This window comes from Dipodomys merriami, unplaced genomic scaffold, assembly GCF_024711535.1.
Source record: "Dipodomys merriami isolate MVZ:Mamm:240054 unplaced genomic scaffold, mDipMer1.0.p SCAF_3, whole genome shotgun sequence".
Classification (NCBI taxonomy): Eukaryota; Metazoa; Chordata; class Mammalia; order Rodentia; family Heteromyidae; genus Dipodomys; species Dipodomys merriami.
The window spans coordinates 11,435,780-12,589,212 of NW_027204492.1; the positions used below are offsets into that span (position 1 = coordinate 11,435,780).

The window sequence follows — 1,153,433 nt, forward strand, 5'->3', positions numbered from 1 at the left end:
ATCCCATGTCTTATCTCCCCTTTTACATATGAATTCATCTTCATTGTATCTCTTCCCATCCACTTTTGAACCCATTCAAATCAGGGATTCCCACTCTCCATTCCATTCAGTGCCCTTCTCAAGGGCATTATGATTTCCTGTCTCAAATTCATTAGTCAATTCTCAGTCCTAATTTTACTTCAACCACTGGCACGATTTAGCACCAATGATCTTTTTGGAAATACATTTACCCTCTCAAGTTCTAACAATTTTAGTGGCTGCTCTTTCTCAGTCTCCTTTGCCAGGCCTATACTATCTTATGACTTGTTGACTTTGTTCTTGAGTAAGGCCTAAATCCCAGGACTTATCTTGCTGGGTGCCAGTGGCTCATGCTTGTAATACTAGCTATTCGGGAGGCTGAGATTTGAGGATTGTGGTTCAAAGCCAGCCTGGGAAGGAAAGTCTGGAAAACTCATGTCCAATTAAGCACCCAAAATGCTGAAAGTGGAGTGTTGGCTCAAGTAGTAGAGCACTAGCCTTAAGCATAAAAGCTCAGTGATGGCTCCAGGCCCTGAGTTCAAACCCCTGGACAATCACCAAAAAAATCCTGCATTTTTAATTTATGTATCCACACTTCCTTGGTAGCATTTTCTCAGTCTTCTGTATCCAAATACTTTGTATTTCCTTTCGACTACTTTTGTCTAAATAGTTCCACTAAAGTCTAGGCTTGTATATTCAATTTCCTACTTTACATTGTCTACTTAGAAATGTCAGAACAATCTCTACACTAACATTAGAAATGGAACTTCTGCTCTCCACATATCACTGAGATCTGATCTAGTAATAGTCTTCCATAGAAAATACCAATTACAACTTTTCTTTTTAATAGAGCATACTCAATAGCTTGGAGTTCTCCTTGATTTTTTGATGCTTAATTGCTTGTACTCTATATTCAGTCCATCGGAAAATGACTCTGTTGACTCTACCCTAATAACTACACTTTTTTTTTCAAAATTGACACACTTTATTTGCTAAATATTTAGTTAAATATTCATATTTATATACGTTTTACTGTATTTGTTTGTAAAGGAAATTAGTTCTAAGCTATAATCCTTAACATGTGTTTAATCTTTTTAATAACCATTGATAAAATTTTAAATTATTTAAAATATATGTAGTTGTATTGTCCCCTTTTATATAGGTCTTAAACAATGTTTGAAAAACAATTTACTTTTATGCTCTGAAATGATTTAATAGTACAATAATCCTTGCAGCTATGAAAAATTAAGACTCACATTTGTCCTTTTAAGACCCTCAAGTCATAACTATTCTAACATATAACATTTAAAGACAAAACTCTGTATGTTTAGATTGCTTTCTGTCGAATAATCATTAAAAATGAACAATTAAGATGTAGAAGTATAGGTCAGTAGAATTGCTCCAGCTTAACAAGCTACAGGCCCCAAGTTCAAATCCTGGTACTGAGAGAAGAGAAAAAATATTTACTTAATCCTTCTTCTGATGTTTCTTTTCACATGACACAATTGTGACATGACCCTGTCTAAACTGAGTTCCTCCTTTAGGAAGAAATGAGGACAGCAGGGGAAAAAAAGAGAAAGGAATGAAATGAAAACTAAATAATTGATTTATACAAACCTAAACTCATAACCTACATAAATAACAGGGAGTTAAGATCCCATTGAATTTCTTCTCAAAACTCAGTTTTCAGTTAGGCAAACTTCTTTCATAGAACTAATTTGATGGCTACAATTTTTATCTCTTTCTTGCCTCCTGCTTCCTTTCTCTTTCTTGAATCTGATATTTTTTCAGCCCATAAGAACCATCCTATTCCATGCTACTATCTTCATTTAAATTATTGTACTAATTTCCTCATTGTTCTGTCTTACTTAACCCTTGAATCCAACATAGTAAGAATTCCCCCATTCAAAACTGTATAACAAAACTGTGTCACATTTTACTCACAGTATGGTGGACCACAAGACTGTGATTATGATCTGGGGCCTTGACTTCATTCATCTTCCCTTCAGTAAATCCATTCTATCCTCCCCATTATTCCTTGAACATGGTAGAGACACTCACTCCTCACTTGCATTGCCATCTTCTTGGATTATCCAATGTATGTTAACCATGCCTACAACTAGAAGGCATGCAAATGTGGTAAAATAAATTCACTAATATCAGAAATAGTGATGGATTTGCCACATGTAGAAACTGTAATCTCTTTATTCTTTATATTTCAACCTAATTCATTGCTTGGATGCTTCTTTCATGTGCTCATCAGGAAGAAGCAGTAAGATGCTAGATTTTTTTTTATTCATATCATAGCTGATTTTCTCATCTGGGAGAAGTAACATTCTCATTTCTTCATGAGGACATTGAGAATCTTTACCCTTTCACATGTACATTGGTAGACTATCTGGGAAATCTGAGTATCATCTTGCTTTCCAGTTTGCTGAGAACCTAATGTGTTCAGGGGACATAGGCAATGTATATTCTGTCTCATTTTTTTTCTTTTATTATGGGCAGTATTAGGATTTGAACTCAAAGCTTTGTGCTTACTCTTGAAAACCAAGACCTGAGCCCTTTTTGTTTCATAAATTTTTTGAACGGGGTCTTACATTTATGTTCAGGTTGGCCTGGGTTTCAATCAATCTATTTACATTACTCATGTAGTTGGGATGACAAGAATGTGCTGTCACATCCAGGCTATGTGAACAATTTATGAATTATAATAGGAGTTTTTTTTTCTGTGCGTCATGGGGCTTGAACTCTGGGCCTGGGCACTGTCTCTCAACTCTTCAGCTCAATGCAAGCATTCTACCACTTGAGCCACCGCACCACTTCTAGTTTTCTGGTGGGTAATTGGAGATAAGAGTCTCATGGACTTTCCTGCCCAGGCTGGCTTTGAACTGTTATCCTCAGATCTCAGCCTCCTGAGTAGCTAGGAAATAGGTGTTTTTAAAAATGGTACTGAAGCTTGAACTTGGGGCCTTGAGCTTGCTATTCAGGCTGAATTATACTTTATAGTATACATGTTTAATTTTTCACAGTTGTATATGGTATAGAAGCTTGGAAACTATATAACCAAAGTAGACACATGAAGCAGGAGATAATAAAAACAATATATAATTATAAAAGCCTTATATAAGTATGATTTCTTATTTTCTGCAGCATTGCATTGCCATAATTATTAGAATTAATTTTCCTTCTTAAGGTCAAATAAAATATTCTTTTGGATTTATTAGTGTGTGTGCTAAGGTCTTAATGGGGCATCTTCATTGAGAGTATCATGAAGGCATACTCAGTTTAGTTCATGTCTATTTTCTACTTTTATTGAGATTATGTTATGCTTATCTTTCATTCTGCAAATGTGGGTTTTCTCATTAATTAATAGTCTTATGTTGGACCATCCTTACATCTAAGGGATAAATTCCATTAGATCATAATATGTGATTGTTTTAATGTACTGTTGTACATGGTTAACTAATCGAAGACTTTTGCATTTATGTTCATCAGGGATATTGGCTTACAGTTTTCTTTTTTCCCATGATATCATTGGCTTTGCATCATAGTAATGTCAGCATCATAAAATAGGTTTAGAAATGTTACTTCTGTAATTTTTGGAAATGTTTAAGGAATCTTGAGGATAGGACAGCTTCAGGCAGAAGGTGGATTCTCCCCATGTAGTACAAATCTCTCTGCCCTCTTTGCTACCTCAAAATCTGATACATACTAGAAACGTGTGTGTGTGTGTGTGTGTGTGTGTGTGTGTGTGTGTGTGTGTGTGTGTGTGTGTGTGTGTGCGCGCGCGCGCGCGCGCTGTTCTTCGGGCTTGAATTCAGAGCCTGGGTACTGTGTCTGAGCTTTTATGTTCTAGGTTAGCATTCTACCACTTTTACCACAGTCCTACTTCTGTTTTTTTGGGGGTTAGCTAGTTGGAGATACAAGCCTCATGGACTTTCCTGTCCTGACTGGCTCCAAAAGGCAATCTTCACATTTCAACCTCTGAGTAGATAGGGGTACAGGTGTGAGCTAGTAGTAGTAAGCCCAAAAAAGAAGCTTCCTAAGTGAATGCAGCCCTAAAGCTATCAACTGATCCTTGACCACCTAGGCAGAATTTCCTCCGATACCAACATCAGCCTGTGCAGTGCTCTTGCTGGCAGTGCAGAGGTTCATTTCTCCAATCTGGAGTTGTGCTGGTAATTAAACACTCAAGTGAAGTCCCCTGAATAAAACCATGACAAGACTCATAGATTCCCCTCCCATGTTACTTGAGCTGATCGGAAACTTTGGCAAAGTAGCAGGGTATAAAATTAACCCACAAAAGTCAATGTCTTTTTTGTATGCCAACAATGAGAAGAGCGAGGCTGAAATCAGAAAAGCAACACTTTTTGTAATAGCCTCAAAAATACCTAGGAATTAATGAAAAAAGTGAAGGACCCCTATGATAAAAAATTAAAAAACACGAAAAAGGAAATTAAAGCAGATTTAAGGAAGTGGAAAAACCTACCAAACTCCTGGATTGGAAGGATTGACATTGTGAAAATGGCAATATTTTCCAAAGCTATCTAGTCAATGCAATATCCATCAAAATCCCACAACATTCTTCAATGATGTAGACGAAGTAATCTAAAATTCATATGGAATAATAGAAGACTCTGAGTAGCAAAAACAATATCAATACCAAACTTCAAATTCTATTGCAATGCCATAGTTATAAAAACAGCTTGATACTGGCACATGAACAGGCCTGAAGACCAATGGTATAGAAGACTCAGAAATGAACCTACAGACCTAGGACTCTCTAATCTTTGATAAGGGGGCCAAAACTGCAGGATGAAAGAAAGACAGCCTCTTCACAAATGGTCCTGGCAGAATTGGCTGCACATAGGTAGAAAACTGAAGTTCAGTCCTTATATATCACCCTGCACCAGAATAAATTGCAATGGATCAAAGACTTTGAAGGAAAAAAAGATACCCTGAAATATTACAAGAAGGAATAGGGGAAACACTAGGGCTCCTTGACACGGGTCGAAACTTCTTAAGTAAAGATCCAGAAACACACAAAAAAATCAAAGAAGGGTTTGATAAATGGGATTGCATTAAACTGCAGAGTTTCTGCATGGCAAAGGGCATAGCTATCAAGATAAATAGAAAGCCTACAGATTGGGAGAAGATCTTCACTAGCTATACACCAGACAAGGGCCTTATATCTAAAACATACTTAGAGCTCAATAAATTAAAACCCACAAATTCAAATCTTCAAAGAAACAACACCAATAATAAGTGGATCAAAAACTTAAAGAGAGACTTTTCTGAAGAAGAAATAAGAATGGCCAATAGACCCATGAAATTCAACAACTCTGGCCAAAAAATAAATGCAAATCAAAACAATCTTGACATTCCACCTCACCCCAGTTAGAATGGCCATCATCAAGAGAACTAACAATAACAGATGCTGGTGGGAATGTGGCCAAAAGGAAATGCCACTACACTCTTTGTGGGACTGTAAACTTGTTCAAGCACTCTGGAAAGCAGTGTGGAGGTTCCTCAAAAAACTAAATACAGAGCTTCCCTATGATTCAGCAATCCCACTCCTGGGTAGCTATACAAATGACCACAAACAAGGCAACACTAAAGCTACAGCACAACCATGTTCGTTGCAAATTATTTACCATAGCTAAGATAGGGCAACCTAGATGCCCCTCAGTGGATGATGAATGGATCAAGAAAATGTGGTATATGTGTATATACAATGGAACTATGTTTCCGTCAGAAGGAATGACATTGCCCCATTCATAAGGAAATGGAAAGACTTGGAAAAATTATATTAAGAAAAGTAAGCCAGAAAGAAGTGAAGGACCTCTATGATGAAAACTTTAAAATTTTGAAAAAGGAAATCAACACAGAACTTAAAAAATGGCAAAACCTCCCATGCTCCTGGATTGGCAAGATTAACATCATGAAAATGGCAATACTTCCCAAGGCTATCTACAAATTCAACGCGATACCTATCAAAATTCCACCCTCATTCTTCAAGGAAATAGAAGAGGCAAGCCAAAAATTCATATGGAACAATAAAAGACCCCGAATAGCAAAAACGCTCCTCAACGGAAAGAACACTGCTGGAGGAATATCAATACCAAATTTCAAACTCTACTAAAAAGCCATAGTAATCAAAACAGCTTGGTATTGGCATAAGAACAGACCTCAGGACCAATGGAATAGAATTGAAAACCCAGAAATGAACCTACAGACCTATAGCCATCTAATCTTCGATAAGGAAGCTAAAACAATAGAATGGAAGAAAGACAGCCTCTTCAGTAAATGGTGCTGGCAAAATTGGTTAACTACATGTAGAAAACTAAAGCTAGATCCTTATATATCACCCTGCACCAGAATCAACACCAAATGGATCAAAGACCTTGAACTCAAAGCAGACACTCTGAAAACATTACAGGATGGAATAGGAGAAACCCTAGGTCTCCTTGGCTCAGGCCGAAATTTTCTGAATAGAGACCCGGAAGCACAACAAATCAAAGAAAGGTTGGACACATGGGATTGCATAAGGTTGCAGAGCTTCTGCAGGGCAAATGACATAGCTGGCAAGATCAATAGAAAGCCCACCGATTGGGAGAAGATCTTTACTAGCCATACAACGGACAAGGGTCTCATATCTAAAATATACTTGGAACTCAAAAAATTAAACCACCCAACAACAAATCCTCAAAGAAACAACTGCCCAATAAATAAGTGGGCGAAAGACTTAAAGAGAAGCTTCTCTGAAGAAGAAAGAAGGATGGCCAATAGACACATGAAGAAATGTTCAACATCCTTAGCCATAAAAGAAATGCAAATCAAAACAACATTGAGATATCACCTCACTCCAGTTAGAACAGCAAAAATCAAGAACTCTAACAACAGCAGATGCTGGAGGGGATGTGGACAGAAAGGAACCTTCATTGTTGGTGGGAATGTAAACTTGTTCAACCACTTTGGAAAGCAGTATGGAGGTTCCTCAAAAGACTTCACATAGATCTCCCCGATGATCCAGCAATCCCACATTAGGGCATTTACCCAAATGTTTACAAACAAGACCACACTAAAGCTACCAGCACAATTATGTTTATTGCAGCATTATTTACCATAGCTAAGATATGGAACCAACCCAGATGCCCCTCAGTAGATGAATGGATCAAGAAAATGTGGTATATATACACAATGGAATTCTATGCCTCCATCAGAAAGAATGACATTTCCCCATTTGTTAGGAAATGGAAAGGTTTGGAAAAAATTATATTAAGTGAAATAAGCCAGGCCCAAAGAAGCATAGGTCCCATGGTTTCCTTTATTTGCAATATCTAGTATAGGTGTGAGTCAAGCGGAAAAGGTCAGATAATGTGATGTTAGGAAAATGAACCCTTAAATATGTATTTTAATGTTTTCGTTTCTTTCATGCATGTGTTTCTAACGCATTTATAAGATTCTTTGTTGCTTTGTATGTCCCTCCCCCACAGTGTAACCCCCGCTTTCACTATATTTGATGTCAGTATAACATGTGGAGGAGATGGGGGCAAACAAGTCGTTTAAGGATTCAGGTGGACCTGTTGCAACAATGAGAAGTACAAAATGTCATGTCAAAACCAGCTTTACAATGTCGGTGTGTGGGGGGGGAGGGGGGTATGAGTGGGTGGGGGGAGGGGCGAGGCTGGGAAGGGAGGTGAAGGGTAAACAAAGGAGGAGGCTGCAATGCTTGGTAAGAAATGTATGCATTATCCTGCCCATGTAATTGTAGCCCCTCTGTACAGTATGTTCTCAAATAAAATAAAATAAAATTTAAAAAAGAAAAGAAAAGTAAGCCAAACCCAAAGAAACATATGCTACATGGTTTCTCTCTTTTGTAATAATTAGTATATGCCTAGGATAGTCCTAGCAGAAGATCACAACGGCTCAATAGCTATGTACATATAACATGATGCTTATCGAAATGAACTACAAGAAATGGAAATGAGTATTTTTCTTATTTTTTCTCTCATTTGTTGTTTTTCATTTCTGTACTTTTTGTCTTTTATGTAAGTTTATCTGTTTGGGGGAGGGTAAAGGGAATAACAGAAATGGTGGGAGAAACGGTGAACCGATGCAACAGTGATACTCACTAGACACTATGTTTGAAATCAATTTTACAACAGAAGGGGTGAGGAAGTCAGGGGGGAGAAGTAGGAGAAAACGAGGGAGGGGGTGACACTGTTAAAAAATAAATGTACTCATTACCTTATGTAACTGTAACCCCTCTGCGCATCACTTTTACAATAAAATTTAAATTAATATTCCAACAATATAATTAAGATTTTCTAAAAGAAAATATAATAAGAAAAAGAGAGAAACAGAACAGAAAATATTGTCACTAAGCTCCTTGAATTTGGAGAAGCTTCTTCCCAGGTCCTGTAATATTGGAGTCTGCCAGCTCAATGAAGGCCCATCACATTTCCTGTTTGTTCCCACCAAAATGCTTGGTGTTGTGAGTATACTGAGTTATGTCATGTCATACATTTCCTGCTCAGCTACTCAAGGGAATATGTTATCTATAGCAAGGTTCTATTCACTTCCAAGGTTTTTTTTTCTTGTCTTAATTTTTGTATTCACTTCATGTCCTGCCATGAGTTCTGGAAAGCTTTGGCACTATATGAGTTGGGCAGGATCTCAATTGATCTACATGTCCTCAGTGTACATCCAGGGGTGTGATAAATGTCCAAGCTACAACATATCCCTGAATGTCTTAGAGAGAAGAGGAAGCAACCATGCCACAGAATTCTGCCTGTTGTGAGGAGCTGTGGGAAAGGAGCAATCTGTCTACCTCAGTGTGAGATCCAGTCCCAATAGTAAACCATACTGATTGATCTTATTCCTCACGACAAAGAGCTGAGTGACCAACTTCTGTGGCCTCTGCAGCCTAAACTTTCCACTGCTTATACTTTTCAGAGGGTTTATGACCATCTCTTATAGCTACCTCACCTACCTTCCCACCCACTCACAGTGGCAAATTGTTCCATGGGAATTCAAGTTGTAATTGTTTCATGTTTTCTGTCTTCTGGAGTTCCTAAAAATAGGCCCCTTTCTCAAGATTGGTGCTGGTTATAACTTTCTGAGAGATGGCTAGTGATATCCTGGATTTCTTCGCAAATTAAATGGCTACACTGGATTTAAAGCCTACAAGAACTGTGGCTTTCTCCTGTGCCTACGGCTGCTGGTCTGTTATTATCATCCAGGTTGCCTACAGTCTCTAGGCTTGCCTTGTGTTTGCAGTGGGAGTTCTGTTCAACCTGCTGCACAGCGAGGATTGGAGTTGGAGACTGCTCTCTATTTTTCTGAGTTATCTTTCTGCTTCTCTATGCTTTTGAGGTTTCTTGTCACCTTTCTTCATATATGGATCTCTCATTTTTTATCTACACAGAATATAGTTTCTACATTGTTTCTCTGACTCTTCTCCTGAAAAGTTATGCCTTTTTCAACTACATTCAAAAACGGCAACAACAGTAGCCCAGCATGACAATGATAGCCTACATCGTATTCACTATCAGTGCTAACATCAAAGTATATAAAGAGTTTCACTTCTCCAAAAATGCTTGGCACTACAGAAGTCACTGAACATCGTCAAGCAATGTATGAAGCAGATTTTGCATTTTTAGTTGCTTCTGGTTTATCTCATATTCACAAGTGATTTTATAGTTGTAAGACAGCTGTCAATACTGATTTCTGAGCTTTGATTTCCTTTCAGAAAATCCCTTGTGTTCATATCTACTCCCCAAGCATATTCTAGCTGCTTATATATAACTGGTTTTGCTTTGAGTAAGTTTGAGAGGCCTATTGAGAGGGGTTGATAATAATATTTAATAATAAAATAATACATATATAAATAATAATAAATAAATAATAAAATCCAAAATCAGTGATTAAAAATTTTACCTGTAGTCAACAGAAAAAGAACAGAAAACAAAAAAGGTAACAAAAAAGGATAAAAGGCAAATGATAAAAACCAGTAATCAAAGAGATAATACCCCAAAAGTCTATAAATAAAATATACTAAAACAAAAAGCTGGTTCTTTGAAAGGAAGCGGTAGGCTTCTGTCCATATTGAGCAAAGCAAGAAAACAAGATATCAATTTCCTTTATAAAAATGAAAGAAGTTTTATAGATACCCAAATTATAATGAAAGAATATTATAAAATTAAGCTATAAACATATTTCTTAAAAAAAACTATCAACATTTACCCAAGAAAAATTACATAGACATAATAGCCATCTCTTTTCCAAAGAAATTATGTGTTACTATAAACCTTTCTACAAGGAAACACTATATCCAGTTGGCTGTCTAAGCATGCCAATACCATGTGACCCAGCAATAATGTTTCTGGGTAATTACCTAAGGGAAGTAAAAAAATCTATATCTAATCAATGACTCATATGCTTGTACATAATAGCTTTATTCACAGTAGTACAAAGCAGAAAAGAAATGTCCATTGCTTAGTGTAAAGGTGAACTATGATGTATCCATATAGGAAAATTCCCAACAATACAATGAATTAAAATACTGTTAATGCAACAGCATAGACTAATATAAAAATACTATGTGAAATGAGGGAAACCAGTAGCAGAAGATGCTTGCTTTATGATCCCATTCATATGGAATTCTATAAAGGAAATCTTTTTTTTATTGTAAAGATACTATACAGAGGGTTACAGTTACATGAGTGAGGTAATGAGTACACTTCCTCTTGAACATTGTTACCCCCTCCATTGTTTTCCCCCTACCATCCCTTTCCTCCCTACCTTCCCCGAGGTTCTTTTTTTTTTTTATAAAGGAAATCTTATAATGATATAAAGTAGCATATGGGTGATGGGAAATTTGATATTTCAATTGCTATATAGTCATTTAGGCCTCAATTTATGAAAACTTGTCATGCTGTATACTTGAAAAAGTGAGGTTTTGTGGCATGTAAATGTACCGGTATAAATCACATTATAAATTATTTTTGTTTTAAAATGCACTATTTTGTCTTTAAAATAGTCTTAAATTCAAAGTCTAGATCATTCAACATGGGATTAGATGGTGAAAATAGGTGGGGGTTGTGTTTATTTGTATAGGTAGGAAAGATAGAGATACTGATTTGTTTTAATCACAGGATAAAGAAATGATTTCAAACATTTCAAAAAGCATAATAAATAACTATGATGAAGTTAGACAGCTTTCACAAATATAGATCAAAATTTCAGAAGTTTAAAGAAGCAGATTTGTGTTTTTATTTACCTTGTGGTGTAAGAGGAATATTCCAAGTGTTGTAGACCCCTGTTCCAGGTAGAATTCAATTTTTCTGATGTTCTCACTTTCCCTAGTATAGGACTTTTCAACCTCAGCACTAATAGGGCTATATAATTATTTGAGAGTTGATTTATGTATTGTCAGATGTTTTGTGACATTCTTGGCCCTTCTGCTTAATTATAATAGCAATCCTATCCTACCTCAAAATTCTGACAGCCAAAAATGTCTTTAGACCCTGACAAATGTCTCTCAAGGGATGAAATCAAACCAACTCATTAAGAATAATTATCCTAGAGCATAGTTTCTTTCCTTTGGGTTAGCATAATTCCAACCAATTTGACTAGTAGAAGGACTTCAGAGGAACCATGTATCTGTCTTTAGGCTCTGGCCAAGAAATAGCACACATAAATTTCCACTCATATTCCATTGATGAAAAGTTAGTCATATGGTTTCACATAACTGCAGCTGGGAATAGTAGCACAAGTGTAGCTCAGTCACAATTCCATGTACTCACTCAGAGTTTCATTTCTATGGAGGAAAGTGGAAATGGATTTTGGTGGGCAGCCAGCAGTCTCTGCCACCATGTGTTGTATATGATGCTATTAAAAGATAGACACAGTTAAATTGGAAAGCACAAAAAGTTTAGTTATATGAGAAGATTTAAAGTTAGGAAATGTTAGGAAATGTTCATGTAGTAATGAAAAGATATAATAATGAACATTGGACAGAATAGAAGTTAAGTTTGATTTTAAAGAACTGGGAAGGATATTTCATATTAATAGAAACAGTAGATGGCCAAGTCATGGTAGCATTCCAGAAACTTTAATTACCTGACACTTAGCTCCAAAATGAATGAAACAAGTCTGAACTGATACCATGACAAGGAGAAATAGACAAATCACCAATAATAATTGGAAAAATAGTATATATCTCCTTTACACTACAGATAAAATGTACTAGAATTTCATAAGGATATATAGGATTCAAATGGCATAAGTAATTTGCATTACTTTTATTTCTGTATCCTTCCAGGAGCCAGCAGAGTGTCTTGAACACAGTTGGTGCCAGCAAATGTTTCTTGATTTAAATAGACAGGGTTTACACTCTAGTAGTTTTTATGGAGCCGGGAATAGGGCTATTAAAAACTATCCAAATTTAAATGGATCTTCAAGGGAGCTAGAATAGCCAAAACAATCTTGGAAGAAAACTGCTGAAGAGTACAGTTAGACAGAGTATATATTACTTCACAATCACTAAGATGGCATAATGAAAAATAAAGATAATTACAGGTGTTGGAAAGAAGACAGAGAAACTCATTTGGTGCTGGGTTAATTTTGAAAATACTATTCTGCATAAAAGATGTCAGTAACAAAATATCATATATGATGACATTTTTATAAAATGTCTAGAACAGAAAAGTCTATATGGACATAATACAGATTTAAGGATTGCTGAGGATTGGAGAAGGGCATTCTGGTTGTAATATGGGAGATAGGTAAGTCTAGCAGGGTTTGTTTTTGGAGTAATACAAATATTCTAAAATTGACGGTGCTAATTTTGGCACAGCCATATGAATACTAAAATCTATTAAATTATATATTTTAAAGACATGAATTTTGTAGTATCTAGATCACCTAACACTAAAATTGTTCTTTAAAAAGAGAATACATTTTCTGTAGCTCTTTTCTGTTGAGTTCTTGTTTTATTGCCTTATGGTCTGAAAGAATACAGGGTAAAGTTATTTTAGTTTTGCTTTTTACTTGGTAAGACTCTCTTTATCTCCTAAAATATAATCCATTTTGGAGAAATTCCATGAGCTGCTAAGACTTTACATTGTGCAGCTGCTGGATGAACTACTATAGATGTCTTTCCAATCCATTTAGTGTAGATTGTCAATTACTTCTGTGAAAGAGGGATACTGAAGTCTCCCACTATTACTGTGTAGGATCTATGCTTGTAAGTCCACAATTATTTGTTCAATGAACTTTAGTGCATAATGACTTTTATTTCCTCCTTGTAGATTTTTTTTTGCCAGTCATGGGGCCTGAACTCTGGGCCTGGGCACTATCCTTCAGCACTTCAGCTCAAGGCTAGAACTCTACCACTTGAGCCAAAGTGCCTCATCCGGCTTTTTCTGCTTTTGTAGTGCTGAGGAATCAAACCTAGGGCCTCATACATGCAAGGCAAGCGCTGTACCACTGAGCCACCTTCCCAGTCCCCTCCTTGTGGATTTTTCTTTATTAATATAGTAAAACAACAAATAACCCAATTAATAAGTGAGCAAATGCATTGGACACACAACACAGTTCTTAGAAGAAATTCAAATGGCTAATAGACTGATGAGAAATATTCTTAGCCATAAAGGGAATGCAAATCAAAGTGACACTAATTTTTACCTCACCTTAGTTAGGATTACAACCATCAAGGAAATAAATAGCACAACTTCTATGAGGATATGAGAAAAATACTGTTATATCAGTAGATATGGTAGGGAATGTAAACTAGTGCAACCACTATGGAAAATCAGTATAGAGGTTCTTCAAAAGACTGAAAATGACCCCATCATACTAATCTTGGGCATATATCTGAAGGAGAGTGAATGAGTATACAAGAAACATACCTGCAAACCCATATTCATGGCAACTTTGTTCACAAATAATTAAATGATGAAATCAGGAATCAATTGAAATACCCATCAACTGATGAAGGGATAAAGAAGGTATGTTGCATATTTATCATGGAATTTTACTCAGCCATAAAAATTGTTGTTATTTGCCTGAAATTGGATGGTGCTAATGGCTGGAGATCACCATGTTGAGTGAGATAAGCCCCAGGCACAAAGCAAATATTGCATGTTTTCATTCATTTATGAAATCTAGACTTTAATGACATACATATAAGAGTCTTTAACTCCCATTTCCTGAGTGGGGAGCAGGAAGTGTTTTGCCCTTTGTCCATGTCTCCTTATTTTATTCTGTTACACTAAAACATATCCTTTCTAAAACATCAATAAGTAACCCCTATTTCATACAACTTGATTGCAACATGGGACTGTTTGACTGGTTGGCGGGGAGAGGGAAATAGAATGATGAATGATGAATATCAAATCACGATGCATCTACATATGAAGATGGCCTAAGGAATCTCACTGAAAGCTGTTGAACAATAGAAAAATGGAGATGGTTTGAAAAGAGAGAGAAATAGAGGAGGTTATTCTGTTCAAAATATAATATATGCATGTGTGAAATAACATGATGATTCCCCTAGGTTCAATTATTACACACTAAACCAATAAATAATGAAATTAAAACAGGCCCTGTTGTCAGGGAGGCATTACTACTAGGAGCAGGCATTAGGGTGAATGAGCAGGTTCAATGAGAGGGAATATGGTGACAGTACTTCATGGGCATATATGAAAATAGAACAATGAATCCTGCTAAAATTGTTTTAAAAAGGGGTATAAAGGGAAAGGACTGAGGGGGTAAGGTTGATTAGAGTAGATTGTATACAAGTATGGAAATGTCACATTGAACCCCCCTCCCTTTTACAACTACTGTATGCAAATAAAAATCAGAGAACACAATAAAGATCTGAACTCATGCAAAGTACACTGTAAGCATCAATGCCATTATCACAACCAAACTGTCTTGTACTATTAATGTATGCCAAAAAACTTCACAAAGTGCTCCATTGTTTGAACCAATAAATAAAAGCAGACAAATTTTAGCACACAAAAATCAGCATACTGGGGCGGGGAGAGGATGGGAAGGGATGGAAAGGCAAAACAAAGGAGGAGGCTACAATGCTTGATAAGAAATGTACTCATTATCTTGCCCAGGTAATTGTAACCCCTCTGTACAGTATTTTCACAATAAAAAACAAAAAAAATCAACATACAAAAATTAGCAGTTTGTGTACACTAGTAAACTACTCAAAATATCCAGAAAGACAATTCTGTTTACAATAGTTACAACAACAACAGTAATAAAGTGAGACTGGTACACTGACAAAAGAAATTAAGGTTCCCTTCTGTCCAAATCCCTTCTGTCCACATCCCCTCCAGCATCTGTTGTTTTTAGAGTTCTTGATTTTAGCCATTCTTACTGGAGTGAGGTGGTATCTCAATGTCGTTTTGATTTGCATTTCTTTTATGGCTAGGGAGGTTGAGCATTTCTTCATGTGTCTATTGGCCATTCTTCTTTCCTCTTCAGAGAAGTTTCTCTTTAAGTCTTTAGCCCACTTATTTATTGGGCAGTTGTTTCTTTGAAGATTTGTTGTTGGGGAATTTCATTTTTTGAGTTCCAGGTATATTTTAGATACCTTACTGCATTGTTGGTGGGAGTGTAAAATTGTTCAACCACTTTGGAAAGTAGTATGGAGGTTCCTCAAAAGACTCCACATAGAGCTCCCCTATGACCCAGCAATCCCACATTAGGGCATTTACTCAAATGATCACAAACAAGACCATACTAAAGCTACCAGCACAACTATGTTTATTGCAGCATTATTTACCATAGCTAAGATATGGAACCAACCCAGATGCTCCTCAGTAGATGAATGGATCAAGAAAATGTGGTATATGTGTATGTATGTATGTATGTATGTATGTATGTATGTATGTATGTATGTATGTATGTATGTATGTATGTATATCTATCTATCTATCTATCTATCTATCTATCTATCTATCTATCTATCTATCTATCTATCTATCTATATGAATTCTATGCCTCCATCAGAAAGAATGACATTGCCCCATTTGTTAGGAAATAGAAAGGCTTGGAAAAAATTATATTAAGTGAAGTAAGCCAGACCCAAAGAAACATAGGTCCCATGGTTTCTCTTATTTGCAATATCTAGTATATGTCTGAGTCAAGCAGAAAAGGTCAGATAAGGTGATGTTGGGGAAATGAACCCTAAGATATGTATTCAAATGTTTTTTTTTTCTTTCATGCGATTGTTTCTAACACATTTATAAGATTATTTCTTTGTTGCTTTGTATGTCCTTCCCCCACGGTATAACCCCTGCTTTCACTATATTTGATGTCAGTATAATTTGTGGAGGGGAAGGGGAAAAACAAATCGTTTAAATAGGGATACAGGTGGACCCATTGCAACAATGAGATGTACAAGTTGTTATGTCGAAAAATGAACATTACAACTTTGGTGGGGGGGGTGGGTAGCGGGAGGATTTGGTGGGGGGCGGGGGGGGGGAGGATGGGAAGGGATGGGAAGGGTAAACAAAGGAGGAGGCTACAATGCTTGATAAGAAATGTACTCATTGTCTTGCCCATGTAATTGTAACCCCTCTGTACAGTATTTTCACAATAAAAAAAAAGAAATTAAGGCACAAATAAATGGAGAGATATTTCTTTTTTATTGTTATTGTAAAGGCATTATAGTTACATAACTCAGGTAATGAGTACATTCCTTTCTCTTTTTTGCCCCTCCTGGGGATTGAACTCAGGGTTCTGAGCCCTGTCCCCAAGCTTCTTTTGCTCAAGGCTAGCACTCTACCACTTGAGCTACAGCACCGCGTCTGCCTTTTTCTGTTTATGTGATACTGAGAATTGAACCCAGGGTTTCATGCATGCTAGGCAAGCACTCTACTACAAAGCTACATTCCCAGCCCTGCTTTTCTTTTTGAACATTATAACCTCTTCCCTTGTTTTCATTCAGTTTTGGAAAGATATTTCTTATTGATGGATTAAAGAATTAATATTGTTAAAATGTGTACAAACTACCATAAGCAAACTATAGCCTTAATCAAATTTCCAATGTCTTTTTTTCACACGAATAGAAAAAAAAGCCATCCTCAAATTCATATGAAGCCACAAAAGCCTTGTGTTGCAAGAGTATCCATGCGCTAAAAGAATAAAGGTAGAGATAAACAATTTTATTTCAAAACCTGCTACACAATTGTAGTAACAAAAAGATTAATGGTCTAAACACAGACACAGAAACTAATCAAATTATTTTACACCATATACTAATATAAACTCAAAATAGGTTTTGAACATAGGACCTGAAACTGAAGAAACATCAAAACAAAACGCTGGAGAATGTAACTCAAATAGTGGACTGCTTACCTAGCAAGTGGGAAGCCTTGGGTCCAATCTTCCATACTGCAAAATAAAGAATAAATAAATTTAATTACATAGAAGCCAAAAAAGTCAAATAGGACTGCATCCATTCAAGAAACTTCTGTAGAGCTATCAACTGAGTGAAGAGATAACCTATGAAATGGAGAATATATTTTCAAACCATCCATTATAAGGGATTAGTATCTGAAATCTATAAGGAACACAAATTGTAAGAAAATGGCTTCACTGAAAAATGAGAATTATGCCTTGACACAGGGCTCTTGTACTATAATCCTAGCTCCTGGGGAGGATGAAATTGGAAGAGCCATAAATTGCAGTTAACCTGATTTGCAAAACCCCTTCTCCAATGAAAGAAGGGCATGGTGGCATTTGCCTGTTTGCTATGACAGTAAATGGGCAGATCTTGGTTCAGGGACATTCTTGGGCAGGAAGCAAGACATTTTCTCAAAAAAAAAAAAACCCAACAACCACAGAGGTGTGGTTCAATGGAATAACACTTACCTATCAAGTACAGGCCCTGAATTCAAAACCAGTACTGCTGAATAGAATATAAACAAAGGGTGTAAAAAGAAATATCTCAAAAGAAAACACACAAATATTTTATAGGTGATTAAGAAAATTTGGTATCAATATTTTAATATCAATCAAATTACTTTATACCATTACTTTATACCTGTTATAATGGCTATTATCAAAAGTATGGTTAAAGAGTGCCAGAGAAGATAGAGAAAAGGATACTTATCCACTGTTTCCGAGACTATGAATTAGCCATTTTGGGAAATAGTATGGAGATTCCTCAAAAATTTAAAAAGTTAAATACCCATCTACTCCCAGAAATTTCAGTACCAGATGTATCTTAAAAGATATGAGATCAGTATGTGAATGACATTTACATATTCCCAGGTTCTATACTTTTTAAAAATAATAACCAGAATGTAAAACCAACTTAAGTATCCATTGAAGGATGAATAAAGAAAAATGTGATATATGTGCAGGCACACATGCATGCACACACATACACACTCATACATGCACCCCCCACACACAGAGCAGTCTTATACAGCCATAAAGAAGAATGAAATAATGTCATTTTCAGGAGAATAATGGAAACTAGAAATTATCATGCCAAGCAAAATAAGGCAGCCCAAGAAAGTTAAACATCATATATTGTCTCCAGTATGTGGAATGTAGTTCTTAAAAATAAAGGACAGGATTATAAGCCAGGTTCTATTTGAGGGTGGGTACCAGCAGAAGGGTGGAGGTAAAAGAAAAGAATGTGTGTGTGTGTATGTGTGTGTGTGTGTGTGTGTGTGTGTGTGTGTGTGTGGTTGAAGTGTGCTATGCATATGTATGAAATAGAACAACAATATCTGTTGAATGTGTTCTAAGAGGTGAGAGTAGGGAGAGCAGAGATTATAGGATGGGTTTGATTATGGTACATTATATGCATATATGGAGACAGCATAATGAAAGCCCTTTATATCACTAATAAAAATGGAGAAGAAATATATCAAAAGCTTTGCATGGCTATGCTCAAGAGTGTGGCTAATGTTCTGGCAAAATACATGAGCACATTCATGGAGGGAAGTAAAATGTATTTGTCCTAGCAGATTGGGGACTTGTAGCCTCCTCCCCCCATACTTTGCCTACAGCTAGCCACACAGCTTCTGTTTTCATGTTCTCAATTTTACTAAATTGTACTTTACAGCCTCACATTTGCATTGTATCTTTATACATGGATTTAGACCATGCACTGTAATTTCAGGCAAGTTGACGGAAATATCCTTGTCTCAGTTTCTTTCTTTTTTTAAATTTATTTTTATTAAGTTTTTTTATTGTGAAAATACCATACAGAGGGGGTTACAATTACATGAGCAAGGTAATGAGTACATTTCTTATCAAGCATGTTGCCTCCTCCTTTGTTTCCCCTTCCCATCCCTTCCCATCTCCCACCCCCCCACCCCCCGCCAAAGTTGTACATCTCATTGTTGCAATGGGTCCACCTGTATCCCTATTTAAGTAATTAGTTTTTTCCCTTCCCCTCCATAAATTATACCAATATCAAATACTGTGAAAACAGGGGTTATACCATGGATGAGGGACATACAAAGCAACAAAGAAATCATCTTATAAATATGTTGGAAACAATTGCAAGAAAGAAAAACAATTTGAGTCCTTATCTTGGGGTTCATTTCGCCGAACAAACTTGTCTGACCGTTTCTGCTTGTCTCAGACATATACTAGTTATTGCAAATAAGGGAAACCATGGGACCTATGTTTTTTTGGGTCTGGCTTACTTACCCTCAGTTTCTTTATCCATAAAATAAAATGAGGAGTGACAATGACTATATATAGTTGCTCCGAAAACTAATACAGTTAATAGATCCAAAGTGCTTAGTATAGCACCTGGCATATCACCATTACTGTTATTATTAAAGCCATATAAAATATGTTGTACATAATAATGATAGTGAGTAATAAATCACTGATGTCAACTCAAGAGTTGCTGAAGACAGTGGGTGTTTTGAAATGATCTCTAGCCTATTGTGTTCAAATAGTTACAACTGGCTGGTAAAAAATTTATATTTATTGTCTAGGAAATGTACCTGCCATGAGTGCCTCATTTCTAAACACTGCTGGGATAATTAAGATGTTAACATGTTAAGAGTATAAACTGCTCATTTTTGTTGTGGGTGGCACTGAGCTTTTCAGGGTCTTGTATTTGCTATGCAGTCACTCCCTTTTTTTTCCACTGGTTATTTTTGAAACACAGTCAAGCCTTATTTTTTGTTCCTCCTGTTCATGCTTTCTGTTGTAGATGAGATGTCAGACTCATGCTACCATGCCCAGCTATTTCTGTTGAGATGGAGTCTTGCAAATTTTTTCCTAGCCCAGCCTGGCCTGAGACCACTATCTGCTTATTCTTAGTCTCTCATGATATTGGGATGACAGACTGGAATCACTAACAATCCTCTCAAACAATTGGGATTCAAACAATCCTGAAATGAGGTTTCATGAACTTTTTTCCCAGACTGGCCTAGAAACCATGGCCATCCTGATTTCTGAGTAGTTAGTATTACAGGGGTAAGCCACCACGTCTAGCCTAAATTGTTTCCAAGTTACTGGTAAAAGAAGAGTTTGTAATCAGATAAAATTCTCATCGGAATCACTTGTGCTGGCCTATTTTATTATTTTGTTTTGAAATAGTAGGTGTATTGTACCCAGACCTTAGTGAAAGAAAATGAAGCACTTGATGTCTCTTAAAGAATTCTAGTACCCTGTCATCAGACTTGTGAAAGCCATAGTCCTCTCACCATCATTTCGCCATTGTCCCTTGCTTTGAGAGTATGTTTGGTGTCAGGTAGAAAAGGATTCCACAAATTTATGAGCAAAGGGTTTATCCTATGGCTATGTGGTTGCCTGATCCTCCATATTTAACTTAGGACAACAAAGTTGTGTGTAAGCCAGAGTATGTGGGTGTCGAAGCATGGAAAATGATGGTTATTTTATCTCCATATTTCTCTCTATGCATGGATATAGTCTACATATGCATATCTACATTTATCTGCCTGTCTGTCTGTCTAATATCAGCTCTGTCTGGACTTAGTCTTCCTGGTGGTATATGAATTCAACTTCCAAATTCCTGAAATGAGGATAATATCATCCATTCTGTTTACCTCATGAGAGTATAAGGAGTATACTCCATTCTCTGAAGTATAATGAAGTATAAAGATAATGATGTGTTTTTGAAGTATAATGCACATTTAGAAACAACAGTTGTTGCTGCAGTACTGCTCTCTACTTGATTCATTTGTTGGACACACCAGATTCACACACCATTCAAAAATTTTTTTGTTTGTTTAGTGGTGGCTGAGATACAGCAGTGAAAGAAAACTACCTTGATGATGGAGCTGATATTCTACAGGGTGGAACAATGGCAAATATTTATGTCATTTCAGTTAGTGAGGAGAGATAAAGAAATAGACAATTAAATAAATGAATGATAAAACACACAAACAATATTTGGTAGGGGATATGTGGGATTCAAGGGATCTCCATAATACTCACTGAGACATTTAGAATAAGAACATAGCATATAGAAGTTTGACGATAAGGGAAAACAGACTCTCTCAGAAATTGCCACTGGCAGCACAATCATATCTTAGCATCAGATTACAAAAAGTCATTATATACAGACAGACACATGCGAACACCTATCTTTCTTTTCAGAATGATTTCGGTGTATCTGGAGATTTGCCACTTGCCTTCCTAAACATAAAGAATGGTTTCATAGTTAATAAACACATAAAATAATAATGCATAATATATAGCAAAGGGACTGAGATCTCAAAGAGAATTTCACAACATCCCAGTAGCAACAGGCAAGCTCCCTCAATACGAAAATGAAGTTTCAGCAGCGTATTACAATACACAGCACATGGCAAAGGTATTATGGCAATTGATACTATAAAATCGCAAATTGAGAGAATTTGTTTTTGCAATCAGTTGAAGACTTGAAAAACCCAAATGACAAGATATCACTTTGTCTCTTGCCAAACAATTATCAAGAAGACATAATTGGCTCTAGTGAAGATGGTGGAGACTGATAGGATGCATTAACTCCAAGTAACATAGACAATGCCTCCTTGCAGAACTAGGCTTCAGAATCTAAATAGGATAGAATCTTTTACAGAAGATTGTTGAGGATGTGTTTGAAGAAACAATAAGAGCCAGAGTCTCCTTTAGCAGGTCATTCTTTGAGAGTTAAACTGAAGAAAGCAGAGTGATAGTCTCAAAGTTCAGACTGAGAATTAGAAAATCAACATATTGATTTATAATTAAATAACAGTTGTCAAAAGATCAGTAATGTTCTCATTAGTCGTCTACCTTCCCGTGTATGCAAACAATACTAGAATCAGGGACTGGGAACGTGGCTCAGTGGTAGAGCGCTTGCCTTGCATGCATGAGTTCGATTCCTTAGTACCACATAAGCAAAAAAAAAAAGATGGAGGTGGTGCTGTGGCTCAAGTGGTAGAGTGCTAGCCTTGAGCTGAAGAGCTGAGGGACAATGCTCAGGCCCAGAGTTCAGGCCCCACAACCGGACCCCCCCAAAAATACTAGAATCAGTCTTATCCTATGCATGGAAAGTAGGCAGTTAGTAAGTTATTTAATAAAATTATTTAAAATGATATTGAGCTCGGCGTTGTAATCCTAGCTATTCTGGAGGCTGAGATCTAAGAATCCCAGTTCAATGTAGCCTGAGCAGGAAAGTCCATGAGACTCTTATCTCCAAAACAAACCCCTGGAAGTGGGGTTGTGGCTCAAGTAGTAGAGAACTAACCTTGAATGAAAAAGCTGAGGGACTGATCCTAGGCCCTGAATTCAAGCTTTCTTGCTGTCTTCCCACCAAATTGGAAAAAAAAAACAGTGGAAGGAACTACTGTGAACCCTCTCTCATGTACATTTTACTCAAGTCATTCACTGTGTACAATTTGCCTCATTTGCACTTTACCATTTCCCCTGTCTACTCCTCCCTGCAGTGCATATTTTCTAACAATGGGGTTATTAATGTGGTAGAATGATCAAGATCAAGAAATTTAATACTGATGCAATTCCATGATCAAATTCAACATCTATTTTCACATTTAGCCAATTATCCATATAATTTCCTATACAGGTAATGCTCCTCTTTTTCAAGAAATAATTCCATGGTCAGGAGTTGGCATGTAAAATTTCCCAAAGTACCAACTAGGAGACATGTCCATCCATATTCCCATTAATAGTCATACTGATTTTGACAGCCCTGAATGACCTGACAAAAACACAAATGGTCAATTTGCATGTGAAAAAGGACTTAATGTCATTAACCATGAAATCACACTCCCAAATCACTATCTAGTTGTAATCCTAGCTACATAGGAAGCTGACAACTAGGGGAGTGTAGTATCAGACAGGTAGTATCATCCCAGGTAGAAAAGTCTGTGCAATTCCATCTCCAATAAACTAGCAGAAAGCCAAGCTAGAGGTATGGGTCAAGGGGTAGAGCTCAAGCCATGAGCAAGCAAGCCTAGGAAGCACCAGGTCCTAGTACTGAAAAAAAAAGGTTATCAATTATCACCTCATGTTTGTAGAAATTAGATTAATTTTATTATTGGCAATCTTATTTTCTCATATATAATCAAAAGACTTTGATGTTAAGATCGCAAAGATACCTGAATCCACATGTTCATTGAGACATTATTCATAATAGGCAAGCTATGGCAATGGTATAACTATTCTTCTATAATGCCTGAAGAAAATGTGGCATATATTCATGAAATGAATTATTGTTCAACCTTAAATGAAAAAAATCTTGAAAGTCACAACAGCATCCAGAGACCTGGAAGGCATTATGCTAAATGAAACAAAGCATAAAAAGGCGAATACTGCATCATTGCACTTATATGTAGGATCCGAAAACATCAAACATATAAAAGCAGAGAATAGAACAGTCCTTCCCAAGGGTGAGGGAATGAGGGACAATCTAGTCAAAGTATAAAAAGGCTCAGTTACATAGAATGAATAAAATATGGAGTTTTAATGAACAACATTTGGGCTATATTTTATAGTAATATGTTGTATGCTTGCATTTGGCTAATTGCTTCCATATTCTTACCAAATCACAATTAGAAGATTGACATGTTAATTGGCTCTGTTTGGTAACCATTTCATAATGTAAACTGATATTAAAGTGTCATGTTGTAGCCAGGTGCTAGTGACTAACACCTGTAATCCTAGCTAATCTCTCAGGAGGCTGAGATCTGAGAATCACAGTTTGAAGCCAGCCCAGGCAAGAAAGTCCATGAGATTCTTACCACCAATAAATTACCAAAAAGGAAGTCAGAATGGGAGCTGTGCTTCAAGTGATAGAGTGCTAGCCTTGAGTGAAAGAAGCTCAGGCCTTTTAGTTCAGGCTCTAGGATTGGCAAAAAAATCATGTATCTCTTAAATATTCAATTTTTATTTTTCAAATTTACCTCAATAACATCGGAAAATTAAAAAGTAACAAGATTCTACCATCTGTAAATAGGAACAGTTTTCCTTCTTCCTTTTTAATTTGGATGCCTTTCATTTTTAGTTTTTCCTCCCTTATTACTTGCTTACCATATCCAGAGCTAAGTTAAATACAAGTAACAAAACTGGGCACCTTTGCTTCCTTTTGGGTTTCAAAAGAAGAGCTTTCTGTTTTTCTCTGCTGAATCTGCTGTTGTGTCTATCCTTTTCAAGAACAGACTTCACTCGATTGGAGGATTTTCCCTGCTATTCTGACCTGACTGAGAGTTTTTAATCATGAAAGTGTGTTGAATTTTATCCAATGCTTTTTTTGTGCTTCTCTTAAGAAGATTACGTGATTTCCATTCTTCACTCTGTCAATGTAGTGAATCATATTAATTGATTCTCATCTGCTGAAGCATCCTTGAATCTTAGGGAAAAATGACTTGGTCATGGTGTACTGTCTTTTCAATGAATTTGCTAAGATTTAGTTGCTTTTTATATTTATGTTCATTTTGGATGTTGGCTTGTAATTTATGTTTCTTGTGGTATTTTTTTTCTGGGTTTGATATCATGATAATGTTTGCCTCAAAGCCCAACAACACAAGTAACAGGAGATGGGTTTTTGCAAGAGGGGAGGGCGGGGCTGAGGGGAGAGAGGTTGAATAATGAAGGGGGAAGCAAGGAAAATTCAGGCAAGAATTCATTGTATATACCACAGACTTGAGAGATACAAGGGAAGAGGTGGGTTGAAGGGGGATGAAGATTTTGAAGTGAGGACTCAGATCAAGATGCACTGTACACATAAACTGCTTTGTTAAATGGCAAAAATGCAATACATTACCTAAAATTAAGATATACAGGGAAGGGGTAGGTTGGGAGAGGCGGGTGAGAACATGCACAATATTCATGATCTGCTTAGGTGAATGGAAAGTCCTGTACAACTACTTAAAGATAATAAGAATATTAAAAATAAAACTAAGCAGGGTTCCCTTTTTCGATTGTTTGTAAAAGTTTGGGAAAGATTGGTGTTAATGCACTAGTCATCTGGTCCTGAATGTGCTTTGTTGGGAGGTTTTTGCTTATAGATAGAATATTCTTATTAATTATAAATATATTCTATCTTTCTGGTTCTATGTGATTCTATCTAGGTAGGTTGTATGTTTCTAGGAATTTATCTGATTCTCTTAAGTTATTTAGTTTATTTATGAAATCATTCATAGTAGCCATATAATCTTTTTATTTCCTGGTATCAAATGTCTACTCTCATTTCTGATTTTGTTTATGCCATCTCTTTTTTGTTAGTTTAACTAAAAGTGTTTTAGTGATGTCTATCTCCTATACGACCTCATAGTTTTATTGGTTTTTCTAGCCAGTAATTTGTTTTGTTTACCCTAAACTTTATTATGTCCTTCCTTTTGCTAATTTTTGGTTTAGTGTTCTTTTTCTAGTCCCTTGAGGAGCAAAGTTAAGTTACTTCTGATCTTTCTTCTTGTTAGTTTAAGGAATTTATTTTTCTTTTTTTAGTGTAAATTAACTGTATGAACAAGTTTCATTGTGATATTTTCACAATGTGTATACTTTACTTTGATCAAATCCATCTCATCTATTGCTCTTTATTAACTCCCTCTGTCTATGCTTTTTTTTTGGTCAGTTGTGGGGCTTGAACTCAGGGCCTGGGTGCTGTAGCTGAGACTCTTTGTGCTCAAAGCTAGCTCTCTGCCACTTGAGTCACAGTTCCTCTTCCAGTTTTTGAGTGTTAATTGGAGATAAGAGTCTCCTGGGGACTTTTCTGCCAGAGCTGGCTTCGAACTGCAATTCTCAGATCTAAACTCCTTGTGTAGCTAGGATACAGGCTTTGCTATGCTTTTGAAAGTGTTTAGTGGGTCTCATTATGCAATTTTCATACATAAGCATGTCCATTTTGGACTCTTTTACTTCTTGCTTTCTAATCAGTAATCAGAATTAGAACCACTTTCCTTCTTAGAGAAGGACCTGTTTAATTACTTTCCTATTCACATTAAAATACCTTCCTGAACACAAACCACTTTAGAATCATCTATCAGGACCAAGATTGCGCAGGGAGCAATGCTCAGTTTCGGATTTTATGTACCACTTTTGAACATGAAGTCAGAGGATTTTTATAAAAAGGAATATGGGTTGTTCAAGAGAATGGCCTTTTTCATTACTGAGTAAAGGGAGTTTGTAAAGCTTAGCTCTTCCAATCAGGATAGTAGAGTCCACAGACTTATTTGGGACCAAATTTCTAAGCATTATAATATTTGCTTCTATAATATTTGTTCTGTCCTATAATAGAAGAGCCATAGAAAATGGGAGTAAGCCACAAATACAGCTTATATACATTTTGTTATATTAAGAAAAGTAATGGTAAAGTCAATGACAATAGTTTCTACAGTGTTTATTAAACCAAGTAAAGAGAACTTGTGCTCAAATGATTATCATTGAATATGATTGCAAAAAAGTCCAATAAAAAGAAAACATGAATGTATTGCCCCAGACTCTAGAAAGGATGCTAGCTCTAGAAAGAGGAAGAACTCCTAAAAATGTAAGTGCCTGGTGATTTAAGTTTTCATGGCCACATTTGCATGTTTTTAATTTAGTAAAAGTGTCATGTGAGTAGCGAGGAGGAAAGGATTAGCAATAAATTGTATCAGGTTTCATTGTACTCATGATGTAATTAATGCTCAGTCAGTTTGGAACCTTCAGTAGAAATGTTCCATTCCACCAATGTGGAATCGTGGTGTTGGTGGTAGAACAAGCACAGATGGGACAAAGCAGTTAGTTACCAGCCATAACGCAAGCCTGTGATTGTTCTCCTCTGTTTAATGATTTGAGGAATCAAGATCACCATTCAGTGATGTTGAACTAGTTAAGGCCATTTCTCTTGAGAGAAAGGAGAGGAATAAGATATAAATTGAGACCATCAGCTTTCTGTGGATCATCTGTAATCATATACCATATTTGTCTTAGAAATTAAGGACGGTTTAATTTTTGAGTTCCAAGTATATTTTAGATATGAGACCCTTGTCCGTTGTATGGCTAGTAAAGATCTTCTCCCAATCGGTGGGTTTTCTATTGATCTTGCCAGCTATGTCATTTGCCCTGCAGAAGCTCTGCAATCTTATGCAATCCCATTTGTCCAACCTTTCTTTGATTTGTTGTGCTTCCGGGTCTCTATTCAGAAAATTTCGACCTGAGCCAAGGAGACCTAGGGTTTCTCCTATTCCATCCTGTAATGTTTTCAGAGTGTCTACTTTGAGTTCAAGGTCTTTGATCCATTTGGAGTTGATTCTGGTGCAGGGTGATATATAAGGATCTAGCTTTAGTTTTCTACATGTAGTTAACCAATTTTGCCAGCACCATTTACTGAAGAGGCTGTCTTTCTTCCATTCTATTGTTTTAGCTTCCTTATCGAAGATTAGGTGGCTATAGGTCTGTAGGTTCATTTCTGGGTTTAGAAACAACTGCCCAATAAATAAGTGGGCGAAAGACTTAAAGAGAAGCTTCTCTGAAGAAGAAAGAAGGATGGCCAATAGACACATGAAGAAATGTTCAACATCCCTAGCCATAAAAGAAATGCAAATCAAAACAACATTGAGATATCACCTCACTCCAGTTAGAACAGCAAAAATCAAGAACTCCAATAACAACAGATGCTGGAGGGGATGTGGACAGAAAGGAACCCTACTTCATTGTTGGTGGGAATGTAAACTTGTTCAACCACTTTGGAAAGCAGTATGGAGGTTCCTCAAAAGACTTCACATAGATCTCCCCTATGATCCAGCAATCCCACTTTTGGGCATTTACCCAAATGTTTACAAACAAGACCACACTAAAGCTACCAGCACAACTATGTTTATTGCAGCATTATTTACCATAGCTAAGATATGGAACCAACCCAGATGCCCCTCAGTAGATGAATGGATCAAGAAAATGTGGTATATATACACAATGGAATTCTATGCCTCCATCAGAAAGAATGATATTTCCCCATTTGTTAGGAAATGGAAAGGTTTGGAAAAAGTTATATTAAGTGAAGTAAGCCAGGCCCAAAGAAGCATAGGTCCCATGGTTTCCCTTATTTGCAATATCTAGTATAGGTATGAGTCAAGCGGAAAAGGTCAGATAATGTGATGCTAGGAAAATGAACCCTTAAATATGTATTTTAATGTTTTCGTTTCTTTCATGCATGTATTTCTAATGCATTTATAAGATTATTTCTTTGTTGCTTTGTATGTCCCTCCCCCACAGTGTAACCCCCGTTTTCACTATATTTGATGTCAGTATAACATGTGGAGGAGATGGGGACAAACAAGTCGTTTAAGGATTCAGGTGGACCTGTTGCAACAATGAGAAGTACAAAATGTCATGTCAAAACCAGCTTTACAATGCCGGTGTGGGGGGGGGAGGGGGGTATAATTGGGTGGGGGGAGGGGGGTAAAATTGGGTGGGGGGAGGGGGGAGGCGGGGAAGGGAAGTGAAGGGTAAACAAAGGAGGAGGCTGCAATGCTTGGTAAGAAATGTATCCATTATCCTGCCCATGTAATTGTAGCCCCTTTGTACAGTATGTTCTCAAATAAAATAAAATACAATTTAAAAAAAAAAAAAAAAAAGAAAAAAAAAAAAAAGAAATTAAGGACATCTGTTTATCTGTTGCATCTTTGAAGAAAACACTTCAGTCATTCTCTGTCTTCTTTTGACATTCTCACTTCAATCTAAGCTTTAACTTTCCAGCAATCATTTTTTTTCTCCCTACCCACTTGGTACTCAACAAGGTGAAATACTTACGTTTTCAATGTAAGACTCTTATTATGATTTAATGTTGAGATTTAGTGGTTAAGAGCAGAGGCCTCAAATCAGAGTCAAGAGCCCCTGTTCTATTTTTTATGAACTTGGATGTTTCTAAACTATTCCAAGCCTCACTTTCCTAATCTACCAATATACTAGTAGATTAGGAATATGTATATATGCATATGTATGTATATATATTCATTCTCTACATTCCAATGTTTTTGTCAAAAAATTTTAAAGCCTCTAAAACAGTGTCTGAGTCACAATAGGAGCTCACTATATATAGATTCCCTTGTCAGAAATTTCTCTGCATTCTTGGTCCTTAAGCTATGATATTGTGTTCACACAGCTGCTCTTTGCTTTAATTGCAGGTCCATTGCCTAGTAGGCAATTACATCTCATGAGTCTTAGCCTGGATATCCAGAGCTTAAAAAGTTGCCTGTTAAGCAGTTTTCATCATTCATTTTATTGCCACCTAAACTCAAAAGTGTGCCAGCTTAGTTAAACTACTGAGCAAAGACTGCCAAATGCACACTACTTTTCTTATAGAAATACATTTTCTAAGACTTAATTTAATTTAAAAATAATTGATGGTTCCCTTTATATCTGTCTATATTTTTTGGCATGCCATAAAGGCTGGCTGGCTATGCATTCTGTGCACTCTGCAGATGAGCTTTACTTTAAGAAGTCCTAATAGAGGAAGAGCTTGAACTTACCAAATACCATCAGTGCACCTTGCTTCAGGGATTTTGTGTGTGTGTGTGTGTATTTAGGGAGAGCTGAGGACATTATCCCATGGGACTTTGTAAAATCTCGCAAATTTATGCATTTCTCACTTCCCCTTATTTTTTAACTTTTGGTGATTCATTTTATTTATTTTTATTTTTATTTTTAACAGTATATTTTTATTGTGGGAACTAAGTAACTCTTTTTTTTATTTTCAAGGGGATGTACAGAGAGGTTACAATTACATAAATGAGGTAATAAGTACATTTTTTTGTCAAACTTGTTACCCCTTTCCTCATTTTTCCCCTACTCTCCCCCCACTACCTCTTCATCTGTACAGATCATTTCCAACATATTGTCTTGTGAATACTGCTGTTGCATTGGTTCCCCTTTTTGTCCTTTGTCTCACCATTCTGTTGTTCCCCTTTCCTTCCCTAATTCAAATAAACATGTATACTATACCAGGGTACCAAAATCAAATACAGTGATAATAGGGGATATAAATATTGAGTAATTAAGGCAGATAGAACCATAGGGAGAACATAGAGTAAAAATTCACAACATTCGGGTGATTCTGAAACTTTCCTAGTGTATTTATTTGTTTTACCAAAGTATGGGTTTATAGGATGGCCTGTCAACAATGCCACAAAGAAGGCATTTATTGTTAAGTCTGTCTGTTGAGAAGGCACAGTTAAATTTACAGGGACTCACCTCACACTTTAGAAACTGTTATCTAACGTAAGGAATGTGTGGAGTTTGATTGTACCTGTAAACCTTCTTCAACATTTTCTAGTTAGTGTCATTTCCTTGTGTCTGTTAGAAGAGTTAGATCTTGGAAAATAAGGAAAGCATTAGCAAGGGTGATTTCTAAGAACAAAGCCTATGAGGCTACACTAAAGCCACCAGCACGGCCACGTTCACTACAACATTGTTTACCATAGCCACGATATGGAATCAGCCCAGATGTCCCCCAGTGGATGAATGGATCAAGAAAATGTGGTACATTTATGAAATGGAATCATATGTTCTATCAGAAAGAATGACATTGCCCCATTTGTAAGAAAATGCAAAGACTTGAAAAAAATGATACTAAGTGAAGTAAGCTAGACCCAAAGAAACATAGGCTACATGGTTTCCCTCAGTTATAATAATTAAAATGTGCCTATAAACCTACAAGTAAACCCAATGGATAGTAAAAGACAAATAATTCCACCTCGACATGATGAAGTCAACAGCAGTCTAAACATTCACACAGTGAGAACAAAGGAGGATATTTTTAGGAGAGGATCACAAGGGCTCAATAGCTATGTGTATGTGATCATATAAATGATGTTTATGGAAATGAACTCCAAGAAATGAAGCAAGAGATTTTTAATTGTACTGTTGTGGTTCTTTTTCTTTCCTTTTGTCCTTTTTTCTTTGGTTTATTCTCTTTTGTCACTGTTTTTTATTTTTCTACCCTTTGTCTTGTATATAAGTTTATCTGATTTGGGGAGGGGAGGGGAAATCACAGAAATGGTGGGACAAAGGGCGAACTAATTCAGCTATGAAACCCACTAAACAATACGGGGGTGGGGGAGGGAAGTTGGGAGGAGAAAATCTGTGAGAAAATAAGGAAGAGGTTGACACTGTTCCAAAGGAAATATACTCATTGCCTGACTTATGTAACTATAAGTCTGAATATCACCTTTATAATAATTTTTTAAAAAGAAAAAATGAAAAGGCCTGTGAGTATAACATTGGATCTTCTGTAAACCCCTGACCCTTGCACCTATTTTCTATCTATAAAACATAGATGAGCCAGAGACATTTTTTAAGGTGGAACTTCAGCATTTCTGTGATTAAAATAGAGCCAGTGGGTAAATGGAGTTCCCCCTAAAGACAGAAGAAAGGGAAAGGAGTGAGTGAAAGTATGATAAATAAAGGAGTTAATGTTCCTAACTGATATTGAGATGGGTTGATATTAACTTGCAAAAAAAATTAAATGTAAGTCATGTGACTATGTAGCAATCAATAACAGAAAATCATTTATTTTGGTAGTACTATATTTTAAACTTAAGACCTCATACTTGGGAGGCATAACTATGACAACTTAAGCCATATTTAAGCCCTTTTCTTTCTTTCTTTTTTTTGTGGGGGGAGAGGGGTTCGGTCGAGGGCCTGAACTGGGCCTGGGCGCTGTCCCTCAGCTCTTCAGCTCAAGGCTAGCGCTCTACCACTTGAGCCACAGCACCACTTCTGGCTTTTTTTTCTGCTTATGTGGTGCTGAGGAATTGAAGCCAGGGCCTCATGCATGCGAGGCAAGCATTCTACCACTGAGCCAACTTCCCAGCCCTATATTAAGGCTCTTTTTGCTTTAGTTATTTTTTGAACAGGGTGATTTGGCATGAGGCCAGCCTCAGAGGTCAATCCTTGTACATAGGCCTCCTATGTAGCTAAAATATAAATGAAAGCTGAATATTTTTCAAATTAATTATAAGATAGTAAAAATCTAGGAGAAAATAAAACATTCAATACATTGAGAATGATGATGTTTGATTCAAGGAGACAATGAAATTACAAAGGAAAAGATAAGCAATGTGATTATACAAAAATTAACCCAACCGAAATAGAACAAAACCAGAATAAAGTCAAAAATAGAAAGTTATATTTCACATATCATGATAAATATATTTCAAAGATATATTATCAGTTTTTACAAGTCTGAATTAAGTCACCTATGGAAAATACTTGAAGATGAAGAAGGATTACATAAGGTAAAATACTATTAGTATATTAATAGTAGAAACTGCACATTTATACCAACAATAAATGAAGTACAAATTAAAACAATGATGGAATGTCACTTTATACCTCTAAAATTAGGAACACTATTAAAACCAATGATAGGACTATTGGGAAAATGGAAACATTTGTACATTTATAGAAGCATTTTAAATGATCTCAGTCAATATGATGAACAATCTGGCACTTTAAAGTAAGAGCCATAAAATGTTCATACCTTTCTACTAAATAATCTCACTCTTAGGGACTTGTTGTATGGATATAATTCTAAAGAAAAGTAGTTTGTGTTATTTATTATCATAGAACACTGGATATAACCCAAAAAGCCATTAGTAAAATGATGGTTTTAAAATTATAACATTTCAAAATTAATAAAATTTCTTGTAAGCAATAATAATGATAGATATAAAGATTATTGAATCACATGGAAAACTTTATATGGACAGATCTTAAATACTAAAAACAAGAATAAAAATAAATTGCAGGTACCCATTTCAAGAAGGTCTAGAATGGAGCCTCATATTGAGAAAGAATTTCTGCCAGTTGAATAAAAGGAAAGAATGTTAGAAGTAATGGAAAGGAGGAAAAAAGGATATCCAAATCCAAGTTGGAGAGGGAAATATACAGGAAATCTCAGAAGCAAATGGACATATTGTTTAATATAACATAAACAAACAGAAAAGGGGGCCTTGTAACTGTAGAAATCTATCCAAATCATGCCTCTAAGAATTTAAATCAAATTCCCATTGAAAGTAGCAACGAAATGTATCTAGATAAAATCTCATACAGACTTTTTATAATATGAAGAAACAAAGAGAAAACATTCTATAAATAGAGTTTTACAGCATTATTTAATAGCAAAATAAGAGTTGTTAAGAATTTATATAAGCTATAAAAGAATAATACACATAAGAATCAGGACAACTTTAATGTAGCAAAACCTAATAATTAGAAGTAACAGGAAAATTCTAGAAATGAAGAATAAACTAGAAGAAATACAAGTTGAGTCAGCGTAATAAATACTACTTCAAGGTACCAAAAGATCAAATGGAGAAATGTCTTACAGTAAAAAAAAAAAAAAGACTTGAGAGTATCTGACAAACATGAAAAGTAAGCAAAGACAGTCCAACATATAGACAATAGGAATCCCTGGAGAAGGAAACAAAAGCAAAGGAATAGAACACACACACACACACACACACACACACACACACACACACACACACACACACACAGAGGAATAGAAAAAACACAAACTGAGCACATGTATGTGCATACATGCATAAATACATGTAAGAATATAGAGCAAGAATGATAACTACATATTACAAGATAATTTTAATAGGTCTTTTATTGTGAAAATACTGTACAGAAGGGTTACAGTTACATGAGCAAGGTAATGAATCTATTTCTTATCAAGCATTGTTGGCTCCTCCTTTGTTTTTCCCCTACCATCCCTTCAAAATAATTTTATTAAATACAAAATAATTTTTATTCTAATAAAATTGAGCATTAAAGAAAAAGAAAGCCTTTAAGGACTTTGGGTGAAGGGAACAATATTATTGATAAGAAATAATCATCAGACTTTTCAACAATGTATTATGCCAAAAAATTCAGTAAGACTTTCTAGACAGTTAAGAAAAAATATGAGCAAACAATTATATATTTAGAAAAATGTGTCTTCATGTATAAAAGGTACAAAATTTTAGTGTACGTTGACCTTAAAGAGTATTATTTCTATGTCTTTCCAAGGAAAATAATGAAAAATGAACTAAAAACAGAGATATTTTGTTTGACACATACAGATATTAACATAAGGATTTATAATGAACACTGAATATGTAGTTATTCATAGAGTTATTTTAAAAATGAGAGTTAAAAGAGAGAATATGGTATAGTTACATGATAAAGCTAAGCCTTATAGAAATGGAGGATTCCTATGTCAGAAATAATAGAAGGAAAGAGAATTCAAATCAAAGTTAAGAGAAATGGACAAGAAATCTAATATAGTACAATCAGACAGGGTGAAAATTTTATAGTTGTATTGATTGAGGTAGTAATAGAATTGCTATGAAAATAATATAGGCATTATAAAGCTAGCATAATTGTAAAATATTCAAAGCCATGTGTTCTAAATAGGAGTATCACCTCCAAGAGGTTAAGAATAATTTTTATTAACGTGGAAAGCTCTTTAATTTGTTATGCATAAATTCTTGATATACTTAGAGTACAGGAACCAAACCAGAATAAAAATTTCATGGTGGCAGTCTATTAGGAAAATGTATAAAAAAGCAATTTGGGAGGAAATAATGGAGTAAAATTTTGAGAAGCACAATTCTAAATCTATAATTCTTCTATTATTGAGAAAATTAAAGTTTTCAATGTGCAAGATAGGAGAGCAAAATGCCATACAAACAGATTGAACTCCCTAGTCTTGAATTTAAGAAAGAATATCAGTACAAAAATGAGGAATAGTTTACATTTTGATATGTGTTCTTTTTATCGGCCCATTGAAAAAGCCTTAGAAATAATGACAAATCTATTAGCAGTGAAAATCTCTATTGTCCAGATTTTGATTTTGTAATATAGTTGTTCATGAAAAGAAGCTAGGGTTCTTGGGGAAAAATTTGATTCAGAATTGGATCTAAGGAAAGAACAAGATGACTCTGAACATCTTAACATCCTTGGTAAGAGTTTAAACCCTTGAGCTTGCAAGGCTGTACGAGTACATCGGAGCCAGTCCTCCAGTCCTGTTTTTCACTGGTTATTTTTAGTTTAGGGTCTAACTTCCTGCTTGGGCATGTATCCCACTGCCTACTTTTAGGCTTTCTATCTTTATTGAAATCACAGACACATACTACCATAGCCATATTTCCTCCCCGGAGGTGGAGTCTCCTGGGCTTTGTGGCCTGCAATCATGATCCTTTTGTTCTCAGCCTCCCACATAGCCTGGGATGACAAGCACATGCAACTGCATCCAACTTTGAGTTGAGACGGGGTCTTGAGAGCTTTGTTGCCTCAGATGTCATCAGACTATGATCCTTCTGTTCTTATTCTCACAAGTAGCTATGATTACAAACATGAGTCACCAGTGCTGGGCTCTAGAAATCCTTAAATAACATGTCAAAATGACTCAGGAGTCATGTTAAAGAAAGTGCCACTGGGCAAAGTTACAGTTGGAAATACAATAGCTAGGATATTTTTCAATGGATAGAAACCCATTAAATAAAATTAAATTAACAAATTCACAATGTATTCTAAAAATAATAATTGATGGACTTCTAAGGATGATGGGAAATGAGCAAATAAAAGGAAAGACTGGCATTTAATTAGATTTCCCATTTAGTGTAAGATAAAGGATTTTAAAAAATAAATTCATTTTCATTATCAGCCATCAGCAAGAATGGTGGACTGATTTTGGGGTGAAAATGGGTGATTAGAAGTTTCCTCTATATGACTATGTGAATAAACAGAATCAAGGCAACAAAGGAAAGACAAAGAACACAGGGAATAAAAAGAAAAGGTAACAGGATCACTACAGTTGGAGAAAAAGAAAAGCTATAAAGAGAGAGGTTAGAAATAGTCTCCACAGAGATGTGAAGTCACAATCAGAATCACGAGGTAAGACAGGGGGCCCTATATAACCATAGACTGGTAATCTTAGCACTATGAAGAACTCACAGTTCTTGGAGACCATAAATCAAGTATGGGAATGTGGCAAGACTGTGACTTCTCTTCTAGCATTCAGGAAATAATTACATTAGCTGGACACTGGTGGCCCATGCCTGTAATCCTAGCTAATCAGAAGGCTGAGATCTGAGGATTGCAGTTTAACACCAGCAGGAGAGTCTGTGAGACTGGTATCTCCAATTAAGCACTACAAAAACTGGAAGTGGCCAGTAAAGATCTCCTCCCAATCCGTAGGCTTTCTATTGATCTTTCTAGCTATGTCTTTGCCATGCAGAAGCTCTGCAGCTTCATGCAATCCCATTTGTCCAACCTTCCTTTGATTTGTTGTGTTTCTGGGTCTCTATTAAGAAAATATCAAGGGTCTCATATATACTTGGAACTCAAAAAATTAAATCCCCCAACAACAAATCCTCAAAGAAACAATTGCCTGATAAATAAGTGGCCTAAAAATTTAAAGAGAAGCTTCTCTGAAGAGGAAATAAGAATGGCCAATAGACACATGAAGAAATGCTCAACCTCTCTAGCCATAAAAGAAATGCAAATCAAAACAACATTGAGCTACCACCTCACCCCAGTTAGAATGGCTATAATCAAGAACTCTAATAACAACAGATGCTGGAGGGGATGTGGCCAGAAGGAAACTTTACTGGATTGTTGGTGGGAGTGTAAACTTGTTCAACCACTTTGGAAAGCAGTATGGAGGTTCCTCAAAAGACTCCACATAGAGCTCCCCTATGACCCAGCAATCCCACTTTTGGGCATTTACCCAAATGATCACAAACAAGACCATACTAAAGCTACCAGCACAACTATGTTTATTGCAGCATTATTTACCATAGCTAAGATATGGAACCAACCCAGATGCCCCTCAGTAGATGAATGGATCAAGAAAATGTGGTATGTATGTATGTATGTGTGTATGTATTTATGTATGTATGTATGTGTGTATGTATTTATGTATGTATGTATGTACATATATATATATATATATATATATATATATGAATTCTATGCCTCCATCAGAAAGAACGACACTGCCCCATTTATTAGGAAATGGAAAGACTTGGAAGTAAGCCAGGCCCAAAGAAACATAGGTCCCATGGTTTCCCTTATTTGCAATATCTAGTACATATGTAGGACAAGCAAAAATGCCAAAAGTTATGTACATATGACCATATAAGATGATGTTAAGGGAAATGAACCCCAAGATAGGGACACAAATATCTTTCTTCTTTCTTGCTCTTGATTCTAACGTATTTGTAATGTACCATGTGATTGCTTTTGTTTCTTTTTTATTGTGAAAATACCATACAGAGGGGTTACAATTACATGAGCAAGGTAACATTTCTTATCAAGCATTGTTGCCTCCTCCTCTGTTTCCCCTTCCCATCCCTTTCCATCTCCCCCCCCCCCCCCGGCCAAACTTGTAAAGTTCGTTTTTTGACATAACGACTTGTACATCTCATTGTTGCAATGGGTCCACCTGTATCCCTATTTAAACGATTTCTTCCCCCATAGTATATAACCCCTGTTTTCACTGTATTTGATGTCAGTGCCCTCCATCTTGTATATATAATTTTCTAATTTGGGGAGGGGAAGGGAAATAACAAAATGTTGAAATAAGGATACAGGTTGATCCATTGTAACCATGAGATGTACAAAACATCTATGTTGAAAATGAACTTTACAACTTTGGCTGGAGGGGGGCGTTGGTTGTGAAGGTGGGAGGGAAGGGATGGTGGGGGAAAACAAAGGAGGAGGCAACAATGCTCAATAGGAAATGTACTCATTAACTTGCTCATGTAATTGTAACCCCTCTGTACAGCATTTTTACAATAAAAAATGTACAAAAAAGCTGGAAGTGATACTGTGGTTCAAGTGGTAGTCTTGAACAAACCAAGCTCACAGGCAGTGTTCAGGCCCTCAGTTCTAGACCTAGAGCCAGCACAAACTGTTTTGTTTTTTAAAGAAATAACTACATTGCTCCCTATACTTGTAACACTATAAAAGGTACATCTGAGAGCCGACTTATTGTTTGAGACTGAGCTTCTTTAGGAACCTGAATTCAAGGAACAATCAGAAATCAGGTTGTCTGGATATACCCTGGCTGCCATGTCTGGATGGAAGATAGGGAGTGGGTAGAATTGGAGGTGAACTAGCTGAGAACTTAAAGCAGCAGGGAGCCTGGGCTGAGTAGAATTCAGTGATCAGTGGTCCTCACATCTGTGTGGAGAAGAGAGCCAGATCATCTGTGTATTGCTGTGGTGACTTGCATTGCCTCCTTACTATGTGTGTTTACTGCTCATTGGGACTGCTTTTTCATTTTTGTATTTTCATGCTCCCTCTTTCATTGCATTATTTTATTATTTGTACCTTTATCAATTTTCTAGTGGTCCTGGGATTTGAACTCATGGCTTAGCAAAGCAGGTGCTCTACTAATTGAGGCATCATTTCCAACACAGGGTCCTGCCAACCTTGGCTGGCAGGGATAGTGATCCTCCTATTTTTGCTTTCTGTATTGTAAGAATTATAAGTGCATGATACAGCATCCAGACATTCTTGCAGATACAATTTTGCAAGTTTTGTTTGCCTGAATTTATCTGAATTGTGTATTTCCTTTTCTACTACCATCAAGCTAGGATTACAGGTGTGAAACACCTTTGTCAATTTCTCATTTCACAATTTATTCTACATTATTTTTGCCACTTTTGTTTCTATGGTTAGTGGTGGTATAGTAATTGTCTGTAGATGATTTCAATTTTATATCTAGTGTAATTTTATATCTAGCTTGGGTTGTTATTATTGACAGTAAGGTAAGTTGTTTTTTCTTCTCCAAACTGTACTGGGAATTGAGCCCTCAAAAGAAAGCCAGTCACTGAGAAGACTTCCATATAAAACCAGAAAATTGATGTAGAAGCAAAAAAGATCTCAAATACCCAAAACAACCCTGAACAAAACTAGCAATGCTGGAGGTATAATGATACTTGATTTCAAATCATAATGGAGATCAACAGTAACAAATAGACAATTCTGGCACAAAACAGAGCAATTGAATCAAATCAAATTGAATCAAAGACTCAGAAAAAATACACAAGGTCCAAGCTGCCCGGAGGTGTAAATCAGAGGATCATGGTCTGAAGTGGACCCAGGCAAAAATACAAGACCTTTTCTGAAAATACTAAAGCATAAAGGGCTGAGGCTATGGCTCAAGTGATGAAATACCTGCTTAGCCAGTTCCATAAAAAAAGATAGGACTTAGGTCTGGGAAGGTGGCTCAGTGGTAGAGCACTTGCCTTGCTTGCATGAGCCCCTCGGTTTGATTCCTCAGCACCACATCAACAGAAAAGGCTGGAAGTGGTGTTGTGGCTCAAATGGCAGAGCACTAGCCTTGAGCTGAAAAGCTGAGGGACAGCGCCCAGGCCCAGAGTTCAGGCCCCACGAACGACAAAAGAAAAAAAATTTAAAAAAAAGATAGGACTTGAGGGTGCTTCTAGATAGAGTGGCTAGTAAAAATGTTAATCTGTTAATCTGTATTATCCATCCATTTAATCTGTTAATAATCTGTATATCCACATAAATGTCCACTAAGCTCTATATTTATTTTGTGTTACTGAGTCTTGGCTTTGTTTCAAAATATGTTTAAAAATAAGCCAAGCACAGTTCCTAGCTACTCAGTAGGCTAATATCTGAAGGGTCACAGTTCACGGCTAGCCTGGACATGGAAAAGTCCATGAAACTCCATCTCCAAAATAATGGGCAAACTTAGGGCTGAGGCATGGTTGAAATAGTAGAATATCAGCCAACCAAGCAAACCGAGAAAGCACAAGGCCCTGATTTCAAAGTCTAGTACCTCGAAAAACAAAGGTAGAAATGATCTGAATAATGTTACATGACAGAAAATATCAGAACAAAATAGAGGCTATAAATTTATTTCTTCAAGTAAAATTAGAAATATTGGTGAAGAAGGCAAATGATTATGAATTGTGAAAATTATGGAAATTGCATATTTTCATCCCATTCTAATATTCTACCAGATAAATTGCTAAGGAAAATTATTTCACACTGCCTGTAGTGGTTATAGCCTAAATATGCTTTAAATGGTACCTGCGTAAATGGGCCACTGTACACAGAGAACATCTATCTTATAGTCATGGATTGGATATGAAAAATATTTGTTTTAGTCAACCTTTCTAGCCATTTTTCAAAAACCATGAACAATGGGACCTTTATTGAGGACGACATGTTGATTCAGGTTCCTTGATTCAAAATTTGTCTTGTCAATACTCAAGAGAGTTCCAAATACCAATTATTTTAGACTTCACTCCTCAGCTTTCCATCTGGCTCACCCTTGATGGATGATCTCTTCTATTTTGCTGAGCCTGAGTCCCTTGTATATGATATTCTTGCCTTAATCTATCTCTGCTTCTGAATGTCATTTTCTCCCTTTCTCTCCAGTCTCAAAGGAAGAGCAGGACCTTTCCTCCTCTCTAAAAGTTGCTCTTCTACCTCTGCCTCATTTTCCCACATACCCACTAAACAGTTCAACTTTGATTTATTGCTACAGGCATCTAATTTATATCAAAGATATCCCTAAAGTATCTGGCCTAAGACAATGGAAGGTTCTTTAACTCGCTAATGTCAAAGAGAAATATAAACAACAAGGGTTGGTCCTACAAAGTATTCAGTTCCATTTGGGACATGATCTACTTGGAGAAATGACAACTGAGTACAAACAAATTCACAACCTGTGGTTTACCAGCTACTATCTGGCCATTGCTGTTCCCCTTGTACATGCAAAATAATACACTGGCTAATTCGAAGACAGGGTAAGAAACTAATAAGTCATAATCTTTGCCTTCAAGGAGTTGACAATATCTAAGTTACTTTAATATGATAGTGATAAAGACAAGAATAGGATAACTAGGAGCAAGCATGGAAGTAAACACTTTTTCAATTGGAAAGTTCTGTGCATCACTGACATGTTCTGTACTCAAGAATCTTCCATGAATACTGTAATGAAAAGATTGCTCTTTGACCATGGCTGTGCTGCTAGCATTGGCATTGTCTTGTTTGGGGTTATTTGGGTAAATGTCCAGGAATGGGATTGCTAGGTCATAGTGGGGCTCATTTGAGAGACCTCCATACTGCTTTCCAGAATTGTTGAAAAGTTTATATTCCCATCAACAGTGTAGTAGTATTCCCTTTTGGCCACATCTCTGTAAACATCTGTTATTATTAATTTTCTTGATGATGGTCGTTCTAACTGGGCTGAGGTGGAAATTCAGTGTTGCTTTGATTTGCATTTCTTTTATGGCCGGAGTTGTTGAACATTTCTTCATGTGTCTATTGAGCTCTAAGTATATTGTCTGATGTATAACTAATAATGGAATTCTTGGCTTCCATTAGAAAGAATGGCCATTCATAAGATAATGGGAAGACTTGGAAAAAATTACATTAAGTGAAGCAAGCCAGACCCAAAGAAACACAGGCTGCATGGTTTCCATCATTTGTAATAACTAGAATATGTCTAGGATATTCTTAGCAGAGGATCACAGTAGCTCAATAATAATGTGGGTATGACCATATAAAATGATGCTCATTGAAATGAAATGCCAACTCCAAGAAATGGAAGAGTTTTTTAAAAAAAATATATGGTCCTATTTGCAGTTCTTTTTTCTTCCCTTTCCCCCCCTTTGGTTTATTCCTTATTGTCACTGTTTTTCATTTCAGTACCCTTTGTCTTGTATATAAGTTTATCTGAGTTGGAGAAGGGAAGGAGAATCACAGAAATGGTGGAACAAAGGTTAAACCAATGCTACAGTAGACACTATGTTGGAAATTAACTTTACAACTGGTGTGGGGGGTGGGGAGCCAGGGGAGAATTGGGAGAAAATGAGGGTGGGGGTAACAGTGTTCAAAAAAATGTACTCATTACCTTACTTATGTAACTGTAACCCCTCTGTATATCACCTTTACCATACACTGTTTTTGAAAAAAGATAGCTCTTTGAACTGGAGCATGGCTCAGGCAATAGACTGCCTGCCTGGCAAGCAGGAGGCCCTGACTTTAATTGCTAGGACTGCAAGAAAAGAGGAAGAGAGACAGAGATACACAGACACAGAGTGACAGAGAGACAGAGGCAAGACAGATTACTGCTTTTAATCAAGAGAGAGACAGAGGGATAGATAAAGACAGACAGAGACAAAGAGAAGAGAGAAGCAGGGAGAGAGGGAGGAAGAAAAGGAAAAAGAAAAGAAAAAGGAAAATACAAAAAAACAAAAAGAAATGGCTCTTTTATATATCATTTTGCCCCTTTATCTCCTTCCTTGCTAGTATTTTTTTGGGGGGGTCCGGTCATGGGGCCTGAACTCTGGGCCTGGGCGCTGTCCCTCAGCTCTTCAGCTCAAGGCTAGCGCTCTACCACTTGAGCCACAGTGCCACTTCTGGCTTTTATTCTTTTTGCTTATGTGGTGCTGAGGAATTTAACCCAGGGCCTCATGCATGCAAGGCAAGCACTCTACTACTGAGCCACCTTCCCAGCTCCTTGCTAGTATTTTTAAAACTTCTCCACAGCCATTGTAGTTTTTGGAGGTCACTCAAGGAAATACAAACCATGGCATCTTACATTCTATGGAGGAGACAAGCTACTTCTATAGAATTAGAGATGATCAGTACGAGTTGAGTGCACTCAGAGGAGTACATAGGTTTGGACTCTATATCAAGGGGTCAATAAATACTGGTAGGGTATATGACTACTAAGCATATGTAGACCCATTAATACTGATGTTTCCATTCTGTAAATGTCTCTGTCCCGTTCCCATCATAATTGCTGAATTCCACCTGACATTTTCTCTTATGTGGACACTATAGAGTCAAATGAGCCTGAGCTTCTGGCAATGGCTCAGTCCCTTAGATTTGCCTGATTTGATGAAACATACTTTTGGTTTCTTCCCATCCTCTGGAAAGAAACATTAAGCATTTTTCAACTAATGAAAATGTAGTCTTCAAGACATTATACATTTTGTAAAATTCATAATTAGTACTCATATGCTTAACAGAATGTTACTTCTATTTACTTTTTCCATAATACAGTTGATAGTGAAGAGGCAATATATATTTGAAGTCTCTCAACAAGGAAGAATATAAATGTGTCCTAATCTTTTGTATATTTTGAGAAGATGTGGCATATAAGAAGACTACTGGAATTAGCTCAGTCAGCAAAATGAGGCCATTTTGATTCTTTTTTTCCCCCCTTTCATTGATATTTCCCTTTCTTTCTTTTTTATTTTATTTTATTTGAGAACATACTGTACAGAGGGGTTACAATTACATGGGCAGGATAATGCATACATTTCTTACCAAGCATTGCAGCTTCCTCCTTTGTTTACCCTTCACCTCCATTCCCAGCCTCCCCCCTCCCCCCCCCCAATCATACCCCCCTCCCCCCCCACACCGACATTGTAAAGCTGGTTTTGACATGACATTTTGTACTTCTCATTGTTGCAACAGGTCCACCTGAATCCTTAAACGACTTGTTTGTCCCCATCTCCTCCACATGTTATACTGACATCAAATATAGTGAAAGCGGGGGTTACACTGTGGGGGAGGGACATACAAAGCAACAAAGAAATAATCTTATAAATGCGTTAGAAACACATGCATGAAAGAAACGAAAACATTAAAATACATATTTAAGGGTTCATTTTCCTAACATCACATTATCTGACCTTTTCCGCTTGACTCATACCTATACTAGATATTGCAAATAAGGGAAACCATGGGACCTATGCTTCTTTGGGCCTGGCTTACTTCACTTAATATAATTTTTTCCAAACCTTTCCATTTCCTAACAAATGGGGAAATGTCATTCTTTCTGATGGAGGCATAGAATTCCATTGTGTATATATACCACATTTTCTTGATCCATTCATCTACTGAGGGGCATCTGGGTTGGTTCCATATCTTAGCTATGGTAAATAATGCTGCAATAAACATAGTTGTGCTGGTAGCTTTAGTGTGGTCTTGTTTGTAAAAATTTGGGTAAATGCCCAAAAGTGGGATTGCTGGATCATAGGGGAGATCTATGTGAAGTCTTTTGAGGAACCTCCATACTGCTTTCCAAAGTGGTTGAACAAGTTTACATTCCCACCAACAATGAAGTAAAGTTCCTTTCTGTCCACATCCCCTCCAGCATCTGCTGTTGTTAGAGTTCTTGATTTTTGCTGTTCTAACTGCAGTGAGGTGATATCTCAATATTGTTTTGATTTGCATTTCTTTTATGGCTAGGGATGTTGAACATTTCTTCATGTGTCTATTGGCCATCCTTCTTTCTTCTTCAGAGAAGCTTCTCTTTAAGTCTTTCGCCCACTTATTTATTGGGCAGTTGTTTCTTTGAGGATTTGTTGTTGGGTGGTTTAATTTTTTGAGTTCCAAGTATATTTTAGATATGAGACCCTTGTCCGTTGTATGGCTAGTAAAGATCTTCTCCCATTCGGTGGGCTTTCTATTGATCTTGCTAGCTATGTCATTTGCCCTGCAGAAGCTCTGCAACCTTATGCAATCCCATTTGTCCAACCTTTCTTTGATTTGTTGTGCTTCCGGGTCTCTATTCAGAAAATTTCGGCCTGAGCCAAGGAGACCTAGGGTTTCTCCTATTCCATCCTGTAATGTTTTCAGAGTGTCTGCTTTGAGTTCAAGGTCTTTGATCCATTTGGAGTTGATTCTGGTGCAGGGTGATATATAAGGATCTAGCTTTAGTTTTCTACATGTAGTTAACCAATTTTGCCAGCACCATTTACTGAAGAGGCTGTCTTTCTTCCATTCTATTGTTTTGCTTCCTTATCGAAGATTAGATGGCTATAGGTCTGTAGGTTCATTTCTGGGTTTTCAATTCTATTCCATTGGTCCTGAGGTCTGTTCTTATGCCAATACCAAGCTGTTTTGATTACTATGGCTTTATAGTAGAGTTTGAAATTTGGTATTGATATTCCTCCAGCAGTGTTCTTTCCGTTGAGGAGCGTTTTTGCTATTCGGGGTCTTTTATTGTTCCATATGAATTTTTGGATTGCCTCTTCTATTTCCTTGAAGAATGAGGGTGGAATTTTGATAGGTATCGCGTTGAATTTGTAGATAGCCTTGGGAAGTATTGCCATTTTCACGATGTTAATCTTGCCAATCCAGGAGCATGGGAGGTTTTGCCATTTTTTAAGTTCTGTGTTGATTTCCTTTTTCACGATTTTAAAGTTTTCATCATAGAGGTCCTTCACTTCTTTAGTTAAGTTAATTCCTAGGTATTTTATTTTTTGTGGGGCTATTACAAATGGAGTTGCTTTCCTAATTTCAGCCATACTTTTCTCATTGTTGGCATACAGAAAAGCCATTGATTTTTGGGGGTTAATTTTATAACCTGATACTTTGCCAAAGTTTTGAATCCGCTTGAGTAATTTGGGAGTAGAGTCTATGGGATTCTTTAAATACAAGATCATGTCATCTGCAAAGAGGGAGAGTTTTATTTCTTCTTTCCCTATTTGGATCCCCTTTATGTCTGCATCTTGTCTTATTGCTGTAGCTAGGCATTCTAATACTAGATTGAAGAGAAGTGGAGAGAGTGGGCATCCTTGTCTTGTTCCTGAGTTAAGAGGAAATGGCTTTAGTTTTTCACCATTGAGTATAATGCTGGCTGTAGGTTTGTCATATACAGCCTTTATTGTATTGAGGAATGTTCCATGGATTCCTAATTTTCCCAAAACCTTCATCATAAAGGGGTGTTGGATGCTTTTTCTGCATCTATTGAGATAACCATGTGGTTCTTATTCTTGCTCCTGTTGATGTGATGAATAATATTAATTGATTTGCGTACATTGAACCAGCTTTGCATCCCTGAAATGAATCCTGTTTGATCATGGTGTATGATTTTTTGGATGAATTGTTGAAGTCGATTGGCCAAAATTTTGTTGAGAAGTTTTGCATCAATGTTCATCAAAGAAATGGGTCTATAGTTCTCTTTATTTGATGAGTCCTTGCCTGGTTTTGGGATGAGGGATATGATGGCTTCATAGAATGTGTTCGGTAGTGAGCTTTCTCTTTCAATTTCATTGAAGAGTTGGAGGAGTATTGGTGTGAGCTCTGCTTTGAAGGCCTTGTAAAATTCCACTGTAAAACCATCTGGTCCTGGACTTTTCTTAGCTGGGAGGTCTCTTATTGCTGTTTCTATTTCAATGCTTGATATGGGCCTGTTGAGCTGGTTTAACTCATCTTGGTTTAGTTTTGGCATGTCAATATTTGCTAGGAAAAGGTCCATTTCTGTCAAGTTTTCAAACTTATTAGCATAAAGTTTTGAGAAGTATTCCCTTATAATGTTCTGAATCTTGGTTGTTTCCGTGGTGATGTTTCCATTCTCATCTCTGAGTTTATTAATTTGGGTGTGTTCTCTCCTTTTTCTGATAAGGTTTGCTAAGGGTCTGTCAATTTTGTTAAGTTTTTCGAAGAACCAACTCTTTGTTTTGTTGATTCTTTCTATAGTTTTTTTGGATTCTAATTCATTTAATTCTGATTTAATTTTGATTATTTCTTTCCATCTACTGGATTGGGGTTTATCTTGCTCCTCTTTTTCAAGGAGGTTTAGATGTATCATTAAATTTTTAGTTTCAGATCTCTCCAATTTGTTGATGTAGGAGCTCAGAGCTATAAACTTGCCTCTGAGTACTGCCTTTGCTGTGTCCCAGAGGAGCTGGTAATTTGTGTGTTCTTTTTTGTTGAATAGCATGAACATTTGAATTTCCTTTCTAATCTCTTCCATGACCCACTCATGATTCAGCAGTGTGTTGTTCAGCCTCCATGTGATACTGGACTTTCTTTGGTGGCTTTTGGTGTTGAGTTCTAATTTTATTCCCTTGTGGTCAGAGAGAATGCAAGGTATAACTTCAATGTTTCTGAATTTAGACAAGTTTGCTTTGTGGCCTAAAATGTGGTCTATTTTAGAAAACGTTCCATGTGCTGCTGAGAAGAATGTGTATTCTGATGCTGCTGGGTGAAATGTTCGGGAGATGTCTGTTAAGTCTAGTTGATCTATGCAGCTGTTTAGATCTGCGGTTTCTCTGTTGAGTTTTTGCCGAGTTGATCTATCTAGTGGGGAGAGTGGTGTGTTAAAATCCCCAACAATTAATGTCTTTGGATCTATATGGGATTTGAGGGAAAGTAGTGTTTCTTTGATAAATTTGGGTGCTCCATTGTTTGGCGAATAGATATTTAGAATTGTAATATCCTCCTGAAGGAGAGATCCTTTAATTAGTATGTAGCGACCTTCTTTATCTCTTCTCACGAATTTTAATTTGAAGTCTATTTTATCTGATATTAGGTTTGCATCTCCCGCCTGTTTATGAGGGCCGTTTGCTTGGTAGATTTTGTTCCAGTCTTTAACATTGAAAATGTGTTTGTTTTTACAGGCAAGATATGACTCCTGCAGGCAGCAGATAGAAGGGTCTTGTTTTTTTAATCCAACTAGACAGTCTATGTCGCTTAATTGGAGAGTTCAGTCCATTAACATTAAGAGATAGGACTGAGAGGTATTTGGGAGTTCCTGCCATGTTATCCACCTTCTTGGGGGCTGTGAAAACTGGGTTCTTCCTAAGGTTCTTGGATTCTCAGTTTGGGTGCAGTTTCTTGGCCTTTGTTGCGGTCTTGTTGGTTTTCTATGTGTAGGACATCTTTAAGAATCTTTTGTAGGGCTGGTTTGGTGGAGATGTATTGTTTCAATTTTTCTTTGCTATGGAAGGTTTTTATTTGGCCTTCAGTTATGAAGGAGAGTTTAGCTGGGTACAGTATTCTTGGTTGATAGTTGTCTGTTTTTAGGGCATGGCATACATTATTCCAGGCTCTTCTTGCTTTGATTGTTTCTGCTGAGAAATCTGAGGTAATTCTAATTGGTTTCCCTTTATAGGTGATTAACCTTTTCTCCTTGACAGCTTTAAGGATCTTTTCTTGGTCTGAGTTGATCCTGTGTGGATTATATAATGTGATGGTGGGATGTCCTATTCTGGTCTGGTTTATTTGGGGTTCTAAAAGCTTCTTGTATCTGAATAGGCCTATCTTTTTGTATGTTTGGGAAGTTCTCTGCTAGGATCCTGTTAAACAAATTTTCTAGACCATTAACTTCTGTTTCTAGGTGCTCCTCTACACCCATTATCCTTAGATTGGGCCTTCTGATGGTGTCTTCCAGGTGTTGGATAGACCTATCATATTTCTTGGACTTGTCTTGGATGGTTGTATGTTCTTTCTCTATAATATCTAGGCTGTCTTCAATCCCTGAGATTCGATCTTCTGCATGGTCTAACCTGCTGTCAAGACTCTCTACTTTGTTTTTTATCTCTTTTCCTTCTAATTGGTCAGCTTTGATGGCTTCAAGTTCTTTGTTGAAGCTCTGTTTTAGGTCTTGTATGAATTTCTTTACTTCCTTAATTTGGTGTTCAGTGTTTGTTCTCAAATCACTTAGTTGATTGGTTATGGTTTCTTTGGACTCCCATTCCTTCTGTTGGGTTCCATTCAGCATTCCCTTTGTGGTCTCCCTGACTTCCTTCAGCTCTTTGTTAATGGATTCCATGAATGCCTTTAGTGATCTTTGTGTATTCTCTACCTGGTCTCTCAATTCCTGAATTACTCTTTGATTAGCTTCCTCCCGTCTGTCGGATTCCTGCAGTTCTCTTTCTTCCCGTTCGTGGGATTCCTGCAGTTCTCTTTGAGTGTTCTCAGCCTGCTCACACCATTCCTCCCTTTCTCTTTGAGTATTCTCAAGTTGTTCACGCAAATCCTGTATCAGTTTTTGAGTAGCTTCCTCACGCTTATGATATTCCTGTATAAACTTCTGGGATGCCTCCTCTCTCACCTTTCACGCTCATACAGAGTCCTTTGTACATTGTCAAACTTCTCATTTATCATGTTTGCTATTAGTGTTTGTAGAGCTATTTGGGAACTCTCCTCTGGATTATTCTTTATCTGTTCTAATCCCTGATTATCAAGATTGGGAATTGAGATACCCGAATTTGCCATTTTTCTTGTGTTTTTCCGGCTTACTCTGCCCATTTGAGATGAAGATAGCACCAGTTTTGTGCTAGAACACTATCTTAAGGCAACCATCAACCAAAGTTTGCGTTTGTACAGTCAATAGTCTACAGATACAATCTAGTTCAACAGATACATCTATTCAACATCAAACAACTATATGTTAAAGGACTTCGAACCACAGAAAAGAATTTGGAAAACCAGAAATTATTAGGATTAGGGAGAGATGTGGGTAAAAAATAGGAATAGATTGGTGTGGGGAGGCACAGGGAGAGTTAACTATGTCCTAATCACAATGCAGGCAATGGGTTGGGTAGGATGCAAGTAGAGAGAGAGAGAAAAGGAAGAGACAGAAAGGGGAATGAAAAGAGACCAGAAAAAAAAATAGAAACGTAAAAATTAATGTTATTATAGAGATTAAAAGACCATCTGTCTAGAGAGGAATGTGAATATGTTGAGAGAAAGGGAGGGACATAGAGGAGATGTGAAAAACTTTAAGGATGGGAAAGGGAGAAGAAAAGATCAGAAGTTCAGTAGAGCTAGACAAAAAACAAAAAGATGATTAAGAAAGAAAGAAAAAGAGAAAGAAGACAAGGAAAGAAAGGAAAACGCTCCTTCACATATTCCTAAAATAAAAATTATAAGAGGAGAAAAAAAAAGTTACTGGAAAACAATTATTTTTTCAGAAGAGGCAAAAATTAAATATTAATAAAAGTTTTAGAAGAGAAAAAATTTTTTGTATATATAAGGTAAGAAAAAACAAAAGACAAAAAAAAAAGAAAAGAAGAAGAAGAAAAAAAAAAGAAAAAAAAAGTCCTTTGATTTTTTTTTTTGGGGGGGGGAGGGGTGGGAAGAATCCTGTATCTCCCTTTTGTCTGTAGCCAGCCTCTTGTTGGAGTCTCTGGTCAGCTTGAGGTCCTGTGGCTTGATTGGTTTCTTAAGTCGGTTTGTTGGAAGAGGCAGAAAAATGCTCTGCTTTACCCAAGATTTTGAGATCCCCCTCCCAGGTTAGTTTTCTGGGAGGGTGATCAGCTTTGAGAATCACAAAAGAGGGGGATGCAGTGATGAGGCTAGGTTCTGGGTAGAGTTGAGGCCTTTCAACAAACAGTAGCTTTTCCCTGGGGCTATTTTGTGATAAAACTCACAGCGCCCAGCCTGGAGCCATTCTCAGGGTTTCTGTTTTTCAATTGATTGTGGTGGCTGCTAGAGGGAGGGGCAGCCTCTGGCTCTGGTTACCCAGTGAGGGAAGCCGCTCCAATGGCTGGGGGCTGAGCTGGGTGACTTTTCCCTGGATGGAGCTGAGTCTGGCAGGTCACTTTGCCAGTTGAGTTCTTGTGACCTGCTAAATGACTCGTTTTATTCCAAGGCCTGAGCTGGAGCTAGCAGCTCCTCCGAGCTTTGTCGGTATCCAAGATGGAGATCACCGGTGCTGGGGGGGGGAGGGGTGGCCTTCCCTCCTCTGCTCCCTGAGAAGGAGTGAGGACGTCGGGCTTCTACTCACGCCGAGTCTTGGATCCTGGGTCGTCTCTGGTCTGCAAACTGCAGGATGAAGATGTCCGCTCCTTGTCGGTTCTTGTTGGTGTTGAGTAGAATCCTCTCGTCCGCTGCGTCTGTCTCCTTCGTCCCCGACTCTCTGTGTCTCAGGTATGACCCCGCGGTGGTGGTCGCCGCCGCGACCCTGCCGCCGCAGCGACAGCTGCTGGCAGGCGCTCAGATGTGTCTCCTTGGCTTCCCCTCTCTTGTCTAACTCTCTGTTCTGTGATGGCACACTTGGTGTGATTCTCTGGCTTAGGACTGTTCACTGGAACTCTAAAACTGCTTTCTATGCGAGAGCTTGTTCAGATTCCAGCTTCTCCTCCGCCATCTTCCCGGAACTCTTCCCATTTTGATTCTTGAGAGTAATTGAACACAAGATACTTTTGGTATTGGCATAAATGACCCTCAAATGTATGTCTGCAAGTGGTTTTGAGTGAGTCAGTGAGCAGCTATTCCATAAAGCATCCAGAGAGACCTCAGCTTAGTTCATGTTTCCCTAACCCCTAGCACTGAGCTAGGTGTGCTATAAGTAGCCAGTGAATTCCAACCATGTGAGTGAAACAGAGAGAAGTGACCCTACACATTCATGACTGCTACAGGAGTAGGATTCTTGGCTATGAGTCCTGGTCTGTCCATGTTACCATCTTGGTGACCTTGGGAAAGTTCTTTCTATTCTCAGGATCTTAATTGACCTATCAGACAAAAAATGATTTTCAATCATTATCATTTCTCAAGTTCCATCCCTTCCGTTGCTCTCCCTTCCCTCTTCCAACTCCACCTGGAGTCATGTTTACATTTTAAAAATAGCTCTGAGATGAGGATGTTGAAATCTTGTGGCCTCTTATTTGAATAATGGTATCCCCTTATTAAGATAAAGACAAATCCTTCTGGAAAGCCTTATTGACACACAATTTTCAGCCACCAACCAAGCAGTCATTTATTCCTGATGTTACAGTGTCAGGAATTTCCACCAATAAAGTGTTCTGTCCTTGGCATAAAGCTGGTTAGAAGTGGTAATTAGGATAGAAGCTCATAAATATCCAAGCCATTCAATGTCAGCCTAAGGGAGACACTAACTCATCTTGGGAATGCTCTGACTGCTTTTAATCAAGAACTAAACTGCACATAGGTTGTTTTAGTTGATACCTCCATCTAGAAAGAACAGAAGTGTTGCCACTTTAATACGACCTTCGAGTTTAAAAAGCATCATGGCATCCCAATCTTAGAACAGGCATCCCAAAACAATTTGTTATGATGAGCTCCAGTATCTTGAAGTCTAATCTAATTGGTGGTCAAACCTGTTGCTACTGCTTCTGTTCTTATCTCTCAGGATTCCCAGCAGAGAGGAAAGAGCATCCATTAGTCACTTCTTCCCTCTCCCTACCTTCTTGTTTCCCTGCATGCCCCCCCTCATAATGACATGCCTCTCTCAGTCTTCCTATCAAATTCCTATGCATAGCTTAGAATACTCAGAATTGCTTTAGCTCTGCAATAGAACTGTAATATCACTTAGATCAGCTTTTTGAGCTAAGATGCAAAAAGAAACGTTGTACATAGCATGACCAGTACTAAAATCCATTCCAATGTTGTCAGCACTATGACTTTGTCTCTCCCTACCAGGAGCTCAAGATATCAAAGAATGGCAAAAGCTCCTCAAATTCAACCCAAAGTGTACATCCTTTCTTTGTATATGAAATATTACCAGGAGTTTCAGAAATACTTCATGGGGCCATGGACTATCCTGACTCCATGGAGATAAGTATAGATATTTGTAATTGTATTTATTACAATGAGATTGCTAAATATTCTCCCAACAGACAGTAAATTATTTGGAAATAAAAGTCAGGAAAGGATTTGCTTGGAGTAAATTAATGACCTGAGATACATGTCCTGACTTTCAAGTAGAGGTTTCTCTAAAATTATGATCAAGTGTTACCCTTGTCAATATTTTTGTTTTAAGAACTATCAAAGGTACTTTTGAATTTCAACACTATATTTTGCCTGTGAAAATATAACAACATAGATTTTTGAAAACTGTAGTTTAGTGAAAGCGTGAGGAAGTGGGAATTTGCATGCTTTACTTCCAGCAATTATATTGGCATATCTACTCTGGGGAAAAATGTAACAGCATCTATAGAGAATGGGAAAGAACATATGCATATCTTCTTATCTATTTGACTTCTAGAATACAACTAGGTCTTTTGCAGAGAAATGGGTAGACCTAGCAGAAATTATGCTAAATGAGGTAAGCCAAGCACAGAGAGACAAACAGTGCATGTTTGCTCTGATGGGGAAGTTATATCTAAAATATAAGTGGATATGATGACCTATACAGGACTCTAGGCATTCACACACAAGCATACTAAAAGTGCATACTCTTAAGGGAAGAACCCAAAGGTATAATTTCTCCAAACAATTACTATTTATCTAAATCAATTACTATTTATATAAATGAATTCCAAGAAATGGAAAGTTTTTTTTGTTATTCTTGTTGTTGTTGGTGGTGGTGGTGTTTATTTTTGCTTTTGGGGTCTTTAGTGGGGGGACAGATGAGGGACATAGAAAGGGAAGGAGGAAGAATAAACAAATGCGATCATGCAGTGTAACTGTATGGAAAATGACCTATTTATCTTGTGGGCAGGGATGGCAGAGGGAAACTCGGGGAAAGTAAAAGAAGGGGTGACATTTGCTAAAAAAGAAATGTCCTCATCACCTGACTTATGAAATGATAACTGCTCTGTACAACCTTAATAATAACAACAAAATTATATTAAACAAGGGAAAATGTGCATATGTCTATTGTGTGTATACAGGATGAACATAAATATTTTTATGTCTCTAAGTGAGGAAAAACATAAGAGATGAGGTAGTATGTTCTGTTAAAAATCACATTTCATGTTGTGTCATATATAAACCATGTGGGAGTGGCTTTCTTTGACTACATGTCCATCTTGAGGTCAGTGATATGTATTACATTCAAATATACATGGTGTGTTGAGGCTGTAGCTTAGTGGGAAAGCTCATGTTTAGAACACACAAGGCCCTGGGTTCCATATGTCAGCACAGAAGAAATATCTATATCTCTACCTATATCTGTTTATCTATATCCATATCTCCACATATCCAAGTCCAAGAGTACACAACTGACATAGGTTTATTTTTTATTTTATTTTATTTTTATAGTGAAAATACTGTACAGAGGGGTTACAGTTACACGAACAAGGTAATGAGTATATTTCCTAGCGAGCATTGTTGCCTCCTCCTTTGTTTTTCCCCTACCATCCCTTCCTTCCCACCTCCTCAACTACACGCTCTCCTGCCTCCCCCCACTCCTTATCCCCCACCCCCGATTAAATTGTAACGTTCGTTTTTCATCTCACTGTTGCAATGGGTCAGGGATCAACCTGTATCCCTATTTAAACAATTTGTTTTTTCCCTTCCCCTCCCGAAATTATACCAGCATGAAATACAGTGAAAACAAGGGTTATACCATGGAGGAAGGACATACAAAGCAACAAAAAAAATCACATGGTACCTTATAAACACGTTAGAAACAATAGCAAGAAAGAAAAAACCTCTCCTGTCCCTATCTTGGGGGTACATTTCACTTAACATCACCTTATCTGACCTTTTCTGCTTATTTCATACTTACACTAGTTATTGCAAATAAGGGAAACCATGGGACCTATGTTTCTTTGGGCCTGGGTTACTTCACTTAATATAATTTTTTCCAAGTCTTTCCATTTCCTAACAAATGGGCAATGTCATTCTTTCTGATGGAGGCATAGAATTCCATTGTGTGTGTGTGTGTGTGTGTGTGTGTGTGTGTGTGTGTGTGTGTGTGTGTGTATGCACGTGTCTGTATACCACATAGCAATGTAGTTATTTTATATATCGAAGAGGAAAGCCTTTGCAATGCCTTTCTGTTCAAACATTTCTTTCACTGCTTCATGTCCTCCTGCAGCAACTGCTTTTCTCTCCTCTGTTTCAAACCTTTCCAATGACTTACCTCTATTTTTCTCCTTGATACCTTCCTTTTTTTTCTCTTTCACCACCACCTTATAGCCCCCTTAGTTTCTCTAGTCTCATGTATCCAATTGAATTTTCTGAAATGAATACAATGACCTAAAAAGAGTGCTGTGAAATACAGCAGCCACTATCCACATGTGGCTATTGAGTGTTGAGAGTGTAGCTGGTACAATGGAAACTGCACTTTTAATTTTATTTAATTTTGAAGAAATAATCACACATGTCTATCAAACACTTGCAATATGGATAGTATACCTGAAGAAATCTATATTTTTATTTAACCCAGGCATGGTGGCACACACCTGTAATCCCAGATGGAGGCAGGAATGCTATGAGTTGCAAGCATATCAGGGCTACATAGTAAGACCCTGTGTCAAAAATTTATTTAGTTGTAGGGGATTGAAATTAAATTACTACATGCCTATTGGCCATAATATTGGACAACATGACTTTACACATTCTTAGACAAAGGAGGTCTCCTTGGGATTGTCAAATTTACCCTGTTGAATAGAGAGGATGTTTGTGTGTGTATGTGTGTGTGTGTGTGTGTGTGTGTGTGTGTGTGTGTGTGTGTGTGTGTGTGTGAGAGAGAGAGAGAGAGAGAGAGAGAGAGAGAGAGAGAGAGAGAAATGTCTTTTCTTCAGCATCTGTCTTGCTTAGGAAACACCAGACATAACTAAACTAATTGTATTTATTTTTTTCCTAGGTCTGCACAGAAATAAAACATAATCAATAATCAGCAAAATAATAAATAAATCAAAACAAAAATAATCAATATGCTTGCTTTATAGAATAGCTCCTTTTTATTTTCAGTAGTTGCACAAAGGGGTTTTAATTTACCAAGTCCGATTTGGATTGCTTATTTGCTTTGTATTTCTGCTTCTTAGGTTATCAGAAATGAATATTTTTTACTTTTATATTTAGAAGACTATCCAGCTAATGTTATTAAAGGACATGTCATTTATGATTTTTTTTAAAAAGCAAGTGAGGACAAGGATCTCCCCTAAGGATTCTATAAGCAACTCCCAGAATAATCTCTCACTTGACTATTGGGGAAAAGCCCAATGACAGCCCCCCTCCCTGGAGGATGGCCCAGGAATGGCATGTGTGTACATTCTCCCAGCTGCTTCCTCACATCAAATAGCTAACCAACTGGGGCTCCAAAAGCCCAGCCAATTCCCACTGTCATCATTGATGAAGCCTGTACACAGATGGAGAAGTAAATAAAAGGGAGAGGTGGTGAGTTGTCTATGTTTGACCCAGTTACTATTTTTGCCAAATAACAAGAGAAAAGCTTAGGATTTCAAGCATGAAGAAAAAGATCCTGATATTACAAGCAGAACCTCGCTGTTCTTTTTTTGGGACTTTCTGAATGTGCATTTCCCTTCCCTTCTTAGAACCAGGGCAAAATTTGGCAAACTCCACATAGACTCAGAGCAGTAACCTTACAACCCAGGCTGGAAAAGCGGGGCTATTTCAGATTGGCACAGAGGATTCACACTGAGAGCCAATAAAGTTCACTGATTTGAAGAGTCACAGGCTAGGCCTAGGGCCATAACTATTTAGAAGCTATCAGCTTTCAAACCTGAACTCCAGTGCAGTTTAGGGATAGGGGTTCTCTGTAGAAATGACAAACACCAGTAGGAACAATGAGGTCTTTTATATAGTGTTATTTCTTGCTCAGTCACGATGGGGGAAAATCCAATAGCAGTGTCCTGCTTTTCCTCTCTGTCCTTCTCCATCCTAATATGATACTAGATGTCTCGTGTTCCACACTTATTATCATCCTGGTATATAAGTGTAAGAGTTCAGTCTTAAATACCTTCCAGCATTTCTCATGTTTATTTCATACAGGGCTCTAGAAAGCTTAAAAGCTCAGTGGAACTATGGAAGAAAATAATCAGGAATGGGAAATGAGGTGTTACTTAAGGGGCAAAGGGAAATGGGGTCCCTTGAAGGCTTTATTGCCATCAGACAAGCAAATACTTCCCATTGCACTTGCTAGCTGGATGAGTTTCCAGAGACTAATGCTTACTACAGTGAGACAGAAGGGAGGTGAGCTGCTATATTTTGGGCCTAGTTGTACAACAACAGAAGGTAAATCATGTTTTGACTTTCAATACTATTTATTTTCATTGATTATTTTTAGCTAGTTGGAGTCTAGGACTATTTAAGAATCACTCCTTCTTGAAATAGCTTTTGTTCCCTGAAACTAGAGAACTAAAGTGCTTTCAAGTTGCAGATCATTACATTGTTGATTATAAGACTCTCTTTTTTATTAAACAGCCTGAGATTAAGGGAATAGGAATCAAACCCTCTGGATTATTGAGGAGTTCAGTGGTTCTACTCAGCTTGATCATGTCGGTCTTGAATGCTGTCTGTTGACCAACTCTGCATCCATATAACAAATACTCTGAGGAAACCAATTTATGAAGAGACAAAGGTTATTTGAGTTTATAGTTTTAGAGGTTGTAGTCTATGCCCGACTGGCCCCATCTTTTTGATCCTGTGAGAGAGGTAGCACATCAAGGCAGGAGTGTGTGTCAGACCAAAACAGCTCATCTCATGGCCAGGGAGTAGATGGTGGTGATGGTGTGGGCTAGAGAATGAATGAAGACAAGGCCACATTCTCTCATCCTACAGTGCCATTCATAACACATTCTCAATCACCTAAACACCTCCTAGTACACTTCACTCCTTAATGTTTCCACTGTCTCACTGGGGACCAAACCTCTAACAAATGAGCCTATGAGGACCATCTAAAGTAAAAGCTATAGCATTCCACTGTGGCCTGGCCCCAAAGCTTTATGTCTGTCTCATATACTCTATGCCTAAGAGTATGGAAAGTGTTAACTTCCAACATTGCTTAAAAGTCCAAATCTAATAATGTCTTCTCTTACACCCAAAGGCAAACCTAGCTCTGAGTCTCTGTAAAAATAAAGCTACATATTTCTAAAATGCAGTAGTGTGACAACAGGTAAATATTCCTATTCCAAAGGAAGGAATAGGAAAATAATTATGGGTAATAACAACAATAATGAATCTACCAAAAGCAAGACTGAAACCCAGCAGGGAAACATTAAATCCTGCCCAGTGCCAGTGGTTCAAGTCTGTAATTCTAGCTACTCAGGAGGCTGAGATCTAAGGATTAGGGTTTGAAGCCAGCCCTGGCAGAAAATTCCAGTCCATGATGGTCTTATCTCCAATTAAAAGCTGGAAGTGGATCTGTGGCTTCAATGGTAGAATGCTAGCCTTGAGCAACAAAACTCAGGGACAGTGCAAAAGTTCCTAGTTCAAACCCCAGTACACACAAACTCTCTCTCTCTCTCTCTCTCTCTCTCTCTCTCTCTCTCTCTCTCTCTCTCTCTCTCTCTCTCTCTCTCTCTCTCTCTCTGTCCCTCTAGATGTCAACTCCCAAGGGATGAAGCAACTTTGACTTTGCTTGTTGCAGGCACTTGTACCCTCTTTTTAAAATTTGATTTAAAAAATTTATTGTAAATGTGATGAGCAAGGGAGGTTACAGTTACATAAGGTAATGAGTACATTTCTTTTTAAACTGTTTCCCTTCCCTCATTTTTTCCTGCTTACTCCTCCCTAGTCCCCTCTTCCCCAAATTGTAAAGTTCCTTTCTAGCATAGTATCTAGTGAGTATCATTGTTGCGTTGGTTCATCCTTTGTCGTGCTGTTTCTGTGCACTTGTACCTCTTGATATCTCTGTTCCAAGTTTGCCTTTACTCCCAATGCTCCATACACCACTCTATGAGGAAGGGTTTATAGAGAAGCTGATGTATATCAAACACACTGCAGAACATCCCAGTTTTCCTTTGAAATCTCAATGGAATCCTCTATGACCTCATACATCTTACATTCTGCTTGTTCACAAAACCATCAACACATGGATGATGCTAAGGTCTGCTGGCAGCATGAGCAGTACTTGCAGTGATTTCTGAGTGCCTTGCAAATGGATCACAGCAAAATGCATCTTTAGACAGTGCCGGGTGTTCAACGTATCTCAGAGCTCTCTTCTAAAATGGCACTGCCCCAGAAAGTCTTTGAAACAGATTTGAATGTCTGTGTCTCAGAGCTTGTGGGCTAGACTTGCAGATTCCTGAGATGTCTTTAAGGTTTTTTTCCCCCCATTGTCATGATGGAAATCACTTGGCTTCTATTCATGGGTTGTCAACAACCACACCTTCCCTGATCACACCTCTACAGTACTCCTTTCCTAGACAAGCTGAAAAATTTCAAATCCTTGTCCTCTGTTCTTCTTTCTTTTGATTCTCACAGTAAATTTGACTAAAAGCAGCCAGTAATAACTACACTGATGCTTGAATGCTTTGCTATCATGAAATTTCCTCTGCCGAGTAAACTAGCTCATCGACTTTAAGTGTGGCAAATGGACCATATTAAGTCTTCTTTGCTTGGAAAGAGTATCATCTTTTTCTCCCAGGAACAATACGAATATACCTTTCCTGGCTTAGAGTCAGGGTGGTAAATATTCCAGGTGGCTTCTGGAAATCTGATGTGTCTTTGGAAGATGTCTTTTGATTCACAGTCTGGGATGTGTGACCATGGTGACCATAAGAAATAGCTAGCGTGGTTATGTTCATTTGACTCTGCTTTTCCTCACCACATTTCATCTTCAGTACAGTGTCATGATTAAGAGCCAGTGCATTGACTCCTGACTTCATTGCCATCACACGTTTACTTCTTTACATTCTCTAAGCCTCCATCTCATTATCTGCAGAACAGAATCTACTGCCTACTTCACAAGGTTGTTGAGGGTGCAGTTAAGTTATCAAATAAATTAAAGCATAGCACAGTGAAACCTAGGTGAGCAGAGGTTGCATGAGAAATACTCTCACTGTCTCTGAGCAGTAGGGTTGGAGTGATGAACAGGTAGAAAACTTCTGTCTTTCCATTATAACATTATGTACTGTTTTAGAAGCAGAGATAGTATAGTTTGCATTTGTAATTATTTTATGTGCCAAAGGAGAAAATAAGACAAAAAAAGCCAATTGCCAGATGATGACCTCCGTGAATCTACATGTGACCCCTCAACAATCCCAGTGCTGAGAAACTCGGCTACCATTTTGCACTGTGAACTCTCTTCCACTCACTGTACATTCTCAAGCATAGGACTTCATGTCTGGGCCATTCATTTTTCCATTCAATTCAGAATGCTAGAGGTTCTCTTTCTATGCTGAGCCCAAATCTGTCTGCCTGTGGTGCTCTCCCACTGGGCCTACCTAGTTTTGCCCACTGGAGCCAATTCTGGTTGCCTTCATACATTCTACACTGTCTATACTCATGACAGACCTTGATATATTTAGAAAGATCTCTCTTGTCATTTGTGAAATTAGCTCTTTTGAAAGTATGCCCAAATGTGTCAGCTGTTTCTCGGAGGACAAAGCTTCCTCATGCAGTCACAGAATGTGTTCTGTGGAGATAGATGTTGACATCAACCTCAGGGAATGAGATGTTTATCATGGACCAATGCTTGTGAATGAACTTGGGGAAAAAGCAAGAGTGGGGAAATGAAGATGAAGTATGATTCAGGTTCAACAATATCTCAGCTAATCATGGGAAAACATCTGAGTAAATTATTGCCCACTGTCTGGCTTTAGTGGCCAGACATTATAGCTAATGTCACCAATGTGGGAAGGATGTAATACCAGGTGAGGTATCTGACTGCAACTGGCTAACATGTATTTTCTCTAAAAGGAATGTTTGATATATATATATATATATATATATATATGCATATATATTTAACTTATATTTATATATTTAACTTCTAATTCTTATTATCTGTAAGTAGTTGTAAAAGGGAGTTGCATTTCAACATATCAATTTATGAAGACAATTCATCTTGTTCAATGTCAGCCCTTCCATCATTCTCTCCCAACACCACACATTTTCTTGTGACCTGATTCCATTTTACCCTTGAGCTGCCCATCACCTGACAGCATGTTTAAACTTCCCAGTATTTATTTTGTTAAACTAGAAGTCAATTGTTAGAGTTACACCATTGCAATTCTCCCCTGTGTATGCCATACTTTAGCCAGTAAATGAAACCAAGCTCTAGTCAGTAAGCACAGTTTTAGACAGAGATTTGGAAGATAGTGGATCACATTACTGACACAGGGATTCTGTGAGTAAAACCCAGTATCCAGGACCAGCACTGCCTTTGAGAAGAATCCAACACGTGGTTTCTGCCCTCCATGTGGCATTCCTTTTTTCTTAGTATGCTTTTTATTGTAAAAATACTGTACAGAGGGGTTACAGTTACATGAGCAAGGTAATGAGTACATTTCTTATCAAGCATTGTAGCCTCCTCCTTTGTTTTTCCCCTACCATCCCTTCCCTCCCACCGCCACAACTACACTCCCTCCCCCTGGCCTGGCCTAAATTGTAAAGTTCATTTTTCAACACAGTGTCTTGTACATCTCATTGTTATAGGTGGCATTCCTTTTTGCTTCTTTGTCTAACTTATTATTTATGCTAAACACCTTAATTTTGCTTCTCTTAGAATTTTAAAAAATTATATTATTATCTTTAAGAAGGTGCACAAAGGACTTACAGTGCAGCAATTGTTTATGACTACAATGCATCTTAAATGATTGTATTCAAATATGCAAAACTGCCTCAGAGAAAGAAAGACAAATTACAGCTATTGAAATATTATAGAATGGGAAGGATGACAGTTTTAGGGGAAGGGTAGATCTGGAAAGTATCTACCCCTCCAAAGCTTGCTATCTGAACATCAGGTTTAGTTGTCATGTCTATAGATAGACATTGGTGAAAGTGGTTTGGATAGATTGGAATTCTCTAAGCTGCCTCCTCCTCCTCTTCCTCCTCCTCCTTCTTCTCCTCCTCCTCCTCCTCCTCCTCCTCCTCCTCCTCCTCCTCCTCCTCCTCCTCCTCCTCCTCCTCCTCCTCCTCCTCCTCCTCCTCCTCCTTCTCCTCCTCCTCCTCTTTCTCCTCCTCCTCCTCCTTCTTCTTTATTGTTGGTCGTGCGTCCTGAACTCTGGGTTTGGGCACTGTCCCTCAGCTCTTCAGCTCAAGGCTAATGCTCTACCACTTGAGCCACAGTGCCACTTCTGGCTTTTTTTCTGCTTATATGGTACTGAGGAATAGAACGCAGGGCCTCATGCATGAGAGGCAAGCGCTCTACCACTGAGCCACCTTCCCAGTCCGCCTCTTCTTTTTTGTTGAATGAAGGTAATAAGTATATACCACTGAGCTTTGTTCTGATAATTAAATAATTATGAAAAATTACTTGCGGCTACATATCAAGACTATAGTATCTGATTCATAGATCATGCTCAGATTTTAATGAATGGGTGAATGAATGAACAAACTTGGTACTCAGCAAATGTTAACTTTTATTACCAAAACACTGAAAAATTTTCATATTCAAAGCCATATAATCCTATGATTGATGTATATTTACCATTTTACAGAAAAGGAAATGGAAAGATGTGACCAATAAGTGTATCTGCTGGCACTGGAACTCAGAAGTTGTACCTAGAGAACATGTGTGCTGTTTGCTGCCATCTCTACCACCATACTGAGCATCAGCCAAGGTACCCAAAGAACTAATTTGGAGATGTTGGTTTTCCTTTGTCTTTTATAGCCCACAGAAATATGAATCCAGCAAAATGCTTTTTTTTCCTGACCAGATGAAACTGCACTATAATTAGCCTTTCTCAGACCTCTTAAGTGCACACCCTGTCCTTGATCTTCATCTTTAATCTTGAGGACCAAGATCTCATGTACTTTTAAAAAGTGTGCTAAGCATGCTAGGTAATACTCATTTTACAATTGGATTCCAACTGAGATTAAAGCTTGCCTAATGAAAACTTAACTTTTGAAATCTCAAGGCAACAGCAAAGTATCCAAATCCTTAAAGTGGCAACCGTATAATAGCACCCATGATGGGAAAGTGTGGGGAATCTTTAAAAATGGCCATTTTCTGTTCATTTGAAGTATTCTATACTATACATCATCTCTATAGGTCCATACCTAAAAAATGAGAACAGGTCTGATCTTACAAGTGCAAGTACTGAAGGTTGGTCAGGGTAGAAGATACTCACCATACTCTTCATGTGTTCCATTTTCTCACACAAGAAGAAATGTTTTCCATCCAGCCACCATCCAGTACTTGGATATCTATAAACTAAATCCATTGTCAGCAGCCTCACAAGCATCAGCACTATCATTTATCATTATAGAGCATGACCATGCCCCTACCTGAATAGCCCTAAGTGTGTTTTCTTCAGGATATCTTTTTTTTTTTTTTTTGGGTCCGGTCGTGGGGCCTGAACTCTGCGCCTGGGTGCTGTCCCTCAGCTCTTCAGCTTAAGGCTAGCGCTCTACCACTTGAGGCACAGGGCCACTTCTGGCTTTTTTCTTTTTGCGTATGTGGTGCTGAGGAATTGAACCCAGGGCCTCAGGCATGCAAGGCAAATGCTCTACCACTGAGCCACCTTCCCAGCCCCAGGATATCTTTTCTAAACCACTTCAGAATTGTTCACCCTGGTAGTGAACAATTCAAAAGGGAGTGAGTGATGAGAGTATGTATCCCTTCTTCAATTCTGACCCTCACAAAGAATATGTAAGTGTGTTTGGGTGCATTCACCACCAAATGCAGTTGCCTCCATCTAAAATACACACACACTCACACACACATACTCCCACGTATAGATATACATACATATGCCCATACATATATGTATATATATATATATATATATATATATATATATATATATATATATATATGGCTAGCTATACTCATACAATATGTTATATGTTGACTCCCTTACCTCAGCCCTATCCTTCTAGTGACCACTTTTGTTTCCCACAATCATTCTTTCTTCAACAGCAGCCTAAGTGATACTTCATAAACTTAAATTATGTCATGTCACTTCCCTACTACAACAACTTCTGACTGCATTCAGAATAAAAACTTTACTTCAGCACAGTGCTGGTGGCTCATGCGTATATATTCCTAGCTATTCAGGAGGCTAAGATCAGTGGATAGTGGTTTAATGATAGACTAGGTAGGAAAGTCCATGAGACTGTTATCACCAAGTAACTATCCCAAATCCAGAAGTAGAGTTTTGACTCAAGTGATAGCCATCCTTGAGTGAAAAATCCAAAGGATAGTGCCCGGCCCTTAAGTTTAAGCTTCAGTACTGGCATATACACACAAAACTATACTATTCTTCTTCCATTCTACTCCAGCCACAAATGGATAAAAGATGAGTGTGATAGATTCATTATGGTACTTTTTTCTATGGTCTTAGAACTTGAGCTAAGTCTCAAACTGAGGGCAGTGGTAATTAAGTAAATGAATAATAATAAAAGCTTTCAATTATTCAACATTAGGCATGTTTACAATGCTTTTACTCCCATCCTGCTACATAAACAGAAGAATGAGCCTTTCTGAAAGTAGAAGAGTCACTGAAAAAAATTCATTCATGAGCAATCATTAGGAGCTGTAGGAGCAGTTTCCTTTCATCCCCATGGGGCAAAGTAGTGAGTTAAAGAAGCTCAAGCCAAATAAAACAGAACAGCTGATATGTCCTGGAGTTCTAGCTAAGCTAAGCTCTCAAATTAATGGCAGGTGCTATGTGGTTTTGGCTGTGTTTTCGGTTCCTAGCACGGTGCCAGGCACAGGTTCCGGACAAAGCTGTGGTGAAGCATTTGCATACACCTTCTGTGACTGTCTGGGGAGCATCAGAAAACAACATGGATGGTCTGAAAAGGGAGTTACTTATGATCTAAACAGGAAGATGGAAAGCAGAACACAATTACAAGAAAAGTCCAAGACATCTACAAAAAGACATAGTGAGGAGTTCAATGTATGAACACTTAAAGAAATCTGCAAGGAGGGCTTAATAAAAGTTTCACTTCTTTTGTTAAGGAGATGTCAAAACAGGAACTATAAAGATGATAAAGGCCACAGATTTCTGCCCATAGTTCAATCAGAGATGCTAGACAAAATAGTCATTTTGATTTGCTGGGGTCCATCTCTCAGTGCCTGTGATTGAATGGGGCCCCAAAACTTGGGACCATTATTACTGGAAAAAATCAGGATAATGAAACTTGCTGGAGAATAATGATTGCATCTTACAGCTGCATCTGATTCCACTACATCTGTGCCCATAGACCCAGTGAGCACTGCCAGGTTCTGTTGAGTAATTGTAGCCAATATTAGGAAAGCTGGCAGCTGTAGCTCTCTTGCAAACATTGGAGGTAGCAAAATAGAGTGGGAAACTATTGGAGAGGGAGGTACTTTCAACCACAACTTTGGTCAGGGGATTAGAGAGGCCTCATTACGCATAAGTGGCAGGGTGGTGTCATTTAATGGTTATGGGCTAAGGCATTGTAAGGCTTTAAATTCTGGCTGCGATTAGTAAGCGTGATTAATTTATTAATTCTGGCTCTGGTAAGTTGGATGGTAATCAACCCTTTTATGCCTGTTTTCCCATCCATAAAATGGAACTAATAGTGCCTTACTCATGGGGTTGTTATGAGTGTTAAATGAGATAATGTGTGCAAAGTTCTTGGCACAAAAGTACAATTAACACATATTTACTATTATTATCTCCTATGAGAATTGTTCACAGTGTGGTTACACAACTTTATTTCTTGATAGCAAAAATCACTTCAGTAAGACTTAGGGATAGGGGGCAATCTAGGAGGGATAAGAGAGTTATGGATGAGTGAATAACCTTGAAGCATGTGCTATACATGTATGAGAACATCATAATGAAACCCATTATTCTATACAATAAGCCCTGAAAATGTGAATATTGTTTCATGGAAATTGTTTCATGTGTTTATCTGTGTACTCATGTGCATGCACATATACATGAACACACACGTGTGTGTGTGTGAAGACATATATAATTATACATGAACGTATATATTTATGTAAACACAAACATATAAGGATATGCACATTCACAGTCTACACAGGTGTATATATACACTGTAAATATATTCATAGGAATATAAACCCACATAAATTTATGAGGGCATGTATGCATATAAATATAGGTACATGTTCATATATGTATATACTCATGCATATGTATATAAGTATGCAACAAATTGATACATATAATATATGCATATATACAACACAAATTAATAGGCACATATATTCACATCCAGATAAAAAGACAAGAACACTCATATAAATGGAAGCACACACATGTAACATGATATGCAGGATTATAAAGATGCACAGATATAAACATGCATGTACATAGACTCCAGCATACAAAGACACAAATGTTTGGCAGATAAAGCTTTTGAGAATCTACTCATACATTGCCAACTTCATTTCTTTGTCTTGTACCTGGAAACAGTTCTTTTACAAGGTTCTGAGGATTCCATGAATCAAAGAGAGCTTTGTCTATAGGAACTCAGAGTCTTATCCCACATTCACTGTGCCACTTCCAAGTTTGTCATTTTAGAAGCTGGGCCAGAGATGCATGCTGCCTCTCAATTGTATGAAGTCGTCACTGAGAATAGGCTATCCAGACAGGGACTGTATTTCTATGCCTTTGTTGTAGTGTGAGTGGGTTACATGACTAGTTCGTTTGGGTGTCATGTGACTGAGAGCTTTATCACTTCCAAGTCAGTCACAGGCAATTCTCTACCTTCTTTTCCATTTTTCAATCATCTGATGCAGAGTAGCTCAGTGACCTGGGAAGCCATGAGTTGAGATGAAGGAGCTATAAGGTAGAAGAAGACTGGATCTCTGCCTTATTATTTAGAAGAGAACTCTATGCCCAACAGAAATACCAATTTGGGTTTTTTAAAACCAGGAAATAAACTACTATTGTATTCCATTTTGGGCTCTGTTTGTTCTAGAAGATTTCCTACCCTAACTAATCCCTTTGCTTTATATGTGCTCCATCTTTTGGGATTTATAATTTGCATCAGACTATTCTCTAAGCATGGTCATGGATTTCAACACGGTGTGAAGCTATTTAAAACCCTCTTTACTGATTATGGCCATTAGGGCTTGCACTCTGCCAGTGGGCTGCAGATTTTTAATAAAGGAGAGGAGCCAGCAGAATTAATATTGACCTTGAGATAATGTAGGCAGTGCCAAACATATAAAGATTATTTATTTTGTTTAATAAATTACTATATTGCACTTACTCTACTAGGCACTGTTAAAGCTGCTTTATAAATATTAATTTATTCAATTTTCTCCACAGTTCTATGGAGCTAGATTCTATTACTATGTCCATTTAACATACAAAGAAACAGAGGCACACAAAGGTTAAGTAATCAGCCCATTGTCACAGAACAGATAAGCAGCCAACTCTAGAAGGAAGCTAAGCAATTTGGCTTCAAAACCTATGCAGTTTTGAATTGGTTCACCCTTTGTCCCACCATTTCTATGATTCCCCATTCCCTTCTCCAAATCAGATAAACTTATATATCAAGACAAAGGGTACAGAAATCAAATACAGTAACAAGAGGGAAGAAACCAAAGGAGAAAAAAGAAAGAAAAAAGAAATAATTGCAAACACTACAATGAAAAACTCTCTTGTTCCATTTCGTGGAGTTCATTCCAATAGCATCATTTTATATGGTCATATGCACATAGCTTTTCAGTCATTGTGATCCTCTCCTAAGAATATCCTCCTTTATTCTCAGTGTGTAAATGCTTTGAGTGCTGTTTGATTAAGTGTAATTATTAATCTTTTACTATTTATTGAATTAACTTGTCGATTTATACACATATTCTGGTTATTATAAAAGGTAAACCATGCAGCCTATGTTTCTTTGGGTCTCTCTTACTTTAATATAATTTTTCCAAGTCTTTCCATTTCTTTATGAATGGGGCAAAGCCATTTTTTGGATGGAAGCACTGAATTCCATTGTGCAAATATGACATGTTTTCATTCTTTGTCTTTTATTAATTAATTTTTATGTTTTTTATTGTAAAAATAGTGTAAGAGGGGTTACAGAAACATGAGTAAGGTAATGAGTACATTTCCTATGGAGCATTGTTACCTCCTCCTTTGTTTTTCCCCAACCTGTATCCTTATTTCAGTATTTTGTTATTTCCCTTCCCCTCCCCAATTTAGAAAAATGTATAAACAAGATGCAGAGCATCAGAATCAAATATGGTGAAAACAAGGGTTATATACTATGGGGGAAAAACATACACAAGAAACAAAAAAAACCCACATGGTACATTATAAATACATTAGAAACAGTAGCAAGAAAGAAAAAAGATATTTGTGTCCCTATCTTAGGGTTCATTTTACTTAACATCATCTTATATGGTCATATGTACATAGCTTTTGGCATTTTTGCTTGTCCTACACATGTACTAGTTATTGCAAATAAGGGAACGATGGGACCTATGTTTCTTTGGGCCTGGCTTACTTCACTTAATATAATTTTTTACGTCTTTTCATTTCCTAACAAATGGGGTGATGCCATTCTTTCTGATGGAGGCATAGAATTCATATATATATATATATATATATATATATATATCACATTTTCTTGATCCATTCATCCACTGAGGGGCATCTGTGTTGGTTCCCTATCTTAGCTATGGTAAATAATGCTGTGATAAACATAGTGTTGTTGGTACCTTTAGTATGGTCTTGTTTGTGATCATTTGGGTAAATACCCAAAAGTGGGATTGCTGGGTCATAGGGGAGCTCTATGTGAAGTCTTTTGAGGAACCTCCATACTGCTTTCCAAAGTGGTTGAACAAGTTTACACATGCAGTAGGGTCCCCTTCTGGCCACATTCCCTCCAGCATCTGTTGTTATTAGAGTTCTTGATTATAGCCATTCTAACTGGGGTGAGGTGGTATCTCAATGTTGTTTTGATTTGTATTTCTTTTATGGCTAGAGATGTTGAGCATTTCTTCATATGTCTATTGGCCATCCTTCTTTCCTCTTCAGAGAAGCTTCTCTTTAAGTCTTTAGCCCATTTGTTGATGGGGTGGCTGTTTGTTTGAGGATTTGTTCTAAGTATATTTTAGATATGACATCCTTGTCTGTTGTATGACTAGTGAAGATCTTCTCCCAATCTGTGGGCTTTCTATTTATCTTGCTTGCTATGTCTTTTGCTATGCAGAAGCTCTGCAGTTTCATGCAATCCCATTTGTCCAACCTTTCCTTGATTTATTGTGTTTCTGGGTCCTTAATAAGAAAATTTCTGCCTGTGCCAAGGAGTCCTAAAGTTTCTCCTTTTCCTTCCTGTAATGTTTTCAGGGCGTCTGCTTTGACTTGGAGGTATTTGATCCATTTGGAGTTGATTCTCATGCACAATGATATATAAGGATCTAGCTTTAGTTTTCTACAGGTGTTTAACCAATTTTTCCAGCACCATTTACTGTCTTTCTTCCATTCTATTTTTTTTAGCTCCGTTATCAAAGATTAGGTGGCTATAGGTCTGTGGGTTCATTTCTGGGTTTTCAGTTCTATTCCATTTGTCCTGAGGTCTGTTCTTGTGCTAGTACCAAGCTTTTTTGATTACTATGGCTTTGTAGTAGAGTTTGAAATGTGGTATTGATATTCCTCCAGCACTGTTCTTTCTATTAAGTATTGTTTTTGCTATTTGGGGTCTTTTATTGTTCCATATGATTTTTTGAGTTGCTTCTTCTAGTTCATTGAAGAATGAGGTTAGGATATTGATAGGTATCACATTGAATTTGTAGATCGCCTTTGGCAGTATTGCCATTTTCACAATGTTGATCGTCCCAATCCAGGAGCATGGAATGTTTTTCCACTTCCTAAGTTCTGCTTTAATTTCTTTTTTTTTTTTTTTTAGGTTTTTAAAGTTCTCATTGTAGAGGTCTTTCACTTCTTGTTTTTTTTTTGTTTGTTTGTTTGTTTCTTTTTTTGGGTCCGGTCGTGGGGCCTGAACTCTGGGCCTGGGCACTGTCCCTCAGCTCTTCAGCTCAAGGCTAGCGCTCTACCACTTGAGCCACAGTGCTTTTTTCTTTTTGCTTATGTGGTGCTGAGGAATCGAACCCAGGGCCTCAGGCATGCAAGGCAAGTGCTCTACCACTGAGCCACCTTCCCAGCCCCATTTTTCACTTCTTTAGTTAAGTCCGAGGTATTTTATTTTTGGGGGGCTATTACAAAAAGAGTTGTTTTCCTGCTTTCAGCTGTGCTCTTCTCATTGTTGGAATACAGAAAAGCCATTTATTTAAATTTATATCCTGCTACTTTGTCAAAGTTTCGAGTCAGCTTGAGTAATTTTGGAGTATACCACATTTTCTTGATCCATTCATTCACTGAGGGGCATCTGGGTTGAATCCATGTCCTAGATATGGTAAATAATGCTTCAATGAGCATGGTTGTGCTGGTGGCTTTAGTATAGGCTGGTTTGTGGTTATTTAGGTAAATGCCCAGGATTGGGATTGCTGGGTCATAGCATTGTGTTTTGAGGAACCTCCATACTGCTTTCCAGAGTGATTGAACTAGGTTACATTCCCACCTACCGTGTAATGGAATTCCCTTTGTCCACATCCCTGCCAGCATCTGTTATTAGATTTCTTGATTATAGCCATTCTAACTGGGGTGAAGTGTAATCTCAATGTTGTTTTGATTTGTATTTCTTTTATGGACATAGATGTTTACTCAGTAGACATTATGTTGTAAACTAACTTTACAACATGGAGGACTGGGGAGGAGAAGCGGGAGAAAATGAGGGAGGGGCAACACTGTTCAAAAAGAAATGTACTCATTACTTATGTAACTGTAATCTTTGTTTACATCACCTTTACAATAAAATTTAAATTAAAAAGAAGTGTGTGATTTTGATACTTTGGAACCAAAATCAACAAATATTTTCCTGTGACCTAAAAAGTAGAAACTTTCAATCTCATATATTATAACATATATATTGTTAGCATATAAAATATTTTTAATATTGAAAGTATTACATATTCAATATTGTCTTAAAAATACCAAAAAACCCACCCTATGCTCTTACCCATACCCAGTGATGAGTAGTAGAACTGATTCTTTGCACCAGCATTAAAAGATGTAGTTTTTTTCTTTCCTCAATAACTCTCTTCTGCTTTCAGCAGAAGATACCCTTCTATCCCCGAACTCTTTCTGAGTCAGGAAGTAGAGGACTGCCACTTCCTGTCTCCTTGACATGATTTTGAGTGTTCTTGGAGCTTCATGTATGTATGCACACATGAATGGAGGCGACGAGCCCTGCAGCACTGGTTTGCTTGTGAGAATTAATAGGATCATAGCACACAGTGGTATGATTGCAAATAGAATGACTGCTCTGTTTAAACAAATCTGTTTCTTACTTCATGCCAAGAGCTACAGTGGGTAAACTTGCATTCAAATTGGCCTTGGTGCATGGAATGTCATTTCTACTAAAACAAACTGTCAGCTATGGCCAGATCTTATTAGTTCATGGACTTCAAGTTCTGTAGGGATGAAATGGTCCAGGTCTATGGGAGGCAAATATCCCACCACCATTAATGGACTTCACTGACAGAGAACTCAGCAAGATCCAATAGTAATAGTAGTTAAGATTTATATAACAATGGCTATATTGTCACCTGCTCTTTTAAGTGCTTTACTTATATGTTCATTAACTTACTGAATTCTCACAACAACTTTTAGTAGTACATATATTTTTATTGTCAACCACATTTCACACATTTACAGAGGGGTACAGAGAAATGATACAACTTACTCAGGAATACACACCAATGAATGGTGAATTCAGCAATGACAATTTGGGCAATGTGACTCTAGCCTATTACCATATAATTATTGCATTATTTTACCCCAGGGACAGGATAGGTGGCTCAAATGTGATAGTGTGGAATCTTTTTGAGTTAGAATGCCTGCATTTTGATTCTAACTTGGAAATAATACTTGCCTGCCCATTGACAAAGACCAGAGCATGGTGTGGTGAACTTCATGCTGTGTGTAGGATTGCTTGCTTGTCTGTAATTCGTTTTTTAAATTTTTAATGTTTTTTTTAATTGTGAAAATACTGTACAGAGGGGTTACAATTACAAGAGCCAGGTACTGAGTACATTTCTTATCAAGCATGGTTGCCTCCTCCTTTGTTTCCCCTTACCATCCCTGCCCTCCCACCACCCCCAAAGTTGTAAAGTTCTTTTTTCGGCATAACATCTTGTACATCTCATTGTTGCAATGGGTCCACCTATGTCCCTATTTAAGCAATTTGTTTTTTCCCTTCCCTCCCCAAATTATACCAACATCAAATACAGTGAAAACAGGGGTTATACCATGGGGGAGGGACATATAAAGCAACAAAGAAATCATCTTATAAATATGTTAGAAACAATAGCAAGATTCTTGTACTTGGTAACTTTGACAAGAGCTGCATCCAGAATCACCCAGGAAAAATCTACTCTGCACACATGCCCTTCCTCTTGCATAATTTAAAATTGAATCGTTTTCTCTAGTCAACTGATTCTAGTCTTTTAAATTGGGTGGTGGATCAATTCACCTTTGGTTCAAATGAATGAAGGCAAACACAACACTCACCTTGAAATATTTTTTTTTTTTTACCAGTCATGTCACATCATCCCAGAATCAGTTTCTCATGAACTTTATCTGTAAAATATACAGTACAGAGCAGAGTTCCATGCACTTGTGTACACTGCTATAAAAACTTCAAGAATTTCATAATACTGAAACCACAATTTTATTTCAAAGAAGAAGCAGGTGGCAAAGAAATTTTGATATTGGTTGTCCTACATTCAGAAAAAATGGTTTTAAATCTTACAAATCAGTTAGTTTTAGAAACCCCCAACTCTAACTCATTCTTAGTTTAGAAGTCTGCTCAAAATAAAATAAATAAATAAATGGCAGTGATTTCTGCTTAAACTGGGTCTTTCTCAGTTTCCATGGCATCCAATCTGTTAGTACCAATATTCTTACCAGCATCTGTGCTAACCCTTTAGGATGGAGACGTCTGTGGAAAGTTTATAGGGCATATCAGAGCTCCATGAATTTCTTATACTTGAGGAGAGAGAATATTGATGGAAGTTGATTCCTGGAGGCAGTGTTTAGTCCTAGCCTTTCCTTGACTCTATGGTAACTAGGATTTGGTAGAGATGATAAATTGACAGGAAGCACTTAGTTTCCAGCTGTACTACTCTAAAGCAGTCTTTGAATGTAACATCAATCAACTGACCCTAAGAGGTCCAATGTGGAAACAACCAGACTTTGAACAATGTAGAACTCAGGAGAACATTTACAGGTATAAGTGGATGCACACTGAATTATATCCACAAACAGAGAATGGAAAGAAAATAAAACATAACTGACATGTTCATTTCTAAAGAAACTAATAGAAAGGCAGGTGTGGACTTATTAAAGTACACATGACTGTACAAAATAAAAGAATTATCCTAGGCTGGGGTATGGCTCAGTAGTACTTGCCTAGTATGCATAAAACGCTGGGTTCCATCTCCAGTACTAAAAAATTATACTAAATGCAAGTAAAAAGAGCCTTCAATTCTTCTCTGAACATATATATCATTTAAAAACAACATTTTTCATAACAAGTCTACATTTAGTAATGACTACAAGCTCTCAAAGAATTCATAGAAGTCTTAAGTTCAGTGATATCTTCTTAATATTGTCTTCAGTTTCTTCTTTAAGCATTTTTTGTGTTTTAATAAGATTATGATTGTAAAAAAAGATTACAATTGTAGCAATATCTTTGTGGAGATCAATTTAGATCACTCCTTATGCTCTGATATTAGAACATAGATTCTTAATCTGAGTTTCATAGGTGAACTTCATGAACAGGAATTCTGTTAGTCCAAGAAAATTGTAAAATTGTATGCTGGTGTTTGCATGTGTGTGAACACATATATGTAATCATATAAACATAAAGTCTATACTTCTCATTAGCTTCTCAAGAATTTATGAGCTAGATTTTTAAACATTTTTGTTTTATTTGAGGGTTCTTTTTAGTGGTACTGGGGATTGAACTCAGAGCCTCATGCTTGTTAGGCAGGTACTCTGCCACTTAAGCCATATCTCCAGCCCAGAGCTAGATGTTTTTTAAGGTCCTATGTAACTCTCTAATTCAAGGTGTTTTGCTAGCATTTTTATTATAGCTGTTCTTTGGTTGAATGGAGGATAGTAGGAAAAAATTTAAATTATATTTTATTATCATTAAATAGTTATTCAAAAGAGTTACAATTCAACAAATCAAGTTATAATTAAAATGTATTTTGGTTGATGTCATCCCTTTCATCATTCTCCCCCATTCTGATGATAAGAAATTCGACAAGTAGTCCAGTGAATGGTGTATAAGTTTTACTATTGTCAAGTATAATTGAAAATAAAACAGTGGGATGAGATAAACTAACAGTTAATTTCAAATTGAAATAGCAGAAATGAGAGGATCAATAATTTGCAAGCCATAATACTTTTTAAGTCCAACATGTATGTACAAAGGGGTTGTAGTCTAACAAGTTAGATTATTAATACAATGCACCTTGACCACTGTCACATTCATCATTCCCAACCAATCCATATTCTCGTTATGTGGTTCTATTTTCCCATATGGAGATTAAATATAAACCAACTTACTAATACTAAAATATTTTCTCATATGCATTATACTTTTAATATTTATTTGCGATCGTGATACCTGTGTACTTCTCATTAGTTCTGCATATCCATAGACACCTCCTAAGCTTTCAGAGTAAGCTACCCAAATAGAGAACAAGCATGTGAGAGAGAAAGATGAGAATGAAGCTATGATTGCAACTAGGTCAAATCTATTAATATGTGATATTTATGTCTCTGCATGGTTGAAACTGCAAATCCTTTTGCATAACATTTCCTCCTTCTTTGATAGAAAATTCCTTACTTCAATGCTTCCAAACTATATCATTTAAATTTTGATCATCCTAAAATTTTCATCTTTAAACACAGCATAACGTTATCAGGCTGAAGTAGATGTCATTGGACCACATCATTTTGCAATGGTGTGAAACTCTCTCAAGATACTTTCAGTGCTGTACGCCAGAAATGTTTCTGTGAATTTGAGGGATTAGAGGACATAGCTAATGAGGACAAGGTCACAGGTTCAGCCTCTGTAAGGGTGTTAACTCAGTTATATTTCCTAGTCAAAGACTATACCCTACCACCAGGAAGTATAGTCCTCCAGGTCAAGAAACTCCAGGGGAGAGGAGGTGACTCAGCTAAACCCTGAGATGAGAGAGACAATGCAAAGAACACACACCTTACAATCTCCCAATATCAGTATTGGAAAGATTCTCAATGCTTTCCTCAGTTTGTTCTCCATCTGTTTTACAGTAAATTTTTTAAGGGATGACCCAGTCTTCTCTTGCATACTTGCATTAACAGAGAACTTATTGCTTCTTAGTACCGGCATTCAGTCTGGAATTGCTTGGATAAATTCTAATGTGAATTAAAAGGGTCTATCATCCTACGTGCTAGTCCTAAGGATTCCATATCAATAGAATAAGTCTTCACATCCATTGGTAAGTTGGAAAATAGCAACAAGATTGAAATAGGAGCTTCTAGCATTGCCTCTACAGGACCACTCCTAATAACCTTGTCAGCAGAGAGAACCCTGGCTTTGAGATTCTGGAAGCAACAATTTGAGCAGAGGCTTTAACTCTTTATATAAAGGACTTGGAGAATAACATTCGAGCAAAGCAGCTAAATGCCCTCCCCTAGCTCTTGAGGACTAGTTCACATATAGCACACCTTTGGGTATGCTAGCACACTAGGGAGGTATCCAGCAACCCATAGAAGAAAAACAACTTTGCAATGATTCGCTGTCTCCAGGTTGGAAATGTGGTCATATTACTGGGAGATCTAGAATAGCCTACCATTGCTTCAGCCAGAAAAGATGGTAGGGGGAACTTTGAGTGATAAGACTGACTTGAATTCCCCCTCTCAAAAATATTCATTTATTCTTTGAAAGAGGTTTTAGGGATAAAATGATGAGCAAGCAGATGAGGTCAGCTAGGGGATATAAACATTTAATAATCACATAAAAGACCATACAATTCTATAATATCCATAACAACACAAAGGAAAATTACAGATTAGTTTTAAAGTATATAACATGTCTGATCTCAAGGAAGACTTACCTGACATTTGAGTTAGCACATAAAGGATGGATAGGTAGCAACTCCATAAAGGATATGGAGATGAGGCTAGCATTCCAGATAAAGGGAACAGTATAATAAAGCTTCTGTGGTAAGTAGGTATAGGGAAATGTGCAGAATATCCGAAGGCCTGAGAAACAACCACTGTGGGTGAAATTTACATCTGAGAAGTGCCATGATACAACATGAACTGAAGAAGTCAAAGAAACTACCTCATGAAGGATCTGGAAATCTATGAGAAAAACTGTACCTTTACCATCTCTACTTCCTCCTAAAATCTTTGCTCTTTTTAGGAAATGCTATGACTTCTACGACCACACTTAGTACATTTGGTTCTTGTGTGTGTGTGTGTGTGTGTGTGTGTGTGTGTGTGTGTGCATGCGTGCTAGTACTAGGGCTTGAACTCAGGTCCCGAGTACTGTCCTTTATGTTTTGTAACTCAAGGCTGGTGCTTGACTATTTGAACCACACCCCCATTTCTGGCCTTTTGTTAGTTAATTGGAGATAAGAGTCTCACTGACAAACTTAAATGGCGCAATGGGAATTGAAATGATCATTTTAGCTTGGGTAGTCAAGGAAGGTCTCTCTAAAAAGGTAGGTTTTCAATAATGAGAAGAGGAACTTAGTTCATATTGCAGGCAGAGGGAACAGTGACTGCAAGAGAACTTGCATGCATACTGGACTAATTGTCTGGGTCCCAACCATAAGGGCTGCGATGAGCGTCACAATTGGAGAGGTGAGCAAGGCTGAGATCATGTAAGACCCTTAGGCCACACTAAGGATCTTGGATTTTATTTTTAGTGCTACAGAAAAGCAGTCGTGTGCTTGTGTTTTAAATAGGGTGGGAATATGATCTGGCCACTTCCTGAGGAAAGAAATGTAGCAGGGCAAGGAGTGCATCAAGGAGAACAGTTACAAGCTATTATGGATTATGTTAAAACAGAAGCTCAGCAGATATTCTCCCACAAAGGCGCTAGAAAGCAAGCCAGAATTGCCCCACCTTCCCTACAAATCTAATGATTCTAGACATCAATCAAGAACATATAACAAATTGAGAATTGATCACATGTGATATATTTCTCCTTAAAAAAAGTCTAGAAGAAAGGATGTTGATAGATTTCACCGTGATGTGTGTTTGAGAAGATATTCTTTTCTGAAGAAGAATATTACCTGATATATACATGTAAATATCACAGGATAACCTATAGATAGGTAGTTTTAAGTATCAACTTAAAAAAGCGGCTTCACCTCAGATATGAACAGCAAGAACCTGATGTGTTTTGATCCTGGCTGCTCCTATTCTTGTGATATCTAGCAGTATAGCAGTTTGAGTGGGATAAGGCAAGTGGTAAAAGCAACAGCTTTGTTGTTTGAGGTGGCTGGATTGATTTGGAGTGTAACAAAACACTCCACACCCCTGAGAATAGTAAGAGTTAGAGGAGATCTTGGTGCCAAATGAATGGAGGAAAGACAACATCACACCTTGTCTGATGTCATTCTGGTTGGCAAGCAACATGCTGGCATACTAGCGTCAAACTCGGCAGGAAAATTCAAAGAATTCACTAACTATGGTGAGCCTTGAGTCTATGTATTTCTAGAAGTCTAGAAGTTTGTGTGTAGGCTCAATGCTGCAAGTATTCTAGGAAGAGATCAGAGACAGCCCTAGCTCTCCACGAGTTCCTGGACAGTTGTGAGACCTTACATTGGCATGGGAGGGCTTGGCAGAGAGTAAAAGCTGGGACCTTTCCGTAATCTACCTGAATGTTGAATGTAATCTTTAGCTCCTATAGACAGAAAAAGAAAGGCCAGAGATTGTTCTCCAAACTCTCTTAGGGTTTTGAGAATAACCTCTAAACAGTGCTTATTTGCACACAAAAAGGGGTGATTCCAGGTATCTTTAAGAAGATAGACTTAAAAATTTTTAAAAGAAAAAATTTACAAACAGCAGAGATATTATTGGCTTTCCCTAGAAGGGCACTAGACTGAACACAGAGAGAACAGAAAGCTCATAAACTAACTGGCAAACAAAAACTAACAACAAACCCCTAGTGACTCAATACAGAGTTGCTGTGATTTTGTTGAAGTTATGAAGTTTTCAACAAAAAATATGAAATATTAAAAGGAATAGTAAAGTGCTACCCATACACAGGGGAAAGCAGCAGTCAAAGGGGTTGAGTGGACAAATACATTGGATTTAGCACAAACTATTTCAAAGGCACTCAAGTCAATGATGTTTAAATAATGAAAATATGGTATGACAACTTCAAGTCATAAACAGAAACTGGAAGCACTTCTACACTTGAAGTGAGGATATAAACTGATAGAATCGCTTATAAATCAGAAATCAGTTCATCCAAGCTTCTTTTTGTGGGTACCGTGTTTGAAGTCAGAGATGAAAGGCAGACACTCCACTGCTCAATCTACACTTCCAGATTTTATTCTTTCAGGTTTTTTTTTTCTTGAGATAGGGTCTTATTTTTTTTGTCTGAGGCAGTCTCCCCCACAATTCTTCTACGCTTCTTTGCCATAGCTGCAGTGTATACCCGTCATCTTAGGTATATGGGAGACTGAGTTTACATAAGTAATGTAATGATGACATTTCTTGTCGACCTTATTGCCCCTTCTCTCATTTTTCTCCTACTTTCCCCTCCCCTAACCTGCCCCCCCAAGTTGTACAGAACGTTTCCAACATATTGTCTTATGTATATCACTATTGCATTGGTTCCCCCCTTGTTTCTTTCACCATATTATTCATAAGGTATTCAAACCAAAGATTGTTAAAATGGGTATCAATTGAATATAAATGTAGTATTTACAATATAAAGGACTAAAAATTCGAATATGTGCAATAGTATAGCTGAAACTTCAAAAGAACACAGGCACAAAATACCCTACAGTTGTATGATTACTGTTATATAAAATAACCACAAAAGGTTAGTTTATAGAGAATTGATGGAAATAAGTAGGTGTCTAAGGCTGCGAGTGGAAACATGGATTAATTACAAACTGTTTGAGGTGATGGAAATATTGTAAAATTAGATTGTAGTTTTGGTTGTACAAAAATGTAACTTTACAATAAAATCACCCTTTTAATACTTACAATGGACTGATTTTATTTTATACAAGTTAAATTTAATGAAATCCTTAAAAATAAAATAAAGATTATTAAAATAAAGAATTGTCAAAGCCCAATCTGAGAAGTCTCTTGGTTCCCATGAATCTGAGAGTCTCTACTCTTGCTGAGAGACATTAGAAATGCAACAAGAACTGGCAAAAGGAGCTTGGTAAACTGCGAGTGGTCAAAAATTGGAAGCCTCTTCCTTCTTATAGATATTATGTTATCTACTCCTCCCAGAGATACTTGAGTAATTGGGAATATCTATAAGGGCATCCCAACTCCCTTCCACTAGAATACCTGGCAGTCTGGCTCTATGATACACCTCTGAGCCCTTCAGTCTGCAACTAACAAGAAATACAGAGAGCACCAACGCCACTAGATAAAAGAATCAGACTAAAATAACACCATAAAGTCTCTGAAAAGAAACTGTCATTGGAACCACAGCCTACAAAATTAGGTCAGGACCTGCCAGCTAAAGTAAAACAGGGTGGCTGCCTGCTGAAAGAGAAAATATAGCTGTAAGAATGTCCTAACCTAATGGACAAAGTGTCCAAGATAAACTTCAATAGTATCCTTCAGAACAAGAATGAGAAAATCAGAACTTGAATGAGAAAAATAACGATCGACTGATGCCAACACTAAAATAAATCTGATGTTGGAATTGTCAAAAGATTTCAAAGCAGTCATCATAAGGATGTTTCTGTAATCAATTATATATTCTGTTGAAATAATTTAGAAAAAATAGGAAATAGTAAAAAAAAAAGTCACAAAAGGGACCAAACGGAAATAATAGAACTGAAAAATACAACTGAAACAAATGAGTTGCTAAATGGGCTTCATAATAGTGGGAATGACACAGAACAGAAACCTGAGGACAGAAGAATAGAGGCCGCCTATTTTGGACAGAGAGAAAATCAGCTGAAAAGAAACAGCATAATGGATAAATGAGATAATAAAATATTCTATCATCTGTATAATCTGGACTCTGAGATAGGGCACAGGTCTCAATGACCATGTGAATAAATAATAGGTGAAGCATTCTAATTTGACAAAAGATATAATCCCACAGAATATGAATGTTCCATAAACAGGCATGGTGTAATGACAATGATAAATTTTAATTACTTTTAAAATGAGAGAGAAGCCAAAAAAATTGTAAGCAACCTAGAAGAAGTGATAAATTACCTGGAAGTAAACACCAATTCTACAGTGAATTTTTCATTGAAAACACGGAGGTCAGAAAGAAGTGACACGTTTCCCAAGTACTGAAAGAGAATTGTCAGCTACAAACTGTGTGTACAGGGAAACTATCCTTTGGGAATGGAGAGAAAATGAATCCTATTTATTACTCTTGCAAATTAAAGAAATTTATCACTTAGCAGGCTTACCATTAAATATTAGGAAACAGAATTCATATGTTAAAAAAGGAAATGATATACAAATAAACTTTGGAGCAGCAATTTCCTCAATTTATATATAATAGCTGATGATTAAAACAAAAGTGCTAATGCCATCTAATACCCAAGATATTCTTTTCCTTTAAAAAGGAGGGTGAAGGGATTTAAGTGGAAATGAGTTTTGCATATTTGAAATAGTAAAAAGTTAATAAGCTGCCTTATATTTCTTAATTTAGAATTATATTACAAAGCTACAGTAATCCAAACTGTGTGATACTGACATAATAACAGAAATATTGTCCAGCAGAAAAGAAGAGAAAACTCAAATATATATTCAAAGATGCATGGTAAACTAATATTCCACAACATCATGAAGAAGACAAAATGGGCAACGGAAAATCTCTTTAATACATAGAACTGGGAAAACTGGATTTGTACATAAAAAAGAATGAAAGAAGAAAGTATACATCTTTTACCACAAACAAAAGAGCAATTCAAAATTATCAAAAGACCTAACTAAAAGCCATGAAACCTAAACTTCCTTAGAGAACATAGGAAGAAATCTCATTGACATGGGCTTGGCGGATTACAAAAGCGATACTAAACAAAAATGATATCATAGAACAAAATGTTTCCATAAAGCAAAGGTAACACTTAAAGTGAAAGGACAATCTATGTACTCAGAAAAAATATTTGAAAAGAACATATCTGATGAAGTTCTAAAATCCAAAATTTATAAAGAACAAGTACAGGTCAGTAGCAGTAAAACAAATAACCAAATTTTGAAAGGTAGACAAAGGACCTGAACAGACATTTCTCCAAAGAAGATGTTAACATGACTAACATGAATATGAAAAAAAATGCTCATCAACACCAATCATCCTGGAAATGCCAATTACAACCATTATATCTCCTCATACTCATTAGAAATTCCTTATAAAAAAAGATGACAGTTTAAAATGTTGGTGAGGATATGGAGTAAACGATAAACCATGGATAGGAATGTGGATTGTTGAAGCCTTTATGGAAAACACTACAGAGGTTTTTAAACATCTAAGAAGTATAGTTTTAATTTGCATTTCTTTTATGGCCAGAGAGTTTGAACATTTATTCATGTATCTATTGGCTATTCTTATTATCATTTTCTCCAGAGAAGTCTCTTTTTAATTTTTTTGTTTTCAAGTTTATTTATAATCCACTATTTTTAACATTCTTATTTACCTTTTGTATTACTTTTAAAAGCCTTCTTTTTAAATGTTTTCTTATTGTGAAAATACTGTACAGAGGGGTTACAGTTACATGAGCAAGGTAATGAGTACATTTCTTATCAAGCATTGTTGCCTACTCCTTTGTTTCCCCTTACCATCCCTTCCCTCCCACTTCCACAACTACACTCCCTGTGGACCCCCCCCAAATTGTAAAATTCCTTGTTCAACAGTGTATTGTACATCTCTTTTTAATTTTTTAGCCCACTTATTAATGGAGTAGTTGTTTCTTTGAGGATTTGTTATTGGGGGTTTACTTTTTTTGAGCTCTAGGTATATATATATATATATATATATAAATATATATATATAAAGAAATATGTATTATATGTATTATATATAATATATATATTATATATATTGTTGGTCGTGGGGTCTGAACTCTGGGTCTGGGCGCTGTCCCTCAGCTCTTCAGCTCAAGTCTAGCACTCTACCACTTGAGCCACAGCACAACTTCCAGCTTTTACTGCTTATGTGGTGCTGAGGAATAGAACCCTGGGCCTCATGCATGCAAGGCAAGCACTCCACCACTGAGCCAACTTCCCAGCCCCTCTAGGTATATTTTTGACATGAGATCCTTGTCTGTTCTATAGCTAGATCTTCTCCCAATATGTGGGCTTTCTATTTATCAAGAAAATGTGGTATATGTACACAATGAAATTCTTTGCTTCCATCAGAAAGAATTACACCACCCCATTCATAAGGAAGTGGAAAGACTTGGAAAAAATCATATTAAGTGAAGTAAGCCAGACCCAAAGAAACATAGACTCCATGGTTTCCCTCATTGTAATAATTAGACTATGTCTAGGATTGTCCTAGCAGAGGGTCACAATAGCTCAGTAGCTATTTACATATGACTATATAATATGATGCTAATAGAACTGAACTCAATGATATAGAAACAAGAGGGTTGTTTTTTTTTAATGTATTGTGTGAAGTTATTTCTTTTTTCTTTCATTTTTTTCCCCTTTGGTTTCTCCTTTGTTGTCACTAGTTTTGATTATGGTACCCTATGTCTTGGATATACATTTATCTAATTTGGGAAGGGAAGAACAGTAACAAAATTGTGAGACAAAGAACAAAGGGTAAACCAACACAGCAGCGATACTCACAAGGCACTATGTTGGAAATGAACTTTACAATTTGAGTAGGGCAGGGGAGAGGGAAAGTGGGAGAAAAATGAGGGAGGGGGTAACATATTTGACAAGAAATGTACTCATTACCTTACTTATATAACTGTAGATCCTCTGTACATCATCTTTAAATTAAAATTAAAAAAATAAAAAAGTAGAACTAGCATATGATCCAGCAACACATCTGTGTGTTCTGTACCCAAAGGATGTAAAATTATTAACTTATAAAGATGTTTGAAGTATTATGTTTATTTTATCATATTCACAATAGCTTATATATATATATATATATATATATATATATATATATATATATATATATAAACACACATATATGTGCAATGGAATACTATACTGTCCTAAAATAGAAGAAATCTTTTATTTGTCACAATGGAGGTGGACCTGAATAACATTGTCTTCAGTGAAATGAGCCAGGCACAAGACGAAAAGTGTTGCGAAATTAAAAAGTAAAAGTTAAAAAGCTACCACACAGAGATAAACAGAGATAAGCAGGTGAGAGGGGAGTAGATGGAGAGTTGAGCAAGTGGAGAGAGTTAATGTACAACCTGAGGACTACACTTAGCATAATTACAATGTGATACAGATTCTTTTCTTTAGTAAACTGTAGCTGCTCTTGTCCCAATGGAGAACAACTATGTGCAATGCTAGATGTATTCATTCACTTCACTAGAGCAACAAAATATCTATGAGTTGGTGGTGTATAAAGTAGAAATAATCCCACAAACTAATGGGACATAGAAAGAATGGCTAGGACAATCTGAGCAATGTGGTAACCAAACAGGATTTCACTGACAAACACAGAAAAATCCCATTTTTTCCAAAGTGCCCACAAGACCTTCGCATAGTTATACTATCTTCTAGTCCCTAAAATAGACCTCTAGATATTGAAAAGAATTGAAATTACATAGTGTGTTTTCTTACAAGAACAGAATCAAACTCATCCTCAACTGGCAAAATATAGTACAAGATTTCTAAATACATGGAAAATTTGAAAACATTCTCCAAATAATCCATTAGTCATACAGCAACATCTCAATATAAATGAAAAATAATACATTGAATAAAATGAAAATAAAAATCATTCATATCAAAATGCATGGGATACAAGCACACTGGTATGTATGAAGTATTTATGCTATGAAATATATTGTAAATCCAAACAAGTTTCAAATCAATAAAGTTCCTACCTCAAGAAACTAGAAAATGAATAGCATATTAAAACCAAAGTGGAAAGAAGGAAATAGTAAGATCAGAAATTAATGAAACTGAAAATAAAGAACCAGATTCAGTAAGTGGCACAAAAAGTTGACTTGGAACAAATCGATAAAATTGATAAACATCAAAATCATTAATAAACCTGTAGCAAACTGACTTTCTAGCACATTTCATGAGGCTCTGAGTTAAAACCCCAGTACTGCAAAACCTGACAAAATACCTCCAAAGGAAGTAAGGAACAAAGAAAAGAAGGAAGAAAGGAAGGAAGGAAGGCACCAGTGGCTCATGCCTGTAATCCTAGCTATTTAAGAGGCTAAGATCTGAGGATTGCAGTTCAAAGCCAGCCTGGGCAAGAAAATCCGTGAGATTCGTATCTCCCATTAAGTGCCAAAAAAGCTAGAAGTGGAGGTGTGGTTCAAAGTGGTAGACTGCTAGCCTTGAGCAAAAGAAACTCAGGGACAGTGCCTAGGCCCTGAGTTGAAGCCCCAAGACCAGCACAAATAAAGAAGGGAGGAAGGAAACAAAAAAGAGAGAACTAAATAACAAAATACTAATATTCTGTCTTGCTGATTACATTTGAAACCTGTGAAAATGTCATGTATAATTTAAAAGCTAAGATCTCCCTTATGCTTGTAAATATCAATAATATTGACAGCAGTTGGTAATGCTTCCTACATGGAAGAGAGTGACTGCTGTACAGAGGAGAGAATTCAGCTGGGCCTAAATTGGGGTGCATTAGAACCCCTGAAAAGATTATCCCTTTTGAATAAATGAGAGCCAGGTAGGGAACAGTACTGCAGCACAATTACTTGATAAATAATTCTCTGAGACCTTTTGAGCTAAATGTAAGCTACTACCACATACAGAGTCCAGATTGCACAAACAAAAAGTCTAAGTAAACAGTGAACGTAGCAGGTCACACTTAGATTGCCTAGGGCCAATGTGATTTTGGAAATCTTTTTGTTTTTCATGTTAGCAAAAAAATCCTCTGATCTATGATGACACCTCAGCAACATTTTTCATTTTTATTTTTGCATCTCATGAAGGACTTGGTGAGCACCTGCCTTGCTCAAATAATTAAATGGCAAAAAGATAACCTGATTGTAAAAGAGGTGAAAGTCCTAAATAGATATTTCTCGCAGGAAATCATACAAAGGTGAAATACTTCTTGCGGGGAGAGGGAAAGAAATGCTCCGCATTATTGATTATCAGGGAACCAATTCAGAATTACAATGTAATCAATAGTCCCTCACATGCTCAGGTGGCTAGTATCAAAAGGTTAAGCAAGGTGTGGCGTGTCACACCTGTAATCCTACCTACATCAGAGGCTCATGGTTAGAAGCTAGCTCAGACCGAAGAAATTTGTGAAATCCCCATATTAAGCAATAAAAATTTAGGCCCTGTGGTGTACATGTTTGTCATTTCTGCTATACAAAAAGTATGAACAGAAGCACCGAGGTTGAATCTGACCCAAGCATGAACTTGAGACCGTATTTGAAGGAAGCAAGTAGGCTGGTTCATAGTTCAAGTAGTTGAACACTTACCTAGCAAGCATGAGGCTCTGAGTTCAAAGCCCAATACTTCAAATAATGGTTATTATATATATATATATATATATATATACATATATATATATATATATATATATATATATATATATATATATACTGCTGTTACTGAAGCATGTGAAAAAAATAGAATTATGTTTTACACTATTGGAAAGCATGTAAATTAGTATTGCCATTATAGAAAAGAGTATAACATTTCTCCCCAAATTAAAATAGAACTACCACAGGTCTGGCAATCTCATGGCTGTGTGTGTGTGTGTGTGTGTGTGTGTGTGTGTGTGTGTGTGTGTGTGTGTGTGTGTGTGTGTGTGTGTCTGTGTGTGTACGTGTGTCTGTGTGTCTGTGTGTGTGGTGCAAATGGAATCTGTATGTAAAGATCTACCTGTACTCTTGTACTCCCATGTTTTTCAAAGCACTATTCACAATATATGAAGTGAAAGTGATTATCCACTGACTGATGAAACAAAGTACATATGTGGAATATTATTCAGCCTCAAAGAAGGAAATCCTGTCATTGTAACCAATGGGAACATGTTATGTTAGGGGAAATCATCCAGGCACAGAAAAAAATACTTCATGATCTCTTTTGGAACTCAAAGAATAGAATAGAGTTGTCAGGAGTTGTAGGATGGTATCAGTCAGACAGTGAGAGGTTCTAGAGATCAATGGTACAGCTTGGTGAATAATAATACTAGAATAATAATGGGTTACATACTTGAAAACTTTTAAAGATACCAACTCTTAAATGTTCCCAATACAAAAGTGATGATAAATATGCTAACTGGCATATCTAACATCGATAACTTAACCATACATGTGTGTGTGTGTGTGTGTGTGTGTGTGTGTGTGTGTGTGTGTGTGTGTGTACACAACACCACTTCCAGCTTTTTTATTTTTGCTTATGTGGTGCTGAGGAATCCAACCGAGGGCTTCAGGCATGCAAGGCAAGCGCTCTACCACCGAGCCACCTTCCCAGCCCTCAATATACTATTTTTCAAGTACTCTCCATCTTTTCTTTTGTCCTCACTTGGTTTCTGATCTTTCTTTATTGTTTTTTTAGGTAAGCTTCTTTTTTTAAAAAAAGCAAACCACACAATTAAGTATTGGAAAACCCAATTAGAGAATCATTGTTGAAATAGGACATTGTCACCCTTTAAAGTATATTGTTACTGGAGTGCTAGTGAATCATGAGTTACTTAGGAGGCTGAGATCTGAGGATCACGGTTCAAAGCTAGCAGGAAGGAAAGTCTATGAGACTCTTATCTCCAATAAACCACCAAAAGGCTGAATGTTGAGCTGTGGCTTAAGTGGTACATCACTCCTCTTGAGTAAAAAAGCTCAAGGACAGTGTCTAGGCCCTGAGTTCAAGCCCAGGACTGCACATATACACACAAAATAAGTGTATTGTGATTACTAGCATAAGTGGCCTTATTTCTACCATTTTATTTCTATTTAACAACCTTGTAGTAATTTTCTCTTCACCTATTTCCTGCCATTATTTACAGGAAATTTATATTACACTTTTGAATTCAGCTCACAAACTCAATACTCAGAGATGTATTCAATGAGAGAAGTTAACAAAACAACTTCTAGCCATTAAATGGTATAGAAATAATTCTTATCTCATGATGCACCCTAAAGAATTGGGAAACTAGATTTGGCCCATGAACTACAGTTGACAAACACATAATGAATATTAATACTAGAATAAACTTAGAAATGTGAAGGATTGAGTGCACTTGTTCCAGATTCTTATTCACATGCCATGTTCCTCCATTCCTATTTTGAACAGGACAGTAGCAGGTGAGGTGATGGTGCATTCAAGTATACACCGTATCAGGATCTCTGGATGGTAATGAAACTATGGGATATTATACTTTTTGCTGGCTAGAAGCCTAAGAATCTAGTGGGAGATAGGTCCGAGGCAGGAAACAGGGAAGAGTCACAACTTCTTATCTGCTAGGGGATTTAAGGATGCTGCTGTAATCTTGCTCTCTCAGTGGGTTACGTGTTAATGAACTGAAGAGCTGAGTTGTATTGTCCCTCAGGTCGGATGATGGATTTTCTTTGCACTTTGTTAGTTCTAGGATAAGAGAAGCTTTTGATGTGTGTGTCCTTAAGGGCTAATAGTTTTTCTAGGTTGTCTTCCAGTGCAAAGGGCACAAAACTGCCACTAGTGAAGAGTGAAAAAGCCTTAGTTGTACAATGTGATCCTCTGCATCTGAAATCTGCTGCTGAAATTGAAAGCATGGAGGAAATCAGGATGTCTGCTGAAGCAAGTAAACTCAACAGAAGTGTAATGGATTTTTTTTCAAAGAACCAAACTGAAAAATGAAATAGATGAAATACACATCATGTAAAAAAATCAGAATAAGTTTCTGCTTTTGGTGAAGCAAAGCACAAAATGATATGAGAAAACTGGTAGAATGTCAAAAAGCAAAGTAATGAAAAAAGATGAATCTATAGAAAAGCTGTTATCTATATGCATGGAACAAGAAGATAATAAAATAATATTCTTAGATATGTCCTTGGTAATCAGCCATTTCCTTCAGTCAAAGCTGGCCTCTCCAGGGAGATTGGATCTGCAAAGAACATATGATTCTTCTGGTTACACTACATAAAAGAAGCAGCTGTTTGCTCATTAGAACCAGATCAGACATCACAAAAGACTTTCAAGAAGAAGAGGAAGCCTAGGAAACATCACATGAAAATGATCTTCAGGAAAGAGAAATAAGGCCAAGATAAAAGCTGCACAAGAAGCTAGGTGTTCATGGGTCACACCTGGAATTCTACTACTCAGGAGGCTGAGATCCGAGGATCCTAGTTTGAAGATAGCTGAGGCCAGAAAGTCTGTGAGGCTCTTATCTCTAATTAACTACTGTGGGAACCACAGAGCCCTGTGAAGACTCTAAATGAATGCAAGATACTGGACTGTGTGCTTGAAGTATGAGTGATACTGGTGGGAAACTAGTAAGACACAGGATTATGAGGGTTTAACCTTTTACATTCATTCCTGTGAAATTCCTTTGTTATTTTTTTAATTGTGTATGCACTTATCTTAGGGAGGAAATTCCTGGATCCTTTTTTTTGAAACTGCTTTATGCTTCCTGTCTTTTGTCATCTACCCTTGGAATGTACCCTTTTCTCTATTTTCCTATAACCTTAAGTTTGCCCTGGGCTAATTGGAACCTATAATAGTAGAGATGGTGGGAGAGATCTGCAGCTTAGCCATATTCTCACTTAGGTTAAACTCATTCCTTGCCCCATGGTGGTAATTGGAATATTTTATTATTATTATTATTATTATTGTCAGTTGTGGGTGGGGCTTGAACTATGGGCCTAAGCTCTGTCTCTGAGCTCTTTTGCTGAATGCTAGTGCTCTACCACTTTGAGCCATGTCCAGTTTTCTGGTTGTTAAATGCAGATAAGATTCACATGGGCTGGCTTTGAACCATAATCCTCAGATCTCATTCTCCTGAGTAGTTGGGATTATAGGCATGAGCCCCCAGAGCCCATTTATAATACTAATTATTTAATAATATTCTAAGATATCACTGCATGAATATTTTTCATCCATTGTGCCAGAATCTGCTGGTCAGAGCCAGAAAACTACCAAAAAGCAGAAATGGAGCTGTGGTTTCAGTGGTAGAACGCTTGCCTTGAGCATAAAAGCTCAGTGCTTAGGCCCTGAGTCCAAGTCCCATGAGTTGCACAGAAAAATAAATCTGCACAGGAGCAGCTGTAAGTACTGATGTTGAACCACAAAGTAATCATAATACAAATTAGCATGGGCTTTGCTGAATTTTCTATTTTAGTGATAGAATGTAGTACTTTATGTTGTCATATATTTTCATTTACAAATGCTTGAGATGTTTAATTCTTCATTTTTCACTTTATTATTTTTATTGTGCTTATGTAGTTGTACAAAGGAGTTGCTATTTTCAAAATCAGTTTATGCGTACAATGCATCTTGATAAACATCAACATTCTCACCCCTTCATTTAACTGGATTTTATTTTTTACCATTCCAGAAATGGGAAAGGGTTACAAATGATTTTTATTTGAGCTGTTATTTCTGGCAAAGACATTTGGATTGGTCTAATTTCTGAATTTGAATATGTCCTTAAGCCATTCTCTTTCTTCCATGAAAAAAAACTTCAAGCTTCTTTTTATTGTCCTCATTATAACAAGCAGTTGAATGAAGAGTGAGCATCTGTGCTTTGTTGTAATTCACACCTTTGGTGTAAGTATCTGATGCTAGGCTAGAAGCCTATGTAGTATAGCAGGTAGTGGATGATTGTTGCACAAGTTTAAGGTAGTCATTTGTCAAACCCAGGCTTTATATATCCCTTCCAGGAGGATTGTAAGTTAAGGGCACAAAGTGAATTTTCTCACTTTTCAAAAGTCATTCAGTTTGAATTATAATGTAAAGCCACAAAACCACAAGAACCTAAATATCCTGTAGGTGCTTCTCAAACAATTGCTGTATTTTTTTTTTACTTGAGTCCAGTCCAATCTCTGTCACTTGAACTCCTAGCTTTTAAATGAAAATGAATGCATCTTGTAAAGGAAAAAAAAAAAGGTCAAAGAATTGAAGTTTTTTTCAGGGTCCAATAATATTGAAACCTTCCATGTGGAGGAGGCCCAGTGGTTCATAAGAAGATTCTATTCATGCCCTATCGTGTGGTGCCTTATGGGTGCTGAACATGGAGATGGTCAAGGGTCACTTGTCAGCCTTAGAAGCTTCTCCCTTCTTTGCATAGTGGAAACCACCTGTAGCTTCAATGGCTATGTAGCCTGTAGTCTGGGTAGCTTCCCACACACTGCAGAGGCTTCCAACTCTGTGCACCTCAGAGCGGCAAATGTCCAAGCTATAACAGATAGTAGGGGAAACAAACACAGGACTAGGTTCTGTGTTGAAGGGGGAATATTGGAAGAACCTGGCTCTTTGCCTTTCTAGTCTGTTCCAGATCCTGTCCAATAGTAAACTACACACTATAGGAGGCAGCTTTGGATGCCAAGCAATCCTTTGGCCATAACTTAGAGATCCAAATGTCTATATTAACCCACAGGCAATAGGGCCAAACTATCCTTCATGATAGCCCCACACTTTGTTCTTTTTGCCATCTATTATGATAATGGATGATCTATTCACTTGTTTACATCTTTCATTTCTTTTGTAATCCCCATGGGGGAGAATGTTACCAGTTTCTAGGTCAGTGTATCCTCACTTATTCTAATGCTTAGCTGGTAATGTCCAAGGGGCTGGGAAGTTGGCTCAGTGGTAGAGTGCTTGCGAGGCCCAGTGTTCGATTCTGCAGCACCACATAAGCAGAAAAAAGCTGGAATTTGGCACTGTGGCTCAAGTGGTAGGGCACTAGCATTGAGCTGAAGAGCTGAGAGACAGTACCCAGGCCCAGAGTTCAGCCCTCACAACCGACAAAAAAAAAAAAAGGTAATGCCCTAAATCTAATGGCAGACTCTTTGTTTTTGAGTATGGCAAAGTCTAGCACTTTATAATGAATTCAGTTGCTTTCCCATAATGATGAACATATGAACGTATTTCAAGCTCCAGATGGAAACACTTAAATGAACTACACAGCATCTTAGTGTAGGAAGCATTGACTTTAGTGTTCATTATATACGGGAACCATCTGCCTCATCTTCTATTCTAATATGCCAGCAAAGATTGTGGTCACTGAAAACAATTTGGTTATTGATTGTTTGTATTCCATCCAGTGTTACATATTTTTTCCTTTAGTTTCTCAAAATAAACTTCCACTTATTTGCACACAAGAAACAGAGGGCAGAGATTTGAACCCAAATTGGCACCTAAATAAAAGCACCCAATAAATACTTGTATTTGGCCAGCATTTCTAACTACCATCTGGAAGGGGTGAAGAGGGTAATTTGCAAAGCTGTGTTTATACTGAACAAATCTGAGACATTCTTATTTTAGTCCAATATAGACTTAATAATGAAACATTAGATTAGACAAAGTGAAGATTACTGTTAAAGATGGTTGTTACACATTAGCCATCTTCAACCATGCTTTCAATAGTAAGAGTTAAAGGGATAATAGCTTGCTGTGGGGTATGAGGAAGGAGTCACTAGCTGTCCTTAGGGGGCCTTTGCTGTGCTCTTGGGTTCCTGTTGTCCAATACAGGTACCCATTACTAGAGAATTCCCTAGCTTGCATTTCATTAGAAGTTCTTCACATACTTCCTGAGGTGCTTCTGCTCACAAAGAATTTTTTTTCTGGGTCCTGGTGGCTCACGCCTGTAATCCTAGCTACTCAGGAAGCTGAGATCTGAGCATTGCAGTTCAAAGCCAGCCCGGACAGGAAAGTCTTTGAGACTCTTATCTCCAATGAACCACCAGAAAACGGTGCTGTGGCTCACGTGGTAGAGCATTCGCCTTGAGCTGAAGAGCTCAAGGATAGTGCCTAGGCCCCCCATGTCTGACAAAAAGAAAAAAAGAAAAAAGAAAAGAAATTTTAGACTTACAATCTCAGACACTCCTTACAGACCCTCCATTTAACAGAAAGGATCAAATGATACTGCACCAGTGGTAGCAGAGCAAATTTGATCTCTTCTCTGAGTCATTGCAGTTACTTTATTTTTTCCCATTAAAATGCAATAACTTAAATTAAAAGACATCTCAGAATAAGGTCAAAAATACAGACTAAAGTCAAAATAAGGCTGCCACAATTATGGAGGCTGTCTCTCTTAGGCCTGGGAATCAGACTGATAAATCTCTGGAAGCATTATTGAAAGAATGAGCTCTCTATAAGAATTGTGCCAGAATGCCAACTTATTTCTCAGGGCATCGCATGGGTGACTTGCCTCATCATACATTTCCTCCTATAGAAATAATCCTTTGGAGATATTTTGCCCTTTGTGTATCAGTACTGGGACAGTCTACAGTTTATATTGTACCCTCCAGAGCAGGATCTGAGTCTACTCTTGTTAGAGCATTTATTATGCTCTGTCACAATCACGACTTCCCTTGCCTATATTCCCCATAAACACTCATTTCTCACCATTGTATCTAGTGCATACCATGTAGTTAACACTTGATGAAGGTTGTAAATTTAAAGTAACCCCTCAATAAGTGGATTACCATTGCTTATTGCTGACCTTCCCATTTCCAATGCTTACTTGTTGACACTGGTTCCTCCCTTTTAAGCAACCCTAGAAGAGCTAGTGAGGAATATAGACTTCAGAGAGAGGAATACAATATTTACTCCAATTATACTCAATTGACATCCATTGAGCACACTTTTGATAGTCTGTCTCAAACATCTAGCCTTGTGTGTGTGTGTGTGTGTGTGTTTGTGTGTGTGTGTGTGTGTGTGTGTGTGTGTGTGTATGTGCATGTATGTTTGTGCTGGTGCTGGGGCTTGAACTTAGGACCTAGACTCTATACCTGAATATTTTTTGCTCAAGGTTAGTGTTCTAGTACTTGATACATAGCTGCATTTTATGGCTTTGTGGTAGTTAACTGGAGATCAGAGTCTCACAGAATGCCTAGACTGGCTTTGAACGGTGACTCTCAGATCTCAACCTCTTGAGTAGCTATGATTACAGCATGAGTCAGTGCCTGGCTACTTGTAGCTATTTTTATTACTATGCAGATAGAAGAGGGTAGATTTTTACTCTGTATTACTTCCTGCCCCAGTGATGAGGAGCCCTCACAGCTTGTTTGGGGCTTGGCATTTGGGTGGGTGGGGGATATGTTTCCTTGTTCTAGACTTCACATAATGCTCCATCATATGGTAACTTGCCAATGACCCCCATTATATCTATTCCTGGCGGGAAGCACACAGTGTCTTCTGTTTGCAGCATGGGAGAGTTGGGTACATATCATCTCCTATGCTACTGTTGCTTTCTCTACTTCTTCTCCATGTGAGCAAAGCATTGCTCCATCTAGTTCCTATTTTTCATATCTTTCTTTTTATCTCTAGACCATAGAATGGGTTGGCATCCTTGAGTGGGTTGATTCCTGCTTCTGGTGGTGGGTGCTGTTACACTAGTTGCTGTTCTGCATACAACAGGATACCTTCCCTGTAGTTATTAGCAGGTATCACTTGCTCAGCAATGCTGTAAGCACACAATATTTTCTGGGAATATTGTAAATAAGGTATTGGGAGGTAATTTAAGCCTGCTCTGTTCACTTCAAGAGCTTGAGAATTTATTAAGTAATACTGGTGCATAAAATAAGAGTCTTCATTTGCTAAATATGTGGGCATTGTTGGAGATCACAGCTAATACCTGGTAGAGCTGGGCTTTCTCAGAATCACAGCTCTTCGTTCCACATGTCTTGCTTTCTGTAGGACAGTCCTAATTTATTCTTTTTTTTAGTTAAATGATTTATGACACCCTCTTTCACCCTCAAAAGTGCCTTGATTTGAACAATAAATTATATAGTCAGCCTAACTAAGGCAGTTGTGCTCCCAATCTGTGACGGGACTATAACAAGGTACTGTGGGTATAAAAACAATTAAGTCTCCCTCGAAATAGATTAGAGAAAAGCATCATGGTGGAGGTAGAATTTGGAGAAAATCTAAGGGATTTTTTGAGAGTGGAAGTGATGATTATTGAGAGGTTCTTTTCCTTTATTGTGTCTCTGTACTGGAATATCCAAAGCCAAAATCAATAAATTCTGATAAAACCCCCAGAATCCACATTTAAATAAAGAGTACATAGCATATCTGCCAGGCATGTGCCAAACATAGCATAGGTACCATCTCATTTAATACTTATAAACTACCAAATAGTGCCTGCGAATCATCATCCTTAAGGGGTTAAATCACTTGCTTGGAATCACAAAACTAGAAATTCATGGAGCCAGGATTCAAAGACCAATGCAACTTCAAGATTCACATTCTTCAATCAATCACTACCGTGCTTCTAGAGCTTTCCATTATCTGCATCAGAATCCCAGTACTGCACATGCCAATTTGTCTTTTAGTTTATTATGGTGACAGTGCTAGACATGACCACTTATTGAGCATCTGTAATGTGCCAGGGAATTTAGAGAATTAATTTTGACTCTTCCTAACAGCCCTGCCTCATAGTTGGTTCTCACTTCTTGAGTGAGGAATTGGGCTGCACAGAGATGAGGTACCATCTTTTAATTGCAAAAGTTCCTGGCCTTCAAGGTGGAGAAGATCAGTGTATTTGATGAGCTTTAGGGCTCTTCACTGCTGGATTTCATTAGATACTTTCAGAGCTGCTAAGAAAGGTAGAAAGTCATCTTTTTAATTAGCAGACCTCTGAGAAATAACAGGAAAGGTAGACTCTTATCTCTTTTCTTTCTCAGACTGAGCCGTGTTACCCTGTGCAAATTGATTCCTCCCCATGAGTTTGTTTCCTCATTTGTAATATGGAGATAACCTTGGTGTCACACATGTGCCATGAAGATTAGAAGAGAAGGTACATGCAGAGTATATTCAATATCTACCTGTTCATTACCCTTTTCTTCTCCAGAATTATAGATTTAGCCTTCTTTGGATACTTGGCAGGTTCCAGTTTAGCAGTGAGGGCTGGAACTTAGCCTGATTATTTTCAAATTAGGAATACATCATTTTTCAATGTTAGAATTTGGATAAATTGAGAAACTTAGCTGAAGCAAATTTGTTTTCTTTTCTCCCATCCTAAAATATTCATGTATTCTGATTTCTGGATGTTTACATGGGAATTCTAAACTCTCAAACAATTAGGGCATCATGCAGGATTCAAAACTTTGGCCTTTTTTCTTATTTTTCTATTTTTAATAGTACATGCCTCTGGGGAGAAAGGCAAACGACCAAAGATTACATTGAAGAATAAATTGCTGTTTTCTACCATCCCAGCCCCCAAGACACCCTTTGTAGAACTAATCAATGCAATTATTATGCAACTTTCAAGAGATACTCTCTTCCTATATGAAGATGTCTGTTTTATATACATGATTGCATGCTTTGTACCCTGTTCTGAACCTTGTGTTAATCATTTAACAATGTATTTTGGCAATCATCTCATTTCAATATGAAGAGGCTTCTTTCATTTTTTTTTGTCAGTTGTGGGGCCTGAACTCTGGGCCTGGGCACTGTCCCTCAGCTCTTCAGCTCAAGACCAGCGCTCTACCTCTTGAGCTACAGTGCCACTTCTGGCTTTCTTTCTTTTTGCTTATGTGGTGCTAGGGAATCGAACCCAGGGCCTCATGCATGCAAGGCAAGCACTCTACCACTGAGCCACCTTCCCAGCCCTCATTGTTTGTTTGATTTTTGAGTTATCATCTCCTTGTATGAGATGGCCTCAAACTTGTAATCCTCTTGCCTCTCAAGTATTGAGATTACAAATGTTCATCAGCACACACTTTATTTGTAATGACTGCATGATATTCAAATATATGGATATTCCATACTTCATGTGAAGATTCCTAAGGAGCCTTTTTCTTATTACAAATAAGTTTGAAAGTATCATTGTTCACATGCATGTAGACTCATAGATAAATGTTATTACTGGAATTACTCAAGCACATGTGTATGCATTTACAGTGCTGTTAAATATTACAAAATTGTTCTTCCAAGAAGTTGTCTGGGTTTAATTACCATCAATAATGAATACGGTGCCTATTCACATCCTGAGCTAACACATTATACTTTCGTCCTTTTAAATCTTGATTGGAAAATGGTCATTTGTTTTAGTTAAAAAATTTTAAAAGATTTTTTCAGCATATCTTAGTTGTACAAGGGCAGTTTCATTGTAATATTATCCATATGTGCGTGCAATGTACTCTAATGAGATTCATCCCGTCTATCTCTCTTTCCCTCAATTGGTCTCTTCTCAATAAAAGTTTTGATAGGTATTCTATTTTCATACATGCATATAGAGTGCTTCAACAATATTTATCCCTATTCATTATCTCTACTGGCCCTCCCCTCCAACTGACACCCTCCCACAACATAATAAGCCCATTTTACTTTCTAGTAATTAAAATTTTTTCTAGTTTATCATCAGGTTTTTAAAAAAATCATGGCTGGCACTCTATCTCTTGAGCCATGCTTTCAGTCTGACATTTTGCTGGCTACTTGGAGATAAGAGTCTCCTCTGACTCTGAAGCCTGCACACTTCGCTACCACAAAATTCTGCCCCAGCCTGGCACCAATGGCTCATGCTTATAATCTTAGCTACTCAGGAACCTGATATCTGAGGTTCAAAGCCAGCCAGGGAAGGAAAGTCCATGAGACTATTATCTCCAATAAACTACTCAGGAAAGGCTGGAAGTGGCACTGTGGTTCATATAGTTGGGCACTAGCCTTGAGCAAAAGAAGCTCAGGGACAGCACCCAGTCCCTGAGATTAAGCCCCAGGACAGGCAAAAAAATCACACACACACACACACACACACACACACACACACACACTCACACACACACACACACACACACACACACACACACACACACACACTGTCTCCATATGTGACCATTAGAGTAAGCTTGAAGAAGATAAAGCATAATGAAGAAAACAAGAATAAAATGATACAAATCTATTAACCTATAAATATCCATTGCATATGGTATATTTTCTTCAAGTCTTCACCCCTGATGGTAAGGTAGATTTTTTAAAAAATCATGTAATTTATTTCTGTACATTGATTTTTAACACTATTTTAAAGCTATTATTATAAGCATATTTTCAGGTCATTTAGTTTGGTTGAAAACATTTCATAGGTCTAAGTCTTTGAACTGTACCCCTATTTGTCTCCTTTTATTGTTTTGTCCTTACAAAACTAATTATAAAGCAATTTGACTATATTTTGATCAATGACTACCTTGTTATAAATTCCAACTGAAACAACTTTTTTAAATAAGTTTTTTTTATTGTGAAAATACTGTACAAAGGGGTTACAATCACATGAGCAAGGTAATGAGTACATTTCTTATCAATCATTGTAGCCTCCTCCTTTGTTTCCCCTACCATCCCTTCCCTCTCATCTCAACTACATCCTCCCTACCCCCCACCCTCCGCCTAAATTGTAAAGTTTGCTTTTCCATGTAACGTCTTGTCCATTTCATTGTTGTAAAGGGTCCACCTTTATCTCTATTTAAACAATTTGTTTTTTGTCTTCTGTTCCCCAAATTATGCCAAAATCAAATACAGAGAAAACAGGGGTTATACCGTGGGGGAGGGACATACAAAGCAACAAAAAAAAAGAAGTCATGTGGTACCAGAAAGAAAAAACCACTTGTCTCCTTATCTTGGAGTTCATTTAGCCTAACATCACCTTATCTGACCTTTTCTACTTGTCTCAGATATTTACTAGTTATTGCAAATAAGGGAAACCATGGAACCTATGTTTCTTTGCCCTTGGCTTACTTCACTTAATATAATTTTTCCAAGTCTTTCCATTTCCTAACAAATGGGGCAATGTCATTCTTTCTGATGGAGGCATAGAATTCCATTGTGTATATATACCACATTTTCTTGATCCATTTATCTACTGAGGGGCATCTAGGTTGGTTCCATATCTTAGCTATGGTAAATAATGCTGCAATGAACATAGTTGTGCTGGTAGCTTTAGTATGGCCTTGTTTGTGATCGTTTGGGTAAATGCCCAAAAATGGGATTGCTGGGTCATAGGGGAACTCATGTTTAGCATTTTGAGGAACCTCCATACTGCTTTCCAAATAGTTGAGTAAGTTTGTACTCCCACCAACAGTGTAGTAGCATTCCCCTTTGGCCACATTCCCTCCAGCATCTGTTGTTGGTAGATTTCTTGATTATGGCCATTCTAATTGGTGTAACATGGAATCTAAATGTTGTTTTGATTTTGCATTTTTTCTTTTTTTTTTGGGGGGGGGGCGTCCAGTCGTGGGACCTGAACTCTGGGCCTGGGCTCTGTCCCTCAGCTCTTCAGTTCAAGGCTAGCGCTCTACCACTTGAGCCACAGCGACACTTCTGGCTTTTTTTCCCCTGCTTATGCGGTGCTGAGGAGTGAAACCCAGGGCCTCATGCATGCAAGGCAAGTGCTCTACCACTGAGCCAACTTCCCAGCCTCTGATTTGCCTTTCTTTTATAGCCAGAGATGTTGAGTAATTCTTCATGTGTCTCTTGGCCATTTGTATTTCCTCTTGTGAGAGATCTCTCTTAAGGTCTTTAGTAAACTTTTTAATGGGGTGGTTGTTTCTTTGGGGGTTTGTTTTTGGGGAAGTTAATTTCTTGAGCTGTAGTTATATTTTAGATATGAGGCCCTTATCTGTTGTATGGCTGGTGAAGATCTTCTCCCAGTCTGTGTGGTTTCAATATATGTATGTCCTTTCCCGTGCAGAGCTCTGCAGTTTAATGCCATTCCATTTATCCAGCCTTTCTTGAAACTGCTGTTTTAAATATGTGTTTAAGGCCCTTGATGAAAACTCAAATATAATGAAATAATTTTTTTAATAGGTCATAAGGCTGGAACTCTGTGGCTGGTCGCTATCCCTGAACTCTTCAGCTCAAGGCTGGTGCCCTACCACTCTGAGCCTCAGTGCCACTTCTGGTTTTCTGGTGGTTAATTGGAGACTCTCATAGACTTTCTTGTCTGGGCTGGCTTTGAGCCATGATTCTAATATGTAGGCCTCCTGAGTAGCTAGGATTACAGGAGTGAGACATTGGCATCCAGCCTCAAATAAATTCTTGATAGTGTGTCAGTCAGTTGTAATTGACTTTAGTATACTGATTCTATTCAAAATCACTCAATATTTTTTTGTGTGTGTTAGTCCTGGGGCTTGAACTCAGGGTCTGGGCATTGTTCCTGAGAGCTTTTTTTTCTTTTTTTTTCTCTCTCAATGTTAATGCTCTAACATTTGAGCCACAGCTTCATTTATTCATTTCTGACTTTTTGCTACTTAATTGGTAATGACAGTGTCATGTACTTTCCTACGTAGACTGGCTTTGAACGGAGATCTTCAGATCTCAGCATCCTGAGTAGCTAGGATTACAGGCATGAGCCACTGTCACCCAGCTCACTCAATATATTTTATTCAATCACTGAATACAAAATAGATTTGGATTAGTTTTAATATTATCACTTTTTGTCATCCAAAGAGCTCTACATCTTAGAAATGAGAAGAGACATAAAGGGATGGACTGCCACCCTATCATATCAGAAAGGCCTGGGACTTCTGAACTGGGGCTGAATGGCATCTATACCAATATTCTACCAGAGGACGGAGCTCGGTAGAATTCTGCCTAGTGGGAAGATTTTCATGGATGTAACATTTGCCACTATAGGCCATTTGTGGGATTGGTGTTATTGGGCAGGCAAAAGATTCTTCTAGCTTAGAGACTGAATTTAAAATACTACTCATTTGAAGCATTCGTGAAATTGCTCATGTAACCTTCTTGCCAAAACCCAATTAAAAGCACAAAATTAAATGTTTTATTCACACTTTAAGGAACATAAAAGTCATAATGGAAATTTGTTAAGCATCTACCATGGGATAGGCATTGTACTAAGTTTACTCTTTGCTTTTGTTCTTGAAAGAACTCTATGGATAGATTCTACAGTTTATGGAAAAAGATAAGAAAACATAGGTATTTTTATTTGATTTTTTATCACCCTTACATATTTGTACAAAACGGGTTTCAAATGAGCATGTCAGTTTGTGACTACAATGGATGTTAATCCGTGACCTCTTTCATCATTCTGTCCTACCTCTCCCAACCTCACATATCCCCTTAATTTGTATAGTTCCTTTCCCACATATCCGTTGAGTATTTTTTATTTTATTATTATTATAAAGGTGATATACAGAGGAGCTACTGTTATCCAAGTCAGATAATGAGTACATTTCATTGGGAACAATGTCACCCCTTCCCTCATTTTCTTCCATTTTTTTCTGTCCTGAACCTCCTCCTCTCAAAGTTGTGCAGTTCATTTTGAATGTGGTGTCTAGTGAGTATCACTGCAGTATTTGTCCGCCCTTTGTCACACATTTTCTGTGCTCCTCCTTACAAAACAGATACTTACATACAAGAGAAAAGGTACAGAAGTCAAAAACAGTAACAAAGGAGAAAAAAGCCCAAAACATAAATAACATAAAAACTCTTGTTTCAATTTCTTGGAATAAGCATCATTTTACAACTATTGAGCCTTTGTGATCCTCTCCTAAGAATATTCCCCCTTACTCTCACCATGTGAATGTCAAGAGTCCTGTATGATCTATAATGTCCAAGTGTATTTTTTATTGTGAAAATACTGTACAGAGGGGTTACAATTACATGGGCAAGATAATGAGTACATTTCTTATCAAGCATTGTAGCCTCCTCCTTTGTTTCCCCTTCCCATCCCTTCCCATCCTCCCCCTGCCCCCCCCAATCCTCCCCCCCCAAAGTTGTAAAGTTCTTTTTTCCACATAACAACTTGTACATCTCATTGTTGCAATGGATCCACCTGTATCCCTATTTAAACGATTTGTTCTTTCCCTTCCCCTCCACAAATTATACCAACCTCAAATACAGTGAAAGCAGGGGTTATACCATGGGGGAGGGACATACAAAGCAACAAAGAAATAATCTTATAAATGTGTTAGAAACAATCACCTGAAAGAAAAAATATTTGAATGTATATCTTAGGGTTCATTTCCCTAACATCAACTTATCTGACCTTTTCTGTCTAAGTGTATTTTTTTTGTCTTTTACCATCCACTATGTTTACTTACAGGCACTTTCTAGTTACAACAAATGAGGAAAACCATGCAACTATGTCTGCATTTGCTCATCCTTTCTCTTTCCATTAGTCTGCCCTCCTCCCCATGATCTCACCCTCCCTTGACAACACATTTTCTAGATTCCTGGTATTCATTTTGTTACACTCTAAGTTAGTTGTTCAAAAGAGATATATATCATTGCAATACTCCCTTGTGTAAACCATACTTTAATTAATATGTTTGTATATACCTGCGTATGACCCTGAATACATTTATGTACATTTATAACTTTCACATATGACAGAACATGTTTCCTTTGTCTCTCTGAGCCTGACATTTCATTTAACATAATTTTTTCTAGGTTCATATATTTTCCTACAAATGACATAATAACTTTCTTCCTGATGGGTGAGTAAAATTGCATTACATACCATATTTTCTTAATCCATTCATTCACTGAGGGGCATCTAGGCTGTTTCCATACCTTGGCTATGGTGAATAGTGCAGCAATGACCATGGGTGTACAAATGGCTTTACTGTCTTGATTTATGTTTATGTTATTTATGTGTCCAAAGTGGTATTGCTGAATCATAAAGTAGTTCTATGTTTAGTTTTTTGAGGACTCTCCACACTGCTTTTCACAATGGTTGAACCAGTTTGCATTCCCACCAGAAGTGTAGATAGCTTATTTAAAGCCAGAAATTTGGCTTCAACTCCAGTTACTGTGAATTCTGAACAACATCAGAGTAGTTAAGGGTTGTGTTTAAAGCCCCATCAACACCAAACCTATGGACAGTTCTCTGCTCAGAGATCCTCTATACCAAGAAGCTACTGTTACACTATAGAAGGAATTCACAATTTCAGCCCTCATTGGATTGTCCAACATTGTCAAGAGTTTGTCAGATTTGTTCATATACAAATAACAACCAGTCATAGGTATGTGTGTCTGACCTTGTGTATATTTGAATCTATGGGGTCAAAAAGTTCCCACAGACATATTTTCTCAAGTAATAAGTAAAAGAATGGAGAAAGAAAATAACAAAATAACGTGTCACAAAGAGAATGAGTAGAGATTATTATACCCATCTCTCAGAGTTGCATGTTGGAGAATGCCTGTCACAAAATAAGCCTGTAGTAAAATGATTGCAAGTGTTAACAACACTGATGATGACAATTATTATTTTACTACAATAGAGCAATGAATCTTTTATCTCTTTAATTTTTGTGTTCTCAGATGAGGACTATTGGAGGAAGCATTCATTGCCTTGCTGAACCAAGTACTACCTGAAAGATTTGCCAATATTGATTCTATTTTACATGAAGAATGCCTCTCAAAAAGTAGCTAATATTCTGGAACAAGTTGGTATAATTCAGACTCTAAGACTTGTGCCTAAACCACAGAAGCTTCTAAGTAGAAACATAATGTTCACTGTATCAATCTTGCACACATTTTCCATGAGCGGAGAAACTACTTTTACACACTATGCTTGGTGATGAGCCTGCTTCAACATGGTATGAAGCAACAAACTGCCCAATCCTTGCTATTTTAAGTATTTAATAGCAAAACCCCGTGACAGTCTAGGAAACTTATCTCTGCAAAATATGCTGACACAGTAGAATGAAATTAAATGGGACCTCATACCTAGTTTATTTCACAACCAGCATGTTTTATTCATCCTGGCTTGGCTGTATGAATGGGTAATTCTCCTTCTGGATGAAGAGGCACTCTAGCAACAGAATTATAATTTTGCAAAGAGCATTTTTGGGTCCCTGTTTTGAAATAAGAGGTCATTTGGGCTGGAAGAAATTAATAGTTTGCTGGTGTGGCATTCTTTTCAGTACTAAAATATATGCTATGCAGATTCTGGCTTTATTCTTCTGTGAACAGTGAATGCCAATAGTCAGCTTCCAACTCTCCCCTAACAAAGCCATATATTTTAGGAAAGTTAGCACCAGTCACATCTGAGTTAAAGTTCAAGCTGTAATGGTACTATGCTTGAAATCCAAAAGCTGTTGTGCACCTTAGTCTTCTCCCTGAAAAATGGGAAAGCAGAAAAAGCCATGGTTTTCAAAGAGGCCTAATGAAATTTTATATCATAATTGATCATAATGAAAAAAGAATATATAATACGCTGTTATATTGTCATACATGTTTTACTGACAGTAGTGGCAAATGTCAAAGTAATCAGATGGAAAAGGGACTGCCTTCTCCATCCTGACTATTCTTTTTTCCTTACTTTTGCCAATATGAAGGATTGAACTCAGGGCCTCATGCTTTGTTCAGCTTGCTGGCTTAGCTGACATTATCAATTGAGCTATGCATCCATCTCAGTTTTTTACCAGTTGTTTTGTGGGTAGAGTCTTCTATACTTTTTGTGCCTGTGCTGGCTTTGAACCAAATTTCATCTTCTTGAGTACTTAGGATTATGGTTCTGAGCCTCTGGCACCCAGCTCCATTTTGACTATTATCACAACTATTTCCCACCACCCCCTTTTTGTCGGTCATGGGGCTTGAACTCTGGGCCTGGGTGCTGTCCCTCAGCTCTTCAGCTCAAGGCTAGTGCTCTGCCACTTGAACCACAGTTCCACTTCAAGTTTTCTGGTGGTTAATTGGAGATAAGAGTCTCACGGATTTTCCTGCCTGGGCTGGCTTTGAACCAGGATCCTCAAATCTCAGCCTCCTGAGTAGCTAGGATTATAGGCGTGAGCCACCGGTGCCCGGATTATCACAACTATTTTATAGATATGGATATTGAGCTTAGAGAAGTTATTTTTTCCAAGGACAAACCACATGGTGGAAAAGCTATGATTCAATCAAATAGCTAAATTTCAAAGAGAGTCTATGCTTGTTCATTGTGAATTTATTGTATTTCTTCCTTTTTAAAGTATGCTGTTGCATTTTAAGTGTTACAATGCTTCATTTTATTTTTAATTTTAAATTTAGACCATTTTATGAATCTTTATGGGGTAAAATACAATAATTTTCTACACTTCTACAATGTATGATGATGTAGTCACAATAATATACATTTTATATCCTTAAACATTGGTCATTTGTATATATTGGAAACTTTGTAGTCCAAGTTATATACATATAATATATGTATAATTGGTATATGATAAGTAATAATAACAATTGCTGTTACTAATAAGTTGTCCTATTTTACTATAGAAAATTGGGACAATTTCCTCTTAATGGAATATCATTTTGTTCTCACTTCTCTCTGCCATTCTAAGCCATTATTGGCTACTATTTCATTCCATCCTTGTGTGATGACTGTGGTTTCCACAAGTGTGAGAATCTATGATATTTATCTTTCTGTATCTGTCATATATTTAACATAATAACCTCCAGTTCCATTATTGGAAAATGACAGGATTGAATTATTTTTAATGAAAAAACCAAAAATATTTCATGATGTGTATGTATATACAAAATATTCCATGTCCATTTATCCATTGGTGACCATCGTGATGAATTTCTTGACTCTCTTGACTATCACAAATGCTGTAATCAACACCGGAGGAAAGATAGTTCTTCAAATACTCAATTCATTTCATTTGAATATATACCAGTAGTGGGATTGCTGGGTTTATAGAGTAGCAGCATTTTCAGTATTTTGGGAATCTTCATTACTGTTTTCCATAATGACTTTACTAATTTACATAAATTTACATTCTCACCAAACATGTATAAGGATCTTCACCAGCATTTATTTATTTATTTTTGACTTTTTCATAGCCATCCGTTCTCACTGGGGTGAGACAGTTATTTCATTGTGGTTTTGGCTGACATTTCCCTAATGACTAATGATACTGAGTATTTTTTATATACCTGTTGGCAGTATGTTTTGTTTTGAGAAATGTCTATTCAGACTTCAGCCCACCTTAAAACTGTATTACTTGCTTTTTGATATTATGTTTTAGAGATCCTTATGTATTCTGAATATGGTTCTTTTGTTGGATGAATAGATTGAAAATCTTTTCAATTGTCTTTTTACTTCATCAATTATTTCCTTTGCTGTGTAGAAGCTTCTTAATGGGCTAGAATCTCACTTGTCTTTTTTTAAACTTTTATTTCCTGCATTTTTGGAGTTCTATCCATATGGTTGTTTACATTAATATCTTGAAGTGATTTTCCATATGTTTTCTTATAGCAGTTTTATAGTTTAAGACAATATTTATACCTTTGATACATATTGAGTTGAATTTGTATTTGGTGAGTTGAAGGGCTCTAGCTTCATTCTTCTGCAAGTTTATAACCAATTCTGCTGGCAACATATATTGAGGATAGTATCCTTTCTCCAAATATGCTCATGGTACTTTTACTAAAAATCAGTTAACAACATAACATGGATTAATTCTTGTGTTCTCTATTTTGCACCCTTGGTTTTGGTATTGATTTTTACGTTAGTAACATGCATTTTTCTTTTTTAATATATATTTTTTATTGTAAAGATACTATACAGAGGGGTTACAGTTACATAAGTGAGGTAATGAGTCCATTTCCTATCAAGCATTGTTACCACCTCCTTTTTTTTCCCCTACCATCCCTTCCCTCCCCACCTCCCCAACTACTCCCTCCCCGCCCCTGTGCCCAAAGTTGTAAAGTTCGTTTTCAACATAGTGCCTTGTATATATTTTCTTTATTAATAATAAGTTTTTAATTGTGAAAATACCGTACAGAGGGGTTACAATTGCATGAGCAAGGTAATGAGTACATTTCTTATTCAGCATTGTTGCCTCCTCCTTTGTTTCCCCTTACCACTCCTGCCCTCCCATATCCCCCCCAGCCAAAGTTGTAAAGTTCATTTTTCGGCATTGTCTTGTATATCTTATTGCTACAATGGGTCTATATCCCTATTTAAGTATTTTGTTTTTTCCCTTTCCCTCCCCAAATTAGAAAAATGTATATACAAGATGCAGGGCACTGGAATCAAATACAGTGAAAACAGGGGTATCCCAGCTTTGTAGGAGGTTTTTTTAAAATGTGAAACATTACTTTTAATTGGAATATATTAATTATAACATTAAAGGGTTTCACTATGACATTTTATGCATGTACAGGATACGTTTTGGTAGTATTCATTCCATCACTCACTTTTTCTTATTCCCTCTCTCTTCCTTTTCTCCCCTCTCCTTCCATATCTGAGTAGTCTCTCTTTTGCTTTCATTTAAAAGTAATATTTCTTCACACAAGAAATGAAATGTGCAGTACTTGTCTTCATGACACAGGTTTATTTTACCTTCCATAGTGATCTTTAGCTCCATCCATTTTCCTGCAAAAAATAAAATTTCATTTTTCTTTATGGCTGAATAAATGTCCATTGAATATCTATATATCACATTTTCTTTATCTTTTCATCTATTAGTGAACACCTAGACTGGCTCATTAATTTGATTATTATAAATAACACCATGATAAACATAGACACAACAGTGTCTATATAGTAAGCTGCTTTTGATTCTTCTTATATTTTGTTGTTTTTATGTTGGTACTGGGGGTTGAACTCAGAGCCTCGTACTTTTACTTAGCTTTTTCACTCAAAGCTGGTGCTCTACCACTTGAGCCATGCTTCCATTTCCATTTCTGGCTTGTTGCTGCTTACCTGGAAATAAGAGTCTCTCAGATTTGTCTACCTGGGTAAGATTTGAATCTCAATACTCAGATGTCAGCCTTCTGAGTAGCTAGCATAACAGATGTGAAATACTTATGCCTGGCCTGATTTTGATTTTTTTAAGGTAGATACCTAGTAGTGATAAGGCTGGATCACAAAGAAATTCATTTATTGAATATCATCCACCTTTATACATCATTCTGTACTGTCCCATCACTCTGCTGATTGTTTCTTTCTTTTCTTTTATTGTAAGGGTGATGTACAGAGGGGTTACATTTATATAAATAAGGTTGTGAGTATATTTCTTGTCAAACATTATTAACCCCTCCCTCATTTTCTCCCACTTTTGCTCCCCTGACAACCCTCAACACAAGATGTAAAGTTCATTTCCAACATAGTGTCTTGTATCACAGTTATATTGGTTCACCCTTGGTCCTTTGTCTCACGATTTTGATATCCCCCTTCCCTACCCCAAATCAGATAAACATATGTACAAGACACTGGGTACCAAAATCAAAAACAGTAACAATAGGAATAAAGCAAAGGAAAAAGACAAAGAAAAAGGAAATAACTACACCCAGTACATTAAAAAACAAAAACAAAAATCCCCAAAAGTTTTGTAGGTTTTCAATTTGGTGCAATCCCATTGGTCATTTCTTGCTGTTATTTCCTTAGATACTGGAGTCCTCTATTTTTTTAGGGCCCTGGTATTGCACTAGCTACTGTAAACTCATTATGACTGTGTTTCACAAGAAAAATGTCATTGTTTCCTGTTTGTAGATAAGAAAACAAAGGCTAAGCAAGAGGATGTAGACAGATATGGGGAAGTGGAATGAACAAATACTTAAAGATAGACAAAGACAAAGCCTTGCCCAAGGGCCATGAATAGAGATGTAGTTGGAACAGAAAATTTCACACTTGTATCAGAAAAAACCCACTGAGGTCAGACTACAGGGGTTCTGGGATTCTATACTGTTGACTATCAAGAGTTTATCAAATTTCCTGAGTAGGCAGAAAGGAGATAATTAGAAATGTGTGTGAGGAAGATTTTCAGATGATAGTATGCAAATATGGGCTGAATAGAATAGGTCGGAATAAGTTAAATTGCTATTTCTGTAGTCCAAGCATTGAGCAGCAGGCACAAACATGAGAGACCTGAGTTGGAAGCCAGATACTTTCATCCTTGTTAATTGTGTCCTTAGTCAAGAAAGTCTCCCTTTCTTCACCCTCACTTCTATCTGCTGCAAAATGAGAATGATAATAGAATGTGGCTATCTATCAAGGATACTGTGAAAAGCACACAAAGCAAAATTGATAAAATGCTTGGCCCACTGCTTAATGTCTAACAGTCTTATCGAGTATGTTTTAGTTTGGACTGCTCTAACAAACATACCTACAATATAGTTGGGTGCTGGTGCCTCATGCCTGTAATCCTAGCTACTTGGGAGGCTGAGATTTGAGAATAGTTGTTTGAAACCAGCCTGGTTAGGAAAGTCTGTGTGGCCCTTAACTCCAATAAACTACTCAGAAAAAGCTGGAGGTGATGCTGTGGCTCAAGAGGTACAGTGCCAGCCTTGAGCACACAGAGGCTCAAGGACAGTGCCCAGGCCCTGAGTTCAAGCCCCAGGACAAGTCAAAAAAGCCCCCAAATAACTTAGACTAAATAGTTTATCTATAGCATTAATTTATTTGTCATATTCTGGTAATTCCAAGATCAAGGCAACAGCAGACAAAGATTTGTTCTTTCTTTTTAAGATGACTCCCTCTGGCTGCATCACCATACTGTAGAAAGGACCAAAAAATAGATAAACTTGCTTCATTTTATTTTTTAAAAACATGGACTCTCATTATGCAGCCAAAGCTGTGCTAGAACTCACTATATAGCCTTGGCTGACTTGGAATGAATGATATTTTGCTTGAGCTTTCCAAATGCTGAGATTGCAGGTTTATGCTAACATGTTTGGTTGAAGCTCTTTCATAAAAGCACTGATCCCATTTGTGAGGGTAGCACTACCCTCCTGACTTAGTTCTCCAAGGGCCCTATGTCTTAATACTATTGCATAGAAGATTGTTTCAGCACAAATTTTGGAAAGATACAAATATTAAGAGATGATTTTATTCATAGGTGTGTTTGGGGGAAATGGGAAGGGATGTGAAGGGGAAACAAAGGAGGAGGCAACAATGCTTGGTAAGAAATGCACTCATTACCTTATCCATGTAATTGTAACTCCTCTGTACGGTATTTTTCACAATAAAAAAATACGTTGAAACCTGCTTCCAAACTGTTACAGTAATACTGGCATGGGATGCTCAGAATCTAACCTGAGACTGGCAAGGGATCTGGGAAAACATGGAACAAGGATGTTAACTATAAGACAGCGATACCCAGATGGCTTTGCCAGTCAAGGCAGAAAGATTTACAAAAGAAATATACACATCCTGTGTAGTATATTGTTCCTGGGGCTTTTGTTAGAGTACAAAGACATTGATGTTAGTTTTGTAATATCAGTATTTATCATTTAAACATTCGGTGTGTTGATTTCATATCTCCCAAAGCCTTTCTATTCTGTATTGAAATGAAAATTTTTTAGATGAAGCAAGAGATTTGAGAATACATCAAAATGAGTCCTAAAATGAAAGATCAAATTTCATATTTACAACCTTTTATACTATGATTCTGGAAGATTTCCATTTTCATTATATTTTCTGAACTGATATTAATGTTATAATATTAAGTCTAATATTTAATTAAAGGGAGGTTGTCTGTTCATGTAATTGCTGTCCAGGGTAATTAGTCACTTGTCTTAATAGATAAAGCTTCATATTTCTACCATAAATCCATGTCAGCTATTTGATACATAAATCAGGCCTTGGAGAAAATGAGCTCAGAAATTCAAAACATTGAATGTGTCTTTGATTCCAATATTCATCTCATAATAAAAATGTTGGAGGCTTAAAATGTGAACCTTTGATTTTTTTCTTAAAATGAGGTTATTAGTTGATCATTGAAAATACTGTATATGATACATAGTTAATTTAATAGTAAGGTTGGCTAGAGCCTAGATAAATGGCTAATTATTCTCTTTTCTAAAACTAGACTTGTTATTATAATTAATAAAGAAACAGAATTCCCATACATATATAAATCAAAGTCAAACCTTTCCTCTGTCTTAGGTATTTATTATGGAAGCTAAAAGCTCAATTTGTAGTATCCAATGGGACTAATTCACTTTACTGTTTCTTCTTTTTCACTTTGCAGTAGCAATCAAGCTTTCTTATGGAGATCTCCTATCTTGATTCTATTTAATCCTCTAGGTCTTCTTATTGGAAATCTAAAGCTTGGGCTTAACACTGAAATGTGTTATTAGCTAGATTTCAAGTAACTAAATAAAATAGAGAGCATATTTATTTCCTCAGGAGTTTTATGATGGTGATTAACATAATAGATTAATCATTTATGATGTGTCTATTCACTCAATGGTTAAATATTTCTGAGTAAAATATAAGAAAAATGATACATCCTTTGAGATCATCCACAGATTGATAGCTACTCCACTACAGATGATAGTGTTGATGGATAAGATAAAACAAAAAGATATATCTAGTCTTAGATAGAACACAAACATTCCAACAGATCAGATCCAGATGACAAAAGCTCAAGTGTGAGCAGGGGTAAGTGATGGCAAGCTCCCAATGATTTAGTCCTTTAGGGGAAGGTAGCTAACGTGAATCATATATGAAAAGGCATTGGGATGCACTCAAAGCTTAAAATAAGAACTGGGAATGATGAGCATACAAGTTCATCTGGCCTCATGCAAGGAAATCTCAACTTATCATCTGAGATCACAGCTTCTAAGATATCCATATAAGGAAGACAGAGATACAGCCTCATGGCACAGGACTAAGCCAACTTGTCCATTTGTTCGGTGAAAGGATCTATCATATCCTCTAGACTATCACTGTGTTGAAACTTCATACTGACCCTGTAAGATCTAGTGGCAAGAACAGGGAATTTTATGGCTCAATGGAAAAGAAAACGAAGTAGTATATGAGAAATGGGAATAGTAGAAGAAACAGAAATGGTCTCTTGACATACTATGCTTTTTATTGTTTAAATTTATTAATGTACTACCTATTAATGGGCATTGTGCTATTTCCTCTCATCTATACTGTGCCCACTGATTAAGTCCAATCACCTTATTCTACCCTCCCCCCCCCCCCCCCGCCCCGGAACATCTTCCTAAACTCTAGTAGTCACTAGTCTGTGTCCAAGTTGGTGTATCTTTGCTTCCACTTATAAAAGAGAACATCCAGCCAGGTGCTGGTGGCTCATGCCTGTAATCCTAGCTACTCAGGAAGCTGAGATCTGAAGATGGGGGTTCAAAGCCAGCCCAGGCAGGAATGTCCGTGAGACTCTTATCTCCAATTGACCACCAGAAAACCAGAAGTGGCACCATGGCTCAAGTGGTAGACTGCTAACCTTGAGCTAAGGAGCTGAGAGACAGTGCCCAGGCCCAGAGTTCAAATTCCACAATGGATAAAAGAGAGAGAGAACATCCAGCACTTGGACACATATGTGACCCGAAGAACTTGTATTTCACAGAGCAAGATGAAATGAGTTGGTATGAGAACCAGATGTAGAATTTGAATCATCTGATACTGGTACTAGCTGAGCTTGGTTGATCTGCCACTCTAAATAGAAAGAGGCATTGAAGGCAACTTCCTTTAACATCACCATGTAATAAATTTGTACTGTATTCTGTTTATTCCTGTTTTGGTTTCAATTCAGGAAAAAAATAAGAGCCAAATCCCAATGGGAAATGAGGACTATACTCCTGCCTTCAGGATCATTAACTGTGTTAGCATGGAAGTGGGCAATAAAATGGTCCCTTAAAGATTTTGCTGACTTGCTTCCTCTTAAGCAAGAACAGCCTACTTATAGCATTGACTTCTGGTTAGTTGTTAATCTGGCCAGGTTACATAATAGGCTAGAGAAGAATAAGCCTTCATATATCCTTCTCATATCATTAACTTACTAGCAATGCATTGATGGGGTAGGTCAATGCTATTAAGAAGAGGAAAATTGGAGGCATCCTCTGAGCTATACATGAGGCAAAAGACAATCATCTGGCAATGGGGAGACAGCTGCTGCAGGTGGATTCTTGTCAAAATTAGGCCCTTGTAATTAGAATTCCACCGTGTACCTAGAAATCCACATTCAGTGCCAGGATTTGAGGACTCTTACAAACCATCGTGGAGGACCTTGCTCTGAGAAAAGTTTTCTCTACTTCTAGATTAAATGACTCCTGATTAAAGAGGTCTCCAAACATCCTATATTCTATTTTAGTGTATTACTCTGTTTCTTTTCTGTAACTAATCATTACAAATTGGTGTGTTAAATGAACGAAAGTTTATTATCTTCAATCCTGAGTGTCAAAAGGCCTAACTGGGTCTAACTGGGATAAAATCAAAGTATGTGCAGAGCTGTGTTGTATCCTGATCTATAGAAGAAAACCGGTTGTAGGTCTCAGCTTCTGGATGCTATCAACATTGCTTCCCAGAGTTGATATTCCCAGACCTCTGCTTCCATCATCACACTGCCTTCTTGCTTTCTGACCATCCCATCTCTCATATGGGCAGCCTTTGATTACACTGGTTCTGCTCCTATGATTCAGCATTATCTATCCATCTCAGAATCCTTAATTATAGCCCATCTGGCTGTAATCCCCTTTGCCCTATAAGGTAACATATGCACAGACTTCAAGAATTAAAATGTATGTATCTTTGGGTGGTAGGGTCATTTTTCAGTTTCCCACAACTAGTAAAGCTATTTTCAAGTGAAATCATTTTCAAAGAATTCTGATATGTCCATTGCTTCAAAGCAGAGCTGGAGATATTTAATATTTCACTATTCTATGCCCACCCACCATTTCTTTCTCACCACAGTCCAAAGTAGAACCCTGCCCCCACCAGAACCATTCTGGACAGAACTCATTTGGAAGATACCACTTAGATACCCCTCAGCAAACACCACCCTGCTGTTCTTACCTGATGCCTCTTGGTGCTTGTGAATAACTTTGCCAGGAAAGATATCTTACTTAGTTTCCCCAGGCATTACCAGAAGCTCAGTAACCTAATGTTTATTGAATGAAAGAATATGTAATCAGTAAGTGGCAAATAAAAACAGCTCAGCTAGAATATATTTGCTATTTCCCTGCTCACAATCATTCGTGATTCAGATATATGTGTGTGTGTGTATGTGTGTGTGCATTTGTGTGTATGTATCTCTCTCCATATATATATATATATGTATGTGTGTGTGTATACAAATATACATATATTAACATCATGAGCAAAAGTCCCAAGTGGTATCTTGCCACTTTCCCCTCCTTACCATATACAGTCCTTAAGTCATCTGTACACAGGTATGTATGTGTATATATATTTACATATATATTGAGTTTTAATAGAAGGCATACTTTCAAAGCTTTATCATGGACAACTTAGAAACATAATTCAGAGGAAAATACTGACATTCATTTCCCATTTCACAGAATAGCATTCCTGAGGACTAAATTAAAAGTGAAAAAACAATAGACATGATTCAGGCACCGGTGGCTCATGCGTGTAATCCTACCTACTCAGGAGGTTGAGATCCGAGAATTGCAGTTAAAGGGAAATCTGGGTTGAAAAGTGTAAAAGACTCTTATCTCCAATTAACAAGCAAAAAGCCAGAAATAGATGTGACTCAAATGGAAGAACACTAGACTCAAATGGAGAGAAAAAAATAAACATGAATTTGAGGCCTTGAATTCAAGCACTAGTACTGGCACACACACACAAAAACAAACAAACAAAGACATGAAGGGGGATAATGGTTAAAGACCATATACTGTAGACAACAAAGAGATAAGAAAATACTGTCCAAGCTATGTAATGCATGCTATAATGGTTATAGTTAACAATACAGTTGAAATTTGCCAAGAGTAGACCTTATATATTCATACCACGCACCAAATGGATATATTAATTAACTTAACTCTAGTAATGAGTTCACTATGTGTGGGTGTGTATGTATGTATGTAATACAGCATACTGCACATCTTGAAATATAACATTTTAATAGACAATTTACAAAAAGGAAGACAAAGGTTTTACCCATTATTACAAAGCCCAGTTTTAGAAGATCTAAACTACAACCCAGGTCTTTCATTCCCTGAATATTAGATTCTAATATTCTTTCCATTGTTCAATGGTTGGGTCAAGTGAAATAATTCTATCCAGAAAAGCATTATTATGAAGATCAGAATGTTGAAGTTTTGAGGATGCTACTAATTACCTCTTTGTAGTTTTACAGACTAGTAGCTCCTACTAGCAATCCAGCCCACATACCTGCTTTCTTTGTGCCATTGTCTGTTTCCTCTTGTAGGCCTTGTAAGTCTTTAAGTAGAACAGGCACACTACATTTTACCAGCATCATCACCACTCCATATTATGTTCCATTAGCTGTCTTCAATACAGTTTTAAGTTTCAATAGACCTTGTAACCATTTGAAAGTTTAACCTCAACCATAACTAATCAAAACAAACAATCTGTCAGTGTTTGGGTTTGCAAACATTTCTAAGTATCTTTCACATTTTAAGTGGTATAAACATTTGTTTGACAGACCATGTGTCTTGAATATTTATGCCTCACAAAATAATTATCATAATGATCTCATCTTGTCCAATGGGCAATAAAGGAGGGATGGATAGGGCAGTCTGTATCTCTTCTTCCTCTAAAACCACCACTAACTTCTTTTTTTGGGGGGGGGTCCGGTCGTAGGGCCTGAACTCTGGGCCTGGGCACTGTCCCTCAGCTCTTCAGCTCAAGGCTAGTGCTCTACCACTTGAGCCACAGCGTCACTTCCGGCTTTTTTCTTTTTGCTTATGTGGTGCTGAGGAATCGAACCCAGGGCCTCATGCATGCAAGGCAAGCGCTCTACCACTGAGCCACCTTCCCAGCCCCTGTCCACTAACTTCTTACCCATGCATTTCCATTATTCACCCCTTTAGGATCTTCTGACTCAAACTGAGATCCATTAAGGTCACATGTTACTGTACTATTGGCAGTATAACCATGTAGCTTAGGAAAAGACAACAGAAAACTAGTTATATCAGCACTTTGACAGGAAATAAGTGTGATTAGTGGGAACAGAGCAGAGTTCTACTTCCAGGAGTGAGCTGCAATTATAAGTGGAAATTACAATTGGCGTATGAGTGACCAAAGTCTTCTTTATACCAGAGAGCGTGTTTCAAGCAGGAAAAATGAAACTAAGCCTATTCCTAGTAGAGACATATGCTTCTGTTATCCTGCTCTGAATGTATGGGCTTTAACCAGCAAAAAGTTGATACAAACAGTTGTTGATAGACCCTTGGGCACATGTGTGGTACTTAGCCAAAAAATGTTGCTTATTAAAGGTTATGCCAACATATGCAGGAGATAAAGTAAGTTCAGTTTGGGACCACAGCACTGATGTAAACAGCAAAACGAAGTGTAGCTCATGAGTGTTTTTGCTTTCTGGATGTAAAATGTTTGTTCATACTATACATAGTCTATTACTTATGCAATAACATAATTTCTGAAATAAAAGTATGTACCTTAATTTTAAAATACTTTATCATGCTGGGCACTGGTGTCTCATGCCTGTAATCCTAGCTACTCATGAGGCTGAGATCTGAGGATCACAGTTCAAGGCCAGCTTGAGTAGAAAAGTCTGTAAGAGTCTTATCTCCAATTTACAACCAAAAAGCCAAAATTGGAGTTGTGGCTCAAATGGTAGAGCACCAGCCTTGAACAAAAAGTTCAGGGATAGGATAATGAAACATTTACCCTGAGATAAGGTTAATTCATTTGGGGAGCAGGCAAAAGAAAGTTAGCATTGCAAGTGAACATGAGAAATCAGCTAATATTTCCTCCAACAGGAATCTGGATGAAAACAGATTCATTAAGCCAAAGCAAGTTTCATGCTGTTTTGCTTTGCTTTGTAGAACACCTGTTAATGTCAGCTTATTTTTGGGCATGTTTTTTTTTTCTGAAATAATTTTAAATAATATGAAGGAAAGTCAAGAGCTTCATGCTATAAAAAGGAGAACCGAAGATCCCAGCTTGGTAGCACATGCTTGTAAGCTCAGTACTCCAGAGGTGGAAGCAGGAGGCTCTTACACGCAAAACCAGAAAGGAGACTCCATCTCAACCCATGACAGGACATGGTAGCATGTGTCCCATCTGAGCAACAAGGAGAATCACACCACTGGGCATAGCAGCAAGCACTTCCCATCCTAGCCACATAGGGAAGCACAAATAGGTGGATTACATTCCAGGCTAGCTCCAGCATAAAGCTACAATTTATCTCAAAAGCATCCAAAAAGAAAGGACTGGCACAGTGACTCAAGTAATAAAGCACCTTTCTAGAAAGCAGGAGGACCTGATTTTAGACCTTAGAACTACCTCCAGAAAAGCAAATCCTCAGAAGTGAGTACCTTGATCCTGAAACCCCTCTAAATGGCAGTCACAGGCTTCAGTAGAAAACATTTGTACTTTCTCCAGGATGATGGATACCTTTTAGCTAATAAGAAGAGTAAGTTGCTCAGGGACCCCTATTTTTTCCCATCAGGTAAGTTGTATGTAAAGAAGTCACTCATCACTCAGTATACAAATTACATGTGTTTATTTGACATTCTATGCATTTTCTGAGCAATTAATTTATAACCTGGCTTTCTTAGTCTCTACTGTAATGTTCCTTAATTTATACCTTATGGTTTAAGATTATGTTTTTCTGTGTGATTGAACAGTGTCTTCAAAAACAGTGAAGTCTGAATCTTCATTAAAATTAATTAGATGTTCCATGGCAACAAAAAGCATTGTCTGTCTTGCTATCTATTAATAATAATGACCCACATTTAACCTAATTGTGCTTTTGCTCTTAGATTTTGATTACACTATCCCTATTAACACATGTAAATACTATTCAAGAATCAAATCCTTTCTGGGTCTAAGATTTACATCAAAGTTAGTTTTATGTTACAATGATAGGTTCTCTGTTAACCTGATATAAGCTTTAGGAAGAATTCAAGAGACAGCCTTAGTCTGGATGTTAATATGCAGTCATTCATAATGTTAACATTTATCAAGAGCCCTGGGCTCTTAACCCTTTCCATGCACCAGGCCTGCCAGATTGGTAGTATTTTCTTAGTTTCTTAGATGAGGAATCATCTTGTTAGACATTGAATTCACTCCCAGGTGGACTGAGTTGCCGAGCTTTACGAGCTCTTTCTGATAATATGCTTCTAACTATCTGTCTACCTCATCACCAGAGCAGGGGACCCAAGTCAATGAGCATTTGATGTTCAATTGGTTTCTTTCTGGCTCTCTCCCACTTGAAACAGAAAGAGAAGCTGTTCTAGTACAGCAGGAGGTGTCAGTAAATGGCAAGGTTGCTTGTTGATTTCCTCTTTGAGGAATGAGAGAATGATCCTGTTTTTTTTTTTTTTTTTTTTTTTTTTTTTTTTTTTTTTTTTTAATACTACTTGCTTCTTGCTCGGGAAGCCACTGAGTGGGAAGAAATATAACATCTTTAAAATGTGTCTTTGCGCTTCCTTAAATAACTACTTAGACAAACAAATGGCTTTGTTTGACAGAGCTCTCAGTCACACATTGGGACTTTACCAGAAAATAATCCTTTGTGGGTATTTTAAGCCAATCATTACCAAATACTTTAATGTGTGTGTTTGTGGAGGGGAGGGTTGAAATTAGGCCCTGAATGCTTTCCCTTAGCTCTCAAGGGGTTACTCTATCACCACAGCCTCCACTTCTAAGTATTTGGTGGTTAATTGGAGATAAGATTCTCATAGATTTTCCTGCCTGGACTATCTTCAAACTGTGATCTGCAGTGATCAGCTAGTACTATAGGTAAGTGTTATGATTCCTCAAACTTGGAATGATACCAGATTAGGTTAGAATATATCTCCATGTTAAAATATCCCCCAAAGATTGTTTGCTTAGCACACTCTTGAGCGCAAGTATCGCTAGAAAGACATAAGGAGGGTGATGATTTGAAAAAGATGAGTTTAGGATTACTCAGTGGATTCAGGGGCCCTGGTAGAGTCAGCCAGCACACCCTCAAGTGTGGGCTTCATCCCAGCTGACCCACGAGAACTCATTGAACAGAAGAGAGATTTTTGTATTACCCATTAGACAGTTCCTCTAACGCTGGTACTAATTGATGTTTTTATTTTGCAAAGTATAAATCTTGTACAGATGCTCTCATTAAAGAAGCCTTGTGAATCCTTTTGTAAACGGAAGAGGTCTTTTTATAATGCAAATAAGCCCTCTAATCTATCTGCATTGTTTCTGAGTTTTAAGGGCATATTTTCTTAAAGGAGGTGAATTAATAATTTCACAAAATACAAGTCTATTGTTTACTTATAAAGTATTCATTGTAGAATACAGCCCACCTAGAAATTCATAACCCTTTGTTTCTCTTCATCTGTTAATGAGACTTGAGAAATGCTGACCTTGGTGCTCCTTAACCTTGTGACATCAAACTTTGGAAATTTTGCAGGAGATATTCAGAACTCAAAATTATCATGATAAAGCATATTTTGAAGAAAAGAAAGCAAGCTTTTAAAACCTTAAGATAATGACTCTAAGAGCTTTTGTTTATGCTTTGTTTTGTTTATTCTTACTGTATAAAATAAAGTGTTATAGTTGGTCCTGTGCTTTCTGTATAGTCAGAGGAGTTTTTTCTTTATTTTTGCTATTTTGGGGGTAGTCTTGCTAATTAGTCCAGAATGGCTTTGAGTTATTGATCTTCAATTTCTGGCCTCTTGAATGCTGGGATTACAGGCTTGTACCACCACAACTGGTTTTCTTTTTCATTTCTTTTTTTTTAAACAAAGAGAAAGTCAAGGCCTCTCAGAAGAGTAAGCAGCAGAACCCAGAAATCTGTTGCCTCATTCTTCATTTCCTTTTATTCCACTAGTCCTGGGACTTGAACTCAGATCCTTACAGCTATCCCTTAGCTTTTGTGCTGTAGTTTAGCACTTGAGCCACAGCTTCCTCTTCCAGCTTTTTGGTGACTAATTTGAGAAAAGAGTCTCATGAACTTTCCTGCCAGAGCTGGTTTCAAACTGCAGTCCCAAATAGCTAGAATTTCAGGTGTCAGCCACTGGCTCTTGGCTTCCTTTTTTTGTTTCTTATACTGAACTTAGACACTGAGATTGGTGGTTCAAACTTGGCCTGAGTTCAACCTCTGGTATTGGCAAACAAAACAAAACAAAACAAAAACCTTAAAACCTCTAATGGGTGTTGGGTGTTCTTTGCTTCTTTGTTGTCTAATTGTGTTGTATGTTTGTGGGTTTTTTTCCAAGATAAATGACACATAACACAGGTTAGGGGGACCTATAGAGATTTAGGATGTAGTCTTTGAAGAGAGAATGTTGAAGTAGAATTGGAAGAATATTTTTGATCAATGCAACTGTCACTCTAACATAATAGATGTCTGCTTGGTTGATTACCAGGAATGGCAGAAGAAGGACTTATAAAGGAAAAGATGTTTCTATTACTGGTGGGTGGGGTGTTTCAGATGTCCATCCATTCTTTGGGTGCAACATCCAAGATTAGTGTGATGCCACAAACAGAAAAAGAACCACAGACTAGGAAGAGAACAAGGAATGATTCATTAGCCAAACAAAATTATGCCTCAAAGAATGTAGGAGGAAGCTCAGATAATGGTGGACGGCCCTGAAGTTTTGTTGTCTGGGGCTTTGTTGTCCAATTGGGTGTTGGGGTCACTAGGTCATACAAAACTGAGAGAGTCTTCTGTAGTCACCGCCCAAATGTTTTAGCAGTTCCATAGTTACTGCTTGAGTGAGGTAAGTCATAGGCCCATGCATTGAGGGCAAGGTAGGCCCTTGCACATTTGATTCTGCTTGCCCTTTCCAGGTTAGCAACACTAGTGAAAAGGCAGATAGCAGTTACCAGGCCATCAGGGTGTGTGCATGGCCTTGATGGGGAAGTGGTCTGCTCTATCAGGAAGATAATGGGCCTCTAACTTAATCTAAAGTGTGGTCCAGCTGGGCTGTCTTTTAAAAATGTTATTGGACATAAGGGAAACCATGGGTGATTTTTTTTGGTTGCTTTGTATGTCCCTCCCCCACGGTATAACCCTTTTTATCACTGTATTTGTTGTTAGTATAATTTGGGGAGGGAAGTGAAAAAACAAATTGTTTAAATAGGGATACAGGTGGACCCACTGCAACAATGAGATGTACAAGACACTACCTTGAAAAACGAACTTTACAACTTTGGTGGGGGGTGGTAGGGTGGTGAGGAGTGTAGTCATGGAGATGGGAGGGCAGGGATGATATGGGAAAAACAAAGGAGGAGGCAACAATGCTTAAAAACAAATGTACTCATTACCTTGCTCATGTAATTGTAACCCCTCTGTATAGTATTTTCACAATAAAAAACTTACTAAAATAAATAAAATAAAATAAAATAAAATAAAATAAAAATAAATAAATATGTTAATAAAATAAAATAATAATGTTATTGTAATGTGCAGAGGGGTTCAGTTACATAAATAAGTTTATGAGTACATTTCTTTTTGAATAGTGTACCCCTCCCTCATTTTCTCTTACTTCCCCTCCAATTTGTAAAGTTCATATCCAATATAGTGTCTAGTGAGTATCACTGTTGCATTCACCCTTTGTCCCACCATTTTTGTGATTCCCTTTCCCTTCCCCAAATCAGATAAACTTATATATGCAAGTCCAAGGGTAGAGAAGTCAAAGACAATGACAACAAGAAATAAGCCAAAGAAGAAAAAAGAAATAACTGCAAATAGTACAATAAAAATCTCTTGTTTCCATTTTTTGGCATTCAATTCAATAAGCATCATTTTATATGTTCATATGCATGTAGCTATTGAGCTATTGAGCTATTATGATCCTCTGCTAAGAATATTCTGGTTATTACAAATGAGAGAAGCCATGCAGTCTATTTTTTGGGGGTCTGGTTTGCTTTACTTAATATAATTTTTCCAAGTTTTCCCATTTTCTTCTGAATGGGGCAATGTCATTCTTTCTGATGGAAGTGTAGAATTCCATTGCGTATATATAGAACATTTCCTTGATCCATTTGTCCACTGAGGGACATTTGGGTTGATTCCATATCTTGAGTATGGTAAATAATACTGCATTGAACATGGTTGTGCTGGTATCTTTATTGTGGCCTTGTTTGTGGTCATTTGGGTAAATGCCAGGAGTGGGATTGCTGGGTCATAAGGGATCTTGATCCCAGTTCCAGGAAGGGGAATAGAATCTTGTTCCCCAGGACATTTCCTGTTCCTGCTCATGGCTATCTAGCTGCTGAAAGTAACAGTTCTCTTCAGGAGAACTTTACAAGTGGCAATTGCCCTGAGGTTGGCTTCGTCCTTAAATGACAGTTTTTTATAAGAAAACTGGAAATAACAAAGATACAAACCAATCAACCTCAGGATTTCCCAGGAAACCAGCCATGGAGAACCAGGACTCCTAGAACAAAGACTAGATCCAAGAAAAGTGAATTGAAATCAGTATGCTGTTGTAAGTACATGGGAATTGTGTTTAAAGTGACTTGTGGGTAGGAAGTACCCAACTGGATGTAAGGCTTTATTCTCTAAGTTTCTGAGTAGAAAGTAGACCTGAAGATGGTGGGCTAAAAATTCTGAAGTGCTGTCACGCTACTTGCACTAAAGTCATAGTACTCAATTTGCAATATTATGTTTGTTTTTGTACCCACAATTCTATGGTACTTTTGAGATGTCATCCTTGGTAAATACCACTTGATTTATTCCTAAATAGCTGCAAGCATAACTAGAGAGTAAGAACGAAACATTTTATCCAAATGTTAAGTAGTCACAAATGTCATCTTTGAAAACCAAACCTAATGAGAATTCTCAAAGGATAGATGTTAATGGGTGAACTTCTACAATGAGATAAACCTACTCTCAGTATGTCTTGCTTTCCTGTATAAAATAAAAATGACTAATTTTCAGACCATAATTAAATTGTGATTCTGCATTAGGCTGAATTAATTATGAATTTTATTTTTTAAATTATTATTAGTTTTTGAACTCTGGGCCTGAGTTCTGTTCCTGAACTGTTTTCTGGTGGTTATTTGGAGATAAATGTCACATGGGCTTTCTTGCTTGGACTGGCTTCAAACCACAATCCTCAGATCTCAGCCTCCTGAATAGCTTGGATTACAGGTGCCAACCAGTACCCCGCTCAAGTTGCGTATGAATTTCTGTAGCTTTAAATAACTGGCCACTTCTCAATGACTTCCTCATGGTCAATTTTCCTACATTGAGAGTCCTGAAATGTTTTGCCTGTTGTTTTGGTAATCTAGCCTTGTACTTTTATGCACCCACATAAGAAGTATTGGATGATACCTGTCATACTAAAGAATAAGATATTATACTTGGAGCTTAGTGGTATTTTGGTTTGGATAATTTGTTCACATACTTATTTATATAATTATCTGATTGCACTGGCTTTGAAAACACATTTTATACTGTGAGATTGAAAACTACTATCATTGCGGAACCCCTCAAAAGTAATTGTTGGAATAAATTGCAGCTAATGCATAACTATTAGCTCTCAAATGGAAAATGCGTGAAGATGGAATTAGGACCAAATTAATGATAAGTAGTAGTTATAAAAATGATGCCTGGTATACCAATAAGTTGAGGGCAACCCAGAGCTGTAAAAGACTGGAGGAATTGTACCGAGGGTGATCTTTTTCAGTGGCATTTTCTTCAATGCATGGGTATGCTTGGGAAAAGGGAAAGGGGGGACGTGTAATGAACTTGAAGCTGGATTCCATCACTTAAGTCTAGCCTCTAAGTTAATGTTAATAGGAAGAACAGCAAGAACTGGACTATCTCTTTGCCCTACCTGATTCCCTCTGGATATTTTACCTGATGTTTGTCTCTGTGCCTACTGAAACAATACATCTACCATCGGCTACTTCCTCCTAGGAGTACATACCCTTCCAACTCTGTTTCTGGCTGGTTCTTCTCAGTCTCCAAGTCCTAGACTACTGAATCTGACTTTTAACAGTTGGAGAAGATTGGAGTTGTATCTTTGAGCCTCTTCTGTACTTGCTTTCTATTCTCCCTGGATGAATTCATTCACTCCCTGGCATCAGTTACCACTGAACTGACAGCAGTCTTATTTCTATTTCCAGGTGGCACAATTCCTTTGAGCTTCAGGTCTATATATGATACTTTCTACCTCCATGTCTCAATGAACTCATCATCTTCTTAGCCAGCTTTAATCTTGCTCTTTCTCTATGCTTTCGTATCTCAATGAACAATTCAATCACCCACCCAGCATGTAATTCCACAAGCCAGGACTCAGCCTACTTCCTCTCCATCATACATCATACACAATTCATCAATATGTCATGGTTACAACTGACAATCTTTCTCAAATCAATGCACTTCTCTCATTCCTTCTTATCAGCCTCAAATTCTAGATGCTAACATTTCCCATTGGATAACAGCATCAGAACATGGACCATGATTTGAACTCTGAGCCTCATGTTCTGGCTTTACTTAAAACATTATCTTTAATTGTGTACAGGGGTTTCAGTTCAAGATGTCAATTTTTGTGTATATGCACTCTGATCAATTTCAATTCTTCCATCATCGTCTCCCACACATCAATTTCAACTTCACTCATCTGAAGGTACTTGCTTCCATTTTCACCTATGAAACTTGAATACATCATGACTGTATTCATTCACCTTTCCTCTTACCATTCATCTGTCCTACCTTACCCTGCTCCCCTCAGACAAAACATGTTTTTGTTCCTGGCTGGATTTCTACCACTTAAGCTATGCATCAAGTTCCGGTTGACTGGACATAAGAATCTGTCAGATTTGTCTTCCTAATTCTCAGATCTCAGCCTTCTGAGTACCTAGGGTTCTACTTGTGAGCACCAGGTCCCAGCTCACCAGAGTTTTTGAAAATGTAAATCCAAACATGTCACTCTCTGTTTAAAATCCATCAGCAGCTCAACATTGCCCAGGAAAGAAAGTTTGAATTCCTTATCTAGATTCAAGGCCTGGGTGATCTGTGTCCAGTATGCCCATCACCCCATTTTGTACCACTCTTTACTGATCACCTCCAGGTATCTATCAACTGTCTTAAACTATCAAATCCTATGCTTTGCTTTCTTGGATCCTTCCCTCATCTTTCCTTTGGCTCTGTTTCTACTACTCTGTCTCCTACTGTCTTTGCCTAGTACTATGGTCTGGATGTGGTTTACCTCCCAAAGCCTTTTGTGTTGGAAACTGGGTAACTAATGTAATAGTATGAAGGTGGCAGAGATTTTATGAGATTATTAGATTCATGCGGCACTACCTTGGGAGGAGATTGATTTGTTTCTTATAAGATCAAGTTGTTTTTAGCAAGAGACATTGTATGTTGTATGAAATAGTAAATGTGGCCTCTTCCTTATTCAGGTATACACATAACTGGCTCTGTACATGGTCGGTTCCCATTCTGATTTTCACCATGTTGTTATATAGCCAGAGAGTCACACCCAAATGCCAGCACAAAGTCGTTTGCTCTTTACAATCATGAAGTATATGAACCAAATAAAAACTTTTTTCTTTATAAAATACTTAGCCTCAGGCATCTTATTATAGCAACAAAATAATAAGACATCTATATAACTCTATTCTTCAGAGGTTAGGCTAAGTGTTATTTTTTGGGTAACATATCTGATTCCCCAGTGTGGGTCAGACAACTCCTAGCCCTCATGATATACTATTTTAGCAAATCCTATCTTTTCTCCTCATCTTGTCAGCAAGATGTCAAGCAAGTAGTTCCAACAAGAAGTATGTAATTACAATTATGTAGTCCCTGTTCCTACACTATAAGCACAGTATGGCCAGAGACATTATGCTATTTCCATTCATTACATACTTAGCATAAAACTTTTCATGGGCTCAATTCTACTGACCAAGTAAGTAAATGAATAGCTCCAATAACTTCATATGTTTCTTGTTTAATTGATTGTCCCTTCAGATCCCTGAGCACAGACTCTATCTTACCCACCACTGTATTTTCATGCCCAGCTCTGTGCCTATAAAAGGGTAAGTCTGGTTCCCAGGCAGGCAATTTGAGAAAGGTTCTTGTCACAACCTCCTACTGAACACCAAGCCTGCAGGAGGCATATTCCGTATTGTCAGCAGAAACCATAGCTGCTAAGGCAGGCCTGCCCTAAGTAGACTCTTGGAGCTAATCTTTCTGGGGCTTAGCTGTGTTTTTTTCTGCTAGAGTGGCTCCTGGAGAAGAAACATTGGGGTAGGTCCTCCATTTACCAACGTTGCTCAGAATAGACAGCTTGCCAATGAGGCCATCAGTGGTGAGGTCCTGACACAGGTAATTGAGATGATCTAGAATGTGAATTGAGGGAGCTTTGATGGATAGCTTTTAGCGATATCAGAGGCAAGGAAAACAGAAAAGATAACTTTGATAGGGGATAAAGTTCCCCAGAATATGAAAGAGGTAACAAGAAGCTCATATATATTGTACTTACTAGGGGTCAAGCACTATGCCAAGGGTTTTACAGACATTCTTTCTCATTTAGTACTTAAAAATGATATGCACTACATGTTTCGTTATAGATGAGGAAACCAAGGTGTAGAGGAATCAGGTCGTTTTATCACAATCAAACCATTATTATGGGGTGTAGCTGTCTTGACTTCCAATATAGAGCTTTGCTGTCTATATATTAAAGAAAATTGACTACTCTTAAAACTACATGAATTACAACCATGGGGCCCTGGTATCTTCTATGTGAAAGCTGAGGAGGTCAGACAAGGTTGCCCTAGAGGGAGTTTTAAAAAATTTATTGTAAAGGTGATGAACGGTGGTGGGGGGTTATAGTTATATAAGTAAGGTAATGAGTACATTTCTTCTTTTATATTTTTTATCAGTCATGGGTCTTGAACTCTGGGCTTAGGCCATGTCCCTCAGCTCTTCAGCTCAAGGTGAGCACTTTACCACTTGAGCCATAGCGCCACTTCCAGTTTTCTGGTGGTTAATTGGAGATAAGAGTCTCACGGACTTTTCTACATTGAACCATGAGTCTCACGACCTTCCTTGCACTGGCTGGCTTTGAACAGCTATTCTCAGATCTCAACCTCCTGAGTAGCTAGGATTACAGATGTGAGCCACTGGCTCCCAGCAAGTACATTTCTTTTTAAACACTGTACCCCCCTTCCCTCATTTTCTCCTGCTTACCACTCCTCACTTCACCCTGTCTACCCCCCAACTTGAGGGATTTTTTGTTTTGGTAATTCCATCTGGCCATAATAACTTGTCCTCCTCCAAGAAGAGGCTAGGCCCCATTCAGAGCCCCTCTGTCACCTTCCTGGTGTCTTTATTCTGTGCTGTCACCCTGTAGCACAGTATGTGCATCAGTACCTTCCATGAAACCCTTGTTCTACTTGCTCTGTGAGTAAAGTGTTATTACCTGCCTCACAGGAGTTTCATCCTTAGTACTCTTTTAAATCCCCAACACAAGCTGCTTTAAGGACTAGCAACACAGCTTGAGTGTTAGGGGGCCTACTTAGCAAGCATGAGATCCTGAGTTTAAACCCCAGTACTGACAAAAAGTAAGCTGACTTAAATTTCCAGGTTTTCCTTGCAGATCAACTTTTCTGTCTTCTGTGGTCTCCCAATTGGGCCTGTGGGGTAGGTACATGGGGTACAGGTGTGCTGGTTCTCCCAGGGTTGAATGACTACCTTCACATTTCAATCTCACCAGACACACTGTTTCCCCACTAGGGTTTATCTTGTGTGCTAAATGCTTTCTTTTTTTTAATCATTATAAAATCATCTGATGATCTTATAAACAGGTATGTAATAATGGCTATTTTACAGACAAACAAACCAAAGCCTAGGGAAATAAATCCAAAGGCCTCAAATGTAGGAAGCACCCAAGAGACAAGTCCAAGCGCAATCCTTTTCCTCATATAGTGGTTTTCTGTCACATTCTTACGATTTGAGTTTTGGAAGGTGTCTTAACCTCTCTGAGCCTCATCATAGAAATGAGGATGGTAAAAAGTGTTCATGTCAGTGGATTATGGTGGTGGTGCTTGCAATTGTGATTACATCATTCCCACTCTAAGCCATCCCACTGGACTCTTCTATCCATGGAAGAGAAAAGGCAAAAGCCCTTTGTGGTAGAGGAGCATGGTTGCATTTTGTATCTCAACAGTCAACTTTCCCCTGTTCCTTCTTCCCCACGAGAGCCAGCACCAGCTTCTGAGTCACAACTCTGCCCAAGTAATAATAATAATAATAAGGCGATATACATAATAGTCATGCTTAATAAAAAAAGTAAAACTCCTGATGCTAGCCAACCAGTGCCTTTAAATTAAACTGAAAAGACATAGAGGAAGAGAGGGGTGGTTACAGTGGTTAAAATCACTACATCCTGCACCTGCAGGAGGGAATCTGTAGCACTCAAAGCTGAAATCTAATATGCAAGCTTCTAATCTCTTAGAACTGATTACTTTAATGAATTTTAAAGGTAGGGCTTTAATTAAAACAGGTCTCTGTGGACAGAAAGCATGCTATTTTGTGAGCTCTGTAAATATTGTCATTTAAACTAATAAGTTTGGGTCCCCGAAATACTACTGCGTATAAACAGTTGGGTATTTTTTTCCTTCTTCTTCTTCCTGTGCTGTAGAAACATAACTAAATATTGAAGAGAGGCAGGCTGCTTTGCAAAACTTGGCATTTGGCTTTCAAAATAACTGTGAGTTAAATTTGCAGGACATCTTTCTTCTCTGGGAGCACAGAAAATTTCACAGGCATGATCTCATCTTCATGATCTGTCTTTAGCTATTCCTTCCATGAGATAGGACTGTGAAGCCAGCATGCCCCATGGCAGTGTCCCCAGGGCTGTTGTGACTCACTTCTAACCCTCCATGGCACCCCTCCCCACCATCTAAATGACTGACAAGCCTGAAGCCACCGAGAAGAGATCCACAATTTCTTTTTCCTTTCTCCCCACCCAGTCATTATCACTGCCATCATTTTCAGAGGAGAAATGATAGCTCCCAACACTACAATATTAGCTGAGGTGAGGTGTAGGTGTGAAAGTCGTTGGGCTAAACATTGATAGCTGTTATTTTACAGGATCTCCCAAACAAACCCAGGAAGTAGGTACTGACATTACCAACACTCCCTCAATGTCAGTGTCAGTCAGAATAACAAGCAAAGCCCTTCAATGGCCTGCAGGTTCATTGTTTTCTCTCTAGCTCCTTTACCTGGTTGAGTATCTGAGAGATGGTTAGGCTAAAGAAGCAAGCTCCATGTTTACAAAAAAAAAAAAAAAAAGCCAGATGACATATTGGGGAGGGCTTACTAGGTTTTCAACTCAGAGTCTTGGGTTTGTTAGACAGGAACTGTACTACCTAAGCCATGCCCCCAGCTCTTTTTACTTAGGTTATTTTTAGGATAAGGTCTTGCATGTATGCCATGCAGACCTCGAGAGCTATCCGCCTAGGTATGCTTCTCATTGTCCCCGAGATGACAGGTGTATGCTAACATGCTCACCTTTATAGTGGTTGAGATACAGACTTGCCGACTTCTTGTCTCAGCTGGCTTTCAACCGTGATTCTTTTGATGTCAGCTTGCTGAATAGCCAGAATGATATTCATGAACCACTATTACCCCGATTAGATTTGCTAGTGTTGTTGTTTTTCTAAAAGTATACTGTCTATTGTGGATCTCACCCTATACAAAATGTTATGCCAGTCATTTTTAATATCGAACTGTGTATCATCAGAGCCTGCTTTCTTTCCATTGAACCCATGGGGAGCCAGAGAAATCTGCCTAGAAATCTGTCTGCACAAACACAGGCAATGCTGCAACCTCTCCCAGTGCACATCTGGCCTTGGTCTCATTTTATTTAACTTCTCCTAAGTAGCAACATGGTTTGCTAGACTCACAGGCAGCGTGTTTGGCTTGTATCACCTGTCATTCACCTCTAATTATGTGACTCAGCTACTGAGTGCTTTACTTTCAGAAGGCAGCAGCTTTCTGTCAGTAGAACATTCTGTCTTCATTCAAATAACCTCTCATTTGTGGGCTACATATTCCCCTTGGGTTATTTAGAGGAGGTAATAGTCATGTGGTAGTCAGATGTAGGATTCACATTTGTGCTCCTTTATTCATCTTCAGATTGATTATAATGACTTGGTGATTTACATTCTTCATTAAAAACAGCAACAAAAACGGAGAACTTTGACTCTTTAGGTTATGGCAGAGACCCTTGGCATTCACTAATATCCAAGTTCTTTGCTTCTGAGGCCCACAGCTCAACTATAGTTCCAAGACTCCCGTGGAATCATGTGTGGCTATGTCACCATCTAAACTATGCATGGAAGACATGTGTGCTGTGTTATCCCTGCTCCCTATTACTCTAAACCATGTTAGTGGAGAGAACTTGGAATACATAGAGAAGCATAGGTTTGAGAAAACAATACAGAAGCTGGCCAAACAGAAATACTTTGACCAGACTGTGGCATATATTAGAAATAGCTATTTCCTTTTAATCTAATAACATTTGCATTATAGAGGATATGTATGCTGTTTTACTTTAACCAATCTAGAGGAAAATATGAATTTATGGGTGTCCATAATATAGGGGGATTGAAGAGAACCGAGAGAAGTGAATCACTGATCATGAATATTCAGGCCCGTGCTGGGATGAATAAACATACTCGTTCCATTTTCTCACATCCTTCCTATTATTCTTCTCCCTCCTAAATAAAATCAACAGAGCTGTTGCTAAGACCATTTTCTTACCACCTAAAGCTGATTAATGCATCAGACATCAATGTGTTAATGCCTTCTATGTGTGTCTAAGTGTACTGATCTATCCAATGGTACCCCAACTAGTGGAATGTCAGGACAGTATTTTTAAACAATAGTCTATCATGGTCACTACTGAGGCTAGAAAGGGCCAAGATTCCTTTCCTGCAATCAGAGTTTCAGGAACTATCTGAAGATGCATCTGCCTTTCTAAGCCTTCAGCACTGTTTTTGACCCGTGATACAAGCAGAATCAGCCCCTTAGGGGCAAAAAGCATTTGTATGCTCAGTATCAGAAATCCAATTAAGACAGGGAAGGATTGCATGGGATTCTCTATAATAAAAACCACTGAACTCATCCACTTGTGAATTCATTCTATGCAATTCTGGAGGAGGATTTGTACAGATGGACACTTCATCAGGCGAAGGAGACATGACCTATTCAGCATCCTTTGGCTGGTCAGTGCCAAAGTAGCTAGATTAAGGCTGACAGTTCTAGACTCTTTCAAAGCAACCTTGGGTTTATCACTTCATAAAGATGAGAAGTAATTTGAATGCAATAAATCTTTTTTTTAGCATACTAGGCTTGGAGGCAAATCATCTCCCTCAGAAACTCAGGGGAAATTGTGGAAATACAGCCAAGTAAGTAATCTTCTCTGTGTATATATTTATATGAAGAGATCATAATGTTGTAAATGAAGTGTTTCTTTCTGACATATTAATTTGGAGATTTGCCTGAAATCATATAGTTGTTGCATTTGCTATGTTAAGTAAAATTGTTTCTTAACGAGTGACTAATAGCTGTATATCTGTTTATCATTAATCAGTCATTAAACATTTATAAAGAACTTACTTGGGGGTTTCATGTGGGTGCAAGACTTTGCCTTTTGGTCACTAGCACTAAGCTACCCTTGTAATCCTGAGCAGAGTCTTCTAGAAAATCAGAGAATCTTTCACTGGAACATAGCATTCCATCTTCCCTTGGCCAGCACTGCTCAGTTTGCTGAAGGCCAATCTTTTCATCCTCATGGATTCATCTTCACAGTCTTCATGGTTTCTCAGCCCTTATGCTTTAAATGATGTCTTTCTTTTTAGTAAAACAGTCAACTTTTTGTAGAAGTTATACAAAATACAGATAAGTAAATGGAGGAAAAAGTTATATTTGGTGTTTGGTGACCAGTAAGTTCTCATCTTTTCCTAACCATATAAAGATATATATATATATATATATATATATATATATATATATATATATATATATATATATATGTAATTTATAAACATGACACTATAATTCAAATTCACATAGTATTTGGGCTACAGGATTTTAAGAAAAGGTCTTGCTGTCCTTGAATCTCAAGCCCTCTAAAATGTTGGGATTCTAGGTGTATACCACCATGCTCAGCCCACATGTTCTTTTTTTTTTTGTCGGCGGTGGTGGGGCTTGAACTCTGGGCCTGGGCACTGTCCCTCAGCTCTTTAGCTCAAGGTGCTCTACCACTTGAGCCACAGTGCCACTTCCAGTTTTCTGGTGATTTATTGGAGATAAGAGTTTCACTGACTTTCCTGCCCAGGCTGGGTTTGAACTGTGATCCTCAGATCTCAGCCTCCTGAGTAGCTAGGATTATAAGAGTGAGCCACCGGTGCCCGGCTCATAGCATAGAGTGCTGGTGGCTCACGCCTATAGTCCTAGCTACTCAGGAGACTGAGATATGAGTCACAGTTTAGAGCCAAATGGGCAGGAATGTTCGTAAGACTCTTGTCTCCAATTAACTACCCAACAGCTGTAAGTAGAATTGTATTCCATGTGGTATCCCACTAGTCTTGAGAAAAGAAAAAGCCCAGGGACAGGGCTTAGTCCCTGAGTTCAAGCCTTAGGATATTATATACACAAAAAAGAATCCTTTTGATCAATTGTGAAGATGTTTCCATTGACACTAAATACATACTTTTAATTTTTAATGACCACATGACAGTTTATCATATAAAGGCATTATCGTCTACTTAAACAATCAGAAGTTGCTGAATGTGAACTTATTTTTTGAAATAAGATTTTCTGTATTTTTCCTTGGATATATGTATTTTTAAGTATGTCATTTCCAAGGACTAAATTCTTAGAAGCCACATGTCAATGTCAAGGGCTAGGTCCTTCTACAATTTTTTTTAAATTGTGAAAATACCGTACAGAGGGGTTATAATTATATGAGCAAGGTAATGAGTACATTTCTTATCAAGCATTATTGCCTCCTCCTATGTCGCCCTCCCCCCTCCGCCCCCTGCCAAAGTTGTAAAGTTCGTTTTTCGACATAAAAACTTGTACATCTCATTGTTGCAATGGGTCCACCAGTATGCCTATTTAAACAATTTGTATTTTCCCTTGCCCTCCACAACATCAAATTATACCAACATCAAACAGTGACAGAGGTATGTATGTAGTTCAGAATGAGCACCAAGGTGGGTTTAGTAGAGAATTGTGTTTTCCTTATTTCGGTGGTCACAGCCAGTGATTGATTGGTAAATAGCAGGAGATCAAAAAGGTTTTGAATTTGCAACTGCAAGAGGAAAGTTCATATTATTCTACTGTAGTTGACAATTAGTCTTCTAGAATCTTCTCTGCATCACTTCCCCTCCCCCCCCCCCGCCAAAGTTGTAAAGTTCGTTTTTCGACATAGCATCTTGTATATCTCACTATTGCAATGGGGCAACCTGTATCCCTATTTAAACAATTTTTCCCCTTTCCCACCACAAATTAGACCAACATCAAATACATTGAAAACAGGGGTTATACCGTGGGGGAGGGGCAAATTTCTTAATCCTTCTCTCTTTAACTCTTAATCCTGCTTCCACATAGGTTTCTTTCCCACATTGCTTCATTTTTGACTGCAGAAGTGTCAAGACCAATATTGTCCTACTAAAACTTGAATTCCCTAACCCAATGGCTTATGAACATTTGCCTTCCCACTAAGGGTTAACAAAGACTGCTGCTGGCTGGCCATCCCTTCCTGTGAACAGTGATCTAGCTGGTGTCTGGAAAGAGAATCTGGTTTTCTTGGCATGTTTAGTCATTTCCAAATGGGAATCACATTACCTAAAATACAAATGTGATTTGGCCATTCTGAAAATATGTAGCTGTCTCCATTCTAACTGTTCATTAAAGTGAGGACAATGCTTTTCAAATGGTTTGGGAAATGATGTGCAAATAAATGTGAAGCTGAGAGAAAAGGGATAAAAAATTTACCCTAGTCTTATAGAAAGGAATAGTAGATCATAGTTCTAATTCTATTCACTCTGTCACTGTGTGTGACCTGAGGTCTTCTTTTACCAAGCTGATCCTCAGTGTCTCAGTGTGTACAAAGGTGGGCCTGGTGGGTGATCTCCACACTTCCTGTCAGTTTAATGATCCGAACAACCAACAGACTGAGATTTATAATCAATTTTCACCTCCTTTTCCAGACTATAAGATTAGTAGCAAGGGAACAAATTAGATAGTCTAACAATACTCCAGGATGATCAAAGTCTTGCAAAAAAGAAATCAGATAGTATCCATTCAGCCTAACAAAAAAAGCTTGATTCAGTTTCCCATGACTTAACTAGCATGAAAGTCTTCTGAATAGGACTATCTTAATTTACCTCACTGAATTTAAGATTCTACTTATATAAAGTGCTCTCTTATGTTGTACACCACCTAGAAATGTTAATGTTGAAAAATAAGTTATAACAGTTTTACTCATACAATATAAGTACCCATGATGTTACAATTGAAAAAGTATGGCCTAGAAAAAATAGAGTATTAGCATAATTTATTGTAACAAGCTAAAGTGCATTCACTAAGTAGGAAAAATGAGCTTGAGATTATGCAGCCTTCATACTTCCAGACATATAGGCATAGCGTAAGCCCAAAGCAGTTATGTGAATTGCCTAAGGTCAGTGACAGTATGGATCTAGAACTAAACAGTAATGGACAAGAAGGAATGTTTGAAGGATGGTAGAGTAAGAGACTCTGAAAAGATACTCCCCGTAAGTACAAAAAGAAAATTGATTGAGATTTTCAAAACCAACGTTTTCAAAACTTGGGAAATTAACACTAGAAAAAAATTGATGAAGCATTTTATTTAAGAAAACAAGGAAATGTAAACAGGAATAGAGATCTTTGTGACGTTTTAACTTCCCCCATTCATACCCTGTTCTCTTCAATGAAACAGTAATATGGAGAAACAGTGGCTTAGAAGCCACTGGAAAAAGAATGGATTGGAGCTCCCCCAAAGACTGTTTGACCTGGCTGGCAACATGCACAAAGCTACCACTCTCAGAGTTTGTTTTTCTTTGACTTGACTCAGGTCATGTTTATTGTAAACAAAATACTATTATAGAGTTGCCTCACAAAACCAGATGAATGTATAAATCAGTATCTTTTAAATTTTATTTTATTATTATTATCTTTAAGTAGTTATACAAAGGAGTTGTCCTTTAACAAAGCAGTTTATGAATATATCTTGATCAGTGTCATTTGTTTCAACATTCTCACCCATCCCTCCCCTACCCATCCCTTCCTTCAGTATCTTTTATTAATATAGATGCCAAATCCTTGACAATGAAATATTAACCAACCAAATCCAGCAGTATATTAAGAGGATTATAAACCATGAAAAACTGAGATTTGTGTAAGCAATAAAAAGAAAACTCATTAGTTTTAGCCAGAACATTGAGGCAAGAGAAAAGAAATAAAAGATACCCAAACAGGAAGCAAAGAGGCAAAAAACTTCTCAGAAAGCTTGATCATGTATATAATCATCTATACTAAATTATTTCTAATAAATTCAGAATTATTCCAGGACATAGATCAACATACAAAGATCAGATTGCATTTCTGTGCGCTAGCAATGAAATATCCATTAAGGATTTTAATAACCTAATTTCATCCACAATAGCATCAAAAAGTTAAAAACCTTAATATGAATTTAACCAAACTAGTATAAAACTAATGTAACCAAAGTAGTACAAGACATTTTAGTAATCCCAGCAATCAAAAGATTGAGGGAAGAAGACTGTGAATTTGAGGCCTGCCTAGGTTACATAGAAAGGCTCTGTTTAAAAACAAACAAACAATTCTTACAGCTGCTGTAAATTAGTATAAAGCATAGTAACACGTTGCTGAAAAAAAAGCCAAGTAAGTCAATTTCACCACTTGGCAGATAAGGCAGACAGATTGCAAGTTTGAGGCCACTCTGAGCCACAGAACAAGACTCAGAGAGAGAAAGGGAGAGAGAGAGAGAGAGAGAGAGAGAGAGAGAGAGAGAGAGAGAGAGAGAGAGAGAGAGAGAGAGAGAGAGAGAGAGAGACAGACAGACAGACAGACAGACAGAGAGAGAGAGAGAGACAGACAGACAGACAGACAGACAGACAGACAGAAACAGAGAGAGACAGAGAGACAGAGACAGAGACAGAGACAGAAAGAGAGACAGAGAGGCAGAGAGAGAGAAAGAGAAAGAAAGAATAGGGGATTGGAGGAGAGAAGGGAGGGGATTATAAGTATTTCCAAGACATTTTTTAAAAGAGATAAATGGAAAGACAGTGTCTAAAACAAACTACAGTGAAGAAGGCAATAACTCCTGAGTAGATCAAACTGCTGATGACCATCTCGTAGTGAAGGTCAGGGGTAGACTGCTTGCCTAGCATGTGTAAGATCTTGATTTCAACTTTTAACATTAAAAAATGCTAATGATCTTGTTGTTGTTGTTTTCACAAAAAGGAAAAATTGGCTCCTAAAATTAATTTGAAACTTAGAACCCACAGAGCTAAAAAAAATCTTAACAAAAACAATATTGGAGGATTCATACTTCCAAATTTTAGGGGAAAAATTACAGTAACCAGAACAGTGGCAAAAAAAATTCAATATTTAACCAAAAACATAAGAGGAATGAGTGAAGGGGTGGGGTGGAGGGGCTGGTGAGAAGGTTAATAGGAGTGACATTGATCAAGAGACACTGTATTTATTCATATACCTCTCTGTTGAATGACAACTCCTTTGTGCAACTAACTAAAGAAAATAATAATGCATTTTTAAAAGACACAAAGAAGGCATGTAGGTTAATGGACTAGACTTGAAAGCTAGAATTCAACCCATACCTACGGTTAAAAGATTTTTGATAAGGCTGACAAGATCATTTAATGATCTTTTCATTAACTGGTTTTAGGAAAACTGTATATTCTTAAATGCAAAAGAATGAATGTATGTACAAATAAACTTATGGTATTCAGAAATTTAAAGATAAAAGCTAAAACCCAAGACATCTATTAGAAGAAAATAAAATCTTTATATCCACAGAAGATAGTTAATACAAAGTGGATATGTAAATAGCTTAAAAAAAGTGTTCAACATCAATTTCACCATTATTTCTGAAGCACAAATGAAAACAACAACAAAATATTGTTTCTTGTCCATTAAGGTGACTTAGCAAAATAACAGAAAATAACAAGTTTCAGATAGGATTCTTTATACACTGCTGATGGGAATGTTAAATAGTCCAGATATTGGAAAATAGTATTCCTCAAAAATTAAAAATAGACAAAGGCTCGGGGTGTTCACACCTGTAATCCTTATGACTCAAATCTGAGAATCTCACTAGCTCATACAGAAAAGTCCTTGAGACTCTTATCTTCAATTAACCACCAAAAAGCATGAAATGGAGTTGTAGCCCCATGTACCAGCCTTGAGCAAAAACCCCAAGTCAACCAAAGTAAGAATATGAGGCTCAAGGCTAGCACTCTACCACTTGAGCCACAGCTCTATTTCTGGCTTTTTCTGTGATTAATTATTTTCACAGATGTTCTTGCCCAAGCTGGTTTTGAACTGCCATCCTCAGATCTCAGCCTCCTGAATAGCTAGGATTACAAGTGTGAGCTAATTGAAGATATGGTTGAGGCTAATCTGGAAAGAAGTTCAGCATGACTTGGTATCAAATTAAAAGAATCCATGGTGTGAATATTTCATCTTATGGAATGAATAACTGAAATATGAAGGACTAGTAATTGTATTTCCTGAAGAAATGTATGTTTATGACTCTTCTAAAAAAAGATTCAACTTGAAGCCCGAATATCTTCACCAACATGGAAAACGTTGAGTCTGAGTGAGTATTGATAGCATATGCACATATGTGCCTATAGAAGTGCTATGTTGCTCGATTGAATTTGTCATAAAAAAAGAATGTGAGGCTTATAGGTTCAAGCCCCAGCCCGGGCACAAAGAAAAAGAAAACTAGAATTACCACCTGATCCAGAAATTATCCTTCTTGGTATACTCTTGCAAAATTAAATTGCTATTTGTACACCAATAAAATTAAATTGCTATTTGTACAACAATGCTAATGGCAGCATTATTCAAAATAGTCCAAAAGTATGGTATATATAATGGAATATTATTCAGCTTTAAAAAAGCAAGAAATTCTGATATGCTACAGTATGTGTGAGTCTTGGAAACATTATGCTAAGTGAAATAAGGCAGATTCAGAAGAAACAATAATGTAGAATTCCACTTATTTGACATGTTATTATAGTCAAAATCATGGGAACAATGAATAGGATAGTGGTGCTGAGAGAGGAGAAGAAAGGATAGAGGGGAGAGGGAAAGGTAGTGGGAGTGATTATTTAATAGGAACAGGGTTACATCTTTGGATAATACGAGGTTTTAGAGATGGGTAGTCGGGATAGTTGTACAACATGGTTGCACAACATTCCTAATTCTATTGAATTGTGCATTTGAAAAGTGTAAATTTTGCATTAGGTATGTTTACCAGTCTAAAAAGTCATTCAGAGCAACTAAAGAAATGCATGTTAAAGAGTTGAGTGACATAATGTCTCTTGCATTATGTCAACTTACAAATGGTTGAGCAGTGAAGATAGGTGTGTGACCACACACTCACACACATGTAAAATACGTATGGGGGAGACATTGTGAATGAATGATAAAACCACAGAACCAATGGAAAAATCTGCACAACTAGAGAATTAAGGAAAAGGTAGACAGAAGTTTTTGGTAGTATTCTTCTTACTTCCCTGTAAGTTCGAACCCATAGCTCATTGCAATGAATCTGCATGTGGTGTTGATATATTGCTCATCTACTCCTACATGCTGCACACTCGCCACAGAAGGCAAAGAGAAAAGATGATAGAAAGACGGAGTCTTTCTTCCTATTGGAGCTGCTGGTGCTCTGGCTGCCTCCTCTGTTGTTATTTTGAGGGTTTCTAGAGCTCAAGGGCAGCTCTGTCAGGTGCATCAATTGCTTTGAAAGGCAGCTTTGTGGACTGGAGTCAGAGGAACTAGTTACTCTTCGTTATACCCTTTGTGAATTGCCACCTTGAGCCAGAGCAGTTAGTCTATCCCTCTAAAGACTGCTGAGATGGTGCTGATTATGACACACTTATTTTCCCAGAGCACCTGAGGGGAAAAGCAGGATGCAGAGGAAACATCAGATGTGGCCCTTGTCTTCAAGGGAGAGACCACATTAACATCAAGTGCTGTATGCTCACAGCTCGGAATGGCAAACACGGTGCTGGTAGTTCTTGTCACTAAAGAGGCACTCGTGAAGAAACTAGTCAAGTGGAGTCCTTCCTTCTTCTATAGGACCAGGAGGCATGTCATCGTAGGGACAAGAGTGTGGGGTAGAGTTGAACATCAGCAGTTCTTCGATGATGTGATGCACAGAAAGTAACCTTAGACATCATGACCAAATGCAGATTTGGATGGAGTACCTCTAGGGAGGGGCTTGCAATTCTTTATCCCGAACAGGATTGCCAGGTGGTAACACTGCATTGTTCCTGTGCACAAAACTATAAAGCATTGATGTTCTAACTTGGCTGTCAATGAAACTATTTAACAACATTTTTAAAGAAACAGCTGAAATAGAAGACCCTGTGGTATGGTTTTATTTTTTGGAGTAGAGCCTGTTATAAAATTGTATTACATACACGTGGTAAAGGCACAGTGGTAAAGTCTTACATGGATAATCCCTTTTTAATCTTTCTAGCAATCCTGTGAGAGGCACTATTAATAGCTGAAGAGCTGATGACAGAAAGGTGAAGTGATTTGTCCTTGTTTATAACTAGAAGTGACAGAGACAGCAGAGACATGAGTCATACCCAAGCAGTTGAACAGCAGAATTCACTAACCAGTAGTATACTAGGCCATGCTCCTAAAACTCATCCTTTTCCCCAATGGTCAATTCCAGGTATCATCCATGTGATTATCTGAATGATCATGTTTAGTTAATTTAATCCTCACAATACTCTTTTCAGATAAGCACTGTAAATTCCTATTGTACAAACATATGAACTAAGCCTTGTAGAGATTATACAATGTAGTCAAGATCACTGGGCTAGTACATGACGGGAGAAGCAGAACTTGAACCCAGTTGACCTTGACTCCTGGGCCTATACTTCTTTTCACCTAATAGGCTGCTTTTGCAGCATTGGTGCTGTAGTTATTCAATGAACACTCATGCGTCAGTTTTATTTTGTCTATACAAGTCATGGTGAGATCAAGGGACAAAGCTTCGCATTTACTATTTACACCACTGCTTTCAGGCTAGATACTACACCGTGCCTTAACCCAGTCAGGTCCAAGGCTAAATATTTTTCTTTTCGAAATGTGTATATTTTATTTTCATTTGCCATGACTGACAATGGAAAGGTAAGTTTGGTTGGAAGTAGAAATTTTAACGTAGTGAGAATTTTTTTTTAATTTAATTTAATTTTATTTGTGAACTTACTGTACAGAGGAGTTACAATTACATGGGCAGGATAATGCGTACATTTCTTACCAAGCATTGCAGCCTCCTCCTGTATTTACCCTTCACATCCCTTCCCAGCCTCCCCCCTCCCCCCCAATCCCAATCCTTTTCCTTTCCCCCCCTTCTCCCCCTCCCCACCCCGCACCGACGTTGTAAAGCTCGTTTTGGACATGACAACTTGTACTTCTCATTGTTGCAACAGGTCCACCTGTATCCTTAAACGACTGGTTTTTCCCCATCTCCTCCACAAGTTATACTGACATCAAATATAATGAAAGCAGGGGTTATACTGTGGGGGAGGGACATACAAAGCAACAAAGAGATAATCATATAAATGCGTTAGAAACACATGCATGAAAGAAAAAAACCTTAAAATACACATCTAAGGGTTCATTTTCCTGACATCACATTATCTGACCTTTTCCGCTTGACTCATATATATACTAGATATTACAAATAAGGGAAACCATGGGACCTATGTTTCTTTGGGCCTGGCTTACTTCACTTAATGTAATTTTTTCCAAGTTTTTCCATTTCCTAACAAATGGGGCAATGTCATTCTTTCTGATGGAGGCATAGAATTCCATTGTGTATATATACCACATTTTCTTGATCCATTCATCTACTGAGGGGCATCTGGGTTGGTTCCATATCTTAGCTATGGTAAATAATGCTGCAATAAACATTTTTGTAGCAAGCAAACAAGACATCAACATGGATTTCAGAGACAACCAATCTCCACAACTATTGTAAAATGCAATGAATTCACTCTGTTCTCTGTCTTTTCACTATGCCACTTGTTTACTTTGCTGGGAAAACCCTTTTTATTTTATTTTTTTCTAATTTAAAGTTTATTTTAAAGGTGATGTACAGAGGGGTTACTGTTACATAAGTAATGAACACATTTCTTTTTTGAACAGTGTTACCCCTCCCTCATTTTCTCCCACTTCCCCTTGGCCCTCCTCGCCCCTCAAGGTGTAAAGTTCATTTCCAACACAGTGTCTAGTGAGTATCACTGTTGCATTGGTTCACCCTTTGTCCCACCATTTCTGTGATTCCCCTTCCCTTCTTCAAATCCAATAAACTTGTAAACAAGACAAAGGGTACAGAGATAATTAACAGTGACTGCAGGGAATAAACCAAAGGAGAAAAAAGAAAGAAAAATGAAATAACTGCAAACAGTACAATAAAAATATCTCTTGTTTCCATTTCTTGGAGTATATTTTGATAAGCATCAATTTATATGGTCATATGCACATAGCTATGGATCCCTGGCTAAATATTTTCCTTAGCAAATTTTGGCTATAGCCTTATTCCTAAGCATCATTTAAATAGAACATTTCCATGGGTATAGTCATGGAGGAGTGATATGGTGGTAGTGGAGGCTTGACAAATATGCAGTTGTACCCGAGATTTTCAAATGTGATGTCAAGCCGGATGCTGGTGGCTCACACCTGTAATCCTAGCTACTCAGGAGGCCAAGATCTGAGGATCATGGTTCAAAGCCAGCCCAGGCAGGAAAGTTCCTGAGACTCTCTAATAAATCACCAGAAAACTGGAAGTGGCGCTGTGGTTCAAGTGGTAGAGCACTAGCCTTGAGCTGAAGAGCTGAGGGACAGCACCAAGGCCCAGAGTTCAAGCCCCACAACTGACAAAAAACAAAACAAAATAAAACAAAAATGTGATGACAAGTATGTGTTTTGGGGATTTTACATAGTTGGGTCAAACATAACATGGCAATACCCTCTCTCTAACCCTCCTCCCACCTTCGTCTCTCTTTTTCTTTCTTCTTCCTTCCTTCCTTCACTCTTTTCCACTCTTCCTTCCTCATTACATCTTTCTTTTCTCTATTCCTTCCTTTCCTTCCTTTCCTTCCTTCCTTCCTTCTTTCCTTCCTTCCTTCTTTCCTTCCTTCCTTCTTTGCTTCCTTCCTTCCTTCCTTGCTTCCTTCTTTCTTTCCTTCCTTCTTTTCTTTCTCCCCTTCTTCCCTCCCCTCCTCCTGCCTTTCCATCTACTGTCTCTCCTCTTCCTTCCTCATTCATTCATTCATTCATTCATTCATTTCACACTACTAAAGTTTGAAGTCAGGGATTCATGCTTCCTAAACAGGTGGTCTACCATTTGAGAAATGACTCAAGTCCTTTTGCCTTTAATAATTTTTTAAGTAAGGTTTAATGGTTTTATACAGAACTGGACTTAGACCTCAGTCCTCCTATGGCCTCCCACATGACTTAGATCACAATTTGCATACCACAATTGCCCAGCTTATTAATTGAAATGGGGTCTTGATAACTTTTTGCTCAGATTTGCTTCAGACCATAGTTATCTTGATCTTCATTGCCTAAGTAGTTAGGATAATAGGTGTGAACCATTGTACCAGGCCTCCATATCTTCTCGTTATGTATTCCCTCCCCAAACTGATTTGCCTAAAAGGAGTTAAGGATTCTTTCATAGTGTACTCCACTGATAGATTATTGGAAGTACTTTTAATTATTTTAACTTGACAAAATTGCATTTGTTGTGTAGAGTGATTTTTTGAAATGTGTATACACAATTTTGAGCTCATTAACCCTACACACTTTTTAGGTTTTTTGTGATAAGACATGAGACTTGCTATATTGTTTTCTGTAACAGTACATGTCACTTCACCTAACTAAAAGATAATATAGTTTGCTCAGTGTCTCAGTACTTCCCCTGATCAGACCATAACAACTTACTATGTAACATAGAGGACTCAACCTTCATATATTTGACATATAAGTGAGATTGTAATATACATATGTATATGTATATGTATATATATATATATATATATATATATATATATATATACGCACACACACACATCACTCAGGTTCATCTATGTTGGCATAAATGACATTAGTTCTTTCTTTTAAAGACTAAATAAGATTTCGTTTTGTCTGACTATATTTTCTTCCAGTTATATGAGTAAGGGAATGAGTACATTTTTTAACAAGCATTGTTGTCTCCTCCTTTGTTTTTCCCCTACCATCCCTTCCTTTACCACCTCCCCAACTACTCCTCCCACCCATCCTCCCACCCCGCCGAAGTTGTAAAGTTCGTTTTCAATATAGTGTCTTGTACATCTCATTGTTACAATGGGTCATCATGTATACCTATTTAAGCATTTTGTTATTTCCCTTCCCCTCCCCAAATTAGAAAAATGTATATACAAGAAGCAGGTCACTGTGGGGGAGGAACATACCAAAGAAACAAAAAAAAATCTGTCTACATTTTCTTTCTCCAAGTTTTAAAATTTTATTGTAAAGGCGAAGTACAGAGGGGTTACAGTTACATAAGTCAGGTAATGAGTACATTTCTTTTCGAACAGTGTCACCCCCTCCCTTGTTTTCTCCTGCTGTTCTTCCCCGCCCTCCCCCCCCCCCCCGCCGTCCTCCATGTTGTAAAGTTCCTTTCCAACATAGTGTCTAGTGAGTATCACTGTTGTTTGTTTCATGCTTTGTCCCACCACTTCTTTACCCACCAATTTATCGATGGACTGGTTACCTCATACATTGGTTGCAATAAACATGGCAGTAAAAATGTCTCTTTGACATATTAATTTCCTTTGGCTATATACCTAGTAGTAGTTTTATTGGATTATATGTTAATTAAATTTTTATTTTTTGAGGAACCACTATACTGTTTTCCATAATGGCTATGCTAATTTATATGCCCAGTAACAATGTGAAAAAATTGGGCCTGCTGCCAGTGGCTCACACCTGCAATTCTAGCTATAAAGGTGGCTGAAATCTGCAGATCATAGTTCAAAGCCATTGGAGACGGAAAATCCATGATATTGTTATCTTCAGTTAACCACCAAAAAAGCCAGAAATAAAGCTGTGGCTCAAGTGGTAGAGTACTGACTTTGAGTGGAAAAGGTCAGGGCCAGTGTCCAGGGCTTGAGTTTAAGCTTCAGTATCAGCACACATATGCATACACAATCTTTGTGATGAAATAAATATATTAAGAGAGTTTGGCAGTTAGTCCAGGAGTTGAACGGCTTTATTATACCAAAATCATTCTAACATTCATTTGTGAGAATAAAAATTAAGCCTCATTTATTATAAAGCATGAAGAATAAACTTGATAGTGATCTCAATCTCATTCTGCCAAAAGTAGTATTCATTCTGGGATCTATAGATTAATGGAAAACCCATCTTCATCCAACACATTAGATTAATTTCAGTGAATTTACTTTCAGCTTTCATAATTTTTACCAAAAATTAATTCATTTATATTGTTTTTCAGTGTAATAATAATAATAATCCTTGTAGTGATAACCCAATCTAGAAGAAAAATGAACACATGTGGGCTGGTGCTCATGAAAATCTTTACTGAAGATTTTTTTTCTATTTTTATAGCTTCCTTACCCCTAGTTCCCTAAATGAGCCTCACAATATAATTAAATAGTATTATTGTCTTTCAGAAAATATGAGTAATCATTTTCTTTTATCTATGTTTTCTTACAGTGTTCCCAGTGTTTAAAAGATAGTTCTCTTCATCCCAATTAAAAATAAAAGTTTCAGTTCACTAGGAAGATATAATTACAAAATAGTAGGTGGCCGGACTTTAGCATGCATAAGACCCTGTGTTTAATCCCCTGCACACACATATATAAAATGTGTGTATAACAAATTTTAGTTCATATGTCTATATATTCAATCATAAAGTGTACTACCCTATAAAAGTCTGAATGGGAGAATGTAATGGCTTTTCAGACTCCATGAACAGTGGAAAATATGTGCATTTCATATAGATAATTGGCAAAGGAAGATTTAACCATTTTATTTTATTCATAATATGTGGAAAATTGTCATCTTTAAGTCTATACCTATCACACAAGTGTAAACTTAAAATACATTTTATGGCCCATTATTTTATTTTATTTTATTTTTATTTTTTGTTTTTTTTTTATTGTGAAAATACTGTACAGAGGGGTTACAATTACATGGGCAAGATAATGAGTACATTTCTTATCAAGCATTGTAGCCTCCTCCTTTGTTTCCCCTTCCATCCCTTCCCATCCTCTCCCCGCCCCCCACCCAATCATCCCCCTACCCCCCCACCAAAGTTGTAAAGTTCATTTTTGACATAACGACTTGTACATTTCATTGTTGCAATGGGTCCACCTCTATCCCTATTTAAACGATTTGTTTGTCCTCTTCCCCTCCACAAATTATACCGACATCAAATACAGTGAAAGCAAGGGTTATACTGTGGGGGGGGGGGGACATACAAAGCAACAAAGAAATAATCTTATAAATGTGTTAGAAACAATTGCACGAAAGAAAAAAGAACATTTGAATACATATCTTAAGAAAACTAAGAGGTACTACCTGGAACCCAAATGTTTGAAGAAGTGTAAATGTAATGCCTGCAGCCGTGTATGTAGTAGGGGAAGATATGAAAGGAAGTAGAAACGCTAGCCATAGATTACATAAAATAATTTGCTCAACCTTTCTGAGTCTCAGTATTCTTATTGTAAAGTAGGGTTATATCTATAAGTATCTCACAGGACATTGTCATGTTTTTATGAGATTGTCTGGCTTCTAGTATATGTTATGTATTATATATCAATAGTAGAAATAATAGTTCAATTTATCAACATGTTTAATTCTTTGTTTTCAGTGCTTTTTTTATCTCACCCATTTTTTCTAGGTTCTATTTTCTTTCCATGGTAATTTATCATCATTTAATGATTGTGTTAAGTGGCGAGTAGTAAGCTCAGGATTTATATGTATATAAAATTTTTTATTTTATACTCCTTCTAGGTTGATAGCTTGGCTGTAGAGTTTAATAGATGGTTATGTTCTCTGAGAAGTGGGAATGTTTTATTCTACTGTTTCTGCCATCTCTTCTTTGAGATGCAACATCCTCGAGCAATGTGGCTTTTGTTCCTTGCCCAGTACCTATCTCTCCTCTATGGTTACTGACAAAGCCACCTATTTCACCACAGTGGGTATAGTTGTGAGTTGTTGCAATTTGTCTTTCCACGGATTCACAATTTTACCAGGTTGATTTGCAGAGAATAGAATTGTTGTTGTTTTGTAATTCTGAACAATTTTGACAAGTACTTCTTCAAAGAGTACTTTATAGTGTATGATTCTAAAATTCCTAATTGTCATAAATTGATGTTTCCCTCCTATTCTTCACATTTCTTCCCCTTTTCATATTTGTACCTATTTACCTCTTGGTGCTGCATTTTCAATTATGTCCTCCCATTTATCTTCCAATTTGTTTAAATCTCTTCAAGCACCTTTACTGTATTGTTGAGCTACTATTTAAAAATTTAAATGAACCCTAAGATATGTATTCAAATGTTTTTTTTCTTTCATGCAATTGTTTCTAACACATTTATAAGATTATTTCTTTGTTGCTGTGTATGTCCCTTCCCCACAGTATAACCCCTGCTTTCACTGTATTTGATGTCGGTATAATTTGTGGAGGAGAAGGAGAAAAACAAATCATTTAAATAGGGATACAGGTGGACCCATTGCAACAATGAGATGTACAAGTCGTGTGTAGAAAAAGAACTTTACAACTTTGGTGTGGGGGGTGGGGGAGAGGAAGGGGGATGGGGAGGATTGGGTGGGGGGGTGGGGGAGGATGGGAAGGGATGGGAAGGGGAAACAAAGGCGGAGCCTCAATGCTTGATAAGAAATGTACTCATCATCTTGCCCATGTAATTGTAACTCCTCTGTACAGTATTTTCACAATAAAAAAAGAAGGAAAAAAATTTAAAAACATACTAGAATAGTAGTTCATGTTTGTAATCCCAGACACTCACGAGGCAGATATCAAGAGGATGAGAAGATCCCATCTCAATCAGTTAGCTGGCATAGTGGCTTATACTTGTAAGTCCAGTTACTTGAGAGGTGTAGGTAGGAATAGCACAGTCCAAGTCAGTCAGTCCAAGCAAAACACAAGACCATATCTAAAAAGTAAGTAAAGGAAAAACGGACTGAGAGTGTGGCTCAAGGGGTGCAATGTCTACGAGGGCCCTAATTTCAAATCCAGGACTAGCCAAACAATTTGCAGTAGTCATATTCTTTGCTATTTTGAAGTGTGTGTGTGTGTGTGTGTGTGTGTGTGTGTGTGTGTGTGTGTGTGTGTGTGTGTGTGTGTGTGTGTCCGTCTGACTGTTTGTTTATATGTATTTAGTTAAGACAGGGTCTTACTTTATAGTGCTGGCTGGCCTCAAATTCCCAATTTTTTTGCAACCACATCTGAAGAACTGCACCACCCATGCCCTGACAATTCTGGAGTTCTTATTGTAGTTTTCTTCAAGCCCATGATTCTTACTGTATTGCTTCTATTCTTCCCTTAATTTTAAAAATAAGTTTCTAATTGATTTTAGACATACCCTAAATGCAGATCATTTCTAGTTCTGGCAAATCTAGATTCCCAATCCTGGTATTTTGTTTCGTTATAATTCTTGAATGTCACTGTCTTTATCGGGAGTTATTTTCAGTTGGTATTCCAGATCCTTTTATTACAGACATAACTGTACATCTCAACTAGGCTATCACTTTGAGATCCCTGTATAAGTCACTTTCAGCAAATTTATTTTTGTTTGCTTTATCAGTTTAGCTTCCTAACACACTCAAGCATTGTTAACGAGGAACTGGTATCTATAAGTGATACAGATTCGGGGATCCCTTCTTGTCGATAACCTTTTATTTATTATTTACTATACAAAGAAGATGGCGATCTGCTTTGTTGTCTTCCTTAGCTGTTAGACACAGTTTTCTTTACCTGTTTCATGCTCTGTTTTGTGTTTTATGAAGTAAGCTCAATCATAAGGTTATACATAGCTTGAGTCTTCATTTTCTCTGAGTGGATAGTAAAATCTAAATTCGTACATCTGTCCCTTCTGTGTCCATGAGTTGCTAGAATTCAACGATCACTTGACATTTTCACACTGAGGCCCTTCTTGGGTTTTAGCACTTCTTGTTTGTTTGTTTTTTTCTAACGTGGTCAGGCATTTAAGAAAGAACCTGTCCTATTTTCTCTAGCACTTACTTGTGCTTGGATCAGGAAGTCTATTTGGGGTTTTACTTTTATTGCACTATAACATCTTGATGGAAAAGAGTCTCTCTGGCTTTGTATTTGCAGGACTCAAAATGTTGGTAAGGGAGTTTTGTGATGGATCTTGTCTCAAATCAAGATTGCAATGTGTTTTTATCTTTATGACAGTATTACTTATATAAAGTTGCATTTGTGTTGTACAATTTGTCCAAGGAACTTTCCCTCAAGACACATGTAGATTCATTACAACGTATTCTTCTTTAGTTTTGAAGGTTTCATGTAACTTCCTCAGAGGTTAATTCACATACAGCATACATGTTTTAAGGCTCAGAATGAAGCAAGGAAGCATTAGACTTATCTTCTTCTCATATTGTTTTCCTCAGATATTTCTCTAAGTTCAGTATTCTTGCCAAAATGTCTCTCATGACCTTCTGGACTTCTGAAATTTAATCTCTGAAGCTTATAAAATATCCTTTTTATCACAGTGTTCAGTGCTCAAGCAAGAGGCAAACTCAAGTTGTATGGGTCCAATTTTACTGTAATGAAATCTAACGATTGAAATGAAGTCTTTATGTTTTGGCCATCAAACTCAAACTATACCTTGCTAAGAGTAATCAAAGATGTCTGTAGGGGAAGAAGGGCATGGAAGGAGCTCTCTTGTTGCTCATATAGAAAGATTTCCTCATGAGTGTAGATTTTGAGACTTTTATTTTCCCTTTAAGATACTTGCAGGAAGGGAAGGCCAAGAGTCAAGTTCATTTCATCTTTGGCTTAGACAAAAATCACACTCTTATGTAGCATACTTATTGGTAATGCTTGTAAGAAAATTGGACCATGTATGTTCTTTTTTTTTTTTTTTGTCAGTCGTGGGGCTTGGACTCTGGGCTTGGGTGCTGTCCCTCAGTTCTTCAGCTCAAGGCAAGCACTCTACTACTTGAGCCACATTGCTACTTCCAGCTTTCTAGTGGTTTATTGGAAATAAGAGTCTCATGGAGTTTCCTGCTGGGGCTGGCTTTGAATTGTGATCCTCAGATCTCAGCTTCCTGAGTAGCTAGGATTACAGGCATGAGCCACCAACACCCGGCCCATGTATGTTCTTATAGTCATAACTATTAGAAAAACCTAAGAAGCTATTTCAAAGATTACACAAATACCTGTGATGTATGTTGACAGTGCTAAAATAACTGCATTTCCCTTTCAACCTTGTACCTGCATGCACATGTTAGATGTTACCTAGAAGGAACACACTCTTGGCTCTTTACTCAATTTCTAATTTAAACACTGTAAATCCATCTAAGATATGTTGCCTTTTGGAGCAACACAAGATTCATGCAGGGCTGGGAAGGTAGCTTAGTGGTAGAGTGCTTGACTTGCATGCCTGAGGCCCTGGGTTCAATTCCTCAGCACCACATAAGCAAAAAGAAAAAAGCTGGAAGTGGCGCTGTGGCTCAAGTGGTAGAGCGCTAGCCTTGAGCTGAAGAGCTGAGGGACAGCGCCCAGGCCCACAGTTCAGGCCCCATGACTGGACCCCCCACCCAAAAAAAAAAGAGATTCATGCAGTTTGGCCAGAGATCACACTCATTTTAAAGATGATGATCTTACTGAAAACAAGAACCTTGCCCATGTAATTGTAACCCCTCTGTACGGTATTTTCACAATAAAAAATAAAAATAAAAGTAAAGAGAATTGAATTTCTATCATGAGCAGAACAGAGTCAAATGAAGAACATGGAGTAGAGAATTAGGGAATTTTGTGACATGGAGCAAGATGTAGACAACTGCTAATAAAAATAATGAGAACTACAAGTTCTTAATAGTGTGTATGCCAGACACTGTGATGGCTTTACTAGATGGTAGCTAATCAAATTCTCATAGTTACCCTATGATGGAGGCTTTTGATTTAAACTGTTTACTATTTTTGTGACTGGGAAATGGAAGTTCCAGATATTTAAGTGATCTGTCCCAGGTTACAGAGTCAATAAGAGTTAAGCCATGACTGAAATCCTTGGGTTTAAATTCGACTCCAATATTCATAACCACTATGTGATGCTGCTCATGAAGATGCTAATACTTATCCCATAGGATTATTGAAAGATTACATCAAGTCAAATAATGCTATACAACATGACTTACTATACAAATTTAGTATCCAGATGAAGTAAATGGTAAATGTTGACATATTTTGTCAGTCACACAATTATTACATCATTTAGGGCTTCATATTCAAATATTTTCTTCATCACTGTCCAGAAACCAATGCCTCCAATTTCCAGTTCATGAAATAATGAAAGTTAATGTTTATTGAATCCTTATGTACCAGACATTGTTCTGAGTGCTTTCCAAGTAGTGATCCAGTCAGTTTTCATAGCATATCTGATGAAGTTACTGGTGTAAGCTCTATTTGACAGAAGAGGAACTGGATTTCAAGAAGTTGGACTATAGAACCGATTCCCCTAAATTCTGTGGATATTTCATGATTATTGACTCAATTACCAGTATTTGATATTTTCACACAATACCATGGTCAGAAGTTAGAGAACAGGGTCAGTTTTCTATTTCAAATCCACTGACTGAGCAATGCATAATGATTCTCATAATTCTTTAAAGAAGAGGGTGGATATATGACTTTTAGAAAAAGTATTAGGCAAAAGGTTTTGTTGATACTTTGAGATTTGATTTCTTCTGGAAATATTTTAACATAGTAATAATTCAAGATGTAAATTAATGATTTTTAAAAAGCAGACGGCACAACTAAAACACAAATTATATTTCCAACACTATCTGAATAATGTATGTATATATATACACAAAATGACTACTTAATAGTATTTTAAATTGCAAATAGAAATGTGATCATTTATACTATTGTTTGACTTAAAAAGCTGTTGAAATTAATAATGTGTCATATTATCACCATATTATCACACCAAATACAAAGAAGAAAAGGAAATTCAAGAAGGCAAAATTGTATGTATCAAAATTTAATTGGATCTTGAAATGTAATAAATGTAATTGAAATTCTAGTATGTTAAAGATATGAAGGTCAAATAGAACCACTCATGTTTCAACATCCCTATGGTAAGGATGGAGTTTAACTTTACTTGATAGATACTTAGAGGAAAATGGGATTGAGGAGGAGAAATTTAGAGAGATGGGCCGCATCTCTCCGTATATCCTACTCTAACATTCCGTCTCAACCATACAACTGAGTTCATAGAGACAAAGTTTAATATTTTGAACATTAAAAATATTGTTTTTATATAAATTATAGATGTTCTTAAATAAAACTGAGAAAACAGGTAGCTAAATGGATAAAGAAATTATATATACCTATATTCTTGCCAGTCAGAGGTAATTATGACTTAAAACTTTGACTATATGTCAAAGTTTGCTGTTATGTAAGCTTGTCCATGGATAGTTTCAAATCAAGTTTTATTGATAGCACACTTGTAAAACTTGGGTTTTTTCTAAAACATAGAAAATTGAAACCATGATTTGATAAATAGCAATCTATAATGTTTTGAATCATTTAATAGTGTTCCTTGACTTGGGAAAACCTCACATCATTCATCCAATCCTTTATTATTAACATGTATTTAATTTGTATTTGCTATCTACTAAAACCAATGTTCCAATGAAAACATATTTTCAGCATATCAATCTTGAATGCATTTTTGTTACGTTATGTTTTGGTGTGATTGTTTTTGGTAAGGGTTCTTTCTAAATATCAGTTTCTAATTGCTAATTGTCAACAAATAGGAATACAATTGACTTGTATAACCACCCTATAAATTCCTTTATCCAAGGCCTTCAGTAGAAGACATATCAACAATTCACAGAAACAATCGTGTTCTCTCTGAATAAAGACTTTTTATGTCTTTTCTTAAGATCTGTAATCTTGTATTCTTCTTACATTTGTAGCTATGACATCCACTAGAATATTGAATGGTCGTCCCTGTATGCCTCAATGTAGAGGAAATTTAAGCTCTCTCATCATTTATGGTAAAGGAGGACGTTTTCTAAGAAAAATCTGATGACTGTGATTTTTTGTAGATACTCTTTATTAGCTATCAATATTTTCTTCCTGCTTCATGAGACATTTGAACATGAATGAATTTTGAATCTTGTCAATGCTCTTTCTTCATTCACTGAGATTAAGTTTTTACAAGAATTCACATACTGTAGTGAATTGTACTACAGATTTTTGAATTCTTTTTGTTTTTAACAAACATGAACAAGTTTGAATCCAAGAGTAGCTAAGTATAAGTTATTTTATTTTAATCAAAATGTATTATAAGGTCATGTGGGTTCTTTCATTTAAAGTAATGACATTTTTAGTTTATTAAATTTTTCTGTGGTTATAATGTTCTCTGTGTGTGTGTCTGTGTGTGTGTGTGAGAGAGAGAGAGAGAGAGAGAGAGAGAGAGAGAGAGAGAGAGAGAGAGAGAGAGAGAGAGAGAGAGAGAGAGAGAGAGAGAGAGAGAGAGAGAGAGAGAGAGAGAGAGAGAGAGAGAGAGAGAGAGAGAGAGAGAGAGAGAGAGAGAGAGAGAGATTCGGCTTGAACTCAGAGCCTGGGCTCTTTCTCTGAGCTTTTTTTTTGCTCAAAGCTAGTATTGTACCACTTGAGTCACAGCTCCATATCCAATTTTCTAGTGGTTTATTGGAGATAGAGTCACAAAGACTTTCCTGCCTGGCTTGGCTTCTAACCATGATCCTCAGATCTCAGCCTCCTGAGTTGCTAGGATTATAAGTGCAAACCACAGGAACCCAGGTTAGTTATATTTTCTTTTTTTTCTTTTTTAATATTTTATTTTATTTATTTTTTTGTGAACACACTGTACAGAGGGGTTACAATTACATGGGCAGGATAATGCGTATATTTCTTATCAAGCATTGCAGCCTCCTCCTTTGTTTACCCTTCACATCCCTTCCCAGCCTCCCCCCCACCCCCCCACCCAATCCTCCCCCCCCCACCCCCCGCACCAACGTTGTAAAACTCGTTTTCGACATGACAACTTGTACTTCTCATTGTTGCAACAGGTCCACCTATATCCTTAAACGATTTGTTTTTCCCCATCTCCTCCACAAGTTATACTGACATCAAATATAGTGAAAGCAGGGGTTATACTGTGGGGGAGGGACATACAAAGCAACAAAGAGATAATCTTATAAATGCGTTAGAAACAAATACATGGAAGGAAAAAACATTAGAATATTTTCAAAGATGAATTTTTGAAATAACTTTCATATTGTTACCTACAATAAGTCATATATGGTAAGAAGAATTCCAAAGAATTTATTTGTCCTAGATTTGAACACAAAGTACTGTGCCAGTGGCTAGAATTACAGGCATGAGCCATTGCATCCGGCTTTTAGCATTTTTGAATATACCTCTCTATATTATTTTACTGGTTATACATATACTAAGTTTCCATCATTTAATCAAGATAAATATTTTACTTAACACTTTTCACTTTATATCTACCTACACAAAAAGCTTTCCAGGTAATAATTATCTGCTTTAGTCGTTAAAGACATTTTTAAAAATCAAAGAAGTTCAAATAGACAATCATCTATTATCAAATATATGCTGTATCTGTTTTTATTTATTTCTGATGTATCGAGTTCCTTTTACATATCCCTTCCCTTCCCTTTGAAGAACTTTCTTTGGTAAGTTTTTGTTTTTTTGTTGTGTTGTTTTTTTACATCAGACCTACTGACTCCCCCTCCTACTCCCCCCCCCCCTTTTCTTCGCTTAAGACTTTCTTTATGTCACTTTTATTTCTGAAGTAGAATTATGCTGGATATAGATGGTGGGTTGACAGTTATCTTCTTTCAGCACTTCAAAATGCCACATCCCATTCTTCTGATCACCGTGGTTATGTATGACAAATCCACAGTTGTTCACATTATTATCCCCTAAAGGTGATGTACTCTTTCTTTTATAAAGGGATTTTATTTGATTTTAGTGTTTAGCAACATTATTATAATGACTTTGGGCTATTTTGTACGATTTTTATTGTAAAAATGCTGTACAGAGGGGTTACAGTTACATGAGCAGGGTAATGAGTACATTTCCTATTGAGCATTGTTTCCTCCTCCTTTGTTTTACCCCTACCATCCCTTCCCTGCCACCTCCACAACTACCCCGCCCCACCGAAGTTGTAAAATTCATTTCCAACATAGTGTCTTGTACATCTCATTGTTACAATGAGTCAATCTGTATCCATTTTTAAGCATTTTGTTTTTTTCCTTCCCCTCCCCAAATTAGAAAAATGTATATACAAGATGCAGGGCACCTACATCAAATTTAGTGAAAACAGGGGTTTTACCTTGGGGGAGGAACATACAAAATAACAAAAAAAAATCATGTGGTACATTATAAATACATTAGAAACAATAGCAAGAAAGAGAAAAGATATTTGTGTCCCTATCTTGGGGTTCATTTTGCTCAACATCATCTTATATGGTCATATGTACATAGCTTTTAACGTTTTCTGCTTGTCGTAGACTTATATTAGTAATTGCAAGTAAGGGCAACCATGGAACATATGTTTCTTTGGGCCTGGCTTACTTCACTTAATACAATTTTTTTCAAGTCTTTCCATTTCCTAACAAATTGGGCGATGTCATTCTTTCTGATAGAGGCATAAAATTCATATATATATATATATATATATATATATATATATATATATATATCTCACATTTTCTTGATCCTAAAATGGATATTTCTTAGGAGCATGCTATTCAATAATTCCAACATCTGTTATCTTGGCACTGGTATTGTGTTTTCATTTTCTTAGTTTCTTTTTGTATGCTGAATCGTTTTGGACTGTATCTCGGACGTTTAAAAATATTGTATTAGGCTGTATATCTAGCTTGTACAAAATGATGATATTTTAGCTCCTACAAGCTATCAACTCTGTTAGTTTTGGGTCATGTGTTCTAAACCATGTTTGACATGTCATAGTTACATTTGGGGGGGGGGCACCATTTTGAATGCTTATAAAGTGTTGTTGCTATCCACCGCCCATTGCACCACCCAGAGGCCAGAATGGAATATGAATGACATAATTTAGTTCTTAAAGTCTATAGTATGCTTGGGGGGTTGGGGAGTCTGATTTACACATGCACATGACTTCATCAATAGCTGTATGGATTTATTATCATGATCTATTTTTCCTTTTTTTTTTTTATCTGATGGCCCAGTTACCTTTACAGTGTTTTTACCCCTCTTTTCTGTGTATCCAAACTCTGCCTTATTTTGTGACTGATCTAGTGTGGAAGTTCAGATGTTTGCTTGATATACTTATAGGCTCTTGAGCCTGGGATGGATATCCATGCAGCTCTTTGGAACACAGGGCTGCCTCTTCTACCACTTTTTCTGAAGCAATATATTTCTGCATAATGCCTAGGGACACAATCATTTTCGGATATTCACCTGGGTTTAAGTTTTGCTTTGGAAAAACCTGGGGTAGCAAAAGGGACTTCATGCTGCTTTTCCAGCAGCACCCTGTCACCTCTGCCTGTCTGTGCCTCTTTTACCAAGGGCTTCTGCTTTTCCTTTGGTTTTTCTAGCAGGACACTGTTTCTGGCAAAAGTGACAAGTTTCTCAGTGGAACTTATATGTGAATGCTGATAGCAGCTAAAATAGGGTTGCTAACCAAGTTGATTCAAATCAGGAAGCAGGTCACAGCTCTCTTCTTTGGGAAAATCTTCTTGGGTTGCTGGGTGGAGATGTAAAACTAAATTCAAACCTTGGTTAGTCTCATAAAGCAATACCTCTATAAATTCTGCTTTTAGGGAAAGTGGTCAAAACACTCCTCTGTTGTGTTTGTTCAAGACACTATGCCATAGTCCCTGCTTATGTGTTCTATGTCTTTCTAGTTTCAGTTATTCGTGGGCAACCAGTGTGAAAGTATTACATGGAAAGTTCCAGAAATAAAGTCCTAAGTTTTAGGTATCTTCAGTTGCAGTTTATTATTATAATTGTTCTAGTTCTGCATTAGTTTATGTGATTAATTTCTTCTTGTGACAAACTTATAAATTATACTTCATTATAGGCTGGCATGTTTAGTAAAAAATATATTTATATAGTTAGTTGAGGACTATCTGTTATTCAAAGTGTCCAGCAAGGATTGGAAGGTATTCTACTTGGATAAGGAGGAACTACTGCATGAAGTATCCCTTTAAGCCATTAGCTACCCCTCTTTTTTCCTTTGTCTCCAAGTATATTATGTGGTAGAAGAGCTATGGGTTTGCTGATAGACATTTCCAAGAGTGCATTGTATTTCCCACGGGCACACAGTGAGCTAATGTGATATTGTTTTCTGTCTTGCCCATTACATGAAGGCAGAAATCACATTTGTCTTCCGCACTGTTTGTATTCATTTCCTAGAGTTACCATAACAAATTAACATCAATTAGGTGGCATCAAAATTATAAATGTATTCTGTATTACTAGGCAAAAAGGAAGCAGTCAATAGGGCTGAATTCTCTCCTGAGTCTCCAGTGAGTAATCTAGCTTTGCCCCTTTGAGCAGCAAAGTTCAAGATTCAAAGCCAGCGTAGGCAAGAAAATTCACAAGACACTTTTGTATAATTAATGAGCAAAAGCCAGATGTAGAGGTGATTCAAGTAGGAGTTTGAATGGAAAAACTAAGCGACAACGTTGATGGCCTGAGTTCATGCCCCAATACCAGCACACACATACACATACACACACACGAAACTCATGATTATTTTGATTCTGCCCAGAATTTAAGGTAATTTCCTTGTCTAGAGTTCCTTAATTTAATCACAACTTTGCCATATAATGATATATCCAGAAGTTGCAGAGACTCATACACAAGCACATCTTTGGAGTCACCCTCCAGCTCACCGGACTGCTGAATTACAATCAATACCTGGGTCATAGTGGGCACTCAATAAAAATGTGATGTGGATGGGTGAAAGAATAAAGAACAAAAAGGCCGAAGTAGGAGGGATCATCCAGGCTGTCTGGTGTAGGACAGCCTGATGAAGAACATAGCCTCTGGGCCAGAGTGCATGGCTTTGTATTCCAACTCCGCCACTCCCTAGCAACCTTAGGCAAGTTAATGAACTTTTCTGTGCCTCTGTTTCTTCATGTCTGAAATGGGCACAGTAATACCTAATTTATAGAATTACTCTTAAGAATTATAGTATCTAATGTGCATAAAGTGCTTAGACTAATGTCTGGCTTGTTATCTGATATGGTTTGCTCTCTTCTGCAGTGTGTATCTTCCATACAAGACAAGCATACTGATGGTACAGAGAATGGATGTTGAATTAAACTGGGAAAGAAGATATAAACTCTGCTTCCCAAGCACTCTTGGCTTGGTAAAGACTTTAAAGAAACCATTTTTGATGGCTATCATAGAAAGCATGTGAAACAGGCCCCAAAATTAGGGAAAGCAGGGTTCATGTGTATTTGGAAGGGAAACATGACAATGAATGGGCCGTGCTAAAGCTTTGTGAAAAGAAAGCCATCAGAACTGGGCCTTAAAGAGCCAGATAGATTTACACAGGGGCAATTTGGGTGGATGATTATCTTCAGTGTAGGGTAGACAAATTTGGTATTGTTGGACTGTGGATGTGAGGTGGCAAGGGAAAGGAAGAGAAACATAAAAGTGGAGTAGGCTCACATTGTAAGCAGCTTTAAATACAAAGCTAACAAGTTAATTGGGTAAGTGATAGGAAACACTCAAAGATGTTTAATGTGTAAAAATTATATAATCAGTAAGGGCGTGTTCAGAATATAGATTGGGAAACAATTGATGGCAGATAGGAAGGGATAGGGAAACATGTGGTGCTAGTACTGTACTGTACTAGTAAAGAGGAGAGGAGCTCCTATCATCAGCAGGTGACAGGGGGCGGGGCACGGGGGCAGGGGAGGGTAGCAGAAAGTAAGGGCAGATGAAGCTGCAGGTGGGCAGAGATGAAATGAGTAATATTCAATAGCATTAGAAAGACAACTTCTAAACTTTGTCAGTGACTAGCTGTGGAGAATTCATCTAATTGCTCTGCTATCATTGGGCTTCCTTATCTGTAAAATGAGTATAGCTGACTCACAGAAATCATAGGAGACCCTGCCCATGGGCAAGACTATGGGAAATTATGATGACATTGGAATACGGAGTGTAGAACTTTGGTTTGGTTGAAAGTGAAAGATACAAAACTTAATTTAGCTTAAGCCAGGAAAGAGAGAGAAAGAGAGAAAGAGAGAGAGAGACTGGGGGGGGGAGACAGACAGACAGACAGAGGGACAGAGGGAGGGAGGAATGGGCTGGAAGGAAGGAGGGAAGGAAGGAAGGAAATATATTCATTGTAAGGATACAACCAGATGAAGAACAAAGTTGGAATGGCTCGGGGAGTAGCTGGGAATCAAAAAGAAAGCCTTCAGGCAGTCCTTTCTCCTGTGGTCTCCACTTTCTGTGTTAGCTTCGTTCTTTCCTGCTGGAAACTGGCATTCTCCTCTTGGTTGGTAACCTGATTACAAGTTAGCCTGAATCCTACATCCTCCAGGTTGTAGACTTCAAAGCAAAAAGTGCCCGTCTCTACCTCCCACCCGAGAAAATCCAGAAAAGATTGTAGATTGACCAGATTTATCAACACTGTCTGCTCAGAACTCCCGCTATAGCAGCAGCATGGGTGACAAGTAAGGTGGTATGAATGGCAGCTTCCTATAGTCACATTGTCACAATGGAAGAGGAATCATTTCTCAAAATGCAGGTGGGAAATACAGACATAGGACCAAGTGCAGGACCTAACATCAACAAAGTATGAGGTCTACAAGGTATAAAAATGAACCCCAAGTTAGGGACACGTGAGGTATTTTCTTTGTCACTGTTGTTTTTAATGTGCTATGTGATTTTTTTGTTTCATTTGTATGTTCTTCCCCATGGTATAACCCCTGTTGTCATTGTATTTGATTCTGGTGTCTTGCACCTTGTATATGTATTTTTCTAATTTGGGGAGGGGAAGGGAAATCACAAAATGCTGAAACAAAGATACAGATCGACCCATTGTAACAAGACACTGTGTTGAAAATGAACTTTACATGGGGGGGGTGTTGGGGAGATGAGGAGGGAAGGGATAGTAGGGGAAAACAAAGGAGAGGATAACAATGCTTGAAAGGAAATGTACTCATTGCCTTACTAATGTAACTGTAACCCTTCTGTACAGATTCTACAATAAAAAATAGTTTTTAAAAAGGAAAGAAAGAGGCAAAATGACCTGAAGGTTCATGTCTGATTATCTCTTTCAAAAGGGAAAACTAGGTAGGCATGGTGATACACACCTGTAATCCCAGCCACTCAGGAGTTTGTCTTTCTATGTGCCTGTTAGTCTTTCAGTCTTTCTTTCTTTGTGTCTGCCTTTCTGTCTTTCTATTTTCTTTCTGTGTTTTTTAATCAGTATTTCTACCTGTCTGTCTGCCTCTCTGTCAGCCTTTCTGTTTCTCTATTTGTCTGTATGTCAGTTTCACTTTCTGCCTCTCTGCCTCCTTCCTTCGTTCCTTCGTTCCTTCGTTCCTTCGTTCCTTCGTTCGTTCGTTCCTTCCTTCCTTCCTTTGTTCCTACCTGATTGTCAATCTTTCACTGTCTTCCTATGTTTCTGTCTTTCATTTTTCTGCCTTTGATCTGGTCTGTTTTTCTGTCTCTTGTTCTACCTTTGTCTTTCTTCTGTTGTTCTGTTACTTTGTCTTTCTGTCCAATTTTTCTGTCTTCCTATTTGTCTTTCTGTCTGCTAATCTTTCTTTCTTACATTTATCAGTCATTCTTTCTTTTCTTTCCTTCTTTATCTCTTACCTATGATAAACTTCTCTGCAAAATAGAGGTGATCACAGGATCTTCTTCCTGCAACAATTATGAGAATGAAATGAGGTAGAACATATATAGTGCTATAGGCACAGTGCTATATCATAGTTACTGATGTGTGACTAAATTTCCATACATGAAAACATTTGGCTTGATTAAGAAATATGGGCAGTCCAAAGAAACATAGGTCCCATGGTTTCCCTTATTTGCAATATCTAGTATATATATGAGTCAAGCGGAAAAGGTCAGATAATGTGAGGTCAGGAAAATGAACCCTTAGATATGTATTTTAATGTTTTTTTTTCATGCATGTGTTTCTAACGCATTTATAAGATTATCTCTTTGTTGCTTTGTATGTCCCTCCCCCACAGTATAACCCCTGCTATCACTATATTTGATGTCAGTATAACTTGTGGAGGAGATGGGGAAAAACAAATCGTTTAAGGATACAGGTGGACCTGTTGCAACAATGAGAAGTACAAGTTGTCATGTCCAAAACGAGCTTTACAACGTCGGTGCGGGGGGGGGGGGGAAGAAGAAGGATTGGGATTGGGGGGGAGGGGGGAGGCTGGGAAGGGATGTGAAGGGTAAACCAAAGGTGGAGGGTGCAATGCTTGGTAAGAAATGTACGCATTATCCTGCCCATGTACTTGTAACCCCTCTGTACAGTATGTTCACAAATAAAATTAAATTAAATTAAAAAAAAAACAAAAGAAATATGGGCAGTAATTAACAGAACAATTGGCTCTCAAAAGATCTGTCCACACACTAGGATATTGGATCTTATGAATGTGACTTTATTTGTATGAAAGAGTCTCCACAGATGTAACTAAGGAAAATCTCAAGATGAACTCATATTGGATTATCTTGATGCTTCCTAAATCTGATAATAGGTGTACTTTATAAAAAAGGAGACACAACAGAGAAGGGGATATGAAGAAGTCTGTAGAGATTGGAGTGAGCAATCTATACAATAACTGCCCAAAGGTTGCTGGTTCTTTGTTATAGCAGCTCTGGGAAACTAATACAGACTCTAGATGGTTAGCTAAGAGTTTAGTTGTGGTGATGGCATTTTCCTTGTAGCTTGATACAGTACCTCCAGGGTATCCTCATGTCATCACTCTGCCAGACTGATGATTGGTATATGGCTAAGGACTTCCAACAACCCTAGAAGCATCAAAGTTATTTGAGGTGGAAAAAACATTTCCCCAAAGGAAAGAACTGTCTCCTGCTTGATCAGGGATTATATCTCTTTTGGTATCCTAAGGGACTTCAAATAATCTACAGGGTTAGCTATAAGTAGACACTTGGGAAAACAAGGCCAGATAGATTAACCTGTGTCAAGAGGAGGCAGGAAGAAACACACCTTGTATGAAACAAGAAAAGATCAATTTACTCTCTTGGCTATGTTGCTATTTCATTGCTTTTGAAAATTAAATTCCACTTAGGGAAAGGCAAAGGAACTCCAACTTATTGATTGCCAAATTTCTGCAAGTGCTTAGCACACAATCTTGCATTTGATCATCAGAACTATTCCAAGACGAAGAAGACAAGTGCTATTGTTACTCTCCATTTACTAATTACTTAACAAAGTTACACAGCCGGTGACTGATGAAACTGGATTTTTAAACTCAACTCTGAAAAGGTAACAGGAATACACATTACATATGTACATTTATCTAGAGAGATGTCAGTTTCGTCAGAATTTCCAAGGGTGTTATGACATCAGAAGCTGAAGATTTCTTTTTTTTCTACATTGTTCAGGCAGACTTTGAATTTTTTTGTCATCCTGTCTCAGTCTCATGAGTATTGGAAATGCAAATGTGCAGTTTCCTGCTTGGTTAGAAGCTTGCTGTGGTCTCCTGCTGTTATTTTTTGCGGTTCCTATGAGTTGTCACATTCCTGGGCAAATCTTCTTGGAGATTTTTGTCTCTTAAACAATCAGTTTGGGTAAGATTCCTCTAATCCCAGCCTATCATAGGTGGATTTCAACTCTATGGTTTGTTCATAGTTATTCCTCTTCAACTAAATTATGAACAAGTCAAGCACAGATACTATATCCATGTCTGGGGAATAATGTTTAGTCTTAAGCACAGGGCTATATGGGAGGAATTAGAATATATTAGCTAGACAGATGGAAAAGTGGTGGGATGTGAGAGACAAAGGAAGGATTCATGGATAGATGGTGGGATGATTGATGGTAGGAAGGCTGTTCCATGTTTAGTAGGCTCAGGCTTCTTGCATTATTGGATGCTTGGGATGTATTAATAAAAAAGAATAATGCCATAATAAAGTTATAGCACTTCTGCTTATAGTACCAGTGTATAACATGTACTATGTGCTGCTTTTGCCACCATTCAAAGATTATGTCTGAAGTTCTATTTTGAGGCCTACTGAGAGCATGTTCTCAGCCAGGAGTGGCTAGAGAATGACTATTTTCTTTAAGGTGCATTCCTTCTTTAAGGTCCTTGCCTCATTTCTGCAAGCCCTTACTGAAAGAGGTTTGTTTAGTTCATAGAGTATATTCCACTTGGAGAAAACAGAAAAAAAGCAGCTATATAGCAGTATAAAGAGCATCCATCTTTCAGCCCAAATATCTACATCTGAACCTGTCCCTGAGATATTTTGTCATCTGGAGCCAACTCCTTCCTTGTGGGTATCAGTATGGAATTGTTAGAACATTAGTAGGGCACAATGGTCAGAATGAGCACACCACTAGCTAGATTCCCTTACTAGATTCCTGGCCTGCGCAGGATATGAAAACAACCCTAACAAAGTCAGAGAGAACTGGCTATCAGGCAACTGCAAGTTACTCTAAGGGATGAGAAGAGGGATAGGATAGTTTACTGCTATCTTTAGGCTTGCAGGTTATCTACTGATGAGCAAAAAGAGATCTTGAGGAAAATGTCAGAGCTTCTCAATATGCATTTTTTCAAACAAGAAAACCAAACCCAAAGACATTGAGTAATTTCCCAACAGATGAATAGGCAACTTTTCAGTTTCTTATTTTCATACTCTCTCACTCCCTTTATAGTCTGGGAGGCAGACTGGCATGGTGGTATGAGAATCCTTCCCTGATATATGGGACTAATTATTCGAACTTTTGTCAGAACTGGAATTTAAGAAAAAGTTGGTACCATGATGGTTTGACAATAGAGCAAAGCAAATAATGAACAACAAAGAAACAAAAGAAGCTTTAACTTGGCCCATCACCCAGATGGTTATCTTTTCCCCATCACTTGAACAGCCAGAGGCACTCGTATTTGGATAAGCCAGTCTTGTTAAGAAGTCTGTTCATGTCTCAAGCACCAATTCTGTATGCCATTCCTATCGCGGAAAGAAGCCTCCCTTCCCTCCACCAACAGTTATTGCTATCCAAATCCAGTGCCATTTCCAGTCTTTTGGACATGGCTCATTCCCTTGAAGGTTTTCAACTGCACTTTTTCCCCATTTCATCCCCCAGTGCAGTGGCTTTCTATTGTTTCTGTCCCCTTGGTATTCACTTCCCTGCCTTCTAATCGAACAACATTTGGCCACTATTATGTGTACCTGGTTTGAATGAGAAATGATCTGGGTCTGGCCTGTTGATTTGGTATCTTTGCTAAGTGATGGTTTTAGAGTAGAAATGTAACTCAAGCTAGGCACCAGTGGGTCATGTCTGTAATACTAGCTACTCAGGAGGCTGAGGTCTGAGGATGCAACATGAAGCCAGAGTGGAAAGGAAAGTCCATGAGACACAGACACAGACACAGACCACAGACACACAGACACACAGACACAGACACAGACACAGACACAGACACACACACACACACACACACACACACACACACACACACACACACACAGACTCAATTCCAAAATCTTGGATGGAATTATTCGAAAAGAGTATTCTTTCCAATAGACATGTTTTCCTTATATTGTGAGACATAAGATTAACTGACGGGGGTGGGGGGGGGTGGGGAGGAGGGGGAGGGGAGACTGTTCAAGTTTCTGTCACTTACACAAGTCTCAATTCAAGACCTTTATGTTTTTTTAACCTTGCCTTTCAAGCTAGAAATGTCTTGGCTTCTTCATAGGATTACCCTAAGCTCAGGTAAAGACAGCTTGGAGGGCCTAAACAAACTTCAAAGCTGCCTTCTCTTTTCCATATCTTTTATCTTGTCTCTTCTCTGGGATTCTCCCCACCACAACATCTGCTTTCTTCTTTGGCTTCTGTCATCCCTAAATTTTCCTCTCCTTCTCTAGGATTGCCAATTCTATTGCTGAGCCCAGACTTCTGGAACAAAGGTCCACTGCTTCCCTTGCAAATTTCATTTTCTCAGATGACAATCTCTGTGCCTATTGAAGGCACTTTGCTTGATTAAATTATTTTTAACTAAGGCTCATTGGGCTTCTAGAAGGCTAGACTCCACAATTTACTATACTTGGCACATTGAAAGGCTTTTTATATATAATAAAATAAAACAAATAAGGAAAGAGTGTCCAGTCAGCTTTCCATAAGTATTTTAGATAGTGTATAGTGAGTTTTGGGAAGGAGCTACTGTTTTCTGTGTTTAAGTTACAATGAGTAATACCATTTTATAACTTTCACTAAAACCATTTTATAACTTTCACTATGTCCTTTCTCTGTGCCAAGACATGTGCTAAGTGCTATAGGTGCTGATAGAGAAAGGAAGAGGTAGACAAAGAAGACACAGTCCCAAAGGCACACAGATTAAACCACTTGTTGTGGTTGGAAGCATGGCTCAGGTGGTAGAGCACCAGCTAATGAGTGAAAGCAACTGTCAGATACTGAGTTCAAGTCCCAGTCCCAGAAACAAAAGAAATAAATTATTTGTTGAGAGGACTGGACATATTACTTAACCTCCCTGACTTTGACTTGCATAGGGGTCAACTACTTTGTTTCCTGGGTTTATCATAGTGCTCTTGTAAAGAACATATGAGTCCATGCTGGGAAAACAATTCAAGAGAGTTTTTTCTTCAATGGGAGTGGTAGTTGAGTTGTGGTTTGTCTCATTGCTACCCATACTGATTTGGGTCTCCTTATTTTCACTCTGTCTATGCTCTTCTGTCTAGTGGTTGAATCCATCTCTGAAAGGGTACAGATAAGAAGCTTCTATATGTGGGCAGGGATCAGTAATAAAGAATAAGCTATCATGACACCCTTGGTTGCTTACTGATTTGGCCTATAGTTGGTTTAGTGTAAGAAGATGATACTATACCCTTGTTCTCCTATTAAGCAAACACAATGCCAGATGCCAAATCTCTTCTTAGGATCTTCTTCCGAAATATACTTGTCCATACTCCCATTTCTGCTTTGACTTGCTCTGGCCCAAACCCTTGTCATCTTTGATTCTCCCACTCCTTCACCACTATTTCCAAATAGATCCCCAATTCTTTGGTCTACTTCCTAAATTCTGATCAAATCTATCCACTTCTCCCCATTTCTGACTTATTTCTCTATGCTAGATCATCATTGGCTTTCATCTGCTTGTTGGAAATGATCATCCAATTGGGTCTTTGCTTCTATTCTTATCTCTTCACATCAAATTCCACAATATTGTTAAGAGTTCAAAAATATAAATCTGAGCATGTCAACCTTTTGTTTAGAAACCTGTATTGAAGTCCCCATTACTTTCAGGGTAATGTCCTCATTCCTTAGTGTGGTCCATGAGCAATGTGTAGTCTGTTCTTGGTTTATCTCAAGCTGTGCTATCTCTAGCTCTTAAATATTTCTAACCATATCAGCCTTTTCTCAACTTTAATTTCCAATTCAGAGCCTTTGTTTGACTTGAGAAGTGTCACTCTCAAAGTCCTCCTGTCTGCCACCAACCTCCTTTACTCTGTGCTCTGAGTTCATATATCATTTCATCTTAGAAGCCTTCTTTCTAGAACTTCAGACTAACATTTCCTTCCTAATCACCACCTCAGCACCCCTTCTATCTCCTCCTCCTTTCTCAAAGTGGAATGAAATAAATGTGATACACATTACCCATTTTCCTTGTATTTCACAAAGGTGGTGGCCATGGTTTTGTTCACTGCTGAATCTTCAGGAATTGGCCAGGGCCTTGTATAAGCCTGATGTATCTAAGTTTTATTAGTTGAAGTCAGGTAACTTCGAACCTCTCTGGTTGCTACGTCCCTGTGACCTCAAGAAACAATTGTGAGCTAGATTCTCTGCCTCAAACTTTGTGTTTTGGCTCTGTCCTACTTCAGATTACCATCTATTTCATTTACATTCCTACAACTGTCATAACTGGTCCACAGTCTCCTCTATATTCACTGCCACATCTGTGCTTATGTTACCTCATTTTCATAATAAGAATGCCACTTCCTGACATGTCACTGTGATTTTTACCCATTCTTTAAGATATAGCTTAACTGATACCCTTGTATTCAATCTTGCCGAAGAAGGTTTTATTATTTTTTGCGGGGGGGGGGGGAGGGTCCAGTCGTGGGGCTTGCACTCTGGGCCTGGGCACTGTCCCTCAGCTCTTCAGCTCAAGGCTAGCGCTCTACCACTTGAGCCACAGCGCCACTTCCAGCTTTTTTCTATTTGCTTATGTGGTGCTGAGGAATCGAATCCAGGGTCTCCTGCATGCAAGGCAAGTGCTCTACCACTGAGCCACCTTTCCAGCCCTTGGCGAAGGTTTTCATTTCAACTAAAAGAGATCTTCCTCTGAAAGACAGCCTGTTGTTTTTCAACTCTACTAGGCCTTTCTTAGTACTTCCTTCAGGTTTCTCAGTACTTTCTGCCTTATAATTGTGAATAAGCATAGTACCTCTATGACCAGCACATTTTCAGAGCACTATGAGCGAAAGGCCAGGTTTATAGTTCCCATAGTACCTTGTACAGTGCCTGCTGCATCAAAGAAGCACAATGAATGCGGCGTGAAGCCCCCTTCCATCAATTTCCATTCAGCCATTTCCTCTCCCACTCACCTGCCCACTCAGACATGCTGTGATAATTTTCCAGGACTACCATTACAAAATAACACAATCTGACTAGTTTGAGTAGCAGAAATTGATTGAACCACAGCTGTGGAAATTAGAAGTCCAAGATGAAAGCCATGGCAGCATTACTCCCTTCTGAGTCTCCTCAGCTTGTAGACAATTGTCTTCTCTTTAGGTTTCCCCAGATGATCTTTGGTATATATGAGTTTGTGTCCGTGTCCAAATTCCACCCCCTTCTTTATGTATACACTAGTCAGACTGGATTAAAGCTACTCTAATGCCCTCACCTTAATTGATGATATCTGTAAGAACCTGTCTCAAAATATGCTGACATGATGATGTACTGGACCTTCAACACAGAGGTGGAGAGGAAACACAAATAGAACCACAGCACAGGCTAAATCAAAATAAAGAAAAATTACTCGTTATGACTTTAACCCTATTTAGATTCAATTCCAGTGAAGGGCTTACTGTGTAGGAGATAGTGTACTGAGGACAGTAAAATGGAAGAAATATGGATTTTCCTGATGATCTGGAAGTGAGATGGAAGTTTAATAGTGCTTAGCATGGCTCCTGGTACATAGGAGGTATCCTATCAATATTTGAAGAATAGCTTCCTGCAAGGCTGCTCAAACACCTCAGGGGTGTGTGTGTGTATGTGTGTGTGTGTGTGTGTGTGTGTGTGTGTGTGTGTGTGTGTGTGTGTGTGGTGTGTGTGTGTGGTGTGTGTGTGTGTGTGCGTGTGTGTGTGTGTGTGTCTGTGTGGTGTACTGAGGCTTGAACTCAGGCGAGGGTGCTCTCCCTTAGCTGCTTCATTCTACGCTGATGCTCTACAATTTGAGCCACAGCTCCACTTCTAGTTTTTTATTGGATAATCAGAGTCTCATGGCGTTTCCTTCCTCAACCTAGCTCTGAACTGTGATCCTCAAATATCAGCTTTCTAAGTGGCTAGGGCTATAGCTGTGAGCCACCAACACTGGGCTCCTGTCAGATTCTTCACTGCTTATTTTATGACTTTCGTGCCATGTTATATTGGGTGGCTGCTTAGAGCCTCTCAGATTTAGTTTCCCTACATCAGGGTCTCCAAGCTCTTTCAATCCAAACACCCATCTCCTGGATAGTTCTTGATAATGAAAGAATGGTATCAGGACACATTAGTCAGGGCTGCTTCTGCCTTGCCTTCTCACTGCTCCAGCTAACCTTTCTGAACCTGTAGCCATATGCTGAAGGCCTATGTTCCTTGACTTTGACTGCTGTAGTGCAGCAAAAGTTGAGCTCATTACCAATGGCTGTCAGTGGTGTTCTTTGGGGAATGTAAAGTCTGGGAATCCCTTGAGAGAAGGTTCTATGACTCTTTTTCTTATTTCAAAATGAAGCAAGGACATAGGTTGACCCGTTATAACAATGAAATGTACAAGACACTATGTTGAAAATGAACTTTATAACGGGGAGGGGAGGGAGAGACTAGTTGTGGAGGCGGGGAGGGAAGGGATGGTAGGGGAAAAACAAAGGAGGAGGTAACAATGCTCCATAGGAAACGGACTCATTACCTTACTCATGTAACTGTATCTTTCCAATAAAAATATATTAAAATTAATTCAGTTATTGTGGGGCTTTTCAAGCATATATAAAACTAAAGAGAAAAGAATAATGAACTAACCTGTTTCCATTATCAGGCTGTAACAATCATCAATTCAAAGGCTTTCTTATCTCATCTGTACCCATTACCCAATCCCTCCAATCTGGAACATTATGTGATTTCACATATAAATACTATGGTATTCATTTCTAAATGGTAAGATTAACATAGCAACCATTCTATATTAAAAAATTCCCTCACTATTAAATGTTAAATCTAACAAACTTTCCCCTGTAATCTTGTAGATACGTTCTTACATTTGGAACACTTGGTTCAGGTCTAAGGAAGGGGTCTACACACTGTATCTATCTAAGTACATCTCTCAAATAACTTGTTTTTAATTTTTTATTTATTTTTATTTATTTATTTGTCAACCATGGGGCCTGAATTCTGGGCTTAGGCGCGATCCCTCAGCTATTCAATTCAAAGCTAATGCTCTACCACTTGAACCACAGTGCCACTTCAAGCTTTTTCTGCTTATGTGGTTCTGAGGAATCGAACCCAGGGCCTCATGCATGCAAGGCAAGCACTGTACCACTGAGCCACCTTCCCAGGCCTTCCAATCATTTTTAATCAGTAAGATCTCCCATCCTGTTTTGTTGACTTTAGATTTGTTTATTGGAGATATGAGAGTCTATAATTTATTTGTCTAGAAATCCCTAATGCCCAAGAAGCAGCTAGAAAAGAATCCAACCTTGCTCTTCAGTGAATGAAGGAACGAATAAATGAGTAAAGGACCACATCTTCTTCACTCTGACACAGGACTAAGGGGCTCAGTACTTCTCAGCGACCTTTCCTCATCATCCATCCTTGAGAGACTCTGTCTTCATTGATTCTCCCAGTCTACTGATCCGTAAAGGTGGAGTTGCTAGTACCTGCCTTCTGCTCTAGTTCCCCGCGAGGTTGTGACAAAGGATGAGATTTTAAAAATAAAACCTAAAACAGCTTTGAGCAATTGGTGCTATAAATACCAGAGGAGCAATTCTATTATTAAATGTCCTTTGTTCCTAGAAGCTTCAGGCAGAATGGTAAGGTTAAGAAGTAGAACCCCCTTTCCTTTGTCCTTGCCACATTGCTTACATGCAGATGGTGACTAGACAGGCAGGGCCAGGAGGAACATGACCTGGGCAGGGGAGCCCTGGTCTCTGGAGTTTCAGGGATCCCTTTTGACAAATCAGTCCAGCTCTGGCCAGAGCAGGCCTGTAATATCCTATTCCAGCCTGGCGAAAAATAGCAGGAGAACGTGAGGACTGAGACAACTGTTCCTGTTTTGAAAGCATCGGAAGGATATGGCCACAGGTGGGGGGTGAATGTCTGTCCCTAAGAACAAAGCTCAGCCAGGAAGCTGCTGGGCTTCATGATGGTGAGCTGAGATTTGGGCAGGACTCCTGACAATGCTGGTAGCCTAGCACCTGGTCAGAACACTGGTAACAATAGAGAGCATTTTGCCTGGAGATTTTGCACATGTTTATGAGCCAATTAATTTTCATTTCAAACAAAGAGAATGGAGAAGCTCTGATGACTAGCCAGGAATTACTACAGAGAAGCTAATAGCCAGTTAGGTCAACTTTCAGCCTTCCCTAGATTGGACAGAAGCCAGCAGCCATGCTGTGTTGCTTTGGCCAGTAAATAAAAGGGGACTATCCAATTGAGGCATCTTTGACCTTACTTGAACTGAGTATTTCCCCCTTTTTGGTCACACACACACAGACACACACACACACCACCACCACCACCACCACCACCACCACCACCACCACCACCACCACACAAGGTGGCACTCATTGAAGCTAGTACCAAGCATCTCTAGTCTATCACAGGCTGGCATGCACTCAGGGTTTGCACCCTACAAATTGCAAAAAGTACAACATAGCATCATAGTTTGCAAAATGAGCAAATCACTCGGAATTTTTCAAGTAAATTTCAAAGTAATGAGGACCTAGAAGTCCCCATATGTGAAGTGGGAAGTTTGAAAGTTTCAGCTTTTTCTAAGCTGTGTACCCAAAAGAGGAGCTTATTTTGGAAGTAGAATAAGTATGATTTTCCCCCTCATCAACTAAAAAGTGGTTGAACTGATTTAGCTTGAACTATAAAAAGACAAAACCAAATATACCCTGCAATAAGATTTGTGTATGGAATGGAATGGAAGCAACTTGAGGGGTAAAGCCATGAAAATATAGTCCCTTGTACTCAGATCCTTCCAGCTTACCTTTCACATAGCCTTTCAGAGTCTTGAGGCTGGATTGGAGCATGAGGTCATAACTCATAGAGGTAACCAACTCAGAATGAAATGTTCTATTAAAAAGGGTTATAAAATAGGGCTGGGAAGTTGGCTCAGTGGTAGAGTGCTTGCCTTGCATGCCTGAGGCCCTGGGTTCGATTCCTCAGCACTACATAAGCAAAAAAAACAGAAAAAACTGGAAGTGGTGCTGTGGCTCAAGTGGTAGAGAGCTAGCCTTGAGCTGAAAAGCTGAGGGATAGTGCCCAGGCCCAGAGTTCAGGCCCCATGACCGGACACCCCCCCCCAAAAAAAAAGGTTATAAAATAGCATGTTGAACTGAAACTCCTTTGTACAGCTACTTTAGGTAAAAATAAAATTAAATTAAAAAAATTTTCTAGCAATGAGAAGTTATTTTTTAAAATATTTTCATCATATTTATATAAAAGATCAATCTAGTCAAGATTTTCCACAGGTAATGAATTTAATCTTGTCTTGACCAATTGGGAAGGTAAGTGATCTTGACTTGTTAACACGAATTTTGGAGACAGATAAACCTAGATCCATACCCCAGCTTTTCCCCTTATAGTTACTTGAGCTTAAGACTAAGCCTGGCCTGCTTCTATGAAAGTGCGAAGAACATATCACAGAAGATTGTGATAAGGATTAAAATGAAATATGAAGAATAGTACCTGACTTATAATTAACTTCTCTAACAAGTGATTGCAGTAATGCTAGTAGTAGTAGCAGAATTTATAAAATTGAGAAAAATTGAGGGGTTATCTTGTTCTTTCCACCAAATTATGCAGGTCAACGTTTTCTCAGAAAAAAAGAAATTTTCTCATGTGAACAGTAAGAAATACATTTTATGTGGCTATTAAGGACACTTGTTAATAGAAAGAGCAGCAGTTCTACAGAAATGATCCATATTTATGGGTAACACACTGTATTCTAATTCCTGATTCTGTCATTCTATTCTTTTCTATTCATTGTATTTCTTTTCATTTTTAAATGCTAATGGGAACCCAAATGAATAGATTGCATTACTATCTAATGGGCCATAGTCCATAGTTTGTAAACCACTTTCCTAGATGTATCTAAGGAAGGCAATTAGCACTCTCAAGAGCCAAGTGCTACCTTCTTCTGAATTAACACCTTTGGCTAGGATCTGAAGCCAAAAAAAAGTCTTCTCCAAATTGCCTTCCCTATTAATATTACCCCTTAGAATGATGAATTTCAGTTACAAAATGAGTAGAATATAGTCTTCCTCATACTTTCACCCTTGGCCTGGCTCCTAGATGATGACATTCTTTTCTAGACCCTTTTAGCAATTCTGGCCAAGGTCCTGGCTTGGCTTGGCCAGCAGAAACGTGTGTGTGTGTGTGTGTGTGTGTGTGTGTGTGTGTGTGTGGTGTGTGGTGTGTGTATAGGATAAAAAGACTGCCAGTTTCTTATCTCCCCCACCGTCCCCCATAGAATCTATATGTCAAGATTCTGCCAGAACAATGGGGAAATGCCTACTACCCTGGTTAGTCAACACCTTCTTTTCCAAAGGATCTTCTTCCTCTGGAGATATCTTAGACAGTGAGGGAGAGCCAAAGCGCCAGCAGTTGCTAGCTCTTTGCTCCACCTACCTGATTTGGTCCCTTCGCCTTGACAGAGGCTTGGTCCAGTAAGATGATCTGACCACAGCTGGTCTCCTACACTTAGAACAAGTTGGAAGCAAGAGAACTTGGGGAAGGAATTTGGTTTCACTAAAAATAGCTGCAATATAGACCCTGTGACTTACCACTCCTCGCAACAGTCTGATATGAACTGAACAGGGTCCACTGGCCCCTGAAATCTCTCTGGACTATTTACTCTTCCTGCCTGGAGGAGGGGAGCTTTGGGAGTTGAGGGTGCTTTGGCTCAGATGCAGACTCTTTCAAATTTCAGAAACTCATGGTGATGTTATGACTAAGAAGCGGCCTGGGCCTGGGAGTGCATGATCGTTGGGACTAATAACAACAGGGCCCTTAAAACTTTTGGTCCATGGTGGAATCTTCCTTACTCCTCACCACCAGGCCCATTGTGTCTCTTCTTCTAAGGTAGGTGAAACCAAATTCACTGGGGGAAATGTTACAGGAATTGGGACCCTCTTGGGTAACCCCAGCCGAGAAAACTTTGGGTAGGGAGACAAATGTCAACATAGGACATGATTTAGAAGTAAAATGACAAGTCCATGCTCCTAAGATGTCAATTAAGCCACAGTAATATGTGGGATTTAAATCTTTCCACTATGCCTTTCAACTCAAAAGTCAATTAACTAGTAAGACAGCACCAAAAATCTTTAATTTGAATCTTGTGATCTCTCTACCTAGATTGAGTGTGTTGTAGCTACTTGCTTTGTCTTTCTTGTCCCACTACTGTGTGAGTTTGAATTTGGCTAAGGGCTTTAATTATATGTATTTATTTTTCTGTAGCGCTGCCTAGAGAGGGATTTCAACAGTTCAGGCAGTCCCTGTGAAAGAGGGAATCTAGCCTAAGTATACAAAAGACTTGCTTGGGTTACATTTCCTTCAAGACTCCTCTCTTGATTTCTGGCACTTTTATAGCAAGGGCCTTGAGAAAGGAGCTGGAATTAAAGAAGTGAAGGGAATTTTGGAGGATGAGGTTAGGAGCCTCCTGAGAGAAACAGAAGGAGGTTTGGCTGCTGGAAGGTTCTTATTCAGAGTTGGCTTTTAAGCATTGTACTTAGCAAAGTATTATGTCAACATCCCATCTTGCCAAACCATGATGTTTGCATGGAGCTGAAAGATGTACATCAGGGACACGCTTTCTTTAAAGGAGAAATGTCAATCTTAAAATATTGCATGGTTTGAAGAAACAAACCATCTGACTTAGAATCATCAGTGTCTTAGACATTTTTTTGGGAAATCACTTAGCCTGATCTTTAAACATTGCATCCCCTCCATACATATGTTCAGGGTGTCCAAATAACCTAAACTAAAAATCTTCAAGCTCCCAAACAAACACCCACCATGAGAGCTATGTGACCTAATCCAATCCTTATTTGGTGCCTCCATTTCCCTTGGTACCATCCCAAAGGCCACATGGTACATTTTCTGCTTTCAAGCTATGGCATCACATCTTCTCTGTATCACAGTCTTGTAGTGCTTTCTTCTATCCACTATCTCTTTAAAGTTCACTCACTTTTGTGCATGGCTAGATGAAACATGAACATTTTGGATTATTTTCCCCATGTTGCATTAGTGTGACCATATGGCGTCAGTAATATGAGGTACTCAAAGGTGCTGTCACATTTGATGGAAAATAGTCAGAGGTTTTTCATTTAACCTGGATGTGCATTTTATTGCAACACTCTAGAGAAAGTGATTTCCTCTTCTTTTGCTGAACAAGGAGATTTACTGCAGGTTGCCTCTAAATAGCACACTTGCCTACTACTTTGAACAAATGACTCCAATAAGAAAATAGCCACATATAAACAACTATGAATGCATCATTAAAAAGCAGTGGTTTCCAAACTCCATTTCCTCAACATGTGCTAGGATGCCTTTCCAAGAATCACCTAGAAAGATTATTTTAAAATGTAAAACTCTGAGCTATATCACTCAACATTGTAATTCAAAAGTGATCTTCTGTAAGTGATCTTCTGAAGCACCATTAGGTTTCAAAAGTACTGGATAAGTCAAAGCCTCTCCTAGTTTTGTTTGTTGCCTTGTGTATCTTAATGGTTTTCTTTTTCCTTTACAATAAGGCTCAACTTGTGTAAGCTGACACTCCCTCAGACTTCCATGAACTAGGCACAACTCATCTTTCCAGCCTTATTGGTCATTATTCCTTTATTTCGCTCCCCCAGCCCCAAGACTACTTGAATTGGTCAATTTTTTATGTGTTTGTACGTGAATTCAGAGCCTGGGAGCTGTTCCTTAACTTTTTTGCCCAAGGTTAGTGCTCTACTACTTGAACTGCAGCTCCAATTCTGGCTTTTCCGTGGTTCATTGGAGATATGTGTGGCATAGACTTTCCTTCCTGGCCTGGCTTTAAACTGTGATGCTTAGATCTCAATCTCCTGAATGGCTAGAATTCTACATGTGAGCCAGTGGCTCCTAGCATTCAACAATTGTTACACACTCAAATCTCTGATTCTTTAAGGTCTATACTATGATGCACATAAGAAGAATGTAGCATGGCTTTGTGAAAATATCAACTCCTGGCCTCACTTCTGTAGATTCAGTCCCACCCCCCTTTTTATATGCATGTACATATAATGGTTCAAATGGATTTCATTGTATTTTCAGAATATCTACCCCTTCAGTGTACTTTCTAATTCAGTAGGCCTGGAGTTCTTATGTACTTGAAAGTATCTGATATGGTCCACATGTTCAGAACCCCCACATCTGGCTCACATGCCATTTCTTTATAAAATCATTTCTGCAGTGTTCTATATTCCAACTCTCCTAACATTTTGTTTGTAGCTCAATAATTGAACACTTCACTCTCTACCTTCTGTTTCAGTTTTTCATGTATGTTACAATTTCTTGCAGTAAGTATATATTACTTGACTACCTAATATAAAAGGCATATCTTGGAAGTGAAACTGTGACTCTCTCTAGTAGTGGAATGCTAGCCTTGAGCAGAAGAACCTTAGGGACAGTGCCCAGTCCCAGAGTTCAAGCCCCAAGAACTACAAACACAGAACAAAACAAAAAGAAAACAAAAGAAAAAAGCTATATATTCCCTTCAAGAGCCCAAAGCTTTAGAGGCATATAAATCATGGCTCAGTTACATATAAATACCTTAAACATGAGAGTGGAGTGGAGTGTGTCAGTAGTGGTAATGGTAAAGTTTACACCTATCTGCTGTGAATGGGAGGGAGGACAGAACCTGTCACATAATGAAGCTTTATTTTCCCTAGGAGCTATGGCTAGGAAGTGGGTCTCCTTTCTATCTCTGCATCACAAATCTGAGAGTTCTGTGTTAGTGGAGTCTGAGAAGCCTTCTATGGCTGGGTAATCTCAGAGCACAGGGATAATTGCATTCGGGGGAGTCTCTTGGCTTAGGTAGGTTGGGAGGCACCTGCTATTTCTAAATACAGTAGCTCCACCATACACGAGGGATAAGCACAGACCGAGGGGTATAGAGGTGCAGAGATGGACTGATGGGGATGGGGTATTTGAGACACATTTCCTTTCCTTTGCTACATCCAGAGCAAGCCACTGCCTCTGCTGTGGAAATTATCTATTATGCAAATTCGGCAGCTCTGTCATTATACCATTATTTTCAGTTTGCATATATAACACAAATGTAACCATAAAGATATACACGTTCCTAATTTCCATTCTTAAATAATTTCACTAAGCACATATACTGTATCATATGTGCATATATGCACATGCCTACCTTTATTATTTGTAGATTATTTTATAGAAGTGATGTCAAGTCAGTCACACTGTTCTCTTATCCTTTTTTTTTCTGTTGGTGGTGGTGATGTGTGTGTGTGTGTGTGTGTGTGTGTGTGTGTGTGTGTGTGTGTGTGTGTGTGTGTGTGTGTGTGTGTGTGTGTGTGTGTATGTGTTGGTCTTGGGGTTTGGACTCAGGGCCTGGGTGCTAGTAGATGAGTTGAAGAGTAGAAATACTGTTTAAAATTTGATTCAGTGTTGCCATGTTGCTTTCTAAAAAGCATACAACACAAATTCAAAAGTCTGCCAGCAATGTATACACATAGGCTTTGTTCTGCAATCCTACCATATTGATCTTACCACTTTTTAGTATGAGTCAGTCTGGTGAGTAAAGTAGGTCATTTGTTGTTACTTAAACTCAGATTTCTTTGGTTTCTTATCATTCTGCATTCTTTTGGGGGAAAATATTTCTGTCCATATACATTTGATTCTTCATAAAGTGCTTTTTCATATGTTTTGCTTGTTTTTTGAAGAAGTTATTTGTCCTTATTAACTTTTAAGAGTTCTTTGTATGTTAGTACTGTAACCTGTCATCTGTTTCCTGGATGTAGATATGTTTCTGGTTTTTGGATAATCTGCTGTATTTATTGTGCTTTCTACAGAAAATTTGAAATGTCTATTGTCAAGACACTTTCATTACTTCTGGGTTTGAAGAATTAAAATAATCTCCTAGCTCCAAGGTTGTGCATAGAATTCCCTGGTCTATTACTATTTTTATGTTTAAATATATCTTTGCTTGAAAATTCTATTTCTCTTAGTTGTCAAATAGATGTCAAATTCTTTTATAGTTCAATCACCAGTAGCATCCACCTTTTGCCCACTGAAGTGAAATGCCACCTTTCCTGTATATGGGATTTAATTCTGAATCATCTATTTAATTTAATTATTATTCCCATGTCACTGTCATATTTTGATTTCATTGCAATGACTCTAAAGGTTTTTTTCTCTATCCCTCCTTTTCCTCTCTATTATTTTCTGGGGCTATTCTAGGGAATTGACCCTTTGTTATTTAATTGTGTTTTGATTTTTCTTGAGACAGGATCTTACTATGTAGTCCAGTCTGACCTTGAACTCAGTGCTGGGATTACAGGCAAGCTCTAATGTAAACAGCTTTTAGGACATTTATTCTTACATGTAAAGGTTTCAAGGATGTTATACAAATGCCCTGTTTTCTACTGAAAAGCACATAGGGAATTTAAATTGGAATTTATAAACATAATATTGACACTGGAGAGAACTGAAGCTTTATGATATCATGTCTTATGATTCATTTATTCCTTTTTCAGGTTTTATTTTATGTGCTTCACAATGGCACTGCAATTTCATTCATATTGCTCTTGTTAAATTTACTCCTTTGTATTATACAAGTTATTTCATTATTATGAATATTTTTCCATTTTCATTTCTTCATGTTTATTGTCTGAATAGACACACTGTTCATTTTATATAATAAACTTATATACTTTCACCACACTAAGTTTTCTGAGTAAGTCTGAAAGATTTTACTAGAGTATTTGGTTTCTAGCTATAGAAATGTAAAATCAACAGACAAAGCAAGAGATACCTTTGCTGATGTTTATTTTGGGGTCTTTTTTATTAGCTAAAACCTCCAAGGCAAAGTTGTTGAAGCATTACAAGACTGAGGTATTCTGGTCTAGTTCTGAATTTTATTTGAACAAGTCAGTGGTTTGCCATTTGGGATTATATTCAGCATCTGTTTTTGGTAAACAGAGTGGGACTATTTTCAGATTTCCTTCTAATCCTATTTTAACTTAGAAATGTATGAAGAACAAAGCTGCATTATTTCAAATGACTTTTAAGCCTTTATTAATATCATCATTCATATGACTTTCCTCCTTAATTTATTGATGTAAGAAATTATACTGAAAGATTTGCTGATACTGAACCTCCTTTCCATTTCCAAATTTAATCCTTTATGTGGGTTGGTGATTTCTATGAAACAATCTAGGCAAAATCTTAGCAATAATCATTTGTTATTGTTTGTGGGTCTTCAGGCTAGCTGGGGTATAGCTCATCTATTCTGGTCTCATCTATACTAATTGTCAAAGTGTAGGGCATTTAGGCTCCTTTGCTTTAGGTGATAGTGATTGGCACCACGCTGTCCCAGTTAACTCTTATCCTCCGGCCAGGGCAAGGAATATAGGACATCTAGTTTCAAGGTGACAGCAGAGACAGTAAAAGGAAGAAGGAAATGCATAAGACCTCTCAAGACATCATTTTAAATAATCTGAATAATCCTCAAACTAAGGGAAAGTGAAATGTATACCATAAAAATATTCCTGTCTGTGTACCTGTGGCTCATGTTTGTTATGTTATCTACAGGAGGCTGACATCTGGAGGTTTGAGGTTTGAAGTCAGCCTAGAAAGTCAAATCTGCAAGACTCCATCTCCAAAATCCAAAATCAGCAACACGAAGCCCAGCTAGAAGTATGGTTCAAGTGGTAGAATAACAGCTCTGAGCAAGCAAACCCTGTCTTTAAACGCTAGTACAGGCTGTGCACCAACCAATAGTTCGTGCCTGTAATCCTAGCTATGCAGGCTGCTGAGATTTGAGGATTGTGGTTCAAAGCTGTCCAGGGCAAGAAAGTTGTTGAGTCTCTTATCTTCAATTAAACAGCAAAAAAAGCAGCAGTGGAGCTATGACTCAAGTGGTAGAGTGCCATCTTTGAGCAAGAAAACTAAAGGATAATCTTAGTTTAAAAGGATAATAAATAAACCTTTATAAAGGCAAAAATACCCTGCACACAGGGAGGTATAAAATCTAAGGACTAATAGTATGATCTACTACATCCTAATGGTTATAAATGCTTATTGGATTGTATTGTGAATGTTTTATTTTAAAATGTCAACATTTTAATCTAAAATAAGAGTGTCAATACACTTTTTAAATTTGTAGCTCATTTGAAGGTTTGGAAATTAAACTTAGATTGAACTAATAAAAATGCTTGTAGGTCTTTCCTTTTTTAAAGCCTGAAAGAATTTAACAATATTGAAATATTTGGTTTTAAAAAATAATTACACTTGAACTCAAACCAATGAACCTATCTACTGTGATGACTTGCTCAGTAGTAAATATTATTATTTTATTCTCTTCTTTTGGTAATTGTCCTATTCTTTTTTTTTTTTTAACTTCTTATTGAGTTAATTTGGATTTCTAAAAATAAAAAATCATCCTTTTTCATAGATTTCTTTCAATGGGGCTTCATTCAGGGAGCTTAGTATTGTTTTAAATTACTCAAATATTTTCTCTATCTGTAGTTATGCCTCCATTTGCATTTAAAGTCTTTGGAAATATTTGTTTTCTTTTTCCTTAATTGGAATTGTGAAAAGGTTATATGTGTCATTTTTTTCTTTAAAAAACCATTTTTATTTATTTTACAAATTGAAAGGAAGATTTTAATGACTATTCCTTCTCCTAGTTCTCTTTAGTTTGATTTGTGATTCTTTCCCAAATATCTTAAGATAATTACTAAATTTATTTTCATATCTTTGTTCATTAATTGTAAAGACACTTAAGAACCTAAATTTGGTACTGAAATTGTAGCCCAATGGCTTAGTGCTTTCCTAGCAAAATTTAATCCTCAGCACTACAAAGAAAACAATATATTTTTCTAAGTGTCAGACTCTGTGCCATATTTACTTCAGAATAATATATTCTTTTTTAATTTAATTTTATTGTAAAGGTGATCTACAGACAGGTTACAGGTACATAAGTAAGGTGATGAGTACATTTCTTATTGAACACTATCAACTCTTCCCTCATTATCTCCCGCTTTCCCTCCACCCCCACTGCTCTCCACCCCATCAAGTTGTAAAATTAATGTCCAACATGGTGTCTAGTGAATACCACTGCTGCATTGGCTCGCCCTCTGTCACATTGTTTCTGTGATTCCCCTTCCCTTCTACAAATCAGATAAACTTATATACAAGACAAAGGGTACTGAAACCAGAAACAGTGACCACAGGGAATAAAGCAGCAGAGAGAAAAAAAAGAAAGATTAAATAACTGCAAACAGTACACTAAAAAAAAAGAGAGAGAGAAAGAAAGAAAAAACAACCACAAAAAACTCTTGTTTTCATATTGTGGAGAGTATGTTCTTTTTAAAAATAATCTCTAGTTAGTAATTTTACTTTGACACAATGGTATGCTAGAAGTTTATTTCTTCTCTCTCTCTTTGTCTATCTCTCAGTGGTAATAGGTTTTGAATTCAGGGCCTTGCACTTGCTATGTTGGCAGAAAATATATTTAACTTGCAAATACTGAGTTTTGAATCATTGAAATCATTTATTTAAATTCTCTAGCTATACTGAGAAAAGCTCTTTTCTTTTTCTTTTTGGTTTTATTCTATTGGCTTTTTATTGATGCCACATACAAATGCACACAAAATTACTTAATGAATATATAACTTATTATATAAAAGCTTCTTTCTATTACTTTTTTAAAAAGCTACTATATCCTGCTAGGTTCTGGATAGTCATTCCCAGACACCTATAAAATTAGCTACCCAGGAGATTGTAATATGGGAATTATATTCTGCAGCCAGCCCAGGCAAACGAAGGCATGAAACACTTATCTTCAATTAACCAGCAAAAAGCTAGAAATGGGGGCGTGGCTCAAGTGGTAGAGTACTAGCCTTGTGTGAAAAACTAAACGTATTTACCATGCCAGTCTTTGTGATTCATCCTTGATCAATTTCTTCCTCAATTTAAGTAGTAGACTTGCAGCTTGGAAAAACACGTTTTTACAATCGCAGAAATTTGATTTTATAAGTATCCTTTTTGAAGTTTACTTTATGTGTGTGTAATATTGTTGAAGTACTGTTACTAATAAATAAGTCTTTATGGTAAGCTCCTGATAAAAAAGTTCTGTGGTTCACAGAAAACCAATTGTCATAACTCTCACTTCCGGGGCAGGGGCAGGACACTTCAGCCCAAAACGAAGATCTGTGATTGGCTCAAACAGAATCCAAAAAGTCATTTTTTTTCTTCTCTTGAAACCCCATATATGTGTCTATTTTGTCATCATTATTGTGGATGATGGTGTTTTCCTTCCTTGTTTATGTGTGTGCTAACACTGGGACTTGAGCCATAACTCTACTTCCAGCTTTCTGAAGATTGATTGGAGACAAGTCTCGTGGTGTTTTCTTTCTGGAGTGGATTCAAACCCTGATTCTCAGATCTTGGCCCCCTGAGTAGCTAGGATTAAAGCTGTAAGCCATTAGCACTCAGCTATTGATGTGTTTTTCAAGTTATCAATCACTTGTCTCTTCTACCCATCATTTTATTACTTTACATATTGTTTAAGCAGTCCTTCCTAGGTTACTGATTACCAAACCTATAGAGATAGCTTGTCACCCCATTGATATTGCTTCATGGTGAAGGAAATCTATTCAGCAGATAGTATACTAAGGTCCTCATGTAGTAGGAATCTTAGTATGTGAGAAAAGCTTTTTTTTTTTTTTTTTTTTTTTTTTTACCAGGACTGCTCTCTGCACATCTGTTTCTTTACTCTGTTAAGTCTTGACTTCTTGAAGACCTAGGAGATCAGGCAATTCAGGTTCTAACATTTCTGGAATCTTCTGTTCTCCTGTTGGCTTTTATAGTGCTAGATCCAAGATCTGTTCACACTTAAGAAGCACAACATCCAGACCTCACTCACAACAAGTTCTTCTCCATAGGCTTCACATTCGATTTTGCTAAAGAAAGTCCTGGACAGGTACCTGTACTTGTCAAGATACAGTTGTAAAAGTAGAGTCATTAGTATGTTATGACAGCGAAGGATTTTATAAAATTTTTTAAACTGCACTTCTACAAAGTGGGAGGAGCTAGGAGAATGAAGACCTAGAAGGTTCATAATGACTTCAACTTGATGTAGTAAAGGAAAGAAGAAAATCAAAAGTCATTGGAATCTTGCAGAGTCACAAGCTCTATCTACTGGGAAGTAGTAAGAGAAGTGGACACACAGTGTGTTACAGTCCTCATACCTCTGAGTCTTGAGTGAGTTTCTCTCAATGACAAGCTAAAACCTGGAGTCATACAGGGAAGGGATTCCTGGGAAACCTTGTCTCTGGAGCTGAACAGAAGTGGAAGGAGTGGCTGAGTTGACAGTGGTGTATTCAGTACAGTCATTTGGATCATGTGTAGGGCACATATGTATGGCAGCATGGTTCCCAAGCGAAATGAACAAGGAATAGCAGTGGAAAATTATGGGTGTGGCTAAGGAAGCATGTGCAGATAACTTTTTCTGACCAGTCCTGGGGCTTGAACTCAGGGCCTGGGCACTGTCCCTGAGCTTCTTTTGCTCAAGACTAGCACTCTACCAGTTGAGCCGCAGTGCCACTTCTGGCTTTTAGTGTTTATGTGGTAGTGAGGAATTGAACCTAGGACTTCATGCATGCAAGGCAAGCACTCTAAACGCTAAGCCACATTCCCAGCCCTGGAGATGACTCCTCTGTCCTTTACAGTGTCAGGGCTCTGTTGGCTAGAAAATTTGATTGGGATTTTAGAAGTATCCTGTTCACTAACACAAAACCAGAGCACTGCTCTGTTCACAGATTCTTCTTGACTCCTCTAACCGATACCAACCAGAGCGTTCTTTAAAATATCAGTGAAGCTCTGAGTTCAAACTTCTAGTTTTGTTCAATAGCAGTGGGAATTTGAATAGGTAAACTGCCCTTCTTAGCTCTTTTCACTATTTGTTTCTCAAGGTTGAGAGTAGCGAACCTTCCTAACAATTACAGGGATTCAATAACACTTATATCAAGCACCATAAATTAATTGTCTTCTGATTTTAGTCATTAGTCTTGCTGCCTTGACAATGAGTCCAGCACATTATTTCAGCCAAGTGAAACATGTTATCACTTCTTTACTTTCACAGTAAGTGTAGCACCTTCATACAGAGAGGAGCTTGCTGCCCTAGCAGCAATGAGGCAAATCCCCTATCGCTATTGGAGATGCTGGCTCCAAAAAGCAGGTAGAAGTAAATCCTTCCTTTATAGGGAGGAGGGAGTGTTTATGTAATACAGTAGAATAAGTATAGGGAAACATCTACTAAGAAACCTGTTATACCTTAAGCGATAGAGAAAGAGTGAAAGAATAAAAATTGACCTTGCACTGGAAGAAGTTGAATGAGGAAGAATGTTTTTTAAATCCCAGAAGTGGCAAAGTGAGTGCATAAGTATGTAGGTAGGTCCCTTAAAGAAGAACACAAGCAGATATGACAGTGCAATGAATAAAACTGCTTGAACATGTGTCAAGCAGATAGCCATTCAGTACCAAGTAAAATCCTACTGTTACGGTTTGGATGTGTGTCCCCGAAAGAACTGTGTGTTAAAGGCTTGGTCATAGTCTGTGGTGCTTCCGGGAGGTGGGGGCACCTTTAAGAGGTAGGACCTGATAGGAATAAGTTAGGTCACTAAGACCATACCCTTAAAGAAGATATTACATCCCAGATTTTCTGTCTCTTCTACTATCTAGCCACCAGGAAGTGAACTGTTTTCTCATTTTCCTATGGATCCCAAACCTTCTAGCTAAAATAATCATTTTCTGTTTATAAAGTAAATAACTCTGGAATTTTATTATAGTTATGGAAAGGTGAGAAACATACACCAAGTATGTTACAAATAGTTTCAAGTAAAGGAAGGTATAGGTATAAGCATCTCATCATCAAAAATCTATTTGTTATGTCTTGGTCATTTGTTCCTCAATTGAAACCACTGTATAAGGTATGAATTGAGTATCAGGGCTTTGTGGTAGGCATAAATCCAAGTCCCAATCTTTGGTACTACCAAAAGATAGGTAGAGAGAAAGACAGACAGACAGACAGACAGACTGAGAGACTGAGAGACAGAGAGACAGAGTCCCAAAATGACAGAGAGGTCAGAGACAAAAGGAACGAGAAGCAGAGTGATCACTACTAAAACCATCCTTGGAAGAGGAAAATTCCCAGAATCTCTCTTTAGCAAAAGCCTAGGCAATATGGATTGGAAAACAACAGAAGGTGTCATGGATGGAGATCTCTGGAAACAGATGAAGTATGTGATGTACAATAGGGTCAAGAGCTGTGAAAGGAAAGGTCAGAAAGCAGGACTAAGACAAGAGAGCAGTCCATCTGAACAGTTAGTCAGCAAGGAATGCTGGAATCTGTCAGAGTGCAGTGGTTTCTCTGAAGTGACCAGGTCTCATTCAGTTGCTCAATGTGGGCTGAAGAAGTAAAAGGATGTGACCTCTGGTGAAGTCGTCCTGCCACTAATGGAGATGACAGCTGGGGGCTTCCCACTGACCACATTCTGCACATCTGGGCAGCAATTCTTTCTGGAAAGAGGATCTAGACAACACACCTCCATCTTGACTACATGAGGAGGGGGTTGATATAGTCACAGAATATGACTGAAACTCCAGCAAGCTCTGAGATCTCTACTTTAAGAAGTACTTATTATTTCATACTATTCACAAAATGTGACAAAGGAGTAAAGATTTGGAAAACAGAGGGACTTACTTGACTCATTATCTCAGGTGTAGCTCTTACTAATTGTGTGAACTTGAGTAAGTTGCTTCAACTTTCAAACTTTTTTTGTCATCCTGAAAATAGGATAAGAGGCAGAAGGTTGCCTTGAACATTAAAAATAACATCATCTTGATAGATATTTAGTATAGACAAGAATTCCGGGATATTAAATAAAAGGTATTGTAATGAAGAAGATATTCATTGTATCTGTTATTTTCCAGCCACTACACTAAACCTTGGGGGTAGTAAAGTTAATTTTAGAAGCATTTCAGAATCCTTATATAAAGGAACGTCTTAGGTTGGAGAGCTCAGTTGGTACAGTACTAGCCGAGGTTGGAAAGCATCCGGTTCCAAGTTCCAGCCCCATTGTCAGACCAAAAAAAATAAAGGGAACATTTAGTGAGAGAAGATATATGTGAATCCAAATGTGTGAACCCCTTAAATACTATATCCAATAATGTTCCAAAAATGCTTTCTTTTACTGATATATGAATCCTAGAATAAAGACAAGAGTAAGGTCTGAGAATATAGAAAATTATCTAGGCCAAAACTTTTTGTATGTTATTTACCAGGAGAAACAATGCCTACGTCCTCTATTTGAATGCAGAGAAAGTCTAGGGACTGCCATGAGTAAAAGGCTAGCATTGGTCACTCATTTCACTTTGACACAGATTCTGCGTGCTGTAAGATGACAGGGCCTCTGGATGTATAACCCAAGCTGCCCAGTGTTGTTCATTGTTTTGAATCGTGACTGAATCTTCATTGTTCTGTCCTTCACTAGACAAGAAAATGACAAAATACTTGCAGATGTTCTTTGCTGACAGGCAGCTCAAAGATCACATTGTAATGGTCCAAACGTTCAATTTTATAGGTGGCAGAAAATCACATATCTGCTTGCTGTAGATTGGAAAAGTCTTAAGGTTAAGTTGTTGTTGGATAAATCATTGACATTTCTTGGTCTTTTGACTTTCCCACACTCTGAAAACTCACTCCTTTAAAAGGCAGACAAGTCGAGGAAATAGAAAAGATTGGGTCCCCTAATGATTCTAGGCATCTAATTTCTGTCATAGTAGTAGTAAAGCACTGCCAAGCTTAGTGTCTTAAATTCCCGACTATTTTGACCACAAAATGTGCATCAGGAATTTGAACAGGTAGCAACAGGGATGCCCAAAATCTGGTTCACAACTTTAGTGGCTGGGGGTAGCTGAAATGGTCTAACTTGAGTCTTGCCTAAGTGTGTCACCCACTTTTCTGTCACATGACCCCTTCATATAGCCAATTTAGACTTCTTGGCAACTCGGGGTTCAGGGTGTCTGACTTCTTACATTGAGAGAGAGTAGAACTGCCAAATTTCTTAACAGCTAAGCTCTGAATTGGCACAGCATTACATCTGCCACACTCTAGTGGTTAAAGCAAGTTACACAATGAGCTTGAATTCAAGGAGGAAAGAAAAAGACATTAGCTTTGCAGGATGGAGTGGTATATACTTACAAGATTTGGAGAACTTGTTGGTTGCTATTTAATTACTATTGCTTTATAGCATATTGCCATAAAAGCTAGAAATTGTATTAGTTCTACAGTACTAGAGTGAAATACCACAGTCAGCTAACTATATAAAGAAAGAAGGTTTTGTAGCTCAGCTTTGGAAGCTGAACGTCCAAACAAGATTCAGATTCTGGCTTTGGTGAAGTGCTCATAGCAGATGATCAGTGGCAATGTGAGGAGTATGTATTAGGCAAGCAGTCAACAACGTGGTGGATGTATGAATATTTGTGTGTGTGTCTGTGTGTGTGTACATGCGTGTGCACACACACGTGTGTATGGATGTATGTAGTATATGAGAGGTTATATCACTAAATAGGAAGCCAAAGATACACCAGAGAGAGAGAGAAAGAGAGAGAGAGAGAGAGAGAGAGAGAGAGAGAGAGGGAGAGAGGGAGAAAGAGAGAGAGAGAGAGAGAGAGAGAGAGAGAGAGAGAGAGAGAGAGAGGGAGAAAGAGAGAGAACAGAAAGGGGAGAAAGAAAGAGAATGAAAGAGAGGGAATAGATAGGAAGAGAAATGAAGGAAGAAAGAGGAGAAAAAGAAAAGAAAGGAATGAAAGAGGAAAGGCAAAAAGAAAGAAAAAGAGTGACTAAGTCCCTTGGGAGGGGGGCATGGAAGAAAGACTACCCCTTGTTCATGGCCCACATTCACACAGATGTTAGATCTTCCTGGTATAAACAACAATATTCACATTAAATAGCTCATAAGGTTTGGAAGAGAAGGAAATCCTCATCCCTTTTTGCAAAGGATGATACTCGTGACTGCTCTAGCAGAGCCTTAGGAATTACTTAGATAAGATTTCATGTCCTTACACTTGAATGGTCATAACCTTTTGTCTCTGGCATGAATGCTGTTATGATGTCATTGCTTTGCCTGCATATGGACAACACAGCACCATAGAGTTCTTGACACATGGTAACTATTTTCCTTAACTCCTAATTTTTTCTTTTGCAAGGGGGGTTAATGGTGGAGAATCACAATTTATTTTACCTTTTCTGTTCATGGACAGGCAGACTCCATGTACATTCCCAAGTAAGACAGCCTTTCCACCCACTGTGATGATAGAAACTAACCAAGGCTCAGCCTCTATTGACTACTAATGTCTTATGAATAGAGGGATAAGGGGAAGTTAACCTTGGTAGAAGTACCACTGTAGTACATGGATGGTGAGAGTAGATATGACCTGCATAGAGAAATCTCTGGAATATTTTTAAGATAGTAAGAAAGTTGAGATAAACAGTATGCATGAATTCTCGTGCTTCTGTTGCTTCCTGAGAGGTTGTACAAGAAGAAAATGGTATGTGGGAGGGGTGTCTGGAGGGTAGGGTTGTAAATATTTAGGTTAGTATTGACAGAATGGTCCAGTAAAAGTGTGTCTTCTCCCTTTTTAAAGAGGCTGATGGGAACGCTGAGAATGTGGTATAATAGAACAATAATGGTTTTATTGATAGAGTCACATAGTTTCCTACTTAGGGTGCCCAGTTAGCAGCTGTGTTGTGTTGTGTTGTGTGTGTGTGTGTGTGTGTGTGTGTGTGTGTGTGTGTGTGTGTGTGTTGGCAGGCTATTTGACCTTCAGTCAAGTGTGGTGTTGTAGGAATGTAGCCAGCCAGCCTGGAGGAACTTGAGGCAGGAGGATTGGGAATTTGAGGCCCGTTTGGGCTCAAAAAGCAAAGCCAAATAAGACAATACTATTTAAACTCTCTGAGCCTCCATAATCTCATTTATAAAATGTGAAACACTAGAGCAGTTGTGAATAATGAACTAGATAATAATATAAAACAGTAGCATGCTTCTCATCACAGGTTAGGTATAAACGGGTATTACTGAGTGGAAAATTATGTAGAAAGTCTTTGTGTTTTTCCCTTTGCCCTTTTGTCCAATCTGATGGAAATGTCCATCCTTTTCAAATGCCTCTCATTTGAAGAGAAATTCCTTCCTTTGTAGACTACTGGTATTAATTAATGGTCTAACCATGGGTTGGATAATTGCATTGTGTCATCAAGCTCCAGGTTATTAGATATTATTTACAAGAAAAACAGGCCTCCAGTTGCTCCCAGACTAAGCACAGAGACTGTAAATTGAGTTTAGAGAGTTGCTGACCTTTAGACCCTGGCTGGTGGTGGGGCAGCCCGCACTCCTGGTTTTGATAGCCACAGCAGGCTCTTGTAATTGAGTTACTGCCTGGGATTCAGTAGGACTAATCCATCTATATGATTTCTTCGCTTGGTTTAATGCCATTAACGAAAGCGAATTACGGAGCAGGTGACGTTGAGCGGATGAGGAGAAACTGGTTTCCTGTATGGGACTCAGTCGCGCTTCTCCAAAAGCAGGATGAAGCCTCTGGTTTCATTAATGGATGGTTAAGTATTTCTAGAGGCTACCTTAGGGTTGGGGCTTCCCTGGTCACCAATTACAGTTAGGCTAGTAAGGGCGAAGCTGTCCTCGGGCATCACAGGGGTTGCCTCCTGAGTACCTAGTAGACCACCTCTCCCTTCCCTTGATTTTTTCCCCTTTCTCTCTTTGCCTCCTATGCAACAATGGTTTGTTTACTTCTAATATTCAGGGGCCTTCCCTTGTTTGTCACACATATGCCCTGTGTAACATATCCATTTCACTTATTTTCCAGCAGTTGCCTCCTATTTGAGGTTGGTTAACCACGGTGGTGGGCCTTCTTTGAGTCCAGTTTATCAACCAGAGTCCGCAGCCTTAGAAGGAGGGGCCAGCACATGTGTGTTTGTGTGTGTGTGTGTGTGTGTGTGTGTGTGTGTGTGTGTGTGTTGGGGGGGCAGTCAGCACACTCAGTTTCACTCTCTGCTGTAGTGACAGTCCACTCGCAGTGCGCCGGCCCGGCTCTCTTCCCTGACACAGTCCGGCTGTGTCAAGTTAGGCAGCTGGAAGAGTTACCAACTCCCAGACTGAGAATTCACCGCTCTGTGCAGGCAGTTGTCAACAGCAGAGTCCCCAAAGTGGAGGTGATTAATAGCGAGCCCCCCCTCCCCATCTACCTCCCCTGCCCCCCTCTCCTGGCAGAACAGCGCGGAAGGCAGGAACTACGAATCTAGGGAGTCATGCAGGCAGAGGTTGGGAGCAAGTGATCGGTTGTCCTAGGTGGACAGCTTGGGCTCATCCTGTGTTCCAGGGCCGCGGTTGTCCCAATGGACTAAGGGAAGCCCGGCGGACACACTCACTCGCCTGTACTCCACTGGGCTCAAAGGGTTTTGCCGAACACCGGCTGACGTAGGCGCGCCCCTGCCGAGCTCTCTTTTTACTACAGTCGGCAGGCGGCTTTGTGGGGCCCCGCCCTCGCTGCCCCCCCCCCCCCCCCGCATGCCCACACCTTGGCGTCTACATAGAAAAGCGCCGCGGTGTTCATTCCCGACTCTGTGGGACCCGAGAGTTCTTTGGAAGGAGCGGGCGAGCTCGGAGGGGGTGTGAGTGTAGGGGTAGAGAGCAGGTAAGGGCCGTCGCTTCTCACTCCTCTTCTTGGACAAAATAACAGGAACCCGGGGAAAAAATAATGGATTAAAGACGGAGAAAGAAAGACGCGACCCTCCCCTTCCTATTCTCTGCGGGCGGACAAGCTGCGCTCACACGTTGCTCATCACATGTTCAAACATTTCCCTTTCGGGGAGGCTTGTTATTTTTAAGTGAATATTTTCGGCTTTGTTTTGAATTTTGTTGTTGTTGTTGTTGTTGTTTTATTTAAACCATCCTTGAGCTTTTATTTGGATTGAGTTGGCGGCCCCGCAGCAGATTGGGAGAGGCAGGAGGTTAAGCCCGCTGGGGCACAAGCAACTCCTGGCGGGGCCAGCGCACAGCCCCGAGAGGGAGGCCGGAGTGCCGACCAGGTCGCACCGCTCAGGTGCCCCGAGGTTTGGAGCGCGGCTGGCGGCGGGAGGGCAGGAGCTGCACCGCTTTGTCTGTTCACTTCTGGAGCGCGCGCGAACGCTTCCTCCCGTGGCCGGGGCCGCTCGGGCTTGCGGCGGCGGCGGCGGCGGCGCCTCCTTCACCCCTTTCCTTTCCTCCCCACTCTCTCCACAGGCAGCAGCGGCAGCGGAGGTGGGGAAAAGCGGATTCCGCTCGGAGCCGCACGGGAGGAAGAAAGCACACGATCGCCACTTGCCGCCCTAAGCACTCTCGCAAGTCCAGCCCGCTCGGCGAGGACTTCCGTCTCCTGGGCGATCCTTGGCAAGCAAGCTGGGATCTATGAGTGGAAAGGTGACCAAGCCCAAAGAGGAGAAAGATGCTTCTAAGGGTAAGTCCGCCCGACGAGTTCTCCTGCTTCCCCCTTCGCTTCTTTGCCCTCTCCCCCTTGTGTGCGTGCTGTCCTCCTCGTGCCCCCCCCTTCTCCTTCTGGTCCCTAAGCTACCCATGACCTCTATGACCCCGACTCAGCAAGAGGGGTTTGCGATTTGCACCACTTTCCCTCCTTCCTAGCGGAATGCCCCCCCCCCGGTTGTCTCCAGCCCCCTCCACTCGCCCTCAGATCGCACGGTGCTGGCGCGCTGCGGCCAGACCGAGCTGCTGCAGCCGGGAGCGCTGCGAGCCGCGCCGCTCGCCTGCTACCGGCCGGCCGCCTGTCTGTGGGACTGCTTGTGTGTACCTGGGCGCGAGTGTGTGTACGCGTGCTGCGCGGGTGGAACATGGTGACATACTCAGCAATTTGTCCCGCGATCTGAACCCCGAGCTCAACACACCCCCTCCCCCTGCAACCCACTCTCCCTGCCCCCAATGCAAACAAAGAGCCTGGCCGACGCGCAGAACCCCTCCCCCTCCCCTGCTTTACCCCTCGTGGGTCTCTTACTCCCCAACTCCCAAGCCATCCCACCTCTTCGGGAAAGGCGGGGAGCTTGCACCCTTTCCCCTCAGTCGCGTGCAAAAAAAAAGTGAGCAATCCTGGTACCCGGCTCCGCCCGCGCTGCACCTTGGTAGCACAGCCTGGCCATGCCCCGGGAGAACAAAGGCTGCTGTCCCCTTGCCACTAATGCCTAGCGAGAGTGGGCCTTCGTGGGAGGGGTCCCCTCCTTCAGCTGCCTGTGATTCAGCCACCTGACCCCCCGGGCACCTGGTTGCCTGTTCCCCAGAGTGCGCATCTCGGCCCGGGGCCTCCCACAGGCGGGTAGGGGAGGCGCAGAGGAGAGAGAGCTGTGGCTACAGAGAAGTCAGGAAAAGGAAGGGGCGTCCCCCCCCCACTCGGCAGTGCCAGCGATTGCCGAGCTGACGGACCCGGCTTAGCTTGGAAATGTGAACTGGAGACCCACACCCGTAGAGACCCGGGTGCAGACAGTCACAGAGGGGGTGTGGAAGGGTAGGGATAGGGGAAAAAGGCAGGTGTCTTAGGTATGTCTGGAATGGCCACAGAAGATGCTGGACTGGCCTGGATTGGCCCTGATGACCCCTTGAACACTGAACCCCTAAAACCCACTCCGAATCCATGTAGGAAAAGTGCCTTTCTAACCAAGGGAGCTCTAGAGTTGGGGCCTCAATTCCTCTGTGAGCCCCAGGGCTGCCTTCCCTCCCATTCCACTCCCTCTTCTCCTTTCTCTTCTTCTTGCTGCTACCCATCTTTCACAGCTTTCTTGCCTGGAGATGATTCTACAGCAGCGCCTGCCTTCCCTCGCAGAAAGTTGTCAAAGTCTTCAGCTCAGGGCCTTTATCCTTATTTCGAAGGAAACCATTTCTCTTCCAAGTAGGCAAAGGAGTTGATGACAGGCTCTGCAAGTTAGTAGAGGTTTTAGATCCTTGTGTCCTAAACAGTTAGTGATGGCATTGTTTGACTCTAGGGTAAAATGGAAGGTCCTTGAACTTACTCAGGGTGACTACCTTTCAGGACAATCTAAATTAATTGCAACTACTAAATTTTGAGCATAGAACAACTGCTATACATTTCCAGAGCTTTTCCTAATAACTGCAGAGTCTGAGCCATATCTTCATATGACAAAGGCAATTGAGGTAAGGGTTATTATAATCCCCCCCCCCTCCTGAGGACCTCACTTGCTTCATGACTACTCTACAGGACTACACTCCTACCACACACTAAAATGTTTTGTTGTTGTTGTTGTTGTTGTTTTCCATCAGGGGCCCAGAGAAGTGAATGCCACTGTACAGCCTAGCACCTGCTTGATCTAAGCAAATTATCCTTCTTCTGAACCATTCCTCCCCCCAAGTTTCTTTCTGGAATTAGTTCTTGATTTCTATCAGGTGGTTACCCAAGGTTTAGTTCAGGATTCTGAATCCAAAGATCATTCACAGAAAATGACTTGCTGTTTTAAGACTATCATTGCAGTTGTTCAGAGTGGATTAACAAGTCGGGAAACAGGAGGACAGGTTTCTGTAACTCAATAATGAAAATTTTCTCTAGGCATATGTCATGACATTTTCTTATGTTGACTCACCCTGTTTGAAACCACATACTACTCTGTAGGAATTGTGTAATTAGCACTAAGAACAGGGGGCTGTAATTAAAGTGAACTAATTTCATAGGGCAATTTTTAAGAAGAGATTTTACTTTCCTGAGGAGATGGAGATTTTCTAGCTGTGAAGAACAAGGTGGTCATTTCAGTCTTTATGTTGGTTATTGAATTTACAGCATTTTAAAAACAGTGAATATTTAATAATCAGTGTTTTCTGGTTTCAAATATGTGAAAAGACTGAAGACCAGGCCATTTCATCATTTTAGCCAATAAAGTTTATTTATATTGACCATACTGATGAAGAGATTGGTTGCTTACAAATTTTGTGTACATGGGTAACATTTCTTTAAGCTAACCTAAGCCAGTATCAGTGGCTCAAGCCTGTGATCCTAGCTATTCAAGAGGCTAAGATCTGAGTATGGAGGTTCAAAATCAGTGCACTCATAAAATCCAAGAGACTCTTGTCTTCACTTAACCACCAAAACACATGAAATGTAGCTGTGGTTCAAGTAGTAGAGTGCCAGACTTGAAAAGACAAAGGAAAGAAACAAACCTAGGGACAGTGTCCAGGCCCTGAGTTCAATCCCCAGCACTGGTACACACAGAAGAAAAAAACCCAACTAACATACCCACGAGTGTGATTTTTTGTAATATAGTAATATTTATGATCAATCACTACTTCAAATATACACAAATTTAATTCTGAACAGTGGTGTGACAAATGATTGTATCAAGTCATATAATTTAGTAACAGCTTGAATGAATTTTATAATCTGTTTTCAAAGCTTTCTGCTCATTTAAATTCAACCTCCCACCCTGTCAGTTAACTTTCATTCCCACAGCCTATCATCACTGCATAGAAGATTACCATAGAGTACCATGTGTGTAGAGTTCCTAAAGCACAAGTAGTAAGTAATCAGTAATCAGTATGTTTTATTTTGTACTGCTGAATGAAACATGGCTTCTCTTGGGCACTGTGAGGCATGCTGGGAATCCAAGCACTTGGAGACTGAGACAGAAGGGTGATGATTTCCAGGCCAGTCTAGATTATATAGTGAGTTCAAGGCTAGCTTGGGCTCTGTACTGAGATCATATCTCAAAAACAAAAAAGAAATAAGACTTTTAGAGTATATAAATTGTACATTGTCTTTTAAAGAGAAGTTTTCTGACCTCATTGAAATCAAGGCCATCGATTAACAATAATGCTTTTGATAACTTTTTTCAATAAGTAGCTATATAAGATACACTGTTTCTCTTTGGGAGGAGGCAGAATGGGAAAGTTGATTCTTTACGAAATGATTTTAAAGAGATCAGTGCAGCCAGTGATATTTTGTGTATTAATTTATACTTTGCATGAACATTAAAATTCTCAAATGGGCATATAGCTTGGGTTGTGGATTTATTTCCTTATCCAGGAAGAAGAGGGTATATGATTTATTCAGCAGATATTTGCCTGGCTTTTACTCACTCTTCTCTACTTTGTCACATAAGATACCAAGTAAAAGTCTCTGCCAAATCTATTTGGTTTGTTGCTACATGTTGGTGTTGTGTGTTTTTAACACTTTCCTTTGTAGTTAGTCCCATAGACAGCACATCGAGTTAAGTCTTCAGGCCATGTGGGCTGTGGTTCTCTTGGAGTCTTGGTTTATGCTGATTGCTGCACAGTAGAAGACAATTTCATGCATAGTCTGAGAAGCCACCAACTTGCACAGCTGTTGCTGTAATGAACTGTGGTGTCGGCATGCATTTATGGCCACAGTTAAGTTTCTGTTCACTTCCTGACCTTTCCCAGCAGCCTCTCGACATTACCCAACAACCACAGAGCTTTGTGGTCAGGCGGCTAGTGTATAAAGTCTTGAATACCATTCCCAAAGATCATCTGGTCTTAATGGCTTACTTTTAGGCCTGAACCAGGCAAAGCAAGTGTTTAGAGGAATTTTATTGACAAGGAATCATAATGTTGGTCTCTCTTATTTAAAAGTAAGAATCATAATCTGTCTATAATTCTTTTTGTTTTGTTTTGTTTTTGGGGTCCGGTTGTGGGGCCTGAACTCTGGGCCTGGGCGCTGTCCCTCAGCTCTTCAGCTTAAGGCTAGCGCTCTACCACTTGAGCCACAGCGCCACTTCCGGCTTTTTTCTTTTTGCTTATGTGGTGCTGAGGAATCAAACCCAGGGCCTCTGGCATGCAAGGCAAGCGCTCTACCACTGAGCCACCTTCCCAGCCCCTGTCTATAATTCTTGTAGGGACTTACTTTTCATCTTATTACCATGGACTCTTGTTTTTTTATGGACAGTTGTCATAAGCCATATTGTCATTTTTGTGCTGAACGTGATTATCACAGTTTCATAAAGAAGATGTGGCTGGGTCATCTCCAATTAGAAATTTTAATGTAATCTTGGAGCTAGACACAGGAGAGAAGGACACAATCCTCCTAGGGTTTCTTCATCATTATTTCTGGAGGCGTATGGCTTGAACAGAGATTGAAGCTAGAAGGGGAGCAGGTAGAGGCTTGGGATTCCTGGAAGTTTCTTTGGAGTACAATTCAATTCAGGGAAAGACTTGGCTGCATCCCAGGGCTGGTGACGTGTGTAAGGCTGGGAAGGAAATGGACATCAGATTAAGGCCTAAGGGAGAAGCAGAATATGAGGGGTGGAGTAGAGGAAGGATGGATGGTAGCCTTAAAAATAAGGGCTGTTCTTGGGAGAGAACTGGAATCCCAGTTTAGAAGCCTCGTTTGTAAGGCCATGAGTAGGGAGATGGTCTGTTTAATGTTTCAGGTCTCTTTGCTGCTGTTCAGTTTTATGTCCAAATCAAGTCCTCAGTCTGGGAATTACAATCAAGAGAACAACTGGAATGTGTTAGTTCTTCGAATATATCCAATAAACAGGCTTTGTAGTGTCTGCTTCATTCTGGCTTATGTTTCTGGAGTTGAAAAATTTGAATGGAATGGAAAATAATTGCCATGATTAAACAATTTGAGTCAGAAGAAGCATATGAATTGAAATATGATGGGTGGAGGGGTTCCCATATGTCTATTATTGTACAAAGCTTTATATTACCTTTGAGATGTGATTAGACACATAATAGGATTATAACAATTAGTACGGGACAGTAATGTCTGCATAACTCATTTTCTGTGGTCACTGATGAACATTTTCCTATCTGGAAGACATGCCGTCACTGAGATTTATCTGCATATGCTCAGGGATGGATTTGGGAAATATTTCCTGTGTAATGTGGTTAAGAATAGGTTTTGTCAATCTGAAATGTAGGTTATCCATTTGGAACAAACCAATCCTAGAAATTCAATCAAATTTTATTTCTGCCATTGTTTTCCTTTGTCACCCTTTCCCCTCCCTGTCTTCATGAAGGAGGCTGATCCCATGGTTGGCTCTGAGGTTGTTGTTGTTGTTTTTAAAAACATGGTATATTCTCACCATTGGATGTCATATCTTCTTTTGTGTTCTTGAGATAGGCTCTCATTACTCACAGTCTGAGGCTGGTCTTGAACTTTCTTTCCTCCTGCCTCCACCTATGCATCACCACACCTGGCTGTACGTGATGTCTTTAGGAAACACTTTTGGGGGATGTTGATTTTCAGGTAAATGCTCTAGTTTCCTAGAGAAAGTGAAATAAATTAGTCATTTGAAAAGTTGGATGGCTACAATTTCCTCTAGAGCAGTGTTTTCTAGGATATCAACCCTAAAAGAGGGAAGATTGTATTTAAAAGTGATAAATTGCCGGGCACCAGTGGCTCATGCCTGTAATACTAGCTATTCAGGAGGCTGAGATCTGAGGTTCATGGTTTAAAGTCACTCAGGCAGGCAAGTCCAGGAGACTCTTATCTCCAATAAACCACTAGAAAACCAGAAGTGGCACTGTAGCTCAAGCGGTAGAGTGTTTGCCTTGAGCTGAAGAGCTGAGGGATAGTGCCCAAGCCCAGAGTTCAAGCCCCACGACCAACAACAACAAAAGAATAGTGATAAATTCTTGGTTTTTTTCCTAAGACATCTGGGGTGAAAAAAACCCATTAAGCCTAAATTACAATTACTGTATGTTGAAAATACTGTAATATAGTTCTCGCATGCTACTTTTGCTTCTATCCTTTGAAATTACTGTTAGTATTAATTTTCAAATGGAAATGCTATTACTGTCACTAGCTAATGACCTTTCCCCCAGACAAAGGGCAGAGGGTAGTAGTTACCTTACTATTATTAAATCTAGTAGTACTCTTGGCTTTGGTTGGAGCACAGTTTTAGTGGATATTTTAGAGAATATAATAAATCTGGTTTGAATTGGGTCATTTGCTTGGCCTGCCTGTGGAGACATCAGATTTAGTCTGAAAGATAACTATTTAGTCCAAAGGAATTCCCAGTTGTGAATGCCCATCTTTCTAGAACTTGTCAGTAGGACTAGGAAGAAAGAAAAAATTCTGGTGAAAGGTAGAATTGTGCAGAGGACAAATGAAAAAACAGCTACTCAGAATTGGATCAGAAGTCATCATTCAAGGAGTAGAGTGTCAGGTGTTGGCATATATGTTGAATGAGAGCTCAAAGCCAAGAGTTCTAGCTCTGGTACTAGGAAAAAGGAAAAGTTAAAAGCTACTAATTCTGGGTCATGCCTGTAATCCTACCTACTCTGGAAGCTGGTATCTGAGGATCATAGTTCAAAGCCAGCCTGGGCAGGAAAGTCCATGACATTCTTATCTCCAGTTATCTACCAAAAAGCTAGACGTGAAGCTGTAACTCAAGTGGTAGAGCACCAACCTTGAATGAAAAGGCTAACAGCAGCACCCAGGCCCTAGATTCAGTCCCCAGTACCAGCACACACACAATCACACACACACACACACACACACACACACACACACACACACACACACACACACACACACATACGTATACACACAGAATAGTACAGACCCATTTCTACTTTTGTAATTAAAATTTCCCTTGAAGGAACATGTACAGCTCTGAAGTATTCATCTTGATGAATCTTGACAAATGTATACACTCATGTAATTAGCATCCATGTCATGATGTAGAATATTGTTTTTTCTTGTCCTTTTCCCATCAAAGAAAAACTAATGTTTTGATTTACATTATCACCAATTAGTTTTGACTGCTCTGGAATTGCACATAGATAGAAACATGCAGTGTACATTCTAGTATGATATGTAGCATGTTTCCTTCTATTTGATATCTCTTCTTATCCTCTGGTTTTTATGGAAGACCCCACTCTGTCTCACACAACTACACTAGACCAATTCTGTACCTGCTTAGACTATAGAAAATAGTTGTTCAGTGACTTAGGCCAGGAAGACAGGCATTTCCTTTGGGCTCAAACTATTTTTTCTGCTTTTCAATAACAACTGGCCATTGTTCCCACAATTATGCTGGCTACTCAATTATTAAATCCTTTACTACCTGTTAGACATCCATTACTATATCTATATCTCATTGAATACTCATCACAGCCAAATAAAGTAGGGGTTGCTTATTAGTTGATATACAGCATATGGACCTTAGAGATGAGAAAGTTGAAGCTCACAGAAATTATATGGTTTGTATGATATCAGAGAGATAGTGGGTTTCAAATTATTAGTGGAGTGCTTAATATTGTAGTTATTAACAAGTGACTGTGGAATACATGTGATATTTATCTACCAAAAGTTATTTCTTCTGCCTTGTATATGGTACATGCCTATAATCACAATACTTGGGAGATCAGGCAGGAAGATTATGAGTTTAAAGCCAGCCTGGGCTAGACAGTGAGACCTTGTCTAAAAAACAAAATGATGTCACGGGTTTGATGGTAGATTCTCTTCTCGCTTTGTTGTAATAATACAAAGTTAAATGATGAACAAAGACTCTGTCAGTGCCTCTTCAGTGACTTAGTCTGATGCATACCTAGGGATGTTTATATTGAAACTAAGGATCAGAAGAGATAGAATTTTAACCTAAATAAATCAGTGATCAGTAGTTGATTTTTTTAACAGCTCGATAAGTTGGGGAAAAATTTTGGTAGGGCATCCTAAAAAATAATATATTATGAGCACTGATTATAAACCTGTGGTTTGACATAATATAGCTCATGAAATGTTAGTAACAGTGATGAAGGATAGGTAGGTCTACATGCTATGCTTGCCACTCAAGTTGATGGAATGAGGATTGGGGCCAGATCTGACTACCAGTTCACCTTGTAATCAGTGTGTCATAGTGCCTCCTCAGATGACCTGGTCACTTCCTTCCAAAGGACAAAAAGAAAATTACTTCTATTCACCCACACAGATGTAATTAGAAGAGAGTACTCATATATATATATATATATATATATATATATGTATATATACATACATATACGTATATATACATATATATATATATATATGTGATTACTCTGGTACTGTGGTCTTTGTTTTGAATATTTTGAGTGACTTTGATATAGGATACTGTGCAGAATCTTGGTACAAAGAGATGAAAGAAACTTAGTCCTGTCATAAGCATGCCCTTTCTTTCCCATTTGACCTAAGCTATAGTGACTTTTCACATTCTAATGTAGATTTCATCCTATTTGCCCCATCCATAGACTGCTTGGATTGGCCACATGACTATGGCTTTCACAATGGAAGCATTTTGTCAGTTTGAAAACAATGATACTTTTCTTTTTCTAGAACTGTATCTGGGAGCTTGTTCACCGGTGTTCTCCAGATTCCACTTCTTAATTTGTTGTTGAGTAAAACTCCACTTGTTTATTTGATTTTGTTTTGCGTTACATGGCATATGCTTTCAGTCTGTCTCTCATTAGTGTCATATGTTTTATTTCCCTTCTTAACCCTACCCAGTCTCCTTCCCTCTCTTTTTCTTCCCCTCCTCCTTTCCTTGGCAACAGATGTCAGAGGTTTTTATTAACTGAATGGGTTTCCTTTGGAAGTGCTAGGCTAATTGGAGGAGTCTCATTTCTGGATTTTTGTTCTCCCTTGATAGTTATATCAAATGTAGTGAAAGAAATCCCCACTGCCTTAAAGTGTCGTGCCATGGAAGGAGCTTTTCACTACTCATTATATAACTCATTTTAAATGGAAAAAAAATTGTGAGCTTTATTTTTGATACTATTTATGCTGCCTTTGGTTCAAGAATATTTCCAAAAATATATCTTGTTAACAGAGGCACCTGCCTTGAACGAGCATATTAATTATAGTTCTCAAACTTGGGAATCATGGCGTGTTTATCTGTGCTGCAGGATCCTATGTTTAACAGCCATAATTAACAGTGACGGATCTATTGCATGGTTATAGGTATGTTTAATAACAAATACAAAACCCAATTCTCTGAAATCTCCCCTCCAATAGCATTTCAACAGCTCTGGAAGTAAGGTTTAGTAAACAACTCTGAGTTCTTAAAATATTTATCTTGCTGTTGAAAGTAGAAGTGAACAACCTAAACAAGACAGGCTGAGTGCAATTTTTGAATATGCCCATAGATATTTTCAGAATCTTCTTTCAACCATGACTTTAAAAAGATTGAGAATTGACCTGCTTCTTTTGCCTTTGATTCTGTGTGTATACTTGCCTCTTCCCCCTTCCCAGTTTATCGAACAGTAAGGCTACCAGAAGCTGTTGGATTTGGGCTGGTTTTCTGAGCTCCAGGAACAATGTGAGCATTGTTCTGGAAACCGGGCAGGGCGCTCCTTAGATGCTCTCATTCCAGGGAGCATTTGTTTGCCAAGTAGCTGGGAACCAAGCGGGCAGCCCCGCTGTAGGATCTGGTCATCCAGCGTCCCTCTGTCTCCATGTATCTGGCAGGCGGGTTTATTACAACCCTCGGTGTGCTCATTAGCCTCGTGATGTGGCAGCTGCCTAAAAAAGAAACACGGAAAAGTTGTGTCACCGAAGGTGAAACTTGGAGAGGAGCTGCATGGTGCCAGGCATGACAAAGCTTCTTCTGGGTGGCGGAGGGCAGAGCAGTGGAGGGCTTTTCCCACTTGCCTTCCAGGCCCATGGCAGGGCAGCTTTTTGTGGAGTCTCCATGAAGCGAGGTGTAGCTGAGTCAGGGTCATGGTGCAAGGGATAGCCTACAGCAGGGAAGTTAGAATCCTGTGGACCCTTGGATTCCAGAGGATCCCAGAGTGCTTTGCAGCTAGGGGAGGTCACATTAAGCCTTCTAGTGGCAGCCAACACAACAGGGTGGTGGCCTGGTGGGGTCAAAGGAACTGCCCCATCCCCCAAGATCCTTCTGGCTATATACCTGACCTACCTGCTGGGCACCTCTAAGACAGACACCTAAGGCTGGGATTCCAACCAGTGTCTTAAAGTCTTGGCTTGGTCAAAGCAAGAGCTTTCCATTCTTTTTCTTCTGGTTAATGCTAATTTGGTTTTAGCTGTTCCAAAAACCGAAGATGCATCTTGAGCAGAATGCTCACGGCTGTTTTGAATTTATTTGTGCACATTTATGTTGCTTATGTTTCATTGGATCGCTTTTGGATGTGATAAAATAATGCATGTTCACCAGGGACAATTTAGAAGATCATAAACGCACAGAGAAGAAAATAACACCCAAGGCTTCCAGATTTAAGTTTTTGAGATCGTTTTTTCCCTGTGTATATTGTAATAATCTATATAAATGGATATTTATCTTTAAGTATGTTTGTAGGATCATGCAGAATCATTTTTTTCAATGACAAGTTAGGACGATATTCTCATTAATATGCATCCTGATTTTTATTATGGGTCTGGATGTGGGCTTGGGTATGACAAAAGACAGATTGTGATCAGTATGAGCTATAAATTCAAAATAAAGTACATATAGACAATTATGCATTTATCTGAATACAACAAATGTGCTGAAATTAAATCCTAACAGAACATAGGAAAAATGCTGGGGATATAGAAGAAATATACACTATGTTGTGCCTTTGATTATATCCCCAGCAACACACACACACACACACACACACACACACACACACACACACACACTCACGCTCATCTACACACACTCAAATACACATATACCCAAATGAACCTTTGTGGTTTAATGATTTATAGTTTTTATTCATATTTTTTGTATGTTGCACAATAGCCATAAATAGTTATATGAATGATAAAATAAAAATGAAAATATTTCTGTGTGTCAGCCACTCATATTTGTAATCCTTACTCCTCAGGAGCCTGAGATCTGAGGATTGCCATTCATAGAGAATACAGACAGAAAAGTCCACAAGACTCTTATCTCCAATTAATCAGCAGAATGCCAGAAGTGGAGCTGTGGCTCAACTTGTAGAGCACCAGCCGTGAGCAGAAAGACTAAGGGAGAGTGCCTGGGCTTTGAATTCAGGCCCCAATGTTAACACAAAGAAGAATAAATAAATTAAAATATTATTAAATATCTTCAAACTGATTTTTCTACCCTAGCTAGCACTCTTTTTTTGGCTGAATTACTATTTTGTCATGTTATGAGTCTTCAGGTCAAAGCTTTATGTACATGTGCAGGAGGTCTTTCATCTTTTGAATGGGATCTACCTCCTTGCTGCACTGGGCCTCTGATCACAGTATCCACAAATTACTTTGGGTATATCTCATGCTTAACATTGTACTTTCTTACATGTTTTCTACCCAACTCAACTATGAGTTCAGAATTCCTTTTCACAGGACAGATGCTCCATAAATGTATTACTGGATGACAGCACTGTACACCTCTCTTAGGTTTCTTTGAATGCTTTTAAAACTATATACTATATACCATAAAGTCTGATTCAATAACTCTGAGAGAAAGGCACACACACACACACACACACACACACACACACACACACACACATTTGTGATGCCTGTCTTAGGGTTTGAATTCAAGAACCTGACTGGATTAAATATCTCTAATATACTTTGGGATATAATTGCTGTGATCTTCCACATAAAAATGACTGCCAGTTAAAGAAACATGGATTTGAGTCGGTGGGGGGGGGGGAGGGGGGTATAATTGGGTGGGGGGAGGGGGGAGGCTGGGAAGGGATGTGAAGGGTAAACAAAGGAGGAGGCTGCAATGCTTGGTAAGAAATGTACGCATTATCCTGCCCATGTAATTGTAGCCCCTCTGTACAGTATGTTCTCAAATAAAATAAAAAAAAAAAAAAAGAAACATGGATTTGAGATAGTTGGGCCAAATCTATGTTCCTTTACTTATGTGCTGATTGCTTTGTTTTTGTGGTTCTGGGGTTAAATTCAGTGTCTCATGATTCCAAAGGAAGCACTCTACTATCTGAGTCATGTGTGCAGCCCCTTTATCACCCTGAGTATTTTCAAGGTATGCAAGACTGTTATGCAGGACTTTCTGTACTTCAGTAATCTTACATGTCCTTCCCAAGTCACAGGGATAATAGACACTGACTGAGATGAAGTCTCCTGAATTTTTATATCCCAGTTGTCCTTGAACTTAAGTTCCCCTATCACTGCTTCCCCAAGTAGCTAGAATTACAGGTTTAATCTACTCTACCAGGCTCCATGTGGTCTTAATTAAACTTTCTAAGCCACAGTTATTCCAAAATGGAGATAGTTACATTTATCCCATACGATTGTTTGAAGGATCTGTTAGCAGAGCCAGTAGCTCTGACCATTCACCTACATCAGGAGAAAATCACATAAAATAGTTAAAATGGGAAAAAATATTTCTTTATAGTTTTGGTTAAGAATGAGGAGACAGCTATTCTGTTTATCTCTGCTTGATTCTCCATAAGAGTAACAAAAGCCAGGGACTATGCATATACATATTCAGCTATGAGTCCCAGTGAGTTAAGCTGGAAGACTGGCCATGAAAGAAAGTTAGCATTCTAGTATTTTATGTTCTTGTTGTAGCCTCTGGTGCCAGGGACCAAGCATTCAGAAGGGGAAGCTGATGCTGAAAAGGGCAAAATTAAAAAGAATCCTAATTTTGTTAGCCCTGTTGCAGATTGAGTGGCATAATATAATTTTTTTAAAAAGCTTCCTAGAATTTATTCAGTGGTGGTATTGATAATGTTGCTGAAAGAGTTGTGATTTTCATATTGATTATTCAAGGATTCTTATAACAGAGCTTGCGGGTAAGAGAAACATACCTGAAGATTTGTACTTCTGTCTGATAGTAAAACCCCAATGTAAAGGATTTCAATTCCACTAAGTCATGTTTTAATTAATTCATTCATTGATTCACTCATTAAGTATTTATTGAACTTTCTATTTGCCAGCTGCCACTTTAGACTCAGAGAATAGTGAGTAGAACAGATAACTGTCTGTTGCTTTCATGGAATATTGTTTTCCAAGTTTACTTTTAGGATCTAGATTTCCATGTTGGTGGGGTGTCCAGGAGTGAGTGGCCTGGCACTGATTATTTCCAGTGGGCCCTGTGCAGGCCAGAGTTTCAAGAAGACAACATGAGAGGAATTAGACACAGCCTGTTAATCTGAATCCCCAACCTAAAGTCTGATTCAGTAGCTCTGAGAGGAAGGCATACACACACACACACACACACACACACACACACACACACACACACACACACACACACACACACACACACACACATTTGTGATGCCTGTCTTAGGGTTTGAATTCAAGGCCTGGATGCTGTGCCTTGGCTTTTTTTTTTTTTTTTTTTTTTTGCTCAAGGCTAGCACTCTACCATTTGAGACACAGCTCTACTTCTGGGGTTTTTTGGGCACATAATTGGAGATTAGAATATCATAGACTTTCCTGCCTGGGCTGACTTTGAAGTATGAGCCTCAGATCTCAACCTCCTGAGTAGCTAGGATTATAGGCATGGGCAGTGGTTCCTGACAAGATGCCAAATTTTTAATGAAAACTCCTCAAGTGGATCTTCTCCTAGTTGACTTAGAGATGCCCTACGCTGTACACTGTTCCTTAAGCTTACTCAGAGGTATCATTCGTGATTTTTTTTTTTAACAAACCAAGGCTTCCTCCTGAATGAATCAAATTAAAGAAGCACACCAGTCTGAAGTTTAAATAAGTGTCCTTGGAAGTGAGAAAACATCATCCTAGAAACTATCACAGAACGACTAGAAATTATATATGTGTGTGTGTGTGTGTACACATATAATATCTATTATATATAATAGATATGAATGTATACTTTTCTGGTGCTCAAGGTCCACAACTTCTAATGTGAGTTGAGGCTCTGAAGTAAAGGCGCAGTGTTCCCGTCAATGGTGTGTTTTAGAGCCTCGGTTTCCACATGGGTTGAATGAATGAGGTATGTTCTTCCTTCCAGTTTTGCTTCTCTTTCCTCTCTTGCTAATCTCACCTCCATACTTCTACTTTCTAGCCCATTGTTTAGGCAAAAATAGAGATGAAAGAGAATTTTGAAACCTTAGAGCTTCCAGCACATGCAGGGCTTAGGAGGGAGCTTTGGGGATGCCATTCAAAGCTGCTAAATCCCAGCCCAGATGTTTGGATGACAGAGGTCAGTGTCCAGATCCTTTCACTTCCATGTTAGCTGGACTCTCATTGCATCTTATGTAGGTGAGGTCAAGGGGTGGGCATGCAATTTTTAAGATGTCTCTCACCAGTACAGAGCAGGATAAGGTGGAGTGGGCAAGGAAATGCCCCTATTTAGATATCATTTTCCTTCTTGTATCTGGTGGTTAGTAGGAGGTGGGATCTAGAGAGGGATGACTCAATCAGGCCTAAGTGCACCCCCACCTCTTCTCATTCTCTGGGCCCTGAGCAGTGTCTGCTGTAATTGGTTCATGACCAATCAAGTGCATTGACCTATTACTGCTAGTTACTTTGAGTTATAAATGGTTTTCATTTCCCTTGTGGAATTGGGGGTTCAGGCTGTATAGGATGACCTGATTTGTATCACAAGAGCTTTTGGGACTTTTGACAGATTTTACCATTAAAAAAAATACCCAGCTTCCTCCCTTTACCCTACTGGACATAAAAGCAACCTTTGAATTGATGACACAAAGAACATGCCTTTAAAGGGCAGCATGTACAAAAAGGGAGGAAAAGGAAGGAAGGCAGTTCATCTTCTCTTCTGAGGCCATTGTCTCCAGACAGGTGACAAAACTGAATAACATGAAAAATCTTGCATTAATTTTTAGTGCAGAGGCCTCGCCCTAGGATCTGAAAAACCTAGTAAAAGATAATAAACTTGTGCCCCTGTCCGTGGGCCAGAGTTGTGTTGCTTACTTTAGATGGCTGGAAGAGATGACAGTCATTGCTTTGCTGAGAGTATGAGCAGAGCAATGACTCTGAAAGCAAAACCCCTTTGTGTATAGGTGTTTATGCATCTCTTTTGACTAGACTAGAAAATTGAGACTCATTGTATACAAGTCATATATATGTGAATGAGGAAGGTAGCTGAAATATTGAAAAGTTGTTGATTATAAAATATTATCATAATAAGATTATTTCTAGTAGACCTAAAACTTTAGCGATCACGGACTACATGATTAAAGAAAAAAACAAAACCTTTTGTGAAAGCATTTGAGTTTCCCTCACTTCCAATCATGAGTTGGTCAGAGTATGTCTTTTTTCCTTCAGGTATTTTTTGTTAATTATGCTGGTACTAGGACTTGAACTCAGGAACTCATGCCCTTGCTTAGCTTTCTTGGTCATAGCTAGTGCTCTACCTCTTAAACCATACCTCTAGTCCAGCATTTTGCTGGTTAATTAGAGATGGATTTTCTTAGACTTTTCTGCCTAGGCTGGTTTTGAATCCCAGTCTTCTATTTCTCAGCCTCCTAAGTAGGTAAGATTACAGGCATGAGCTACCAGCTCCTGGCTTCTCAAGTTCATTTACAATACTCAATTATATTTATTTATTTATATTTATTTTTATTTTGAAAGATGGGATTGTTATGTAGATTCAAATCCCTTCAAATACCATCTTGTCTTAATTCTTTGAACTTTAGTTCTGTTTGCTATTTCTTAATCCAAGTTAAAATGGAAGAGGTTGCTATTATACTAATTTATATGATCTGATCCTGGCGAATTCACCCCTAATCTCCCATTGACTCCATGACATTCCATATGCCTCTCTGTGAGGTTTATAGTAACTGGGGCGACATAAAGAACATTTCTTGTACTGTATTTTCCTACAAAACAGCAACAGTTTATAACAGTTTGTTCATTCCTTCTTATGGCATGGTACTTGCCTACAAGTAAAAGAACTGAAATATTGTTTTTTTTCCTTATTTATATGTTAGGCAAGGAAGTCTTCCTTAGGTAGCACATACTATTTTTACCCAAGTTACATCTGGGGAACCTTTGTGTACCACAATCATATTTTCTTTGGAGTTCAACTTCATGACAATATACCAAACACTGCTGTAGCATGATACTTCTTTAAAATTTGCTTTTTATTTTTAATTAAGGTAAAATATATGTAACCAAGTTTACCATTCTATTTTTCAGTGTGAACTTCAGTAGTGTTGAGTAATTTGCACTCAACCTCAAGAACTTTTTAATTAGCATGTATCAATTGTAAACAAGGATTTCACCATAACATTTCAGTACATGTATAGAAATTCATGCCCTCTACTTCTCTCTTTTTTTTTTTTTTTGTCGGTTGTGGGGCTTGAACTCTGGGCCTGGGCGCTGTCCCTCAGCTCTTCAGCTCAAGGCGAGTGCTCTACCACTTGAGCTCCAGCGCCACTTCCGGTTTTCTGGTGGTTTATTGGAGATAGGAGTCTCACGGTCTCTCCTGCCCAGGCTGGCTTTGAACCGCGATCCTCAGATCTCAGCCTCCTGAGTAGCTAGGATTACAGGCGTGAGCCACCAGCTCCCGGCTCTACTTCTCTTTTTGTCTACTTCTTCCCTTTGGAAAATTAATGGGATTCATTCTATTTTTATATATGTATTAAACTATTTGGATCATGATCTCTCCTCCTTATCTGTCTTCCCTCTTCCCTCCCCCAGGTTCATCTAAGTAAACAATCCCTATTTCATACTGTTATTGTGTGGGGATCTAGATTCTGTTTCTAAGTGAGAACATGTAATATGGTGTTTCTGAGTCTGGTTTACTTCACTTAATATTATTAATCCAATTTCCTGTAAATAACATAATTTCATTCTGCCTTGTGACTGAATAATAGTCCATTGGGTACATATACCCTATTTCCTTTATTTATTCACCACTTGGTGGATATGTAGTTTGCTTATATAGTTTGGCTGATGTGAATAGCCTTCATTTTGTAGACTGTCTCTTGATTCTGTTGATTATTTCCTTCACTGTGTGGAAGGTTTTGAAGTTGATGCTACCCCATTTGCCCATTCTTGTTCTTATTTCCTGGGCAACTGGAGTTCTATTTCAAAAAGTCATTGCCTACATTTTCAAGTGTTTCCCTGTAGTAGTTTCACACTTACAGGTCTTACATTAGGATATTTTATGTATTTTAATTGATTTTACTAGTGGGTGAAAGGTAGATATCTAGTTTCTGTCACATTGATTTTGTATTCTGCCACTTTACTGGAGGTGTCTATTGTATCTACATGTTTTCTGGTAGAGTCTTTAGGGTCTTTTAAACAGAAGATCATGCTATCTGCAAATAGAAATTGTTTGAATTTTTCCTTCCTTATTCACAGCTCATTTATTTTTTCTCTTATTCTGGCTAAGAATGCAAGCACTATATTAAACAAAAATAAGAGAAACATTTGTCTTATTCCTGACATTAGAGAAAATGATTTGTTTTTCCTCATTTAGTATGACATTGGTTATAGGTTTATTGTACATACATTGCATTATATTGAAGTATGTTCTTTCTATTCCTAGTTGCCTTTCTAATTTCTAATTTCTAAAGGGCTCTTGTCATGTAGGATTGTTGATTTTTGTCAGGGACTTTTCCTATATCTAATGAGAACTTTCTCATTTTGCAAATCTGAAAGCCTGTACAAATTAAAAGATTTCCCATTTCCCATACCCTGGCAACCATCACTTTCAATTTCTGTGGTCATAGGTACTTTAGATAAGTCACATATGTAGAACCATACAATGTTTGCTGTTTTGTGATTGGCTTGTTTCACTTAGTATAATGTCTGTAAAATTATTCCTGTTGCAACATGTGTTAGAAATTCCATCCTTTTAAAGGCTGAATCATATTCCACCAATGTTGATGTCCCCTGTTTATCCATTCATTCATTGATACACATGTGAGTTTCTTTCACCTTTTGGCTATTGTGAATAGCACTGCTATGAATATGAGTGTAGATCTTTTTGTAACTGATGGAGAATTTAACACATTTGATTGGTTTTGTCAATCTTTGCTCTTAGGTTGTCAAAATAACATAGTAAATAAAATGGTGGAAGATCCCACACAGTTAAGGTCCCAGAATATTGAGATGTCAAGTCCATATAATGTGCATGTTTGAGAATTTGGGAAGTAAATAAGCATTTTTGCTGCTCTTTTTAGTTTTAATTATTTATTTACGTATTTATTTATTTTTTGCCTTAGACCAGAAATTGAACTTGGTACCTGACACTTTCACTCATTTACTAGTGCTCTACCAACTGAGTCTCCAACTTACTTTTTAAAAAAACATGTTTAAAATATCTATTTATTTGACATTTTGAGATGAGGTCTTGGTGTATATCCCAGGCTAATTTAGAACTTGTGGTGTTCCTGCCTGTACTTCTAAGTTCTGAGCTTATAGGTACATACCGTAATAGCTAGTCTGTTTATGATTGTTTTTGTAGAAAGAAGATACCTCCTCTGTTATTATCTTCATGACCCTTTGTGCCTGTATTTGGAATGGGTCATACCTTCCCATGCCATTTGCTCTGTATTACATACTTATTGTCATCAGAGACCCTCTCATTCATCTCTGGATTTTCAATAGTGAGGACAGAGCTCGCCCACAAAATAAATGAAATATGTATTTGCTTATAGGAATATAGACTTGATTATTTTTGTCATTTGGAAAAACAATTTGACATTTTTATTTGTTTTTAGCTGCTTCTTTTATGTGTTAGACATGGCTTCTGTTCAGAAGTACAAATTAGGTGATTTTTTTTGGTCAGTCATGGGCCTGTGCACTGTCCCTCAACTCTTCAGCTCAAGGCTAGCACTCTACCACTTGAGCCACAGTGCTGAGGAATGGAACCCAGGGCCTCATGCATGAAAGGCAAACACTCTACCATTGAGCCACCTTCCCAGCCCCCAATTAGGTTTCAGTATGTAACAATTAAGTTTTTCTCTTAATCCTTTGAGGGGTAGTAAGAATAATATTTGTTGAATACTTGGCATCAAATAGAGGAACTACAAATAGAGGTATTAGTTTGTATTTGAGTAGGTTTCTCTTATGTTCTGACTATACATTTTTTCTCCTGTAGCCACACCCAAGAGAGATATGCATCAGTACTGTGCATGGCTTTGGGTTGCACTTCTAGTGCTGTGAATACCATATTTGTATTAGAGCACAGATTTTCCACTCCATGTATTGGCTCCTAAACCTTGTTTTTCATGCCCCCCTGCCTTCTTCTGAACCCATTCCAGTATCTTTATAAGCTTCCAAAAATAGATATCTCCAAAGTAATCTCTAGTTTCTAATAAAAGTCCTAGCAGTATTTAATAGATTCTGTTTTCCACGGGTATGTGGAAAGCATGCAGATATATTTATTTTCATGTGATAGACAACACTTTAGAGACACCTGCCTGAGAATCTATACAGCATTCATTCAGAGCATCAACCATATGGCAGGCCCAGTGCCAGGCCCTGGGGAAACTGGTGAGGAAAAGAGAGACCCCGTTCATTTGCTTCCTGAGCTGACAGTGGGGGAAATAGGCAACACAGCAGTACTTTGGCTGGTGTGTCTGTGAGGGTTATAGTGAGTTAGAAAAGCTCCAAAAAAAGAAAACAGGAAAAGGAGTGGATGCAGTAGGTGATGGTAGTAGTTAGATCAATAGTAATCTGCTGTGAGGTGAGTAAGAATTTGTCAGTTGATGAGGAGGAAGATGTAGGTTATTGAAAGATAGACTAGTACCCTAGAAAGGCTAGGAGATGACAGACTTGGAGAACTGCAAGAAGTTCTGTATTCGTAGAGGAGTATGTCACTTCACTTACATGGACCGTGCTTAGGTATACTAAATTATGGTAGTCTTACTTTCCAGGGACAGTCTCAATGATTCCAACTTTTAAGCAGGATCATGAAAACATATTATTTTTGCCATGCATTAGGAGGTTTCATAATCGGAAGAAATATGTGAAGAGACATGCTGGCTTGATGATAATGCACTTGTTTAAATGCCAGTTGCGAACAAAACCTGGGAATACAGCTTTGAAACGAATAAAAGTCGTTAGATTTTAAGTAGAAGGTATTTTTTGTTGCTAAGATCAAAGTGCTTTGGGTTTTGTTGTTTGTAGGCTCTATGGTCAGAAATCCTTATGTGTTTCTAGTTGTGATTTTTCTTATTGGTAACAGAAGTGAGGGATAAACACTTAACTACTTGGAATATGGATTGTTTAGCTCAGCAGTGAGGCACAGCAGTCAACAAAATAGCTTATTCACACAAAACTACAGTTATATGGCCAGTATTAATATCACATGAATTTTATTAAGTTAAACAGACCACTGATATTTAACAGGTAATGCCATTCTATTTTTTTTTTGGGGGGGGGGGGTCCGGTCGTGGAGCCAGAACTCTGGGCCTTGGCACTGTCCCTCAGCACTTCAGCTCAAGGCTAGCGCTCTACCACTTGAGCCACAGCACCACTTCCAGCTTTTTCCACTTTAATAGTGCTGAGGAATCCAATCCAGGGCCTCAGGCATGTAAGGCAAGTGCTCTACCACTGAGCCACCTTCCCAGCCCCGGTAATGCCATTCTTGACAGCTTAGAGGGGAGCGAGGCAGAACACAACTCATTGCTGACTTTAGTTAATCACTCACTCATGGTGCATCTCATCTTTGACTTCAGCACTTGCAAGATAAGCAAAGTACTCTCACAATATCTGCTTACACACTACCACATAGAAATTTCCAGGTAGTTTCTATCCATGTCATTTATTCAATGATCATGTTCTAGCTCTACACTAGGTTTGATTTTAGGTGCTAGAAAAAGGTGACCAATCTATACATGGTTCTAGCCCTCTAAGGAAGAACTACTCATAATCTAGTGTGGAAGACAAATAAGGAAATAGTTCATCACAAAAAGTAACTCCAGTGCTATGATAGGGACCTCTTAGGAAGCTCTGTAAGCCCAGAGCAAGGCAGCTAGCTCAGCCTTGAAGGGTCAGGGAAAGCTTCTGGAGGAAAAGGGATAAGCTAGGATCCAAAGAGTTTGTTAAGAGCTGACCTGGAAAAGAGAAGGGAGAAAGTATCAAGCAAAGGGCATATCTGAAGACAAAGAAACAAGATCAATGAATGAAGGGAAGGGCTTTTGAATATAAAACTGTGAAGAACTGTATACCTCACATTATGGCTGGAGAGGCATGAGGTATACCAGGAGAACTAGGCACATGGAGGCTGCTAAGTTTCTGTCTATCACAATTTTTTATTTGATTTTAATTTTATTTGAGTGCTTAGGAAAGGATTTTAAGGATTGTATAGTGGGAAACTTTGTAATCTGACTCATATTTTTAGAATGTTTATAATTGATAAACAATTCTGTTTATGGGATACAATGTGGTATTTTAGTATACATATATATGTTTTGATATATTTATATATACATGTCTATATACTTATATACATACACAGTGGAATGATCAGGCTAGAGTCAATAATAATGTGTTATGTACTAAAAAAAAAACTGTTAAAAGGAACATTTAAACCATCCTGAGGTTCATTTTGCAAAGTTCTATCTGGCTGGGAAAGCAGGGGCAAAGATTTTTTTCTGGTACTTGGACTTGAAATCAGGGCCTTGTGCTTTTGCTTGACTTTTTCCATTCTAAACAAGTGCTCAATCAGACGAGACAGTGCTCTAGTTCTGACTTTTTGGTGGTTAACTGGAGAAAAGAGTTTCTTGGATTTGTCTGTCTGGGCTTACTGTGAACTGTGTTCCTCCTATCTCAGCCTCCTGAGTAGCTAGGATTATAGGCGTGATCCTTGGACATTCTGCCAACAGTGGCAAACTTGGTGTACTGGTCTAGGTCAAAGTTGAGACTCAGTAGGGTAGGAATGAAAATGAATGATGTCTAGAGATTTCAAAGCACTATTCAGAAGTGAGAGACATTGGGCTTACTGTCAATATTAACTTACACGGTACATTAATATCTCAATTACTAGAGGGACAGAGTGTTGAAAATGATTATTTTTATGTTTTTGGGATATGGTTCCATCCCCAGTGTTCAGAAATTGTGCCATCAGGCATCAATGAAAATCGATGTACTTCCTCTGGCTCATCTTTGGTATTTCCCCACTGTCATTTCAGACTGATTTTCAGTGGTGATTCATGATGACTCGTATATCGTTTACTTTTAAGCTACATAGCACATCTTCAATAAATATTGGTTCAATAAATGAACTGATATTATGAAGGTACATTCTTATGCAGGTACATTTTCCAGCCAGAGGCAGATTATTGTATTTAGTCTCTCTTACCTGGAGCTCACTAAGGGAATATATTTTCAAATAGAGACTCAACCATTCCAAAGTGGAAATTCCAAAGTGAGTGTAGTATTGTGGTCTCCATATTGTCTGGGACTTAAGAACGCAGATTTTTCTATACCTCCTTTGCTATATTTTGGCCTCCTTTAGTATAGCAGAAAGCCACTTAGGTGCTTTATATTAGTATTTACATTGGTAAAATGTGGAAGATAGTCCCAGATCCTCACTGAAGATTTAGGGTTGCAAGTCTTTGAAAGACATGTTGTTTATGCATTTAGTGTTTATAATAGGCCCTTTCTTGGGAGAAAGGATGGTTGTTATTGGCGGGCGTGGGATAAGGTAACATACATGAACTTCTAGCTAAGAAAAATTTGTGCAAGTTTCATGATTTTCCATAATGAAGCAATAAAAACAATGTTACACTTATTATAGTTTTTGAAAGTAACTATTTCACCAGTGGGTGGCAAGTGTTATAATGTCCTCACCATAGTCTTTCCTCATAGATAGCTAAAGGTTAGCCCTGGGGGATTTATGAATTTGTTGGATCTGATTTAATGAGTTTTACTCCAGTGCAAGACAAAGTTAATACAGGTATTGCCCAGGGCTGGCTTCATCTGTGCATGTGCTATAACCAAATGGTTTACATTTGAGCTGTATTAATGAGCATCTTTCCAATAAGTCATCGAATATGTGTCCTAGAGCTTGATTTCTCTGAGGAGATAGTCATGTTAAGTCAGAAAAATAATTAGCAAATGAAGAAATGGAAATGATTGTTTATTCAGAAATAATATTTATGATTTAGGTGAAATTTTATTCCAACTTTGAAAACAAGGGTTTGTTATTCAACAATTATTGAATACCTACTATGTACCAACCATTGTTGTAGATATAAACATGTCAATAAATAAAATCATGTATCTTCCTATCTAGGCTTATATCCTCTGTGTGTGTGTGTGTGTGTGTGTGTGTGTGTGTGTGTGTGTGTGTGTGTGTGTGTGTAGTTGTAAATGGCTATAATTTTGAGTATGGTGGTCAAGGATAGACTCACTGAGAAGATATCTGAATAAAACTTTGAGAGGCAGCCATGTAGATACTCCGGGGAAGAGGATTACTAAATATTGCATGTTGATTGGGGAAACGAAAAGTGTCCCCTGAAATATACTACCCAGAAATCAGGCAATTTGAGTCTTTAAAAAAATGTGGGTTGGGAAGGTGGCTCAGTGGTAGAGTGTTTGCCTTGCATGAATGTGATCTTGGGTTTGATTCCTCAGCACCACATAGCAGAAAAAGCCAGAAGTGGTGCTGTGACTCAAGTGGTAGAGTGGTAGCCTTGAGCTGAAGAGCTGAGAGACAGTGTATAGGCCCAGAGGTCAGGCCCCACAACCGGCAAACAAAACAAAACAAAACAAAACCAAAAACCAAAAACAAAGATGAAATCTCTTCTTCTACATTCCTGTATCAATTTTTCAAGGTAATTTTTCAAATATGGTCTCCAGTTATTTGTATCTTAAAAGTGCGCAGAAAGCTTTTCTTGCTTTGCCTCCTCTGAAGCTTCTGTATATGCATGCAGATAACATTTGCAGGCACTAACTTGTTATGTGCCCAATGGATATGCCTGCACTGGTACTGAATCTGCTTGCCCATTTGGCAATGTTAGCACACCAGATTTTCATTTATGTAAAAGAAATGAAATATTCTGGTATATTGGAAGAGTGAGCATCTCCCTGGTACAGAGGTTTAGCTTGAACTACTTTGAGTCATTTGACTTTGGAAACTAGGAGGAAGTATCAAGTAGATTGATTGGCCTCTGCTGAGTACCTGAAAGGTGCAGATGACAGTAGTATTGACCCACTTCGATCTACTAGTATATGAGTCCAAGTTGTGGAGAAGGATGGCTGTTGCTCAGGATTTCCTATGGGTTTCTGTTAGTGTTTTAGTGTCTAACTCTTCCTATCTCCCTCAACAGATCTTTGCTTAATCGTGGGGGTAATGGAGACACATTAGGCCTAGAAGGGTAGAGCTGATTTTACAGTAGGGGGATCACAACCCAAAGTGAAAATTTCTTGCTCCAGTCTCTCTTGGATAAGATCTAGATGTGTGATATTTAAGTCTTTGGACATGTCTGCCTGCTGATAGTGTGCTAAGAGCCAACAAGGACACAATCTCATGTGAGCATATGTAGAATACTGTAGTTGGGAAGAGACTACAGATTTGCCCTTCCTGCCTTTCTCCTCAGTTAAATGCTGCTTGTTAGATGAAGAGCTTGATTGGAAGAGGAAATTATGTGTATTTGTAGAAGGAGAACAGGAGCTAAGTGTCTTTTGTGTCTCATTTTCTCAATCTGTTTTATTGGTCTTTACACTGAATGTAGTTGTAGTAGTAGTAACAATAATAATAAGCATGCACGGTTTGTTATAAAAATAAAACAAGATAACATGTACATATATATATTTAATACAGTACAATGAATCAAACAAGATATCATATATGAATGTATAGGATGCACATGTAAGTTTATTTGCTTTCCTAAAACATGTAAGTTTTATTTGCATTTGATGTTCAGCTGGCCAAAGAATATACATTCTTGTATTAGGACATCTCCACAAATTAGTATTAAACACTCAAAATTGTGAATTCTGTTAACCCTCTGTAGCCCAGATTGTTTCATTTTGATACCTTCCCGATTTATCCCAAGGGAACACATGAACAACTTGTAATTGACAAATAAAAGAAAGTGTGCTGTGAACGTGACAGCAACAGAGCATGCACTTCTGCTGTTTTGTTTTGTTGTGATGCAGTGATAAAAATTGTATACAAGTTTTAATACTATATGATCTAGAACAATATGTAACTTCAAAAGAAGCCATGTTATAACACTTTATTTACCATAAATACCAATGATTGTATTCAGGTTCAAATGTTGGAATTTTTCAAGAAGGACAATTTAAACTATTTAAGAAATAAATTCAAGTTCTCCTAATACTTGTGCTTTAATTCTGTCATATTTAGGTCAAAGTAACCCTCACTTTATTCAGTACATTCCCTTGTGTTGTAAGGACCTTCAATATCTCATGTTACAGAGGCAATATGCTGTGATATAGTAGCTGGACTATGCAAATGGAAATGCATCGGACTTGGTCCTTGCTATTGACATACTATGTGGGCATGCAGAAGTACAACCATTTGCTCATCAGTCATTTAATACCTTTATCATAGATCATGGCTCAAAGTCAGCCCTGGTAGGAAAGTTCCTGAGACTCTTATCTCCCATATACTACTCAGAAAAACCCGGAACAGGCACTGTGGCTCAAGTGGTAGATTGCTAGCCTTGAGCAGAAGGAGACTGAAGGACAGTGCCAGGCCTGAGTTCAAGCCCCAGGACCATCAAGTAAATCTACTAAATACATGACTTTAATCTCATTACTCAGGAAGCTGAGGCAACAGAATTATAAGTCCAAGACCAACCTAGACTATGAAATGTGTTCCACATAGGCATAAGCTATACAGTGCAGTCTTGTTTCAATAAAACAGGACAAAATATTTTGCTCTAATCTGGGCATTTCTATATTAGGAACAGGAAATGCACTAGGCTATAAGCTTTTATTCCCCTTCCTGGAACTGGGATAAACTCCCTATGACCCAACAATCCCACTTCTGAGCATTTACCCAAATGACAACAAACAAGGCTACTAGCACAACCATGTTCATTGCAGCATTGTTTACCATAGATAAGATATGAAATCAACCCAGATGCCCTTCAGTATATGAATGGATCAAGAAAATGTGGTATATATACCAATGGAATTCTATGCTTCCATTAGAAAGAATGACATTGCCCCATTCATTAGGAAATGGAAAGATTTGAAAAAAATCATATTAAGTAAGCCAGGATTTTCCTCATTTGTAATAATTACTATATGTCTAGGATAGTCCCAGCAGAAGATCACAATAGCTAGGTACATATGACCATATAAAATGATGCTAACTGAAATGAACTCCAAGATAAAGAAACAAGAGTTTGTTTTTTTTTAATGTACTGTGTGAAGTTATTTCTTTTTTTCTTCAGTTTATCCCCAGTTGTCACTGTTTTTGATTTTGGTATCTTGTGTCTTGTATATATGTTTATCTGATTTGAGGAAGGGAAGGGGAATAACAAAATGGTGAGATGAAGGACAAAGGGTGAACCAACCCAACAGTGATAGTCACAACTTTACAACTTGGTGGGGGGGGGGGAGTTGGAGGAGGAAAGTGGGGGAAACAATGTTTGACAAGAAATGTACTCATTACTTTATATAACTGTAACTCCTCTGTACATCACCCTTTTTTGTAAAAAAAAATTACCAAAAAATTTTGTTCTAGGTATTACTGTATCTCAGATGCTAGAAGTATAGAAATAAATAAGACCAGGATACTTCATAGTTAGTGTGAAAAGATACACATATTAAAATATAGAGTCATCCATTTGCTGTTTATAAAGTGATTTGTACATAAGCTAGGTTTAATCTTCATAGCAATTCTGTGTTTTTTCTATTATCAACCCTATCTCATATATTTGGTGAGATTATGAGCTAAGAATAATGAGAGATTATGAATTTAGATGATAAACTCATGCACCAAACAATTAAGTGATCAAGTTGCCTCTGGTTATCCTGCTAAGAAGTAGTTGATCTGGGTCATGAATCCAGTTCTTCTGTATGTTTCTACATCTTTGGATCTCAAAACAGCTTCATTCAATATTATATGAGCAGAAATAAAGTTTGAAAGCTGATTTTCCAAGGAAATAGATCCATTTTCTCATAAAGTATGATTTCTTTGAATGGGAAATTTGCCATGAATGCAGGAAAAGTTATGGAAAGTTTGAAGACATATAATAGAAAGATGAACAATATACTTAAAAATAAGGACTCATGTGGGAGCATCATTTCCCTAGTCCATCTGAAATATTCAACTTCACTATGACCTCTGGTATATCTCCTGTTCTCTCTTGTTGTAGAGCTCTCAATCACTTAAGGAATAATTCCTCACTGACTCCTGAGTACTGAGGGAATCTTAACCATTTAGAGAAGACACTGACTAAAAGAAGAATTGATTAGTTAAGCTCCTTCTCTGCCAAGATCTTTCCTTGTCAAAACTCTTCCTTTATACAACACTCACAATACATTGGAATTGTGAAACCTTTCTTTCTCAAATATAAAATGTTAGGCTGAAGGAAGTATCATGCAATCTTGACCACAATGTTTTCTATAAAATAAAACTGTTGTTTAAACATTATTTGTGTAACTAGTCACCTCTCAGTTCTTGGTCTTGTTATCAATTTTGACACCCCCCAGCTCCCGCCCTGCAAGTGGATCCTTTTGTCCTCTAAGAACTGTGGAACCAAAACCAAACAATGTCACTTGTGTAGAGACTTTTATTCTTGGCCAAGTATCCAAGTGAGTGTTTGGGATCCAGAGATTATAGATATAGAATAAAACAAATGAATGGCAGGGGCTAGATATGGTGGCAAACACTTTCAATCCTAGCACGTAGGAGACTGAGGCAGGAGGGTCAGGAGTTCAAGGCTAGCTTGGGCTATAATTAGTGGGAGACCCAGTCTGGGTTATATAGTAAGACACTACTTCAAACAAAATAAAACAACATGAAAGGAAAAAAACAAAATGAAACAGAAGGAGAAAGAAGAAAGCAAGCAAAGGCTAATAAAGTCAGGAGGTATATTTGTATCTCTTCTGAGAATGAACAGAGATGTTCTGAGAATTACAGCTCTACCCATTTTTGTTTCTTTTATAGATCTTTCTGGTCCTAATGGCAATTGTTAACTCTCCTGGCATGGGGGTACATGTCATTTTGCCTGCAGATGGCATGATATTGAATTTAGAGGTTATTTAGTGGTCATTTTGCCAGGCATTTTGCATCCAACTATTTTAAATCATCCAACCAATAGGGAATTTGTGGCCTACCGAAGCTGTACAAGGTTATAAAATGGTAAACTTGTAGGTTTGCAATTTATAAATGTATTTTGTTGTTGTGGTGGTCCTGGAGCTTGAACTCGGGGCCTGGGCATTGTCTCTGAGCTTTTGTGTTCAAAACTAGTGCTCTGCCACTTGGGCCACAGCTCAAATACTGGCTTTTTGCTGGTTAATTGGAGATAAGAGTGTCATGGATTTTTCTGCCTGGCCTGGCTTTGAACAACAATCCTTAGATTCCAGTCTTCTGAGTAGCTAGGATAAGTGTGAGCCACCAGTGCCTGGTTATATAAATGTATTTTTAATAAGAAAGAGTGTGTTTTGTAGTGAAGTGGTTGATTTTCTTTATTTTGCTGAGTCAGTTTTCAGATAAAGAAAGAGACTTTTACAAAGGGTCTAGAACACTGATGTGCGATTTAATTCCTCATTCTTTCCAGCAATCAGAGAATAAAGTAGGAAGATAACTAGAATGAGTTTGTGACAAAGAATGAAAGGAATTGACTGTGATTACAGACCTCACACCAAAATGATTATAGATCTGGCACCCAAATTATGTAGATTGAGACCACATGGAACACATGTTGGAATGTTTTTTTCTAGGATAATTCACTTGATCTTTGTTTGAAGTCCTTGTCTGTAGCCTTGTCTGTTGAGGTATTCTATCTGTGCTAATTACATCCTGGCTCTGTCTCTGCCCCTCTGGAGGTTTTCATGGAGAATTTTAAACTTTGCAGTGGTGCAAAAATTCCCTGTGTGACATGGTGGTTTAGAGTGTGGACTTTTGCTCAAAGTTTTTTTGTATTAGTATAAAAATACCCACAGACTTGGCAGCATTCTCTGTTTTGCTGTTAGGCCTGAGTGGACAGCAATATTAATGGGTGGAAATTTCTGTGGCAGTATAGAGTAAATAGCATCTCTCATATACTTGCTTTCCATTTTTTTTCTCATCGTCCTAAACACTGTGATCTCAGAAAAGAAATCAGTCCAACAATGTTCTATCTATTGTTGAAGCGGCTGTAATGAGCGTTTTTCTGAAGAGTTGTTCTACTAGTTGTTATCCCTTCACAATATTTTTGCTGAAAAAAAGCGACAGATAGAGGGTTATGAATGTTGGCAGCTAAATAATCTTTCTTTAAATTTATGGTGCCTAGAACATCTTGAATACCTTAGTCTTTAGTTCTCCAGATGTCTGTCCATCACAAATTACAGGTGCTAGTTAATGTTTAGAAGAAGAATAAAAAAAATAGATATCTATATTGGATAACATGAGCCTTTATGCCCACTATTTCTTATGGCTACTTTCCCTATCTATAAAAACCCTTTGTACCCCAAGAGTTTTTCACAACAGAGTTTTGAGTCAATAGCCTTGAATAGCTGCTGAATGAACCTAATTCCTTCCTGTCAACTCTTACCTCCCAAATGTTGATCTTCAAATGGTGGTCAGCTTGAGCCTTTAATTTTAGTGTCAGGACCATGTCTTAGAGTAGTAATAGGACTTTCCCAAGCATTTGGGGATAACAAAGTGTAGCTTCCAGAAATGCTTTCCATCCATCATATTGCTTGTTCTATAAAGCAGTATGTTGAGGTAGATGGGGAAGATTGTTTTTGTTCCAATGTCTGGAAGACAGATTCCGTGGCATTCCAATGAGGTTAAATGCTCCTTCAGGGACCAAAAGATGGTATCATAGTTGGGAGTAAAGACCAGAGCTTTTGATTTCTAGTAGAGCACTATAATATTGCTGAGTAGGAATTTCTGCAGGGAGTCCTAACAAACAAGGCTCAGCCACTAGTCCTGGAAAACCAATTAAAGAGATGAATGGTTTTAGAGAAAAAGAACTTTGTTAACAGTTTGCCCCTACAGGTAAGAACAGAACTCAAAATGCTTACAACAATATTTCTTGTATAGAGACGATAAGCAGTGGCAAAAATCGGTAGGTTCCATACTACTAATCCAGGTTATCTGTGTCTGATCATGATCTAATTGATCATTGCCTTAGTGGTCATTTCAGAATCTGCCATTCAGAGTTGTGTTTGTACCAAGAAATTCTCTGTTGATTATGGTGTAGTTGTGGTCCTTTGTCCTGATCAGGCCAGTTGTTCCTAGGATGTAAAGTAATTGTAGGGGAATTCAGGAAGAAAGAAAAGAAACAAGATGGAATCAGAAACAAAATGGAGTTAACTTGATTAGAGGCTCAGCCCTCTTACAAATCTGCACTGTTAAGCCATTATTCCATTTTCATGGGAGTGGGGCCAAACTGAGGACCTTGGTATAAGGTCTTGTACAAGGTACAAAAAATCCCCACTGTACCATTGTTTGAGTCTACTGTTCATTTGAACTTACAAATTGGCTTAAATTGGTAATTAACTTTGAAATTTTGTAGCCATTTTTTTTAATTGTGAAAATACCGTACACAGGGGTTACAATTACATGGGCAAGATAATGAGTACATTTCTTATCAAGCATTGTTGCCTACTCCTTTGTTTCCCCTTCCCATCCCATCTCACCCCCTTCTCCTCCCCCCCCCCGTTTGTTTCTTTATATTGTAATCTCTTTGAGGATTGGTGCCAGCCAGATTTAGTACAGCCTTTGAATCTGTTTAGTACCTAGCTTAAAATATATGTTTGGTGAATATTTGTTGATTGCCTAGTAGTAGGTATCTGCTGTGGGCTGGCATATGTCTAATATAAGTCTGGAAATTATAGTGTCTTTGGTTCTTGGCTTAAGGTAAAAAAAAATCATGGGTAATAAAATTTGGAAATCTCCTAGCCTATTCAGGTGTTATATAAAATTTGCATTTTAATTTGAGAAAAATCAATGTCTGCCAGCAGGTTTTAACTACTGGAACATGAGTTTAAAGATTAATTTGAAGTTGTAGTGTTTTGGGATAGGGTTTGTGGAATGCTATCTAATTTGTCTCCAGAGTTTTGTGATGTCTGCCAATTGTAAAGAAGAAAAAGTTGGTCTTTTTCTCCTTTGAAGATTTCTGTCTTAAGAGATTTGTGCTAAGGTTCACTGAGTAATAGTCTACTGCTAAAAGCAGAACCTCTAGAAACCAAGGATGGATCAAATACATGATTTGTGTGAAGAGCCAAGAAAGCGGAAGCTAGATTAGGCAAGGGTGGAAAAGGGAGTGAGGGCAAGAGGAAGGAAGAAATGAAAAGTGTAAGCAATGTGAGTAGGAGGCTGGACTCAAGCCTCATGCTTGAATTAGGAAACAAGGATCCTGTTAGCCTATATGGTTGTCATCTCCCAGATGATATGCTTGCCAGAAAGAGTTAATAATCTCTTCACCAAGACTGTTGTACCACTGGCCCAAGAAACATAAGTTTATAAAGCTTTCTATTCACCTTAGATTTGAGTCTGGATCTTTAGGAGTTAAAAATCATTTCAAAACCTTTTCAAAGGTTTGGGAAAGTATATAGGATTTTTATGGTACAACAGAGAATTTAATACAAATAAAATAGAAATAGAGAGTCATATTTGAGTTTTTATGTGGAGAGCTATCTTGATGAAGCTACTTTGAAACAGCTATATATTGAGGACCCTCTGGGGACAGAATGTATTTTAATAAAAGAAGAGAGAGCTAGCTACATTGAAGTGATTTGAATGTTTATAAAGGAAAATAGTAGAACAATGCATATTCTTCACTCTTGAAAAGTTTGAATCAGCTGCATGTCAAAGCAATATTATAACTCACAATGTAGAAAGATAATCCATTGTTTTCTTGCATAAAGTCATTAGCATTCTAACTTGTTCATTCATTTGTAAATCACACATTGAAAAGGAAACAATTAGCACACTCACATGACTGTGATAAGTACTCAGGTCTACTCCAGACTCTTGAATAATAGACACACTAATTAGCATTAATGTCTTATATTATTAGAGAAAAAAGCCTCAGATTTAGATATGAACTTGATTTCTTTTCTTTTCTTTCTTTCTTTCTTTTATTAGCATACATTAGTTGTACAAGGAGGCTTTCATTGTGACATATCCATACTTGTATACAATGTGCCCTGATTAACCTGAACCCCCATCTCAATCTCTCCCATCACATTCTCCACTTTGTTTTTGTTTTTGTATTGTTATCAAAGAAGATAAGGAGACAAGCAGGCAGGCAAATAAGGCACCAAAGCCCAGCCTGGGTTAGAGCCCAGAGTCTGCTCACATCCCCCTTTCTGGTAAAGGAGAAACATAGTTTAAAATATGTAATGCAAGGATAGATTGGAACCTCTCATCAGAAGCCATTAAGAGGCATTCTCCTTCCCCCATTCTTTTGGTCTTGTTTCTTTCACAAGCTTTTTCAATATGCTTTCGGTATTCTGTTGTACAACCTAAGAGAATTTAGGCATCTAATAATAGTTTTTGTAAGGAGACAAAAGGAGCACAATCTAGAATTTGCATTTCACATGTCCCTAATAAAGATTCTTCCTTTAAAAATAGTCGTGTGAATTCATCCTTATTCTTTTAAGAAACTTGCTTTGGATACCCACTGTCAACTCTAGGGATATAAGGATGAATGGGACATACTCATAATGTAGGGAGTTCACAATCTAATGGGCCCCACAGGGAAAAGATAAACATAAAGACACCATCACAGGCCTATAGAAACTCGAGGAGGAAATTGATTATTGCCAGGAGACTTAGGGAAGGCTTAATGAAGGGCAATTGGAGCTGCACTTCAACTGATATGGTAGATGTGATCACAGAGAGATAGGGGTGGCAGAGGTGTAAGCAGAGTCCTAGGCCATAAGTCCTACTTTGTGAGTTCTAACAAGTCTGGCACTCTCACCAATACACCAATTAAAGAAACACACAGTGATAAGGGCAGAAATATATTTATTCAAAATGGTGACCATGGGAAGAAGGAGAGTAAGTCTTTTATCCCATGTTTGAAGTCCTACTTGAGCTTTAGGTTTAAATATAAGAAGGTTTGGGGAAGAGGGACATAGCTACACATAGTAAACAGTAGTCTGGCTGATTACTATCTCAGTTCTGGTTGTGAAAGGTTTGAAAAGGTCCTTATTGCTTGAGGAGACAATCCCATTCCTATGAGATGGCTGCTCAAGTTTGAGAAGTGATGTCACCATGTGCTGATGTGTCTATGAAGCCCTCATGTTCTTGCAATTCAAACTTAAGAAAATGATTTCTTGGTGATCTGGAGCAAGACAGTATACATAAAAACTTACAGTATAGTCCTCTGTCTCATCTTTGTGCCTTCAGCTTTGAGGGAGGAATGAGAGAGGGATAGGTATCCATCACTGGTTTTTGGACAAATACCCATTGATTACCATTCTGTGTTCAGTTAAAGTGGGAGCCTGACCTGAAGTGTTCAGATAAAGGAGAAACATGTTGCAGAAGGGGCAGCTACAGGGTGGACAAATCACGCAGTGTGTTGGATAACAGTCAGGCAATTTTTTTTTCTTGGAGTTCAGGGCTTGGGAAAGAATATGATGGAAAGTCAGGTTAGTAAAGTCAGTTGAAGCTAGATTGCCAAGGGCAACCTTGAATGTCAGGCCAGTATCTTTTGGGCTTTATTTATAGGCATTGCTAAGACAGGACAGGCAGCCTCACACAGATATTTACAACATACTGTGGCAAGAAACAGGAGAGAAATAAGTTCATAGGGGTTAGAAGCACAGGAGAGCACAGGGCAGGGAGCCTTGAAGGAAGGATTTGGAAAAGGGATGCCATTTACTTAATGGATATGATTTTTCAATGGGTGAGTTCCAGTCTGAAGGAATAGCATGTACAATGTCCCAGAGATCCATGGGAGCATATCATTCTCGGGAATGGCAGTTAATTGGGTCTAGAGAATACAGGGATATGGGAAGTGATTACCAGGAGATAAAGCTAGACAGAAGGCACAGACCAGATCCCAGCAAAGCTTGAATGTGTGGTTCAGCATTTTTGTTCTCAGGAACCATTTGCAGCGCATGACACATGCTTCAGAGAGCTCCATTAAGTAGGGATGAAACAAGAGTATTAGCATTAATTAGAAAAGCTTCCAATGCTGAAGGAAGGGTGTCTGAGGGGCCAAAAATATACCAACAGTGTTTGGAGCTTAGGGCATGCAAAAGATGGAATGGGCTTGGCATGGATTCATGGGGATGGATTTATTTATTTTTCTAGCTTTTGGTAGTATTGGAATTTGAACTCAGATCATCATGTTTGCTAGGCAAGCATTCTACCTCTTGACCTATGTCACCAGGGCTGAGAAATCTTTTTTAATAAGTTTTTTTTTTATTGTGAAAATACTGTACAGAGGGATTACAGTTACATGAGCAAGGTAATGAGTACATTTCTGATCAAGCATTGTTGCCTCTTCCTTTGTTTTTCCCTTACCATCCCTTCCCTCCCACCTCCTCAACTACACCCCCACCCTTGCATAAATTGTAAAGTTCGTTTTTCAACATAGCGTCTTGTACATCGCCTTGTTACAATGGGTCAACCTGTATCCCTATTTAAACATTTTGTTTTTTTTCCTTCTCTGCCCCAAATTATACCAACATCAAAGACAGTGAAAACAGGGATTATACTGTGGGGGAGTAACATACAAAGCAACAAAAAAAAAAATCACATAGTACATTACAAATACCTTAGAAACAATAGCAAGAAAGACAAAATAACCACTTGTGTCCCTATCTTGGGGTTCATTTTGCTTAACATCATCTTATATGGTTATATATACATAGCTCTTGGCATTTTTTGCTTGTCCTACACATGCACTATTTATTGCAAATAAGGGAAACCATGGGACCTATGTGTTTTTGGGCCTGGCTTACTTCACTTAATATAATTTTTTCCAAGTCTTTCCATTTCCTAATAAATGGGGCAATGTCATTCTTTCTGATGGAGGCATAGAATTCATATATATATATATATATATACATACATATATACATCATACATACATAATACATACCACATTTTCTTGATCCATTCATCTACTGAGGGCCATCTGAGTTGGTTCCATATCTTAGCTATGGTAAACAATGCTGCAATAATCATAGTTGCGCTGGTAGCTTTAGTATGGTCTTGTTTGTGATCATTCACGTAAATGCTCAAAAGTGGGATTGCTGGGTCATAGGGGAACTCTATGTAGAGTCTTTTGAGGAACCTCCATACTACTTTCCAAAGCGGTTGAACAAGTTTACATTCCCACCAACAATGCAGTAGGGTTCCCTTCTGTCCACATCCCCTCCAGCATCTGTTGTTAGGTCAAAGCAGACAAACTGAAACAGGACAGAGTAGGAGAAGCCCTAGGTCTCCTTGACACAGGCCAAATTTTTCTTAATAGAGACCCAGAAACACAATAAATCAAGGAACGGTTGGACAAATGGGATTGCATGAAATTGCAGAGCTTCTGCATGGCAAAAGACCTAGCTAACAAGATCAATAGAAAGCCCACGGATTGGGAGAACATTTTCAGTAGCCATACAACGGACAAGGGTTTCATATCTAAAATATACTTGGAACTCAAAAAATTAGATCCCCCCAACAACAAATCCTCAAAGAAAAAACTGCCAGATTAATAAGTGGGTGAAAGACTTAAGAGAAACTTCTCTGAAGAGGAAATAAGAATGGCCAAAAGACACACGGAGAAATGCTCAACCCCTCTAGCCATAAAAGAAATACAAATCAAAACAACGTTGAGATACCACCTCACCCAGTTAGAATGGCTATGTTCGAGAAATTTTTATGCTTTTAAATAATGCTGTAGTTATAACAATAAGATTCTTTTCAGAAGAAACATTTCACAAATGCCAGTACACATAAGGACCAAGGCACATGGGATTCAGATGAGAATGGGGCCTACATCCATATCTGTGTGTTCCTTTGAAATTCATCTAGTTGATCATATCTCCAGAGGCACCTATTTGAATGCTGTAGAATTCAGCAAATGCAGTGTGACCACTAATGTTCTTTGGGAGGCTATGTGTTTCACCAAGAGCCCGGATCAGCATCCACTATGCTGCTTTGGAGAGAGAAATGGGTCTCAAGTCAACCTCATGTTGGCACAGTGACACACTGAGAAGACGGGCTTATCTGGAGACAGTTGGCCTCTTTTAGAAGCTCACTTAGACCTAGCCAGTGCTCACTGGAAAAGCATGTACAGTCTTATTTGAAATTCAGGGTCATCTTCCTCCCCAAGGTATTTGGAACAATTGTTTGTACTTCCCTTAGGCTGAATTCATGACAGGTGATCGTGGTTGTAGGAAGTAAGAAAGAGTAGACCAGTGAAGCAGGCCCACTGTAAAAATATATGTAGGGTCACTGCATAGGAACCCCTGGCCCTCAAGAAGAAATCCAGATAGAGGTCAGAAAGCCAGGGAGAGATTACACCCTCATGGAGGGGGTGTTGTACAAAGACACCTGGTGCTGTAGCACTGGGTGTTTGGGGAGATAGAATGAGAAGGAAACTGAGAAGTTGGAGTTATGGTCAGGTCTGAAGCGCATCTTTACTTGGTGTGTAACCTTGCAAAATTTCTTTTCCCTCTTGGAGTATATATTTCATTATCTGTCAAACATAAATCATACTAGTGCCTCCTTCCGTGGGTTTGTATGAAGATTAAAGAAGATAATTTGTGTAAAGTGTTTAACACAGTGTCTATCACATAGTAAGTGTTTGATACATTTTAGCTATTAATATTCTTTATTTATAATCAGAATGCCATCTATCCAATTATAGCAATGACTTCAAACTTCATATCTTGATAAATTTCTTTTACTATAAGAATGCCTTTCCATTCAACATCACAGACATTATTTTTAGTTTCATCATATGAAAGGAATTAACCATAGTACTGGCTTTTAAGACTTGCTAGGAAGTGTTCTACATATTAGAATAATATGAGTAATAGTCCATTAAGAGCCTGCAGACCTGTTACTAGAGAAAAGGAAGGATGGAGGGGGGTCTTTTAGCTTTCCAGTTTCCATGCAATTTATAGAAGCCTGGGATCCAAGACAATAAAATATATGGACAGGGTTTCACAAAAAGGAGAGTCTCATAAGGTAGAAGTTGGACAGGGAATTATTTCACTAAAACAGCATCAAGTAGGTAGGGAGAAAATGGAAGGGGAGAGAGAGGTATTTCCTGTTTGCCATGCAAGAGCTGAGAGGGAAGATTCAAAATTGGCTTTTATCTGGAGTCTTTATACTCTGAGCTGGAGGGAGTAAGTACATGACCATATTATCTAGCACCTCTAATTAGTAGAGATAATGGGTTCACACTGTGAGTCTGTTACACTAAACTTTGATAAGATGAAATGTACTATTCTAAAACATAGAGACTGGTCTAGGTTTATCCAAAACTCAGGGACAATACATTGTGAGATTCAGAACTTTTATTTGTCTCTCTAGCCTTTAATGTCTGTTCTCTCTACCCATATGAAATTTGTAGCTTCTTAATTTGTATAAGGAGGCAGACCTGCCCTTTGTTTTATAAGCCTCCCTATTTTGTTTACCTTTTAATGGAAGCTCTTGGAGTACTTATTTTTCAATTTTACTTTCTGGGTCTGTTTTAATATCTGAGTCTGGCTATTTTAATATTTATGATTTTTAAATTTTCCTGTCATCCCACCCATCCTGCTTCAGACCCACTGCTTAGCATAACAAGATGTTTGCTGATGTAGTTGAAGACCCTTGTGTATCCTTTGCTGATCATGATCACATTCCCTTCCTTCCTGTGTGGATGTTACTAGGAAGCTGAATGTGATGTGAGTCACTTCTATGAATGGTTTAATATTGCTGTTACATTTGGAACTACTACCCTGAAAGAATACAGTCCTCGCTTTCTATCTTTAAGGGATTGGCTCTAGAACTTCCACACATACCCAAATCCACACATGTTCAATTGCTTATATAAAAACGGTGTAATATTTGTATGACATATGTACATAGCTTCACGTGCACTTTTAATTTTTATTTTTTTATTTTATTTTTTTGTTTATTGCGCCAGAGTCTTACGATGTAGCCTAGCACTGTCAATCCTCTTGCCTCGGTCTTCTCTAGTATACTTTAAATCAACATTAGACTATTTACAATAGTTAATGCAATTTAGACTCCATGTATGGAGTCATTTTTATAGTCATCATTTAGAGAATCATGGAAAAAAGGGCTGTCCATGTTTAGCATAAATGCTGCTTTAATTTTTTTTAAATAAGTATATTGCCACCTCCAATTGGTTGAATCGGGATGTAGAGCTGGTAGATTTGAAGAGTTGACTGTGTGTCATGATTTGGTTTTCATTATTTCAACTTGGTATTGGTAAAACTCTTGAAGCTCCTCTATTCCATTTAACATATATTTAACAGAGATATGAAAATATAATTGTTACTGGATGTAAGATAAGAAAGTAAAAATCATTGTTAATTGTGGAGACAACTATTCTTTATGTCATAAGAAAAATATTTACAGTAGTAAGTACATTTGGAACAGGCTTTGGAAGGATATAGGCAGCAAGAAAATCAGTCTTTAGAATTTTATCTGTTATGCATTTATAGGCTACTGAAAAGTACAGTGTATCCAGCCCTGTAACTTATTATACCTTGATTGGATGATCCTATTGATAAACTGACACAATTTTGTATATATAAACACTTGCCCATATTGACCTGGAATGCAATCCCCAGTTTTGCAAATAAAAACAAAATTAAAAAAAAAACCAGAAACAGAAAATGTTCACAACTGTTATTCAATCAAATAACACACACACACACACACACACACACACACACACACACACACACACACACACACACACACACCGTGCTCTCACATTTATGCATTTACGTGTGCAATACCATCCTTGTTTACATGAAGTATGATAACTTCTCTATAAGTAAGATTATAGCTGGGAAGATGGCTCAGTGGTAGAGCGCTTGCCTTGCATTCATGAGGCCCTGGGTTCAATTCCTCAGCACCGCAGAAGCAGAAAAAGACAGAAGTGGCACTGTGGCTCAAGTGGCAGAGCGCTAGCCTTGAGCTGAATAGCTGATGGACAGCGCTCAGACCCAGAGTTCAGGTCCCACAACTGACCCCCCCCCCAAAAAAAAAGATTATATAAGATTTTTAGAATTCATATTTTCATAAAGTTGCGTTATTATAACTGTCAGTTATTACTCCATAATATTTGCCCTTCGGTTTTTGATCAGAGTTCTGTGTTGTTTTTTTTAAGTGGTGTATGCTCTGTGTATTGTGATATTTTCCCAGACTTTTTGCTAAGTGCAGTTTGTCTGCCTTTGTGAACTGATGATGAATGACGCCACATTTATCTTCTATGGCAAAGGTGTTGGCTTGTGGATCGCAGTATGCCTTGTCTCACCTTAGGTGTTAAGAGTGTTCCTCATGATGGTGTATAGTAATATCTACAGCCAGGAAATATGGTTGATAGCTCTATTTATCTTGCAGCATGCTGAATTAATTTAACAGTTGATATCCCACTGGATCCATTTTCAGTCACTTTCCAAAAGATTCAGTGATTTACTTGTTCTAATATGCTGTGTGTTTCATTTTAGTGTTCCTTATATTGAGTGTCTGACATATAAACATTTGAGCCAAGTAAGGTGCTGAGAATTATGGCCTCTGTCTTGCCTGTGCTTGCTCTCTGGTAGCTATGGAAGGCTTGTAAACTTCATGCAATTGCATGTGGAACTGAAAGAATGATGAATGAGCAAGCAATCCAGCTAATAGCTTCTTACAGGGAAGAAAATGAGGGAGACCTACCTTCAGTGGGAATGAATAGGAGAAGCAAAGCATTCTTGAACAGAGGAGGCTTTTTGTGTGAGCCTTGAAAGTTGAGTAAGATATCTAAAGGTGATGATGGGATAAAAGGGGGCTTATTTCTAGACTGACACAAATGGACAAGTAGAAACATGGTTTGTAACTGAGGAAGAGCAAGGTACTCATTTTAGCTGGTAGATAGACATATGTGGTGATTAGGGGCAAGAGTTCTGGATAGTCTTGACTCAAGGTTTAGGAAAATAACATCACTATCAGGAGCTTTAGACATTATTTGTCAACTATTTTATTGCAAATTTCTTAATCACATCCTCATTGTAGGAAACTTGGAAAATACAGATGACAGCATGATTTATCTAAGGGGAAAACACTCATGTTTTGGTGTTTAATCATTCAATGGGGATCCTACATGGTTATGGCCAAATACTTCTTATGTTTTTTTACTTATCCTATTCTGAAGATTTTTAGTATGAATAAATTCTCTTAAGACATCATTTGTAATGGCTGTATATTATTCCATCATGAATAGGAGGTATTTTTGTCTAATCACTCTCTGTTGAGTGTTTCACAACTTTATGTGTTTTATAGGAGGTAAATGCTCTTGTTAACAATATTTGTAGTGTCTCTGAAGGTTTATGAGGGAGGGGAGAAATACAAATTCAATTTTAGGAGGACCATTGTTGCATCACTATGAAACATAGATCCAAGGGATGAGAGACTAGAGGTAAGGAGAAATAGTAGAAAATATCTTATTAAGTACAGGTAAGAGAAGATGAGAGAGAAATGGTGCAAGTGAGAATGACTGCACACAGGAAAGCAGATGTGAGTTTTAGTCCATTGTTTGGCAAAGTATAATGCCAGAATCAACATTTTGTAAAAGAAATGAGAATTCCTCTCTACATCATGCTAGAGATACTAAATAAGAGCCTCCAAGAGCAGGCCCTGATTTGTGATGAACTGCTCTAGTTAGTTTTGTGCATAACAGAGTTTGATGACATGCTCTCTTAGACCCATGGGCTTTGGTTTCTTGCTGGCTGTTAGACTACATTTAGCTCCTGTTAGTTAGACCTTCCCAATATGACTGCTCAAGAGCCAATAAGGGATCAAATCTTATGGCAAAATAGATAGTATGTTCTGATATGATATAGTATTGAACTCATAATCACATGCATCCTATCACCTCTGTAGTATGAGAATAGGCAGAATCAAGCCACACAGATGAAATAAATTACATAGAGGTATAAATGTTAATAGATAGGGCTCATGGGACTACCATAGAATCCATCCCTCACAAAATGTGATGATAGAGAAGAGATGATGCATGAAATTTTCTACTTGTGACCTTTAAGTCAATTGTATGCATGGGTAGATTGATTATAAATCTAAAGAACTTTCAGCTTGAGGCCCCTGTAGTTTCATGTCCCATTCCAATGCCATATGCCTAATTGTATATTTATAAATTTCCATGGTATTTCTAAAAAGGGGCTTTGAAATGGGTATATTTTAGGCCTCAAGAAATGCTGATGTGTTCTGCCTATGGGATAGCTGATTGTAGATATTAGCTAGAAGGTTGCTCCTTAGTCAATAGTTCAATGAAAGTTCAATCAGTGTTCAGTACAGAGGTGACCTTTTGCAGTTATAAGGAAAGCCCTTCACTACTATGCAGCAGAACATCTCCCCGGAACTCCCTTTCTGATGATTTCTTAACTCAATTGAAGACTCTGTTGTCCAGGGCTCAATCTGAGAAACAACCCAGCTGTGGGTTTCCCTGGCAGGGTAGATGCTACCAGGAGATAGTGGTTAGCAGGAGAGACTCCGAAATCATTATCTCAAGTGTTTGTGGAAGAGAGGATGGGATGAGTTCTAGAATACTGCTTTTGTGTCTGGTCTAGCATTCTTTGGGAGCACATGCTAATCAAAGAAGAGAGACTTAGTCATGTAGACAAACATCTGCTGCAGTTGTTTATGTCCATTTATCTACCAGGCATAAAAGTTGTCAAAACTTTGAGGGCTGGGGCAAAAGGATCACAAATTTGAAGGTAGCCTTGGTTGCATAGCAAGTTTCGATCTTACCTCTTCCCCCTAAAGTCAAACACGTTGTATTTTTATACCTTTGGCTATCGGAGTGTTGGCAGCTTTCTTTACCCAAGTGGAGACTTGAGAGGTTGCCCTTCTAGAAGATTCTTGCTAACTAGCATTGATCAGGAAGAGCTGACCATGGAGAGACAGACTGTAAAATGTTTTCCACACAGGGTCTCAACTTGCAGGTCCTTGTCCCTGAGAATGTGGGGGTGCCCTTAACTTAGCCTCAGACACTAAATACGTACACCTAGTGTTATATGGGAATTAAGTCACAAGATACAGAGAAGCCACATTTTGAGAGACTGAATTGAGAGTCTTTATTAGAAAGCTGATGATTGCAGGTGTACTCCTGTCCCAAAGACATGAAGCACCTCAAATATACTTAACACTGTTAGAAAACAAGCCCTGAGAGTAGGAGAGGAAAGAGAGAGCAGAAAAACAATACCAACAAACCAAATTAACTCTAATAGAAAGCTGAAGTGGTACACCATGGTGACCAGAGGAGAGCCAGGAGACATTAGCATGGCCTGAGCTGGTTGGGCCTAAATAGGATTTGGTCAGGGGGCAGGGTCAAAGGGAGCTTGAGAGTTCATGACCCAAGACTGGCAGGTTGATTAACCTATTGTCCAAGTCCTTGTCCCTGCCTCTAGGAATTCTGGTATGCTCATCACCTGGGAAGTGGGACTTCACCTTCCTACACACCATGAAGACAAGATGGCGCCGATTAAACCCAGTTCCCTATCATCCCACGTGGCCAAGATGGTGCTGGTTAGACCCAGTATCCTAATTTCACTAGTGTTTGCTACTAAGTGGCTAATAAATATCTATTCCTGCTTTTTACAAGTACATGCATGAGTTCGGTTCTGATGGACCATTCAGAACTCTTGAACTAGACTGGTTTGAGACTCTCCTTAAAGAGTACGTAAGCTGTGTTGATTATGGTGCCAAACAAGTTGTTTAACTTATTTCAACATCTGTTTCCCTATGTGGAAGATGCATAAAATAATTGTATCCACCTTACAATGTGTCAAGCTTATATTATGTTTTAAAAATAATGTTCTAAACTGTGCCTGATATAAGCTACTGCATGTGTTAATCTTTCTGATTATTAACATCCAAATTAAAAGAGTGACTCAGGGCATGATAGCTGTTTGTGGCTCCATGTTCTCTCAGCCAAAAGATATTAGAAATAGAAGTACTTTTATGTTCCTTATGAAACTAGGAATATGAAAAATATGAAAATCCCTGGCCCTCCATGGATAGAGCCCAAGCTACACTGACTAAACCTGCCACATCCCTTTTGATTCATTTTTTTTCTTTTACAGAGTTTGGAAGACATTTCAACCTTTTGTTGGTGTTATTGTTCTGGGTTTATTGTTTACCACACCTCATCTTGGTATTAGGGGCCTGTTTAATTATAATGCAGGGGTTGTCTGAGTACATTCCGCTCAGAGTCCTTGCTCATAATTGTTTGCTTCCATGATCATGTTATGAATCTATCCAGTACTTTCTGGAAACAATTGATGTTTTGTTCTGGATACCTTCCTATTACTCATTTGGGGTTGATAAATACACTACCTCATCATTGCTCTTAAAATGTTGAGTTATGGTTTGCTTTGTGATCAGCACAAAATGTTCTGAGTACACTAACTTCCTGGTGTCTCTCAATAGGACTATTTTGGTGCCCTTTCCCCTCTAGCATTTATGCTTGCTTGGTGCATAGTCAGAACTGAGCTACAAAAGCTAGTCAAGATACAATGAGAGAGCCCTTTCTCTGTTTGGTCTGTTGGGAAGATGGCACCTGTGTTGCTTAACTAGGATGGCTTTATCCAAAGTACCTTGAAATAACAGAAATACATGGTCTACAGTTCTAGTGTATCTGACATGATAATACTAAAAGGGCCATGTTAAGTATAAAAAGTACAAGGGAGAATTGTTCCTTGGCTCTTTTGTGTTAAGGAAGTTGCTGGCCATCCTGGGCACTCCAATATTTGCTTGTGTCTTGTCAAAGCCTTTTCCCTTTCAAGTGTGTATGTATGTATCTCTCCTTTCTTTGTGGCCACCTTTGTCTCCATTTATAAGGATACCACCAATCATTGGATTAGAGCTCATCCCCATCCACTGTGTCTACTATGACCTCATGATAACATGGCTATAACTTCAGAGCTCCTATTTCCAAGTAAAGTCACATTCCCAGTCACTGAGCATATCCTTTTGGAGGATATTATTTCAACCACAATAAAAGGCTACTTTTCTTCTACTGCTTCCTAGTTCTTATATAGGTGGAAGGGACTCCCTAGCCACTCAATGGTATAGGAATAAATTTTAAAAAGATTAAGTATCATAGAATGTTAGAACATACAGAAGGAAGATAGAAGTTACAGCCCAGTTCTCTTAACTTCACTGACTAGGGAACATAGTTGGCCAAATCAAATGCCTGGTCAGGGATATAAACAGTTGTACAATTTAGATTTACTGACTTTGAGCTGAATATTTTATTTATGTTACTTCTTGACAAAGAGCCTGGCCATTTAGTCTGAAAAAGTTCATGCAGCATAGACATTGAGGCAAATTCCTATAAAGCTAGACATAGCGGTAAAAGTAGAAGCCACTTTGGATCTGCCAATAGTTGGAGTTCTTGGCCTTCTACAATGAATGAATTGACAGCCAAAAAGCCCTACCAGGTTCCAAATCTCTCCCTTATGCATTTCAGTTGAATCTAATTGATATTTATAATGAGCTATTAACTTGAACTAGGCCATGGGGATTCATTGATTAATAAAGAGAAAGGCACAGAGCATCCCTGCCCTCATAGAGCTCATAGTCCTTTGAGTACTGAAACCATGCCTGATTTGAATTGTCTACTCAATGGGCTAAGGACTGAGAGAGAAATGAAATGTAGAAGCACCCACTCTGACCTTGGTTGAGTGAGAGTGGGGGAAAAGTCTGAAAACTGAGACCCTCGAATGAGAGGGCATTACATAGCAAAGGTGAGGTGTGAGAAGTAGAAATGTGTATGTATTTCTGACAGAAGGAAGGCTATGTGTGAAGCCCTTGGGAGTAAATGCAAAGCTATTCAGTGTTATAGAAAACATCCCCCAAAGCTTTGAAACAAACATGTTTCCAATGATTTAACTCCCACGAAATACTGGTGGATCCTGTCTGTAATTCTGGCTACTCAGGAGGCTGAGATCTGGATACCAGCAAAAAGCCAAACTGGATGCATGGCTCAAGTTATAGAGCATCTGCTTTAAGCAAGAAAATTGAGCAAGAGGTTAAGACCCACTTCAAGCTCCAGGATTGGCACATTAAAAAACAAACAAAAAACAGAGATATAGCTCCCCGCAGAGAAGTGGGAAGTCATTAGGATGTCTGGAGTAGGCATTCAAGCTGGAGACTTCCACTTCCAAATGAGAATAAGCAGAGTTTATTCTGAAAAAAAAAAAAGAAGGCTTCAGGGCATCTCCATGTTGGATAAAGCTGTCTTTACCCCTGGCCATCATATATTGCTTCAGTATTTGCTACAGTATATAGTCTAGGCCTTCGAAGTAGACCCATCCCTATCAGGAGAGAACTCTCAAATTTTACTTTGTGGTTAAAAGTTTCTATTAGTGTACATGTGTATCCATGCCTATGTGCTGGCCCCCACAAGAACACTTGCAGCTCAGTACACACTGGCATTGTTCCTTAACTTAATCACCCTAGTAATGGCCACAAGGCCTCTTCCATCTTTTGTGCTAGTTCAGCCTGAATGGAAATGTTTCTCGGGATCTGATTTTACCTTCCTACACATTATTTGAACTATAAGTTCCACTTACTGAACTGATCCCATGTGTTTCCTCCAATTCTGTTCATCAGACTTTGCTACCCAGACTTTGCTAGTGGTATACTTAGTTCCTGTTCAGGCCATTTACCTTCATGTTTTTCACAGCTTTTCTATTTTGTATCATTCTACCCCTGAAAAGATACTGTCCCGGTTATCCTTCACAAACTTTAATACCAGAATTATGTTACATATCAAAAGTAGAACATTGAAATCTGTTGAAATTATTTGAAGAAAGGGAAAAGGAATGAGGGGGAATGACAGAGGGGATAAAGTTGATTAGGCTACACTGTTCATATGTATGACAATTTCAAATGCAACTAGCTTGTATAGCTAAAATAGGCTAGTAAAATGTTAAAAAAGAAGCAAAACCCAATTTAACATTAAGTTAAAAATTAAAAATCTATGAAAATGAACATTTTGTTCATTTGCTGAGTAATAGAATATAATTTATTTAATTGAAAATCACAATCTACCAAATTATACATACAGTTGATCCATGTGTACAAATATGTAATTATAATAATGTGTCCAAATGATGTGAAACCTGAGTTATAGGGCTGATATTTCTGATTTTTTTCTGTCTGCTTCCTTAGCTTAGCAGCTATGACTACTGTTGTTGGAGACCTACTGGTGGCACTTAGTCTCCTTTAAAACATTTTAAAGACACTATATAGAAAAATGAACTTTACAATTTAGGCAGGGAGGGGGGAGGAGGAAGGAGGGAGTATAGTTGTGGAGGTCGGAGGGAAGGGCGGGTAGGGAAAAAACAAAGGAGGAAGTAACAATGCTTGATAATAATGCTCATGTAACTGTAACCCCTCTGTACAGTATTTTTACAATAAAAAACATATTAAAACATTTTAAACTTTAAATCTCCTCATTTAAAACTTTTAAGATATTCAAATGGGTGTCAGTAGCTGATCCTATAAAAACAAAAACTTTGTACAGCCTGGTAGTGGTGCCTATAGTTCTAGTTACTCAGCAGGCTGAGTAACTAGATCACAGTTTAAAACCAACCCAGGCAGGAAAGTCAATGAGACTCTTATCTCCAATTAACTACCATCCTTCCCCCCCCCCCGCAAATCTGGACATGGAGGTGTGGCTCAAGTGGTAGAGTGTTAGCTTTGAGCACAAAAACTTTGGACAGGTGCATGAACGCACACCTCTCTCAGACCTTTGTATAAAGTAGGGGAAAGACAGTTCTCAGTAAAGAGTTGAGATGCTCTCTTGTGAATAAAATTTTCAGGTTTGGTTGTAGGTGAGCACTGTACAATTGTGCTTCTCTCTAAAACCTATAGTTGTTCCACTTCCCATTAACTTTTGAGTTCTGGGTGGTTAATATGCACTGATAGAATTTGTACTGCAGAAGCCTGAAACTTGTTCAATAATTTCTCAAAAAAGTTGCTGAAGAGTGTACACTTGAAGTTTATCCTCTTTTTTTTTGGAAGATGGAATATTGGAATCTTTATTACACAGTTAGCAGGCTACAGGCAGCCATTTGTTACAAAAGCCTGCAGCCCCCAATTACACATACCACAGCTAGGAGACAGGCTAGAGAGGAAAGACAGAACTAAATACCAACAAACAAATTCAGCTCCAATGGAGACCTGAATTGGGATGCCATGATGATCGGAGATGACCTAGGAGTAAGACACAGGACAGGAACATGGAGACACACGTGGCAGGGTGTGAAGTTTATCTTCTTAATGTACCGTTCATGATTCCCTTAGTGCGTGTGGACTCTTGACTACACATTTTCAGTTCATAGATCTGTCAGAGATCTAGGTTGTGGACATGGACCTGCTCATATAATCTTATCAAGTAGCACTATCCAACAGTGTTTTTAAGATGTGCTAATTAACATTTGGTTGGGGAGATGTAATTACTTGAATGGGAATTTTGACCCAGATACTCAGCTGTTATTCTTAGGACATCTTAAACTTAAACACAGTTTTCTTTACTTACACATGCTAGCCAGATATAATATATTAGCTAGCCCTTGTAAATGCAAGCCTGCGTTTGTGAAGACTGAGCCCCTATGTCCATCTAACAAAGTAGTGTGAATGTAACATGGTGGACAGTCCCCTTTTAGATGTCAACTCTAATTTAATTTTTTCCCCTTAACCTCATGGATACCAATAGTCTGTATTATGCAGATAGGTCTCAAAATGGAAAACCTTTGAAATGGTGCAAATTAATGATGTGTTAAGTATCACAATTTGAAAAAAAAGCAGCATGAGCATTCTGAAAGAGTAGCTGGAGAATAAAGAATAGAAAAAAAGCAGAGGGGAAAAAAAAGAATCCTGAAGGGAAATAATAGGGTTTTGTAAATACACCACCACATCACCCTGACTGACAGCAGAAAAGGTCAAGGCCATTTTCACATTGCTGGAGACTAAGTCCAAGTTGCCTTTGAGAAGTAATAATGTTTTGAGTAACTCAAAACTGGCATTGGGGACAAAAACGAATCACAGCAAGACTCCATGCCTGCCACCTCACTGTCTAACAAATCCCTGCATACTGGGCTGGGGGTTTGGAACCCTACCAGATCTGACCCCTACAACTTTATCCATACTTTCCAAGTACCCAGGTCACTGGGGATGCAGGACCTGTTATGTAGGTTTACTAATACAGTTGGCTTTTCTGACATTTCAGTGTTAAAGGCCTATATGCTATATATACTTATTCTGATCTTCAACAAAACCTTTTAATGATTTGCCCCTATATTTCATGGAGGTTTAACTGGTGGCTACTGACATTAGAAAGCCCGCTGTACTTCAGCATTCTGGATGAGCTAGTTGGGAAGGCATCTTTAGGGTAATTTTATTTAGTCATCTTTTCCTTTTTCTTCATTGGAAAAAGCTTGCCTTTATGATGTAATGTGTAGGCTGCACACAACAAACATATTCCCTCTTCGGGAAATGCTATCACTGTTACTGAGAAATGTTAGCATTAAATTATAACCCTTAAGTATGAGGAGTTGATTCCTGGATAGCAAATGAAATTCTACTTGGAGCAGTCAAATGTGTGTTCTCTATGAGCCTGGCCATGTGCATGTGGGTGAGAGAACAAGGAAAATGGAGGCAGAGCAGTTGGAGGGGGAGGACAGGGGCTGACAAAGAAAGCAGTTATAATCAGCTGCTGTCTTTCAATTCCTTTGTAGCCCCTCCCCCTGAGTTAGTAAATATCTATGGGGAAAGTCCCACACTAGCCTGGTTTATCCCCCTGTGAAGGAGTTTCTGTTTCCCTCTACCTTTGAAGGAGGTATGGAGCATGGTCCCATGAACCAGACATCTGCTAGTACTAGGTAGGTATGTTTGCAATGGTTGGTGACTTGGAGTAAGCTTCCCTTTGCCGTACATTTATGCTCACTCTACTGACTTTACTTGGAATAGTATCTTTGCAGATGTAAGCACATTCAAATTAGGTCATAGTGAATTAGACTGCTTGCTACAGCCAATGTCCTTATGTGACAGGTCTATACAAACAAGGAGGCAGAGACTTGAGTTATACAGCGTCAACGGAGGAAAGTTAAGGACTTTTGGTGACCATCAGAAGATAGAAGATCCTTCTGAGGAAGCATGGCTCTCCAGGCACCTTGCTTTTGGGCTTATAGACTCCAGAACTGTTGTTTTGAGTCACCCAATTTGTGCATTTGGTGTAGAAATCCTAGGAAACCAATAAACTTAGTTTGTAGTGCAGGTTTGCTTCAAATTCTCGCACAGTGTACAGTGTTGGCATGTACTACCTAGCTTCATCTCTTAGATGCCTTCCGTGTCTGAGGATCTCCTGAAAGCTGAGTGCTATTAAAGAAGTTCTTATAGCCTAGATACTTTGGGATACTTGTGATGTGTTGTGTACTTGGAGGATTAGAGATGGCTAAGTGTGGCCCTTATACTCAGGAGGTTCCTGTCAGAGTTTCACTCTAGCTACTTAGTGTGTGTGTGTGTCCATGCACGCGCATGCATGCATGCATATGCCCATGTTTGTGCCTGAGCATATGCAGGATGAGAACTGGATATAAAGATAGATTTCCCCAATATGTTATATGATACTTTCTTGTTCTCAAATGGCTTCCTATGTAGGGTGCTTCTGTACCTGTTTTGATGTCTTTTCTTGATTGAAAGAAGATTACCAAGAGATAAATGAATGAGAGGAGTTTCATATTGAGTTGTACTAGGGTACTGTGTGACCTTCAAAAGCTTAGTCAATGAGAGCTTGATGTATGAGAAGTTATTGGGATTTAGGAAGGATCCTTGGGATAATGACATTTGATGTGGAATTTAATATTCCCAGTTAGAGAAGGGGAAAAGGCACAGAGAGGTGGCATGGATGAGAAAAGGCATTGTAAGCATAGGAGAGGAGGGTGAGAAGAAAGGGTTCACAGAAGGTAAAGAATTGTTGGGTCTGACTACCACTATTCCAAACAGCTAGAGTGGAGGCCTGTGGCTTTAGTGGGGCCAGAGGAAAAAGAAGGGGATGTTGGGGCTCTCATGAATTGTCTTTCTTTCTGCATATAATGTATGTAAATATACTTTTCAACCTGTAATCACTTTGTCCTAATATATTGAAATTTAAAAATAGCATATATTTAAAATATAACTTTTGATGGGTTAGTAATGTGAAACCATCGCTACAGTCAAGATATAAGCATAGTACTTCCCCCAAATTTTTCATGCCTTTCTATAGTGCCTCTTTCCTGCTTCTCCTTGATTCATGCCCAGGCACCCATGTTCAGGAATTCACCAAGCTTCATAGAAGGGGGTCTGAAAAGTCTGTACCTTTCCTAATGACATATATATGTAACAGTTGAATTCCAAATGATAGTATCATATAAGGAATTCATTGGAACATGCAGTGGGCATACTATAGATTTAAGTGAACTGAATCTGAGGATTTTCAGTGAAGAGTATCTGAGTATTCTTAAAAGTTCAGTTTTCATTTCTAATCCAATGAATATTGACAAAAATAGCACACATAATTTATAGCTCTTCAGAGTAGTCAGAATGTTTTTCCCCCGCTTAGAAATTGCTCTTTGCTTCTACCACCACTGTGTATATTTTTAAGATCCTGAGATCATTTTGGATTTTTTTTTTGGTGCTGATCCTGGGATTTGAACTCAGGGCCTGGGCACTGTCCCTGAGCTTTGTTTTTGCTCAAGACATGCTACCACTTGAGCTATACCTCTACTTGTAGCTTTTATAGTGGTTAATTGGAGATGAGTCTCAAGTACTTTCCTGCCCTGGCTGGCTTGGAACCATAACCTCAGATCTCATCCTCGGGAATAGCTAGGATTATAAGCATGAGCCACCATTGCCCCACTTTCCGTTTAGATTTTACGATCTGGAAGTCATTGTTATGGAGGTGTCTGATGCTATTCTAACATTTGTGAGATTTCCACCCTAAATTGTGTGGCCACTTTGAAAATCTTGTTGGGAAGATTAGACATGGTGTGGGAAGCTTTACCAGCACATTGCTGGGGAGGAGACCAGGAAGGAGACTTACTGCTGGACTCCAGGCAAGTGGAGGGGGTGAGCACCAGAAGAGAGCCAGTGTGGAGGCGACTACAGAGCAGTAATCCCACTTGAGGGCCCATTCGGACATGAGGTCCAATCTCAAGACCTTTGGGTCTCATAGGATGTGGATATAACTGCTTCCCAGCAAAGGGATTCATAGGCAGTGATTAAGAGGAAAACAACTTTTCTTCAGGATCTTTGGCTGGGCTATGGTAGGTGACTGTCCAAGTAGAAGACAAGGCTGTCTAGGGCAGGGATGGATTGGCAGTAAACAATCCTTTAGATGTTATCTGTTTATACAGGGGTAATATACTGTATGAAATATATAGGGTGCTGTCTACATGAGTTTGATTATAGAAACTAATAAAGGATTCTCTAATAAAGAATAGAGATCTTTTTATTGAAGCCAGAAGTGGTTCAGATTTCTCTAGCCTGAGCTGCTGGTACAAAGAGTGAGACTGTGGTGAAACTGGCAGCAATGATAACAATGGAGAAGAGGGAGTGCACGTGCATTCTGCCAGGCCTATTTGTCCCTGATTTGAACTGGGTGGGCTTCAGCTATGGGGTTAATTGTCTACATAGATTTGGTCACCAGGGTATGTGGAGGCAGGTAGAGATGAACAGAAAGTTTCAAGTAGCAGGCACATACCTGGAAAAAAAAAAAAAGAGTGAGACCGTCATTTGAACCTGAGACCACATTGGAAGGCAGTTCCGAAGGCTGGATGGATCTGCTAGTATTAAAACCCATTGTGCCTGGAAGTTCCCTGAGAGCAGATTATTTGCTTGCTTGCTTGTTTGTTTGTTTGTTTACCTACCTACTTACATCTAGGGTCTCACACTTTCTAGGTTGGCTCTCGTATCACTGAACTATACCTCAAATCCTATTTTGTACTGGTTGCTTTTAAAGATAGGTTTCTTATTCTTGTACATGCCTGGATCATGATCAATTTAAGGTTTCCTAAAGTTGCTAAGACAATAAGCAAACACCTTCATGTTCAACTTTCCTCTTTCAACTAGCCTGGAACTGTGATCCTCATATTCTCAGCCTCCCACATAGGAGCACAAGCACACACCAGTGCACCCAAATATAGGTTGAGAAGGAAACTTTCAAACTTTTATATCCAGTCTGTCCTAGAATCACAATCCTCCCATTCCCTACTTCCTGCATAGCTGAAATTGCATGGAAAGTACTGGTGCACAGTGAGATCTCACTATATAGCGAGGGTGTCCTGGCACTTGTGATACTGCGGCCTCAGCTTCCTGAGTGGTGGGATTACTAGCATGTACTACTACACTTAATGTGGAATTAAAACTTTATGCATATCCAGTCTGAGCTCAGAGCCTGCAGAACTGTCCTAGAAGTCTACCTTGAAGGGAAGGTACTTATTTTTGTTAGTTTGTCTTCAAGTTCAGAGAAATTTGAGGATAAGAGCACCCAAATTAGTTGAGCTGACCTGTCTTCTTTGAAGAATCTTTTTTGTGGTCATCTCCTCCAGAGCCTGAGGAATCCAGCAACAATACATGGGGTATACTCAGCCCTGTCTTTTTTTTTGCCGGTCCTAGGGTTTATATTCAGGGCCTGGGCTCTGTCCCTGAGCCTCTCTGTGCTCAAGGCTAACACTCTACCACGTGAGCCACAGTGCAACTTCCAGCTTTCTCTGAGTAGTTTATTGGAGATAAGAGTCTCACGGACTTTCCTGCTTGGGTTAGCTTTGAACTGTGATCCTCAGTAGCTAGTATTACAGGTGTGAGCCATCATCTCTCAGGACCCATGTCCTTTTGAGCTGTATTAAACCTCAAATCAACCACCAGTGCTCATTCACCTAGAACCAGGGTTGTAATGTTTGTTATATGTTATGTATTTGTTAAAATTAACAAGTATGTTACAGTGGCTGTGTGGAAACCTATCCATTTTAATAAAACACAACACATCTGTAAATGACCATAGCCACCCTGTCGATGACTGCCAGAGCCCCAAACTGCCAAACTTATTAACTGGGACACAAGTCATGTGAAATCAATTACTCAGATAGCTAAATAAATATTCAAACATAAATGAGCGTAGAGACTTCTGGCTCCCTTTTCCAAACTGCTATAGAAAGATTCTCAGAGGCCCATGGGTCCTCTAATCTTATGGATTCCTTCTATATCTTATCCTACTTATCAAACTTGCTGGTAGTGTTTGAATTGCTAAACACTATCATCCATAGTGTGTTGTTATGTTTTGCTGTGAATGGCTTTTGGCAATTCTTCACATGCCTGCCTATTCTATTCATTAAAAGAGTTTATCAGGAGCTCTATTTGCCAGTATTTCTTTAGCCTTTTGCTCATGTGAGGGTAAATAATAACCACTACCAATACAATGAAAATAAGTCCTATTTGGTGAGTGCTTATTCTGTTCTTTTCAAATACAAGTGTGTTTCATCTTGATAGCAACATGGAGACAGGCAGCATTGGCTCTTCTACAGATGAACAAGAAATGAAATCTCTGGGAGGTAATTCTGGTTATCCAAGGTCTCATGGATTGAACATGACCAAACTAGGAGTTAGGCCTACATAGTCTTCATTCTTAAGTATTACACATACCTACCAGCAAAAAAAAAAAATCTTTTATTCTCCTAAACTGTCAAGAATATGAAAGATTGGGCAGCAGATTTTGAAGAAACATGTACTTAATTAAGATATAATTGAAGAATATTTTGTTACTCTGTTTATACCTTATCTATTTTTATTGTATGTGTTGCATTTATGTTTTTATATGGTGGTAATTTTATCTTTTCCTGTCTGTTAGCTGTCATTTTTAGTTACAGACCAGTAGCTGATTATCTGTCCTCTTTTCTCAGTTGACACCTAAAATATTGACTGTAAACATCTCAGTCATTACTTGCAGCCTAGAAAAAAAATGTGGTAAAACACATTTATCATAAGTGTAACTGAGTTTGGGAGACTTGTGCGTCTTTCTATTCAGGTGACAGCTGTTCTTATAAAGAAGTGGTGTTTAGAACACTAATTTAGGTTTCAGAGAAGGCATAAGATAGACTCACTTTGTGTATGAGATTCTAAGGCAGAACATGTATCCACAATGCTTGAGCCCTGAGATATGTCCAGTCAGCCTGAACTCTAGGGCCCTTTATCTGGTTCTGAGGACAATCAGTGTGTGAATCTGTGTATCAAACTCATGTCCTTATACTCGGAGACCTTCTTATGATTCTTGTTGTGTTATTGGGTACTTGCTTAGAGAAATTAAATGTTGACTGAGTGCCTACTATATGCCTGCTAGGAATCATAGTACTGAAGAGGATAGACATGGTCTCCCTCTGCATGGTTTATCAGAAAGATCTCAGCTGAGTTAAGTATAATGAAGTTCTTAAGAGAACTAGGGAAGGTATTGAAAGAAATGGATAAACCAAATGGGACTTGCTTTAGCCTAGGGATTCCAAGACAGCTTCCCCATAAAAAGTGATTTTTCTGCTTCAGTAGAAGGGTTCAGAGGGGTTAGTCTGTGATGAGAGGTTGGAAAGAGGTACAGAGAGAAAGACCAACATATATGAATGCCAACCAGTGAAAGGAAATAGAGGAACACTGTCCAGCAGGACTGGACCAGAGGGAGTGAAGAGGTGAGGATGGGACAAGACGAAGCTGCGATGAAATTTTTTGTGTGTGCTGGTACTTAGCTTGAGCTACAGATCCAGATGCTGTCTCATAGCGCTTTCACTTGATGCTTGTGTTCTCCTACTTGAGTCACAGCTGCACTCTCAGATAAATTGGAGGAGAAAAAAAGTCTCACAAGTTTTGCTACCTTTGAACAGCTCCACTTCTGGTTTTTTTTGGTGGTTAATTGGAGATAAGAGTCTCACAGACTTTCCTGCCCGGGGCTGACTTCAAACCATGATCCTCAGATCTTAGTCTCCTGAGAAACTAGGATTACAGGTATGAGCCATTGGCATCCTGCTCTGAAGCTTAAGTCAATGGGAAGTGCTTCAAGGATGTTAAGCCCGGGGAAATATGATGTAATTTACATTTAATTTTGTAAAGGTCAGGGTAGTGACTGCTCATTTCACATGCAATTACTGAGCATTTACTACATTCTGAACATTGTCCCGGGCTCTGGGGATAAGTCAGGGAATAAAATAAACAAAGAAAATGTCTTAATATCTTGGTCTTGTAGAATTTACATTCTAGCAGGGTGAGGAAATAGACTAACCAGTAAAGGATCATGGAAACTACCAGATGGTGGGGTGATGTGAATAGAAGCAGGAGTCAGGAGTATTTGGAGGAATGAAATGGTGGTGAGAAAAGGTTTCAAGCAGAAACTGGCATTTTGGCAATGATCTGATAGAAGTGAAAAGATGGAACCAGGAGAAGAGTTTTCTAGGGAGAGAGAAGCGCATGCTCAAAGGTTGTAAGGAGGAAGAGTATTAGAACATGCTAGTCTCAGCAACAAAGCCAATGTGGCCAGTGATCAGTAAGCAGAGGAGAATGGTGGGAACTGAAATCCCTGAGACAATAGGAAAGCAAGATTGCCAGCCTATTCAAGACTTTTCATTTTTATGTTGAGTGAGGTGAGGAAGCACTGGATGTTTTATTTGGATCAGTCTCATTGTTCCCCCCCCCACATATATACATATACATACTTCCATATGTATATGTAAAGTAAAGTAAAGTATATGTAAGTATATGTAAAGTAAACTAAGTAAACAAAGCAGATGCAAGAAGGTGATTACAATCAGAAAGTTTGTGTACTTGTGATAAATACGACTGCCTCAGATGGGAAGGAGGGCAAGGATTGATTCAAGGAGACTCATCCATGGACTGTTGCATTTTCTCTTGTATTAGTTACTTTAGCATAGATGTGACCAAAATGCATGAGAGAACAACTTAAAAGATGAAGGATTTATTTTGGCTGAAAGTTTCTCAGGGTTCATTCATGGTTCTTAACATTACGTGCTTGGACAGAACATCATGAAAGTGGGAGTGGGAGTGTGTGGCATGGGAGAGCTGTTCACCTCATTGCAGACAGGAAGTAAATATATCTATATCTCTATATATAGAAAGAGGGACCTCTTTGGGTTTATATGATATACCCCCAAGGAGACACCTCTAATATCTTACTTCCTCAAGATAGGCTCCACCTTATAGTTTCCACAGTCTCCCAAAATAGTCTTACCAGTCATGGACCAAGCATATAACACATGAACTATGAAGCTCATATTCAATTCATAATAGATCTGTTAGGAACCTGGAATGAAAAGAATGAGGAATGATATTTTGAGCCTGAATGTAGATCTGGTAATGGACAGGTGTGGTCAGATATGATAGACAAATCACAGATGAGTTAAATATAACTGGCTCATGGGTAGGATATGGAGAATGAGGGTAGGGAACTCAAGGATGGCTCTTGATTGTCTGACCAGAACAACTGAGTGATGTCACTTAGTGGAAGCATGAGACATAAAGCAGCTTGACAGGGTAGACAAATGACTCCAGTTTGAACTAAAGTTTATTTACAGATATCAAAAAAAAGATGAATATTTGAATGGCTCTTGGCCTATTTCTGTACTCTCAAATCTCCAGCAGCAGTTCCTGTGCTAGACATAAATGAAAAGGTTTGTGTGAGGAAAGATTGGCATAGGTAAATTCTCCTCATTTATTGCCCAAGGGCTCTAGCAATTTGTTTCCAACTCCCCATCCCTAGGCTAGGTTCCAAAAGGAAACTTTGGTGGTCTTCTGTATACTTAGTCCTGATGAGCATGGTGTGCAGTTGGCACATACTTGACTTTTAAATGATGGAGCAGATTGTAACTTAGCAATCACTCAGCTAAGTAGCTGCTTGCAGAGGCTGGATGGTATCCAGAAAGAGACCCAGCAACCTCTGCGTAAGGTACGCATGAATGCTTCTTGACAACTTTTGGAAACTGGTTTGCAAGGTGACCTACAAATGCAATAGCTTCTTTGGGTGTTTGTGTAACAATGCTGTTTCTGCTAAACTGTTCCACTTATTTTTTTGCTTATTATTATTTTTGCTTATTATTTATTGCTTAATATTATTTATATTATAAAAATCCCCCTTAGTAGGTAATTATGGTAAAGGGCTGAAAGGCATGAGATCTGGCCACAAGATTAAATCATTGCCTTTTTTTCAGGCTCTGACTCTGCCTAGGCTGTTTAACCTCATTGAGCCTGTTTCTCTTTGCTAACATTTATAATAATGATGCTTTCCATAGGGGTGACTGTAAAAACTCATGGGATAACATGACTGAATGAAAGCCTATTTTCTATCAGGATTAGTTCTAGGTCCTCTGGATTGTGCAAAAAGGAGTTGACAGTACAACACCTAATTTCATTTGAAGAGTCTGGAAGTTTGCTATGTGTTTGCCATAAAGTACCTATATGACAGGCCTTCCCCCAAAATTCTTGGCAATGAGTTTAATGAGCTTTCCTGATAGATGATATTTCCCATGTGTTATAGTAGCTGGTGGGAATTTAACATTTCATGTGACTTCACTGGGATCGGACTCCAGGAAACTTGCACCTACTTTTCCTGGGATTGCCCCAGGTACTTTTCCCCTTTGCTAATTTTGCTTTGTATGCTTATGTGTCATGATAAACCACAGCTGTGATTGCAAGAATTTGTTGAATTCTATGAGTCTTCATGGGCGGTGATCTTAAGACCTTATGGACACAGATGTGAATGTATATACTTTTGTCCTCCACAAAGTTCACACTTTAGATAGAAAACCTACCACATCAGCATATAGTGTGTGTGGAGAGTGGAAAATGAAGGGGAGACAGGTAGATGTTGTACTTTGATAGGTGGTAAAATTAAGCTTGAGGAAATAGATGAAGGATTAAGTGAGTTTTATTATGGAATGGGAGAGAAATTGGACTAGGAAACATCTGATGGTTCTTAAGAATATTTGAGAATTAAATCAAAGTTGAACAGCTTAAATGTATACTGGTACCAGTCTATGTGGTTCCAAAATATATGTTTTGTCATGTTGATCCAGGACTAAGGGCTTTCCAGAAAAGCAGAGGAGGAAGGAAAAATAGGTAAAGAAGTTAAGAATATTGGAAAAAGTGATTGATATGAAAGACCAGGATGTCTAAGATGGAAGGTTATAGTCCCCAGACAGACTTCAAGATCCCCAACCCCGTACTTTCTGAACACTAGAAGTATGAGAATAAACAGCTGAGAAAAATAGTGACTGGAGAAAACCATCACAACTTGTTAAGAATCCAACCAGACTTGACTCTTCCATGTAAATACAAACACCATGAAGTGCACATCCAGGGAGATGAGGAGAGGGAGGACTCTAATGATCAGACGTTGGGTGTATTAACCTCATGAAGGTTGGGGATGAAGGTGGGGCTCGCAGATGAGATGTGTGAGGAAGCGGCCTTGAGGCCTGATGGGGCAATGATGAAAAAAAGGAAAGGACACTATAGTCTTATGGTTGTGAGCCTAAAATGAGAAGTGACATGAAGTGGGTCTCTATTTTTCTCTTTAGGGAAAACTATTGCTTGTACTACCTGCCCTTCTAGCCTCTGCATTTGTTCTGCTCCAGCCTCCTGGGGAGTATTTATTTATTTATTTTCTTGTGGGCCTATAAGAACTAACCTCAAATTGACTTACTGAGCCTCCTGCTGGGAAAGATCTGTGCTTACCTAGAGAATTTGCTTCTGAAGGCCAGACAGTCCTGCCTTTGAAGAACTGCTTTGGTTATTTACCAATTGTGCTTCCCAAAATGTATTCCATGAAAATACTACTTCTTCAATAAGCTGGACAACAACATCTTCCATAGTCAATTTGTAGAAATCTACATCTCTTTTAGAAATTCATAATCAGCATAAGTATAGAAAGAATCGAAGAATTTTTTTTTTACAGACAATACTAGTATAATGCAACACTTCCCAAATGTCTTTGACAACTGGAGCTCTTTGCCCATTAAGACATATGTGGCTTTTCCCCTCTTGACTAGGGCTTACCTCTTAGAAGAGGCACAATTTACAACTGTTGTAGTTTGATTCCACTAACAACAGATATCACTTGTACCACTTTTGAATATGAATTACAATTACATTTACATTTGGCTAGAATTAACACACTCCAATATTTTGTTTAGACTGTCATTCTTATGTTAAGTGGCAACATTAGGAGATTAACAGTATTTCACTTTCTTTTGGAAGAATTCCCATAATTAAGATTAGAATCTAAGAAAGAAAACACACATTTATTTTCAGAATCCACTTGCTCTTATTTTAATTAAAAATGACAGCGTAAATTTCAGACTAATCATATTATATTTACTCAAGACGGTGATAATATTTCTTTGCAAACATATGCAGGTTATTAATAAAAATTAATGGTATACTTAGACCTAGATATATCCTTTGTAAATATAAAGGGCAAAGATACTAAGGAAACATTTTGTGAAGCTATAATAAAATGAGAAATAAGTAACAAGAATTAATAAAATACTTTAATAAATAGCACCTTGAGAGAAAGGTATAAAACCAAATAGCCAAGACTTTTCAGTAAGCAAAACAAACATCAGTATGAACATGGCAAAATCATGTTGGATGTTGATGAGGAGTACAGAGAGGAATCATTACTCTGAGTGTTTATGTTCCTTAGGATTGACAGGTAAAACGAATTAGGCATGCCCCTCCCATCTTCAAATAAGATCAATATAACAAGCCAGGAATGGTAGGCAGAGGAAGTAATACACTTAAAATCATGAATAAACTCTGGGGGGAAAGAACTGATATACTCTACAGCGAAACTTCCAGATAATTTGCAGTTGTTTGCCTAACTACAAAAGAAAGGGGAAAAAAGAGATTCATTAAATTAGAAATGAGACAGGAGGTCTGACAACAAATGTAAAAGATTTAGAAATTTGATGAGAAACAGTACTCTCTACTTTATGCTAATAAATCAGATAAATCAGAGTGGGAGTGCATGACTCATTGCAAAATTACAAAATATAAAAGCAGAAGCAAGATTAAATAGAAAACATGAATAAACTAATATGAGAGAAATAACTAAGAAAAGTCATTGTAGTCTTACCATGCAACACACATAAACCATGGATCTTTAGCTTCAGTAGATAAAAATTTCCAATTTATAGAGAAAGATTAATAATTTTTCTTTTCCTACTGTGGATTAGGCATTGTGCATGTGCAAGGATGTATATACATGCACCCATGTGTGCACATGCAAAGACATACACATTCTCACATACATCCTCACATTTTCTCATACTGTCATCTATCTATCTATCTATCTATATATTATTGTAAAGATACTGTACAGAGGGATTACAGTTACATGAGTAAGGTAATGAGTACATTTACTATTGAGCATTGTTACCCCTCCTTTGTTTTCCCCCTACCATTCCTTCCCTCCTCCCCTCCCATACTCCTCCCTCTCCCCACCCTACTCCCTTTCTATTAACTTTTTCACAATTTCTCTTCCCCTGTGTTTAAAAGCATCTGTATTTAAAAGTTCTAATCTATTTACCAATTATGTATGGTAGTTATTAGTAAGATCAGTTTACAGCTCATCTAATAGTCACAGGAAAGTTACATGGCTTGCTTGAATCACACAGTAAATAAGTGATAGTGCTTGGATTTGAATATAAATTTGCATGGCTATAAAATTTATAATCTTTCCCTAAGTTGTGTTTTCTAATCTGTGAATACTCAGTATTTATTAAACAGTTATAAGTAAACATAATTCCATTTAGAATTTTTTATTTCAAGCCAGAGTTAATTCTAGATACATGGGATAAGATGATAAATGAAAATAATCATGATAACCAAAATATGAAAATTTAGTTAAAATGCTGTCTAAATAGTTAAAAAGCATTCAGTTCCTTTTGTACAATGACTTAAAGATTAAAATATATAAGTAAAAGCATCCAGTAAATCTGAAAAAGAATGATTTCTAAATATTTAAATATAAAATCTAATGCTATATTTCACAGAGAAAAGGGAGTCTTTATGAAAAATCTGAAAAAAATCACAAAGGAAAAATAAGGTTCTATCTTTTGTGTGTGTATTTTATCTTGTGATTTTATATTTAAGGAAGTCTATTACATTATTAGTCTATTATCATTATTTTTAAATTAGGGTTGTTTACCTGTACAGCTTGCAATTAATAATAAATTAAATGCTTTATTGTACCCATGTGTTTACATATATGTATATATACATTTGGACAAAATTATCATGTAAAACCATGATATCTTTAAAAAATTGTTTTACTAGAAACATGAGCCATAGCTATTAGTAAAGAAAAAGAAATTATAAGTGCCTTCAGTGCAGAAAGCCAAATCACTGTTGAACAGACTTAGTATTTACTATATACCACAAATTGTAAAAAGTTCTGGGAACATACCCTAGAAGAACTGTCTGTCTAGAGCACACAGGATCCTGTGCTTTTTGTCATTAATGCAATTTAGCAACATCATGAAATCCAATGGAAATTTACACACATTGCTGATAAATATAATGAGAAAAAACTCATTCACAATGGAGACAGAATACATTAAATACTTGAATACTAATTTAATTGGAGGTATGAAATTTATTGAAATAAAACAAAATCCTCATCTAGCATTGTTGCCTCCTCCTTTGTTGAGAATGTACTCATTACCTTGCTCATGTAATTGTAACCCCCTGTATGGTATTTTCACAATAAAAAACTTATTAATACTAATAAAAAACCTCCCCCCCAAATCCTCATGAGAGTGATAAAAGATATTAAATGAATGAAGGAAGAGAGAACTTGCTTCAGTTGAAAAGAAAATATATGGGAAAGATTAAAGTTTCCCTAAGTTAAGGGAATGCATACTGTATCAGTATGCATCAAGTAAAGACCCAGTGGGATACTTATAAGATATGAAAAATGTCTAGCAAAGTTTATCAAGAAATACAAGGAGGCAGAAATATTATCTTTTAAACTGAAGATACTAGACTGTCTTACATGGGTTCTACCTCAGTTAGTCTCTTGCTTCTTATTCATCAGTTCTTGTGCCTACTTTATAAAAAAGTACTCCTTAACTTTGTAATCTCAGCACTCTGGGGACTGAGACAAGACAATTGTGATTTCCAAGTCAATCCAGGTTACATAGCAAGAACTTGACTGAAGCAAGCAAGCAAACAAAAAAGTAGTGTGTAAGTCTTTGGTTGAAAGGAGAAAAAAAAATATTATTGGAGGGATTTGAAAATGGCCTAGGGACTCACTAGTGGCTTTCTCCAAAGTGTCAAAGAATTGATGAGAACCATACAATGAGGGATTGGTCCTCCTTTTTTAAGCAAGTGAAGCAGGAGTAATCATAGAAAAGAGCAAAATATTCTTGGCCCTGCTGACATTATCGATGGCTGTACTTGGACTTTTTTTCAGTGTGTGGAGGACTTGGGGCCATCATCATAAGGAACTCTCACTGATCACCATCTAATGAAAGAAATACAAGAAGTTTAAACAAGAGCACCAGTCTTCTATCTCCTTCTTATCTGTTGATGCTTCAGGGCTTCCCCTTGGCACCCTTCCAGCTACAAGAAATCTTCACCTTTTGTCAACCACCTCTGATGGTCTATAACAAAATGCCTGTACCTGCTCTGTACAGATGAAGTAATTCATGTGTATGGGCATGAAGTGTTTTATTCTTCTCTCTCCCATTCCCAATAGCATCAGTTCCCAAGTTGGGCTGATTACAGGAATGTGGGAAGTGTATAGAAATGATTATCTCTATCATATATATATCAAGATCCAATGCCATGAGTATAGGTTTAACTCAACTTGGATTCTCATAAGAGGAGGCAATGATCTGAATCTTCCCAGGACTAGGTGAAAATTCACCCCAGCTAACTCAGGAATGCTGACTTGGAGGAGTGGATATGCTCCTATCACCTGAGTTTGACTACTTCCAGGTAGGGCAGCCCTTTCACATGTATCACCTACCTTCCTCTAGTCAGGTGACACATCTCCAAAGAAGAAAGTTGAGTGAGGCATGATTTGCTTAGGGTTCTTCCACTTAGACAGTACAAGAACCATTGGTCATACCTCTGTCTTCTGACTCCAAATCCAGTGCTTTTTTTTTTTTTTTACAACCTTTTGCACCACTCAATATTTGAAATTAGTACCTCAAAGGCAGAAAGCAAGCCAGATGGAAACTCAAGCCCGTGGAGTCAGTCCTCAAAACACGGTATGTGATATAATTAATAGGCATGGGATTGGCTGAAGCTGGGTATGATGAGATGGAGTGGAGAAGGTAAAAAGCCAAGAGCCTGGGACGTGTATCAGCCCATAGAATCTGGTTAAGATATATGGGGGGCTGATATTTCAATAGAGAAAGATCTGGTATTTGTTATTAGAGGTCAAGGTCTGCTGGGAGAACCTTCCCAGCAAGTAGCATGTTCTGGTTGTACTATCATGCTGATGTGGCTCCAGCCACACCCGTGTACTGGACAACAGCTCCCTCCAGCGGTCATTATTCTCACTGAAGGGCCATGACTGTGACATTGATGAAGTCCCAAGGTGATTGGTGAATGTCTACTGGTATAGCTTTGCATCATATCAAAAATTCAGGTCAGCCAAACCCCTTAGTTTACACAGAATACATTTAGTATCAGTTCTAGGCTGCATTCTCTGTATTGGGGGTTCAGCATCCTCCAATGAACCTGTGTCCCATGACGTCTCTGTTTGGGGTATTAGATAATTCCAAGCAAGTGTGAAATTGATCCAGGGGTAAGATTTGAGTGCAGAATAGGGATAGGGTATATATATGGTGGTTGAAATTCTCTTGGCATATTCTCTCAGCAGGGTGAAAGGTCTGGAAAGATTTCTTAGAGAGAAGACTCTTAAACTGAACATAATAGATGAGAAGGACCTATTTAAGTAGGAGAAAAAAAAGGGGGGAGGGTTATACCAGGGCAAGCAACTGCAAACATTTCTGTATAGAAGGCGGGCTACATATTAAATACTTTAGGCTTTATAGACCAATACAATCTCTAGTACAACTACTTAATTATATCTTATAATGTAAAAGCCTTATATAAAAAACAAATAAATGACTTTTTTTCTATCCATAACTGACTACTGCATTGAGTCCCTGCCATATAAGATATAAAGATATTTCTCATCCTCATTTGACCGTGAGGTCAGGGAAGAAAATAGAGGTGAAATGTTAATTGGTGAAGCCACTGGTATACATTGATCTGGGTGCTAATAGCAGCGGCCAAGAGTACACATGGGCTATAAAGATTTGCTTAGACTGGGCCATGAGAACCAGGAATGCTTTCATCCTAGTATGCTGGCTGGACCTGTTTTCACCCTCTACACCATCCTTTCCACCCAAGAGACTACCCATTTCCACAGTCTTGTCTCTACAGCTGCTGGTATTTCTGTCAGCCATGCATCTTCATTCATACATTCATTCCACTAACACCCAACCTGGCACTGGCCAGGTGCCCACTCCACGTTTGCTTAATTGATTTATCTGGTATTTAATTAAGGGCTATGTAACCATATCATAAACATAGGAATTCTTCCAGAATGTATTGGTACTTCCTCAAATGGGAAAATCGTTTTCATTCTTCACTAATTATTTTTTAAATGAAGAGCAAGCATAATGCCACAAAATCCAAAATTTTACAAGCTGAAAACAAAAAGCTGAATATCTTTTCTATTGCCAAAAATTTGCTGGTGTTAGGGACAACAGCTTTTTTTCTTCTTTTTCTGGATCAGCTTACAGATATTTATGAAATAATCAGTCCCTAAATACAAATATTCTCAGAGGGAGACTGTTTCTAGGGAGACTTAAAAATACCCCTGAAGTCAGATGTGTAGCAATTTCTATTTTTGTGACATCTCTTCTTGCTTCCATAGGATTTTAGTTGATTGGGTCCTGGTCATGTCATGATCTTTTTGTACTCATAATTTAATAAAGATTTTTTTCTGTCTGGTGGACAGATGCATCAACTATATAGCATGTAGTTTTGGTAATTGGAGTCTTGTTTTGGAGCAGGCAGCATCTCTTCACAGAGAAAACATGTCAGGGTTTCCATTTGAAAGCTACAGCTAGCCATATTCTCTGCAGCCCCGTTCTCACCCTGCCTCCCTCACCAGGGCTTTACACCTGTAGAGCATTGCCTTTTCTAACATGATGGTGACAGTAATAGCAACTGTTTATTGAGTACCAGCTGTGGACTAGGCTCCATACAAATATACTTTGGACTTAACTCCAGGAAGACCTTATGAGGGACTTCCTATTACTCTCATTTTCCAGATGAGGAAACTGAGACTCCACAAGAGGGAGGTAACCAGGCCAGGATGACTCTGAGTGGGAGCTACAGAGCTCTGATTACACTCCAGAACTGTTGAACTCCAGTGCGTCTGCTATTTTCATGTGAGTGGTCAGCCAACCTGTGAAGGGAAATTCCTGTGCTCACTTACAGGCCCTGGGTATGATGTAGACATCCAGAGGATGTATGAGGATTGTAGGCTTGGGAGTTGAGACCTATGAGAACTGGAGGGACTTGATGATGATGTTTATTCTTGAGAAGAAAAGACTCAGAGGGAAGTCATAGCTGAATTGCCATATCCCATGGCTTTAATTCTGAAAAGATTGCTATGTTCATTAGTGTATTGTCTCAGTTGCCTAGTGGTCACTCCATTGGTGAGGGAGATGTTTGTGTTAAAGTGTTATGAGGATGACTTTAAACACAACAGCTGATAGTAGAAAGATGAGATCAATAGCAATTTCTTACACTTGTATATGCCCAGCCCAGGAGGATACCACATAGCATGCATGAAATATGGCATAGTAGTTTGCATATGTGGACAAGGGCTGTGGGAATTGTAGGAAATTGAACTATCCAGAGTAGAGTACTCTGGTTTCCTGAGAGCAGGTGATTGACTTGTCTGAATAATTCCACAGGCAGGAGGGAAATTCACTATTCATGTGTAAGTTACAACTATGCTTGGTCTCTTTGATAAAGGAGGGCTGTTTTTGCTAGGGGACTTTCTTCTACAGAAACAGAGCAAAAGTGTTTGAGAGCTTCCTGATTTTACTACTAGTCAAAGCAGCACAAGATGTTGGGCCTTAATTTTAAGACATAGACTACACATATCCAACCAATATTTAATTTAATACCTACTGCATGTTCTGTACTATTCTTTATGCTGGGGATATGGTGGGTTATGGAGCCAATGTGGAGCCAATAGCACAGGCACTGTTATGGAGACGATGGACATAAGCAAGTACAAAATATCAGATGGTTGTACCCACCATGTTGCAGGAGGGAAAAAAAGGAAGAGGATGTTTTCTGTTTTAACTAGAAATGGCCTTTCCAAGGAGATGGCATCTATTTTCATCATAGATGAGCCACAACTAGGCAAAAGTCTTCCTGGTCTAGAGGAAGGTAGGGTCAAACGTCTGTAATTAGGATCTCCTAGTTGTGCTTTGCAACCAGCAAGGAGGCTTTCTGGAGGGAGTGAAGGGGAAATGGCTGCAGATAATGGTTGAGAAGTAGGTAGGGGTCATGTAGGTCTTATGAGTGATGAGGACGCCAGGATTTAAATGATTTTAACCAAAAGCCTTTAGGTTTTGAGCAAGGAAAGGAGAATAATTTTCCCTTTTCCTTTTATTTTTGATGCTACTCAAGTTAGAATTCAGAGCCTCACACTTGCTATGTAGGTAGGTGCTCTACTACTTGAGCCAGCTCTTTTTAGTTTAGTTATTTCTCAAATAGGGTCCTGTATTAGCTATTTCTCAAATAGGGTCCTGTATTTTTTTGCCCAGGCTAGCCTGTATGCAGTACACTACTGTGCCAGCTTATTTGTTGAGATGGATCTCTCTAATTTTTTTCCAGGTTGCCCTGAACTTTGATCCTCCCAATCTCCACTTCTTGAGTAGTTGATATAACAGGTGTGAACTGTTGTGCCTGGCTTGGATTTTCACTTTTTTTTCAAGGACCATTGGATGTCAATTTAAGGATATGTTTGAGGAAGACAGAGGTGGAGGCAAATCTGTTACCTTACCCCAGGGAAATCCTGATGGTGGCTAGGTCACAAGTAGACATGACAGTGATTTGTTTAGAGTAGTGATTCTCAATCAGGAGTAATTCTCTCCAGATGGAACATTTGGCAATGTCTGGAGACATTTTTCATTTCCACAATTTAGAGATGCTATTGGATCCTCTTGCATAGAGGCCAGAATGCGACTAAACATCTTCAATGCACAGAAGCCTCCTATGCCCATTGAAGAATTTTCTGGCTCGAACACTACCAGTGCCAAGGTTGGAAACCCTTGCCCTAGAGCTGACAAGATCTACTAATGGGTTGGATGTGAATGGGAAAGATAGAGAGGTGGTAGGAATGATGATTAGGATTTTTGTTAGAGGGACTAAGTGAATGACATTCCTCTTTACAAAGACAAGGAAGCTGGAAATAGGTGAAATGTCTTAGGAATAATTAAGAATTCATCTTTGACCATGATAAATTTTAAGAGTCCCGTGTTATATGTGTAGATTCTTTTGATGAGATTCAGAAGTTAATGGCCAATGAGAAAGAATATAAGTCAAGGAAGTAGTGGTCAGGAAATGTTTTTATGGATGAGATGGGGATTAGTGATCACTGCAAGTGAACTGGTTGGGATGAAAAACTGCTTGGAGAAGGTTCTTGAATGAAAATCTGTCTCTCTGTGATTTTTTTTTTTTACCAGAATCATTTTTCTTTTCTGATACTGGGGTTTGAACTCAGGGTCTGGCACTTTCTCTGATTGCTTGCACAGCTAGTGGTTTATCACTTGAATCACACTTCAAAATCTGTTTTTGTAGTGGTTATTTTAGAGATGGAGTCTCATGGACATTTCTGTCCAATCTGGTCTCAAACCATAATCCACTAAATCACAGTCTTCTGAGTAGCTAGGATTGTAGGCATGAGCTACTGGCATTCAGCTAACCAGCTTTGATCTTTCTTTTTTTTTTTTTGAATTTTATTTTATTTTATTTGAGAACATACTGTACAGAGGGGCTACAATTACATGGGCTCCTCAACGGAAAGAATACTGCTGGAGGAATATCAATACCAAATTTCAAACTCTACTATAAAGCCATAGTAATCAAAACAGCTTGGTATTGGCATAAAAGCAGACCTCAGGACCAATGGAATAGAATTGAAAACCCAGAAATGAACCTACAGACCTATAGCCATCTAATCAGCTTTGATCTTTCTATGTGGCTTTGGGAGGTTCTTATGCTTATAAATACCACCTTTCTTTAGTTCTAACACAACCCCATATCACAAGTGCATTCTCCTGTTATAGAACATGGAATTTAGGCTTGAATTAAACATGCCTTCAATTTTCTGTCCCTTTGACATCATGTATTCCAGTGCTAGCCACTTGCTGGAGATAATAAATATGTCAACTTTGAATATTCCTTTCATATGCCCACAAAACAACTACCTCCCTTATCAGGCTTAGATTCTGGGCCACTATCATCCTTCCATAAACAACCTAGGGCTAGATAATGGCCAACTAGGGAAGATAGCTCTGTACATATTGAAATGAATCAAAGTAGCCCATATTAGACCCCATTGCCCTGCGTTACCTGTTCCTTCAAACCACAATGAACCCTTTTGGCTCACATTGTCTTCCGTTTCCTTATTCTTGTTACCTTTCCCTGCTCTTCTCCATATGGCTTTGGATGGCTTAGACTGTAGGTAGTATAATACCTCTTTTAGTTATGACAGTTATATCTGTGGCCTACTATACCGGATTAAAACAGATCCAGGATGTTACTAAATGGTGACTTATGTTTGGTCACATAATTAGTGTGGAGCCATTTCCTGAATGCAAATCCCCCAAATCGAGATCTATGCTTTCTTTTACTTTGTATATTTGCTTATTTTTGCAGGGGATGGGGAGATGTTGGTCTCAAGAAAATACTCCAGACGTTAACATTCTTTTGGGTATTTTCATGGAGGATGAAAATTGGTAACTCAATCTTAGACCCAATTGATGAGAAATAGAAGGAAATGCAATCAATTATAGTGATGTCAGAATCATAACACCGGAAGCCCTTCGGAGAAATAAAAACTAACAATAAATGATTATATGCTTCTCTCCATATCACTTGCCACTGTAAAACAGTCCTGTCGCATACAGAGACTCATTCCTACTTGTCAGGAAAGTGCCACCTGAAATTATTAGTGAGTAAAGTTATAATTGTACATTTGTGGTTTTAAAATGAGTAATAATGCTTGTCATTTTCCCCTGCCTTCTCTGCCTTCATTAGTCATCTGTGTTTACATCATGAATCTGGCTGTCAGTTTAGGTCTGACTTCAGTCTGGAGCTAGGGACGCTGGAGTTTTTAGGTCTTAGGGTTGGCCCACCCAGCCCACAGCTGCCTGTGGGCAGATCCCAAACTAACTGAGATCAAGGCCCAAAGACACCTCCTGAGGGAGAACTCCTGGGGACCTGAAGTGATGTAGCTTGACAGTACTTTTTTTTTTGACTAGTACCTGCTATTTCGGGTTGGCAGTTTAATAATGGATATAACTGGCAAAACCCAAGAGAGCTCATATTTTTCTGCAGGGGTTGTGTTATTGTGGTTTAGAGCTAAATTATCAAATCAGACTGGATTCTGGTCCCAGGTCCTTTTCTTAATGGCTGTGAGACCTTGGGTGAATTTTTTTTGAGCTGTGAAGTTGATTCCCTCCTCTATAAGAATAGAGGTGATGGTAATTGATACAGCTGATATGCAGATGAAACGAGCTGGTAGATAGGAGGGAGTATAACACAATGATTTGCGAGAAAGTAGGGATGCTAGACTGCCTAAGTTCAAACCTGGTTTAACTCGTTAATAGTTGTAGGGTCTTTGGCAAGTGCCTTCACTCTTTTGTGCTTCATTTACCTCACCCATTAGAATTATTGTCTGGATTAAATGAGTGAACCTATATCTAGTAACTGAAAAGGAAGCTACCTCATTGAAGGTGTTATTTAAATATCTACAGTTATTACTGTTGATACTTTGTATCAGTAGCCAAAGGCAATCCAGTATGTTTTGATCACAGCTACTGTGTCCTTCTGAGTTCAGAAGAACGAGGGGGCTTTGAAAGTTTAGGATTCCTAGAAGGGCTCAGAGATCAGGCAAGTCCTTGGGGGCATTCTAGCCTGGAGGAAAGCAATTAGTTGTAGGCCTATAGGTGTTAAGTTTGAATCCTTGCTCAGACATTTGTTAGCTGATGTCTTGGGCAACTTATCTTTCTGTGCCTCACTTTAATCGAACAGCAAAATGTGAGAGTGCACTTCTCGATTATTTGACTAGGCTAGTTTCAGAGGTATCAGGCCATGGTCAAGTAGCTTTCTTGTTTTATTGGACTGAGATAAAGCTGAACATCATGGCAGAAAGGTAAGGTGGAGCAAAGTTTTCTATCTCACAGTAACCAGGAAGAAGAGAGACAGAAGAAAGAGACTCGGAGAAGATACACCCTCCAAGAACGTGCCTTCAGTGACCCACTTTTTCAAACTACGTGTCACCCTGTAGTTTTTAGCATCTCACAATAACATAACATGACCACATTACAAATCTATCAGTGGGTTAATCTGTTGACTAGGCCAGAGTCATTATGCAGTTATCCCTTAATAATCATAGTTAGAAGCTGGGGACCAGGTTTCCAACACATGAGCCTTTTGGGAGAATACTTAAGATCCCAACCATTATTTATAAAGTACCTAGGACAGTGAATGAAGATGCTGTATACAACTTGCTTCTATTTGTCTGCAGAGGTGCAGTGAGTGTAAGGAGTAACTATTAGGATGAGCAGGGGAATGTGTGCAAGCTGCCATGGTGAAACATGGGTGCTCTGATAGAAACAAAGACAGGACCGGGCACCGGTGGCTCATGCCTGTAATCCTAGCTACTCAGGAAGCTGAGATCTGAGGATCATGGTTCAAAGCCAGCCCGGGCAGGAAAAGTCCCTGAGACTCTTATCTCCAATAAACCACTAGAAAACTGAAAGTGGCGCTGTGGCTCAAGCAGTAGAGCACTCTCCTTGAGCTTGAAGAGCTGGGGGACAACGCCCAGGCCCAGAGTTCAAGCCCCACAACCGACAAAAAAAAAAAAAAAGAAACAAAGACAGGAAGATAAGAAGCTTGCAGGGAATACTGGTGGCAGTGAGCAGATGAGATTAGATATCCTGGCAGGTGCCTGTAGACAGTGAAGAGGTTGAATATAAAGGTGAAGGGTGGATATTAGTTGCCATTAGAGTTTGACATAAACTGCATTGTTGAGTGACAATTCCTGTGTATGGCTGCCTGGAGACTAGAATTTGACTTTTATTTTGCTGGCCATAGAGGATATAAATAATCCAGTAGGATGGATAAAGGGGAATTCAGGAAGATTTTGTTGTCTTCCCTTAGTGTCAAAAGCTATAAAATGAGTGGATGGGTCCAAAGGTCCTCTTTTTTGGCTGCTCTCCATTTCATATGTATCTATATCTACATCAATATATCTCTATCTCTATATATCCACTGCTTGCATCTGGCCTTGCAAGATGACCACCATCTCCTCCACCAAGCTTTCTTCCATTCTCCCAGCTGTCATGCATCATGCTCCTTTCCTCCTGTGGTCCTCATTGGACCACATAACCTCCCAAGATGTAATGGAAAATTGTCTATTCCCCTTTACATCTTCTACTAGCCTGTGGAGTTGATTGAGGAAATGTGTCTTATTTCTCTGATCCCTCCTTATCCCCTACTCTGGTCCTAATGACTGTGAATGAGGAAGCATGCAAGGGGCATTCATTGGGTAGATAGTGAACGAGAAAAGACAGGGAACTCATTGTCTGGGTATTGAGTAGCAGAAAGTTATGACCACAGGCATCTGCAATATGCAGTATGTATGGAAGGGGATGAGTAGTCTTCCCTCTGTGATTAGTCAGTGTGCTTTTCATCCTAAGGTGAATTAGAGAGTACTTAGCTCAGAAGAAGGTATCTCTTTCTTGATAGTAATGGGCTCCTTGGAAAAGAGAGGTACCTGCTTCAGTTTGTCCGAGAGTCTTCAGATTGGAGCAATAATTCACACAACAGCAGAATTGGGGCTGGGAAGGTGGCTCAATGGTAGAGTGCTTGCCTTGCATGCATGAGGCCCTGGGTTTAATTCCTCAGCACCACATAAGCAGAAAAGCCGGAAGTGGTGCTGTGGCTCAAGTGGTAGGGCGCTACCTTGAGTTGAAAAGCTGAGGGACAGAGCCTAGGCCCAGAGTTTATGACCCAGAACTGGCAATAAATAAATAAATAAATAAATAAATAAATAAATTAAATAAAATAAAACAAAAAACCAGGAAAAACCCCAGCAAGATCTTTTATTCCAACAAAATGTAAAAGGAAGGAAGTATGTGAATATTTAAGAGTAGCCTTTGAAAACATGTATTTTTTCTGGATTTGGATTAGGATTTCTGAATCAGTCACATTTTGTGGGATCATCCTATACATCTTTCTTTCTAAAGCATTTTTTGATGTTATCATTAGGGTGATGTACAGAGGGGTTACAGTTACATAAGTCAGGTAATGAGACCATTGTTTTCATTTTTTTATTGTGAAAATACCGTATAGAGCGGTTACAATTACATGGGCAAGATAATGAGTATCAAGCATTGTTGCCTCCTCCTTTGTTTTCCCTTCCCATCCCTTCCATCTCCCCCCCGCCCCCTCCCTTGCCAAAGTTGTAGTCGTTTTTCAACATAACGACTTGTACATCTCATTGTTGCAATGGGTCCACCTGTTTCCCTATTTAAACTATTTGTTTTTTCCTTTCCCCTCCCCAAATTATACCAACATCAAATACAGTGAAAGCAGGGGTTATATCCTGGGGGAGGGACATACAAAGCAACAAAGAAATCATCTTATAAATATGTTAGAAACAATTGCATGAAAGAAAAAATATTTGAATACCTATCTTGGGGCTCATTTCACCTAACATCAACTTATCTGACCTTTTCTGCTTGTCTCAGACATATACTAGTTATTGCAAATAAGGGAAACCACGGGACCTATGTTTCTTTGGGCCTGGCTTACTTCACTTAATATATTTTTTTTCCAAGTCTTTCCATTTCCTAATAAATGGGGCAATGTCATTCTTTCTGATGGAGGCATAGAATTCCATTGTGTATATATAACACATTTACTTGATCCATTCATCTACTGAGGGGCATCTGGGTTGGTTCCATAGCTTAGCTATAGTAAATAATGCTGTAATAAACATAGTTGTGCTGGTAGCTTTAGTGTGGTCTTGTCTGTGATCGTTTGGGTAAATACCCGAAAGTGGGATTGCTGGGTCATAGGGGAGCTCTATGTGGAGTCTTTTGAAGAACCTCCATACTACTTTCCAAAGTGGTTGAACAAGTTTATACTCCCACCAACAATGCAGTGAGGTTCCCTTCTGTCCACATCCCCTCCAGCATCTGTTGTTATTAGAGTTCTTGATTATAGCCATTCTAACTGGGGTGAGGTGGTATCTCAATGTTGTTTTGATTTGCATTTCTTTTATGGCTAGAGAGGTTGAGCATTTCTTCATGTGTCTATTGGCCATCCTTCTTTCCTCTTCAGAGAAGTTTCTCTTTAAGATTTTTGCCCACTTATTTATTGGGCAGTTGTTTCTTTGAGGATTTGTTGTTGGGAGATTTAATTTTGTGAGTACCAGGTATATTTTAGATATGAGACCCTTGTCTGTTGTATGGCTAGTGAAGATCTTCTCCCAATCTGTGGGTTTTCTATTGATCTTGCTAGCTATGTCCCTTGCCATGCAGAAGCTCTGCAATTTCATGCAATCCAATTTGTCCAACCTTTTTTTTTGATTTTTTGTGTTTCTGGGTCTCTATTAAGAAAATTTCATCCTGTGCCAAGGAGACCTAGGGTTTTTCCTATTCCATCCTGTAATGTTTTCAGAGTGTCTAGTTTCACTCTGAGGTCTTGGATCCATTTGGAGTTGATTCTGGTGCAGGGTGATAAGGATCTAGCTTTAGTTTTCTACAAGTATTTAACCAATTTTGCCAGCACCATTTACTGAAGAGACTGTCTTTCTTCCATTCTACTTTTTTAGCTCCCTTATCAAAGATTAGATGGGTATAGGTCTGTGGGTTCATTTCTGGGTTTCCAATTCTATGCCATTGGTTCTGAGGTCTGTTCTTGTGCCAGTACCAAGCTGCCTTGATTACTATGGCTTTGTAGTAGAGTTTGAAAATTGGTATTGATATTCCTCCAGCACTGTTCTTTCTTTTGTTTTATTTTATTCCTGGCCTACTTAAATGTTTCTTTGGTCACTCATGGTCATCCCACAAGAACCAACACAGATACCCTGCTTATTTTTGTATTGGGAGGTTTATATTGTTTTCTTGGCACATAATTGTACCTTTACAAAGATAATGAAAATTGTTTTGGGCTATAATAGCCTAGTTTTTTTCTTTTTTTTTTTAATTGTGAAAATACTATACAGAGGGGTTACAATTACATGGGCAAAATAATGAGTACATTTCTTATCAAACATTGTAGCCTCCTCCTTTGTTTCCCCTTCCCATTCCTTCCCATCCTCCCCCCTCCCGTCCCCCCCCCCCCGTCCAATCCTCCTCCTCCCCCCACCAAAGTTGTAAAGTTTGTTTTTCCATATAACGACTTGTACATCTCATTATTGCAATGGATCTACCTGCATCCCTATTTAAATTATTTGTTTTTTCCCTTCCCCTCCACACATTATACCAACCTCAAATACAGCAGCACTGTTCTTTCTGTTAAGGATTGTTTTTGCTATTTGGGGTCTTTTATTGTTCCATATGAATTTTTGGATTGCCACTTCTATTTCCTTGAAGAATGAGGTTGGAATATTGATTGGTATCGCATTAAATTTGTAGATAGCCTTAGGAAGTATTGCCATTTTCACAATGTTGATCTTTCCAATCCAGAAGCATGGGAGTTTTTGCCACTTTCTAAGTTTTGTTTTGATTTCCTTTTTTAGGTTTTTAAAGTTTTCATCATAGAGGTCCTTCACTTCTTTGGTTAAGTTAATTCCTAGGTATTTTATTTTTTGAATGAGCACATTTCTTTTGGGAAAATGTCACCCCTTTCCTCGTGGTTAGGTTTTCCCTCCTTTCCCCACCCACATATTGTAAAATTCATTTTCAACATAATGTCTAGTGAGTACCTCTGCTGCATTTGTTCACTCTTTCTCCTATCATTTCTATGTTCTCCTTACCTCCCCAAGGACAGATAGATGAACAAACAATATAAAAACGAAAACAAAAACAACAGCAAAGAAAATAACCCTTGTTTCCATTTCCTAGAGTTTATTTTAATAAGTATGATTTTATATTATCAGATACCCATAAGTATTGTTTCTCTCCTTAGAAGAATGCCCTTCTTTGATCTTACTATGTGCCTAGAGATCTGTGTAATTTATCATGTCCCAGTGTATTTTTTTTTACTATACAGAGTCTTGTACATTTATAGGCACATTCTAGTTATTACAAATGTGAGAAGCCATGTAACCTTTTTTTCTCTGGGTATGGCTGGTTTTACTTAATGTAAATTTTCCAAGTCTTTCCATTTCTATACAAATGGTACAATAACATTCTTTCTGATGGACAAATCAAATTCCATTTTGTATATATACCACATTTTCTTGATCCATTCATCCACTGAGGGGCATCTGGGTTGATTCCATATCTTGACTATGGCAAATAATGCTGCAATGAACACAGTTGTATTGGTAGCTTTAGTGTGGCCTTGTTTGTGGTGTATTGGATAAATGCCCAGGAGTGGGATTGTTGGGTCATAGGGAAGCTTTATGTTTAATGTTTTGAGGAACCTCTATACTGCTTTCCAGAGTGGTTGAACAAGTTTATACTCCCACCAACAGTTCCCTTTTGGCCACATCCCTGCCAGCATCTGTTATTATTAATTTTCTTGATAATGGTCCTTCTAAGTGGGGTGAGGTAGAATCTCAATGTTGTTTTGATTTGCATTTCTTTTATGGTCAGAGATGTTAAACATTTCTTCATGTGTCTATTGGCCTTTCTTACTTATTCCGAGAAGTCTCTCTTTAAATCTTTAGCTCATTTATTACTTGTGTTGTTGTTTTATTGAGGGTTTATTTGGAGGGGGTTTAATATTTTTAAGTAGCAGAATCTTTGGTTTCTACTGCATAGAGGCCAATAGCATCACCAGGCCCAGTTACAACAATCAAACATGTCTCTAGATATTATTCAATGTTCTTAGGAGAAGAGGAAACTCATTCCCAGTTGAAGATCCTAGACTAAATGGTCTCTAGTCTCTAAATGATGTTTTCCCCTAAGTGATTACTCCTAAGAGGCCCTTGCACAGAATCAGGAACATGTTACAGTCTCATTTAATGTTACTTGTTCCTATTTTGGATTTCCCTTCAGAGGTCTTCACAGTGTGGTTATTATTCATGTAGCACTGTGGCTGATACTTTAATATCCAACTTGGAAGAACATCTCATCTTGGGAAGTAAAATGGTTTGATTGTTTTCTCAAGAAGGGTCCCTAGGGAAGTGTAGCCATTGGGAATCAGGTGTTTACCAGAGTGGAGATGGAACATGATCAGTCTGTACCAACCTCCCTCTGCAGGAAGTTCTTCAATTTAGCCTTTCATTGACTTGTTAATATTCCCCCTGGTATTCCTTTCTTTCTTCCTGGCTGATGAGACACAGTGCAAAAGCAGAATTACATAATTTTTTGCTTTTCTTTTTCCTTTCTTCACCAGCTAGAAGCAACAGGATACAACTGCCAGAACATCTTTCAGTATTGCTTTAGGTTGTTTTTGAGGAAATCAGCTTTCAGATTGACAATGAGAAGATAAATTTCCTTTATTCATATTAATATTCATATTCTTTTTCAGCATTCAAAAATATGTCAAAACAATATTAATGTGAAGCATTCAAATACCAGAATAGACAAAAATACAATTGAATTATTACAGATTGTCATATAGTAATTGTTCAAAACAAGTTGGTCTTGTGGCATAAATTAGAAATATCTATTTCTGCATTTTCTTGATCCAAGAGGAAAAATAATGCTGGAAAATAAGATATGCTAAAAATATAACAAAATGAATTAAGGATATTAATTATTTGTGTGTGTGCCAATACTGTAGCTTGAACTAAGGATCTGGGCACTGTCCCTTGGGATTTTTGTTCAAGGCTGCCCCTCTAACACTTGAGCCACATCTCTACTTGTTTTGGTCTTTAATTGGAGATGAGAGTGTCATGGATTTTCCTGCCTAGGGTGCTTTGAACTGAACTCTTCAGATCTCATCTCAGCCTCCTGGGTAGGTAGGATTACAAACATGAACCACCAGCACCTGGCCAAGGATATTAATTCTTACACCATAATATGAGCACCCAACCATTTCAGAAAATTAGCAATGAGCCTTGTTAAGATTTCAAAATAGCCTACAATCAGAGGTCTAGTTGCTTTTGTTAATAAATTTCTTTATATTTTTCTAAATTAGCTCCTCTCTCCTTTCCCTTCTCCTCCCCCTCCTCTCTCGCTTTCCCTTCCTTCTCCTTCCCTCTCCTCCCTTCTTACTATAAGTACACAATTGTTTAAATAGTGGGGACACACACACACACACACACACATACACACACACACACACACACACACAATCCTCTTATAAGTAATTCTAGTAAAGGTAGACAGGGACTGGCATTTCACCAGTACCCAAGAAATGTCTAGTTGCTAAAAAGAACTGGCTTAGTTAATATCAAAGCCAGGTCTGTTGGACTATGTGCCCATCTTCTTTTTTGGCAGTTGTGGGGCTGAGTTGCACCTGGGTGCTGTCCCTCAGCTCTTCAGCTCAAGGAGTGCACTCTACCACTTGAGCCCCAGCGCCACTTCCAGTTTTCTGGGTGGTTTGTTGGAGAAAAGAGTCTCATGGACTTTCCTGCCCGGGCTGGCTTTGATCTTCAGATCTCAGCCTCTTGAGTAGCTAGGATTACAGGCATGAGCCACCGGCGCCTGGCTGCCCATCTTTTTTCTTATTGTGAAGAGTTGCCCTGGTTCATTTATTTTGCACTTCTAAGTTTTAGATCATTGTATTTTACTAAGGAAATCTAGACACATGAAGAAATGCTCAACCTCTTTAGCCATAAAAGAAATGCAAATCAAAACAACATTGAGATATCACCTCACCCCAGTTAGAATGGCTATAATCGAGAACTGTAATAACAACAGATGCTGGAGGGGATGTGGACAGAAGGGAACCTTACTGCATTGGTGGGAGTATAAACTTGTTTAACCACTTTGGATTTTTCTTCTTAATGGAGTTTGTTTACTTTCCAGTCAAGCAATTCAAGCCTCCTCTGGCAAATTCTACAGAGGGCATTTTTTCCATGAGTATGAATTTTTCCATATTCTCAATATTAAGATAATTTCCAGTTAACCAGGCCATGAGACCTTAGAAGGAGACTTGAGTTCTCTGTTCTTCTCAGAGTAATTTAGGATTAAGTCATTCAAAGACTTGTCATCCAATGGTATAAGTGACAATTATTTAGATTAACTGGGTGAAAAAAAGAATTTGAAATCAGTTTTGCTTTGCCTAGAGATACCAGAGAATATGAGAATATTAGAGCTAGAAGGGGCCTTATTCATCCCCAGTTCAGTCCTCATAATTTTCTGGAAGTGGAAATCAAGTTTCAGATTAGCCAAGGCAGGCAGTTATTGGTCATCTCTCTGCTTCTCATACTAGGGCTGTTTCTCCTCTATCGTGCTGTCTCTTATCCACTATGTAAATGGCATGCACATGAAGTTAAAGAAATTTGAATGGAGTCTTCCTAAAGGGTAAAGAAATACTATATTAAAATTTACCCTTGTATTTCAAATGGTAGGCTAAATATAATCAGCCCTCAGCCAACTTTGAAACAGCAACATTTGCTATTGAATAGTGAATAGTTTTATATTTTTAGCAGGGGTTTTCCACCTCCCACTTACCTGCTACTATTGCAGAATGCATGATGTTGGAAGTATAATTCCCTATTTCATTCCTGAAAAAAAATGATTCCAGCAAGGTGACACGGATGTTAACAAAGTGTAGTTGGCATGAAACAGTCATTTCTAAATCATGACTCCACAGTGATAGCTTTGTAAGTATTTAGTTAACAAAACTCAACTGTTAAAGAGCCTGCAGGTTCTTGCCCTGAGATGAAGAGAGAAAGGCTGTTAAAAGAGGAAGATGGCAGCTTGGCATATGCCTTTGGAATGTGACTAAATTCTACTAGGTCTCTTCAGATAAATCCAGTCACTGATTGCGATAATATGGCATGGTTTTGGTAGATACAGCCTTTGGATAAAATTACCTTTACTTGGGGATTGGGAAGTTGGCTCAGTGGTAGAGCGCTTGCCTTGCATGCCTGAAGCCCTGGGTTCGATTCCTCAGCACCACATAAACAAAAAGAAAAAAGGCGGAAGTGGTGCTACGTGTAGCTCAAGTGGTAGAGCGCTAGCCTTGAACTGAAGAGCTGTGGGATAACACCCAGGCCCAGAGTTCAGGCTCCACGACCGGACCCCCCAAAAAATTACCTTTACTTGACATTAGATGAGAATATATATATATATATATATATATATATATATATATATATATATAATTTGCCATAGACCTCAAAACACCATTTTAATTTTGTTTTCTGGCCATGAGGCCTGCTCTAAACAAAAAGAAACACAAACATGTACACACATATGTAATTCATGAATGACCCCCATCTTGTAATTGCTATGCATGAAGTGCTTTTCAAGGTCCAGGGGATACTTTCTAGTTGAATGGTATGCAAGATAGGCAAAGAAGGAAATGCACAGGGGTCACCAGCTAGTAAATCATAAAGCCTGGGTTATAATCCAGTTGTGATTCGCTCCTAGATGTAAACATTTAGCAACCTTTCATTGGAATTTAAAAGGTATTTGAGTGACTTGCTAAAGGGTATAAAATTTCTTTTTAAGGGTAATGAGTATTTTAAGATTAGACAGTAGTGATGGTTGTTGGGATTTTTTTCTTTGAAAAAAGTATCATTGAACAGCATACTTCAGAATTGTATTAGATGTGTGTATCTCAAAGTCATGACTGTGAACAGGCAGTATAACTTGATGATTAATGGTAACTGAGAGATTACTAATATTCAATCCTGTGGTGCTTTGTATAAATATGATTCAGTTTATCTCATGACAGCCCATTGAAGTAACTGTTTGAGAACTTCCATTTTACAGTTGAGAAAATCAAGGCTTCAAAGATATGGAGAGAAGCCCAGTGCTAGTGGATAGTGCCTGTAATGCTACTTCCTCAGAAGGCTGAAATATAAGGACTGAGATTTGAAGCTAGCCCAGGCAAGCAAAGCTGAGAATTTTTTTTATCTCTAATTAAGCAACAGAAAACCAGAAGTGGAGGTATGGTTGAAATGATAGAGCACCAGCTTTGAGTGAAAAAGTGAAGCGAGAGTGTGAGGTCCTGAGTTTAAACCTGAGTACTGGCACACTCATGTATACAATATGAAAAAAAACTTGCAGAAGAACATGCATATGGGTATTACAGCCAGAACTCAAGTCTACATCTATTTGCCTCTAAGAGCATGTGGTTTTCTGTCTTCTTAAAATAAGTAATTGTTAGCTAGATGCTCATCATTCACATCTGTAATCTTTGCTACTCAGGAGGCTGAGATCTGAGGACTGCGGTTTGAAGCCAATCTAGGCAGGGAAGTTTGTGAGACTCCAATTAACTACCAGAAAAAGCTGGAAGTGGAGCTGTGGCTCAAGTGTAGAGTGGTAGCCTTTAGAATAAAAGATCAAGGACAGTGCTAGGCCCTGAGTTCAAGCCTCAGGTCTGAAACTAAAAAAGTTTACAAAAGAACAAGAGAACAAAACTCCAACTTTACTTTTTACTGGTCTTGGGGAATTTATTATTGTTTCTATTGTCCAATAGCCATGGAAGAATACTTTGTAATGTTTCTGCCCATGATTAATTTTTCTATGTAGAAGAACATGGTGGGGGAGGTGTCCTTCAGTAATGTACTGATTAAATTTTAATATGTCAGGTAAAAATCTGGAGTTTGAAAAAAATGCTTCCTGTGCAAGGAATTTAGAATGGGGAAAAGGTATGGGCTATTTGTTGTGTGTATTTTTGGCAGTACTGAAGAAATTTATTTTAAATGTACTGTTCATTTTGAGTGTTCTGTTTTGTTTCTCTTATGTAAACTTTTCCCATTTATGACAAGCAGTGCTGTTTTTTTTTCTTTCTAGAAATAGATAGCATTCATAAACTGAAACAGTTTCAGTGGGGACATTTTCTGCAATACTGCACCAGAACTGTCTTGGCAGAAGTACTCAAATCCTATAAAATAGAGTTAATATTGATATACTTTAATCAAAAATTTCTGTTTCAAAGTAATAAAGTCATGTAGTCTTGGGCAGCCTCGATGCTGTCTTTATCCTTCCTGCTAAAATCATCTTTTCTCTTTGGATTCTGGTGCCATATCTTGAGAGCTCCAGATTTTCTTTCCCTAGTTCTCAAAGTTCTCTTGAGAGTTTTAATGGTTCTGAGGATCTCCCAGCCTTGCCTTGTGGGGGAGGATGCAATAATTTCCAGTCCTGTCTGACATTCCAAAACTTCTTCAGGGGGTACATCTTAGTGCACTAGGTCCCATACCCATAGCAAGACTCTGCCAGACTTGCTGTGATTGTCTGCTCTCCAGGAGACCCTGCCCCCTTGCAGCCACCAGGACGTGTCCCTTACATCCCTGCAACATTGTTGAAGCTGTTGCCATCAGCTGGTGACATTTCCTCTCTTCACTCCAGTCAGCATAGCCATCAACATTTCTTCTGTAAGCCAAAAATAAAAAAAATAAAAAAGACAAGATGGGTACTTAAATGTTGTTAGTGGGATACTTAAAAAGCACTAGGGCATGTGAAGGTGGGAGCTCTCCTGTGGGTCTCTACAAAGATGGCATCCTGAAAGCCACCACAGAACTGTCTCACTGAAATGAGCCACTCTGGCTTTCCCATCCAAAGATGTGGTCAAATGGGAAACCATCACGTGGAAGCTACATTTCAGGAATCGTGACGAATGCTGCAGCCCAGGCAAAGGAAACTACCTACTTGATTTGGCTTTCAGTGCCTACAGTGCTAGAGACTAGAACTGGAATATTGCTGCAAATAATTTACAACATTGCTTGCCAGGACTGCAAGCACACAAAGCTGGAAATGTAGGAAGATTGCCTGGGCCTTGCGATCATCTTCCATGTAAATATCTATAATGCATATGCCTATTTGTTCTTTATGTAAATATACTAACACATACGTATTTTATGCATTTATGTAAAAATAAATATACATTTATAAAAAGTTATATAGCTTCATATGTGACAGTCAATGTTATAAGCTTATTACTTAATCTTTGTGTGTGTGTGTGTGCACATGTGTGTGCACATGTGTGTGCACATGCTGGTACTAGAGCTTGAATTCAGCCTGGGTACTGTCTCTTTTTTTTAGCTTCAAAAATATTTTTCTTTTTTTAAGTTTTATTTTATTGTAAAGATGCTGTACAGAGGGGTTACAGTTACATGAGTAAGGGAATGAGTACATTTCTTTTCGAACATTGTTACCCCTCCTTTGTTTTTCTCCTACCATCCCTTCCCTCCCACTGGGCACAGACTCTTAGGTTTTCCTCTTGAAGGATGATGCTGTCCCACTTGAGCCACAGCTCCACTTTTAGTTTTTTACTGGTTAGATAAAACTCTCCTGGATTTGTCTACTCTGTCTGGCTTCAAACTGTGATCTTCAGATTTTACCCTCCAGAGGAGCTAGGAATACAGACATGAGTTTCAGGAACCCAGAAAGTTAATAATAATGTATTTCATCCTCATACTATAGTTAAGTAGAATTATTGCTCCCTCCTCCCTTTTTGGATGAAGGAATTAGCCCCATCATCACCATAATCATCATCATCCATGAACATATAGCAAGTGCTCTGACCCAAATAGTATGGTTCAAATTCTCTTCTTGCTTATTGAAGTGTTTTACACAGGATATGTGTGCAGAGCTGGGAGCCTCTCACTTCCGGGTTAGTTGTTAAGTAAATTTTAATGAGCAGATTCTGTTTCCGAGAACAGGGAAAGATAGTTATCACAGGACTAGGTTCTAATAAGTGTCAGGATAACAAGTAGAAAGGTTATGGTGCGTCTCAAATGATGCTGTTCCATTTCTTCCTTGCATTCATTATCTAATTTTTTTTTCCTTTTTTATATAAACCCCACTTATTTTTGTAAAAAAAAATCTGTTTTAGCAAGATGATTGTCTATCCTCATTATTTCCAAAATCCTTGCTTTTTGTATTGAAGGAGATCTTAAAATATCTACAGAAGAGCATTAAGCATAGTTGTGTGTAGTCAGTTATGTCACATTTTTAGTTGATTCCATTTCCTTGCATTTACATTATCTTTTTCTTTCTTTCTTTTTTTTCTATCCTGAGTTTGTATGACTTTCCCAAGACCAGAAGACTGACAAAGCAAAACGTTGCCCATGGGCTAAATTGGCCTCCTCTTAAAACTGAATCTATCACATGTGTTTCCTCGTGCTTCTGTCTCACAGTCAGTCAAGTTCAGCCTGGGCACAGCAGGCCTCCAGAAGCATTAGGGGCTCAGCAGTCAACAGCCTAGAGCATTTGCCCAACTGCTCATCTCAGGACTCTCTAGGTTTGTCACATTTAATCTTCCAAATGCATTTTTGCACATAGGTTCCTGTGCCTCATTGGAGGTAAAAAAAAAAAAAAAAAACAACTACAGAAGTGTACTTTAATCACCTCTAACTCTCAGTATCTCAGGCTGGCCTTAAACATAAGATCATGTTGCCCTCAGCTGTCCCAGTGCTGGGATTAGAGGCATGCACCAGCACACCAGGCTTCAGGCACATTATTTTATGTCATAATTAAAAAGTGGACCAAGTATGTGATCCTAGCACTTGGGAGGCAGAAGCAGGACGATGGCCAGTTTGAAGCCAGCCTGGACTGCCATCCTGACAACCTGACTCAAAAACAGATAACAATGATAACAGCAGCAGCAGAAGCAAAAACAACTTGTCAGTGTTGCACTATGGGAAGTAAAATTATTTCCATTATGGAGAAAATAGCATCTGTAGGAGTTCATTTTAGAATTCGCATGGCCCATGCACTTCCATCCTTTCTTTAGGTCTTGAGTCTTCCTGTTGGTCAAGCACAGAATTATTATTTCATTTTTACCAATGGGAAAAGAGAAGTGTGAGGTAGTCGACTAGGAAGAGCCAGTGCCAAGATTGGAATCCATGTTCCTCAGCTCTGTGTGTTCTCATGAATTAAATGAGGTAATACTAGGTGTGAAATAAAGTGATTGCTCTTTCCATCTCTTACCACTTCTTTTCCTTTCTCTTCAGTGTCGCCTCCTCCTCCTTCTATTCAGTACCCTATGTCAGGTTAGATTTTATGTTGGGAGGGATTGAATACCGTTCGTGAATGAGAGAATCTTCATACTGCATGGTGTGCTGGAACCCAGAAGATGAGGGCTGACGTCAAAGGTACTTCTTTGTCCCCTCTCTTCCTCCCTTCATTTTGTCATCTTTCACTTCTCTAAATATTTATTTTAACCTTGCCTTCCCAAGATGTACTAGAGCTTCAGACTTCACCCTGCCAGATGGCCAAAGAGGCTAGCTTTCATAACCCGATCTTTCTCTTTTCAGCAGTGAAGGATAAATATTTCAGGATCAGCATATTTTATCAGTGACCTAAGGCTGTTTGATCACTTTCCATCTGCAAGTCCTGGTTTATTTTGTTGCTTTGCCTTGTAAAGTTCTTCTATATAGTACATTTATGACAAGTAACTAGTTGCTTTTGTTTCAGGGAAAGCCATGTTACAGGAACAGGCTATAATATGCGTTTCACCACAGCACCATAATTTTGTATGGCAACTTCCTCAGTAATCATTATTATAATGAGCCATGCACTCCTTTAGAAAGCACCTAGCATTACACATTTTTTTTTCTTTTCAGTTGACCTGTCCGCAGCCTGTGTACTCCTTCAGGGTAGGACTGTGTCTCAATTATGCTTTGTATCCCCAGGGTGTGATACATATTAAAAGTGAAAATAACAATGGAAAAAATAGCCTGGCCTCTGCACAAAGAATAATTCGCAAGCTTCTGCAACCTTCTGGAAATATCCTGGGGCTTTCTTTCCGCATCTGTTCAGCAGAACTGATGGTGTCCTCTCAGAGTTGCTGCTCATGGACTCTTGCTCCCCTCCCACTAGTTTCTTGGAGTCTTGGTTTCTCCTTGGCATCTATGGCACTGATGGCATCCGCAGGCCAGCCTGCTTTGCACTTGGCAACGGAGACTTTCAAACACATCTGTGAAGAATGCCAAAGCCCTTTTTGAACCCTCTGTAGTATCTTGCCCATATTTTTCATCAGTAAATTGGAAATCCTAACTTAGAAGTCACCTTCTTTGCTCACGTTTTCTCTGAGTCTAAGCTCAATGAAGTGATTGATTAAAATATTTAAATCAGCTAGCAGAAGCACCAGTGATAAACATCTCACCAGCCCCAGCTGATTATTCTCTGTTCCCATCCCATCTGTGCAGGCTGGTTTTCCATTCAGCCCTATAAGTTCCTAAGTGCAAGGTCAGTAACACCACAGTGAGCAGACAATTACAAAACTCTGGGCTCCTGCAGGCAAAAGCCAGCCTTCCTTCAGTTGTTTCTGGTGCTTGATTTACACAACGCCACACTGAATCTATAAGGAGGAATCTTAGGCTTGATATAACACTTCTGTAGCCTAGTAGCTGGCTGGCTTTGGATAAGTTGCAAGACTTCTCTGTGGTTCGGTAAAAAAGAAATACCTGTTGTTTATAAGCCACCTGTCTATGACACTTCCATCTCTGTTACAGGTTCTAAAAAATACTGGTAGCCTGCCTTTCTTGTGACATATCAGACTGTGTTCTTGCCTCTTTCTTTCTGAGTTGTTCCTAGTCTGTCCTCAATTCTAAGTCTCAGGCAATCAGCACTACACATTTACACTTCTGTGGTTGCTCTTAAAACGATTCTACTAAATCTCACTTCTTCTTTTGTATGTGTGTGTGGGGGGGCTTGAAATCTGGGTTTGGGTGCTCTACTGCTTCAGCCACAGTGCCACTTCCAGTTTTCTAGTGGTTTACTGGAGAAAAGAGTCTCACAGACTTTCCTGCCCGGGCTGGCTTTGAACCATGATCCTCAGATCTCAGCCTCCTGAGTAGCTAGGATTACAGTTATGAGCCACTGGCGCCTTGCTGAATCTCACTTCTTAAGGTGAACAATTCAATGATTTTTTGTATATTCACAAATATGTACAATGGTTATCACAGTCAACTTCATAATATTTTCTTGATGTAAAAAAAGGCCCAATTAAAAATACTGCAGTGGGGGAAAATTACAAACCAGAAAGGTAAAAGGAATGTAGAACATTAATGACATCACCAAGCTATTGTACCAGTACCAGGCTATTCATTGCCAGATTTGCTTTCAGTGTGTGTGTGTGTGAGAGCAAATAAACTACCTCATTTAAGCTACCAAAAAAAAAAGAAGGAGAAACAAAGAAATGAAGAAGGAGAGGCCAAATCCTGAGCTATCATGCCACTTTTCTCTGCTGACTGTGTTCTTCCCCCAACTATAAGCAACCACGAATTTACTTTTTGTGAGGACTTGTCTAGTATAGACATGCATATAGTAGACTTATATGTGTGGCCTTTTGTGGTTGACTTCTTTCTTTCCCTTAGCATCATTTTTCAAGGCTTACATGATACACCTATCAGTACTTCTTTTTGCCGGGTCGGTTGTATTTCATTGTATGGGTATAATTTACTGTGCTTATCCAGACAGTTGATGAACAAGTGGATTATTTCCCCTGTTATGAATATCATCAACTATTTGGCTTCTTCTGCATAGTACTCAGATTGATTTTCCTGAAGTATAGACTTATCATATCCATCTTGTGAACCAAACTCATCACTTGTTTCCCATTGCTTTGAACATAGTGTTTATCTAGTGGATTTTAGTGCAGGTAAGTGAAGATATGGAGTGGAAACTTCCACTTGGGAATCAGTGACTAGGGTCCTTTGCTTTCCCAAGGCTATTGACTTCCTTCACTTCCTCCACTTCTCTTCCTATATCCCCCAAAGTACATTTTCTTCTGTGTAGGGATCTACATATGATTTTTCAAGACTGTTCCTCATTGTCCTTACCTGAAATGAACTACTGCATTTTGATGGACCAAATCAGGCCTCTTAAAACCTTGGACATGGAACCGTCCCATGTTCCTGTAGCTGAATGGGCTTTCCTTCCCCCTCCCCCCTCAGGCTCTCACTGTACTATTAGTACTATCACGTGGCCCTCAGCCTGTGTGGGAGAAACGCTGCTAGGTACTAGGAGGCAGGTGCTTCTCTATCATCTTCTTTCCTTTGTCAAACCCAATGCCCCTTGAGGTTAGGGATCAAGTGTGGCTCAGTGTCATGATGAGAAATATATTAATGCTTCAGGCATTGTTATATGCCAAGCCATGGACTAGGTTCTTCCATTCATTAGCTAACAGGAGAGGAGCTGTTATTTCACTCTCGTAGGTGAGAAGACACTCAAACGGCATAAGTACCTCAATCCATCAGTGAAAGAGCTCAGATCAAGTTGACGAAGGTGTCCTCTATCATTCTCATTTTGCAGATGGGGAAGTTAGGCTCAGATAAGTTAGATATCTTATTTTTAGGATCACATGCTTCAGTGGTGTGCAGAAGCATAGACTTTAAAATACGAACGTCTGTCTCCAAGCACACTTTGATTTCTCTACTGCAGCATAGCCTCAGCATGCTGTTTACTGATGTAATTATTATGTTATAAATCAGCAGGGAGGAGGGGGTGCCCGTACCTAGCAAGTGCAGTCGCTATTTACTTTCACATCCCATTGTGGTGAAGGTTATAAATGTCCTAGAAATGTTGAGAAAAGTCATGGCAGCTTCATAGAGGAGGCAGGGCTACTTCTGTGCCTTGAGTGCAGAAAGAAGAGAGGTCAGAAGCAAAGAGATGGAGGAAGGAAGCGTTTCACATCTCCCTGTGAACCCATTCTCCTGCTTTTATCCCACTTCTCTAAGACCTTCAGCAGTTTTATCCCCATTATTGGGACAACTGTTGGAAAAGATTTGCCTGGTATGGAAGTGGGCGTGTGCCTTTGTAACATGCTTGCGTTTCTGAAAGGGCTGGGTAAAGACAATATATAATTGCATATTGTGTATCAGAATGAATGATGTCTTTTCTGAAGTTCTGTTTTGAATCAGTTCGTTTTGGTATCAGCATGAAGAAATTTACCTTTTGAGCGAGTTCATGGATACACCTCTCTTAAGGGCCAAAGTACAAATCCTGCACTGCGGAGGTAGTTACTTGTTCATGAGCTCTAGGCAAGGCGTTGACTTGTTCTGTGTTGGGAAATTTGGAAGACGACAGTGCAAGGCTGAAGCACTGGATGAAAGTGAGTACGAGGATTCCTATGTGATATGAAAGCAGAAATCCTATGGTATGCCTTGGGTGCCATTTTCTCAGGAAGGCTGCTAGGTGACAGCAAGGAAGGAAGGAAGGAAGGAAGGAAGGAAGGAAGGAAGGAAGGAAGGAAGGAAGGAAGGAAGGAAGGAAGGAAGGAAGGAAGGAAGGAAGGAAGGAAGGAAGGAAGGAAGGAAGGAAGGAAGGAAAGAAGGAAGGCAGCTATGTTAGATTTCTAGACTTCAAATAGAGGGTTGAGGTTTGGGGGAGCTTCCTGTTGTTTCAGGTTGTGCCTTGAATTTTCCCCCATACCCTTTCTCTTTACTCAAGTAATCTGCTTTGTGAACCTGAACTTGAAATTCTAAAGACTTTTTCATTTTCTAGAAGCCTGGATTTCTAGAACATCCTTTCTTCCTACCCTTTGGAGTTCTTCTGGAGTTCTTCTGAAGTTGAACATGAAGTAGTCTGTTTAGATATTAAACTTCATTTTAAAATCTCCATTTACTTTCATGTGCTACAATAGACTGTGGTTTTAATTTTGATTTCTTTCAATGTATACATATTTTGTATATAATCTGAAGATGTAATACTTTATAATTTTTCTTCCTAAAGCTCCTTCCATTTTCTTTAAAGTTAAAGTACTATGAAATCCATAGCACATTCTTTTTTTAAAAATGTAAACCTGTTTCTCACTTAAAATATGATACCATGTCTGATTATAAACCACAAATAATAGCATTTGTTAGTTGGAGCAGCAGTAAAATAAATTGTGGGTTTTTTCGCTATTTGCAAGCACACTATTCAGTAGCTTTTGACTTCAAGGACGATTAAAAATTATAGCTATTGATTTCTAACCAAACCACAATATTAATAATCTCTGGAGGGATAATGGATTATTGGCTTCTTGTCACAATAGTTTTGAGGAAAGAGTGGCCTTTGGTACCAAAAGCAGCATTTTAGTAGAGGGTCAGAATTGGGGCTCAGAAGCCAGGACATGTATGATGTAGCAGCACTTTTCCAAATCTCAATGGACGTGTTCAGTATTAACAGGCATGAGTCATCTTGATGCCTGAGAAAACTGAGAGCTTCTCAAACGTTTACATGTTTCTCTTCCTCAGTCTTTCCTCAATGTATTACCGAGATGCTAAGGCAGAGCAACTATTTCTATTTAATTTACTCATACTATTGTGGAAAAAGAGCAGAGAGCAGATGGTGGCCTCATATATAGGATAAGGAAAATGACTTACAAAGTTAGTGGTCCTTTACATCTCTGAAGCCAGGCCCTAGGAATGCTGTGACATCTTCTCCGGTCTAGTGCTTAGTGTCTGAGCTTGTACATGTCAAGGAAGTGGTAATCAACAGTCTTCATTTTTCTTTTGTAGTGAAGGAATCCTGATACCTTTGGCTATTTGTATTTTTCAAATGGAAACACTGTCTTTTCTCTTCTCCGTGTTTCAGCTCTGTGGAAGCAGCTTCAGCTTAGCCCTTTAAGCACAGTTTTGGAGTGATAATATGATAATCTGTCCTGACTCCCTTTGAGGGTTAGGGCTTCTGATTAAACCTCTAGTGTTCTTTATTATCTCTAGAATTATTATTAGTACTGCTCAAGGCCTCCCATTCTGGTGCTCATCTTCTTATTGTCCTGAATTTCTCCATTTTTCTGTCTCCTGCCCTCCCTTTGGTCTCACCCCTTTCTCTTCTGCTGCTTCTCTTTCTGTCTTCTGCTGTTACATTAGCACCTTCTGATTGAACTGCCTATTTTGTAGCTTTGCCTCGCCTCTTTATCTTCTGTTCATGTGTCCTTAACACAGGCCTTGTTTTACTGTTGTGCTTTGGAGCTCTTGTAGCACTGAAAGCTGGGCAGTGTACTCTGCCAACTCCAGCTCATAGCCAGTGTTCTGCTACACTATGATGTGTTCCAGCCCCAAAGAAATCATCTTTCCTCCTTTCTTTAGTTCATCTTGTTTCCTCTCTCCCTCCCTCCCCCTTCTCCACACTTTTTCTTGCTCCTCCCTCTGTCCCTACTGCTCTTCTCCCTCTCTCCCCCCCCCCCCCCGCCATGAACCTGTGAAGATGGTCCATGGGGATGTTGTGTTATTATGCTACATGTATTAGTCTGGCCTGGCCACACTCAAGTCTGGCTCTAGATTGCTGGAAGTACTTTGAGTTGTGGTTCTAGCCTTCTTAGGAGTAAGTTGTTTATATGACCAGACATCTTCTTATATCCACAGCTTCTACATCTTTTAGGCTGATTGGTTTTCCTCTAAAGAGGAATTCAAAAATTCCTCTCTGAAGCCTTATGCTAAGTCTCATAGTTCCAAGTTCAGAAGTTGGAGCTGCTGTGTTTGAAGTGTAGGTGGAGAATCAAGAGTACTGCTTGCTCCTCCCAATCCTCATCTGTGGTTCTTAGGTAGAGCTTACTAAGTCCCTGGACTCATCTTGCCTTTCAGTCCATCAGTGATAACCAGAAATAGAGAGGCTGGGGGAGGACAGGGACATAAAAAGGCTTAAAGGCAAAAAGTTCAAGTGCCTGTGGCCAGCTGCTTAGTCCCTGGACTGGAATGAAGCCAAGGACCACCTTGGTTTTTTACAATGGAGTCAGAAGAGGCTTAGGATAGAGAATCCTTGTCATTTGTGACATAGAATGGGTCATCTCCATCACTGTGCCTGGCAGCTAAAAGCCCCAGGCAGAATCAGCTGTGGATAGCAGCTTGACCGGTTACTTATCTGTCTTTAATAGACACTACTTAAGTGAATAAGATCTGCTCTTATAATGAGGTTGGTATTTCTGACTTTTATTCTAAGAAGTGAAGCTGGGTCAATCAGACCCAGGAAATCGTTATTTGCTTGATGCATTGTGGCATGCCATTCTCAGGCCAGGGTTATCAGAGTCTGTGATAAGCAGGCATTGGCCAGAAGAAGCAAATCAGGGAGCTGGAGTAGGACTGCCAGTATTAGCCATTGGTTTGTGGGGATGGGAAGGGGTGGACCTAGGAAATCTTATTGTCTCAAGTAGGGGGAGCAAAGGTGGGCTGTCAGAGGAAAGATGCAATGAGACAAAGACTACTGTGGAAGGGGGATTCTATATGGACAGAAACGTGGGGACTGGCTCCTTGCTTACCTATTCAGACCCTCTTTCTCACTCCTTTCCCCACTGAGTGTCTTTTGACAGCAATCAGCTGGCCCATCCTTAGGACTCTTCTGGATCATACCTTCCCCTCTATTTCTTAGAATATTAGGAGAGTGCAACACTGATCATTCTGCCTCCCAAAATTTTTTGTTGTTATTTTTTCTTTGTTGATGTTTCCAGTGAAATATGCACCCAATGAGTACCTGTAAAATGTGCGTAGATATGACACAAAGTTAAACTTAGAAAAGCAAAAATAAATGCCCATATCTATATGATAAAGTTTGAGAAATGGAGTATTATCTGCATGTAAGAGCATCTATCTGGAAACTTGATTAAATTCTCTTAAGAGGATTCCTAGAACATGTAAGATTCTTTTTGATTAAATTCTCTTTAACAGGATTCCTAGAACATGTAAGATTCTTTTATTGTATGTCATGTCATCTACAATCATGTCATCTACAGATAGAGTTATTTCCACCTCTCCAGACTCTATGCCATCTACTCTGTCATTTTGTCTTCCTGCACTAGATACTACCTATAGTGCAATGTTGAATCACAGACATACCATTAGGGATACTTACATTTTTCCATTGAGTTGTGACATTTCCAAAAGTTTTCCTATGGTAAGCTTTTGTCAGATTGGGGAAATTACCACCCCACCTATGGTTAGGTAATAGAATTTATTGTGAATGCATGCTAATTTCATTCAAATGCATTTTCATTTGAGACAATCATTTGGCATAGTGCTTTCCTGTCTCTATTTTTAATCTTTCAATGCAACACAGTAGTTAAGCCTCATAATTTTTTTTTTCAGGACTAAAATGAACTTACATATTTGGAATGAACCCAATTTGATCATGACTTGTTTTCTTCTTTATGCATGGCTAAATTTCATTTGCTAATATTTTGTTTGGCATTTTTTTCATTTATATGGAGCACTTATATTCATATGTATTTTTGATTTGTCATTTTTTTCACATCTGTTTTTGGTGCTAGGGCATGTGTAGACCAATAAAATGAGTTGGGAATATTCTCTTTTCCCCTGGAAAAATTTATATAAGAATTTTGACATTGCCCCATTTGTTAGGAAATGGAAAAACTTGGAAAAAATTATATTAAGTAAAGTAAGCCAGGCCCAAAGAAACATAGGTCCCATGGTTTCCCTTATTTGTAATATCTAGTAGATGTATGAGTCAAGTGGAAAAGGTCAGATAATGTGATGTCAGGAAAATGAAGCCTTAGATATGTATTTTAATGTTTTTTTCTTTTATGCATGTGTTTCTAACGCATTTATAAGATTATCTCTTTGTTGCTTTGTATGTCCCTCCCCCACAGTATAACCCCTGCTTTCACTATATTTGATGTCAGTATAACTTGTGGAGGAGATGGGGCAAAACCAGTTGTTTAAGGATACAGGTGGACCTGTTGCAACAATGAGAAGTACAAGTTGTCATGTTCAAAATGAGTTTTACAACGTTGGTGCGGGGGGGGGGGGGGAGGGGGGGAAGGAGAAGGATTGGGATTGGGATTGGGGGGGAGGGGGGAGGCTGGGAAGGGATGTGAAGGGTAAACAAAGGAGGAGGCTGCAATGCTTGGTAAGAAATGTACGCATTATCCTGCCCATGTAATTGTAACTCCTCTATACAGTATGTTCACAAATAAAATAAAATAAAATTTAAAAAAAAGAATTTATTTGTTCCCTTAATATTTACTAGAATTTTCCTGTTACTTGGTTAATGGGAAATTAAAAAAAATAATGATGATAGAGCCATCTATTTTCCCAGGAATTTGGATATTATAATTTCTGAATTGCAGTGTTGAAACACTTTGTGAACAGTTTTACTCTCTGCTGCATCTATAGTTATTATGATCATTTTAATCCTGAATATTGCTATTTATGCCTTTGCTTCTAAAGTCCACAAAAATCTCCCAAACAAAGTTATTACAGCATGGAACAAATCACATAACTACAAATGACTGGAAGATTTTCAAGATGGTTTCAAATCTATTTCCACCTAGCTTTCCTTTTTTATGATATTAGGGATTGAGTCAAGGCCTCTCACTTGCTAAAGAAGTGCTCTACCACTTGACCCATGCTTTAGTACTTCATATTTTATTGTTGAGATAGAGTGTTACTAACTTGCCCTGTGGTAACCTTGAACACTAGATCCTCCTACCTCTGCCTCCCAAGCAGCTGGGATTATGGGTTTGACTACTATATCCAACTGCCAGTTTTTGAAATGGTCTTCCTACTTATTACTTTGCATTCCAATCACAATGAGCTAATATAGTGCTCTTGACATATTTCTCACTTCTATAACCCAATAGTTAGTTTACGGCATCATTTTGCCCAGCCTTTTCTATATCTTCATCCACAAACGTACTCACTTGTTTCTTCAGGGTCATGTCAAATTCTGTGAATTCCACAAAATTCCCATTTTCTTCCAATCAGGAATCTGGACATATTTCCTCAAATTTCTCCATAGTACGATCATGTTGTTTTATACTTAATGAATTGGTTACATATCTGCAAAGTCCTGTTTGCAAACTCCGAGCATATGTAGTCATCAATTTTTCATCAGTTCCCATGGTGAGCCTATAGAAGGCAAGAGTCTCTCCTTTCCTATCTGTGACTACATTTTAAGCACCCTAGCACACTGTTCAGCATCTGTTGTATTTAATGGAGCTGAATTAATTGGAGTATAATTGAACAGGCATTCATTCTAGAGTCATGTGACTATGTTCTTACCTTTAAAAACTCTGCCTCCACCAACTGTCAGAAGTCTGAAAGTCCAACATTTGACTGTATTCATGTGTTATAATGTACTTCTTCCTTCAGTGGTATGGGGAAACAGAGGATATGTTGTGTGGACATTGACACCAGCTGTATGCAATTTTCCTTGCCTTTAAATGGATTTGCTAGACCTTTTCGGAGAACAGATATACTCTTCTCTGAAATACACACTGACAAGCAGCATCAATGGGGGTGGTGGAAATGATGAACAGCTGATGGTTAGATATGCTCACAGTTGTTTTTTTCATATCTACTGTATTAAACTTCATAACAACTCTTGGAGAATTTGTAATGATCATCTTCAGAGAAGTTAAGCAATTGAGTTGAGGTCTGTCAAACACCTAATGACATCATTGAGTGGCAGAATGAGGTTTAGTGGGCTCCATGTCTTTATTAACATCTCAAAATGATTTATTTAGCACTTGCTTTTGGAGTAGCCTTTATCTGTCTGGCTCCACATTATCCCTTGTTTTTCAGATATTCCAGTGGTCAGAAGACATGCTGGGTTTGCTGAGGTATCTTGGAAGCTGGCAGAATGCAGCAAGTCTTTCAGTGTTTCTTTCTACTCCCTGAGTGAGGGACTTTTGAGTTTTGAAAGGATCTGGAACCTCATTAACCAAAAGTACCCGCTTTGTCATGTTCTTCTAAGTCCGTCTATAGACAGTTCTTGAAACTGGATCACACCCACATCTATCTAGCTTTTTGGAAAGAACAGCTTCCTAAATTGAAGGGGAAGGAGACAACTGGCTTCAGGGAAGCTGGAAGCCAGGCTGTCCTCAGAAAATAGCTCAAAGGCCAATGAGAGAATATGAGTACTTGGAATCTGCTTACATTTATGGACTTATCCTTGTTCAACTTTCCTGGCAGAGTTTTTCTGCCCTCTGAGAGAATGCATTTTTTTCCCTCTCTTCATTCAACCCAGCCATGGAGTTTAGGGGTGAAAAGTCAGTAGTCTGTCATCTGATCCCAAACCCTCCTTGTCTAGAGGAGTGGAGTGTGTGTCTGGATGGGAGGGGGAGGCTGTCAAGATTGCATTACGATATTTTTTTTCTGGACAATACTTGAGTTTTGAAGTCAGAACTTTGTGCTCCCTAGGCAGGCACTCTACCATTTAAGTCACATTCCAACCTTCCTTTGCTATAGTTTTTGGATAGTGTCTTGTGCCTTTATCCAGGGGCAGGCTTCAGACTGTTATCTCTCTACCTATGTCTTCCCTGTAGCTAGGATTACAAGATAATTCCTCAGCTTTAAAAAAAAACTGATTAAGTTTTTAACTTTCCCCAGCCTGGCTTTGAACTGTGATTCTCCCAATCTCCAAGGCAGTTGGGATTACAAGAATGAGCTTCCATGCCCAGACTCATGCAGGCTTTTTTTTTCTTTTAAAAAAATCTCTTGAATTAATACGAAGGGTTTCAATTTGACATGTTTATTTGTTAATACAATGTATCTTGATCAATGTTACCCACTGTTTTTTTTTTTTTACAGTGCATTAATCTAGTTTGTAAAAGTGTGTTTCCACTTAAGGTTAAAGCTATAAGATAATTCCTTGTTCTATACCATTAAGACAGGCACATAGCTATGTCTATCATGTCTAAAAGATTTATAGTAATTTGGTTATGACTCTTCATTTTTCTGGGTCCTTCCCCAATGTTAAGGAAGAAAGGCTCTCTTGGACCTGAATGAGGGATACATAATAATATCTAAATGGTGTATCAGGTTTGCTAATTTTTCCTTCATGCACATTCCAGTGTTAGGCCAAGGTGTTAGTCCTAGCATCCCAGCATCTAAATAACCTTGGTGAAGTCATTTGATGGTTTCTAGTTTCAGTGACTTTATCTGTTGATGGAAAAACCCTCACCATGATGATGTTGGGAAAATCGATTACATTATTATCTACGAAAGCACTTGAATTTGCATATGTACTTCAATAGTTCATTGTTGGAGAGTGCAAAAAATAAGCAACTACTTGTCTAGGAGCTTGTCATAGCAGATACTGCCCCATGTACGTGGGAAGCCAGTAGGCTGGTGTTATTGGCCCCTCACACTTCAAGGAATTCGTTTTCTTTCCCTGAAAGAGTTTATAAAGGTGACTCTAATGTTCCCAGTGTTAATTTGGATCCATATATTCCTTTATTATGTGAAATAACAATGGCTCAGCAAGTACTTTAGTATGTACAGAATATTTTCAAGATTTCCACAGTTCCCAGGTGAAAGATTAGGCCCTATATCCTTTTTTTTCTTGAGTTAGTTCCAGCTGCCACTTGCTTCTCCAGGTTACCTGGCCCTTTTAGCTACTGCAGAAGTTTAAAAGCACACATGAATAGTTCTGTCTCAAAGTTGTGAACACCTATGCGGGAAGAAGCTGGACGTAATCAGAAACAGCATTGAAGGCAATAAGTCATACAACTGTGAAAGCTGGGATGTAAATTATGACCTGAACTATTCCTAATCCACCAGAACCATACCTTCTACCTGATATGTTACAGAAGACTGACCATCCTATTAATTTCCCCCTCTTTTCATAGGCGTGATTCTGTAGAGGATTCTGGTTAATAATGCTCCACAAGTGTTTGTATCATGCCTCATTGTGGAAGGCTAACACCATTATTATTATTGTTATTATTATTATTATCATCATCATCATCATCATCATCATCATTATGGTCCCTGTTGATCTCTCCATGTTACAATTGTTCCTTTTTTGTATGGGTGAGAGCTGTGAACTGATCGTTATAGGAACATTTGAGATGTGTTCTGCTGGCACAGGTACATAGAGCTTTATCAAGTATGATGGCTTTTTCCTGAGATCAGTCTTAGGGGAGCAAACCAAATACACCTCATCAATTTCTAGCACGTCTTCACCGAATGGTGGGACATGTGTACAAATTGCTCTTGAAGAATGAGCTAAGGATTGGTTTCACTGGTGGTCTTTGTGAGTTTCTTGCAGGTCTGAGAACATGTTAGAAAATTGTCCAAGGGTCTTTCCTGTGCTCCTTGCTTCCTAGCCATGCTAGCAGAATTTCAGTGAGTAAATATACTAGTTTCTTAATGGACCTACATCATTGTCAAGGAGCCTTTTTCTCTTAACTCCCATCCTGGAAGCCAGGTGCCTCTGTGATTTGATGATTGGTATTACCAAGACCTGAATGAAGCAAGGAACAAAGACTCAGAAAAGCAAAGGTCACAGACATGGGGAGGCAAGAGGTAATATAACGGAAAGGCTCTGCCTCCTATCCCTCCTCCACACTTGTTCCTGAAAGAACAGCAATCAGTAGAAAAATGTCAATGAGGTCATCCCATTTAAGATTTGGGACTACATAAAAGGGCTCAATTTTTTGAGATGTTGACCAAATGCAGCCCAGAAGCTATTTAGTTAGTCATACTCTTTGAGAGAACAAAAGCCTCGGAAGAGGAAGGCAACTATGAGTCTGGCCAATTTACTGCTTCCCATCACATGATGCCATTCAGAAATTACACATAGACCAAATGGAAGAGAATGAAAAGTATATCTCATAGCCACCCCTGAACTCCATTTTCTAGGCCATTGCCCTCTTTCAGGAAGACTTTTGAAACCGTATTGCAACCAACAGACTTTTAAATGCTCTCCAGTTTCCCTTAACTCCCTTCTTTTCTTTCTTTCCTTTCCAGGATTTATCATAAGGCAATGCAAAGACACATCTTTTGAAGTCTCATTTCATATGCAGACTCCAACAGCTAAGAAACACTCTCCCTTCAGATTCTTGCCCATGGATTGAACAGCCTGTGCCACTCTGTTCCTCTTTACCTGGGCTCATTTCCAGTCATACTTGCTGAACACACTTGAGGTTTTCTGCCTCTGTTACATCATCCATTTCTGCTTCTCATAGTGTTACTTGCCATGCACCAATAACATATATGATACTAAGCTTTCCTTGATACCCTGTTCCAATTGAAAAGACTACTTTCCCTCTAAACTTACAGTACCTAGGGACAGAACTTCCTCTAGGCTTAAACTCAAGAACTCATAACTTGTCAGTCTCCCCAAGTAGGGAATGCCTTGAAGGCCAGAATCTGTGACCAACTCATCATCTCTTTCTATTTTAGGGCTCTAACAGTACCCCTGGTAGTTGCTGGTGTGATTCCACTTGATAGACTGGTCAAAAGCTAGCAAATACATTGAGATTCTTAGCAAGGTGATGAACGCATTCGTCCCCTTCTTAGGACTTAAGGTTTCTCACCAACTAATAATGGCGGGGGTCTGCAAAGTTTGATTTTTTTCAAGGTTATACCTGGCTACAGGATTCTATGACCCAGTTTTCCAAGAAGAATATTGTTTGGCTTAAAGCCTAAATTGTTCCGTTTGCAACACAATTTTGAGTTAACTCCACTTCTATATTTGGACAAGGACAGAGACCAAGCTATTCCGCTGATATTTGTTTGTTCTTACTTTCTGAGACCCTAATTCTTCCAATATTATTAGTGTTTCTCCAGTTTATGACTTTGGAGTTGAAGACATTATTTTATAATCATATAAAATCTGCCTGACACACTTGTAATACAGGCGTAACATTGGTAGAGTGCCTGGTATATAATAAGAAGTCAATGCCAAGGTCCTAAGTTCAAACCTCAGTACAATCCTGCAAAACATAACTCACTGAACCTTATGCATTACTGGACATGGAACATGGTAGGTAAGTGCTATATCACTGGGGAATTACATCCCCAGTTCTACGTTTGTTATTTTTAGATCAGCATTAGTGTTGCTAGTAAGACAGAGCTTAGTTCAAAACCTATTTTCATCACATGCCAGTTTCTTAACATGTAGAAACATTTATTCCAGGCTTAACTTTCAGATGGATTATTAATATTATGCAAATTATTTTATATTAAGCTGCCTACTGTGATCATGTTGTTTGACACATTACAGTTGAACAATGTAGCAATTGTCACAAGCTGTCATATTAAATGTACTGTTATAAAGTCATTCAAACATCCATTACATGCTTGTTCTACTTGAGCCATGAAAATGCCATAATAATAATAATAATAATAATAATAATAATAATAATAATAATAATAATAATAGTAATACTTCTATTATCCTTCAATAGCATTGACTGGATGATTGCACTACTGTAGGCAACCTAAAGAAGCTGTATAGCTTACATTTCATTAAATCCATAAGAGTCACCCTAGGGGATAAGAATTATTATCTTTAATTTCTAAATAAGGAAAGCACACCACAGAGAAGATGAGCAAATTGTAGGATGGTGCCCAAGGATTGGAGTGGGGATGCAGAAATCAAGTATCATAAAGCTAGTCAATGGTATAGGCAAAATTTGAGTCTGGGTCTTTGGTACCTAAAACCCACTGTTTTGGTCAGTCATCAGCCATTACGTGGAATTAATGAACTGAGGGTCACATGGACATGAATGGGGTATCAAAGACACTAATCATCCCTTCAGAAGAGTTTAGTTCAGTTCAGTTCAGTTCATAGATGTGGCCACAAAGCTGTCAATATTTGTCAATCTTTTAACAGTAAAATGATTGAATTGAATTTTTGACTCATTGCAATTTTTTTTTGTCAGTCATGGGGCTTGAACTCCGGGCCTGGGCGTTGTCCCTGAGATCTTCAGCTCAAGGCAAGTGCTCTACCACTTGAGCCACAATGCCACTTCCAGTTTTCTGGTGGTTTATTGGAGATAAGAGTCTCACAGACTTTCCTTCCCGGGTGGCTTTGAACAGTGATCCTCAGATCTCAGCCTCCCGAGTAGCTAGGATTACAGGCATGAGACACTAAAGAGCTCAAAAGACTTTAGTATTTATGTAGCCGAAGAGCTTTCAACTTTATGCTTTGAAATAAGTCAGATTACACTTCCAGTGTCCATGAGCCACTGGATGCTCTGTATGCCATGACTCTCCTAAGGGCTTCAGCCACTGTCCTTGGGGCTCCATAGTCTTTCTTCCTCTTGCTTCTATTACAACACACATATGCTCCCATGCACATTGTGTATGTATATATGCATGTGTATTTCTGTGTGTATATATACCTACACGGGATAGGACTTTGTGGTTTTATCATTAAGTCCCTATCTTAGTCTATTCAAGCTGCCATAAGAAAAGCAATAAAATGGGTGAGTAGTTTATAAAGAAAATACATTTATTACAAATATTTTTGGAAGTTAAGATGCTGGTAGATCTACTATCTGGCAAGAATGTACTTCCTGACACACAGATGGCAAGTTTTCATTGTATCTTCACATAGTTTAAAGGGGGAAGGGTGTTTCAGTGGCTAAAATTACAAGGTTCAGATCAGTGTACCCCAATAGGAATATGTTATGTGTCCCTGAGTATAGTCACTGTGCAACCAAATAGTTGTGAAAATCACAGCAGTTGTATAATTTATCTTTGTTTTGGAGACTTTGGGAGAGGGCAGAGTATCATTATATTTACCCAGGTATAATGAGCAAAATTAGTGTTAAGGATTACTTGGTTTTGCTGGATGCTGGTGGCTCATACCTGTAATCCTAGCTACTCAGGAGGCTGAGTGAGGTCTGAGGATCATAGTTCAAAGCTAGCCTGGGAAAGAAAGCCTGTGGGACTCTTATCTCCAATAAACCACCAGAAAACTGGAAGTGGCGCTGTGGCTCAAGTGGTAGAGCACTTGCCTTGAGCTGAAGAGCTGAAGGACATCGCCCAGGCCCAGTGTTCTAGTCCCACAACCAACAAAAGAAAAAGAAAGAAAAAAAGAATCACTTGGTTTTGATGAGGTAGGATGGCACTTTGGCAACTACTGCTGAGTGAATACAATTGGAGCCTACTCTATTTTATTCCCTAGAAGCACTCTGTTGTTCTTTCTTATTATTATTATGAAAACACCATACAGAGGAGTTACAATTACATGGGCAAGATAATGAGTACATTTCTTATCAAGCATTGTGGCTTCCTCCTTTGTTTCCCCTTCATATCCCTTCCGATCTCCCCTCACCCACCCAAATACCCCCCGCCCTTCCTCCCCCCACCCCCCACGCCGCCAAAGTTGTAAAGTTTGATTTTTGTAAAGTTCATTTTTCGACATAACGACTTTACATCTCATTGTTGCAATGGGTCCACCTGTATCCCTATTTAAACGATTTGTTTTTTCCCTTCCCCTCCACAAATTATACCAACATCAAATACAGTGAAAGCGGGAGTTATATCCTGGGGGAGGGACATACAAAGCAACAAAGAAATCACCTTATGTCAGATATGTTAGAAACAATCACATGAAAGTAAAAAACATTTGAATATATATCTTGGGGTTCATATCACCAAACATATCTGACCTTTTCTGCTTGTATCAGACATATACTAGTTATTACAAATAAGGGAAACCATAGGGCCTATGTTTCTTTGGGCCTAGCTTATTTCACTTAATATAATTTTTTCCAAGTTTTTCCATTTCCTAACAAATGGGGCAATGTCATTCTTTCTGATGGAGGCATAGAATTCCATTGTGTATATATACCACATTTTCTTGAGCCATTCATTTACTGAGGGGCATCTGGGTTGGTTCCATAGCTTAGCTACGGAAAATAAGGCTGCAATAAACATAGTTTATTGTGCTGGTAGCTTTAGTATGGCCTTGTTTGTGATCATTTGGGTAAATGCCCAAAAGTGGGATTGCTGGGTCATAGGGAAACTCTATGTGGAGTCTTTTGAGGAACCTCCATACTACTTTCCAAAATTATTGTACAAGTTTACACTCCCACCAACAATGCAGTACGGTTCCCTTCTGTCCACATTCCCTCCAGCATCTGTTGTTATTAGAGTTCTTGATTATATCCATTCTAACTGGGGTGAGGTGGTATCTCAATGTTGTTTTGATTTGCATTTCTTTTATGGCTAGAGAGGTTGAGCATTTCTTCATGTGTCTATTGGCCATCCTTCTTTCCTCTTCAGAGAAGTTTCTCTTTAAGACTTTAGCCCACTTATTTATTGGGCAGTTGTTTCTTTGAGGATTTGTTATTGGGGGATTTAATTTTGTGAGTCCCAGGTATATTTTAGATATGAGACCCTTGTCCTTTTTATGATTAGTGAAGATCTTCTCCCAATCCGTGGGTCTTCTATTGATCTTGCTGGCTATGTCCTTTGCCATGCAGAAGCTCTGCAATTTCATGAAATCCCATTTGTCCAACCTTTCTTTGATTTTTTGTGTTTCTGGGTCTCTATTAAGAAAATTTTGTCCTGTGCCAAGGAGACCTAGGGTTTCTCCTATTCCATCCTGTAATGTTTTCAGAGTGTCTGTTTTAACTCCGAGGTCTTGGATCCATTTGGAGTTGATTCTGGTGCAGCGTGATATATAAGGATCTAGCTTTAGTTTTCTACAAGTAGTTAACCATTTTGCCAGCACCATTTACTGAAGAGGCTGTCTTTCTTCCATTCCATTTTTTTAACTCCCTTATCGAAGATTAGATGGGTATAGGTCTGTGGGTTCATTTCTGGGTTTTCAATTCTATTCCATTGGTCCTGAGGTCTGTTCTTGTGCCATTACCAAGCTGCCTTGATTACTGTGGCTTTGTAGTAGAGTTTGAAATTTGGTATTGATATTCCTCCAGCACTGTTCTTTCTGTTAAGGATCGTTTTTGCTATTCGGGGTCTTTTATTGTTCTATATGAATTTTTGGATTGCCTCTTCTATTTCCTTGAAGAATGAGGTTGGAATATGATGTAGGTATTGCATTGAATTTGTAGATAGCCTTGGGAAGTATTGCCATTTTCATGATGTTGATCCTTCCAATCCGGGAGCATGGGAGGTTTTGCCACTTTCTAAGTTCTGTTTTGATTTCCTTTTTCAGGTTTTTAAAGTTTTCATCATAGAGGTCCTTCACTTCTTTGGTTAATTTCTAGGTATTTTTTTTGTGGGGCTATTACGAATGGAGTTCCTTTCCTGATTTCAGCATGCTTTTCTCATTGTTGGAATACAGAAGCTCCATTGATTTTTGAGGGTTACTTTTATACCTTGCTACTTTGCCAAAGTTTTGAATCAGCTTGAGTAATTTGGGAGTGGAGTCCATGGGATTTTTAAAATACAAGATCATGTCATCTGCAAAGAGGGAGTGTTTTACTTCATCTTTCCCTATTTGGATCCCTTTTATGTTTGTATCTTGTCTTATTGCAGTAGCTAGGCATTCTAATACTAGTTTGAAGAGAAGTGGAGAGAGTGGACATCCTTGTCTTGTTCCTGAGTTAAGAGGAAATGGCTTTAGTTTTTCACCATTAAGTATAATGCTGGCTGTAGGTTTGTCATATACAGCCTTTATTGTATTGAGGAATGTTTCCTGGATTCCTAATTTTTCCAGAACCTTCATCATAAAGGGGTGTTGGATCTTGTCAAATGCTTTTTCTGCATCTATTGAGATAACCATGTGGTTCTTATCCTTGCTCTTGTTGATGTGATGTGTTATATTAATTGATTTGTGTATATTGAACCAGCTTTGCATCCCTGAAATAAATCCTGTTTGATCGTGGTGTATGATTTTTTTGGATAAATTGTTGAAGTCGATTGGCCAAAATTTTGTTGAGAAGTTTTGCCTCAATGTTCATCAAAAAAATGGGTCTATAATTCTCTTTCTTTGATGAGTCCCTGCCTTGTTTTGGGATGAGGGTTATGATGGCTTCATAGAATGAGTTCGGTAGTGAACTTTCTCTTTCAATTTCATTGAAGAGTTGGAGGAGTATTGGTGTGATTTCTGCTTTGAAGGCCTTGTAGAATTCTGCTGTAAAACTGTCTGGTCCTGGGCTTTTCTTAGATGGGAGGTCTCTTATTGCTGTTTCTATTTCAATGCTTGATATGGGCCTGTTAAGATGGTTTAAGTCAATGAGATTTAGTTTCAGCATGTCTATATTTGCTAGGAGAAGGTCCATTTCTGCCAATTTCTCAAACTTATAGGTTTGAGAAGTATTCCCTTATAGTGTTCTGACTTGGTTGTTTCTGAGGTGATGTTTCCATTCTCATCTCTGAGTTTATTTATTTGGGTGTGTTCTCTTCTTTTTCTGATAAGATTTGCTAAGGGTCTGTCAATTTTGCTGATTTTTTCGAAGAACCAACTCTTTGTTTTGTTGATTCTTTCTATATTTTTTTGGGGGGGGGTTCTAATTCATTTAATTCTGATTCAATTTTAACTATTTCTTTCCATTTAGTGGATTGGGGTTTATCTTGCTGTTCTTTTTCAAGGAGGTTCAGATGTCTCATTAAATTGTTGGTTTCAGATCTCTCCAATTTGTTGATGTAGGAACTCAGAGCTATAAACTTGCCTCTGAGTACTGCCTTAGCTGTGTCCCAGTGGATTTGGTAATTCGTGTGCTCATTTTTGTCGAACATCATGAACATTTGAATTTCCTTTCTTATCTCTTCCATGACCCACTGGTGATTCAACAGTGTGTTGTTCAGCCTCCATGTGTTACAGGACTTTCTCTGGTGGCTTTTGGTGTTGAGTTCTAATTTTATTCCCTTGTGGTCTGAGAGAATGCAAAGTATATAAGTTCAATGTTTCTGAATTTGGACAATTTTGCTTTGTGACCTAAAATGTGGTCTATTTTGGAAAATGTTCCATGTGCTGCTGAGAAAAAAGTATATTCTGGGAAGTGGTGCTGTGGCTCAAGTGGTAGAGTGCTCACCTTGAACTGAAGAGTGTAGGGACAGCACCCAAGCCCAGAGTTCAAGCCCCATGACCGACAAAAAAAAAAAAGTATATTCTGATGCCGCTGGGTGAAATATTCGGTAGATGTCTGTTAAATCTAGTTGATCAATGCAGTTGTTTAGATCTGCGGTTTCTCTGTTGAGTTTTTGACAAGTTGATCTATCTAGTGGGGAAAGTGGTGTGTTAAACAATTAATGTCTTTGGATCTATGTGGGATTGAGAGAAAGTAGTGTTTCTTAGATAAATTTGGGTGCTCCGTTGTTTGGTGAATAGAGATTTTGAATTGTAATATCCTCCTGAAGGAGAAATCTTTTAATTAGTATGTAGCAACCTTCTTTCTCTGTTCTCACTAATTTTAATTTGAAGTCTATTTTATCTGATATTAGAATTGCAACTCCTGCCTGTTTATGAGGGCCATTTGCTTGGTAAATTTTGTTCTAGCCTTTCACTTTCAAAACGTGTTTGTTTTTATGGGCAAGGTGTGATTCCTGAAGGCAGCAGATAGAAGGATGTTGCTTTTTAATCCAACTAAACAGTCTATGTCGCTTAATTGGAGAGTTAAGTCCATTAATGTTGAGAGATAGGACTGAGAGGTATTTGGGAGTTTCTGTCATTTATCCACCTTCATGGGGGTTGCTGCAACTGGGTTCTTCCTATGGTTCTTGGATTCTCAGTTTGGGTGTGGTTTCTTGGCCTTTATTGTGGTCTTGTTGGTTTTCTATGTGTAGCACATCTTTAAGTATCTTTTGTAGGGAAGGTTTGGTGGAGATATATTGTTTCCATTTTTCTTTGCTATGGAAGGTTTTTATTTGACCTTTGGTTATGAAGGAGAGTTTAGCTGGGTACAGTATTCTTGCTTGATAGTTGTTTGTCTTTAGGGCATGGCATACATCATTCCAGGCTCTTCTTGCTTTAATTGTCTCTGCTGAGAAATCTGAGGTGATTCTAATTTGTTTTCCTTTATAGGTGATTGATCTTTTCTCCTAGACAGCTTTAAGGATGTTTTCCTTGGTCTGAATTGATCCTGTGGGGATTTTAATGTGACGGTGGGATGTCCTGTTCTTGGCTGGTCTATTTGCGGTTCTAAAAGCTTCTTGTATCTGAATAGGCCTATCTTTTTGGCATGTTTGGGAAGTTCTCTGCTAGGATCCTGTTAAACATATATCCTAGACCATTAACTTCTGTCTCTAGGTGCTCCTCTACACCCATTATCCTGAGTCTAGGCCTTCTGATGGTGTCTTCCAAATGTTGAATAGATGTATCATATTTCTTGGATTTGTCTTGGATAGTAGTATGTTCTTTCTCTATAATATCTAGGCTGTCTTCAATCCCCGAGATTCGATCTTCTTCATGGTCTAACCTACTGTCAAGACTTTCCACTTTGTTTTTTATTTCTTTTTCTTCTAATTGGTCGGCTTTGATGTCTTTCAATTATTTGTTGGAACTTTGTTTTAGATCTTGTATGAACTTTACTTCCTTAATTTGGTGTTCAGTGTTTATTCTCAAATCACTTAGTTGATTGGTTATGGTTTCCTTGGACTCCCATCCCTTCTTTTGGGCTCCATTCAGCATTCCCTTTGTGGTCTCCCTGACTTCTTTCAGCTCTCTGTTTATGGATTCCATGAATGCCTCTATTGATCTTTGTCTATTCTCATCCCGCTCTCGCAATTCCTGTATTTCTCTTTGATTAGATTCCCCAAGTTCACACAATTCCCATAGTTGTCTTTGACTGATCTCAGCCTGCTCATGCCATTCCTGACTTTCTCTTTATCTGTTCTCAGCCAGCTCATGCAATTCCTGTCTATCTCTTTGACTGTTCTCAGCTTGCTCACGCAATTCCTTTATTTCTCTTTGAGTGTTCTCAACCTGCTCATGCAATTCCTATATCAATTTTTGAGTAGCTTCCTCACGCTCATGAGCTTCCTGTATTAATCTTTGGTTTGCCTCTTCTCTCTCCCTATCATGCTCACACTGAGTCCTTTGCAGGTTTTCAAACTTTTCATTCACCATGTTTACCAGTAGTGTTTGTAGAACTTTTTGGGAACTCTCCTCTGGATTATTATCTGTTCTGTCATCTGATTATCATGAGTGGGAGTTGAAATACCCGGACTTGCCATTTTTCTTGTGTTTTTCAGGCTTGTTCTGCCCATTTGGTAACACCAGTTTTGTGCTAGAACACTATTCTAAGGCGAGAATCAACCAAAGTCCTGTAATTGCACAGTCAAAAGTCTGCAGATACAATCTAGTTCAACAGATACAGTCTATTCAACATCAAACAACTATGTATCCATGGTCTAAGAACAGCAAAGAAGAATTTGGCAAACCAGAAATTATTAGGTTTAGGGGAAATGTGGGGAAAAATAGGGTTAGAGGGATGTGAAAACGTAAAAGTAGGGTGAAATTAACCAAGTTCTAATCTCAAAGAGGGAAATGGATTGGACAGAGTGATAGGAGAAAGAGAAGGAAAAAAGAAAAAAGAGGCAAGAAAAAAATGGAAAAACAAAAAGTTAAATTTAAAAAGTGAAACAAAAATTATGGAAGTTTAAGAAAGTAATATTGAGAGAAGAACAGGGATAGGATGAAAGGAGGGGAGGGATAGAAAGGAGACATGAAAAACTAAAAAATAAAAAAACTTAAAATATTGTATAGATATAAAGAAATAATACTGCTTTTAAGTAATTTAAACCTAAGGAGGTTTTGAATTGAGTAATAAATTTCCGGATGAAGTGTGTACACAATGGGGTATAAGGTCTAATAATCGATGTTGGGTATATCTGAGGATGAACAGAACAGCAATTAAGTCACGCAAATAAGAATGAAAGAGAAGAAAAAGTAAAAAGAATGAGAAAAAGAAAGAAAGAAAGGACCAAAGGGTCAGTAGAGATTTTTTTTTTAAAAAGCACACACACACATATACACCTAAAATAAAAATAAGAGGAAGAAAAAAAAGATTAATAGAAAACGATTTTTCAAATTAAAAATTAAAAAAAAGATGCAAAAAAAGAGTTCTTTGATTTTTTTTTGGAGGGGGAGGGGGTGGATGGAAAAATCCTGTATCTCCCTTTTGTCCATAACCAGTCTCTTGGTGGAGTCTCTGGTCTGCTTGTGGTGTCTGGTTTTCCTTTGGCTTGATAAGTCAGTTTCTTTGGGCAGGCAGAAAAAATGCTCTGCTTTACCCAGGATTTGATGATCCTCCTCCCAGGCTAGTTCAGTGAGAGGGAGATCTGCTTTGAGTATCCCAAAAGAGGGAGATGGCTGTTTCTTCTAGTTTGGAGATGTGTTGAGTCTAGGTTCTGGGTAGAGTTGAGGCCTTTCAGCAAACAGTAGCTTTTCCCTGAGGGGCTAGCTTCTGAGACACTCCCAGAGCCCAACCTGGAGCCATTCTCAGGGTTTATGTTTACTGAATTTCAATTGATTGTCTAGGCTGCTGTAGGGAGGGGCAGCCTCTGGCTCTGTTTACCCAGTGAAGAAAGCCACTCCTCTGGGGGCGGAGCTCCTTCTGCCTGGGCTGGGTGACTTTTCCCTGGGTGGAGTTGAGCCTGGCAGGTCAGGGTAGGTTCCTGTGACCTGCTAAATAACTCTTCTGTTTTATCCCAAGGCCTGAGTTGGAGCTAGCAGCTCAGCCAGGCCTTTGTCAGTATCAAAGATGGAGATCTCTGGTAGTGGGGGGGGGGAGGGGTGGCCTTCCCTCCTCTGCTCCCTGAGAAGGAGTGAGGACATCAGGCTTCTACTCATGTCGAGTCTTGGTTTTGGTCTGCGAACTGCAGGATGAAGATATCTGCTCCTTGTCAGTTCTTGCTGGTGTTGAGTAGAATCTGCTTGCCCGCTGGGTCTGGCGCCTTTGTCCCGGACTCTCTGTGTTATAGGTATGGTGGCTATGGCTGCCCCCGCCGTAGCTGCTGCTGCCACAGCTGCGGCTACCGGCAAGTGCTCAGGTCTGTCTCCTTGCTTGGATTTTCCCTCTCTGGCCAAACTCTCTGTACTGTGATGGCACACTTGGTGTAATTCTCTGGCCTAGTGTTCACTGGAACACTAAAACTGCTTTCTATGCGAGAGCTTGTTTAGCCTCCAGCTTCTCCTCCTCCATCTTCCTGGAACCTCTCTGTTGTTCTTTTCTTACATCAGTGTTTCAGCAGAAGCTGTTCAATGGTGGGTCACACCTGTGGTAGGTAGCTTCTCAGGAGGTTTAGATTTGTAGGATCATGGTTCAAAAGTGTTTCGGGTTGAAAATTCCCTGAGACTTAATCTCAAAAGTAACCAGCAAAATCAAGAGTGGAGGCATGGCTTAAGTGGTAGAGCATCAGCCAAGCAAGCACACAGTTCTGAATTCAAATCCCAGTACTGCAAATATGTCCCACATGTTGGTCTTGGTTGCAAATTATATACCCATATAAAGAGCCATTATCTAATGTATCTTTGTCTTGTTGACTCTGAATGCTACACAGTGAGATTGAATTCATACCTGTATATTACTGCTGTGATGTCTAGTGGGTAAGCCTTTGGAGGTTGGCATCCATATTCAGTTCAGGTCATTCTCTGCAAGTACATCCATATGCCTCAGAATGTCAGAGCTGCCCAAATGGGTTTGTAACCTTGTCATTGTGCAGAAATGGCACATTTCAGTGTAGACTCCAAAAGTGCAAATTTGAGACAGGTAAATTCACGAGATGTTGCAAAAGGTCCTTGAGCCTCCATCACAGCAGTGCTCCTTTGAGTTGAAAGAGCATATCACTGGCAACTACACATTTCAACTGTGGCAGACACACATTCAGGAGCTATTTGATTATATGTCTTCACAGAAATTAATCTATGCCAAGAAAATGTAAGGTATTATTTTCTTAGTTGTGAATGGAAATATTTTTCCTTGTTTCTCAAATTACAAGTCCAGCTGGTTTAAGGAGTCAGGGCAGTATGAAAGGTCTAGGCACACACACTGTTTTGTTAATGACTGTTTTCAAGCTCCCGATGAAACTTGGTCTTCAACTCTCCCAAGGATCTAGGGATAACTTCATAGATTGAAGACAGTATACTGCTTTACTGATTTAATCCACTATTCATCACCTGCATCTCAAAACTGAAATAACTGTATCAAGCAAAGGTAGTTTGCTCAGTACAACTATCAAAACATACATCCACTGTACAGGATAATACAAGAATTTGGATGCACTGAGCAAATTCTAAGTTCAGGGGAGAGGGAAAACAGAACATCTCATGAAGCAGTAAATATTTATTTAAAAACGAATAGTAAAAATGAAATGAAGACAAGCCTAGCAATAGGACATTCTGGGAAGCATGCTAGTCTGTTTCTCCAATTTGTTTCGGTGTTCTCGTCTTCGCTATCACTTCTCTGTCCTATGAAGTAGCTGAACTGTCTTTTACTTCTAGTTTTCTGGACTGTGACAAACACATGATCAAATACATTTAGTTTTGGAAACAAAGTAAAAAGGTTTCTTTGATATTTTTTATCATAATGTGAGGAATGTTTCCATGTCGGAACAGAAAAACAAAAGAAGCCTTTTATATCCAAAATGAAGTTATACTCATTGTTCATGATTTAATTTCCTTTTATCATTGAAGTGAAATTCACTCAATATATAATTCACCATTTTCAATGTGGACTTCAGTTTAGTACATTGACAATTTTCATAATCTTATGCAACCATCACCTGTACCAAGTTCCAAAATATTTTCAGCCCACCAAAAGGAAGCTCGTAACTAATTGTACAATGAGAACTCGTCTTTTCCCCCAAAATAGGATAAGCCTTCAAAAGTGCTTTCTGTCTTTATCTCTTAGGCAGAGGAAATTTGTGAGCAGTGGGTAGGTGCCTCTTTGTGCTTTCTGACAAACTCAAGCATCTTTGAAATTAGCCTCTGAATATAAATGTTTGGATTCTCTAAGAAATTTAGGACTATGGACTACATCTGTTATGGCATTGAACATATACAAGGATGTTGCTTAAAAAACCCCCACTAATGACAGAACCTAGAAGTTAAGACAAGTCCAAAGAAATACTAAATACTACCTAAATTCATATTCTCCAGAGTGACATACCATTTCGTATAATGTTGTTGGGAATCTTTGTCTGCATTTTAACTTGTGTGAAATATATTTTCAAACACGAGGTGCATGTTTGTCAAATACATTAGGTAAAATTGATATGAGGAGTTTATAAAGTAAAAAATACAACATTTATGCCAAACCTTGTTTTCCCCTTTACACTATGGTCAGGTATAGTAGTGCATACTTTCAATCATAGATGCCTAAGATGTGAACATGGAAGGATCATAGATTGAGCCAGCCTAGACAAAAATGGTAATGGCACTCTATTTCGAACTAGTCACGGTGGTACATGTGTGTAATCCAAGCTATTCAGGATGTAGAAGAATGAGGATCATAGTTTGGCTAAGCAAAAGTGTAAGACCATACTTGAAAACTAAACCAAACTAAAGCACAAAGGGCAGAGGATCTGGTTCAAGTAGTATAGCATTTGCATAGGAAGATGGAGACCCTGAACTCAAATCTCACTTACTGATGACATAATTTTTGTTAATAAATGTAAGTTCAGAACTTTATTTAACTACTATTAATGGTCTACTGAATGTATGACATAATAGTTTCCTCACCTAGACTATTCTTTAGACATGTAGGTGACTTCCAGTTGTTGGCTTTTTTTATGTGTATTTCAGTTCTGGGACTTCAACTCAGGGCCTGGGTATTATCCCTGAGTATTTTGCTCATTGTTTGGGCTCCATCACTTTAGCTAGAAAGCTTGAATTCCTGCTTCTTTTAAGTTAGTTAATTGGAAATAAGAGTCTTATGGACTTTCTTACCTGGGCTGGCTTTGAACTGTGAGCCTCAGATCTGTCTCCTGAGTATTTAGGATTATAGTCATGAGCTATTGGTGACTGGGTTGGTGGTCTTTTTTAAAAAACATTATGTTTTATTCTCTTTAAGTAGTTGTACAATGGAGTTACAGTGCAACCATTCAGTTCATGAATACAGTATATCTTGACCAATATCACCCCTTTCATCATTCTCTCCCATCCGTCCTTACCCACCCCTCCCTCAATTTTCTTAATCTCATAGAATATGCATTGTTATGGTGACTGAATTCCTCTATTCGCCTTCACCTCCTATGCGTTCCAAGTAAGTTTTCTGGCATTTATTTTATGGATTGTGAATTAGTTTTTCTAAGGAATTACATTGATTTTCCCCTTGCAAACACCATATTTTGGCTAATACATTTTGTACACTTGCATACAACCCCATTTGTGTTTACTTGCACATTTATAAATGAGTTGTACCTTACACATATGAGAGAAACATATGTCTTTTTTCTTTGGGCATGACTTACTTCACTTACCATTATTTTTTCCAAGGCTATCCATTTCTTTGGAAATGGTATAGTACCATTCTTTCTAATGGATGAGTGAAATTCCATTTTTAATCCATTCACCCTTTGAGGGACATCTAGACAGTTTCTCTACCTTGACTATGGTGACTACTACAGCAATTAACATGGTTGTACTGGTGGCTTTACTGTACTCTAACTTGTAATCTTTTTGATAAATACCCCCAAAGTGGTATTTCTGGTTATTGCAATGCTGTTGTGATATAGTCCTACATCTGTGCCCCCTTCTGTTATTAGCTCATTTGCACAAATTTGAATATATCCTTTTTGTTATTGCTGCTGCTGCAGAGGATGAGATGTAATCTTAACAGCCCAACATGCAATACATAAAAGAGTCAATTGTTTCCCTTGGCCTTTTGGATTTGAAATCTATGATGCTTTCTAGAGTACTCAAATTTTTTGAATTTCAAGATATTCTGAGATTACATATGGGCATGAGATGTATATTCCACCAGTTTTCTTAGAAAGATTTAGCACTTCATAGATAGTAGCTCTCTCTTTTCTAGGTTCAGGCTGGCTTCTTCTGAGGTGGGAGAGGGGGGAAGTTGTAGCTCATTTCTGTGCAACTGGAAGTGTTTTGCCTGCCTGTCATGTTGGCTTTTATTCCCCCACAAAGTAAAACTGAAGAGACTGTGCCTGACAGGGCCACATGTTAGATATAAGTTTGGAAGGGGCCAGAGGAGAGATTGGTAGAGGTCTTATTTACATTAAAAGTTATTAAGAATTAGATTCTGGGTTCAAATTTTCAAATAAATCCATCATTATAGACCAATAAAAGTTATTAAAGGACTCATTCACTGAATTTCATTGGACTGTTTCTGTACTGAGAAATGAATGACAGTTTATGCTATTTATTTTTCAGGAAAAAGAGGCTGTAAAGTGACATACACCAGAAATATTCCAGGAATAATGGATTCCTAGGGTTAAAGGTAGAGGGGTATGAGAAAATAAGTACCATTCACAGACTGAAACAACTTTGGCCCTGGTATTCCATGTGTATTTTCAAGGACATTTGCTGAATTTCCAGTCTGTGTCCTGGTTGGCCTTGATGCTTGGTGGCTCCACTGACCCAGATCACAGAGCCAAACTGGTGACTACGGAGATTGTGGACTTGTAGAGGTCAGGGCTGGCAGGTACCTACAGACCAAGTAATGTACCAACTTCTTGTACTGACTGGTGGGGAAAGCCAAGCCCAAACAGAAAAGAGCACTTGTCTAAAGAGCTCAAACTGGAAACCCAACTGTGAGAATATTTAGTGGCCACAACTGCAGTCTTAAATATGTTTTATTCACTTGTGACCTATAGAACTAAGTTATTTTCCCTTCCTCTTCTTCTTCTTCGGCCTCTTCTGTGGCACCACATCTTTGTCATTCCTTACTTTGCCTTTTTTCCCTCTTCCTCGTCTACTTTACCCTTTATTTTCATTTTCAAAACTTCAGGTATGCTCTTCAATTAGCATGCAATAGGTTTGGCACAGTGGCTCATATATGTATTCCATATCTACTTGGCAGATAGAGATTGGGAGGATCATGGTTTGATAACACACTAGGCAAAAATGTTGGTGAGACCTTTCAACCCATAACTGGATGCAGTGGTATATGCCTGTTGAACCAGCTACATAAGAAATACAAACAGGAGGATCATGGTCTAAGCTAGCCAATGCATAAATGTGAGACCCTATTTGAACAATCACAGGAATAAAAAGGGATGGAGGGTCTTCTTCAAGTAATATAGTATTTGCCTGTCAAATGTGAGATTCTAAGTTCAAATCCCAGTTCTGCAAAAGAGCACATAAACAAGTGTTAGAACAGTGATCTTATGGGACCCCTCAATCACCCTTCCTGTACTGCCTAGAAACTGAATCTTACCCTTACACAGAAAATACAAGGCACTATCCCCTTACCTTAATGCTGAGACCTGTTTCTGCAGCACTGTGCGGATGATATATGTACAAGCCTTGGACTTCCTCCCTGGGATCCTTCTATCAACGTTTGAAGGTTGGGGCTTCTTTTTGGCAATGCTTCAGGCTCAGTGGCAAGAAAGGAAGGAAGTGAACCTTTCCGTTTATTTGATCCAGATCCCCCTAAATAGACTTTTGCTTGACAAGTATACTTTCCATATTTACTGCCCAACCTTGTTTAGTGAGTGAGAAGTCACTCACTGGCACTGTTTACCAAAGGGCAGGTTTTGCACTGGCCTCATCACTCATACGAATGCCCAGGGACTGCCTCTGTGAAGAACATCATCTTTTAATATCCTAGCCTTGTGGTACATTAGGTTTCTCTGTGAAAGATGAGAGGAGGAAGGACAGGGGAGGAACTACTCTTATGTAAAATTTCACACTTGTTTTTTCTTTCTTCATTCATTCCACTGATATTCACTGACTACTTATTAAATGAAGACACTACTTTAGGCTCTAGGATATAATACTATACTCACAACGTTTCTATTCTAATGGGAGAGACAGACAGTAACCAAATAGATATCCATTGTATTATTTGATCAGGTAATTGGGATGTCCTGAGGCTGTGAAGAAAAGCAAAGAAGCTCTCTTAATTTCCTAGAACTGTGGTAACAAATTACTAAACTGAAATAGCTCAAAACAATGGTAAGGTGTTCTTTAATAGTTCTGGATGCTGGGATTTTAAAATTAAGACAGCATGATGCTCCCTCTTAAGTAGTGGTGGAGAAAATTCAGCTTTGGGGCTTTATAAGGCCTGAGAAATTGTTAGGTACATATCTGACAAGTCTGCTTCTCATATGCTTCTTGTCAGCTGTCTGCCTGTATCGATATGGTCCACAAATGATGATATAAACATTCAAATTATCCTTGGCAAAAGAAAGAATTCCAACCTCAGATAGGGGACTTTCTTTGGCTCTTCTAGTATCTGGAGGGTATTGGCAGTCCTTTATATTCTTCCAGCTTATACCTGGTTTACTGTGATTTCTGTCTCCATCTTCACATGGACTTCTAGGTGTTCTACTTGTGTGTGTGTGTGTGTATGTATGTGTGTGTGTGTGTGTGTGTGTGTGTGTGTGTGTGTGTGTGTGTGTGTGTGTGTACATATGTTTCTCCTCTTTTCAGATATCAGTCCCTAGACTTAGAGCTCACTCTTATCCTGTATGAAGTTTGTTTGCATTTGTGAAACTTAGTTTTAAACATAAGGCCACATTCTGAAGTTCTGAGTGGACATGCATTTTAGGGCAGATTATACTACTATTCTACCTGCTAAACCTGAAGAGAAAGAAAGAGTAATTGAAGCTGGTCTTTTAGACCTAGTGCTCAGGAAAGGCATTTCTCTTTGAGAGAACATTTAAGGAGAGAACTGAAGGCAGTGTGGGTACCAGCCATGAGGATATGAAAACAGCATTAGACACAGACTGGAAACTAAATGTAGTGGCTATGAGGATGAAGTGTGTTAACTATGTTAGACAAAGAACATTAGTTTGACTGCATTGCTCGGAGGAGGCTGGTAGGAATTTGCATCAGGGGTATGGAGAGATCAGAACAGAAGGACATAGACACTCAGGAAAGAATCTTGATTTTGAGCCAGGTATGCTGGCATATACCTGTAATACCAACATTTGAGGAAGCAGAATGAAGTTTGAGGTCACCCTAGGCTACATAATGACATTCTATCTCCCCCTCCAAAAATGAGAGAATTTGGGTTTTATTCCAAAGGCAGAAGACTGTACACTTTTTTGAGGAGACGGTGGATATAATCTGACTTTATTTTGACAATCATCAGTCTTAAAACTGTATTGAATATAAGTATCATGAGTAGTGTCTTGGGGAAATTTGGAGATGATTGTGGAATCCAGGGAGAAGGTAATAGTGACTCACAAAAAGTCACAATAATGGAGATGGTGAAAATGGCCAGATTAGTGATATCACTTGAAAATGAAACTGAATGGATTAGACAAGACAAAGAAAGAGAAACTTCAGGATACCTTCAAGGTTTTTTTGTCCTTTCTGTAACAAACACTGAATGGTGGTATTGTTAACTGATACACAGAAAACTGCAAAATGAGTTTGTAGGACAAAATCAAGCCTTCAGATTGTAAATGTTTAAAGGATGAGTTGCATTTTAGATGCGCAGATGCCAATGTCAGTTGTGTAGCTCATATGTAGGATTGGAGTTAAGGAGGAAGATGAGACTGGAGAGAATAAATTAAGTCATCAGCCTCAGTGGAGTGAGGCTGGAAGGTTCCTAACCAAATTAGAAGAGAAAATGAGGGAAGAGGTGACACTGTTCAAAAAGAAATGTACTCATTACCTGACTTATGTAACTGTAACCCTTCTATGCATCACCTTTACTATAACAATAAAATAATATGATGGAGAAGTGAAATACAAACATTGGGTTCTGTGGTATTATGACAAATAAATGTTTAACTTGGACACATGCATCTGTGTATGTACCTATGAACACTAAATACACACAGAGGCCATATTTCTTACTATGAGACTATGTAGTAGAATGAGGGGAAGGGGAGAGGGAAATAGACATATGGAAAGTAATTTCAAAATACAGCGCAAGTATGTGTGAAGATGGCCTGATGAACCTCAATAAAAGGTATTAATCAATATGGAATGGGGGAAAGAAGAAAAAGCAACAGAGAGGACCAATCTGAGGAAAATATAGCACATGTATATTTGAAATAACACAGTGAAACCCATTGGGAAGATTTAATACATATTAAACAATGAATGACAGGAAAGGAAACAGGCTTTAATGGGCTTGATTCCAGGGTGAAGTATGAATAAGAATGAATATGGACCAAGAAGTTTATATGCATGTATGAAAATAGAACAATGAAACCGGTTGAAATTGTTTTCAGAAGGGCAGAGGTGGGTAAAGGAAAACAATAGAGGAGGGTAAAATTAATAGGGATACAATGTGTAGAAATGTCACAATGAACCCGGTCCCTCATACAACTATTGTATGCTAATCAGAAAGAAGAAAATGAAAGTCAGGAGAATAGGTACCAGCATAGAGATGAGAAGTGGTGGTTGATGATGTGGATAGAAAATCAAGAGTGAGATGTTCCCGAACCAAGAGAAAGTACTTCAGAAGTGAAGGTGCAATCAGCTGTGTGAATGCAGCTGGTAGTGGAGTCATATGAAGAATCAACATTTTGTATATATACCACATTTTCTTGATCCATTCATCTACTGAAGGGCATCTGGGTTGGTTCCATATCTTAGCTATGGTAAATAATGCTGCAATAAACATAGTTGTGCTGGTAGCTTTAGTGTGGTCTTGTTTGTAAACATTTGGGTAAATGCCCAAAAGTGGGATTGCTGGGTCATAGGGGAGCTCTATGTGAAGTCTTTTGAGGAACCTCCATACTTCTTTCCAAAGTGGTTGAACAAGTTTACATTCCCACCAACAATGAAGTAAGGTTCCCTTCTGTCCACATCCCCTCCAGCATCTGTTGTTGGTAGAGTTCTTGATTTTTGCCATTCTAACTGGGGTGAGGTGGTATCTCAATGTTGCTTTGATTTGCATTTCTTTTATGGCTAGGGATGTTGAGCATTTCTTCATGTGTCTATTGGCTATCCTTCTTTCTTCTTCAGAGAAGTTTCTCTTTAAGTCTTTCGCCCACTTATTTATTGGGCAGTTGTTTCTTTGAGGATTTGTTGTTGGGGGATTTAATTTTTTGAGTTCCAAGTATATTTTAGATATGAGACCCTTGTCCGTTGTATGGCTAGTAAAGATTTTCTCCCAAACTGTGGGCTTTCTATTGATCTTGCTAGCTATGTCATTTGCCATGCAGAAGCTCTGCAACTTTATGCAATCCCATTTGTCCAACCTTTCTTTGATTTGTTGTGTTTCCGAGTCTCTATTCAGAAAATTTCGGCCTGAGCCAAGGAGACCTAGGGTCTCTCCTATTCCATCCTGTAATGTTTTCAGAGTGTCTGCTTTGACTTCGAGGTCTTTGATCCAATTGGAGTTGATATGCCTCCATCAGAAAGAATGACATTGCCCCATTTGTTAGGAAATGGAAAAACTTTGAAAAAATTATATTAAGTAAAGTAAGCCAGGCACAAAGAAACACAGGTCCCATGGTTTCCCATATTTGCAATATCTAGTATATGTATGAGTCAAGCGGAAAAAGTCAGATAATGTGGTGTTAGGAAAATGAATCCTTAGATAGGTATTTTAATGTTTTTTTTTTCTTTCATGCACGTGTTTCTAATGCATTTAAAAGTTTATTTCTTTGTTGCTTTGTATGTCCCTCCCCCACAGTATAACCCCCGCTTTCAATATATTTGATGTCAGTATAACTTATGGAGGAGATGGGGAAAAACAAGTCATTTAAGGATACAGGTGGACCTGTTGCAACAATGAGAAGTACAAATTGTCATGTCAAAAAAGAGCTTTACAATGTCGGTGGGGGGGAGCAGAGGGGGGGGAAGGATTGGGTGTGGGGGGGAGGCTGGGAAGGAAGGTGAAGGGTAAACAAAGGAGGAGGCTGCAATGCTTGTTAAGAAATGTATGCATTATCCTGCCCATGTAATTGTAACCCCTCTGTACAGTATGTTCACAAATAAAATAAAATTTAAAAAAAAAGAATCAACATTTTCTCCTAGATGTGACAACAGAGAGGTTGTTGATGATTTTGATTGGAGCATTTCTAGTGGGTTAGATTGGTAGAATGTGAGGCATTTCAAAAGGGAAGGAGAAGAGATGAATAGGAGCAATAATTGTGCCCAGAAACTCTAAAGTAAAAGGGGAGGATAGGCTGGTAGCTGAAGGAGTGGGATGTACACTCAACCAGTAGCTTTAATTTAATGACCGTAGTTCCTGCTGGGCGCCAAAGGCTCAAGCCTGTAATCTTAGCTACTCAGGAGGCTGAGATCTGAGGATCGTGATTCAAAGCCAGCCCAGGCAGAAAAGTTGTGAGACTCAGCCAGACACTGGTGGCTCACGCCTGTAATCCTAGCTACTCAGGAGGCTGAGATCTGAGAATTATTGTTGGAAGCCAGAGGGGAAGGGAAGTCTATGAGACTTTCTTATTTCTACTTAATCACAGAAAAAGCTGGAATTGGTGCTAGTCTTGAGTGAAAGGAGCTCAGGGGCAATGCCCAGGCCCAGATTTCAAGCTACAGAACTGGCAAAAAATAAATAAAGGTAGTTTTTAAGTTATTACGAGGATGCTGCAATCATATATATATATATGTGTGTGTGTATATATGTATATATATATATATATATATATATATATATATATATATATATGAGTAGGAGGATCAAAGTCTTTGGAAGATGAGTGAATGTGGTAGTGGGAAAATGTTGCACTTGTTTCTTCTGTGCTTCCATTTTCTCACTAGAATGAAAACCTTGCACATCAACTAAGAACAAAGTAAGGAAAAGGAGAACCCAAGATATGAGCAGAGAGGAGAAGGTGTGAAATAATTCCTCATGCAGTTATTGGGAGACAGTACTGAAAGCACCCATCCGTTTAAAGGAGAAGAGATCGCATGACTGTGTCTTTCCACTCTCTGTAAGCTACTTGGGAGCAAGGAGAAAATCATCCGAGTTGGATTTAATCTGAGTTGGGGTTTTGTCAAGTATATATGATAGAGGCAGAGAGGAACATGGGAATCAGCCTGCTTGATGTTTCCTTTGGTGCTCCCAATCATTTTATAACATGGTAGGTGACATTTCTGCACAAGTGTGGAGTGTGTCCTCTTTAGCTAAAAACAGGCATTAGGGACAATGAGAGGGAATGGCAAGGATCCAGGAAAGTATGTGCACATTAGCAGCAGAGATTGATGATTGAGCTTGTAGAATATTTAATGATAAGAATGCTAGCATGTGTTTCTCCTCATATTTGGAAGGTAGATCTAAGATGCCAACACGAATGATAATATGTACAGGGCTCAATTCATTTATACACATACAAACTGACTAAGGGGAGGAATCTAAAGGTGTAACTCCTCTGAACAACTACTATTTCTCAAAACAAACACCAGAAAGAAAAACCATTTGAGTCCTTATCTTGGGGTTCATTTCACCTAACATCAACTTATCTGACTGTTTCTGCTTATTATTGCAAATAAGAGAAACCATGGGATGTATGTTTCTTTGGGTCTGGCTTATTTCACTTAATATAATTTTTTCGTCTTTCCATTTCCTCAATGGTTTTTCTTTCTTGCTATTGTTCTAACATATTTATAAGGTGATTTCTTTGTTGCTTTGTATGTCCCTCCCCCACGGCATAACCCCTGGTTTCACTGTATTTGATGTTGGTATAATTTGTGGAGGGGAAGGGAAAAAACAAATTGTTTAAATAGGGATACAGGTGGACCCATTGCAACAATGAGATGTACAAGATGTTATGTTGAAAAACGAACTTCACAACTTTAGCATGGGGGAGGGAGGAATGGGAAGAGATGGTAAGGGGAAACAGAGGAGTCAACAATGCATGATAAAAAATGTACTCATTACCTTGCTCATGTAATTGTAACCCCTTTGTATGGTATTTTCACAATAAAAAAGTAAAAACAAAACAAAAAGACACCAGGAAGTGGAAACATGCTTTGGGAGGTGAGCAAAGGGGGATTTAAGAAAGGAGGGCGGAAAGGTAAGCAAATGTAGTTATTATATTCAAGATACATTATGTAAAAAATGTACTACTTAACTTGAGAGTAGAGACAGAGGGAGAAAACAAAGGGGAGAACAAAGGAAGGAGTGACAATGAGCAAGAAGAATTGTATTCATAACCTGACTTATGGAATTGTAACTATTTTGTACAACCACTTAATAATTAAAAAATAAAATAAAAGAATATCACTCTAAACAACAAGAACAGCAACAAAAAGAGTGTATGCACTAAAATATCTCAATGAAAGCTTTTGTACAAAGAATAGATTCTAATAAAAATCTTTTCAAAAGAAACTTCAAGCAGATGTTTTTGGGGACAGAACTCACTGATTGTACTTTCTTAAATGATTGTTTTGCTGTCAAAAGTGTCTCTGTTTGTGTCAATACATTCTTCATGTCATTTGATGATAGCGATGGTAGGGTTGGTGATGATGATGATGATGATGATGATGATGATGATGATGATGATGATGATGATGATGATGATGATGGTAGCAATGATAATAGCACAAAGTAACTTTTACTGAGTGCTTACCACACAGAAGGTAGACACTTCACTGAATACTTTAGGTGCATTAATTCATTTAATCCTCATGGCAGTCATGGGAATTTCAGTACTATTACCAAAATTCAGTACTATTAGAGAAAATTGGACAATTTCTCCAGTATGACATAGCTAACAAGCTACAGCATTAAGCTTCAAACCCAGAACTCTATAGTCCATAGCTCACGCTTATAAGAAGTCTTGCTCTCCTCCTTGCTTCTCATGACTTTGCCTGGTAAAATTTAGCATAGCTTCCCTACTTTATCTTCTGCCAAATAAACATGTTAGTTGACAGTTGCGGGTGAAGGTGTAGATAGTGCTCCGCTTCAAATCTCCCATATGTTATGGTGTAGAAAGTCTATAAGAGGTGAGAGGGAGTATGGTCTTTGTCCTGGGTAGGTGCTCTGAAGACTTGTGTTCTAGGCATATAGTATCTATTATGATGATGAAGCATCTATGGGATTGTGTGCCTCTGCCTTATTTGTCTCTAAGACTTAGTCTCTGGTTTTGCCTAAATGTCTACAGATAATAGGCTAATACCTTGCTCTTCCCCATGCTACCATTCTGCCCACCCTAGCCTTTCTGTAAGATGTCAGCTCAGTTTGAGCTCTGCTCTTGGTTCCCATTTCATGAGTCTTGGTATGAACAATTGCCTTTTTAAAAATTTGCATTTAAAGCCAGCATGTATAATAGGATATGTATTCTGCTAATCTGCTATCATCATCTCCTGTATCCTTTCATGTCCAAGAGGCCTATTTCATCACCGTAAAACCCACAGAAGCAACACAGGCTGGAAGTAAGATGCTTATATTGGAGCTGATCAGGATGGCATGGTGAATTCTATAAATTGCATCTGTCCTAAGCAGCAAATTAGCTATGTGTGACTTCAGCTACAACATTTTACCTGCTGTGAGCCTGGACTACTCTTCTATGGAATGTATTTTGTAACAGTACAGAAGAAATAGATTGATTAGAGTTGGTGCAATTTGTGCATAGTTCTACAGTTATTATTGTCGTAGCTGCCTTCAAAGACAAAAAAATCTTTTAGCCATATTGTCTATGAAGTTTCAGTTAAACTTTAGTATGTGTATTTATGTGTAATTTGGATTAAATTTCAATGATAGCACCTTATTGTTAGCATTTTGATGTTCTGTTTGCCTGCGAAGATTGATTTGCTATTATGAGAAAATGTTTGAACTGCAAAAGTCCTCTGAACTTTGTTCAGTAATTTTATCAAAGAAAATAGAAGCAGAACATGTAGACAGAAACCCACAAATTAAATTTACTTTTCCAATTCCAACATATTTGATCTCCATTCATTATGGAACTGGGACAGTGTTGCTTCTTGAATCTGCAATAACATTGAGGTTTGGACTATTTCCAAAGTCTTTATTAATACAGTGAGGAAAGAATTGGGTATGTTAAGTATAAATGCTATCTATTCTTTAGTATTAAGCAAGGATGTTATATAGATTATATCATGTCCTTACACTCCAATCTATCAGGCCAAACAAGTATTGCACAGCAGTCTTATCTCTAGAAATGACTGAGCTATCTTGCTGTGTGATACTTGTAAAACTGATTGATTCTTAACCTTGTCAGGGTCCAATTTCTTCTACTCGAGTCTCAGGGATTGGCTGTTTCAAAAATCTTTATTCAGCTTGGGGAACACTGTGCTAATGGCCTAAGTAATGTGTTTTTTTCCCTTTCTCCTTTTCTATTGCATTTTCTTTTTCACCCTCTCTCCCTCCTCTCCCTGTCCCCTTCCCTGCCTCACTCTTTCCTTCCCCATTTCCCTCCCTCCCTTATTCTCCAATTAGACTAGACAAGTAGACATATGAATCAGAATAATTTTGGAAGTGAAATAAGAAAGCACACAGATGAGAAAACCCCAAGACTTAATTTAAGCCTTGTTGCTTGAAGGTGGTTCACTGAGTAGCTGTGGTAGGAAAGTGGAAGATGGACTTTGGTTTGAATTCTGACTTTTTTTTTTTATTGTGAAAATACCGTACAGAGGGGTTACAATTACATGGGCAAGGTAGTGAGCACATTTCTTTTTTTTTTAATTTAATTTAATTTTATTTGAGAACATACTGTACAGAGGGGTTACAATTACATGGGCAGGATAGTGCATACATTTCTTACCAAGCATTGCAGCCTCCTCCTTTGTTTACCCTTCACCTCCCTTCCCAGCCACCCCCCTCCCCCCCACCCAATCATACCCCCCTACCCCCCCCACACCGACATTGTAAAGCTGGTTTTGACATGACATTTTTTACTTCTCATTGTTACAACAGGTCCACCTGAATCCTTAAACGACTTGTTTGTCCCCATCTCCTCCACATGTTATACTGACATCAAATATAGTGAAAGCGGGGGTTACACTGTGGGGGAGGGACAAACAAAGCAACAAAGAAATAATCTTATAAATGCGTTAGAAACATGCATGAAAGAAACGAAAACATTAAAATACATATTTAAGGGTTCATTTTCCTAACATCACATTATCTGACCTTTTCCGCTTGACTCATACCTATACTAGATATTGCAAATAAGGGAAACCATGGGACCTATGTTTCTTTGGGCCTGGCTTACTTCACTTAATATAATTTTTTCCAAACCTTTCCATTTCCTAACAAATGGGGAAATGTCATTCTTTCTGATGGAGGCATAGAATTCCATTGTGTATATATACCACATTTTCTTGATCCATTCATTACTGAGGGGCATCTGGGTTGGTTCCATATCTTAGCTATGGTAAATAATGCTGCAATAAACATAGTTGTGCTGGTAGCTTTAGTGTGGTCTTGTTTGTAAACATTTGGGTAAATGCCCAAAAGTGGGATTGCTGGGTCATAGGGGAGTTCTATGTGGAGTCTTTTGAGGAACCTCCATACTGCTTTCCAAAGTGGTTGAACAAGTTTACATTCTCACCAACAATGAAGTAAGATTCCTTTCAGTCCACATCCCCTCCAGCATCTTTTGTTGTTAGAGTTCTTGATTTTTGCTGTTCTAACTGGAGTGAGGTGATATCTCAATGTTGTTTTGATTTGCATTTCTTTTATGGCTAGGGATGTTGAACATTTCTTCATGTGTCTATTGGCCATCCTTCTTTCTTCTTCAGAGAAGTTTCTCTTTAAGTCTTTCGCCCACTTATTTATTGGGCAGTTGTTTCTTTGAGGATTTGTTGTTGGGGGATTTAATTTTTTGAGTTCCAAGTATATTTTAGATATGAGACCCTTGTCCGTTGTATGGCTAGTAAAGAACTTCTCCCAATCGGTGGGCTTTCTATTGATCTTACTAGCTATGTCATTTGCCCTGCAGAAGCTCTGCAACCTCATGCAATCCCATTTGTCCAACCTTTCTTTGATTTGTTGTGCTTCCGGGTCTCTATTCAGAAAATTTTGGCCTGAGCCAAGGAGACCTAGGGTTTCTCCTATTCCATCCTGTAATGTTTTCAGAGTGTCTGCTTTGAGTTCAAGGTCTTTGATCCATTTGGAGTTGATTCTGGTGCAGGGTGATATATAAGGATCTAGCTTTAGTTTTCTACATGTAGTTAACCAATTTTGCCAGCACCATTTACTGAAGAGGTTTTCTTTCTTCCATTCTATTGTTTTACCTCCCTTATCGAAGATTAGATGGCTATAGGTCTGTAGGTTCATTTCTGGGTTTTCAATTCTATTCCATTGGTCCTGAGGTCTGTTCTTATGCCAATACCAAGCTGTTTTGATTACTATGGCTTTATAGTAGAGTTTGAAATTTGGTATTGATATTCCTCCAGCAGTGTTCTTTCCGTTGAGGAGCGTTTTTGCTATTCGGGGTCTTTTATTGTTCCATATGAATTTTTGGATTGCCTCTTCTATTTCCTTGAAGAATGAGGGTGGAATTTTGATAGGTATCGCGTTGAATTTGTAGATAGCCTTGGGAAGTATTGCCATTTTCACGATGTTAATCTTGCCAATCCAGGAGCATGGGAGGTTTTGCCATTTTTTAAGTTCTGTGTTGATTTCCTTTTTCAAGATTTTAAAGTTTTCATCATAGAGGTCCTTCACTTCTTTAGTTAAGTTAATTCCTAGGTATTTTATTTTTTGTGGGGCTATTACAAATGGAGTTGCTTTCCTAATTTCAGCCACACTTTTCTCATTGTTGGCATACAGAAAAGCCATTGATTTTTGGGGGATAATTTTATAACCTGCTACTTTGCCAAAGTTTTGAATCAGCTTGAGTAATTTGGGAGTGGAGTCTATGGGATTCTTTAAATACAACATCATGTCATCTGCAAAGAGGGAGAGTTTTATTTCTTCTTTCCCTATTTGGATCCCCTTTATGTCTGCATCTTGTCTTATTGCTGTAGCTAGGCATTCTAATACTAGATTGAAGAGAAGTGGAGAGAGTGGGCATCCTTGTCTTGTTCCTGAGTTAAGAGGAAATGGCTTTAATTTTTCACCATTGAGTATAATGCTGGCTGTATGTTTGTCATATACAGCCTTTATTGTATTGAGGAATGTTCCATGGATTCCTAATTTTTCCAAAACCTTCATCATGAAGGGGTGTTGGATCTTGTCGAATGCTTTTTCTGCATCTATTGAGATAACCATATGGTTCTTATTCTTGCTCCTGTTGATGTGATGAATAATATTAATTGATTTGCGTATATTGAACCAGCTTTGCATCCCTGAAATGAATCCTGTTTGATCATGGTGTATGATTTTTTGGATGAATTGTTGAAGTCGATTGGCCAAAATTTTGTTGAGAAGTTTTGCATCAATGTTCATCAAAGAAATGGGTCTATAGTTCTCTTTCTTTGATGAGTCCCTGCCTGGTTTTGGGATGAGGGTTATGATGGCTTCATAGAATGATGAGCACATTTCTTATCAAGCATTGTTGCCTCTTCCTTTGTTTCTCCTTCCCACCCCTTCCCATTCCCCCACCACCACCAAAGTTGTAAAGTTCGTTTTGACTCTTATCAAATGCTAATCATGTGTCTTTGAGTCAGCCATTTATATTCTGTGTCTCTATTTAGTTGCTACATTTGGCAAATGGGAAAGGTTGTGGGCAGAGTGGTAGTAGATAGTTAAAAAAGAATGTTTGACCGTTTATGAATAACTTTTTTTTGGTGAAATGAATTTGAACTCAGGGCCTCAAGCTTATTAGCTTTCTCTACATGCTCAGCTGGCACTGCCTCCCATTTGGCTTTTTGTTGGTTATATTTGGAGATATAATTTCAAGACATTTCTGCTCGGACTGGCTTTGAACCATGATTCTGTTGATTTTAGCTTCCTCAGTAGTTAGGATTACAGGTGTAAGCCACCAGCAGCCACTTGGTACAAGTTACTCATTTTGAGGAATTTGTCAGGCTATTTGAAGATTCATCTTCCAACTACCCTTCAAAGATTTTATCCACCTTGTATTATTTTTTATTTCATGTATTAACAGAATATATTGTGTTCAGTGTGATATTTTAACACATGTGAACAGTACGCACCAGCCAAATGAAGGTAATTTACATTTCTGTTTCCTTGTCATTTGTTTATGTTTATATACCCGAAGCTTCTCTTTTCTAGGTCTACATAAAATATATAGTAGATTGCTGAGAACTATAATCATCCGACTATGCTGAGGAATACCAGAGCTCATTTCTTTTGGTACACATTCTCCAGCTTCTCCTTATCCACATTCCCTCCTCACCCTTCCAAACATCTAGTGTTCACTATTCTGTGTTCAGGATAACTTCTTTTTGGCTTCCATATGAGACAACATACAGTATTTCTTTCTATGAAAAGATGGTTATATGAGGACTTTCCCTCAATTCTGTGTTTAGTAGTTGGTTGACATTCCACAGTATAATGCTAACTCATGAAAGTATGTGTGTGTGTGTGTGTGTGTGTGTGTGTATATAAATATATATATATATATGTATATCATGGTTGTTTATGATATGCCTGGTACTGTTAGGAGCTGGGGACACAGAGATCAGGACACATGTTACCTAACCCTTAGAATGCAGTTGTCCAATACTGTATTCTACCACAAAATAAAGTGGCACAATCTTTTCAAATATGGTATAACCAAAGTTCCTGGAAGGATTCAAAAGTGGGATTTATTACCAGTAAAGCTAAGCTTTACCAAACAGTATTTTGGTAAACTAGTCAGTGAAAAATAACCCATTGATAACCATTAGGTATATTCTAGGGGCTTTTAAAATGAAGGTGCATTTTTAAAGTTTCAAACATCATTTATTGAATATTACCAACAGGTCTGGTGAGTGGGCATCTGGCGCTCACTAGAAAGCACTACATCAATGCCAAATCAATGCACTGGAGCTAAAGCCGTGCGCTCTGTGCCCGTCAGCACCATACTCCCAGTCTCTCTTGGAGAACAATGAATTGATCCCAAATGTACTTCAGGTGCAGCAATAAAGGAAAGAGTGTCCTGTGGTTCCACTAAGCTCACCTTTTCAAATATGAACTTTTCTAAAAGAGTATTCTTTCTTCTTTTGTGTCATCAGATAAATGCATCTGTGCTAGGTACTGATTCCTCTGTAGTCTGGAGTGGGTGGCAGGCTGATATACGTCTGATACTTTGTCAAATGTGCCAAGTGGATTTACCAGCCTCAAGGAATTCAGTTTGTGAATAGAGTTATCAAAATATCAGAGGCTCATAAATGTTGGGTATTGCGAAAAAAAATTCAAATTCTCTTTCTCCTGATTTCCAGGTGTGTGTCAGTATCTAGTTTCAGTTACATGATGCTTTCTCACCTTTCCAGCCAGTTTTGTGCAACATCATAACTTAACATTCAGATACAAAAGGTTATTAAAATAAAATGAAGCTATCCACTGATGTAGGTTACTTTAAACAAATGAATTTCCATATATGCCGAAGTGCCTCCCTTTCGAGGATCTGGTGACCATGAAAGCAGATACTATGAAAGTAAATAGTTAGGTATCCAAATGAGTGCAAATTGCAGTTCCATACTAGCATATTTATTCCAGTGATTGCACTGATTGTATTTGACCATGTTATAATTAGGCCACATTCAGGTCACAGATTTCCATTTTATACTTTTTTTGGTTTTCTAATATAGAGTACACTAATGGCCTACAGAGTGCTTCAGTGTTAGGTGACCAGAGAAGCCATTTATGTGATGTTTTTGCTAATGGGGAGACTTTAAATATGGGGAGGCCTATTTGTACTCTCTGAGCTGTAAATGGCTACAAAGGACAGCAGCATAATAAGCAGAGGGCATTTCTTCTTATGGGTAATGTAGGATGATTGTTAGAGATTAAATGAAGGTACTTGGAGAAATGTAAAAACATACACAATTTGCATTGGTTTGATATGGGTAATTTCATACACAGGTATATACAGACTTAAAAATTAAATGACTCATTCCATACTAATGGCAAATGGGAAAATAGACAAGCAAAGGGAGGCAGACATAGACTTTGTATAAACAGAGCCTTCTCTTTTTTGTTCTCATTACCTTTGATTTCACTTCTTTCCACCATATAATTAGTTGAATACCTTGGCCCATCTGAGCCAGATAAAGGGTGGACTTACAAAAACAAACTCTGAGGTGTCAGTAAGGTAAACCATTCCCTTCCCCACAATAGGCTTACAGACATGCTGAAGGAGGATTGAGTAGGAACAGCTATCTTTATGGAAAAGAGCAATGTCCTGATGGTGGCACATTAGGTAATTGTAGGAAAGTGTTTTTTTCTGCCTATGAGAAAAGCTCCCTCTGAACAGAGAGCAATTGCTACTAGTGTGTATCTAGATAAAAGCAGGAATAATCCCCACAGATCCACCAATGGTATCAGGTACTGTGTATTGTGAGTGAATACTAACTACTGGCCAGACAAGTAGGGGACAGGGGAACAGAGTTGTGGAGAAAAGGAGAGTAGGAACAGATTGTGAGAAACAGAGGGAAGTAGGGAGCGGTTGAATCCCTGTAGGGAACGGTTGAATCCCTATGTTTATATCCAGCATCTAAAACTTGATTTGTGATCTTCTCCAGCTAACTATCTAGTCAGGAAAAGAACCATTAGTTAAGTATTTTATGCACTTGCCAGCTAGGCTGTTGAACTTCCTATAGTAACAACCTTGGTAGTCCCCATGAAGAGACAGCACAAGTTTTGAGAATCTTGACCTAATCTGGAATATCAGTGACCTTCACTGAAGGAGCATCATATCCTGGTGATATGAAAGTTGAGTTGATATTGCACAGTAAATATAAAGGAATTATTTAGGCAAGGGTGTATAGAGGAACATTCTTGAATGTAGAAATAACAGGCTCATCTGGGTGCCAATGGTTCACGCCTGTAATCCTAGCTACTCAGGAGGCTCAGATCTGAGAATCATGGTTCAAAGCCAACCCAGGCAGGAAAGTCCCATGAGATTCTTATCTCCATTTAACCACCAGAAACCTGGAAGTGGTACTGTGGCTCAAGTGGTAGAGTGCTAGCCTTGAGCTGAAGAGCTGAAGGACAGGGCCCAGGCCCAGAGTTCAAACCCCACAACTGACAAAAAATAATAATAACAGGCTCAAAATCATGAAGTCTAAGAAGGGAATACAGTATATTGGAATACACTGCATGAAAGCAAACATACTTTTTTAAGTCAAAGTATGAGCAACTCAGACTGAGGAGATTAAAAAGAAGTAGAGCCTTCCAGGCCTTCCTACCTTTTGTATTGTACTTGAACATTAATGTGAGAACAGTGGGAAGCTTTTGGCAGGTGTTGTGAAAGGTGATGTTTTAAGTGGTAACTCTGAATGTTTAAGGTGGAGAATGGATTGAAGTGCAAGCCCTTCTAAAGGCAGGAAGCTGTGCAGGTATCTGTTGGCAGGATAAGACATGATGGTGGCTTGGTCTAGGGTAGAATAGAAAACAGGAGATATACAAATGGACTGTGTGATCTTGGGCAAAGTCATATTCAAGATTGACCAGTTTTATTACTGCATCTCTCTGAGCCTAATTAGGCTTATTTTCCTATAGTTTTGACCTAACATATTTCAGGAATTATGAGATATTGGGCTTTGCTATTCAGATTATCTACCACTTGGAATCTCCCTTTAGATGTCAACTACTCAAGAAGTATAGTTTGTGTATACTTGATTTGTGAAGGGAATATACATGTACCTTGGAATGTTTAGGTTATCTTTACAATTGTACTAAGAGCAATTTCCTGAGGCTAGAGGTCTGCATGTGTTGTGCATTTTTGTGATAAAAAATTCCTTGCAAATGAACAAAAGAATCATGATGTGACTCCACATGTTATTCCTCTCATTCTAAGCCTATAAAAGAAGAGAGCCATCAGATGTCTCCCAGCATTCATCAGTAATTAAATCCAAACAAACTTATTTAAGACACTGATCACAGTAAAGAGAAATTTAGGGTTAGCCATCAGAGAAAAGACTCCATTTTGTTCTGAGAGTTATGAACACTTCTAAGAATTAAAAAGAATGGGCCTTTCAAGGTTTCAGCATCTTCCTCTAAACCTTTGAGACTTGGCAAACATTTCTTGCCAGTATGCCTGTATGCCAGGTACTTTAACCCCATTTTCTCCTTTAGGCTTCATGACAGCTCTTATAAGGTTGTTATTTTCTTATTATGCACATTTCATGCCAATAAAATGGAGATTCCAGATATTAACGTAACTTGTCTAAGGTATTTCCTGATCAGACTCAAAAACATGTAATGTTTGCACTATGCTGGGAAACCTAAGCCAAGTACCCTGAACTTTTGTGGAGAAAAGAATAGAGAACTGAGGTTATAAACCTCATCGGGAAATAAAGGAAAAAAACCCAAGACAGAGAAAAGAGAAAACCTCAAACTAAGGAAAACAAACCAAAACAATAAAAAAAGGACTTCAGCATATTATTTTTGTAGAGGCACAATTGGTTCCATAACACTATGGTTGAAAGAAAGTAAAAAAAAAAAGGTATTTAAGATGAAAAACCTAGAAGAATTTTATGAATAAAAGTTCCCTGATCAAATTACTTACACACAATGGACTTTATTGAAAATTGATTAAGGTAGGTAAAGAATGCATGAGATGAAATAGACTGGATCAGTGGTACTGTTCTCTAAAATTAGAACCATTTAAGAAGAAAAATCATGGCTGGGGATGAGAATATACACTAAATGAAAATTAAGCATCAATACATATTGTAAAGCATAACAAAATCGTTTGCATTTGGAACTACCAGGATAGAGGGTGACCCATGTAGGAAAAGTAAAAGCTTTTAGAAGTAAATATTGTATTTGAATTATGGTTTGAAGAAATTATGTCACACAAACGAAAAAGAACAGTATTTGTCCTAGCAAAATGACAGAACAAAATTGACTAAAGTTTGGTTGGTTCAAGATGTCATCTGCTTTCAAGACCATAGATCTCTTTTATAGCTATTTATTCCATTTGTGAAATTAGACCAGATTAAAGTTTATTTGCAAGATAATTATGAAATTGGAATTGAAAACATCCCATTACAATATCACAATATCAGGGAAGCCAAAAATAAATCCAGATATGTTCCTTACATGATATATACAAGCCTTTTATTTTAAAGAAATATATAAAATTTCCCTTAAGGAACTTAAATGAAATAAGTAAAATGAAGAAAAATTCTATTTTTAAGGAAATAGGAATGTTATTGAAGACTATTAATGACACCAATGAAGAGTCACATGGTTATAATGGTTTGAAATAGTCACCATCATAGAGATACCATTTTTCTACAGAGTAATTTGTAGTTCAGTGCAGTTCAAATCAAACCTCATGTATTGTTTCAATGGAACTTGACAAATGTATCCTAAAATTCCTATGCAAAGAGATTATCTTAGCCAAAATTCTTTTGGAAGAAATCAATAACCAAAATGTTTGGTTAAAAACTAAGAATTATTATCAAAGCATAGTAATAGAAAGTGTGATTTTAATAAACAGATCATCACATTGGTGGAACACAACTGAAATTCAGGAAACAAATGCAGAAGCATGTGGTAACTCATTATATATCACTGAGAACAGTAAACTAATAAAAAATGAATTAGTCAATCACAGTCTGGGACAATTGGCTAGTCATATGAAAATAAAAGAAAATACTCCATCCTATACCACACATGAATTTAAGATAGATTAAAGGCCTGAATGTGAAAACCAAAAATAAATAAAGTAAAATAAATATAATTATTTGCTTCTCAATTTTTGAGGAATATTTTCATGATGTAAAGGTAAGGAATTTTTAAAACCACAATGGAAACCATAAAAGAAAACATGGATAATTTTGACTTCATTAAAAATAAAAATGCTTATATGGTGAGATATATTCTAAGAAAATCTCAAAATAATGAGCCACAGGCCAGTAGAATGTATTTTTAGCTTCTATAAATATTGAAGAATTAATATCCAAAAGCTGTAAAGTACTTGAAAAGCTATTATGGAAAAGGCAAACAATTCATTTTAAAAATGTGCGAAAAATGTGACAAAGCAATTTACAGTAGGCAAAACCTGCTTCATCTAAAAATATATGACCAAAAGAACCTAGCCTCATTAGCAATGATGGAAATATGAATCAAAATTTTAAATAATTCACAATCATCATAGGAGGAAACAATTGATCCAACACTGGGAATATGTGTGGAGCTAGGGTTTTGAACTGAGTTTAAATTTATATATCTGTTTTAGAAAGCATGGTGGCAAAGGTAAAGTCACATATACATACTTTATTGTTATCCCAAAGGTCCCTCTTCTACATATTTACCATAGAGAAATCCTTCTATCATATATAGGGAAGCATAAACAAGAATGATTTTTGCCATGTTAATGAATGTTATTATAAATAAGGGCATATTTCAAGAATTGTAGACTCCATGGCAGCTTAAATATTTCACCAAAGGTGAATGTGGAAATAGTATTGGGTAAACAAAGCACCTTAGATGATGATATGTACAGTATGTTTGTGAAAGAAGCCAAGAAAAGATGGTTTTGGGCCTGGTCTCTTAAAATTGGGATAAGGGACCACACCCAAGTGATACAGTGCCCTTGGGAAACTCTTAGAAAAATTTGGTTCTGTCACCTTGTGGCTGACAGACAGGAAGCAGTAAAGCAAACATTCTTCTGGACTTTCACTTGAATAAATATTCTCCCTCTTGAAGAAAAGCCTGACAAAACATCACCAGTTATGGTGGGTAGTGACTCAGGTATACTATGTGTGACTGTGTTTTGGAGAACAAGGGGTCAGATGACTCAGGATTCTCGATTAAAAGTCCGAGTTCACAAACAGAACCAGAAAAACATATATTATGTTTTTTTTTTTTTGGTCGGTCATGGGGCTTGAACTCTGGGCCTGGGCACTGTCCCTCAGCTCTTCAACTCAAGGCGAGCGCTCTACCACTTGAGCTACAGTGCCACTTCCCATATATTATGTTTTATTTCCTCTCTTTTTTATGCATCATTGGAAACTTCTGGAAAGAAAAGAGCCTGGTGGGTTTATTTTATTTATTTATTTATTTATTTATTTATTTATTTATTTATTTATTTATTTATTTATTTATATTATTTACCTTTCAGTTGAGTTTTATCAAAGATTAGGTTTTTCACCATACTAGTAATGAAAGGAGTATTCAAAGTTTTCTCACTCAGGCCATACCTCCTTTCAATCTGAGGACATGGAAGGTGACTGCAGTTCTGAAGGATAACTTTTTGGTTGATTAATCCCCTTGAATGCAATATAACATTCAAAGAGAAAAAAAAATGACCAAGAGAAATCAAATCAGTGCCTCATCTTATGTGGCTGCCCAGGCTCCATTGCAACATTTTAAATGGTTGGGTTCATGGGTTTTGATGTTTAATCTGAAATCATTTCTGTGTATATGAAATAGTACCACTCAATGATATATTCATTTGGAATTTTTCTATTCATTCTGGGAGCATGTAATTATTTTATACATTGTTGGTTTGTAACTTTATGCTAATAATTTGGATATTAGCCATTTTTTGTTGAGGTGACAAAATACCTGAAAAAATTCAACCTAAAGTACAAAAAATTCATTTTGCCTCACACTTCAGAGGTTTCAGTCTAGAGTGATTAGCTCCATTGTTCTTATTCTTGTGACAAGGTAGAAGCATTATCATGAAATGAAGAACATGGTGGGGAGAAGTAATTCACCTCATGGCAGTCAAGAAAGAGAGATGGAGAGGGGATGAGACAGAAGGGAAGAAAGAATGAAGAGAAAGACAATGAAGAGAGAGAGAGAGAGAGAGAGAGAGAGAGAGAGAGAGAGAGAGAGAGAGAGAGAGAGAGAGAGAGAGAGAGAGAGAGAGAGAGAGAGAGAGAGAGAGAATGCTGAGAAAGAACATAGGCAAATAGGTAGACATGGATAGGAAGGGGCCAGGAACAGAATAGACCTTTCAAAGATATGCTCCAATGACCTATTTCTATACCAGGCCCCACTTCCTAACAGTCTGTTCAGCCATGAATTCACTAAAGGATGCGTACATTGATAAGTTAGCATCCCCACGATTCAATCACCTCTTAATATCCTGTCAGAGTCTACCAACCATTCAGCATATGATCCTTCCTACACCAATTTGAGATTCAAAGCATAATAATAAAATGTGGATTTTCCATACCCAATGTTGTATGCCTGTCACATTTCATTGAGAATCTGTGTAGACACTTTTAATATCATTGAGTAAATGGTGAGTAGGATATCAGACCTGGTCCACTGTCTAGAAAATGATATCTTAAGCTATATAACTAGACCTCGATTGACAGAAAGAAGAAAGGAAAGAAAGACAAATGAAAGTGAAAGGTGCTTTCATGGAAAAGATATTCCCTTTACAGGAAAATTGTCTTTTATATTTAAAATGTCTCTCCTCTAACTTTGGATACCCCAGGTAGCAGCCACAGGATTCTTGCTATTTATGATCTTAAAAGTGATTGAAGTCGTTCCAGGGAATATAGGAAGAAAATTACATCAAAGCTTTGCTGCTCCTTTCTGGTTTTGTGTTCAAACATAGATTCCAAGATGATGTAGATATTTGATTGTATAGAGTTAATTTTCTCCCAGAAGAAAGAAACAGCTGAATTATAAATAGCATTTTAAGATTTTATTTTAGTGATGTTTTTAGGAGAATAACAACCACATACCAAAGTGCACTAATCCTAAGTGTGTATTTCATTAAATGTTTACAAATTTAACAAATGACACTCATCCTCACCTAAATCGAGAAATTTAACATTGCCAGCATCCAGAAGTCTTTCTTCTTTTCTCTTTTAGACCAAACTCCTTATGAAAAATATAAAGACTATAACCCTGAGATACCAGATATTAGTGTTCCTTATTCTGGACATTTCATATGGATGTTTCAATAATATTTAACTTTTGTAACTTCTTTCTCTTGGCATATATTCATGATTCATCCATGTTGTTGCATTTACCAGCATTCATTTATTCATATTGACAAATAATAAATACTTCATTGTAGGGATTATCTGGTCTTTATCTGTTTATCAATTGATGGATGTTTTCATTGTTTCTAAATTGTGACTATGATGAATTATTATGCTGGGGATCTTCATATATACATTTTTATGTGGTTCTGTGTTTTTAATTATCTTAGATACACAAGTATATTAGTAGTGCAATTGCTTGGCCAGATAAGAACTTATTTTTCTGATGATACTGCAACATATTACACTTATAATTATAAGTGGTAAGAAATTTATGAATTTTTATTGTTGTTGTTCTCTGTTGATTCTTATATTTTGTTATGAAACAGAATATAATTCCAAAGCTAATTTCTGCTAATTAGCCAATCAGGTTATTTTCTAGTTAGACCTTTAATTGTACCATTATTTAACTAGAAGATAGATAGACATATACATAAATACATACATTATTCGGTGTGTGTGTGTGTGTGTGTGTGTGTGTGTGTGTGTGTGTGTAGAATATGTCTGTATTTGTGGGACTGAGACTGGAGGTTGGGGAGGAAAAGAGAATGTTAGTGGGTGAACAATATAAGATCTTCTGAATCTATCAATGAAAAGAGAAAACCTGAATTCAATGAAAGCTGTTGAATAATAGGGGATAGAAGGAATGGCTAACACAAGAGTGAGCTGAGAGGTCAATCTGATTAAAATATTGTATATGCATGTGTGAAATACCACAATGAAACCTCTTTGAATAATGAATATGTACTTTAAAAAAGTGAATGTTAGGAATTGTAAAACTGGTCCTGATTGGGGTGTGCATATTAGTGGAAGAGTACAGGGCACATAGAGAGGGTGAAGAAGGATGAGTGTGGTCAAAATATATATATATCTCTGAAATTGAACAATGAAGCTTGAGGTTAGTTTAAGAATTGAGGAAGAGAGATGAAGGAGGAATGGAGTGAATTTGAACAATGTACATTATATGTACATATGGTCATATCAAAATGAAACCAATTGTGCAACTAATTGGTGCCAATAGAAATATAGAAGAATCATCTTTAGAAGGGAAAAATTGTTGGCAGAGCCTAAGTTGAAAGTCAGAGAGACAGCTCTCCATTCATTGAAAATTTTCACACTCTGAGAAATATCATTTAAGCCAGATAAAGCAAACTTAAAGTGACTTTTCAGCAGATACAATTTTAATGATATACATATAATATCTTGTACTGTTTCCTACCCTGATCATGATTAAGAATTTCAAATAGCTCAGGAAGAATTAAGAAGATTTACACCCACATTATTACTCATAACCACTTAGAGAAAGAAATCCTTTAAAAAGATGTTTATTGCTTTCATACGAAATGAGACTGAATTAAAATGATTCCTAACACAGTCTTTCAAGTTGAAAGTACATTCCGCAATTTTCAAAATCCCTTGTAATAGCAATGATGCTTGGCAATTTCATGAAGTTTGTTATTTGTTTCAGAGGATATTAGGAGGAATGCTGTAAACATGTACTTTCTAATCGTCATAGTAAAGCAAGTTGCCTTGGATCAATCTTCCTATTCCAACTCCTCAGATAAAGACTCTTGCACTCTGATGGTCTCCATTTCAGAGTTTCATGCCATGGTGTTCCTTATACTTAGTCTACATGGAAGTTCTTCACTGATTGCATCGCCCTCAGCTACAAGGCTGTGAACTGCAATGATCATGTATGTACTGCAGAGGGAATCATTCATGTAAAGCCACCAATGCTAATGAGTCTTCCTAATGGGATACCTATTATAAGAGTTTTACTAGAAAAGGTTTCATGAAGTAAAGAATAGCGTTAATGGGTTTTGCTGATCCCTCCCCATCAGTCCTAAACTCCTCATTCATTGATAAAAAATAGACTCATTGACTTCTAATGCTGTGCTTTTGTAATGGTTGGGGATATATGTGGGTTTATGTGGGATGAAAACAAATTTCACATATTTAAACATGTTAAATTATATTTTTATTGCTTCTAACAAATTTTTTTAAAACAAATAAGCATTATTAATGCTAAGTTCTCAATATAAAACTTACAATATTGGAAAATATGTTTTAATATAATCACAAATATATATATATATCTGATATCCATATCAGATAAAGCTATGAGGAGATAAGTCAACTCTAAATTTTGCTTCCAAGTAAATGTTAGAAATGAAGCTTCAGAACAGTTTGTGAATATTTTCTCTCATTCTGTAAGCTGTCTCTTCCCTCTGTGGCTTCTTTTGTTATACAAACCTTCTTAGTTTGATATAGTTTGTCTTATTTTTGCTTTTGTTGTGATTGGGTGGTTCCATTTTTCAAATTGTTTGCTATGCTGATGTTTTGAAGTGGTTTCCCAATGTTTACTAATATCAGATTTAGTTATTTGATGCATTTGAGTGGCTTTTAGTATATGGTAAATGGAAGTGATCTAGTTTCATTTTCGGTGATAAAGGAATTTGAACTCGTCATTGCTTTGCTAGGCAGATGGTCCAACCTAGGGGTTCAACCATACCCCTAGCAATTGTTGGTTTAAGGTATTTTTTGGATCTAGTCTTGCTTTTTATCCAGGCTCAGCCTTAATCTGTGATCTTTCTAATTATATCTGTGTACCTGCTTGAGATGGAAAAGGGTGTTTACTAACTTTTTTGTCTGATTTGGGCTTGAACAGTGATCCTCCTAATCTCTGCTCTGGACTTACAGATGTGAGTCACTATGTGCAGTTCTACCATTTGTAAAGCCTGTCTTCTTTCATGTATGTTCTTATAGCCCTTTGTCAAAAGTTGGTTGTATGTATATGGATAAAGTTCTGATTCTCTATTCTGTTTCATTAATTTATGTAGATATTTTTCAATGCAGTATTCTTTGGGTTACTATAGTTCTATAGTATTTTTACAGTTAGATATGGTGTGACCTCTATTTTTTTGGTTTTACTCAGGATTGCTGAGAATGCCTTTTGTTGTGGTGGTGGTGGTGGTTTTCTTTGAGGAGAAAAGGAAATACACTTTCAAAGACTTGTAAATTTATACCAACTCCTGGAGTTTTGATACTTTGCTCTGGCTTTTATCCTTTAAAACAAGATAAAGATCTAGGTTTGCCAAAAGGGCTTTCACAATGAGACTGAAATTGGTCATATGCTCAACACTAATGGAACTCTGAGATTGGTGCATGCTATCTCTCATCTTCTCAGGCATGTATAGAGTAATAGAAACTGCAGAGACAGACTACTAGGAGAGAAAATACCATTGATTGGGAATTAGGAGATTGCCTAATAGTTAGATCCATTACTGTGTTATTGAGACTCTGAATGACTCACTTTAAAGTTCTGTGCTTTACTTTCCATATTTGAAAAACAGTAATTGTATCAAATCACTTAATTAGAAGCTGCATTCTAGTGCTAGGCTTTCACAGAAGTCTATTAGAGATAATATAGGAAGGATTCTGAGACTTTAATTCCAGTGATATTATTTCCCATTCCCCTATATAGGTATGTGGCTTTCATTTGAGTGAGAGGTTATAAGGCTTGAGTTATATGGGGAAACACAAGACAAATGGTTCCAGGTAGTTCTTTGGGTTTTTAACATTCTGTGACATCTGAATAGCCAAAGAAAGTATATGAGACATTTGGTAACATACCTGTGTGCAATATATTAGCCACCCCTAGGGCTAGAATGATGGAGGTGCAAGTTATTTTCAGTGATGAATGACCTTCCAAGTTCCCTCAATACATCTTACACCTGGAATACTTGATTCAACATTTTCTGAATTATTGGAGAAAGGTCAAATTTGACTTACTGTCATTTTACTGTTGTTCATTTCTATATGTGGTATATTTAATATAGCAATAAGTGTATTTCGTAAGTCTCCAATGATTAGATTCTGTTAACCCATAACATGCCATTTCCCAGAAATGCCATAGTTAAAATTTATTGAATAAGTGAGGGATTTGAATGTTTAGCACTAATACAAACACTGTCAAGAGCAAGAGCCAGAGAGCAATGTATATGAAGTAATGGCCAATTATTATACACATGTAGTAAAGATTGATTTATTTAAGAAATAAATATATTGCAAGCAATCTAAATTAATTATGACTGAAAATGGTTCTGTGTAATTGTATTCCCAAATGAACAAAAATACTTGCACAAAATGAAAATCTAGATTTTGTCATTATATTCCTGATATCTCTCAGAAAATGAACTTGAGGTATTTCATATATTCTATTTTAATGGTCTTCTTCCCTAGACAGAGTGATACTATTAGTGTCAGTTTACTTGAGTGAGAGAACTTTGTGGTGCTCCCAGTGCTTTTTATGTACATTTCCCCATTTTCAGCCTTTTAATCTATTTACCTATACATTCATCCACTTTTCTTTGCTCTTCACCTCTATAGGTTCTAATGCTTTTGACACTTGAGGGCATTCCTGCAATAGAGAACATAGTCAGGCTAAGCATGAAATCACAGTAAAGCTCTCTTAGGTGTTGCTGAAGATTCAGAAATTCTGAGCATGGTATGTTATTGCATTTTGAAGGTAAACTCTTAAAGGTTTATTGCTTTAGGTGAGGTCACTGATGAAGAGTAGAGAAAGAAATTTAATTGTATTGAATATGGAAGCTGAAGGGCAAGACTTGAATGATGTCAATTTATATCTCATTTTATTGTTCCTTATCTCATTGTATTACATTGATTTGTGTGATACATATCTTTCCTGTTAGATGCATTGCTTTATGTGTTTTGAATTCATGTGACATGCCAACAGCTTAGAATACTGTCTAGAGTTGGCTCTACAACATTCATTGAATGAAAAAGAACAGGCTCAGCTATAAATTCATGAGAAACTGTTCTAGAAAAGTGAAATATATGGTGAATATGTGTGACTGTTCATTGTTTTAAACTTTTATTGAGATCTAAGAAAGGAGATGATTGTAATAGATGGGGCAATGGACTGTGGCAAGAATATATTCTCATATATCTTAAATATTGTTGCTGGTTTTATTCAAAAGGTAGCCCAGATTTTCTCTTAACTGCCCATTATACGAATGTGCCAATCTCAGAAATCAGAAGAAATGCCAAGGGATTCCAAAATTCATTGCCATCTGCTCCAGGTATGGCTGAAGTCTGAAAAGTTATTCACTCAGCAAGATAGAAATAATATCTGCATACACAGATAAGTTAGAAAACTTGGAATAGCCTCCCTCTGCCCAGCTGCCATTGTGACTCATTGCAAGTTCTCAGGTAGAATAAACCAAAAATTGCAGAGTAAAGACTACTTGCTCAGGGTAGAAAGACTAGAAAGACTAGAAAGGCCAGGCACGAGCAGTAGTCAAACCAATTTTTTGACATTGCCAATCACTAGGTTCCCATGAACTCATTCATCTTGGTGGACTAAGGTTGATAGTTGGGCAGAGAAAATAAAGCACTGGAGGGAAAGAAGAACTAGAAAAATTAATTTGTAAAATTGGATTTATATTGGGAATTCAAGGCTGCTTCGAACATCCATAACAGATTTGAAGGAGAAAAGCCATATCATCAGTAGTCTCAGATAAAAAGAAACCATAAAAAGATTTATTGTATACATAAACTGTTTTGTTAAAATGGCAACTCCTTTGTACAACTGGTTAAATACAATAATAAAAAATCTTTTAAAAGAAGAAAATATAGAGTTTTAAAAGTTGGAATTATTGTTGCATGTTAACTAGAATAGAAAGCTACCTTTTAAACATAATTGAGTGGATTTTTTTTTTACCATAACTGATAGGAAAAAACATAAATTGCACTTCTACTTAAATCAGTAACAAGACAGAAATTCTATTATTGCTGTATTTCAATATTACTTGTCAAGTTTGAATTAATATTGAAGAAAGTCATAAATATGAGATAGTACAATATTATTCTTTGCATAATATAGCATATATTTATTAAGCCTAAGAGATTCAATATATAAAATCATTAGAATAAAGAACAAGATCTTTCTAAAGTCTGAGACATATCCCAAGTCCTTGAATAGCAAGAATTATTGTTTAAAACACTTCCATTTTCTTTTTTTTTTAAGTTTTATTTTATTTGTGAACATACTGTACAGAGGGGTTACAATTGCATGGGCAGGATAATGCGTACATTTCTTACCAAGCACTGTAGCCTCCTCCTTTGTTTACCCTTCACATCACTTCCCAGCCTCCCCCCTCCCCCCCCAATCCCCATCCTTCTCCTTCCCCCCTTCCCCCCCCCCCCCGCACCGACATTGTAAAGCTCATTTTGGACATGTCAACTTGTACTTCTCATTGTTGCAACAGGTCCACCTGTATCCTTAAACAACTGGTTTTTCCCCATCTCCTCCACAAGTTATACTGACATCAAATATAGTGAAAGCAGGGGTTATACTGTGGGGGAGGGACATACAAAGCAACAAAGAGATAATCATATAGATGCATTAGAAACACATGCATGAAAGAAAAAAACATTAAAATACATATCTAAGGGTTCATTTTCCTGACATCACATTATCTGACCTTATCTGCTTGACTCATACATATACTAGATATTGCAAATAAGGGAAACCATGGGACCTATGTTTCTTTGGGCCTGGCTTCTTCACTTAATATAATTTTTTCCAAGTTTTTCCATTTCCTAACAAATGGGACAATGTCATTCTTTCTGATGGAGGCATAGAATTCCATTGTGTATATATACCACATTTTCTTGATCCATTCATCTACTGAGGGGCATCTGGGTTGGTTCCATATCTTAGCTATGGTAAATAATGCTGCAACAAACATAGTTGTGCTGGTAGCTTTAGTGTGGTCTTGTTTGTAAACATTTGGGTAAATGCCCAAAAGTGGGATTGCTGGGTCATAGGGGAGTTCTATGTGAAGTCTTTTGAGGAACCTCCATACTAAAACACTTCCATTTTCAAGCATTTCAAATCATGATTCTAGAGATCATTTGTAAGTACAAAAAGTGTGTTAGATTTGTTAAGAAAATGTTTTATAAAGAAGGAAAGAATAAGAGGGCTGGGTATGGTGGCACACTGGTAAACCCAGCTACATGGGAGGTAAAATTAGAAGAGTATTGCTGTCTCAGATTGAGGGGAGAAAAAGCATGAGACCCTATTTGAAAACAAACTAAAACCTAAAGGTCTGTGGGAGTGGTTCAAATAGTAAAGTGTTTGCTTGTCAAACTGGAAGCTCTGGTTTGAAATCTCAGTACTGTTTCCAGCTCTAAGAGAAAAAATGGGGGAAAAGTTTATTGGCTCCATATAAATTTATGAAATATAAAGAAATACATATTCCATTGTACTAATGTGGACAAATTAGTGGAATCATGGAGACTATAGATCCTAGTCCACATGAAAATCTGGTGTGTGATGAAGATGTGAGTGAGCGGCTTCCACAATACAGTATTAGAAAGAATCAATGTAGAAATGGCTTCTTCACAACATAAGTAAAAGTAGATTCTGGATACATTAAAGGCAAAAATTTTAAAGAGAACTATCAAACTATTTGAAATAGAATATCACTAAATAAGATATGGATCCATTCTATTTGAAAGGAAACACATATCAATTTAATTGCATAAAATTAATCAATTCAGTGACAGAAAAAGGTTGCCCCTAATATGTAACCTACTCCCAAAAGTTTATAAAAGATCTCGCTAATGGATAAATGGACATAGAACTTGAACAGGAAATTTATTTATGTATTTATTCATGGTAATACTAAGGCTTGACTTGGGTCTTCTTCCTTGCAAGGAAAGTAATCGACTACATGAACCATGCCCCCAACCCTTTTTGAATTATTATTTAAAAATTAATACATTTATTTATTTATGTGTTTGTATTAACATCAATTAGTTGTAGAAGGGTTTCATTTGAACACATCCACTTACACATATAACGAACCTTGGGCAGAGTGACTCCACTCTACCCTTCTTCCTTCTCCCACTATTTTTTGAATAATGTCTGAAGGTCTTTGTGCCTCCCATATAACTAGAATTGCAGCTATATTCCACCAAATCTTGCTTATTGGGTGAGGTAGTCTCATTAACTTTCATTTTTGCCCAAACTGTCCATAAATCATGGTCATTCCAATCTCCACATCTCAAGTAGCTGTAGTGTAGGCATATATTACTACACATGGCTCTCCAACAGGCAATTTCAAGAAGAATGTACAAATTTGTTAGGGCATTTATTTAGAATACATTTTAAAAATAAAAATGAAATTGAATGATGATGTACAGAGCAAATATAAAGATGAAAAGATTCCTGCTTCTACTCATCACCATTTACCAAGACCTGAGCAGAAAGCTGTAGCATTGGCCATTGATATACACTTCACCTTTTAATCATTAAAATGCACAATTTCATCCATTTAGTGTTTACCACATTGTATAATCCACACTTCTATCTAGTTCTCTAGCATCTTCATCAGTTCATACCAAGTTCCCTAATTTCCCTTCCTCTAAGCTCCTAACAACTGGTAACCTATTTTTTCCATATAGATTGACCTACTCTGAAAATTTCTTAAGGCTGGAGTCAGACAATATGCTGTTTGCGTGGTCTGGTTTGTATCAGTTAGCATGGTTTCAAGAATTTATTCTTGTTATAGTGTATGTTAATATTCTGTTCAGTTTTAGACTGAATCACATTTCCAGTGCATGGGTAAAACACATTTTGTTTATTCATCTGTTGGTGAACATTTGGGGTATTTCTACTTCTTGATTATCGTGAAGAGTACTGCTATGAACTTTCATGTTTAAATCTACTCTTATTAATAAAGTAGTCTTCAAGTGCACAGTACATTATTACAACCATATATAGATACATACCTAGAGATGTAATCCCTGGGTCACTTGGAAACTAAAAAACCACCATACTGTTTCATATACTTACAGCCTTTTCAATATTCATTAACTCTCCCTAATTGAGAAGCATACTCCAGTGGATTTGCTCTACTAACTAGATCAGTTCTTCCTTCTCACAGGTAGGTAAAAATCTGGGACTGTTACTCAAGTTAAGATCCTTTTACATGTATACCCCAGACAGGGAAATGGAATATGCCACCCACACAAATGAAACATAGCTGAAAGGAATGTGACACTTATGCATGAAGCATGTAATTATTAAGGGACTGTCATGTGTCATAAAATAGAATAAACATTATAGAAACTAATCTTTTCTCCATTGTGTGAAAGTCTAAAACTTGAGCATAGAATTTTTAAATGAAATAATTACTAATCAGAATCCATGATCCATTTAAAATCCTAATTCTGTAAAACTCTAATTCTAAAATACAAATGTAAGATTATACAGTGATATTTCCCAATTATAAGTGACCTCCCTTTCACATTATGTCAGTTCATAAAATATTTAAAGGGCCATGTCCAAATAAATTACACATAATTCAGCTGAGATGAACACTGCAGAGGACTGAATAAATTAGTGGTTCATCTGTCTTTTAAAATAATGTTGAAATTAAGAAACCAAACAGAATCATTAGCTGTACTTCATTATTAAAATCAAATATTTTTACATAAATGGATGCTAATGGGTAGGCAGTATACAGTGAAATAATTATGCTGTATTTGTCAGTTTCAATTTGCAGCTGAGAAAATTTGTGATCATCCTGTAATACAAGAGATGCAACTCCTGTTGATTTGTATCTCCACCACCTCTACTTGACCATGGCATTATGCCAGCAAAGAATGCCACTCTCAGAACAACCCCAAATCTAAATGACTCGTTTCTCATGGGTTTGCCTTTCCATACTCTATCCCCACACACTGCATATACATGTACCTCATTAGTGTGGGCCACAGAAAATACTGATCTATTCCTAAGAATAAGATACTATTCTAAACAGAGAGTATAGCTTAGGCTTTTAAATGGAAAAAATTGCAGGTAACAATCCCTTCTTTATTGCTCTGCATAAATTTTATTTGAAGTCTTTGATAATGTAGATATACCCATTCATCTTCTATTAATAGCTAAATGACTACTATTGTCAAGTAGTGATGAAATATTCTGACAGGTCAGCAATTTCACTCATGTGTTTAACTATTCAGATTATCTTCATCATAAATAATTTTGGAACAAGCATAGTTTTCTTTCTAGAAAGAAAATGCTTTGGTGGACAAGTTTTGTTAGTAGATCTTCTACATTGTTCTTCTACCCATTATCTCGGAAGGTTGTGATATTTTAACTCAACTGCTGCCTTTACATTAAGCTAAGATACAAGTAGGTGGTAATTCAGATGAAATTTAAAATGTAATTCAATCATATGGTTGAAGGTAACTTAAAAATCATTAGGAGCTGTGATTGCAATGAGGATAGTAAGATTTGTCCAAGCAACTGAGTTTTGTTAAAGTATGTGGTTTATGTGGATGGGCAAAGTTAAAATGTGATCAAACACAGTTCTAAACATACTCTATAAGCTCAGTAAATGTGAGTTCATTGGATGGATCTGTGTAGTAATTAAGAGAAAGGAAATCGGCATAGAATCCAATTGTAGATGTCAGTGGAAGAATTCAATCCTACAGATGTGACTTCAGAGAAATTCTAGGATAGCTATTCAGTGGTACACTGCATAATGATGTATTGTTCTGGGCTATGTGTGTGATGGTGATTACATAAGATTTTATCCTCCACTGAAGTTGAAGCATGCTTAGTTTAAGTACACTTTGTGCTATTTATACAGCACAAAAAATTGCCTTACAGTAGAACAGTATGACTCTATAAGCATTAATGATTTGTATGCACATTATAATCCTAGCTAATCCTCTCAAGAGTGCTATCTCTCTTTAAAGGTACTATAATAGAAAATTGATCTGATGAGTTCATTGAACATAATAGGGGATTTGTGTGTGTGTGTGTGTGTGTGTGTGTGTGTGTGTGTGTGTGTGTGTGTGTGTGTGTGTGTGTGTGTGTGTGTGTGTGTATTGGGGCAGCATCCCTTAGCTTTTCTTGCTCTATCCCTTAAGCCACAGATCTACTTCTATCTTTTTGGTGGTTAATTGAAAAAGAGTCTCAAGGTTTTTCCTGACCAGGTTGGGTTTGAATGGTGATCCTCAGATATCAGCCCCCTGAGTAGGATCACAGGCATATGCCACCAGCACCTGCCTCATAATAGGAGAGTATTAAAGGCATACCTCTATTGATCAACTGAAGGAAAAATAGAGCTTCCAGAAAGAACACAAACTTGCCAACATCAGAGATACAGATCTGGACTTCTGATTCCAAAACTGCAGGAGAATGCATGAGTTATGATTTCAGAGACATGTAGTTTGTGGTTTGTCTATAACATCAGCATCAGAAAGCTTCTACTTCTGTACTACTTTCCGTTCTAGAAAAATGGTTCATGAGCATAATCCAGTTTAATGTTCACAATAAACCTGTGAGAAATTAGTTACTTCAGTTTATAGAAATTGGATGTGAAGCTCAGAAATGTGAAACATTTTACTTGTAAAGTTCGAGTAGCTACAGTTGTAACTCAAGTTGACTCCAAGTTCAGTGTTGTTTCCCCTCAACATTATACTTTCTACTCTAGAGCAGTAGCAGAAAGATGCAAGGATTCAGGCAATTATGAAATACATAGGGCATAAACCTATCAAAAATGGTAGGGAAGCTGATTCTCTTGGACCTAAAACATTTTGTTACTTTCATTTTCCAGCTAGAAAGTCTTACTTCAATCTGGGCTGGCTGCATGACAATGGGTTTCAAACTGGACACCTCAGAGAAATGAGGCTTTTAGGAGGAAAGTATGATATGATGGAGTCTTTCAACTAAAGAAACTACAGATAGATAGATACATATATGTACATAGATAGATACATATATATGTGTGTGTATGTGTGTGCATTTTACTTCAAAGTCAGCTTTCATAGGAAAAGAAAAGCATTCTGGGGCTAAAATGATTTTAAAAGTTTAAAAATAATAGCATCCATTTAGTAGATGATAAAAATGTGTGGCTACTGGTGTGATGGTTAATAAAAGCCCCATGCCATTCAGAGAAAGGAGGGGGGTGGAGCAGACTTTCTGGAGACCTCCAGAGGCCTGGCCTTCAAGCTTCCAAGCAGAGAATGTCTCTAAGAAGCAGCAGAATGTCATGCATATGACAGAATCTGAGGTATTATTTGATTTTTAAAGTGGATTATGAAAATTGGAGTTTTATAACCCATAAGGCTTAAGCACATTTGCCATGATGGGGTGTTTCTGTTGCATTGGCAAAGGTCAAAATCAATAGAATTGTCAAATCAACCCTTATTTCATAGGTCAGGTGTGTTATTATTCCATAGATCACTAGCGATTTTCTCTGTGATCCTTAAGCATTTACTTGACATAAAAATGACTTTTTACGATTACTTACTGGTCCCTTGGCAAAATAAGGACATTTCATATCTCTAATGCTTTCAATATATCATCTGGAATTATTGTACATGGAACTGTTTCTTTGCCAGACAACTGAGAAATGTGCTTGAGTTTCAAAGGGCTTTTCTTTGGGGGGTGGATAGGTGAAGAAACTTTCTGCCTGCTTCTCTAGCAAATGTTCTTTCTGAATGAAATGAGTACATCAGAGAACTGGATCCCTGAAATACATCCCACTCCTCCAAATCCTGCCCTTTCGGAATTATTCTACAACATTCTCCAGGTACTCCTGATCTGAAATCTGCCATTGGGTTTGTTACAGTAGATATGATACTGAGAGCAATGCTCAGACTCTACCCCTTAGAGCAACTCATGGGAAGGAGATAGTTCTTTCAGTCTTCATTGCCAGGAAATTCAGTGTTTCTCTTGAGCAATTAGTATATTTTTAATTGATGGGCATTTCATGTTTGATATTCAGTACTGACTTCTACTGAACAACAAAACTATAGCTGCATATGAGATATATTAATGAGTGGTCCCAATCCCCAAATTTAAATTTGGGGCTATTTTGTAAAAACCCTTCTGTTACTCTCAGTGGTTACAAAGGAACACCCTATGTTGAAGATGACTGTTATTATGTATTCGTCTCTCTATACTTTGCTGACCAGAAAGCTCAAAACCAAGTTTTGGGGTATTTTCTAACAGCCAAGCAGGACTTCTAGAGTGTATCTTAGAATACGGTTTTTACTTGGACTAAGTCTTTGTGACATATATTGGTTTATTCTTCCTTCTAGTTTATTTTTTAAATCATATCTTGGTTACACATTTATTGGAGTTCAAGTGATCCCTGAAATGAGTCATTGAAATGATGGATTGACAGGTCAGGAGAGGAAAGAAAACTATACCACTGTCCTATAGTATTTATATGGGTCTCTTCACTGCTATAGGATACTTCTACCCATTACATATTATAATATGTATCAGTGTATCATCTAATCTTGCTGAAGAAAGAATGCAAACTATTTTCCTTTATGATGCTATCACAAAACCTGAATTCTTACACTATTAGTAAAAAATAGGAAATGTTAATAATATTTATATAAAAGAAGATTTAAAGAGTAATTTTGAATTCAAATCCCTAACACGGAAAAAACATTGATGTTTTAGAACATTATTTTGTAGAAATAGGCTTCCTTTTGAGCAAAAAATAACAACAAAGCAAATGTTCTGGGATATAAGCCATGTCTCTGAGAGACATGGAAAACATATTTGTCATGTATGAACCATGAAGAAAGAACAGACCAATTGCTATAGTAGCTTCTTGCTGGACTACACAGTGGGCTCTGTAGTTCTCCCAGAATGCCTCCTTGTTTTCCTCTTTAGTTTTCAAACCATTTATCACTGTCTTTCTTTCTAGCCTCGATGTGCAATTCTAGTCATAATGTACTTCCAGTTTCTAGATCATGTTTTATATTGCATCTGGGCCTTCATACATGCTGTTCCCTGTCTACATCAAATGCTTCATATACACCCAGTTAATTCCTCATTTTGTCATTGTTTTGGCCCATATGCCATTTCTTTCCAGGGTTTTGGTCTTACTTCTCAGATTTGTTTTCCTGTTGTATATGCTTTTTCCTACGGAGTAACTTGTCTCACTAAATGGTGATTACTTGTTGAACATCTGTGTCTTCTGCCAGACTATGTGCTCTTGGACATCATGGGTTTTTTTGTAATATTTTCAGCACCTAACATAGTGTCTGGCATAGAGTATATATTTAATAAATGAATTTTGCTTATAAAATATATTACTTCCAGATTTGAACGGCAACTCACATACTCTGTAAGTGGACATTACTTTTCCCTACTGCTGATTTTATCTTCCTATACAATATACAATGTAATAAGTTATGTAGCTATGGAGAAAAATCAGCTCATTCCAAGTTAATTTTAAAATTTGCTGTGTGTGTTGGGTGCGATAGTGTGGTTTGAACTCAGGACCTTGCACGTTCCAGTCATATGTTTTGCCACTTGACCATGCCACAGACTTTTTTTTTGTTTTATTTGTATTTCAGGTAGATTCTCATGTTTTTGTTTTTTTTTTTATCTAGGCTCAGCCTCAAACTCCAATCTTCCTACCTATGCAGCCGATGTGTACTACCATATCGGGCCTTAATTATTACTTTTGACATTTGCTGTATACATGAAATTGTATTATTAATAGGTAACTTGAATGCTTCCTAAATGAGCTTCCCTTTGAACAATTCAAAAAGGCTCTGGAGCTTTGCCCTGTGCTTTAGTCATTTGGTGAGGAAGGAAATGTTGCTGCACTATGACAGTTATTGGCAGAAGCTGAGGTGCATGTCATGAAATGCCATGTATGTTCACATTGTTTGTTTCCCCCACTTCTCAATGACGTATTGACGCTTGTCCTATAAGAAAGAACTTGTGGTGTATTGAAGATGTATCAACTCTCCTCCAAAATTTTCTCATGTTCCTACTTTCTAAGAAGATTCCTTTGGCAAGCCACTCTGAATTTCAATTTTCTCTTCTTTAACATGGTGACGGTAATACAAGCCTCATGGCTACCTGCTAAAAATTTTCTTACTCATGTAGCAGGCCAATAAAGATTTGTTAAATCCAAATACCAAAGAAGGACAACATGATGCATACCTATGAACTTTCTGGCTTTTTGTTTTTCAAAATTCATGACTAAATTTATGATCTTTTATTATTCTTACTAACGATAAATTTACATAGGGTCTTTCTACAAATCAGATGTCACAAAAATTGTCAAATGCAACACACCTTTCAAAAAAATCTATCTCTTTAATGACTAGCTGTCAAAAATTTCAATTTTGCTCTGCTTTTATGTAACCCAAGTGCAAGCTGGGAGTTTCTCCATAGAGTTGTGAGGGAAAAAGAAGGCTCACAAATTTCTCCAAATTAGCCTCTGATTACCAACTACATTTTTTAGGATAATCAGATATTCTGACTCTGGTCTTCTAATTATTTCACCCTAGATAAGGACAGCTGTCAAACAAGCCTGAGACTCTTGGCACCACAAAATTCAAAGAATAGAAAGTCCATTGAAGTCCTCCTTGGTGTCTTTGAAATGTTTGTAATCTGTGTCCTGAGACTGTAAGGTTATTCATTTGCAGAAGGAAGGCACTGGAGAACCGAGCAATGAAGCATGTATCCATCTCAGTTTCCTTGGCTGCTCAGAGAACCCCAACAGAACAGAATGCAGTGGGCTGCAAAGTGCATACATGAGCTCCTTCTTGCTCCCACAGACATAGAAAAACTTCTTTAGCTATCCAGTAATGTGGCTATTATCTGCCATCATGATGACTAAGCCAAGTCTTTCTTGTCTATCGCTAAGAATTCTTCTATTGCTTTCTGAGAATCTCTTGTCCCCCACTCCCTTTCAGTTCTAAACCATTTTCTCTGGCAATCTCTAAGAATACGCTATATGTTCATTTGGTGCTTAAGGACAATATAGAGGAATAGCAAGTACAAAGAAGTAGAGACACAGATAGGTTCTTAGAGAGCATCCTAACAGTTACATGTATTGATTTTCAAACTGCTTCAATGTGCCCTAGACATATACTCTAGAGGAATCTTGGGGACCTATATAAGGAGAAAACTGGAAGATGAAGGCTTTGGGGCTCAAGAAACGCTAAAGCAGCCAGATGCTGATAGCTCACAACTGTAATCCTCAGATTACAGTCTCAGAAGGCTGAGATCTGAGGATTGTGGTTCAAAGCTAGCCCCTATCTCCAAAAGATTAACAAAAAGGCTGAAAGTGGAGCTGTGGCTTAAGTGGTAGAGTGCTAGCCTTGAGTAAAATAAGCCCAGGAACAGCACCGTGACTTGACTAGGCCCTGAGTTCAAGCTGGAGGACTGGCAAGAACAAAAAGAAAAAAAAAGAAAAAGAAAGAAGTGGTAAATTTTTCATTATTTGTGCCAAAATAAACTCACATTTTTACCTGTACTTCCAAGTTGGCAGTAGTATGAAAGTTTATTGAGAGAAAGTTTTATGACAAAAACAATTAGTGGAGAAATCATCTGACCAGTCCTGCTCCATATCTGTAGAGGGATAGGCACTAATTCAGAGTTAATTATAGTATTTTTACCTACTGTGGCTACAAAGATGTATTTTCTTATTGTTTCTTGAAGTGGGATGAAACTCATTGCCTATATCTTTGTGAACAGATACGTATCTGGTCAGTTGCCACTGTCCATAACTTCATTCTTTACAAATTGATTGTTCTTAAAAGTTTTAGAATTGTGTTTTGGAAAGTATGATCAAGGTGGAGGATAAACAGTAAATTTGCATATTCTTTTTTTGGGGGGGTGGGGTCCAGTCGTGGGGCCTGAACTCTGGGCCTGGACGCTGTCCCTCAGCTCTTCAGCTCAAGGCTAGCGCTCTACCACTTGAGCCACAGCGCCACTTCCAGCTTTTTCTGCTTATGTGGTGCTGAGGAATCGAACCTAGGGCCTCATGCATGCAAGGCAAGCGCTCTACCACTGAGCCACCTTCCCAGCCCTGCATATTCTTTCATAAATGTTAGTAAAAACAAAGTCATACTCTCTTAGAATAAGAATCCCTGAAGGAAAGGCTTTGTTTTCATGGTCAACAATGTGAACTGCTGAGGTAAATAAGGAAGCATGTTTTTGTTTTATTTTATTTTGTTTCAGTCCCCAAACCAAGGCTTCAGCTCAGGGCCTTAAGTTCTTACTTGGTTTCTTTTGCTCAAAGCTGATGCTTTACCTCTTGACTCATACCTTCATTTCTGGCACTTTGGTAGTACATGGGGGAGATAAGAAGCTCACCGACCTTTGTGCCTGGCCTGAGATTGAACAGTAATCCTTTAATCTAACCTAGGATACTAGGTATAAGCCACTAGTACCCAGCTAGTAAACATATTTTTCCTATGATCATTTGAGCTGCCAATATTAGGACACACCATTTTGTAAGGGAATTAATACTTGATTATTAATACTTGCCAGTGTTGCAAGGTAGCATACTGAAGAAAAAAAAAACAAACAAACACCCTGAAGTTGGCATCTACCAGAATGGGCTTTAGACTCCCTTGCTGACAATGCCATGGATTCTTACGACAAATCACTTAAATTCTCTAGTTTTCTTGTCTTATTTGCCTAGTTCATCCTGAGCTCATAGGGCTCTTGTGAAGAAATGAGATATTAAGCGAATCATTCAGCACAGCAGAGGGCCTACAACACTTACTTGGTGAATATGTCAGTTCCTTAAAATTTCTTTCAGACAGCATACCTGCTGTATGTGGGAATTTGAATTAAATGCTCCCTTGGGTCCTTTATAATTGTGAGATTGATTCTCCACTTTTTTGTTCCCACTATTGAATAATAGGGAGACTGTTATCTCCTTGCTTTGGATTTGCATTCAAACAGGTTTCATATTTAGAATAATGGACGATGACTACTTTTCTCCTCAGAGACCAACTTAAGCTATGTTCAGCTTTTTAAAATAGATTTTACATTTCTTTCAAAGTGTCTCTGCTTATCTCTTAGAAACTTTTGACAAGTTGTATACTGTAGTTAAATAGTCTAGGGAAATATAGGGGAAGCTTGGAATTTGTAATGTGATTTGGCTTATGGCTTTTAAATAAGTCACCTCACTATTGTTCCAAAAAATGGAACATGTCTTTGGTGGACCTTGCTTTCCTGTATTTAGGCCCTCCTTTCAACCTGGGACAGCTTTGACCAACAGAATGTGGCTGAAGGGATACTGCATGTCTTTCTATGCTAGATGATAACAAGCCTGAAACTTCAATCTGAGTTTCTTGAAATGAACATTTTAGGAGAAACTACATAACCAGGAAAGAAATCTAACTAGTTCTACTATGTTAAGGAAATTTAATATAAAGAGACCATAGGGACAGAGAGAGATATTCTTGACATCCTCCCAGCTTCTACCATCAGTGGCAGCTGAAGTGCTGCCTTTTTTGTCTTTGTGAGTAGATAGCATGTAAGTAAAAAGTCATCTTGAACATCCAGCTTGGGGAAACCTTGTAGACTTCCAGGTGTCTTTGGATGATGACTTCATAAGAGATTTCATGAACAACTTAGCTAAGCCCAGTTAACTCACAGATCTGTGAAATAATACTATAAAATTGTTGGAAGTCAGTAACTTGGGGGTACTTTACAAGGCAATAAATGATTGAAAGAGATTCACAAATCACATATAGGTCTGGCACCTGTAAACATTGATAAAATGTGTACAACTGCCAGCAAGATATGTGGTAGGTTTCTAGAGGTCCTGGCTGGCTCCTTTTGAAGTTGCTGGAGGCTTAGTATCTAGATGAGGAATATTATATTACTAAGTTAAGGATACTAGAACAAGAATATTCAGCTTATATCCTTCCCACAGATCTCCCTGATATCCAGTTCATATTTTTTGTGTATTCTTAAGGTGAATTCTGTAGATGAGTGTCATAGTTTCTCCAGATTACTTTCTAGAATGATCTTATCCAAAGATGAAAAACTTGAAGTTGGATGGGAAGGGGAAACAAAGGAGGAGGCTACAATACTTGATAAGAAATGCACTCATTATCTTGCCCATGTAATTATAATCCCTCTGTACAGTATTTTCATGATTTAAAAAAAAAGAAAATAGAAAAAAAAAAACCTTGAAGTTGGCAACATAGGGCTGCAATTAGACCACATATTTCTGTAAGTAAAGTTTTAATGAAACTAGCTTATTTCTTTATGTAGAATCTAGTACTGAGTTTACAATATAATAAAATTGGATACTTGTAACAGACTGTATAGTATGAAATGCCAGGAATATTTACACTCTAGTTTTTACAGTAAAAATTTGTCAATTCCTAGTCTGAACCACTGAGTTTATCTATTGATGATATTTTGAATTAATATAGCTATTGAGAATTTTATAATAATGCCTTCTGGGAACCAGTAATACATTCAGCCTCATCTAATACACAGGTACTAGGATATAAGCTTTCTTTTGGCTTAATTAGTAATATAAACTATAATCATTTGAGATATTTTGATCTTCAAATTACAGTAAGGAATTCTGAGACTTTTAGTGGGGAAAATGATCCCTTTTGAGTTCAACTGCTGTAGAAATGATTGTTCTAGAACTTGAACTTAATTCATGGGCTCCAAGTACCATTTTTATTACCTATACCAGTGCTCATTTTGTTATTGCATGCACCCATATATTAGGCATCAGATTAGATACTCAAATTCAGCAATATTTTTTTGTCGGTCATGGGGCTTGAACTCTGGGCTTGGGCGCTGTCCCTCAGCTCTTCAGCTCAAGGTGAGTGCTCTACCGCTTGAGCCACAGAACCACTTCCGGTTTTCTAGTTGTTTATTGGAGATAAGAGTCTCATGGACTTTTCTGCCTGGGCTGGTTTTGAACTGTGATCCTCAGATCTCAGCCTCCTGAGTAGCTAGGATTACAGGTGTGAGCCACCAGCGCCCTGCCAAATTCAGTAATTTTTGAGTCCAGTTTGTATAAAAGACTTCAAAGAAGTTGAAGCTGGGTGAGGTGATACCCACCAGTGATCTCAGAATTCAAAAGGATAAGGTGGAAGGATGAGTTTGAGGCCACTAGGGGTTACAAAGTGAGACCATGTTTCAAGCAAAAACAAAATGAAAAGCACGACCTCTTTGATCAGAGTCATTCTGTGATCATGCTCTCTCTCTCTCTCTCTCTCTCTCTCTCTCTCTCTCTCTCTCTCTCTCTCACACACACACACACACACACACACACACACATACACAAAGAAATTCTCTAACCTCAAATCATTCATGAAGTGGATCTTCTAAAGGTGTGTAACAAATGATAGAATCACATGATGATCATCATTGCTGGTCTTTCTATTTCCCATCGCACAAATACCACATTTCTCCTTCCCCTCCATGCCAAGGATTCCCCATGCATTTGATGCAGTGAAAAATAAGTTCATGGTTATTATATTTGTTAGAGTGTAAAAGGTAACTGCATTAACCACTCCATGTAAGACCCAAAGTGATCTAATACCACTGTTGGAGATTAAAAAATAAACACCTTATTTTAACTTATTCTTCCCTATAAATATATATGCATATATATTTAGATCACATTTATAAAGCTATTTAGTGATGGTATAATACAGTTGTAATATAATGCCAATCAACAGAACTCTTTTTGACACTGTGATATCAGCTTTGCCTGCATGATTATTTTGGGGAGGTATGTGTATGAGCATCCTTATCCTTTAGAGTCAAAATTGTAGGGAGCTGTACTTACATGGTGATAGTGATTGCTAGGTGGAGAAGTTCTGTGCGGTTCATCCATTTGACTTAGATCTCCCAGTATTGTCTATTGTTTTGACAGTGTGTAGAAGCAGATGCCTTGCCAGAAATAAGTAATTATGTACTGTATTGTGGCAGTTGGTGATGTTTCAACAATTTGAGTAGCAGTGGATGGTTTGCAAGAATATGTGCACAGTAGACCTGGAATTTCTCTTCGATAGGTCTTCCATGTCCTTTTATATTTTACCTTCATTCTATGCTTCTTTATTCATAGTGACTTTAAAGAAAGGATACAAAAGGCCCTGGGCCTTTTATTTAACATGTTTAAAGATATATCTCTATTTATGGCTTGTCAGTATTGAGTGGAAAATGTCTTTAAACACGTCTCTGTGTGTTTTGAATAACTGAAGCACAGATGTTAATTAATGTTGTCTGCTGAAAATGTCACCATTCATATATACATTAATATGTAAACTAATCCTTATAATAATGGCAAAGTATGAATGAGGTTATAATGGCTTTCTGAAATTTAAAGATTTGTAAGTGAATCTTCTACATTTATGCAAGATGAAGTTATATTACTTAGCACTAAAAGTTTTCAATATCATGACATTTATGAACCATGTATTCATATTTCAAAACATTTGTATTTGTATGAAAATATAGAGAAAGGGAACTTCATTTCATTATCAAAGAGTATTATGAATTAATACCAGTCTAAAATTAAAAAAAAATCAGTGTCGCATTATGTAAACATCTCTGTATCAGTTAGATTGCAAGTGACAGTGCATTTTATAAGGTCTAAGGAAGCTTACATAAGAAGAAATATTTTCCCAAACAATCAAATGCCACTTTGAATAAGGGGCACAGTAGAGGAGATGCAATGGATATGTGTAATGTGTGCTAAATTCGTGATTGCCTTGGGCACTACTAAAGCCACACTGGGTAATTTCACTTGACAGCCAAAAAAGAGGAGCTAAAGAAATGTGGCAGCTTCACCTCCTGTGTCTATTCACAAACTCCCATGGTGACCTCATTAATCTTGGGGAGGAGAAACACTCAGAGACTAGATGCCTAATGCCAGAATGACTGCTTGCAAAAATGAAGATTCAGTCCATCTGCCACCAGTTTTCCTTAGGCTGGTGTTTGGCGACTTTGTAAAGGGGTACGCCAACTTGTGCCAGGTTACAGTTGGGGGAGGAGAGTACTGAGTGTATGCTGGCTGGAGCCATAGCCTATGTTTCCTGTGCCTGCTGTGTCTGCCAGCTGTGGGAGCACTAGCTGCAGCGCTCTCACCTCTTTAATATTCCTGCTTCTCGCCACGTTGCCGGCAGAAATGCTGAAAGGGAGCATGGAAGCAGCCATTGGACCTCCCACCAAAGACAAAGGACTGGCTTGTTATCATTTCCACCTTTTGATATAGACCTGAGATGTCCACCTCTAGCCTTGATCTTAGTACACTGGGCCATTCATTTGTTGGAATGCTATATACTTTGCTTGTCTTGACTTTATTTTTATTTATTTTTCAATTGGCCAACTGTTAAATGACCAAGAAAAGGCAATAACTTTAAATTTGGATTCACAAAAACATCAATTAAGTGATTTACTTTGTGCCCAACAGTGTTCTGGTCACTCTGACACTTTTATTTCATTTAATCCTCATAATACTTTGATTACTGTTATTTCCAGTTTTAAATGACTCAATCAAGGCCCTTTCTGGCATACTCTTCTGTGGCTTTCTAGACTTTCCAGAAAAATATATTAACATTTTTACAGATAAAATTGTATCGTGTAATGTGACATAAAGGTAGGTGAATCATATTTTAAAATGTATGTAAATACCTCAACTAAGCATTGAAACACTGATGTTTCACTGATTAAGTAATATGGGGCAGCAAATTTGGGACAGTGATAATTCAACAGAATGAGCAGCACTAAGCATATCCATGAAAAGACTCATCCTGAATCAAGAAAATGTGTTTTATATATTCACACACACACACACACACACACACACACACACACGAATTTTACACCTCTATAAGAAAGAATGACACCGCTCCATTTGTTAGGAAATGGAAAGACTTGGAAAAAAATTATATTAAGTGAAGTAAGCCAGACCCAAAGAGACATAGGTCCCATGGTTTCTCTTATTTGCAGTAACTAGTATATGTCTAGGACAAGCAGAAAAGGTAAAAAGCTATGTACATATGACCATATAAGATGATGCTAAGCGAAATTAACCCAAAATAGGGACACAAGAGGTTTTATCTTTCTTGCTGTTGTTTTTAATATACTTATAATGTACTATGTGATTTTTTTGTTTCTTTTTATGTTCTTCCCCCTTAGTATAGCCCCTGTTTTCATTGTATTTGATTCCAGTGCTCTGCATTTTGTATATACATTTTTCTAATTTGGGGAGGGGAAGGGAAATAACAAAATGCTGAAATACAGATACAGGTTGACTCATTGTTACAAGACACTATGTTGAAAATGAACTTTACAACTTCGGGGTGGGGAGAGGGAGGAGCTGGGGAGGTGAGGAGGGAAAAGGATGGTAGGGGAAAAACAAAGGAGAGGGTAATAGTGCCCAATAGAAAATGTACTCATAGCCTTACTCATATAACTGTAGCCCCTTTGTACAGTATCTTTACAATAAAAAATATATAAAATGACTAGTCCTGAGTTTGGTAGCAGGCATTAAGGAGTAGACATGAGTTATATAGATGCTAATAGAACCAAGAATATGCATTGTTGCAAGTACCAAAGAAGAAGGTTGCTAAGACTGAGCACATGTTAGTCATTGTTTCATAACAAGGAGAGTTCTAAAATAATAAAGTCTGGATCAAGCAAAAGGATTTTCCACTTGGGAGGTTAATGCTGACCTTACCAAGAACTTGTGAGAAATTGAAAGGGCAAGAAGCAGATATATGAATGAAGGGTGACTATTAGGAAAAGGAAAAGAACAATCCATTAGTGAGTAGTCTTGTTCTTTCAAAGGTTTTGCTGGGGAAAAAGTGTGGTTTCTAGGAGGAAGATATCTTTAAGGAAGGAGTATTTGTGTGTGTGTATGTGTGTGTGTGTGTGTGTGTTTGTGTGTGTGTGTGTGTGTGTGTGTATACTGTTCCTTTGCCTTGAACACAGGGCCTAGTCACAGTCCCTGAGTTTTTTTGCTCAAGACTGGCACTCTACCACTTGAGCAATGACTCCACATCTGATTTTTCATGATTATTGGAGCTAAGATTCTCACAGACTTTCTTTCTTTCTTTCTTTCTTTCTTTCTTTCTTTTTTGGGGGTCTGGTCATGGGGCCTGAACTCTGGGCCTGGGCGCTGTCCCTCAGCTCTTCAGCTCAAGCCACAGTGCCACTTCTGGCTTTTTTCTTTTTGCTTATGTGGTGCTGAGGAATCGAACCCAGGGCCTCATGCATGCAAGGCAAGCACTCTACCACTGAGCCACCTTCCCAGCCCTCTCTCAGACTTTCTTGACTGGGCTGGCTTTGAACTGTGATTGTCAGATCTCAGCCTCTTGAGTAGCTAGGATTATGGGCATGAACCACTAGCACACAGATGGAAGGAATGTTTTGAAATGCAAAGCAATGAAAACTTTGTTTTTTAGCATAATTGTAGTTTGAAAGGAAAAAAAATGATTTGAGATATAGGAAGACAGTTGAAGTAACAAGAAGAAATTCAAGTTGAGCACTGGTTGCTTAAGCCTGTAATACTAGCCATTCAGGAGGATTGAGGTTTGAAGGCAGCCCTTGCAGCAATGTCTACAAGATTTGTCTCTAAAATATCCACCTAAAAGCAGGACTGAAGGGCTAGCACAAGTGATAGAGAATCAACTGAGCAAGCCAGCCAGTTCAGAGCTCCATTGGGGAAAAACCATGAAGGAATGCAGATCAGGACACATGGCCATGGGAGGTGTTGGGGGAAAGAATGAACAATACATATTTATTCTGTAATAAAGAAGTTTAATGACAATGGAAAGCCTCAGTTGTTTTATTGACTTGAGTATACTAGTGACATAAAATTGGAAGAGACAGGGATTAAGTTAGGGGATTTCAGGTGGCAAAGCAAGTGCTTATTTAAGAAGACCATTAAGAACAATGGAAAGGGGACTGATAAAAAAAATATAAAGGGATGTTCTAGAGATTCCAGTATAGTTTGGAGATCATGAATGTGTAATGATGCTAAACTGCCTGGTGGGTGTGACATTCTTTGGCTGCATACACCAGAAAAATTAGATGATAGGAGTGAACCAAGGTTTGGAATATAGGGCCGGACAGTGATAGGAAGAGGAAGGGGATGGAAGGCAGATACATCCAGGCACGGTAGGGAAGGTAAAGATAGAAGAAAGCTGGTGGTCAGGGAAGAAACACAGAGACAAATAGATTGCAGTCTCCTCTGCTGATGATATTGGTAGACCTTTAGAGGTATATGACTAGGAAAAAAACGTTGAGAGATAAAAGATTTTGACATAAAGATCCAAGAATAATGATTATGGTGAGTTATTCCAAAAGAGAATCAGAGCAACAATATTCTCTACTAAGATGTGAGGGGCAGATGAAAGAATAATCATCTTCATTTGACACCCTGCAGGTGTCTCAGTGTCATCAAAAGAGGTTGTTCCAGTGAAGGCAGTTAATTGGAAGGGCACTGTGTCAAGGTTCAGGAAACAGATGGATTTATCTCCAATGTTCTTAAGGGTGCAGAATACAAAAGGAAAAACTTTTTGTAAATTTTACTTTATTGTAAAGATTCTGTACAGAGAGGTTAGAGTTACATGAGTAAGGCAATGAGTACATTTCTTGTAGAGAATTGTTACTCCCTCCTTTGTTGTTTTCCCACTATCCCTTCCTTCCCAGCCTCCCTCATTCCTCCTCCCACCTCACATTGTAACTGTACTTGATATGGGTCCCCTGCATCTTGTATGTACATTTGTCCAATTTAGGGAGGGAAATAGAATAACAAAATGCTGAAACAAGGACACAGGATGACCCATTGCATCAATGATACCCAGAATGAAAAACTTTATGGACAATATAGCAGTGAAAGCTCCAGGCAGAGAGAAGTAGTACAGGGATGTGAGAATGATACTGCACATGTGGAAAGGAATTTATTTAGGGTGTAGACCAACAATGACAAATATGAGACAGAGGAATTACCGAGATTGTTGGCCTCAGGTTGATGCATAAAGCCAAAGGGAAAATTTGGGGCACATTTTTCAGTCTTGTGAATTATGGAAAAGTAAGTGATGATATAGAACTTAATATGAAGTTTAAGTTAAGGTAAATAAGGACTGCATACTTCAAGGCTTATAATTTGATGTCAGTATCTCTTACTAGGACAGATTTCCTTCAACACAAATTTGAAATAATTTCCTATATAAGAATCTTTTAAAAGTAGCTTTGGGAGAAATTTGTGCTCAAAATTATTTGAATTTCCATGATTTCTGCTTTCCTAATGCTTGTTGGCATGACACTGTTATCCAGTGGTCTTCTGTGGGTTCTTTCACCATGGACAAAAGAATTTCTCATCCAGAAGTTTTTTTTTCCCCTCACAGATCTAAGCCAATAATGTTGTAAAGAAGGATAAACATTTAGAAACTTTTCAGAAATGTTATTATGGAACAAATTTAATTTTTGTTGATTATTAAATTAAGTCATATTCATTGTAAACATATTAAGATGTAGAAAAACCAAGAAAAATCATTAAAAATTCTTATTTGCTTATGTTTTTTGGGGGGTGTTGAACTCAGGTCACTTGTTACATAGACATTCTACCACTTGAGGCATATACCAAGGCTTTATATTTCTGTTTTGGAGACAGAATCTTGCTATATAGCACAGGGTGGGCTCCAACTTGCGATCATCCACTCCTCAGAGATGGGATTACAGACTTGTGCCACTACACTCAGCTGAAAAGAATCCTCGTAGTATATAGAGTCCCAAATTAGGCATGCATAATTGTATTCAGATTTGTCAAAGGACTCTTCAAATCAAAATTAGTAAAATGAGTTAAAGATTATATCAGTTGTGTACACTTACTGATGAAGGAAGTAGTTCATCAAGAGGAAGTAACAGTGAAAGCTTATATACACTGAATCTTGACATATCAAATTTCATATAAAAACGTACTATACATAAAATCACAGATAGATCTCAACACACTAGTTGTGCTGATAACAATATTTCACTCCCACCAAGGGATAAGCCATCCAGACAAAAAGTCAATAAAGAAAATTCAGAACTTAATGGTGCTGTACATTAAACTGAACAGCAGTCTACAGAATATTCCATCCAGCAGCCATGTAATACCCATTCTTCTCAGAAACGAATGGATGTTTCTTTAAAACAGATCCTATTTTAGGACATAATACAAGTCTATTTTTTAATGGTACTGGGAATTGAACTCAGAGCCTCATACATGGTAGGCAGGCACTTGAACTATGCTTTCAGCCTCCTTAAAGCAAATCTTAACGAATAAAAGGAAATTGAAATAACTTCCTATATTTTATTAGCCCACAATGGAATAAAACAAGAAATCAACACAGAGAAGGCACAGAAAATATAGAAAAATATGGAAACAAAAAGTACACATTTAAGTGATGAGTATATTATTGAGAAAAGTCAGGGAGGATATTAGAAATTCTCTAGAATAAAAATAAAAGCAGAGTTACCAGAAACTTTGCATATAGCAAAGGCAGTGGTAGAGGAAAGTTTGCAACATTGAATTCCTACATTTAAAAAATAAAGTAATTTCAAATAAATAACCTAGCGATGCACTTCAAGTTCTTAGAAAACCACGAATGAACCAAACTCAAAAGCAATAGATAGAAATAAATAATAAAGAGCAGGGTAGAAATGAATGAAATGGAGACTAAAAATACAAAGACTCAAAGAAACCATAAACAAGATTGACAGACCTTAGCCAAACTAATCAAATGAATGTTGGAGAACACACAAATTAATAAAATCAGAGATCAAAAGAGACTATTACAACAACTCCAATGAAATTCAAAGGCTCACTAGGGAGTATTTAAAAAAATCTATATTCCAGTAAGTGGGAAAAATCTAGAAGAAACGGATAAAGTTTTAGATATATTGTTGCTCCCAAAATTGAATCAAGAGTATATAAACTATTTAAACATGTCTATATTGAGCCATAAGATTGAACTAGTAATGGTCTCCTATAAAGAAAAGCCCTGGCCCATACAAATTAATGGCTGAATTCTATCAGAGATATTCAAATAACTAACATCAGTGTTGCTCAAACTATTTCATCAATAAGAAAAGAAAGTGCTGCAGAACTAATTCTATGAAGACAGTATTATACTCAATCCAAAGCAAACAAGGATACAGTAGGGAAAGATAATTATAGACCAATCTCTTTAATAAACATAGATATAAAATTTTTCAATGAAGTACTGGTAAACAGAATTTACAAACATGCTGAAAAGATCATAGCAGTGATTGATTTTGTTTCATTCCAGGGATTCAGGGGTTGTACAACATCCACAAATCAATAACCATAATAGCTCTACTAAATAGAATCAGGATCATCTCAACAGATGCAGAAAAATGATATGATAAAATTCAACATCCTTTCACAGTAATAGCTCAGAAGAAACTAGGACTAGAAAGAATATTAACAACTCAATACAAGATACATGTAAACAAACCTATCATCAACATTGTACTAAACAGGGGAAAGGTGAAAACATTTCTTCTAAAGTTAATATCCACTCTTTCCAGAGTTATTCAATATAATTGTTGAATTCCTAGCCAGAGCAATAAAGCAAGAGAAAGAAATAGTACAAAAAATAAAGAGAGAAGTCAATCTCTATTAATATATGATGCAATCTTTTATTAAAAAGCCCCCAGAGAACCTGCCAAAAAAACTAAGATCTGATAGCATGTAAGCAAAGTATCAGGATACAGAATCAAAATGTAAACTGTAGAAAACATTACCTGTTTAACAAATGGTTTTGGGAGAACTGGATACCTACATGTACAAGACTTAAACTAGTCCCTTCTCTTATACTGTACAAATGAATTGAGTATGAATCAAAGACCTTAATGCAATTTCTGAAGCTTCAAAACTGCTTCAAAAAAAAAGAGACAAAAAAACTTGAAGATATAGGTATAAGCAAAGATTTTTAATTGGATTCTAATTGCTCAAGAAATTACAGCAATAGTCAACAAATTTGCAGCAAATTAAAAAGCTTCTCCACATCAATGGAAATTATAACTAGAATGAAACCATAGCCTAAAATGGGAGAAACATCTTCACCACTTATTTTTTCAGCCAAGTGATTAATATTCAGAATATATAAATAGCTTGAAATTAAACACCAAAATAACAAACAATCCAGTTAATAAATGGGCCAATGAATAAGCATAGTTAATTTATAGAGTATGTACAAATAGCCCAGAAATACATAAAGAACCATTCATCATTCTTAGATATAAGGAGAGTACAAGTGAAAATGACATTGGGATTCCATCTCACCCAGTTAGAATGGCAATCATTAAGAAAACAAAGACAAGTGTTGGAACTGCTGGGATTGGGGGTAAAGAACTCATATACAGTTGTGGATATGTAAATTAGCACATCCATTATGGCAATCAGTATGGAGCTTACTCTAAAAACAAAAAATAGAAATACTGTATGATCCAGTTATACCTCGGACATGTGAGATACCTGAATGCCCATGTGTTTAGTGACACTATTCTCAATAGCCATTCTCACTAGCCAGACTGGAATAAGCCTACGTATCCATCAACTGAACAATGGATAAGGAAAATGTGGTATATATAAAACAATTCATAAGGAAGAATGAATTTTGTGGGCTTTTAGGCAGAATGGAAGTTTGAATACAGTGCCTCATGATTCTTAGGCAGGCACTCTACCACTCAAGCCACAACCCCGCCCATGAAATTATGTTGTTTTCAGGAACTGGAGATCATTCTGTTAAGTAAAAAGAAAGAGAAATATCACATTTTCTTACATGCATGTAATCCTAGCTACTCAGGAGGCTGAGATCTGAGGATCCCGGTTCAAAGCCAGGCTGGGCAGGAAAGTCCGTGAGACTCTTATCTCCAACAAACCGCTAGAAAAGTGGAAGTGGCAGCGTGGCTCAAGCGGTAGAGCGCTCGCCTTGAGCTGAAGAGTGCAGGGACAGCGCCCAAGCCCAGAGTTCAAGCCCTACAACAGATCAACAACAACAACAAAAAGATAGATAGAGATGGTTTGGGGAGGGAGTGGGAATGGGAAAAGTGAAAGGAGCCAGTGATGAGGGAAACTTAAGTACATGATATATATGTATGAAAACAGAACAATGAAACTCACTACAGACAGTGGAATAATGGAGAAGAGGAGTGATAAGAGTAATAGAAGGGATGAATCTGGTCAAAATATATTATATTCATGAATGGAAATCACAAATGAATGAACTAATTAAATGAAATGAACTAATTAAAACTTTTAAACTTATGAACTGGAAATAATCATATAATATCTTGATGCAATTATTCTATCAATTTATGCTTATATATATATATATATATATATATATATATATATATATATATATATATACGTTTTTGGAAACATGAGATCATAGCCACATATTTTAAAATGATTTCCTGACATATGATTTATACTCTTCTACAGCCTGATTTTAGTATTCCATTACTTACCATGTCTGTTTATTTAATTTCCTCATGTCATTTATCATTTTCATCATTCCCCTTTTCCTTTTTTTCCTGTCTTTCTGTCTGCTTTTCTAAATGTTATTACAATTTAGACTTGAAATCAGACATCTTTGGGATTACTATGTTATCAAATGTGTTATTGTTTTAGACCGGGTATCAAGAAACAGTTTATAGGCCCAATCCAGCCTGTCTCCTGTTTTTCTATGACACACAAGCCAAGAATACATTTTATATTTTGAAGTCATTCTATAACCCTTTATGTTTCTTTTTTTCTTTGTTGTCACCAAGATTTGAACTCAGGGCCTCATGCTTACTTGGCATATATGCTTACAACTCATGTTCTATTACTTGAGCCATGCCTCCAGTCCAGTTTTTACAGGTTATTTTGGAGATTGAACTTTTCTGCCTTTCTCTTTTTAGGTTTTTTTTTAAATAATGATTTTTTTAGTCATGAAGATTGAGTGAAATTTAAATCTCCATGATATTGATAGTGTTTTGAGCACAGATATAATCACTTGCTAATACTGTGGCAAATGATTATGACCCATAATGCCTGAATTATTTGCTGTCTAATGCCTCTCAAGAAAGCACCAATGAGTTCTGACTTCATACAGAGGGATGTAGAAAGTCATTATAATTAAACCTTTAACTTGATTCCAAATAATATACTTATGTGCTGTACTCTAATATTTTCAATTCAAACACTACTCTTATCTATAGAATGGGGCTATAAGAGTGATAATGATTTATGGGTGCAGAGAATGAGTTAATATATTTAAAGTACTGGCATACTGCCTGGCTCAGTGATAATAAGCACCTTCACTTACTAGAGGACATTTAGCCAGTTACAAAGCATTCCATGTAAGTTTGTACTTTTCATTTTACATGGGAGACTTTTTTCCTATGCTTCCTTTAATGAATCTCATAGATTCTTGACACCCATATTATTGAAGTTCCTTTGTGTAGCTAGGGTAGAAATTTTTCTCTATCAAGTAGTGTCTTTGGGTAGCACTTGGCTAACTTGGTTTAGAAATGCTCATTCAAGGGAAAATTGGGTAAAGACAATGATAAGAATTTGTTTTAATAGAGATCATAAAGAAAGAGAAGAGGGAAGCCGGCAAAAGGAAAGATAGTGTAATATGGTGAATGTTAATTAGATAAAAAGAATAAGCCTGGAGCTGATAACTAGTGCCTATAATCCTAGCTATTTAGGAGACTGTGACTGGGGAGCTCCTAGTTCAGAACAGTCTAGGCAGAACATCTTTTCTTTTCTTTTTTTTTTTATTGTGAAAATACTGTACAGAGGGGTTACAATTACATGGGCAAGATAATGAGTACCTTTCTTATCAAGCATTGTAGCCTCCTCCTTTGTTTCCCCTTCCAATCCCTTCCATTCCTCCCCCCACTCCCCCACCCAAAGTTGTAAAGTTAGTTTTTCCATATAACGACTTGTACATCTCATTGTTGCAATGGATCCACCTGTATCCCTATTTAAACGATTTGTTTTTTCCCTTCCCCTACACAAATTATACCGACATCAAATACAGTGAAAGCATGGGTTATACCGTGGAGGAGGAACATACAAAGCAACAAAGAAATAATCTTATAAATGTGTTAGAAACAATCGCATGAAAGAAAAAAAAAACATTTGAATATGTATCTTAGGGTTCATTTCCCTAACATCAACTTATCTGACCTTTTCTGCTTGACTCAGACATACACTAGATATTGCAAATAAGGGAAACCATGGGACCTATGTTTCTTTGGGCCTGGTTTACTTCACTTATCTTTTCAAGACTCCATTTCCAATTAACCAGGAAAAATGTGGGACTGGAGATATAGCTCAAGTAGTAGAGCATCAGTAATGAACAAGAAAGCCTTGAGTGAGTGCAAGGCCCAGAATTCAAGACCCATGACCAGCACATTTGTAAAATGAATTGTATATTGTATGCCTAAAAGGAATACCCAAAAATGAGTACAAATACCTTAAGTGTTTCCATATATAATCGCTATTCAAATGTGTATAATCTTTTTTTCCTCTTTCATCTTGAAAATACTCTTTTAGTCCTCAAACATTATGAATGATTGATTTCTCTAGAAATTTTATCACAGGGTCAACTTTGGTATTTGAAGGAACACAAAGCAGAAAATCTAATAGGATTAAAAGAAATCAGTTGCTTGTGTGAGTTCTCAATCATTCAGATCGATGAAATACAAAGTTGATATGGTGGTAGTTTGAAGTATTCACCTTTTCAGTATTTGCCAATTCTTACTCTGTTCAAAATATGTAAATCCCATCACAATATTTTCTTTGATCTATGAATGATTTAGATTGCTTTTTCAGTCTGAGCACAAAAGGCTGATAGGTCATTTTCTCTCTCTTCCTTCTTTCTCCTTTGTTCCCATTCGTTATTGAATTTAGGATTTTGGAAAGAGCTAGTACACTTCCGTTTATTTGGATTTTTGGAAATTCATTTATGACTAACATATGACCAGATTTCCAAATGTCCTATGTATGTTTGAAAGGAATCTGCATTCTCTAGTCATTAGTACAGAGTTCTACACAGTTCAATTAGCTCAAGCTTGTTAATTACATACTTCAAATCTTCTATGACTGCTCATTTTTGTCTAATTAATAGGTCACTTTGTGAGACACGGGTAATAAAAGTCAAGTATACTTGTAGCTTGATCATTTTTTCCTTGTAACTATACCTTTGGTGTCAATTTTCCTTACGCTATACATACTTCATTGATACATTTTTCATTTAATTACTATATTATAAACCTCTTTCTTCTTGGTAATTGTTTGTGCTACTTTTAGCACTGGAATTTAGGTCATGGGTGCTGTCTCTGAGCATTCAAGGTGAAAGCTAGTGTTCTTCCAGTTGAGCCACAGCTACATTTCCAGCTGTTCTGATGGCTAATTAGACATAAGCATCTCACAGACTTTATTGCCCAGGCTGGTTTTGAACTGCAATTTTCAGATCCCAGCCTCCTGAGTAGCTAGGATTGCAGGCATGAGCCATGGCTCTCAGCTCTGATAAAAAATTTAAAAAGAATCTTAAGCAACTACTTACACTATCTGTCGTCCGACATTTAAAAGATAAAGGAGTAATATTTACCTCTGGAAGTATGTATCTTTTAACTTGTAAGGTTATTTATCATTAATCTATACAGAACTTTTAGAGTTTTATTTTTAATTGACTCACAATAATTGCAAACATTCAATGTGACAATTTGGTACATATCTATCAAATCAGGATAACTAGTATTAACTATTATCTCAAGCATTTATCATATCTTTATGTTCATAACATTTAAAATCTTGTCCTATATAGTATGAATTGTAGAATGCAAATTTTTTAGCTAGTCACTCCACTATCTGAAGGAATGTTGAGATCCTTTCCAGTATTTTTGTTCCTATTGACTTATCTCTTCTGATCCTCCTTCCTCCCTATTACCCTCTACAGATAGATATCAAGTGCAAAATCTATACACACATTTAGTCACTTGTAATCTCATCACCTAATTATAATGACTGTCATCTTTTCATCATTAAATTTCCCCTTCCTCCCTCTATAATTTTTATGGTTGAGATCATATTTAAACACAATTTTGTATCTTAATTAAATTTAGCTTTTACTGTACTATGAGCATTTATTTTTGCTCACTTTGGAACTCATACTTCTTTGCTTTTAACCATCAGGGGAATTCTAATTGGTTTTGAGGTACTTCTCGATCTAATGTGACATATAGAAAAGAATTATTCTTTTCAATTTTTTAAAAAAAATATGTTCTTTAAGTGGTTTATAAAGGAGGTGCCAGTTAGCAAAGCAATTTAAGAATATAATGCACATTGAACAGTGTCAACTCCTTCAACATTCTTACCCTACTTTGACATACCTATTTCCTTATTTTTCATAATTTTGTGGTATATACAATGAATTCTTGACTGCATACTCCCCCATTGCCCCCTTCCTTTGTCTGACTCCTTCTTGCATTTACACCTTTAATTATGCTTAATTTTGTTGGGATTTGACTTAGTCTTTCTAAAAAAATTATACTAGTTGAGCTCTCTATTATACTTCAGTTAATTAATTTGTAACCATGTGCATACCACCCAGTGTGTTTCCTTATAGATTTATAGGCACATTCTGTGTACCACAAAAGAGGGAAACCATGCAAAATTTGTTTCTCTGGGCTGGCTTACTTCACATAATATAACTTTTTTTCCAGCCTTTCCATTTCCTTACGAATGGTACAATATCATTCTTTCTCATGGATGAGTAGAATTCCATTGTGTTTATATACACATTTTTTTGATCCATTCGTCCATTGAGGGACATGTGGGCTTATTCCACGTCTTGACTATGGTGAATAGTGCTGAATGAACATGGTTGTGCTAGTGGTTTCTTCTGTAATTTTTATTATAAATGCCAAGGAGTGGAAATTGCTGTATCATAGGGTAGTTTTATATGTAGTTTTTTGAGGAACCTCCACACTGCTTTCTAAAGTGGTTGAACAAATTTATATTCCCACCAACACATATTATGAATCTCTTTTTGCAGAATCTTCAGCAGAAATTGCTATTGTTTTCTTGATAATTGGACATTCTCACTGGGTGGGGTGGAATCTCAGTGTCATTTTGATTTATGCTTCCTTTATGGCTATAAATGTTGTGCATTTCTTCATGTGTGTATTGGCAATTTTTACTTCTTCTGAGCAGTCTCTCTTCATGTGATTAGCCCCTTTATTAATTGGGTTAATGTTTCTTTGGGGGTTATTTTTTTTAGCTGTGTGTATATCTGGATATTATGTCCTTCTTCTATGAGATAGAGAAAGCAATCTAAAAATTCATATAGAATAATGAAAGACCCTGAATAGCAAAAGCTATTCTTAGCAGGCAGAACAGTGTTGGAGAAATAACAATACCAATCTACAAACTGTATTACAAAGCCATAGTGATGAAAGGAGCTTGGTATTGGCACAAGAATAGGCCTGAGGATCAGTGGATCAGAACAGAAGACCCAAAATGGAACCCATGGACCTATAGCCATCTAATATTTGATAAGGGAGCCAAAAACATAAGCTGGAAGATAGCCTCTTCAATATATGATGCTGGCAAAGCTGGATATCCACATGCAGAAAGCTGAAACTAATCCTCATATAGCACCTTGCACCAGCATCAATTCAAAATTCATCAAAGACCTCAAAATAAGACTGGAAACCCTGAAACCACTACAGGAAAGATTAGGGGAAATACTAGGGCTCCTGGCCAAAGGTAGAAGTGTTCTGAGTAAAGATCCAGAAACACAATGAATCAAAAAAATGGAGTTCTATCAAACTTAAATGTTTCTGCCTGGGACAAGGTAAAAAGTACAAGCTAAAAGTCAAGCTGACAAAATGGGAGAACATTTTTACCAGGTAAGAATTATATTCTTTTTAAACCAAATTCTTGTTTAAAAAATAACAATAGTTTAAATTGTTAATTAAAAAAACTAATGAATATGACTGTTTAAAGGTTTTGATTAGTATGCAAAGGGGTTTCATTGTGATATTTTAATACCTACCCATAATATATACTAACTTCACCCTTCTTTCACTCCTTATACCTGACAGTTCTTTTTGTAGTTTTTTTTTATTAGCATCACTTGTCTCACCTCCTTCATCACTGTCCCTTAACTTCCTCTATTTCCCAAACCAATAAACTGCTTAAAATAATTTTAACTGGTTCTAGTGTTCTATCCCCATTTGTGCAAATAAAGCACTTCAGTCAGATTTACCTTCATATTCCTCCATTAATTCTCTCTTATCACATGGATACCCATTCCGCAGTAATATATCCATTTTTAGTGTATATTCCTTATAACAGGGGATTTCATCGTGGGTTTTTGCACATTTATAATCAGAATACCCTCTCTTACCTTTGCCCTTCCACCCTTATCGTTTAACAGATTTCAGTGAGATTTCTTGTGCCATTTTCATACATTGACTCAATGTATTTCAGTATTATTCACTCAGATTTGAGTACCAGTAATTATTTACACCACAGTGTGGAAAATTTGAATAACAGTATTTTAGTGATGGTTACTACCTAAGGGAAACTTTTTCACAAAGTTCAAATTGAATCTGAATGCCGATCTCTTCCTTATTGCCAAGTGAACTTCATATGACAAAGTTAATGGAGCTGGCATAAACCAGGCTCCAGCATGCAGGGTAGATGATAGACAATAAAATGAAGGAAGACCCATCAGGTTCATTGTTCAGAAGAACAGCCATAGGATTCACTTCATAGCATGAGAACAAATTCTGCGATCTAAACTGTCAAAAACTTGATCCTCTCTGTAAAATAGAAATGCTCACAGTTATCAAATGCTGACATATCAAATGCTGTTAGTTTGAGAAGAAGAAAAATAAATTTTTATGTCCCCATGTGTGTCATACTGGCTCAAATACAAATCTCTGTCTCTGAAGGGAAACACACACCACAACTACTTTAAGGAAGGAAAAGCTAAGATAGTAGGCTGGAGCATTTGTGATTCTAAGTTTTGTTTCTTTAATAAAACCAAAAAAGTAGCCAGGCACCAGTGGCTCATGCCTGTAATCTTAGCCCCTCAGGACACTGAGCTCTCAGGATCATGGTTTGAAGCCTGTCTAGCTGCGAAGTCCATGAGACTCATTTCTCCAATTAACTACTAAATAGCCAGAAGTGGAGCCGTGGTTCAAATAATAGGGCACTAGCCTTGAACACAAAAACAGTGATAGCTCACAGGCACTGAGTTCAACCCCAGGACAGGCATTAAAAAACTGAGAAAATGTAATTGTTTCATATGAAGTCGGAAGGAAGTATATTTCTAGGAGGTTGCATGAAAACCTATGACCAATACCATTAATGCAAATCTTGTTGCACCTGTAGCGGGACTGTTTTCCCTTTACTCTCCATCTACAGGGTTCACTACAGTACATTTTACTGCTGGTAACAATTGTGGCTGGTCCTTTAACTCTACATATACACATACAGACAGTATACTTTTTTTTTCTTTCTTTTATTTATTTATTTATTTTTGTTGGTCGTGGGGCCTGAACTCTGGGCTTGGGTGCTGTCTGTCAGCTCTTCAGCTCAAGGCTAGCGCCCTACCACTTGAGCCACAGCACCACTTCTGGCTTTTTTTTCTGCTTATGTGTTGCTGAGCAATCGAACCCAGGTCCTCATGCATGTGAGGCAAGCGCTCTACCACTGAGCCAACTTCCCAACCTGACACAGCATACTTTTCTAAGTGAGAATCACTCTGCTGATTTTTCTTAGAGCTTAAGAAACCCATTATATTAATATAGTCAGCCCCTAATTCATCTTAGGGTTTATCCTCCGTTACAATTTCACATTCCAGATAATCTGAGTTCTTCCTTGGGAATGCATAAGAGTCTTTAGTTGGCTCATTCCTTATCTGCTTTTCTTTCTCTTTCCCCTTCATGTTTCAGTTTTTGACATTTGACAGCTGATGATCTTCAGGATGTGAAGATTTTATTTTACTTTCTATAATATTAGTTTATCCCTTTATTCAATGTATTTTTCTTGATCTACCTTTTTTCCTACTTTTCTGCTATGCCAATAAATGGAAAAGAAATTCACCCAGTTACTTAAGTGAGAAGGTCTCTGTGTGTGAATCATTCTACATTAATCCTCAGGAAGTTTATTCTATCATGAGACTAAAATATGTGTTGAATCATTTTATTTCACAGAGAGAAATAGTAAAGCAAGGCTAGAATCCAGGTTTTCTGGAAAATATAGAATAGAAAGATAAAAGTGACTGTCTAGATCCAGACACAGTCTAGTTTATTTCCTGGTATCACATTTTTTCAGCTATGTATGCATGGAGAAAGTATTTAATTTCTTAGTGCACTCATGCCATTTCTTAACAATAATAATTTAAAAATAGCAACATTTCAGGGCTGGAAAGGTGGCTCAGTGGTAGAGTGCTTACCTAACATGTGTGAGGCCCTAGGTTTGATCCTCAGCACCACATAGGCAGAAAAGACCAGAAGTGCTGCTGTGGCTCGAGTGGTAGAGTGCTAGCCTTGAGCTGAAGAGCTGAGGGACAGTGCCCAGGCCCAGAGTTAAAGCCCCACGACTGACCAAAAAACAAAACCAAACAAAAAACTCCAGCAGCATTTCAGAATCACTTATAATAGTATATAATTCTATTTAAATGAGATGTTTAGAAGAGGCAATTTATACAGACAAAAAGTATGTCATTGGTTGTGTCAGGATGGGGTGATATGGGGATATGGATGGGAGTTTGGTAAAGAAAATGGTTTTATTTTGGGGGTTAATGAAAATTCTCTAAAAGACATGGTGGTTAAGATTGGACAACTTGTGAATATTCTAAAACCCATAAACATATGACCTTAGCCTGCATCTCAGTGGCCACAACAGGGAAATTTATAGCCTTTTATGAATTTAGGGAGTTATATTAGGCAGCTGCCTAGGATAATGCAAAAATGACTTCTATCGAGGGCTTTCTGGAAAATGGAGCAAGTGGCCTCTAGACGTCACTACATGAATTGTTGAGAAACAACTCAGATCTTATTTCTCTAATGGGTTTCATTCACTTGCCTTCAATGTAAACCATCCTTTCCGGTAGTCCTGCTAATTACAGTGGTAAGTAGGGACACTGAGTAGAGTTCGGAGCCATCTTTCAAAGAGTTTGATGTAGCCATTTCCACTGAGAGATTGATCCTCCAAGGTGAATTTACATGATACATGTTCATTAGAAACAGTAGAACCTGAGAGATCTTAAGCCTCTGTTCTGTAAAGGGTTTACTCCATCCATTGTCACAACGAAACATTCTGTCATGTTACCCTCCACTGAGCAATTCAATTTGATCTAGGAGACTGAAAAGAAAGGGTACCTCACTTAGCCTTGATTTGGTAAGGAGGTTGATATATATGTCTTCATCAGAACCACCCTTATTTACTTTATAGCACATATTTGCTACAGGTATTTAATGTGATCTTGACAACAGGGGTGGAGGCACACCTTGTATCTCAATTTTGTAAGGTGTTTGGTCCTTTCATCTCCATATAAGCCACTCTGGCTTATCTCTTCAATGCTGAATTCTAGTTGTTTCTTACCAAGTGGAAGATAGAAGAAGAACTGGTGCACACATCAGGGTGCACTTTTTATTGGAGGGAGGGATGTTGAACTATGCTGTGAATTCACAGTCTCCCACTTGCTAGATAGGAGCTGTAGTATTTGAGCTTCTAGCCCCTTTTTCTATACGTTATTTTCAAACTAGGATTTCCTTTTATTCTCATGCCAGCCTGAGCTGTCATTCTCCTATGTATGCTTCTTTGTGTCACTATGGATACCAGACAAGCACCATTGTACCTAGCCACTGTCCTTTCACTTATGAACTGGGAAAACAGGTGCTTACTACTCTACTCAGCCATTGGTTGAGATGGAGTCTCATGAACTTTTATGTCCTGGCTGGCCATCCCCTGATCTGTGCCTCCCAAGTAGCTAGAATTATAAGATAGAGTCACCTGGCCAGGCTCCAGGCTGCAGTTTTTAAGAAAGCTGTATTTGTCTCTACAATGAATCATCTTGAATGAATACTGTTCAATGTGAACTCACTTGATACAGATTTACTGGAGACATTCTATTTGATCAGGGAGCCTGAAATGTGTATAGGTCCAGTAGCTCTTAGAGACCCTTCCAGCATTACCTGTCTCATTTCAAGGCTTAATTGGGAGGTTAAATGACCTGAAATAGTGGCTGGCATATAATAGTTTCTTAATTAATTTTAGTTCTTTTCTCCCATGCCTGCTTCTGTACCATTTTAACTACCTTCATTCATACAGCCAAGTGCTTATTTGTCATGGGTGTTATACACATACACATCCATGCATTCATATGTATCCCATGTGTATGTGTATATAATATATATATATATATATATATATATATATATACATATACATATCTAGGCTTTCCTAGAGTAGATAATGATTTAAGAATGTCACTTGAAAGAATGTTGAAGCCACGACAAGTCAGTTTTGGTGTGAGGGGTGGACATGAATATTTTGGAAACACATAAATAACCGAAAGAAAGTGGTGTACTTATATCATTGTTTAAAAAGACTGAAATTACAATTAAGAAATGAGCATGTTTGTATGGTGTGGTATGTGTGTGCATGCGTGTGTACGCGCGTGTGTACTCTTGCATTCACATATGCATAGACGGGAGGGATGGGGTAGAGCAACTGTCCCTTGAGTGCCCCATTTCTTCTTGGCTCTCCATGCAGTAGCCAAACTGGAGACCCACTGGGACCATGGGGGGCCAGTACAACCTAGATAGGACATCGGTAAGGAGGCCATGTGATTGGCCTGAGGCACGTCACAGACTGTCATCTCAAGAGCTGTCGTGGAGCCAAATGCTGAAGCAAATAAAATATGTTCTAGTTATGCTTGGGAGACCTTCTGAACCCAGCTGCCTTACAGTCCCCCTCCCTTCACGGTGGTTGCCAAGCTAAAACTGGAAGGGAAAGGCAAGGAAAGAGCAAAGGGCTGGGTGGACTCCATCTCTGAATTATCTGTGTTACATTTTCATTTGGGCTGGGAAAAGCTTAGATTGCATTCCCGTGCTGTGTTTGCTTAGTGACTTCAGATTGGGAGGGAGCTAGGAAAAGTATTGAAGGACTGACCTTTCACCAACCTTGGCAAAATGGCTTCAACCTTCTGAATATCAACTTCTTTATTTACAAAATGAAAAATAGAGATAATACTTTTCCTGCCCTTTCAACGTGTTGCATGCTATCAAAATGCTAGACAGTTGATATTTTAAAACTCTTCTGGAACTAAATGTTTAGTTCAATTGAAGGAAGAAAAAAAACAGCGAGGGTGGGGGGGGGCTAGTAGTTTATCCTTATACTCCTAGATACTTAGGAAACTGAAAGCCAGAAGATCATGGTTTAAAGCCAGCTCAGGCACAAAAGTCAGTGACACTCTATCTCTGATTCGTCAGAGCAAAGGCAGGATGGAGTTGTGACTCGAGTGGTAGAGCAAGCAAGCTGAGCAAATGCAAAGTCCTGAGTTAAAATATAATGAAAATGATTGTTACTATTTATTTAATGTGTATTAGGTACCTGACACACTGAGAGGCACTTTTATTCCCTACCTCAATCTTTAGGATAGGAGTGGGTATCACTTAACCTATTTTTTGCTTTTGCTTTTGTTTTTGCGCTAGTAGGGATTGCACCCCCCGGGCCTCCAGCCTGCTGGACATTTACTTTTGCACTGAGTTATATGTCTAGCCCTTTTAAAATTCCATTTGACATAAGACCTTGCCAAGTTGTCCAGGCTGGCCTTGAGTTCACAGCTCTCCTGATTCTCTGTAGTAGCTGTGTTACAGGTATGTGCTACCATGCTCAGCTTCATTTACTTTTTATTATACTTTTATTCTATTTTATTATACTTTTCATTTTTTGGGAAAATGTAGCTCTGAGAGATAAATCAACTTGAGATCATAGAGTATGACACACGTAAGAAGGGGGGACTTTGGTTTACTTTCCATGCTTCTGTTCTTTGCTCATTGCCAGCCTACTCTCTATAATGAAGAAAAATTGTCTAGAAGGGGTGGTATTAAGCTGTGATAGCTGACCAGTAACTGGAATCAAGGCGTTGTCTATTATCTTAGAGATATTGGTTCATCAAACACCTACCTTTAGCGCTACTTCACTCCTTGAGTTTTCTACTTTAGATAAAATAAGATGACAAGGAGGCATATTTTATGCAGTTTTTAAATTCTTATTAGCATGTATTAATTGGATAAGGGGTCTTTCATTGTGGTATTTTTATACATGCATACAAACTCCCCCCCACATCATTCTCCATCATCTCCCCCCCCTCTTTAAACAATTTCAATAGGTTTCATTGTTTTATTTTCATGCATGTGTGTAAAATACTTTCACCAAGCTGGGTACCATTGGTTCACCCCTGTAATCCTAGCTACTCAGGTGGCTGAAATCTGAGGATTGAAGCCAGCTTAGGCAGGAAAGTCCATGAGAGTCTTATCTTCAATTAATCACTAAATGCCAAAAGTGCAGCTGTGGTTCAAGTAGTACCCTTGAACAAAAAAGCTCAAGATCTGTGTGCAGGCCCTGAGATCTAGCACATGCACATACCAAAAAAGAATTCTATCATATTCACCCTCATTTGCCTTCTATGTTGGCCTTCCTTGTCTTACTGCTCCCTCCAACAGAGTCTGTTTTACTTTTCTGTCATTCATTTTTAGTGATTATTATGGGTTTCATCATGGTATTTCACATGTACATATATTACAATTTACCCAGATTAACTTCCTTTACTGCTCTCTCTTTAATTCTGTCACCATCTTTCCCCATAAAGGGAATTACTCTTTTATTTAGAAATAATTTTAAATTTCCTGAAAAGTGGCAAAATTATTATTATTATTATTATTTTTTTTTTTTGTCGGCCGTGGGGCTTGAACTCTGGGCCTGGGCGCTGTCCCTCAGCTCTTCAGCTCAAGGCGAGCGCTCTACCACTTGAGCTACAGCACCACTTCCGGTTTTCTGGTGGTTTATTGGAGATAGGAGTCTCACGGTCTCCCCTGCCCGGGCTGGCTTTGAACCGCGATCCTCAGATCTCAGCCTCCTGAGTAGCTAGGATTACAGGCGTAAGCCACCAGCGCCCAGCTAAAGTGGCAAAATTATTACAAAGCTCCTGTACGGCTTTCCTGATTTTAGTTTCCTTTGTTGCCATTGTGTAATTATTAAAACTAAGAGGCAAATATTTATAAAATATAATTAACTGGACTGTAGGTTTATCTGTTACCTCTAGGATTTGAACTCCGCCTTGTGATTGCTAGGCAGGCACTCTATTTGTCAGTCCCAGCCAAACTGTATACTACAAATTTTTAGTGAGAGTTCTTAAGTCATTTCAGTCTCTTCTGCTCTGTGTGTTCTTATCTCGATGTGTCTTTCACAACTTAGACACTTTCAATACCTACCATTCAGATGTTTTTTAGTGTTCCTATAAGCATTAAAATAATAGGGTGTGCCTGTGTTTCCCAGGTTGACAATGTACTTGTGATTCTTTCTTCAGCCTCCTGAAGTAACAGGCACATGACATGAATGGGAAATTTTTGTTCCCATTGCTTGGCAGATGGGAACTTTTCCAACTACTCACTACAGAAGTTATAAAGTGCTTTAAACAGAAATGTGCTTTTTTTCAGGTGACATTTAGGAGAAAACGTCTTTATATTGTTCCTGAAGGTCACTGGTAATATGTTATATTATGTAAGATTGTCCAACCAGCATTGATAGGTACTTGAAATACTTTTCTAAATTCTCACTCTTTCCATTTTTTTAATCTTAAAGAAATACAATCATGATTAAGAAGCCTCAAAATGTCATCCATTTCCACTATTACTGGTGTTACTGTCTCTGTAGCTCTCCCATTCCACACCTAAGTCTAGGATCTGAATTCTCTCTAAAAGGAAAAATTTAGCTCTAGATTCTGAAAGGTCAGAGCCCACAAGACTTGTAGAGATAATTTAGCCAATCCCTACATGATTAAGTAATGAAATAGGACTCAGAAGTGACCAGATATGTGCATGGGGTTACACAGTGAGGCAAAAACTGGGTGAAAAGGTTCCTGAGCAGTATGCTACATATCTGCTTCAAAATAGATATACAAGATCTCCAGCAGGTAAACAATGTAGAAGTATCACCACTTTTTTCAAGGTATACAGAGTTTCTAGCCTCATTGTCTGAGAGGAACTTGTCTGCTAATATCAAAGTTGATGAAGAGAATGTACCCTTACTTTTTTGATCTTTAGGATTGCATCTCCAGGGATCTAAGGCTTAGATAGCTGCCATACATCAGCACTTAGAGCGGTATCATCTAAGTGTGGATTGACTATCAATTTCTTGGCAAACCTCATTATCTTTACTTCCTGTTGGTTTGAAGTATACCCATTGGTCTATATTGGGCCTGGTACCTCCATTTCAAATGAGGCATGGATCTTTTACAACACATAATGATACCTTTATTTTAAGCAGAGAGAGTCTAGAATTCAGTTTATGCTGTGCTAACAGGAGCCCTAGGATAGGGCTGTCTACTCCTCAAGTTTCTACTCTGTTTTCCCAAAGCGTCACTGAACATATGTCTATAAAATGGTTTCTATCATACAGAAAAGCCTTTCAGACAAATAGAGGCCCTGCTAAGGATTTAAAACCAAGTGTCTTTAATTCTAAAGCTTTGGTTTCTTCATCTTTACTAAATATCATCTATTTTTTCACTGTCTGTATTGAGAAAGATGGAAGAGACTTTAGAGAACATTAAATCCACATTTTACCTTTGTATACCAGAATTTTAATTCCCAGTGGTTAGAATTCTGTACACAGTCACGATATGCTTGAAAAGAGTCTAGAGATATGTGGTACATTTCTACAAAAAAGAGAAAGTGTAGGTCTAGACAAATACCATCGAGACAGATGCTTTTAAGATGCTCAGAATTTGCTCTTAACATTCTTTCCTTTTATAGTCTTTAATAAAATAGGAAATGGAAAGACCTAGAAAAAATTATATTAAGTGAAGTAGGCCAGGCCCAAAGAAACATAGGTCCCATGGATTCCCTTATTTGCATTAACCAGTGTATGTCTGAGTCAAACAGGAAAGGTCAGATAAGTTGATGTTAGGGAAATGAACCCCAAGATAAATATTCAAATGTTTTTGTTCTTTCTTATGATTGTTTCTAACATATTTATAAGATGATTTCTTTGTTGCTTTGTATGTCCCTCCCCCATAGTATAAACCCCTGCTTTCACTGTATTTGATGTTGGTATAATTTGTGGAGGGGAAGGGAAAAAACAAATCGTTTAACTAGGGATACAGGTGGATCCACTGCAACAATGAGATGTACAAGTCGTTATGTGGAAAAATGAACTTTACAACTTTGTCGGGGGGGGGGAGGATCAGGTAAGTGGGGTGGGTACAGGAAGGGATAGGAAGGGGAAACAAAGGAGGAAGCAACAATGCTTGATAAGAAATGTACTCATTACCTTGCCCATGTAATTGTAACTCCTCTGTACGGTATTTTCACAATAAAAAATAAATAAATAAAATATCTTTTCTTTCTTTTTTTTTTTTTGTCAGTCATGGAGCTTGAACTCTGGGTCTGGGCACTGTCCCTCAGCTCTACAGCTCAAGGCAAGTGCTCTCCCACTTGAGCCACAGTGCCACTTCTGGTTTTCTGAGTGGTTTATTGGAGATAAGAGTCTCACAGACTTTTCCTGCCTGGGCTGTCTTTAAACCGTGATTCTCAGAGCTCAGCCTCTTGAGTAGCTAGGATTACAGGCGTGGGCCACTGGTGCCCAGCTAAAAAGTATCTTTTTAAAAATTAAATTATTTAATTCTTATTTTTGTACAAGTGAGTTGCCATTCAACATGGTAGAATACAATGAAAATTTTAATATATAGTTTTATTGTAAAGATGCTGTACAGAGGGGTTACAGGTACATGAGTAATATAATGAGTATATTTCCTCTCAAGTATTGTTACGCCCTTCCTTGTTTTTCCCTTACCAACTCTTCCCTTCCCATAACTCCAATTCCTCCCTCCCCTGCCAAAGTTGTAAAGTTTGATTTCAAAATAGTGTCTTGTACATCTCATTGTTACAAAGGTCAAAAGCTATGTACATATGGCCATATAAGATGATGCTAAGTGAAATGAACCCCAAGATAGGGACACAAGAGGTTTTATCTTTGTTGCTGTTTTTTTTAATGTACTTATAATGTACTGTGTGATTGTTTTGTATGTTCTTCCCCCATGGTATAACCCCTATGTTCTCTGTATTTGATTCCAGTGTCCTGCATCTTGTATATACATTTCTCTAATTTGGGGAGGGGAAGGGAAATAACAAAATGCTGAAACAAGGATACAGGTTGACTCATTGCAACAATAGAATACAATGAATCTTGATCAGTGGCACTCCTTTCATCATTCATAAGAAAGTTTAATTTAAGGGTAGTGGTTGTTGTGGCTTATTTGGTGCCTCTAAATGTGAATCAGGGAGAGGGGTGTTAATGTGACACAAGGAAGACATCTAGTTTAGAGTTGGATGATCCTGTTTCTTCAGATGTTCCTCACACTAGTTTTTGTAATTGAGCAGGTTCTTTAACCCCACAGAGATGTATAACATTTTTCCACTTAGCAATAAACCATGAATATTTTCCCATGCCATTATCCTTTTATGTCATTATTTTTATATCTACATAGTATTCATTGTGTAGCTCAATTCTCATATTTAATCAGTCTCTTATTATCTGTGCTATTTCCTGTAAGTATGATGATTTCCCTTGTAGCTCTATTTGTGTTAGACCTTTAGGATTATGACTTTCAGATGGGATCTGCCTACTCTAGGTATTTATGATAATAATTTAATATGAAAATGAGTAATAATAGTTGCTGTTTATTGAGAAACTGTAGGTGCCTGGACCTTTCTATGGAGATTTTCTAGGTGAATGTGTCTTGCTATGTATCCCAGCTTAGGAAAATCCATACTTTTGTGAGAAACATGAGGGTGACCAACATAGCTTCCTGGTGTTCTGGCAGGAAAACAAAATCCAGAACACTAAATCGGTGGCTACATAGAGGTCTTTTGTATTGACTACTTCTTCCAGAAGGGGTAGTTTTCAGTTTTTATATAGCTAATGAGTCCTTTCTGTCAGAAATACAAGTACAGTTTTTCTCATGTCATTGTTCCTGCTTGAGGATATTAAAAATCACATTATCAACATAAAAGAAGAAACTTATTTCTCAATATTTTGTGATTAGAGGACATGTATTTGATTCATGTACACATGATGCAAGATATCACAGGATACATGTTAAGGGAAGAGTATAAAATCCTCATTCTTCATCTTCTAAATCTTTTATTTAATCACTAATTTCTGTTCTCTTCAGTGATCACTAGGATATTTGTAATTTTTCCCTAAATGGCCTAAAAATTAACTAGAAAAAATGGAAACTTCAAGCAAATATATGCACAAGAATGCAATACTTTATCCCTTACTTAAACATTAAAACTCCTTTTATGATAGTTGGGCTCCTGTTTTGTAGGCGTGTACTTCAAAATGGTATAGCCAGATGAATTGACCATCCCAATCCTAACCTCCTGAATTGTAAATGAAGTGTTTGAGTTCTACAACCAGAGGGAAGCCATTGGAGTCTTTGTGTCATATATATGCTAATGTATACAAACTCCTTTACCCATATTTCTTCTGTATGCTGATGGAGGAACACTAGAATGGAAATATTTACATTCATATCTTGGACCTTTTAGAGAAATAGTAACACAATTTGGGACACTTTTAATCTTTTAACGTCCTTACATTTTGATAAAACATGATTTGGAGATCCCAGCAGAAGAGCTATGATAAATAGCACATCCTCCCACAGTATAGGTCCATTCAAATATTCACTCACTCATTCAATAAGTAATTAGGAAGCACTTCCTGTATGTCTTTTTCATCTGTACTATGAACTTGAAATGTGATTTTCTGGCTTAATTGCCAATTTAGTGTACTATGGAAAATAAGGTCATTTAAGATTCATTAGCATATGGATAGTGGAAGCCAGAGAGCATATGATGTTCACAGTAGGAGAGAATATAGATGTAAAACGAAAAAGGGGTTAATGAAGGAGTCTGGAATATTGAGATTTCAATTCAGGGTTTATAAGAAAAACAGCCCACCAAAGGGATTCTGAGATAACATACTTTGAGATAGCTGAAATGATTTTACTTCTTCGTAACTAGGGAACGGAAAAGCCCCAGACAGCAGTGATTACAGTTTACAAATCAAGCTATTACTTTTATGCACAATAATAGAATACCAGGTTGTTTTCATTATAAAAATGACAAAATTCTTTCCTATCTCCAAAGGTATTATAGTTTTCAAATGAAATCACACGCATTGCTTTTTTCCCCCTCATCAACCCTGAGAGTAAACTAATGAAAGAATGTTTTTATATATAATTTATCATCAAGGTGTTCAACATGTATTTTGTAACCAAAAGTTGATAATAGCTGTTAAAACAAATGTTAACCACATCACCATCCCTGTTCCAAAGTAATTTCATGAATTCATTCATCTTTGTGATATCTCTGTCTCCTATTATTATCAGCTAATTTGGTAGTGTGAAGATTTTTTAGACATCCTTTGGACAAGTACTTTCTTCCATTCTCCAAGCCAATAAGAAGTCATTTGGTTCAATGTTAAGATTATTGAACCGAATGAATACCACCCAGATTTATTAGTTGGGAATAATCTATAAAATTTGGACTTTCAAAATTTACTTAAATGAATTTAAGCCACGGGTTCCTTCTGTAGTGCTGCATATTTCATATTCCTTACAGGAAATGTACATTCCATTTAGCTATAGATAATATGTTTATAGGATGGATAGGCCTGACGGTTATCAGTAGCTTGGGAGCAGTTTAGGAGCAAACACTGTAAGTGGGAAGAAAGAAAGGATGGGATAGAACAAACTGTGACCTCAGATATGTATATTTAAAGTAATTACATCCCTAGCAAAACAGGTGATTCTTACTTTCACCCGTTACCAAAGTGCTACTGCCTTTGTAGATGTAACATACAAAAGTGCTATTCTTCAGAGAAACCTTAATCAGACCCTTTCTGCTTCCTGTTCATATCTCTAGTTCCTCTAGTTATACTAATCTAATCTCCTGGAATGATAGATGGTGGGGCCATTTATTTCCCCCTGCTTTATAAAACAATTACTGCTATCTTTTCTTTCATCCAAAGATTTTTGGAAATTTGCTTCATTGTAAATAATTCTTGCACAAGTAACCTTATAGTGCCATAAGGTAAATTATCCCAGAAGCCACATTTTGGAAGATGGAGCATTGGAGTCTTTGTTACACAGTTAGCAGGCTGCAAACAGCCAGGTGTTACAAAGGCCTGCAGCCCCCAAATACTCATAACACAGCTAGGAAACAGGCCAGAGAGGGAATAAAGAACAAAAAACAATACCAGCTCCAGGAGCTGAATTGGAGCACCATGATGACTGGAGATGAACCAGGAGCCAGGACACAGGGAAAGATCATGGAGACACATATGGCATGGTGTAATGGTGCATGTGTTGGTCCGGGCCTGAATAGGGTTAGTGCAGGGGGCAAGTCCACAGGAAATTCCCAGTATCAGGCACTGGACTGACAGATTCAGTAACTTATCAACCAAGTGCCTGCCCAGGCCTCCACGGTTGGGGGCAAGCCCATCACTGGTTGCAGGAGTGGTTTCCTTCCCCCAGCATGTAGGCAAGATGCTAGACCCTACCATCTACCATGTGGCCAATATGACAGTGGCCAGACCTGGCCTCCTTATTTCAATAGTATTATTTGTTATGAAGGGTTGACAGAGAATGGGTGACATTTTTAAAATTGTCTTTCTATTTCTGTTAATTTTTCATGTATCCTTCTTGTGATTCTATTTTGAAATACGTGATAAATTGAATGTAACACATTTCTATTTTTAGGATAGTTTCAATGGGAAAATAAGTCACCTCATAGATCTTTATTCTAGAGTCAATTTATGAGTATGTATGCTTTTATTTTCATCATGTATCTGTTATGTGGGGACATGTGCCCATCTCCCTTTGTCTCCCTTTTCATGTGGCGTAATGCATGCATGCTGTTGATGGAAATGCTTAACTGTATTTGCTGACTCTGTAAAGGGCAAGTGCCACTTCAAGAGCAAGGTACTGGATGGGGAGTGTTTCAATACTGTTTCAAGGCCTCACTCTAGCATTCATTCATTGCTTCATCTTGAATGTGGATTGGGCCTTAGTTTCCTCATAAAAAAAAAAAGGAGAGACAATGTAGTAGGTGAGCCCAGAGTGCTATTTCTGTTGCTATTTCTATCATCAGTCACAGAACTAGGTTTCATTGCTTTTATAGAGAAAAAGAAAAAAGGGGAAAAGAGAAGAAATTCTACCATATGAAAGTTTCCATGCACACAGGGAGAAATACATAGTGCTTAAGGTATTATCTTGGAATTAGCTTGTTTCGATTGCAATTTTGTTCTTTTCACTTACAAACTGTGTGACCCTAGATGAAGTTCTCAACTTCCTTATTCTTCTTTTTGTCTCCTGATAAATGAGTATTATAATAATGTCTAGGTATCTCATGATCATAAAGATAAAAATGAATGGGTATATGAAAACTTTCAGAATTGGTAATAGTGGAAAGCTTTAAAGACTTGATAATAGTGATTTTTAAGTAGTCAAACTGTACTGTATTTGTATTGCTTATATCACATCAGTAGTCTTTTAAAGTTTTTCTAGAAAAATATAGGTGGTTAATTTTATGATGGCAGGATTTTTAAAGTTGACAGTATATTCTAATAAGAATATTCAATGCAAATAATTTTACTTAGGAAATGATATTTCATTTTGTAATTTGACATATTTTCAAACGAGTTTGGGTAGTGATAGCCCATTTCCTTGTGATTAGCATTCGGCAAGTTGGGATTCACATTTAGTAGTCAGTCATATTGGTGTATAACCATCTTTCTGGGGTGCAGTAGTTACCAAGGTTCTTTTGATTGCCTTTGGTCTGTTTTTCATTCCTTGGACTTGCAGCTGGAAGGAATAACATGGTATTTTTTAGGTCCATGCATGTTCTGCTTGGAGCCCCTTATTGTCCAGAGTAACCTTGAGTAATACCTAGAAGTACGTGAATTATACTAATAACAGGATAATAGGGGTTTGGCCTTAAGGATTTTTTAAAAAAGTTTTTATTGTGAAAATACCATACAGAGGAGTTACAATTACATGGGCATTATCAAGCATTGTTGCCTCCTCCTTTGTTTCCCCTTCCCATCCCTTCTCATCTACCGCCCCCCACCCTCCCAGCCAAAGTTGTAAAGTTCGTTTTTCAACATAACGACTTGTATATCTCATTGGTGCAATGGGTCCAACTGTACCCCTATTTAAATGGTTTGTTTTTGCCATTCCCCTCCACAAATTATACCAACATCAAATACAATGAAAGCAGGGGTTATACTGTGGGGTAGGGACATACAAAGCAACAAAGAAATCATCTTATAAATATGTTAGAAACCATCGCAAGAAATAAACATTTGAATACTTATCTTGGGGTTCATTTCACCTAACATCAACTTATCTGACCTTTTCTGCTTGTCTCAGACATATGCTAGTTATTGCAAATAAGGGAAACCATGGGACCTATGTTTCTTTGGGCCTGGCTTACTTCACTTAATATAATTTTTTCCAAGTCTTTCCATTTCCTAACAAATGGGGCAATATCATTCTTTCTGATGGAGTCATAGAATTCCATTATGTATATATACCACATTTTCTTGATCCATCCATCTACTGAGGGGCATCTGGGTTGGTTCCATAGCTTATGGTAAATAGTGCTGCAATAAACATAGTTGTGCTGGTAGCTTTAGTATGGTCTTGTTTGTGATCATTTGGGTAAATGCCCAAAAGTGGGATTGCTGAGTCATAGGGGAGCTCTATGTGGAGTCTTTTGAGGAACCTCCATACTGCTTTCCAAAGTGGTTGAACAAGTTTACATTCTCACCAACAATGCAGTAGGGTTCCCTCTGTCCACATCCCCTCCAGCATCTGTTGTTATTAGAGTTCTTGATTATAGCCATTCTAACTGGGGTGAGGTGGTATCTCAATGTTGTTTAGATTTGCATTTCTTTTATGGCTAGAGAGATTGAGCATTTTTTCATGTGTCTATTAGCCATCCTTCTTTGCTCTTCAGAGAAGTTTCTTTTTAAAATCTTTAGCCCAATTATTTACTGGGCAGTTTGTTCTTTGAGGATTTGTTGTGGGGGGATTTAATTTTTTGAGTCCCAGGTATATTTTATATATGAGACCCTTGTCCATTGTATGGCTAGTGAAGATCTTCTCCCAATCCGTGGGCTTTATTTTTAATCTCTGTACGGAGATGTCATAGGAAGTTTTCCATCTGAATTACCAGAGGTTTTAGGTAGGCTTAGGCCTGGTGGAAAGCACTAACTGACAGACAGCTAAACCAAGCTCTCTTCTTATTCCTGCCATTGTTCCCTGTCCCCTCCTCTAAATCCTTGGTGATTCTATGAACCTAATCAGCTTGGCTGCTTGTAGACACAAGAAATAAACAAAATGATAATCTGTGGTTGAGTTTCTTGCCACAACACATTTTGTGTAATTTAGGCATGTCATAACCATTTTATTCCACATACGCCTAATGGAGGACATTGATTCCATCCTTGCTTTGCAAGGGTGTCATGAGATAATCATGGTAAACGTAGGTATGCACCATTTGAGCTCTTTGGGGAGGAAGCTACTATCCAAAACTGGTGTTCGTTTGATTAATAGGGATATCATTAATATTTTCCCCAAATACCTTTATTCTGTTACTGCTTTAGGTAGTTTTTATGGCTGGAGAACATCTCCAGTTGTGCCTTCATTTTAATGAGAACTGAATATATAGTTGTTTCATTGCTCTTAAAGATAAAAATACAAAAAATAAAAACCTTGTATACTAAACCAAAGTAGATCAATATATTGCATTTTTACTTTGTTTCTGCTTTAAAAACAAAACCACCAACATGGTGGTCAACATTATCTTACTTTTTCTCTTAAATAGTATAATAAAACTATGTTCGGTAGGGTTATTAGTGTACAATTCCATGTTGGTAACTGTAGGCACAACTAACACTTTATGGCAGTTTCCATCTAATCCAATCTTCTGACAACTACCACTCTACCTTTTTATCCACATATGTGTGTATGTGTTTGTGTGTCTGTGTTATCATGAAACATGGAACCTTCTGTGATGGTTGATTTCACTTAATGTTATCCTTGATTATCCATATGGTAGCCTACAATGGGACTTCCATCTTTTTAAGTGCCCAATGATATACTATTGTATCTACATACTACATTCTTATTATACATTCAATTTTGATGGGCATAGATTGATTCCCTATCTTCACTATTGTCAACAGTCATACAATAAACATGAGAGAGAAAATATCTGTTGCACATAATGACTTTTTTCCATTGGATCTATCTATCTATCTATCTATCTATCTATCTATCTATCTATCTATCTATCTATCTATCCACACAATAGTGGGATTTTTGAATCATATGAAGTTCTCATTTAAAATTTTTTAAGGAACCTCTGTGCATTTTTTCCATAGCAGCTATGCTATTTTACATTCTCATTAATCATGTGAGGAAATTTTTACCTATTGTCTTTTCTATAATATCTATTATATCAGGTTTTTAGTATTGATAGTTTGGATTTGCATTTCCTTAGAAATTAACCTATGTATATTTGACAAACTGATCTTTGATAAGGATACTAAGAATATACAATAGGGAAGACAGTGACTTCAACAGTTGTTACTAGGAATACTGGAAATCGATATACAAAATAATGAAGTTGGACCTCTATTTTATACCATACACAGAAAGCCAACTCAAAATGGATTAAAGTGTTGAATTTGAGATATGAAATTGTAAAACTACAAGAACACCCAGGGAAAGGCTTCTTGACATTGGCCTTGGCAATGATTTCTTAGATATGACAGCAAAAATACATTCAACAAGAGTAAAAATAAGTAAGTGTTCTCATGTCAAACTGAAAATCTTCTGTATGACAAAGAAGTTAGAAAACAGAGTTCAAAGGTAGCCCAGGGAATGGAACAATATACTTGTAATCAACATATTTGCTAAGGAATTCATTTCTAAATGTATATGGAAATCCTGCAATTTTATATCCAAAGGGAAAAAAATCCCTCATAACTATTTGATTTAAATGGTCTCAAGACTTGATAGACATTGCTTCAGAATAGATTCACAAATGGCCAGCACTAATCAGAGAAATGTAAATCAAACCCTCTCTTCACAAAGATAGAAAAACTAAGGGTTATGAGAGGAATGTAAAGTGCCCAAAGACTCTCCACTATCTGGTGGTAGAGAACTCTGGCTCTGGATGCGTGGACTGTCTCTCTGGAACACACCAGCTTGTGCTACTTGTCTATTGGATCATATGTATTAACATTTTTCCTCTGCTAGTCAGTAATGACAGGGATTCTATCATGTTTGCTGAAATGATCATTTCTTTAGCCTTACTTGTAGTGTTTCCTAAGTTTCCATGTCTGTTTCAGGTTGAACATCCTTGAACCAAAAAAAAAAAAATCTTCGTTTGGAAATTCTCCAAACTAAAAAAAAACCTTCTGAGTGTTAACATGATTCCTTAGTTAGAAAACTCTATACAGGGAAACTTGTTTCCTACACACTAAAATATTAATTAAATTACCTTGAGGTTATGTGTGTCAAGTGTATTTTGATTTCAAATATATTTTTTTCTGTTTCAATTTGGTTTACACATTTTGTTTTCTGTTTACACGTGGTTCCTCTCACCAAGATACTATTTATATGCAAATATCCTCATATCTGTAAAAGTAAAAAATCCAGAAAGCTCTTACTCTCAAGCATTTATGACTAGCTCTATTTAATTTGTACTGAAATGTGAAGCCATTTTGCCCCACTATCAATAATTTGTTTCTCTTCATAAACATAGATTCTGAGTCTTGGTTGTGTCCTCTTTTGTTTTCCCTTAGCATGCATCCTGGCTACATGGAGTGGTGTTTTATCTTAGCCAAAGAATGTAATATTCCATAGGGGAATGGATGTGGATGTTGTCAAGATAGAGAAAATAATGGATCCTGAAGTCAGAGGAAATCAGTATAAACCTCCCAGCCCTCAGTGTTTAACTTAAATCAGATCCCTGAACCCTGAAAATATCTGACATCTCATGACTTTTTTCAAATTTCTCTCCACCCTATATTTGGGCATATTAACATTCAATTCCCTGACTCAGTACTATGTCCTGACTTAGTTTAAAATCATTAACCCAAAGAGCCATGATAGCTCTACTATCAACTTAATCCCATCCCGATGACCACACCCCAATTGTATTAAACATGCTCTTTCTGACTCTTGTACTGTGCCTTGTCAAACTTTTGTGCTCTGATCAGATGCCCAGTATGATCCTGGGTCCTAACAACCAATTGATGGCTGGTGAAGAAATTCAGATCTAAGACAATAGGTAGGAGAAAGGGAATATATGAAATTAAGCAGAATATAGGAACAACAGAGAAATAAGAGGTGAAAGAAAGAGTAGATTAAACAATTTCTGGAACCCTGTTTGGGTAAATGATAATGAAAAAGAATTAATTCTTTACTCATAGCATATCTACATCTATCTGGCATTCAGTTCAATACAGGATCAATTGTTTGGCATGATTCTCCTCTCTTCAACATTGCATCTAAGAATACTCATTCTCAACTGCTTCCATTTTTACCGTAAGAAGCCCTTTCCATAATATTGTGTGTGTGCAAGCAATGATAAGCACACACACACACACACCCCTGAACTGTGGCTCTTTCTGGGTCACGTTCTTCTACTTCCCCTTGCCATTGTACCTGTTGAAATATCCATTTCCTGATTTCAGTGTTTCAGCCTCAGAGCAGGTGTTATTTTGTTCAAATGGCCTTTGAGATGGCCCAACAACTTTCTCATATGTTCCTTTTCTGTGACTCTCAGATCATTCCATCTTTTCCCCCCACCCAATATAGGGGGTGAATTAAGGGTGCCATGCTTGCTAGGCAAGTACACAACCTCTTCAGCAATGTCTTTGTCCTCTTGCTTTTATTTTGCTTTTCAGATAGGGTGCAATGATGTTGCTTGGGCTGGTCTTAGACTGTGATACTTCTACTTCCAACTCCAGAGTGACTGTGATTATAGACGTATTCACTACTCATAGCAGAACATGCCATTTGCAAGCATCACTGTCATAGATGGAAATCAATAAAAATTGACAATTTTTGTTTGTGATCTCCTCTTCTACTGAACTATGAGCTTGTGGAGGGTGGAGGCTATACCTCATTCATTTTGTTTTGTTGTTTCAGGTGCTTAACCTGAGCCCTGGTACATAGTAGGTTTTTTTCAATAGATAAACAGAAACCTTACTCATATGTATCCTATCAGCCCCATTGACCATTTTTGACTTCTTTATTCACCTCTTCGATTCTTTTATTTGTAATCTGAATACACCAATCAAAATTTCACAAAAATTAATGAACATTGACAAGGAAACCCTATTACTTCATATCCAGGAAATAGGCTGCATTACATCTAATATTAATATCTTTTATGCTTTCCTTTCCATTAGTGCCAAAAAATACTTCTGGAAGCATCCATAGTGCTGACTATCATTAGTGTTCTCTAGAGATTATTAGCATTTATCAACCAGCTGTTTCATAGGAAGAGCCTTAGGAATTGTTTCCCATTTTGTAGTTAATTGCAGGAACAAAGTGGCAACTAATGCAAAATTTGGTTTTTAAAAGAAAACATTCTCTCCCTAATAAAATCCACCCGGTAAAGGCAATGTGCAATTATTACTGCTCAGCATTCATGAGCCAGGAGATAAATGAAGTCGTAGCTTCTTTGGAATTTCTCATTAAGTATTTGAATAGCATGATGTTACCTGTCTCGAGGAAATTAGCAGACTACATTGACACAAATTCCAAAGAGAGAAAAATCAGGTGAGATATGGCTCAGGGATTAAAAGGAATGAGGAAAAGTGCTTCAGAGCATTACAACATTGGAGAAGCCCAGATTGATAGTGATGGAAGGGCTTTGAAGAGTATGTCCCTCGTTGTATGTTGTTCATGTCTTCCTTCAAAGGATAAAGTTATTTCAACTCTACGACTGTTCTTATCTTTATTGAGATATATGTATGTATATATGTTCTAATTGTGATTGAAAAGACTTGCAAAGAACATAATTTTCAGCATATTCAGCATTTGAAATATATTTTCCATGATGTTGATATTGCTCAATTAGTCCTTTCAGTTATGTTCCAGGTGTACTGTGAAACCTAAATAGTGAAAACAGTCCTCTTATCAAACTGTTCTACCAACCAAGATTGGCTTTCCCATGTGACAATCATGAGACCACTGAGTTCTATTCAACAGATAAGCAGATAAGTCCCACAGATGGTGTGGTTCAGCACACAGAATGAAATACAGCTTTACCAATATTTCTTAACCCCAATTTGGCTTTCTTTCTAGCACTCATTCTGGAACCCTTATATGATTGAATCCCTCCTTGTTTTATATCTAAGTGAGTATTTTACTCCCTGAGACAAAACTTCATGCTAAATTTCAATACACTCAGTAGATGTATCCATTTTTTATCCAATGATAAAAAAGAAACATGGAATTAGGGGAAAGATTTGTGAATTATGAGAAGATTTCCCAGGCTACTTACTCTCTGTAAAGTTTCATACCCGTGTGTGAAAAATCTCTGATTTAGTCTACTTCTCCATTTTTTTTAACTTCTCCATTTTTTGCTGACTGGCCCAGACATGGGAAGAACGAATTGACCTAAGGTGTTGATTCTTGTTAGTGACAGAGTTTCTATAATATTCTAGAATTATAGGGATTTTGTTTTTCTCACTAGTCTCTTTCTGTTCCCATGATATGTTATTAATCTGTTCTATATTTAAGTGACTAATCTGTCATGTCAGTCATAGTGGGGTTTTCTCATGAAAGAGTCTAACCTTGACATTTCCCAGGGCGGTATGTGAACACAGAGAATTCTAGGATGGCAGTTCTTGGTGTCTGTGCTGACATTACTTACAGGGTAACACGTGGGGTGACTACCTAATAAATCTTCATTCAAAACCTTTAAATTAAGAAGCCAGTTCCATATTACTAGAAAAAGCACTTTACTATGGAGACAGAACTTCTTTCTAATTATTATTTAACAATATTTGTTTGCTATTTACCTGATTTTGTTAGGTTCCTAGATTTAGTTGTAAGGTTTCAAAATACATAAACTATTTTACTTCTTTACCCTCAAATCTTTGGAATCATTCAAAATAATTTGGTATATAATGGCTCTGGAGTCGACCTGCTTCAAATGAAATATTGGTCTGCCTCCTGTTCTAACAGGATATATTTCTCAATGCTTTAGTATTGTAAAATAGGTTGAAGTATTGAATTTGTGGTGCAAGTCAAGTGCTTAGAAGTTCATTGTCTATGTGGTAAGCCTATAATAAGTGTCAGATATTGTTATTGGCATTGCTGACTGAACCATCAAGTAATTTGATCTTACATCCATGAAGATGTATAGTCTATGGAGACTAAACTGATTGGAAAGCACATTAAAGACACACAGAGGCAAGTTCCAAGTGAGGGAGAATAGACTTACAAAAGAAAAGGGGATGGGCAGTTATTAAATATTCACTAAGCTCCATGTAAATAATGGAGGACAGTGTGTTCAGGGAAACTTTTATGATAGATAATTTCTTGTTTACACTGTCCTTTGTTGGGCCAGTCCTGGAGTTTGAACTCAGGGCCTGGGCATTGGCCCTGAGCTTTTTTGCTCAAGGTTAGTACTGTGCTACTTGAACATAGCTTCACTTCTGGCTTTTTGGTAGTTAAATGGAGATAAGAGTTTCATAACTTTCCTGACTGAACTGTTTTTGAATCATGATTCTCAGATCTCAGCCTCTTGAGTAGCTAGAATTATAGTTGTGAGCCACAGGTGCCTGGCTTTCTACACTATTTTATTCAATATTCACAAGTGATATATGTTTCTTGAGCTCTTGAACTGTGGCTAATCCAAATGAAAAAAAGTGAATTTTTCATTATGTTTAATATTAATTCACAACAATTAAAGTTAAATACTCATATATAATTGATGGCTTACATTTTGACCAGCACAGACTCAGGCCATCAGTTTTATTTTTGTCAGTTTCTTTGAGACTTCTAGTAAGAAATCTACTAAAATGGATCACAAGCACAGTGCATGTGTGACCCATTCTATGACAGTGAATGCATCATGTTTTACTGATAGCCAAGCTCTCAGTTGGAGAGATACATGTTGATACGCTATATGCATACTTATAGGTAAATTCATAAGCAATTAAGGTCAGTTAAGATATTCTTGAGAATCATATTAAGAAGTCCCTGGTGCAAAGATCAATTTCATATGAATGAATTGTAATTGTGAGGAAGCTGCAAGCCATGGCTAACAAAACATTTTCTGGTACTACTCTACTACAAAGAGTTACTCTCCATAAACCAACTCTTGTTTCCATTTACCTATTAAGCAATCAATGATGGGTGAAAATTATTTTAGATTTTATAGAGTGTCAGCAAAAGCTGTTACAATTTACTTGAGCTTAATATCAGAGGATGTGTCAATACCTTCCTCATTTCTTAACATACTATATTTTGAATGCTTAAATAATTCTTTAATGGAAATAGAAATACTTAATGTAAGTCAAGAGAATGAATTGCAGCCATTATATTTGGAAGCTGCAGATATGTGGCTGGATCACATGAGCTGAGAACCATTTAAGTTGTCTGTGCAGTGTCTGGGACCATTGTTTGACCTGTGAACAAAGTTCTAGTTTTTCTAAAACAACCCCTTTGGCCATTTCCAATAGCCAACTTAAAACAGTTCATTGTTAGTATTTTGAATAACTTAAATGTGCAGTGAGTCATAGTTAATGTCTCAAATGACTTGAAGAGTTGCTATTATAAAAGAAGCTATTTTATAGAGCACTGTAAAATCTCTTTTTATTTGTGGAATCCATCCATATTAACATGATAAGTTCAGCAGCTTTTTTGTAGAGAGAATGGTGACTATGACCTTTTATTCCATTTGGCCATAGAGAAAAGGACTATAATTTCAACAATCAAATTCCAAATGTGTTACTGTGCTTGTTTTCTTTTTATAAAATGTCATCTCTTCTCTCTGCTAATAACCCACTTTCATACATTTTCAATGTCCCTCACCCTCCTATTCAGGGAATTCTTACATCCTATTCTCCTTTTATTTAAAGTAGAAGGAATGGATGGAAGCTCTCACACATGTTCACAGAATAAATGGATTTATGAAAACTGATTCATTCAGAAAGTTGGGGGAAAGTGGGCCCTGCTTTCTACTAGTCCCCAATGGCCAGGAGCTTTTCTGAGTCCTGTGTAGAACATAGGTAGTACTGTGTCTGTTAAGCAGACTGAAAAGAGTTGTTACAAGTTTCTTTCTCTGGGGATGGAGATAGAGCTCAGTGGCAGAACACTTGTCTAGAATGTGCAGGTCCCTGGGTTGCATCCCCAGCATTGCAAAAGTAAACCTTTTGATTGAGAGAGGAAGTATTCATTAAGAATTGCTGGGCCATGTCCTTTTCTTATATTTTCTGCCTCAAAGTTTTCTCAAACTTTCTGTAACTGGATATTGCCAAAGTTTTTTCCAGCCCAACTATCATGGTCTTTCATGATTTTCATCCTTCTTTTGTTTTTAACTTTTATGCTTACTGTTTTATTCCTTGTATGGCCTCAACCACTCCTCTCAGGTCTATAGGCATTCCCCGCACTGGATTTACCATCTACCTTTACTTCCTCCAGGACCCTTTCTATCCTCTGGATCTCCCTGAAGAAGAACATCAAATCCTATCTCTTCCAATGAACATTGCCAGACATACTAGCTGGACTGAATGCCTTTCTTCTCTTTGCTACTCTAGTACCATAACACTGTGTTGTAGTGGAAGTTATGAGCAGAAGCTGTGGTACTGAATTTCAATTCTGTTAGTTGTGATCATGGACTAAATAACATCATTTTCTGAGGCCATGCCTTTCTCTGGAACATGGACATAATAATGGCTTTTCTCCACAAATCATAGGCATACTGTGACCTTCAAGAGCAAGGGATTCCATGAAAGCTCTCTGCACACAATGCAGTGCCATGAACATACTCAGTATTTTATCTTTTCTTATTGTTTTATCACTAAAAAAAGCAACCAAGGTGGCTTTGAACCATCATTCTAAAAGGTATCCAATAAAGTCTGCTGGCCAATTTTGTGCATGATCATCAAAATATCCTAGAAAGTCTATTTCAGCCTCCTGACTCAATTTTCCTACTGCCTCTGTTACCAGCAAAAGCATGAAAATCTTTAGTAACATTACAGGTTCTGATTTAGGTTTGATATGAGCACTTGTTTACATGGTGATTAACAGCATGTCACATCTGGTCCACAGAATGTGATGCTTCCTACTATTCTGAATGTCACAAAGAGGCTCATGTAATACATGAAACGGACATTCTTGCTATTAGTTCTGAAACATACACTGTGAAAGTATAATTCACTGTTAGACTTCTCTTTCCTTAATAGTCCTACCGGATGAAATTCTAACTTTCTCTAAAACTTAAAGAATAAAACAGAAGCAGTGAAAAGGTTGTTGAGAGGTAGGAATAAGGTTGCAAGATGGTAGGTTGTGAGGACTTAGATCTTAGCACCAGGAGATGCAAACTAGGCTGTATTAGCAAAAGAAAAAAAATATTGCCAGCTAGAGAGCTCTACCATATATCTGACATATACTCCTTTTTTATCCTCATACTTTGCCCACTAACCAACAGTAAAAATTTTTGGATAACTCAATTCTAGTACCAGCTTCTTTTACCCTCTAACTTTTGTTCTGCTTTATCTCCTTCAGTTCTTCATTTACCTATTTCCTTCTTTGATCCTATTCCACTTTCTGGTTCTGATCTCACATGCTAACCTAGCTTTGTCACTGATGAAGAAACAAGGCTGGGCCTTTAATTTTTCCTCAGGCTCAATTCAATTCTGGTTGCTCCAGCACTCAGTCCCAGCGCTAACCCATGTGGTCAGCCTTTCTGAACTCCTGAGGAAAACGGTAGCCTTTGGAAGGAAGTTACTGACTGCTATATCCAGTGACCTTTAGGGGCTCTTTATCCCTGAAATAGGGTTCCTCTAGTCCACTGTACCTAGTGTGGGGCTAAGAATTGTTTTTGAATGAGATCTACTGATCATAACCTCCATATCCTTTTCTGTATATTTTCCTGAGTCTGAACAGGGCTTCCATTTATGCATTCATTTCCTCACAGAATACATTTCTACCGAACATGTTGTATCTCAAGTGTTTTTCTTGTGTACATATCACAATATAATCTCTCTTTTTTAAGGAAGGGTCACCTTGATGTAAACACATGACAACCATTTAATGATGTGATTTTTGTTTCATCTGCTGACAATTAAGATATCTAGCTATGAAGCACTTATGTATTTGTCACTGAGTTGATTGCTTTACATGTACTACTGTATTATATTTAGTAATGTCCCTATGAGACAGGTATTATTCATCCCTTAGAAAAAACTGAGCCCTTGGGAGTATAAATAACTTGCCCTAAACTACACAGAAAATAAGTACTAGAACCAGGTATTAACTAAATTCATTTTATATCATATCCTTTCTGCCCTTTATACAGAGAGTGCCCACTAAGGTGGGTTGCTGAAATCAGTGCTATCTAGTCTTGCTTGTGCTTTCTGTTCTTATTTAGGAACAGCTTCTGGAGTCTTGGAAAATCTAATTCATTAGGAACTCCATTCCTGTTTGTTAACTGCTAAGGCCAAGCTTTTGAATGCTATTCTTAATCAGGTTGCCCATGCATTTGCTGAAAGATTAAAGGACATAGTGCTACTGTTACATGCTCAGTTGAATTACCTAAGTGTCTAAATATAATAGTTATCTATAATTTCTCAACTGTACTATCTAAAAGCTCTTTATTCCTCAGTGTGGTTGGAAGTAGGATTTGATGACTATAAACAGTACAGATAATGGGCGGGAACCTGAAAGCTTGATGAAAACTCAAGTAGATAAAGACCAGTTTAGAAGTGATCTATTAACTCCCAAGTGCACTTCTGTTAGACACTAGTCAATTATCATGAGTTTACTTGGTGCTCTGTAGAAACAGACATTTCTCCTGAAGGTGCACAAAGTATAACAGGAAATAACTGGCCTCACATCAGAACGTGCTCTGGAACAAAGGCTGTTGGGAAGGCTGAGCATGAAAGGTGGCATTATTTTATAGCCTACCAATCTTCAAACAGAGCAACACAGTGTTCCTATTCTCCCTTTCCAGTGTCATTTGTGGAGAACCATGTGGCAAACTAGACATGGCATGGTCTAAGGGGGCACAGATCATACAAATCCTTTCTGGGTGCTTTACTAAGTGCATGACTCACTGGAAAATGGGGCTTAATGCTTCACTTCTTCCTCCCTCTCCCCACTAAATTGTTTTCAAAAGCACTTATTGACTGCCCTATATACCAGACACTGTGCTAGACTCTGTAAATACAATGGTGAATAAAATAGACATTGTTCCTCATCCTTGTGGAATTTAAATTTTGACAAACTATGCCTATTCCTAGTCCTTAAGCTTGATGGGAAGATTAAGTAAGAGTGGTAGATGCGAAGAGCCCGACACCTATTTAGTGCTCACAAAATGTGGATTTCTTCTCCTTCTCTGCATTGACATCACAGTGTTAGATAGCCATGAATTTATGAATGCAATCAGATCTCTGAATTTTTTGGAGGGTCAGTTGTAGAGCTTGAACTCTGAGCTTGGGCGCTGTCCCTGAGCTTTTTTGCTCAAGGCAAGCACTCTGCCACTTGAGCCACAGCACCACTTCTGTTTTTTCTGATGGTTAATTGGAGATAAGAGTGTCAGGGACTTTCCTGCCTGGGCTGGCTTTGAACCATGATCTTCAGATCTCAGCCTCCTGACTAGCTAGGATTACAGGTGTGAGCCACCAGCACCCAGCTTCTGTGACTTTTTAAAAAACTCTACAATTTATTTTACCCCACAGTATTTGTCATTTTCATGTATGACCCTAAGGCAGTTTAGTCAAGTAATCAACAGACTTGCTTGCTTTCCTTTGAATGACCTGCAGTATAGGTGCATGGGATATAATCATTGAGTCAGGTAGCTTTAGGAGTTTCTGTTGGTGTTAGAATTTCAAATTTACTTTTCTGCTCCTGGCTATATGTGGGAGGTGATGACAAGCTATCAGGTCTTTAATTTGTTGTGGTGACGTGCTAATTAAAAGACATCCCTAATATATTGCATTTTAGGTTCAGAGGCTGGTGTTCAAATAAGAAAACAACACTAGTAATGAAAAATACACCATGCTATCTTTTGGCAGATTCCATATATATGACATTCCATGAACTCATTTTGAGCTATATTGTGATTCTATGTCTCATTTGACCCTTTTGCATAAAGCACTGTCTCCTCTGAATTCGAAAGTTTTGCATATGATGCCAGCAGAGACGTAAGAAACTTGGAAGCAGCCTAGATGGTTCATATTCCTTTCACTCAGCCTCCACCATCTTTCCTGTCACAGAGTTCTCTTGAGTTTCTCCATTAAATAACTATCTCTTCCATCACCACTACCTTATTTATGCTCTCATTATCTCAGTCATCTATAGTTTGTGGCAATAATCTAACAGTCCTCCTTGCCTCTAGTTAATCCTCTTCTTTTACTCCATCATCAATTTTCTCATACACCATGACCTTGTCACTTGCCTGTTCAATCTTTTCAGTCTGTTCAGAATCACGTGCATATTCTTTAGCATGACATACACATCTCAGAATCAGTCTATGAATTTCAGCTCTCATCAACCCTGTTCATTTTGTAGCCATTCAAAATGCTCAGTCCCAAGATATAATATTCATTCATTCTGGGCATATCTGTGCCAGTATTTGTCTAGATTCAGAGTATATTGCAGTTCCTAATACAGATGACAGACCCCCTTTGTCATGGATTTTACATTCTAGTGAGAAAAACAAATATGAGATACATTATTGCATTATTACATCTTTTGGAACTTTCTATATGCTATTTGCTCTGCCTGAAGTAATTTCCAAACCTCTGTGTGTGTGTGTGTGTGTGTGTGTGTGTGTGTGTGTGTGTGTGTGTGTGTGTGTACAAATAGCTTATTCTTCTTTCAGAACTCAGCTTGTAAGCATTACATCTAAGGTACATTGGAGCCTGCTTTCTTTTTTTCTGGTTCTCTTCATAGTTTCAGGTTGTTGTTTCTCATTAGTTGCTTGTCAGACCTGGATTTCATGACATTCTCTATTTAATAGGACACTATCTTTTCCAGCTGCGTCATCACAATAAGCAGCCCTGTCCTAGCTTTGGGATAGGACTCGGAAGAGGTGTGAGTGTCACTGAAAGAATAGAAGGGAGGGTAGGAAGGCTTAACATAGAAGTGAGGAAGAGGTTGAGGGAAAAGAAAGGAAATAAGGCAAAGGCAAGAATAAAGCATGGAAGGAAAGAATGGAGAAGAATCAATTTACTTTCCTTTCTTGGCTTGAAAGGATTGCAACTACCTTTGTATCATAACCCAGCAGGAATGCTTAGTCAAGAAAATGTCACTAAATTTTACAATTCATATTTCCTTTAAAACCTGTGGAAGAGATGAATATTTCTCCCAGTAATTTGGTGTATAAATCATTGTCTGTCCAATTTAATATTAAACTAAGAAATTAAATGAAATCTCCCTTACACACAGTGAATTAATCTTTGCTATCTTATCCTCTTGCAGTGTAATAATTGTCAGTGTGCAAGAAAGATGCTATTGTTTCATTTTAATCATTTTTCCAGCATTATCAAGGTGAGCAAGAATAGAGTAAAGAGATAGGAGAGGTAGTGTGGGCTCTGACACATAGGAGCTGGCTGAATTAGGGTAAATATTTTCACTGTGGGGGGGCTTTAGTTTCTTCAGTTGGAAAAGGAAGGAGGTGGACCAGCTGTTCATTGCTTTGCTTTTAGTTTGCCAATTCTCATTCAGCTGTCTTGTTTCCAGGCAATTTTGTGAGCATATTAATTCTGTAATGATTAGTTATTCCCCACCTTGGTTTCTACTTTATCTCCTCCAAAAGGTCCACCCTCGTATTTTCTTGTGGTTATAAAGCAATTCCATCATAGCTTTGTATTCACTCTGCTTACCATCATAGTTTGACTTTTGTCAAGTATGAGATCAAATAGTTTGAGTTTCTCCACTCAGATGTCCCTGATGTTTATTGCCCAGGTGCCTTAGGTTTTTACCCAGTTAGATTTAGTCATCTCCCTTATACCTCTGCCTGTCTTTGTCCTAAGTCCATAGCTCCATTCCATTTTACTCCATTAGGGTTGAGGTGATGATTGAGGATCTAGCAGGGAGGTTCTAGTGTCACAGTCTTTTAAACTGTATTGTAAAGGTCATGCACAGAGGGGTTTCAGTTACATGAGTCAGATAATAAGTATATTTCTTTTTGAGCCCTTTCCCTTGCTTTCTCCCAGTTTTTACCTCCCATCTCCCCCATTTTGTATCATTCATTTTCAACTGCTGCATGGGTTCATCCTTTGATCCACCTTTTCTCTGCTTCTCAAGGGTGCTCCTTTATATAAAATTTAAAATTCCCTTTCAACTATGTGCATTGATTTCATCATGTGATAGTCTTCTAAACCAAGAAAGTATGAAAGTGGTACAATGTAAGGATGGCACACTCATTAAGTGGCCTTTGGTAGGTTTCTGGCTATCCAGGGACAAAGTCAAGTTCGATCTTTATGTCTCAACAACACAGAGTGCATTCCACCCAGGTTCAAGATTGACATGTGAAAGAATATGAAAAAATTAAGGTTGAAATAAAGTTAGATGTTTAAATCACAAAGAAAATCACAAAGAAAATGGAATTTAAGAAAACAAAAAAAGTCAAAACCTTTCACTCATCAAATTTTTTTGAAAAGAGCATGAGGCTCTGAGTTCTAAAATAAAAGGAGCAAAGACGAAAAAGATAAAAAGCCCCAAAGTAGAAATAGTGAGTTTTTAATATCCTACTTTGTTGACCATAACCATTAATGGTAATTCTGGACTTGAAGAATCTCTTTCAGGCCATCTTCATGGATGCTGAACCTATGGAGTCACACTGGGTATCATATTTAACTACCTCCATGCTTGGTTAAATACTCTGCTGTTGTTATCATCTTGAAATTTTCAATGCTGAACAAAAGACACTGAATATTTTTACTTTGTACAAACATTTCCAAATTATGGAGCCAATCCTGAGTCTTTTGAATTGCCCAAAAGCCTTGGTGAATCCAGTGGGACTTTTTATATGAGACTTACTTATGTGATGCTTGGCAAATCAAAGCAGAAAACCTCCTGCATAGTCAGGGGCATCTGCTTGACTCATCCCTTGGCAATGTACTGTACCCTGGCACCTGTTAACATCTAAATTCATTAATTTTATAAACATATGCAGATCATCCTCTAAGGTAGATACAAAAAAATGATCAGAGCTGGGCACCAGTGGCTCACGCCTGTAATCTTAGCTACCCAGGAGGCTGAGACCTGAGGATCGTGGTTCAAAGCCAGCCCAGGCATGAAAGTCCCTTATCTCCAATAAACTATCAGAAAACCGGAAGTGGTGCCAAGGCTCAAGTGGTAGAGCACTTGCCTTGAGCTGAAGAGCTAAGGGACAGCACCCAGGTCTAGAGTTCAAGCCCCATGACTGACAAGAAAGAAAGAAGGAAAGAAAGAAAGAAGGAAAGAAGGAAGGAAGGAAGGAAGGAAGGAAGGAAGGAAGGAAGGAAGGAAGGAAGGAAGGAAGGAAGGAAGAAAGGAAGGAAGATTCAGGAATGTTCTTCCTATTTCCTGAACTGTAACACACTAGTCTGTAGCAGCAGGTCCAGTGATAGGAGTGGTCCAAAAGGACTTGCAAAGATTGGGCTTCTAGCAGATGCTTAGAATGTTAGATTTTCATGCTTCACAAGAAAGGACTAGGGCCAGGGAGTGGCTGAAATTTTTCAATTTTTCTACCAGTGAGTGATTTGGGGCAGTCACTTAAGGTATCCAGAAGTATTTATTGAGTGCCTACTAAGTGCCAAGAAAATCAAGTAGGGATCCTATTTCCTGTAGCTGAACTTTTAACTCTCATCTATTTCCTTTGTCTTGAATTGGACATAAATCTACTTTGAAGGTAGAAAGTAAATCTATTCCTGTGTCTGTTCATTCTTCATCTACCTTTTACTAAATCACACCCGGCAGCTCTGCTCAGCCTATCTGAATACCATGAAATCATTTGTGCATTTTGATTCTGTGATGTGAATATATTAATCGTTTCTCCTCACCACAATGTCTTCTAATTAGCTTGGACCATACTTCCTGTTTGAAGTGAGTGTGGCATGTGGTGAGTTCTATAATTCCGATATAGTACATTAGATGAGAGTAGAGCAATCTCTTGTTATTCTTTCCTTTTTATTATTCCTGTTCTTGTATACTAATATATTAATTCATACCTAATCTTGAACAACATTGTAATAGATTCCAAAGGTATGGACTGATTTGAAAATTCTACATTCCTTTTAACAGAGAGATCATGTACTCCTTTGAGAATATAATGAAGGGTATAAACCCTTTTCCTTGGGACAGTGATTTTATATATATGTACATACATATACATATGTACATTCCAACATACAATCCCAGAGGGCTCAGAGATTAAGTACCCCCAATGAATGCTTCTGCATAGTACTGAGGACAACAGAATTTCATAGCTGGGACAACTCTACAAGTCATGAGGTTCACTGGCTTACAAAATTATTTTAATCACTTTTACCCCATGGGTAGAAGGGCCAGACAGACTGAATCATGCCCACCACTGCCCTTTCTAAAGTACTTCCTAAGAAAGTTCTAAGTAACTGTTTAAAAGCTAGTGATCTAGCCTTTTATTCCCTGTAGATGAAAATACAAATAAATGGAAAAAAAGCAGAGATGACTAACACAAGGTCATACACCCAAGCAGTGGCAGAGCTGTGATTGGAAAGCATGCCCTTGACCCTCAGGACATCATTTCATTCATTTTTCATTTTGCTTCTAATTGCAAATCTCCAACTAATACCACCAGGCTCACAAAGAACTTGGACATAACATGTTTTTAAAGCCCACAGTTATAGATAATTGCCACCATTTGAGCAGCAGGAAATGAAAATCAACTAACTTATGTGCTGTGGTTCCCTCGAGGTCTTCATCATTCCATCTCATTTTTTGTCACTTCTATTGTCTTTGTGGCCTGTCTCCTTTTTACATCATGTACTTTATTTGAATGCATATCACAATCAAAAGCAACCTCTTTGTCCTCAACAAAGAGCCATCCTGTTGGCTTTCCACTAACACAAGTTTTTGCCCATAATTTTTTAAAGAAAAGCCGGACTTAGCCCTGGCATGGGGCCTGCTTGGCTTCTGGCCACTGGCTAGACAACCTAGGCTATTATTGTGCTGGTCTCCACCCCAGTCTTGCAGCCTACTTTGTCATTGTCAAGAAACCCAACTGAGCCCCAGCTGTGTCTCCTTGTTCCACAATAAGTAGGCTTGTCCAGACTCTGGACAAGCCAAGGCTAGTCTTCTGTGTTCTCCCTTTTCATATATTGATTCAAAATGAGGACATTGCCTCAGAGCACCAGAAAACAAGTATAAGGAAGAAAAAAGAAAGTTCACAGATACCTTTGGAAGGGTTAGAAGTCAAGTGATACTTAGATATTCTGAGTAGAAGATTGTTTCTTTGAGTAGAACTTCTCTATGATGTATTAAAGCAAAGTTAATTCATATGCCAGTGCTGATATCTACTTATACATTGCTTTATCCTATCCATTTGACTTAAACCTAACCAAAGATTATTAGAATGGAGTTCCAAGCCAGGCAAGTACTAAGTTGTGGTGATTAAGATACATATTTGGATCTAGTCAGATGTAAATTTGAATCATGGCTTGACCTCTTACTGCTTTTTGTCACGTAGGCCAGGTTAAATTATTCTTATTTTTTCAGGTTAAATTATTCTTAGGTTTCTATTTCATCATGTGTCCCATTAGAGAAAATAATGCATATGTTAGAAGCCTGTTTTGAGGAGTCATAGAGAATCTGCCCCTTAGAACTGGAGTTAGCATTCTGAATCTTGTGTTCACCTCCCATTGCCTGCATCCTGAATGGAGGGATCACAGGAAATGTGATAATACATGTGTGTAAGTGCATTGGATTTGCCCATAACTATCAACTAAGCCATAATTTAGTTCCTTCCCTTCTCTTTGGCCTCATGCTTCCCATTAGAGAAAGCTCTGCCTATGAGCAGTTGTTCTTCATGTTGGTCCAAGACTTGAATGTATTATAATCATCTGAAGAACTATATTTTAAGTGGCAGGTGCCACTTTCAGAATACTATATTTTATGTGAGACTTATATTTGATTTCAATTTCCACAGATGATTCTTAGTGGTCTAGTACAAGAGCCACTAAGCCAGAGAGTTCCAAAGTTTCTTGACTCTTACAAAACTGGTTATCTATTCATCAGGCCTACCAATTCCTCCACTACTCAGACATGATGGATTTCCCCTAGGGATAATGATAATATCCCTTTTCTAGAGAGTCTCAAAGGTGGAATTTTACCCATGGAGAATTTATGTTGTTTCTGCATTATTAGGTTGATGTCAGATTCCAGAGGATATAGCACAGACGGCTGTATTGAAGACCCTGCTTTGTGCTGGCTAACTTAGCAGGTCTACCTGATCATTTCAGCAATGCATTTGCTGAAGTTTGTGACAGGTCGGTGTTATAAAGCTTAACAATATGTCTAATAGAGTAGAACTTTCTCAGGGCAGAGCATTGTAATGATTACTGAATACCTTCTAAGTGTCAGTTGCTTCCTATATTTCTATCATCTTCCTTCACAATGGTTTTTGTGTTCCTCCAATTTTGAAACAAAAAAGATAGAGTTCAGAGAAGTCTAGTGATTTACCTAAGGCTACACAATTGATAAGTGATTTTCCCTTGCTGAACATGGATGACAATGACCTTTAAACATGAAGAATGAGTCATTTGACTTCCTATTATGAAATTTGTCTAGGACTTCCTTTACATTTAACAAAGCATCCAAACAACTTGGTGAGGACAGTAATGCTTATCTGTTTGGGGTTTGTCTTTTTGGTGTTACTGTTGTATTCCTAGCAATGAGAAGAGTGCCTAGCTTGATAACCTCTTATTAAATGAATAATTACATAATAAATTAACTGATGGGACCTGGATGCAAACCAAATATGTCTGAGTTCAAAGTTTACTTTCCAGTAAGTCTTTTTTTGTTTTTTGTTTGTTTTTGAGACAGTATCATCCTATGTAGCTTAGGCTGGCCTGGGACTTAATTCAGCCTGAGTTTCCTCTGGGCTGGGATTGTGTGTATGTGTGTGGCTGCCTTTCCCTTTCACTAATTCTTACATATACACACATTTCTCTGTGTTTTAGGTTACATTCATATGTCGTATAATGTTCTAGGGTTTTATGTACAGTCTTTTAAAAATAATATTTTATTATCTTTAAGTACTTACGGGGCTGGGAAGGTGGCTCAGTGGTAGAGCGCTTGCCTTGCATGCCTGAGGCCCTGGGTTCGATTCCTCAGCACCACATAAGCAAAAAGAAAAAAGACAGAAGTGGCGCTGTGGCTCAAGTGGTAGAGTGCTAGCCTTGAGCTGAAGAGCTGAGGGACAGCGCTCAAGCCCAGAGTTCAGGCCCCCCGACTGGACCCCCCCCAAAAAAGGAGTTACATACAATCTTATGAGCATCGATAAATGTTTATACTTGTGTAACCCATGTTCTTGTCAAGATACAGAACATATTTTGTTCACTTTAGAAAATTCCCAATGACCTCACCCACTCTGGAAATAAATACTTTCCCAATGTCTTAGAATCATAGCTTAGTTGTTTTCATTCCTAGAATTTCATATAAGTGGTATTATAGATTATGAATTCCTGGGTATCTGGCTTTTTTTCATTCAACATGATGGTTTGAATATCTGTCAGTCATATTTGTGCATCTCTATTTCTTTTTTTAATTTTTTTGCTATGCAGTATTCTAACATATGAGTACACCACAGTTTATCATTCTTCTGTTGAAAAGTATTGGATTATTTTCAAGTTGTGGTTACTAGAGATATACTTGTCACAAACATTTGCATTCAGGTTCTTTTTATAGACAAATACTTTCATTTCTCTTTTATAGTTGCGAGATATAGTTTTCCTGGGCAATGTGAGAAGTGTATGGTTAATATTTCAAGGAGCTACCATGCTTTTATCCAGATAAACTACACCATGCTACTTTGTTACCAGCAGTGCAGGAGAGCTATAGATGCTGCATGCCTATGATAGCTCTTGATATATAAAACCTTTTTATATTTAACTGCTCTAGTGGTTGTGTTGCTATAGTATTGTGGTGTTAATGTGTATCCCTCAGCTATTTCCCTATTGACTACCATTTCTTGTCTTACTGGCTATTCATATATCTTTCTTTGTGAAGCATTTGTTAAGTCTTTTGCCTGTTTTTATTGCATTGTTTATACTGTTACTGAGTTGTAGTTATTCTTTATATATGCAAATGTAATTTCTTAATCAGGTATATATTTTGTCTTGTGTTGTTTTCTTGTCGTTCATGGGGCTTGAACTCTGGGCCTGAGCACTGTCCCTTAGCTCTGCAGGTCAAAGCTAGCACTCTACCACTTGAGCTACACTGCCACTTCCGGTTTTCTGGTGGTTCATTGGAGATAAGAGTTTCACAGACTTTCCTGCCTGGGCTGGTTTTGAGCTGCAATCCTCAGATCTCAGCCTCCTGAGTAGCTAGGATTACAGGCATGAGCCACTGGTGCCCAGCAATTATTGTAACTGTTTTTCTAAGACAGTGGCTTACTTCTTTTTCTGCTCTTTTGATGTACATTATCTTTTATTTTTATGAAGTTAATTTCTTAGCATTTTTCTATTATATTTGACAGTTTCTGTGGATTAACATTTCTTAACTCAAGAGTCATGAAGATATTTTCCTTTTTTATCATCAGCAATCTAGATTTTACTTTCTTTTTTCTTAACAATCTTTCTTTTAAAATTATCTTTAAATAGTTGTACAAAAGAGTTGCCATTTAGCATACCAGTTTATGAATATAATGTGTCTCGATCAATGAGACCCACATTTTAATGACTACAAGGTATAACCTATCTTTGCCCTTACCTCTTATAGCAGTTTCACTAGTTTTTCAGATCATTTTTTTTCTCAGAATGAACTGATCTGAGGCAGTACATTACAGAATTCAACAAGACATCCAAAGTCTAACAAACAGCATGTACTTCCTTGCTCAGTACAGCAGTATGACCTGTCTGTGTGGCTAGTTGTGTCATTTGTTTCTAACAGGCTAATTATAGAGATTAAATGATCAAGAACTATAGTCACTTGTTACCAAAGACTATCACAATGGTAAAGCCTTAACAAGTGGTATCTATTTTCTGTGATAATAATCTTTGTTCATATTATGCCATTTCAGCAATGTTTCTAATTCTAGAGGCAAATATAAAGAATGTGCCATTTTCCCCTGCTATCAGACTTCAAAGACAACCTAAGCAGAAAAGTAGGCAGCAATTAATTTCCAATTAACCTGTAAAATGCAGGACTGGAGGCATGACTCAAATGGTGGAGTAACACCCTTGAGGGAAAAAGGCAAGCAAGAGTTTGAGGCTGTGAATCCAAATCCTTGATACCAGCATACACACACACACACACACACACACACACACACACACACACACACACACACACACACACATACACACACACACACATACACACACAATTGGAGAATATTTGCTATTTCTTATATATATTAATACAGTACCTAGCACATAGTTGGCTAAACAAACAAGAATAACACTTAATTTTTGCTATCATATTTCTAGTGACTTGTATTATCATTTGTGTGTGTAACAGCAAACTAAGGTGAGATATTGAACTTCAAATGAATTACAACCTTAAAGATGTGGAAGATTGCTTTTTAAAAAATGGATTTCTCTTCTGTGCTCCAAAACATTATTCATAGAATGTATCTGTTTGATATGTGAGGTCATCTTGGAGATCACGCATTGATTCAGTGTATTTCTGAATCATAGAGGAGGAACTCCAGCTATTTGTCATGTCTGGATGATGGAAACACACATATTCAAGTGTTTGCCTGTAATGGAGAAGAATGTGCCTTTTACTCCATCCAGTTCCACTTTGAGCATCTTCTTGTTGTGTGGGAAGAAGCAGGAAAAGATAATGCATGTGATTTGTTTTGTGCAACTTCTACTGTTTTCATAGTGAATATAGAGACCAAAGCATATAAAAGTATCATCAGATAATCCTTTTTGATTTTGGAAGGTATCAAATGGCATGATAGCTACTGATCTTTTCCCATGGGGATCATTCAAGGCCTTTCATACTCTGATCTCAACCTACCTATACAGTCCTATCTCTATCTTGTCACACTAACCCATTTACTTTTCAAAACGCTGATTCCTATGTTAAGCTTTTAATTCAGGCTATTTTATCCAGTTGACTTGAGAACCCTTTTCTTCCTTTCGTATCTATTTTTAGAGTATACATATGGGCTGGAGGCATGGTTTAAGTGGCAGTGCACCAGCAAGCACAAAGCTCTGAGTCAAGAGCTTTGTAAAACAAAATGAAAACATAAAACAGAGTAAGATAAAAGAAGCACACCCAATTTTACTTAGTTGAATAGTGTTCTCCCAAACTTCCCATGTACCTTTAACATTTGCATATGAATTTATTTGGAAATGACGTCTTTACACAAAAAATTAGTTACAATAAAATTTTTCTGGATTACAGTGAGCCCTAGTCCATTGACTGCTGTCCTTGTAAGGAAACGTGAGAAATCATGGAGTCACAGGTACACAAGGGAGAAAGCCCTGTGATAATTGAAGGAGAGATTGGAGAGATAGATGTACAAACCAAGAAACATAATAGGCTGTGGACAACCACTGGAAGGTAACATGAAACCAGACATAATTCCTCTCCACACCTTCAGAAGGAGAATGGCCTTACCAATACCTTCATGTCAGACTTCTAGCCTCCCAAAACACAAGATAATATTTTTCTGTTGTTTGAAGTGACTCCTGTTTACATAATTCCTTATGGCAGCCCTAGGAAACTATGACATCCTTCATCAAGGTCAGACTCAAATGTGGCATTTTCTCAGAACTCTTCAACTAGATGTACTTTCTCACTCTTCTGCAGAGTAGAAAGCTCACAACCTTTGGTGCCAGAGGATTTTAAGCTCTAATCCTTGCTAAGCTACTGACTAGTTTTCTTTATATGTATTCTAGAAATAAGGAGGCCTCCCTGATAATGCAGTTATAGCAGTAAAGATGACTTTCCATACCTGTCTTAACAGATATTATTGCAATACTTTTAGAACAATAGCAATATTTCTATTGTGCTTAGTTTAGGGATTTCAGGCAATGTACATAGATATGTAGTCATCTTTGTATGCTACAAAATGGAATGTGGAAAATTAGTTATAATAGAAAAATGAGCTGGTGGCTCACTCCCGTAATCCTAGCTACTCAGGATGCTGAGATGTGAGGATTGTGGTTCAACCAGCCAGAACACAAGAAGTGTTAAAGAAAAGAAAGGAAAAATGAGTTTTTTTTCAAAAGTCCCATTTCTTCAGAGTTTTAAGATCTGGAATAGAGTCTTAATGGTTACATGTAAAGTAAAATTTGGGGAAATGGTAAGGATTTGTACCGATGGATCAGCTGCTATAAATGGAAGCAGCACATCTTTCCCCTTGGCAGCCTACAGTAACAAAGTCCAAAGTTTACCACCTGGTATGCTGGTCTCTTCCTCAAGGCTGACTTTCTAAAGACCTCAGTTCTGGAGTATTTATCTTATTTTTACTTCTGTAAACTTCCTTACAGCAAATACTCCTTGACTTGAGTTCTGTCTGCAGTCCTCCTACATACCAGTTTTTGTTTAAAGGTCAGTGGTAAGCAAGCACAGGTGGCATATACCTATAATCCTAGCTACTTAGGATGTTGAGATTTGAGAATCACAGTTCAAAGTCAACCCAGGCAGACAAAAGTAAAACCCCTATCACTAGTTACCCAGCAATATGTTGAAAGTGGGGCTGTAGTTCAAGTAGAAAACCACAATCTGTGAATGGGAGAATAAAGCTACGTAAGACCACAAAGCCCTGAGTTTGAGCCTAGTTTCTGCACATGTATGTGTGTGTTTGCATGCGCACACACATAAACACACACAGAGGTCAATAAGAGCATCATCCATATCCTTTTTGAGGCATATCATCACAATTATTTGAGAGTAAGCCTTTATAACAAATCACACTGGAGAGTTTGTGAACATTGTTTTGTATTGTCCCCACTAGCTGGGCAAAATCCTTACATTCATATACTAGAGCTGGCATATACCACAAATATACCACGGCCTATGTAAGCTTAAAGAGCAGAAATTGGTTTCTTCACAGATGTAGAAGCTAGAAATCTGAGATCGAGGTGTTGCCAAAATTGATTTCATTCTGCAGCCTCTGTACTTGGCGGGTAGCTGATCTTCTTCTCTCTGTCTTTGCTTGGTCTTTCACCTGGGCACATATATTTTTGTTTCTAAATTTCCTCTTTTTAATGTGAAACTCAGTTCAATTGGATTGAAGTCCCACCTATATGGACACTATTTTACCACAATTATCTTTTTAAAAGTCACCTTCTTAGAGACTAGGCATTAGGACCTGAACATAGGATCTGTAGTTCAGCCTATAAAGTCCCTGTAGAGGATTTGTGATCAAGATCAAATGGCTTTGCGATCACTTGGTGATGAATTCATTATTTAGTCCTGGTTATCTATGTATCACATCCTCTGAGGTTTGGGAGTTAGTCTCCTGGTATATACATAGAAATTATTCAAATACAGTTTAAAGACTTCCTTATCACAGGAGAGATAAACGAATCACAGCAGTGAACACTTTTGGAGAACATTTACCAAGTGTCCAGGTTTTTAAAATTTACTTCACAAAACCACTAAGAAAAATGTTTATATCTCCTCTTTCAGATGAGAAAAAATAGCATTTAGACAAGCCTAAATGATCTTCTCCAAGGCAGAAAAGTAGTCAGTACCAACCTTGTGATTAAATATAAATCTGTATATAAGTCCCATATGCATTCTACATGTATTCTTTATCTGGATTTTTTCTCATTATAAGCTGTTTCATTAAAATGAAATAAAATAATTTTATAAAGGAAATTCTGTGTTCAGAGTTATAGTATATTCATACCATTTATCATCCATACCTTTCTGTGCATTCTTTTTAGTTTTGCCTCACTTGCTGTTTCTGTTTCTGAGCTCGTTGTGCAAACTTGCACAACTGTAGAATCAAGAAATGGTCACAGCTAAAAGGGCTAATTATAAATTGATAGAACAGCTGAGTACCCAGACCCATGCCTGTAATCTTAGCTACTCAGGAGGCTGAGATCTGAGGATTGTGATTCAAAGCCAGCCCAGAAAGCCTGTGAGACATTTATCCACAAGTAATCATCAAAAAGCCAGAAATGGAGTTGTGGCTCAAGTGGCACAGTGCTAGCCTTGAAAGAAAAAGCTAAGATCTAAGGAACCATGTCCAATCCCTGAGTTCAAGCCCCAGCACACACACACACACACACACACACACACACACACACACACACACACACACACACACACACACACATTGATAAAAACAAATTGACAGATGATGGTACAGAGAGAGCCCTGTCAGCCACACTATGTAATGAAGTGATTTGGCTTGTCCTATTGCCTCTTTAATCAGCCTTGCCTTGTTGCATTAAAAGTCATGTGTGTATATGCATTCTTCCTTATGTAGTTTTGTTCCCCAAATCTGGAGCTGATCTGTGATTAGACAAGGTTAGTCAGGACTATCCAGCTCTCTGAACATTTTCTATGACTCTGATATGTTTCCTGATATGTTTTTACCTAATGAATGTATATCTTTCAACTATATGTTGCCAGGTATCAAGTTTTTTGCAGAAGAAAAAGTTATTCATAATTTTCGTGACAGGTGAAATTATTTCTGGGGACTAAAGGGCCATTTATACTTGGTGGTAGTAGTGATAATAGCAATGTTTCCTACCACTGAATTCTCTAGAGATTTCACAGACTTTTGTATCTCATCTGATTCAAACAAAAAAAAAAAGCTGAATTAATTAGTCAGGAATTGGTATATCAGCTTTTCGCATGCAGAAATTGAGGTTCAAAGGGATTAAGTGGAGATTAGAGTAAGCATCCAAGTCCTTTGACCACCCTCAACTTGCTTGCTAAATTGTTCTTTGTAAGTCTGACACACATATGGTCATTTGCTTTCAACTATGTGTCTTTTTTTCCTCCTGGAAGAAATGCATAAGTAGAATTGAGACCATTGATAATTCTCTACTCATTTGTAATGTCCAGTAAATGCCAAGCTAGATACAAGAGCTTTTTTTCTTTTTGAGGTCTGTGAAGTACAGCATTTTGGGAATGGAGGCTGTTTCAGTCTTCCATCCCAATGTTCTCTTGCTGATAACTCATAGCAAATAGCCACCATGAATGGACAGCACACGTGTGGATGATGGCTGTATACTCTTTGTAGTACTCATGATAATTCTATAAGAGGATTATTATCATGTCCATTTTACAAATAGGCCAACCAAGGTATGAAGCTATTAAGTAAATTTCCTAGAGGCCCACAGGTTTTAAGGGGCTGTTTTAAGAACTCAACTTGTCTGGTCTGTCTCCAGACAATTATTTTTTTTTTATTTAATTTTATTTTATTTGTGAACATACTGTACAGAGGAGTTACAATTACATGAGCAGGATAATGCGTACATTTCTTACCAAGCATTGCAGCCTCCTCCTTTGTTTACCCTTCACATCCCTTCCCAGCCTTCCCCCTCCCCCCCAATCCCAATCCTTCTCCTTCCCCCCCCCCCCCCCGCACCGATGTTGTAAAACTCATTTTGGACATGACAACTTGTACTTCTCATTGTTGCAACAGGTCCACCTGTATCCTTAAACAACTGGTTTTTCCCATCTCCTCCACAAGTTATACTGACATCAAATTTAGTGAAAGCAGGGGTTATACTGTGGGGGAGGGACATACAAAGCAACAAAGAGATAATCTTATAAATGCGTTAGAAACACATGCATGAAAGAAAAAAACATTAAAATACATATCTAAGGGTTCATTTTCCTGACATCACATTATCTGACTTTTTCCGCTTGACTCATACATATACTATTTTCTTAAATTCAGTGGACTTTTGTTTGCTAACCTGGATTATTTGGAAATTACAGCTTGGAAGAGGTCATTCCTTGGGATATAGATGGACAAATGGAAATAGTCATCTCAGAAAATGCTATTGGGTATGCACCCAGAAAAGCTAAATTGTCAGTTTGCTTACATCATCTACTTAGGTAATAAACTTCTACAGTTGATTGGAAAGCTAATGGTACAAGATAAGTTCCTTTGGTAGGAGGGTAGGCCACAGACACTGTGAGTGAACAGAGAATACCTTCTTTGTTCATTACTACAATAGTACTATTTCTGGCCTTCCATCTCTCTAACTCACAAAAAATTCTTTTTTTTTCCCATGTGATCACTATTTTAGTGTATGCATAATCACTGAGTTAGATCTCAATTTCTGGGTGTTTTCTGACAAGGGCTAATCTTGGATCTAAAATATGAGGGCATAATCTGAAACATAACTAAAAACAAAAACAAAAAATAGGTTGGTGAATGGCTCAAGTTGTTGAGCCCAATTGTGAGGCTCTGAGCTCATATTTTAGTACCACCAAAAAAGGAAAGAAAATAAAAGAATAAAATAGTGACCAAAAACTCATAGAGCCCAGCCTGGAGCCATGTGATGTCAGGAAAATGAACCCTTAGATGTGTATTTTAAGGTTTTTTTCTTTTATGCATGTGTTTCTAATGCATTTATAAGATTATCTCTTTGTTGCTTTGTATGTCCCTCCCCCACAGTATAACCCCTTGCTTTCACTATATTTGATGTCAGTATAACTTGTGGAGGAGATGGGGAAAAACCAGTTGTTTAAGGATACAGGTGGACCTGTTGCAACAATGAGAAGTACAAGTTGTCATGTCCAAAATGAGCTTTACAACATCGGTGCGGGGGGGGGGGAGGAGGGGGGGGAAGGGGGGGAAGGAGAAGGATTGGGATTGGGGGGAGGGGGGAGGCTGGGAAGGGATGTGAAGGGTAAACAAAGGAGGAGGCTGCAATGCTTGGTAAGAAATGTACGCATTATCCTGCCCATGTAATTGTAACTCCTCTGTACAGTATGTTCACAAATAAAATAAAATTAAATTAAAAAAAATAGTGACCAAATGATTTTTTGGGAAGTCAAACCAGGAAAGGATGGGAGGATGGATGCCTTCAAGATTAAAATGACTTTATTGGTCCTATGGTGCTGGGCAGAGGTAGGAATTATTTATTCTTCCAATTTTAGATCATCTATTCTTTGGAAAGAAAAATACTAGTGAGAAAATTGCCACAGCTTTTCAACCACTAAAAATGTCATATCTAGGCATATTTGAGGAATAGCAATACAGATGCTAGTTTTTTAATCCTTTATCCTGAAATTAGCTTGCCTGGCTCAAAGATGCACTTTTTAGTCTATTGGCAGCTCAGGAGTGTGTTAGAGGATTTTTGAGCTAGAAAGCCCCTTAGAGGTGGTCTAATGTAATAGCTACATTTTTTTTAATCTTTTTAAAATTTATCACTAAGGGCACCTTTAATGACTTGCCCTCTGAATTTTGTATTTTGTGCTATCAAGTCTACCAAGCAAATCTGATCATATCCTTCCTTTTTCCCCACTGTTTAGTGCTGAGCCATTTCATGCTTGTCCATTAGAGCATCTGTTCATCATGAAATAACAAATGTGACCACCATTGGCTAATATAATTCCTTTCCAAAGTGAAGGCAATTGGCATGAGATGATAGAGTTAGCCTGGGGTAGGTTTGATGTTAGGAATCTTTACAATCCATCTTCTTTAGGCTTAGTAAAACGTTAAAAATAGCTCATGAACTCTTACCATGACCTTCTTGTGATCTTTACAGAGAGCCTTTATCATACCTCCATATAAGAAAGGATTAGGGAAACTAAGATTTAAAGGCAAAGTGATTGGGCCAAGGCCACAGAGCACCTTAATTTCAATGGTAGACTAGAATTCATGTGTCCTGAGTCTCAGTCCTCTTTCACCATATCCCTGATTTTCATTTGCCTTAGATCTAAGAGCTTAATATTTACTGTTGTTTATGATGGCCTTTCAGTGAGTAGGTTGGAATTAGAAACTGCAGATTCTGTTTGAGGATCTTTCAGGATGATAATTGTTAGGCACAGATCTTTTGGATAATAGAAGGCATCATAGAAGATGAGATGACACAATAATCATGTAGAAACATCAGTTAAGTATACATGGGTTCCAGTCTAGCCCTGCAATTTGGTGGCTGAGTGATCATGGGTTAGTTCTTTATCACACTGTACTTCTATATCTGACACACAAACACTGTTCCTAAGTGATGAATTACTACACAAGAAACAATCATAATTTACCTCATGGGTTTACATGAGAGATTAAAAGAAATCCTTGGGGGAGTCATTGAATAATTTCTAAAATAATATTAATAGCCAATGCTCAATCTTGAATTCATACCCTGCATACTTTCTAGGAATGATTTCAAGTATTTCTATGTATAGATTGCCTCAGGTGTTTCTCTTGAAAATTTTCCTGCAGGCAGTCAAATAGCAAACATTTAATCCTTTTATACCTTGTCCCTTGATGGTTGAAAAAGGACCAAGATTATTATTATTACTAGTGGACGTTGACTCTCTTCTTCCTTCATCCCCTGTACTGTGGTGATTTTCTTCATTTTAGAATGGCACTTCACTGTGTCTTCCTAGATGGACGTGTAATGAAAGTCCGTTTTGAATTTTGGATTTTTGTTCTTTTAGCCCAATGGTTCTATTACTCATCAGATGTCCTGATTCTAATTAACCAAGGGAAACATCCAGTATCATTAACTCTTAGTTAATAATATTTTTCATAGGCAGGTACTCATAGTCATCACTACCCAGAAAGTTAAACAATAAAGTTTTCATAGTGCATATTATATATGGCTTTCAGCAGGATTTGTATATGGAAGTTCTAGAAAGCTCTAGATTGTCTCTCTCTTAGCTTAGTGAACAGTTGAGACATAGACTTAGTTGCAGGGATTTGGTTACCATGTGGAGTCTTACATGTCTGGCACCAGTCACATTAACTTGAATAATTTGTGAACAGCTGGAAGACTAGATGACAAGACCAGTCCACCTTCACCCAGTTGTCACATTCCCCTCTGAACACTACAGGTGCAGACAATGGGCTGTTGAACTGAGTCAGAGACATTTTTTAAATTTTTTAAATGTCTTTTTTATTGTAAAAATAGTGTACAGAGGGGTTACAGTTACATAAGTAAGGTAATGAGTACATTTCCTATGGAGCATTGTTACCTCCTTTGTTTTTCCCTTACTATCCCTTCCCTCCCCACCTGTCCAACTTTTCCCTCCCTCCCTCCCACAAGTTGTTAAGTTTGTTTTCAACATAGTATCTTGTACATCTCATTGTTACAATGGGTCAAACTGTATCCCTATTTACACATTTTATTTTTTCCCTTCCCCTCCCCAAATTAGAAAACTGTATATACAAGATGCAGTGCAATGGAATCAAATACAGTGAAAACAGGGGTTATATCATGGGGGAAGAACATACAAAAGAAACGAAAAACATCACTTAGTACATTATAAGTAGGTTAAAAACAATAGCAAGCAAGAAAATACCACTTATGTCCCTGTTTTGAGGCGCCAGAGACATTTTTGTGCACAATTATTTCTCTGCCTGGACTGGTTTTGAGACCTCGATCCTCACCTCAGCCTCCTGAGTAGCTTGGATTACAGGACTCAGACACTGGCAACCAGCTCAGAGCAATATTCTCATAGAAAATTGAGATATAGTGAATACAAGAGAACAGGGAGATTGGGGAGTTGGGCAATTTTAGTTGGAGATGACATAAATTTCATCAAAGAAGTCAAATATTGGATGATGTGATTCTTGTCGAAACAATGTCAGGGTTAAATGCAAACTTTCAATCTTGTAAATGGCCTAGAGCAATGAAAAGTTATATGCTAAATGGCAAAACAAACAAGATTCTTGAAGAGAGCAGTGTACGAGGGATCACTATAATGAGAATCTCCCATTTTGTTTTTGTGCAGCATTGAGGGGTGTTTTTCCCCCTGTGAACTAAGACGATAGAAAATGCCTTTGAGTCTAGTTAAGAATGGATTCTTAATTAACTGTCCAGAGATTTGTTGTTTGAGGTTAAATTCTGAAGGATTCTTCCTATGGGCAGGAAGAAATAGCTCTGTAGCATGCAAACAAAAGGGTGTATTTATGCTTAATGGCTTTTCCAAGGAAGCTGAGAGAAGAAGCAAGAACCAAAGGACATGGTCATTTTCTTAATGTAATTTTTAAATTAGCATACATTAATAGCTTTTATTATGGTAATTCCATGCATGCATATATTATATCAAACCAAATCAACCCCTCTGTTTTATTCCCTTACCTCCACTTCCCCTGCCCCTCTTTCAAAACAGTGCTTGGTGAGTTTCATTACACTGATTTCAGACATAAATGTACCCATGCATACACGCATACAGATAGATACACATGTCTTCGTTTTCGTTATCACTCAGTATCCTTTCCTCTCCCCTTTTATTCATGTCCTATTATTATTATTATCATGATTGTTTTAGGTCTAGGTCCTATAAACAAACAACAACGTGTGATACTTGGCTTTTGGACCTTAGTTTATCTCCTCAACACACTGATCTCCAGATCCAACCATTTTCCTGGAAATAACATAGTTTCACTATTTCTATATTGTTAAATAATACTTCATGGTATACATGTAAGTGTTTGTGTATATACATAACATAATTTTTAATCCAGTCACTGGTTGTTAGGCACCTTGTCTGATTCCATGGCTTGCCTATTATGAACAGAGCTGCAGTAAATATGGCCATGTAGCTATCTTCTGTGTTCATCGAGTTATACTCCCTTGGATGTATACCCAAGAGCAGTATGGCAGGCTCATAAGGTAGATCTATATTTGGCTCATAAAGCCATTATCTATTTGCTTAAACAACCAGGTTTGTTGGACACAAGCCATAGTTGACTCACAGCTCACCTAGGGATTTTAGGAGTCCTCCAAGATATGCCGTCCTTTGTCAAATTGCTATGCAGTTGTATATGTTAAAAACACACAGGGGCTGGGAAGGTGGCTCAGTGGTAGAGCGCTTGCCTTGCATGCATGAGGCCTTGGGTTTGATTCCTCAGCACCATATAAGCAGAAAAAGCCGGAGATGGCACTGTGGCTCAAATGGTAGAGTGCTAGCCTTGAGCTGAAGAGCTGAGGGACAGCGCCCAGGCCCAGCGTTCAGGCCCCACAACTGACAAAATAAATAAAAATAAAATAAAAAACACTCAGCAACCCTAACTGTGTGGGAGTTATCATTTCTTCCTAATGACATTTCAGTCTGTGCCTATTGACCCAGGCAAGCACTTCCTCCAGAGGAGACAGTGTGCAGGATTGGGACCATAGTCTGCTGTGTAAGTTGCACCATTTATTCCATGTATGTTCTGAGATAAATGATTCACTCACGGAACCCCAATTTCCTTGAATAGGAGATGGAAGGAATAATCATGGCACCTTCCAAGGCTGTTGCAAGGATCACATGACATAACGCATGTAAAAACCTTTCTCATCATGCTAAGTATTTCACAAATAGTTGCTCACCAGCATATTGGTGTCAATATGTAGCTATTTGCAGAACCAGAATGATCTGGATTTCTTGACTTTTATTGAAAAGGGGGGTATACTTACATAAGTAAGGTAAATAGTACATTATTTATTTTTAATCATTGTTTCCCCATCCCTCATTATCTCCCACTTACCCCTCCCTATTCCACTCCCCCAAAGTTGTACTGTTCAAATCCAACATAGTGTCAAGTGAATATCAATGTTGCTTTGGTTCATACTTTGTCCTGCTGTTTCTGTGATTCCCTTTCCCTTCTACATATTAAATAATCTTATATGCAAGACATGAAGTACAGAAAACTAAGAGAAATGAAAAAAATTAAAAAGAGAACAAACTATCTACAGGGTCTAATAAGAACCTCTTGTTTCCATATATTGGAATTCATGTTGATGAGCTTCATTATATATAGTCCTATGCACTAAGCAGTTGGGTTATTGAGATACCTTGTTGAGAATATCCTAGACATATTCTAGTTCTTACGAATGAGGAAAATCATGCAGCCTACTTTTCTTTGGGTCTGGCTTACTGGGTTTCTTCACTTTGCTTATTGGAACAAGACATGAAAATGCTTCCTATTTGGGGTCAATTAGTCTCCCCTAGGGCAGAAATCAGACACAGTTTGCATGTTGCACATGGCAACTGTGTCTGGTGCTCATGTGGAGTGTGTCCTTGGGTTTGAGCAAGTCCAACTGAAAGATGGCTTGTGTAGAGCTAAACCAGTGAAAAGGAGGAATCAGATGCCTATAGGACAATAAAAAAGATTACTTCTCCAGAGGAATGAGAGGCTAGAGGAATGAGAGGCCATATATACAACTCAATTTAGTTTTAGGAGCAAGAAGATTCCATTTAAATGCCATTCTAGAAGATTTGAAGGATTTTCTCATTGTACAAGATAGGGGATTTGCAATTTGTGAAATATGAAGCAGCATCTATTGTTTCTCACTTTGTACTAACAAAGGCAGACATGACTTGACTTAGGCCCTGTCCCAGACCAGTTGACCCATGGCCTGGTTTCCATAAATACATTCTCGTGAACTGCTTTGGTGATGTCAGCATGAGTCCAGACTAAACCCAGCTGTGTTATGTCCTGGCAATATCTCAATCGAGCATAAAATCTTGAAACAAATCCCATTTCAGAGTTTTAGTTGTTGTTGTTTTAGGAAATGGCTTTAAATATCAGCTTCCATTTCCCAAGCACTGTACAGCAAAGTAAAATGAACTGTATATTTAAACACAGGCACTCTAGCCCAGTCAGACTTTTGCAAACACCATTCAAGCTCAGTGGATAGGCACCAGAGATGTCTAGCCCTAATCTTGCCTCTGCACTGCAGCCCAGAGAAGAAGCTGAGGAGCAAAGATATGGCAGAGTTCTGCATGAGAAACTTACCTAATTTCTAGGTTTAAGGCCTAATTTGTAATTAGACAGTTTCTTGGAAGTACATCAAGCTCAGCCTCAAATCAGAGCATCTTTGGGGAATAAAATCTGTATTTAGATGTTTCATTTAAAAATTCATCATTGAATAGCAAAGTATTTTGTTGCAAATCTTACTTGATGCATTCCAAGTTCTCTCGAATTCTCTTTTCATTGCAATGATGATATTAATTATGGATGGGATGGGTAGAGTGGAGTAAGCATGTGCCAGGGTTTCAGTGGCAAACGAAGGACAGCATAGGCAGACAACTCATGATGTTGTGGGGCTGCAGAATCCATCATGGCCCACATCAGGATTTGCCACTTTGGCCTACACCTCTGGATACTGTTAGTAGCATCCTTAAAATGCTCTGATATAGCCAGGAGGATATTTTGGTAAGCAGTCTACATTTGCCCAAGGTTGGATAGAAGGATTTAGTATTCATGCTTGCACTGATAGCTTACATCTCTCCCATCTTTTCCACTTCACGCATCCTCCATTGAAACTGTTCTTGTCATGATCACCAGTGAACCCTTATGTGGGCCAATGGGAACGTTTCTCTTTTCACACCCATTGGTTCTCTTAGTAGCATGCACTAGCTCACTGTTCTCTTGATTAGGTTTCCTTGACCTCACATTCTTTTTCTTTTCCTTCTCCACTGCCCACTCTTTCTGTCTCCTTTACTATCATGGGCCCCTTTGACCAACCTCTAAATGGGAGGGTTCCTTAGGACTTACTTCTGGGATCTTTTTCTTCCTGTCCCAGCCTGACTCCCTGATTTCAATATTTATACTGATGAGTTCCATATTTCTGTCTCCAGTTCCAATCCTTCTCTTATATGTGTTGTGCTAAATATTCTCTTGAAAGCAGAATAATAACATCAGGTTAACTGTGGTTAGCACTGATGTTTCTTTTACTCCCTTGGCTTTGATTTCTTTTTTTCTAGATCATTCACCAAATGTTATTCTTTAGAAACATCTTAACATATACTCATAGGTTTACCTGCACTGGGATATGTTATCTCCTTGGGTAGCAGAGAAGTACGCATTTGTTCATATAGTCATTAGTATATATGTAGCCATATCGAAATTTTATTTGGCAAATATTAACACAGAAGTTCTAATATTCTTGGTTGTATACCATGCACCAGGGATACGATGAGAATTGGGGCACAGATATGCTCCCCTTGTAACGAATTGTTCAATTAAAAGAGTGAGAATGCGATCACAAGGCAGCTTCAAACATCTCACAGCAGTGATTTAGGTGTAGGAATGAATATTTGATGAGGGTAACAAGTCTAGCCTGTATGTTGCTGTGTACATTATTAGTTGCATTGGAAATCCTGGTATTTCCCAAGTTCTTGCAATTCTGCCCATGATATACACAAAATAGCACATTGTGGAGCTTTGCCTCCCAACGTGACAGCAATATTAGCTCACTTGAACTGAACTTGACCTGAGAGGCTCATTTTGTCTAGACCTAGATTCTCTGGAATTCTTCTAAGTTCTATAAAGAAGGACAATAGGGGCTGGGAAGGTGGCTCAGTGGTAAAGCGCTTGCCTTGCATGCATGAAGCCCTGGGTTCGATTCCTCAGCACCACATAAGCAAAAAGGAAAAAGCTGGAAGTGGCGCTGTTGCTCCAGTGGTAGAGCGCTAGCCTTGAGCTGAAGAGCTGAAGGACAGCGCCCAGGCCCAGAGTTCAGGCCCCACGACCGGATCCCCCCCCCAAAAAAGAAGGACAATAAACATAAAATGAAGAAGGCACCTCTTTTCAAGAGAAGGAGACTCTGGCCTTGTTTGCCATAGCATGTCATAGAAGACCACCAGCTTAGATTTGTGGGGAGATGTTCTCTCAAGCAGAGGTAAAGAAAGCCAAAGTCATTGTCATCATCACTTCCATTCCATATAGACATAGACTTAATTTCTTTACATACAAATGCATAATCCTTACCGTATAACATTATTTCTGTGTCCTGACTCATGTCTTTGCAGTTCCCAATTGAAGGGTGAAGAGTAAAGAAATATTAGTCTTCCTCTGGAGATGCATATATGTACATTTCCATAGAAATTTTTCCATGAATGATGCAATTCCTTCTTCCATGGAAAGAAATTCAGAATATGTGCCCAATCAATATTTGTTGAGTGAATGAAAGAATTACCTGGTGAGTAGGAGTTAACCCCAAGCTATGTGTTAGCCATTATGATTCACACTGGGTGGTCCACCATAATGAGCTCAGAGGCTGATGTGAAACACTGAGATGTAAACAAAAAAATAGCATTTGATATTATAATTCTTATAACAGCTGATGTTTATTCTAATTAGCATATATCATTTATATGAAGCAAGAGGTTTTATTATGCTCAATCCATAATTATTGGATACTGTTTGTGGACATTATTTCATTTATTCCTTAAAGCAACTCAGAATGTTACTCTTTATTAGTACCCATGCTTCATATAAGAGAATTTTTGTCTCAATCAGGTTACAGAATTCTCAGTGTCTCAGATAGGGTCAAATCCCAGATTTCAACTAAATAGATGGACACTAAAATTTAGGCTCGTATACAGCATTGCCATTGTCTTTAGTTTGGGCTTTGGAAGAGCTTTGTTGGCAATGGAGAGGTTCCTAAGGGAGACCTCTTTGTGTAAAGAGAGCAGTTGAAGGATGGAAGTTTAGGAAGACGCAGTGGGGTGCACTGGACTCATTGGTTGGTGGTACCACACCCCATGTTGATGATGAGGACCCTCTTTCTAAGTGGTAATTAAACTATCAAGAATTTGAAGATAATGTACTACTTTATACAGATGTAATTTTGGTGCCTTGGGATTGCCCAGAATGCCTTGTCCTTGTTTGTCTAAGAATGAATAAAGGAGACATTAGAAGCACAGGAAAAGATTACCTTCACCAGAACTTCTTGACCCAGTGCCAGCCAAGCTATACACTTGACAATTTGCATTTGGAAGCAACAAGACATGCTAATATATCTTGTTCATATCAAAATAAAATGTATCATATGGGTTCTGTTTTTCACATTTATATAGAAGTTTTGAATAGATATGACTATATTGATGCAAGGCAGTAGATTTCAGGAGTTAGAGGATGGGGATTGCTGTGAGTTAGAAGGGGTAGCATGAGGGACCTCATTAGTCATTGATTAGTGATTCTATAAATCTCTGCAGGTGCTGAAATTCATACAACCATATGCCAAGAACAGTCAATTTCACTGTTTGTTAATTTGAAGAAGATTCAAAAAAGACCAAAGCATATAGCACGGATATGTTCTATTTTTTTTCACCTCTTGGCTCCTGTGCAAAGCTATGGGCATTCAACACTGATGATTTATTTGGCAGGCTTAGAAAAAGGATAATATGTGGAGAGATTGCTTGAACTTGACTCTTGGTTCTAAGTCATGAGAAACTAATTTTTCCTCTCATATCCCATCTCAGCTGTTAAGCTATTGAATGCCCTTACTTAAAAAAACATCCTATAGGTAGTATGGGATAGTGCATGGTCCCAGTACTTTCTCTCAGAAAAAAAAAAATCACATGAAGCTATAGTTAAGACCATTTTTGTCCAAGCCTGCCACAATACTCAAATACTTAGCTTCCTAGATTTCTGTTAATTCTTGATTCCAATTCAGAGCAGGTAGACCTTGACTTACATAGGCTCTCAACCAGAACCTTTAGTTGTGCTGCTACATGACAGAATACCAGCTATCTTTGCTAAGTTAGAAGGTGTCCTTTTCCCATTCCCTTTTTATTTTCCTTCTACTACAGTCTTGGGTGCTATTATTTGAAGTGAGAGAAGGGGGAATTTTTGACACAAATTACATTCTAGATACTAAATATGCATATTTTTCTAAAATCCTTTCCTTACTGGCTGTGAGACCTTTGGCAAGGCACTTGAAACTTCTTTAATCCTTTTCTCATCTGAGATGGGTTGTTAACGACCTCTGCTGTGCTTAATCCCAAGAGATAATATCCGAGTCAAATGTCATTAAAGTTCTTGGTCCATGTTTTTATGACAGGGATGATGGGTAGGGTTTATGATAGTCTGGCTTGAGCACTAACATTACTCCCCGTGGGAATGTGTTTTCTCTTGCCATCCTCTTGTGCAACCAAATCACAAATACAGTTTTGCAATCTAGAGCACATTGCGTCTCGTTTATTTTAAAAGCTGTGAGCAGAGAGCCCTGATCCTTGAACAGCACATGTTGGAAATAAAGTACAACTTTTTTTCAAGGTATCCTGACACATTGGACAAAATACCAAGTTTTTACTATACATTGGAGTAATTAGGCAGGATCAAAAGAGTTCTTGTCATCAAAACCATTCACTCATGCTTGCCTTCTGTCAAATCATGCATCTTTGAGGTGTGATCCAATAGGAGACAGGGTACTTCTGCTCCTTTACACCTATCACCTTTTGAAGGACAGACATCCTCTCTCTCTTCTCTCCTCTCTCCTCTCTCTCTCTCTCTCTCTCTCTCTCTCTCTCTCTCTCTCTCTCTCTCTCTCTCTCTCTCTCTCTCTCTCTCTCTCTCTCTCTCTCTCTCTCTCTCTCTCTCTCTTGTTCTCTTTAATTCTTTAATTATATGCCCATTCCCTCCTCTGCACTCTTATGGCATTTTTTTCTAGAACCATTCTCACAGCTGTTGCCGCATTTTTCCTCATGGAATTTTATTTTTCTATCTGCAGGGTAGCCAGGTTTTGCTCAGAGAACTACTCAGAGTGCCTTGCTTGTATCTGGGATTTAGATCTTCAAAGTTAAAAGCAAAAGAGATTACCTGGACTTCTAAGAAAATAACCGTTATTTCATTTAGAAAAGTAAAAGTATATCTGGTGATTATAGACAATTTTGAAATACTGATGGCCAAGACAGAGAAAATCAAAATCACCCACAATCTACCACTTAAACAGGCTCATCACTTAATATAGTTGGGTTCTGTGAATCCAAAGATAATGTGGTCAATGTCCTCAATAGCCACACAAGCTAGTGAGGCAGAAGAACCTAGTCCTGCAGGCAACTGGAAGCCAGCACAATTTTTGAGCAGGACATTGAGGAGATGAAAATAGTTACAGAGTATAGCCTGGGATGAGTGAGTAATAGACTGCTTCTGTGGCAGAGTCCTTAAGGGAAGTAGTTGGGGATGGAAAGCACTGTGGTTGAATGAAAGTGTCTATATCTTAAGGCCAAATAGTAGGACTGTATGGCCTGTTAGCAATAGCTTTCTAACTGGCTGAACTGATTCAAGTGTTGTGCAAAGTACAAATTTCAGAGGACATAGACACAGATAGTGTCTCTAGTTAACATTAGATGCTCTTAATTCTCAATCAATCATTGTAGTCCATGTGAACAAATACCTTGGTGAATCTTTCCCAAGTCTATCATTCTTAGTCTCCAAAGTAGTGACTATTTTTAAAAATAAGTGTGCACAGAGTTAGAAAGGTATAGAGCCAAGCATGTTTCCCATTCCTCATTTTATAGAGGAAGGGAAGGAGAGCAGGAAAGATCTGCTTTGCTCCAAACCTGAAAGGGTAAGCAACAGATGTTGGCCTCAAGATGAGCGTCAGTTTACTTCTGAGAAGGTTCTAGTTTTAATGGTTCAATAACTGTGGTACAGAAGGATGAAATTTAGACTGTTGGGTGACAAAAGGTACTAACTAAGCTTTTCTGCATTTACACTGTGCACCTCTTCAAGTGACATTTAGATTTAAAAACAAACTATTGGGAGTGACAAATAACCCCACTGGAACCTATTTCAGAAAAGACAAATGGCTATCTACTTTTTTAGAACAGAATCACCACTGGTTAAACCCTACCTCTGGATGGGTAAGCCTTCCCAAACTCCAAAAGAGGGACCTTTAAAATGGAGGCTGATACTTTCCTGTTGATTTTTCATTTAGTGTAGCTCATCCTGGACATAAGAAACACACAGCAGAATCAGAGCCTGTTTCTTAGAAGTTGAGCATTTGACAGTTTTTCCTCTTTAGATACTCTCCCTCTTTATGTGGAGGTGGTGATGGATCCAAGGCCTTCACAACTCAGGCATGAGTTCGACCGCTGAGCTAACCCTTATCCATCAATTTGCTTATTTTAAACTGAGCATATAATCTACTATTTGAAATCTACAAGTTTCCTCATGTTAAACTCTTCTATTTAGGTCCACATGCCTTTACATACCGTTGAGTAGGGTACTTCTGAGTTTTTACAATCAGTAAAGTCTAACTTCTCCATATCTGTGGAGAAATGTAGAAATTTTGTAGAATAATTGCTGAAGCTGATGACTTTATTCACATATAACTACATTGTATATGCTGGAGTACTGGAACAATTTGACTGTGGAGAATTGTTTTTACGATTGGAAGAAAGCTCAGTCCTCAGTCTAGATAAGATGACATGTTCTATTTTTAATGAGGTTATTTTCCTGTTTCAGCTTAGAGGTGTTGGTTCATCATTTTCATTCTTGACAAAAGATTTCTACTTAGACTCTCAGCTCTGAGATGGGTTGGAGTTTCACAAATACAGCTGCACTAGATCAAAAGGGATTTATATTGTCCTAGACAGGATTCTCTTGAAGGTTTCCTATAAGCATGTATAGTTGACATCGTCCTCGTCAATCTTACTGCTGGATAGGGAAAATTAAACAGTAATGAAAATGAGAATGCACTGCTTTCATGCTCTTTCAGTAAAGACCCAGGACTACTGTTGTAAATGGGGTTTATATGATGTTCAGGATCTCCTATAGCATAACAGTTATTTTTGCTATTGTGGGTATCTGGAGAGTAAATAGCCTCAAAGTTTGTCCAAGAGGGTAAAAATGACTGCATTCTGTTTGATAAAAAAAATCATTTTCAATCTCTAGTTCATAAGAAATTTAGTTCAGAAGAGGATTGGTTTGCAAGGTCCTCCTTTGAATATTTCTGTGCTTTCTTTTCTTTATTTCCTGCAGACAACCAATTATTAAATGTAGGAGATGTGCGTATCTCAATGACCTAAGTTGCTAGGGATACATCAACCCAGAGCGGCCAGTGGGGGTTTGGGGTGGGTATGTATAGCCCTTGACTTTTCAACTTCAATTATAAATCCATTTGGTCAGGTTGTGGGTTGAGCTGTGTGTGATCCCTGTGTCAGGCTTTTGGTAAACAGCTCCAGTCCAGAAGCAGCTAGGACTCAGCTGTGATCATGTCCACACCTGGGGAGGGTGCATAGCGAGTTGAAGATGGTCAAGTTGTAAAGCCTAGATTCTTAGCTTTATTATGAATATGGATGCTTGGTGAGTAATTTTTTTCTTTTAAAGAGACAAAGACTACAAGACTTTCAAATCTGTTTTCTTCAGTAGCATCCAGATAGTGTATTTATCTATCTGCATTTGTACATTTTCTCTGGATTTGGAGAAGTCATTTTTGAAAGGGAAACCTGTCCTATCCAGAAGCAGTAGAGCCTATTTTCTATTCTATGGCCATCTTAATATTCATCTGTAACATACAAGTAAATAAAATCCCACCATCTAAACTTTGCTTTTGCTAAGTAAATGAATATGGTAGTTATTAGTCGAATTCAAGCAGCTTTCGGATAGAAGCATTACTTTATTATGGCATAAAACCCAATCGTATAAAAACCAGACATACTAACGCAGCATGTGATTCACTGGGAGCTTGACAAATATGCTGGCCTCAATGTAAACAAGTAATGTTCTCAAAGACTTGATGAAGCTCATTAACTCTTTCAGTCCTCTTGCTGCTGGGCATCCTATACCCTGCTGACTCTAGTCAATGGCTTTGAAAACCATCATTTTCCTGCCAGAGACTGACTTGCAGCCTGGAAAAAGCCAATTTAGAATGCATGCTGCATTTATTTATGTTTGCAGGACTAGAGATACAACTTGGGCCTCACCTCTTCTAGACAAGTGTGTATGTACCACTGGTCTATAGCAGTAGTCCTAAACAAAAAAATTCAAAGGTAATCATTGCGACTGGAAATGTGCCGCAAATGGGAGACAATGTATCCAGGGACTTCAAAGAGTTGACAATCTATTTAGAAGCTCAAACACACTTGTGTACATGGGCATACATGCACATGTGCATGCACAGATAGAGCTGTGAGAGATCATGACAGTGAACCAGTTGAATGATGTGGACCACAGTTTCTCAAAGGTAGTACAGGTAAAGGAGGCTGCCAGGATAAGGGCTCTGGATAAATGGAGCTTGAACTATACTAAGTAGAATTGGAAGAATATTGTAAGCTCAATGGAGAGAGATTCATGATAATTACCATCTAAAACAAAGAATGGTTGAGAGAGCCTTTTTCTTGCTAAGTGCTAGAGTAGAGTGAAAACAAGTGAGCCAGGCATTATGTTATTATAGAGCTTCATCTTTAATAAGGAGACAATTATTTTCATTTTTATACAAATTATTTTAATTTCTTTTGGGGTCCGGTCATGGGGCCTGAACTCTGAGCCTGGGTGCTGTCCCTCAGCTCTTCAGCTCAAGGCTAGTGCTCTACCACTTGAGCCACAGCGCCACTTCCGGCTTTTTTCTTTTTGCTTATGTGGTGCTGAGGAATCAAACCCAGGGCCTCATGCATGCAAGGCAAGCACTCTACCACTCAGCCACCTTCCCAGCCCAAATTATTTTAATTTTATACTGGGTATCTCATTATATATAGACAAATCATTGTATTAAACTGTGAATGCATTTGAACTACTTAAACAAAAAGAGGATTATATAGGAGAAGTCTGGAATTACAGTCTGCCCCTGGATCCTCAGTCAGAATCAGCAACTGGAATGGTTAAGAGCCTAAGACTGGCCTCCTGTCAACTTTGACCACCTAGCCAATGGAGGTTACTATTTTGTTTTTTGTTTTTGTCAGTCATGGGCCTGAACTCTGGGCCTGGGCGCTGTCCCTCAGCTCTTCAGCTCAAGGCTAGCACTCTACTACTTGAGCCTCAGCACCACTTCTGGCTTTTTCTGTTTATGTGGTGCTGAGGAATCAAACCCATGGCCTTGTGCATGCAAGGCTAGCACTCTACCATTGAGCCACCTTCCCAGCCCAAGGTTACTACTTTTAGGATTGCTTTTTTTTTTTTTATTGTGAGAATACCGTACAGAGGAGTTACAGTTACATGGGCAAGATAACGAGTACATTTCTTATCAAGCATTGTTGCCTCCTCTTGGTTTCCCCTTCCCATCCCTTCCCATACTCCCCCACATCTCCCCACCCAATCCTTCCCCCATCTCCCACCAAAGTTGTAAAGTTCATTTTTCAACATAACGACTTGTACATTTCATTGTTGCAATGGGTCCACCTGTATCCCTAGTTAAACGATTTGTTTTTGCCCTTCCCCTCCATAAATTATGAACCCCAAGATAAGTATTCAAATGTTTCTTTTTTTCTTTCATGCAATTGTTTCTAACATATTTATAAGATGATTTCTATGTTGCTTTGTATGTCCCTCCCCCCCCCCCCAGTATAACTCCTGCTTTCACTGTATTTGATTTAGGATTTTAAACTTACCTTTTTCCTCATCCAAAATGCAGACACATGTATGCATACACATACTTGAGGAGTCTTTGGTTTGCTTTCACACTCTTGGGGCCACATCAAGTCTTGACTTGAAATTCTCTTCCGAGTTTGAAGCACCCAATAGAAATTGACCAGAATTTCTGTGGTCTGATGACTAGCTTAGTTCATTCTGATCCAATCAGCAATGCACAGTAGAACATGTCAACATATCTTTGAAACTCTTCTCTTGATTTTTTTAAATTCCTCTAGAAACTAGCAAGAGACGTGATTGACATTTCAAGTACAGACCTGATAGTCATTGTTGAAAGATATTATAGAAGCCCAAGCAGAGGGTTATTATTAGAGCTGAACATGGTGTGTTTGGTTGGTATTTGGGAGATTGGTTTCATTGGAAACTGGCCTTTCTATGGTAGGAAGTGGTAAGAATATAGAATGGAAGGGTAAATTGAGATCAGTGGAAATAGAGAAGAGGGAATTCTTCATACCTCATTAGTTTTGAGGCATGTTCTTGGATTTGTAGGATGGGAGTAAACATTTTCTTAAAGTGTTTCCCTGTATATAGTTTGATTAGATACTTCTACAGATTCCTCCTAGAATTTGAACCTAGGGAATGAGATTTGTGGGGGGAGGGGCTGAAGACACCACTGGTTTTGGCATTCTACATGTGACAGTACCAGTTTAACATCTTCCTACAAGAGGTCTAGGGCCAAAGACAGAACTAGAAGAGACACAAAAATATATGATTTGTTGAACATTAGATTTTATAGAGGATGTGGTAGGAGGATTGCAAGTTCAAGACTAGTCTGGGATACAAATGAGATTCTGATTTAAAAACAGAGATAAAAATTAAAACAAAACACAAAAACCCAAGCCTCAGATTTCTTTCTCTCAAGATGTAATATAATATATGACACAGGGAATTAGAGGAAACTCCAAAAATAGATTACCTTTCTTTTTAATGCTTATTGCTTATTTTAGAATATTTAAATTATTTAATTGAATTTTAATAAGTCATGTACTCATAAAAATTTAATATGTAAGTTCAAGTATTTTCTCACTAAGGAGGACACAGGATTGCACAGTAAGTGCCTATCATCCTAATCATCCAAAGGAGCTCAAGTTGGTATTTCTTGAATCTCTTTCTAAGATTTTATATATGTGTATTATGTAATATAATAATAATAACAGCAATAATGAATAATTTTATACTCACTTTTTTCTTAGAAGTATACTGTGAATATTTTCCCTTATAATTTCTCATTAGTTGTACACTGATATATGGAAATATGTACTTATTTGGGGAATTTAAATATTAGGTCTAACCTTCTCACATGATTCAAATAAATAACTTTATATGCAAACATTTTTTATACATCCTTTGTTCTTTTCTCTTGTGCCAGTCCTGGGACTTGAACTTAGGACCTTGCTCAATCCCTCATGCTATCACTTGGCTTTTTCACTCAAAATTAGTGCTGTATTATTTGAACCATATCATACCTCTGGCTTTGTAGTGGTTGATGAGAGATAAGACTCTCACGGATATTTCTTCCCAGGCTGGCTCTAAACCTTGATCCTTAGATCTCAATCTCCTGAGGAGCTAGGATTACAGGTGTGAATCACCAGTAGTAGGTTTACATCTTTGTTTCTTTAGTCCAGCTACCAAGGTTTGGCATTAATAAGGAAAATGATGTGACATTTTAAAGTCTTGTTACATACTTCGGAATTGCTTATTAGAAACAATGAAAGGATTTATACTTCTACCAGTAGTGTACAAGAGTTTCTAGCTAACCCCATTCTTGTTATTGCTAAGTAGTACCATGATTTATAATCTTCATCAGCTTGATGGTTGGAAAGCTTCTCCATGATAAGGCGTTGACATTTTCTCCATTTTTCTTTGCACATATTAGGCACAATATACGTATTTGGGGACTAGACCATAGTTAAAAAAGAAGGTAGTAGTATCAATTGGGATGACAGGAGATTTGTTTTTGATGGCAGAGAATTGAAGAGGAAATTAAACATGTGTAGGAGGAATCAGTGGAGAGGTGGAATGGAGAAGTGAAGGGCTAATGAACAATGATGTTAAATGCATTGGAACGTAATGTAAGCAAATCAGACCAGAGAGAGAAACTTGTTAAAGATATAATGGAGTCTTGTCCATGGAGCGTGGCACAGGTAGCTGAAAAGTGGGTTATAGATTATTTCAACATAAAAATCAGTGGGTTGAACCCCAGAACTCAATTAGATAAGTGTAGGACTAAATTTGAACAAAACAGGTTAACAGGGACATCCCGTTGTAATTGTAAAAGTCAGTGTTTGGTATTTATTATTTGATTCACCCACTTAACAATTATTTTTTGAGTTGGGGCAGTTTTGATATAATGATGCCATTATAAACATAGCCTTGGCGCTCTGTTTTGGGTCATTTGTTCCAATGCATTAGGTAAGAAGTGGGAAAAAATTTTCCCATGAGCCTAAATGCGTCATTGTGACTAATGGGCTGACTAAACAAAACTCACTCATCCTTCTCTGGCCACACAACCCTTGTTGATCTTCATATATTCAGATCAGGATCTCTCCTAAGGGTCTGCACTTGCTCTTTGTTTAACATGAAAAGGGCTTCTCTCAGTTATCCATTGGACTAAATCCTTCATTTCATTCAAACTTGACTTATCTCTCATGTGTACAAAGCGAACACTGAACACACTACTTAGTACCACAACCTTTTTCCTTCCCTCATGGCAACATTTCTGGTCCTTCTGTTTCCTTTTTTCTTTTCTTTTTTTGTGCCATCAGTTTCTTACAGATTTTCTTTTCTTTTTCTTTTCTTTTTTTTTATTGTGAATATACCGTACAGAGGGGTTACAATTACATGAGCAAGATAATGAGTACATTTCTTATCAAGCATTGTTGCCTCCTCCTTTGTTTCCCCTTCCCATCCCTTCCCATCTTCCCTCCTATCTGCCCCCCCCAGCCAAAGTTGTAAAGTTCATTTTTTGACATAACGACTTGTACATCCATTTATACTATACTTTTTATTATAATATTTAAACTTACTTAGCATGTCAGTTGCTTATTGCCCCTTTTTCTCAAATTTTTATCCAATGAGAAGAATGGTTTTCTTTGTGCCATGATGTCCAAAAGAGTGTCTTCCCCCACAAAAGTGGACTGTTAACAATTTGTGCAACAAATAACTGCTCATGGCATTGTCAGAAAACATTGGAGATATTCTTTGTACAAGACACAATACTCCTCATCCCCTGCACTCCAGATCAAAGATTAAAGAACAAACTGCCTCCATTTCTTGGGGTCCAGGGAGAGATCAACAGGACAGATAAGTGAAAAAAGCCATCTGGAGAATGTAAGGTCAGTGTGTCCTGCAGGGCTTGGTCAGACTAACCATGAAGCTGGCCAGCATTTCCTAATGAAAGAAGCTATTTAAACATTGAAGCCATGTTTCTGGGTCTGATACTGTTATTGCTATTACTGTAGTTGGAGCCCTTCGTTGTCTACCTGTCCTTTTAATCAGAGATCTCAGCAAACAGACGCTTTTTCGCTTATGATTGGAGGACACATCCTAGAGTCCACCTCAACCTTGCTTCAACACCAGAGCAGGAGAGGATCATAGGAGGAAGGCCCATTATGGAAAATTGGGGATTAGGGGAACATGAGAAATTTGATGAAGAAGCTCTGAATTCTTTAGTGAACTTCGGAGCTGTTACTCATCCTTTTTGGGGTGTGGGAAATGGGGTGGAGGGAGAGCCACAGCTGGTTTGTGCTGAGTCACAAGCTTGTGTTTGTACTTTGCCTTGCATGGAGGAATCCAAGGTTGCTTTACAATGACTTGGTTAAAATTAGTACTGTCAGAGAGATCCTTAAAGAGTCTTGTGAAAAGTCTTCTAAAATAAATCAGCCTTCCTGTTGGGGTTTAGTCATCCCCTTACTTCTTTCTTCATGTAGAAATGATTTTAATGGGGAGGTAGGCCAGGACAATCCTTGTAGTTGCCAGTTTTGAAGTTAGAGCTTGATATGATGAACAGGGTCCAAGAGTTGACTATACTACTAACATATAACCATGTGTGATTTCCACAACTTTCCTGAGTTTTATGTGTCCCATAAATAAAAAGCGGAACCAATAAACATCTACGCTGACAAGAGCCATTTAACATGTATATGAAACACAGAACATTTTTTTTTTTGCAGATAGAAATCCTAAACAAATGAGAACAGAGATGATAACATATGTGGCTTCCCATCAATTCTTCCAATTAACATGTCTCAAAACAAGACCATCCCTCCATGCTTGACTATTTACAGAGAGTTATTGTTGCTCCTTCATTTCCCTATAGCTCTCATGGAGTCATTGTTCACCCAGATTCCTCAAGGGCTGATTTCCTCCTTCACTTGCCATTCCATGTATTCCATTCCATCTTTCACATATTTTATTCCTATTTTTTAGGTTTTCTCCTATCTCAACTTCTATGATTTCCCCTATTAGGATGACCCCTAACCTTTGGTTAGGGTTTCCCCTATGGCTTTCATTCATGGCTGGTTGAGTTATGTGAGTCAATCTAGTATATTTATAGCATTGTGTGGCCATCAAGGCCAGGGGCTTAGCTACTTGATTCTTACCTACTTTGGCATAGGCAAGCACAAAGCAGGTCCATTATAAAGACTATCTACAATTGAAATACAAATTGGAAGTTGTCACAAAGGTGTCCTAAGGTTATACTACATAGTACTTGTCACTATCTGAAATTACATTGTCTACTTCTTTATTTGCCCAACTATATCCCATTACTGCGGGCATTGTTGTCCATTGTACTTCTACATTATGTCATACAATGTAAATGCTTAGACAGCTCATTATTTCCCATGTCACCTCCAGGAGAACAAAGACTATGTCTTTCTTATTCATCGTTATGTCTCCAGCATAGAACCTAGTGCTTCTGATAACTATCTTTCCTCAATGTGGGAAATAGCTGCCTGAAAATGAAAGCAACATAGAAAAGCAAAGTTAAGAGAAAGAGAAGAGTCAGACAACTGGTAATTCTGTTCAGATCGTCACATCTTGTCATGCCTAAAGCCAACATACCCCCTTGGATATCCCATTTGTGAGCTAATAACATCCCATTGTTGCCAGACCTAATTCCAGTAGAGTTGCTGCCATTGGCAATCAAAAGGGGACTGACAAATACATCCTCTGTCCACCACTTTATAATGTTCCAAGAAAATCAAAGGAACTTTTTATCTGCAAAACGTTATAAATTCTGGTGTCAAAGTTTTTAGGTGGTTATCTTTTTTTCCTGCCTTGATCAGTTCAGGAATGCAAAGATAATGATGCCACCAGAGACAGAATTACTTAGTAATGGGGAAAAGAGCACCTGAGGTGGTAATGAAGGTTGTTCCTTTAAATAAAGGAAGTGACACTTGAGCTGACACCTGAGTGATGAAAAGCAACCAGACATGTGCTTTTCTAGAGGCAAAGCATTCTAGCAAGTACAAAGGCCCTGAGGCAGGAAAGACCATAGTGCAGATTTGACAGAACTAGTGAAGGTTAATGTGGCTAGAACTGTGTGCATGAGGAAATGGAAAACATACAGGCAAGCAAACATCATCTGCACTTTTCAGGAGATAGCATGAATTGGAAACTGATGAGCAGTTGTAGCATCAAGCCCTGTCTGATATAGCACAGGAATAAAAATAAGCAACAACTAAGGGAGTAAAGAAGGCCTCCCTTCATGCAATAACCTCATGAGGTAGCATGCCTGACTGTCACCGTGTCATTCTGGAGCTATACAAAATGGCGTCTGCAAGATTGTACCAGCAAACCAATTGCTGTACTACCAACCTAGAAAAGTCAGTGAATCATCCTTCTGTTTTGATCACGGAGTTAAATGTATTCTGTTTGATCCTTTAGTAACTTAGCAGAGCTGAAAATAGATGGTTCAGATTTGGGAAATAGCCTCTCACATTCACTAGGGCTTAATTTAGTGATCGCCTCCTATATTGTCTCAGTGTAACTACCTAACTCTCAGAATTTTGCTTCGTTTCCAATGGGGTGATACACTAAATATGACCTGATGACCTGAAAAAATTGGTGCTATGAAACTCAGATGGCAAAAATACTGATAATAGAATGCAATAGACAGAAGTTTCTTTTCAAGTTATGGGACATATGCATGTACAATACCTTCCAATAATATTTATATTTTCACACTCAAACCTATCTCTAAATCTTGACCATGCACATATTTTAGACAAAGAAACTGTCATTTAGAATGATTTGGCAAAACCACATAACTCATCTCAATTTAACAAATATATAAGGAAGCTTTCATATGGATTTATTTATACCCTAGAAAGATGACTACTATTTGTATGGACAATTAATGAACAAGAAGGGCATCAACTAAGAAGCATCTCTCATACTGATTAAGTATAAATATTAGCATGAGCTATACAAGAGTGGGGGAAATGAGAAATGGACAGATGTAGGTATTTTGCTAAGCTGTCAAGACTAAGTTTAGGTAAATAGGGATCATGGATAAATAGAGCCACAGTTGGGATTTCTCTGGAAACCTGGAAAATTGTTCCCCATGAACATCTGGAATACTACTTAAAAGCGGAGCATGAAGTTCAATACTGAATAGAAGACCTCAGCTCTGCAGGTGAACTCTTTAAAGTTGATTTTTAAATCAATGTGTATCATTAATTAATTTTCTTGTTGCTGTGACCAAATATCTGAAACAACATCAGGAACAAAGGACTGATTTTAGTTCTCCTCTCAGAGGTGTTAGTCCATTATGGTTGGGAGGTTAAAGCATGTGGAGCAGAGCAGCTTACATTCTGATGACCAGGGAGCAGAAAAATGGGAAGTACAGGAAGGGAGCAGGGCAAAATAAAGCCTCAAGGACAAACCCCAAGGGACATATTTCCACCAACAAGGCTCCACATTCTATTTTTGCCCACTTTCCAATTGTGCCATCCTGTTGTGACTCCATGAAAGGATTAATCCACTGATTAGGTCAAAGTTATTGTGATGTAATTATGTCTGAAAATGTCCTCTCTCTCTCTCTCTCTCTCTCTCTCTCTCTCTCTCTCTCTCTCTCTCTCTCTCTCTCTCTCTCTCTCTCTCTCTCTCTCTCTCTCTCTCTCTCTCTCTCACACACACACACACACACACACACTCAAACAGGTGTGTTTTCCTCCTATCCATTTCTCAATTCAATGGAATTGACAATTAAGATTATACATTACATCGGGGCAATTGCCAAGATCATGCAGAGAAAGGAAAGTCCCTCAGATTGACACATTCAGAACCCTAGACAGGTTACCCTGCTAATGCATAATTCACAATGTCTTTGCTGTGAATGTGATTCGAACCTCTCAGTTCATCTTGATTTTGGAAAAAAGGCCTTATGATATGGAAGAGGGAAACTGATGAGAACATTTCACACTACCTCTTGAAGACCATTAATGGCTTGGCTATGGCTCTATATATTGAAAACAAGTATTGTTTCTATTCAGAATGTGAACCACAAAGCCCTACTTCATGCACATTTCTTGGGAGAATATGATAATGGAAGATTTTCACAAATGAAGAGTAATTTCTTGAAGAAATTTATTTCAGGCATAGCCAAAAGTAAAATCAGATTGTGTCATCCTAAAGTACAGACTGAAGATCAAGAGGTAGAGTGAAGCACTCTTCTATCTTTAATTTCATGCAAAGGACATGATAGGCCAGTTCTTATGATCATTTGATGCATACAGGTTTTATGTCTCCAATGAATTTTCAGCTCTTTTGAAGCATGAGTTCTACACTATAATTTCTGAATTCCCTTTACAGAGCCTAGTGCAATGTAGAAGTAGTGTAGAATGCAGTCAAATACATTTGTGAGATGAAAAAGTAACACTATAAGCTGAGTGTTGTAGTTCACGTCTGTAATCCTAGCTACTCAGAAGGCTGAGATCTGAGGATTGCAGTTTAAAGCCAGCCCCTGCATAAAAGTCCATGAGACTCTTATCACCAATAAACTACTGAGAAAAAGCCAGAAGTGGTACTGTGGGTCAAGCGGTAGAGAACTAGCCTTGAGCACAAAGAGGTTCAGGGATAGTACCTATGCCCTGAGTTCAAGCTCCAGGACTGCCAAAAAAATAAAAATGTCACAAAATTATGTGGTAAAACAGAATGAGATTTGAAACATTGTCAACTCTGTTCACATTCCTCTGCGCAAGATTACAATCAAGCTGTCCCATAAATATTGACTCTTCTTATAAATCCCAAGATATTGCTTAGGCTGAGGTAAAAGAGACATGTGAAGCTGTAGCTTCAAGGGTTCTTTATAGCTAGAAGTCAGAAATATCAAAGGAATTATAGGAATGAAAAGAGTGCATGCAGGAATTGTTCTAAGGAGCCATGTAATAGTATTTTCTCCTACTTCGTATCCCATCAACACTGTCACTCAGAAAGCGGAAACATTTTAGAATGAGGAATATAAAGTGAAATGATAAATATAGAGGCAATTGAAATTATTACATGCTTTGGGGGCTGCATTGCACTCTGCATAGTTATAGTGATGAGCACATGGATGTTCTAATTCAGTTCATTTTTATGACTTTTTCATTCCCTTCAGGACCTTTTCAGACCAAAATATCACAGACATTTGATCGCATTTTTGATGTAAGCACAACTTAATGATTTGAGCACATAGATCCTAGCTAAGTCTCAAGTGTTTACCATGCATCCCAACACCCTACTAAAATTTTTGTATTGATTATTTCGTGTAACCCATAACTTTCGGAATCCCATGTGTGGTTTTATAGGTACAAATGGAGTTCAGAGAGGAGTAATTTGTGAGAACATAAGAAATAAGTGGCAGCTCTAGATCCCTTCAGAGCTGAATCTAAGAACCATGCCCTTAAGGGCTGGGAAGGTGGCTCAGTGGTAGAGTGCTTGCCTTGCATGCATGAGGCCCTGGGTTCGATTCCTCAGCACCACATAAGCAGAAAAAACCGGAAGTGGCGCTACGGCTCAAGTGGTAGAGCGCTAGCCTTGAGCTGAAGAGCTGAGGGACAGCACCCAGACCCAGAGTTCAGGCCCACAAACCAACAAAACAAAACAAAACAAAACAACAACAAAAAAAGAACCAGGCTCTGTTGCTTACAGAATCTATGAAATCATTGCCCATTCTTTTGTGTCAGACTATGAGGGTTTACAAAGTACTGTTGAAATCTTTGTGTGGATGGAGAGGAGAGAAAATTAAAAGAGGGTGGCACATCATTCTCTGTATTCCCTCACTCCCCTCAATTCTACCTTTCTTAGAGTTCAAATATTAATGTCACAACTTTATGGAAGAGTTGACAGTATATCAGTTACCTACCTTTACCTTCCACAATATGCACCATTGTATTAGTTTTATGAAATTCTGTAAATGGACTAGGGCTATATGGTTTGATGTTGTGAAAGTGGACACTTCCTCCAACAGTAGGCTTGTCTAAATAAAAGAAAAAAGTCTCCACATATTAACTTGAATAATGTGTGCTTGCTTTGTTGGGACATGTCAAATGACTGTCAGCTGATGCTACATAAAAAGCAACAATCTTTGTCATCATCATTTCATATCAGTCATTAATCACATTCATATACTACATGCCAAAGAGGTTGTGTCTATTATTTTAATTAATTTTTCAGGAAGACATCTAAATCAGGGATCATTCTGATTCTATAAAGGAGAAAACTGATATTCTGAGTCATAAACTAGTTTTCCCATGATTATTCAGTTAATAGCAGACTGGAATTTAAACTAGGAATATAAACTGGTAGACAGTTTCCAGTTTGGTTAGAGTAAAAGTAATTTAAACATATAATATTGGTGCAGAAAATAATACATAACATTATACTCTTACTAACCAGGTCAAAAACAATATTTTGCTTATTTTGTTTCAAATCTGCCTTTTAAAATTTAAAAACATTTTATTTTGTAATAATTGTAGATTTCCAGAATGTTGCAAAGGATGTATTAGGAGTTTCTGAGTTCTTTCCCCCAGCTTCCTCCAGTATTAACATCTTACACAACCATAAAGCAATATCAAAACTATCAACACAATCCTTTGGGTTTTATGATACATCCTGTGTTATTCATTTTGGTCCCTTGTTTTCTCCCTGATTTCTAGCAACTGATTTATTCTTCATCTTTCTAATTACATTATTTAAAAATATCAAATTTATCGAAATATACAGTCTGTAACCTTTTGAAATGGTAGCTTTGTCATTTGCAACAATTTTCTTTTGGTACCCCCAAGGTTTTGCATGCAATGATACGGATGTATCCCAGTACATTCTCCAATTAAATGATATTTGAGTAATTTAAGTTCTAAAAATAAACGTTCATTTCTCTGGAAGTACAATTGTTGTGTTGCATAGCAACTCTATTTTTAATTTTCAAAGGACTACTCAATTACTTTTCTGATTAGTTGTCCCTTCTTGCCTTGTTAATTTTACACTTTAAAGATCATGGATGAAGAATTGCGTCTTCCTTAAAATTCTTATTTATATTATTTACCTTTTCTGCTAGTGAGCTTTTGACCTCTTTCTTACTGATAGGAGTTCTTTGTTTAGTGTTAATACTAATCCTTTTTTTCTTAAACCCATTCATGTACTGCTAAGTTTTTTCATGGCTTCTTTATCTATCTATTAAATTTGGTATCTTACCTTCCAGCTTGAATTGGGTTCTTGTATAATAAATCTTTTTGCAATTGTTATTGGTAAGTCCTAGAATGTCTTTCTCTTCATTTTAATTTAAACCTAATACAAATACTTTTGCTGAGACCTAAAAAGTAAAGGAAATTTAGTAGACAAATACCCGAGTGACAACAAATAAGGATAGCTTTTTTTTGGAGGGGGGTCGGTTGTGGGGCCTGAACTCTGGGCCTGGGCGCTGTCTCTCAGCTCTTCAGCTCAAGGCTAGTGCTCTACCACTTGAGCCACAGCGCCACTTCGGGCTTTTTTCTTTTTGCTTATGTGGTGCTGAGGAATTGAACCCAGGGCCTCATGCATGCAAGGCAAGAGCTCTACCACTGAGCCACCTTCCCAGCCCCAATAATGATAGCTTTTGCAGCCTGTCTCAATTTGTCCTGCTCATCCTACAAAACTCAGGTATCAACCCCTGGAAAGCTTTCACTGATATTTCTCAAGATTTTTGCTGAACTCACTCTTTTTGTTTAAACATTTCCCTGTGTTATCCCTTATCACAGTGCTTCTCACAATGCAGGGTAACAACATATTTACTCACTGGTGTCTTCTATTTGATTCTATGCTCCATAAGAAAAGAGACTCAGTGCAAGTTCCCCTCAGTGCAACTGACTGATTCATCCTAAATCCTTAGTAACCTAATGTGGTGACTGGGGAGATAAAGTTAAATAATCATCAGTCCTTATAAAGCATTAACAGCTTTGGTGTCCTTCGTTCAAAGGTAAACTCTTAGGATTTGAGAGTCATTTCCTCACAGGAGATAGACTTGGCAGAACTTTGTAGGCTGAGCTGCTTTGAGTAGGTAATAGAGTCTGAGGGCTATAGACTTTACACTCAAGGTATTGGAAGGAGGTGGTTAAATATAAGAAAGTGAAGGAAAGGCATAAAAATCATACCAAAGTATAGGTGGACAGCAAAGGGTGTCATTTGTTTTGGAAATGTTTTTATCTCAGCCATAAACTATCTGGTGTTATGTTCCCCTCTTCTGTCATAGACACAGACACATATTCAATCCAAGGAAGATGGGTCAGATGTATAAATTTCCCTTTGGCTTCTTATTTCCGGTGAAATAATCACTTACATTCCTTTCAGACTTCATAACTCAGGAAAATTGTTCACAGGGCAAGTGAGGGAAAATATGACCTCCTTTTGTGGTCAGTTCCTGCTGCTTCTACATTGTGATGATGAAGAGAGGAGTCTGTTTCTAATTAGATGAAAGCCTAATCGTATGTCATGGTAGCCTATGGGACCTGAAAAACACTCTCCCATATTGCTTGTACCAAAGTATACTCATTGCAAGACATGGAACAATTGTTTTAAATGGAAAATACCAAGAAAGCATGAGACATGGTGAACATCCTTTCCTAATCATTAGTCAATTTGGACCAATTATCTGGAAGGAAACAGTTATTTAGAATTTACTACAAATGATAAGAAAGTAAGGTATCATAGATAATCCTCAATGCTCAAATAGTGAGGTGAAGTCTGAGTGCTTTAGTTAGTTGGGGTTAGCTGGTATAACAAAGCACTATAGATGTGACGACTTAAAAAATAGACCTATATTTGTCATAGTTCTGTAGGCTGGGAAGCCAAGGTCATGTAGTTCGTATGGTTGTGTTCTGATGAGGGCTCCCTTCTTGCTTGAAGATGGTCATCTTCTTGCTTCATACCTTTTCCATGGTGGAGAGAGAAATTTTCCATGTCTTTCTTCTTCTTACACAGGCACAATTCACATCATGAGATCTCCACGGTCTTGAATTCATCAAACCCTCACAACTCCTAAATTCCTAAATTCCCAATACATCATACTTGTAGCAGGGCTTCAACATAGGCCATTTGCAGTGATATATTCAATCCATAACATGAGTATGGCTCAAGATAAATATGGAGCTCTTTTTTTCTTTGTGTTTCATTGTTTTTGTCTAATTAACAGCTCTAGGGGATCTTGTGATCTGCTCCTATTTTTCTCCTTTCGCCCATACCACCTTTTGGTTTTATTTGGCTGACATAGGGATAATTTGATTTAGTAAAAAGAATTTTGGTCAAGAAGCTACTGTATTTTAGGTGTTTATGAGAGTAAACACTTTAGTGTATTCCTTTACCTGTGAAGAAATCAGTATTCCTATCTCTAAAAGAGTGCATTGGGAAAATTGGTCTCTAAAGTTTCCTCTGCATCTGCTCATATTGTTTTAACTAAGAATAATCATTACTCAATTGGATATTGATATGATGGCTAAATAGCAGTAATCATTCCCTTAACTGAAGTAGGTTTTTTGAAAGTATCAATTTATAATGAAAAAGTTTGTTCTTTTTGTTTTATTTTTATTTTCCTTTAATTATATCTGTCAACATCAGAAAAAATGTATAGTCATTATGATGTGCTAACTCATTGCTTTGTACTTTTGATGGTAGTCTATCTGAATGCAGACCCTTTTTTTACATCATCCAACCAACCTTAGAAAATTTCTAACATCTTGAACTCTGTATTTTCTGTGATGTTATAGATATGTAGATTAATATCAGAGGATTGCAAATGGGTTTATTTCACTTGTTAATTCCAACCAATTTGTGAAAGATACCAGGAGGTCCATGTTCAGAAGCACTTTGAGGACTGTGGCTTCAATGGATTTAGAAGTGTCAGTTGCCCATCTGTCCAGAATTTACTATTGCAGACCTAGATAGGGAGATTTTCAACTCATCTGTTGTCTTTACAATCCACTAACTGGGAATCATGGAGCAGATGTTACTGTACCATCAATAGACCTAATGCTCTAGAGGCACTTTTTTTTTTTTTTACAAGGGCAGCAGGACTGGTTGAAGGAAATAACCCAAACATTACAGAGCTGCTTACTGATACACCTTGTTGTTTCTTATGAACCAAAATAAAATGGATAAGATGTAAGTTGATCAGTGAAAATACTAGCGTAAGGTAAGGAAGAGAAGGGAAGAACTTGGATAACCCAAGACAGATAACCATTTCAATTTCTGTATCATTCAAACTATCTCACTATCTAGTCATACCATATACCAGGCATTAAAACAACAACAGTTTGCTTCATAACTGCTCCTTGTGAAAATACTATGATGGAGATGCAGAGAAGTTTTAATAGTTTACTAAAGTTTATCTGTCAAGAAATGAGTATTTTTCCTCTCTATAGCATGAGTACTAATAGAAATGAATGAAAACGACAAAGAGAAGACCACACACTCATTAACCTGAGCCCTTGTTGATTTGGCATTTCTCACCTATAGATTCCTTCTGACAGTGAATAATAACAAGACACAGCTTCTGTTGAGGCCTTATAGATAAATAAATAGCATCCTTTTCATTTCCCATTTTAGTTCTAGGAAAAATGCTACCCAGTCTTGAAGTCCCTAGAGAAGAAAATATGCCTCAATTTCTGATTTCTAATAAAGCCATTGGAGATCATAGCTAAGGTTTATAATCAAGCACACATAATATAAGTTACCTTGGGGGAGGAAAGGGATAGTGGAAGAACAACAAAGGAGGGGGTAGCAATGCTCAACAAGAAATGGACTCATTGCCTTACTCATGTAACTGTAACCTCTCTGTACAGCATCTTTATAATAAAATAAAAAATTTAAAAAGAATATGTTACTTTAGGCAGGCAGGAAGAAAAGAGGTATGCTGAATATACCCAATTTTCTCTAAATTGATTATATACAATGATGGCAATGAAGCTCTTAAGTTGATTTCTCCTTAAAGTAGACTTTGAAAAACAATTTATGTTCAAGAGGTTTATCTGGGATTTGATTCCAGAAGGCTCCATTGAGCAGGGAAGTGAGACAGGGAAGAAAGGAATGTAAGTTAATATAGTGTACATTAATGAGCAGATTATTGATGTAGGCCACTAAGCCTCCATTATCCTGAGATTGTAGGAGTTATGTAGAACATGTTTAGACTTGAGAAAATTGTAATATTTCCTCATTAATTCTATCACACATTGGTTATGGGCCCCATCTGGGAATATCAACTCCTTGGAATTACTGCCCAGGCTAAACAAGCTCCTTGGGCCGAACACATTATTACAGGCAAAATTTATAGATACCTACAATAGAAATATGGCTCCGTGGACAATATCAGATATTGCCAAGGGGTTATGGGTAGTATGTGGACATCTCAGCTTGCATTGTGGTATCTGAAACCATCCACTAAATTGTGTAAGACTTAATTATTAGCCTTCCCTTGGAGAAAGATTATTTTTTTATTTTTCTTAATATATATATTTTATTGTAAAGATACTGTACAGAGGGGTTGCAGTTACACGAGCAAGGTAATGAGTCCATTTCCTATTGAGTGTTGTTACCTTCTCCTTAATTTTTCCCCTACCATCCCTGCCTCCTCATCTCCCCAACTCCTCCCTCTTGGTCTCCTTTCTTCCCCCCGCCCCCCCCCCCGCAAAGTTGTAAAGTTCATTTTCAACATAGTGTCTTATACATCTCATTGTTACAATGGGTCATCCTGTATCCTTATTTCAGCATTTTGTTTTTTCCCTTCCCCTCCTCATATTAGAAAAATGTATATACAAGATTGGCACCAACATCAAATACAGTGAAGACAGGGGTTATACCATGGGGGAAGAACATACAAAAGAAACAAAAGATCACGTAATACATTATAAGTACATTAAAAAGAACAAGAAAGATAAAATCACTTGTGTCCCTATCTTTGGGCTCATTTCACTTAGCATCATCTTATATGGCCATATGTACATAGCTTTTGACCTTTTCTGCTTGTCTTAGACATGTACTACTTATTGCAGATAAAGGAAACCATGGGACCTATGTTTCTTTGAGTGTGGCTTACTTCACTTAATATAATTTTTCCCTTGGAGAAAGATTCTATTACTTCCTTTTTTCCAAAAGAAATTCTCAAGAAATCTTTTCCTAACAATAACCACAAGATTGATTTTTGTCCAAATGAAAATAATTTCTTCCCTTCTTTTATTTTTCTGTCTGTAGGGAAAAAAGAGGTTCAAGAGGAACTCAGAAGTAGTCATTCTGAGCTTTAAAAAGCTTTGGATATTTAGTGGGGTTGGAGGTGTGCCAAGTGGTACCAAACTAATCAACTGACTTCCCAGAAATAGACAGAGATAAGTGTGTCCCATGCCATGGACGGTCCATGCTTGTCATATGGGAAAACTGAGAAAGATGGTTGTAGGGGATGGCAGTCTTTCACCTATGGAGAATGGGAAAGGAAGAAGTCAACTTAGTGCAAAGAGGGTTCCTGAAAACAAGATGGGGCCAAAAGGAGTGAAAGGGTATTTGTGTGCAGGAATTAGCTTCTCTAGAATGATCTGCTCCAGTAACCTTTTACCTGGGTCTCAAAACTTTGCTATTAGCTTCTTGGTATCCAGGAGAGTGATAGGAGGTGAGGGTGTGGAGCTCTCTCAGCAGGAGCCTTGAGAATAGGATCTCTAAGAGGACGACAGAATGATTTATAATTAGTGAATGAAAGTTTGTCAAAGGCAAATGAAAAAATTTCAGAGCTTTTTTTGTTTTGTCTTTACTTTTAAGACCTGGAAGAGGAAGAATTATCACAGTGGTGGCCTTGCTCTCATTAATGAGGCATTAGCTCACCTGGCTCAAGCACAGTGCAAATAATACTAATAGGATAGCAGTGAGAGCATTCTCTCAGGCTTGGTGTAGATTTAATCCTGAGGTGGAGACATGTTGTTTCCATTAAATTCTTTGTGGAGTCTTACCTTGGTACCAGAAACAAACAAACAACCCTGAAGTTGTGGAATTCTTCCAATCATTAAGGAATGGCAAAGCAGATGAAATCAGAGTAGTATTTTTAGGGGTAATTAAACAATATTATTTGTGGAATATGTAGTTTTATCCCTTTCCTTTCCTGCCATTTTTATTGTTATACTTCTGGGTTATTTAATTCATTAGATTTTTCACAAGTCTAATAGGGACTCAATTATAATTGGGCTTCTTAATAGTAGAGATTTGGGGGGGGAATTGGATAAGAAAAAAAAGAAAATAAATCATAAAGAGGTCCTATTCTTAAAGGGGCAATGGTTTTATCTGGTTGAAAATGGCTTTGAGGTGAAGCTGTGTTTACAATTTCTTGCTGTGGAGTCATAGCTTGGGTTTGACAAAAACTAGCTTTTTCCAAACAAGGGACTTGTTTGCTGCTCTTCATACTAGGACAACACAAGAGCAAAATCCTGGCTTTGAGGGAATGGTGAGGCCAAACTTGCTATCAGAGCAAGTTAGGATATTCTCTTCCAGATACTTCTAAGCATTCCCTAAGGAAAACCTTTTCCTTGGATGCAGCCTGAGAGCTAGCTACACCCATCCTCAAACCCCCTTGAAATGCGAACATTAGAGCAAGAACTGTGAAGTGAGAATTCAAATTGGACAACTTCAGTTACATAACTCCATGACTTAAAGAGCTACCCAACGAAATTTCTTAAGAGTTTATTAAAATACAGATTTCAAGGTAGCATTGCCAAGATATTGAGGCACTGGGTATTGGGTGGGAACTGTGGATCTGTAGTCTGCTCCTTTGTTTGCCCCATTTTGGTTAACTTGTGTCAATGTGTTAGTCTAACAATTAAATAATGGTGTATTTCTAGAAGATTCTGCCCATCTTTGAGTTACATTTTTCTCTCTTTTGTATGGGTAGATGGTTTATTAATTAATATGTCTCCCGGGCCCATCTCTAAAGTCAGTGTTCTGTTCACAGATCTGCATCTGATTTGAAGAGTGACCTTTAACGTCTCTATGGTTCATTCTTTCCCTGTCTCCCATGTGGACCCAAACATTCTTGTTTAGCACGCTGAATGCAAAAGGAAAATTATTGTGAAAAGTTCAAAATGTAAATTGCCATGGAAACATTATAGCATCAGTAAAACGTGGATAGTCAGCAGATGAAGAGGAAGACAGATTGGAGGGATACAACTATCCATTCATCAATCTTAGATTAATCAATCTCTGCTTGTCATCTTAAATGGAATGGCTTAAAAGGAATTATAGATTTGTGGTCAGAATTTGTCTCAGTATTTTTTATGTTACCCCCAAGCAGTTTTGGAAAATGCTACTTCTCCTGGGATATGTGCAAAGACAAGTTGCCAAATTGATAGGAAGTTATTTGTTTAGGCACCTAGGTTGTCGCTCCTCTTTATTTCTTTTCCCTAGAACTGGGAGCAGCTATTGTGTTAGGATGTGTGTTGGGCATTTATATAACCATATAAATCAAGGAATTGTTTCTGAGTAGTTTCTGGGATAGTGTGTTATTCTGGGTGTTTCAGAACCAACAGATGTACAACAAACACAGTTCTAGATTTGACAAGTTGACAGTACTGACTGCAGAGTGAGGAGTAGAGGTAAATTATCAGTTTTGTGTGATACAAGATAAAATATTTGCCATGGAAATTCAGAGCACTGAAGGTCCCCACATGCCAAGAGAATAAAGAAATACTTTATCGTAGGTAATTAGACTTTGAAAAGCACTCAGGATTAAACCAGATGAATGCATGCGCACTATATAATACAACTGGCCATGGGCACAGCCAAGCTATACTTGAAATTCTGTTCAGAATCATCTGGAAGAGTTTCAGAGCATCCTGAAACGAGGGATTATTTTGGTATGTAGTCAGCTAAAGGTTTGTTGAATATGCAAGCATTTTAATACTTCTGTTGCATAAAAAACATGTGATCCTAGGGCTTGTCCAGGCATAAGGATCTAGTTGTGGGGTACTGATAAGGCTCTAATACCTGGACATGTCACTGAAACACTAGAAGCCAGAAGGCAAGGAGAGTCAAACAACCTGCTTACCTCATAGCCCAAATGAAAAGAAAGCCTGGGCTTTAGAATTAGATTGATCTGAATTTTGATCTTGGTTCTTGCCACCAGTGTTATCCTATACATACGACTTAATCATTTAACTTAATATGTATCAAGCAGCTGCTATAGCCGCTACATTGTAAATGTTCAATAAATGAACTTGCCTGATCATGTGTAGAGTGGCTTGGTTTCCGACAAGGATGTTAGTTGCTTATCTGAGTTTCCATAGAGCTAAAGTGTTTTTATCTTGCTATTTCAAAACATACTATATCTCCTTCAAATATTCATTTTTTATTTGGCCATATCCAGGATCAGGATGTCCCCTTAATGTTTGATGGTGTAGAAGAAAGACTAGCCTTTTAGAACTTGCAATAGTTTTCTCTGTATTCCAGTTTACCCTCAAATTTGTGATCCTCCTATCTCAGCCTCCTGATTTCTGGCATGCACTACCATGCCCAACTTTGTTTTTTGTTTTTTGTTTTTTGTTTTCTATTAATAAGTTTGTGTGTGTGTGTGTGTGTGTGTGTGTGTGTGTGTGTGTGTGTGTGTGTGTGTGTAAAAATACCCTACAAAGGGGTTACAATTACATGAGCAAGCTAATGAGTACATTTCTTATCAAGCATTGTTCACCTCCTCCTTTGTTTCCCCTTACCATTACTTTCTTCCTATCTCCCCCCACCCCCCGCCCCCTTCCAAAGTTGTAAAGTTCGTTTTTTGATATAACGTCTTGTACATCTCATTGTTGCAATGGGTTCACCTGTATCCCTATTGAAACGATTTGTTTTTTCCCTTCCCTTCCACAAATTCTACCAACATGAAATACAGTGAAAACAGGGGTTATACCATGGGGAAGGGACACACACAACAACAAATAAATCATCTTATAAATATGTTAAAAACAATAGCAAGAAAGAAAAACAATTTGAGTCTTTATCTTGGGGTTCATTTTGCCTAACATCAACTTGTCTGACCATTTCTGTTTGTCTCAAACATATACTAGTTATTGCAAATAAGGGAAACCATGGGACCTATGTTTCTTTGGGCCTGGCTTACTTCACTTAATAGAATTTTTCCAAGTCTTTCCATTTCCTAACAAATGGGGCAATATCATTCTTTCTGATGGAGGCATAGAATTCCATTGTGTATATATACCACATTTTCTTGATCCATTCATCTACTGAGGGGCATTAGCTATGGTAAATAATGCTGCAATAAACATAATTGTGCTGGTAGCTTTAGTATGGTCTTGTTTGTGATCATTTGGGTAAATGCCCAAATGTGGGATTGTTAGGTCATAGGGAAGCTCTATGTGGAGTCTTTTGAGGAACCTCCATACTGCTTTCCAAAGTGGTTGAACAAGTTTACACTCCCACAAACAATGCAGTAGGATTCCCTTCTATCCCCTCCAGCATCTGTTGGTATTAGAATTCTTGATTATAGCCATTCTAATGGGGGTGAGGTGATATCTCAGTGTTGTTTTGATTTGCATTTCTTTTATGCCATGCCCAACTTTGTTACTCCCATTTCGATATATATTGGCTCCTAAAAAAGCAAACAAAACAAAACAACAACAACAAAAAAAAAACCTATCAGTCTTTCTGGTTGTATTCAGTCTGTCTGCAAGCTTGTCCACAGCCATACCAATACATCAATGATGCTTTTTGGCTAAACTACCTTAGTATCTTCTTAATATAACCTGGTGTTTTGCATGTTGTAAATGTCCCTAGCCAGCCTCACAGGCTGCTGGTGGTGGTCAGAAATGACCAACCTAATTATGGCTGAGAGCCTTATGCAGCAACTTGGGAACAGACTCAGTATTTGTTAACCTTGAGGTGGACTGTGGAATCCTGAAGAGTTGCGACACATGATGTCTCAAGGCAAAGGCAGGAAGACATGTGGTTCATAGTTTGATCTTGTCTGTACACCCTGAAAAAGCTGGTAATCCAGAATACTTCCCTTTCCAGCCTACATCCTTGGCCTTCCTTAGGCTATCTATGGGACCTCTAAGCAGATTCTAGACCTTATGATAGCTGGGAGTTTGACATTTAATAGCTATATATACAATTGAACAACTTTGTTAAACACAGTTTTTCCCAGCTCCCTAGACATCCCCTCTGTTTATGCACTTGCTAGAATATACTATTCATTCATATATTAATATAATGTTACTTTTCAGTTTGATATAATGTCCTTATTTAATCTTCATCAGCATGCCGTGATAGATTTATTGTATCCAATTTATTGGTACAGAAAATAGAGTACAAAAAGCTGAAAGAAATGGTGTTCAACATCATTTTGCTACATTTGCAACATCATTTGCACCAGTGAAAATCTTGCTAGTCTGAAGCCACAAGCAAGCCCTGGTGTTGGCCCTGTGATAAAAGTGGGGAAACAATCCCCTCCCATAGGAGGTCTGTTGCTATCAGCACCTGTGTTAACTCCCCGAATCTTACAAGGGTGGATGAACTCAACATTCAGACCAAATTGAACTGAGTCCATTAAGCAATGCTGAACACTCTCCACTAATATGTCATTCTGTCTCATGTTCAGAGGCTTGCTGTGGGTCTGCTGCTGTCTTCACCTCTTTCTGGGTTTGGGGGAGGAGTAGAGATCTGGGCATAATTACCACCTGCTCCACTTGGGGCCTGTGTCAGCTTCTACCACACCCTCTTGCAAGCCTCCCACTCTGGGTGGGAGCTGCGGTAGAGGCTTTGGCAGAGCTGATTAACTCCGGGCTCCAGGGACCAAGGAAACAATACAACAACAAAATCCTTCTTGTTCAATGATCTGATGTCCCTAAGATCCAGGAGAATGCCATATAAAAGCTGTTAGAAACTCAGAAACCCCAGCAAACCTTAATGCCCATGTTTATCCTGCAGACAGATTCCTGGAGTGACATTTACACATGGCTTAAATGATATGGGTTTAAATGTTGGTACCTTCTCTGTGTTTTTCTGAACCTCAGTTTCATCATTTATAAAATGGGGATGGTAATACTTGTTGTATAGGATAGCTGAAACGATTAAATAAGACAATTGATGTACTATGTTTAGAAATATATATATATATGTTTATATATAATATATGTATGGGAGTATGTGATGAAAACTTCAGGGTAGCGTTTGAATGAAAGAAATTGCTTCAGCTGGAAGCAGATGTTACAAATAGTTTCTTATTAATCCCACACTTCAGGAGCAATAGCACTTCAAGATCCAATATCAGGCCAAGTGTGACTCACAAGCAAATGCAGAATAATAGCAATACCTGTGAGCTTTTTCAGTCTGAGTGTCAGAGCCCTGCAGAAAGGATTAGCTTCTGCAGCACACGGCAACTTTGGTCATGGTGACTTGAAGCAGTGGTAATGTCTCAGCTCTGTAAATTGCTGCTTTTTAAAAACATATAATAACAAAAAGTGTTCAGCATTAGAATTGAAGGTATTCTATTCAGTCTGTGCTTCTCCTTTTATAGATAGGAGAGTTATAGACTCAGAGAAGAGACTGTACCCAGCTCTAAAATGACCCAAACTACAAATGATAAAAGATTCAAACTCTGATCCCTTTATCTAATATGAGACAATGTTCTGATTAGACATGCTCAGTGAATGATTTTGAAATGTAAAAGAAGAAGAGAGAAGAAACATAATACTTATAGTCTCACTCCATGGACGTATCCATCATTATCATTTTGACAATCTCCTTCCTTTCTGTCTTCAGTATTATATTCATTGTGTAATGCCTACGGGAGAAAATACATTAAACCCAATCTCCGACCTCACACTCGGTATTTTATGTGGTTCATCAAAAGACTTTTCTGATTGCATTCTTATTTGATATTTGATAAGCAACATTTAGGTTTTAAATTCTCAAAACTAAAAGCCAGAGTAGGCAGGAAAGACCGTGAGAGCCAAATCTCCGCTTAACCACCAGAAAACCGGAAGTAATTCTGTGGCTCAAGTGGTTGAGTGTTTGCCTTGAGCTGAAGAGCTGAAGGACAATGCCCAGGCCAGGAGTTCAAACTCCACATTTGACAAAAAAAAAAAACCCTCAAAAGTAAATATAGAACTGCCAGTGAGCAACTAGGTTGGCCTAGTTAACAGAGGTAAGCAGAACTCTATCTCTGTCCTCAAGGAGCGTGTTCAGTGGCTGCGTCTGAAACACAGCTTCCATATTCAGAAACAGCAACAAATGGAAAGGCCAAAGACCACATAGGATATTTCCTACAGTCCTGTGAATGTCAGGAATACAATGCTTAGGTCCCAGGCATTCTGATTCAGCTTCTCTTCTCTTTCCCCATGCTGAATTACTAGCACTCCAGCTGCAATCCGCACTCCTGTTCTCTTTCCAACCCACCATCTTATCAGTCTGATTTAGTATTGTTAGGGAGAAAGGAGGGAGTGCTAGCAGAGATATGGCCAAGGGTGACTGTGATAGGTCAGAATGTTGTACTCATGGATTCTGTTTTAATGGAGCTGATGCTGTAGCATCTCTGCACTGGGGAGAGAAGGAACCCTGCCCCTGCGCTCCCTCCCTTAGCTAAGCAGAGCTAAGTTGTTTCCCTAAGGCCTTTCCTAACAGGGCATTCACATTCTCTGTACCTTTCTGGCTGGCCAGAATTCCTTGTGCAGGCAGGAACTAATTCTTCTGCCCTACTCAACTTGCCTAATAGGAAAGAAATGGGATAGAGAGCCAGGCAGCTTCTTTGTTACACAGCACCTTCATGAGGCAGCCATCTATTTTTAGAAGAGAAGGGGAAAAAAGATAGCAGTTTAGTCTTTAGGGGATCGGCAGGTGGAATAACGAACTGCCAAACTTTAAAATTCAAGGTTTTTTAGCTGGGCTGCAAATGAGACTTTTTTTTTGCCTGCCAACATGCAGTGCTGTCACCGTAGTCTCACAATGCTGGGCAGTTCACTCATGAACACTAAGGAAAGGAGACATAGGTCTGCTGCCTTAATACTTAAACACGGAGGGAGCATGCCATAGCAATTGCATGAGTAACTGAATTAGAAAAGAAGAGGCGGCTTATTCACTAGGAGTATTGAAACCTCGGGTCTCAGCTCAAATGTTACCCTCAGTGAGGTTGTCTTTGGCACTCAATTTAAAGCAGCCTTTGTCATTTTTTTCCCTCTTAGCAAGTGTCATTGATCTTCCCTGAACATATCACGACCTGATGTGTTTTTCAGCATGTTTATTATTTTTTTCTGTTGTCTAGTTTACTAGAACAAATAGCTCCAGAAGACAGCAGCTTGGTTTAATTCACTGTTGTCCCTCCAGGTCTTAGATCAGAGCATAATATTTTGCAGGTACTTCAGAAATATATGCTGAGTGTGTGAATGCATTGTGTGAATGAACTAATCTGATAGTCAGAAAACAATGAGTTCAATATGTCAAACTAATGATAATATACCAGTTAACATTTATTGAGTTGCAGGTTCATGCCTGTAACCCTCACAGCAACTCTAAAGGCCAATAGTATACTTATCCCTATTTGGTGCTAGAATCACAGCATGAAAGAATGAGATCCAGGATTTAATTTTGTGCATGGAAACAATTGTTACAGACATATTGGATTTAGGATACATTTGATAGGGTTTTGAACTGAGGTTTTTTTTTTGTTTTGGGTTTGGTTTTACTTTTTTCCTTCATCTTAACCTAACTCTGTAAAACTATCTTATTAAAATGATCAGATGAGCTGGGCACCAGTGGCTCATACCTGTAATCCTAGCTACTCAGGAGGCTGAGATCTGAGGATCTCAGTTCAAAGTCAGTGCCATCAGGAAAATCTGTGAGATCTTATCTCCAACTGACCCCCAGAAAACTGGAAATGGCACTGTGGCTCAAGTAGTAGAACAGTAGCCTTGAGCTGAATTGCTCAGGGACAGCACCCAGGCCCAGAGTTCAAGCCCCATGACTGACCAAAAAAAAAAAAAAAAAAGACCAGATGAGGTGTTTCAGTTGAGTCCAATCAACTAGTAACACGCATGCACTTATTATCGGCTAATGCTACATTGTTCCATGGCAGAATGCACAATATGGTAATCCTTTGGCTCAATTGTAGCTTCATGGTGAAAGCAGACAAGATAGAAAATGGTAGTACTTAAAAGTTTAGGAATAAGAATTAAAGACCATGCTGAAATGTAATATAGATCTTCTGCTGGACAGAGACCTAAAAATAACCACATTTACCAATTTACGTCTCTTACAAGCTGGCCACAGTGGTTCATCTACAAGTTATGTGGCTCACTGAAATTGAGAGGGATCACATATAAGGTCATCCCAGACCAAAGTTTTTAAAACCTTAATCTCAACCAATAAAAATCTGGGCATGTTGGTGCATAAACAGGAGGATAGCAGTTCAGAATGCCTTTGAAAAAAACATGTGACTATTCAGGGAAAAGAAAAAGCAAATGGAATGGAAGAATGACTCAAGTGGTAGTGCTCTACCAATAGCTTATACTTTTATTTGCAAAGTACAATTTGCATGTATTCTGTTCCCTAAAATCCACACAGGGTAAAAGTGATCCACAGACCTTCTCAAGAGCAACTCATATTTGTATGTGCATCCCAATCTCCATGACCCTTGCAGAGGGTTTCTTTGTGTCAGGCTCCTAGACAGGGAAATACATTGAGTCTCATTTTCATCTTGAGCATATCTCATCTACTACGCAGCACCTCACATAGTCCATTAGTCCATTGTCTCAGGGGTCACATCACTCATTGTGCTGATGAAAATTAAAGTCTTTATCATGTGTTTGTATTATAATTAGCCAATGAAACACTTTTATTATTTCTTTTAGAGAACAGTAATATTTAAATGAGAGTTTGTAACCAGGAAAGATTTCAGGGGCCACTCACTGCATGTTTCTAGAGAACTGATAGTCTTCAGCAGACTCTATTCTGTGCTCAAGTCTGCTCTCTATCCTAAGAACCAAGATTGTGAATTCAGTGATGTTCATTCCTATTTAGTTGTAGGTCCCAGTTCAAACCACTGGCAGTCTTCCGGAGCCATTCTTTCTTTGTCTGGATGGCATTGTACTCATATCTATTATGAATTCACTTCAATTTCAAAGTCTTCAGGTTTTCTGCCTGTCATAGGGCTAGTTCTCAGGGCATATGCACTGTCTCTGAGCTATTGTGCTCTACCACTTGAGCCACAGCTCCACTTCCAGTTTTCTTTTTTTTTAATTTTTATTTATTTTTTATTGTGAAAATACTGTACAGAGGGGTTACAATTACATGGGCAAGATAATGAGTACATTTCTTATCAAGCATTGTAGCCTCCTCCTTTGTTTCCCCTTCCCATCCCTTCCCATCCTCCCCCTGCCCCCCCAATCCTCCCTGCCCCCCCCCAAGTTGTAAAGTTTGTTTTTCCACATAACGACTTGTACTTCTCATTTTTGCAACAGGTCCACCTGTATCCTTATTTAAACGACTTGTTTTTCCCCTTCCCCTCCACAAATTATACCGACATCAAATACAGTGAAAGCAGGGGTTATGCTGTGGGGGAGAGACATACAAAGCAACAAAGAAATAATCTTATAAATGTGTTAGAAACAATCGTATGAAAGAAAAAAAAACATTTGAATACATATCTTAGGGTTCATTTCCCTAACATCACATTATCTGACCTTTTCTGCTTGACTCATACATATACTAGATATTGCAAATAAGGGAAACCATGGGACCTATGTTTCTTTGGGCCTGGCTTACTTCACTTAATAGAATTTTTTCCAAGTCTTTCCATTTCCTAACAAATGGGGCAATGTCATTCTTTCTGATGGAGGCATAGAATTCCAGAATCAACTCCAAATGGATAAAAGACCACTTCCAGTTTTCTGGTGATGAATTGGAGATAAGAGTCTCAGGGACGTTCTTGGCTGGGCTGGCTTGGAACTGTGATCCACAGATCTCAGCCTGAGTAGCTAGGATGACAGATGTGAGACACCAATGACAGGCTCTTTGAAACATTTCATAGTGATGTGCAGATAATGACTAAATCTTCTGACACTTAGACTCCTATCACTTTAGAGAAAAGTCTAATTTAAAAAAAATTAAACCAAGTTTTACGTTTCAACATATCTTAAGAGTGCAGGTTACAAATCAGCAAAGGGTCCCTGTGATTTGTTCTCTCGAAGTGTGCGTGTAGCTTCTACCAACTACCTCAGGGGTTGCTACCCTGGTTGCCTATTAAAATAATTTGATCTAGGCATAGGAGCACATGCTTGTAATCCTAGCTCTCAGAAATCTGTGATATGAGGACTGTAAGTCTAAGTCCAGACTGGGCTACATATTAAGACCACATCTCAAAACAAAATTGGAAGAGTTTCCTTCATATGCCTTAGTCCTAGGTTTCTTTCTCTGCACCATAAACAAGTCCCTTTAGCTGACTCATGTAAATGACTATTGTCCAGGTTTCCACCACAGGCTAATTAAATCAAAATGCCTGAGTATAAAACCTAGGAGAGGGCTGCGAAGGTGGCTCAGTGGTAGAGCACTTGCCTTGCATGCCTGAGGCCCTGGGTTCGATTCCTCAGCACTACATAAGCAAAAAGAAAAAAGCCGGAAGTGGCGCTGTAGCTCAAGTGGTAGCACACTAGCCTTGAGCTGAAGAGCTGAGGGACAGCGCCCAGGCCCAGAGTTCAGGCCCCACGACCCGACCCAAAAAAAACAAAAACAAACAAACAAAAAAAAACCTAGGAGACTTTACATGTATTTGAGCAAGAACCACTGAATTTCAGAATTTCCAGTATACCCTTCACATTTTGCTATATAATGTATGCTTACTGAGAGCCACTGATCTAGAAAGATTGGCTTTGAGTGTCTGTTTTCCCAATGCCTGGCAAAGGGCCTAGCATCTGGTAAGTACTTAACATGTGATACGAAGGATTTGAGATGTCTCAAGCAATTCCATTTACACCAGTCACTTTTTATCCTTGCCAGAAATGCCAATGCAGTTCCAACCATATTTCACTTACATCATGCAGTCTCCCCCCACCCCACAAGCACTAAATCATGTGCTGGAACCTACAAAAAACATTCTTTTAATATCTTTAAACTTCTGTGTAACCAAACATAAATGATTCCAACCCAAGCCAGTGTGTTCTTTTTTTTTCTTTTTTTTCGTCGGTCGTGGGGCTTGAACTCTGGGCCTAGGTACTGTCCCTGCGCTCTTCAGCTCAAGGCAAGCACTCCAGTGCTTGAGCCACAGTGCCACTTCCGGTTTTCTAGTGGTTTATTGGAGATAAGAGTCTCATGGACTTTCCTGTCCAGACTGGCTTTGAACCATGATCCTCAGATCTTAGCCTCTTGAGTAGGTAGGATTATAGGTGTCAGCCACTGGCATCTGGCTACTAGTGTGTTCTTGGATCTACTCACTGTGAGTTTAATAAGTTCTTATGTAGAAATATTAATGATCAGGATAATGTAGCTCGAGGCCCATTTGAACTACTTCTTTGCATTTTAAGGACAAGTTACATACGCTGCGTGAAAATAAGATGCTTCAAGTGGTAGAATAAAACTATCATTCTCACCCTCACATGCAAGGATACTGAGATACATGAGGTACCTCTATGACTTCTCTAACCCTACAGGGTTCAGACTTATACTTGTTAAACATCTCTGAGCTTTTCTGTACCAGGAAAAATCACTTCTGTGGACTCAGTTGATTGCATTTTTGGCCGATGGAGTATAGTTTTATTGGTCTCTACTTGTTTTGCCATCTTAATTTTTTATAGACTTGTAAGTTTTCTGTCTTCTTTACTGCAGTAACATTTTTCAGCCATGTACCAGCCTTAAAATTTGACTGTTCATATATTCCATAATGGTAATACAGAGAGCTGGTTTTTATTGACATTCTAGTAGCTTGTATACAAGGGACACTCATCTAGCTTGTTCCATGATGATTGACAGTATCTGGTAATTAGGATTTTTTTCTTTTAAGTTGTCAAGCTGCTTTAAAAATGTTAGGGGTTGGAAACTTTCATTGTGAACTAGATTTTTCCCCCTTTTATTCTTTTCCCTATACCCAGAAACAATAGCAGACCTCAGTTTCTGTAGAACAGATTATGTCAAAACTTTTTCTCCATATCTCATCTGACTCACTAGATTCGAATGTTAGTCATCAAATGCTACCCTTTTCCATATAAGACTCATAATTTTTTGTCAGTTGATTTTTTAATATTTAATTAAATGTGTTTTAAAGTAGAAATGTTTAGTTGCATGTGATGATGGGCCACTTAAAGGCACTTATAAGTGATTTTAGGAGTTTAAGCATTTAGGTAATTCTGAGTATAATTTGTGTTTTGCTTTAAATAGAGAGGCCATTAGAAAAGCGAGTATATCCACATTTTTTCATAGATTGTAAAAGCCATTGATGAAACAAATGTAATATTGTTTTATATTTTCCTATCCAAGATATTTCTTTTTCTTTTTCTTATTATCTGTAAGTAGTAGTATATAAAAGTTTCAGTTCAACATGTAAATTTGTAAGGACAATGCACGTTGATCAGTGCTACCTCTTCCATCATTCTTTCCCCCTTTCATCCCAGCCCCACTCTTTTGTTCTCAGAAAGCTTCCAGTTTCCTGATTCTTTTGATGTTCACAGATTTGAAATAGGAAGATATTTTAATAATTCAATTTCCATGAATCCTAAAACCTTCAAACTACCTAGAAATTGAACTGGAGCATGGAATTCAGTTATAATGTTACCGTCAGTGATTGTAGAGTATGTCATGGTAGAAAGAGTACTGACCTTTGATTTTGTTTCCTGATAGTAAGTGATCAATACATGTCTAATGCATGAATGAATCCATAGTCTTTATACAAGGTCTTGCACCAGATGATCGGGAAGCATAATTTGAAAACTCACACCCTGACCTTAATGAGATTACACTTTAGACCAGAAACCATTAACTGTGTAGAATCTATTGAAGGCTGGAAGAAGGGCAGAATTCACAGAAATATTTACTAAGGCACAGTGCTTATACTGGTTTTGTAGAATCATTATGAGAGGTTAGTGGAATAAGGCATGGAATAAAGAAAGAAAATAGTGTGTACTAATTATTGCAAATAAGGGAAAACATGGGACCTATTTTTATTTGGGTCTGGCTTACTTTACTTAATATAATTTTTTCTAAGTCTTTCCATTTCCTTACAAATGGGGCGGTGTCATTCTTTCTGATGGAAGCATAGAATTCCAGTGTGTGTGTGTGTGTGTGTGTGTGTGTGTGTGTGTGTGTGTGTGTGTGTGTGTGTGTGTGTGTGTGTGTGTGTATCACATTTTCTTGATCCATTCATCTACTGAGGGAAATCTGGGTTGTTCCATATCTTATCTATAGTGATTAATGCTGTGATAAATAGTTGCACTGGTAGCTTTTCTATGGCCTTGTTTACGTAATCTTAGCAGATGAACAGAATGGCTCAATAACTATGTACATATGACCATATAAGATGATGCTAAGGGAAATTGAACTCCAAGACATGGGCAGAGAGGTTTTTTATTTTTTTTATGTTTTTTATTGTAAAAATAGTATACAGAGTGGTTACAGTTACATGAGTAAGGTAATGAGTACATTTGCTATCAAGCATTGTTACCTCCTCCTTTGTTTATCCCCTACCATCCCTTCCCTCCCCAACACCCCAACTCCTCCCTCCCCCCAAGTTGTAAAGTTCGTTTTCAACACAGTGTCTTGTACATCTCATTGTTACAATGGGTCAACCTGTGTCCTTATTTCAGCATTTTAGAGGTTTTTCTTTGTTGTTTTTATTGTGTTATGTAATTTTTTTTGGGTATGTTCTTCCCCGTATGGTCTATCCACTGTTTTTTACTTTGGTACCCTGGTATTGTATATACATTTATTTGAATTAGGGAAGGGAAGGGGAACAACAGAATGGTGAGACAAAGGACAAGGGGGAAACAAATGCAACAGTGACATACACAAGATAATATTTTTCAAATGATCTGTACAACTTGGGAGTGGGGAGGATGGGGGGAGGGAAAGTGGGGGGAAAAGTGGGGAAGGGGTAACTAGTTTGAAAAGAAGTGTCATTATCACCTTACTTATGTAACTGTAATCCTGTAATCTGAAGACTCAGGAATTCATATTAATCAGAGATACCTGGAGATGGTTGTACTTATGGCTCCTAACACAGGATTGCTATGGACACGAATGGACTATGTAATCCTTTGTCATGGTGCCTTCCAAAGGCAGCCATGTTCTTCTCACACTGAACTTCTTACTCTGGTGATATAGGACAGGGAGAGGCAGTTTCCAGAGAATAGACCCAACCTCTATACCATGACTCACTGAATCTCAGTCCAAAGGCTAAATACTGGTAGAGGGGAGGGAAGAAATGACATTACTCAACAAAAAGACACACACACACACACACACACACACACACACACACACAAAGACACACACACACACACACATATCCTTTTGGCACATTGTGTTAGAAAATTTTCTTGGGAACAGTACCTAAGACACATGTATGGTCACAGAGTATAAAGCATTGTAGGCTAGATTAAGGTGTTAGAATTTTCTTCTCAGTGACATGGGAAACCACTGGAATATTTGAGACCACTCAATCAGGTTTCCGCTTTGAAAGAACTTTTCTGGATATTATGTGAATGACTGAGCAGAAAGGGTAAAAAGATGCAAGTGGGGAGATAATTTAGTGACCTACTGGAGAAATCTATCAGAGTAGTAATAACTTGGTAGTAGAGGCAGTGAGAATGGTAAGAATGATCCATCATGGCAAGTATATTTTGATGTGATGGCCCCAGGACTTGGGGATGGATTAGAATTGAGGCTACAATGAAAAGAAAGCAGAGTCTATACTGCATTCCTGGGTAGTACCTTTCAGAGAGTGTAGACTGTGTGAAAGAGCAATGTAATGAGTATCAAAAGTTGCAGTTTTAGGCTAAGCAGATGGTTCCCTACTGTAATCCCAGCACTTAAGATACTGAGGCAGGAAATTTGCTAGTTCAAGTCCAGTCTGGACGACATAGTGAGACCCTATCTTAGGAGAAAGGAAGAAAAGAAGGAAGGAAGGAAGGAAGGAAGGAAGGAAGGAAGGAAGGAAGGAAGGAAGGAAGGAAGGAAAGAAACAAGGAAAGAAGGAAGGAAAGAAGGGTGGGCTACAATTTTTAACCTGCCAAGCAGTAGATGCTGAGAATGGGGAGCATTCTAAGAGCATGGATTATTAACAAGTTTGCTCATGATTCTGTATGGAACCATGAGTTACTGCAGGGTTGGCCATTAGCAAGTAATATGGTGAGCTTGTAGTATTTAGAATGCAGGTGAGTATCTATTAGGAGCTCCAAAATATTGATGGCTGTATGATAAATATGGTGTTGACTCATTTATTTTGAGTGAGTAAGAAGAAGCAGGCTGACATACCAAGTCTCATGGGACATACAGCCATTTGCAACTGAAATTATTATTTTTCTCTTTTGCCATTCTCTCTCTCTAAGACCCATCTTGTTCCATGACAATACACCATGATATATGCACATATGTAGATACTGACACATTTGTACATGCATTGTAAGTAAGTCAGCATATGCTTCTAAATCACAGGCAATTTCCTGTCAGAAAATGGAAGTTTACTTGGGAAAATCCAATATGGAGGATGGCCAGTTCATTTTTTTCTTGGCTTATCATATAGACAGTTTTGAAATTTCTAACTGTAGCTGCTATATGGATTGAGATACAGAACACTTCTCTGTGTATGTGTTATTTGGGCCCATACAGCTTGTTTTGTCATGAAACTTCACCAAGCCAACCTTACAAACCATGTCCTATATCACTCATGCTCTCAAAAAGGACAGAATCAGGCTAATCGATTCTGGCTTCTTGTGCTAATCAAAGACATGAAAAACTGACCTCCCCCAGACTGCTGCATGTGATGTGTGTGAAGTGTAGAACCATGCAGGGTGTACTGATGCATATGGTGGGGCAGGGTATGTGACATTGAAAGTTATATTTAAATACAGGCTTCCACATCACCTTGTTTCTCCTACTCGCACATATCTGCCTCGAACTATTGCCAGTAAATATCCAATTTCTAGGGATTCTAATAACCCCTAGCCCAACCCCCTGGTAGTGTTTTCTTTTTTTCCTCATCTATACTCCTCTACACTACAGTTCACAGAAACAATCAACCTAGCTTTGAGTAAAGAATTAAATATAGTCTACAGAACAAGACAGAACATTGATCCTGGGTTCCATCTCAGTTGACCTTAGTGTTAGAATTTTGATGGAGTTAGAAAGGTAAGGTAATCTCACCAGCAGGAAAATAAATGCCAGAACAATCTTTCCTCAATGAGAAGAACTATTGCATTCTGAGCCTTTGCAATGGGCCTAACAGAAAGAATCGCAGAAAAGAAAAGAGAGGCAACAATAAAATGCCAAAATAGCTTTTCTCAATTGTTTCTCCCTCAAACGGCCAATTCACTGGTGGGTAGATGATGCAAGTTCTTGGCTTTCCACATATAAAATTGCTCTGATGCTTTATGAAGATGTTTAAAGAAATGATTTTCTCTCACATACACAAACCTCCCCCCTCCTCAGCAAACTGGGAGCATTTAATCATCTCATAGCATTATTTGAATGGTCTACAAGAAGAGCTATGATCACTTCAAAATAGAGTGAGGACTGATACAGAAAGTGAAGTAATCACTCCGGTCCTTTCTTCAAAAACTGAGACAAAGTGGGTGTTGGATCTTCTTGGACTGAAACTACTGAGGAATATGCTTAGTGATGATGCAGGAGGAAAGAGCAAAACCATCCCTGTACATACTTTGAAACCACCTACACAGTGCCTAGCAAAGTGTCTCACCTGGATCCTAGCGGATGTTCAAGAAATATTTATCATCTACCTACTCTGAGCTTTGATCCTGTGCTAGCTGCTAACAATGCAAGGGTGATCACTGTAGGCATTGTTTAGTCTCAAAGAATCCCCAGCTTTTAGGCAGTTAATAGGTATGCAATGGAATAAACCATGCTTCTAATCCATCTCTTTTGCTTTGCTTGTCTCCAGCTCTCCTAGGAAATCTTAATTTGTTTTGTTATTGCTAATGTCAGAAGAAGTATTTTTAAGTAGAAGAGCAGTGTGCCTCTTGAAGCTGTAGAACCATCCCCTGGCATTTGTTTGGCCCAGTGAGATTTAACTTCAGAGGCAGCTGATGTTAAGTCTAAGCTTTGTACATGTGCTGTGATTTGTCAGTAGTGCTACTGAAAGCCTGGTGATGATGCCTGATTTGTCAGGGGGTTGTGAGAGTCCTGGAAATGTTCAGCCCCATCAAGGATAAACAACGGCCTAAGCTTCTGATTTCATTTGTCACAGAGGGAATAATGTGGTTTAGATCTGAATCCTGACTGGTGCTCTGGTCCTGAATTACTTTCTGACAACCTGCCCGTAGTTGATCATGCAGACCCTAGACATGAGAACTTAAACCCATCAGAAGTAGTGTGGAGGAGCCAGGTCTTTGAGCCTTTGTCTACTTTAACCAGTTTATTCTGCAAGTATGCCAAGCTTGAGGTAGCCTACTAAAGCTTTCTGGCCCCAGCATTACGGAAATGGAGCTGGCCCAGCTGCCAGAGATAGAGCAATTGTGCAGCATCTGTTGTGGTTGGCTCTGCTGCTCTCCTGCTACACTGATGAGTTTCCTTTCTAAACTTGCAACACCTGTGCTTGATGTCATGCCTCCTTAGGGACACTCACATAATTATTCACTTTATTTAGTGATCTCTAAGCTATAGGCCATTCTGAGCCTAAGATGCTTGTTCACTTGGCCAACTGAGACTCAATGGAGCCCCATCATGTAACTATTGATTGAATCAGGGGTTTGGACCATCACCATCATCTGCCTAATCTTCTCATTCTTATCTGGTATCTGGTAGATGGTAATGGACATGGTACTTGATCTCATTGTGAAAATCACTTTATGTATGCATACCAAATCCTCTGCTTCTGTGCGTGCATACACACACACACACACACACACACACACACACACATTCAGTTTTATTTGTTTATTGATACTCAAGAAAGTTGGACATGAACAGATTGTCAAGGAAGAGTTGCCCAAGATAAGTATCAAATATATACATATAGAATCAAATCACACAATTTTCCTTCCTAGTCCAAAAGTGTAAGCTTAGACATATTGGGGCCATTTCAAGGGCAACTAGAAAGAGCAGCCTTGGGAGTTGAAGATATGGAGAGTTAGAAGAAGGAACAAATGATTATTACTTTATTTTTCTTGCTACCTACAGATCATGTGGCAATAAATTGCACTTTTAAACCTCTGGAGACAAGGGCTTTTTTATTGTCCTTGCCACCAGCAGGAATGAATGAATGCTCTGATTGTACTACTGCTACCTAGAGAATTTTATTGAATCCCCATTGCTCTGGGCTTTGGAACACTCAAAAATGATCTTATCGTTTCCTGGAACCCATGTCTTTGACTTTGGCTGTCCATCAGAGAGTTGGAATGCCAATTCCAGTGGTAGTTGTGTAAGTGGTGAGGGCAATAGTCGTACATGCCTGGCCTTGATGAGCTATGCAATATGACCTTGCAAGTTCAGTCTCAGTTCCATGGATAATTTTCCTGCTTTGCACTTTGAGGGGCCCTCTAATATAAACCCAGAAGCTGTCTGTGTTAGTCAACTTTCCATTACTCTCACAAATACATGAGGTAATTGGTTTTGTAAAAGGAAAAGGTTTATTTGGGATTATGGATTGGGATCTTAACTCTTCACATGATGAATTGGCCCACTGCTTTGGGCTTGTGGTGAGGCAGGATACTGGCAAGAGCACACACAGTGAGCAAAATGGTTTTCCTTGTGTCCAAGAAGCAAATAAGACAGTAACAGGTTGCAATTTCACCATCTCCTTTGAGATCACGACCCTCCCCTAAACATATATCTTCCCACTGTGATATACCTTTTGTAGTTTCTACCACCAACCAATAGTGCCAACCTGGCAATGAAGTCTTTGAATGTGTGTGTGTGTGTGTGTTTAAGGGATCATCTATATCCAAACTATAGCAATATCTTTGGTAGGATAGATTCTTTGGCCTGTCTCCATCAATCCACATAAGGACCAAAATAAAATGAATTCAAGAAGTTGATAATCATGCAGTCTAGACTATCCCATTCCATAGATGAAGCAGAAACAATTTCTTTTATCTGAATCCTAGGTGATCAATTATTAATACAGCTGTTTTCAGAGCAAGCTCTCCTCACTGCTATTTCACTGCTAGGAAAAAAGAGAGAGAAGTCCCAGTGGACACTGAAACTCCCAGTGACCAAAATGATAGTGTACTTTCACACAAACTTCCCAAAGGCCACCAAGAGCTTCCCAATATATACCAACTCTCTTTTTCTGACAATCTCTGCTCATTTGTGATGGATATTCCAAGGCACACACTCCATATATCTTACTCTCCAATACCAGGTTAACTAAAAGGAGAATCAGCCTTTACATAGGATAATAGATTTGACAATGAATATAGCAAGACTTTTATTATCTGATAAACATTTTGGCCTTCCATTGTTTGCAGAGTATACTAGATGGATAGAGGCAAAAAGAAACAGACATGAGCATTTCCTTCGTAAGGAAGTAGAATATGAGGGTGAAGCTAAAATCTTTTTTACATAATAATCAAATTAGTACCTTTTCATTGTATATATTTATTGTAAAAATGTTGTACAGAGAGGTTACAGTTACATGAGTAAGGAAATGAGTCCATTTCATAGTGAGCATTGTTACCTCCTCCTTTGTTTTCCCCTACCATCCCTTCCCTCCCCACCTCCCCAACTCCTCCTGCCCCCTACCCCGACATTATAAAGTTCGTTTTCAACATAGTGTCCTTTACATCTCGTCGTCACAATGCGTCAGCCTGCATACCCATTTAAGCGTTCTGCTATATCTGTTCCCCTCCCCAAATTACACACACACACACAACACACACACACACACACACACACACACACACACACACACACACACACACACACACACACACACACACACACACACACACACACACACACACACACACCAAAGCATCGATGAAGCCAGCTAACTCCATTGAGGAAAATGCAAAGGGAAATAGGTTTGGACAATGAGAAACTTATTTAGGACAGCTATAGGGAAATATAAGGAAAGACTATTTTTTGAAAATATTTAGGCTCTCATTGTTTTAAAAATGACCTCATATCAAAGGGCATAATCAATTCACAGAATGCAAGCTACAAATAGCCAACAAACCTATGAGAAAACATTTCACTTTCTTCTGTAGTCAAGGAAGTCAAAATTGGTAAGACATCTATTTATACTTATTAAATAGCACAAATAATTTCATTTATTTTGTTACATCTTTGTAACAGTCATTGTTGAAGAGCACTACACTGAAACATATTCAAGAACCATTTTAGAAATGAAGTCCATGAGAAATATCTAAAGTCTTAATATGTGCAACTCCTCATAATCAGAGCATAAAATTGTTTAAAAAGTCCTTACCATTGCCTTTTTGCCTGCATATCCGATGCACATATTCATTGCTAACTTTGTATATTAATGTTCCATATTAGCCAATTGGATGGTAGCATATTTTGTAGCTATTTAAAAATGTAAGTTAACAAGGAATTTTAGTAACATGAACTATGTCTATTATATGTCAATAGAGGATTCCTCTATTTGATGGGCTTATGTGTTAGCCGTGAGTTTATCATTTTCCTAATTTCCAAATTTTCCACAGTGAGCATGTGTAACATTACTAAGCAGCACAAGTTAATTTAAACATACTGATAGTATGGACTATGGGCAGGGAAGGTACAGCACCTTTTTTTCAATTACATTTCAGTAATTGGTGTGGGATGGAACGCATACATTTAATTTAACAATGCGGTCAGACTTACGCCCACTAGTTCTTATCAATATAGCATGATCAAAAAAAGGAAATTTTTTTGGTGTTTGCTTTCCTGTCTCCGGTAGCATTCAATTACTGGTCTCATATTAGCTTCATGTATGTCATCCCCGATAGGAAGGTAGTTGAATAAAATTGTGATAGCAACAGTGTGAGGCATCTGGACTTGTATTTGAATTTTGTGAATATCAAATAAATTGGATTGAGTAAAATATTTTAGTAAGGTATCAGGAAACTTTGGAAACAAATGTTACTCTTTTGTTTTCCTGATCACTCCATTTGCATTCTACTCCCTGGAGTTACTTATTGTTATTGGTCTTCCTAGGATTATTGAATTGATTCTCTGGTGATATTTGTGAAGACAGTACAGATATAGTAACACACTAATCTGGTCATTTGGGCCAGAGGACTTGGTTTCCCAGTGAATGAAATACAAGTAAAACTATTGTTTTAATTCAAAACCAAGACCATGCTAATTCTATTTAAAAACTGATCTGGGAAATGTGAAATACTAGAATAGAATACATTTCCAATATATTGATTAAGTCCATATTCAGTATATCTTTGCAGATTCTCAAGAAAATCTGAAGAAATTGCTACAAATGACTGGATTTGGTACATGAGAGAGTTACAAAGCAAAGACAGTACACAGTGCATCACTCTATGCCTGTAGCTCACATCTTTTCTGAAGGGAAGTTAAGTTCTAATTATTTGTGCAACTGTGCAATAATAATATGGTCTTCAAAAACAGATACCTCTTCGTATATGAACACAGTTGATAAATAGGGTTTGGTAGCTCAGATGCTGTTTGTTTTGCTTCTTCTTATTTTTTTAAAAGAAGCATTGAGTCTGGGGATTAGTCAGAAAAGCCTGGAAGAAAATTCTTCCCAAATCAAATATCGGAAAACACAAAGAAATATCTATGCCATAGGAAATCGAATATAAAGTCTAAGGAGGCCACATGGGAGCCAAACTCAGACATATATTCGTCTCTCAAATCTAGGCTAGAATCGACAACATTCACTGGTGTTCTTGTATGGGGAAGTGAAAGGCACAGGTCAACTAAAACTACTGGGTCTCACTGAACCACTGGTTCATCAGCCCTCCTGGTGGATGAAAAATTGGAGCCCTTATTGTTAAACAATCCCAGTTACATTGTGGCTCATCCTTCTAGCCTCCATTCCAAAAGTACTGTGATAGCCAGTTTGATTTCACAAAGCCTTGAAATAGGATATTTACACTAATTTCACTTTCCTGTTCAGAAGAATTGTGTGTGGTCAGCAGAGAAGATCCTACAAGTCCTTCAATTTTGCCTCCAAATCCCCAGGGTCCTAGTACCTTTTGGCATGCAGGACATTATTATATATTTCAATGGTTAGAAACTGGGATAAATAAAGACAGCAAATAGCCTTGTGGTTACACACTGGGCTAGATAAAGACAGCAAGAAGCTTCATGGTAGCTATATTAGATATTAATTCCATGTGGCTCCACTGCAGATTATTTAATTTGTGTAAACTTAAACAGGGTCTCCTAGAGGTTATATAAGGCAGGCCTCAGATAAACCTTTGTTCTAAAGCCTGTTTTGGTTTTTGTTTTTTGTTCACTACTCAGTGCTGATGACATGAAGTCATCCTCAAGCAGGAATGTCAGTTCACTACAAGAAAGGCAGCATAGCCAGGCATTGATGGCTGACACCTGTAATCCTTGCTACTCAGGAGGGTGAGATCCTGGGAGGAAAATCCTTGAGACTACCTCCAATTAACCACCAGAAAAATGAAAGTGGAACTGTGGTTGAAAGTGTAGAGCGCTAGCCCAAGGAGCTCAGGGACAGTGCCCAGGCCTCAAGTTCAAGCTCCATGGTGCGCGCACATGTGCGCGCGCACACAGACACACACAGACACACACACACACACACACACACACACATACACACACACACACACACACATACACAAAGTCAAGCAGAATAGTTGGCCAAAGGGAGAGTTTTGTTCTCTGCACTATTTGCATGTCAAAAGACAAGTATGCAGGACTAAGTATGTTAATTTATATGCATTCTTCCTGAATTCCTATCCAGTGTTTCTAGAACCCACTGGTTTCGGAGTTCTAACTACTCTTCTGAGCATTCAAGGACTCATATAAACTAATAAAGCTTATAAGTAAAAGCTATCACTAAGTGTAAAATATTTCTAAAAGTCCTGGACCCAAGGTATAGCCCTTGGTGGGATTTTGCTTATTGGCATTCTTTTGTTCAGGTGGTTTACTCTAGCAATGCCCTGTCTACTTCACGTTTTCCTATGCATCCATTGGCTTTCCTTCCTTCACAAAGCCACCTCTAAACTCTAATAAAATTTTCTTCTGCCCTGTACCTGCTGACCTGCAGCAACAGCAGTTGTCCTCAATACTGATTCCATACTTGATCAGTCTCTGCTTCTTGTAAGACAAATGTGTTGTGTGTGTGTGTGTGTGTGTGTGTGTGTGTGTGTGTGTGTGTGTGTGTGTACGTGTTTTGCTTTGTGTCAGGCACTTTACATCCTAGATATTGCCTTCATTCTTATCAATCATTGGTTTCATTTTCTCTATTTCACAAGATTCATAGCAATCAAGTAACTGGTCCAAGGTCACATTGTTTAGATGTGTGAAACCAAGATGTAAATACAGTTTTCACCCAAATTCAGAAGCAATAGTCATCATCAATACATATTTGCTATTAACCCCTGTTCTTAAGGAGTTCATACTGTAGCTGGATAAAATAGGATTGAGTATGAACTGACCTCGTTGTTATCCACTCAATGTGTTTCCCCACTTCCCCAATTCAAATACTAAAACCCTAACTTCCAATATATACATTTTAGTAGGTAGGACCCTAGGATGTTAAATAAGGTGACAGAGGAGCCCCCACAAAATGATTAGTGCCCTCAAGAAGCAGGGTGAGGTCAGACTTTCTGCTCTCTGCCATGTGAGGGAAGACACTAGAAGATGACAGCAGCCATCACCAGAGCCCAACTGAACTCCCACTCTGACCTTGCACTTTTAGCCTCCAGAACTCTGTTTGTAAGCCATTTAGTCTATGGTATTGTATCATAGAAGCCCCCTCTAGCACCTTGGGACAGATGCTGGAATTTCTTTTATGCTCAATATTAGTAGGTTGCTTGAATGCTTAATAATTGAGGGGCTGTTAGACCTCAGAAAGGGCCAGCACGTCATATTTTGTGTTGATATGTGGTAAGTATGTACTGAAAATATTCTCAAGATGATTTTCCATAGCAGATTGATTAAAAACTTGATCTAAGTACTTAAACTCTCTGTGACTTAATACACTCCTCATGAAGTTTTTTTTTTGAGGAATAGATAAATTACTATATGCCAAGTGTTTAGAACAATACATAACAATGGGAAAGCCCTCTTAGTATCATCACTATCATCATTTCAGCTAATGTGTGAAACTTGAGACAAAATGAAGAAGGGTGGTGTTAATGGCACTAGTGATGAGTGTGACTGAGGGAAGAGAAGCTCCATCACTGTCTCATGTCACTGTATTGAATTCTTACCAGATACTATAACACGTAGTTGAATGATATCAGACTGTCTGAGGGCTGAGATATCTATGAAGTGGAAATTCAAAGACAGCATTTAGAGAACATTTTCTCCTCAGGTTCAAATGAGTACATTTCTATCATGCACTAACCTCCATCCTTTGCTTCCTTTCACAGCCTTTTCGAGCCCAATTTCTGGTTTAGCCCCATGCACAGCTTCTCTTATATAACAGACCTTCCTCTATTCCAAACTTGATATATAGTTATAAGTAAAGGTGTCATAGTAATAATTCTCTTCTCTGTTATATGAATAAGAATGATTTTTCTTGGCACTCTCCCCATGCCTGCTGCTTTGAGTTATTTGTCATTTCCTTCAGGGTCTTGTGGAAGAAAACCAGGCTATGGCATGTGTTGTAAAATCCACCTGTGTTGTCTCTTCTCCATGACACTAGGGAGATTTAATGGGTTTTCTTTTTGTTAGAGTCTAAGGAGATGTCCTAATCTTGGACAGAAACTGTCTGTTGGTACCCACGGGGTTTGTCATGGGGACATCAAATAAAAGCACTTTTACTCTATAGGGAAGAAAAAAAACAATCAAAAATTTTGCTTCAGGGCTCTTGGAGTCCATCTGGTCCAAACTTCCACCAGAGGGCAGGGACTATGTTTTCTTTGTTTCTCCCTTTGCATTTCCAGTGCTCATCACTATGCTTGGCGTAGAGTAGACCTGCAATAGGCATCTGTTGATTAAATGACTATCTTGCAGGGGAAATGCTGGCAATGCTTTTGTTATTCGCCTATTTGGATTTAGCCAGTCTCATCTGTACTGCAGCTAAGAGGCCTTTTCTCTCCATCTGCACTGGCAGTCTGAATCACCCAGCTGTCTTCTCTACCTCCACAAATATTTTGTTTCCTTCATTACAGCACTCACTGTACTGTAATCTCAACTTACCTCGGTCTTTATGTCTCCACTTCTATTTCTGGAGTTCCGTGTCTGTTTTGTCTAGTGCCAAGAATATAGCTGAGCCTATGGTTTCTGCTCCAAAAACACTAGTTAGATGAATGTTTCTAATGCCCATCCTATACTACCAAAGCAACAATTACAGTGTTATGTATCATATTTATATCGCACAAAAGGCTTATTATGGACAAAGATATCAGAAGAATGGTGACATTCATGAGAGTGATGTCAGGGTAATGGAAGGTCATAGAGTTTCTTCATTCAGACATAGGAATGATACTCCTTCTACTCTTAAATTCTCAGGAAAGCCATTGGGATTTGACAGGAATACCCTCTAGAGGGAGCTAGCTTGTGGCTTTTATTGTGGTCGGTGGAATTTTGGTTTCCCTCTTTTCCTCTGTCCTCTAAGAAGGAGATAGATATGGAAAAACGGCCACACCTTTGAGGTCAAGAAAGATATTCTCTCTTTTCTCTTCCAACCCTTTATCCTCCCCCATACTTCTCACTAACCTAAGAAGAATGGTAAATGTCAGCTGCCAACAGTAGGAATTCTGGGATATACCAACTGAGATATGACCGGAGCATGGACCTCAAGGGAGCAGAGCAATAGAGAACTAAGCCAGGGCTCATGCTGAGCTGTAGAGATGTGATGATGAGGCATAAATCTAAGAAGCTGAAGAGAGATGAGGGTCCATGAAGTCTTCATGTTGCTCGTGTGCTCATGAAGACTAAGGAGGAGTGCTGGCATTCCAGCACCTAATAGTTTCATAGTACATATTTCCTGTTAAATAATAGGGATTGCAGAGTGTTGTTGCTAACAGTATTGGAATAGGATGATAACCATATATGTTGATAGTCTGAAAGTAATGACCATCACACTTGCTAAGAAATTGAGGTAGAAAAGAAGATCATTTCCAGTTGGTCTTCATGAACTTGGTTACTCATCCTCTTATTCATTCAGAGAATATTTTTAAGCTGCTTGTATAGCTTGAGAAAAATAAAGAGTGGTGAGCAAGATATGGGCCCACCCCTATGGTTTTCCCAGTATAATGAGAAGAATGAAATCACAATTCAGCTGTACTGTGAGTTCCATGGAAGAAGTATGAAAGAATTATAATAAGAATTATAATAGGAGGGGCTCTGGAGAGTCAGAGCATGAGATCTTTGAGCTAAGAATTGATGCAAAAATTAAATATTAAAATAGAAGGGAGGGCTGGGTGCTGGTGGTTCCCACCTGTAATCCTAGGTACTCAGGAGGCTGAGACCTGAGGATCATGGTTCAAAGCCAAACCAGGCAGGAAAGTCTGTGAGACTCATCTCTGATTAGTCATGAGAAAACTGGAACTCGAGCTGTGTTTCAAATCATAATGTGCTATCCTTGAGCAAAAGAAGCTCAGGAACTGTGCCCAGGATCCTGAGTTCAAGCCCCAGAACTATCACAAGAAACAAACAAATAAATAAAATAGAATAGAGTAGAAGCAAGAGAGAAACCATTAGAGACATTTTAGTAGGCCAGTCACCATTAAGTGGAATGCATGGTAGAGGTGGAAAAAGGAGAGATTACTATGGGAGCTCCTGCTTAGTCCCCACACAGTGTTGGGAGATAGGAAAGGCCACTCTTATTGTCCCCTTGAGTGCACAAATATATAAATTGAGATTCTACAGTGTTTATGTCATTACTTCATGTAAGGAATTAGCATTGATCACCTTTAGGTTCTCATTGCTGAGTGGGACTAAGTAAAAGCATTGAGATGTGGTCTCTCCCCAGCAGACACCTACATTCCAGTACAGAAGTAGAAGGAGGCAGTCTATATCGCATGCTAATACGTGGTGAGCTTGAAACCTGAATTTTTTTGATGCGGAATCCAGAGCTCTTTCTACAGTGTGTCCACATCCATGTTATCTTGCCACATGAGGCCATTTAGGTTTGGTCCTACTAGGACTGGGGAGCTGTGGCCCTTGAGCCATATAAGGTCCAGGGAATCATTTTTGGTACATGGCAGGACACATATGTTCTTTTCATATGCTTCCTGTCAGCTGCCTATAGCTGTATCCCTGTATCAATAATTGTGTGTGGCCCATGAATGATATTATTACTATCCAAATGCCCTTTCGCAGAAAAAAAAATGTTCTCTACCTGTCAGTTCTCAGGGCTTCCTTAGTGTTCATTAAGCACAACGGGGACTGGTAAAGTTGAGACAAAAACAGAATATGTGCCTAGTGTGACTATATGGCAATCATAGCTGGCCCTGTTCGAAGTTTCTAGGGACTAGATACTGTATACACTTCATTCATTTAATCCTAACACCCTACATATGAGGTAAATACTCATACTCATTTACCCATTTTGCAAACAAGGATGCCAAGGCTAAGAGAGATTATACAGCATTATTACAATTGTGCAGTTCATCATTCAAGGGTATACGATGCAGTCCCATGTAGTCTGACCCTGTAGTGTGTTCATGAGCATATGCTCCACTGCATCTACAGACCAGACTAAGATGATGCTACTCTAGAAACAAAGCAGCAATCTGGGATAAAGGCCAAACATGGCTCTTCATGGCAGAACTCCTAGTCCTATCTGTTTAACAGGTTTAAAAACCCGAAAGATTGGATTTAGAAGAGCATATTGACCACATGTTCTCCTTTCAGATATTAACTATTAAATTCAATATTCTTACCATCATGTCCATAGTATTTTGTGGTTGCAGTTTACAAGGTCTTCCTATTCTCTTAGTGTGGTGTTTTCTGAAGTAAGACTATGAAATGTAACCTCTAGACAAGCTGAAGTTAGAGGACTGTGGACTGGGCAGATTTATGGCATATTGTATTATACTGTATTTTTGAGAGTCTTTTCAACAGCCAAGATTTCAATAGGTGCTTGTAACACCAGTGAGGCTTCTTCCTACTTTATTTTAGGAAATATGAGGTTGAAAAACCACAGCCATGAAACTACAAAATTTTTGGAGTCTTTACTAGATACCATCGGACATATCTCAATGCAAACACCTTGTTCTGCAAGTCTATCTGAGCTTTAAATCCAGCTGTGTGCCCCCATTGAAATGAGCCAGTAAGTGAAATATTTGTCTATTAAAAATATGTAGTGTGTATGCCAGAGCCCTATGATTCACTAAGATTGCTTTTCCATTCCAGATTTTAAAAAACCCAATTTGTATTGATTGTGCTCATAAACAGCATATTATATATAATAGAAGAATATAAAAGGTAGCATGCATTATTTTCTGGGTTTCCATATATATATATATATATATATATATTTGATGGACTCTGCATTGATTTCTGTTCATACAGAACATATTGATGATGGGGGATTGAGGGAATCAGGAGTGACAAATGAGAAATAGCAGTATTTGGTTCCCTTTCATTCACTTGAATTTTATTTGTTCACTTGGTAAGTGACAGTGGATTCTTTCTTATACTTTCTTGTGCCTCATGACTGGCAGAATTGGTAGCTTAAAGCATTTTTCTCTTTCAAAACAAACATGACTCATAACCCATGTGTATGTAATGACTGTAGTTGATTTGGTGAACATTTGAATACAAAGTGGAAATAAGCAAGACCATTACTGTAAATGATTTTTAAAATGAACCTAATGCACTGGAAATAGTGTAGATGAAATAGAAGGGGAAAATGTGAACATTGGGAATATATTCCAGTTAGCTCAAGCATAAGAGAAAGGGCATTAAAAGTAAGGACATATTCATTCATTCACTCATTCATTCAACAAATATTTAATAAGCCACACATTATTGTACATACTGGAGATACATGACTGAATTTTTAAACAGGATAAAAATCTCTGCCCTTATTCTTGGTGGTTGCACTGGAGTTTGAACTCAGGGCCTCAAGCTAACCAGGCACTCTATCACTGATCCACACACCTTTAGCCCAGTCCTTCTTCTCTTGAGCTGACACTCAAAAAGGAAAGAAGAGACAACAAACGTAAGAAAGCATATTATCAGGCGGCCATAAGTACCATGGAGAAGAGTGAAGGGAAGGGTAGTGTGCAAGCCTTGCCAGTGGTTTTGAGAAAGCTTGAGGACATATACCTGAATAAGGAAAGGAAGAAACAGTTAAGACTCCTTCATGAAGAGAGCTCCCAGCACAGGGAATAGCTCATGCAGAGGCCCTGTGATAATGGTGTACTCTAATATGGCTGGAAGAGAGTGGGCAAGAGCCACAAAGCAGTTGTGATCAGAGAGGTGGGCAGGGAGCAGGCATACCCTTATGAATGGGTTTGGTCTAAAAGGAAGCTGGTGTCATCCAACTAGTATAATGGGCACTGCTGGGGCCTTGGCCAGATTCCTTTTATCAGGGGGTGTATCCGTGTTTTAGCCCACTAGGAGTGCTGGTTGATAAGGTCCACAGTGCTCCTATTCTCTGGAGCACCATGGCCTTGACAGCACCCCAAAGCCGATAACAGCCAACCTCTTTGCCTCCAGGTGGGACCAATTTGGAGGTGTACATTGACACGGTGAGATTCCATCAGGATCAGGTTCAAACTATGCTTCTGTGGAGATCACAAGCCTTGCTTTGTTCACTCCATCCCCTGCAACCTCCTGCTTAACTCATTTCTCCCTCCCACAAATCCCTAGCTCAGTTGCTGTTTCTAGGAACCTGGACCCAAGACAACAAACCTACAGCAACATAATTTTAGAAAGCTAATGTACTCTACATTTCAGATTATCCACTTTGGGTTACATTTGATTCCGCGAGCTATCCAGATGGTGAAGCAGCTCATTCATGCCAGGCCCCACTTCCTCCATTGTCTTAAAAGCCAGAAAAGATCATTCTTGAGCTGGACAGGACTAAAGGTACCAGTATCCACAGCTGTGCATGTCTTTCTAGTTCTGCTGCCCAGTGCGGAAGCCATTTTATCTTGGGTCTTGTTGGCATTGTGTTGCTGTGATTGAGTCATTTCCACATTAGTGGGTGAACCCACAAGCCCTTTACATGCCTCGTTTTCATTATTTGGAACCACAATCAATATATATCGACTTCGATCTACAATCTTGCAATTGTGTGTGAGTCAATATGCTATTTCTCCCTTTCTGAAAAAGTTCTATGTTTTCCATACCTTTACTTAAGCTACACTGTTTTATTTCTGGTCTTACTTTAGATAGGGGAAATGAGCTGAGATTAGAAAATTTGAACTTATCTCAACAACACTAAGCAAGGAATTGAACTTTTTCCTATTTCTCCTGACTGGAGGAATATTGACTTTGCTTCCAAGGGCGGTATTCAGAGAATAAATCCTTTAGGTAATAAATGTCAATTTACACATCAAAAATGTGGCAAAGAGTGTATGAAAACTGCAACTGAAGTCCCTCTTATTGCATGTGCTAGAATGAGTAAAATCAGTTCGTGAAGGGCCTCTCCAGCTCCCTGAGTTTCTAATACCTATGGTCCTGGCAACTGAGTTCCTTTCTCATTGCCACTCCTAAGGTGTGAGACTAGAGCAAGTCACCTTGTGTAAGATATTTGTTTCACCCTGCTCTCCTCTTCTCCAAACATTCATCTTTACTAGTCTAGATAGTGTGCGATGTCTGGCTTTTGGTTGTATAGGCAGAGAGCAGCATAATTGCCTTCCTTTGCTGATGAAGAAATACTGATTTAGAAATTTAAGTGGCTTCACCCAAGATCCAAAAAGTAGCCAGTTCACAGATAGAAATAGACCTGAGGGCTTTAAGTACTAACAAATGGGTACTTGCAAAGAGAGAGGGGTAGAAGAATGTGGAGGTAGTGGGGAAGAATGTGGGCAGGGACTCATTGTGTATACCATAGACTTACAAAATATAATGGAAGGGGTGTGTGTGTATGTGAAGATATTGAAGTGATGATGCAAATCAAGATGCATTGTACATATAAACTATTTTGTAAAATGACAGAAAATTCAATACATAACCTAAAGTTAAGATAAGCAAGGGAAAGGATAGGAAGGGTGGGTGAGAATGTTGAAAGGGGCAACATTGGTCAAATATGCACTGTATTCACAAACTGCTTTGGTGGATGGAAACTCCTTTGTGGAACTATTTGAAGATAATAAAAATATTTTATCAAATTAAGGACCGTTGCTCTCATCCAGTGTTAGAGAAGGGCAGTGAGTTACTTTTGTCATAATGCTCGCTAATACGTCTGCCCCATTTCCTCTTGGTATAGGAATACCAGCACATCTTTACTTATTCCTGTGAAATTTTTGCCTCATCTCCAAATGAATTGCTGAGATAGGATTCCCCTGGAGCTGCCTATGCTTCTCAAGCTGTGGTCCTGTGATTCCTGATTTGGGTCATGGCTGTGATATCCTTTGGCCACATGTTGCATTCCTATTCCTCTCTTCCACAACCACCTGTTTTTCCTTGTCCATCTCTGTCAGTTGGCAGCTCATTTGCCACCCTTTGTGTATTGTCTTGGTTCTGGTTGGTTATTAATCAATCACTGCCATGCTGCATTGTACAGGATGCTGAGCTACACTCATGAGAACTCTTGTTAATGATGCCTGCCTAGCTATCCTTTTAAAAGGAAAAGAAAATGACATACCCACAAGCTTCTCTACAGGGTACCAGGTAATCCTTCCATTGTCTCCTCCATCACACTGCCTGCTCCCTGCTCTCAAAAACTTTCTTCTTCCAGTAGAACCCAAAGCTTTTTGCCCCCAATATCCTTAGGTACATGGTTCACTTTGTCTGTGGCTCAGCTTTCCAGATAGTGTATGGCCTGTATGTCAGTAGTGGGAGTGGCTTTCATGGTGTGAACCCCACTTACTTTATTTTCTTAGGATTGATCAGGGCATGGGACACAGGTCTGAAACTGCCATCATAAATTTATCCCTGCTGTGTATGAAATGGCCAAGGTGGGATCACGACAGGCTCTATGACCTCTATGTAAATCCCAGGACACCTGCTAGGCTGGCACTGTGTTTCATCTAGTAGGAAAGAATAAGCCTGGCTAGAGAAACTCCTGTGGGGCATATAGAAGGAGGACACCCATTCCTTCCTACCCCTGATTGCTAAGTTGTGCACATGCTTTTCATTAACAGCATTCACTCATTGGGCCTGCACTTACCCGCCTGGATTTAGATTCATGCCAAAGCCAGGGGGTCACAGCTACTTACAATTTTCTTGCCAAAACATAGAAAAATTAGGGGTTTGTTGCCTCTTAATTCAACAAGAAAAAGCACATCTCCTCCAGCAGCTAAATATGTGAAGGTACTGATTAAATCTCCATGTTGAGCTCTGCAAGTACAGTTGTTTGTCATTCTGGGTGTTGGGAACTCCCTTTAATTCTTTTTGTTGTTTTCATTGTTGCAGTATTTAAATTCAAAAAGGGAAATAAAAAGAGTTGTCTGGGATAATTCACTCTCAAGAGGTAATGCTGGCAGACTCTAATTGAATAATCCCTTGTCTAATGGTGTTTTCCTTCCCAGGGTGGCTTCACTGTTAGCCTGTAGCCCCCAATAGGCCTAACTCAAAAGGTTCTTAGGTTATATACTCTGTGCATTGTGTCTAGCACAGTACCATAATGGAAAGAAAAGTCTATGTTTATCATATCAATGTACCTGTTATCCATATGCCTTCCTCTTTGGAGAGCTGTGTAAGACTAGACCCAGGGAGTCCAACACTAATTCATTTACTTATTAATCTCATGTGAACATTCATTGCTTTGCTCACCCTTGCATGCCCCAGACACAGTCTAGCACAGCATCTGGCATGTAGTAGGTAGTGAATAAATAGATACGCTCATGAATTTGTCAAACTTAAGAAATCTTATCTGTGTTAGATGCTGAGTTTGAGATCACAGACCCAGTTTTGTTTCTAATTCTACTATACATTTCCCAGGTATCCTGAAACAAAAAGCTTCCTGAGTCTCAGCTTCCTTCACTTTGAAAATCAGCATAATACTTGTCTTCTTGATATCAGAGTGGCTAGGAAGATTAAAATCAAATCACAATGAGTAGACTATAAGGGAAAGGATTTTTTAAAAGGAAGTGTTAAGCATTTCAAATTGGTTGGAAATCTACTGATATGACCACATGGTGTTTGAATCTGCTGTGTATCATCATGGAAATAGCATTTAGGTTTTCTCATTCACTTCATCAGGATATTTTGATAGTTTCCAAAGAATATTCTTTATTGACAATGTTCACCTAGAGCAATCACCTCAGAGAACACAGAATTATGTTAACATGTTGATTGTAACTTTGACCAGTATATATAGACACGTGAATAAAGAATGTGCATTGGAACACAAAATGCTTCCCCATGAAGTAGCAATCTGAATATTGAAATAATCGGTGAAAGATTTTAACCTTGCATATACAATATACTACCAAGGGAATCATGTGGTGGTGGACCATGCAGTAGGGGGGCAAGAAGCCATGATTTCTGGTTGTGAGATTTATGATTGTCCTAGATGAGCTTCAAATCTGGAATAGAAGGACAATAGGAATCAGGACTTGGAGATAAACTTGGAAAAACCCACGTCCTGTGACCTTTGACTCGTCTGCTTCTCATTTTCTGGTTGGAGAAGATATATGGTCTTTTCCAAGTTCAGCAAAGGATACTTGGAAAGATTCTTAAATGAGCTACAGACAGAGTACAATTACCTATTAAGCCTTCAAAAACTCATAGCTATCACAATCATTAATATTGCATCGCTATTTTTCTATCACAATCATCCCAATGCAAGAGAAGTTAAATCTTGTAGTCCACTCTATATGACATGTACTCAATTTAGTGTTTACTTTTCTGTCAGTACTCCCATATACTGTGACAGGAAAATAGACTTGATCTCTCCCAATTGTCTCGTTTCAGAGAGAAAGAAATTGGGACCCAGATAGGAACTGACTTGTGCTGGGTTCCTGGGAAAAGAGAAGCAGGGACATGGCCAAAACATGGAAGTCGCTATCCCTGGCAATTCCAACATGTGATTCCCTCTCCCTTCTGTCTCTGATGCAACCACCTGAGGTGTGGGCATTCCACAGAGAATTATGTGCCTAAGCCTCAGGTGATCGGGCAAATCCTGTGCATATCCAAATCAAAATTCCTCTGATTGCCCACAGGTGATTGCTACAAAACTAACAGTAGGACTAACATATGATTCAGCTTGTCTCTAACACCATAAGAATAAAGGCTCAAATTAGAGCATTTATGGCTAACCAAGTTCTTGCCAGTATGTGTTAAGAGGGCATGTCATAGTTAATCTCTGCTCAGGATCTCACCAGACCAAATTGAGGTATTGGCTGTGCTATGTTCCTTTTTGAAACTCAAGGTTTTCCTCTTCTTTGGTAGTTGGTAGAATTCAGTTGGTTTGGCAATATAGATCCTACATTACCATTTATTCCTGCTGTCATGCAGGAGCAATTCTCAGTTCCTGGGGACAGTTCCTGACCCAGTGGTTCTTTCCCAGGTCTGATCATATAGATTCACATCTTCTAGGCTACCAGATAAATATCTCTTTAATGCCTTCACCTAATTAAGTCAGATCCATTCAGATTAAGGTCTCTTAAAATCACTTGATCTGGAGCATAAACTACATCTTAAAACTCTCTTTGCCTTTATTGTATTTTATTGGCTAAAATCAGATAACAAGTTCTGCTGACAGTTTAAGGGACAGCATCAAACAAAAGTTTAACCCATTTCATAATCCAACCAGGAAGTGGCCACTAAAATGCGGGACTGATACCCAGCATCACAAATGGTACAGGGACAAAATAGGGGAGTTTTACTTCAAAAACACCGATATACCTGTAGTTGAAGAAATGAGCAAGTATTCACTTAACATCTCTAGCTGCCCACAGTAGGTAGGTATTTATTTATATTAGAGTTCTCTATAGAAGTAGAATTAATAGGGTATGTGTGTGTGTGTGTGTGTGAATTAATAGGGTGTGTGTGTATGTGTGTGTGTGTGCAGAGAGAGAGAGAGAAAGAGAGAGAGGGAGAGAGAGAGGGAGAGCTATACAAGTAGATGAACAGATAAGTTATAAGGAGTTGGTCCTCACATAATCATGTGAGAAACAGAAAAAGTTCTATGAGCTTCAGGGTCAGCTGGTAATCTAGAGACCTAGGAGGAATTAATGTTTCAGTCCAACTTCTTTTTTTTGTTTTAGGGTTTTTTTTTGTTGGTTGTGGTGCTTGAACCCAGGGCCTGGCTGCTGTCCCTGAGCTTCTTTTTTGCTCAAGGGTAGTGATCTAGCACTTGAGCCACAGCACCACTTCTGGTTTTTGAGTGGTTAATTGGAGATAAGAGTCTCACAGGGACTTTTCTGCCTGGGCTGGCTTCAAACTGTGATCCTTAAATCTCAGCCTTCTGAGTAGCTAGGGTTACAGGCATAAGCCACCAGTACCAGGCTTCAGTCCAACTTCTAAGAAAAGTGAAAAGCTTCTGACTCGGTTCAAAATACATCAGAAAAGAAAGAATTCTTTCTTACTCAGAAGTCAACCTTTTTTTCTATTGAGAGCTTCAACTGATGGGGATGAGGCCCACTCACATTGAGAACAATTTACTTTATTTGGTGTAATGGTACATAGAACATCCCATCCGACCCAGAAAACTATTTGATCAAATATTGATCTGGGAAGTCCATTGTGCAGGCACATAAAATTAACCTTTACATTGTTCTCTAGTAACTGTGTGCCCTTTCCTCTGACAAGGGTGGCTAAAATATTTGTTATGGTTTCATCAAATTCCTACTATTTCTGTAAGCCAAAGTAAAAGTTGAAATACTTTTTCAAAGTCATTTACTGCATCTATTGCTGGAATGGCACATTGAGGTATGTGGTAGCATTTTAGGCTGTGTGCATCCTGTGAGCTGCTAGGTAAGGAGAAGCAAACAGCACTTTGATTGAGACTTCAAAGATGAGAAAGCGGAGACAACAGACTTTCTCTTCCTGCAGTTTCTCAGCTAGGCATAGCTCATTCTGTCTACTTGTCTCCGCCACTTCATCCACTCATTATGACCACTCTAAATATGGCCATTCAATAGAGAACCATGCTCCTGTTCATCTCATTACACATTTGATAAGAGACGCCCACAGAGCACAGAACAGAAGAAATTAGAACTGCTAGTGGAAAAATGCTGGAAAACCAACTTGCATGTGATAAGCTTATGATCTTGATTGCTTCCTAAGTTTGGATATGACCCACCATGCCCTAAGCCCCAAACATTTTTTTCAGGTTGCCATAGTTACACCTGGAGATGTCTCTGCAGGTAGAGTTTGAGTAAAATGACGTTAGAAGCAGCTGAGAATATCTCATGTACCTTGCTTGACGCCGCGAGTTTGTCAGTTAAACATGTGTTACAGAAAAACCTAGGAAGAGAAGTGAGGAAGGCACTGTCTTCAGGGGAATTCCCAAAGGGTGTGACTCTTCTCATTTCAAAGGTACTCCCCAGCTATCTCTTCAGCTACCCAACAATTAAACATCTAATTGCCTGGGAGAGAATAAATTTTAAAAATATGTTTGGCCTGGCTTTCTTGCCAGCAATCCTGAACTACTCAGGAGGCTGAGATGTGAGTATCACAGTTTATAGCCAGCCCAGGCGGGAAAGTCTGTGACACTCTTATGTCCAGTGAACCACCATAAAACCAGAAGTGGCACTGTGGCTCAAGTGGTAGAGCGCACACCTTAAGCTGAAGAGCTCAGGGACAACACCCAGGCCCAGAGTTCAAACCTCACAGCTGACAGAAAGAAAGAAAGAAAGAAAGAAAGAAAGAAAGAAAGAAAGAAAGAAAGAAAGAAAGAAAGAAAGAAAGAAAGAAAGAAAGAAAGGAAGGAAGGAAGGAAGGAAGGAAGGAAGAAAGAAAGAAGAAAAAAAGAAAGAAGGAAAGAAAAAAGAGAAAGAAGCACTACCAAATCAGGGACTGATTCCCACCCATCCCCCCCCCCCCAGCAGATATGTTTTAAAAGTCCAAAAAGTGGCATATTCTACTTCAACATGACACCAACAGGTATTCCTCAGATGACCACCATCTAATTAATGGAACCATTGGAAGTATGCCAGTGAGGACTAACTCACAGAAGCCATCAGGATGGACAGGAAGGTCAGATTCAGGAAGCTCATGCTGCCTTCTGGTGTGGATTCTTTGCACCAATGTAATTCAAGATGAATGGCTTCCCAGTTGCATTTTCCTCTTGCCTTAAGTATCTCTGTGCCCATGGACATCTTGCATTATCGGTTGCTGGTCCCTTTGTGCCACTCTGAAGCAGGGCTTTTGACAGAGCTTCCTGTGGGATTACAAGAACATCAGTTGATAACTAATGATTACCATGGCAGCAGAAGATTTTTAAATTAAATCCATCTGTGAAGGCACAAGCTGGCCCTCATCCAGCCCTCCCCTCCCTCTTGTCTGTCTTCCTCACTGTTCTCTCCTGTGTCTCTTCCCCTGGAAATGAAGCACTCAGTATAATACTTGACCATGAAAATCTTTGAACAAGAACTGGACTTGTCAGCAGAGCTTGACATTCTGTACAGGTTACATGCTACTCCAGTGCCCAGAATGCTAGGCTTCTGTAAATTGAAAAGCATTGTTGGGAGGTGTGTGTGTGTGTGTGTGTGTGTGTGTGTGTGTGTGTGTGTGTGTGTGTGTGTGTGTGTGTGTGTGTGTGTGTACATATGCAAAACATCAATTCTTTTTATTCATTTCTCCAAGTTATGAACAAAGACAAGAGAGTGAGAAAATAACATCCCTTTATTCTGAATAAAGCTAGTAATGGAGGAATAGGTGTTTATCAGAACTTGATGGACACCACCACTGGGATACAGACTACACTGAGTCACAACCGATCCCTGTCTTCCTTTCCTACCTCACACCTGTCCCAGGCCCTCCACTTACAACATTTTTATAGACCACATATGTACTGAACATCTTCCTATCTATGGCCCCTTGCATAGCTGGAATCACAAGTACACAGGTGTTGCTAGCATTTTACTGAGGTGGTCTTGGACAGCAGTCTAGCCAATCTAAACTTACCTAATAGTGTGGATAATAATTGGGAGCCACTGTGGCTGGCCAAAAGTTTATATCTTACAATTCAGAGCAACTGCCTTCCAATCAGTAACCTGGAGATCCTTGAAGATCTTGTCTTACAAGTATTTTACTCTTTCTATTCCACATCACTCCAACTTCACAAAAGTGAGGGGTTTTGACTGCTTCTTTTTCTCTGCTCTATCCTTGAATACCATGTGGCAAATAATAAATTTCTGTAAATATTTTCCGGAGTGTTAAAGGGCAGTGTTACAAGAGGAAATGGAAAATGACATCCTTAAAGAAACAATTTTTTAAAAAAAGAAACAATTTTATTCCTTCTCATTAAAAATATATCAACTACATGTATATTCTTTGTTAATTTCTATCACAATAACTGTAAAAGTTCCATAGGCTTTAGAATCTGCTTAGGGGTGAAGTGTGAAAACAAGAACATTGCATTATTTTTCCATTGCTGCTTTAACAAATTACCTCAAGCTTTGTGGCTTTCATGGCACAAATGCATTGTTTTCCCTTTCTGTAAGTTAGAAGGTAGAACCGCATTCCTTAGATCAAAATGAGAGTCTTGCCATTGTTCATATCTGGAGCTTCTAAGGGAAGATTGTTCTCTTGCTTATTTTGTTCACTTACTAAAACTCTGTTCTTCATAGGACAGATCTCCATTTTCTTTTTGGCAGATATCAGAAGGCCATTGTCAGCTTCTAGAGGCAGTCTGCTCTCCTTGGCTTGTGGTACCCCTTGTCCAACTTCAGAAGCCAGCATGGCAGAGCAAGCCTTTTCTGACTGAAATCTCTCCTGCTTCGTTTTCCTTTGCATCTCTCTGACCTACTTTTACACCTCTCTTCTATCTTTAAAAATTCATGTGATTGGATTGGGTCTACTTGGAATGGAGGCTAATTTCCCTCATTTCAAGTTCAACTGATTAGCAACCTTAATCCAACTGACACTAGGTATAACAGAAATTAGGATGTGGGCAGTTTTGGATGGCCAGTCAATATTCAGCCTATCATAGATAAATCAATTAAATAAGCTAGTTGTAGGGACTGTGGTATATAGGTTATACAGGCATACAGACCTTTGTTTGAAAAGCAGCTAACCATCACAATGTCTGGGTACTTGGGATGTATTCCCTAACATCTTTGACATTCAGATTTGGTGTGTTGAATGGTAATAATAGTATTTCTGCTTTGTGTCTTGCTTTGAATGTTGGTAGTACTATATTTTACCACTTAAAAATATCAATCTGAGCATTGCAAGTGTTCTATGAACACCAAACTCAGTCCATATTGGCATTGGTAGTACTCTATTTTACCACTTAAAAATATCAATCTGAGCATTGCAAGTGTTCTATGAACACCAAACTCAGTCCATATTGGCAAAACTTCCCTTTAATAGAATAAAAGAGACCAGGTGCTCTTACACTAAAGCCTCATTTAACCAGCTAGGTTTCCAGGGAATGAGGGGGACATTAAAATCTAAGTGTTTATGATTCATTTACACCTAAATCATTAAATGCTATTTTAAGGATGGCTTGAGGCTTTTAAAATAATTGCAATGCCTTTTTCTTAAACAGAAATGCTGCCAAGAGTAAACAAACTTAAATTCCATTTGCTTTAAAATTCTGCCCAAACAAATCTGGAGTGGGTTCTAACCTGGCACCATATATTTTTCCATGTTGCTCCTCAAGAAGAAATACCAGCTCTACTTATTGAATGGGGAATTAAAAACTGTGGCAGGCATGAGTGCAAAGAACAGCACTCATTTAATTGGAATTTTTATAAGAATTATTTTCTAAATATCAGCTATTTTAATTGGGAGTTACATTCTAGTGCTTCCCATTAGCTACTACTATACTCCTTTTAGGTACCTAAGGGGGACAACGTCTTCCACAACATATAGGTAAGGAAATGAGGCCTGAGAACTGATTGTCCTGGGGGTTTTGAGGACCATTTGAGCACACCAATTGATGAATATAATGTTGCAGGCAAATTGAACTAACTGCTTTTGATGACCTTGAGTGCATCTTGTGGCTAACTAGGGAGAGAAGGATTTAACCAGTGCATATTTTAAGTGAAACAAAAGGAACTAAAGCTCATGTGTTCATCAACGAGAAGCTCTTCTTCCTTAGCCTTTTCTTTTCTGTTACTAATACTCCATTTACTTGTACAGTCATTACAGAAAACATGGTGCACTAAGCTACAATGGCATTCGCATACTTCAGGGTTTCTTAGAGATCTCTTACAGATCAGCTCATACATTGATATTTACTTTATGATTCGCTGCAGTCTACTTTTCCAGCCCTCACCCCAGAAGCAGGGAATTGGTGACAATATTCAGCGCCAATGAAATAGGGATTTCTGAGCTCCCGAGGTATCCCAGGAGACTTGGGGTAACTATTAGGACTCAACTGCTCTCTTCAACCAGGAGATTTCTATCAGGGATCAACTTTCAAAGGCTGAAATGAAAATCAAAAGAGAATTCTGCTGAAGAGTAGTGCAGGCTCTCATAGCCTGCCTTCTGAACAGTTGGTATGGCACATCTTCCAGGTAAGCAAAGTTGGAAGGCTTGCAAGTTCAACCCAGAGCCTATTGGCGCAGAAACCTCAGTCCTCTGAGATGCAGTGCTCTAAAAATGGATAAGACTGAAGGGGAGAAAATAGGCTTTTTCTAGCTATTTAGACTGATTTTGCCAGAGAAAAGGTCATAAGATCAAAGGCTGAGAAGATTTCAGGGAAGAAAGTTTCTCTGAGTACATATGACATCGTTCTGTGAGCATAACGGGAGCTTCTTGGCTGTTAAAAGCAAACAGTTGTCTACACCATACACAACACATACACACACACACACAGACAGAGGGCAGAACAATCAGGAATGACATGAGTTATCTCTTCATTGGTGCCAGGGCTCTTCATAGTTATGCATGGAGAAAGGTGAAAACTTCAGTGCAAGCAATGGCTGGAATCAGTCTGTAAGTCATCTATAAAGACCGCCTAGATATATTAATAGCACATTAATAGCAAAACAAACAAGATCAAGTATATGCTTCAATAAAGCCAGGCACAATGACACATAGCAAAGAAATTCTAAGGGTTGCATGCCATGATCATATAATGGTTAGTACTCTGCATTGTGGCCATCGCAACTTCAATTTAAACCCAAGTCAGGGTATATAGTGACAAGCAGTTTTAGAGATCAGAGGGAGGTGGTTAGACAAAAGGAGATAGGAAGAGTGGGTTAATGCAGGCATTATATTCAATCTATCTATGTGAAAATGGAACCAGGTAACTTGAGGAGATTGGCAGGAAGAGATAGTGGAGAATGATAAAAGAGGTGACACTGATCAAGATGCTTTGCATGTATGAACTCTTTGGACAACTGCTTAAAGATGAATTTAAAAAGTAAATTCCAGATGCCTTTTTTAACTAAAATATGGTTTATCAATTATTCCAGTAACGTAGAAGCAGTTAAACCATTTTCTGGTCTCCTGTGCCTCATTCCCCCTATTTTGGCTTTAAAAGTAAAGTGAAGCACTTCTTGAGAAGAGCACTTTCAATATTAACTTAGGCTCAGCCTCAGTTAATACTCAGGGAATTCTTAAGATAGATCTTAAGCGCACATCATGGGCACTGAAATCTAGATGCTTGCACTCTCATAACTTTTCCTAACCATTATAAGAACTCTTAGGAGCTGAGTGTTGTGTTGGTCATCTGTAAAATGGAAGCAATTGAGTTGCTCAGGGTCACGCAGTAGGTGACAGGTATGCTCTTTCCTCCATCCTGTGGCTGTGTTTCCATGAATATACATTTACCTGCTGCCTGAATAAATAAATGCTAGATCTCAGGAAAGATGGGAAAGAAGGCTTACTCAGTACCAATGATGTGGCAGTGTGCCAACCACTGTGCTCAATGCGCATCAAATTCTTATGTGCAAAGCCATTATCTAAGAACTTTGTGAAAATACAGGTTCTGAATCTGGTGCTGTAGACTTGGCAGGGCCTGAGAATCTGCATGTATAACAACATCGACCTAATTCACATGCTTTTGGGCCAGGGACTAAGGTTATAAAGAATGATGGTCCCATTGAATGGCAGAGGCAACTAAATTTGAACAAGAAAATAGGATTTGCCCAAGTTCACACTGCTGGGCAGTGGTGGTGGGGCTCTGATTTTAAAATAGGACTTTTGACAGTGTTCCATACTGCAGTCTGTAAGGTTTTTTGGACTTTCTCCTTGAGACATCCATTTGTATTCTGTGCTTGATCAAAGGGCGTGGCACTTTAAAGTTCTGCTTTGCAGTTCTTCCTTCTTTGCTCAGAAAAAAAATCTTTTCTTTTTTTTTTGTGATCAATTGTGCTTATACATGTGGGTTTTGTCTTTTGCCCCTTCCGTTAAACACACTGACTTGTCACCCTCAGGAACAGCCAGGGAACTGATTAGAATAAGGCCCAAACCCCACTCATAGCCCAGTTAAATTAGAAGCTCCAAAGAAGCATCCCACACACGTATGTTTAATGGAAACTCTCAAGGTGGTTCTTATATGCAGCTATTAGAATACTGGATTAAAGAATTCAAGGAAACAATTACTGGAAAATGTAGTCTCAATTGCCCTTTTTTGTGATGTCATTTAAAAAAGTCTAGGATGTTTAGCCTGTCCCCAACAAGGTTCCCTGTGAGATTTTGGTATAACATTATGAAAAGGAGCTTGGACTATCCTGAGATTTCATTGAATATAAAAGTAAGCATTGTTCTACATGACTTCTAAGGATAAAGGGCCCATGTGGGTAGCTGATGAAGAGAAAGCAAGATTGGGAGGTGCATCATTCTAAAATAGCACTAGAGCAAAACATCTTCCCGGAGGTCCTGATTTACCAGCCTAAGTTCTTAAGGGGGTCATTGAGAGGAATCAAAATAAGTTTCATTCAGTTACATAAGTCTGACCAGTGAGTAGTCATTTTTAAAACTGAGGACATACTGCATGGGTAGATTCATGTTGAGGTACAGCTTGAAGCAGTCTACCATGGTTGTTCAGGCTAGAACATGGCTGCCAGCGATTTTTGTATTGCCAATGGATAATGCCACTGCACAAGGGCACATGGCAACCCAACACTGAGCCGTGGGAAGAAATAGAAATAATAAGATATTCAAAGACTCAACCCTGCCCTGGAAAGGTACATTTTTCACTGGGAAAGGTGGGGCAAACCTTTACTTACAGGGAGAATTGTCAACTCTAACATTGCCCTGGTCACCCAAGGAACTTCAAAACCTAACAGTACTCCAACCCTGGTCAGGAGAGTCAGTAAGCAAAGTCCCTTAGAGGAACTACTGCTCTGGATTGTATTTGTAGTAAATACATTCAATGCACACAGGCAGAAAGGGCTGGACAAGTCCAGCAGCATCTCTACCTCCTGAGACGTGGTAAGAAATGGTAATTCTTTCACCTCACCTCAAACCATTAGACATTTTGAGGGTGCAACCAGGAAGTAAGTCCGGCTTGCCTGTTTCTGAGCATGTCATCTATGTGGGATGCGTGCATAAATTTAAATGTGGCATATACAACAGTTATGAGAGGAGAATGGGATATGATCTGGCTAGAAAACTTCAGTGCCACAAGCTGGTGTCTGTGCATTTGACTGAACCATGTGGACTGACAGCAATACCCAATATATTAAGGTGGAATGTGTTTTGCTCTGATCTTGCCATATTTTTTTCTCACATGCTTAAAATTACAGCACAGATAAGAAGTCTATGTTGCTCCTATTTGACCAGAGTCCTCTGAAAGCACACTATGCTCTGCAGGTTGGAAGCAGTACTGTTCTTTTGAGTTAACACATTTAGGTCTTCTTAGTTAACACATTTAGCAGGTAGATACACCCTCCCTGGGTATATAGGCCCTTAGGCTATGTTTCTAGAAACTGCTTTCATAAAGCTAGGGAGAGTTCCCCAGCTTTGCCTTCTTGGTTGTTATTGCCATCTAAGCAATTGGATCAAGTGATTCTCACGTAAGGAGGGGTACATACTGGAGACATAGCAGTGTTGAGAGACATTTTTGATTGTCACATAGAAGGTACTTTTGGCATCTAGTGAGTAGAGGTCTGAGAAGCTGCTCAAAATCCACAAATGCACAGAATACTAGCATGTAACAATGAAATCATTGGGCCCCAAATAGCCAAAGTGCTGGAGTTGAGAAGCCCTGGTGTAGTCTAGATCTCTTATTTGTGAAGTGAGGAAAGTAAAGTTCAGACAGGCAAAATGATCATTCCAGAGGTTGCTCAGAACATGGCAGTCAGGGTAGGGAATCTTGGTTTTCTGGTCACTGTATTGAAGTGTTCAACAGTGTATCTTTTCCATGGAGAACACTGTCCACTGTAGCTCCCACTTACTGTGTGCCTGCTTGGTATCAGACTGGGTGCTCTACACTTTCCACTTATTATTCCTCCCCATGCAAACATGAAAATAGGCATGACTATCCATAAAAGGGTCTTATTTTCACATGTATGGATGATCTTCCTCCAATAGACTGAGACATGATTCTTGCTTTGGAAACTACATTCAAATCTTGAAGGAAAGGCATAGACACACAAGATATACACACATGTCTGAAGAGGAGCATTTTATATACACATATATGTTATTAATCTAACGTTGAAACAAAGGCCCACAACCATATCCCAAAAGCTGCCTGAAGCTATCAGAAGATAGATTTTCTAAACCGATGTGGAAATGAAGTTAGGAATGAGCTGATCATTTGGGTTAGCAATGTGTGAAGGCTGCCTGAAGGAGGGCATTCCTCATTTTGTTAAGACTTCCTTGGGGCTGGGTGCTGGTGGCTCACGCCTGTAATCCTAGGTATTCAGGAGGCTGAGATCTGAGGATCACAGTTCAAAGCCAGCCCAGGCAGAAAAGTCCGTGAGACTCTTATCTCCAATAAACTACCAGAAAACCGGAAGTTGTACTGTGGCTCAAGTGCTAGAGAGCTTGCCTTGAGCTGAAGAGCTGAGGAACATCGCCCAGGCCCAGAGTTCAAGTAACATGACTGGAAAAACCAAAACAAACAAAAAAACCAAAACAAACAAAAAAAGACTTTCTTAGGTGAGTTTCATCAGAACGCAGTGTCCTGGACCTCACAAGACATCATGCTCCTAATGTGGGAAGCTTGCATTCTTGGGGTAAGACTCAGGCATATATAGAGAGAATATTTAGAGATCATGATAAGTTCAACTGTGTCAAAGGTGGATAAAAAAGCATGTTTGAGGAGGAACATTTTAAGTAAAGTACATACAAAGGCAGTCAGAGGACACAGCAAGTGCAAGACCCTGAGTCAGTAAAACCTAGAATATCCTAGAGGTTTACGGAATCTAGTGTGAGCAAGAAGACGGGAAGCATGTGATAGAATAATGGATTGGGGAGGCCACCATGGCATGCTTGGAGCAAAACAACCCAAAGGAAGACAGTGTGCAGGCTTAGAGAGGTAAATGGAGAATAGTATGATGAGTAAAGTTAATTGAAACTCCTAGAAATACTTTGAAAAGTTGCTTCTGATTTCTCCATGGCAAATGAATATTGGCATTAGCCTGTTTCATTTTGTGAATTAAGTTACTGTGTATATTTAAATTACCAACTTGATAGTACCAACTTTGACAGTAAAGTTTAAATAACATATGCAGATAAGTAGATAGCTGGGAGGCAAAATGGAGGTCTTCAGCTAAACAGGCTGTACTTATACATACTTTTCAGCACGACAGGTGCTTGGAGACATGGAAGACTAATTGCAGTAATTACTCCATTTTCATCTCACTTCTTTCTGATTGTAGGAGGATATTTGGCCCTTATTTTATGTTGCACCAAAGTTGCATTTTCTTGGATTCACTAATATATGGCTGATAATTTTAACAGTCCCATTGTTGTATCCATTTCTGTTTCACTGGTGATCCCAGATTTGCTTTGATTTAAAATCATGTATTGTTAATGATGTTGAGTTATCTTTGTAAAGAGTTAATTTAAAAGAGAAAAAAACCCAAACACCCAAACCAGCCTCATCGAATAAGTGAAGGTTTGTAACTGTTTCCAGTTGTAGCCAACAAACCTTGTGAATTCCAGTAGCCTGGTGAGGGCCGAGGTTCCTTTTTTGTCATTGACTAAATAGATAAATGAGCTGCCTCTGGTTTCTTGCTGCCTTTGAATAAAGAACGCAAAATTCACTGGAGAAAGAGGGAATCTTGGAAGGTAAGGAATACTGAAAGACCTGATCACTGCTAATGTATGGATGCTTTGATAAGGTAGTGTAACTTCAGGGTTAATAACAAGCACATTGGAATCCTCACTTCCAGTAACTGGCTGTGTTATTTTTATGAAGTCATTTTCCTTTCCTAGGCTTTATTTTCTTTATATTGTAAGACAGAATGGTTTCAATACATTGTCGCTATAGAACTTGTTTTTGGAATGACACATTCTTAGCTTTGGTCATAAGACTAATATATTCACTAAGCCCAATATTATATCTGTTGGTAGACCTTTGTGAGCAAAGAATTGGAGTTACAAAATATTGGAGAAATAAATGAATAACTTGCTTAAGTAAAATGCATTTAAAAGATAGCATACATTGGAGTCTTTAAAATTTATCAGATTCCTAACTTTTGTTATAATAATCCTTTTTATGTCTAGTTTGCAAAAGGAATATTTTGGCAAATATGGATATCTTAAACCAGATTAGCACGTTTAGTAGTCTCTATCATATTCTCCTCTCTTACTGGTGACTTCTCCGTGGTCTTGTCCTTTATCTTCATATTTGCTGAGAAAACTAAACAAAAGTAGGAAGTGGTTCAGTGGTCAGTTCAAAGCTTTTGCTCAAAAACTAGACCTGGATACGAGATGAACTTCCTAACACTTTGTGTAATGGGAACCAGCTCTTTCATAAATTGTGCTCCTAACTCTCATCCCACCATTTAAGGTCACTAATCTTGTCACCTCTTTGTCTGAGTATGCCACCTGTCAGTATCTGTGTGTTTGTGGATGTGTGGATTTGCATGTGTGCACTTGTCTCTTCTAATTCTGTGGTACTCCCATGGGAAATGGACATGGGAATCCTGAGTGGATGGGCTGTGTGATCAAGACTGGGAACACTGGCTGTGGAGGAGATATTCCTGCACAGAGATCTACTCCTTGGCTGTTGTAAGCATTGAACTCAGCAACCTTCCAAAACGGATTCAGATGCTAGATCCATACTAGGTTAAAACTCCAAAACAGGTGGAAGTTTTGTGTGAATCCAGTGTCAACTTAATCACTGGAGATTTTTTGGTCCAACTCCAAGATTGAATAAATCTATTGTTAGAAAAGGTAACTGAAGTCACTTAGTGCTAGAGTAGTATGGAGATTCCCCTTTCTGCGCTACTGCTATCAATGGCACAGTCCTTTAAGGAAGCCCTGAAAATAAATAAATTTGATATAATAGTTTTAATTTTTCATTCAAAATATTCTCATTCATAAATTTAATAGACTCAAGGGAATATTATTTATACAATGCTACATATGGTTGGAAAATCCAGAATATTTCTAACTTGTGGTCAATAGAACAAGACCCATCTACTGGTACATTGACTACTATTTTTTCTTTTTTCTGTTTTTTTTTTTTTTTGAGTTTGAATTGACGGATGTTGAAGGTGTTAAGTAGAGACAGCCTGAGTCCCAGAGCTAAACCATTAACTCCCAGATGTTCATGATTTCCAAGGAAATGTTCTGTGCCTGTGGTTATTACTCGGATGGCTCCTTAAATGCTCTCATCTTGGAACCTTTTGCACTTGCTAAACTCAATTTGAAGAGAAAATAGGAGAGAGAGGGAATTTTGTGGAAAGCAATTATCCTACACTTTGGTGACCTTCATGCTTTCTCCATCATGATGAATTTGGGGGGTAAGGTCTTGTGTCAATCAGAATTTTGCTTTCACTTGAATTGTGTTGTATGTTACAGATAACCAGTTGTATCTAATTAAACAATAATGATGGCAGTGCAAAGCATTTTCTGGGAATTAATGACCAGCTGGGGAAAGCTGATGGCTGGAGAGTCAGCCAAGGGCTATTAGCTTCAGTCCACCATTAATCTCCAGAAATGCCCATTTGTGATATCATTGTTGGTACTGCACAATGAAAATGGAAGACAATTTACTAATATTTGCCATATAATCCTGAATAACAAGTTCCATAGGCAGTGTCCAAAAGTCATGTTTTTCTTTTTGATCCTCCAATTGTTTTTTTGATCTTCAAATATATCTCACATGTAGAAGTAGATGAAAATGGAATCACTCAGTTCTCATATAATTATGAATGTTTTTTTAAGAGTTCCAATTTGGGGAGTTTAAATATTTTGGATGGTAAAACCAAAATTTGTCTTCAGCTGTGATACTGGAATTTGATAAGTGTCTATATTACCATAACTATCTGCTTGTGGCAGGAAATTGTTGGAAATGTTTTGAATTAGCAGCTGTTGCTATCAGAGATGCTCATTCACCAACAAGATTCTATGAAGTTATAGCAATATTCCTAGTAGATGAAGAGAGCTCTTTGCCCAGAAAAGCTGTAGTGGTATGTCTATATAATATTTTGGATTACTGCTGCTGAATGCTAGGGGAAAACAGGGAACTGACTAAAATATTCATCACCTTCTTGCATAATTTAATGACTTATAAAGGAAGACAACAATCCACATATAGGCAGTCTATCAAGAACTTGTCTTAAACTCAACATATAAATTTAAAAGTTATGCAGGATTTCATGCTATTTTCTCCCAACATGAAAGAATTTTTAATTTAAATTTTATTTTTGAGTTAACCTACACTTATCATATGAGGGTTATGGGTAACTCTCTCATGCCTATGCTTTCCAAAAGATTTTCTGTTAACTGGTTGCTTTCTTTAAAAAAAAAAAAATCATTTGAGGTGGCTGTTGGTGGCTCATGCCTGTAACGGTTGTTACTCAAAAGGCTGAGATCCAAGGATCACAGTTCAAAGCCAACCAGTCAGGAAAGTCAGTGAGACTCTTATCTCTAATTAGCCAGCAAAATACTGCAAGTGGAGCTATGACTTAAGTGATAGAATGCTAGCTTTCAGTGAAAAAACTAAGGGCCAGCATTCAAGCCCTGAGTTCAAGCCATCGTGATAACACACACACACACACACACACACACACACACACACACACACACACACACATACACACACACACCTTTCTTTTTTTAATTAGTGTACATTAATAATACCAGGCGTCTGTGACAATTCCATAGATGCACACAGTGTACTTTATACATGCTCATCCCCACCACCACAACCACCTACCCCTCTTCCCCAATTTTTTTCAAATGGCATTTGGTGGGTTTTATTATGCAGCATTGATCATGTTGTGATATAGAAAACCTCTCTCCATCCACTTCACCCCTCAGGCCCACTAAGGTCCCAGCCACTGTGTTAGGAATACGTTGACGACATAGTCCTGAGATCAATTCAGCCAGAAGCTGTTCATTTCTGACCAACCCCAAGCCGTTATTTTCCAGTAAGAAGTTCACTAGTGGTATCTATCAGTCCTAAATGCATGTTAAGTGTATGCATTTGGGGGAGGAGAATGAGTCAGCACGTTATTAATCACAGCTTTGGAGGCACTGACTCACTCGCAGTGAAATGGAATGGCCTCATTGGTAAGGGTGTGAAATAGAAAAAAATAAAAATAAAATCCGTTGTGGGGTCAATTCCCTGTTTCTGCAAATTCAGACCCAATTTGCACCCACTTGGGTGGGTGGTTTGCAGACAAAAGAAAGTAGCAATGGTCCCTGTAAAGATAGACATATGGTTTTTTTCAGTGAAAAAAAAACTCACAATACACTAGTAATGCACTAGTTCTGTTTAGGAAATACACAGGGATCCTCGAAAGAAAATGAGGATTGAGAAGGAGCCTGCTGTACAGCTAAGGTCCAGATCAGTAAACCTGCTCTTTTCATTGCCAACCCAGCCATGTAGGCCTTTGATTCACTGTTGATTCTTATTGACTCTCAGTTGGGGTCTCTCGTCTTTATTAGGGAGTTTTGAACACCTGTTCTCTTTGACCGTCAAAGCATAAAGAACAACTTAAAAGTTCAACTCTTCATGGAACACCAAAAAAAAAAAAAATAAACTAACACACCGATTATTTGTTTCTATCAGGTGCTTTTTCCTGTAAATATCTACATTGCAACTTACATTGCCGTGAGTGAGCTCCTCATACACAATGTTTAGTTAGATAGCATATAGGTAATAAATATTAAAATGCTACTGCACTGGAGGGTACTATTTAACGCAGTTCTTTTTTCATTGTACGAGCAGTAGAGTTATATATACTTGATGAGCTGTTCCCGGGGCTGTGGTGTTTTTTTTTGTTTTTGTTTTTGTTTTTGTTTTTTTTTTACAGTCAACCCCTAACAAGCACGTTGTTACATGTGAAGCTTTGTGTAGGAATGTTGTGTCACTAGCTTTCCTGAGAATAGGTTTGATTGAAGATGTTCGCTGCTTTCATGAAGCTCTAACTTGAGTTCATTTTGTTATGTGGTGACCACAGTTCTGGATGACGCCCCCCCTGGCACACAGGAATACATTATGTTACGGCAAGATTCCATCCAATCCGCGGAACTAAAGAAAAAAGAGTCCCCTTTTCGTGCTAAGTGTCACGAAATCTTCTGCTGCCCGCTGAAGCAAGTACACCACAAAGAAAACACAGAGCCCGAAGGTTTGTGCACGACACACGTGTGTGTTGCTTGTTTTCTCTCATTCTCTAGTTTTTTTTTTTTGGTTGTTGTTTGGTTTGGGATTATGCATTGCCCTCTGATATGCTGTGTGCTGTGCGGCCCCTGCAAAAGTTTGGAGGCCCCTGGCTTATAGGTGAATGTGTTATGCAGTCTCAGATGAGACGCTGCAGACCACAATCTTCTCTGGCACAGCACACAGCATCCTTCTGCTTTTTGCAGCTGAAGCATTATCAGTTGATGTCATGACACTATCTGGTTCTGGCTGCCAAAGTCGCTTGCTCCTGTAGCCAACATCTGGCCAAGTCTGTCCCCATCACTTTGCCTTCCTGAAGCCACAGTTGGCTGAGGAATGATACTTTGAAAATGCAGTACTGAGAAGATTGTTTCAAATTTTCCACCTTTCCTCTATGCTTAGAAAGCTTGTGCCTTGCGCTAGAAGAATGCTTTCAATCCAGCTACTTTGCCAACGCAGGTGCAGACTTCCAATGTAATGCACGTCCAGTTGCCCTTTGCTAGATTAAAATGCATGCTTTAAGGAGACAATGAGTAGTTTGTGTTTCTTTTCAGCTCAAGTACAGGTTTGGACGACTCTACTTCCTGTTATTTAAACTCATATTAAGAAGGTATTCATTCTATTTCATGTCACACATCTATCTAAAGTATTTTGTTGGTAAGAAGAAAAGATATTTATGCATTTCTCCAACAGATAGATAGATAGATAGATAGATAGATAGATAGATAGATAGATAGATAGATAGATAGATGGATAGATGGATAGATGGATAGATGGATAGATGGATAGATGGATAGATAGATAGATAGATAGATAGATAGATAGATAGATAGATAGATAGAGACAATTTTCATATGACAAATGAAATATGGTATTTTGTTGTCATCTGTGTACATTTAAACTTCCAAAATGATTTTTGAATATTATAATGTATATGATAATTTATAAAACAGCACTTATTCCACAGATACCAAATATTTTGCATTGGAAGTAACAAAATACATCTATTCATTGGCACTTGGGATCACTTTTGTGTAATGGTTTACATATGTGTACTAAAAACAACTTGGTCCATATTGCAAGTTGTTCTTTTCAAAATTACAGCAATTCAACTGATTTTCGGATCTGGAAAACACTATCACTTAGTTGTGTTAAAAGTTTGGTATGTAAAGTGATTACTCCACATGGGCTAGCATCCATAGTTTTTGGTACTAATATTTTACATGTCAGAATTTCCCTTTCTCTTTTTACTTTCTCTCTTTTTTAAAAAAAATCATTGTCTCTAAATGATGACCCATATATTTTTATGCTTGATTCTATTTCAGCAGAATAGAGTATTCACATCTATTTTCCATCCATGGTTTGTTATCTAAGCTTTCCACTTGAGGTATGAGTTATGATGTCCAATATATTTTTATCTTCATGTGTAAATCATGACTCTTTATAGTCATAGTGAGTAAAATCAGCCTTAGGGTGCTTTATTAGTGGATTTTGACTTTTCCAAAAGGAAAATTTTAACTAGTGACAATTACTTTACTGTACACAACGTCTTTCAATATTTTCTGCTTTCTTTCTCTCAAATTATATATGCTTGCATGCACACTGGTTTTATACTTGCAAATTTGCTAAAAAATGGTTTGGAAAGAAAAAATAAACCATTTATGCTGCTGGTTAAATTCAGTTAAGCAATTAGTTAGAAACCTAAAATTGTTTTAACAGTAGTTTGGATTTAAAAAACAATTGAATGAATTTAAGACCCCATTTTATTACATATACTTTTGACAGGATTTATTAATTTTCAAGTCCCATCTAGAGTGTATTCTGAATGTTCATATAACTATTTTCAGATATGAAGAATTCTTTAAGAAATGAGTGGCAGTTAAACTCTTTTCTACAAAGTTTAAACAGGTCTTCATCTATAATTTTATCCATATATGGAGTGGCTGCCATCACGATACATCTTTACATTTATATACTTTGGAGATAGGTGATGTGTTTTCAGGTTGAAGATTTCCCTTGCTCTTGAATTTCTGGGATGCTGGGGATATTAGACTTCATAATTCCTTTCTAATTGCTATGAATTATTTTGTAAATACCATTACAGCTATTTGAGGTTCTGAGGTAACATTTTAATGTGACACATAGTCATACCGTATCACTTAAAATAAGGGCACAGGAGCTAGTGGTGAAGTGAGACTTCCAAATGAAAACATTTGATCTCTGTATAGACTAGCAGAAAACCTATAGATTAGCAGAAACCATACAACAGAAAACCTTACATGAAGGCCAAAGAAAACATGCTGTACAACTGAAATAACCAATCAATGCTGAGAAAAAACATGCTTACTTCATGTAAGTTATCCAGCCTCTTATTTCCAAGAAGTGGGTTTGGAATGGTTTAGTGGCCATTCTGGCAACGTGGATGATTTTGGGCAACATTAGTTTTAAATGCTTTAAGGTAATTTATTCAGTTTTCACTTAAAGTTTATGTAAAATTTTGACCTAATTAGTAGAAATAAAAGATTTCCTTATTATAAATGGATAATATATTATGCTTAAATTTTGTGGCTATTTGGAAACATTTTATTGTCAGGTGAAGCATTTTGAAGATATATTCCCACCCTATCATATCTGAGCAAAAGCATAAGAAATTAATTGACATTGGTTTTGGATGCCCACCAACTTCACAGTAAAAGAAACAATGGTTAATGCATCCTTTGTTTGCTCTACGCAGTGTTAACTTTGCAGTATGACCTCTTCACACCAGATAATGTTCATACAATGTCAGAAACCCTCAGATAGTGTAAAATAGACAACTCATTGAATTTGAGACAAAATAAGTTCAAATTGTATATTTTTAAATGATTAAATTATGTCAATATGCATGTATATATATATATATATAATGATAAAGCTGGAATTAATTTGTTTCCCTTACTGAATTGATTGCCAAAATCATACCTTTTGTTACCAATCTAAAGTATTGGTGTTTCTTTTCATTGGTAGTAAGTTATTATAAGGAGCAGATTATTTCTGTTGCTCATGATCCCATATAGTACTTATCTAATGGTACCTAATAGGTATCTAATAGGTTCATGATCAACTATCCGTTAATGATATGTATTTTTTTGGAGATATTGGGGTTTGAACATAGGGCCTGGTGCTTGCTCAATAGGCACTCTATCATTTTAGCCATGTACCAAGCCCTTTAACTTTGTTTGGGGGTTATGTCAAGGCCTTCATAATCCATACAAAAATACTTAGATTAAAATATCTCAGTGGACTTTTACTTTACATTTTTTGAGCTAGCACTGTGCTACTTTTATTTTAATTATATTTTATTATCTTTCAGTACAAAAGGAGTTGTACAAAGGAGTTTCATTGTAAAAAGAGGTTACCATTCAACAAATCAGTTTATGAATATACTGACCCTTGATCAATATCACCACTTTAATCATTTCCCCTTGTCTTCAAACCTAACTCCTCCCCTCAAATTTCTTTATTTCATAGGAGATGCATTGACTATTATGACTATATTCTCTCCCTTTCTTTCTTCACTAAAGCCAAATTAGGCTTTACCAAAGGCAAGTTTCTATTAATAAATAGCCAATTCCAAAACAAGTTTATAATTTGTTCTCAATACTCAGTGATTTTTAGCGATGTGATTGTCTCCATCACTTACAAGGGAAAACTTATATGAGTACTAGAATTTGGCTGACGACACACATGCAAACATCTGAGAGTCTAATTTGGCCCGGTACCAGCAATATTCTTTGTTATAAGAAAGCTGCATGGAGAATAGAGAACATTACCAAAATCTTTTTCTTACTGTTCCAGGAGCCTTTGGCAAGGGAAAGTATAATCTTCATAGCTTTTTTTGGGTTTATTCATTTTTTTTCTTTCTATGCCATGTGGGCCAAAATGAAACAACTGATTTAGAGCCACTCCTGGAAGCCAATCTATTATCAGCAGAGCTTCTCCTTCCCCAATACCACTCGTTGAGCTTTCACTGATGTTTAAAGATTGTTAAGAATCATACCAAGATATACATGCTTATGAGTAGGACATATTGAAAATCAGAGATGTATAAATCATGGATTTCTAGTGTTTGCTTTTAAGACGGAACATTCTGATTACAATGGCAACTTTGTCAGAGTTAATGTGTTAGAAAAATATTCCCAAGCTCAGTGATTTGTCACCATTGTTTTAATCAGGCATTTGGCTTCTTCCCTGTAGTTCCATTTTTATGTGAGCTCTCTCTCTCTCTCTCTCTCTCTCTCTCTCTCTCTCTCTCTCTCTCTCTCTCTCTCTCTCTCTCTCTCTCTCTCTCTCTCTCTCTTCTCTTTTTCTGTAACACACACACACACACACACACACACACACACACACACATCCTTTCTCCCTCAGGATATCCATAACCTTTTTATGCAGAGAGAATCTGTGCTCAAGCTTGTCAAAGAAAGACTACAAGCAAAATTTTGATCTAAATATTAAGGAGATATATCTGTAACTATCACAATGATGTTACTTTGATAACATCTTGACTTCTTTACTTCAAAAAGAGCATGTGTCATTGTGAATATCAAGCTTATCTAATGTAGGAGAGGAAAAAGGTAGATGAATATAAAGCAGAATGCTGGCAGAAATATTCTCCTTTTCATCATATTTTCTCAAATTCATTGTCTCCTGTTGTGTCTATCTCATTTAATACTAATTTTCCTTTGGAAAAAACAAGTAAGTATTAATTTGAATGAACAGTTTGATGGGAGCAAACCATGATTATTAAATCCTTTTCTCATTGAGAGAGAATTGGGTAACAATTTTTGATGTCTGACACCTGAAAAGATATAACTGGGTTTCATGTATGTCTCCCTGAGGATATGAATTGAGAGATGTTCCTATTTGCTTTGAAAATATTAACTATGATTGGATGAAAAAAGTTTCTACTACCTCTTTCTATTGCAAAGTAAATCATGGCTTAGGGTCACTCTGCTATTGATGGCACCATAAACAATAACAAGAAATGACAGAGAGATGTCCAATAATTGAAGATAATGGCAGCTTAATTGCAGTTAGTCAGAATACAAACAAGAAATCCAAAGGCCCTGTTGATTAGCAAGGAATAACCACCCCTCACAAACTGTTCACATGTGTTTCTCTTGGTTGTATTCAAATATTTCTTAGAAAACAACTTGTTGTGTCATAATAACATTAGGGAACAAGGAATGACACCGAAATGTGTTTTCTCTTTCCTCACCTTATGGCAACCCACATGAAATTGAGTCATATTTGGGGGACAGCTTCTACTCTCTGGAAAAGTCATAATCTAATCAAGGAAGTATACTTAGCAAGCAATAATTCAGTTTGAGGACAGGATGAGCATTAATTATTCCCTTATTGAATATATGCATCTCAATTCAGTCTCCAGGCTGGCTTTTACAAATATAAACTAATAACCATTCATTCTCTGAAAATATGATTCACTTTTTAAAGAACAGTCCTCCCATCTCATTTGAGTTTATGGATGCACATTATGGCGGTGCTGTTTTCCGAAGATAAACGTGTTTTTCCTTTGTAATTCCCTTATGTGGTCTCCCCTTAGTTAATACAGGGAGAAGATGTTTCTGTTGTGTGATGACCAGTTGAGACATTTATGTTTTATATGATACTGCTCAAGTAGAGTGCTTTGAAATGTCCACTGGATACATGATAGTACACAGTGGTGATTTTGATATTTTTTTAGAAGGCCCATATCAAATTAGATATTAAAAACATCTGGAAATTATCCATCCTTATGGATCAAAGCCATTATATCAGGCATCCTGTGGTGCACATGCTGTTGCCCTTTGTTGTCTCAGCAACATTTCTTGCTCTATTTCTTTCCATAGACAGTTGATAGGCCAATTAAAAAAAAATCTGCCCTTCTGACTCAGCACTGTTATAACCCAGGTAGACTAGCTTTCAGAACTTTAAAAGCATAGACTCAGCCCAGCACCTGAGGCTCACGCCTGCCTGTAATCCTAGTTACTCAGGAGGCTGAGATCTGAGGATCTTGGTTCAAAGCCAGCCTAGGCACGAAAGTCCTTGAGAGTCTTATCTCCAATAAACCACTCAGAAAACCAGAAGTGGCACTGTGGCTCAAATGGTATTGCACTTGCCTTGAGCTAAAGAGTTCAAAGACAGTGCTCAGGCCCAGAGTTCAAGTCCCATGACCACCGCCAACAACAACAAAAAGCATGGACTCAATAACTGTTTACTTTTTCCCCAAATCAAGGCTGACCTTAATGTTACAGAAGTTTTTCTTTCCTGATGTACAAGAATGTTCTGCTGCCTCTTTCTCTAATGTTCACCTTGTATTTTTTACTTCATGCTAGAGATGAAATCCATGAACACAGGCATGCTCTACCACTGAACTTCAACCCCCAAGTCTCTGTCTTTTAAAATGTTTTAAATTGTCTTTAAACAGTTTACAAAGGAGTTTCAATTCAACCTGCCAACTGAAATGTACAATGCAGCTTCATCAGTGTCACCCTTTCCATCATTCTTCCCCCCTTCTATCCCCCCCACATCTGTCCTCTCTAATTTCCTACTTCTGGTTTCACATATGTTTTGCGTATTATGATTACATTTGCACACAATTCCGTCCTCCTGGTACGTTCCTTGCCTAGGGAAGAAGAATGCAGGAATGAGCTATAGTCTTTTTCTCAGATTGTTAATAATAATCAGATAAATGTATTCAAATTATATTTTAATCATATTTCTTGTGAAAAGATTGATTTCACAATGAAATGTATTCCCCAGATTTCACACCACCTATACAGTGTTATGACATATGATTATAAAGGTTTTGAGGGGCCATGCAGATTAGGAAGCTGTGTGACTTCAAGCAGTTTCATAGTGAACAACATCTTGTAGGTATTGGAACTTATACCTGACCACTATGAACATGCCATCATTACACCAAAGGAAGGGGGCTGCTGCCTTCACTGCGCAGTATATTTTCATCAAGCTGGCCTTTGTGGAATAGTATGCATTTGAAGATGATATGTGTTCTCTTCTACTTGGACTCCAACCTAGCACATGCTCTCAAAGTATTATCTGTGGACCAGGCCTGGATTGGAAATTATTTGTTACTAGTCTAGGATAAGGTAAAGAGTCTGTGCCCGAATGCAAATAATGCACTTTTGTCATCATTGAGAAAAGATAACTGTATTCCTGTGAAAAATGAGGTCAACCAAGCTAAAAAAAATTACTCCATGTCAGCCCTAGAGTTGAGGACCATAACTGAGTAAAAACTACTTTACATAAGTGACCCTTAATCTTATCTTTACATGAGAATCATCCAAAGATACGTTTAAACAATACTGATATGTGGACTTCACATCAGACCAAACTCAACCAAAAAAAAATTTTAAAAACCTACAGGATTGTTTCTGGTGGAGTCTCACCATGGGTTCTTAGAAAAATCTCCCAAAGAGTTTCAAATGTGCTAACTGAACTGGAAGCAGTACTTTTAAAAATAATCACCTTAGCATGAGGCCTGGTGCTTGATATCAGCTATCAATTTAAAAATCTTATGTTGATTGCATGGCTTCTACACAAGGTGCCTGTGATTAGAGGACACAGCTGGACAAGCAGGACTTCCCGTGACCTTTAGAACTTGTAGGCAAGTAAGGGGTCCATCTTTCCCATCACACACACACACACACACACACACACACACACACACACACACACACACACACACACACACACACAGAGAGAGAGAGAGAGAGAGAGAGAGAGAGGCCTTTTTGAAGTTTTCTTTTCTTGGTCATTCTGCATTATTAGAAAAATAACCAGACATTTCCATAGGCGTATGAGAATCTGTTACTTAAGACCAATCTCCTTTCTTAAAACCAACTGTTGTCACACTCATTTTGCTCTCCAACTCTGGTGTGGCTTATAAATGTGGGCTGAAGCATTGTCTACAGACTCATGTGCTTGAAAGAAGCTGGAGAAGGAAAGAGGGTTGCTATATGTTTGAAAGGCACTCCTACTTCTTTACTGATCTGCTGTTGCTCTGGAGTGAGAGAGCGAATGAAGCTTGGCAGAAGCTGCTTGTGGCCTGGAGTGTTAGTCTATGAGTTACACCAGAAGCTGTCATCATTGACGCATTGCTCTCTTATCACACATACATAATCAGCTACTGCAGTTTAGAATTATTACAGTAGTAGATATGCAAAAACTGACTGTGACATGATTGGGAGGCTTTAATTGCCGTCATGTTTATAAATCATTCCTAGCATTTTAAATTACATTGGTTCAGGTATTCATTCATTATACTCTACAGTATTTCTTAATGTGTTTCAGAATAAGCAGCTTGAATAATGCCCTTTGGAAAGCATTGAATGAAGGATGTTACATCCTTCATTTTATCAACACTTCCCCTCGATGAGCCTCACAGCCAATGTCCACACTCTAAAACATGGAAGTTGAAGTCACATGTCTACCTCTGTCTAGCTGATAGCAAAAAATCTACTTATGAGACCTTGCTATTTTAAGATATGTATTCTCAAAAGAGTCCCAAAGCAACCTTCAGGCATTTCCAACTTTGGAAGCAACAAACAATATTGGCTTGAAAACCAGAGTCTCAAGTGGGGAAGGGAAGAGAGCCACTCTATACCCAGAGAAAGCAACAAGTGGGTCGCTTAAAGGCACACTAACCAAAGCCCCCTCATCATGAGACTACTACCAACTTTGTACTGGTGAGAAAGAAGCAGAAAAGTTCATCACTGTCCCAGTAAATGGCAGAGCTCCATTTGGATATAGTTTTTCTAGGTTTTAGTTTTGTTCTTCTTGTTCTACACATGCATTTGTCACCTGAAAAGAATTGTAGTACCACAAATATTTTGTTTAAGGGAATTTTTAGCTTTATAGGAGCAATAGAACATCTTAGGCAAAAGAGATTCAGGAGTTGCCTAATTATTCTTTTGACCTAAGAATGGGTGGAGTTTGGCACTCAGAAGGAGTTAGTAAAGTCACCCTTTTCCTAAAGGAGCTGAAGGTTGTGCTCACAAACAAAACAAAAAGAGGTGCTTAGTAAATACTTAAATTGCATTTGAATACAACAGAACTTGGCATAGATACAAGACCAAGCAGGTCATTTGCATTTTTTTCTTTAAACTAGAAGATATTCTTTTCTACCTAGGATACAAAATGAGAAAAAGGACATTCTAATTATTCATTTTTTTTCAGTTTGATAAAAAAAAAACACCACTTCCTCACCACTATGGGTTAAGAGGTTACCTAGAAATCTGGCTATTAACAATGTATTTTGTGCCTGTAGCAGAGCTGGAGCCTGGATCTCTTGCTCATTGCTGATGGTATACCTCTTGAGGCATAACTCCAGTCTAGTTAATTTTTTGTGGGTTAATTGGAGATGGATTCTTTCAGATTTTTCTGCTTAGGTTATCTTTGCAACATAATTCTCCAGGCCTACAATACCCCGCCTAAGTAGCTAGGATTACAGGTATCAACCACCAACATTTACCACAAACTACCTTTTTACCAGTTACCCCTCCTAAGGTTATTGATAATAAAAACTATGGACAGGGCTGGGAAGGTGACTCAGTGGTAGAGCACTTGCCTTGCATACATCAAGCCCTGGGTTTGATTCCTCAGCACCACATAAGCAGAAAAAGCTGGAAGTGGCGCTGTGGCTCAAGTGGTAGAGTGCTAGCCTTGAGCTGAGGAGCACAGGCCCAAAGTTCAGGCCTTATGACTGACAAAAAAAAACAAACCCTATGGACAATATATACTGAAATTAATATGTGCCACTACTATACTCTAACATGTTAATTCTTACAACAATCTTTTTAAAAATTAATTTACTGTTATTATAAAGGTGATATACAGAGGGATTACAAGTACATGAGTCAGGTAATGAGTAATGACAACAGTCTTTGAGGGAGGTGATATCTTCTCTTTTCCATCTTATGGATGAGGAAATGGAGACTCCAAGAACTGCAATAACTGGTCAAAGGTCACCTGGTGGGGAAATTGTAGAGTCCATATTGAAACGCACATCATGACTGCAAAATCCATGACCTTCATAGAAGAATGTGCTTCATCCTTCTAGGTGACTCTAGAAGAAACTCTCATTTTAGTCTGTAGTTAGGTAAGTAGCATTATTGAGACAGAGAAGCAGAGGAAGAGGGACCTAGTTTCTGCTGTCAGAAAAACAATAGAGAAATGGTGTGCTCATTGGAGAAAGAAAAGCAGCTAGTTGTAATTTTTAAATTGCTTTCAGGGCAAATTCTCATCAAATGTCTTTGTCAGAATGCTTTTCACTGTACCATGTTCAGACTTTAGTCACTATGCTGCTGTATGTTGTTTATATAGTCTGGTTCTTGATCACTTCAAGCCAACTGACCTTCTCCCTCATAACTGTGTCTCTCATCATATTATCTGATGAGCTAAGCCCCTATGTAACAAAAACCTTCATTACAAAGTGAGAAGGCACATGAGGAGAAAGTCCTGCCAAAGTGGGTTGGATCGCTGTCATGATATTGTTCTTTGTGACTTTCATAAGAAGGAAGATTCTATTCAACAAGTATTTCCCAATATTTTCAATAGCTTGCTGTTTAATCAGTCAAATGTAGCATGTTTAATGTGGCAAACATTTCAGGTTATTATTGTTAATCTTCTCCACCACATCATTACATAGGGGACTTGAGTCATGAAGGGCGTACTGAGGGGAGGGGGCACTGGGAGTGTAGCTTATTTGTAGAGTGCTTGCCTTGCATGCATGAAGCCCTGGGTTTGATTCCTCAGTATCACATAAACAGAAAAGGCCAGAAGTAGCACTGTGGATCAAGTGGTAGAGCGCTAGCCTTAAGCAAAAAAAGCCTAGGGACAGTGCCCAGGCCCTGAGTTCAAGCCCCAGGACTGGTCAAAAAAAAAAAAAAAGAATCTGTAGAGATGTGAAATAACTTGTTCACACAGTCACACAGATAATCATTTGTCCTAACTGGGATTTGAAGGCAGCTCTTTATCTCCTAGGCTTGGATCTTTTCCACTATACTGTGCTCCCTCAGTTCCTCGTACTTGATTTCTTTCAGGCATAAGACTAGAGAAAAAAACTCCTCAGCACTGTCTCTTCTACTGCTGGTGAGAGTTAGTTTAGAAGAAAGCTATAGAACTATCCTAAATATCAGCAGTGCATACTAATACTGTATCCAATGGATTATTTCCTTTGGGAATTCTCCATAACTTGATTTGAATGTCCCTGCAAACAGTAGATGAGGGATTAAACAGATCAGCCTCCCTGACATGTGTCACATATTCTTTCTCTTTGTCTCTCCACAAATGTCTACTCTCAATATGCTCAGTTCTTCCTATTGTGTTTGCTTAGAGGAATGCTTTAAGTCCGTATTTTACCTCATGGAACTACTAGGTTTTAACACTCAGCTGATTCTGCCATGAGCTGCTTCACAAAGAACATAAAAGGAGTGAGGCAGAGTTCTAAAACTGTTTCCTTTTCAAGGTGTCATAAACAAAAGTAGAACAAGATTTGGATCCTCTTGGTCCCATGTTTAATTCTTGCTTTCGAACTTTATGCCCACCTTAGATTACTTTTATGCTCACCTCTGAATACACTTTAGAGTACTTTTTAGGATTGTCTCTCACAAATTCAATGTAATTATAGAGACCCATATCCAGATTTGTGTGTGAGCACAGGAGACTGAATTAGATAAAGACAGTTCACTGTGTCTGTGGACAGGAGCTGTCTTGGTTGATTCTACTAGAGATTTGCCATTGTCCCTGTGGTTACACAGTTGACTCTTCACCTTTCAAACATGTAATACATAGGGAGAAGGAAATGTTCCACTTTATCATCACTGACTGCTATTCTAAGATGGTTTGGGGACATACACATCCATGCACATAAACACAAATATACATACTAGTATTTAAACTATTTTACTAGGAGAGGAAACAGAAGCAGGGAAGGAGAGCTCACATGGTCCTTGTACTACAGTCTTTTCTGAGACACATCCAACCCAGCAAAGCTTAGAGCCCTCAATGGGATAATGTGGGTTCAAGCAAGCCATTCATACAGTGAGGACATTTGTCTCGCAGGCTGCCTCAGGCTATAAATAAAATCTGGTTCTGTTCAGGCAACAAGAAGGAACAAAAGGTATTTCAAAAAGTAGAGATTATAGAACCTGCCAGGCAATAACTTTTCCTTCTTGTTCCTTTTTGCAGCTATAGACCTTTTGTATTCACTCAGTTTTTCCTCTGTGAAGGTAACATTTTGAATCTCATATTAGAAGATTCATCAATTGATTTAGTAAATCTCTAATTGGCATGCTTGGTTAGCTGTTCACCTAGTGGATAATTGGTTAAGTATATCCTGAATATGTGCTGAGAAAAGCAAAAAAAAAAAAAAATGCCCACAGCAAATGACAATTGGGATAGCTTTTCCTACAATGCTTTTAGTGAGGCTTTTCCTCCAGTGCACCTTTGTGTGTGTGTGTGTGTGTGTGTGTGTGTGTGTGTGTGTGTGTGTGTGTGTGTGCTGGTCCTGGGGCTTATACTTGACCTAGGTGCTGTCTCTGAGCTTCTTTTGCCTAAGGCTACAGCTCTACCACTTGAGTCAAGGCACCACATCCGGTTTTCTGGTGGTTAATTAGAGATAAGCGTCTCATGGACTTTCCTACCCAGGCTGGCTTCGAATTGCAATCCTCCCATCTCAGTCTCCATGAGTAGCTGGAATTACAGGTATGAGACACCAGCGCACAGCATCCACTGACCTTATCATGGGAACAGCTACAAGTGTCTTCAGAAAGATCTATCTCCCTTTCCAGTGAGGAGTCCATTAAAAATAAAGCATTTATTTCATTCCTATGGATAGCATTTTACTATATGGATATCACAAGCATAGATGACAAAATAAGTGTTCAATAAATATTTATTATTGCAACTTATTCATTTGACAAATTTAAATATTAAGTTCAATGGGCCATTTGCCTGAATTCCAAGCACCAACTGACTGTTCCTAATCCATTAACAGAATGGATATATTTGTTGATGTATGTTTACTGGGTATCTGGCATTATGCTGGGTACTAGGCACAGCATGATAAGAGAGATGGTAACTCTGTCCTCAAGGAAGAATTAAAGGCTGGCAAGAAAGACAGACTTTGAGCTACCTTACTAGATTGTATTGCATTTAAAAATCTCTCTAGACCATATTGGTATAAAAGAGCAATTCATTGTTTTTTGTTTTTTGTGGGTCATGAGGCTTGAATTCTGGGCTTGGCCACTGTCCCTCAGCTCTTCAGCTCCAGGTGAGCTCCACTTCCAGTTTTCTGGTACTTAATTAGAGATAAGAGTCTCATGGACTTTCCTACTTGGGTTAGCTTTGAACTGTGATCCTCAAATCTCAGCCTCCTGAGTAGCTAGAATTACAGGCATGAGCCACTGGTGCCCAGCTGTTTTTATTTCTCTTAGAATCTAGGTTGCCAAGATTGTTCTGAACTCTGCCAAACAGTTGTGGTCTACTTGTAAGCCAGGACAGCACTGACTTTTCTAGAATAAGTTTGTGTAGCTCTCTCCCATGTGCCTCTCATTGAAGTCCCATGAACACTTTTTTGTTTTTCATCTTGTTATCTTTAAGTTCTTGAAGAAAGGGGTTTCAATTCAACATGTCAGTTTAGGTGTACAGTACATCTTGATCAATGTTACCTGTCCCATCATTCTTCCGCCATTTGTCCAATGAATCCTTTGTTATCTTTCATTCATTTATTTGCACACTCAGCAGTGATTGAGCAACTTTCCTATGTATCACACATCATATGGCCTTACTTTCAAATTACTCAGGACTAAGTTCTAGGCTGATAATAAATATTTAAGACCCATTAGCCCTGTGGCCTGTGTGTGTGTTAAAACAACGAAGGTAGATATATCTTTGATACATGATATCAAATCATGAAATGCCCAGAAATGTAATTGCTATATCATATGATAATGCTATTTAAAATATTTTAAGGAACTGGTATATAGTTTTCCATGCTATTTCTTCTAATTTACACTCCTATCAATGGTGGCTAGAGGTTCCCTTTAAAAGCATATTTGTTAGTACTTGTTCTCTTTTGATTTTTGATGATAGTCATGCTAACAGATGTGAGATTTTATGTCACTGCATTTTTTATTTGTATCCTCAGGTCATTACTGATGTTCAGTGTTGTTTTCATTTATGTGTTAGTCATTTATGTCTTCTTTAGAGATGTATCTATTTGGTTCTTTGCAGTTTTCTTCAAGTTTTTAAAATAAGTTTTTTATTGTAAAAATACTATACAGAGGTATTACAGTTACTTGAGCAAGGTCATGACTACATTTCCTATCAAGCACTGTTACTTCCTCCTTTGTTCTTCAAATCTTTTGAAAGACACAAAAGAGTGATTCATTAACGAAGTGTAAGTTCACCTCAAGGTATGAGGCAAGCAAATAGGATAAATACAGTCACCTAAACAGGAACAGTATACTTCAGAGGTTTGAGGTAGGCAGTTAGATAAGGTCAACACACCCAAAGATGGCTTATGCCCAGATGTTAATAGTTTGGGGTTTTTTGTAGTTGTCTTTCTATGAGTTCCTTATATATTTTGGACAGAAATCCCTTACCAGATACATGGTTTGCAATTATTTTCTTGCAGTCTATAGGTTGTCTATTTACTCTGTTAATTGTTTCCTTTGCTTTGTAGAAGTTTATTTTAATAAAATCCCATCTGTCTACTTGTGCTATTTTTGCTTGTGTTTTTATATTTACCCAAAGACTTAAAAACAGTATATTTAAGAGATATCTACAATGTTCACTGCAATGTTCACTGCAACACTATTTAAAATAGGCATGTTATGTTTTTTTTGTTTTTTTTTTTTGTCGGTTGTGGGGCATGAACTCTGGGCTTGGGCGCTGTCCTTGTGTCTTCAGCTCAAGGCAAGCACTCTACCGCTTGAGCCACAGCACCACTTCCCTAAAATAGGCATGTTATGAAATCAATACAAGTATCCATCCGTGGATAATTGAACACAGACAATCTCTTCTTCCTATCTCTCTATCTCTCTGTCTCTCTGTGTCTGTGTCTGTGTCTGTCTGTCTGCCTCTCTCTCTGTCTGTCTCTCTCTCTCTCTCAAACACACACACATACACAGAGTAAGATACTATTCAGCCTTTAAAGGGGGAGAAATCCTGGTATTATGGCAATGTGGACAAAAGTTGAACAACATTCTATGATATGAAATAAGCTAAACACAAGCATTCTAAAGCAATTGAATTCACAGATATTGAAAGTAGAATGTAGAACCCAGACTAAGATGGTGGATATCAGAGGCTAAATTGGGGAACTGGGAAGATGGCTATCAAAACCTGTTTGATAGAAGGTGATAGAAGGAAACAGTTTAATTATTCTTTTTTTTTCTTGGGATCTGTTCTTATCATGGAAGATGTTTAATTTTTGAAGTTGATTTACTTGGGCTTCCATGTTGCATTAAAAAATCATAACATCATGTTATACTCTGTAAATATGTGCAGCTATAGTTTGTCAATGGGTATTAATATAAAAGGATAAATATTTTTAAATAGTGTAACACTCAACAGAAGGTAATTCTTTTATATAAATATATTCAAATGTAATCTGTTCCAACTTTAATATAATGGGTATCATTGGGCTACTAACATTACCTCTAGATACAGTTGTCAAAAAACCATGAGAAAACATACCAAGGATGAGAGAGTAGATAAGAATGAGTATTCAGAAATTCTCCAGCAATATAGGGAGGATGTGGCCTTCAGGGAGGAAGAATAGTGCAATGAAGCAGAATGCAGTGAGGATTTGTTAAATTAGTGTAATCTCTTCAAATGTCCCATTCAACATGTAGGCTTTGTAATCTGAATCATTTGAATATGAGCCAGACATTTCTCTACCTCTTACACTTTTGGATAAATAATTAAAATGGGTTGGGTAGAATGACCTTTGAAAGATGAACTATAAGAAATCACATACTAACTGTTACAGTAAACATCTGCCAAAAAATTAATTTCTCTTTCCAATAATGCCTCTAAACTTGTATCCTTGCCAAAACTAATTTATTCTTTTATTACTTGCTTTATAATGTTAAGGTTGTTCAGTATATTTTTCAATAACCTAACAGTATGTGATGCAATTACATCATTAGGAATTAGAATGTTAAAACTGACATATTGTGGTGCTGTATTAGTACACTATAATCAAAGTTCACATTACTTGAGTTTCTAATAAGGAAAGTTTTCTGCCAACTTTACAAGTATGGAAAGTGATTCCTTATCTCACGGGAAGGTTTCTTGCTGAATCAAAGTCAGTGTTTATGAAGAACCCACATACACGATTTTGTGGTACAGAATTATTGAGTTGACACTATATGAGCTGAATTGTCTTCAAGGATTTGAGAATTTAGATTCCAAAAATAAATGCTAAGTTTCTCATGCAAAATTATAGCTAATTTTTCTGTATATATTTCTTTATGTTCAAATTCAAAGAACTTTTCCTTAGTGACCTTGTGTCCTCAGAAGGAGAAATGAGGAAAGTGTATGCACTTTGCATAGGGCAAGGCTGAGTGTTTGGGGAAAGTTTTTTCATTCTGGAAAAGGCTTTACATTTAGATCACCCCTTAATTCAGACAGTATTTGGCTACTGGCCATATCTAAACTGACATAAGGAGATAGAATCCCTACATATTTTTGTTGAATATCATTTTTCTCAGAAAAAAATGTCTTGGGAGTAAATACAACATCCATGCATACTTAATGTTTGCAATCCATTCAAGGCTACTTTCTTTCCTGATTTTGTCTCACTTGGATCTGTACTGAGACCCAGTGTTGTATTTGAAATGTCAGTTGGGTCTGAACAATGTAACATCCAGTGAACCAAGAAGGCTATATATAAAGGGCTTCCAATAGGGAAGCCCTTTGAAAACACAGTCATTGTTTCCTTACCCATATATTAGCCTTGGGGAAAGACTTAAGAGGAAGGACGGTTAGACTTAACACAAAAACTGAACTTTGTCTTCTTTCTTGATTAGTGGTGGTGGGCCATGGAGTGACCCTGGAGTATAGCAGGGCTATGGTATTTATCATCTTTATGCAATGCTGTTTAATGTTTTCTACATAAGAATTTGGACAAGTCAGCTAACATATTCTGATTCTTGATAACAAGTAAGATTGGGTTAAAAATTACAATAATTAAACATAGAGGCACTAGTGAGACCTAAAACCCAGTGAGCATCTTTGCTGTTTCTTTCTTGTAGGAACAATTAGAACATTTGTCTCTCGTGGTATCATGCCCTGTGTTGAGCTAGAGTGATATGCATAAACCTCAACACTGTTCATTTGAGAAGCCAGATAATTCTTTACTGTCAGAGATTGTCCTGCATATTGTAAGCAAGACTCCTCCTGTAGGATACTAGTAGCATCAACCCCATTGTAAGAATCAAAAATATCTCCTATGAAATGATCCACAAGGAGAAAATGTTCTTTGCTAAGGTTCTTTGCTAAGAACCTTGAGCTATAAATAAGTATATAAGCACAGTGGATATCAGAATATTATTTCTCTAAAAGCCATTCAAAATTCTTCTGTTTAATCCACAGCTAATGTTCTGTCCCCTTGAGTTATTAAGGTAATTGTTTTAACTTAATCCAAATTCGATATTTATTCTCTGAAACCTGTAATTTATCTTGGCTATTCATTCCACATTTTAGTAGAACTCAAGACTAGCAAACAGGTAAGGAATGATTGAGTCTTCCTAAGACTTCCCTATCTGAAAGAATGTATAATCTCCCTGGTTTACTTGGATGGTCCATTATTAAGACCCAATTGACAACACTGGGTCTCAGTACAGATTCAGATGAGACAAAAGCAGGGCAGAAAGTAACCTTGGATGTATTACAAATATTAAATATCATTAGTGAGTAGGTTCATGGATGCCATATTTACTCCCAAGACTTTTTTCCTGTCTTGTTAAAAATAGGAGCATGGCATTGAATTAGTCCCCCAACAGTCATTTGTTTCTTGCTGTGCCTATGATAGGAGACCTGATAAAATGTGACAGAATCCCTGGACTAAGGAAGGGTCAAGGGCAAAGTACTCACATATGAAGGGTGGTTTAAGTCAGTTTGTGTTGTCTGTGGAAACTTTTAGTGGCATATCACCTCAAGGAAGATCTCTATCCCACTTCTCTTCACTCTGGTCTCCAGCATTCAAGTAGATTAGAAGCAGCAGTAATTGGGGATTACCAGTCCTTTGAAGGCCTAATCTAAGCCAGATATTGTTTACTTGTTTCTGTACTCACTATAGAAATCTTGAATTGTAAGTGTTTCATTTAAGTTTTATACACAAGGAAGGCTTTAGATATGGGAAAAAATAGTAAACCCAGGAGGTATTAAGAATACCATGTGATTTGAAATTGGAACTGTAAGTGATCTAAAGTAAATAGCTCCTTCATTTAGGGTGTCAGTAGGTTGGTGATCTCTACTGATGTTTAAGATAGCATTGAATTTATTATCGATTTACAAAACATTTCATTCTAGAGTAATTGCAATACTAGACATACAAAACACTACATTGAAGAATCTCTTGTTAACTATAAAAAGGATATCTGCATATGAGTTTTTGTTTGATAAAGTAAAAACAACTTGATTGAAAATATTAGTCTTTGGATTTTTTGCTAACTTGAAGAATTACCCTTTTTTATTGTCGATGACAGTATTTTTTCATAAGTTCCAACTTGGTCTACTTTAAAGCTCTCAAAAGTCTTATTCGAATACCAGCTCAACATCTGACTTACCAAACCTATCTCTAACACTCCTTTCTTAAGATACTCTTGGAATCAGCCCCTTAGTGTGAATTTCCCAGCACTTTGCCAAGTTTTTCTGCCTTAGTTCCTATCAGTATTTGCCTGAAATGAAAGGGTTTTGTGTTTCTACTGAGATCATGTCGTATGTCTTCTTCCTGAGACATAGTAAGTGATTTCAATACATGCTTTTTAATTGAAGACCCCATGATGTTGGTCTAGAAAGCAGATGGACATACCAAGCAAATAGAACCTTCTGTTACTGTTGATGCCCCAAGGAATATGTTTTAGAAATGGAAAATACTTTTTGTTCACATCATTGTTAAGGGCATGTTGTCTCAATAGTAAGTACTGGTCAAAGACTATGTCATACAATAAATTTTTTTCTTGAGGGCTGTTTTATCTTAGTGGAAAATTTAAAATGCAAAGTGACAAATACATCTATTATTTTGTCAAGACAATTAGCCTTCACATAGAATTTTCTTACAGGTTACTTTGGGTTATAGAAAGAACTTATTGGTTACTGTTTATATTTTTAATTATGTTTTATATTTTAATTCTGAATTTGAAAACTCCATTCATAGATATCATTTTCTCCTGGTGCGTTCTACTGAACACTATATCTTGAAGGTGTTTTAGAGTTGTCTTTACCCATGTGTTCATGAGACACAGTTTCTAGTGAAATAGAAAGAAAATAGTAGTAGTTGCTGTAAAACTAGTTCTGTTACTTCCTGGTTGCATGATTGGGAGCAATGAGGGTAAAGTAGAGACAATAATAAGATCTACTTTACAAGGGCTGGGAAGGTGGCTCAGTGGTAGAGCGCTTGCCTTGCATGCATGAGGCCCTGGGTTTGATTCCTCAGCACCACATAAGCAAAAAGAAAAAAAGCTGGAAGTGGTGCTGTGGCTCAAGTGGTAGAGCACTAGCCTTGAGCTGAAGAGCTGAGGGACAGCGCCCAGGCCCAGAGTTCAGACTCCATGACTGGATCCCCCCAAAAAATGGTTGTTTTGAGAATTATATTTTGAATTTTGCATATGATACCCAGAGCATGTTAAGTGATCAAAAAAGAGGAATTATTAATCTTAAAGAGCATGATGATTCAGCTTAAAATGAGTCTTTTAAGCCATCATACACCATCCTTAAGCCTGCCAGGCATTTCTACATAAAAATGAACCCATCAGAGTCTTCATCAGAATTTTGCCACTTTCCTAAGCTGATAATTTTGGATCTATCTCACTGTCAGCTTTTGGAGTTTCACACATTCTGTCCCTAGCATGCAATAAACTGGTTATTTGAACAATTCTTGTTAAAATGGTCTTTAGTGCACCCTTTTCCAATGTTACCCAAATGAAGTGTTCCCCTAGGAATGGTCTCAAGAATAAAAGCTGTTTGAGAAACAGCCACTTTGCTATATTCCTGTCTTGTAGATTTATACCACACTCTAAAATATTAAAAACTCTGAAATGTCTTACATAATTTATTATATATTGTTTCTTGATTTTTAAGAATACTGCTCCCCCAATGACAGTGGTTTTTTGGGGAGGGGGTCTTATTATCTTGCTATATTCAAGATACTCAACATTCTTCACTTGGGTTTTTTTTCTTCAAGGATGTCCTCCCTAAGCTATGAAGTCACAATTACTGTGATCAGGCTATCAGGGCCAGGAAATGTGGTTATCTGTACATAGAATTTTCCAGGAAGTAATTTCTAAAGTCTTAGTTACTTAACATCTAGACATTCTCCCAGATTTGCAACATGCTCTTGGTAACTTGCTTAGTTTACCTTTGACACCAGCTGGAATTTAAAGTGTAGCCAATGGAAGAGGCAGGGCAATCTCATGTAGACAGGGCTCTGGGTCATATATGCATCCTCATGTTACAGCTTATGATGTGAGAAGCTTTATGGCTTTTATTTCTATTTTGTGCATATCAGCATAGTAGTTCAGAGCCATAAAGTCCATCTTGAAATCAAAGTGGCTTGAGTAATGTAAATATTGAGTGAGGGGCTCAAGTCATAAGTCAATCCCATTTTAAGCATTCCTATTTGAACATTAGAAGTTATAAAAGAAGGAAATGAGAGTGATTATTCATTTCACTAATGGGTCCACAATGAGATTACCATTCAAATGTGTATTTAAATAAGCATTGCCTTATGTGCGACTTTCCAAGATCAAACCACTTTATTAGATAAAATAAGGGATAGCTGCCTTGGGCTATGTGCTTTTATTCCATTCCCTTAGTAGTGATCTTTCAATCTGATTTTTGGTTTCTTCATAGTCAGCAAATCATGAAGAGGCTTTTATGTCCAGATTAGTTTTGTGAAATATCTTTCATGTAGATCTTTTGAGAAATGTATACTCTAGAACTATGATTTTATGTTCTACATTCTGGTGCAAAGGTGCCATCCTTTGTTTTGTTCTCATGAGTTTTGTTTGATCATTACAAATAACTTATAGGAAATGCATTAAGCATATAAGGGCTATGTCAACTCTTAGGCCACCTGGGTGCCATTAGTGCAGTGTAGGCAGATGTTGTCTAATGATATTCATTTAGCTTAAAAGAGATAAGCAGTTTCCCGTAATAGTCAACTCCTTCTCGAGAGTACCTAATACTTTGGGCCAGGCATCTGAAAGATGAAAAGTTATCATACTCATCCTATGAGAAATAACCCAGACAAATATTTACGAAAGGACAAAGATGATGGTATTCCTCAAAGAATATTCATAAATCAGAAAATTGAGCTGATTGTAACTGAAAGGGTGGATCACTTATCAATTTAAAAAGTCTTGTTAGGTGATTTTTCTATAAATAACTTTCTGTCAGCCATCATTTTTGGGTATAGACATTCTCATCAATTGGCCCAATGTGTCTAGACTCTTCACTGCCTGAAGAACTACAAACTTCCTGTTTAAGAAGCTAAACAATAACCCATATTTACATGTGTTTGGCAGTCACCTTGGAACCATGTAGATTAAAGGACTTTGAATATTATTTGTCGGCAGTCTAGAATTCAGTCTTTGTGAAACTGCTTTAGCAAATGGCAACTTTACCTTCATAAGCTAAGGGTAAACCTATGCAATAATAATAATATCAGTGGTTATATGCTAATCACTGTGCCTTACATATATTATTTCACTTTGTTTATATATGCATATGTGTATATGGTTTTACACATGTGTATATGGATGCACATATGCACACACACATATACATATACATATATATATATATATATATATATATATATATATATGCCATGCCATTCAATTTTCATCATTAAATTCCCATTCTGAAGATGTGAAAATTTGAAGATGTGAAAATTTGGGGCTTGGAAAGGAGTGGTATCTTCTGTGAGTTCATACAGCTTGGAGGTAATGAAACAGAGATTCAAATGGCAGTTAGAGGCCACAGGCCAAGTTCTTAACCAAAGTATTCTGTTTTGAGAGTTTGTGAATGAAGTCATATGAGCTTGGATAGCTAAAAAAGAAAAAAAGTTGCCTTTCCATTTGAAGCAAAGCAAGAGACAACAAAGATATTGCTTGTTTGTCCTTGTTTTTCTCTAACTGTATATTAGTAAGTACCACCAAACACTAGGTACTAGGTTGGAGGCATGGTTCAATTGTTAGAGAACTAGCCAATAAGCAAAAGTATCAGCTATCAAGTTCAAGTTCTGTTCTGGGACAAGAAAGATACAGAGAGAAAGAGAGAGAGAGAGAGAGAGAGAGAAAGAGAGAGAGAGAGACAGAGACAGAGACAGAGACAGAGAGACAGAGAGACAGAGAGAGAGAGAGAGAAGGAAGGAAGGAAGGAAGGAAGGAAGGAAGGAAGGAAGGAAGGAAGGAAGGAAGGAAGGAAGGAAGAAGAAGAGAGAGAGGGAGGGAGGGAGGGAAGGAAGGAAGGAAGCAGGCAGGCAGGAAAAGAAAAGAAAAGAAAAGAAAAAAGGGTACCACAGTAAGGCTTTATACGCATTATCTTTTATAATAATCACAACAATTATGAGTTTAATCTTATTGTTGACTCCTAATTTCCATATGAGACAATAAAGACTCAAGAGCATGGATTTGAATTTACTTGTCCAGGGTTACAAAGCTACTTGCTGAGATTTCAATCTAGATCTACCTGGCTTTAAAGGCTTTTAACTATTATATCTAATATATATATATATATATATATCCCCAATGAGCAACTCCAAGAGTGCTGAGCCAGTCATAATCTGCAAACGTATGATTCCCAATCAGGATGTGAATTATATGGGGAAGAATGATAAAAGAAATAACCAACCAGACTTCCAGTGGTGATGTTCCAGGAGCCTAGGGACAAGGTATTCAAAGGAATGCTTTCCTGGAGTCATTAGGCTAGTGATTCTATATGCATAAGAAATGCCTTGTGAGCTACCTGTGTGGTGAAGGAAATGCCCAAAGGACAAAATATTGGAGCACAAATATCATTCTTAAGCACAAATAGTGTAAGCCAGATAATTCCCTTGCAGCAAAATGTAATACTCTGCTTACTGAAGCAGAAAGACATTGTTCCTACTCCTTAGGGGGACATAAAACTACAGCTAAGTGATGGAAAGGATGTGCGTTAGAGACTTTTTAACATAGAAAATGCTACCCAGGGCCAATCCCTTTGCTTTGAAGGCCAAATGTTAATGTAATGCAAATGTACTTCGAAAGAAGATAGGAGGAATTTCCATAAACCTTGTCCTCTCTTTATGGCCAAGATCATTGACCAGCTGCACTTGGGAGACTTTTTAATCACCCCAACTATGACATTGCTGTCATTATGAATCTTCAGTTGTCCCTGAACTTTCGGCCTCAGGTCAGCTCTGAACAGAAAATACACAATTGGTCATATTCTAGTTTTTTAGGTTATTTAAAGCCTAAGGTGAAAGAGAAAAGAATCTATTGGTCCTTTACACGATGAGTAGGTCAAACACAAGCTAGCTTTCAGCCTTGCTACTTAAGTTAGCGAGTCAATCAGGTATGCGTTTGTCTCATAGCAGGTCCCAAGTCTGCCACTGAGCATGCGCTCTCTGCTTCATTGGAAGCCTAGTTAATAGATGAGCTCTTAACATTGCAGGAAAAAAAATGTCAGATTCCTTGTTTCCCTCTTTTGCACCAACAAACTTAACCTGCACCCTCCCTCCTTTTCCTTAAGCCAGAGAAATGCCTTGTCCTGTGCAATATGTTAATCCAGTCCTCTTTTACAGATGTGACCACTTCATTCTTCCTGTGTTTCATTGACTTGAATCCCCCTGTCACATTTCTAGCGTCTTCTATCTCACTCACTAGCTATGTTGTCTTTTAATGTATAGCTATGCTCAGGGCAGGGAACGCTCTACACTTCATATCTTAGTGTTAACTATACAAGGAAATGAGTTTTATCTTCATTCTCTTGCTTCACTTCTTCCTTGTATAAAAACTAATCTACACCAAAAAATGATTGTATGAGATAGAGATGATCTAATCATTTTGAGGATCAAATGAGGATCAAATTGAGAAGCAAACCCATATCAACTCAGGGAAAAAGATCACCAAACGGAACTAGCTCAAAAGGATGGCATTTGCAGTTGTGCTATTTGTAGTACTTACATTAGTAATATGAGGAATAGTTGTAGAGGTATTTTTCTCAACCATAGTTTTAGACCCATAGTTTGCTCCTCTATCCTTTGTCAGTGGTTTATACATTAGACCTGTGTCCAATTGTTTTCTTGGTGTCATTTCTTCTCAAAGTATCATTTCTAACTCATTGGGCCACTTGGCACCAGCAGCCATGGGCTTTTTAGCCTCCTGACTGTTCATGTTGTTCCCTATGCTCTCCCTGCTTTTCCCTCTTTTCCATAAAATCTAGTAAGGTGTTCTTTTTTCAATGATTCTTTTTCATACCTTCAAATTATGCATGTACTATACCACACTGTAGATTCATAATTATTCCACCATCTACCATACATGACAGTCCTGAAGGACTAAAATGAGTCTACCTTGAATACATGTCAAATGCTTGTAGCAGTGTACAGCTACTATAATCTCAAAGCTCTTGCCCACCACGGAAAAGGAACTTCATGACCAAGTTAATGAAAATTTTTGTAACATTAAGTATTCTTTAATTTCAGACAGTTACGTAGACAGAGCTCTTTTTTAGACATTCTATAGTTAGGCAAAATTCAATCTTTAGTTTCTTCTTGTTCCAATAGATGTTGGGAAATGGAAACTTTTACCTTCTGGAGTATATTGGGCAGGGACCCTACTATAAGTAATTGATTCCAATGAGCAAAATCCCTTGTTAGCCTACCTTCATTTACCTGTCTTTGAGAGGATTAGTGATTTCAGTGATGCCTTATCAAATTGAAAGACAGCTCTGCCATCTTCCCTATTCAACATGCATGAGGCTACAGAGAAAATTAGGAGGTAGTAATTATCATCAGCTTACTCTTTCATCCAAAATGCGAAGCATGCATTCAGCATTTAGCAATAACTTGAAGACAGAATCCAATTGGCTCAAGCACAGTATTGGCAGTCTCTGGGATATGATGCAGATAGACAAGAAATGGAGGAAGATGAATGTGGGTTTCTCATAACCAAGGACTATTGCTTACTTCTCAGGTTGGCAGCCTTGAGATAGCTATTCTTTAGTTGCATCTTGGTAAAAGGATTTGAAATAACTTGCTTTGCTTTTCCTGCAGAATGATCAGATGTTTCCCCCCAAAATGAATTTTCAACTTCTTGGCCAATTAGGATTGAGCAGTGATGAGCACCATCAATTTATTTGAATGTCTTCTTTGAATTTTGCTTGACTATTTCAACACTTCTATCTAAGGCATGGTGATTAAGATATGTCCATGGAAAAATTATATTAAGTGAAGTAAGCCAGGCCCAAAGAAGCATAGGTCCCATGGTTTCCCTTATTTGCAATATCTAGTATAGGTATGAGTCAAGCGGAAAAGGTCAGATAATGTGATGTTAGGAAAATGAACCCTTAAATATGTATTTTAATGTTTTCGTTTCTTTCATGCATGTGTTTCTAATGCATTTATAAGATTATTTCTTTGTTGCTTTGTATGTCCCTCCCCCACAGTGTAACCCCCGCTTTCACTATATTTGATGTCAGTATAACATGTGGAGGAGATGGGGACAAACAAGTCGTTTAAGGATTCAGGTGGACCTGTTGCAACAATGAGAAGTACAAAATGTCATGTCAAAACCAGCTTTACAATGTCTGTGGGGGGGGGGGAGGGGGGTATAATTGGGTGGGGGGAGGGGGGTAAAATTGGGTGGGGGGAGGGGGGAGGCGGGGAAGGGAAGTGAAGGGTAAACAAAGGAGGAGGCTGCAATGCTTGGTAAGAAATGTATGCATTATCCTGCCCATGTAATTGTAGCCCCTCTGTACAGTATGTTCTCAAATAAAATAAAATACAATTAAAAAAAAAAAACTTACTATATCCCAGTAATCAGTGAATAAAGACTTTAAATTTTCAAAAAAACAAAAAAAGATATGTCCATGGGCATGATATGTGACCTCTACCACATATGTAAATATTTAGCATATTACTGCCTACAAACTTGGGATCATTGTGAATATTCAGTAGGGTAGAATAAAGGGAGAGTAGACTCTCAGTATAATAAATTGCTTTTATTTTTTTTTCCTCCCATCCTTTCTCTTCACTGGGAGACCATGTACAGCAGGCTCAATTGCCCTCACGTATTTGGAAACTTGTATTCATTTCCTTAAGAGTCATGAAGGAGCTTTGTTCTGTGGTCATCATCTCCTATTGATCATTCTTCCGGTACACTGAATCTTGTATATACACTTTTCTAATTTTGGGAGGGGAACGGAAAAAACAAAATGCTAAAATAGGGATATAGATTGACCCATTGTAACAATGAGATGTACAAGACACTATGTTGAAAACTAACTTTACAACTTCAGCGGGTGGTTGGGGGAGAGAGTAGTTGGGGAGGTGGAAGGAAGGGATGGTAGGGGAAAAACAAAGGAGGAGGCAACAATGCTCGATAGGAAATGTACTCATTACCTTGCTCATGTAATTGTAACCCCTCTGTACAGTATTTTTACAATAAAAATGTGTTTTAAAAAGGAATTTGAATGCCAGGATTTAATTAAAGGAACAAGTTAGATGAAAGTGCATATTTGTTAACTGTCAGTTGTCTGAAAATTCACCTGTATAAGTTATATTACACCTTAAATGAGCAGTCTGGGAGATTACGAATACCTACTTTATAGCCATCTGAATATTTTTAGTTACTTCAATTTCATGACCTACCTTAAGGTTTTTTTGTGTAGAAAAATATTATATAAGAGATTCTATATAGCTAGATATGTAGATATTTATATAGATATAGATATTTTATTTGTGTGTGTGTGTGTGTGTGTGTGTGTGTGTGTGTGTGTGTGTGTGTGTGACTATGTCTGTGTCTGTGTCTATTGGGTTTTTCATTTCTGTTTGTTTGTTTTCTATGAAGACCTCACTAAGTTTGTCCAGGCAGGCCTCAAAGTTGTGATTGTAGGAGTAAGCTGACATTCTTGGGTAATAGAAGATTACAGTTTGAACTTTTAAATGTTCTTTAGCTTAATATTCCAAATTTTTGATTTTTCAAATCTTTTTCACATTCACAATTCCCTTTTTCTTTAAAATAAGTTGGTTAGATTCAAAATGATAAAAAAAAAAATAGTCAAACAAACTCTGAGAGGAATCTAGGCTTGGTTTACTTTAAATTCCTAGCTAGCTGACAAACTTGATACAATGAATATAATTATTTTCTAGTTTTAAAACGGCAGTTTTTAATATGTACAGACTCTCACATAACCCTTCATTCTACCTATAGGTGGCAATAATGTTATGGTGGGGTATCCAGATATTTAATGGGCATGGAATCTCTGGTCACTATCATCTGAGGCACAGGAACAGCTTACTTTTTGCCAGAGTTCTTAATTCCACTGTGGCCAAGAGATCCTGCCATTGGGGGTCTTTGCTCTTCCCTCCTTGAGTTTCTTTTGTCCTCTGTATTTCAATGGTACTTTTCTCTATTTCTGTTTGGAATAGAGAGAAGAATGTTGATCCTTCATTCTCACTCTTCTAAATCAATATTATGCCTGCATTTAAAACAAAACTTTTCTGTCTATACTTTATTGCTATCTGAGGCCAGCTAACTTAGTTGAGAAGGCATATTTTATGTCGGGGGGGGGTTCAACATCGCTAGTCTTTTACCTTTGCCAAATGAGTGGTATGCCACTCCCTCCCAATGGAGCAAACAAAATTGCTTTCAGAATTGGCAAGGAAAAAAATACTTTTGTTAGAAAACCACTCATTTAAAATATTTTCTACACTTCAAGCTCTTAGTGCCAGAAAATGGGGACCTTTTCTGTTTTGAAAACAGACAAAAAATAAAGTTTTAATGATGGGAAATACAGGTTTTCTCCAAGAAGGATGTTGAGTCAATTTCTGGATATTTTCTAGTGACTTATTAATTGTTAGGCTTCTATCCCTATTAACTGGTTTCCCTTCTCATCAGATTCTGAGCAGAAGTGATATCTGTGATTTAATTTCTACTATAGGTTCAGCACATTCTGCAGCTTAGCTGGAGAATGACTTCAGAAGTTAAACACTACCACCTCCCTCCAAATAAGCCCTTCAAGATCCCTACTCCATGTGTTATATGACCCTGCTGTGACCATAAGGTCTGGGCAGAGTGAATCATGCAGAAACCAGAAACCTTTGACCTCTGGCTTCAAGTTGGTTCGGGCCAATGGGAACCCTGGCAAGAGATTGGAAAACAGGAAGACAGCAAGACCAGTGTTCCTGCTGTGTTGGTGGCCCTCTTCCAAGGGCCCAGCTGTTGCTGGGTTCCAGCAATAGCTTGCTCCTCTGGGGCCTTCCACATTAAATGGATAACAACTTTTGCTCATCCATATGAGCTTTATAGTTCCAGAAGGGTTCCCTGAAGGCAACCACTGCTTCTTTAAAAGATCCATTTATTAATACTCTCCAATTGCTCCCTGGAATCTGCCATCTGTTTCCTTGCAAGACTTTCCCATGTGAAGTGTCTCTTCTCTTTCAATAAACCCAGGTAGCTTTTAGGAATTTGTTTTCCTCGGATGCTGGACTGACCTTGAGTTACCTTGAAAAAACATTTCCATCTCACTATCCTTAACTCTGGTTCAGGAAAGTTGTGGACAAAGCCTCTCGTTATTTAAGTGAAGATAAGAGTGTGAAGAACATGGTGGTTCTGTGTGTCCTCATTTCTACAAGAAGAGATAGACAAGACCTCCTATTGTACTTTAGAGTGCTTCTAACCACACCTAGATATTCTGAGCAGCGGATTGCTCATCTTGATCTGGCCCTGTAGTTCAGTATGTACTCAGCTCATGCCACCTTCATTATGAGGTATTCTGTATCTACCATATCTGAGGTCATGTGCCAGGTGCTGTGCAGAGAGGAATGGAATGTGTGAACCTTTGTTTTCCCTCCTAGACTGAAGAAAGTGGACTCAATATGCCGTCTATAGGAAGATAATTTAAATTTTCTTGTTTAATGCTTTAAATACATTTTCCTTACATTCTTCCTTACATCTTTAACCTTATCAGCATAATCCTGCTCTACTCTATGTCCTCCCTCTAGTCAACACTGTGCAATAGAAACATAAGGGAGCCAGATGTGTAATTTTACATTTTCCAGTATGCACATTAAAAAGTTAAAAAGGAAGCATGAACTTAATTTTAATGATATATTTTGTTGTACCCAATATGTCCAAAATATCATATCAACATTTAATCAATATAAAAGGTCTTTAGTGAAATATGGTTGCTTAGAAATACTGTCTTTAAAATCTGCTATATATTTTATAGTGATTATGCATCTACTTGCAAATACCAAATATTCATTGGGTGTACTTAGTGTGCACTACAATTTCATCAAATGTAAATTGAAATAGATGTGCCAGAGTTAGTGTTCTAAACATACTTGAAAGATTGTTAATAACCAAATAGAGTATTGACTGGCTTTTATGTTTTAAGAAAATAAATTTTAAACCAATTAAGTATTCATTTGCGTATATTTATTAGCTACATTTCTGATGGGCTCGGACACACTGAGGATGTTATAGTTCTAGAACTCTGTTTTTCATTTATAGCCTTAGCCATCCTGCAGGGTTTTGGTAAAGTGTCATCTGTTCACATTATTTTTCTGTTTAAGAATTATCAATACTAGGGGCTGGGAAGGTGGCTCAGTGGTAGAGCGCTTGCCTTACATGCCTGAGGCCCTGGGTTTCCTCAGCACCACATAAGCAAAAAGAAAAAAGCCGCAAGTGGCACTGTGGCTCAAGTGGTAGAGCGCTAGCCTTGAGCTGAAGAGCTGAGGGACAGAGCTCAGGCCCAGAGTTCAGGCCCCACGACCAGACCCTAGTGACTCAAGAGACTGAGATCTGAGCATTTCAATTTGAAGCCAGGATACTCATATCTGAAAGTCCATGAGAGTCTTATCACCAAATGAAACTGGGAGTAAAGGTCTAGATCAAGTGGTAGAGCATGAGCTTTGAGTGAAAAAGCCACATAAGAGCATGAAACCCTGAGTTCAAGCCCCAGAACTGTCGCAAAAGAATGTATTTTCAGTGTTCTTACATTAAAGAGTAAAGCAAAAAAAAGTTCTCAATCCCTTATGATCTGGCCTCATTGAACCACCCCAGCTTCGTATTCCACTATTCCTAGCCTGTCCTCCTGTGCTGTAAATGCACTTGAATGTTCTCCATTTTCTAGGAATATGCTCCTCAAACCTTCCACAAATTCACCTTCACTAAGTTCTCCCAAACTCTGCTCCTTCTTCAAATACCATTTCATACAAGAGACATTTGTCTAGCCTTTCTGCTAGACAGCATTCATATCTCCAATGGTATGTCTAGATTTCTAAGCTGATTTCTCTCATTAGCTTGTCTGGGAGCTTAGAACAGGGGACAGCAAATCATAAGCGATGGTAGTCCATCAAGTGTTTTAATCATGTTAATTGCCTGTTGCAACTGTCATGATCTAGTAGCAAAACCAGTCACAGCAGAGTGAATGATTTCCAAAGCCTACAGTAATTTTGTGTCCTATAGTATGGTCTTTGTGTCTTAAACATTCTCAGAGCCTAGTCTAGCACATGGAAAGTTCTCAGTAAATGTTTGTAGATTTAAATGCTAAATAAATCAAATAAAATACAATGGATCAGCTGAATGAATGTTGATCCATGTCTATAATTGTTAGGCTTTTAGAGGAGTTTTTTGAGTACCTTGATAGATAGAATTCTTTAGGGTATCCACTTCATTACTGCCAAGCTTCAGTGACTCCAGCCTATAAACCTCGCTATTCAGGGGGCTGAGATCTGAGGATCACCATTCAAAGCCAATCTGGGAAAAAAAAGTCTGTGAGACTCTACCTCCAATTAACTACCAACAAATCTGGAAGTAGAGCTGTGGCTTAAGTGGTATTGTGCTTGCCTTGAGCACAAAAAGTTCAGGGATAGCCTCCAGGCCTGAGTTCCTGAGTTTAAGTCCCAACACACACACACACACACACACACACACACACACACACACACATTATCCACCTGATAACTATATAAATATTGGCTTGTATAGAAAAGGTTTTCTTTCACTGTCTTCATTCACTTTAATCTACCACCTACCATGTTAACTGTAATTTCCATCTAATTTTACTTGTTTCTCAAGAACACAAATTGATTAAATCCTGAGATGTGGAGTGCCTCCAACACAAAATTAAGTGGCAGAAGCTGTGAATTCAAGTCTTGGCTTGATCTTTGGTCTAATTGGTTACTATGGATGAGACACTTGACCTAACTTGTTAGTGTTGTTCTCTGATTTTTTAGTGCAAATTACAATGTCCCACCTTCAAGTTACTGCCTGAAGTGGGTGCAAATGAAATACCCAGTTCAGCAGTATGTACTATGAACATAATATAGATTTTTCTTAAAATAAAGAAGCTATTTTTCCCTACAGAGAGAATGATAGCTGTGTACCATATAAACATACCAATTGCTTAAAGTCAATTTTGTTTTTTCTAAATTTCTTGTTTGGAGCAGGAAACCTACAACTGGTGATACTACCATATTAATACTAAAAGTTTCTTGGCCATAATGGTGTTTTAACCTTCACTGCTTCCCTTCATTTCTTTTCTTTTTGAGGTGAGTGTGTGTTGATTGTACAAAATGGAATGTATTCAGTATGCAGTTGGCAGTTAGCTTAATGGATGTAGAATTAGAGACAAGTCAATACCAGAGCTGTTGATGTTACAGTTTTCTCCTATGTGGCAGTTTTATAAATTTTACCTAGAGCTAATCAATTCATTATTATATATTATGTAGTACATATACTGAAGGTGTCTCTAGTCTGGTTTGAGAGATAGACAACCACTATAGAACAGTTCATGAAACAGAAAACCCTAGTTCACAAGTTGTGTAGTTGAAATAATAAGTGCAAATAAAAACAATCATCTAAAACTGCAGCAGTAGAAGGCTTTCTGCCCAGGGACAGAGAAAGTGTGTAAGCAATTAAACCTCTGATAAAATAGAGTGTACTCTTAATTCTTTGGAGGAATGTTCTTCATTATGGGATGACCTGATGACTTTGACACCTCTTCAAAGTGTCATGGTGCTGTGCTCTGGTTTGGTTTGAGATGGAAATGTTCCAGTTGTGTTGCAGTGTTTGCTCATGGCAGAAGACGGTTGGGGGGGGGCAGTAGAGTGACTTTCAAGGAATCTCAAATATGTGCGTCCGGTGTGGCCTGTCCTGTGGCACCGTAGAAAATCAGTGCCTCCTGGGATTATACCTTCTGTGCTGACGAGAATGTGGAGTGGTTGTCTTCAACTTCTATCAACTCAGGGTCTAAAGTGAATAGACTAGATATGCAGATGAGAGCACATGGGGGGAAAAGCCCATCCTGCACTTAGAAGTGTTGACAGGGGCTGTGGCCAATGTACCTTGAAAATCAACAACAGCTTCTGTGTTTCTGCTGAAGCAGTTGCCACCCCTGAGCACAGGCTGTACTATTCTAGGAAACCGCACCACTGTAATCTGGTTATAGCTCTTGCTCATTTAACTTGTGACAAATTCTTTCAAGACAATCTATGTGGTCTGCCTCCAAATTTATATCCTTATGATACCTACGAGGAGATAGAACTCAGCCTCTCTTCTATTTGTGTTAAAGGCATGATCCAGAGTAGCACAGTGCAAACTTTGCCCTTGGAAGCCCTAGGGGTTCTGCATTGCAGAGTTCTGGGGAGAGAGGCAGAGGTGATGAGGTGTTTAGAGGTATTTAGAGCAGGACTAAATGCCACTTCTCTCTTCAGACCAGCTCTGCATTTGGTTTGCATTTCATGTTCCAATTAGATTTCCAACTATATAACGTTGGAAATTTGTTATTCTAAAAATTCAAACTCATAATCAAACTTCAATATTACTAGTCTTTTATTAAATTAAGACATTTTCATTCAGAATCATTTCGGCAGTGACCGAAAAATTCCAGCATGTTTGTTATGATCTTACAAATTAGATAGCAGGAAAAACTATGAGTTTAGAGGTGAGAATGACTGAAGTTCACAACAAAAACGACTAGAGAAAAATGGGCTTGGAGAAGTATAATACAACATTTGTCAAGGAAGTAATTAAAAAATACTTTCGAATGAGATTTAAAAATCTTCTTTTTCCTCTATGTACTTATTTATCAACAACTACTTTTTGAGTACCACATATGTGCCAAGCATCTTCATCCATCCTGGGAGCACAGAGATAAACTTTACACGGAAAATGAAGACATTTTTATTGCATTGTCAACCACCCTAGATTTTTAATGGTGCCCCAAATGTCCCCCTTTCCTCGTAGGATTAAAAATGAAAAGAGGGGATGGGGAATTATTCATTAAAAGGCATAAAATTTCAATTAAGCAAAATGAAGAGGCCTATAGTCAAGCATAAAGAAGTCAAACATAGATTAAGAAATGGGACAAATCTCCTATTGTTATTACCATGATGATTTTTTTAAGATTATGTTTAAGTCTAATATGTACAGAATTGATTTGATCCAATACAATTTTATATGATTGTTTATTTCTGCTGTTTATCAGAAGATTCATTGAATTGCGGAGCTTAAGAGACCTTTTCATTTCTCAACCCCACTTTCCATTTTGGGAGCACAGTTACAATCTAATATTGCATTTGAAAAATGCTTCCCTTCCCTCAGTATAGTGAAATCATCAGATATTTTTATATTTATCACTGTATTTGTCTGTGTTATGTTTACCATAATTTTCTCACATTATCTCAATTTGCCTTATTTCAAGTTTTATGTCTAAAGTATCTGAAAATATATCAAAAAGTGTTGAAATAACTTAAAGGCATGAAATCAGGAGATTTCTTCAGATGGCAATGTGTGAAAATAAGTGGTCATCTGATATTCCTATGTACCTTTCTTTTACTCAATGTCACCACATATAAGTGATTCTTGATCCATATTTGAAGGTATTAATATAAATGTGAATATATAGGATGTTATACATATTTAAATTTGCATTTATATAACATACATAAAATCATGTCAATTTGATATCTGATACTAACTTTGCAACTGGTTGAAAATGACTGCCTTTTTAATTTGATTGGTATCAACAAATAATTGTCATGAGACTTTTCCTTATTCCAAATGAGTCATGATGCTGTGGAAATACTACATAACAACATTAACATTTGTTGTACTCTTAGGCTGATATTTCAATATTTATTCCAAACTAATTGGGATCTGCTGGGTGCCCATGACTCACTCCTGTAACCAACTATTCAGGAAGCTGAGATCTGAGGTCTGTTTCAAACATAACCAGGGAAGGCAATTCCATAAGACTTCTATCTCCAATTAACAACTTTTTGGTGACCACTTTTTGGAAATAAAAGTGAGGCTGTGCCTCCATTGGTAAAATGCTAGCCTTAAGCAAAAGGTTCACAGCTAATACCCATGCCCTGTGTTTGAACTCCAGGATTAGTACAAAAAAAATGGGATATTTTAAACCCTATACTGTGAAGTTGTAAGACTCTAAAGAATATATTTAAAAGGTTTAAATTATTCAAATGTATTTCAGTGATATCATAGTCCACAAAATTTAATATTCACCTGTTTTACATTATATCACAGAACAGTCTAAATGTGAAGTTTTCTTTCATGTGCTGATACAGCACAGAGTTGAGTTGCAAGGAGCACTTACATTACCCATGTATATATTTCCTTAAAAAAAATCTTGGTTAGATTGACAAAGCAAAATAGCACATGAAGTCCAGAAATGGAGTAGTGTCTTGTGAGTTGTTTTTTTATGAACCAGGAATATCTCAATAATGTATGTGCTTTCAAGTATATGTTGGTGTATGAAAATGTGTGTATAAGCTTGATACACACATATGCACACACTTACATATATATTCGTGCTAAATGATTATGTTCAAAAGCACCAAATGCACAAGAGGTCCAAGCATGTTAAGATCCTATCTCAAAAATAACCAACTGAAGAAAAAGCTGGAAGTTAGACTTAGCAGTAGAGTACCTATATAGCAAGTATGATGCCCTCAGTTCAACCTCCAGTGCCATAAAATAGTGCCATTGATCAAAGAATTAATGGTTTCAAATAATTACTGTGTACATATTCTCTGAGACATTGGTGCACAGTGAATGACATAAGTCAAGTATAAGTGACATATGATAGGCAGCAATGATGTAGGAGTCACGATAATCATAGAGAGCATTTCATGAGAAAATATAAGCCATATTTGAAGAATTTAACTATCTGTAAGAGGAATGGGCATGGTACTAATGGGCTTAGAAAAAGGGATTTGAGGAGATAAATTAGGACAAATTGCTTGCCATTTTCCTTACTGTGTAGCTAAGGGTGTTTGAATGGAATGAAGAGGAACTTTTATATTCTGTGGAAGCATACTAAGTCTAAATGTGGTATCATGTGAGTCTCTTTGGAGAGGTCACTGGGAGAACTGACATCCTTTTGGGTCTTGGGCACAAACGGTGGCACAGGCTGTGTGGAAGTGGGCACTGTAGTTCAGAGTATAGATTTGAACTTTTCATTTGCTTCTTGGCCTCGATTCATATGTGGGGCTAGCACCACATCTAACACTGAATTAAAAGACTTTCTACTTAGCTGCTATGGTACGCAACAGTAAGCAGTGAAGAGGTACTGTTGTGAAAGCTATTCTGTTTCTCCTTTTCTGAAACAGAACAACAACTATGTTGGTGTTGTTTTCTGGATGGGTTGTGGAAGAGAAGGTAGCTTTAATGAGACTCTTGGCCTAAACATCATCTGCCAGTTAAAAATATCATACAGAGACAGTGGTACAAAGGGTGAAGTAATTCAGCAGTGATACTAACTAGACACTATTGGAAATGAACTTTACAACTTGGGGGAGGGGCAGGAAAAAGTTGGCGGAAATGAGGGAAGAGATGACACTGTTCAAAAAGAAAGGTACTCATTACGTGACTTATGTTACTGTAACTCCTCTGGCCCTCACCTTTACAATAAAATTTAAATCAAGAAAACATACAAATAGATGTCTATAGTAACTAGAAGATCGCCTCCAGAGATGTCCTCTGATATCTGAGAGCTTAGCAATCTGAGAGGCAGGTGTCAAGCATAAGCTTAGCCTCTACAATGGATTTTGTGAGTTCTGGTTCTCCATAGGCCATTCTTGAAGGTTATGTCTGACCTTTCTCACACAGAAAAATAATATATGAAAGTGACTAGCCCAACCAGAGATGGGAGACACAGAACGAAATGAAATACACACAAGGTATTACTCCTTGGCTATCTGAATACTCATGTTGATCCTATTTCATTTGATTTCTTGTCAGCATTGTTGCCAGTGGTATAATGTGAAGACTAAGAGTGTCTGGTACAACTGTCTTGGCTAAACCAAAAGTTGTGCAGTGAGAAATAATACTCAGGTACTTTCAGCTGGTCATTGAAGCGTTAAGTGTGTTAAGTTAAAGCATTTGGAAATCCAGGCTGTGCTTATTTCTCAGGTTTATAAATAACTTAAATGTATGTAGGAGTTAATTAATTTGGCTCCATTCCACCTACAGTTTAGCTTCGTGAAAGAATAAATTGACCCTCCGTATATTCTATGTTCATCATTGTAAAGAAAACTCCCAACAAAATGAATAAAACCATATTTGGCTTGTTTGTGTTTCATTTCTTCTGTCCTTCTATGGAGAAACTCGTGAGGTGTCAGGCATAGCATAAAATGTCAAAATACCTCTTCAGTTAAGGACAAACACATGCATTGTACTATTCCTGGCATGTGTTATTTATGATTCTGGTTTTTGTTTCCTCTCGTAAATGACTGACATTCTTAAAGGGGAAATACCCTGAGACTTGGTGACATAAAAAAAAAAGCACATATAATTTGGCTTACCCCCTTCTAGCCTCTCCATTGTCTAGTGAATATTTTAAAACAAAATTTTTGTCTTTGGGACAAAAGGTCAGTTTGTTCTGAGATTCTCAGTGATTAAATAAGAAGTTACAGGAGTTTTCTCAGTTGTCAGAATCCCAAAGCACATGAACACTGCACACTAGAAATAGAAAGATCACCCCTCATGCTGTCAGCTCTTCCTGTATCACCTCTAATCAGATTTGACAAATGAGACTGTAGGTAAAGCCTGTGTAACAGACGAAAATGAATTGAGTCATTTGATGTCACGATACAAATGAAGTGTGACTTCATAGATAGTACTTACCCCCAATGCTATATTCCAATCATTCCATTACCCCAGCCACTCAAATGTGTGTTATCAATGAGTAACAGAGCAACATCTGGCCCATTAGCTGTGCTAGCAAATTGTATACTTACATTGACTTCTTTTGTGTTTGTGACATGGTCTTTCTATGTTGTCCAGGCTATTCTCAGATATCTGCATTCAAGTGATTCTCCTGACTTAGCCTGCCAAGTAGCTAAAACTATAGACATGTGCTGCCATGCTTGCCCCTATTGACTTTATTTTTTAAATTTAAGCCCTGTGAACCATTCATTTCATAAATGGAACTGCATTATTTCCTAAGCTGCAAAAGGTAGTGGTACAGGACCATCAGTGAAAAAAGTCCAAGCAATTTTACTATAAGATATAAATATTATTCTCCAATAAATTGAGAGGTCCCTGTTTGCAGAGTACTAAAATACACTGGAGTTTTAGCACTTCTCTACCATGAGAATTTGAGCCAGAATGCAAGGAAGGTTTGTTCTGAACCACTTTAAATTTAGTTACAGTATTGACTGTGAGAAGACAACCCCTGTCCCTCCCTCCTGAACCACCTTAACAAGAACAAAGCAAGGAAAGACCTTCCATAGTAAGTCTCATGTCTGTAACAACAATGATATTTCAATGAGAACCTATTTTGTGTCAATGATATTATGTGTGAGTGTGCAATGCTTGAATCCTGGCAACCTTTCAGAAGACAGTTCTGTCTTTACCCCAATTTAACATGCTAGGAAGTTTCTTTTTATTAATTTTTATTTTTATTTTTTGTGGACATATTGTACAGAGGGGTTACAATTACATGGGCACGATAATGAGTACATTTCTTATCAAGCATTGCAGCCTCCTCCTTTGTTTACCCTTCACATCCCTTCCCAGCCTCCCCCCACCCCCCCCAATCCTGCACCCCCCCCCCGCACCAAAGTTGTAAAGTTCATTTTTGACATGACAACTTGTACTTCTCATAGTTGCATCGGGTCCACCTGTATCCTTAACCGACTTGTTTTTCCCCATCTCCTCCACAAATTATACTGACATCAAATATAGTGAAAGCAGGGGTTATACTGTGGGGGAGGGACATACAAAGTTACAAAGAAATAATCTTATAAATGTGTTAGAAACAAATGCAGGAAAGAAAAAAACATTTAAATACTTATCTAAGGGTTCATTTTCCTAACCTCACATTATCTGACTTTTTCGGCTTGACTCAGACATATACCAGATATTGCAAATAAGGGAAACCATGGGACCTATGTTTCTTTGGGCCTGGCTTACTTCACTTAATATAATTTTTCCCAAGCCTTTCCATTTCCTAACAAATGGGGAAATGTGATTCTTTCTTATGGAGGCATAGAATTCCATTGTGTATATATACCACATTTTCTTGATCCATTCATCTACTGAGGGGCATCTGGGTTGGTTCCATATCTTAGCTATGGTAAATAATGCTGCAATAAACATAGTTGTGCAAGGGTCTCATATCTAAAATATACTTGGAGCTCAAAAAATTAAATCCCCCAACAACAAATCCTCAAAGAAACAACTGCCCAATAAATAAGTGGGCTAAAGACTTGAAGAGAAACTTCTCTGAAGAAGAAAGAAGGATGGCCAACAGACACATGAAGAAATGCTCAACCTCCCTAGCCATAAAAGAAATGCAAATCAAAACAACATTGAGATAGCACCTCACTCCAGTTAGAATGGCTATAATCAAGAACTGTAACAACAACAGATGCTGGAGGGGATGTGGACAGAAGGGAACCTTACTTCATTGTTGGTGGGAGTGTAAACTTGTTCAACCACTTTGGAAAGCAGTATGGAGGTTCCTGGAAAGACTTCACATAGAGCTCCCCTTTGACCCAGCAATCCCACTTTTGGGCATTTACCCAAATGTTTACAAACAAGACCACACTAAAGGAAGTTTCTTGTTATGTAAGTTCAGTAAGTGTGACAGTGGACAAGGCCAGGATTCACGCTTAGGACTTTAAGCCTAAATCCATGCATCTTTCAATGCATTATGAAGCTTCAGGTGAAGTTTAACTAAAGGAACATTTCCAAATTGATTCTTGGCTAAAACCTTCTTGCTTTCATAACCCATGAAGAATTTCCCACCACACAGGAAGAACTCTTTGTGACTTTGCGGTCATTAATTGCATCTTCTCTCTGTATGCTAACCAACCAGAATTCCCTAGTAGAGGTGGAGAGAGTTGTAGGATCAAATTACTCAGCCCTACAAGGAGATTTAACTGTCCTTGTATTTTTAGAGATGGAGCCACCTTGAACCATGGTCACAGCCTGGATTCGTTCTTGTGGTTGCGGGAAGAAATTCCTGCAAACTTAATGGCTTAAAACAACAGATTTTTTTCCCCCCTTGCATTTCTAGAAGCTGGATATTCAAAATCAGATTGTCATCAGGGAGAATTTGTTTCTTGCCATTTCTTGTAGTAGCTCTAGGCCTTTCTTGGTATTTCTTGACTGTTGGATATAGAATTCCAGTCTCTCTTTCTGTCTTTACATGGGTTCTTTTTCTCTAGTCTTCTCCCCAACCCTCAAATATCTCAAATAACCCTCTGCTTTTCTTTTATAGGAACAATTATCACTGTATTTAGGGCCCAGTCAGATCATTTGTGATGATTTCAAGCCAGAGTCCTTAATTACATTTGCAAAGGCACTTTTTTCCAAATATGGTAACAATCACCTGTTGTAGGGATTTTGTGAAAGCCATATACTTGGTGAGATCACCATTCAATCACTATAGGGGTTCATCATTCTCCAACTTTATTTTGGACGAATCAGGCTGTTTAAGGCCAAATTAGGTTATTAGAAATATTGTAGATAGGAATATTGCTTCCTTCCCTTTCCACCTTTCTTTTCTTTTATTTTTTTTTGAAAATACTGTACAGAGGAGTTACAATTACAGGGACAAGATGGGTACATTTCTTATCAATCATTGTAGCCTCCTCCTTTGTTTCCCCTTCCCATCCCTTTCCATCCTCTCCCCCCCCCCCGGCCTCCGCACCCAATCCTCCTCCCCCCCACCAAAGTTTTAAAGTTCATTTTTCCACATAATGACTTGTACATCTCATTGTTTCAATGGATCCATCTGTATCCCTATTTAAACGATTTGTTTTTTTTTCCGTTCCCCTCCACAAATTATATCAACCTCAAATACAGTGAAAGCAGGGCTTATACCATGGGGAAGTACATACAAAGCAACAAAGAAATCATCTTATAAATGTGTTAGAAACAATCACCTGAAAGAAAAAACATTTGAATATATATCTTGGGGTTCATTTCCGTAACATCAACTTATCTGACCGGTTCTGCTTGTCTCAGACATATACTAGATATTGCAAATAAGGGAAACCATGAGATCTAAGTTTCTTTGGGCCTGGCTTACTTCACTTAATATAATTTTTTCCAAGTTTTTCCATTTCCTAACAACTGGAGCAATGTCATTCTTTCTGATGTAGGCATAGAATTCCATTGTGTATATATACCACATTTTCTTGATCCATTCATCTACTGAGGGGCATCTGGGTTGGTTCCATATCTTAGCTATGGTAAATAATGCTGCAATAAACATAGTTGTGCTGGTAGCTTTAGTGTGGTCTTGTTTGTAAACATTTGTGTAAATGCCCAAAAGTGGGATTGCTGGGTCATAGGGAAGCTCTATGTGGAGTATTTTGAGGAACGTCCATACTGCTTTCCAAAGTGGTTGAACAAGTTTACACTCCCATCAACAATGCAGTAAGGTTCCCTTCTGGCTACATCCCCTCCAGCATCTGTTGTTATTAGAGTTCTTGATTATAGCCATTCTAACTGGGGTGAGGTGGTATCTCAATGTTGTTTAGATTTGCATTTCTTTTATGGCTAGGGAAGTTGAGCATTTGGACAAATGGGATTGCATGAAATTGCAGAGCTTCTGCATGGCAAAGGAGATAGCTAGCAAGATCAATAGAAAGCCCACAGATTGGGAGAATATCTTCACTAGCCATACAATGGACAAGGGTCTCATATCTAAAATATACCTGGCACTCAAAAAATTAAATTCCCCAACAACAAATCCTCAAAGAAACAACTGCCCAATAAACAAGTGGGCTAAAGACTTAAAGAGAAATTTCTCTGAAGAGGAAAGAAGGATGCCCTTTCCACCTTTCTTATGACATCTTTTCTCCAACATGCTCTTCAGTCCCCAGGTTCTCTTAAAACTTTGTGGAATCAGCCTCAGGTCCATTTGCTCCCAGAAACAGTGGATAGCATAAGAGAGAGGCTGTAAACATAAGACTCTGACTGAACTATGTGAGAGGTTCTTCAGTATTTCTTGGTGATGTATGTATGGACAATTTAGCCCCTTCAGCAGTCCCATTACTTGCCTTCCAAATAGGAAGATGAGAAGATCTGCTTTGGTTAGAGGATATTAAAAGACAAAAAAAAACCTCTCTAGATTTTGAAGTTAGGAAGGTAGTGATTTGGTTCCTGTTCCTAACAAATTTAGTCACTTGGAACAAGACACTAAAACAGTCTAAACACTGACCTTCCCATCTGAAGAATGGGAATAATAACCATTCACTTGCAGGGACGTTAGTATTTAATCATTAAAAGCTACAATTGATTGTACATGCTAATTGAATTGATTATTGTTGTTGGCCAAAATTTAGTGTGGTTAGGCTGTGCCACCTATGCTTCTATGCACTGTGGAGCAAAGCAAGTCGGCATCTCAGTCCTCTTGTGAAGGAAGCTGGACAAGAAAGCTGAAAGAGTATTATCGGGCGAATCTTGCAGTACCACTGAACTTATAGCCACTTGCAACAGCACTCAAGATATTTCCATGGGATACAGTTGTCATCATCACTCGGGTGAAATTGCACACATTTCAGCAAGTTGGAGATGAACGAAGAAGCTAGGGGTGAATTAAGTTTTAACAAGCTAACATTTTAACTATGGTGAACATTTTGATATCAAGACCACAGATCAAAGCTAATGCCTTTTCTGTCAAAATTCTCAGATTTTAAATATGTCCTGGGGATAAGTTGAGAGATGTAGAGGACTAACAAATGAACCCTTTTTAATTGCATCTCACTTTTTTTCTAGCCAAATGCTCATGGAATTTTCTTCTTATTTTACTGGCAAATTCCAATTAAGGTCATTAGAGTGACAAAAACAGCTTGACTGTTCATAAATATCTTGCTTTCTACAGAAATTAAAAGTGTTGCTACAGCCTTCAAGATATTATAATTCAGACCACCAAGAGAGCCTTCTAGAACAACAATCCAGCAGCCCACATTAGCTTTGCTACATCCTTGTTTAATTCCAGTTAAATAGAACATAACTACTCCATTTTCCATAGTTACTTCAAATATGATAACATAACCCATGTTAGAGGAAAAGTACTTTCTACATATACCACCCAATTAACAGTTTGATGTAACACAGTGGGCGGTGCTCTCATTCGAGACATTGAGTATACAATGTTGCAATGTTTTATATCCTAAATAGGCTAATCAAGTTTTGAGATCCATTCTTGTGCTCATTTATTCAATGGACTATAACTGAGTGCAACTGGTCCTACATAAGCAGGGATACAAACACACACACATACAAACACACACACACACAATTACATCTTTACTAGACACATACAGACTTTTTCTTTTCATTATTCCTACAACAATACAGCATAACAGCTAGGTGCATGATATTCACCTTGTATTAGGTATTAGAAGTAAACTAGAAATGCCAAATTATACAGGAGGATGTGTGCAGGCTCTCTGCAAATACCATACCTTATACAAAGGTTTTGATATTTTGGTATTCCTGGAGAGGGAGTGGGTATTGAATCCAGTCACCCACAAATTCTGAAGAATGACTATAGTTGGAATATACTCCCATGTGCTGACAATACAGAGATAAAGAAGACCAGGCCTTAAGAGGTAAAAAGTTATTGTGTCATGCTACAGTGCACTTGGGGAAGGATTCAGAGCAAGAAGTGCTGAGAGAGCACAGAGAAAGGAAGGCACAGCTATGCCTGGCAGAGTCAAGGGAAGCTTCCCAGAGTATGTTTTAGAGAATGATGAGTGTTAACCATGGTATTAGTGGCAGAGACTTTCTGAAAAACAGAGAAAAAGTAATGAAAATTTTTTTTAAATCAAAACATAACGTTGGTCGAGATAAAGAGGAAAGGGTCTGGAGGTACATTCACCAGGATAAGATGTAGGAACAGAAAGAGAACATGAAGAAAGGATAGCCATAAAGCTTAATGACTGGGTATCAAATGAGCAGTTCAGGTTTAACCCACTGTCGTGGATGGCATACCTTTGTCTCATGCAAATGTATACCTTAGACCTATAATTTCAGTGTGATGGTATTAGAAGGTGGGGCCTTAGGGAAGTAATTAGGTGGTGAGGATAGAAGCCTTATTCTATATTAGTGCCTTTCTAGAGTCTTGCCTCCTTCTCATTCTGCTCGATGGAGATATAAATGAAAAATGGAAGAGGACTCCTATCAGAACCAGATTGTGCTAGTGCTCTGCTTTTGAACTTTTAGACTTCCGACCTGGGAGAAAAGCTAGATCTTGTTTAAACCACCCTGTAGTAAGTTGTTAGCTGTCTTCACTCAGTAGGATGGTTCAGCACCTGTTGGGGGGAGCAGTGTGTATGAGTGTGTGTGTGTGTGTGTGTGTGTGTGTGTGTGTGTGTGTCTGTCTGTCTGTCTGTCTGTCTATCTGTCTTTCTGTCTGTCTGTGCGTTTTTCTAGGCAGCAAAATCTGGCTGGCGAAGCTAATGCTTCCCTAAAGTTTTTCAGCCCCATCTGGCAAATGAAGGACGAATTCAAATATCAATTAATTGCTCCTCATTTAATTTCTTTTCAAACATTTTCACAGTACAGATAATGAGAAAAAAATTATCTCCTTTGAAAAGTCAAACAAAATCCACCACAGTAAAGAAAAACAAAACTGCTGCAATTGTCAGTTATTAAGTGGGTAGATATTGGCAGTTTGGTTCAGGAACTTAAGATTTCTCTCTGGCACAAAAAGAAATATCAACGCATTGGCTATACAGGCTTTCCAAGACAAAAAAAGGAAATTAACTATTGGATTTCCTTTTTTATTTGACACTCCCACAGCCACCGTTTTGTGATTTGGAAACTAGAAGTTGATGATGGAATTTTAGTGTTAGCAAGCCATAAAAGTTTTTGTTGCCTTTGTGCTGGTCACTGCTGCCCCCTGGCGTTGATTGTGAATAATGGCTAGCTTTCAACGGGGAAGCAGGAAGATAGTAAGGTGAAATACAAGGATATATGTGGGAGAATTCTAATGAAATCATACAGGCAGGAATTCTCTGACTCACCGTGACACCCTGAAGCAATAAGAGTGCTCAACACAGGGGCTAGAGATGAGAGAAATCTGGGAAGCAGTTTCTGAGGGGAAGGCCCAGGAGGTGGCATTATGAGTAATCCATCTTTGAGAAATAGCTGTGGTGGCCTTTTGTCAAGTAGACTCTTCCTCCTCAGGTGCACATACATGTTCCTTCCATTTCCAACTCCCCAAGTTTGTCTGGGTTTTCACATCTGACTGTTTATAAAAGTAGGTAGAAGGGCTGGGAAGTTGGCTCAGTGGTAGAGCGCTTGCCTTGCATGCCTGAGTCCCTGGGTTCGATTCCTCAGCACCATATAAGAAAAAAGCCGGAAGTGGCACTGTGGCTCAAGTGGTAAAGCACTAGCCTTGAGCTGAAGAGCTGAGGGACAGCGCCCAAGCCCCATGACCGGACCCCCCCAAAAAAAAAGTAGGTAGAAAACAAATTTGGATTATAAGTCAGATGGAGTCCTGGAGCAGTTTTAAGACAGAGAGTGAATGATTTAACTTATTTTGTTCTGAGAGGAGACTAGATGGTAGTAGGTAGTTACAGAAGCTAAAGGAAAACATCAGAAGCAATAGCTTTGGGCCACATATGTATGATGGATCAGGTTCAGATGGTAATGATTGTCATGGATGGGAGTCAATAGTTTGGGGATATATTTTTGGAAGTAGAGTCAAAATCTACATAGAGTCTAGACTTGGGAAGGAATCAATTATGAGGTGATGAAATGATTCTATTCAATCTTTGCATTTTTATTTGAGCAGTGGGGAAACAATAAGAAGAGATTTGATGGGAAGAAGAAAAGTATATTAATTTTGACCTGGCCATGTTAGGTTAGAAGTGGTTATTAGATATTCAAGTATGATGTCAAGTAATCCTTGAGACAAATGAATAGAAAGGTAAAGTTGTCATCAAAACATCTATGGTGTTTAAAGCTATTGGACTAAATGAGATCACTTGTGGTGAGGAGAAGAAGAGACTGCAAAATAAAAGGAGAAGGATAGGTCAGTGAGACAGAAATAGACATAGGAGAAGACCATGTCTTAGAATCTCAGAGAAGTGTAGTTTTTAAAAGTGATGGACTAGTTGGCCAGGTTAAATCCCACTGGGTAATTGAGTGAATGAAGTACACAGAAGAAACCACTGGCTTTGATTACATAAAAATATTTAATGTTGGGGACTGGGAAGGTGGCTCAGTGGTAGAGCGCTTGCCTTGCATGCATGAGGCCCTGGGTTCGATTCCTCAGTACCACATAAGCAGAAAAAGCTGGAAGTGGCACTGTGGCTCAAGTGGTAGAGCACTAGCCTTGAGTTGAAGAGCTGAGGGACAGAGCCCAGGCCCAGAGTTCAGGCCCCAAAACTGACAAAAATAAATAAAAATAAAATACTTGATGCCTTTGGCAGGGGTAGTATCTAGAATATCACAGAGATTGAAACTAGAGTAGAGAGTCAAGACAATAGAAGTCAGAATTGAAAATGGTGACTGCAGATTATTAGGAAAGATTTTGCTATGAGAGGGCACAGGGAGGTAGGGAGAAACTGGAAAGAGAGGGAGTATGATTGGAAAAAATGCCTTTTGCAAGTGAGGATGATCTTGTAAAAATGGGATGTGGCATAAGAAGCAAGATTAGAGGGATTCCCTTGAGAAAGTGGCACAGGACCTGACAGTACAACAGCACAAACTGAGAAGAGATGCAGGGACATTTCAATGCAGGGCCCCTGCTTAGTATATTACATGAGGTACCAGTATCCTCTGTGAGCGAATGCCTGGATGTTGAATGTGTTTATATGTCTGGAAGAGATAAATCTGTAGAATGGGGAAGAGTTACATTAAAGGGAACATGGAGGGAAGTGAGGACAACATGGTGGGCTTATTCCAAATCTATGGTCATAACTTTAAAATAGAACTTGGGGACATGGCTATGCATTTTTCTCAGGCAATGTTACAGCACTGGAAGACAGCAATGAAGCAGGAACAGAGTAACCTTTGGCTGCTGCAAGGCTGATGGGAAACAGACACTGGAGAGTTAAGTATTGTTGGAAGAGAGCACATATAATGAATGCTCTGATCTAAGGTCTAGACTGAGAGAAGCTGGTTACAGGAGGTGGTGAAGGGAGAGCGTTACTAAAATGAGATGGCTATGGTAGGAAGTGGAAATATAGGCAAGTAGAGAAATAATGGCTGGAAAGTGAGAATAAAGACTGGTCAATGGGGAGAATGTTTTCAGAAGGCAGGAACACTCAACCAGCAAGGCATTAATTAAAATAGGGCTCAAGGTTGTACATTGGATGTAATGACAAGATCACTGTTGATCTTGACAAGTGCTATTTAAATAGGACAATAGAATCCATCATGGAGGTTTAAAGATTGATTAGGCTATGTGAAAACTAAAACAAAGCCATCAGCGGATCTTTTCAAGAGGTTAGCCGTGAAGGGAAACTAAGAAGTAGGTGGTAGCTAGATAGAAATATGGACTCAAACAAAATTGTGAGAAGTAACACAGATCCCTTGTATGGCCTGTCGAAATTCCCCTAATTATAACATCCTGTAATTACATAGCCTAGTCTCCCAACCTGGATATTGACATTGATAGAAAACATCCTTCCTCCCCAGAGTTCTGTGTGCTGTGTTGAAGATAATGTGCAGATGCAGTTCTAATACCACAAGGGTGTTGTCAGTTGTCTTCTTATAACCATGTCCACCTCCTCCCTAAATCTCCTCATCTCAGTCTTTAAGCCCTTGCCATGAATAATCTACCCATCATTTCTATTAATTTACCTTTTCTTTAGTGAAACATAATGGATTCATAAGAAACATAACCTTTGGAGATAGGCTTCTTTTTCAGTTAACATAATTCATTGTGGATTTATCTAGGTATTCTGTGCATTGGTAATTCAGACCTTTTGATTGTTAAGTTCCATATGGTGGACATGCAACTACTTGCTTCCCTATCTACCCATTAAAGATTATGTGGACTGTTGCTAGTTGTTAGCATTTATTTATTTATTTATTTATTTATTTATTTATTTATTTATTATTGATTAATTCCATGGTTTAAACTCAGGAACTTGCAATCAAACTTAGCTTGCTTGGCTGGTGCTCTGCCTCCTAAGCCGTACCTCCAACCCAGCTTTTTACTGTTTAATTCAGAGATAGAGTCTTATAGCCTTTTCTATATGTCTCAGACTACTGAGTAGCTAGGATAACAGGCAGGAACCACTAGCACCTACTTTGGCTTTTAGTTTTCATGAATGACTAAATCTGCAGTAAGCATTCATGTCCATGTGAGGATAGGTTTTGATTTATCTGGGAGAAATCACTGAGAGTGCTGATAGTTGTTTGTTTTAAAAAGCCCTGTTTTCACAGTGGCTATACCATTTCCCACTCATGCATGCAATATCTGACACTTTTCTTGACATCAGCACCAGAATTTTATGTTGGTATTTTTCTTTCTAGTTATGTTCACAGGTATATGCAGGATATTATTGAGGTTTCATTTGCATTTTTCTGATAGCTAATGACATCTTTTCATATGTTTTATTTACCAATAGTATATCCTCTTTGGTGAAATGTCTGTTCTTTTCTATCTATTTTTACATTGTATAGATTTTTTTCTGCTGTTGCATTTGAACAATCTCTACAGATTCAAGATACCTTCTGTAGTTTTTGTCAGATTTGCAGCTTTCAAATACTGTCTCATGGTCTTTTCATTCTCTTCATATGGTCTTTCATAGAGAACAAAAAAATCACTATTTGAAAAATCTTTTGCTGCTTCCTGCTGGTTTCCATGGTTTCAGATGAGTAATGCCATTCAACTTGGTATTCCTGTATGAGTAATATATGGTATCTCTCTAGCTCCTTTCAGATATTTTCCTTGTCTTTATTTTTCAGAGTTTTAATTATGATGTAACTTAGCTTTTGTTTCTTTCGGTTTATCCTGTATGAAGTTTGTTTGACTTTTGAATCTGTAGGAATGATTTTTTGTTGACAAATTTGCCATGATTTTAGCCCTTATTTCTTTTTTTCCTTATTTCTTTATATAGTGTTTTAGCTCCAGTTTGGTTTTTGCCTGCTAATATTTGTATGATATAATAGTTGGAACTTTCACTGTTGTTTGATGGGTCTCTATTTTCTTTCTAGTCTGCTTTCTTTCTATTCATATTTGTAAATTTTATTGATCCTTTCCCAGGTTCATTAGCTATACCCACTGTCATCTCTTCTTTACTATTGAGTTGATTTGTTAAGTTTTTATTCATAGTATTGTAAGAAGCTGTTGCTTTTGTTTTTGTTTGCTTGTTTGTATCAGCACTGGGGCTTAAACTAATAGCTTCACCCTGTTCCTGAGGTTTTTCATTCAAGGGTAGTGCTCTATTAGTTGATTAACACCTTCACTTCTGGCTTTTTAGTTGTTAGTTGGAGATAAATGTCTCACAGACTTCCCTGCCCAGGCTTACATAGAATAATGATCCTTACATCTCAGCTTCCCAAGTATCTAGGATTATAAGCAGGAGCCAACAGTGTCTGGTTTGCATTGTGTATTTTTATTTGAATGTTTTCTATTAGATTCTTCCCATTTCTTGTCTAAAATGTTCTATATTTTTAATTTTTCAAGAGAACTACAATTGCGTTTTAAAGCACTTTTCTGATCAATGCTTCATATTCCTTATCAGATAATGCTAATATGTAAGTTACCTCAGTGTTGGAATTCTTTATTTATTTTTCTTTTATCTTGTGATTTTCCTGGGTTCTTCGGATGATGAGTGAGTTTTTTTTAAATTGTTGCCTGTATATTCTGGATAATATATTCAGAGTTGTATATACTAATCACATCTTTTAGGAGCCAATAAGATTAGGCATGAAGTTTCTGGTATACTGCTTTGTGGATTGAAGTGTCAACTGCGGTTTAATTTCTTGAGCTTTTGATGCATGTTTTGGTCAGGTTGTTGCATCTGGTGCCCCAGATACTCCCAGTGTCCAGGTTGCTATCTAATGAGCAGAGATTCTCCCTGCTCTTCTTAGCCAGGTCACTAGTCACAACTGAGTCCTTCCTTCCATGTCCACCTAGCTTCTCTAGCATCCATTGACAAGAAAAGGCAGCCTCAAATCCCTTTATCACCTTTGTGGGGACAGAAAGTTACCAGGAACTGGATATTTATGGTAGGATCCACTGTCTGGTGTTGCTAGGATATTGATACTTTGCTCAAAAAGCCAGAGAGGGTCAGGTCCTTAGAGACACGGAACCTATGACCAGTAGGTTCTATCTGGTTGCCTAGAATGTCTCAGTCAGGAAGGAGAGTTCTTGTGGCACAGAAGGAGAATGTTTCATCTGGATCCTTATTGTTAGCAGTCCTCTCCATTCCCCTTGCTTGTAGTGTCAAGTTTACCTGACCTTGTGGAAGCTATTATCATTTCATCTAAGAAGAAAGAAGCCCACCTGAGTAGCGTTCTGCTGTTCAGCTAGAGATCAGGAAATGACGGGTCTGGATCACATTTAGTTCATGGTAAAAGAGCATAAGACACCTGGGTACTGTATTATTACTGTCATCCTAGGATCCTAAAGCTTGGATCCTAAACTTTCCTTTTACCCACTTTCAGAATTCTCTTGACTGGCCTCTTGTTGTATTCCCAGACTTGAGGGCTAGTTTTTGTTCAGAGAACCAGGAAGAGACATATCTACAACTTCCTGGAACTCTGATTATGTTTTCTTAACCTGTCCATTATTTTCTTTATTATTATCTTGAAGTAGTTGTACAAAGGAGTTGCCATTCAACAAAGCAGTTTCTGAATACAATGAATCTTGATCAATGTCACCTCTTTCAGCATTCTCATTCATCCCTCCCAGCCCACCCCTTTATTTATGAATACAATGTGTTTTGACCTATGTCACCCTTTTCACCATTCTCACCCACCCCTTCCCTCAATTGTCTTAATTCTGTAGGATATACATTGAATTTTTTATTGCATTCTTCCCTCCTTGTTCCCTTTGGTCCTCTCTCCACTTTACCCCACCCCATCCCTTTAAAAAATTTTTTTTTTATTTTAGGATGTACAGAGAGGTTAGAGTTACGTAAGTAAAGTAATGAGTCCATTTCTTTTTGAGCAGTGTTACCCCTCCCCCATTTTCCCCCGCTTTTCCTGCCCCTACTTCCCCTCCCACTTAAGTTCTATAGTTCATTTTCAACATAGTGTCTACTGAGTTACAATAGTTAACCCTTTGTCCCACTGTTTCTGTGATTCCCCTTCCCTTCCCCAAATCAGATAAACTTATATACAAGACAAGGGTACCGAAATCACAAATAGTGACCACAGGGAATATACCAGAGAATTTAAAAAAAGATAAAAGAAATAACTGAAAACAGTACAGTATAAAAAGAAAAGAAAAACAAAACAATCACAAAAAACCTCTTGTTTCCGTATTGTGGAGATCATTTCAACTACATCATTTTATGCAGTCATATGTACATTGCTTTTGGACTAATGTGAAACCCTGCTAGGATTATCCTAGGCATATACTAACTATTATAAATGTGGGAATCCACGGATCCCCTGTTTCTTTGGCTTACTTCACTTAATGTGATTTTCTCCGTCTTTCCATTTCCTTACCAATGGGACAATGTCAATCTTTCTGAGGGAACTTGAATTCCATTGTGATCCATTCATCTATTGAGAGGCCTCCTCAAAGAAACAACCACCCCATTAATAAGTGGATTAAAGAAGTAAAAATAGACTTCTCTGTGGTTGGGAGTGTGGCTTAGTATTAGAGCGATTGCCTAGTATGCATGAAGTCCTGGGTTTGATTCCTCAGTACCACATAAACAGAAGTGGTACTGAAGTGGCACTGCAGCTCAAGTGGTATAGTGCTAGCCTTGAGCAAAAGAAGCTCAGGGACAGTACCCAGGCCCTAAATTCAAGCCTAGACTGGCAAAAAATATTTCTCTAGAGAGGAAATAAGAATGGACAATAGACACATGAAGAAAGGTTCAATATCTCTGGCCATAAAAGAAATGCAAATCAAAACAACATTGAGATTCCACCTCAACCCAGTCAGAATGGCTATAATCAAGAACTCTAATAACAGCAGATTCTGGAAGGGATGTGGACAGATGGGAACCCTACTGCATTGTTGTGGGAGTGTAAACTTGTTCAACCACTCTGGTAAACAGTATGGAGGCTCCTCAAAAGACTCCACATAGAGCTCCCCTATGACCCAGCAATTCACTCCCAGGGACTTATGCAAATGATCACAACAAAACCATACTAAAGCTACCATCACAACTACATTTGTTGCAGCATTATTTACCATAACTAAGATATGGAACCAACCCAGATGACCCCCATCGCTTTCAAGTACCCAATTCTTGGTGCTTATTTTGTTAATCTTTGACTCTCTAAGGAGTTACACTATTTGAGTCCTCCCTGGAATTTGGTTTATTACAGTTAACACATTTTTACTCCTTTGATTATGTTTTAAGTGCCCAGTGAAGCAAAAAGCATGATGAGGTACTTAAAACAGAGACAAGAATGTAAAAAAGGTGTGAGGAGGAGAGGAGATGTAATTTTATCGATCAGATAGCAAGAATTGAGGATGTTATTCACCGCTGCACCTGGTTGCTTCTCTGAGAAATAGGAGTGACAAGTGTTAGAGCTTACACCCTGGAGTTTTACATTTTTCCCATGAACTTCTGCAGCAGTTGCTACTGGCTGGGAAACTTTTGGCTAATCACTTACATGTCTCTATGCCTCAGTTTCCCATGAGGTGGAGATAATAGCTGGTATCCTCATAGGAATATTATGAAGACTAATTGATACGAATTAATATTTGAGATCTACCAAGAATAGCATCTTCATACCTAGTGTGCAGCATTCAATAAACACCAATAAACATAAGTAGCTTTTTCATAATCACTCTTTTTCACTTGAGGGACATGCCATTGATGACATTTGCCAAACTGACCTCAATCTTGTAATGTTGGTAGAGAGGTTGTAGATAAAGATAGTGGACACAGGCACACAGGGCCAATATGAGGAACTCCGAGATGCAATCAGAACATTTACTTCCCTAGGAACTTTCAGTGTTGCACAAGGCCTCCGGAGAAGTTGCACAAGCCCAGATGTACACTTCACTGGGACTTGTCTTGCCTACAGTGTTGTGTCACGTTTTTTCCCCTGGTATTTCCTTGAGGCTGAGTGCTTTTTGAAGATAGGGAATGGCTTTAAAAATGTATCCCACTTGCTTAAGTCATGACATGTCTCCATGTTGTCACATATACCATGGCCCCAAGTAACATCTGAAAGCACCTGAGAAAACCAAATATTTTCAACTGTCTAAAATATATTATTATTATCAGACATCCACATATGCATTATGAAACAGAAATTGTGTTTCTGTTTGTTGTGCAATAGAAAAATCATAGGACCTTTTATGCTAGAAAAGGATTACAAGAAAGGAGAAGTAGGAGTGCCATCTTGTGGAATGATCTGTCATTACCATTTCGAGCTCTCATAAAGTCACCAAAGGGAACAAACACAAATACAAACAGCCAGTCTGGAAGACATTCTTGGTAAGGATTTGCTGATTAATAAGTGAATTATACAGGGAATAGTGAGTGGGATGGAGACTTGGCTAAGATGAAGGGCACGTGTATAAAATGATGTATTGCTTATCATTGATTTCAAAACCTTTGAAAATGATGTTATAGATGCTCCAAGGCATTATTATGTACCAGCCATACAGGGAAATGAAGAACAAAATATTTGCATGAATAAGTCAAAGACTCTTTTTTGCTTTTTCAGTGATAGTGAGTCAACTAGCAGGTGGTATTTTGTTGTTCTTCCTATGGTTACCACTGAGCTGTAAATTAGTCAATCATCTAAAGAGCATGAAGAATATAGGTAACTTCTGAATTGGTGGATAAAGTCCATATTTCATGAATTTGAGTCAAAGAAAATTTCTGAAAAAAATTAAACGATATCATATCTATCTCATATGTATTGGGCAAAATTTCAAATAACTTCACTAAATATTATTCTAGAGCCAGGCTGTGTAAGTACATACTAAAAATCATAGCACTAGGAAGATAAAGGCAGGAGGATCACAAGTTCAAGAACAGCATGAGCTACACAGTAAGATCCTTGTTTCAAAACACAAAAGTTGGAGTGTGGCTCAGCAGTACCTGCTTTTCTAGCATGCACAATGTCCTGAGTTTGATCCCTAGCACTGCAAAAGTAAAACTATAGGTCTGGATACTATGCTAAGTCCTTGTGGATACAGAGACACGTAAGAGGCCTGGCCTCCAAGGATCTCACTGTTCAGTTTTAAGTACATTGCTTCCATTTTAGCCTTTTCGCTTGTTAAGAGACTCATGTAAACCGAAATGGAGCCCCAGGAAAGCATTTTGAGATTGGCATGGTGGATAAGAGAAAGCACTTTGACACCAAATTAGATTATTTGAATGCTAATATTACAAGTAGACATGGAAGAACACACCTGTAGTGCCAGCTGCTCAAGAGGCAGTGACTGTAGAATTGTGAGTTCAAGGCCAGCCCAAGCAAAGTATCTCAAAAACAACAAAGGACAGCCAAAGGGCTGTAGACATAGCATAGGGGAGCAGCACTTCCCTAAGCTGTGCAAGGCCCAGGCTTCCACTAGCAGTACCACAAATACATAGGTGCTAATTTTACTACTCACTAGCTGTGAGTTGTACCTTTGTAGACCTTGGTGTCCTCATCAGTAAATTGGAGTGATTAATACTTACATCGCATGAAGATTAAGTTAATGTGTACAATGCACTTAGACTATTCTGCACGTGTAGTACTATATAACTTTTGTCTGTCTTTATTTATTGATTCTTTTTTTAATGCAGAATATCATTAGGTAGCCCAGGCTGGCTGGAACTTGCTTTGTAGCTCAAATTTGCCTCAAACTCATGATCCTTCTTTCCCAGCCTCCTGAGTGCTAGAATTACAAGCATGTATCACCAACTTGATTCAGTTTTACCTGTGTTCATTGCTGCCACCACAGTAGCACATCATCATCAACCATCATCACCCCTATTACTACCTCTGTCACTATAGATGAAGCACTGGATATGTGCTTTGTAGGCTAAGGTAAATTTTCTCGTTCTTTTTTAACCCAGTATGTTCTTAATAAGTACCTGCTCATCCCAGGTCCTATGTGAAATAACTAAGAACATCCTTGTGTACTGCTAGTAGATTTTCATGTCTGTAACACCAGAGTTTGCAGTAAGAGCTGAGACAAAGGCAAGCTGTGGAGATGAAACAGTGGGAAGACAACAAGGGAAAGGGTAACAATGCTGGCTCGATAGAAAATGTACTCATTGCCTTATTCATGTAACTGTAACCCCTCTATACAGCATCTTTACAATAAAATGAAATTTAAAAAAAAGAAAACAAGGTCCAGTGTATTCTCAGTTGCAGTTATAGCAGCCGTTAGTACTGCTCTGTGGGCTCTTGGGCAGTTTGGAATGCTCTGAGTCTTTAAGCTGTGTAATGAACCTCTCCATGACTTGTATGTTCTAATAAATTGTCTGATCAGAAATTAACTCTTGTGTTATAGCAAAAGTATTTAGAATTACAAAGTAAGGCCATAAAAAGGAACTGCTCTGGAAAAAGGACAATGAAAAATCATTTCAGTTTTGATGCTGGAGCCATCTAATAATATATTTATACCATTCATGTTTTTATGAACTGGAGATCATGTTTACTATTTGAATCTTGAAGTTCAAGCCCAACTTTTCAAAGATCTTCCAGTAGAGAATGCTGTTCAGTTGGTATTTAATGTTTTGGAAAATGGTGAAGAGGATAAAATGACATGTTGGCATTCTTATTGGTCAGGTCACTGAAATATAGGAAGTTTATCGATTTCATCCATGGACAAAACTGTCTTTCCTGTTTTAGAGCATATGAGATAAAGATTTCTGTGGAGGGTGTACTCATGACTTCATTTGTGTGTGTGTGTGTGTGTGTGTGTGTGTGTGTGTGTGTGTGTGTGTGTGTGTGTGTGTGTGTGTGCTGGGACACAAAATTCAGGGCAGGGATACTGGCTCTGAACTTTTGCGCTATAATCTAGCACTCTACCACTTGAGCTACAGCTCCCCTTCTGGCTTCTGAATGCTGAATTGGAGATGAGTTTGTTTCATGGACTTTTTCCTTCCATGGCTGGCTTTGAATTGTGATCCTCAGATCTCAGCCTCCTGAGTAGCTAGGATTATAGGATTATAGCTTGCAGCACACAGAAAATTCCACCATTTTTAATTGGGCACTACTGTCACAAACTAAACCAATCATCAACTTGAAATAATAGAAAACATGATATAGCAATTAGTTTGGAAAGTAATGTATAAATATTCTATGCTGCTATGATTTGAGCCTCCTATAGATAGTTCTACCCACAAACTTGAACATATGGTACTTTCTTCAGATTTTTGGACAATTGGGTGAGATGGAGATATACAGGTTAGTCCTTCCTCCCAACTCCACACTGTATCCTGCGCCCCTGTGTCCTTTCAAGAGGCACCAATACTGACATTATTAGGTATAAGCTGGCTGGTCTGTTGTCTAACTTGCCCATAAGATCCAGGAATGGGCCATCTTCCCTGTTTTATCTCTATAGCCTAGATTTGTTCCTTTTCCATAGCAATTGGTCCATAAATGCTTATTGCCTAAGTCAATACGTGAGTGTGATGTGCTTTTCTGAATGAGAAATTTTGCAGGAAATCACCTTTCTAATCCTGCCAAGCTAGCTGGCACTGTGGCCACTTTGCTACTGACAAAATCCCTCAGAAAGCAGAGAAAATCTTTTCTGAGTCCCAACCTCTCTGCTGACAGAGTTCTTATGCACTCGTTACACTTTACTGCAGCTACTGAGAAAGCCTGCAAATAATGCAGCCTGGATACCTTTTTGGTATGGCATGTGATTTGTAATGTCTACAAAGGCCTAGCTGAGATGTCTGATGTCTCCTTACATTACAGCAAATTAAGGTGTCTATTTCCCCCAGCAGGTGTGTGAATACTGTAAATCCAATTAACGTTAATGCAGCATGTGTCTGTAAAGAGAGCTAAGTAAGTGAGGAAAGTTATTCACATTATAATTTTCTCACCACCTCTCATTGCCTGGCTAAGGTAGCAGCAGTGACTTCTTTTTTCTTTTTCTTGAAATGAGGGAAACAATAATCTTGCCATTATTTGCCATGGCTTTTACCCAAGACAAGAGTTCCACATTTAACCCCTTTCTAGCAGACTACATAAAACTCTGTTCGTGGGCATTCTATGATGCCTCTCAAACTTTTAATGTATATAGAAACCCCATTGGCAGCTTGTTAAAAATCAAATCTTGAGACAATCTGGAATAGACCCAAGAGCCTTTATTTCAAGCTGTTAGTCCTTGAACCATTTTATGAGAAATAAGGTCAGTCAGGGCTACTTGTCTTTCTCTGGTATCATCAGTAGTAAGTGATATGATTAATGATCATTCTGAGGTCCTGCAAGTTCCTTCTAAACCATTCACAAAGAGCAGGCATTTTGGATATTACTCTGAATGACTGGAGGGCATAGTGCTTGTCTACCATGCACAAGGGTTTCCATCTCCAGTGCTGTAAGCAAATGTGGCATTGATTTGAAATTCAGTGGGCCATAGCCAAGAATTCTCTGATGAAGCAAGTCTCTGTGAAGCTATAGGGTGGATCAAGTTCAAGTTTGTGTGTAATGACCATAAGCAGAGGATGTAGTCAAAACAGATGGAGCTTTGTATCCCAGCTCAGCCCTTTACTATCTGGCCAGGTTCATCCAGCACCTCTGATTGTTAATGACTATAAAGCCTGGCTGCTATGAACATCCATGCTGCCCAGCTCAGTGGCATCCCTCTTATACAAATACTGAGTGAAACAATCCAACTTTCTTGAGGAGCACTAAAGTATGGTACATAGCCCTTTGACAGATGATTGTGATGACACCTCCTACAATAATATCCCAACTTCCCCTTGCCACCACTACTCTTCAAGCCTGTCTTTTTAGGCATTGCCCATCTTCTTTCCAAACACTACAAAGCAGTTATTTTGAACAACTTTCCTCCAAGGAATTTGGGAGGATGTGTGATTACAGGCATACATTATTCAACATCTATGCTCTGGAGATAGATGGTTCACGTCTTGTGCCTTCCATTTTGGAACTGGGCTTTGCTTTACCTCCTTTCACTTCAGAATGAAGGTTCCCCTGGGGGGCTAAGTGGCCAAAGTGGCCCTTAGGGTCTTGGTGATTATGCTGTATCATCGTCTCAGTGGTGACTAGATGTTTTTAGTTTGTAAATACTAAGTCATATATATGTACACTTGTGTGTGCTATACTTTCCTGTAGAGTTTAAAATGCATCATTCCTGTTAAGCCATCTATACTGGCTATTGCAAGGGTCTGAATTAAGTGATTTTGATGGAAAAGGCAAACATAAGTAGTATAGTAGGAAATAACTAACTTCACAAGTGGCCAGTACCTATTTCAACAGCTTAGAAGGCAATAACTCAACAGACCCTCCCAAGAAGCCTACTTCCTTTTCTTTTGCCTATGTGGGAGAAGTTGCCACAAATGAGTTCATAGACTCCTAGAAGCCTTGAGGGAATGAAAGAGTAGGCTGAGAAGGTTGGGATCCAGTGGCACATTCCCGATTGCTCTACATCTATCCCAAGTCATATTTCATCATGTTGTGCTGGGATCAGTTAACATCCTGCATCAGCTACCATCAGTGAGACAGAGATGAACACGATTCAGCTGCCTAATCTAATAACACAGCCAACATGCTTAACATGCCATCCATAAAGCAATGACATATAATCAACCCTTGACTAGGAGATGAGTGCATATAAAGGCAAGCAATTTCATGGTGTCTCTGGTGGTATAATTACTTCCTTGATGAAGACAGAGAAAAGTTGCTTTGAAGTTCGATTTGGTTATTATGTATTACTGAGGATTTGTAGCAGACCCAATGGCAGTAAGGCAGTGAGATGGTAAACTTTGGTGTCAGTCCTACATTTAAGTCCTTGTTCAAAGCTGTGTGCCCCGTATTGGTCCAGGCTGTAATCCTAGCTACTCAGGAAGTAGAGACCTAGAAGATTATGGTTCAAAGGGCAGGAAAGTCTGTGAGACTCAACCTCAAAATAACCAGAAAAATGCCTTGACTGGAGGTGTGGCTCAATCGATAGAGTACCAAAATTGATAAAGAAAGCCCAGTGAGTCCTTGTTCATGTAGTTACTGACTGTGTGACCTTGTAGAAATTACTAAGCCTCTCTGAGCCTTTGTTTTTATAATAAATGGATTAGGACATTATGAAAATCAAATAAGATAATATTTGCAAAGAGTATTTAGCCTGTTGGCAGAAAGTAAACACTCAATCTGCCGTTATGATTATAGTATTAGGTTTGTGACTGTCATGGAAAATTAATGAGCTAAAACATGAAAAGTAGCCGGTGTGAAGTTATTGCTGGATAAATAAATACTTTACTATCTTGGGAACAGTATTTCAGATCTTAGCACTGATGTGGAACCATAGGGCAACTGGTTGTTTTCCTGTGATATAATTTGAACTTGTGAGTAAGGTATAAATTACTTTTCTTGAAGAGAGATTGAAAAACCCCTGGAAAGCAGTCAACCCTTTATATATATATATATACCCTTTATATATATATATATATATATTATTGTAAAGATACTGTATAGAGGGGTTACACTTACATGAACAAGGTAATGATCAACCCTTCTTATGTTTGGTTTCCCATGCTGTTTCTGACTCCTAGTAATCAGTCACCAGTTCTAGGGAGACCATAAAGAAAAAAAATGAGCATTTACTTAAGTAGAATCCCTGAAAACTCACCAGAGAATGTACTTATTTTGTATTTATTCGTATGGCTATCCATTTTTATATCCCCTTTGGTGACTCTTTAAAATATATATGATTCATTAAAACAATAGCATGTAAGTATCACACCCTAGCTGAAGAAAAGATTCTGACAAGCTCTGCCCTTCATTCAATGAGTTTATCCATTCATTTACTAAAGTGTAAATGAGTTTAATCAACAGACATGATCAAACTAAAGGAATCCCGGTGATCTATCAGCCACCATTATAGGCACTGCAGAGAATATTGCAGGAAAAAGACTGCAGGACTTTGTTTGATTCAGTGTTTTTCTAGTCACTGTTTCTGGAAATATCTTTTATAATTTGCTAAGTACATCCACCACAGATGAAACAAATATCTGGAGCTTTTGAAAACATGGTGCACCGTCTGCCCATGATCCCTCCATTCCTCTTTGCCCTTCCTGCTTTGTTAACCCCATTCTTCTAGTTCGATTCTGCTTAAGCTTCAATCCCTCCTAGTCATGACACCAACATTATCCCTGTATCCCCTCTCACCCCCCCACCCTCCCACACCCCACTCTCACTGGGTCCTGTACATAACCTGCCATGGCACATTTAGCAGCAGTGGTGATCTCATTAATTGTCTGTCCCCTCTAATTTTATAGCAGGAAGGGACCATGCCCACCTCTGTATTCCTGCAAGTTAACATGGTGCTTGGCTCACTAGGGACTTTGCAAATGAGCCGTACTGTTTGTGTAAACCCAGGTCAATAGGGTCATGCCTTTATGCAAATTATACAAAGGTGGGTGGTGTCTTTTCAGTTGGATGCTAGAATTGGAAAACAGATTGTGGGTTGGTCTTTGACCCCAACTGACTTCTGTTCTGGAACGGATTTCTCAGCAATCCGGGAATCCCAGGCCAAAGTAAGGTATTTCAATATACTGACTTTGGCAAGCCCTTTCTGACTATAGAACAAGTCAATTTAAAATGAGTAAACTAAAAGAAAATGTCCATGCAAGTCTACATATAATTCGCATGTATTGTTTATCTTACTAATATTGTTTCATAGGTTCATTGTACTCAGCTGATAGCCTAGTCACCATATCTACTGCTCATTTGTCTTTGAGGGTGTGGTGATCATTCAGCAGGCTACCCATTCCTATGACAGAAGTTAAAATTGATTTTTTGTTGGCACTTTCTCATTTATGTAATCTCAAGTGAAATTTGAATTTCCCATAAACAATGAATTTTTTAAATGTCTGTCTCATGCAATATTTGCAACATACATTATAAATTATTTTGTGGTTATTTATCAGAAATTTCACTGCAGAAACTCTTATTTTTTGTTTGCCAAATCTGGAAACCTTTCTATGATGTCTTTTGTGTGTGAAAGCTAAAATAGGAAAGATTCTCCTGGTATTCCCCCTCCCTCAAAGGACTCATTAGGTTTGTTTGCCAGTTTTATCCAGCAGACACTGTGTGATGACAGATGGATTGTCCATGCAGTGGTACTCATTTATGTTTATTTAATATCACCAGAGAAGGAGAGGAATGAGTTTAATCAACAGACATGATTGAACCAAAGGAGTTTTTCCCTCTCCTCCTTTTAAGTGGTTAAAAAATACATGATTGCTTGGGGCAGTTTCAGTTACCGATCTAAAGGCACATCCCAAGAGTCCCTGAACAGGATATCAGGAAGCAGTTAGACAGGTACATACAAGTGCTCCCCTGTCTTTTGACAGGATCACTGTGCAAGGTCAAACACTCAGAATCTGGTGTCTTCACTCAGACACAAGATAAGCAATCATACAAGCAGTTTTCCACTGGCATCAGGCATTCTCCATATATACTGTCCACTCAGACTTCCTACATCCAGTCACAGTTCTCATGGGGCTCTAAGGTTCCCACCATTGGTAATCCGTGGGCACACTGAGAAGTGACTTTCCTGGTTGCAGATGGCATGAACAAGGAGAAAGCATACAGTTGTGACTCTGGAAAAGAAAGCAGTTTGACTCAGAAAGGAAAGAAGGAAACTTGGTTTGCAAGACTGTAGAATATCGAGGTTGGCTTGCTGAATCCTGTGGAGGCAGTGATCACAATGCAAAAAACAGAAATCCCTAAATTCTTAGTGCTTATTTGTTAGATTTTGTTTTTATTGCTTACAGAGAGCATATTGTCTTTAAAATTAAGGTTTTTGATTGTCACCTTCAGGAGAATAAAATTATCCATGCTTGTGAGGTCTATAAAATAAAGATTAAATGTAGTAATCCCTTTTAAGCATTTAAGCAGAGTAAATGTTCCAGAAACTAGAGCTGCTAATATAATTATCACTTGAATTGTTATTATTTCTATATCTGGAACAATCAATGTAATATGAAATATGCTTTTTCAGGTCTAAAATAGTGTGGGGGCATCTGCTCAATAACACACTTGCATACCTTGAACTTCACATTTAAGGGCATATATGTGTTCTCACATTTTAGCACCCACAACAGCAGCAGATTTTACCTAACTTGTATGCTGTTTCTGTTCATTTCTTATTTATTTTGTATAATCCTCTCGTATTTTAGGCTCTGGAGTCTCTTTTCCAGTGATCCAACTTTGTCAGTAAATTGGGGACAGTTAAAGTGTTGGACTCTGAATTTCATCATTTTTACATACTATGCAATATTATTCTCCTTTAGATTTTTTTAAAAACAATTTAAAATATTCAAGCCATTCATTCTTGCAACTGAACAGGACCATATGACAGTAGGTCAGGTTTGACATAGTTAAGGAACATGGTTTATCAACCGCATCATGAAGAAGTTAAGCAGTATTGCCACATACTCATGATTATATTTATATGCTTTGCCTTTCTTTCATTCACTTTTATTCACCCTGCCCCTAACTGCAGATCATTAGACCCGATTCTCCTTGCAGAGGTAGGGAGCATCCTGCTGATGAGCTGGAAAAGGCCTATGAAATCATTTGATGCATACTAATAGAGGCATGTATGATTTTTGTTGGCACCCCATAGCACATCTGCCTTGGTTGATCATTTTGTGTGGCTCACAAATGATGTCATAAATATCCAAATTGTCTTTGGCAACCAAAAAAAGGTTGCCCACCAATGCAGGCTTATCAAAGTGAGCTTTTTCCAGTTATGACTTTCTGGTCATGTCCTCAGTTGACTTCTAGTATTTGTATAAACTAGACTATATACACAACAGCAGGAGTTAGAGGTTTGCCCCACATTCAGTTTCATTCTGTTTCAGCCAGAATATCAGAGGGCTCATTGTATGTGCTTCTATATGGAAACACAGCCAAGAGCCCACTGGCCCAGGTTCAGAACTTCCATGCTGCTAGTCATTTGTTGCTGAGTTGCTATGTTGTACTGGTGGGAGCCTGATCTGACATTGTGTAGGAATGGAAGAGCATAACCTAGTGCAGGGCATGAATTAGCCACACAATCAGAAAGGGCTTCTCATGCATGGAAAAGAGAGGTGGTGATGGAGTGACTATATCTGTAGAATGGATGACCTCATGTCCTTCTGTGTTCTAGGCCCAGGGTAGATAGTGAGGTATCTAGTGAGGGTCCTCTTGCTTCTTTCAGGCAGTGTGTGCACTTCCTGTCTTCATGCTGCCCAGCACAGCTTTTCTCCATTTAATGGATAAATGCAAGAGTGACAGCACTGGCCCATTGCTGCAGTTATATTTTTAGCACTGAATGTAGCACAGAGCTGCAACTTACCATGTGGAAAAGGAACTGGAGGCTTTGTTTTAGAGCTAGTAAAAGAAATAAAGAAGGAGATGGAGAATTGGAAGATTATTAGCATACCAGGAGCAGGAAAGTCAAAGGTGAACAAAGTGTGAATCTCAAAAGTTTCTAAAGTCTTTTGAAGTAAATAACCTCTGGATCTGACAAATAGGCAGCCTCTTTTTTTCTACCTTGGAAGAATAGCCAGGTTGGGCTCAAGGCCAATGTGGAAGCAGCATAGAGAAGTGCTTATCAATTTACTTCTGTGTTACCACGGCTTTAGCCCCCATGGATGGCAGCCTGGTTATCTACCTGCTGCCTATGTGGCCCTTCCCAGGCCCTTGCCCTTGAATATATCCAAAGCAATTCCCCGAATGTCACAGTGGTCAGAGCTCTAGAAGAGCAATGCTAGTCAATTCAAAGGAGATGATTGAGTTTAGTAATCAGAATCAAAATCATGTCTGTAACCTTGGTCAATAATAAGATCTGAGAAACATCAGGTCATTTCATCGAGAATATTTAATCTCGTGGTCCCTAAAATCTATTGGCAAGCGGGGCTGGGAATGGGAATTAGTGGTAGAGTGCTTGCCTAGCACACATGAGGCTCTGGGTTCAATTCCTGGGTACCATCTGAACAAATAATAATAATTGGGAAGGGCTCTTTTAGTTTAGTGAAATTCACTTGTGCTCTGAGCTTCTTTTCCCTACATTTAACCAAATGCTTCTGTTGAGATCAGGCCAGAGAAGAACATAAACCTACACATTCAGGATGTAAATCCAGTACCTGTGAGAGTGTCGTGTATTTCTGTGTGGAGAGAAAGTTTTGCTTATCTTGATTGTTCCAGGCTTGCTCTTTCCTTGTAGCTTTCCAGGCACCTCATCGAATAAACTTCTAGTGAGGTGTTTGCGGGCCTAGATAACATGTTCAGAAACATGTTGTAATCCAGTTCTGCTGTGGACTCACTTACATGAGGATAAAGGTTCCATTATGTATTAGGACATAGGAAGAGAGATAGTGGCTACTAGCTGCCTTAACTTGTACATAGACACTGAACTTTCTGACCTCCACATAGCATTGTGAGGCTAGGAGGAAGACGGGTGGTAGGGACAAAGGTAAGCTTTCTGCCTTCAGTCTTCTAACCTTTAATGAATTGCCCATAAGATTTTTCTTTGCTCTGACCAAATCTCTAACACTCTTCTTTCACCCATACTGGAAGGCTCCACAATGACAATTCTCTATTTATTTGTTTGTGAGACAGGATCTTGATATGTAGCCCAGACTGACCACAAACATATATTGTGCTGCCTCTGTTTCCAGAGTGCCGATGTTACAGGTGTGCAAAATCATGCCTGGATCCTTAATCTCATTTCTCTAACTTGACTCCAACCTTGCAAAACAAAGCTGGCACCAAAACAAGTGTGCATCGGCTTCCTGCTCCTTCTCCAGAGAATCAACACTAAAACTCAGCAGAAGAACGAGGAGCTTCATGTAAAAAATTGCTTGTGAGGCAGTACCAAGGAACTTTTATTCCTTCACATACACACACACACACACACACACACACACACACACACACACACACACACACACACACACACACACACAGAGAGAGAGAGAGACAGAGAGAGACAGAGAGAGACAGAGATTCCAGCCACACAATAACACCTTTCTGCCATTTCCGTGTAGGAAGAATGCAGGGAATTGGTGTTAGAGATAGTAAACATATTCAGTGAACTATAACATAAGTAGTTTTGAATCTAAATTAACTGTACATCATTTATGGACTTGGACCTGAGAAATAATTGTTGCTGAGGGTTACAGAAATTCAGGAGTTGAAACTATGTGCAGTAACACATGCTTGTAATTCCAGCATTCAGGAGACTGAAGAAGATTGTGAGATCAAGACTGGCCCAGCCAGCCTAGACTCTGTAACAAGACCCTACCTTCCCCTGATTAAAAAAAAAACACAGCTGGATCCAATTTTTCACACCTGTAATTCTAGCTGCTCAGGAGCTGGAGATGCAGAGGACCACAGTTTGAGGCCAGCCTGAGCAAATAATTATCAGGACACTCTATGAACTAATAAGCAGAGCATAGTGACATATACTTAGCATCCCAGTTACATGGGATGCTATAGGTAGGTGGATCACCATTCAAGCTAGCTCATGGAATAAACAAGCAAAAATGCTGGGGGTGGGGCTAAAGTGGCAGAATACTTTTCCAGCAAGTGCAAAGCCCTGACATCAAGCCCATTTAGCTGTAACAATCACCTCTTCACTTATTCCCACCTTGCCATGACATCTAGTAGAAATTTGGAGCACAGCAAGGACTTAAATGTACTTTGAAGCTGCCAGCAACTCACACCTATAATCCTAGCTACTCAGGAAGCTGAGATCTGAGGACTGAGATTCAAAGCCAGTCAGTGAAACTCTTATTTCCAGTTAACCAGCAAACAGCCAGAAGTGGAGATATGTCATAAATGGTAAAGTGTCAGTCTTGAGGGAAAAAAAGCTAAGGGACAGTGTCCAGGCCCTGAGTTCAAACCCCAGTACCAGCCCAGAAAAAAATGTACTTTTATTTTTGAAGTCATTTTATTCACCATTAGGAATAGAGAAGAGATGAAATCCAGTATTTTGACCAGCAGGAATAACTGTCATTGATTGAAGATCTTTACTACACTTCTAGCCCCAGGTTACAGATGAGAAGCTAAAGTTTGAGTTAATGTAAGTCCCTCTGACTCCAGATCCTGAATCCTCACCATGTCTGCATCTTGCGCTTGAGAAGTAGGGCAGTTCAGGCAAGGTAGTGCCCAAGATTAAGCCTCAGAGTAAGGCATACAACACTGCCCACCAAAAGGTTATAGATCATCCCATCTCCTTTGTAGGCTTGGGCCTGGGAACTGAGCTGTTGTGCACCTTCTCTTTCACCTCAGCCTATATTCAAATGTCATTCTTCCCTTACTGGCTTGTGCAGAGAAATAGGTGATGAGAAAAGGCACATTGAGGTACATGCAGGGGCAGTTCTCTCCCTTGCTAACTATAAATAGCTCCCTCTCCGCCAATTGCCATAAATGGCATTGAACAGGGAAGGCAACCAGTTTGAAAGAAGCTCTAAGAAGTTAGGACAGTAATATCTGCTTTGTGTGTGCAATGTTCCCAATCGGTCGCAGAGGGTTAAGTGTGTTGAGATGTTGGAGGGAAAAAATGGTTTTGTCACATCTATGATGTCACCCCAGTCCCTGGGCCAAAGAATCTATGGTGACCCACAAACATATTGCTTTACAAAGGAGCCAAATCCCACAGCTCAGAGCAACTGGTAATGGAAATGGAATGCAGAGATATTGAACCTTTCAGCTTCCACTCATTCAAAAACACTAGGACTTACCTGTTGTTACCTTGTTGGCATTAAAGAGTTAATGTGAAAGGAAGAGACCTGCCACACTAAAATACACCTGATAGGTGTTTGCATTAAAGGCTGGACAAACTGTCCTGCAATGACTGAAGAGGGGGGAGTGACATGAGTTTATTCATATGAGCCCTTTTCAGCACTTTCCATTCGAGAATAGATAAGTAATTGGTTGTGGATATGTTATTTCATTAGTATAAATGAAAAGACTGTTATATGGGATACTATACATTATTGATTCTGGCTGTGTCCTTTAACAAGGATAAGTGATTTTACTTCGGAGCATTTTTTATAATCAAAAGGCATTTTGCAGTAAAGCAAAAAGAACTGTGGACCAGAATGATTCAGGACAGACAGTAGCAAGTAAGCAGGTAGAGGAGGGACCACATGGTGGGCAAGAGATTGGCACTTCCTGTATTTCCTTGTGATGGAGAAGAACAGGACTAACAGCCTGTACAGAAAAGAATTGAAAGCTGGAATGTTGGGTACTAATGCCAAGGAATTTTCTATGTCTCTAGTCAGCACCTTGGGCTCTGGCTTGTCTACCTGGCCTTGTGTCTCAGAAAGCTTGTCCAGCTACAAATAGGATGTTCCACTGAAGAATGCCTAACAACCCACACATAAAATCTGGATGCAAGATGAGCCAGATGCCTATGGCTCAGGCCTGTGCTACCCAGGAGGCTGAGATCTGAGGATTGTGGTCAAGGCCAATCCAGGCAAACAAAATTGAGAGATTCTTTTTTTGGGGGGGTGTCCAGTCGTGGGGCCTGAACTCTGGACGTGGGCACTGTCCCTCAGCTCTTCAGCTCAAGGCTAGCGCTCTACCATTTGAGCCATAGCGCCACTTCCGGCTTTTTTCTTTTTGCTTATGTGGTGCTGGGGAATTGAACCCAGGGCCTCAGGCATGCAAGGCAAGCACTTTACCACTGAGCCACCTTCCCAGCCCCAACTGAGAGATTCTTATCTCCAACTAACCTGCAAAAAGCCAGAGGTGGAAGTTTGGCTCAAATGGTAGATTACCAGCTTTGAGAAAAAAAAAATACTAAAGGGCAGTAATCAGGCCAAGTACAAGCTCCAGAACTGGTGCGTACATGCACACACACGCGTGCACGCACAGGCATACACATACACACACATACATAATGGATGCAGTGAAAGCTGACAATGAATGAGGAAACATTCAAGATGGTTTGTAAATGCAGGGCAGGCTCCATTCCCCTTTTTCATTCCCTGGGGTGCATTCATCTAAATTGGGCCATTGAGAGAGAAAGATAAGGCCCTCCTGAAATCTGATGGAGATGTTCATGTGAAGATGTTGGTTTCCTTTGTGTTTCTTCCTCCCATTTGAATTTGACTTAGAAGGGAGACATAGCTTCCTTTTATTTGTGCCAAGCATAAGCCTTGAACTCAGGATCTGGGCAATGTCTCTAAGCATTTTTACTCAAGGGTATTTGAGCCACAGCTCCTTTTGTGGCAGTTTGTGATAGCTCATTGGAGATAACTATTATGGACTTTCCCACTTCTAACTGTGATTCTCAGATCTCAGCCTCCTCAGTAGTTAGGATTACAGGCATGAGCTACCAGCACCTGGCTGACTTAGCTTCCTTTTGCCTATCAAAAACATGTTGAGGGGCTGGGAAGGTGGCTCAGTGGTACAGCGCTTGCCTTGCATGCATGAGGCCCTGGGTTCGATTCCTCAGCACCACATAAGCAAAAAGAAAAAAGCCGGAAGTGGCGCTGTGGCTCAAGTGGTAGAGCGCTAGCCTTGAGCTGAAGAGCTGAGGGACAGTGCCCAGGCCCAGAGTTCAGGCCCCACGACTGGACCCAAAAAAAAAAAACATGTTGATTCACCATACTGTCAGAGTTGTGTTTTATGAGCCAGTGCTCATCTCTGCACTTGCCAGTTTGCACAATGGCTAACAGCCCAACTTCAGATCTACTTGACTTGAGTCCTTTAATTCTATCTTTACTTTTTGGGTGTGCAGTTCTGGGAACATCAATTAACCTTGTTTTTGTCATTGAAGAAAGGGATATAACAGTTCCAGCATCACCAGATGTCTAAGAGACTTGAGTTTGTCATGGGAAGCAGCTGCCACAGAACCTAGTACCTAGTATGTGCTCAATAAATGGTCCTTAATGTCCACTCCCTTGGTGTCCTTCAGCTCCCTCATCTCCTTGCTTGTTTCCCAATGTAGCTCTCAGTACATTAGCTTCTTTATCATCAAAGGCCTCAGTGGACATTCCTAGGTACAGGAGGCATAGGAAGCACAATTCACAGAAAGTAGCTAGTTCTTTCAAATCCATCACTAACATTCGAAGTGAAGATAGAATAAAACAAGAGATAAACACTGATTTGTGCGCTATGGTTAGACACAAAAATTTACAGAGGTAACATGCTAGAGTTAAATTCACCTGTAAATTTATATTCAACACCACCTACGCTTGTGGTGATGTAAATATCTTGGTGGAATCCTCAGTTACAGACATTGGTCATAAAGCTTCAGTGCTGGGGGAGGGCAGGAAGAATGGTAAAATTGGCAGATGGAGCCATGAGGTAGCAGTGAGCAAGGTAAGATAAAATGAACAAATGGAGAAGAGGAGGAGAATGCAGTCAAGAACCCAATGTATCTCCTACAACATTAAAAAGAGTGAGGAAAGGGGAGGGATGAGTGAGAATGATGAAAGGGATGACACTGACCAAATATATTATTTTTATGAACTATTTTGTTAACTGGCAACTCCTTTGTACAACTACTTAAAGATAATTTTTAGAAAACCAAAAATAAGACTACAAGCTATATGTGTGTGTGTGTGTGTGTGTGTGTGTGTGTGTGTGTGTGTGTGTGTGTGTATCATGTGACCTAAGAGTGAAACAATAGTTTCACATGTGTTAATCAGGAAGTATATTATTAGATACCAGACCACAAAGTGGCCAATTACTTTAGCAGGTAGGATTATCTCTCATCTCTTCCATCTCCTACTCACCTCTGTGCTTCCATGGTGCCTTGTATACAGTTATATTGCTCTATTGCACACTGTGACTCAGGACATGGTGCTCAAGGAAGGCTTCATGGATGGCAAGGGCCATAGTTCCACGTAGAAAGAGGTGAAAGAATTGGTTAAGATAAAGGGAAACAGAGCATTCCTGATGGAGTTCCTGGGATATTGCATAGGCTTCCAGCCAGAAATATGCAAGGCATGTTAGTAATGGACAGTTAGAGGGAAGTGTAAGGCAGTTCTATTGGATCAGTAGAAACAAAGAATTTGCAACCCAGATTGTGCAATGCAATGACAAAATTGTCCCCCAGTAGCCAAGCACTCATGGAAACTGTGTTCTACCAAAAGGTTGGGGTGGGGGAGAATTGCAATTAGCCAAGAGAAAGAGGTTCTTTCTCAAATCATTCCTAGGCTTTCCATGCCAATTAAAAACATATGGCCCTGGCAAAGGATTCTGCTTTATTTGTATCTATGGATGATCATCTTTCTTGCCACAACTAGCTAGAGAAAAGGCAAAAAAGGCAGCTTTACTGTCTGATGGAGTAATCATTAGCTAATGCTGCCATCTCCAGGAACCTGCCTGCTAATGACCAGCACATAGCAGCCCTGCCTCTCACTGGCTGCCCAGGCAAATTTCTCCCTGCCAGCTCCTCAGTTCTACTAGCTTGGCTCTGTTTCTCCAGGTTGAAATTTGACGAGGCAGCTTGTAGGAGGTAGAAACCGCTCCAGGCTTCCAGAATCCATGACTTCCAGTTGCCTTCCCCTTTCTGTGGTCCAATAGGGATATGTAGAAGAGGATGACAACTCCTTTGATTTAGTTTTCTGAGCAATCATTAACAAAACAGTGGGTGCAATAGTATTCAAGATCAAGGTATTGGCAGGTTTTCTGCCTGTAGTCTCTCTCCTTGGCTTATAGGTTACTTCCTTTTCTCTTTGTCCTTTCTATGTGGACTTTCCTATGTGCAGATGCCTGATGTCTCCTGTGAACCCTGATCTCCTCTTCTTAGAATGACATGCAGTCAAATTAAGCCTACCTTACTGGCCTCATTTTAATCCAATAACTTCTATGAAGGCTCAATCTGCACAGTGAGTAGCATCTAGAGGAAAGGAGCCTTGGCATGTCAACATATGAATTTGCTTCAGAGAGCAAATGCAATTCAACCCATTACAGTCTACATGCATTTCAGAGAATACCCCAATTCTTTGTTCCTGTGAGCGTTCGTTTCTCCATTACTAGACTACATGTGCTAGAACCACTATCTTAGAGATATTGTCTAGAAATAAATGAGTTGATGAAACATTGCTAAATAATTTAGAAAATAAATGTGAATCTGTAATCAGTGGTGGCAAATGGGTTTTCATTGTGCAAGGTGATTTCTTATTGGGAGAATAAACTAATGTAGCACTTTTATTATCAAGTTTGAACTTGCTATATATTTTCATTTATCAAATAAACATTCATATATGCTATGTGTTATTCTAGCTGAGCACATTAAACCATATTTTCTAATTAGCTCTTATTGTGATGTTCAATGTGCACACCACAAGAAATTGTTGGTGCTTGCAATATAAAATTCAGAATTAATACTGACCTTAAGCATTCTTATACTTGTAAGAATCTGAACGATTTAACTCATTATAATGCAATTCTCTGGTTTGTTGGTTGGATGCATGATGAACTTCTAGTAGAACACAGATGAAGGTTTCCAAGACCACACCTCAGGTGAATTGATTCACCAAAAGGACTTATAAGACATAGTATATACCAGTTGCCAGTGGTTATGATTTATTACAGCCAGTGGATAAAAGCAAATTAGAGGGAAAATTTGCAAGAGGAGGAGTCTTCAGAAAACTAGGAGCAAGCTTCCAAGAATTCTCTCCAAGGGCTGTCACAAAACATATACAGATTCTTCCTAGCAACAAATGTGATAACACACGGGAAATGTTAACTATCAGGGAATCCTATATGAGCCAAGGCTAGCCACACTGATACCCTCTGCCTTGTGTGCACCAAAATTCTAACTGACCAGAAAGAAAATGGATAAGTCTTTAGGTCTTTAGCATTAACCACATTGTTGGTGCCATATTCGGCCACATTTCTCAATCTCTCTCTCTCTCTCTCTCTCTCTCTCTCTCTCTCTCTCTCTCTCTCTCTCTCTCTCTCTCTCTCTCTCTCTCTCTCTCTCTCTCTCTCTCTCACACACACACACACACACACACACAGACAATATACTGGAGCTTAATCTGAAGGTTTACATTAAGCAAAAACTCTTATCACCTGAGCCACATCCCACCTCTCAGTCATTTGGCGTTTAGCTTGGTTTTTAGGTTTGGTCTAGCATAGGCTGGCCAAGATTATGATCCTCCTACCTACCTCTGCTTCCTGAGTAGTTGGGCCACATACATGCACTCATAGTCCTAGTAAGCCACTTTGATCATTTGGCAAAGGCTTCATATTAATATAAGGTAATTTTACTGACAAGTCATCATCAACATTTTCCCAACAATCTACCATCAACATTTACATATATTTAACACCCTCCCTGATTAGAAGAAACAAAAAACTGCAACTACGCCTTTATGTTAATAACCTAATGCTAACATATTAAAGGCTGATGAAGTAGACATAAGAAAAACCATTTGATGATGCTTTGATTAGAGACCGGACAGTTCTGTCAGCTGTTAAGTCCCAAGATCAGAAATCCATTTAAGTGTTGGCAGCTTGATTTTATTGTTGTCATTGATAACAAGAGTGAGGAATAACCCGTTAGCTTTGTCGAGAGCTAGAAGACGCAGCCACCCGAGGAAACAGATTAATCAGCTTTAGTCCAACAAAAGACAACGATTAGAAGCCTGCATCTAATCAATTCTGATTAAGTCTACAAGGAAGCTACTATTTACTAAACGGATCAATTCTTGTTAACTGCTTACTGTAGTCAGCCAGGCCTTATCTCAAGCATGTCTCTATCTTATAGTACTCAGAGGGCTTCCAGCTTAATAGGACTTTTCACTAAAGAAAAATTTACTTTCATAGATTAAGTCTTCGATTCAAACAATGTTCAAATTTGGCTACAGAAAAGAAAATGGTTGAGATGATTATAGAATTCATATACCCACCACAAAGGTTCTAGTAATCTTAGATTTTAGCATTGCTTATTTTCAGTTGAATTAGGTACGCTATCATACAAATAGAGCAGGCACTTGATAATCAGCTACATCCTGATAGCTATACTCTAAAAATGCAAAATATAGCTCAAAGCCATGAAAATAGGCAACCACTTCTCCAACAGTGACTTCATTTCTATCAATACAATAAGTTCTTATGTATTTACCCTATTTTCATCTGATACATGAAGCAAGTACTTCTCTTTGCTGCAGATATTTTCTATTGCTGGGATAAATGCCTGAAATACCTTTAAAAAGGAAGACCTTGCTTTTGTTCATGGATTCAGAGGTTTAGATCTGTGGTTGACTGGTTTTCTTTTGGCCTTCAGTAAAGCAGAGTGTCATGGCTGGAGGGCACGTTTCAACACGGCTGCTTAACTCAAGGTAGAAGGAAGCAGAAAAGAGAAACAAGCTAGTCCTGATGAAAAAGTGGATCTTTCTAGGTCACTTTTCTGGTGTTCTACTTCCAGTAATGCTTTCATTTTATGAATCCATCCAGGGATTAATCCATTGATTAGCTCACAGCCCTCATGATTTAATCATCTCTAAAAATGTCTTTATAGATACACCCAGAGGCATGCTTTATTAATCTCCTAGGTGTCTCTAAATACAATCAAGTTGCCAATGAAGATTGATCATTATAGTAGCTAAGAAACATCAAGGAAAAGACTCCTCAGCATTTAGCTCTAGGAAATGCCAGAAATTCAAGATATGGTAACATACAAATTAGATAACTATTTCTATTCCTTAGTGCCCAGAACCATACCTGGGATCAAGTGTGTTCTCAATAACTATCTCACGAATAGCCAGATACAGGTGGCATAAATATGCAGTTACCATAACTATTCATGAGGCTAGGAGCAGAAGGTTATCTTGGACAGAAAAGTTCATGGGAAACAACTGTGAAAACAAACAGTATAAAACAAGGTTTGAGGTGTGGCTCAAGTGGTAAAGTGCTAGCCTAGTAAGCACAATGTACTGAGTTCAAAATCCAGTACAGGGCAAAAAAAAGAACTCTGGTAAATAAATGGCTGGATTAAACACATAAACACACTTTAGTACTTCGCAAGTATGTGAAAAATGAAGCTAATTTGCAATACGGCCAGTTACCTAGGTACATATTTCACTTTTTTTTAGCCATTAAAAAAATCATCAATCAAAATGAGTTATGGAAGGTGCTGATTTGAACACAGATAACTCGGATTTTTTCCTGACAATGAGAAATTGCTCAGAGGATAAATGTCTGGAAAATAAATGGCTCACAAAAATATATTTTAGATTAAATTCATGCTCTGTGCTTTGGTTGAAACAATGGGAAGGGTTTGTGTACCTCATGGCAGTATAAAATGTAGTCTAGGCTTAGGGAATAGACAATATTAAATAGTAGTAGACGATCTGAGCTAGTGAGAATTCTTTCACCACGTCCTGCCATCTATAGCGTTTCTGATCATACCCTCTACCTGAACATGCACATTCATTTGTGAATAAATTTTGCATGTGTCCATCTACTAGCATATTTTATACTTTATATTACGTATGTACACAATCATATAAATGTTAAAGGATGAGAAAAAATAAGCATGATTAAAATGCCAGTATGCTTTTTTTTAACATTATCTTATTTCTGTGGTGCATGTATCTCACCTGGCATACTCTTTTGTAGATTAGATTATGGTCCATTGCAGAACCCAATTATTATTTGTTGTATTATTAAAGGGTTCCAGTGCTAATCCTGCGACTGACTATTCAAATAAGCCATAATAGCTTCTACTATTTATAGTCTCAACACTTGTTTTGTCATCTGAAAAATTGGGTAACTAACAATAGCTTTGTTGATGCATTGGTGTTGTCAAAAATAACATACTGAGGGTAGGTAGTTATTGATGTAATATTGATGATTGTAATAATCATAAAATGACCAAATTCTCTGATTTGAGGAAGAAATGACGTAGGGTCTGTCTTCATTGAACAATTACTTTTCATCATTGAGCCTCCTCATATATTCTAAATGATATCAATTCCCTATTGGAAATTTTGTTCCAGCTTATGAATGTAATTTTCTTGTATAGGAAGAGAAACCAAAACCAAAAGAGAAGAGATTCCTATTCTTTTATACATGTCTCAAAAACAGTGGTTCCTTTCCAAAATTATCTACTAAAATTAGAGAAAATGGTATAAAAGCAAGACCAAGGGACAGTTTGAGAAGTTAAAAGGTGGAATCTTCTTACGTTCTAACCCCCATCTCATCAACTATAACACTTAGAATGACCTCCCACACACCTACCCACTCCTTCAGAAGAGCATGGAAATTCTGAACATAGTCATCTTAATCTAAGGCAAAAATGAAGCCAGGAAAAATTCTTTGGTGGCCCACATTTCTCTTCTGTCCACTAGGGGCCAGGTTCTACTAATCTGTAGAATCATGCATATAGGTTGCCAAAAGGCTAATAGAGGGTGAAGAGATAGAGAGAAAAGCATTAACTTCCTCATTTTCTTTTCTTCCCTCAGTACACTGTACCCCTACCTGTCAGCAAGAATACCTGTTACCAAAGTTGTCCCAGGTCCTCTGATTAACATCCACCAAATATAGCATGAACTTAACCTCTCCAGAACACCACCTTTGAAGTCTCAAGCAGTTCCTTTTTCCTTTCTGAAACTCTCTCTTCCTTTAGTTTCTGTGACACTACTATTTCCTAGTATGTACTTTTTAACTCTTCTCTCTGGATAACAAGTATTGGAATTTCTCTTGGTTTTATCATCAGCCTTCCCATCTTGATGTACCTATTCTTCTAATAGCACAATGTCCCTCTCTCATCTATCAATACCCTCTAAGACGATAATTACCATTTTTTTAAATCTGATTTTCCTTTCATTAAGATTCTATTCCCATTTTAAACTTTTTTTGAACCATAGTTGAAAACATGCTATCTGATATATCCTCTAAAAATTTTAGGTGTAACTCAGAATTATGAATCAGAAGCACAATGATGGACAGTACATTTCCATGTGTAAAGTATTCCTGGTACATCAACATTTTCAAGCAATGTATAATTTTATAACTTTGAGCTGTTCTCTTGCCCTCTGGGAGGAGTTATTTTAAAAAGAAATGGTAGGCCAGGTGCTAGTGGCTTATGCTTATAATCCTAACTACTCAGGAGGCTGAGCTCTGAGGCTTGTGGTTCAAAGCCAGCCAGGGAGAAAAGTTTGTGAGCCTCTTATCTCCAATTAACCACCTGAAAACCGGAAGTGACGCTGTGGCTGGACGTGGTAGAGTGTCACCCTTGAGCAAAAGAGTTCAGGGACAGCACCCAGGCCCCAAGTTCAAGCCTCATGACCGACAAAAGTAAATAAATACATAAAAGTAAAAAAATAAAAGTAAAAAATAAAAGTAATGGTAAACTTGTATACAGTTTATAAGAAATAATTACTATATTAGTTTTCTAGGAGCACCATAACAAAGGGAGGCTGAAACAAAACAAAGTCATTTTTTCATAGTTCTGAAGGCTAAAAGCACAAAGTGAATTTGTTATAGGGGTAGGTTTCTTGTGAGGTGTGCGTTCCTGGCCATTAAATGATCTCCTTGCTGTTTCCTCCTACAGCCTTTCCTGTACATAAGCATAGCAAGAGAGTAATCCCTAATGGTCCCTTCTTTTATACAAACACCATTCTACCTGCTGAGGAGCCTGCTTGTGGCCTCATTGAACCTTAGTTATCTCCCTCAAATCCCTATCTCCAACCAGTTTTCATGAAGGATAAGAGCCTCAACGTATGCATTTAGGAGGCACAATTCAGTCCATAGAATAAGTGTACATCCCAGTGAGTTAACTTAGTGAGTGGCAGTTACTTTATGTGTCAAAGAGAGGGAGCTAGTGGTACTGGAACTGTACAGGGACGATTGGATGCCCAGAGAACCTTTAGGTTTCAAAAATGATAATTGAGTTCTCTCCCTTTCTACCTCAGACTCCCTCAAATCTTAGAATCACTGTATACACCCAGAAGTTCTATCTCTGTAGAAAGAGTGAATTGCTTTCTTCAAGAACGCCAATGATACCACTTCCTAGGTCCTAGGCATCCAAGACCTCCACAGGAACCCTAGCCTGGAAACTAGAACTATTAGAAACATTGGAGTTTGACCCCATCCTAATGTGATTATGTGATACATGGTTGAGAACACAGGGTCCATCTGGGATTAAGACCTTTGGGAGATCACTACAGAGCCACATTCCTGAGTTATTAGTTCAAACATTCCTGGCTAAAAGAAGCCCTATGCTTAGATGTTATTGGTCTGAAATGCCTTGATTTTTCACCAGCTACTATTATTAAGAGATATTAAGTAGTTATTATTAGGATTAAAGATTCTGGGGCAAATTAGTATATTTAAGTTTGAGTTTCTCAAACTTAAATTGATTTGATTAAATTGAATTGATTTATTTTCTGTAGGCTCTCATCAACCCTTGGACAAGTGTAATGGATAAAACGGATTACTAAGAGAGGGGTACAATATACAAACTTTACAAACGTTACTGGTCACAGGCTCTTTTCAAAGAATCTTGAAAGGACTTGTATTCTCTAGGAATACTAAATCTGGAAGAGTTCTATAAAATGCCATTGTTTTTGGCTGCAATGTGAGTCAAAAAATTCATCTCGGTCTGGCACATAACCTAATGTTATTTGGCATCCTATCATGGCTGGGCCAGTGCTGGACCACGTTCCTCTGTTTACCTGTTCTTTGACTTACCTAGAACTTCTGCAAGATTCTGCTGCCAGCCTTGTTCTAGGTTCGTGATTTCTAGTGCGACCTGGCAATCTATGCAGACCAGGCCCATGAGACTACGAGAACCTGGACAGTTTCTGACTGTGTCTGTCTGAGGTGCTTATATTGTCTTGGTCAGGAAAGGAACAAACAGATGAAATCACCAGATACCTTTCTAATAGAAGTTATCTCTTTAGCCCAGGGTACAATATGCAGACGAGATACTAAGGAAATTGTGTGCTGGCCATCTTAAGAAAGACCAATTTCCCTATGTACACTGGCCAAGAAGACAAAAGAAACTGGTGTTTCTCAATTACTTACTATATATCCTAGTAGATACTTCGCATAATTATCTGAGATACATTTAACATCCACTAGAAAGGGGAGGAGAATATAGCACAAAAAGATGAAGAACAGACCCACAAATTATATTAATATCCAAATGCTTATAAAAAGTAGAATGCATATACCGTCAGTGGTAAGAAGTGTCCCTCCTGTCTAAATTTATTTTCAGGCAGAATAGTAAAATTTAGAGATAGTGTTTCCATGCTTTAGTAGAGTCTTCAGAGGAAATCTACAACTCCTGTCCCATTCTACATGGTTTGACACTTGGAAATAAACATCTCTAGTTCTGTGTGAAACAGGAACTTAATTATCTTCCTCACCAACCAATTCTATCTTATCTACTGTGTGGGAAACTATTCATGTATATTGTGTGTGAATGCTGGTATGAGAGCTTGACCTCAGGATCTCAACGTCTCACATAGCTTTTTCCATTCACTTCTGGTATTGCTTGAGCTACACCTCCACTTCCTTCTTTTTGCTGATTAATTGGAGATAGAGTCTCTGGGATTTGTCTGCCTGTGCTGGCTTCAAACTTCAATCCTCAGATCTCAGCCTCCTGAATAACTAGGATTACCGGTGTGAGCACCAGTGCACAGCAGTCAACAATAAATGCTCAGTTCAACCATCACACGCCTGTCTTGTTCCTTTTCACTTCCTATTCATTTGACCTTTAGTCATGGGATGTCAGCCTTACATTTTCTTTTCATGTATTTGTTTATTGATTGATTGGTATAGTTATCATCAACATGTTATACTGTGCTTAAATGGCTTTAATTCAACATATGAGTTTGACAGTATAATCAGCATCACCCCTTTCACCATTCTTCCCCATCTCTCCCAACCCCACTCCTCCCCTCAGGTTTCCTAGTTCCATTTTTACATATGTGCATTGAACACTATGACTGTGTTTTGTCACCCTTCTGCTCTCTATTCATATACCCCACCCTGGGCCTCATCTCGTACCTCACCCCCAAAAGCCCATCTTCCTGCTTCATGGTTTTCAGTTTGTAAGTTAGTAGTTCAAAGGAGCTACACAATTGCTATCCTGTCTTGCTTATATCATACTCTAATGTCTGTAAATGTGAACATATAGATTTATAATTTATATCTAACTTCCACATATGAGAGAAAATATGTGCATTCTCTCTCTAAGCCTGACTTACTTCACTTAGCATAACTTTTTCCAGTTCCATCCTGAAAATGGCATATCATCATTCTTCCTGAGAGGTGAGTAAAGTTCTATTTTACACACACACACACCCTCACACCCCTCCCACATATATAAAATATTTTCTTGACCTTTTATCCACTGAAAGGCATCTAATCTACATACAGTGTGGCATTTCCTAAGATGGCACTGATTGCTTTCCACAGGTGCCACTGAGCTCTGTACCAGATCTTGACCAGTAAGAACAGGAGCCTATTCATTTCTGTATCCTAGGCATTCACAACAGGCCTAGTGTTTAACACGCACAGATAACTCTCCTTAATCAAACCATTAGAAGGGTATTTCTCTAAATTAGGGGATGTATTTGAAATGAATTTTTAAATTAGCCTAGTTAATGTTCAAAGTAAATGAAGAAAGAGGACAGAAATTTGACTTTGTCCTTATCCTTATAAGATATTAATGGTAAAAACTGAATGTTGAATTTCTTTCTCAATATAACTTGTAAGGGGATTAAAAATTGTTAGGAAGAGGATTGATGCACTGCAGGCAGGGCTTTAGCAAGCCATTGAAATATGCTGTTTCTCCACCAGGGGGTACTGTAAACACAAAAGAAGCCATGAATTTGTTTTTCCTCAGAGCAAGGGAACTGCAGAAAAGAAGTAACTTTTCTCTGCATTGCGTATTGTTGTACGAGGAATAAATAACCCTGTCTTGAGGTTAAAAATTATGGATTCCTTACTGCTAACACACACACACACACACAAACACACACACACACACACACACACACACACACACACACACACACACACACACACACACACACACACACACACACACACACACACACACACACACACACACACACACACACACACACCAGGCTGAGGCACTAAGTTAAAGGTGTATGATTTGTGGTATGTATAGAATTCTTTCCTCCACTGACTAAGGCATTATGTACTACTGTGTCCAAAACAAAGTTGAGTGGAATAAAAACATGTTACATTGTTTTTAACCTTATCTTAGAAGACTTTTCCAGGCATCATAGATGGACATTGGCCAGTTTTTGTCTGTTATAGTCTATACACGCAATAGAGTATATACATGCAGTGATGCCAGCTGTGACCCCCTAGCTGATGCTTGTTTTTTCTTTAAAAGACCCTAGTGCAGAGCATACATGACACAGTTAATGTTGAGAGAAGTTGTAGCTGGTGAAAGCAATGACTTAGATAAATCAAATCTTCAATTCCTTGCCTGTGTTTTCTTCCTTCCACATATAGCATTTATTTCTCAGAGTCTCAGTAATATTTTGAACTGTATTAATTTCTTTAGAATTGTCATTTAGCTGGTGGGTTGTACTGTATATGCATGTTGGGTTTTCCTTATTTGTAACCTCTGCATATGGCAGAGATCCTAGTACATTTTAAGGACTCAGTTAATGCCGGTAGATGGCTTGCTTATTGATCTGTTTTCACAAAAATGCTGCCAAAAAATGTCAGAAAGGATAATGATGATATTCGGGAGGAGACAAGTGAATGGACAAAAATTGACTAAGGGTAAGAAAAGAGGTCTAACTTCCATTGATGGCTCACAGGTACCCTGCATTGTACTGAAAGCTTCATATGAGTATCTAATTTAATTATCAAGTAGGCTAATGATGAGATGATCATAATCCAATCCTCCCTCCTATCACTTGCTTTTTAAAAATACAGTTGTGGCTTTCATATGGAAATAAAGTAGATCGTGTCTTTCTTACCTCAAGGCCTCAGTAGTACAGCCTGAGATTTGAGCTGAGACCAGAGGAAGCAATGGGCTGTTTTTGATATTCCTGTGGTGGATAGGGTCTACATGTTTATCTTTGATCTGTTTGCCCTCAGAAAAGATAAGAGAGAGGTGTAGCTCCTGGTAGTTGATGGCAATGCATAATTCTCATCTTCTGACTGAAGGGGAGTGGGGATTCCTTTTCCTCCTGGCTCTTGTTAGTACTACAGGAAGAGAAGCCTTTGTGTAGTCTGGATAGAATCAGAGCAATGGGGTTTGACGGAGAACACTTAAGGGAGGAAGAGAGACAGAATCATGAAAAGTCTGGGTTAGGAGAAACTCTCAAAAGCAATCTTTGGAAACTCCTAATAATACTTTGGCCAGTTGCTAGCCGTGTGGCCTACCATGAGAAACTTCACCTCTTCCAGAAATGATGCTGTGGTTCAAGGTGGTAGAGTACTAGCCTTGAGCACAAAAGGTCAGGAACCGTGCCCAGGCCTGTCAACATCCCCAGCCAGAGTGCTACACCTGTTACAATAATGAAGCTACATGGATACCTCATTATCACCCAAGTCCATAATTTGTATGTGGATTCACTGTTGGGGTTTGGGAACTTGACACATGTATAAGGACATGCACATATCCACCATCAGAGTTTTACAGCTCAAAATCTCCTATGTGCTCTACCTATTCCTCCCTTCCTCCTTTCAACTCCTAGCAATCACTGATACGTCTATTGTCCTCTTACCTGTGGCCATCAGAACATCATAGAGTTAGAGTCGCATACCATGTAGCCTGATCATGTTCACTTCTGTTTTGTTTCTTCATGCACATTTATTGTTATTAGAAAGGTGATGTCCCGAGGGGTTACAGTTATATAAGACATTCACTTCTTTTACTAAGTAATATATGTATACTTTTCCTTCATGCCTTGTCTGAGTTTGCTAGCTTGGTTTACACTGAATACTGTTCCATTGTCTAGATTACCACAGTTTATGTATCCATTCATGACAACTTGCTTATTTCCAAATTTTGGCAGTTATACAGGAAGGAGTTGTAGACATTACCTTTCAAGTTATTTGAATGTAATACTTTTTTGTGGGTGCTGGGACTAGGGCTTGAACTCTGGGCCTGGGTGCTGTCTCTTAGCATTTCTGCTCAGGACTGGCATTCTGTGCTTGAGCCATAGCTCCACTTCTGGCTTTTTGGTGGTTAAGTGGAGATAAGAGTCTCTGAGATTTTCCAGATAGTGCTGAGTTCAAACTTCAATCCTCAGATCCAAGCCTCCTGAGGTATATAGGATTAACAAGCAGGAGCCACAGGCTTTTAAATGAAATACATATCTCTGTCCTTGCTAACATAAATCCCCCCTTCCTATTTCAACTTCCTGAGAGGAGGGATTAGTATCGCCAAGATGTCTAATTTGTAGGAAAATACTGTGATAATTAACCTAGAAACTGTGTTGGCACCGTAAGTAAACAATGTCCTAGCAAATCTGTTCACATGAGCATCTGAAGACATTCTCAAACAATTCAGCTATCAAGGGGACCAGGAGACAGAGCTTTACATTCTAATGGGAAATGATTAAATCTCAGGCCTTATTGCCTTTGATGTGTCTGGGCTAGAAGAAGAGGGCAGAGTATTGATTGAGGCCTCCAGGAAGGCAGGAAGCTTACTGGGGCTGCTTGACCACAGAGCAATGACTGCTTGATGCTCTGCAACCTCTTGGACTGGGATTAAAGGCCATTCACCAGAGAGTTAACTAGATTTGTCAGGAGCTGTTTACTTGGAGATTGCCTGTAGGGACAGATGATGCATTTTGACTTCAGAAGGGGTACTATTGGTCAATTGATTGGGGGAGGGGAGGAGGTAGAGGGGAGAGGGCAAGGGAGGGAAGAGAGAGAAAGAGACAAAAGAGTTGGAAGAAGACCAGGAGGGGAAGGAAAGGTTGGGGAGGACAGAACTGGATGTTGATGACATAGGTGAGTGAAAGGTAAGTGACACAGCACTGAGTCCAGACATCAGTAGTGACTGTTGAGACTGAAACCACCATATGCAGTCATTTCACATATTGGCAAGTACAATATTTCATCCAAAACCTCTGATGCAATTTTTCTTTTTTCTTCGTCTTCTTTCTTTCTTTCTTTCTTTCTTTTAAAATCAAACCTGGGCCTTGAGTTCATGGCCTGGGCACTGCCCCTAAGCTACTTTTGGTCAACACTAGCACTCTAGCACTTGAGCCCTAGCACCAATTCCAGCCTTTTCTGTTTATGTGGTATTGAGGAATTGAACCCAGGGCTTCCTGCATGCTAGGCAAGCACTCTACCACTAAGACACCTTACCAGCCCATTCTGTGATTGTGTATTTCACACAAGTCTTAGTTTTTTAGCACCTTCACTGTTGGTTTATTGGTATTTGTCATACCTAGTTCTTTCCCTCTGGTCATGCACAGTCTGCTAAGAAAGAATCATTCCAACAGCTAGATTTAAGCACATTTAGTAATATGACCATAGAGGTTGCTGTTCGTTACTATGGTATCAAAGGTGGCACTACAGATGTGTGAAGCACCTGGCAGCAAACTCTTAGGGACTGTTGAAAGATTAATAAGGAGAAAAGGGAAGATCAGGAACAAGGAAGTACAGATGTGAAAGAACCATGGAACATTGGGGAAACTGAATGAGGCAGCATGGACATAGGGATAACACTCTGAACAAAGACGCTAGGTTGGTCCCAACCTGTAAACCCTGGTACTTTCTAAAGATTAAGGGTGCCATTGTTCTAAGGCTTATACATTGCAATAAAGCAATGATGAAATCATTGAAATACATCCCCATGGAAAACAGTGTAACAGTTGGGCACTGCCTTCCTCTTTGTGTTCCTGTTGCTTAGAGTCCTTCCATGTATCACACCATGTGAGTGAGAAGAACATGCCCAATGGCAATAAAGACATCCCCTTCCAAATCAAAAAGACTTTGGGAACCATGTTCACTGGCTTCATCACATTTTATTGCTCCAGATAGCCTTTGAAGACCAGCTGTGTTGAGGACTAGGCCAGCAGGAAGATGTGGTACAGGGGAAGGTAGAAAGGATGAGTTAGTCAAGTGGTAGTGGTTACTCTTGCAGTGAAATGAGAGGCAGCTGCAGAGGGACATGAAGGCCCTGGGAGGCTACAAATTCATTCAGGAAAAAGGAGAGAGCAGCAGAAATAAATTTCACCTACCTTGCAGTTTGGCTGTGTATCAGCCCCCATTTTGTTTATTTCGGTGCTGTCTAGACATCAAAAGATGGAGCTACTCACTTTTCTGATAGTCCTCTCCCCCCACCCCCAGCCCCTTGCAGCCCCATCAAAGCTAGGAGAATAATAAACTGGGGGCACAGTGGAAAGCCTAGGTCTCCTGATTAGACCTGATAAGACCACTCATATGGAGATGACTTAATCTTGTCCCTGGGGAAATGCCCTTTGGGGGCGGGGAGGGGGAGGAAAGAGCTCTTACATTGGCCAAGAGAGGCTGCCTGCATATTAGGGTATTCTATTTTTATTTGGAGGAAGTTGGCATCTCTCCTGTGTAAAGACTTCACTGAAGCTCAAATTCTTCCATTAGCCATTTTGGTTTGCAAACAGCTATCTGAGTCTATCTGTGTACTTGGTGACCTGAGCACTAACTATGTCTGGTCATTTAACAAATGGTCTTCTTGAGGGAGAGCACTGAGTGTATCATTTGCAGACTCTAGTGCAAAACAAAAGCATAGGGTCCTTTGTTTACACATTAGGAGATTTCAGAATAGTAGTAGCAAAGCATGAAACCAAGTGCAGAGCCCTTTACAGACCCTGTGCAGTTGCCTAGCTCATGCATTTGAGAAGTCAGCTCTACAGAGGAACAACTCTTGTGCTCTTCTGTGTTGTAAGGGATCCTGATCTTCAGATCCCTTGGCTGTGGATGGTTCCTGGGGAATAGGGGAGGGTGTTTGATGTCAGAGTACAGCAAATTTACTTCATTCTCTGCCTCCTGCTGAAATCTCATCTTTACAGCTAAACCAATTCTGCTGGAGGCTGCATCCCTCTGGGAGGGGCTAACATTTGCAGCTGTTGTCTGTTACACTCTTAGTGTTGGATGGAAAAGTGGAGACACAGAGCACAAGGCAATTTTGATTATGCAGAAAAGCTTAAAGCAAGATATGTAAGTTCATGGAATGCTTTTGAATATACATAATCTTACTTTCCATATAACTCTGAATATGGGTGATGGAGATCCATAAATATAGCTCCCTGTGGGTGTCAGTAATTCTTCAATATTCATTGATAGTGACAATATTCAGAATTTGAGACAGATTTCCCTTCACTCTGACTCAAGGGAAGTTTTCCCAGAGCCACACAGAAGGAGAATCCAATCTGTTCAATAGGAAAGACTCATTTGTTCCCGGAATAACTTGCATTTCCATTTCTATTTGCATTTTAAACCAAAATAGTGGATCTTCCATAAAGCAAAAATAAAAAGAATGACAATAAAGGTTTTCTCCTTTGCTTTAGAATTTTGATTTGCTCTTAACACCCTTGAGGGTAGCAATAACTTGCATAATACAATGCTGAAATTGTCCAGTTCTTGCTTTTCACTCTCATTAATAGAAATCCTCTTCATAGGCTGCTGACAGATTCTCTGAATTTTTAAGAAGAGATCTGGATATGAAAATGTACTTTTTTAGGTGAGGAACCAAAAGTTTTGGAAAAATTTGAACATTTTACAGGTAATTTTCAGAGGACTGAGTGACTGTAATTCTTGTAAATGTCTGTTTTGCTTGTAGCATTTTCTATTCATCAATAATTCAATTTCAAAATAAAAGACACATTTCTACAACCCCAAAGCTATTGGGGAGCCTTTCAGACTACAAGATTCCTGACCATAGGCGGAGCATCTACTAAAAAAGGCAGCTAACTCCAAAAGCTCTAATGTGTTGAGGGATCCTGTTACAGACCATTTTTTCGTAATTCTAGAAGGCAAAATAAAATTTTATGCTTGGAAATAATAAGTTTAAGCAAATAGTATGGGCAGAGCTTATATCTGCGCCTAAGCAGTGGTCTGATTACTGCCAGAACAATACTGCTACATGATGAATCATTAATGATCTGTGAGAGTCATAATGGTCTGTCACTAATGCCCATTAATGATCTCTCTATACCACGAGTATGGGCTTGATGTTTCTGGCCAGTACCTTGGAGAATACTTTAGATATGCCTTAAACTTTCTCTGATCTCCTCTCTGTGGCTGCTCCAAATGTAGACAACAATTGTCTGGGTAGGACCAGCTTATAAAGAAGCATGGCTTTGTTAAGGAAGTCCTATTCAGGTAAGATTCATTTAAGAGATATTTTTGAAGTAGATACATTGAAAAGCTTATGTGGGACATTAATGTTTTGTGAAATGGACAGATTTATGCCGGGGATCTTTCTGTTGTCTTTTGTCTTTCTGGATAGGAGAGGGGCTCTAAGTCCTCATTATTCTTTGGCGTTTGGCTGTTCAGCTTAGACTATTTGAGAAATGCATCCTTTCTTTAAGAGAAATGCATCCTTTCTTTAAGAGAAATGTAAACTACTGTTCTTGAAAAATGTATGTGTATATCAGACTATTTAAAACCCTATTTGTTTTTAGATAATAGTGTACTAGATGACTCAAGAGTGAGTTCCTACTTCTAGAGCTACATTAACTATACACCTGGCACAAAGCATGCATTTTTAACTTATAAAGAAGAAAAGAGAATAAGTCATGGTAATTAGCTTAAAGGAATATTTCCTTTGTGACAGATAACAAAGAGAAGGGGGAAAAAAGAGAAGGGGACAGAAAGCTGGGGAAAGGTGAACACAATCACACAGGATTTTTGAGAATCCTATTAGATGGACCTTTGGGGAAAGCACGGGGCATAGGCAATCCATAATGTCTAAGGGAAAATAGGAGTTGTGTTCCTCCATGACGGCAGGGAGATGCGGCAGACAGCTGAAGGAACCAACGCCCAAGAACCTCCAGCTTAAGGATAAACAAGCGCGGAGAGAAGGTGGCTGGAGCCGGTACCCACTTTGAAGGCTCTTTGAAAATAGGACAGGGGTTCTCTTGGAAGGCTTAAAATCACTCCAGTGGAGACTGTTTAATGGGAACTTTTAACACGTAACTATATGAAGACTGACATCATTTCTCGTACACTTTTTTTTTTGCCAATCTTTGTATTAGCTGAATAATATAAGTTCATCAGACAAACATTTATTGAAACCCTTCACACTGTCTTTATCATTGGATTTGAAAGGATTCCAAATAATACGAAGATCTTGAAATGTATTATTTGTGTAGAACATTTTGTCCAGATGAATGATTGTTCATTTGAATTTTTTTTCAAAATCATTTCCCTGCCACTTGAAACTGTTGACTACCACCTATCTGTTCATGTTAATTACTGGAATTAGCTTGAATATTTTATAGGGTCACCTGTACTTTGGGTGGTCCTAGAGCAACCCCCAAAAGGTTGATTGATCTCTCATGTCATATATGCACCATTCATTTGGTTATTTGGAGTTGAATTTCCCATGAAAATAAGAGAACAAGTCTCATTTCAAAGGTTAGGGCAATAAAGGTAACCATAATGATAAAAAATGAGTATAGAATTTGTGAAATTAGTTCAGCATTTGTCTATGTCTCTAATTAACGCACTAGAATTTTTACCTGCTCGAAGGGCGTCAGTTTATAATAATCCTTAAAAGAAAGAACTACAGGCACCATTATCGCTTAGTTCAGAATATAGTATATATGTCTGAAACATTTCTGCCTGACGCTGTGCTTGTAAAACAGTTGGGTAGAATATATGCATTAATAATGTGCTGAGTAAGGTCTGTGACACATGTAATTCTCGCTAAAAAAATATTGCATCGACATGTGCATCTATTAATTGGATATAGTCCTGTTGTCATCTAAGCTGTTGGGTTAGATTCAAGCACAAGCCAACTTTTTGCTTACAAAAGACTTCAGGATTGATTGATGAAATATTATACTTAGACATGTCCATTTTACTAGGCATACATCCTAGCTCCTTTGCAGAAATGAATGCAAGCTGTGAGATGGACAAGCAGTAAGTGGAGATGCTGCCATTGTTCACCTTTGGAAGGAATATGTATATAGCTTAGGCACTGAGTTTATGGCACAGTGCCAATGGTAGCAGGAGAAAGGCTTCTATAGTCAAAGAATGTCTAGTCTCAAGAAAGGTAATATATTTTATCTCTGCCCACCCCCCCCTCCAGAAAAACACTTTAAACTTCATACATACACGAGACTGCCTCCAGTCACTTCAGCCACAAGTTCTTCCCTGAACACCTCTCAAGGCAAGAGCTTCCTCCCTAAGTACATCATTCCCGTCCATCGGAGGCCTCTTGTTGGTCTTTAGGGAAACTGATAACCAGACCAATCCTGTGTTCTGCGCAATCCTTCACATCCTAAAGCCTTCATAGTCTTATTTAAGTTACAAAACCTGAGTTTTACTATGGTACCATTTTAGTCTTACTTCTAACATACCATATTTCTGCTCACTCCATTCTTAGGTTTTATCCTTACCTTACTGCATTCTGCTTGTCTTTATTTCTTGAGCATCACTAAATCCCTTCATGTTCTCTTCTGTTTCTCTTTGGTTACAGACGTTGTATTGGGTGGCCATTACCTGCCTAGTAATCCACATGTCATGTTGACTTAGCAATTCCAAAACAGAATACATGAAGACAGATTTCCCCCACCCCCCCCTTTCTCTGAAAGCAGTGAAAAACAATGTATTTTAATGCTTTCCTTAGCCATGGGCTCTTATGAAATGAAAAGTAAAGGTATTGTTTTTCAATCAGTAGTCCCTTAGTGCAGTTGATAGAGGTCAGATGTGTACTTCCAGATATTCATAGCTCACGTTTTCCACAACTCTTATTGTCACCTGGGCTAGAGATTGACAATTTTTTAAGTATCCAAAATGGCAGCATAGAACACTGAAAACTCTTTCAATATATTTTCTTTGTTGGTGTTATAAGTCAAAGCACAAAGGACTCTCATGTTTATCTTTAGGCCCATCTCATGGAAGGCTACATTTGCCTTTCACGATTTGCTTTAGAAACTGGAGGCTTTTGAATTGCAAATGATAACATTTCTTTGAATTTCACCAGGATCTCTGAGCATGGTCTCCAAGTTCAAGCATATCTCTATCTACAGTATGGTGTATCTTGCTTTATACAATAAAATTGTTTCAAACAATTCCATACAAACCAATTCCCATTTGAAATCCATGAGGGTTATCATAGGGGAAAAAGAAGTTTATTTTTTTTGAAACATTTCTATAAAATGAACATTTCCTGAATAATAAGCATCATAAGGGCGTTTAATATATCCATTGGGAATATTTAACCTGGAATGTTTTTGACATTCACCCATGTTTCTGTGTATGGTAGTGATAGATTAACTTTTAGTACAGAATAGTATTCAACTTTGCTTATTCATGCATTCAGAGACTGTTGGATTTTTTCCACTTTGGGCATTAATAAGTTAAGATGCTACAAGCATTTTTGTTTGTTTACAAATCCTCCTTGGACAACTGTTTTAATTTGTTTTGGAAAAACACCTACCAATGAAATTATTGGTTTATATATTTACCTAAAGCTACTATGAAACAAAATCCTCAAATGGCTCTACCATTCTACACCCCCACTCACACTAGCAATGTCTCAGCATTCTGATTAGTCTACTAGTCATCAACACTTGATGTTGTCCATTGCTCTCATTCTCTTCACCTTGTATGGATATAATGACATTCGTTTTGATTTAAATTTATTTCAGACTTATAAATATGTTAGAAACAATAGCAAGAAAGAAAAAACATTTGAGTCCTTATCTTGGGGTTCATTTCGCCTAACATCAACTTATCTGACCATTTCTGCTTGTCTCAGACATATACTAGTTATTGCAAATAAGGGAAACCATGGGACCGATGTTTCTTTGGGCCTGGCTTACTTCACTTAATATAATTTTTTCCAAGTCTTTCCACTTCCTAACCAATGGGGCAATGTCATTCTTTCTGATGGAAGCATAGAATTCCATTGTGTATATATACCACATTTTCTTAATCCATTGTTGCTTTGTATGTTCCTCCCCCATGGTATAACCCCTGTTTTCACTGTATTTGATGTTGGTATAATTTGTGCAGGGGAAGGGAAAAAACAAATGGTTTAAATAGGGATACAGGTGGACCCATTGCAACAATAAGATATACAAGACATGTCGAAAAACAAACTTTACACCTTTGGCACATCTGGGGGGAAGAGGGGGTAGATGGGAAGGGATGGGAAGGGGAAACAAAGGAGGAGGCAACAATGCTTGATAAGAAATGTACTCATTAACTTGCTCATGTAATTGTAACCCCTCTGTATGGTATTTTCACAATAAATGAAAAAAATATTTCAGCCTGATTACTAATGATGTTGGATACCGATTAAATATGCTTAGTATATCTGTATATCTCCTTTAGTGACGTATTTTTTTTCAAGTCCTTTGTCTGGTTTTCTTTGATTATTTAGTTGTCCACAACAGCTTTGAATTATTGTTTTAATTCTACAGTGTCTCCAGTAATATGCCCACTTGTTTAATTATATTAATTGTTTCTACAATAACAATTTGTAGTAGCAGCATGCTTTCCTTGATATGGATTACTAGTGGTTTCAAACTTTAACAATCTTGTCCAGGTACACTACCTTATGCCTGTAATGTCAGGTATTTGGAGGTGGAGATTGGAAGAATCATGGATGGAGGGCAATTCTGGCAAATAGCGAGAGTTTGCCTAAATAAATAAGCCAGGTATGGTGGAAAATACCTGTAATCCCACATATGTGAGAGACATAGAAGGATGCAAGCTACCCCATCTGAAAAGTAACTAAAAAGCAAAAAAGGGATAGGGTGTAGGTCAAATGTCAGATTGCTTACCTGGCAAGGAAAAGACCCTGAGTAAAAACCCTAATTGTACCAGAAAAATATTTATTCATCTGTTTCAAAGAATCAGCTTTTGGCTTTAGTGATTATATGATTTCTATATCATTGGTTTCCTTTCTCATTTTTTATTACTTTTTCCTACTTATTCAGAATTTAATTATTTTTCCAGATTTTTAAGATAAAACATAAATAATTTCCTTTATAACATTCTTCTGAAATAAAAGCAAGTTTAAAGCTACAAATTTCCCATATAAGGGCTACTTTAAATTAAATTACATTTTTGACATATTGTTATCATTTTAATCAAAGTGTTTTCCAACTTCCCCTTTGGATCTTCCTTTTACTCATGAATTTTTTGCATGTATACCATTTTTTCCATTTTTAAGGGATATGATTTATTTATATTCATGATATTTCAAGCTTAATATTTTTGCCATCAGTCCCTACACTCTGTTTGGTTTTGAATCTTAGAAAGTTATTTAAACTGATCTTATGGCTTAGGTTTTGATTTATTGTTGAGTAATTTATTTTCCCTAAGTTCATATCACATGAACCTTATAGTGTTATTCAGTCCTTCTACATTCTGTTTTTTTTTTTTCTAAATGTATTTTTTCTTTCCTCACAGCTCGCTGAAACTACTCAAAATGAGTATTGAAATATTCAACCATAACTATAGGCTATATTTGTTTCTTTTTAGTGCTATCAATTTTTTAACTCTATAGTAGCAGTGCTACTAGATATAAACACATAAGAAGCTGTTTGATTAATGGAGTGTTTTATAATTAAGACATGTCTCTCATGGTCTCTGGTAATAATATTCATCATGAAGTTTATCTTGCTAGATATTTGCATGGTCACACAATCTTTGTTAGATTTAGTACTTCTAATATGCAGATTTCTTCTTTGACTTTCATCCTCTGTGTCTTTATGTTTAAAGAATAAAAATGTATATATTATTCTATTTCTGAGTTTGAAGTCTGTATGTCCTACTGAAAAAGATGTCCCTCTATTCATATTTTCTAGTATTTTGGAGGTGAATCAAATGTTATTTTTCTATTATCTTCTGGGCATTATTTCTAAGTTTCTCAAACAGAAAATATACATCTGTAACTTATACTTGCTAATTTGTGCTGGTCTTGTGGCTTGAACTCAGGCCTGAGCACCGTCCCTGAGCTTCTTTTGCTGGAGGCTAGTGCTCTACCACTTAAGCCACAGAGCCTCTTTGGTGTCATGGACTTTCCTGGCCAGGCTGGCATCAAACTGCAATCCTAAAATCTATCTGTCACTTGAATATAGTCATGATTATATTATAATATACTATATTATATTGTATTCTAGATTATATTACTATTATGGTCATGACCACTACCGCCAGGGTATCTCTGGTTTTTTACTTCACCAACAAGGTAACTATTTATGGCATGTTTTTTCTAACTACCTACTCACAAATGTTGTGATTATCTTCTCATGTTGTACTCCGTTTGCCCTATAAATCCATTTCCTAATGTTTTAAAAATTATATTTATTTATTACACTAATCAGTAGTCTTTTATGTAATTCCTGCATACGAGATTTTTTTATGAAGTTCTTTTATTCTGTAGAGTTTTATTTTCTCCTAGTATTTTTCACTTCTTCCTATAGAACTACAATCAATTTTATCTGTTTTCCCTTCAGATTAAACAATTGTTTTGTGAATTTCGTGTAATGCAAATTTATTGGCAAAGAATTTCTTTCAATTTTTTTTTCTGGTACTAGAGTTTGAACTCATTGCCTCATGCTTACTGGTCTTGCTTACTAGGTTCTCACTGTTCTACCAGTTGAGCAACATCTCCAGCCTTACTTATACTGGTTATTTTGGAGATGGAACTTATCTGACAAGGACTGGCTTCAAACTGTAATTCTTTGTATCTTAGCCTTCTGAGTAGCTAAGATTATTGATTGGCACTACCAGTATCCAGCTGTTCAAGTTCTTGTTTCCTAAACCATAGTTACTTTATTTTCATCTTTGGTAGATACTAATTTTTGGTGGTAATTAGGTTTGAACTCAACACTTCACACTTGGTAGGCAACCATTGTTCTCCTTGATGAATACTTGTGGCTAGATACATAGTTCAGGCTTGATAAATCCTGTTTTACTTTAAATACTTTAAAGATTAGATGTTCCCTATTCTTCTGTGCATTATTTCAAAATGAAATTATGTAATTTCTGGGGCTGGGAAGGTGGCTCAGTGGTAGAGTGCTTGCCTTGCATGCATGAGGCCCTGAGTTCGATTCCTCAGAACCACAGCAGCAGAAAAAGACAGAAGTGGTGCTGTGGCTCAAGTGGTAGAGCACTCGCCTTGAGCTGAAGAGCTGAGGGACAGTGCTCAAGCCCAGAGTTCAGGCCCATGACCAAAAAAAAAAGAAAGAAAGAAATTATATAATTTCCTTATTATTATTCCACTTTATTGTATTTCTTTCTGTAGACTTTCTCTTTACCTTTGATTTTTTAGCAATTTGGTTATGACGTGACTAGTTTTTGGTGTTGATTGTTTTATTAATGCTTTGTAGTCTATGACATGTTTTCTTCTATTTTTATTGGCATATATTAGTTATACAAATGGGTGTTATTGTGATGTTTTCCTATATGGATGTAATGTACCCTGGTCACACTATCCCATCTACCACTTATCCTATTCCTACTCCCCACTTATTGGGACAATTTCAAAAAATATTATTTTATTTCATACACATATATACAGTGTTTTGACCATATTCACTCTTTTCTCCCTTCATCCATGCCACTGTCTTTCATCTCCACACATCACCTGTTTTACATTTCTGTCATTCATTTTCATCAGGATAGATTCCTGATAGGAGAGAGAACTGGTAATAGTTGACTTTCTCAGTTGAGCTTTTTAACTTAACATAATGATATTTAGTTCCATTCATTTTCTTGCAGATAAAAGATCATTTTTTGTACCTAAATAATACTCCATTGTGAACATATGGTACATTTCCTTTATCCATTCATGGGTGAATGGCCTAGCGAGATTCTATATTAAATCGATAACATAGTATCTTTTATAATTTTTGAAAAATTTTACTACTGTATTCTGACATATTTATGCTGCCCAATTTTCTTTCTCTTCTCTCCCTAAGACTCCATTTGCCTATATACAAGATAATTTAGTATTGTCCCTGATACATTGTTTCAAATTTTTGCTATTCATTTCATTTTTGTGTGTATTAGATACTTTCTTTTAGATTACACTCCTCACAAATTCCTTGCTCTGCTATATCCAATTATCTCATGAGTCCTTTAAAAGAATTCAACATCTGTGATATTCTACATCTCATTTCTAGCTTTTCATGTTTTTCAATTTCCATTTCTATTTAAATTTCCATCTCAATGCTGAAATTATGCATCATGTTGATGATTTATGTTGTTCACCTCTTCCACCAAGTCTTTATAAATATGTATCATAATTTTAAAATCGCCATTTGAAAATTCTTTGAATTGGGTCATCTCTGAGACTGGTTCTATTTTCTCTCTATTTTGAAAATGTTTCATATCTGCTTCCTTTTGGTGGTCCTTTTTGTTCAATAATTAATTTCTGTTTGAATATGTCACTGGGGTGATAAAGTATAAACTAAGGCAAACAGTGTCAATGTCCCCAAATGGAAATATCTTTCTTTTAATTATACCATTAGTATTTTGTTTGAGATCAGTCTACTGTTAGAGCTTTGTTGTTGCTTTTAGTTACATTAGGTGAATAATAGCTTTCACATTTAAGAGCAGGATCACAATCTTGCTTTAGTAGGGGAACCTGCGTAAATGGACAGTTTCTCTCTCTCTTTTTTTTTTTTACTTGACCTCATGTTTAAAGATCTTAATTTCCTTCTTTCCCCTTAGTTAATGACCGATTTTTCCTACTGTTGGACAACTAAAATGTACCCTCATATGGACTGACACTTTCTGCGTTTGTTTACCATTGTACTTGAGTACAGTGCTTGAATACTAGTGCAGTAGAAAAAAAATACATTGTTAATACAATGTCCTTCAACCATATAATATCACAATTCTGTGCAGTACTTAACTAAGCAATAAATACAGATATTGCCCACTTAAATACAGTTGTGAAATTTAGTGTCAGAGATTGTTTATGATGTAGTTTAAATTAAGGGTAATTGAAAATTCAAAGTATTATGCATCAAAGGATAGAGTATTTGGAACTGGGGGAAAGGCAAAAAAAAACCTTTATCTCTACCTAGCAATGTTTAAATGCTAAATGGTAGATATAATCCACTTTGAAACTTGGGAGAACCTGGAGTTATAGCCCATAGAGCCAAAACAGTAAAGCTGCAAAAAAAAGCTATCGGCTTAGAGTAGAGTGTAAGCAAATAAGCCCTTTCATGATGGATTATACTTCATAAAATGCTTTGATTTAATATAAATGTGTTCATATTTTACTGCCTATAAGGATCTTCAGCAGAGTAAGAATTCACACATTTCTCTTCAGCTTTTTCTAACTGTGGCTTTGGAAAGGATCATATAATATTAAAATACTGGGTGAGTAAAACTCACGGTTAAATATAAGTTTTTGTCTGTCTTCTTTTTCATATTTAGCATGATAACTTGTTGAACTTGGAGAGAGTTTTTACAAAATTTAACCCATTGTTCACAAGAATGCCTCTTGAAGCATTCTTTTATATTAGTACTTGTGAGTCATATTTTGTTATCTAATTTAAAGATAAGTAACTATTCATCATTAGTTTAATTCTACATTTTACTGAATATTTTGCGTAGATCACTGAAATGCATTGGCCTTGTTGATATACTGTGCACTTCTTGGGTAAATCTATAACTGTTCCCTAATAGAATCAAATATGTGGACTATGTTCCTTCATGCTTCTCATTGTATTTCATATTGTAAAATGATGGGATTATGGGCTTTGGTCAGAATGTTATTTTATTTACTTATGATTCATTCTCAGGGAGATTGACTGCACTTGAATTTCATATGATAGCCTTTTGTGCTTCAGTATTTCTCTCCTATTCTCTTTCTTGTTTCGGTGTCTCTTTTCTATCTCTTTCCTTCTCAACATTTTAAATGGAATGCAGTAGCTTACACATGCTAGGCAAGTGCTCTACCATTGTGCTACATCTCCATCCTTTAGATTTTAGAAATAGTATTCTTATATGGCCCAGGCTGGATTTGAACTTCCCTTCCTTTCCAATGGCTGGTATCACAGGCGTGTCCCACTGCAACAAACTGTAACTACATTTTGCCAAGTACATACAAAGCTTTTTATTTATATTAACAATTCTTACTATTACCATAGAAGGTACACACTATTAGTTATTTTTATTTTCTAGTAAAGGAAGTTGAGGAACAAAGTGGTTAATTAGCATTCCAAGGTCACATCATACTACTGAATGAAGATTTTTTTTGACAAAAAACAGCCTTTGTTTTAGAGTAGTTTTAGGAAAAAAATAAACCTTTTGTAAGAACCAATTACAGAAAAAACTGAATAAAAGTGAAATGTTCTCCTATATTTCCTCATCTTCCTCCGTATTTTTATATTTTTATTGTAAAAATACTGTACAGAGGGGTTACAGTTACATGAGTAAGTACATTTACTATAGAGCATTGTTACCTCCTTCTTTGTTTTTCCCCTACTATCCCTTCCGTCTCCACCTCCCCAGCTCCCCCATTCCCCCTCCAAATTGTAAAATTCATTTTCAATATAGTGTCTTGTACATCTCATTGTTACAATGGGCCAACCTGTATCCTTGTTTCAACGTTTTGTTATTTCCCTTCCCCTCCCCAAATTAGAAAAATGTATATACAAGATGAAGGGTAGCAGCATCAAATGCAGTGAAAACAGGGGTTATATCATGGGGGAAGAACATACAAGAGAAACAAAAGAATCAAATGGTTTAAATACCTTACAAACAAAAGCAAGAAAGAAAAAAGCACCTCTAGCTAAGTGTTCTAGTCACAAATTCCATTCTCTTAACCACTCTTCATCTTCTGCACTAGGTAGAAAGCTTGCCCTTAAGCTTCAGTCTTCTTATGTTTCATGACTTTTTTCAATTTGGTAGAGCAGCTTAAATATGATAGACTGATAAGTCCATGGCTATGTGATAAATTCCCATAGCCATTGTTTTTCTGATTAGTGAAATGCTTATTAAATCCAAAGAGGTGTCATGTTCATAGACCTTTGAGATCATCTAATTTATGCAATCATTTCATAAATGAGGAACAGAAGCTTCCCCAAAGCCCAAGTCTAGGCAACAGGAGAACTAAGACTCAAATCTAGATGGCTTATTTACATCATTCCACCAAGGACTCTAAATTCTAAAGGGGAAATAACAATTTTATGTGAAATATAAATAAACACTTTATAATTTTCACCTACAAACCCATAAGCAGCATTGCTTTACCATAGTACCTAGAGAGCCAATAAAGACTCAGGCTTTGCCATTACCAATAATATCCCTGCTTTTGCAGGGGGATTGTGGGAAGGAACAGTAAGTTTCTTGAACACATAAAAGCAACTAGCAATAGAAATATGTGTCAGGTTCCTTTGGTTAGGAAAGAGAGTGTTAAATTATCAATTAAATATTTTTTGCCCTAAATGGCATGCATCTACTGAAATCATGAACACCATCCACAGCTGGCTTCTCTGAAGATATCATTGAAATTCATAATGCGTAGTGTGAGCACTCTTCGTGCCAAGAAATCTCATAGTACTGCTTCCAAAAAATAAGGATATAGATTCTGATTTAAACAGATATAAAGGAATTGTTTTTAACCTGTTTTGACTTGTTGTGTCCAGATGGTTAGATCTGGGGAGTTCTACTCCTGGATTTAACTTGTTTTGACTTTTTGTTTACTTACAAGCAATGGCAAAGGTTATATATCTACTTATTTCCTATTTGTTGTCACAGTGAGTAGTGAGTACTCAAAAGAGTCCCATTTACTTAGAAAATTATTAAATTTGGCAAAAAGGAATGAAAAATAGATCTTACATTAGACATCTCTTTTCTAATCCCACAAAAAATCTCAATACTTACTATCATTAGTATTTCCCTATATGTCAAGTTAATTAGAAACTATTTGGACTAGATGACCTCTGAAGTGGCTTCTGGACCAAGAAAAGAAATAAAACAAACAAAACTTTGTAAAACCTATTGAGTTATTACAAATAAGATTGATTAATTAGAGAAAACCATGCTGTGCAGCACAAATAAACCTCAAAATGTATTTTTTAACTTAAAATTATTTTGTGTAATTTTAGATTGATAAGAAAGTTATAAAAACAGTACAGATTTCTAAATTCCCATATCCATCCAGTTTTCCCTAAAGTGAACATCTTATGTACTACAGTACAGTTGTTAGAGCTAAGAACACCAATGCATTACTCCCAACCAAATCATAGATTTTATTCAGATTTTACCAGATTTTCCCCCAGTAATGCCCTTGTTCTGTTCCACAATTCAATCTAGGATAGCAAATTGCATTATTCACATCTCCTCTGTCTGCTCTGGTCTGTGACAGTTCTTTGTGTTTTATTACATTTTTAGCTCAGACTATTTTAACAGTAAGTTCACATGGTTCATGTGTCCCAAAGATAAGAGCATTCATAGTTCCAATAAGTCACTTCATTTACCAGTTCTGATGTGAATTTATAAGAACAACACTTATAAATTTCTGCCCTAATTCTACCCTATGGTCAACTCTAGCTTTTAAAACCCTCTAATAGCCCTTTGCCAACTCTCCTGTTTTCAGCAACTGATATTCTTGTCAGAGGTTACCTGTTTTTACTTGGCATTTTATACATACTCAGTTTTATATGCCCACCAAGTTTCTTGGACGCTATTTGTTTGAGAGTTTTGATAAAGGGGTCTATAATATGACTCAGTTATCTACTAAATGCATGCATTCCTTCATAATATCTGCCACGTGTCTGTGTGACCCTACCCCCAGTGCTTCTGTGAACTTGTCTAGTAACACCCCATTGATTATCTTCCATAAGTCTATGCCAACATTTTGGATAGTCTCTTTTATTAGAGATGATCCTATGAAAATGAACTGTTTTCAGGTACAGGTTTTCTTCATTGATCTGATTTCTGGCCTCTTGAAAATAAAGATATTAGATTGACACTATACTCTATCTATAGTCCCAAGCTAGTGATAGGGAGAAAGTCACACACATTTAGGTGACCCTAGCTTTATTCACATAGTATTATTTCTTAATTGTCTCAGTTTGAATATAGAACTATCTCTCAGGGTCTTAATGTCCATAACTTATTTAAAAATACATTTACCTTATAGGATTTTTATCAGTAAAATGAAATCATATGTAGGAAAGTACCTAGTATAGCAACAAGTACACTAACAAGGACAAAAAATGCTTTTAAGAAATGGTAGTTACCTTTCAGTCAAGAGAATCAACTCCTGAATGCCCAGGGTAAAATATATTGTTATATTATAAAATACAACATATTTTCCTGATAGCAGTAAATTCTAACTTCCCTTTCTTGTAAACTGATTTCTTAAGAGATTAAACCTTATTTTTCTGTTGTTCTTTTCTTCCTACTTGCGATTTAACCAAGCTAGTACTAAACAGAAACGAAGTTTTAGTAACCTGAAAGGATCAATTCCTAACAGTCATAAATTCTATATATTTCCAACTGGTAAGATGGGTAATAGTAATAGATATGTAAGTTTGGAAGGGGGTTGTAAATGTCTCTTAAAATCAACAGAATATGCACATTAGGTCCTAGCTAACATGGTAACACCATGGTAACACCAGCATTTGTTTATGTACATGTGGAGAAAATATTTAAAAGTTATAAAAGATAAAAATAAATGACTGTAATAACCATAAAAGAAAAAAATCTGCAAAGAAAGAAGTATTCTCATTTTTTGAAGAAATTCTTTCAACTTTATATGAATTTAATGGTATTTTACCTTCCCTGAACATCAACTACTGGGATGTCAATTACTAATGCCATAAGCAGAAAAACAGCAAGAAAAAAGTAGGAAATAATGCATAAAATATGTGGCCAATCCGTTTTACCAAATAACTATTGTTTAGAATTTTGTATGGGTATATAGCAGGATTATCACTGTGGTCCTTATAATTATCATCATTATTAGTATGTCTGCTAAGTTGGTTGTGATTCTGGAATATAGACCAACTTTCAATCTTTATGCTGTGTGAAGAAACTACAGTGCAAGAAAGGTTATATTTTCCATTTTCTAATTTTGTTTGTGTTAGAAAAGGGACTTGGAAAATGTCAGCACTGTAGAGCTTTTATAAGTATTATCATTTTCATTTTAGTGCAACCCTTAAGAAAATGATAACTATAATTCTAGTTGAATCCTACATCTAAGTAAAACCACATTACTGTTTAAACTCTCATCAAAATCTGGAAGCAGGTAGAAATATGGAAAATGTTATTTTATCACAAGGGAATTAGTTTACCTTAGAAACAGAATCCTCTCTTTTATCATGTATACGTACCTCTGAAAAATCTAGCTCTTTCCTATCTCATGGGCAAAATTTTCTTTGTGATCTCAGCTCAGTTCATCTTGCCTCTATCTATTAGTTGGTTAGGTTTCTGATCCAAACAGAATAATTGTCATAATTTAAGTTTAGATTTAATTCTAAATGTTTACACTTGTTAGGAGATTATTCACATAGATGTTGAACTACTCCCTTTGTGAGATCAAAATTGTTGTTGCTGCTATTTTTCTTTCCTGCCAGTTACTACACAATGCCTCACAAGTTTTTGCAGGCAGCCTCGTGGGCTGAAAGAGAGTGAGTGAGACAGGAGTCAGAAAGCTAGAGGTTGAAACCTCACTGATCTTCTCTATTTACTCTCCTTCCTTTCATTTTCTTTGTGTTCCAGTTACATTTATGTACTTTTTGTAACCCACTGCAGTTCCTCTTTAGAATTGAGGCAAGACCCCCCACTGAGTAATAATAAATTGGTTGTATGATGTAAAGCATTTTGGTGAGGCAGTTTTCTGCTTTGTAAAATGAAGCTAGTTGAAATTTACGTTAGCTATGTCACTAGTTCTCATTCACAGCAAAGAAAACAATGATTTTAAAGGGGCTTTATCAATGGCTAAAGTGTTGGGTTGTTTCAGTATCAGAATATGGAGTTATATAACTAGTTCCTGATTATACTTTCCTTCCTACATTATTTAATGCTTGAACATCCAATGTAAAGAAGAACAATAGTTTGTTAGGAAATGGAAAGACTTGGAAAAAATTATATTAAGTGAAGTAAGCCAGACCCAAAGAAACATAGGTCCCATGGTTTCCCTTATTTGCACTAACTAGTATATGTCTGAGTCAAGCAGAAAAGGTCAGATAAGTTGATGTTAGGGAAATGAACCCTAAGATATGTATTCAAGTGCTTTTTTCTTTCATGCAATTGTTTCTAACATATTTCTTTGTTGCTTTGTATGTCCCTTCCCCACAGTATAACCCCTGTTTTCACTGTATTTGATGTTATAATTTGTGGAGGGGAAGGGAAAAAAAAACAAATTGTTTAAATAGGGATACAGGTGGATCCATTGAACAATGAGACGTACAAGACGTTATGTAGAAAATGAACTTTACAACTTTGGTGGGGGGGAGGGTTGGGGGGACGGGGGGAGGATGGGATGGGATGGGAAGGGGAAACAAAGGAGGAGGCTACAATGCTTCATAAGAAATGTACTCATTATCTTGCCCATGTAATTGTAACCCCTCTATATATTGTTTTCACAATTAAAAAAAAAAGAAAAATAGATTAAGTGATAATATCCACCTCCACCACACCTCCTTCAACTCCTCCCTTCTGCTGACCGTCCCCTAAACAATCCTCTTAATGGGAAAAGAACTCTTTGCCAGCTTTTCTTGAACAATGGATTAATATCAAATTATATAAGATCTCAAAAATCAAGCACCAATAGAACAAGTACTTTAATTAATAAATGGAAAATAATATTACTCTCAAAAGAAGAATCACTAATGTATATATTGCATACATGTTCAGTATCCTTATCCATAAAGGATATACAGTTCAAAATGACATTAAGATTCTATTTTACTTCCAGTCAGAATGGCAATCTTCAACCAAATAAGTAACAACAAATTCTGGTGGAGATCTGAGTGAAAAGGACCCTTTTACACTATTGTGGATATGTATGTAGTGCTGCCATTATGGAATATATATATGGAGACTTCTCAATAAACTAAAATATAATACTGCAATATGATTTGAAGGATTACTTATAGCTATTCCTTCCTCGAAGTTACCTGAACAGTCTTTCCTGGTGGTCCAAATGATATCACTATAGGTAAGTTTTTATAGTATAATATTGGCTTTATACCCTGTTACACTGATCCAAGTCATAGTACAGTGATTAATACATTGTCCTAACACTAATGTGAGTATGAAATTAGCAAGCTATCTTATTGGAAAGCAGTGACCCAGTAATTGAAGATACAAAGGGACCATATTAGGGAAGAAGAATTAGGAAAATATGAAAACTAAAGCTTTATCTGAAAGAGCAGTTAGAGGGTCTCCTATAGACAGTGGGGCATCTTGGCTAGAACATAGCTTAACAGCATTGAGAAAAGCCTGACTAGACTTTGTATGCAGATACACATGTACACACACACTGACACACATGTACACAATTGTCTTTCTTCTTCATTCAGTAAAATAGAAAATTACTGTTTGCTATAATGATTAAACAATTTTCTTCAAATCAAATGACACTTGAAAGTGCCCATCCCAGAAGACCACGTGGACACAATCACATACAGAAGGTTTATTAGAGGGCCGGATAAGGTCATCTTCCTTGTGGGAGAGGGAGCAACATGGCAACTGTCCCTATTCAGGGGAATCCTTATAACATTGGGGCTAGAAGCAGGAGGTACTCTGTGTGCACAGCTAGGTCTGGGCGGAGAGTGCTCCTGTCTCCAGGGATTCAGGCATGCCCATCACCTGGGAAGCAGGGGGAGGGCTTAGCAAGACACCTTGACCTTTGAATAATTGAAACATGAGGCATGGTACACAGTGGCAGCTGAGGTGCTTGGTGGTCTCAGAGGGAAAGGTTATAGGAAGCTTGAGTTTACAGAGACTCCTGAGCTCACAGTCTAAGTCTGGCAAGACCCAGTAACCTTTTGTCCATGTTTCCACCCCTGCCTTTAGGAATTCAGGCACACTCATTACCTGGGATGGGATGGGGTGGGGGAACTCTGCCTCCAAGAGGTTTTGGAAATTTACCACATTGACAAGATGGTACCTGTTAAACCCAATTCTCTATTATCCACCACGTGGTCAATGGTAGAAAAACTTGAGATTTAGCCAACAAGCAGAATTGAACAGAATCTCCATGCTTAAGCAAACATTGACAACAAGAACAGAACACTTTTCCTTCATCTGTTCCTAGGAGAGTGTGAATCTCCAGAACCTGTAGAGAGAAGTGACAAGACAAAGAAAGTTGCTTTACCTTTAGATGCTTGTACCAGCCCCACCCTGTGTCAGCCACCCAGGCAGGCAGGCACAGAGGAGTTTAAGGCAGAATGGCTAGCCTTGAGAGAGAACCTAGAGGAAGAGTCACTGGGACTCCCACCCCTACCTGTGTAGAGAGGCAGAGAAAGAGAGAGAAAGAGAAAGAGGGGGACCTGTACTTAAGCAACATTGCCCATTTGCCTGAGCACTCATAGAAATTATGGAAGTCCCATAACATCCAGTGAATATGCCCCACCCATAATGAGTGACCATCAGGGCGGAAGCTAGAGCTACCATGAGCATCTTCAGTAGTGCACTATCCAGCTAACACAGAGGGAAGAAGCAGCAAGTGGGGTCATCACCAGCAATTGCTGAATCTCTTGGCCTACAGCCCCTGTAGTAGGGTTCAGAGCTTGGAACCAATATTTTTCTCCCTCTTATGGCATGGTGGCCTTATGATAAAGTGTCTGAGTCCCCAGCTTATTGTAAATAGTCACCCAGAAAGAGGTATCAATTGGCCACTATGGTGGTGGATGGAAGTAGAGTGCTTGGTCAGGAGAAAGTTACCTTAGAGGTGCTCTGGGTGGGCCTGGGACCAGCAAAAAGTGCAGGGGGCAGCTTGAATCCCCAGGAGGGAAGAGCAAACTTACCAGCGAGCCTAGACTGGGGTTTCAGCACCACTGAAAGCACCCATTCCATAAGACTACACGGACACAGTCACATAAAGGAGAAGGAAGTTTATTAGAGGGTCTGACAAGGCCATCCCCCTCACCAGAGAGGGGGCGCCTGTCGCTATTCAGGAGCATCTTGATAACATCGGGGCTAGAGGAGGGAGGTATTCTGTGTGTGAAGCTAGATCTGGGTGAAGAGTAGGAATGCCGACCTATCCTGGAGAAACTGACAAAGCCCTGGGAGAGGCAGGGTGGAGTTCAGCTGCTCAGGGAATTTAAGTGGGAGGAGCTGAGGACCTGAGATGGAGTGTGTGCTAACAACACCAATATTTTGGTCAAGAAAGTAGGTACTGTATTTTAGGAGCAGAAAGGGGAGGCAATGAATTGGGAGATTTTAATGTTTTCAGTATTCTCAAATTCCAATCCAATGCTAGTTTTCCTCTGTAACAAGGCTATAGAAAACAATATGGTGGAGCAGTTATTTCACTGTAATATTTAATTCATTGGTTTCCTTACAGTTCTATTATCATCATAAAAATCATTTTATGATATCCATGTACAAATCTCTGTCTCCAATCTCAGCCCAGTTATTGTAGGAGAAGAAACACTGACTCATTGTGTCTTACATGCCAGAGTTTTCATTTTGATTGATATTTCCTAAAGGGATTACTTCTTTTAAACTTCCTGCTGATGGCAATCATAAATTAATAGCAAGTGTGTACTTGACCAGCACTGTTGACAATACATTAGTGGGAAAGGGAAGATAATTGTTTTAAAATTAAGGGGCAACATTTGTTAGGAAATGGAAAGACTTGGAGAAAATTACATTAAGTGAAGTAAGCCAGGCCCAAAGAAACATAGGTCCCATGGTTTCCCTTATTTACAATAACTAGTATCTGTCTGGGACAAGCAGAAAAGCTCAGATAAGATGATGTTAAGTGAAATGAGCCCCAAGATAGGGACACAAGTGTTTTTTTCTTCTTTGCTGTTGTTTCTAACATATTTATAATGTACCATGTGATATTTTTGTTGCTTTGTATGTCCCTCCCCCATGGTATAACCCCTGTTTTTACTGTATTTGATGTTGGTATAATTTGGGGAGGGGAAGGGAAAATCCAAAATGTTTAAATAGGGATACAAGTGGACCCATTGCAACAATGAGATGTACAAGATGGTATGTTGAAAAATGAACTTTACAATTTAGGCGACGGGAGGGAGGGTGGGGGGAAAGGGGGGTGTAGTTGAGAATGTGGGAGGGACAGGATGGTAGGGGAAAAACAAAGGAGGAGGCAACAATGCTGGATAAGAAATGTAGTCATGACCTTGCTCATGTAACTGTAACCCCTCTGTACATTATTTTCACAATAAAAAACTTATTTAAAAAGAAAAAAAGTAAGGGGCAAAAAAAATCAACTCCCAAATGTCCATCAGCATATCCATAAAGCACAAATGCTTTCTCCTAGGCCCCAGTATGTGTCCTGACTATACCAGTAATCAACTGTTCACAGAAAAGCACATTACTAGAGAGGAATAGAGTACTAATGAAGGACTTAAAAAAAAACATAAGGACATAATAATCCAGAGTCTTGTAAGTTCTTTTAGCTTAGAGGAAATCCTAGGGCCTGATAAAAAAAAGTTGAGGTCTAGGTTTGATGTTCTCTAGAATCCTTGCTTCTTCTTGACATCTAAGAGTTGTCTTTAGTGAGACACATTTTTTCTGAAGCTCAACATTATTTTCTCAATAAATCTTTCCTTCTCCCCAGTTCACAGATTTATCTGTACCTTCTTTTGGGCTTCCCCCAGTACTTTGGGCATTTCATAAGACACTGGCATTGATTGTCACATTTTGTTTTAATTAATTCATGTTTATTGTCCTCCACTTGAGATCACACACAATCACTGGCATGGCAGTAGAATAGTAATAAGAACACCAGCTCCGAAGTTAGAATACATGAATTTGAATCCTGACTAAACTTGAGACCCTCTCTTTGCTTCAGGTTCTTCATCCATGAAGTGAGGATAAGCTCCTAAAGTGGTTGTATACATTAAATAAGTCAACAAAGGCAAAGTACATTGCCTAATACCTAGAATAATGTTAGTGCTCAAGGGGTTATAACTATTTGTACTTTGGCATTCCTCAGCTCTGACCTTGGCCAAGAGTTCTTAGAATATGTGAGTAAACAAATGACCTGGGACAAATGTGTTGATCTTCTTTTGCTTCAGATTTCCACTCCATTATGAGATCTATAGGTGATCACCCCAAATGCCTTAAAATGAAACCAAGTTGTAAATTAGCTGAAGCCTTCAATGGTTGCAAGACAAGTTAGTAAATATATTTAATCACTTGATTGTACTTTTAGCTATTCATTGGAAGGGAAAAGTAAGAACAAATTAGTTAGAATGCTATGGGAGAAACTCCTGATTGCAGAAGGATAGTCATAGGCTTCCAACCATGGAAGTAAATACACTTTGTGTAATATTTTTCACTCTTTTGGCTGAACTCAAGCTTCCTGTAGCTGAAAGCAGATGGCACAGAAAAGCTTATACTGTAGAAAGCCAGTTTTCCCTACATGAAAGGAACTGAGAGAATTGGGAGTACTTCAACTTCTTGTCTCTGCTAAGTAGTGATGGAAATAAAGGCCAAAAATGTCCTTTGGGTCTTACAGCATTCTAAAGCCACAGATTACCCAAGATGGATGATATCTTAGAGTCAGTCTGTGTCCTCAACTAGGAAACTCCAGGAAAACATTGGATAGTGATTTGTTATCATTGAATTTTCATGAAAAAGTATGCAAAGTTTTATTTCAACATAATTCTAAGAAGTTACTTTGGAAAGTAGGAAATATATCACAACATGTAAGACGTTAGTTTTACCTGGGCAGTTAATTCTGGCTACTCAGGAAGTTGAGATCTAAGGCTCTCGGTTCAAAACCAGCCCAAGCAGGAAAGTCCATGTGACTCAAAGTGGGAGAGCCCTAGCCTTGAGTGAAATAGTTCAGGGACAGCTCATAGGTCCTTAGTTCAAGCCCTATGACTGACAAAAAATACAGGTTAGCATTATTTTTATTTATTTCACAATTCACTTTTGCTTTACAAAAGGAGGAAGTCAACTAAGAGCATGGTATAGTCCATCTCTTTCAGTTACCCAAGCCAAGAAATATCCATGTCTAGGCATCATTATTTAACAATCCAAATTCCAGGTCCAATGCCAAGAAGGAAAGCCTTGTACACATATATTGTGTTGGCTCAATATCCTTAGTTTAAATACTGGCATTGCCGCTTGCGATCTTGCCAGAAAATCACCAATACTTCATCTCTAGACCTCACTTTTCTCATCCTTAAAATGACAATTGTGAATACCTACTTTACAGGTTGTTGTATTAAAAGGAAGTATGATAAAAATCACATGGCTTGTCTAACTGTTTACCATAGTATTCACTGAAGGTCAGCACTACTTAAAATTCAAGTGTTGGGGAAAAAATTTAAAGCAGAATAGAGACTTTAAAATACATCTAGGGTATTTGTTTAGTATTTAAGTGGTCCATGTCCTTTGTCTTCTACTTCGATTCGATTCTTTTTTTTTTTTTTTTGGGTCGGTCATGGGGCTTGAACTCTGGGCCTGGACACTGTCCCACAGCTCTTCAGCTCAAGGCTAGTACTCTACCACTTGAGCCATAGCGCCACTTCCAGCTTTTTCTGCTTATGTGGTACTGAGGAATTGAATCCAAGGCCTCATGCATGCAAGACAAGTGCTCTACCACTGAGCCACCTTTCCAGCCCTCTCGTTAGACTCTTAACAGTTATATGTCTTCAAATCCTGGTCAGGTAATCTTGAGAGAACAATATACCTCTCTTCCTTTAAAAACTGAAAGTTCTTGATAGAAAAATAGCAGCAACTAGGAAATCAATCCAGTGTTTCTTATGCTACCCCATATGCTAAACAGTCATGCACATTAGATCATTTTCATATCCTTGTAGTAGCCTTATTTCAGAAGCAGCTTACATCCAGAAAAATTTGATGATCTACTTTTGCTTCAAGTCCTCCAATCATTTTCCTCTAGCTTTTTCATTTAGATGACTTTGTTCACCAAGCAAGAAGTGAACCTAGTACCACACATATTTTGCTTGTGAGTCTTGAACAATTTTAGTCTACCATAAATGATTCTTTACAAAGCACCTTATTATGTTTGTTAGCCACTGATCAGTTCATCAATTGTTCCTTCAACAATCCTGCAATATTGTTGAATAAAACTGAATTGGATGTGTTATATAGAACCTGATGCTTTTGTTGGTTTCAGATATTCTTCTGGAACACAGTCTATCTAAACCCTGTTGAAGAATAAGTTTACTGTATCCGCAAAGTACAGGACAAATTAGAGAACAGAAAATTGGGGATATGTGCATGACTTCCTTCATGCATATGCACCAAGTTCATGTAATATTCTCTGACAGTAGAGGCACTGACTACAACCATGTCTTGTTTAACTTTCTAGCAATGGTGTTGCTACCCTTTCCCCCTTTCGTTGTGACTACTTCTTAGGTGAAGATCAGGAGCGTATAAATAGAAGTGTGATGATAACTAGCATCTTGGGAAACCAACTGACATATATACCCACCTAGATAGATGAAGATTCTATTTTGTTCACAACGACTTCTAGTGCAGGAGGAATAACAGCAATCAATTATGGCATTTAACAAATCTTACGGAAATGAATGTTTTCCTCCTATAAAATGTAAATCTCCACACATGGAAGCTTATAAGCTCATTTCCTTATGGTGTCTTCTTGTGATAAAGTGAAGAACTTCTGCCCAAGCAATCTGCTATTTCTCTTCAGATTTTCTTGATTAAATGACCAAGTAGGTAATCAAAAGCCTTGAACTCTCAATGTTGTAGCTGCCATGGCTAATTAAATGGTGAAGAGCTGAATTCATAGATATAATTAATATCATCAGAGTGTTTTATGTCATAAATCATTACTGAACAATTTTTATTCAGATTATAAGATATTTGTTTTTAAAGATAGAATTGATGAATGTTTTCTAAATTGATTTTAAATATAAATCAGATGTGACTGCAGTAAATTCTATAGCTTATGTATTTAGAGAGTGATCTCTGAGAGAGGACACAATAAACAAGCATCTATTCCAGTGCAAAGCAATCCTAGAGGGTCCTATGGCTTTTCATTCTGAATACAAATCAGGAGAGCCAATCAATTGCAAAGAAATTGATTCTGGAGACCTTTGTTTCTGAAGTAGAACTCCCTCAAATGATCTGACTAGGAGAAACTCTTGGGAGCTAATAAACATGTTATGTTACAAACTACAATAGTCTTTCCCTAGAATTCCAGTGTGACATTGACAAAATCTCCTTCAATTCAAAGTTTCTTCCTGCTAGGAGTTAAGTGGCACAAGCCTATTCTAATGACTTTCCTCTAATCTCCTCATTTGTATTTCTATCCAGTTGTTTCTCTGAGCATTTGGACATAATTCGATAGACTACCAAAAGTGCTACTTGCTGCTTCATCTCTTAAGTACTCCCCCTGCTGCCTTACTCAGTGAATGGCGGCTGTACAGCCTTACTTGACTGCTGCACTTGAACCTGCCCTCCTTTCCTGCCTTTGAGCTCATCATCAGTCCTTGACCTGGTAACTGGCCATTCAGAAGTTCTGATGAGCCATTGGTGGAGATAAAGCACAAACTGGCAAGTGGCAATGTTTATGTTTATATTCACGATGGAACAATGTTTGAAATCTCTCATTTACAGAGTTTCAGAAAGACAGCCAATTCCTTCCTGCTCAAAAGGTACAGAGACTGCTCTTGATTAGGCTGTCGGAATTCTTTCGTTTTTACTCATCACAGTCACATCTGTCTCTTGAGAGTGGGTCCCTTCAGCTTCTTACAGCTCATCTAAAGCTTGCCAAAAGAGATTGACAGAGAACAATCAGCATTCTTTCTATGCTCTGATAACTCACTCACATAACTCTGAAAAAAAAAAAAAAGCTAAACCCCAGTTCTCAAGCGAACTCAATGGGGAATGGAGTCGAAAGGACTGTATTTTTCTTTCGAATTCAAGTGAGATTTTTTTTGGGGGGGGTAGGATAGGAAAGGAATGGAGACATTAAAGGCTTGAGAAGAGAAAGATAAGATGGGAGGATCAGGAATCTGTGCAAAATCATTATAGACTCCCAGAGCCAAAGGACTTTAAGAAACATCTCATCCAGCAGCTTTCAAAAATGTTTTTAGTAGTGGAATCTTTTCTTAGTTTATTTTTGCTACAAATCATACAATGAACCACCGCATAAGGAATAGATGAAAGCAGCGGTGCTATAGTTGAAACACTGGCGAGCGAACTCATATCACATGCTCATGTGCTTTAGAAAGCTGAAGAATACAATTTGAAAGTCACTACTATTATCAAAGCATTACTTTAAAGATGGGAATAACTGAGACGCACAGTAGGAAGAATGACAGACCCAAAAGCCACACAGTCGGTGGTAGAAATAGGATTAAAACATACCTCTCCTGCCAGCCAGGAGAGGAATTGGAGAAGGGAGCTAAGAATGAATTCTTTCTGAACATGGTCAAGCAGAAGCTTGAGTGGACCATACAACAAGGGGAACAGGAAGTGTGCTGAGAGCAAAGAGAGGGGACCCATCTATCCTAACAAAGGCAGAAGTTCCAAGGTTGAATAGAGAACATTGAAAGTCTGATGTGGAGGTGAACCTGAAACTCCCCATCGTAACTGTTAGGAATAAAGGAGAATTTTGAAAATAAGTGTCAAAAAAGATATTTTTATGCCTCCTCACATTAAAATACCATTCTATAAGTTTGAAGCAACAGGGAAGAAAGAAAAAGTAAATTTTTTTTTCCTTTAGCATGCTCTGCAATCTTCTTTCCTTATGGCTTTTTGACATGGAAAGGACTTTGGTAAAGTGCCTTTTGAGGGTTTGAAAGTGATATTCACATTCTTCTCTCAGTTTCTAAACACCTGGCAAATAGACTTGAGATTTAGGAAAGCATGAAAGTATTTGCTTTATTAAGGGTTAAGCTGACTGGATAATATGATTTGAATGGATCCAAATTCAAAATGGTATTTTGTCACTTTATGCTATGGATTGAATTTATTCTCTAGACATAGGCCAATAAAACTTATTTTAGGTGAGAGGAGAGTATATGTAGTCTGTAATAAGACAGCAGAAAGTTACATACCCTTTCTCTAATCTCAACAATTACATATCAGCTATGTTCCTGTTCAAAATAGGGAGAAATATAAAAAGTACCTATTAGGGATATAAAAGGAAGTACCTTTTAGCGATATAAAGAAGTACCTTTTAGGGGACAAGAAACAAAATGGCTCCCCTTATATTCTGTATTTTTCTGGTTAATTGAGGAGAGATTAATCAATGGGTATAAGCTACAGTTAGGAGAAAGAAGCTCTGATGCTCTAGACCACAAGAGGGTAATTGTAGCTAACAAGAACAACAATGATATTTCAGAAAGTATCAATAAAGGATTGTGAGCCAGGTGCTGGTGGCTCACGCCTGTAATCCTAGCTACTCAGGAGGCTGAGATCTGAGGATCACTGTTCAAAGCCAGCCTGGGCAGGAAAGTCCAGAAAGACTCTTATCTCCAATAAACCACTAGAAAACTGGAAGTGGCGCTGTGGCTCAAGTGGTAGAGCACTCGCCTTGAGCTGAAGAGCACAGGGACAGTGCCCAAGCCCAGAGTTCAAGCCCCAGGACTGACCAAAAAAAAGAAAAGAAAAAAAGAAAGAAAGAAAGAAAGAAAGAAAGAAAGAAAGAAAGGAAGGAAGGAAGGAAGGATTGTGATCGTTTTCACCATAAGGAATTAATAAATTTATAAGGATATGGATATATAGATAACCTGATATAAATGTTACGCAGTGTATACATGTATAGAACTGTTACATTGTACACAGTTAATATGTATAATGTTTATGGTTTCATATGTCAATAGAATACATTTTATAAAAAATGATTGAAAAGAAAGGCATGTATAAATAAGCTGTGTAATCATCATATTGTCAACTTTGATCCAATGATTTAGTGAGTTCATGGCATAGATTAAGCTCTCTATCTGAAAAAAGCTCTGGGTGGTTGGTAGGGAATAGCAACATGTTTCTGTCTGCAACTTTGTACCTTTAAATGGCTCCATTTCTCTGTATCTATCTCTGAAGTTGATTAACTTCTATTATCCACCACAGGGTGGCCATACCTGTAATTCTACAGGTATCCTGAAAATGCCTTTGGGATAGTGTGACAATGAGCAAGTGGTGAGAGCTCCTCTGAAATACAAGATAACAATAATGCGAAGAAGCCTTCCTGATGCCTCAATACCAGGCTCTCATTCTTTCCAAAGTGGAGCCCTTTTCATTCTTCCCCTTTTTCAAGCCTGCTCTGATTTCGGGTCTCAAAAGGGAAGGGAAAGAAAGCAAACAAGGGATCTTCAGGTGGGTGTTGAGCACAAGGTGAAAAAGGATCCATTCCATCCCACAGTATGGACCACAGTAGGAACCAGAGCCCGTCTAGACTATCAAGGCATTGAAGGGCCAGCTACAACACATCGGGATGTAACGCAAGTCTTTTGGGAAAGCTCAAAAGCCCTTAAGGTGTAGGCAAGGCATTTCTCCTTGGTTGCTCTCATTCTGTAATTATCTATCTTAGTCCTTGCAGCTTTCACTCAGCCTTGCCTAGACACAATAGTGGCCCTTTCTGATGTATCAAGTTGCACCTGCAGATTGGGGAGCAGGGGATGGGGAGTTGGCAGCAGCATCTCCTGTAAACTCAGGCTTCCCATTGAAGGCTGAGGTGATTCTGTTCTCCTAGTCAAAGAGCTCTGAATGGGTTTCCATTTTGCTGAGGCTGGGCTTGGGGCTCATGAGTCCACTACAAAGGGCTAGAGTCTTAGGGATAAGCTCAAAAAGAAAAATCCAGAAAGAAGAGGAAGGAGTCTAGTAAAAAAAAAAAAAGTGTAGGAGTGTTGTGGCAGCTCTATTATCTGGGATTTCCTGTTTGGCATCAGTGGTCAAGTAAAATGGTTAAACAAATGTGTCTGTTCTAAGGTACAGATGTGGATGGAAGGTTCTCTTTAGTGCATTAGGACAGGGAAGAACTTGTGACTAGATAGAAGCAGCAAAAGATTCTGGAATCGGAGGGTGGAGGGTGGGAGGTTGTCTGAATCTGAGAAGTAGAGAAATAAAAAGGAAAAAAAATAAGGAGACCTTAAGTGAAGTGGTGTGGTAGGTGACCCATGTCGTCTGCACGAATCCCAAACACAAATGGTCACATCAGGACTCGGGGGGAAACGGGTTTTGGATCCTACACATGGGCATAAAATGAAAAGTCAGTAAAAACCACTGGGTGGCAGCGTGGTGTGCGGGCGCAGCTCTGCAGTGCCTGCTGCTGCCACTGTCTCCTGATGGGGGTGGGGGGGGGTGGGGGTGGGGGGGTGTTGAGCCTGTCTAGGAGTCCTGCCCTCCTCTTCTGGATGGCTACAAGTGTCGTCAAGCAAAATAGCTCAGCGGGTGGGGGGATGGGGTAGGAGGTATCGATGAACTGGGGCAGAGATCTGGAAAAGTTCCTGGGGCTCTGGTCCAGATGTAACGAGGAAACACCGAAGGACCACCCCCTACCTCTGCTGCACTCCGCCCTAAAGCATAGCATACCCCCCCCCCCCCTTCCCTCTGACTACCTCATCCTGGTTCGTCCTCCATCACTGTTCCCTTCCGCAGCTCCTTCCAGGGCAGGGGGGGGGGGGCGGGCGGGAAATGAGAGAAGATTTGGGGGTGCTCGGATAATGCTTAAGCCTGTACAGGTGTTAGTGGGTGCGACCAGCAGGGGAGTGGGGGTGGGGGTGGGGCGGATGGGGGGTGGGCCAGGAGCTGAGAACCAGTAGCGGGGCTCGGAGAGGGAGGGGCCGCCGGCGAGGGAGGGGGCCGGGGAGGAGGTTGCGCTCTTGTGGAGGGCGCCTGCAGCGACGGAATTCCAGTGCTGCGACGGTGCCGCGCCCAGAGCAGCAGCAACAGCCAGGATGCGAGGCCATTACCTGTTTGATCCCTGGCGGAAAGCTGGCACGGGCCAACTTTTCCCGATTAGCAGGCCAAGAAGTTACAAGGACTAGTGGCCGACGCGGAGGGGCCAGGGTGAGGGAGCTCCCCCGCGCGCTGCCTCCTCCCTCCTCCCTCCTGCCGCCCGCGCTCCCGGCCTCTCTCCCGCCCGCCCGCACGCTCTCCCTCCGCCCGCCTCTGGCCCCCTCCACGCGGGCACCAGGCGAGGGGGGTGCCGCGAAACTCCGACCCGAGCCACTTGGACTTGCACACTGTCCTCGGGGCTCAGGGGCCGAGCGCACGCACTCGCGCCGCAGCTCTGCCACTGCCTGCCTGTCTCGCCTGCCATCCCGGCCCGGGGGGGCGGGGGCTGTGGCGTCGGCTCGGACCCAGGCAGCCAGCAGCCCCGCACGGAAAGGCGAGAGCCACCGCCAGAGGAGCTCGGACGGCATGCTGAGCCCCCTCCTCGGCTGAAGCCCCGAGTGCGAAGAAGCAGCTCGGGCCAGCGCAGGCTAAGGAGACCCAGGCACCCCAGGCACGAGCCACAGCCGGAGAGCCGCGGAGCAGCAGCAGCAGCGGGAGAAGGAGGAGGAGGAGAAGCCAGAGAGGGGCCGCGCAAGAAGTGGTGGTGGTGGGCGTCGTGGCCATGGCGGCAGCAATCGCCAGCTCTCTGATCCGTCAGAAGAGACAAGCCCGCGAGCGCGAGAAATCCAACGCCTGCAAGTGTGTCAGCAGCCCCAGCAAAGGCAAGACCAGCTGCGACAAAAACAAGTTAAATGTCTTTTCCCGGGTGAAACTCTTTGGCTCCAAGAAGAGACGCAGAAGGAGACCAGGTCGGAAAAGGCTTTTGCATTTTATTTAAAAAATCTTTTTCCTGGTTCTGGGTTTTTGCATTTGCTTCCTATACTTTACGAGGGTGCGGGGAGTGGGGGGGGGGGGAAAGGGGGGCAGGCGGGCAACCGTAGGTGAGTTTGTCTATAGCCCATCTTGTGCCCCCTAGCCGGGATGGCGTGCGTGTCTAGGAAGGCGATTGCTTTCTTGCCTCCTTGCTAACCTTAACAGGTTTGCTGCATTGCAACTGCCCCGGGACGGGCTGGGAGCCTTGGACGTGCACCTTTGCTTTCAGACGTGTGACTCCCGTGTGTGGTGGGTGACCGGGGCTATGGGAGCGCAGGACCCACACATGCTATCCTGTATGGCGTGCAAATTACCCTAGCGGAGCGGGGAAGACACCATCTCCCCTTCCCCCCCACAGGAAAACCCAGGGAATCCCCTTGTCTTTATCTCTGCGAGTCAGACCCTTCCCCTCTGATTTTTCCCATTTCCTCCTCCTCCCCAACAATGGACTTGCGCTGTCTAGGCATTGCATTTCTTTGATGACTTCGACGCTTTGGGGTGGGGGGGAACATCCTTGACTTGGGGTGCAGCTTTGAAATGTTTGTTAGGAAAACCGAACAGGGGCGATTGCTAGAACCTTGCGGCAAAGAGTTTGGTGACGTGGTTCAACGAGTAAAACTGGTTACTTGGTATTAAAAAGAAACTTGAACTCCTCACCAGATTGAGGGTCGTTTGGAGTCATTTCGCTGATCAAGAGTACCACGAGATTCCCAGAACTAGAAAAAAGATTCCGATCGCTATAGCTGTCAGGTTGCGTCAAGCAGGACCTTCAAGGAAATAGGCAGTTTGTTGTTGTTGTTGTTTTTTGCCATCCTTACCCAAAATGAATCTTCTGAACTACTTTATTTCACCGTTTACTAGATATTACAGCACACCAAACTTACTTCTCTATCTGTTGTTTCATGTTCCACCCCTTCCCATAGAAATGCAGACATATCTTTCTTGTTTGCACAAACTTTGTAACGCATTAGCTGTGAATTAAGCTTGTTTTAAAACGGCTTTAAATGAACCACGGGTGTGTGGCTCGAATAATCATATGTCATTTCAGCACAGGTGTCTGTATTCAGTGAAAGCGAATTTTGGATAACTTGGCTGTTATTGGTAAATGAGGTGCTTGATTAATCATGGTGATTCATAATTGAAAATCATTTTAATGAAGAACCCATCATTTTGGTAATCGTATTTATGATATTAAATTCGAAAATGTGAACTGATTTTCTTTCCTCCCCATCAACAAAAAACCCTCCATGCTTCACATTCATTTTCCTTTAGCATAATTAATATAAGAGACAGTGATGATTGTTTTATCTTTCCCTCCTCCTAATTTTGTATGGAAACCTTAGGTCCTTTGATGGGATTCCAGGTTAGCTATGCATATTTACCCTTCTTAGAATGGAACAGATTATATATTCAAAGTGTGCTAATTCTGAAGGAACTAAAGAAATAAAGATTTCTTTAGTTCCTTTATTTCCTTTCCAGTAGCAAAGGCTAGTGGGGTTTTAGCTCCTGGTTGGCAAACAACTCAAAACCATTTCTATATGCTCTCTTTTCCTTCGACGGAAAAGTGGTACATTGTTAAAAAGGGAAGAAAATGCATTTGCCAAGTCATTCAGAATGTTCAATGAGGTAGAGTGCCACTCTGTAAGCCAAAGGACAAGCTGTCAGAAACATTGGATGCTGTCAGAAGCTCTAGGGCTTTACCAATGTTGGGAGGTATGAATCAAGTGTTTCTTCAGTTGTTTGGACATTTATTCTAAAACTTATAATTGGTTGTATGTTTTTCTTCTGCTTCTTAAAGGTTCTTCAAAAGAGACTTCAGACTTCACTTTTCCCATTAATATCTATAGCTGAAAGAATTTTGAATACTGAGTCTTTTGGGGGTATATATGCACAATTTATCAATTGATCCAAGGTATTATTTTTTTTTCAACAGAGCCTCAACTTAAGGGTATAGTTACCAAACTATACAGCCGACAAGGCTACCACTTGCAGCTGCAGGCAGATGGAACCATTGATGGCACCAAAGACGAGGACAGCACTTACAGTAAGTGACTGCTAAATAAATGTTATATGACAGTATGTTGGTGCTTTGTGTGCTTCTTATTTCTGTGTCAAGCAAGCAACCCTCAACAATCCCATAAGCAAGTAGAAAATATGGTTATGCCATATAATCCTGTTTATATGAGTTTACCTACAAGACGCTAGACAGAAAAATACCTAAAATAGTAAACAACAGCAAATAATGTTGTCACCATCTGAAGAATGAGCCAAGGGTCATCCCCATGGTAATCTAGATAGATTTATGACTGTCCTTTGGATTTCCTTACTTTTTTCCCACAGAAAATGTATTCACCCACACACTGATCCTGAAATAGCATGTTATCTCTACTCTTAAGAACCACTCTCATCCTAAGAGGCAGGAGGCAGGAGTGCTTTCATGCCATGAGAATTCATCATTACAAGCTTTCATTCCTACTGTCCCCTACACACACACACACACACACACACACACACACACAGAGAGAGAGAGAGAGAGAGAGAGAGAGAGAGAGAGAGAGAGAGAGAGAGAGAGAGAGAGAGAGAGAGAGAGAGAGAGAGAGAGAGAGAGAGAGATTTCTCTGAGACAACTTGGTGGGTAAATGGGTTTCTTTTATTGATTTTTTTTTTTTTTTTGTCGGTCGTGGGGCTTGAACTCTGGGCTTAGGCGCTGTCCCTGCACTCTTCAGCCCAAGGGGAGCACTGTACCTCTTGAGCCACAGTGGCACTTCTAGTTTTCTAGTGGTTTATTGGAGATAAGAGTCTCACGGACTTTCTTGCCTGGGCTGGCTTTGAACTGTGATCCTCAGATCTCAGCCTCCTGAGTAGCTAGGATTATAGGCACGAGCCACCGGCACCTGGATCTAGTGATTCATTTTTAACTATGGTATAAGTAAAGGTCAAACTGGAGACCACAATGATTAATTGAAACAGGAAATTCATCAAAAAATATCACAATGTTTATCTCTAAGTTATTGAAAAAAGATAATTCTGAGAGATTATATAACCTCTGACTGTGTATGTTTCACTTATTTGGAAAAATAAAAACAAACACAAATAGTGCAACCTCCTCTTCAATGATAATAATTACTAGGTTTTTTGTTTTTTCAATTCCCAGATATCTGCAGACCTTGTGGCTAAAATTGTTCATTCTCACAATTCATTCCCTGGTTTCTGCTATGTATTACTTTCCCTCAGACTTTGATAATTCTCTGAAATCTATTTGTCAGCTTTTTTTTTCTAAAAAAAAGCCAAGAAAAGTAGGTCTGGGGGATTAATGAGGACCTTGCAACCGGCTCAGAACTATACGGCTAAGCTATTGGGACAAGGGTCCCGATATTAAGAAATAATTTCACACATTCTAGGAATGTTTCTTAGGATGATGGCCAGGCTGTGACCTCAAGAGAAAGTCATGCTTCATTACCTCTTAGGAAGATTTTCTTGATTCTTAGGATAAAGAAGCCATATAGGAAATGGTTTTTCACTGGTTTTCAAAATGTTGTGTTACTATTGTCACATTAAATTTTTATAATGAAGCCTAGCTGTTTTTCCATGCATGCTCTTCTGTTTAAAACAGTTACTCAAGTGTAAGTAGAGCACCTTACTGTAATCAAATAACAGATATGAGTGCATGATGAGCAGTCATAGTACAGTCCCCCAAATTATATGCACTAATTGGGGTTTTAGGGAAGGAAATACCTGAAGAAAATATTAGTCATTATTATAAGGAAGGTCATGATTAGATCTAAGTGAAATCCACCTAGTCAGTCTTTCCCTGTCTATATTTTGCCAGTCCTGGGGCTTGAACTCTGGGCCTGAGCACTGTCCCTGAGCCTCTTCAGGGCTAGTGCTTGACCCCTTGAACAACAGCACCACTTCTGGCTTTTCCCGATTAGTTTATTGGAGATAAGAGTCTCATGGACTTTCTTGTCTTGGCTGGCTTCAAACTGTCATCCTCAGATCTCAGTCTCCTGAGTAGCTAGGATTACAGGTGTGAGCCAACAGTGCCCGGCCCCATCTATGTGAATATATTTTTCGGGTCTAAACAGGAGAACTATTTTGTGTCCACTATTCATATGTGTTTCCTGAAAAGGCAAAAAAAATGTGGATGATTCATTATGTTGTTAGTAATAGCAGTGATATGCAAAACACAATGAGATCGCATTGTGTGGAAACATTTTAGGAGATACATATCAAAACTAGTGCTCTACCACTGGAGCCACAGCTGATTTCTGGCTCTTCATTGGTTGACTGGAAATAATGAGTCTCACATACTTTCCTACCTAGGCTGTGATCCTCAGATAGCAGCTTCCTGACTGGCTAGGATTATAGGTATGAGCCTCCAGTGGCCAGCTCTAGTATGAATGTAATTCATGTAGTAGGTTTTACTCTCCCATGCCTACATATACAGAGCTTCTTCTTCCTCTTGTTGCCTTATGTGTCTGATATGAAGAGCTTTTCAGTGTACTAATGATATTATTAGATCTCTAAAAGCTGATAATAAGAATCTGTGATTAGGCAGATTAAAACAAAGACAGGTAAGTCAACCAAAGGTAAGTATTTCCGTAATATGCTGCATACAAATGGAAAATAGTAACTCAAATAGCAAGGTAGTAGGACTTAACTCAAATCCTCTTGCAAGAATGATCAGAAGCTTTGCTTTCCAATTGAGGATATTGTGGCTGAGGCCAGCCATTAATAATTAATTTGATGTGTCAAAAAAAGAAGTTTATCCATCAAAATTTATTCTTATTTCCCCCCCTGGAGCCAGGCAATTTTCTTTGACATAATTTTTGTAGTTAGTTAAGTGAGTAGAACCAGAATAAAGGTTTTTTAATTCAATTATTCATTTACATATGAGTCCCTTAACATGTATTCCTGATACGATATTTTGTCCTGAATTTTTCTTTGTATCATCTTTCTCATTAATATAATGTTTTGTTCAATATTGTGAATAAGATTATTGATAACATGGGCTGGGAAGGTGGCTCAGTGGTAGAGCGCTTGCCTTGCATGCCTGAGGCCCTGGGTTCGATTCCTTAGCACCACATAAGCAAAAAGAAAAAAGCCGGAAGTGGCGCTGTGGCTCAAGTGGTAGAGCGCTAGCCTTGAGCTGAAGAGCTGAGGGACAGTGCCCACGCCCAGAGTTCAGGCCCCATGACCGGACCCCCCCAAAAAAAAGATTATTGATAACAAATCATTTCACATTTGCACAGACATATCCATTCCTAAAAGCATGGACTGTTATTTTGCATTTAAGCTTACCTTTATGTAGGTTTATTTCAATGGTAAATGTCAGTGCAATGAAATTTCATCATGAGCAAATCAGCCATGATAAATTATGTATTTTTTTCCTTGAAAATGGAAAGAAGATAAACATTGTATGGCTCTAGTTTTATTTAATACTTGCCTTGGATGCAATGAAAGCTATTTTGGAAGGATAGTTTGTTTCTATTCAAACCTACAGTAATATTTATGAGTTCTGAATATCAAGTTTCTCTAGTGTACATTAAAAATTCGTTTTCTTAATCTTTATGAGAAACTGACCTTAGCTTCAAGTCATGAGCATGGCTTGAGAATAATCGTCAGCAAACACTGAGTTCAAGTAAATACATAGCTCTAAGAAAAATGGTCCTTTCCAAGTAGAAAATACCAAAACAAGACATAAGGGATCTTCTATTAATTATATATGTTGCATAAATGTAGGCTAAAATATGAGATTTTAGGTATTTAATGAATGTTTAGATGCACAAATGTAAGTAATTATATTTTTTCATGCATTGAGATTATTTTCATCCTAAGTAAAATTTAAGTCCAGAAAAAAGTGCCTAGATCTAGTGAAACCAAGTTAGTGATTCTGTCATAGCTAAATTTGGGTAAAATTTCTTTGCATTTTTGTCTGTAAATAATGCTCCTTTAGGTACATTTGAAGCCAACCCACTTGTGATACATTTTGAATATCTTAAGAAAATATTGATCAAGTACATATGATCAGCTACTTCACATTTTTCTCTTTCTTCAAGGTTTCTTTTTTTGTTTTTGTGTTTTTGAATCCAGGTTCATAGTAATTTAGGGTATCTGTGTATTTATTGTGCCACTGTTGGTGCTTGAACTCAGGGTCTGGGCACTGTTCATTACCTTTTTTTTTTTCTGTTGGTCATGAGGCCTGAACTCTGGACCTGGGCGCTGTTCCTCTGCTCTTCAGCTCAAGGCTAGTGCTCTACCACTTGAGCCACAGTGCCACTTCCGGCTTTTTTCTTTTTGCTCATGTGGTGCTGAGGAATCGAACCCAGGGCCTCATGCATGCAAGGCAAGCACTCTACCACTGAGCCACCTTCCCATTAGCTTTTCTGCTCAAGGTTGGCACTCTACTACTTGAGCCACAGCTCCACTTTCAGTTTTGAATGGATTGTGGTACTCTTGGCTTTTCTCCCCTTTTCAGTTGTCCATTTTAGAAATTTTAAACATTTTATTGCTCACTGATACTCAAATTAGTGAGTGGCTGGAGAACAAAGTAAAAATCAAATCTCTATTTGTCTCTTCCTCCCTCCCCCCCATCAGTTTGACCATTTTTCTTTCCTCCCTCCCTTCTTCTCTCTTTTTCTACCTCTCTCCCTTCCTCTCCTTTCCTAACTCTGCTATTACAAGCTTTATTAAGATCACTAAGAAGGTTCAAAGCAGTAAAAATGAAGTTTTAGAAAGAATTCTAAATCTCATTTATGATTCTTCATCATGTATTCCTATAAGGTTTCAGGCCTAATGTTCGTTTTACAGTTGTCAAGTGTCATTTAGTGGTATGGCTTCCAAACTCATATGGAAGTTTGTGTTATGTCAGATGTTTTTTCTCTTGATGGGCAATTTTACATCATGGTATTATGATATATTATTTTCCCTAAATATATGGTCATTTTTAATCATATACTTTGCATTCAGGCCACAATATGTATTGTGTACACACTATGAGCAAAGAATCATCATAGAAAGAAATAGGACATATACATAATGTGCTCAAGAGATAGTCAACTTCTTGCCAGAGCATTGCATTTTTTCAGATATAGCTTAATGAAATCCAGAGTTGTAATCTGCTCAGTTACTTTCCTTTACCTGACAGAAACAGAAAAATACAGTTTTTAGTATGATGAGTAGTACATGAAGCACCATCAGTGACATGTGGTAGGAACCCTTATGTTTTGAACTGTACAGTATGTACAGTTTCTCTCTGGTATCACTGTGATTTTAAGGGAAAGAAAATTTGTGGCTTCACCAAGATATATTTAGTTCTTAATTATCCTTTTGCAGCCATACTGGACAGGTATGAATGATCACAGATAAACGTCTTATACCTATGCATTGGTCCCCTTACATTCTTTATAGAAATAGCCTCAACCCTTGATAAACTTACAAAACCAGGCAAAAATCATCAGCATTGGTCTATGTCTCTTGAGGGAAAGGTGCACAGGCTATTTTCAAAAAATGTGTGTGGCAAGCATTACGTTTTAAAAATGTGCTGTTTTATTTTTATTCCCGATGTGGGAGGGAGTAGACAGCTGGTAGTGGGAGGCCACCCACTGGTTGTCTCCAGTGAGTGGTGTGTGGTTGTGCGGAGAAGCCTGCGTGTAAGTTTCACGAAGTCAGACCTTCACATGGAGAAATGAAGGCCTCATTGGCACCCATCAGCTGCCCACTTGCAACTGTTTTGTAGGAAACAAAAATAATAGAATATGCTTTTGTCAAATTCCTGATTTTTCAGTCCTGTGACCTTTGCTCTTGAGGATGAAATGCTAGGAACCCTCTGAACCCTATCTTGGAAAAAGTCATTTTTTTTTTTAAAGTACTACTTTAGACAGATAGTACTAACAAAAAATGACATTTTCTTCAAGACCTGGATTTACTTTGGGTATTTGCATTGGAAATGATACTAATAATTTAGATGAGGGTGTTGGATTAGAATCCCTTCTAAAAGCCCAGGATTCAGTACCCAAGCAATAGATCTTATCTGTGCCTGTAGAGTTTCAGCACCTGTCCAAGGGAAGACATTAAAACCTTCATTTACAGAGTAGGAAATATGTAACATACAAACTAGTTCCTTGTATAGGATTTCCCTCAAATTGATTCCTCTTCTACAGCATTATTTTAAAAAACCCCACAAAACTATAGCACAGGGATAAAAGTCTTCCATTTTTCCCTATGTGTTTAAGAATTTGTAGTTACAAGCTAGGAAGGTGGCTCAGTGGTAGAGTGCTTGCCTTGCGTGCATGAGGCCCTGGGTTCGATTCCTCAGCACCACATAAGTAGAAAAAGCCGGAAGTGGCTCTGTGGCTCAAGTGGTAGAGCGCTAGCCTTGAGCTGAAGAGCTCAGGGACAGTGCCCAGGCCCAGAGTTCATGCCCCACAACTGAAAGAAAAAAATTTGTAGTTACAGGCCTAGTTAAGTGACTGTAATCATAAGTCAAGTTTACTGAATGAGCCTCTATCTGTGTATTTCTGAATATGTATGTGTGTGTGTGTGTGTATATATATATATATATATATATATATATATATATATATATATATATGGATTTATGTATAATTTGTCTGTAGTTACCACACATACATTACTTTTGGAGAAATAGTTCTTCTGAAAACATTGGAAGGGTATGAAATTTAGAATTGTAACATTATTTTCATATTTCAGCTCTGTTTAACCTCATCCCTGTGGGTCTTCGAGTGGTGGCTATTCAAGGAGTTCAAAGCAAGCTGTATTTGGCAATGAATAGTGAGGGATACTTGTACACCTCGGTAAGCTTTTGAGTGCATGTTTTTGGTTTTCATCTGATATGAAATAAAATGTGTTGTATATATGTTATCAATGCAGAGTGATGAGAGTGTTATATAGGTATATATATATATATATATCAGTTGAACAGGCAAATTAATTTCTTATGAAAATGGTATCTATTGCTAATTAATAATTTCTACCTATCATGCTTGGTGTAAGATTTAAGATACTGAAAATGTTCTCATACAGTGTCATTTGGGTCATTATGTAGCATAAAATAGTTTTTCTGTCCTGTGTTTTGCTTTCAAGCTTTTGGAAGCAAAACCATTGTATATATTTATTCATGTTTACTTTAGAAGAAATTAATGAGCTTCTCCCCTTAAATCAACGTTAGGACAAAGGCTAGTTCTAGAAATGCTTGTAGAGCTTTGTTTCTTACCTGCTCAAATAACGGATGATTGCTGTTTATCTCTACTTACTTTCTGTTTTATTATTACTTTAGTTATACAAATTTATGGGGTAACTTCTGATAATTTGATACATATACCTATTGTTAATTGTCAAACTGGGATAGTAAACATCTCTACTTCTTTATGTAATTTGTAATATTTTTCTTTTTCTTTTGGCTGGTACTGAGGCTTTAACTCAGGGCCTCAAGCTCTCTCACTTGACTTTTTTACTCAGAGCGGATGCTCTACCAATTGAGCCAAACCTCCAGTTTTGGCTTTCTGCTGATTAATTAGAGCTAAGTTTCATAGACTTTCCTGGTTGGGCTGCATCTGAACTGTGATCTTCAGATCTAAAACTCTTGAGTAGCAAGGATTACAAGTGTGATTAACTGATACATTGGTCAAATCAAATATTTTAATTAACACATGATAATCATATATTTATGGCCTACAGTGTGCTATCTCAGTACATGTATATAATATATACTGATTTACATTTCTGTCCCTTTTTCATTATTTTATGTTAGTGCCTTTTGAGTTCCTCTCCTCAATATGTATAAAACATATACTTTAAACATACCATTTTTTTTCTGTCAAGCACAGCTTACCCTCTCTTGCATATAAATTACAACTTACAGTTTTCTCACAAGTTTGGGGTGAAACAAGTGAAAAATGAAGTTTTTCAGACAAATTTGTCAACACAAACTGTAATTTAATAAAGAACATGGGATGGAATTGAAGGCTTCAAATTGTTTAACGTTTAAATATAACCTAAGATGGTATAGTACCAGAGCTTGGATTTCATTTGTATCAGTAGATCTTGCTTGAGAATTCAGGAGACCATTTAAATTACGAATATTTTTAGTCTTTATTTTTAATTCTTGTATTTTAAGAAGAGGATAGCATATTTAAAATGAAGAAGATTGCTTGTCAAACTTCTTATTAGCTTGCCTTGAAGGAGGTTATTATTATGACTATAAAATCTTTTCATCAAACTACATGTAAAACACTTAACCTGTATTCATTCTCGCTCTCTTGTTCCCTGAATTTACATCAAAGCAGATATTGTAGAAACCAGGCTATAGCCCTGTTTTTCTGCAGCCAGGATGGGAAAGGGAAGGGCTCAGAAAACAGCAAGACTACAAAGGGTCTATTCTTTAACATTCACCTCAAACTCTAGTCACTGTCAAAGTTCCTATCAGGCCATTTCAACCATCTCATTGCTTAACAAATAAATATTGGACTTTTGTTCTTTTTACTAAATAAATATTTGAATTAATTACCAACTTCATGAAGCCTGTCACTTTATTAATGTAATGCTATTATTATAAATTATAGGAAAAAGTGTTTTTTTGTTTTGTCCATTAAGGTAAATTGATTTAATAATAAAAGATGCTAGGTTATCTCATTTAAAACAACAGAAACAGTTGCAAAGGTAGTTTTTTTAGTGAAAGGAATGCTTTCTGAAACTAATATGCAGTCATGAAGAATAGGAAATTAAATATAATGAGCATACTCTTGAGAAGGTAAATGCCAGATAGCATAGGAAATAATTACTCAGAATTTCACTAGTAGCTTGTCATCTCTATAATGGTACAATGATGAGAAAGGTTGATTGAGAATAAATCTTGTAAAAATCCTTCAGAAATCCCGCACATTTTGGAAATATTTAAGTAAGAATGGGGAAAATCATTTAAATTATGTAACATATCAGGCGCTCCAACTGGAGAAAATTAGAACATTCAATATTAAATGCAGGGGACTAATACTGAAAATTTGTAATGTACTATTCAAATGGAGCCATTATTCCAGAAAGCTGGTAACTATCAATGTCATGTCTGTTCATTTCTCATAAAGGCTTCCTAGGGGAATCTTTATTTGTAGATTTATGGCTTTCCTTTCTATGATGTCAAAACCAATGGATAGCAAAGTGTAGAACTGTATGCATTTCCTATTAAGGAGAGAAAAACCTTAAGTAACATTTCTAACTAAAAATATGGAACTATGTTTTTTTATTAGGGAGTAAAGATTGCTGATTGATGATCCTGGAGCTCATATAAAGAGTAGTACTCTATTTGTCTATGATAGGAAAAAAAATCTGAATGTTCTCAGGATAAAATTCCAGTTCCTCTCATTCCCTATTGATTAGGTCTTGGGAAGCCTTGTTCATCACCATCCTCTGTAGATATTCTATTTTATTGTCATATTTAAAATGTTCCCAGACTATATCAGGATCAAGTTATATCCTAATGACTTCAGCAATTTATATTGCTAAGACCAAAAAGTTCATCAAGAAGAAGGTTGGAAAACAAACAAACAAAAAAACCTCAGAAAATTGAAAGTGGCGCTGTGGCTCAAGTAGTAGAACGCTCACCTTGAGCTGAAGAGCTGAGGAACAGCGCCCAGGTCCAGAGTTCAAGCCCTACAACCACCACCAACAAAAACAACAACAACAAAAAAAAACCAAAGAAAAAAAAACCCTCAATCATTTTTGTCGTGTGAACTGACACCATGGCTTTTCTACTACAGAAAACACCTTTGATCAAAGGTAAGAAGAAAGCAAAAATCAGTGCAGTAAGGAATTTGCTTGTGTTGAAACCACTGAAGTAAAGCACCATTAATTTATACGGAGTATTCTAAATTTCTGATGCCTATCCTTTTCTGCTCCTATTAGCAACTTCCTTTTACATTTTTGAAGGACTATCCCTGAGATGATGAAAAATTCTGATCCTTGAAAGAGCTTTCTCATTTTATCTCTTTTTCTGTCTTGTTTTATATTTCAGCTTTAATTTTTTTTCAAATCTACACCACACACACACACACACACACACACACACACACACACACACACACACACTCCATGTAGTTATTGTTTCTGAGCTAACAATTTACTTTTCATGATTAATCTCAACATTCTTGTACTTCACCCTCCCCCCTCCCCCCCGCCCTGTTTTCTCCTTGTTGCCACAGGGGACAGACTTGATGTAGGCTCAAGTGGCAGTGAGAAACCATCTGTGGCGCAGAGAATCATAATTAGGTATTATTTCATAACATAATTACTTTCCACAGAGATATAACTTTTTCTCAAACTATAAGGAAATTATTATTCATTGTGCATAAAGAGCTTTCTTCTTACCTTTGGTTTTTTTTTATCCTAAGGAGTTCCATATAAGTCTCTGTGAGTTCCTCAAAACTTCATAGCATATTTAATACCATGAAGCTATTTTATAATTAACTTTTCAAAACTGCTTGATATAAGTATAAACTATAAAATCAAGAGTTTTAAATAAGAGAAAATGAGTAGTATGTTACCATATATTTTTATAGGGAAGCAACAGCAATATTAGACACAAGATTGTGAAAACACAAGTTAAACCAAAAGCTTTTCATTTTAGACTATTTTACAATTCAGTAGCTTCTTTACCTATAATTATTTAGTCTTCATCAATGCTCCCACTTCTTGAGTACAAAGTGAGTAGACAAGTAGAAATCCACTGATCAGGAAGCCTTTTACATTCATGATTTCCAAAGACTAGGGAAATGATTTATAACTGCAATGTTTTATCATCCTGCGACTACCACACCTAACTAAATAGAAGAAAATAGGTTTCTCACAGTAGTTAGCTTGATGACCTGAGAATAAGTCCGCTTATGTTATTGACCGCAGTGGTCTAGTCACATTGAATCTAAACTGAGGGGCACATTTTTCTTCTCTACTGAATAATTCCTACATACTTTAAATTTACCAAGTTTTCTTTTCCCTCTCATCACACTGTACTCCATAAAACTTCTTATAATTAGCATTAAAAATAAATGTAAATATTAAGTGGAAATCTTTCCTATTGGATAATGCCTTAAAACATATTACTTTTCCTTAAAACATATTACTTTTAGAAAGATATCTTTGATTCCTGAAGTTTATATGCTTGTACGAATACATGCACCTTCTAGTTTCGGTACTTTTTGTGGTAAGCAGGGTCATGAAGGTGATACGTAGAATTTTTATAGATAAGCCAAAGAAACACTCCAATTCGAGGTTGTTTGATATGTTTTTCATTGTTGTATTGTGGTTAAGTGTTTCTAGACAGATACTGTATAGGTGTTATCTAGAGTTAGAAATATTTGTCTGAAGTTATATAGCATCTGGAGTTATAACTATTGGTAATGTTAGTTTTGATGATTCAGTCAAGATGTCTGATTTTCTATGTTATACCTCTTGGTTTTTTATTTTATTTTATTTGTTTTCTAGTAAACAATCCATCAGGAGACATTTTGAGACCATGTAAACATCCTCTTCCTAAGGCCCTATTTTTTTTCTTTTATTGTAAGGGGGATGTACAGAGGGGTTATAGTTACCTAAGTAAGGTAATGAGTAAATTCCTTGTTGATTATTATTGCCACTTCCATCATTTTCTCCCACTTCCCCCGCCCAACCGGTAAAGTTCATTTCTAACATACTGTCTTGTGAGTATTGCCGTTGCATTGATTCGCCCTTTACCTTTTGTCTCAACATTTTGTTATTTTCCTTCCTTTCCCCAAATCAAATAAACATATATACAAGATACAGGGTACCAAAATAAAAAAAAACAGTGAAAACACAGGATAAACCAAAGGAAAAAATACAAATGAAGGAAAAAAGAAATAACTTCACATAGTACCTTAAAAAAAGAAAAACCCTCTTGTTTCCATATCTTGGCATTCATTTCAATTGTCTTCCGTTTATGTGGTAAGACCCTAATTTTTAAGATAATGTTTTCAGGAATCTAAATCTTCTTAAGAAAAGTAATATAAAGTTAGTTTCTTGACATAGCATCTTGTACATCTCATTGTTGCAATGGGTCCACCTGTATCCCTATTTAAACAATTTGTTTTTTCCTCTCCCCTTCCCAAATTAAACGAACATAAAATACAGTGAACACAGGGGTTATACCATGGGGGAGGGACATACAAAGCAACAAAAAAATCACCTTTTACCACTTTGTAAGTTCTGTTTTGATTTCCTTTTTCAGGTTTTTAAAGTTTTCATCATAGAGATCCTTCACTTCTTTGGTTAAGTTAATTCCTAGGTATTTTATTTTTTGTGGGGCTATTACGAATGGAGTTGCTTTCCTAATTTCAGCTACACTTTTCTCATTGTTGACATACAGAAAAGCCATTGATTTTTGAGGGTTAATTTTATACCCTGCTACTTTGCCAAAGTTTTGAATCACCTTGAGTAATTTGGGAGCAGAGTCCCTGGGATTCTTTAAATACAAGATCGTGTCATCTGCAAAGAGGGAGAGTTTTACTTCTTTCCTTATTTGGATCCCCTTTATGTTTGCATGTTGTCTTATTGCTGTAGCTAGGCTTTCTAATACTAGATTGAAGAGAATTGGAGAGTGGACATCCTTGTCTTGTTCCTTGGTTTAGAGGAAATGGCTTTAGTTTTTCACCATTGAGTATAATGATGGCTGTGGGTTTGTCATATACAGCCTTTATTGTATTGAGGAAGGTTCCATGGATTCTTAATTTTTCCAGAACCTTCATCATAAAGGGGTGTTGGATCTTGTCAAATGCTTTTTCTGCATCTATTAAGATAACCATGTGGTTCTTATCCTTGCTTTTGTTCATGTGATGAATTATGTTAATTGATTTGCATATATTGAACCAGAGTTGCATCTCTGAAATGAATCCTGTTTGATCGTGGTGTATGATTTTTTGGATGAATTGTTGAAGTTGATTGGCCAAAATTTTGTGGAGAAGTTTTGCATCAATTTTCATCAAAGTACTAAAGCTACCAGCACAACTATGTTTATTTCAGCATTATTTACCATAGCTAAGATATGGAACCAACCCAGATGCCCCTCAGTAGATGAATGGATTAAGAAAATGTGGTATATCTAGGGCTGGGAAGGTGGCTCAGTGGTAGAATGCATGCCTTGCATGCCAGAGGCCCTGGGTTCGATTCCTCAGCACCACATAAGCAAAAAGAAAAAAGCCGGAAGTGGCACTGTGGCTCAAGTGGTAGAGCGCTAGCCTTGAGCTGAAGAGCTGAGGGACAGCGTCCAGGCCCAGAGTTCAGGCCCCATGACCGGACCCCCCCCCCCAAAAAAAAAAGAAAATGTGGTATATCTACACAGTGGAATTCTATGTCTCCATCAGAAAGAATGACATTGCCCCATTTGTTAGGAAATGGAAAGACTTGGAAAAAATTCTATTAAGTGAAGTAAGCCAGGCCCAAGGAAACATAGGTCCCATAGTTTCCATTATTTGCAATATCTAGTATATGTCTGAGTCAACCAGAAAAGGTCAGATAAGTTGATGTTAGGGGAGTGAACCCCAAGATAAGTATTCAAATGGTTTTTTTTCCTTTCATGCAATTGTTTCTAACATATTTACAAGATGATTTCTATGTTGCTTTGTGTGTCCCTCCCCCACGATATAACCCCTGCTTTCACTGTATTTGATGTTGGTATAATTTGTGGAGGGGAATGGAAAAAACAAATCGTTTAACTAGGGATACAGGTGGACCCATTGCAACAATGAGATGTACAAGTCGTTATGTCGAAAAATGAACTTTACAACTTTGGTGGGCGGGGGAAGGATCAGGTTGGGGAAGTGGGGGTATGGGAAGGGATGGGAAGGGGAAACAAAGAGGAGGCAACAATGCTTGATAAGAAATGTACTCGTTATCTTGCCCATGTAATTGTAACTCCTCTGTAGGGTATTCTCACAATAAAAAAAAAATCACCTTATAAATACGTTAGAAACAACGTTGGTGGGAGGCGATGTAGTCGTGGAGATGGGAGGGCAGGGATGGTAAGGGGAAAACAAAGGAGGAGGCAACAATGCTTGATAAGAAATGTACTCATTGCCTTGCTCATGTAATTGTAACCCCTCTGTACAGTATTTTCATAATGAAAAGCTTATTAAAAAGGAAAGTAATATAATTTATAAACAAACTAAGAGATGACTAGTGATTCCCTGATACCCTATACAAATTTTACAGTAGTCAAATTGGGGAAATGTTACATGATGTTTTTTTTTCCATAACAAAACTTAAGAAAAATAGGATAGAGCAGCAAAGATTTGTCTGGGTTCAGCATTCTTAACACAACATAAGTACAATTGTTTTATGGTACATGTTGTCCATGATATGCCAATATATTAAAATTAGTTCTGATAATGATTTTAATTCCACATCATGGATAGCATGTTGGTTCATGTTAAGATGTCTCACATATTTATCTGTAGACTCTGAGGTTTCTCTATTGCTGATTTGCTTAATGTCTCTGATTTCAGTGTGAAAATTTAAGACCTAATTCTCAATGATATGACTTCACATCACTAGTATATATTCTAATATGGGAGGCATATAGTGATTGATGGAATCTGAACAGATACTGTTAGCACATAAAATGTTTGAATTATGTTAAATCTGTATATCAGCAAGTACAAATAATTTAACTCCTAGATTTATTTTTATAGAGGATTACAAGTATTGGCTTAATCATTAGAGCTTTTTAGGAAATAGAAATTTACCCAATTACCAAAGGAAATTGATTTAAAATAAACATGAGTAGTATCAGATGCTATATAGAAGAAAATGAGCATTATCATATTGAAATATCAAGCCAAAGTAGACATGAAATACTATCTTCTGGTTGTAAGTTTTATTTGTAACTTTTACTTAATTAAAAAGTAACTAAGTTGCTGCATTTGTGTGTTTTATATGAAATTTAAAAAGTATGGACTATGAAATTTTATCTTTGATTCTGGTTCTGGGATTTGAAATTAAGGCCTTGAAGTTGTCCCTGAACACTTTTGATCAAGGCTAATGTTCTTCCACTTGAGCTATACCTCCATTTCTGGCTTTTTTGGTAGTCTTGTGGACTTTTCTCCTCAGGCTGACTGCAAACCACAATCTTCAGATTTCAGCCCCCTGAGTATCTAGTATAACCAGCGGGAGCGATTGGCACCTGGCCAATAAGTATAAAACTTTTTTTTTGCTGGTCCTGGGGCTTGAATTCAGAACCTGGGCACTGTCTCTGAGCCTTTCTGTTCTCAAGGATAGCACTCTACCACGTGAGCCACGGCACCACTTCTGGCTTTTTCTGAATAGTTTATTGAAGTTGAGTCTCACAGACTTTCCTTCCCGGGCTGGCTTCAAACAGTGATCCTCAGATCTCAGTCTCCTATGTAGCTAGGATTACAGGAGTTAACCACTGGAGGAGACTTAAAGCTTTTTTAATGAAATAATTTTTAACTGTAGTACTAACATTAATGAATTATAACATAATGATAATTATATGTATATACTTTTCTGAATGACATCTGTAGAAATGAGAAATACAAAAAGTTAAATTCATTTATAGGAAGAAAAACAGAAAGCAAGCACATTTTCTTTGTTACTAAATGTCTCTGCTTTTTATGTTTTAAAAAAGTGCTTAGTTATTTTTGGTGCTATTCAGCTATGAATTCCTTAAAAATATTTCAGTCGGAAAAAAGTAGCCATATTCATCTTAGATTTTTTTCTTCAGAGCACCAATGAATCAGCATAATTTTCAAGACTAAAATAAAATTTCCAAGTCACAGATGATTCCATATGGTTAGTATTGTTTGCAGTTAATGAAAGTTTCCTTAAATTGTAATAGAAACATTAGCTTGCAATTATTTGAATATGGAATTAGATATATCTGGTTGTTTGTACCTAAAGTCAAGTATCTTCTCTTCATGATCTCTTTACAAAAATAACCAGAGCTCGTAGGTTGATAGTACTCTTTCTTAGGTGAATAAAATAACTCAGGATATTGCTTTTTCAGAAATGACAGATAAAATAGTAGTAAAAACTAAATAACAAAATAGGTTCAATACTCTGTTTTGAAGCCAACTGGAAAAACATAATCTAAATTAGAAGTTATGGAGGACATATTTATCAGAATGTCTCAAGGTTTTAACTCTGAAGCTAAATTCATATTTATAGGAAAACTCAGTATTTTTGGAGCTAAAAAATAAAATAATTGGCAGGAACAAGTGAGAGGAATTTTAATAAGTAAGCCAGATGTAAAAATACTTTACACACACACACACACACACACACACACACACACACACACACACACACACACACACACACACACACACACACACACACACACACACACACACACACACACACCCCACACCACACACCCCAAATGAAGAAAGAAATCTTGTATTTATTGCTCTGTTGCCATGATGATACTAGTTTATTTTGAAAGTCCTTAAAACATTCAGTTTTAAATATGCAACTTGCACAGAACATTTGGATATTGCTCTAGCAACATATTTGGTCATTTTTAAAAGCTTTATGAAGGAGAATAAGGAAAACTTGGTAACTTTGTTTTATGTGATTATCAGTAAGTCTCATATTTTGATGGTGATGTTTTTTAGGCTCTTGTCTTCTTGTTTGAGTGATTTTGATTCACAGCAGAATAGGAAAACAAAACATAAAACAAGCTCATCAAGACACTTTTCCCAAATTGTCCTTCTTTCTATGAAATTTGTTCTTTGAAATAATTTGCCTTAGTAACTAGTTTCTTTTCTTCTCATTCTACTTTTAGTCTTAGAACAGTGTTAAACAAAAAGTATGTTTTTCATATGTATTTATTGAAATGATTAACAGCCATTTTTATAACAAAGTATAAAGACTAAGCATATTATTTCTGTCTAGCCTTCTCTGCACACTTAAAATATGGCAAAGGACACAATTACAACCTTTCGTGGGTCTGTTTATGTGTTAACAATTCAGATTATGCAACTGTTTACTAACACACAAGAAAAAAATTGAAGGCTGTAGTATTTGTTTTCATTATTACAAAGCCTAAAGGTAATTGTGACTTCTAAACAGAAAAACCTTAAATGAAAACATTTCTTTGATCTTTATAATTGCTGTGACCAAGGTTAATAACTGATAAACCCCTAATACATTTAATGTGATTTGCTCAGGCTGAACGTATGAATAGATGACATGCCTGTGCAGAAATTCTGATTAAGTTATTCATCAAGTATTCTGATGCTAACTCTTTTTGACAACCCTGGAAGTAGAACTACAGGGGAAACCTCAAATGATTTCTTGGAAATATTTTGCATATAGCTAGTAGCACAAATATGTAATACTCCTTCCCATAAAACGCTCAGATGTGCATTGGAATTTTGGCACAGAATGTAATAGGAGTGATCAAAGTTAGGGATGATGTTTATTTTTACCTAGGAGGGAAACATACACACTTCGATTGGGCACTGGAGCTATAAGTAAGGGCCTTGGGCATTTGCTTGCCTTTATTGCTCTAGGCTAGCTCTCTACTATTTAAGCCACAGTTCCAATTCTGGCTTTTGCTAGTTAATTGGAGATCAGAGTCTAAAGATGAAAAATATTTAACAGCCAAAAGGTATGCATTTTCTCACAACACTTTTGTAATTGGCAATGAAATCCCAGGTAAGGACAGTGATAGCTTTCAGAAATGAAATTCAAAGAGATAAAAGTCCATTGTCTATAGCAAATGCTATAACAAAAAAAGACTGCATTTTACAAATCCACTGCTATACTCTCACCACAGAATCAACAAGACTATAACAACAAAAGAATTCTTAAAACCTTTGTGTGAAGTATTTATTGGTTTTAGCCCATGTCTTAACAATGAATAACTTAATAATAGTGTTAGTACAAAAAAAATCCTCTTACCTGGTGATTAGAAATGGTGAAAACAGAATCTAGGCTAGGTCAGAAATTGATTGCTTGTATATTTTATCTAAGTTGCTTGAAGCAGAGATTTCCTGAAATTCTTCATTTCTTTAGTCTAAAAGTCCAATTACATTCCCAGGAAACCTGAAGTATGAAATGCTCCAGAAACTGTTTTGGCCAATCAAGTTCCAGATAACTACTAAATCTGCAGAATGTGCTCCTCACCCCAAACAGTTTAATCACATTGGTCCATCCTCTCAATGTCCGGAGCACAAGGAAATTTACCTCTAAGTTCAGAACCCTAATTATTCATAGTTGATCTACTACAGGAAGGGTCAGTATAAACTACCTCATCCCAGACCTATGCAGCTTGATAATGCTATTTTTAGCCCAGAGCGTACTGTAAGAAGAATCTATGTAGGGAAACAACTTGAATAACAGCATTGGGGCTGTGGGTGGGTAAAAGTGCATCATTATGGGATTTATCATTTGTTTTAAACACCATATATTGGTTTCATGGTCCAACAATCTTCAACATATCATATTAAGATCACATCTATATTCCATGAGGAAATAAAATAGAATATGAGGGATAAATGGTTTTCACTTAAATCAAGAACTCATGTTGGGTGGATTGCCATGAAATTTCTGTAAATGTTTGCACCATGACACAGGTATAACTTTCCCTTTATTATTTTAGGATTTCATGCTGTAATAGCGAGCATAACAATGGGAACCAATGCTAATTTGTGCACTGACATATAATCTCATAGAACTACAATAAGCACAATTTCTTTGCATATTAAAGTTTTTGTAATAGAATGCTGGTTTTTTTTCCTTTAGAAGGCCATTATCATTTTCTACCATTTACTTGTGAGGGATGAGAAAATGGAGCAAAGTTTTCCCTCTTTCATTTTTTTTCTTTTTCCACAATGTCTGTCATTCATTTACCATTTCCCTGGACATAGATGGATGGCTAACACTAGAGACAGTAAGTGGCTACACATTCATTAAAGCTGTTTAATTTGCTTATATTCCTAACCCTTAACAGCAAGGCAATTCACCTAGCCAGCTCATTTCTTTGTATGATTCTATTCCCAAAGAGAATTATTTACTCAAACAAAAAATCTACTTCCAATAGGGTTATCAATAAGTGAAAACACTTGTTAGTACTTGAATAATGGTACTTGAGTAGTAAAGGGTATTTGAAACTAATAATTTTTAAATTTCACATAACAAAATAGGCTCAACATATACTTTAACTGACTGTCTCTATTGGGGTATGCTCACATTTTTGAACATACTAGAACATGTCTAGATAGAATTATTTATTTACATAAACCAATAATTAACACTGCAAGTCAACAGAACTATGACAGGTAGTTTTGTATAGCATTTTTCTTTGCTCTGATCTTGGTCAGATTTCTATATAAATGCTATATATGTTTGGAAGCTCTTTTCTCCAGTACCCTACTTGCTTCAGATATGCCATCTCTCCATTTTTACAGTTGAGATGTTTGTCCTGTCCAGAAATCATTCTTTTTTTTTTTTTTTTTACATTTTAACTTAGTGTTATTGTAAAGGTGATGTGGAGAGGGGTTATAGTTACATGAGCAAGCTAATGGGTACATTTCTTTTTGAATATTATTACCCCCTCCCAATTCCTTTATTCATTATCCTACCCCAATAGCTGCTGTATTGAACATCTGAAGCCTTAATGACATTAGTAGCATTTCAAAACAGGTGTGGTTGTCTTTGTTTTCCCTAATTTGTTCTAAGACTTGCCTGAACCATTGATAGTCCTTCCTGCCACAGAAGCAAGGGCCCGAATCTGCTTATAGTTCTCAAGATGCACTTGTTTTATAATAAGCTACCTGAATAGAAGTCTTGGTTTTGTAATTGTGTTAACTAAATGCATGTCAAAATTGCAAGCAACTAGGTGAGGAATAGTCATAGTCAAGAAATGAGCTGGGTGTTGGTGGCTCACACCTGTAATCCTAGCTACTCAGAAGGCTGACATCTGAGGATCACAGTTTGAAGCCAGCCTGGGTGGGAAAGATCAGGAGACTCTTCAATAAACTACTCAAAAAAAGCCAGAAATGGCACTGTGGCTCAAGTGGGAGAGCTCTAGCTTTAAGTACAAAGAGGCTTAGGGACTGTATCCAGGCTCTAAGTTCAGTTCAAGCCCCAGGACTGGAAAAATACAAAAAAGAAATGGATGAACCCCGGATGTGTTTGAAACAATTCTGGACATGATTTGTTTCATACTCAGATACGTTGGGGGGGGGGGGGGGTGGCAGCTAAGACACTTGAGTCTAAGCAGTTCCAGGGAGCTCAGGTAAAAATGAAATGCAGTTTCTTCCACAAAGTTCCACAAAGTTTTTTGCCTAATCTCATTAATCTCTAGCTTCATAAGGGTTTCAAGTGAGGGGAGATGAAAATGGAATTCATTTCTTAAAAAATCCTAGAAAATATCTCCTGCAAGATGCTAATTTCTGGCACACTAATTATTTCATGAATTTGTTCATCATGAGCCTATTTCAGTTTTCTATCAATAACAATTTCTAGTTTTACTGAATGCTATAAACATGTAGGACTCTTTTATTCCATACATGCTCACGTGTATGTGTGTAGGGGATAGGTACTGGAGCTTGTACTCATGGCCTGGGCACTGTCCTTGAGCTTTTTTTTGCTCAGGACTTTGCCACTTGAGTCACAGCTCTACTCTTGGCTTTTTGGTGTTTAGTTACAGATTGGAGGCTCATGGACTTTCCTGCCAGGGTAACTTCGAACTGCCATCCTCAGATCTCAGCCTCCTGAGTAGCTAGGATTACAGGTGCGAGTCCAAGATATGTGGCTTAGTTTCTTAATAAATCCGTGACTAATTAGCATATGGATTTACCTATCTGAGTGGCTATGCTATACTCCTCAACATTTGCTGGAGCATTAGAGTAAACTGAAATCAGCACATATTTCTGCATAATTTTTTTCTTAGAAGTTAAAATGGTCCTTTGTTCTTGGTAGTTCGCAGCAAGACATTAAAAATAATATTTTCATGGAGAGATTATCTAAGTACAAACATAGTGGAAAATTTGTCCTTTTATGAGATTTTCTTGAACCTTTATTTGCTGTGCTTATGGCCATTCAACCTATTACCATGTCATCAGGAATTAGTATTATTCAGTATATTGAAGAAATTCCTCTTTCAGAAAATCACATGCAGAGCTGATCTATCAGAATTCATGGCAGGTCAAAAGTTCATTGAAACCCTTGATATAAATGTTTTCCCTATAGGAGGATTCATTTAAGGGAATTCAGATTTGTTGCTATAAAAGCAATTTCCATCCTAAGTTTGTGTTGCCTCTAGGACTCCAAGAGTAGGCTTATACAATCCAGTTTAATAATGAAATTAAAATATATAATATTTAGTGTGGTGACTTACACTTTTAGAGCATGGTTGTATACATTACCTTGCTTGGCACTATACACAATTATTATGTGATCACAACTACTGCATTTCATTTTTTTAAAAATAAATGCAAGGGGCAAACAGGACAAATTTTTCTAGTAACAAATAAAAAAGAAAGCTTGAGATTTTTCACTTTCTCTATGTATGTATATATATATATATATGTAACAAATGGACATATCATTAAAATATACACATGCATTTACTGACAACAATTTTATGTTGTAGGTTCATACTGAAAGAGTTTTTTCAATCTAGAAGTTGTAGGTAAATAACTGTTAGGCAGTTCCTGCCAGCAAACCACTAAGAAGCTTTCTTGAAAGATACATGAAATGTTCGGTAGTTGTTTGGTAAGCTTCAGTCTTGTGCAGAACTCTAGAATCATTGTCTTTAATTTGATCTTGAAGCACAGTCAAATAGTTTCCAAACAGCTAACAGAAAACAGATATTCGCTGTTATGATATTGACCATAGTCCCTAGGGCACTAGTGAACATCTGCTTGTTATCCTATCTTAATTCAAGAAAAAGAAATTTCTTGTATACAACTTTTATTGTTTCTATTTGTGGTTACTAAATGAACTTCTGTACAAATTCAATTGTAATTTGTGCTTTTAATTGAAAATTTTTGAGAAGAATATCTAGTAGTTCATTTTCCATTTAAATGTGATACTCTGAATTCAAATGAGAGAAGATTTCTTGTGAGCTCTTGCTTTGTTTATATTTTCTACAGTCATTCTGTTCTCTTGGAATCCCTCAAGGAATTCATGTCCTTTTCATCTTCACAAAGCAAAAGTCTCTTCAGTAAAGATTCAATTGCATGTCCTTGAGTCCATACTCTATTTGGACTTCATTAGTCTATTGTAAGTGCAGAGATTAGAGAGAAGAAAATATTAACTATACTGTGGTGTTTATACAGCTTCCTAAAAGGCTACAAAAACACTCCCGTGCCTCACCTTTTATTCTTACAGCACAGTGTATGTAGTATTTTCACACACCCCTTTTATTCCCAAATATTACTTTATATAAATGTGCTATCTTAAAGATGATAGTTACCTATTGAAGATAAGAAGGGTAACTTCTTTTATCTTTCTCAGTCTATGAAATTCATTACCAAATATCTAGTAAGTAGTCTACAAATACGTAGCTAATAAATAGTAGGAAGAAATTTTCTTATGTAAGAGGCCAAGAAGATGGTTTCTCCCTCATCCATGTCAAGAGAATGACACATTTCAGTAAGGAACTTTTTTATGGTTCAAATTAGGTTTTTCCATGTGTCTACTACATATATGATCTCTGTTCTTTTTCCTCATGAAAGCTATGTGTATACAATGTCTTTGGCACTATTCCAAAATAGTATTGAATAAAATTCTACTTGATTTATCACATGTTTTTTTATTGCTTTTTTTTTTGTTGGTTGGGGGGCTTGACTCCTGGGCCTGGGTACTGTCCCTCAGCTTTTCAGCTCAAGGTAAGCACTCTACCACTTGAGCCACAGTACTACTTCCAGCTTTTTCTGTTTTATGTGGTGCTGAGGAATCGAACCCAGGGCCTCATGCATTCAAGGCAAGCACTCTACCAACTGAGACACCTTCCCAGCCCCCACCTCTGTTTCTATATACATGAAATGCATCCTAAATTAGAAATCCAGAAATCCACACACTAAGCCCTGTTTGAATGTGTAAAATGCCCTTTGTCAGGTCTTTAATGACCTCAAATACTACTGATAGTGGTCATGTGATTCCAGTAGCCCCTCAAACTTAATATTTTGTAAGTCGAAATAATGTATCAACTCTGTATCCATTATTACATTTTTAATAAAATCTACAGCCATGGGGTGGAGTCATACATATTTAATGAATGTTTCTTAATCTTTTAAATGAATGGGTTGTATCTAGGAGAAAGGAACAGTTATTTCGAATCACGATCAGAACAGTGGGCATTGATTTTCTTTTGAAGCTTTCATAACAGAATTATGTTTCCCCATGTTTAATTATCTAGTTTATTTAGATAAAAGTAGCGTTAGAATTCCACTGGGTACATAATTGGTTTTGACCAATAAAGGATCATTGTTTGTGCCTTCTAATTGCGTCTGCTTAATGGTCCTGCTCTACATCCCACTGAACTATGGAAAATGTCACATTTCTGTGGTCTATGACTCATATGACAAATGAATGTGTGAATAGTGTCAAAATACAGCAATTTGCTGTATGCAGAGAGGTATACAGCTTTTGAAAATGGCAAAGTATATAATGGGACATTTCTAAACTGAACAATTCTCATTTGAGCCTAGAAATATGCTTTTATGGTACACTTAGCTATTAAATCATTTAATGAGGACCCATTTACCTAGTTTGTATTCTCACCCCACAGATAATGATCCTGGAAGCAAATCAAATAGACTTAAAGCTAAAATATCATTAACTTATATATAACAAAAAAAGTATTTCCTTCTCTGTTACTGTCACTTTTTGTTCTGGTTTGTTTTGTGGCCCCCATAGTGAGGTCTTCCAAACATTCACTATTTTTGTTTTGATGCAATTTAAATGGGTAATTGTGGTAGTTAGAGGCTTTGCTGTCTCAAATTCTAATTATCCAGTGTATAGTTTCATCCACTAAAAAGTATTAGCAGAGTTGCTGTTTAGCAGAAGGGGTCACTGAGTATAACTGACTATATATTATGTGTAATGATAGCTCAAATTCAAATAAACTTATCCCTGAAAGTGCCCTAGTTCTGTGGTATATTAGCAGATTTTATTTGTGTTACTACAGAATGTCAACAAGCCTCTACATTCATTGGAATCTTGTATCTTCTGTGACCTTATCAAGTCAATTGTCAAGAATTTATATATTAGTTTAGATGGCAAGAAAACATGCTTGACAATTCTTTTTTTTGTTTTTTTTTGTCGGTTGTGGGACTTGAACTCTGGGCCTGGGTGCTGTCCCTCAGCTCTTCAGCTCAAGGCGAGAGCTCTACCACTTGAGCTACAGCACCACTTCGTTTTCTGGTGGTTTATTGGAGATAGGAGTCTCACGGTCTCTCCTGCCCGGGCTGGCTTTGAACAGCAATCCTCAGATCTCAGCCTCCTGAGTAGCTAGGATTACAGGCGTGAGCCACCAGCGCCCGGCTTGACAATTCTTAAAAGCAATTGTTAGCAGATAATACATCTAAGGGTTGGTTAGTTGTAGTAACAGGGTTTGACTTTGATTTGCTGATGTGCCTTATTATGTTTAGTTTTCTTGGGATTTCAAGCTGCTGGTGTTGGGCTGGGAAGTTGGCTCAGTGGTAGAGTACTTGTCTTGCATGCATGAGGCCTTGTGTTCAATTCCTCAGCACCACATAAGAAGAAAAAAGCTGGAAGTGGTGCTGTGGCTCAAGTGATAGGGCACTAGCCTTGAGTTGAAGAGCTGAGGGACAGCGCCCAGGCCCAGAATTCAGCCCCCACAACCAACATCAATAACAAAAATAGCTGCTGGTGTTTAGAATTTCTGAAAATTAAACATGAGCAGTTCTTTGCTATCGTCTCATAAATGAGCTAGGATCATTGTGTCATAGATTACAGATTCCTTTCATCTAAATGGCAATGAAATTTAGATAACTTTTCAAGACATAGAGATCAACATAAAATTCCTACTTACATACCAATTTTCATTTTAGAAAAACCTAATTTTTAAAAAGCCTCTTTTTAAACATATTGGAAAAAAATTTAAAAATCCTTTTCCCTAGAAGTATATTTGTAAATTGATATTTGTATAATTTTATCTGGAACTATGAGGATTCAAAGTCGATTTAGTATGTAGGGTAATACTGTCAAGTTTCATGATGTCGTTTTCACAATTTCACTTTTTTTCTTTCTGACGTATACATAGCCCACCACAATAATATAAGTTTTGGGAGCAGTGTAAATATTTCTGAGACATGGTCTTGCCTGAAATTTTCCATTTCACAATCTATTTATAGGTATGTAGAGGAAAGAAGCCAGCCATGTTTTCCGTATTTATAGTGTTAGAGAATATAGAGGTATGGAGCAATCCACTCTGAGATGCAGTTCAGGCACCACAAGCATTTGTAGGCATCACTAGCCAACTCTATGGTCGTGGGCAAGGTACTTCACATTTCTGAATACAAAGATAAAAAATGGAGTGTTAATTTTTCCTAGGATTTAATGAGATTATGTGCATTAATCCGTCATATATAGATGCTCAATAAGTATCTACATCTTCATTGTAACTGAATGAACATTAGTTTAAAGCTGTCTTCTTTGATATAATACAAGTTGTGCAAACATACTGCGGATCATATAACTGCAATCTAAAATTTAATATTAACTTAAAAGTATGATTTTTGAAAAAGCAATGGCATTTTACAGACTTGATTTTATGAAACATGTTGTAAAGAAAAACATCTCTTGTTGGTACTTTGTTACTTTGATTTACTTGGTTGAATGTACTTCTTTGTTTATTATAGGCTGAAAGCTTTTCTAAGTTAAATGAGCTGAGAATATTGTGACAAAAATCTACTACACTCATCAAAGTTCATGTTTTATAATATGTCTGGTATCATTTCAGATCTAAAACTTTCTGTGGTTTGCCTATCTGGCATTAAAAACATACAGTTTAGTCATAAACTTACACACATAGAACTTTGTGATTAGCTCACGGGTTTAGGTTCTTTTTTCTTATTTTGTGAACCCAAGACCAGAGCAAATTGCATTTGCTATTTATTGAAAGGAAGCAAAGATTGGTTAAACTTACTAAAAAAAATAACATTACTGAATTTAATAGCTCAGTTATCCACATAATCAAAGGATAATTTATTTGGAATACCACTTATTTCCTATGATGTCATTTCATAATTTACTGTTCTTTCTGCTACTCTGCTCTGCGGAGATTTTAGATCAGTTCATTACTCACTACACCAGGCAGAGCATAATATGGTGAAATATGAAAAATTCTCTTGGTAAGGATAAATGAAATTTGAAGAATGTAGTAGTTTAAAAATTAATTATAGCACCACCAGGTTCAAGCCTATAATCCTAGCTACTCAGAAGGCTGAGCTCTGAGGATCGCAGTTCAAAGCCAGCTCAGGAAGGGATGTCCATGAGATTTGTATTTATAATTAGCCACCAAAAAGCCAACTAACCAGCAAAAAAATGATGTTGAGCTGTTATTCAAATGGTAGAGTGCTAACCTTGAGCCAAAAAGCTCAGCGACAGCACACAAGCTCTAAATTCTAGCATCAGGGCAGACACATGCACAGATATACACACAAAAAAATTTAATCATATTCCCAACTATTTAAATCTCTGATCGTCTGATTTATGGAAAAGAGTTCATAGTCTTGTGAATTATTTATAAGGAAATTATGACAGTCTCCACAATAAAAGATGTCTTCTTGCGTTCAAATAAGGTAACCATATTCCTTTCATTGCCTCCTCTTTTTTTTTTATAATTTGGGAAACTGAAGACACACCTAAGGGTTCCTAAAATCAGCTGAATATAGTGGTGAAGAAATCTTTACTGGACATTTATCAGGATTTCAAGAACACAAATGTCATCCATTGTTTAACATGCCTTTGAACCATGCTTGACATCATAAATATGGCTGGAAAATTAGTTCCTACACAGTCTTTTTATTTTTCTTGGCCTACTTGGCTAATACTTCTTGTGGGCTTGGTAGAACCAGGGACTAGGTAGATGAGGATGCAGTATATTATGTTTCAAGCATTAGAAATGTTTTTCTGCTTTTCCTTCCTATATCATTTTTTTCTTTTTTTGCTGTTTCTAACCTTTAATCACTCTCTCCTTTAGATACCTTGATAGTAAGATATTTTACTGCTGATGGAATGTGTTTTTAGTCATTCAAAATAATTATTTCTATTCTGGAGCAAATCCCCTAGTTAACAGGAATGGTGCTTTTGCAATTGCGATCTGTTTTCTCTATGATAGAATAAAGAGCCTATTTATGAAAAAAATTGCAAAGATTGAGAGCATAATTGTAACAAAATATTGTATGTAGTAGGTAGGCTTCATCTTTGGCTCCCCGTCAAAGATGGATAGATCTCCAAATACTCAAAATGTTTATCACCACAGAGGAGAATCATATGTAATTCTTCTTTTAAGCCTCTAATGGAATTTTGCAAAATCGTTCTTGTTTGATTATCTCAATAGAAGGATTGAAAAGGAAAAAAAAAAAACAAGGGGCCCTAAACATAATGGAGTCAAGTATGGTACCCAATTAGTATTCCACTATGCTGATTTCTAGGTGTTTATTTAAATTTAGCACTGTCATTATGACCAATGTGAGATGATCAGAGTAGCCTCAAAAGAGAGAATCCAGTAGAGTTTTCATAGATTTCAACACACTAGTGATTTCAAGTTTCTTCTGCTTTCTCCCTCCTCCTCTATGTGCTTACTGTTCTTCCCTATCTTAGATGGCATGACTCATAATTATCACTCGTCCATCAATTTTTGATTCCATCTTCTGTCTCTCCTCCCATTACAAACCAGCCCTGTATATCCACATCTATGCCAACTGTAATCTAGTGCTCTTGGAGGAAAACATAAACATGAGGGCTGCTTACACTTCAGATTCAGGACATTCATTGGGCCATCAGTGTGACTCAATAAGCCTTCTGCTCAGATGGATTATACTAACTTTACTTTCCTTGTGTATAACATAGGGGAAATTTTGGAAAACAATAGGATTGAAAGATTGAAGTGTGCTACTATTATGAAAAGAACCTTAGGGGAAAAAAAAGAACCTTAGCACATTGACTAAAATTTACTAAGTTCTCCTTCCCATCCTACTCTCTTCCTCTGTGATTTCCCTTCTCCCTCTGCTTTACCAGAATTAGTGTTATTACAATTTCCCAAGTTGAGTTTTTATATCGTATCTAATGACACTGATTACTGCATGTCTCCTTTCTCCTAAAAGCTTGAATGTTTCCTTCCCATCCTCAGTCTGAGGTTTTCATTTTACGGAGAAAACAGCAGAAAATTTACTTGTACTCCCACCACCACAGCCACTCGCCCACTTCTGTGTCCCCACTCTCTGTCTTGTTTTGTGCTATTATGGATCATTTTTTCTTGTTCCTATATAAGGCTAAAGCTAACTATGATTGAAACAACCCCTTGTCTCTTACTCTCGTTTATTGGTTCTGATTCATTTTATCTTTGTTGCTCTCTCTGTGTGTCTCTGTCTTTCTCTCTGTCTCTCTCTGTCTTTCTATTTGTCTGTCTCTCTCTTTCTCTCCAACTTTTTTCCAATGAAGTGCCCATTCTTCCATCTTCCCTTTAATGGATTAACAGTGACGATTGATGAAGCTCACTTCATTCCCCTTGAAAGCAATTTTCTTCATTTGACTCCTAGGACACCACATTCTCCTAGTTTTCCTCCCAGCTTGTTGAGTGATTCAAATGTCTTCTTTACTGGCTCTTTCTCATCTTCCATACCCTTAACCTTTAGTGTGTCCCATGACTCAGTTCCTGAGCCTTTTAATTCCTCTTGATGGACTACTCTCATGGCTTCAAATGCTGGTGAGTCTTGCAATTTGCAGCCCACACTTCTTTCCTCATTCCCAGAGGTGTATTTCCAACAGCTTCCCCCACATATCCATTTGGATACCTGATTGGCATCCTTCAATTATAATAAGTCCAATAGAAATGTCTGTATCTTTTCACAGAATATTTCCATGTCCACAGCTTTCTCTATCTCAAGAAATGGTTACTCTGTACTTGCTGTTGCTTAGGTCAGTCACCATCCTTGCAGCTTCTTTTCTTACTCATATCTTATACAACTCAGTGGAAATTGTTTTTTCTTTAAAAAAAAATATAAGCACTGTAGCACGCAACCAGTTCATCATCACCAGTTTTACCTTCTAAGTCTGCCTTCTCACACCTCCAAACTAATCTGCCTCCTTCCATCCTATTATCTGTAAAGTCGATGTTCTGCATTGCAATTATTTTCCAGTGTGTCAGATCATGGGGTTCATTTAACTTTCTCCGATGGAGTTCTCAAAATCTTTTATGTTGACTCCAAGGCTCTTCCCAAATACTATGCTTGATTCCCCCTGCCTTCCTTCTGTTCTTTCCTCGCATGACAATCCTGCTCCACCTTTGGTGTTTTTGGTCTGACAATTCTTCCTGGATTCCTCTACCATACTGCTCTTTCCCTCCCTCATGGCCTTTAAGTCCATATTTAGCTATGGCGTTATCAAACAGGCTTCCCTGGCTACTTAATGTAAAATAGCAATTTGTCACTATCATTTCCCATTTCCATTGTCTATTTCATGTATGCATGATTTATATGGCACATATAAATGGATCAAGTCATGTTCAATATATCTGTTGAATACAATGTTTATATGTAGTCAGCCCTTTGTATCTGTTGGATCTGCATTTGTGGATTCAGCAAACTGCAAGTTAAAATTAAAAAGAAAAATGCCACTGTTTTGAACATGTACAGACTTTTTCAATTGTCCTCACTCCTTAAATAATACTTTACTATAACTTGTAAAGCATTTATCTTGTATAGTTATCATACATAATCTAGAGATGATTTTATTTTTATGAGAGGTAGATAGGTGCTTGGTAATGTGAGGAGAGTCCTCAAACCAAGATTTCTATTTTATTTACTATTTCGGTTGACTGACTGAATATGTATATATTTGGTTGTATATTGAATGCCTCTCCAAGAATGTCAGCTCCTTGAGGGCAGGGTTTTTATGTTCAATGATCTGTCCCCAGTGCCTGAAAACAGTGCCTGGCATCTAGTAGGTGCTTACTAAATATTGGTTAAAATAGTTATTTAAGTCATTAGGCACTGAAACAAATTTGAGAAGTAATGTTTAAATGTATTCATTGTGATGAATAAACATCCAATTTCTATATGAGGAAAGTACATTAATAAATATTGCCTGTGTTTCTAAGATTCACAATTTTACTTTACCCCATGGTATGGAAATTATGATTTGTGAAACAAATTAAATGTAAATATGAAAACAGTGGTTAGGCCTTCTAAGAATATTCCCCTGTATGAGGCAGAAATATCATTGAGCCTAATTTATATCAAACAACTGTAGCCCAACCAACCAGTGATTCTTTTCTTACTTGTTTAAAGTTGTGAAGGAGCACTGAGTATTTTAGCCGTGCATTTATTTCCAGTAAGTTATCTAATAATCTTTAATATTGTTTCAATATATTTTATGATGGTGTTAGTGGTGATGTGTATGTGTGTGTACCACAGCTGAAGAATTGTGTTAGTTTGTTATTCAGCTCACATACACACACACACACACATACACACATACATTCCACAGCCCACTTTTGACTAAAAAGAATTATGAAGTGGGTTAGTCTTATAATGTAATTTAAAGGGATGTAATAACATCTACTTCTTACAGTAATACAAAGGATGTCAACTCTTTCAGTATGAGTAACAGATAATCTGATTTAATGATATAATGTACAATCAATGCCTCATATGTTTACAAGTGAATTTAAGTTATTTGAAGAGCCCAGTAAAGTTTCCTCACAGGTACATTTGTTGTTATTGTTGTTGTTGTTGTTGTTGTTGTTGATCATGGTCCTTGGACTCTGGGCCTGAACACTGTCCCTCAGCTCTTCAGCTCACGGCTAGAACTCTACCGCTTGAGCCACAGTGCCACTTCTGGTTTTCTGGTGGTTTAGTGGAGACAAGAGTCTCACAGACTTTTTTTTTTCCCGGGCTGGCTTTGAACCATGATCCTCAGATCTCAGCCTCCAGAGTAGCTAGGATTACAGGCATGAGCCACCAGCTCCCGGCTCACAGGTACTTTTTATATCTTTTATTTTGTTTTGCTTTTCAGACATTTTACCAAGTATCCAAGGCTAGCCTCGATCTCATGATCCTCCTATATGAGCCTCCACAGTGCTGGGATTATTGGTGTGCATCATGATGCCCACTTTCAAGGGGAATTGTATCTAATTTTTTTAATTTTTATTTTAAAACAAACTGAAAAGAAATGGTACATCACTTCAAAGTCACCACTCATAGATTTTTACTGTCTCCATGTATATATACAAAGATATGTACTTTGTTACACAATAATAAGTTTCCACTTATCTGAGTTTTCAATTTCTAGGATTTCTGTTACCCTCCGTCAACTGTATGGTGGAAGTTTCCAGAAAAAAACAATTATAAATTTTAAATAGCTTAGTCTAATATATGACTAATTTCTATTGTATTATTTTTGTTAATTTTTTACTGGTCCTACTATATAAATTAAAATTTACCATAGGTATGCACATGTAGGGAAAATTATAACAATATAAAAGAGTTTAGTACTTTCTGCATTACCAGGAAGCCAAAGAACATTTTAGAATATAAACCCCAGAGGTGGTAGAGATGGATATACATATTCTTCTGAAACTTGTACCTTACCTTGTACATATATTATAATATAAGCAAATGCACATCTGTAGTGTCATTTACAAAGCATGAATGCTGTTTTGGTGTATGTATATTTAGGAATTTTTAATTTGCTTACTAGTCTTCTATTGATGAATTGTTGCCTCTGTTGTTACTGTAAAACAATTCTGTATGCATACAACTTTATCATTGGATGTCCAAGTCATTTTAAAATTTCTAATTCACTGTCATCATTTTGGGCTCCTATGTATAAAGGAATCACTAAAAAATATTTTCTCTGTTCTGTTTGGAAATTATTGCAAATTGCAAAGTTCCCTTCAAAGTCCTGCAGGAAGCATACTTGGGAGGAATGAAAGGGCTCATTAGCAGATGGAGCTATTTAAGCTAAAAATCAAATCTAGTGAACATTTTCACCTATCTATACCAATCTGATCTTCTTGACATTTTTGGTATTATTTGATGCTGACAATAAAAACTTAGAATAAGCTATAATTCCTGCATCCATGCATATTCAGGTCTGAAAATGAAAGAAGAGTATGACAAGTTTGCATGTAGAATTTCCCACCCACACATTTCTTTCCTTTCTGATTCTGACACTTCAGCCTTTCAAACAGTTCCCATGAGCAATACTGAGATTCAGACTATTTAGATCTAAAGAAAAAAAAAACCACAGGATCTTCTGCTATATCCAGCACCTGGAAACCTCTTTGAAAAATGCTGAAATGTAAATCATGCTGTTATTTGTTATGCATACAGGAAAAAAATACTTAACTATTTTAGGGAGAAAGAGGAGTGGGAATTTAGGGCTAGGAAGGACAGTGGTAGAGATAATGCCAGTCTACATTATTAAAGTGACCTGTTTTCAATATATTCTTTCAATTTAAATGCAGCTTGTATGCCATTTTAGTGCAAAAAGGTATCCCATTTTGTTCTCAGCATTTAGAAAAAGACAAACAAACAAGACAGGAACAGAGCATTCTTTATTCAAAAGTGTAGGTTTAGCATCAGGTGAAGTTAGTAGCAGTAACATGCAACAAGCCCAGCCCTTTTAACATTTCCTTGCTTTGTAGCACATAGAGCCAGCCTAGGCCCACAGGAATACATTCCCTTCCTAGCTTTTCAAATCTTACTACAATAGCTGGAAGACTTTTTTTCATGCTTTATGGGCTCAGATTCTGTTTCAGGACTAATCCCTCTACCTTCCCATAGATTCTCTCCTTTCCCAAAGCCATGTGGCCTAGATACATCACTGTCATCTTTTTTTCTTACTCTTTAACTATCTCCTGGATTTATTGTTTATTTTCCCATTGGCACACAGATTATCTCAGGATTCCCCATTCTAAAAAAAATTTTTTTTAAATCATACCTTCCTGAAATTCTGTTTCCCTCTCTACCTATTTACCCATCTCTTTCCTTTGAATAGAAAAGCACATCTTCCTTTTGCTTCCTATATTTTCAACCCCATCCCACATTTTTTTGCCCTCACTCACATCATTATCTTTAAATTCTTCTTGTTAGGTTGCCAATGACTGCCAAAATAAAATCCATTGTTCTTTTCAGTCTTTCCTTCATTTCTCCTTTCTGTGGTATTAGACTATATCCATCCTTTTCATTGACACCAACTCTTTCTTCACTTTCACACCATTGTCTTCTCTCTGTTCTTCAATGCTGTCATCTTTTCTCTCACTCCATTCTTCTTTAATGTTCAGTGTCATCTCTACACCCAGTTGCCACATTTAGTAATGGTTCTCTACTCTGTGTGTACAGTGTAGACGATCAAATCTATTCCTGTGGCTTCAATAATCTGTATTCAAAGTCTCTCGTGAGAGCTATACCTAAATATCTTACTGGCTACTGTACATGAGCCTATCCCTCAAGGCTCTTCAGACTCAAAATTGCCAAAAGTGTAACCATTGCCTCTGTCTCTGCAATAGAAAAGAATAATCTCATATAACTTGTCCTGACAAACTTTTGATATCCTGGGGTTAAGCACACTGAAACATCATTCATCAGTAATGCATACTATTTAGCCTTAAATTGCTTGAAATAGTTGAGAAGGAGTGCTGTGCCAGTTTATGTGGGTTAGTATTTCAGCTGAAATACCTTCAAGGTTTGTGGCAAGGATTGAATTCTTCCGCCCTTTATATTTCTCATCTATAAAACAGGTAATAAAGGCGTCTTTATAAGATTCTGGGAGATGATGACATATGCGAAACATTTTTAGATTATTTAGCTCATCAAGTTAAAAATTGTTTGAGAATTACTATATGCATATGTGGTCCATATAATAACAGACTGACTTCAGGCCCATATATAGCAATCGATAATTCTTAGAAGACTCTGAAGAAAATATCATCTATTCTACTGTCATATTTTGGATTTTTTTGGCGAGGAGTGAATTACTAAGATATATGTGAAGCCCCCAAAGTACAGTTATTTCAAGAGACAAAGTGATTTGCAAGGCCATACTCTACCTTCCTCAATCAGTGTCTTTCACTGAAGCAGGACAATTGGAAAAGAAAAGGTCACTCAAGAAGCCATCCATTTTGCACATAAAATCACAACAGAAGAGAGAAAATCTGGAATGGATTGTTGGAGCAGCTGCTGTTGGGAGACCCTGGTCTGCACTCTATCTGTATGCTTACTGAAGGGAGAGCAGGGCAGGGTTTCCCATACAGAGGGCACAGGCTACCACCGCATGGCAAAGGTTGACATGAACCTCATTTCCAAGCCACTTCGCCTGGAACCACCCCTACCAATCCAATGCTTCATGAACATACAAGTGACCTACTTACAAGGAAAAACTACACTTTGATAAGTCTCTTTAGTTGGTTATTGAAATGTCCTTGTGACTCTTAGAGTTGTCGATTCAACAAGAATTACAAGTTTCAAATGGAGCTTTTCTTCTTCTCTCTCTCTCATGCAATCTATGTATGTCTACATATGTGTCTTATATAATACATATATGTTAAATACATGTGTGAAGGTAAATGTGAAGATACGTACATAAGTGAATGTATATAATTCATATATTTTGAGCATTCAGAATTACTCTATACATAACACATTTGAAAACTACTTTCTTCACATACTACGTTATGTATTTAAAATATTCTACTAACAGTTTTTTAATGCCTGAATACTAGGAAACTACACTGTTTTCTGTTTCTTTCCTTCTTTTTGTTTTGGCTAGTGAATAGGAAACAGTTAATGTCTAAATGTGTCTGACCTCTATGTCTAGATCAATTTTCCTAACTCTTAAAAATCTTGGGAAATGGCTAAGTTAATGATATTTTGCTTATAAGTTATTTTTGACTGTTTATATCTAGTAGTAGAAATTAAGTTATGTCTAACCCTTTATAAGATTCATTGTATTTCCACATTTATTTACATACTTCATTCCAGCAATCATCTTGTGAAATTGGCAGGGAGGGTTATTATTATTATTTGGTCTTTAAAGATCAGTAGAAATATGTTCTGAGATGTGACATGATTTTCTAAGGTTAAACAGTTAATAAATAAAGAAACTTGGGATTTAGGATTAGAAATCAACTTTTCTGACTCCAGCTCTATCATACATTTTGCCACATTCTGATATTTCCATTTTAATTCTATTTAATTTCTTCTTTCTAATAACCCATATTCAAATACTGTCTTATTAGAAATTTTTTTCAGCCAGTACTATAGATGACTATAGCTTTCCTATCAACTTCCTCATTTGGAGGCGACTAAGTATGTGTAGATTCTAAAAAGAAAATTACATTTTTCCTTTCAGGAATGCAAATGTGCTATGTATTATAACTAGGAAAATCCTGCATCTTTTTTTGTGAGGTTATGAAGTAATCTAGCAACTCAGACTTCTTGAGAAGAAGGAAATCCATTTTTTTGTTGAGCAGTGTAGAGAATATAGACTGTTGTCCTTGAGAGAATATCTTGATTTCATAATAGGGACACTCAGAGAAAGAAATACTATCCTTATGACAGCAACACAGGACGAATAATCCATATTAAAACACTTAGAAGAATATGTATATGCTTATATAACCAGAGACTGAGAATGGGGTATCCCTTACCTTATTACCTGGGAAGCAGATGATTATATGCCTTCCTTTCCTATATCAGCCTCCTTCATAGCAGATTGTCATTCTTTTTTGGTTTGTTTGTTTTAAAATAACACTATTTGCTGCCCTGTTTTTCCTGGTGCCTATTTAAAAAGTGGTCAGGCACATGTTTTACAGGAGGGAGAGTTAAGGCTTTCTATTTTTCTTTCAACAATTAATTGCTTTTGCATATCTGACCTGCCTTCTCACAAAAGTCAGGTTATGGAACATTGAAATATAACCATAATCCTTCGTAAATAGTCCACTGCTTCATAAATAGGGTTGGGATACTTTTATTATTAGCTCTTTACTTGTAATATGTGTTTGGACATTCACTTCAGTATGTTTGGTGTTTATGCTACATTTTGAAAGACTATGAAGACTTTCCAAAAGCCAGAAGAGAATGTAATACATGCTCAGATCCTGAGTGTTTAGTCTTCCAAAGTATTTCTTCTGTATCTGCTTAAAAGGTTCAAGTACCAGCTCATTCACTATCTTCTCAAGCCAACCCAGTATAATTGCTGTAAGTACAAAGGCTGATGAGGAGTGTACAAGAATACAAGTAACTTAATTATATCTAGTCAGATCCAGAATAATTTGAAAACATAAGAGGCTTGGCTTGAACTGAACTTCAGGTAGTAGTACAATTAACATGATCATTGCAGGAAAATTGATACAGGTTACTAAGACTCACAACAATAGCAACAAAGACTTCCAATTAGTTATGAGTGATGGAATTTTTGGTTTAAGTGAGACTAAGATCTTGCCTGGGGTGATCTCTGAAAACTGTGGGGTAAAATTTACTCTTGTCCAGGACTAAGATGCTAAAGGAGCAAACTGTAGGGCACTAAGAACTGCTGTTTTACAAGCACACATCATGGCTGTGTTCCTTCACTTTTAGGGAGCTCACAGGGTCCAGCATGCTCTTGAGCAGAAATTTAGCGCAGAAATTTAAAAATGAACAGAAATAAAAGATTTAAATAGAGCCAGGTGCTAGTGGCTCATGCCTGTAATCCTAGCTACTCAGGAGGCTGAGATCTGAGGATTGCAGTTCAAAGCCAGCCAGGGCAGGAAAGTCCATGGGACTCTTACTTCCAATTAACCACCTGAAAACCGGAGGTGGCGCTGTGGCTCAAGTGGTAGAGATTTAGCCTCCAGCAGAAAAGCTCAGCGACATTGCCCAGGACCAGAATTCAAGTCCCATGACCCACCAAAAAAAAAAAAAAAAAGATTTAAATAGTGTTGAAGAAAGTGGAAATGGTTGAGAAGTGAATTTATTTCTTAAACTTTTGTCTCTGCACTTCTCAGAGCAAACTAGGCAATTTATGTTGCTTGAATTATTTGAGCAGGAACATTATTTCCTATTAATAGAGGCAAAGTGCAGATTTTTCACTTCTTTCTCTCTTTCCCCACTTCTCAGTCCTTCTGCCAGTACTTGTTTTAAAAGGAGGTAAAATAATATTTCTTGGTCCTATGTGGGAAACCCTTCTGGCATTTTCTAATTGCCAAGTGTTCTATAACTAGCCATCTGTGGAGAAATTCATTGCTTAAAGTTAATTTTTATTAGTTCTCTTTCTCACTGCTTTACTGGACTAATGTGTGATCAAAGAGAAGCGAATTGATCTCTCTTACAGTTTCTTTTTTTCAGCTGAATTTTATTCTATGCTTCTTTGAATATTTTCTCTTTAAACTACTTAAGTGAGATAATTTCACTGAAACAAAGAAAATGATGTGTCTTTGGTGGGGGGCTTAGACAAGCATCAAATATAGCATTTCAAATGTAACTAATAATTTGCAAGAATTGAGCTTTTAGAGAGCCAGGACCAAAAAGAATAAAATGTCAGGTCGTCTTTCATATTGTTGTCTTCAAGGTCTTGGTATACCTAACGTTTCTTCTTCCTTATGTGGATAGGGAGCTTCATGCCATAGTGATTTTCAAACTTCACTGCATCAATCACAGATTGTTCTTGTAGTGGTTACTTCCTGGGGAATTCACCAGCTGGGAGATTGTACCATTGAGCCAAAATAGGCCACTGGAACAGCCATAGTCTTTACTTATTCATTTATAGAGCCATTTAAGATGCTCTAGCAGCAGCTGCCTATTTGTAAGAGCAGCCTTAGGGCGTCCTAAATAAGATCTAAATTAGACTGGTAGATGATCAGATAACAAAGAGTACCAAAGATCCAAGGTGAATCACAGAACAAGGTGCTGTTGGCTCTCTGTAGGGCTTCCCCATTGTGACTCTGAAGTAACTCAAGTTTCAACTGTGATGATGTTGAGGAAAGTACAAAGCATTGAAAACAGACAAGAGTGCCAGATCTGTCTCACTCCAGCCATGTATTTACAAAGTGGATTTAGATTTCAGGTTGGCAACCAGTTTGCGCTCTCACTCTCTCTCTGTCTCTCTGTCTCTGTCTCTGTCTCTGTCTGTCTCTCTGTCTCTCTCTCTGTCTCTCTCTCTCTGTCTCTGTCTCTCTCTGTCTCTCTGTCTCTCTGTCTCTGTCTCTGTCTCTGTCTCTCTGTCTCTGTCTCTGTCTCTGTCTCTGTCTCTGTCTCTGTCTCTGTCTCTCTCTCTCTCTCTCTCTCTCTCTCTCTCTCTCTCTCCCTTCTCTCTCTGTGCTATCCTGGAGCTTGGTCTCAGAGCCTGGGCTCTGAGCTTTTCTGCTTAAGTCTAATGTCTATCACTTGAGCCCCAGAATCACTTCTGGCTTTTTCCAAGTAGTTTATTGGAAATGAGTATCACAGACTTTTCCTGCCCAGGCTGGCTTCAAACTGAGATCCTCAGATTTCAGCCATCTGAGTAGCTAATTTTATAGGCATGAGCCACCAAAGATGCCCAGCTCAGTTTGCTTTTTAATGAAAGATAGGTATTTCTGTTTATTTAAATGCTTACTAGTAAGATTGTCCCCACCCACATCCTTTTATTACATGCTTCCATAGTGGAGAGTGGGGGAGAGAGCCGTCAGAGATGACATATTTGACACTGGTTATTCGAATGCAGGTACAATTCGAGCACTGTCATTCTCATAATTGTAATTAAATTTAGAAATGGTCATTGTGGTTAGTAGGGAGAGTTTAATGTGTACTCATTCATCATGGGCATCAGCTGCTGTGTAGATTTTGTTCCTTAAAACTCATTAGTCAGCCTTCAATTATATGTGTATAAATAATCAACATTGTGTTAACTGCTTTATGGATTTTGTTGAGCAATTTTACTCAAGATTGATTTGAATCAATTAGCACATGGAAAACTGATTTGTATGTGTAGAAATTTTGTTAATATTACTTCTCCCTGTCTAAGGATGTTCAGAAAATACACAATCACTTAATATTCACCTAAGCAAACTGTAATTAGGAAGATAAATGCCTGCCCTGATAGAAAACTCCAACAGAAACAGTTGAAATAATTTAATTTGTACTCTTGAATAACTTATGCAGAGATTTTCCCTCTCTATTAGTCCAGAATCTTACCTTTGGGGGTAGAGGATGAATTAGTCTTATCCAAGCTAGAATGTCTTACAAAGCACAGGTAGTTTGGAAACCCTGATAAGGCTTTGGACCAGTCATTGTGAAGAAAAGTATGAAAGCCTTCTAGAGCACAGGGACATCTCAAGTCTTATATGGTCAGTTGGCTGGTGACAACACCCAGCAGCTACCTAGTAGGCATCAAAGCCTCTACACCACCACCAATGCCTTCTTTGGACCTGCAGAGAATAGAAACTAGCTGAAAGCCATCAGTTCCTCCTTAATGATTATCCATTAGCAAACCATGTTTTCTTTATTGCAGAACAGATTAGAAACAATTAGCAAATGGAAAACTGAAGAGGCTCTTGCTGCTTTTAGTGTTTAGAAGCATCTTTTGAACAGAAATGAGATGCTCTTTTCTGAGTCAGATGTGCCATTTTACCTGAATTACGTTTTGTTCTTTTGCAATGGATGCATGTTTTGTTCCATCTAAAAATGGATATTTTCTGGACCTGGATTCAGCATGTCTTGCTGATTGCTGTATTTATTTTCAGGTGCTTTTAAAAAAGCTGTATTTAGTAAGCGAATTTTCTCATGCTGAACAGTGTACATGAAAATGATGCCTGTGAAGCATAGTCCAAATTCATCTTTCAGCTCACACTACAAGAATATAGAGCCATATTGACTGCCACTGAGGTGCTTTAATCAGTCATTGTTAACTGGGAACATTTTCATTTTTATTGTAGTTGTCATTACCTATCACTGTACTCTTGTCTGAAAAGGAACTATTTTATAGGAAAAATAATGAAATTAAAGGAACAATGGATCTGATTTTGTCAGTGCTCAGGAAATGACTCATTCAATACCAGGCCTATAAAATTCAAAAGAATATCATTATGAATTCCTGTTTGAATTCCTATTTTACTAATGTGGAAAGGTATTTTTTTATTTCTCACATAGACTTGAATGAGGCTTTGTGTGAATGCAAATTCTGTCCTTTTTTGTATATTGACACATTGTTTATTTGTAGCTTTATCCTGCCTCCTCCAAAGAAAAGAATAGCTTGGTCAATACACAGATTCAAATTTTTATTGATGATAGGAGTTTACTATTTTCCAATGACTAGGGTAATAGAAGTGAGACCCTCCCCACTGGTGAAATTTTCATCACATTTAATAAATAATCTTTATGAGATTTTGCCATGAATATTTTTACAACTTGACTCCCTCTCATATGCCAATTGTTGAATCAAATTAAACAAAACTATTCCTATAGAATGAAACATGAAAATGTGGAGCTACCTGTGAGAAGGAGTAGAGAAAAACTGATGTTCAAATATTTCCATAACCTGTATTTCTCACCCAATGTAACAAGTCCCCTTACCTTGCTATTTTCCCACCATAATCAATGGATGAGTAAATTGCTGTCTATAATTGTTGAAAGGAAACAGAAGAAACATTGAAAACCTCCAAGTAGCAATACAGTGCCTATTGGAGTTCTATGGGGTTACTGGGCATCTCTGTTGGAACAACAAAGCACCACATAGATTCGATGTCAGAGCTTAGGAAATGAGATTCTTCCTTCATTGTAGGTCTCTCTGTAAACAAATAGAATTACAGTTTAGATTTATGTACAAGACAGAAAGGGAACCTGTATTCTATATCTATAAATACCAATTGTAGAAGAGCAGCTCCTGAAAGGATGGGATTTGAGGGCTTTACTATTCCAATACATATTTCCAAGCTCTTGATTTGTTTGGTGTGCAGCGAGAGAGAGACAGAGAGAGAGAGAGAGAGAGAGAGAGAGAGAGAGAGAGAGAGAGAGAGAGAGAGAGAGAGAGAGAGAGAGAGAGAGAGAGAGAGGAGAGAGAGAGAGAAACAGACAGACAGACAGACAGACAGAGAGGGCTATAACAGCTATGAGAGTGATGTGGATAAGTGTTCAGCAAGTAATCAATGGAGTTTGATCACTAATTATCTATCAGCTATTTTGAAGTCCTCAAGTGAGTGAATAATAGTGGTAGTAGATTTCTAGAAAGACAAGCCAGTGTGGGATATCTAAAGGATATCCTCAAATATATGAGGACTTCTTCAAATATATTTTTATTTGTACCAGGCACTGATGACTCATGACTTGGTAATTCTGGGTACTCAGGAGGCTGATTGTGGCTAAAAGCAGCCCAAAGCAGAACAGCATATAACACTCTTATCTCTAGTTAACCAGCAAAAACCTGGAAGTGGAGGGGTAGCTCAAGTAGTAAGACACCACCCAACAAAAATAAATCCAGTGCCCTGAGTTCAAGTTCCAGTACTGACACAAAAGAAAGAAAAAAGTAGGCTTCTATTGGAACCTTCAATGATTTAACATGGTGTTTGGGGCTGAAATGATTCTTCCACTTATACTTTTTTTTCCTCAGGTGAATACTAAACTGACTATGTATTCCCTGTAATTTCTGAAGGAGGAGCTTTTTTTCACAAATTAAGTTGCAAATCTACTTAAATTTCTTGTCTTTTCTTCTCAGGAGCTTTGGGTTTAGAACTTCTGTGACACCTTTATTGACACACAAATAGTCCAAGTATGCATCAAGTTAATAGAATAGATGATTTACAAAGGAAAGAATAATCAAGTTTATAATAGCCATTTTACACTTATTTTTAAATTCCTGGTAAGGAATAATTTTTGGCTCATTGCTTTAAAAAGTCTTAGTGTGATGGCAAATATCTGTTATTCACTTGTTGAAGACATTACTTATGTCCTTCATATTTTAGATAGATTAGAAAGATAAGAAGACTGCCTTTCAAGATTATATAAGGTTGATAGAAAATGCAAGCCAGTATTTCCTCCATCAGCTTGAGTTAAGATCCTATATTTTGACGTATATCATTGAGGTGTAATGTGGGCGAATTTCCTTGAACTTAAAGTATTTGTCAGAATATGCAAGAGCTGAAGGTTTACTCACACTTTGAAACATAACTTCTTTAAATACAATTTTGAGAAATAAAGCAAGCTGTGATTATGTAGCCTTGTAGAAATAATATTCATCATCCTTTTACTTGTAAATGAGAAAGATCAGTATCATTCTTCTTGTTGAATAATTTACAAAGCTAAGGCTCACAGCATGTGCCAGATATCATTAATGCTATTGATAAAGCTATTGACAGATCCAAAAGTCCCATCCTAGAACTCCTGACTCTAAATGACTAACTGCTACTCCAAAAACTTCAATGCTCAGTTTCCAGGGGGAAACATTGCAAAAATTTCCTATAGTATTATTTAGAGTGATTATTCTTCTGTAGTCATACATCAAGATCAAATTTGCCATAATTGTAACTTTAGAGTTATTTACTGAGCCTAAGTAAATCAAAACGTTTAATTTTACAAAGTGCCATGAAAATCATTGAATTAGCTGCTTGCTTTTGTTTAAATATCCATACAAACAGAAAGAAGGTTTGAAGGATTAATTTCTTGCATATGTTATGCAACCTAGCCTAGACTATAACTGTTGTAGAGAAGGCAATTTATCTTAGTAATTACTGGTTGTATTTACTTGACATTTTTTTAGTGAATATCTCTACTGTTTTTTAGAGTGTTCTTCTATACTTCTTTATTAGTGTATATTAGCTATAAAATGTGTGGTTTCATTATGGTATTTACATACATGACTATAATGTATTCTAATCACTTTAGCCTCTCTTGCTCCCACATACCATGATGGTACCTTCATCTTTCCTAGTGATCCCCATTCTACTTTCTTGTTGGGTTTCATTTGTACATACTGAGCTAAGGGCCTGGTGCTTGCTTATACAAGTGCTCTATTGTTTAATCCATATATCAGCCCTTTTATATTTTGGGGTTATTTTCCAATATGATCTCACTTTTGACCAGCTTTGGCCTCAAGACAGCATGATCCTTTTACCTAAGGTCCTCCACATAGCTGGGATGACAGGCACTCACCACCATGTCTGGCTTGTAGGTTGAGATGGGGGCCTTGCCTGGACGATCCTTGAACTCTGATCCTCTTGACTTCCCTGTCTTGTGTACCTGAGATTTCAGACACAGTCCACTATATCAAACTCATTTCTTTAAAAAAAATGTAGATTTCTCATATGAGACAAAACGTAATATTTGTCAGATTTTAGCTTTTTTCATATCATATGGTGATTTCTATCCTTTTTTCCAATAATGACACAATTTCATTCTTCTTTATGGCTGGAAAAAACTTCATTATAAATATATATATATATATATATATATATATATATATATATATATATATATATGATTTTTTTTGGCAGTTGTGGGGCTTGAACTTGGCCTGGGCACTGTCCCTACCCTCTTTAGCTCTAGGCGAGCTCTCTACTACTTCCAGTTTTCTGGTGGTTTATTGAAGATAAGAGTCTCATGGACTTTCCTGTCTGGGCTGACTTTGAATATTTTAGATTTTATGGGCACAATGGCTGATTTTATTATTTGGCAATCATAAATAATGCTGCAGCAAATATGTGTATCTCTATTATATGCTAACTTTGATTCCTGGTATTTATTCCCTGGAGTGGTACAACTAGATCAAAAGATTATCTATCTATCTATCTATCTATCTATCTATCTATCTATCTATCTATCTATCTGTCTATCTATCTATCTACCTATCTATGATTTATTTTTTGAGGAGCCTCCATTCTCATGAACAGAGTGGCTTGACTACTTTGTATTCTCAGCAACACACCTAAGGATTCTTCTCACTCAACCTTCCACCCCTTACCTTTGCATCCTCACTAAACTTTGTTGCTGATTTTCTTGATGATACTCATTCTGACTGGGCTGAGAGGAAATCTTAATGTAGTTTTGATTTTGTTTTCCTGATGGCTAAAGATGCTGAGCATTGTTTCATAAACGTATTAACCATTTGTGCTTCTTTAGAGAATAATCTGTTTAACTCATTTGCCCACATATTGATTGGATTATATGTTCCTTTTTTGTTTTTGTTTTTGTTACCACTGAGATTTGAGTTTAGGACCTCCACTAACGAGGTAGGTGATCTACTACAGAGCAACACTTTGTTCCTTTGGTATTTAACTTGTAGTTCTTTCTATGTTCTGCATATTAATTCTGACACTGGCAATGATTTTCTTACATTTTGTAGGCTGTGTCTTCACTCTGATATTTGTTTCCTTTGCTGTGCAGAAGCATTTACATTTGATAAATCACATTTGTGAATTCTTATCATTAGTTTCTGAACACTTGGAATCCTTCAGAAAGGCCTTGTCTATTTTCATACATTAAGATGTTTTCCCAATGTTTTCTTCTAGTGCTTTCACAGTTTTAGTTCTTAAATTAAGGCCATTGATTGATCATTTTTCTATTGACTTCTATACAGTGTGAGAAATAGGCTTTTAAATTCAATCTTTTACATGTGAATACCACTTTTCTTAGAATGCCTTTGTTAAGGAGGCTGTATTTTTTTTAAATTTAATTTAATTTTATTTGTGAACATACTGTACAGAGGAGTTACAATTACATGGGCAGGATAATGCATACATTTCTTACCAAGCATTGCAGCCTCCTCCTTTGTTTACCCTTCACATCCCTTCCCAGCCTCCCCCCTCCCCCCCATCCCAATCCTATTCCTTCCCACCACCCCCCCCCCCCCCCGCACCGACATTGTAAAGCTCGTTTTGGACATGACAACTTGTACTTCTCATTGTTGCAACAGGTCCACCTGTATCCTTAAACAACTGGTTTTTCCCCACCTCCTCCACAAGTTATACTGACATCAAATATAGTGAAAGCAGGGGTTATAGTGTGGGGGAGGAACATACAAAGCAACAAAGAGATAATCTTATAAATGCGTTAGAAACACATGCATGAAAGAAAAAAACATTAAAATACACATCTAAGGGTTCATTTTCCTGACATCACATTATCTGACCTTTTCCGCTTGACTCATACATCTACTAGATATTACAAATAAGGGAAACCATGGGACCTATGTTTCTTTGGGCCTGGCTTACTTCACTTAATATAATTTTTCCCAAGTTTTTCCATTTCCTAACAAATGGGGCAATGTCATTCTTTCTGATGGAGGCATAGAATTCCATTGTGTATATATACCACATTTTCTTGATCCATTCATCTACTGAGGGACAGCTGGGTTGGTTCCATATCTTAGCTATGGTAAATAATGCTGCAACAAACATAGTTGTGCTGGTAGCTTTAGTGTGGTCTTGTTTGTAAACATTTGGGTAAATGCCCAAAAGTGGGATTGCTGGGTCATAGGGGAGTTCTATGTGAAGTCTTTTGAGGAACCAAGGAGGCTGCCTTTTATCCAAAATGTGGTTTTGGAACTGTGTTAAGTATTATTTGGCTATATTTGTCAGGATTTATTTATGGAGCCCTCTATTATATTCCATTGATCTACACATCTCTCTGTGTCAGTACCATGCTGTTGGTGATATTTGGGCTCTCTATTATAATGGAAAATCAGGTATTGTAATACCTCCAGCATTGCTGTTTTTGCTCAGGACTGCTTGCCTCCTCAATATCTTTTGTGCTTTTATCCAAGTTTAGGATTGTCTTTCACTTCAGTGAAGAATCTCATTAGGAATTTGATGTAGATTGTATTGAATCTGTAGAAAATATTTGGCAATAGAATTGTTTTCATATCACTTCTTCCAATCCATGAAAAAGGGAGGTCTTTTCATCTTTTAGTGTCTTTTTTAATCTGTTTCTTATGTCTCTTGGTTTTCATTTTTCGAGATCTTTCACTTGTTTGGATAAGTCCATTCTTAAGTATTTTTGAAGCTATTGTGAATAGGATTGTTTTCATTTTTTCTTTCTTAGCAGCCTTCATAATTGATATTTTTAAAAGCTACACAATCTTTATATGTACAACAGTATCTCCTGACACTTTGTTGGAACTGTCAGATTGAAAAGAATTCTGGTATAGACTTTGGGGACTTTTAAGTATAGGATCATATCATCTGCAAATAAGGATAATTTGACTTCTTCTTTCCTATTTGTTTGCCTTTTATTTCTTTCCATGCCCTATTTGTATGGCTGAGAATACAAGCACTATATCAACACAAATGGAGAGAGTGAACACCCTTGTCTCCTCATTTCTGACTTTAGAGAAAATGCTTTCAGTTTTTATTTTCTCATTTCCTACAAAGTTAGCTATTGATTTGTGATATGTAGCCTTTATTATGTTGAGGTATATCCCTCTTATTCCGAATTTCTTTAGAGTGTTTATCATAAAGGGATGATGATTTTCTCAAAGGCGTTTTCTGCATTTATTGAGATGATTATGCAACTTGGGCTTTGATTGTATTCACATATTATATTAGATTGATTTGTATATGTGAGCTATCCTTTCATCCCTGGAATAAAACCAATTATGATCACGTTAGATGATCTTTTTAATGTGTTGTCAAATTTAGTTTGCAAGTATTTTATTAAGAATAAATGTGTCTATACTAATCAAAGAAATTGGTGGATGATATTTTACTGTTGTGTCTTTTATCTGGTTTTGATGTCAGGCTAACACCGGCTTTCTAAAATAAGTTTGGAAGTAGTCCTTCTGTTTCTATTTGAGTAGTTGAGAAGTTTTAGTATTAGTTCATCTTTAAGTCTAGTAGAATTCAACAAAGGGTCTACCTAGTGTTGGGCTTTTCTTTGTTGGGAGATTCTTATTACTGCTTCAAACTCATTACTCATTACAGATTTGTATAGGTATTTTATATGCTCTTGATTCTATTTTGGTAGATCATAAGTGTTCACCCTTCTCTTTATAGGAAACTTGTCTGTTTTGACAGGCTGACATTTTTTGTTCATTCAGAAAATTACTTGAAAATTACTTGAGTGAAGAAAATGTGTTTTTCCTTCTATTGTAAAAAACATAAAAAGAAATCCCTTCCTCAAGACCACAAATATTGTAGTCCTGATGAAATCTAACTGCTCAACTTCACTAGTTGTGATTGCTTCAGTAAGCAAATTGCAAGTGGGATCTTATTTCAGCATCACTGCCTTTTCTGATGGATACAATGGGATAGGGATGGGGATCCAGGTGCAGATAGATACAGATGTGGAGAGCTAGGGTTAGATATGAAGGGATAAGGACAGGAAAATAGGGAAGGGAAAAGTAAGGAAACCCACTTAGGTATAATAAATATTTATTTGAATATAGGTTTTTAAAAAATTACAAGGAAATCTATGATGTAAAACAATGATTAGTTTGTTCTGTTCTCCTATATTAGTAATTGGAGTGAAGAGAATCATTACAGACCAAATTAGTGAAATATTTCAGATTGTTTTTTGTGATAGCTGTCTTGGAATTCTATCAGGGTCTGATTGTTTTTGTTTGTTTTCCATCAGATGCTGAAAATAAACTGAATTTCTGTTGTGGGTTACTAGAATAAGTCTCTATTTCAGGAGTCCATTTTTCAGAACAAGATTTGGTTTCCTTGGGTGCATTACTTCAACATTGAAGTAAAATATTGACATGTGATGTAGTTCCATTATTACAGGCAATATCACATTATATCATTGGGTCAAACTTTTCAGTATTTAAAAAAAAAATTATCAAAAAGGAGATTTGCAGGGGTTACAGTTGCATAAGTAAGTTTGAGTACATTTATTTTTGAACAGTGTTGCCCCCGCCATTTTCTCCCACTTCCCTGTCAGTTTGCTCCCCCACCCCACATTGTAAAGTTCATTTCCAACATAGTGTCTAGTGAGTATCAATCACTGTTGCATTGGTTCACCCTTTATACCACCGTTTCTGTGCTTTCCCTTCCCTTCCACAAATCAGATAAACTTTCATACAAAACAAAGGGTACTGAAATTTTAAAAAGGACCACAAAAGGTAAAATAAAAACCCTCTTATTTCCACTTCTTGGAGTTCACTTCAGTGAGCATTGTTTTTACCTTTTCAGCATTTTCAAGGAGTTTATCCATAGTCCCTTAGCTTTAAACAAAAGCTAATATTGGCTTTTTAGGGATAAAAGAGATGACCATTCCTAAATGCTTCTGCTGGTATGAAGTCTTGGTTACTAGATGTATATCTGTGTTTGTGTTTCTAATGGGGTCATTGAAAAACATAGAATGATTGATATTTTAATGGTAGTTGAAGTGACAGAGATACTATAATCCAGACATGTGTTCATTCATGAGAAATGAAACCCTAGGATCAAGACTAAATTTAGAGATTCAACTTAAAATGTTTCATTGCTTTCCAAGAAACTAGTAGTATGCTTCTCTGCCTATAGGCAATCAACAAATACAGAATTACTAATTAGCTTCCGTTTGCTTTCATTGATTTTCTATACTTCCTAAAGAACAAGATTACATTCGAGGAGAACACTATGTAGATATCATTTTATCTGTAATTAGGAATTGCGTTCAGAGTACACAGGGGTGATCTCTGAAAAGTCTCAGCAGGAGTCACTGAATACAAGAATATTTCATTCATTGGTATATATCTAGTGGAGGAAGTTATACCTCTGAGGCTGACAGTTCCTTTCTGTGGATATCACTTCTCTTGCTAAGTTATTTCATAGTGTTCTCAAATTAGGATCTTCCTTCCTTACCTGTTTTCCCGGACATTGGGCCCTTTTCTTAGGTTCAGTCAATCTGTCTGTCATTTGTTTCAGAAACAGAAGATAAAGAAGACAGTGGTGCCACATACCCTTTTTGTCTTTTTCTATCAGTAGCAAGTTAGTAACTTTCTGGCATCTGTCAGAAGATTTGATAGTTTTAGTCCATCGTGCTTCTGATGACTAGTAATGTAGAATAACTATTCTGAATCTTGTCATTCATTGGCTGTCATGAGAACCTGGAAGTGATCTGCTCTGCTTTTTCAGTAAGTTTAGCTTAAGACAGTGTCAAATGATATTTCTTGATCTCTGTTGCTCATGTTGCTCAAACCTCTGAAGAGCTACTACAGCCTATGGAATCCTTTTTTTCCCAAAGCAATTGTATATCCCCCCATAATACCTCTGATATTCTAATATAACATCTTATTCTATCTGCCAATATATGTAAAATCCTATATGTGTTATTGACATACTATGTTTGATCAGTGTTACTGATGCTTGTGTATCCATTGTATTCCTCTTCAATGTCCCTCATGATAAAATGGCTATGCTCTGGGTGCTCTTAGGAATAGCATCTCCTTCCTGAACAGATAGCTGTGGATTCCCAAGATGAACTGTGATTTCTTCTCCATCAGCATTCATCTTGTTAAACAGTGCTTCCACATTTCTCTCTCCTGATTCTTTAATCAGTCTACAAATCTTGAAAGGGCAGGGAACAGACTTGCACTGTCCTGTATCACTAGTGCATAGCACAGTGTCTGAATTTTACATGCATGTAATAAATGCTCAGTAACTGTTTTGTTCATGAGTGAATGATAAACTGCCCTGGTATCACACATTAAATGACTCTCCAGAGATACATATTCTCCCATTATACCTTCAACAATAGAGTCAGCAGATGTGCTATGAATAGTACAAAACATTAATATCATTAACTATGCTCTAAATACTAACCTGGAGTTGAGTGAAGCATACTAATACTTTGAATATTAATTAAAAATTCTCAATGCTTAAGAGGATCACACATTTGAGGCTTACCTAGTAAAACACTGTTTTAAGGAAACATAGCAAAAAAATGAACAGGAAAAGTAATAAGCATCTTTTCACCATCACCATGAAATATCATTAGGAACTAGATAACGTCTGCTAAGTGTAGGAACCTCTAAAAGATACATTTCCTTCTCATGTAACACACTTGCATCTATCAAACTGGGCAGCCTGTACTTAGTACCTCTCAAGCCTCTCTTTTCATCTTTCCATCTGTTATTTTTTTGGGTATATGTGCTAGACCTGTGGCTTGAACTCAGTGCCTGGGTTCTGTACCTTAGCTTCTTTTGTTCAAACTTAATGTTCTGCTACTTGATCCACTGCTCTACTTCCAGTTTTTTTGTTAGTTAATTGGAAATAAGAATTTTACTGAACTTCCTGACCCAGCTGGCCTCCAACTGCAATCCTGTGATCTCGGCCTCCTGAGTAGTAGGATTACAGGCATGAGCCACCAGCTTCTTGCCCTTCCATCTGTTATTATCTCAAAAGAAAATACCTAATCTCAGGTTCTCTTGTTTTCCTTTAACCAGTGAGAAAAATTCTGAATATATGTGTTTCATTGTCCCCTTTACCCTGTTTATTCTACTAGGAGATATATGTATATCCCAACATTTATTAATTCAAAAATAACCCACTGGTCAGGAAAGTAAAAACCTGTGATTGTCTAATTCTTGCCAAAGGCAGCCTGCTTTGTCATCCAGTGAAAAAAGCAGTTCTTTTCTTTCTTTTTTTTTTCTTTTGTGAGCCATGGGGCTTGAACTCTGGGCCTGGGTGCTGTCCTTTAGCACTTCAGCTCAAGGCTAGAGCTCTACCACTTGAGCCACAGCACATCCTCCGGTTTTCTGGTGGTTTATTGGAGAATTTCACAGACTTACTTGCCTGGGATGGCTTTGACTGTGATCCTCAGATCTCAGCCTCCTGAGTAGCTAAGATTACAGACGTGAGACCCCAGGGCCCAGCAAAACAATTCTTTTCTATGGATTATACATCAGTGCCTTCTCCAATTGTATTTCTTCCTTACTAATATTTGACCACTTCCAGATGAAGACTATCAAGCACAGGTTAGTATTGCAGAACATTTTGAGTGAGGATATTGGCAAAACAATGAGGAAAAACCTAGCATAGAGATAAAGAAGGAGGTATACTGAAATGAAACACATATTTTTGATGCCATTATCAAAATTTAAGCTCTTACAATTCATTGCCTGGCAACAGGAAAAACCTCACTCTTCAAAAGCTGAGAAAAAGCAGAGGAGTAGAGGAGCACCTCTAGAGAAATACCCTGGGGATTTCTTAGCCAGATGTTTAGAAAATGCTATTTAAAATCTTCTAGGTAGAGAATCCTTAACCCATGGTCTGAAAATGACTGATGAGTTGCAAGAAGAAAAACAAACTGTACCACATTAATGAATTCTGTACCTGCTGCCACACCATTTTGAGAACCAAATATCTAAATCTACCCTGAAGCAGATTTAATGGTCCTTATAGTCACAAATGGTCAGTCTTGCTCTGGTTTATATGTTGAAGTCATACAGTTCTATTAATAACATCCCTCACATGGCTAATGCTTTTATTACATTTTAAATATTTTTTGTTATTTTGAGAGTACTGGGGCTTGAATCCAGGGCTTCTTGCTTGCTAGGCACATATGCCTCCAGGTCTATTTTACTTCTGATTGCTATGTTGCCTATAGGAACTCAACATAATATTTCAATATAAATATACAACATGCACTAATCAAATACAACTTCACTTTATCTTCTGCCTCTATCTCCCAACCTCTAGTAATCAGTAACTTTCATAATTTAGTGAAAGTGTAAATTAGAAATACCTTCAGGAAAATATAGTATGGAGTTTCTTCCCAAAAAAATCCTGAAAATATACCTACCATATTCATTAGCACTTTTGGGTACATACACAAAGGAAAGGTACAGATATTTAGACACAAAGTAATTGTTTTATATGAAATCAAATTTCCTAAAATACTGCCCTTTATCCAGAGATTTATAAACATCTGATTTAGAAGATTCAGTTCTTTATTGTGGGCTAGGCATCCTTTTACAAATCAAAAGTACTACTTCTCTCATTTTTTAAAAGAAACAGATAAAGAAGTGGTATTGTTTTCTCCAAGTCACTCAGGCTGATATGGGTTCTAATGCTTGCTCTAGAAGTTCTCATACTGAAACCTATTTTCTTAGCTATTATACACAGTTGTCTTAATGTAGAACATAAAACAAATAATGAAAGACCCTACAGTAGAAGAGTGTGGGAAGCCATTTGTCATTAGCCTTTAGCAACGTTTTAAAGACCTTTACCCACTTTCTTTTTCTCAGTGTGCCAAAATCAGCAAGGCAAGTCAGTTACTTGAACTAGTTGTGTTTTCAAAACCACCTCCTGTGGCAAGAACAACCATGAGTTTAATGTATTTGTTACCACACTCTGATCTGGAGTCCATTGTCTACTCCATTTGTTTATAGCCAAATGAGATAATCATTCAAGGAATGCAGGCAAGCCTCTTCATTACATCGAGATTGAGGCCTTTAGTCTCTTCTTCATTAATTGAGCTGTGCCCAGTGTTTGGTTTCATTTGGTGACTTCCGAGCTCAATTCTCAGCAAGGAAACCTTATGTACCTGAATGCATACCTTAATCATGGCTAGTCAGTGACTAAAATAATGGGACATTTTGCACCCATAGTTATTGGCTAGGATAAATGTTCACCTTTTTGCAAAGTATAATCCACAATTAAAACTATTTTCCTGGTACTAGAGATGCAATCTGGGGCCTTCTGCATGCTAAGCAAGGACTCTGCCACTGAGCTATACTCCAAGCCCCAATCATTGCTTTTTCCTTCTCCACTGTTTTCTTTCAAAATATTCCCTTCTCCCAAGAACATGGTAATTGTGGCTTCAAAGTGGTTTGTGTATTCCACAGTATTGAATTAGTAAGTTGTGACATTTTTCTGTTATTTAACATCCCTCTTTAAAAAGTCCTTATCTTTGTTTTGATAAATTAAAGACAAACTGTGATGTGGTACAAAGAAGTAGGCTATGAATCTTTCTATGCTGCGATTATCCTGACATACCTAGTTCTCCCCAGAGCAATTTAGAGCAACTTAAGCCTGCATGCTTATCTGGTTTTAAGCCATGTCCCATAAAAACCACATCAGAGTTAAGCGCTAGGTACATGGTTCACCTCCCCTTGATAGTTCAAATCTCTTAATTAAATCATCAAAATTATACTATTTTCTTTGGAAACATCTATTATTTAGTTGAATGCAGTGAAGAAATAGTTCTGATATGTTGATGTAAGGATTTCAGTTTTTCATATTACTATCATCAGGATTTGTTGCTTTCAATGATTAATTACCTATTGATACACTTTTCAAAGGTATTCTCTTTAGCCATTACCTTTCATCTTGCTTCCCTTTTTATGAATAACCTTTTCATGTTTGGTTCAAAAGGTTTATGTCATCCTTTTTTTGTGTGTAGAGATATTGGTTTAAAATTATAATTCAACTCAAAACCATAGTGAAAATCAAAGCTATGATGACTTTATCCTAATAAGAGCTTAAAGGTTTTATGGCAAATCTAATAATCTTTAATAATTTAATGTTGAAAGACCTTAATAATCTGGAATAATTAGTCCCTTTATTCTACCAGGCCACCAGAATTCATGTCTCTTTTCATTCAGCACATTTTGTGGTATCAATGTAGGCACTGTTCTAAATACGAGAATAGAACAATGAGGAAAATAGATTCCTGTGCTTAGGAAATGAATGTCCTATAAGGGTATGCACAGAGTAAGCAAATAATTGCGTATACAATTTGCTGTAGATTGCAGATCAACAGGGTTAGAATATTGAGTATGAGATATCAAAGGTGGTGAGGGAAAACCACTCTGTTCAGTTGACATTTGAAAGAAGAGAGGGAAAGGTTCCAGTGAAGAAATATTCCAGACAGAACTATCAGCAAGTTCAAAGGATTGAAGATGGGAATATCCTTATTATGTCTAAGGCTTGAAGCTAAGAAGCAAGCATACCTGATATAAAGTGAAAAAGAGGGCAGACAAGTAGCAGGGATTTGATAATATGGAGACTGTGGGTCTAAATAAGATGGGAAATTGAAAGTATTGGGTAGAGGTGATCTCAAGTTATGACCTTTATGATGCCTTAACTGGGGGTAATTGTTCACTAACAGTCAATTGAAGAATGCTTTTTCAGGGCATCTACAAATCATCCCTCTTCCCCATAGCCTCATTGGTATTGGTGTATTCCATAGCCACAGAATGTGGCATTTGCTTAATAGAATCAGAAATAAAGTATTGTTAGTCTGGCCATCGTCTCCATACTTCTAGGTGAAATAAAAATGAGTACATTCATTTAACTGAGCCATGAGCTGTACACCAAAACCAACGCCCACTGAAATGAGTCAGGCGCATCTTCAAAAACCAAGGTAAGCACATTATACCTTAAATGATGGTTCAATGGCCTCAAGAAAGCTGAACATTAACCTGAGCACTTAATTTACCAGAGGGCTGTGAATCGAGCTTGGGGAAATTGCTTATTCAAAATACAGCAAGCAATTGCGGCTCAACGTTGAGTCTATTTAGATGGATACAATTAATGCTGCTAAGAAAACACATAATCTGCAGCCATTCTCACACAGTTTGTGTATGGATGCTTGTCCTCCAGTGACTTGCTGTTTGCACACTCATCTCTATTTTATCATGGAAATTGTACTAGTCTGATATTTGCTTGAGATAAACAACTCAATTGGAATGTATTCATAGCTGATTAACTTACTGTTCCTTTCTTTTTCTTTTCTTTTTTTTTGGGGGGAGGGTCTGTTCATGGGCCTGAACTCTGGGCTTGGGCAGTGTCCCTCAGCTCTTCAGCTCAAGGCTAGCTCTCTACCACTTGAGCCACAACGCCACTTCCGGCTTTTTTCTTTTTGCTTATGTGCTGCTGAGGAATCGAACCCAGGACCTCATGCATGCAAGGCAAGTGCTCTACCACTGAGCCACCTTCCTAACCCCTTACTGTTCCTTTCTAATTCTACAAAAAGAAGTCCCTAACAAATGACCCTAGCCTCTAAAGCTTACCAAAAAGCAATAGCTTTGAAACTCTCACTGTGTTCACTCATTCTTTATATTTTCCTTTATTCTGGTCATTTGTTTTATAGGTCCCTTGGTCCTTCATGTTCCTTATGATTAACAATTATCCAGCTTCTATAGGTATAAATTGTAGAAGTCTAACTTCAGTGGCATCAACTTATGTTTTTTATCCCAGGAATTACCCTTTGGGCAACTGATGGAAAGACACATGCTTAATTTCAAAGAGGCTATGATTGTTCAAATGCAGTTTAGGTAAACAAGTACTTGTGATTAGGACCGAAGAGAGCTTAATTGACTTGAATAAGAAACATTCTCATTTCAGCATTTTGTTGTTTCCTCTGCCCTCCCCAAATTAGAAAAATGTATATACAAGATGCAGGACACCAGAATCCAATACAGTGACAACAGAGGTTGTACTGCAGGGGAAGAACATACAAAGAAACAAAAAAAATCACATAGTACATTATAAGTACATTAAAAAGAACAGCAACAAGCCGGGCGCTGGTGGCTCACGCCTGTAATCCTAGCTACTCAGGAGGCTGAGATCTGAGGATCGCGGTTCAAAGCCAGCCCGGGCAGGAGAGACCGTGAGACTCCTATCTCCAATAAACCACCAGAAAACCGGAAGTGGCGCTGTAGCTCAAGTGGTAGAGCGCTCGCCTTGAGCTGAAGAGCTGAGGGACAGAGCCCAAGCCCAGAGTTCAAGCCTCATGACCGACAAAAAAAAAAAAAAAAGAACAGCAACAAAGATAAAACCTCTTGTGTTCCTATCTTAGGGTTCATTTCGCTTAGCATCAGGTTATATGGTCATATGTACATCTCTTTTGACCTCTTCTGCTTGTCCTAGACATATACTAGTTATTGCAGGTAAGGGAAACCATGGGATCTATGTTTCTTTGGGTCTGGCTTACCACTTAATATAATTTTTTTCCAAGTCTTTCCATTTCCTAACTAATGGGGCAATGTCATTCTTTCTGATGGAAGCATAGAATTTCATTGTATATATACATTTTCTTGATCCATTCATTTACTGAGGGGCATCTGAGTTGGTTCCATATCTTAGCTATGGTGAATAATGCTGCGATAAACATAGTTGTGCTGGTAGCTTTAGTATGGCCTTGTTTATGATCGTTTGGGTAAATGCCCAAAAGTGGGATTGCTGGATCAAAGGAGAGCACCCATTGTAACAACGAGATGTACAAGTCACTATGTTGAAAATGAACTTTATAACGTTGCGGGGAGGGGGGTGGGTGGAGGACTTGGGGAGTTGGGGAGGAAAGGGATGGTAGGAGAAAAATAAAGGAGGGTATAACAATGCTTGATAGGAAATGGACTCCTTACCTTGTAACTGTAACCCCTCTGTACAGTATCTTTACAACAAAAAATATATATTAAGACTAAAAAGATACTTGGAACAATTTTTTTCAAAGTCTTTCATAGTTTGTCTAACAATCTTGATAAAGTATTTACTTTTAATAAAATATTTCATTTTTCCATTAAAAAATATTCTCATAAACTGCCATATAGTCGAATTCATCTTTATAAACCATTGAGAGGTGATATTACACATTCTGTAGAAGACCAAACATTATATAAGGCCTAAGAACAACAAATTATACATTTTGATTATTTTTTTTTATTTTTTGTTTTTTTTTATTGTGAAAATACCGTACAGAGGGGTTACAATTACATGAGCAAAGTAATGAGTACCTTTCTTATCAAGCATTGTTGCCTCCTCCTTTGATTCTTTATACCATTTTTTTCTGGACTGGGAAGTTCTACCTGGTTTCATGGAGTATAGTATAGACCAGCTAATGTCATCGAAATGGGTTGATTGGATTGAGATACTCATGTGTCTTCTACTATTTTATGAACAATTGGCATTTCAGAGTCAATTAAAGCACAGTATAGTCTCCTTGCCTCAATGGTAGGCTGTAGAACAATAGAAATAGATTTGTGATGGGGCAGAGTAGGGAAGAACTAGATGTTAAATCTACCTCCCTCTCTTTATCTTGTGCAGGGGGTGGGGGGGAAAAAGGATCTTCCATCTAATATATCCTATTTCCTTAATAATAGTCACCTCTTCTTTAGCTGACTGGGTTCATTTTAATTGGAAGGCAACATTTTACCCACTTTTGCCTGAAGCCAAGTAAGGAAGTTTAATTCTAAATGCTAGTCTCCCTGTAAGGTCATAGCCTTCTCTGAGGTAGACATGCTGTTTTCTTCCTTTAGTGTTGAGGGATAAAGTACACACCATCTTACAGCAACCTCCCACATTTAGTATAACTGGGAGATTAAAAAAGAGAGGCAGTCCAACTGCTTTTGTGATTCACCAACAGGTGATAGAACTTAGATGGTGTGATTCGTTAGCTACCAGTCATATACACTTAGAAGAACCTTTGCATGGAATTAGTGTGAACCATAAGGCTGGGCATAGTGCCCTATATTGGTAATCCCAGCACTTGGAAAACTGAGGCAGGAGAATCATGAGTTCAAGGCTACCCTGGGCGACATAACAGATTCCAGACCAGCCTTGACTATTTTCGGAGACAAGAAAATAAACAAAAAATATGAGCCATAAAAATATATTGTGAGCATTTAAAACTTTTAGTTCTACTTATTATCTTTAAGGTAATATATACAGCATATTTGCCAGTATAGATTTTTCATCACCAGCCATCTGGTAAAAATTAGTAGGAGATAAATAATTTAGTTTCCGTCTGTTCATATACAATTTCATTACCCTGTTCCTTGATGCTGTGAAAGTTTTCAGAAATAATCAATTGTAAAGTGCTTTTGCATTCTAGCCAGAGCTGAGCCTGGAGGTTTGTGACATGCTGACATTTGACTCTTTCTCTGTGTACTGTGAAAAGAAGAGGTGCTGATTTATTAGCAAGTGGCCTCCAAAGAATCACATGCCTGGTGGCAGCCTGTGCACAAGCATACTGTCTGCTAAATCACAGTGTGGGGGACCATGGCATGAGACAGCTGGAGTGTTTGAGAATTGCAAGTCATTTTTCCAAACTAAAAAAATGACAATGCAGAGCACAAGAAAGAAATTCAAATGTGATTCATTACATATTCCTTGTGACCTAGTGAGTCTCAACTCACAAACCAGTGACTTTCCCAGCCTCTGAAGCACAAGAATTGGTTTGTGGGACATCATTTCCGTTTATATGAAAAGAAAAAAAAATTCTGGTCTCCTTTTCATCCTGGTCTTATTTCTCCCATCTGACTTCAGATGAGGAATATTATATTATGGAGTTGTAGGAAAGCAAGTGCCAGATTGTGGAGGGCCTTGAACGCCAGACCAGGGAGTTTAGATTTTATTCTGTAGACAGCAGGGAGCCATTAAAAGATTTTGAGCAGGAGGAATGTGAAACATAGGACTTGATTTGGATGCATGTTTAGTATAAAAGTGCAATGATAAGATATATTAAGGGAGTGTTACGGTTCTGTTCACAGCATGAATATAACTGGAGGCTTCATCTCTATAGCTTTCCAGTTTAGCTTTTATAGCATACAGATTTTCAGAACAAGCTGTAAGTGCTCCATGGTAAGAGGACAAAGAAAGACTTGATTGTGTAAAGAGAGGGGCTCTTAGTAACCACCATCATAGGCAGGACAGAAAGAAGAATCATTTTAAAAGGCGACTGTAACATTATTTACTGTTTTGTTTGAGTTCTTTGACGTCAATTCTATAGTATATAGTTACCTTAAGTTTAAAATGCTTCCTGCAGGGATAATATATGGAAATGCTCTAACAATCTATACTGTTGCAGACGGGAGCTGAAAATTATTCTAAATAGGTAATATTTGTACAAAGCGCAAGTACTAATCACTCTACATATTTTCATAGCCTATATTGTATTATTTCATTCTGTTTTCACATATGATGATACGTAGGTGACAAAAAGTTGAAAATTGAAGTTGCGTATTTTCTTAATGCACTACGATTTTTCTATTTGAAAATGTCACCAAACCCTTCAGGGAAAAAAATTGTAATATAAAAGGTAGCAGTGGAGGAAATAAAATTTAATTTAAGCCATGCTACTAGAAGTTCAGTTATGAGTTATAGCCATATGCTTGGGCTAAACAATCCTGCAACATATGTATATACAAACTCTGGCTTCCTTGCAGGGTTTTCTACATCAACATAGTATAAGGTCCCAAAGAATAATCAGTGACACCACAGGTGATGAGACTGTTAAGAACCGTTGTCTTGCTTCCTGTAACATCTAATCTTCATATGTCTCTTGAGATTTACTTTCTCATAGTGTCATTCATATGTCAAAGTGTCTTGGTCCAATGACCTTTGACAGGAATTCTTTGCACCTATCCTTAGTGCTTTCAAAGACTACATTACTTTTATTACAGAGACAGATGTGAACTGCACATAAGAATAGCTACCAGATGTATAGGGTTTCATCTGCATTTGGTTCCCCCACCAATGCTAACTTTACAAGAGACAAAATCCATGTAGTAGGGTCTCAGTTTTTATCCTGGGCTGTATATATAGCTGGGATATGGGACAAAAAGCATTTATCTTCCCTTACAGAAGACACACGACTTTTCTCATCTTCCTCTTTTAAACCTTTAGCAATAATTTCTCAAGGTCCATGAGAGTTTGGAATTTGGCAGAAGTTAGTGTTTCCTTTCTCTGTGTTCTCCGTTGTTTCTCTGTGTGTTCCTCACACATGCACATGAGTCCCACTAGATTAATTTACATTTCACCTATGCCTTCACTTGAGTAGTTTAGCAGTCTACTTCCATAAGGGTGCTCTGTACTCATTCCTTAAAAAAATTAGTATAGGGGCTGGGAAGGTGGCTCAGTGGTAGAGCGCTTGCCTTGCATGCATGAGGCCCTGGGTTCCCTTCCTCAGCACCACATAAGCAAAAAGAAAAAAGCCGGAAGTGGCGCTGTGGCTCAAGTGGTAGAGTGCTAGCCTTGAGCTGAAGAGCTGAGGGATAGCACCCATGTCCAGAGTTCAGGCCCCACGACTGGACCCAAATTAAAAAAAAATAAAAAAAAATTAGTATAGAGAGAACATTACTGGAGAGTAAAAGAAAACAGAACAAGCTGATATGCAGTTGTGAATATTTTAGCTGAGAAGAGTGCTGAATCTTGGCATGATGTAGGAGAATGTCAAGTAGACAGATTTCCATAAGATAAATGCAAAGCTGCTGCCCATTGTGGAGAAAGAAGTGTCCAGGGGAATGGCTGGCTGCTTTTGGACCCAAACATGCTGGTACACACCAGTTACTCAGGAGGTGGAGATAGGAGGATTGAGTTTTGAGACTGCCTTGGCCTAAAAGGTACCAAGACCCTATCTGAAAAACAAGTCCAGACTGGTGGCTCACAACTGTTAATTCCAGCTTCTCAAGTGACAGAAGATCATAGCCTAAGGCCAATCTGTGCAAAAGTGCAGGACTCTAAACTGAAAAGCAAAGCTAAAATGGCTGGAGCTTCAGCAAACATGGTACAGAGCCTAACACGGAAGCTCAAAATCCTAAGCCCAATTAGGACTATCTGATCTTGAATCTTGTAGTCCAGGGAATATTCAGATACCAGATTGCCATGGGAAAAGGGCCTATCTTAGGACAGCATCAACTACCTTAAAGAGATTCATTTCCTGTAGAAGGAGCTGCTTTCCTGCTCTAAATTCACTCGCCAACTTGGTAAAGCCCAGTTCCAGTTTCTTAGCATCTCTAATGTCATTTCTTCAATACTAACAATAGCTCTTAGAATAATTTTCTGAAAAGATCTACCAAAACCCATTTTAGTCATTACTTTTGTTATCGCCATCATTGTTAACCTGTCCCTTTTCTGTCACTACAATGCCACAGCCTTTCAAGTAGTTGTAGGAAACGTGAAAAGTAGATGTGGCTTAAAAGTGAGCTACTGTTCAATCTTTCATTCCTGTTTTTATTAGTAGCCTACATTAAGAATTGAGAGGTAGTGAAACAGTGGCTTAGAACAAAAGAAGTAAGGATAAATGTGCCTTTTGTGCCTTCGTAATTAAAACAAGACAGGGAAATGTCATTTGTCTCATTATAATAGTGGATTATTTCAGAAATCCCTTTAATATCATTGGGACTCACTGATACACATAGTAATTCTAGTTTTAGAATTTTGGGCTATTTTAAAGTCTAAACTGAAAGCTTGTATATTGTTACCTTTGAAAAAGACTCACTACTGAAAGCATCTCTCCCACATACAGATAGCTAATGGGTACCATTAACCCCTTTTACAGCAATGGAAAGACAGTGTTCTCTGTTCCATTTGTCATTCTTGACAATCAGTAATTTTCATATCAGGGTCAGGTTAGGCATTGGGCATTGGGGATACTACATTTTCATAGATATCCAGCAAACTGAGAATCATGTGGCCTCTGCTGACTGCATTCCGTGTTGTCTCCCCTCCTCCCACTGAGGCATACAATGCCATTTCCATCTTGCAAATACAGAATCAGAGTACACCTCAGAAAACTGGAAAATGGAAGTGGACAGACTTGAATAGAACTTTTGGGAGACAGGGCATGCGAACAATTGGGGAGAGTGAAACCAGCATGTGTGGGAATCATAGCTTTACAGTGTTGTTGATGTTGAAATTCTTGTCTGTGGGGCAAGTACTGTCCAAGCTTCTGCATTTTTTTCTTGGTTGTGGAGCCTGAGCTCTGGGCCTGGGCACTATCTCTCAGCTCTTCAGCTTAAGGCTAGTGCTCTACCACTTGAGCCATAGCGCCACTTCTGGCTTTTTCTGTTTATGTGGTGCTGAGGAATCAAACCCAGGGCCTCATGCATGTAAGGCAAGCACTCTACCACTGAGCCAACTTCCCAGCCCCTCGTCTGCATTTTTCCTTCTGTGAGATTGGGGAACTTTTCTCTCCGTCTGTAAGATATAGCTCCAATGTGAAGTTAGCACAGACAGATGCTGTCAACAAGGCTCCATCAGATAATGTGATCACAAAGGGGCTGCCATAATGCCTGACACACACTATGCTCTCAGAAAGTAGCTATTCCCAATGAATTCCTTCTTGGAGGACTTAATGAATTGACTCACCATTCAGATCCCTAGAAAGTGTCGGCCATTTGCATACTCTCATTTACCTCCTTTAGGAGGACAAATGACAATAGAAATTCACTCTCTACAGAAACCTTCCTCTTTTTATCACTTCCTGTCTTCAGAAGGCAATGCAGATATAATGTAATGCATTGGTCCAGTAGCAATAGATGATGCTATTCTCTTTTTTTTTTTTTTTTTTTGCCGGTCGTGGACCTGAACTCTGGGCCTAGGTGCTGTCTCTCAGCCCTTCAGCTCAAGGCAAGCACTCTATCACTTGAGCCACAGCGCCACTTCTGGCTTTTTCTGTTTATGTGGTGCTGAGGAATCGAACCCAGGGCCTCATGCATGCAAGGCAAGCACTCTACCACTGAGCCACCTTCCCAGCCCGATGATGCTATTCTCATATTAGTTTATAGATGAGGCCTTTGGGCCCAAGACCAGGCTCTATGTTGTGCAGTAGAAAGCATGCATTAGTGACTTCCATTTGAGCATGGCTCTTGTTTAGCATTGTCTTCCTACCTGTGCAAGAGGAAGGCTAAAATATTTCCTTTGAAAGGCTTTGAAGAAGCAGACTCATGATTACTGTAAGCTGTATACTCTTCTACAGAGACAGACTATGAAACAACCCTTATCCAGCAGAAATAAAAAGGTTACTAAAGAACTAGAAGATTTTGTGCACCCACCTTGCTGTATGACTTTAGTGTCAATACACCACTTGCCTTGCACGAGCTTTTCAAATGATTTGGAGGAAAGAATGTTTCTTCTTTGCCTAATGGTTGGATCTCTGAGAGAATTTTTTTCCAAGCTCCTAGGCTTTTTAATTTTCAGTCATCTGCTTTCAAATGATACAACCTACTAAGTAAACTTGCCCTCCTGCCAATTACAGTCCACCATAACTCATTCTCTCACAGATGGATTTAGATCACACTCTGAAGTTATTACATTCAGAAGCACTACTGCAAATGAGAAAGTGTCTTAGGAATGCAATGTTTATCCATTGGGCACTCATTAATTCTAACCAGAGAAAAATCAGGAAGGTTTATTTTTAGAAATAATTCCTGAAACTTGTGACTCACCTTTCAAAATACATAGATCAGCCTGGTTATTACATGGGCTGGGTGTGGTGGTGCACATCTATAGTACCACTTATTCAGAAGGCAGAGATTGGGAGGATTGTGGTTTAAGGGTAGCTTGGGCAAAAGGTTAGGCAGACCACATCTCAACACACACGCTAAGCATTAAGGCATACACCTGTGGTTCAGCTATATAGGAAGCATAGCTACAAATATCACCGTGCAAGGCTTTTGCTAGCAGCAAAAAAAAAAAAGAGACTCTACCTGAACAAAAAAAGAACTAAAGCAGAAAAGTGCTGCATGGCTCATGTTAATGAGGCCTTTAGTTCTCCATATAGCCTAGAAAGCAAACATACACATACTACACACAAAAAAGTAAGTTTATTTTCTTTCCTTAAGAATAATTACTTTATCTTCAGTTTTCAACTACACAATGAGCCCTCTTGTTAGATTTTAAAGTATAACAATGCACATTTTCCCTTTGTTTATTTAACAGATTCATAAAACATGAAACTGTAGATCTTAGTGGAGCAGCCTATAATGTTTCTCTGTTTAGCTTATTTCACTTAACATCCACCATGTTGTTACAAACAGAAACATTTCATCCTTTTAAAATATGGATGGTATTCCATTTTGTACATGTACACATTGATTTTATCTTTATCCCTTAAGTAGTTGATAGTAATGTTACTTCCATTTCTCCTCATTCTGCACAACATTTGTTTTTATCTTCTTTTGGTACCCTATCTATCTCTGTGTGTGTGTGTGTGTGTGTATGTGTGTATGTGTGTGTGTGTGTGTGTATCTATGTGTGTGTGTGTGTGTGTGTGTGTGTGTGTGTGTGTGTGTGTGTGTGTGTGTGTGTGTGTGTGTGTGTGTGTGTGTGTGTGTTGATCCTAGAGCTTGAACTCAGGGCCTGGGCTCTGTCCCTAAGATTCTTTTTTCGAAAGGCTAGTGCTCTATCACTTGAGCCACACCTCCACTTCTGGCTCCTTGATAGTTAATTGGAGATAAGAGTCACATGGACTTTCCTGATCTCAGCCTTGTGATTAACTAGGATTACAGGTGTGTGCCACTGGTACCTGGCTTGTAATAGCCTAGCCATTCTTATTGCAGGAGATGATATCTCATTTTGGTTTTGGCTTGAATTTTCCTGATCTTTAGTGATGGTAAGCATTTTTTATATTCCTGTTGGCCATCTATATGTCTTCTCTTGAGGAATGGCTATATGATTCTATTGTCCTTAATTTGGTTATTTATTGGGTTTGGCCTATTGATGATCTAGATTTCCTAATACGTTGCACATATCAAGCTTTTGCCAGATATATGGTGGGAAAATATTTTCTTATATATAGTGGGAAAATATTCTGTAGATCATTTCTTCTTTCTAATAGTTATTTCCTTTGTAGTGAAGAAGCTTTAAGTTCGATTTATTCTCATTTGTCTATTTTTTACTTTCTTTACTGTGCTTTGGGGTCTTGTTCAAAAGATCCTTTTCTAGTCTTTTGAAAGTCCTAGAACATTTTTGCTGTGTTTTCTCCTAGTAGATCCATTTAAGTCTTTTTTTAACTAGTGTAAAGTTTTGTTATTTTCACTGTAGATGTCTTTTACCTATCTGATTACATTTATTCCTAGGTATTTTCAGGTATGGCTATCAAAAATGGGATTGCTTTGTTGATTTCTTTGTTTACATCAGTGAATAGCAATGCTATTGCTTTCTGCATATTTATTTCAAATTTTATCCACACCTTTGCTACTTTCATTTATTAGTTCTAGTGGGCTTTTGATAGAAATTGTATTTTATACATGTAAGATCTTATCTGTAAACAGTGAAAATTGGATTTCCTCTTTTCCAATTCTGATGTCCTTTATTTCTGTCTCTTGACTTTTTTGCTCTATGATTTCCAGGTTTCTGTTAAATACAATTGGTAAAAATGGACTTCCTTGCCTGGATTCAGAACTTAGAAAACATGCAGTTTTTCCCCATTCTTCATGTTAGCTGTTGCCTTATTAGATATGACCGTCATTAGATTTTATGGATTCCTTCAATATCAAATTTAATCAGTTTTTTTATCATAGAGAGTTGCAGATGTTTATCCAATATATCTTTTGGATTGTTTAACATCATCATATGATTTTTGTCTTCACTTTGTTGATGTTGTGCATCCTGTCTGTTGATTTGCATATGTTGGACTATTTTTGCATCCCTAGGATGCATTGTATTTGACTATGGTAAATAAGTATTTTCATGTGATGCTGAATTCAATTGGCTAGTGTTTTGTTGAAGATTTCATATTTATGGTCATCAAAACTGGCCTCTAGTTGTTGAAATCAGGATAATGCTGGCCTCATAGAATGTATTTAGAAGAATTCCTCCTCTTCAATGTTTTTTGAATGATTGAAGAGGAGTTCACATTAAGTCTTTTTAAATATTTGGTAAGATTCATTAGTGATCTGTCGGGTTCTAGAGTTTATTTCATTGGAGACGTTTTATTACTGCTTCAATCTCATTATTTATTGTTGGTCTGCTCAGGTTTTCCATTTATTATTCAGTGTTAAAAAGGAATATGTATTAAGGAATTTATCTCTTTCCTCCAGTTAATCAAACTTGTTGGAGTATACTTGTTCATGATAATTTTGTTTCGTTGGTATCAATTTTCACATCTCCCTTTTCTTTTTTGATTTTATTGTGTGTTTACTTTTTCTTGTCCAGGTTAGGGTTTGTGTGCTTATATTGTAGAAGAACGAGCTTTTAATTTGTCTTTTATATTCTTAATGTGGATGTCATTTATGTCTGTTCTGATGTTTGCTATTCCTTTCTTTTTGTTAATTTGTTTTTGTTACTTCATGAACACATTTGATGTAAATTTCAGTAATCCTCTGCTGCTGATTCTATTTGGGGCTAATCTCCTGGTCTAGAAGACCTAGATCATCACTCTCACAATTATCTACAAGTTACTTCCATTTCATACTTTATTTGCTGACCAGGCTTGGTGATTAACAAGATTTTAAATCATATGATTTTTATATAGTGACCAAAATAAGCGTTTTGGCCTTCTACATGCAATGTATTTGTTTAGTTTCTTTTTTCTTGCTTATTTCAGTGTGGTTTTTAAATGTGACAGCCTGAACAACCCAATTCATGACACTGCTTTATAGAACACTCAGTACAGGGATCTAAACACTGAGACTCACATATAATCATATCTGGCTCCTAATTCTGTTTTCCTCAGGCCATTGGTCTGTTTTCAGTCTATCCCTTCATATTGTACTCATTTTTGTTTATGAAGACCCAAGAAAAAACAATACCCTGTTGGCATATTTTGTGGGATTGGCAATAAAGTAAATTAAAGTGCCTATGAAATAACTTAGAATATAGAAATGCTACCAAGGCATTTCACTACCAAGTGGACTTTTGATTCATTCTGTGGTATGGTGTTTCCTGAGGCCCATTTTTACCACCTCACTGTTTATAATGCTGTGGCTTGAAGCACTGCAGCCATTTCAATGTCCTACAGACTGCAATGAAACATGAAAGGAGTCAAACAGATTTCTGGGAACCAAACGTAGAGAACACTAAGGGAAGTGTAATTCATGTGCAGTCCCCACTTGGAGTAGAATTTATATTCCTCCATGTTAATAAAACACATACAGCTATATCTTTTCCTCATACATCGATTGCATTTTTTTAGACTTGAAAACAAAAGAGAATTTATTTTGCTCTCGGTTCCTGGGCATGTATTTTGAAAAGTAATCCTATATTTCATTTGTATGGAGCTTTGCAATTTTAAGGTTTTTTTTCATATATGTTCTCTCTCTGGATCTTTGCGAAAGAACCTGATAAAGTCACCAGAACTAGACTTTTCTTTGATCTTTAAGTAGTTATACAAGGGAGATGTCATTTAACAAAGCATCATATGAACGAAATACATCTTGATCAGTGTCTCCCCCTTCAACCAACTCATCCCCTACTTAGACCCACTCCTTCCCTTACATTTTTTCAATTTTGTGGCATATATAATGAATTCTTGGCTTCATTCTGCCCCCTTCCCTCTCAATATCTATTCCTTGTTCCTTGCCCATCCCCCTCTCAAGTACCCATTTGTTGGTGCTTATTTTGTTTGTTTCTCAAATAGAACTAGACTTTCATTTGCAGTCTTATATCTTAAATCTCTCAGGCCAAAAGAATTTAATTGCAATGTTTAACTATTTCAAGATCCAAGGGCCAGGAGTATACATGTGTGCCTAATTGACTATTTCCCACTTGCGAGGAAATTTCTGTGTTGTTACTTGTAGCTTAAACACATTTCTGTCTTTATTATTCTTTCCTTCCTACTTCACGTCCTCCCTTCCTCCTTCCCTCTTTGAACACCTCTCCTCTTTCTTTCCACTTTTTGAATTAAATTTATCTACGAACCCCTATTCTCTTTTCCAGCACCTGTTCTTTTTACCCTAACAGGCAAGCTATATGCATTGGTCTCCTTTCTTATAAGAGAACTGTGTTCATCTGGAAGATGGAGTGATACATTTAACCCTCTTGTGGACTGATTTAAGGGAACTTTTAAAGTCTCTCCATGTTGTTTCCTATTTTAGATCCATTTATTTCATCCCATCTGTATTGATCATGTATTGTAAGCCAGACCTTGTACCAGGTGCTGCCCTCAAGCATCTCATAGTCCAGTGGATGTCTCAGTAAACAAGCCATCCTCTTTTTTATCATGAAAAATGTATTTTCCTTCTAAAATGCAAAGCGTGAACATTGATTGCCTCTTCCCCAACCTCCCCCTTTCTATGCTTTGAACTCAGTAATAATGAAGTTTATTCACATGAATTATACCCAGGGAGAGAACATCAAAGACCTGAATATAATAATTAATCCTGGATTTTGAAATCACTGATGGAGGGGCAGTCTAACTAGAGAATATGGGTTGTTATAGTTTCACTCCCACGGGCATAATTTATATTTTAAAATTACATTTATATTTTTTAAAGAGTTGAAAATGTGATTTCAATCTGCATATGATTTTCAATAGGCGAGGGAATAGTTGGCTCCCACAAGTCAGACCTGCTGAGATAACCTGCTCCCTTTAAATCTATAAAATTAATTATCCTCAGAACATGGCTCAGAACAAGAAGAATAACCCTTGGTATTGGTGGTAATTGCTAAATTAGTTGGAAGCTAAGACTGCTGAAAATGTGACTCAAAGAGAGAAGGGACAAGAGGGAATTAGAAGCTCTGAAGAAAGAGTAGATAAACTGAAATATGTTTATAGCACATGCTGAACAGAGAATATCTTGTTTCTAGGTCTCTTGTCAGAATTTCTTTCATAACATTCACTCATATCTACAAACTGGTTTTTGATTCGTGTTCTAAAAATATTTCATGTGCATAGAACAAAATATATTGGCAAGCAGTAATCTAAACCTGGGTATATTCTTTGTAAGTGGTACACACATATGTGAAAGATGATACAAATGGGTAACACTGTCCTAGTCATGGTAATGCCAATTTAAGTATGGACAACTTCAGTGGACACTTTACTGCCCCATAACCCAAGGGAATAAGAACAGCTCATTTTAATCTATTGCTTTGGAGTGAAATATGTTAAATGGAGATATTTGTGGTCTACAGTCCAGTCATCACAGCTCCTCAAACACTGCTGAGAGACCTAGACTCAAATGAAACATTGCCATCCTAGCAATCCCAGTTACAAACAGAAGAACAGGAGAAATTGATGAAAACCTTTTATTATGGCTTATGTTTTCCAAATTAGTAAATTTTTGGTATATATTTTTATTGTAAAGATACTGTACCAAGGGGTTACAGTTTTATGAGTAAGGTAATGAGTACATTTCCTATAGAGCATTGTTACCTCCTCATTTGTTTATCCCCTACCATCCCTTCCCTCTCCACCTCCCCAGCTCCCCTCTCCCTGCCAAGTTGTAAAATTCATTTTCAACATAGTGTCTTGTACATCTCATTGTTACAATGGGTCAACCTGTATCCTTATTTCAGCATTTTGTTATTTCCCTTCCCCTCCCCAAATCAAAAAAAAAATGTATAAACAAGATGCAGGGCACCGGAATCAAATACAGTGAAAACAGGGGTTATACCATGGGGGAAGAACTTACAAAAGAAACAAAAAAATCACACTGTACATTATAAATTCATTAAAAACAACCACAAGAAAGATAAAATTTCCCGTGTCCCTATCTTGGGGTTCATTTTGCTTACCATCTTCTTATATAGTCTTATGTACATAGCTTTTGATCTTTTCTGCTTGTCCTAGACATATACTAGTTATTGCAATAAGGGATACCATGGGACCTGTGTTTCTTTGGGCCTGGCTTACTTCACTTAATATAACTTTTTTCCAATTCTTTCAATTTCCTAATGGGGCTATATCATACTTTCTCATGGAGGCATAGAATTCCATTGTATATTAGTAATTTTAACTGTTGCAACGTGCTGCCTGCTCCTTAATCCTCTGCCACCTGGAGCAAAGCAATAATGGAGACAGGGCCATGGTACTGACGTTTGGGGCACCAGGGGACCTATAGCCTTCCACCAGCAACAAATCCCAGGGTTCCATTAGCCAAGGTTTTTATTGGTTTTGTGCAAGGAAGCAAGGTACAAACTCGTGATAATATTTTGTATGCAAATAGTAGAAGACCTTCTTATTAGAGGGGAAGGAGAAGAAAACAGCAAACAGCTTAGAATTTGCATAAACCTGCCTATCTTTGGGCTCCCACACAGTTTAGGGTGCAGTTAGCTGACACCAAGGATAGAAGTGTGAGTTCCCATTAAGCCAGGACTGATTGACCTTTCCAGGAAACTCTCAGCATTCTGAGAGTACATGACAAGAAGGCATTCCAAACTCCCAATCCTTTCAGAGTCTCACAGTTTGGATTTTTGGGCTCTCACATTTAACCAGTAAGTACTTAGTAAGGTATGTGGTTGGGTATATGTATGTGTTTAAAATAGTAAGATGATTTACATGGGATACAGATGTATTTACATTCCCTTCTTTTGCTAATTGTTCCTGAGGGTATAGCTATTCATTCAGTGGCATGGACTTTGCTGGGCATTCTTCAGAAAATTCACCATCATAGCATACACTTCTTTTGAGCTCCTGGCTCCAATTCCATCAGGTCAAAAATACTGTCCATGCTTAGTCTTCTGTGGGGGAACAGTGAGCCCTGTTCCTTCTGCAGATTATAACATAGAAGAGCAGATTATACTAGACTAAAGTCCTTTGTTCTGAGGTGAACTTGTTTCTGCTACACCTTGGATTGTGTAGTTGTTTGCATATACATCAAACATAACTGATTTTCCTGTCTTCTTCATTGGCCTCTCAAAGTCAAGGTGAATATGTAATCTGCCCTAAGAGTGACAGCTGACCATTAGTATTTGTGAGTGTAAGAATTCCCTGATGCTTCACTATTGATGTATTAGAGTATCAACGTGCTTTCTTCTTTTCAATGATATTCCAACCTCCAAAGAATTATTTCTGTCTTAATAGTGGAAATAAATTGGCAAAAAGGAGTGTTAGATTCTACTCCTGGGTCTATATGTTCTTTAAATGGGGACTCCTTATTTCCTACTGAAAATGTAATCACTATTATATGCTGGAATGGATTCTGTAGACACAATGTTCAATATTCAATGAGAAGATACCAACCTTGAGCCTTAAAGGGAGATGATTACACAGAAGAAAGATATTAGGGACAGATCGATTATTCCGTGAGTTAAAAAGACACTGTTTCTCAAAAAATATAGATAGGCAAGAGAGGTAAGCAACTTTGAAGAGAAATCGTTGCATGGAAGACCATAAGATACAAGGCACCTTTTATTCTGTAATGCCAAGGAATAGCTTAGTGATTGTGTGCAGAATATGTTACATCTTTTAAACTCATTCACATATTTTTATAGCAGATATTTACCTAGAGCTTAAACTAGTAGCACAGTGATTACTGTCTTCATTCATGCCAAGACCATTATGGCACCTTCTTTTAGGCACTAGTAAGTTTGAGTAAGCATCTGCAAATCCATCAAAGTTGGATTATTCCTTAGCATATGTCTGCCTGCTCTCCTTCGAATAGGGTTTCCCCGGCTTGGGTCACATCCAAATCCTATGAGTCATTGATAAGAAAAAGACATGCAACTCTACCCCCCCCCATCCCCTTTTGGTGGCCCATCCTGTATTGGGCAGCGTGCTCTCATTTGATAACATTTGGTAAAAATTAAGCCCCTTCTGCCGACTCATTCCAATACTGAATAGAATCAGTGTCACACACAGAGAACAGAACACTCCTTTCGTTGTTTCAACATTCTTTTTTTGGCCTCATTTTTCTCTCTCTCTACTGAGCTTTGAGTCCAGATTTAGTGCGGATGACTAAGAAATTGCCAGGATGTGACAGAGCCTTCAGTTCATTGAGTCCTTTTTTTGTCATTTTCCAATAGTTGTAACGATTGCCAAGTTTTCCTCGTAACATTGTAGGCGCTATGTTATTCTTAACAAATATTAAATCACCCTATGCTGAATCTGTCCATACAATGACAGCCTCCTACATACAGCTGATTTTATTCTGTGGTATTAAGGAAATTTCCTTCAGATTTTTTAACTGGTTCATAGTGTCTGTGTCTGAATTCCAATATTTGACTAGGAATCTCTGAAATTAGAATTCTATCATCAGCAATACAGTGATCCAGTAATTGAGTAGTCTGCCATGAGGTAGGCATTATGAGCTATCATTTTTGATAGGGAAAAGAGATTTGGAAATAAGTCAGACAAGTTCTTGGCCATCCAAAGCTAATCACAGGCCCTGCTAGTGATAGATAGTTTCTAAGACCACAGATATGGGTATGACCAATTCTAGCAGTCTTAGGAAATGGGACAAAAACAATGGAGAAGGAAGTAGCAGAATGACATTGTAACCAAATGAAATGAATGGCATCTGAGAAGGCACATAGGGTTTTGGCAATAGTGGAAGGTATTATAGTGATTGAATACTGGAGGATTTTAATGCCACATCAAGTCATTTGTTGTTCTTACTGTAGACTAGACAAGGTGAAATTATGAAAAGTTCCCGAGGAAGGTATTTTTGTTTGAGGAAGGCAAATCTTCCTGTAGACTAAGTAGAAAATTGTTTCAACAATTAAGACATACTATCAACCAGTTATGAGGGCACAAAGAAGATTAGTAGCAATGACAATGGAGGGTGAAGATCTTGGATCCCGGGTTGGAAGCATTCAAAGGAAGGCAAAGGTCCTATGAAATTTTAAGGTGTCTGATGAAATGTATTGTTTATTTGTCAGTGTTTAGAATCACCCAAGTTCATAATGCATCATTACAACTGTGTATGAAATGAACAAATGAATGCTACTATTACAAAGATGCTAAATATGACACTTTTGGGAGACCTACCCTTAAAATTCACATCATTTATTGATGAACCATATATTGTTTATGCAGCTAAACAATAGTACCCACCTTGGTCTTACCTATAATTCACCAGATTTATTTTCTAATGTTTCCTGACAGTTACAAAATTAATCTCTGTGCAGTTGTCCTTATCATTAGAAGAAACTTGAACACTATACATATATAATCAAATTTGTTTGTAGGCATACTTATGTTGAGAACTCCTATAAAAACAGTTTTTCATAGTCCGCAAATAGAGCTTCTTAACTTCCTACTGCAGGTAGTTGTTTTACTAGACGTGTATTTCTCCCCAAGCAAGTTAAATTTGTATGACTCCTAGGCAGATCTATCAAAGATACAGCTAGCCTGAAATAACCCCTTATAGATACTACAGCCTATGTACTGTAGAGAACAAATGGAGAACTCAGTCAACGTACTACCTGGAATGCTTTATGGATTCCAAGAAGAGGGGAAAGAAATTTATTTGAGTGCGTAACTTTTAGAGAAAAATTGAGGAATATGTCCCTGTTTGCTGAAGTGACTTTGAACATTCAGAACATTTGGCCCAGCTGGTATGTACAGCTTAGAATGATAGCCAATATGAAAATGAAGAAACTGCTTTTTAAAAGACTGGTGGCCAAAGTAACATGCAATTTAAGGTTTCAAATGATTTGATGATTCTATCAATAGCTGATAAAGCACAGTAAAATTAGCAAAAATCTAGTAGTACGATGGATTATTACTATTGAATGTAGTCCAGGTACTATTTTCCTCATTCTCTTGTAATCTAAATGGACACATTGGTATTCTATGGATTAGTTATAATTTAAAATCTGCTGTTCATTCCTCTTGGCTTATAAGTGGCCGTTTTAGTTGTTGCTTATCGCATGCATATGTGCATACCACACAGAAGCTAAAAAGAATGTGGTAAGGATTTCCTTAAAACATTCTGTCATGTTTGGAGCCCTTCATTTGAATTGGCTCAGTCCTAAGGAAACATGACAGAAAATCACATTCCAGAGTTCAAAGTCCCTGGGGCTGCTGTCTCTTATCCGGTTGTAGAATTACTGTAAATTCCTTCCTTTCATATTGATTTGCTTGTAAATATGACTGTAAGGTAAGGATAGAGTGAGGGGGGCACTTTTTTCTTTTCCTTGGAAAGTCAAGGTCTAATGATCTAAAAAAAAATCAATTTAGTTTACCTGAAAGTAAAAGACAGTTTTTGTTTGAAGCATCCTTTTAGAAGTAAAAGCAATGACACTAGACTTAGCCTCAGGCATCTGACAACCATAATGTATAATAAATAATTAGGGAATCTATGAAAAGTAAGTACAAAAATTGAATGTTTATTTTCTCTGAATAAAGTGAATAAAGTCTGAAGTGAATAAAGTTCCATATAACCTCTTGTGCTTGTCTTTTCAGTCTTCGGTTCATGTATTTTTTCCAGCATATTATACTGATGTGGTTAGTTCCAATCTTCCCTTTACTTACCACAAAGAGAGACAATCATTGATCAGTAGAACTTTTTCCTAAAGCATTGTATGAAGTGTTATATACTCTGCTAGGTTCCAGTAATACTTGTTATATTACTAAAACAGGGCACTGTAGTTTATACACATACACACTTCAACAAAATATGTCCTATAATCCTTAAAAGCATTTGTTCTACATGAAATTTATTATTATAAGCATCAAGGGTTGTTTGTTTGTTTCTGTTGCAGGAGCATTTCACACCTGAGTGCAAATTCAAAGAATCAGTGTTTGAAAATTATTACGTGACATATTCATCCATGATATACCGTCAGCAGCAGTCAGGCCGAGGGTGGTACCTGGGTCTGAACAAAGAAGGAGAGATTATGAAAGGCAACCACGTGAAGAAAAACAAGCCTGCAGCCCATTTTCTGCCCAAACCACTGAAAGGTAAATTTGATTCTGTAGGGATTATGTAGTCATTTAAATTAAGTTTTTTTTATTGTGAAAATACCATACAGAGGGGTTACAATTACATGGGCAAGATAATGAGTACATTTTTTTTTATTGTGAAAATACTGTACAGAGGGGTTACAATTACATGGGCAAGATAGTGAGTACATTTCTTATCAAGCATTGTAGCTTCCTCCTTTGTTTCCCCTTTCTATCCCTTCTCCTCTCGCCCCCCAAGTCTCCCCCCCCCACCAAAGTTGTAAAGTTCATTTTCGACATAACGACTTGTACGTCTCATTGTTGCAATGGGTCCACCTGTATCCCTATTTAAACAATTTTTTTCCCTTCCCCTCCACAAATGATACCGACCACATGGTTATCTCAATAGATGCAGAAAAGCATTTGACAAGATCCAACACCCCTTTATGATGAAGGTTCTGGAAAAATTAGGAATTCAGGGAACTCTTCAACACAATAAACCTACAGCCAGCATTATACTTAATGGTGAAAAACTAAAGCCATTTCTTCTTAACTCAGGAATGACACAAGGATCCACTCTTTCTACTTCTCTTCAATCTAGTATTAGAATGCCTAGCTACAGCAATAAGACAAGATGCAAACATAAAGGGGATCCAAATAGGGAAAGAAGAAGTAAAACTCTCCCTCTTTGCAGATGACATGATCCTGTATTTAAAGAATCCCACAGACTCCACTCCCAAATTACTCAAGCTGATTCAAAACTTTGGCAACGTAGCAGGGTATAAAATTAACCCTAAAAAATCAGTGGCTTTTCTGTATGCCAACAGTGAGAAAAATTAAATTTTTACTGTACTGTTGAAAGTGGCTATATTAAGGCACTTGGAATTGTACAAACATTTTAGAGCCTTCAAAATCATGAAGACATCATGGCATTGACAATAGCATCTAATCATTATGATTTTGTTTTTTTTTCCAGTGGAATATCTGTTTAGTGTTACCTTATTTGAATGCAAGCACCCAACATTCCAACTCAGGATAGCTGAGAACCTCAAATTACATTAAAAAGGATGAAAAGTGGTAGTTGTGAGAAACACAGATGTTAAAATATGTGTGTACCTAACTTATTGGAAGAAGGTCTTTTCAACCCTTTCTAAGGACTCAACAATATAGTCTCAAGAATTCATAGGTATTTTGTTTCCCAGTTATTAATAGGTTAAAATGAGTTAGAAAGGTGAAAAATAAGAATAGTCTATAGATGACAATGATTTTAGAAGTATTGAGGCATGGTAGAGAAAGGACAGAAAACACAGACAGTAAAACCTCAAAGAGATTACCTAGCCTGGGTTTAATGTAGGGAAAGACACAGCACATAATAATGAGTTTTCTAGCTTCTTTTCTTGCTCTACACTACCAAGGTTCAAGTCTGAGCTTTCTGTTTCATTGAATAGTATTGAAATGGTTATATATCCACTGTGCCTCAAATTTTTCTATAAAATATGAATAAGTACTTTTTATACAGTAGCATTTTTATATGGGTTAATTGACATAGTACATGTAGAGAATTGAGAGTAGTATGTAGTGTGTTTCACAAGCATAAGCTAGTATTATTATTTATAGCCCAACAATAATAATTATTACCATTAGTGGTATGAAAAATTATACTAAAACAGCCTTTTATAGAATTTCATTTTAAACTACGATAGAAACCAGTGTTTTCAAAATGGTTTAATTTAATATTGGGTTAACACTGCATATAGTAGATCACTTAAACTTCTAAGAACTTTATTAAGTGCATTTTCATTAAACTTCCCACATATAAGTGATAGAAGTTAGGCATTCAAAATACACACTACCACCCAGACTATGTTTTCCTTAATCTGATCTCATCCATTCTCTATCAAATACATGAAAACAGCATTTTGCATGCTTGGTTTATTGCATAAAAGCCTAGTTAACTAGAAGAACATTTAGGACCAATCCATTAATAATGATTTCCTTTTATTCTTATATTCTTTGTTGATTTTTATTAACAAATGAAAATTATATATGTAGATATGTGCATATATGTATATGTTTGTATGTATATATACACATATATATGTCACTTACAAGATATTTGGAAATAAGTTCGTACTGTGGAGTGACCAATTTAGCACATTATTATACACATTGCCTCCTATACCTACTAATTTTGTTGTGAGCATACTTCAAACCAAGTTAGCCACTTTCAAAAACAGCATATACAGATCTGTCCATTTGAAGGCCTTTTACACCCTCCTAATATGTTTTTCAGTGGCCATGTACAAGGAACCGTCACTGCACGATCTCACGGAGTTCTCCCGATCCGGAAGTGGGACCCCGACCAAGAGCAGAAGTGTCTCCGGCGTACTGAATGGAGGCAAATCCATGAGCCACAACGAATCAACGTAGCCAGTGAGGGCAAAACAAGGGCTCTGTAACAGAACCTTACCTCCAGGTGCTGTTGAATTCTTCTAGCAGTCCTTCACCCAAAAAGTTCAAATTTGTCAGTGACGTTTACCAAACAAACAGGCAGAGTTCACTATTCTATCTGCCTTTAGACCTTGTTATCATCCAGACTAAAGCCCCATAAATTTAGAGTGAGCTTGTGCAAAAGAATGCCATGCATTATCAATGAACTAAATATGGGAGAAGGACTGCCAAATTTTCTCATCATCTCATCTATATGTTGGGGATGACAAACCAAACCAAAACAAAACAAAACAAAAAATTTCACAGCACTAATGCTGATCAAAATCTCTTCTCCAACCAAGAAAATCTAAAAGACCACAGTCATTCTTAAAACAAAAACAGAAACAAAGCAAAACAAAATTCTCTGCTTAAATGTTTGTAGAGGCAAACAAAATTATGTGAGCTGTGTTTCTTGGCTTCATGTTTTCTATTTCTGCTTGATTCAGTGTACTCTTTACTTTCATATAGCTCAACTTTCCAGTTTCTGAAGTTCAATGGTTCTATTGACTCTATGTCACTTAATCCAAATCATCCAAATTCAGGGTTGAATCTGAATTGGCATCTCAGGCCCAAGGTAATAGGGTTCTTGTGATTTAACCTTTTTTTTGTTTTGTTTTAGATTTGTAGTATTCTGGTCAAGTTCTGTGCTGTACTTTGTGCGTAGAAATTGAGTTTTATAGTCAACCCCAGTCAGTAAAGATAACTTAAAAAGAAAAGATCCTCCTCAAGTGTAGAATTCTCTTAATTCCATTTGTGTATCATGTTAAACTACTGTTGTGGCTTCTTGTGTAAAGGCAGGAACTGTGGAACTGTGATGTCTTCTGTGTTGTTAAAATAAGAAATGTCTCATGTGTATACCTATGAGTCCCTCTTGTCATTGTATTTGGCACGTGATTATTGTGTACAAGGAAATACTAAGACTGGTAACCCCTAAACAACATATATTATACTTGCTATTGGAAAGTGTTTAAGACTTAGCTAGGTTTCCATTTAGATCTTCATATCTGTTGCATGGAAGAAAGTTGGAATCTTGGCATAGAGTTGCATGATATGTAAGATTTTGTGCATTAATAATTGTTAAAATCTGTGTCCCAAAAGTGGACATAGCATGTACAGGCAGTTTTCTGTCCTGTGCACAAAAAGTTTAAAAAAAAGTTGTTTAATATTTGTTGTTGTATACCCAAATACGCACCGAATAAACTCTTTATATTCATTCAAAGAAAAAAATCCTCGAGCAAGTATTTATTGAGTACATATTATCAAATATATCAGAAATCGGGGTTACATGCTGGATTTTTGTAGATAATGTCACTGCTTTCAAATAGCCTACAGTCTAGACATTCATGCTAACATAAGCATGCTATAAAGTGTTGTTAGACTTACAACACTGGGTTGGTACTGAGGAATTCTCATTGCTGTCCAGGGACTAAATTATTTGATGGAAATCTAGGCTGTACTGTTTTGAATGCTGTACCACACACAGTATGATATTATTTCTTCCATCAACCATTTTTGTCCTTTGTGAGAGAAAATACATGATTAATTTTCTGAACTCCTTTTCACCTCTAAGAGCTAAAGGAAAATGTATAGATTGGCCTTGATGTTTTTCCTGTACATCCCCAAAGTTGCCATTGGCTGATGATGTATACTTTGGAAGACTGGTGGAACATACAAACCATAATCAGTGCTCTACAGGGTATGTGTCAAATAGTTACTGTGGCCTAAGCAACATGCTTTAGCGGAGATAAGAGGCTGCCTAGTCCCAAGATGTTTGGACCAGATTCATTATGAGATCTTTACCCAGCCCTACCCGGTTACCATTTCATCTGAAGCCATCCTCATCTTACTGCAGCTGTAAAGCACATCTACATGAGGTTAGGCTACTTGTATAGCTTGGACCTTAGGAATCTTTGTAACAACCAATAGACTCACTAAACACCTCTCTCCCTATTAAGTCTAATTTCTAGCAGTAGAGAGATGTCACTGCAAGAAATTTCAGGTTTGGTTACCAACTAGTTTCTTTGCTAGTAGATGAAGTATATGTTCTGGGGAAACCTAATCAACATTGTGATGGCTCAGTCAACATTGACATAAATCAGAAAATTGACATAAATACCCAGGAAGAGTCCTTTGTGTGTTCTATTTTGACTGTCCTCTAGTTATTTTAAACAGAAGGGAATGATCTAAATAAAACAGTAAATAAATACTTCTCAGAGCTCATTTTTTATACATCTTCATTGTTGTGCACAAATGTCCTTGATAGCATTTTCCAGATACAGAATATTAGACGTACCACATACTGGATGAAATTTTCAAAGAAGTTTCTATTTTCAAATAATTTTGGAAAACACTTCAAAGGATTAATGCTCAGACTTTTGCTCCTTCCTAACCCTCACCTCCACCACCTTCCTCCAACCCAAGTTTCTGACTGAGTATACTTGAGGTGTGGGTCTACTCAAGACTGGGTGTTTCTAACAAGTTCCTGAGTGAGCCTGAGATTGCCAGTCCTAAAGCAACACAAAGCGTTCTTGAATTTTTGTGCTCAGGAACCCCTGCTTCAGCGTTCTGAGAAACTGGGACTTCAGGCATGTACCACCATGTCTGCTTTCTATGAGATCATTTTTGAAGAAATATTCACTTTAGAATTCTAAACTAACCAGATCGCAATCCAATATCTTTTTGTTTAGTTTTGATTTCCTAATCTTTCATCAAGACACTACACACACACACACACACACACACACACACACACACACACACACACACACACACACACGTGAGCATAGGCACACGGACATAGGCTTCCAAAAGGACTCAGAGATGCTTTATTCTTTTCCTCTAGGAGATTGCCCATGCTCAATAAGGAGACTATAACAGATAAATTCTTAATCCAGGCCTTTCTGGCTTTGGAAGCTGTCCTATCAATTGTGACACTTGAGCACAGTAACAAATATTACCCAGGTTGGCCCCACATGTTGACATGTCTACACATGTTTTATATTCTCAGTAATTGCATATACTCTCAGAATAATTTGGTTTCAGTGTTATGTAAAGTTAACAGTGGGAGTAAAAGAAATGTATGGGGCAATGATTAACAACTCAGCTTCTCTGAAGCAATTGCTCAGCTTGTTGCATTATGGATATTCATTACCTTATAAACTGTCAATGTTACACTGCATGGTACCTGAAGCCTGGATAAAGCATTCACACAAAGATAAATGGGTTCAAGCTGAGTAAATGCTGGAGAAAAAGAGGTATTCTGGGGTTCAGCAAAAGGGAAATTTGATTTCCTTACTGGGATTAATAAAGGGAAATTCCAATTGGAAGTAACTATTCCATCTTAAATTCACCATTTATGAAAATCAATCATACTTATACCCTTGTACAAACTGACTGTTTACAATCCAAGTGTTCTTCTCTTTAAAAAATTTCAGTAACAAGATGAACTAGTTCTCAAACTTCGACTACAATAATCCTTCCTTTAATATAATACAACTGAACAGAGCAGCTTGGACTATGAGTTTCATGAATCTTAAGAATATTTCAAAAGACATGACTATTACATTCACAAGATATTGTATTCCAGAAAGTATACACGTGTGTGTGTGTGTGTGTGTGTGTGTGTGTGTGTGTGTGTGCTCGTGTGTGCGTGCGCATGAGTGTTATGAGGCAGAGTACTAAATAAATCCCATTACTTCCTAATTGCAGGTAGGTTTTGTTAAATACACCTTCAAACTTCCTTAGGATCACATTCACTAAGTATAATACCTTGTGGCTAAAACTGAACTAGATACCAAATGTTCAGTCTATAGTCATCAGATATATAAAGATAAAACTTAGAATATGATGAATGCTATAAAACATTGGGTTTCCTTTCAATGCATAAAGATGGGATACTTATCCAATGACTGAACAAAGGAAGAAAGACTTTGTATACTGCTGATTTTATTATTAACCTGAAATCCATTTATAAGTTAAGATGATAATTGAGATTCTAGGAATAAGCATTATGTTTAATTTTTTTATTGTGAAAATACTGTACAGAGGGGTTACAATTACATGGGCAAGATAATGAGTACATTTCTTATCAAGCATTGTAGCCTCCTCCTTTGTTTCCCCTTCCCATCCTCTCCCTGCCACCCCACCCCATCCTATCCGCGCCCCCACCCCCGCACGAAAGTTGTAAAGTTGTAAAGTGCATTTTCGACATAATGACTTGTACATCTCATTGTTGCAATGGGTCCACCTGTATCCCTATTTAAACGATTTGTTTTTCCATTTCCCCTCCACAAATTATACCGACATCAAATACAGTGAAAGCTACCAGCACGACTATGTTTATTGCAGCATTATTTACTATAAGTAAGATCTGGAACCAACCCAGATGCCCCTCAGTAGATGAATAGATCAAGAAAATGTGGTATATATACACAATGGAATTCTATGCCTCCACCAGAAAGAATGACATTGCCCCATTTGTTAGGAAATGGAAAGGCTTGGAAAAAATTATATTAAGTGAAGTAAGCCAGGCCCAAAGAAACCTAGGTCCCATGGTTTCCCTTATTTGCAATATCTAGTATATGTCTGACTCAAGCAGAAAAGGTCAGATAAGGTTATATTAGAGAAATGAACCCTAAGATATGTATTCAAATGTTTTTTTTTCTTTCTTGCGATTGTTTCTAACGCATTTATAAGATTATTTCTTTGTTGCTTTGTATGTCCCTCCCTCACAGTAAGTTTAATTTTTTAAGTCCTGTATATAGCAAAAACTGACATGGCAATTAAACTAGTATAGTATAAAATAGCTACTTAAGGATCTCCAGAACAATATTCCACAACACCACTTCCAGCTTTTTTTTTTCTTTTTGCTTATGTGGTGTTGAGGAATTGAACCCAGGGCCTCCGGCATGCAAGGCAAGCGCTCTACCACTGAGCCAACTTCCCAGCCCCATCTCCAGAACAGTATTAACAATAGCTACAATGTAGAATAAATAGATGCTTATTAATGGATGAAGAAAATGTGATTTTATGTATCTACATCTATATCTATCTATCTGAATACATTTTAGCCCCAGAAAAGAATGATGTGCTGTCATTTGTGACCACATGGATGGAACTGGAGGATTTTATGTTTCCTAAAACAATTCAGGCATTCATGTATGAAAGTTTGAAACATTGTTCTGTAAAGAACCACTTCTCAGGGCTGGGAAGGTGACTCAGTGGTAGAGCGCTTGCCTTGCATGCATGAGGTCCTGGGTTCGATTCCTCAGCACTACATTCCCAAAAAGAAAAAAGCTGGAAGTGGCACTGTGGCTCAAGTGGTAGAGCGCTAGCCTTGAGCTGAAGAGCTGAGGGACAGTGCCCAGGTCCAGAGTTTCGGCCCCATGACCGAACCCCCTCCCCCCCCAAAAAAAAGAAAAAAAAGGAACCACTTCTCATCAAGTCCTGTTGGTTCATGCTTATAGGCCTTGTTACTCAAGAGGTATTTATCAGAGGGGTTGTGGTTTGAGGCCAACCCAGGCAAAAATTGGTGAGATCCCCTCCTCCATATCAACCAATAAATGCTGGGTAAGATGGTGTGTGACTGCTATTCTAGCTATAGCTACACAGAAAACACAGCAGTAAAGGGCAACCAAGACATGAACATGAGATCCTATTTTAAAAATAACTAAAGGAAAAAGTACTGGGGTATTGTTAAAATGTAAAAAAAAAAAAAAAAAAAAAAACATTATTATGAGGTGCTAATGGCTCCTGGCTGATCTGAAAATCATGGTTGGAAATCAGGCCAGGCAGGAAAGTATGAGATTCTTATCTGCAATGAACCACCAAAAAGCCAAGTGGATCTGTGGCTCAAGTGACAGTTCACTAGTTTTGAGGAACAACAGCAACAACAACAACAACAAAAACAACTCAGGGACAGCTCCTAGGCCCCAACTTTAAGCCCAAGGGCTGTCATAAAAATTATTGTCAAAGTAAAAAATTAAAAATTAATGGTACTCGTTGGACGCCAGTGGCTCACGCCTGTAATCTTAGCTACCTCAGGAGGCTGAAATCTGAGGATTGTGGTTCAAAGCCAGCCCAGGTAGGAAAATCCGTGAGACTCTTATCTCCAATAAACCACTAGAAAACCGGAAGTGGCACTGTGGCTCAAGCGGTTGAGCACTCGTCTTGAGCTGAAGAGGGCAGGGACAGCATGCAGGCCAAGTGTTCAAGCCCCACAACTGACCAAAAAAAAATTAATGGTATATATTAATTTCACAATGTCAAAAAATCATTTGTCTCAATAGATACACACAATTACTTGGCAATATCCAAGATTTTTTTTTTTTTTCGGTCTGGGCCTGGGCACTGTCCCTGAGCTCTTGAGCTAAGGCTAGCACTCTACCACTTGAGCCACAGCACCACTTCTGGCTTTTTCTGCTTATGTGGTGCTGAGGAATCAAATCCAAGGCCTCATGCATGCAAGGCAAGCACTCTACCACTGAGCCACCTTCCCAGCCCAATAACCAAGATTTTTATGATAAAGTAATTGCTAAAATTTACTTATACTGAGGAATTTAAACTTGATTAAGGGCATCAGACAAAACCTAAAAGTCACAATTATAGGTAGAAGACTGAATGCTACCCCTTTAACATCAAGAATAAGACTAAATACAGTTATCTTCGTTCCCAAAAATTTACTATACTTTTAGCTAGTACAGTTTGATAAGAAAAGGAAAGGAATCTGGAACAGAAAGGAATAAGTAAAACTATTTCTATTTCAGATAACATGAGTTATATAGAGAAAAATTACAAGAAATTTACAAAAATCACTAATATATGAGCTTAGTAGTGCTACAGGTTATATCATCAATATACAAAAATAAATAATATGGCTGAAAACATAACTCAGTTGTAATGTGGCAAGGTCTTGGGTTCAATTACCATCACATAAAAAAATCTTATTTCTATAACCTGTCAAATAATCCAACATGAAATCAAGAAAACAAATTATTTTAAAATAACATCAAAATAAATACTTAGAAATAAATTGAAGAAGTGCAAGAGTTACACATGAGAAACTATAAATCACTGTCAAATGAAAAATAGATAATGAATAAGAAAACAACTGCATACTTCTGCATTGGAAGACTTCACATTGTTAAAATGGCTGTGTAAGCTGTTTCCCTCGGGATTTTCAGAGAAAAGGGAACAAATTGGGAATGAGATCAGACAAAGAAAGTACTTATGAGGACATCTATTTATTTTAAGGAGTGGATTTGGAGGCCAATAAGTCCAAAATCCTTAAGACAGGTTACTAGGCTGGAAACTCAAGGAGAAAGTGATTCCAAGTTCTTGAAACAGAATTCTTTCCCCGGATACTCTCAGGGCCTATCCACTCATTACACAAGACACACTCTTACCACTCTTATTGTCAAAGGTAACCTCTTCACGTCAACTAATTATTCATGTTAACTATATCGACAAAGTACCTTTGTGACTAACATTAGTGCTTGATTAGATCGAGTATTAACAAAACTGTCACATAATGTTAGCAATCATAGTTCCCAATAAAAATCCTAACTGCTTTTTTGAATTCAAATGTAAGAGTTTAGGCTGAAATTTATAAGGAAATGTGAGTAAAATAGCCAAACATAAACAAAGCTACAGCAGTCAAGACAGCATGACACACCTGTAAGAATCAATATAGATCCATGTAGCACAGGAGTACAAAATAAACCCTTACATTACACATCAGTTCATTTTTGTTAATGATGCTAAAACAATGTGTTAGAGGATTTTTTTAACAGAGGATTTTTTAACAGGGTATCTAGACTCAAGACAATGAAGTGGTGCCACTTGCAAATACCTTACTAAAAAAATCACCTCAAAATAGGCATAAGCTTATTTAGGGTTACATTTAAATCTGCAAGCCCTGGAACTTTAAAATAATCAAAAGAATATATAGAAATAAATCTTTAAAGCCCTAGTTTAAGAAAATACTCTTTCAGTAGGACTTTGGAAACATAAGAGATAAATGAAGGAATAAATAAAGTGTTTCATTAGATTAAGATTGTTGAATAGCAAATCCTGAGTATAACTACTTAAAGATAATTAAAATATTACCAAAAGGGGGGAAGAAGTAAGAACTATTTTGCTTCAAAATTCATATAAAGAAATGGAAAATGAACTCTACTAATGGGAAAAAAACAGTTACCAATAGTACACATAATAAAGGATTCAAATCCAAAATGTATAAAACATTTCTTACAATTCAACAATTTCAAAAACAGTAACTCAGTTTAGCTAGGCACTGGTGGTTTATGAGAAGGTAAGATGATGATCACAGTTTAAAGCCTGGCCATGCAGAAAAAAATTCATAAAATTCCATCTCAACCCATAGTTGGATGCAGTGACATGTGACAAACAGCATAGGAGGCTGAGATTGGGGTGGATCATGGGGCCAGGCCAGTCTATAAAGCAAAACCCCACGAGTCTACCTCCATAGAGGGAACCTGTACACACAGGCATATACCTGTGGCAGGAAGCCTAACATAGACAGATCATACCTCACGTATGCAAGAAATAGGAGACCCTAAACTAAAAAACATTCCATGAAAAACAGTGCTGAAGGGGTGGGTCTACCAACCTGGCAAGTGCTGGGCCCTGAGTTCAAATTCCAATGCCATTCAAAAAGAAAAGTTTAGCAATCTACTGAAATGGACTAAAATGAATTGAAATCACATTTCTCTAAGGACAACAAAACTATAGATAATAAGTACTTGAAAGGGATACTGACCAGTTTCTTATTCCCCTTCCCTTCTCTAATTCAGTTATATATATATATATATATATATATATATATATATATATATATATATATACACACACACACACACACACACACAATACGCAGGGTACCTACAAATTTTTAACTAAAAAGATTAAATGTGACAGGTTAGAGCAAAGCTCAGAATACAGTAAGTGAGACATCTTAGCTACTCTATATAGTATGACTAGGGATCAAATAAGATCATATATGCTTAATATTATTGCTGTTGTTCTTATTATTGGATCAAGTCTCTGGGAATCTGACAGCAGTATATTATACAACACATTGGTCTATATAAGACAAGCTGTATGCCCCCAAACTATGTCATGATGGGGGAAGAATAGTATTAGTATTATTATTAGACATGTAATATGTTGCCTTATAAAAATGTCTATTATGGACAAAGACATAAACTTAAAAATACACAAATTATCAAATTAAAAATAACCCCTGTGGGTATTGTGCAAAGTTTTGCATCTATACCACTTAATCACATATCTGTCTATAGTCCATTAGAGCATGAAACCCTACTATTACAAGAATATGGTATTTCCAAGAAATATCTTGTCACAATTCTTTTTCTCCTCTACTCATTTATTTATGAGGTTAACACTACAGACACTGGGGAGTTTCCTGCTCTTCAGTTTTGGATGAAAACTATATTGCAATCAAGTTTTATAATATTAGGAAAAAGATAAATACAAATCCCTCGCCCCCCAGGGAGTCAGCTACTTAAGGGGAAGAGATCTGAGCATTGTGATTTGAATCCAGCCTAGGCATGAAAGTCAAGGGTCCATTTCCAATTAATCAACAAAATGAAGCCCCAGAAACATAACTAAAGAGCACCAGCTATGGTGGGAAAACAGCAAGATTGCAAGGCTCTGAGGTCAAGCCCTGGTATCAGTATGGAAGGAAGAAAGAAAGGAAGGAAGGAGGGGGGAGGGAGGAAGAAAGGAAGGAAGGAAAGAAGGAAGGAAGAAAGGAAGGAAGGAAGGAAAGAAGGATGGAAGGAAGGAAAGAAAGAAGGAAGAGAGGGAGGGAGGGAGTAAGGAAGGGAGGGAGGATGGAAGGGAGGAAGGAAGGAAGAAAGGAAAGAAAGAAAGAAAGAAAGAAAGAAAGAAAGAAAGAAAGAAAGAAAGAAAGAAAGAAAGAAAGAAAGAAGGAAGAGAGGGAGGGAGGGAGTAAGGAAGGGAGGGAGGATGGAAGGGAGGAAGGAAAGAAGAAAGGAAAGAAAGAAAGAAAGAAAGAAAGAAAGAAAGAAAGAAAGAAAGAAAGAGAAAGAAAGAAAGAAAGAAAAAGAAAGAAAGAAAAAAGAAAGAAAGAAAACCTAGCTTTTACAGAATTGAACAAACAAAGTAATTAAAATGATTGCTAGAGACTTGTTTAACTTCTATATATCAGGTGTGAGCATTATTTACACACTAGAAATTTCAAAGAATTCTAAAGTTTAGTGATATATCAGTGTATTAAAGGAAAGAGCACATCAAAGTGCTATTTCTCTTCTTAAAACGCATCAGCAGATCCTGACTCTATATACCTGCTGTCCTGAGAATACTAACCATTACCATCACCATCTCCAGATATATATATATATATATATATATATATATATATATATATATATATATATATATTCCATATATTTATATATTGCAAAGATACTGTACCAGAGGGCTTACAGTTACATGAGTAAGATAATGAGTACATTTCCTATGGAGCATTGCTATTCCTCCTTGTTTTTCCCCTACCATCTCTTCCCTCCCACCTCTCCAACTCCTCCCTCCCCTCCCAAAGTTGAAAAGTTTGTTTTCAATGTAGTGTCTTGTACATTTCATTTTTAAAATGTGTCACCCTGTATCCTTGTTTCAGTATTTTATTATTTCCCTTCCTGTTCCCAAATTTAGAAAAACGTATATACAAGATGCAGGGCACCAGAATCAAATACAGTGAAAACAGGGGTTATAACATGGGGGAAGAACATACAAGAGAAACAAAAAAATCATACAGTACATTATAAATACATGAAAAACCACAGCAAAAAAGATAAAACCTCTTTTGTCTCTATCTTGGGGTTCATTTCTCTTAGCATCATCTTATATGGTCATATGTACATATGTTTTGGCCTTTTTGCTTATCCTACACATGTACTATTATTGCAAATAAGGGAAACCATGGGACCTATGTTTCTTTGGGCCTGGCTTACTTCACTTAATATAATTTTTTCCAAGTCTTTCCATTCACCATCTCCTTTTGAAGGACAAGAGCTGCAGGCAAGAATGAACCTTAGGGCAGATGTGAAACAAGCCTGCTCCAGTCCCCTTTGCCAAAAGACAGCCTTGACATCAACAAACAACTACCCTAAAGCTTCCAGAATGCACATAGCTACCAAGAGCAGTTAGCCAGCTGTACAGATGGCTGCACGTCTGATAACAACCACAGGAAGAAGGCCAGACAGCCATCAAACAACAGAACTGAGGCTGAACTAAAAAGACATTTGAATAGAGAAAACTGTCCCACAGCTCAGTGACTTTACTGAACAGAGTGAAGATATCAGAGAAATGTAAAATTTCTTTCTGAGGCATCTCACATAAATGGTTTCTTCTCTTTGCTTGCTTCTTATTTGGTCTTTCACAGTTATTTTGAATAGCTATCAGCCTCCAATCCAGTTAATAGTTTTCTAGGATAATATTCATAGCCACCTGGTAGACTGAATATATAAAAGGGAAATCCATGTGTTTCTCTGTGTGCATGAGAAAATATGATGGCTAGTGATGACAAAAGTAACCATCTTTATATTTAAGTTGTGAACAGTCCAGAGGTAAGCACTCTGGGACTGACATAGTTACTTAAAGATATCAACAATATTCAAGTTGTTCTTTGTGAACTTTTTCTTCTACAATTGTAGGCTGGCCAGTGCATCTCCAAAGCTTCACATTTGAAGGTCAGACAAAATACTGTCAAAAGTACATGCTAATTTAGTATGCATACATGCTTTCTATCTTCATAGAAACAGTTCATAACAAGCCGTATCTAGCAACTTTTGCTTATATTTCATTGAACAACAACTGTGTCACACAACCATACTCAGCTGCCAGGGATTCTGGGAAGCTATTTTAGAAATCCAGCATGAATAACAAGGGAAGGTAAAGCTAAAGCACAGGATGGATGTCCGTGTGCTGTCAAAGTCATTGTATTTATCACACTTTTAAAATGGAGAAATGACAAATAATTTGGATTGAATAATCTATACTGAACCGAGTGCCGGTGACTTACGCCTGTAATCCTAGCTACTCAGGAGGCTGAGATCTGAAGATCTCCGTTCAAAGCCAGCTCGGGGTGAGACTTTTATCTCCAATAAACCACTAGAAAACCGGAAGTGGCGCTGTGGCTCAAGTGGTAGAGTGCTCACCTTGAGCTGAAGAGCACAGGGACAGCACCTGGACCCACAGTTCAAGCCCCATGAACGACCAAAAAAAAATAATCTATGCTGTTTTTCTATTAAATTTTATTGCCAAGGTGATGTACAGAGGGGTTACAGTTATATACATAAGGCAGTGAGTACATTTCTGGTCCAACGTTATTACTCCCTTCCCTTGTTTTTCTCCCACTTTCCCTCCCCCACCCCCCAAGTTGTAAAGTTCATTTCCTGCTGTTTAAGAGAGGGATGGTACTTTAAAATTATTTTAGGAGAATTGAATGCAAATTCTAAATGATTTATTTTGGGTAATTCTTCTTTAAAATAATCAGTATAAAATAAGATATTAAAGCCCAGTGCTGGTGGCTTATGCCTGCAGCCCTAGCTAGGCACTGGTCGCTGACCTAGCTACTCAGAAGGCTGAAATCTGAGGATACTGTCACCCCATGCAGGACAGTCGTATAATTGATCACCAAAAAGCCAGAAGATGAACTGTGGCTCAAGTGGTAGAGGATCTTGAGCAAGAAAGCTCAGGTATGGCACTCAGGGCACTCAGGCCCTGAGTTCAAGGCCCAGGATCAGTACACACAAACACAAAATTATTAAATAGGAAGATAAACTATAGGAAAACATCTGTGGGTGTGTATGTGTGTTCAGTGTTGTTCTTAGGCAAGTAATAGACATAAAAACAACTCAAAAATAGTGAAGTTAGGGGCTGGGAAGGTGGCTCAGTGGTAGAGCGCTTGCCTTGCATGCCTGAGGCCCTGGGTTCGAGTCCTCAGCACCACATAAGCAAAAAGAAAAAAGCCGGAAGTGGCGCTGTGGCTCAAGTGGTAGAGCGCTAGCCTTGAGCTGAAGAGCTGAGGGACAGCGCCCAGGCCCAGAGTTCAGGCCCCACGACCAGAACCAAAAACAAAAAAAAAAATAGTGAAGTTATATTATAAAAGTTGACAATTTCTAAAATTTAAGGTTAAATGCGAATTGACTTTTAAGTAACTAGAATTACATGTAGCTGATTATTCAATAAGGCATTTACTGTTGTATCTACAAATTGCTGACGACTTGTATAAATAAGAGGCAAGAAGATTCTTCATTCAAAAGTGAGAGATCCTCAGCGTTTTTACATGGCATCATTTACAAAGAGAGGTCCCCAAAATGGACCTACCAACATGCTTTTGTTGTTCATTTATAAATCATATAAGTAAAGAATACAAATTATGTACAAAGTTGGAAAAAGGAAGAAATGTAGAGATATTGGTATAATATAAAGTACCCATGGAGGTTAAGAGGAAATTTTTTTTGTGTGTCAAGTGAGGGCCACTTCAAGTAAACACTTTGGTGGATTTGACAAATTTCAAATCTAGGATTTGAGTGATACAAAGGCTAGTGTTTAAGGATGTCTTGAAATGTCTAAAGGTGAGGGGTTATGCCTGGCTAGCCTTTCCATTGAAAGTATGAGGAGAAATGGCTGTGTATTTTGAGTTCCATTGGGCAGAGTATGTTTCTACATATTTGATCCAGGTTTTAGAAAGCTGGATGGAGAAGACTGCTCAGCAGAACTGTGTGGTATGGCAAAACGAGCATAAGATGATTAGACCACTGAAACCATGGCTCAAGAAGATATTACTTTATGAAAAGAGTTAGAATTGATACATTTTTAAATATATTATTTTTAAGTCACTGTACAAAGGAGTTGCTATTTAACAAAGCAGTTTATGCACACAGTGCATCTTGATCAACATCATCCTTTTATCATTGTTCTCCATCCCTCTTAAAACCTTCTTCCCTCAATTCTCTGCATTTTGTAGCACAGGCTTTCAATTTTATGACTGATATGTTTTAATAATAAAGTTTTCAAAACTAGAAAAAAAACAGCAAAAAGTTATCATGTGTTAAAAAGTCGACATTTAGAATCTGACACATCTAAAGGATATGCTGATCAAGTCAAAATCTCTTCTACCTTGTGTTTTTTCTTTCCTTTACCTTTGTGATTGATTCAATTTCATATGATAGCAACTAGGAGGTTGGAAGAGCATATAGACAGAAATAATAGAAGACATTATCTCTCTTCAGGGTATTTACCAGGTAGAGGTACCCTGAAGTGAGAGGAATGGACATATATTAAATTGAATAAGCCTTAGGACATTTTCATGCTACCGAACTGACCTCTTCTTCATTTAAATCACTAGAGATTGTTGTTTTTGTTACCTGTCATTGACCCAAAGACTTATGGGACATACCTAATTATTTCTCTATGTAGAAAGGAGGAATAGGAAGTGCAAAATAGTGTCATGCACTCCAGTCTCTACTGAGCCCTTCGTTCATTCTATGAACAGACTCCATAATTTTATCACAAAATTTACACGCCATATATGTTTTTTGGAAAAGATGCATAAGAAGAATCTGTGTGACCAATTGACTCTAAATACCAGACTATGAAATAACACCAAGGACTTGAAAGAAAATGGGGTAAGAAGTAGTAGAGTGTAATGCATGCTATTTACAAGAGTCTAGTATATTTCCCATTTCCGTTTTCCTTACCAGAATCACTTTTTTTCCTTCCAGGAACACATTTGATGTGCTTTTAATGTGTCCTTTCTTCAGAGAACTATATGAGTGGGCATGGGGCCAAGAACTGATTCTATGTTTCATATTCCAACTCAGTATGATCAGTTCAAAAATGGCATGTGCCACTAGTTTAGCTACATTAGTATCAGCTTGGCTTTTTGCTTAAATTATGTGGAACTATATGCTTTATTCATTGGGATCAGTGGCTATCTCTCAAAGCTCTGGGGACAAATTTTAAAGAGAAAAAATTCAACCTGAGTTGAAGCCAAAAGGTGTAGAGATCTAGGAGAAAGCAACAGATTATTATATTTACCACTTCTTAATGATCCGTTCATCTACTGTGGGACATCTGGGTTACTTCCATATCTTAGCTATGGTAAATAATGCTGCAATGAACATGGTTGTGCTGGTAGGTTTAGTGTGGCCTTGTTTGAGTCATTTGGGTAAATGCCTGGAGTAGGATTGCTGTGTCATAGGGGAGCTCTATGTGGAGTCTTTTGAGAAACCTCCAAACTGCTTTCCAGAGTGGTTGAACAAGTTTGCATTCATACCATAAATGTGGGAGTGTAGTAGCATTTCCCTTTGGTTACATACCCACCAGCTACATCCCCATTCTGATAACAAGAGTATTATTAGATTTCTTATAATGGCCATTCTAACTGGGGTAAGGTGGAATCTCAATGCTGTTTTGATTTGCACTTCTTTTATGGTCAGAGATTTTGAGCATTTTGTCATGTATCTATTTTTCATTGTTATTTCCTATTCAGAAAAGACTCTCTTTAGCCCACTTGTTAATGGGGTGGCTGTTTCTTTGGGGATTCGTTTTTGGGGACTTTAATTTTTTGAGCTCCAAGTATATTTTAGATTATGAGGCACTTGTGTGTTAATGACTAGAGAAAATCTTCTCCTAGGCTGTGGGCTCTTTATTTATCTTGTCCTTTCTGGCCTTAAACTTTTGATCCACCTGCCTCTGCCCCCCCCCTAAGTAGATGAGACTGTAGATGTATGCCATCACACTCAACTCTTCCAAATAACTTTGACTGACATAGTAATAACTAGTTCATTTTCATAAAAAAGAATAAGGTGATAAAACTTCAATTTGAATATAATTTAACTTAGTCATTATAAACTAGAAAAATATGACAACTGTACAGAGTGTAATAAATGAAATAGTTTCTACATGAAGCAGCTGAACCTATTTTCACCCCAGACAGCAGATGGAAAAAGTGACCCCAACTTGCTAATTTAGAATAACCAATGCTCTTAACCAGGAAAAAAATCTTTAACAATGAATATGCAAGTATTGACCTTTTTGTTTTGTTATGATGGATGATTGTTATTAGTGTTGCTATTTGTTGCAAGTATTATGAATAATCTAACAAATAAAGAAGAAGTCTAGCAAAGGTGTTTGGAACCTAAGTATGTTTGTATCTTTTGATACAATTGGTTATTTTGATAGAAATAATTCATTAATTTGATATCACATATAATAGAAAACAAAGAATAAAAGAAATATTAAAATCTAGACAGCAAATACAAACATATCAAATTAAAATTCAAGTCAAATGACAAAAGCAATTCAAAGTAAAATAATGCTTACAAAATATAGAAAAATAAACATAGCAATCGCAAATGAGAAAACAAAAAAGAATGTCAATAAACAACCTACAAAAATATGTTGGACACAGAAATTTTATAAATGCATTATTAAAAGACATCAAGAAAAAAAACCCACAAAGTTAGTTAAGCTCTTCTAAAATAAAGTTATTCTACAAATGCTCCAATTTGATTTGCAATGCTATAATAACCATGATTATTTATTGCTTTGTATGTAAAGGTGATGTACAGAGGAGTTACAATTACATAAATCAGGCAATGAGAATATTTCTTTTCAAACAATTTCCTCATTTTCTCTGTTTCTCCCCCAATCCCTTTCCACTACAAGTTGTATAGTACATTTTCAACATAGTGTCTACTAAATACCGCTGCTGCATATTTGTTCACACTTTGTCCCATCATTTGTGTTCCCTCCCAACAGATAAACTTACATACAAGACAAAAGGTACAGAAAACACAAACAGTGACAAAGGAGAAAAAACAAAAATGAAAAAACTCTTGTTTCCATTTCTTGTAGTTCATTTTGATGAATATCATTTTAAATGATCATATTCACACAGCTATTGAACCTTTGTGATTCTCTTCTAAGAATATCCTCTTTCCAGGAGCCGGTGGCTCAAGCCTGTAATCCTACCTACTTAGGAGGCTGAGATCTGAGGATCATGATTCAAAGCCAGCCAGGGCAGGAAAGGCTGTGAGACTCTTATCTCCAATAAACCACTAGAAAACCGGAAGTGGCGCTGTGGCTCAAGTGGTAAAGCACTTGCCTTGAGCTGAAGAGCACAGGGACTGAGCCCAGAGTTCAAGCTCTACAACCACCACCACCACCACCTCCAACAACAACAACAAGAATATCCTCCTTTAGCTGGAAGCCTGTGGCTCATGCCTGTAATCCTAGCTACTCAGGAGGCTGAGATCTGAGGATCATGGTTCAAAGCCAGACCAAGCAGGAAAAGTCCATGAAACTCTTGTCTCCAATAAACCACCAGAAAAACCAAAAAACTAAAGTGGTGTTGTGGCTCAAGTGGTAGAGCTATCTAGCCTTGAGCTGAAGAGCTGAGGGACAGCGCCAAGGCCCAGAGTTCAAGCCCCACAACTGACACACACACACACACAAAGAATACCCTCCTTTGATGACCATGATATTTAAATCTGACAAAGATTATATAAGACAATAACAAATCACTGATCAATGCATGTAGGTACAAAACTTTCGAATGAAACTGTAAAAACTGAAATCTAGTGAGATAACAAGAAAAATATCTTGATAGATTTTATGTCACGTGAAAAATATAAGACAATATAAGAAAATAAAACTTCTTTCATAGTACTGGGATTGGAACTCAGGGCCGTTCCCAAACTAGGCAGATACTCTACCATTTGAGCCACTCCTCCAGCCCTAAAATCAAAGTTGTTTTAAATATATTTTCATATTAATCATTGACATGAAAAATCATAGTATAGCATCTGTGGCTCTGAAAATAGATTGCTTTTAAAAGATAAAATATATTGAAGTATTACTCATCTGCAATAATACAACTTTTTTACATTTCTTGAGTTCTGACACAACAGTCATATAATCATTGCCACAATTAATATTCTATTCCCAGTGGCTTCATACTACCAACATTCTATCATGGTCCTTTTGCTCTCAATTTTCCTCTCCAATATATGTAATGCCAGTTCAGCTAACAACTCATCCATTCTACAAGCACAGATGCAATTGTCTTTTATATCGTTTTATATAATTTCACCAATACAGTGTGTACTCTTTTTATCTGGCTTCTTTTGTTCACTCTATTATTTTTGAGATTCATGCATGTTGTGGAACATATTGGTAGTTCATTCCTTTATTATACTGCTCATTTATTGCTGAATCATATTATCCTGTGTTGGGCTGGGATGGATATTTGTATTGTATCTAGTTTGGACTATTACAAACAAAGCTGCTATGATGATTCAAGCACAAGTCTATTTGTGGTCATGTGCTTTTCTGGTCCTGGATAAAAATGTAGGTGTGGGATTGCTGAGTCACTCAACAAGAATTTTGTAAACTTTTTTCAAACTGGTTTTACTATTGTATAACTCACTGGTTATATTTTATAACCTACTGGTTACTATTATAACCCACTGGTGTGAGAAAGTTCCATTTGGCATATCCCAACTTTTATCATCATTTTTGGAACTCATTGGGTACATAAGAAGAGAAATATTCAAAACTAAATAGAAATTTAAGATCTACATAAATTGAATCATTCTGGATAAAATGCCCCAACTGGCACAAACATTTGAAAATTTCTCTAAAACTTTACATCATTAAAGAAGTAAATTGATAATTTCCCCTCAAATGAGAAGATGGTTTAAATAGTTTAATAATGGAGTTTTACCTTATAAGAGTGAAGGACAAGCATGTGACACAGCTTGTAATCCTAGCTACACGGGAAATATTAGTTTGGAGGATTGTGTTTCAAATCCAGCTTTGGACAAAAATTGAATGTGACCCCATTTGAATGAGCAAGCTGGGTGTGCTATACAGGAGGCCCGAGTAGGGCCTCATAATTGGAACCTGGTCCTAAACAAGAACATGAAATCCTTTGCAAAAAAAACCAAAAAAACAAACAAAAAGAAACAAGAAGCTGAGAATGTGACTTAAAAGGTAGAGCACCTGTCTAGCAAGCATGAGTTCCCAAGTTCAAACCTCATTGGCACAAAAAATTACCCTCTATCTTATACTAACTTTAGCAAAGAAAATTCACATTATAGTGCTCCAAAAACCTTGATGCCAAACCAACTAAATATATTGTGAGAAAATGTGCAGATACCCTTAAATACTATTAATATAAAAAAACAAAATGACAAAATATTCCTGTGATATATATATATAATTTATATATACATATAAATGTATATATTCCTGTGATATAGTTTAGTGCCAGCAAAATATTTCAATGTGATTTCCATTTGAACAGAACAAAGGCGGGCATTCTTTATGGTAAAAGTGCTTATAGGACTAAGAATAAATAGAAACAAAGTTTATCTATCTATCTATATAATGAACTCTCTATCCTTTATATCAAAATCTATAATAAGCACTTTTAAAAGGAGAAAGTACACACACATTTCCTATAAGTTAGAAGATGGATAGGGAATCTGGATAGGGACTCTGATTAAGTACTCATTTTTTAAAATATAGTTTTGTCCAACATGATTGATATATGAAAAATAAGGTTTATTGATTATTTTATTATTTGATTGGTATAAATGTGTACAAGGTTATAAGGTACACTGTGATGTTTTTATTTATGTACACATTGAGGAACAATCAACTCAAGGCATGTCCATCACCTTACATTTAATCATTTCAGTATAGTGAGTATAATTTAGTACTTTTAATTATTTGGAAATAGGAAATACATTATTTTTTAGTACAACATGCATTTTTGATTTTCTTCTTCATGTTTTTTTTTCATTAAGTTAAGGTAGCCACCGGAATGCACAGTTGGTTAAACTAAACCATTCAGGAGCACCAAAAAAATGTTGGTGTGCTTCCATACTTTAAGCATACATTGCATGTGTGTTACAGCTATACTTTTCCAGCTCCACATGATTTCATTTATTTATTTTCTAACAAGCCAGGTGTTTTACGTCTGTTATCCTAGCTGCGGAGGAGTCATAGATGATTGCAGTCTGAGTATTGTCCTGGGCAAAAAATGTAAGACACTGTCTAAAAAGTTACAAAAGCAGAAAAGGGCTGTATGTCTTCAGTAGTAGAGTCGCTACCTAGCAAGTACAAAGCACCAAGTTCAAACCCTAGTTTTTGTTTTTGTTTTTGTCAGTTGAGGGGCTTGAACTGTGGGTCTGGGCATTGTACCTGAGCCCTTGTGTTCAAAGATAGTGCTCTACCACTTGACCTACTGCACCAATTCCGGTTTTCTGGTGGTTTATTGGAGATAAGAGTTTCACAGACTTTTCCTGCCTGGGCTGGCTTTGAACCTCGATCCTCAGATCTCAGTCTCCTGAGTAGCTAGGATTACAGGTGAGAGCCACCAGAGCCTGGTTAGAGAGTAGAGATTTTTTACATCTCTACTTAGGATCACTAGTACTGGGATAGATGCAAATGTAAACTGATACATGTGTATCTTATGTTGTCACCATTTCTTGACCATGTGACCATTAGTGATCTGCTTTTCTAAACAAAATAATGGATAAAGGTGAAACAGGGTCTTGAAAACACAGAATTAGTTTATTCTTAAATTATCTGAACCCAAAAGTTAGTATGTTTTATATACAATCCACATGGATATGTCATATATATGCAAATTAGGACAGAAAGAAGAGTATTTTTTATTTTTGTTAAATACATATTTTTATTGTAAAGATACTGTACACAGGGGTTACAGTTACATGAGTAAAGTAATGAGTACATTTCCTTTCAAGCATTGTTTTCCCTTACCATCCCTTCTCTCCCCACCTCCCCAACTTGTCCCTCCCCCTCCCGCAAGCTGTAAAGTTAGTATTCAATATAGTTCCTTGTACATCTCATTGTTACAATGGGTCAACCTGTATCCTTATTTAAGCATTTTGTTATTTCCCTTCCCTCCCCAAATTAGAAAAATGTATATACAAGCTGTAGGGCACCAGAATCAAATACAGTGAAAACAGGAGTTATACCATGAGGAAAGAAGATACAAAAGAAACAAAATAAAATCACATAGAACATTAAAAACAACAGCAACAACTGTGTCCTTATCTTGGGGTTCATTTCGTTTAGCATTATCTTATATGGTCATAAATACATAGCTTTTGACCTTTTCCACTTGTCCTAGACATACACTAGTAATTGCAAATAAGGGAAACCATGGGACCATGGGCTTGGCTTACTTCACTTAATATAATTTTTTCCAAGTCTTTCCATCTCCTAACAAATGGGGAGGTGTCATTCTTTCTGATGGAGGCATAGAATTGCATCATATATATATATATATATATATATATATATATATATATATATATATATATCACATTTCCTTGATCCATTTATCTACTGAGGGGTATCTGAGTTGGAGGGGATGTAGCCAAAAGGGAACACTACTGCACTGTTAGTGGGAGTGTAAACTTGTTCAATCACTTTGAAAAGCAGTATGAAGATTCCTCAAAAGACTCTACATAGAGCTCCCCTAAGGCCCAGCAATCCCACTTCTGGGCATTTACCCAAATGATGGCAAAAAAAAAAAAGGCTGTACTAAAGCTACCAGCACAACTATGTTTATCGCAGCATTATTCACCATAGCTAAAATATGGAACCAACCCAGAAAAGTATTTTATATAAGGACAGTAGCTAACATTCCTGGCTTTCACTTACTAAAGCCTAATACCATCCTTCAATCATCCAGACAACTAAACTTCCAAAACGTCCCTTGGGAAGTGTGCTATCTTCACTGAGAATACTTAGCTAAGATGTAGAAGAAATTCATGCAAATGAGAAAGATAAAACCAGGACATTCGGAGTAGAAAATGGATTAAGATTATGAAAAGAAAGTTCAAAGAAGGACAACATGAATGAGTAATAAGTGTAGGAAGAGATGATTAATCTTATTAGTAATTAGAAATTCACAAGGAATAACAGAAATATAATATTACTTTTTATTTATCAGGTAACCCAAACTTCAAAACTGGGATAATTTCCAATGTCAGAAATGACATGCATAATTTATAATCCTGTGTTCCTGGAGAAAGATTAAGCTGGTGGGACTATTATGAAATGCAATTTGGAAAATGTAGTTAAAGCAGATATGTGCATTTCCCAAGATGCAGAAATTCTACTCCTGAATGTAGGACCAGGAGGAATTTATATATAAGTACCAATAGGTATGAAGAAGTATCTTCATTGCAGCTGTTTAGGAATAGTCAACTATTGGGAGCAACCTAAATATTTTCCTGTAGAGGAGTGTAGAAGTCAAGTGAAGGATATGTAAATGGTGTGCTATTATATTGTCATAAAAATAAAAATGATTGAGCCACATCTCAACAACATAACATTTTTGAAAAAAAGAAAAAGAATAAAATGTGTGCACACGATGTTGCTTTAAATGTAAAAAATACAGATAGAACAGCACAATTATGTTTATTGCAGCATTATTTAACATAGGTAAGATATGGAACCAAACCAGATGTCCCTCAGTAGATGAATGGATCAAGAAAATGTGATATATATATATATATATATATATATATATATATATATATGTATTCAATGAAATTCTATGCCTCCATCAGAAAGAATGTCATCGCCCCATTTGTTAGAAAATGGAAAGGCTTGGAAAAATTATATTAAGTGAAGTAAGCCAGGCCCAAAGAAACATAGGTGCTATGGTATCCCTTATTTGCAATAACTAGTATATATCTGGGACGAGCAGAAAAGGTCAAAAGCTATGTACATAGGACCAGATGAATTGATGTTAAATGAAATGAATCACAAGATAGGGACACAAGTGGCTTTTTCTTTCTTGCTATTGTTTCTAACATATTTATTATGTACCATGTGATTTTTTTGTTTCTTCGTATGTCCCTCCCCCCACGGTATAACCCCTGTTTTCACTGTATTTGATGTCGAGGCCCTGCATCTTGTATATACACTTCTCTAACTTGGGGAGGGAAGAGACAAAAACTAAAATGCTTAAAAAGATTATTATGGATACTTAAAAGTGTGGAAAGTAGATTAGAGAGATCCACATACAACACTTATGACACACAAAAGTAATTTCCTATAATATATATTATATTATATATAGTATATGAGTAGTACCATATAACTTGAGTATAAAACATTATCATGTTTCTTTTAACATTGCATATATTTTCTAGGTAAGAAAGTAAGAAAAAATTCCATGTTCCCACCTTTTCCCTCTTTTCGTTTCTCACCTTTGGTGAATGGTAGTGAGGGCTTTCCTCCTATAGCTCTACTTTCCCTTAATCAACATGATTATTCACAGATTACCATTGATTTTGCTCTGTTACTGTAAGTTTGAATTCTCAAGTGCTCTGAATTATAGACTAAAAATATTCACATCATAGCCCATTAAAATTAGACCACTCAAAGCATCTTTAAAAATATTACCATAATTATTATGATTTTCTCAATCCTATCTGCTTTAATCTGAATAAATAAATAAATTGAATAATATATACAAGTAGATATACATTTAACTGCACTGATAATCAAGGAAAGCCATTTTCCAGAATGCAACCTAAGGTCATTTTATGTATTAAGTTCTAAAAGATTAAATCATAAGTTCTATGTTCTAATTCTGGCTACCATGTGGTAGACCCAGTATTCTCATATGTAGGACATTTTATTGAAAATTTTATAGACCTCTTGGAGAGCTATTTAAAATATGCTATAAAACATTTATACTGTTTCACTAATTAATTCCACTTCTGGGACTTAAAACACAGAAAATTATTCAAAATATAGAAAATGTTATATGGATAAAAAGTTCAATGTAACATTATTTAAAACAACTATTCTAAATGCTTAATGAAGGGAATGGGTAAAGAAAGTATGCTATATTCTCCATTGAGTCATTAAACATGTGCTGGTATATGTGCCTCTATGTGTGTGTGCATATTTGTGTGTGTATATGTATGAAAGAGAGAGAGAGAAAGAGAGAAAATACTGTAAAATGCAAAGGAATGGTTAATAATTTTTAAGGATAGAAAAGGGATTATATTTTACATGAATCAATAAATAATTTCTAATATATCCAAATACATAAAAATTACATAGATGAACTTGGAGGAAGTGTCATAGTTTTATGATATCAGACTGAGAAACAATATATGTCAGAAAAAAGTTAAATGTTCAATACTTAAATATGTGGTTCTTTTAAAAAGCACTGCTCTGCATTATGAAGTAGTGAGTTACTTGTCTTTTGAAGTAGTCAAAAAGAAGGAAATCATTATTTTGCAAAAATGCTCAATTGCAAACTTAAACACTAGATGGAGGACTCTGTGTTGCAGGCCCAGATATTGTGTAATGCTCCTTCTAACCTTAACTTCACTTTCAATCTGGTAATCACCAGTGGCAATTTATATCTCTCATTTAGATCACTTTTCAGTGGTCATCAAGTGAGATGACAAATCTGGCTGGAGGTATGTCTCATCAATAGAGTGACTGTCTCCAAGTGTAAGATCCTGAGTTCAAACCCCAGTACTGCCAAAATAAATTATGGTATTATGGTTTAAAGTTAGCCTGGGGAAGAAAACTCCTTGTGAGACTCTTATCTCCAATTAACCACTCAAAAACCTAGAAGTGGTGCTGTGGCTCAAGTGGTAGCGCACTCGTGTTGAGCACAAAGAAGCTCAGAGTCAATGCACAGGTCCTGAGTTCAAGTCCCACAACTGATAAAACAAAACAAAACAAAAAACGCTTATCTATCACTATAACAAAATACCTAAGGCTGAGTAATATACAAAGAAAAGAGGTTTATTTAGCTCATGATCTACACTTGTGGTGATGGCCTCATGGTTAATGGCATCACATGGCAAAAACACATGTGAGAAAAATCACATGCTAATAGAAGAGGCAAGAGATCAAGCTCAGGAAGACAACCTCACTTTCTAAGAGTCTACTCTTGCAATAGCCAATCTAGTTCCACAAATCCCAATACGTTCTCAGAATATGGACATTATTCCTTTTAGACTCATTCCCCAATAAATGAGTCACTCCTATTGGGCCTCAACCCTTACATATCCCACAACATCTTCATCCCAAGACATTCTGTACCTAGCTTTTAATAGTTATCTAGGGGACAAACTATTTTCAAGCTCTAACTCTCTTTTAACCTTACCATGTGCATTTTAAAAGGCCACTTTGGGATTTGAAAAGAATGAGCTAATCATTTTAAAGCTGGAGTGCTTTTTGTATAACTTGAATCTGACTTCGAAGTTTTCTGTAAAGTATTGTAAACATCTCAGCAAAAATTTCATAATAATAGATTTTCATAAACTCCTTCCAAACACTTTAGAAATGTTTTATTGGCCTAAGCCATGGTAACTTCATTTATATGTGTTGTTAAATCTATTCATGGAAATAACCTAATAGAGATGTCAATGGAGGAATCTAGGATAAGTTGATGAACTAGATGCAGTGAGCACTAGCCTATTTCTCTGAGGCTAGAATCAAAACAACTAGGGTGCTACCAGTGAGCTAGCTGATCATATTTTCTTCATGCAAATGGAAATCACAAGTTGGCAAGTAGTCCTTCTAATATTGGTAGTCCTGGGCCCTTGGGAACTGAAGACTTAAGAATGGGGTGTATATGCATTGGCTTATAGCTCTTATCTTGAGGGCTAGAGATTGATTTCTCTATGTATCTGGAGACAGAGATATATAAGACTAGATGTTCTGATTAGAGGCTTACTACTCTTGGTTCTGATTGCTAAAAACTTCTTTTTTTGGGGGGGTCCTGTCGTGGGGCCTGAAATCTGGGCCTGGGCACTGTCCCTCAGCTCTTCAGCTCAAGGCTAGTGCTCTACCACTTGAGCCACAGCGCCACTTCCGGCTTTTTTCTTTTTGCTTGTGTGGTGCTGAGGAATCGAACCCAGGGCCTCATGCATGCAAGACAAGCACTCTGCCACTGAGCCACCTTCCCAGCCCTGATTGCTGAAAACTTTGGAACAAATCCTTAGCTCTGAGCAGCAACAGGTGATAAGAGTTGGCAGCAGTGAGCTCCACCCAGTGTTATAGCTCTTATGCTTTGCGTATTGTGGAGCCTCAGCCTTGATAGTTCCCAACATCTTCCAGCAACCAGGGCCAGAAGTCTCTCATCCAATGCCTTCTGCATTCTATCACATCCCTGTTTTTCTGCTTTTGCTGTACTTTCCCCATCCTTCGTGGTTCCTGCCACCTTTACTCCCTACTACTTCTGCCCTTCGTTGCTTTCTGGTGCTTTGAAGCTGCCCTGTCTTTGTTGCTGCCATTGTTGCGATCACCTTTATGGATGCTATGCCTCTGACGCTGCTTACTTGCCTCTGTCTCTGCTGTCATTCAATTGCCACTACTTTCCACATTGTCATCTCAGTCTGCTCACTTATGATAAAAATCACAAGTTGGAAACAAAAATACCACACTGGAAAAGCTTATTACTGTGCACCAACAAGGGGGCAGAGCAGGAGGTTGTTCTTAGCTGACTTGAAAAATGAGCTGAATAATCCAGTTATATAGCCAGAAGGGGAAACTGTGGTATGCAAATGAAGGATTGGGTTTACACAAGTCACAGCATAGCTTCCAGTTCCACCAATAACTGGATTCCTGCTGAGTTACTAAGGACATGTTCTTCCCATCTTGAGTGAGAACAGCTAAAGGGTCAAGTAAAGTTCACCAAGGCTTGCCTGGAATGCAGCCTTCAAGACTGGTGTAGGTTGTCTGGAGCTGTTGTGACTGCCACAAGATCTTCTAGAACATAATTTCCGGTTTCAGTTGCAGCTGGAGTGATCTCAGACTGAACATGCAGACTCCAAAACAAGTGGGCTGTCGTGAGTACAGTCCAGATACTTTCCAGAGATGCAGCTGCTCATCTGACAATTCCCCCCTACAGGCTGACAGGCATAAGGGAAGGGTCTATGTACTGTCATTCAAAGCTGTGAATAGTTCACTCCAGGCAATTTCTTTCCATGTGAGTAAAAACAACTCTTATATGCTGGGCACAGTGGCTCACATCTGTAATCGTAGCTACTGAAGAGGCTGAAATCTGAGGATAACAGTGCAAAGCCAACCTGGACAGAAAAGTCTGTGAGACTCTTATGTCCAATTAATCAACCCAAAATCTGGTAGTGGAGCTATGGCTTAATTGGTACAGCGCTCGTCTTAAACACCAAAGCTCAGGGGCAGCATCCAGGAACTGAATTGAAGCCATAAGATAGACATATACATAAAAATAAATGTGATAATCTACAAGAAATATGTATATATGTATGTATACATATACACACATATACATATGCACAATAAGAAGTATACCTCAAACAAAAAGCCCAGTACCAGAAATATTCATCATTGAAGCTATAGCAATTTATAAAGAACTAACAGTCATAGTCCTCAAATTGTGCAATGAATGAATGAACGGGAAAATGATCCATACAGACACTTTTCAGAAGATATGTAGAAGGGTCCAGTCACGGCTCAAGAAGTGTGGTGCTTGCATTGCATGTTTAACAACCTAGGTTCAATATCAAGTAGTGAAAAACAAATACCTAGTTCCACTAAGTATTTGAAAAAATACTGAATATATTTAGCTATCCGGAAATGTTGATCAAAACTTGAGATTCCATCTTAGTCCACTCAGAATGGCTATTATAATGCAGTATACCCCAATATAATGAATGTTGGAAAGGACTTAGAAAAAAGGAACTCTTATACATTGCTTTTAGGAATGCATATTAGTACAGCCATTGTGGAAAATAATATTGACCTTCAAAACCTAAAAAATATCTACAATGTAACCCAATCATCCCAGCTATCCCACTTCTAGATGTATATCTAAAGAAAGTTAAATCAAATAAGAAAGGCATACCTGAATACCCTTGTTGATCAAAGCAAACTGAAAAGTATTACATGTGTTATCTCATATGTGAAAATTAAAAATTATAATAGAAGATGAACTTTTAGAGAAGGGGAAGTTGTCAGGTGGGAGGCAAGAGACAGAGGACAGAAAGAAGGATGATAGGGAGAGTGTACACAATCCAAGTGTGATACATGCATGTATGAAGTCATAGTGAAAAACTTCTGGTTTTAACTGTGCTTTTAGCATAATTGAATAATTATTTTAAAAGCATATCAAAATGATAGCTTATAAAATTAAATGCTTTCTTTTGTGCTGAAGTTATTTCGAAAAGACTCAAGGCTTTTACATATTAATCTCCAATCATAGACTTATTGCATGAATAAGATGGGGAGAACCTTTAAATCACTTGGATTCTCAGTATATTGAGATGCATAATGAGGGTACTAATTCCCCACACTATGAACTTTACAATGTTTCTCTGAGGGACCAGTGCGACAAAAGATTTGATAACTTTTTAGAATTATAAAAGCCCCCAAACACAAATTTCTTTTACCTCTCATTTAAAATATTCAGAAATATTGAACAAAAGTTCTAAATTAATCTAAGTTTCAACAATTTCAGGTACCAAACATGTACTTGAGAAAAAAATCCAATCAGTCAAACGGAACTATATAATGAAGTTATATTGGGGGGTTGGGATCATTTTTTATGGGAGAAATGGAGGAGATGAAGAGTCAGGACTTGAAGAATTGGGGTTGGGCTACTAACATTAATCACATTCTGAAAGTTAGAGATCATATGGGAAGCCAACATCATTAAACTATGACATTCCTTGGGAAATCTGTTAGTATTTACTTTCTAAAAGCCCATGAAGAAACAGCTAGAGAGGCACACACTTGAATGACAATAATAGATTCACATAATTTTGCAGGAAGTCATGATGGTGTCAGAAATAAGCAATCTTTTCCCTCAGTTTCATCTCTACATTAGAGCAAGAGCCAGTAATATTTCATGAAGCTGAGGTTTATCTACTGCTTAGGTGCCTAACAAGAAACTAAATGCCAGGACAATTTTTGTGGAAGAATTACAAATTCATTTTTAGTTTTCTTTTTCCTAGCTATAGTCCAACCTTAGGAAGCATAAGCCTCAGGGCCTTTGACAGACTGACAGGTCTATAGCTGTAGCTGAGAGGTGGGAGAGATTTATTTCATTACCCACTGGCTGATTCCACAGAACTTCACACATCTTACAATTTGCTCATGTATATGTATTAGCTGATATTGCTCATGGTCAGCCCATTATCTTTGATTAACACAAATTCATCTCAATATAAACTTGCTTGAGTATAGAATGTATCATCCCTAATAGTTGGGATTCGATGCAATTACAAATTAGGCTTTTGCAAAAATCTGAACTAAAGTTAAATAGCCAACTAGATAGCAGAAGCAATGAGTGTGGTCATTCTTCTCTCTTCAAAGAAAATTGCTGGACAAATAAGGTCGAGAATTTGCTATTCTAAGGCACTTACATTCCTGCCAATTACAGGATGTGCCTTGTACAACTGACATCCTCATGAAAGAAAAAATGAGTATTGTAAGACTGCTGTGTTCTAGGTTCTTTACTTTTTTAAAATTTTCATTTAATTTTATTGTAAAGGTGATATACAGAGGGGTTACCATTACATAAGTAATGTAATGAGTACATTTCTTGTTGAACATTGTTACCCTTTCCCTCATTCCCTCATTTTCTCTCACTTTCCCTCCCCTCCCCATGACTCTTCTCCCCCCATAAGATGTAAAGTTCATTTCCAACATAGTGTCTTGTGAGTATCATTGTTGCACTGATTTACCTTTTGTCCTTTGTTTCACCATTTTGTTATTCCTCTTCCCTTTCCCAAATCAGATAAATGTATATGCTAGACACAGGGTACAAAAATCAAAAACAGTGACAACAGGGGATAAACCAAAGGGGGAAAAATGAAAGAAAAAAAAGTAACTTCACACAGTACATTAAAAAAAACCCTCCCAGACCCAAAGAAACATAGGCTCCATAATAATTAGTATATGTCTAGGATACTCCTAGCAGAGGATCACAATAGCTATGTATATATAAAATGATGTTTCTTATTAACTATGTAGCTTTAGCACATAAATCCCAAGATCTGCACAGACCTAAAAATTAGGCAAGAATTTGCCTATTGTAAGATCCCTGAGTTTGGAAAAAAATTATGACTCCAAAATACCAGACATTTAATAAATAAAATTAAATAAGACTTATTTTATATTAATAAAAGATGTGTTTATTGAAGACCTTCTGAATATTTAGAAAAAGAATAGTTATTTCCAAAGATAATACTGACATGAGAAAATACATCTTTTTATTTCATGCATTATTCTGGTTTTCAAAAGGAGAATAATGTTTATTCTGTTATACAAGATTTTTAAATTTGTTTCAAAGTATAAGTGACACAATCCATGTAATAGTTTAGAGTATGAGTGTGTATATAAATAAATATATCCTTACATACATATATACAGAAGATATATTATTCCATTTCATTTATGTACCATGTATATTTTTACTCCTATTATTGAACAGTAAAATTGCTCCTGATTCTTGTCTATTGTCAACAATTCTCTCTTGGATATGTATTTTTTATGTACAACCATGTTTCTTTTCTCACAATGATTTTTTTGAATTGTTGAGTCAAAATAATTGCTTAATTTAAATAAGCTTTAGACTTGTCTGCAGTGCTTGTCCCCTGCATACTGTGTTCATGGATGCTTGTGGATTTTTCCATATGCTACCAAATTATCCAACAACTTAAATACTTAAGTACCCCACATATGCAAGCATGCTGATTTTATTTTTTGACATATAGTACTAAAGAAAGGATAAACTTATTTCCACTTGTCAACAGTTTGGGTTAATTTGATTCTTTTTCTTTCTTGAGAATGTGAATTACAAACATTGAGACACGGAGTCACTGACATATTTGAGGAAAGCATTTGACATCGCATATAATTAGTGTTTTGGCCCAAAGTTGCTTCCATAGTATAGCACAGGTATATATATGCCAATGACATAGAAGAGGACATCTTAAAAGACATCCATGGAAGCCACTACATAAGTACAAGAATGAAGCACATAAGCAGAGAAAAGAATGGACAAAAAAGAAGAAAGTAACAAAAGGATTTTGGGCTGTGAAATACTAAATTGAGGTGAGAGCTGATGTGATTCTTTAGTGAAAAGAAGGAAATCAATTGAAAAGTCATGGAAAGTGGCCCAAACACACACACACACACACACACACACACACACACACACACACACACACACACACACACACACACACAAACACACACACACACTTCCTGTCAAGTTCCTGCTACATTGTATATTTCACATACATCAACATCTCTATCTCATTTACAGAAATTTCAAATACCTTTCTACTGACTTACTGTGAAATATAAATGGAGAGCAATAATTGCTACTCATCTAGGTGAAGACTAATATTAAACAGAGTTTAAAATGGGTAAATGTAATTCTGGGAATATAGCTCTCCAGGAGGACGTCTACTTAGCATATATAAAGCTAACAGCTTGGGGGCTGGGAAAGTGGCTCAGTGGTAGAACGCTTGCCTTGCATGCCTGAGGCCCTGGGTTCAATTACTCAGCACCACATAAGCAAAAAGAAAAAAGCCGGAAGTGGTGCTGTGGCTCAAGTGGTAGAGCGCCAGCCTTGAGCTGAAAAGGTGAGGGACAGCGCCCAGGCCCAGATTCAGGCCCCACGATCAGACTCCCCCCCCCCCAAAAAAAGCTAACAGCTTTTTAATGAATAAAGATAAAGATGCTGGATGAAGCACAGATAGTCAGAAGAATGAAGGAAAACTTTAAATAATGTAATAATTCATATCTTCAATGACCAGGAAATATTATATCACTAAACCTAAACATATTTTGACCTGGTACTGGAAGCTTAAACGCAGGGCCTAGGTATTGTCCCTGAGCTTTTTGCTCAAGGTTAGTGCTCTACCACTTGAGCCACAGTGCCACTTCCAGCTTTTTGGTGGCTAACTGGAGATGAGAATCACATGGAGTTTTCTGCCTGTACTAGCTTTGAACTGCAATTTCTCAGACCTGAGTATCTATAGTGGCTAGGATTACTGTACTGGCATGAGCCACTAGTGCCCAGCTTAAAGATAATACTTTAAAGGAATACTCAGAAAATAAGAATGAGCTTTTATAAATTAAGATGTAATTGCTGATGTGAAGATTTAATGAAGGACTGGAAGATTATTTTAGAAAATCACTGTGAAATGGAATACAGGACAAAAATGGAAAATAATAAAAAGTCATTGTCTAAAAGAAATGTACTCTTTACCTGATTTATATAACTGTAACCTCTCTGTACAACATCTTTATTTTTTTATTATTGTGAAAATAGCATACAGAGGGGTTACAATTAAGGGGGCAAGATAATGAGTACATTTCTTATCAAGCATTGTTGCCTCCTCCTTTGTTTCCCCTTCCCATCCCTTCCCATCCCTTCCTCTCTCCACTTCTACCCCCCACCCACCTACCACCCTCCCCACTCCCCCCACCCCCCACCCCACCAAAGTTGTAAAGTACGTTTTTTGACATAACGTCTTGTACATCTCATTGTTGCAATGGGTCCACCTGTATCCCTATTTAAACTATTTGTTTTTTCCCTTCCCCTCCACAAATTATACCAACATCAAATACAGTGAAAGCAGGGCTTATACCCTGGGGGAGGGACATACAAAGCAACAAAGAAATCATCTTATAAATATGTGTACAACACCTTTAGAATAACAATAAAATATAAATTTGTAAAAGGAGATAAAAAATAGAAAGTCATTGCAGAAAGTCAATCATCTAGTTGAAGTACTAAGAAGAGGGGCAATGAAATCCTACAGAAAAACGTGTACATGTATTATATCATTTACTACAAATAAAGGACATAACTTTCATATAACAAAAGTCTAAATTCTCAGTCCAAAGAAAGGAAAAAAAAATAGGTATTCCAATGAAATTACTACAAAGTAACAGAAAACCCAAACTAAATATTGGAACTTAAAGTGTGAAGAAAAAAATGGTCACATACAAAGAAAAACAACTCAAAACCATCTCAGGATCCTTAAAAATAGCATTATACAGGGTGCTGTTAACTCATGTCTTTGATCTTATCTACTCAGGAAGTTGAAATCCAGAAATTAAGTATAATACAATTGACTAGCCCAAAGCTGACTGAATAATATGGTATAGGTAGTAAATTTGTGAGACCTAATCTCAATGAATAATATGGTATCCTCTGTCTGTAATCTCAGCTTTGTGGGAGGCTAAGATTTGGATGACTATGGTTTCAGGCCAGTCTGGTAAACAAAGGAGGAGGCTGCAATGCTTGATAAGAAATGTACTCATTATCTTGCTCATGTAATTGTAACCCCTCTGTACAGTATGTTCACAAAAAATAAAATAAAATAAAATGAAAAAAAAAGAATGTTCGTGAAGCTTCATCACAAGAGAAAAAGGCAGATATATGGGCATGCACTTGTCATCCCAGCTATATTGAGAAGGGTAAAATAAGAAGATCAGGGTCTAGGCTGGCCCAGATAAAAAGCAAAATCTTATCTCAAAAGTGTTGGAGCCCTGTCTCAAGTTGTAGAGAACCTGCATATCAAGTGCAAAGTCCTGAGTTCAAACCGCAGTGCCACAAAGGAAAAAAAAAATCTATCATTAAACTAGAGGTAAAGGGGATAGCACTTTTTAATTGGTTGCTACATAATAATAATAATCTGTCAAGAACATCATCTAAAACAAGCTTAATGCAATATTATCCTCACAGTTTTTTAATTAAGTTTTTTATTGTGAAAATACTGTACAGAGGGGTTATATTTACACGAGCAAGGTAATGAGTACATTTCTTATCCAGCATTGTTGCCTCCTCCTTTGTTTTTCCTCTACCATCCCTTCCCTCCACTTCCTCAGCTTCACCCCACTTCCCCGCCCCCACCCTCTACCGACAACCCCCACCCATCCTCCTAAATTGTAAAGTTCGTTTTTTGACATAGTTTCTTGTACATCTCATTGTTTCAATGGGTCAATCTGTATCCCTAAATAATTTGTTTTTTTTCCCTTCCCCTCCCCAAATTACACCAACATCAAATACAGTGAAAACAGTGGTTATACAGTGGGGGAGGAACATACAAAGCAACAAAAAAATCACATGATACCTTATAGATATGTTAGAAACAATAGCAAGGAAGCAAAAATCACTTAAGTTTATTTGAGCTTTTCTGCTTGTCCTAGAAATATACTAGTTATTGGAAATAAGGGAAACCATGGGACCTATGTTTCTTTGGGCCTGGCTTACTTCACTTAATATAATTTTTTCCAAGTCTTTCCATTTCCTAACAAATGGGGCAATGTCATTCTTTCTGGTGGAGGCACAGAATTCCACTGTGTAGATAAACCACATTTTCTTGATCCATTCATCTACTGAGGGACATCTGGGTTGGTTCCATATCTTAGCTATGGTAAATAATGCTGCAATAAACATAGTTGTGCTGATAGCTTTAGTATGGTCTTGTTTGTGGTCATTTGGGTAAATGCCCAAAAGTGGGATTGCTGGGTGATAGGGGAGCTCTATTGGAGTTTTTTGAGGAACCTCCATACTGCTTTCCAAGGTGGTTGAACAAGTTTACACTCCCACCAACAATGCAGTAGGGTTCCCTTCTGTCCACATCCCCTCCAGCATCTGTTGTTATTAGACCTCATAGTTTTTAAACACCAAACAAGTACATAAATATCCAGAGTCAGAAAGAAGACAAATCAGTGAAGCCCACAATTCAGACACACTGAGGACAATTTAAAACCTGATAGAAACAACTGTAATTACAATGGCATTTGGGGCAATATCTTGGAGTAATTGGAACAAAAGTCAAAATCCAGGATTTTCTGACTATGAAAACAATGAGTAAATTATCATCTACTGTCTAAGTGGTACCAAAGGGAAATATTTCAGCATAAAAGTAATCAGAAGAAAATAGAACACAAGAAATCTTTACCTTTCTATAAAGGTGTTTATGGAATAGTAATGTTCATAGACATTTGGTTTAAATAAAGGCCTCTCTGGGGGACATCATTATGGTCCTCATATAATATGTATTATTGGTTTCCAAAAAATACTGAGAAAACAGGCTAAAATTCTGAGAAAACAGAACAAAATACATGAACAAATGGAACACTGAACAAAACCCAACAGAAAGCAGTCACTGGAAACCTAACAAAATATAGTAGACACTTGCAGTTCCTGAGAAGCCCATCCTATCATCCCCTCTTAAATTGTTCTGCCAATCTAGATGATGCTTTTGAAGGTTTTAAAGATGTAACTGAAGTCCCAAATCAGTTTAAGCTAGGGCCTGGCTGGGAGTATAAATCAGTGTTAGGCTGCTTGCTTAGTAGGTATGAGGCCTGGGATCAATCTCCAGCACCCCCCTCCCGCCACAAATATATGGAACATGGCATGGGGGTTCAAACCTGTAATACTAGCTACTTTAGGAAATGAAGATCTGAGGATCAAGATTTTTTTTTAATTTAATTTAATTTTATTTGTGAACATACTGTACAGAGGAGTTACAATTACATGGGCAGGATAATGCGTACATTTCTTACCAAGCATTGCAGTCTCCTCCTTTGTTTACCCTTCACATCCCTTCCCAGCCTCCCCCCTCCCCCCCCAATCCCAATCTTTCTCCTTCCCCCCCTTCCCCCCCCCTCCGCACCGACGTTGTAAAGCTCGTTTTGGACATGACAACTTGTACTTCTCATTGTTGCAACAGGTCCACCTGTATCCTTAAACAACTGGTTTTTCCCCATCTCCTCCACAAGTTATACTGACATCAAATATAGAAAGCAACATAGGTCCCATGAGGATCAAGATTTGAAGCTAGCCCAGGCATAAAATTTCCTTAGACTCCATCTCAACCAATGGCTTAGCCTGCAAGTACGTCTGTATATCTCAGCTGTTAAGGAAGCACAATGCCTAGGCACAGTGGTGAGCTCTGTAATCTCTAGTGACATGTGACATGGGTTGAATAAATAGGAGGATCACAAGCCCGGCTTGTCTGGGCATAAAGGTAAGAACCTACCTTGAAATTAACCAATGCAAAAGGTGCTGGAAGTATGGCTCATGCTAGAGCACCTACACAGTAAGTTTGAAGGCCAGAATTCAATTTCAAGTACTTTCAAACCAGACAGACATTGTCCACAGTGGGCCTAACATCACCCACCTCATCAGGTTTGACCTGAAAGTTTTCCTGGGTTATTTATGATTACCTAATTTAAGAGCTAGCAGATATGCAACACAAAGGAATTTCTGTTGTTGGCTTTGAAGATAGTTGCAGTCATGAGCTGAAAACTACAGAAATCTGAGGCTTAAAAATGCCTCCCAGACAGTAATTAAGGGTCAGGAAACTCAGTAGCACAATTGGAAGGAACTGCACTCTGCCTTAGCATTGCAAACTTGAAAGACACCTTCAAGTCCAGATGAAATCAACTTGGTATGAACCTTAATTTCAGTCTAATGGAACACTAAGTAGCAAATTCCACCTGTTATGCAGAAATAGAAAAATACTAGCCAATAAAGACTAGAGAAATTAGAACTATATATAATCAACTATAAAACTCATGCTCAATGGGAGAAAATATAATAAAAAATTCAATGAATATCCTACAAAATTAAGACTAGTGAGAGGGCCAGGTGTAGGTGGCTGACGCCTAGAATCCTAGCTACTCAGGAGGCTGAGATCTGAGGATTGTGGTTCAAAGCCAGCTCAGGCAAGAAAGTCCATGAGACTCTTATCTCCACTAAACTACCAAAAGAAGTCAGAAGTGGTACTGTGGCTCAAGTGGTAGAGCACTAGCCTTGAGCACAAAGAGGCTCAGGGACAGTGTCCAGGCAGGCCCTGAGTTCACACCCCACAACCAACAAGAAAAAAGAAGAAAAGTGAGGGAAGGTGTGGGTTCAGATAGATGGGGGAGAATGTTGAAAGGGATGACATTGATGAAGATGCATTGTGTTCAAAAACTGCCTTGCTGAATGGCAACTCCTTTGTACACTAATTAAAGATAATAATTAAAAATAAAAATCAAAGAGAACCAGCAGCAATCAAGAAAGTTTGTAAATTATCAGACTTCTGCTGGGAAAAAAAGAAATGCACTATGTGCACATATATCAAATCGTTGCATTGTACACCTTGAACATATACATATCTTTTACTTGTCAATCATCCATCACTAAAGATGGATTTTTTTTTTCAGTCATGGGGCTTGAACTCTGGGCCTGGGCTCTGTCCCTCAACTCTTCAGCTCACTGCTAGCACTCTACCACTTGAGCCACAGCACCATTTCTGGTTTTCTTGTGGTTTACTGGACATAAGAGTTTCACAGACTTTCCTGCCCAGGCTGGCTTTGAACCGCGATCCTCAGATCTCAGCCTCCTGAGTAGCTAGGATTACAAGTGTGAGCCACCGGCAACCAGCATAAGATGGAATTTTTTAAAGAGAGTAATAGGGATTGGATTTGCTCTCCTGACTTGAACAGTCAGTTGGGTAAAATGCATGAATTAATAGTTTTCAGACTAGATAACATGTAGTACAAAAAATTATCTCAAACATTAGGGAAATGAATGAATAATTCCTCCAATTGTTTCAGTTAACTTTTTCAAGTTTTTCCCCCCAAGCTACAAAGTAGAAGGATGGGACCCTAGACTGGAGTGTGGTGGCTATTCTTAATTGAAGAACCAGAGTTTACAGAAGCCAATGTAACTGGTAAATTGTAAGGTAGAGAGGAAAATGCTCGAGAGAGATGCAGAGGTGTTCCCTTGAGTCTTTGGATTATTGCTCTTGTGTATGCATGATGGGGAAGCTACCAGGAACAGATAATAGAATCATTGTAAAACACTAGGTTGAACAATTTCCACAGTTCCCACAGGGCTGAGAGTATTATGTGTTCCCACTAGCCAGAGTGGAAAAATTTTTTAGTACAAAACAAAGGGTAGATTTGTCAGAAGAGTAGCACTTTAGTAGAGAACACATATTAGCCTGTGAAGCAAGGACACTCTAAGAAAACTTAAAGGCAAGGCCAAGCAAGATGAAACTCATTCCAATTAATTTAATCTGGATAAAATAACAAAGTCCAATATTATTTCAAGAGATAAAACCAGTAAAGACTCAAGAGCATATAAACACAATGACTACTGTCCAAGCAAAATCATTTACCCATGCAAATGGGCATATATATATATATATATATATATATATATAATTCATTTTTTTGAGCAATGGAAATCGTGTTCATCTTTTCCAAGGGAGAGAGTGAGCCGAATTTTGGACTTCACTTACACAACAGAGGAATCACATCAGTTACCTAACTAAAATGAAACCAATCCTCACTTCTAGAATCAAAAATTTTCCCCATTCTGTTGTTCCCCTTCCCTTTCTTAATTCAAATAAACACACACACACACACACACACACACACACACACACACACACACACACACACACACACACACACACACACACACACACACACACACACAAAATACCAGGTACCAGAATCAAATACAGTGACAACAGGGGACATGCCATAGGGGGATGAATATCCCAAGGAAGCAAAAAAATCACATAGTACATTAAAAACAACAACAACAACAGAATGGTGAGACAAAGGTCAAGTGCAGAACTAATGCAACAGCAATATACACAAGACAAAATTTTGGAAATGATCTATACAACTTGAGAGTGGTGGTGGGGGAGGGCAAGTCGGAGAAAAATGAGGGAAGGGGTAACAAGTTTGAGAAGAAACGTACTTATTACTTATGTAACTGTAACCTCTGTACATCACCTTGACAATAAAAACAATTTTAAAAAACCTTTTCCCTCAGAATTATGAAGGTGTTCTTCCACTGTTTCCTAACATCAGCTTTTGCATGTAAAAAATGCAGTCACCTTATATGTGTTATTAAATTGTCATGAAGAAACCCACACTTTTATACAATTATTATACACCAATAAAAAAGAAAGTCCAGCTGGGCGCCAGTGGCTTAAGCCTGTAGTCCTATCTACTCAGGAGATCTACAGTTACTCTGAGATCTGAGGGTCACAGTTCAAAGCCAACCCAACCCAGGCAGGAAAAGTCCATAAGACTCTTATCTCCAACAAACCACTAGAAAACTGGAAGGTGTGCTATGGCTCAAGTGGTAGAGTGCTCTCCTTGGGCTGAAGAGTGCAGTGACCATGCCCAGGCCCAGAGTTCAAGCCCCATGACCAACAAAACAAAACCCCAAGTACAATGCTGCTTTGATATTTGTATTATTGTGTAGATGAACTGTCTCATCTTGCAATGAAGATTCCAGAATCTTCAAAATTCTACTTGATTTTGATGAAGAATAAGGGAAGGGGTAGGGTTTGGTCAGATATGGGAAAATGATGAAGGGAATGACACTGATCAAGATGCATTGTGTTCATAAACTGTGTTGTTAAATGGCAACCCCTTTGAACAACTACTTAAAGATACTAAAAAATAAGTCACACTAAAAAGATTATAAAGCTATATCTGGACATGAGACTTTAAAATTCATTCTAGTAAATTCTCTGTATCCTTGAGATGTGACAATTGTATGTCTTTCTGGCCCAGGAAAAATATTTTTTTTATTTTATTACTTCTTCAATAACTTATTGCCTTCAATTTCTTTTATTCCTTTCAGAACGTATTAGTAAGTTCTTGATTAATTTTTGAGTCACTAGTTTTTCCCCTATATTTTGAGAACGTTCTTCAACTTTTTGTTCTATCTATTCTTTTGAATTTCTTTTTAAAAATAATTGTATTTTTATCCTTACAAGTTATTTTTATAGCTTAATTCTATAACTTAATATTTTAGTGACAATGCAAATATCTCAATTCTGCCTAAGGATAACTTAAAATATTTTATTTTGTTTAAATTTATCTTCTATTCTCTGAATAGAGGCTCTACCTAGTCATTTCTTTTGTTTAACTTTCTCTTTTTCTTTTGATGCTTCTTTTCTTCATTGGCTCAGTCAAATATGGTCTCTGTTTATATTTAAGATAAAGGAGCATGATTTTCAATTCACCGTGTTTAAAATGGCCTCTGCTTTTATTTCTACCATCTGTTGAATTTGAGTATGGCATCCCTCCAAGGATGGTTGGCTATATTTCCATTCCAGTTTTCTTGTGAATTAATATGATTTTTAGTTTCTCAAAGCCAGAGAACTATGGAAAAGGGGTAAACATGAATGATTTGGCATACTGGATTTAAGTAGGAGGAGTAGTTATGATGGCAAATGACAACAGAAAATCGAGAAGTACTTATCAAATAATCAAACGAACATAACCTGCAGCGCAACGAACTAACACTGTGGACTATCCACAAGAAACAATGATAACATCAGTTCTGTGACTTAACTATCAAAGAGGTGCAATATAAATCTAATCATAGAGAAATATCTGACAAACTATCGTTTTCAAGGAAGTCAATTCTGAAATTCACAAAAAATGTAAGAAAAAACTGTAGATTAAGTTAGACTAAAAACTATGAGAACTAATTGGAGCACCAAATCTTGAATTACATACTTACTACTTTGGCAGGACTTTGGTAAATTCAATGAAGCATTTTGTTCAGATGATAATTTCAAAGTTAACATTCTGCTTTTAGTGTTTTATTATGGTTGCCTGGGTGGGAAATACCCTTATTAGCAGGAGACATATACTAAAACATTTGTGGATGATAGGCCATCTTGTCTCCAAAACTCTTAATTAGATCAAGAGATTTAAAGGTTGTACTTACCTGTGATATTCCTTTAAACTTGAAAAATATTGTACACTAAGCAGTTAATAGAGAAATTCAAATCAATACTAAAATATTTTTATGTACTCAAGACAAGGAGAATGGCAGAAAAGAAACTCAAGGACAAAACTTATGAACTGACTAGGAAACCAGTAACAAATTGATAGTTCTATGTAAATTATGTCAGAAACTGCTTCAAAGTAAAACACAGAGATGACTGTACAAGCTTAAAACACATAAAAGTACAAGGTGCATCTATAATTGTACTTATAAAAGATTCACTTTAAATAAATATTCACATATATGTGGAAAGCAAAAAGGAGGATACACAATTATATAATTAATAAACAGAATCTGGAGATCAAATATAATTCAATGAAAATAGTATTATTGGAGAAGAAGACAATTATGTTTGCATTACTGGAGATTAAACACAAGACCTGTGTTGCTAGCCAAGCAGTCTGCCACTTGATTTATGTACCTATTCCTTTTGCTTTTGTTTTGTGTGGGAATGCTAGAGCTTCATGGGAAATATCAATGAATGCATGGAGAACGAATGATGCCAGTGGAAAACTGCTGGTTGAGTGGTTGCTTACACTGAGTGTGTCTGACTTTTTGCAGTGATTCTGCCAAAAGACAGAATGAGTGCCTGTATGTAATTATTTTACTGCCTCCTGATATCACATTATCTACCTCTTGGAATGTGCCATCTTATCTGTTCCCAAGGGCAATTTGACCCTATAAAAATAGAGGGTGGAGGAGACATCTTAGGTTAACCATGCGTATGGGTTAAACTCATTCCTCACTCCATGGTGGTATTGGAATATTAATTATTTAATATTAAAATATTAAATATGAGAACTGTATGGGCAATTTTTCAATCATTATCTCAGCATATGCTGGATAGAATTGACAGTTTTGTTTTAAAATAGTGTCTCACTAACTTTTTCCAGGTTTGGACTCAAACCTGTAATCCTCCTGCTTCTGCCTTTTGAGTAGCTGGAATTACTCGCTCGTGCCACAACAGATGATTCAGAAGAGCATTTCTTAGTAACAGTCATCAATATATTAGAAATCTGTAACAATTCCAAAAGCGCATATGGCTAAAACATATCAATAAATCAATAAACAAAATGTGATTATATTGAAAATTGGAAATGATAAATCCACAAATAGAATTGGGGATGCTGTTTAAACTCTGTTGTTTCCTGTAGAATAAGTAGCCAGAAAACAGTAACAATATACACAATCTGATGAGTAGAAATCACTTGTACTCCATTGACAATTACAGAATATACCACCAAATAACCACAGAATACGCATACATTATTTTTTGTCTTAATTTACAATGTAGACCAAGATAGACCACATATAGGGACATAAATCAAGTCAATATATTTCAAATTCCTGAATATAGTGGAATGTTATCAGACTAATGAGAATATATTTTGAAAAGTTATAAATTCTTGGAAATGAAGCAATATATTTCTAAATAACTCATGGTAAAATAATCAAAGAGGAAGAAAATATCTCAAATGAAATAAAGTGAAAACTCAACACAGAAAACTTTGTGAGTTGGAGGTGTGCAAAAAATCCTTATCAAAATAAAAAAACCCATGAAGTTTGTACCTTATAGTACTAAAAAAACAGCACCAAATTGAACTCAAAATAAGTACAGTGAAAGAAAATGATGAAGAACAGATCTCAAGTCATTCAATGTATAAATAACAGGCAAATGAACTAAGTCACGTGTTGGCTTTTTTTTTTTAAATTGTATTTTATTTTATTTGAGAACATACTGTACAGAGGGGCTACAATTACATGGGCAGGATAATGCATACATTTCTTACCAAGCATTGCAGCCTCCTCCTTTGTTTACACTTCACTTCCCTTCCCCGCCTCCCCCCTCCCCCCACCCAATTTTACCCCCCTCCCCCCACCCAATTATACCCCCCTCCCCCCCCACACCGACATTGTAAAGCTGGTTTGACATGACATTTTGTACTTCTCATTGTTGCAACAGGTCCACCTGAATCCTTAAACGACTTGTTTGTCCCCATCTCCTCCACATGTTATACTGACATCAAATATAGTGAAAGCGGGGGTTACACTGTGGGGGAGGGACATACAAAGCAACAAAGAAATAATCTTATAAATGCGTTAGAAACACATGCATGAAAGAAACGAAAACATTAAAATACATATTTAAGGTTTCATTTTCCTAACATCACATTATCTGACCTTTTCCGCTTGACTCATACCTATACTAGATATTGCAAATAAGGGAAACCATGGGACCTATGCTTCTTTGGGCCTGGCTTACTTCACTTAATATAATTTTTTCCAAACCTTTCCATTTCCTAACAAATGGGGAAATGTCATTCTTTCTGATGGAGGCATAGAATTCCATTGTGTATATATACCACATTTTCTTGATCCATTCATCTACTGAGGGGCATCTGGGTTGGTTCCATGTCTTAGCTATGGTAAATAATGCTGCAATAAACATAGTTGTGCTGGTAGCTTTAGTGTGGTCTTGTTTGTAAACATTTGGGTAAATGCCCAAAAGAGGGATTGCTGGATCATAGGGGAGATCTATGTGAAGTCTTTTGAGGAACCTCCATACTGCTTTTCAAAGTGGTTGAACAAGTTTACATTCCCACCAACAATGAAGTAAGGTTCCTTTCTGTCCACATCCCCTCCAGCATCTCTTGTTGTTAGAGTTCTTGATTTTTGCTGTTCTAACTGGAGTGAGGTGATATCTCAATGTTGTTTTGATTTGCATTTCTTTTATGGCTAGGGATGTTGAACATTTCTTCATGTGTCTATTGGCCATCCTTCTTTCTTCTTCAGAGAAGCTTCTCTTTAAGTCTTTCGCCCACTTATTTATTGGGCAGTTGTTTCTTTGAGGATTTGTTGTTGGGGGGTTTAATTTTTTGAGTTCCAAGTATATTTTAGATATGAGACCCTTGTCCGTTGTATGGCTAGTAAAGATCTTCTCCCAATCGGTGGGCTTTCTATTGATCTTGCCAGCTATGTCATTTGCCCTGCAGAAGCTCTGCAATCTTATGCAATCCCATTTGTCCAACCTTTCTTTGATTTGTTGTGCTTCCGGGTCTCTATTCAGAAAATTTCGACCTGAGCCAAGGAGACCTAGGGTTTCTCCTATTCCATCCTGTAATGTTTTCAGAGTGTCTGCTTTGAGTTCAAGGTCTTTGATCCATTTGGAGTTGATTCTGGTGCAGGGTGATATATAAGGATCTAGCTTTAGTTTTCTACATGTAGTTAACCAATTTTGCCAGCACCATTTACTGAAGAGGCTGTCTTTCTTCCATTCTATTGTTTTAGCTTCCTTATCGAAGATTAGATGGCTATAGGTCTGTAGGTTCATTTCTGGGTTTTCAATTCTATTCCATTGGTCCTGAGGTCTGTTCTTATGCCAATACCAAGCTGTTTTGATTACTATGGCTTTATAGTAGAGTTTGAAATTTGGTATTGATATTCCTCCAGCAGTGTTCTTTCCGTTGAGGAGCGTTTTTGCTATTCGGGGTCTTTTATTGTTCCATATGAATTTTTGGATTGCCTCCTCTATTTCCTTGAAGAATGAGGGTGGAATTTTGATAGGTATCGCGTTGAATTTGTAGATAGCCTTGGGAAGTATTGCCATTTTCACGATGTTAATCTTGCCAATCCAGGAGCATGGGAGGTTTTGCCATTTTTTAAGTTCTGTGTTGATTTCCTTTTGCAAGATTTTAAAGTTTTCATCATAGAGGTCCTTCACTTCTTTGGTTAAGTTAATTCCTAGGTATTTTATTTTTTGTGGGGCTATTACAAATGGAGTTGCTTTCCTAATTTCAGCCACACTTTTCTCATTGTTGGCATATAGAAAAGCCATTGATTTTTGGGGGTTAATTTTATAACCTGCTACTTTGCCAAAGTTTTGAATCAGCTTGAGTAATTTGGGAGTGGAGTCTATGGGATTCTTTAAATACAAGATCATGTCATCTGCAAAGAGGGAGAGTTTTATTTCTTCTTTCCCTATTTGGATCCCCTTTATGTCTGCATCTTGTCTTATTGCTGTAGCTAGGCATTCTAATACTAGATTGAAGAGAAGTGGAGAGAGTGGGCATCCTTGTCTTGTTCCTGAGTTAAGAGGAAATGGCTTTAGTTTTTCACCATTGAGTATAATGCTGGCTGTAGGTTTGTCATATACAGCCTTTATTGTATTGAGGAATGTTCCATGGATTCCTAATTTTTCCAGAACCTTCATCATAAAGGGGTGTTGGATCTTGTCAAATGCTTTTTCTGCATCTATTGAGATAACCATGTGGTTCTTATTCTTGCTCCTGTTGATGTGATGAATAATATTAATTGATTTGCGTATATTGAACCAGCTTTGCATCCCTGAAATGAATCCTGTTTGATCATGGTGTATGATTTTTTGGATGAATTGTTGAAGTCGATTGGCCAAAATTTTGTTGAGAAGTTTTGCATCAATGTTCATCAAAGAAATGGGTCTATAGTTCTCTTTCTTTGATGAGTCCCTGCCTGGTTTTGGGATGAGGGTTATGATGGCTTCATAGAATGTGTTCGGTAGTGAGCTTTCTCTTTCAATTTCATTGAAGAGTTGGAGGAGTATTGGTGTGAGCTCTGCTTTGAAGGCCTTGTAAAATTCCGCTGTAAAACCATCTGGTCCTGGACTTTTCTTAGCTGGGAGGTCTCTTATTGCTGTTTCTATTTCAATGCTTGATATGGGCCTGTTAAGCTGGTTTAACTCATCTTGGTTTAGTTTTGGCATGTCAATATTTGCTAGGAAAAGGTCCATTTCTGTCAAGTTCTCAAACTTATTAGCATAAAGTTTTGAGAAGTATTCCCTTATAATGTTCTGAATCTTGGTTGTTTCCGTGGTGATGTTTCCATTCTCATCTCTGAGTTTATTAATTTGGGTGTGTTCTCTCCTTTTTCTGATAAGGTTTGCTAAGGGTCTGTCAATTTTGTTAAGTTTTTCGAAGAACCAACTCTTTGTTTTGTTGATTCTTTCTATAGTTTTTTTGGATTCTAATTCATTTAATTCTGATTTAATTTTGATTATTTCTTTCCGTCTACTGGATTGGGGTTTATCTTGCTGCTCTTTTTCAAGGAGGTTTAGATGTGTCATTAAATTGCTAGTTTCCGATCTCTCCAATTTGTTGATGTAGGAGCTCAGAGCTATAAACTTGCCTCTGAGTACTGCCTTTGCTGTGTCCCAGAGGAGCTGGTAATTTGTGTGTTCATTTTTGTTGAATAGCATGAACATTTGAATTTCCTTTCTAATCTCTTCCATGACCCACTCATGATTCAGCAGTGTGTTGTTCAGCCTCCATGTGATACCGGACTTTCTTTGGTGGCTTTTGGTGTTGAGTTCTAATTTTATTCCCTTGTGGTCAGAGAGAATGCAAGGTATAACTTCAATGTTTCTGAATTTAGACAAGTTTGCTTTGTGGCCTAAAATGTGATCTATTTTAGAAAATGTTCCATGTGCTGCTGAGAAGAACGTGTATTCTGATGCTGCTGGGTGAAATGTTCGGTAAATGTCTGTTAAGTCTAGTTGATCTATGCAGGTGTTTAGATCTGCGGTTTCTCTGTTGAGTTTTTGCCGAGTTGATCTATCTAGTGGGGAGAGTGGTGTGTTAAAATCCCCAACAATTAATGTCTTTGGATCTATATGGGATTTGAGGGAAAGTAGTGTTTCTTTGATAAATTTGGGTGCTCCATTGTTTGGCGAATAGATATTTAGAATTGTAATATCCTCCTGAAGGAGAGATCCTTTAATTAGTATGTAGCGACCTTCTTTATCTCTTCTCACAAATTTTAATTTGAAGTCTATTTTATCTGATATTAGGATTGCAACTCCCGCCTGTTTATGAGGGCCGTTTGCTTGGTAGATTTTGTTCCAGCCTTTAACCTTGAAAATATGTTTGTTTTTAAGGGCAAGATGTGACTCCTGCAGGCAGCAGATAGAAGGGTCTTGTTTTTTAATCCAATTAGACAGTCTATGTCGCTTAATTGGAGAGTTCAGTCCGTTAACGTTAAGAGATAGGCCTGAGAGGTATTTGGGAGTTCCTGCCATGTTATCCACCTTCTTGGGGGCTGTGAAAGCTGGGTTCTTCCTAAGGTTCTTGGATTCTCAGTTTGGGTGCAGTTTCTTGGCCTTTGTTGCGTTCTTGTTGGTTTTCTATGTGTAGGACATCTTTAAGAATCTTTTGTAGGGCTGGTTTGGTGGAGATGTATTGTTTCAATTTTTCTTTGCTATGGAAGGTTTTTATTTGGCCTTCAGTTATGAAGGAGAGTTTAGCTGGGTACAGTATTCTTGGTTGATAGTTGTTTGTTTTTAGGGCATGGCATACGTCATTCCAGGCTCTTCTTGCTTTGATTGTCTCTGCTGAGAAATCTGAGGTGATTCTAATTGGTTTCCCTTTATAGGTGATTACCCTTTTCTCCTTGACAGCTTTAAGGATCTTTTCCTTGGTCTGGGTTGATCCTGTGTGGATTATAATGTGACGGTGGGATGTCCTATTCTGGTCTGGTCTATTTGGGGTTCTAAAAGCTTCTTGTATCTGAATAGGCCTATCTTTTTGTATGTTTGGGAAGTTCTCTGCTAGGATCCTGTTAAACAAATTTCCTAGACCATTAACTTCTGTTTCTAGGTGCTCCTCTACACTCTACATTATCCTTAGATTGGGCCTTCTGATGGTGTCTTCCAGGTGTTGGATAGACCTATCATATTTCTTGGACTTGTCTTGGATGGTTGTATGTTCTTTCTCTATAATATCTAGGCTGTCTTCAATCCCTGAGATTCGATCTTCTGCATGGTCTAACCTGCTGTCAAGACTCTCTACTTTGTTTTTAATCTCTTTTCCTTCTAGTTGGTCAGCTTTGATGGCTTCAAGTTCTTTGTTGAAGCTCTGTTTTAGGTCTTGTATGAATTTCTTTACTTCCTTAATTTGGTGTTCAGTGTTTGTTCTCAAATCACTTAGTTGATTGGTTATGGTTTCTTTGGACTCCCATTCCTTCTGTTGGGTTCCATTCAGCATTCCCTTTGTGGTCTCCCTGACTTCCTTCAGCTCTTTGTTAATGGATTCCATGAATGCCTTTAGTGATCTTTGTGTATTCTCTACCTGGTCTCTTAATTCGTGAATTACTCTTTGATTAGTTTCCTCCCTTCTGTGGGATTCCTGCAGTTCTCTTTGAGTGTTCTCTGCCTGCTCACGCCATTCCTCCCTTTCTCTTTGAGTATTCTCAAGTTGTTCATGCAAATCCTTTATCAGTTTTTGAGAAGCTTCCTCACGCTTATGATATTCCTGTATAAACTTCTGGGATGCCTCCTCTCTCTCCCTATCACGCTCATACAGAGTCCTTTGTACATTGTCAAACTTCTCATTTATCATGTTTGCTATTAGTGTTTGTAGAGCTATTTGGGAACTCTCCTCTGGATTATTCTTTATCTGTTCTAATCCCTGATTATCAAGGTTGGGAATTGAGATACCCGAATTTGCCATTTTTCTTGTGTTTTTCCGGCTTACTCGGCCCATTTGAGATAAAGATTGCACCAGTTTTGTGCTAGAACACTATCTTAAGGCAACCATCAACCAAAGTTTGCATTTGTACCGTCAATAGTCTACAGATACAATCTAGTTCAACAGATACATCTATTCAACATCAAACGACTATATGTTAAAGGACATCGAACCGCAGAAAAGAATTTGGAAAACCAGAAATTATTAGGATTAGGGAGAGATGTGGGTAAAAAATGGGAATAGATTGGTGTGGGGAGGCACAGGGAGAGTTAACTATGTCCTAATCACAGTGCAGGAAATGGGTTGGGTAGGATGCAAGTAGAGAGAGAGAGAAAAAGAAGAGACGGAAAGGGGAATAAAGAGAGACCAGAAAAAGAATAGAAACGTAAAAATTAATGTTATTATAGAGGTTAAAAGACCGTCTATTTAGAGAGGAATGTGAATATGTTCAGAGAAGGGGAGGGACATAGAGGAGATGTGAAAATCTTTAAGGATGGGAAAGGGAGAAGAAAAGATCAGAAGTTCAGTAGAGCTAGATAAAAAACAAAAAGATAATTAAGAAAGAAAGAAAAAGAGAAAGAAGACAAGAAAAGAAAGGAAAACTCTCATTCACGTATTCCTAAAATAAAAATTATAAGATGAGAAAAAAAAAAGTTACTGGAAAACAATTATTTTTTCAGAAGAGGCAAAAAATTAAAGATTAATAAAAGTTTTAGCAGGGAAAAAAATTTATATATATAAATATATATATATATATATATATATATATAAGGTAACAAAAAACAAAAAACAAGCAAAAAAAGAAAAGAAGAAGAAGAAGAAGAAAAAAAAAAGAAAAAAAAGAAAAAAAAGTCTTTTGATTTTTTTTTTGGGGGGGGGAGGCGTGGGAAGAATCCTGTATCTCCCTTTTGTCTGCAACCAGTCTCTTGTTGGAGTCTCTGGTCAGCTTGAGGTCCTGTGGCTTGATTGGTTTCTTAAGTCGGTTGGCTGGAAGAGGCAGAAAAATGCTCTGCTTTACCCAAGATTTTGAGATCCCCTTCCCAGGTTAGTTTTCTGGGAGGGTGGTCTGCTTTGAGAGTCACAAAAGAGTGGGATGTGGTGATGAGGCTAGGTTCTGGGTAGAGTTGAGGCCTTTCAACAAAGAGTAGCTTTTCCCTGGGGCTATTTTGTGATAAAGCTCACAGCGCCCAGCCTGGAGCCATTCTCAGGGTTTCTGTTTTTCAATTGATTGTGGTGGCTGCTAGAGGGAGGGGCAGCCTCTGGCTCTGGTTACCCAGTGAGGCAAGGCACTCCGATGGCTGGCGCCTGAGCTGGGTGACTTTTCCCTGGATGGAGCTGAGTCTGGCAGGTCACTTCGCCGTTAAGTTCTTGTGACCTGCTAAATGACTCATTTTATTCCAAGGCCTGAGCTGGAGCTAGCAGCTCCTCCGAGCTTTGTCGGTATCCAAGATGGAGATCACCGGTGCTGGGGGGGGAGGGGTGGCCTTCCCTCCTCTGCTCCCTGAGGAGTGAGGATGTCGGGGTTGTACTCACGCCGAGTCTTGGATCCTGGGTCGTCTCTGGTCTGCAAACAGCAGGATGAAGATGTTCGCTCCTTGTCGGTTCTTGTTGGTGTTGAGTAGAATCCGCTCGTCCGCTGCGTCTGGCTCCTTCGTCCCCGACTCTCTGTGTCTCAGGTATGACTCCGCGGCGCTGGTCGCCGCCGCGACCCCGCCGCCGGAGCGGCAGCTGATGCGTTTCCTTGGCTTCCCCTCTCTTGTCTAACTCTCTGTCCTGTGATGGCACACTTGGTGTGATTCTCTGGCTTAGGACTGTTCACTGGAATTCTAAAACTACTTTCTTTTTTTTTTTTTTTTTTTTTTTTTTTTTTTAAAGTTCTTTTTTTTTTTTTTTTTTAAATTGTATTTTATTTTATTTGACAACATACTGTACAGAGGGGCTACAATTACATGGGCAGGATAATGCATACATTTCTTACCAAGCATTGCAGCCTCCTCCTTTGTTTACACTTCACTTCCCTTCCCTGCCTCCCCCCTCCCCCCACCCAATTTTACCCCCCTCCCCCCACCCAATTATATCCCCCTCCCCCCCCCCACACCGAAATTGTAAAGCTGGTTTTGACATGACATTTTGTACTTCTCATTGTTGCAACAGGTCCACCTACTTTCTATGCGAGAGCTTGTTCAGATTCCAGCTTCTCCTCCGCCATCTTCCCGGAACTCCACCACGTGTTGGCTTTTGAAGATGATGTAGACTCCTTCAGGGTCTAGACCCAGGTTTCAGCGGTGTCTGGAGGATTAAAACTCATTATCTGGAAATTGTTATCTTCCTACTGTTTAGTTTTGTTCCCTGTCCTCTCCACATTTTATTCAGACGTGACACAAGTTTTCTACTTGTGGTCTTCTTTGACTACCAGCCCCAGGATGTTGGTCATTAAATTGTCAAGAAAAACCAGGTGAATAAACTCTGGCACAAGACATAGTGATTTTTCCTACAGAACACAATCCATGTAGTCCCCAGTCCTTGAGAAAGTTGCCTCCTACATTTTAGAAACTCCTACGGTGTCTTTCCCTCAAAAGTGGGTAGAGTGACATTATTGAGGTTTGCTCTGGCTGTTCCCGACTGACTGTCTAGTTTGTCTGAGCCTCTCAAAGCAGTGGTCAGAAACATTTATTTCTGTACTCTTTAGCCTAGTGTTCCTTCAGCATTAGATGCCCCTGGTGTCCCCGAACATACATTAGGGGTTGACCTAAAAGTGCAACTGGTAGAAAATTGGTTAGCCTAAGGATTGGAGCAAATTAGGACAACTGTGTGCTATCAGAATAGCTGGAAAGTGTTAGGAAGGATTTATGGGAGTAACAACTCTTGCATATGAGGTTGAAGTGGTTATAAACATTTTGATAAAAACCTGGCAATTCTTAAGAGAGTAAACATGCAACTATCCAATGATTCAGCCATTGCTCTTCTAGATCAGTATTCAAGAAAAATAAAAAAAATACCTATACATGGGAAGGAATTTGCTCCAAAATCTTTATAATACTTCTGTCTATATTCATAATAGCTCCAAGGGAAAATAGCTCAGATGTTCATCCACAGAAAAGTAGGCAATGTTATACATTCATAATAATGAAATGTTATTTTGTAATAAAACAAAATGCATTCCTGATATACACTACAGGATTAATTTAATAAACACTGCACTGAGTAAAGAGTGTATATGCAAAGGTATGTACAATGAATATGCAAATATGCATTAAATTTTGGGATAGGCAAAACCCTTGTTGCTCCCAAGGTGAAGGAAGGTAGAACTGACTGTAAAGGGACAAAGGGAACTTTTGAGGTATTGTTCTGATGTGCTTTCTCCAATTTCGTAGTTAAAAGATACTTATTTTAGGGGCTAGGAAGGTGGCTAAGAGGTAGGGTGCTTGCCTTGCATGCATGAGGCCCTCGGTTCAATTCCTCAGCACCACATAAACAGAAAAAGCCAGAAGTGGAACTGTGGCTCAAGTGGTATAGTGCTAGCCTTGAGCAGAAAAGCTGAGAGACAACGCCCAGCCCCAGAGTTCAGACCCCACGACTGAACAAAAAGAGATACTTATTTTAAATATACCAATTTTACTTAAACAAGACAGAGGTGTATGTCTTAAAGTAGCTGGGGGAGTGTGGAGAGAGAAAGACAAAACACAAATGGCAGAATGCTGATAACTATTCAAGTTGGATGAATGAGCACATGTGACTTCATTTAATGGTTTTATTGAGTTAATGTCTAAAATTTTATGTAATGAAAAGAAAAAAAGGAGTGGACAAATGGAAGAGGAGACGAGGGGAGAACGCAATCAAGATTTGAATGTAAACCCTACAAAATTAAGAAGAGTGAGGGCAGGGGTGAGTATAAGAGGAATGGGTGAGAAAGTTGCAAGGGGTGACATTGATCAAGATGTATTCATAAACTGCATTGTTAAATGGCTGCTCTTTTGTACAACAAAAATACAGTAAAAATGAGAAGAAAGTTTAAAAATGTAAAAAGAAAAAGAATGAAAGCAGTCATTACTAACAGTAATTTGCATGGGAATTCTCCACGGTGAATTAGCAGTCTCTAAGAATCAAACAAATGGACAAAATAATGGTTACTATCTTTGGCTTGTAGTATGTACTCTGGTGGTCATTCATTAGATGTGTAGATGTGTATATGAACACACACACAGACACACACACACACAAACACACACGCACACACACACAGAGGGAATTACCACAATTATTTACTCTGATATATTAGTGGTTAGCTTCACATCATAGGATTATCATTGAGTTTTACTGTATTTTTCTGCCTCTTCCAAATATATAATTATATTATATTCATGTATTTAATAATAATACAAAACGTTAAATAATCATTGTCATTGAATTTATTTTGTATCGTTATTCTCATTTCCAAAATTCTGCCGTTAATTGTTTAGTTTTTCTGTTAGGTATACAAGCTTTTGCCAAGGTATGACTCTCAGGGGTACTCTTTTTGTAAAGATAAACTATGTAATACTGCACAGGAGATCTGCTTATTAGACATTGGGCACACTTTCTGTAGAACCAAAATAACTCTTCAGAAATTTCCTGCCAAATTCCCAGCTAAACAGTTATGCAAATGTAACTACATCTAAATTAAAAGTGCTGAAATGATACAGCCAACAGACTGTAGCATGATTGCTTTTGTTGGTATAGGTAGGAAGATTGGGACTTTTTAAAGTAAACAACATGTATCAGAGTAGACTTTGTTTCCTACTTGTTTGGAGTCAGGTAGTATATAAGGAAGGAAAAGTTACCAGGTGCTGGTGGCTCATACTTGTAATCCTAGCTACTCAGGAGGCTGAGCTCTGAGGATCGTTGTTCAAAGCCAGTTGGGGCAGGAAAGTCCGTAACACTCTTATTTCCAATAAACTACCACCAGAAAACCAGAAGTGGCACTGTGGCTCAAGTGGTAGAGTGCTTGCCTTGAACTGAAGAGCTGAGGGACAGTGCCCAGGTTCAGAGTTCAAGGCCCACGACCAATCAAAAAGAAAAAGAAAAAAGACAGGAAAAGTGACAAGTGAAAATAAAATAGTTTGAATAAGAAAATAAAAGACAGGATTAAGTTACAAACAGAAGGAAGCTTCTACACCTGCATAAAAAAATAAAATTACACATAAACTTAATTGCAGATAAAGCTTGCATGCCTTACAAATTATACATAACAGAGTGATGTCAGCTTTTCTGGTCCATATATGAAAATGCCATTATGTAGTTTTGTTATGTTTATGACTTGCCTTCAAAACTCGATTTTAAAATAGTTAATTCTGAAGAGTCCAGTATATATTATTTTTGGCTATTTGTCCCTGGATTAAAAACTTTCAAAACGGATCACTCTATCTTCTGCCTGATTATATTCTTAGAACAGTGGTCAATGCCTGGCTCATAACAGGTACTCAATATTTGTTCAGCAAATTGCTCTTCTCAAAAGCATCTGACAAAGAAATTTTGTAAATATGCATTGAAGTAGTTATCCATTAACTTATCCATCTCATGAATTGATTAAGTATGTGTTATAGGCCAGACACTCATCTCGTTGCTGAAGACAGGAGCAAATTAACCTCCTTGCTCTTGAGGAACTTATATCCTAATGAAAAATTACTATCCACACAACATAATTGAATAAAACTCTGAGTTTTCATTGACATAAGGTCATATACTGAGAAAGTATATGACCTTAGCACATTGAGGGAGCCTTCACTCCCATGGTACTTTTCTTTGGTAGGTGAATGTGATCAAAGCAGCCTAAGGTGACAAGTGTCAGCACATGCAATTATTACAATTGAATGGTTTTCCAAGATACGACGTGAGAGTCACTACACAAACATCTAGTTCTTAAGGCAGCATCCTAAGAACCAGGAGAGATGGTTTCCAATGGAAACAGAGATTCTCTTCATTGACAAAGACAAATTGCTGCACTATGACTTTCCTCTTTCTAATTTCCGGGCTAGTCCAGATCAATCAATACTCCTTAGACAGCATTCACTTGTGCCTGTGACAAGCATTATTTTTTGGAGGCCATTTGTTAAGCTTCTCATTAATGAAAAGCAAAACTGTAGCATCTTTAGTCACTTACACTCTGTTTCCTGGCCTTGCTCCGTCTGGTAATGATATTACAGACAGATGAAATCAGTACATTGTGATATTATGCAAATGTGCACTGACAGATTGAGCTAAGAATAGTGTGCGTTAGGCTATTTCACTTTATTTGTTGTATAGATGAATTTGGCATTTTTTTAAAAAAATTAAGGAACCTAATAGATATTAAAAAATATGAGAGGGGTGACACTGATTAAGATGTGTTGTCAATGGCTCAACAGCATTGTACATAGGAACACATAATATGATGTTTATAAAAATGAACTCCAAGAAATGGAAACAAGAGGGTTTTTTGTGTACTGTTGGCAGTTATTTTATATTGTTTTTGGTTTATTCCCTGCTGACAGTCTTTTTTATTTCTGCACCCTTTTTCTTATATATAAGTTTATCTGATTTGCGGAAAGAAAGGGGAATCACAGAAATGGTGAGACAAGGGTGAACTAATGCAATAGTGATACTCATTAGACGCTATGTTGGAAATTAACTTTACAATTTGGAGGAGGAGGAGGAGAGTGAGTTGGCAAGTGGGAGAAAATGAAGGAGGGGGTAACCCTGTTCAAAGAGAAATCTACTCATTACCTTACTTATAAATCATCATGTTTACAATAACTTTTTAAAAAGATGTGTTATACTCATAAATGGCTTTGTAGAATGGAAACTTCTCTGTAAAACTATTTAAAGATAATAAAGACATAAATTTAAAAATAAAGTTGAAAGCTGGGCATTGACGGTGGCTCTCTCCTGTAGTCCTAGCTACTCAGGAGGCTGAGATCTGAGGATCATGGTTCATAGCCAGACTTGGTAGAAGAGTCCCCATGAAACTTTTATCTCCAATTAACCATTCAAAAACTGGAATTGGCACTATGGCTCTAAGTGGTAGAATGTATCCTTGAGCAAAAAGAAGCTTAGGGACTGCACCCAGGCCCTGGTTTCAAGCCCTACGACCATAGAAGGAAAAATAAGCTTTCATTAGAAATGTCTATTTTTGTGAAGTCCAAATAAACACCAGTCTAAGGAACAACCTTCACCTTAATGGTTTTAAAACTAGGAATCCAGGGTAGGAAACAGAACAAGGCTGTCCTTTTGAATGAGTTATACAAAATTGGGCTAGATGCCCAGTAGAGCTTGGTGGATTTGGCCCCCATCAATTTACTATAGACAAAAAGGTGCTGAGAATTTGTAGATAGCCTTGGGAAATACTGCCATTTTCACGATGTTGATTCTTCTAATCCAGAAACATGGGAGGTTTTTCCACTTCCTAAGTTCTGCTTTGATTTCCTTTTTCAGGTTTTTAAAGTTTTCATCATAGAGGTCCTTCACTTCTTTGGTTAAGTTAATTCCTAGGTATTTTATTTTTGTGAGGCTATTACAAAGGAGTTGCTTTCCTGATTGCAGCTGTGCTCTTCTCATTGTTGGCATACAGAAAAGCCATTGATTTTTTAGGTTAATTTTATAACCTGCTACTTCACCAAAGTTTCGAATCAGCTCGAGTAATTTGGGAGTGGAGTCCGTGGGATTCTTTGAATACAAGATCATGTCATCTGCAAAGAGGAAGAGTTTTACTTCATCTTTCCCTGTTTGAATCCCCTTTATGTTTGCATCTTGTCTTATTGCTGTAGCTAGGCATTCTAATACTAAATTGAAGAGAAGTGGAGAGAGTGGACATCCTTGTCTCTTTTTAAGTATAATGCTGGCTGTAGGTTTGTCATATACAGCCTTTATTGTATTGAAGAATGTTCCATGGATTCCTAGTTTTTCTGGAACCTTCATCATAAGGGGGTCGTGGATCTTGTCAAATGCTTTTTCTCCATCTATTGAGATAAGCATGTGGTTCTTATCCTTACTCTTGTTGTTGTGATGAATTATAGCAATTGACTTGCGTATATTGAACCAGCTTTGCATCCCTGAAATGAATCCTGTTTGATTGTAGTATATGATTTTTTGATGAATTCTTGAAGTAGATTGGCCAAAATTTTGTTGAGAAGTTTTGCATCGATGTTCATCAAAGAAATGGGTCTATAGTTCTCTTTCTTTGATAAGTCCCTGTCTGGTTTTTGGATGAGGGTTACGATGGCTTCGTACAACCTCATTCTTCAATGAAATAGAAGAAACAATCCGAATAGCAAAAACGATACTTGACTGAACGAATAGCGCTGGAGGAATATCAATACCAAATTTCAAACTCTACTACAAAGCCATAATAATAAAAACAACTTGGGATGGGCACAAGAACAGACCTGAGGACCAACGGAATAGAATAAAAACCCAGAAATGAACCCACAGACCTATAGCTACTTAATCTTTGATAAGGGAGCTAAAAAAATAGAATGGAAGAAAGACAGCCTCTTCAATAAATAGTGCTGGAAAAATTGGTAAATCACCTGTAGAAAACTAAAGTTAGATCCATATATATCACCCTGCACCAGAATCAACTCCAAATGGATCAAAGACCTCGGAGTTAAACAGACACTCTGTAAACAGTACAGGACAGAATAGGAGAAACCCTAGGTCTCCTTGGCACAGACCGAAATTTTCTTAATAGAGACCCAGAAACACACCAAATCAAAGAAAGGTTGGACAAATGAGATTGCATGAAGCTTCAGAGCTTCTTCATGGCAAAGGACATAGCTAGCAAGATCAATAGAAAGCCCACGGATTGAGAGATCTTCACTAGACATAGAACAGACAAGGGTCTCATATCTAAAATATACTTGGAACTCAAAAAATTAAATCCCCAACAACAAATCCTCAAAGAAACAACTGCCCAATAAATAAGTGGGCTAAAGACTTAAAGAGAAACTTCTCTGAAGAGGAAAATAAGAATGGCCAATAGAAGAAATGTTCAATTTCTCTAGCCATAAAGGAAATGGGAATCAAAACAACATTGAGATTCCACCTCACCCCAGTTAGAATGGCTATAATCAAGAACCCTAACAACAACAGATGCTGGAGGGGATGTGGCTAGAAGGGAACCTTACTTCATTGTTGGTGGGAGTGTAAACTTGTTCAAGACTTTGGAAAGCAGTATGAACCTCAAAAGGCTCCACATAAAGCTCCCCTATGACCCAGCAATCCCACTTTTGGGCATTTATCCAAATGATCACAAACAAGACCATACTAAAGCTATCAGCACAACTATGTTTATTGCAGCATTATTTACCATAGCTAAGATATGGAACCAAACAGATTCCCCTCAGTAGATGAATGGATCAAGGAAATGTGCCTCCATCAGAAAGAATAACACTGCCCCATTTGTTAGAAAATGGAAAGACTTGGAAAAAATATATTAAGTAAAGTAAGCCAGGCCTAAAGGAACATAGGTCCCATAGTTTCCCTTATTTGCAATAACTAGTATATGTTTGGGACAAGCAGAAAAGGTCAAAAGCTATGTACATAATACCAGATAAGATGATGTTAAGTGAAATGAATCCCAAGATAGGGACACAAGTGTTTTTTTTTCTTTCTTGCTATTGTTTCTAACATATTTATAATGTACCATGTGATTTTTTTGTTTCTTTGTATGTTCCTCCCCCATGGTATAACCCCTGTTTTCTCTGTATGTGATGTCGGTGCCCCAAATCTTGTATATACACTTCTCTAATTTGGGGAGGGGAAGGGAAAAACATAATGCTTAAATACGGATACAGATTGACCCATTGTAACAATGAGATGCACTATGTTGAAAAACGAACTTTACTATTTAGGAGGGGGGGAAGGGGGCATGTAGTTGTGGAGGTGGGAGGGAAGGGATGGTAGGGGAAAAACAAAGGAGGAGGTAACAATGTGTGATAGGAAATATACTCATTACCTTGCTCATGTAACCATAACCACTCTGTACAGTAGAAAGTGTGTAAAAAAAAAGAAAAACTTAAAAAAGGTGCTGATTATGGTTCATGGTAATTCTAGAGGGTATTTTCTAGTGCATACAGCAGTAATTTAGGCTAGTCTTGTTCAATAATTTGTTAATGAATTGGTGAAAGCATTTATAAAATTTACAAAAATCCTGCTTATGATGAGAATTTATTAGGCAAAGTGAATGCATTGTTAAGACATAACCAGCAATCACAGATTTCCTCAAACTAAATTTTTAGTCTGAATCAAAAGGAATAAAACTTGAATGACATAAGCAAATACCACTTGTACTGAAAAAAGCCAGTTCTACAAGTATAGTTTAAAGAAATGCTACCTTATGGTAGGGTAACTCTTAGCCAAAGATCAGGGAACATACTTCCTTCTGGGCTCTACATTGATTAATTAATTATTCTTCTAAGACTTAACTAAAGTATTTTGAACTCAGAGTTAAAGGGGTTTTTCGACAAAGGCCACTTTGTACTAAAGACAAAATTAAGGTTCAATTACTTTTTAATTTTAATGTGTTCTCAGTCCTAGGCTGGCAACATTTCTTTCTTTTGTTATAAATAGGTGAAAAGTAAGAACTCTATTCTTTCCTACCTTTTCAGGACAATGAACGTGATTATTGTTTCTTCAGAGTATATATCCAAACTCTTGTATATTATTATGCCCTAATCTTATATTAAGACAAAAGTCTTAATGTCTAATAACACATTTTCTCTTCACATTTAGGACCCTGAGAAGGAACAAGACAAAGTATCTCATTTTTTCTTTTTCTTTTAAAGCATGCCAATGTATGAATTATCATTCACAAATTCAATAGCCTAATAAGTGTGTTAGTAGTCTGTAAGGAACAACAATTTATTAAGCTTGTGATTTATAGGTGCAGGAAGGTCACATGGACATGGCAACGATCAGTTTTTGGCTTGGAATGTCAGTAGGTTTCAGAGCTCTCTTGGCAGACTGTTCAAGGAATATATAGAAAGCGTATGGTTTACTTAATATGTTTTTAAAAATTTTAGTAGTTTCTTATAAGAAGAAGAAATATATATATAATAGAAAATGGAGCTTCTGATGTAGCCTTGGTTTATGCTAATCAAACTTATATTACTAAAGAAATCAAACAATGGTTTTGATTTGCTATATACTAGTCAGACCAACCTTGCATAGTGTGTCCTAATCTCCACATTTTAAATATATATTTTTATTGTAAAAATACTGTACAGAGGAGTTACAGTTACATGAGTAAGGTAATGAGTCCATTTCCTATCCAGCATTGTTACCCCCTCCTTTGCCCTACCATCCCTTCCCTCCTTCCCACCCCACCCCCATGCCTGAAGTTGTAAAGTTTATTTTCAACATAGTGTCTTGTACATCTCATTGTTACAATAGGTCAGCCTGTATCCCTATTTAAGCATTTTGTTTTTTCCCTTCCTCAATCTCCATTTTTATATACTATATTTTGGAAGAAAAAAGATTGGTAAACCAGAGCACAGTCACAAACAGTTATCTATAAAGAGGATAAATATTATAGAAGGGAAGTGAACTAAGTGATGAAGGACCTGGAAGTATTTAGTCTAAATAAGACAAGACTAAGCAGGAATATGAAAACTGGCATGATGCAATATAGGTTCCTTTCTTCTCTTCACCAAATAAAGACTTTTAAGGCACGAAAAGTGGAGGCAGAGGCAAAATATATTTAAAAGTGATAGTAAGGTACCAGAGAATGTGAGAACAGCCTCTTGGCTACTAGTGGAATGGTATAAGTCCCCAAATAAGACTCTCAGCTGGTAGCAGCATCTAATTCCTTTTGAGGTTCTGTCAACCTGCTTCCTGAGAAAGGAGGTGGAGGAGAAAGTGGAAGAGGAAGAAGAGGAGAGTACAGATTTCTTGAGGTAAAAGAATGGACTCAGAAATCAGTAGTCAATTATAGCAGTCGTTGGATCCCTTTTTGTATCTGTTTTGGGCATGTAGTAGATGTCCACCTCACTCCAAGAGGAGAAAGTACCTGTCTCCTGCAGGGGTCTGTTCCATTGTGGTCATAGGTATTGTTTCTGTTGGGGCTACTTTCTCTGTCTTGCAGGTGCTTCAGGAAGAAGGAGCCTTTCTCCACTGGGCCACTGTATCTCATCAGCTGCCTAGATTTCTCCTTTGATTTTCCCTTAAGTAGTTAAAGCTTCAGGGATGTAAAGTCTGACTTAACTGAGTAAAAGACTATACAGCATAATTCTCCAAAACTAGAAATACCTATCATGGAGAAAAGAGTTATATTAATTATTTGATGTAATCAAGCCCATTTGTAGAGGGAATTGGAGCACTAAGGGTGGTTTAAACAGAATTGTTTCTTCCAAAATTCTGAGCTTAGATGATGAGGTCTAGCTTTGAATCTTGAAATATAATCCATATTTACTAGCTATCTCATAGCCAAATCAGTTAAGATTTTTCTTTAGGAATTTATCTTACACCATTCTTATTTTATTATAAAATCTTCAAAGTTGGGGAAATCTATCAAAACAAAATTGTACACACTAGGAAGGATTGCTTATACAGATGGTCATGAAACGGTCTCGCATCTCTGTCCACATATCTTCGCAATGTAAGTTTGTCCCAGCTTTCATCAATGGATGGCTTAATATCTTACTCCTTGAATCTGGGCTGCTAAACTTTATTTGACCAATAAAACATGTCAGAATTGACGCTGTAAGACCCTAAAGCTAGTTCTGAAAGGATTTTGTAGCTTCTGTTTGTGCTGGCATCCACAACAGCCTTGTGAGCAAGTTTCACTTTAACATCCTCAAGGTTTATGAGAGATAAACCATGTACAGGGAAAAAGATGCCTGGCTATTATTTTTTAATTTAATTTTATTGTCAAGGTGATGTACAGAGGGGTTACAGTTACATACATAAGGTGGTGTGGACATTTCTTGTCAAACACTGTTACCCCCTACCTCATTTTTCTCCCACTTGCCCTCCTCCCAATGTCCCCCCCTCAAGTTGTAAAGTTCATTTTCAACATGCCTTGTGAGTATCACTGTTGTGTTGGTTTGCACTTTGTCCTTTGTCTCCCCTCTTCGTTGTTCCTCTTTCCTTCCCAAATTCAGATAACCGTATGTACAATACCCAGGGTACCAAAATCAAATACAGTGACAACAGGAGATAAACCATAAAGGAAAAATGCAAGAAAAAAGAAATAACTTCACATAGTACATTACAAACAAAAGCAGCAAAGAAAAACCTCTTGTTTCCATATCTAGGAGTTCCTTTCACTTATCATCTTATATTATTTCTGTAGTGTCTTTATAGCTGGGGCCTCTGATAGAAGAGAGAGGCCATATGAGACCAGCCAGCTCCCAGCCAACTCACTAACATATTGAAAATGCATAAGTGCATCCAACTGGCATCATGTAGAACAGAGATGAGCCGTGCCACTTGAGTCACATCCAAATTTCAAGCCCACAAAATCAGGAACAATTAGATAGCTGTTTCACAGGGCATTTTGTGATGCCACAGTAGAAATCGATACATGCTTTTATTCACCAAATTTTCCTTCTAAAAACTAATCCTGTGACATATATGTGTACATTTATGCTTACTAAAGGGTTTGTAACAAGGATCAAAGAATTATATACACATATCCAGAAGGAGGTCCAACAAATAATTAATAGTAATTACCGATGAAAAGTTGGACTAAGAGTTGCAAGGTAAAAAGACTTTATGGCCATTGTTCCTTGAAATATTCTACTTTGAATAATTTCAGAATTATGGAAGAGATGGCATTGATCAAGAGGCATTGTACTCATAAATGGACATGTTGAATTGAAATGTCTTTGTATAACTACTTGAAGATAATAAAAAATAAAAAGGTAAGTGGAAATGTAAAAGAAAAAACCCACACAAATTCTAACCAGTTCCTCTGCCTCCAGTCTCCACGCTTTGTAATATGTGTTATATTATATCCTAGATATGGTAATTAAAGTACCCTTGTTATCTTGTCATATCTGTTCACTGACACTCAATATCTCTACTGCCTAGAAATGGTCTCCAAAGTGAGGTAAAGTCTATTTATATATTTAAGATCCAAAAGAAAGAAAGAAAAAAGGCTCTATTAATAGTGTCTATGCAGCTAGCTATATGTAAGCACGTTTGCCTGGTGATTTCAAGAACATATTTGACACAGAGGGTTGAGCTGTTCTGAGGAAGGAGTAGGGAGTTCACCACTCAGGAAGATTTGCCAAAGCACCCTTATTGGCCTTTTACCTTTCTGTTGATTACACTAATTGTGAGCCCAATGATGTGATTTAAACACACACACACACACACACACACACACACACACACACACACACACACACACAGAGTTTGAAATAAACATTTAGAACACACACAAGTAACTTCAGATACTCAACTTTGAAATTAATACAAATAACAACAGTGCACTTAGTGACAGATCTGACATGTTGCCTACTTGTGCCCCATGCTTTTATCAACAATATTGTCAAGTGAAAACAGTGACTATCTGACAAGGTATCACTCAAAGGGAAAAGAAAGAAAATTAGTTTATTTTCTAATATATTTTTATTATCTTTATGTAGTTGCAAAAAGGGATTTCAATTCAACATGTCAGTTTACGCAGACAGGGCATCACGATCAATGATACCCCTTTCATCATTCTCCTCTATCTCTCCTGACCGTGGTCACTCATGTTCATTTATAGGTCATAGGAAGGGTGAGAAATAATCATAGGCAGGAATCTTGCAAACGGACTAGGAATAAAGGTGAACTTTCTAGGAGAACATATATTGAAACAACATACCACACTTTGTGCAGTCAGGGAAGGAATGTCGAAATAAACCCCCAAAGAGAAATATCTGTGAATTCTCAGGAAGGCAATAGTAAGTCCTCATTTTGCACATGACAAAACTTCTAGGCTCTTGTCACCTCTTTCTGTGCTTACCACCCAGCCTGTCCTCAGATATCCTCTTTAAGGAATTTCAATTCACTTTGTCCCATACACTGGTATTGGCCTTTTGTTTCAGTTTTTTACTTCATACATTTGATAAAATGGCTCACTTCTCTGTCCCAGAGCAGGAAGTCAATGTCTACCTGTAACTAAGCCGAAAATAACTCTCAAAGTTGTGCAGAGGGTGTCATCTTCAAAGAGCCTGGGATTTTATGCTACCACGTATAGCTTTCTAACGCCAGTATATTGGATTGTAGGCTGGTGTGCATGTCATCTGTCTTGGCATGCTGTTTCAGGTCAGTATTTGGTCAGGTTGCTCTATTGTGTGAAAATTGGCCATTAGCACAGCTAAAAATAGAGAACTGACTCTTTCTACAGACACATGATTTTACAAGTATAAGGATATGAAAAGCGTTGATATCCCAAAACAAAGGGTATCTCACAGTTGGAAGAAAAATCTTCCACCGAGTTATCAGCATTGGATTGGATTTGCACTCAACACAGCCATTGATTATTTTGTATGTTGCACATTCAATTAAAGGCATTAGGTGATAGTTTTTTGTCTTTACAAAAAGTAAATGAAGAAAAAGCAATGGAATACTGTGAGAAGCCAATCATTACGTACAGTGTACTATGTCACTTATTTCTTCTGTAAACAATTTCTTAAAGTATTAAAGTATTAAGAAAAAGCTTGAATCCGTCTTCCAACCTTAATTCTGTACTGAAAGACTGAATCTTTATCCTTCTAAATAAGAGCATTCTTCAGTCCAATGCCACTGTGCATTAGACTACTGACAGAATATGTTCAAAGTTAATATAGAAGAAAAGCATAGACCTCCAGAACTTCAAATAAAAGAGCATTGCACTACTAAAACTGCATCAATGAATCATGTCATGAGGTGTAGTGCATGCTATGGCAGATTGGCTATTATTCATGTCAGTGTGCTGTATTAGTCTTGAAATTGGAAAGAAGACATGAAATATAAAGGCAGCTATTTTTGCATGTAAAAAATCAGAGTGATGGTGAAATGAGCAAAATGGTAAGTAAAAAACGACAGCAGTCATTTAGCTTGAACAATCAACATAGACACCAAAAGAAAATAAGGTTTAAGAAGGTAATTCATTAGCCACTCTGTAAATTATTACAGATTTCATATATTTTAAAATAGTACTTATTTTACTTAGCCTAATAGCTTCAATGAAGATGATTTTCCTTTACTTGAAAAGTGTTGCTATCGGAAGTGGCGCTGTAGCTCAAGTGGTAGAGCGCTCGCCTTGAGCTGAAGAGCTGAGGGACAGCGCCCAGGCCCAGAGTTCAAGCCCCACGACCGACAAAAAAAAAGAAAAGAAAAGAAAAGAAAAAAGTGTTGCTATCTCTATTATTTTTACTTCTCACAACAGTTCTTATAATTGTCAGAAAATTTATACAAAAGATGTAAAAGCTCATAGAAATTAGGTAACTTGCTGAGGGTCATGAACTAGCATGTGGCTGAGCAGGGACTCAAATACTAAATCTCTTAAATCATCTATTAGGGGTTTTCCTGAACCCCTAGTCTCCTTGTTCATACTGTTATTTTAATTATCAAACTACATTTCTACTGATTCCTGACTTGAAAGTTTGGCACATGACTTTGAGTTAACAAAATGGTTAGTGTTAGATCAGGCAAAATGTCTTACCTCTGGTTTTGGATAAGCTGAAATCTGAGGTGTTGGTCCTGAGCTGTATTTCAAGGGTACAGAAATCTGGTCTTTAAATGTTATAGTATTAAGTAACAATATCCATGGCAATGGCATAATTGAAGCCAGATAAAAGTGAAAATCTGAAAAAGAATTCCAAACAAGAGCTGGACCAATATGCATAATCCAAAAGTGATGAAGTAGGACCAAGTGTTGCAATACAGAGGGAGAGCAAGGTAGATGTTGAAGGGTTGAAGAAGGATTAGGAATATTTCTGAAGCCTTCTTTATGCATTTTCATCTTTGGTAATGAGTGGTGATGGGGTTTACCTATGACCCAGCAATCCTACTTTTAGGCATTTACCAAATGACCACAAATAAGGCCATACTAAAATTACCAGCACAAACATGTTCATTGCAACATTATTTACTTTAGGTAAGATATAGATGCCCAGATGCCCCTCAGTAGATGAATGAATGAAGAAAATCTGGTGTATATATACATAATGGGATTCTATGCTTCCATAAGAATGACATCACCCCATTTGTGAGGAAATGGAAAAACTTGGGAAAAAATTATATTAAGTTAAATAAGCTAGACCCAAAGAAACATGGTTTCTCTCATTTGTAATAATCATTATATGTCTAGGATAGTCCTAGCAGATGGGCAGAATAGCTCAATAGCTATGTACATATGACCATATGAACTCCAAGATATGGAAACAAGGGGTTTTTCTTTACTGTTGTTGTTTTCAATATACTATGTAATTTCTTTTTTCCTTTGTGCTTTTTTAATATGTTTTGCACCCTGTTGTCACTGTATTTGATTTTGGTACCCTGTGTGTTGTATATATGTTTATCTGAATTAGGGAAGGGAAGGTGATCAACAAAATGAGATAAAGGACAAAGGGTGAACAAATGCAAAAGCAATACTCACAAGACAATATTTGGAAAGGAACTGTACAATTTGGGGGAGGTTTGCGGGAGGTAAATTGGGAGAAAAGTTATAGAAAGCGATAACAACTTCGACAAGAAATGTACTTACTAACTTATGTATGTTACTGTAACCCCTCTGTATGTCACTGTCACAATAAAATTAAATTTAAAAAAGAACTATCTTTTCCCTTTCATAATATACTGCAGAGTAAAATTCCAAGAACAATATAATACCTGAAACAGTTGAAAAATGGATTAGGACTTTTAAGTTTATTAATTTATTTAGAAAAGGAAAAAGGAAATTTAAAGCTAGGAAAATAAAACCATATACTTTCCAGTGTATCCTGACTCTCAAAGAGCATTAGTTACTTAGGAAAATGTAAGATATAACTCAAAGGTTACAAGCTATATTACATTTGCATGTGGATAATTCTTTAGTAATTCCTACAGATAGAAAGGCATGCCTTTACAAAGAGAACATATTCAGTGTACATATGTGAAAACGGAATTTGGGTAAATTGAGGGAGTAGTTGAGGATAGGGGATATGGGTGAGAACCATGGAGTATTGGATTGCATTGCTGAAGATGGATTGTATTCTCAAACTGACACGGTGAATTGAAACCCTTTTATGTAACTACTTCTAGATAATTAAAAAAATAAATAACAGCCAGGTACTGGTGGCTCACACCTGTAATCCTAGCTACTCAGGAGGCTGAGATCTGAGGATCACGGTTCAAAGCCAGCCTGGGCAGGAAAGTCCATGGGACCCTTATTTCCAATGAAACACCAGAAAACCAGAAGTGGTGCTGTGGCACAAGTGGTAGAGTGCTCGCCTTGAGCTGAAGAGTCGAGGGACAACACCCAGGACCAGAGTTCAAGCCCCAAGACTAACAAAAATATAAATAAATAACCAAAGAGTAAACCGGACGTCATTTCCTTTGTAAAAATGAATTGAGAATAAAGTAGCATTGCCCCCAGTAGAACCAGATCAAAATTTAGCTCTCCTATTGAGTTGGAATGAGTTGTTCATACTACTTGGGAACCAAATGATTATTTTCTATGAAGTATGTGTGCTAGTATTTCTTCTGTGATATATGGTAATTAGATAATAGCTCTGATCATACATGGTCCTAGTTCTGTGAGTTAGGAGCATATTCTAGAAAGTGAAATTTGCTTAAAAGGTGAGAAATCAAGTAAGAATATTGAATGGATACTCTCTAGGAGAACCATGACATTCAAGCAGGTCTAAACCTTAGCCTAATTTTGCTATGAATGTTTATTCATAGAAAACAATAGAAGATCTAATTATAAGCTTGGGTTAAGCTAAATCATAAGAAATCACCTATATTTAAGCATTTTCTTGACCAAAGTAAAGTTATTGCATATGACATAGCAGTATTATCATAATCATAGCTTAATGTATTACTCCAATCATGTATTGATGCAATTTACTTCAAACATACAAGTGCTTATATTATATCATGCTTTGCAAGTGTATAGCAACTATAATTAAACTTGATGAGAACAAATAGTGAAGGAAGGGAACACAGATCAGGAAATACATCTCCTTAATGCTACCTGTTCTGTACTCATTGTGTATAATAGTACTACTTACTTACTCTATCAGCTTGAGCCAGGTTTTTAATCATTCCACGTACCACATTTTGAAACAAGCCTGCTCCCCTCCCCCATCAAGATAGGCATTAAGTTGAAGTGATTGCAAGACCATAATATTAATAACCTCTGCCCTCTGCTTTGTGTCAAGTTAACCTGATTAAATGACTTCATTCCTTCTTTTCTTAATTTACTGATGAGAAAGATATTAACTAATCAAAAAAATCAAAATATTTCTTCCTCGATTCTCGTCCTTGTTGAGGAGAAATTTGTAAAGACTTTGATACTTTACCATAGGGCAATATTCAGTGTAACTTCTGTTACCATGGTTACTCTTAGTCAACTTGATAAAATGCTCAGATATCACAATTTATGCCAATGAATAATATTAACTATCACTAATTGAATCAGGGCTTCCTTCCTGCTCTTATTTTATTTTTCTGAGTAAAATCTTTGGACCCAGTGCCCATTAAAAATAGTTATTCAATGGTGAAGGTATTTCTGAAAACCTATTTGGTGGCTTAAGTGATGTATTCATGCATATTAATAATAGATCATGGTTCCTTGAATCTGAAGAAGAATTTGGGCATCATTTAGTCTGAATCTTCTCATTTGACATATGCTAAAAGTAGCGCACTGGGTTAGAAAAATTCACATAGATATTAAATGATCAGAATATGTAAATGTGATTTTCTTATAACAAAAGGGGACTGCGATTTGATTGGATTCTTTTTCAGGAAAATTATGGAAACATAGGAAAAAACAGCTAAGGTCTTCTTCTTTAGTAATTTTATTGACCATTTCTTGGATGTTTGACAGTAATATCTAGGAATTGTATTATAAAGTTTAGAGAGACAGAGAGAATGAGAGAGACAATGTAAGTCATATCTAAGTGACTACAAATATTGTTCCAAGAAAATCTAATCATCTTACATGATGAAGATAGATTAAACTTATGCTTACAGTGTAATAAACTACAATATACATACCTTTGGGTATATCCTATTCATCATAAATTTGGTTATGAATAAAAATAAGATACCATTCCTGATTTTAATGAGCATTTTATGTCCCACACCATACTGGCTACAATAAGTTTCCTATCTTACTGCTAGACCAGTGCTACTTTACTCTTTCTTTCAAATAACAGCTCTGGTTTTGCATTTGTGAAACTGTGCAGCAGATTTGGATTTTGATGTACTTGTATGACATATTCCACTGATTATATATTTATATAATTTCTTATCTTTTGAGTGGGCACAAAAGAGAATATTAGCAATCCCTAGGATTGAGCCAGAAATGGTCTCACTGGCCTTTTCAACACCAAGATTGTGGTCTCATCAGAACATTTTCAAGGTAACTGTTTCAGTAACAAAATTCAGGAGGCATGTATTGCCTGTCTGTGTATTTCAGTGTCCCCACATGGTGACAAGAACACTAATCTTCACAACCTTATGAAAGGGAAAAATGGTCTCTTCTCAAATTAAATTTTGAATTAAAAACTCAGTCTTTACACTGAAAAAATAAAAGAATGAATGCGTTGAATAAATCAGGAGTCAGGGCTGGGATATCTGACCAACTAGATGTATCATGTTCTCTACATTTTATCAATGAAGAAAGAGAATTTTGGTGAAAGTTAAAAAATTCTATTTACCTTAAGAAGTAAAATCAAAACTAGAATCTAGACCTTTTTGTAGTTTGACATATTGCTTCAAGTGTATTGACTTTACTTTCATGTTGTAGATTCATTAATAGTAATAATAATACCTACAAAAGTATTAATAAAAGAATGGGAGAGAAGGAAGGGTAGTTAAGAAATAGCAATAGAGGGGTGAATTTGACCAAAGTCCATTGCATGCATGTATAGAAAAATCACAATGATGTCCTTATGTACAATTAATTTACACTAATAAAAATGAAATACAATAAAACATTTAAAAGATAAGCAGCTAAGCATACAGGATTTTTAAAAAACAATACCATGAAAATAAAGCAAAATAATATTCATTTGGGGAACATTTGCTATGTATGAGGGACTAAAGGTATAAAGCCATAAAAAAAGTAATAGAACCTTTAAGATGCTCACAAGTCTAATGGAATATATGGTAGACATTATTGAATTCCCTCTCCCAAATCTATGAAGACCCTGACCTTTGGAACATGAAACTGCTATTTTCTATGGTGACAGGTTATTCACAGATGTGGTTAAGTTTATTACATGGGGAGAATATCCTGAATTATCCAAGTGAACCTACATGTAATTGAAACTATTATTATAGGATGAAAAGCAAGATTGTACCACAGAAGATGAATGCAACAATCGGAAGATAAGAGAGTCAGAGACAAAGAGAGACAAAGACACAGAGAAACAGAGAGACGGAAATATTTAAAATTGCTCTGCCATGATCTATCAACATGGGAAGAAGAATCAAGAAAAGGAAGAAACTGGGTGAGGATATAGCTGAGTGGCAAAGCACTTGTCACTTGGGTTTGAGCCTCAGTACCAAAAAAGAAATGACAAAAAGAGAAAGAAAGAAAAGGAAGAAATAAAGGCAGCCCCTAGAAACTAGAAAAGAACAACAACATATTCTTGTCTCCCAGAGCCTTAAGAGAAAGCAGGGCACTGAAAACTGACTAAATAGGGATTTTCATTTTGCATTATATTGAACAATCAATTCTACATAGATGAAAGTATAACATGAAAAGCAAAATTACATTCACCTAGTTGAAGAAAATTTCTTAGGATTTTAGATAAAAGAAATATGTCTTCAAGAAGACAAAGAAAGCAGATAGTAGAAAAGGGATGACAGGGCAAAGGGAGCTAGCTACTCTAATTTAAAAAATACACCAATTAATAAAAATAAAGTAAATTAATTATAAAAAATACATTGGTAGAAAACTAAATTAGTAACATAAGTGCCACATATTGGGAGGAGATCTCTGTAATGTTAATAACACTCCCAAAAGATTACCATCCAGAATATATCAAGAAATCCAACAACTCAGTAAACAATTTTTACTCCAATACGAATACCTGACTTATGTAACTGTAAGTCTTCTGTACATCACCTTTACAATAATAACAACAATTACTATATAGAGATGCAAAGAAAGATGAGCAAATATAGAAAACATAATTACAGAAAGAATGCAGAAACTGTACTATGGTTATTCTGAAGAGAACAAACTAGAGAAATACAAATGCTCATCTTTCCCTTCAGTTTCCTTCTTTTGCTTCTCAATGTGAAAACAATTGGAAGCCAGATTAGCAAAGCCTTTGCTATCCCCCACATTATTCAGTCTTCTAGATCACATAGCAAGGTAGAAATGAATCGAATGAATCTGGAATCCAGGCACAGTAGCTCACCCTTAATCCTAACTACTGAGGAGGGTGAAATCTGAGGATCAAAATTCCAAGTGAAGTAAGGTTCCTTTCTGTCCACATCCCCTCCAGCATCTGTTGTTAGAGTTCTTGATTTTTGCTGTTCTAACTGGAGTGAGGTGATATCTCAATGTTGTTTTGATTTGCATTTCTTTTATGGCTAGGGATGTTGAACATTTCTTCATGTGCCTATTGGCCATCCTTCTTTCTTCTTCAGAGAAGCTTCTCTTTAAGTCTTTCGCCCACTTATTTATTGGGCAGTTGTTTCTTTGAGGATTTGTTGTTGGGTGGTTTAATTTTTTGAGTTCCAAGTATATTTTAGATATGAGACCCTTGTCCGTTGTATGGCTAGTAAAGATCTTCTCCCAATCCGTGGGCTTTCTATTGATCTTGCTAGCTATGTCCTTTGCCATGCAGAAGCTCTGCAACTTCATGCAATCCGATTTGTCCAACCTTTCTTTGATTTGTTGTGTTTCCGGGTCTCTATTCAGAAAATTTCGGCCTAAGCCAAGGAGACCTAGGGTTTCTCCTATTCCATCCTGTAATGTTTTCAGAGTGTCTGCTTTGAGTTCAAGGTCTTTGATCCACTTGGAGTTGATTCTGGTGCAGGGTGATATATAAGGATCTAGCTTTAGTTTTCTACATGTAGTTAACCAATTTTGCCAGCACCATTTACTGAAGAGGCTGTCTTTCTTCCATTCTATTGTATTAGCTTCCTTATCGAAGATTAGATGGCTATAGGTCTGTAATGTAAACTTGTTCAACCACTTTGGAAAGCAGTATGGAGGTTCCTCAAAAGACTTCACATAGATCTCCCCTATGATCCAGCAATCCCACTTTTGGGCATTTACCCAAATGTTTACAAACAAGACCACACTAAAGCTACCAGCACAACTATGTTTATTGCAGCATTATTTACCATAGCTAAGATATGGAACCAACCCAGATGCCCCTCAGTAGATGAATGGATCAAGAAAATGTGGTATATATACACAATGGAATTCTATGCCTCCATCAGAAAGAATGACATTTCCCCATTTGTTAGGAAATGGAAAGGTTTGGAAAAAATTATATTAAGTGAAGTAAGCCAGGCCCAAAGAAACATAGGTCCCATGGTTTCCCTTATTTGCAATATCTAGTATAGGTATGAGTCAAGCGGAAAAGGTCAGATAATGTGATGTTAGGAAAATGAACCCTTAAATATGTATTTTAATGTTTTCGTTTCTTTCATGCATGTGTTTCTAATGCATTTATAAGATTATTTCTTTGTTGCTTTGTATGTCCCTCCCCCACAGTGTAACCCCCGCTTTCACTATATTTGATGTCAGTATAACATGTGGAGGAGATGGGGACAAACAAGTCGTTTAAGGATTCAGGTGGACCTGTTGCAACAATGAGAAGTACAAAATGTCATGTCAAAACCAGCTTTACAATGTAGGTGGGGGGGGAGGGGGGTATAATTGGGTGGGGGGAGGGGGGAGGCTCGGAAGGGAGGTGAAGGGTAAACAAAGGAGGAGGCTGCAATGCTTGGTAAGAAATGTATGCATTATCCTGCCCATGTAATTGTAGCCCCTCTGTACAGTATGTTCTCAAATAAAATGAAATAATATTAAAATAAAAATTCCAAGTGAGCCTAGGCAGGAACATCTATGAGACTAATGTCGGATTAACTAGCAAAAATTTGGAACATCTTGAAATCGAGAACTCTAATAACAACAGATGCTGGAGGGGATGTGGACAGAAGGGAACCTTACTGCATCGTTGGTGGGAGTGTAAACTTGTTCAACCACTTTGGAAAGCAGTATGGAGGTTCCTCAAAAGACTCTATATAGAGCTCCCCTATGACCCAGCAATCCCACTTTTGGGCATTTACCCAAATGACCACAAACAAGACCATACGAAAGCTACCAGCACAACTATGTTTATTACAGCATTTTTTTTTTACCATAGCTAAGATATGGAACCAACCCAGATGCCCCTCAGTAGATGAATGGATCAAGAAAATGTGGTTTATCTACACAATGGAATTCTATGCCTCCATCAGAAAGAATAACACTGCCCCATTTGTTAGGAAATGGAAAGATTTGGAAAAAATTATATTATGTGAAGAAAGCCAGGCCTAAAGAAACATAAGTCCCATGGTTTCCCTTATTTGCAATAACTAGTACATGTGTAGAACAAGCAGCAAAGGTCAAAGGCCATCTACATATGACCATATAAGATGATGTTAAGTGAAATGAACCCCAAGATAGGGACACAAGTGGTTTTTTTCTTTCTTGCTATTTTTTCTAACATATTTATAATGTAACATGTGATGTTTTTGTTTCTTTATATGTTCCTCCCCTATGGTATAACTCCTGTTTTCATTGTGTTTGATGTCGGTTCCCTGCATCTTGTATATACATACACTTCTCTAATTCAGGTAGGGGAAGGGAAAAAAATTCTTAAATAAGGATACAGGTTGACCAATTGTAACAATGAGATGTACAAAACACTGTGTTGAAAACAAGCTTTACAATTTCAGTGGGGTAGGGGGAGAGAGGAAGGAGTTGTGGATGTGGGGAATGAAGGGATTGTAGGGAAAATGTAGGGAATGTAGGGAAAACAAAGGAGGAGGTAACAATGCTCAATAGGAAATGTACTAATTACCTTGCTCATGTAACTTTAACACCTCTGTACAGTATTTTTACAATAAAAATTGTACAAAAATTGGAACAAATGATAGAACATTATCATGAGCAAGAAAGCTGAGTTAGAACGTGAGGCCCTGAGTTCAAGCTCTAGCACAGGTGTGTGTGTGGCACACACACGCACACTCCCATGAGAGAGCACATGACACACACAAAGTGAATCTAGAGTGGTAAATACTCAACAAACTTTAAAAGTGCTAGGTCCTATGTAGAGCAAGCATATACTCATGGAATATGGATGGGAGTGTAAATTTTTATAAAAATTTTAAACAGTAACTTTTCAATATTCATGGAAGCTTAACAGCACATTCTTTAATATTCCTCAAAGCCCCTCTCCTGTATATAGTTTATGTAAAATCTGTACATGCACAGCCAAAGAGATGCATAAAAATAATACAGCTATCCTAAAAGATTATTTGAAGGAAACAAACCATGTTAAAATAAATAAATATGTTGTAGACAAGTATCCTTTATCCAAAATGCCTGAGACTAGATGAATTCCAGATATAAGAAATGTTCAGATTTTTGGGTGTTTTCTTAGACTATCAGTTGGACACATAAAAAATGCTAACACAAAAAAGTGCTCTAAATTGAAAACTTTCTGCATACCAGGTAGGCACTGAAACATTTTAGATTTTTTTAACAGTTTCACATGTTTTTTTATTGATCATATTGGTTTTTGAGACAGAGTATTTCTATACATGCTAGGTTGGCCTTGAATTCAAAATACTCCTGTTTTAGCCTCTAGAGTGCAGGTGTATGCAAATACACCCAGCATGCTTTAAAAGAAAATGATGGTCAAGGCTAAGACTGTTGAGAATGCACCATGGAGAAATTTTACTAACACCACCACCAAAAATAAAAAATAAAGAAGTGGTGCTGTGCCTCAAAGTGTTAGCCTTGAGGGAAAAGGCCCAGGGACAATCCCCATGATCGACCAAAAACCAAAAACCAAAAACGTTGAGTAAAAGTATCCATCAGAAGAATCTCTCTCAGTATAATTCTATATAAACTATATATGATTTTCAAAACATACCAATAATGCTATGTGGGGTGAAGTGATATGGAATTTAATGGAATACTATACAACAATGAAGAACAATAGCTACCTCTTGTGGTAAGGGACAGGGATGTGGTTCAAGTTGGATGGTTAGGAAGCTTCAGTACATCAATAAGCTGTGTGGTGATAAAATAACATAAAAAATAATTTCATTTGCTGGGCACCAGTGACTCATGCCTGTAATCCTAGCTGCTTAGGGGACTGAGATCTGATCATCTTAGTCCAAACCCAGCCCAGGCAGACAATTAACCAGCAAAAGGGTGGAACTGGAAGTACGGCTCAAGTAGTAAAGTACTAGTGATGTAAAACTAGGCTCTGAGCTCAAGTTTTTGTTCAGTTTTACACACACACACACACACACACACACACACACACACACACACACACACACACACACTCACAAATATTTTTGGGGGGTCCGGTCATGGGGCCTGAACTCTGGGCCTGGGCGTTGTCCCTCAGCTCTTCAGCTCAAGGCTAGCACTCTACCACTTGAGCCACAGCACCACTTCCGGCTTTTTTTTCTTTTGCTTATGTGGTGCTGAGGAATCGATCCCAGGGCCTCAGGCATGCAAGGCAAGTGCTCTACCACCTAAGCCTCCTTCCCAGCCCCACAAATATTTCTTTTAACCTACTTTATGTCAAATAGTGTTCATAATTCTCTTTAAAGCATAAAGTTTGACAGATGCGCTCAAAGACATATATTATACCCAGAGGTCTCTGGGAACATGGATGACCCTATGAAAGATGTGAGAATATCAGGGAAGGTTCATGGGAGCAGTGGGCATTAATAAAATCTTTTTCACCGTCATCAAATGTCTGAGAGTTTAGGGAAGGGAAAAAATCAAGGTGATGTGGGTACATCCTCAAGGAACTGAAAATAATTTTAAAATATGCTGAATATAATAAGAAAAGAATAAGAATTTCTTTAGGAAAAGCAGTACTAAGAAATAAGTTAGGTAGATCAAAAAAAAGTGGGCCCATGCATATTTTTAGTGAGAACTGGCTGATGGTTAGTATGGAAGGAACAAGTTAGAGCCAGTAGCACTTTAAATTGTGTTCATTTCCTTGCTCAGGAAAATATGTGCTCAATCCCTGAAACTATCTGAAGGTAAGAATTTGCTTAACACATGGCTGTCATCCTGTAAATTTGCATCACATTTGACCACTTCCAAAGCTTGCAAATTCTCATGGCCCTGAATAGCAAGAGAGAAGGCAGCACTACAGAAAATGAGTCAGTCTTCGATTTAATGACTAAGGAATAAGTGGTATGATCAGGCCTAAAACAAGCTCTTACAATTGGATACTCAGAATTGATTCTACTACCCCTCCTCCCCTTTTATTCCAGATTTTTGCAACTGAGGTTAGGTCAACATTTGACAACTCATTCTCTTAAATAAACACAAGTGAATTTGAAATGCATTTCAGCAAATTTGAATGGAAGGAGAATGCTCACAAACACATTGGCAATAATTTGTGTGAGCATGCAATACGTTACAGTAGAATCGACTACTCAGCCCCTTGACAAAGGGTAAGTTGGTAAGTAATTAACATGCCTTACCAATATGTGTAGCCTTTTTCAAAGTACACAACCTGAGTAGAAGTGGTTTCCTTTTGTAATAAATCATTCAGAGGTTACATTTCTTCTATTAGATCAGAAATTGTATAAATGAAATCAACAAAATAAAGCTGATGAACTGTGCTGATAAAGTGCTCTGGGAAGTTGTACTTTGGTCTTTAGGCTATAGAATTTTCTAACAGAGACTGGAAAACTGCTAAAAATGTGTTTATTCCACAAAATGTTTCCCTCCCATCAGCAGATTGGTCAGCCCGAGAGCCTACACAAAGATGAAGGGATGATTTCAGTGAACCTATAGATGAGAAATTAAATTAGATTAATTTTATTGAATTTTTTACTTAGTGATGCTCAGATAGTGCAAATGGAGTCCATATACGTAGGGAGAAATGAATAAACAAGTCCGTGTTCTTTGCAATCAGGCTTTGACCTTAGCTTTGTACTTGACCTTCTATGGCATAAAAAAGTATGAGCTATGTTTTCTGACATCAAGAAGTTCCCAGCTAAATTTAGGAACTATAAAATATTACAATATGGAATTGGAAGTATTGATGAAAATGTGTGAAATATCCTAATTATCATAGCCCACTGTGACTTAATGAAAATAGAATGGCATTGTAGGGAGTTTTATTCCACTGATTTAAAAAAATAACATATTTCAAAAATATGGTGAAACTACTGTGTTTCTTGGATGGCTTGTTTCCCACACTGTGTAAAAGACAGAGAACAACAGAACGGCTCCTGAACTGATTATTCAATCAGCAAAGGAAATTAGATTTGAAGCCATTGCTTTGCAAAGAAGAAGCAATTTAGTTTAAATTGCATATACCTTGTACTGATCACAGTTAAAAGAGATGAAAATTATTTGTTTAAAAAATACAAAACAATGTTTGGTGACTTCCATTATTTTTCAAATAACAAACAGATGATACTTTATACATTTCATACTTTTCATCCATGCCAAAATACAACGTATTTAACCATGATTTAAAATACAACTGGAAATATTTTATAATTAGAATAAGATCTAGGAAAAATCTGCTAAGAAAAAAATAATAAAACTAGTGTTTAGGGCTAAGAAAACAAAACCAGAATGCAGTAATTGGATGAGCTCAAAGAAAAAGAACAAAGGATAAGCAATAACATATTAAATTATTGTTAATTGGAAAAGCCAAGATGTTCCTCCAGGCAGAAGTCAGTAATTAGAATGTGGTAAATCTCATTATTATCATCTGGGTTGGAAATAAAAAGTGGATGGTATCTCTTCCCTACTGGCATCTCTCAATCAACTACATTTACATACTTCTACTGGTGAGATAGAGCAACTGCAGAGGTAAAATTTAACATTTCAACTCATTTTCCCCTTAGAGACAGAGTACATCTGCAGGCTTCTGAAGTCCTTTTGCCAATCAACACCTATGAGCTCAGGTCCACCTACACACAGCAGGAAATATGAAGCAAAGCAGAGAACAGCTATCAACCCTTACAGATCTCAGTGATTTCTGCTAATTGGAAAGCTGTCTTGAGTAGAAACGTGTCCTTCACCACTGTACTTTAGCCCATGTCCCTATATGCACCCCTCTCCAGCCTTGATTGACAATGATTCCAATTGGTCTGCTTATTCTATTGTCATGAATACTTCTCTACTTAGAAAATTCTAGGGATCTTTTATCTAGGCATAACTAGTCTTGAACTTGGTCTATGAAAATCCATCTTTCACATAGAAGAAGCAGAACCTAAGTCTGCGCTTTTCAATATTTCAATCCTAGATTATAAGAGTCAGAATATATTGGGATGGGCATGATGCTCATACATGTGTTTGCTTAACTCAGACCTTCTGAATGATAATACTTGCACTTCAGTCCGAGAAACTGACTTTGTTTTTGTCAGTCATGAGGCTTGAACTCAGGGCCTGGGTGCTGTCCCTGAGCAGTTTTGCTCAAGGCTAGCGCTCTACCACTTTGAGCCACAGCACGACCTCTGGTTTTCTGATAGTTAACTGGTGATTACGAATCTCATGGCTTTTTCTCCCAGGCTGGCTTTGAACTGTGATGGAGATGGAGATCTCAGCCTCCTGTATAGCTAGGATGACGTGAGCCACCAGCACTGGGCTGAAACTGACATGTAAATGATCATATGGATGTTTAAAAATTGGTCCTTACTGTTGTGTCAATTTGTTGTTCTTTTCTTAGTCCATACCTATGTTTCTGATCATTTCAATGTCAGAGTCTACGTATTATGCCCTCAGGTAGATTTTTCTATGCCACACAAGACAAAAGACATCCTGTCTCTTCCTTTTGTTTAAATGGAAATACCATGCCTTGAACTCAGATTCTTTTGTTCTCCCTTGGCATTCTCACTCATGGCTGTTACTATAGCACTTGAAGCACACCTATAAGCCAATATATTTCTGGCTAACTGGAGATAGAGTCTCATAGGCTGAACTTTAACCTCGAAAGTGTAGATATCAGCCTCCTGAGTAGCTGGGATTAAAGGTGTCCCTTCTTGAAGTCACTATGACATTGTCCTCCTTTATTTTCTTTACATTTAATACTATGTCAAGCTAACTTATTGTGTGCATTTACTTGTTTACTGTCTATCTTCCTCAAAGAGCATGAAAAACTCTACAAAAGCAAGAGCCTCATCTTTTCTTCATATCTTTCCCTTTACTGAGACTGTGATAGTATTTGGCATATGTAAGGTTCATTTTGGACAAATATTTGCTGAGCTAATCAAATGTTGACCTGGCACCACTCTGATTTCCAGGACCATCTCTATATATGAGTTAATGGGAACATAAATAAATGTTATGAGGACAGAAGGGAACCTTACTGAATTGGTGGGAGTGTAAACTTGTGTTGTATTTGATGTTGGTATAAGTTGTGGAGGGGAAGGGAAAAAACAATTCGTTTAAATAGGGATAAAAGTAGACCCATTGCAACAATGAGATGTACAAGTCGTAATGTTGAAAAACGAACTTTACAACTTTGGCCGGCAGGGGGGGAGTGGGAGGGTGGGAGGGGTGGTAGATGGAAAGGCATGGTAAGGGGAAACAAAGGAGGAGGCAGCAATGCTTGATAAGAAATGTACTCATTATCTTGCCCTTGTAATTATAACCACTCTGTACAGTATTTTCACAATAAAAAAAAGATTCACTGAAAGAAAAAAAGAAGAAATGTTAGTGTTCACTTTCTGCCTATTAAAGACCCCCCCCTTTGTACAAAGCTATGTTGGTTTAGATATTAAATGTTTACAAAAACCCATGAGTTTCAGGCTTAGCCCCAAGCTGGTGATGAGAGTGCTATTTCATCAATGGATTAAGTTACTGATGAGCTCATAGCTGAAATGGCTATTAGAAGGCGGCAAAGCCTATTTGGAGGAAGTAGGTCTCTTAGGGCATCTCTTATCCCAAGGCCCTTTCTGTCTCATGCTTCCTGGCTGCCATAAGGTGATCAGCTTTCCTTCACCACATTCTTCAGTCATGAGGTACTACTGCCTTACCATTGACCCACAAACATGGATCCAAGTAATCACAGACTGACACCTTTGATAAGGTGAGGTAACATAAGTTTGTTTTTCTGTGGTATCTTGTCACAGTGATGGAAAACAGACTATCTACAAAAGGAAAATGTGGAAATGTGTTTTATGAAATCTGAATCAGATTCACACTTGCATTTTGAAAATACCATTGTGGCTATGTTATATCCTTACAATCTGTCAATGACTGAATAGATTGTATAAAACACTGAAATCTGTGCAAAAATAGTTGTTTGGATAAATACTTTTGCTAGCTAGATATAGATTAACTCTTAAGTGCCAGACTTCATTAATTCAGGTTTTTAATAATTTATTCTGTACTTCTTGGGATTAATTAATACATTAAGGGTAGGAACTCAGCATGTGACTTGAGTTTCCATTAGCAAAGATTCCTAGGGAAACAAACAGCAGGGGTAAATTAAGAAAGAACTTATCAGTGCAGAGTATAGTAGTCCATCAGTACATGAGTATATCCTGGTATATCCTGGCAGTTCATCAACAGTTTTATCAGCAACTAGGCTATCATAATGGGTCTTTTGGAGAAATGTAACTTGTTTCCTCAAAATTTAGCAAGTCACATGATCTAGAGGCAATGTATTCATAAACTGCATTGTCGAGTGGCAACTCCTTTGTACAATTACTTAAGGATAATAAAAATATTTTAAAAAATGATCTCCAATTATCACTCTATTTTGAGATGTATTATTATGAAGGCAAGACATTTGAGGAGACAGTTCTCCATCTATATATTTGTATACATTCCATGAAATTAAAGGTTGTACTCTTGCAATATTATCTCTATCTTACAGATGAACAGCAAAAACTTGGAGATTTTAAATTGCTTATCTAAAGGCCACATGAATGTATGATCATACATATATTGATCTTGAAATTGATAACTTGCCCGTCCAGATAATTAGCACAGCAAAGACTTACTTGAAGCACAAATCCTAGTTTCTCAAATTATGCCTTCTCCAATACTAGTTGATTAGGAATGAAAGTGATGTGTGAATTAGTTTTATATTTTTCTTATTTTTCCTATTGCTAGCACTTTACACAGCAGTTTTTCACAAAGTAATTCACTAATAAAGGAATTCTCTTTAACACTAGATTGCTTTAGTGATGTTTTCAAAAGAATTAATTCTTTTTTTTAAGCATGGAATTATTTTCTGGACTATAATTTTTAATCCTTATACTAGTACCTGCTGGTTTTAGCCATGTAATTTGACAGTAATTCTTGTTATTTTTTTTGAGTGCTTTCATTACTCTAAGACCTTTGAAATTTATAAACATTAATGGAATCATATTGTCGACCTCTATTTTCAAAAAGCATCATAAGTTTATATGTAAACAGGTATTGAATCTGTAGACAAATTTCAGTATAACTGACATCTTAAAATATAAAATTTTCCAATTCATGGAGATGGCATGGCATGTGCTTCTATTTATTTAGGTCTTAATTTCTCTCAGATATGGTTTGGGATTCTCAGTGTAGAGATATTGCGTATCTGTTGTTAGATTTATTTCTAGAAAATATAATGATTTTTGTTGCTATTATAAATTGTATTTCTTTCATTTTGTTTTCCATTTGAGGCTGTTCTGTATGAAAAACTAGTTGATTTTATATGCTAACATTCCATTATATTCTGCTATATTACTGACATAAACATAAATCAGTTTTAGTAATTTTACTTGTAGATCCCTTGTGACTTTATATATACACACATATATATGTATATACATAAATGTCACAATATATACATATATATCAGAAAGTAAAAATAAACTGGTGCGTTTTTCTGAGATGATCTTTAATTTTACTTTCTTTCTTTTTCCAGGAAGTACCTAATAGATATTGTGAAAGTAGTTATTCTTCCCTTGTTTGAAAAAGAAAAATATCTGATGTTTCATAATTAAATGTGATGTTTGCTTCTAGTATTTTTCTAAATGCCTTTCATTTGGCTATAAAAATTTTCTTATATTCCCATGGTTCTAACCATTCTTGTTGTAAATAACTTTGAATTTTGCAAAATGCTGTTTATCCTTTATTCAATAAATATGGAAATTATATTGATTTTAAAAAATTAAACCAACTCTTTTCTCCTGGGATAAGTAATATATTGTTATGAGTTTTTTTCTAAATTTCATTTGCTCAAATTGTGTTAAGCATATTGCATTTTTATTTATGGGGTATATTGATCTTAGATTCTTTTTATAGAGAATTCCTCAGATTTTTGCAATTAGGTTTATGCTTTGCATTATCAATTGTAAAATAATTTTGCCATATTTATTTTCTAAAACTAAGGTCATTTTATTTCCTATGGAAATGTTTTATAAAATTCACCAATGAAACTAGAAGAGATCTGGATTGTTTTCATTACAACAAATATGATTCATTGTGTAAATGAGATGTTTTGGCCAGTGTTGATAGATTATATTTTAAGTGAATCAGTTTGTTTCATTGAAAATTTTCATCTTTCTTATAAAATTATTAATAATATTCCCTTATATTTTTGTGGTAATGGGGATTAAACTAAATCTTTCACTCTTGCTAGGTGAAGTGCTCCATTGCTCAACAAGTCAGACTTTTGCTTTTAGTTTGTTTTTCAGATAGGGTCTTCTGCCAGATTAATCTTGGACAAAGGTCTTTCCACCTCTGTCCTTTCTGGGAGTATAGGTAAGTGCCTCTTGCTTTTTTTCTTTTAATTTTTGGCAGGGCCTCATTCATGCTAAACAAATGCTCTACCACTAAGCTACACCACAGTCCCTGCTTTTATCTTGATTATCTTCATTTACTTAGGATGAAAGATTGCTGCTGTAGTAATACAAAAATTTAAAAAGTCTTGTACTTATTTTTAGCTGCTAAATTAAAACACAAAATTGTACATTGATGAGATTATATATTTTTTCTTCTTTTTCTAGTTCTAAAGGGTAGAGTCTTTTTTCTCTTATAAGCATATATGCTTATGAAAATTCTTATAAGTTCTGCTTTCTCTACATTTTTTAATTTAAAGATGTAACAATTCAATGACATTATTGTTATTATTATTCAGTTCAAGTATGTTCTGAATCCCTTTGTGATTTATTATTTTTTCTTGGTCATTTATAACTTTAATCACAAATATCTGTTTCTTTTCTAGCCATGTTAATATGATTAATTTTATAGTTTTGCTCCCCATGATCACAGAAAATCTGTATGATATGAGTTCTATTCAATGTACTGCTTTTTTTTACTTTCAGTTTAGACATTTGTCTAGCTACACTTGTAAGGAATGTGCACTTTGCACTTGTAAGGTACAGAAGTCTATAAATATCAACTAGCTTAGAGTGATTGATAAGAGTTGCTGAGATCTGCTATATCTTTATAGACTTTTGTCTTACTTTTCAATCACTGAGAGAGGGATATTCAAATCTCTGGCTATGATTGTGGAAGCTGTCTCTTTTTCTCTTTGACATTGCCAAATTTATTTCATTATTTTGAAGCTATTCAATAGGTCCTTAAATGCAATTGCTATATCTTATTATATATTTCTTCCCCCTTAATTCCCCCTGAATTTCACAATTCATCGTTGTTGTACACTGTTAATACTCTTACTGGAAGTTGCTTATATACGATATTCATATGGTTCCCCCTGCATTTTTCTGATTATTACTTTCATTATCTGTCTTTTTGGCCATCTAGTTATTTTCCTCCTACTATGTCTTCATAATTAAAATGTAGCTCTAGTAGATAGCATATATTTGGGTTTTGATGTTTGTCCATTCTAATGATATGTATTTTAATTGTGGAGCTTATTTTGTATCAACAGTTATTATATTCACTGATGTATGATTATAGTAACTATCATGTATCAATTTATACAAAATCAATCAATCTACAGGTAAATATGTATAGGTAGATTTAAATCTCAATTTTTACTATTTGTGATGACTTTGTATTGGTTAATCAACCAATTTTCATTTTTAGCACCATTATTGGATTAATTGAATAATTCTAAAATTTTATTTTACTTTCATTTGATTCTGTATCTACATTTTTCTTCTTATTTCAGTATTTACTCTAGAGAGGATTACATTATATTTCTTTAGTCCTCTTACGATGACTATTTTATCCTTTTAAAAACATACACAAACTTTACAGCTTTGTAGGTCTCTGTCTCCCTAAACTTCCATGCTATTTTTGTCATGCTCAGTGTATACTTCCAACATAAACATTTATTGGATGTATAAAATGATGAAACTTCACATGACATCTGAAATAAATAATGTGAAAAAAATTATTGGTTCCAATTTTTTTCCCCACATTTACAATGCTTACAAGAGAGACAGTAGCAGGATCAAGGGATATCAGAGTTGAAAGAACCTTAAAAATCATCCACTTCAGTGTTTACCCAGAGAAATGCCTTTGGCACTTTGAGGAAAAAAAATTCTTAGTTGTATAGCACTCACATGTTCATTTTAGGATATTTGAGTGCATTGTCTCCTGCCTATAAAATGCCAGTAATAAGTTTCCAACCCTGAAATTCAACACACTTCTGTCCAACTCAGTCATTTTCCTCCCCAATCCCAAATTGTCATGGCTCTTGTGTTCTGTAGCTTTCTGAATGACATTATTATCCAACCAGTCATTTAAGCCAAATAATTGTGAGTCATTTCTCTTCTTCCATATTGCACAATGTTAGCAATTAATTGCCAAATGCTACCTATTCTACCTCACTAAATTTCTCTCAGATCCAAAAAACTTCTTTCCACTTCTACTCTCCAACTTCATTGGAAAACAATTGCCACTCAATCCCAAGTGGAGAACCTGAATTTCAGAGACGACAGGTAATTTACTGAAACAATTACAAAATAATTTTATTTTAATCTTCTTTTAAATATACCATTCTCTAAGATTGGCTATAAAATATTTCAATGGTAATTAAAATGTAAAATAAACTGGGGGGTTTTAAAAGTTCTTTGATCCCCTACGTTAATAATACATGACAGAGAAAATGATTCTAGGGAAATTGAAAGGCGGGAGTTTAAAATTTGACTATATTATAAGTTGCATGGACTTTCCATAGCTACCTATCTCTTGTATGAGAGTTGCATTTCCTGTTATTCTCCCTGCTAGATCGACTTAGTTACATTTATAAAAAGCTGCTATAAAACCTTCACAGGAAAAATGCCATATAATTTTAGTAGAATAATTACTGTTTTATTTTAGTTCTATATAAAGAAGTATACATTAATATTTTTAAATACTGAAGAAACCCAGCTTTCCCCTTTTTTTAAATTTCATGAGCGTGAATACAATTTTATCCTGTTCATTGTCATGAGCATAACTACTCAAGCAGCAACTAAAAGCAGCTTGATAGCTAGTTTTCACAATTGCACTGCCCACACACAACGTAGTCAGCTTGTTCTACATTCTCATTTTGAGGCAGGTACTTAGCTCAGTCTGGAGGACATCTGAATCTGTTTCAGATGGGCCATGTGATGAACAGGGCAGGTGGGCTGCCTGTAGGGTAACCACTGAGGAGATGGGGCTGTGGTTTGGAACGACTAGGAAAAGAAATCACACCAGGAAAAGGCTAATTATGTACTAGTCACTGAGATCATACTTCTCCCTTTGGGCAAGAAAAAGTTTCGATGGGGCTGAAAACAAAGCCGCAAGCCAAATACATGAATAGAAACACTTAGCAGATGGATGGGGCAAAAGGGGTACTGAGTGGGTGTTGGCAGAGATTGGCATAGTTCCTGGATTTTATCCAACCAGATTGACGCTGCTTAAGGAAGTAGGGCTTTCTTTGTCAGCATTTGTTAGTAGTTAATAGGAAAAATATTCAAAAGGGTATTTCATCAGTACATTACATGAGAGTATTCATTTTTCTATACAACCAATATTTACTGAATACTTCAGATCACACTTTCATTGTTCAAAAATCCTCTGGATACCACAGAGAACCAAAAAAAAGGAAAGAAAGAAAACATTGTGGTAGAGCTAAGCACAAAATAAGGTGGTTGGTAAGCACAGATGGAATAAATCAAAGAAGATATAAGACAAAATATTATCTGAAAAAAAATATTATCTGAGATGTGCCCTGAAAGTAGTGAGGAAAAAGTCAGTGAGAATATCTACAAAATGAGTCCAGGCACATACAACAAATAAAAATAGCCAAGGATGTGGGAAAGGCTGGTTGGTTGCATTAACAGCCACGTGATGGGGCGGGGAGTAGTCAGTGGCAAAGTGCTAGGTTAACATGTGTTAGGCTCTGACTTCAATCCCACTTCCCCTTGAAAAAAGTCTTACTAAAGAGATGACATGGGAGGCATGCTATCTTTCCCATGTGATGAAATCTGATGAAACTGATTTCATCGTTTTCATAAGAGGAAAGAGGTGAAATATTTCCTCACTGTTTAACACCATTTTACTTTTCTCTTTTTGAGTAAAGCAGTTCCATTCCTTGTCTCTCTGTCTCCATCTATATCTTCCTATCTTTCTGGAGAACTCAGATTAGTTGACATATCTGACTAAGCAAAGATATAGAACAGACTTTTGTAGCAACAAATTATATACCAGATTCTATCTCACTGTTCTCACCCTTTACAACACTCAAGTTACCTTCTCAGCGGCAAAGTCAGAATAATCTTGAGCCCTGAGTGCAAACTAAGTTCTTCCCAGAAAGTGAATCTAAGTTTCTCAGCTTCTAATTCTCGACTATTATAGTCTCTATTATTGCTTTCTTATCATTTTGGACTGTAGACTGCCCCCGCAGAGAAAGTTATCCTTCATTTTATTTTGCATATATATATATATGTATATACATATATATGTATATGTATATATACATATATATATATATATATATATATCCCTTTATCTACAATCCCAGTAAGTGAAATCTGGTCACAGTCATTTGATTGTACTACTCCATGGTGGATTGAGAACTGCTGAGATAACTTTTAACTCTCAGGGTTCTGTTCTCCTCATATTCAATGTCGGTTCCATAGATAGTAGAGTAATGTACTCTAGGATTGGACTTGGAGGATAGGTGTAGAAAAGAACGAAAAGACACCAAATACAGACATATTTAGCTAAGAATTTCGGACTAAGGAAATTCAGCTATTCATTGATGCATGGCATATTGGGAAATGACCAGAGGTAACACTATGCAGCAAAGTTGAATTTGAAATGCCCCTGAAAGATCAAAGAGGAGGAAAAAAAGTTAGACAGAGGTATGGATGTATTTCTGAAGAAGAACAGAAGAGAGATTTGGTGTAGAAATATAAAATTTTGGACTCATTGGTATACAAATATTAAATTGGTTTTTAGATATCTAGGGGAGTCTGTAGTAAAAGAGTATAGAAGGAGAAGATATATCTCCAGGATAGAATCCCGAACTTTCTCTAGTTATGAAATTGGGCTGTGGATGAAGAGCAAATGAAAGACATGTACTGGGATAAAAGTAAAACTATATGATAACCTGGTTGGTCCCTTCCATTCTAATTTGTTTCTTTGAGTAAGTGGAAATTAGATGCAGTTTTAATTAGCATCCTAGGACTGTCTCAGAGAAGTGGGGTTTGTAGATTCACTTTTTTTTTTACTCTTCGCACCATATGAGAGTCCAGTTTCAAATTCCTGCATTAGATAATGATGTCTCTCCAAGTTTAGAAGCCAACTAAATAAGTAGTTTTATTTTTCAAAACCTTTTGAACCCAATCAGCTAGTTCATTTAGAAATATGTTTTCTCAAGTTAAAGAGGATAATGAGTTGTTTGGGGGAGGGACTGTAGAGGGGCTGGAGCTGGGCTATATTGTATTCTAATGATATTTGTGAAATATGTGAAAAATAATTGATTTTTAAATCAATTATTGTAAACATTCTGAATTACTACAATATTTTATTCCACAGAACAAAAATACTAGTAACTGTGCTTAAGGACAAAGAAATTCCTGATATGGAAATCTTGTTTCACATCCCAGAAAGGGATGGGAAGGGAGAGGATTGAGATTTGTTTTCTGGTGCATGGCCAAGAAATACTTTCTTACTAACATACTATTACATAGAAAAATTGCCTACCATAAGTCTGGCTCCACTGAATCAACACTCAATAAATGTAGTTTTTAAAAAGCTTTTCTTCTCTTTAACTGTTCTCCTCACTAGGGAATAATTATAATTCAATCATTGTGATCAGCATGTGCTATATTGATATTACAACACTAAAAACAAGGAACAAGCAACAACGAAGAAGTGATTAAATATTTACATTTAAAACCAGTATTTTACATTGCATTGTGTGTTTGTGGGTTTTCTTTCTCCAATAACCTAGTTCCTCTCAACTCTTCTGACAATTTTTCAATACTTCTTAGTGGCGATTGAATAGGCACCCTCTGCAAGTATAGGAATATCGACTTGTTTGTGTGAGCAGCAGTTTATTTTAACTGAGTCAAGGACAAGAGAAAATGGATTTCAATTGCATAAATTAAACACCTCCTGTGACATCAATAGAATTTATGTATATAGATTGTTCGAAACTAACACAGTACAGAAAGATTAATCTCCCCAAAGCAGTGCTGACTTTAAAATTGCAGAATAAAAGTCTTTAATAGCCCTCTCCATGAGGGCCAGAGAATAAAATTAATCTCTTAATCTGACAATATTTCAAGGTTATCTCCTGCTTCTCCCCTTCACAAACTCGAAAAGTCTATTTAAACTACCCTTAAAGTTTTCTGGTTTTGCAGGCTCCATAGAGAAGTATTGTAGATGGCTGGTAACCTGAAAGCTGAATATGAAACAGACATCAAAGATTCTTCATGTGAGTAAACAAAATCTTCTGAGAGGAGAGTATAGATTGAGAATAGAAGAGTACGAGGGAACATCAAAGAGTAAGTTATACAGCACTGGGGAACATAGAAGAGTAAGTGGTTGACAAAAGCTGTGCAATTGTCAAAGGGAGAATAAGAGAGTGTCATTTCATATGCTGTGGCTACAACAACCAATAAAGCATGGTCCTTCTCTGAAAAAGCTAGCCATGTAAGGAAATACCAACATCAGTGATTACAACACCAGGTGATGTGTTCCAAGAGGGATTAGTAAGTGTGACAGAAGGTATAAGAATGGATGGACAACAGATGTTATTTTGGCATAATATATTCACATGCCTATGTGTGTGTTGCAAGACTACATGACCACAAGACCAAATAAGTATATTGAACCTCCTCTGACTGAATTTGTTATTAACATTTAACATCACTTATTTGCATTAAGATTTTCTTTTTTATAAATACTTTTTTATTGTGAAAATACTGTACAGAGGGGTTACAGTTACACGAGCAAGGTAATGAGTACATTTCCTATCAAGCATTGTTACCTCCTCCTTTGTTTTCCCTTCCCATCCCTTCCCTCCCACCTCCACAACTACACCGCCCTCCCACCCTAAATTGTAAAGTTCGTTTTTCAACATAGTGTCTTGTACATCTCATTGTTACAATGGGTCAACCTATAAAGATTTTTCTTTCTCTATCAATCCTGTATTTAGTTTTGTGGTTAACTGTTGTGGTCACCATTGAAGATAGTCCATGGATTGGGATTTTTAAGTCAAATATCTGGTAATTTCTTTTTATAAGCTTCTAAAAATGTTTTTTTCTTTTTTAAAACTTTATTGTAAATGGGTTGTACAAAGGGGTTACAGTTGTATAAGTCAGGTCATGAGTACATTTCCTTTTAAAGAGTGTCACCCTCTCCCTCATTATCTCCCAGTTTTCCCCCTCCTGACTTCCCTCCCCCTAAAAATGTTTTTGATTTTAGTATTATTAGTCTATTCTAAAGATAAGGAGCTGGGTGCTGGTGGCTCACTCCTGTAATCCTAGCTACGCAGGAGGTTGAGATCTGAGGATCACAGTTTAAAGCCAGCCTGGGCAGGAAAGTCCATGAAACTCTTAGCTCCAATAAATCACCAGAAAACCGGAAGTGACGCTGTGGCTCAAGTGGTAGAGCGCTAGCCTTGAGCTGAAGAGCTGAGGGACAAAGCCCAAGCCCAGAAGTCAAGCCCCATGACAGACAAGAAAAAGAAAAAAAAAACCTAGAAGTGGCTGAGTATAGAGTGAGTTGAGCATCTTTATCTCCCTGGATAAAGAAGGGCTCCTGACTCGTGATTTGCCTTCCTTTCACAGGGAAATGTTTAAAAACACAAGAACTCTAGAATGGAAAAGGTTCTAATTTCCTCTCTGCAATAATCAAATTTATGATCTTAGAATTTTCAAGATATGCTCGGTCTGAGTGGCACATTTCCTCAAAGGAGCTACTACATGATGTACGGCACTTGCAGGATTCATGCAAGCATCAGTGAGAAATGGACCTGAAATTGCTGGGATGACTTCGTGCTTGTAGAAGATACTAGTTGATTCATCATTTCCCACGTGTTCCTCTGCATAGCTTAGTATCTTTTCATTTATGTTGGAACTCCATAAATACTCTGTGAATAGGGATGTCATTTGTTACTACTAAGTCAAAACCTGAAGAAGTGGTCTGATGTCTTTCTGTCTTCTACTGGCTTCTTTAGTACTCATGGAAATAGGATGAAATTATAGCATTGTAAGAGAGCAAGGGCATCTATCACAGAGTCATGGACTAAGGGAATATCCCAGCTCCAAGCAATCCCCAACCGACTGAGTGAGAAATATATACATGTATATCTTTTTCTTTAGAAAAGGTGAACACATTGTTGTAGGTTATCTCAGTATGTTAGAGATACTATTACAAAATACTTTAGGTCTGACAAATTAGTAAGAGCAATGTTTTGCTCCAAGTTGTAGAATTGGGGAAGTAAATCCTCGGTGTGCCAGTAGATTTAGTAAGACCTGCTAAGAACCTGTTCCTTTGAAATGGTACCTTCCATGTGTCCTTGCATGTCAGAAAGATAAACAATTATCTTAGGGTCTCTTAAGTTTTTAAAGTTTTTATTAGTGTATGGTACTTACAGAAAATTATTTCATTGTGGTGTTTCCATACATGTATATAGTGTACTTTGACCACATTTAGGGTCTTAAAAAATAAGTGTACCAGTCCTATTAAGTTTTCATCTGCTCTCATCACCTACTTGCTTCCCCAAGATCTAATTTTTAATATAATTATCTTGGACTAGGCTTTCAACATATGAATTTTGGGGAGAGATAATTCAGTCCACAACAGATGGCACAGCCATATAATTGAGCATTATATATCAACATAGAATTTTAGAGAGAACACAAACATTCAAACTATAGCACAAATATAAGACCCTATTGGTAACTCTATGGGAGTCTGTGGGAAATTAGTATGTAAAACCCTCAAAAGCATTTTTGGTAGTCTTTTCAAGGATTTATTTTCTCCTTAGAGCAAAATTTCATCCCTGAATATGTGTCTATATCACCTCAAAATTCAGCACTTTAGCCAGGTCAACAGCTTTATCATAAGTTCTATTTTGATGGTAAGGCTAATATCTGATCATGTCCAGGACTACGTTGCTTTTAAGATTTTTCAGACATGAAGAATGACAACCAAGGTAAAGAACAAAGAGTTCTCTATTGCTCCATTAGGATGAGTGGAACAGGGGCTGGATAAAACAGAATTGGGATATGTTAACTTTATTTTCTTTTTTTCCTGTCTCAATTATCTTCCTTTCTATTTACCTACTACTTATTTTCTGTGCTGGTCCAGGGGCTTGAACTCAGGACCTGGGCATTGTCTATGAGCGTTCTTGCTCAGAGCCAGTGTTTTGCCACTTAAGCCACAGCTACATTTCTGTTTGTTGGCAGGGTGAATTGTTGCTTAATTGGAGATGAGTCTCAGGGACTTTCTAGCCTGGTCTGGCTTCAAGTTGCAATCCTCAGATCTCCATTTCCTGGGTAGCTAAGATTCCAGACATGAGCCACTCACGCCTGTCACTTTTGCTATTTTATCCATAGACTTCCTTAATTGTTGAGTGGCTACTCTATGCTTAGAGCTGTAAGAAATGAAAGGCAGTTTAAAATACTATGTATACCATTGAGGAATTCATATATTTGGGAAATAAGCTTTACCACACAGCAGTCAAGATCATACATAGTTCAGTGTTGAACTTAGAGACACAAATTAGCAATACTGTAAGAGAAGTCAGTGGGAATATGATGAGTAATCTTTTTCTTTCTAGTCCTAGGTCTTAAACTCAGATCCTTAGTGCTGTCCCTGAGCTATTTTGCCTGTGCTTTTAAAAAAATGATCAGTACTTTATAACTTGAGCTCTACTTCCAGATGTTTGGTGGTTAGAGATAAGGGTCTCGTGAACTTTTCTTATGCTGGCTTTGAACCATGATCCTTTGATCTCCTGAGCAGCTAGAATTACAGGCTTGAGGTATCAGCACAGGCCATGATGGTTAATCTTGATTGTCAGCTTGATTAGATTGACACCTAGGACATTAGTAAGACACACCTCTGTGTGTGTGTGAAGGCATTTACAAAGAAAAATAAGGGAATAAGACCAATGAAATAAGTTGACACCATCTCATAGGCTGGAGGTCTGGATGGAATATAAAGGAAAAATAAGAAAACTTTCTAGCAAATGCATCCTCTCTTTCTGTTTAGTAGCCACTATGGTATGAGACACTATGCTCTGCCACACCCTGCCCACAGTGATGGACTGAGAACTCCAGGAACTCTGAGACAAAATAATATGTCTTTTACATTGTTTCTCTCTGGCTACAGAATGAAAATACTGACATAAGAGGTAATTTGAAGTAAGAGAGAACTTGAAAAATGGAGACAAAGCCTGTTATAGTATTCCAAGCATGAGAAGATAAATACTGGGGAATGGCCAAAGAAAGAAGATAAAGAATAATTATATAAATGTGTCTTATTTAAAAGAAATGAATAGAGTCTGAATTTGGAAAATGAGAGCTATCTGATTAGAAATTGCTAGAGATAATCAAATGTTTTAAAGCTGAATAGCTTAAGAGAATAAAAGTGTTATTTTCAGGAAAAAAAGTTATCTGCAACAGAACTCAATTTGATTGGAAATGGTAGCTTTGGGAAAAGGGAGTTCACTTATGGACATAATTAGGTTGAAAGAAAGAATTCACAATTCAAGTAGACCTGTCTACAATTCAGACAGAGCTATTAGAATTGGGACTCAAATGAAAGGTTCAATTTGGAAATGTATGTAACATTTGAAACCATAATATCATGTATTTATAACTAGTCACAAATTGGATAGTATGAATGAAGAATAATCAATGCACAAGATGCCAAAACCAATATGATGTTATTATTAATTCACTCATTTATCCCTTCATTTGACAAAGATTTACTAAATGTAAACTATGTGCTGGTCACTTGTTAAAATGATTAATTATTCCATTAATTGTCTTTGAGGAAGAATTTTACTTCCTCAGTAATACCACAATGCAAATTAGACTGACTACAAAGATTGTTATATTGATGTGAAAAGTTTTATTTATACAACCAAGAAAAAAGTATCTCATTATAGTTGTAAGACGTTATTTGTCCTCAATAAAGTAGTTTTTTTGAGGCTCTACTATGGTTTCAATATCTTTATATTAAAAGTCAAATAAAGGTTAGCATGCCACTTATATACATAGTGTTTATAAACATTACATAGTAGTCTGGCTGGAATTCGGCATTGCTACATTTCTTCTGTTATAAACAAAGAAGGAAGAACATTTCAGTTGTCACGGAAAAGTCATAGAACCCAGACACCAATATTACATTTTATTTTCAGTTCCGTGAACAACCTTACAGATTGTGTAAGTCTATTTGGTTAAAATATTTTAGAACACGTAATTTATGAACAGCAGAAATTTATTATTCATAGTTCTGGGGGCTAAAGAGGCCCTCCCTTATTTGCGATAACCAGTGTATGTCTGAGTCAAGAAGAAAAGGTCACATAAGTTGATGTTAGGGAAATGAACCCTAAGATATGTATTCAAATGTTTTTTTTTCTTTCATATAAGATGATTTCTTTGCTGCTTTGCATGTCCCTCCCCCACAGTATAACCCCTGCTTTCACTGTATTTGATGTTGGTATAATTTGTGGAGGGGAAGGGAAAAAATCATGTAAATAGGGATACAGGTGGACCCATTGCAACAATGAGATGTACAAGTCCTTATGTCGAAAAACGAACTTTACAACTTTGGTGGGGGGGAGGATCGGGTGGGGGGGTGGAGGGGGTATGAGAAGGGATAGGAAGAGCAAACAAAGGAGGAAGCAATAATGCTTGATAAGAAATGTACTCGTTATCTTGCCCATGTAATTGTAACCCCTCTGTATGGTATTTTCACAATAAAAAACAAACAAACAAAGAGATAATGCCAGAAAAAAGTAAGGGCATGAATCCTATTCATATTCTGCATGATATTTAAAGAAAAACAGTTCTGTTAAATCAAATGTAATCTGGCTTAAATATATTTGTTAGGAGGGAAATGAAAAATATACTTAATATTAAAAGCATCTCTAAACCTCCTGTTATTGAATTTAAGGTGAAATAACTTGCTGTTTCACCATGTGCAAAATAAGGGGTTTGGACTATTTCATCACTAAACAGCTCTTGCTCTGACATTCTCTAAATATTGAGCTGGGCTTAGAATCACGTAATATTTTGAAGTTACAAAACATTGCCTTTAGTTTGTACATAGTCTCACATTTTCTTCAAACTTAGTAGTCACTTTTAAATGGTCATCTGACATTTAAATTACCCTGTCCACAAATTTGAGCTAGTTTTTATTAAAAATCATGAGGTCAATTTAGCAGGGAACAAAATGATCCTGCAAAGGAACTTATTGTGAAGCTTCAACAGAATGGCAAGTCTGTAGAGAACAGATGAAAAGTGATGCCACTAACAGAAATAAAAAGAAAGGAGTAGTTCTTCATAAATCAGTTTCTCACTGTAGGCCAAAGAATTATGGGAGGATAATCTTGATCTAACAAATTATTGTGTTCTAATCCAAGTTGAAATAGAGTATTTTAGGAAAATGTTCCTATCTCAGAATTTGTTTTAACTATCCTCATGGTCAAATTGCAATATTTCCGAGATCACATGGTGTTCTGTTACTGGTATGCAAATACTCAGAAAATATTTAGTCTCTGTATTATAGAAGAGAGAGTTTCCCAGAATACTTTTAGAGTTGCCTCTATAGTATTAGATATAGAAACAAATAGATTCTTTCATTCCTGCACCATATCTCCATCACAATGCAATTACCTAGGATTCTGAAGAACAGAGCATCAAACCAAAACCCTGGGTTTATTTAGTACCAATTTTTAAGCAATTAAATCACCTGACTGCCGATCAAATACATATTGGGTAGCTGAAAGAAAAATCACAGTGTCAGGATAGTGTACAGTGTTAGTATTAGCATCAACTAGGTTTATCCACAGTGTGATAATTGCTTATTAAAAGATGAAATCCCTTCTGGGATATCTGTTCGGTGTCAGATATTTTCATGGCATTTAATGATCCTTTTATAGATAAAAATGGAGGCAACATATTTTCCAGATTGAATTCCCTATTATTGTGAATGTATTTATGATGAGATCAATAAGAAATCTTTGTTACTGACAAAAGCTTGGCTCCTTTAGATAATAGTGTTCAATTGATTTATTCTTACTTTGGAAGTGGTATATGTTCAACATGAGTACTTAATTTATTTCCATATAATGCCAAGTTTGCTTTCAGAAGTTTTATTATGTTTGTTAACTAAAAGTAACACAAACCAAGCATCCTAATAACTCCAGGACTGAGGGGAAGCTTTGGCCTCAGACAGTAAATCCCGCTTCCTAAGCTATAGTGTGCATAAGGCTTTCCCACACATCTCCCGTTGCTACGGAAACCTCATCGTGTCTGGGCTCTACACAGCTGACTCATTTCAAAGTCTGGCTCTCAACTTTCCCTGCTCATAGCTTAGAGAGACAAATGGAAACAAAGAAAAACACAGAAACAATAAAATATCAATGCATATCATTCCATTAAAAATACATGTGACTCAACATATAGAAAAAAGGTAAGGTAAGGTAAATCTCCAGCTGCTATAGATTACAATTGCAGGAAAAGATAGTCCGGAAGCATTTAACAGCAGCTACAGTCTGTGAAAAGAGATTTCTGTCCTTTGGATTCATTGATTCAGGATAAAACCAAAGCTTTAAAAGGAGATCCTCAGTAACTCCCTTATTTCAAAACAGTCCAGTCAGATATATGTGTTCAAAAAGCAAAGAGCATGCTTCATTAAGCAAGCTTGCATGGTCTGGGTAGGTAGAGGGTAAAAGGAATATTGTAAGAAACTTAGCCTCCTCCCTAGCAGTCTCAGGTAAAAAGCCCCAAGTCTGTCAGGAATATCCTTGCTTTTGTCCTCATTTTGGTTCTACTCAGTCAACATATTTGATAAATATCCAGAAAACATACTTATTCAGTGGACAGATAGGACAAACCTAGTAGATAGTATTTCAGCCAGAAGATTTCTAAGGTCCCTCTGAAGTTTCCAAGTGAAGAACTTAATGTCTCAGTACTCTCATTATCACCAACTGTCCCAGACAATATAATGAGATTTTGTATGCTTTTTACATTTCAGCAAGTAATTACCACAGACACAAATAGAGTTTTGAGTCTGAACTTCTCAAAAATGAATTTCCTCTCATGTACTTAGAACTGATTTCATTTTAGTTATAAAAAAGTTCTTTTGAAGACCCAGTGTGCTAAGGATTAGAAAAACTGCTCCTATTTGAATATGCTTAACATTTCAAGTAATATACACACACATATATGTACATACACATGTATATATACAAGTATACATACACAAATATATACATGTATATGCATATATATGTATGCATACTGTGTATGCATTCACATATGTGCATTACTGTTTTGTATTTTAAGATGCATTAGATACATTAAATATGTAACTGTTCTTTGAATTTTTCATATTTAAAATGATTAGTTTTTCTGAGATTATGTTAGGTCTATTATTGCTTCTTGAGAAGATGATTGCAATGCAGATGAAATGCATATTTAAATATGAATTAATATTGTATATTAATTAACATATTTAATATTAGTTAATATTATGAATTAATATTTAACTATTCTATATAGTGGTATAAATCATTGTGGCACTTTCACTATGCAACAATGCAAATCAACAATACAAACCACCAAAATACTATCTCAATAAGAAGATGTAGGTGATTGTGATTCATTAATGCATATTGAACAGGACAAATGTCCCAAGCGTTACTTCCAAACAACTAGAGCATGTACAATATCCTAAATGAGGTTTATGCTTTACTAAAAGACATCACTAGGTAAGTCTGTTTGCCTCTGCTTTAGAGTAATTGGCATATGCGATTCACTGTGGTTCCCCCACCCATTTATTTCCTCCCATGCAATACAGTAAAATCAATGGATTTAATTGATGATCCTTGGAAAGATAACTAATGTGGTAAGCCAAGGGATGCTGTTGAACACATTTGAATTTTAGCCAACAGTATTGTGCTAGTATGAACAAATGTCCATCAAATATGTTCACATTACTAGAATATCTGAATGTGCTCATTTTCATAGCAAAAGGTATATAAGTAGGGTAAAGATAGAAAAAATATCCTAAAATATTCACATAGATCCAATGCAATCAGTCTTATAAAAGGAAGAAAGTAGAATGAGTTCCAGAGAGAGGGAAGCTGTATTGATGGAAGTGGGGTTTTAGTAATAGCATTTGGAGACAGAGGGACCACTAGGCAAGAGATTCTGCCAGTTACGGACGCTGGAAAATGTAAGAAGTATTTTCCCTTGGAGTCTCCAAGAGGAATAAAACTTTCTTGATATCCTGACTTTAGCAAAATAAAGCCCACTTTTCATTTCTGAACTGAAGGACTGAAAGATCATAAATTCCTTTTGTTTGAAGTCTCTACATAGTTTGTTACAACAGCAATAGCAACTAATGAAGATACTCATTAAATTCCATAAAGATTTTCACTATTCTCTTAAGAACAAAAGGGAGAAAAAGAAATTGGCTGTCAGGATAGATAAGTTGGATTATACCTTGCGTTCATGGAGTAATATAACCTGGTTAGATAACGCCTCTGACATAGCTTGACCTTGACCTTTTCATCAGTTCCTCTGAACACAGAGAAGTCAGAGAACTTAGGTGGACATCAAGGGAATTTTGCTAAATTAACAGAGTATCATCAAAAGATTATATATAGTCTAATTGTATGTACATTTTGGTTTTGCTTTAAAATAAGTCATTGCTATATAAACCAGACTTACCTTGAACTAAGTGATCCTCCAATTTTAGCCTCACATGTGGTATGATTATAGGCATGAATCACTACATCTAGCTACTATTATTTATTGAGGTAATATTCATGTAACAAAAAACTAATTGCTTTAATGTATGCCTTTCAGTGATAATTTGGACATGCACAATGCACAAAACACTACCCATATCAAGTTCCAAATAATTTCCATCATCCCTAAGAACATGGCATTCAGTAAGCAGTCATTGCCGTTTAACACTTCCCCCTGTTCCCTAGCAAGCATCACTCTGCTTTCTAGCTCTATAGATTTACTAATATGGAATCTTTTACAACATGTGACATTTGTCTTTGGTTTCCTTCATTTAGCATGTTTCAGGTCTCATCCACATTGTAGCATGTATAGGTATTTCATTTCTTTTATGGCTGAATCCTATCATTTTATGGGCATATACCAAATTTTGTTTCATTTTTTATGCCTAATGTTTCATTGTATGCATGCATTTACATATAGCTATATAAATATCACATTTTATTTTGACATTTATTTGTATGTAGACACTTAGGTTATTACTATGTGACAGCCATTCTAATAAACAAGGCATGGCAGATATCACTTCAAAATACCAGTTTCATTTCCTGTTAATATATGTGCATTAGTGAGATTGTTGGATTGTATAGTAGTACTATTTTTAATATTTTAATGAATTTCTATGCTTTTTTGCTTATAATAGCTGTACTGATTTACATTCTAACCACTAGTGTAGAAGAGCTCCCTTTTCCCCATTCTGTAGCTGACACTTAAATTTTATTATTTTAACAATGATTATGTGTGATGTAAAGTTTTTTTTTTTTTTTTGGTCCAGTCGTGGGGCCTGAACTCTGGGCCTGGGCACTGTCCCTCAGCTCTTCAGCTCAAGGCTAGCGCTCTACCACTTGAGCCAGAGCGCCACTTCCGGCTTTTTTTCTTTTTTTGCTTATGTGGTGCTGAGGAATCGAACCCAGGGCCTCGAGCATGCAAGGCAAGCGCTCTACCACTGAGCCACCTTCCCAGCCCGTGATGTAAAGTTTTTGAGAGCTTTTAGTGTTTCAATAAAACTTTATTTACAAAATAGGTAGCAGCTTCTTTGGCAACTTACAAAATAGATCATCCTCAGCTAAACTGGCTTACAAGATCTGAGCAGTCAATCCAAAGAACCATAAGTAATAACTGATTGCTATTTCAATCATGTTTTACTTTGGTTTGGTACACAACAGTCTAATTATCAAAGTAATCCAAAAAAACTATATACATAAGTCTCCAGGAGTCAGTAGGGTTGAAGTACTTGGTACTTCAAGTTAGAAATAAAAGTCAGGTACCAGTGGCTCATGCCTGTAATCCTAGCTATGTAAGAGCCTAAGTTCTGAGGATCATGGTTCAATGCCAGACTGGGCAGGAAAGTGTATGAAAGTCTTATCTAAAATTAACTATCAGCTGGGAAGGTGGCTCAGTGGTAGAGCACTTGCCTTGCATGCTCGAGGCCCTGGGTTCGATTCTTCAGCACCACATAAGAAAAAAAAAGCCGGAAGTGGCACTGTGGCTCAAGTGGTAGAGTGCTTGCCTTGAGCTGAAGAGTTGAGGGACAGCGCCCAGGCCCAGAGTTCAGGCCCCACGACCGGACCCCCCCCAAAAAAAAAAATAAAATAAAATTAACTACCAAAAAAGCCAAATGTGGAGCTGTGGCGTAAGTGGTAGAACATTAACCTTGAGGACAAAAGATCAAGGACAGAATCTAAGCCCTGACTTTAAGCCCTAGGACTGGTACCAAAAAAAAGAGAAAGAAATCATAAATAAAGCATGTTGATAGAGCTAAGTGAACAAGGAGAATATTGTCCATTGGAAATAAGGGCAGAAAGAGGAGGTTTGATTGAAGATAGGGAAGCAGACGTTAAGAGCTATGATGTACATTGTAACAGAAGAATAACAAGGTTTGATTTATCTTTTCAAATGTTCCATCTCATTTGTGTTGAAAATAGACTGTAATGTGCATGAGAAAAAAACAGGGAAGATAGTTATGAGTCTTCCAACCAAGTGCTGGTGGCTCATGCCTGTAATCTAGCTACTACAAAGTGCTACCAGCTCAACGTGACAAAAACCCCACCATTTTCACTAAAAATAACTCAACTTTACCCCTACGTTTTCCATATTACTAGAGTAAGATCTTTAGGATCATCCTAGATATTCTGTCTCTTAACATTCTATTGCCTCCTTAACCCAAACTTCCAACTTTTGCTTCCAAAAGGCTTTTTCCATTCTCTTCACCTCAACTTTTCCATTGCTGTACTAGTTCAAGCTACTAATACCTTGCTGGGTTAACCTATTTTAACTTAATTTAATAGGTGATGCTGGCACATATTCCTGGAAATCACTCACCAATGTTAAGATTGAACATCATTCCTATCTTCTGTAGGATGCATCCTCCATTCCCTCCCAAAACTAGGTGGGTCAGATAATTCCTACCATCATTTACATGATTTTCTGTTTTCCCCCTTTAAAGATAGCACATATAATTCTTCTCTCTGTATTTCAATTGTCCGGCATGGTACTATGTATAATGTAGTCACTCAGAAAATTTATAATGAATTAATATGTTCCTGATTGGAATATTTATGTTTTTTCTCTCTACTGAAGTGGAGGAATAATTTTTACCATTGCACTAAGAAAGTTATAAAGAAGCCATTTAAAAGAAAGAGAAAGCTTCTTAAAATGGATCCTCAAACTCACACTTGATAGAGAAAAAGAAAATAAATGTAGTAGAAACATGGTTTCTTTTCCTTTTTTGACACTGTGAAACAAGTTCCATTTCATAAATTTTCAGCAACTGCTTCAACCTCAAAAAATATGATATAGTGGTCTATATTGTTTGGTTTAACTGTGTACTCTTACATAGCTTGTTATTTCTTTTTTAGGATGCTAGGATTTGAATCCATGTACTCATACATACTAGGCAAGTACTCTACCACAGCAACAAACATTCATCTCACTCTCATAAATCTTCTGCCTCAAGTAATTTCCATATGTGAAAGATATACAGCTGTGGGAAACCTATAAATCTCCAGAAACACCTGAGAATGTATTCATTCTAAGTGTTCAATAAATAAAAAGCATTTTGTCCATTTCCTACATTTTACTTTATTAAGGATAAGTTTTTTACTTAGTACTTAAAAAAAAGTATATTTGAATATCCATTAAGCAGTGAGTCAGCTGCAAATTTTATATTCCACCCTATGCTCGTGGAGAAGACAAGCAAACACATTAATCAAAGGTTAGTCAGATGGAGAATCAGAATACTGCAATGAACTTTCTGCTACCAGCCCGTCCCATTTTCAAAGCATGTTCGTCAGTAATCCATTAAATTAAAGCAAAGGTCTTAAAAGGTATAATAAGATATAATCGTAGTGATAAAAATTGAAGTAAAGTATGCTTTACACTGTATTCAAGGCATCTTGCCACTAGGTCTGGCTGCTGAACAAATACCTGTGAATGGAAGGCCTCTGGGTTTTATAGATTGCTTTAAAAATTACAAATGGGAGATAAAGGTGAATTTATTAGTTTGTTAGGACTACGGAAACAAAGAACCATCAACTGCATAGCAGAAGATAATAAGAATTTATTCTGATAGTTCCGGACCTTAGAAGTTCAAAGTCACTATGTTAGGAGTGTTTGCTTCATGTGAGGGTTCAGATGGATAATTTATTCTATGGCTCTATGTCCTTAGTGATGAGAAGTAATTCTTGCATTTTGTGCACTGCAGTCTCTAAGTCCATCTGTTCAGGCTGTTATTTCTATGTCTGCACCTTCCCGTCATATTACTTTTCAAAGGATATCAACCAGAAAGATTTGATTATATCTGCCAAGAAGCTATTTCCAAATAAGGTCTTCTTCACAGGTACTAGATGGATATTGGAACACTAAGATATCATTTGAGGGACATAATGCAACCCAGAACAATCTGATTTCTTTTTTTTCCCCAAAATCCATGTCTCCTCCGTGTACAAAATATATTAAATCCATCTCACCATCTCCAAAAATCCTATCAACCTGAAACAAAATAGTGAACTAAAATATCCAGTATCTCATCATCTAAATGATTTAAATAAATTACCGAGAAAAAGAAATCATTGAGAAAATTTCCTTTTTGTATGAGAGTGTGCATAGTATAATAGAAATTATCTTGCCTTATTGCTCTTACTAGGAATTCCAACACTATATTGAAGAAGAGTGGAGAGAGTGGGCATCCTTGTCTTATTCTTGATTTTAGAGGAAACGGTTTTAAATTTTTACCATTAAGTATAATGCTGGCTGTAGATTTGTCATATACAGCCTTAGTTATATTGAGGAATGTTCCATGGGTTCCTATCTTCTCCAGAGCTTTTATCATAAAGGGGTGTCTAATCTTCTCAAATACTTTTTTCTGCATCTATTGAAATGATCATGTGATTCTTGTCCTTGATCCTGTTGATGTGTTGCATACATGAATTGACTTGTGTATATTGAACCGGCTTTGCAACCCTGGAATGGATCTCATTTGATAATAGTGTATGAGTAGCTCTTTTAAATTTTATTTTATTTTGTTGTAATGGTGTTGTACAGAAGGGTTACAGTTACATAAGTAAGGTAATGAGTACATTTCTTGTTGAACATTGTTACCTCTGGGTTTTTCTCCCATTATCCCTCTCCCTGTCCACCCCTCAAGTCTGAAAGTTAATTTCCAACCTAGTGTCTTGTGAGTATCACTTCTGCATTGGTTCACCCTTTGTCCTTGTTTCATCGTTTTGTTATTCCTCTTCCCTTCCTCAAATCACATAAACGTAATATACACGACACAGGGTACCAGAATCATAAACAGTGACTACTGGGGTTAAACCAAAGGGGGGGGGGAGACGAAAGAAAGATGTTGATATAGCACATTAACAACAACAATGTCAACAACAACAATAAAAAAACCTATTGTTTCCATATCTTGGAGTTTATTTCCCAATGGAATTCCATGTTTCCATCAGAAAAAATGACATTGCCACATCTGTAAGGAAATGGAAAGACCTGGAAAAAATCCTAAGTGAAGTAAACCAGACCCAAAGAAACATAGGCTCCATGGTTTCCCTCATTTGTAATAATTAGTACATGTGCAGGATAGTCCCAGTAGAAGATTACAATAGCTAAATATCTATGTACATATGACCATAAAAATGATGCTAATTAGGTTGAATATTTTTGTAAGTTGTTTAATTTGGTCTGCCAGACTTTTATTGAGAAGTTTGTATCAATGTTCATCAAACAAATGTGTCAATAGTTCTCTTTAATGGTTCCCTATCTGGTTTGGGGATGAGGTTTATGCTGGAATAGAAGATCCAGAAATAAGCCCACAAACTTATAGACACCTAATATTTGATAAAGGAGCCAAAACCACAGGGTGGAAGGAAGACAGTATCTCAACAAATAATGCTGGCAAAATTGACTATGCGCAGAAAAACTGAAGCTCATATATCACCCTGCACCAGAATCAGTTCTAAATGAATCTAAGACCTCAATGTAAAGCCAGATACAATGAAAATATTACAGCAAGGGATGGGGGAAACACTAGGCCTTCTAGGCACGAGTCAAAACTTCCTAAGTAAAGATCCAGAATCACAACAAATCAAACACTGGATAAATAGGATTGCATCAAAATGAAGAGTCTACATGGACAAGAACATAGCTAAGAAGAAAAATAGAAAGCCCACAGAATGGGAGAGGATCTTTACTAGCTATGCATCAGACAAAGGCCTCATATCTGAAATACACTTACAGCTCAAAAAAACTACCTCCCCCAAATAAAAACCTTCAAAACTCAAAAACTCAATGAATAAATGGGCTAAAGGCTTAAAGAGACTTCTGAGAGGAAGAATTAAGAATGACCAATAGACACATAAAAGGTTTAATATCTCTGGCCATAAAAGTAATGCAAATCAAGACATTTAGGTTCCTCTTCACTCCAATTAGAATGGCCATTGTCAAGAAAACCAACGGTAACAAATACTGGTGGGGGTGCAGCCAAAAGGGAACTCTGTTACACTGTTGGTGGGAATGCAAGCTTGTTCTACCACTCTGGAAAGCAGTATGGAGGTTCCTTAAAAAACCCAACAATCCTAGTCCTGGGCATTTATCCAGGAGATCACAAAGCAGGCCACACCAAAGCTACCAAAAGCAAACATTTTCACTGCATTATTTTTACCATAGACAAAATATGGAATCAATCCAGATAGATACCCCTCGGTGGATGAATAGATTAAGAAAATGTCGTATATGTACATAATGGAATTCTACTTATCCATCAGAAAGAATTATATTGTACCATTTGTTAGGAAATGAAAAGACTTGGAAAAAATTATATTAAGGGAAGTAAGCCAGACCCGGTTTCTCTCATTTGGGGTAACTGGATGTGCCTATAAATTTGCAATTAAACATCCTGAAACACACACACACACACACACACACACACACACACACACACACACACGATAAATTAGACTCCAGACATTCACTGGGGTCAAAAGAGGATATGCATAGGAGTGGTTGACAAAGGCTCAATAGCTATGTGCAGATGATTATATAAAATAATACTTGATGAAATGCACACTGAGAAAAGGAAACCAGAGATACTGTTTTAGTTGCTGTTGTTGCCATTTTTTCTTTTCCTTTCATCTTGTTAGTTACTTAGTTTGTATTTTGGAGGGTAAAGAGGGCACAGAAATGGAACAAAAGGTGAACAAATACAACAGTGGTACACACTAGACACTGTGAAAAATGAACTGTACATCTTGTGGATGGGGATGAGAGAGAACCAGGGTAGGGGAGACATGGCTCAAAAAGATTTCGACTCATTATGTGATTCATGTAACTGTAACTCCTCTGTATAGCAACTCTACAATAACAAGAAAAAATTAATTATCTGCTTCCTATATACAGTGTTCAGCAGATATCACATAGGCAAACTATTTGGAAAGGAAGAACTTGTAAAGAGAAAGATTGTTGGTCTAAAGCCAGTTCACAATAGAGTAAGGCAAATTTTCTGACGGTGTAAGACCAGAAAATAACTCTTGATTGTCTGTTCTCAGGACCCAGTGACATGACCTTGCCCTCTTGATACTGCCCTCTGCAAACTACAAGTACAACAAACTACCTTCAATCTTACACTCTCTCTGGTCTCTGCATCCCATAATGTTACCAATAAGTCATATCCATTTTATTCTGTTTCCTTTCTGTCCCTTTCTATTCAGTGTGATAAAATTGTTAAAACTCTTCAGTCTGCTGGGAATGTCTGGAGAGTCCATACCATTAGGATGTTTCAGCATCCTGTGGCTTATGGATGCATGATTCTAATCTGTCTTGTTATGCTAGTCTCCTGGGTTGGTGCCTCACCTTGTTTTCCTTCCATTTGTAAGGAGACCAATTCTATTGGATTATGACTCACTCCAGTGGCTTAATGACATTAGCAAAGATTAATTACAAATACTAAAAGTTAGGATTTCAATGTATTTTTGTGATAAGGACACAATTTAACCCATAAAAAGGAGGACTCTGGGGCTGGGAATGTGGCTTAGTGGTAGAGTGCTTGCCTAGTATGCATGAAGCCCTGGGTTCAGTTCCTCAGTACCCACATAAACAGAAAAAGCTGGAAGTGGCGCTGTGGCTCAAGTGGTAGAATGCTAGCCTTGAGCCAAAGAAGCTCAGGGATAGTGCCTAGGTCCTGAGTTCAAGTCCCAGGACTAGCAAAAAGAAGATGACAAATAGGATGACTCTATCAAATCCTGAAGTTATGGACAAATTATGAGAAAAGATGTATTAGAGCAATGTTTTTGGCAAAAATGACCATTTTCCTAATTTTCATTCAATTCTGAACAGCATTCATATGGGAAATTATTAAGAATGCCATTGATAAAGTTTTCAAATGTTCTTTAAAATGTACCTTGAAACTTTAGAATGTCAGTGTTGTATACCAAGTCCTGATTCAGCTATCTGTGGAATGCAAAGAACTAAGCAGAGGAAAGTGAATGTCCTACCACAGCATTTTAACTACAGACTTGTCCCTTCTCCCATTGATAATAAATTATATATAACAAAGCAAATATTCTCTTGGTCTATACAATATAGCTATTGTAATACCTTGATTCATGGGAAAAATAGTAAAAATTCCCTCAAATTGCAAATCCTCAGAAAATAGGATATAATGCCATTATAAGAGCCAGCTAACAATTTCAAATTACATATGCTAGGTTACAATTGGGTTACTTACACAATATTTGTAGGTTCCAAGAAATTTGTTGAAATAAATATTTTAATTTAGAAGATTATGAAACCATTCATACACACACAGAGATACACAAAGACACACAGATATATTTAAAATCAGATTTCTAGGTTTATGAAGCAAATAAGTATTCTGATCCCATAGTTATTATGTCTCATGCCAACACCATTTTAGGTTATGTGTGGCTAGTCATAATTTATAGCTTGAAAGGCATATATTAAGTACATTTTCACTGCAACAGCTTTATCCCAATTTCAGTGATTTAACCAACTTGGCCAGATAGTTGAACCAGGCACCCATGTAAAGTGTGTGGTAATTAACATTGGAGATGATAGAATCACTAGAAATTTGTTAATTCCATTTAAATTGGTATTTAATTTAACGTGACCCAAATAACTTAGAACAATGATCTTTCTTAAATTACCTTTCTTAGCACATGAAGCACATAGAATGAGAAGTATTCTTACCTTTCTACCACCGTTCTGTTTCCAATCTATTCTAACCTTAAACATCGATTTTCTTAAGCATGGCACTGATCAGGTCAGATAACTTCCCAAAAATCACTAGCTACTCTGATCGTACAACATAGTAAATGCAGATGCCTCCTTCTGCCACTTGAAGACACAATACAATTGTCTGTGATATCAGAAAGTTGTCTCATGCAATTTCCCATATTTTTGAAAATTACATGAGCTGTCTCTACAAATCCATAGTTCATTATTTTTTATTATTTTTATTAGCATATATTAGTTCTAAAAAGGAGGCTTCATTGTGACATTTCCACACATGTATGCAAAGTATTAAGTTCACACTCCCTCTATAACTCTCTGTTACTCAAAAACTTTCAAAACAATTTCAATAGATTTTACTGTTCTACTCTCATGTATGAAAATACAATATTTGGATCATATACATACTTATTCACTCTTTCAGTTCACCTTCCCTTCACCCACTGAGATACCTATCCTCCCAATAGGTCTCTTTTACTTTCCTGTGTTTTTTTTTCTTGCATTAACTGCATCAAAGAATTTAACAGCATAGCATTTTAGAAGTGCATATACTATTATATTTTGATCAAAATAACCTTTTTCCCCACTATCCAATCACTTATTGATTGACAGCTTTTTAGATTCCTTATTCTATCTTCATACATAGTTGAAAGTTATTTTGAAGTTATTCATCCTCCATCTTCCTTTCTCTCTCTGCCCCCTCTTTCCTCCCCCTCTTCCCATTCTTTCCCTCTCTTTCATCCTCCTAAATTCCTAAATAGCCCCACAACGAGAATCATGTTCTCTCTTTCTCCATCTCACTCTTAATTCCAGCTGACACCAGTCCAGATGGCAGTCAACAAGAAAACAAACAACAAATGTTGGTGAGGATGCAAGGGGAAAAAAATGCTCATACATTGTTAGTGGTAATGTAAAGCAGTGCAACCACTATGGAAATAAGAATTAACCTTCCTCAAAAAAAAACTGCCCTGGGAAAAGAGTCTGCACTTAGACTTCCCTGTCCCCTTTGTTTTCCATGCAGGACCGCACATATCGCGCCGCCCCCCCTCGCCCCCCAGTCTCTGATTAGCCACCTGCGCTAACCAGACGACCTGCACACCTGAGGGCAGTTACCCTTTTCTCTGAGATCATATCCTGGACCTACTTGGTCACGCCTCCTTAGGACTGTGGGAGGTTCCCAGACTCCAAGATCACATCTTCATTGGCTATGGTCACTCCTCCTCCCTCTCCCTACATTAACTCCAATCTAGAAATTGTCCCTTCCCTTCCCTTTTCTCATACCTTCCACCATGCGTGGCCGCCAGTATGGTCTCCCCCCCCCCCGCCCCCAATAAACTTTTCTGCCTGAACCATGTGGCAATTTCCTTTCAGCTAAAACTTACACCTACCAAATTACTTTTCAGCATATATCTGGAGGGGAAATCGATATACAAGAAAGATATCCATATTTATTGTTTCCAGGTTTGTTCTCAATACCAAACTGTGGAGTCAGCTGAGGTATCCCCAAACAGATGCGTGGATAAAGAATGTATGGTACATATATACCATAGAATATTTCACAGCCATAAAAAGAAAATGAATCTATGATATTTTGCTAGAAAATAGATAAAACTGGAGAGCGTCATATTGAGTGAGACAAGTCAAGCTCAAAAAGCCAAATATTGCAGCTTTTCAGTTTTGTGAAAGATAGACCTAATGGTCATACATATATATGTATGCATACATAAAGATTTATTCATATATAGAATACAGTTTTAACTATGAGATTCTTTGAGAGGATGGGAAAAGAGAAAAACAAAACAAGGTGAAAAATTTGCAAACATGTAGGGAAGGTTATCACTGGGAACCAGAAGGATGAACTGAGAGGACAAATATGAATGAACTGGTTTATTTATGTATTTGTAAAACTAGAATAGTGAAGTCTATTAAAAGGTTTTGTTTTTAGAATGGGAAGAAGGTAAGGGAAAATGTTAGTATTAGTTTAACCAAGATACATTGTCGATATGTATGCAAATGCCACAATGAAACTTCCCATTTTACAACAAATGTATACCAATAATAAAATCAATTAAAATAATACTCTTTTAAAATATCATTTAATAATTTTTCTGATTTGATGACATTTTAAGAAGATAGTTGCTTATGTTTATGACATTTTATTTGAAACTGTGGGGGAAGTAGGATGATTAACTATAGCTTAATAATTGGATTGCCTTCTTTATTTTTTCACTGAACAAGGAATAGGCATTTCAGAAGCTGGGTAGAATCCAACAAAAGGTTGCCCAATATTGTAAATAATCTAGAAAACATGTGCTTATTTTTGGTAGTCTTAAATTGCATTTTAACAACATTTTTACCAGTTTTAGTTAGAAAGATAATTTGATTCATATGTTTTATAAATACTGAAGAACTTTAAAGTCATTAAGGTAATAGAGTAATAAATCATATTTTAAATAGCAAAGAAAATCTTTATTGGTATTTTGGTATATGATCTTCTAATTGCTATAAATATGATCCCATGAAGATAAATATGTGTCATAGTTCTTCAATTCCATTTTAACTTGAGTAAAACTGACATTTGGTGATATTTGTCATATCTAACGATTTGTGTTTCTACCTTTGGATTGAACAACTTCTGGTTCTTGTGACAAGGAATCAACGGGACCTGAATTCTCATTCTTAACCAAAGATGTAGATGAAATCTATGAAAAAAATTAATTATAATGTATTGAACATCAGGTGATGAAGAGACGTGATTACTGCAAAACAGAAAATAGATAAGGTGAACCCTCCTGGTGGGTTGAGAATAATTCATCTTCTTATCAGAGCAGAAATCTCTATAATTTATAGGGCATTAGTTATACTCTCAAGAGTATTACCTTACCAATGAGACAATACTAACCATAAACTGTAGTTGTACAATGGAGGTGCCTATAACCAAGGAATTCATGAATACAATGAATCCTAATCAGTGTCACCATGATTTGATCCACCCTTTCCCTTATTTTTCTTAATTTTGTAGTATATAAAATGAATTCTTTCTTTTTTAATTTTTGCTGCTGGTGCTTGAACTCAAGGTCTACATACTGTTCCTGAACTTGTTCTGCTCAAGGCTATTGCTCTACCACTTGAGCCACAGCACCACTTCCAGCCTTTTCTTAATAGTTTGTTGGAAATGAGAGTTTCACAGACTTTCCTGCCTGGGCTGGCTTTGAACAGCAATCCTCAGATCTCAGCATCCTGAGTAGCTAGAATTACAGGCATAAGCCACTGGGACCCAGCTACAATGAAGTATTGACTGAATTCTCCCTCCCTTCCCCACTACATCTTCTCTTCTCTCCTTGGCTCCACTCTCTTGCATGTACCTCTCCATTTTCTGGTGTTGATTTTGTTGGGCTTTTCTCTAGTCTTTCTAACTGATCATACCATTTGAGTTCTCCACAGAATCTATTACACTTCAGTTAATTTATGTGTATCTGTTTGTGTACTTCCCAACACATTTACTTACACATTTATAGGTGCATTCTATCTCCTACAAATGAAGGAAACTATTCAAACTTTGTTTCTCTGGGCCTGGCTTACTTCACTCAATATAATTATTTTCAAGCCTTTCTATTTCCTTACATATGGTACAATATGACTCTTAGTAAAAGATAAGCAAAGTTCAATTGTATATGTGTGTGTATAAAACCAAAAAAAAATAAAAATAAATCCTATATTGTTTCCATGTCCCTATGTCTCAAAAGAAAGCTCAAGTATATTTATTTATAGAATTAAAAATAGCCAGCAATTAAGAAGGTAAAATTGACAATGTCGGATACCCAATCAAAATGTCCAGGCATGCAAAGAAGCATGAAATTAGGATTGATATTGAGGAGGAAAATCAGCTGATTAAAAGTGACACAGAAAATAGAGTCAGTAGGGAAGGATATTAAAATCACTCTTATAAGTATTTCATACATTCGAGAAATATGGAGAAAAATTAAGTATATTAAATAAGACATTGAAGATACCATAAAAGTTTCAAATGAAACCAAAAATTATACTGGTTTGGAATAATGGCACATTAAATATAACACAAGAAAAGATTAGCATACTTGAAAATATACAAATTGAAGCATTTTTAAAAGACTAAAAGTAATAAGTAGAGCCAGGGCCTGGTAACTTAGGCCTGTAATCTTAGCTACTGAGGAGGCTGAGGTCCAGAGGATGGAGGTTTGAGACAGCCCAGGCAGAGAAGTATGAGAGACTCCATCTTCAAGATAACTGGCAAAAATCTAGGCTGGAGGTGTGACTCAAATGATTGAGCATTATCTGAGCAAGCAAGCTATGTAAGAGTAAGGCCATGGGTTTAAAGTCTATACCAGCAAAAGAATGAAAAAAAGAAAAAAGAAGAAAAGAATAGCCATAGAGAGCAAGTTTTACAATATGTGAAGTCATAAAATAAAACGCAACAATACACCAGAGCTAAGGAGGGAGAAAATGATAGCTGGGTTTGTATTTTTGGCTAATCCTCCAATGGGAAGAATCAACTATTTGTTTATACTCAAGACACTAGCACAATGGCCAGAGATTTTCAAAGCACTTATTTAATATGTAAGCACATAGTTATTAGGGTAGCTGCTGGGTACCCCAAATTACTTTTCTTGTTCCACAGAGGGAACTCAGAAAAATAATTTACTTCGTGTTCTTAAAAGGAATTGGGCTACACATACTTAATGCATTTTTTAAAATTTAGATCAGGATATCTGAACACCAATTATGATGATTATGACCTTTATTGAGGTAGAGACAGAGGAAACAGAAAAATAAAATCATCTAATTTCCTTGTGCTTATTGAACCTGAGAATAGGTTCAAAAGAAGGAAGCATAGTATTAAGCCCTAGAGCCCTCTGTGTTACTTGATGCTAGCACACTATCAAGTAACAAAGGCTTTTTTCCTAGAGGACAATTTAAAGCAGAGATATGAAGAAGGAAAGGTAAGGGATTTGGAGCCTAAGGGGAATGCAAATTTGTGCAGAATTTGAAGAAAGATAGTGAATTAGAGAGAATTAGAGGACTCACACTTTGGGGCTAACAAGACTAGCTGAGTGCCTAGGTAGATGTGGTGTGTGCCTATGGGTATCTAACTTGTCCAACTTTGAGGGAAATGAAGGATTCGGGATGTAAGAAGTGGACTCAGTATATTGGGAAGAATGAATTTCGCATGTATATCCATGCAGAAGTAGGATGAAATCTATGCCTCAGGGTCTTCTAGCTGTGTTTGTTGAGAGGAAATTTGGGAGTTCTGTAGTTTAGGGTTAGACTCAACTGTCCCAAATCAAGAAGAAAGGGAAGTGAGTAGGAAGGATTGTAGTCTTATTGGGCTCATAGGAATGAAATTCCTCTAGATTTCTGTTGTCCATGGATTATCTACAAAAAGATTCAGTTTGAATAATACATTTCTAATGTAAAAGTTTGACAATCACTGCCCAGCAATTAGTCAGGATAGATAGTGAAATACTGGCCTCTACTTCCTAAGCCTAAGATTGCCTCCAACTACTTTCTCTTTCTTACCATAAGAATCTATAGTACTTGCTGTGTTGTCAGGTATCTGGAAGAGACACACCAGTTTGGAGAAATGTCAGGAATATCATTGCATATAAAACTACAGATGCAAAAATGACCTGAGATTGAAAAGTCAATACATGTACACATGCAGACACAATATGTTTTGTAAGTGGGCAGACAGAGGCACAACCAAGTACACACACACACACACACACACACACACACACACACACACACACACACACACACACACACACACACACACACACACCAAAATTTATGTGATTTTTGGAGCTGACAAATTTTTGTGGGTATTTTGTTGTTAATCTTGCTTATAGGAGAGAGGATGGCTTCTCTGTATACAACTCTCATTTTTTCCTGAATCCTACATCTTCATTCTCTACTGATGTGCACTGCCATTTTCTTTTTTTTTTTTCAACACAGATTTCAAGTGTGGAGCTTTCACCATAGGTGGGCTTTCTGTCTTTATGGGAAAAATATGCTACAATTGCTCTTGTAACTTCAGAAAATAATCTTTGTTTTTCCCCTACCATCCCTTCCTACCCCACCTCCCCAACTCCTCCCTTCCCCCCCATTGTAAAGTTCATTTTAAACATAGTGTCTTGTATATCTCATGGTTACAGCATTTTTTTTCAGCATTTTGTTATTTTGTGTATACAAGATGCAGGGCACTGATATCAAATATAATGAAAACAGGGGTCATACCATGGGGGAAGAACATACAAGAGAAACAAAAAAAATTGGCAACGTCTATCCCACCCGGTATGTGGTGACAATATAAGCCAATAGAGTCATAGGAAAACCCTTTTCTAGGAAGCCAATAGCTCAAGTCCAGTGTAGATGGTCAGAGCTGAGGACAGCATCCAGATAATAGCTCAAATCATGTCTACCCCAATATTTTATGTGCAGAGTCCATGAGGCAATTCGTTCCAGTGTGTCACACTCCAATTCCACCTCCTTGAGCTTCACATTGCTGTCCCCTGCAAAGCATGGTATCTGGCATGCAGCAGGGCCACTCCCTCAGTAGACCTGCCTACTGAGAACACGCTGAAACTTCTGGCTGGTACTGATGATTTAAGGACTCCCCAAGGCTATTCACTTAAGTTGTCCTGCACCATCACCACATCTACCCAGATTCTCCCCTTGTTCCTCTTCTGGATATTGCCTCGTTCTACACTGAAGTCTGGATTCAGAGCTCAAAGTGATGGCTGGCCTTTGGCTCTCTGGTTTGGTTTTGCATGAAGTCTTGCTCACAGAGTGCAGTTGTTCTCCTCTAAACCTTCCAAGTCATCTCCTAAATGATTTGGCCTATCTGGAACCCTGCCATGGCTCCTGAATTATTCTGACAAAATTCTTGCTACTCCTACAGGCAAAGGGAAAATGCTCTTTGGACATTTTCAGATTGTAAAATCATGCCTAAAGGAATCTCATTACTCTGGACATCATTGCATAAACCCATCTTTATATGGGTGGAAGATTAATGTTTTTGGTTAAACCTTATTAAGTAATGAGGGAATACAAATAAGATGATACTTTTCGATTGTAAAATTTTGCCCAAATTTAATGTACTGATTATACAGAATGGTCCTGTATAGGTTGATTATGAACATACATTAATTTATAAAAAATTCAATGGGGGGCCAAGCATGGTGGCACATGTTTACAATTCTAGCTACCTGGGAGGCTGAGGTAGGAGGATTGAGGATTGAAGGGTAGCTTGGGAAAAGGTAGCAGGAACCTGTCTCAAAACAAAACAAAGCAAGAGAAAAGAAAGAAAATAAATGCTACAGAATTTTTCAATAGTACTTACAAAAATTTAAAATATCTACACCTTTTTATTTTAACACAATTTTCCACATTAAAATGTCTCTTTATGAGAAAGCATGCATATCTACCAAAGGATTCATTTTCAAAGATGTTGTTTAAGTGCTATTAATTGTATTAGAAATGAACAGCATCTTGTGTGTCAAATTAAAAATGTTAATTTTGGCATCTACTTTGTTTAGAATTCTAGGAAATCATTTACTAAAATGAAGAACATCTTGAAGTACTGTCACAGAAATTGCTTGCATGCATTTTATTAAGTGACAAAGGGAGTTTCAAATGCACTAGCATTTATAACCATGAATTCTGAAAATTGTATTTTAGAGTATATCCTTTTATGAAGAGCTCAGATTTGACCTTTAAATATAATACATCAGGTAATTGATATTTACCTCAGAGGTGGTAGACTAAATTTTGGAATCTGTAAAAATTATGACTTACCTGTATTATAAGAACCTTTTGCATTGTGTATTTGCACAGTTACCTGTGTAATGAAAATATTTAATAGGCTCTGGGAAACCAGGAGCTCCTAGGCTTATTTATATATTTCTTTATTTAAATAAGTATAAAGTAGTATAAATACTTATTTACATTTGGTTCATCATTGGCTGAAATATGATTTTCTATATAAATATAAATGAAGTAGGAGCTCTGCATTAACCAAGTAACAGCCAAGTAACACACACAATTTGAAATTTCAACAGCTGAATGTAAAAATTTGTGGTGTGTGTGTGTGTGTGTGTGTGTGTGTGTGTGTGTGCGTGTGTGTGTGTGTGTGTGTGTGTGTGTGTACACCCACAAATTCTGACATGAGTTGGTAGGGACTTCCTCTCTAAAGGAAGATTCTGGAATGCAGGCTACTTCCTGTTTAGTTCCTCTATGTTGATACTGGCCACAATGTTCTATGATGAATGGTAAAAGAAGCAAGTGAACAACCCAGGAAGTTGAGGAAAATCTCATGTAAATGAACATTTCTAGTCTATTCCATAATATACCATCTAGTGGGTACTCCAAAGGACAACTATTCTAACCAGGCATTATAATTTACACTTGTAATCTGAGCTACTCAGAAGGATGAGATCTGCCATCCCAGCTATGCAAGAGAGAATAGGTGGATCACAGTTCATGCTATTCCAGGTGTAAATGTGATACCATATTTGAAAAATAACTAAGGCAAAACAATCTGGAGGCATGACTCAACTGGTGTAGCACCAGCTTTCAGCAAGTAAACGCAAGGTCCTGAATTCAAAGACCAGCATCCCCTAAAATATGTGTGAGTGTGTGTATGTATGTCTTTTAAAAAGGAAAAGAAACCTATTATGACAACCTTCTTAGTTTAAGTTTGAGGAATTTCTTTTTAAAGCACTTTAAAGCTACTCAGGAGGCCAAGTTCAGAGGATCAATTTGAAACCATTAGTCTGGGCAGTCCACATCTTGCATTACTTCACAGAAAGCTGCATGATGGCAAGGCTCAATTTAATACAGCACCAGTTGTGAGCATGCAAGCTGGTTAAATGCATGAGGGCCCTGAGTTCAGGCCTTTATCCTCTAAATAATAATAATAATAATAATAATAATAATAATAATAATAATAATAATAATAATAATAATAATAATAAATAGTAATAATGTGGTCTTCCTTCAACTCCTATTTATGTGGGGGGCTTTGGGTTTTAGCTATTAAATGCATTCATCTGTGTATGTGTCCAGTAGCCTGTTTCAAACAGCATAGCTTGCTAAATTAGGACTTTATTGGTAAGATTTAAAAATCTCAAATGTTGTTATATCCCAAGCAGCATCAAATTACCTGAAAATCAGCTTCTATTCACAGCCCATTTTACTAACACAGTAAGTGTATTGAAGAGGTTTCATGGAAGATGACCAGACATCACAATGTCCTCTAAAGTGCACTGGCACATTGAATGGACTGTGGACATCAGAGAAGTTTCAGATAAGGGAAGGGATACCCAGGACATTTCTGTGGGGAGTAGGAACACTCTATGTCAGGGAGATGATACCATGCTGGGTTGTCCACTGAGAGCAGAATAGAGCCTTCAGAGGAAGCTGTAGTGACCCCATCCAAAAGGGCAATTGTCCATTTCTGTCCTCAGACATTTTGTCTGAGGCTAGTTTTCTACTACCACCTAATTTAGGAAAAGTTACCTCCCACATAAGAGTTTGGGTTTCCAAAAGCTCCAATCTTTCCTGGCTTAGGACATTTACCCTTGACTGCTACCATTTGAAAAACCCATCTCCTCATTCTGTTTTACTTGCTCTTTTTGTTTTAGATGAATTTTCACCATCTTCCTTGTTTATCTTCAAATCTCTACTGCTAAGCTATTGCCTTCAAATGAAGAAATTCTTAATGTCAGAGGAATAAGTGAGCCAGTGATTATGTGCTCTTGTTTATGAAGGTGTAATTTCTCATATGTTCTTGAACAAGGCAAGCAAAATGGTGCATACATATCTTTTATTAAGGTAGCGTAGAAAGCATACAGGAATCTTAGCATTAACGATAGGCCCACGTTTGCTGAGCCTGTTTATTAGTACTGGGCTCTCACATTTGTAAGGAAAATTCTCTTTCAACATCATCACTTTTTATCATATTCCAGGCCACAAATTACAATGAATTATGTCTCAAATCATTTTTCAGAACAGCAAGACTCATTCTTAAAACCCAGTAGACAGCACCACATGTGATCCATATAAGCAATCTAGATTCTGAAGCTAATACACTTTGCAAAAGAAATGTTTGAAACATACAGAAAAAGAAACTTCAACATCTCTTCACTTCTTAAAAGTCTTGACTACTCTCTTCAACAACAGAATAAAGAAGCTACTTCCCTCTACTTGTCAGAGGTGCAGGAATCGCTGCTAGACTTGGCTTTGGTGACAGGGCCAGGATTCACGTTGGCCAACGCAAGCTTGGCTTTCTCTTCTTCATCTTTCAAAGCTTCTTTATACAAGGAAACAAAGGCTGTGGGGCTACTCCCACTGACCTTGGAGAAAAACTGCAGGACTTTCATCTTGCTGGTTTCAGCATAGGCTCTTGGGCCCCACTTAAACTCATAGCGAGCAGGATTGCTGTTGGGCACCAGCTGGTACTCCAGGTATTTCTCCTGCACGAAAACTTCAGTGATAAGCTTCTTCGGATCCCCATAGATGAAATCCTTCTTCTCAGGGTACACACCAATCATACGCAGTATCTCCCAGACCTTCTCTTCGGAAGCACAGTTTCCCTCCATGAAGACCAGGCCCAAAATAAGTATGAGGAGACCAGTTTGGGGTAGACCTTGCTCATTATCGCACCTTCCATCGTAGGTAAGATCGAGCATTTTGATGAGCACATAGGAGTGGGTGATGGGATCCACTTCCTTTACTTCAATGCCAAAGACCACTTCCATGCATTCGCAGGCATTCCTGAAGATCATGGGGTAGTAATTTTTGAACTCTTTGATGACATTTTTCTTTATTTCTTCCTCTGTGACGCGATCCTTTGTTGTATATTTGATACTCAGATACTTCACCAACTCAGACACCTTCTTCCCTAGAGAAGTAGTAAGCAACAGCTCAGCCTCTGGGTGGTCCTTTGAGGCACTTGCACCCTCCTTTTTTCGGCCGCTGGATGCTTCTTTTGGTTTGCTTGATAGTGTGTCTTCCACAGTAGTAGAGGAGGAAGAGGCTTCCTGAAGACACTGGGCAACGTTGATGGTTCCAGCAGCAGCAGCAGCTGGAAGAGGAGGAGGTGGTGGAATTTCCTCCAGGCTGTGTGGGATCAGAGCAGAGGAGAAAGCTGTGGCACCTGCCACCTCATCTGCATCTGACAGGCTCAAGGCTTCTATTTGGGCCTGAAGGTCTTGGTCAACATCAGGAGGGAGCTCATGTTGCTTCTGGCCGTGAGGCATCATGGCTTGTCTGAGGAATGGTCAGCAAAAGTGCAGGTAGGAGAAGAGTGGTGGAGCCAAGTGGCCTGAGGGAGAGAAGAAAAGTGTGAAACACTTAATGGTCACTAGTGGCAAAGGTCTCCTTAACAGATTTTCCCTTAAGTAATTCTCTAAGGCCCACTGGAATTCTCTTAGTCTTCTGGTATGCCTGACTCCTAGGAACCTCACAAAGACATGACAATGTTGTTGAAGGTAGAAACAGTCAGCACAGCCCTTTTTTCAGGGCTGATTATACGGTGCATAGGATCAGGAGTTATGTGGCCGCCTTGTTTCTTTTTCTTTTTTGTGCTGGTCCTGGGCTTGAACTCATGGTTTGTGAGCTAGCTGTTTCTAACCTTCTTTTGCTCAAGGCTAGTACTCTACCATTTGAACCACAGCACCACTTCTGGCTTTTTTGGTAGGTTAGTGAAGATGAAAGTCTCACAGAGTCAAAGAAGCAACAATATTGTTAATAAGTGGCCTAAACACATAAAGAGAGTCTTCTCAGAAGAAGAAATAAGAATGGCCATTAGACACATGAAGATGTTCAACATCTCTGGCCATAAATGAATGCAAACAAAAACAACATTGAAATTCCACCTCACCCCAGTCAGAATGGCAATTTAAGAAAATAACATGCTGGAGGGGATGTGGCCAAAAGGGAACACTACTACACTGTTGGTGGGAATGCAAACTGGTTCAACCACTCTGGAAAGTAGTGTGGAGGTTTCTCAAAAGACTAAACATGCCCCTCAGTGGATGAATGGATCAAGAAAATGTGGTATATACCCAATGGAATTTTATGCTTCCATCAGAGAGAATGACATTGCCCCATTCATAAGAAAATAGAAAGACTTGGGAAAAAATTATATTAAGCAAAGCAACACAGACCCAAAGAAATATAGGCTGCTTGGTTTCCCTCATTTGTAATAACTAAAATATGTCTAGGATATTCTTAGCAGAGGATCACAATAGCTCTATAGCCATATGCATATGACCATATAAAATGATACTTATTGAAATGAACTCCAAGAAATGGAACAAGAGTTGTTTTCTTAGCATATTGTTTATAGTTATTTCTTTTTACTTTCTTTTTTCTTTTTGCTTATTCCTTGTTCTCACTGTTTTTTTTATTTCTGTTCCCTTTGTCCTGTATATTTTTATCTGATTTGGGGAAGGGAAAGGAATAACAAAATGGTGAAACAAGGACAAAGGTTGAATTAATGCAACAGTGATACTCTCTTGACATTACGTTCGAAATGAACTTTACAACTTGGGGGAAGCAGGAGAAACTGGAGGGGGCAATACTGTTCAAAAAATGTACTCATTATCTTACTTAACTGTAACCCCTCTTTATATCACCTTTACAATACATTTTTTTAAAAGTCTCACAGACTTTTCTATCCTCTTTGATTCAAACCGTGATCCTCAGATCTTAGCCTCCTGAGTAGCTAGGATTACAGGCATGAGCCACCAGTACTCATTTGGGGTCTCCCTGTTTCAAGGACCTTGGCACTTGCTTCCTGAAGTGCTAAGGCCCTCGATCTGCATTCAAGGTGTGTGCTTCATCATGGCTCCTGGCATGGCCTGGAACCCTTCTGCCTTGCAAATGAGGACATACATTTCATTTCAGTACTGTTATTCTTAGTTCCTAGAGTATTTCTGCATATTGCAAGCACAGCCTTGGGCTCTCTAGCACTGAGAGGTGGATAGAAGTAGAATCTCTGAGGTCCCCCCAGTAATAAGGTAGGTATGAACCTTCCAAATGCAGGATCAGGGCTCTATCCTTAAATTGACTCAGCAAGGCCTAAGATACTTCTGATAAAGTGTCCCACCAGGTGGGAATAAAGTGTGTAACACCAGCCATCAGGGCTTCTCAGGGAATGGACCACACAGGGAAGGAGCCTAAAACTGAGGGCACAGAGGTCCCCTCAATTTTTATTCAGGGCCCTCACATTGACTCTGAGGAGATGTTGGATCTCCTCCTGGGTCTGACCAGGTATTGCTAGCCCTGCAGATGTGAAGTTTCTTGTTTAAGCCAATGTCTTCATTTCTCAAAGATCAATGAAACAAAAGTTAGGTGGTTCCACATATAGTCACCTAACTATGATTCTGGCTAGAATCTCTAACAGTAGAGCTCAACTTTGAGTGGTGGGTACACTGAACCTCTCTTTAGAGTATGCACCTCCATGGTCAGTAAAGCCTGGGACTCCTCCCTCTGGTGATGTGAATCTGCCCCTATGACAAAAAAAATCTCACTTCTCCGACATTACCAAGCCAGCTGCAAATGAGAGGGAATTTGATAGACTTGCCTAGGGTTTGCTAAGGCTAATAATAGGGTAAAGCAGGTTTCTATAAGGACCTTTTTGTCTTGATTGACACTCTCAATCTTCCTGAAGATATTTATAAATTCCTGACCAGACCTGCATTTGTTCCCTTCTGCCATCCTCATAACACATTGTTGATGCTAGATAAAGACTAAAGTTTGGTAGAAGTTCTACAGAGGTTACCATTCCTACAGCCATGCCAAAGTTCTTCCAATGCTAATGGCAGTGAAAGAGCAGAGGTAGAGCCCCTCTTTCTAGATGGAGATTATATCAGTCCTTTCTCAAGAGTCCTCATCAAGATTCTTGGAAGGAAGCCAGGTACCATGCCACTTACCCTAGCTATTTGGCAGGCTGAGATCTGAAGATGACAGCTCAAATAAGAAAACCAGCTCAAATAAGAGTTGGTGAGACACTTATCTCTAACCAGCAGAAAGCCAGAAGTGGAGCAGCGACTCAAGTGATAGAGTACAAGCTTTGAGAGACAGATTTAAGGGACAGTACCCAGGCCCAGAATTCAAGTCCAAGTACTGCCACAAAAGAAACAAAGCCTCCTACAATGGCTGACGATCCTCCCTTTGGTAATATAAGGCCACAACCTTAATGTTAATCTAACTGAAGTCCAATGCCACCTTCAATGCATATATCTTACAAAATTAAGAAAATTCAGGAAAGGGGTGTGGTTGGGAGGGCTGGGAGAGAATGTTGTAAGGGGTGAAATTAATCAAGATGCACTGTATTCAAAAACTGGTTTGTTGAATGGCAACTGCTTTATACAAGTACTTAAATATAATTCTAAAAAGAAGGAAGTTCTAAGTATATTCTAGATATGAGGTCCTTGTCTGTTGTATGGTTGCTGAAGATCTTCTCCCAATCTCTGGGCTTTCTACTTGCTAGCTATGTCCTTTGCCATGCAGAAGTTCTGCAGTTTCATGCAATCCCATTTGTCCAACCTTTCTTTGATTTGCTGTGTTTCTGGGTCTTTAACAACAAAATTTTGGCTTGTACCAAGGAGCCCTAGTGTCTCTCCTATTCCTTCTTGTAATGTTTTCAGGGTGTATGCTTTTAGCTTGAGGTCTTTGATCTATTTGGAGCTGATTCTAGTTATATATATATATATATATATATATATATATATATATATATATATATATATATATATATATATATATATGGATCTAAGTTTAGTTTTCTACAGGTGTTTTACCAATTTTGCCAGCACCATTTACTAAAGAGGCTATCTTTCTCCTGTTCTATTTTTTGATTAGGTGGCCATAGGTCTGTTGTCACTGTATTTGATTTGGGTACACTGGGTATTGAATATATGTTTATCTCAATAAGGGAAGGGGCACAAAAAATGGTGAGACAAAGGACAAAGAGGGAACCAGTGCAACAGCAATACTCACAAGACAATATGCTGGAAATGATCTGCACAATTTGGGGGTGATGGGGAGGAGGGAAAGAGAGCAAAAAATGGGGAAGGGGGTAATAAGTTGTACAAGATTTATACTCAGCATCTTACTTATGTAACTGTAACCCCTCTGTACATCACCCTGACAATAAATTTAAAAAAGAAAGAAAGAATAAAGGTGGAGCCTTAAAGTGATAAATGTGTTAGGGTCTTGAGCTGAGTAAGATCAAACAGGGGTCACATTTTGGGAAATGCAGGTGTCTTTGGGGATTCCTTTGTCTTCTGGTTTGATGGTATATTTATTTCTGGCAAGGCCTGTAACCTGATTTGGTGAGAATTCTTCTTTTAAGCCAAGGTATCGCATTCCCAGAGATAACAAAACAAGGAAACGAGGGGACATGTGTGTCTTAAAAGCAGGAATAAGGTCTATTAAAAATGGGGGTAGACATTTTACCAGATGCTGGCGGCTCATGCCTGATTAAGGCTAGCTACTCAGAGGGTATGAAGATTGCCTTTGACAACCAATTCAGGAGGAAAATTCTGTGTGACTATTTCCAATTAATCAGCAAAAAGCTCAAAATGGAGGTATGGCTCATGCAGTAGAGCACCAGACTTGAGGGAAAAAAGGTAGAACTTGAGGCTCAGAGTTCAAGCCCCAGTAGCTACACACAAATAAAAGAGGCATTTTATATTTTTTTCTTTTGATACCAAGGTTTGAACTGAAGGTCAACCAATGTTGTGTCGCTCCAGCTATACCTCCAACTCTTCTTGTTTTAAAGTTATTTTTCAGGTAAGCTCTGTTTTTCTGCATATGGTAGCCTTGAACATTAATCTTACTTGCCCTATGGCATCTGGCGTACCTGGGATGATAGGGTGGTTACCATACCTGGCTGTTAGTTGACTAAAAGGCTCAGTAACTGTTGCCAGGCTGCTTTGTAATAGGAATTTTTCTGATCTCTGCCTCTCTAGTCACTGAATGACAGCAGCCTCACAGTACTGGACAAAAGGGCAGCTTATACAGGTATGTACTGTTTTGATGTGTATAATGGTTACATCCTCTCGGGCCTTTTAAGGGCCTGAAATGCTTCTCATTTTCCCCCAAACACATATCTGGGTATAAATGCACAGAAAGCCAACAGCTCTGGCCCAGAGTAGAGACTAGTAGGAATTTCTATTGAGATCCTCCTGGGGTTGAAAATGGGCAACTCTACCCCATGTTCACCATATTTATCATATAAGACTTTCACCTCTCCCTTTTTGGTAAACTGAGCAATCCTCTGTGGTGGGCTGTGAACACTCAAGAAAGATTACCATTTCCCGGCAACACCAACAAGGCTAGGCCGCCATCTTAGGATGCTTTCTCTGTGTCACTACCTTGTCTGGGGGCTTTCCATGGCTGACAGAACAGGTAGGTTATTATGTGCTAAGTAAGTCTTCTCAGACCTCAGTCAGATTTCTTACCTTAACGCCTAAAACTGCCTGTGATTCTTCCCTCTTTTGACCTGTCGTGAAAATGAACCTCTACGGACACAACACGGCTTCCAATTCCAATATGGCCGTTAGAGCGTACTATACCCGGAAATTCTGCCTCACCTTGCCTACGGATGACATCAGGCACTGCCCTGGGAAACAGCGTCCGCTTCAATATGTAATAATAGGCCCACGTATATGTCTTTTCAGCTTCTTACTTTGAAGCTTGATAGGGCCTGGAACTCCTGATTCTGCTGATCTAACTTCCTCAGAGGACGCTTCACCTCCTGATTTCTAAAGCAAAATTCATTATACAACACTTGCAGACACCCTGTCTGCCTTGAATTTCTTGGCACACAGGACTATACGTTCTACTCACATTTTTTGCTCTAGGGTTGTGTTTTACCACTTAAGCCACACCTCCAGGGTTTTTTTCTGAAAATTTTCAGGTAAAAGTCTTATAGACTTTTGTGCTGGTGTTGGCTTTCTTTAAAACATAATCCTTAGATCCCAACCTCCTAACTAACTAGAATTATACTAATGAGCAACCAGTACCCACCATATGATGTTCATTCATTATTAAGTAGTGTTTATTTAAGTTCTGTAAGGCACAGGTCAGTATTGTTTTTATTCTTTCTTTTTTTTTGTCAGTTGTGGGGTTTGAACTCTGGGCCTGGGCACTGTCCCTCAGCTCCTCAACTCAAGGGTAGCACTCTGCCACTTGAGCCACAGCTCCACTTCTGGTTTTCTGGAAGTTAATTGGAGATAAGAGTCTTACAGACTTTCCTGCCCAGGCTGGCTTTGAACTGCGATCATCTTATCTCTGCCTCTTTAGTAGCCCAGCTTTGTTTATATTTTATAGTGGAAGAAACTAAGCTGCGGACAGAATATATTACATATCATTTAGCTAGAAAACGGCAGTCTCTGTGGTGTGTTTCCAAAGTCTATACTTCTATTTTCTGTGTCAAATCAAATTAAAACTTTATTCTAATATGTTTACTTTAAATAACAGATGGAATGCAATGTCATTTTAAATAAAGAACAGTATAGATTACATTTATTTTGAGGTTGTGAAAGAAAAGTCATCCATCTGAAATCATACCTACATACAAATACTATAAGACGTCGCCCACCCACTCTCAGGGAAATGACTCTATATTCTTTTGTCTACACAATCACATGGAGATAATATGCACTGAAGTGTCCAGTAAGGTAAAAAAATTAAAAACCCAATGACTATCTAAAGTATACTAATAATCAGAGAACAGTATAATGTATGAAATAGTAAATAGCATATTGTTTTTCTTTACATATTTACAATCAGGATATTTATAAATATAATCCTTTTAGTTTAGGAAGATCCATATGGAATCCAAAATTATCTATGATCACTGTAGACCATTTTGTTCATATATAATTATTTTTCTAAGGTGCAAAGGAGCATTTACTATGCACAACCAACACAAGCAAAATATTAGTGCCTCTAGTACAGAGTAAGTCTGTTTTGATACTTCTGTAATAGAATGACAGATTGACAACTAACAATGTGAGCTGGCTCTGAGCCCTATAATCTATTCATTTTATAACTTCTGAAGGAACAAGTACGTAAAAGTCATGCGAGTTTTGGTAATATTTCTTCTATAAACAAAATAAGATTGTTTTATACGTGACATGTCTAATCTTGGTTGAGTGTAGCATTTCCTTAATGTTGATCTGATGATAGTATCATTACAAATGACAATGGTGACTTGTGAACAAAGTAATATTATAAGCAAATTAATTTGGGCTGTGCTAATGTTGTATACACTTTAGTGATTCATGATAAAAATTAGCATGTCAGGATATCTGTACTCTACTGTTAATATACTGAAACAACTTACTTATTTCAATGTTCTTAATTCATTTGGGAACCTTCTATTATCGCACCATAGTGTTACATCTATGTTAAATACAAGCTGGTAAATACTGCTGAACTGGTAAGTTACGCCTTTGGCACTATTCTATTTCCCCTGTTTATCTACTATGTCTAAATCTCATGACTACATTAACATATACCACACAGTGATGTTTTAAACATTCAATGAAACCATATATATCAAATGCCTCAGTATATCCATTGCCCATCAGTATCAAGCTCTGTAGCATCTTATCCTGATCTTCATCAAAACCTATGCATCCCTATTTGATAACGTTTTTGCTTGTGCACATAGTTGTTATTTTCATAAGTATGTCCAATAGCTCTGCAATTCGTTTTCCTCTTTTTTTTATTTGTTTATTTGGTTTTGTTTTTGCCAGTCCTGGGGCTTGAACTCAGGGCCTGGGCACTGTCCCTGAGCTTCTTTTGCTCAAGGCTAGCACTCTACGACTTGAGCTCTACAGCCACTTCTGGCTTTTTCTGGGTATATGGTACTGAAGAATCAAACAAACCCAGGGCTTCGTCCATGCTAGGCAAGCACTATGCCACTGAGCCACATGCCCAGCCTTTCTCTTTTTTCAAAAAAAATAATAGTATAAGTATTGCCAGGCATTGTAATCCTAGATACTCAGGAGGATAAGCTCTGAGGATAATGGTTTGAAGCCAGCTCAGGCAGGAAAGTCTGTGAGATTCTTATTTCCAATTAACCATAAAAAAGAAAAGCCACAGGTGGACCAGTAGCTCAAATGGATAGAGCACTACCCTTGAGCAAAAGGTTCAGGGATAATGCCAGGCAGTGAGTTCAAACTTCAGGGTTGGTACCAAACATATATATATATATATATATATATATATATATATATATATATATATATATATACACACATAAATATATATATATACATACATACATATATGTACATATATACATATATACATAAATATGTATGTATGTATAAATATAAATTGCAAAGATGTTTTATTGTGATATTTATAACTTGCATATTGTGTACTTTAATCAAATTCACCACATCTTTGTTACTCTTATTATTTACTTGTGCCATAGATAGGTTTTATTCATTTTGCCGTTTAACAAAGCTGTTTATGAATACAATGCATCTTGATCTTGTCACCCCTTTCAATGTTCTCACCCATCCTTGCCATACCCACCCTTTTCCTTGCTCTTTTTAATTTGGTAGGATATACATTGGATTCTTGTTACATTTTCCTAACTAGCCTACTTGACCCTCTTTAACAGGTTTTTTTTTAAATATTTTTGTGCTATTTTAGCCTTTTCACCATCTTCTTTCCCCTCCTCCAAACCATTGATTCCCTCCAAAGTACTCTTCTTTTACAGTCAAGATCTTACTGTTTTTTTGTGGCCTATATACCTCATATGAATGAAAATATTCGGAACTTCCATTATCTCAATTAATGTGACAATTTCCATTTCCTTCCATTTTGTTACAAATGATAAAATTTCACTAGTGGCTATATTATAAGTAGTTGATTCTGCTTCTCTACCAGTTGCTATAATTAGGAAATTGTGTGGAATAAATTGTCATAAATACTGTACCATGAGCATAAAGAGAAGTTATATTATATTGTTAACTTTATTCCTTGAAAAAAGGAGTAACACTGGTCAAGATGAATTGTATTCATAAACTGCATTGTTAAATTGCAACTTCTCTGTACAACTACCTAAAGATAATAAAAAAAGAATTTCACTTATTTTACCTTTATTTTAAAATAACTGAAGAAATATTTAAAGAATATTAATTTGATTTGGTATCAAACATCCTAGGATTACAACTTTATATAATTCTGGCTCTGATTATCAAGACTAATGGGAGATGAGACAACAAAGACTCTCAGCAACTAAGAACTAGCAGGCTATCTGTATAAAATATAAAAATTATCTTGTGCATCATTGAGGTCCAAAGAAAAGATTTAGTTATGAGACTGATATTTCAGACAACTCATTTTGTAGCCATACAGAAGATAGCATGGATAGAGAAATGAGAAAGGAGGAGGAAGGCAAGCAAGAAACTCATTTAGCAAACTACTGGTATAGTCCAAGTGTAAAAGGATGGGAAATTGAACTATTCGTTGCTCTATACTATGAAGAGAGCATAAAAGATTCAGAATATTTTTTTGTCAGTCATGGGGCTTGAATTCTAGGCCTGGGCTCTGTCCATCAGCTTTTGAGCTCAAGGATACCACTTGAGCTACAGCGCCACTTCCATTCAAATAATTTTAAGAAGCAGATACTACAAGACTGGTGATTGGTTGGGTGTGTAGGATGAAGTTGAGGCAGGAGTCCAGAATGATTTATTTATCCATTTAGTTAAAAATATAATAATATTTTGTTTTGTGCCAGAATTTTCTAAAGAATAAAAATAGGAAGATTAGTAAAACACAATCCTTATCTTCAGGTTAAAGTAGTAGAAAAGCATACAAATGGCTATAGAACAGTATGGTGGAACTATCATGAAGTTATTGACAAGCTACAATAAAGAATAAAAATGAAGTGATTTACTCTACCTGGGAAATTTGAAAAAGGCATCAAGAGTATATGAGAATGTTTGTATTGGTAATGACTATTACTGGACTGATACCAAATAGATTTCTTCACTGTTCAGTTTTTGTTTCTTCCTCCTTTCATCTATAATTTTCATATTAAGAATATTCCTTAACAAATATTTCGCATGTGAAAGTCTGTCTCAGAAGTGGCTTTCTAGGTAAACAGATTCATAATTGGGGCATTTAGAATAAACACAAAGTATAGGTGAATGAATGCTGTTATTTTTACTTTTGAATGTGAAAATCATGTGCTTCATGTGTCATTCAGTCCTATTCTCCTTTATGGTTTTTTGAGATAAAATGTTGCGTTTTAGCTTTGGTTGTTCTTGAACTCTCAATCCTACTGCCTTAGCCTCCCAAGTGCTGGAGTTATAGGTATGCATCATCATCCTCCATCTCCTCTTGTTCATCTTGATGAAAATGAAGCAAGCAATGAGATTAGTAAAAAAAAATATATACTCTTTGTTCTTCTCTATATATTTTATGTGTGTATACATATAAATCATTTATCCTCTGACAGAGTGTAAACTTTCTGTGGCAAAAGTATTTCTGTTGGATTCTTTCCTTGAAACTAAACCAAATACTTCCTGAAGGATATCTTTAAAGAAATACTTTATTTTTTAAGAGATCACAACTATAATATGAGAAGAAGTTGTGATGATAGTCTATTCCCAAAAAGATTTATGTTGCAGGACACTTTAAAAATAATTCATGATGTAAATCAAATCAGAATACCCTCTGAAAATTCACTTTCTTATTTCTTAGCTTTCCTATTACTAGGGCAACCCCCTAACTCTTTTTATTATTTGCTATGTTGTCACATATAATAAGGTATACTCTTGCTACTTAGTATATGAATTTTTTAATTATAAACATACAAAATCAGAATTTCACTGACCACTCAGTCATATTACCCTGGGATGAGAGAGAGGTTAAAGTTGTTGAAATGCTGAAAAGTTAACTTTTTATTTTTTTTATCCTTGGAGGCATAGGTCTAACAATACTGTGGATGCCTGGAGTTATTTCAGTTAGAATTTCATTCCTTTCAGTCTATATAGTCAAATCCAGTGCTGTTGGTAGGGCATAAATACGTAAGTGCCAAATCATGTACATGAACATTATCTCTGTTTTAACAGAGAGCTGAATTGATGACAGCTAATAATGGCATTAAAATATAAATGGCCACCTAGATTTCAGTCTCCAAATGAAGCAATGAGAGTAAGAATGTATGATATAATTGGGAAATTCAATGTAAGTAGGAGTACCAAATTAATAATAATAATATCACTGGGCATGGAGAAATGAAACAAATATTTTCCAAAGGTCAGGCAGAAAGACCTAATTTAATAATATGCATATATGGTTATCCTATATATACATATATTCAATTTTCATTATATATGTTGTTATACACACATACATACATCTACATATTTATAGCGTATGTGTGTATATATATCTATATATGAAGAGAGAGAACTTTTCCATGTACACTATGTGCAAATCCTTACTAGATTGCAGAGTTAGGAACCATGTTGGGTCTGGTTGAGTGCTTCTACATTTTAGAGGATTATGCTTTGAGCCAATTGGAACTCAGCCACGAGCTAGACATGCTCATGGTATGAATAGTATCTGAACTTCAGCTTCTAGGTTCTATAAAGTCCAATAATGTCCTGAACTCATTGTATGTAAGAGTGTCACCCCATCCAGAACAGGCATCTTGAATCCTAAATTCCTCTGTGAGGAAGAAAATTCCCCTGAAATATTATGTAAGAAGTAAGATACATAACAGAAGAAAAATTATTTTTTTCTTTTTTTATTGTGAGAATACCATACAGAGGAGTTGGGCAAGATAATGACTGCATTTCTTATCAAGCATTGTTGCCTCCTCTTTGTTTCCTCTTCCCCTTCCCCTTCCCCCCACCCGATCCTCCCCCCACCGAAAAATTATTTGTCAGTCAAGAGACCTACAATGGATATGTCCTTTATATAATTAAAGTAGGCCCACATGTCATTTGGAAAAGAAATCAGTTACTGTTTGTATGTGGATCCAGGAAAACCAAGACAAAGCTATCTTCATCCACGTGAGTAGTATGAATGGAGAAAGATTGGAGATCTGTTTGAATTTCACAATATTGAATTTCATAATATCTTACTGACTGAGCCCGAGAAACAGCTGGGCTAACTCAGACTTATCAAATGCCTCTCTTGCTACAATTACAGTGTTTTGATATAAATATGAAGCCAAAAGCCCAAATACTTATCAAAAGATTTCTGTCAATGTGTTGAAAATAGAAAATGATCTTATATTTTAGTCCAAACAGAGACTATTCAAAATTTAATAATGAATAACAATTCATTAAAGGAAAAGGACCAAAAGTAGAGCCAACTTTGCCTTGGATTTGATGTAAAAAGGGTATAGTACTTCAAATTAGTCATTACTTTAATTTGTTCCAGTTTGTCTTTTATGTGTTTTTGTGTTCATTGTCAGAGTAATAGTTATAAGAACACCTTAGTTTTATCCAAGTTTGATCTCCCTTTCAAACATATAGCCATTGGGGCTGGGAAGGTGGCTCAGTGGTAGAGTGCTTGCCTTGCACGAATGAGGCCCTGCATTCAATGCCTCAGCACCACATACGCAGAAAGTCGGAAGTGGAGCTGCAGCTCAAATGCTAGCCTTGAGATGGAGAGCTGAGAGAATGCACCCAAGCCCAGAGTTCAGGCCCCATGACTGACAAAAACAAAACAAAACAAGACATATAGCCATTAAATAAAAACCAACATTCAGTATGAAAAAAGGCTATCTCATCTTGTTATATAGCAGTTAGGGTTAAAATCATGGCTCTTAAAACAGTGAAATTACTTCTCCAGAAGTATTAGTTACACAATTACATGTGCATTCATTCATTCATAGAGCCAATATTTTATTCCACAAGTAGTTACATTGATAAAGAATAAAAAATAATTGATGAATTTAAAATTATGGGATCTCATAATTTTCTAAGAAAAGCCTTCAAAATATGGGACAAACTTATTCCAAATCTTCCTTTCGGGATTATTTCTCTTTATTTTCACTTCCACTTCCGAGTTCAAATGCATCAGCCATTCCAGAATTCCTTGCTATTGCCTGAACATGCTCTGTAGAGTTTTAATGTTACCAATGTATCCCTTTCCTTGAAATTTCTTTCTCCCTGCATCCTAACCATTTATGGCTTGTTTCTTTAATATCTATTTAATTCCCTCTGTTTGGCCTTTATTGGATTTGTTTCTCATAGAAGCATTTTTTAATCTGACCTACGCTCAAATTCAATCGTTGCAATTTTCACTATCTTTACAACCTAAGCTTCTTTTCTGTCATTGCAAAAAATGAAAATGATATTACCTAGTTTTCCTAGTCTTTTTAAAAGGTAAACAGAGTAAGTTGATTTGAAAAATGAAAGGAAAGCCTAATCATGAGCTCTCATGATGAGAACTAGGGAGGCTCTTATCACAAGAGAGTCATAAAGTGGAGTCCCTCTTCCTAGTCTTAAGATGATGAGAAATGAATGACATGATGATTATAATACACTCAACATTGTGTCTATGTAGTAAATACTCAAAAATGTTGGTTCTCTAGTACTAATTCTATTGCATCTGTGAAGGAAGAAGGAAAAATAAAACTTGCCAAAAGCTATTGAACAATAGCTTGTGAGAGATATAAATTAACATACACTTTTAACAACAAGCAGCAGGAATGTAAGCATCCCCTATCTGGGGTGTGGGTATTAGGGAGAAGATAGAAGGCAAACAAGCTGGTGACAGAAGGTGAGTATGGTCAAAATGGTTCATGTGCATGTGTGTGAATGGGAAAGCAAAGTTTGTTAAGATTGGCTTGGGAAAGGAGAGGGGGGAATGAGGGAAAGTGAATAATGGGATGAGGTTGATCACATATATGTACATGTCAAATGTACATGTGAAAATGAAACCCCCTTGTACAACTGACTGATTCTAATCAAAATCTGGGGGAAAATGTTATCATTATTAAGTGTTTTTGGAGATAGTTTTCTCCTTCCTTACATAAATATCTTTCAGATCCATGTGTGGATTAATACATAATTTATAATGAAGACTCAGTAAGTGGTTATTAAAAATAATTGATTTGTAAGTAGTTGTCGGGGCCAGATGTAATGGTGCTTGATCATGATACTAGCTTCTTGGAAGGTAGAGGTAGAAGGATCATGATCCCAGGTGAACACAGGTAAACATTTGAGATCACATCAGAAATACAAATTAGAAAAGGAAAAGGACAGGATATGAGACTCAACAAGTAGAACACATGCCTAGCAAGTATGAGACCCTGCTTGAGTCCTTAATAACACACACACACACACACACACACACACACACACACACACACACACACACACGGAGTTGTGGTAAGTTTCCCAATGAAATAAAAAAATTGTGAGGACACATAAACCTGTACTAAGCCAATTATATGTTTTAAATACATATTGAACTATAACTAAAATGTGTGATTTAAGTTTCACAGCATCATAGAGACATAGTATTTATTATCTATGTGCCGTGTAACTTTTTAACTAAGTCTAGATGATGACCCAGTGTTAGATTTTTTTATTAACAGAATACTTTAGAAAATTGAGACTTTAAAAAGTAAGTTGGTATTTTTTCATTTTTCTATATTTAGCATTCACTGATTTAAATAATTTCCTAGTCACAGTTGAAAGGAAACATAGAGTGAAACTACAAATTAGGATAAAACAGCTTCTTGATGTATTTGTTGAAAATGCAATTTCCCTCTGCTCCCAATATAATTTACTAAATATGTACAGCCTAATTACATGTCAAATATTGCCTTTTCTTTGTGTAATACACAGATATTTCTACCAGTTAGTGAGTATATGGAATCTGGCCAACTAGGAATCATATACCAACTGTTAAACATCCCACTCAGAGACTCCTCTACACAAGTGGCTGAAGCAGTGTTGAAATATACAGATATTAGAGCTGGATAACAATCAGAGAGAATAATGGACAAATGGCTAGCAAATGCTTGGGGCACTGTTTCAAAAGCACAAAAACATTTGTCCTTAATATCAAATTAAATAACATTTGTTATGATATGACAAAGACTTATTTAGATAAATTTCTGTAGTTTGGAATACATGGCGTAGGTCAACACACCAATATGACACTGTATTTGAAATATATTTATGCATTTAAATCACAGAAAGCAGGAAGAAATCCAGATATTTTGAGTTGTCTCTGACTGTGAATTGGCTTTATTTTATTTTATTTAATGTAATTAGTATACATTGGCATTAGGAGGTTTCACTATGTTAATTTTGTAGATGTATACAGTGTACTTTGGGACAGCTCACCCACTCTACTATATACTTATCCCCCCCCTTTACCTTCTTCTCAAACAGTATTGGTGGGTTTCATTATGCTTCCTTCATAGATAGATATACATAGAGATTTACATAACATAACTCAATCCTCTTCACCCCTCAGAATCCTTCTTCCCCCACCTCACCCTCTTACTGATTGCCCTAGATGCCCCCTTGACATTTATATCCCATTGTCATCACTATGATCATCATCATCATTAGTTCAAGTCTCAATTACACAGAAAAGTATGTGTTTTGGGATTTTGGATTTGCTTTATGTCACTCAACACATAACCTTCAGTTCCATCCATTTACCTGCATATTTTCATGCACTCATTGGTTGAGCACCTCAGCTGGTTCCATATTTTAGCTATTATGAACAGAACTGCAGTAAACATGGGTATATAAGTACCTTTCTTGTATATTGTTGAATACTTCTTTGATTATATGTCAAAGAGTGTCATGTCAGAATCACTAGGTAGGTCTATTTTCAGTGTTTGAGAAGCTGCCATACTGATTTCCATAGTGGTTACACTATTTTAGAGTCTTACCAAATCTGTATAGGTTCACCCACACACACACACACAATCTTCTTTATGGATAAGGATGTTGAACATGCCATGAATCTATTATTAGCTATCTGTATTTTTTTATTGTGAAAATAACGTACAGAGTGGTTATAATCACATGGGCAAGATAATGAGTACATTTCTTATCAAGCATTGTTGCCTCCTCCTTTGTTTCCCCTTCACATCTCTTCCCATCTCCCCCCCACCCCCCCATCCTTGGTTCCCCTTCCCCACCCCCCCACCAAAGTTGTAAAGTTCGTTTTCCGACATAACGACTTGTACATCTCATTGTTGCAATGAGTCCACCTCTATCCCTATTTAAAAAATTTGTTTTCTGACAAATGTCCAATTCATTTGCCCATTTATTAATTATATTGTTCGTTATTTTGCTGTTCAATTTTGAAGGCTTTTTATACATTCTGGACATTAATCCTTTATCCATTACATGGCTAGGAAACCTTCAGTAAATCTGTGGGGTGCTCTTGATTATGGCAACTCTTTTCTATTTAGAAACCTTTTAATATGATGCATTTGCACTTATTTCTTCTGGACATTTGGAGTCTTACTCAGAAAATAATTACCTCTGATAACATTTTCTAATGTTTTCCCTGTTTTTCTATAATAGCTTCAGATTTTCTGATCTAACATAAAGATATTTGGTCCATTTAGAGTTGATTTTTGTATAGAGTGATTTTGTATTTGTTAATGTTGCTAAAGCTGAGACAGGGCTTTACTATGTAGCCTACACTGGCCTGAATTCCCAATCTTCCTGCCTCAACTTCCCATACCACACAGTATCACTGTTTGTGAAGTCCCTAAGAGTGAGACTCTCAAATGGGAATTTGACTGGTCTTAATGGAACTCAGGTTGTGTTTAGGATTTTAATCATCATATCTTAGATTGTATTGTAGATGTAAATTTAAATTCTTCATTTCTCCTTCAGGTAATCTTTGAACAATAGCCTTCCAAAATAGAACTTGTATAAGATGTCATAGTTTGCCTTTTACTGTAGAGTAAAATGGAAGTGCGATAAACTCATTTTGATGTGAGTCCTCAAGAGGCTGTGTAATTCCCCTTGCTCTTGTATCTTGGCTATTGCCAGAGAAAGAACATAGCTTGGGAAAGCTCAATGGAGCCCAATAAAGAAAGAGAAAAATAGAGCACAATTATTGCCCCAGTTGAGCTCAGCCTAGATTAGCCAATGTCTAGATGTGTGAGCAAGCCAATTTGAGTGTATTTGATGTTGGTATACTTTGTGGAGGGGAAGGGAAAAAACAAATTGTTTAAATAGGGATACAGGTGGACCCATTGCAACAATGAGATGTACAAAATGCTATGTTGAAAAACGAACTTTACAAGTTTGGCGGGGGGAGGGGGTGTATAGTGGTGGAGATGGGAGGGATGGGATGGTAGAGGAAAAACAAAGGAGGAGGCAACAATGCTTGACAAGAAATGTAACCATTACCTTGCTCATGTAATTGTAACCCCTCTGTACAGTATTTTCACAATAAAAAACATTAATAAAAAATAAATAAAACACACCACAAAAAACCCCAAATCTGCCTTGCAGAGTATAGCTTGCCTTAAAGATACTAGTGATCTAAACAATGTCATATCATTTATGGCTGAAAATTTTGTGGCTGTCACACAGTCTTATTATGGCTTAGTTAACTGATAATTTGTGTAAATAACATATAAAAAGGGTTTATGCCATATTGGTACTATTACTACATTGAATAAAGACACAATAAATTTGTAAAATATTACACAATTGTATTCTTTCAGAATGATTTCTTTTTGGACTCTTACACCTTTATATCATAACTCTAAAACCTAATTGTACTTTTTATAAAAGTTAATTGTCAAGAATTAAATCAACAAAGAATCTTTGAATTACTATAAATCTTTTGCATGAACTTTTATATTTAACTGTTTCAGAAAACACAGTCATATCAATTTTCAGATATTATCATTTAATTACTATTTTACATGTAAAGACTAGAAATGATAATCACAGGGTATTATTTATAAGGCCATAAATAATATAAAAAGAATAAGTACTTTTTTAGGATGTGATGAAACTCACTATTCATTAAAAACTGGGGAAAAAAGTTTTCCATCTGTGAAAAAAAAGTGAAAATTAATTACCGATAAAAAACGCATTTTTTAGAGATTGGCAGGTTGAGAAAGTTAATTTTTACTACTAGGTTTCTAGAATGCTTTTTCTCTTATTATTAATGGATGTAAAATATCAAATGCCTGTTTCACATTTATTGAAGTTAGATGATTTTCTTCTTTTGCTTGTTCATATGATGAATCATTTTTATTGGTATTTGAATGCTAAAGCAGGCTATTTTTCCCCTAAGGATACACCCTACTTGGTCAAGGAAAATCCTTGATAGTATTATGTTTTTGTATTGATATTTTTGTAATGGATATCACTGTGCAATAACCTTTCCTTGTAAGTTCTTTATCTGGTTTCTTCACTGCATAATACTATTATCATAAATTAAATTGGGAAGCAATAATTGTTATATGTTCTGAAAGAAGGCCTGTAAAATTGTCACTATTTCTTCCTTAAGTACTTACTAAAATGTGCCAGTGAAGCCAGGTACTGGTTGATCATGCCTGTAATCCTAGCTACTCAGGAGGCTGAGATCCAGAGGACCATACCTTGAGGCCAGAATAGGCCTCCAATTAACTAGTAAAAATACTGGACTAAAGGTCTGGCTGAAGTGGTAGTGAAAAATTCATGAGTAATAATACCAGGAGGGGGTTATGTTCTGAGCCTAAGCTCCGGCAACACAACCCTACCCCACCCCACACTCTGTGTCTGTGCAAACTTCTGTTATATAATTTCTCATAGTTAAACTGAAAATTCCACTACTTAACATACATAGAACAGTTCAGGTTATCTACATCTCCTTCCATGAACTTTGGAAGCTTGTGTCATAAAAAGAATTTATTCATTCAATCTACATTATAAAAGTCTTCCCATAGTTTTGCTTTTATTTATATTTTAAATTACATTTACTTAGAAGCATTTAAAGTGTCAACAAAACAGCTGCAACTTTTTTTTGCAATTACAGAGTAGTTAACAGAACAACAATTTTTTTGTATAAGTGTCAGACAACTCAAGATGAAAAAACTGCCATCACTGTATGTAACTAATTTGTGTTGTGTGCTAACAAGAACCTGCTCTAAATTTCCATACTAATTTACACTCCCTAGACCATACCAGACAAGATTAGTGGTTATTGGAAATACCACCACAACAGCTATTCTAAAGGCACATTTGGTAATGTGTTAACTATACAACAACAGAAAAAAAGATACTGCACAGTTTCCAAACCAATCTTACATGGCCTTACATTTCAATTTTTTTCTTTAAAAGGAATGAGTTGTGTAGAGGGCTGGGGGAGAGTTAAATGCTTTATAGACAAGAAAAAAAACTGCACTAGAACCATCATCATCCTCTTCATTCTCCATCCTCTTCATCTTCCTCCTCTTCCTCCTCTTCCTTCTTTTCCTTGTTCTCTTCAGCCTTTACGACTCCCTTTTTTTGCTGCATCAGTAGGCAGCAAAATCCTTTCCCTGTTTTTCCTTCAGCTCAGCGGTCTTCTTTTCATAAGGCTGCTGTCATCAGCAGCAGTGTTGTTCCATATCTCTCCCAGTTTTTCCTCAGTATTACTAAGAGAAAGGCCAGGATGTTCCCCTTTGATTTCAGGGTGATACTCAGAAGGGAAGAAGAAGAAGCCCAAAGGAGGCTTCTTGTAGCATTGGGATCCTAGAACTTGATTTTTGTTTCCCCTTTATCAGGGATGTAGGTTTTCATTTCTCTTTCAGAATGTGTTTTGTCTGCCATGGCCATGTCTTCAAATTTCCCTTTCACTTTAGCAGACATGTTCTTTCACCTCTCTGTGCAATTCTTAGAAAACTCTGAGAAGTTGACCAAAGCTCCCAGGTGCTTCTTCTTGTGTTCCTCTTGGCAAGTTTGCACAAAGAATGCATATGATAACATTTTGCCTCTTGCTTTCTTAGCATCTCCTTAGCCAGGTTTACTTCTTCCTTCTTGAGGCGCTAGCTGCCTGTTCGGCTCTCACTTGCCCCTGTGTTGTCTCTATGGAGCTCAATGTATGGCAATGGCTGTGAAAGCCATCATTTTGTTTTTAATATCTGCTTGTTTTCCTTATAATATTGGTATTATCTATAATTCATTTCATTTCTTTAATTCATTTTTTTGGGGGGTCCGCTTGTGGGGCCTGAACTCTGTGCCTGGGCGCTGTCCCTCAGCTCTTCAGCTCAAGGCTAGCGCTCTACCACTTGAGCCACAGCACCACTTCTGGCTTTTTTCTTTTTTCTTATGTGGTGCTGAGGAACTGAACCCAGGGCCTCAGGCATGCAAGGCAAGCGCTCTACCACTGAGCCACCTTCCCAGCCCCTAATTTTTTTTTTTTAATCCGGTCATGAGTCCTGAACTCTGGGCCTGGGCGCTGTCCCTCAGATCTTCAGCTCAAGGCTAGTGCTCTACCACTTGCGACTCAGTCCCACTTCCGGCTTTTTCTGCTTATGTGGTGCTGAGGAATCGAACCCAGGGCCTCATGCATGCAAGGCAAGCACTCTACCACTGAGCCACCTTCCCAGCCCCCCTAATTTATTTTTTTAAGAAAGCAAAAGTTTCTTGGGTGGGAGGTCTCTTACTGCTATTTCTATTTCGATGCTTGATTTGGGTCTGTTAAGTTTGTTTAAATCATCTTGGTTTAGTTTGGGCATGTCAATATTTACTAGAAATTTGTCCATTTCTTCCAGATTCTCAAACTTATTAGCATAAAGGTTTGAGAAATATTCCCTTATAATGTTCTGAATCTTGGTTGTTTCTGTGGGGATGTTTCCATTCTCATCTCTGTCAGGCATTTGTGGCTTATGGCACTGATGGGAAGCTAATAATCAGAAGATCATGATTTGAGGCCATCTTGGAGAAAAGGTATGTAAGACTTTTAAATTATATTATTATTTTTTATTTTTTAGAGAGAAACAGGAAGGAAAGAAAGAGGAAGGAAGGAAGGAAAGGCCTACATTATTATTTGTTTTTGGGTCCGGTCATGGGTCCTGAACTCTGGTCCTGGGCGCTGTCCCTCAGCTCTTCAGCTCAAGGTTAGCGCTCTACCAGTTGAGCCACAGCTCCACTTCTGGCTTTTTTCATTTTGCTTATGTGGTGCTGAGGAATAGAACCCAGGGTCTCATGCATTCAAGGCAAGTGCTCTACCACTGAGCCACCTTCCCAGCCCAATTATATTATCTTTCTTAAAAAAATTGTTTATTCTTAAAACTAAAAGCCTTACTTAAAGTCACATGAATCAGACTATGATTGCAAAATTACATACAGTAGGATCTGTCACTTATTACTTTCATTTTTAAAAAATTTTATTTTACTGTAAAGATGCTGCACAGAGGGGTTGCAGTTATATGAGTAAGGTAATAATGAGTACATTTCTTGTTGAGCATTGTTACCCCCTCCTTTGTCTTTCTCCTGTTATCACTTTATCTCCTCCCCCACTTCTCCCCCACCCAAGTTGTAAAGTTCATTTCAACATAGTGTCTTGTGAATATCATTGTTGCAATGGGTCACCCTGTGTCCTTGTTTCAGCATTTAGTTATTCCCAAAATTAGATAAATGTAAATACAAGATACAGGTACCAAATCAAATACAGTGACAAAAGAGGATATACCATAGGAAGAAGAAGTCATTGTACAAAGGAGTAACCATTCAAGAATTAGTTTATGAGTACAATCAGTCTTGAGTGATACCATTGCTTTCATCATTCTCTCCCATCCCTTCCAATTCAACCCCTCCCCTCAATTTCCCTAGTTTCATATGCATTAAATATTATGATTGCATTCTCCTCTCCCCTTATTATAATGAACTCAGTGTTGAAGTTTTTCTCCTTCTATCCCCAAACTCCTCTTCACTGTATTTTTTATTTAGTGGTCTTATACTAGCACAATCTTCCCTGGTCTATTGCAGACAGCATGAATCTTTTCCTGGAAAAGAAAAATGGGCAGATATATAGACTAGAAAGAAAACACTGAGATAATGGATATCTGAGGAAAGAATTGTTGTGCTTTAGGGCCTTAGAGAGGAGCCTTGATGAAAGTTTGACTCATTGATTCAATAAAGTAGTTTAATTGATTCTCAGAGTTTGGTGTAATAGATTGTTAGCTCCTGTCTCCAGGCAGTGGTTATTATAAGTCTGGCACTTCACTGTGATGATGAGGAAAAACTCCCTCCAGTAACTTGAAAAGCCATTTGGACTGAGAAGAACAGAGAAGGTGCCAATCATGGGCGAAGTGGTGGTGGAAAGTAATCACAGTTTCCATCAGAGGTGTCCTTCTCACTAATGAGCCTCATATCTTAATGTAATTATACAGCTGTGGATGGATTTGAGTGTAGGCACATGCTTTAAAGATTAAAAAAAGAAGAATATAGACACTTCATAGTTTACATATATTCAGTTTTTTAATTTGTAAAAAGCATTTTTTTCCAGAGCATTTTCTGAAACCAAGAGAATAAGTCTAGTGGTACTTTTTCATTACATAATCTGGCTTTTAATTTGATGCATTTTTGTACATTATCCTATGCTCTCTTTTCTTTGGGAGTATTAGTGTTGACAATACTCATTTGACCTTCCCAGTAAAGTTATAAACCATTGAAAGCATATATGCAGATAGACACTGCGTGACAATGCAGGATTAACAGTGTGTTGATCAATTGTGTAAAAAATATTGCTGTATCCCCTTTTCCTCCATTTTCACTTGCAATATCATTAACACGTTTTTTAGAGTTGCATTTAAATAGCCATTCAGTATTGTAAGCATTATTTTAAGAGCACATTTTTAAAGAAAATCACAAAAAAGATGAGAAAAGTTATGATATGGCAATAGTGCATAGAAATCAAGTATTAGGCTAGTGGTAGTAGGTATGCAGAAGAAGAGACAGATTTGAGGCATGTGAGGGAACTGAACAGATATTTTAATTAGTAGGATGTACCAATATAGAATATGCAGTCCAGGATAATAAGGAAGATAGGATAGACAGATAATTTTATAAAGTTATAAAATGCCAGCCACCCTAGCTACTCAGGAAGCATACACTGGAAGAATCACAATTTTGAGGACAGCTGGAGCAAAAAAGTTAAGAAGACCTCTCCATCTCAACCAATAAGAAGGATATAGTAGTCCCTCTATATGGTCTCAGATTCGCAGCAGGCCTTATGTAGGAAGACGATGATCTGAGACAGTCCCTTGGCAAAACACAAGGTGATATCTGAAAAATAACTAAAGCAAAAAGGGCCAGAGGCATGGCTCAAGTGGTGGAGGGTTTGTACAACAAGAGTGAGGCCTTGAGTTCAAACTCCAATATCTTCCCAGAAATTTCAGGTTGGATGTATGTTTGGGGGTACCTCGGAGTTTCTTTAAATGGTCTTTGGTTTTGCTTTACCATTTAAAAATTATAGATAATAATACCTATCAATTAGGGTTATTGTATGAATTAGAGTAATTTTATATACTGGCCACAATGATACCCAAGTACAGTCTCAAACACTTGAGAAGCACAGATAGAAGGATCTTGGTTCTAGGCAAGCCTAGCAAAAGTATGAGACTTCCATGTAAAAGGCAAAAGAACTAGAGAGGGGCATGGCTCAGGTAGTAGAGCACTTACCTATGAAACATAAGCCCAGTTGACCAGTTGTAAAATGTTTGACTAATTTCTAGAGGTTTGACAAAGTTGCTTCCAACAACTTTCATTTCACCTATGTCGCTTTGGAGTGGAGGGCTTGGGTGGGAATGAGAGCTTAGGATCATTTATGATTTAAATGATGATGTGTCTCCTTTGTACTTTTTGTAAATACACAAGAAGAAAGAGGGAGGAAAATGGGATGGAAGAGGATTCCTTTCCTATTTTTTTTTTTTTTTGGTCAGTTAAGGGGCTTGAACTGGGCCTGGGTGCTGTCCCTCAGCTCTTCAGCTCAAGGCAAGTGCTCTACCACTTGAACCACAATATCAATTCCGATTTTCTGAGTGGTTTAATGGGGATGAGTCTCACGGACTTTCCTGCCCAGAATGGCTTTGAACCATAACCCTCAGATCTCAGCCTCCTCAGTAGTTTTGATTAGAGGCTTGAGCCACTGGCGCCTGGCAAAAGGGTTCCTTTTGTAAGGAACTCATTGTTGTGATAACAGCAGTAATGTTCATGAGGGCAGGGCTCCCATATCTCAAACACTTCCCATTACTGTTTCTCAGCACTCTTGCCCTGGGGAATCTTTTCCACCACATTAACATTCTGACATTCAAACCATTACACTAGCTAAGGATTGGATGATTGGTATCTTTATGGGAAAAAAATGAACATTTAGTTTAATGGATTTTCTGTTGCTTTCTTCTGTACTTATTTCAATTATTTCTGCTATGATGATTGTAACTTCATTTTTTTTTCCTCTTCACTTTGGGCTTAGTTTATTGTTGCTCATTAAAGTATAACATTAAATTATTAGTTAGTAATTCATAGCTCTCATAGATATTCTCTGATCAGAAATTGTTATTGTATTTTCCTTTGCTTCTTTACACATGGTTTCTTTCAGGTCTTTCTTTCCTTTTTACTTATTTATTTACTTATTAATTTTGCAGTGTTGGGGATCAAACCTGGTCTTGTACATGCTGTGGGTGCTCTACCACTGAGCTACATCGTCAGGCCCTCTTTTCTTTATTTTCTAAAATGAATTTACTGTGTATATTTGAAGTTTACACCATGACAATACAGGATACACAGAAATAAAATGTGGTTACTATAATAAATGAAGTTAATATATCTAGAATGCCACATAGCTACTTTTTTGTGTCTTGAGAGTGGCTAAACTGTTTTTTGACACAAGTACTAAATATAGTACAGTTTTATTCATTAAGTTTTTATATTGCACATTATATCTCCAGACTTGTCCAGCCTCCATATTTACAACTCTGTGCCCTTCGAACTACTTGCAATCACTACTTTATTCTCTTTCTAGATACCTGAACTGTTGTTTGAGTGACACATATAAGTGACATTTTGCTTTTTTTTCTTTTGGTGCCGAGTTTATTGCAATTAGCCCAATACACTTCAGGTCAATCCATGTTGGAACAATAAAAGGAGAATATTTAATTCCTTGAACATATTTCTAATGAGAGCTTTGCAGTGATTTTTCTGTTAAACTGACATCTACCCCTTCTTAAGAGAGGGTTTTTTGGCTCTATTTTCCCCTCACTGCACCCATAAGAATTTTTAAGTCTTTTCATCTCTTATAATTGGATGGGTACATTTTAGATTATGTACTATAGCTTTTCTTATGAAACCACAAGCATTGCTCATTCGAGAATGTAGCTCATGCACATAGTGAGCAGGGATGAGAGTTACCTTTAATAGGTTCTCTCTGACTCTCTTTTCCAGCAGGTAATAAACTGCAGTCATTGCAGGCCATTTCTCTGTTGATTTAATTTTTTGTGCCTGTCCTGGGGCTTGAACTCAGTGCCTGGATGGTGTCCCTGAACATTTTTGATCAAGGCTAGCTCTCTTCCATTCGAGGCACAGCTCCAATTCTGATGTTTTGGTGGTTAGTGGTAGATAAGAGTCTCATGGACTTTCCTACCTAGGCTGGCTTTGAGCTGTGATCCTCAGATCCCAGACTCCTGATTAGCTGAAATTACAGGCATGAGCTACTGGTTCAGGGCTTGATTAAATATTTTAAAGGAGGAAATATGCATTTTGGTTCACCATTTCAGAGATTTAAGTCTATGGTTGGTTTTAGTACTATGGTTAGGCAGAACTTGCTAGAAACATAGGGTGAAGGAAAGCTCTTCTGCTTAAGAGTTGCCTATTTTTTTTAAAGTTTGCATTAAAACCATTTTACTTATTTTTCTTTATTGTTTTATTACTGGATATCTCAATTTTGTTAAAGAGTTTCATTTTGTTATCTTTATATATGCATATAAAGTAAATGGTTGAAATTTGCCCTCTATCTTATCTCCTCCCACCCTGCTTTTGAAACAATTCTAACAAGTTTTCTTATTCTCTATACATATGTATGTCAGAAGCACTCCCTTAACCCTCTTCTTTCATTCTTCCTGCCCATAGCTCTCTTCAACTAAGCCCCAGATTTACACAATTGTCATTCACTATTTTTTTTTTGTTGGGCGTGGGGCTTGAACTCTAGGCCTGGGTATTGTCCTTCAGCTCTTCAGCTCAAGCCTAGCCTTGCGGCTTGAACTCAGGACCTGGGTGCTGTCTGTGAGCCTCTCTGTGCTCAAGGCTAGCACTCTACCACTTGAACCACAGCACCACTTCTGGCTTTTTCTGCTTATGTGGTGCTGTGAATCGAAGCCAGGGCCTCATGCATGCAAGGCAAGCACTCTACCACTGAGCCACCTTCCCAGCCCTCATTCACTATTTTTTATGTTTAGATGCTGCACACAAAAGCTTGTGCACAGCAAATGAAACTATTACCATAATCAAGAGCTAGCATGGAATATAGGAGAAAATCTCTCCCAGCTATTGATCAGATAAAGGACCACTAATAACTTGAGAAAGGAGGTGAGAAGTGGCACTCGATCTTCTAGGATAAGACATAGCACTGAAACACTGGGCTATGCTTTTGGTAGTGACTGTCATACTCACCCAGTCATGACTATGGAGGAACCCTTTTCCAATAGGTAGAATTCCCACTTATTTCAGGTAGTTCTGCTCTCTTCCAGTTCCTTCATTCCTAAATATGGTAGCAGCTTCGTTCTGTTACTCCTCAGACACATTATTGTCTTCACTGGTTTTTCCTACCCTGCCTATATCTTAGCAAAATCAAAAAAGGTCCATTATATTGAAGGACCCTCAGTTACTTACTTCCGTCCAACAGGCCATCCTTGGTCTACTGAAACTTTGCACTGATAGTACAGTGTTTAAAAAATACAAAGAAAACTGGGTTCCTTTGGGAATTTCTCACAGTAACATAGACTGCTTTGGGCCTGACTATATTTCCAGGACTAAAAGCATGTACGTATTTTACAATATAGGGCTATTTTAGCCTCTTATGTAAAATTCTGTAATTCTAACGAGGAAAGGACAATGAATTATGTTTCTGTCAAGATTTTGAAGTAATAATGGATAAATTTAGAAGAGGAATAGATACATTCCCTACTTCTCGCACTGTGTGCTTCACGATTTGGGATATGCAATCTCATTTCCTTGTCCTAATGAAGTCAGCTAATGCTTTCCTTCAATTTTAATAGAAACTAATTTTATTTCCTTCTTTGCCCTTCTAAATTATATCTGCTCCATCACCAAAGTAACTATAACTGACACACATGGACTGCATGGGGGCCTAGAATCAGAACTTACTAGGTTTTAAACATCAAACATAGCTACAGATTCTAATACTAAAGGAAAGTTAGTTCATATGCAAATTTATGATAGTTTATGTTTCAAATGAACAATTTAGTCCTTTGGCTAATCTTCCCAGCTCTTTGACTGATTTTTTTCAACTGTTCTTGATAATTGTTTTGGGCCAAATGAAAAGGTAGAATTGTGCTTGTTTTCTTTCTATTCATATCACATCTTTCTTTCTTATATAGAACTCTCTACCTTTGCCTAATAGGCATATTTATGAGGTATTACATATGAAAAAATTCATTCTAAAATGAGCTACTTAATGAAATTCCTGATTTGGATTTTTTAATGAAGAAATGGCTTCAATTTATCTTAAGCCAAGTTTCAAATCAGGTCTCACACTTAGCTTGCTTGCTCTACTGGCTCTGTGCAAGTCATTTTCTGCCAGGGCTGACCCCAAACTGTGATCCTCCATATATGAGCCTCTTCAGTAGCTAGAATTATAATCACGAGCCATAAGCTCCTGGCCTCTTCAAGCAAATTTAACATAGCAAATTGCAATTTTACATATAAATGTGCTATTTGTTTTTTCTCAGCCATACTTAAATCACCTGCAGAGTCTAGCTTGGTTGACAATTTGACTCAAACATTTGTATCTTTTAGCTATTTTCTAAATTTGATCGTTTTATAAGTTCTGGGCTTTTAGCCCACTACATTATGAGATCTGTTGAAGAGAGACCTTTACAGCTATTCTTAAGCAAGGTAAGCAGGGCAGTTTGCTTAGCAGCACTGCTGTTTCCTGGGAAAGATATGTCTCTCTTGGTATTCTCTAACTCTCTCAGAAAAAATTACCATAAAGATTTATTGCTCAGGTCTTCAATTTCAAAATGTCTCTGATGAGTCAATGTGAGAACTTACTAATTGAGAACCATTATCAGACATTTGCAGTACATTTGGAAGATCACAGACCTTCCTACCAAGTGAGCAAACTGTACCCTGGAATGCCCAGGTCCTATAGAACCTATTCTGTTAAAGTCTTTAGAGAAAAGATGCTCAGTGCAGACTGAGTAGACTTTAGATATTGTTAATTTTTTTTCCTGACTCTTGTACTACCAGATGAAATGCTGTGGTTTAAGGAATTGTTTATTTTGTCCTTCCTTCTAGCTTCAGTCCTCTATAAAAGAGCTTTCAAAGTTCAGAGTGCAGAAATGGCTTGTCTTTATCTATTATCTGAAGAAAAGAAATGTCCTGTTCAGTGATACTTTACATTCCAGCCCAAAGGCCCATTCCTGTGTCTATGTTTTAAATCCTCGCATTCCCAGAGTCCAAAGAAAGGATGGCAAAGTGGAGTGAAGAGAAATATAATTTATTTACCACCTAATTACTATGCAATAGCTTCTTGTGCTGTTGGCTTTACATATAGTATTTAACTCAATCCTCTTTAAACCTTACTAAATAGATACTATTATTGACTCTATTGGAGAAATTAGAAGATTGAAAATGAAATGATTAAATCTACAAGTTTTATCTTCAATGACAGATCTGAATTCTGAATATTGGCTTATATAGCTTACAAATTTGTACACTTCCTGTAACACCACAATACCTCCTACTTGGTAATGCACTCATCTCCTATTCTTTTACCCTAGGCTTGGATGGCTGAGTTATATCCCTGACTGCATTATGTCCATTTATAAAAGATTCTTGGCTATTATACACCATCTCTCTACCCCTTGGTAGGACTATAGTTTTACTATGAAATGTACAGGAATCATAAACTTTAAGCCACATCTAAGATCTTCCCATGCTTAATTAGATGAATATATATATATATATATATATATATATATATATATATAAATCCTTTATTCTAGAACCATGATAGCTACATTGTAATAATAGTTTTCTTACACTTCGTAATCTCTCTGACACTCGCAGTTCAAAGTGAATGACCAGCCAGGCGCTGGTGGCTCTTGCCTGTAATCCTAGCTACTCAGGAGGCTGAGATCTGAGGATCGCGGTTCAAAGCCAGCCTGGGCAGGAGAGACCGTGAGACTCCTATCTCCAATAAACCACCAGAAAACCGGAAGTGGCGCTGTAGCTCAAGTGGTAGAGCGCTCGCCTTGAGCTGAAAGCTGATGGACAGCGCCCAGGCCCAGAGTTCAAGCCCACAACCGACAAAAAAAAAAAAAAAAATTGAATGACCATTGACACTGTTCTATGGGGATTCCCCTCTACCATAACCATGAGCTAGTCTGAAGAGACAGCAGGTAACTACTTAAAATCATGTGACCAAACAGCAAGTGCTTTCAAATCTCCAGGAACCACTTAAAGTCAAGGTCTTCTACTAGAGTTTATCAACCTTAAGGGATGTCATTGTTGGCCGTTTAGTACTGAGGCCTCAAAAGATACACCTTTTCTAGGTGTTTCTCAGTTGTGCTCCTGCTGCTACTTGGGTGTACTAAACTCTTTTTTTGGCTGTATGGCTTCCAAAGGACCTGTAGAGGTCTTGGAATTTCCTGATTTGGATGTAAGTGAACAATCATGATAATTCCCTGTAACCAGCAATAGAATAAGACAGATTTAGTAAAGGGGAACTTCATAGAATTCTCCTGGGACTCCTAAGCCATCTGCTATCGGTCAGTTCTTTTAATTTGTGTGTACCCCTTAAGCAAATCTAATCTGGTTTACTGACTTTTGTCAAGCCTTAAATATCTGGCAGCATTGGGCTGTCAAATGCAAGCTTGGCAAAATTTGCTTTATGTGAAGCCCACAAATCTCCCTAGTGACTCTGGAAGATGCTTCTTAACTATGAAGTGTATCAGGCAAAAGCCAGGCAGAAAGTCTGTTTCCAAAACCCCTTAAGTAATTCTGTAGCTAATTGGGCCTTGGTCACATTGAATGGAGTGTGAACTATAGGCAGGATGGTGAAAGAACACATTAGTTGAATGTCAGTCATGTTAGGAGTTATAATTATTGGAAATAGGATTCAGTAGAAACATTCATGACTATGAGCTATTTGGCTGATATTCTAAGCCCTTTTCTTCCTTATCATTCTTTTATTGTCTAGAGATGCTATAAACTGGCATCTGATTCTGGACAAATTCCATGGACATGTTTTCTGTTTCCTCAGTTTTCTCATCTGCTTCTACCCTCTAAAAGTTATTATCTAAATTGCTGGAGCAAACTAAAGAACAGCTTGAATGCATAGACAAGCAACCAGGTATGATGAAGGCAAACATAGGACAAACATGGAAGACAGAATTGCGTGGCAGCTGGAAAACTGGCTTCTTTCTTGATTTCTCAGTTGAGGCTATAATAAGTGAAAACACAGAAATTTCATGACATATCAGAGATTCAGACCTTGTCAGAACTCTGCTCATTTGTATCATTCATAATCTACTCTGTCAGCTATAAGGTCTTTAAGACACACATAGTTCATGTGATTCTACTACCTAGAGCCACTAACTTTGAGCTTAAAAATAAACACAGATGAAGTCATTAGTTTTATATATATATACATATATATATATGTATGTATATGTATATGTATATAATTGTTCTCCTACTCCATTTGAACAGGAATTAACAGAAGATGAAGTTCAGGAAAAATTAACTCCTTTTTTGTCAGTCATGGGACTTGAACTCAGGCCCTGGGCATGGTCCCTGAGCTCTTTTGCTCAAGGATAGCCCTCTACCACTTTGAGCTACAGCTCCACTTCCGTTTTTCTGGTGGTTCATTGGAGATAAGAGTCTGGTGGACTTTCCTGCCTGGGCTGTCTTTGAACTGCGATCCCCAGATCTCAGCCTCTGGAGTATCTAGGATTATAGGTGTGAGCCATCAGCACCTGGCTTCTAACTACTTTTTATAAGAATGTAAGTAGGGCACATGATAATTTATTTCAAGATCTTAGTATACTGAATTACCCAGCTTGCTACTTCTCTTGGTGATTACTTCAGAACTATGCCATTTTACTGTTATAAAAAAAAACAGAACAAATAAGAAAAAGAAGCAAAGAAAAAGGAATTTTATGATAGTTAAGAAGCCAGCTTGGGGGGGGGGGGGCGGGTAAGAGAGTGTCATTACTCCAACCACAGCCAAATCAGTAACTTGCCATTATTTAATGGCTGTTTTCAACTATTTATGTTTGCTGTATTTTTCACTAAGAAGCGTTTTAGGAAGGTTGACTCTTTTTCCTTTACTATTCCTACATCCCTAGTTAATATAATATTTTAGTTTTAACTGCTTAACCTTTCTGAGATGGAAGTGCTGATAAGTTATTATATAACAACTGATGCTTCATTTATCAATCACATATACCTGTTTCTAAACAGAAGGACCCACACCTTCTGTTCAGACCTGGATACGTTTGATTGAGATCACTTAAATATTTCCATCTTCTAATTCTATCTCCTAGTTCCATGTATAGCTAAGAAGATGAAGTAGTGGCAAATTAGTGACAATGGCAAAAAGATCACTCAGAGCACTGTTTGTCTTCACAATGTTCAATGTTTCTTACCAGACAGGTTCCTTTCAAGGAATAAAGTTAGTTATTCCTGAATAAAGTCTATTCAAAATCAACCAAAGGCCTTCACATTTTGTTGGAGAATATCATGACTGTAATGAGGCCTTTTGGAAAGAAACTTAAGTTATTATCAGAACAGAAAGCTAACTTGCCAAAATAATAATTAGTGATGCCTACAATGCAAAGGTATCTGATTTTTCCCTGTTAAAGCATTGATTAAAAAAGAAATGAAGTGTGAATGAAAGTTGATAAGAATAGCTAGGCAGCATTAATGGTGTAAGAAAATGATTTTTATTACAGAAAGTTCTTTAAAATGTGGTGCGTGTGTGTGTGTGTGTGTGTGTGTGTGTGTGTGTGTGTGTATGCTTTGAGACTTGATATTCACATGTTCTGGATACACAATGAGGAAGCTATTCATAAGTGGTTCTCCTATAGGCTAAGTAGTCAGATGAATGAGGCAAATGTACATATTAATATTCCAACTTTAAAGTTATGAAATTTATTTTCACTGTCCTAGCAAATCGATAGTGTGATGTTGCATCGTCTTTCTATTGTCTCTCTCTTTTTTTAGCTTACATAGTTCAAAGAAAAGAAGTTAGTTCAACTATATTGGCATAATAAATGTATATATATATATATATATATATATATATATATATGTGGGACATTTTAAGGAACTACCTGGTTAGATGTATGTCCTTACAAGAAACTGTTTAATCATTTTATTTTTCATACTTCGATTAAATTGGCACCATGGCCCAAATGGCAACCATTTTGCTATGCTTCAGTGTTATCTCGTTTTAATGAGTCTCTGGAGGTCTTTAGATGGATTTTACTGCCAAATAGGATTCAGTCTAATGCTGCAACTGAAGCATAGAAGTCAGTGTATTTTGCCTGCCAATAGATTTCTGCTTGAAGTAGCAGCCTATACCTTTGGAAGAATCTCAAATGAAAAAATTCAGAATACTTTACCACAAGACCACTCAGATAAGTCTAAAATAGTTTGGTGTTCTTGGTTCTAAAAAATGAAAATATCCATTTTCCTGTAAGTACTACAAAATATCCCATACTTAACTTTAATAAATGAATTTATTCAATGGATTCAAGTTTTAGTTAGCTGCTGCTAAAAAAAAGTATCTGTGCAAACAATGTTTGTTTGGGTTGATAGTGCAATCTTTGCCTTAGAATTATTTGATGAATAATTTGTGGGAGATAAAAGAAATAGCCTTCAAAACGTCTAGTAAATGTGTACGAAAGAGATGGGTGAGTGTATTTTGATGGAGTGACAGACACAACACAGAATCATTCTTCACAGCGTCACCACCTGACAAAAGGAGGGAAATCAGTTAAGATTTCACTGTGGTCTATCTCTAAAGTGATAAGGGTCTAGATTTAGACAGTGAAAGTACAAAAGTGAAGACAGAAGAGTACCAGAATACTATAATGTAAGAACAAACAATAGGTTTAGTGATTACTTAGTCCTGTGGAAAGGGATTTGAAGGTCTCAGAGATATGTTAACATTCTATCCTGGATCATCTGAAAGAGAAAGAGTCTCTTTGGCAGGCATAGGAAAATCAGGAGAACAAAAGAGGGCATGATAATTAGATTAACTATCTTAACATTTTATGCTGATAGTATATAAAGGCTATTCTATGGAAAAGAAAAAACAATTTTATCAGTTGTTTTATAAAAAGCTTTACTAGTATCATTCACGTGTGTATGTGTGTGTGTGTGTGTGTGTGTGTGTGTGTGTGTGTATGTGTGCGTACACTGTGAGCAGACAATTGTGCTGATACATATCTGGCAAAACAGTCTCTGTGTTAATGACAAGAACAATGTTAATCCATCCCAAGTCTCTATCGTTTGCCTGGTCATATTAATCATGTGTTAATGAATTGAGAAATAACATAATTGATAAGCATATCCAATGTTGTCTAATTGCCCTTTGCAGATTTATACAAATTGAAGGTGTGTAAACCCTGCACTGAGTAAGTGCCATTGGTTCAACAACATGGGGTTACTTTGTGTCTTTGTGTCACACTTTGGTATTTCTCACTATACTTCAAGCTTTTTATTATTATGATTTCAGTTATGTGGATCTGTGGTCGCTGATCTTCAATGTTGCTATTGTGACTCTTATAGAGCACCAAAAACCATACCAGTGTAAGATGGCAAACTTAATTCACAAATATTTTGTGGGTTCTAGTAAGTCCTCCAAACAGCTGTGACTCTTCCCTATGAAATTCCTTTTTCTCAGGCCTCCTTATTCGCTGGGACTCAGCAATATTTAAATTGGCCAATTAATAATCTCACAATGGTATCTTAAGTATTCAAGTGAAAAAATAAGTCACATGGTCCTAATTGTAAATTAAAAGCTAAAAGTGATTACACTTAGTGAGGAAGGCTTGTAGAAAGTAGAGATAGGCAAAAAGTTAGTCATTTGGCCCCAGATAGCCAGACTATGAATGCAAGGGAAGGTACTTGAACAAAGATGAGGCATTATGAATGGCGAGAAAGCAAAACAGCCTTATGCTGATACGGAGAAAGTCTCAGGAGTTGGGCAGAAGTTCAAGCCAGCTATGGCATTCTTTTAAGCCAGGGCCTAATATAGAGCAAAAGAAGTGGAATCTGAAGATATGATGGAATGGTTGCAATGTAACAATGAAACTTTAATAGATGAGGAGCTGTTTGTTGTGGATGAACAAAGTAGTCATGTACTCCTGGTAAAGATGCTTTGAACATTGTTAAAATGACAACATAAGCTTTACAGTGGTATATAAGCTTAACTTGATAATGCAGGAGTAGGATTTGAGAAGATTAAGTTTTAAGAAACATTCCACTGTGGGTAAAATTCTATCCTTCAGTTGCTCCACAGATGTCTTAAATCAAACAAAAAGTCAATTTATGGAGCAAGTTTTAGTATTTTATTTAAAAGACATTGCTACAGCCAATCACCACCACAATCAATGAGCAGCCATCCTTACATAGGCAAGACTCTACCAGCAACAAGATTAGTAATAACTTATTTTTAATTCAGATAGGTAAACTATTTTAGATGAAATATATTTGCTAGACTTTTAATAGATTACAGCATTTGTAAACTTAACCAGGAAACCAATAAAGATATATGATTTGCCTTTTTGCAGTGTTCTGAAATATCTCTGAGGAAAAGCTGAAGCCACAAAGTGAGAAGAGGTAATGCTTTATATTGAATATATATATATATATGTTTATCTCTTTAGTTTATTGATATCAGGTTTCGCATTGATTTTATCAAGATGAATTTTGAATTGGAGATGTAACTCACATGTCTGGGATCCTTGAGTTTCATCCTTTTCACTGAATTTTAACAACTAAAATGAAATTTATTAGTGATATATTTTTAACACCCTACCTATTTGTATGAAACAACTCTACTAGTAGCACCGTATTGTGATGATTTGTCTTCAAAACAGTGAAAGGCATGAGAAAAAGGCATTTGTTGTCCTGCACAATAGGTTCCATGAGCCAATAGCATTATGAAGCTATCATGATAGATGTTCAGTACCTACAAGTGTTAATAGGCCTGTTCCATTTTTTTGCAGGTCAAAAATATTTGTAAAATGTATTCTGTCCTTTGACATTTGAAGGACTTATACACACTAGGATGTCCTCAAAGTGTGACTACAATAATGAATGAACTTGAAACCTCAACATCTTGCAAAGAATTGGAAATGTTTAGTCATAAGAACACTCATGGAGGAAATATGACAAACACTCACTATTGGATCACTCAGTATCTTTTCTAATATACCTTCTTCTGCTAAGAATCTTGTGATTGTAAACTTCACTTCTCTGGTTTTCTTGCATCAAAGCTTCTTAACCAAAGTAGATAGATGTAGTTACCTATTGAATTTGCAAAGAAGGTGATAACTGTAAATAAAGAAATGGAATCTTCTAGGAAACTATGGTAGATGCTTCTTCTTTGGTGTCCACATGTACAGTGATGTTATTATACATGTTGCTATATGGCCACATCATTTGGTTGTTATTTCTAAATTTCTGGCTGTGCAATAACTGAACAAAGGTTCCTCAGACTCTTATTTTTATAGAATTTTTACCTAGAAATCTGTGTTCAATCCCTTAATGCTTAGCAAGTTAGAATATATTCTATTATCCACAACTAAGAGCCTTGACTTACACAGGTTCAAGTTACAGACAAATAGTTAAGTACTGTAAGGAAAAGAATTATTTCAAAAAAGTTGAGCGATGATGAGATGAGATGATTTATAAAGATTATTAGTTATGTTGTATTTAAAATGTAACCAATTGTTTAAATGAGAGAAGATCTGGAAAAAGTGTTCGCGTTTGCTTGGGAAAAGAAGGAATTGCTTGGATGAGATAGCTTTAAATCTGATTACATGAGGTTCTGCAAATGTATAAAGTATTCAACTACCTGATCAAAATGATCAAAAGTGAATGACACATTTACTTCCTTTCCTATTTAAAATATAAAAATAGCTATTTACTTATATCAATCTCATTGTAAAATGGGAGATAAAAGTCTTGGGGGACATGATAGTCTCCATATCATTTATATACTCTATAAATAACCAGTGCTCTCCCCACTTCTGTCCCTTTAGTTTCAGAGAAATGCATGTAATACTCAAGCAGATATTTTGTAATGTCTTGAATGATTAAAAACTTACAAAATAGTAATATTTTAAGCATATTTGTATTCATGTAACTAATGTCATTAGGCCATAGAAATCTATAAACTAATGTTTCTTTGACTTACACTGGAATTCCCACCTGAGATACTCATTGTGAATTGAAACTATCCTAACTTAATGAACATCTTGCATTTTTTCTTTAGAGACTTCAATTTCCTACTCCAGTCTACTGGAATGCTGTTCTTTCAACGCTGGTATAGAGTACTCGGCCCCTTTATTCGGGACCTCAAACATACTCCAGAAGAGCCTGAATATTTCAATTTATAGGAGCCTCATTCATTCATTCATTCCTTACTTTTTGAGACAGAGACTTCATTATGTAGCCCAGGCTGGCCACAAACTCATGATCTTCCTGAGTGCTAGGATTATAGCTATTATCTCACCTATCCCATTTAATCTTATTTTAATTTTGAATATCAGTATCTTAACCCACTCTATTTATTTTAATGTTTGTTTTCTGCCTCCAACTAGGAGTTGAATTCTATGAGGCCTTTTTTGTTCACTGCTATTGCTCCAGAATCTAAAATAATACTTAGCTGTCATAGAACAGCATAAATATTTGTTGAAGGAAGGGGGAAAAATGGATGCCTTTTCTGAATAGAATGAGACATCTCATGTTTCTGAACTCTACAAATGCCACGTTAATCATTATTTATGATAGTGTTCTCAAATTACTTTTTCTTATCATTATTTGCATAGTTAAATTACTCCTCAGTGTGTGAGAGTAAGTAAGATATTGGTACATAAAGTAAGTTACAGGTATATGTTATATTTTGCCTATATTTTATTTGTCTGTAACTGCTATCATATAATAAGAATTTAGTATATTCACTTAAGAGACTGATTCTATAAACCTCAGGACTCTTTGGTAAATGGAGTTTGATGAAATATTGGCTGTAACTTGATTTAATCTACAAAGAGGCTTTCTATATATTGTATGTTACATCCAAAATGCTCAAAACACAATTGCATCTTCTGGCCTTAATCACAGCTAATACTTTCACTAATTGTCTCAACCATTACTGCTATCACTTCCCAGAATTATGTGGACTTTACACCCCAGAGAAAAGCCTAAGGCTATCCAAGAAGAAGTCTTAGGTCATTAGTGACTGAACATTTATCAGGCTTTCACAGCACACTAGACAGGCTCTGATGCCCAGGAGATAGATGCTGTGCTAATATACCACCCTATTTGAAAGGAAATGGCACAACTCTGCTAAATCACTCTCTATTATAGAAGCTAAGGAAAATTCATAGTCAGTTGACTGAATTCTGCAATTCTTCTCAATTTGGGAGAAAGCTGCTAGTTATGAGTATTAAGGCATAAACACTGATATCTCTCATCTTAGAACCCCCTAGAGTCTACCTGGACTTTACCTGTAATGAACAGGATCTCTAGGTTTGATTGGTCTAATATACTGAATATCTACTCCTCTAAACATGAAGGGCTTTACTGCCTAAAATGTCTACTTGTGGCAACTCACTTGAATAATAGATGTATTTAGCATTACATACTCTAAAATCTCTTTCTCCTCCTATTCTCTCCTCCTTTCCCTGTCCCTTCTCTTCCCCTTTTCCTCTCTTTACCTGATACTTAAAATATCTATTTCCTTGGTGTTACATTGAAACTATTTTTTTGAGGAATGGCTCACATTTATTTTCATACAGACTTTGTCCTTGCTGGTCGGATTTGCGTCCAAAATATGCCCCTCATGCATTCAACCTTACTAATAGCCTTTCTTCTTTCAGTTTTAACCATGTATTTTCTCCAAAATAAAGTAGCCATAGAAAGACACTTAAATTTAAATGACAAGCCCCTGCCTCCACGACTTCCAATTACATCCAAAAAATTCAAATCCTTTTCACTAAATCAAGCACCTTTGAACTCTCTGAACTTACTTACATTCTGCTACCTCACCTCTCATTCTCTGTCTACATTCAATCCATTTTTTTCCTTGTCAGTCATAGGGCTTGAAGTCAGGGCCTGGGCGCTATACTTGAGCTATTTTTCTCAAGGTAGTGCTGTACCACTTTGAGCCACAGCACCATGTCCAGTTATCTGGTATTCAATTGGAGATACGAGTCTCGGGGACTTTCCTGCCCAGGATGGTTTAGAACCATTATTCTTACATCTCAGACTCCTGAGTAGCTAGGATGACAGATGTGAGCCACCAGTGCCAAGAACTTCCTTTTGTTTCCTCTGTTGTTTCAATCATTTTGTCTAGGAGCCATTGATATGCTTTCTTTGTGATAAAATTAGTTCTCAAATGTTTTCCACTTCTGTTTCTTTCCTCTTATGTACATTTCAGCTCCTATCTGACATTCTCAAATGCCCTTCATAGATTCCAATAAAAAGTAACTCCATTCCACATAAGTATCCTCATATCCATATGTGGTATTTAGCTTTCTATGCAACATTTATTTCAGTTAACATAATGATTTCTAGTTCTATTTATGTTGGCAGTCACAGAATTTAATTCTTCTTTATGGATGGTTAGTACTATATAGTGTACATATACTGCATTTTCCTTATCTGTTGATAGACTGTCTCTGTACCTTGGCTATTATGAATAATGTTGGGGATAATGAAAGGAAGAAATAAATTTTGATCAGGGAGAACAAAGTTTAAGTAATGCAAGGAAAATCGATTTTGCAGAATTAACAATGTGACTAGAGTAAACAATAGAGTGCCATATACTTGAAATATGTTAGAGGGCTGATCATGTTTTCACCATATAAAAATCAGTTAATATGTAAAGTGAGGTGATAGGTATGCTCATCAGTTTGATTTTCATACTTATTCACAATCTATACATATATGGAAGCACTAAAGTCTGGGAATGTAGTTCAGTGAATACAGAAGGCTATGGTTCAGTCTCCAAGACCATGAAAAAACTCTTCACATTATACATGTTAACTACATACAATTTTTATTACTATTTTTTTGTGACTGTCCTGGGCTCAAACTCCAGGACTGGGTGCTGTTTCTGAGACTTTTATACTCTCTCATTTGAGCCACAGTTCTACTTCTGGCATTTTGGTGGTTAATTGGAGATAAGAGTCTCATGGAGGGGCTGGGAAGGTGGCTCAGTGGAAGAGCGCTTGCCTTGCATGCCTGAGGCCCTGGGTTCGATTCCTCAGCACCACATAAGCAAAAAGAAAAAAGCCGGAAGTGGCACTGTGGCTCAAGTGGTAGAGCACTAGCCTTGAGCTGAAGAGCTGAGGGACAGTGCCCAGGCCCAGAGTTCAGGCCCCACGACTGGACCAAAAAAAAAAAAAAAAAAAAAAACTAGCAAGAGTCTCATGGACTTTGCTTTTCAGACCAACTTTAACCATAAGCCTTATACCTCAGGCTCCTTAGTAGCTAGGATTAGAGGCCTTATCTATCAGCACTCAGAAAATTACTACTTTTACTTTAATCAAGCTGGCAAAAATCAGTATTTCCATCCTAATCACTTGTGTTTCACAATTTATTAATTTTTTAATCTAATATCACAAACTATATCTCTACTTTCTAGACTGAAAAGTCCTTATAAGGGAAGAACAAATCTATTTAAACATATATGTATATGCATTATATCTATGAAGTGCCCACCGTGATGTGCAGAACTGGTCAAAGATTATTTCTGGCCAGGTGTCAGTGGCTCATGCCTGTAATCCTAGCTACTCAGGAGGCTGAGATCTAAGGATCATGGTTCAAAGCCAGTCCAGGCAGGAAAGTCTGTGACACTCTTATCTCCAATTAACCAGTAGAAAACTGGAAGTGGTGCTATGGCTCAAGTGGTAGAGCATTCGCCTTGAGCTGAAGAGCTCAGGGACACTGCCCAGGCCCAGAGCCCCACGACCAACCAAAAAATAAATAAAATAAAAGATTATTTCTGGGACTATCTATGAGTATATTTTTAGGAAAGATTAGCATTGAACTGATGGACTTGGTAAAACAGACACTTATTGTGTTATTTCACATAGGCCTATGACATTGAAAAACTGAAGAAATTTATCCACTTTGTGTTTGGCTACCATTATTCTCCATCCTAACAAAATAATCTTTTCATCAAAACCTCTACGTGCAAGTGGTTTTTGTAATGGAATAAAATGTATTTAAGTTGTAAAGTTCGTTTTTTGACATAACGACTTGTACATCTCATTGTTGCAATGGGTCCACCTGTATCCCTAGTTAAATGATTTGGTGGGGGGTGGGGGGGATCGGGTGAGGGGAGGGGGGAGTATGGGAAATGATGGGAATGGGAAACAAAGAGGAGGCAACAATGCTTGATAAGAAATGTACTCACTATCTTGCCCATGTAATTGTAACCCCTCTGTACAGTATTTTCACAATAAAAAAAGAAATGTACTCGTTATCTTGCCCATGTAATTGTAACTCCTCTGTACAATATTCTCACAATAAAAAAAGAAATGTATTTAAGTTGTTTTTCCAGTTCTAGCATTATAGCCTAAATGTGTTGGCATTTAGTATAACCAGCTAGCTGGGTAGTATTTAGTGAGTTTTTTTTTTAAATCTCTTTGTATTTTCACTTTCTCATTTGTAGAATGAACCTGTCTAATGTCAATATTTTCCTATATTTCTCCATAATGAATTAAATGTTTCATGATTTAGCCATGTGGTAGAAAGAATCATATACATCTGGGGCACACGACTTCAGTGAGGCACAAAAGGCAGCTTTAGAATTGTAACAGAAGGTGGTTTATAGAAAAGAATGAACACCAATCCTTGCATCATCATTGGACAATTCTTATTTCACAGAGATAATATACAATTACTTCCTATGATCTATTTCCTTTATTTTAATATCATCCATACTAGGATATTCAGGAGACTTAACTTGGACACTAAATAGGTCCATCCATTTCCTGAAGGAATTTGGGCTCAAGGTGATGGGCAATGGTTTTGAACTCAAAGATAACTGAGTTAATTATGTTAATTACATTACGTTAAAGTATGAATGGGGTGCTATTACTCCTATTTTCTTCCCATAGGTACAAATGCAGGTAGTTAGAAAAAGCAAGATAACTCAGAAATCCACAATAATATGAACACCATTAAGTGAATGAGAATGATTACTTCCCACTGACACCTTATTTAATTGAATTCTTACAAGAAAGAAGTACAAAGTACAAAGTCAAGCTATTTATTGGTCACAATGTAATGCTGCACTATTTTCTAGATTATTTGCATCCATGTTTATCTCCAATTATGATATCTATCATGGTGTTCATTTTAAAAGAAAGGCATTAATATGTATTTCTGATTAAATATAATTACATAAAATTATGAAATTTTATTCAATTAATTAAATAATTATTTGCTAATCAACAGTCTCTTCACATCTTGTTTTTCTGGTAATCAGCCTATAATTGGCCGAGAAAATACTAGGATCCTCAATACTAAGCTGGATCTTGAGAGTCCATAATTAAGGTTAATAAAGTTTCTATCTTTAAAGAACTTAGAGCTTAAATTTAAAAATGACCTTTTTATTCATAATTGGGAGAAAATTCCAGTAGCTATCCAATGCAAAAAATAAAATTTTGCATATGAACTGGGGAAAATTTTATTCAAATTCTAGTATTGGTATCTTTTGTGTGTTTGTGTGTGTTTGTGTGTGTGTGAGTGTGTGCATGTGTGCATGTGTGTGTGTGTGTGTGTGTGTATGCAAAGGGCTTTTAGTAGGGCTATTGGCTCTCAGGCTTACAGTGGAAAGCTAGGGAAAAACAGGCTTTAAATGCTGACCTTCAAACACATCCATATGAAAAATCTACAAAGGTTAATGGTGTGAGGAAAAGCTGTCTTTCCTGTCAATATTGTTTTCTTAAAAGTTCCTGCTTTGGCCTGTAGGCTTGACTCTTGTTGATTATTAAGACAATATCAGCAGGTCAAGCAAGGAAAATAGAAACACTTTGGGATAAGAAGGATAGTTGATTTGTAGGTTTTATCTTATCTGGGTTTTCCAAGATGGAATTAAGAAATAATTCAAAAGACCCTTATCACATTATTCAAGAAATAGCAGAGGGTATGGGTTGGTTTTGAGATTGTTTGTATACCATCAACTTTATTTCAAAGACTTTTAATGATCACCTTATGTAAATACATTTTACCCTCTTCAAACTAGCCAATAAAGGGTAGATTGTGAACCCAAGCTCAACCAATCTGCGCAGAGGGACAGGGCCTGATGCTTTAGAGATAAATAGAGAGCAGCCTGCCTTCCATGTTGCTTGCCAAATTTCTAGCTGATGGCACACCTTCCACAAAAGTAAATTTTGCTTTGCTGAGACAGTCTATCTTTGTAACTATGCTAGTTCTTAAAGAGCATATTTATGACAATGGATACAAATGGGATTGTTTTAATTATATCAATAAATACCTTCAATGAATTATGAGCATCAAATCAGTCAAGCATCTGTCCCGAAAATAGTCTATATACCATATGGCTGGGAATAGCCATATATCTTAAACCAATATCATCAAAGATGCTCAAAGGAATTCTGATAAGGAAAAACATTTAGTGCAGTTTATGGGATAAAATGATGTTTGTATTCCTAGTTTATAAAAATTCAGTCAAATCAAAGCAGAAAGGTAGCTCTGAGCTACATCAAGGGAAAGACTGACTAAGGAAAAATATGATCAAGGCAAAACTATATGTGCCAATTTAAGAATGATTTCAAGCTCGTATCAAAAGCACACTTAATAAGAAATTAAATGCTAACAGGAAGAAAATTTCAAAGGCAATGGTGAAGAAAATAACTCTATGTTATAGATACAATTATGTGATGCTTTAATTTTAATTCCCTTGGAACAGGATGTCATCTGTGGAATTGGAGGACTTAAGAGAAAACAAACTGCCTCAGGGTCTTCATTTGCTCCTATTTTTGTTTGGAGAATGTTAGAAATGTTATGAATTTCTCTGACTCTTATTTGACATCATAGTTGCATAAAGTACAAACAAAGGTCCACTTGAAAACAAACAAAAATTTTATACATTTTAGCTTAGTTATAAGAAATTATTTGTTGAAACATAATTATCAAGTGAAAATAATGGTTTTCTCTCAGTTTGGAAAGTTCAACCTTATTTAGTGAGGTCAAACTTCCCTTTAGTCATAAAGACACAATAAAAAAAAAAGCATTTGACAAGATCCAACACCCCTTTAGGATGAAAGTTCTGGGGAAACTGGGAATCCAGGGAAATTCCTCAATGTAATAAAGGATATGTATGACAAACCTACAGCCAGCATTATACTTACTAGCGAAAAGCTAAAGCCATTATCTCTAAACTCAGGAACAAGACAAGGATGTCTACTCTCTCCACTTCTCATCAATTTAGTATTAGAATGCCTAGCTACAGCAATAAGACAAGATGCAGACATAAAGGGGATCCAAATAGGGAAAGATGAAGTAAAACTCTCCCTCTTTGCAGATGACATGATCCTGTATTTAAAGAATCCCATAGACTCCACTCCTAAGTTACTCAAAATGATCTGAAACTTAGGCAAAGTGGCAGGGTATAAAATTAACCCTCAAAAATCAATGACTTTCCTTATGCAAATAATGAGAAGAGTTCAGCTGAAATCAGGAAAGCAACTCCTTTTGTAATAGCCCCACAAAAAAAAATAAAATACCTAGGAGTTAACTAAAGAAGTGAAGGACCTCTACAATGAAAACTTTAAAATCCTGGAAAGGAAGTTAAAGCAGAACAAAGGAAGTGGAAAAATCTCCCATGCTCCTGGATTAGGAAGATAAACATAGTGAAACTGGCAATACTGCCAAAGGCTATCTACAAACTGAATGATAGGCGATACCTATCAATATCCCAACCTCATTCTTCAATGAAATAGAAGAAGCAATCCAAACATTGATATTGAAAAATAAAAGACCCTGAATAGCAAAAGCAATCCTTAGAAGAAACAACAGTGCTGGAGGAATATCAATACCAGAAAACTTCAACCTCTACTAGAAAGCCATAGTAAACAAAACAGCTTGGTACTGGCACAAGAACAGACCTGAGGACCAATGGAATAGAACGGAAGACCCAGAAATTAACCCACAGACCTATAGCCACCTAATCTTTGATAAGGGAGCTAAAATTAGAATGGGAGAAAGACAGCCTCTTCAGTAAATGGTGTTGGCAAAATTGGTTAACTACTTGTAGAAAACTAAAGCTAGATCCTTATATATCACCCTGTACCACAATCAACTCCAAATGGATCAAAGTCAAAGCAGACACTCTGAAAGCATTACAGGATGGAATAGGAGAAACCCTAGGTCTCCTTGGCACAGGCTGAAATTTTCTTAATAGAGACCCAGAAACACAACAAATCAAAGAAAGGTTGGGCAAATGGAATTGCATGAAATTGCAGAGCTTCTGCATGGCAAAGGACTTAGCTAGCAAGATCAATAGAAAGCCCATGGACTGGGAGAAGATCTTCACTAGCCATACAACAGACAAGGGTCTCATATCTAAAATATACTTAGAACTCAAAATATTAAATCCTCCAACAACAAATCCTCAAAGCAACAACCACCTGATTAATAAGTGGGCTAAATACTTAAAGAGAAACTTCTCTGAAGAGGAAATAAGAATGGCCAATAGACACATGAAGAAATGCTCAACTTCTCTAGCCATAAAAGAAATGCAAATCAAAACAACATTGAGATACCACCTCACCCCAGTTAGAATGGCTATAATCAAGAACTCTAATAACAACAGATGCTGGAGGGGATGTGAACAGAAGGGAACCTTACTGCATTGTTGGTGGGAGTGTAAACTTGTTCAACCACTTGAAAAGCAGTATGGAGGTTCTTCAAAAGACTCCACATAAAGCTCCCCTCTGACCCAGCAATCCCACTTCTGGGTATTCACCCAAAGGATCACAAACAAGGCCATACTAAAGCTACCAGAACAACTATGTTTATGGCAGCATTATTCAGCATAGTTAAGATATGTAACCAACCCAGATGCTCCTCAGTAGATGAATTGATCAAGAAAATGTGATATATATATATATATATATATATATATGTATGTATATATAATGGAATTCTATGCCTCCATCAGAAAGAATGATACTACCCCATTTGTTATGAAATGGAAAGACTTGGGAAAAATCATATTCAGTGAAGTAAGACAGACCCAAAGAAGTATAGGTTCCATGGTTTCCCTCATTTGCAATAATTAGTATATGTCTAAGATAATTTTATCAGATGATCAGAAAGGCTCAAAGCTATGTACATATGACCATATAAGATGATGCTAAGTGAAATGAACCCCAAGATATGGACACAGAGGTCTTTGTTGTTGTTTTTAACATAATATGTGATATTTTTGTTTCCTTTGTATGTTCTTCCCCGTATGGTATATCCCTGTTGTCACTGTACTTGATTTTGGTAGCCTGCATCTTGTATAGACATTTGTCTAATTTGGGGAGGGAAAGGGGAATAACAAAATGCTGAAAAAAGGACACAGGATGACCCATCGCAACAATGATACTCACAAGACGGTATATTGGAAATGACCTTTACAACTTGGGGAGGGGAGTGAAAAGGTGGGGGAGGGAAGGGAAGGGATAGTGGGAGAACAACCAGGGAAGGGGGTACCAGTGTTCGACAAGAAAGGTACTCCTTTCTCATGTAACTATAACCCCTCTGTACAGCATGTTTACAATAAAATAACATTTAAAAAAAGAAATACACAATACGTAGTAGACTTTTAAGAGGTGTATCCAAAGCCCAGTGTTGGTAGCATACGCCTGTAATCCTAGGGACTCAGGAGGCTGGGATCTGAGGGTCATGGTTCCAAGCCAACCTAGGCAGGAAAATCCATAAGACTCATCTCTAGTGAACAATCAGGAAACCAGAAGTGGCACTGCTGTGGATCAAGTGGTAGAGCACTATCTTTGAACACAAAGAGACTCAGGGACAGTGCCAAGGTCCCGAGTTCAAGCCCCATGACCGACCAAATAAAAAAGAGATGTATCCAGGGACACTAGAAACTATATCATCATGTTTATGGTCCTGTCCTACTTCCCATCTCAAATGCATTAGAGAAGAAGAAATGAGTGATTAGCAATTTCAGAGAATTATCTTTTGTACAGCTAACTGCAGTGAATGAAATACCAGTTCCAGGATTCATCAATGAGATAGAATCTTTCTTAACACTGAGAAATTAATCAAAATAATTTCCCTAGGTGAAAATCTTAGTCCATGAGCAATATCAATAATAATAGGAAGGTTAGGACGTCTAAGTTGATATACGCTAATATATGCAATAAGTGATAAGTACAATAAAATCAAAATTAATATTCTGATTTTACTGCTATTCAATGAGGAACCATTTAAAGCTTATTGGTGTCTAGTCAGTCACCTCTCATTAATGATTCTACTGATTGTCTCAGGAGCATAGTTACAATTCTTTTGAAGTCAATGACAATTTATTAGGGGAAGTATGTAGATTACATCTTCTCTCAACCAGAATTTTCTGATAATTCGTAGTAGATGGTGTGTGTGTGTGTGTGTGTGTGTGTGTGTGTGTGTGTGTGTGTGTGTGTGCCAGTCCTGGGGCTTGAACTAAGGGCCTGGGCATTGTCCCTGAACTCTTTTTGCCCAAGGCTCCACTTCTGGCTATTTTGGTAGTTAATTGAAGAGTCTCGCTGACTTTCCCACCTGAGCTGGCTTTGAACCACAATCTTCAGATCTCAGCTTTCTGAGTAGCTACAATTACAGGCCCAAGTCATTGGTGCCCAACCACAAATGTTTTATAAAGGAAGAGAGTTGCAAAAGTAAAAGTGAGCAAAACTCTTATTATACTAAATAAGAATTGGCAAACGATGATTTGTAGATCAAGTTTGGTCAAGAGCCTATTTTTATAAATAAGGTTTTGATGGGATGCAACCATTTCCTTTCATTTATCTATTATTTGACCATGTTCATATTACATCAGAATTTAGTTGATATGGCCTGCTCCTCTTTACAGAGCAAGCTTGCTATCCCTTGGCAGAAACAATCATATTAATGACTAATTTGGTGGTAATATGAGAAAGAACATGGAAGAGGGGACAGGTTATTCTAAGATCTTTGTATTGTTTGGCAGGAGGTTAGAGAATTACTAGGTATGCAAGTTAAAATATCACAAAGGCATATTATGTATATAGTAGAAGACAGAAATCTTGAATTTCATTTTGAAAATTTAAACTGTCTTTAAGTGGTCTTTAGTATTATGATGGTATGATTTGTCTCCTTTTCACATCCTTCAAATGCTTTCAATATTCACATGGATGAAACAGTTCAAATGCTTTCAATATTCACATGGATGAAGCTGTTCAGGCAACCAGTGGACTGTAATGCATCTTCTTCTGCAAGTGGCATGATTTTTCTCCAGTCAACCTCACATAATTCTAAGTGATAAAAACTTACATGAGCAAGAACAGGCCCCATAAAAGTCACCTGTTGCTGATGCAGGTAAAATAAATTTTAAAAAAGTAACAATTTTGAGATATAGACTAGGAATTTTAGAAGGAAATTATATATGTTCTTAATGGGAATCTGAAAAAATTTTGCCTTGTTTAAATGTGAGCACATTGTCTATGTGATTATCAGAAGTTCTGTATCTAACCAATTTTACAATCCCAATTGCACCGAAATATTTTTCTAAGGCAGCAATTTGATGAACAAACTATTCAAACATTGTTATATTTATAGAAATTTATTTGTTTCATGTAAATAAAGAGATAAAAATGAATCACCTCACATTTGCTCCACTGATATTGATTTTGTATAAAATGTAATATCATGGATAAGAATTTAATCCAATGAAAATATTTGAGGCAATTAAACATAATGAAGCTTATATAAATCATAATAGCATTGGGAGTTAATTTTGAACCTCAGCTTTTAAATTATTTTTAAACACAATATAAATCAGTAACACAGTTTATTGGCTTTCATGTAGCTGATGGTTCTAATCCTTTAAATGCATAATGCTTATTGTTTCTGCCCTCAAAATTTTCTGTTTGGCCTGTGATATTTGTTAAGCACTTCAAACTTTTTTTTCAACTTTTATTATATTAACTCTGATGCAAGTATTTTGAAAGCAGCGTGCAATGCATAGTGAGCTTCTTTAGGGAGGGAATCATATCTTACTCATCTGTTTACTCTCATGGCTTAGTATCCTATGCAAATGTAATAGATGTTTATTTAATAGATGTTTATTTATTTCATGTGGAAATATCTCATCATCTCTAACTTCACAACACATTCTTTCTTTTCATGGTACTCATTTATCTTCCTATTTATACTCTATTACAAAGATTTCTTTTTCTCTCCTCTTTCAGTTAAGTGACAATGATCAAAACAAAGGCACTTCTATTTTCTTGCCCTAGAATTAGTGCCAGTTTCTCACCTAGAGCAATAGGTGTTCAGGCAAAGATTTTTGAACTGAATGTATCTTTGGAAGTTGGGTCCTATTCAGAAATTGGGCTTCATACTGACAGAAGATTGGAAGAAGCAGACTTATGATATTACGTTTTCCTGTCTATCACTTGTACAAGAATACGGGTTCCTTAAAGGTAGAGTCTGAAGCCCAGTTTTCTCTTTATCCCAGTACCTGGCATCTATTTATATGACACACAGTTCTCAAATGGTGAACTGAATTGAACTTGTACCTTCAATCTTACACTGGGTTTTATTATAGATTTACCTAGTCCAAACATTAAAGTAAAATAGCTTCCTGGCTTGATTCAATAAATGCAATCAAATTCAAATCTTGAATGTCTGTAATAAATCTTAAAGTTTAAAGTGCCAGATTAGACTTCTCTGCCTTAATTAGTTTAACTTTCTTTGATTTGAACACGGCCCATTAATTTAAATTAAATAAGCAATTCAAAGCCTGTGGACAATAAATTAGATGAACGTAAATGTCAAGGACTGCAATTCCTGGCTTTTACATTGCATTTTACAGATGGTAAATATGTAAGACATCAGAACCAAACATTCCTTTTGATGATGATAATGAGATTTTTCCAGATCATGAGTAAAACTGGGACTTATTTTAAAACCCACAGACACTAAAATCATCCTAGCAATCAATTCTCCTCATTTCTCTTTGTGGAAGTTGTCCTACTTCTTGTATAATTTTAGAAGTTACCATCACGTTTTTGCATTGTTGTACAAGTTTTTTAAAAACTCAGATTATGATAATGATTTAGGAATCTTTTTGAAATCTATACTAGATACTTCATCTTTTTCAGGTACTTATTTATGAATGCTAATTTTTAACTATATTGCTTTACTTGGTTCACTAGAGTTTGTCACAACTTAACCTCTGCTACTGAAAAACACCACAAAATCAATTCTGTCAAATGCATCTGACAGTTAACAGCAAAATGCACAGTATATTTATAGGATCAGTTGAGAGTTTATTTCGATGAAAGTTTATTGAGCCAATCAGCAAATCCATCACACAGATGAATGTAGTTTCCTAGCATCAAGCAAGTGTTTGTTGTCTACAGATTTGCTCCAGTTTTCTCTGTGTTTTACGATTCTGGGTTGGTGCTTCAGAAATACTTCTCAGTGTTAAGGTGACTGTTAAATCCTTACATGTGGCTATGTTCATTTGAATTATTTATTAGTAATCATAAGTTTATTATGTAGGCTTTGCTGTAACCCATAGGTAGCTGTTTCCAGTAGCTTTCTGATTTTTGTAGTGGCAAACCCTTTTTCTTGAGCTGTAGAAGGTAACTTACAATATAGTAACTCACAAAAGGGATTTTTTTTCCTTTTTTTTGGTCCGTCGTGGGGCTTGAACTCTGGGCTTGGGTGCTGTCCCTGCGTTCTTCAGCTCAAGGCGAGTGCTCTACCGCTTGAGCTACAATGCCACTGCCAGTTTTCTAGTGGTTTATTAGAGATAAGAGTTTCACGGGCTTTCCTGCCCAGGCTGGCTTTGAACCACGATCCTCAGATCTCAGCCTCCTGGGTGTCTAGGATTACAGGTGTGAGCCACAGGTGCCCAGCATTTTGTTTTGTCTTTGTTTTTGCTTTTGCTTATCCCTGAGCTTGAACTCTGGGTCTGAGCACTGTCCCTGACCTTTTGTGCTCAAGGCTAGTGCTCTACCACTTGACCCCATAGCTCCATATCCAGTTCTTTGTAGTAAATTGGAGATTCCTTGTACTTATAAGCTGATTTGTTGAATGGTAACCCCTTTATACAACTACTTAAAGATCATAAAAATGTAGTTTTTAAACACAGAGTCCGAAGAGAGTTCAAATTTTGTTGAGAATCCATGGCAATGTTATTATATAAAGTAATAATTCTTCAGGGCATTAAAATGCCATAAGAATTATTTGTGGGTTTTACTTACTCTTTTTGCTTGCAATAAAAGAAATGGTACTCAGAAAGGCAACTGTTATTTTTTTTAGATTTAATTTTACTGTCAAGGTGATGTGCTGTGTTACAGTTATGTATGTAAGGTAATGAGTACATTTCTTGTCAAACATTGTTATACTCTCCCTCATTTTTCTCCCACTTTCCCTACCCCCAACCTCTCTCCAAGTTGTAAAGTTAATTTCCTGAATATTGTCTTGTGAGTAGCACTGTTGGATTGGTTCACCCTTTGTCCTTTTTCTCACCATTTTGTTGTTCCCCTTTTCTTTCCCAATTCAGATAAACGTGTATATATAAGACACAGGGTACCAAAATCAAATACAGTGACAACAGAGGATAACCAAAGGGGGGAAATGAAAGAAAAAAAAAACTTCACACAATACATTAAAAGCAACAACAAAGAAAAACCTCTTGTTTCCTTATCTTGGAGTTCATTTCACTTAGCATCATCTTATATGGTCATATGTACATAGCTATTGAGATATTGTGATCCTCTTCTAGGATTATCCTAGACATATACTAATTATTACAAAAGAGGGATCCATGGAATCTATGTTTCTTTGGGATTGACTTACTTCACTCAATATTATTTTTTTCCAATTCTTTCCATTTCCTTACAAATGGGGCAATGTCATTCTTTCTTATGGAAGCATAGAATTCCATTGTGTATATATACCACATTTTTCTTGATCCATTCATCCACTGAAGGGGCATCTGGGTTGGTTCCATATCTTAACTATGGTAAATAATGTTGCAGTGAACATGGTTGTGCTAGTAGCTTTAGTATGGCCTTGTCTATGGTCATACGGCAACTGTTACTAAAATGACAAACACAGTTCCTAAGATGATCTTCCAAATTTAACAGCTTGAACTAACTAGTGCACTATGTACTGCTCAGACCTGAACATTTTAAACAAATATAGACTCATCTGATCAAATTTTGTTATGCATGTGTATCTCATATTTATGATAAATCATTATTATATAAATGCAGGAACATTTATGCACCAACAACACAGATCTTCAGCGGCTACAGGGATACTTAAACACTTTACCATTAAAGATAGCTAACAAAGACAGTCATATGAAATATTCCATAACCAAGAACTAACACTTAGGGGAAAGTATAAATGAGAATATACCCAGTGAATGTATGATACTTACAGAACTGCACATGATATCATGGGGAAATGGGTAAAAGGAAACAAAAGAAGATCAAGAGCTTCAGTTAGGGTCCCAACAGGAAACAGATGACATATACATATCTTTGGTAATTTAAAGAGAACCTTAATATACGGGGAAGGATTTATGAATAGGAATGATAAACTACTCTGGGGCTAACAACAACATACTGTTACTATCTCTTAGTTTCAAAGGACAAAAGAGGGAATGATTATTAGAGACAAAAGAGGACAGTTACATGAAAAAGGATACATCACAGGAAATGACATTCAATAAAAATATATGTCCATCTCAGCAAACCAGCAGCAATGAATTTAACCTCGCTTTCCTCTTTTTGTTCAGCTGACAGCACCATCCACTGGTCAGAAAGCTGTAGGACCAGGGAGGGATGGGTTTGATATAAAACCTACTCACAAGTAGTCCCAAGTTACTGAGCAAGTTGAGGGGAAAAAATACAATTTACTACTTGTCCTGGAGAGAAGTTGCCACATGCCTGCATGTCTCTCAAAGTAGATGTAATTATAGAAGTAGGCTTATTTTGAAGAAGTGAATTAATTTAATTCAATTGCAGTGAAAATTACCCTAGAACAACTCTAAGTGTAATTATAACTCCATGGCATAATTTACTTTGTAAATTTGTTACAGATTTTGGTAAATAAAATATGTGCTATAGTATAGAACAAAAGATTTAGTGTCAGTAGATCTGGAGTTGTGCCCTGGCTCTGAAAACAGACATGCTATGAGACAAGTTACTTTAATTCTCTGAGCTTATTTTATGTGGAAAAAATAAGTAATGATATATGTTCTGTTGTCCGTACGTACCTCAACGGGTGATTTCAATAAAGATCAAATGAAAACATGTCTGGAAAACATTATATAAACTAAAAATGTCTCTTTTCATGCAAACAACTATTCTTCCAGCATTGCAAAGTGGATTTTAGAGATAAATGCTTGGCTTGGGGAGAAATTAACTGACTTTTTGATATTTTTTTTTTTTTGGTGACAGATCTGTCTCCTTCCACTCAGACAGGACTCTGCCGTCTTCCCACCAGACCTAATTAGGTTTTAAATGAGATTCAGGAAGACATAATAGCTTATTCTGATTGTTCTTTTTATATCATACAGTCTCTAAATATTCATTATGCTCATATGATTAAGCTGTAAATCAATAGAAAAAGCCAGTGGGCTTTCTTGAATTTTTTTCCTTTTGCTCCATATATATGGGTGTAGCAGGCATCTTAACTTGATATCCATTTTTACTCTACTCAGATTATCTTACTTTGTCTGAAGCATTCTTATTTTTACCTTAAGAAAGTACTCCACCTTAGGGAAGTTTGTCCTTACCCTCATCTCCCTCTTTTTTATTGTTACCCCGCTTATTTATATTATTGGTACCCCGCTTTTATATTATTGGTGTCACAATTTATATCACTTAGGTTGTATAGTCATTAGCAAATTTTATAGATATATTGTTAATACTTTTGTTTATAGCTCTTGCACTAAAATGAAGTGATATACATATCACCATTAGAATATGATAATATTCTGTGCTTATGTGTGTAATTACTGTTATCAGATTGTTATACTTCCATATGTTTTCATTTTGCTGCTTAGCACCTTAATTCAACTTGGAGAACTCTATTATTTCTTCTACAAGATGAACCCCCACATTGTTGTTTGTCTCAGAAAGTCATTTTGCATATCTTTCATTTTAAAGATAGTCTTCCTGGGGGTTGTATTTTTGGCTTCCATATTTTTCACCTCTTACTATATCAGCCCACTTCCCTCTAGCCTGAAAGATTCCTGCCAATCCACTGGTAGTCTTATGAAGGAACTCTTACATGGGATGAGCTAGTTGCTTTTTCTCCATTTTGTTTAGTTTTGACAATTTGATTATAAAGTCCCTGATGCAGACATTTTAGAGATTCATAAATGTGTAAGTCCACTTGTGTCTCCATATTTTGGAAGTTTTTTGGAAATTATTTGTCTAAATCATCTTTATCTTCTCTCTTCTGGTACTTCCATAATTACTATCTTGGCTCACATAATAGTGTCCCATCATCACCTAGGTTTTCTTCCCTCCTTTTTATTCATTTTTCTTTAGTTCCTTTGGATAATTTCAAATAGCATGTCTTCAAATTCACTGATGCTTCTGCTTGATTAGTCTGCTGCTGAAAGCATCTGGTGAAATAATTGTATTTTTTAGCTTTAGACTTTTTGTTGAAATATTTTTTAACATTTCTTAACCCTTTGAAGATACCATTTTGTTTGTGCATTATTTTCTGATTTTATTTAGTTGTCTATATTCTCTTGTAATTTAGTGTACTTCGTTGAGGCTATTGTTTAGAAGCCTCGTTAGATAATGGAAAGATAGCTGGGCACTGGCGACTCACGCCTGCAATCCTAGCTACTCAGGAGGCTGAGATCTAAGGATCACGGTTCAAAGCCAGCCTGGGCAAGAAAGTCTGTGAAACTCTTATGTCCAAACCACTAGAAAAACCAGAAGTGGTGCTTGGCTTAAGTGGTAGAACACTAGCCTTAAGCTGAAGAGCTCAGGGAAAGCACCCATGCCAGAGTTCAAGCCCTATGACCGACGCGGGGAAAAAAAGACAATGGAAAGATCACTATTTCTCAAGGGCTAATCATTAAAAATTTACTTTGTTCCTTCAATGGTGTCATATTTCCCATTTTTTTCTCCTTATCCATAACGTTATCTTAACATTTGGTATGATAACTATCTCTCCCAAACTTCATAAACCACCTCTAAAAAGGGAAGTTCTTCACCAATCATGCTGAATGAATGTTCAAGAAGCCTTTCACATATTCTCTATGGTTATGCATATTCTACTCTTGTCCATTCCTTCTAAGGGAAAATGTCTCAGATTTGCATACTTTCTCCCATTCTTATATAGCCATACTGGTTGCTGTAAGCCATCCTTAGGACAGTGTACTGAAAGGATAATGGACACACCACTTCTACTATCCCTGCCTAGTAAGACAGCAGTGTCAAGGTCATGAATCTTTTCTAAGTATGTTAGAGTTATGCCAGCAACATTAAACTAGATGACATGGATATTATACTAAAAGCACAAGCAACTAAAGGAAACACATATGAGTGTGGAAACATTAAACCAAATAACTCCTTGAAAGGACAGAGGAAATAATGAAATAAAAAGGTAACCCACACAATGGTTAAAAATATATATGCAAGTCATATATCTGAAGCTAACATTTAAATTCCATAAGATAATGCCATAAGTTATAAGATACAACCCAATAACAAAAAAAAGCAAATAGTTCAATTTAAAGATGGACAAAGGACATGAATAGACATTTCTCTAAGGAAAAGATAGATGTAATCCACAGTTCAACATCACTTATCAGGGAAATTCAACTGAAAATAATAACAGTAAGAGAAACTAAAATCAATATACGTTATTGAGAGCAATGTCAACTAGTACAGCCATTAGGGAAAACACAAGGAACATTTCTCAAAAACATAAAAACATAGTTCAATATAACCACCAAGGTGTCAAGAGTAGAGGTTGGATAAGAGTGATATGGCCACAACCAACCCTTTGATCATTGCTGCCATGCATATGGGAATTGGAACATTGCACTGCATCCCATAAATATGAACATCATATGTCCATTAAAAAGTGAAATTTTTAAAAAATAAAAATGTTGAAAGTTGTAAATCTCATGGTATTGTTACCGAAAAACTAACTTAAATCAAATTTGAGAGCAAAAATGTAATTAAAATATAAATTTTGAAAATGAGGAAAGTTTTAGAGATAATAGATTCATTTATAACTTTAACTGTAGTGGCAGTTTCATGGGAGCAGGCATAAGTGCAAACTCATGCAACTATGGGTTAAGTGTTTGTTGCTTTCTATACCTGGACTAGGAGCTGCAAGCTCATTACTGAGTTGATGAGTACTTTGCTTATGCATGAATTAAAACAGCACCTTGAACCTCATGAATACATACAAATATACATCAATACAAAATTCGGAAAGACCAATAAAAAATCTCTCATAAAATCAAAATGAGAGTTAATAGTAACTCAGAATACTAGTTTAACCTCTTTATTTTACAGATTAAGAAATAGAATTTACAAAGAAAAGAAATAGAATTTCTCTTATTTTCAAAAGCAAAGTGTCGTTTTTGCTTCCCAATTTGCTCTGGGTCAGGCTTCATCTTTCCTTCCCTTACCTCTCATCTAACTAGTCAGCTATGAAAAGCTATCTTTGCAAGGTCTAGCTATTTCTCTCTACTCATTATTTTTCAGGCAGCTAATACATCATGTTTACACTCTCATGTTAACCTTTCTTCTCAATTCATCCTTATGTTACCAGAGAAATCTTTTTACAAGTATGTTTTTTTACTTTTGCTTATCTGACTTTACTGTTAAAAATATTTTAAAGGATCCTTTGACTATAGGATCAAAAGCCAACACCTTAATCTAACTCTCAAGGTTTACATATAGTCAAAGCTTAATATTTTTTTACCCCCTACTACTCCTCTACATGAATAGCATGTATTGAAAAACTGTAATTTCTACTGCTCCTCTATGACACTTTATGCTTCTCTATGATACAATTGTCTTTGTTTTCCTCTTGCAGTATCCATTTGTCCACTTCTGATAGCAAATTTTATTTGGGAGAGCTATCTAACTCCCGTAAATGCAATCTTGGTGGATCAATAAAACAAAGAGCTCAAAATAGAACATTGTTCTAATTGAGTTGTGCGACCTTAGTCTAGGATTTTCAGCCAAAGTAAAGCTATAAAAACATGAAACAAAGCCAGGTGCTGATGGCTCACATCTGTAATCCTTGCTACTGGAGGCTGAGATCTAAGGATCACAGTACAAAGCCAGTCCAGGCAGAAAAGTCCACGTGAGACTCTTATTTCTTATTAATCACTCAAAAACTGGAAGTGGTGCTGTGGCTCAAGTGGTAGAGTGCTATCCTTGAGCACAAAGAGGTTCAGGGACAGCACCCAGGCCCTGAATTCAAGTCCCACAACCAAAGCACACACACACACACACACACACACACACATACACACACACACACACACACACACACACACACACACACTAAACCTGCTGCACATCAATGGTTCACACCTGTAATCTTAGCTACTTAGGAGGCTGAGACTGAGAATCATAGTTCAAAGTCATCTCAGGCAAACAAACCCAAATGATTCCTATCTCTAAATAAGCCAGCAAAAGAATGGAATTAGAGACCTGGATCAATTAGTAAAGCACCAGCTTTGACAGAAAAATAATTCTGAGCAAAAATGTAAGGCCCTGAATTCAAGCCTCAGTATCAATGAAATAAAAACACATTAACTATAATCCAAAATAATGCAGGGAATTATGGAATAGAGCTAAGGAAACCTCAGCGTGTATAAACTTTTTAAACTATTAATCTTGTTTTGAAGCATTCCTGATCATTTAAAGAATCTCCTACCCAGCAAAATACACATTTTTGTACCATACAAATATTCCATAAAGAGATTTCAAAATACTAGGCTTTAGTGACTCACATCTGTAATTCTAGCTACCCAGAAGGCTGAGATTCAGAGGCTTGTGGTTTGAAGTCAGCCCAGAAAGGAAAATCCATGAGACCCCCCTTGCTTACTCTAACTTTTTCTATTCCCCACCCTTTTTCAGTGATAAAGGGCAGGGCTAGCGGTCATTGCTCAGCTGAGCAAGAAATTCAAGTGAGAGCAAGACCCTTAGTTCAAACCTCTCGTATTTCCCTCCAAAAGAAACTAAGTAACTTAATGAATGTTAATAAATAGAATAATAAACCTCAAGAGTCTTTTGTAAAAAAAATGTATGGAGAAATATCAATAGACTGAGCCACCTTGTCTCTATTTAAGGTCAGGAGATGAAACAGTGCACTAGAGTTCATATGATCTATGAGGGATCAGAGTAAATGATTAAGTACACCAGACAGCAAAAACAAAATAAACTTGCAAAGACAGTACAGTTATAACAAACTGTTCCTCATACCAGCCCTATTAAGGAATGTATACTTATAAGGAAAAAGGTATACTATATTTTTTCCCACATATAGGCACCCTGTGTCCAGGTATGTAATGTCCTTTGTTTAGCATTGTCATTAAACAGTCTCTTATCTTGACTTGTTATGAAATTATTTCAAATATATTTTATTGTAAAGATACTGTACAGAGGGGTTACAGTTACATGACTAAGGTAATGAGTCCATTTCTTTTTTTGGAGGGGGGTCCATTTGTGGGGCCTGAACTCTGGGCCTGGGCGCTGTCCCTCAGCTCTTCAGCTCAAGGCTAGCGCTCTACCACTTGAGCCACAGCGCCACTTCTGGCTTTTTCTTTTTGCTTATGTGGTGCTGAGGAATTGAACCCAGGGCCTCAGGCATGCAAGGCAAGCGCTCTACCACTGAGCCACCTTCCCAGCCCTATGAGTCCATTTCTTATCAAGCATTGTTACCCCCTCCTTTGTTTTTCCCCTAATATCCCTTCCCTCCCCACCTCCCCAACTTCTCCCTCCTCCCACAAAGTTGTAAAGTTCGTTTTCAACATAGTGTCTTGTACATCTCATTGTTACAGTGGGTCAACCTGTATCATTATTTCAGCATTTTGTTGTTTCCCTTCCCTCCCCAAATTAGAAAAATGTATATACAAGATGCAGGGCACTGGAATCACATACAGTGAAAACAGGGGTTATATCATGGGGGAAGAACATACAAAAGAAACAAAAAAAATCACATAGTACCCATGGTTTTCCTTATCTGAAATAACTAGTATATGTCTAGGACAAGCAGAAAAGGTCAAAAGCTATGTCCGTATGACCATATAAGATGAACCCCAAGAGGTTTTATCTTTGCTGCTGTTGTTTTTAATGTACTTATAATGTACTGTGTGATTTTTTTGTTATGAAATAATTTTATTGGAAAAAGTCAAGAATCTAAAGAGTTCAATGTCAACTAATGAGGTCTACTTTCCTCTGAGAACTACACAGACACCCCTAGGTATGTCTTCATCACAAAAATGTAAGTATTACACCTAATTCATGAACAACTTGATTCTATTCATTCCCTACTCCTTAGATCTGACTCCATAGGATTTTCTGTCTTCTTCTGCAGCTTTTTCACTGAGCTTTCTTTCAATGCTCAATGTCAAATATTTCCAAGAAAAATTTCCTTTAGCTATTTAGCCATAGAAAGATGCACTGATTTGCTGTCATAAGTTCAGCTGAGCTCGGTAAAGATTGCTGAGCTGCCAGGTTTGGGAGTAGCTTATTAAAGCAACAAGCCAAAAAGACTTGCCACTTTATGGCACTAGTATAATCACTTATGGCAATTACAATAGTGTAATCACTTACGGCAGTAGTGTAAGTAAGAGGCTAATATCCTAAAAGCACTCATCCATCCTGTTCTACTTTCTTCCATGGTATGGAGCATCAATCAAGGGGCAGATAGATTGGTGCCAAAGTAGGGAAAATGTCAGCCACATTAGGTACATCTATTGTGTGACTTTAATGACTTTGGGTATATATGCTAGAGTGGTATACCAAGAGCATATATTACTTCTATTTGTATTATGTTGATAAACCTGATATGGATATCCCCACCACCAGTTTATAAAAGTTCTTTTTTTAAAAAAAAAATTTCAAATTGGCATGCATCTTTGTTTCTTTAAACATCCATTCACTGTATAAGGGAGTTTCACTGTAACAAGTCCATATGTGTATATAATGTTCCTTGATCAAACTCACTTCCTCTGCCACTCCCCCACATCTCCTCTCCTGCTTTCTTAAACAATCTCAATAAGTGTAACTGTCCCATTTGCACAGTGTACAGAACCTGTATTGACTATATTTAACCTCTTTCACTTTCCCCACTGCCATTAATACCTATAGCCAGGATATGTTTTGTTTTAAATTCCTGTAACTCATTTTTAGCATATGCTAATTATTCAAAACGATTCGCCATGCTGTTTCAAACATACTATTTTAATCACACTGAACCCCCTTCCTTACTGTGACTTTTCCTAGCCCCCACCCTCTTTTGGTGAGTTTTGCTATTTTCATTCACAGGTGTACCACAATTTGATATCAACCCATCTAATCTCAACCCCACAATTATAAACATGATCTCTGTTATATGTTTATCCTATACCATATTGATGTGTGTGTGAACCTCTATGTGTGTGTGTGTGTGTGTGTGTGTGTGTATATATATATATATATATATATATATATATATAGGCCTACTATCCACACATGGGAGAAAACTTGTGACTGGTTTATTTCATTTAACATGATTTTCAGTTCTATCTAAGACCCTACTCTCCTCTTAAGGGAGAATTTATTTTTATGTGAATAAGTGATTCCTAGAAGAGAGTAATAGTTACTGAATGACCAACATTACCAGAAAACAAGTACACACTATCCAATACTTACTGGAGCACAGAAAGACCAATTGATTTTCAAATGATCCCATAGATCTTAAATGATATAGACCAGATCTATTTGGAAACCAAATCTATTATAGTATCTATAAAAACTTGAAAGCATGACTCAAGGATCTAGCGAAAAGTGTCATGGTAAGATCGATGGGTAATGGCCAGAAAATAGCCTACAAAATTTTCCCACAAAATTAAGTTTTTTATTTAAAGAATTTGTGGATTGGAAATCCTAACTTTTTAATGATACAATACTTTATATTTTGCTCAGATTCATGTAATTTCAGCTTGCTTTTTTCATCTTGTAGAGATTCATAAGTTGGTGATAAATTCCTATGAAACTTCAAGAGACCTAGAAACAATTCTGAAAACTTTAGTATAGTGGTATAACAATCAAAATCCCATGATTCTGGCGTAGGAGTAGACACTTGCATTAATATAATAAATTGACAGGGTGGAAATAGGCCCATATAACCCATGCATCAACAATCAATGGAGTTTTTTTTTGTGGTTTATATTTATTTTTTTTTAATTTTTTTATTGTAAAGATTCTATACAGAGGGTTACAGTTACATGAGTGGGGTAATGAGTACACTTCCTCTTGAACATTGTTCAATGGAGTTTTGATAAAGGTGCCATGACCATTTAGTGAGTAAAAGTAGATGATAGAATTCTGAAGTTGAACAATTACATTATATTAAAACAAAAATTCATTAAAAAGGGATCAATTTCTTACAAACATCAGTAAAAACTATTCCATTGTTAGACAAAAAAAATTAGAGTAAATTGGATGGGTTTGCCTTAGGCAATCGTCTTTTGTGTCACACCAAAGCACAGGCAAGAAAAGAAAAAGTAGATAAATGGGCCTTCCTTGTAAATCAAATACTGTATGCCAAAAGACATTACAGACAAAATGAAAAAACTAATATAAAGAATGGAATAAAATACTTGCAAATCACGTAAAGTATAAGAGACTTATTTTTAGAAAATATAAAGAACTCCTACAATACTCGCTGGTAAACCCAGGAATTCCAAGGCTAGGTACACATCCAAGGGTAATGAAACACATAGCCTCACAGAGGTTTGTACATTCATGTTTCTATCAGCAGTATTTATAATATCCTAAAAGGGGAAACAAATGCCCTTAAAACACAAATGAATAAATAAAACCTAGCATATGTAAACAATTGGATAGAATCTGAGAACAAATTAGAATTGTACTCTGATACATGCCTTGCCATGGATGGTCCTTGAAAACTTGGTGCTAACCAAAAGAAGCCAGATATGAAACACGACATATTGCATGAATCCATTTTTATGAAATATCCAGAAAACACAACCTCATAGTGACAGAAAGCAGGTTAGAGTTTTCCAGGGGGTGAAGGGATGGGGGAATGGGGATTGACTATATTGTTGTCTGTTTGCAGTGTCAGAAAGTGCTAAGGTTGATGGTGAGGCTTGTATTATATCATGAATATTGTAAACTCATTGAATTCCTCACCATATATTGGTGAATTTTTGGCATGAAATAAGAGTCCATTATTGGACTCTTTAAATTAATCATTAAAATCAAGTTATTTGTTTTTCTGGGTATTGTTTAATTTTTTTGTTTTTTGTTTCCTTACAATTTGGCCTCTACTGCCTTGTAGACTTAACAATTTCATATTTGACACTGTTTTTTAAGTTCTACTAAAGTGAAGGAGGTCAGTTTCTCTAATTTTACTGGTTTTGCTCAAAGGCTTGGGTCACTGATTGACAGACATCTAAGTGCCTTTCTAAATTTGTTCAGTCATTCCCATTCCTTTACACATAGATTCCTTAGCTGTGAAAGACAGGAAAAAGTTCAAGCCACCCCACTTTCTAATCTAAAAGAAGATGGATCCAGTTCTTAAAACCAAGTGACACAGTTCAATTTTCTACTCACTGAAAGCTACTTGAGCATATTACTTATATTGCACTTCAAAAGAGCATTTCATCTTTTAGGCAATTTTTTTTGGTAGCAAGAATACTGCTCTTTCCCTGAGTGCCAAGACAATGCTTAGGACTTCCTCTACTGTTCAGTAAAAGTTTCAAGTATGTAATTAAACAGGATTAATTTCTTTGATTAGCAGCACACAAAAAATTGTGAAGCTCAAGTATATCTGATACAATCATCTCTCTCTGTTTCTCTCTTGTCTTATTTTATATAATAAGCTGAAATAAATAAAGAGGATTTAATACTTAAGACAATATGTGAAAGTTGTATTATAGGGGCATTATCTCTTCCTCTTTTTCAGATGAATAAACTGGGGTACACAAGTAAAGACAAAATGATTTGGTCAAAAAAGTCAGATGCAAATAATATGGATTCTGATTTGACAGTTTCTGGATTCTAACAACTGTTTTTTTTTGTTTTTATCTTAACATTGCAATATTTAGCTTTCCAAATGAATTGCTTGCTTGTTTGCTTTATATAAAGCAGTACTGGAACTCTATTACTTTAGCATGTTTCCAGCCTTTTCTGCTATAAGTATAATTCAAACCAAGTCTCATATTTATATGCCCAGGCTGGCCTAGACCTAATCCTTCTATTAATATTTCCCATATAGTTGAAATTACAGGGATGTAGTATCATGCCCAGCTTCTATTGGTTGAGATGAGAATTACCCTAAACTTTGTCCCAGCTTGTCTCAAACCATGATCCTTCTGATCATTGCTTCACAGAAAGGTAGGCTTACAAGTGTGAGCCACCGTAGCTTGTAGTGAAATTAATTTCATAATAGGAAAATGAGCTAGCTATTGCTGTTAGTAAGTTATAGATAAGCTGATATAGTAGCAAGACTTAAATAATTACTTTTTTATGAGATTTGAAAGCACAATGAAACTCCATAAATTTGATTAGAATGCCACAAATTTCAGATAAAACCCATGTTTTATCTCCATGGTGATCATCAAAGGGTCAGAGCTGGCTCTTCTCACTATTATGTATGTTCCTTCATCCATACAATGTCTACATGCTGAGGGTCTCTGATTGTCTCTGATGTGTTTGGATATCGCTACTATACTTTATACAATTAAAATTTGCTACCATTTCACATTTACCCTTTTAACTTTTACTTTTCTTTGACTACTGATAAATTTATAAAGTTACTATTTTTATTTTCATATTTAAGAGGATTATTATCAAGTGAGAAACAGATAAAAATACCAAGGACTAAAGCAGTATAACGTTACTGATAGATATTTCAATGCAGATCAAATCGTATGGTAGTATTTAAATAGAAGTAAAAGAATAAGGGCTTTCAAAGAAGACTTTCCTATATCCAAAAGCATCAGAAAGATTAAATGATAGTATCTTAGACTAATATTAATACAAATGCATTACCTTTTGGAGACATTATTTTGTGTCACCGATATGATGGAATAATTTAAAGAAGAAACATCAAAAGATTAAAACCAAATCTATATGTCCTCCATTTATTTAAACTGTCAAGTTGTCAGAAAGTCAGCTCATTAGCTCTGTGCCCTCTGGTGGTAAGTTAATGTAATTTAACCACTTGCATTACATGGGAGCTGAGTAACTAATATTTTGTGGGATTTCTTCATTTAACTACATTGGTTGCTTCTGTGAGAATTCAAAACCACCCTGTAGGAAGTGGAGCTGTGGTTCAATTGGTAGAGTGCTAGCCTTGAGCATAAAGAGACTCTCGGATAGTGTCCAGGCCCTGAGTTCAAGCCCCACAATCAATAAAAAAAACAACATCCTGTACTACACTTAATATGACATATTTGCATATAATTTAAATGGAGGGAAATTAGGGTTCATTTATTCTGCATATTTATTGTTTATTATGCACTTAGAAATGGTTGGTCATACAGTTATGAATGATGCACAATTTAGGCCATGTGATTTCCATTTTTTGAATACAGGTCGTTTATTGGCTAAGTATTTTTATGACTAAAGTTGTTTTAGGTACTTTCATACATACTTTCATTAAATTCTTACAACATTAAGAAGAAGATATTATTCCTTGCATAATTAAGAAATAAACTAAGGAACAGAGAATATTTCTAAAAATGTTGGTAGCTCTGGCCATAAACATATTCACTAGTCTTGTTTACAATAAATTTAGCTATCAAAATAGAAAAAATATTGTTTTTTCCCCTTTTCTGTTACCCAATTCCATAACAACCAAGAAATTATCTGTAAGTTTTTCTTTCACTGAAATTAAATGTTTGCTGCTAAGAGTATGTAGCTTTTTATCTTCCATATATTATAAATCTGGATCCTCAAAGCTGAAATTCAGAGAAACAAAGGAATCAAATATATTGTAGTTGAGAATTTAATACTAAAACCTGAGCATTGGAATATCTTACATATATTTTCTCTTTATTCTTGAAAACCCACTTACAGCTCAATTTTTCCATCTCCTCTAAAAATGAAGTGTTATGGATGAATCTCAGTCATATTAAATATAGTACCAGGAAACTTTCATCACTTGGACTTCATTCATCAATTAGCAGCTATTTTTAAGACTGGTTACTTATTTGTTATTCAGCTTGCCTCACAGTTCCCTTCACATTAATGAGCTGAGACACTATCACTCGTGTAGGTTTTTTTTTTTTTCATTTATTTGTTGATTTTTTGAACACTGAGCAGGAAAGAAGGAGAAAAAGAGAAAAGCAATGCAGGAATTTTTAACAAGCTCTTCTTTCTCTTCATAAAACTGATTATACTGCTGATGTCAGAGCAAAAAGAGAGAGAAAGTCTCTTGGAAACCCAGTTAGCAGTTAACCAAGATCATTGCTTATTTTTTCCTGAGAATGTTCTGAAACTTCTTTTGCCAGTACATGAAAGGACTCTTTTGGCTTTACTCTCTTTGATCAGGTCTAACAGTTGTATAACTTGAAGGCAGCCATACTTCAACTTTTTTCATCAGGCTTACCTCTTCTTCCCTGGCCTATTTTCTTTACTTTTATAGGACAATACTGAATATATCAAACAAAATTATTCCAACCTTTTGCCTTTAAATGACGAGGGGGCTAGGTGTTTTATATGCTTCTCAACTCCTCTTTCTCACTGTACTTTAGAAAAGCTAAATATAGTATACTCAATGGCAGATTAATCATAAAAGAACCGTCTATTGAATGATTATATGACTTTCATTATTTTTCTTACATAAAGAAGAAATAAAATGCTATTTTATTTTTCCAACTAATATGTTGACATAAGTATCTGAAACACAGTTAATTTTTGTTTCTAAAATGCTGTATTAGATAAATGTCTATATTTTATTGCTCAGCATTAAAGGAACTTTGTATGTGGTGAAAATATCAAGGAAGATATTATTAATGAGACAAAAGTGTGAGCACAAGCTGATAATAAAACTTCAAGGTACAATCAAGCAAATGAAAAATTTATAACAGATCAGTGAGAAAATTAACAATAATTCTCTACTTGTACTAAATATTTCAAAAGCATGGGTATTGCGCTAATAATTAGTTTACTTGTCTGCTTCCCACATTAGACAATGAATTTTATGAGTGATTGCATTTCATCTCTGTACCCACAATACACAGTGCAGCATTTGTGTTTGTGTGTGTACCACAGTGAAAGCTTAATAGACATCAATTGCAAGGAAAGCTAGAAAGGTCATTAATGTGAAGAGTAACAGGAGGTATGCTGAATAACAGATAAGTAACTAACATCTTAAAAATAACAAAAGTAACTACAAAATAGAATGTTAAACAATAAGACAAAATCTTTCATGGTACCTTATTTAGTATAACTAGCATTCTCTCTTTTCTACCAACATACTAATTAAGTACTTGTGAATATAGTTTTTTGAAAGGGTACTATGTGTCATAAAGAAGATAACTTAATTGCTAAGAATTACACTCCATGTCCAGCTAGAGGGATGGTGATTGTAAGCAACTATAAAAGAGAAGAGTCAACAAAATGAAAAGGCTTCTGATCATGATAGAATAGCTGATACCAGATTTGCCTTACTATCATAAACAACCTCAGAACAACCTCAGTACAAAACATGCAGAGCAATAGTTTTACACTTGGGAAAACAGCTAAACCTCGACTTCAGGATAATATCCTTAAGCACGATGCAGAGGACTGGAATTCAAGCAGAGTATAGGAAACTCTGAACTAAACAGGCAGAAATAAAAGTTTAGAAACACTGAAATGGTGGGAATCTGTATATACAGCACTGAAGAGAATAAAACTGTACAGAAGGAAGACAACCAGGAGTCTGAGGAAGAATAGTCCATCAGTTCTTAACTAGCCTCTGTGGGTACTTGGTGAAAATGATGCTTATTTGAAAGAAACTGCTATGAGGTTGAGAGGGAGACAAGACCTACTAGGGGCCAATCAGTACTAGAAAAAATTGCAAGTCTGAAATAGCCAAAATATAAAGTCTTCATTAACACTTCAGTATTATCTTGTGCCTCCACCTGAGATATCTAAAAGTCTATGCTTTAAAATTAAGACCTATACTATGACTGAGTCTAAATGTATCAGAATAAAGAAGAAAACTAAGTCATGACTAAATATTCAGGGGCTACAAAATTTGGAGCCCCACAAAGTAGGGGCAGCTCTGGAACTACGGTAGGATTTCCATAGATCTTACCTACCAAAATATAAACCTAAACTCACAATGGTGTTTGGTCAGTAATTAAGCATTAACATTTTCTAAATATAAAAACATCTAAAATACTTAATTTGTTATCAGCAATATTAAATACAACATATGTAATATTAGCAGACATACCAAGAAATATCAAATATGACAGATACTGAATATAGTAATTATTGGTGTTTTATATCCATAGGCTTATTATTCCTTCTGAAAGATGGAGATGAAAGTTTGATAAAAGCAAGAAAAGTCTCAGAGACTTGTGGGATAATACTAAAGAATATACTGTATTTCCAATTGAAATCCAAAACATTAAGGAAGCTAGTAGACAGCATAAAGAAATTTGAGAAATAATTATAAAATTTCCCAAATATAATACAAAATATTTATCAATATAATGTGCTCAAAAATCATATGCAATTACTTTTTGTATCTGTGTCAGAATGGAGCAAAAACTTGTTGAGATTGGTTTGGAAATTGGGAAAAGGGGATGAGGGAGAGAGATTGAGGGCTGAGTCTGATCAAGGTACAATATATGTATTTATGGACATGTCAGAATGAAACCACCTGTAAAATTAATTGATGCTAATAAAATCTGAAAGAAAAATCCTAAGTAGGGAAGTGGTGCTGTGGCTCAAGTGACAGAGTGCTCATTTTGAGCTGAAGAGCTGAGGGACAGTACCCAAGCTCAGAGTTCAAGCCCCACAATCAGCAAAAAAAAATCCTAAGTAAACTTCCAAAAATAAGTTAAAATGGGTGAGTCACAATAAAAATTAGTGAACCATAAAGACAGAGACAAATTTAAAGACAGCTACAGATAAAACATTACACTTGGGAAACAATCATAAGAATGGATGTTTGCTATCAGAAACAGTGTAGAGCCAAAGTCGGTAAAGCAGCATCTTTAAAGCAGTTTAATGGAAAAAGGAATATACATATCACTTTTATCTATATGCATAAAAATTACAAAAGAAGAATAAAGGTAAAATATGCTTTTAGAGAAAAAAGCCAAATATAATTATTCATCAGACTTGCAATAAAACATAATAGTGAGAAATGATATCAGATGGAAGACAGGAGCTACAAAAAGAAAAGAAGAATTTCAGAATAAAACTGTTAAATACAAAATATTAAATTTTATTTTTTTTCATGGTTCAATTAAAAATGCCTGATAAGTCAAAATGAAACTAGCATTTTATGCTGAGTTGAAAATTATAGAAAAATAATAAATACATCATCAATCACAAATGACAATGTGAATAAATGGAACTAAATCACTATAAGAATATTATAATTGTGAAGATCATACAAGGAATTGAGAGGTATCATGTGTTCAGTGAGAATGTGGTATAGGAATATAAAGGAGTAGATATGTAAAGGTACTATATTTACTGACTATAAATGAACTTTAATAAATTAAGAATTCATCCAGAAAAAAACATATAAATGTAAAAAATAATAAATTGGCCTTCATCAAAATTTGAAATTCCTGCATCTCCAAAGATAGATAGGCAGGTACTGGTAGCTCATGCCTATAATCCTAGCTACTGAGATCTGAGGATAATTGTTTGAAGCCAACCCCAGTCAGGAAAGTCCATGAGACTATTTTTTTTTTGGTCCGGTTGTGGGGCTTGAACTCTGGGCCTGGGCGCTGTCCCTCAGCTCTTCAGCTCAAGGCTAGTGCTCTACCACTTGAGCCACAGCGCCACTTCTGGCTTTTTTCTTTTTGCTTACGTGGTGCTGAGGAATCGAACCCAAGGCCTCATGTATGCAAGGCAAGCGCTCTACCTCTGAGCCACCTTCCTAGCCCATCCATGAGACTCTTATCTCCAATTAACTACTAAAAAGCAGAAGTAGAGCTGTGGCTCAAGTGGTAGATCATTGGCCTTGAAAAAATGCTTAGTGCCCAGGCCCTGAGTTCAAGCCCTAGGGCTGCCACACAAAAAGACAGACAGACAGACAGACAGACAGACAGACAGACAGACAGACAGACAGACAGACACACACACACACACACACACACACACACACACACACACACCACATACCAAAATCACAGTTAAAATTAAGGTTACTGATATTGGTCAAGGAAGTGGATCAGGGGTATAAGGGAGAGTACAAGAGGAGTCTAATGAGGATACATTGTATCATATATGGACATTCCAAAATGAAACCCCCTATGATGCTAATTAATGCCAAATAATGTATGAGAAAATTAACAGTAAAACTTGAAAAATAAAAAGACTCAACAAAGAAAATGAACAGGCAAGCCACATACAAGGAGAAAATATTTATAGTACATATATTTGATATTAGATAACTTCTATAAATGAAAAAATAAGATAAATTATCCAATAATGGACAAATATTTGAAAAGATATTTTATTAAAGGTCAAAATGCATCAAAATAATCTTAACATTGTAAGTCACTTGGAAGCAGTAAATTAAAAAGAAAACTATAGGATGTCATTTCTTACTCATTAATTGGCTAAAATGGAAAACCTTGAGAATACAAAATATTGTTAAAAACGTGGACAATTGGATCATTTGAACATGCTGATTAGAGTATAAAATCACTTGATAAATAGATTGGGATTTTCAAATAAATTTAAGTATACATTTACCTAACCTAATAACTTTGTTACTCCAATCCTAGTTATTTATCTAAAAGAAATGTCCACACAAAGATTTTTAAATGAATGCTTCTGACATCTTTGCTCATACTAGTCAAATACTTGGAAACAACTGAGATGTCCATCAGTGAGTCAATGAATAAATTAGTTGCAAATTATTATAGTCATGGATTGCATGAACCTGCAGAGTTTCTGTATGGCAAAGGACATAGCTAGCAAGATCAATAGAAAGCCCACGGCTTGGGAGAAGATCTTCACTAGCCATACAACAGACAAGAGTCTCATATCTAAAATATACCTGGAACTCAAAAAATTAAATTCCCCCAACAACTAATCCTCAAAGAAACAACTGCCCAATAAATAAATGTGCTAAAGACTTAAGAGAAACTTCTCTGAAGAGGAAATAAGAATGGCCAATAGACACATGAAGAAATGCTCAACCTCTCTACCTATAAAAGAAATACAAATCAAAACAACATTGAGATACCACCTCACCCCAGTTAGAATGGCTATAAGCAAGAACTGTAATAACAACAGATGCTGGAGGGGATGTGGACAGAAGGGAACCTTACTGCATTATTGATGGGAGTGTAAACTTGTTCAACCACTTTGGAAAGCATTATGAAGGTTCCTCAAAAGACTCCACATAGAGCTCCCCTACAACCTAGAAATCCCACTTTTGGGCATTTACCCAACCATCACAAACAAGACCATATTAATGTTACCAGCACAACTATGTTTATTGTAGCATTATTTACCATAGCTAAGATATGGAACCAACCCAGATGCCCCTCAGTAAATAAATGGATCAAGAATATGTGGTATACAATGGAATTCTATGTCTCCATCAGAAAGAATGACATTGACCCATTTGTTATGAAATGGAAAGACTTAGGAAAAATCATATTAAGTGAAGTAAGCCAGGCCCAAAGAAACATAGATCCTGTGGTTTCCCTTATTTGCAATAACTTGTATCTGTCTGGGACAAGCAGAAAAGGTCAAAAGCTAGGTACGTATGACCATATAAGATGATGTTAAGTGAAATGTAACCTTTGATAGGGACACAAGTGGTTATTATCTTTCTTGCTATTGTTTTTAATATATTTAAAATGTGCTGTGTGATTTTTTTTATTTCTCTTGTATGTTCTTCCCCCATGGTATAACCCCTGTTTTCACTATATTTGATTCTGGTGCCCTGCATCTTGTATATACATTTTTCTAATTTGGGAAAGGGAAGGGAAAGAACAAAATGCTGAAACAAGGATACAGGTTGACCCATTATAACAATGAGATGTACAAGACAACTTTACAACTTGTGGCAGGGGGAGTTGGGGAGGTGGGGAGGGAAGGGACGGTACCGGAAAAACAAAGGAGGAGGTAACAATGCTTGATAGGAAATGTACTCATTACCTTACTCATCTAACTGTAACCCCTCTGTACAGTATTTTTCCACCAAAAGAAAACATAAAAAAAATCTTGTTCTTAAATGAGAGAAGCCAAGGCCAACAGAATATGCAGCATGATTCTATCTTTATGAAATTTTATACTTGCACATCTAATATGTTAATAGAAATCAAAACAGTATTCTATATGTACACTTTAATAACTTTAATACACTTGTCCAACTTACCAAACCATACATGTAATTTCATCTATTGTCACCTTCTCAGAAAAGACTCTTAGCTATACATTCTTCCACTTGAAGCACTCTGTGTCTTGCCTGATCTTCCTCTCTGGCTTGGCTCTACTGTTCTAGCAGTTGCCTGGATGAAGATGTGGGAAGAGTTGGCAGTTATCATGCTCTTAATGGCCTGTGTTGATCAATGTTGCAAAGTGATGTTCAGACTTTTAGAAAACCCAAAGACCAGATCAGAAAAGAAGTTATCATTGATACACTGTCATCAGAACTGATAGTACAGAAACATGAGACAGGTCAGGTTACATACAAAGGAAAACCTACCAGAATAACAACAGATTTCACAGCAGATACCTTAAAAGTAAGGAGGATTTGGTAGGATGTATTTCAAGCACTGAAAGCAAACAACTGCCAAGTGAGAATACTGTATCCAGCCAAGCTTTTATTCATAACCAAAGGGCAAATAACATTTCATAATAAAAACTAAAACTATTTATCATCACTAAGCCAGCCAGGAGATACTCAAATACATCTTTCATACAGAAGCTCGACATGAATGTGAAAAACAGAGAAAACAGATTCTATTAGATGAGCAGATAAACATAGAAGAGAAGAGATGCAACACCAAAATTGGGGGTAACATAACAGGATCTACCACATACACCCCAGTTTTAATACTAAATATTAATGTACTCAATTCTCCAATCAAAAGACAGAACAGTTAATTGAATCAAAAGGCAAGTCCCAACTATCTTTTGTCTACATGAGACATCTAACTGACAAAAACAAATTTTTACTTGAGGCAAAAGTTTTTCAAGAAAATGGTCCTCATTAATAGGATAGATTAGTGATACTATTATCTGATAAAGCAGATTTCAAATTAAAATTCATTAAACATGATAAAGAAGGATACTTTATATTAATAAAGGAACTCTCCATCAGGAAGAAATAATAATTCATAACATCTATGCACCAAACACTGAAGTACCCAACTTTGTCAAACACACACTAGTAGATCTTAAAACAAACATGGATCCAAAAACCATGATAGTAGGAGACTTCAGTACATCATTGTCACCAATGGATATGTCATCCAGTGAAAAACTCAACAAAGAAACATTAGATTTATTTGAGTGCATAAGCCAAACTACCTAGCAGATATGTACATGGTATTTCACCCAGCAGCTACAAAGTACAGATTTTTCTCAGCAGCCTGTAGAACATTCTCCAAAATAGACCATATTCTAGGTCATAAAACAAATTTTAGCAAATTGAAGAAATTGAAATAATGCCTTATATCCTGTCAGGTCATAACAGAATAAAATTAGAGCTTAACAGCCAAAGAAAGCACAGAAAATAAACTCATGGAGACTGAATAATACATTGCTGCTCAGTGGGTCATTAGGATCTTGTAAGAGCAATATCCAAATGTTCCTACAATCCAATGTAAATGAAGACACAACATAAAAAACCATTGGGACACAGCTAAGGTAGCACTAAGAGAAAAGTATATACCTATGAGAGCCTAGATCAACAAATTGGGGAAATCTCAAATTAATATTCTTCTGATTACCTCAGGTTCCTAGAAAAAAAGAAAAGAAAAAGCCAAACCCAAAGTTGGCATATGGAAAGAAATAATAAAGATTAGATCAGAAAGAAAGTAGAGATTAAAAGGACTATACTAAAAATTAACAAACCAAAAAGATGGTTCTTTGAGGAAAAATAAACAAAACTGATAAATACTTAACAAATCTGACCAAACAAAGAAGAAAAATCAGCAAATAAAATCAAGGATGGAAAAGAGAATGTCACAACAATATAAGTACACTTCAGAATTTTATAAGGGAATGTTTTGAAAACATTTATGCTGACAATGTGGAAAATCTGGTAGAAATGGATGAATTCCTAGATAACATAAGTATACCAAAACTGAACCAAAGTGTATAAACCAATCAAACAGAACTATAACAAATGGAAATGTATTGGATATTTTTTGTGTAGGGTCTCATTTTATGCCTGTCTGTTCTGGATTTCGATCTTTCTAATTGTGATTCTTCTTGTCACTGGGGATGACAAGTGTTCACCATCATGCCCAGCCATTGCCAAAGATAAAGTCTCCTGAACTAGCCTCTAATGGCAATTCCCCAAAACACAACTGATCAGCACAACCTTCCATAACCCATACCTTTATTTTGTTTATATTTATTTTGATGCTTTGTGACAGGATCTCTATGTAGCTTCCTGGTCTGACATTCATTATATAGCCAAGGCTGGCTTTGAATTTGCAATTCTCTTGCCTCTACTTCCAGAGTGTGGGAATTATACGTGTGTGCCACCAGACCTGTTAAAAAGACTCTTTTAAGGCCAGTATAGAGGCTCACATTCATAATCCAAGGTAATTAGGAGGTAGATGTTAGCAGGAATCACAATTCAAGGCCAGCCAGGGTAAAAAGGTATGGAGAACCTCAGTTAATAAGCCAGGAATGGCAGTAAGTGCTTGTGTTTCCAACTACATGGTAAAATTAAATGATCAAGGTTCAGACTAGTCCCAAACAAAAAATGCATACCTCCTACTTAACAAGCAAAGATGAAAATGTTTGGGTTGTGGCTCAAGTGGCAGAATGTCTTGCTTTTGCAAGAAGGAAGTGCAAAGTTCAAATCCTGGTCCTTCCAAAAGTGTCCTTTACCATCATTAGCAATTCTTGTGTCATGAATAGATATCTCATTTGTATTTGCTTTGGCCTAATAGCTCTGTGTCAAATTAATGTCAGTATCTTTTCCATGGTTTGTATAGTCTAGCCTCTAATTTTAGATATGAGGAAAACAAATCAATGAAAATGACCCTTTAAATTTCCTTCTGCATACCTGACATTTCCTATGTGTCATTTCTTTGCTTGTTATCATTCACAGGAATCAGAATACACTTTGAAAATGCTAATTCACTTGTGTTGTCTATAGCCAGTGGTCTAGTTTATCAAACATTCTAAGGGAAAATAAAATGGGGTTGACTTGTATAGCTATTACACATAGCAAAGGGTGGAATTAATTAGTATGAGCCATTACATGTTATACTATCACAATTGTAACATTTTATGTTTTCCAACTTCTCACATATAAAATGGCACATTTTTTGTAGCTTCTGAAATGAAAAGTTGGAAGGACTTCTGCATATAAACCATGCTGCCTGTAGACTCTCTCTCTTAATGGGTCTCTGTAAATGACAAGAGAAAGACTGATATGAAGCAGACAACTGCACTGTGCTTTCTGAAGCTATTTTTCAAACTTCTCTGCAAGGACAACTTTGTTTAGTGCACACTTTTCAGGTACATTCTTTTTTTAGCTTCTTGGCTATAGAATGAATTTCCAGGCTCTGAATAATGAGTTGCTCTGTGGTTTGTCAGATAGCATCACTTTAGAAACTATGATCTCTACATGACAATGTGGAGCTCCTACCTGGATTCCTGACAGTTGCTGCTTTTGGGAAATTATTTCAAGGTGAAAAGAAAATTTTTACACGAAAAGGGAACTGCAAAATCAGATGCATATGTATGTGAAGATAGATGCAGACAGCACCATTACTTGAAAGCTTGTAAAGGTATATATCAAATACTCTCATAATGTCTCATCAGATAAAAGAAACTAGTTTCAAGATGGAAAGTATGGGAGTAGGCCTAGAATTATGAGCTCTATTGACTACTTCATATTTTGTACCACTCAAAAACTGCCCATGTAATTGTAACTCCTCTGTACAGTATGTTCACAAATAAAATAAAATTAAATTTAAAAAATGTCAACACTGATTGTCAATAAGGTCTACTAAAGACACAGATGCAGTGTCAGCTTGAGGGCAATACTGTAATACTCTTTGAGGATGAGGTTCTCCATTTTAGGATGTAGTTTATGAATTTAATCAAAGGCTTACACATGATGCTGTTCTGTAACAGGGTAATTGAATGATCCAATGGATAATATCAATTGTGGCCCCATTTCTTTATTCTTCATCTCCAATGGGAGACTTTGTGCTTTCTCACCCTATAACTGTGGGCTTGACAGAGCTAGATTGGTAGTCCTTGTCATCAAGTGCAACACACTTTATCAGAATTGAATTACAGGCTGTAACTGCCACTAGAGTATTTGAGACTATAGATATCCTCAGACCACAAAAGCAAAAAGAATCACCACCTTCAATGGATGGAGACATTGAGTGAATCCATAGGAAGGGTTATGTTATTCTACAAATACTTCTGGATCATAAGCTGCACAGTTGGGCATCTTTTGCTACCTCCCTTGCATCATGGTAACTCTCAACAGGCCAATAGAACAGTTCAGCCTGAGAAAAGTATAGACCAGGGACTCTTAACATTCCAGAAGTCATACTACAAGGAAAGCCACCAAGATAAAAAGTTATAGTAACTAAACATTAGAGGAATTTGTTCTGCAAGCCTACAACCAGGTATAGTGGAAATGAGACTCATTAACAATTTCAGAGAACTACTCTTGACTCCTAAAATGGATCTCAATAAGCAAACATGTGGGAGGTGATGCACACAAAGTTGCTTGGCTTCAATCTCCCTTCAAGGAAAGCCCAGCCATAGGGGACACATGGACTTCCTTCCACTACAGTGTTTCTACATGAGCTTTAGCTGAGCCACCATCCAGGTTCATTCATGTGTTTGGGAGCTGACATTGCATAGCAAGATGAGAACACATGTACTCCAATAATGGCCCACAACTCACTAGATATGACTATGGACAGACTAAATCATGGATGTTTCCCCCATCTGCCAAATGGATGTTTGAATAGTACTTACTTACAAAACTAGAGGTCATGAACCATGTACTCATTCAATTCCTTATTTATTCAACGATAAATGAGTTTCTAATCTGTGCAAGCACTGAACTAGCAACTGAGAAACCAAATAAATGAATGAAATGCAATATAAGAATTTATCTTTCAACATAGTCATGATAGAGAGATAGAGAAAACACTGACAATATACGTGGAAAGTCTATAGTCAGCATGAGTTCAGGATGCTTTAGCAATCCAAATAAAGAACATCTCTTTCATATTGTTAAAGGGGGATTTCTTTAACATGAGTAAGTTTGATTTTCAGAGATTCATGGGAGTTTACTTAATGGATCTGTTTAGAATTGGAAATAAATTTATGAAGTCATGAAAGCATTACATTGAAAGCATTACATTGAATAAGGCATACCCAACAGTTCAACAAGGATTATGTGGTCGAGACAGGACTATTTCCTGGAGCACTAAGGAAATGGGAGATTTTAGTGGGGAACCAATCAGATTTGTCTTTATATCAGTGTGTCCTAATGTGCCATCTGGGAGTTACTAAAAAGTAAAACTTCTCTAGCCCCCCCTCCTTCAGACCTGTTAACTCAGAATGTCTAGGAGTGGGGATTAGCAATCTGTGTTTTAACAAGCCCTCCAGAGCATTCTGATATGATTCTAAACTTTGAGAATCATGCATCTAGTACTCTGGCTACCACAAAATAAAATGGGTTAGTAAAGTTGAAAGGACGCAAGACTAGCCTTGGGGGAAGAGTTAAGGAGGTGTTGTGATAATTCATTTGAAAGAGAGTGTGGGCACTGAAGATTCTACTCTTAAAATTAAGGTAATTCTTGATCAAAAACAATTCTTACTAATTCTTGGAAATTTCACTGGCCCCTCCTGTACTTTTTGATGAATTTCTTTTCGCTGGTAAAATTTTCATAAAACACTGTAACAACTGCTGAAAAGAACATCTTTAGATTTAATCCAATTGGCTTTGCTTATGATAAAATAAAGGGAATTGGAGACCTGGCTTCTCAATACTCTTTACAAAACCTTTAGTTATGATACTTTACCTTTACACCAGCTATTATCTCTGCTACTATATTAATCAGCTCATGCTGCTCTAACAATATACCACAAATGGAGTGGTTCATCGACAGATATTTAGTTTCTAACATTTCCAGAAATCTAAAGTTTGAGATTGGGATACCAAAATGGCAGGGAATTTTATTCCATAGTGAAAACAAGGTTTTTCTAAGAGTGAACTCTATGGACTTAGGGTGATAGCTATGTTTGTGTGTAAATTCACTGAGTGTAGTAAGTGTACACTGTGGTGTGGAATGTAGACACTAGAGGAAGTTGTGTTGGTAGACCTAGTTGGGGAAGGGTTACTTGGGAACTGCATACTTTCTATTCAATTTTTCTAAGACCTAGAAATGTTCAATAAGTGTTTCTTTTTTTTTTCTTTTGTTGTATGCTAGTCCTAGGGCTTGAACTTGGGGCCCGGGCACTATTTCGGAACTTTGTTGCTCAAGGCACAGCTCCACTTAATTTCAGTGAAGTCTCATGGGCCTTTCTCCTTAGGCTGGCTTTGAACCACTATCCTCAGATCTCAGCCTCCTGAGTAGCTAGATTACAGGTGTGAACCACTGGTATGTAGCAAGATAGTGATTCTTAAAAGAATATTTTACATGTTCAAGCCAAAAAAACTTTTAAGGTTTCTAGGCAACTTGTACCTAAAAGTGAACATGTATCTCAGAAATGATTCGGCTACTAATATTTTACCCAATCATTTTTTATAAAATGGTACATGGTGTAGACACTGGAGAAGTTGGTAAATTGGTATTGTGATGTCTTGGACATGGTGACTGTAGTATGCAAAAGCACTCCAGGTTAAATAAGTGTTGAAGTGCTATGTAAACAAATCAAACTCGCCGGGCGCTGGTGGCTCACGCCTGTAATCCTAGCTACTCAGGAGGCTGAGATCTGAGGATCGCGGTTCAAAGCCAGCCCGGGCAGGAGAGATCATGAGACTCCTATCTCCAATAAACCACCAGAAAACCGGAAGTGGCGCTGTAGCTCAAGTGGTAGAGCGCTCGCCTTGAGCTGAAGAGCTGAGGGACAGCGCCCAGGCCGAGTTCAAGCCCCATGGCCGACAAACAAACAAACAAACAAAAAACAAATCAAACTCATCTCAGAGCTCTCAAAATACCAGTGTTGGGGATGAATGCTCAGGAGCAAGAATATTTTTTAAATATATTTTTATTGTAAAGATACTGTACATAGAGGTTGCAGTTACATGAGTAAGGTAATGAGTCCATTTCCTTTTGAGCATTGTTACCCCTCCTTTGTTTTTCCCTTACCATCCCTTCCATCCCCACCTCCCCAACTCCTCCCGCTCCCTCCACCCTGGCCCAAACTTGTAAAGTTTGTTTTCAACATAGTGTCTTGTACATCTCATTGTTACAATGGGTCAACCTGTATCCTTGTTTCAGCATTTTGTTATTTCCCTTCCCCTCCCCAAATTAGAAAAATGTATAAAGAAGATGCAGAGGAATCAAATTCCATGAAAACATGGGTTATACCATGGGGGAAGAACATACAAAAGAAACAAAAAAATCACATAGTATATTTTAAATACATTAAAAACAATAGCAAGGAGAAAAACAGTTGTGTCCCTCTCTTGGGGTTCATTTCACTTAACATTAACTTATCTGGCCTTTTCTGCGTATTCTAGACATATACTAGTTACTGCAAATAAGGGAAACCATGGGACCTATGTTTCTTTGGGCCAAGAGCAGGAGTATTTTAAGAAGTCTTTCTCTATCATTTTGTCAATGAAATTGTAGAATATATTTTTGTAAGTACAGCTGGAGATATGAGAACCACTAAAAATGGTCTTCATACAGTAGCTGTAGGATTGAAAATTTGAATTTTAGAACAAATATACTGGGACCAGAAAAAAGAATTTTAGGTTCTCTAAAAATAATTCATGGAACCACCTAAGAGATTATTGCAATGCAATAGATGAAGACAGTAGGAAAATGCTAAAGCAGAAAGAATTACCCATTCTGCCATGGAGTAGAGGCCAAAATAGAGTTTTCATGGAGCCTGTACAGGTTTGATTACCCATTATATTTTCTGTATATAGTCCCAGAGGGGAACCTCAAGGAAGATTTCAGAAATTCTGTTCTGTGTATTAAAGTGGATAATTGTGTGTAGCATGAGTTGGCATAATGATGCTCTGAACCATCTTCATGTAGAAGTGTGTGGGGTGCTTAGGTCCTGTTGTCCACTTCTATAAGCTATGCTTATTGTGTTTCTATGGCAACAACGCCTCTGCAGCTGCTGCTATTTCAAAGTAATTGATTGAGACACCACATTGCAATTTCAAGGCTCCTGAAATCTGTCCTGTACTTGTTTCATAAAGGTGATTATTGCTCCTTTAGTATTCATTCTAGCTGCATAGAATCAAAAGGGGAACTGTTTCTTAATAAAAACAAAGGCAAGTTATTGGTTGCCTGAGAAGAATATGATGTCAAGTGGATTAGAGGAGCCTGGCTTCCTGTCAGTTCTCTGATTATCTGTAAACAGTAGCCAGTTCTGCAAATATTTTCCCATTAGCTCTTTGGTACCAACTTCTTGTTGAGCTGGATACTGCTCAAAAGGTGTCTTTTTGTACTGATTTTACTAGTTTAACGGATTATTTTAAAATCAAACTGACAAAAAGGGTTGAATACTGGGACTTAGACACTTTACCCTAGTTTTTATACTCTGTTAGGATTTTTAAAAGCCCAATCCCAGGCCAACATGAGCATTGCTCCAACTGCATCTCACACAGGTCATGGGAAGATATCTGAAAATTCCAATCAATATGATTAATGATACTCACAGCAAAACCAGTGTATGACGGTGGAGAATTCATTGCAGTAAGAGTCTAATCATTGAGGTTTGCCACCTTTCTTCGCCACCAATTCATTGTACAATCTTAGACAACACGCTTTGTTCCTCACAATGTCTTATCCTACATGTAAAATGGGAACGCAAATGCATGCAATATTTGTCTCACTGGGACATTTTGAAATAGTTTTAATCCATTTTCATGCTTGAGGACCACTGTTGCTTTAGTCTTTTATATGCTCATTCTTTCCATGGCAAATACCAACCTATATTTCTGCTAGGTTCTGGGAAACTGCTGTTTTTGTGGAGATAGTATGATAGTACTATAAATAGTGTGATTATAAATGAGGCACGAGACAATAAAGGTTCAGGGCGTTATAAATGCAGGATACTGTGAACTTTTTGTGAAGGCCCTGTGAGATAGGCAAACAAACAATAATAATCCCCAAATCCCAGATGAGAAAACTAAAGTTTAACAGTTAAAATGATTCATAAAAAAACAATGATTTTTCTGAAATCCAATAGCTAATCAATGATAGGGGACCTGCACTCACTCCCCTTGACACTTTGATATAGTGTTGTTTCCAGTGCAAAACACTGTCTCGTGTTTCCTAAAACAATCTAAATGTATTATCACAATGATACATTGCCAATGTAGGACATAATCTTGACCAGTCAACAGTTCTAAGATAGGATTTATAAAACAGCTGATAATAACAGGAATAATGTAGAGAAACTGAATATATACTTGTAATAAAGTACACAATCACATGATAAAACATCACAAGAGATAGAGATATGATAATCTCCTTAGATTATAGAAACATCAGCCCCCAAATACATTGGAAAGCTAACGAGATTGTACAATAGACCTAAAATGAAGCTATGTGGTGCTTATCCGAAGGAGGCTTAGCTCAAAGGCTGACATTATTGAATCTAATCACACTATGTTTACATATTAAGGACATGACATATTTTACATGCATATGTATTGGAGAGAGTAATAAGCAAAATGGAATTGTGAGTAAAAATGAGCAAGCTATTAGGGTAAGATTATGGCATGATTTCTCCCCTTTAAGTAATATAGCCCTGTTTGCAGAAGTGAATGGTTAATTAAAGAATAAAAGTGAAGGATTTGGTAAGAGAAGGAAAGAAACTTATCTTCCAGTGATAAGAATGACTGTGAGATGAGTGGGGATTTCAGATGACAAATCATAGGGATGACAAATTATGCTTTTGAGGGTTAAGGAAGGTAAGCAGAGAACCTTAATGTATTCCTAAACCAAGAAGAGAAACCTAGTCACAATTACAATTAAGGAGAACATATACTTTATTTTTTAAATTTTCTTTTCTTTTCAAGGTAATGTAAAGAGGGGTTACCATTGTATATGTAAGGTAGTGAATACATTTCTTGTCAAACGTTGTTACCTCCTCCCTCATTTTTCTCCCACTTAACTGCCCCCAACCCTTCTTCAAGTGGAAAAATTAATTTCCAATGCAACACAGATAATCACAAGGCAATATGTTGGAAAATACACTTTAGTTCTCCATTTCCTATGGGCATGGCCATTTGCACATACTTCCGTTACTTTCATCAATATCATCAAACTACTATTTTCGGTTCTAATCATTTACAAATCACTTTGTAATGAACATTCTGATGTAATACAGCAATTCTGTCAGGTGATAAGCCTTTATTGTGTAGCATATAAAAATTTAAAACTGAATCTCAAAGAGGTCAAAAATGTCCCCAAGGTTGCTCAGCAAGTAAATGTAGGATTCTAGCTATTGCAATACTCAATCTAATGAACAATTCTGACATTATAGCAGATACTAATACTCAATCTAATGAACAATTCTGACATTATAGCAGATCCTAACTACGTGATATTTTGATTGGCATCTCCCTGAGGAAATTTTAGGGACTTGCCTTCATTTCATTAGCAACACATTTTCAAGTCATATCTTAGGGTTGGTTGCTTCTGAAAAGATTTCCACAGATGGCTAAACCCATCTATTTCATTTTCAATTCTTATTATCCAAATCAGAGTGACACTGCCTGACCTTGTCCCCTTAGTCTGGAGAATCATCCTATAAGGAAGCTTGTAACTGTCTCTTCCTGAATAATTTGCCTACAAATTTAAGGGAGGGAAATTATTTTAATGATGAGTCTTGAGTGTGCCCTCTGGTTCACCTTTTGGTTACATGCTGTTTTCCCTAATGATGAAGCTTGCCTGATGCCTAGAAAAACACAATTTAAGCTCTGTAATCTCTTTCTTGCCCCACTGACCACACTGAAGACTTTTCAATATTTTCTTATGATTTCTTCTCAGATATTTAGACATAAGTATCCTGTCCATTTATCAACATTATTTGCAGCTGTTGAGAACAAATGACACTTCTGGAGGCAGAGATTATGGTAAGGAACTGGTGTCCCCAAATGGCTAATTAGTCTTATTACCACACTGCAGGAAGTCAGGCCAGATCACTTTATAGGTGTTTAGAATATGGTTTGTTATTTATTGTCAGCTTTACAGGATGCTCAGTGCTGTGCTAGCCAGTCTGGTTGATGTCAATTCTTATACTACAAGATTCGCCTCCATCAGTCTGACTGGGGAGAGGTTGCATGTGGAGGAAGCACAATTGCTCCTAGAGCAATGTGGTGTTTGATATCTTTATTCAGAAGTCAAAGAACACTCTGGTCTCATCATTACATTCTAATCAGGATATTAATGTGATAAGTTCCCATGTGTGGGATTTTTCTTCTTGGGATTCTCCCTGGTGAAGAATGAGGGTTTTATTTTATCTCCTTTCATTGATAAAACTACTCATAGAACTTGAGCAGGAAACAACATGGCTACCCAGGGACAAACACAGGAGAGTTCATCCCAATTTATTAGAATATGCTCTTGGAACATGATGTATCATCAAGATAACCACAGGATAATTTGACGACAGGGAAAGAAATACAAGAAGGCTCTTGATTTTTTCCCAGGTTTTGAAATTGCTAACGTTTTGAAATTTTTGGAAGCCATTTTGAGGATAGCTTTGATATGATTAAAAACTAAATGGAAAGGCATGGGGACGGGAAGGTATATGAAAGAAAGTTAATAAAGATGCCTATATTTGGCATAATGCAAGATAGTACAAGGTATTTACTGCAAACTAGACAAGAACTTAGAATTGTAAGAAGGGCTGGACAAAACATAGCTGAGCACTTATTAAGTACCAAGCACTCCATTAGGGGATTTTCATCTAAAAATTTATCAAAACTAGTTAAGTTGGTGCTTTTTTTGGTTGGTCATGGGGCTTGAACTCTGGGCTTGTCCCTCAGTTCTTCAGCTCAAGGCTAGCACTCTACCCACTTGAGCCACAGCACCACTTCCGGCTTTTTCTGCTTATGTGGTGCTGAGGAATCAAACCCAGGGCCTCACGCATACAAGGCAAGCACTGTACCACCGGGCCACCTTCCTAGCCCCTTAAGTTGGTCCTTTTATCATTACTTTATGCACAAACCTCAGTTTCTTTATCTAGAAGTTATATATTTAAGATCATGCATAAAGTGAGAAGTAGAGAAGATTCCAATTCATATCTTATTCACTCCATGGCCTTTTCAGCGATAGTTCTGGAGATATTTCACATTGCTCCAAAGATAAATGATTAAGTTTTCCTCTGGATGTTTTATTAAAGTACATTATATGCATGTATATAAATATCACAAGGAAAACTACTGTATGATTCATGTACTGTATGATTAATGTAAAAGAATCACATTTTTTTTTATAAAAAACAGCTAGAAGAACTGTGGATTATCTTGTAAAGAGTTTTCTTGCTCTTTAATACCTAAGAAGAAACCAAAAGTATCCTGGCTGTGTTTCATACCTCTTTGTCTTCAAAAGCTTTATGCTTTCTGTCAAGAAGCTGGGATTGCTAGTCCTTACCAAATATAACAATGGATGAGAATTGGAGATATTCTAAAATTCTGCCCCTTCTGGTTTTTGTCTCTGAATGATGTCAACCAAAAATAAATGTAAGGGACACTGAGATAAAGGAGATATACGCCAAATATTCTGATTGGCTGAATAGCTTTACTCAAAAATTAATACTAGTCTGTCTCCTGGTCTTACATGGAATGAAGCTTTATAGCATAGTGAGAATTTTCTATTCAGAGGAGATTGTGAGGACCTTGTGTTTGGAAAGCCATATGACCTGCTTCTAAGTATACTTTACAAAGCATCTTTCCAACCTGCAAGACTGAAATTTTATGTACACATTTACTGTTTTATACACCTCATCCCTGCTGATGCATTCAATAACCCATGCCCTTTCTTGGCTGTAACAAGTCTGCTCATGAAGTAGTTTATTACTGTTTTCAATGATAGCCCAATGAAAAGGTGAACTCTTTTCAAATAACTCTGGATAAAAGCTTCCTGTGACTTCATACGGGTTTGGGTAAGCCTGAAGTGATCATTTCTTCTTTTGTTAGTGATAAATCCTCCACTTCCATTTCTCTGTTTCTCTAATTAGTTCACCATACACTTCAAGGACTAATAATCTAATGGCCCAAGATGAACACATACCTGGGAAAGTGTAATAACATGTTACAGCTGGTATCAAAATGATAATAGCCAAACTAAAATAGTGACCTATGACTGATACTTTAAAATGTGAGCAAGAAAATAAATTGTAGTAGTATTGAATTATAATTAAAAGCCTACAGTAAATACCTATGACACCATATTGATATAAAGAAATGATTGAATGAGTGAAGTAAGTGAAGAGACCAATCTTCCTCAGTAAAAATGTAGAAGCAAGAAGGCAAATACAAACTCATTATTACAATACTATATAGATAAAGGATGAAGCCTTACTTCAAGGAGAAATTGAATATAACCTCTAATCCTTCACCAAAATATTATTTATTCTGGTGGTCCTAACAAATACCTGCAAAATCCCTGAAACTCCTCTATCTAAGGAAGCAAAATATTATTCTGCTTCTCAGTGTGGACTGGATTTAGTAACTTACTTCTAACAAATACAATATAGAAATATGACATTCTGAAAAATACCTGACCAGTACTCTTCAAAAGTGTCAGTAATCAAAAAGGAAAGACTAAATCACTAATGTAGATTGAACGAGACATAATGGCTAGAGGTAACATATAATCTTTGATTTTATCCTGGAATGAAGAAGAATATTGGTGGAAAAGCTGGAGAATCAAAATAAAGTCTGTAGATCACTTAGCAATATTGAAATCATGCCAATTTTTAATTTTTATTAGTTAGGTATCTTTATAAAATGTTAATACTTGAGAATATTGACACCTTTATAAAATCACTTTATAAAATAAAACCTTTTACAAGGACTAGAGGTCATTAAGTGTGGTTAAATATGCCTTAGGAAGTGGAGGCAGGAGAATTGTGATTTTAAGGCTAACTTGTGCAACATAATGAAATTTATTTTTTAAATAAATGAAAAAGGGAAAGAGCTGGGATGTAGGTCAATGGAAGAGTGTTTGCCTATTATACACAAGATCCTGGGTTCCACCTCCGACACTGACATTTTTTCTAAGTATTAGAAGTGCATGGAAAATAGAAGCAGGCTTTGAATATTACTGGAGAGTTTCCTGAAGAACATATAGCTTGAGTTTTAAAAGATAACCGATTTCACAAGATAGACAAGGAGAGAGAAACCTGCAGATAGAGTGAGTCTTTCTCAAAGCTGCACGTGTATAAAGTAGCTAAACAGTTTAGAGGAATTTATCTACAGGATTTGTGATTTCTACCTGTTGAACATACTTTCCTGGTGTTCCAACTGTAACTGAGAGTGGCCTTTCATCAAAGGTTAAACTCACCATTTAAAGATATAGATTGAACTTCCCTGCTTGTTCTAATTTCTCTGTGGGGTATATATGCTTTTAATCTCTATCTGTGTTTGCTCACTGACAGCAGTCATTTTAACAAGTGGAGAAACTGTAAATGTGTGGCAAATTAAAATAAAAATCTAATGATCAGGATTTGCCATTTGAATAATCTCTTTTGCATATAATAGCCAAGTTATTAAGCTAATTTCTGATGCCTTCAAATAATAGTAAAACTCTTCTCAATTACACTGATATGTTTACTAGAATGATGTTGCTGGATAATCATGGGGTTGAGGATATAGTAGATAGGGATACATGACTAAAACAGGATGTAAGGCAAATGATTTATGTTCCAAATCCCTTGTCACTTTGGTCTCAATTGTGACATGTATAAAAGGAACCCTTGTAATTTCCTTCAAGCCTCCTCTTCCTCCTCTTTTCATCATCTCACTAAATGAGATCTTTATGTACTCAGTGCTTCAATCAGCAAAACCCATGATCAGTTCCTGGGATTGCCACAACTAAATTATCTTGGGAGTCCAACCAGTTCTGTGTATCTCAACTCTTCTCTATAGGTCAGGGTACCATTATCTCTTTCTTGAAGTACAGCAATTTTCTCCTCTCTGGTCTTCTCATTGCTACTTTTTCTAACCTACCTTCCCCAGTTAAGTCTCTGCTCTACAAACAGAAAGAGTTATTTTGATATGAATATCAGAATTACCTAGCTCTTCAGGTTCATCATGACCCAGTCTTCAGTTCCTCACTTCACTTTAAATTCCTTAATGATAGGCCCATTGGCCTGTGTAATTACCATTCTGATTGAACCAGTCTGCACTCAAGGCCTCAGTAGCATAGTTAACCATGTTTAGCAAAAATGATGATTTTCTGTGTCAACTTTATAGGCCACTATACCTATTTGGTACATTTGGTCAAGTATATTCTAGATGTTTCTATAAGGATATTTTCAATTCCATTATCATTTAATGCAGTAATTAAAGTAGATCACTTCATAATGTGGATAGGCCTCCTCTGATCAACTTAAGTCTTTTAAAAAGTAAAATGACAGACCTTTCCTGAGTATGAAGGAATTCTACAAAAGGTCTGCTTTCAGATTTATGATGCAATACCAGCTCTTGCCTGAATTTCTGGCCTGCTGACCTGCTAGCCTGCTAGACTTCTCATACTCTGCAACTGTCTAAGCTAATTTTTTTTTTGTCAGTCGTGGAGGCTGAACTCTGGGCACTGTCCATCAGCTCTTCAGCTCAAGGCTAGCGCCCTACCACTTGAGCCACAGCACCACTTTCCGCTTTTTTTCTGCTTATGTGGTGCTGAAGAATTGAACCCAGGACCTCATGCATGTGAGGCAAGCACTCTACCACTGAGTCAACCTCCCAGCCCCTGAGCTAAATTAAACTCTACACCCCTTTGTCTATCTCTCGCTTTCTTTCTTTCCCCTTTCATTTCCTCACTTCCATATATTCTTTCTCCTCTCTGTCTTTTTCTCTCTTTCTGACCATTTTACACTCAGAAATACACACACACACACACACACACACACACACACACACACACACACACACACACAAACACAAACACTTATACAACCTTTCCTTTGTGACTCATTTACATGAGTTAGTATCTTTCTCCACAAGGGTAATATTTCTTCCTAAAGCACAGAGTTGGAAATTGGTATACAGAGTGGATTTCAACTTCCATTTGACCCCTTCAGTAAAGAGCCATTGTATGGTAACTGAGCAGAACAACTGTATGTAAGCATCCTCATTGTATTGATTTAAGCCCTTGGGATTATTCACAAAGTTCATAGCTTTTTGGTCATTTCCTGGTCCTATCTCTACTTGTACTCTCCTCTATTCCATTCTGCATACTTCTGCCAAAATATACATCTGACTGAAATGTTCTTATACCTGAAACACTGATAATTTCACATTTTAAAGGGTAAGTCCCAGATTCTAGAGCATGATACAAGTTATCCCCCTTGAGCTAACTTTTTTCTTGTAGCTTTTTCTTCAAATTATTCTACTTCACATTCTGTGGTCCAATACATTAAATCTTACAATTCTCCATATGCTTACTGCACCTCAGAATTCACTCCTATGGATTTGTCTGCATTGGCATTTTAGACTATCTATACCACTTCTCCTCTCAGCTAAACAAATCTTTATGTCTCAGTGTAAGCAAGATGTTCTGAAGATGTTTATAAGATATTTTTCTCCAGAAAATGTCCTGTTGAGCTCTCCACTGCCATTGTACAATTAACTAATCACATGGAACTTCAACGTGATGCACATGTCTTTCCTTTCCTTACTGAAGGTCAGTAGACACAGATACTTCTCCTTCCTTCACATTGTACTTCTATGCCAGCCGACTGTCTATACATATTATTGGCTCAAGACATCCTTACTGAATGAACAGATGAATAGATGGAAAATTAGCATGCTGGTACCAAAAGTGACTTAATAATTTCTCTTGTTCAATTCCATTCTTAAAACTATGAGAAGATTGGGACCCATCAAGGATAGCTGATGAAACTTAGTGATTTAAAAACAGATCCTGGTTCAGAAACAAAATTTCTCTCCTTTCTATAATCTTTCCATTTTCCTTCACTGGTTCTGGACTTCTCTCTTAAATATCCAAGCAAACTGACAGGTACTTCTCTTGAGAGAATTTTCAATTTATAAATCTCTGTTCAAATGCTTTTCTTCCCTATTTTCTGGCAAGTACCATCTGTCAACTGGTATTTTATGTGAATGGAATAACAGAAGGTTTGTGCTCTTCAGAAAGTGTTAGAAGTTAATACTTCCCGCTGTGATCCATATTTACTTGCTTAAACAGAAAAAAATTCTTTTTCAGCATGAATAAGAAAAATCAACTTGAAGCTTAACTAATTCATTTACAAACTATAGTTCAGTTTGAGGTTGCTTTGATTCTCAGGAAACATTTTATAATATGAGACAAGACTTTAAAAATAATTATTCTCCCCCCCAAAAAAAAACTGTATCAGAACAACGGGTTGGTTACAGACTTAGCTTTGAAGCTATTCAAGAATTTATAAGGGGGGAGGGTCCAGGAAGATGGTGGAGGAGAAGCTGGAGGCTAAGCAAGCTCTCACATAGAAAGCAGTTTTAGTGTTCCAGTGAACAGTCCTAGGCCAGAGAATTATACCAAGTGTGCCGTCACAGAACAGAGAATTTAGCCAGAGAGGGAAAATCCAGGCAAGGAGACAGACCTGAGCACTTGCCGGTAGCTGCGGCTGTGGTGGCTGCAGAGGTGGCAGCGGCAGTGGCGGCTGTAGCCGCTATACCTACAACACAGAGAGTCTGGGACAAAGGTGCCAGACACAGTGGGTGAGCGGATTCTACTCAACACCAGCAAGAATTGACAAGGAGCAAATATCTTCATCCTGCAGATCACAGACCAGAGACAACCCAGGAACCAAGACTCTGGCAAGAGTAGAACCCTGATATCCTCACTCCCTTCCAGGGAGCAGAGGAGGGAAGGCCACCCCTCTGCACCCCTACAGGAGATCTCCATCTTTGATACCGACAAAAGGCCCAGCTCAGCAGCTAGCTCTACCTCAGGCCTTGGAAGAAAACAAAAGAGTCATTTAGCAGGTCAGAGGAATCTAACCTGACCTGCCAAGCTCAGCTCCACCAAGGAGAAAGTCACCCAGCCCAGGCAGAGAAAGCTCCGCCCCCAGAGGAGTGACTTTCTTCACTGGGTAAACAGAGCTAGAGGCTGCGCCTCCCTACAGGAAGTAAACAAGTTCATACAAGATCTAAAACAAAGCGCCAACAAAGAATTAGAAGCCATCAAAGCCAACCAATAAGAAGGAAAAGAAATAAAAAACAAAGTAGAAAGTCTTGACAGTAGGTTAGACCTTGCAGAAGATCGAATCTCGGGGATTGAAGACAGCCTAGATATTATAGAGAAAGAATATACAACTATCCAAGACAAATCCAAGAAATATGATAGATCTATCCAACATTTGGAAGACACTATGAGAAGGCCTAATCTGAGAATAACGGGTGTAAAGGAACATTTAGACATGGAAGTTAATGGTCTAGGAAATCTGTTTAACAGGATCCTAGCAGAGAACTTCCCAAACATACAAAAAGATAGGCCTATTTATATACAAGAAGCTTTTAGAACGCCAAATAGACCAGACCAGAACAGGACATCCCACCCACCGTCACATTATAATCTGCACAGGAGCAAGTCAGACCAAGAAAAAGATCCTTAAAGCTGTCAAGGAGAAAAAAATCAATCACCTATAAAGGGAAACCAATTAGAATCACCTCAGATTTCTCAGCAGAGACAATTAAAGCAAGAAGAGCCTAGAATGATGTATGCCATGCCCTAAAGACAAACAACTATCAACACAGCTAAACTCTCCTTCATAACCAAAGGTCAAATAAAAACCTTCCATAGCAACGAAAAACTGAAACAATATATCTCCACCAAACCAGCCCTACAAAAGATACTTAAAGATGTCCTACACATAGAAAACCAACAAGACCACAATAAAGGCCAAGAAATCACACCCAAACTGAGACTCCAAGAATCATAGGAAGAACCAGTTGCCGCAGCCCCCAAGAAGGTGGATAAAATGGCAGGAACTCCCAAATGCCTCTCAGTCCTATCAACGTTAACGAACTTAACTCTCCAATTAAGCGACATAGACTGTCTAGTTGGATTAAAAAGCAACATCCTTCTAACTGCTGCCTTTAGGAGTCACACCTTGCCCATAAATACAAACACACTTTGAAAGTGAAAGACTGGAACAAAATCTACCAAGCAAATGGCTCCCATAAACAGGCAGGAGTTGCAATCCTAATATCAGGTAAAATAGACTTCAAATTAAAATTAGTTAGAAGAGATAAAGAAGGTTGCTACATACTAAGTAAGGGATCTCTCCTTCAGGAGGATATCACCATTCTAAATATCTATTCACCAAACAATGGAGTACCCAAATTTATCCAAGAAACCCTACTTTCCCTCAAATCTCACAGAGATACAAAGACATTAATTGTTGGGGACTTTAACACACCACTCTCCCCACTAGATAGATCAACTCGGCAAAAACTCAACAGAGAAACCGCAAATCTAAACAGCTGCATAGATCTAACAGATCTCTACCAAATATTTCACCCAGCAGCATCATAATACAAATTTTTCTCAGCAGCACATGGAACATTTTCTAAAGTAGACCACATTTTAGGTCACAAAGCAAACTTGTCCAAATTCAGAAACATTGAAGTTATACCTTGCATTCTCTCAGACCACAGGAATGAAATTAGAACTCAACAGCAAATGTTCATGATATTCAACAAACATGAACACACAAATTACCAGCAAAGGCAGTACTCAGAGGCAAGTTTATAGCTCTGAGTTCCTACATCAACAAATTGGAGAGATCTGAAACCAACAATTTGAGACATCTGAGCCTCCTTGAAAAAGAGCAGCAAGATAAATCCCAATCGAGTAGATGGAATTAAGTAATTAAAATTAAATCAGAATTAAATGAATTAGAATCCAAAAAAAACATAGAATCAACAAAATAGTTGGTTCTTCGAAAAAAATCAACAAAATTGACCTACCCTTAGCAAATCTTATCAGAAAAAGAAGACAACACACCAAAATAAATAAACTCAGAGATGAGAATGGAAACATCACCACAGAAACAACCAAGATTCAGAACATTATAAGGGAATACTTCTCAAAACTTTATGCTAATAAGTTTGAGAACTTGGCAGAAATGGACTTTTTCCTAGCAAATATCGACATACTGAAACTAAACTCAGCTGAGTTAAACCATCTTAACAGGCCCATATCAAGCATTGAAATAGAAACAGCAATAAGAGACCTCCCATCTAAAAAAGCCCAGGACCAGATGGTTTTACAGTGGAATTCTACAAGGCCTTCAAAGCAGAGCTCACACCAATACTCCTCCAACTCTTCAATGAAATTGAAACAGAGAGTTCACTACCGAACTCATTCTACGAAGCCATCATAACCCTCATCCCAAAACCAGGCTATAGACCCATAGAGAACTATAGACCCATTTCTTTGATGAACATTGATGCAAAACTTCTCCACAAAATTTTGGCCAATCGACTTCAACAATTCATCCAAAAACTCATACTCCACGATCAAACATGATTCATTTCAGGGATGCAAGGCGGGTCCACTAAACGCAAATGAATTAATATAATTCATCACATCAAAAAGAACAAAAATGAGAACCACATTGTTATCTCAATAGATGCAGAAAAAGCATTCGACAAGATCCAATACCCCTTTATGATGAAGGTTTTGGAAAAATTAGGAATCCATGGAACATTCCTCAATACAATAAAGGCTGTATATGACAAACCTACAGCCAGCATTATACTTAATGGTGAAAAACTAAAGCTATTTCCTCTTAACTCAGGAACGAGACAAGGATGTCCACTCTCTCCAATTCTCTTCAACCTAGTATTAGAATGCCTAGCTACAGCAATAAGACAAGATGCAAACATAAAGGGGATCCAAATAAGGACAGATGAAGTAAAACTCTTCCTCTTTGCAGATGACATGATCTTGTATTTGAAGAATCCCATGGACTCCACTCTCAAATTACTCAAGCTGATTCAAACCTTTGGCAAAGAAGCAGGGTAAAAAAAATTAACCCTCAAAAATCAATGGCATTTCTGTAGGCCAACAATGAGAAAAGCGTGGCTGCAATCAGAAAAGCAACTCCATTCCTAATAGCACCACAAATAATAAAATACCTAGGAATTAACCAAAGAAGTGAAGGACTTCTATGATGAAAACTTTAAAAATCTGAAAAAGGAAATCAAAAGAGAACATAGAAACTGGCAAAACCTCCCATGCTCCTAGATTGGAAGGATCAACATCGTGAAAATGGCAATACTTCACAAGGCTGTCTACAAATTCAATGCGATACCTATCAATATTCCAACCTCATTCTTCAAGAAAATAGAAGAGGCAACCCAAAACTTCATATGGAACAATAAAAGACTCCTGAATAGCAAAAACAATCCTTAAAAGAAACAACAGTGATGGAGGAATATCAATACCAAATTTCAAACTCTACTACAAAGCCATAGCAATCAAAACAGCTTGGTACTGGCACAAGAACACACAACAGGACCAATGGAATAGAATTGAAAACCCAGAAATGAACCTACTGACCAATAGTTATCTAATCTTCCATAAGGGAGCTAAAATAATAGAATGGAAAAAAGACAGCGCTTCAGTAAATGGTGCTGGCAAAATTGGTTAATTATTCATAAAAAATAAGCCTAGATCCTTGTATATCACCCTGCACCAGAATCAAGTCCAATTGGATCAAAGAAGTCGGAGTCAAAGCAGACACTCTGAAAACATAACAGGATGGAATAGGAGAAACCCTAGGTGTCCTTGGCACAGGCTGAAATTCTCTTAATAGAGACCCAGAAACACAACAAATCAAAGAAAGGTTGGACAAATAGGATTGCATGAAATTGCAGAGCTTCTGCATGGCACATGACATAGATAGCAAGATCAATAGAAAGCTCACGGATTGAGAGAAGATCTTCACTAGCCATACAACGGACAAGGCTCTCATATCTAAAATATACCTGGAACTCAAAAAATTAAATCCCCCAATAACAAATCCTCACAGAAACAACTGCCCAATAAATAAGTGGGCTAAAGACTTAAAGAGAAACTTCTCTGGAGAGGAAAAAAGGATGGCCAATAGACACATGAAGAAATGCTCAACCTCTCTAGCCATAAAAGAAATGCAACTCAAAAAAAACATTGAGATACTACCTCACCCCAGTTAGAATGGCTATAATCAAGAACTCTAATAACAATAGGTGCTGGAGGGTATGTGGCCAAAAGAGAAAACTACTGCATTGTTGGTGGGAGTGTAAACTTGTTCAACCACTTTGGAAAGTAGTATGAAGGTTCCTCAAAAGACTCCACATAGATCTTCCCTAGGACCCAGCAATCCCACTTTTGGGCATTTACCCAAATGATCACAAACAAGACCACACTAAAGCTACCAGCACAACAATGTTTATTGCAGCATTATTTACCATAGCTAAGACATGGAACCAACTGAGATGTCCCTCAGTAGATGAATGGATCAAGAAAATGTGGTATATTTACACAATGGAATTCTATGTCTCCAACAAAAAGAATGACATTGCCCCATTTATTAGGAAATGGAAAGATTTGGAAAAAAATTCTATTAAGTGAAGTAAGCCAGGCCCAAAGAAAGATAGGTTACATGGTTTCTCTTATTTTCAATAACTCACATATGTCTGAGACAAGCAGAAAAAGTCAGATAAGTTGATGTTAGGTGAAATGAACCCCAAGATAAGTATTCAAATGTTTTTGCTTTCATGCAATTGTTTCTAACATATTTATAAGGTGATTTCTTTGTTACTTTTATGTCCCTCCCCCACGGTATAACCCCTGCTTTCACTGTATTTGATGTTGGTATAATTTGTGGAGGGGAAGAGAAAAAACAAATTGTTTAAATAGGGATACAAGTGGACCCATTGCAACAATGAGATGTACAAGGTGTTATGTTGAAAAAGGAACTTTACAACTTTGGCTGAGGGGAGGGGGCGAAGGGGAGGCAGGGGGTGGGGATGGGAAGGGATGGGAAAGGGAAACAAAGGAGGAGGCTACAATGCTTGATAAGAGATGTACTCATTACCTTGCCCATGTAATTGTAACCCCTCTGTACAGTATTTTCACAATTAAAAAAAAGTATTTATCAGGAAAAATGGATTATGTGAACTGCATAAAAACCTCTATTAGACAGATAAAAAAGCTCAAACAATACGGCAAATAACAAATGATTTTTGAAAGTTAGTAGTAAATATATAATCTAAAGAATCCATACCAATTCAGGAAAAAAATGGTTAAGACAATAGATAATTAGGCAGTGGGGATAAAAATCTTAGAAAATAAAATGTTGCTAGTAAAAAGAGAAGAAGCACATCAAAGACTATTTGAATTGTTTAGCAAGAAAAGAAATCAAAATTAATACATTAATGGGGTGCCGTTTGTTGCTATTAACTTTATCAAAACCAAAATATTACTGAACATTTGCAATTTTATGGTATGTACCCCCATCACTGGTGCAAACTAGATTTGCAATAAACACTTTACATTTGAGATAGTTAACATACTTTTGAGAGTTTAATCTTATGAAATAATTCAAAGAGAAGGAAAAGACATGATAGCCATAAAATGTTTATTTATAAATATTGTCTGCTGAAGAAAAAAGAGGCACCTAAATATTTAATGCAAGTAATTTATCTAGCAAAGCAGCAATTATCTAAATGATGACACATTATGCAGTCATTGTAATTATCATTTGAAAGACAATGTAAATGACATAGAAAATACCCATTACACAAAAAGTTTAAAAAGGAGAAAGTGAGACTGTTACCATGGTGTAATCATGGATATGAAAAATGTCATTTTTAAGGGAGTAATTCCTATTTCTCTGTCCTCATGTTCCCATAAGAGAGAGTTTGCTCTACTCTCAGGAGGCAGTAGCGTCAGAAAGACATTTAAAAGCCATGTCATTATTTCTCACTTTTTCCTCTGATAGGAAAGAAAAATTATTATGATTGGCAAGGTAGGGAAAGTACCACTAGGTACAGACATCCATCTTTTTTCTTATTTGTTTTATTTTGAGGACACATGCTCTCCTTTCTACTCTTGTTTTCTATATGGCTAATACAGTTAGATTAAGGCCTACAATCTACAATAAAACTGGAAATCTTTCCTTTTGTCCTTCTAGTTTCTTCTCACTCAGTGTATTCCATGTGGGTAAGCAAATGTGGAAATTTACATATGGCTAGCTGAATAAATGCAAAAAAGAAGCTAGTGAAAAGCCAATTTTCTCCATAAGTATGAGGAGAAATAATTTGGAACCCTCACTTTGACAACCAGTCCACAAATATTCAATTGACCTAACCACTGTGTCTAGTCAGTTCTCTATTGCTTTCAGAAAAAGAATATTAGGAAATCAGATTCCCCCCTGCCCAACATACACTCCAATTCGCCTGTCTGTGGTTCTAGAATGCAATCATGCATGTTGAATTGTTATTGAGAAGATATATTGGGTTTAAATTCTTTCCATTTTGATTCCTTGCCTTTGTATTACTCTTGTTGAATATATAAACAACTTTAAATCCCAGCCAGATAGTAACTACTTCTCCTGCACTTAGTCCAAGCAATGCTAGAAATCACTTTTCTAGGGTTTTTACAAGTTTTATGTGGACAATCAAAGTCTTAGAGGTAGTGCTCAAGGAACCAGTCATTGGTTAAAAAATGTGGGAAGCTAGTGAAGATCTTCTCCCAAACTGTGGGCTTTCTATTAATCTTGCTAGCTATGTCCTTTGCCATGCAGAAGCTCTGCAACTTCATGCAATCCCATTTGTCCAACTTTTCTTTGATTTGTGTGTTTCTGGGTCTCTATTTAGGAAAATTTCAAGGGTCTCATATCTAAAATTTACTTGGAACTCAAAAAATTAAATCCCCCAACAACAAATCCTCACAGAAACAACTGCCCAATAAATAAGTATGCTAAAGACTTAAAAGAGAAATTTCTCTGAAGAGGAAATAAGAATGGCCAATAGACATATGAAGAAATGCTCAACCTCTCTAGCCATAAAAGAAATGCAACTCAAAAAAACATTGAGATACCACCTCACCCCAGTTAGAATGGCTATAATCAAGAACTCTAATAACAACAGATGCTGGAGGGGATGTGAACAGAAGGGAACCTTACTGCATTGTTGGTGGGAGTGTAAACTTGTTCAACCACTTTGGAAAGCAGTATGGAGGTTACTCAAAAGACTCCACATAGAGCTCCCCTATGCCCAGCAATCCCACTTTTGGGCATTTACCCAAATGATCACAAAGACCATACGAATGCTACCAGCACAACTATGTTTATTGCAGCATTATTTACCATAGCTAAGATATGGAACCAACCCAGATGCCCCTCAGTAGATGAATGGAACAAGAAAATGTGGTATATTTACACAATGGAATTCTATGTCTCCATCAGAAAGAACAACATCGACCCATTTGACAGGAAATAGAAAGACTTGGAGAAAATTATATTAAGTGAAGTGAGCCAGGCCCAAAGAAACATAGGTTCCATGGTTTCCCTTATTTGCAATAACCACCATATGTCTGGGACAAGCAGAGAAGCTCAGATAAGATGATGTTAAGCGAAATGAACCCCAAGATAGGGAAACAAATGGCTTTCCTTCTTGCTATTGTTTCTAAGATATTTATAAGGTACTATGTGATTTTTTTTGTTGTTTTGTATGTCCCTCCCCCACAGTATAACCCCTGTTTTCACTGTGTTTGATGTTGGTGTAATTTGGGGAGGGGAAGGGAAAAAAACAAATTGTTTAAATAGGGATACAGATTGACCCATTGCAACAATGAGATGTACAAGATGCAAAGGAGGAGGCTACAATGCTTAATAAGAAATGTACTCATCATCTTGCCCATCTAATTGTAACCCCTCTGTACAGTATTTTCCACAATAAAAAAACTTATTTAAAAAATGTGTGAGGCTGAGGCAAACTTGGCCAATATGTTATTCTCCTTAGTATTTTCAAATCTATTCTAGGAGAATGAAATTGATATACAATTGTAGACTGACTGGAAAAGAAAAAGGCTATTAAGAAACTAGTAACATTTTTTGTTTCAGTCATTGTTTTGTACTTGCTAACTTGAACCAATAGATTTTTGTTATTGTGTAAGGTGACTATTGTAAAACATAGCCATATCTGAGAAACTATATCTCATCGAGATGCACTCATCATGGTTATGACTTAATCCATACACTTGTTAGAAAATTATTATATGTTTCCTGGCTTAAACAACAGAAATTTGTTTCTTCTAATTCTGGTGTCTGCTAAGGACTTACTTGTTCATTTGCTTTCATTCACTCGTATCTTCAGATAGTGAGAGAAAGAAGAACAGAGAAATTATTTGTTTCATGTCTTGTTTTTCAATGGGTATAAATGCCATTCTTAAGTACTCCATTCTTCCAATGTTCTTACCTCTAAATCCACTCACATTGAGGTTTTGTTACAATACATTTTGGCTTAAATGAAGCATCCATGTTTCTTATTCCAAGGCTATTTAGCAAGCTTATACTAAAATACACTAACAAGCCAAGTGCTGGTGGCTCAGGCCTGTAATCCTAGCTACTCAGGAGGCTGAGATCTGAGGATCGTGGTTTAAAGCCAGCCCAGGCAGGAAAGTCCGTGAGACTCTTATCTCCAATAAATGACTAGAAAACCGGAAGTGGTGCTTTGGCTCAAGTGATAGAGTGCTCGCCTTGAGCTGAAGAGCGCAAGGACAGTGACCAAGCCCAGAGTTCAAGCCCCACAACCGACAAAAAAAATAGTAAAATACACTAAAAAATTCAATCTCCATCAAAGATGGCTTGTTTTGCACACAAAACATAACAAGTCATATTTTAAATAATCTTTATCTCAAGTAGTTTTTCAGAAGATTAAATCAAAATTGTTCAAAATTACTCTCTGTTATATCTCATCAACTCTGTTACAATCACAGCAGGTATGAACGAGTTGCAAATTCATGAATTGTGCATTAGTTTACATCTTTTCCCCAAGGCAAATTGTTTGCTTCTATTAGAGCTGTCAGAACAAGTGATATATGGTAAGTCTTGCATCTTAATGAGAAACAAAAAGAAAATTTTAAACATGGGTATAATTATACAATGACAAAGAGTTTATTTCTTTTTTCCCACACTAGCTCTCATCAAAGCAAAAGTTTTAGGAAATTATAAACAACCAACTCTTGAATCATGTCAACAAACAGTTCATGCGTCTGTTGGCTACTTTCCCTATAAAGAACATTATCTAGAGTTGGTTTTTAGCTCTTAGGTAGTGGGGGAAAAAGAATATGTGTAGTACAAGTTGAGACCTGTTTTTTCTGCCTTAAGAGGGATGAAAATGGTAACTATAAATAAAGCTTTATACTTAGAGACAGTCCTTTTCTCTCTTTGGCACAATGAAGATGCTTTGCTTTTACCAGGATTGCCAAGCAAGTCTATGAGATAGTACTTAATATTGACATTGCCTTAAGTTAAATTCTGTTTCTCTTTTCCTCTATATATTACTTGGTAATACCAAGAAGACATTTGCATAAACTCTCCTACCTTTCTCAATTTGTAAATGAGTGAGGTGGTGTTCCAAACAATTCATTAGACACCTTGAAATGAAAAAAATATAATTGGCAAATACATATGTAATGCTTTGTGGCTATTTGAGAGTTGTATTCCAATGCAAGTTGTGTTTTCCTCTCCTTTCCATGATTATTTTACAAAAAAAAATCAATATGTTTTCTAATCTGCTGCACCTCTTTCCTTAACTATGAAACTAACCTCAAGCTACTTCTAGAACTTTGACTCATCCTGTTTTATATTCCTCTTGGATCTTATGATTCTATTGAAGTCTAAAGGGAAAATGTTCTTCCTCTGGGTAGTATATGTGTTAGGGAATATAGGCTGATGGGGAAATGTAAACTATCTCTACTTCTTGATGTTAGTGAACCAAGGTATCTACAATACCAATAAACATGGGGAAATGCTAGCATTTCATATAAGGAGAACTTGATTCAGTCAAGACTGTCATGTACTAAAAATACAGATAAATGATGATTGATTAAAAAAATACCAATGAATCACTATACTGTGTGAATATATAGAATTACATTGACTGACATTAGGAAGTGATTAGGTTTTGTTTTGTTTATTATTGTAGCCTAATTATTTAATTTTCTATTTACAGTAATGCTCCTAACAATAGTTATCTATATTCATTGTTTCTTCTCCCTTGCTTTCCATTGTTTTATCAAATAACAGGCTTCATCAAGTACTTTTAAATAATCACCCTTATCACATTTTTCAGGAATTTCTGTGCAGCTCTACCTGTTACCAAATTCCCAGGTTTGATATGGTTTTATACTGCCCTATGCAGCCTTAAAGCACATTCTTTGGAAACATTGTTCTTGTTTGCTCCTCCTCCTGCCCCTTATTTTATTATTTGTTTTTTCTCAGTTTTTATTGTTGGATTCTCCCAATCTGCTTTCCAATTATCTGCCTGTAGCTACCCAAGTTCAATATTTGGCCTTGTTTTCTTCTACCTACGCTTTTTTTCCTTAAAGAATTAAACTTTTCCATCTGCATAGCTTTGAAAACCATCTATGCTCTGAAAACTACCTCTTTGCATCTCACCATATTATCTTTAAATTTTAGATATATATGTTTAATTGCTGCTTCAACATTTACTTAAATATTCAAAAAGAATGTCAGCCTTCAAAGTCCATAAGCACTTATAAATCTCCTAAATTATGCTCTCATGTTATCTGCTATCTCAATTGATACCACCTCAAACCATTCACTTTTCTCAGCCTAAAACCTTAGAATTCCTGATTGTTCTCTTTTCCTCACACAACACATCCTGTCCATCAAGAACTGCATAGTATCTTCAAAGTAGGCATCAAACCTAATCACTTCTAAACACCTGTATAATCCAAGTTGGTAGCATTTTCTCAATTAGTTGTAATAGCTTTCTGTTGTCTGGTTCCACTGTTATTCTCGTTATATTTAACTCCCTCTGCATGGTAGACATTATCTTTTTCAAACTACCAACAATTTCACATGGTATTTAGAATAAAACCCAAAGATTCTCTTATGGTACAGAAGGTCTTCTATGATCTTGCCAAATCTTTCACTGCTGCTTCATATTTGCCAATCTTCCACAGCTTCCTCTCTATACCTTTAGAATATGAAACACATTCACGGTAGAAAACTTGTACTTTCTCCCTTTGTTCAGGAACATTTTTTTCTCCTTAATTTAATTGGTTCTACACCTAAGTTTCTTGCTCAAAGAAATCTTCCTAGAACATTCTATTAAAATATTAGATCATTCATTCTTCTGAACCCTCTCTATTTCCCCTTTTCATTAATCATACAACACTGAAATTATGCATTCTATTTTTTAAGTTTTAGCAAGGGTTTATTTTAGCAGAACAGGATACATAGTAAGAAATGAAGCAAAGGAAGATTACCTGTTTCCTAGGAAAGAAATAGAAATCAATGACTCAAAATGGAGGTTCCTATTGTAGTCTTCATACATTCTGAGCTGAAAGAATCATGTCACATTGTCAAGTAAGTCCTAATTCTTAGACATTGGTCCTGGGTGGGTAAGATGTTTGAGGACTAAACAAAAAGCAGATAACTTTCAGGACTTGCTCTTGTCAAACATGCCTTTTCTTTCTTTGTTTCTTCTTTCCTTCCTCCCTTCTTTTCTTCCTTCCTTCCTTCCTCCCTTCTTTTCTTCCTCCCTTTCTTCCTTCCTTCCTTCCTTCCTCCCTTCCTTCCTTTTTCCCCCTTCATTCCTTCCTTCCTTCCTTCCTTCCCTCCTTCCTCCCTCCCTCCCTCCCTCCCTCTCTTCCTCCCTCCCTCCCTCCCTCCCTTCCTTCCTTCCTTCCTTCCTTCCTTCCTTCCTTCCTTCCTTCCTTCCTTCCTTCCTTCCTTCCTTCCTTCCTTCCTTCCTTCTTTCTTTCCTTCCTTCCTACCTGACCAGTCATAGAGAATTCACAACTTTTTTCAATCTCAAAGACAAAGGTACATTTTGATAGCCCCTCTTAAGTCTTCTAGTCTTGTAACATATCAATATTCTGTATACGGATAGTTAAGATTTTTAAGGGAATCATAAAAACATTAAGGAAATGTGAAGTTTATGGTTTTAACATATTGAATATACCTGTCATCCACAGAAGCAGCATAATAGATTGATAGCTACTCTAAAAATGGCAATCTACATCCATCTGTTGTTTATTTCAGATATAATGGTCAGGCCACAGTGACCCTCTATAGACAATGTTTTAATTGAATAGTTAATGTTTCCTGGGGGAAGAAGGTTGGTTTTAAATCCTTTAATGACTCATAGGAATAAAATTCCCCAGTCCTTGATGAAGCTGGGTATTTTCTGTTTCCATTGTAAAACTTAAGAGAAATAAGTTTTATTACTAAAATAAAAAATGTGACAGCATCTAATAGTTTTTTAAAAATTACCTGTCTTTAAATAAGACTTTTTAATATCTTGCCCTGCATAGTGAATGAAGGCTTACTTAAATGTAGAATTTTCAGGGTTGGGAAAGTGCATTTTATTATCAATTTACATTCTTCTTTGGCTATAAGCCTCAAGAAGATGATGGCTTTTTCTTGTTTGCTTTAACAGTGTTTACCATATAATAAATATCCATAAATACTCGTAGGATGAATGATCAAGTATTCTATTTTACAAATAAAAAAGAGGGGTTAAATAACTTGTCCAAATCAGAGTTATGATTGGAAGTCACACCTTCACCACAGTTACTCGGCTGAACTATATCCATATTCGTGCATACTGTTTGCACAGAATCCTCTGAGTCAAATTATCAAGTTCTTTCATTATATGTACCAGCAGCATACTATAAAGTAAAATGAAAGCCCAAAATGCCATCTTGCAACAAATCTCTCATTTATAAGCCTATAGATGAGATGTCATACAGTTTTATAAAGAAAAGCCTGCCACTGAACTGAAATGTCAACTGATGATAATTGGATTTCATCTTAGACATATCCTGTTTTTAAAAACCTATGGATACATTCTAAGTAATTCATCTTTTCAGATTTTATTGTTTAACAAAAAGTAGAGAAATGAAGCAGAACCATTGCATCTGCCTTCAGCAAATGAAAGTGCACCTTGTCTTTTTCAAAATAGGCATTAGCAACTTTAATAATTCAAGGCATAGATGTCTCTACCTTTGCACATAAGTATATTAATCTTTGAAGACTGGGATACCAATCGTATCTTTGGCACAAAGCAAAAGAAGTTTGCTTTAATTTTGGTATTTTGTAGAGCTCTGCCATATAGTCCAATAGTGACAAAAATCATTTTTTTTTGCTAAAAAGAATGTTCTATAGCTCTGGGTCTGTACTATAGTCTATGAAATGAAAAGTATTTGCAAATAATTGCTCTCTCTTCTGGTACATGAAATTGTACACGTTTTGTTCTTTTTAAATTTCATATTATAGAATTTAATAAGTTATCACTCTGAATACAAATTCAGAGCTGGAATTTTCTGCCCTTCAACCACCCTACTCTTTGAAAGACCTATAAGATACAAAGATATATGGTCTATCCATGGTGCCTTGATGCTGTGAGTAGTAGATAAGAATCACTTGTATCTGCAAGTAGTAGCTATGTGGGCAAGATCATCTATTAGCTTTTGATAAAAAAATATCCGCTAAGTTTATTTTTTTTAAGTTTATTAATGAGAAGTTTGGTATATTTCCTCCTGGATTAGCACCTATTCCAGCAGAGTTAAACCAATCTTATTCAGTGAAAAAAACATATATATATATATATATATATATATATATTAATTTGTGTAGGGAGAGCTGGGCTTTACTTTTCAAGTGTGTGTGTGTGTGTGTGTGTGTGTGTGTTGGCCCTACAGCTTGAACCAGGGTCTGGGTACTGTCCCTGACCTTTTTTGCTCAAGCATAGCACTCTACCACTTGAGCCACAGCTCTACTTCGGGCTTTTTGGTCATAAATTGGAGATAAGAATCTCATGGAATTGGACTTCCTGCTCAGGCTGGCTTTGAGCCATGGATCCTCAGATCTTAGCCTCTTGAGTAGGTAGGATTACAGGTGTGAGCCACTGGTACCTGGCATGATGTTTATTTTTTAAAGAAAGTACTAATCTGAATATATATGAAGCCCATCTGCATTTCTATCTTCCTCTCTTTTATATACAACAGTTAAGACAGTTGGGGTCTAGACAGACCTTATGTTGGTCAGCTTTAAAATACTGTAACAAAATACCTGAGGTAATTACTTAAAAAGAGGAAAGGTTAATTTGGGGGTTGCAGTTTAGGTTTATGCTGTTTTGGGGTTTGTGGTAAGGTACTAGATCATGATGGAATTCCATGATAGGGAAAAGTGCTTGCCTCACAGCAGCCATGAAGCATACAGAGGAAAAAGAATGATATTTTGGCTGTCACATCCTCTGTAAGGCATAACTGCAGTGACTTATCTGTTTCCAAATCCTCCCAATAATGCTAATCTGGAAACTAGGCCTTTAACAAATGGACATTCTAGATCCAACCCATATTAGCCTGGGTTACCAGATATATCCACTTAAGATGGTTAAAGTTATTGTGTTGTCATTTTCCTAGATGCAAAATGGAGATTATTAGCTTGTGCTTTATAGGGTTATCATAAAGATTAAATGAACTGATGCTTTTATACTGATTATCAAGGTGCTTAACAAATAATGCAGGACAGTAGCTGGAGGCTGTTATTCTTATTGATGGTGGTTTTGATTCTTTGATGTGGAATCATGTTGCATCTTTGTGAATTGCCAGCTGTGCGATGATGGAGAATTTATTTCGGTCTCAATTTCTTTATTTTTCAAATAGGCATAACAGTTCCTACCTGGAATTGTTGCTATGAGGATAATCAGTATAAAGCTCTTAGAAATGCTATAGCTGATCAAAATAAATAGTGATTGTTTTTGTTTTCTTCTTCACACTTTCCCCTGGAAGAAACTTCTTATTGAGATGGGAAAATAGAGACAGAGGATAGAATCAGGAGGTTGATGAAAAATACCTGTACACAGAGAAAAGTAAGACTTTCAGGAAGCATCAAGCACGAAACATAACTACTTAATTCATACATAGGAGAAAGCTATATATTCAATGGAAATATTAATATACATTTGTTCTAACACTGTAGATGATCATAAAAATCTGTAAAATTTGAATAAGAATAAATTCTAGACTCAAAATGATTCCACTGAGTATTAAAACTGGAATATTTTTTAAAGGGGATTACAATAATTGAATTAGCTCATCTGCTCTTTTGAGGCATTAAATTGAGTGATCATTTTGAAGTTATTGGAAGGAAATATTGAATGTATTCATATCAATATTGTTCCCATATCACTCTGTTGTTCTACTACAGAATCCTCACGTGTGCTCTTTGAAGTTCACCCATAAAGATCATTATTCATTTTCCCAAATTTTCAATTTAAACATATGGGGGTAAACTTTTCTTTTTATCTTATGTGTGAAAGAAATACTCACTTTTCTCAATTATAATGATCATTTCTGGTTTAAAATGGGAAGTCACAGACTAGGAGCATAGCTCCAGTGCTTATAGGACCTGCCTAACAATGACAAAGCCCTGAGTTCAAATCCCAGTATTGACAAGAAACAATAGAATACATAAGAGTCGAAAGGTTTAATCTGAAATATTCCCATGCCCACAATGTATTAGAAATGCCAGTCTCCCAACTAATCAAGGTATAATGTTTTTTATGAAATTGAGAGATGGAAATGTTTTAATTCTGTCAGATAATCATAATCTAAGTGCTCTATAAATAGTTTCAGATGATTTTTGTAGTCTGTACAAACAAGATTCTCTATAATTAGAATGTGCACTGATTCTCTAAGTAGCGTAAGTAGCTAAAATATGTCCAAGCATTTAAACGGCATAGTTTTGTGAATAATGGGTCTTTAAAAATCTAGCATAAAGCAGCTTGTGGTTTGAAACATCCTATTTTCCCATAAGTGGCAGAAATTTTGATCTACATATAAAGAATAAGGCCTAATGTACTCAATTTCTACTTAAACTATTTTTTAAAGAATTTCTATTAGAAATACATATTACTGACTGCCCAGATGCACTTATGGTATTGATTTTTACTAAGAGTAGTTTTATAGGACATGAGTGATCCAACAGTCATCTTTTAAGTGGTTTTGCTTTTAATCTCCAAGACTGGTTAGAAATAGAAAATAAAACAGAAAGAGATCCAGGTAAGCTTAGGTAAAATTTAATTGGAACACAGCCCAAGTCACAAATCATGTGGCACATGGTCAAAAAAAAAACTCTTAAGAGAGAGAAAAAAAAAGGGCTTGGAACAAAAACGGGCTTCATTTCAAATAGTTGCTTTGAGTAATAATAACCAGCTTATATGTCCATATATATATATATATATATATATATATATACATATATATTGGTTTTGCTTTTTCCTTATTTCTTTTAAATACAAAAACAGAATATTTTCTTTTAGAACATCTGATGATTTGTTAACTTTTCCTTATCCTTGGGAAAGATGTGAATGTTTTATCAGAAAACAAATGATTACCAAAATAGATGTATGTGAATCCCCAGAGTGGCAACAATCTCACTAGTAGTGATGAATGTGGTTCCTAGTTTTGATTTTTTTTGGGGGGGAGTATGTGATTGTTGTTTATAACAAAGCATCACATTTTAGAGAATGTTTTTCTAGTGGCTATCACTGATGCAGCCCTTTAGAAAGGAGATAAATATTTGTTATGTATTTTTATTTACACATTTCACATTTTTCTTGTTAAATGATGCATGGTGCCCTAAGTACATAATGGATGTAATACTGCCACCTCTTGGTTATGTAAATGAGAAGCTTAGTGATCATATTTCTCTACTTTCACATTGAAAAATGCAAGTGGTTGAAATACAGCAAAGCCTCTTCTATTTTGATTTAGCAAGAACAGTTGTAAATAAATATCTATGCAAGTGCATCTGCTTTAAAAGCCTGTATAAATACATTATCTATGCATTAAAGGTATCTGTGCTTATAAAACAAGAGTGGCAGTGACACTATGTGCTGACACATTCCAGAAAACAATGTTTAGACTTGGAATAAGTTTAGGATTGTTTAAACTGTCCATTATTCACTCACAATCAAGTTAATTCAGTTTTGCTTAAATATCACCTAAAGCATAGAAACCCAATCATTTTCCTTTTTTAAAAATTTTTAATTTTATCATCAAGGTGATGTACAGAGGGGTTACAGATACATAAGTAAGGTTGTGGATTAAATTTCTTGTCGAACGTGTTACCCCCTCCCTCATTTTTCTCCCTCTTTTCCTGCCCCCATCCTCTTTTTCTTAAAAGAACCTTTCCACCCATTTCAATCAATTTCAATCATGTTAGCAAGGCATTCAGTAACCAGATTTCAGGATCGAAAGGCTGGTATTTTCTTATTAAAGGTCTAAAACGTTGAAGCCAAATTAAGTGCCTTAGGACAAATACCCTAGATAACTAAATTTTCCTCACTTGGTCAAAGAGGAAGTTATAAATATAACCTTCTATCTTCTGGATAATCTTTCTGTGATTACAGGGCTGCTATGATCAATTACTTGTTTCAATGAAAATGGCAAGAGCCAATCAAAATGTTTCATCAGTCCTGTTATAAGGATAAATTTTTTACTATTATAATAACATGTCATGTTTCTATCATACTTTATAATTTACAAAGACTCTTAGTATCTATTGGTCCACATATTCAGAGTTTTCTTGACAGTAGAATCATATAATACAGTTATAAAGGATCCATGTCTTTTGAGTCTGTCAGATAATTAATAGTGCTGATATTCAAATAGAACAATAACATGAATATGCTAATGTCCAGCACAACAGTGACCCTACTAAAACTGAAAGTAGGATGCATATGCTTATGGTGTTCGATCTCAGTTATAAGTATTGTTATACACATCTGCTCGCTTGTTTCTTCTGGCAACCAAACACTGGCCTAGATGTGATGGTTGTGTAATATTTGAAATCTTTAGGAAGAAAAGTAAGACACTACACAGTGCAAGAATTTGCTTTTTTTAAATGGTAAAAAGGGTTCTGAAAAGAGATATTAATTGGTTACTTAGCCAATGGAGAGTATAGTTGGATCAGAAGCTGGCCCACTAACTACAAAGCCAATGTCTCCCCACCATCCTACCATGCTGCTTTTGGGAACTTAGGGCTTCAGACCTCAAGTATCTTCAGTAGTAGAATAAACAGATGTGAGGGTTGCTCTCCCTTGCTTAGTATTTTATTCTATGCAATTCTCTTGTGTTTAGGGACAAAAGCAGCCCTTATGTTAGTTTTAGATTCTATACATAACACCTCCTGGTTTTAGAAGCAAGTTCGGTAGACCTCAAAGGGTAATTTGGGGCAATGCTTGAAAGAGGAAGTTCAAAAACTGATAGTGAGAAGAAACAATATGCCTTACATGAAGTTTCAGAGTAGGATTTGCAGCCAAGTAGTAGCTGGTGATTTTTCCTATAGCATCTGACATCTGTGTTATTACTCATAGGGTGCAAACTATGAAGAGATTTTCAGAAATGAAAGAAAATTTGAGACTTTAAGGTGTTCTATAATGACTCAACAGCCCTGAAGAGATGGTCACTGTGTAACTGAACAGCTGGAAAGGGGCAGAGGGAATCATTTTCTTAAATTGGAATTCTTGTTTTCCATTGTTCTCCGCCACTGGCCTGAGACCTGAACCAATTTTGCAGAGAATTCAGGATGTCCAAATAAGTTCAAGTTCCAACTGTGCTCTTTCCTTTTGGGCCAACAATTAATGCCCCTAGTCCCAAATTATGGAAGAAAATGGTATGTCTGTTAGGACAATTCACAGATTATATCAGCCACAAAATGAACAGAGGCTCAGGCAAGAGAACACAGATCACTTATGTTTCATGCTGTAATATTACATTGACCTCTGAGGCAGCAATTATTGCAGTGGCTGTGATGCAGGAAGGGACTCTATCTGTGATTTGGCACTCATGCAGAGTTGGAAAGTGAAGAGTATTGAACTTCAGGTAATGAACGTCTCACTCAGTCAGTTAAAGCCAGGCATTCTCATTTGCTTCACAGCCAGCTGGACTGGGGCCATGTGAGGCCAGCCATAGCTCACTGCTTCCATTATAAGAAACATGCACACAGACATGTGGAAAAGGTGACCTGTTGGAGCACACTATGTGCCTGGGCTGCTGTTCTGACCCTCCATGTTGTCACTGTCATTATTACATCTTACAATATTAGCCCTAGAAAAGCAGAACAAAGAGATTGTGTGAGTGTAGGGGGTGCTGGTAGAGGATGTGCCTGGAATGATGGTTAGAAGTGTTACATATGAGCCTGCTTCTTCTGTGTATCTCTGGATATGCTGAGTGGTTTCAGTAAAGCATTGTGAAAAGGATGGGTGCTTTAGGGTGTCTATGTTGAATATCCTGAGTGGAAAGACAGAGGAATGTTCCATTCATCAGGAAGTCCATTAGATGATGAGGATACTTAAGTAGTGAGATCATTGAGGAGCACCAAGGGGACTGATACTTTGGGCTTTCAAAGATTTCAGAGCCAGAAAACATCCTAAGCAATCATAGTAGTTGCTTCATAGATTACAGGCAAATATAATCATCATAGCTACAACTTAGTGAGCATTTTCAATGTGCCTGATATTTTGCTAAAGTCTTTGTATCTATTAGTTCATTTTACTCTTACATTGCTGGAAAGCTGGCCCAATTATCGTCCCATTTCTGTGTATGAGGAAGCTGACTCAAAGGCTTGAATTCACTTCCCCAAGGAGACCTAAGTAATAAATGGCAGAATCAAATTTGGAACCCAGATTATACAGTTAAATATCCTAAGTTCTTTGTCATTATTGTCTATGCTGTCTTATCTATTTACCTATTGACCCTTCTTTTTCTAAGAATCCCAATCCTTTCCTTTTACACATGAGGAAATGGAAACCAAAGGAGCATAAGCTTTGAGTTCAAGACATTGTCATTGGGTAGAGTCTACTGTCCACATACCAGCTGTTGTTTCCTTAATCTTGGAGAAGGATTAGATCTGCGAGTCTATAAAGACTACTAGCCATGCTGCTATCAGTATGCTTTATTTTAGGGATTTAAGAAAAGCCAGTCAGAAACAGTCTCTTTGTTAGTTTGAATGTAAACAAAATCATTCCAATTTCTTTCCCTTTTGTCATTAATGTTATCAATGGAATACATTTTGCTTAAGGTTGTGCACATGTACTTTTCAAAGCAGCCTTGGAGCATCTGGAAGAAAGCAGTTTGACAAATCTAGTGAAATACTTCAGAGGGCATTAATCTAGGAGGGTTATTGCTTTTTTTGAGAAAAGAATAGCCAAGTGTTAAAGAAGGATCTGTGATAAGATGAGAGGTTAATCCATAAGAATATGAAGATTAATTTATGAATGGCTTTTAGTGATATGACAAAATGAAATGAAGTATAAGAAATTGTGAAATTGCTTTTTTACTTTACATTACAATGTAAGCATTGTACATGATAAGCAAAATAGGACCACAAATGTTTAATCAGTGCTTTCGACCATCTTAATGACCAAACTGTATGGACTGCTTAGATAATACAATCATTTATTCACACATTAGGCAAGACTGTCCATTTCTAAAATTTAATGTGAGAATTGTGAGAAACCACCACCTGCTTACATTTTTGAAGCAGAGTATGGCCTAGCCACTTGTCTAATAACCTGGAAATATGATGTTTTTATTTAAGAAGAAAATTCTAGACTTGCAAGAAGTAGATACAAAGTGCAGCTTATAAAAATCAGGAATGTAAACTGGGAATGAGGCAAATGAGCTCAAAATTGAACCCACTGTGTAGATCAATGAATAAACTAATTTTCCAAAAAACCATCAGAAAAGCCAAAGAGAATCAGAGGAAGCTCAATAACAAAGCCTTCAAAAACTAGCTAGGTTCCTTCCCTCATATCAGCTAACAACAGGTCAGGAGACCAGCAATTCTGGTGAGTATATCATCCTCTGAATTGAAAACAATAAAGCATCAATAGAAGTTCTATCAGGATAGTTACCCAAAGATGGCTGGTGAGGAAGGGGACAGTGGCAGATGGACAGGCATTTGACATGCAAGAACACTACTGGTTTACAATCTTATTGCATTCAAAAACACCTCAAGGTTTTAATGTATCAGCTATCAACAAACAGTCCATGAGAAAGATGAGCATGAGATCTGGAAGTTAGACAACTGGTCATAAATTTCTCCGAAATATCTCCAGTTCCACTTTATGAAGTACCTGGTTAATGTACAGAAAGACAATGGATTTGTAGATGAGCAAGGATGCTTCTGAGATCTTATTCTTCAAAATAACATTGAAAGACACTAAAGATTAATGACTTTGATAACTTCTACCACAAGAAACATCATTTGTTGTCTGTAAGGTTTTGTGTTTCCTATTTTTATCTATTTCTTTGAGCATTTCCTAATGCTTCAAGTTACCTTTGTTTTTATATTCACGATTGCTTATTCTGTTAATTATGAAAAATTGGAAATAAAGGATACACAGATCCCCAAAGTTTGAAAAACTTGTGGTAGCTTTCAAATACATTAATTCACTTGAGTCTCACAAATATCTTTTCAGGCATGTAAGGGAAACATTACTAATGGCTCCATTTTTTAAATTTTATTTTATTGTAAAGATGTACAGAGGGATTGTAAGGCAATGAGTACATTACCTGCCAATCATTGTTACACCTTCCCTAGTTGTCCCACTATCCCTTCCCTCCCCACCTCTCATACTCCTTTCCCCACTCCATTCCCCCCTCCCCCGCGCATAGTTGTAAAGTTTGTTTCCAATATACTATCTTGTGGGTATCATTGTTGAGATGGGTCATCCTTTCTCCTTGTTTCACCATATTGTTATTCCACTTCCCCTCCCCAGAGTAGAGAAATGTATATACAAGATATGGCTCCATTTTTTTTTTTAATTTTTTTTTATTGTAGAGATACTATACAGAGGGTTACAGTTACATGAGTGAGGTAATGAGTACACTTCCACTTCCTCTTGAACATTGTTACCCCCTCCATTGTTTCCCCCCTACCATCCCCTCCCTCCCTCCCTTCCCCAAGGTTCTTTTTTTTTTTTTTTTTTTGATCGTGATTAAGTGATTACTTAATTTCCGGAAATTCACAGTATTGTGGAATAATGATGCTCATTTAAAGTCACAAGTTCATTCTAACTTTCCTGGAGCAAATTGTCTATCACAGTCTGTAATATATAACGGTGCTCATATGTTATATACCATATATGTGATCAGCAGCATGGGGATATTTAGTAGTGGTTCAACCAGATGAGTGGGAGTTCTTTGTTTCTTAAGTCCTGTTAGTTTTGTCATATCACCTAACATTTTGGATTCATCATCCACTTATCAGGGAGACCATGTACTGTTTGTCTCTTCGTTCTTGGCTTACCTCGCTCAACATGATTCCTTCTAGCTCCATCCATTTCCCTGCAAATGCCATTATTTTGTCATTTCTAATGGCTGCATAATATTCCATTGTGTATAGATACCACAATTTTTGGATCCATTCATCTGTGGTGGGGCATCTAGGTTGTTTCCATATCCTAGCTATTGCGAACAGTGCTGCAATAAACATGGAGGTGCACGTGTCCTTGTATGTTGGTTCCTGTTGTTCAGGGTAGATGCCTAGAAGTGGTATGACTGGGTCGTAAGGGAGGTCAATCTTTAGCTTTCTAAGGACCCTCCAGACTGCTTTCCAAAGTGGTTGTATGAGTGTACATTCCCACCAGCAGTGTAATAGCGTTCCTCGTTCTCCACATCCCCTCCAGCATTTGTCGTTGGCTGATTTGTGGATGTGGGACATTCTGACTGGGGTAAGGTGGTATCTCAGGGTTGTCTTTATTTGCATTTCCTTCACCACCAGGGATGATGAACATTTCCTCATGTGTTTCTTTGCCATTTTTATTTCTTCATTTGAGAAGTCCCTCTTTAGTTCCCTTGCCCATTTAGTAATTGGTGTGTTGGGTTTGGGAGGGATTAGTTTCTTGAGTTCCCTGTATATACAGGATGTTAACCCCTTGTCTGATATATTGCTGGTAAATATTTTTTCCCAATTAGTTGGTTGTCTTTCTAGCTTGGTTGCGATAGCTTTATCTGTGCAGAAGCTTTTTATTTTAAGGTAGTCCCATTTGTCGAGTCTCTCTCCAATTTGTTGTGACCCTGGGACTCTGTTCAGGAAGTTCCTTCCTGTGCCTATTAGTTCAAGTGTCTCTCCTACTCTGTCCTGCAGTAGTTTCAGAGATTCAGGTTTAATGTTAAGGTCTTTAATCCATTTTGAGTTGATGTTGGTGCATGGCTGGGGTCCACTTTTAGTTTTCTGCATGTGGCTGCCCAGTTTTCCCAGCACCAGCGGTTGAAGAGGCTGTGTTTCTTCCACTGTATGTCTTTGGCTCCTTTGTCGAATATCAGCTGGCTGTAGGCCTGTGGATTTATTTCTGGATCTTCTATTCTGTTCCATTGGTCTTCGGGTCTGTTTTTGTGCCAGTACCATGCTGTCTTTGTTATTATAGCTCTGTAGTAGAGTTTGAAGTTCGGCATGGATAGCCCTCCCATATTGTCTTTATCCCCTAGAATTGTTTTGGCTATTCTAGGTCTTTTGTTGTTCCATATGAATTTTTGGACTGTTTTCTGTATTTCAGTGATGTACGTCATTGGGATTTTAATAGGAATTGCGTTGAATTTGTATATTAGTTTTGGAAGTATTACCATCTTTACTATATTAAGTCGGCCTATCCAGGAGCATGGGAGGTCTTTCCATTTCCTGGTGTCTTCTGCAATTTCTTTCTTTAACTTTTTATAGTTCTCATTAAATAGTTCTTTTACATCTTTGGTTAGGTTAATTCCTAAATATTTTATTTTTCGGGAGGTTATTGTGAATGGGGTTGCTCCCTTTATTTCCCTCTCTTCCTGTACATTATCAGTGTATAGGAAGGCAACTGATTTTTGTGGGTTTATTTTGTATCCTGCTATTTTGCCAAAGTGATTTATGATTTCTAAGAGTTTGGGGATGGAGTTTTTGGGATCGTGGAGGTATAGTATCATGTCGTCTGCAAAAAGGGATAGTTTAACTTCTTCTTTTCCTATGCGGATCCCTTTAATGTCTTTTTCTTGCCTTATTGCCCTGGCTAAGGGTTCTAGGACTATATTGAAGAGGAGTGGAGACAGTGGGCATCCTTGCCTTGTTCCTGATTTTAGGAGAATTGGTTGTAGCTTTTCCCCATTAAGTATAATATTGGCTATTGGTCTGTCATAAATGGCTTTTATTGTTTTTAGAAATGTTCCTTCTATTCCTATTTTCTCCAGAGCTTTTAGCATGAATGAATGTTGAATTTTGTCAAAGGCCTTTTCTGCATCTGTAGCGATAATCATGTGATTCTTGACCTTGGCTCTGTTGATATGTTGGATTACATTTATTGACTTACGTATGTTAAACCATCCCTGTGTCTCTGGGATGAAGCCTACCTGGTCATAGTGAATTATTTTTTTTATGTGTTTCTGGATTCTGTTAGCTAGAATCTTGTTAAGGATCTTTGCATCTGTGTTCATCAAGGAGATTGGCCTGTAATTCTCCTTTTTGGTTGGGTCTTTGCCTGGTTTGGGGATGAGTGTGATATTGGCTTCGTAGAATGAGTTTGGGATAGCTCCTTCCTTCTCTGTTTCTCTGAAGAGCTTGAGGAGTATGGGTATTAGTTCTTGTTTAAAGGTCTTATAGAATTCTGCTGTGAATCCATCTGGTCCTGGGCTTTTTTTTGTTGGAAGACTTTTGATAGCTTCCTGTATCTCATTATAGGATATTGGCTTATTTAATTGGTTAACTTCTTCTTTGCTCAGTTTGGGCAACTTGTATTTCTCTAAAAATGCATCCATTTCTGCCCGATTTTCTTCCTTTAGAGAGTATAGCTTTTGAAAGTAGTCTGTTAGAATTGTTTGGATATCTTGGGTACGTGTGGTGATGTTTCCCGTGGCATCCCTAATCCTATTAATATGGGTTTCCTCTCTTCTTTTTTTAATTAATCTAGCCAATGGGCCACCAATTTTGTTTATTTTTTCAAAGAACCAGCTTTTTGTTTGGTTTATTTTGGTTATGGTTTTCTGATTTTCTAATTGGTTAATCTCTGCTTTTAATTTGGTTATCTGGCTTCTTCTAGTAGCTTTAGGTTCCATTTTTTCCTGTTTTTCTAGCTGTTTTAATTGCAACATGAGATTATTTACTTGGTCTGTCTCCATTCTCTTGATGTGGGCACTGAGGGCAATAAATTTGCCCCTCAGGACTGCTTTTGCTGTGTCCCACAAGTTTCTTTGTGAGGTGTTTTCATTTTCATTGAGTTGTAGGAAATGCTTTATTTCTTCTCTGATCTCTTCTGTTATCCAGGCATTGTTAAGGAGTGTGCTGTTCAATTTCCATGTATTGGAGAAATTTCTGCGGTATGCTTTGTTATTGAGAGCTAGCTTGATTCCACTGTGGTCAGATAGGATACAGGGGATTATGTCGATCCCTTTGTATTTGCCTAAGTTCCTTGCATGAACTATGATATGGTCTATTTTGGAGAAAGTTCCATGAGCTGCTGAGAAGAATGTGTACTGTGTTGTTTTAGGGTGAAATACTCGGTAGATGTCAGTTAATTCCGCTTGCAGTATGGCCTCTCTTAATTCGGTAGCTTCTTTGCCAATCCTCTGGTTGGTAGACCTGTCCTTTGGTGAGAGTGGTGTGTTAAAGTCTCCTAGTATTATCGTATTGGGATCTATTTTATTCTGTAAGTTTGAGAGCATTTGTTTGACATATCTGGGTGCACCAATATTTGGGGCATATAAGTTGATGATGGTTATATCCTCCTCTTGGATTGTTCCCTTTATTAATATGTAGTGTCCGTCCTTGTCTTTCTGTACTGATTTTAATGAAAAGTTTATTTTGTCAGATATCAGGATAGCTACACCTGCTTTCTTACTGGGGGCGTTTGATTGGTAAATCCTTTTCCACCCCTTCACTCTGAGTTTGTTTGTATGTTTGGCTGAGAGGTGGGTCTCCTGAAGGCAACAGATGGATGGGTCTTGTTTTCTTATCCAGTCCTCAGTTCGTTTTCTTTTAATTGGCGAATTCAGCCCATTTATATTAAGAGAAAGTATAGAGAGATGCATTGTTGTCCCTGCCATTCCGTTTTCCTAAGTTTTTCTTTTTTCCTTTCCTCCTGTGTTTGCTCAGTTAGACTTTGAGTAATGCCTGTTTGGGGCAGGCCCCAGTTCCTGGCTGCTTTCTTCAGGTTGTGTCCCCCCTCTTAGAATTCTTTGTAATGCTGGCTTAATGTTTATGTATTCATTTAGTTTTTCTTTGCTATTAAAAGTTTTCAGTTCTCCATCAAATGTGAATGCTAGCTTTGCCGGGTAGATCAGTCTGGGTTGGCAGTTATTGGCTCTCAGGGCTCGTATGGTGCTTTCCCAGGCTTTTCTTGCATTCATTGTTTGTGTGGAGAGATCTGCAGTAATTCTTATTTTTTTCCCATTGTAGTATAGCTCCTTCTTCATTTTTGCTGCATGCAGGATTGTTTCCTTATTATTCAGATCTATCATTTTTACTATAATGTGTCTAGAAGTGTTTCTCCTGGGGTCTTGCTTGTTGGGTGTTCGATAAGCTTTTGTGATGTAGTTAAGATGGTCGTTTTTGAGGTGGGGAAAATTTTCATTGATTATCTTGTTAAATAGGTGTTGCATTCCCTTGCTCTGGAATTCCTCACCTTCGTCCACTCCAATTATGCGAAGGTTAAATTTTTTAGCATTATCTGCTTGCTCTTGAATATCCCTTTGGTTTAATTTGAGTAATTTTTCCATATCTGTCACTTTTTGGTCCAGTTGGTGTATTCTGTCTTCTGTATCTGACACTCGACCTTCCATTTCATTCACTCTGTTGACAGTGGCTTCTATTGTGGTTTGCATGGAGGAAATGGATCCCTTTATGGATTCAATGTTGGTTCTCAGAGTACTGATCTCACCTCTCAATGAGGTATGCATTACCTCTAATTTGGCGTTTATCTCACTTCTTATTGAGGTTTGTGCAGCTTCTATTTTTGCATGCATCTCTTGTTTGATACCCTGTATCTCTTTGGATAGTTCATCCTTGTGCTCTTTCAATTTCTGATAAATTTCTCGCTTTATTTCTTGAGTCATTGCCTCCAGCAACCCTTGGAAGTAGCCTTTGTCTTCCATTCCTGCTTTGCTCCCACTGGGGCTCTCCCCTGTGTGGCTGCTGGCTTTTGAGGTGAGCTTGCTGTCCTGGGTGGTAGTAAACCTTGTGATTTTTCTCTGTGATTTTCGCATGGAGGTTCAGGAGACTGCTCTTCAATTTTGTTTTGGTGTGTCTGTCTTTGCTTGGTTGCTGATTCTGTATTGGTAGAGAGAGTCTGTGCCTGATCTGGGTTCTGTTGGGAGCCTATTTCCAGCTGCTATTCTGACTTACTTAGGATTCTCAGCTCTCTGCTGTAGATTGCTGACAGTTCCCGCCTTTGGAAGGGTTGAGCAGCCTAGACTGCTTGTGTTTGCTCCTACGGGTGCTCTTGTGAAGAACAGATGCTCTGGATGCACTCTCCCAAATGCTGGAGTCTGCTATGGGCTCCTGATGTGTTTTTGTTTATTTGTTTTGGGCTGGTTGTGGGCTTGAACTCTAGGTTTGGGTGCTGTCCCTCAGCTTTTCAGCTCAAGGCTGGCACCCTACCGTTTGAGCCACAGCACCACTTCTGACCCTTTTTGCTTTTGTGATGCTGAGGAATCAGATGCAGGGCCTCATACATCCAAGACTATCACTCTATTGCTGAGCCGCCTTAACAGTCTGAGCTCCTGCTTACTATCAGGTGCTGGCAGCCTGTGTTGCCCAATTCCCAGTCTAGGGTATATGGGTGGAGTTTTGGTGGGGTTTGGGCTTCTCTTGTCCTGGGCCTCCAGGTCTTTTGTTGTCACAGGCGTGCTTCCCGGGGGAGTGTTGTTTCCTGGTTTTCTCCCCTCTGTTGAGGCGTATGCTCAGCTTTTTACTTCAATTGGGAGGAGTTGGTTGTGTTGTTCAGGCGCCGGATCCCCGGGCTTGGTTCCGGCCCCAGCCTGGAGCGCGCTTGTTAGGCCTGTGCTGATGTGTATACCCCCTAGGTTATACAGCCTGGGGGACACAGTTCAAATTTCTTCTACTGTTGGTAGTCTTGACCCAGGGGCGCTGTTCCTGGCTTGGGCATTTAAGCTCCCTTCCAGGGGTGCTCTTGCTCTAGCCTGGCCAGCTGAGTGTGCTCCACGGGCTGGTGGAGCTCTCAAACAGTTCCCAGTTTTAGTGGGTCCTGTGGTCCGGGTGCTGGGGTAGGGAGTCTAGGTCAGGGTCTGGGGATTCCCTCCAGCTCTGGTCTCCCTTGAGGGATACACTTCCCCTGTGGGGTACTCACCCTGGAGCTGGTTGTTTCTGTGTGGTGTAGGTCGTCAGTTGTTGTTGCAATCCGGGCTGGGTTGGGCGGTGGTGGCTCTGTGTGATTCTTTTCTGTCTCTGCCTCTGTCGAAGCTGTTGGGTCGAGAGTGTCCACGCTCAGGCAGCTTCTTCTCGGTACCTCTGGGGCCCAAGTGACCCCGCCGGGTTGTTGCGATCGTGATCGGGCGGGCGGGTGGTCTGCAGACAGGACCCTTTGTCGCGCCGAGCCGCTTTGGCGGGATGGAACCTCTCTGCTCGGGTGGAGAGTGCTGGATCGTTGCGATCGCGATCAGGCGGGCCGGGTGGTCTGCTGCAGGTCCTTTTGTCACTCTGCTGATGCCGAGCGGCTTTGGCGGGATGGAGCCTCTCTGCTCGGGTGGAGAGTGAGGGGTGGGGGTGGGATCCTCGTGGAGACTCCCGGCTGGTAGGTTTCTCTGTTCCTGGCGATCTGCTGTTCTGCAAACCAGTACCTGATGTTCTGAAAGTGGCCCCCTGTGTCTCCGCTGTTTCTCTGGGGCTCCCCCAGCCCCCGCCGGGCCGGCTGGCCGGCGGCTTGGCGCGCTGCCGCGCGGCCAGTAAAGGTTGGGGGAGGGGTCTTCGCTTTTCTCTGTTTTGAAATTCTTTTCCTCTTTCTTTTTTGTTATTCTCCACCTCTGGTTTTTCTCTGAGTGTTCGTCTTTTTGTTGTTGTCGGTCTCTTGGGGAGATTAAGCGTTGGAACTCGAACTCTCTTTTTGGTTGGAGAGAGCTGTGGCGTTTCCCTACTGCCCCGTCGCCATCTTGGTCCCCCCTCCCATTTTTTTTAAGATAGAAAACTGTGATTCAAAAATCTAAAGTGACTCACTATGATCACTTGGTAAGTCAAAAAGTTAAAAATAACCCATTTCTTTGGACTCTATCATTTTCTACCTGGTACATGTCTAACAGCAGAGAAGTTTGAAAAGATCATTCAAAAGGACTTAAAATTGGTCATTGCAGAGAAGATTCCCAGTGAACAAGGTGAATTACCCACTCTCTTTCAATTATGGAGAGTACCTACAAGAGCACAGCTTCCCCTGGCTGAAGCTGACTGTGACCCCATCCAGGCCCAGCCTTACAATCTGAGAGACCAACACGGCAACGTATGTGCTGCCTTAAAATGCATCAAAAGTTTTAGGACAGCAACAGCAAAGTATTTGACAAAGTATAAGGCCCTTTCTAAGCTTGGACTCTAGATGGCTATAGAGTTTTCATATTCAGTGTGAGAGCTCAAAAGAATTCTTCTCAGGTACTACTGTGGTAGGCAAGTGACCACATAGTGTTTGACATCACTCTTCCGAAGTTTCCAAGAGAGAATTGCAAAGTTTAGGGAAAGTTTCCATTCCCCTAAATGTATAACAGAGAAAAAATAAGCAACAAGACAAAAAAGAAATGATGTTCTGATGAAAAGAATCAGAAAGGATGTGTATACACACAGATAAAAGTGACAAAAGTTTGTAAACATTTGGGTAAATGCCCAAAAGTGGGATTGCTGGGTCATAGGGGAGATCTATGTGAAGTCTTTTGAGGAACCTCCATACTGCTTTCCAAAGTGGTTGAACAAGTTTACATTCCCACCAACAATGAAGTAAGGTTCCCTTCTGTCCACATCCCCTCCAGCATCTGTTGTTCTTAGAGTTCTTGATTTTTGCCATTCTAACTCAAGTGAGGTGGTATCTCAATGTTGTTTTGATTTGCATTTCTTTTATGGCTAGGGATGTTGAGCATTTCTTCATGTGTCTATTGGCCATCCTTCTTTCTTCTTCAGAGAAGTTTCTCTTTAAGTCTTTCGCCCACTTGTTTATTGGGCAGTTGTTTCTTTGAGGATTTGTTGTTGGGGGATTTAATTTTTTGAGTTCCAAGTATATTTTAGATATGAGACCCTTGTCTGTTGTATGGCTAGTGAAGATCTTCTCCCAATCCGTGGGCTTTCTATTGATCTTGCTAGCTATGTCCTTTGCCATAAAGCTACCAGCACAACTATGTTTATTGCAGCATTATTTACCATAGCTAAGATATGGAACCAACCCAGATGCCCCTCAGTAGATGAATGGATCAAGAAAATGTGGTATATATACACAATGGAATTCTATGCCTCCATCAGAAAGAATGACATTGCCCCATTTGTTAGGAAATGGAATGACTTGGAAAAAATTATATTAAGCGAAGTAAGCCAGGCCCAAAGAAACATAGGCCCCATGGTTTCCCTTATTTGCAATATCTAGTATATGTATGAGTCAAGCGGAAAAGGTCAGATAATGTGATGTTAGGAAAATGAACCCTTAGATATGTATTTTAATGTTTTTTTCTTTCATGCATGTGTTTCTAACACATTTATAAGATTATTTCTTTGTTGCTTTGTATGTCCCTCCCCCACAGTATAACCCCTGCTTTCACTATATTTGATGTCAGTATAACTTGTGGAGGAGATGGGGAAAAACAAGTCGTTTAAGGATACAGGTGGACCTGTTGCAACAATGAGAAGTACAAGTTGTCATGTCCAAAACGAGCTTTACAACATCAGTGATGGGGGGGGAGAGGATTGGGACTTGGGGGGGGGGGCGAGGCTGGGAAGGGATGTGAAGGGTAAACAAAGGAGGAGGCTGCAATGCTTGGTAAGAAATGTACGCATTATCCTGCCCATGTAATTGTAACCCCTCTGTACAGTATGTTCACAAATAAAATAAAATAAATAAATTTTAAAAAAAGATCAAAAGTTGATCAAATATGGACCAGATATATGCAAGGTACTCTGAGTATTTGCCAAAAGGACTGATAATAGGAGAGCTGTTGCTACATTTTACTTCTAGCCCTTAATCCCAACTGGCACTATAATACCAAAGTATGAAAAGACATAGATTATCGAAGTACATATTGGTTAATCCAAGTATGAATTATTCTCAGGCTCTGGGAGCCTTGAGGGTTACTATCATAGGAAGAAGGAATGTCTTACCAAAGGTTTGGTTAACTTTTCCAATGAATTTTTTCTCAAGCACCTGTCATCCGGTGTCAACTACAGAATTGTTCACAGCCTACTTATTGCTCTCATCATAAATTCTGTAGTGTTGCTGAAGTTGCCAAAAGAAAACATGGCATGGCTAGGCTTGGTCTCTTTCTGTTTCTATTATCTGTCATGTGATGTAGTACATCCTCAAGAATCAATATAAACTACAAAAAATTAATTAAAAATTACCTGGGAGCTGGGTATGAGACACTAAGTTAGAGGAATAACAATAAAATAGTAGGCTGAGTATCATTTAACATTTCAGGCCTAAGCATTAGGCTGGTCTGAATTTGTGATTTCACTGTTAAAAATTGAAATCTCACTCTACAATTTAACTTAACTAACTTTATGGTATCTAATTTTTTAAATTATTTTATTAGTGTGTATAAATTATATAAAGTGAGGGGGGTTCATTGTGATATTCACACACATACATATATATTTATACATGATATATTGATCATATTCACTCCCTCTGTTACTCTTATTCCCACTTCCCTAACCCCTTTTATTTTAACTTGTGTGGAACTATTTTTCTTATTGTTTTTGTGTAATTGATATACAGAGGGTTTATACTTATATGAATTAGGTACAATCAGCACATTTCTTTTTTTTTTTTTTTTGATTGGTGGTGCGCCTTGAACTCTGGGTCTGGGCGCTGTCCCTCAGCTCTTCAGCTCAAGGTGAGCACTCTACCACTTGAGCTACAGCGCCACTTCCAGTTTTCTGGTGGTTTATTGGAGATAAGAGTTTCACGGACTTTCCTGCCTGGGCTGGCTTTGAACCATGATCCTCAGATCTCAGCCTCCTGAGTAGCTAGGATTACAGGTGTGAGCCACCAGTGCCTGGCTAAAGCACATTTCTTTTTGAACCATTTTTCTCCTTCTGTCGCTCTCTCCCAATATTTCCCTCCCATCCCCACCTATAAGACAACCAGTTCATTTTCCACATAGTGTCTGGTGAGTATCACTGTTGCATTTGTTCATCCTTGTTCCACCCTTTATGTGTCTTCCCTTACTCTCCCCCCCCAAATACAAAGTAACAAGCAATACAAAAGGAAAAGAGAACAGAAACAAGAACACTGGCAATTAAAGAGTGTCTCTTGTTTCCTTGTTTTGCAGCTTATTTCATAGAATGTTATTATATATGATCATGTGTCTATAGCTATTGAACCTTTGTGTACTACTCCTATGTTTGGCCTCCTTTGGCCTCTGTATCAATTACTAGTCTCCTATATAATTTATCATGCACCGGCTTTATTTGTTTGGGTAATTCAGTGTGTTTGTTTATAGATTTATAGGCACATTCTAATTACCACAAATAAGAGAAACCATGCAGCCTATGTTTCTTTAGCTCTGCCTGTCAAAATTTTAAAGTGATTGTCATCATGATGGGTTTTTTCCTTTTTCTTTGTATTATTATTATTATTATTATTATTATTATTATTATTATTGTTATCTAGTTGTACAAAGGGGTTACAAGTCCATAAATCAGGTTATGAGTACAATGCTTCTTGGTCAATACATGAATTTTTTGTCTTATCTGAATGTAATGTCATTGTATCACATTCTATTTCCCCCTGCCACTTCCCACTGGTTTTCTCCAATCAGTGCCCACTTTGTATTTATTTTTTTCCACTTTGTATTTATGTCTTATTTTTGCATACATTTATTAATTAGATTCTTGGTGTTTTCAAAGTTTAATTTATTTCAAGTTTAATTTATTTCAAAAATATTTTGGATATTAGACCATTATCTCATGTGTAGCTGTCAAAAAAAATTCATTCTGTAGTATGACATCTTAGCTTGTTATGACTTTTGCCATGTGGAACCGTTTTAACTTGATGTAGTCCCATTTATCAACTCTTTCCTTGATTTGCTGTGCTTCTGGATCTTTACCCAGAAGGTTTCCACCTGTGCCCAGAAGTTCTAATGTTTCCCCTACTCTTCTCTGTAATAGTTTCATGGTTTCACGTCTTACATTAAGGTCTTTGATCCATTTTGAATTGATGCTCCTGCAAGGTGATATATGAGGATCTAGTTTCAGTTTTCTACATGTGGATATCAAGCTTTGCCAGCACTATTTGTTGGAGAGGCTGTCTTTCTTTCTTTGTTTTATGGTTCCCTTTTCTAATATTAAATGGCTGTATGTTTGTGGGTTTATTTCTAGGTTATTTATTCTGTTCCATTGGTCAAAGTTCAGCAAAACAAAACACCAGGAAGCACATCCTCAAAAGAGATGGGTGGGATTAAGGGAAAGGGGTATACAAAGGAAGAAGGGCGGGGAAGGGGAAAAATGCAGACACGAATCCAATGTATATCCTCCAAAATTAGGAAGAGTGAGGGAAAGGGCGGTAGTGGAAGGGATGGGTGAGAATGTTGAAAGGGGTGACATTGATCAAGATATATTGCATTCATAAACCGCTGTATTAAATGTAAACTCCTTTATAAAACTACTTAAAGATAATAATTTTTTAAATGAACATTAAAAGAAACTGGAGAAACCTGAAGTAAAATTACAGTATTTTCCCAGTCTGGATTATTTTGCTTAATATTGCCTTTATCATTAAGTTTCTTCTATGTAAAACAAAGATGGTTCTTATCCTACTGAGATGTTGTAAGGAATTAATGAGCTTATGAATGTAAATTGGTTAGCATGGTGCATGGTACTCAATAATCATACAGTAAATAAAGGCAATCACTACAATTTTTGGAAGAATTAAACAAGCATTAAAATTATTAGGGAGCAGATGTTAAAGACCATTTTATCTACTTGAGAAAAGTACGATGATTCTACAAATGCTGTTTAATGTATTGCATATACCACAGAACTGAGAAAAAGAAGGGAAGGAATAGGTTGAAATAGGGTGAAGATGTCAAAGAGATAACACAGATCAAGATGCACTGTGCACATAAACTGGTTTGTTAAATGGCAAAAATAAATATATAACCTAAAAATTAAGAAAAGTGAGGGAAGGGGTGACTTGGCTGAGATGGGTGAGAATGTTGAAAGGGGTGATATTGATCAAGAGACACTGTATTCATAAACTGCTTTGTAAAATGTATACTCCCTTGTACAACTACCTAAAGATAATAAAAATACTAAAAAAATGTTATGTTCTTAGGATGCTATAGCTCCAGCTTGTAACATATAAGGGCCTTTTAATAGTTTGTACAATTTCATGTATAGTTTGACAGCTTGAGGAGTCATAGCAAATTATGTCAAATAGCATTTTTATTTTTCACTGTTTCACACCTTCATTCACTTTTATGTAGTTTAGTTTTCTATTACAATATGTTCATTTAATCTACAAATTTCAATGGCAGTTATATAAACAGTTATAATGATAGCTATGTAAAAATAAAGTATATCTATGCAAAATAGTAAAGCATTGTATTGCCAGGAAAAAGAGCATGCATTTTAAAATTATTGTTATAGAATTGTTAATTGGCCATAAAAAAGTATTTTCAGTAGATTTAGATTTAAAGAAGAAAAGATATTCACTGGCACATAAGACATATTTTTACTCATACATAATTAAAAGAAAAAAATCAATATTCGCCTTGTTCTTATATTTCCTTAAAACATGAAACTAGAAGAGGTCAAACATCCCAAGTCACCAACAACTGACCTATTGATTGTAAATTTAAAAAATCATTTGATTTTTTTGCCTTTAAAATGTTGCGCATTGTTTCTGTAAATATCTAGTCCAAAATCAAGGGGTCCACTTAGCCCATTTCTTCTTCTTGAAATTTGTATCACAACTTCATGGTAACTTCCCTATCATCACTATTACCAACAACAACCCACAGGCAGAAGTCAATGGAATACTGCTTTTAAAAACTCTTTTGGTAAAGTGTATTTCTCTCCTTTCCCTTTTAAGAATTTTTAGTGGTACATTATAAATATGTTAGAAACAATAGCAAGAAAAAAAAGATATTTGTGTCCCTATCTTAGGGTTCATTTCACTTAACATCATCTTATATGGTCATATGTACATAGATTTTGGCCTTTTCTGCTTGTCCTACACATGTACTAGTTACTACAAATAAGGGAAACCATGGGACCTATGTTTCTTTGGGCCTGGCTTACTTCACTTAATATAATTTTCTCCAAGTCTTTCCATTTCCTAACAAATGGGGCGATGTCATTCTTTCTAATGGAGGCATAGAGTTCCACTGTGTATATATACCACATTTTCTTGATCCATTCATCTACTGAGGCGCAACTGGGTTGGTTCCATATCTTAGCTATGGTAAATAATGCTGCAATAAACATAGTTGTGGTGGTGGCCTTAGTATGGCTTTGTTTGTGAGCGTTTGGGTAAATGCCCAAAAGTGGGATTGCTGGGTCATAGGGGAGCTCTATGTGGAGTCTTTTGAGGAACTTCCATACTGCCTTCCAAAGTGGTTGAACAAATTTACACTCCCACCAGCAATGCAGTAGGGTTCCCTTCTGGTGATTTTTTGTTGGTTTGTATGTTCCTCTCCCATGGTATAATGCCTATTTTCACTGTATCTGATGTCAGTGCCCTGTACCTTGTATATACACTTCTCTAATTCGGGGAAGGGAAGGGAAAAAACAAAATGCTTAAATAAGGATACAGGTTGACCCATTGTAACAATGAGATGTACAAAACAATATGTTGAAAATGAACTTTACAATCTCGGTGGGGAGGGGGATATTTGTGGAGGTGGGAGGGAAAGGATGGTAGGGGGAAAACAAAGGAGGCAACAATGCTTAATAGGAAATGTACTCATTACCTTGTTCATGTAACTGTAACCCCTCCTTACAACATTTTTACAATAAAAAAACATACAAAAAAAGCATTTTTAGTGGTACCTGCGCAGCTATAGGATAAAGTACAAAGACTATACCTAATCCATCCTCTAAGGTCTTCCACAGTTGAAGTTCTTGTTAGAATATTATCTCACAGTGTCTTAAAAAACTAAACATCTGTTCTCTGTTTACCCAGCCTGACATAGTTTGCCTTCTCTTCTTCCTAGCTATTCTTTAAAGGAGCATCTTCATACTGGTATCCTACAGACAAATTTTCCCTTTTCTTTCAAGGTCCTTAAGATCTGTGCTTTCACTATGCCTTCTACAAACCTACAGTATTTGAAATTCTTGGCACTTGCTGTTTGGTGCTTAACCTAGATTTTCACCTTGATGTAGATATCTCCTCTTTTCCTAGTCTGCTAAGAAGCAGGCATTTATGTCCAGTATTCAACTATGTGCTTTGTTGTTCTCCAATCATTTTATTTATCACATGTGTACCATATTCTCCACAACAATCTAAACTCTCCTAAGGTAAGATTCTATTTTCTTTCCTTTTCCTCATCTTCAATAGTATCAATCCAGAATTTCAGGTAAGACTCCTTGCCTAAATAATCACAAGTCATCATAAGAGAGGCTAGACCCTGAGACCCATGAGAATATTAACCAACTCCTATGTTCATTTTCACCAATCATGTACTAATCAGCTTGGCACAAAGACAATTATTCATAAAAATTGTAATATTTTGCCTGGTGTGTATGTGAGTGCCAATCATGGTAGGGTGAATATTTTCAGAAGGTAAGATGAGGTATTTACAATAAAATGAAACTTAGCCAGAAGTTCATTTAATCAAGTTGAACATTGCAGAGCAAGTGCAGGTGGAGGTGAGTCTGGAAAGTCAGTGCATTTGCTGACATGAAGTCGTAGCAAGGAACACAACTCTGCAATTGGATTAGATGGCTGGAGTGCTCTGGCTAATGAAAGGAGAGACCATGGCAAGTGTGGGAAAGCAGTGATGTAGTACAAATAGGCAATCAACTGCTCAGAAAGACAGAGTGTAACAGGAAGAGAAAAGGAAAAAGGAAGACATAAACATCAGCTATGACACAGTGACATTCAAAAGGCAAGTGGGGTTTGTGAAAGATGTCTGCCTTGGACCATCTATGAAAACCCGTAAAGATCAGACCAAAAGGAGTCTTATTTCATTGGCATAGGATGGTTCACAGGGTCCTCAGTAGCAGCAAAAGCTATTTACCTATTCCTTGTTTTCTAAGCTCACCACTGAGTGTGTATGAACCGGTAAAGATACCTTGAATTGACTTCTGATCAGGCTTACTTCTTGCTGTTCTCTAATTTCTCTAAGTACTAAAATGAGTAAGAATCTGGAAATATTCTTTTTTTTTTCAGTCGTGGGGCTTGAACTCTGGTCCTGAGCACTGTCCCTCAGCTCCTCAGCGCAAGGCTAGCACTCTATCACTTGAGCCACAGCACCACTTCCGGTTTTCTGGTGGTTTTTTGGAGATAAGAGTTTCATGGACTTTCCTGCCTGGGATGGGTTTGAACCATGATCCTCGATCTCAGCCTCCTGAGTAGCTAGGATTACAGGTGTGAGCCACCAGCACCAGGCTCTAGAAATATTCTTGACTAATTGAGCTCCACCAAAACTTCCGATCACCCAAAGTGTACCTTTCTCAGTTTGATCAATGGACATTGAGCGCTCAGTAGTTATTTCTTCCTTCAGACTATCCTTTTCTCTTGTGACTGTTTTCATCACCCTGTTGACAAGGTCCCTGAGTCACTTGCCATCTAAATGCGCACACCAGCTGCGTGGGAGGAAATCTCTAGAGGTGCTGAGGGAAGACAGCCTGAAATGAAATATTTGCTACAGCATTTTCAACAGGGCTCCCTGAGAGGTGGTTGGGGGGATGTGCATATCAGGGAGAGAGAGCAAGGAAGAAAAATGGAACTCAGATTTATTGAACCCTTTTCTGCTATGTGGCAGACACAGTGCTAAATACATATATCTTTTCATTTGATCTCCACAAAGCTGCTTTTAAGGCAACTGTGATTATTAGCTAACACTTTGCATTTATTTCTTCAGCTGTTAAATCAACATGTATTATGGTATGCTTTTGTCTGAGATATGCAAACTGAACACAAGACATGGGAAGACTACTGAGAAACCCAGAGTTGGTGTTCTATCATATTTCCTCCATTTTCTGCTGAAATCAAAGTACCAAAGTATTTCATGGATGATAGAAAGTTTTGTTTTGTAACTCCTAAAAAATGATAATGTAAACTGCAGTGGGATAGGCAAGAGAAATCAAATAATTATAGGAGAGGGCATTTCTAAATACACTAATTAAAGGCCAAAATGATTCAGATTTGGAGGACTCACTACTTCATTAAATAATCTGATAGGTAGGTCCACTAAACGTAGGGAAGATGTATATGAGTTCCAGTGTACCATGATGCTTTACCAGAGTGTATGATCTTAAACCTATTGCTGTGATAAGCTTACCTGTCTTCCTTAAAGGAAGTTCATCTAGTCCCTACTAGAGAATTGATTTGATTTCTGAAGATCTACTTTAGGCTGTTTTTCTATCCTGTCACTTACTTTACATTGATGTGGATACAATCAAGGAATTCAGTAACAAAATAATTGCTTTTCTTCCTTCCTCTTCTTTTGGAGATCTAGGAGCAACTATTGATATTCAAAAATCCCAGACTGTAGTTTAAACGAGAGGGCCTTATATACTTAGACATCAGAAATTTGCAACTGTTGCTCAGAACTCTGCTCTTCTCTTCTTGAGGTTCCATGACATTGAAGTTGATCTTAGATTTAGCCACAGTGCCTTAGTCCCAGTCAAGCGTTTAAACACTGTAGGCTGAGTGAAATAAAGCTGGCTATCTACTTTGCAGCTACTGCTTGGCCATAGCCAGTCACTGTGATATTGGTATGCAGATTTGGTGGAAGGTATATGTTGCAGTGCCTCTCCTCCCCTCCAAGATCAATTAGACTCAAGGATCTGTGGGAGTAAGGAAACGATTCAGAGCTGAATCCAGCTACCAAGATACAAAAGGCAGCAGTGCCAGAAAAAAGAGAACTCTGGGTTAAGGAAGAGATTAACCTCAGAAGCTACAAGAAGAGGTTACTGAATGAGTAAGACAACAGGAGCTACTTTTAAATTCTTGAACCCTTTGATCGAGAGGAATAAACCAGGAACAAGAGTAGACATATTAGCAGGAGATCCTTGAGCAAAATCAAGAAAGAAAGACAGATAGCATGGATACACTACAACCCCTGAATGGTTCAGGGAACCAGAGAGGATCCATAGTTCTGAAAGACCCTGAAAAGGAGTAGGGACTGCATCAGGCTTGGAAAAATACCAAGTAATGTTTAATATTTGCACAGAAGTCAGATATTATGCTGTTAAACATATTCTTTCTTTCTATTCTACTGACAACCTACAAGTTCTTATTTTGTTGACTTTGTAGATTACAAAAATGAATTCAGAAACATGAAATCACTTTCCCAGAGCACACAGTTTATGACTGGCTTCTATAGACTGAAGGTGTGTTTTTCCCAAAATTCAGCCTAACAACCAAGGTGGTGGTATTAGGAAGGGAAAGATTTTGTGATATGATTGATCATTAGGAAGAGATCCTTACAAACTGGGATAGTACCCTTATTAAAGGACCTGGAAGAAATGCTTTGCTACCTCTACTATGTGAGGGCCTCGCAAGGAACTTGTTTTTTTATAGTAACCTGGAAGTGGCTCCCCCCATCAGATATCTAATCTGTCAGGGCTTTGATCTTGCATTTTCTACTTTTCAGAACTATGAGCAACAATTTTGTTGTGTATAAGCTACCTAGCCTGTGACATTTTGTTATAGCAGCTTAAAAGTTGTAAGGCAGTGTCAGCATTCAGCCTGAACCTCAAGTATTTCTCATTTTATATTTCTTTTCCCTAAATCAGTTGCCTTTAAGGAAAGAAAGCTAAAAACGCTGGTGTGTGTGTGCGCGCGCACACACACACACACACACACACACACCTCTCTTTCCAGAGTGCTATAGTCATCAGTGATAGAACAAAAAGCAAATAGGAAAATTTAAGAGAAAGGTGAAATAATTAAGGTAGGGTAGCTGTAGGATGCTGGGAAAATTTAGGCCGCTAAGCATCCTCTGTCTCCCTAATGGTTTCAGAGTCACAGGAACAAGCAGGCAGAGGCCACAGGAGTTTTCACTTAATAATGGAGAATCGGGAACAAGGTTCTGATAAGCATTTTCCTCGCCATTTTCACAAGGTTCCTGCTACAGGAAGAGTCTTTCACATCTCAGATGCTGGCCTAATGACAGTATGTACCAAAATGCAGCAAAAGGTTCTCAAATCAATAGTGCTTTCTGGCACACACCTCCTTGGTAAGCACTTTTGCAAGGTGGACATAAAAATAAATATGCAATGTAATATTTAAGAGTAACCTTTAGCTTTTAAGCTGATTTCCTATCAAGCTGTTCTCTTCACAATAGAAGCTCACTAATTTACATTCACATAAAATCTCAACAAGCAGGTACATCATACAGAACACTCTATACAGGTTGCCAAGGGGAGAGGGATAGGTGGGGAAGAGTCGAAACTTCTTGACTCAGGAGACACACCATAAAGAACTTTAGGCTCCAACGTTTCACTGTCCTAATAAAAAGCAGCAAATCAAAAACGTCAGTTTTCTTTATGTTGTTACTGTGTTTCTCTGCTTGCCCATGACTTCATCTGCTCCAGACCTTTCAGTTCTTCTCAGGAATTCGCTGAACTTAAAAAGCTACAAATAAGTATAGCTCAGGGAGCTGGTATCAGAAAATGAAAACTCTTTCTGTGCCTTTTGGTAATCAGTCCTTCATGTGGAATATTATCTGACCAAACAGGCTTTCTCATTTTCTCAGTCTTTCCCAAGCAAGAAGGAAATTCTTCACTTGCTTAATTATCACCTTCTAGCCCTGTGTCCAGAAATCTTCCCAGATTTGTGATACAGCACATTAAAAAATGATATGACATTTTCTTATAGTTAAGGCAGAGATGGCAAGTTTTGAATGCACCCTTAACCTTTCAGCTGCTTTAATGAGCAGAGAAGGACACTTGAAACAGCTCTCTAATCCCTGGACACTTCTGCCCATAAACACAAAGACTCAAAACAAAATAATCAACTGTGCAATGGTGAGAAAGATCAGTTTGACTTTTTCTTGTCATTACCAATCGTCCATGGTTTGCTAGCCTCCCTTGTATAATACAACTTCCAGATACAATGCCTGCATGCCTGCATATTTTATATAAATACACATACACACAAACACAAACATCAAAAGGAACTTTCTATCTCACCATGGCAAAAAGTATGAGTTCTAAGCATCTGTCTCAGCTAAGGTAGTCTGTGCAATAATAACTATCATAGACTATGACATGTATTTATTGAACATATACTATGGGCCAAGCAACTGCCAAAATGTTTTCTTAACATTGAATTTGATAAGCATGTTTCATTTACCACTATTTCATATACGGGAAATTAAGACTCAAAGAGGCTACATAATTTGCTCAAGTATACACTGCTAATAAGTGGGAGATTTTCCTAACCTACTGAATACATTCCTTAGCCAGTGATTTCACTGCCTACAAAAAATATATGGTATAAAGGGGAAAGGGATAGCCAAATGAAGAGGAGGGGAGAATGCAGGGAAAAATTCAATGTATATCCCACAAAATTAAGAGTGAGGGCTTCCGTGGCCCATATCTGTAATCTTAGCTATGCAGGAGACTGAGATCTGAGGATCACTGTTGGAAACTGTCCCAGGGAAGAAAAGTCCCTGTGAGATTCTTTTCTCCAATTAACCACTCAAAATCTGAAAGGGTTGATATGGCTCAAGTGGTAGAGCACTAGCCTTCAGCACAGAGATGCTCACGGATAGTGTTCAGGCCCTGAGTTCAAGCCCCACAACTGACAAAAAAACAGAAGGAGAGGGGAGGGATGGGTGAGAATGTTGAAAGGGATGGCATTGATCAAGATGCATATTATCAATAAACAGCTTTGTTAAATGGAAACTCCTTTGTACAACTACTTAAAGGTAATAGAGTGAATTATATATATATATATATATATATATATATATATATATATATATATATCAATTCCGTTTAATACTTAGAGAATTACTCTAGCCTGTATTAGCCCTAATTTTTGGTGGTATATTGGATGGAATTAATGCAACTGAAAGTCTAATGAAGTGATCATCGAATACTGTAATAGAACAGATGCCTTGCAAACCACTACACATTAGAATGTCTTCAAGGGCAGATGTCAACAAAATTCAATATGGTACAATTATAAGCCTTTATAATACTGCCCTGGGTGTTGCATAAATTACATTTGTACTTACACTGACATTACATAAAGAAAGTTGAGCAAATTAATGGGCAAAACTAAATATTTTCTAGCAAGTTCTTCTTACAATAACCAACAATACAGAAGAAAAGAAAGTAATCACCAGACCCGATTAGGATACAAAATGGAGCTTTTTCAGAGCAGAGGCAGCATGAATTTGCATAGGAGCTAACCAGATGGTAGGAAGAAAGGCATTGCTTGACTCAGTGGTGTCTCAGGAGAGACAAGGATACAGCTCTGCTAAAATACCTAAACTAATCCAGCTGTTAGACTTAGGCTCCCTGGCTGCAGCAGAGTATCTGGAATTGAAGCAAATATCGGTAACTAAGGACAAATGAACATGAAAAGTCACATATACATATGCTGACATAAGTTCTTTGCCCTAATGAGAAAAATGGTGGAGTTTCATGAAAGTGTTACTTGAGCACTGAAACTTTATGGCACTGATAAAGGAGAAAAGTCACAGTGAGGTGGTGAAATGTTGCTTTGTGCAGATCAGTACTCTTTAAATTTTAATTCACTTCCCAATCATCTGGGATCTTGTTAGAATATAGATTTTGATCCAGTTAGATGGGATGTGGTCTGAAATTATGCATTCCTAATAAGTTCCCCTGTCATACTGACTAGAAGTTTCCTGCATGCCTTCACAGGAATAAGCTAGCCAAGCTGCTAATTAGATAAGGGAACCGCTTATTTTGAAGGAATGCTATTATATGTTCGTGTTTAATGAACAACACCAACATTTTAAGAAAAAATTTTATAATGTAGGCAAATTAAAATTTTCTTCACAACAAAAAATGCCATTAAAATGGCTAAGGGTTGGGAGTACTTGCCTAAAAAGCACCAGAACCTACCTGAGTTAAAATCCCATTACTGCCTCACAAAAATGCCATTAAGAAAATGGCAAACCTGAGACTGGGAAGAAATATTTACAATAGATATTTCTGATCAAATATTTATACAAGCTGGGTGCTGTTAGCTCATACCTGTAATCCTAGCTGTTCAGGAGGCTGAGATCTGAGGTTTACAGCTGGAAGCCAGTATAGGTGGGAAAGTCTGAGATTATTATCTACTATGCTCAAATGATAGAGCACTAGTGGTAAGCCAAAAAAGCTTAGAGACAGTGCCCAGACCCTGAGTTCAAGCCCCATGATCAGCACACACAAAAAGGTATATCTAGGACATATAAAGGACTTTACGTTGCAATAAGTTTAAAGCAAATAACGCAATTAGAAACCAGCAAAAGACATGAAGAGATATTTGACATTAAAAAGATATACAGATGGCCAGTAAGCACTTGGAATGGTGTTCAACATGAATAAATAAAAGGCAAATGAAAATTAAAACCAATTTGAGATACTATCTAATACATGGGAGAGACTAAACCAAATAAACCATTTGGGGATACATGCAAATCATATGCAAGCCATAGTCTACTTACTAGTCCTGGCCCAGAGAATTCATACCCTTCTCAAAATGTAAAATACTGCCATTCAATCTGCAATAGTTTCAAAGACTTACCTTATTCCAGAAATAATTCTGAAATCCAAAGTTGAATTTTTTATCCAAGTTCCAAGGCAAACTTATTCCAAGTGTGATCCTGTAAAATCAAAGTAAGTTAGTTATTCTAACATTACATGGTGGAATAGTCCCAGAGTATACATTCCCATTCCAAGATGGAAGATTAGACAAGTAGCGAATCCCAAGTATGGCTGAAACCCAGTAGGGAAGATGTTAAAATTCCAGACCCCAATGCTAGAGCAGAGTTTGGGTTTCAAGGGACCCAAGCAGCCTGAATCCAATTACTCTGCGGGACTCAAACCATGCTTACAGCTCTCTTACACTCTTGTGAGTGCACGTTACATATGCTATATTTGCTTTATGCTATATTTGCTTTGTTGTGAGGTTTCAGTGATGGCGATTTTTCCATGGCTTCATTTGTCTTGCCCTAGTGGAGCTCTCTGTGGGAACTTTCACTGAGGCGGGCTTCTGCTAGCCTCTCAAGCTTTCCAACAAAATCTCAGTGGAAGGCTCTATGCCTTTAGGCTTCTGTATTCTACATAGTGTAGATTTATCATCAGGCAGACACCACAGCAGCAGGTTGAGTTCCATCAGAGGCCATTTGAGCCACAGCTAAGTGGCCAAGGATTGCTGTATCAGGATAACACAACAGGGTTCTGAGGTGGGTGTAGATGCTAAAGCCTTGAAAACTGCCATAAGGACATACTCAAACCATTCTGCCTTTCTAGATCTCTGAGCCTATCATAGGAGGGATAGATTTGAAGATCTCTGAAATATCTTTTAGGTCCTTCTCCTAATATCTTGACAATGCATTCTATGACCCTAATCTATTTAGGAATTAATTGCTTCTTCACTATGGGAATTAAATTTCATCATATGAGCTCATGGGGTATCCACTCAACCATATCCAAACCAAGGTAACACCTTACTAAGATCTGGCACAGGTCTAACAGAAAAAAAGCTTCACTGGACTGTTTTTAACATGCACTGTTCATTGACCCAGCCCAAGCCTGACAGGGAAGACAGTTCATGTGCAAACTATCATGGAGGACTTGTTAAATCTACACAGGGGATCTTGTAGACATTTGGAATTTAATTGAAAACCTTCTAGCAACATTAATGATTAGATGCCAAATAGGCAGAATGTCAAAGGCCAACTGTCTTGAAGGAGGCCTCCCTAATATATTTCAATTTCTATTTAGGTCTCTGAGAACAAGGATCTTTTAAATATTTGTCGTGAGTGTCAGTTCTCATCTCATTGGCATAGGATACCAGATTTTCCTCCTCAGAACAGTCGTTACTTGGTCTTATGCTAGAAAAGATCATTACTGTCATTAGGGCACATTATTATTGGTGAGGCCTAATTACTATCCAGCACAAGCGTGATTTTGCATGTCATTACTTATGTACCACTTAATTCTAGTGTAGGTTTCATTGATTCCCAGATTATTGTGGCCCCTATTCTCAGTCTGTAATTTGTTCCTTATGTGGCAGGGATGTTTGATGAACTCTAGCTTATCCAAGTTGCGCCCTTTCTAATTTTGATGAACTCTGAAGCATTACAAAGCCCAATCTCATTTTGTGTACTTGCAAATCACTTCTACGGATCCAATTTCTACCTAGTACAAACCCATGGGTCTAAATTTAATTTCCCACCAGCATTTAGTGTTGTGCACTTAACATATTAAGAACTTAATACAGATGTGCCAAGGAAATGAGGGAAATGATTTAAAATATACAGGCTGGACTGTATTGACACATTTAAATGGAAAAGGTAATAACACTTCATATCCATACTGACAAAATGTAACATGTAATGAAAGCTCTTAGTAGAATGTTCAGCCTGTATATCCTTATTAGGTAACAACCAAGTAGTTACCTGAATGACTCTTAGACACACTAGAGAACTAGGAGAAAGAACTATCTTCTGCTTTCCTGAGTATATTCTCTACTTCCTTGCTACTCAAAGGGTAGCCTAGAACCAAACCACACTGGCATCAAATGGAAGCTCTATCGATATGCAGAATCAAATATAATAAATCGAATTCTGTATTTTAACATTTAACATTTGACAGGTGATTCATATAAACACTGAAGTTTTTAGTCACATGCATTACTTGTGCAAAGGAATTTGATTATATTTAAATACATTCATATAATGTATTTTGATCAAATTTACCTCCCTTATATTACTTTTTTTTCAAATTACTATTTTAGGCCTTCTCTCCTTCCTTATTTTTAAGTTTTTAGTGTATTTCATTATGCATATATATATATATATATATATATATATATATAATGAACTTTGGTCATATTCACCCCATTATCTTCTATATTTTTCACCCTGCCATTTTTTCCCTCCTAATAGTCCCACTTTCTTAATACTATGTATATGTTTTTCTGAGATTGTCTGATTTTTTTCAACATGATTATGTCCAATTCCATCCATTTTCCTGAAAATGGCATAATTTACTTCACTTCAAAAAAATTTTAACAAGGGGAGAGGTGACACTGTACTCAATACACTTGCCTTATGTAATTGTAACCCCTCTGTACATCACCTTTATAATAAATTTTTAAAAAATTAAAAAGTAACCTTTTTATTATCCTTAAGTAGTCATATAAAGCATTTTTGGGGGGCCAGTCATGGGGCCTGAACTCTGGGCCTTAGCGCTGTCCCTCAGTTCTTCAGCTCAAAGCTAGCACTTACCACTTAAGCCACAGCACTACTTCCGGCTTTTTCTGCTTATGTGGTACTGAGGAATTGAACCCAGGACCTCATGCATGCAAGGCAAGCACTCTACCACTGAGCCACCTTCCCAGCACCAAAGCATTTATGAATACAATGCATCATTGTCATCCTCCTTCCATATTCCCCTTTCCTTATTTTCTTAACTTTGTGGTATGTACAATGAATTCTTGACTACATTTTCCCACTCCTTTTTCCCCTTCATTCATTTACCTCTTTCCCCTTGGCCCAAACCTCCTCACATGTACCAGTTTCCTGGTTGTGGTTTTGTTTGGCTTTGACCTAGTCTTTCTAAAAGATTATATTATTTGGAATCCCCTAGGAGTCTATCATACTTAATTCATTTGTAAGCATTGCACACCACCGAGTCTGTTTAGTTATAGATTTATAGGCACATTCTAGCTACCACCAATGGCAGAAACCATGCAACCTTTGTTTCCATGGGTCTGTCCTACTTCACTTCATTTCTTTACAAGTGGTACAATATCATTCTTTCTCAGATATGAGTAAAATTCCATTGTGCATATATAACCACATTTTCTTGATTCCTTTGTCCATTGAAGGCCATCTGAGATGATTCCATATTTTGGCTATGGTGAATAGTGCTGCAATGAACACGGTTCTGTTGGTGGCTTTGCTATAACTTTGTGTTTTACTGGATAAATGCCTAAGCATGGACCTGCTGGGTCATAAGATAGTTCTATGTTTAGGTTTTTGAGGAACCTTTATACTGCTTTCCAAAATGGTTGAACAAGTTTACAATCCCACCAACAGTGTATTAGAGTTCCCTACTGAATAATACTCCATTGTATGTATCATGTATTCTTTATCCTATTATTGGATATTGGCACCTATGCTGCTCCTTATCTTGGCTATTGTAAATAGTTCTGCTATAAACATAGACATGTAGATATGTCTATTATATATTCATTTGCATTTCTTCAGATATATGTCCAACAGTGGTTTAACAGGATCATATGGTAGTTCTGTGTTTAGCTTTTTGAGGAATATCTATACTGACATTCCAATAATGTATAAGGGTTCTGTTTTCTCATGTATTCACACATAATAAAGTTTGAGAAGCACTAGTATGGATGTAATTAAAGTCAATGCAAAGAAAGCATAATAATTGCTATATGATCCAATTTCTATGTCAATCTGTCTGATAGCCTGTAGTGTTTTGACAGCCTCTGTTCTTAATGAAAAACCATCAGCTCTGAGTGCTAGAATTCCTTCCTGAAGATTGAGTGTGACTTATAGACCATCCTTTACTACCATTGTCTGATTTCCATCTGAATTCTTTGCCTCTCGCTATGTAGTAGAGTAAGTACTTCCCATGTTTAAACTTTCAGAAAGTTGCCACTGGCATAGAATTTTGCAACCTGAAGTAATTTTGTATCATATTCAAATTTTCAAATCATCTGGGTATTTATCTCTGAATTAACATTTTTAATTTAAAAAACTACTGTGGCTATATTTTACCCTCCGGGAGAATCTACTGTTTCTTTGCTCATGCGTCTATTCAGCAAATATTGTCTAAATCACCAAGTAGGTAACACAGATAAGTAAACAGAATCCAGGAATATCAGTGGCATAATGGAAAAGTATTAGTATGATATATTTCCATTGTTTGACTACATGTGCAAAGTTTAATTTCATATAATTTATCTAATGAAGAGTACACATGGAAGACTTTCTGAAATTTATTAGTTAACCTAGAGCCTTAAAAGCAAGTAAAGGGTGACATCAATCAAGATGTAATGTACTTTTAGGCTGGGATGGTGGCTCAGTGGTAGAGTGCCTGCCTTGCATGCATGAGGCCCTGAGTTCGATTCCCCAGCGCCACATAAGCAGAAAAAGCCAGAAGTGTCGCTGTAGCTCAAGTGGTAGAGTGTTAGCCTTGAGCTGAAGAAAAGAGGGACAGCGCCCAGGCCCAGAGTTCAGGCCCCACAACTGGCAAAAAAAGAAAAGAAAAGAAAAGAAAAGAAAGATGTGATGTACTTTTAAACTGATTTGTTCAATGGCAATTTCTTTGTACAAATCCTAAAATAGAAATTATAATAAAAAAGCAAACAAAAGTTGACCATGAAGACGGAAAGGAATCTCCCTATTTCTCCATGCAAATTGGTCTATTATTTCCTTTCTCTAAGATGAGTCCATAGCCATTGATGAAGTTTAATTACTTTATTATTTTAGTGACAAGGCTGTATTTTTTTGACACAGGTCTCACTATGTAACCCAGGCTAACCTTGAACTTGATATCCTATTACATCAGTCTACCGAGTATGGAGATTGTGGGCTAAACCATTCCCAGTTAAAATTTGAAGTTTTTTTTCCTCTCGCTCTTTTTATTTTAGTTTGTCAGGAGCTTGGCCTCAGGGCTGGGGTACTGTCCTTGAGCTTTTACACTCAAGACTAGTACTCTACCACTTTGAGCCACAGTTCTACTTCTGGTTTTCTAGTGGTTAATTGGAGATAAAAGTCTCACCGGGACTTTCCTGGCTTCAAACCACAGTCCTTAGCTCTCAGACTCCTGAGTAACTAGGATTACATTCACGAGCCACTGGCTCCCTGATTTCTTTCCTTTTATCTTTCTTTCTTCCCTTTTTTTTTCCAATACGGGATCACATCACATTCCCACATTCTAGGTATCATTATGCTACATTCTAGGCACTACTTGTATGCTTTGCTCTACTGAGCTATGTCATCAATTTGGTGAAGTTTTTAAACGACACTGTTCCCTGTTAAAAACAAGTATCTAGGTAATTCCTTCATTTCAAATACTAAAACATTGTTAATAGATACAGTCCTATGATTTGATATTAGGATGGTCCAATATTCTCAATCCTAATAAAATCTGTGTTTTGAACAGTTTGTTTTTTGTTGAGTAGTTTATCTAGAAGGCAGTCATTTTCTTGCTTGTAATGTTTAGAACATTTCTAAAATAAGGGCTTCCACTGAACTCAGAAAAAACATAAGGATTACTTTCTAGAGAAGTATACACACATCAACAAGGAGAAACAAAGGTTCTAAGTAGAGGAGATGAAGTGGGTGGAAGACTATATTTTAATGGCTAAGTATGAGAGAAATACCTTATAGGAAGTTGTTTGACCAAATACCTCAGCAGTGCACTTGAAACCAGTTTTTACCAGCTTGTGAAGTAATTGTGAAACTGCCCAGAATGTTCTGGGCCAGTTTTTAGACATTACTAAATTATGCAGAATACAGAATGATCCAATTCCTATAATTTATAGAAAAGACCAAAACGATAGTGCTCTTGTAACCAGCAGAGTAAAAAGTGAAAAGAGTTTCCGTTTAATGATACAATTTGTATGTGAGTAAGAGTTAGTTTAACATAAGCCACATATTAGATTTAAGAATGCAAAAATTTCTGAGGCCATAGTAGGGGTCTAGTTGTGAAATCATGGTTCACTTGTCTTCAAGAATTGTTTTCAGATGCTGTCTAGTAAAAATCAGCACTGATGTTGTATGAGATAAAATTGGATGCTCAGATTATTCAATGATGAGAATTTTATTTTTTATTTTAATTTGTAAATCATTTACTACAGATACTTTACATCAGTAAAATTTAAATAAACTATGTTGGCACATTTTTTTCTTTCAGAGCTGGTTTTATTAAACAGTTAATAAGCTACTTTTCATTAGTTGACTATATAAATTAAAACTATCATGAGTATAACAAGATGGTTAGTTTCTAACTGAATTTAGGATTGAGGCTATAGATCAGTGGTATAATATTTACCTAACATGACTAAGGTCATGGATTCAATGTCAAGCACTGCAGAAAAAGAAGTTAAATTGAATTGCAATAATTAAAAATAGATCTTACAATCACTGTTACCACATCCATGATGAAACTATGATGATAAACAACATTTTCCACATAAAATCAATTGACCAATAGGTAAATTCAGACAGGTGGTGGCATGACAACTAAGAATAATTTGTGATTGCTCATGAGCATTTCCATTAGATGAGTTCCTATTATACAGGTAGAGAATTTAAACTCAAGATAATATTGATAAAATCACTACCATATATAACTCCATCAACTCTCTAGGTTTTATATATGACACTTATAACAATGTGACAATCTGCCTTCTGGGTTTATTATGTCTACTTGTATGTTTGTGTATGCATGTGTTCTGGGTAGAAGGAGAATACTGATTTTCTCTGGGTGAATGGACATGTATAGCCTTTTATGTTTATATGTATACACTCTAAGAAAATCTCAGGCTTACTAGATGCCTCTAGCTAAATATATACTGTGTCTGTCTACCCATCTAATCTACTGTTTATATATGGAGTATATGAATGACATAAGGATATGATAGTCATTTAAAGTATCACATACAAAACACTCAGTGAAGAGATCCTTTTACATTATGGGTAAAAAAGGTTTTGAAATTTTAATTAAAAGCTTGTATTCTTTACTGTTACCCAGTAGGAGGATGCTATTCCATTAAACTACCCCTTCAGTTCTAAATTTGGTCTAAGAAGCTTCTATTCAAATGATAACGCATTTAGTCAACAAACACGTGGTAGCCTAATAAATGTTTTAACAACCAGCTTTGCAAGAAAAATATTTTCATATACCCCTTGCCTGTGTTCTAAGGGGTTAGATCACTAATGTGGGCCACCACATCTTTCTTTTTCATTTTCTTTATTTTTACAGAAATAAGGCAGGTAGAAACCTAGGTCCTTGCACATGCTATGCAAATGCTTTACCCCTTGAATAGTTCCCCTAGGGTCTTGCTTTCTTTGCCCATGCTGAACGCTAATTGATTATCTTCTTGCTTCCTCTTCTCAAGTATCTAGGATTACAGGTTATGTGCACAATGTCCAAATCCATCATTTATTTTAAAAATAAATCTGAATATTTTCTGTGAGTCTATATTTAAATGGTTACATGTACAGAAATGTTAAGTACAAGATTAGTTAAATACTTTGTTTTCTATGTACTAGAACTCTGTGTGTATGTGTAAGAGAGAGAGTCAGAGAGTGACACAGAGACATACAAAGAGATAAAATAAAAAGTCTAAAAGTTATTTTCATGTTGTAGTGCTTTCATATCTGAGGGTTCTAACACTAGAATCTCTACAGTGCATATGATTGAATGTATAGTTATGGCTTGTTTATGTGAGGATAACGTATCTCTTCTCTTGGCACATACAAAATAGTTGTGGAGATAAATGATAATCAAACTTAAAATACTCATTAAAAATATTTAGAAAATCTCCAAAAGGAATTGTCCAGTAATTGGCGAAAGTTAACAGGAAAGAGTGGAAAGAGAAGGTACCTATAAGAAGGCCTCATTGGGGCTGGGAAGGTGGCTCAGTGGTAGAGCACTTGTCTTGCATGCATGAGGCCTTGGGTTCGATTCCTCAGCACCACATAAGCAAAAACCAAAAAGCCAAAGTGTCGCTGTGGCTCAAGTGGTAGAGTGCTAGCCTTGAGCTGAAGAGCTGAGGGACAGCGCCCAGGCCCAGAGTTCAGGCCCCAGGACGGGACCCCCCCCAAAAAAAAGAAGGCCTCATTTCACCTTTATTCCAAAGGATGAGAATAGGGCATCCCATAAAGAAAAAATAGCAAGCACAAAGCTCTTGAGATGGAAAAAAACCCTTGAGAACATAAATTGAATAGATGGAGATAAAGTACAAGCAAAATGTTATATTCTGATTTTTACTTGATGTGTATAGAATATCATTTCATTTCAAAGACTAGATCTTTACCGTTTGCACAGTGTACATTTTATTTTTTGGACACAAAGGCTGTTTCCAATGTTGTGCAGTTCTAGCACAACATGATCGAGTATAAAGGACATTAATACCAATAATTAGGATGTATGGCTTTTGTCCTAGGCTCATACAAGATCAATCTTGGATAACATCTGTAACATGCCCTAAATCAGTAGATAGTGAACTATGTATTACCTAAGGGTCAATTATGACTACCACCATGTATTTGTCAACAAACTTCTTTGTAAACATACTTTGACTCATTGATTTATGCATCACTTATAGCTCTTTTCCAGCTACAGTGGCAGAACTGATATTACTGTAGAGACCATGTGACCAGAGAAGCCTATAATAGTTATCTTCACATAAAATGTTTGGAAATCCCTATTATAAAGTATGAATTTATTAGAGAATCTTAGATTGAATCCTGTGTAGACTGAGATGAATGATACATTTTCTGCCTTGGAGAAATAAGAAGGAAACTCAGATATGGGCACAAATAATTATCCAATTCCCAAGCTGTTTCATTGGAAGAGCACATAACTGCTTTCTCTATGAGTTTGACTGAAATAACTGGAGAATTGGAAATTGTGAACAGCATCAAATAATTTGACCTTGTTCATGGAGCTTTCTATCATGCTATGTGTACTCTACTCCAGGGCACGTTCACTTTGGTGCATTTAAAAATGACTCCCACATTGTCATTGCTTAAGAAAAGAGATGGCATCACTTACAGGGATCAAAGAGTGGAAGTTTCTTTTAACATCCTTATCTGGTTTTCTTCTCAAGGAATGCTGGTCACATCTCATCAAATGAAGTAAAAACTGTCACCTTGTTTAGCATTTTTTTTGTTTCTATTTTCTCCGTGTCAATCTTGGTAACTCATACAATTTCTTCAGTGAAGCTAAGTGGGCTATTGTTTCTTTGTTAGAAGGTCTTAAATTACAAATTAAATTATTCCAATGCATATAGTAAAAATAGTGTGTATTCTGACTTTCTACTGTTCCTGAATCAGATTTGGCCATTTATATTTTTAGGGTGTTTCTCCAGTTCACATATTTTGTTCAAATGACTGATCTATATTTATTTATAAGATACTCATATTTAACTTTTAAAATCTTTCGAAAATGTTATGTCTTTACATTTATCCTTGATATTAAGGATTTGTGATCTCTTTTTTCCTTAATTAGGATGACAAGAAACTACTTTTGATTTCATTACTTTTGTCCATTATTCAATCCATTTGTCCATTTCAATTCCTTCTTCCTGTGGAATATATATATATATATATATATATATATATATATATATATATACACGATATTACTCATCTGTAAAGAAGAAATTCTGTCATTTTTACCAGAGTTAGTCTCCAGTTATGATCCTTCCAAACTCCATATCCTAATTAGTTAGGATTTCCAAATATATCTGAACTAGGGCCTAGGCTACTAATTACTATGAGTCTCAGAGACCAAACTACTGAACAGCTTAATTCATGACATGGGAAAAGGTTCACAGTGCAGATCAGAGAGACCATGGTTAGAGAAGACTTAATTGGGTATATAATACTTAATCTAGCCCCTGAAGTATGGTTAGAATTAAAATTGGTAGAGAAGAAAAGCCAAGAGATTTCTGTGCAAAGAAGACTCTAATCTCACAGCTGCAGACATGACTATGTTCAAGGCAAGATTGTTCCTGTGACAGTAAAAACTCTTGTTGTGTTGGACTAAGTGAAAATAATGCAGAAAAAGGAGCAATGAAGCCCAATGTCTTCACTCTGCAGTGAAGAAAACTGGAGCCAAACCAATTTCTGGAAAAGTCATGCCACTGTAAGATCCACCCAAGATCTACATGGCTTTACTGCACAAACCTGAACATCCCAGAGACACCCAGCATGTTATCTGTACTGCAATCACATTTATGAGCTAATAGAAACACATAATGTACCATTTCTAGTCCAGCCTTTTGTAAAGCACTGAATTGCACTGACAATACAGTACTTATGCAAATGTGGTATTACTATCAGATATCACATTTGCATAACCATCTGCTAGGTTTTCAGAGCTAAGCTCAGAAATGTTTCCATTCCAAGACTCTAGCTAAAGCCTAGTAATAGCTACCAGGTTATGTATCATCAATAGGCTTTAAGAGGGTTAAGGGTCTTTCCCATGATAATTGAATCCAAAACTGTGGATGCAGTAATGGCTGATAATAATGTCCTAACTGAACTTTGCACACAAATTGTATTCAGCCACCTGCTTAGTATGCATTATCATAGTCTGAGAACTACTTTTGGATTTTCCCATATAGTCAGAGGCTAGTAAGGGGAAAACACATATTCACTCATTCATTTATTCAAATATTTAATTTTTTATTGAGCACCTATGTACCAGACATACATCACAGAGCTGAGGATGTAGTTACGAACAAGATAGACAAAGCTGGGCATGGTGGTGCATACCACTAATTCCAGCTACTGGGGAGGTAGAGGCAGCCAAATAATGAGTTCCAGGCCAGTTCAGCAAACATAGTGAGACCTTGTTTCAAAACCCAAACTACAATAGCCAAGACATGGAATCAGGCAATGTGTCCAACTCATGAGTGGAAAAAGAAAACATGGATATATACACAATGGACTATTATTTAGTCATAAAGAAGTATAAAATTATGTCATTTGCAGGAAAGTACGTTGGAAGGCATGGTTGCCAGGTGTGTCTTTTGGTTCAATCCCTAGTAGCTGGTCAATAGAAAAAAAAAGAGATAAAAATCACTGCCTTCACAAATCTTACATGCCACTGGGGCAGATAAAAACAAGTTGATCTAAAATACATGATCAAGCAATGAATGAGTAAAGAACAAACTTGGTAGAAGGATAGAGCCTAGCTAGCAGAGTGTTTGTCTAGGTAGACTAGGCAGGGAAGGATAAAGTAATACTTAATCAAAGACCAGAAGAAAGTGTTGAAAGAAAACTTTGCCTGGGTGCCTGAGATCGGCAGGAGACAACAGAAATACAAGTGTAAAGCATTCAAAATAGAAGCTTGCTTGGCATGTGAAAAGAAAAGAAAAGAGTACAGAAGACAGGGTGTATAATGGGAAAGGAGGTAGGTGATGGAATGTTAAATATTAGGTATTAGGTATTCTTATAGACCCTAGTCAAAACTGATATCTTTCATTTTGACAGAGGAAATCATAAATGGTTTTGAAGTGTCAAATGTTACACCCATCTCTCTCTCTCTCTCTCTCTCTCTCTCTTTCTCTCTCTCTCTCTCTCTCTCTCTCTCTCTCTCTCTCTCTCTCTCTCTCTCTGTAATTCAAAACGTGAGAAGTTTCTTTTAAGTCTAATGTGTGTTATGAGTTGAAAAATCATTGCTTAATGTCTGCATTTCAAGGAGAGATTTTCGACAGAGACAGCCAGTGTAAACTCAAAACAGCAATTGTGCATGTATTGCAAGAATTAAGTCTAATATGGAGAATAGCTTGGGTAAAGGATTTGAGAAGCATGAGCACAACTCAATGTCACGGCCAGTATCTTTCATGCTGCTACAAAAACGTGATGCATCTAGTGTTCCATGCATTTGGCTTTCCTCTCTAAATACTTGCATCCAACTCTACAGGCCCAGATAATCACCAAACAATAAAGGGTCAAATCTTGTTCTAATCTAAAGTCAAAGTTGTAAACTGAACTGAAACTCTGATATCAAACACTGATTTGCCTGATCTCTTAGACCCTTTTGCCTGTACTCCCAAGATCTAATTTTTATAATGGCCACTACTTATTGAATACTCAATCTGTGCTATGTACTTTTCTAAGCACCTTAGGTTAATAACCAATTCAATCATCACCATAATCACAGGCAGGGACTTCTGTAATGATTACTTTAATGATTACTGTTTCTGTTCTGTCTCAATCATGTAATGGATCACCAAAAATTTTAGGTAACTTGCTCAAAGAACTACAGTAAGTGTTTTGATCAGGACTGAAAACCAAATCTGTGTGAGTATAAACACTGTACTTTAACCACACAACAAATGTAAAGTTCTAGAACTCAGCCCTCAAGCAGGAGCTATAACCTGACAACATATTCACCTGTCTTACTGGATATCTTTGTTCTGTTTCTACTGACCTAAATTCCAAGTCTGCTCAAGCTTCAAAAATTTGATTTTGGTAGCTTGCATCTTGTATATACATTTATCTAGTTTGGGAAGGGGAAGGGGAATAACAAGATGCTGAAACAAGGACACAGGATGACCCATCGCAACAATGATACCCTAGACACTGTTGGAAATGAAATGGGTGGAGAGGGGATGGATAGTGGGAGAAAAAACAAAGGAGGAGTATCAATACTTGACAAGGAATGTAGTCATTACCTTACTCACGCAACTGTAATCCCTGTGTATAGCATCTTTACAATAAAATATTTTTTTAAAAAATGCTCTATCTGCCTTTTGGATATCTCTTTTTTTAATTTAATTTAATTTTATTTGTGAACATACTGTACAGAGGAATTACAATTACATGGGCAGGATAATGCGTACATTTCTTACCAAGCATTGCAGCCTCCTCCTTTGTTTTGGAATGGGGATGAGTCTATTTTCCCAGGCAGTGCACCTTTTTCCAGAACAGGGAAGATTGAGTGTATCTCAACGGAATATCCACATTTCTTGTGATAGAAATTTTTCTTGCCCTAGGAAGTTCATGTCTCTTGTATCTCTGGAAAATAAGAGACCCATTTGGAAAAGGCAATTCTGTCTATCTCTTTTGTCCTTCTCTGTCTCAATGCCTGTCTTTCTTTCCCTCCACCTCTCTCTCATATATGCCATTAAGCTACATCTTTGCCACTGCCTCAAACTCTTTCTAGAGCTTCTGGAGAATATGTACTCAAGGCATTGCTAAAGCGCCATATTCTCACCTATAAGCATTCATCATCTCTTTCTTCCCCAAGGTTTACCCTTGCCTCCCATGGTTTTATCACACATACACATTTACATACACATACAATTACAAATGCTGCATTTATAATTGTTTATGTGTTTGCAGCTCCAAAAATACATTTGAAGAAGGAGTTTCTTGCAGCCTTTCAAATGCCTGGAACTGAAAAGATGGTTTCCAAGTGGCTCCATAACTGCAAGAAAGCTAAGGCATGTGCACTGAGAGCCATCAAATGTTCATTAAAAACTTCCCTAAAGTCAAATAAAAGATGGTTAACATAAATTATATGCAAAGTGGTTGGAGTATGAACTATTATGAAAACCAGGAGATCTATTTTGGATCTGATGTGCAGCATTAACATATGATTTATACATGAATTTTAAGGCCCTCCATTTACTGCTACTGGCTATAAATATTGTGAGAAATAATTTGTTTTTCTTGGATTAATGAACATTGCTCAGATGGATGGGTCGTTGCAGTATTTGTTCATGAAATCATATGCCTTTTGTTTAAAAATGATAGTAGGTCTCTTCTCTAATATTTCCCACTTTTTAGTCCAAAAATAATCTCTGCAAAACAGATCTGATTAACAGATGCACTGTAAGATCTCTGTCCCTAGATAAACTAGTACTATTGTTCAATGCCCAAGTCTATAGGTACCGGTTTATGTTGGGCAGGTCTCAAGGAACTGGGCACCTCTCGTGCTCCCTGTGTTTTTTGTTTGTTTGTTTGTTTTTGTTTTTGTTTTTTTGTCGGTCGTGGGGCTTGAACTCTGGGCCTGGGAGCTGTACATCAGTTCTTCAGCTCAAGGGGAGCGCTCTGCCACTTGAGCCACAGCGCCACTTCCGGTTTTCTAGTGTTTTATTGGAGATAAGAGTCTCCCGGAGTTTTCTGCCCGGGCTGGCTTTGAACCGTGATCCTCAGATCTCAGCCTCCTCAGTAGCTAGGATTACAGGCGTGAGCCACCGGCACCCGGCTCGTCTTCCCTATGTATTCAAGAAAACTTAGCATTTGGGGGAAGACTCTTCCCTTGTCTTCTGTTCCACGAAAATAATCTTCAAGCAAGGCTTTAAAAGCAACCTATAAAGTATGTGGCTGGACTAATTTTAACAGTTTTATCCCTAATATTTCCCACCTCTCAGCTCAAATTTCTCATTCTCCATATCCCACTGGCTCTCAAGACTGTGGAGAATCCTTTTCTTTTCCTGGGTGTACTGTCCCAGCAACTTTCAGGTCATTCTGCATCCTCCTTCCCTCACGTCTCCTGGTTCTATACACAAGCTAGTCATTTATGTGAGGTTAAAAAAAACCACAGTCACCTCCATATTGGCCTGAATGAAACAAAGCTGGGATGATCTAGCTTCAAACTGAAAGGAGCCATAGATAGATGACAGGGCATTATTGGATAGTCTGGGAGTGGATTAGCATACTGTTTTAACACATTTGAAAACCGGGCAGATCTGCATTCTTATAGGAATTGCACTATTTTAACAATTCCATTTAGTCTAGAATTGTTGTGAAATTATTGTGAAGATTCAGTAAAATAATCCATGTAAAGTGATCAGCACAGGACATAAAACAGTAATGATAGTGATTATTATTCTGAATCATACCAGCAAGGGCAGCCGTAGAAAGACTTAGCAGCCTTGAGCCCCTGCTGTATAATAAACAAAACATACTCAGGCCTCACATTCATTTCTCACAGACTGCCAGAGGAGATCACAGTTATTTAGAATTGCCCCTGGGGAAGTAAGACAGGTAGTGGCAAGTATGAAGAAGGTACAGAAAGAGCTGAGAAACACAAAGGAAGGGAAAGGGCAAGAGAGAAAAGAAGAAATGCAGCATCACTTACCAGAGAGTTCCAAGGAAGATGCAACCATGGCCCTGAGCCTTGGAGAATGAATTTGTTGCAGGGAAATCCAAGCAATAGATAAAATGAATAAAGAGTAAGTAGGACAGCTCTAGAGTAGATTTTTACAGTGTTGCATTCTTCAGAATGTCTGACATACTGTAGCTATATAATCAGCATTTGGGCAATGAATTAAATCAGATTATAGGGCTTGGTGAATAGAGGGAGGCCATTGCAAGATGTGAAAGGTTACTTTGTATAGGAGAAGCGATGAAAGGAAGGCTTTATCTATTCTTCACCTAGCATTCCAGTGCCCACAACTCCCTCAAATTTCCCAGGCATTCAGAGATTCCCATCCTCCCAACGACACCATTCCAAGATATACCCACTTCTCATAAGGCTTTATTCTTTTCTCCCATCACAATTCAGGATGCAGCTTTTAAGATATATTGTGACCTAGATAATGGCTATCAATGATTTTAAATATTCCCTTTGTTCCTCAAAGGTCCTACACTTTTCCCTTGTAATGTTTCATAGACTTTCATCACATAGTTGGAGGTCAAAGCAATACCCATACACTTAAACACTTTCTGTTTCTGAACAAACAATATTGTGGAGTTCAAACAACCAGGTCTCTTTGCTCTACCAAATGCCAAATTGTGACATTTGTCTGAATTGTTGGTTCCTTCTTTCGTTAGAATTACAGGCTTTTGAAAATGACCTACAGATCATCTAACATTCTAACATTTTGTCTTCATTGTACAAACAAAAGAACTGAGGCTCAAAGACAAAAGAAAGCTATTGGCTCAAAGTTATATAGCAACATGTAGCAGAACTGTGGTTAGTACTGACACGTCCACCCTTTTCCTTCATGTATTATGTTTGAAGTTACTAACATAGATAAGTATTACTAACTTCATTGTTTCTATTACTTTATACTTTTGTACAATTCTGTTCCCATTTGGACACTGGAATATACCTATGAAAATTCATCCATTCTAAAATAATCTGGTGTCTTCTGATATTTAATGCTTCTGTGTTAGAATCCCTAGGAGCTTTGTTACTAGGGATATGTGTAATCATTTGAGACCACCTTGCTTGCAAAGGAGGGATTCATTATCAGAGATCAGAGTGTAGTTGTTAAACTTCTACATGCCCCAATTCAGGCTTTAACTGTGAAACAATCTTTAACTAATGACAGGAAAATAAATTAACTTATCAATGCATCAGTTTCCTCCTCTATAAAATAAGGGATGATGAACATGTATTCACAAGATTAGCCTGAGGATTCAGTATAAGAATGCTTGGGAAGAGTTAACAGTTGGAGAGACTTCATCTGTATCTCATATAAATCATTTACATGATGAGATTTTTGAACTTTGAGTTGATGGGATTTAGATGATATTTGGAATTTGAGCTGAGTTGATGAGATAAAAGACTTCGAGCTGATGCTGTGACTCTTGGGAACAATGTGACTATATAGTGCACAAAGAGGAGATGTGAGTCATTGGAGACTAGAAGGCAAACCGAGCAAAATTCTAAAATGGCTTCCAGTCTTCGTGCCTCTTGCTATGTAGTCTATTTCCTAGAATGTGGCTAAAATATCACATTGCTAGTTAGATTATGCCACATGGTAAAGATGAGAAAACTGCACATACAATTTATTTTTTAACATTTTTTATTATTTTAAGTAGTTGTACAAAGAAGTTCCCATTCTACAAAACAGTATATGAATACAAAGTGTCTGACAACATTGTCACCCACCGCTCCTAACCCATCCCTTCTCTCACTTTTCTTTTCTTTCTTTTTTTTAATATTAAGATTAGGTAATTACATAAATTTCACATATTTCACCGTATTGTAGAATAGTGATGCTTAGTTAAAGTCACAAGCAGATTTAAAACAAAGAGGAAGCAACAATGCTTAATAGGAAATGTACTCATTACCTTGCTTATGTAACTGTAACCCCTCTGTAGAGTATTCTTACAATAAAAAATGTACAAAAATTTAAAACACCACATTTTAACCTTCACAAGGCAAATTGTCATTATCATGGTCTATAAAGTTTGTGAATTCTATGAGATTTGACAATACAATTATTTCTTCCACATCAGGTGATGTTTACACTTCTTTCCTTTTGCTTAGTGTGGGCTATTCCCTCTTTCCCTCTCATTCCTCCCTTCCCATCGCGGTCTTTAGGTTGCTTATTTCTTTTTCTTCTATGTCCAGTGCAGCTGATGGGCCCCTTTGTTGTGTGTTGTTCTGTTTCCCACTTATTCTGCATCCTCCTGTCTTCCCTCTGTTGCATGCATGTATCTACCATATATATGGTCAAGAACATGGAGTCATTTAGCAATGATAAGACAAAATGAGTGGCTGTCCTTTGTTTTTTGAGTCCTGTTTACTTTGCCATATCTCCTTGCATTTTGGCTTTAACATCCACATATTAGGGACACCATGTACCATTTGTTTCTTTGTTCTTGGCTTGCCTCGCTCAAAATAATTCACTCTAGTTCCATCTATTTCCTGCAAATGCCATTATTTTGTCCTTTCTAATGGCTGTATAATATTCCATTGTATATAGGTACTACAATTTTTGGATCCACTCATCAGTAGTGTTTCCATATCTTGGCTATTGTAAACAATGCTGCAATAAACCAATCATGAAATGGGCACAGGAGCTAAAGTAACTTCTCAGAAGAAGAAATACAAATGGCAAAGAAACACATGAAGAAATGTTCATCATCCCTGGCTATAAAAGAAATGCACATAAAATGTAAAACCGTAATGAAAGCTGGGCGCTTGTAGCTCACACCTGTAATCCTAGATACTCAGGAGTCTGAAGATCTGAGGATCTCAGTTCCAAGCCAGACTGGACAGAGAAGTCCCCCTGAGACTTTTATCTCTGATAAACTACCTGCAAAATCTGGAAGTAATGGATCCACCTGTATCCTTATTTAAACGACTTGTTTTTCCCCTTCCCCTCCACAAATTATACCGACATCAAATACAGTGAAAGCAGGGGTTATACTGTGGGGGAGGGACACACAAAGCAAAAAAGAAATAATCTTATAAATGCGTTTGAAACAAATGCATGAAAGAAAAAAAACATTTGAATACAAGTTGTCATGTCGAAAACAAACTTTACAACTTTGGTGGGGGGGGAGGATTGGGTGGGGGAGCGAGGGAGGCTTGGAAGGGATGGGAAGGGGAAACAAAGGAGGAGGCTACAATGCTTGATAAGAAATGTACTCATTATCTTGCCCATCTAATTGTAACCCCTCTGTACAGTATTTTCACAATAAAAAATAAATAAAAATTTAAAAAAATACAAAAAAAATCTGGAAGTAGCACTATAGCTCAAGTGGTAGAACACTAGCCTTGAGCACAAAGAGGCTCAGGGACAGCACCCAGGCCTTGAATTCAAGTCCCAGCCTTGGCAAAAAAAAACCCTAATCAATCTGATTCTGAATTATACAAAATAAACATTATTCTGGGTGAGTCTGATCCAAATCAGATGAGCCTTTGGAAAGACAGTCTAGAGCCCAGAGAAAAAGTCTTTCCTCTGGCCTTGAAGTTCTCAAGAAAAGAGTCTAACATCAGCTATAGATACTTGAGATAAGACTATAAGCCTTAGATGAGATCAAAGCCTTGGTGACACCCTTAATTTCCCCTGGGAGGCTCAGAAAAAGAGTCACCTCAGCCTTTCCCCAATTCCCAACCCATAATAAGCAGATATTCTAAAGCCATTAAGTATTTGATAGCTTATTACACACAGTGGATGATCAATAAATGATTTCTACAACTTATTTGGCTAGTGGCACTTCTCAGTTATTCTGATTTGCCATGCTTACCATCAGACTTGACTTCCTATGACTTTCTTAAGTGTCTCTGGTGTCCAAGTACCAAGCCTTGCTATGTGTGAACAGTCCTTGGAGGTCACAGCTTTCTCCTAGCAGCCGAGTCCCACAGTTATTCAAGAAGTTGATGCCAATTATTTGCAAAGACTCTAGTCTCTCTTCCCTGGTTCCTACTTTCCTTAACAATGATTGGTGAGATGTCAGAGTGCCTCTGGCTGTTCTAGCACTAGGCAGCTTCAACAGAGTACCTTGGGGACAAGATGTCCTCCTCCACTCTGACTTTCATTTGCCATCATTGAGCCTCATAAAGGGTCTCTCATGGAGGAGTGACAGCTCCTGAGGTTGCTGTGCGATTACTTCAGTATTTATTCCCTGGTGAGTGACAGAGTAGGTAAGTACTTAATCTTCTACATTAGCCTTATGTTTATCTCTATTCCATACACTCATAGGATTCCTCTGCTTGATCACAGGCCTGTGGGGAAAATGTAAGGCACAGCTCTGGACCATGGCTTCTTATTGTTTTCAGACACCATAAAACCTTGGTGCTAAGCTAGTAACTGACTGTCCATTCCAGGCAAGATGCATAGAAGCAAGAGCACACCCTATAGATAGCTCTGTCTGTCTCCTTGGCTGCTCTCACAACTCGCCAAGCACACATATTGCATAGGAAGAAGTTGAGGCTCGCTAAGGATAATTAGCTTGCTCAAGTGTCACAGCCAGGTCAGTCAGACTCCAAACACCATATGCTTAACTATATACCTACCTCTTGCTCCTTTGCTTGGGTCATGAGAAAATTAGGTTCAGAAATAGTTTCTAGTTATGGCTGTATCACTCACTTACTAAGTACATATGGGCAAGTCTTAATACCTTGGACAATTCCAGCCTTGCTATTCAAAGATTTTTGTGAAACATTCATCAGGGCTTCAAGTTTGCTTGCCTATGTTGGAATATTATGCTTTGTCATTGTAACTGCTCAAGCACCCAAAGCCTCTTCTGATTTTAATTGATAAGGTATGCTAATAAGACAGTGAAAATGGATGGTTTATGTCAATTTGTGATGTATCATTTGTTTTTCAATCAATACATATTTTCTCCCTGTCTATTCTGTCCAAAGCAATGGATTATGTGCTGTGTAGAATTCAGAGACATTTGAGAAATATCACCTGCTTTCTGGGTACTCAGTATTCATAAAGGATATGGGAACCAATTGGTACAGCAATAAGACTATAAGACAATTAAGTAATCCACTGGGACAGCGGTTAACATTTGAAATTCTAGAGACTCACTATGTCATGACTACAAGATATGTTTTCTCACTGGACCTCAATTTTTTGAATAGTTGGCCTAGACAGTATCTGAGGGGATTTTCAATATTGTCATTGAAGATTGATTTTTGTCTCAGTTTGGCCTGCTGTTTTAAAAAGCACAATAGAATGGATGGCTTATTACAGTAGAGTTTATTTCTGTTGGTTTTGGAGGCTAGAAGTAAGAGCTCAGGGTTTTGATATAGGCTCTTATTCGAGTTATAGACAGGTAACTCTTCCCTATATCCCTAAGAGCAGAAAGATATCCCACTCATGAGGGCTATATAGCCTACTGAAGGAACAAATTCCAAATAGCATTACATTAGGAATAGGGTTTCAAACCTAAGAACTTTTGGGGGGTTGGGGGTTGGGGGCACATATACATTCAGTTCTTTGCATTTATTTTTTTGATGTGGGATAAGAAAGTGTTATGTGGTTCAATATTATATTTTCAGCATCATTTCTTGGCAGAAGGGTAGCCAGATAGAAGGGGAGCCATATGATACCATAATAGAAAGAACAAGTACTAATCAATATTAAAAATGTCCAAAAGAATTACATTTCCTTTTAGGTAAACAGTGCGAGTATACAGATGGTAAGTACATCCTTGTGCCATTTCAAATTAGCTAGAATGCAGGAAATCCTATGGAGATGAGCATAATGCAAATGTTTGGATTTTGTTGTGCCAATACTGGGCTTGAATTTAGGACCTCACCCTTCACTCAGCTTTCTTGTTCACAGGTGATGCTCTACCACTTGAGTGCACACCTCCAATTCTGGCTCTTTTCTAACTAATTGGAGAAAAGAATCTCATGGACTTTTCTGCCTGGGTTGGCTTTGAATCTCAATTATTAGATCTCAATCTCCTGAGTAGGTAGAATTGCACATTTGAGCCACCATTGCTTGGCTAAGCATCAATGAAAAAAATTTTTGGTCAGTTATGGGTCTTGAACTCTGGACCTGGGGGCTGTCCCTGAGCTCTTCAGCTCAAGTTGAGTGCTCTACCACTTGAGCCACAGCACCAGTTCCGGTTCTTTGGTGGTTAATTGGAGATGAGAATCTCACCGGCTTTCCTGATCAGACTGGCTTTGAACCGCAATCCTCAAATCTCAGCCTCCTGAGTAGCTAGGATTACAGGCAGAAGCCATGGGCACCTGGCTCATAAATCAAAATTTTAAAGGAAGTCAAGGACAAGGCTGTGGAAGGAAATTCCAAGAAGAATTGATTTTTACTTATGAATGTATTGAGAAACACATTGCAATCATTAGTTAGTTGTTGGTTGTTTGGTTGGAAATAGGGCACTGGAAAACTGAAATTGGTATTGAGGAAGAAGGCACTGATAGCTATATTGGAGTTCTACTGAAGGAAAAGATTAGATGTACACATCAAAATGGTGAGAGTGATTATTTCAGGCTGTTACAGGGCCCAGGCAGTGGGAATGATGAAAATTAATGAGCTGTTTTCTAAGTTACTCTGAAGGGAATTATCAGGAAAGGGTATGCTACTGGGTATGAGATTGAGGAAAAGACATGAGGCAAAAAAAATCAGTGCCAGGATTTTTTAAATGATCCCTGAAAAGGGGATGCTTGGGGAAAGCAAGAAATCAAGGTTAAGAAGGTACAAGGGGTTGAATTCATAGACAGACTGACTTTGAGACTGGTGAGATATCTGTACCCAAGGGCAATCCAAAATGTTAAACTGAAACTGATGAGGGAGGTATAAGTATGAGAAAGGTAAGAGTTTGCTAATGTGAAGATAGTGATTAAAATTATGACAATGTCTGAACCACTTGAAAAACAGAGGGCAGATACAGAAAAGAAGGCTGAATTTGGAAGTATAGAAGGGCTCCCAGATGTAAGAGCAGAAAAGAAAGAAGTGGTTTGAATCTTGTTTAGTCTTCCCATTATCTACATACATTCTGTCCCTCTGTCTGTTTTTTGTCCTCTATCTACAAATATAATCCAATCATCTCATTTTGGAATTCTTTTTCTTCTTGAGTGCCATTTCCTCCTATTTCTTTCCTTTTACCTAATTGCCTCTTCAGTTTCTCCACCTTTGCTGATTCATATATTGCATTTTGGGCTTTTTATATAAAAAATAAAATAAGGCATGTTGAGACCTAATGAACACATATCATCAAATTCAATGGTAATTTTGTTAATTGGAACCTCCTCACTGTCTAACTTGTTTACTCTTACTGATCATCCTAGCTTTATTGAAACACCGTTTTTGCATCTTGATTTCTTCTATTCTACTCAAGATTAATTCAAAGAATCTACAAATATTGAAGTATGTAGAGCTAGCAAAGGAAACATTGGCAAAGGATAGCTATGTGATGAAAACTTCACAGAACACCAAAAGTAGAGAAAATTCTTATTTTTAATATATTTTCTATTTTTTGTTTGTGTATACTAAATAAACAAAAGTGTTTCATTATGTTTCTGTATGTTGATACAACAGGCTTTCAACAAATTAATTTCATCTATTACCCTTTCTTATTCTCCTGTTAGGTATATTTTTAATTAAAAGCTTGGATATGTGGCCATGAGCTTTGTGCATAACTGCACCTAGAAATGTATAAACACATTATTAGTGGGCACAACTGAATAATTTATGTGTTTCATCCCCAACAAATCATAAACAACTCTGTACTCTTTCTTCTTCTTTTGTTCAGTGTCAACTAAAATGACTTGAAATCACAGATAAGAGATGAGAACAATCTCTCAAAGGACAGAAAGCTCCTTCAGGAATGCTTGAGTTGATGTTACAAAGTTAGTGTCATTTAGTAGGTGTGCCATTCTCTTATCGAGCTTATTTCTGTCTGTCATATGAGAATATATGCTACTGAAAAGAGGCATTGATCACCAATTTTCTCATAACTGAAATAGGAAGACTAGAGATAAAAGATACCCTTCAAAATAAAAGATCACCCTTCAACAACTAAGGGACAACTACTTTTCTAAGTGAAGAGATGAGTAGGGGTGAAGATGTAAATTTAGAAGCAGGATGGCAGGAAATTGAGAACACTGAAATATTTCCTTGGAGACAGTACAGGGCAAGGAGATATAAAACTGGGGAAGTCAAGGGGCTTCTGGCTCAATATAATATGCCAGGAATCCGTAAATCCCATGAAAATAATGGCAAAACATGAAATAGGTGTAAATGTTCAACAAGAAGACGACTTAGCAAAGAGATTAGAACCTTCTAGAGGATAACTTCATTTCCTGCTCATTGCTCTTTTCCTTTTACTAAGCCAGCAAAGGTATATGGTCTTCTCATTCTTCTCTCTGGTTCTTCCTTGCGTTTTTGAGGGTCCATGTGACTCCATCAGGAAATCTAGAATATTCTTTGTATTTTAAGGCCAGCTGATAAGTAATTCTAGCAACATATTCAGTTGTTATTTTTTCAACTAACATAACCACAAATGTAATACCAGAGGGGAAAGGTCATGGAATCCCAAACAGAAACTCATTTAAATGATGGTATAATGCTGGGCATAGCTGCCTTCCAGGTGCATATGCTGCTTGATAAACTGTGATAAAAATCAATGCACATAAACTAACTGTGACATAGATCCATCCAATGCATTACCTATTTACTATATTCCACTCACTCCTATTGATAGATGGGACAACATAGATGAATTTCAAAAAGCATTAGGTTGAGTTAAAGAAGGCAGCTACAAAGGAGCCCATTTTGTACCTTTGCCCAAAGGTAGAAAGTTGGAAGAGTGACTGAAAGGACAGAAGCAATTTAGTTGGTATAAACTCTGAAAATGTGTTGAACAATTATTTAAGTCCCACAATGAGGATATATTAAGAGTAAATGACTCAAAGTTGAGTAGGAGGGGTCCAACAGAGACATTAGCTATGATATCATAAAATTAAGCTCACATTAAAATGAATGAAGTTCATTAAGACAAAAATTCACACAGAGATATTGTAAGAATAAATAGACCAGGCGATGGTTACTCATACCTGCAATCCTAAATATGTAGGCGGATGAAATCTGAAGAACACAGTTCAGATCCAACCCAGGAAGAAAACTCCAGCAAAGACAGCTGCTAATGGAGCTCTAACTCAAGTGGTAGAGAATCAGCCTTGATCCAGAAAAGTTACAGAAGAGTGCCCAGGCACTGAATTAAAGGCCTGGGACTGGAACAAAAATAATTTAAGAAAATAACAGGGATAATATTTTATAGATGATGGCGAAAGAATGCCAGACAGATCAAAATCATAGCATCATTTCAATAGTGCAATTTCAAAATTTTTATGTAAGGCACTCTTTTGAAGTATAATTTTCAATACTATCCTAGCAGAGAACTTCCCAAACATGCAAAAAGATAGGCCAATTCAGATGCAAGAAGCTTTTAGAACCCCAAATAGACCAGACCAGAATAGGACATCCCACCGTCACATTATAATCCACACAGGATCAACTCAGACCAAGGAAAAGATCCTTAAAGCTGTCAAGGAGAAAAGATTAATCACCTATAAAGGGAAACCAATTGGAATAACCTCAGATTTCTCAGCAGAGACAATCAAAGCAAGAAGAGCCTGGAATGATGTATGCCAAGCCCTAAAACCAAACAACTATCAACCAAGAATACTATACCCAGCTAAACTCTCCTTCATAACTGAAGGCCAAATAAAAACCTTCCATAGCAAAGAAAAATTGAAGCAATACATCTCCACCAAACCAGCCCTACAAAAGATTCTTAAAGATGTCCTACACATAGAAAACCAACAAGACCACAATAAAGGCCAAGAAACTGTACCCAAACTGAGAATCCAAGAACCATAGGAAGAACCCAGTTTTCGCAGCCCCCAAGAAGGTGGATAACATGGCAGGAACTCCCAAATACCTCTCAGCCCTATCTCTTAACATTAACGGACTTAACTCTCCAATTAAGCGACATAGACTGTCTAGTTGGATTAAAAAACAAGATCCTTCTATCTGCTGCCTTCAGGAGGCACATCTTGCCCGTAAAAACAAACACATTTTCAATGTTAAAGTCTGGAACAAAATCTACCAAGCAAATGGCCCCCATAAACAGGCGGGAGTTGCAATCCTAATATCAGATAAAATAGACTTCAAATTAAAATTCGTGAGAAGAGATAAAGAAGGTCGCTACATACTAATTAAAGGATCTCTCCTTCAGGAGGATATTAGATTTCTAAATATCTATTTGCCAAACAATGGAGCACCCAAATTTATCCAAGAAACACTACTTTCCCTCAAATCCCACATAGATCCAAAGACATTAATTGTTGGGGATTTTAACACACCACTCTCCCCACTAGATAGATCAACTCAGCAAAAACTCAACAGAGAAACTGCAGATCTAAACAGCTGCATAGATCAACTAGATTTAACAGACATCTACTGAACATTTCACCCAGCAGCAGCAGAATACACGTTTTTCTCAGCAGCACATTGAACAATTTCTAACATAGACCACATTTTAGCCACAAAGCAAACTTGTCTAAATTCAGAAACATTGAAGTTATACCTTGCATTCTCTCTGACCACAAGGGAATAAAATTAGAACTCAACACCAAAAGCCACCAAAGAAAGTCCGGTAACACATGGAGGCTGAACAACACACTGCTGAATCACGAGTAGGTCATGGAAGAGATTAGAAAGGAAATTCAAATGTTCATGCTATTCAACAAAAATGAGCACACAAACTACCAGCTCCTCTGGGACACAGCAAAGGCAGTACTCAGAGGCAAGTTTATAGCTCTGAGCTCCTACATCAACAAATTGGAGAGATCTGAAACCAACAATTTAATGACACATCTAAACCTCCTTGAAAAAGAGCAGCAAGATAAACCCCAATCCAATAGATGGGATTAAATAATTAAAATTAAATCAGAATTAAATGAATTAGAATCCAAAAAAAACTATAGAAAGAATCAACAAAACAAAGAGTTGGTTCTTCGAAAAAATTAACAAAATTGACAGACCCTTAGCAAATCTTATCAGAAAAAGAAGACAACACACCCAAATAAATAAACTCAGAGATGAGAATGGAAACATCACCATGGAAACAACCAAGATTCAGAACATTATAAGGGAATACTTCTCAAAACTTTATGCTAATAAGTTTGAGAACTTGGCAAAAATGGACCTTTTCCTAGCAAATATTGACATGCCAAAACTAAACCAAGATGAGTTAAACCATCTTAACAGGCCCATATCAAGCATTGAAATAGAAACAGCAATAAGAGACCTCCCAGCTAAGAAAAGTCCAGGACCAGATGGTTTTACAGCGGAATTTTACAAGGCCTTCAAAGCAGAGCTCACACCAATACTCCTCCAACTCTTCAATGAAATTGAAAGAGAAAGCTCACTACCGAACACATTCTATGAAGCCATCATAACCCTCATCCCAAAACCAGGCAGGGACTCATCAAAGAAAGAGAACTATAGACCCATATCTTTGATGAACATTGATGCAAAAATTCTCAACAAAATTTTGGCCAATCGACTTCAACAATTCATCAAAAAAAAATCATACTCCATGATCAAACAGGATTAATTTCAGGGATTAAAAGCTGGTTCAATATACGCAAATCAATTAATATTATTCATCACATCAACAGGAGCAAGGATAAGAACCACATGGTTATCTCAATAGATGCAGAAAAAGCATTCGAAAAGATCCACCACCCCTTTATGATGAAGGTTTTGGAAAAATTAGGAATCCATGGAACATTCCTCAATACAATAAAGGCTGTATATGACAAACCTACAGCCAGCATTATACTTAATGGTGAAAAACTAAAGCCATTTCCTCTTAAATCAGGAACAAGACAAGAATGTCCACTCTCTCCACTTCTCTTCAATGTAGTATTAGAATGCCTAGCTACAGCAATAAGACAAGATGCAAACATAAAGGGGATCCAAATAGGTAAAGAAGAAATAAAACTCTCCCTCTTTGCAGATGACATGATCTTGTATTTAAAGAACCCCATAGACTCCACTCCCAAATTACTCAAGCTGATTCAAAACTTTGGCAAAGTAGCAGGGTACAAAATTAACCCCCCAAAATCAATGGCTTTTCTGTATGCCATCAATGAGAAAAGTGTGGCTGAAATTAGGAAAGCAACTCCATTTGTAATAGCACCACAAATAATAAAATACCTAGGAATTAACTTAACCAAAGAAGTGAAGGACCTCTATGATGAAAACTTTCAAATCTTGAAAAAGGAAATCAAAACAGAACTTAGAAAATGGGAAAAACCTCCCATGCTCCTGGATTGGAAAGATTAACATCGTGAAAATTGCAATACTTCCCAAGGCTATCAACAAATTCAATGCGATACCTATCAAAATTCCAACCTCATTCTTCAAGGAAATAGAAGAGGCAATCCAAAAATTCATATGGAACAAGAAAAGACCCCAAATAGCAAAAACGCTCCTCAATGGAAAGAACACTGCTGGAGGAATATCAATACCAAATTTCAAAGTCTACTATAAAGCCATAGTAATCAAAACAGCTTGGTACTGGCATAAGAACAGACCTCAGGACGAATGGAATAGAATTGAAAACCCAGAAATGAACCTACAGACCTATAGCTATCTAATCTTCAATAAGGGAGCTAAAACATTAGAATGGAAGAAAGACAGCCTCTTCAGTAAATGGTGCTGGCAAAATTGGTTAACTACTTGTAGAAAACTAAAGCTAGATCCTTATATATCACCCTGCACCAGAATCAACTCCAAATAGATCAAAGACCTCACAGTCAAAGCAGACACTCTGAAAACATTACAGGATGGAATAGGAGAAACCCTAGGTCTCTTTGGCGCAGGCTGAAATTTTCTGAATAGAGACCCGGAAACACAACAAATCAAAGAAAGGTTGGACAAATCGGATTGCATGAAGTTGCAGAGCTTCTGCTTGGCAAAGCTAGCAAGATCAATAGGAAGCCCACAGATTGCGAAATGATCTTCACTAGCCATACAACAGACAAGGGTCTCATATCTAAAATATACTTGGAACTCAAAATATTAAATCCCCCAACAACAAATCTCCAAAGAAACAACTGCCCAATAAATAAGTGGGCTAAAGACTTAAAGAGAAACTTCTCTGAAGAAGAAAGAAGGATGGCCAACAGACACATGAAGAAATGCTCAACCTCCCTAGCCATAAAAGAAATGCAAATCAAAACAACATTGAGATACCACCTCACTCCAGTTAGAATGGCAAAAATCAAGAACACTAACAACAACAGATGCTGGAGGGGATGTGGACAGAAGGGAACCTTACTTCATTGTTGGTGGGAGTGTAAACTTGTTCAACCACTTTGGAAAGCAGTATGGAGGTTCTTCAAAAGACTTCACATAGAGCTCCCCTATGACCCAGTAATCCCACTTTTGGGCATTTACCCAAATGTTTACAGCAAGACCACACTAAATCTACCAGCACAACTATGTTTATTGCAGCATTATTTACCATAGCTAAGATATGGAACCAACCCAGATGCCCCTCAGTAGGTGAATGGATCAAGAAAATGTGGTATATATACACAATGGAATTCTATGCCTCCATCAGAAAGAATGACATTGCCCCATTTGTTAGGAAATGGAAAGACTTGGAAAAAATTATATTAAGTGAATTAAGCCAGGCCCAAAGAAGCATAGGTCCCATGGTTTCCCTTATTTGCAATATCTAGTATATGTATGAGTCAAGCAGAAAAGGTCAGATAATGTGATATTAGGAAAATGAACCCTTAGATATGTATTTTAATTTTTTTTCTTTCATGCATTTGTTTCTAACGCATTTATAAGATTATTTCTTTGTTGCTTTGTATGTCCCTCCCCCACAGTATAACCCCTGCTTTTACTATATTTGATGTTGGTATAACTTGTGGAGGAGATGGGGAAAAACAAGTCATTTAAGGATACAGGTGGACCTGTTGCAACAATGAGAAGTACAAGTTGTCATGTCGAAAACGAGCTTTACAACATTGGTGTGGGGAGGGGGAGGAGGGGGGACGATTTGGGGGGAGGCTGGGAAGGGATGTGAAGGGTAAACAAAGGAGTAGGCTGCAATGCTTGATAAGAAATGTACGCATTATCCTGCCCATGTAATTGTAACCCCTCTGTACAGTATGTTCACAAAAAATGAAAATAAAAATTTAAAAAAATATTTCAATACTATAGTATTTTGTTCCTTTGGCCTTCATCTTCAGGAACTGCTGTGCTCCAGTAAAACCAAAAGGTACAAAGGACCACTGTTTATTATTAACATATCATGAATAATCAGGAGATTTTATTCCCGTGAACAGTTTCTGAGGAATCGATTTAGAAAGGCATTATGAACTAGACTGGTATCTAAACAGAATTTTAAAATCTTTAAATAAAATTTAAAAATCAATGTATAGAAAACGAATAGCATAAGCATAAGTGTAGAGCAAATTCTGATGATATAAAAATTAACAAAACAAACTGATATGGCTGGAGTAAGGGGACAAGCAGAGGTAAAGGGAAGGACGGGATTCATCATGTTCTCAACCCACAGAGCAGGAAACTTGGAAATTAAATGCTGGGGGATTATACTGGAGTTTTTTTTATTTTATCTATCTATCTATCTATCTATCTATCTATCTATCTATCTATCTATCTATCTATCTATCTATCTATCTATCTTGTTGGTCATGGGGCTTGAACTCTGGGCCTGGGCGCTGTCCCTCAGTTCTTCAGCTCAAGGTGAGCACTCTACCACTTGAGCTACAGCACCACTTCCGGTTTTCTGGTGGTTTATTGGCGATAGGAGTTTCACGGTCTTTCCTGCCCAGGCTGGCTTTGAACCGCAATCCTTACATCTCATCCTCCTGAGTAGCTAGGATTACAGGTGTGAGCCACCAGCGCCCGGCTTGTACTGGAGTTTTAATGGAATGGGCTTGTACTCGCTAATAACCCCTTAGGAAATTTATTTTGTTAATAGATCATTTAGTAAAGACATTTAGTGACATTATTTGAAGTGGAGTAGGTGATTAGGGAACCCTGCCTTCCTATAGTGAAAACCAGAAGTAGACCTGGATGTTCTTCTGCTTTAGTCTTGTTCTAAATGTCTAGTGTATCCAGTTGACTTGAATGCATACAACTATGTAGGAAACTCTGAACTGAGCTGTCAAATCAGGAAAGGGTTAAGAGGTTAGAAGGTAGCCGGGCGCTGGTGGCTCACGCCTGTAATCCTAGCTACTCAGGAGGCTGAGATCTGAGGATCGCGGTTCAAAGCCAGCCCGGGCAGGAGAGACCGTGAGACTCCTATCTCAAATAAACCACCAGAAAACTGGAAGTGGCGCTGTAGCTCAAGTGGTAGAGTGCTCGCCTTGAGCTGAAGAGCTGAAGGACAGCGCCCAGGCCCAGAGTTCAAGCCCCACGACCGACAAAAAAAAAAAAAAAAAAAAAAGAGGTTAGAAGGTCACCTTAGCAGTACTCTAAAGGCTGAGAAGTAGATCCTGTGAAGGCTGAAATAAAGGGAGTAAGATAAATGACTAGGTCAACTGGTGTAGATTTTGAAAATATTTACCACTTCTTTCTGCCTGGAGTGACTAATCACTATGTAAGCAAACTGTCTTATGATAAGGACTGTACCAACAAAATATGATAAAACCTTGTTTTTACACGTATAGCTTACTTTGACCTATAGTAACCTTCCCTATAGTAAACCTAATAAATAAGCTTGCTTATGGAAACTCTGGGTCCAAGAGCTGGTGAGCCTTGATCCCCTGGTCTCCCCTTCCTTTACTCTGTGTTTTTTTCTCATTTCTTCAGCTCCAGTATTCCATCGTGCTGTTCCAGGTTGCATGAAGCAAAACAACTGGGCTCTAAATTCCAGTGTCCTCCATCTTAACTCAAGTGGTGTAAGGACAAAGCTCACACAACTGGGTTTTGTTCATGTAAGCAACTGCATCTTGAGCCTAAATATCCATCCTAGTTCCTATCTGAGCCTCCAGCTTCCCAACAAATCTGCATTCCTGTTGATAGCCTGACAGTGAAGTGCACCATTACTGTCATTCAAGTTAGTTAAAAACTTTCTTAACACCATTGGTGGACAGGAGAAGAGGACAATCTTAGAACCCAAATTCAGCAGAATCTGGAGTTCTTGGCTCATTTTCAGATTCCTCAATTTAAGGGATGATTCAAAGAAGAAAACAGTTACACACTATACTAAATTAGTATTAGTATGCTGATTTAATAGATGAACCCAAGAAAATTGAATGGGAAGGTACAGTGTGGGGGAAAAAAGCCTTTGGGGGCTTTATACATACAGTCACAGAGTGCTAAGCCATTCCTCAATGCATGAGAAATTATTTCCTTTCAGCCTCTAAGAGTCCTGAACTCCCAACAAAACAAGGCTTTAGTATGCTGCCAATCCCTGATCCTAGCCATTCAGCCAACCTGATGGAACTCACTGATGAAAAGAAGATGCTAATTACTGGAGATTTATTTTCATATGGAACATGAAACTTTCTCACTATTGGAGGTTTGCATCAGTTAAATGATACAAATTCTCAATGATGACAGAATGTGCTCATTTTGATCATGTTGTACTACATTGCATTGATGCTTGACCTCTTAACTGGCAGCAATATGCAGACGAGGCTCAATAGTAAATATTTAAAGAAAGGTGAAGAGGAATCTAAATATATCCTGGCTATATTATGCTAAAAAAGAAGTAGAAAAGAAGTCCAAGCTAAAATTCTAAATAGAGACTGAGCCAAACCCAAAGAAATATAGGTCCCATGCTGTCCCTCATTTACAATAATTAGTATATGTCTAAGATAATTTTATCAGATGAGCAGAAAATCTCAAAAGCTGTGTACATATGACCATATAAGAAGATGCTAAGCAAAATGAACCCCAAGCTATGGATACAAGAGCTCTTTATTGTTGTAGTTTTAATGTACTGTGTGATTTTATTGTTTCCTTTGTATGTTCTTCCACCTATGGTATATCCCCTGTTGTCACTGTACTTGATTTTGGTAGCCTGCATCTTGCATAGACATTTGTCTAATTTGGGGAAGGGAAGGGGAATAACAAAACAAACGCAGAAACAAGGACACAGGATGACCCATCGCAACAATGATACCCACAAGATCGTATATTAGAAATGAACTTTACAACTTTGGGGGGGGGGAGGAGTGAAGGAAGAAGGGGAGGGGAGGGATAGTAGGAGAACAACAAGGGAGGGGGTAACAACTCTGGACAAGAAATGTACTCATTGCCTTACTCATGTAACTGTAACCCCTCTGTACAGCATCTTTACAATAAAATAAAATTTAAAAATAATAATAAATAAATAAAAAGAGGTTGCTTGACCTATCTTTGGGTTGGGAAGGGTGACAAAATGACAACATCTATTAGTTGAATGTCTACTGTATCAGATCCCTTAAATATGTATGATCTCATTATATTCTCACAATCCTCTGAGTAAGGGAAAAGGATTCTTATTTCCAAAATGAAGATTAGGAAAGAAAGAAAGTCAGAGAATGGAAACTAAGTCTCCAAGGTCAACACCAAACCCATGGTAAGACTAAACCCAAAGCTAATGCCATTTCTGGTTTTCTATTTCTGAACATAGTAGATGGAAGGAAAAGAAGATGGAAGAGGCCTAGTTTGGACTTTAATCCCCAAGGCTGATTCTCCTCATATTCTCTACCCTGTTGAGCAAAAGAAATGCTGAGTGAGGCTATGTTTGTATGCATGTTTTCTTCTAAATTGTTTGACAGTTATTAGATGCTATGAAGGATCAAAAAGTCATGGCAGGCTCTTTGGAAAATGTGGCTGAATCATCTAGTTACTTAGAACCCTCTATACATCAGAACTGCCTTGTTCCACTTTGGAAAATGTGGCTGAATCATCTAGTTACTTAGAACCCTCTAAACATCAGAACTGCCTTGTTCCAAATAGCAGAGGGAAGAAAAAGCAAGTGAAGTTTTTTTTCTCTAAATTGTTCCCAGGCCTGCAATATTCAGAGAAGATTGTTCTTAGTTTGGACTAGGGAAGATGGATGGCCATCACTGCCCCCTCTGGCTGCCTTGCTTCCTGGCTGAGGAGATTGCATGTCTGAGTCTAGTGTCTGTCCATCTTATTATTGTCTCCCCAAAGCCTTAGGAATTATACAAGTGAAAATATAATGATCTCTCTGCAGTCATACAATTATGTTCCTGAAAGATGGAGTGAATTGAGCATCCAAAAGAGAAATACAACATATTGTTGTAAAGGAGCTCAACTTAAGAAGGTCAGGAGTGGAGGGAGTACCTCCAGGGTACCAATCGGTGTGATTCTCAGTATCTATGTCTTAGAAGACTGAGAGCCTCATTTGGGCTAGAAGCTTAGAGTGCATGGATTTATTCACTAATGTTCAATAAGTATATACTACATGGGTCTGGCAATTAGGACCTATTTGTCCCACAGCTGGAGGAAGTCCTATTCAGTTTATGATAAATGGTAGGTTATGAACTTCTTGGACACAGTGATCTAGCTCATTTTTCTCTGGATTCATTTTGCCTTAAACAGCATAGATTAATGTTGGATTAAAAATATACACTTTGCCAGAAAATCCTACCAGCCCTATACCTCAACTAAATCCAGCCCATGTTTCATCTGACGCTTTCTCTTTGAACCCCAGAAGTCTAGTTCACTGTCTAGTGTCCTGTGATTTCCTTTTGATTTAATAAATCTATCTATGGCTAAACCTAACCTAGGACTTTCCAACTTAACATGAAATGGGAGACTTTTTTCCAAAGCCAGAGCTTTGGAAAAGCTCTTTACTCATGGGACTAAAATCAAATTTGCTAGAAATCTGTCGGCGCTATGCAAAGCAGATTTTCATATTGGAGAAATACATCCTGGCTAAGAAAGTGGCATTTGTGATTTGAAGTATATTCCTAACTTAATGACTCTATTGGCATTCAGAAATGTGTATGGCACACCACGTCTTTCAAAGTGTTAAGACTTTAGCCAGATGCTGCTATAGTCTAAAAACACCAGTAACATCTCAACTACCAGTAATATTTCTAAGCCATTGATAATATTTTCTTCTGTGCAAACTGGGAGTTTAAATGGGCACCTTGACATTTTGAATCTGACTCAGCAAGATTAATTTTTTTTTGTTTTAGGCAAGTTACTTAAACTGGTTGGACGTCACTACTTTGGTTGTGGAATATATGTAATAGTTTAATATATATTTTTATTGTAACGATATTGTACAGAGGGGTTACAGGTACATGAGCAAGGTAATGAGTTCATTTCCTATCGAACATTGTTTTTCTTGGTTTTCCTTTGTTTTTCCCCTACCATCCTTTTCCCTTTCTCACCTCCCCTACTCCTCCCTACCCCAAATATAGGTAATAATTAAACTATATATAATTGCTAAGTGGCACAATAAAATAAAATGAAGTATATGACTGTTAACGTTCTCTAGAAATGTGTGTGTGTGTGTGTGTGTGTGTGTGTGTGTGTGTGTGTGTGTGTGTGTGTGTGTGTGATTAAGACATGGCAATTGCAAAGCTACAGTGTGGGTTGGCAAGCTGAACATCTCGGAGATCTATTTGCATAAATGAAGTTTGAAGGTAGTCTACTAAAGTTTCTACCAGTTGAGAGGAAGATTGGTCTGTTTGCTTTATGTGAATTGATTTGGTGAATTTCATCAACATTATACACAATTCCTAATACAAGGAAGATGAGTGTGTATAATATATGCAGATGCGCATAGACATGTTTGTTTAATCACAAACTTCCTCTAAGTTTCAGGTATAGTAGACAGCATTAGGCAAATGAAGAGCAGCAGAAACCAGAAACTCGTGGTGTTGACTTTTCAAAGCTGGCAAAACAACGTAAGACTCCCGCAAACACAACAACAACAACAATAACAACAATAACAAAAATCATTCCTTTTTAGGGGAATGCAATGGCAGAAACCATAGAACTTGTGCATTAGATCAATACCTATATCATTGCATACTAAAACAGCCAATAAACACAACTTCTTTTCTCTTCTGAACATTTTTGAATAACAAAAACTGTTCTATGGAGTTTAATCTGCACACCCTTAAAATGTAGGTACTTATACATTTTTCAAATAAAGAAAACACACCTCATGGAAATGAGCAGCTTTCTCAAATTCACACACAACTAGTAAGTGGCAAGACATGATTTCAGCTCAGGTAGCTTGATGTCCCTAACCTGGAAAATACTGCCATTTTCTTACTGCTTCTTTCCCTATAGCTATTATTCTAATATGTAATTTACAGTGTTAGCTCCCAATTTCATACTAGCGGAAAAAAGAATCTCTCATTGAATGCCTGCTCAGTTGTCACCTGAATTTTACTGCCTGCTGCATTAACAAGTCCTTTCACGTTCCAAGCATTCTTTCTATTAGAGAAAAGTTACTGTGAGCCAAGCCAAGGCTATTTTCCATTTGTCACTATTGTCTCCCTCTTATCTTCCCTCTCATAATTGTTATTTACCCCATGGAAAGAATTTAAACAATTAGTCTCTATGGTGGTTGTTAGGCACTATGTTTGGTATGCCAGCTCGATCTGGGTTTGCTCCGAAAATATTCTTTATTGATTTAAAAATGTAGGGCCAGCCAGTGCTCACCACATTTATCAACTCTGTCAGATACAAAACTGCTTTCCTCCTGTCAAAACAGATTAATAGCAAGCTTTGCAACAGGTATAAAATGGACCCTAACTCCCTGACAATACACTGTCTTTTGGCTTTTGTTTTAACTAGTTTTAATTTCTAATGCATTAATTATAATTACATTTCCACATCAAATTATTGAATGACACACATATTCATTCTCTGACCTTTTTTTTTCCTGAGGAGAGAGTAGTGCCTTTAGCCGAAAAGAACAAATACTACTGTGATAATAATCTTTTCCTGCAAGTGATGGGCAATGGAAAGGGAGACATATTAATTTCTAAGAAACACTATAGAGAATTACATTGATATTATGAATTTTATTTGTAAGCCCTTCCATCACCTTATATTCTATGGGAGTTCTTTTTGCAAATTAAACTCAGAAAGGTATTTCTCCATCATAGAATGGGTATACACTAAATTGGAAGGCTACCTCATGCTTGGAAGCTCCTTCTCTCTTCCATTCTATACAGAGGGCTCAAGATGTCTAAGACTCCCAGAGGAGTAGAGAGTCAACCTGTTTTGCATTATTTAAAAGGATGATTACACATGGTTTGTTGGTCTGAAGGTCATCTAGAATGCCAGGTAATAAATCTCTAAAGCTTTTCTGGAGCATACATCTGCATCTTTACCACAACAAATAAAAGCAATCTCTTGGACACTTTATTCATTTATTTACAAGCTCAAAGAGTCACCCTCCAGCTGGGCACTGGTGGCTCACACCTGTAAGCCTAGCTACTAAGGAGGCTGAGATCTGAGGATTGAGGCTCAAAGCCAGTCTGGGAAAGTAAAATCTATGAGACTCTCATCCCCAGTAAAAAAAAAAAAAACCTAAAAAAGGGCCAAAAGTGGAGCTGTGGTTCAAGTGATAGAGCACTAGCCTTGAGCAAAAGAAGCTCAAAACAATGTCTGGGCCCTGAGTTCAAGCCACAGGACCATCACATACACAATAGTCACCCTTTACCATCAAACTAGAGCCAGATGTTGGTTTTATATCTTTGCCCTTTAACTTTGAATACTAACGGAGACTGAATTCACTTTTCGGTTGTTGGCTAGATAAGCAGAATGCTCCACAAGCCAATAGAAGGAAACAGAAATTCTCTGTTCTCTCTAGGTAGGTTGCATACAATATATTCGCTGCAAACTCTTCGCACTGTAGTGGGATGAAAGGCAGGCTTTTGCAGTTGTTTGAGGAAATAGGATACAGAGGCAGAGCTTACACTGAGTAAAGAACTTCTTTAGAAGCAATTGGAACATGTTGTCCAAGGTTGCAGCTCTACAATGGGTATCTGCTTGAGATGGCAGGTGCTGGGAGGGCAGCTGAACCAGGAGCAGACTCACACCTCTCAGCTGTCAGGGAATTAAGCTTTGCAATCTTAAGATACCATATTGCTCCTTCTGAGACTTTCCACATTCAACATTGCCAAACCTTAAGCTGAGTCTCCCCATATGCCTGAGCAATCTGGCCCATCGTCCACCAATGGCACTGAACTGAATGGCAGAGAAAGACAGGAGACAGGCCTGTCATCACACAAATGTCTCTTTAACTCTCAATAGAGGTGGGAAACACATCTCTCAATTCTGTATGCACTTGCCAATTAAGTACAGTTCTCAATTTAGAATAGTAGATCCCAAGGTCATCAAGATTTTATGCCTCAAAAGCATTGGAGGTTAGACAGTGAACACAGACCTGTGTCCCATCCAGCTAAACTCTGATTCTGAAGATTTTTAACAAGGTTGAGAAACTCTTTAACAAGCTGCTTCCTAGATAGCTCAATACCCTGGATGAAGCAGGCCCAAAATGTTTACTTCTTAAAAGTTATCTCCACTAACCTATTATTTTAAAGATTAGGTAAATGAAGACCAGAAAGAATCACTTGGCTAAGGTCACCACACAATGATGTTTTGGCAGAGCTAAGACTAGAATTTAACCTTCCTACTCTCTCCCTTCTCTAATCTCTCATCCTACCTGCTTTGTCCTGAGAGGAATGAGATAGAGCCATAATCTTCTCTTTTTCTAAATGGATGCAGACTAGGGTAGACTTGCAGTGGCTCTGAATGAGGCTATAGTGTATAATATAAGATTATTTAATGTACTTAAGTTCTCTAAAAGTTAAGGCCAGTAGCACCCTGAGTCATGGTGACAACTTCAAATGTCTACACACATTTCTAAATGTCCCTCGTTGATGTGGAGGTGAGGAAGCAGAGAATGGGGGTAGTGCTGTCTCCAGTTGAGAACCACTGGTAGAAAAAAAGGAGCTGTGGTTGATGATTCAGCACAGGAAGGCTGACTTAGAGATTTAATTTTTTTTTCTATTCGATACTGCGGCCTGAAGCAGTTCCAAGCCTGAGGGTTTGTGATCCTACTTTGACTAAGGAGAAGTCTCAGATAGACCTCTTAAGATCTTTTCAGTGGAAGAAAGGAGTTGTCTGTTGTTCTTGGGGCTGTGGAGGAGTACCTAGACAAGGACATCCATGTTTCTTTCACTCATGGTGTTATAATCAGTGCCATTCATGAATAACACTGCCACAAACTAGATACGTTTCACAAGGGAGATGAACGAAGGGGCATCATTCATCAAGTACTTGAAATGTTCCTATTTCCTCTAGGTGTCTTCGTGTTTTCTGCTGTTTGGCTTTCAGAAAGCAAGGCTTGGATGTGTTCATTCTGGCAGCTCTGCTCAGACAATGACAGGGGTGTGCAGGGGTGATGTGGACTCCCACTACAGTTCTTCAAGAGGGGATTGCTTCTCCAATTCCTAGCCAAAATGCAGAAGTGTTAGCTACATCAGCCTTTTCCTTTATGAGATTAAGAAAGCTGTGCTTGCTGTTTGAGGAGCAGACTCCGTTCTCTGGTGCTTTATGGGGGCACTTCTTTTTATCTTTGAGGAGAGAAGACGGGTGGAGGATGGCAGTGCAAATTTCCACATCCCTCACCTCACCTGATGGCCACCTTTGATTATCTTTATTGTTGTCCATAGCCACCTTCTAGGTTTCACAGAGACTCCTAAGCCAGCCCTCTAAGACCAATTGTTATTTTCTTAAAAGAACATGGAGCTCTTTGCTTTTCAGAATGGCAAAAAAAATTCCTTAGGCCAGCTCCTTAGGGATAAAAAAGCATGCAATTAATTTGTAAGATAGGAACATGATTAATGAAAATAATAAAGTGTTTTAATTATCCTTTCAACTACAAGTTAGTGCGTCTTCAAAGAACTCTGTGCCCTAGGTGTTGACTAAACTAGTTACTCTCGGTTCCTTTCCAACTAGTTCATACTAGCTAGGTCAGGATATCTCCTTCGTGGTTCATTTTACTAGACTCTCCAAAGTGGCAGCACAGAACCATATAATCCAACTTCCTTATTTTATAGCGAAGGAAACAGAACTGTAGAAGGGGAGAGTCTTATTTAGAGGTACCTCCGAGTTGACATATAAAACTAAAATCGAGTTCTCCTGACTCCCATTCCTCTGTTTCTTCCATACTGTCTCCCTTTGAATAAAAATTTCAATTGCAATTCTATTATTAAATCTTTTAGGGTAAACTAAGCCACCAAAGGTTGACCATCCCATGTACCAAGTATCCTGCGATAGCCAAAGAGTTTCAACCAACAGCATCCCCAACTTATGTCCCTAAGGAAACTAGCAAAAAGAAATACTAGACAGAAACACTTTCCATTGACAAAACACTTATCTTTCATCTTGCTGTCTGATAGAATTTTTGGAGATGGGGCCTCATTCAGCCTGCACTTACTTGCCATAATAGTGCTAAAAGTATTCTTTAAGAGAGTGACAATCTTAAAATTTCAAGGAGTCACAAATGACATAGAGCTTTGTAGATGAAAGGCAAACCTTATACCCATATCTGTGATCTGAAATAGGGAACTGACAGTAGGTGAATATTCTGACATAGAATTTTCTCTTTTATCCTGTTAGAAACCTCCAGCCATTACTGAAGCCGTGGAATTCCTAAAGATGGGACTAAACTACTTGCTGCACAGGCATATGGGTTAACTCCCACTGGTTCAGAGTATAGCCCACCTTTAGTTTTTATTCCCTCCTCAAAACATAATCAAGTTCTATTTACCTTAGGGCAGACACAAAGTAGATATTCTAGGGACAGAAATGAAGCTAATGAAAAGAAAAATCAGTGCCACAACCAACTCTACAGGTTATCTCCAGACTTCCCAAAAGTTGTACAGGCCTAGGCTCCCATTCCTTACTCAATCTTATCTATACTTGATTCACATTCCCAGGTTTCCCGCCTCAATACATGCCATCATCATTCATTTGGTTGTCCAAATCAGAAGGCCAGAATTTATGCTCTTTCATCCAATTCATTAGTTGTGGTTCAGTTTCCTTGCTTAATATCATTGAACTGCAATCAATCTTTGGTCTGCAACAATCACTCCTGTCAGGTCACATGTTACTCTGAGGAGAAGCAATGAATGAAGAAGACTTGAATAGTATCCTTATACAGTTTCATATGTGTTTCAAATAATTTATAGATCCTACCCTTCAGTGCACCATAAGCTTGGAAAGAATGCAGATCAAATCAAATTCCCCTCTGTAATTACAGAGTTTAGTAAAGTGCCCGGTCCAAATCAGAAAGTAAATGTCAGTGAAGAAATGTTTGACTTTCAAAATTATGTAGTCATTCCAGAATGGCTCTGCTTGTCTATTCTAAACCAGAAATTTATATCTGGTAACACCCCTACCAATTTTGTCCTATGGATCAAGTTGTATAACTGTTGTACACAGTTCCTATACATCTCTTAATTTCTGGGCCACTGCCTTTTGTCCCTTTCTCTGGAAAGCCTACCACCTCTTTTCTCTAAGTAAATTGGCTACAGTTCTGCCTCTCTTTTATTTTTTTAAATTTTATTTTATTTTATTTGAGAACATACTGTACAGAGGGGTTACAATTACATGGGCAGGATAATGCATACATTTCTTACCAAGCATTGCAGCCTCCTCCATTGTTTACCCTTCACCTCCCTTCCCAGCCTCCCCCCTCCCCCCCACCCAATCATACCCCCCTCCCCCCCACACACCGACATTGTAAAGCTGGTTTTGACATGACATTTTGTGCTTCTCATTGTTGCAACAGGTCCACCTGAATCCTTAAACGACTTGTTTGTCCCCATCTCCTCCACATGTTATACTGACTGTGGGGGAGGGACATACAAAGCAACAAAGAAATAATCTTATAAATGCGTTAGAAACACATGCATGAAAGAAACGAAAACATTAAAATACATATTTAAGGGTTCATTTTCCTAACATCACATTATCTGACCTTTTCCACTTGACTCATACCTATACTAGATATTGCAAATAAGGGAAACCATGGGACCTATGTTTCTTTGGGCCTGGCTTACTTCACTTAATATAATTTTTTCCAAACCTTTCCATTTCCTAACAAATGGGGAAATGTCATTCTTTCTGATGGAGGCATAGAATTCCATTGTGTATATATACCACATTTTCTTGATCCATTCATCTACTGAGGGGCATCTGGGTTGGTTCCATATCTTAGCTATGGTAAATAATGCTGCAATAAACATAGTTGTGCTGGTAGATTTAGTGTGGTCTTGTTTGTAAACATTTGGGTAAATACCCAAAAGTGGGATTGCTGGATCATAGGGGAGATCTATGTGAAGTCTTTTGAGGAACCTCCATACTGCTTTCCAAAGTGGTTGAACAAGTTTACATTCCCACCAACAATGAAGCAAGGTTCCTTTCTGTCCACATCCCCTCCAGCATCTGTTGTTGTTAGAGTTCTTGATTTTTGCCATTCTAACTGGAGTGAGGTGATATCTCAATGTTGTTTTGATTTGCATTTCTTTTATGGCTAGGGATGTTGAACATTTCTTCATGTGTCTATTGGCCATCCTTCTTTCTTCTTCAGAGAAGCTTCTCTTTAAGTCTTTCGCCCACTTATTTAATGGGCAGTTGTTTCTTTGAGGATTTGTTGTTGGGTGGTTTAATTTTTTTAGTTCCAAGTATATTTTAGATATGAGACCCTTGTCCGTTGCATGGTTAGTAAAGATCTTCTCCCAATAGGTAGAGCCAGTTTTGAGCAAATATTCTCAAAAAGTTACAAGATTATTTATTATCCCTGATTAGTCATGATCTAAAAGCTTGGTCAATTTTCCAAAACTGGAAACTCCAATCTCCAAGAGTCTTATAGTCAAATATATTTTTCACACATACACTCAAACTTTATGTTTACTACCACAACAAAATTTGTTTCTATACTAAGTTCATATTTAAGTCTCTGATGAAATTTGGACTACAAAAGCTCAAAGAACTGAGGGAGTCTTTGTGCTATATTTTACTCCCAGTATTTAGCTCATAGTAGCAGCTCAATGTTTCCTGAGCAAATGAATGCTGAGATCCACATTTTACACTAGTGGTCTATAAATCATGGCATTGAATTCTTATTTTGTAGATACTGAGTGTGGGAAGAAGCCTTACAGCACATCAAATTAAGTCTTTTATTTTCTAAATGAGAGTCTAAAGGTTGGAATTAAATGAATAAGTTAGCTAATATTTCACAGGCAGTTTGTGGCAAAGATTGGATTTGAAACAGGCTTCCTGACCCCCTGTGTTCTTTCACCTCAATCAAGTCAATCTCTAACTCAGGTGAAACCAAACAAAATCTCCCTATAGTGCTTATTGAAAGTCTAACCTCTTCATCCACATTCTGACCTGCTATTTTGATGTGTTTTTTTAAGCACCAACATTTAGACTTGTTAGCTAAAGAGTTGTTCCATTTCACTTCCATGTCCACTCCTATGGAGCTATATTTTTTCTTTTTGCAGTAAAATGAAAGTTTTAAAGTGATTGTAATTTTATTACAAAGAGATTAAGACCATCAAACCAGGTGTAATAGGTAACTGTACACAGATGACTTGCTTTAGCATCAGTGAATTCTTACTGCTTGGTACTGACTTAATAGATCCAAGAAAAAATAAACAAGGGAATTCAATAATGAGCACCTTCCCTGTCCAATAAACTTGCCAGGAAACAGCTAAGAGTGGGAAAAAAATCAATTTAGGTATAAATGACACAACAACCTGGCAGTCCACCAGGAATGCGGGGAAGTGCTGAGCTGCATCTGATGCTCTTTGACCTCTCATGTCCTGTTCTCTGCATCATGAGGGTTTGGTGCTCTATTTCCATTGTAACAGTTTCATCTATACAGGAAAAATATCCCTATCCTCTTTTTGGCTTCCTTGGAGAAACAGATCTGTAATAATAATAACCCTTCTCCAATAAAACTGAATTTAGCTTCACTTTAGCATTATACAAAGTGTTTTCAATTTTCTTATGTTGATATTTTTTTTGTTAACTCTCACACAAAGCTGATAAAGAAGTTGTCATGATAGAGGGATGAGATGACTGCGAGAGGTCACTGGACATGTGAGAGACAGACAGTGACAAGAAGCTAGGTCTCCAGACACAGAGTCTGGACCTCTTCTTTCAATGCCATTTCATCATTGAAGGAGACACTCTGTAAAGTAATTTCTTCTTTGTTCTTTATCACAAAATTTATGAGCTAATATATTCTTGGGGAAGCAATTAAAGGGTCACAGGTTGGCATTACTTGAGTCTACTGTTAGCAAAATGAATCCCTAAAAGGGAATAATGAAACATTTATTCATTTCTCTTTTCTGTCTGATGTTGCAGTACAAAAGTCGGTAAGACCAAAGATGACATTTTCCAGGAGAGATCTTGACACCCAGACTTTGGAAACAGGAATACTGTTTCCACACTCAACTAGATACCAACCCATTTATGCTACAAAAAATCTCCACAAACTACAGGCCTCTTGTCAAAGCTGGATACTGTCTGTTTTTACAAACAAAGTTTATAGGCTTTCCTGTATGTTTGTGTATAGTCCATCTAGGGCCACCTTGTAGAGCAATGGCACAAATGAGCAGTTGTAACAAAGACTATATGATGTCAAAACCTAAAATATTTACTGCCTGGCCCAAGACAGAAAAGTGTGCTGAATTCTCTTAGAGAAACCAGATAGTAATCTAAGCAAAAGTTCATTTTTTATGACAGAAATGTCCAGAATGAAAAAAAGACTACACATTGCTGAAAGACCACAAGTTGTTCTGTAGGAAAGGGGATTAAAAGCATGGTGTTGGCATAAGTATGCTTCCCACTCTTCATGAAATTGTTCTTGAGTCCTCAGTATTTCTTTTCTGTGGAAAGACTTATTCTGGTGACTTCCAGATATTTACAATTCCTGGCAGTCTTCTCTCTTCATTACCAGTAATATAATATCAGCCCCAGTGCCAGACAAAGGAGAATGAAATCAATACCCTGCAGCAGACACTGCAGAGATTAGAATGAGTCTTCCAAGTATCCTGTTTCCAACTTGTTCTTTCAAACAAGACTACCAATACATGATCATGGGGGAACTGGTGTTGTGGGGTTTCCCAGAGTTTATCCATATACAAAGATACAGGATTGTTTGGGGCAATGATAACCTTGGAGAGCCCACAAGATGTTCCTTTGTATGAAATAAGGAACTGTATGTGATTATTTCCTGCACTGTAATTTACTTGTGGTCCTGGACATCAGAGTTGATAAAGAAACTTAGGAAGCTCAATGTCAATTTCTTCTAGGAAATCACTGGTGCCTTTGGAAATGCTTGATTCATCAGTCATCCAGACAAGCAGAACAATAGCAAATATCTACTGATAGTTATACAGAAAGATTAATTTACAGGAAATTGTTAATATGTTTATGGATGCCTAGAAATCCCACAGTCAGCCATCTACAAGCTGGAAAACTAAGAAATACAGTGATATAATTTAGTCTGAGTCCAAAGGCCTAAGAATTCAGGATGGGGCTTAGAGGTGTAGTGGTATAAGTCCTGGCCTGAGTCTGAAAGTCTAATAACCATGAGTCTTGATGACTGAAGGTAAAAGAAGATATATGCTTCAACCCAAGCCAAGTGAATTCTCCATTCCTCTATGTTTTTTGTTCTATTTGAGTCCCTGATAGATTGGACAATATCCACCTACATTGGCCAAGGTCATTGGCATTATTTAGATCACCAATTAAAATGTGAATCTCTTCTAGAAGCATTCTAGTGGACACCCGAAGAAATGATGTTTTAACAGCTATCTGGACATCTGTTTGGCCAGTCAAGTTGACATATAACACTGCCCAACACAACTGGATCTTACCAAAAGGAAGAAGTGTCTTTCAGGTTGGGCCATGGGCACTGGTAGAAGAGGCAAGGATAAGATAATATCTAGAATATCTCCTCATGTCTGTAAGGTTTTGTTTGTCCTTACTATATACATATATAAATATATATTATTGCTTTAATTAGTTTTCTAGGGCTATAGTAACAAATTACCACAAACCAAGTACCTTGAAGAGCAGGCATATATTGCCTCCCAGTTCTGGAGGATAAATGCCACAGATCAAAGCAGCAGCAGGATTGGTAGCTCCTGGGGACTGAAAGGGAGAAGTCTATTACATGCTTGTCTCCTACCATCTGGCATCTTAGTGGAATCACTCCAATTTCTACCTTCATCTGTATGTGTTACTATCTCTGAATATGGGGTCAAAGTTCTCCTTTTTATAAAAGAAAAACATAGAAGATATTATATCCTACCATAGTCTACCATGACATTGTCTTATCAAATTTTATCTGTAACAAGCCTATTTCCATATAAAGTCATGTTCTAAAGTACTGAGATTTAGGAATTTGACATATGAACTTGGGGGAAAAGATATAATTCAGCCTGTAACATCTAGTAACTTACCCTTTCTCCATCTCTATTTCTTCAAGGAGCTACTTACTGTACTATGGGTTAACAGAGGAAATAAAGCCAAAGGGCATGGGGTAAATAGTCATCCATTATTATAAATCGGTCAGCTCTTACTTATATGAACCTAAACATTGCTCAAAACCTTTGGGCCTCAGTTGTTACATTAGTAAGATGGGGAGAACAACAGTCTTGAGACTGTGTGTACACATCCTAGCGCATAGCAAGGCTCAATGAACAATAATGATAGATCATTATAGCTGGAGCTCTGTGGCAGACTTGGCCTTAGAACAAAGGATAAGGCTGAAAATAATATGTATGACAGGGTTTCACTGCTTTGTCCAAAAAATATTTATTAAGCATCTATAGCTTTTAAGAACTCTTATGAAGGATGGAGTCAGCAGTGAAGTAGAGTAAGATACCATGATCAAGGATCTGGAAATTCAGCAATAGAAACAGATAAGGTAGAAAAATAGAAAACATCTGGTCAAGTGAGAATTGGTAAGTACTATAAAGAAAATAGAAAAAAAAAAAGATAAGGGATCAAAAGAGTGAGAATGCCTGGCTAGGAAAGAAACAGTCCTAAGATAAAATGAGGGAAGAAGACACTAGCTAGTTGATACACAAATGGCCACTAGGCTTAGCAGACTCTAACTCTGACTAACCTTCAAGTCGTCAAATCTGTTGTGAGCCTTAGAAATGAATATGTTCATCAATTGGCCCAGATATGAATATTGATCGAATTTGTCTCTTTCTTGTTCTTTTAAATACTATTTCTCTTTAAATGATTATTACATCATTGAGATGTTGATTATATACTGCACAGTATTCACTGCTATTTCTTCCATGCTAATCTCTTATACTGCACTACTGGCTCTTTGAAGACAAGATCACTATCTTATACTTGTAATGTTCTTACTCTTAGTACAGTGTTGAAGTACTAGCTTTTCCATGTTGCTTATGGAGTCAATGATGACAATGATAATGGTTTCTCTAGCATTACAGAAAAGTATCCATGACTACAGCATAGCTATGAAATTTACTATGCTGTTACTCAGAGGAAAAAGCCATCTTTGTTTACTGGGATAGCTAGAGTCTAGGTATTGGTTCAAAGAATATAGTATTCTACATGAGATTCTCAAATTTATGTAATAGTAGTGGTAATCATGTTCCCAATATTTCCTCAGCATAGTTCTCAATGCTAGGTGTTCTGCTAAATACTCTCTATATATAAATTAATCTATACCATTGCCTATAATGCAGGAAATATTATTCCTATTTACAGGCCAAGACACTGAGGACCAGAGAATTGAAGTAACTTGTCCAAGAACTCGGTAGTAGTCTGACCCTACAATCTGAGCTATAATTTAGTTAATAAGACCAAATAGCCCAGGAGACAGTATAGTAAAGTGGTCAGGAGCTTCATGTAGGGGTTAAATTAATCTAGATTCATATCCTAACTCCAAAGCTTTTATCTTTTACCACTTAACTGAGACTCAGGGGCCTGTGAGGAGCAGAAGGTAGAAGCTTCCTAAGCCATGATTTGCTTTAATGTCACAAAGACAAGGGGGAGGTCTGTAATGGAGAGTGCATTTCCTACTTGAAAAAGTAGGAAATTCAGTAGGAATTCAGCTCCAAGTCCTATTGCTTTGGTGCTACTTGTGATATTATGTGGTTTTGTTTGTCTAATTCTTTTTCAAAAGCCTTATAATTTAGTGAAAGTTGGGTGACATTAGATCTTATTCATTTATGGGATTTTCTTATTACATTGTCTTTAGGAATAAACTTGCACAGAAATAAATGGTGAAGACAACTAAAGAGAAACTAAACTGTAATTTCAAGTGATTTCACAGCCAAAATAGGGTGCTCTACTCATATTTATGACAGTATGAAGTACTGGAAACTTCCACAGGGCAGTAGGGTCTACCTAATTAGTTGGGGAATTGGAGATTGTCCAGGGCTCACCTAAGTGGAACAAACCTAATAGCCGACCTTTGCCTCAAGTGACTTAGAAAATTTGAACAGTCCCGACTTCACTCTGAACTTTTCCTTTGCTTTGCACAGAATAATGAAGTTCAAGGTCAAAACTCACCAAGTCACTGCACATGTATATTTAGGGGCTAGAAAATACCTGCTTTTTAGTGTTTTCATCTGGTGAATGGATATTGTATGGTATGTTGGTGACAGACAAGAGTATGGAAAGCACCATTTTTTTTTTTATCTTTCTGGCCGAATGCCAGTGGCTCATGCCTGTAATCTTAGCTACTCGGGAGGCTGAGATCTGAAGATCATTGCTCAAAGCCAGCCTGGGCAAGAAAATCCATGAGATTCTTCAATTACCAACCAGAAAACCGGAAGTGATGCTGTGGCCGAAGTGGTAGGCTGCTTGCTGTGAGCTGAAGATCTCAGGGACAGCGCCCAGGCCCAAAGTTCAAACCCCACAAAAAAAGTGAAGTAAGCCAGGCCCAAAGAAACATAGGTCCCATGGTTTCCCTTATTTGCAATATCTAGTATAGGTATGAGTCAAGCGGAAAAGGTCAGATAATGTGATGTTAGGAAAACGAACCCTTAGATGTGTATTTTAATGTTTTTGTTTCTTTCATGCATGTGTTTCTAACGCATTTATAAGATTATCTCTTTGTTGCTTTGTATGTCCCTCCCCCACAGTGTAACCCCCGCTTTCACTATATTTGATATCAGTATAACATGTGGAGGAGATGGGGACAAACAAGTCGTTTAAGGATTCAGGTGGACCTGTTGCAACAATGAGAAGTACAAAATGTCATGTCAAAACCAGCTTTACAATGTCGGTAGGGGGGGGAGGGGGTATTATTGGGTGGGGGAGAGGGAGGAGGCTGGGAAGGGAGGTGAAGGGTAAACAAAGGAGGAGGCTGCAATGCTTGGTAAGAAATGTATGCATTATCCCGCCCATGTAATTGTAACCCCTCTGTACAGGATGTTCTCAAATAAAATAAAATAAAATATTAAAAAAAACAACAACAAAAAATGTCTCCTTTTTAATAGTTTTTCATTGGGAAACTACTGTACAGAGGACTTACACTTACATGAGCAAGGTAATGAGTACATTTCTTATCAAGCATTGTTGCCTCCTCCTCTGCTTTTCCCCTGCCATCCCTTCCCTCCCATCTCCACAACTACACTCCCTCCCACCTCCCCACCTCCCCTGCCTAAATTGTAAAGTTCGCTTTTCGACATAGCATCTTATACATCTCATTGTTACAATGGATCAACCTGTATCCCTATTTAAACAATTTGTTTTTCCCTTCCCCTCCCCAAATTATACCAACATCAAATAGAGTGAAAACAGGGGTTATACCATGGGGGAAAGACATACAAAGCAATAAAAAAAAAATCATGTGGTACCTTATAAATACGTTAGAAACAATAGCAAGAAAGAAAAAAACCACTTGTGTCCCTATCTTGGGGTTCATTTTGCTTAATATCATCTTATCTGAGCTTTTCTGTTTGTCCAAGACATATTGTGGTTATTGTAAATAAGGAGGACCATGGAACCTATGTATGCCCAAATTATTAAGACCAGATTTGTTTCAGATTTTGAACTTACTTTAATATTTGAATATATCTAATGAGATACCTTGAGGATATGACTCAAGTTTAAACACCAAATTAATTCTTGGCATATGTACCATATATATAAGATGTATATATACATATATACTTACATATGAAGGTATATTCTTGCTACATCAACATTTTGATCTTAACTCCTCACCTGACTACAGGTATAGAATTGTTCTGCTTCTGAAAGAACAGTGCTGGAGGAATATCAATACCAAACTTCAAACTCTATTACAAAGCTATAGTGATTTTAAAACAAAAAAAGCTTAGTTCTGGCACAAGAACAGGGCTGAGGACCAATAGAACACAACAGAAGACCCAGAAATGAACCCGCAGATCTATGGCCACCTAATCTTCAATAAGGGAGCCAAAAAGATAGGATGGGGAAAAGACAGCCTCTTCAACAAATGTTGCTACCAAAATTGGTTAAATGCTCTTAGAAAACTAAAGTTAGATCCTTATATATCACCTTGTACCAGAATCAATTCCAAATGGACCAAAGTTCTTGAGGTAAAAACAGACACCCTGAAAACATTACAGGAAGGAATAAGAGAAACACTATATCTCCTAGGCACAGGTCAATTTTTTTTAAAGACCCAGAAATACAACAAATCAAAGAAAAGTTGGACAAATGGGACTGCACAAAACTGCAGAGTTTCTGTATGGCAAAGGACATAGCTAACAAGATCAAGAGAAAGCACACACAGGGTTGGGAAGGTGGTTCAGTGGTATAGTACTTGCCTTGCATGCATGAAGCCCTGGGTTCAATTCCTCAGCACCACATAAATAGAAAAAGCCAGAAGTGGCTTGTGGCTCAAGTGGTAGAGCACTAGCCTTGAGCTGAAGAGCTGAGGGACAGCGCCAAGGCCCAGAGTTCAAGCTTCACGACCAACAACAACAAAAAAAACCTGAAAGTCCACACATTGGGAGAAGATCTTCACTAGCCATACAACAGACAAGGCCTCATAGGTAAAATATAAGAACTCAGAAAATTAAATCTCCCAAAAACAAATCACCAAAGAAACAATCGTCTGATTAATAAGTGGCTAAAGACTTAAAGAGAGACTCCTCTGAAGAGGAAATAAGATTGCCCAATAGACACATGAAGAAATGCTCGACTTCTCTAGCTATAAAAGAAATGCAAATCAAAACAACATTGAGATTCTCCTCAACCCAATCAGAATGGCCGTTATCAAGAAAACTAATAACAACAGGTGCTGGAGGGAATGTGGCCAAAAGGGAACTCTACTTCATTGTTGGTGGGAGTATAAACTTGTTCAACCACTTTGGAAAGCAGTGTGGAGGTTCCTCAAAAGACTCCACATAGAGCTCCCCTATGACCCAGCAATCCCACTTTTGGGCATTTATCCAAATGATTACAAACAAGGCCACACTAAAGCTACAGCACAACTATGTTTATTGCAGCATTATTTACCATAGCTAAGATATGCAACCAACCCAGCTGTCCCTCAGTAGAGGAATGGATCAAGAAAATGTGGTATATATACACAATGGAATTCTATGCTTCCATCAGAAAGAATGACATCATCCCATTCATAAGGAAATGGAAAGACTTAGAAAAAGTCATATAAAGTGAAATAAGCCAGTTCCAAAGAAATATAGATCTCATGGTATCCCTCATTTGTAATAATTAGTATATGTCTAGGATATTCCTAGATGAGCAGAATAGCTCAATACATATGACCATATAAAATTATGCTAATCTAAATGAACTCTAAGACATGGAAACAAGAGGTTTTTCTTTGCTGTTATTGTTTTTAATGTTCTATGTGTATACTTTTTTTCTTTGTTCTATGGTTTAATTTGATTTTGGTTCCCTGTATATTGTATATACGTTTATCTGAATTAGGAAAGGGAAGGTGATCAACAAAATGGTAAGACAAAGACAAAGGGCAAACCCATGAAACAGAGATACTCATAAGACAATATGCTGGAAATGAACTGTACAACTTGGGGAGATTCAGGGAACGGAAAGTGGGAGAAAATGAGGGAGGAGGTAACAACTTCAACAAAAAGGTACTCACTACCTTACATACGTAACTGTAACCCCTCTGTACATCACCTTGGCAAAAGTAAATTTTTTTAAAAATTAGAATTTTCTGCTTTTGACAGCACATTATCATTTTAGATTTTTTTGTTCTTTGGTCCCAGTCCTAGTGGGGGCTTGAACTCAAGACTTGGGATCTGTCCTTAAACTTTTGTGTTCAAGTCTAGTGCTCTACCACTTGAGCTACAGCTCCACTTCTGTGGCAGTTCATTGGAAAGAAGAATATAAAAGATTTTTTTCTGCCTGGGCTAGATTTGAACTGCAATCCTTCGATCTTAGCCTCCTTAGTAACTACGATTACAGGGGTGACCACTGGTTCCAGACAAGTTTTTAGATTATTAAGCATTTCAGTTTTTATATTTTCTGATTAGGAATATTCAACTTGTATTAGAGAGGGAAGCAATTGCCTTTGATTGAGAAAGCATATTATTAGTACTACTTAGGCAGCTCTTTTAACTCCCACTTCAGTAAACTTTCCATTACACCACAGTTGCTTGTCTTCCTTCTTTTGAAATTAACACAGACTAAAAAAGGATCTGGGTCCCTGATTTCTAACAGGCATTCTTTGTTTGAACTTTGAGAACAGAATGAAGAACATTGATTTCTAAGCTTCAAATAGGTAAAGTACATGGTAACTAAATTACAGCACATGTGCTGAGAACAGTGCAAGATTGAGGCCTGAACTATTAGAAAAGAGCCTGAGTCTGACAACAAACAACATAAATACCATCATAAAATAAGACATTGGATATTTTCCAAGCACAGAGCATCAGGGTTCTTTAGCCATAAGTCACCCTGAGTCCATTGGTTACTATATTCATAAAAATTAAATGATTATGATGATCTCCAAGATAGCCAAAACACTTAGACAAGAAGCACTGCTTATAATGTGACCAGTATCATTGTGTACCACCTCTACAGTGGAGCAAAATGCATTAATCAGGCTGAGCATAAAATATCTAGTGAGTTCCAAAATGGCACAGCCCTACATATATTACCTGACTACACTGGTCTTTGAATAAGGCTGTGGATGTATGTCTAAACTGAAGAATCTTGTCCCCCTAGCATTGGATAAAGAAAGGAAAACTTAGCTCAGAGGAATGTAGAATACACCCTGTTTTAATATCATCCATGTCTTATCCCTTCAGAGGGGTGTTCAAAGAAGCTCAAGGAAATTACACAGTCACCAAGAAACTCCTGTTATTTTCCAGAAGAGTAATGAATATAGCATCTCATTATTTCAACATGTAGAGTTTTTTCTCTCCCCTTATCTCCAAAATGGAGCGTTATTTAGAACAAAAACAAAGTATTTTCATTTCTATACTCTTACTGAGATTTGTAGTATGGAACTAGGAAATTCAAAGAGAATCTTGTGGTTTTCCCCTGAGAAGTGCTTCCTTGTTACTGTTTGATAAAGACATCTTGCCATAAATGGAGTATTGTGCATATTGGTTACAATCTCTTCAAGTATGGCAGTAAATTTCAACAATTCTGTCAATAAGCACAAATAATCTATCTCATTTATGGTTAGGTCAATGGCAAATATTTTCGATTTCAACACCAAATATATATGTATATATATATATATATATATATATATATATATATATTGACTTTGATAGATGATAGATGATATTCCATCCTTAATTATAAACAGAAATTCAGGAGAACAAGTGGACTTTCAAGTAGTCTACTTTCAGGTAGAATTTCACATGACTAAACCCATTTATATATATATTTTATGGTAAAGATACTGTACCCAGGTGTTACAGTTATATGAGTGCATTCCCTACCAAGCTTTGTCACCCCCTCCTTTGTTTTTCCCCTACCACCCCTTCCTTCCCCACCTTCTCTCCTCAGCAAGTTGCAAAGTTTGTTTTCAACATAGTGTCTTGTACATCTCATTGTTACAATGGGTCAACCTGTATCCTTATTTAAGCATTTTGTTATTTCCCTTCCCCTCCCCAAATTAGAAAAATGTATATACAAGATTCAGAACACAAACATCAAATACAGTGAAAAGAGGAATTATACCATGGGGGAAGAACATGCAAAAGAACCAAAAAAAACCACATAGTATATTAAAAACAACAGCAACAAAGATAAAACCACTTGTGTCCCTATCTTGGTGTTCATTTCACTTAGCATCATCTTATATAGTCATATGTACATAGCTTTTGACCTTTTCTGCTTCTCTGGTAAGATTATACTAGATGTGTACTAATTATTGCATATAAAAGAAAGCATGGGACCTATGTTTCTTTGGGTCTGGATGACTTCACTTAATATGATTTTCCAAGTCTTTCCATTTCCTAACAAATGGGGTGATGTCATTCTTTCTGATGGAGGCATAGAATTCCATTATATATATATATATATATATATATATATATATATATATATATCATATTTTCTTGATCAATTCATCTACTGAGGGCACCTGGGTTAGTTCCATATCTTAGCTATGGTGAATAAGGCTGTAATAAACATGGTTGTGCTGGTAGCTTTAGAAAACCCTTATTTGTGATTGTTTCGGAAGTGGGATTGCTGGGTCATAGGGGAGCTCTATGTGGAGTCTTTTGAGGAACCTCCATACTGCTTTCCAGAGTGGTTGAACAAGTTTACATTCCCACCAACAGTGTAGTAGCGTCCCTTTTGGCCACATCCCCTCTATCATCTGTTGTTATTAGAATTTTTAGCTATAGCCATTCTGAGGTGAGGTGGAATCTCAATGTTGTTTTGATTTGCATTTCTTTTATGGCCAGGGATGTTGAGCATTTCTTCATGTGTCTATTGTTCATTCTTATTTCCTCTTCAGAGACGTCTCTCTTTTGTATGGCTAGTGAAGATCTTCTCTCAATCTGTGGGCTTTTCTATTGATCTTGCTAGCAATACAATATGTATTAAACAGTAGTGTTTGGTACATTTCTTTTCTCTGTATATCAGCTTTTTATCTAAGAACTCACTCGATTGAGGAAACAAGTTTTTTAAATGTGTGTCAAGTAAGTCGTTAGCTGTTATTAATTTCTCCAATCTGGTTATTCACTTTTCTTTGGCTCTTATCGACACAATTAATTGTTCTAACTTGCTCCAATTGCTTAGGCAGTTCAGTTAAAATATCAGATGGTATTTCTTTTATCCCCATGAAATTATACTATATATGGTAAAATATACATCATAATATACATCATAAATCCACTCTCTAATTGTAAACTTCTAGCAGCTCCAATGCTGAAAGTACTAGGCCAGCAGTACTTATCACTCTCCTAGAGGAAGGAAGGGATAGCCTTCTCCTTACAGCCTGTGTTCTGGCATTCTAGCAACATCACACTTTCTCTTCTGTTTTAGGACAACTTCTGTAATAAGCACTTTGATTTATAAATGCATACAAGCATTTTCTTGGATAGTACTATTTTAAAAGAATACCATAAGGGGATAAGGGAAGAAATAAAGAGACAGAGACACAGAAAGACAGGACAGCAAAAAATAGAAAAACAGAAAAATAGATGGAGAGTCGACTGAGATGCTGTTCAGTAGTCCTCAGCTAGTTCTTCATAGGGGAAGTCCTAAACTCTAATGACCTTTTTGTGTTGTCCTGAACCAACAGCATGTGTTCAAACTATGTTCATCAATATTACTAGATATTCATTGTCAGCTCTGCTTAAGTGATGCAATTTCCTTTGGCTAATGGTGATTCCCAGATAGGAACTCAGCTTGGATCCCTTAGAATCCAATACTTTGTAGTTATGAGAGTGAATGCCTCACACTTGAAGTGAGACTTTGAGAGCACACCAAGCATTTCTTATACTTTCTTCCAGTTGGCCCTGTCTGCATTTCCATACTCAATGTCTCCTCTGTATCCTTCACATATAAATAGCAACATAGAAAGTAGACCTAGAATTTCCTCCCTGACCCATAATTCTTCTGTACTGGTAAAGCATTTTGAGGGGACTAGCTATCTAGGGTTAATGTGAACTTTATAGCTTATGAAGAGAGGGGAAACAAATGAATAGTTCCTGTGTGTGTTTGAAGTTTCTTTCATTATTTAAGGAGCTTTCTCCTTCTATTCAGTTATGTAAAGATTAAAAGACAAAGTCGAGTCAACAAAAGAAATGGATCATTTGAATAGCAAGATTGCCATTCTGCAGTGATCTGAAAAATCCAATATCACCATTTAAATCAGATTCACTTTTGTCTATGAAAAGAGACTTGACCTTTTCCAGTGGCCACCTAAATAGAAAGTCAGACAGATCAGGAAAATTTCTCCGCCTTCCTGCTTCAATTTATTCTAGCCTTCCTTTGTTTTCATCTACTTTGACTCTAGCTTTCCCTCTGGCAAGAATTTGTTCATCATACTGTGAAACCAAAGTCAGCATGTGAAAATTAAAATTCTATCAATTTAGTTTGTTGTAATAGTGTATATTCCCTTTGCTCTTGTAAAAAAAATGTGAAGTGGATTCAGTAAGGAGCACAGATATTGAGATTATACAGAAAATTTGACATACTATGTTTTTAAAGAAGCTGATGTTTCTCAAGCTGTAAACTATAGCTTTATCGAACTAAACAAGCAAACTTGAAAGGAAATATACTTAGCCTGTCCTTCTGGTATATATCATAAAAGATTATTTCTCTAAGCCAAGTGCTGGTGGCTCACACCTGTAATCCTAGCTACTCAAGAGGCTGAGATCTGGGGAATATGGTTCAAAGTCAGGCCTAGCACAAAAAGTCTATGAGACTTTTATCTCCAATTAAGCACCAGAAAAAGAAAGCCAGAAGTGGAGCTGAAACTCAGTGGTAGAGTGCTATCCTTGAGTGAAAAAGTTAAATGACAGTGCTCAGGCCCTGAACTCAAGCCCCAATATAAGCAAAAGAAAAAGAAAAAGAAAGAAAAGACATCATTTGTCTAAGCATCATTATTCATGATAAGTTATAAATTGTCTATTAAAATACCATGGCTCTGCAAAAGCTAAATGATATGTGAACCATTTAAAAGAGAATGAAGGGGAAGGCATTTTAAGGGATAATTCTTTTCTTTTCTACTTGGAATACACAAAGAGATCCTCCAGCAGTAAAAAAATAAGTACACAATTAGAAGTTACATACTTGGATTTTAATCCTAGCCAAAGCACTCATCTAGTCGCTATCACTGGCTTTGGAGTGAACCATTTTGGGAATGCTACAGTCTACCACTCATTTGGAGTTTATATACTAAAAAAAATGGTTCTCATTTGGAAGGGGAAGAGATTGTTAGAGCAGATGACTCTTGTTTCCTCTTGTGAAATAAATCAATAATTTTATTTTCAAAATGTCAAGTACATTGCAAAGAAATGATCTGTTGATATGCCTAAAAATTTTTCTGGCTGTGGAAATGTTGACACATCTCTGAGATTTGACTACATCAAGGACTTGTCTTCCATACCTGTCAACACATCGTGTTTCTCCATCTCAGTTTTCATAGAGTGTAAGAAAACTATCAGCATTGCTTCAATATATAGTACACTTGAGGAATGAATGGAAGAAAAAGTCAGATTGCATTGAAAGAGATCATGATAACTTCTTCCATTGGCCTTAACAGGTAGAGTCTTTGACAAGTTCCCTGAAATCCTTCCCTCCTAAACTCCAGAACCCCAGCATCTGTTTGCTCAGTGTCTTCTTGGCCTTCTTATGTAGCTTTGTTTTCTATTAGGTACAAGGAAGGAGCAGGATACTATGCAATGATAATTTTCAAGAGAGAATGGTGCTTCTAAGGTTTAAGACTTGATTAGGGGAAGAAGAGTTATGATTTATATATTTTGTGTTGGAGAAAAGAAATTCTGACTCCTATAACTTGCTTCAGAGACAAGTGGGACATTTCCTTCCTGGTCTCCATAACTTTTCTTTTTCATTCCAGTAAACCATAAGCATGTTAGGGGGGAGTAGTATGATCTGAACTAATAGTTCTGCCCTTTCTAGGCGAGTGCTCTATTACTTGAGCCACACACACTTCCAATAGTAAGCATCTTTTAAAATTCAGTCATCAGTCTCTGCACTTGTCTACCTTCACTCATTGTTTCTGATGACAAATCCACTCCTGAGTACTCCTTCACAATCCTGTTCTATACTCTCATTTTGAGGTCCTCTGTTAACCTTCACTACTCAAGTCGTATGATACCTTCTTTTTCTATGTCTGTAATACTGTCTGTATTCCTCTCATCTTTCCCATTTTTTTCATATTCAAAATGAGGCTCAAGGGTGAAAATGGGAGGAAATGAGGGAGTGGGTAGCAATGCAAAAAGAAATATGCTCATTACCTTACTTATGTAACTGTAACCCCTCTATCCATCACCTTTACAATAAATTTTTACAAAACAAAAAATGAGATTCAAATGACAGTAGAGGTTAATGAGCATTTGTCATAATTATTATTAAAACCTAATTATCAGAATGCCTAGTGTAGACATATGGTGAATACTTATAATCAATATACCATTTAAATCCATCTATACATGTTACAATGGCAAAGTCCTACCTATCTTCATGTTTAAGTACCATGCTCCTTCAACACACCATTTCTCTCAATTCCTTCCACAATAGTGTCTGCTTTTCATGTTTTCTTACTTTTTTATCGTACTTTACACATGCCATTTGTACCCATTGAGTGCAATCTCTTACTTCTCTCACTTGATCTTTAGGTCTTAAGTATCATTTCTTCTGAGAAATATTACTTTACTCTCCAGATATCAGTTAGATTTCTTTTGTGAGCATTACCATAGACGCTGTTACTGTATCCTTTCTAGTTACCTATTTAACTGTTTTTACTTCTCACTAGTTCATAATTCTCAGGGGTTATGGACACTTTTTGTTTTATTTAGTATTAATCCCATTATCTAGCCAAATATCTGATACATAGCACATATTTTTTTTTACATGTAGGAATTTTTATTTATTATTATTATAAAGGTGATGTACAGAGGGACTGCAGTTGAATAAGTTATGCAAAGAGTACATATACATAAAGAATATATACATACATATTATATTGGACAATGTCAACTCTTTCCTCAGGCAGGCAGGAATTTTATGGGCATAGAAGAGGTTTATAGTCAAGAATGATAATCTCCTAGCACTCCAGTTACCATTGGACAGATTCCCATCCTGACTCTAAACAAGGACAACCCTTCTTAGGGGACTTTGCTCATTTTTTGGTACTTAATATACTTCATAAAAGGGATGAATGATAACAGAATGATATCCTAGAACACATTCTGAAATGAGCTCTGAAGAGATTTTCACATGAACCCTATATGTGTCTTTAAACTGAAATACACTGTATCACCCTGGTGTCCATTTGACAAAAGGTTTGCATAGCACATATTTTTAAAAATAAATGAAGCCAGGCACCGGTGGTTCACGCCTATAATCCTAGCTACTCAGGAGGCTGAGATCTGAGGATCGCGGTTCAAAGCCAGCCCTGGCAGGCTTCAGAAAACCGGAAGTGGCACTGTGGCTCAAGTGGTAGAGCACTAGCCTGGACATGAAGAGCTGAGGGACAGAGACTAGGCCCAGAGTTCAAGCCCTGTAACTGACAGGAAAGAAAGAAAGAAAAAGAAAAGAAAGAAAGAAAGAAAGAAAGAAAGAAAGAAAGAAAGAAAGAAAGAAAGAAAGAAAGAAAGAAAGAAAGAAAGAAAATTGTTTTAGCAATACCTTACCATCACAAACATGTAAACATCATTTTCCTTTGTCACTTACCCTTCAAACAAACTTAAACCTGATTCTGTAATAAAGCTTGGGATAAGACTACATGCTAGTCTATACATCCCAGGTAGATGTAAAAATAATATGTCTAGGATTTTTACAGCATCCTATACCTCTAATCCCTCTTTATTTCACACTGCCAAATTACTGAGTCTTACTGTTTTAAGGCCGTGCCAACCACAAACCACAAGACCATCCTCAGAGACAATAATCAAAAAGGAGAGACAAAGAGAAGAACACAAAGGATTCAAGCTAAATCTTTTCATTTGTCATAGGATTTTGTGCCGCACTGAATAGTCAATAGCTTGGCACTTAATATAGTCATACATTCCCTGATACCTTGTTAGAACATGAGTTAGAATAATGACTAAGGGAAAAGTGCCAGCCACTGAGTTGCCAGAAGACACGATTATCATTAAACCTGTGCTCTGGAAAAAAAAATGTTTCAATTGTACCCAATTCTATTGCACCTGCCATTTTCCTCTACAAATGTAACAATAAATTTACTGACCTATTTTGCCAGAGAGTTGACATCTTAAACCCAGAACCATGAAACCCTTCAGAAAATTAAGGGCAAAATTCAACATGCTTCCAACTTCCAGTTTGTGCTTTTAACCAACTCAGAAAGTAACAACAAAAGAAGGCAACAGTGTATCTTATGTTGGAATTGTAATAGAGCTTTGATATAAAAGAATAAATGACCCAGAAACACAACAAATCAAAGAAAGGTTGGACAAATCGGATTGCATGAAGTTGCAGAGCTTCTGCATGGCAAAGGACATAGCTAGCAAGATCAATAGAAAGCCCACAGATTGGGAAATGATCTTCACTAGCCATGCAACGGACAAGGGTCTCATATCTAAAATATACTTGGAGCTCAAAAAATTAAATCCCCCAACAACAAATCCTCAAAGAAACAACTGCCCAATAAATAAGTGGGCTAAAGACTTGAAGAGAAACTTCTCTGAAGAAGAAAGAAGGATGGCCAACAGACACATGAAGAAATGCTCAACCTCCCTAGCCATAAAAGAAATGCAAATCAAAACAACATTGAGATACCACCTCACCCCAGCTAGAATGGCTATAATCAAGAACTCTAACAACAACAGATGCTGGAGGGGATGTGGACAGAAGGGAACCTTACTTCATTGTTGGTGGGAGTGTAAACTTGTTCAACTACTCTGGAAAGCAGTATGGAGGTTCCTGAAAAAACTTCACATAGAGCTCCCCTATGACCCAGCAATCCCACTTTGGGGCATTTACCCAAATGTTTACAAACAAGACCACACTAAAGCTACTAGCACAACTATGTTTATTGCAGCATTATTTACCATAGCTAAGATATGGAACCAACCCAGATGCCCCTCAGTAGAGGAATGGATCAAGAAAATGTGGTATATATACACAATGGAATTCTATGCCTCCATCAGAAAGAATGACATTTCCCCATTTGTTAGGAAATGGAAAGGCTTGGAAAAAAATATATTAAGTGAAGTAAGCCAAGCCCAAAGAAACAAAGGTCCCATGGTTTCCCTTATTTGCAATATCTAGTATATGTATGAGTCAAGAAGGAAAGATCAGATAATGTGATGTTAGGAAAATGAACCCTTAGATAAGTATTTAAATGTTTTTTTTTCTTTCATGCATTTGTTTCTAACTCATTTATAAGATTATTTCTTTGTAGCTTTGTATGTCCCTTCCCCACAGTACAACCCCTGCTTTCACTATATTTGATGTCGGTATAATTTATGGAGGATATGGGGAAAAACAAGTCATTTAATGATACAGGTGGACCCGATGCACCTATGAGAAGTACAAGTCGTCATGTCAAAAACGAACTTTACAACTTTGGTGCGGGGGGGGGGGGGGGGGAGGCTGGGAAGGGATGTGAAGGGTAAACAAAGGAGGAGGCTGCAATGCTTGATAAGAAATGTACTCATTATCTTGCCCATGCAATTGTAACCTCTTTGTACAGTATGTTCACAAAAAATAAAAATTTAAATTAAAAAAAAGAATAAATGAGTTGAGTAGTAGAATCTAGGATTAATTGGATTAATTTTCCACAACAACAAAATCCCATATTCAGTTGGTTTTGTTTGAGGTCTTCTCTTGCTTTGGAGTTGAATCATCTCAATTGCTTCACATACTTAGCAGGAATTTCCATTCCAGCATCTATCAAAAATTGTCTGTGCAGATGGTAAGAGAAGAATTTCAGTTGTAATATGTATGAGCTCAGGGGAAAAGGCTAAAAAGAAAGAGAGACACTTGTGGATGAATGAGTGTGCTTTATTGGATTTGGCTCCATGATGACAATAATATACTAGCATCAGTGGCACATCAAATATTGTCACTAAAAAATGAAAAGGGCGATCTCAGTCAATTCAGGAAGGCCTTTAGTCCCACTCCTCGCTTATTGTAAGTCACTTCCTTTCTTTGGGCCTCGGTTCTTCTTATATGCAAGAGAGAAAGGTAAGCATTCTCAATGAAGAACTCTAGGCTCTAACTCTTAAAGGTCATTAGTAAGTCAATTAACAGGAAAGCCATCTTGATTTTTCCCTTAACTTTGGTCTAGATTGCCTCATACCAAATGTCTGGATGCATATATTCTTGTTCCCTTTTCATCTAGCTATTTAAGTGACATATAGATGTTGGATTTGTGGATCTACCTCCTCTTGCTATGATTAGTTAAATAAAGAGTAATTTGCTTTTAAGATGTACATCTAGGGGCTGGGAAGGTGGCTCAGTGGTAGAGCGCTTGCCTTGCATGCCTGAGGCCCTGAGTTCGATTCCTCAGCACCACATAAGCAAAAAGAAAAAAGCCGGAAGTGGCACTGTGGCTCAAGTGGTACAGCGCTAGCCTTGAGCTGAAGAGCTGAGGGACAGCGCCCAGGCCCAGAGTTCAGGTCTCACGACTGGACCCAAAACCCACGACTGGACCCAAAAAAAAAAAAAAAAAGATGTACATCTACAGGAATGTGAATCACTTATTTATATAAAAATCGTGTCCGTTTGATGCTTAAGAAACAAGTTGGCACTGATAAATGACTCTTTATACTTACATCCAATAACACTTCTAGCTATGTATAACTAACTTGACCTTTGATATCTGTACAATGTCATGCAAACTGTGATTATATCAAATCCCAAATAAGAATGGATTTTAAAAGACATTGTTTTCCCTGGGAATTCTTTTTATTGTTATATTTTCTTTGTAAATCATGAATATATGGCTTCAATTGTATGTCACTTGGGCCCTCAGAAAACAGATGCTTAAATAGAAGTGAAAAGTTTAGTACAGACAATGCTTGTGAAAGACAAAAGGAGGAGGGAGTAGAAATAGGTAGGTAAAGCTTTCAGACTAGACTGCTGATATGCATCTTTGAAAGGAAAAGGAATACTTATGTACAAGAAGATTATCAGGCTATATTGTTCAGATCTTAGAAAGTCTCTCAACCAACCCAATGAAGAGCTTTAGAGCAAACATTTCCCATTAGAGTCCCATCATGAAGGGAAAATGACCTAATAACCCATGCTTAGTTGTTGACTGAGAGATGTCCATAAAGATGGTGTCTGAGGTACAACTTGCTAGTACTAACTGGGTGAGACTGTCAGGTAAATATACTCTATATAGTTGAATGGTAGGGGTTTTTTTTTTACTTGACAAGAGAACCAAGAAGTACACACATCTCTATGACTGACACAAATGCAATATTCATATTATATTTCACTTTGAGGTGATAACAAATTTAATTTTTTGTCTAACTTATAATATCTTCATAATTTTACCCCATCCTTCTTAGCCAGTCTTATGCTAATTTCCAGCATAAACCCTCCATTGGAGGTATGTGTACATTGGAAGAGACCATTGTTGGGAAAGTTACCATACTCTGACAATGTTCCATTCCAAGTTCAGGGTTTCTAGGTGAATAGTCATTTATACCTTTAAGGGAAATCTTTATAAAGTTGAATCTAGGCTGGGTTAGCTTCATATAAGAAAAGGTCCATGGGAAAATATCTTAACTGTTTTCTATTTGCTATAACATGCTGTGTTCTCAAAAGTTTTAAATCATTTACAGTATTTTAAAAAATTACAAAAGCCAGGCATCTATGGCTCATACCTATAATCCTAGCTACTCAAGAGGCTGAGATTTGAGGATCATGGTTCAAAGCCAACTCAAGCAAGGCAAGTCCATGAGACTCTTCTCCCCAATTAACCACTAAAGCTGGAAGTGGAGCCGTGACTAAATGGTAGTGCTAGCCTTGAGAAAAGAAAAAAATGCCTAAACCCTGAGTTCAAGTCCCGGGACCAGAATAAAAAAACAAAGGAGGGGCTAACAGTGCTCAACAAGAAATGCACTCATTGCCTTACTCATGTAACTGTAACCCCTTTGGACAGCACCTTTACAAGAAAATAAAATTTAAACAATGTTTAAGAAAAAAATCACAGAGTAATAGCGATCGTAATGCATGATAAAGGAATTCCAAAGGCTGTTCCTCCATGAAAATGATAATTTGAAAATTGGAAGAACCTGGAAAAAGGAATCATTTCATAACTCAGAAAAACAATCAAAACCTTGCAGCAACACAGAGTACAAAAAGTCAAAAATAATGAGCTTTGTGGCATACTTAATGTCACATACCTTGCTCTCAGTGTGACTGTGAAACTAATAGTTGATATTCCCTGATGATGTTCTCAGTGCTGGAAACAATTTAACATCGGTAGTCTTGAAAAATATTTTGGTAAAGGAAGGTGTGATACCTTCAGTTTTGCTCTCAAATTGTGTAGCTATTTATAGTACTTTATGTTTCAGTAAGCATTGTAGGATTTCTTCTATTTCTCAAAAAAATGCCATTGACATTTATTAGAGATTCCATTCAATCTGCAGATCATTTTCAATGTAAACAATATTTAAACATTTAAACAATATTGTTTCTCATTTGTTTGTACCGTCTTCACTTTCTTCCATCAGTGGTCCTGGGGCTTGAACTCAGGGCCTAGGCACTGTCTCTGAAGTTTTTATTCTCAAAGCTAATGGCCTACCACTCAAGCTTCAGCTCCACTTCTGACTGTTTGTTGTTGCTGTTGCTTTTGTTGTTCTTGTTTTGATTCTTAATTGAAGATAATAGTCTCACAGACTTTCTGGCCTAGACTGGCTTTGAACCATGATCCTCTGATCTCAGCCTCTTCAGTAGCTAAGAATACACACGTGAGCTACCAGCACCCAGCCCACCTGTATTTTTTAATTTTCAGTATACAAGACTTTCAACATCATTGGTCATGAGGGAAATACAAATCAAAATCACAAAAGTCAAAGCTTCTTTTGACAGTAACGAGGGCAGATGCTGTTTCTCTCACCAAAAACCAACTTGTGAAGTTGACAACAATAATATTAATAAATGGGAAATAAAATGTATTGAGGAGGATGTGGGGAAAGGGGAACTTCCATTCATTCAAGATGGGAATGGTGCAGTAGCCACTGTGGTAAATTGTTTAGCAGTTCTTCAAAAAGTTAAAAAAAATAGAGTTATTATATTACCCAGCATATTTCAGTCCTCTCATTATACCTAAGAAAACCAAAACCTTTGAATATGGGTGTTCATCGCAATCTTACCTGAATACAAAAGTCCAAAAGACCTTAAAGCATTGTTAGATTTCTTCCCTTGAGGAACATTATTTTTGCAGAGATTTGTCTATTTTTTCCCTCATTTAATGTTTGCTCTGGGCACTAGACATCTTGGCTGTCTCAGACACAGTGACTCCATTTAATACGGATGCAAAGGCAAATGTCAATTATCTGAATCACAGTGAATGCACCGAGACTGGAATTCTCAAAGATAACCACAGCTCTTGACCTTTGCTGCAAACATTTTTCCTGGTGCCCAGAAAGAACATATCTGTCTTTATTTTGGGGTCTCTTCATGCACCCAGAATGATCCTCCTTTCCTGCCAAGCATCTCACTGATGCCATGTCTGGCTTCCTATCCCTCTTCTCATTTCGTTAAGAAACAAAAACATTAAATATTCTAACAATGAGACTTTGAAATAAGAGTTCATGTCGTTTCATTTTAAATTAGAGATGGTAATAGCAAATTGAGAAATAAGCTGGGTAAGATGAAAGCAGAATGGAAATAAATAGCCCTTGGACCTCAAACTCTTCAATGAAATAGAAAGAGAGAGATCACTACCAAACTTCGCTCTATGAAGCCAGCATTATACTCATCCCAAAACCAGATAAGGACACATCAAGAAAAGAGATCTACAGACCTATTTCCTTGATAACCATAGATGCAAAACTTCTCAACAAAATACTGGTCAACTGAATCCAGCAACTAACCAAGGAAATCCCCCACTGTCTGGGTTGTCTTCTGGCCAATGGGAAAAGTAGTTGCATTAACTGCTTCTCCTCCTGTGTTCCATCTGTAAATATGGAGTGCTTTGGGTCTTTGTATCATTCTTAACTTCTCCATCTGGTATACTCCGTGGGGGAGGTCAGTCCAATTATATGACATTGATAATGCCCATTAATTAATAACTTCTATGTTTATGTCCTTGGGCTTTATACTATTAAATAGAAAATCCTAAAATTGTGCATTTATCCTGGATTCAGTTTACTCCTGATCTTCAGTTTCCTCTTTGTATGTCTAATAGGAAGCTAAAGCTTAATTGTCCCCCAAATTACTCTTTCATTTTCTACTCTGCCCCAAATCCAGCTTTTCTCCTTCTTTTGTTCAGATCAATGAAGCATATCACCATCTAGTCCGTGACTCAACTCAAAATCCAGAATGCTCGTTCTTCTTTTTTAACTTGCCCATCAGCAATCCTGTTTAATTCTACATTCAAATCACATGGTAAGTTCATCCATTTCTGTGCATTATTGTTATTCTCCTAATCACATCTGACATCACCTAGTAACTAGTCTTCTCTTTTTCCCTCGAGTTAACTCTTCACCCAACAGCCTCATTAGATTATGCCATTCACCTGTTTGGAATCCCCTACCAGTGTTTCCTCATAAAGTGAAGTTCCAATTCCTTCCTGTGTCTTACAAGGTAATCTGACTACCGTTTATCTCCCTGGCATATGCTGGTACCATTCCCACTTGACTCATTCTCCAGCCACACTAGACTTTGTTCCAACAAAATGTCAAGCTCATTGCTCATTTAGAATTTTGACTCTTCCTCTTTTGTGGATGTTTCTGTAAGTAAAGTTTAATTGCAATGGAGTCATGCCCAATTGACAGCAGCTGTTTTCATATTACAGTACCAGAGGTGTACTCACCTCTGTACTCATAGGACTCACAAACCCTTTAAGAAATAAAAAGCACTTTGCCAAAGTTAGCCAGATCTTCACATACTTGTCTCCTTATTTAAGTCTCTGAGCTAAGAATCATCCCCTCAGAGAGACGTGCCTCCTGCCTTCCTAGTTACTCTTTTATATAATTCTGTTTTTCACAGCATTTCTCTGAAATTATCTTATTTGATTAGCTATTGTTTGTTAACCCGACTAAACAGTTTCTCTGTCAGATTTCCTAATGTGTCCTGTCTTCTTATATGATACATTGTAAATGCTCAATAAATGTACTGGATAAACTGATCATAGATACAGTCTTAATATGCTAAGGCTGCTATAACAAAATACTTTAGACTGGATAATTCATCAATATAGTTTGATTACTCACAGTTTAAAAGGCTGGGATTCTTCACATCAATGCACTGGTATTTTAGATGTCTGATGATGGATCATTACTTCCATACGTACTTAGAAGTACATATAAAAGGGTAAACAAGTTCCTTTGAACCTATTTCATACACCACTAATACCTTTATAAGGCTGGATCGCTTCTAACCTCTCACCTCCCAAATACTTGACATTTTAATACTATTACATTGAGGGTTAGCTGTAAACATATGAGTTTTGGAACTCACAAATGTTCAGCACATAGCAGACACCAAGCTAACTTGACAAAACGAAGATTTGAGTTAGGTCTCCATGTATAAGGAGCCAAAGTGTATGCCTAGATCAAGCTCATATGCAAATGTGTACTCAGGAAAGCTAAAACTTCTTAAAAGTGAGCAAACATTAAAGGACGGATAATAAACCACTTTGCAATCAAACCAACTTCAAATTGATTTATAATTAATTAAGTAGTTAAATGCTCTACTAGCAAGTTTGGGGTTTTTTTGCATTATAGTTAGAAAAAAATGAACTAATAAGTTTTCAAGATTGCTTAGCTAATCTTCTATTTGGAAAAGGATGTTAAGATTAACTTGTTGAGTTCATTTTAATCAGCAGATGGAAAGAAGTGGGAGGGGTAAATGTGGGTGTTGAAAAATGACCCTTTTAATAGATTCCCAAATTTGGCTTTATTTATGTCATCTCTGTACTTTCTTGGCAATTATTTTTGCTGCTGCCTTTCCAGTGATGAACATTCTTAAGCAACTCCTCTCTGCCAACCCCCACCTCCAAGGGCTCCTTTTCCTGCATGTTGCTACTGTTTAGCAACTTGTGTTTGAGCTCCCTCTGCTGGTATCAGGAAGGCTGTAGAGTTGAGGATAACATATGCAGGTCTACATAGGACAAAATATATCATATTCATAAATTGACATGTTAAATTAAAAAGACATTTTAGAAGTAGCCTTCTCTCCTTTACAATTGGAGAAAATAAAACAGGTCATATCATATATTGTGGTAAAATCAACAACTGCGGCATAGAGCAGACACAGTCTTCATGTGATTCTATTACAATTCTACTTAGCAAAGCTTCTTTTTATGCATGTGGATCAATGAAGTTACCTTTTCTCTTTTACAATATTATCTGTACAAAAAGTCCATGTATCCAGAGACGGTGCTCTTAGTTTCTGATGTGGACATAAATAGAGGACTGTACATGGGATTTGAAAGAAACAAAAGGATATACAATGCTTATGGTTTGCCTACCCTTTTCATTTGCTTTCTTTCACACTCTTTTTTAAAATTACTTTATTGTTATTATAGATGTGATGTATAGGGGGACTAAGATTACATGAATCAGGTAATGAATACATTTCCTCTCATGCAGTATCTTTTGGACTCTTTTAACAGGGAGTTCAAGTGTGTTCAGAATCACCAAATTTAGCTGGGCGCCAGTGGCTAAGGCCTGTAATCCTAGTTTGCTCAGGAAGCTGAGATCTAAGGATCGCGGTTCGAAGCCAGCCCAGGCAGGAAAGTCCAAGAGACTCTTATTGGCAGCCACCAGAAAACCGGAACAGGCACTGTGGCTCAACAGCGGTAGAGCACTAGCCTTAAGGGAAAAAGCTCAGGGACAGCACCCAGGCCCTTAGTTCAAGCCCCACGACTGAAAGAAGAAAGCAATCAAGCAAGAATCACAACTAATAGCACAGGATGTTTCTCTAATGACTGTATGTTCACTGAAAAACAGTTTTCAAAGCTGAGTGCTAGTGGCTCACACCTGTAATCTTAGCTACTCAGGTGGCTGAGATGTAAGGAGCATTGTTGAAAGCCAGCCTGGGCAGGAAAGTCCATGAGACTCTCTCCTCCAGTTGATCACTAAGAAAGCTGGAAATAGAGCTGTAGCCCAAGTGGTAGAAAGCTATTCTTGATTATAAAAGGTCAGGGACAGATCACAGGCCTGGAGTTCAAGCCCCAGGACTGGTGAATGCATGGATGCATGCATGCATACACGCATGCTTGTGCACACGCACATACACACAATTATCAAGCTTTTAGTTTCCACATAAATTTAGATAGTAGTGATTTTGAAGGGATATAGGAATTACTAGTTCCATCACACGTAACTGGATTACCCTAACATTACTTTGTTTAGCCTGAACTTCAATTGAACCCTCTAGATGATCTGGGAAAAGGAGTGTAAGTTGTATGTACTTCATTCATAAAGATAGAAAAAAGGAATTATATGAAATTATCTCTCATTATTCAATGATTTGGTGTTAATTGATAAATTAGTCATAGAATAGTTTCGTGCTGAAGTGTTTCTAGTAAAGTTATCCTGAAGATTTGAACTTCTTGTTTTAACTTGGATGTGTATGTGTTGGTATTGGAAAGGAACAATTACTGACTTTGATAGAAAATTGTCCACAATGAACAGTATATATCCCAGGTATACACATTTGATTAAAGAAGAATCTTCAGGAGTGTACAAATAACCACAATCATATAGAACCAAGGTGGACATAAAAGAATGCAAAAAGAAACCCAAGAAAGAATCTGAGATGAACGTATTTCTGCTTGAAACTTGCCAATGAGTGCAGGCAAGTAGCTATTGGAAATCTTCCCTCAAGTCACTCTCCTGAAGGGTGACACATTACTAATAAGATGAATGTATCCTTCTTGGAAGCAGCCAGTCTTATACACTCAGTGTAAAGTAAGTTCTCAACCAGAAAGTTAGAAAAAGTTGTACAAATCTATTAAATGGGAAGGATGATATGACAAGTAGCAGTTGAAGGGCCATCATGTTGTTATCCAGAGATGAAAATGAAAAATGAAAATGAAAATGAAAAAGTGGGTCCTTGTCACTATATCTAGCTTTGTTCATCGAACCACTGATTTGAGAGAATGTACCCTCTACCCTTGACCACTAAACTCTCACGGGCTGCCTTTGATCATCTTTGGATCATTTGACTGGAAAATAACATGATATGAAAATACTATACATTATTTAAAACCATGTAATTGGATCCATTGGACCCAAGCATCAATTAGCATTGCCACTGTTGCATAGAGTATATTTTTATTTCTGTTCTCTTATGAGTAAACAGTATAATGTTACCACAATCTTTTTGTTGTCCTTGGTGAAGAGGATTGGGAAATATTTGCTGAATTATCATTTCCTATAGCCAAAATAGATTTTTTTATTTTTTAATTAAGTTTTTTTATTGTGAAAATACTGTACAGAGGGGTTACAGTTACATGAGCAACGTAATGAGTACATTTCTTATCCAGCATTGTTGCCTCCTTTGTAAAATAGATATTTTTCCCTATACTTGAACTTCTCTAACTGGAGTCTGTATCCATAGGAATTAAGAGATAAAATTAACACCTTGCTTTTGTGTTGAGCTACCATATTCATGCTAATTTGCTACAGCAGTCAATGAAAACTAATAAGGCAACCCACTTCTACTGAGGCCCTTGACATTTCTTGGGTGATTTTAGGGCATGTGAATGACTCATATAATAGTCAACTTCAAACTCTTGAAGTCTCTGCAGTGGTAGTGCCTTTCAACTTCTCTTCACTTAAGCCAATCACTTGTAAGACCACATACTAGAGTTTGTAATTACCAATATCGGTCCTACATCTTAAGTCTCATATGCCAATACAGGTCTCGCTGAGTTATGTTTTATATATTTCACTTCCTTTACAATTATTTTTCAACTTCAATAAAACACTGTTCCCAAGATTCTTTCATTTGCTTCTACTCTACCAGTCCCTTCATACCACTTTGTTTTTAATCATACTTGGAGCCTGTGGTAAATAACATGAATTTCTGACTCACCAACATCTCACCTCCCTTTTACTTCTGTATTAGTTATCATTTGTGTTTTGTTAGCAATTACTAAAGGCTTACTATTTTTCAGCAATTTATAGGATTTCTTCCACATCATTTTACCTACTGTATGAAGTGGTTGTTATTACTACCCCTGTTTTAGAGATAAGAATCTTGAAATTTTTGTGAGGGTATATTTCTCAAGCTCACCCACTTACTAAATGTAAAATCCCTATATCAATATTTTAGCCCATGTCTACAACCTTGACTATTACGCACAATGCAATAGTGCTGCACTTGCCCTACAAGTTCTTAGCACATATTCTGCCTTCCCCTATTTTATAATCAGAGGCCTGAGTACTGCTGAAGAAAATTTCATACAATTGTGTAAATGTCTCGCTGTGTAAAATATTATGTAAAATACCTGTGTAAAAATTATGTAAATAAATCTCTGATTTGTTTATTTCAATTGACTCATCTGTGGCTTATGTCAATCCCTTTGTTCTTGCTAATTTATCCCTATTTCTTACAGTGACTATTCCAAATTCTTGCCTCTCTACCAAAACTAGTAGACAACAAGCTAAATGGATGACAAGATATTTCCACATAAATGTGCTTCAGATTTTCACACTCAGCATGCCCTGAACTAGGTTTAGTCTTTTCGCCCAATCAGCTTTATCTATTCATTTTGTTCAACAAATCTGTATTCCAACACTTCAAAAACACTAAGAATAGAGATTTTAAAATTAGGTGAATTCTTAATCATAGTGAAGTCACACTCTAGTATTTCTGGGGTGGGATATGAAGAGACAGAGGAGTCAAATATTATATGTCAAGCAGTGATACATATTGATAAGAAAGATTAAGAAAAATCAGAATGGTTGATGGAAGTATCACCTGATAGTTTATAAAGAATGGTCCAGAGATGCCTCGTTAACGAAGAAACTCAAAAGTTGAATAAAGTAAGCTACAATCCATGTGAATATCTGAAAGAAGAGTGATCCAGGCAATAGAAAATCACATGCAAAGGCCAAGTGGTAGGACCATACCTAGCAAGGAGACGTGAATTCCTGACACAGTAAATGAAAGTAGAGATTGAGATCAGACAGATAATGAAGCTAACATTATGGTTGAATTAAATTTTATTGAATTAAATTTTAATGGGTTGAATTAAATTTTACTCATATTGGTATGGGAAGCTATCGGAAAGATTCTGAAGAACAACCATATGAGGACTACTTATAAAATATTGAAACATTAAAAGGAAACAGCACAGCAAACATCCATATATTCTGTGCCTAGAAGAAATATTATAGTATTCCATATTGCTTCAAGTATGCATTATTTGTTTATATATACATATATACCTGTATGTAGAGAGAGAGCCTTACTATATGCAGCCCAGCCTACCTTTAAACTTGTGATCCTGTTGCGTAAGTCTCTCTAATACTAAAATTGCAGGTGTGTACTATGACAACCAGCTCCTTAAAGTACTAGATATCATATACATATGATATCTAATAGATATCAAATTACCACAATATGTATCCATTTAAAAAAGAAAGTATTTCCTGTATAATCATTGTATAATAAGGCTATTATAACCACAAATTGTGTTCACAGTTCCTAATCATGTCCAATTTCTAGCATACTAATTTTTCTTTAAACCAGAATAAAACCAAGAACCATGCAATGCATTTGGTTGTTATGCTTCTCAAAGTAGCTTTCAAAGTAGAGCACAAGTCACCTCTACTCTTGTTTCCTATGGCACTAATTTATTGAAGAACCAAGCTACTTGAATACTTGTCTGGTGTTTCTTTGTGTTATTAAACTTTCCTCTTAATGTATTTTGGTAAGCTATAAATTAGAAATGATGTCCTAACTATACTGATTTGTATTAATGTGAGTCACTCTTGATGACTGACCAAGAGTATATTATCTGAGATGGGGCAAAGAAACCAATCAAAACTCTATTGTTGAAATTCAGAGAGATGATGATGGCTTGGAAGAGGATAGCATCAGTATAGTTGGTGAAATATGGCCATATTCTACATATGTATTAAGAGGAGAACCCTCAAACAAACCATTCCATAGGATTTGAGAAGTCAGAAAGAGATAATTTCATGATTTGGGAGATAAGTAAAAAGATGAAATTGATTATGAAGACTAAGACTGGAGCAGATTTACACGTAAAATAAAGAGCTGATATTTAAACATGGTATCATCCAATGGATCGTCTGATACCTTCTCATCTTCCTTCCATCATCCCTGTATTCAATCATCAATGTTTGCTGATTTTGTTTAGCAAGTACATTAAACCATCTTTTCTTCTTCATCACCTTGCTATTGCCATTGTCCAATCCCTTGTCATATGTGGAATGGATTAATACCATAACCTTTAATATTGGGGTCCTTCTTGTCTATTACATACAAGTCACATGAATGATCTTCCCTCAAAAATGCAGCTCATATCACTCATCATTTTAAAAGAACTTAGCTAGACCCTTTACCTTCAAAACTGAGATCTCTATACCTTGCTAGAATCCATAAACTAATTAATCAGGCTCTACTCTCATTTTCCCTTGGTCCATTCATCCCCTTTTACTATATTATCTGTCCATAGTAAATTCTTGCAGTTTCACAGTCAGTGTTATATTTTCCCCAAACCATGTTTCTTTGTGTCTCTAGGCCTTTGCCATTTCTTCTACTGAGAATGTTTTGTTTCAGAGAATTTGGCAATGTCCTACCCAAAACTGAATCCTCAGAATATAGTGCGTGTGAAAACTGCCAGGTGATAGATCGCTGCTTATGAGTGAACTGATATAGTCCTGATGTCAAACCTCTTATACCAAAATTCACTGGGCAAAATTCAGAATTTTGATAAATGTCATCCATAAAAGTTCATACATAATTATAATATGCTAGGCACTATAGAATTGGAGTTTTACCATCTCCTTAATTTTCTTTTAAATTGTCATTTGGCATCAATTACAAAAGTTAATTCTTCAAGAAATTTTAATTATCATAGAAAAGTACCTTGGAAAGTGAAATTATAAGGTAGCATTATTGTTATTATGGTAGCAATAGCCTTCAAATGAAAAGGCCTATCAAAAGCAGAGTGTGAAAATTAATGATTGATTTTTTGGGGTTGTCAGAGCCAATTTGCCATAAGCAGAACAGACTTCGTGATTCATATCTTTGATTCATGTGGCCTCTCAGCACTGAATGTGTTACATTTTATTTTTCCTTGGCCAGTATCTGTTTGGCTTTGGATTGCTTTTTAAAAAAAACACCCATTCACCTTCCAGGAAGCCAATTACCTAGAGAAGTACTTTTCTGATGCTCATCAGCTAAGTTTTATTTTTCCTTCATAGATGAAAAACTTATATAGAAAGTTGAAGACTTGTTCTCTTACCATTTAAAAGACTTTCATGATGGTTTCTGGGTCATGAGTAATCTCAAGAAATTTAAGGAGATGCTAAGACTTCAAGTCAATTGAAGAGTTATATAAGTTTATGATTAAATTTTCCTTGTGAAAACCTATAGCAAATAAGACAAAAAGCACCAGAGTCCACATTTTTTTGGGGGGTGGCCTGGTTGTAGGGCCTGAACTCTGGGCCTGGGCGCTGTCCCTCAGCTTTTCAGCTCAAGGCTAGCGTTCTACCACTTGAGCCACAGCGCCACTTCCAGCTTTTTTTCTTTTTGCTTATGTGGTACTGAGGAATCGAACCCAGGGCCTCAAGCATGCAAGGCAAGTGCTCTACCACTGAGCCACCTTCCCAGCCCCCTCATTGTTTTTCCTTTTTTGGTAAATTTCTAATTTTATAACCTAAAGTAATAGATTTTTTCCAAGATTAAGATTGTTCCCTTTTTACTAGTCTTGAACATTTTTATCAAGTTCTAACTCCCTGATCTAGCACAATGTATCAATGACTACTTCTTTTCTTAATTGATAAGTAAAAACAGTATATACTTATGGCATATAGTATGTGTTGAAATATGTATACATTGTAGAATGTCTAATTCAAGTCAATTAACACATGGGCTCTCAAATAATACATAAAATACATTGCTTATCAATCATGGATGGGTGGCTGCATTTGTTCAGTAAGTCAAAAATGCTCAGCATATTGGTCAGACACCTGAATTTTAGCACTCAGAGTGCTGTACTTTGGGTAAAATAGTGATGGATTAGGCATCAGAGATGCAGTCCATGTCTCCTACAAACTGGCTAGGTCATCTCATACAAATGTATGTTTCCTCCAGTCAATTTTTGTAATTATAAAGGAAATTTGGAAGATAAATTTGAAATGACCCTTTACAACCTAAGGTTTTCTATTTCATTCTGCCCATATGCTTTTTTATATTCAAACTGAAGGATGCAGTCCAATGAGTTATTCCCAATAAGATATATGACAAGCACTAGTTACAATAATTACCTGTAGTGTCTTAATGCTTCCTCTCAAAGGGGATTAAGGTTTGTTAAAAGGAAAAAAAAATACTTTAGAGACTAATTACATGTATTTTCCCTGTTGTATTCAATGTTTTCTCTTTCTCTTATCTTTCCATGTCTCTCTCCCCCATTATTTGAAAAACATAGTACTAATAAAAAGAATTTAAACTGTCCACTATGCAGCATCTATCAGAGCGATGATTTTTAAAGTAGTCTACAGATCAGTTCCAGGTTAAGAAAAAAATATTTCCATAATGAACTTCAGTTTTTGATAGGAAAATAATGGTCTCACAGTAAGTAAGATCAAAGGTAATGAAGCATTTCATCCCCAAACAAACTTCTCATTAAGATAGATTATTATATAAAGTTTTTAGAAAGCATCTGAAACTTTAAGTTCTTGTTTTCTAACATAATCTAGCCAAAATGTTGGCTTTTTAAAAACTCTGGCCTTTAATAGAACAACTTAGACAAGCAGAAGATGTGTGGAGTAAAGAGAACTCTTTCTCAATGTTGGTGAAGTTGAAATCTAGTACACCCAGTTTTTTTGCTGGGTTGTGGGGTTTGAACTCTGGGCCTGGGTGCTGTCCCTCAGCTCTTCAGCTCAAGGCTAGCGCTCTACCACTTGAGCCACAGCGCCACTTCTTAGTACACCCATTTTGGAAAAGAATATGGAGGTTCTTTCAAAAACAAAAAGGAGAACTATTATATGGTCCAGCAATCCCACTGTAATATATATAAATATACATATCCAAAGGAAATGAAATCAATATATGAAGTGATATTTGTGTTTTCATGTTTATGGCAGTACTATTCACAATAGCCAAGTAACCAAAATAATCTGTGTCCATAAATTGACTAATGGATAAAGAGAATGTGGTATATATGCATAATTGAATAGCATTCAAGCAGAAAAAAATGAAATTCTCTCATTTGAGGCTATATAGACATCATTATGTTAAATAAAAATAAACCAGACACAGAAAGACAAGTATCACATGATCTCTTTTGTATATAGGACCTAAAAAAATCATGATCTTATAGAAGTAGAGAGTAAAATGGCAAGGATCAGAGGCTGAGGAGAGACATGTGGCATGATGTGAGGAATATGTTGCTTAATTTGTAAAGTTACAATTAGATGAGAGGCTGATTTTCTATGGAACAGCACAGTGATTACCGTTAATAATAATACATTGTATATTTCAAAATAGCTTTAAAAGAGTATCTTAAATGTTCTCACAACCAAGAAATGATGAATATGTGAAGTGATAGAAAAAAGGAAACCAGAAAGCAAATAGTCCATATGTACTATCCAACTGGTCTTCAGTCAGATTGGTAGTCATTTTCTTCAAATAGTTGCATTCAGTCATTTTGAAAATAGCCACGGAACAGTTGATTGAATGCAAATGATGGTTAGACAATCATCTTGCTTTTTGGCAAAATTCAAACTTCATACTCTTCTTTCACTTTTCTTCTGCGTACTTCTAAACTTGTATAGACATAGTCAGATCAGTGGTTGATACTCAGGTGCTCATTGATATTTCAAATATAAAAGAGAGAACCCAGTCCATAAAGTCAAATAAACCTCAATATCTATTTGTGATATTTGTATATTCTATTCTTGATCTCATAGCTATTCACTATTGCCATTAAGGTAAGATTATTTTTATTAAGTTTTATTAAGTTCTCAACTTCAGGAGGATCAATGAAATATAGAATTAAAAGGTATTATACAGGATAATTAACACATAAGAAGGAATAATGAAGACTAAGTATTTTGGTGAAGCTAAGTCATTAACAATGGGTTAAGAATAGAACTCAGTTTTTCTCCTCTATGATATATTGTCCATTGCCATAACACTTTTAATAATGACAAAGAGAGTGTTGCATTTATTGTTTTTCATTGGTGCCATACTGATGACTAAAAAGATAGTTCAGTATAAGACTAAGGCCACATTTAAAGCTATGAAATCATTTAAAGAACAGACCTTTTCTATGAAATGGAAGCCTACTGATCCACCACTGGGATCAGTCAAGACTGTACAGCAAATACAGAGATTCGATAGTGTTCATTCTCCCCTCCTCATAGCAATCCTAATGTTGGTCAGAAATTCCAAAATTTCAGAGGATAGAAGACGTAAGTTCAAGAGAGTTAGAATATAATGTGGTGATTATAGTTAATAATATATCATTTTCCTGAAAATGTTAAAAGAATGGCTTAACTTTTTTCATTGTATAAGTTACAACTGTGAAAGAATGTATATGTTGACTAGCATATTGTAGACATTCCACTGTGAGCATGCCCATTTCAAAATATCATATACAAGGCTGGGAATGTGGCTTAGTGATAGGTGGTTACCTAGTATGCATGAAGCCCTGGGTTTGATTCCTCAGTACCACATAAACAGAAAAAGCCAGAAGTGGCACTATGGCTCAAGTGGTAGAGTGCTGGCCTTGAGCAAAAGAAGCTCAGGACTGCCCGGGCCCTGAGTTCAAGCCCCAGGACTGGCAATAAAAATCATATATCAAATTTTGTCAATTTGCAAAATGATAAAAGCCAGTTACTGGAGACTCACACTTATATCCCAGCTACTCAGCAGGCAGAAATCTGAGGATCATGGTCCAAAGCTACCCCAGGCAGGAAAGTTCATGAGAGTCTTATCTCAAATTAATCCTCAAAAATCCAGATGTGAAGCTGTGCCTCAAGTGGTAGAGCGCTAGCCTTGAGAAAAAGATGATCAAGGACAGTGTCCAGGTCCATAGTTCAAGCCCTAGAACCAGCACACACACAAAAATTTATAAATTAGGGAGGGAGAAAAGAAGGGAGAGAGGGAGTGATGAAAAAAACAAAGAAGAAAGGAAGGGAGGAAGGAAGGAAGGAAGGAAGGAAGGAAGGAAGGAAGGAAGGAAGGAAGGAAGGAAGGAAGGAAGGAAGAAAGGGAGGGAGGGAGAGAGGGAGGGAGGGAGGGAGGGAAGAAAACAGAAGGAAGGAGGGAAGGAAGAAAGGAGCTGGGATGTATAGCTGGTTAGTCTCATACTAAACGTAAATCATATTTCAGTATCTTACTTCTATATTTTACTAATACCAATCAACTATCCTTTATTTTATTAGTTGTACAGTAACAGCTCTGGCTGATAACTAAATAACAAGTAGTGTTTGTCCTCTCTACCCAGGGAGTTTACCTTGTCAGTGGACAGTGACTGAAAGAGTTGTAATCCTGGGTTTATGTACTCACTTTAAGGACCTGTCTTTCCTGGCAATGACTGATGACATTCTGAAATGCTGTGAACCAGAAATTCACTGTCATGAGCTGGAATCCTCACTCACTAGCTTTTAACACCCCAATGGGAATTCATATTGAAATGCAAATATGAAAAGAATTTTAAAAGCAAAAATCAGCTCTTTGGAAAAATTCCATCATCCCTTCAAGAGAATTTTATGTTAATTTTTATTTCCTTAAAAATCTTACCTGAACTAAAATGGTCGCTCTAGGAAACATCCATGCTTTCCATTGCTCAAGTTGTCTTTCATTCTTTCTAAGGAGTCACGGTAAGTGACATTAAAATACGAAAACCAGGTGCATTCCACAGATAAGTATATTCAATTTCTGCATCATTCTAGCTTCCAATTATTCTGAACTTAACATGGACAGAAAAAAATAGATGAACTTTTCATTTTTCAATGGTATTCAGCAATTTGTTGGATATTTCATAAGGAAAATGAAATGAAAAATATATTCTAACATATGTAGCACAGGAGACAGTAAAATGCTTTGCCTTGAAAAAAGCTTTATAATTTTACCTAAGACTTTTCCAAACTGTAAGGTGGCAAGCACACAAGGACTCATAAGTCACACTTAATCTTTCCACCTTATCAATTAGTAGGGTCTTAAGAGTATAGATGAAGAAGTCCTAAAATACTTTTGTCTGCTTATATTTTTAACTTTCATGTATATTATTGTTACAAAAGCTTATTTACAGCAATAAGATATTTTTAAGATTTATAGTATACACATATCTATGTGCATAATGTCTCGTAACTATGCAAAAAGCCAATGTTTGAGGCTATTTGTGATTTTTTCAGACCTTGAGCAAATGGCTTTGGTAGTCTTACTATATAATAAGTAGGCAGTGAGTTATTGTGTAGCTGTCCTCTCTGGTACTTTTGTACCAATTACTTTCTCTGAATAGGAGAAATGGAAGCCAGATTACAAATGTTCATGTTTGCTCCTGAACAAATACACACTGCATATACCTAAAGTTTATAACAAGGACTAGAACTGTGTTGTGAGACCACTTGTAGTAATGTAAGCTTCTTCCCCATAATTCTGTAAAGAAAAGAAGGTCACCCCACTGATGGCTCTGAGGAAGTACAAGTTGGTTTGAAGAAGCAAAAAAAAATCACATCCAGAATAATGTTCTGAGTTATGATTCAGTGTTCAAAGAAATGCAGCTCTGCAACCAAAAATCATTCCAAAAGGGATTCTATATTTTACTTGAATAGTTTAAAAGGTATTAACAGAGTTTTAATTAATCACTCCCCCAATGTAAAAGCTTCAGTGTGCTTTTCTTCATTTCCCCTACTCCCTTCAGTAGCTACCAGGCCCTTCTTGACTATTCAACAATCCATGTTCTCAAGAGCTCTTCTAATTTTGCTTCCCTGGACCAAAATCTATTGTAGCACCCAGCCTAAGTCTATGAGATATCATAAGACATGTAGTTGCAAGTGAAACTTCAAATAAACAATTACTCTGGGGGAGTACAAATATGTCCTATGCAAAATCTGGGACAAATTCATGGTAAAAATATGACCTGCTATTTATCTGAAATTTTCATTTCACTTGGCATCTTCTAATTTTATTTGCTAAATCTGGCAAGCCTAACCTGTGCTCTAGAATAACTACCAGTACTGTGTGCCCACCTACTGTCCCAACAGTTGTCCAGAGAACCTTAAGTCTCCATTTTCTGTGTTTGCTCTGATTCTCAGTGAATGTAAAGGCACAAAGCTCCTTAGAAGGGATAGAGAAATCCTCATTGCTTTCAATCCATTATACTGTGGACATAACTGCTCTAAGGTGCTTTGTGCCTTTAGATCCACTCTTGCTCTTGCAGATTGTATGAGTTTAGAGAAATGTAACAGTGGCATGTATCTAACATCAAACTTTTGGACAAAGTAATCTTTGTGCTCCACAAATCCTCTGTGTCCCACCCTCTTTTATTGATGGTGGTAGTGGTGGTGGTGATTTTTGACCGTTTGTCACAAACAATCCCCATGAAGAATTTCTGGCGAATGAAATTCTCCACCTCAATATACATCCTAGAAGCTGAAACAATTTTTTTAAAAAAGAGGAGAAAAAATCCCAGAGATATATACAGAAGAACTAGTTAAGAGAAATCTTGACCAGATTAGGACAGCTCTGAGCTCTGAGGTCTGTGAGGCTATTTGGGGGAAATGAAAGGATTGTGATTACATCTGTTCATGTGTAAATTTTCTCTTAGGGATGCTTTTAAAGCTCATTTTTTGGTGCTAATTCTGGGACTTGAACTCAGGGCCTGGGAACTGTCCCTGAGTTTTTTCACTCAAGGCTAAAGCTCTATCACTTGAGCCATAGCTGTGCTTCTAGCATTTCTGGCAGTTAATAGGAGATAAGTATCTCACAGACTTGTCTTACCTGGCTTGGCTTTGAACAGTGATTCTAAAATCTTGACCTCCTGAGTAGCTAGGATTATAGGTATTTTTAGTTCTTACAGACATATACTGAAGCAGTTATACATAAAATAGTGTCCTGGATTTGCTTTCACATTTCTTAGTAGAGGATGAGAATTAGTACAGTAGGAATTGTTTTATTATTTTTTTCCAAGTTAGTATAAGCTGAAAATTTCCCATAATCAAAAGGCTTTTAAAAGTTAAATTAATTTGTCACATTCCTAGGATCTCCCTTAGAAAACGATGCTGTGAACAGATCTGCATCATTCCAGCACACCAGACAGAGGTTCTAACTTAAGGAAAACTTGGGAACATGGACTGTTCCAGAACTAATCAAGGCCCAAATCAGCCACCCTATTTGGCATTTCCAGTTGAAGAGGGCTCTGAGCAATAGCCAATCAAATGCTTGTATATAGAATCCTCCAGCAGCCCAGTGGCCACATGTAGAAAGTGAGATTTGGATTAAATGCTAGGCAGATAGAAATGGTTACCACCAGAGCCCCTGGGCAGCACTTTATCTCCCAAAGCATCTGTATAGTGCTGTGTGGAAACAGTTTCTCATCAAAAGTGCTATTGGGCTAGAATCCTAAATCACATTGCTGCTACCTTAGTCCTCTATTTTTAGGAAGGAAAATCTTTTCTCTATGATGAACATCCACAGGGAAAAGCCAAAACCTGACAGCTACAGACAGTTGTTGTCCTGAATTTAATGAACCTAGAAACCTTATATGAGCTTCCATATGGAAACCATCCTTCTCAACTGCATAGACAAGCTTTATTTGATCTGGCTCTAGCCTCCTTTATCAATGGGCTTAATCATCCCCTCTCCACCTCTCATACAACTTGGTAGTTTTTATAGGCTGAAAGAAGCATTAATTAAAGAGGAAAAGCCATCAAATTAAAGTCCAGTAAACTTATTTTATTTATTTATTTTTTGCCAGTTGTGGGGCTTGAACTCTGGCATAGGAGCTGTCCTTCAGCTCTCCAGGTCAAGGCGAGCGCTCTACCACTTGAGCCACAGTGCCACTTCCGGTTTTCTGAGTGGTTTATTGGAGATAACTGTCTCAGGGACTTTCCTTCCTGGGCTGGCTTTTAACTGCGTTTCTCAGATCTCAGCCTCTTGAGTAGCTAGGGACGAAAGGCGTGAGCCAACAGCACCCAGCTTATTTTATCTTTTAAGATGTAATTTTAAAATTTTTTCAAACATTTTAAAATATTGATCCATGTAGATATATTGCTAATAGGCAGAGGGATTTTTTCCAATCAATTATAATATTTATTGTGTAACACCTACACACCAGACCCTTGAGTGCTGAGTTTGGGACTATTTTGGAAACAGACCTTATGTACCACATAAGAAGGCTATTGATGGTGACTTGTAACTTAACGATTTGTATGAAAGCTGATTCTTCAGAGTTTACTTACATAGCAGCAGACTTGGATGCCTCATTAGTAGGCTTGGCAGATTCTTGAAACACTTACCTTTTTTAGGGCTACACACTGTCAAAATTGCTGGCCACACACTGTCAAAATTGCTGGCTGAAAAATAAGTTGTCGACATCTTGATTACTGGGTCCACCATCTGTGCAATTGCAATTACAGAATGTGCCACAACTGGCCAGCTTCTTGTATGAGGTGAAATATAACTAACTTTTGGCCTTAGGTTACCTAGAACCATGATCCTCCTATTTCCACATTTTAAGTAGCCGGGATTCTATAAGTAAGCCCGTGTACCCAAGCAATGAGAAGAACAAAAGTCTCTGTCTTATTCTTGTACCTCTTAGCAAATGTCTGTATACTACTTTACTAATATAGGATCAAATAATTTTAAAACTTTAAAAGGCATAACCACTTCATCACCAGAATTCTCATTGCTTCTCCTCATAGCCATTCCTACTTGTTACTTCTGGTAGCTCACACTATCCTCTTACTTTGTAGGTCTGATATGTCCTCTTATAAAGGAGAAGCTTACCACTGCCAAAACAAAATGTCTTTCTGAAAGAAAGTCTTCTGGATCATGCAATAATGCAATAGAGTACAAATGAAGACAGGAATTCCAAGGAATCTTGTTGCTAGTAGTTTAACCACTAAAATACCAGCGAGACTGTCACCAAAGGAGCTATCATCCACATCAACCATAGTTCTAAGCTCAATGTTGAAAACAAATCATTCATGTTTTTCTTATTCATTACTGCAGTGGCTCAACTGCTAACCACTGAAGTAACTTTCTTTTGGAGAAGAAAAGTAGAAGACAAAAGTTTCTCACTTTCACTTAGCTGAAGAGACAGCTTTTACAGCATTATTCTTGTTTATACTGTTATGCTATTTAACCATTAATCCAGCAATATACTTACAGTCCGTCTATGGAAGCCAGAGCCAGGAGCAACTTCCAACCTCCCAACGTATTATGTAGTAAGCAACCTCTCCTCTCATGGGAAATGTGGGCTCAAATGCTCTTCCTGCCTTACTGGTCCCGTGCAGTGCAGTTTTCTTTAAGAGACCTTGGGTTCTGTTCCTTCCCACTGGTCTCAACTGAATCTCATGCCAAATATTCAAAATGTGACAATGAAATTTTGTCTCAAAAGAAAAATTACTGAGGCAGCCTTGTGTTCTTTTTCACTGTGATAAATTGCATGCAACACAAAATTTAAAATTGTAACTGATTTTTAGCAATTCCCTGACCTTATGTGTGCTTTCATTGTTATACAACCATTGCTACGATTCATTTCCAGCACTTATTTTATCTTCCTAACTAAAGACTCTGAACATAGTATCCTCGGCCCATGATAACCACCATTGTATTTTATCTGTATGCATTTGACTAATATAAGTACCTCATAAGTATAATTATGCATTTGGCTTTTTGTGTCTGGATTATTTAGCATAATGGTATATACCCAAGGTTTATTATTGTGGTATATGTTAGAATATCCTTCTTTTTAAGGTCAAATAATATTCTAATGTGTGTGTGTGTGTGTGTGTGTGTGTGTGTGTGTGTGTGTGTGTGTGTGTGTGTGTGTGTGTGTGTTACTTGCCAGGGCATATGTGAGTTGTTTTAACCTTTTGCCTTCCCTTGGAATCCCTTGAACTAATTAGGCATACCTTCTTTTTATCAAACACTGGACATTTCTACAGAACGTTGGAAAGTGTCTAGCTTACTACTTATAAGGTGGAATTTCAGAAGTGCTTACTTCACTATTTTCTCCATTCAACTACAAGCTTTGTCAAAACTAAAGATTTTGTCTATTTATTGTTGTATTCTCAACCTTTATAATATCACTTAGCACCTGATGGTCCTTAGGAAGGGACAGGTTGTTTTGCATAACACTAAACATTTGGTTTGCTTTTATGCTCACCCCCTCACAATGAATGATATAGTTGCTCTATCCAAGTGTTTCCTGGAAATATTCCCTTTTAGAGATTTTTGCAATAGCAATATCTTTACAACACTCACGTTCTTCCTAGAATGTCAAAAAACATTTTGTGGACAATTTGTCCCAATCTTTAAAGGCTATGTCTAGACATTTCTAAAATCTGATCAATGTGTGACTTAGTCAAAGGGCAAAGTTATTCAAGTTAATATAATATATCTTCAGCTCCTAATTTCAAAATCCACAATATACTCAATTTTAATGAAATCCTAGTTTCATCTCATCTGTCTCTCAAGCTGTTAGCCTCAAAGTTACAAGGTTAGGCTCGTTTTATTATTTAGTGAAAATGAAAGTTGACAGCTCTGTTCATATTAATCACATTAATGAAAAATTTTGGAACAAGCAATTACAAGGTAACTCACTCCTATATCTTGTTGGTTTAATGGGTCCAAGGGGCCTTGCTATTTAGTCTATATCCCCCTAGCCGTGAATAATTAAGAAATTCGCCTCAGAAACAGAATGGGATGGATAAGCATCACTGCTCAATCAAAGTATAAAATTCTAGGAGATTTTTCATTAGGCAAATTTCATGGAAAAACACATTACAAGTTTTCAGACAGTTCGCTGTAACAGATACAGAGGGCATCTCAAGCCATTCCAAAGGGAGCTGTGCTGTACTGCAGTCACAAAACCCCTCCATGGAGACAGAAGCCACACAGATACTGGCATCAGAGAAGTCTTCCAGACAGATATGAATGAGATAACTGAGTAGAGTGGAGGGCAGAGCCAAGGACAGCACACACCTTGACTAATTCTCCCAAGTTCCCCAAGAAACTGGGCGAAACATTTTTGTAAGTTTTTTTATTGTAAAGGTACTGTACAGAGGGGCGACAGTTACATGAGCAAGGCAATGAGTCCATTTCCTATCGAGCATTGTTGCCTCCTCCTTTGTTTTCCCCTTACAATTGGGCAAATTTTTTTGAAGTATTTGCTTTCTTTTTTTTATTTTAATTTTTATTTTTTGTGAACATACTGTACAGAGGGGTTACAATTACATGGGCAAGATAATGAGTACATTTCTTATCAAGCATTGCAGCCTCCTCCTTTGGTTTACCCTTCACATCCCTTCCCAGCCTCCCCCTGCCCCCCCAATCCCCCCCCACACACCAAAGTTGTAAAGTTCATTTTCGACATGACAACTTGTACTTCTCATAGTTGCAACGGGTCCACCTATATCCTTTAACGACTTGTTTTTCCCCATCTCCTCCACAAATTATACCGACATCAAATATAGTGAAAGCGGGGAATTTACTGTGGGGGAGGGACATACAAAGTGGGCAAATTTTTATATCTCACCTTGAGATTTCATATCATATAATTTAAGAGTGTGCAGATCTCGCAGTCTAGTCAATAGCATGCTCATATTTGTTTTTAAATTTTTCATTTATTCCTAAATCACTAATTAAAATGATGATGATACTTTACAAATACTAATTATAAGAACTGAAATAGTATTTAAAAGTGTTTTAGCCACTGTTTTGAACATTTTTTTCTGAGTTAACTCACACTTACAGCAACTTATTGTAGAGATGATTAACTAAGTTTCAGAAAGGTTAAACAACATGTTTGAGTTTATAAAGCAAGAACATTGTGTTGCTGGAGGACATGCATGTTTATTCTGTGGTTCAGTGTGCTTTGCACTGTTGGTATTCCAGTTTGAGATGGACTGGCTGGTGGAACAAGAAATGCATTAAATGGAAGTCGGAAATTTGGAGGTCACCGTTGCATTTCTATAAGACCCTTGCATGCTTAAATTCTTCTGAAAATGAAGGCAGGAAAATAGGTACCTACAAGTTTGTCCCTATTTTTTTGTCTGTTGTGGGGCCTGAACGCTGTCCCTCAACTCTTCAGCTCAAGACAAGCACTCTACCACTTGAGCCACAGCTCCACTTCCAATTTTCTGAGTGGTTTATTGGAAATAAGAGTCTCATGCCTTTCATGCCCAGGCTGGCTTTGAACCACGATCCTCAGATCTCAGCCTCCAGAGTAGCTAGGATTACAGGTGTGAACCACCGGCACCCTATTTTGTCCATATTTAACCTGTTCCATCACATCAGAATATTGAAATTACTTATTCACAATAAAACAACATATGACTTCACCATTATCCATACATATTTTTGGAAGAAAATGAGTCATTTTTAGTGTTTTCAAAATAATAAAGATCTGTTCTCATATATGATTATAAACCAAATGTCAGCCAACATTTACCTATAAAGGGTTAGATGGTAAATATTTTCGATTGTGTGAATTGTACAACTCAACTCTACCACTACAGCACAAAAGTAGCCATAAACAATATGTAAATAGACATGGCTGTTCTTTGGTAAAGTATTTTTTTTTGCCAGTCCTGGGCTTGAACTCTAGCTCTGGGTGCTATCCCTCAGCTCTTCAGCTCAAGGCTAGCACTCTACCACTTGAGCCACAGTGCCACTTCTGGCTTTTTCTGCTTATGTGGTGCTGAGGAATCGAACCCAGGGCCTCATGCATGCAAGGCAAGCACTCTACCACTGAGCCACCTTCCCAGCCCCTGGTAAAGTATTTTTAAAAACATGTAGTAAACTAGATTTAGCCTAGGGACTCTAATCTCTTGGCATACAATTACACAGAAGTAAGCATGTTCTCATTCAGCTTAAGTAAATTAATCATTGTGATATAGCATATATTGTCAAGCACAGGGTTAAACAGCAGTCTTGTTATAGTAATTTATTTTTAAATATTTTAGAAGAAACAAATCAATCCATCTAAGATACTGTTGCATCTATACATAGAAATAGTTAGCTACTACTATGTAAACTTGTAAAACTCTGTTTTCTACATGTTTAACCAGGCATCCATATTTAGTGATTTCTTAGTGATCATTTAGTATTTGATGGACCTTCATTCTGAGGTCTACACTGAAAAGTATCCAGGAACAGCTACTTTAAGTTGTGACATGTGAATTGGCAGAAAAAGTATCTTTTAAAATCATTGACAAATGAATGTGATTCAAAATATGTGACTAATGACAAAGCTTATATAAATTCATTCTTCTCTGAATGAAAAAATATGGAATAATCCACAAAAGGTGTCACACTAAGTCCTGAACCAGCCCCCAAAATAGTTCCTACCAAATAAACTTAATGTGAACTTTGTTTGATCCTGGTATTTGGTAAGTATTCAATTGCAGTTGTCATTATGACATAAGCACTTATTGATCTCTAGTTTCAAGGAATTGACTTTAAAATTTACTTTTTAGTAAAAAGCTACTATCAAAAAAACAGAAAAATAATAGAAAACTAGGTGATTTTAACAAGATTTCATGAGACAAAAACATTGTATTATCATTGTGTGTCTGTATACCAGCATTGAAACCATAAATGATGAATTAAAAATGATACTATTTACAATTTGCTGAAATTTACTTACGGAGAATGAGCACAATGGTGCCAGATTGTAATCCCAATTACTAAGAACCTTGTGGCTGGAGGATCACAAGTTCAAAGCCAGCCAAGTCTGCGTAATGAGATCCTGTCTTAAAATTAAAGGTTAGGATTAGCTGGAGGATATATCTTTATGGTAGAGCAATGGCCTACTACTTGCAAAGTGTAACCTTCAATGCTCAGTGAGTGTTGCAAAACAAAACAAAACAAACAAGAGTTCTTATGTGAAAAACCTCAAAAACATATATAAAACATGCTGAAAACTTTTTTAGAGCATGATTAAAGAAATAAAAGAGACTCTAAATATCTGAAGATATATTGTGACCATATATTGAAAAATTCAATCCATCAAAAGTGCCAATTCTCCCTATATTGATATAACCATTAATAATTTTTGTCAAAACTAAAGTATGACTTTTAGATGAACATAAACCATAATTCTAAAATTTATATGAAAGACAAAGGAAGCATAATAAACAAGCAAAAAGAAGTTGGTAAGAGATGGTCTATGCTATGTTAAGACCTATTCCTTGGCTAATGTATTACAGAGGAAAAGATACATTTAAAATCTCCAAAAAGGCTGGGAAGGTGGCTGCATGGTAGAGCGCTTGCCTTGCATGCATGAGGCCCTGGGTTCGACTCCTCAGCACCACATAAGCAAAAATAAAAAAGCTGGAAGTGGCACTGTGGCTCAAGTAGTAGAATGCTATCCTTGAGCTGAATTGCTGAGGGACAGTGCCCAGACCCAGAGTTTAGGCCCCATGACCAGACCCCCCCCCAAAAAAAGAATCTCTAAAATCTCCAAAAAGGTCCCCAAAACACATTCGACTTTGTTTTTACAATGAAGAAAAGGTAGTCTTTCCAACAAATATTTCTAGAGTATTTAGGCATGCATATGTGAAAAAAGATGTAAGATTTATACTTTATTTTTTTGGTGGGTCGTGGGGCTTGAACTCTGGGCTTGTGCGCTGTCCCTGCACTCTTCAGCTCAAGGCGAGTGCTCTACCACTTGAGCCACAGTGCCACTTCCAGTTTTCTAGTGGTTTATTGGAGATAAGAGTCTCACAGACTTTCCTGCCTTGGTTGGCTTTGAACCATGATCCTCAGCCTCCTGAGTAGCTAGGATTACAGGCGTGAGCCACCAGCACCCAGCCAGATTTATACTTTATTAAAGATTAATTTACACTATACTGGGAACTTAAGTGTATAACATAAAATTATGGAACATTTTAGAAAAAAACATAGGTGTCTCTCGAGGATATAAGCTCTGGAAACATTTCTTATATTTAACACCAAATGAAAAATTGGACCCCATCAAACTAAACTCTTTTTCTTGCTAAAAGACTTTGTCAAGAAGATGATAAGACAAGTAACAGATTGGGCATAGGTTGGAGGAAAAGATGTGCACACCACATATCATATAAAGGACTAATATTGGGAACAGAGAAACAATCTCAAACTCAACAATAAAATCCAACAACCTAGTTGTTAAATGAACAAAATGCACCATCACTCCTTTTGCTAAAAATGGCAAATGAACATGTGGAAAGAGGCTCAGCATCACTAGACATTAGGGAAATACAAATCTGGCATTACTGCATATCTATTAGGATGGGTAAAAGTTAAGAATAGTAACAATACTGGAGAAAGTATCACACAATATGTGGAGGAACTGTCACACATATATCACTGGTGAGAGCATAAAATGGTACTGTCAGTCTGTAAAAGAGTTTGGCAGTTTCTTTAAAAAACAAAATGCCACTATTGTATGACATAGAAACTGAAACACTGACACATTTATCTCAGCAAAAAGATGTTTCATTGGCATAACCTATACATAAATGTTTATAAAAAGCTTTTTTTATTGCAAATACTGGAGCACAGGTGTCATTCAATTGGTCAATATTTTTAAACTATAGCACACCTATACCATGAAATATTACGCAGCAATAAAAATGAGCAATTGATACCTACAACAACACAGCTGGCTATTCAGATATCAAAAAGGCTTCTCAAAAGCTAGATCCAACATATATCAGTACAAAATAAATTATACAGATCTCTAGGAATCCATACATGGAAAGGATCAGAAGGCACAATGCCTATATGTATCTGATCACACAAAATAATAATTGTTATATGAATTCCAAGAAATAGAAACAAGAGGGCTTTTTTTCTTTTTTGCTTTTTTTTTGTTCTGTTTGTTTATTTATCTATATTTAGGAGAGCAAATGGAGGCACACAAATGGAGGGACAAAGGGTGAACAAATGCAGCAATAGTACTCCTGGACATTATGTTGAAATTGAACTATACAATTTGTGAGTGGGAATAGGATGGAGAAAGTGGGAGAGAGCATGGGAGGGGGTGACATTGTCCAAAAGGAAATATACTCTTTACCTGACTTATGAAACTGTAACCCTTCTGTGTCCATCACCTTCATAATAACAATTAAAAATTAAAAGCTTCTCCAAAAAGCTTCATGATGTCTCACTGTACTTATTTATAATAGACTTGAAAAAATATTAAAAATACCAAAAATATTAAAATAGAGAAAGATTGCTGCTTGCTATAGGTCAGGTCAGGAGGGAAATGGATATGGCTATGAAAGGGAAAAGTAAGGTAATGAAGGTGTACCTTGACTATATCAATGTCAATATTCTGATGGGTACAAGAATTAGAAGCCAGCGTGGCCTACACAGTGAGACATTTTTGCAAATAAATAAATAAAATGTGTAGTGACGCCACGCTTTGTGTGTCTCTGTGATCGTGTCCTGTGTCCTATGACCCGACCCCCTGGCCTGACCCTATTTTGGCATGGAACAACATAGGTGGTTGGATGCCATGCCACATGTGTCTCTGTGATCGTGTCTTGTGTCCTGTCTCCTGGCTCATCTCCGGTCATCATGGTATCCCAATTCAGCTCTCCATTGAAGCTGAATTGGTTTGTTGCTCCCATCAAGCCTATATACTAAGATGTCCTTGGACAAAATGAAAGAGCTCCATCCGGAGGGAAAATATATCAAACCAGAAACCAAAGCAGTGAATAGGGTCCTCATGACCAAGATGATAAGTGATAACTGGGACAAAATCTGGACCTTCCAAGCAAAGTCCAACGATCTCCTTACTGCAACCTACTCAAAGGCAGGCACCACCTGGACACAGGAGATTGTGGACATCATACAGAATGATGGGGATGTGCAGAAGTGTTAGCGGGCCAATACGTTCTACCGGCATCCTTTTATCAAGTAGACTCTGCCTCCACCCCTTAACTCAGGATTGGATCTGGCTAACAAAATGCCCTCTCCTAGAACTTTGAAAATTCATCTTCCTGTTCAAGTGGTACCACCTTCATTTTCAAAGATTATGTGGCTAGAAATGCATAGGACTGTCTGGGGTCCTACTATCATTTCTCCAGAATGAATAAATGGCACCTGACCCTGGTACCTGGGAGGAATACATTGAAACATTCAAAGGTGGAAAAGTGAGTGCTTTGGGGTTCCTGTTATGACCATGTAAAGGGATGGTGGGACATAAAGGACCAGCACTACATTCTCTACCTCTCTATGAGGACATGGAGGACCCAAAGAAGGAAATAAGAAGTTATAAGTAAGATCATCTATCACACCTCCTTTGAAGTCATGAAGCAAAACCCAATGGCGAACTATACCACTTTACCCACCAGTACCATGGACCTCTCCATCTCCTCTTTGAAGAGGAAAGGGATGCCTGGGGACTGGAAGGACTATTTTATGGTGGCTCAGAAAGAAGGGTGTGACAAAGACTACCAGAAGAAGATAGCAGGGAGCACTGTGACCTTTTGGACAGAGATCTGAGACCAACAGAGGGTTCTGGCCCACACTTTCTGGCTAGATTTTACCTACTTGAGTCTTATCTTCTATCAAACTTAAAACAAAGACCTCCTTTATCCACACTAGCTGATCCACACTCATTGTAGGTCCTGTGTCACTATGATCAGTCACCAAAGACTTCTCTATGAAGTCATTAAAATGTAATCAGCCCCTGGTTGAATGTTTTTAATTAAGCTACAAGATCTCTCATGAAGACACCTCCACATGATAATGTACTTGCTCTCCTAGAGCAAAATAAACACAACTTAAATCCGAAACTAGTCTACAACTGTCTAATCTCCCACATGCAAAATTCACAAAAACAGAAATAATAAGAACAAAATTTGAACATCAGAGAAAGAAAGTGAATAAGAACAAGAGAAAAATAAGAATTGAGTACTAGAGACTCTAGACATTCACACAGTGAGACCAAAGGAGAATATTCATAAGAGAGGATCACAAAGGCCCAATAGCTATGTGCATATGATTGTATAAAATTATATTTATCAAAGTGAACTCCAAGAAATAGAAACAAGAGCCTTTTTTTATTTTGTCACATTTTTTCTAATTTGGGGAGGGGAAGGGAAATAACAAAATGCTGAAACAAGGATACAGGTTGACCCATTGTAACAATGAGATGTATAAGACTATGTTGAAAACAAACTTTACAACTTCAAGAGGAGGGGAATGAGGAGTTGGGGAGGTGGGGAGGGAAGGGATGGTAAGGGAAAAACAAAGGAAGAGGTGACAATGCACAAGAGGAAATGTACTCATTAACTTACTCATGTAATTGTAACCCCTCTGTACAGTATCTTTACAATAAAAATATATTTAAAAAGAAAAAGAATGAATCCATTATCTAAGATGAACAAATTACATGAATGGACATTTCTAAATAAATGCAAAACATTGCCAACAGGAAAAAAAAAAGGCAGAGCTAGCATGAAGACCGAAGAATTGCAGGTTGTCCTTAATGTTACTAGATCATCATTCTAATTACAACTGTTATAGCAGATGTGGTTTCATTAATGAAGTAAACCAACATATTGTGTGGTGGCAGAGGCAAAACACATCAGGGATCTTGGATTCTGGGTCTCCATTTTGGTCCTTTTTGTGTCTAGTCCATCTATGCAGGAAGCTGCTATGCAAGCTACTTGAAGTAGTTCAACTGTGATCCAGTATATCTGACACTGAAGTGTCAGGAACAAATATGGATGATATATTGGATAGGTGATTCTGAGTCCTTGGTGAATCACAGCACAGACATTTTGATTTGGGAACAGAGATATGTCATCTTCTACAGGAAATATCCTTTTGATTAATAAATTCTGACTTGTTTGGGGGGCATGTAACCTAAGTTTCCCCTCATAAATTGGGTGTTGGGGGCTGGGAATGTGGCCTAGCATGCATGAAGCCCTGGGTTCAATTCCTTAATACTGCATAAATAGAAAAAGCCAGAAGTGGCGCTGTGGCTCAAGTACTAGGCTATTGCAGCCTTGAGCAAAAGAAGTTGAGGGACAGTGTCCAGGCCCTGAGTTCAAGCCCCAGGACTGGCAAAAAAAAAAACCCAAAAAACATAAATTGGGTGTTGCCTGACTCAGTGAGACACAAAGTCATTTTGAACAGTAGCATTCACTAACCCAGTGGAAGTTGGACATGTAGCTCAGAAACAGTCAGGTCCTGGAGGCTTAATTAAGTTGATTGAGCACGTAGTCCAGATAACCACCATCCTTAATTCTGTTTGTTGCCTTACCTCTACTGGTGTGAATGTAGAAGTTACAGGAAATTCTCTGTGATCTGTTATGAAGAAAAGAACTTGAGGATTCATTTGACCATATTGTAGACAATACTCAAAAGGTCACACATGAACCTTCCTAGTACACTCTGGAGGAACCTAAAAGAAATTTGTGGGCACCTGCTGAGCTGAGCTTTGCACTAAGAGAAACTGATGGGTAGAGATGTAGTCTTCCCACCTCATTTTATAAGTCCTAATACTGGCTGCTGTAAGGCTAACTCATCTTTTTTTTTCACTTATCAAGTATCTAGAATACATTCAGTGTTAATATTTATTTTAGTTTCTTTTTTTAACAATTACACACAGTTCTGTTGAATAGATGCACCATAATTTATTTAATTAGTTCTCCATTAGGATAATTCATATTTCAGTCAAGACAGCACACTTTTCATAATGGAAGAAAATTATAAAAACAATGTGTGAATACTTATCCATCTTTTATTTGCTTCCCTGCCTCTATTTCTTACCGTATGAACTGGGACCAAAGGGGTGCCTTATATTAACTGACTTCATAAATAAAAACTGCTTTAAAATGAAAAAGAAAAATTTGTGAAGGGAAATCATCTCAGTAATGGAAAATTCTGAAGTATACCTTCATTATGCCTAAGAAGAAGGATGTCTGGAAGCATAGATCTACACTGATCTGTGAATTCAACCGATAGTTTATTAGGGAGTCAGAAAAATCTAAAATAGAAAAAGTGATAACAAGTAATGCTAGAGAAAAGGCCAGTAGGTTGGGGGGAAAGTGGGAGAAAAATGAGGGAGAGGATAACATAGTTCCACAAGAAATGTACACATTATCTTACATATGTAGCTGTAACCCCTCTATACATCCCCTTGACAATTAAATTTAAAAAAAGAAAAGGTCGGTGAGTAGACACAGTGAGTGGGCATAAAAAGGGAAACTATTTACCTTCATGCAGTTGTTTGTCAAACAATATCCTCAGGTGTATCTTAATACTCACATGGATAAATTTACCTGTACTCTCCAAGTCAGACAGAGAGACCATTCCACAAGTTGCTTATGTCATTACCCAATATATTTATGAACAAAGTAGCTATTGTGGCAGGGTAAATAACCACATACCATGTGTAATATGGAGTTCAACCCAAGGATGATCTCACTGTAGCCACTACTGATTGCCAGACATACCAAGAGCAAAAATTACAGTGAGCTTGTAATATGGCATCATTCTCCAGAAGTATCATTTAGTTTCCACATGGTAGATCAATTGCATTGGGTTACATGTATTAAAGAAAAATGAATGTTCACCCTGAAAGACAATCTGGACAGTCATGTCTGTAACACTTCTAGTATAACCATTCTATGTGTCTTCTAACCCATTGTGATATTCAGTATGGCATTGCTCTGACTGAGGATTTTATTTTATAGATAATGAGGTATGGCAATGAACTCATAGTGAAGATTTTATGAATTGTCCACAATCACTGAAGCTGATGGTGATGATAGAGAGCTACAGTTTGTACTTTACCATCATGGATTCTTGTTTGTTTCCATAAGTTCATTTGCTCTTGTTGTTTCTACTTGTGTACATTGTAGATCACCCTCATGAGTTCCAGCATGTCCCAGCCTTTCCCACTTCATGACTTTCTTTGCTGCCTGACTGGCAGCCTGATGAGCTCACGTCCAACAGCCATGCAGGAACAATTTTTTTTGTCAGTCATGGGGCTTGAACTGTGGGACTGGGTTCTGTCCCTCAGCTCTTCAGCTCAAGGCTAGCACTCCACCACTTGAGCCACAGCACCATTTCTAGTTTTCTGGTGGTTTATTGGAGATTAGAGTTTCACGGCTTTTCCTGCCTTGGCTGGCTTTGAACTGCGATCCTTAGATCTCAACCTCCTGAGTAGCTAGAATTACAGGAGTAAGCCACCGGCGCCCAGCCCATGGAGCAAACTCTTACATACACAACACAACCAGACCACACTGTGGCATATCATCCAATTCCCATGAATATTTTGTTTTGTATCATTCATAGTAGTTCAGCTTCTCTGATCAAACCATAATACATATATGTATATATATGTGTGTGTGTATGTGTGTGTGTGTGTGTGTGTGAGAGAGAGAGAGAGAGAGAGAGAGAGAGAGAGAGAGAGAGAGAGAGAGAGAGAGAGAGCTATGTAAGATTTTTATGCATTTTCTTCTATGTCTGATGATTTAGTTAGTAAGGTTTGTTTGCTTTACCTTTAAAAGATAAAAATAGTCATTTCTGCTTGTGGCAGTTTTCTTCTTTCTTTGCTCCTGGAGTGTGCTGCTTTTAAGCATAATTTAGCATTTCAAATTCTAATTAAAATGGCAATGCAGTGAAACTAAAAGTAAAACTAACAAGTAGTATGTCCCTTTGGCCTAAGATTTTATATGGGTCAGGTAATTTCATGGTTGTGTTTTCATATAATGTCACGTTTTTATGCCTGTGTGATTTAGAAAAAAAGGAATTTATAAGGAACATTAAAATGACTGTCAAAATGGACACATCAGCATCTGCTTAATTGTGAGATGCAGAATATACAATACACTCAGTGCAAAATTAATCTAGTTAGAGACTTTATACATATACTCTGGCTTCCTCGTGAGCTCAGCTCAATCTCCCTGGAAGATTGCAGTCAGCAGGAAAAGCTATAGCAATTCCACAGATCATTTGGTCAGATACTTTTTTCTAACACTTTTAAAGAGGAGAAAAATAAAAGCTTAGGGTCTTGGGGGATGGTAAATGTTTTACCTCCTCTCCCTACCAGGATGTGGAAGAGTCTCAGGGGACCCATTAAATCCCTGTCTCTAGAAGGATACAACTGTGAGACTAAGTGAACCTCATGTATCCAACCACCTGTACTTCCTAGTTGCTAGGCTCAGCATTTCAAACAATTTCTACTACCTAAGAAATACCTCAGGACCAGGTCCAAAGAATGATAGGAACTTCTGTCCCACAAGATCAACCTTCAAGAAAATAAAAGTAACCAGTTTGGTTTTGCCTTGCTCATTATAGTTTAGCTTTAGATCCACATATTTTCACATTGGATATGCCGGGTATTGTAGGTTTGAATAAAGAACCTCCTCTCTAAACATGTTCACTTTCTAATTCCCAGTATTACTAAGTGACATGGCAAAGAGCAATGAAAGTGGAGCATAGAATTAAAGTTGTTTATTACAAGGTGAGATTATTCTTGATGCTCTAATGGGATTTCATATAGTCTCATAGATTGTTAGAGGAGGAAAAGGGTGGTAAAAGGAAAAGAGCCAGTGAGATGGGAAATGGAAAGGCCTTGAATCAATATTACTGCCTTTGAAAATGGATATAGAGGGCCATGAGCCAAGAAATATGGATAGCCTCTGCAAACTGGAATGATCAAGAATATAGATTCTTCCCTACAATTTCTGAGAGAGATCTCTACCCTTCCAGCACCAATTTGGGGTACACAGCAGCTCAAATTGCAAAAGTAACAAATATAGCCAGAAACCAGTGGTTCACATCTGTAATCCTAGCTTTTCAAGAGGCTGAGATCTAAAGATTGCAAGTTCTATTCCAGGAGAAAGTCCATGTGACTCTTATCTTCAATTAAACTCAAAAAAAAAAAAAAGCCAAAAGTGGAGCTATGGTTCAAATGGTAAAGTGCTAGCCTTTGCACAAAAGCACAGGAACAAGGCCCAAGCCCTGTGTTCAAGTTACTCGACTGGCACAAAAAATAATGAATATCTCATGCTTTAATAACCAATACAGGGGCTGGGAAGGTGGCTCAATGGTAGAGTGCTTGCCTCTCATGCATGAGGACCTGGATTCGAAGAAGCACCACATAAGCAGAAAAAGCCCGAGTGGCACTGTGGCTCAAGTGGTAGAGCCCTAGCCTTGAGCTTCAGAGCTGAGGGACAGTGCCCAGGCCCAGAGTTCAGTCCCCACAACCAATGACAATAAAAAAGAACCAATATAAACACAAGGCAACAGGTTGTCTTATCAATTATTTCTGTCTTTACCACCTAAATGGTCTTTTATGAGAGTATTTCTTTTACTTTTCTCTTTCTTGCCTTCTCTCTTTTGTTCAAATTCTGGTGACTTTTATTTTGTAAGACTTTTCCTTTTCCCTATGAAGGCTGTTTTGTTGAAACCATTTTGGGTTCAGGTTCATATTTCTGTTTGTGATGTATTTTAATTCTGCTCTTATTGCTCCTTCAGTTTTATCTCCTTTCACCCTATTCATTTTGTTCTATTATATTGCCCTTCTTGCCCCCAATTAAAGATCACTTAGATTTGTATATGTCTTACTTCCCATTCCAAAATTCAACACAAAACTCTTCTACTATACTGTTGTCTTAAGAATCCTATTTCTTCAGCACATCTATTAAAATAAATACCAGAAAAGCCAGCTGATTAATCTGATAAACAGAGTCCCTTTCAGTCATGTAAGGAACACTTGTCATGGAGGTAGAAGGGGAAATGTATGTTTGGTGGTTCTGAGGTATGACATTAGAATATAAAATTTGCTTAAAGTAACTTAAATATTATAATCATTTTTAAAACAAAAACATTATTGGTCTGATTCCTAGATTGTCTCTTTACCTTTATTCTCTATTGAAACTCAGAAAATCCAGATAATTTCAAACTTTCCCCAAACTCAGCATTTATTATCCCTTAACATTTTTTCTCATCTGGTCTTTATATGGTACCCAAAAATGGAGTATTACCTTATGTATTTACAGATTCATTCATTCAATAATATTTAATGAATACCTGCTACATACAAAAAAACACTTCTTGTTTCTGGAGCTATAATAGTTAACCTATATTGAGTATTTTTCTGTTGAAGAAGGGGGAATTATGAGGAAAAGTATAGTGAATTTAAGTCACCATTGTATTTACAGAATGATAATTTACCTAGTAGTAATAGACTATACAAAGTGAGAAATATAGAAAATGATATTTGAAGTTGAGTAAAAGTCAAATTGTAAAGTATCCTGCAAATGATAAGAAGGAAAGCAAACTTTACTCTCTAAAATAAGGGAATATATTAATAGTTTAAATATACAGGTGTAATGGGTAAAATTCAGAATAGCAGTTGACTGAAGGTGGAAAATAGAGGCAGTAAAAAAAGATGAAAATTACTCTCAGGTTGTGTTATTTGCTGCCCAGATAGATGGTGAACCAATTTACTGAAAACAATGATGGATAATGTCTACCCTAGGATGCTAGAGACATACAACACAATACTGGAAATTTAGATCCACAGCTCAGGTGAGAGATCTGAGCTGCACATCCTATTTTATGTTACCTACCCGACAAGTTGTAATTGGCACTATGAGAGGTAGTGATGTAGTCCAAGAAGAGCAAGTCAGAGAGAACTTTGGGTCACTCTTTAAGAGACAGGAAGAGCCGGGTGTCGGTGGCTCATACAGGTAGCCCTAGATACTCAGGAGGCTGAGATATGAGAATCACAGTTGAAAGCCAGTCCAGGCAGGAAAGTCCATGAAACTCTTTTTTTTTTTAATTTAATTTTATTTTATTTGAGAACATACTGTACAGAGGGGTTACAATTACATGGGCAGGATAATGTATACATTTCTTACCAAGCATTGCAGCCTCCTCCTTTGTTTACCCTTCACCTCCCTTCCCAGCCTCCCCCCTCCCCCCACCCAATCATACCCCCCTCCCCCCCCCCACTGACATTGTAAAGCTGGTTTTGACATGACATTTTGTACTTCTCATTGTTGCAACAGGTCCACCTGAATCCTTAAACGACTTGTTTGTCCCCATCTCCTCCACATGTTATACTGACATCAAATATAGTGAAAGCGGGGGTTACACTGTGGGGGAGGGACATACAAAGCAACAAAGAAATAATCTTATAAATGCGTTAGAAACACATGCATGAAAGAAACGAAAACATTAAAATACATATTTAAGGGTTCATTTTCCTAACATCACATTAACTGACCTTTTCCGCTTGACTTATACCTATACTAGATATTGCAAATAAGGGAAACCATGGGACCTATGTTTCTTTGGGCCTGGCTTACTTCACTTAATATAATTTTTTCCAAATCTTTCCATTTCCTAACAAATGGGGAAATGTCATTCTTTCTGATGGAGGCATAGAATTCCATTGTGTATATATACCACATTTTCTTGATCCATTCATCTACTGAGGGGCATCTGGGTTGGTTCCATATCTTAGCTATGGTAAATAATGCTGCAATAAACATAGTTGTGCTGGTAGCTTTAGTGTGGTCTTGTTTGTAAACATTTGGGTAAATGCCCAAAAGTGGGATTGCTGGATCATAGGGGAGATCTATGTGAAGTCTTTTGAGGAACCTCCATACTGCTTTCCAAAGTGGTTGAACAAGTTTACATTCCCACCAACAATGAAGTAAGGTTCCTTTCTGTCCACATCCCCTCCAGCATCTGTTGTTGTTAGAGTTCTTGATTTTTGCTGTTCTAGCAGACACTCTGAAAACATTACAGGATGGAATAGGAGAAACCCTAGGTCTCCTTGGCTCAGGCCAAAATTTTCTGAATAGAGACCCGGAAGCACAACAAATCAAAGAAAGGTTGGACAAATCAGATTGCATAAGGTTGCAGAGCTTCTGCAGGGCAAATGACATAGCTAGCAAGATCAATAGAAAGCCCACCGATTGGGAGAAGATCTTTACTAGCCATACAACAGACAAGGGTCTCATATCTAAAATATACTTGGAACTCAAAAAATTAAACCACCCAACAACAAATCCTCAAAGAAACAACTGCCCAATAAATAAGTGGGCGAAAGACTTAAAGAGAAGCTTCTCTGAAGAAGAAAGAAGGATGGCCAATAGACACATGAAGAAATGTTCAACATCCCTAGCCATAAAAGAAATGCAAATCAAAACAACATTGAAACTCTTATCTCCAATAAATGACCAGAAAACCAGAAGTGGCGCTGTGGCTCAAGTGGTAGAGTGCTCGCCTTGATCTTAAGAACTGTGGGACAGCACCCAAGCTCAGAGTTCAAGCCACACAACAGAAAGAGAGAGAGAGAGAGAGAGAGAGAGAGAGAGAGAGAGAGAGAGAGAGAGAGAGAGAGAGAGAGAGAGAGAGGTGAATTTTCCTAATACTGGGGAATGGGGAATAAACTTAGAAAGAGTGGCCAGAGGAAAAAGGAAAAGAAAAAGATCTATTTTAAACACACACAAAAAGACAACCAATAAGTTGAAAATAGAGAGTTGTTAGATTTACCAGTGTAGAGACTATTGACTACTCTAATTTAAAAGCCTTTGAGGGGAGTGAGGTAGTGAAGGTTGCATAGAAAATGAGAAAATACAGAGAGCAAATGAAAGATATCTTGTAAAAGGTCTTCAAAAGCAAAAGAGATACAAATTCAGGGGATTTTTTGTTTTATAACAGAAAATAATTGAATATTCATATGTAAACAAGAAAATGGGGGAAGTGAGCAGACAAACAAAGCACTTGAACTAGTAGAGAGAAAGAGAGTGTGAAGAGAGAGCAAAGCACCATTAACTGGTGCACAAGAGTAGCTGATTCTAGGTGGGATCAAGGATCAGGGAAAGAAACTGTATTTGCTTAGAAGAAAGGGTATATTCCACTGAAGTGTAATGAGCAAGAAAGCTTTCATAAACTGCTTTGTTAAATGGCAAATTCTTTATACAACTACTTAAATATAAGGAGATAAAGGGGAAAAAGCAATGACACTAAAAAATGTCTAAAATGTAATTTTTTAAAATCCATCTGAGATTGAGAGTAATGAATTTACAGCAAGCCTTTCTCTTACAGCACCAAAAGACTCTAGGGAAAGAGCAGAGAAATGGATTGGAGAACTGATGTCGGATAGTGTTTGGCCAGGAAGACAGAATAGAAATGTAATAAGGGTTGGCACTACTCACTGAGACAGGAAATACATTTTGTGCAATGTTTTAACTTTTTCAAGGAGGTGCTTTGGGGTGGTAGGAAAAAGACCAATAGATTGGAGTGTCAGCGACAAGGTTTCTAGTCCTAGTGAATTAGTTCTAAGACAGGATAAATACTTTCCTCTCTATGGGCCTTAGTCTCTCTATCCAATCATAAGGACTTTACACAACTTGTAAAGTCCTTTTCAGTTCATACATGCTATCCTCTGTGAAAAATATGATTTCTACAATCAAGATCAAGACAGTCTGACAAACGTGCAAGTATGTGTGACTGTGTTTTACTGCCAAACTTTGAAAGACAAATTTTCCCCCTTTATTGATACAGACTCCTTTAGTCCATTAAGATGCCAAGCCCAAAGGTATAGGCAAAGGTCACCACAGAACAACCTGCAGTCTTCAAGGCCTTTTCAAATTGTGGTAATTACATGGCTCAAGTCTAAATATGTTTGACATATTCAGAAAGATCCCAATGCACCTACCCTTTACTCAGCAGCACAAACCAAATGTTCCCTTCTGCTTATGAATGCAACAAATTTTGCTGCCCCAGCCCTCTTAATCCTGTGATTTCATAGACACTAAATTCATCCAAAAAGTTAACGTTAGAAGGATAATACTCTCAAATTTTAGGTTATGAGAAACAGAAAGTTTTCCGAGGCTTCTGGCCTCCATGGAATTTATCAAGCCATTTCAAATTTAACTTGAATTGAAATTCTAAGCCAAACGGATAAGGATTAGCTCTGAGGTCACATATCTCTTAAATCACATAAGCCCTCTGACAGATTTGAAATATGAAATTTATCTTCCTCAAATAGTTGGAGTAGACATTTTTGTTCACTTCTGAAATACTGTGGAAAATTTCTGGATGTATTTCTAGTCCTAGAAACAAGTCTGTGATCTGCATTGGATTTTCAAGTTTATGTATCTTAAAATTTCTAAGGTATTTCCTGATTCAACGTGTTCGGTGTTCTTCCATATGGGTTAGTTCTCTGTAATCTGCCTCTGAGTCATCTGAGTCAAGGCAAAGATCTACCTGGTCCACATACTTTAATCATTTACTTAGCTGTTTACTGAAGAACAAGAGAGTTCACCAAGTACTACAGTACTATAGCCTAGGTGCTGCAACTGTTCCAATGAATAAGATGTCAGGCGGTATATGAATACTGGTGAATGGCATATACCATTTTATTAGAGAAGGGAGTCATAATGGCATGTGCTTAAGAATGGGGTGGGGGTGGGGAGGGAGGAGTTGGGCAGGGAGGGTGAGAAGAGATGATAGGGGAAAATCAAAGGAGGGGGTAACAATGCTAGATAGGAAATGTACTCATTACCTACTCATGTAACTGTAACCCCTCTGTACAGTATTTTTACAATAAAAATATATATGAAAGAAAAAATGTAACAAAGATAAAGAACCAAACCCACCTGAGTTTGATCTACAGCTCAGCTATTTTTAGCTATCTGACCTTGTGCAAGTTACTTAATATCATTTAGTGTTAAAGTCTTCTGTACATTGAAAAAATATTGTGTTGATGTTTACTTCACAGTAATATGGTGGGGGTTTGTGGTTGGCATATAGTAAGTAGCTGACAAAAAATGGTCACAATGGGCTGGGAAGTAGCTTAGTGACAAATGTTTGCCCTAGCAAGTGCAACATCCCAGGTTCAATCCCCAGTACCAAAAAGAAAAAGTCACTGCCATTCTAAGTAATATTAATGGCAACAGTAATATCAACATGGATTCTTCCTTGAAGCATGACTAAAGGATTGCTTTGCTCCACTTGATGACCAAGTAAGGTTTCCTGTAGAAATGAAAAGCTGGAGGGTGTTTCTGGACAGTCATTTGTGCTAAGAAACAGATACACAGAAAAGTTTAGCAAGCGTAAGGAAAAGTTAATAACTATATTTTAGAAGGACTGGCAGGAATGGATACAACTGAATCTGAAAAAAAGTTGCCTTGCAAATGTGAGGTCATTTAAAACTGATGTTTAAAAATATCACTTAACAGATGCTAGTGAGGATGTGAAGAAAAATGGAAGTCTTAAAATGATTGGTGGAAATGTAGATTGGTACAACCACTATGGAGAAGATGGAGGGGCCTTAAAAATCTAAAATTAGATCTAGAATAACATCAAGCTCTCTCACTCCTTAGTATGTCAAAGTGACCCCAAACAGCCAAAGCAATGCTAAGTAAAAAGAGCAACTCTGGACATATCATTATATATGAATAACACATAGCATAGATTTTTAAAAAACCTACATGGAATGAAAGAATAACAGTGGAATAGAGAAGAGTCAGAAGTAAGTACATCTGCCAAGTAGTTACACTTTTACTTTCATGATCTTTGCTTTTTGTTTTGTTTATTGCCCTAACCTCCACAAAAGAGAAAACATGGTATTTTTTGTGTGAGTGGCTTATTTCACTTAATGATTTCCACTTGCATCCAGTTTTTAGCAAGCAATATAATTATATTTACAGGGGCTGGGAAGGTGGCTCAGTGGTAGAGCGCTTGCCTTGCATGCCTGAGGCCCTGGGTTCAATTCCTCAGCACCACATAAGCAAAAAGAAAAGAGCCAGAAGTGGCGCTGTGGCTCAAGTGGTAGAGTGCTAGCCTTGAGCTGAAGAGCTGAGGGACAGCCTAGAGTTCAAGCCCCATGACCAGACCCCCCCAAAAAAATAAATAAAATATTAAAAAATATATATTTACAGGTAAAACTCCATTGCGTATATATGACACGTTTTTTATCAATTCATTCGTTGATGGACACCAGGGCTAATTGTTTAACTTAGTTATTATGCATAATGTTTCAACATCCATGAGTATACTCATATGTCTATGGTAGACTAACCTATTTGTCTGAGGTATATACCCAGAAGTGGATCAGTTAGATGGATCTCACTGGATCAGATGGAAGTTCTATTTTTAATTTCAAAGAAATCTCCAATTCAAAAGAGACTTGCAAAAGACATCTGATGGTTCATTCTTATTACCCCAGCTAGGCAGGAGGCAAAAGATAGGAGGATAGCAGTCTGGGACCAGTCATGGGTAAAAATGTAAGATCCTGTCTAACAAATAGCTAAAAGCAAACAGCATAGGAGCATGTCGCAAGTGAGAGAGTACTTGCCTAGCAAGCATGAAGCCCTGAGTCCAAGCTCTAGTATTGGCAATAAATAAGTAAATAAATAATAAGACTTTTAGTATGTAGAGTTAAAATGACAATATCTGACATTTTAAAACTCTACTGGATGAGATTAACAAGAGAAAAATTGGTGAACTCGAATACACACAATAGAAACAATTCAAAATTAAACACATGGAAAATCTATATTTCAAAAAAAATGCAACAAGGAATGTAAAAATACCTCCAGTGGCCTAGTGCATGGTTAATATGAGTTATAAAGGGGGAAAAAAGAGGAAAGCAAGAATTACTGAAGAAAAATTACTGAATCATTTCAAATTTCATGAAAACAAAAAAACTCAGATTCAAGAATGTTAATGAAGCTGATACCCAAGAAACAAGAAGAAAATTATGCCAAGGCACATAATATTCAAATTGCTCAAAGCTCAGGATAAAGAAGCTGTCTTTGGTCAAAGTATCCTACACAAACCCATTAAAGTTGAATGAAACTTACTAAATCTGTTCTAAGAAAGGGGTGACCAGAAGAGGGGGAGTGGTGGAGGACATGTGTTTATTTAATTGGGACACATTGTGTGTATGCATATATGGAAATGCCACAGTGTCACTCCTCTATACAACTTGTATAATCAAGTAAAACTGGGAAAAGCAGGAGCCAGAGGAAAGTTACCTTAATGAAAAAGAATGAAGAGTCTTTGAGGCCAAGGAAACAATTGGAGTAGAAAGACAAAGGTCATATCTTTAAATAATAAAGTTTTTAAAACCTGAGAAACCAAAATTCTATATAAAACAAAAATGTCATTCAAAAAGAAGCATTGCACTTAGAAACTGATTTGTTTAATGGCAACTCCTTTGAACACTTAAAGATATTAAATACATTTTTACTACATTTTTTTCGTCGATTGTGGGGCTTGAACTCTGGGCCTGGGCACTGTCCCTTGAGCTCTTCAGCTCAAGGCTAGCACTCTACCACTTGAGCTGCAGCAACACTTCTGGTTTTCTGGTTATCTGGAGATAAGAGTCTCATGGACTTTTCTGCCAGAGATGGCTTTGAACCATGATTCTCAGATCTCAGCCTCCTGAGTAGCTAGGATTACAGGCGTGAGCCACCAACGCCAACGATTTTTTTAATGAATGTGAAAGGACATATTTTGATATGAGCCAGGAAAGAATCTCCAAAAACCTATTTGTCCATAAAAACAATGAGAACACTGGCAAATGCTATCAATAACAACTTCTTCAGAATTTTGGAAATAATAATTATTTTGCAACCATTCTAGGAGGAATGACTAAAAAAAAACACCTGAATTTCAACAGACCACAAATTTTGTGTTGTCTTACCTTGTTTCAATTCCATCCCTCTTTGTTTTTGTTTTTGTTTTATTGGTCGTGGGGGCTGAACTCTGGGCCTGGGCACTGTCCCTGAGCTCTTCAGCTCAAGGCTAGCGCCCTACCACTTGAGCCACAGAGCCACTTCTGGCTTTTTTTTGCTTATGTAGTGCTGAGGAATCGAACCCAGGGCCTCATGCATGCGAGACAAGCATTCTACCACTGAGCCAACTTCCCAGTCCTCCAGCCTTTTTTGTGAGTGTCACAGAAGCATTGGAAGCCAATAACTCATAAACATGGTAGTCAGAAAACAGCACCCTATTAGCCCCTCAGAAGGATGAATTGAGTTTGGAGCTCCACAAATCCTCCACTTCCACCTTCCACATACCCGATGGCTATTTTTATGCAAGAATATTCAACGTACATAAGTGATTAGAAAAAAGTGGTACATGAAATGAGTCTGAAAAGGGCTGAGAAAATGAAGGAAAATGATGGCGTTGCTCTGATCAAGGAACACTGCACATACAAATTAACATGTCAAATTTAACCTTTTTATACAACCTTTGGTAGTTATGAAAGTAAAAAAATTGACTGATGATCTTAACATGTCTCTAAATAAGACATGCAAATTGACAGCAGGTATATGAAAGATACTTGTTGAGATTAGTGCTCCAATTAATCACCAGGGAAATATAAATTAAAGTCACAATGAAGTAATAACTTCACACTCGTTAAAATGGCTATTATCAAAATATGAAAGATAAAAGTTGGAAGGATATAAAGGCAAGTGAATCCTTGTATTGTTTGATGTGTATGTAAATGGATACAAGCACTACAGCAAAAAGTATGGAAGTTCTTCAAATAATCATATATAGAACTACCATGTGATTCAACACTCCCCTGAAATCAGGTTTGGGAAGAGATACTATACTCAAATTCTTTGCAGTATTGTTCACAATGGTGGATTGGAGGAAACTGTGGGTGGTGATGGACTTGTCTGTCTATACCATGTTAATGGTCTCAGAAATATATACGTACCCCCAAATTCATTACACTGAATATAGTAAATAAGTACAATCATTTACATATCACTTCTGCATCAATAATGTGTTTAGTGATACTTATAGAAGTCCTAAATGGACAAGAAAAAAAGGTTGCATGTGATAAAACATGGAGCAAATAGATTATCAGAAAGAAGCTGTATCTAACCATGGCTTACAATGATTATAAAAAAATGTTTATGTGTATTATCTGCAAGACAATGGCAAAAGGAAAATGGATCTATGGAAAGGGAAAAGGATGGGAAATAAACTGTTCCTAAGATTTTTAGTGTTGCTGTCAATGCTCTGTTTTACAAGAAAGATTAGATGTTTCTTTAAATAGATTAAATAACAAAAGCATTAAAACCTAAGATTGATGGCTTCAGGGAATTTCACAATATTTCATGTTTAAATTATTTTAATCAAAGATGTTTTGTTTCTAAAGCAACCAAATCCATCAGATAGAGGAATAGAGAACTCTTTATATAATAGGTATTTCATTTTTTTAGGATTAAGAAAAGAGGCTTCAACATCCAAGTGTTTCAAAAGGGATTATTTCTCTCCAAATAATTTTGCACTCAAATTTGATAGGGAAACATGAGAACAATGCTTTTCAGCAAGTGAGGAGCATTTAGAACTAGGAGGAAATGGTAGCCAAGCCCGAGGACTTTGGGGCTGGGATTGCTATAAAAAGCTGGAGCATTGTTATACCTCCAGCACTACTTTTTCTGCTCAGGATTATTTTTGTAATTCACAACCTTTTGTGGTTCCATATGAATTTTTGGATTGTTTTCTCTATCACCTTGAAGAATGATGCTGAATATTTGCATTGGATCATATAAAATAATATTTATGGAAATGAACTCCAGGAAATGGAAATAAGAGGGTTTTTTTTCTTTGCTGCTGTTTTTATTTTCTTTTTCTTTTGTCTTCTTTGTTTATCTGTCTTTGGAAGGGTAAGAGGAAAGACACAGAAATGGAGGGACAAAGGGTGAACAAATGCAGAAGTGATAACCCACTAGACACTATGATGAAAATGGTGGGTTGCAGCAATCCCACTTTTGGGCATTTACCAAAATGATCACAAACGAGGCTATACTAAAGCTACCAGCATAACTATTTTTTTGTAGCATTATTCACCATAGCTAAGATATGAACCCAAACCAGATACCCTTCAGTAGATGAATGGATCAAGAAAATGTGGTATGGGTACATACATACATACATACATACATACATACATATGTATATAGAATGGAATTCTATGTCTCCATCAGAAAAATGACAACACCCCATTTGCTAAGAAATGGAAAGACTTGGAAAAATTATATTAAGTGAAGTAAGCCAGGCCCAAAGAAACATAGGTCCCATGATTTCCCTTATCTGCAATAACTAGTATATGTCTAGGACAAGCAGAAAAGGTCAAAAGCTATGCACATATGACCATATAAGATGATGCTAAGCGAAATGAACCCCAAGATAGGAACACAAGTGGTTTTATCTTTCTTGCTGTTGTTTTCAATGTATTTATAATGTACTATGTGATATTTTTGTTTCTTTTGTATGTTCTTCCCCCATGGTATAACCCTGTTTTCACTGTAATTGGTCCTGGTGCCCTGCATCTTTTATACATATTTTTCTAATTTGGGAATGGGAAGGGAAATAACAAAATGCTGAAAAAAAGGATGCAAGTTGACCCATTGTAACAATGAGATGTATAAGACACTATGTTGGAAATGAACTTTACAACTTCGGGGTGGGGAGGAAAGAGTTGGGGAGGTGGAGCAGGAAGGGATGGTAAGGGAAAAACAAAGGAGGAGGTAACAATGCTCCACAGGAAATGTACTCATTATGTTACTCAAGTAACTGTAACCCCTCTGTACAGTATTTTTACAATAAAAAATATACAAAAAAAAAGAAAATGGTGTGTTGGAACAGGAGAGAAAATCTGGGAGAGAGTAAGGGAAGGGGTGATGTGTACTTTTTATCTGAATTATGTAACTGTAATCTCTCTGTACATCACATCTACAGTAACAATAAAATAAAGAGAAAATAGAATAATGAAGGAAAAAATAAATATTAAAGATTTTGAAGAAGAATGATGCTGGAATTTTTATGGGTATTACATTAAATTTCTTTGGGCAGTGTTGCCATTTTTATATTATTTCTGCTAATCCAGGAGGATAGAAAGTCTTTCTACTTTCTTATGTCTTCTTCAGGTTTTGATAGTTTTCATTATAGATGTCCTTTATATCCTTGGTTAATTCCTAGGTATTTTTGAGACTATTGAAAATGGAGTTCATTTCTTAATTTCAGTGTCAATTTTCTCATTATTGGCATACAGAAAAGCTACTGCATTTTTATGGATTGATTTTATAACCTGCAACTTTGCCAGAGCCCCAGAAGTTTGGAGGAGGAGTCTATGGGGTCCTTTAAATATAGGATCATTATGAGCTGCAAATAGGTATAACTTCACCTTTTCCTTAACTATTTGGATCTCCTTTAATGTTTTTCTCTTGCCTTATTTCTCTTGCTTGGAATTCCAGTACTATATTAAGGAGAAGTGCAGAAAGTGAACATCCTGGTCTTATTCCAGATTTTAGAGGAAACTGCTTTTCACCATTAAGTATAATGTTGTCTGTAGGTGTAATGACCTTGAAGCAAGAAAATCCATGAAGGCATGATTAAAGGTAACAAGGAGTCTGCAACTGCCTTGTCCTCGGCTATTTCAGAACTAGGAGTTTCTGCAACCTCCTAAGGGGCAAGTTTTTTTTCTTCCTCTCCACAGACCTTCCCTCTCCACAGGTCTTCCCTCTTCTCAAGCCTCAGGCCTCTCTGCAGGCCACTCCACAGGCTTCAGGTCTTTCACTTCTGCAGGCCTTTCACCTTTCTGCAGGCCTCTCCACAGGCCTCTCTTGAGGTCTCTCTGCAGGCTTCTCACCTTTCCACAGAGGCCTCTCTTCAGGTTTCTCCTCTCCACAGGCCTCTCTGAAGACCTAGGCAAGTCTTCTCCTCCCTCTCTGGCACCCCCAACCAATCTATATCCTGTGCTCCACCCCCTCAGAGGCCTGGCCTATATGGCTGTGACAGTGTGGGGCAGGACTTCCCACCCCACTGGTTCTCACATAGGTTTATCATGAACAGCCTTTTTTAAGTCCAGAAATGTTCTATGAATTCCTAGCTTCTCCACAGCTTTTATCATAAAAGGATTTTAAATCTTGTCAAAAGTTCTTTCTGCATCTATTGAGATGATCATATGATTTTAGTCTTTACTTCTATTGCTGTATTTATTACATTTATTGATTTATACATGTTGAACCACATTTGTATGATCTGACTTGATCATAATATATGATACTTTGAATAGTTGTTTAATTTGGTTAGCCAGAATTTTATTGAAAAGTTTTGTATGTATGTTCATCAAAGACATGTGTTTTTGCTCTCTATTTTTGATGAGTCTCTATCTGTGAGTTTCCTAAAAAAAACTAAGTATAGATGTAATTTATGATGCAGTAATTCCACACTTGGGCATTTATCCAAGGGACTACAAACTAAGATAGAGTTAAGTCACCAGCACAGTCATGTTCAGTGCAGCACTATTCACCATAGCTAAAATATGACATCAGCTCAGATGTGCCTCAGTGGATAAATAGATCAAAAAATGTAGTATATATACACAATGGAATTTTACCTATTCATTAGAAAGAATGATATTGTATCATTTGCAAAGAAATGGAAGGACCTGGAAGACATTGTTAAGTGAAGTTAGTCAAGCCCAGAAACACAAAGACTGCATGTTTTCTCTCATATGTGAAAGCAAGAGTTACTTTATAAATATGTAAGTAAATATCTTAGGTTTTACCAGTGTATACAAATGTATTCACTGAAATAAAGTAGATTCAGAGGAGTATTCATGCAGTATAATTCCTTATATAAAATCACAGTTCAACAAAACAAACACCAGAAAATAGGTACTGAAAAGGAGTGGGTTGGGCTCAAGGGGAGGAAAAGCAGACAAATGAGTAGAAGAAGACAGGAGAATGCAGACAAGAATTCAATGTGACTTCAACAACTTTGGCCACAAAAGAAATGCAAGTCAAAACTACATTGAGCTTCTACCTCACCCCAGTTAGAATGGTCATTATCAAGAAAACAAATAATAACAGATGCTGGCAGAGATGCAGCCAAAAGGAAATGCTACTATACTATTGATGGGAATGCAAACTGGCTCAACCTCTCTGGAAAACAGTATGAGGTTCTTCAAAAGACTAAACATGGAGGTCTCCCGTGACCCAGCAATCTCACTCCTGGGCATTTACCCAAATGATCACAAACAAGGCCACACTAAAGCTACCAGCACAACTATGTTCATTGGAGCATTATTCACCATAGGTAAAATATGGAACTGACCCAGATGCCCCTTAGTAGATGAATGAATCAAGAAAATGTGGTATATTTACACAATGAAATTCTATGCTTGCATTAGAAAGAATGACAACTCCCCATTCATAAGGAAGTGGAAAGACTTGGAAAAAAATTATATTAAGTGAAGTAAGCCAGTCCCAAAGAAACATAGGCTCCATTGTTTCCCTCATTTGTAATAATTAGTATATACCTAGGATAATACTAGCAGAAGTTCACAATAGCCCAATAGCTATGTACATATGACCAACACAAAATGATGCAAATAGAAATGATCTCCACAATATGGAAACAAGAGGGTTTTTGTATTTTTTTATTGTGAAAATACTGTACAGAGGGGTTCATGGGCAAGATAATAAGTACATTTCTTATCAAGCATTGTAGCCTCCCTCCTCCTTTGTTTCCCCTTCCCATTCATTCCCATTCTGCCCCCAACCCCCACCCAATCCTCCTCCCCCCCCCACCAAAGTTGTAAAGTTAGTTTTCGAAATAACAACTAGTACATTTCATTGTTGCAATGGGTCCACCTGTATTTTTAAATTTTTCTTCTTTTTTTAGTGTACTACTAGCAGTTATTTTTTGTCTTTCATATTTTTCTCCTCTGGTTTATTCCCCATGGTTTCTTATTTCTGTATACTTTGTCTTGTATATAAATTTATCTGATTTGGGGAAGGGAAGGGCAATCAGACAAATGGTGGGACAAAGGCTGAACCAATGTAACAGTGATACTCACTGGACACCATGTTGGAAATGAGCAACTGGTGGGAGAGGGGAACTGGGAAGTAGCAGGAGAAAACAAGGGATGGGGTTACACTGTTCAAAACTCATTACCTTAGTTATATAACTGTAACCCCTCTATACATCACCTTTACAATAAAAATTTAAAAATAATAATAGTTTTCTTGGAAAAAAAGAATTCAATGTATATCCAACAAAATTTAAAGTGAGGGAGTGTTTTGGGAGGTATGGGTGAGAGTGTCAAAAGGGATAACATCGATCATCATGCATTGGACTCGTAAAATGCTTTGTGGAATGACAATTCCTTTGTACAACTACTTAAAGGTAATTTAAAATAAATAAATCTGAAGCAAACGTATTCTATGGATTTTTCAGATCCAATTAGAGAGATAATGGCACTAACCAAATGAATCTCTCACTGCTCTGACCTATTCCACGATAAAATATGAAGGCTAGCTCAGAGGGAGATCAGTAATGAATGAACAAGACACTGATTTGTCACTGACATGGAGACTCCATATATAACAGTCCATTCCCTTATCTTTGGTGTGGTAAGCAAAACTGTTATTTCTCCCCTGAACAATTTTAGCAATGGTTAGATTTATTTTACAGCTCTAGTTAAGAAATTTATAATTTATAGTTTCTCCCAAACATTTCTCTCATCAGGAGAATAGGATGTTGATTTCTTTTTCCTCTCAAGAGAGAGATAATCAAGCAATATTGGTTGTGGAAGTGCTTTTAGAAAATACATAGTAGAGTGGCAAGTGTTTCTAAAATGAATCTCCAGAAGCAGAAGAGAAAGTGGCATGAGAAAGGAATGGAATATCCTAGAATCTCAGCTCTTTGTTTGGCCAAGAGATTGGCAATCAACTTTTCAAAAATCCTAGACTCACAGGACTCAGAGCTGATAGACAACATCAAACCAAGTGGTTTTCAAACTTTTATAACTACACATTCATTAGTGTGAAATATTCATTGAAATATATCTACCTAAAGGCGAAACAAAAAAGTACTTAGATTGAAATTAGGATAGGAAACTCACAGTTCTGCTATCTTCATGTCCATTTTCCCAGCCAAAATTTCTAGCCCCTCCCATTTGACTTTCAAAAGGACTGAACAATAGTGATATTCACAAGGCAATATGTTGGAAATAATCTGTACAACTTGGGGGGGGGTGGGAGAAGGAAATTGGGAGAAAAATGAGGGAAAGGGTAACAGGTTTGTCAAGAAATGTACTTATTACCTTAGCTATGTAACTGTAACACCTCTGTACATTACCTTGACAATAAAATAAAAAATAAAATAAAACATATTACAGACCTGTCAAAAAAAGGACTGAACAAAACACAATGTTGAGAAACATAACTCCAAATGAAGAATCAAACATCATTCAGTCAGCCAATATCAGAGCTGTGATTAGAACACAAGTATTTTTTTTCCAGAGTAAGTTTTCTGCCATAGCATGCTGATTTGTTTTTGTCAGAAAGCAATGTTTAGTTTATAATCTCTCATGTTCACTTTCTTTGAGACAGGTTCTGGGTTAGTGCTCACTCATTTCTATATATTTTTATTTCATTTCTCTTGCTTATCTTCGAGTTTGTTAATTTGTCTGGATAGGAGCCAGGAGTTAGAATAGTCTCATGATTTCAGGGAACCATACATCCTAGTTTAAACGTTTTCCTGGGCAACAAATAATTTATCATTGTTATACTGATTCTTAATTTAATGAAAAAAGTCTTCCAGGGTAGTGGTTGGCATATTGAGGATGTTAAATAAATGTTCTTGCACTTTCTCCTCCTTATTTGACAAATGATCAATTGGAAGCCATTTTCCCAAGTGTCAGGATAAGCAAAGCACTTGCAAAACAATAGAATTCTGATGCTTTAGTTGAATGTCTTGCCAGTTTCCTCAAGGACCCAGGAGGCCTAGAACACTTTTCTTAAAGAAATATAAGCAAAGATTCTCACATTTTTCTCTTCCCATCTGGAATCTAAATGACTCCCCCTTGCTACAAACACTCTGCCTGTGCTGTGTACACTCCAGTTCACAAAACAAAAGAAAAGAGGGTTAGTCTTTCCTAAGTGTATCATTGTGCTAATGAAATTAATCAGTTACAATGACAGTCTTAGAGCAGCAGGGAAGCTTACAAAATGGTAGCAGTTAAGAAGTAGCTGCTGGAGAGAGAAGCAGAATGCAATCAAGGATGAAATAAAGCAAACCAAGATTGGGTTAAAAAACATTCTGTAATCAAGTGTCTGTAGAACATTGGAAGAAAGGAAATATTATCTGAAATCTAACAAAGAAAGGGTTTTGGGGTACTGGGGTCCCTTTCCTGTTTTAATATTTGTTTTCAGAAGAGCCTCAGTTTCTGTAAATGTAACAAATGGGGACAATATTACCATTGAATATATGAATATGTGCCCTGTGAATATTAATTTAGTAAGAATGTAGAGAAAAGGAGAGCAGACTGCATAGCTCCGGAGTTGATACTCTAAATCGTTTCTTCCATTCCTAGGTGGTCTCAGTTTCCCCATCTAGAAAATGACAGAGTAGAATCAACACTCAGATCTTTGTAGTTCTAACCAAGTCCAAGATCCAGGGGTTTCTAGAAGGAGTTATATATAAGGAGTTATATATATATATATAAGTTATATATGAGACACTTCAGTTATAAGTACTAAGTTCTGTTTTCCAAATGATGCAGAATATTCATACATTTTGAGATCAACATGTCCTGTGAATCAAATGGGTTAATAGCTATCTAAATGGATTTGTTTTGAACACTACTTACATCTTGTATTTCATCCTCAGACCTCAGCCGCTATCTGTAGGGATAGTTCTTCCAACATTTTCCAGTTCCACAGCTAACAGACTTCAGTACCAGGAAACTTTAGAGTGATGCTTAGTGAACATTTTCTATTGTACAATTTCATCCATCTACTTCTTCCCATGCCTCCTTTCAAAACACTGACAAAAGCATGGTTTGTTTTTCTTTTAAAAAAAAAAACTAGTGTTTACAAGTTTAGACAGGTACAGGAGAAAAAAGTTGACTATGTAAGTAATGCAATATTTTGCAAGGTAAAACAGGTCATAAACATTCATCTGAGTCTCCCTTAAGCTGGAAAATCACTGGGTTATGTGCACCATAAAATCAGGTGAAGGAATTGTGTTCCAAGAGTGGAAAAGCAGCGGAGTGTATGGGATTCTCAAATCTGTGTGTAGGCACCGCTAAGCAAGCTATCTCTAGGGTTCCAGGTCTGATAGGAGTCATTAAAGACTATGGGCTCCCCTGGTGCCTGCAGAGGATATGTGGACGTTTAGTTTGAAGGCAATTGATGAAAAAATCTGGAATAACATTTCATTTGGGGAAATATAAAATGAGAAACTTCTCCAGTTTTGACTTGATCAGTCAGATCAATTAGCAGGGAGAAACTACATGCAGTATACTCAGGATGATGGCTTATTTCATTAGTTCTTTCCTTCCCTTATATATTGTATTCATCCATTCAATAGAACAGTCATGTAGCACTCAACCCAAACTACTCATCAAACCCCTACTCTGCCCCAGGCAAAGTGCTAGGCACTAAGCAATCATTGGTAAACAAAATTAAAATGTTCATAAAAGGTTGAACAAGACAGATTTGAAAGTCAAATCAGTAATTACTAATTATAATTGTAATAAATGCTAAAAGTTCAGAATACAATGGAGAGATCTGATAGTTATCTGGAGGGTGGAAGTTCCCTGATGAGATCACCCAGGAATGGATAGATTGTGTTAAGGATTTTGATGTTTGTCTTGGCTATTCTATTCTTTTGCTGAATGAGTAGCTTTTATAGCCTTTGTTACAGAAAAGATGTATGAGACAACATATATGTTCAATTGTTTTAGTGTAAAATAATTTCAATGTGTACATCAAAGATATGTTGTATAACTTAAATTTATACAAACATATAAAATTTAAAATAGATCTAGTCAAAAGCCAAATAATAGTGACTCTGTATAAACAATGTATTATACATTTTCTATTTGAAAATTTTCCAAAATAAAAAAGTGACCAGACATTCCTTGAGAAATATGTTTGGGGAAATCATGATCCAGGTTGTAGTATTAGAAAACTCCTTTCTCTATGGTTATAGAATACACAACAGGGGGTATGAGAGTAGACAGACTCAAGAAGCTTTTACGGAATAGAGGTAAGAGATGTTTATGATTTAGAGTAGATAGTGGAGGGAAGTATACTTTCTACAGGTAAATGTTTTGTAGCTAATGCTGTCTGTTCTTGAATTTGATATTTCGTTTCATAAAATCCTGAGTTTAACAGGTGAATTGCATGCACCCAACTTAGTAACTCCAATGGTTTCATAAACATTTAAATCAGATTAAATTTTCTTGTAAATGCTACAGAAGAGAATAAATCAAAGTTGACATAATCCTGTTTTATAAAGGAAGTACAGTAAAATCATCCCCATTCTGCTAGTTAGGATCTTCTGGAAGAGCCTATTTTTTTGCTGTTTAAGTCTGAAATTCCGGGCATAAGGATGTTTACAACCAGGATGGAACATTCCTGAATTCTTCCTGCCTTGACCTTCTATTCTTATGTTCTAGCCTCATGGACCTTGACATATAACTCTTTAAAAAAACAATGCTTTTCCATGGATAAACATTTATCTAAATATGCTATTTCCTATGCCTGAAATGGTATTTATTTACTATTGTATGTAGTAAGGTTCTTATTTCTTTCCTAAGGGGTGGAGGGAAACCTCAACTCCTCTGTGAGGCTCTATCTGACAGAATAAAGTAAACCAGTAAGACTTGGTTATATAGACCATTGAGTTCCTGAGGCTTTTGTAAATCTCTCCACTAAAGCACTGCTTCCAGAATTGGAGTTGGTGGTTTTCATATTATATATTAGTCTCTAATGCATTGTAAGTTCCTGGAGGAAGGAGTAGGCAATTTTACAGTCACAATTTTACAGCTACAAGAAAACTTAACATATGTAACTCATTGTACAACGTTTTTCTTCCTCTCCTAAACCACAGATTCCCCCAAAAGAATTTCGGGGGATAATATTATCACAGAAATTGTGAGTTCATGTTATGGCAGTTCCAAGGGATGGGAGATAATAGTGAAAATACATAATTAACAATATAGGGCAGCAACTGGATATTAGGAATCAGTGAAGGTGAGATAAACAGTGGCATCCACAACAGATAATGATTACTGGAAGGAAACAAGAGTGACAAGTGAATGGAAGACTGAAGCCTTGTGTTTTATTCATGTAATTAATTTACTCGGCATTTGATGCTGATTCTTAAAACACCTTGTACATATTAACTCCTTTGTTCATTCCAGCAATCTTCTGTGATCAATCCTTTTATAATCTTCCTTTAAGAGATAGAATTAAAGTACTGATACAGTTAAAAATATTCCCAAATTCATCTGTATATTAAGTGATACAGATAAGCTCCAAAATCTGAGTTCTTCTTTAGCATTCATGCTTTTAACCATCATATATGCTACTGAGTCCAGTTTTAGATAGGATAAGTTTTGCACAGATAAAATCTTGAACACATTGTAACTGAGATGCCCTCAGAGAAACCTATTACAGTTAGATATGCATATGTTTAATCCTAATAGATCTTGATAGAGAAAGGCATGTGGCTTTGTCTCCGCATGAGTTCTGACTTAATAATCATTATTTAATTCACTTTTCTTTAAAGATTTCAGAGGACATCCCAACATACAGTCTACAGAGATCCTCATTTAAATCTTTTTTTTCCTGTCAAATCAGTTATCCATACACCACAAGGCCACACAGATTTTCACCCCTTACAGACCTCATGTTATGGAGACAATTCTTCCAGATGTCTTAGCTTTTGCATTATGTCTCTCTTTTTGGGGGGGGTCCGGTCGTGGGGCCTGAACTCTGGGCCTGGGCACTGTCCCTCAGCTCTTCAGCTCAAGGCTAGCACTCTACCACTTGAGCCATAGTGCCACTTCCGGTTTTTTTTCTTTTTGCTTATGTGGTGCTGGGGAATGGAACGCAGGGCCTCAGGCATGCAAGGCAAGTGCTCTATCACTGAGCCACCTTCCCAGCCCCATTATCTCTCTTTTCAACTCCCCAATTTTGTTACATACATCATAAGCTCTACTAGAGGAAGAAATAGTTGCTTCTTTTTATGATTAGAAGAGGATTGAAATTAGGTGGCAATTCCTAGATTCTCTTGGGGGAGCTAGTGAATGAGAGAAGTCTATAAACACCATTACACTTGGATGTGGAGATCAAGAAAAGAACATTTCTCTGTATGTTTTTGGAATTGTTTACATACAGGTAAGAGTGAGAGGATATGAATGTGGTCAGAGAAAATATGTATATATGGGAGGGGGGAGTGAACCAAAGAGAAAACACTAACTAAAAAACCAGTAGTACTTACTAGTAAGAACATTGGCAAGTTGAAAGTAAAGAAGCTGTCTAAGAGTTTAAGGTATTAGAACCAGGTCTATTTTAGAAGACAGGGAAGTCGAGTTTCAGAATAAATGAATCAGATCAGAATAGAATTAGATCTAACACTATCTGTTAGATTATATGGTATAAAGATCATTGGCAATTTTGTGTCTAGTATTATGCTGAGCTGATGCATAACTGGAAACTGTAAGATAGAAAGACTATACATTTTCATAAATTATAGTAGGCAAAATTGGTCCCACTTTTTCACTCACTCAAAATCATGCTTTATCTTCTACATCTCCTATTTTTTATTTTACCTTTCAACCAAAGTATAAATATGTGTGTGTGTGTGTCTATAGTATAGACTGTTAAAAACAATAAGACTAGAGACTTGGGCCTACATATTAGTACTACAATTAGAACTACAATTAGTAGTTCATGAGGTAGATGAATGAATTGGGGGAGGATGTGATCATGAAATTCAATACATATCCTACAAAATTAACAAAATTGAAGGAAGGGGTGGGGTTGGGAAGGATGGAGGAGAATAATGAAAGAGGTATTGTATTCATATACTACTTTGTTAAATAGCAACATGTTTTTACAACTAAAGCTAAAAATAAAATTTAAACTAAAATAAAAATAAATTATACACATATACAAGAAAATAAAAAAAATAATGAATTAAAACCTGTACTTCCTGGCAGTCAAGGCAGAACATGAAGCCTTATTTGCTCTGAGAATTTTGTTTTTTAATATTATCCCTTACTTTGTGTTCTTCATAAAATATTTGATATGCCTGGATACATAGAAAATATAGTGCATTTTAGCATCCTGTATCATTTCTTTTCCTTGCATTTCTTCTTTGTAGTCAAAATGACTATGACAATATTCTGGATATTTTTTGGATTAAGAATACCAATCAGAGTAAAACTAAATTTCTGTTCCCCTAATTACTCAGAAGGGAAAAAACTCTTGCTTTTAAATTAATCCTTAATTTAAAAGAGAATAGAAGTCATCAACTGTACCTTCATGACATTTCATTCAACCAATAAATGTCACTCAATAAAAATGAAATTAAGATGGAAAAGTGGGCTTTCAGTCACAACAGAATAATTGGTATGGAACTTTAAAGCAACAGAAACAAAAACATGAAGTACATGTTACAGATTCTGGATAATAGGCACTGAAAATAGGACAGAAAAGCTTGAGTTGCCTGAGATTTCTGCTAAAGGAATCTTGCCTCTCCTATTCTTTCCTTTTTTCCTTTTCTTTCTTGCTGGTACTGGAGCTTAAACTCAGGGCCTTGCCTTCTCGCTCAGTTTTTTCACTTAAGACTGATGCTCTACCATTTGAGTATGCCATTACTACTGGTTTGTAAAATTTTGAAGAGATTCTCTGGTGACCGAATGAATAAATCTTTTAATTGTTAATATGAAGATATAAATCCTCAGGCAGAAGACACAGATCAGTCAATACAATGATAGTTGAGAAAAAGTCTGGAATAGTTTTCAGGAACCTAGGTTATTACTAATTCAGGTTACCTTTAAGAAAGGGGCTTATACTTCAAAGAGCAAATATCCATCTAGAGCCCAGTGTTTAAAGATTTTCTCTGGTATAAAAGGATCCAAGACAAAAAAAAATTCCGAAGACAAGAGGAATGAAGTGCTAGCTAGTCCAGAAGTGAAACAAGAGTTGGATTAAATCAGTGAAGCTCAAAGACAAGCAAAACTCCATAAACAAATAAATGTATACTTATAATCAACCAGTTTCATGGTAGAGAGTATGAAATATCTGTACACAAGGCACAGAACAGATAGGTAGTATTTAAGCACACAAATAGTACAAGACTTTCTAGGATTCCTAACACTATAGTATAACTTGACATGTAGTCCTCTGTTCTCTCCAGCATTATCTTTTTCTCCTAGTGCAAAATGATGGAAATCAGTATAGCCATTCCACAAAAGACTCAAAGTTGACCTACCTTACAACCCCACTATCCAAGTCTTGGGCTATTACTTGAAAAAATATCAATACACAAGAAAGATACCAGTATACCCATGTTTATTGAAGCCCTGTTAACAATAGGTAAGCTATCGGATAAGCTGTAATGCCCAATAACTGGTGAATTAATAAAGGAAATATGTTATTGATCTTATTTATCTTTAAAAATATCATCTTTTTGGTTCATTGATTTTTTCATTGTCTTTTCCAGTCTTTATTTTATTCATTTCTGCCCTAATTTTTATTATTTCAGTCCTTTTGCTGGTTTTGGATTTAGCTTGCTTTTCCAAAAGTTTGAAGCATTCATTGTGATCTCTCAGTTTTGATATGTGTACTCAGTCATGAAATTTCCTCCTAGAACTAACTGCCCTTTGCTGTACCTTTTCTGAATAGTTGTGTTTCATTGTCATTGGGTTCTAGGAACTATAAAGATGTTTGAGCTTCCTGATCCTCATTTTGGTAAGCTATCTGTTAATTGTTCAATGTATTTATAGCAGATATTTTAATGAATTTTTATGTATGCAAATGTCCTCATGTATATTTATTTTCATGGGAGGTTGTAGCTTGGGTTTAAGAGCCACATGTGAGAGAAAACATGCACCGTTTGTCTTATGGGACTGATTTTCTTCATTCAGTATGATTTTTTTTCATTCATTTCTGTGCAAATGTCATAATATCCTACTTTCTGATGGCTGCCTAAAATTCCATTGTATATGTAAATATGTTTTCTTTGCTCATTCATCCATTGCAAGGCAATGACTGTGTACAAGTCACACTGCACTGAGAGAGCATTACGAGTGCATTTTGCCCTAGTAAGGTGAAAGAGATATTTACCTGCTATCCCAAGGGTTCAATCTTTAGAGAAAATAAGAGCCTCAATCTGTTGGCAGAAAGAAGCAGAAAAATAACTAAGCTAACACCACAGAAAGAATGCTTATTCAATCATATGGTTGTGGGTATATATTTATTCGAACTCACTGCAGATGACAGACAGACAGACAGACAGACAGACAGACAGACAGACAGACAGACAGACAGACAGGCAGGCGGACGGACGGACGGACGGACGGACGGACGGACGGACGGACGGACGGACAGATAGATAGATAGATAGATAGATAGATAGATAGATAGATAGATAGATAGATAGATAGATAGATAGATAGATAGATGATAGACAGATCCCTGCTATGAGCCTGTAATCCTAGCTACTGAGGAGGCTATAATCTGAGGATCATAGTTCCAAGCCAGCACAGGTAGGAAAGTCCATGAGACTCTTATCTCCAAATAACCATGAAAAAGAAGTAGAGCTGTGGCTCACATGGTAGAATGCTAGATTTGAGCAAAAATGCTCAGGGACAGTGCAGTGCCCAGGCCCTAAATTCAAACCCCGGACTGACACAAAAAGTATCCTGTATATGTAAACACAGTTCTTCTAGATTAAAACCAATATGGCTCCTCCTAGGAGTAACCGGCACCAGCAATGTGAAATGTTGTCCTTATAACTCCCATAGATCTGGGATAGGAGAGATAGTTGGTGGGCGAGTTAACATCGCATATAGTATTTTCTTATGACAAAATAGCAACTTTTTTCTACAGGATCCAGAGTTCTACAAAACTCAGATTTTGACAAGGCTTGTCTTTATTTTAATAATTTGACTAGTTCATTACTTGCTTTCAGATAGGTACAGTGTCTTGCTGCTATTAACAATTGCACCCTAAAATGTCTATTTTATTCTCTTATTGTTCACTGACTCAGTCTTACTGAACAAAGAAGTCTTGATTTTATCCAAGCTACTATGCAATCTCCAATCCCAGCCTTTCAGAGTCTAGACCACTAGGCAAGCCCATGCTATATACTTTTTCTTCTATTTCAGTAGATATATTGTACTATATTTTATATAGTATCACTGTGTATGGCAGAATATGTTCCAATAACTCCATTTCATTCCTTTTAGCTCTTCAATTTCAATAATTTCCCAAGCTCTTTCCTTAAGTTGATTGAGTATCTATTATGTCTGTCTTCTCTTGACACCATCTCAGAAAAATTTAATTTCAGAAATTATAACTCCCATCATACCATTTTCATTTGGTTAGTATTGGTTAAATTAAAGCTTATATTTTCCTACTTAAGGTGTTATTCAGACATTTCCCTTTAGCTTCTTGAGTATAGTTAAGCAAGTTCCTTTACAACATTTATCTCTTAATGTTAACATCTTACTAAACTCAAAGCTTGACTTTTCTCATGGGTACTGATATAATTTTCTTATTTCTTCATATGCCTAATAATGTTATTTTCTAAAACATGAATGATATAAGTACTCTTAATTTTGTTGTTTGTGTTAGGAAAACCTATCTTTCTCATTTTATTAGCCAATTAACATGGCTGGACTCAATTTGAAGAACCTTGGCTTCTTGTAATTGGATAAAGCTAAAAATCTGTTTATTTAGATTTATTGACACTATTTGGAGATGGTCCTGCACATGTGTGCTTCGGGTAATCAGCCAGAGATTTTAGCAGAGTTTATACTTGGGGTTTTTTTTGTGTGTTCCTTTTCTCAGGCATATTTCTAAGATTTCTCTTTTACATTTGAGTTGATATAGGCCATCCAAGTTCTGTTCTATAGTTCAAGGGTTGTCATATTACGATGCCTGGGCTCACTCTAATCCACTGCTTGTATTGAAGCATCTTTGTTTAAATCATATGAACTAAGAGCAACTTTTTATACTTTTAAAGGAATTTGAGGCACCACACAGACACAGACACAGACACACAGACACACAGACACACAGACACACAGACACACACAGACACACACACAGACACACAGACACACAGACACAGACACAGACACAGACACAGACACAGACACAGACACACAGACACAGACACAGACACACACACACACACACACACACACACACACACACACACACACACACACACACACACACACACACACACACACACACACACACCCCAGGTGGGGAAAAGAGAAGCTGCAATAGAGAAACAAGTCGTTTAAATAAGGATACAGGTGGACCCGTTGCAACAATGAGAAGTACAAGTTGTCATGTTGAAAACGAACTTCACAACTTTGGTGGGGGGGGGAAGGGGGGAGGGAGGATTGGGTGGGGGGCAGGGGAGGCTGGGAAGGGATGGGAAGGGGAAACAAAGGAGGAGGCTACAATGCTTGATAAGAAATGTACTCATTATCTTGCCCATGTAATTGTAACCCCTCTGTACAGTATTTTCACAATAAAAAATAAATAAAAATTTAAAAAATAGAGACAGCATGTGACTTAAAAGCCTAAAATATTTCCCATGTAGTTCTCTGTGGCAAAAAAAAGTTTCAAATCATTGTTTCAGTTTTCAACACAGACTGTAAACTATTCTCTATGTTAGTTCTGGTTTCCTTCCAGGCACCTCCCTTAGACAAAGGGCCAGGAAAATTTAAGAGAAAACAACTAATTCATGCTGTTACCTTATTCTTTATCCAGTTACTGCCTATTTTCAGTCACTCTTTGTGACTCTCGGGTAGTATGTTTCAGGATTCTTCACAGACTTTATGGTTGTTATCTGTGAGAAAGCTGTTCTAATAAAAACTACTGTTACACATCTCAGCCAAGACCTGTTATACATCTCAGCCAATTCTAATCTATTAAGTCCAAAGAAATGCTTTCTGTAACTGGTTCTTAGCTATGTGCTTTCCTAGTAGAGAATGCAGAAGTGACTAGACTACTATCTGACAGTTCATGATTCAGTAGACTATGGTAAATATGAAAATAACTCACAGCGGAGAATGAGAACTGTTGCTATAAAATTAAAGTGTAGGGAATCAAAGGTGGCTTGGTTTGTTAAGATAAACAAGGGACTGAGATTCTGTAGAGGACTTAAAGAAACTGAAAACTTCAAATCTACGTTGTTGTTTTTTATTTTTTACATGTTCCTAGATTTGATACATTCTTGGGAATTTACATCAACAGTATTAAACTCACTTCAAGTCAACCTTAAGGCTCCATACAATCAGGATAAAAATCAAGGAAGATCTGTAAACCGCTTCATGATTATTTACAATATACGCCAATATATACAAAGAATATTTCAACAAAGATAGGTTGATTTCTGTTTTTAGAGTTAACAAATTCACTGTAGAATCATTAGACAACCACTACATTGAGCATGGGTTAACATGGATTGCATTTAACATGACAAAGGAGACAGAATTTAGGAATTTGGTGCAGACAATGTACTAGAGATAAACACCAAACAGCAGCAGTGGCCAATCCTAGGGTCATGGGGAAATTGGAAATCCACAACTACCATAATATGTGACTTGAAAATGTACACTTTTCAACAACAAAAATGAAAGTCATGGCAAAGAAATAAAAATGTATCCAGGTGCCTGTGGCTCATGCCTGTAATCATAGCTACTCAGGAAGCTGAGATCTCAGGATCATATTTCAAAAGGAGCACCAAAAAGTGACTAAAATAGGCCATAATTTATCACCAGAAAACTAGTTAAAATGGGAAAAGAACTGTGGCTCAAGTAGTAGAGTTGTAGCCTTAAGTGAAAATGCTAAGGATAGTGTCGAAGCCTCAAGTTCAAGCCCAAGAATTGGTGAGTGCTTGCATACACACACACACACACACACACACACACACACACACACACACACACACACACACACACACACACACACACACACACACACACACACACACACACACACACCGCAAAAGCTTTAAAACTTTAACATGATCTTCCAACTCACACACCGCAAAAGCTTTAAAACTTTAACATGATCTTCCAACTCACACACCGCAAAAGCTTTAAAACTTTAACATGACCTTCCAACTTTGTGGGTGATCCTGTCAGGGACTTTCCATCTGAAAAGGAGACAGAATGGGGAAAAAACCCACAATCATTTATCAAATCCCTTCTCTTCACTGGGAATGGAACTAACCCCCTGACAAATGTCTAATTTTAATTCATCTTCAAGCATATATAGAGAGAGAGAGAGAGAAGAGAGAGAGAGAGAGAGTCGGTTGTGGGGCTTGAACTCTGGGCTTGGGCGCTGTCCCTGCACTCTTCAGCTCAAGGCAAGTGCTCTACCACTTAAGCCACAGCGCCACTTCCTTAAAGCCTATATTGTGAGACCGAATAATATTTCTCTTTTAACCATGAAGAGATTATATGACTTGCTCAAAATCACATACTTTATAGGTCAGAATTTGAATCCAATACGTGTAACTCTCAACACTTATACTCTCCTCTAAGTGGTTTTTTAAATGTGTAGCTCTAGGAGTTAAGAATATGAAAGTTGGGATGAACCAAGAGGATGCCAGCCAGACCTCATTCCAGTTTCAACTGGAGCATCTCTGCCTTGTCTATTTTGTACACAGTACTTTCTTCTTATCTGTGGTTTCATTTCCACCCTGTGGAAATGCTATCTGTGGTCAAGTAGTCTGAAAATATTAAATGGAAAATTGCAGAAATAAACAATTCATAAGTTTTAAATTGCACACCACTCTGATAGCTCGATAAAATCTTTTTCTTTTCTGCACCATCCATGAATCATCCCTTTGTCTGGCATAGTCACAGTATATATGATCTGTACCATTTGTCAATCATTTAGTACGTGTCGAGATTATCACAATGACTGTTGCAGCTCCACAGTGCTTCTGTTCAATTAACCTTTCTTTGCTTAAAAGTGACCCCAAACTGCAGGAGGGGAGATGCTGGCAGTTTTATATTATTATTATTATATTTTCCTATTTTTATTAGTTATTGTTGTATCTTGCTTAATATTTATTACCATCCCATGAATATATAGGAGAAAACATAGTACACATAGCATGATACTATTTTCTCTTTCAGGAATCCATATGGATTCTTGAAATTTGTCCCCAAAGTATAGGGGAGGATTAATGTAGTACAATTTAGGTTGATATTTCTTTTTTAAAAATAAAAGCTGAAAAATGAACTTTACAATGTCAGGTGGGGAGAGATGGAGGAGTTGGGGAGGTGGGGAAGGAAGGGCTGGTAGGGAAAAACAAGGGAGGAGGTAACAATGCTCGATAGGAAATGCACTCATTACCCTACTCATGTAACTGTAAACCCTTTGTACAGTATTTTTACAATAATATATATATATATATATATATCACACAAAAAAATAAAAGCTGAATGCTGAGCTCTTTTTAAATTTTTACTTCCTTACAATGCTAGGGATTGAACCCAGGACCTTCCACATGCTAGGAAAGTACTTTACCACTGAGCTATATGTGTAGCCCTTAAATTTAAGATGTTAATAAAACATCCCTCCTTGGACATTTACAAATTAGGCTCTCTGTCAGCCTAGAGACTTGTCCCATCTCTCTCCCTCCCCCCTCTCTCTCCTCTCTCTCTCCACCTTAGAATCTCTCCTGGATTATCATTTCTTCATATATATTCAGCTTATATCAGATTGCTCTACATGCAGTTACCCTGTTTGCAGTTATCTGCCTCTCAGCCTCTATATTTTTCATAATCTCTGAGTTAATATTTGCCTTTCCCTCTAGGCTGTAATTTCCCAGAGGCCAGCAATCATTTGTGTGTGGCTCACTATTCTGGTTTTAGCACACGGTACACTTTCTGCCACCTGGTGCATGCAAAATGCTCAGTAAATGTTACTTTCTATCCCATGCATCAAATCCAGCTTGTGAGACAAGAGAGGAAGGAAGCACCTAGGACCTTGTCTTAGGTAATTGCTTGCACAGATGCTGAAGCTACACCAGGAGATCATTTTATGACATCTATGCCACACTATCCTGCTTTTCAGTTGGTGAATTTGCAATGCTCTTTCAATCACTTCTTTATTTAAGTCCCCCTAAAGGGAAAAATCCTGAGAGTGAAAAGAGTTAGTGACTTTAAAAAATTCTCAAAGGGTCAGTTTTACATCAAATATAGGACTTAACGCCTGCTTTTGCTTGAATGCCTCTGAAAGTGAAGAAAGGGAAAAGATTAGTGTATGCAGATACATGCACATTATTAGCCAAGAGCAGCATTGGAGAAAAGACAATTGAAGTTGTCCATGGATGGTTAGAATCTAATCGCTAAGCTCCCTCGGTGGAACCTATACCACTTCAGGCAGACCTCCCAGCTTACCGGGACTGATCATGTCCAATTCCCTGCATTCTCATCCCAAGATCCATTTGATTCTGCCCTATCCCAGTATTATGACTATGGCACTTGGGACAGAACAAGATGAGTTAGGCTGGAAGAAGGTCAGCCATCATTTTTGTCAGAGAGCACTTAAAGACCACATCTGACCTAAACATGAGGATCTGAGGCTTTAGCTATGTAGGCAGTGACTTCTGTGTGGAATAGAAGCTGCCCAGAGTGATGGGCATTCTATGAAGAAGAGCTAATTCTACCTTTTCTTCATGACAGCCATGCCAGTATTGGTTTTCCACACATTCTTTTCCTGAACTTTACTCTGGAGACGTTGGGAGCATAATCAGTCTATACATAGCTCAAAAGTGCCAATGACAGCATTCTTCAGTCAAAAATATCAATAAAGATGCATTAAATATTAATGGTAGAATGTTTTCTGCAACTCCATGTATAACTTGGCTCCTGAAAAATTTACATATTATCTACACATATTATTACTTAAAGTCAAGGTAACAACCAAGCATTAACTATGGTTAGTGTGAACAATGCAGACATATGCTGATTTTGTGTACTTTAACGTAAGTTACCAAGTGCTTTACAGAAAATGGTTAGGATCTCCTGAGAGGCAGTGACTAGGGTGCTGTGTACCTTGCTTCCTCAAGTCCAACTCCAAAATGAACTGCTGTGGAATTCCATCCCTAATTGTAGCTTCCCATCTCCATTTTTGAACCCTTAGATTCTGTTTCTATAAGTGTTGTCATAATAGAATACAGATTTAATCTTAAAACACCAGCAGAGACCCCAAAATGTATTTGATTGAGGGCTCTTTGTTTTCTACTGATCCTTACTAGATACAGTTTATTTTTGGAACTTACTCTTAAACATCATAATTTACCATTCTATTTTGTTTCAGCCTTTTATTTTTATTTTATTTTATTTTATTTTATTTGTGAACATACTGTACAGAGGAGTTACAATTACATGGGCAGGATAATGCGTACATTTCTTACCAAGCATTGCAGCCTCCTCCTTTTGTTTACCCTTCACGTCCCTTCCCAGCCTCCCCCCTCCCCACCAATCCCAATCCTTCTCCTTCCCCCCCATTCCCCTCCCCCCCCCCGCACCAACGTTGTAAAGCTCGTTTTGGACATGACAACTTGTACTTCTCATTGTTGCAACAGGTCCACCTGTATCCTTAAACAACTGGTTTTTCCCCATCTCCTCCTCAAGTTATACTGACATCAAATATAGTGAAAGCAGGGATTGTACTGTGGGGGAGAGACATACAAAGCAACAAAGAGATAATCTTATAAATGCGTTAGAAACACATGCATGAAAGAAAAAAACATTAAAATACATATCTAAGGGTTCATTTTCCTGACATCACATTATCTGACCTTTTCTGCTTGACTCATACATATACTAGATATTGCAAATAAGGGAAACCATGGGACCTATGTTTCTTTGGGCCTGGCTTACTTCACTTAATATAATTTTTTCCAAGTTTTTCCATTTCCTAACAAATGGGGCAATGTCATTCTTTCTGTTGGAGGCATAGAAGGCAATCCAAAAATGCATATGGAACAATAAAAGACCCCGAATAGCAAAAACGCTCCTCAATGGAAAGAACACTGCTGGAGGAATATCAATACCAAATTTCAAACTCTACTATAAAGCCATAGTAATCAAAACAGCTTGGTATTGGCATAAGAACAGACCTCAGGACCAATGGAATAGAATTGAAAACCCAGAAATGAACCTACAGACCTATAGCCATCTAATCTTCGATAAGGGAGCTAAAACAATAGAATGGAACAAAAACAGCCTCTTCAGTAAATGGTGCTGGCAAAATTGGTTAACTACATGTAGAAAATTAAAGCTAGATCCTTATATATCACCCTGCACCAGAATCAACTCCAAATGGATCAAAGACCTTGAAGTCAAAGCAGACACTCTGAAAACATTACAGGATGGAATAGGAGAAACCCTATGTCTCCTTGGCTCAGGCTGAAATTTTTTGAATAGAGACCCAGAAACACAACAAATCAAAGAAAGGTTGGACAAATGGGATTGTTTCAGCCTTTTAGATAAGGGATTCTTGCTTATGGTTTCAAGGAGTTGTATGCCAACGTGTTCCCGGCAGGAACCACAGTCCATTCTTTTCCTTCCTTCCTTCCTTCCTTCCTTCGTATCACAATCACAGAATGAAATAAGGTAAAGTCCTATTTAAAGATATTTACCATGATGTTAGAATCAAGAAAATCTTTGACCTCAAAATGGTAGATAGGTCAATGAACTTAATTCTATCTAATCTCTACTACATATAAATGGAAGAGGACACACAAACAAGGACAAGAACAATGATGGAAGTGGAATTTAGAGTACAAGGTGATCAGATGAAAGTATATGACATACACTTCAGTAGAATCTAGAAGCCTAAGAAGGAAGAGATTAACAAAATAGTCAATCCAGTCCCTAGATACTTCTGGAAATGCAATTAATACCACCTCTACCCATATCAATGTAGGATTGTAGAAAAAGCAGGAGACACTAAGTAGACAAGATCCTGTTTTCCACATGTTCTATATATTGATGTGTCAAAGCAGGTCATCTCTAGGACAAGAATTCAGAATAATTGGGGTCCTGTCCTTAATTCTGCCAGTAACTCATTGTGGGATAGAGGCTAGTCCTTTGTAATGTGTGGCTTGTGTCACTCTATCTATGAGACTTTTGAATGAAATATTGGGGGGGGGGAATTCCTACCTTAACACCTCTCTATGTTTGTTTCTTCATTCAGAAGATAAGAACAGGAATGTGAAGGGAGGATTTCTGTTTTATTATTGTTGCTGTTATTATTACTTCTACTACTACTTGTTTCTATTCTGTTCCCTTAGTGTAAAGATAAGGTTATTTAAATATAAAACACTACTCAAGCAGAATTCAGTAAACAACTAAATTTCAAAGCTCTCTAGCAGATGCCAGGCACCAGTGTCTCTCGCCTGTAATCTTAGCTACTCAGGAGGCTGAGATCAGAGGGCTGTGGTTCAAAGCTAGCTTGGGCAGGAAAGTTCATGACTCTTATCTCCAATTAACTGCCAAAAAGCCAGATGTGAAGCTGTAGCTTAAGTCGTAGAGAGCTAGCCTTGAGCAAAAAGGGTTCGGGGACAGTGCCCAGGTCCTGAGCTCAAGCTCCAGAACCAGCACAAAAACAAACTAACAAACTTCCTAGCCTCACTTTGATTTCTGTATAAATTACGATCTTGGCATAGTATCATGAGCCTTGAGTTCCTCATGTCAACCTAAGTCAAGTTTTAACTTGAACTGCCCTTTGTTTTGATTTTGAGAGGTTTGTCTTAGGCCTCATTTTTCACAACAGTGTCTGGGCTTGGCCATGATTGCAATTCCAGAGGTGCCAGAGACCCTCCTGCTGATTACAACACTTCTCTGAAGAGCTGAGCAAATGCTCAAGTGTGAAAGTTCCCATCGAATCTTGATCTTTTAGCCAAGTTGTGTTTCCAAACCAAGCTCAAGACCACAGGGGTTACTGGGTTTAGTGTGAACAATCAAATTCCAAGTAAACAGTCTCATCCTCTACTTTTCATCTCCTTTTCAGTCTCAACATTTTGCTATCTGCTTGGGAACGACTCCTTCATTTAACTTAGAGGACCCCCTTCAGAGCCAGAACCTTTTGTTTTAGTCAGAGTATGCCTAGGAGTTGTCAGAGTCTGCATTAAGGCCTCTTTTAGTCATTGCCAGGTGTTCTTTACAGTTACAAAGCTACTCTTTCGGTGAGTATGCTAAATACAGATAGGATGAAAGGGGTCATAGTTATAAAAGATACTGTTCACTTGTCACCTAGGCAAGCATTAGAGAGAAACTACACTTTGTCTATTCTCTTTCTAATTTCCTGGAGCTTCTGGAACAATGTTCCTCATTCAGGGGCAGCTCATAAAACAGTTTCCCCAGTGTTAGTTTTCAATAAAAACACTGAGGATATTAAAAAAAAATTATTATCATTCCTCTCACTAGGCCAACCCAAACTGCCATACATTCCTTTGGGATGACAGAAAGTTAACAAGAGTCCACTACAGTAAAACCCACATAATGAATATCTTATCTGCCTAAGGCCTGGCTGGGCAATTTACATTGAGACAATGAAATTCTGTCCTATAGAGAAGAGGAAAATACACACATCCTGAGATTTTCAGAGGAACCCTCACTTTATGTGTTGTGCTCAGGCACACTTATGTTGAACCCTTCTCACTACATTATAAGAGAAGTCGTGTGGTATACTGGATGACTGGTTAAAATCAAGAGTTTGTATAATCTTGGACACACATTATTGATCTGCCCTAGACCTAATTTTCCTCATCTTTAATATGCAGGGAATCTCAGGATTATTAACAACATTCAATACAGTCACACTTTTAGGAATGCCTAGAATGTCATATGTATTCATGTGTAGTAGCCAATATGAAATGGCTGCAGCATTCAAAAAGTGACTCTCTCATTAATAGTTCAGTTTTCCTTGATGCCTGTACCAGAACACTTCTATTCGAGTTGCAACTTCCTGAGCTATAACATTAATAGCAATAATATTAATATTTATACATATCTTAGGGTGTTCTGAAACTCCATATATTTATTGAGTTATAGTATTTCTGGGTCACCAATGTGGTTAATATTTATTTGCTTCAGAATTAGAGTTACGGATTCCATAGAGGAAGAAAAAATGTATTTAATCACAGTGATCTGGACTTCCTTACACATTCCCTGAGAGGATAGTAGTCTAAAGATTGCAAATACAGATATAGCCAGAGCTTTCCTCTGGAGGTTTCCCAAAGATATCTGCAAATAATTGCAAAATCCCCATATCTCTTTGGTTCTCTCAGAGTTGACCACCATTCCCAACAGAATAGCTGGCTTCCCTTGAGTGGTCCCAGGCATCCCAGGACTTCTCACAGAAATTCACACCTACAGTGGCCTGTGGTCTCATCCATCATGATAATGATGGTGACATGAATTACCTCCTGAGGATTTGCATCTGAGACCCATTTTCCACTTCTAGGAGCTGTATTTTGAGTCCTATAAACATCAGTAGAGCCCCTACTGTGTGTAAGCTTTGGTGCCTAACTCAGAGTAGGCACTCAAATATTTGTTGATGGAATGATTGATTAGAGAAGCTACTAAGGTTAGCAAAACATTCTGTACTTCAGTGGGAATGACTAGTTCATACAGAGCTAATTTGCTCCCAGGGCAAACTATAGTAAAGGCTATATAAAAAGTAAAAAGAGTGGCATATGTAAACTCTAAGATAGGAGATTTGTAGAAGCTCATACTAGAATAATTGTTAAAAGAATCTGGAGAGAGAGAAGTTGGGAGGAAGAAGAACAGAAAGGCTAATAATCACTAGGTATTGAATAAGAATTTCTGGTTTCTTACTGTACAGTAGGGTAAATATACTTAACAGGAATTACAGCACATTTAAAAACACTATAAGAAAAAGTTCTGAATGTTTGCACCATTAAAAACTGAAAAGTATGAGAAGATAGATTTGCTTGCCCTACATTGAACATTACACAATGTACACAAACATTGAAACTTTACACGATACCCCTAACTGTTCATAATTGTGACGCATAAATTTAATGTTTTCAATACAAAGAATACAGCTGGAAGTAACACCAATTGGAGTTATCTGGGAAAGCTACAAGGTGAAGGAAAAAAATTGTGGAGCTAATTGACATTGTATCAATCAAGGAAAGGGGCATTTAGTCACAGACAGCAGAGTAACTTCAAAGCAGTAAGAAAGAGCAGGCCTCATGTTGACAAATGATAAATTGCATATGTGTGTGTGTGTGTGTGCATGTGTGTATGCATGAGTGCATGCATGCACAAAGTGATCATGATTGTGGAAATGATTCGCATCTTTTTCCCATACGTTATGGGGATCTGAGGAAGAATTTCGAATTACGAAACTAGCTACTTCTTGTATATTACTAAGGACACTACTAAGTTACTAAGACAACTTTTCTACCATCACTAAGGCTGCTAAGGTCAAGAGAACAAACAGAAGAAAGCCACTAAAGTTTATTCAGATGAATAAACAACTGATAAGAGCAACTTTGACGAGAAAGTAATTGACAAGCTGGGCTCCCAGACTGGTGACTAGCAGCAAACTTTGCTGCATCACAATTATCCTTGTTTTTCTTTTAATTTCATTTGACACCAGCTGTCACCATCAGAACGAATATTTGCTGCAGTGGAGGTCACTGTTGGCAGGTGTCCACCAAACCCTAGATTTTAGTTTATTTGGACTGCATTTCAAAGAAGGAACTGCTTATGGAGTCTACAAGAGCAAATGCATTGCAAGCAGGGTGGATAACACTGTTCTGAATTTCATAAAGCACCATTTCTGCCAAGGGTCTTTACGTTTTAACATTTAAAACAAGTTTGGGAGTGATTGAGTAATGAAAACTAAGCTAGTATCTTTACTGAAGGAATGCTGAGAACTTTCTCTGGGGTAATGTGTATTGTGACTCTCTGCGAAAAGCCCAGAATATGCAGTATTTCCAACACTTATTTCACCTCAGAACACTTTTGTTTGTTAACTTGGAGTTTGAATGTAACAAGTAAAAATGTATATATTTATGATATTTGATACATGCATGCATGGTGAATTAATAATTACATCCAAATAACATATCTATCATTCACATTGTATAATATTTAAGTTTTGTGACATATTTAAAATCTCTCTTAGAAATGTTTTAAGTATATAAAACATTATTATTACTCATAGTCATGATGCTGTAAGTAGATCCTCAAAACTTCTTTGTCTTATCTGTGTAAAACTTTGTAGCCTTTGATCAGTACCTCTCTCCATTCTTCCAAGTTACAGGAACTACCATTTTAGTGTCTATAAAGTTCACATATTTAGATTCAATATATATAAAATCTCTCCTGGCTTATTTCAGGAACAATCATGTCTCCAGGTTCATTCATGTTCTTGGATATAATTTCTCTCTTTTAAAATCGGTGATAATATTTCACTGTGTGTATACATAAATATGTGTATATATACATATATATGTTTATCTGAATTGCAATGTTTTCTTTATCCATTTATCCACTGATAAATGTGTAGGTTGATTCTATATATTGGCTATTTGTGAATAATGCTGCAACAAACATGGAAATACAAGTATCTCATCTGCATACAGATTCTATTTGCCATGGATACATATCCAAAAGTGGGCTATATGGATCATATGGCAAGAATTTATTTTTTAATTTTATTTTTGTTTTTGGATCAGTATGAACCCACATTGAGAAATGCTGTTGCAGAGAATAGGATTACATTTCAAATAGCATTTTAGACATCAACTTGAATCACAGATCACTGATTACTGTGTCCTGACACAGGATAATTTTTATTTACCCAGTTTTTCTCTAATTCATAATTTCCAACAGTCTGAGCAACTCAATTTTGCAGTTATTTCAGTGAGTATGTTTTGCAAACTAACTTCATCCATGATTGCTCCATGCAATCATGACACATTGTTTTCCCCAATGCTGTATTATTTTCATGTCTTGTCTCATATATTGCAATGGTCTCTTAAAAGGGTATGTTGTTCCCTCTATATTAATCATCATAGATGATCATTATAGATGATTCACAAATCATCAGTCCAATCATGTTACCATCATGTTCAATTATAATTATTTACATTAAAAATACACTTAAGTATACATTATTATTACTATCTGTAATCACCATGGTGTACAATAGATTCCAGAATTTATTCCTATCATCGTATTGAAACTGAAAACTTAGACAAACATCTCTCCATTTTCCAAAGACTCAGACCCTAAATAAGATAAGTACTTTTTAAAAATCCTGTGGCATTCAAAGCCTATCTAACTCTGGCCCCAACTTAGTTTGCTAACTTTCTCTTGGGTCTCTCCTTCTTCTAGTTGCAAAATTGCCATACTGGAATGCAGTTAGTCAATTTCCCTATGTTCATTCTTGGGGTTTTGTTTAGCTTTGTAGTTGTACTGAATGTGTTCTTTTCTCTTAATGACCCAACTGAAATACTTCCTTCTCTATGCAATCATTGACTGATGAACACCAAAGAAAGAAATCATGCTCTCCTTTGATCTGAAGCACATCATGTTAAGAAAATATGTATGACACCATGTCAGTGATAGTAAGCCTTGACTGTGAACTTGATTTGGTTGAACAATGACAGGATATGAGTCTCAACCTGCGTGTGTCAGTAAGGATATTTCCAAAGGTATAACTTGAGGGCAATATTATAATTCACTGATGGATTCAAATTTTGAATAGACTATTATGAAGTGGTAGAAACTGGAATGTGACACCTGACTAGAAGTAGTCATTGAGGGTGTGTCTGTGAAACATGTATCTTGCCCTGGCCATTTCTTGTCTTTAATCTAATTCCTGGCTGCAATGAGGTTAACAATTCTATTCTGCCATGTATCTCACCATTAGGGACTGAAACCACTGTAACTGTGGCATAAAAATTTCTTCTTTTAAGATATTTTTTCAGGTATTTTTATAACAGTGATTAGAAAGTATAAGTAGCATAACATACTTACTGTTATTTACATAGTTCAGACCTTGATTTTCCACTTACTAGCTATGTGAGCTTGGACAATGTGTTTAACCTCTTGGCTTCAATTGTCTCATTAGAAAAGTAGGCGAATGAGAGCATCTACAAATTAGGGTTCTTGTGAAGATTAAATGAAATAACACACATAAAACAGCTTGATAGCCTTTATACATCACAACTTACATAGCACTGTAAGCTTCTAAAGGAAGTTAACTAAACCTGATTCTTTTTTTTAGTTAGGTTAAATTTTCAATATTTCCATCTGACACTTTCTTTTTTTAATTTTATTGTCAAGGTGATATACAGAGGGGTTACAGTTATATAAGTAAGGTAGTGATTACATTTCTTGTCTAACTTGTTACCCCCTCCCTCATTTTTCTCCCTCTTTCCCTCCTGTCCGGTCCTCCCTCAAGTTGTGCACATCATTTCCAACCTATTGTCTTGTAAGTATCTCTATTGCACAGGTTCATCCTTTGTCCTTTGTCTCACCATTTTGTTGTTCCATTCCCCTTCCCTAGTTCAGATGAACAAATGTATATACAATACCTAGGATTTAGGATCATCTTAAATGTACATATGACCATATATATATCCCACATTTTCTTGATCCATTCATCTACTGAAGGGCATCGGGTTGGTTCCATATCTTGGCTATGGTAAATAATGCTGCAATAAACATAGTTGTGCTGGTAGCTTCAGTATGGTCTTGTTTGTGATCATTTGGGTAAATGCCCAGAAGTGGGATTGTTGGGTCATGGGGGAGCTCTATGTGGAGTCTTTCAAGGAACGTCCATACTACTTTCCAAAGTGATTGAACAAGTTTACACTCCCACCAACAATGCAGTAGGGTTCCCTTCTGTCCACATCCCCTCCACCATCTGTTGTTATTAGAGTTCTTGATTATAACCATTCTACCTGGGGTGAGGTGGTATCTCAATGTTGTTTTGATTTGCATTTCTTTTTATGGCCAGGGATGTTGAGTATTTCTTCATGTGTCTATTGGCCATTCTTATTTCCTCTTCAGAGATGTCTCTCTTTAAGTCTTTAACCCACTTATTAATCAGGCAATTGTTTCCTTGAGAATTTATTGTCGGGGAATTTAATTTAATTTTTTGAGTTCGAAGCATATTTTAGATATAAGCCCCTGTCTGTTGTATAGCTAGTAAAGATCTTCTCTCCCAATCCATAGGCTTTCTAATGATCTTGCTAACTATGTTTTTTGCCATGCAGAACCTCTGCAGTTTCATGCAATTCCATTTGTCCAACTTTTCTATTTGTTTTGTTTCTGGGTCTTTATTAAGAAAATTTCGGCCTCTGCCAAAGAGCCCTAGAGTTTCTCATATTCCTTCCTGTAATCTTTTCAGGATGTCTGCTTTTACCTCAAAGGCTTCGATACATTTGGAATTGATTCTGGTGCAGGGTGATATATAAGGATCTAACTTTAGTTTTCTACAAGTGTTTAACCAATATTGCCAGCACCATTTACTGAAGAGGCAGTTTTTCTTCCATTCTATTTTTTGGCTCCCTTAGGTGGCCATAGGTCTGCAGGTTCATTTCTGGGTCTTCAGTTCTATTCCATTGGTCCTGAGATCTGTTCTTGTGCCAGTACCAATCTGTTTTGATTACTACAGCTTTGTAATAGAGTTTGAAGTTTGGTATTGATATTCTTCCAGCACTGTTCTTTCTGCTAAGGATTGTTTTTGCTATTCAATGTCTTTTATTGTTCCTTATGAATTTTTGGATTGCTTCTTCTATTGCTTCTATTGCTTCTTCTATTCTTCTATTAAAGAATGAGGTTGGGATATTGATGGGTATCGCATTGAATTTGTAGATAGCCTTTGGAAGTATTGCTGTTTTCACAGCAATCCTCCCAATCTAGAAGCATCAGAGGTTTTTCCACTTCCTTAGTTCTGCTTTAATTTCCTTTATCAGGTTTTTAAAGTTTTCATCATAGAGAGCCTTCACTTCTTTGGTTAATTCCTAGGTATTTTATTTTTATTTATTTATTTATTTTTGGGTCCGATCATCGGGCCTGAGCTCTGGACCTGAGCACTGTCCCTCAGCTCTTCAGCTCCAGGCTAGTGCTCTACCACTTGAGCCACAGTGCCACTTCCGGCTTTTTTCTTTTTGCTTATGTGGTGCTGAGGAATCGAAACCCAGGGCCTCATGCATGCAAGGCAAGCACTCTACCACTGAGCCACCTTCCCAGCCCCAAAGGTATTTTATTTTTTGTGGGGTTATTACTAATGGAGTTGCTTTCCTGATTTCAGTCACACTATTCTCATTATTGGCATACAGAAAAACCATTGATTTTTGAGGGTTAATTTTATACCCTGCTACTTTGCCAAAGTTTCAGATCAGCTTGAGTAACTTGGGAATGGAGTCTAGTGGATTCTTTAAATACAACATCATGTTATCTGCAAAGAGGGAGAGTTTTACTTCAGCTTTCCCTATTTGGATCCCTTTTATGTTTGCATCTTGCCTTATTGCTAAGCCTGATTCTTTTATGTGCTTCAGGCATGTGATTTAATGCTTGTCTCTGGCAAACATTTACTTTCATTAATTATATGTGAATTAATTATATATTTTATGAAATGGATGAATTTAAATTAGGCAAGGTTAATCCCCCACTGTTACTCTAGGATGAGTTTACCCTGCAGACCAAAGACAGCTTTTCTCTACCTATGACTCACTGTTGTCCTTCAGTTTTAACCATGATTTCTTGGCAGTTCAATAATATAGTTGGAACAATGCTCAATAAGACATGTACTTATTGCCCTATTCATGTAACTGTAACCCCTCCATACAGCATCTTTCCAATAAAAAAAATCAAAAAAGCAAGAACACTATTCTTCCAAAATAAAAAAAAAGAATATAGTTGGTTCTAATTTTTAAATAATAAATAGAAAAAACTCATTAAATCATGAACTCATTATATTACTATGTAACAATTCTGAATAATTCCAAAATTAATCAGAATGCTTTTTTTGTATATTCTGCTATCTACATGGGTTTTCCTTCATTGTTACTGGTTTATTTTCACAGAGAAATGTTATTTCCTTTGATAAATTGACCAAGACTGCCACCTATTCGCTATCAGGCTGAAATGCCATGTTTGTGGCAGATTTCCTAGTTAAACTTAAATCTTGCAAGTGCTTTCTGAGAACCGACTATATATGTCAATGGATCCACCAAGCTTTCTTGAGGTAGGGACGGTGATGGGGCTTAAATATTTTTTCTTCTGATACACAGAAAAATATAATTGCAGTCTTGGTGAGATACACACAGAGGTATTTAAAGCAATACAATTATAATCTAGCCAAGATTCCAAACACTAAAAATGCCTCTTTAAAAATGGAGTCTGAGGAAGCTGGTGGCTCAAACCTGTAATCCTAGCTATTCAGGAGGCTGAAGTCTGAGGATCACAGTTCAAAGCCAGCCAGGGCAGGAAACTTTGACACTCTTACTTCCAACTAACCAGCAAAAAAAAACTGGAAGTGGAGCTGTGACTCAAAGTGATACAGAGCTAGCTTTGAGCAAAAAAGAAAAAAAAAACATCTCAGGGACAGCACCCCGGCCCTGAGTTCAAGCCTCATGACCAAAACAACAACAAAAAGAAGGCTGAGTAAAATTTAAATATCAGATAAACAATGAGTATTTTTAGTATAAGTACATACCAAATGTTGCATGAAGTATACTTGTACTATGCAGTTTTCTCCACAATCTGACATTTATTCTTAACTGTATAACCTGTACTTTCATTTTTCGATCGACTCTTCTGTGCTCTTCCCAGTTCACAGTTCACCTTTAAGACACTTAGCTATATGTCATAAAGGCTGATCACAATGACATAACTTACCATTGCTTGCTCCTTGGATTTGATCTGAGTTTGCTAAGTGACAATGTGTGGAATGAAATATAAAGGTGGAAAAAGAAAGCAGCCAGCCACTTACCCTCCCCTTCATGGTCCGACAATGACTATAACACTGGCTACAAATTCTGCCCCTCTTCTATGGCTCCCAGCTCTCACCAGGTTCTGAAAATTCTTTTTCGTCCACTTTTTGCTTAATTCTTCCCATAAGCACAGCATCCTATGATGTTCATCTTAACCACAATTCTAGACTCAGTACAATTTTTTTTTTCGGGTCCAGTCATGGGGCCTGAACTCTGGGCCTGGGCACTGTCCCTCAGCTCTTCAGCTCAAGGCAAGCGCTCTACCACTTGAGCCACAGCACCACTTCCGGCTTTTTTCTTTTTGCTTATGTGGTGCTGAGGAATGGAACCCAGGGCCTCAGGCATGCAAGGCAAGCACTCTACCACTGAGCCACCTTCTCAGCCCTCAGTTCAATTTTCTGAATGTAACCCTTGTGTCTCACTTAATAGGACCTCAGTGTCTAAAGGGCACACATCTACAATCCAAATACCTGTCACTTTGGGTCCATGTATTCAAAACTGTATTCATTAGGCATTCATTAGTATAAATAAAATCTCAGCCTGACTTCAGGGGGAAAAAAACTCATCCAGTAAAAATTACCCCTGAGAAAAATGAACGGTAACAATAGTTATACGATCCTCAGTTACTCCATATTCCATTCATTCCCGAATCCATGGTGCTTTGATGTATTGGTAGCAGCCAATGCCTTCACAGCTGCTGACTGCTGCATGAGATCTTTTGACACTGATATGAGATCCTTCCAACTAGGCCCAAGCACAATAGATTCAAAATAGCTACAGAGCTATATACAGGTGGACATTGAAGAATTTTTTCTTAATTCCTTTAGAGTAATCCCTTTCTGCAGAAGAGGAAATTTTGACTATGGAAGTCCAAGGCCACTGAGAATCTCAAAGACTACCCTCACTCATTTTTGCTCAGTGATCTCAGCAGTATCTTCAGCCACATCCATGCCACAAGTCCTTTATTTATTTCTTCATTCACGTATGTATATATGTGTGCGCTCTGCTCTAAACACTATGGAAAGTACTATAATTCAGAGATGAATTATGCCCTGGTCATTGAGTGACTCATATTTTAGTGGAGAGACAGATATGTACACCAAGACAGATAAAAAGATGTCCTGTGTATATTGACAGCCATACAGGGAACAGCAACACAAAAGTGAGAGTATATTTTAGAGAGAATGACTTTTTACAAGCCAAGCAGACAGAGTCAACTATCGTGGGATAAAAAGTATTACTATGACTTTAAATATGTACCTGGTATACTACCTGGCAAAGTAGCCCCATGAAATTAAAAAATATGTATGTTGTATACTCACTTTAGTCATGAGGCAACTGAAACAAAGCCTAAGGGACTTACACAAATTCACACAGCTGTTAAGCTATGAGATATAAACCCAGGCAAATCTATCTCCAAGGTTGATATTCGAAATTATTATGTTCCTAATGCATATCAGGCATTAAGGAAACAATTAGGAAAGGAAAACATATTTTCCCCTTAAGGATCACAAAGTTTAGAAGAAGCAAACACAAAAGCATGAACTTATAAAACAAGGTAATGTAGCCAGGCACCAGTGACTCACACCTGTAATCCTAGCTACTCAGGAAGCTGAGATCTGAGGATCACAGCTCAAAGCCAGCCGGAGCAGGAAAATCCATGAACTTTTATCTCCAATTAAGCACCAGAAACCAGACATAGTGCTATGGCTCAAGTGGTAGAGCGCTAGCCTTAAGCTGAAGAGCTTAGGGACAGGGCCCAGGCCCAGAGTTCAAGCCCCACGACCGACCAAAAACAAAAAAATACCACACAAGGTAATGCAAAATCTACCCTCTTTCCTCAAATCCACTTTAAAGGCAGCCCTTGTCCCTGTTGACCAGTAGTTCCCAGCTTGTTGACAGTCTTTCTAACAGCTTCCTCCTGTTTGCAATTTGGCACCTGTCACTTTGAACAGAGCACTTTGCCTCTCCTCTTTGATGAGTCTAACCAACAAATCTTTATATGCTTTGCCCAGTGGATTGGCAGTTAGCATATTACTGGCTTGCTCTACTGCAGTCCTGAACCAAGCTCTCGGGCCTTCATTCCTGACCCTGAACCGCTGACCAAACCACTGGCCTCATCCCCTGTGAGAAAGCTTTGGACATTTTCCATGAACAATGAATTCCACAGGAACTCATGTTACCATAGCAACAAGGATAAGCTGGCAGCTGCCTTCTAATCCCTAGCCTGGTGAATATGACAGTGACAGTAGAAAACAGACCTCTGGAGCAGGTGTGACCCTTCTTCCCTCAGTTGGAAGAGGAGGGACAAAGCTGTTCACCCTTTACTGGTGAAAGCTGAAGCAGCCTTAGCTATGCCCCCAGATTTCCTGTACAAAGAAAAATAGGAACAACTATAATATTTTAAGCAGCTTCAATTCTTTAGGAACACAAAAGGAAGTAGATTACACTTTACTTAATGGATCAAAAAAGATATTACTATTAATAATAGCTGCCAGGTACTGAACTATCTCATCATTTTTATTTAATCCTCGCAAAATATTCTGCAAGGTAGATATTATAATTTCCCCCACTTTGCATAAGCAGAAAGTGAGAATCAGAGCAGGCAGGGTTGCCCAAGTAACCCAGCTAATTAAAGGTAAAGCAGAGGCCCATATCTAATCTGCCTGACTCTATATTGTATACCCTCGTACATCTTGCTAGGAATATTTGTAGGAGTTTTGGTCCACTTGGAAGTTATTTGATAACATTCTCTGGGAAAATATAGCTAACTATAGGGAAATATAATGTCCTATGCCATATGTTTCACACGGTGGACACTGTATAACATCATGTACAACAGATCCCCTGGGACATTATGGCCTTAGCATTGCCAATTCTGGTAAGTGTCACAAATAGCCACTACCAAAGAACTTGAGTATTCAATCCTTCATCCAGGTTGATTCTACTTCCTGAACTATGTCAATGCAAACATCGCCTGCCAATTGTACTGAGAATGGCTAATTGTACTAGAAGATTATGAGAGATTACCCAACTTGATGGTCAAGTGTATCTCAAGTCTTCACCCCAGGGACAGAAGGATACGGAAGGACAGAAGGATACCTATGTTTGCAAAAGGTGTCGATCACCAGCCCATACCTGCACAGATCTATCAGAGTAAATAATGCCACTAATCATATTGTTATCATACTTGCCATTCTGTATCTGGAAACCCACAATTCCCCCATTTTATTATACAAATCTATGACTTACATTAGTTCAATTTTTATACTTTACAGTGGCTTAAATAAGGATACAGGTGGCCCCGTTGCAACAATGAGAAGTACAAGTTGTCATGTCGAAAACGAACTTTACAACTTTGGGGGGGGGGAGGACTGGTTGGGGGGGTAGGGGGAGGCTGGGAAGGGATGTGAAGGGTAAACAAAGGAGGAGGCTGCAATGCTTGATAAGAAATGTACTCATTATCTTGCCCATGTAACCCTTGTAACCCCTCTGTACAGTATTTTCACAATAAAAAATAAATAAAAAAAGAAGCAAAAAAAGAGAAAATGATATTCAATAGAAATCATACTTGGAATTCTAACGTTTGATCCTTTCTCAGGTTACTAAATCACAATACAGTCTCTCATAGTGCTGGGCAGAGCTACTGTCCCTATCCTGTCCCACCTTCATGAAGGCAAATAGTCAATGCTATAGAGTGTAGCACTACCACAAGTTTTGGAATGCATATAGCCATTGCATTCAATGAGATACTCAATCATTTCCTATATAAAATAGGATTTTATAGACTTCAGGCGAACATAAGTATTCTGAGCATGTTAGAGGTAGGTAAAGCTAACTGAGCATGGTCAGTCAGTAGGTTAGATCTTTTAAGTGTGCATTTATATCATATGGCATTTTCAACTTACGAGGAGCTTCTTGGGATGTGATCCCAGCAGTTGAGAAACATCTATATACAGTCAGCAAAGGCACATTTGACCACTCCATTCCTGTGTTTTATCAATCTCCTATTTTTAAACTTCGTGTGAGCCAGAGCTTCAGATTTCATAGGAAAAAAAATCTCAGAAGGCCAAAGGCTGGCATACTCTTCCTGTCAGGGAGCTAAATTATGAGCATGTGACTTTTGCTAGACCAACCAGATCTTTTCAATGTCTGAACCTTTTGGCACAAAGCAGAGGTATTTTACACACTACCCTATTGGTGGATGCGATAGCTTCAGTGTCCTAGAGTAGTAAGAGTGTAAATTTTGATGGTTAGGACAAATATATCCTCATTACTGAGAAGCCCTGTCAATCAGAAAGAAGTTAGTCCCAAACACCCAGCTTGAAGAACCCTTTGCAGTTACCAATATTCACTAGTCATCTTCTGCCTCACTCAACCTTCCTGGCTGGAAAATCACAATGCTCCAATTTACTACACATTGGCCAGTGGGGAAATTAAGTGACAGTTGAGCTACACTCTATTCCATTTTGGCTGGGATCCTAAAGACTGGGTTAAACTGGGCTCTTGTCCCAATAGGGATTCCCAGCATCACCACTGATTCTCAATATCTTCCCCATAAGAAATTTCCTCCTGAACACAGCCATAGTTTCTATCATTTTCAATAAAGAATCCTGACTAAATGTTATGAAAACTTACATTTGTTTTTCAAGATGCTTCTATGGCTCTTTCTCCTTAACTCCCTGTCATCCCTGGAATTCTGAGCACTCTTAAAACCATCAAATCTGGGTTGGTTCTATATCTTAGGTATGGTGAATAATGCTGCGATAAACATAGTTGTGCTGGTGGCTTTAGTCTAGACTTGTTTGTGATCATTATGCCCCTCAGTAGATGAATGGATCAAGAAAATGTGATATGTGTGTGTGTGTGTGTGTGTGTGTGTGTGTGTGTGTGTGTGTGTGTGTGCCTCCATCAGAAATAATAACATCACCCCGTTTATTAGGAAATGGAAAGGCTTGGAAAAAATTATTTTAAGTGAAGTAAGCCAAGCCCAAAGAAACATAGGTCCCATGGTTTCCCTTATTTGCAATAACTAGTATGTATCTAGGACAAGCAGAAAAGGCCAAAAGCTATGCACATATGACCAGATAAGATGATGCTAAGTGAAATGAACCCCAAGATAGGGACACAAGGGGTTTTATATTTCTTGCTGTTGTTTTAATGTATTTATAATGTACTATGTGATTTTTTTGTTTCTTTTGTATGTTCTTCCCCCGTAGTATAACCCCTGTTTTCACTCTATTTGATTCCAGTGCCCTGCATCATGTATATACATTTTTCTAATTTGGGGAGAGAAGGGAAATAACAAAATGCTGAAATAAGGATACAGGTTGACTCATTGTAACAATGAGAGGTACAAGACACTATGTTGAAAACAAACTTTACAACTTTGGGGGGAGGGGAAGAAGGAGTTGGGGAGGTGGAGAGGGAAGGGATGGTAGGGGAAAAACAAAGGAGGATGTAACAATGTTCAATAGGAAATGTATTCAATACCTTACTCAAGTAACTGTAACCCCTCTGTACAGTATTTTTACAATAAAAATAGATATTTAAAAAAAGAACAAAAAAGGTAAGAAAAACTCATTACAAATAAACAATAATGACAAAAAATCACATTCTTTGGAGTTAACAGGCATTTTTTTCCATACCGAAACTGTAACTGACTTGGACTGTGGTGGCAATTCTACTTTCCATTCCTTCTCTTTCCCCCACCCCACTCCACCCCTCCCATTCCATATCGTTTTCTACTGCCAGCCCATAATTAGATTGTCCTCTTAGTTTCCTTCCCTCCATAAACTTTTTCTGATTTTTTAATTTTTAAGATCTTCTGTTTCTGGCTCCTGAGTTAATGCTTACTCCTTAAGTGGTACACTTGAATTTACTCCATTGGTGTTCTCTACTTGGCATGATATTAGATAGTGTACCCATATGTATAACTTAGGTTTTATATGATTGTATATTAGAAACCCACTCAAACCACTTTCAGGCAAACAAAGTGGAGGTTTCCAAGCAGAATCAGAAGTGGAGATCCAGTTTTGTCTCTATTTCTAGATACATCTGTTTGTCCTGTTTGCCTCTGCATAATTTCATTCTTCAAATAAGATTTATTCACATGGAAGGGAAGGTGGGTGCCCTCATATCTTACCAGTTTAGTGGGGGGGGGGAAGAAGTCTTCCTTGTTAAGTCCATCAGATAAGTCTCACAAAGAATAAAGATTGATAATAGGCTCCGCTTGCTAATGAACTACAGTAATCCCTAAAACAATCCCTTTCAAGTAATTTGCTCAGACCTAGGCCACAGGCAATGACATTGATTGGCAGATAGGTGGCCAAAACTATAGTTAATAGATTTTCAGACCACATAGACTGAAACAACTCATGGGGGGAGGGGAATTATGAGGGAGGGAAAGTGGGAGAAAAAGAGAGAGGGGGGTAACACTGTTTGAAAAGAAATGTACTCATTACCTTACTTATATAACTGTAACCATTCTGTACATCACATTGACAATTAAAAACAAAAAAGATCATTGGAGACTTTGTCTCCAGTATTATAGTGAGTTCATGAATATCTGGAAACTGTAAGATACAAACACTATATACAACAAGACAGAGAAAATGATGTCCAAAATAAGAACCAGGCTAAAACCCCATAAAGCTCCAGAGTCTTTCTTTTGCTTATGTGGTGCTGAGGAATCGAACCCAGGGCCTCAGGCATGCAAGGCAAGCACTCTACCACTGAGCCACCTTCCCAGCCCATAGCTCCAAAGTCTTCTAGGAAATAGATGACAACCTTAAACAAGTGAGTCATGTATGTGGCAATAATAAAATTGAAGAGGTACAGAGCAGGTCTCTTGGAATAGAACAGTGGAGGGTAAACTGAGATGTCACTCTTCTCTCACTGAGATCTCAGAGGGAGCTCTGGGCCTGCCCCTCCCAAAGACTGCGGTTCAACTGGTTCAGCAGAGCCATGTAAGCTTTTGCTACCTTTTGTCACCTTACGTGGAGCCTTGAGACTGGCTGCACATTTCTAGTCTTGGGCGGGAGCCTTGGTCAGATGTCACTTTTCTCTAGAGAAGGTAAAGAACAGGTACCATTGTTGGACAATGTAGCCACTGTCAATATAGCTATGAGAGGATGATGAGATACTGCTGCTGAGGGAGAGAATGGAAAGGTTGTACTGATCGATAGAATGTCAACCTGTAAGTATGAACAGTAAGTGTTGAGAATCTGTGAGTGCATGTCGGGAAGGCCAGACAACGGTGTGCTGTTATGCTACAGGCTGCTGCCGTTGTTATTACTAATGATGAATCTGCGGACAGAGAGCTTTGAATAAACATAACCTTGATCCCCACCTGGCCTGCCACCCTTCGATAGGCTGCCCCTAATGGAAGAACCCAAGAAGATCTTGTGAAATAAATAGGTATCCTAGGTACAAAGACATGGATATTCTCTTTCATCAGAGGTCAGACAGAATGTAACTGAGAATAAAAATATTATACAAAATGTCCTGTGGCTTTTTTTTGTTTGTCATGGGGCTTGAACTCAGTACTGGGTGCTGTCCCTGAGCTCTTTTTTTTTATTTGTTTTATTGTAAAGGTGATGTACAGGGGGGTTCCAGTTACATAAGTAAGGTAATGAGTACATTTCTTTCTCAACAGTGTTATCCCCTCCCTCATTTTCTCCCACTCCTATCTATTCCCCCCCCAAGTTATAAAGATCATTTCTAACATAGTGTCTAATGACGCTAGTCCTCTACCACTTTGCTCAAGGCTAGTGCTCTACCACTTTGAGCCACAGCTCTACTTCTGGTTTTTCTGGTGGCTAATTGGAAATAAGAGTCTCATAAACTTTTCTTCCAGGGCTGACTTTGAACTGCAACCCTCAGATCTCATCTTCTAGAATAGCAAGGAATACAGGGGTGAGCCACCAGTGCCTGGCTCTTTCTGTGGCTTTTAAGAGAGGGAAAGTCTCATTTTATTTGTATTGATTGTTGTAAAAGCACTTAACACATGATCTAGCCTCTTAAAACTTTAAAATCCTTGCATAAGAAAGCGTGATCATAAACTTTCTGAATGAAAGGTGGGAAGAGAAAGACCTAGTCCTCAGAGAAGCTTCAGGAAAGTCCTTATTTTGCATAGCACAATGAAATAGCCACCATTTGGATACTGCCTGGACATCTTTGACCATCACAGAACCTCAAAAATCTATCAAACTCTTCATCCCAGTTATGCCCCAACCAATTAGAAAAGGCTCACCACAGCATGGTTGCCCTAAGAATAAGACCAGTTATATTCCGCCTGTTTAAACTATTGTATCTACCACTCCTACAGAATCACAAGAATCAGTTGCTACCCTTACAGTCTCTATTTCTAACAGTATGAAAATACCAACCAACTCAGTATGTAAGACATAAATGTAAGATTTTTTAAATGATTTTTTTAAAATCTACCAGAAGAAAACATAGGGAGAATATTCATAACGTAGTCTGGACAATGAATGAGGTTTGTTTGCAAAATGCAGGAAATATAGACAAATGAGATTTGTCTATCAAACCGAATAGCTTCTGCATAGAAAAGAAACCAATATAGTGAAGAGACAACAGGCAAGAAGCATATGTAAAACTTAAAGCACTACTACTCATCAAGAGCTCATCTTCCCTAGTGTTCAGTTCCCCAAATATGTGGTCATGGGTACATTGTGAAAGAACAGTATACATTGTCATTGTATTCCAGTGACCTTCCTCTAGTGGAGTCAGATTTTCCTTTAGACAAGTTTTGGCCAGAAATCAGGCTTCCAACAGCCTTGAGTTACACAGGAAAGCAACCACTGAACTTCTTAACATCAATGTACCTCACATCAGCAAATACAATATCCACCAGGCCCATCTATGGTGCACAGATTTCTTCTCATATATGTACTCTAGGATCCCCACAAACCAAACATGTGTGGTTTAATGCCTTTCTGCATGGTTTGCTAAGGTAGTTCTGTTATTTCCACTTCAACTTAGTATAGTCCATCAGTTCTTCCTGGTTTCTAGGAATCATCACAGAAACACGTTTATCTTGTGGTCTTTGCTAAGTTGCTAAATCTTGTATCTTGAAAGAATGTTGACAAATCATTAAGCTCATCCTTACTCAATTGTATCTCCTCTCATGTAGCTCAACCCAGAATTTAGATCCCTCAGAATTGAATCCAATATATACTTTACCGGTCCATGTAACAACTAATACATGTTGCCTAAACTATATAGCTCCTTTAGAACATACTTATTTTCACCTTTTAGGAAGCCAAGCATCCTTAGCTGAATTATTAGTACCTTAGCTATTTTCTTTGGAGCCATAAAATGAATTAAGCGCAGAACTCTAGGGAAGTTTCTCTGCTATTTTCTTGAGAGGCAAGGGCTTCTATATTATCTTTGATTAAAGAGAAAACAGTATCTCTGACCACTGAAGATTCCTCTCAATATCAGGATTCCTGATTTTTGGAGCACATAAACCTTGATGTCTCTGTGCTGAGAATGTAGTGTGTATCAGCTCATGGAGTCGATGGAGGGAAAATAGCTAGAGAATATTGTCAGCGATGAGCTGGCAGCAAAGAGTGCTTCCACCATCTGGGGAAAATGTTCTTTCTGTCCTGTGAAGGTAAATTTTGATGGTATCAACAGTATTATTTCCTCCTGCAGATCAAATATGTACTTGCCTCCACTGTCCTTAACAGATATCTGTAAGAATTTGGGACTTTAGGCAAGGATTGGTGATAATATGGGTTCTCAAAAGTATAGATGCTTTTTACTTTCAAACTATTCGAACTGTGGAAAGCAAAAGTCTGAACAATGGCAAAGTTGTTTCTCATATTGTTATTTCAGTTTTATACAGAGTTGGGATTGCCTTCATTAAGAAAATATAAAGCAGACATTTACCCCAAATTTTGTCCCCTAATCTGTTATGAACATCTGAAAACTACAAAAAAGATCGTTTTACAAACATATATCCTAGTCTTTTTTTTTAATTTTATTTTTTTTTATTTGTGAACATACTGTACAGAGGAGTTACAATTACATGGGCAGGATAATGCGTACATTTCTTACCAAGCATTGCAGCCTCCCAGCCTCCCCCCTCCCCCCCCATCCCAATCCTTCTCCTTCCTCTCCCCCCCCCCCCCGCACCGACGTTGTAAAGCTCATTTTGGACATGACAACTTGTACTTCTCATTGTTGCAAAAGGTCCACCTGTATCCTTAAACAACTGGTTTTTCCCCATCTCCTCCACAAGTTATACCGACATCAAATATAGTGAAAGCAGGAGTTATACTGTGGGGGAGGGACATACAAAGCAACAAAGAGATAATCTTATAAATGCGTTAGAAACACATGCATGAAAGAAAAAAACCTTAAAATACATGACATCACATTATCTGACCTTTACTGCTTGACTCATACATATACTAGATATTACAAATAAGGGAAACCATGGGACCTATGTTGGAAAAACTTGGAAAAAATTATATCCTAGTCTTTAAACAAAGTCTTCTCATAGTTTAATCCACAAATTTTCCTTCCTAACTCTATTGCTATACTTTCATTTGGCCACTAGTGGACACTGTTGAGCTTCTTAACTAAGCTATTTTAGATGGGCAATGAGATGGCAAAAGAGGCAACCTGAATGGAAAAATAAAATCAAAATTAAGAAAAGCCAAAATCTCCTACAATCCTGTTTATTTATTCAGCATGTAACAGGCTAATGAATGTTCATGTCAATCATCCTTAGAATAATAAAGTTAGAAACAGTTAAACTTACAGTTCATGAAGAATTCTTTTTCCAGCAGAGAAACACAGCTTGATGGTTAGTAGCATAACTAAATGACAAAATGGTATTTGATTCCACAGAGAATCATATGCTTTCATTTCATGTAAAAATATTTCTCATTTTTCCAATTCCTTTTTCTGTAGAGTTTTTTTTTTAATGAGTGAATGGTGTCTACCTTTTTATCAAGATTCAAACCAAATTCTAAAAATTTGAAATATGAAAACTATCTCTAAAATGTGAGCATCAGAATTTTTGGACAAAGCACAGTGATATATTTTAAGTATTGTATAATTTATTTTAGTGACTGGAATTCTGAATTCATGATAGGAATTTTAAAACCTTCTTTAGAGAACCCATGGTCAGTTAATACAATGATATTGGTCTAGAGATCACTTTGTAATGGCTGACAATAACATTCTTTAAATAAATCATACATATGACCTCTGAAACAAAATATAGACATAATGTCCATCCTTACTGCTCACTTGCTGCTTGGCTGTGGGCAAGTTGCTAAACCTCTCTGAGCCTTCATGTCTTCATTTGTAGAGTGAGAATAAATATCTTCCTAGTACGTTTATTATGCACAAGTACAGTAGCAAAATCACAACACCTAGAAATATGTCTGGTTTGAAGGAGACTGTCAGAAAAACTTGATAGTCCCTTCAATGGAACTGTAAAGGTATTTTAATACATCCTCTGAAAGAAGCTACAATAAAAAAAATTGCATTTAAGGTGAAACCAAAGCTGAACAACTTCAAATGAGCCTGGAAAGCACCAATAACTTGTTGATGAACTTCTCTTTTTCTGTCTAGTACCCAAAATTCTGTGCTAGAGACTCTGAGTGGTTTTGCAGATCATTAGATCCCCAGCTCCTAACTAAGTTGGTGGTTTGTAAACAAAGATATAACTGAAATGGAACTCTGTGAAAAGAGATTAAGAGAAAAACAAACAGAAGTTTATGAATATATATGTTGCATATGTACATATATGTATATATGTACCCAGGAAATTAATTCTCAAGGAGGTAGCTTTGAAATCTAGGACATCTTTACCAAAGAACAGTAAATCTTTAGGAAATAAGCAAGACAAAAGAAAGGACTTTGAGTCTCCAAATAAATGGCAAATAAAATCTACTTGGTAAAACTCCTCTATGTATTCTTCTGATCCCATTCCCAGGTCCATAAGAATCCCAAGTTGTCTTTTGAGACCACAAGTTTGTTCTTTGTTTTCCCTGGTAGAATGCAGGGGACAAAACACTATCTTTGTAATTGTCTGCCCTGCATCTGTTTCTTCTTAATTGTCTTCTGCTCACCAGCTATTCATTTAGGGCAACATAGTCTAATCTCCCAAAGGACTCAATTCATATTTGTTGAGTGAGTTTTTGAATGTTCCATTAATATCCAGTAAACACAATTTAGCTCTTGTAATACAGACACTATACTGTTATAATAGGTAAAAGGTAATAATAATTAAACAGTCCAAGATTTCACAGCAATTTGGAGTGTCATGCCCAGGAATTTGCTCAGCTGTCCTATACCAGGTTTTCAATAAATTCTGATTGCCCATCCAACTAGGATCTACTATGGAAGTCAACAGCCATGGAGGCTTAGACTCCAACAGGATTTCTTTTCCATCTATAAACTTTGTCATCAGTGAATACTACCTGTAAACACCTTCTATAGAGTGCTATACTTTAAAATGTAGGTTTATCCAACATGTTAGCATCAGGGTCCAGGACTTGTACCTCCCCTTGAGATGAATGTACCAATGAGTAGAAGTGTTATTGTGGAGCCAGAAATGTAAATACCATAAATTCTTTCTCAATCCCCACTCATGATTGCCAGAGGCAATATGATATCTATCAATACAGTAGATACTGATCAGATTTCCAGGACACAAAGAATGGCAAGAGGGGTGCAAAGTAGATCTAGAGGAAAATGGGGAATATCAAACACACAACTTGATATGTACCACACACCTTTCACATGAATTGACTCCATCACTATTAAAACCTAGCAAAGTAGGAATTTGTGTCGTCAATTTATGAATGAAAAAACAAAGACTTAGTGCCCAAGATCACAAATCTGGTTCATAGTAGAATCAACACTCAATTGTATATCTTTTTATATCATCACCATGTGATAATGTCTTCTTCAATGTTATTAAAATTGTCAAAGAATCAGCAATCCAATTAATAAATGGGCCAATGAACTGGAGAGACAATTCTGGAAAGTAATACAAATAGCCAAAAATACATGAAACAATGGTCAAATCCCTGTCTCTAAAGGAAATAAAATAGATGCTCTGTAAATAGTTAAGGAATAAAAGATGAAATAAATAAATGAATTTCCAGAATTGCCCAGGTCACTTCTTGCTCCCCTTTCAAGCTGATCTTACTCACTTTTTATTTTCCTAAGGATCCCTATTCAGTTTGGTGTTTGGCTTCTAGCCCCAGTCTTACCCCTCTTATCGTTTGGTTTTTCTGGCTTAAGCCATTATAACCACTCAAGGACTTTGGCTTAGACTCACTCCATGATTGTCTTAATTCCCAGAAACCTCAAGTATAGTCCCAAATGCTAAGCTTGTCTGATATAACTGAAATCCCAACTAAGCCCACCTTAGGTCTGCTCAAAAGGACAGTTCAGAATTCTCATCAATGCCATCTCCACTGCTCTGGAATTACTTGCATTGTTGCCTAGCGCAACATTCTTAAGTCAAGTTTACATCTAATAGGAAATGTAAACATGGAATTGACTGAATAGGACAGCTCTGCTATGATGCTAGGGTAAGAATTTATTGGAAAAAAACTTCCATTTTTCAAGGCTTTTAAGCATAAATTTAGAGAAAATAGGACCTTTTTATTTCAACCTATTTGCAAACCACTAAAAGTGGAAATATGCCAGGCGTGGTGGCTCACACCTGTAAAACTAGCTACTCACTCAGGAGGCTGAGATCTGAGGATCGAGGTTCAAAGCCAGCCCAGAGAAGGAAAGGCTGTGAGATTCTTATCTCCAATAAACCACTCAGAAAACCGGAAGTGGTGCTGTGGCTCAAGTGGTAGAGCACTAGCCTTGAGCTGAAGTGCTAAGGGACAGCACCCAGGCCCAGAATTCAAGCCCCATGAATGACATAAATAGATAAATAGATAAATAGATAAATAAATAAATAAATAAATAAATGTGGAAATATACATATTTCCTGGTGGAGTTATTCAATAAGACCATTTCATTTCATCATCTCTTATTTCTATTTTATATTGGCTGGTCCTTTGTGTTGACTTTTCAGTGAATATGATAGTATTGAGCTATTCGTTAATCAATCTGAAAACTAAACTTTTAAGTTCATCCAAAATGTTGGTAAAATTATTATGCCACAAACTCCCTGATCCTGTTTTGACCCTTCTTATGTGGGAAATGTGAATCTCGCGCTCCCTCCTCCTCCTCCCTCTTTCTCTCTCTCCCACCCATTTTGGGACACAATTGTATCCAACTCTGACATATGATTGGCAAGAAAGATCTTCATTATCAACATGGAATCAGAAGTGACCCAAATGGGACTCTAAACTTGAGTCTCTTTAGATTTTTTTTTTCTAAGTGAGTTAGAACATCTCAGAGTACACTATACCTAGGTTGGTTGGACAAGTTACCTGGAATGGGAATATATAGTTTGAAAGAAACTACTTTATGCTATGTGGATCCTGGAAGAACAGTTTAGTGAAAAATCCTTCCAGTTAGTGAGTTGCTAACTTGCAAAACAAAAGGAGCACTGAGAAGCAGAATCTCAGGTACTTGAAGAGCTCAAAAAAATGAGAGACAGCATTATTTATACTGTTCTGTTTGCATAACAAGAGACCTACACAATAGAATATATTCCCTGCTCCCTGATTTTTCTTTGAAGCCACTAATATGTAGATGGACTTCAATGACCAAAGAGGAAGACAGTCTTTCCCAGAAGTGCCTGTTGTAACTAAGCTGATCAGTTGGAAAGACTAACTTAGCCTAGCTCAATTTTAAGAGGGATCGGGAAATGGGGGTATTAAAGAGATGGAGCAATTAGGAGAGGGGGTTCAGGAGAACCACAAGAACTATGTGCTAAGGAAGGTCAGGTGACAAAGACTGGTGCTTTCCTTTCCTTTAGTATTATTGGGTTGGGCCTATCCAAACAAGAGTCTTCATTTCCCAGCTTCCTCCAACCTAAGAGATCCATGAAATTAGATTCTACAAACAGAGTGTGGAAGGGTTGGTATGTGTCACAAGAAAAAGTGGCTAAAAGGAAATGTGCCCTCCATGCGGGCTCTCTCCTCACTTATCAATTGAATCAAGAGGTCTTCTGGGACCTAGAAGAGGAAGCAGCTGAAGGCCCTGAATGACCTCGAGAAAAGGCTATTCTCCAGGAGCACCTGTGTTAGACTGTGAAGTAAGTTTGGGTTATGCCACTGAGAAGGCAGGTTCATTTGCTACAGCAGGCAGTCATTCCCAAACTAATACAACTAGACATCAAATTATGACCAGGTCTTGTGATTACTGGAGCAGGATCCAAGACAGCTCTGGAAATCTCATCGCAGGAATTCTTGGAATTTCTAACTCTATATGATTAACCAAACCCATCTGTAACCTTCTCTTTCTTGATACTCTTTCTCATTTCTATTTGGCTTCCCTTCTCCTGGGCTCTTTCTGTATTCCCGTTCTCTGTTTCCTGAATGCCAAGATGGGAATGGCTCTCTGTTACATGCATACACACATACATCTATTCGAACATCCTCAGTATCAAGGAAATAGACATTAAAATCCCAACGGGAGAGTATTTCACACCTGTGAAATAAAATGGCTATTAACAAAACGATGAAAGAACCAGATGAGCCAGTGGCTCATTCCTGTAATGCTTCTGTGTAGATAAGGAGGAAACAGAAACAGAGCTGTTAAATAAGTACCAAAGATCACACAGAAAGGAAGTGGCCAAGCTAGGATTTGCACCCACCCAAGTTGCCTGTCGCTCGAGGCTGTATTCTTATTCTGTTTACGTATCTTTGTCCTCACATCTTCAGCTCCTAATCTCTTGTTCAACCCCTCACTGTGGCCTCACACTTGGCGCTTTATTATTCCTTGATGGTTAATTTTGATTGTCAACTTGATTGGATCAAGAAATAGCAAGGAGATTTGTAAAGCAGGTCTCTGGCTGTGCTTGTGAGGGCATCTCCAGAGACAGAGATCAGAGGGCTGTGGTTTAATGAATGGATCAATCCATTGATGGAGTCCCAATATGATTAAGAGGTGGTAAAAGGTAGAAGGTAGAGCCTATTTGGCAAAAGTAGATCCCTGTGCACTTATACTTAAGGATTACATCTTGTGCTGTGTTCTTTCTGTATTCCCTTTCTGTGTTTCCTGAATGCCATGATGTGCCACTCTTTCTCCACCATAATAGACTGACACCTCTGAAACTATGACCCAAAGCAAATAATGTCTCCCTTTAAGTGGTTCCTGTCAGGAATTTTGACACAGCATTGAGAAAAGTATGTAATACATGTGCCCTGAAGGTGGACTTAGTCCTACTACTTACAGGCAGGGGCTTCACCCCTGCTACTTCTAGCAACAACAAAACTGAATCCAGCCTCATCCTTCTATTCTACTCTGCCCACCCCCATGAGGTTTCTCTCAGTCCTGACACTGGAGAGAAAACAAAGTGCAAGTCTTCTCGTTTAGAACTCTAAAGCTCAGCACTTTCTGTTTCTCACTGATCAAAGTTACTGCTGGGAAATTTCTGCAAGGCTAGATTAAAAGTGAAGAGCTCCACCAGCCCACATAATAGGGTATTTCAACAATTTAACAGAGGTAGATGGGCTGCTAAACCACTCCTTTCCAACGATGACTATTAGCACAACCCAGTTTTAAGCTTTTCCCTTAGAGACTGAAGTCCCAATCAGTTTTTTAGTAGTCCTCTTGTACCCAGACAAGCATTTATGGTGGGAAGAAGTTAGACCTTTAACGAGGGCAAGAGCTTTAATTACCTACTTTCAGAAATGCTGAGGCAGGGTCTACGTTCAAGAGCACTCCAGAAGACTAGCAGTGGGCTCTTTGTCATATAATCACCTTGGCAAGAACATCATCTTGCTTAGTCTTCTTTCCAGAGCCTCCAAAGGCTCAAAGTTTAGAGTAAGTGTTGCAGAACAGAGAGGAGATTGTTAATTATTTCTTGGGTCTTCTCTTCTCTGGGACAATAGATGGGACTGGATGTTTATTGAGTGATGGGAAAAGGAGGGGGAAGGGAATGTAGTGGTTTCAGGATACCCTCTGGGTCACAAGGTCAGGTTTCTAAAAGTTATTATAGAGACCACTGTTGGTAGCTTTGCTTATTAGAGAGAATTTGATCCTTTGTGCTGTTTAGAAGAGTGAGAAAGTCCTGGCCAGACTCTGACTTAAGGAAAACTTTTATTGCTGTCCGTCTCCTAGCCCCTCCAATCTGAACAGTCTGTGACAGTTCTTGAAAGGGCAAACTCCCTTTCCTAATTTCCAGATCTGTCTGGGAAGACCCAAAACATTTCAGAGAGCAGAGAAATCCTTGTCATGGCTATACAGGTGTTTTTCACAAGATGGCATGTTTAGACAGTTCTGAAAACTGTGGATCTAAAGACTATTAGCTCTCAACACCCATGATTGTAATGACTTCTCTACTGCTTGCCTTCCCTTTTAAAGAAAACCTCAAGCAGAGTAAAGTCTGCTTGTATTTTTTTTTGTTTCCTATTCTACAACCAGAGCCAAGCAGATAGCTCAGCACATGGTAGAGATAAATATTTGCTTATGGAAAACAAACATTTATATAGCACCTCACATATGTGCTTCTCTCATGAGACTATATGAATAATCTATAAGTTGGATTAATTATAACTAATCCATAGGTGTTCATGAGAAATACATCTATCTGTTCATCTGTCTACTTATGATAGCATGTATTTTTTAAGATTTCTTTATTTTTATTAAGTACTTATACAAAACGGTTTCAATTCCAAAATCCAGCTTATGAGTACAATGTATCCTGATGAATGCCAGACTTTCCCCACCAATCTTTCTCCATCATATCTCTACCCTCAATTTACATAGTTCATTTCTTACATAGTATATATATTTATATATCTTACAAAATCTCTATGGAATAGTTATGATTAATTCAGTTTGTAATGATACTCATGAATCTTAACCAACAATATCCCAAAGATGATAGAGCTATAGAGACAGATCTGAGATTTTAAATGCAAGAAGTTGGGTTTTACTGTTCTATCTATGTTGTTAACAACCAGGCTGTATTCCAAAAAGGGTAGTCTTGGCACATAGAGAATAACAATGGAAAAGCTTCCCTTTATGCAGAGTATTAAGAAAATAATGGACTGGGAATGTGGTTCAGTGGTAGAGTGCTTGTCTTGCATGCATGAGACCCTAGGTTCCATTCCTCAGCACCATATAGGCCAGAAGTGGTACTGTCACTCAAGTGGTAGAGCACTAGACTTGAACTGAAGAGCTGAGGGACAGCACCCAGGCCCAGAGTTCAGACCCCATGACCGGCCAAAAAAAAAGAAGAAGAAGAAGAAAAGAAAAGAAAGAAAGCAAAAGGAAATAGGAAGAAAGTTAGGCACTGGTGGCTCATAGTTATAATCCTAACTACTCCGGAGGCTGAGATTTGAGGATCATGGTTTATAGCTAGTCTGGGCAGGAAAGTCCTTCAGATTCTTACTTTGAGGCACATCCAAGAAGGCATCAAACCCCTCAGATTTCCTGAGTCTCTTATAGTGGAAAGAGGGAGCTATCTAATGAAGCCCCACACACACAGCTCTCGAACATGGTCAAGAAACAAGTGGACTTTGGAGAAAGCTCAGAACCAGTCCCAGCTCCCCAATCACCTTAACAATGAAAAGCAATCAGGTCCTTAATACGAACTTTACAGGATGCTATCTGTTGCGGAGGAAAAGAACAAAACAAACGAGGAGAAAACGAGACAACACTGGTACTCTACGGAGAGGCAGAGAGCTAATAAAGTAGCCCAAATTACTTACTCAGGTGATGCTATGTACTACACAGTGTTCATTTAGTTTCCGAGTGTCCCATAGGGTATGCAGTGCAAACTGCTTTAAAACACTCATTTACTTACAGTCTCATGGTCTATATTTCCATTTTGTGAAATCCTATACTCAGGAATATATTTAAATATTCTATTAAAATGGATTCGTTGTCAAATAACATACAATCCACCAAAGTAAGAGCTAACATTTCAGCATGAAGCCTTCATCACAGCTACGTCAAACCTATGCTACCTCCTTCATTTCCTTCCAATTCTGGCACCTGTAACCATAGCAACGTACACTGAAACCTTTCAAGCAGAACAGAACTGACAATCACACTAACAGCACAAATACCTGAGCTGAGAAAAGAGAGGGGTGGCCCAAGTAGGTAGCTGTTGAAATTAAAAGCTAATGACAAGAAAACAGCTGGAAACAAGCGCCAGTTCACACTGCTGCCTCTGTGAAGCCTAAGACCCAATTTGATTTATGTTTTTTTATTAGTGACACTACCATCAGTGAATACTTCATTAGGCATCATCTCTACAAACAAGTGGAGTGGAAAACTTAAGAAAAACAAGTTGCTTGGAGCAAAATTCAAGGGCCATATATGTTTGGCAAAAATTTAAGCCATGTTTTCTGCTCATCCATGTAGTGAGACATAGAAAAGTGAACTCCACTCACTGAATCCTTTTGAAATGTAAACACGTGTCCATAAACCTCGAAGAATTGTCTGCTTTTGAGAAAAGACTCCCATTAGCCAATTAGAGTAATTACATGGATTAAGATTTCTTGGTTTTGGTGGTTCCTTTTTTTTTTTTTAATCCTTAATCCTTTCTTGCCCGGCAAAGGAAGGGAGAAACAGCTGATATAGGCAAAGAATTAAATGGGGGGCAAACTAGGGCATTCTCATTTTCAGATCCCAAAATGTGATTGAAATTTTATGCTTACCTCAACATAACAACATGTGATGATTTCTGTTCAAGGGAAGGCATAAAGGGTCACATTTCCCCCAAGACTTCAATTATTGTAGCTTCTATCTCCCCTAAAACAGCATTTGGTCTTAGAAAATTGCCTTTAATGGTGCAGGTGTTTGTTGAACGTATTCATCATATTTAGTCCCAAGTAATCCACATTAATTCACCGCCTTCATTAGCAGCAGCCTTTTCTTCTAGATGACAATGCAAAGAAAATATAATTTCAAACAGATGTGCTGGTTTCCCTTGAATCAGAAACAGGAAAAAAAGAAGAAGCTGACATTGCCTATTGAAGGGGAAGATACAAGTCTAGCCCTTAAATGCACAGAATGTGAATTTCTGGAATCAATATGGGACTGGATCCACATATGTACTGTCTCTGCTCTCATAAGCCCATGTCTAAACAGCCATTTGCAAGCATTGCTGATGCCTACCAAATAGGCTATTTCCCCAATCCAATGGAAACCAGGGGCATTATTACTATGAAGAAAAAGTGACCTGCTATGCCACCGAAAAGATCTAGCCACATTCAGTTCCCACTCCTTCATCGTAATAATGACAACAGAGTCAGGAAATAAAAGTCTGTCAATTATTCCAAGCATAGTTTTTAACAAGAGGAGTTCAATCCAATACCACAAATATCTGTGTTGGATTCATTTTATGATTTTTTAAAAAAAATTAGCTTACATTTGTGGTCACATTTCCACACATACGGACAATGTATCCAGATGAAACTCACCCCGTAATATCATTCTTCTTTTCCCACTCATGTGGCTTCTTCCACTAAATTCATCTTCATTCTCTGTGTTGAACTCCTGACCCATACTTGCAAGGTCAGGACAGGGTTTAGGACTCGTCACAGCTGCCAGTCCGGAGCAAGGAAAGACCTTTTTGGTCAGCTTTGGCCCGCAAGAATTTGCCTCCTAATTAATAGCTCCTTCATTCATTCTATCAAGGTCAATTGCTTGGTGAGGCAGAAGTTCATAGCATCCATCCATTCTAAAAGCTCTCTATAGACTCTGCCCTTTATAAATGCCTCTTCATAAGAAAAGGTGTCGTTTATAACAGGCATTAGTTCTAGCACTTCTAGATTAGGAATGACGGTTCTGCCAAAACTTTTCTGCCACATGAAAAGGGATAGTGAAAGTTGTGGAGTGGACTGGTCCACTCACATTTTGCAGATAACTGAAAGAAAGCTCAGGTAATTAAAAGAAATATAACTGATTATCAAAAGAGTGTTGCTTCCGAGGTTAAAAAAAAATCCCTTTTGACTTTTATAGTAACTAGGATACAGATCACTCTCCTTAACATAGACTATGGGATCAAATTAGCAGACATTTATTTTTTCAGTCTCTCCTTACCACTGTTTCTACTCTTAACTCTTTATGCACCAGATACTCTCAACAGTGCCTGTCAAGTGTAGCTGTGTTTAGAATCTCCTGACTGTGTATACAACACGGAGATTCTGATTCAATGGAATTCCGTTGGAAACTGGACTTTGGCATTTTCTGTAAGTTCTTCTGAGTGATTCCAATTATGTTGCAAAGCTAGAAAGCAAGTAAATTAAGTGAACACAGAGTATGACAGTAGAGAAGGGGAGATTATTAGTGTGAATAAAATTGAGTTTAACTTCAAAAGATGATTCAAATTTTCATAGGTATCTATAAGAACTAAGAAGCACAGACGTTCCATGTGGTCCAGCTGAGAAGACAGTGACATTGAATGTAGATATGTTTTACTATCTTGACTTTGACAGATGATAAATATATGGGTCTCAGCTTATAATATTTACTTAGAATTTTCCTAACAATATTACAAGTACCCCCAATATGAACAAGTACAGATAATATTCACAGGTTTGGAGACAAGTTATATATATACACATTTTCATTCAAAAAAGGCAGGAAAAGAGTCAACTTCATGACAACAAAACCAACAGCAAATAAATTTCATCATTATACAGATAGAAGCATCCCAGGGCGTAGGGAGTAAAGTGAAGTGGTAAAGTGAAGGTTGTGTTCATGTTCATCTTCACTGTTTTTGTAAGAAGACATGAGATTATAATACATAACATTTAGTGGCTAATTTCTGTGATTTCCCTAGCAGCTGAAGTGGAATCCATATTGGGCTAGTAACAACTTGTGATCATTCAGATTACCATGAGGATCTGTTTTATCCCTGAAGTAGAAAATAATTCAAAAATAATTCAAAATAAATAATTCAAAAATAAAAATATTTGCACCACACATTTTTGATGATGCAATTATCATATAACGAGCATAAAAAACAGGATTATTTGTAGACTTGGCTTAAAAAAGAAGACTTCAATACAGCTACATAGGCTACATAGCTCAAGAAAAGATAGGATATTTGATTGAATCAAGTACCAAATACTATAATAAATATTTGAAAGTGCCATACCTAACCAATGTATTCACTTGATCAATTAAAAAAATATGGCACATTGTACTGAACACGGTGACACAATCGAACTTGAATAAGAGTACGTTCTTTTTCAAATCACTATTTAAAAGTGTGTGTATGTCAAGCAAGAGAGAACAAAATGATCATTAAAGCAGTATGATGAAGGCTAAGTTTGATCATATGGCAGGGTAGCTTGAGGACACAAAAAAGTCATTTAACCTGAATTATGGGAGAGAAGAGCTTCCTGGAGTGACATTAATCGTGATAGCTAATATACAAGCATTATCAATGCTATATGTGTGTGTGTGTGTGTGTGTGTGTGTATCTGTGTCCCAAGTTACTTACAAAGCATAAATTCTTCTATGAATCCAAAGTTCAGTCCACTTAGGGTCTTGAGTGTGAAAATGGATCCTAGCAGAAAAGTAAAATGGCATGGTTTGTCAGAATAAGTCATGAGGGTATAATAGATATTTGATCACTAAATCTAGGTTGTTGTGTGGAACCAAAACAAAATGTAATTTGGTAAGACTGAATATATACTCAGGATGTTCACCAGAGAACTTGTTTGAAACTATAGTAATTCCTACAAATTCAAAGTTTCACTTTTTATGCTTTTAGTTATCTTTAGTTAACTGTAGTTCTCAAAAAAAATGTGGAAGTGGCACGGTGGTTCAAGTGGTAGAGCGCTAGCCTTGATCTGAAGAGCCGAGGGACAGTGCCCAGGCCCAGAGTTCAAGCCCCATGACTGACAACAACAACAACAACAAATGTTCCACTTTGGGGGAGGCGCAATAGTACGTCATGCCTGCAAAACTACCTACTCTGGAGGATCAAGGTGTGAAGCCAACCTAGGTAGAAAGTCCACAAGATTCGACCTCCATAATATCCAGCAAAAAGCCAGGCATGGTTTAGGTGGTAAAGCACTGACTGAACAAACAAGCCAAGCAAGCATGAGGCTTCTGTTGAAGTAACCTTTATGTAAGAACCTAACCGTATGTCACAATGGTCCTTGCTAGTCATCTGACCTCATGAAATCATGTAGACATTACATCATCTCATGTCATCTCCAGAGGAAGGATGAGTCCAAGTACAATAAGATACTAAGAGAGAGAGACAGCACCTTTACAGAACTTATTCAGGTAGATTGTTCTAAGTTTTACATTGCTGTTAACCTCTATTACTAATTTATAAATGAAACTTTAACACAATAATATATGTATAGGATAAAACAGTGTACATAGGTTGAATTCTCAACCATAGTTTCAAACATCTACTGGGATCATGGGATGGGTCTATTACAGATGAGGGGGAACTGTTGTTTATTACTCATTTCTTTTTGCTTTTGGGATACTTTGGGGGGGGGGCAACAGACTGTTCTATCACTGCCAATTAGTTGCTCTATGAACCTGTCTGGGTAATACTGTGTGAAAGTGATCTTTAGGGGCTGGATTTTGAAAGTCCAATAAGATAGTTCCCTTGGGGGCCCCTGGCTCTTACTCTGCCTTTGTCTCTTGTTTGTTCTAGGAAAAGCCAAATGAAGGTCAGCTCACTATGACCCTGGAAGATAGATGGAAGCAGACAAGATGGTGTCATCTAATAGATTTCTACTGTACCCTAGGCCTCAGTCTTCACATAAATTCAGACAGCATGTGACAGTATTGAAAATAGAAAGATAAGGGTGACAGTGATGTGACCCTCTGGATGGTAGAGTAAAGTGGCTAATTTAACTCATAGCTGCCATCATGTTCGCTTTCTCAGCAAATACCTGAGGTAGGGTGCAATTTATGGTATCTATAAGGAGCTTTGAGGTGCTTATATTCGACATGTAATGAAAATGCAAGGTAGTTTTGTAATGATCACTTCAAATGCTTCTGAGAATACCACAGGGTTAACAAGTTCACAGAAATGGTGAATAGTAATGGCAGGCAAGATGCTTGATTTTTCCTCATTTTTTTTCATTTTCAGCGTCTTTGCTAGGAAAAAAAAGAAGCATAAGTGAATAAACCCTAGAATTAAGATCTCTTTTGAGTGACAATCTCTTTAGTTCCACACAGTTAAGAGAACCCCTATGGGGTTAATAGAAGACTTTGCCTCCTCAGCAGTTACATATTCCATTTAAAACTCTGGGTAACAAATCATTACCAGACCTTCTGGGACATCATTTTTTACTGCCTTTGGAACCTCTTTTTGGAAGTTGAGCATTATCTTGCTGCTGCATGGGAAGTGGGGTGCTTCTAGACCCTGCGGGACATCCAAGGTAACTGTCATACCCAGGAGCTCACAATGCCATGCAAGCTGGGAGCCAACTACAGACTGCTAACACTGAGACACTGAAAGTCTTTAAGTACAGTTGACATTACTGTGCACTTGGCAATGTAGGCTGTAGCAGTTTTAGCAGCTTACTTTTGCCATGAGGCTAACACCAAAGTCAGCATTAGGACTCAGGTGTTATTTTTATTCATATGGGACTTTTTTTTTGAGCGGTGTCAGTTCTAGGGCTTGAACTCAGGGTCTTGTCACTGTCTCTGGATTTTTTGACTCAAGATTGGCCCTCTACCAACTGACTCACACTTCCGCTTCTACTTTTTGGTTGGTTAGTTGGAAATAAGGAGCTCATGGATTTTTCTTCCTGGGCTGGCTTTGAACCACAATTCTCAGATCTCAGCCTTTTGAGTCACTATGATTCCAGCATGAGTCCCCAACCATCATCTTTGTATGTTTCCTTTAAAAGGGACACAAAATAATAAAAGTATCAGTTGATATTTACAGGGTATTTATTATAGACAATGCTAAACTCTACATATATGAGTTCATATGAATCTCACTAAACTCTGAGGGATTTCAGGACTATTACTGTTTCACTGCATAGATTCCAAAATCTGTGACAAAAGTAAATATGTTCTGAGCTATACTCAGAGGAATCATAGTCAGAATTCTAACTCAAACCTGTCTGACTATAAAACAGATTTCTTCAAAAATGAAGTAAAGGGCTGGGAAGGTGGCTCAGTGGTAGAACGCTTGCCTTGCATGCATGAGGCCCTGGGTTCCATTCTTCAGTACCACATAAGCAAAAAGAAAGCCAGAAATGGTGCTGTGGCTCAAGTGGTAGAGCACTAGCCTTGAGCTGAAGAGCTGAGGGACAGCGCCCAGGCCCAGAGTTCAGGCCCCACGACTAGACCCCCCCAAAAAAATGAAGTAAAAATAAAGACAGTATCATGTCAAAAGAATGGTCTTATCTTGTCATGCTATATTTTTTTTTGCCAGTCCTGGAGCTTCAACTCAGGGTCTGGGCACTGTCCCTGAACTTTTGTTCTCAAGGCTGGCACTCTACCACATGAGCCACAGCTCTATTTCAGCTTTTTTTTTTTTTTTTACTTAATTGGACATAAGAGTTTCACAGACTTTCCAGGCTGGGCTGGTGAAACCATGATTCTAGGATTTCAGCCTCTTGAGTACTAGGATTTACAGTTGTGAGCCACCAGCACCCAGAGTCATGCTGTATTTTAAATATTGTATACAATACCTTGCTAAAGCTGGATTCTCACTAGGAATAAAGGTTCTCCATATGTGCAGTAAGGGAAATCAAATTTTCTAGTGAAAACTATTTTACCACTAAGCAAACTTAGTGGTGCTAAACTTGCTGATCATTCTGCTATGCAGAGATGTCTGGTACCAAGACAGGTGATCTGTATACAAAAGTGAGAGCTTTTTGTATACATATCACCATATGATCCCTCTTCCCTCATCCATTATAAGAGCTATAGCCAACACTCCTATAACAAAACACAGGTTAACAAGAGAAAAGCTTCACAATATATTTAATCAAGACCCTTTAAAAATGAAAACTGAAAGACTTAAAACAAAGTGTCTTTCTTATGCTTATATCCATCTAGAAATGGTATTGGATAAAAGGATTTGATCTAATATTAAATCAACTTATGAGGGGAAAACAGACAAGTCTATTTTGCAGGGTTTCCTTGACTTTCTTTGCCTGTGTGTATAAGCCAGGACACTTCTATATGGAGGGTCTTCTGATCTAACAGACAAGATAGGTTAAGAGAATAGCTTAATGGTCACAACCTACACAGAAAAGTAGAGTAATACAATTGGTATTACACTGAGAAAAAGGAATTCTCAGTTCTCTGAATGGCTTTGGAGGAGAAGCTTGGTTCTGAGGCTGCCTCTCAGGCCTTACAATCTGCTTCACTTCAACCTACATAGAATACCATTGTGCCAAATTTTGTGCAATCCTCTGGGCTTCCTTATGTCCAACTGTGGGAAATCAATGTCGATAAAAGGAGTTAATGCAAGTCTTTTGAGCCAAGATGCCTCAGAACTGTTAGCCTTGTTTCTTGAGTTTTTCAGTTTCTCCTTGTTCTAACACCTCGCACAATTTAGTGTGAGAGCTCCAAAAGCTGAGCTGTGAGATCAGAAAGGAGTTTGGAATGTCTCCTCCCAATATGACCTCTCAGAAACGTTAAGAGTTTCCCCAAAAGATCAATCAGTCCTGGTTTGACAGGAATTCAAGTCTCTATCTTGGGTGTAGCCTGATTCCACCCCCAAACTGTCTGGGAGCTTGGGGATCAACAAAAGCCTGTGCAAATTGTAAGTCATTTACTGCTTACCTCTACTACTTAAGATGAGGAAGTCATTTATTGATTGAATAAGATTATATCACAAGTTGGTGCTTGTGACTTCAAGGATATTGATTAAAATTGTATCACAGGATTGGTGGTTGTGACTTGAAGAAATATTGATGCCTCACTTTCTGCATGTATGTCATGTACCCTACTCAATAAATACCTTGTGAAAAGGAGCTTGGGCACTTGAAACTGGCTGAAGACTACAGGTCCCCTGGTAATCCAAACCTCAATTCCATGTCCTGGTCTCCATTACTACCTTGTCCTTGGTCACAGCAAATTGAGACAAGTTAATGTAATCTTTGTTCAGTTAGACTACAATCTTATAATCTTAGACTATAATCTTATAATATGGGAATTTGTATTTTCTTCTTCACCTCTCTGGTGTAAACCACAGTGCCTAACACATCCTAAGGTTTCATAAAAAGTTTCATGAGACCGAAGAGCTCTGTGCTGAATGAATACACTGCTGATAAATCCATAAGGTTGTATAGGTGATCTCAGGAAATGTTGCAATCTCCAGAACAGGAAGTAGGTGTCTACAAACAGCTTTTGCAAATAAGAAATAACTGGTTAAGGCTGGGCGCTGGTGGCTCATGCCTGTAATCCTAACTACTCAGGAGGCTGAGATCTAAGGATCACGGTTCAAAGCCAGCCTTGGCAGGAAAGTCTATGAGACACTTAATCTCCAATAAACCACTCACAAAACCAGAAGTGGCACTGTGGCTCAAGTGGTACAGAGCTAGCACCGAGCTGAGGAACTGAGAGACAGCGCCCAGGCCCAGAGTTCAAGCCCCAAGACTGACAAATAAATAAATAAATAAGTAACTGATTCAGCTGAACAGAATAAATGTGACCCTAGCTCATTCAGTCTTGGAACCTATGTTAAGCCATAGGGAATGTGGTTGAGGGAAGTAAAGGGATATTTTATGATTGAAATGGCTATTGCACTCAATTGAACTGAATCTGAGACTGGAGAGAAAAGGGAAAGCATATCGTTTTCTAAATCCTTACATCATGATCAATGAGAGCCAGACAATAAAAGTTAGGAAATGTAGCTTGGATAATATGAGAGGATATGAAGCTACCCACTAGGCAAAGGAAACAAGGATGATTTGTACTGTGCTTTGTTTCATCATTTACCAATGGTTTTTCAGGACCTCAGCAAGAAGTGAAACAGGCATTGTTATACAAGGGGACAGACAAGTTGTTTTTCATACTACGCACTCTCCCAGTGTTCATCTCTAACTCCAAAGGCTCCTCAGAAAAGTCAAAACCTCCACTTGGGTTTTCTTCATTTTACAGGCAAATGTAAAGTACAAGAGTGAGAGAGCATAAAAGTGCTCAGGGCGCTAGCGTCTCCATGCAGTCCCGTGAAGTTCGTTTGAGAGAAAAACAGGCAACATATTATTCATGAATACAGAATGGCCAGAATAGAAAGTCTCAGTATGAAATGTGTTCACCAACATGGTAAGAGTTGTGTGCTATACTTAAGTAGATGGTTCTATGATTTAGAAAAGGTTCATAGAAACATCTTGCTTCCCCATTACAAAAATTTTCAACTATGTTCACATGAAAAAAGAAAAAGAAAGAGAAAAGGAAAGAAGGAAGGAAGGAAGGGAAAGAGGAATGAAAGAAGAGAGGGAGGAAGGAAAGAAGGAAGGGAAGAAGGGTGAAAGGAAGGAAAGGAGTGAGGGAGGGAGAGAGGCAGAGAGGGAGGAAAGTGTAGTAGGAAGACCCCTACTCAGGCAGGCAAGCCCACCTAATTATCTGGAGTGACAGAGCCCACCACAACAAATTTGTTAACAAAGAAGCAACTTTACTGAGAAAATTCCTACACAGACGGGTCAGGGCCACAGCACAGGCTTGGGAGCTGATACTACCACTCCAGACAGCCCACAAGCTAGGGTTTTTAAAGGCAGAATCCATGCAGTCAAGTTGGGTCACACACAGGTGACCAATGGGTTTGCAACACAAACAAAGGATTGCATAGTCATGTTAGGCCACATGCAGGTGGCCAATGGGGTTACAGTCTGTCTTAGACTAGTTGTTTTGGTTTGAATTGGCATGCAAATTTTGGCAGGCCAAAGGCAGGGTTTACATTTTGGCAGGCAAAAGGCAGGGTTCCCCCCCCACCACCAGGGGGTGGTGGAGTGACTTGACCAAGATTATTTGCTTTACTGGTCAGCCTTTAACAGAAACATTAAGGGTGTGAGTGAGGTTATTAGGGGGATGGGGATCAGATATATCCTCTATTCTGGGAATTTGGTTGTCCGGAATCTGGAGGGGGTTAGATTACTAAGGGTGTTTTTCATAGTGTCAGCATTGTCTAACGGTTACCGTCACCGAGTGAGTCAAAATGGAAGCCAGAAGCCCACAGGTTGAATCAAAGTTTACATTGAAGTTGTGCTGGTTTAAGTCTCAAATTTTCAGGCTCCATTTCCCATTACAAAAGAGAAAGAAAAGAGAGAGAGAAAAGGGGGGGAAGGAGGAGGGAGGGAAAGAGAGAGAGAAAGAGAAAGAGAAAGAGAAAGAGAAAGGAAGGAAGGAAGGAAGGAAAGAATGAAGGAAGGAAAGAAGGAAGGAAGGAAGGAAGGGAGAAAAGAAAGAGAAAGAAAGAAAGAAAAGAAAGAAAGAAAGAAAGAAAGAAAGAAAGAAAGAAAGAAAGAAAGAAAGAAAGAAAGAAAGAAAGAAAGAAAGAGAAAGAAAGAGAAGGGAGGGAGGGAGGGAGGGAGGAAGGAAGGGAGGAGGGATTAACCAGGATTAAGGGACTCTCTCCACCTTGGGACAAGTTATAATGAAGGTTTCACTGTCTCTAAGCAAGGAATTAAGAGTCAAGAAACAGGACAGCAAGCTTTCAACTCCCTTGTTTTTCAAACTTCACTGGTTTTTAGAAATACTAAATGAATTGCTTGACAAAAATGATGTTACTGACTTCAAAGTGTGTCTTCATTCTTCTGTTTGCATTTGCATTTGAATCTGAGCTCCTTAGTTAGATAGGAGAATGGAAATGAGAGTTGAGTGGTGGGCTCCAAAACACTGATATGTTGACTCTGTAGAAATAAGCCTCATATTAACCTTGGCTTCTTCTTGATCAAAATGTATCAATTATCATGACTTGAACATTGATTTCTTCTGGGTTTGAAGAAAGGAGAATCCCACATTTTACACCATTAAATAAGATGGCTATTCCACAATGTAACACTATTAAGATGCCAGGCAGTAACTGCAGAAGGGGGCTGTTAATGTACACTCTCAACAATTCAAGCTGGGGCATGTATTATACTAAAACAGTAAATAATCCAAAAATCACTTAGATTTGGTTCTGAAAATGCACTGTGTGATTGTGTGTATGTAGCAGGTGTGCACTCCTAATTACTTTTTCTTATGCTAATATTAGCATAGATTTCAATGGCTCAAGTACATAATTGGTGGCAGAAAGAGGGAGAAGTCAAAGGAGACTCCACAAAGTTCAGTCATTGTGAGGAAAAAAGGGAGGACAATGTTTCCCACATGTTGATTTGGAATCCACACAGTTTGAGCAACTGTATTTTTTTAATGTCCAGTTGTATCCTCCACAAAGACCTAAGACTGGAAATCTGAGCAAATGGGCACAGGTTGGGATATCTGGGAAATGTGAGAATGTAGCAAAAGGCCTATTGGAGGAGGCTAGCATTGGCATAATAGGAAGAGAGCCAGCCTTCTTCAAAGTCCCAATGTTTCAGTAAAGGAAAGAGTTTCAAGAACTGAGTGGGAGTTAGAAGAAAACTAAGCAGATAAGAATACAGCTTCCTCATTGGAGACAATGCTCTTTCTTCCTGGTGGTCCTAGAACAGATCCATTCTGGGGATGAAGCTCCTCCTCTTGGGGGTGGGGTATAATGACCCAATCAGACACTAAAACATTAGACTCAATGTGAGACTCGCCAAAAGGAGACATTAAAAAGGAAGCAAGGTTGGGTGCAAGTGGCTCACACCTGTAATCATAGCTACTGGCGAGGCTGAGATCTAAGGGTCGAAGTTAAAAGCCTGCCTGGCCAGGAAAGTCCATGAAACTCTTATCCCCAATTAACCCCCACAAAACCGGATGTGGCTCTGTGGCTCAAGTGGTAGAGCACTAGCCTTGAGCTAAAGAGCTGAGGAACAGTGCCCAGGCCCAGAGTTCAAGTCCCATGACCAGAAACAATGAGAGAGAGAGACAGAGACAGACAGACAGAGAGCAGCCTGAAGTGGAATACCTATTTTTGGATACTCTTCTTCTTCTTTCTGGGGAAGCAGGTAAACCTCATATGTCATAAGGTGACCTTCCCAGCCAGGAGTCCTAGATGGGGGTTTAAACCAACCTAACACTTCTACTCTCACTTTTCCTGCCTCATAATTGGTAGAGGGGAAAAAAAAGAAGATCCTAGAGCCCTAGATGGTGTTGGAAGAAGAAAGTAGCAAGTGATAGAGGAAACTGTTTGAGAGATGCAAGAGAGTAAAGACATCAATGTACATATAACCTAAGGAGTGTGACCAAGGAAGAATGGGATTGTCCTGTGACAGAGACATATTTTTTGTTTCTGTTTGCTCTGAAGAGATATCAAAAGTAGCTGATGAAGGCAGTTGGCTGGAGAAGAACAATTGTGAAAGAGGTGAAGCATAATGGTAGGAGCTCCAGCAATGTAGGGGACCTCAGAACAAAACCATATATCATCCGCTGAGACTAGTTGGGAAGCCAAGAGAGGCGAGGTTTTTGTATTGGGGAGGAAAATAGGGCGTTTATCACACCGGAGTTGATGGTTGGATTGCAAATGTGAAACAGGAAAGCCTGGAATAGTTCTATAATGGGAATAGATACCTAAATACACTCACAAGTATATTTAGTGTAACTTTTGCATCGAACTGATCTAATGCATGCAGTTACACAGTTCATAAAACCTGCGAGGTATCTTTTCTTTCCTTTTTCATTCTCTTATCTTCCTTTCCCCTTACTTCTGCTCAATTTCCCATGTGAAGGAATTCAACAATGACCATGGAATTTAGAGGACACTCTCGGGCAGAAGTGTGCTAGGAAATCCAAATTACTGACTAGACATTGCTAAGCAGCAGTGAGAGAAAGGGAGTAGCACATGAGGTCAAACGATATTTCAGACCAAGAATACAAGCAGTTGGAAAATCAGCAAGAGATGAACCATGAAGGTAAACTTTCTATGCTGAGCATAATGCAGTGGGAAAAGGTATCTAGAATAATCCCAAAGTGTCTTTCTCTTGAGACTCCACAAGATGTTGCTGCTGCTTTGTAGCTGCAGGGTACTGGTTTCAGGAAACGCTCCATTTATTATTTTCGCCTACATATAAAACCTGACAACATGCCAGATTAACTTCTCTTTGAAAGGAAGTATAGAGTCTGTACTAAAGACATAAAAAATATGTGACAATCCAACAGTAAAAAAAAAAAAAAAGAAGAAGAAAAGTCAAAAAAAATGAGGGGCATGGTATAACTTACAATGTCACAGGGAATATTGGATTTTCATATGATCCCCCTTGCCAATGAAAAACAATCTAACATTCCCTAAGGAAGTTAACAAGGGACTATGAGCATATGAGTTTTTCTATCAACCAATCACAAAAAAGTGCTATATCCCTGAGTACTAGACAAGGATTCTAGAAGTGTAGTGTATGAGTTCACATTGTTCAGACTTTAGATAAGTAAATTGCTATGTCTCATAGACCTGTTTGTGAGCTGAAAATGCACGACATTTTCTTCACCAGATGTACACTATCTGAAATAGTTGAGCTGGGATATTAATGAAGGGGCAAAAGCTTTTAAAATGTCTTTGCTCACTCTTTCAGTTTCAACTCCTTTTCCTTTATGACAGTTCAAACATACTGCTCTAAGGGATGTGGACTTTCCTACTAAAATTAGAATCATTAGAACTAAAAAAATAAGTATTGTTAGCAAGGGTGTATAAGTGAATTGGAGGTAAGAGTGAAAGGAGAAGATTCACCGATAGAACAAGTATCCTAGTCAGATCACATAACTGTAACAAAAATGTCACAGACAGGGTAATTTAAGCAACAAACATTTTCTGTAATTATAAAAGGTAGACATGCAACATTAACTTTCCTGTTGTGCTAAAGACAACTCTTTTGTTGTAATCTTGCATGACAGAGCATAGAGACAAAATACTTCTGTTTTTCTTATAAGAGCACTAATGCTATTTTCTGAGGGCTTCATCCTCCCAGAGTTCCCACTTCTAGATCCCATCACATTGGGGAGATATTAAATTGAATATATGCATATAGAGGGGAAATAGTCATTCAGTACATAAAGCTAAGTAATTACAGGATATGATGTAATATCCTCAAAAGTGTTTTTTTCCTTTAATTCAGAAGAGGAGAAGATAACACAAGGCTGGAGTCCCTACTGTGGTGGTAAAAAAAAATGCGGGGGGGGGGGAGAGAGCTTGATTAGTTTGGGGTTGGGAATGTGCCTTAGTGGTAGAGTTCTAGCCTCACATCAGTACCACAGACACAGAAAAAGCCGGAAGTGGCGCTGTGGCTCAAGTGGTAGAGTGCTAGCCTTGAGCTGAAGAGCTGAGGGATAGTGCCCAGGCCCAGAGTTCAAGCCCCACTACTGACCAAAAAAGAAGAAGAAAAAAGAAATAGAACAGGTTAACATGTGGAGGAGATGGGGACAAACAAGTCGTTTAAGGATTCAGGTGGACCTGTTGCAACAATGAGAAGTACAAAATGTCATGTCAAAACCAGCTTTACAATGTCGTTGGGGGGGGGGGAGGGGGGTATAATTGGGTGGGGGGCGGGGAGAGGCTGGGAAGGGAGGTGAAGGGTAAACAAAGGAGGAGGCTGCAATGCTTGGTAAGAAATGTATGCATTATCCTGCCCATGTAATTGTAGCCCCTCTGTACAGTATGTTCTCAAATAAAATAAAATTAAATTAAAAAAAAAAGAAATAGAACAGGTTAAAGAAACATGGAGATGTATCATGGGTTGAATGCATATTTTGTCCACAATTTTAATATCATAACTTAAACCTCAATTTGATACTATTAAGACAAGGGCCTTTATGAGATAATTAGCTCACAAGGGCAGACACCGGGAATGTGATTAGCAATCTTAAAAAAGGGCTAGAGGGAACTACCTTTCCCTTTTTATGTTTTTTTCCCATGCCTTTCTACCATATGTGGACAAAGTGATGGTCCCTTCTTTTGCCTTCTGTCATGGGACAGCACAACACTCATTCCATCTGGAGGATACAGCATTTAAAATGCCATCTTGGAAACAGAGATGGAGCTCCCAGAAGATCCCAACCTGCTGGTACATCTCAGACTTTCTAGCCTCAAGAAATCTGAGACATCAATTTCTCTTCGTCATAATTACCTAGGTCTCAGGTGTCAGTTATTCTGTTATAGTAGTGGGAAACGTTCAGTGTTGAGCATTTCTTCATGCATTTTTTGTCATGTGTACATTGTCTGCTAAGAATTCTCTGTTTAGTTTATTTTACCTTTTTCAGTTTTTCAACTCCCTATATATTCATGTTATGAATTCCTTATCAGATGTATAGGTAACAAAGATTTTTCTCCCATGCTATAGGCTGTTAAGCAAAGTAAGCCAGGTGAAGAAGGATAAAGTACATGTCTTTCTCATATGTAGATCCTAGACCTAAAAGAGAAACACATATATATATATATATATATATACATATATATATATATACACCCATACAGGATCACATATATGTCTATTTTATATAATTACATAAAATTTTATATTGTATAAAAATTATATATACTTTTTTCTGTTGTTTAAGCTACTTAGTTTGTAGTGCTTTGTTGTGGCATCTCCAGGAAACTACTACACCTGTAAAGTGAATATAATAACTGCCTTACATGGTAGTTCTGATTATTTCAAATACATAAAGTGCTTAGAGTAATGTTTCTCATATAAATGTGTATTATTAATGCTGTGGATGTTATTTTTCTGTGTTTTTATGTTTTTTTACATTCAGGTAACTTCTTTGTTGCTATCTTTGTAGGAAAACCTTAGACATTTGCCCTATACTTTCAAAGAGCTCCTCTTAACTCGCAATCATTGGCCATTTTATTGAGATTATTTCCTATGTAAGTTTTTATACTTTGCTTTCCAAATCAAACTACTTCCCAATGTAAGCACACATCTTCCTTTAAACACGATATTTTCTTTCATTCATGGCTCCTGAACTCCTGTGACACTATCAAATAGATTTCCTACAAATTCCTCATCCCAGTATTTCTTTTAAAGATGCACTCTCAAGAACATACCTGCTTTCCATTTCTACCTGCAAACAGCAAAACAATATCAACTGGCAGAGGTAATTACCCACTTGTGAAAGAAAGTGTTATTTCTTTCTACGGCAATGCAGTGCAATAGAGATGTCACTCTGAGTCAGGTTATATTAAGTAGCTTTGTGTCACATGACACACTGTGAACTGACACATGCTGTGTTTCTGGATTAGATCTGGGGTCACAATCTAAAGAAACACTTTTATACAGAAGCAAATACTACTAGCTGTAAGGAACAAACCTGCTATTTGTATTTTTCCGCTTTTGTGATCATTTTCACTGTGTAGGGGAAATGAGGGTGCTGAAATTAGTTGCATAATTTTACTCACCTCCCTAATGTAAAATTTAAAGTGTACCAGGTATTTGGGTTTGTTTCTTCTTTTCAAAATATAGGCCTCTACATCCCTATAATGGAAGACTAACATCTGGGAATTTTATTCTACCTTTGTTTTTGACTAGCATATGACTTAAGGTGGGGCCCTTTCATTTTCTGGGCCTCAGGTTCTCTACATACAAAACATGGTAGACCAGATAATCACCAAGTATCACCCAGATCTAAAATGCTGATATTCTTAAGGTCTGCTATAATACAATATAGGACTCCACAGGGCACACAGATCACACTATGGTTTGAATATGAAGTATCCTCAAAAGATTTGTGTGGTGCTCCTGATCCCAGGCTATTGGGCCTATTGAGAGATGATTGAGATGATTGAGAGCTCAAACATCAGCAAAATGAGACAGGACCTAGTTAGAAGAAACAGGTCACTGAGATCATGCCTTTGAAAATTATACTTTACCCCTACCCCATTCTCTCTGTGTTTCTCTGCCTACTGTCCATCATGAGATGAGCCATTGTGTTCCACCACATGCTCCTCACCATGATGCTCTTCCCACAAGCAATGGAGCCAAGTGACCATGAAAATAGTCTCTGAATCCGTGAACTAAAAATAAACCCATCCCCCATTATTCTATTTGCTTAGCTATTTTATCACTGAGAGGGAAAAGTGACTACCATAATCAGCTAGTCAAGTTTTCCCCTTAGCATTTTTGCTTTCTCTCTAAAGTCTCTATTAGTTATATTTTGAATTCTGCATTAGGAAACCATTACCTTTACGGACATCAGAATTATATCCTTTACTTTAAATAGTTGTGTGATTAAAAAAGAAGTATTACCATAAACTACTTTAACAACAAAAAGTAAGGTTCACATTTAATACAGAGCTTCAGCAAGGTGATGACGTGAGGACTGAATACAAATTACAAATCACTGATTGAGATTTTACTGTGTAGGATGACTAACCCAATTTTCAATTACATGTGAAATATAATTATATTTTTCCAGTACAAGAAAGTTTACATCCAGATGTTGTAGATAAATATGAGCAGTTGAAAACAATCTGTAAAGACAGAATTTGATTGGCAGAAATAAAAAAAAAGGGGGAAGAACAAAATTGAGGTCCAGAAAGATGGCATGCTTTATAGAAGCATGAATGGTCTATCATTCACACCATCATTGCAAGAGTGCTAGACAGATACAAAGGCAGAAATGTTGCTCATACAATAAAAAATATTTTTAAGGTATATGTAGAAAATAGAAATGTTTGAAAGATTAAACTCAGTCCGAAAAGTCAAGCAGGGATGGGGAGGTCATGGATCATATCCCATACTGGGCACATGTTCAAAAGTATTGGATTTACAGTGATGGTACAGTTAATGGTGTAGGAGAGTAGGGCAGATAGACGACTCTGGGCCAAGTCATTACAAAAGACTGGCTTGTTCTTTCTACTCATAGCTGAGGGAAACAGGAACTCAGATGTCATAATCCAGCCAAAGCATTGGGATTCTGCTATCACAATCACACATGTATTCGTTTCTATCATATTTGTGTCTAAGACTTGTCACTTGCCCTGAAATACAGTGCAGACTGTAAATGCCTGGTGAGACTGATGAGTATGACCACTAGGGAGTGTGGCACTCAGAACAAGAGGGCAGGAGAACCTCTAGGTTGTTGGCTGAAGTAATAAAGCATATTTAATGTAATGATTTCCAGCTTGATAACCAAGGACTTTGGAAGAAAAACATTTTTCATTGTATCAAGATAATATATATGATATATATCACAAATATATGCACCCCTATTTTTCACTATTTCTCAATTTAATATCCGTCTTATTGTATTGTTCATGAGAAAAAAAAAGCCTAGTTAAAAGTAATTCTGATATGTTCAGTTGCTTAGTGCTTAATCAATGACCAGATTACGCTAAGCTACCTGATGCTTTTGAAAAGGGAATTTCATTCTGAAAGTACTTGAAAACTCTTTTTTACATCATAAATGGCAGAAATGGTAGAGGTCTTGTAACAGATTGCTGCAGTGCATTAACTACAATGACCTTGATAAATTCAGGAAAGGTTTAGGGATACTGTTGCACAGAATTTCTTAGAGAATCTGTCATTTCATTTTTTGAGGTTAATATGTGTAATAAGCTTAAGACAGCTTGCGAGTTACTGAGCCAATCAGAAGACTAGAGAGGAGTGAGTCACAAATAACCAAGAAAAGAAGACGATGACGAAAAGAAGAAGAAGAAGAAGAAGAAGAAGAAGAAGAAGAAGAAGAAGAAGAAGAAGAAGAAGAAGAAGAAGAAGAAGAAGAAGAAGAAGAAGAAGAAGAAGAAGAAGAAGAAGAAGGAAGAAGAGGAGGAGGAGGAGGAGGGGGTGGGGGGAGGAAAAGGAAGAAGGGGGAGGAGGGGAGGAGGGGGAGGAGGAGGAGGAGAAAGCAGGAAGAGGAAGAAGAGGAGGAGGAGATCAACTCTACCCTTTGGAAGGCATGGAAGTACACACAAAGGCAGGTGCCATCAGCTCCTATCATTTAGAATTCATGGAGTCCATCATGTCATGGAATCCTGTTCTTCCTGAAATGTTTGGACAGTTCCCATGCATTTTAGGGGAAAGTCATTGTGCACATACTTTTAAATAACCACACACTCAATACTTGTATTCTCTGACATGACTGGAGAAACTTGAAATACATTACATACATAATAGCTTTCGACCTCCTTCATCTCAGTTCAACCTCTTGATGATCAGATGAAGGGCTTTCTTCATGCAAGTTCCTGATGGGAGAGCAGTGTACCAGATGAGTACTGTTGTTATGTTTCAAAAATTTCATTGAAATGTGGTTGTAGGTAAGGTTTAAATGTAGAAATTATACATAATGGAAAAATTCTATTTAAAAAAACAAACAGGCTGGGCACTGGTGGCTCATGCCTGTAATCCTAGCTACCCAGGAGGCTGAGATCTGAGGATCACAGTACAAAGCCAGCCTAGGCAGGAAAAGTCTGTGAGACTCTTATCTCCAATAAACCACTCACAAACCGGAAGTGGCTCTGTGGCTCAAGTGCTACAACGCTAGCCTTGAGCTGAAGAGATCAGGGATAGTGCCCAAGCCCAGAGTTCAAGCTCCATGACTGACAAAAAAAAATACTTATGAACAATGAAACATGGATTTGTTACCATCTCACACCAAGGGACTAATGTATTATCACAGTAATGAAAGGAAACATTGATTTTATTTTCACAAGGATTTTATTTACATGATGAAAAGAAAAACTGGGTATAGGCACCAGTGGATCACACCTACAATAACTAGCTATCTCAGGAGTCTGAGACCTGAGGATCACATTTCAAAATCACCCCAAGAAGGAAAGCCCATGGGACTCATCTCCAATGCACCACCAAAAAAGCCAGAAATGTTTAGGGTCTTGTGATTGGGACTGATGCACGCACAAGATGAAGTGTGAATTTGTAACCATGGGGACTACCAACTTCTACAAGCTCATGGTGTGTGTGTTGGCACAGAACAGCTTGCGAATACAATGATTCCTTGAAAGAAGACCTTCAACTAGCAGATGTTATTAGTCATGCAGCTTCATAGGAAGCTGTGTGGAGACTCTGGAAAAAGGCAAGCTACTTGTAGTAGTTGTAAATGAAAATGCCCCTTAGTACAATCCATTGAATGTGATTAACTCAAATTGGACATATAAATTTATAGGCTAATATAAATTAATACACTTCTTACACCATTGAATGTATAGGGAAATTTGTGGTGTAAACTTGGCATTTGGGTCCAAATCATATTTGCAGTTTATAAATATAAAATTTGTCCTAGTCTTTAATATGTATTAAGCCTTCACAATTTTGTTCTAGAATCTCACATGGATTTAGAAGTATTTTTAAAAGAATGAGCTGGGTATGATGATGTACATTTGTAATTCTAGCACTTCAGAGGCGGAGACATGAGGATCACGAGTTTGATGCCAGCCTGGGCTACACAGCCAGACTGTATCTTAAAAAAGAAAAAAATGAGAAAACTGTCAAAAATTATAAACATAGTTTGATATTCTTTAGAATAAAAATGAAATAGTAATATTAATTATATTTACATAAGGGTATCTTCACAATTCAATGAACCATTTTCTTTAAAAAAAGAAAAAAGCAGAAATGATGGGTTGACGACTCTGAAGTATAAAGCTCAGTAATTGTCTAAAAATGATGACCAAGTTAGTTGGTCTATTGTACTTAGAGAAACCTTTATTCACCTGAAGAATAAAGTGGTATCTTCATTTTTTATTCTAAAATATAAGCAGAAAGTGACAAAATAATCTTGGCTAATGTCAAAGGTGTAAAGTGTTGAAAAGACTAAATCAAACAATAGTTATATTGGCTGGGCTCCAGTGGCTCAGGTCTGTAATCCTAGCTACTCAAGAGGTTGAGATCTGACGATTGTAGTTCAAAGCCAACTCGGGCAGGAAAGTGCATAAGCCATTTATCTTCAACCAACCATCTAAAAGCTGGAAGTGGTAGAGCACTAGCCAAGAGTCACCCCCCCCCCCAAAAAAACCCCTCAGGGATAGTGACCAAGTGGTGAGTTCAATCCGCAGAACCAGTACCAATAGATAGATAGATAGATAGATAGATAGATAGATAGATAGATAGATAGATAGATAGATAGATAGATATACTTATTCCATTAGGATGTGTTGTTAATTTTTAAGGATGTTCTACTTATACCAATAGGATATACTGTTCATTTTAAGAGTATGCTATCACAGTGATAATGAAATATTTATTGTATAAGCACCATGGATATTTCTGTGTTTATAAAAAGTAGTTTTCGGGGCTGGGAAGGTGGCTCAGTGGTAGAGCGCTTGCCTTGCATGCCTGAGGCCCTGGGTTCGATTCCTTAGCACCACATAAGCAAAAAGAAAAAAGCTGGAGGTGGCGCTGTGGCTCAAGTGGTAGAGTGCTAGCCTTGAACTGAAGAGCTGAGGGACAGCGCCCAGAGTTCAGGCCCCACGACCAGACCCCCCCCCAAAAAAAGTAGTTTTCACCTGAATAGTAAACAATGTATATAATAATTTTATAAAGCCAGAAATAGAGTCAAGGAAAGAGGCAGCAAACTGTACCCTGAGTTTAAGCCCCAGTACAGGCACAGAAAGAAAAAGAGAGACAAAGAGAATTAGAGAAGGAAGGAAAGAAGGAAGGAAGGAAGGAAGGAAGGAAGGAAGGAAGGAAGGAAGGAAGGAAGGAAGGAAGGAAGGAAAGAAGGAAAGAAGGGAGGGAGGGAGGGAGGGAGGGAGGGAGGGAGGGAGGGAGGGAGGGAAAGAGGAGCCAGATAGCTGTTAGAAAACAATATTGGACAAGAAATGTACTCATTACCTTACTTATGTAACTATAACCCTTTGGGCATCACCCTTACAATAAAATTAAATTAAATTTTAAAAATGATAATAACAAAATAAAACTCCATTGATAAATAGGAGAAAGAAGAAAAAAAACTAATGTAGCAATGCAAAACCATCTTGACTGGACAGACCATAATATAACTTAAAGAACATTAAGAACATCTTCATTTAAAAGAAATATTAAAAGAAAAGACCATTATTTCTCAACCCATAGCTTATACCATAGTACATTAGATATACATAAAAATGGATACAAAATACAAAGAAGAAAGATAAAATAAAATGGTTTTGATATTTAAACCTTTCTGGATGGTATAAGACATATCACAACTATATAATCTCTAGTGTTTGGTTATTTTTTGACATTTTCATCACTCTCCACCATTATTATTATTACTGTATTTGCCATAGGTGTCTTGCTTTTAAGGGTTTTATTTTAAAAGCTGAATTACCCAAGTGTTTATTTTATTTTATTTTTTTTTGCAATGCAGCATATTCTAATGGTGCTCTTTAGCTAATGCTGTAGCTACCTCAAGCCCAATTTCCATTATGAGTCATTATTTTAAGATGTGTAACTTGGCTACAGAAAATTGCTCTATAAAGACACCTGAACAGCAAGTTCTCCTATGAAGAAGAAAATTTTAAGATGATAATGTTTTTTTAAGATAATAAATAGTTTTTAATAGCTTGGATTACCTTCCTGAGCTCCTAAAGGTAGAAAATGAATTGTTGGGGGAGTGCTATTTTTTTCCTTTCTTGTCCTTCTTCTTTTTGCATTTTGGTAATAAAATACAACCTACTACGCTTCTATCAAGAGCAACCTTCCTTCTAACTTTTTCCTTATAAACCAGGCTATAAAGAGGTGAGAATCCACTCCAGATTTGTTGCGCCTTTCTTTCCTATGGGCATGAATATTGCCATTTTTATTGGCTGGAGGGGAAAAAAATACAGCACTCCTCATAGTCATTAAGTTGGTCATTGTTTAATGACATTCTCATTAATGTTCACTTCTTAAAATCCTACCCTTGGGGCATTATGTACAATGAAAAGAGCCTAAGCTTTGGAGTGAAAAAGTACAACATTCAAATCTGGGCTCTGCTAAACTTTGTGACTTACTAATTCATAAAAGTAGCTTAGGTATCAATTTTCTTACATCTAAAATAGACTCTAAGGGAGGAATAAATGAGATGAGGCACACAAAACCATTTACATACAGTACCTAATACGTACAAAAATGGTAGTCAAAAATAGTGATGATGGTAGCTTTGGTTTCTTCCCTTGAGAAAGAAGGGGAGAAAACAATTTTCCTCTACTCTTATGGTTCTGGACCAGATCACTGTAATGAGATGTATTAATAAGGAAAAAATTATGCAAATTTATTTCTTTTCTTATTATTTTAGGGGTAATGGGTTCTGGATGCATGGTGTTGTGCTTGCTAAGCAGGTATTCTACCACTTAAACAATGTTTCTAGACCTTTTTCTTCCATTATTTTTCAAGTAGGGTTTCATGCTTGTGGCCAAGATTGGCCACACAGTCTATCATCCTCCTACAATGCCTCTCATGTAGCTGTGATAGCAGAATTCCACTGCTATATCTGGCTAATTTATTAAAATACAGTCTCATTAACCTTTCATTTTCCCCAGGCTAGCCTCAAACAATGATCCTTCAAAGTGGTTGACATTGTTACATATGTGAACACCACACTCAGCTCTGAATCTATTTAATGTTAAGTTTTACATGAGCTGGCTCTTCCTATAAGAGGGAAGAAAGATGTAATAGTCAAAGGAAAGATAACTTGACTTTTTGCCAGTTTCCTGTGGTAACATGAACTCAAGATAAATTTATCCATTGCTCAAAAGAAAGCTCCACCAGGCAACTTCCAGTAACCTTAAGATATTAAGACTACAATCTCAGAAGATCAAGTTATCAAGGACACCTCCCTCCCTTAAAAATGTCATATTCTAGCCAACTCATGCCTGTAATTCTTACTACTCAAGAAGTTAAAATCTGAGGCTCATGGTTCGAAGGCAGGGTGGGCCTCCTGCCCTGACTTTTCCTAGTCTGTGAGGCTCTTATCTCCAGTTAACCACCAAAAGCCCGAAGTGGAGCTGTGTTTCAAAAGATAGGGAGCTAGCCTTGAGCAAAAAAAAACCTCAGACACAGTGTTCAAGCCCCAGGATTAGCATAAAGGCAAAACACACACACACACACACACACACACACACACACACACACACTTCATTCTAATTTCTATAACTAGAAGTAAGAATGCTCTAACTTGTTTGACCCAGACTTAAGTGATAGAGACTGTAATCCCACCATTTTACTGAATGACCTTGGCACAGAGGAGAGCTAATGATAGGTTCCTCATTTTTTCCAACCAAATGTCTTGGAGTTAAATCAGAGTCTTGTCATCTTCTGAATGTGTGTTGATACAGTTCACAATGTATTCCATGTATGTATTTAACACAATCTATCTCATTTAGCCAGCAACACTAAAATAATGTATTCTTGACAGTGACTCTGGTTAGGGTGTTGCATTTGCAAGCAAAACACACTCTACTTCCTCAATATTGGCTGCTTTCGTGGAGGCCCTTACAGCTGACAACACAACAGAGAACTTCATAAAGAAACTCTCATGATAGCTGTTATTTATTATGCAAATGCAGCCTGCCATGGCAACATTACATCCAGGAGTTTGCTTTATTTGCACTAGGACATGGCCTGCATATTCAAATGAAGGCAGCCGTACATTATGCCTCCACATTACAAAGATTTTGTTTTCCTTGACACTTACAGGAGAACAAACTGCAATTAATATAGCCTGTTTAAGCAGACAGCACCCAATTAGTTATCATCCATTTTCAGATTGGGATGCTAGACAAAAAAACATGGAGCTGGGCTCCTTATTCAAAAGGAAAATACATCCAAACTACAGGTTTTCAAAGACACGTTTAACTCACAATGGCAAGGATACTCACTTAGCCTTTAATGTGAAATGGAGTGTTAATTTTTCTCTGTCACCTCTTAATTGCTTCCTTATTATACTGTTCAAGCAGTTAATTGCTAGACTGAGTGAAAGAGTGTTTTCAGGGGAAAGGAAATGCCACAGCATGAAAGAAAAAAAAATAGAAGCAGTTCAGTAGCGTAATGGGGTCTGATAGAACATTAGCTATGGTATTCCTTTTAATGGTATCTACAAAAATTAATAGGCAAAGCCAAGTTGTTTGTGATGGGGAATGTAGAGAAAGATTAAATCAGTGGCCATGCCTGCATGTAACTTGCATCATTGTCATTATGAAGCAAGAGGACTATTCTATGCCATCCACACTTGACTCGCATGTAGGCTACCTTTTCCATGTGGGGGGCAGATGGGCACACCTCCACAATCCAGCCATTCCTAGCACAGAAGCTGGTTCCACACAGACAGGTTGACACTTGCATGCTGCTTTTTCTAGGCTAACTGTTCACAGTGCAATTGAGGGTAAAGGGAATATAGAGTCCTTGCATCCCCCGCTTCCATGCACTTTAAGGGCCATTGGGGCCTTAAAGAAAATGGCCCTTAAATGTTTACAAACAAGACCACACTAAAGCTACCAGCACAACTATGTTTATTGCAGCAGTATTTACCATAGCTAAGATATGGAATCAACCCAGATGCCCCTCAGTAGATGAATGGATCAAGAAAATATGGTATATATACACAATGGAATTCTATGCCTCCATTAGAAAGAATGACATTGCCCCATTTGTTAGGACATGGAAAAACTTGGAAAAAATTATATTAAGTGAAGTAAGCCAGACCCAAAAAACATAGGTCCCATGGTTTCCCTTATTTGCAATATCTAGTATATGTATGAGTCAAGCGGAAAAGGTCAGATAATGTGATGTTAGGAAAATGAACCCTTAGATATGTATTTTAATGTTTTTTTTCTTTCATGCATGTGTTTCTAATGCATTTATAAGATTATTTCTTTGTTGCTTTGTATGTCCCTCCCCTACAGTATAACCCCTGCTTTCACTATATTTGATGTCAGTATAGCTTGTGGAGGAGATAGAGAAAAACAAGTCGTTTAAGGATACAGGTGGACCTGTTGCAACAATGAGAAGTATAAGTTGTCATGTCCAAACCGAGCTTTACAACGTCAGTGTGGGGGGGGGGGGAGGACTGGATTGGGTGGAAGGGGGAGGGAGGAGGCCGGGAAGGGATGTGAAGGGTAAACAAAGGAGGAGGCTGCAATGCTTGGTAAGAAATGTATGCATTATACTGCCCATGTAATTGTAACCCCTTTGTACAGTATGTTCACAAATTAAATTAAATTAAATTAAATTTAAAAAAAAGAAAATGGCCCTTTATTTCCCTACCATCAAAAATGAGAATCCACACTTGATTTAGAATCCTAGAGCTTGATTGTGCTTCTCCAGCAAAGAAATGGGTACTAAGGAAAAGACAAGAATTACTGACATTTATCTAAACAACAAAACATAGACCAGTGGCATTAATGAGGATGTTTGCATGCCAGTGTTAAGGAATTCATAAGTAATTTTTCTACATCCTCTAATTTTATTACAGTATAACAATTACTAACGAAAAAACAGTAACGGAAACACTTCAACAGTGAGGTAGGAAGAGAGATTATATTTGTGTTGCAGTTGAACTATGATGAAAAGAACTAATTTGTATCACCTTAACTTTAGCTTCGCAGTGAAAAGTTAAAAAAAAAAAAAAGCAACCACTTGCTATGCTATGATCATTAGTGTTTGTGAACCTTTAACTCCTGTTTCCAAAGTTAACTATGAAGTTTGCTGATCTTCTTTGTAGTTTTCCTTAAGGAAGGTAGGGATAGAGATGGGGGAAGTGACTGTTGAAGAGCTCCCTTGTAGGAGTGAAACAGTAATAAGCTGCTTCAAGGGTCCACTTCCAAAAATACAGAAGCAGAGGAAATTCAATCTTGAAGTGAAAAATGCTCAATTATAAGGTATTAAGCAAAGAATTGATATGTCAAATATTCTATATGAAACATCACCAAAAAAATCCACTAGGCATTTTGCCCTTGGGCATGTGACTTTAGGCAAACAATCTAGATTAGTGTTGCTTAATGTAGCTCCACTCATGAGTACTGCAGATACTCAAAACATGCAGATGGGGTCTGGGAACCCATAAACATTCTAAGACATTGCATAGCATTCTATGTATATACCGATCTCTACATGTTTTCTTAGAGGAGCTATAGAATTTTGAATTCCTTTTCTAGGCTGTATAATAAACTACCACAAATGCAAAGACTTAAAATGACAAACATTTGTTAGCCCATATAGTGGGGAGGGACCAGGGGCCGGAGTTATGCACAGCTCAGCAGCGGCCTCATGAAGACTGTTTTCAAGGTGTGAGTATGGGCTCCATTGTAATTTTCATGCTTCACAGGGAAAGGGTCTGCTAAAATTAATTTCCTTCTGGTTGTAGGATTCATGGCCTCTTGACTCATCAAAACCAACAGGGACAGCAAACAAAATTGAAGAACGAACCTGCTAGAAAGAGGGATTTTTGTAAAAGGAAACACAGCACTAGAGGGACAGCTCACTGCATCTGCCATAGTCTATTGATTGTATGACGTCAAATGTCCTGCTTGCACTCAAGAAGAGGGGATTATCCATGGGTAAGAACAACAGAAGGCAGCGATCTTGGAGGCCACCTGGGCTGTCATTTCTATGCCACCTGTCGGATGGACAGAGTTATAGTATATTCACTACATATTCTTGGGTAACGAAGTACTATAGAAATTAGTGGTGAGGAGCAACAATGATCAAGGAGCTTGGTAACAATTTAGAAGTGATATGAAATGTGCAGAAAGGGGAGAAAATCAGTGGAAAGCCCACAGAATCTCGTACTGCATTGGTATGTTTCCAAGTGTATGGGGACAATGCTATCTGTCTAGCAAAGTTGTAGCTGATTTGGTTTATGCATACTTCATGTAGTAGCCACCTGTTAGGATAAATAGAATTACTTATATGTCTTTGGCTCATGTAGGACAGTGTAGCTATTTTAGGAAAATTTTATTCACCCTACTCTTTGAAACAACTTATCTTGGACCTATTTGGATTTGAGGTAAGTGAAGAAATAATATAGATCCATAGCTTGAAATCATAGGCTTTCTGTGATGCGTGGAATGAGACTGTATAACTTGAAAGTATTTCCCAAAGTTTCATGTATTTGAAACATGATGCCCAAATTCGCATGTGAATGGCTTGGAGGTGGGGCCTTACGACTATAATGAGAATTAGGTAAAATCATGAGGGTGGGTCATGATGACATTAGTGGCTTTATAAAAAGAGACACGATTTACCATAGTTGCTCTGACATGTCATGTGACATACTGAAACATGTTATGATACAGCAAGAAGGCCCTTAGCCAATGCTAAGTAGATGTCAGCACCATATTCTTAGCTGTCTCAGTCTCCAGAACCATGAGCCAAATAAACTTCCATTCTTTACAACTTAACACATTTCAGTATCTTGTTATAGGGCCATAAAACAGACTAACACAGAGATATGACCAAAATTCAAACCATTAAACTCCATAGCGATTTGTTTATTCTCTATACATTTCACATATACCCAATGGAAGAATTATTGTGCTAAGAGTGTTGAGGTCATTTCCATAAGGCAGGAACTCTATTTTTCCACATTTCCTTCTCAACCTCTGTTATAATGCACAGCATATATTACTTGATGCTTATTGACCAATGAATGACTGAAAAAGGAAGGAACAGATAGAGAAGTAATGATAATACCAAAGTAAAATAAGTGGAATAAGCAAAATACTGTTGGCACCAAGGAAAAAGTGCAATGAATTCCATCTTGGGGAGGTTCATTCCAAAAAGACTTGAGTAGAAGATAAAATTTGATTTAATCAGCCAGGCACTGGTGCTTACACCTGTAATCCTAGCTACTCAGGAGGCTGAGATCTTTAGGATCGAGACTCAAAGCCAGCCAGGCAGCAAAGTCCAGGAGACTCTTATTAACCACCAAATTAACCACCAAAAAACCTATAAGTGGCACTATGCCTCAAAATGGTAGAGCACTAGCCTTGAGCAAAAGAGCTGAGGGACATGCCCAGGTCCTGAATTCAAGCACCATGAATAACAAAAAAAATAATCTTTTTGGATTGAGTATGATAGGAAAGATGAAGCACACAAAGAGGAAAGGGCCATTCTGGGCTACAGAAGTCATCAAAGGAAAACCTATAACAGGGTAAAATTTTATACCACATTTCCAGAACCGTGTGTGCAGAATGGTTGGGATGGTGTAATAATAGACAGGGATGGGGAAAATGGTAGACTCAAGTCATAGAAGGCTCTGTACATCTTAAGATAGTTATGTACCATTGATGGTTTTACAAGAGAGTAAGACAAAGCAACATAAAGCTTTATAAATTACCCATGAAGCACCTGTATTGTACTGTAAAGAATATTTGCATTCACAAAATCTGAAGTTTGGAGACGTAACTCCCTAAATGCTTTAGGAAGCATTTTCTGACCCATGTCCATCCTTTTCCCTCATTATAATATCATAACTCTGTATTATAATTGTTTGTTCAATTTTTAGATTCATCCATTAGTTCAGTGAGGACCGGAACAATGACTCCGTTGTTTACATTTATAACCCCAGTGCCCAGAACAATCCCTATCATGTAGTAGGTAAACATTCAATAAACATGTTGAGAAAACAAATAAGAAATGTGCCAGTACATGAATCATATGACCACTGACTTGCTGTATCTACAAAATGTATAGGTGCTCTTTATGGAACTGTACGATAGGAAAAATAATTCCTGTATGAGATTGGACAATCTGTGCTATTTAAGTATGAAAAGTCCTGAAAAGGCCACATTTCTGTGAGGCGGAAGAGGACTCAGTTACAAATCGAGTTTCCACTTAGTGATGGTATCGCTCCCAGATGCTTTAAAGCTCTGGCTTATCAAGGGAAACGTTAGCAGATATTTATTTATTCTAAAAGGGCAGGATGCCTTCATGCGAATAACACTTGCAATATCTGCGGAACTCTGTGAAGACAGATTTGTTTGGCAAGTTGCTAAACTTAGTTGGAGCTATTTATCTTTGAAGTAAAGTGCATCCGTATGCACTAGTGACATATGCAAAGTATAAAGACCCAGCAAATATTTGTAGAGCCCAGTAAATATTAGCTAAATATCTACCTTCATTTGGTTTAACAGATTGTAATTTCTACATTGGTCTCACCCACATATGTACCCAACTAATTCTCCCTCCTCTACTCCTCCTTCCCCCTCTCCCACTCTCTCTTTTCTACTGGGGAAAGCCCAGCTACCAATACATGAGAAAGCTCTGAATTTCTCATAAAATAGACCATGGGGAAAAGTACAGTAGAGAGGAATCAAGACCCCTTACTGATAGTTAGTGAACCACCACCAAATACATGAGTGAAAAACCCTCAGATGACCCCAACTTGGAGCCATTGTCTTCCAGCTGGGTACCCAGATATGATAGAAAAAATACAAGCCATGCCCATGGTGCCCTATACAAATATCTGAGACATACAAATGTTGAGAGAGAAGAACTGCATGGTTTTCTCTGTGTTACACTAAAGTTTAAATGAACCACTTATAGAAATTGCCTAGGAAAACCAATCAAAGCAACTTCAACAAAAACAAATGGCACTTTTTACTCTCTTTCCTAAGCAGTTGAAGAATTCTTAAAATTCCATCATTTATTTTGGAAAAAAAAATAAAAGGATCCAGGTGTCAGTGGCTCATGCCTGTAACCCTAGCTACTCTGGAGACTGAGATCTAAGGATCACAGTTCAAAGCCAGACCAGCCAGCAAATCTGTGAGACTCTTACCTCCAATTAGCCACCCCCAAAAAAGCAGAAATAGATCTGTGGCTCAAAGGGGTAGAGCTCTAGCCTTGAGCGCAAAAGCCCATGGCTAGTAGCAGGCCCTGAGTTCAAACTCCAGGATGGGCACACAAAAATATAGTAAAAAGCCTCTCCTGTCTTGTCTCTTATGTGAGATTATTGCTGTGGCTAGGGGGTTCTGGTCAAATGGACAAACAAGATAGGAAAGTTAGTTAAGCAAGCATATTAGGGCAAGACTACTATGGATAAAATGGCTTCCTTCAATACATCACACTGGTATGTCCTGCCACAGTGCGGCCGTCCCACCTCTACCCATACACATATCCCTGAACTTAACACCCAGGAAAGATTACCTGTGCTTCCATTCTCAAATAGTATCCTTCCAATTTTCAGATATTGAAGTCACTGTGCACTTTTGACACCAAAGGAAGTGTGACAATGGCAGCTAATGCATGTCCCATTGTGTTAGGCAAGCACATTGCCCAAAGCACACTGTCATTATAGATCTCTTCCAAGTCTCATCCTGACCCCTAATCAAGGTTTTTAAAATTAACAATCCTTTTAACTACTTCATTTCTGATTATCATATCCAAACCAACCAGCTATTAGGGCCTGACACTTCACTCATTAGGAAAGGTGTTCCATGAGCTGCTATGCAAAGCTTGGATAATTTAGTGAGTCACCCATTCTATCACTTGTCCTTTCAGTTAGTCAGTTGATTGAGCTGTTAATACTGCTCTCTAAAAAAAAGGAATAATCAGAGATATTTACAGTGTTATTAGCTGACAAGTTGGAATCCTGCCGAGCATTCTGTAGTTTCTCAGAGCTTGCTGGAGTTTCTGGGTCCCTAGAAAATTTGTCCCTGTAGTTGTGCAGGTTTAATAAGCTACTATATACCATTTGGATCTCTTTGTGGCGTATTTATGACTATAGTATGAAAGATGGCAAGCCTAATGGGGGTATGAAATTGCAAGAAAAATCTAGTATTATCAGAAAAAAAAAATCCCTTCTGACAATTGGCTATTAATCAGGCACTTGGAATGGAAAAAGAAAAATATAGACCCATACCTTCCTTTGTATATTTCCAGTTTTCCAGTGAGAATCGTTATTATGATTCACTGTTAACCAGACACTAATTGGATTTAGTTTGTCAAAGGAATTTGATTTTTCAATGTTATTGAGAAACATTTAAGGATACTACTTTTTGCAAGCATTAGAATAATAATGATACCAATGGTGAGAGGAGACCCATCCTTAATATTTTGCTTAGGAAGTTAAACAACTGGAATTGTACAATAAGTTCAGATTTACCACTAACCCCCTCTTCTCTCTATTCCTCAAATTCAGCTCATTCCATGACACTTTGAAATGTATTTTCCTCCTTATTTTTTAACAAATGTTTTATTATCTTTAAGTAGTTGTACAAAGGCGTTGCTATTTGACTTAAAGCAGTTTATGAGTACAATGCATCTTGATCAATGTCACCCCTTTCAACATTCACATCCATCTATCCTAACCCACCTCTTCCCTTACTCTTCTTAATTTTGGAAGACACACATTGAATTTTTTACTGCATTCTCCTTCTCCTCCCTTCCTCTCTTCATGTATCTACCCCACCTCGCCCAACCCTACCCCATTCACTGGTTCCTGGGTGTTTATTTTGTTGAAATGTGTTTTTGCCTTTCTAAGGTATTACTCCCTTGAATCTACTGTATTTCAATTAATACATTTGTGTATACTTGCATACAACCCAAGGTATTTCCTATGTTTTTATAAACTAACTCTAGTGCCTTTGAGGGCGAATATCCCATTCATCCTTGTGTCCTTTGTGTATCAGCATCTGTCATGGTACCTTTCATATGATAAGTGCTCCTCATGCTCCTTCATTGTGATGTTGCTAGTGATTCCTGTCACCACATGAACTCTGGGCCATTTTTGCTAATATTGATCACTGGTTTCTACTTAGACATATGCATTCTCTCGTGAAAAACTCTCCATTTGGCAAATGGAAAACTGATGGGCTTGTATGTAATCTGCCTACCAGACAAATAGCTTGTCTTTAATCTTTAATTCAAAGGATTAACCTTCCATTCTAAAATGCTTCAAGTCTAGAACCCACTTTGGGTTCTTACATATAAATGAAAGGAAAGAATACAAATCTACAAAATATCTCTCCTCAGAGTACTGAGAGAGGAGAAGGGAGGAAAGTTGAAAAATAAGCATCCAAGGGGTAACATGTTTGACAAGAAACATACTCACCACCTTACTTATGTAACTGTAACCCCTCTGTGTATCACCTTGACATTAAAAAAAAAATTAAAAAACAAGCATCCAAGGCCATACTAAAGTTACTACCACCACAAGCATGTTCATTGCAGCATTGTTTACCATAGCCAAGATATGGAATTAACCCAGATGCTCCTCTGTAGATGAATGGATCAAAAAATGTGGTTCATACACACAGTGGAATTCTACTCAACCAACAGAAAGAATAATATTGCACTAATAGTATGGAAATGGGAAGGCTTACAAAGAATTATATTTACCAAAATAAGTCAGACCCAGAGAAACATAGGTTGCATGGTTTCCTTCATTTGTAGTAGCTACAATGTGCATATAAATCTACAAATAAACATACTGAGTGGTAAGCAAGGGGTTACAAGTAAATTAACTGATATGTACTAGATTCTGTGGAGAATGCCAATAATGAAATTATTTAAAAAGATTTAAGCCCAACAAAGTAAGTACCAAGGAGTAGGTACATGAAAGAGGAAAGGGTGGAGCTAAGGGGAGTCAGATAGAAGAATGAAGGGGCAAGACGAGAGAATTCAACAAGAATTCATATTGAGAAATATAAGGGAAGGGTGGGTCAAAGAGGAGCGAAGATGTTGAAGTGTGACACAAATTAAGGTGTCTTGAACACACAAACTGCTCTTTGTTGTTACAAAAATTCAATATATAATGTAACATTGAGATAAGTAAAGGAAGAATGGATTGGAAGGGGTGGGTAAGAATGTTGAAAGGGGTGACATTGATCAAGACGTATTGTATTCATAAACTCCTTTGGTGAATGGCAACTCATTCGTTTAATTACTTAAAGATAATTACAAATATTTAATAAGATAACAAGCATGCAGACTCTAAATACACTGATATTTACGCTTTCTTTTCAGGATTTCTGTTCCTTTTAATCCATGCTGTCATATTCTCTCTTCAAATAAGAACTCTGACAAATTCCTAAATGATCGTACAATGCCAGTATACACTTAAAAATTCTAATAGCATAGGCTTGATTTGCATAGTTAGAACTCTTAGATCACTATGTCTATCCTGATCAACACTGAAGTTGCTCTTAGTATAATATGCATGGTATGTACTCCTTCCAGTAGCCTATCCTGAATTAATACCTCTCACAGATTCCCACATCTGAAGAATGATCTTTTATATATATAGTGCAATTTGAGAACAAAAATACATGAAAGATGATATATAATTAAACTGAAAAAAATGGTATCTGATCTCAACATATATCTGCCTTTCTTAAATGACCCACCTATGTTTATATCTACATTAAGTTCTTTACCTAAATCTCTCATCATTTTTTGTTAACTTCCAAACCTCTTTTGTCTAAGCATCCAGTATCCCATATAGCCTTGACATCAATTTAACAGTCAGTCCTTTTGTACAATTTTGTAATCTGCAACATTTGCATTTCTATACTATCCTTTAATCACAAAGAATACCACATCCTTTCCAGAGAAGGCATAAAAATGAAGCTAGAAAATATTAAAAATAACTTGGGAAAATGATTTAAAATATCTGTTTGTAAAAATATAAATGACTACTTTTTGTTAGCTTCTAAAGGTTTCATTTTTAAAGTATGTAGAAGGTCCTTATTATACTACAAAAGAGTCAAGGGAGACAATTTTCCTCACCAGCCTATGAATTTGTGTACTTTCCCAGTGTTGTAAATTGCTGCTAATGTAATCTTTGTCTTCAATTCTGTGTCTGTATACTTTATTTGATGACTGCTATTGCCAACTCAAATCTTAGTTATTGTTGGAATTGACATTAAGAGAAAACACAGACAGGTCATCTAAAAGTGGGACAGTGATTCTTTTCCTTCCACAAATCCTATTTCTACTTTCCTATATAATTCTTCAAGCATATATATATATATATATATATATATATATATATATATATTTTTTTTTTTTTTTTTTTTCAGTTGTGGGTCTTGAACTCTGGGCCTGGGTGCTGTCTCTGAGCTCTTCAGCTCAAAGCAAGTGCTCTACCACTTGAGCCACAGGGCCACTTCCAGTTTTCTGGTGGGTAATTGGAGATAAGGGTCTCACTGACTTTCCTTGCCCAGGATGGCTTTGAACTGTGGTCCTCAGATCTCAGCCTCCTGAGTAGCTAGGATTACAGGCGTGAGCCACTGGCGCTTGGATTGTTTAACCATAAATATTTTAAAGTTACTTAATAGGCTTTCTTCGAATCATCTTTCATAAATTATTAAAGAAAAGGTTATCAGTCATACAAATTACCAATGATGGTAAGACATTTAGACATCCAGGGTCAACATTATGACGTCATTTTATATTTCTGTGTATAATCAGGTAAACATGTCTGGTGAAATACCATAAGATTTATAAACAATAATATAATTTCTAATTAATTTGTTCCTCAAAATTCATCACCCAGTGCTAGCTATATACTTTCTTTATAGATGTATACAAACGAAAACTGCTGTTGTAACCTACAAGGAAGTCATGTAAGGATATATATATATATATATATATATAGAGAGAGAGAGAGAGAGAGAGAGAGAGAGAGAGAGAGAGGACTGGGCCTTATACTGGGAGTAAGGGAGGCTCATCACAGAGAGAAGATAAGATCTGTGGAATTGAAATTATTTCAGAAATGGGGAAAGTGTGAAACATTTCAGAGATATGATTCATTTATTGGGATCGCATACTGAATCTTAAGTTAAATTCTAGATAGGGCCCCAAAGTATATAGTGTTTCTAAGAATACATTGGGAAAATGATTTTAAAAAATATTGTGACCAGGCCCTAATAGCTCACATCTGTAATCTTACCTATGAGATCTGAGGAATGTGGTTCAAAGCCAGCCTAGGCTGCAGTATATTTCACGAGGTACCAATAGTGAATCAAGGAAATCGATGTCCATATCAATAATTTAAGCAATATTCTGAGGTTCACCAATCACTAGCATGAATTTGGGGTCTAAGATGTCCCTAGTAGCATGCAAAGTGCTTTGGATGTATTCATGTAAGTTAATTAAGGAAAGTTGTTAGCCAAATAAATAATCATTTCAAGTCATGTTAGACTATCACAAGTCAGAAGTACCAATGATGCTGGGTGCTCTTCCAAAGGATTCCTCGAATATCTTAGGAATTCACAACTTATAATAAAGTATATTCTCCCTCAAATAATTCCTTGTATTAAACTTGATGTAGACAAAGGAACCCAGATTTTAAAAATCATTTAGGTAAGGGCTGGGAAGGTGGCTCAGTGGTAGAGTGCTTGCCTTGCATGCATGAGGCCCTGGGTTCAATTCCTCAGCACCACATAAGCAGAAAAAGCCAGAAGTGGCACTGTGGCTCAAGTGGTAGAGCACTCGCCTTGAGCTGAAGAGCTCAGGGGCAGCACTCAGGCTCACGTTCAGGCCCCATGACCAACAAAATAATAATAATAATAATAATAATAATAATAATAATAATAATAATAACAATAACAGTAGTAATAGTAATAGTAATGACAATAATAATTTAGGTCAATTATTCCTCCCATTTTCTTTTCTTTATGCGCTAGTGATCAAAGTCATAACTAAGCAAGTATAGTACTACTTAGGTAGATCCTCCCCACCAGCTATATTTACTCTCTTATTTTTTGTGAATCTGGGGATCATATCCAAAGCATTACAACTGCTAAGCATATATTTTACCAATGAACAATATCCCCAGCCCCTCTCCCATTTCTTCACACAACATAGTCATTGTTGTGCTAGCCCAGTGGGTGGAAAGATTGCTTCAATAATATTATGGACAAGGCATATCATCTAGAATTCAATGTTTTCTTCCATTTTGGGCTATCTGCCTGAATAGAATCAAATACAAGAAACAATTGAAACCAGATTTGGACTATGTTAAGGCTGGGGAAGTAGCTCAAGTAGAGTGCCTGTGTAGTGAGCACAAGGCCCTGAGTTCAAATTTCAGGATTGTAAAATTTAATTAATTAATTAAGAAGTTTTAAACACAAAATTCTAATAAAAGAGGTGGCAATTTTTTTACTAGATTAAAATGTAAAACTTCTAAGCTACAGAAAACTCTCAAAAAACAAACAACATGAAGATGGAAGCAAATTTGTAATTCTTTGATAAACTGAGATGAACAGAGATCCCAAGCAACGTGAAGAGATATTTGATCAGGTGAGTATGGAGAACTCAGTCCAGAGGAGCAAACACTGAGAATCCCAACAATTTTAGTCATTTCAAATTTTCTCATATATTCCCCCGGCAAGCTGGTTTGCATCCTATTTACCTGGATAGTGGCTTCTATTTTTCCATTTTTGATATGAAGACTAACAATAAGTGCCTGAGTGTGTCTAATAAACTCCCTATTGATGTGGAATGTAGAACAGAAGAATAATATCCTGGCTTTTGTACATCATAGCCTTGCCTACATAACTCAGTTCAGTTCTACAGCAGCCTTTTAAAGAACAGCCCTGTCTTGTTTCCATTTATTCAAGGTGTTATTCAGAGTGATGGTTTCTCCAGCCATTCCTTAGCAGGTATTCATGTGTTTTGGATTTGGGGAGCACATGGATTGCTCAGCAGTATCCCTGTTGAATATCAAACATCAGCCTCTCTTTGACAGACCATTTTTCTAATTGGTCAAGGTCACCTTGGATTCTGCTCTAGCCTCATAAGGAATTTCCAGCTTTTATACTCTCACCCCACCCTTCATTGTCATAGCTCAATGTTTTATCTTCTGAAAATTTAGTAGGAATTTTCTTATTGCTTTCATTCCAGACCTTGCAAGTTAAAAAAAAAAAAAAAAAAAACTCCAGGAGAAAACCTATGTGGTCTCTGGGACATGCTCTCCCAATCTCCTCACAAACCATTGCTTAGTGCCCTTGCTGTAAGACTCATGTAACAGTGCAGTCCAGGCCTGAGATCATTAATGGAAATGCCTTGCAGAGCCACAAAGCTGTAGTGGAGTCCAGATGTGCCATACATTGATTGCTTCCCTCTTTATTCAAGACCTGCAACTCTGTCACAGAAGGAAATTAAATAAGTTTAACAGAATTGCTCATCATAGAGACAGTGCCTTGGAATCTTTTGTTACCAACTAGCTGGCTTGATTTTTTCCTCCTATCTTCATGCATTAAAGCAAAAATAACTCACTATAAAGAACACTTGTCTGACTCTTTGAGCTATGCAGAGATACAGTGGGTTGCCACCACAAGAAATACTTCAGCAGAGCACAAAGAGGAGATTCTTGCCTTGGGCGAGACATTGAGCCGGACTTCCACCTTTATTTTCAGTATTAAGTTGCTGTAATTTTGTATGTTTCTATTTCCTGGGAGTATGTTTTCTAGCTCCTACCCTCCCGCAAAGTAGTTCTTTTTTGTTTCTTTTTCATTTTTTTCTGCACTCCACAATGCAACTAGCATACCAGAGGATTAGCCATGAACAGATAAGTTATTGACCATTTGGTCATTTATCTGTAGCTTTGGAGTAAAAAGTGATCAAGGAGTGACTGTTTTCCTTCCTTTAGCTAATCCTTCTAGATTGGGTAAATTAAACTTGTGGGAGATTGACTTATGAATGTAGAGTTCTAGGAAATAATAAATGCTGAATAAATGGCTGGCAAGAACATTGACCATCACATAGTTCTTTCATGGAAGAATGTAAGCCACTTACTCACTGCAAGACTTTCATAGCATAAACATTGATGCTTTTCATCAGTAAGATCTACTTCAAAGTTCCAATAAATATGAAAGATGGCAAGCAGAAACATTGTAATAAGAGCCAATTACAGAAATTAATTTGTTTTCTGAATTATGAACTCCATTAAAATAGATCAGTACTTTTTTCCCTCCTTGTGACAATCTTTGAGAAAACATAGCATCCCCTGATACACGGGCCAGCTGAAGCCCTGACTCAATTAATAGTGAGTTGCTAAGGATTTCACCCAGCTGAAAACCTCACTTGACTTGTGAAGCTGTACAGTGAAATCATTGTTAATCCCTCTTTCTCCATGCAGTGGAATATATTTCAAATTGATGCTTTAAACATGGTTTAAACCAAAGTGGAAGATGTGAATGTTATGGCTTTGTTCAATGCCTACATCTTATGACAGAAAAAAGTCATTTGTCAATGGAGCCTCAGACTGAGGGAATGTACTTCTGTCCTAGGATCTGGGAATAGCAAGACTATGACCACTCAGATCACGCATGTAATTCCCTACTCATGCCTATGTTATAGAAAATGATTGACATCTCTACCTAAATAACCTGTTGCCTAATATAATCTCCATATAACCTGAAAATGCAGCATGTCTATAGACTTTAGATCAAAACCAAAGTTAGTCTTACATCACACCAGCTGAGTATGCAAGGGAAAACTAACACTATAATGGTGATGAAATGCCCTATTCCCAAAATAAATTTGCTTCTCATTGTTATTGTCTAGAGAAGCCTTACTTGTACATGAATAGAAAGTCAGGGTTGTACATACAAATAGTTTAACCAAGGGACATAGTGAAAAATACCCAGGGTACTTTTCGACACCTTGCACCAGGAAGACAAAGATCTAACTGAAAATAAGTCTGCCTAACTGTTTGGAATCTTGAAATTTGGGTGATGTTTCACTAAGGGATGAGAGAGTGGGAAGAACAGAAGAACAACATCAATCAACATGCAGAGACACAGTGCTATCTTGCCAGTTCTAGTTTAGAAGAAGAAAGTTTGGGAAGGGAAATAAGTTTCTTTTCAGCTAAATGTTTTCTGAGCATTTTCCACCACATGCTATTCTTCTGTGTTGGATTCAGTTCCCTTCAATGGAGCATTCCTTAAAAGAAGGATTGTGTTATCAGTAGCCTGTTGAGGAATGATCCTATTAAGCACTGATAAAGAAATGAGCACAAGAGACAGCAAAGGAAAGAAAATTATTCAAGTTTTGCTTATCAAACCAGTTACCATCATGGCCCATTGGAGCTCAGTCCCTTCAGAGAGACAGTGCCGAATATCCCTCAAAGTTATCCCAAGGAAACCATAGTGAATGTCTACTGACTACCCATTTTTCAATGTTTGTGGCTGTGTTCATAAACATTACCACTGGAGCACTTCTGGCTTGCTTTGCTAAGCAGGCAAAGCCTGTTGCCTTAGCAAGAAAAACACATTCAGCTTATAGAAATGAATGCTGAGTAAGCATGTGCTGACACTAATTGTGAGATTTGGCCTAAAATCTTTAAGCCTATTGATTTCTGTTACCTAGACTATAGGATAGTTTTTAGATGGTGCAATTGTGTACTTTTCATAATGTTCATGAAAAGATAATGTGTGTGCTCTAATTTATCAATAGATGTGTTTAAATGTATTAAAGTATCACTCATTAACTATGTTAGATCCTTGCTAAATCTCAAATATAATAATTCTTTGGTCAGTATCAAGGTCAACACTCTCATGCAATTATCCTCCCTTCTAAGATGGTAATCACAAACCAACTTCTGTATTTCAGCCTAGTCCAGTTTCATTTTAACCCATGTACTACTCTTCATTGGCCTCAAGGCATTACCTACTCTTACTTGTCCTCTGTCATTAGAAAACATCATTGATCCTGTCCAGAAGAGAAACTCTGTCCTCCCCACCCACTGCCATGACCTCTATTAGTTCAATAATATCATGTACATACAGAGCATTTATCCTTAGTGTTTAAAGCATTTTTGTACGTATTATCCATCAAATCCTTATAAAAAATATAAGCCCAGTATGGTATTATTCTAATTTTGCTGATGGGTACCTGAGGCCCAGAAAAAGTGAAGTCAGCTAGAGGCAGAACTAATATTTGAAGGTGGGCAACCTAATTCAATATTTATGTGTTCATTTGTTAGCTGTTGGAAACATTGTAGTTCTAGTCCCAGTTACTATATTGATTATTGTTTTATTCTAAACCAATTTAGCATCCATTAAAAATAAGGGCTAGGGTTGAAATTCAGTGGCCCAGTGCTTGCCTAGGGTATACGAGGCCTCAGGCTCCATCCCCAGCAAAAGCAAATAAATAAAATAACAATAATAAAATGTCTCCAATAACAGTACAAAGGGTTTGACTGAATCTTTCAAAAGATTAAACTTGAGAGTGTTGCTTTGCTCTGCTTTATAAAAATAGATTTAATCTTTCAGCTACATGAAATGAAACAAAAGTGGGTAATACATAGCAATTGCTGTAAGACCTACTTAAAAGAACAATGATGTGGGGGCTGGGAAGATGGCTCAGTGGTAGAGTGCTTGCATCCTCCCGTGCATGAGGCCCTGGGTTTGATTCCTCAGCACCACATAAACAGAAAACGCCAGAAGTGGTACTGTGGCTCAAGTGGTAGAGCACTGGCCTTGAGCTGAAGAATTCAGAGACAGTGCCTAGGCCCAGAGTTGAAGCCCCATGACAAAAAAAAAACAATGATGTATGACCACTTTCAATTATACACCTTCTATGTCCATAAATGAAAAGTATTTCTCAGATATTATGGGCACTGAAAGATGACCACAAGGTAGCCCAGTGTGTGGCTACCTTGAAGTATCAACATCTTCATCTTTTTTTTTCTTCTCATTTATTTATTTACTTTTATTGTAAAGGTGATGTACAAAGGGGTTACAGTTACATGAGTAATGAGTACATTTCTTTTTGAATAGTGTCACCTCTTCCTTTTTCTCCCAGTTTTTCCCCAACCCTCCTCCCCCACAAGTTGTACAGTTCATTTTCAATGTAGTGTCTAGTGAGTATCACTGCTGCATTACCACAGAAATGGTGGGACAAAGGGTGAACCATTGAGCCCCTACATTTCTCCAGGCCTTTCATGGTGAAGAGGACCCAGCCTTTTCTTTCCGGGTTACTCTGATCACCATAGAATGAGCCAGGCATGAGTGACCAGCAGTCCTGTCCATTCTAAAGAGGGAGTACACTCTTAGGTTTCAGGCTAATCTCTGCTTTTCTCCATATCCCTTCTATTAAAAACAGATGCAGAATCAAGTAGTAATGGGTTCAAATCTCACTGGTCTCACCACTTGGTTGATCTGAGTCTGTTTTCCTACTTCTGTAAATGAGGATAATGGCAAGATCAACCTTACTAGGTTGTCCTAAAGATTTAGTGAACTATTGTGGATAAAGTATTCAAACATTTAGTGAACTATTGTGCATAAAGTATTTGAGGTATGTGGTCAGCAAGTTAGTGATGTTTACTAGCTGGCATTATGTAACTCTGAAAGAGTAGTTTAATGTCCAAAGGGGTGAAATCAGAGACTCTGGGGTGTACTTACAAGTTGTGTTAGGTAACCTATTTAACCATAGAAAGCCTCGGTTTTCTTGCCTGAACAATAGGTTTGATAACAATTATTGTTAAGGTCAAAGAAGATAACATAGGTGAATTGAATACCATCATAATTGGCATAAAGGTGTCAATTCTAGTGGTGGATTTTTTCCCCTGAATTTTCATTTCTTCTCTTCACCTCATCATGACAACTATCTGTAGGCATTCACCCACATACTATGCACTCTTAATTATTATTCATGGGGTTGATATAGATAAGTTTGAGGAGAGGGGATGACTTGTATCCATGAATGGATTCCAATTTCTATCATAGATAAGCAATTGTGTGTAGTGTTAAAACAACAGATTGGGGGACAACATTTCCTAGGCTTCTTAGCTCTGTCACTGTATGACCATGAACTAGTTCCTTATCTCTCTCTGCCTCTGTTTCCCTAGCTGTAAAATAGAGCTTAAGGAAAAACACAATATGTACTTTGTAAGAGTATTGTGGGATAACTTTAATGAGTGAATACACCATTGCTACTACTTTAGGCTACAGTACTTGGTGCTTGGAGAATAAAGCCAATCACTGGGGCTGAGCAATTAACAGTCTTGTGACCACTAGCTATCTCCCTCCCACAGGTATTGTGACATGAATTGGAACTTGCAGAACTGCAAGTGGAGGTAAAAATGCTGCTGTTGTAAGAGATTTTCATCTTGTGTCCAAAATTCCAGATTTGAATCCTGCTCATGTTACTTGCTACTGTACAGCCAAGTGAGATTCATTTACCTTCAGGGAATCTTACATTTTTCCATCAGAAGAAAATGGGCATAAATTGGTTTTCTGTTACAAGTATTTTGTGAAGAACACAAAAGGAATTCCCAGAAAAGTGCCTGACAAATCAATAAGCAATACACCAATAAACATTTTTTACAAAAATATGCATGTTCTTATCTGTTCCATTGGGGGGAAAATGTGTTTTTACCTTCAGGCTTTGAAGGACCATCTGCTTAAGTCTGGAAGGTGAGAGATCTGGGCCTGGAGTAGTGGGAACTTATTGAAATTCCCAAGTTCCTATTTGAACCTGGTGCCAGTGACCTAACAAGCACGCTCACACTTAAACTTGGGTGGTTGCAAATGTAGGTGGGGTCACTAATCAACCAGGTGGCTACCCGCTGCCCAGAGCATAAGTAATTAAGTATAAGGACCATTTTTATCCAGAGGGTTTGCTATTTCATAGGCAATTACTCGGGCAGCTTCACCCCACTTTGAACTTTGTGGGAAGTAAGGCCAGCATATGCATCTGCAGCCTCAATAGCTTCCCTGGAGCTCCTGCCATCAACCCTATTCATCTCTTTCTAAAGAAGCCTCAGCATCCACCTGCCTTTCAGTATTTAACTCCTTCATTTAGAAAGAAACAGCAGGAAATTTAAACCAAGAGCTATTTTTATCTTTAGAATGGCAAAAAGCAATTTGAACACTATATCCACCTCGTAATCTGCATGTCTGCAATCTGCTATATTTTAAAATATCGACATCAAGAATGAATGTGTTCTGAGACATTCATATGGCTCCTTAATGTAATTTGTCCCTAATTAGAATAGTGCCCCGTTAAACAACAAGACATTTAATGTTCTTATTCCCCAAAGCAAATAGACATTTTGCGCAAGACCAGTTGTAGCTTAGCTTTACCAAATAAAATACCGTTTTCTATTAGCTTATTTGAAAAGAGACTATTCTTAAAATGCTTAATTAGGCCTCTAACATTAAAGAAGCCCTAAGGTGAAGACATAGTCTTGAATTTACCCATGCAATGAGAAGGAAAGAGGGGAGAGAAAAGAAATGATGTAAGGGAGGTAAGATATAAATGACACCCAGGTACTTTATTCCTATTGGTGGAATCTTAACTCTTTGACAACACACACACACACACACACACACACACACACACACACACACACACACACACACACACACACACACAACCTCTTCAGTTGCTTATATTACTTCCCTGAATTCTTCCCCACAATTCAAGCCAAGAGAACACTTCCTGTTTGTTCTTGTATCATTGCTCTCAGATCAACCTTCTGAGGCCCTCTAGAGACTAGAAATGGCTTTCAAGAGACAAAACTTGAAGCAGCTAGGGAGAACCATATCATACCTGACTTCAAAGCTTAGTTGCAGGCATTTCGTCCTTGACACCTTTCCTGCTTGCTCCCTACAATGTTAATCCATATAAAATTTCCCAAAATGGACTCTGCATACAAATTCCTTAAGGATTATTCAAATGTAGGTCTGATTCAGCAGGCCTGGGCTATATTAAACCCTCAGTTGATGACTGTTAAATGATGAATGTTGATCCATGGACTACACTTTTAAGAGGACAGGAAACACATTGGGCGCCAGTGGCTCATGCCTGTAATCCTAGCTACTCAGGAGTCAGAGATCTGAAGATCAAGGCTCAAAGCCAGCCCAGACATGACAGTCCATGAGCCTCTTTTGGTTGTTGTTGTTGTTGTTGTCTTGATATATTTATTGGTTTCAGTATTTTCTGAAAAACCTCAGTTATCTGTGAGGATCAATTTTCAGGTATGCATCCAAATATTAATAATGCACCTAATTAGTGCAACAAGAGAGCATATTCAAACACTAGTACGTCCCATTCCTGTTTTCGTTGCTTGTCTTGCTTAGTACTTTAAAAAAAACACGCAAAACTCTTGAATTCAGCATTCAACTGTCAAAGAAAGAATAACAGCAGGGCACATACTAAGGGTTTGAGTGAAATTGTAAGCACTGGCTGACACAAACAGTAGACATGGGTTTATATACTCTATGACCTTTTTATTAAAAGCTCTTCTCAGCCAGAGTCTTCCAAATAACTCACTCATACCAACATGATTTAGGTTGAATCTACACAAGGAATGGCGGTGTGTTCTTTAGGAATTTAACTAAGAACTCAAAAACTATCCAAATTGCAATCCAGGTCTTTGGGAAGTGAGAAGCTTGTACTAAGCAACTGTGGGACCTCTCTGTGTCATCGTTATTTTGGACAATCATATCTCTTTCCTTGGATTTACGCAGCAAAAATGTGTAGGGTATAAACAGGAAAGCATGCCAGCCAGTTAAGGATTTGACAATGAAGTGTCTTTTTCTTCTCTTGCTCTGAAAACTTGCATGGAAAAATTAAACCAAGTAAAGTAACAAAACGTATAGGACTTGGAGGTGTCAAATGAAAACCAGAATGAAATCAGGTATCCACTAATATGCTCACACAGTGCAGATTCAATGGTCTTGTATGAAAAATTAAGAATGGTTTCTAAAGGGATGGGGAAAACATCCACTAATCTTTAAAAAATGTAAACAGAGGGCAGCTGACATGCTTTGCACTCCAAACGTATGGGAGCAGTCAGTCTCAATGTGATCAAAGCAAATGTAGAATGGAGATCTTCTAAACACAGCTAGGATTCCGAAAATCTTAAACACTAAAATCACAATTGCATTTTGAAAGAAATTGCATAAAAACCAAACAGGAATTTTGACTTTTTTTTCATTTTAAGGTAATCTTAATGCTATAAAATTCAGACATTTGCTGACTTAAATACCCACTGCTATGTATCTAAAACACACAATGCATACATACAAGTATCTATTCTGTCCACATATCAGTGCCCATTCATATTATGGTTTGGAAATGAGCAGAATAGATTTCCCTTAAACTGCAGGTCAGTAGGTGCTTCTTGACAGTTAACTTTTCATAAAAATAGTAATTAACAATGGTCTTTATGTGTTAACTCACAAGGAAATACCCTCAAAACTTCATTTTGCTAAAGTTTCTGTACTAAAATGAAGAAAAACTGAACTACACAAATATTGGGGAAAAATACCTTAATTTTTCATTCCTGGTACCACTACCCCAATTTACAGGGCAATCTACCTGATGTGATTAAAAGAAAAAAGAAGAAGACAAAGCTACAAGAGATGAAAGACCTCAAGAATATATGTATGTGTGTGTGTGTGTGTGTGTGTGTGTGTGTGTGTGTGTGTGTGTAATTGACCCTATATTCCATTAATCAATAGCTGGACTTCTAGCAAACTATGACTATGACAGTCCTGAACAAGAAGGTTTTCCTGTTTAGGCTGCAGTAACTTTTCTAAGTATGGATCATTGTTCCTTCTGTGGCCGATTTTTACAGGTCCTCTAATGTTTTGGAACAACTGTCTCAAAGTAACCTGAAGCTTTCCTAACACCACCACTCTCTCTCCTGCTAAGAACTATAGCCCTTTTTCTGTTGTTTTTAAAGCCTTCTGCTACCATATCCACCACTTCCACCATCAGATCCATAACCACCACCATATGGATGGCCAGAGCTTCTTCCACAAAAACTGTCTCCCCCCCTTCATGGGTCCATAATTTGATTTCTATTATCCACTGTAATTTCCAAAATCATTATACTTCCCACCACCATAATTACTGCCACCAAAATTTTCTCGTTTATTGTAACCATCATAGCCTCCACCACTACCATATCCACCATCTTGGTTTCCATATCCTGGCTCACACCCACCATAACTTCTTCTACTACTATAACCAGGACCACAACCATAATTGCCACCATCACTTCCAATCCATTGTATCCATCATCCCCTCCCCCACAGCTACTTCTACTGCCACCAAACCACCACTGCCATAGCCTCCTCATCCAGTAAAGTTTCCACCATGTCCAAAATTACCTCCACCACCTCCAAAGTTTCCTCCACAACCAAAAAGTTGCCAGATCCACCTCCACAACCTCTGAGTGATCCAGCTGGCTGCATCTCTTGTTTAGAAAGGGCCTTTTTTACTTGACAATTGTGCCCATTAATGGTGTAGTATTTCTGAACAACAATGTTATCAACTGTATCATGATCATCAAAAGTTACAAAAGCCAATCGTCTATTTTCCCCTCTGCCTGCCTTCTATAACTTCTATGGTTACAATCTCATCATATTTTTCAAAATAGTCTCTCAAATTATATTCTTCTGTGTCTTTTTTAACCCCACCAACAAAAATTTTCTTTGCTGTTAAATGGGCTCCTGGCTTCACAGAATTCTCTAGAAACTGCTCTCTTAGGTCCCATCAACCTTTTGGGGTAGAGCATACATTGCCGCCCACATCTACCTCTTCAACACAAGAGTAAGTCGCAAAACTGAAGCCCCTGAAACATTTTGTCTCAGGATCTCTCATTACCACACAGTCTGTGAGTGTGCCCCATTTCTCACAATGTTCTCTTAACTATCATCTGTAGTTTCAAAGCTCCGACCACCAATGAACACCTTCCTCAGGTGCTCAGGTTCTTTTGGATCCTGGTCCTCTTTCTCCCACTGGAGACAGTAGAATCCAGCCAGAGTCAGGCTGGGGGTGGGGATGGGGTTGGGGGTGATTTTACCTCCATTTTGAAACCAGCCCATGAAACTTTTTTTTTCTTTTTCTTTTTCTTTTTTTTTTTTTTGTCACTCATGGGGCTTGAACTCTGGGCCTGGGTGCTGTCACTCAGCATTTCAGCTCAAGGCAAGCACTTTACCACTTGAGCCACAGCACCACTTCCAGTTTTCTAGTGGTTTATTGGAGATAAAGAGTTTCAAGGATTTTCCTACCCCGGCTGGCTTTGAACCGTGATCCTCAGATCTCAGCCTCCTGAGTAGCTAGGATTACAGGAATGAGACACCGGCGCCCAGCCCAAGAGACTCTTGACAGCAATTAACCACCCAAAAATAAAAAGCTGAAAGTAGAGCTGTGGTTAAAGTGGTAGAACACTAGCCTTCAGCGGAAAAGCTAAGTACTAAGGCCTTGATTTCAAGCCCAAAAGTGACACCAAAAACAAGTACATGACACAGTTCAGCAGTCAATCCTATTCTGTTTTCTCTCCTCATATAAATTTTCATTATCTGAAGCCAGGGACCCTGTCTAATCTTCCTTATGAGTTATGACCTCAACATGCTGACATCATAATGGGGCTCCTTAAATGCAACTAGACTAACTGATGAATTGTTATAAGAAGAGTTTTTTTTTAATTTTTATTTATTTTTTATTGTGAAAATACTGTACAGAGGGGTTACAATTACATGGGCAAGATAGTGAGTACATTTCTTATCAAGCATTGTAGCCTCCTCCTTTGTTTCCCCTTCCCATCCCTTCCCATCCTCCCCCCCCCCGCCCCCCGCTCCCCCCACCCAATACTCCCCCCCCACCAAAGTTGTAAAGTTCGTTTTCCACATAATGACTTGTATTTCTCATTGTTGCAACGGGTCTACCTGTATCCTTATTTAAATGACTCGTTTTTCCCCTTCCCCTCCACAAATTATACCGACATCAAATACAGTGAAAGCAGGGGTTATACTGTGGGGGAGGGACATACAAAGCAACAAAGAAATCATCTTATAAATGTGTTAGAAACAATCGCATGAAAGAAAAAAAAATTTGAATACATATCTTAGGGTTCATTTCCCTAACATCACCTTATCTGACCTTTTCTGCTTGACTCAGACATATACTAGATATTGCAAATAAGGGAAACCATGGGACCTATGCTTCTTTGGGCTTGGCTTACTTCACTTAATATAATTTTTTCCAAACCTTTCCATTTCCTAACAAATGGGGCAATGTCATTCTTTCTGATGGAGGCGTAGAATTCCATTGTGTATATATACCACATTTTCTTGATCCATTCATCTACTGAGGGGCATCTGGGTTGGTTCCATATCTTAGCTATAGTAAATAATGCTGCAATAAACATAGTTGTGCTGGTAGCTTCAGTGTGGTCTTGTTTGTAAACATTTGGGTAAATGCCCAAAAATGGGATTGCTGGGTCATAGGGGAGCTCTATGTGGAGTCTTTTGAGGACCCTTTATACTACTTTCCAAAGTGGTTGAACAAGTTTACACTACCACCAACAATGCAGTAAGGTTCCCTTCTGTCCACATCCCCTCCAGCATCTGTTGTTATTAGAGTTCTTGATTTTTGCCATTCTAACTGGGGTGAATCTCAATAGATGCAGAAAAAGTATTTGACAAGATCCAGCACCCCTTTGTGATGAAGGTTTTGGAAAAATTAGGAATCCATGAAACATTCCTCAATACAATAAAGGCTGTATATGACAAACCTACAGCCAGCATTATACTTAATGGTGAAAAACTAAAGCCATTTCCTCTTAACTCAGGAACTAGACAAGGATGCCCACTCTCTCCACTTCTCTTCAATCTAGTATTAGAATGCCTAGCTACAGCAATAAGACAAGATGCAAACATAAAGGGGATCCAAATAGGGAAAGAAGAAATAAAACTCTCCCTCTTTGCAGATGACATGATCTTGTATTTAAAGAATCCCATAGACTCCACTCCCAAATTACTCAAGCTGATAAGAAGAGTTTTGAAATCAAACAACCTGGGGTAATGTCCCACTACTGCTCCATACAAACCATGGAATACTGAACAAGTTATTTACTCTCTCAGAACCTCAGTTTTCTGATCTGTAAAATGATAGGGTTGCTGTGAAGATTGCATGAACTCATTCTAGGAAGTATCTTGCACAGTACTTGACACAGTAGGTTGTCTACAAATAGCACTTCTGTGTTGCTTTAGATTTCCCAGAATAAGAATGTAGAGTGATCGGACCAGTTTGCAAATGTTAGTTAAACTTCTTAAGGGAGAAAAACACATTTCAAAAAAAAATATGTGTATTTCTGGAAATGTCAACTTGAATGTTTTTCTTCTTCCCTACTGTTTTGTGGAAATTACTTCAACTCACCATATTGATGGGTTTTTTTTTCTTTCTTTCTTGTATTTAACAAGGCAGTTTGAGTAGAGTGAGGAGATCCTTGAAATTTCTACCCAGCAAATCTAGATTCCTAGTTCTGTTGTTATTACCCAGAGGACATTAAAATGCAAACCTGCCTCAGCCTCAGCTGTCTTATTTGCAAGAGAAGTGATGTTAGCATTTTGCTCATCTTGTCAATAGCTGCTGCACACAAGCACTTTTTATTTTTATTTTATTTTATTTTTTTGGGTCCGGTCGTGGGGCCTGAACTCTGGGCCTGGGTGCTGTCCCTCGGCTCTTCAGCTCAAGGCTAGCGCTCTACCACTTGAGCTACAGTGCCACTTCCAGCTTTTGTTCTTTTTGCTTAGGTGGTGCTGAGGAATCGAACCCAGGGCCTCATGTATTCAAGGCAAGCGCTCTACCACTGAGCCACCTTCCCAGCCCACACAAGCACTTTTAAAATCTATGAAATTCTGTAAAATATAAAGGGGTAGGATCTGTGCCTACATGCTATCATCTAAATTTCTATTTTGTGTTCAAATATCTTGGGCTTACAGTAGCCTGGATTTTTATGCTTTTGGAAGTTTTAAGTTTCTCTATAAGGGTTTCTAAAGACCTCTGCCCTTCTGCTATTTTCTCCATTATAAAGAGGGCTAACATAAAATAGGCAAGATAAATATAAATTAGTGCAATAAATTTCATAAAATAAAGCATAAATAAAATAAATATGAACTAGATGAATATAAATTAAGAAAATCTTGACATAGTTTTATTGTTATTAGTAAGGCATTGTACAAAGGGATGTAATTTTTCAATCACATGAAAATATCTTTTCTGAAAAATACAACCAAGTTGGCTTGTGTGAGTTATATTCAATATTTAAATATTATCTGAAAAAGCTGTCAGTGAATACTGATTTCATACTTAGGAAAAAATCATTTTGAAGGCAGCTCACTTTCATAGCAGCTGGTCAAAATTTAACACCTTACAAGTCTACCATCCATGTTGTAAATGTCCCTTTTAACAGAACCAGATGCTAACATAGACTGGATTCTGAGACTTGTTATAGAGTATGGCCACCACTTTAACCAGAATTCTCCTTTTCACAGGTCCAAAGCAATTGCCATTGACCAGAATCTAGCATAGGTATTGGTTCTGTGTTCACTTTATTTTTAAGAAAAATCAGCTCAGAGAGCCCCATGAGAGAATGTAGACCAACATCATCATTCTTACATCATAATGTGTACAGGTTTCTCCTTAAATGTATTTTTAATTTGGAATTAAAATAGCATTGTCTATTTCTTCAATTGCCACCATTTTCAGAATCCTTTTAAAGCAATAGTAGGTGATTTATCTATGTTCGGAGTTGAAAATGTTGCAAATTCTACTACAAGTTGAAAAACATATTTCACTTTTTATTTTGATTTTCAGAGCCAAAACTCATAGACTATTTGGCAGGAATACATGCCTCTATAAATTTCTTCCTCTGTTGACTTGGAATGGAATTCATAGCTGCTCATATTAAGGCAGATCTGTAGGTATTGGATCCCACCCTGTCTTCAGTGGAAAGGAAGAAAAGTAATAAAGGTGTTATGGTTATAGACAGCCTAGTTTTAGGAAGCAGAGCTGAAATATAGTCTACCATTTTTATACAAGATATATCTATTCTCCTCTATTTTAAAGACCCTTAAAAAGGCAAATGTTGGTATGTTGACCCTTTCTCCTTACACTCCTGTTTTTATTCAGGTTTCCTAGGAGCCTGACTATGAGACTAATATTTGCAGGCAGAAGATTTATTGAGTGCATGTTCTCAGGAATGCTACTTATAAAGGAATAAGGGAAACCAAATTGGTGCATTTGTACCAGAGGTTTGCCATCTCAAAGTTTTCTCTGAAGTTACAATGGTCCTTCAGAAGTCCTAAATTAAGGCAAAGGGATCTATCTCTTCTTGGTAGAACTGTCTCAACTGATCATCAGATGCAGTCTGCCCTGAGGTGGGAACCATAACTTGGGCTCTTTCTGATGAAGAGAAATTCCCAGAGAGAAAACTATTCATAATTATTTCACAGGTTACTTGTTGTATCGGTTACAAACATCTACAGAATCTAAATGTGTTATCTATTGCTGTATGGTAAATTATCCTGAATCTTAGTGACTTCGAACAATTAAAAACTACTTGTTAAAAAAATGTATTATATCACAGGATTTTTGTGTGTTAGGCATTAGAATCCAGTAAGGCCTGATGTTTAAACGGGGAGATCCCAAAGCTACATGCTAGAATCTACAAATTTTCTTACTCAGATGTCTAGATTGATGTTAGTTTTGGCCAGGTACTTGACAGAGATTATTGGCCAGGAGCAAGGATTCTTTTCACCAACAAACCCCTAGTTAGGTTTTCCAAACTCTCTTCTCAACTCAAGTGGGTCTTCTGGGATTCAGTGCATTTTCTGGTTTTCGCAAGAATCCAGCTGAGTTAGTTTAAAATCCCTTGCTCTTGATCCCGAGTCAAATTCCTTATTGCCCTTCCTCAGTGTTCAACCTCCCTTGCTTCCTCTGGGGATGCAGACCTCCATTTGTTCTTACACTAGATTTGAACCCAACTTCTCTCCCTTACTTCAAAACCCCATTGGAGTAGGCCCTCCTGAACAAAGTCTTCTTTGCTATCCTAAGTATATATAAAAAACAATTGTTTTACTCAACACTAGAACACCCATATGTGGCCCCTTCAAATAGACTAGACTTGATCATTTGCAGGGTGCCTGAGCTCCAAGGGCAACAAGGACAGAGAGATAGGATTCAATTGCCTTTTAATGCAGCTATCAAAAATCAAATAGTGTTTCATGCACTGCATTCTGTTGGTTGAGGCTGACATGAAGGTTCACTCAGATTTGGGGTTCAGATACAGAGGCAACATTTCTCAGTTCCATATGGAATGTGACAATCTTTAAAATATGTACCCTACAACAGCTATAAAAGTGAGAGCTAGACTCAACGTTCATGCAATCTGTCATTTGTGACCACTCAGATTCATTGACAGTTCTTGGGGATTCAGGCTGGTTACTTTTACTAAAGAAACTTGTAAGTTTAATTGGCTAAACACTACCGAGCACTACTGAAATTGATCTCTTCCTTTTTTTCTTGTCAGTGGTGGGGCTTGAACCCTGAGCTCTTTTGCTCAATGCTACTGTTCTGTCACTTTGAGCTACAACGCCAGTTCTGTTCTTCTGATGGTTAATTGGAGATGAAAGTTTCGTGGTCTTTCCTGCCCAGGCTGGCTTCAAACCACAATCCTCACATCTCAGCCTGCTGAGTAGCTAAGATGATAAACATGAGCTACCAGCGTTCAGCAACCTCTTCACTATTTGATATTTTACTCATCCTTAATTTACCTCTGTTGGTCTCAGTGGCTTAAATAGTGGAATTACTAGGATCTCATTTCTAAGAGTGGATGACCTTTGGTCAATGTACAGTTATCCAGTTGTGCTGATGCTTTGCCCACTGATTGTCAGCAACCGGAATGAGAAGTATCAAAGGAAGCTACAATAGATTACCTGGAATAGAACATAGTCTTATCTGTACCCAATGTTTAACAACAGTCCAACAGCCATGTGATAATTTGGATCAGTTATCCAACCAGTGTAATCATATCTTGCCTTGCACAATGGTCTTTTATCATATAAAGTCAATGTCTTAAAATTTAACAGGACATTTACCCTTTGGTATAAATATATTCCATTTGTGATGCAGAAGTGCTAAACCCACAGACCCTAAAATTGTACAAATGAGAAGCACAAATTTCCAAAATGAGATCGATAAGTGGGATACTCACAGCACCCCTCTTGGTTACTGAATTCATGTATTCTGTCTACTCGTGATATAGTACTATGTAATGTTCTTTGATTTAGGGAAATATACTCCACCTGGGAAAATGATGTCTTATCTTTGCAAGTTATCTTCTATCATTTCCACGTTGGCACCTCCCTCATGCCTTCAAAAGCCCTTCTATTACTTTATCAGGCCAGCAATTTTTCATTAGTGTGGTCTATAATATGACCAGGAAATCCCATGGTAATTGAATTGTTGCCCAAATTTCTTAGGTATAATGTGGACCATCAGCCCAAAGTAGTGATTTATTTCATGTTAGTAGAGCCAATATTCTGAAATCCTTCAGAAAGAGAAGCTGACCGAGATTCCACAGAAAGAAAAGCAGCATATTATCTTGATGATGGGTCAATTTCAGTCTATATGAGTTCTAGAATAGAAACAGTCCAGTATATTTAAACTTGTAAACCAATATGCAATGGGTACTCTCAAATGTCAATGCCTTATGGGGACACAAGACTAATGTTTGTTGCTGCCAACCTAAACATTTGGCAGTAGCAATAGCAAAGATCAGAATTGGTATATGTATGATCACATTTCTGGTCTCATAAATGTTTTCCATCACTGTTGCCATGATTATAGCATTAATGAGTTTGTTGTGCCAGCTTTGGGGTGGCTGGAGAAAAGGCTGCCTGATACCAACAGGAGAAATCATTCTATGTGTTTGCTGAGTGCTCTTTCTGAGAAGAAAGCTCTGTGACTGACATTAGTATTCTATATGATGTTGGTGCTCAGAAAATGATATCTCAGAGTATGATGTTTTTTTGCATGCTGAGTGCTTTAAAGGAAATTGGCAGGCCTCAGAAACCGCTTCAGAAGCAGTAGCTCTCTGACCTTTCTATGTCTCAAGGAGGAAGTGCTACACAGAGAGGCCAAGAAGACCCTGCTATGTTTCTCTCCTTAGTTTTTCAGCATCAGATCAAACTATTCTGTTCAATTGCATTTCTACATGGCTATCTATTCCTCAGCAATGTAACCACAAAAATAACGTATTTTTCCTAGGCCTTTTGGGCTTCTAAATGCTTCACTGTAACATAAAATCTGACTAATTTGCCATGTTTTTCTCTTGTTAACCTGTCTTTTGTTATAGGAGTTTCAGCCATGCTCTGATCATATAAAATAATATTTGTTGAAATGTACTCTGGGAAATGGAAACAAGAGGTTTTTTTCTGATGCTTTTGTTTTCTTTTCTTTTTGTTTTGTTCAGTTGTCTTTGAGGGGATAAAGGAAGCACAGAGATAGAGGGACAAAGAGTGGACAAATGCAGCAGTGGTACTCACTAGACCCTATGTTGAAAATTATCTACACAACTTGTATGTGGAGATGGGAGGAAAAACTGGCGAGAGCAAGGGAAAGGGTGATATTGTCCCAAAAAATGTACTCTTTACCTGACTTATGTAACTGTAACTCCTCTGTACAACACCTTTATAACAATAAAAAATAAAAATTAAAGAAGACTATTAACTATGACTATTATTATGGTTGAGTGTCGTACAGTTTCCCTACAATTTCCATACTGCTCAGGAAACTGAATATATTCTTAACATAGGCTTCTCTCCACTCCACATAGTGGATAAATGGGTGACACGTGTGAAGCTCTACTGGCAGAAAATGTGTTTTCAAGATGTTTGTTGTCTTTCATGGCTACCACTGTGTGGGGCTTTAATGCATCAGCAATCCATTTGCAGTTTGTACCTATATAACGAGCCAAACCACTTTTTCTTCCTCTTGACCCCACTTTTAGGTTCCCATAGGAAAGCCACATAGTGGCCATAGATGTGAGCAGGGAAAGTCATCACTACGCGCAACAATGCTAAGTGACAGCTAGATTCTGGGTCAGTCACTCACACAGTTTACTTGGCCTTAGGCATACCCAGTCCACAACTTACTGTGTGCGGATTAAAGTACCCAATTAAAGGGCCTCCCAATCTCATGATATATTGGGTTTAACAAAAGCCAACTCAGGATGAGCAGCTGAGTCTGATTGGTCACTTTATGTACCAGAACTATGCATTCCATTTCTACCATGGAGCAAGCAAGAGGCTGTTCTCCACTGCAACTGGCATGTTTTTTCCTATTGAGACATGCCATAAACCCTACATTATACATTTTTTTTCAGTCATGGGGTCTGAACTCTTGGCCTGGGCACTGTCCCTCAGCTCTTCAGCTCAAGGCTAGCACTCTACCACTTGAGCCACAGTGCCAC

General features: G+C 37.6%; 2 protein-coding genes and 3 pseudogenes across 7 annotated transcripts; 2 read left to right on the top strand and 3 right to left on the bottom strand.

The window, feature by feature from the left end:
• The first annotated feature begins 189,616 nt into the window (after nucleotides 1–189,616).
• On the top strand, nucleotides 189,617–690,106 carry Fgf13 (fibroblast growth factor 13). 4 transcript variants are annotated; one of them, XM_070039641.1, is made up of 7 exons: nucleotides 189,617–189,681; nucleotides 190,269–190,482; nucleotides 491,161–491,328; nucleotides 608,646–608,756; nucleotides 615,425–615,528; nucleotides 683,139–683,337; nucleotides 685,613–690,106. In XM_070039641.1, exons 2-7 carry the CDS (start codon nucleotides 190,434–190,436, stop codon nucleotides 685,747–685,749), a joined length of 768 nt encoding a protein of 255 aa, XP_069895742.1. In that variant the 5' UTR covers nucleotides 189,617–189,681; nucleotides 190,269–190,433; the 3' UTR covers nucleotides 685,750–690,106. The 4 variants fall into 4 exon arrangements, with proteins under 4 accessions (XP_069895742.1, XP_069895746.1, XP_069895747.1 ...); XM_070039645.1 differs by lacking the exon at nucleotides 491,161–491,328; XM_070039646.1 differs by lacking the exons at nucleotides 189,617–189,681; nucleotides 190,269–190,482; nucleotides 491,161–491,328 and adding an exon at nucleotides 577,762–577,924.
• Nucleotides 690,107–802,672: 112,566 nt separating this feature from the next.
• LOC138839326 (putative MAGE domain-containing protein MAGEA13P) lies at nucleotides 802,673–1,021,308 on the bottom strand. Of its 3 annotated transcripts, XM_070038894.1 has the most exons (4): nucleotides 1,021,237–1,021,308; nucleotides 1,020,365–1,020,421; nucleotides 937,911–937,989; nucleotides 802,673–804,154 (listed from the first exon to the last, which is right to left on the bottom strand). In XM_070038894.1, exon 4 carries the CDS (start codon nucleotides 804,090–804,092, stop codon nucleotides 803,031–803,033), a length of 1,062 nt encoding a protein of 353 aa, XP_069894995.1. In that variant the 5' UTR covers nucleotides 804,093–804,154; nucleotides 937,911–937,989; nucleotides 1,020,365–1,020,421; nucleotides 1,021,237–1,021,308; the 3' UTR covers nucleotides 802,673–803,030. The 3 variants fall into 3 exon arrangements, with proteins under 3 accessions (XP_069894995.1, XP_069894996.1, XP_069894997.1); XM_070038895.1 differs by lacking the exons at nucleotides 1,020,365–1,020,421; nucleotides 1,021,237–1,021,308 and adding an exon at nucleotides 953,201–953,255; XM_070038896.1 differs by lacking the exons at nucleotides 937,911–937,989; nucleotides 1,020,365–1,020,421; nucleotides 1,021,237–1,021,308 and adding an exon at nucleotides 809,304–809,390.
• Nucleotides 814,180–942,173, bottom strand: LOC138839731 (putative high mobility group protein B1-like 1; annotated as a pseudogene).
• Nucleotides 1,021,309–1,028,709: 7,401 nt separating the features above from the next.
• LOC138839327 (sulfotransferase 1C1 pseudogene) lies at nucleotides 1,028,710–1,029,569 on the top strand (annotated as a pseudogene).
• A 114,279-nt stretch (nucleotides 1,029,570–1,143,848) lies between these two features.
• On the bottom strand, nucleotides 1,143,849–1,144,890 carry LOC138839732 (heterogeneous nuclear ribonucleoprotein A3 pseudogene; annotated as a pseudogene).
• Between the last annotated feature and the right edge of the window lie 8,543 nt (nucleotides 1,144,891–1,153,433).

Bases quoted from the DNA above. Each gene is read 5' to 3' on its own strand.
- LOC138839326 (XM_070038894.1), bottom strand. From the start codon at position 804,092: ATGATGCCTCACGGCCAGAAGCAACATGAGCTCCCTCCTGATGTTGAC.
- Fgf13 (XM_070039641.1), top strand. From the start codon at position 190,434: ATGAGTGGAAAGGTGACCAAGCCCAAAGAGGAGAAAGATGCTTCTAAG. The intron at 190,483-491,160 runs GTAAGTCCGCCC...TGGTGACCACAG, and splicing joins GGAGAAAGATGCTTCTAAGG to TTCTGGATGACGCCCCCCCT. The intron at 683,338-685,612 runs GTAAATTTGATT...TATGTTTTTCAG, and splicing joins TCTGCCCAAACCACTGAAAG to TGGCCATGTACAAGGAACCG.